We start from the raw sequence: 1028668 nt of genomic DNA, 5'->3' as shown, positions 1-1028668 counted from the left end.
AAGGCTACCTTGGTCTGGTCGTTAGGGAAGGCCCCGGGTCTGCATAGAAAGTGTAAACGACATTGGTTCATAAAGACAGCATATTTCTTGGGATCCCCCGCAAAACGTTCAGGCGGGGCCAAAGGCATGTGTCCAGGTAGATTGATTTGTACCGAGTTATTCAAACCCATTGATGTGGAAGTACCTCCGGAATTGGATAAAGGAGTTTGCCCTGCCTGGGCCTGCAATAACCTTTTGGCCAGGTCATCTGTTCTTTCCTTGGATAGGATCAGTTCTCTTTTGAGAGCGTTAGTCTCCTGGCGGGCTGAGTGCACTTCTGCCCGTAATTCCCCCAAAAGCTGGGCCAGCTGATCTGTCTCGGAAGTCTCCATAGCGCCCGGGTGGGAAATTGTGGGTAGGCTTCGCGTTCTGTCACGCTCACCTGATTCCCACGGAGGCGCAGGTCTGGCTTCGAGTACTGATGCTTCTTCAATGGTGAAGCGCAGGACTCTGAGGATGGACAGGTAGGGCCCCTCTACTCTGGCTTCTCTGGCTCGCATGGATATTCCCCTGTGCATGAAAAGGGAGTATTACCTGCTGACGGAATAATGCTCAAGCCTCCCACTCCCTTCCAACTCTCCACGATACCCTTCCACGATTCCCTGTGAAGTCTCACCTTAGGGTCTGGAAGGATGAGTTCTCCATCCTGCTTCTGATGCAGGGGCGCGTTGAAACCCAGTTACTTCACTGGATTGAGGTTTGATGGGAGTTCAAATAAGCTTGACTATTCAGGTAAGGCGCTGTATGAGTTCTGTAGCAAGTTCAAAAGTTCAAGCTTAATAATAATGTTCATTGTCTTATTGCAGCAAGCGCTAACGCTTATGTCTTTTTCCCCTTAGGGGCCGGGGTTCAGAATGCCGGAGATATGGCACCGACCCGAAGTGAAACGTGCAGTTCCAGTAAATGACAGGTAAGTTCTGGATGAGCGTTCGGGTAATATCTTTGCATTCGCTCATTCAATGTCTTTGTCTTTTTTCCCCATAGGGGCTGGGGTCCGGAATGCCAGGAAGCGGCAGGACCCGAAATGAAATGGGAATGACCCAACAGGTAAGTCTTAGAAGGAAACTGAGCTTTTCCTATTCCCTTCCTTCTCTCACCTTGTGTTCTTGTCTTTTTCTCTCTAGGCTCTGGGAAGTGGCTGTGGATCCGGATGATCGCTGCTGAAGATGGAGGTGCCCAGGAAAGGTGAGTGAAATGCAGCGCTGCAGCGATCGAAGCGAAATGCTTTTAAAAAATGATGTCTTCCCTTTCAGGATCGTCGGTGTGATGTCTCCGTGATGCAGCTTTAGCAGGTAAGGTCTTTTTTCTCACCAATTCTCTCTTATCTCCCCTTGCAGGTGACCCAGGATGTTGAGAGGCGTGGCTGAAGTCCAGATGCAGGAGCTGACACGGTGAGCGTCCAGCTGCGAGGAGCAGAACAACGCAAAGCGTGAGTTGCTGATCGGGCGTGGTTTAAATAGCTTTGGAAGAAGTTCCAGGTATGTATCCTTCCACCGATCAGGTATGTATCCTTCCCCGACCACACCCAGGTGGAAAGTAGTCCCACAGGTAAAGTAGTTCCATTCAGGCCTCAAGAGGGCCTGGATGTAGCAGCATGGTCTGCATCAGGTAAGTACACATTAAAACACTTGAACACATGTCTAGCTTTATGAGCCTGGCGCCTAAGGCGCCAGGACAGGGGTCCAACATGAGCCTGGCGCCTAAGGCACCAGGACTGTGTCCAAAGGGCCCCAGCTTGGGCCCGCTGGCACTTCCCTGGGGGGAATGATGCCTGCCTCTGGGGTTGCTGGGTCGGACCTGGCTCCTTGGAAGTAGGCATCATGACACCACCGCAATCTCCAGGATTTGGACACATTCAAGTGCACTAATAGCCGGCAAGTCCGCTGGCATTTATTCTTTGCAGCATATGACTTTGTTATTAAACACCGACCGGGCATAGCACATGGCAAAGCTGACGCTTTCTCCCGCATCCCTGGGGGCGTTTCTTTGCCTGTCTTTCCGGAGACACTTCTGAACAGCAAACACAACATATGTCTCTGTACACCAACAAAATACTTACTGACCTTGGTTCAACAATGGGTCAAGTCACATCCAGAACAACTACGGGAGTGGGAGATAGAAATGTATGAAGGCCTACCATATATACAGGGGAGATTATACTTACAAACGCCAGACACTCGCTCCATCGCATTAGAATGGTCTCATGATGCCCCCATAAACGGTCATCCCGGCCAGAAGCGCACACTGGCCTTGCTCCAACGTTGGTGTTGGTGGCCTTCCATGAACAGGGATATGGTGGCATATGTTACTTCTTGTTCGGGGTGTGCTCAATACAAAAATAGAAAGGGTCGTCCTCTAGGCCTACTACAACCATTGCCTCTCCCAGTTAAACCATGGCATACTGTTACTATGGATTTCATCACTGATTTACCTAAAGTTAATGGGTTTGATACTATTTGGGTAGTGATCGATTCCTTCACGAAGATGGCCCGATTCATTCCCTGCACCGGTATACCTACAGCACCTGCCCTGGCTGACCTCTTCTTCCGACATGTCTTTTGTCTTTTTGGGTTACCCGCTATTGTCATTTCTGATAGGGGCTCCCAGTTTACTTCCCGTTTTTGGCAATCCCTTACGAGACAACTAGGTATAGACACACGTTTCTCGTCCTCCTACCATCCCGAAACTGACGGGCAGACAGAACGTGTCAATCAGACCATGGTGCAATATCTCTGCTGTCTCTCTTTACAACATCAACAATCCTGGCACAAACTCTTGCATTTAGCTGAATTTGCGTACAATAACGCACCCCACTCATCCACAGGCTACTCACCTTTCTATTCCTTGTACGGGCAACACCCTCGTATACTTCCTATTCCAGATGTACCTCCTCTACTCTCTCCTTCTGTTTCTTCATGTGTACAGAATCTTAAAGACATCCATGACCAGGTTACATTACATCTTCGGGAATCACAGGCTTCTATGTGTCAGGCTGCTGATAGGAAACGAACAACAGCCCCCACTTATGCAGTTGGGGACCGGGTATGGCTTTCCACCAGACATCTACCTATACCCGGTTGTCGTAAACTGCTTCCTCACTTTGTGGGGCCGTATCGTATTACCAAAGTCATCAACCAGTAGCCTACAGAGTTTCCCTGCCAACTACTTGGCGTACACACCCTGTGTTCCACACTTCCCTTCCCAAACCGTGTCCACTCTCCACTCGTATCATCCTTCCCCTTTCCCCTGTAATGAAAGGTACCTCTGAGGAATATGAGGTCAATGACATTCTTGGATCACGACTCACGAAGGGCCGCCTCTACTACCTAGTGGACTGCTTGGGCTACGGCCCGGAGGAAAGGTCTTGGGAGCCTGCTGATCAGGTAAACGCCCCGCTGCTGGTCGCCCGGTTTCATAGGAACAACCCCCATAGCCCACGAGGACATGTGCCCTTGAGTGGGGGCTCTGTCATGCCTTCAGACTCACCTGATCACGATCGCGTGGTATGCAGGCGGCGGAGAGAAACGTGGACCCCTCCCGCGATCACCTCCGTTTGACCTTTAGGGGGACGCTGCACTCCGAGGCATCCCGGGCGTCGCTTTCCACGCCTGCATTGGGGATTGCCTTGGAGACTGCAGGCGCGGAGGGGAGCGCCACTCCATGCTGCGGTCCTCCGCTCAACGCGGCTTGTCACGGAGAAGGGTCACGTGACACGGCCTCCAGGAAACAGGCGCCAGATGAACCAGTGGGTCACGTGACCAAGAGAATGATCACGTGACCAGGAAATCGTCCACGATTGGCCAACGAACCAGGAAGACTGCAATAAAAGGGGCTTGGCCTTTTCACACATTGCTTCTCAGCTGATCTCTCGGCGTTTAGCGATTTTCTGCATTTTTTAACTTCATGGTTATCGAATTCTTGGATTTTGGACTTCGTTTTCTCTTCTGGATTGCCCTCAATTTTGACGCTTGGATTCTTACTGACCTGTATACCTGGATTACCTGAACTTTGGACTGATTCTTGGATTGTTTATGGATTGACCTTTGGATTTGGCGCTTGGCAAACCTTCAGCTACCTTTTGTCTGAACTCTTGGAACTCTGTCAAGTACTGTTTACCTTCAATCAGACCCTCTCCTCTCCCTTCAGATCCCGTGATCCCATCCTCTCCTCTGCACCACCCATCTGACCCCAGGGGGGGAATACAGCTAGGTTCAAGGCACTCATCATTCACCTCAAGGGTAGGTCTTATTATTATCTGTTTATGCTTGTTGTGAATACCGTGTAGCCACTAGCTAACCTGGTATTTTCTTTGCAGCAACCCGGGACCTGGTGTTTCCTGTTTACCCCCCACCTGTGGCTCCAATAACCGGTCAGCAAGTATTTTTACCCCTCTCTGACTGGTGCTTGGGGACAGAGGTATATTAATCCACGTGGCCCTCAGGATTTGACACCCGGGCAGAGCGGCTCTCCTGGAATCAACCATCTCTTCCGAAGAAATAAAGGCAGCGATAAAGAGGCTCGATCCGGCAGGGGCACCAGGGGAAGATGGGTATACCATGGGTTTCTACAGACAAGTCGCAGGCACCCTGGCCCCCCACATGACTCAATCATTTAGCCACATACAAGAAACTGGTCAGGCCCCGCCATCCTTCACAATAGCCCACATAGTAGTCATCCCTAAATCAGGGAAAGACCCTGCATGCTGCAAGTCATACCGTCCGATATCGCTGTTAAATACAGATGCAAAGATTTACACAATGCTCTTGGTGCCACGCATGGAAGATATAACGATTCGCCTGGTCCGTCCTGACCAAGTGGGCTTTATAAAAGGTAGACAAGGAGCAGACGCCATGTGCAAAGCGCTAGACATCATGGAACACTCCAACGGGGAGGATGGGAGGCAGGCACTGCTTAGCTTGGACTTGGACTTGGCGCACCCAAGCAAGCTCCTGGAGCTACGAACTTTTGTGGACTATTGCAGCTGTCACTACATTTACCAGCAGGCCATCTGGTAACCCTTTGGAGGCGGGCAGATAAAAGGAGGAGGTCGCGCGCACCGCGTGCGCACACCTAAGCGAGTCCCGTGGAGTCCTGCTTTGCTGCGTTACTCTGCTCCTGGAGCTACGAACATTTGTGGACTATTGCAGCTGTCACTACATTTACCAGCAGGTGATTTCTAACCCCCAAAAAGTATACTTCCCAATGGACTTGCTATCAATAGCTAAACTTATATTGGCCCTCATTACGACCCTGGCGGAAAGCAACTGACCTGACCGCCATAGCGTAAATAGCGTTTCCGCCATTGCACGACGGAGTAAAGTGCGGCTAATTCTGACCCATCGGGCACGAGCACTACGCCTTGGCGGAAGTGCAAAGTCCGCGATGGCGGAAATGTCCCCAAAACGCCCCTCACTGCCGTCGTACGGCGACCTAGGTGCAATTCCGCCACCGGACATAGCGGTCACCGTAATGAGCGGCAATTGGAAAATACGGTGACCGTAAATATACGGAAACGGAAGCAAAAACATGGTCCCGGAACGGGAAACAGCACGCCGTACACCTTTAAAATCAGAATTTTCACACAACCATTAAAAATACTACCCTGAGAGACATCCCAACCCGTCATCCACCGTAGTGAAACCAAAACAATGGGAAAAGTAGCGAAAAAAGCGTGCGACCGCAAGCGGCAGGTCCACTTCTCACGTGAGGAACTCACGGTGCTCACAGAGACCCTCCAGGAGAATGCTGCCGTTGTCTTCTCGACGCAAATGACCAGGACGGCACTTGCGAACAAGAAGGCCATATGGGCCCTGGTGGCACAGCGGGTAAGTGCGGTGGGGACCGCACCCCGCAACCCACAGCAATGCAGAAAGCGATGGGACGACTTGCGGATACGCGTACGGAGCATACTATCCGCCAACCGTAACATTGCCACAGCTACCGGGGGAGGATCGGAATCACCCATCAAGTTGACCCCCTGGGAAGAAATCTGTGCCTCCACCATTGGAATGGAGAGCATAGAGGGAGTCGGAGGGATGGAGAAAGGAGTGCAGACATCCGAAGAATCAGGTAGGTGTCCCAAATAAAACTATGCTAAAACCACAATGTCCAATCATGTGAAGTACCATGTGTCCACATAGTGCAACAGAAACACATGTCCAGGAGAACGTCCACTTACATTGGCCTGATAGCGCACATTAAAAGTCAAATTAAATAAATAAATAATTAAAATTCCTAAAAACACCCTCTACACGTGCAGCAGGCACCCCCTAACTGCAGGCTGCAATACAACTGCACCCTCAATCCACACAAAAATGAAACCACCTCCAAGGCCCTGACCCAAATCACCCTCAGGTACCATCCCAATGCATGTGATACATTGCCATTCCAATTTCCGCAGACCCATAAATAACGCTCGCCCTCCTTTACTCCACCACAGGGTCCGATTCAAACAACGAGCTCCAGGACACCCCTACCAGCACACCTGCAAAGAGGGCCAAGACCAACGGCCAAAGACCCTCCACCTCAGCTGCACGGATCAAGACACGGCAGCAGCACAAATCAAGTGGCAGCACACAGGAGGGGACTTCAACAGGCACCCCAGCAGCCAGCTTGGCCACAACACCACCACCACCACAGGCCCCCCCAATGGATGCCACAGAAGGCACTGCTTCTGGTGGCAGCAGCACCATAGGTGACACTGCATTAATGGCAGCATGCTCCGACACAGAAAACGGTGATGTCGATGTACGATCCATCCATGACCTGTCTCAATCCCCCTGTTTGTTTCATCCCGTACACCATGAGGATACCACGCAGGGGCACTCACAAGACGACGACTGGCCATCCCCCACAAGCCCTGTGTCAAGGCAACATGAGGTGATCAGCCCCTCTGTGACACCACCGCAAATGGCCATGGCCCAGCAGAGGCAACAGTCCCTCGACCAGGTGATCGTGCAACAGCAGCAACTGGCCACGCTCCTCAAGGACCATGCTGATGAATGTGGGGGTACCAAGGCAGCCATAGAAACATGTACAGAGACACTAAGGGCAGAAATGGAGAGAAGCACCGAGAGCCTGAGAGTACAAATGGAGAGAAGCACCGAGAGCCTGAGAGTACAAATGGAGAGAAGCACCGAGAGCCTGAGGGGGGAACTGCATGCGACGTCCAAAGACGTATGTGCTGAACTTGCCGCTGTGCGCCGTGTGCTCACTGAGCTCTCACAAACCCTTAGGGACATGCATGGACGTGAGCAGGCAGAGACATCATCCGTTGCAAGTTCCGTCCAGGGCAGCCCCCAACGTAGATCTGGGAGGAACCTGCGCTCCACAGGCAGGGGTGCCCCTGATACCCGGAGAGGGGGCTTGCAATAGCGTCTGCCCACTGACAATGAGCATCCTTGGACACTGGTGTTCGGGGGGGAGGTAGGAGGGTGGAGGGGGTGTGTTGGGCTTACTTGGGTGGCGGGTCGATGGGGTGTGTAACACAATTTCACATATGCTATAAACATTTCACAATCATCCAATGAGATGTGTGGACATTGATCTTTGTGTACAAGGCCATTATAGGCGTACAGTCCATATTGTGCATGTTCCAGACACACACAGTGCCACAAGTCCCGTGTCCATGTATCAGCCACCAGGCGTGAGTGCTAGAAGCATGAATCTATGATAAGCTGACGAATTTCGCCGCCCTCCTGTGCCTCGCGGACTCCTTGAGGTGCTGCCACATCCCCACCCACATCATGACCATATTCAGGTGCTTGCAGTTCTGCGTCAGGGGGCATGGGCACATTTCTACGTATGCACATGTTGTGTAGCATGACACATGCCATGACCATCTTTGCAACCTTCTCATGGCGGTACAGGAGTGCCCCGCCAGACCTGCTGAGGCAGCGGAAACGACCCTTCAGTAGGCCGAATGCCTGTTCAATGACTACACGGGTACGTGAGTGGGCATGGTTGTAGTCCTCCTCATGCTGGTTCTGTGGGTTCCGGAGTGGTGTAAGGAGCCATCTCTTCAGTGGATACCCGGCATCACCTGTATGTGGACAATAAAGGATGTTTGAGGAATGACATTGCTACGTAAGCACCCCCCCCCTTCCTGCCAGGTCATTGCCGCATCACATACCCCACATTATCATGCATGAAATGAGACTCACCGAGTAGCCAGGATCTGTTCCCTGCATGTCGCTCCATGTAGCGTGGTATTGTAGAGTTCCGTAAGACCATGGAATCATGGGTTGATCCAGGAAATCGGGCACAACAATGTGTAATGATCCTTTTTGAGTCACACACCATTTGTACATTGAGAGAATGATATTGTTTTCGGTTGCGGTACTGGGCCTCCATGGCATGTGGGACAACCAATTCCACATGGGTGCAGTCGATGGCACTAATGCAACCCGGTATGCCGGCAAGTGCATGGAATCCCACTTTTGTGTTTGTAATTTCCTGCTCCGAGCATGGTAGAGAGATGTAGTCGTCTGCGTGCTTCAGGAGGGCATCGAGCACTTGCAATAGTGTCCGTGACAACAGTGGCTGTGAAATGCCATGCAACTGTCCGACTGTGTGCTGGTAGGTGCCTGTGGCCAGGAAGTGGAGTACAGACACCACCTTCAGTAGGGGTGGGATGGCGGTTGGGCTATCTATCATGCTGACAAGGTCAGCGTGTGTCATGTCCACAATGGCGGTTATGGTGTCCCGGTCCAAACGGTAGAGGGTGTGGATCTGCTCATCAGTGAGGTTGAACGGATGTGCTCGGAGGCGTGGGATTGCGGGCTGCCTGCGTGGTGGTAGTGGCTGTGCTGGTGGGCCTTGCTGGCCCTGCCTTGCCCTCCTCCTCCTCCTGCGTCTCCTCTGTGCGGCCGGTTGTTGTAGTAGTTGGTGTTCATCTTCTTCTTGAAGTTGGAGTACTTGCAGTGCTATCAGGTCCCCCAGGGCCAACATCGCTAGTCCTGTCGGTAGCATTTTGGAGTGGGTGTGGTTGTGGGAGGGGGTTGGGTGTGCAATTTATGTGTTTTCAAGCTGTATAGCCTCCACCTGTGGTGATTCATTCCACCTGTGCAAGCTGCAATCCCCTTTGGGCGAGCACGTCCCGCACACAACGCTGCAAATCGACGCATGGCATCTTGCTATTACAATCATGTATTTCATCCCGATGGCAGTGAGATATTGCTTCATATGTTAATTCTGCTATGGTCCCATTGTTTCACATACTATCTTTGCAGTCGGGAACAAACTTGTGAAGGGTCAGTGGAATGTAGTACTCGATTAACGGTGGACCCTCATGCAGCGCTGTACCGCGGTTCACCGACGGGCGGGGCGTCCCATTTGTGAGTGAAGCCAGTTGCCATTTTCACACACTGCCGTACTAAATGGATGGATTTGTGATTTCAAGCGGTCACAGATGCCTTTTCGACGTGATGTTGCAAATGAGGAATTCGAAGGACAGCGCTTTCGGTTTCCAGCTAGCGGCGAGGAGACGCCCACAGGTCTGACTGCAGATAGAAAGTTCTATTGTTTAATGTCCTTGGGACAGGGGCCATGCCGAGAATGCAATGATTGATATGAATAGTATGGGATGCGCAATAGCGTAGTGGAGGATAAGGCAGGACGCTCCCAAATACATGTTACTTCACAACACTAGAATTCCGGCCTGGAGCACAGTGGATTTTGCAGACTGCATTAAGCACAGACTCAATGGAAATTTCAAATGTTATGTGAGTAAATAATCAGGCGTTTTTATACCGGGATGAGGGAATGATGTATGGATGCATGGACAGATGATTTAATAGAGAGTCTGCCATGTACATGGCTTTTTGGAATCTATCAACTTCCTCTGCGCTATGTGATGCAGGGCTGCCATAGTGGGACCATCGTCTATCTGCCCTTGTTGAACCCTCCCTGTCTCGACACGCCTTCAAACACTTGTGTCTATGCACGTTACTAATCCCATCTAATGGATTCTGTTTTAACAGACGCATGCACACAAACACTCGTTTGTAATAGTGTTTTCACCTCGATTTATATAGTTATGATTCGCAAGTGATTTTTGGGTGCGAATAATCCTTTTGAGTGGGCTAGCATGCATATGGCTGTGGATTTAGTGTGATCTTTGAAGTGAGTAATTCAAATGGAGTTCAGATGCCCATACTATTCTTTTTCGTTTCATTTGGGTGACAGGTATCTCCTCCCCTTTTGCCGCTGCCATCTGTATGCCACTCCTGCAGATGGCTTTTACTCCCGACACCTGCTGCTTCGTGTTAATCAGTGGAGCACCATTACGATCTTATGGGACGATCGCCAATGGCCCACATGCCCTTACGCAGTACTAGTGGCTAGGAGCAACATTTCGAGCTTTCAGCTGGACTAGTGCCTACCTAATGGGACGGCCCTGCGGTTCTAGGCGCTTCCATGTTGCCTTTTTGAACGTGAATGTAGCCCCTGTGTACCATGGAGGAACAGGGCGTCACACAAGAAGAAGCTGGTCATTTATTGCGGATGCAGCCCACAATTATGAGATATGATTTGGAGTTCATGACCTAATAGCTGTATGGCCCGGGTGATTTTGTTGTGCATTAAATTTTGATTATGATATTGACCGTGTAGTGTTATTCTTTGCAAGTAATGTAGCATATTCCTATTTGTGGAGCGATGTATTGTGAGGAGATCTGCTTTGGGTTCGGCCTTCTGAGTATAGTTGCGTGGCACTGTACTGGGAGCGTTTCGCCTACGAAGGCCAGTAAGGTCAGGGATAGGGGCTGCAATTATGTCTGTTCTGATGATGTCATGCTCATGGGAGGGGGATTAGCTTTTGTGTAACAGATGCCGGTCAGCCAGGTGGATTGGTGGAATGATGTGATTTTCAGAATATGGCTGGTCACAGGTGCCTGTGTTTGCGTGCGTTTCTTGGAGGGAGACTGAGGTCATGTCCATTGGAATAGCTTCTGTATTCGTGCCATCTGTGCCCTGCTGCTCCCATTGGCCCCTCTTGAGATGTGCCTGGCTGCTCAGTCACTCTGCCAACTTGTGTGGTACATGCTTGTGCTGATGGTTGGTTTGTTTACTGGCAGGAGTACAGGGCTGGTGCAGTCTCACTCAGGATACTGCTTTGTATGTTGCCTTACACTGGTGTCAAGCGATGGGGGGCCTGTTTTTGTTTGTCTCAGTTTTCAGTTCATGTTGCTGTACTTCACATGCCTGTGCTGCATCAGTACGGCAATGGTGCCATGGCTAATATGGATGGCCACTCACAAGGCACTTGGAGCCCCTACATTCATTTGTTCGTTGGCATGCATGGGTGACTTGTACATTTCACTAGTTGCATTGTGTGACTTCATTGCACCTACGAGGAGTTGTGCAATGTGGCCAGGGAGTGGTGTACAGGCACTCAGTAGGGCCTTTTACAGTTGGTTTGCGATGCCGTACTTCTCACCATGGCGGAATGGTACTTTCCGCCATGCTTGATGGCGTTAGGTACATGTCCGCTAGGGTCAGAATTCCCGTACCGTTGCGCCATGGTGGTAATTATGGTTTCGCAGTGCGCGCGTGCGCGTACTTGGTGCAGTTAGCGTTGGCGTTCACTACGGTGTCGCTAATGGCATCGTACTTTACGGTGACGGGTCATAATCGCACCGAGCGGTATTCGATGGCGGTATTGCATTTCCGCCATCGTTTTTCGATTTCCGCCAGGGTCGTAATGAGGGCCATTGTATTTATTTATATCTGTCTAGGCCATCTGGTAACCTTTTGGAGGCGGGCAGATAAAAGGAGGAGGTCGCGCGCACCCAAGCGAGTCCCGTGGAGTCCCGCTTTGCCGCTTCGCCGCGGCGTCCGGGGCTCCGCGGAACCGAGGCACACATTCACATAAGGCTCCCTCTTAGGGGTGAGTGCTTATTTTGCTATATTTCTCCTCTTTGAAATTTAAGCTTTAAGCAACTATTAATTTACGCTGCAGCTCAGTGAGCCCTGCTTGATACCATGTCCACACGTCCTAACGGTCTTTACCGGTTGACAACGGGCATGCCGGACAATACAAGGCAAAGAATTATGTCTGAGTCCCATCCTGTCCGCGAAGACTTCACCATAGATGCTGTTGTGTCCACTATGTGCTCAACGCCACTTCAGAGGAACTCTGTACAAAAATCCAAAATGCTGAATAACAAAAAGGATCGCAAGGGGCACAACACGGACATACGAAAATATGGGTTTGGAACTTTAAGGAATGCTGAATTGGCATGTATCCCTGCATGTACAGAACCTTTGATAACTTCTACCATTGATGTGGAACAAACTCAACGTAACACACAAACAGTTGACTCTATTGCCCAGGCTGTATGTAATCTTTCCTTAATGACTGATAATGAAAAACTGTCTGCGTCCATGTCTGATAGTATGTTGTTGAGAAATGCCCTGTCTGGAGCGCCGCATACAGGCATCCCTGTAGACGAAAATGCGGAAGAGGCCATAATTGATTTAGATTCGACTAATTCTTCCTTTTCAGCCAGCTCAGAAAGGTCAAATCTCTCACAATCCCCCGATATGTTTCAGCGATCCAATGGCAGTACCGCAGTTGACATTTCATTTATCCCTCCAACTCCTCGCAGGGTTCAGGACGGTCAACAGGCTTCATCTCTTAACCTGATTGACATACATAAACCCGCCAATTTAACCCTGGAGGTCATGAATATAGCGCTTATGTCACTTGCCAAGTTATTCGAATCCACCGATGGCACACTTAGAGGCCTTACAGAAAAGTTTGATTTGCTTAACTCTGAAATATTCAAACTTAGTTCCGAACTGTCATGTTTCCGAAAGGACTCTGTTGAAAAATGCACTCAGGATCGCAAGTTCCAAAAGAAAATTACCATATTTATTAATAAAAAACAACCAGAAAAAGTAAGCAAAACCTCAGTCCTCATAGATGCGTACACACAAACAAAGAAAGACTTAAATAATCAGAATGTAGAAATCAACGTTGAGCTAGGAAATACACACCAAGGTCCTCTGGTTATGCGACCCGCCAAAACGTATACTCACCTACCGTTTGTAGATGGTATCATCACAGATAACTCTATACCGGTTAAGACTCATGATCCAGTTCAGGCTCCTTCTCATACAACTTCAGTACAAAAAGTAAACGGATTGGCTGCACCTGAGAAATCTATATACTCTGTCTTTGATGTCAGAGCCAGTAAAAACACAGCCGGAATAAATCCTAAATCAAAAAAGTTGCCACCTCAAAAAAACCCAAAAAATGTTAAGACGGCAAAGATGGCAGTATCGTCATCAACGAAACATTTCATTAACAATCTATCACGTGCCAATACTAGCACTCAGGTGGCCTCAGGGATCATAACAAAAAAATATGATGCACTAACTAAATTGAGAAAAATTAAATATCTGGAGTCCTGCCAGTCACCTTGAGCAATTATAGATTACCCTCCTCTTGATGAGTTAATAAAACTTGCTGAAGGTCATCACTCTCCTCAACTCTTAACACCTCAAAACACTGGTGAAAATGACAGTCAAACTCCATTACATCCAGTAGCAAATAGTAAGAGTGAAATGCCTGACGACACGCATTTATCAAGGCAAAACTTGAGACGAGAGATTGACCGTTATTTAGAGAGTCCAAGTTTTGAACCTCCTAGGTTCCCTATCATAGTCAATGGACCTGCGAAAAGCACCTTTGCTAACACCATGATACCGTCAATGGAAACGCAGAGCATAGAATCTAAAAAGACAACTCTCAAACGAGTATCTTTTGCTGACTCAGAATTCCCGAGTGAGCATAATTTGGCACAAGATTCAGTAAACAATAGTATTGACAGACAAAAAGATCTTGATGAAATAAAAGAGTCCATTGCACGCCTGTGGATGCTAAACTCGGAATCGCAGTTCATCTCGCCACAAAAAAAAAATGATAATAATAAAAAAAAAACTGCGTCACCACAGGCCGATACAGATAAAGCCCTCGGTCCACTCAGCGGCGTATTGGACAAGCACACGAATATGACAGCAAAAAAGGCACAAGGTAAAATTATGACAAGACATGCCTTGCTACTCGCGTGTCGTCAGGCCCATCAATACACTTTGAATGGTCAGAGTGTGCTTAACTTGTTCTCTGATATAACAACACTCAGAGACATCCAATCGCAAGACATTGACCAAATTGAATTCCAAAACAAGAATGACCTTGGTGTGGTACTTGTGTGGACGACCTCTCTGATTGTACATAATGTGATATGGGCTGCGCGGGAAGCTTTATTTGACCTGGGCTTTATGCTTTCACGAGTTGATGATGTAAAATACCCCCTGAAGTCTTGTCTCAAAACACCGCAAAAACCACAACATCACATCGATGTTGTGTACGTGGTACACGAAGCGCGCATGCGCGGCCCAGCGGGCCGGCGCATGAGCGTTAGTTAATAAAGGCGGTGCCCGGCAGTTCGCGCCGGAGCACCGGAATGAGCAGACGTCTCCGGCGGGTGTTCTTGCGCGCCCGCCTACGCGCGCTGGTACCCTGACCCTGGGAGGCCCGCACACCACCACGGGGCTTCCCCCAGGGTACAACACTGGCGACGAGGATGGGATGGACGGCTTCCGTGCTCCGACAGCCTCGGAGAGACGGAAAGCTCTTCCGTGTTACGGACCCACGGAGTGCCGGCGGCCATTTTGATTTCGCTCGCTCCTCTCTTCACACATAGCGGCAGTGGTTGCGGCCCGAAAGGGTGCTCGTGTGCCACCTACCAGCTGTGTTTGGAGGACACAGACAATTTTTGGATACCCCACAGTCCTGCAGGCGCAGGGCTGTGGCATTTAAGAAGAAAGAAGTGGGTTTCTACACCCCAACACTACTACCAGCCCAGGACAAGCCGCCCTTCTCTCTAAGAAAGATAACTGTGAGTATGTGACGCAGAAATGGGTGAAGAGACTGACGATGAGGGTGCCGCTGCCCCAATCCCACGCAGATCTCCCAGCTCCCTAGCCCCCATGCCTGAATTCGATACTACTGGCCCCCCTTCCAAGCTGGGCCCGAAGTGGCTACTGTGGGTCAAGAGGTTAGATATGTTCTTCAGGGCATCTGGGCTGAACAATGATGACACCAAAATCGCGACTATGATCTATGATCTACTCGGCAGGCGCAGAAGTCCACAAGATCTACGACTCCCTCGTCATCCCTGTGGTCACGTATGACGCAGTCAAGCAGGCACTCAAAGACCACTTTCTCCCCATGGCTAACGTGGATTTCGATAGATTTGTCATGGGCGCCGAAAGACAACTAGACGACGAGCCCCTAGACAAATTATGTGCCCGTCTGAGACACCTGGCGACCTCCTGCAGATGGGTCGATGAGGAAGAAATGGTCCGCAACCAGCTACTGCAGGGGTGCAGCTCCGGCAAACTTCGAAGGCAAGTACTGAGAGAACCTGGTCTGACCCTCCAGCAAATTTTGGACCTGGGAAGAGCACATGAGCTGGCGGAAGCCAGAGGTGCGAAAATGGACGCTGCCACGCGACCGAAGAATGACGAAGACGCATTTGCTGTGGGACGGTCAGCAGCGGGAAGGTCAAAATGGGTGTCGAGAAGGCCTGATACCCCGCCCACGCCAGGCAACGCCTCATCGTGCTCCTACTGTGGGTATGACCTCCCCCACGGAGGTGAATGCCCGGCAAAGTCGAGAACGTGCGGCCGGTGTGGCACACCGGGGCACTATGCTAGGATGTGCCGGGCTGCCGCCCCTGTTGCGACGGGAAGAGGACCGGAGAGAGTTGGACGAGGAGGCGCTCGCAGAGTGAGAGGCATCTCTTCGATCGATCAGGGTCTGCAAGACCTGGACATCACAGAAGAGGAGGAGGAGGAGGAAGAGATTTTCTTCATCTCCAGCATTGTAAAAGGTCCTGGCACGAGGCGCCAACCCACATGCACCGTCAACATTGATGACGTCCCCACCCCCATTCTCATAGACACTGGGGCTTCGGTCTGTGTGCTAGCCACCAAACATTATGAGGCCCTGCCAGGCCCGCCGGAGCTGTCAGCGTCCATGGCGCGAATATATGCGTTCGGTGGGGAAACACCCCTACCCATCCAAGGTGTGTTCGTAGCCCCGGTTTCTCATGGAAAAAACACCATCAAAGCAAGGTTCTTTGTCACCAGCGTCAGCCCACATTCCCTGTTGAGCTGTGCGGCGTCAGAAGCACTCGACATTGTCCACTTCACGTTTGGAGTATACCACGCCGATCTGAAAAGCATGCTACACAGGTTTGAAACTCTCTTCAAGGGCATTGGAAAGCTGAACGCAGAGCCCATTCGCCTACACATCGACAAGTCCGTAAGGCCGACAGCCCTCAAACATCGCCGGATTCCTTTTCACTTAAGAGCCCAAGTGGAGGAGGAGTTGCAACAGCTGGTCGACCGGGACATCATTGAAAGAGTGGAAGGCCCCACCCCGTGGGTTTCGCCCATCGTACTAGCCCCAAAGCCGAAACAGCCAGGGGCAGTACGCATCTGCGTGGACAGGGAGTACCCACAAGAGCATACCAAGAATACAAGAGTATAACTAGACCCAATTAAGGAGCAAGTGTGTTTATCCATAGTCAGCTGGAACACCCGAGGCCACAGTCATTTGATTAATAACCCCAAGAGTATACTGTGTGAATTTGACATCATCCTTTTACAGGAAACCTGGCTCACTGTTACTCCAAGCTGGAATAACTTTGAAATTCATCTGGAGCCGGCTATACGAGCAGCCAAAGGTAGACCTATGTCTGGATTACTCACTGCTATAAACACACAAGCAAACTTACTCCTCACTTCACTACCCGCGATAAACCCATTCATCCAATGTTCTATCATTGATGCCAACTCTTGCAAGATTGCATGTGTAAATGTGTATTGGAACCCTATGAGTATCACAGTTGCCTTGTTTTTCAAAAATCTCACATCTGTTCTTGAAAATATTATATTGAGCAATGGCATTACATATATCATCTTAGCAGGAGACTTGAATCTACACTTATTGCAAGGGAACTCTGTTAAGAAAATCGAACGGGCTGATCTATGGATCAAGTTTGCGAAAGCCTGGAATCTAATTATGCTAAATGGCACCAGTGCGGCTGATTCCGTACCACTTGTGACGTGGCAGAGTAGAAACCAAACTGCTATTATTGATTATATATTTGTCTCCAGGTGTCTCTTTGATTACATAACTGACTTTGCAGTTAAAACTTCAGAGTATAGTGACCATCAGCCACTCACATGCAACCTTGTGCTAAATCTAGATACAAGTGTGCCAAGACAAACCTGCAATGGGTCAGTTAACATCAATAATTCCTTAAACCGGTTGAAATGGACTGAACAATCATTAATACATTATCGTGACCATCTAAAAATGTTTGTGAATGATAATTTCAAAGACAATAGCATACATGATTTAGGACCGTTTCAGCTAATGCAGCTATATGCAACCCACCATAAGTCTCATAGGAAAACAATTCAGGTGTGCGACAATGCAGTTCGCTTAAGAAAAGCACTGTTTCGCAAACAAAAGAGACAAACTCAACATCTTTCAGAAACAGATAAGGTCTCGGAACTGAGAACCATTAAAACTGCATACAGAAATTGGATGCGGGAACATAAGATCACCAACTACCAAAAGAATGGCAAACTAATGCTAAATCAAGTGCTGCGAAAGAACTCAGCACAAATCTGGCAATTAATCAACTCAGCTACGTCTGCACCGCAACTCACCTCTCAGGTAAATGGGGTATCAGAGAATGACTGGGTATCTTATTTCTCAAGTATATATGCAGCTCCTTCCGGTGCTGGAACACCAGACATGCCCTGCTCCGACTTTGACCTTGATTTCGATGAAGATGATATTCAAAACCTCATTAATAGTGCCAGCATGTCTCGCGCCCCAGGTCCGGATGGACGCTCGAACGCAGTAATAAAGGAAAATGTGGACGTGTGGGCTTCCATACTTTATACACTATTTCGACTAATTATTCGATACCAAAACCTTCCAAAATCTTGGTCCCAGTCGATCATTGTTCCGATCTTTAAAAAGGGCAATAGACAAAATCCGATGAGTTATCGTCCAATAGCCCTGTTGGACGTCTCTGGTAAAAAAATGTGCAGACTAGTGCTACGTGATCTGAACGCCTGGTCTCTTACGACCCAGCGCAGAGACCCTTTTCAGTCTGGGTTCGTCTCAGGATTAGGAACCGCAATAAATCTTACAATCTTGAACGCATTGAAGATGTCATATGCCCTGCGAAGACAACCCCTGTATGTTGCCTTCATCGATTTTCGCATGGCTTTTGACTCGCTAGACAGAAATTTACTTATCAGAAAACTGATAAAATATGATTGTCCCAAATCCTCGGTCAAGATCGTGAGTCTTCTTCATTCAAACACTTCTGTACAGATCAAGCTGAATTTGGAAGGCTCCCTATCCAAACGGATAATGACAGCAAGAGGCTTAAAGCAAGGGTGCATTTTGGCATCCACTCTATTTAACATGTTCTTGCTGGACTTAGCTGACGATCTTGCTTCAGTTCATTCCGACTCACCTAAACTAGGAAGACAAGTGATAGCATGGCTCCTCTATGCGGATGACTTAGTCCTAATCTCCCAGACGCCCTCTGGTTTACAAATCCTGTTAGACGTACTTGACCAATATGTTTCACGAAACAATCTTATTGTGAACCAGAAAAAAACTCAAATCATTATTTTGGGTAAACCGAAAACGACCTTGCATAACAAATTCCACTGGACAATATCTAATCATAAACTGGAAGTGGTCTCGGAGTATAAATACTTGGGGACGAACTTCAACAATATAACATCCCATAAGCCATTTGAAACATCATTGCGAGCTAAATTATTAATGCTTACCTCGCAAGCAAGAATTGTTCATGCAAAATTTGGGAAATTTTCATGCGCCCCTCTTATGTCATTCTATCAGCAGAAAATCATACCTGTCATTACATATGGACTTGAATCTGTTTTACCCAAATCTGTTACATTCTGGGATCGTATCGAAGCAAAGTTCTGGAAAACAGTTTTAAATCTACCGAAAAGTACACCTAATATGCTTCTTAGATTTGAATTGGGACTCATATCAATCCAAGCCCAAATAACCTGGAAAATGTGTATCCTGTTCAGAAAATGCATCATGGGAATCTCGATGAAAAATAGCCTCGCAGTGCTGGCCGATTAGTTAACATCCTCAGACCACACTTTCCCACTGCAATGGAGAACCCACACTAAATGCCTTAGCTAAAGCGGATATCTCAATTGATCTTTTGGTAACAAATCCAAATCGAGCTAAAGCTAAATTTCTTCAAATGGACTGGGTGACAACTCAGGAGAAATGTCTTAAACTTAAGGATTTTGATAGACTCCTCTTCGGTCATAAACACTTCCGTACAATGGCTGACTATTTGATGAAATGTCCATCCCCACAATTAAGATTAAAAATGTTAAGATTCCGCTTTAACCTATGGCCGGTCAATGAAATACTACTAAGACGAGGTTTGATTAAAAAAGAATCGGGGTATTGTCGATTTTGCAATGATATTACCACCACAGAAACATCACAACACATTATCATGGAATGTAAAGCTTTTGACTTCCATCGTGCCAAACTAGCTAAATGTGTGAATCTGAATTATTATAATCGTTCAGATGCCGAAACTTGGGCGACAATCTTTAACTCTCCTAAGATATCCGTGAGAATAACAACTATTGCAATTCTAGATGCAGCGTTCCCAGAAGAGCAAAAAGGTCTTATCATCTACTAATGGAAATAATCCATTGCGAACAATAATGCACAATGTGCCTGTGAAATTGTGTTTGAAATTTCCCCATTTGTCTTAGATATGCATATAAAAAGCATATAAATAACAATTATGATACATGTGTACTTTATAATTCTGTATTTATTCCGACATTCCTACTTCTGAGTATCCATTCTCCTTTTTTTTTAATGATGTACTAATTATTTATTGTCAAAAATTGATTGATATTCCTTGATTTCTAATATGCTACTATTCTGTGTTTGTATATAAAAAAATATTTGTAAAGTTGTTGTTTCAACTAAAGCAAATAAATAAAAAAATAATTCAAAAAAAAAATAGCTTGGACTCGGAAAAGGCCTTCGACCGGGTAGAGTGGGAGTTTCTCTGTGCGATTCATAAGCGGGATTAGAGCACTATATAAAGCCCCAAAGAGAAGGGTGGTACTAAATGGCAAACTATCGAGTGAATTCACCCCCTCAAGGGGAACCAGGCATGGGTGCCACCTCTCCCCCTCCTGTACGTCCTATCCATAGAGCCCCTGGGGAATGTAATCAGAAATTATCCGAATATAGAAGGGATTAAGGTAGGGGACAGTGAGTATAAACTGGCTATGCTCGCCAACAACATACTCTTATACCTGGCAAACCCTCCAGCCTCAATACCCAAAGTCCTGCAAACTATACGAGAATTTCGGCAAATGGGAAGGTCTGAAAGTGAACGCAGAGAAATCCACTCTTTTGCCTTACAACACCCCGAGTGACTCCACTGAAAGAAACCAAAACATTGGGGAAATACTGATTGCACAGCAAACACTAAAATATCTGGGTATCAACGTCACAAGAAAAACGAAAGACCTAGGTTAACCTACCACCTCTAATGTCGGAGCTATCAGCGGATCTAGACAGATGGGTAAACTTAACAACATCCTGGCTTGGCCGCCTCAATGCAATTAAAATGGTGATTCTCCCCAAGGTCCTTCAGCAATATCGGATGCTCCCAATAAAAATCCCGGGGAAGCACTTCTTGGAATTGAAAGCCAAATTCACTAAATTCCTATGGCTGGGGAAGAAACAGCGAATAGCCTAAAACACCCTAACGCAACACAAGGAGGAAGTGGGAACAGCCCGCCCAGACTGTTACACATACTATCGAGCCGCCCAATTTAGGGACTTGGTGCCGCACCTGAGAGGGGATAAAAACAAACAATGGGTGGCAATCGAAAACCACCTGCTACGGCCAGTGACACTAGGGGAATGGCTATGGGCCCCAAAGTCAGCATTTCCCACCGAACTCATCAACCATCAGGTGGTTGGCTCTCTCTTGACACTTTGGTGGAACAAAGGAGAAATGAAAGGCCTCACGACATGGCCATCGCCCAAGAGCCACATATAAGCCCTCCCCCCCCATTAGAAACGAGATCCAGGACCCACAACACTTCCAGGAATGATATGAAGCGGGTCTAGAAAGGGTGGGACAGATGGTAAAAGGAGACTCATGGAGACTCATGCATATCTCTTCAGGAAATGGAAGCGTGCCTACAACTGAAACCCTTAGGTGCATTCCAATTCCTACAACTGGAGGCAGTCCTGACAGCCCCGAAATGGAAGGACAAATTGCAAAGGGAGCTAACGCCACTAGACATTTTTTTTAAGTGAATCCCTGTCGACTGAGGGCCTTATCTCTCAGCTGTTCAAGACTCCTATGCAGCCAAAGGAAAGCGGATGGAGCTCTAAAAAAAGACGGGAGAAAGATCTGGGCCCCATGCTGAGCAAACACCTGTGGAAACGTATGTGCAAAGCGGCCCACAAAACATCCATCTCGGCGCATTATAAGTTGCACGGGCTAAAACTTCTGCATAGATGGCATTATGACCCCAAGCGCCTCTCCAGAATGTTCAACCAAGCGAGCCCTCAATGCTGGAGGGAAAGCGGTGACCAAGCAGGCTACTGGCACATGTGGTGGGCCTGCCCCAAAGTTCAAGCACTTTGGAAAGAGGTTCTGGCCTGGATCAAGAATATTGACGGGGTTGTGCGCGAATGCGACCCAAGATTAGTGCTATTTGGTTTGGAAGAACATGAAGGTCGGTGGTCGCGTCTCCCTCATATGCCACACTTCCCGTTGCTAGCGGCCAGAGTTTGCCTCACGATAAACTGGAAATCGCAGGCCCTCCCAACAGAAAGAACCTGGGCCCGATAAAAAAGAGAAATCTACGAGATGGAGAACATTATAGGGGCCCTCCACAAACTCTACCCAAGCAGATAAATGGAATGGGCTTACTTCCTTAACATCTATAAGTAATCAGTGATGGCGCCAGAGGCCTGGCTCCTCGCTGGAGTGCGTGAAACCCTAACTCTACAAATGTTAAACTTGACTCGTCCTGTCTCAGAGGGTTAGGGGGAATGGGTTGGTAATTTTTGAATGAAAGAACAATTTAATCATGACAAATGTGAGTACAAAGTTACATGATCTGTGAGTTGTTCAATAGTAAAATACTCAATAAAATAAGTTTTGAAAAAAAGGAAAGATGTATAACTTCAACAAAAAGTCTTTCAAGGATACGGATCCCTGTTCTAGAGGGTGCTTCCCTTCCGCTGGATTCTTCTTCTTGGTCTTATTTATTCACAAGTAACAACTCCTGGTGTTTTTCTTGATTCAACAACAACAGATATCCATACAACTATTGTATTTCACCCACCACATCTCAAAGACAACCTATCACTAAGTCAGTATATGAGCATACATAGAATTATCTTGGATGACCCAACCTATCAAGAAGCAACTGAAGTAATGACTAATAAATTCAAAAGAAGGGGTTCCCCAAATACTACATTGGAAGAAGCCAAAAGAAAGATCAGCACCAAAAGCAGGAAAAATCTTTTATCACCCAGGATGCATACTATCAATCCACGCCCTGATTCATTTGATTACATTTTCTAAACAACACAGTCAGATCAATCAACTAATAAAAAAAAAATGGAAAATTACGAGACTGGATTCTCAGCTAACCAAATTATTCCCCAAACCACTGATGGTAGCATACACACGTGGCAGGAATTTGAAAGACAGCGTAGTTGGAGCAGAAAGGCTCATTCAGAATCAACAAGGCTTCTTGATTAAACCCAAGTATGTCACTTTTCCATGTCTACATTGTGGACACTCTAATAACATTGAAAAAGGTGACTTTGTGAGACACCCATACACTGCACAAAAGTTAAAACTGAGACAATATGCTACATGTATTTCAAAATTTCTAATTTACAGTCTAATATGCCCATGTGGATTATATCATGTAGGCCAGCCATACGTAAGATCAAAGAAAGATTTACTGAACATAAATCAAACATCAGAACACAAAATGTCAAGTCTCCAGTTGCGAGACACTTTGCAGAAAAAAGACACTCAATAGCACAGCTTACATTTATAATGTTAGAACTGGTCAGATCCCCAACAAGAGGTGGAAATACACAACAGCTGCCATCAAAACGAGAAATGTACTGGATCCATAAATTGGATTCAATGAATCTGACTGGAATGAATGAGGAATTTTCACTAACTCCATTCCTATAAAATCAAGGCCTTTCTGTACTTCTATAAGCATTCTTGGAAGTACTGATGATTCCATTCTTATGAAAGAAAGGCCTTACTGTACTCCTATATGTATCTTTGTGAGTATAGATTCACTAATCTCACATAAATGAATGCAGATAAATATCCTTATGCAACTTAAATTGTACGAAATTCCTCTACACCCATTCTAAGCCCAATAGATTTTTACTCTCGATATGCCAACTATTACCTAAGCGAATGTTACTAACTGGTGCCACTACATGTAATCACTGTGATCATTTGTACTGTATATTTTTCATGTTTACTCAAAGCACTGTTCTCGACTGTAGAGTTGATGATTTATACATAAGACACTCTATATGATTACATGAAGAAAATGCACACAATGATATTGTACAAACAATGACATGAAGTGTACTAATGAACAATTGAATAGATACTTTGTACAATCTGAGAAAAAGAACGTTTTGCAGTTCTCTTCGTTTTACCATCTAACAATATTGTTAAAGATTTGAGTATGTTCATGTCGCATCTAATGTGTGTCAAATATGGTGAACGTAGATTTATGTTTTATCTGCATCTAATACAGTTGGGTTTAAAACTTTTACCTCAATTACAATGTATACACAGAATTATATCTGTGCCATCATTCAAGAAAATTCGATTAGGCATTGATTTAAACACCTCAGGACCTTCTAGTTCTGTTTACATATGACGTCAGTTGTTCAAATGAACAGCTGGCATAGCCACACGTTGCCTGTTCTTTACTATCTTATTAATCCCCCAACATCTATCACATAGCTCAATCAAACAGCACGAGTTGTGTTGATCCTAGAAACATACAAGAGTTATATCTCAATATCGTCACGCAGGCGTTATCTTGGTCAACCTTACTACGATGACATAATTTCCTGTAGTCGAACACGCTGAACACTATTTAAAGGCCATTCATCACACCAACACAGTCCTCCAGTGCCAGATCCCATGAGAACATGGACAGATACACCAACAACTGGTAAGACTATGCGCTATCCCAATTATTAGGTCCTATTAAAACATTTTTGGAGTGTTTTTGTTTGAACTTTTTAATTTTTTATATTTTTCATCCTTTATTTACCTTTTTTCATAGACTAGATGTCCTCCGATCATTTGATCATTATATCTACCTGACCAGCAACTACATTTCTCGAGCACACACAGATACTTCATTTGGAGGTACGTGCTTCTTTATTGACCTTTTTGAGTATATTGCTTAACTACCCAGCAGCTTCCAAGCCAGTATTCATCTCTCTCTTATATTTCACAGTATGTAAAGACTTACGCCATCACTCTAAGTGACACGCCGTCTAGAGCCGTGAACTCTGAAAGACAACAAGACAAGTATGCTCATTGACATATTATGGAGTCACTGCTATTCACAGTAAACGTATACCATCGCTTACTCGTGTATCATATATTTGTAGAGGAGCGGCTGAATGCCTCTGCAGAAAGTCCTGCCCCCATACTGCCTATATACTGCAAGCCAGAAATCACGACATGCACAACACCAGTGATATTGCCTATTCCGCAGAGAGTCTTCAAAAAAAAGATATCCATTAAGAAGACCCTATATGATGTACCCCTGAAGAGATGATAATCTCCTGGAGGAAGTCCCCGAAGGAATATGAAAATAAGAGAAAAAGAGGCTGATGACATCACAAGAGATGAGCGTGACGCACTGAGAAGAGTGGTCAAAGGAGAAGATGCATCGACTATATGGAAACTGATGACGAATAAAGAATCGAGTAAGCTTTCATGTGCGGAATGAAGGTTGCATGTGTGAAGAACACTGCAGAAAACAAAGTCGTTTTTTTATAACTGTACAGATGCAGTAACGCAAGTAGACTAAGTAATCATAAGGCTGGCTATACGTAGTGAGTAGACTGCAGTCGGTGCCGCCATTACATAGCATTCTCGACATTCAAGATCACAATTTTAGTAAGCTCAACTCCATGGAGAAAGGAGGATTGATAGCTGTTCGTGTGTCACAGCAAAGTATAGCTTAAGCACGGAGTAAGACCAAGGAAGGCTATCTGGCCTGGTGTCAAAGGCTATAAGCAGCCAATAATTGGTTATCAGTCCTTAAAGAACAGTGAATGTGAGATGCAGAGGCATCCCTTGTTAAGTTGCAAAGAGAGAACACCATGAGTGCCAGGTTTCTTCATTTAAGACAATAAAATGCTATAATATGGGCCGAATCACAGTTTCCAGTCATGTGAGCTGGGGATGAAAAACGACAGTGAGCATGGTGCACCAGACTGAAGATAGCGTATGCTCACACTCCCCATTATTCTCAGGAGCAAGAAGCAATTGCAAGGCTGAGTTCAAAGACAATTTCATGGCAGAAGGCATGAGTAATGAGAGATCTAAGGCTAATTGGGTGAGGAGACACAGTCAAGTCCACCCACTGACACCTGGGGTTGCAGCTTACGTGCTGCTAGTGAGTCGAATGTTCCAGAAAGTTACAAGCATGCCGACCAATTGTAGAAGGCTGTATAATGAAGGGCCTTATAGTTTGAAAGCCATGAATATGTTTTGTATCTTATAAGTGATGAAGATGACTTGCACTAGGGGTGGGCATACGTTGTCCAATTGACAGTAGAGACCCAATCACAATCCGTCCCTATATAGAAAGTATACTTAGATGTTCCCCTTGAACCAACCACAATCCCATGTAGGTTTTTCTTGTTTGCCCCGTAGTATGACATCATGTATGACAAATTTCGGCTATATAAGAATACTTTTTTATTAAATGCTTTGAGACTATGCTGTGCGACGTCTATTGATGTCCGTTGTAACTCCCTGTTTTAGACAATTGAAAATAAAACAGTCTGATGAAGACCTTTTGCCAACTTCCTGAGTTGATCTTATTATTTGGTGCAAGACTTACTCTGCATCCCATCCATCGTACAACATGCTGCCTAATTTAAGGACCCCCCAGGGTTCACATGGTAGCATGTCTGATGGTTGTAAGTAAGATCCGTCGACCTGTACACTCCACAGATTCAGATAATCAGACATCCTTCACCATCTAGCGGGATGATTGCAGGGTTTCCTGTGGAGAGAGGCCGATATAGAATTCTTGCAAGAAAATCGAGACGGTGGGCAGGGTCCCTCTTTGATGAAATCCCTACCTGGTTTTCACTGGTGCTTTGCGGACGGAAGGCAAAGTGGTCAATTGGAAAAGGGTTCAATCCCAAGGCCTCAAACTAAGCAAGCAAATGGTGAGTAGATTAAGGGGAATGGCAAATTGAGGGGACAGGATTGTGGTAATTTAGGAGGTAACGGGAAAGTAACAGGAAATAATGAAAGTAACGAGAAAGTAACAGGATATTTGTTTTGTGTAACGAGAGAGAGAAGTGCCCAAAAGTCCTAAACCAAGGGTTTTAGAAGAAATTGTTATACACTTCAGTCGAAGTAAACTAGGCTACGTACAGCACAGGTCTGTATAAGATAATAATTTAAACTCTGTAATCAGAGTATTGATTAGGGGCAGAGAAAAGTGAGGGTGATCACTGCCATGAAATGTGAAGAGTCGTTTAGTTTGTCTGTTTGTTTATATGTCTGTGATGAGTTAAGATGCCGAGGAGCGACACGAAAAGTTGTGTAAAAATTGAAGCAAAGTTAAGAAGTTATATTGTCTATCTAGGACAACCGTTGGTACCAACTGAAAAGTAGATTGATATCATTGAAAAAATAGAGGTTTTGAGCGGCGATTGTTGGAGCGTGCTCATATGTGTTGTTTTGAAAAGGTATTTTATAAAGTCTGTTAAGTATTGACAGTCAATTGAGACTTGTCACAATGAGAGATATTACGCCTTTAGTGCATATATGTAAGACTACCAAAGCATATGCCCAAGCTCAAACAGTATAGTGCAGAATGGGTGAAAGGCAAAGCAGATAAGATGTTCATGCCATGGCCGCAAGGGGGATCGCTGTCAAAAGCAGTATTACAACACATGACCACATGCCTGCACGCTGAGTACACGGGAAAGAAATTAGAGAAAAGGTTAGCGATTCTAGAGCTCTGGAAGATGTACCAGAAAGAAAGAGAGGATCCGCCACCTGAGAAATGAATGCTTAATCAGTGCAAGGAGGGCGGTGTCGAGCCTTCTGCTCCCCTTCCCTCGCATGAAGTAAAAGGCATTGAAAAGGAAGATGAAGGCTTGTATCCCTTAAGGGAACTGAAAGCGGCCCTGGGCCTGGGATGTAGTAATCCAATATATGAACTGCCCGCTTATAATAGTGAGGATAGCCCAGAAGAGAGTAAGAGAAGAGATCTTTAAGATCACACAAGACAAAGAAGGGATGAGTGAGCGATTGAATGTATCGACAGAAATAGAACGAGAGATCAAGAAATGGAAGGGAGAGAAGGATAAAGCAGACCAGGTAACGCTCGTACAGAACGAATGGATGGGAGGGCAGATATTACTCAAGCTAGATGGAAAAAGTATTGAGGAAGTAAGGCAAAAGGAAGATAAGGACAAACAGGATAGAAAAGACAGGGAATGAGAAAAGAGATTAAAAGTAGATGAATACAAAAGAAAGAGGAGACAGAGGCGAGAACTGATATATCAGGAGGAGCAACAAAAGAAAAAAGAAAGCGCAGAGGAGCAAAGAAAGTATGATAACAGACAGAGGGCAATGGAAGAATGGGACAGGCAAGAAAGAAAGAGAGAGGAGGAGGAAGCGCAAACATTGAGAGACAAAAGAGTACAAAGAGGAAGGGAAGAGGAAGAAAGAAGTGCTAGAGTAAGAAAGGAAGAGATGCGACAACATGAAGAGGAAAGGGTTAGATGGGAAGCGAGAAAGCGAAGAGAATTAGACGAAGAATTAGAGCGAAAGAGAAGACAGCGGGAGCACAAGATTAACCTCATTCAAAAGGAGCTAATGGAACCAAGTCCAGTAATACAATGGGGCAGTATAGAGGAGTTCCTCCCGTTACAGGGAGCAATGTCAGGGGCATCTAGGGTGGCAATAGATGAAAACTTTCAAATGGGAAGCATCAGAGGTAGGATCGATAAGGCCTATCAAGAGTTAAGGGAGCAAAGCAAATCAGGAAGCCGAGGAAAGGAAGATCAATCTATAGTCTCCCAATCACAAAGCGGAGAGAATAATCCATTTAATCTCAAACATAGAGCCCTATCCTTAAACAGACTAACCTTAGATAAGGGTGAAGGAGACAAGAAACACACTATTTGGGGATTAGACATATCAGAGGAAGAGAGGGAATCCTTTCTCGGGGAAGAGGGAGGAGGTGCATGTGCCCCTGAGGAAAGCCTGCAAGCAGACAAGGAAGTAAGATGGTCCGATCTAGGGCAACCCAAGGATAGGACGCCAGACCCTATAGCATATCCGGAGCATGCCAAAGGACGATTTTATAGTGAGAAGGGAGAACCACCGCCATATTTCAGCAGGTTAAGGTCACAACCGTGGAGGAGACGGTCAGGGATTATTGTCCCCACTATGGATAGGCAAATGATGGGAGCCGATTGCGGGTTAGGGTGTACGCAGTTTCCCTTATTGGAAAAAGGGGGAGCGAGACCACAGTATATTCAATGGCCACAGATGGATAAGGATAACTTAAGATGTAAATTCCTGAGTTTAACGGTGGGTGTTGGAAAATGGATTTATGAAATAGAAAAAATAACAGGAGGAAATACCTTGGCAATAGGGGACATCAAGGGTCTCCTCACAGCCATTCTTGGGGAAAGAGCTGATGGAATTTGGAAGAGAGCAGGCTATTGAAGCGTGATGGCACAGAACATAGCACACGATGGAGCGCCGTTTAATAATTGTAGAGCAGGTGTTTGGCAGGCTCTCAGAGTAAAGTATCCTGATACATCAGATATGGGTGCAATTATGACACGTAAAATGAAAGAGGATGAGGAGCTGATTGCTTACATTCAAGACATTTAAGAGCGCTGAACTCTTGAAACGCGCCAGCATTGGGGAAAGACAGTGGCAGTATTTTACCACATTTTATGTCAAGGATTGCCCACGCAGGTACAGAGGCAACTCAAGAAGTTAGTGGGAATGGAGGCAAAACCAGGGGCTGACATGCATTTGACTATAGTGCATCACTGTCGGCTGTTACATGAGAAAAACAAGAAGAAAGATGAGGCTAGAAAACTTGAGGAAGTCAAGTTAGTCCAGAAAAAATGGTCAAAGTATGCCATAGAAGGGGCGGTATTGACAAGTGGAGAAGGATTGGGGATACAGCAAGCAGTGGGTACATCGCAGGCAAATAATTAGCGCCAAATGGACCAAGGAGGGAATGAGTTTATACCACAAGGTAGAGGCATGGGCTACAGAGGTAGGGTTAGATTTCAAAACAATACAAATGCACAGAATGAGAATCAGAATGTGCATGGAGGGTTTAACCAAGGGGGACTAGTTACAAGGACTCCTCCTATTTGTTGGATTTTTGGAATGACAGGACACATTGCAAGCACATGCGGGTGTCAAGGGTATGTACAGAATGGACAGTTCTCAAGAGGGGGCCAGCTCATCTCCAGCATATAGTTCACAAGCTAGGGAAGGGTTTGCCCAGGATCAAACAATGCAACAGGCACAACAAGCACCATTGAATCCACCATAAGGGCAGTCGCAGCATGCCCCCATGCAGATACAGCAGAATGCAAACACAGGACAGTTATTGACACCTAAAATAGGGGGTGTCACTGTGGTGGGAGGGAATGCTTTCACTGGTACAGGGGTATGCGTGTATTCCCAATAGGACAGCTCACAGGGTTACTAGATGTGTTCAGTACTATCTATGACACCAGACCCCAAGAGGAACCAAGGGTCGATGTGACAATAGGAGGCAAATCTTTTTTTTTTCCGACATTATTTTTATTATTTTATGGCATAACAGGTTATACAGGTTCTCTGAGTGTTACATACTTAGAAGGTTGATTATAGCATTAATGAGATAAAAGCGGCGCTGGATGCAACTGAGTCATGGCAAGTTATGCATTAATTTACAAAACAAAATTGTTAATAACAACTGAGGAGAGGAACGAGGGAGGGGGGGTATGGAGCTTTATGCACATTGGGTGCCGATGACATCTTAGTTCAAAGGTGGGGTGATTTCAGGGGGTCAGTGTGGCTCTACGGCTGAATTTCAGGCCAGTTTTTCGGAGTGGGCTCGGTACAGTTAGGGGGCTAGTTTAATTGGCTGCCGGTGGTACGAGGGTGTGTAGGAGCCCCGACGGGCCTCGAGCTTAGTTTTAGACTTGTTCTTTTCAGTCCTGAGTTTCCATCCATCGCAGAGTTGGGGGCTGTCTTGCCATCTCTGGGAATTGTTGAACATAGTCCATGAAGGGGGCCCATATGCGTTCGAATTTGGGCTTATTGCCTAGCTTGATGGCCGTGACTTTCTCGGCTGCCACAATTTCCCAGCATTTGGTCCACCACACGTGTGTGGAGGGGCCCTCAGGATTTTTCCAAAGTCGGCGATGGCGATTTTGGCGGCTGTGAGAAGGTGGGAGCACATGTCCGCTAGGTAGCCTGTAAGGGGGAATTGACCTTCTCCTGTAGCCCCTAGTAGCACGATTCCAGGGTCCCAGGGGATGTTAAGCCCGGTGATTGCTTTAATCTGTTCTAGAATGTTCTTCCAGAATAAGGTGGCTTTTGGGCAAGACCAGAAGAGGTGGAACAAAGCTCCTCTTTCTAGGCACCCTCTCCAACAGTGAGCAGGGATCGATGGGTTGCATTTGTTTAGTATGGCAGGAGTTCGGTACCATCTGTAGCAGACTTTAAATGCACTTTCTTTGTTTGTTACGCATTTTGAGCTTTTTTGTGCTCGAGACCATATATGTTGCCATTCCTCTGATTCAATCGGTCTTCCGATGTCTTCTTCCGGGGGAGGCAAATCTTTTTCTTTTTTAGTTGACTCTGGAGCTACTCGTTTATGTATACGAGGGGCAAAATATCCAATGTCTGGAATTGCCATGAATGCTCAAGGGTTCTCTGGAGCTACAAGTCGAGTGCCTTTTACTGATGAATTACCAGTCTCTATAGGAGAATGTGACATGTCTGTTCCATTGTTGTATTCACGGCAGACACCAGTTAACATTTTGACAAGAGATTGAATGACAAAGCTTAACATGATGATTTCTTTTACTGATGAAGGCATAGTGTGTTCCACTCCTGGAATACACTACATGAATGTGGGTGAATTTAAATTGGCATTTACAGGGCAACTGGCACTGCGAGGTGTACCGATGGAGCCAGAAGTTTTTCTTTATGGGGTGAGCATTCCGTTGACCTGGCTTAGTGGGAAGGACGATGAGAATACCTAATGAGTTTTGTTCAGGCCACAGGTACCTTGGGACGAAGAGGGGTACAGACAATCCCTATAGAATTAGATGCAGTCATAGTACGAGGGGAAATGGCAATGCTCGAAGGAACAGATGACAAGGGTAGACCATGGAGAACAGTAATTGCCATTGGGGAAGGGTGTAGATTGACTGACGTCACTGATAATGATATGTTTAGGGATGACCCAACAGATGATGAAGTTGTGTTCTTTATGAGCATTACATATTGGATCAGAATAGAGAAAAGGGAGATCCCACAACGTATGGCGATAATGCGGCAGCGGGCAGCATTTTTTGATGAAGACTTGGAGAAAGTGCCATGCACTTTATGCACTACAGGCCCTTATGACATAGGCCCATTGAATGGAATAGGGGAGATCAAGATAAAACTGAAACCAGGAGCAATTTTACCTCGAGCAAAACAGTACCCAATGTCTCGAAAGGCAGATGAGGGTATTTTTAAGACTATCTCAGTACTAATAGAGCAAGTGATTCTGGTACCATCAGAATCATTGTGCAATACTGCGGTGTATCCTATCAAAAAATCAAAGGTAGGGTCGTGGAAATTCATACAGGACATGAGACCGATGAATCAGATTGTAGATGCAGAGTTTCATTTAGTTCCAAACCCAGCTATGATACTATGCAGTATCTCAGTAGAGGCGCAATATTTCACAGTGATTGATTTGAAAAATGCTTTTTTCTCAATCCCGTTGCACAAGTACTCACAAGACTTGACTTCATTTACGTTTTGCCAGACTCGTCTGAAAAATATTAGGCTGCCCCAGGGGTACTGTGAGTCCCCATCGATCTTTAACAGGGTCCTCCAGATGAACCTAGGCAATATTGATTTGAAAAGTGCAGTGATACAGTACATAGATGGCATTTTAATCTGTAGCACGACAGAAGATGAGTGCAGGCAAGACTCGATTCAATTGATGACTATGCTAGCACACAAAGGATATAAGGTAGACAAGGAGAAGTTACAGTATTGTCAAGAATAAGTGTTGTATATAGGACAGCTGATCTCACATGAGGGAAAGAAAGTGACACCTGAAGGAGCTGAGGCGATTATGAAAACTGCAAAACTGCACACAGTAAAGCAGAAGCAGCAGTTTTTGCTATATAATTATGTAGGAGCCTGGGTGTTTGACTATAGATCAAAGAGTTGAAGAAAGCAATTTGTACAGCTCCTGTTTTAGGGATTCCTAATTATACAGAGGAGTTTTTCTTGTTTTCACACATGAATGGGACAGTTATGACTGCAGTGCTTACACAAAGAACTACTCTAGGGTTCAAACCCCTGGCGTATTATAGTGGGATATTAGACCCAGTTATGAAAGGACATTTTCTTTGCAAACTGTCATTGGCAGCCGCGGTGGTCAAAATTGAGAAGTCTGCAAGTATTGTAATGGGATGGTCTATGAATCTTTTTGTGGAACATGCTTTGTGCGCCATTTTAGAAAAACCCAAAGGCACACTGACCTCTCAGAGAGCTTCTGCTTATGAAGTAATAATCTCAAACTGTTAGACCCCAGAGCCAAAAGGCGCTCCCTCAGGAAAGGAGGAGAGGTCCGGAACGCCCACAGTAGCAGAAGAATTCTTCCTACTGTTGTATCTCTGTGCTGTTATAAAACAACAGACAGAGAGATCAAGCAGTCGGAAGAGGAGACACGCCCAGGATACACCGGCTGAAGGGAGCAGAAATGAGCAACAATTAATGACTGTAACTGGTGTACTGACAACCCTAGACCCAGCAGTAAACAGACCCACCTGAAAAGGAGTCCTGTATCAATAGCCGGTCAATCAAGGGTGAAGGTGGAATGTCCCCAGGGTCCCAGTACTATTTTCTATGACAAATGTCAAAAAGTGAGGACTTGAACAGAGAGAAGTTAAACAGCTCTATAATAATATAGAAGACAAACTGTTCTTTCCACTATCCCAGTCTGGGAGCTTCTTGTTGTCCGTACACAGTTCTGTAGTGTAGATGGTAGGAGAAGAGTAGGTAATCCAGGACTAGCCCGACGGCACAAGGACGCTTAGGATGTCCCAGTTCCAAGTACCAATCCTATCCCGACGGAACGTGGATGCCTATAGCACCGGCAGCAAGTGTCTCTAGTCCTGGTGCTAGGAGTTTGGGGGCAAGAAAGCAATAAGGGGTTGCAGGATTCAGCTGATTGGACGTAGTATGCAGGCTATGATGTTTCCAGGTCATAGGATGCAAAGGTAAGTCCAGAAACCAGGCAATAGACAGAGAGAAGTCTGTGAGGCTTTCCGAGGTCATCAACGTGCAGGCAATGACAAACAGATCGTGGTCCAATGAACAGTTCCTTGTGGCGCTCTGATTCAGGTAACGTGCAGACATCGACAATATCCAAGCATAGTTCTAAGCAGTTACGTGAGGGGTTCCAAGTCAGGCAAAGAAAGCAGTAACAAATCCAAACGTAGTTCAAAGGGCTTGTCCGTGAAGCGTTCCGAGTCCAAACAACGAAGAGGGAAGCAGAAGAGAGAGGGAGAGATGGGGAGCAGAAAGGCAACAAGACGAAAATCGAGGATCTAAGAAGTGAACAGAGTGCAAGAATTATGAATATCGTAACTCCAAAAGGGTCGTAACTTTATTCAGAAGCGCCCGTCAGCTGTTGGAGGCAGGGTTAAGTAACCCTACAAACGCATTTCCGTACAACGCGACAGACAGCTGATAAGTCACTTCCGGCTGAAAGCTGTGTCTGTGCAAGCACGACTGGTCGCCATGACGACCTGTATCTAAACCAGAACAGAGAGCGTCTTTTCAATACTGAATGTGTATGATTTCCCATGCACTCATGCAATGTGGATTGAGAACGTAGGGGACACCTGACAGGAAAACGCCCTTGTGAGTGGATGTCATTACCCAGATTCTTGACACAAACCCAGCGATTAAAATTGGCAGATGTAAAATTGTGAATCCTGCCACATTTGTAGCTGAGCCAATAGCTGAGGGCAAGCATGTGCATGATTGCGTGAACTATGTAGAGTTTTATGACAACATCCCTCGTGTGAACGAAAACGCATTGTCAGGGGGGAGATTCTCTTTATTGATCGTTCTTCGAAAATTGATCAAATAAGTGGAGAAAGGCATTCTGGCGCAGCTGTAATAAGGCATATAGGAACTCGCGAGTTTGAGGTTTTAGCAAGTGCAAGACCACTGTCTCACTTTTTGGCACAAGCAGCAGAATTAGTAGCGCTTATTGTAGCACTCGAGGGTCACAAAGATCAGGAAGTGACAGTATGCAGTGACTCCGCCTATGTGACGTTAACCGTACACGCAGAGCTAGCGCGTTGAAAAGGAGGGGCTACCTCCACGTGGATGGCACTCCAGTGCAGCACGCATCCTTATTGGACAGGCTTATCAAGGCACTACAACTCCCAATAGCCATAGCAATAGTTAAATGCGTAGCGCATACTAAGCAGACTGATTTTATTTCTTGCGGAAATGAAGCCGCAGATGCAGAAGCCAAGAGGGTTGCATATTCACCAGATATTTCAAGTTTTGATACTTCAGAAGGGGGTCATGGATATGTTAGTGAATTAAGGATTTAATCATTTACCAAGAACCCAATTAATGGAGAATCAAGGTAGTGCTTTCATGCGCGGGAGGCATACCAGCTCGTTTCCTATCAGACAGAACGTCCAAACCACTACAGACCGGGATATCAGCACTCCCACTCCCGACGATTCCCCGACCAGCAGTAGCGCTAGACTCCCCAGGCTGCAGGCAGTTCAGGGCATTAGATTACCTGTGGTGCAGGGGAAGCAGCGTTCCTTCTTGCAACGCAGGGGCATTGGTCATCCTCGCTGGAATTCCCGTTTCCATTGGCAACTTCCCTGGAGACTGTGATCGGGTAGGAGGACCCAATCGCATTGGCTTCCTGGTTACGGGACGCATTCCCGGTCACGTGTCTCGCCCCCTGCTCACGTGATCGGGAACCGCTGTGCATAAAGCCGGTCAGTTCGAAATACTTGTTGCTTCACAGCGGTTCTTTGTATCGCTGTTCAGCATTTCGTCTCGGATTCAAGATTTACGTTACCCGACTGCGGCTTACGGATCACGGACTTCCTTGCTAACTCATTTGTACTTCTGCCTCAACCCGCATTCTACTACCTCGGTTTACGGATCACAGACTTCTTTGCTTGCTCCTTTTGGTACTACTACTTCAACCGGCACAGACCACACAGATTTTGACCTCTGGACAACGTATACCGGACTGCCCTCAAAACACTCCCTGGTTTGTTGACTTTTCCCTGCTCACCTGGCATCGACCTCGGAGTGCTTTTGGACTTGCTTTTGCCTTGTCCTAATCTGTCACGAATCACGCTCAAGCATTCAAGCCTTACCCTGTGCCACGAATCAACCAGGTGTTTGCAGTCGGCTTCAGGAACTTTACTGCACACCCCCTGCACCACAAACCGATACCAGGACAGTCTTACAGGACTTAGGTAAGAACACTTCAGTTATTTACTCGTGCCTGCATTTCTGTATACTGTGCCTGCTTGTGCTAAACTTGCCTTCCTTCCCACAGTCTTGGGGTCTTCGGCGGCGCCTGGTTCCTGTGCAAACAACACCAACACCTGTGGCTTCAAGGCTCGCACAAAGAGTGTATTCTATCTCTTTGTGAGGAACTTGGGGACAGAGGCCCTATTACTCTTCACGACACAGCAAGTCTGACAGCCTGTGAAGCCAGTGTGTTCGTGTTGAGTATGGAGGCGGCAGCCGACGACCCTGTGGCTGCACTGGTGCAAGCAATTACAGTTCTCAGAGCACACATGGCAGCCGCCAACACAGTTATCCACCAGCGGCTGGATTCCATCCAAAGTGCCCAATATCCCTTACCCACTGATGCTGAGTTTGGGGATACACCCCCAGTAGCTCCACCTGCTGCCCCCACTGCCACGCCACAAGTCCCCGTCATTGTGCCCACGTTCCTAAATCAATACAAGTTACACTTTCTCTGTCGACCTCAGGCCTTTCCTGATTCCACAACCAAGGCGGCGTTCACACTATACCATCTAGCTGGTACTGCTACTGCCTGGGCCAATCCATTACTCGAAAACGATAGCCCTGCCCTTTATGATTTTGAGTTACTCGTGACAGAAATGTTCCATGTATTTGATACAAGACACAAGGCCCAATCCAGGGATCTCAAACTCCTAGACTTAATCCAGGGGAAGGTAACACTAATTGAATATATCACCAAGTTTAATCAGTTAGGTGTTGAGACCTCATGGCCCGATGCAAAGAAGGCAGTGTTTTTTTTATAGGGGGTTAAGTAACTCCATGAAGGACGCCATGGTCGTTCCCTCCTTGCCTACTCAACATAAAGGAATTGGTGGATCTCGCCTTACAGATCGACGCAAGACGTTCTGAGCGCAGATCTGAGGCTAGTTTTGCTAATACGGCTCAAGCCTCTCCTTCCACAGAAACAGTCGGGGAACCCATGCAAATAGGGGGAATCCGCAGCTCAATTTCTCCTTTAGAAAGGGAGCGTCGACGGACTGATAATGCATGCTATAACTGTGGGTTAAAAGGGCACTTTGTAAAGACCTGTCCCCGACGCCCCAAGATGAGGACCCCAGTTTTTCGGGATGCTCGAACCTAGACCCGAGGGCTGGGTCGAGCAATACTCCTGCACCCTCGGATATAGCCCCTGCCTTTGGGCGTGTCAGGCCAGTGGTTGTCCAAGCTACGTTAGCCATCGCTCCATCATTATCGATTCCGGCGCCACGGGCAATTATGTAGACATCAAGTTGGCGGAATCCCTGAACCTCCCTTTGGTCAACAAACATCATCCTGAACCTGTACAGGCGATGGATGGCACAGCCCTGATTTCTGGCCCAATTAGGCAGCATACAGCTCCACTCATGCTCAGCATACACAACACTCACCAGGAAACAATCACATTTGACCTGATTACAATGCCACAGTTCGGCCTGATATTAGGCATTCCATGGATGAAAGAACATAATCCATTGATAGATTGGAGGACGGGACAAGTCCATTTCGAGTCTGAGCTGTGTCAGAGCTACTGTCTCACCGCACCTGAGGGCACTGAGTCTACGTCACAGGCTTTAGGAGCCATTGCTCAACTTACCTTGGGGGACAACTCTTCATTCCCCGCCGAGTCCCATCTAGTGGGGGCAACAGCGACGGGGGTTCCTGTTGAGTATATAGATTTCCAGTCTGTTTTTGACCAGGGGTCATCTGAAGTCCTTCCCCCACACCGTCCTTACGATTGTCCTATTGATTTAGTCCCTGATTCCGTTATCCCCTCAGGCCGAATCTACTCGTTGTCTTCTTCGGAAGAAAAAGCCCTGAAAGAATACATCTTGAAGGCCCTGAAAATTGGTCATATACGCCCTTCCACGTCCCCGGCGGCTAGCCCAATATTTTTTGTCCCTACGAAGGAGGGTGACTTGCGTCCTTGCGTGGACTACCGCTGCTTGAATTCCATAACTGTAAAGAATCGGTACCCGATACCCTTGATTACCTCCCTATTGGATTGATTGAGCCATGCCACTGTATTCACCAAACTCGATCTCCGAGGTGCATATAACCTGATCTGGATTCACCCCGAAGACGAATGGAAAACAGCATTTTGTACACGGTACGGTCTGTTCGAATATGTCGTCATGCCGTTCGGGCTGTGTAACGATCCAGCCACATTCCAGCGCTTTATGATTGAGGTGTTCAACGATCTGCTAGACGTATGCGTCGCAGACTACCTCGATGATATACTCATTTTTTCCCAGTCCATAAAGGAGCATGTGACACATGTTCGCGAGGTACTGTCTCGTCTTCGCCAACACCCCCTTTTTGCTAAACCCGAGAAATGCCAATTTCATACCAACCATGTGGAATTCCTGGGGTTCCATATCACCCCAGGAGGTTTGGCCATGAACCAGTCCAAAGTCCGAGCCGTCCTGGAGTGGCCACGACCCGTGTCCCTTAAGGCCTTGCACTCATTCCTGGGTTTCTCGAATTTCTACCAGTGGTTTATTCAGGGTTTTTCCTCCCTTGTGGCGCCACTTACAGCATTGACTAGTCCTAATGTCCCCTTTTTGTGGTTGGAGGAACATCAACAAGCTATTGATGCACTTAAATCAGCATTTACCACTGCCCCCGTTTTAAGGCATCCTGATCCAGAACTCCCCTTTATAGTGGAAGCAAATGCATCCTCTTTCACTCTAGGCTCCGTGCTATCCCAACAGTGCCCTTCCTCTGGTCTGCTTCATCCAGTAGCTTTTCATTCTCGGAAATTCTCTCCTGCTGAAAGCCATTACACTGTGACGGAGAAAGAATTGCTGGCTATCAAGGACGCCTTTCAAGTCTGGCGACATCATTTGTTGGGTGATAAACATCAGGTCACGGTGTTCACAGATCATAGGAAACTCCAGGATTTGGCTTTGCTCAAATGCCTCAATAGTCGTCAGGTGCGGTGGCATTTGTTCTTCACAGCTTATGATTTTCAGATCAGGCATCGTTCTGGCTTGTCCGATTGGAAGGCTGACGCACTATCTCGTTCTCCCGGGGGGTCTCTTTGCCCGTGTTCCCTGACACCTTGTTGGAACAACACGTCATCTGTCTTTGCACACCACCACCGTCCCTTCTCTCCTCCATCCGCATGTGGGTGTCACAACACCCTGACAAGTCTCCGAGTGGGATCCAGTGTTACATGAGGGGTTGCCCTTTGTTCAAAACAAGTTATTCCTACCCACAACGGACACTCGCAACCTCGCTTTGGAGTGGTCTCACGACAGCGCTATTAATGGTCATCCAGGCCAAAAACGAACGCTGGCACTCCTTAAGCGATGGTGTTGGTGGCCGTCCATGAAACGGGATGTGGAGGGTTACGTTAACACGTGTGCAATCTGTGCCCAATGCAAACATCGCCGCGGATGCCCACTCGGGCTATTACATCCGTTGCCCTTTCTCCCTAGGCCGTGACACACGATTACAATGGACTTTGTGACGGACCTCCCTCGAATCAAGGGTTACGACACCATATTGGTGGTGGTCGATTCCTTCTCCAAGGTGGCTCGCTTTGTCCCCTGTTCAGGCATTCCTTCGGCTCCTGTGTTAGCTGATCTCTTCTTTAAGGCAGTCTTTTGCCTCTTTGGTTTGCCTACGGTAATCATCTCGGACAGGGGGTCCCAGTTCACCTCTCGGTTCTGGCGAGCCCTTACTGGTCTCCTAGGGATCGATTCCAGATTTTCCTCCGCCTATCATCCAGAAACGGACAGCCAGACCGAGAGGGTGAACCAGTCCATGGAACAGTACTTACGATGCCTCATCCGGCATCATCAACAGTCATGGTACAATGTCTTACATCTTGCAGAGTTCGATTATAATAATGCCCAACACTCTACTGGTTTCTCTCCTTTCTATGTCCTCTACGGTCAGCACCCTTGCACCTTGCCCGTTCCTGATTACGCCTGTTCCGACAACCCCGCTGCTGTGGCTTGTGCTCGTGATATATCGACTGTCCATCCTCGTACACTTGCACATCTCCGGGAGGCTCAGGTGTCCATGAAAGCAGCGGCTGATAAACAGAGGGTGGAGGCTCCTTCCTATTCTGTGGGTGACAAGGTTTGGCTTTCGTCCCGGCATCTCCGTCTGCCGGGCTGTCGAAAGTTGATGCCCCGCTTCGTGGGTCCCTATAGGATTGCTAAGGTTATCAACCCGGTGGCCTTTCGCCTGGCGGTACCTCCCTCTTGGCACATTCACCCCGTGTTTCACTCTTCCCTCTTGAAACCTTGTCCCGCTCCTACTCGTCTGAGGGGTTCCCCTGGTCCTATCTCTGTGGGTATTTCCGAGGAGTATGAGGTCGCGGAGATTCTGGGTTCCCGTGTGATCAGGGGTGGCCTCCAGTACTTGGTGGATTGGGTGGGTTATGGTCCGGAGGAGAGGTGTTGGGACCCTGCTGTTCTGTTCTTGATTGTCATGCAGAGTATGGAACCTCCGTCCCCAAGCACCACAGAGGAAGAGTAAAAGCACTCCCTCTGCGGTTATTGGGGCCACAGGTGGGTTTCCCTCGCCGGTCTGATACCACGAAACTGCTGACCCCAGACAGCTGTAGAAAAAGGTCTGATTAGGTACCAAGCGAGCACAATAAAACACACTGATGAAAACAGAAGGCAGAGTCTTACCTATGTGGAGAGTTGGTATGCCGTATACCTATGCTGGGGTACTTCGTGGAGAGGGGGGGTGATCAAGTGAGCTGGCCTCCCAGTAGTATCAAGACCAATGTTGTGCGAGGGTCCACCCAACCAACCTGCAGAGATATATGCGCAAGCTGGAATGGCGAGAAGCCAGATCCGAGACACAAAATCCGTAAGGGGCAATCCAAAGGCAATTCCGAATAACGTTCCAGAGCAAACAAGTAGTCAGGAGGGGCAGAAGAGCAGAGCAAGGTCCAGAGTCGAAATCCGTGTCAAAAGCCATGAATCCAAGAAGCAGAATAGCTGAACAGAGTCCTCCGGTGCGAACAGCTGTGAAGCGCTGTTTCGCGGGAGTCCAGCGTTTAAATCCTGTGTGTCCCTGTGTCAGCTGATCCGCGAGCGGGACCGGTGAGCGTGTCACGTGACCCGGGACCAGGAAGTGCACGCTGGAACTGTGTTGACGAATGCCGAGGCGTTTGTCTGTAGTTGCTGTCCCGTAAGCGCCATGGAAGCCGCCAGTGGAGGTATGAAAAGCTCCTATTGTACCTGGTTGTTTGGTGCTTCCGACCCCAGAGATGAGCCTGCTCACTTGACACCCCCCGGACATGAGTGCGTGTGTGAGAGCTGTGTGAGGATGAGGGGTGTATGAGTGGTGTACTTGAACGGAGCCGTGAGTGCGTGACAGAGCCCCCCCCCAAAGGCCCACGACCCCGTGGGCACAACGGATTATCCCTATGGAAACGGGAGACTAAACGAGGGGCAGAGACATCCCCAGCAGGGATCCAAGACCGCTCCTCGGGACCATAACCGACCCAGTCCACTAAGTACTGAAGACCCCCCCGAAAAAGACGGGAACCTAGAATGGCAGACACCTCAAAAACGTCCGGAGAGGACGGAGAAACCGGGGCAGCGGGGAAGCGAAGACGAGTAGGGCTAGGACATGGCCTGAGGAGAGAAACGTGAAAGACAGGATGCAGCCGCCAAGAGGAAGGGACCCGAAGGCGATAAGCCACCGGATTGATGACCCGAGAGACCAGATAAGGGCCCACAAAACAGGGTAACAACTTGCGACAACCCCGCAAATGCAAGTGACGGGACGAGAGCCACACTCGATCCCCAACAGAAAAGGAAGGAGCGTCAGAGCGCTTCAGATCCGCAGAGGCTTTCATCGAGGCCTGAGCCTCTCTGAGATGCACCAGGGTCTGCGAGTGGACAGCAGAGAGATCACGGATGCACGAAGAGGCGGCCGGATTGCCAGATAGCGAATAGTCGGGAATGGGCAGGATCTTAGGGTGCTGGCCATGCAAGGCGTAGAATGGGGTGAACCCTGTGGATGAATGAGTTGCATTGTTATAGGCAAATTCGGCTAAATGCAGGATGCGCAACCAGGACCGTTGGTGTTGGAGGGTCAGACAGCGTAAGTATTGTTCCATAGTCTGGTTGACCCTTTCGGTCTGGCCGTCCGTCTCGGGATGATATGCCGAAGAGTAGCGGGAGTCGATCCCAACTAACGTGGTCAAGGCTCGCCAAAAGCGGGAGGTGAACTGGGAACCCCTGTCGGATACCAAGACAGACGGCAAACCGAAGAGACAGACGACGGAACGAAAAAACAACCCTGCCAACGCCGGGTTCGAGGGGATACCAGTGCACGGGATGAACCGTGCCATCTTGGTGAAGGAGTCATCCACTACCCAGATAGTATCGCAACCCTGGATCCTGGGGAGGTCTGTTACGAAATCCATCGACAAAGTGTGCCAAGGCCGAGGAGGGACGGGCAGGGGTTGAAGCAAGCCTAACGGACGGCCTCTCCGGTGCTTGCATTGGGCACAGACAGAGCAGGTGCTGACGTAACACTCCACGTCTCTCCTCATAGAGGGCCACCAGCACCACCGCTGTAACAAGGAGAGAGTCTGACGCTGACCAGGATGTGCGTGAACAGGAAGGTCATGTGACAATTCGAGGGCCAGGTTCCGGGCATCAGAAGTGGGCAGAAACAGCTTGTCATGGAAAAAGGGCAGGCCGTCCCGCACCGTCAAGTCCCAGTCAGGAAGCAGGGAAGGATGGGCGGTAGTCCAGGAACGGATGCCGTCTAATAGAGGCAAAGAAGGGGTACAGAGGCATATGACGTTTTTTTTGTCAAGCAAGGTTTCGGGATAGGCAGGCAACGAAACACCACCAGGAGAACGGGACAATGCATCTGCCTTGCCATTGGATGAACCAGGACGGTGTGTGATAGTGAAATCATAGGCGGCGAAGAATAAGTGCCACCTGACTTGCCTGCCGTTCAGACACTTCATGGACGCCAATGCACGTAGGTTTTGATGGTCCGAGAATACCGTGACCCGGTGCTTTGCACCCAACAAGTGATGACGCCAGACCTGGAAAGCCTCCTTGACCGCCAGAAGTTCTTTTTCTGTCACGGTGTAGTGACATTCCGACGGCGTAAACTTGCGCGAGTGAAACGCGACTGGGTGCAGTCGTTTAGTAGTGGGACACTCTTGGGACAATATTGCCCCTAGGGCGAAAGAGGATGCATCTGCCTCCACTACGAAAGGCAATTCAGGATCGGGGTGCTGAAGGACAGGGGCCGTGGTAAAAGCGGATTTGAGAGTGTCGAACGAAAACTGTTGCTCAGAGGACCATTTGAATGGGACGAGGGGACTGGTGAGAAGTGTAAGTGGAGCTGTTATGGAAGAAAACCCAGAGATGTATCTCCTATAGTAATTTGCGAAACCAAGGAACGATTGCAGAGCTTTCCATGAAATAGGGACCGGCCAATCCAGAACCGCCTTGATTTTTGCATGGTTCATAGTGAGGCCTTGAGGGGAGATGTGGAAACCCAGGAACTCGATGTTGTCAGTGTGGAAGTGGCATTTCTCGGCTTTGGCAAACAGGGAGAAGGTGCGCAAGCGCTTCAATACCTCCCGCACATGTACCACATGTTCCTCCAGTGACCATGAAAATACCAGTATGTCGTCCAAATAGACGACCATGAAAACGTCCAAAATGTCACTGAACACCTCATTCATGAAGCGCTGGAAAGTGGCGGGGGCATTACAGAGGCCAAAGGGCATAACCAGATATTCATAAAGCCCATAACGAGTGCAGAAAGCCGTTTTCCACTCGTCCCCCATCCTCACACGTACGAGATTGTACGCGCCCCTAAGATCGAGCTTGGTGTATATGGATGCGTGTGTGAGGCGGTCCAATAGGGGTGTGATCAGTGGTATAGGGTACCGATCCTTCCTGGTAATGGCGTTCAAGCGCCGATAGTCAACACAGGGACGGAGGTCACCCTCCTTTTTGGGCACAAAGAAAATGGGGCTGGCAGCAGGAGACGAGGAGGGACGTATGTGACCCTTACGTAAGGACTCCTGAATGTATGTCTTGAGAGTCCGCTCCTCCCCCGGGGACAGGGAATAGATACGACCCGTAGGGACTACAGAACCAGGTAGCAAATCGATGGGACAATCGTACTCCCGATGAGGAGGGAGTAGTTCCGAGGACCCTTTATCAAAAACATCGCCATAGTCACGGTTAGCCTCGGGAATTACATCAGAAACCAGACCCACTGTGTGTGCATCGAGCCCAGAGGTGGAAGGTACCTCCATGGAGAGATGCGCGATGGAGCTAAGGACCTGGGCAGGGGAATCCTCACCAGGGGGAGTCGATAGGCAAAACTCCTGACAAATATCCGACTCAAAGTGTACCGTACCCGCTTTCCAATCAATCAGTGGATTGTGTAGCCGTAGCCATGGAATACCCAAGATGACCCCGTATTGTGGCATGGTAATCAAATCAAAACTAATGGTTTCCTTGTGTATGCTTTGTACGATCAACATAAGGGGGGCTGTCTGGTGTTTAACAGGCCCTGCTCTGGTCGGGTTTTGTTGATAAGCGGCAAGTTGTAAGAGAGGGCCAAAGAAATGTCCATATAGTTGCCAGTGGCACCTGAGTCTATGATGATGGTGACTGGGTGTTGGTTGTTTGTACTAGGTTGTAACAAAGCCTGCACCGCAAGGGGTCGGATGGTACCAAAGGCAGGCGAGGGGTTCGGGGAAGGACAAACAGTGCTCGATCCTGCCCCCGATTCTAGGGTCGAGCCTCCCGAAAACCCTGCGTCCTGGGCTTGGGACGACGAGGACAGTTTTTTACGAAATGTCCCAGTAACACGCAGTAATAACAGGCGTTGTCCTGTCTCCTGCGCTCCCTTTCGGAGGAAGTTAACGGACTACAGAGCCCTCCAATTTGCATGGGCTCCGCAGTAGTCTCGGAGGAAGGAGAGACAGTGGTGGAGGCGTGACCAGAGAACCGGGCTTCGGATCGGCGTTCAAGACGTCTGGCATCGATCTGAAGAGCCAGGTCCACTAGATCAGGGAACAAAGTGGGCAGGGAAGGCACTGCGGTAAGCGCGTCTTTCATGGAATTGTTCAAGCCCTTATAAAAGACGACGGCTTTCTTACCCTCTGGCCAGGAGGTCTCTGCGGACAACTGGTTAAACCGCGTAAGATACTCAATGAGTGTTCCCTTGCCCTGGTGGAGATCCAAGAGTTCCAAATCCCGGGATTGTACCTTGTGGCGAGTATCAAAGATGCGTGACATTTCGACTACAAGAAGATCAAAGTCGTATAACATAGGGCTATTGCTTTCGAGTAGGGGGTTAGCCCAGGCTGCCGCAGTACCAGTCAGATGTGATAACAAAAAGGCAGCTTTTGAGGTGGCATCGGGGAAGGAAGTGGGACGACAAAGGAAGTGTAGCTTGCACTGATTGATAAACGTGCGGTACTTGTCAGGGTCCCCTTGAAACCTTTCGGGTGCAGCCAGGGGGAAAGGAGTAGGGAGAACCAGGGGAGAGGGCGAAGTCGAGGTCGAGCCTCGGGGCGTGGATAATGGTGGTACCGTCTCTCCGAACTCCGTATCAACGGGCAGAGGGTGGCGTGTGCTTTGGAGGGTGTCTAGCCGCTGATGAAGGGCTGTGGTTGCTGCGGCCATGTCAGCTCTGAGTATTGTGATCGCTTGCACTAAGGCCGTCATGGGGTCATTCGCGGAACCCTCCATACTCCGCACGACAAGAGGCTTCACAGTCTGTTCTGTTCTTGATTGTCGTGCAGAGTATGGAACCTCCGTCCCCAAGCACCACAGAGGAAGAGTAAAAGCACTCCCTCTGCGGTTATTGGGGCCACAGGTGGGTTTCCCTCGCCGGTCTGATACCACGAAACTGCTGACCCCAGACAGCTGTAGAAAAAGGTCTGATTAGTTACCAAGCGAGCACAATAAAACACACTGATGAAAACAGAAGGCAGAGTCTTACCTATGTGGAGAGTTGGTATGCCGTATACCTATGCTGGGGTACTTTGTGGAGAGGGGGGGTGATCAAGTGAGCTGGCCTCCCAGTAGTATCAAGACCAATGTCGTGTGAGGGTCCACCCAACCAACCTGCAGAGATATATGCGCAAGCTGGAATGGCGAGAAGCCAGATCCGAGACACAAAATCCGTAAGGGGCAATCCAAAGGCAATTCCGAATAACGTTCCAGAGCAAACAAGTAGTCAGGAGGGGCAGAAGAGCAGAGCAAGGTCCAGAGTCGAAATCCGTGTCAAAAGCTGTGAATCCAAGAAGCAGAATAGCTGAACAGAGTCCTCCGGTGCGAACAGCTGTGAAGCGCTGTTTCGCGGGAGTCCAGCGTTTAAATCCTGTGTGTCCCTGTGTCAGCTGATCCGCGAGCGTGACCGGTGAGCGTGTCACGTGACCCGGGACCAGGAAGTGCACGCTGGAACTGTGTTGATGAATGCCGAGGCGTTTGTCTGTAGTTGCTGTCCCGTAAGCGCCATGGAAGCCGCCAGTGGAGGTATGGAAAGCTCCTATTGTACCTGGTTGTTTGGTGCTTCCGACCCCAGAGATGAGCCTGCTCACGTGACACGCCCCGGACATGAGAGCGTGTGTGAGAGCTGTGTGAGGATGAGGGGTGTATGACTGGCGTACTTGAACGGAGCCGTGAGTGCGTGACACCTGCGGCTGATGTCCATGCCCCTCGTCTGGTTTCTCGTTTTCATTTGTCCCATTCGTCCTGCCCATGTGGACGTGGGGCATTGGGGGGGGCTCCGTCATGCGCGGGAGGCATACCAGCTCGCTTCCTGTCAGACAGAACGTCCAAACCACTACAGACCGGGATATCAGCACTCCCACTCCCGACAATTCCCCGACCAGCAGTAGCGCTAGACTCCCCAGGTTGCAGGCAGGTCAGGGCTTTAGATTACCTGTGGTGCAGGGGAAGCGGCGTTCCTTCTTGCAATGCAGGGGCATTGGTCATCCTCGCTGGAACTCCCGTTTCCATTGGCAACTTCCCTGGAGACTGCGATCGGGTAAGAGGACCCAATCGCATTGGCTTCCTGGTTACGGGACGCTTTCCCGGTCACGTGTCTCGCCCCCTGCTCACGTGATCGGGAACCGCTGTGCATAAAGCCGACCAGTTCGAAATACTTGTTGCTTCACAGCGGTTCTTCGTATCGCTGTTCAGCATTTCGTCTCGGATTCAAGATTTATGTTACCCGACCTCGGCTTACGGATCACGGACTTCCTTGCTAACTCTTTTGTACTTCTGCCTCAACCCGCATTCTACTACCTCGGCTTACGGATAAAAGACTTCTTTGCTCGCTCCTTTTGGTACTACTACTTCAACCAGCACAGAACACACAGATTTTGACCTCTGGACAACGTATACCGGACTGCCCTCGAAACACTCCCTGGTTTGTTGACTTTTCCCTGCTCACCTGGCATCGACCTCGGAGTGCTTTTGGACTTGCTTTTGCCTTGCCCTAATCTGTCACGAATCACGCTCAAGCATTCAAGCCTTACCCTGTGCCACAAATCAACCAGGCGTTTGCCGTTGGCTTCAGGAACTTCACTACGCGCCCCCTGCACCACAAACCGATACCAGGACAGTCTTACAGGACTTAGGTAAGAACACTTCAGTTATTTACTCGTGCCTGCATTTCTGTATACTGTGCCTGCTTGTGCTAAACTTGCCATCCTTCCCACAGTCTTGGGGTCTTCGGCGGCGCCTGGTTCCTGTGCAAACAACACCAACACCTGTGGCTTCAAGGCTCGCACAAAGAGTGTATTCTATCTCTTTGTGGGGAACTTGGGGACAGAGGCCCTATTACTCTTCACGACACAGCAAGTCTGACAGCCTGTGAAGCCAGTGTGTTCGTGTTGAGTATGGAGGCGGCAGCCGACGACCCCGTGGCTGCACTGGTGCAAGCAATTACAGTTCTCAGAGCAGACATGGCAGCCGCCAACACGGTTATCCACCAGCGGCTGGATTCCATCCAAAGTGCCCAATATCCCTTACCCACTGATGCTGAGTTTGGGGATACACCCCCAGTAGCTCCACCTGCTTCCCCCGCTGCCACGCCACAAGTCCCCGTCATTGTGCCCACGTTCCTAAATCAATGCAAGTTACACTTTCTCTGTCGACCTCAGGCCTTTCCTGATTCCACAACCAAGGCGGCGTTCACACTATACCATCTAGCTGGTACTGCTACCGCCTGGGCCAATCCATTACTCGAAAACGATAGCCCTGCCCTTTATGATTTTGAGTTACTTGTGACAGAAATGTCCCATGTATTTGATACAAGACACAAGGCCCAATCCAGGGATCTCAAACTCCTAGACTTAATCCAGGGGAAGGTAACACTCATTGAATATATCACCAAGTTTAATCAGTTAGCTGTTGAGACCTCGTGGCCCGATGCAAGGAAGGCAGTGTTTTTTTATAGGGGGTTAAGTAACTCCATGAAGGACGCCATGGCGGTCGTTCCCTCCTTGCCTACTCAACATACTGAATTGGTGGATCTCGTCTTACAGATCGACGCAAGACGTTCTGAGCCCAGATCTGAGGCTAGTTTTGCTAATACGGCTTAAGCCTCTCCTTCCACAGAAACAGTTGGGGAACCCATGCAAATAGGGGGAATCCGCAGCCCAATTTCTCCTTTAGAAAGGGAGCGTCGACGGACTGATAATGCATGCTATAACTGTGGGTTAAAAGGGCACTTTGTAAAGACCTGTCCCCGACGCCCCAAGATGAGGACCCCAGTTTTTCGGGATGCTCGAACCTAGACCCGAGGGCTGGGTCGAGCAATACTCCTGCACCCTCGGATATAGCCCCTGCCTTTGGGCGTGTCAGGTCAGTGGTTGTCCAAGCTACGTTAGCCATCGCCCCTGACATCGTCCATTCTGTCTCCATCATTATCGATTCCGGCGCCACGGGCAATTATGTAGACATCAAGTTGGCGGAATCCCTGAACCTCCCTTTGGTCAACAAACATCATCCTGAACCTGTACAGGCGGTGGATGGCACAACCCTGATTTCTGGCCCAATTAGGCAGCATACGGCTCCACTCACGCTCAACATACACAACACTCACCAAGAAACAATCATGTTTGACCTGATTACAATGCCACAGTTCGGCCTGATATTAGGCATTCCATGGCTGAAAGAACATAATCCATTGATAGATTGGAGGACGGGACAAGTCCATTTCGAGTCTGAGCTGTGTCAGAGCTACTGTCTCACCGCACCTGAGGGCACCGAGTCTCTGTCACAGGCTTTAGGAGCCATTGCTCAACTTACCTCCGGGGACAACTCTTCATTCCCCGCCGAGTCCCATCTAGTGGGGGCAACAGCGACGGGGGTTCCTGTTTAGTATCGAGATTTCCAGTCTGTTTTTGACCAGGGGTCATCTGAAGTCCTTCCCCCACACCGTCCTTACGATTGTCCTATTGATTTAGTCCCCGATTCCGTTATCCCCTCAGGCCGAATCTACTTGTTGTCTTCTTCGGAAGAAAAAGCCCTGAAAGAATACATCTTGAAGGACCTGAAAATTGGTCATATATGTCCTTCCACGTCCCCGGCGGCTAGCCCTATATTTTTTGTCCCTAAGAAGGAGGGTGACTTGCGTCCTTGTGTGGACTACCGCTGCTTGAATTCCATAACCGTAAAGAATCGGCACCCGATACCCTTGATTACCCCCCCTATTGGATCGATTGAGCCATGCCACTGTATTCACCAAACTCGATCTCCGAGGTGCATATAACCTGATCAGGATTCACCCCGGAGACGAATGGAAAACTGCATTTTATACAGGGTGCGGTCTGTTCGAATATGTCGTCATGCTGTTCGGGCTGTGTAACGCCCCAGCCACATTCCAGCGCTTTATGAATGAGGTGTTCAATGATCTGCTAGACATATGCGTCGCAGTATACCTCGATGATATACTCATTTTTTCCCAGTCCATAAAGGAGCATGTGACACATGTTCGCGAGGTACTGTCTCGTCTTCGCCAACACCCCCTCTTTGCTAAACCCGAGAAATGCCAATTTCATACCGACCATGTGGAATTCCTGGGGTTCCATATCATCCCAGGAGGTTTAGCCATGAACCAGTCCAAAGTCCGAGCCGTCCTGGAGTGGCCACGACCCGTGTCCCTTAAGGCCTTGCACTCATTCCTGGGTTTCTCGAATTTCTACCGGTGGTTTATTCAGGGTTTTTCCTCCCTCGTGGCGCCACTTACGGCATTGACTAGTCCTAATGTACCCTTTTTGTGGTTGGAGGAACATCAACAAGCTATTGATGCACTTAAATCAGCATTTACCACTGCCCCCTGTTTTAAGGCATCCTGATCCAGAACTCCCCTTTATAGTGGAAGCGGATGCATCCTCTTTCGCTCTAGGCGCCGTGCTATCCCAACAGTGCCCTTCCTCTGGTCTGCTTCATCCAGTAGCTTTTCATTCTCGGAAATTCTCTCCTGCTGAAAGCCATTACACTGTGACGGAGAAAGAATTGCTGGCTATCAAGGACGCCTTTCAAGTCTGGCGACATCACTTGTTGGGTGCTAAACATCAGGTCACGGTGTTCACAGATCATAGGAAACTCCAGGATTTGGCTTTGCTCAAGTGCCTCAATAGTCGTCAGGTGCGGTGGCATTTGTTCTTCACAGCTTATGATATTCAGATCAGGCATCGTTCTGGCTTGTCCGATGGGAAGGCTGACGCACTATCTCGTTCTCCCGGGGGGTCTCTTTGCCCGTGTTCCCTGACACCTTGTTGGAACAACACGTCATCTGTCTTTGCACACCACCACCGTCCCTTCTCTCCTCCATCCGCATGTGGGTGTCACAACACCCTGACCAAGTCTCCGAGTGGGATCCAGTGTTACATGAGGGGTTGCCCTTTGTTCAAAACAAGTTATTCCTACCCACAACGGACACTCGCAACCTCGCTTTGGAGTGGTCTCACGACAGCGCTATTAATGGTCATCCAGGCCAAAAACGAACGCTGGCACTCCTTAAGCGATGGTGTTGGTGGCCGTCCATGAAACGGGATGTGGAGGGTTACGTTAACACGTGTGCAATCTGTGCCCAATGCAAACATCGCCGCGGACGCCCACTTGGGCTATTACATCCGTTGCCCGTTCCCCCTGGGCCGTGGCACACGATTACAATGGACTTTGTGACGGACCTCCCTCGAATCAAGGGTTACGACACCTTATTGGTGGTGGTCGATTCCTTCTCCAAGGTGGCTCGCTTTGTCCCCTGTTCAGGCATTCCTTCAGCTCCTGTGTTAGCTGATCTCTTCTTTAAGGCAGTCTTTTGCCTTTTTGGTTTGCCTACGGTAATCATCTCGGACAGGGGGTCCCAGTTCACCTCTCGGTTCTGGCGAGCCCTTACTGGTCTCCTAGGGATCGATTCCAGATTTTCCTCTGCCTATCATCCAGAAACGGACAGCCAGACCAAGAGGAAGAACCAGTCCATGGAACAGTACTTACGATGCCTCATCCTGCAGCACCAACAGTCATGGTACAATGTCTTACATCTTGCAGAGTTCGATTATAATAATGCCCAACACTCTACTGGTTTCTCTCCTTTCTATGTCCTCTACGGTCAGCACCCTTGCACCTTGCCCGTTCCTGATTACGCCTGTTCCGACAACCGCGCTGCTGTGGCTTGTGCTTGTGATATATCGACTGTTCATGCTTGTACACTTGCACATCTCCGGGAGGCTCAGGTGTCCATGAAAGCAGCGGCTGATAAACGGAGGGTGGAGGCTCCTTCCTATTCTGTGGGTGACAAGGTTTGGCTTTCGTCCCGGCATCTCCGTCTGCCGGGCTGTCGAAAGTTGATGCCCCGTTTCGTGGGTCCCTATAGGATTGCTAAGGTTATCAACCCGGTGGCCTTTCGCCTGGCGGTACCTCCCTCTTGGCACATTCACCCCGTGTTTCACTCTTCCTTCTTGAAACCTTGTCCCGCTCCTACTCATCTGAGGGGTTCCCCTGGTCCTATCTCTGTGGGTATTTCGGAGGAGTATGAGGTCGCGGAGATTCTGGGTTCCCGTGTGATATGGGGTGGTCTCCAGTACTTGGTGGATTGGGTGGGTTATGGTCCGGAGGAGAGGTGTTGGGTCCCTGCGGCTGACGTCCATGCCCCTCGTCTGGTTTCTCGTTTTCATTTGTCCCATTTGTCCTGCCCACGTGGACGTGGGCCATTGGGGGAGGGCTCTGTCATGCGCGGGAAGCATACCAGCTCGCTTCCTATCAGACAGAACGTCCAAACCACTACAGACCGGGATATCAGCACTCCCACTCCCGACAATTCCCCGACCAGCAGTAGTGCTAGACTCCCCAGGCTGCAGGCAGTTCAGGGCTTTAGATTACCTGTGGTGCAGGGGAAGCAGCGTTCCTTCTTGTAACGCAGGGGCATTGGTCATCCTCGCTGGAACTCCCGTTTCCATTGGCAACTTCCCTCGAGACTGCGATCGGGTAAGAGGACCCAATCGCATTGGCTTTCTGGTTACGGGACGCTTTCCCGGTCACGTGTCTCGCCCCCTGCTCACGTGATCGGGAACCGCTGCGCATAAAGCCGGCCAGTTCGAAATACTTGTTGCTTCACAGCGGTTCTTCGTATCGCTGTTCAGCATTTCGTCTCGGATTCAAGATTTACGTTACCCGACTGCGGCTTACGGATCACGGACTTCCTTGCTAACTCATTTGTACTTCTGCAACTTGCGACAACCCTGCAAATGCAAGTGACGGGACGAGAGCCACACTCGATCCCCAACAGAAAAGGAAGGAGCGTCAGAGCGCTTCAGATCCGCAGAGGCTTTCATTGAGGCCTGAGCCTCTCTGAGATGCACCAGGGTCTGCGAGTGGACAGCAGAGAGATCACGGATGCACGAAGAGGCGGCCAGATTGCCAGATAGTGAATAGTCGGGAATTGTCATGATCTCTGCTTCCAAAAGGTCAGGGTTTTCCCAACTCCCTTGGAAGCAGATCCATAACCCAGGTTCCGAGTGCCAACCAGTCCCAATTGGGACCTTTTGGACCCAGTCCTGGCGCCAGTGGCACCAGGCTCATAAATATGCCCAGTCCCAGCGCTGGAAGCGCCGGGCTCATAATGCTTGGGTGGACTTACCTGCAGCAGACCATGCTGCTTACTTGCCTGCCAGTTGAGCCTCTGATCCTCTTCTGTTTGGAACTACTTTTCCTGTTGGGTGGGGCTGGAGCCACTCCCTAGATTTAGAACACTGGAACTCTTCTGGAAGGCAGGAACTCTTTTCTTACCAGGAACTCTTTTCTTACTTAGGCGTGGCTGTGGAAGGAGACACTAAGCACTACAGGAGGCTATTTAAACCACACCCGGTGGATGAATCTTGCTTTGCGTTATTCTGTACCCTCTGCAGCAGGACGCTCATCGTGTCTTCTGCATCCAGTCCTGGGCCTAAGGAAAAAGGCTTACCATCCTGAATCCAGTCTTCAGCAACACCTATAAAGACAAGAAAGAACAGGTTAGCATTCCGGCATCTGAAAGGCAAAGGCTTAACTACTCTTCGTGCGCTCCGGAGGTCTTCACACTGCATTCCGGCATCTGAAAGGCAAAGGCTTACCAACTCTTCGCACGCTCCGGAGGCCTTTGGCGCTGCATCCGCATCTGAAAGACAAAACAAGGTGCGTTTAAAGACATTGGGGAACTTTAATACTCACGTGCCATTACTCCTTTCCGCATCTAATCCAGTGGGTATTCCGGCACCCTGCAGCCGCTCCGAACTCGTACCTGCAAAATAAAAAGACAGTTAGAGCGCATCGTGAAGCAGGCAACAAGCGCTTACTCACGTGCTTCCAGGCGCTTCTATTCATCACACGGGCTCCATCTTCAACTCCATCGCCGGAACCCTGCAAAACAAGTGACATCATTACTAAAGACTTTAAAAAGACATTTGAATGACTCGAAACTTACCGTTCGTGCAGTAAACGACGGACAGCAGTCCTCTGAAGTCAAGAGGCCTGCGCTACCTATCCAGTGAAGGAACTGGCTACAGCACCCTGCCCCGAGGCAGATGGAGAGCTCGGCAGTCACTTACCTAAGGTGAGAGCGTTAACCTTTGGGGGTCTACAGGAGAGGAGAAGAGGAAAGAGATAGGGACACCCCAATAACCCCAGTTCATTAACCCCATATTTTCTATCTGCAGACATCTTACTCTACACGTCAGGCATACAGTGCACAGAGGTCCAGCCCAAAGAGCCAACCGGGTGCTACACATCACCTTTGAAGATACGGTAGTCGCCCAGTCAAGACCGGCGCCTCTGCGAGAATCAGGTGAGCGTTATAGGAATGGGCAGGATCTTAGGGTGCTGGCCATACAAGGCGTAGAATGGGGTGAACCCTGTGGATGAATGAGTTGCATTGTTATAGGCAAATTCGGCTAAATGCAGGATGCGCAACCAGGACCGTTGGTGTTGGAGGGTCAGACAGCGTAAGTATTGTTCCATAGTCTGGTTGACCCTTTCGGTCTGGCCGTCCGTCTCGGGATGATATGCCGAAGAGTAGCGGGAGTCGATCCCAACTAACGTGGTCAAGGCTCGCCAAAAGCGGGAGGTGAACTGGGAACCCCTGTCGGATACCAAGACAGACGGCAAACCGAAGAGACAGACGACGGAACGAAAAAACAACCCTGCCAACGCCGGGGCCGAGGGGATACCAGTGCACGGGATGAACCCTGCCATCTTGGTGAAGGAGTCAACCACTACCCAGATAGTATCGTAACCCTGGATCCTGGGGAGGTCTGTTACGAAATCCATCGACAAAGTGTGCCAAGGCCGAGGAGGGACGGGCAGGGGTTGAAGCAAGCCTAACGGACGGCCTCTCCGGTGCTTGCATTGGGCACAGACAGAGCAGGTGCTGACGTAACACTCCACGTCTCTCCTCATAGAGGGCCACCAGCACCACCGCTGTAACAAGGAGAGAGTCCGACGCTGACCAGGATATGCGTGAACAGGAAGGTCATGTGACCATTCGAGGGCCAGGTTCCGGGCATCAGAAGTGGGCAGAAACAGCTTGTCATGGAAAAAGGGCAGGCCGTCCCGCACCGTCAAGTCCCAGTCAGGAAGCAGGGAAGGATGGGCGGTAGTCCAGGAACGGATGCCGTCTAATAGAGGCAAAGAAGGGGTACAGAGGCATATGACGTTTTTTTGTCAAGCAAGGTTTCGGGATAGGCAGGCAACGAGACACCACCAGGAGAACGGGACAATGCATCTGCCTTGCCATTGGATGAACCAGGACGGTGTGTGATAGTGAAATCATAGGCGGCGAAGAATAAGTGCCACCTGACTTGCCTGCCGTTCAGACACTTCATGGACGCCAAGTCACGTAGGTTTTGATGGTCCGAGAATACCGTGACCCGGTGCTTTGCACCCAACAAGTGATGACGCCAGACCTGGAAAGCCTCCTTGACCGCCAGAAGCTCTTTTTCTGTCACGGTGTAGTGACATTCCGACGGCGTAAACTTGCGTGAGTGAAACGCGACTGGGTGCAGTCGTTTAGTAGTGGGACACTCTTGGGACAATATTGCCCCTAGGGCGAAAGAGGATGCATCTGCCTCCACTACGAAAGGCAATTCAGGATCGGGGTGCTGAAGGACAGGGGCCGTGGTAAAAGCGGATTTGAGAGTGTCGAACGAAAACTGTTGCTCAGAGGACCATTTGAATGGGACGAGGGGACTGGTGAGAAGTGTAAGTGGAGCTGTTATGGAAGAAAACCCAGAGATGAATCTCCTATAGTAATTTGCGAAACCAAGGAACGATTGCAGAGCTTTCCATGAAGTAGGGACCGGCCAATCCAGAACCGCCTTGATTTTTGCATGGTTCATAGTGAGGCCTTGAGGGGAGATGTGGAAACCCAGGAACTCGATGTTGTCAGTGTGGAAGTGGCATTTCTCGGCTTTGGCAAACAGGGAGAAGGTGCGCATGCGCTTCAATACCTCCCGCACATGTACCACATGTTCCTCCAGTGACCGTGAAAATACCAGTATGTCGTCCAAATAGACGACCATGAAAACGTCCAAAATGTCACTGAACACCTCATTCATGAAGCGCTGGAAAGTGGCGGGGGCATTACAGAGGCCAAAGGGCATAACCAGATATTCATAAAGCCCATAACGAGTGCAGAAAGCCGTTTTCCACTCGTCCCCCATCCTCACACGTACGAGATTGTACGCGCCCCTAAGATCGAGCTTGGTGTATATGGATGCGTGTGTGAGGTGGTCCAATAGGGGTGTGATCAGTGGTATAGGGTACCGATCCTTCCTGGTAATGGCGTTCAAGCGCCGATAGTCAACACACGGACGGAGGTCACCCTCCTTTTTGGGCACAAAGAAAATGGGGCTGGCAGCAGGAGACGAGGAGGGACGTATGTGACCCTTACGTAAGGACTCCTGAATGTATGTCTTGAGAGTCCGCTCCTCCCACGGGGACAGGGAATAGATACGACCCGTAGGGACTACAGAACCAGGTAGCAAATCGATGGGACAATCGTACTCCCGATGAGGAGGGAGTAGTTCCGAGGACCCTTTATCAAAAACATCGCCATAGTCACGGTAAGCCTCGGGAATTACATCAGAAACCAGACCCACTGTGTGTGCATCGAGCCCAGAGGTGGAAGGTACCTCCATGGAGAGATGCGCGATGGAGCTAAGGACCTGGGCAGGGGAATCCTCACCAGGGGGAGTCGATAGGCAAAACTCCTGACAAATATCTGACTCAAAGTGTACCGTACCCGCTTTCCAATCAATCAGTGGATTGTGTAGCCGTAGCCATGGAATACCCAAGATGACCCCGTATTGTGGCATGGTAATCAAATCAAAACTAATGGTTTCCTTGTGTATGCTTTGTACGATCAACATAAGGGGGGCTGTCTGGTGTTTAACAGGCCCTGCTCTGGTCGGGTTTTGTTGATAAGCGGCAAGTTGTAAGAGAGGGCCAAAGAAATGTCCATATATTTGCCAGTGGCACCTGAGTCTATGATGATGGTGACTGGGTGTTGGTTGTTTGTACTAGGTTGTAACAAAGCCTGCACCGCAAGGGGTCGGATGGTACCAAAGGCAGGCGAGGGGTTCGGGGAAGGACAAACAGTGCTCGATCCTGCCCCCGATTCTAGGGTCGAGCCTCCCGAAAACCCTGCGTCCTGGGCATGGGACGACGAGGACAGTTTTTTACGAAATGTCCCAGTAACCCACAGTAATAACAGGCGTTGTCCTGTCTCCTGCGCTCCCTTTCGGAGGAAGTTAACGGACTACGGAGCCCTCCGATTTGCATGGGCTCCGCAGTAGTCTCAGAGGAAGGAGAGACAGTGGTGGAGGCGTGACCAGAGAACCGGGCTTCGGATCGGCGTTCAAGACGTCTGGCATCGATCTGAAGAGCACTAGATCAGGGAACAAAGTGGGCAGGGAAGGCACTGCGGTAAGCGCGTCTTTCATGGAATTGTTCAAGCCCTTATAAAAGACGACGGCTTTCTTACCCTCTGGCCAGGAGGTCTCTGCGGACAACTGGTTAAACCGTGTAAGATACTCAATGAGTGTTCCCTTGCCCTGGTGGAGATCCAAGAGTTCCAAATCCCGGGATTGTACCTTGTGGCGAGTATCAAAGATGCGTGACATTTCGACTACAAGAAGATCAAAGTCGTATAACATAGGGCTATTGCTTTCGAGTAGGGGGTTAGCCCAGGCTGCCGCAGTACCAGTCAGATGTGATAACAAAAAGGCAGCTTTTGAGGTGGCATCGGGGAAGGAAGTGGGACGACAAAGGAAGTGTAGCTTGCACTGATTGATAAACGTGCGGTACTTGTCAGGGTCCCCTTGAAACCGTTCGGGTGCAGCCAGGGGGAAAGGAGTAGGGAGAACCAGGGGAGAGGGCGAAGTCGAGGTCGAGCCTCGGGGCGTGGATAATGGTGGTACCGTCTCTCCGAACTCCGTATCAACGGGCAGAGGGTGGCGTGTGCTTTGGAGGGTGTCTAGCCGCTGATGAAGGGCTGTGGTTGCTGCGGCCATGTCAGCTCTGAGTATTGTGATCACTTGCACTAAGGCCGCAATGGGGTAATTCGCGGAACCCTCCATACTCCGCACGACAAGAGGCTTCACAGTCTGTTCTGTTCTTGATTGTCGTGCAGAGTATGGAACCTCCGTCCCCAAGCACCACAGAGGAAGAGTAAAAGCACTCCCTCTGCGGTTATTGGGGCCACAGGTGGGTTTCCCTCGCCGGTCTGATACCACAAAACTGCTGACCCCAGACAGCTGTAGAAAAAGGTCTGATTAGTTACCAAGCGAGCACACTGATGAAAACAGAAGGCAGAGTCTTACCTATGTGGAGAGTTGGTATGCCGTATACCTATGCTGGGGTACTTCGTCGAGAGGGGGGGTGATCAAGTGAGCTGGCCTCCCAGTAGTATCAAGACCAATGTCGTGCGAGGGTCCACCCAACCAACCTGCAGAGATATATGCGCAAGCTGGAATGGCGAGAAGCCAGATCCGAGACACAAAATCCGTAAGGGGCAATCCAAAGGCAATTCCGAATAACGTTCCAGAGCAAACAAGTAGTCAGGAGGGGCAGAAGAGCAGAGCAAGGTCCAGAGTCGAAATCTGTGTCAAAAGCTGTGAATCCAAGAAGCAGAATAGCTGAAAAGAGTCCTCCGGTGCGAACAGCTGTGAAGCGCTGTTTCGCGGGAGTCCAGCGTTTAAATCCTGTGTGTCCCTGTGTCAGCTGATCCGCGAGCGGGACCGGTGAGCGTGTCACGTGACCCGGGACCAGGAAGTGCACGCTGGAACTGTGTTGATGAATGCCGAGGCGTTTGTCTGTAGTTGCTGTCCCGTAAGCGCCATGGAAGCCGCCAGTGGAGGTATGGAAAGCTCCTATTGTACCTGGTTGTTTGGTGCTTCCGACCCCAGAGATGAGCCTGCTCACGTGACACCCCCCGGACATGAGAGCGTGTGTGAGAGCTGTGTGAGGATGAGGGGTGTATGACTGGCGTACTTGAACGGAGCCGTGAGTGCGTGACACCTGCGGCTGATGTCCATGCCCCTCGTCTGGTTTCTCGTTTTCATTTGTCCCATTCGTCCTGCCCATGTGGACGTGGGCCATTGGGGGGGGCTCCGTCATGCGCGGGAGGCATACCAGCTCGCTTCCTATCAAACAGAACGTCCAAACCACTACAGACCGGGATATCAGCACTCCCACTCCCGACAATTCCCCGACCAGCAGTAGCGCTAGACTCCCCAGGCTGCAGGCAGGTCAGGGCTTTAGATTACCTGTGGTGCAGGGGAAGCGGCGTTCCTTCTTGCAATGCAGGGGCATTGGTCATCCTCGCTGGAACTCCCGTTTCCATTGGCAACTTCCCTGGAGACTGCGATCGGGTAAGAGGACCCAATTGCATTGGCTTCCTGGTTAGGGGACGCTTTCCCGGTCACGTGTCTCGCCCCCTGCTCACGTGATCGGGAACCTCTGTGCATAAAGCCGACCAGTTCGAAATACTTGTTGCTTCACAGCGGTTCTTCGTATCGCTGTTCAGCATTTCGTCTCGGATTCAAGATTTACGTTACCCGACCTCGGCTTACGGATCACGGACTTCCTTGCTAACTCATTTGTACATCTGCCTCAACCCGCATTCTACTACCTCGGCTTACGGATAACAGACTTCTTTGCTCGCTCCTTTTGGTACTACTACTTCAACCGGCACAGACCACACAGATTTTGACCTCTGGACAACGTATACCGGACTGCCCTCGAAACACTCCCTGGTTTGTTGACTTTTCCCTGCTCACCTGGCATTGACCTCGGAGTGCTTTTGGACTTGCTTTTGCCTTGCCCTAATCTGTCACGAATCACGCTCAAGCATTCAAGCCTTACCCTGTGCCACGAATCAACCAGGCGTTTGCCGTTAGCTTCAGGAACTTCACTACGCGCCCCCTGCACCACAAACCGATACCAGGACAGTCTTACAGGACTTAGGTAAGAACACTTCAGTTATTTACTCGTGCCTGCATTTCTGTATACTGTGCCTGCTTGTGCTAAACTTGCCTTCCTTCCCACAGTCTTGGGGTCTTCGGCGGCGCCTGGTTCCTGTGCAAACAACACCAACACCTGTGGCTTCAAGGCTCGCACAAAGAGTGTATTCTATCTCTTTGTGGGGAACTTGGGGACAGAGGCCCTATTACTCTTCACGACACAGCAAGTCTGACAGACTGTGAAGCCAGTGTGTTCGTGTTGAGTATGGAGGCGGCAGCCGACGACCCCGTGGCTGCACTGGTGCAAGCAATTACAGTTCTCAGAGCAGACATGGCAGCCGCCAACACGGTTATCCACCAGCGGCTGGATTCCATCCAAAGTGCCCAATATCCCTTACCCACTGATGCTGAGTTTGGGGATACACCCCCAGTAGCTCCACCTGCTTCCCCCGCTGCCACGCCACAAGTCCCCGTCATTGTGCCCACGTTCCTAAATCAATGCAAGTTACACTTTCTCTGTCGACCTCAGGCCTTTCCTGATTCCACAACCAAGGCGGCGTTCACACTACACCATCTAGCTGGTACTGCTACCGCCTGGGCCAATCCATTACTCGAAAACGATAGCCCTGCCCTTTATGATTTTGAGTTACTTGTGACAGAAATGTCCCATGTATTTGATACAAGACACAAGGCCCAATCCAGGGATCTCAAACTCCTAGACTTAATCCAGGGGAAGGTAACACTCATTGAATATATCACCAAATTTAATCAGTTAGCTGTTGAGACCTCGTGGCCCGATGCAAGGAAGGCAGTGTTTTTTTATAGGGGGTTAATAACTCCATGAAGGACGCCATGGCGGTCGTTCCCTCCTTGCCTACTCAACATACCGAATTGGTGGATCTCGTCTTACAGATCGACGCAAGACGTTCTGAGCCCAGATCTGAGGCTAGTTTTGCTAATACGGCTCAAGCCTCTCCTTCCACAGAAACAGTCGGGGAACCCATGCAAATAGGGGGAATCCGCAGCCCAATTTCTCCTTTAGAAAGGGAGCGTCGACGGACTGATAATGCATGCTATAACTGTGGGTTAAAAGGGCACTTTGTAAAGACCTGTCCCCGACGCCCCAAGATGAGGACCCCAGTTTTTCAGGATGCTTGAACCTAGACCCGAGGGCTGGGTCGAGCAATACTCCTGCACCCTCGGATATAGCCCCTGCCTTTGGGCGTGTCAGGCCAGTGGTTGTCCAAGCTACGTTAGCCATCGCCCCTGACATCGTCCATTCCGTCTCCATCATTATCGATTCCGGCGCCACGGGCAATTATGTAGACATCAAGTTGGCGGAATCCCTGAACCTCCCTTTGGTCAACAAACATCATCCTGAACCTGTACAGGCGGTGGATGGCACAACCCTGATTTCTGGCCCAATTAGGCAGCATACGGCTCCACTCACGCTCAACATACACAACACTCACCAAGAAACAATCATGTTTGACCTGATTACAATGCCACAGTTCGGCCTGATATTAGGCATTCCATGGCTGAAAGAACATAATCCATTGATAGATTGAAGGACGGGACAAGTCCATTTCGAGTCTGAGCTGTGTCAGAGCTACTGTCTCACCGCACCTGAGGGCACTGAGTCTCTGTCACAGGCTTTAGGAGCCATTGCTCAACTTACCTTGGGGGACAACTCTTCATTCCCCGCCGAGTCCCATCTAGTGGGGGCAACAGCGACGGGGGTTCCTGTTTAGTATCGAGATTTCCAGTCTGTTTTTGACCAGGGGTCATCTGAAGTCCTTCCCCCACACCGTCCTTACGATTGTCCTATTGATTTAGTCCCCGATTCCGTTATCCCCTCAGGCCGAATCTACTTGTTGTCTTCTTCGGAAGAAAAAGCCCTGAAAGAATACATCTTGAAGGACCTGAAAATTGGTCATATATGCCCTTCCACGTCCCCGGCGGCTAGCCCTATATTTTTTGTCCCTAAGAAGGAGGGTGACTTGCGTCCTTGTGTGGACTACCGCTGCTTGAATTCCATAACCGTAAAGAATCGGTACCCGATACCCTTGATTACCCCCCCTATTGGATCGATTGAGCCATGCCACTGTATTCACCAAACTCGATCTCCGAGGTGCATATAACCTGTTCAGGATTCACCCCGGAGACAAATGGAAAACGGCATTTTATACAGGGTGCGGTCTGTTCGAATATGTCGTCATGCTGTTCGGGCTGTGTAACGCCCCAGCCACATTCCAGCGCTTTATGAATGAGGTGTTCAATGATCTGCTAGACGTATGCGTCGCAGTCTACCTCGATGATATACTCATTTTTTCCCAGTCCATAAAGGAGCATGTGACACATGTTCGCGAGGTACTGTCTCGTCTTCGCCAACACCCCCTCTTTGCTAAACCCGAGAAATGCCAATTTCATACCGACCATGTGGAATTCCTGGGGTTCCATATCATCCCAGGAGGTTTAGCCATGAACCAGTCCAAAGTCCGAGCCGTCCTGGAGTGGCCACGACCCGTGTCCCTTAAGGCCTTGCACTCATTCCTGGGTTTCTCGAATTTCTACCGGTGGTTTATTCAGGGTTTTTCCTCCCTCGTGGCGCCACTTACGGCATTGACTAGTCCTAATGTACCCTTTTTGTGGTTGGAGGAACATCAACAAGCTATTGATGCACTTAAATCAGCATTTACCACTGCCCCCGTTTTAAGGCATCCTGATCCAGAACTCCCCTTTATAGTGGAAGCGGATGCATCCTCTTTTGCTCTAGGCGCCGTGCTATCCCAACAGTGCCCTTCCTCTGGTCTGCTTCATCCAGTAGCTTTTCATTCTCGGAAATTCTCTCCTGCTGAAAGCCATTACACTGTGACGGAGAAAGAATTGCTGGCTATCAAGGACGCCTTTCAAGTCTGGCGACATCACTTGTTGGGTGCTAAACATCAGGTCACGGTGTTCACAGATCATAGGAAACTCCAGGATTTGGCTTTGCTCAAGTGCCTCAATAGTCGTCAGGTGCGGTGGCATTTGTTCTTCACAGCTTATGATATTCAGATCAGGCATCGTTCTGGCTTGTCCGATGGGAAGGCTGACACACTATCTCGTTCTCCCGGGGGATCTCTTTGCCCGTGTTCCCTGACACCTTGTTGGAACAACACATCATCTGTGTTTGCACACCACCACCGTCCCTTCTCTCCTCCATCCGCATGTGGGTGTCACAACACCCTGACCAAGTCTCCGAGTGGGATCCAGTGTTACATGAGGGGTTGCCCTTTGTTCAAAACAAGTTATTCCTACCCACAACGGACACTCGCAACCTCGCTTTGGAGTGGTCTCACGACAGCGCTATTAATGGTCATCCAGGCCAAAAATGAACGCTGGCACTCCTTAAGCGATGGTGTTGGTGGCCGTCCATGAAACGGGATGTGGAGGGTTACGTTAACACGTGTGCAATCTGTGCCCAATGCAAACATTGCCGCGGAGCCCACTTGGGCTATTACATCCGTTGCCCGTTCCCCCTAGGCCGTGGCACACGATTACAATGGACTTTGTGACGGACCTCCCTCGAATCAAGGGTTACGACACCATATTGGTGGTGGTCGATTCCTTCTCCAAGGTGGCTCGCTTTGTCCCCTGTTCAGGCATTCCTTCGGCTCCTGTGTTAGCTGATCTCTTCTTTAAGGCAGTCTTTTGCCTCTTTGGTTTGCCTACGGTAATCATCTCGGACAGGGGGTCCCAGTTCACCTCTCGGTTCTGGCGAGCCCTTACTGGTCTCCTAGGGATCGATTCCAGATTTTCCTCTGCCTATCATCCAGAAACGGACAGCCAGACCAAGAGGAAGAACCAGTCCATGGAACAGTACTTACGATGCCTCATCCTGCAGCACCAACAGTCATGGTACAATGTCTTACATCTTGCAGAGTTCGATTATAATAATGCCCAACACTCTACTGGTTTCTCTCCTTTCTATGTCCTCTACGGTCTGCACCCTTGCACCTTGCCCGTTCCTGATTACGCCTGTTCCGACAACCGCGCTGCTGTGGCTTGTGCTTGTGATATATCGACTGTTCATGCTCGTACACTTGCACATCTCCGGGAGGCTCAGGTGTCCATGAAAGCAGCGGCTGATAAACGGAGGGTGGAGGCTCCTTCCTATTCTGTGGGTGACAAGGTTTGGCTTTCGTCCCGGCATCTCCGTCTGCCGGGCTGTCGAAAGTTGATGCCCCGTTTCGTGGGTCCCTCTAGGATTGCTAAGGTTATCAACCCGGTGGCCTTTCGCCTGGCGGTACCTCCCTCTTGGCACATTCACCCCGTGTTTCACTCTTCCCTCTTGAAACCTTGTCCCGCTCCTACTCATCTGAGGGGTTCCCCTGGTCCTATCTCTGTGGGTATTTCGGAGAAGTATGAGGTCGCGGAGATTCTGGGTTCCCGTGTGATATGGGGTGGTCTCCAGTACTTGGTGGATTGGGTGGGTTATGGTCCGGAGGAGAGGTGTTGGGTCCCTGCGGCTGACGTCCATGCCCCTCGTCTGGTTTCTCGTTTTCATTTGTCCCATTTGTCCTGCCCACGTGGACGTGGGCCATTGGGGGAGGGCTCTGTCATGCGCGGGAAGCATACCAGCTCGCTTCCTATCAGACAGAACGTCCAAACCACTACAGACCGGGATATCAGCACTCCCACTCCCGACAATTCCCCGACCAGCAGTAGCGCTAGACTCCCCAGGCTGCAGGCAGTTCAGGGCTTTAGATTACCTGTGGTGCAGGGGAAGCAGCGTTCCTTCTTGTAACGCAGGGGCATTGGTCATCCTCGCTGGAACTCCCGTTTCCATTGGCAACTTCCCTGGAGACTGCGATCGGGTAAGAGGACCCAATCGCATTGGCTTTCTGGTTACGGGACGCTTTCCCGGTCACGTGTCTCGCCCCCTGCTCACGTGATCGGGAACCGCTGCGCATAAAGCCGGCCAGTTCGAAATACTTGTTGCTTCACAGCGGTTCTTCGTATCGCTGTTCAGCATTTCGTCTCGGATTCAAGATTTACGTTACCCGACTGCGGCTTACGGATCACGGACTTCCTTGCTAACTCATTTGTACTTCTGCCTCAACCCGCATTCTACTACCTCGGCTTACGGATCACAGACTTCTTTTCTCGCTCCTTTTGGTACTACTACTTCAACCGGCACAGACCACACAGATTTTGACCTCTGGACAACACCAACACATGTGGCTTCAAGGCTCGCACAAAGAGTGTATTCTATCTCTTTGTGGGGAACTTGGGGACAGAGGCCCTATTACTCTTCACGACACAGCAAGTCTGACAAGTGCACCACAGGGAGAGCAGGAATTATGGAAACAAAGGGGGTGTTCTTTTGTCCCCCACTGAAGCATTATGGCGACAAGATAGCACTGGAAAGCCGGTGATGCCAGTAGCATTGTTAAAGGTAGCGCTTGAACAGCTGTGCTACCCTATGCATGTAACTAGGGCAAGTCTTGCTGCAACAATTGCGGAAGATAGATTTATACCAAATTTGTTAGAACACGTTGCATTTTATGAAGTAAATTGCATTGTATGTCAAAGGTTTACTGCTTGGAATATACTGCGAACGATTAGAGGAGTGATTCCTCGACCAAATAGTCCTTTTCGGGATTTACATATCGATTATGTTGATATGCTGCAAGTATGTAGTGGATATAGGTATTTGATAGTGGTGGTGTGTCCCTTCTCCAGGTCAGTTGAAGCAGGTCCGTTTACACATCCTGTCACCACTTACGCAGCAAGGTTTTTAGTACGAGAAGTCTTTCCAAGATGGGGTGTGTGTGAGGTGCTGAGATCCGATAATGGGCCACATTTTGTCAATGAAGTATTTGAACAGATACGTCTGTTGTTGAGTGTAAAACACAAGATTTCTTCTGCTTATCACCCCAAGCGAATGGGATATGTGAGAGGCTCAATGGCCTCCTTAAAGAGAAAATTGCAAACTTAAGTCAACATTAAAGAAGGGTTGGCTATATTGCCTGCCCTTAGCTTTATATGCCCTAAGGAATCAGCCTGGCTTGGACCACCAGCTCACACCCGACAAGCTAGTTACAGGGCAGCGAATGAGAATGCCTTTAACTCCTCCATCAAAGAGTAGAAGTGATGCCCAGAATACTGCAGAAATGTTAGGAAATTAGTTACGTACTTATTTGACATGTATGACCGCTACTATCTCTGTCATTTCAGATCAACTCAAGCGCCAGGGGGGTCGGTCTCAGAACACAGATGAAAACCATCCAGCAACTGGATTTTCTGAACTTTTATCAGCTCCAAGACTGTTTCCCGGCGACACCGTGCTGATCAAAAACTTCACTAGGAAGTGGCACGAGCCGAGGTTTGTTGGTCCTTTTTTAGTTGAGAATGTTACTCCTTCAGCAGCAAAAGTCCAAGGCAGACGAGCTTGGATTCATCTCAACAACGCCAAGCTCTACATTGGCGAGGCTGCAGTACCCCCAATGATCGATTCAGAAACAAGACAAGAAGAAGAATTTCAGCGTTTGTAGACTTGATTGATGACAAAGAAGAAGGATGATAAAGTTCCTGATAAATAAATGCAGATTTGGATTTGGACTGTAACTCCCTGTTACTGAATATATAATAGTTACCGGAATAATGTCTTCAAGAGAAGATAATCAATCATGTGCAAGATTTAAAAACAAGAGGGAAAGCAGAAACAAGTCACCAGGTAATCAAATATGAACAGTCTGGGATGAGTGGAGCTGGAATTAGGATGGAAGAAAACAAGATGCTGAACTGCCAAGGCAAGAATAAAGAAGTACGATGTTAGGAAAGAGGTCAATTGCAAATCAAAGGAACAGTGTTAACTCCAGATGGATGGGCTGATGGCCTGATTGTGTGTAGAGGGGCAGCGCTAACTGGACAGTATGAGACACTGCAGAAAATGAATGCAAGAATCAATAGTCAAAGATTACAAAGTTGCTGATGTGGGTCGATGACAAAGGAGGACCACTACAGATACTGGGCCTCATTCCGAGGTTGTAGTAAAGGGAAAAACGATGCCGGTAAAGGATTACCGGCATCGCTTACCGCTACGGGCCATTCCGACCGGTCAGACCGCTATTTACGGCACCGTAATCTACGATGCTGTAAATACCGGTCTTGGGTCGCGCGCGTGCCCCACCATGCCGAAATTAGCAGCATGGTGTAAACCGGAGCTGATCACAAGTAGGGAGCACATGTAAATAACTGCCTCCTTAAGGCCGTAAAGTACCTTACCGGCATGGAGTACATACAGGCATCTCAGAGAAGGAGTAAAGAACCCTGAGCAGTGGTTCCCAGAGCCACAGGTGCACACAATCAACACAAGTGGAGGCAATGGAGTCTGCCACAGCAGAAACAGAAAAGGATCACACCCACACACCACACCCCCTCCCACACAAATGTGAGACCAATAGTGGTAGCAGTACATGAAGCAGGAGGCCCTGCCAGCAAGGGCACAACCACAAGAACTACACCAACAACACCAGCCCCCCCCCACCGAGGAGACACAGGGGGAGAAGGAGGGGGAGACAGGCCCAGCTTGCAGCACCAGTGCAGCCTCCGTCACCACCCCAGCAGCCCCCATTCCCACGCAGCATGTCCGGTCCCTCAAGGAAACCCCTGAGCAGATACACACCCCCTACCAGCTTGACTGTGACACCATCACCACCATATTTGGGCCGAGAAATAACGAGATAAGCGAGCAGCATACAAATACACACTGCTATCCCGGCACAACTGAAGGTGTTGCCTGTGCCCCACACCCATGCCACAGGCACCTACCAGCACACAGTGGGGCCCATGCATGGCATGTCTCAACCGTCCATTACACGGACGCATAAACAAGTGCTGGTTCACCTCCCCAAGCACACAAGGGCCTACAAATCCCTAACATGGACAACCCAGGAGATATACGACACAAATGTTGGCCCCCATGCATTGGCAGGCATGCCAAATGACATGGGTGCCCCTGACAGCACCCACGTGTCTTAGGTGGACCAGCATGGCATGCAGGTGGCAGATTGCAACTGCAAGCAATACCACTCCCCCAACGTGCAGACGGAATGCAACGCAAGCAAGAACATCACACATGGGTGGGCCCGACATCAAGGAACGACTCATGACTCAATGGGCCAGCGGAACTCCATGCTACCGTGCCGCATGGGGCGACATGCAGGATGACGTGCCTGGCTGCTTGGTGAGTCGTCTGACTGTGTCATGCCAGTGCATTGGTGCCATGAGGTGGGTGCCTGCATGAACAAACTGGGTCGAAATGATTAAGCCAGTGCATGATGTTCACCCCACCAAACACCCTGCCACAGAACCAGTGTAACAACACATGAGTACAGATTCCCACATAGATGGAGTAAGGCACACACCAAACACAACATTACCAACATCTGACAAGGCCAAATCCCACAACGCATGCACCACTCATTGGCGGCCACCACAACCGTAAGGGCATATAGGAAGACATACTGCATTTGCAGAATGTGGCTGCCCCCAGCATGGCACCACACCGGAGACTCATCCCTGGGAGTGGATTGAACTGAGGGCAGCAGGGATACCACACCACGTCACCGGTTTGGCACACCCATTGGAGTGTTGGAATTCACCATACTATGGATCAGAGCAGTATGATGATTATGAGCCACTGACTACATCCAACACACCCAACTACGGATTCACACAGTACACAGCACTTAATGGATATAACATCAAGACTGCTGCATGCATCAACGAGGCATGTACCACGAGATGTCCGTGCCATTGTTCATGGACCATCTTGTAGACGCACCCCCCTACAGCATTCCATTGCAGTGGACACATATTGTGGCCATGAATGGGCTAAATGCATCCATGGACATGTGCGTATGGCCATCAGTAACACGCTGTCATGTCAGCCAAGTTCAGTTCTCCACCGTGACAGTTCAAACACTTACCTTAATTGGCTAGACATGCAGGTGTTGGTGGCTGTCCCTTGACACCATGGTACATAACCCCTGTCAGCAACCCACAGAACAGGCCCAGGGAGCACTAAAACACTGGCCATACCCGTGCATGCGTGGAGGTGAAGCAGTCACCTGGCTTGCATAAGGCACATATGAGTTGCCGAAGCGGGACAGGTGGGGGACCCATCTACTGCTATGTGGTGCCCAAGATCCCCATGTCATGTGTAAAGCTGAACAAAATGTGCATCTCTTGGAATGTGGCTCTGTCCCCTGACATGGGACTGCTAGCAGCACATGAAGATGGAGTGAAGGAGGAGGAGGAAGTGGCAAGAAAGCATCATGGAGGCGGTTGCCTTGAGGGACATGTCGTGTGCCAAACAATGATTGGACATAATAACCAAAACACAAGTCAGCAGAGGGCGGCATTACATGGGCACACAGGGCACTGGGTGTGTGTATACTTGTAGACCATGCACTGTCAGACGTCATAATACACATGCTCAATGATGTATGTCCACAACGGTTAAACTTTGCAACACCAATAGTGTATTGAAAAAAAATGGATGAGTGTAAACATTCCCTCCACCCCCCCACTTGCCCCCAACTCCACAACAAACCCTCTCCTCCCACCCCCCTCCCCCCAACTGCATAACAAACCCTCACCCCCCACCCCTCTCCCCCCAACTCCACAAAAAAACCTCTCACCCCCCACCCCCTCCCCCCCAACTCCACAACAGTAGTCCCATGTAGTACGTTAAGGCCACATGTGGCAGCATTGCCGATTAATCCATGCTCCCATGGCCCGGGGGAGGCATGTCCCTGCGCCGCATGGAACGCAGAGTCCGTCTTGGTGGGCTTGCTGGTGTGGCACCACTGGATGAGGGCGTGTCCTCCTGCTGATGCTGCTGATTGTTAGGTGCAGCCTCAAGGGCATCTGCGATGTGTCCTAGGACCTCACACAACCTGTTTGAGCTCTCAGTGACCGCCTGACGCATTTGCCTGAGTTCATCTACCCACTCCACCCTGGCCTGGCGGGTGTCCTCCATGAACACAGTGATGAGGTCAGTCAGCTGAGTTGCACGACGTGCATTAATTAATGGTTGTTCATCCCTGGAGGGTGTTGGGCCTACGTGCCCTGGCATGGCCTCGACTGGTGAACTTGGGCCACGATCGGCGTCTCCCTGTGTTTTGGCAGGAGCACTGCGGCCAGGTTTTTCAGGCTCCCCAGAGTCACTGCACGATGCCAGGGGGACATTGCTGGGCTCCGGGGTGTGGACTGTGGGGTAGAACCCCTCCTCGGATACCCCACAGATGGATAAGGGGCTGTCCACATTCTCCTGGGGGCCCGTAGCTGCCACCTCCCCAGCAATGCTCGACTCTGCCAACCTTGGGGTGGCCATTGTGGCAGGTGCCGATGCAGGGAGGGATTGTGGTGGTGCATCCTCCACTGACCTTTGGGGAGCCGGGGTGGGTGTTTTTTTCCGGGCTGGAATGTGGCGGGACCTGCCTCTGCCCGTGGAGGTGGTTGGACGGCTCGTCTGGGGATCCCCACTGTCATGATCGGTGCCTGTGGGGGTAAAGGAGAGGGACAACATGAGTGATTGTTTGATGCGCTAATTGCATTGATGGCTGCATTCACATTTCAGTCATTTGGGGTTTGTGGCCTTTTGGGCGTTGCAACAGTACTGGTACATATGCATGTGTATGAAATGTACGTACTCATCCTGCCCTGGTAATGTGCAGTCTGGCTCGCACACTGCCGAACCTGCTGCACAGTGTGCATGATGGGATGTGCAAGTTAGTGCACTATGGTTGATGTGCGTTATGTACTTACACTTGGCCCTTGATTGCGTGGCAGTTGGCTCTGCATTAGTTGGATGGGGGGGGCAACATGACAAGGTGCCTTTGATGGCCCTTGGGGGAGTATACATCATGCAATTGCCATTGGCAGTGTTGACTTTGGACACTCACCTCCATCGACAGACGACGTTGCCCCGCACTCCATATCGCCGCCGCCGCCCTCAATCGATTTGGTCCCGATCAATGCCGCGCATGTCTCCTCCCATGGCTCAAGTCTCACTGGGGAACTAGGGCCCCTTCCGGTCTGCATTGCCTGACTCCGGTTGGCGGAGAGGAGGCCCTGCACCCGCAAGTCATCCCACCGCCCGTGGCAGTCCTTGGAAGTGCAGGGGGTGGTGCCTACTGCGCTCACCCTTTGGGCGGTTTGTGCCTAGATGTTTTTTTTCCGGATTGTTGACTCTCTCCGCATGTCGTAGCTGAACACAACGTCAGCGTGCTCTGCCAGGGAGTCCACCATGGCCTGCAGCTCTTCAGGGCTGAATCTCTTCTTACGGAGCCGGTCTGCAGACTTCTTTGGGGCTTTAGGCGTTCTTCCTGGGTGTGTGGTCCTTTCCCCGACTTCGGATTGCTCCCAAGGGTGCTGCCTGATGAGGATGGCAATGGATTGTGTTTTTAAAGATGGCCGCCACACTCCTTCCCGTTCCTGTGCGATGACGAAATTTCCGGTTCTGTTGTTTTGCGGTGACCGTAATTTACGGGATCCGTAAATTATGGTCACCGTTATTTACAGACGCTGCTGCTTCCAAGGCAGTGTTGTAATGTACGTGTCGCAGCATGCCGGTAGGGGGTTTTGTGGGTCATTTAGCGGCATGCCGCTAGGTATTTTTCCGGCATGGCGAAAAGCGCGTGTCCGCGAGGTCGTAATGGGCCGCAATTAGCGGTCTGTCACCAGGCCGGTGTCGTACTTTCCGCCATGCCGGAAAGTACCTGTACTTACCTGCTAGCTCGGAATGAGGGCCACTGCCTTTAAAAAGTGCATCTTTGTGTTTCAGAAATAATGGTACAAGGAAGGTTGGAGAGAACCACCAGTGTGGCCGAATTTTTGATGTACAAGGCATAAAAGATGGGACAGTAGTTCTGATGTACCATGTGGGCCCAGAGCCTACATGAAGCTGCCCAAAGACTGGGGAGGGATGTGTTCTTTAGAGCGCATACATGTTCCATCGTTAGTGATTCCTCAAAGTGACCTGAACATTGGTGAATTTCCAAAGGCGGATGCTCACCTGAGGAGGAGAAGATCACTTGAGGGAGAATTTCTCAGCTAAATCAATAGAAGCCTTTGATGGTATACCATTTGAGCACCACAGGCTGTTTAGCAAAACTGCTTCAATCTTCACAACTATCTTTATGCCAGGGATACAGACAATGGCCAATGTGAGGTGGTTGCAAATCACTCGCTGGGAGCTCCTGCAGACACTCAACACTACCATAAAGGGATTCAATGCTATTGCCATGCATGGCAGGCAAATTACCTCGGGACCTGGAACACTATCTTCACACAGAACTGGTTATGCCTATAGAACTGTTAAGTTGTTCTATTCTAAATGGAGGTTGTTTGATATCTTGCTTGGAAAACGACATGAATTCACATGATTAGGGATTGTCACGTGTGTTACTGCATTACGTTCATAAGCAGCGTGGATACGTCGCTCACTGCTTCTGATTGAACCAACATGGCGTCTTGTAGCTGAAACTTTGATCTGCATCCTTGCATCTCTTCAGCAACTTCTTTGGCTTTCCTCGTGCGTGTTGCTTCCACACGCGAACTCCTGCAGCTGCTTCCAAGAAGTTACGGCAGCTTCCCTTGTTCGCGTGTATCTTTCTACCCGCTACCATCAGCAGCCGTCTACTAGAAGTCCAACGGATGTGTAATTCCACACGCAAGTTGTGCTACGCTTTTGATTTAAACCCTGGCACCTGTGATGAGATAGCAGGTGGATTTCTACTCTTTATTTCTGTTCTACGTGGGAAAGGAAGTACTGCCGACAACTGTTATTAGAAGTTGATTGTGCACAGTAGTTTGGACGCTATCCTGTGGTGCACCAACCCGGTATCTAGCGTGAGCCTAGTGCCGTTCGGGATACGTTTTCCCTTACTAACCTTCCCTCATTTTGTCGTTGTTTCCTTATTTGGATTACTTCAGAGACTTGTTGGCGGAGCCCCAGTTATCAGAATCTACAGGTTAGTGTTGTACTAGTCGCTATTCCTGTGCTTTTAGTGAGAGTTAATGTTGGGACACTTTCTCATTATACTTTATTGTATCCTAGGCTGACTTTCAATGATTCTCCCACGCCCTTGCCAGTGATCCCTCTCTCTGCCTGTTTTATTAGTCAGAGCGTTGTATCATTTGGAAGGTCTATTTTGACTTCACTACTTTCAAGCCGTTTGCCTCATCAAGGATCTGGAAGAGCCCTACCAAGTGTATCCTTTATGGTTATACCTGTATCCTTTTACATAAGATACTTGGGTGATGTATGACAGCTACCAGGGAAGAATTGAGGGTAATAAGACTGATGACCCTTCAGAACAGATATGTCCTTGATATGATCACAGCAATGGATGGAGGAGTTTGCACCAAAATCGGGCCATCATGTTGCACATTCATACCTTCTCACGATGACAGAATGGGACCCTGACAGAGGCCATAGCGTTGCTGATGAACCTACATTATCAGATTAAAGATGAGACAGAAGACATTGCAGATGACAGTTGGTTTGCATCAATCTTCTCATGGGTACCACAATGGATGGCAAACATTTTCAAGTTTCTTGGAGCAGTCTTAGTGAGGATAATGTTTGGATTCTGTGTGATCAGGATAATAATCACACAGTGCAAGAAGACAGCAAAGAAGGCAGTAGGAATGAAGATCATGATCGATGTTGAGTCAGGGTTTGGACCCAAGGAATTGACGGATGTAGAGATCAGAAAATACATAGAGACCAGTATCGTAGCACCTGAGGGAACGAAGTTCCTACATCCAAGGAACTGCAAGAAGTATGTGGGATGATGGGTCTATTGTAATCCAATTGGCCAGTGTAGCTACATGATCTGGAGTGTTGATGAACATGTGAAATCAGCAGGTTCCCTGAAGGGAGTGGTGAATATCTGGACCCCAAAAAGCACTTCTTTAAGAAAAGGCCCCAGGAGGTGGAGACTGCTGAAAGTGTGCTTGATGGATCAACCAGAGGAGGGAGTGAAGAGGAGCAGCTGAATGCCTCTGCCCCCATACTGCCTATATGCTAGAAACCAGAAATCACGACATGCACAACACCAGTGATTGTGCCTATTCCGCGCAGAATCCTCGAGAAAAGATATCCATTAAGAAGACCCTATATGATGTACCCCCAAAGAGTTGATAATCTCCTGGAGGAAGTCCCCAAAGGAATAAGAAAATAAGAGGAAAAAGACACTTGTGACATCACAGGAGATGAGCGTGATGCACTGAGAAGAGTGGTCAAAATAGAAGATGCATAGACTATATGGAAACTGATGATGAAATAAAGAATCGAGTAAGCTTTCATGTGCGGAATGAAGGTTGCATGTGTGAAGAACACTGCAGAAAACACAAGTCATTTTATAACTGTACAGATGCAGTAATGCAAGTAGACTAAGTAATCATAAGGCTGGCTATATGTAGTGAATAGACTGCGGGTGGTGCCGCCATTATATAGAATTCTGGACATTCAAGGTCACAATTTTAGTAAGCTCAACTCCATGGAGAAAAAAGGATTGATAGCTGTGTGTGTGTCACAGCAAAGAATAGCTGAACCATTTAGTAAGACCAAGGAAGGCTATCTGGCCTAATGTCAAAGGCTAGAAGCAGCCAAGAATTGGTTATCAGTCCTTGAAGAACAGTGAATGTGAGACGCCGAGGCACTCCTCGTTAAGTTGCAAAGAGAGAACATCATGAGTGCCAAGACAATTAAATGCTATAATATGGGCTAATTCCCGGTCTCCAGTCACGTGAGCTGGGAATGAAAATAGACAGTGAGCATGGTGCACCAGACTGAAGTAGCGCATGCTCACACTCCCCATTATTCTCAGGAGCAAGAAGCAATTGCAAGGCCGAGTTCAAAGACAATTTCATGGATGGCAGAAGGCATGAGTGATGAGAGATCAAAGGCTAATTGGGTGAGGAGACACGGTCAAGTCCACCCAGTGACACCTGGGGTTGCAGCTTACATGCTGCTAGGGAGTCGAATGTTCCAGAAGGGTACAAGCGTACCAACCAATTGTAGAAGGCCATATATTGAAGGGCTTAATAGTTTGAAAGCCAATAATATGTTATGTATCTTATAACAGATGAAGATGACTTGCACTAGAGGTGGGCATATGTTGTCCACCTCACAGTAGAGACCCAATCACAATCTGTCCCTATATTGAAAGTATACTTAGATGTTGCTATTGAACCAGCCACAATCCCATGTAGGTTTTTCTTGTTTGCCACATAGTATGATGTCATGTATGACAAATTTTTTCTATATAAGAATACTTTTTCATGAAATGCGTTGAGACTATGTTGTGCAACGTCCATTGATATCCATTGTAACTCCCTGTTTTAGACAATTGAAAATAAAAGAGTCTGATGAAGACCTTTTGCCAACTTCCGGAGTCGATTTTATTAGTTGGTGCAAGAGTTATTCTGCATCCCATCCATCGTACGATGTGTTGCCTAATTTAAGGACCCCCCTGGATTGTTATTTCTCATTCAGCAACCCTTGAAGAAGTGAAAACCATATACAGCCATTTAGCCTGGGCGCGGACGCCATAGTTACAACCACTTAGATTGTGGCACTTGACAAACCCTCCTATAAGGTGACATTTTAGTACAAACTATTTTCGACTCACTAAAATACTATCCTGTAGAAACACACTCACAAGTTCTTTTTTGTCTTACTTTATAGAATATAATTGAAGCTAGAAAATTGCTGAACTTCATGATTGTAATGAAAGTTTCACTCCTGATGAAGGGAAATGTTTCCAGAAACGCGTCAAGCTCATTTTTAATTTATTGACTGTTCAAATGTACATGTTGGATTATATGAATATTCCCGATGTATAAATCTATGCAATGTTTGATAGAATTGTGAAAAACAAATGGAGTCATCAACTTGACACATATAAACTTTTTTTGATTTCAAAACCTGAATTATAATTCCCGAAACAGAATACGTTGTTTTTTTTTTAACCAAAACTTTATTTATCAGCTCATTTCATAAACACATATAGCTCATTTTTCTTGCACGTATTGTTACATTCCCTTCAATTTCTTAAACTACAACTTCAGTAACCAGTAATAACCAGTAAGTCCCCCCGACCAGTCCCCACTGGGCAATTCTTACAATCATGTTGTGCCTGTTGCAGCTCATTCCTTTTCTTCCTCTAGGATTCCCAGTGTCTGTAGTCTCTTCGGGATGTATAGATGCATCGCGCCCCTGATTGCGTGTTGTACAAAAGGAGACCAAACTTTACTGAATGTCCTCAGTGTACCTTGTATCGTCGCTGTCATTTTCTCCACATCTATAGCGTCTCATATTGCGTAGTACCACTGTATGATGGATGGGGGATCCTTCGGATTCAACTGTCTCGCTATGCATCTTTTCGCAGCCATCATTAAGTTAGCCCACCCCTACCCTTTGTTGTTGGCCGAACGTGGTGCCCAGGAGTACCTCCATCCCCTCGAATTCCCTTTCTATTCAAAGTATCTCCTGCACCATGGATTTTACTTCCTGCCAGAAGTGTTTCAATTGCTGGCAACCCCACCATATGTGCATCATTGTTCCCTTTTCCCCACACCCTCTCCAGCACTGTTCCAACCTTGTGGGAATAATTTTATGTAGTTTCTCTGGTGTATAGTGCCAATGATTTATGAGCTTGTATTGTAGTTCTTGTTGTTGTGCCGAGGTATATGAGGTGTGCCATTGCCTCATCACTCTGTCTCATTCCTTGTCACTGAACGCCTTCCCTTTTATCTTTTCCCATTTACCCCTCGGCTCCCTTCCTTCTTCATTCTCCCCTTTCATTAGGATTTAACATGTTGCTGAGATCAATCCCCTATTGCTCTCTGTATACATTAGCAATTTTTCCCATTCTGCGCGTTCCCTCGAGGCCCCTTCCATCATTGTGGGTGCCCCTGCTCAGTGCCTCAGCTGCCGGTACGCAAACCTATCCTCGTTCCTCAGACCTAGCTCTCTTTTACAATCTGCAAACTCCCGAAACTGTGTCCCTTCATAAAGATCGCTATTCACCCTTATCCCCCCTTCCATCCCTCTCTTGAACCTGCCATATTCTTTACCCGGTGGGAAGGCGGGTTTCTCAAATACAGGTGTGTGTGGGGACGGCCACGGCGACAGTTGGAGCCTGCCGTTCACATTTTCCAAGAGCTTAAGGGTGTTGCTTATGATTGGATTACCAAGCAGTCCCGCCGGTCTGTCGCCCTTCATCAATCCCATCCCCTTCCATAAGTGTTATCCTGCCAACTCCATATCCACCCAGTGCTTCTGGGTCTCCGTCCTTCCCCACTCTGCCAGTGCCCTCAGTTGAGCCGCCTGATAGTATGTAATTATGCTCGGGCACGCCACACCCCCCTGTACCTTACTCCTAAATAGCATTTTTCTCCCTATGCTCGGCTTCTTCCCACCCCAAATAAAGTTCATAATGCATTCTTGGATCTCCTTCATTAGTTTCCCTGGGACTGTTGGGGGATTGCCTGAAATAGGTACAGTATTCTAGGGAGCACGGTCATCTTAATCAGTGCTCTCCTTCCAAACCAAGATATGTATAGCTGCCTCCATCTTGCTAAATCCGACTTCAGCTGTTTATGCAGCGGTTGGTAGTTGCCGTCCACTATCTGTTTGATGGACGCGGTTGGGTTCACCCCTAGGTAGCTGACATGTCCCGTTGCCCACCTAAAAGTGTTATTTTTCCCCAGTTGGCTCTTTTCCGGTTCTCCTACGGACAGGTTCAGGATTTCCTATGTCCCAAAGTTCACTTTAAAGCCAGATACCTCAGAGTATGAACTTATCTCTTCAAATATTGCTGGCAGAGATCTCCCCGGCTCTGTGATCATTAGGATTACGTCATCCGCAAACAGTTCTATTTTGTGTTGTGTTCCTGCCCAGCTAACCCCTCAGATCTCCTCATTCCCCCTTATACGGTGCGCAAAGGGATCCATCACTAAAGCGAAAAGGAGTGGGGATAGTGGGCACCTCTGCTTTGTCCCCGTTCTTATTGAGAATGGGTTGGTTAGTCACCCGTTGACTTTTAACCTAGCTTGCGGGTGCTGGTAATTCGCCTGTATCATCTTCAAAAATGTTGGTCCCATTCTCACACTCTTCAGCGTTTTTTCCATGAAGGCCCAATTGACCCGGTCGAATGCCTTCTGGGCGTCTAGCATCATCAGGCAGGTGAGACTGGTACCCCCTTTCTCCGCTTTGTCTATTACGTCTAAGACCCTCCTTATGTTGTCAAATGTGTTGTGCCCCTGTATGAACCCTGTTTGGTCCTGCTCTACCAGCCCTGACAGTAACCCTTCCAACCTTGCCGCTAACACCCTCGTGTATATCTTGGCATTCAAATTGATGAGTGCTATGGGTTGATACGAGGAGCACACATGGGGGCTTTTCCCTGCCTTGGGGATCAGGGTGATATGCACCATGTTCATGGACTTGTTTACTTCCCCTGTATCTGTAAAGTGGTTGAATAGATTTGTGAGAGTTTGGGCCATGGAATCCTTAAATGTTGTATAGAACACCTCGTTTAGCCCATCCTCCCCCGGGCTTTTATTCACTTCAATCTGGCTATTGCTCTCTGTAACTCCTATAACCCTATGAGTTCCTCCAGCTGGTCCTTCTGTTCAGGTGTTAGCCTCATCCCTTCCCATCCCGCCAAGTATGCCTCCTGTTTCCCTCTATGCACTGGGTCCTCCCTGTATAGGTTCCCAGAGAAGTCTCGCACAATGCGTCTCTTAACTCCCTCTGCCCCTTCCCGCTTACATTCCTTGTCCTCCAAAGCATCTATAAATGCCTTCTGCTCTCTAGCCCTCAGTCATCTTGCCAGCATTGTCCCCACTTTGTTGCCCTGTTCATAAAACCATTGTCTGTTCCTCAGGGGAGTGCTTTCTACTGCCTTGTTCGTTACCTGCCTCAACTGGCCCCTTGCATGGGCCAGTTCTTTGGCCACTTTTTTTGTACCCTTTTCCTTATGCCTTTTCTCAAGTTCCAGTATCTCTTTCTCTAACCTCTCCTCCGCCACCCTCTGCTTTTCTCAAAACCGTTTTTCAGCCCCTATGAAGAATCCCTTCATATGTTGTTTGAACGCATCCCATCTCTCCCCTGCGCTACCCCCCTTCCCTCCTCCCCTTTAAAACCCTGAATCTCGCTCCCAGCCTGTTGCTTCACTTCAGGGTCTCTGATCTGGTATTCCTCCAACCTCCATCCCGCTGTCCCTCTCTTGATGTTACCTCCCTCCCACTCCAGCGTGACTGGAGCATGATCTGAAATTGTCATGTATCCCATTTGTATGCTACTCGTTGCTTGAACCACACCCCTGGTTGCCATCACGCAATGTATTCTAGAGTATGTCTTGTGGACATGCGAGTAGAAGGAATAGTCCCTCTCTTGTGGATGCCTTGCCCTCCATACATAACAGAGCCCCTCTTTTTGGAGTTTATTCACGAGCTGTCTGGGCATCGTCCCCGTTGCATGCCCCCTTTGTTCCCCCGACCTGTCCCACAATGGGTCTGCGGCCAGGTTGAAATCCCCCGCTATGATCAACTACCCTTCCCCGAATTTGCTGAGCTCTTCCAGAAATCCCTCCAGGAAGCCTTCTTGTCCCTGGTTGGGGGCATAGACTGATGCCCATGTATATGACTGGCCCCTTATTCTCCCTGTCACCATTATATATCTTCCCTCTGTGTCCCTTCTAATCTTGGTTCCTTTGATTTTGATGCTTTTATGGATTAAGATTGCCACCCTGTGTGCTTGGATATTGCTGCAGAGTGATACTGTTGTGTATAGTTCCTGCTACGTAGGCGTCCCTAATTCTCCTTCATTAGGTGTGTCTCTTGCAAACATACTATTTCTAGTCCCTCCTTATCCAGCTTTCTCAGGACTGTTATCCTTTTGCTGGGGCTGTTCAATCCCCTTACATTCCAGGTCCTCAATCTAAACATCCCGCTCTGGTTGAGTTACCCCTTGTATAATCTGGCACTGTACGAATCTTCTGGTTGATTGAGCCATCGCCCCCTTGCCCTTTCCCACCCTTAACACTGGTTATATGATCCCCACCTGTAACTGTCCCTGGATCCTCGTCCAGGTTCTTGACGTGGTCCCCCTTTGTGAACCGTACTTGGCATAAACCCTCATCCTTGCCTGCCCCCCCCCCCATTTCTAACCAAATATCAGGCTATTTCATAGTCTTAGAGTTCTCTTTGCTGTAAGCATCAGCTTCTCTTTTAGTGTTCTTCCTCAGGTCTTCCTCGTCTTGTTCGATATTCCTCCCTGTGGTCCAGGTCTTGCTCCTGATGTTGTAGCTTCCTGGTGGCCTCCTGAATTATTGCCTCCTGTCTCCTTTGAGGCCATTCCCAGGGCTCTCAGTCCGTCCTCGACCCGGGTGACTGTCTTTTCCTCGTTGCCCATGTGGTACTGTATCCACGTCGGGAAGACCCACCGATATCTTAACTTCCTCTTATTAAGTTCCTCTGTTAACAGCCTGAGGGTGCGTCTCCTCGCTAGCGTAATTTGGGAGGGATCTTCATACAGCTGAACTTCATGTTCTCTTACTTGAATCTTGCCCTTTGCCCTGGCAGCCCCCATCAACTGGGCCTTGTCCTTGCAGTTGTGCATTTTGACTAAAATGTCTAGTGGTCTTGCCCCTGGGTCCATTTTCCTGCTCTACACTCTGTGCACCCTCTCTGTTCCCATACTTCGGGCCGCCTCTCCTTCCCCAGAAACTCAAACATTTCTCTCATGCAGGCCTCCAGGTCAGAGTCCTCCGCTCCTTCCCCCAGGTTTTCGATCTGGATGTTGTCCCTTCTGGACCTGTTTTCCAGGTCCTCACACTTCTCTTCCAGCGCTTTCATTCTTTCCTCTATTTCCATCGTTTGTTGCACCCACACAGGCCCATTCGGATATAGGTCTGTCAGGCGCTCTTCCATCGCTATCACTCACTCTCCCTATGCGTCTATGTCCCTCCTGTTGTTCGTAATTGCTTGTTATAGTTTTTCCCGTACACTCGCTCACTCCGCTTTGACAGTGTCCGTTAGTTCCCCTTTGAATTTGGCTAATGCTGCGAGCAAGTCCTCCTTTTTGAGGGCCATTGCGCCTCCTTCCTGTTCTGTTGGGTTGCCAAAGGGAAGCTTTGTCTGTATGTGGGCCTTGTTGCATGCCTCCTGCTCCCGCTCACCCAGATTTAGATTCTTCTTTTTAGATCCCATCAGCTTCTCGCTATTCCATTGCTGCCCTTCCCTTCTCGTGCTACTGCAACTGTCCTGACTCTCTTGGTGTGCACCCCTCCTGGCCGGTTAGCGTTCCTCTGCTAGCGCCCTAGGTGCTCTGTTGGTCCCTCCTCTGTGGCTTGTGTCTCTACCTTTGGATTCTGAGGGTTTTTGTGCCATAAGGCTTTTTCCCCATACAGGGCTGCGCAGGGGGTTTGCCCTTGTATTGGTGCTGTTCCCACAGTCCAACAAAAGTGGCGAGCTCCCCGAACAGACCCCATCTCTTCACCAAGAAGGGTTCTCCAGAGGAGCTAATTCCCGCTCAATCCGGCACAGACACATCGACCAGCGACAGCGACGAAGATCCGCAGGTGAGGACCGCAAAGGCTGACAGATTGCAACACCCAACTATGGCAACGGTCGAACAGGTGCAGGAGCTGGTTAATCCAGTCCAGGGACTGTCTATGGAAATGCAAGGGATCAAAGCAGAAAATGCCATTTTGAGACAGATGGTAGCTACACAAGATGCTCATCAGTTGGATTTAGCACCTCTTGGTCTGGTGGCTGGGAAATGTGAGGGTTCCCCGAAGAAAGTTAAAGAATTTTTAGACGCATGCATTATATATTTTACTTTCCGACCCACTACTTATGCTTCCGACCGCACCAAGGTTGGATTTCTTATATCCAACATGGTAGGAAACGCCCCGGCTTGCGCAACACCTTTGGTTACATCCTCCAATCTTGTTCTACAAGACTACAATGCCTTTGTGGCGCTACTGAGACAAACCTTTGAGAGACAAGAAATAGGTTTCTCAGCTGGAGAAGCTCTTTTGGACATCTGTCAAGGGACCAATGATCTTCTGACTTACATTTCTGCATTTAAAAGGCTAGCTAGTGAAGTGGGGTGGCCGGAGTCCGTCCAGTTCACAGTTTTCCGGAGCGGCCTTCATGAGGAGCTCAAGGATAAACTGGCACAAATTCCTTGCTCTGCTACTTTTGAGGAGCTTTGTTCAGCTGCTTTGCAGATCGACTACTGACTCACTGAAAGAAGAACCGAGAGACGCAAAGGAAGACAACCTGCCCTTTCAAACACACCAACCCCTACAACTCCCTCTACTACACGTTCCAATGAAGAACCCATGCAGATAGGGGCAATAAGAGGGCCTTTGAAACCGACCGAAAGAAGCTGGCGCTGTGACAAGGGTCTCTGTATGTATTGTGCATCAGATGCCCATTTGTAAGGGATTGTCCTGAGGTTCCCCCAAGGAGACGGGGAAGCGACAAACCTCGGTTTTAGGAGGAACTGCTTATCAGGATTTTTCGGAAGGTTCCAACACTTCTGCCAAGGAAGAAGGTGATTCCCGTCTGATGGTGGGAAGCGTCAATCTGAAATGAAAGACTTGGGGCCTCATTCTGAGTACGGAGGTAGCCATGCCACTTTTAGCGGCATGGCTACCCCCATACCGGATACCGGGTCCAGGTTCCTTGAGTGGGGAAATACCGGGCCATTCCTACCTTGGAGGGCTCAGTATTTCCCCATTCAAGGAACCCAGACCCGGTACATCCCCATTCCCATTTGAGCCCCCATAGGGCTCAATGGGAATGGGAAGGATGCTAACAACGGGCCCGTTAATTACAGGCCTGTTGTTAGCATCCTGGTCTGCTTGCGGGACCCGTTAAGGATGCCTGGTTTTACCAGGTGTCCTTAGCGGGTCCCATGAGCAGACCTCGTAATGAAGCGGTAAGGGGTTAACGGCATCAGAAGCTCTACCGGTGCTGTTAACCCCCTACCGCCTGGGTATTAATGAGGCCCTTCATCTTAGAATAAGGTGCTTGCATTAGTGAACAGCGGTGCAGCCAGTAACTTCATGGACATCCAATGGGCCACAGAAGAGAATGTTCTGCTTATTCCCAAAGAAGAAGAACAAAAGATAGAAGGAGTGGACGGACAACCTTTTTGTTCTGGGCCCATTGTTCAGACCACCTCTCCAACATGAGTCTCCATCCTTGACCATCATGATACGATTGTGTTTGATGTTATAAGAGCAACCCATTTCCCCATCATATTGGGAATACCCTGGCTGCGCAAGCACAATACGTGCATAGATTGATCACTCAACACTCTTCACTTTAGCTCTGAGTATTGCAAGAAGGAATGTTTTCAACCTACTGCTGCAGAACACGTCATAGTGTCTTACTCCTCTCCTTTGCCCTTGGGAGTCTGCAAATAATTTTTCATTTTCCAGTTATATGTCAATGTCTTTGAAGATCACATTCCCAAAGTACTTCCTCCTCACAGATCGGAAGATTGTAGTATTGAGATCACCAAGGATGCCATAGTTCCTTTCGGACAAATGTTTTCACTTACCATTCCAGAACGCAAGGCTCTTCGTGAATACCTGGATCAGAACCTCCAGAATGGCCTCATATGCCCTTCCAAATCCCTGGCAGGAGCATCTTTATTCTTTATTGTCAAAAAGGATTCACAAGAACTGAGGCCATGCATTGACTTCTGGTGACTCGATAAAGTCACAATAAAAGACAGATACCCTATGACCTTGATTAAGGATGTACTTGTTATATCTTGATGGTCGTGAAGATTATGAGAAACCTCTGTCCCCAACTACCACACAGGGAGATAGTAAAATAACTCCCTGTGCAATCCTTGAGGCCACAGGTGTTGAGTGCCAAAGGAGCAGGAACCAGGAACGCCGGAACCCCCCCGACCTCTGTAAGGCAAGCAAGGGTTAAGTACAACACAACGGTAAAGGCAGACAATAATCAGAAGGTGTCAGAGGAGTGGGATGACAAACCATACCCTGTGTTGGGACAGACAAGCAGGAGGTGTTCCCACACCTCCAGTGTGTGGCTGGCAGCAGCAAGTGGTGAAAAACACTGGTTGACACTTTGGGTGGAAACACACTGTGACACCCATGTAAGCCGTGATTGTATATGTTCAGTAATTGGAGCGGGGCAATCCGTAAAAAATCCAAAAGTGTTCTGAGGTCAAGAGCCAAAGAGCAGAACCAAGTCCGAGGGGAAAATCCGAAGGAAAACTAGTTAGCAGTGCCAGGACTTGGAGGACCAAAAGCAACACGAGGCAGACCGTAATCCAAGGGTGAAACAAGAGGAATCCATTAAACTCTCCGTAGTCCGATACCGTGAACAAGAAAGTAAGGAAACGCCAAACAGTGCTGAAGCGAAACAGCTGTGAAGCATCGTGTAAGCACGTACTCAATGTCTTTAACTGCGCTGGGCCGTCAGGTGACACACGCCTCGGTGCCACGTGATGCACGTCTCTCCAAGTGCTTCCACGTCACGTGTTCCATGATAACATCAGTCGGTTGGCTTTTCCTGGTCACGTGACGCGGAACCGAGCTGGGCCAGAGGCTACGGTGGACTGTTGAACAACGCCAAGGCAGCTGCCAATGGAGGAATGGTCGCAAGGTCCTCGGGCGACCATCCATGCCCGTCTTCCTCCGCGTGCGCCACCTATGAACACCACACTGCTGCTGCCACCCTGTCTGGGTAAGTGAGGGTAAATGGGCAGAAGAGGAGTTGGAATGACAGGCGCCTGAAGGGGCATTGGCACTGAAGTGATGGGAACCCGTAAATGGGACAATCTGCATGACAGTACTGGAAGCAGTTGAAGGAGCAGCAGTATTTAGCAAACTCGACCTGAGGGGAGCCTATCATCTGTTAAGAGTAAAACATGGAGACGAATGGAAAACCGCATTCCGTATTCCTTTCGGTCTCTTTGAACACTGTGTTATGCCATTTGGACTTGTCAATGCACTGGACATAATGTTTTATGGATCGCGTATTCGCAGATCTACTGTTTGTCAACATCATCGTCTACCTAGATGACATACTGATGTACTCCTCATGAACTCCACACACAATACCTCATAGAAGTCATGGAAATGTTGAGAAGACATAAACTCTACGCCAAACCAGAGAAATGCCTGATAGCGGAGGGGTGTCCACTGTACCCTATATGGGTTTTATACTTTCAGAGAAGGAGTAGCAATGGATCCGAAGAAAGTCTCATGCATTCTTGATTGGCCGCCCCCCACCTCAGTAAAGGAGGTTCAAGCCTTTCTCGGGCTGGCCAATTTCTATAGGAAGTTTATTGCCACCTTTTCTGAACAAGTCCTTCCCATCACAGCATTGCTGAAGAAAGATGTACACTTTGAGTGGAATTCCAGTGCCGATAAGGCCTTTCACTCGCTCAAGACTGCCTTTTGTTCCGCACCAATCCTTAAATAGCCTGACCAGAGACAGCCTTTCATTGTGGAAACCGATGCTTCGGCCGGGGCGATAGGAGCTGTCCTTAAGCAGAGGCACAGTGGTTTGGAACATCTGGTAGCCTATCTCTCTCGCACCCTAACCAGAAGTGAAAACCATTACTCAGTCATAGAAAAATAACTGTTGGCCATTAAACAAGCTTGTACTGAGTGGACACATGTTTTACAAGGTTCGATACATCCCTTCAAGATCCGTACGGATCACAGCAACCTTAAACTGCTGCAACAAATGGATTGTAAAAATACACGTCAATCCAGATGGGCCTATTTTTTGGTGCAGTATGATTTTTACATCACATACCTTCCCGGCAGCAAGAACATCATAGCCGACTGTTTATCCAGGAAGCCATTGGTCTATCTCAACCCACCATTCCAAGGAGATCACCTGTTTCAGGATGTTAAGTTTGTGGAGACTGTCTCTGATGTCTTCCAGGACTATAAGGTGTCCAGCGCACCCGCACTTCAATCTCTCCCCCAGGAGCTTATGAACATGTTATCTGAAAAAGATGGCCTTGGTTTCATCAGGAGAAGTGGTTCTTGCCAGAAGCTGCACAAAGATTATTGGTGATGTCCTGGGGACATGATTCAAAGCTTGCTCGGCACAAGGGTCTGGCTGCTACCTCAGATTTTATATCCCGGACCTTTCGGTGGCCGGCCATATTTAAGGACATCAGAAAATATGTCTTATCTTGCCTTGTATGTGCCAAGAGCAAGGGCTCCACGGTAAAGCCCATTGGATTACTGGAACAACTGGAGTTACCTACAGAACCTTGAATTCACATATCCACGGATTTGGTGGTCGACTTGCCTCCATCACAAGACCACACAGCTATTATGGTCACTATAAACAGCTTCAGCAAAATGGTGCATTCCTCTCCTCTAAAGGGTACACGGACTGCTTCCGGAATTGGCCACCTATTTCTCAGAGATGTGGTAAGGTTACACGGTTTACCAGATACCATCTTATCTGATAGAGGAACGCAGTACACCTCCAGCTTCTGGAAGACATTGGGCTTCATTACGAGAGTGGCGGAATGGGTTAACGGGTGCCGCAAAAGGATGCGGACCCGTTAACACATTCCGCCACATTACGAGGTCCCCTCGCGGGACCCGCTCTCCACAAGGTTTTACCAGACGTGCAGAGCGGGTCCCGCGAGGGGAAGAGGGAGCTAACAATGGGCCGGTTGTAATCGGCCCGTTGTTAGCTCCCTCCCCCATTCCCATTCAGCCCTACGGGGGCTGAAATGGGAATGGGGAAGGTCCAGGCCCGGGTTCCTGGAGGGAGGAATTACTGGGCCCACCGAACTCGGAATGGCCTGGTAATTCCCCATTCTGGGAACCGGACCTGATTTTGGCGGCAGCCATGGCGCCAATAGCAGCATAGTACCGCCAAAATCGTAATGAGGCCCATTGTGTAGTCTGATGGGAGTCAAGAGAGCTCTTACTTCTGGGTACCGTCTGCAATCAAATGGACAAACAGAAAGGTTGAATGCGACCATGGAACAAATATCAGGTGCTTAGCCAACAAGGAGCAAGATAACTGGTATGCTCTCCTCCCAATGGCTGAGTTCGCATACAACAATGCCACTCATTCAGCCATCCAGATGTCACCATTCTTTTGCACCTATGGCCGACATCCCAGAACATTTCCTGCAGGATCTTTTCAGGAGTCAAATCTACCCGCAATCGACTCACTGTTGGATGCCATTATTAAAACACAGAGATCTGCTATCTAGAACTTGGAAGAGAGCTGTGGCCGATACAAAAGACAGACAGACACCCATCGCCGACAGGTACCAGAATGGAAGGAGGGGGATTTGGTCTGGCTTTCCACTAAATATTCGCCATCTGGACTCATCCTTCCAAATTGGCACCCAAATATCTGGGTCCTTTTTTCTATTTTAGCTCGCATTAATCCAGTGGCTTTGAGACTGAAATTACCCAAGTGTATTGCGTCTATTTCGTCCTAGGGGAAGAACACAAACACGTACGTCTCCCCCAGCCCCTTCTCGCAATAATGAGTAATTGGACTCAGATTAGCAGAAGAAACATGCGTACACCATATTAGATTATAAAAATTGCACGTTATAGGCCTTTTATTCATACCAAATGACTATATAATGAACAAATAGAACGCCAATACTTACAAACATTTACACACAGATATATACATATGTTAGAATATAAATTGCATCACTGTTAGCCATGAGGCAGAGGAAAACTTCATCTTGGCCAGCAGACAACACAGCTTAGTCCCTTAGCAGGTGGGCAAAGAGATTATTGCGGGCAACGGGGTCTGAAGTGGAGCGTTCTCCCTTTCAGCGAGACTGCAACACCTGGGGTTCAACATCCAACTCTGACCCTTCCGTGATGCCATCTCCTTATGGGGCATCCCTTCCCCCTCCAACTGCGTTCTGCCCTCGGCTGAAAGGCAGATCACAAGTCGAAGAGACAGAGGGTGGAAAAATCCAGTTGCAAGTGGAAAAACCCAACGCTCCTCTAGTTGCATGCATTCCCAGACTCATTATCGTGCAGCTGCAGTGCACTCCAACTCCCCTTCTGTATTCATCCTTCACTGGACAATGCAATAACTATTCTCTGTGGTCAGTCTGCCTGCAAAATGTCTATGTGACCTTGCTCTGTTTTCGCTGCTCAGACTTTATTAGTGCAATGGGAGATGAGTGTTCAAAATGGCTGCGCATCGACGCCATGTTCTTCTGGCTTGCATATTACACACTGGCATAACACCAAGCCATTACACCACATTCACCGGTATTTCATTCTTCATTGTTAAATGCTTATGTACCAGACACACACCAGGGGAAAGGAACACCCAACGCACACATCATAGATCCCTCACCTACTGTGTTCAAAGTGGAACAGATCATGGACTCCCGCTACAGAAGAGGAAGATTGAAATACCTGCTAAGGTGTAAGGGTTATTCTCACAAGGAAGACTCCAGGGAACGTGTGAACAACATTTCTGCTCCAGCTTCTCTCCGGCGGTTTCATTGCCTCCACCCGCGCAAGCCTGGGGCGGTCCCGCAGAGAAGAAGACATACTGTCACGAGAGCACGCTCCTGGAGGTTTTGGACAAAGTGGAAGATCCACCATGAATGTGCCGCGGGAGTGCAGGTTGCCATTCTAGTCTTTTTTGTTTGCTTTTCTATATCTGATCAGTTGCTGCGCCCCCTCAGCACGTTGCAACTTTAGGAGTTATTCTTTCTCTGTTCCTGCTCGCTTTACTTTGCTCTTGCATAAAGTTATCCTTCCAGTTCTTACCCGCTTACTTGTTACTTGGTCTGCGTGTGTTCTGTTTTCTTTCCTCCGTCTTTCACCTCCCTCCACGTGTCAGTCACCTGCTTTCTTGCAGCGCTCCAACCAACTTCCTTCTTTCTGTGACTCCTTTCATTTTCGGGATTTCACCGTTCGTCCTCTCTTGGACTCAGCAGCCGTCCGGTGCCCTTGTTGGCCCTTCCCATGGCCGTGACCCAGGTTTGCTTCTTTTTTTTTTTAAACAATTTTTATTATTTTAAACAAACAACACACCAAACTTTACAACCATTTAGGACATTCATGATCGATATTAAGGCATCACATTATTAGGTGTTATCCTCCGTCCTCCCCCCTCCCTCCCCACAATCTTAAGCCGTCATATCCGTGCCATCTACCTGAGCTTCTTCAGGTGTCTAAATTCTTGTCGACTCATCCGAGTCTTCTGTTTCATGATTGACCTGGTGGGGATTTGCCATCAAGGCCACCAGTTGTCTCCAGGCTATCAGGGGGCCTACTTCCTCCTCTCCCCCCCTAGTGATTGCTTCATACCATACAGCAGTTTCTGCTTCTGACCATTTCAAGAGGTCTGCCCACCACATCTCCACTCTAGGCCGATGGGCCGCTTTCCAATACATAGCAATTCTGCGCTTGGCCAAGATGTAGGTCAGGTCCTTCATCTTGCTAATATGTTTTAGATTACGTGGCCTAGGGAAATTCCCAAGCATGCATGCCCAAGCAGACCCCACGTCAAGCACCACCCCTCAACTGGCCATTCTTATCTTTATTTCTACCCAGAATCTCTGCACCTCTGGGCAAGCCCAGAACAAATGTAATAGCCCTGCCTCCTCCTCCCCACACCTGGGGCATTTCTGTATAGCCGAGCCACCAAACCTGGCTATTCTTCCGGGGGTCAAATAAGCTCTGTGGGTGACATATGGCTGGATCTGCTGGAGCCTTGCATTCCGGGACACCTTCTTATGATACCTTTGGGCTCTATCCCACTGTCCCTCTGTCATGGGTTCACCCACCTCCTCCTCAGAGTCAAGCCTCAGTTGGAGCAGCTCCTTTCCTGCCTTCACACTCAAGAGCTCTTATATCCGAGATATTTCGTGCCCACCCTCCGAGACATCATACATCATTTCTAGGGTGGCATCGGGTTCTTCCGCAAGTACCGTCTCAGGCCACCTCTCCCTCACCTGTTTCATAAGCCTGGTGTAAGTAATATATTGGACCCCATGTCCTCCTGTCTCCTCCTGCAACCTCTGGAATTCCAATGCCTCCCCCTCCTGCCATATATCTCCGAGGGTGGCTAGGCCCACCGGTTCCCAGTATCTGCAAACCCCTTTAAACAGTTGGGAGTCTTCCCCATATAGCGCCACCAGCGGGACCTGCTGAGAGAGCATGTCTGGGTCGCCCACAGTTCTCCATGCCCTGCGCCAGACCTCCCAGCCCAGCACCAACAGTCTCCCCATCTCTGCCACATTTGTTTTATGCAGCCACACTGTCTCTTTTAGGAAGTATGGGGCTGAGTCACCCTGCAAAAGCCTAGCTTCCGCCGAGTCCTCTGCAGACAACCACCTATCCACATATAATAGCTGTCCCGCCAAGTAATACAATTAAAAGTTCGGCAGGTTTATGCCCCCCTTATCACATGTGTTCTGTAGTTTCCACAGGGCCACCCTATTTATAGAGTTGTGCCAAATGAAGCCCCTGCACAGGCTATGGAGTCTAACAAAAAAGCATCTGGACATCAAGTACGGGACATTCACAAAAAAATGCAAAAGTCTGGCCAAAACCACCATTTGAACAGTGCTGGTCTTCCCATCATAGCAAGGGGTAATCTGGACCAGAAACCCATGCTATTTTTAATACCTTCAATTGCTTTCTCCGTATTTTGTTTGTGCTCTATCTCTATCTTGTGGTAAATGTTTACGCCCAGATATCTGAACGTCTCGGTCTGCCAGGGTATCTGCAGAATGGGTAGCTTTTCCAGCGGGATGCTCTTATACCTACCCAAGGAGAACACACTAGACTTCCCGGGGTTCACCGATATGCCCGAGAGGGTGGCATAGCGATCCATCACCTCCAGCACATATTGCAGATTCTCCTCCAGGAAGCGCAAGTATAGGAGCATATCGTCTGCGTACAGTGATATCAGGTGTGTGCCTCCCGTCGTACGAATCCCCACCTCTCCATATTGTTGCCTCAGGCAAATTACCAACGGTTCTAATGCCAGAATATATAACATGGGCAACCAGGGGCATCCCTGTCTGGTCCCCCTACTGAGCTGCCATTTGTCTGAAATTATGGTTCCTGTTTTGACCCTTGCAATCGGGGAGCTATATAATATCTGGACCCATCTAATGTATCCCGGTCCCATATCCTCTCAGGGTCGACATCAGCCATGGCCACCTCACTGAATCAAAAGCTTTAACCGCATCCAGCGACATGATAGCCAGCTCCCCCGGGTCTTTCTCGGCTTGATCAATAATATGATGTAGCAAACTATGGTTATCTCTGATATTTCTGCTGTGGACATAGCCTGTTTGGTCCGGGTGTATCAACTTGCCAATTACTCGCTTAAGTCTGTTGGCAAGCACTGCCGTGAGTATTTTCCTATCTTGATTAAACATAGATAAGGGCCTATAGGACCCACACTCCACGTTCGGCTTGCCCGGTTTCAAGAGCGGGATGATCACCACCTGCTCGTAGGCCTCATTGAACATAGCCAGCAGCGGCTGGAGTAGCTCCTGCTTATATACTTTATAAAATTCGCTGGGTAACCCATCCGACCCAGGCGCTTTACATGTGGGCTGGTGTTGGATCACCGCCTCCAGTTCGTCCAAGGTGATGGGGGCCTCCAGATCTGCGCGTTCTAAGTCATCTAAGGTGGGCAGCCCTATATCTTCTATTGTTTCCAGTATTTCTTGACCCACATCTTCTCCCGCGTTCTCATATAATCGTTTATAATACATGAGGAACTCCTCGTTTACTCCCTCTTGGGTATTACGTATTTGATCTTCCACGTCCCTGACCTCTCTAATCACCGCGTGGGGGGTTTCATTTTTGTATAACCAGGCCAATAGTCTGCCTGGCTTATCTCCCCCCGCATGTTGCCTCTCTGTGTATTTCTTATAATTTAGCTTGCATAATCTGTCCCAGAGTTCACTACTAGCCTTTTGCAAATCTCTTATCTTAGCGCTGTCTTCTCGGGTGGTCCCCTCCCTCCACATCATGCCCTCTAACTCTCTTTCTGTCTCCTGCAGTTCCTGTGTAATACTCCCTTGGAGCCCTATGGATTTTGATATGGCTACCCCACGCACCACCAGCTTAAATGCCTCCCATACTGTACCCATGGATTGTACACTGCCCGTATTGATGTCAAAATATTCATCGATGGCCTCCCTCAAATCCTCTTGAAATCCAGAATCCTGTAGGGCCTCAGCTCTGAGCCTCCACGTCGGGATTCACGCTCTACGGGGTTGATGTCACCACTCCAAGACCCGAGGTGAATGGTCCGAAAGCACCCTGGCTTTATATTCTGCGCCCACCATTTCTCCCACTATCTCGGAGGTGGCGAACACATAGTCCAGCCTAGTTTGCAGGTCATGTGGTGCTGCGTAATGCGAGTATTGCCTGTCCATTGGGTGCAACCGTCTCCACACATCTTCCAGTCCGAAGTCTGTCAACAGTGTCCTCAGCGCTTTAACTGCTGGCGCAAGTTTTTCCGACTTTCTATATGACCTGTCTATCCCGGGGTTCAGGGTGCAATTGAAATCCCCTCCCCACACTATTGCGCCACCCAGCAGGGGGCTAATTTTCCCATATAGGGACCTAAAATATGCTGCTGTTCTCCAGGAGTCCCACCACCACCACCAGTCTACCTTCCGGGTCTGTCGTTGATCTGAGCAGCTGAAATGGCACATGCGGTGCCACCCATGTAATCACCTCTCTTGCATATGCCGCAAATGTGGCTCCTATGACACTACCCTTCCATTTTCTCCTAACCACCTCCAACTTCTCCTTGGTGAGATGTGTCTCCTGTATCAGGGCTATATCAATCTGCATCCTCTTTAGGTACATCATTACTTTATTACGTTTTAGGTAACTATTGAGGCCCTGCACATTCCAGGTCACGACTCTGAGGTTACCCGATGCCATTGTCTTGATGTTCTCCCTTTCCCCTCCTCTTCCAACGTCGTTTTCGATGGCTCATTTTCCCACTCTTATCCCTCCCAACATCAACAACTTCCCCCCGCCCCCTTTCCCCAACTATGCCCCACTGCACATTACCCTCCCCAACTTTACCCCACTGCACAAAACCCTCTCCCTCCCCCCTCCCTGCCCAACCCCAACAAATGCCCAGCTCCATCCCTGGATCTCAGGCCCACCCGCGTCTGGTCCTTTCTCGTGAAACCGAGGGCTAGGACCTCGTGGGGCATCACCAGACTAGTGGTGACGTAACTAAGCGTAATGCCATGGGGTACAAGGGTTGTCTCCCAGGAGCTCCCACTTATGTGATTGGGATTGTTTTCTTCCAGGATCTTGCAAGCATGTATTTTCCCTGCAACACATTCCCTGTAAGCTTTATTTAGTATTATATTCTAGTCCCAGTGTCTTGTGCTATGTCACCAGAGATGACCCAGCTGTATGTTACTTATCTTCTACGGCTCCTGTTTGGATACCCGATTCTTGGGGGTGACTATGCATACATGTCCAGCCATTCCATAGCATCCTCCGGCGTCTCGAAAAACAGGGTTTTGTTCTTGTAGAACACTTTCAATATGGCCGGATAAAGCAACATATATCTGTGACCAGCCTCCCTCAGCCTTCTTTTCACCGTCCCGAAGTTCATCCTGCTGCGTTGTACCTGCAAAGTGTAGTCCGGGTATGCTGTGATTTTCGCAGGCCCCCTTTCGATCGTACCACCCTTCTGGAAGAATTCGAGTATCTTCTCCCGAACCCGGTAGTTTAGAATCTTTGCAATCAGCAGCCGCAGAGGGGGTTCCAGGGGGCGGCTTCCTTGTCAAAGCCCTGTGCGCCCTTTCAACTGCAAACCCCTAGGTCAGTGCCCCACCAGTTATTTCCTGCAGAAGCATGGATTCCACGTATTCTGTTGGGTTAGGCCCTTCCATTCCTTCTGGCAATCCAACGATGTGAATGTTGTTGCGTCTGGCGCGTCCTTCTGCTTCCTCTGCTCTGTTCTCCAGGTTGCCCACACGCTGCACAAGGGCATGGAGCTCCGATGGGGCCATCTCCTTTTCCAAATTTCCAGTGCGCTCTGTGAGCTTCCTCACGTCCTGTCTCAACAAGATCACATCTTCCTGGACCGCTCCGACCTTAAGGCCCAGCACCACTTTTAGTTTGTTCATTGCCATGCCCAGTTTGGTATCCCAGGCAACTTTCAGGTCCGCAATCGCTGCTAGTACCTCTTGGATCGTGCCCGGAGTCTCCTCTACCGCCGCGGTAGTTTTGTCCTTACTCCTGCCCCCCTCTGTCCCTAGAGGTGTCTTGGCATAGGAATCCAGCGTGGGCTGTTTGTTCCTGGGTCTGACAATTTTATTGGACATTGTGCCATGCCGACCAGGTGTGAGCCAGCAGTGCCACACCACGCACGAAAGTCAACGTGGTGTCGGGCCACTCTTAATGTTTAAGAGCCGCTTCAGGCGTATTTGGGGTGTACCCCTATTGCCCGCGGCACTCCTAGAATGGGCTGTGTCCTCCCACGTACCTGCACTCACGCAGTGTTGCTCCACTGGTCCCTGCCGTGTTTACTTCAGTAGTTGGTGGTCAGGTGCCCACGCTGGCCTAGCGCACTCCTACTCCGGCCCCCTTTTGGCCCCAAGGCCATCCGGCCCACTGTCGTGCCTTAGGTGCTTTTATCCAGCACCTTGCCTAAATAAGCTGCCTTTTGGGTGTAGTTGCTGGAACTACTTTCAGAAGACTATATAAGACACACCCTTCATACAGAACACGCTTCGCGTTATTCTGCACTCCTGCAGCGTAATGCTCACTGTGTCTGCAGCTCCAGGCCAGCTATCAGCCACGCCCATCCAGTGGTCGCGAGCTACCTGCAAAGAAGAGTGAGAAAGAAGAGCAGAACAAGATACTTACCAGTCTCTTCATCGCGGCCGCTCAGGAGTCCACGCATCTTCAGAACTGAAAAGGAAAGAACATCAGATTAGCCTTGCAGACCACACGCTCTTCATCGCAGTTCAGCGCCGCACTAATACTTACCAGCGAATCATCAGAACGTCATCACTCGATCTCTGCTTCATCGTCGGATCGCTGCTCCAGGACTGCCGCATCTGTAAAACAGAAAGAAGACATCAGGTTAGCAGAGCAGTGGGAAGGCCTCATTCTGATTTATAATCCTGCACGAGGCAGCTCTCACCTGTAAGCAGCAATCCTCACGGGCTCACAATTCTTCATCACGCAGCCTTTGTTCAGGAGATTCCGCACCTGCAGAATACAAAAGCAGCAGGTTAGTTGTGCAGACAAAACAGTATTGGGTGGAAAGACTTTTGCATAACACTGGTGCAAATCTTACCTTGGGAAGCCAGCTACCAAGAACCTCGCTCCATCGTATGCAAGAAGATGGAATCTGTAAAGAAAGGTACAGAGTGAACTTTTGCAACTTGAACTCTTAGCTATCCATATCTTTGGAATAAGACTTACCATAGAGTCACAGTTGTCTGGAACTTTCAATAGGATCAGTGAAGTAACTAGATCCTAGAACAACTATGCACCCCTGCGAACAGTGGCAGGATGGAGAGCCCGCTATTCGTAACTCAAAGGTGAGATATAGCGGGGGGGTGTAAGAGAACGCCACGGGAGGCGGGAGCCGCCCTCATCCACATGGTTGGATAACCTGTGATTTACCTTTCTAGGCAAGCCTGCTTTCGTATCGGAGGGGAGTACAAGACAACACTCACCACCAGATCATCCAGCTCCGTTCGGCGCCCCTGTGGAGATCAGGTGAGCGTAACAGGATCCTACTCGTGCAGCTCGGTACATTGTGCGCTCAGTTTGGGCTGTGATGTGGGAGCTACGGCTCCAATGGATGGCTCCGGTTTAGGTGCAGCCCCGCTCCGTCCGCAGGCCAGGGTGCACTATCTGAGCCCCCCGCCGGCTCCTCTATTCCCCACTGCCAGCCCGTGTGCAGCGGGCAGCTCACTGCGCTCCTCGGCCCCCCCACAGGGTCGCGTTCGTGCCTTCTCAGATCCATCACATGCCACTGAGGGGGTCAGCCGAGCACCCCACTCGGGGCGCGTCCATCTTCCAGCGGTGCCTCAGTGTTCGGGGAGGCAGCTCCCCGCTGCTCCTGCACCCACTGTCCGCCTGTCAGGCCTCGCTCTGGCGAGTCAGGGCCCCTGCCGGGGGTGTCCCAGCCCGATTCCGGCTCTGTCGCCGGTGCTGTCAGGGTCTCCGCCAGGGCCCGCACTCCCCGGCCCACCCGCCCCCCCGGGCTCAAACAACATGCAAGCCCCCGCTTCCCCGGGTGCTGCCTGTCACAGATCTGGTGCTCGGCAACCGCCGCGCCAGTCGCATGGACCTACACCGTCCCGTGCCCGCGGCACCGTCTGGAGTGATTCCAGACGGTCCTCTCCTGTGTCCGAGAGCTGGGTGCGCCGGGGCTCCTGCCGCCTCCTCTCCTATCCTGGCCTCGGGATCCGCTTCACGCCCCAGTGGGGCTCCCCACTGCCGGGTCCTCGCACTACCCACGGGCTGAGCGCCTTGTCCCTCACAGGGCCATGGCAGGCTCAGCAGAGCAGTGCTGGCCCGTGCTCTCAGCCAGAGTACTTCGGTCAGTTAATGACCCTTTGTTCCAAGTCTGCCATCTTTTCGCTTCCCTGATCTCGGGAGCTTGGCTACGCTTCGGTAGCCGTACTTCACCCAGTTTTACACAGATCCACCTCAAAGACCACTCCGCACACGCAACGGACCTTCCCCCGTCCAGGCATGTGTTGCTAGCTTGCCTTTTCTCATGGAATATCCATTTTATTCACAGGATCTGTGGCGGATCGTCGGGAGCTCCCCGAGAGCACATCCTTTCACGTAGCCATCAAGCCACGCCCCCCCCCCGGGTTTACTTCTTATGGTAAGTTTGGTTGTGTGCTAGCTCTCTGTCTTTCTCGCGTATCCTCGGGAGCGGCTATTTCCACCTTTCCTCGCGATCCAGCGGTTGGCGAGGCTTTCCCTTCTACCTAGTCTGTTTTACTTAATTTTGCAATGGCCCTTTCAACAACCGGTTAACCCTTGCATTTTTTGGTGCCTTGCAAAGTTTTCTTACCTTCTTGCGCCTTCTGCATTCACCTCTCTCACTGTTTCCTTTCCTTACTTTCTCTTGCTGTATTCCACTCGGCAGCTCTTTCCTTAATTTTGAACTGCCTTGACCCTCTATCTCTACCTGTGTGGCAGTCTTTGCATCGGTTACAGTTCCCAATCTTCTCAAGAGTCTAAATCTATCACAGCACAGCGTCACTTTCTTTGGACCTATCACTGTTACCATTGTTCAATAGACTCTGAACTTTCTACCCTGTCTACAAAAAATCATCAGTGTACAGGAAAGACCTTCTTGGCATATTGCAGCCCTGTGGACATTATGGGAAGACTTGGACTTCATCTCTACCTTTGGATTCTGTTTTTTTTTGTGCCATCATGTTTTTTCCCCATACAGGGCTGCGCATGGGGTTTGCCCTTGTGTTGGTGTCCACAGTCCAAAAGAAGTGGCAAGCTCCTGGAACAGAACCTATGTCTTCACCAAGAAGGGTTCTCAGGAGGAGCTAATTCCCATTCAATCGGGCACAGACCCATCGACCAGTGACAGCAACGAAGATCCACAGGTGAGGACCGCAAAGGCTGACACCTGCCTAAAACAAAAACAAAGAATTTGTCAGTGTCCGAATGTCCAAAACAAAATCATCCTGTGTTCAAAGTACTATTCCAACCCTCACATTCTAAACAAAGGAAAAGGGTAATGTCTTTGGCCTCAAGTGCTCTAGCAATGTTCAAAAAGGAAAGATGTATAACTTCAACAAAAAGTATTTCAAGGATAGGGATCCTTGTTCCAGAGGGCGCTTCCCTCCCCCTGGATTCTTCTTCTTGGTCTTATTTATTCACAAGTAACAACTCCTGGTGTTTCTCTTGATTCAACAACAAAAGATATCCACAAAATTATTGTATTTCTCTTGTCAGGATACCTGAGGTACTCTCCTGCCAGGTTTCAACTCCTTATTCTCTGGATTCACACAGCCCTTTTGGGCTGGTCGTAATACATCCTTCTCTTCTGTATCCTACTCAGCGTGTCCTTGCCGGGTATACTTTCGGTTGTATCTCCACAGTCGTGACAAGTGACAGCGACGACGGACAAGAGGCTACGCAGCGGCCACCTGAAGGCGCACAACGCAGCACTCATGTCCAGGAGGATGATGCAAGCTGCTCTGGCACACAGGCACCGGCTGCAGCAGGGACACCGGCTGTAGCAGGCACACAGGCAACATCAGGCACACCAGCTGCAGCAGGCACACCGGCAACATCAGGCACACCGGCTGCGGCAGGCACACTAGCAGACGACACCATCCCCATGCAGCCACCCACACTGGCCCCGGATGATGATTCGCAACCCATCTGCATAGCTGAGGAGGCTGCATCAAGTGATGGGAGTGCCCCTGCCATGCAGGCCGATGCAGTACAACAGGGTGAGGGGGACAACATGGATGGCCTCTCACCCATCCATGGCCTACAGTTCAGCTCCCCAGAACTGCACACCCCCATACGCTCCCCAACTCCATCCATGGGCGAGCTCTGTACACGATTGCAGCACATTGAGCAACAACAGGCCACCCTGACGCAGCTGGTGGAAAGACAGCTGGAGGAGGCCAGGCTGCAGCGTGAGGAGGCCATGCAACAGCAGTAGGAGGCCAGGCTGCAGCGGGAGGAGGCCAGGCTGCAGCGGGAGAGCAATGCCACGTCGGTGCGTCGGCTCACCAGGTCGATTGGTCGATTTGGGGCCACAATTCTCACCCTGGCACGCCATGACAGGGAAGGGAACAGTGTGCAGTCCAGCATTGCCGAGTCAATGTTGGTAGCCCAGCAGGCGTTTCAAGGACGCTTGCCCATAGTTACACTGACAGTCACCTCAGCCAGCACCACCCCATCCAGCTCTGCCACTGGCAGCCAACGGAGGCGTTCAAGTCGGTTGACTGGATCCACCAGCAAGGACACACCTGCGCACAAGCTCCCCCGCAAATAGCGGCATGTGGGGATGCCAGTCAACATGACATTGGGGACACCATGGGTGTTGGAGGGGTTAGTTGTTAGGGGCCTGGTTGGGGGTGGGAAAGTTTGGGTGGTTTGGGTGGTGGGTGGGCTTGGGTGTACAGCTTCCCTACCCAATGCACTTTCTTCCCTGTTTAATTGATAATACAAAACCTTTGAAAACTACCATAATGAGTGGACATCTGTCATTTCATCAGCAGACAAAAATCATTTATTCACTGGCATCGTCATATCCATGCTTTGCTGTCAATGTGCAGTCTCTCAAAAGTAAATTCGAATGAGTGCATCCCGTGCTTGTTTGCCATCTTGCGCACCCTTGGGAGGTTGTGCTGCTACCCCATCCCCATCTCCATCCCCATCTTCATCTTCTGCGTCTGGGGGCAGTGGAATGTTCCTGCGCAAGCACAGATTGTGCAGCATGGCACACACAAGCACAATTTTACCCGTCTTCACTGGGTTGTAGAGCATTGATCCTCCAGATCTGCTCAAGCAGCGGAACCTAGCCTTCAATAGGCCAGATGTCCTCTCAATCATGCCACGTGTGCGGACGTGTGCCCTATTGTACGCCTCCTCATGCCTGTTCCTTGGCCTCCGTACAGGTGTCATCAGCCATGGCGTGAGTGCATATCCAGCATCACCTACATGGGATGTAAATGTGTGGGACATGTCAGTGTTTGTGGTTCATCTCACGATCTGATGCAATGCAATATTGTGTCATCATACATTCATCCATATGGGCCTAGCCATGGTCAGAAGGGCGGGTGATTGCCATCCATGGGTAATTGTTGTAGATGGCGGCATTTGGACATTGCACTATTACTTGCTGTGCATATGAAGTGGACCTTATACACGATAGTGGTTGGTAAGTAAGGCACTGTGCAATGACAAGCACACATAGGGGAGTCATTCCATGGCCTGTGATGATTTGGCTGTTGCAGGATGTCTCATGTGCAGCCGTCATGTGCTTTGGGGGGGAAGTGGTCCTAAGTGTGGGTGGCTGGATTGAGTGGATCAACTTGTATGGCCTGTTGGTAGCTTTGGTCGTATGTCACCTTAGGCAGGGTGAGTACTGTGGCAACCGGTCATGTGCACATATGTGATGTGTGGGTTATGCTGACCGTCCATTACATGGGCCAGGGGGTGATGCATGTGCAGTTGTAGCAGCCAACTTACACAGGTCATTGGCCTGGGCGCTCGACACACTTCAACAGGGCCTATGCATTGGCAGTTGTACTCAGCCAATAGCCACGTGCGTTGTCCAGCGTAGCGTTCCATGTATCATGGCAATGTGGAATTCCGCAGGACCATTGAGTCATATGTTGACCCCGGAAAACGTGCGCAGCAATGTGTAATCAGCAGTCCGGCATCACATACCATCTGTACATTCAGTGAGTGGTACTGTTTCCTATTGCGGTACACCATCTCCATTGCACGTGGTACTGTCAGCTCTATGTGGGTACAGTCTAATGCACCTATGCAATTTGGCATGGCTGCAATGGCATGGAATGCCAACTTGGTTGCAATGACCTCTGCAAGTGTAAGGGGTAGGGCGATGTGTTCCGACACATAGTGCAGCAGAGCATCCAGTACCTGTCCCAATATTTTTGAAAAACAGGGTTGTGAGAGCCCGTGCAGCTCACCAACTGTGTGCTGATAAGTTCTGGTGCCTAGGAAATGCAGTACTGACACCACCTTCAGGAGGGGGGGGATTGCGGTTGAGATGGCAATGTGGCTGCTGATGTCGTCCTCAGTCATGGCGGTGATGTACATGATTGTTGGACGGTCCAGCCGGTATAATGTGTTGATCTGTCCTGGGGTCAGGTTCCAGGGTGAGGCCATGATGCGGGGTATTTCAGGCTGCCTGCGGGGTCGTGCCGGCTGCGTAATTGGGTTTGGCATGAGTGCAGGGTTTGCTAACTGACGCCTGCGCCTCCTCCGCCTCCGCCTCATCCTCCTCTGCACCATTGCTGCCACCATGCGCACTGCTGCCTGTAGGTTCAATAGTCCCAGTCCCAATGCTGCTGCTGCCTGCATTGTTGTGTTTGGAGTTTGCCTGGGTGTGGGTGTGGCCCTTTTGTAGCCTCCCAGTGACCTGCTGGGTCCGGCTGGCCTCATTTGGGGCACCTGTGGCCTGATTCACCTTACCTGGTACTGTTTAACGTCATGTTCGCGGTGGCGTCAATACCGCCTCCGTGGCCACGGTTTTTCCACCATTTTTGTGGCAGTGTTTCCATGTCTGTGGTACTCGTGATGCCCATGGTGTTTCGCGTTGCCGGTAACTGGGTGGTTTCGCCACCGTCGTATTCTACGCATCCCTTAACTCCGCGGTGGCAGTTTATGGTGGTGGTTTTTCCGGGTCCGTGGGTTTTGATTGCACGGTCACAGAAACAACGACGGTATGGTTTTACCGGTGGTGTTAAGTCCGGGTCGGCGGACTCGTAATGAGGCCCTATGTCCGTAAATCCAAATCAAATGTCTGTCTGCGTCAAAACCTATGCTTGCCCTCACGTCTGATACAAAAATGTAGTGTAGGGTTATTCTAACTCAAAAGTGTTCAACATAAAGTCTAGAGCAGCCTCTAGCTCCCTTCCCCAAGTTCAGGATACAATTCCAACAATTATGGGTGTTGTAGCGGCAGGGCTCTATAGCAGCCTCCCCAATTACCGGCAGAGAGACACTCAGGCCCATAAAACACTCCCCACCACAAGAACAGAAGACTCAACCACGGGGCAAAGTTTACTGTCTTCATTATATAACAAAACGACATGGATCACACTAGAAAAACATGAGTTCTCCAGGGCTCTCGTATTCTGAGTGTGTGACACCTGCTTTTATCCAGGTGTGACGTCACAAAACCAAGCTCCGTCCCAGAAACCTATCGGGCATTCACATTGGTCAGTTTAGGCGAATGAGGTATATGTCCTATAGGGGTTAATTCTACTATTGGATAGCCATATCTGGTGGCTCCTCTTGGGACCACCTCTACATGTTTCTAGAATCTAGAATGTTGCAGGGTTGCAGGGAGACCATTGGCTCCTGCAACATATTATATCTTCATGTGAAAGGTGACTCTGGATTGGGTAGAGTGGGTCCTCCCAGCCTTGGGACCTGGGTCGATTACCTGGCTGATTGTACCTTCACAAGGCAATGGGAATGAACATGGGGGCTGTGTGTTCTCTAATGTTGCCATCGCTGATCACCTAAGCCTGGGAGAGTGCATTCAGTTGGCAGCTCGTGAGCAACACTTGTATCTTTCTACCTCTGATTTGGTGCAAACAGCTTCTCTCCGTCCACCTCGATTGAATGGGCATTGTCTTGTCCTGCTAGGTCACGTGTTTTGAGACCACGAAATGGTGCTCTTTTGCCTGTAATTATGAACATATTAGCCAGAATTTCTTGCAGCTGACTTATCGTCTTGGTAACCAGGAACTTTCTGTCTCCACTCGTCCCTGGCTGGGTGCGGAAAGACGATCTAATAATGAACAGAAGTAATATGCTAAATCTACTACATTGCTCACCCAAGCTGTGATTCATTGAGCAAAATGACATCAAGATTGTAGCTTTCGTCAATTAAAGGTTTATGAATTGGGTGATACTGCACCTTAATTCTGTATTGGTAAAGCAAGCCATTTTGGAGGTATCCCCGGACTTTCTACATTTGGGCTTCGAGCTAACGGATGGGGACCTGGGAGCACACTACACACTAGAGAAACCAGCCTGAATTACCTTCCTGCAGGTGAATTCTCTGATTCCAAGGTCTTTCCAGATTAATGGAGTGTTCGGTCAACAAATTCTTCCCAAACATGCAACTAAAAACTCAGTCTCCATTGGCCATAATTACCGTCAGGACATCCTGTATCCATTCAAGTATCATATGACACCAGTCACACTATGGAAAGAAAAGTCAGGATGTGAGCATCGACCAATGGAGCTTCTAGTTCCGCTCAGGTCGTGGTTGGCAGGAACTCTTGCACGAAAAACAAATCTTTAACTGTTTGAGCATGTGGAGGCCCGCTCACTGAACATAGCTTCATGGAACACATTGGGCTTTGCTCGCTTGTGCAGGAAAGGAGAGTTGGCTACTTTAAACCTCGATCTCATATGCCGTCAGGAAACTTGGTTGGCCACTAAACCACTCTGTGAAGACTTTGAAATATGCTTTAATCCTGCTATAACAAGGAAAGTAGGGAGGCCATCTGCGGGTTTATTGACCATGATGAAATTGGGGCAAAGTCTTACGATGGTGGAATCCAGAAAGCCCAGTCCGTATGTCCAGATGGTGATTTTAGATTGGAACCAGCTCTGGGTCAGGAATCCCGGACGCTAGTGGTTTTCAATGTATATTGAGCAGCCTACACTGCCAAACTCATCAACGCTTGCAGACCCTACTTATCAGCAGACAGTTGCCTAACCTTAGCTAGAGCCCAACACTTGACTATTGTAATATCCTTCTAGCGGGCACAGCAACCAACAGTATAAAAAAACTACAGGTCGCTCAAAATAACGCCTTACGGGCAGCACTGAACATACCAAGAAGAGAACATATTTCTGAAATCAGATGCAAAGTGCGTTGGCTACCAGTTCCGGACCGGATCAAATTAAAAGCTTTGACCACCAATACCTCACCAACATTGCTCCTAAATATTTTACTAATCTGCTTACTCCAACCCAAAACCATCAAGCCCACACGCTCCGCTCCAGCATTCCTTCTCACGGTTCCAAAATGCAAAAGAACCAAGGCAGGGGGACGAAGCTTCCCAGTTGTGGCTGCCAAAGGCTGGAAAGCCCTACCTCTCGACATCAGAGCCGACCCTTCCCACACCTCATTTCGTAGAAAACTCAAGGCCTGGTTCTTCACTTCCAGTGTGTAGCCCACATTGCAGCAATGCCTACAGTATATTCAATATACAATAGTGAATAGTGAATTCAAACAAAATTGCATTGTGATAGTATTTAAAATTGCATTGTGAAACCTAGGCCTTTTCCCCCTTTAAAGGACTCTCAGACGTAGGTGCGTTTTTCTAGGTGTGTTCAAACAAAAGTGCATTATGAAAGTATTTAAAATTGCATTGTGAAACCTAGGCCTTTTTCCCCCCTTATAGGACTCTCAGACTTAGGTGTGTTTCGCCAGTTTCTAACTATCAATGTGATAATAGTGCCATTCTGTGGTCAACTTCTTAGCTAAGCACCCATCTAGCAACTGTCTACCATTGTCTGATTACCTGTCGTCCTGTCCAATTGTCAACTTGTATCGTCTCTCTCTGTCTCATCTGCTTCCACCCCACCCTGTGTCCTTCCGTAGTGTTCTCCCCTACCCCTCCCACTCCCTTCCTCTTCTCTCCTCTCCCTAACTACCATATGGTGCTCTCTGCCTCTCCTATCTTTTCTAACTGCTTCTCTATTGACTATCCTGCTCTCCTCACTAAATCTGGTAGGAAGAAGTATAAAAAGGATATCCTGGTCTTCAAACCAGGCCTCCCGATCGCTGACACCTATACCAGTGCCCTATACCAGTGCCGCCTCTAGGCAAACCTCTACCGACATCCTCGTTGTCGTTCCCTCGCAAGACCTATGAACTCTTCATATGGTCTCTGTGCTTTGTCCTTTATCTTCTTTTCCCATCAATGGTGGCACACGGTGGGAAGCACTTCTCACCTCTTTCCACTCCTCTAAGGTCATCATTAATGTTTATTTTGATGGTACCGTCTTGATCCAAGGCCCTAAGTGTTAGGCGTTCCTTCGCACACTCACACACGTCCCAGAACACCGCTAGCATTGCCACAACACCTCCCTCCCGCTCACACAACAATCCTAGGGTACGAGACTCACATGCTTTGGTTGCCCCGCAGGACCGATTACGGCGCGCCAGGTGCAATGTGCAGACACGTCTGCATCCCTTTTTGCGTTGGCAGTTGCCATGAAGAACACACGCCAGAAGGATCGGCAGAACGCTTCCGCATCGCTCAGCTGCTTCTAACGGTTCACGTGACTCACTGCGTCCATCACGTGATAGCAGAGTGCGTCATGTGACTAGGTAGCGCCCAATACAAAATGCCTGATACGCAAAGCAGCCTTTGCTTCTCAGCTGTCTTCTGGACCCTGTTTGGCATTACGTCTTGTTTTGCTTCGTTGGATTGCCTTGACCTCGGATTACTCACCTGGACTTCTTTGAATTACCCTTCTGCCTTTCTAATTGGAACTGTTGACTCGTTGCCGAATTCTGGACCGTCCTCCACTTTGCACTTGGAATTTCCATTGGACACTCGTGTTTGTGATTCCTTTAAGTTCTTGTTTCCTGGGAATTATGCTATGCAACCAAGCCTTCCACCGGTGGGCTAGCCTACATTCACGCGTGGCACTGGTCCCTGCAGGACTTGGGGCTGCCGCGCACTTGAGTCTCGAACCATCTCCAGCACATAGGTTTTCCGTGTCCTGACCCATTGGATAGGTAAGACCCTTTTGATTTGTTATATACTGTATTACTGTCATTGCCTGGTGCTTAATATCATTTCTTCTACAGCGGCTTTGTGGTTCTCGAGCTCCCGTGGATCCAGGCAGCGACATCTCTCACCTGTGACCCCAAAGGTCACACAGGGAGTACTATTGAGTTTCCCTGTGCGTCACTTGAGGACGGAGGTATCTACGGTCTACACGACTCTCAAGTCAGAACAGACTGAGAAGACTTATAGTCGTGTTAGGTCATGCAGGGATCCACAGACGAACCCTTGGCCGCGTTAGTCCAGGCCATTACATTATTACGAGCAGACATGGCCGCGGCAAATACGGTCATACACCAAAGGCTAGAATCTATACAGAGCGTTCAGCATCCTCTCCCTGCAGACCCTGAGTTCGGGGATGCTGTAGCTTCGCCTACACCGCCTTTGGTGCCTAGCGCCCCCGCCCCGACTCCTGTACTTCTCCCGTCTCCCTTTCCTTTAGCAGCTCCTGAACATTATCATGGTGATCCCAAGAAATTCAGGACCTTCATTAACCAGTGCAAATTACACTTCTTGTGTAGACCCCTTGCCTTCCCTGACGCAACCCCCAAAGCAGCCTTTACCTTATCGCATTTAGCGGGCACAGCCGCTGCCTGGGCTAACCCCTTGTTAGAGAATGACAGCCCTACTCTCTATGACTTCGACCTTCTTGTGACTGAGATGTCCCGAGTCTTTGACACCAGACACAAGGTTCAGTCTAGGGATTTAGAATTGCTCAAGTTGACCCAGAGTAGGGGTTCACTAATAGACTATATTACACACTTCAACCAGTTCTTCGCAGAAACCTCATGGCCAGAAAGTAAACGGGCGGTGGTTTTTTACAGGGGTCTGAATAACCCTATGAAGGATGCCCTTTCAGTGGTTCCCTCTTTACCCACTCAGTACCAAGAACTAGTTGATCTGGCGTTACAGGTAGATGCACGCCGGTCTGAGCGCAGGACCGAGTTGGGGTTTTCTCAATCAGCAACCGTCACTCCCCCCGCCCCTGCCTCAGAGGAACCCAGGCAAGTGGGGGGAATACAGAGTCCCATTTCCACGTTAGAGAGAGAACGGAGGAGGGTGGACAATGCATGCTTTTATTGTGGACTAACAGGACATTACGTTATGGAATGTCCATGACATCCAAAAAAGGCCCAGGTTTTTCGGACTGCTAGACCCTAGATCCGGAGACTTGGTCGAGCACCCAACCGTCATCCTCAGCCACACCTCCTGCTTTTGGTCGTATACAACCCGTCTATGTGCAGGCCGTCCTTCGTCCCTCTTCAGGTGTTTCTCACTCAGTCACGATAATCATAGATTCCGGTGCCACAGGAAACTACATAGACATTGCCTTAGCTCACTCACTCAACTTGCCCCTAGTGGTTAATACCCGACCCGAACTGGTGCAAGCTGTGGACGGCACTGCCTTGATTTCCGGTCCTATTAAGCACCAAACAGCCCCTCTCTTATTGACCATACAGGACATCCACACGGAGACAATGAGTTTTGATCTGATTTCCATGCCCCAGTTTGGCCTTATATTGGGTATACCCTGGTTACGTGAGCATAATCCACTCATCGATTGGAAAATGGGTACCGTTCTCTTTGAATCAGACATCTGTCAAAACTACTGTCTCCTGGCACATCATGAGGTCGACACACCATCACAGGCCCTGGGCGCTTTTGCTCAACTCACATTGGAGGACAATGGGCTTGTGCCTGCGGAAACACACACTATTGAGGTGGTCGCCAACGGGGTTCCACCTGAGTACGGGGATTACAAGACAGTGTTCGATCGTGGCTCCTCTGAGGTGCTTCCTCCACACCGGGCTTATGACTGCCCAATAGAACTAGTCCCTGATTCTGCCATTCCCTCAGGTAGGATATACTCCCTGTCTCCCTCAGAGGAACAAGCTTTGAAACAGTATGTACAGAAAGCTTTACAATTAGGTCACATTCGTCCCTCTACTTCGCCAGCTGCAAGCCCATCTTTTTTGTCCCTAAAAAGGAAGGGGACCTCCGCCCTTGTGTGGACTACCGCCGCCTCAATGCTATCACCAAAAAGGATAGATACCCGATTCCATTGATCACTCCACTGCTGGACCATTTGTCTCACGCATCCATTTTTACCAAATTGGATCTACGGGGCGCATACAATTTTGGGGCGCGTCCGCAAGGGGGATGAGTGGAAAACCGCCTTCTGTACTCGCTATGGATTATACAAATACCTAGTCATGCCCTTTGGCTTATGCAATGCCCCGGCTACCTTTCAGCAGTTTATGAATGACATCTTCAGGGACATTCTGGACGTGTTCATGGTAGTGTATTTGGATGATATACTTATCTTTTCACTCTTAGGCAGAAACCTGTGCAGTTCCGTTAGGGACCTCTGCAAAAGTCTTAAGACTACAGGTGTTGGCAGTAAACCCAATTGGTAGCAGTCTGCACCACCCAGATTTACCTGGTAGCTGTGGCTGAGCAGCCAGACTTCTCTCAAGAAGAGTTAGACAGTATATAGAGTATACAAGATAGGTACCAAAATATAGTAGCACAAGCAAACACTGACCAGAGCTTTTGGTATCAAGTATATAATTATTTATTTAAAGACACACTTAGAAACACTCTAGCACTATTATTATAAGCAAGTTCAAAAACACAGTCACTATTAATATATATACATCCCTTAGTCCTTATTAGACAAGTCTTAGTTAACACCACTTATTTCCAGACAGAGGTGAGCGCTTAACTAAAGATGGCACTCCAATAAGTTTAAGAAAAAGGGAGGGAAAAGACAGAAATTAGGAACAGCACACAACACAATACTTTAGAAGCACTCAGCAGGGCAGGAAAGTCAAAGTCTACTTGTGAGCAAAAAGTTCAGAGGTCAGGCTCCCTCTTGGAGAGAGTAGCACACCAATGCGCCCATGATCACACAGTTTAAAAGGCTTGGAAAGTATTGCAGAGAGTTTAAAAAGGAATCTGTTCAGCTCAGTAAAGTTCAGTTAGCCAGCCTAGGGCCAACCCAAGTGGTTAGTTGAGGATTTAGGAGACACTCCACACAGACCGTTGCAAGGGAGGCCAGGCAGACACAATACCTTGAAAGTGGAGAGAATCCTCCAGCGGGGGCAGTTGTTCCTGGCAGTGGATGCAAGTCACGGTGTCTTCCAGAGGAAGAGAAGATCTCGACGTGGAGGAAAGCTGAAGGTCGTTGAACTGCCAGGGAAGAAACCAGCCGCGGAGTTCTCCGGTAAAAAGGTATTACCCTTTTATTCACGGTAGTGCAAAAACGTGGTGTCTCGGTTGCTGGGGTGCTTGGCACAGGCAAGGCGGCCACGAGATGATCCGGGAAGGCGAAAAGGCGGGCAAACTGGTTATCCACACCAGTCAAAAGAAGAAGACTCTTCTGGATGAAGATCTCCTCTGTCGTTGGAAGAAGTGGTGAGTCGGTTCAGCAGGGCTCCACCGGTGGTGTCGTCCTTGCAGGTCGGCTCAGCTTCTCCCTCTTTGGATTCTTTGGTCCTGTGGCAACGTCTGAAGTCCCAGTCCTCAAAGCCCTGCTTTTATGCAGAAAACCCCCATTCATCAGTCCTAGCTGTCACTCAAACATGCTAAGTGGTGAGCCGGGCGGCTCACCACTGGGCCAATCACACAAGAGTGGACTTGAGTTGCCGAGGCAACTCAGTCCAGGGTGCCTAAACCCCCTCCCACACTCCCTGTGGTGCCCAGACAGAGTGGCACCACTTTTGGAGGCTTCTGTGGAGAAGCCCGCCAAAAAGTCGAAAAAAGGGCTCGACTTGGGTTGGAGTCACAGAAGCGAACACAAACACCATTTTGGAACCGAGTTCTGGCAAAAAATACCAACCGGTAAATTAATATTAAATAAATAAACCGGTAGTATGTTTGAGGCTATGTTAAAAACTATTAGCCTGGAACAATGGGAGAATCCCATAGGAATATATTTGCGGTTGAATATAAAAAGTAGTATCCACTGCCACCAGCCAAAACTCGCTCAGGGGGGACTGGACAGTGCCCCCTCGAACAACAGACCCAGGGGCAATTGAATTGCCCCTACCAGTACGCCCACAATATGATGGTTTGTACTGGTTCTGTTCACAATTTAGGACTAGTAAAGCCAATGGTGACTTTACATGCCCTGGGAGACAGTAGTCAGTCCCAAGGTACGGAGTCTATGTTTGGGGGTCACTATGACACCCCTGTGTTACAGCACGGAGGGTGCTGTGTAACACACATACCAAAAACACATGAAGCCCTACGGAGTAAAAGACCCCATACCCCATCAAACACATTACAAAGTCAAAGGATATCTCAAATCATGTCTAAGAGTGGGAGAAAAATAGTCTCACTCTTAGCAGGAGAAAAAAATAAACCCCAAAAATCCAGCAAAGCTGCTGAGGGACTCACTAGGTTTGGGAAATTAGCCTTAACAGAGAATTCTCCCTAACATTCACGCGATCTGGATGAGCACGTGCAGCATGTCCGGGAAGTCCTCTCCAACCTAAGGAAACATTCCCTGTTCGCTAAGCCCGAAAAGTGCCAATTCCATAGAAAATCTGTTGAGTTTCTGGGGTTTCACATCACCCCGGAAGGCCTAGCAATGAATGAATCTAAGGTACGAGCGGTCCTGGAATGGCCAGTTCCCTAGACACTCAAGGCCTTACAGGCCTTTTTGGGCTTTGCCAACGTCTACAGGCGCTTCATTTAGTCTTTTTCTGCTATTGTAGTGCCACTCATGGCACTGACCAGTCCCCATGTACCCTATCATTGGCAGAAAGAGCAGCAGGATTCCTTCGAAGTCCTAAAAACCGCTTTTACCACAGCTCCGGTCCTCCAACACCCCAACCCTGAGTTACCGTTTATAGTCGAGGCATCTGCTTCTTTTTTTGCCTTAGGTGCAGTATTGTTGCAGACCTGTCCTACCTCTGGCAAGCTACATCCTGTGGTGTACCACTCCCGCAAGTTCACCAGTTTGGAGGCTCATTATTCAGTGACGGAGAAGGAGCCCCTGGCGGTAATGGATGCATTTCGGGTTTGGCGGCACCATCTCCTGGGGGCCAAACATCGAGTCAGTGTATATTCCGACCATCAGAACCTGCAGCACATGGCTTCCCTGAATTGCATCAACAGCAGACAGGTCAGTTGGCACCTGTTTTTTCCCGCTTTCGACTTCCACATCACACATCGCCCTGGGGTCGCACATGGCAAGGCGGATGCTTTGTCTTGCTCTCCGAGCGGGGGGGGGGGTCTCCTTGCCGAGTTACCCTGATTCTCTCCTCGACAAGAGTCACATAGTTTGTCTTTGTACGCCTTCGCTCTCGTTGTTGGATTCAATACGTGAGTGGATGAGGTGTCACCCTGAACAACTGCTGGATTGGGATCCGGTATATCGTGACAGGTTGCCCTTCGTACACGATCGCCTGTTTCTTCCCACACCCGACACCCGTAATCTCGCCCTCAAATGGTCCCATGACGCCCCCATCAACTGACACCCTGGCCAGAAACACACTATGGACCTCCTTAAACGGTGGTGTTGGTGGCCCTCCATGAAGCGCGATGTAGAGTGTTATGTAAATACCTGCTCTGCTTGCGCAATGCAAACATCGGAGGGGGTGCCCGATTGGACTGCTGCTGCCACTACCCATACCCCCGAGGCCATGGCACACATTCACCATGGATTTTGTGACCGATCTCCCCAGGGTTCGAGGTTTTGATACTATCTGGGTCGTAGTGGATTCATTTACCAAAATGGCCCGTTTTGTTCCGTGTAAGGGGATCCCTTCAGCCCCGGTCCTAGCCGACTTGTTTTTTTAATCTGTGTTCTCTTTGTTTGGGCTTCCCTCCATTCTCATCTCTGACCATGGTTCCCAATTCACTTCTCGTTTTTGGCGTGCCTTGACGAAGCTACTTGGCATTGATACGCGGTATTCCTCGGCCTACCATCCCGAGACCGAAGGGCAAACCGAGCGGGCTAACCAGTCATTGGAGCAATATTTGCGCTGCCTGGTTATACAACAGCAGGCCTCCTGGCTGGGCGTCTTGCGCCTTGCCGAATTCGCCTATAACAACGTGACCCATTCTGCTACGGGCCTGTTTCCTTTCTATGCCCTCTATGGTCAACATCCCAGGGTCTTGCCCTTCTCTGATATGTCCATGCCCACGAATCCTGCTGCTGCGGCTTGCCTTAGGGACCTGTCTTCTGTTCATGCCCGTACCCTTGTGCACCTTGGTGAGGCACAGCCCTCCATGAAGTCTAACACTGATGGGAGGCGCTTGACGGCCCCGGCCTTTTCTGTGGGTTCCCGTGTATGGCTGTCCTCTCGCCATCTGCGCCTGGTTGGCTGTCGCAAACTCCTGCCCCGCTTTGTTGGTCCCTATGTTGTCTCTCAGGTAATCAATCCGGTGGCTTTCCGCCTGGTTCTCCCTTCTTCTTGGCGTATTCACCTTGTCTTCCATGTCTCCCTTCTCAAGCCCTGCCCCGACTCCTCCCGTCTCTGTGCCCCGGTGTCTCTGGCTTCCCTTGATGTGTTTGAGGTTTCTGCTAACCTGAGTTCTCGTTTCTTCAGGGGCCGTCTGCAGTACCTCGTGGACTGGGCGGGTTATGGTCCGGAGGAACGCTCCTGGGTGCCCGCCGTGGATGTTCACGCACCCCGGCTGGTGTCCCGTTTTCATCAGGACCATCCGTCCTGCCCACGGGGTCGTGGGCCCTTGGGGGGGACTCTGTTAAGCGTTTTTTTGCACACTCACACACGTCCCAGAACACCGCTAGCATTGCCACAATGGTCTCTGTGCTTTGTCCTTTATCTTCTTTTCCCATCAATGGTGGCACGCAGTGGGAAGCACTCCTCACCTCTTTCCACTCCTCTAAGGTCATCATTAATGTTTATTTTGATGGTACCATCTTGATCCAAGGCCCTAAGTGTTAGGCGTTCCTTCGCACACTCACACACGTTCCAGAACACCGCTAGCATTGCCACAACACCTCCCTCCCGCTCACACAACAATCCTAGGGTACGAGTCTCACATGCTTTGGTTGCCCCGCAGGACCGATTACGGGACGCCAGGTGCAACGTGCAGACTCGTCTGCATCCCTTTTTGCACTGGCAGTTGCCATGGAGAAAACACGCCAGAAGGATCGGCAGAACGCTTCGGCATCGCTCAGCTGCTCCTAACGGTTCACGTGACTCACCTAGTCCATCACATGATAGCAGAGTGCGTCAGGTGACTAGGAAGCGCCCAATACAAAATGCCTGATACGTGAAGCAGCCTTCGCTTCTCAGCTGTCTTCTGGACCCTGTTTGGCGTTACATCTTGTTTTGCTTCGTTGGATTGCCTTGACCTCGGATTACTCACCGGGACTTCTTTGGATTACCCTTCAGCCTTTCTAATTGGAACTGTTGACTTGTTGCCGAATTCTGCCCCGTCCTCCACTTTGCACTTGGAATTTCCCTTGGACACTCGTGTTTGTGATTCCATTAAGTTCTTGTTTCCTGGGAATTACGCTACGCAACCAAGCCTTCCACAGGTGGGCTAGCCTACATTCACGCGTGGCACTGGTCCCTGCAGGACGTCGGGCTGCCGCGCACTTGAGTCTCGAACCATCTCCAGCACATAGGTTTTCCGTGTCCTGACCCATTGGATAGGTAATACCCTTTTGAGGTGTTATATACTGTATTACTGTCATTGCCTGGTGCTTAATATCATTTCTCCTACAGCAGCTTTGTGGTTCTCGAGCTCCCGTGGATCCAGGCAGCAACATCTCCCACCTGTGACCCCAAAGGTCGCACAGGGAGTACTATTGAGTTTCCCTTGCGTCACTTGAGGACGGAGGTATCTACGGTCTACACGACTCTCAAGTCAGAACACTCAGCCCAATCTTCTCCTCTTGATAGACGCTTTCTGCACCTTGTCAATTTCCTTCCTTCTCCTGCTGTCCCCTCTCTTCCCTCCACGGCTTCTGCACCTTCCCCTGCTGTCTCCTCCTTGGCTACCTTACCTTCTCCTCCGTCTGCTTCTATACCTCCACAGGGCGTACCTCTGATTTGTACCCCTCCACGGAAGTCTTTCAAGGACGGCAACCTTCTCCATATTGCCACTCTTAACTCTTGCTCAGCTGTCAAACACTCCTCTGACATCTGTCGTCTCCTGGAGGAACTTGAGCTCGATGTCCTCGGTCTCACCGAGACATGGTTCACGGCCAGCTCTCTCACAAGCTTTGATACTCTCCTCCCTAACGGCTACAAGATCCTCTCCGTGCACAGGTCCATCTGCTCCGGAGGGGGTGTAGCCCTAATCATCCCTGAGTGGATTCCTGCCTCTGTCATTCCTACGCAGGCTTACTCCTCTTTGGAATGCCTCATCTGCAGGCTCTCTCTCCTAGCCATTCCCTTACAGTGGCTACTATCTATCGGCCACCTGGTCAAATCTCCTCCTTCCTCTCTGAATGGGCGGACCTTTCCTCCTCCCTCCTGATCTCGACCACTCAACTCCTCCTTCTTGGAGGCTTTAACATCCACCTGGATGCTTCCTATCCTTCCTCTGGACTCTTTCGTGGCCTCTGCGACTCTCTCTCACTCTCTGTTCTCCCCTCTCGCCCGACTCACTCTGCAGGGCATATTCTGGATGTTCTGATCTCCTCAGACCTTCCTCTTTCTATCCCTCTCACCACTCCTCTCTTCTGGAGCGATCACTTTCTCCTTTCCTCCCAGCTCACCCTCTCTTCCCCCCAGGCTAAGCCAATTCCAGCACTGCCACCCACCTTCTCGGTTATCCAACCCATAAAGCGTGTGTCAGTTGAGGCTTTCGATGCCACTTTCTCACCCCCCACTTCCCTTTTGGCTGACTCACACCCTGAAACAGCCCTTTCCATGCTCCACTCTGCTATATCTGATACTCTCAAATTATTCTTGGCCCTGTCTTGAGGATCCGCTTCGAGCCCAAAGCCAAGTGCAATTCCTGGTACGACTCTGACCTTGTCACCCTCAAACGCAAGTGCAGGGTGCCTGGGCGGAAATGGCGTGCCTCTGGTACATCCTTTGACAAACTGGCCTGCCGCCTGCTCCAAAGGCAATACCGGCTCTCTGTCTGCACTAAGAAGAGAGCTCACATCCAAGCCTGCGTCTCTGCGGCATCTAACTCGGCAAACTCTTTAAAATCCACAAGGAACTGGCCAATCCTGCTGCAGTCTCTACCTCTCCTGTCCCTTCCCAGGCCCTCTGTATGACTCTGGCTTCTCACTTCATCTCTAAAACGCAGGACATCCTGTCCTCTCTCTCTTACTCTCTCCCTACCCCTTCTACTCCCTGCTCTTCCTCTGGCCATTCTTCGGCCACCTCTCCTCCCTCCTTCTCTGCCTTTCCCCTTTTCTCCCCAGACGAGGTTTCTAGACAAGTCCGATCTATGAAAGTCTCATCAAAACAGGTTATCCCCTGTTCCTCCAAAACCATCAAGGACCACATTGACTCCCTGGCTCCTGCCCTGGCTGATTTCTGCAACCACTCCTTCGCCACTGGAGTCTTCCCTCTGCAGACCCGTCCTGCCTGGCTAACTATCGCCCAATTTCCATCACTTCCTTCCTGGGCAAATTCCTGGAAAAGCTGGCCATCTCCCAGCTTAATCTTCACACTGAATCTATTGGTTGTCTTTATGACCATCACTCTGGCTTCAGAGCTGCCAGAAGCACTGAAACTGTTCTCCTGAACATCCGCAAAGACCTGCTCTCAAACCTTAATTCCAACACCCCCTGTGTCCTCATCTTACTTGAGCTCCCTTCTACCTTTGACACAGTCAACCATGCCATCCTGCTCAACTGTCTCCGTGATAACCTGGGTATCACTGGTCAGGCCCTGGCGTGGCTGACTTCTTTCCTCTCTGATCGACACTCCCAGGTCCAACATGGGTCCTTCCTATCCTCTATCTTTATATCTACCTGTGGTGTCCCGCAGGGGTCTAACCTCTCTCCCTGGCTGTTCACCTAATACCTGGCACTTCTTGCTCACCGCATTGCTGCTCTTTTCCCCAACTTTCAGTGCTATGCAGATGACACTCTGCTCATTTTCAGGCTTCCTTCAGCCACCTCTTTTCCATCTCGTATCTCTGACTGCCTGTCTGCTATCCAGGAGTGGTGTGCCACAAAAGATCTCTGCCTTAATGCCAGTAAGACTGAGATTCTCCTGATCGGCACACATTCTCCCCCTTTCCTGTCACTCTCTGGCCGGCCTCTCTTGGCCCTCTTCCTGCTCCCACCTGCGAGGCTAAAAACCTAGGGGTCATCCACACTCTCCTTCTCTCCTCACATCTCTGACATCTCTAAGAAGTCACATTACCAGCTGCTCCTCCTCAGAGGTATTCTTCCTTTCCTCTCCTTCCCCCAGATGCTCACTGTCTCCAGAGTTCTGGTGCTCTCTAGGCTGGATTATTGCAACAGCCTCTTTCTAAATCTGCCTGCTTCTACTCTTAGCCCTCTGCAACTCATCCAGAACAGGACTGCAAGACGTGTCCTTGGCCTCAAGCCCAGGGATTGTATCTCTCCAGGACTGAAATCTCTGCACTGGCTCCCAGTGGCTGCAAGGATTAAGTTCAAAACCCTCTGCATTGTCCACAATGCCTTCTGGGGCCTGGGGCCTCAATACCTTCAACTCTCTCTTTCTACATATCTTCCTTTTTGAGCTCTTCGCTCATCCATCTCCAACTCACTCAGGGTCAGTCACTTCTCCAAGCAACGAGTTAGTGGTAGATCTCTTTCTTTGGCTGGGGCCTCCCTCTGGAACAGCCTCACTGCCTCCCTAAAACTTGAGGAGAACCATCTCTGGTTCCGGAAGCACCTCAAAACATTCCTCTTTGCCTCTGCTTTGTCTCCTCCTCTCCCCTGCTGAATTCCTGGCTGAAATTGTACTGGTAACCTGGCCACCCTTTGATCTCGGGTCCAGGTCCCCTCCCCCGCCAGTTACACACCTGCACTGCCTCCCTGGCAACTTGGGGACTGTTTCTGTATCCCTACATTCCCCCACCAGCACTTGACACCTGATGTCTGCACTTATCCTTGCACTTGCCACCAGCTGGCCCTATTTCTCTTATTGTTTTATTTATTCTATTACCCCTTGTAATGCACTGTCCCCATCCCCCCTCCCACTCTGCACTTCTCCTCCTCCCCCTTCCTCTGCGCTTGCACGATCTGAATGACACTTGGCCTAGTAGGACCGCTGTCTCTGTCTTCCCTCTGTTCCCCATCCCTTGCCGTGTCGCGCCTTGAAACACTTGTGTATAGGCGCGTTATAAATGCCATATCATATCATATGCCTCTGTAAATACTTCTACTCTACTTCATCAGTACACTACTTATGTAAATATGATTGCACATGTAAATATCACTGATAATTATACTTACGGATCCTATGTATCCGTAAATTATCCTATGTCTGTAAATATGTCTATTATAATATATGCCAGACTTATGTTTTCTATTGTTGACTGTACCGGATTACCTGTTTTCCAGCGCCCAGATACCGACGGGTTTGGTGCCCTCTATAAATGTTAAATAAATAAATATTGGAACCCGGCTGGGCTTGGTGATGAGGAGTTTGTTGATTTGGTCACTGGCCTAATGGACAAATCCTGGGTGGAACTAAAATCTCCCCTCTTCCTGATATGTGGTGATCTGAATGCAAGATTTTTGGACGAGTGAGGGGTAAAATTACAGCGGGGCTTCATGTAAAATAAAAGCAGCTCTATGGATGTTTGAGATGAAGGAACGTGGAGTATGCATGATCAATGGCACACTTAGAGGTGACATTCCGGGTAGAGCAACCTGGGCGCGTGGCTCCCAAAAAGCCCACTTGGACTATAATGTTGCTTCTATTAGTCTGGTTAAATATATGCATTCCCTGAATGTCACGCCTACAACTGATAGTGATCAAGCTAGCCTACATCTTTGTCTCAAGGAACAGGAAAGAGAGCCTAAGGAAAAAACAGGGGTAGTGGTACAAACCAATCAGGCGAGAAATCACTTGCGAATACCTGCAGCGGAAGTCTCAGAGATCACAGTGTGCTATAAAAATGCTTTGGCTTCTAACTCTCTGGGTGTTGATTATTGTATCCTTCTGAGATTTCAGGTAAAACCATGGCCTGAAAATAGTTTGACAGTCAATAGACTATACTATCCCAAAGAAGAAGTAAAAACTCACAAATAACACTTAGAGCTGATTTGTGGGAAATAGATTGCTTGGAAAGGGGCGAAAAGATTCTGTAAAAGAACCCACAAACAACAGTATAGAAATTGGCTGTTGGCTTCAATTGGACGCGGAAGTCATGATGAAAATCATATCTAAAAAAATACTTGTGACCTTTTGGCCTTACTTAATAATAATTCCACATTCCAACTGGCAACGATGACTCCGGAAGTTTCTGAAAGGGTTTGGATTGAGTTATTTTCTGGACTCTTTTCAAGCATCACAGAAGCAAATACATCATGTACAGAATCGTCTAACAGGCCATGGCTCATCGAGTTGACTCGCAAGGTTATTGTCATTAAGATAAACAAACTGAACTCCTCTCGAGCAGCGGGACTGGATGGTCCACACAATGAAATGCTTAAACGCAACCCTGAGGACTGGGCAGACTTCTGCTGGACTCTGTTTAATCAGATCCTGATACCAAGACAGGTTGCAGCTTAACGGAAGGTGGCAATCATAGTGCCAATTTACAAGAAGGGGGATAGAAAAAACCCAAAAAATGCAAAAAATGACAGACCCATTACCCTATTGGACACGCTTGGAGAGATCTTTGCATCGATCCTGTTGGGACATCTTAAAAATTGGGCTATAAAAGCGGGTTGTCATGATAAACGACAGACTCGGTTTGTCTCAGGGGTTGGAACCAGCTTTAACCTTTTTCTTCTTAACATCCTAAAGTCGAAGGCTTGTAGGTCAAGGCAGAATGTTTATTTAGCCTTTATTGACCTGGAGCAAGCCTTCGACTCTATTAGTAGAGAAAAGCTTTGGATAAAACTTGCGAACTGGCACTCCCCTCAAGACCTTCTAGAGGCAAAAATGAACCTGTACTCCTTAACATCTATTAAAATCAGGATGTCGGGTGTAGGGACTCTCACAAGATTGATGTATATCTAGAGGACTCAAACAGGGCTGCCCTTTAGTGCCCGAATTATTAAATCTGTATTTATCTCATATGGAGAAGTGCCAGGCAGAAGTCAATGCCTTCCCTCCTAAAATCTATAGCCATCCGATCCCTTGGGTTGTTAATGCAGACGACTTGGTCTTGATTGACTACAAGCCAGTAGGATTACAAAGGCACTTAAATCAACTGGAGAGTTGCCTGAAAGAAAACGACTTGAGGGTGAATACAAAAAAAAATTATGATCCTCCCCTAAACCAGGAACTAGGAAAAAAGCTAAAATTCAGCTGGGTAGTGAATTCTGAGAAAATTTAAATGGTTGACACTATGAATTACCTGGGCGTGCCTTTCAATTGTAGTTTAGTTGAAAACCCTTGGGTGGACGGCTTTAGACTCAAATGTATGAGACTGGCCACACAAACAAGGAAAATAAATAGCAAATTAGGCAAATTTACAATTGAACCCCTGATTACTTTCTATAGCCTCAAGGTGGCATCAATATTGACATATGGTGCGGAATCAGCCCCCCAACCTCCCTGAGGTATCCTGGGACCGATTGGAGGGTCTTTTTGGAGGAGGGTGTTGGGGCTGCCGCAGTCTTTGCTGATCTCTTTTGTCCAATTTGAACTGGGCTTGCAATCGCATAGTTCGATGATTCGCTGGCGATCACTGGGTCTATTTTCAAAATGTATGATTGAGGGGAGGGCACCGCTATTTGAAATCTTTGACAAAGGAGCCTATAAAGGAATCAACCATGCACTGGATGATTGGAAATTCTTGTGTAGAGATCTGCTTAGACAGCTAGATCTGTCATGCCGTTTGCAAGGAGATTCCCTTGGAGTCTGAGAAGCCAATGGCAACTCCGCCGCCATTGATTGTTCCACTTTTTTCCCCATTTCCTGTTGCTACGCTCTAGTCTTTCCCGGCCTCTTCCTGGTTTCGCTCTTAACCACGCCTCTTTGGTTTGCCCGGCGCATTGCAACTGAAGCTTTCACGCTCCGTTTCGCAAGCGCTCGCTCTCCAGTTCCTTGCTCGCTGCTTGGCCGGCCTTTTGCCAGTTCTATTCCCTTTCTGCCTTCTTTCTTAGCTTTTCTCTTTCTGGTGCCCTTTCCCTCCTTGGTCCTATGCTATTTCCTCGTCTCCACGCGGCCTAGCGTTCCGTAGTATTTTTTCTCCCTTCGTCTATCTGCTCATTGCCTCCACTCCCGTTCCCTCTCTCCTCGTCCTGTTTTTTTGGTTTTTTCCCGGTGCCTCAGTCCTCCTCTTTTGTGCTTACCTTCTTCCGTGCTTACCTGTTTCCTTACCCTTTCTTTACGGGTCTATTATCCTTCCTCCGTTCTGACCTCTTACTTTCTCTCTCCTTCTTCCTTTTCGGTCTCCGCTTCCATTCTTCCTCTTCCCGGTCTACCGCCGCTCTTCCGGCATTCCACTCTGACCTTTTCCCCTCCCAGCTAGGCATTCACGTGATCCTCTGCGGTCTCTGCGATCCTCTGCAACCCGGAACATCCTCTCCTTCGGATACCTGGAAAAGCAACTTGTCTGGTTAACCTTGCTCCACAACAAGATCGAAATACAAAAGAGAGGTTTTTTTTAGCATATGCTTTTTTCCTCTCCTACGGCTTCTGCGGAAAGGGTGTCCCTTGTTTCCCTGGTTTACTAGGGGTAACAGGGTGGCTTCTAACCGCGGAAGACCATATCTCTTCTCAAAAAAGAAATCCACAAGAAAAAAGGGGCGAAGACGCGAGGAGTCTACAGAAGAATCAGGTGAGGAGGAGTGGGTTCTGCATAAAGACAATTCTGGTTCCGACGAATTGAGTGATCAGCCTGACATTCATGATAGATTGCAACGCCCAAATGATCCTACAATGGCTACAGCTGAACAGATACAGGAGTTGTTAACTGCGGTACATAATCTCACACAGGAACTACAAACTGTCAAGGTAGAGAACGCGGCCCTAAAGCAACGTATTCATAACCAAGAAAGAGCACGTGCAGAATTACCCCCTATGCCTTTGGCATCGGGTAAATACGACGGCTCGCCACAGAAGTTCAAAGAATTCATGGAGGCATGTATAATACATTTTACTTTCAGAGCCCAGACATATGCCTCCGATAATGCCCGCATAGGGTTTCTCATTTCCAACCTTACTGGAAATGCACTGGCATGGGCTACCCCATTAGTAACCAGTGCTAGCCCACTGCTGCAAGACTATAGTGGTTTTATGGCACAATTTAAAGAAGCCTTTGAGAGACAAGAAACAGCCTTGATAGCCAGTGAGCAGTTGCTTGACATCCGTCAGGGTAACTCAGATTTGCTATCCTACATTTCCCGTTTTAAGAGGGTCGCCGCTGATACCGGGTGGCAAGAGGCGGCTCAATACACCATTTTCCGTCGTGGCCTCAGAGAAGAACTGAAAGACGAATTGGCACGTGTGCCCAGACCTGCAACCTTGTCGGAATTGTGGTCTACCATTCTCCAATTGGATTTCCGCCTTTCCGAGAGACGTTCAGAAAAACGAAGAGGTCGATTCACACCTATTTCCTCCGAGCCTTGTCTACCCACTGCCTCCTCCACCCATCAAACCAAGGATGAACCCATGCAGATAGGTACCACCCGGGTGCCCCTTTCTTCTGATGAACGAAGGAGAAGAAAGGACAATAATTTATGTCTGTATTATGGTTCTAACCAGCACCTGTTATGTGACTGTCCAGAAGTACCTCCACAACGGTCGGGAAATGCCCCACCTCGGAACTATTGGGGACAAGTTACCGAGGGGGATTTCCTGGTCCCTACGTCGCAATGTCAATAACATCGGTCTCATCCACAGAGGACACCCGTCTCATGGTTCTGGCAGTTCAGCTCACCCTTCATCAAAGAACTTATGATGTCCTAGCTTTACTGGACTGCGGTGCAGCAGGATGTTTCATGGACATCATGTGGGCAAACCAATCTGGCATAGAACGACTAGAGAAAGATGAAGACCAGAAGGTGGAAGGAGTTGATGGCAAGCCCTTAAGTTCTGGTCTGATTACCCATACCACTCTGCCCATGACTATGAAGTTGCTTCAACATACAGAGACTATCCAGTTTGACCTAATAAGAGCTGCCCATTTTCCGGTCATACTAGGGGTATCATGGCTACGCAAACACAATCCTACCATAAACTGGAAAACCAATCAGATGTCTTTTTCTTCTGATTTCTGTTTGAGGAAATGTCTCCCGGAGACCAGCTACGCCACTGTCCAAGCCATCTCTGAATTCTGTCCAACATCCGATACCTTGGGAATTCATACCATTCCCATCGACCTGGCTCAGTATAGTGAAGTTTTCCAAGACCAAGAAGTCCAAGAATTACCTCCACATAAACCTGAGGACTGCGCCATTGATCTGGTCCCAGAGGCCCTAGTTGCGTTTGGGCGAATGTTCTCCCTTTCTCTGAAGGAAAAAGAAGTCCTCAAGAAATACCTTGACTCCAATCTCCAAAACGGTCTCATTTAACCTTCACGTTCTCCTCCTGGGGCATCCTTGTTTTTTGTGCCCAAAAAAGATTCTGTAGAATTAAGACCCTGCATCGACTACCGAGGTCTGAACAGCATCACCATTAGAGATCGGTACCCGATGCCGTTGTTTAAGGATATATTAGAAGCCGTACAAGGGGCCACTGTATTCTCCAAGATCGACCTTCGAAGAGCCTACCATTTTCTACGCATTTGATCCGGAGATGAATGGAAGACTGCCTTTGGGACCCCCTTCGGCCACTTCGAGTATAGGGTGATGCCGTTCGGTCTGGTAAACGCTCCATCGGTTTTCCAGCGATTTATGGACCGTACCTTTTCTGACTTGTTGTATAACTGTACCATCATCTACTTGGACGACATTCTAGTGTTCTCTAAATCCCCGGAATTACATGCACAACATCTTCATCAGGTTGTCCAAAGACTTAAAGATGCCCATCTAAAGGCTAATCCAGACAAATGTGTTTTCCAGGTAGCTAAGGTTCCTTATCTTGGGTTTATCTTGTCTGCCGAGGGAATTCAGATGGACCCTCGGAAGGTAAAAGGCATCTTACAGTGGCCAAGTCCGACTTCAGTAAAGGAAATCCAAAGATTCCACGGGCTAGCCAATTTTTTATTGCAAATTCATTTCTGATTTCTCCAACAAGGTATTGCCCATTACCTGTTTGTTAAAGAAATCTTCTTCTCCCTTTCTTTGGTCCAATGAAGCAGAGGACGCCTTTCACCAACTTAAAACTGCCTTTTGTTCGGCCCCAGTTCTACGTCAACCAGATCAAGACCTCCCATTTATAGTAGAAACTGACGCTTCATCTGCAGCTTTGGGAGCAGCATTGCTACAAGAACATGATGGAGTTGAATTTCCGGTAGCCTATGTGTCAAAGACTCTAACCCCTAGCCAACGGAACTATTCCGTGATAGAGAAGGAGCTGCTCGCGATGAAGGTGGCATGTGAAGAGTGGCGACATCTCTTACAAGGGGCTGCTTTCCCCTTTGAACTGCGCACGGACCACAAAAATCTAAAGGTCATACAAAATATGGAGTGTATAAATTCACGACAAGCCCGATGGGCCCATTTTTTTTCCCAATATGACTTCCTGCTTACTTACTTACCTGGAACCCAAAATTTGCTTGCTGATGCATTATCCAGAAGACCCTCTCCAGAATGTCTGCCCGATCAACATCTAAACCTCATGTTGCCTCAGAAAAAGGTGATATGTACTGTTAATGCCTTTCTAGAAGGGGTACGCAAAGGCACTGCCAACCTGGACAAACCCCCTTTGGTTAGGGCTTCAGAGGATCTCTTCCTCCAGGATGGCGTATATCTTTGCAAAGGACGTCTATTTCTTCCAGACTCCACCTCCCGTCTACAGGTCTTAAAATGGTGTCACGATGACCAAGTAGCTGGGCATCGAGGTATTAAGAACACTTACTCAGACGTCATTTTTGGTGGTCAGGAATGGGAAAGACAGTAGATGAGTATGTTTCGACCTGTCCCATCTGCTCCAGATCTAAGTACAGCACTCAGAAACCGATTGGATATCTACAACTAGAAGAGCCACCTAGGAGACCATGGAGAATAATTTCCACAGATTTCGTAGTTGACTTACCTCCTTCGGATGGTTGCTCCTGCATCATGGTAACCGTGGACTGTTTTTCATAGATGGCACATTTTACCCCATTGGCAGAACTACCAACAGCAGCTGAAATGGCTTCTATTTTTGCCAAGGAAATATTACAGTTATATGGAATTCCAGACAAGATTATATCTGACAGAGGTACTCAGTATACCTCCCGCTTTTGGAAAGAGCTCTGTAAGAGGCTTGGAATTGAAAGGGCTATGTCCTCAGGGTTCCATCCACAAACTAATGGTCAGAAAGAACGGATAACCGCTCTACTGGAGCAGTATCTTCGTTGTTTTACTAATTCTCAACAAGATGATTGGGTGGCCCTGTTACCTACAGCCGAGTTTGCTTACAACAACTCCACTCATAGTGCCACCAAACTAAATCCCTTTTTTTGTACTTATGGCTTTCATCCCCGTTTCTTACCAATCAGAACCTTTCCTCCTGGGGATATACCTTCTGTTGACGCTTTGCTTGCCAGTATTTCTGAGGCACATAAGACTGCTTATACTAGTCTGCAAGCCAGCAAGATCCGCTATAGGTCCTCCAGCAATCCACAGCGCCTTCCTTCTCCCCAATGGCAAAAGGGGACCCAAGTCTGGTTATCTACAAAGTACCTTCCGCGCTGGTTGCATTCGTCCAAACTAACACCGCGCTATCTGGGTCCTTATACCATCTTGGAAAGGATAAACTCAGTGGCCTATCGACTTCTGTTGCCCAACTACATGAAGCATATTCATCCGGTCTTTCATTCCTCTCTTTTGAAAGAATATCGGTAAGACCCCTACAAGCGAAGAATACCGAAAGGTCAGAAACCCAAAGACTTTTACCACCTGACGAATATGAAGTAGCAGCCATCCGGGACTCCAGCTATAAGGGAGGCACACTGGAATATCTCATTCATCGGAAAGGCTACCCGCATTCGGATGATTCTTGGGAACCTGTTTCTCATATCCATTCACCTCGTCTGGTGCGGATATTTCACAGACTTCACCCTGGCAAGCCGGGGGGGGGTGTCCCATGGAAGGGGGCATACTGTCATGCCGTTTGCAAGGAGATTCCCTTGGAGTCTGAGAAGCCAATGGCAACTCCGCCGCCATTGATTGTTCCACTTTTTTCCCCATTTCCTGTTGCTACGCTCTAGTCTTTTCCCGGCCTCTTCCTGGTTTCGCTCTTAACCACGCCTCTTTGTTTTGCCCGGCGCGTTGCAACTGAAGCTTTCACGCTCCGTTTCGCAAGCGCTCGCTCTCCAGTTCCTTGCTCGCTGCTTGGCCGGCCTTTTGCCGGTTCTATTCCCTTTCTGCCTTCTTTCTTAGCTTTTCTCTTTCTGGTGCCCTTTCCCTCCTTGGTCCTACGCTATTTCCTCGTCTCCACGCGTCCTAGCGTTCTGTAGTATTTTTTCTCCCTTCGTCTATCTGCTCATTGCCTCCACTCCCGTTCCCTCTCTCCTCGTCCTGTTTTTTTGTTTTTTCCCGGTGCCTTGGTCCTCCTCTGTTGTGCTTACCTTCTTCCGTGCTTACCTGTTTCCTTAACCTTTCTTTACGGGTCTATTATCCTTCCTCCGTTCTGACCTCTTACTTTCTCTCACCTTCTTCCTTTTCGGTCTCCGCTTCCATTCTTCCTCTTCCCGGTCTACCGCCGCTCTTCCGGCATTCCACTCTTACCTTTTCCCCTCCCAGCTAGGCATTCACGTGATCCTCTGCGGTCTCTGCGATCCTATGCAACCAGGAACATCCTCTCCTTCGGATACCTGGAAAAGCAACTTGTCTGGTTAACCTTGCTCCACAACAAGATCGAAATACAAAAGAGAGGGTTTTTTTAGCATACGCTTTTTTCCTCTCCTACGGCTTCTGCGGAAAGGGTGTCCCTTGTTTCCCTGGTTTACTAGGGGGAATAGGGTGGCTTCTAACCGCGGAAGACCATATCTCTTCTCAAAAAAGAAATCCACAAGAAAAAAGGGGCGAAGACGCAAGGAGTCTACAGAAGAATCAGGTGAGGAGGAGTGGGTTCTGCATAAAGACAATTCTGGTTCCGACGAATTGAGTGATCAGCCTGACATTCATGATAAGATCTTACAGAGGTCCTTCATATAATTCCAGACAAAGTTGAGCTACAGCTGAAGAAATTGGAAGAAATTGGACCAACACTCTCCAAAGAAAAATTCTTATAAGCTGTCACTGAATCTGGAGCATGAAGGAAGACCACTGAACACCCTCCCTAAGTATCTACTGAAATTCCGAAGCAAACATTATAGGAGACTTTTTATGAGACTAAACATTGCCCCCATTACGGAAAGTTTTAGCCATAGGCGCCAGAAATTCAGTTAACTGACTCTTTCTGTAGATTTTGTAAAAATCAAGACATAGTGGAATCATTTAAACATATATTGTTGGAGTGCCAATCCTTGGTGGTAGAAACAAGGCTTTACCTGAGTCAAACAACAAAGGGTTGAAAACCCCTGACATCTCAGGAGTGGTGGGATATGTTAATCCTGGGTGAAAATACCTCTATGGTGTTGGCTGCAAAGAAGTTTCTTGAATTGTTGTTTGAATTAACATAGGGGAGGAAGAGGGGGGAAGGGAGGGGAAAATTCGACCCATGAGTGATAGTTAGAACTTGTTACCTGGCTATTTTCGATTTTTGTTTATCCAGGTTCTCTATCTCGGGGTCTAATTGTGGTCTCTGTCTTCTATTCTGTTTTTAATGATGTACAGAAAAAAATGGGGTGTACATGATGAAGTGTTTTAGCTGTGTTTTTGTAAGGTTTGAAAGAAACCAACCAAAATAAAAGAAAATAAAAAAAGGAGTATACCAGGCGATTTGCAAAGCTACCATAAATAAGAAAGAAGAACAGTGTTTGCTAAACAGAGGAGAAACTTGTGTTAAGGAAAGACTGTTACAGAACATGTTGCCTAAACAGGAACCTTGTGAATGAAGGAGAGGCACAAAGGAACTGTTAGTAAAAGAGACAATTGCCATCCTACTTAAGAATCCACTGGAAGGGGAACACCCTCTGGATCCATTGTCTTTCACCTTGGAGAACATTTTCGTTGGAGAGCTATTGTTATTTTCAGTTGTGAACTTTTTTTTGCCAATATCAGGTTGAAGACATTTCCTTGCACCCTTTATTATTTTATTTATAGTGTGAGGGTCAGGATAGGATATTTTGGACACAAGACAGCTGTTCAGTTATTGACATCCTGACAGAGAGAGATTTTGTTTTTTTAAGGTAGGGAAATTGCTCCTTAAAATAGGGCCAGAGAGGTATTTTCTCAACCCATTTACATTTAATAAGTCTTTAGCCACAACATCACAACCTTGTGTACGACTCTCATTTCTGACTCCTCACACCTTCCTCTCCCTCCTATCTTGTGCCGACTTGCCTAGTCCGCCATACTTCCATGTACTACTGTAGGGTAGATAATTTGGCCTACCTAAAAAGTACAGGGGCGAGTAAGAGTAACAACTTCATTTGCGAATCACATCCTGACAGTTGGACAAAGAAGAACACAGCTAGCCCAATGGAGGAGGATAGCATTAATACTGAAACGAAGAAGAGATGCAAAGTAATAATGAGTGTCCCGCGCAACCAACATGAACAGTCTATTTACCTGAAACCAGGTATTCAGCCACTCGAGATACAAAGGGAAGAAGGACAATTCAACTTGCAATTCCTCCCTGGAGGTACCGCGAGCAGAAGGGATTGCCTGCATCCGAAGAAGCTGAGCATGCAGCTGTTGACCGGGACTCAATGGGGGAAGTCACGGCAACCATACCTGAAAGGACCAAAGAGCTAAGGACGAAAGAGGCAGAGGATCCAGGCGTAGAAGAGCTCTGCGGGAGACCTTCAAGCGGGAACACGCAGCTCGGCTCACTGTAAGTGCTTGGAAGTCGCGCACAGCAGCGTGCCAGCAAAAAGCTGCATCAGAAAGCCGTTGGAAGACATGGAGAAGTCAGAGACTGAGAGAAACAACCAGAAGTATTGGGGTGCCCAGGGACCCCGAGGGGGCAGGTGAAAGCTGTGCAAATGCACCTGGGACCAGAGAAAGAATCATAAAGTGGTCTCAGAGCCAAGTGAAATGGGCTGGGACCTAAGCAAAAGGGTCTGGGGTTTGAACAAGAGAAGCCAAATCAAGCGGTTTAGCTTCCTCTTCTCTCTCCACACCATGACTACTCTCCCCGCTCCACAAGACTACTCTAGAACCACTACTACTCTCTCCCCTCCTCTTCCTACAAAACTCTTCTCCCCACACCACTACTACTCTCACTTCACCCCTTACCTTCACAGTCACCCTCCTTTCACTTCCCCAGTGTCAGGAGTCATGCCGTCCGAGGCACGAAACCCAAACCTGGTGACTGTTGTGGAGGTTGCATGGCGCCGGATGTTAAGATGGATTTCTGAACTCTGACCAGGTGGGCAGAGGTTCAGAAGGCCAGCCTAGTTTCTTGTAACAGGGTAACCTTCTTGAAAAGGCAGATCAATCAAGGTAAGCATTGGCGGCAGTCAAGACAAGTTTCGCAGGGGTGAGGGTGACTGAAAGCCCACAATGAGCACACACAGTAAAGGACACTACAAATCACTCCCAGTCAGGTGTATATATCAAAAATACATATACATTTATTCAAGGTCTTTGAAATCAAACACAATGCAAATATCAACAGCAATACTCAAACCAACACAACACTCTTTTGAAACATACATACAGTTACCAAGTGGCCTAAAGGAATAGTGCACAGAATGGATCCACAACCTATGGAGAAAGGGAGCAAACAATGCAAATAGACTTTAGGCAGTTCTTCTTCAATCAATCCATAACTAAGAGGCAGTCCAGACCCTAAGAAGAGTGGAGCATAGCAACCAAAACTACTTTCGGAAGCAGGTGCACGCGATTGTGCGCGAAAGCGAAAATTGGGTCTCTTGCAGGGACTGTAGCAGCTCAGGAAGGTGGGTGAGGCGATAAAGAATAAGTTCCCACTATTCAAGGAGGGTCTCCCCCATAGGGCAGAACATGTTCCTGGAGTTGCGAATAGGACAGTAGCACAAGCTACCTGTGGAAAGATAAGTGGCCCTTAGGAGACACTCATGCGTAAAAATGGATGGATGCGCTAGGGGCCACCGGTAAGGTTTGCAAGTACTCACCAACCCCAGGCGCACTCAGGACCAAACTTAGACAGTCGAGTCCACTTCGGTTGCAGGTTCAAATGAGGCAAATGGGCGGCTCTGCGGCTGAGTAACAGCGATGATTCCGTGGCAGGTAAGCAGTGATTTCTCCGCTCCTGGTGAAGGGATCAGGCCAGTTTCACTGCAGCAGGATTCAGGGCACACAGGGGCACATCAGCAAGGCACTTGTGAAGTTTGTCACCACGGTTGGGTGACAAAGAGGCCGCGTGCACTCGGGTTCAGGCCTACTCTCCTAAATCCAGACCTAGGGCGCCTAGGTGTACAGAATCCGGCAGGAGAGTGCCCTGGACCCAGTGCTTACGATCTACCAAGTTTCAAGTGTCAACTCGAAACGGCAGTGGTTTCAGAGCAAAGGTTCTGAGCAAGCTGGTTAGTTTGCTGGTTGGCCCAGGAACACTTCCTAAAACGCTCGCTTGCAGGTTAAGATGAAGGTGCCGTGAATAGTTGTTCCCACTATTCAAATGGGTCAAAGCACCTTTCCAGACCTTCTAGTTCGATCAGATGCAGAGGGGTCCTGCGGGACAACAGCAGGCTCAGGGTGCCAGACCTTGCAGCGGGTCACCCACGGTTTCTTGACTCGGCTTCTTAGTTTCAGTATACTTTGATCCTATCCTACATTCAGTGAGAACTCAAGAGTTCGATCTGGTATGGGTGTTTGGAGCCTTCTCTTATCCAGAATCTCCTTTGTGCCAAAACGAAGAGGACCCAATGGGAGATCTGCTCACATACAGGCACACCAGACATGGACCAATCACAGACCATGGTGGTCCAAGTCATTCCCAGCACACCAGACTCTCTGGCATCCAGGATGTGTATTGGAACTAGACAGTCCAGCCCTCATCCTTGGGGCACACACACAAGGCATGCAGAAGCCTGCAAAAGCTTGGCATTTCGTGGGAGAATGCATGACCAAATAAGGACTGACTTATTTGGTCAAGCAGACCCCGGGGTCTGCTCGGCCTGGGGAAGGAAAACGGACAAGATGGCCAAAGGACATGACAAAGAACCTTGTGGCATGGCCATTTTGGAGCCAGGCCACCTTCCTGTGCCATTTATAAATAAATAAACAACCAACTGCGGTAAATGCGGTTTGCATGGCAAGAAAGGGTTAAAAATATGCGCAAGTAAAAGCTGACAGCAGCCTTGTCCAAGTCACATCTGTACATGTACCAAAAAATCCTTTGAGGGAGTCTAGGGCCTTTGAAAACGAAAGGAAGACCCAAGCGCACTGTACTGTAAGGTACATTGTGCACTTGTAACATGTTGCAAAGAAATTGCAACATTGGAAAGGGCTAAGGGAAACAAAGTCTCCCAGTACTGACTGTCTTTAAGAGCATGTCAGTTTCCCCATAACAAAGTTAGCTAAAGCCCCCAGGAGTGCTGCAGAAGGCTGTGCTCCACTTACAAAAATCAGGCTAGGCTTGTCAGACAACAGCAAAAAGTTATGGGGTTCACACCTGAAGTGAAAAATACAGAAAAATTGGAAACTTTCCTAAAACACGCCCCCTCCCGGACCAAGGACAGCAGGAATTAATCCACCCCTGGATTAGTCTCGTGTTCAGGTTGGTTAAACATTCTGGACAATCCATCAGCATTGCTATGTTGGACACCTGGCCTATGCTCAATAGTGAAGTCAAACCCTTGCAGGCTTATTGTAACGTTCACCTTAGTTCTGCAGGGGCACCTGGAAAACCTCGTCTGCTGGCAATCTCCACCCTGGATTCACTGGAGGAGCGGTTTTCTTGGTGTTGTCCTAAAGGGAATGCACAAGAATGAGTAAGTAAGGGGATTGTTAAGTGGAACCTACTACCTTCCCGCACCTCCCAACCTACCAGCCCCTAGGATCTCTTCTCACCTGTGTTAATGGGAAAAGAAGCAATCCATCCTGTTGTATTCTTAACAGGGGTGCGTTCTTGGCTGAGGCCAGTTACGTCACTGGCCGTGGAGGGTTCCGCCCAGACGTGCTGCGGCGTTTATACGTTCTTTTAAAGTCTTGTGAGTTTTTATGAGTTCTTATGAGTGCCTTGTCCGTGCACACATAACAATGGCTTCTTGTGCGCATGCTTTAAGTTATTCCTGGCACCTTTTTCTCTGTTTGGTGATGGTAGCGTTCGCTGAAGCACCACAAGGCAAAACTTGCCCTGGCGCTGTAAGGCTCTTTTGTGTCTTTACTGTCTTTAGCCTTAATGGGCTGCTCTATAGCCCCTTGTATTCTTTACTGCCTTGTGTAGATTGCGCCTTGTGTAGACTGCGCCTTATAATGTCTTGAGTGGCACAAACACTAACCTCTTCTTATTCTTTCTTTCAGGTGGCAGCATGGGAAACAGTTGAGTTGCCATTCATTGTAGCGGAGGGGCGGCGTTGAAGAATTCTGCAGTCCCTGCTCGTTGAAGCAAGGGTATGTGGCTGAAGCCGAGGAATGCGCCGAACAGATGCCTGGAGTCAGCTGTCGCCCGAGGTGAAGTCACGCGGAGATGAAGATTCCGGGAAGCCGCCGTCGTGAAGAAGTGAACGCTGCACGTGGAGATCAGGTAAGTGCTGCTGGGGATCGTAGGGTCTGTGGTTTGTGCGCCTTCTAACAGCTGTTCTCTTCTTCTTCCAGGAGCGATGCCGGGAGCGTCACGCTGCGAGTGCAGAACGACGTGATGCAAAGAGCTGGGCTTGGGTGGGGCTTTAAATAGTCAGCCACACCCAGCCACGCCCCAAAACACTGGCCTGCAGCCTAGACTGCATTGGATGCCTCCATATTAGGGGGACTAAGGATGGTAGCAAGAATGGCTGCCATTAAGTGTGCAAAGGAGCCTCTCATTAACGCCTGACTCCCATTTTCCCATGAAAATCCTGCTAAACCGTAGGTAGCTGCGTCCATTAACTCATGAATGTGCATAGCACCAGTCGCGCCATGCCTGGACCCACCTTGCCCCTGCTTGTGACTTAGCCCAGGGCCCCTTGTGGTATTTGAGAACCCCTTGATTGTGCGTCTTCTTTGGTACTAGTGTAGTAGGGTTGGGGCAGGAAACCGTGGTTGTGACACTTATGGATCACCTGAGCAATTTAGGATTATCTCCCTTCATGTTCATTAGCCACTTTAAGGGCTTAAGGTCAGTTTGCACAGTGAAGTGGGTCCCATAGAGGTAGGGTCTCAGCTTCCTTAGGGCCCACACAACAGAGAAACATTCTTTCTCTACTGTTGACCACCTGAGCTCTCTGTCCTTAAGTTGGCGACTAATTAATCCAATAGGGTGTTCCTTACCCTTCTCATCTACTTGTGATAGTGCAGCTCCTATCCCAGTGTCAGAGGCATCTGTATGAACAATAAAAGGTCTTCGGTAATCAGGGGCACTGAGAACAGGGACCTGGCACAAGGTGTATTTTAAGCCATTCAAGGCCTTCCTACAATCCTCAGACCAAGTTACCTTCTTGGGTTTCTTTGGTGTTGTGAGAGCAGTCAGAGGGGCAGCTATGGTGCCCTAGTCTGCCATGAAGTTTCTGTAGTACCCTCTGAGTCCTAAAAAGGCTCTCACTTGGGTTTGTGTAGTGGTATAGGCCAGTCTTGTACTGCTTGTACTTTACTGGGAAGAGGTTGTGTCCTCCCTCCACCTACTTCATGTCCAAGGTAGACCAGTGAACCTCGTCCAATCTGGCACTTACTGGCCTTTATGGTCAAGTGGGCCTTCTGAAGAGCCTGTGGCCCCCATTACAGGTTTGCCGGTCTGGAATCAACAGTGCCAGTAGCACCGTAGCGGCACCGTTTTCCAGACCAGCACATTCTGACCCGCGATGGCGGAAACACTGGTGCCGCCAAGTGACCCCCCACGGTGATACCAGACCCGGTAGCACTGTGACCGTAAACAGCAGGAAGAATCGCTGGGGGTCCCTGAATTACTGTCACGCCGGGATACCGCTACATTACGAGTACCACCTACATGGAAACACTGCCATAAAAATAGAGGAAGGAAGGAGAGGTTTTGACTAGGAAAAAACACACCAATAAGTCAAAACTCCACAACGGCTCCCTCGTAATGGGATCATGGGACACAACATGGGACACAAGAGGGTTCAGTCATCTTACTGTACAAAGCGACGTCAACTTGGGAAAGTTTGACATACTTTGTCTTCAAGAGACCTGACTTTGCACAAAACCAACACTAGTTGGATATGAAATAGCCTTCTCTAGGGCACTGAAAGGTCCCAAAGGCCGGCCTAGATTGGCACTGGTCACATATATGGGATGTGGATTACACATAAGGAAAACTCTCCGATCATCGGAGCTCATTTAGAACTCATTTAGATGAACCTGATAGCTTGGCAGCGCTTATCAGCTTATCAGTTGAGGAAACCAAGAACCAAGTAGAACTAGTTTGACTGATCAACATGTACTGGAACCCGAGTCTTATTACCAACAAATCCTTTTTAGAGGAAATAAATTCTAGCATTGAAGAAGCGCTAGACAAACACGAAATTAATCACATGATTATCACAGGGGACCTAAACGCAGTATGCCAAGATCCAGGGGAGCCCTATACAAGCAAGTCAGGCCCGAGTGATTCAGAAGAACGTGGTCGATTATGGTCAGCCTTAATGGATTCGAAAGACCTTTACAACATGCACTGGCTGGAGATAAACACTTTGCCTAAGATTCCTACATGGGAACGTGAGGGGAAGGGAGTGTTCATTGATCACACCTACGTGTCAAGAGAGTTCTTAGCAATGGTGATCGAGTTTGCAGTTCAGAGAACATCTCACAGCGACCACAATTTACTAAAGACCTCTTGGAAATCGGTTCACTCAGTCCGTATGAAAATGTGTGTAGATTTAGAAAGCTGCAGCTCTGGTACACGCCTGAGATTAACCGAATCAGCAATACAGGACTTGACGGCTAACTATGTTAAAAATAGTGCACCTCATCTAACGAGTGGGCCTATAGTAGTGTACTACCAACCACTACTTGAGGTACTCAAAAAGTCAACAAAGTCTAGTAGCAAAGAGCAGAAGTCTCATCTACATGAATACAATCAAGATTTGGTGGAGAAAAGAAGGATTGTAAGGAAAGCAAAAAGAACAGCAATCTATTATAACACCGAAGAAAAAAATAAGGAAGCCAAGTAAGTAGAACAAAGATACAAATCATGGCTGAGACAGCACAAGATGAAGCTGTATTAGATAGACTCGGAATCCATGCTACGAACCATCTGTGGAAAGTCTTTGCTGGCATTTTGGTCACTTATTAATAAAACCTCAAAAGAAACAAACAGCGCCCTCCAGAATAACGTAGACAAACAAAAATGGACTGACCACTTCAAAAGCTTGTACAAAAAAACAGATAATGATATATCACCTGAAAGAAAGCAACCAGAGAGTAGCTGGGCAATATCGCACAATTTTGGAACAATTCTAAGCAAAATAAAGAGATTAAAGAGCTCCATCGGCCAGATGCGATTACCAACTTCGATCTGAAACAACACCTGGAGGCATGGGCCGTGTTTATAAGTAAGGTTTTTGAAAATTGCAAATCTACAAAATCAATATCAACATTGTGGAAAACGGCCCATGTGACACCGATTTTCAAAAAAGGTGATAGAGACAAGCCCCGACACTATAGGCCAATAGCCCTTGTAGACACTATAGGGAAAATCTTTGGAGCGCTGGCCCTGGACAAACTCCAAGACTGGTCAAAAGCTAGTGCCACCGTGGATCCGCTGCAAGCTGGATTCGTTAAGGGGTTGGGAACAACAGCAAACATCTCAGCAGTAAAGCACCCTGAAGGCGAAGTGCAAGGAGAACAAACCGTCGGTATTCCTCACATTCATTGACCTGGTCCAGGCGTTTGACCAGGTCAACAGGGACATTCTATGGAGCAAATTAAACATCCAAAAGTGCCCACGATCATTCCTGGACCCCATTAGAGCGCTATATTCAGCAACATCCATTTGTGTAAGACTGAATCAAGTAGGCCTACTATCGAAAGCAATAACTGAAAGGGGTGTCAAGCAAGGATGCCCATTGGCCCCAGCCTTATATAATGCTTATACAGGTGACTTCAAAGATACCGAAAACCGAGTCAGATCATTTCCACCAACGCTGGGAGAAGAGAAGCTATCCAGGCTTATATATGCACATGATATCATCTTAATGGATCCAACCATGATTGGCCTTCAAAGACAGCTATCCAACCTACAACATTATCAGACAGATAACAACTTGGAATTAAACAATGAAAAAATGAAAATAATGTCTTATGAGAAATCTCAGAAAGGAAAAGACTGAAGACAAATAAGACTGGACGGAATGCAACTGGAAAAGGTCTCCAGCTTTCGCTACCTGGGAGTAGTATTGAGCAATAGTTCAAACGAAACGCCAATACAGGAACTACTTTACGCGAAAACTAAGTCATTGGCAGCCCAAACCAAAGCAGTCATTAAGATATACGGATGCTTCTCGCTCATCCCGATTATTAAATTCTTTAAAGCAAAGGTGTTACCAAGTTTGAGCTATGGAGTGGAAGCAATGCCGATGATCCCAGATTCTCTATGGCCCAAACTAGAAGGGCTTTTTTGCCATCGAGTTCTGCAGGTGCCGAAAACAACCACAGTCGCAGCAATTCGACGGGAGCTGGGAATAATATCACTCAGAGGAATAGTGGCACGAAATGGGATCATGCTGTTCAGAAAGACGACTCTTCCAAATCCACCATTCATCTTGGAGGTATTAAATAAAGAAATAAAAGGCCCAACTCGTAAAATGCTCACGGGATGGGCTGAAAAGAACAGGCTCCTTCTGGAATCGCTGGAAAGTTTGGAAGATGAAATGAGGAACATCCGACAAAGGTCTCCAAGCGACTACTCTTACTGGATTGGATTCACACTTTAGAAGAAACAGCAGATTTAAAACTCTCTAAGGCCCTGCCATACAATTCGATAAAAATAAATGAAATCAGGACCTACTTAGCGAAATTTCCGGACAGAAAAATCTGGCAGAGCTTTCCCAGGATCCACTTGAATTTGCTATTTACTAATGAAATACTAGCTGCACAAGGTTAAACAAGTAAAGAAAACTGCAGACACTGCAGCATTCAGGATCAAGTGGAAACCATCAAACATCTACTCCTGGAATGCCCGGGGACACGAGAAGCAAAAGAGAAGCATCTGGGCCACGTATTCAAAAACTTGCACCATTATGACAGAGAAGAATGGTGGTGTAGGCTAATGGGTGGTGAGAAGTTAAGCTGGGTGGTGGCCACTGTTCACTTTTTCCAATCATTAGGCATTGACAGGCCCTCTGAGGAATGCGTTGCATACTCAGGGGTGTGGAACAGGGTCAATGACTCAACAAATCTAATGGACCCACTCACGTTAGTAAGACCATGGGCCTCATTCCGAGTATGGCGGTAAGGGATAGCGGCCACCGGTAACGAGACTGGTGGCGGTAATCCCTTACTGACATACTCCGAGTTCCCTTTGCGCCCTCGCCCTTAACGCCTGCTTTGAGCAGGTGTTAAAGTCGAGGGCGCAAAGGGGCCTCCAAGCCAATAACGGTGACCGTAATGAACGGTCACCGTTATTTGCATCTTCCCCATTCCCATTGAGCCCTATGGGGGCTCATTTGGGAATGGGGAAGAGCCTTGGTGAATGGGGAATTACCGCCCCGCCAACCTTGGAATGGGGCGGTAATTCCGCCATCCACCAAGGCGCTGCCAGTCCGGGTACGGCGTCAACCAAGGCGTTAATAGCGCCATTGGTTAGCGCCGTACTCGGAATGAGGCCCCATGACTAGGTAATGGCAATGAACTAAAGAAAGACTAAAAGAACTGGAATAGGAATCAATCTTGGAATGGACTAAGGCAATGGATCTCAGTAGTCTTTTGTAAAAATTGTTTATCAATTAAATCAAATAAAAATATTTTTTTTAAATGGCATTAGCACCGTGACCACCGCGCCTGTATTACCGCCACCACGGACAAGGCATTAAACAGTGCCAGTTGAGCACCAACAGGCCCCAGGTGGCCAAAATTAGCCAGGCTGCACCCCATTGACCTCTGGGAACTAACAAATGGGCCACACCCACACCCAGCCAACCTCCCAACACAACCATGCTAGTAATTAAGCCCCAGGTGGCCAGAATTAACCCTGCTGCACACGATTGGGCTCTGGGAACCTACAAATGGACCATACCCACACCCAACCCACCTCCCAACACAACCATGCTGGTAATTAGGCCCAAGGTGGCCAGAATTAGCCCTGCTGCACACCATTGGCCACTGGGAACCTACAAATGGACCACACCCAACCCACCTCCAACCGCAACCATGCCAGCAGTCGGTCTAGCAGCAATTGGGCTGGGGAACCTGCAAGCAGCTCTGGAGTTAGAAGCAGCACTAAGGGAGAGGAGGAGGCATAGGCACAGGAGGCAATTGAGGAACCAGGTGGCCATCCCAAACATCATTCTGCAGCAGGTACCACCCCGCAGGCAGCTACCAATACCCTGCATCAGGGCCTCGCCCTGGAACCTGACCCCAAGGAAAAAATTCCACACCTTATACCAGCTTGACAGGGACACCATAATGTCAATAGTCACCCTCAACAATTACGACATCTGCGGGGGTGGCACTGTTGAGCAGCCCAAGATGGCTGCTTAGCTTTTGAGCTCCGTGTGGCTCTGGCGCTAATCCGCCTTCAACTGCGGCATACCTTAACCTTGACACCCCACATCTGGCTGGATCGCTGCTTTCTCCCTTCTGCATGCACCCAAAAAATCCCGGCCCCCAGAAGCCTGTCTGCTGAAACTTTGGCTGCGGCCGCCTGCTGACTCGTGGAGTCCTCGGCGCGTGCCCGGCTCCCTCCCCCTCCTCGCCGGCTTCCCTTGCCTGTGGCTGGCGGTGGAGCGCGAGGTGCGGTGCCCAAGTGCTCTGCACCCTTCCGAGGGCCTCCACTGCACCGACTGCCTCCAGCTGCTGGGAGGTGGGACCGCATCATCAGCCGTGGTTGCCCCTCCTCGGAGCGCGCTGTTGCGCGAACGGGCCTGCCGCAGGGGCCTGCGCTGAGCGCACCCCAGCCCCCTTCCTCGCCTCCAGTGCCGGATTCCCCACTGCGGAATGATGTGGGGCAGCAGGGCCGGAGCCTGGCTGCCGCTTTGGACCCACAGCCTTTGAACCTGCGCAGAGGTCCATACTGTCTAGGTGAGGAGCGGGGGGTGCCCATACTGTGGTTATTGCGGTTCCCCCTGAGCCTGTCCTCATCTCCCTGCTTTGCTGCTGACTTGGACCGCGGAACTCCTCCTTCTACCCTGGCCTGGGGCACCATACTTTGCCTGCCTGCCTTGGAGTGTGGACTTACGGGAACTTGTGCTGACAGCATTGGATCCCACTCCACCCACTATTACTGGGGCTACGGGCCGCGCTGTAGCCCCCTCTTGCCGCTGATCATCTACAATTGAGGGATCCCTACGAACGCTGGGTGCTTGGCCTGTATTCCCCACTCTCTGCAGTGACTGGGCCCCTGGGGGAACGAGACCTGCTGAGCTGAATTTGCACAGCGCCTCCCATCCTAATAAAGGAGTGGGCCCTTACACAACTACTGCAGTTTGCCAGGTGGCTGCCTGCCTTTGTGAGTTGGTGACCTCCCCCTCTTAGCCCCTGAGTGGCCCAACGCTCTCCATCTGGCGTTGGCCTCCTTTCATCCACTGTTGCCCCAGCCTGCTCACACCGCTGACACAGGTGTGGGGCCTACTGTCCTTCAATACCTCGGGCCCTTGACCATCACCCTCCCCCATTAGCTGCACCTGTGGGCCCCATCCTCATCCAAAGGCATACCAGCAATGTCGAACAGATCTAGAGGGACCTCTAAGGGGGGAGCCATGGATAAATTTACCAAGACCGTCCCAAGAGCGCAGGCAGGACACACATCATCCCTGCAGGAGGAACCTGAAGCCGACCCTCACCCCTGTGCAATGGCCCCCTATTTGACCACGCTTATGGAATCCATGGCCAAAAACTTTGCCTCCTTTCATGAAAAGTTCGAAGACATCAATGCCAATGTCGCCTCCCTAAAAGCACGAGTGGATCAAGCAGGGACCAGAATCACTGATGCCGAAAATAGGATATCAACGAATGAAGATGAAATTCATGTGCTGCAGAACACAGTTGCCTCCTTGTCGCGCGACATGAAGAGTGTGAAAGCAAAGTGCGATGACTTGGAATTGCGCTCTCACAGAAACAACCTGCGTATTATTGGGGTCCCTGAGAACGATCTGAAGGGGCGAATGGAGGATGCCGTTGAATCCTTACTGAAAGATCTGCTAGGTAATCTGGCCCTTTCACCTTATTTCACAGTTGAACGCGCCCACCGAGTGTTGTCACAACGCCCCAAACCAGGTGACATCGCAAGGCCTATTATCGCCAGGATTCTTAATTACCGGGACAGAGACCTCGTCCTCCGCTTATCGCGTGAGAAGGGAGACCTGCGCCTCAAGGCCCATACCATCAGGATTTTCCCAGATTTTTCAATTGCGGTACAACAGGAGAGGCGCCAATTCCTCGGGGTCAAGAAATTGCTTAGGGAATGTAGTGTCCTGCATGCCATCCTATTCCCAGCACGACTCAAAATCACTCACAACGGCAAACTGTACTTCTTTACTGTCCTGCACGAGGCAGTGAAATTTATTGAAGCGCACATTCCACTTCATAATCCAGCGGGTGACCGCGCCAACGATGATTAATCAAATACGACCCAGCCCAACGTGGCCTAACTCATCAACTAATCCTTGACTTTGAATGTGTCAATGGCAATGATGTACTGCAAATTCAGCAAACTCAGCCCCTACCACATCCATCCGGGCTATGGCTCAGCCCTTGTACTATGGACATTGACCTCCGCTTCCCTCCCAGGGTGTGGAGCTGGCCATGAGCCCTAGTCACTTCTTCAGTCCCATCTTGCTTTCAATAACTTATGAACTTCAGGGGCCTGACATTGGGTCCATTTACAGCAGGAACCTGTCTCTGACAGCTTGCGCTGTCCTACATGACGTTCAAAACAGCCAACCACATGGTAATAGCACACCTCACTGCAATTGCAATGCTCATGTTTTGTTGCATGTTACTGCTTGTTGGCCCCTCAGTGAGTGTTGGTTCTATTGGTGTCACGTGCATTCGGGGAGGGGGGATCTGCACTGCAAGTTGGGTGTGGGCAGTGAGGGTGGGGGGGGTGTTGTTGGGGATTGGGGAAACGTTATTGCAAAAGGCAGAGGCAGACTGGAAGACTACACGACATCGGGGCGCCCGCATAGGGGCGTACCCCGCCCTATTTGTAAGCTACGACGACAATGGTGGGATGTCCCTTAGACTCTTAGAATGCCCACAACAGTGATGTCCTGGAACATTCGGGGCTTAAGTAATTACACCAAGGCTCGTAAAATCATGACTTATGCCAATAGACACGGTTGCAAAATATGAATGTTGCAGGAAACGCACTCCACGGGCCTTCTGACTAAGTGTATGGCACCATCTTTTATTTATTTATTTAGGATTTATATAGCGCAAAACCACTGACCCCAAGGCTTAAGGGCGCTGACAAAATACAGAAACAAATAAAGAGACATCCAGACGGGATATATAGAGCCAGAAGAAAGAAACCATGACCATGATGGTATTAGTTAATCATGGGGTCCTCACAGATATTCCACCTCATACTCAACTCGGGCCAGGGGGTGTTGACGATGATTCACAAATCAATTAAGTTCTTATAGACCCTGAGGGAAGATACATTATATTGCACTGCGCAATAGCTAACAGGGAATATCTATTGGTGAACACCTATGGCCCTTACGTGGACTCCCCTGACTTTGTCGACCAGGTAGTATCTATATTGCTGGGCTATATGGCGGTGCAGATCATCTGGGGGGGGTTATGAATTTCATACTAGACAGCACACTGGACAGAACAGGCACAGCTCCCAGACCGCTATCTGGCGCGGCGCGTAGACTCCTAGCACACAGCACAACACTTGATATCCAAGACGCATGGCGGGCATTGCACCCACAAAGGCGTGAGTGCACTCACTACCCCTCAGTACACGACAGCTCGTCCAGAATATACATGTTCCTTCTGTCAAGCACCATGCTGGGGAGAGTGGTGGAAACACAAATACTGGCTCGCACCCTATCGGATCATTCACCGATCTTGATATCCCTAGAACTGGGAGCAACTGCCCCTACCATCAACTCATGGCGATTCAAGTCTTACGCCCTACAGGACATTGTATTCAAGGCAGACTCTCTTGCTGACATCCAGTCCTATTTTGAGCTTAATACACCCCAGTCCACCTCCTTGGGAGTCAGTTGGGATGCTTTCAAAGCCTTTATCAGGGGGATGTCCATATCTAGGGAGGCGGGAGTCCTTAAGAATATAAGAGCAGCTCTTGGCCGTTCCGAAGCCAAACTGCGCAAACTTGAGAGGGCTCACCCGACTTCAGTTGACCCTGCCACTCTTTCCCAAATTAGCAAAGAACTCCAATTCTTTAATGAACAGGCCACTAGGAGGGTTCAATACTTCAGCCGCCCACAAGCTGCTTGGAAATACGGAGAGGGGGATAGACCCAGTAAAACGCTGGCCGCCTTGGCCAGGGGTGAGTGGGGCCAAACTCAAATCACTTGCGTCAAGGATAGCCAGGGGGCAGTACGGTGGTCCGACCAACAGATCCTGGAAGTCTTCACAGACGTCTACTCAGAACTATACTCTCAGCCCCCGAGCACACCGATTCCCATATGTGAGACCTCCTTGGCAGATACCCACGACTTATATCTCCCCTGCAACCAGAGACCAACTGGACTCCCCCACCCGGCTAGACGAAATAGTTGAAGCCATATCCAAGTTCCCTAAGGGAAAGGCGCCGGGTCCTGACGGGCTGACCGCAGAGTTCTACCAGGAACACGTGGCTATACTGGCCCCCAAACTACTTGAAGTGTGGAACGAGTCACTCCGGCTAGGGCCCCTTCCCCCCACATTACAGGAGGCCGTCATAACGGTTCTACTTAAACCCGGTAAACCTAGCGATGAGTGCAGATCATACAGGCCCCTCTCGTTAATGAACTTGGACACTAAGATCTTCACCAAAGTAATTGCCAATCGCTTCCTCCCGGTCATGTCAGATATGGTCCATGATGACCAGTCAGGCTTCGTGCCTGGGAGATCCACATCCCATAACATTAGAAGGTTACTTAATGTCATGTCGCGGCATATTGACCAAGGTGCCAGCGCAGTCACGGTCACGCTCGATGCCCAGAAGGCATTCGACATGGTGTCCTGGAAGTATATGTGGCTGGTGTTGGAAACTATGGGCATAGGGCCTAACATGATTGCATACATTAAGTTATTGTACACCTCCCCGGTGGCCACGGTTTGTGTCAACTCCCAGACGTTGAGCCTGATCCCTCTCTTTAGAGGTACTCGTCAGGGGTGCCCGTTTTCTCCGATCCTGTTTGCCCTGGTAATAGAGCCAATGGCGGACTATGTCAGGGAACGACACTCACGTAAAGGGATACGACTGAAAGACTCCCCCGAAATTATTCCGCTCTATGCGGATGATGTGTTATTGTTTATAAGAGACCCTTCTGTTCATCTCAACCCAATCTTACGCAATATCTCCCGTATAGGCACACACTCCGGTTTCACTATAAACTATACTAAATCCGAGATCTTCCCCCTCACCAGCTCCACGCTACAACCCGCCACTGAGTACCCTCTTCGCTGGTCCCCGGACGGGATCAAGTATCTGGGAGTCCAGGTGTCCCTGACCAAAGGTACATTACTAGCAGACAACTACCTGGCCGCAGTGGAGCAAGCCGAGGCCAAATTGGCGCACTGGCGCTCTCTTCCACTATCACTAGCGGGGAGACTCTCACTGGTAAAGATGATTTCACTCCCCAAGTTGCTGTACATATTCAGCAATGTGCCTATCTGGCCCGGAAAGAGATACTTTACCAACCTACACAAACTGTATGCTCAATTCCTATGGCACTCTGGCGCTGTGCGTAAAAAAATGGTCAGACATGACACTCCCCTACGATAGAGGGGGTTTCACCGCCCCTGATATGCTACGGTACTGGATCGCAGCAGAGGCGCAGTTCGCTTCCTACTGGTATCCTGGGCCCCCATCTCGTCCCCATGTCAAGCTGGAGACACTGGCAGCAGCAGGCACCAACGTAATGTCTTTAATTCTACACCAGCAGTATGAACCGATTTGCTCATTGACCCAGTCCGATCCACTGTGCAAGCCTGGGGTCGGATATTCGTGACTTGTGCCGAACAACACTCATACTACAAGTGGCTCCCCGCCTCGCGATTTCCTAGGCTGGAACCCACATATGATACCGTTCTGGCGCGACACTGGGAGGCCCTGGGGTATCAGGCTCTAACTGATTTCTACCCAGAGGGGCAATTTATAACGCCACAAACGTGGAGGCTGGGTCACTCGGGTTCCGCACTGGAAACCCTGCAGTTTTATAGACTCCGAGCCGTCTTCCGAAATGCATGGCCTGACTTCCCTAATGAACCGCCGGACTCCCCTGGGATCGCCTACATCGCCAATTCGGGCGGCGCTCGTGGGGTAGTTTCTTCACTATATAAGCTCTTACTGACCACCGCCCCCCCAGCCCTCCAAGGCCCGGGATGACTGGGCGTCCGAGCTGGAGTTGGAACTCACTGACCAACTGTTGGAGAAGATGTGCTCCCATACCAACAGGGTTTCCTTAAACTTTCGCTATCGAATCATACAGTACAAATTACTAAACAGGCTGTACTACACCCCGCGCAGGATTTCTGGGTTTGCACGCTCTGACCCACGGCTCTGCCCTCGCTGTGGTGCAGAGGGTGCTGGCCATTTACACATGTTTTGGGACTGCCCGGGACTAGCCGCATTCTGGGGCAAGATCATGGAAACATTATCTGAAATCACTGACTCTGTGGTTGACCCCAACCCATTGGGGGTTCTGTTTGGGATATGGCAGACTGAAGGCGCTAAAAGTATGGCTAAGTTCCTGAATGTTAGCTGTATAGTAGCTAAAAAGTGTATTTTGCAGAATTGGAAGTGCTCCACCCCCCCTTCATTTCAGAAATGGTTAAATTTACTTACATGGTCAAGAAACTGTCAAGAAGAGTTTCTTGGTATGCTTCCTGCTCGCTCCCGCCCCAAAAATATATGGTCTGCCTTCAACAGCTACCTGAATAGCTTAGACGATACTTCCACAGTGGGTGACTCCCCCCAGCCTTCTCCTTTAAGTGCTTGGGAACTTGATGCTCCGTGATATATTTTTCCTCAACTGCTGTTGTCCTATTGTTTCTGCATCGCCCTGTATTCATTTATACATGTCTCAAATGTTTTGACTGCTCTGATGTATGTGTATGCTCTATGCCTCTGCCAACAAAAATAAAAGTTTTAAATAAATTATGACATTTGCAGCATCATAAACATCCAGACTGTGTGCTCGAGAGCAAGTGAACCCTGACTGGCCCATAGAGTCAGAGCTCGCTCTGTCGTACTTTTAAGATGAGATAGCTGCACCTTGAGGTGGAAGGGGTGCAGGATTTCTTACTCCAACACCAATCAATAAGGACAACTGAATGGTTTGGCAGAGGGGAGTCTGTTTAATGACAAGAACAAAAAATGGGGAAACATGGAAATCAACAGTGATGCGAAAGCCTGTCTCGCTTCAACTCCCAACAACTTCATTCAAACAGTAACAGTTATACCCAAAATTCATCATCATTGACGTGTAACACTCAAAAGTTTATCATGCAGTCCTATTGGTTGGAAAAGGTAACTTTACTATAGGTACTATATCTGTATATGGTAACGGAGTGTGACGATTGCATAACCCTTATCAGGTGGGTGTCTACACCCTTCCCTCGAACATTACTTGTGTAGACATCACTAAAAGTACAACGTCCCATTGGTTCTACTATCTATAAGACCCTAGATTATTTGGCCCATTGTGATTGGGTTGGCTACAACCCCAAGCATAAATCTCCACTTTAATTAGCAGCATGCAGAATGGTCACCCAGATGCAGGATGCCCCAAGATTCACCCAGCCTCCCTTCTATCCATCAGTACTTTAGTGCTATGTGTCAATTAGTTGGCTGTGGTCGGTCGGCTTCGAAATTGTAGCTTCTTGTCAGGAAAAGTTATGGTATCTTCTGTTTTGGGAGACAGCCAGGCGAAGGTGCCTCTTCTCGCTCGGCTGGTCACGTGCTAGCACACCGTGAATCTGCTTTGTTTTCCTTCTATTTGTGCATTTAATTCTCATTTCGGCCTGCCATCTGCCTGGGCCTCCTTATCGCGACCTTCACGGGGCAGGCTGCTCTGCTCTTAAGTTTCGATTCTCCAAAGCTATTGTCCGCCTCCCTCTCTTGGTTTGACCTCGATTTCCCAGGCATGAGCTGCTTCTTGCTGAGTTTCGATTCCGCCGTCTCTTTTCTTGTTTTAGCTGGAATAAGAACCCTGTCCTATATGGCCCTTAGTAACCTGGGTTAATTCTGCTTTTGTATAAAGTGGACTCGCACTTATATAGTGTACTTCATTGAGGTGGATATATAGTTGGCGCTTGCCGCTCTATTCTTCTACTAAGCATAGTAAGCCGCACTGTTTTCTTAGCTTCTTGCGATTGCAAGCATATGTACAGGCGTTAGTGTAATACTCACATGGTATCCACGGGGGCCTTAACTCAGCCTGTTCTGACCTCTTACGACCTCGAAACCTTTCCTGGAGTCTACTCGACTGGAGACTGGGCCTGAAAAACAGGGTTGGTAGAGTTTAACTCCCTATTGTCTCTGTGTGCTTGAATCCCTCTTCCCCGGGGTCCAACCCTTCCCTTTGATCCACAGCTCACCTTGTTTTCTTGGAAAGTATGCTCTCCGTCCTGCTTTCAGCGCAGGGCCGCGTTGATTGATGCAGGCTTGTTGCTGCCTAGTTACTTCACTGGCAAGAGTCCGACAGGTAAGTATAATGAGTCTTTTGAACAGTTCTCTAACTTCGTTCCTTTCCTTCCTTAGATGATGGCCGGCATCCGGGGATGGTGACGTGCTGCTGAGATGAATAGCGTTGAAGGTGAGTGAGAGCGCGATGCGTGATGCGACCCTTTCGTATTTGTATTGAACTGAGTTCTTTTTCTGTGTCTTTTAGGTGCTGTGACATTTTCAGCGTGGATGCCGGTTATGAAGAAGAAATGCGATGAGTAAGCGCAGTATGCGGGACCTCTAGATGTTCCCATGCTAACCTGGAGTGTCTTTTCCCTCTTGCAGATGGATGAGAAGTTCCAGAGTCAGAGTTCCCCCAGAGCAGCTGGGATTCAGGTAAGCGTTTGAAGCTCGTACAGTCTTTAAAAATAAGCGAAGATTTGCTGAATGCTTACTAATGCCTTTTTTCTGTTCTTTTCCCTTTTCCTTAGGAAGCAGCGTGTCGGGATGGGAATGACACCGCCGAAGATGCCCGCAGAACTGAAGAAGCGATGAATGATGGGCAGAAGCGCTGCAAGGTAAAGCTGTTCCTAACAGTGTTCTTGTTCTTGGAGGAGCTGAGCGCAGAAGAAAGATGCAGGCCTACTGGAGACCGATCCGAACACGGTGAGTGTCACGCTGCAGGTGCAGAAAACACAAAGCATGTGTCTCAGCCTGGGCGTGGCTTAAATAGTCTCTGGGTATCCCAGGTGTCTCTGGGCTGAACCACACCCAAAAGACTAGACTGCACATGCAGTTCTGGGAACCGAAATATGTGGGGGCATCCATCTTGTCCCCATCAATGCACTACAAGTCCAATCCCCAATGTTATCCTATGGGAGTGAGTGAGTCTGGTGCCACAAGCGCCAAGTCTGACTCCAAGTGGGTCTTTGGAGGGATGGAGAGGCCCTTGAGGGCCATGTAGGTGTTCGTGGCCTGGCTCCAGCCTGACATCTTGGAGGGCTGGGGACATGAGGGGCAGGAATCATGACAGCACTCCCCCCCCCAAGGCCCCTCTGTTTGGTCCTGGTTTGTTTGGATGGTTTTGATGAAATCGTCTAAGGAAGCGAGGTGCATGGATGTACTCACAATGCTCCCATGTCCTGTCTTGTGGACCATACCCCTTCCAGTCTACTAAGTAATATAATTTGGATCTGACATACTTTGAATCCAGGATGTCCTTGACTTCGAATTCTGGCTCCCAGGTGACTACTACTGGCTGCGGTGGCGTTGCTACCCGGGTCCCAGGTTGAACAGGTTTAAGAAGAGACACGTGGAACACAGGATGAATCTGCATGTTTGACGGCAAAGCTAGTCTGACCGCCACAGGATTTATCACGGAGGTGATGGTGAATGGACCCAGGTATCTTGGACTTAAAGTTTGGGTTCCTTTAATGGACACGTGTTTGGACGCCAGCCAGAATTTGTCTCCCACTTGGTAGTTGGGGGCCTTTGCTCGGTATTGATCAGCAAACTTCTTTTCTTTTGGTGATTCTTAGCTTGAAGTAGGTGTTCAGCTGCCCTTTTAAAAGTTTGAGAAATGGTTATGTGCAAGGTTTTGACTGCTGGCATTGCCAGGGTTGTAGGAACGTCCAACTCAGAAGTACGTGGGTGCCTGCCACACATGGTATAAAAGGGTGTCTGCCCAGTGCTGGTGTGTAGGGAATTATTATAAGCATATTCAGCTATCCATAATAGGTCGAACCAGCTTCCTTCAGCTTGGTGTAACATGCAACGCAGATACTGCTCGAGCGTCTTATTTGTCCTCTCAGTTTGACCATCCGTTTGGGGATGGTGACTGGTGGATAGCCGGATGTCGATCTGGGCCTTAGAGCAGCATTTTCTCCAGAAGTTAGATACGAATTGAGTACCTCGGTCTGAGACTAAAACTGGAGAAAACCCATGGAGCCCTACAATGCCTTCAAGAAATCCCTTTGCCAGAGTGGAAGCATTTGGGAGCCCCTTAAGAGGAATGAAATGTGCCATTTTTGAAAATAGGTCCACGACCACAGGAATAGTGTTAAACTCTTGACTGGGTGGTAAGTCAGTAATAAAATCGAGGGACAACGTGTGCCAGGGTGCTGGTGGGATTTCCAATGGTTGTAATAGCCCAGCTGGTTTCTGCTTGGATGACTTGTTTTGAGCACACACTCCACAAGATAGATGAATTGGATAATGTCTTTACGCCACTTGGGCCACCAATAATTTCGTTTTACCTTGTCCAGGTTTTTAGCGATTCCGGGGTGGCCCTCGATCAAGGAATCATGATAACCGGACATGACTTGTTCTCTTAGTTCTTGGTTTGGTAAGAATAAACGATTCCTGAAGTAGGGCAACTGATCTTTTATCATGTAATGTTCTCCTTGTGCACTCCACGCTTGTAATTGCTCCGGACTCATCAGGTTTAGGATTTCTTCATGTAATTCTTTCTGAGATATGTTTGCTGTGATTCCTAGGAGCTTGTCACTCGGGATGATTGCTATTGGGTCAGTGGTCTGATTCCCTTGCTCTTCAACCCCCATACGGGAAAGGGCATCGGCCTTCCCGTTTTTCACCCCTGGTCGAAATGTAATCACGTAGTCATATTCAGCAAAAAAAAGAGCCCAACGTAGTTGTCGTGAGGATTGGGCCTTTGCCGTTTTTAGGTACTGGAGGTTCCGGTGGTCAGTTATTACGGTGATTGTGTGTCTGGCGCCCAAGAGGTAGTGCCGCCATGCCTTAAATGCTGACTTAATGGCCAGGAGTTCTTTGTCTGTGATAGCGTAATTGAGTTCAGGGGGTGTGAATTTACGTGACCAGAAGGCAACAGGGTGTAACTGGCCCGTTACGGGGTCCTTTTGTGAGAGGACAGCTCCCATAGCCATGCTTGAGGTGTCCGTTTCCACCAGGTATGGGAGATCAGGGCGAGGGTGGCATAAGATTGGGGCAGATGTGAATCTTGCTCTGAGTTCCTGGAAAGCTTCCTCAGCTTCTGTTGTCCACTGCAACTTTTTGTTGCTTTTCCTTAGCAATTAAGTGATGGGATGCACGATTTGTGAAAATCCTGGGATGAACCGGCGGTAGAAGTTTGCAAAACCCAGCATACTTTGAACCCCCATGAATGAATTTGGGGATGGCCAGTTCAGGAGAGCATCTACCTTGTGTACATCCATTCAGATTCCATTTGGGCTGAGAATAAAGCCCGGAATTCCACCTCGGAGACGTGGAATGAGCACTTTTCGAGCTTGACGTAGAGCTGCTGTTGATGGAGTTTCTCCAATACGGATCGGACGTGTTTAACGTGGTCCTGCTTTGATGCGGAATATACTAGAATATCGTCGATGTACACTAGAGCACAGACATCAATCAATTCACGTAGGACATCGTTCATGAAGTATTGAAATGCTGTAGGTGCGTTGCAAAGGCCAAAGGGCATTCCTTGATATTCGTACAAGCCGTATTTGGTGCGAAAAGCGGTTTTCCATTCGTCCCCCTGTTTTACGCAAACAAGGTGATATGCCCCCCTCAAGTCTAGTTTTGTGTAGATTTGGGCATCTTTGACTTGATCAAGCAATTCAGGGATCAGTAGCAAGGGGTAGTGGTTTTTTACGGTAATCTGGTTCAGTGCGTGATAGTCGATGCACATTCTCAAGTCCCCCTCCTTTTTCGGTACGAAGAATAGAGGACTGGCTGCTGGAGACTTCGAGGGAAGGATGAACCCGTTGGCCAGGTATTGGTCAAGATAGGCCTTCAGGTGCTGTTTTTCTTGGTTCCGTGGGTGCATAAATTCGGCCACAAGGGATTTGTGCGCTGGGTATCAGGTCGATTTGGCAATCGTATGGTCTATGCGGTAGCAGGGTATTAGTCTGTTCTTTCTGAAAGACATCTTGAAAGTCCTGGTATTCACTTGGTAGGGTGCTGATTGCCACAGTCGCAAGCGTGGAGGTTCTGGTGTCTATTGGTTGTTTCTCTTGGCGATAACATGTGTGGGCGCAAGTCTCGGGAAAGGCCAATTCTTTTGCTCGCCAATCGATTCGAGGATTGTGAGCTATCAACCATGGCATTCCCAAAATCAACCGGAACTGTGGTGCCTTAAGGAGGCCAAAAACGATAGATTCTTGGTGTCCATCCTGGCCCAGAAGGGTTAAAGCTGCAGTGCATTGGGATACTGGACCAGAAGCTATTTCTGTGCCGTCGACAGTGGTAACAGTGTCAGTGGTTGATTTAGGGCGTAACGAAAGTCCCATCTTTGCTGCAAGATCCTGGTCGATGTAATTCCCAATGGCTCCACTGTCAATGTACACTCTTACTGCGTGCATCTGAGATGGTTGTTGGTGATTGATCAAGACCACAGATAGTGCACAATGGGAGGTCTGTAGTTCACTTTCTTCGCTCGACAAGTGGACCCCTACAATTGCCAGGCTGGGGAGTTTTCCGATTTCTTGATGGTATCTTCCTTGTCCGTGGCCCCTACCGTCCTTCTCAGTGGCTTCACAGGGCACTCTTTAAGGAAATGACCTGACCTTCCACAGTACAGACATAACTGCTGCTGTCTCCTTTTATCCCTTTCCGCCTTAGTCAAGGGGGATCTGACCCCCCGATTTGCATTAGTTCTCCTGAACCTTCTGTTGTGCGGGCAATATTGTCCTGTGAACGCACATACATAGGGCGAGGGTCCGGTCTGGTTCGATCTGCTCTTCGGTCCTGCAACCTATGATCCAGTTGAACAACAAGGTCAATGAATTCTGAGCAGTCTTTCGGGGGGTTCACTACTTGTGCGAGAACATCCTTGAGCTCCCCCCACAACCCCGATTAAATAACGTGGTTCTCTTCTCCACTGGCCACTCTGCTTCAACTACGAGTCTATTGAACGTGGCTATGTATGTTAATAGGTCTTGATTCCCTTGGCGTAGGGACAGAAGTTTGTTGACTAATGCCTGCCCATGAGTACGACGGGCGAACAGCTTTTCCATCTCCTGCGGAAAGCCCCTGAAGTCATGCAGCAAAGGATCGTCTTAGGCCACAAAGGGTACAGACCAGTCCGTGGCGCTACCACTCAGGTAGGATAGCACAAAAGCGATCCGTGATTGGTCATTCGCAAAGGCCCCTGGTCTACAAAGGAAGTGCAGGCGGCACTGGTTCATGAACGTTGCAAACCTCTTGGGATCCCCCGTAAATCGTTCGGGCGGGTCCAAGGGAACTGCCCCAGGAAGGGTTATCTGAACGGGATTGGCTGATGGTGCTGGCATTGAGGGCACGCTTCCCAGCAATGGTGCATGCCCTGCTTGTGACTGGAGAAGTTGCTGGCTTAAATCATCAGTGCGTTCTTTGGCTTCTATCAGCTCTCTCCTCAGGGTGTTGGTCTCCTACCTGGCTGCATGTACTTCGGAACGTAGCTGCCCCAACATGTGGGCTAGCTGGTCGGTTTCTGACGTTTCCATGACGCCCAGGTGGATTTTGATGTGAGGCTTTGTGTTCTGTAACGCTCACCTGGTATCCACGGGACGTCACTCAGCCTGTTCTGATCTCTTACGACCTCGAACCCTTCCCTGGAGTCTACTCGGCTGGAGACTGGGCCTGAAACACAGGATTGGTAGAGTTTAACTCCCTATTGTCTCTGTGTGCTTGAACCCCTTCTTCTCTGGGGTCCAACCCTTCCCTTTGATCCACAGCTCACCTTGTTTTCTTGGAAAGTGTGCTCTCCGTCCTGCTTTCAGCGCAGGGGTGCGTTGATTGATGCAGGCTTGTTGCTGCCTAGTTACTTCACTGGCAAGAGTCCGACAGGTAAGTATAATGAGTCTTTTGAACAGTTCTCTAACTTCGTTCCTTTCCTTCCTTAGATGATGGCCGGCATCCGGGGATGGCGACGTGCTGCTGAGATGAGTAGCGCTGAAGGTGAGTGAGAGCGCGATGCGCGATGAGACCCTTTCGTATTTGTATTGAACTGAGTTATTTTTCTGTGTCTTCAGCGTGGATGCCGGTGATGAAGAAGAAATGCAGTGAGTAAGCGCGGTATGCGGCGCCTCTCGATGTTTCCACGCTAACCTGGAGTGTCTTTTCCCTCTTGCAGATGGATGAGAAGTTCCGGAGAAAGAGTTCCCCCAGAGCGGCTGGGATTCAGGTAAGCGTTTGAAGCTCGTACAGTCTTTAAAAATAAGCGAAGATTTGCTGAATGCTTACTAATGCCTTTTTTCTGTTCTTTTCCCTTTTCCTTAGGAAGCGGCGTGCCGGGATGGGAATGACACCGCCGAAGATGCCCGCAGAACAGAAGAAGCGATGAATGATGGGCAGAAGCGCTGCAAGGTAAGGCTGTTCCTAACAGTGTTCTTGTTCTTGCAGGAGCTCAGCGCAGAAAAAAGATGCAGGCCTACTGGAGACCGATCCGAACACGGTGAGTGTCACGCTGCAGGTGCAGAAAACACAAAGGATGTTTCTCAACCTGGGCGTGGCTTAAATAGTCTCTGGGTAGCCCCGGTGTCTCTGGGCTGAACCACCCCCAAAGGACTAAACTACAAGTCCAATCCCCAATGTTATCCTACGGGAGTGAGTGAGTCTGGTGCCACAAGCGCCAAGTCTGACTCCAAGTGGGTCTTTGGAGGGATGGAGAGGCCCTTGAGGGCCATGTAGGTGATCGTGGCCTGGCTCCAGCCTGACATCTTGGAGGGCTGGGGACATGAGGGGCAGGAATCATGACAGTTAGCTGGTTGAATCTTTTCATCCTGCTTTAGAGTTTAAGTTTCTTTATATTTCAACATTGTCTCTCCTTTTAAGTTCATGATATCCTTATTCATGACATTTAGTCTTTGTGTATCATCTTTTGGTTGTCGTTTCATCCATCTGTGAGTCTGTCCGGGCCCTTGTGTCGTCACCATTCGTCTTCAATTAAGGCCTTTTGAGTTTCTTCTGAGACAGTGTTTAAGCAATCTTCATTTCGTGTCATTTACTCGTAGGGTTGTACCTTACTGTCCATGGTTGTTTGGCTATTGGAACTTCAATAGGTATTGTTCTTCTGATCGGCACTGGGCAAAGCCCTAATGCGGCTCTCTGCTGATTTATTTGTTCGTCATACGTCACATATCTCGGTGTGAACGCTCCTGGTACTTCAAAGTGGGTGACTGGAGTGCGGGCTGTATTTGGGACCTCCTCTACAACTGCATCCCACTCTTGCTGAAGGTAGTGTCCGTACAGCACTTCCTTGCAACCGGCACATACCAAAACACCGTTGGTGAGCTGCACGGACTGTCACAACCTGTTTTTCAAGGATATTGTTTCAGGTACTGGATGCGCTGCTGCGCCATGTGTCAGACCACATTGCCCTACCCCGAATCCCTGCACAGGTCAAGGGCACAAAAGTGGCCTTCCGTGCCCTTGCCGGCATCCCCATTTGCATAGGTGCGCTAGATTGCACCCATGTGGAATTGACTGCCAGACATGCCATTGAGGCGGTGTATAGAAATCGGAAAGAATTCCACTCCCTAATGTGCAGATGGTCTGTGAAGCAGAACAACTTATCACCCATTGCTGTGCACGTTTCCCGGGATCGACACACGACTCAAACGTTTTGCGGAACTGCACGTTGCCAGGGTACATGGCACGTTACCACAGAGAGAGCACCCGGCTGTTGGGTTAGTGGAATTACTAATGCAGGACCTCTGTGTAGTAGGGGTGGGGGGGGGTAATAGTCACTCACCAGAGTGCTCTTGACTGTTGGGTGAGTAGAATGACCAATGCAGGACCTCTGTGTAGTGGGGATGAGGGGCAAATAGACACTCACCAGAGTGCTCTTGGCTGGTAGGTGAGTCAAATTACCAATGCAGGACCTCTGTGTAGCGGGTGGCAAATAGACACTCACCAGAGTGCTCTTGGCTGTTGGTTGAGTAGAATGACCAATGCAGGACTTCTGTGTAGAGGGCGGGGGGCAAATAGACACTCACCAGAGTCCACCCAGCCTACCGCTGCAATAGGCAAATTACAGTTTGCCATGTCACGGGAATCCAAATACTGGCTAATGGTAACACCCACAAACCATGGAGTGGCAGACCATGCAATGGTGACATGTGAATGTGAGTATCGGCACCAGCGAGAAAGTAGCAGATGATCCCATGTGCACTATGCCTATTTTGCCCACTCCGCACAGCAGTGTCTTCACTCCTGTGCGCTGCAGGTGCATGATGCTGATTTTGACAGCACTTAAAATTCTGATTAACAACCAGTGTATTATGAATGAAAAATTAAACAGGTGCTACAACAATACACGCCCAAACGTACCCACCCACCTCCCAGGCCCCAACTAGCTATCCCAACTATGGACCCCCCCACCTCCCAGGCCCCAACTTCCTATCCCAACTATGGACACACCTCCACCTCCCAAACGTACCCACCCACCTCCCAGGCCCCAGGCCCAATATGCCAACATGTGCAGTCAAACTGCACTACTTCTTGCCACGCTTGGGCGCCTGTATGTCCCTCTGAGATGCCCCAGATAGCCGTGTGGACCTCCTCGTGGGGCTGCCTGCCTGTGAGCTGGTTGGTGTGGTGCTGGTGGAGGGCATTGTGGGGTTATGTGTCAGTAGGCGCATCATTGTTTCCGCTATTGTTGACTGTACACTGTTTCCCTCACGGACCCTCCATGACATTTGCATAATGGAGGTGGCACAACGCCCAATGCATGTGCAACCCGGCACCCAATGGTCTGGTTGCTCTCACGTTGCAGCCTAGACTCCTCCAGATACTGCTGGACAAGTCTAGCCAGCATTTCCTGCTGTGCTCCATCCATTGTAGACCGCTGCCGATCTCCTGCAAAGATGGGGTTAGGGAGCGCATAGGACTCCCGGGTCTCATGGGGCTGAATGTACCCAGTGGTTCCGGGGTGTTGGGGCGTTCCTCACTGCCGATTCCGGCAGCCTCAATGGGCATTTCCTCTGGACTGCTGTCTGTGCTCTGGGACTCGGCCTGGCGGAGTGGTGGTGGTGCATGTCCCTGTGGGATTGCAGTGGCAGCAGGGGTGTCACCCTGGAGTGCCTGCTGTGTCCGTGGGGCAGCAGGGGTCTTGGGCTGGGGCGCCTGCTGTGTCCCAGGGGCAGCACAGGTGTTGGTCTTCTGGGCATGGTGTACCTGGGCCTGCGTAACTTCCTGGATGGCCGAGGTGCCTACAGCGGATGTTGACTGACGTTGTTTTGGCCGACGTGCACGTCCCGTCTCCCTCGACATCCCTGGTTGTCCGCAATCGGTCTCAAATAATGTTCCTGTAGGTGAATGAAAGGAATGCTGTTAGTGGACTGACAGGATGTGTATAGTACAATTACATGCAACACAGTCATCGGGCAACATCACATTGTGGTTACACACATTTGATGTGTGGTGCATTGGCATGTGGGTGGGTATGGGTCATACTTGGGTGCAGGCCATCTGACTGGCTTTGCAATGTATTGGGGGAGCATGGGAGTACTGGGTGTGCTCAGGGTGATGTGGACTGTGAGATGTCTATTTCTGTGCATTGATGGGGAGCAGGATTAGCTTGAGTCAGCTTCATATGTGTACACCTTCTATCCTCACCAGCCTCGCCAGGAGTCCCAGCTCCTACCTCCCCTGCACCGACTCCCTCAATGCCCTCGAGGTGCAGCACACTGCTGCACTTTTCCTCCCATGGGAGCAGCTTTAGGGGTGAGTGTGGTCCACCACCTGTTGCAGTGCAGTAACGTCTGTGGGTTGAAAGGAGGTTGCGCACCTTTAAGCGGAGGTCATCCCATCACTTATGGCAGTCCTTGACGCTACGGGCTGTGACACCCACAGAGGTCACCTTCTGGGAAGCCTCAGTCCATATGGCCTTGTGCCTCTGCTGCGTGCTACGCTGTTGGTCAGCTGAGAATAACTCCCCTGCATTTTCCACAATGTGGTCAACCAGCAGGGTGAGTTCTGCTTCACTGAAGCGGGGCTTGCGCATGTGGTTTTGTGGGATTCTTGATGCCATGTCCCTCTGTATGTTTGGCCACTCACTGTTGCTGGATGTCTCTGGTACAGGAGGATTGCAGTGGACTGTAATTTTTGTAATGGCCGCTGGTCTCTTTCCGGTTCCGGTGATCACGGTATTTCCAGTTCTGGTGTATCTCGCTCCGCGTACGGGGTGCCACTATGTCCGGCATGCACACAGCAGAGGAGGAGGCACCGGTGTTTCCATGATGGCAGTGGCACCGGTTCTGCACATTAGTGATGCACGCGGCCCCCAATCTGTAATCTTACCTTGTTTCCGCAACCACGTGGTGGCAGAAACGGTACAACCACCATCACAGTAACACTGGATTTTTACCGCCGGACACGTAATGAGGGCATGTAACACAATTCTGAGGAGTTTCACATGATCCTCCAAGGTGGCACTGAAAACTGCTATATCATCCAGATATGCTAGACAGAAGTCATCCAACCCATTAAGGACATGATTCACAAGCCTCTGAAAAGTGGCAGGTGCATTCTTACACCCAAAAGGCATTACCCTGAACTGATAAACACCCTCTGGAGTTGAGAATGCTGTCTTCTCCTTGGCATGTTCTGCAAGGGCTGTTTGGCGATAGCCGGCAGTGAGGTCAAATGTGCTGAGGTATTTGGAAGCACACACAGTATCCACCAGCTCATCAGTCCTAGGCAAGGGGTGTGCATTTGTCTTGGTGACAGCATTCAGAGCCCTGTAATCCACACAGAATCTCAGCACAGAGGAACCTGATTTTGGAACCAAAATCACAGGGGTGGACCAAGGACTACTGGAGGATTCAATTACCCCAGGATCTACCATCTTGTTGATCTCTGTCTTGATGTAAGACCTTACTTTGTCTGACATTCTGTATCCCCTACTTTTGGTAGGTACACTATCTCCTGTGTCAATGTCATGTTTGCACCAAGGTGTCAAACCAGGGGCTAGGGAAAGCAAGGGGGAGAATTGCCTCAGCAAACATCTCACCTCTGCCTGTTGGACAGAAGTCAGATGAGGGGCCACTTTGACACCCTCAACTGAGCTATCTGAAGGACTGCCTTGGAACAAATCAGGAAGAGGTTCTGACTCCTCCTCTTCCTCTACATCTAAAGCCAACAGCAGTGCAGCTATTTCAACTTTTGGGATGAAAGCCTTCAGCCTTTTTACATGGAACACTTTTGGAGCTTGACCAGCCCTTCCAAGGTCCACTAAATAGTTAACCTCGCCCAGTGACTCCACCACTGTGTAAGGGCCTGACCGTTTGTCCTATTAAGCTCTAGGCCTGATAGGATTCATGATGATCAGGACTTGCTGGCCTGGTGGGAAGTTGATCAGGGAAGCCTTCTGGTCATACCAATGTTTCACCAGAGCTTGCCCAGCCATCAACTTCTCACTAGCCTGACCCATCAGGAGTACCATTCGTTTTCTGAGTCCCAGCACATAGTCCACGACATTGATCGTGATAGAGGGAGTAGGCATCTCCCACCCCTCCTTCACTATAGTCAAGGTTCCCCTTACAGGGGGACCAAAAAAAAAGCTCGAAGGGGATGAAGCCAACACCCTCCTGATGTACCTCTATGTAGACAAACAGTAAGCATGGTAATAGAAGATCCCAATTTCTTCTTTGGGGCTCTTCCAGAGCCCCAATCATGCTTTTAAGGGTTCTGTTCAACTGCTCAACTAGACCATTGGTTTGTGGGTGGTATGGAGATGAAAACTTATAGGTACCTCCACATTCCTTCCACATGGCCTGCATATACTTTGACATAGAGTTGCTACCCCTATCAGGCACAACTTCTTTAGGGAAGCCAACCCTAGTAAATATGCCAAGTAAAGCTTTTGTAACTGACTTGGCAGTCACAGTCTTCAATGGGATGGCCTCAGGATACCTGATGGCATGGTCGACCAGCACCAGGATAAACCTATTGCCTGAGGATGTTTGGGGGCCAAGGGGACAAACAATGTCAATCCCTACCCTCTCAAATGGTACCCCCACAACTGGGAGTGGTACCAAAGGAGCTTGGATTGTTGTGCCAATTTTCCCAGATAACTGGCAAGTGGCACAACTCCTGCAGTGACTTTCTACTTGTAACCCCATCATGGCCCAGTAGAAGTGCATGGATAACCTTTGCTTGGTTCTCTTGATGCCAAGGTGACCTGCAAGGGTCTTACACCAAGGGGAACCACCAACCTCCTATGGAGTCCTTCAGTAGACTCTGTGGGCTCACTGTAGAGGAGCCCACCTTCCCAATAAATCCTGTGCTTCCTGGAAGGTTCACCCTCAAGCTGGGAGAAGGCCTGTCTCCTTAGGCCCTCCAAAGATGGGCACTCACGTAGGCCCTTACTGAACTCAGCCCTATCAAGACCACCTTCCACCAACAAACTCTGGAGTTCAGGATTGTCATGTGGATTGAGAATTTCAGGCAGCACCTCTTCCTCGTCAGGTTCAGGTGTTTGACCAACTACCTCCACCTCAGTGGTAGGTGAGTTAGGGGGAATATTCTCTTTCCCTCTTCTTTTAAAAAAAAAAACTATTTTAGCCTTGGTTTTCCCCTTGGGCTTGGCATTGGACCTGGCCAGTGCAGCCCCTGTCTGTGACCTTGTGCATGGTCTCTCTGATATGTCACCCACAAGACCTAAGTCTCTGAGATCATTCTCCAGCAAGACCTTACCTGGGACTTGCCTATGAATGCTCACTGGAATCCTGACCATAATACCATTGATGGTAAGATTTACAGGCATTATTGGGAACTTGAGGGGGGGGGCATCAGCTAACCTAGTGGGCATCAACAGAACTCTGGCAAGTTCCTCTGGGTCTACCAAGGTAGAATTCACTACTGTTCTGCTGGCCCAACTATCCCTAAGGGCAGTAGAGTGTCTACTCCATTGATCGGCACACTGTCCTTAGAGTAGTGTGTGGTGTTATCTGGAATGCTAGCATAAGACTCTGAGACTTTAAGTTCCCAGGAACCCAGGGAAACTAGGACTACCTCAGATTCTATCCAACTGGGGAAGGAGTCTGAAGAGAAGGATGCCCCATTGATCTTTTCCTCCTCATAGGAGGGGAAGGCCAGACTCACAGAGTGGACCCCAAGGTTTTTACCTTACATCTGGGGTTCCCCTTCACATGGTTGTTTGTTCCACAAGCCACACAAGATCCACTGGGTCTTGGGACACAGGGAGGCTTACTATAAGCAGAGTCCTGCTTGGAAGGATAACTTTCACTACCCTGTATATTCTCTTGGGACTTACCCTTACATTTCTTTTTGTGGCCCTATTGGGAGGAAGTTTTATCAGATACCCACCCTCTTTATCATTTGACTTTTCCCCCTCCTCCTGCTTGCCAGGATGAGTCATGTCCTTATGGGACACTTTATGTGACACCCGCACAAATCTGCTGCTATGGCCAGTTTCTTAGTATCTATCTCCTTTGAATCTGCCAAGTGCTGCTTAAGCTCAGGGGAACAAGATGCAAAAATATGTTCAAGCATGACAAGACATATCATACCCTCAAAGATGGAGACCTTATAGCCTTCAACCCAGCCAGTCAAGTTCTTCAAGGAATCAGTAACATAGGACACCCATGTGTTACATTATTTCTTTTTGCATTCTCTAAACCTCTTCAATTATTGGGCAGGAGTCTTCCCAAACTTTAAGATGAGAGAAACCTTCAATTTTGCAAACGTCTACTCTTTCTGCTTTTGACATCGCCATAATAGCACTGCAGCCAGAATGGAGTAGTCTGCTGAGCAACCATGCAATCTTGTCAGCATTCCCAACCTCTTGGACTTCACATGCACACTCAAATGCATTCAGTCAATCCATAATGTCATTCTTCTCATCATATACTCTGAGCAGATCTTTAGGAAACCCTGGATGAGAGGAGGACCCAGACCCATGTCTAGATCCCTTGGAGCCATTGGAAACTTGAAGCTTGGCCAGTTCCAAAGGGTGATCCCTGTCCTTTTCTTTTTCTGCTTGCTCCACTTCCTGTCATGAACTACAGAACACGCCCCTTTTGGACTTCCTGGTCCTTGTCTCAACGGGGTTTACACTCCCTTGTACTCCCAACATGGCCGGCCACTGTGAAACTGTAATAATTAGACTAATCACGAGAAGGTTGAATATCCGAAAGGTTACCTTAAAGAAACACCAGTTGTTCTTCTCCTCCTTCGTTTCCTTCTTCGGAAATGGTTTCCCACAGGGGTAGAGAATGAGTGCCTCCCTGAGACCCTTCCTCCGCCTCAAATACAAATATTAAGGAGGGGAAGGACTCCAGGGAAACCCTCTGGGGAAGAAAACCCTGTGTCGAAGGCTACTGGATAGATGTCGTCTGTCCGGAGAGGTTCTTGGTACCCAGAATATCCGCTGAAGCGAAGCCGTCTGAATAAAGACAGAGGAAAGTGGTAAGTTGAAGCAGGGAAACTAGAAGGCAGAATATGGGTTGAGGAAAAGGGGAGTACCTGATTGGAAGGGGGGTACCACCTATCAAGCTATATCGCAGGTCTTCTGATGAGACGCGGACAGGAGTAACTTCGAGGACGTCCCAGTAAGAGAATGGTTCTCATATCTCCATGCTGCGGATCGGAACCTGCATATCCCTGCTTCTGTATAGGTAAGATAATATCCGGTGTCAATTCTGGTCTCTTTCTAACCCCCGGATATACTAGGGACTGAATATCAATTCTCACGTACCGCACGCCAGGGAGGGAGTCTCACTAGCGAACCGATCAGTGAGGTTAAGCTCGTAACGAGTGGGGCAGGGGAAATCCACTCGAGTCTTGGATGTCGTGCAAGAGTTGAGAGAAGGATTCAAGTCTGGAAACAGGTGAGTGAAATGGGTAGAGTTACATAGAAGGAATAACAAACAAATGAGTAAGTAAATAGATCCTAGTATCGAACTCACGAAGCGTTGTTGTTGAAGAGTAGCAACGCATCCGCGCGTTGTCCGCAGGATCTGATGAACCGGCTCCGGAGTCGGGGGGCGGTCCTACCTCCGCGCGGCCATTGTGTAAGTCTAGACCCACACCATCTGTAGCGGCGGCCATCTTGGGAGTAAAGATGGCCGCAATCCGTCTAATAGACCATCTATGCCACAATGACCATGGTCTCCGCAGGGGCGTGACAGAAACACCTTCCTCGCTCTACACCTTGGACGTAGCGTGTTCTATTAATAGACCACGCCTCCAGCGGCTTGCATGTCTCAATGCTATTGCGAAGTAGCAACCAGACGTGTGCTCCATAGCTCGCGGTATTGTTTCCCTTGCTTCTTTCCAGTCAACCCCATTCCTAGTCCCTTTCCTTCCTTTCTTGAATCCTGGACTCGTGTGGTAGTAGCGCACTCTGTAAGTTTCCCGGATTCCTGGATCTTTGCATCCCGGAACTTTGAACGCACGCTGGAGTCGGAAGAGACTCCTGCAGCCTTATTCAAGACTCGATCCGTCTGCAGGAAGGCATCGATCAAGAAATCCAGCAAAGATCGAACTCAGGTGAGTAGGGGGGAACTCCTTGACACTTCCAGTTTACCCATGTTAAATGTAAGCTCCTTCTGCCTAAACAGCAGTTCTATCTTCTTGAATTCAAGCATGGCATCAGCATCAGAGCTGGCAGAGGAAACTTGGGACAACACAGCATCCCTGTGCGGCAACAGATCTGTCAGTGAGAGCAGCCCCACCACCTTCTGCACTTTCATCTGTGGTAATGGCATTGAGTTGCAACTCTTGCGAATCCATGATCCTCTGGATAATTTCACCCTTTGTACCTTGAGCAGGCAAGCCTCTCTCAGTACACATCAGTCTCAATGTTTAAGACTTGGAAGCATTCAGGGTTATGTTGGTAATTGTTTCCATAATTATAGATAGGTATTTAGCTTTTATAGTTACTTACTACTAAGGTCAGGGTAGGGGTTCTGGGTAGGGGTAATCTGAAATGCCTTCACCAGCGTGCAACACTGGGTACCTTCAGTGCTATCCCACCCCTTTACACCAATTTGTTAAGATGGATTTCTGAACTCTGACCTGGCGGGCAGAGGTTCAGAAGGCCAGCCTAGTTTCTTGGAACAGGGTAACCTTCTGGATAAGCCAGACCAATCAAGGTAGCATTGGCGGCGGTAAAGACTAGTTCTCAGGAGGGGTGAGTGTGACTGAAAGCCCACAATGAGCACACACAGTAAAGGACACTACAAATCACTCCCAGTCAGGTGTATATATCAAAAATACATATTGTTAGGAAAACCCAATGGTTGTACTGGAGAACATGGAAAGTGCACCATCCTTACTACATAAAGCAGAAACCAAGATGGCGTGTATTTGGTTCCCTTTCTGCTAGTTCCAAGTGCACGTCTACTCTTCCTCAAGATGGCGACCTTCTCACGCCAGACACCATATCTTTTCAGTAAGTAAGCAGGTAGGTGCGTCACTACTCGCTCCACACCTTGTGCAGCTCTTTAGCATTCGCTTGCCTGCTTATCGAAAGCCTTTATTCCTTTTTTTCCTAGACTTCAGTCTAATCTTTTCTCTTCCTCCGTTGTATCAGCCCTTTCCTTTCCCTTTTCTCCCATCTTTCCTGCGGCTGCTGCCTCCCTTCGCCGCTTCTTTTCCTTCCGCTCGGCGCTCCTCTTCGGGTTCCTCTCCAGCCCTGCTGAGCGTCCTGCTTGTGCCTTTCCTGCTTCCTTGCCGTGCTCCTGAGTACGGCTCCCGGGCTTCCATTGCCGACCAGCATTTCCTCAATGGATCCTCCGTTTACGGCCTGTTTCCAGTGCCGTGCCGCAGCTTCTCTTCAGAGCCCTGGTTCACAGCAACACGGCTCCCATTGCAGCTCTACACCTGTCGCTGCTGGACTCTTCTGTTTGCGCCACCTATTAGTAATTTTAGGGGCAAAGGACTTTCCACTCTGAATCCTTCACCAGAACCACTACATCTCTTTTGGAGGATCCCTGAACAACTTATCGGGTTTTATTCCCCGGAGGGTTTCCCGAGGGTGTCGCCCACGAGGTGCTTGGAGCGCAGATACTGGTCTCTTCAGCGCCTTCTGGGAGGCACACCACAACTTCAAAACAGGAGGAAGAACAGAGGATCCAGTGGAGAAAGACGCTCAGTTCTGTGAGTACCTTGGATATACTGTTGATAACGCTAAGACATATACATGTATTCAAGGCCTTTGAAATCAAACACAAAGCAAACACAAAGCAAATATCAACAGTAATACTCAAACCAACACAACATTACTATGAAACATATATACAGTTACCAAGTGGCCTAAAGGAATAGTGCACAGAATGGGTCCACAACCTATGGAGAAAGGGAGCAAACAGTGCAAATAGACTTTAGGCAGACCCTCTAGGATTTTGCGGCATGAAATGGCAAATTTTGCGGCACACACCTTTATTTATGGCAGCATTTTCGCAGCGCAATTTTTATTGACTAGAGGGTGCACGATTGGTACATTGCAGGAAAGAGGCCGTGTGCAAGGCTACAAGAGAGCCAGGGTGTCAATATATGTATATTTTGTATCAAATAGGAAGAGTCCTAGATGTCTCTGGCTTGGCAGAACAGTGTTTGTTTTGGCTACATTTTTTGGTTTTATGTGCATGGCTATTTAATATTATTAACGTTATTAATCATTATCAGTTGCAATGCTGAAAGTGTTCCCCAATTCTGCAAACACCCACACACCTCTCTCACCCAACACACCTCACACGTCTCACCGATTCCCCATCACAACTTGTATTTTTGAACCTCACGCTCAGTCATACACATACTCGCATGCTCTGTCACACTGGCAAGTCACAATTTCCGCTCTCTAGTCCCTGCCAAACTCCAAATCACACTCCCAACTCATACCGTAAACTCCCCAAATCCTCCCGCAGTATACAGTCCTTCATTCTTGCATGCTGCTTCTGCATCTTTCATCCTTTCTCCAATTCTATCACACTCTTCCCTCATCATTTCTCCCAATTTGCAGCTCACTGCCCCTTTCCTGCCAACCCCTCTCTGCTTTTGGCCCACTACTACCCCTGAGCCCACGTTCCTTCCACTTTCTGTACCTCCGCTCTCTCTCTGATTTCTGGCCCACCGCCCCGCTGCATCTGCTCTGCTCTCTTGCCCACCACTTCCCCCTCTGACCCACTGCTCTCCCTCTGATCTCCCTTTGCTTTCTTGCCTACCATGCCACAGCTCACCCATCACTCACCCTCTCGCTCCTTTCTCTCATATTGTGACCATTTTTCAATTTTTGAATTAAACTGTAGATTTTGACCTAAAAAAATGGGGCATCTAAAAATAGAGCAGAATATGTGCTGTTTTTAGATAACCCATTTTTGGAAATAAGCAGGCCACCTTAATCTCAAAGGTGACCTGCGCATTTCCACAGGGCTGAGCTGAAGCGCAAATGATGCACTGGCCAGCCACGTTGAATATGTTTGTGTTGGCAGCGCTCTCCTGACAATGGTCTACAGGCTCCCCGTGCATTTCACAGTACTGGCCCTTAATGGTCCTGCCACTCTAAATTGCAACCCAAAAAAACACATTTCTATCCCATTTGGGGAACAGAAATGCAAGTGAGACAGCAGCTGTCACACTTAAAAATGTTTTTTTTAAAGTTTTGCATAAGTCAGTAGGGTCAGTAAAGACCCTATAAAGCAGTGGCAACCCTCGTGCATTTATTTAAAGTGGGCGCATAGGGTGGTCTACAATTTCTGCACATTTAAAAGCACATCTTGCTTGTCAATTTGGGATGCACTTTTAAATGCGCAGAAATGCCCCATGATTTGCGCAAAGGGGTGAAAAAGGACATCTGAATGGGCGCATATAAGAAGTGTCCATTCAGATGTCCTTTGTGGATTGGACTGCTGCATTTTGCTCAAGGGATGAGATGTGCTTGCGCATTTCATTTCTTGAGTCCAAAAAAAAAAGATTCAGAAACTGGCCACTTGAGTTTTTTTTTTTTTCAAAAACGGCCATTTTGTGGCTTTTCTGCAAAAATGGCAATTTTTGCGCTTTTTTGCAAAAACAGCCGTTTTCGCAGAATTTTGCGGGATCGCAAAATGGCTATTAGCTGGAGGGTCTGTTTTGGCAGTCATTCATTAATCTATCCCTAACTAAGAGGCAGTCCAGACCCTAAGCAGAGTGGAGCCTAACAGTCAAAAGTACTTTCGGATGCAGGTGCATGCGATAGAACGAAAATGGTGTCTCTTGCAGGGGCTGTAGCATCTCAGGAAGGTGGGTGAGGTGAAGAAGAATAAGTTCCCACTATTCAAGGAGGGTCTCCCCAAGAGGGCAGAACAGGTTCCAGGAGTTGGGAATAGGATGGTAGCACAGGTTACCTGTGGAAAGGTGAGTGGCCCTCAGGGAACACTCCTGCATACAAATTGATGGATGCAATAGGGGCCACCACTAAGGGTTGCAAGTACTCACCAATCCCAGGCGCGCTACGGACCAAACTTCAACAGTCAAGTCCACTTCAGTTGCAGGTTCAAATGCGGCAATTGTGCGGCTCTGCGGCTTTCAGCAGCTGAGTTAAAGCAATGATTCCGTGGCAGGTCAGTGGCGATTTCTCCGCTCCTGGTGAAGGAATCAGGACAGTTCCACTGCAGCAGGATTCAGGGCACAGGGGGGCACAGCAGCAAGGCAACTGTTAAGTTTGTCAGCACTGCTGGGTGACACGGTGACCGCATGCACTTGGGTTCAGGCGTACTCTCCTAATTCTAGACCTAGGGTGAGTAGGTGTACGAAATTCAGAAGGAGAGTGCCTTGGGCCCAGTGCTTACGATGTACAAAGTTTCAATTGTCAACTCGAAACGGCAGCGGTTTCAGAGCAAAGGTCCTGCACTAGCTGGTCAGTTTGCTGGTTGGACCAAGAACACTACCGAAGATGCTCGCTTGCAGGTTAAGATGAAGGTGTCGTGAATAGTTTCTCGCACTATTCAAATGGGTCGAAGCGCCTTTGCAGACCTTCTAGTCCGATCAGATGCAGAGGGGTCCTGCGGGACAACAGCAGGCTCACGGTTCCAAACCTTCCAGCGGGTCACCCGTGGTTCCTCGACTCGGCTTCTTAGTTTCAGGATACTTGGATCCTATCCTAGGTTCAGTGAGAACTCAAGAGATCGACCTGGTATGGGTGTTTGGAGCCTTCTCTTATCCAGAATCACCTTCATGCCAAAATGAAGAGGACCCAATGGGAGATCTGCTCACATACAGGCACACCAGATGTGGACAAATCACAGACCAGGGTGGTCCCAGTCATTCCCAACACACCAGACTCTCTGGCACCCAGGATGTGTATTGGAACTAGACAGTCCAGTCCACATCCAGGGGGCACACACACAAGGCATGCAGAAGCCCATGAAAGCGTGGTGTTTTGCGGGAGAATGCATGATCAGAAAAGTACTGACCCAGGTCTGCTTGACCTGGGTAAGGCAAATGGACAAGATGGCCAAAGGACAGGACAAAGCACCTCGTGGCATGGTCATTTTGGAGCCAGGCCACCTTCTTGTGCCAACCACAGTAAATGTGGTTTGCATGGCAAGAAGGGGTTAAAAATATGCTAAAGTAAAAGCTGCCACCAGCCCTGTCCAAGGCACATCTGGACATCTACCGAATAATCCTTTGAGGCAGTCTAGGGCCTTTGGAAACGAAAGGAAGACCCAAGCGCACTGTACTGTAAAGTACGTTGTGCACTTGTAACATGGTGCAAAAAAATTGCAATATTGGAAAGGACTAAAGGAAACAAAGTCTCCCACTACTGACTGTCTTTAAGGGCATGTCAGTTTCCCCATAACAAAGTGAGCGAAAGCCCAGCGGAGTGCAGCAGAAGGCTGTGCTCCACTGGCAAAGGTCAGGCTAGGCTTGTCAGACAACAGTAAAAAGTTGGGGGGGTTCACAACTGGAGGGACGATTACACGTAAATGGGAAACCTTTCTAACACCGACTACACGCGTTAACGTGGACATAGCATCCTCATGCCGGACGCGATGATGTCAGATGGGGCGGGCACTGATGCACGCTAGAAGTCCCATGTAATATAAGAAGATACAGACTAGACTTTGCAACTGAACCTTAACTAAAGGAAAAAGGGGAGGCTTGCACAATAGCCTCTGCAGTGGGCTTCTGTCTGGTCCAACTTGTAGTAGACTTGCTCTCAGTCTTTTTCTTTAGTACACAATGGTATAGTTTTCACAATCTTCAGATAGAGTCCCTTAGCAGAAATTATAATTATCTTCTGTATGGGTTTCACTCTCCCCCATGATAAAGAAAACAGTTTTTTCTTGTACTTTCCTCAGGTTTTATTTCCAATGTCCAAATCCCTTCAGGGTTACTTAACAAGATACTTCTTTGTCTCTCACCTTTGTGGTATTGGTGCTCCTCAAAGTCCTGTGGTCCTATGATAGGCTTCTTTATTTCACAATTACAATATTTAATAGCCTGGTTGGCTATTCTAGTCTTGATATACAATGTTCTTATCTCTTTCACACTGTTTAAAGGGGGTCAGTGGGACCATTAGCTTCACTCACTGTCTCGTACTTCTGGTGGAAATTCCACCCTGGACATACAATGTTCGCATCCTTTTCCCTCTGCTTTAGTGGGACTGTGTTAGCTTCTCTTTCATGCTCGTACTTTTGGTGGCTATTACAGCCAGGACATTCAGTATGTGTATCTCTTTCCCCCTGCTTTAGTGGGGCTGTGCGCCTGTTAAAGTTTCTTCAGTTCTCGTACTTCTGGTGCCTATTCCAGACATCATATACAGTGTTCATATCTCTTTCCCTCTGTTTTAGTGTGGCTGTGTGCCCATTAAAGCCTCTTGAGTTCTCTTCTGGCGGCTATTCCAGACGTGACATACAGTTTTCAGACCTCTTTCACTTTGTATTGTGTGAAACCAACCTTTCTACTTAAAATAAAATAAAAATTAAAAAATCATTCTGTTTGCTGTGTAATTTTGGGTGGGTGCAACACGATCATTCCAACACCCATTGCCTGGCTTTATCTTTTATTATTCTTTTCTGCCTCGATTTCCTGATTGTGGTGGCCTTGTTAAGATGGCTACACTCGTTGTTGCAGCCTACCCTGCCTTGGCCAGCCCCACTCCCTCTCCCATTGGTTGGCATTGGTCCTGAAGGGCCAATCATGGCAATCGGGAGGCGGCCAAACAACTAAGGCCCACGACGATGCCCCGACTCATTCTCTTTCCTGCCTGCAACTTCACCCTTACACAGAGGCTGCTGCCTTATCTCCAGCAGCCTTTCATCTCATCTGCAACTTTACTTTTTGGTGCCAGCGGCCCGTGGGTCAGGCCATAAATTGTCTTGGTGCAATTCTGCACGTATGCTGACTACTTTCACAAATTGCAAAAAAAATACAATTGTTCTGTCTGCTGTTTAAATCTGGGTGGGTGCAACACGATCATTCCACCACGTGTTCTGCACCCATTGCCTGGCTTTATCTTTTATTATTCATTCCTGTCTCGATTGCCTGATTGTGGTGGTCTTTTCAATATGGCTATACAAATTTTTGCATCCTAGCCTGCCTTTGCCAGCCCACTCCCTCTCCGATTGGTCGACATTGGTCCTGAAGGGCCAAACAACTAAGGCCCACAACAAGGGCCCCTGTCTGCTCCGTGTCCGCTACCAGATCACTAGTTGGGTCCTTTCTGCACCGCTGCACCTTCAGGATGATGCCACCTCATCCTCCAATGACATCTGGACTGCCTTGACATTCACACCACTTGTACTATGGGTTAGTTCCTCCTTTCTGACCACCCTCACCCTCTTTGTCTTCTCATTCCTTTGCAGCCTCTTCTGCCCTGTTAATGCTTTATAGGCATTGTGTTACTGCACCCATCACTAACATCCAAATCCAAATGTACTTTTCAAACTTAGCTTTGCTTGTGTCAGGCTGTGTGGGTCGATAGACTCAGACCAAGGCAGATGACGGGTCTCTTTCGCTATGGGCGATAGAGCCTTCTTGCAATTCGACGTAATTGAGTCTTTTCTCCCGAGAGCACAGCTAGAGGGAAAAAACATAAATACAAACCATAAGTACGGTTTCAATCTCGACTTGTTCATGTTGCCCACGGATTCCACCCCACAATCCCCAACTCTTACCCGTTGACCTGCTAGGCAAGATGATGAACCTACTAGCAGTTCAGCCCTCAGTTGTTACTGTAGACCAAGAACAGGGCGGTCTTTCAGACAGAACAAGGGTGAATCTAAGGCAGAGTCAATCTTCCATGTTCAAGCAAAAACAAATGTCCTAGGAAACTCCTGTAGAAATGAGGGATCCTGTTTGAAGGGAAGACGGAGTACAACCAGAAAAGCACCCAGCAGAGCGTCCATGGAAAAGCACAGGGCAACGTGGCGAAAACACAGGGCACCCTCCCCGGTGCAGCAAAGCGTCCCATAGAGTGAGGAGGAAGGCTGGCGGGTGGAAAGCGGAATGAGAGGTAAGCGTAGGCAATGTCAAGCGGGGTGAGCAGGGTTGAAAGTGAATGACATCAACAAGGAGGCAGGCAAAGAAAGTATCCGTACAACATTAGACAAATCACAATACAGCCACGGTGAAGCAGTCCAAGGGAGCCGTGCGTCGGATGCCGAGTAGGGTTGAGGCAAACGACATGGCCAGAAGCGTTGCAATGATCAGGATCAAGGAACCAAGGAAGAAGGACAAGAACGAAAAATGCAAGCCACTTTACGGTTTAGGAGCACTGAGCCAGAGCGAGTGTGCACCTAAATACAGTGCTTCCGGGAGAGGTGTGGAACGCAAAAGGCACAGCATTCTACGCAAGTCAGCGGACGCCAAGGGTCATGAGGGATGTAGTTCGTGGCATTCGCTGTCATGATGCCTGCCCCCGGAAGGCCAGACCAGGCCCAGCAGCCCCGGAAGCAGGCATCATGCCACTTGGAGCATCCCCAAAAGCCCCAGTTAGGGGCTGTTTGGGTACAGTCCTGGCACCTATGGCGCCAGGCTCATAAAGATAAAGTCAGTCCTGGCGGCATGGGCGCTAGGCTCATTATTGATAACTTACCTGAAGCAGACCATGCTGCATACTCACCTGAGGCAGACAATGCTGCATGAAGACTCAAGCCAAATGAGGCTTAGGAGGGACTATTTTACTGAAGGGACTATTTTGTTACTTGGGTGGGGCTGTGGAAGAATACTTACCTGGATCTTCTTCCAAGGCTATTTAAACCACGCCCGGACAGCCACACGTGCTTCGCGTTATTCTGCTTGCTGCAGCGTAACGCTCACCGTGTTTTCAGCAGCTCCAGTCTTCAGCCACGCCCGCTTCAGTCCTGGGACTCCTGAAACAAGAAGACAAAAAGGATAAAGGTTAGAACAGGAGTTTTAACTTTAATCCTTACCTGAATCCTGATCCATTTTGTCACGGAACTGAAAGACAGAAGTCTTTGAAGCATCGCTTCGCATTCCTACGGCGCCGCGCTGAACTCACCTGCTTGGCGGTACTTCAGCATTCCATCACGCTCTCTCCATCTCGCGGCCGCCCTCTGACACCTAAGGAGACAAAGACGGCAAGGTGAGCAAGGGGACTCTCTAAGGCCATACAAGCTACCCCCAAGGACTTACCTGATTTACCACGGGAGGTACTCACCTCATTTCGGGTCGGTGCAGTCAACTCTGCTTCATCGCCGTACCCCGGCCCCTAAGGGGAGAAAGCAAGGACAATACCAGTTACCCCCCACAAAACTTACCTGATTTACCACGGGGGTCTCACCTCATCTCGGGTCGGCACAGTCAACTCTGCTTCATCGCCGTACCCCGGCCCCTAAGGGGAAAACCACAATAGACTTACCTGAATCTTACCGAGTGCCATTTGGAAATCTTCAAGTGGATTAATCGGCAACCTGCAAGGAATCGGACAGAGTGATGAGCAGACATTTGAACTCTTATGAACAATTGGACTTTAGAGTCAATACTGGAACTCACCAATTCCTCTACGCCAGTGAAGTAACTGGTCATCAACGCGCCCCTGCGGTCGACGCAGGATGGAGAGCTCATCCTTCCAAACCATCAGGTGAGACTAAGGAGGGGACATCAAGAGTGATCCGTGGGAAGACAACGGGAGTGGGGAAGGTGGGTTGACACTCAATTCCACGGGTGGTTAATTCCTCTTCTCCTTTGCAGAAGAATATTCTTGCGAGCCAGACAAACTAGGCTGAGCGGACCAGTCCAGTCAGTCATCTCGGCGCTACACGTCACGCTGGTGGAAATAACAGCGGCCCAGTTCCGGTCGACGCCCCCGTGGGAACCAGGTGAGCGTAACATTCGCTGAGCACGGCGTTGAACCAATCACCATGGCAACCTCCACTCTCTGACTTTTCGAGGACGGGCGACAACTGGGAGGCCATGGGACATGACAGTACCCCCCACAAAGGATTGTGTCCCCAGGAGGAGTGAGGTCTGGAGAGATGGAAAGCCTGTCATAACCGAGGAGTATGGATGTTGGTAATGGGCACCCAGGTCTGATCCTCGGGTCCATAGCCCTTCCAGTTGATCAAATAGTAGCATACACCCTGAGTAATACGGGTATCTAAAATGGCATGTACCTCGTATTCGCTTTCCCCATGCACATCCGCCTGTGCCTTGGTGTGCTCCTGGGCGGCATGCAATTGCCGAACTACAGCCGAGCAAATGGAGACAAGGGCTCGTTTAGCCATATCGGCTGCCGGAATTTGGGTAAATGAGGGCATAACCCTGGGATGCTGCCTGTATAGGGCGTAAAAGGGGGAACAGCCCACTGAGGAGTGACGCGAGTTGTTATATGCAAACTTGGCGGTGCCCAATACTGACAGCCAGTCCGATTGGTACTGCAAGCAGAGGCAGTGTAAATATTGCTCCGTGGTGGCATTTAGCTGTTTCGTCTGGCCGTCAGTTTGTGGATGGTAAGAAGAGGATAGACGGACTTCCATGCCCAATGCCTTAGTCAGTGACAGCCAGAAGCGAGAGATGGGGAGACCGAAGAAACAGACAATGTTATCAAAAAACAGGGAAGCCAGAGTGGAAGCTGAAGGGAGCCCCCGATAGGGGACAAAGCGGGCCAATTCTTTGTGAATGCATTTAGCACCACAAGAATTCCGGACATGCCTTCTACAGGCGGCAACTCGACCACAAAATCCAGGGAGACCATATACCATGGCAGACGGGGGATAGGCATTTTCTGTAGTAGCCCCACTGGTTTTCCTGGTGGTGTCTTGCACTGAGTGCAGACGGAACATCTCGCTATGCATTCACCCATGCCTTGCTTCAAACGTGGCCAGCAACACCACCTGTGGAGTAAGTCGTACGTCTTTAACAGGCCAAGGTGAGCAGCTAAGCGGACATCATGAGACCACTCCAGAGCTTGGAGTCTTGTTCGGGCATCGGTTATGTAGAGGAGTCCTTGCACATATGGCAAACCATATACAAGACAGGCATTACGGGCAACGAGGTCAGTGGGATGGTCTCGTGGCAAGCGCCGAATGCCATCCAACAAGGAGACAGAGGCAGAACAAACACAGATGATGGTATCCTTGGCCAGGATGGGTGTGGTGGTTCTGGTGCTGTGGTGATCCCCCGCAATTCGTGACAAGGCATCAGCCTTGCCGTGAAGAGGGCCTGGGCGATAGGTGATCACAAAGTTGAACAGCGCGAAGAACAGATGCCAACGGATCCGTCTAGAATTAGTGCATTTGGCATGGGACAGAGCTTGCAAGTTGTGCTGGTCTATATACACTGTTATTGGATATTTAGCCCCCAAGAGATGGTGCCTCCATTCCTTGAAGGACGCCCAGGTGGCTAACAGTTCTTTTTCCATTACGGTGTAGTTTTTTTTGGGAGGCGAGATAGTCCTGGAATAGTAGGCAACCGGGTGCAGGCTTTGCATGGAGGGACACTTCTGTGAGTATCACCCCTACTGGCACAGAAGAGGCGTTGGCCTCCACGACAAATGGAAAAGACGGGTGCGTATGCTGCAGCACGTTTGCCATGGTAAAAGCCTCCTTCAAGGCTTGGAAAGCCAGCTGTGCCTCTGTGTCCCAACAAAAAGGGACCAAAGGACTGCTGAGGCGAGTGAGGGGTGCCACAATGGAAGCGCTAAACCAACTGTAAAAATGTGCGAACCCCAAGAATGATTGTATAGCCCACAGAGAGGCAGAGACAGACCAGTCTAAGGAAGGCCGGATGTGCCCAGTCTTAGTGAGTTGTCGATATAGGCCTTTAGTTGTTCTTCATCTTGTTGGGTAAGAGAATAGATACAGCCGTGGGGTACCGTAGCCCCAGTGTCAGGAATCAGCGGGATAACGATAGATTTCCAACAACTCATAATGCATTACAAAATAAAGACAAGCAAAGTTCTACTTCTATGCATCACGGTTCCATGGTACGTTCCAGAAAGCATTTTTCGGTTCATCGCATAAGGTTTTCATAACAGGAAGATCTCGAATGCTTGAGCATTGGCAATTGCCTTGGAGACAGTGACGTCCCCTCCACAGGTCACGTGACCAGTCACATAACGGCAAGATCATGTGATTGCTATTTAAACGGCTCGTAAAATTGCCTCAGTGCTTCTTATTCATTCCAGGTAAATACTTTGTTGCTCTCTTGCCTTTCGTTTTTCTTGTGACACTGTTACCAAACCTTGGCCTTGCCATCGGATTGTCTTTGCTTATGCCCTTCTGTGATTACCTTATTGTTACTTGAATATGTTGCCAAACCCTGCCTTGTCCCCGGATTGCCTCTGCTTAAGCCCTCTTGTGAATTCCTGTTAACTACATTATTCGACCTCGGACTCCATCCACAACTTCGTTTGGCCTTCCAACTACAAACACTGATTCTCTTCCACGTTACAACCCGGACTGCTTGCGGATTGCATTGTCTTCACGCTCTGAACCAATCCTTGCTCACCTGCTGTCAAACTCAACTTTGTTACCCAAGACAAACTGCAACATTGCTGCTTTTCTACATACTTACCATTGGAACCTCTTTAGGCGTCTGCGTGCCGTCAGGTTCCGGTGGCCCATTAAGGGATTAGAGACAGGCACCACCTTAGCTTAGGCGTCATCGTTTTGTCGGGCTAGATTTGCAAAGAGTATGATCTTGGAACTCATATCAACTCTGCAATATCGGAACTACTGGAACATTTGGACTTCGTCATCTGGAAACCACAGTAAGTTCCCTCAGTTCAGTTGAACTTACCTTAACTCCTCGATTCTGTTTTCAGTCTTGTTACATACTCTACCCCTTTGTTTCTAGGGTTGCACAGAGATCTGAACCCCACATTTTTTCTCTAATTCATAAGACTCCCAGATTTCTGGTCAGGTTAGTCTCCTTTGTTATTCTGGATGTTCACTGTCCTTTTTGTTGTAACCTACATTGACATCATTCTGTTATTTCCCTGCAGCCTGCGGTTCTCGTCTGGTGTTACATCTTCTTTATAATAGATCCCTTTGTGTGTACTTTGGCCCACCAAAGGGTTACATTACTAAGAAGAATTTGTCGGCTACTCTACGTGTTCAAGCACTTCATGGATACGAATTCTGACACCCGGAAATGAGATTAATAGGGCAATCATAACTCTGATGCGGTGGAAGATGCTCCAATAGTCCTTTGTCGAACACATCCTAGAAGTCCTGATAAGCCAGAGGTAATTTGGGCATGAGAACTTGCGTGGTTGCAGTGATTGAAGGCATGCTAGACAATAAGGCCAAACACAGGGAAGACATTGCTCCCCCCTGAGCAAGAAGACACTCCCCTGTGCAGAAGCTAGAGGAGAAACAAACAGTCTGTTTTACCCAATCGATAACAGGATTTTGCTTCTGCAACCACAGGAGCCCAAGTATGATCCCGAATTGGGGTGCGGCAATAAGATCGAAAACCACGCATTCCGAATGACTCTCCGGGGTAGACATCAAGATAGGACGGGTTTGTTCTGTCACCTGACCAGAAACAAGACATAAGCCATCCACGGCATTTACCTCTTCGGGATCTGTTTAGGAAGCCGAGGCAAGCCGTGTTTTTTTGCCATTTGAGCATCCATATAATTGCCTGTTGCTCCCGAGTCTATCATAACTGGGCTGGTGATACCCACAGAGTCGGGTTTGGTGAACGACATGAGCAGGTAGATGTGAGCAACAGCAGTAAGAACATCCGAGCCACCAGAAGATGGACCTGCCCTTGTGACCCGTTCCAAGGGCAGGTCTTGGTGTTTCCCGCAGGTTTGGCAGGGCGTTTGGGGCAAACTCTAATGAAGTGACCGGTCTGACCACAGTAAAGACAGAGATTGCTTATCATAAGTCTTTCTGTTCTGCCTTTGTGAGGCGTCACCGAACTGCCCCTATCTCCATGGGTTTGGTCTCCCCTACCAGGGAGTGGGTGGGAGGTCGGTCTTGTTTGAAGGGCCGCATTTTAGTGATCCGTCGTTCACCCCATCTCTGTTGGAGGCGGGCATCCACCTGCAGTACTAAGTCCAATAGTTCTGGGAAGACTGAGGGGATGGACGGGACAACAGATAATGCATCCTTCAACTCCTCGGAGAGGCCATTGTAGAACACTGCCGCCTTTTATTGTTCTGGCCATGTGGTCTCGGCCGCCAGTTGATTGAACTGGGCGAAATACAAAGACAGGCTCTGCTTCCCTTGGGCTAGAGCCAGAAACTCTAAATCGGATGCCTGAGCTTAGCGCGCATCGAAAACCAAGATTCATGGCATTCAGTAGTGTGTCGAAGTCATACAGGGCCGGGTCGTTGGACTCCAGCAAAGGATTGGCCCAGGCAGCGGCAGTTCCCCCCAGATTGGACAATACAAAAGCTGCCTTTGTCGTAGAATTAGGGAAGGCCAAAGGACGACATAGGAAGTGCAAGCGCCATTGATTGATAAACGCCCTGTATGTTTTGGTGTCTCCCATGAATCGCTCCGGAGGGGCTAATGGAAAGGCAAAACAACAGGAGCCAGACCTAGTTGAGGTGGAGGTGGAACAGGAGGTGGTGCAGGAGCCGCTCTGTCCCCAAATTCCACATCCGTGGGCAACGGGCGCACTTGACTCTGCATAACGTCCATGCGCTGATACAATGCAGCATGGGCTGATGCCAGGTCTGTACGAAGAGTTGCAAAGACCTGCAATAATGCAGCCATGGTATCCGCCCCAGGATCCATTACAGACTGGCGAAAAAATAGGCTCCTAAATCTGTCAGCCTGCGTGGGTAGAGAGACTCAGACCAAGGCAGACAACGGGTCTCTTTCGCTATGGGCTATAGAGCCTTCTTGCAATTCAACGAAATTGAGTCTTTTCTATTTCTGCCGAGAGCAGGGCTTGCAGGATACAAAAACCTGTCAGGCCAGGGGCTCGGGCAAAAAGGAAGGAGCACAGAGCACAGCTAGAGGGAAAAAACATAAGTACAAACCATAAGCACGATTTCAATCTCGACTTGTTCTTGTTGCCCACAGACCCCTCCCCACAATCCCCAACTCTTACCTGTTGACCTGCTAGGCGAGATGATGAATCTACTAGCAGTGCAGCCCTGGGTTAGTTGTTACTGTAGACCAAGAACAGGGCTGTCTGTCAGGTGGAAACAAGGACAGAAAAAAGTTCCAAGGATAGTAGAAGTCACAAGGGAGGACCTTAACCCGGACGGAACGAGGACGAATATTAGTAGAGTCAATCTTCAATGTTCAAGCAAAAACGAATGTCCTAGGAAACTCCTGTAGAAATGAGGGATCCTGTTTCAAGGCAAGACGGGGGACAACCAGAAAAGCAACCAGCACAGCGTCCATGGAAAAGCACAGGGCAACGTGGAGAAAACCCAGGGCCCCCTCACCGGTGCAGCAAAGCGTCCCGGACGGTGTGGAGGCGGGCTGGTAGACAGAAAACCGTCCGACAATCAAAGCCACAAAATCCAGGGAATCAAGGCAGAAGCAAGCCGTGAACTGTGGAGCTCCTCATTTTTCTGCAAAGCGTCCCGTAGAGTGAGGAGGAAGGCTGGTGGGTGGAAAGCGGAATGAGAGGTAAGCTAAAGCAATGTCAAGTGGGGTGAGCAGGGTGAAAAGCGACCGATATCAACAAGGAGGCAGGCAAAGACAGTATCCGTACAACATTAGCCAAATCACAATACAGCCAGGGGGAAACAGTCCAAGGGAGCCGCGCGTCGGATGCCGAATAGGGTTGAGGCAAAAAACGTTATTCAGAAGCGTTGCAATGATCAGGATCAAGGAACCAAGGAAGCAGGACAAGAATGGAGAACGCAAGCAAGTTTACCTTGCAAAAGCATTACCGTTTAGGAGCACCGAGTGAGTGCGGGTGTGTACCTAAATACCGTGCTTCCGGGTGAGGCGTGGAACGCAGAAGGCACAGCGTTCTACGCAAGTCAGTGGGCGCCACGGGTCATGGGGGATGTAGTTTGTGGCATTCGACAAGCACAGCGTTGAACCAATCGAAATGGCCTTCTCCACTCTCTGACTTTTCGAGGACAGGCAACAACCGGGAGGCCACGGGACATGACAGCTTGTGCATTCTTCTGAAAGTCAAACTTAGCTGTGCTTGTGCATTCTTCTGAAAGTTAAACTTAACTGTGCTTGGGCATTCTTCTGAAAGTCAAACTTAGCTGCGCCTGTGCATTCTTCTGAAAGTCAAACTTAGCTGTGCTTGTGCAATCTACTGAGAGTCAAAATTAGCTCTGCTTGTGCATTCTTTGCTTTGCCCTTAATCTAGAAGTGTTCTTTTAGTAGACTTGAGGTGCCCCTTTCGCTTGAATTACTTGCTTCTCTGTAACCTGCTAGCCCAGTGACTGTTCCATACCGCTGTGCCTCTTCTACTCTTCCTGCCCTCTGTACGCACCCATGGCGCTTTCTATTTCTCCCATCTTCTCCAACTGCTTCTCCATCAACTATCCTTCCCTTCTCACTAGGTCTGGTAGAAAGAAGTTTAAAAAGGATATATTGGCCGCCAACCCTGGTCTCCCTATCGCTGATACCTATTCCAGCGCTTCTGCCAGACAGACCCTCACCGACATCCTCTTTGTCGTTCCCTCGCCAGATCTATGGACTCTTCATATGATCTCACGCCTTGAAACACTTGTGTATAGGCGCGTTACAAATGCCATATCATATCATATCATATCTGTGCTCTGTCCTCTCTCCTCCTCTCCCATTAATGGTGGCACCCATTGGGAAGCCCTTATGGCCCCCTTCGACTCCTCTAAGGCCATCCTTAATGTTTACCTAAATGGCACCGTCATGGTCCAAGGCCCTCAGGCCAATCTCCTCTTTGACAGGCGTTTCCCTTGCCTCATCTATTTCCTTTCATCTCCGGCTGTCTGGCCTACACCCCGGCTACCTTGCCCTCTCCTCCTTAATCTCCTGCTGTTAATAAATTATAGGATACCAATCAAATGATCTATTTCTCACTCTTGATGTTGGCCGATGGGCAACACAATCAAAGTACAGCCTACCTTGTCTTCGGAGCTGCAGGAAGTGATGAAAGTTCACCTGCTGCACTCTCCTCGCGCTTGTAATTAAAGCTCTTGGAGACCACAGCAGGGAAACCCTCGAAAGGGAAAAAACCCTGGGCTGCTTGAGAGCGCTGGTCAATAGAAATTGGGGTGCGTGGCTAGAGAGCATAGTTTGATCCCCAATGTCTAGCAGGTGTATTCTACTTCACGTGGAGGTAACTATAATATAAGGAGAGAATTACTAAGATGTTCTTGACGGAAAGGTATGTCAAAGGATATAGGAAATGAGGATACCTTTCCGGACTGTATTTCTGTTAGAACGGGAGAATAGACGGATGGGAAGTCCTGCTGTTTGAAACACGCTTTACTCCTTTGGGTAAAAGAGTAAGGAAAAAGAGAGGTTAGAAAGAAGGGAGTAGGAAGTCTTACTCAGAATACCTATTGAGGAGTTTAGTTTACCTAAGATGACAAGGACAAGGTTCGTGACTTGTGGAGAAGGGGTTATGGGAAATGTAGTCTGATACCACGAATCCTCGTTAGCAGAAAGGAACACAACCTGAAAGGGTCGAGAATTACTAACAGCAAAAAATAGCCTGATGGGAGTCAAGTATCTGACGAGGTACGCGACCTACTTGGAAAGAATCTTCTTTAACAACGGGGAACGCTGCTTGAAAGGGTTCCTGCGATAAGCTCGGGGCCGTGGGAGTGCTCTCTGCGCTCGGTGGGCGCGGAGGAAAAGAATACCTGGAAATATAAAGGAGTTGAAAGGTAAGAAGCAGAGGAGTTGCGGAAAGGTAGGGAAGCAGGAGGAAAGTTCGGAACGATTCGATTACTCACGTAACGTAGCTACAGTAAGCATTAGCAACGCACCCTCCTCCTGGCTTCTGCTTCAGATGTACCGTCTCCAGGAAAGAGGGAGGAGCTTGGGTTTAAAGCGATATGTTGACGAGATGTGACGCCAACGGTGCCAAACCGACCAAGTCCGCCGTCGATGCATAACACCTGCCCCACCTTGGGCTCCTTCCTCACCTCCAAAAGGATATACCTCTGATCTGTATCCCTCCCCGGAAGGCCTTTAATGCTGGCAACCTTCTTCATCTTGCCACTCTCAACGCTCGCTCTGCTGTCAAACACTCCTCTGACATCTGCCACATCCTGGAAAACCTGATCTTGATGTCCTTGGTCTTTCCGAGGCATGGTGCATGGCCAGCTCTGTCACAAGCTTTGACACTCTCCTCCCTGATGGCTACAAGGTCCTCTCCGTACCCAGATCCACCCGGCCCGGAGGGGGTGTAGCCCTGATCTTTCCTGAGTGGATTCCTGCCTCTATCATTCCCACACAGATGTACTCCTCCTTCTAATGCCTTGTCTGCAGGCTTTCTCTCTCTCCTTGCCACTCTCTACCCGCCCCCTGGCCAGATCACCTCTTTTCTCTCTGAGGGGGCAGACCTCTCCTCCTCCCCCCTGGCCACTACCACTCAACTACTCCTTCTTGGTGACCTCAATATCCATCTAGACTCTCCCTGTTCCTCCTCTGTACTCTTCTGTGACCTCTGTGATTCCCTCTCCCTTTCTATTGTACCCTTTGGCCCGACTCACTCTGCAGGGCATACTCTTGATGTTTTGATCTCCTCTAAGCTCCCCCTCTCCATCTCACCGACCACTCCTCCCCTCCTCTCCTCCCATCTCTCCCTTTCTACCCCCCAGGCCAAGCCAAATCCAACACTGTCACTCACCTTCTCGGTCATCCGTCCCATGAAGCGTGTGTCACTTGAGGCTTTCGTCACCACCTTCTCTCCCCCCACCTCCACCACTGGCTGACTCACATTCTGACACAGCTCTTTCTATGTTCTACTCTTCCATTTCTGATTCTCTTGATGCTCTTGCCCCTGTCATGAGTATCTGTTTGAAGCCTAAGGCCAAGTGCCATTCTTGGTATGACTCTGACCTATCAACACTTAAACATAAGTGTCGGGTGGCTGAGAGGAAATGGAGGGCTTCATGTTCATCCTCTGACAAACTGGCATGTCGCCTGCTCCAAAGGAGAGCCCACATCCATGCCTGTGTCTCTGCGGCATCTAACAACCCGGCCGAACTCATTAAAATCTGCAAGGAGCTGGGCAATCCTGCTGCAGTCTTTATCTCTCCTGTTGCCTCTCAGGCCCTTTGCATGGCCCTGGCCTTTCACTTCATCTCAAAAACCAACGTCATCCTGTCCACTCTCTCGTCCCATCCCCCTCTCCTCCCCTCTGCTTCTGTAAACTCTGTTCCTCTTTCAGCCTCCCCCTCCCACTTTCTTTTCCTTTCCTCTTTTCTCCCCCGACAAGGTCTCTAGACAAGTCTGATCTATTAAAGTCTCATCAAAACAGGTTTCTCCCTGCTCCTCAAAAACCATCAAGGACCACATTGACACCCTGGCTCCTAGCCTGGCTGATTTCTGCAACCACTCCTTCGCCTCAGGAGCCTTCCCCTCCCCTCTGAAGCACTCCTTTGTCCACCCTATTCTCAAGAAACCCACAGCTGACCCTTCTTGCCCGGCTAACTATTACCCAATCTCCATCAATCCGTTTCTGGGCAAACAACTGGAAAAGCTGGCCATCTCGCAACTTAACCTTCACTCCGATTCTGTTGGTTGTCTCCATGACCATCAGTCTGGCTTTAGAGCGGCCAGAAGCATGGAAACTGCTCTCCTGAACATCAGTGAAGATCTGCTCTCCAACCTTGACTCTAACATCCCCTCTGTCCTCATCCTTCTTGATCTCTCCTCTGCCTTTGACACGGTCAACCATACCATTCTGCTCAACCGTCTCCGTGATAACCTCGGTATCACCGATCAGGCTCTTGCCTGGCTGACCGCTTTCCTCTCTGATCTACCCTCCTTTGCCTCAAGCCCTGGGATCGTATCTCTCCAGCCCTGAAATCTCTCCATTGGCTCCCTATGGCTGCAAGGATTAACTTCAAGACCCTTTGCATTGTCCACAAGGCTTTCTGGGGCCTGGGCCCAAAATACCTTCAGCTCTCCCTCCGTAAATACCTTCCCTCTCGAGCTCTTCGCTCCTCCACCTCTAACTCCCTCAGGGTCAGTCGTTTTTCAAAGAAACATAGATCTCCGTCTTCGGCCTCCCTCTGGAACAGCCTCCCTACCACTCTTAAACTTGAGGAGAACCGTCTCCGGTTCCGGGTGCACCTCAAGATCTTCCTCTTTGCTTCTGCCTTCTATCCTCCTCTCCCCTGCTGATCTGTTCTGTCTCAGCATCGTGCACTTGGTCACCCTCTGACTTTCGGGCCCAGGTACCTGTTCACCCTGCCACCCACCTGCACTGCCTCCCTGCACCGGGGTCTGTATCTTTCACCCTACAGCCTCGTGCTTTTCTGCACTTATCTGGCCCACCCCATCTGTTGCCTTACACCTAACACTTGCTGGCTGCACTACCACTATTTGTTGTGCTTATTATTTTTTTTTGTTTTATTTATTTATTTATTTAATCTTTCTCCTTGCTTAGCACTTTCCCCATCTTCCTCTCTCATGCACTTGTGTGTTCTCAATGTCACTGGGTCTAGAAAGATCGTTGTTTTTGTTTCTCCCTTGTTCCCCTCCCTTGCCTTGTTGCGCTCTGAAACACTTGTGTACGAGCGCGATATAAATAAAATATCAATATCAATACTATAGCTCACTGGAGTCCCCCAAATCGATAGTGTCTGTGTTTTCCGGTCGGTACTGATTTCAGTGGAACAGGCGCTTGTCGGGTGGAGCTCGGGGACCCGGCTCCTCTCCAGTCTCTGGTCTTGTCGTCGGTTGCTGGGCGCCAGGCCCAACACTGTTCTCTAGTGGTCGCGCCACCACAGAAGATGGTTGTCTTCATGTCGAGTTTCGTTCTCTGACAGGAGCCTCTTGCTCAGTCATGGCACCCGCTATCTGCGAGTCTCTGTCCGTCCACGCCACCATGGCTCCGCAGCTCCAGGACGTCATTGCAACAGAGGCTCACCTCTGTGTATAGGTTGCTCTCCTCCCTCTGTAGGAGACTCCCCTCCTTTCACAGTCGACGCTCTCTTTATACATGTCATTTGAGCAAAAAGAATGATGACTGTCTTCCTTGATCATGGCCTCCAGGTGATGTTCACCATTACCTAAAGCCAATAGAAGCAAAGACCGATCTTTTTTAATTATGTTTGTAGCAGGGAATGCCAAAGTCTTTTCTTTTCAACATACATATTTTATAGCTTCATGTAAAAAATCTTTAGAGGCTTACCATACTTGTGGGAAGAGGCTTGAATTAAGGTCTGTGTGCTGTATACTACTGCATACCATGACCACACAAACCTAACTATATTGTTGGACCTGAACTGCTTCGCCCAGAAGCAACACTTCAAAATGGAGACTTTACAGAACATTCTTCCAATGTGTTAGGCGATCCTCGGCACATCAGGCCTCCCCACATCGGAACACTGCTCACATTCCCCCAACTTCTCCACCCCAGCTTCGAGGCTCAAGGGATTCGGTGAACCCACAGAACCGAAAACACTGTACCCCCTTTGGTGTACGGGCTCGATTACAACCTTTCCTGCATTGGCAACTGCCTTGGAGAATATATCGCAGAAGGGGCGGCGTTAGGTCATCACGTCGGTCATGTGATACAGTGTGGCGTTCCTCACGTGATCTTGGTGGACGTCACATGACCCAGAGACGTCACATGACCCAGGGACACACAGTATAAAGAACTGAGAGGCAGGACGATCATTGCTTCTCAGCTGGCTTCGGACCCTGTTTGGCGTTACTACTTGCTCCTTGCTACCTCGACCACGGAACTCAATCTTGGACTCTCTTGGACACCCCTTTGCTTGGAACTGTTTACCTGTTGCCGGATTTTTGGACTGCACATCGACTTGTCTTTGGATCATCCCTGAGTATCTTGCTGTACTCCTACGCCCAAGCCAAGCCCTATCTTACAGGTGGCCTACCCGTATCCACGCTTACCTGCGGTTCTACCACTCCGGGGACCGCTGTATCTTGTTGAGCCTCGAACCTCCCTACTAGGTTACCTGGGTCTCCCTTACACCGGATAGGTAAGACACTTTAGATTCTTTTGTTTACCTGCTGTATTGTGATTGCCTGGTGCTTAACCTCCTTCCTTCTTGACAGCAGCATCGGTGTTCCAGAGGCTCCGTGGATCTGGGAAGACATCTCTCACCTGTGGCCTCAAGGGTCGCACAGCGGGTTTCTATTTGTTCCCCTGTGCGTCACTTGGGGACGGAGGTCTCATCGGTCTACAAGACACTCAAGTCAGAACAGACTGAGAAGCCGTATAGTCGTGTTAGACGATGCAGGGATCCACGGACGAACCCATAACTGCTTTAGTTCAGGCAATTACAATATTAAGGGCAGATATGGCCGTCGCGAACACGGTGATCCATCAAAGGTTGGACACCATACAGAGCGTTCAACACTCCCTTCCTGCAGACCCTGAGTTTGGAGATGGCAGCTCCTCCACTACACCCCCTCCCTTGGCTACTTCTACAGTCCCGACTCCAATAATCCTCCCAACTCCTTCCCCCCTGGCTGCTCCTGAACGCTACCAATGCGATCCCAAGAAATTCAGAACCTTTGTTAACCAGTGCAAGTTACATTTCTTATGCAGGCCTTTGGCTTTTCCCACGTCCACTGCTAAGGCCGCCTTCGCCCTTTCCCATTTAGCTGGAACAGCTGCCGCTTGGGCTAATCCCCTGTTAGAGAACAATAGTCCAGTTCTTTATGACTTTGATTTGTTGATCCTAGAAATGTCCCGAGTATTCGATACCCGACACAAGGCACAGTCTAGGGATCTGGAGTTGTTGGAATTGACTCAGGGCAAAAGGACTCTGATAGATTACATCACCCGGTTCAATCAGCTAGTTGCGGAAACGTCATGGCCAGAAAACAAGCGGGCGGTGGTCTTTTATAGGGGGTTAAGTAACACCATGAAAGACGCTCTAGCAGTGATCCCTTCTATGCCTACTCAGTATCAGGAATTGGTTGATCTCGTCCTGCAGGTAGATGCACGACGATCGGAGCGTAGAGCTGAATTGGGGGCCTCTTCCTCTCCTACTCTTGTTAGTACTCCCGCTTCCAGTACTGAAGAACCTATGCAAGTGGGAAGATTACGCAGTCCTATTACAACATCTGAGAGGGAACGTAGAAGGGTAGATAATGCATGCTTTTATTGTGGCACCACTGGACATTTCGTGAAAGATTGTCCTCGACGTCCCAAGAAGAGTCAGGTTTTTCGGGTGGCTCGACCTTAGAACCGGAGAACAGGTCGAGTGTCCCTTCATCTTCTCCGGGTATCCCTCTTGCCTTTGCTCGTGTTCAACCCATCTCCGTAAAGGCTACTCTATGTCCCTCTACTGGCCTTCTTCATGCAGTCAATATCATTATTGATTCCGGTGCCACTGGTAATTACATAGATATTGATTTGGCCCATACCCTCAATCTACCATTAGTGGTAAAAACACGACCGGAACATGTCCAAGCCGTAGACGGCTCCGCATTGGTTTCTGGTCCTGTTAGACAACAAACAGCACCCCTCTTGTTGAACATCCAAGACATACACACAGAAACCTTAAGTTTTGATCTGATCACTGCACCTCAATTCGGTATCATACTAGGGATTCCCTGGTTACGTGAACATAATCCCCTGATCAATTGGCAAGCAGGCACTGTACTCTTTGAGTCCGAGATTTGTCAGAATTATTGTCTCCCGGTCCATCAAGTCCCTGACACGCCCTCTCGGTTCTTGGGAGCCTTAGCACAACTCACACTGACCGCTGACGATCCAGAAGTCATACAGTCCCATACTGTTGGGGGGTTGATGTCTGGGATTCCGCCAGAATATCGGGCTTTCGAATCAGTTTTCGATCGAGGCTTGTCTGAGGTACTTCCTCCACATAGAACATATGACTGCCCAATCGAATTACTACCCGATTCCACTGTTCCTTCGGGCAGGATCTACTCTTTGTCTCCTTCGGAGGAACTGGTGTTAAAAGAATATGTACAGAACGCCCTGCGTTTAGGACACATCCGCCCCTCCACTTCACCAGCGGCCAGTCCTATCTTCTTTGTACCCAAGAAGGAGGGGGATCTACGTCCTTGTGTGGATTATCGGCGTCTTAACGCTATCACCAAGAAGGATAGATATCCCATCCCGTTAATTACTCCACTCTTAGATCATTTAACACATGCTTCCATTTTTACCAAACTTGATCTACGCGGCGCATACAATTTAGTACGCGTTCGCGAGGGAGACGAGTGGAAAACTGCTTTCTGTACTCGTTACGGCTTGTACGAATATCTTGTCATGCCCTTTGGCTTATGTAACGCCCCGGCCACGTTCCAACGATTCATGAATGACATTTTCAGGGATATTCTGGATGTGTACATGGTTGTGTATTTGGACGACATCCTGATCTTCTCTCGTGATCTTGATGACCATGTAAAACACGTCCGAGAAGTATTAACCCGTTTAAGAACACATTCCTTATTTGCCAAACCTGAGAAATGTCAGTTCCATAAGACCTCTGTTGAGTTTTTGGGTTTCCACATCACCCCTGGGGCGTTATCCATGAACGAGTCTAAAGTCAAAGCAGTCTTAGATTGGCCAGTACCTCTAACACTAAAGTCCTTGCAGGCCTTTTTAGGATTCGCCAACTTTTATAGGCGTTTCATTTCTTCCTTTTCTACGATTGTAGCCCCACTCACGGCCCTGACTAGTCCTCGGGTACCATATCAGTGGCAGAGAGAACAGCAGGAGGCTTTTGATACTTTGAAAACCGCCTTTACTACCGCACCGGTACTCCAACATCCCAATCCTGATCTTCCGTTCATAGTCGAGGCAGATGCCTCTTCCTTTGCCCTCGGGGCGGTACTGTCACAATCATGTCCTAATACAGGCAAATTACATCCAGTGGCATACCACTCCCGTAAGTTTTCCAGTAATGAGTCTCATTATACCGTTACGGAGAAAGAACTCTTGGCTGTCATGGACGCGTTCCGTGTTTGGCGTCATCATCTTCTGGGGGCTAAACATCCCATCACAGTATACTCCGATCATCGGAATCTACAGGATTTGGCCTCTTTGAAATGCATAAATAGCAGACAGGTCCGATGGCATCTTTTCTTTTCCTCTTTTGACTTCCGTATTATGCACCGTCCTGGAACGGCACATGGGAAGGCGGATGCCTTGTCACGTTCCCCGGGGGGGGTCCAATTGCCTACATTCCCTGACACTGTTCTCGGAAAGAGTCATGTGATTTGTCTATGTACTCCCTCGTTGTCACTGATGGACTCGGTTCGGTCCTGGACTAGTAATCATTCTGACCAGTTGCGAGAATGGGACCCAGTATATTCTGATGGACTGCCGTTCGTACATGAACGCCTGTTCCTTCCCACACCTGACACACGTAATCTGGCCCTTGAGTGGTCTCATGACGCTCCCTTTAACGCTCACCCCGGACAAGAGCGCACTTTAGATCTTCTCAAGCGTTGGTGTTGGTGGCCTTCTATGAGGCGCGATGTAGAATGTTATGTTAGATCATGCGCAGTATGTGCTCAGGCTAAACATCAAAGGGGTCGACCGATTGGGTTGTTGCTTCCGCTTCCGGTACCTCCCAGGCCCTGGCATACGTTGACGATGGATTTCGTTACTGATCTCCCCAAGTCGAAGGGCTTTGACTCCATCTGGGTGGTGGTGGACACGTTCACTAAAATGGCCCGTTTTGTTCCTTGCAAAGGTATCCCTTCGGCTCCTGTATTAGCGGAGTTGTTTTTTGAACATGTGTTTATGCTATTCGGCCTTCCTTCGGTCATTATATCTGATCGAGGGTCACAGTTCACCTCTCGGTTTTGGAGATCCCTGACGAAGCTATTGGGCATTGATACCAGGTATTCTTCGGCCTATCATCCTGAGACCGATGGACAGACCGCAAGGACGAATCAATCTATGGAACAATACCTTCGTTGCCTTATATTGCAACATCAAACCTCTTGGTTGGCCGCTTTACGGCTTGCGGAGTTCGCATATAATAATGCGGCTCATTCAGCCACTGGTTATTCTCCTTTTTACGCCCTCTATGGCCAACATCCCAAGGTCTTGCCGGTCCCTGATGCTTCTGGTTCTGCGAACCCTGCGGCCACGACATGTCTTAGGGATCTTTCTGCCTTACACGCTAGTACAGTGGTTCATCTCACTGAAGCAAAGGCTGCTATGAAGGCCCGTGTGGATGGCAAACGTCGGGCTGCTCCCCCTCTGGTGGTGGGTTCCAGGGTCTGGTTGTCTTCACGTCATCTTCGCCTAGTGGGTTGTCGGAAGTTGCTACCTCGCTTTGTCGGTCCTTATGTGATATCCAAGGTTGTGAATCCGGTGGCTTTCCGTCTAGTGCTTCCCAGCTCTTGGCGCATCCATCCTGTGTTTCATGTCTCCCTCCTCAAACCTTGTCCCGACTCTGTCCGTCTTCGTACCCCTGTTGCGCCGGTGTCCTTGACCTCTCCTGATGTTTTCGAGGTGTCGGCCATTTTGGGCTCCAGATGGTTTAGGGGTGGGATCCAGTATCTGGTGGATTGGAAGGGTTACGGCCCGGAGGAACGTTCATGGGTTTCCGCCTCTGACCTGAACGCTCCTCGCTTGGTAGCCCGTTTCCATTTAGACCATCCATCCTGCCCACGGGGTCGTGGGCCGTTGGGGAGGGGCTATGTTAGGCGATCCTCGGCACATCAGGCCTCCCCACATCGGAACACTGCTCACATTCCCCCAACTTCTCCACCCCAGCTTCGAGGCTCAAGGGATTCGGTGAACCCACAGAACCGAAAACACTGTACCCCCTTTGGTGTACGGGCTCGATTACAACCTTTCCTGCATTGGCAACTGCCTTGGAGAATATATCGCAGAAGGGGCGGCGTTACGTCATCACGTCGGTCATGTGATACAGTGTGGCGTTCCTCACGTGATCTTGGTGGACGTCACATGACCCAGAGACGTCACATGACCCAGGGACACACAGTATAAAGAACTGAGAGGCAGGACGATCATTGCTTCTCAGCTGGCTTCGGACCCTGTTTGGCGTTACTACTTGCTCCTTGCTACCTCGACCACGGAACTCAATCTTGGACTCTCTTGGACACCCCTTTGTACCTTTGCTTGGAACTGTTTACCTGTTGCCGGATTTTTGGACTGCACATCGACTTGTCTTTGGATCATCCCTGAGTATCTTGCTGTACTCCTACGCCCAAGCCAAGCCCTATCTTACAGGTGGCCTACCCGTATCCACGCTTACCTGCGGTTCTACCACTCCGGGGACCGCTGTATCTTGTTGAGCCTCGAACCTCCCTACTAGATTACCTGGGTCTCCCTTACACCGGATAGGTAAGACACTTTAGATTCTTTTGTTTACCTGCTGTATTGTGATTGCCTGGTGCTTAACCTCCTTCCTTCTTGACAGCAGCATCGGTGTTCCAGAGGCTCCGTGGATCTGGGAAGACATCTCTCACCTGTGGCCTCAAGGGTCGCACAGCGGGTTTCTATTTGTTCTCCTGTGCGTCACTTGGGGACGGAGGTCTCATCGGTCTACACGACACTCAAGTCAGAACACAATGTTATTCAAGGGGGATTGGATGACATCACTGGATCTCCAGGACGCTTATTACCACGTGCCTCTCCGTCCCTGGCACATGAAGTTCTTCCGCTTTGCAGTGGGATCCCTACATTTTCAGTTCAGAGTGCTCCCGTTCGGACTGCGATCAGCCCCCAGAGTATTCACCAAGCTAGTGGCTCCCCTGGTGGCACACTTACATCTGCGGGGCATTCAGATATTTCCCTACCTGGACGATTGGTTGATCAAAGCGTCCTGCCGGCAGACTGTCATATCTCATCTCCGATTGGTCTGCCAGGCATTGCAGGAATGGGGTTTCTTGGTGAACTGGCAGAAGTCTCAACTGGAGGCTTCTCAGGACCTAGTTTTCATTGGGGAACAGGTTTGCACCAGGATGGGGAGGGTGTTCCTGTCCCTGGAGAGGGTGCGTCGCTTGCTGGCTGTTCTGGGCAAGATTCTCAGGAGGCAGTAGTTCCGGCTCGCCTATTGCTGAAATTACAGGGGCACATGGCTTCTTGCATGTTTCTAGTTCCCTGGACCTGTCTTCATTTACGCTCCCTGGTGTCTTACCTTCTCTCCCACTGGCTCCCGACATCTCAAGCTTTCGAAGCTTTGATTTCGGTGTCCCTGGCACTAAAGGACTCCCTGCAGTGGTGATTGGGGGATCCAAAACTACGGGCTGGGGTGTCCCTGATCATTCCTCCTGTGACCACTCTTACTACCGACGCCAGTGGAAGGGGTTGGGTGTCCTCTCTGCTCAGGGGTTGTGGGTTCCGGAAGAGAGCCATCGAACATCCACTTGACGAGAGTTGTGTGCCATTCTCCGGGCTCTGGTGTACTTCAGGAGGTTGCTAGTAGGCCGGGCAGTTTTGGTCTGGACGGACAATATGACAGCTTTGGCTTACGTCAACCGCCAATGGGGTTCCGGCCGCTTCTTGAATGCCCTGGCAGCTCAGATAGGGGCATGGGGGGAATCACATCTGGTGTCCCCGGTGGCTTCACATATCAGGGGGGTGGACAATGTTCAACCGGATCTTCTCAGCCGCTGGTTTCCCTCCTCGTGGAACTGGTCCTGTCAGCCCAGATCTTTGCAGAGATCTGTGTCAGGTTCAGGACTCCTGTTCTGGACCTGTTTGCATCTCCGGCCTCAGAGAAAGTTCCCCTCTTCTGCTCTCGGTTTCAGGTCGAAGGTGCGTGGGGGGTGGACGCCCTCTCTGTGCAGTGGCCTCAGGGTCTCCTTTATGCATTTCCACCTATTCCTCTTCTGCCCCGGGTGGTTCAGCGCATCAGTGTGTCCAGGGTGACTGTATTGTTGTTGGCTCTGTTCTGGCCCACCGGAGTTGGTTCCCCTCTCTGTTGGAGCTTCGGTACCAGGAGCCTTGGCTGGTTCGGAAGTGGCCTTGTCCCCTTCTAGGGGATCTGCGGTTGGGGGTCCGCCAGATACAATGGGCAGTGTGGCTGTTGCGCGGGCTAGGCTGATATCTCAGGGGTTCTCTGGTCCTGTGGTAGAGTCCATAATGAATGCTCTTAGACCCTCCACTCTGAAGGCTTACGGCAGATATTGTAGCCATTTCCGGGACTGGTGTGGGCGGTGTGCGATCCCTCCCCTACGTTCTGGCCACCCCGCTATCCTTCAATTCCTCCGGGATGGGTTTGACAAGGGCCTGGCGGTTTCCACGCTTTGCTCTCAGTGAACCTCCATAAAATTCCTTTTGGGGGACTCTGATGAGCACTTGGATGGGGAGGTGTTGGTGGGGAAGTTGCTCAAGGGTTTTTCGTCTTCCCGTCCTTGTACTTATGAGGGGCTTCCACCTTGGGATCTCCCTCTTGTCTTAAAGTTCCTTCAGGGGCCTCCTTTTGAGCCCATTTCCGAGATTGATATGAAATATCTGACGCTGAAGACTGCCTTTCTGATTGCCATAACTTTTGCCCGTAGGCTTGGGGAGATTTGGGCTGTTATGTCACCCCCCTTTCGTGAGGGTTCTGCCGGACTCGGTGGTGCTGAAGTGTGATCCGAAGTTTCTCCTTAAAGTCTTTTCTGTTTCACACCTCTCAGGATCTGGTCCTCCCTGCCTTTTTTCAAAATCCGCAAACGCCAGAGGAAGTGGCTTGGCATAACATTGATGTGCGGCGGGCGGTGTTAGAATATTTGGCTAGGACTGCCACTTTCTGCCGCTCCGACAGTCTTCTGATTACTTTTGGCCCGACTGGGGCTGGGCGTAAGGCATCTGTAGTATCCATTAGCCGATGGATCCGTGTTGTGGTCTCCATGGCCTATGTGATATGATATAATATGATTGTTTATTTTTAAAGCGCCTATACACAATGTGTTTCAAAGCGCTTCAAGGCAAGGGAGGGAACAAGGGAAAATACAACCACATTCTTACAGGCCATGAACAGTAAGGATGTGAAATGTACTATCGTACTCGGCCTGACGACATTTCAGATAGTGCAAGAGTGAGGACATAGATAAGGAAGGGAGGGGGAGAGTGGGAAGGAAATGGAAACAGACAGGCGACTACCGTACTAGGCCTGACGACATTTCAGATAGTGCTGGAGGGTTGGTGGGGAGGAAAAAAACAGTAATGGGAGGGTGGAGGAAACAGACGAGGTTGCTTTCATATTAGGTCCAGTGACAATTCTGATAGAGTAAGTGCATAGAAGAAAGTAAGGGGAGGGGATAGGAAAACGGGAGAAGGGAAAGGAGGAGAGAAAAGAGAGTAAGCAGTCAAAAGGAGTGGAGAAGCAAGAGTGGAGAGCGAATACAATTGCAGAGGCACAGGCATGTGGCTTCTGGCTTGCCTGTGCCTGTGCACGTTCAGGGGCGGTCCACCAAAGGTTTGGCGGCCTCATGGGCCGATGCAAGAGGGGTTTCTCTACAGGAGATTTGTACGGCTGCCACTTGGGCTGATCAGAGCATCTTCATCAACCACTATAGGTTGAGTGTCTCCCACTAGGGGGTTGATTCCTTCTGGGTTGGTGTTTTGTCTGTGTGGATGTAAATTTGGAGTTATTAAAGGTGTGTGTTTCTGCACTGTTTTGACTCTGTGTCTCATTGTGACCTTTTTCCCCGTTTGCTGCTTTGGTATACCTCATGAGGTAAATACTGGGACGAGGAAGAGTGTACATAATGCTCTGATTACTTACTGGTAATCTTCATTACTCCCGGTCCTACTCTTCCTCGTCACAGTACTGACGACCCTCCTCACCCACCCTGCAGGGAAGGTCCCATGCTACGGCTTGGTAATATGAAACTAAGTGACGTGGGTGTGGGGGAGGAGTTATAGAAATAAAAGAAGGTCCTATGTCTGAGGCAGGTGCCTCATGAGGTAAGTACTGTGACGAGGAAGAGTAAGACGAGGAGTAATGAAGATTACCGGTAAGTAATCAGGTGTTAGGAAGCGCCGATGGACACAGGTATTGCATGCATGGCATGAGAGGGATCAAAGCACACAAATCTAGTGGAGACGCAGGGAAGTACAGAAAGCCCAGAGACTCCACGCTCCTCCCCTGAGACCCGTAGAAGAGCGTAAAAAAAAACAGTCTCTGGGTAAAATCCAGAAGTTAGGCAGGTATGGGGACACCCCAGACTGTACAAGTCATGGGGGGTGAGGAATGCATACTTGCCAACCCTACCGATTTAGGCGGTAGGATACCGCTTTTTAAGCAGTCCTACCGCCTACCGATTTTTTGACATGAAATACCGATTTTTTTTTGTAAAAAAAAAAAAAAAAAAAAAAAAAATTTTTTTTTTACATTTTTTTTTTTTTTACCACGCCAGCTCGGGGAGTCTTTCAAGGGCTCCCCCGAGCTGGCGCACCGGGAGAATGCCCGGCATGCAGGCTTTTAATGTCAAAGGCACCCACGGCGGTGGGCTAAAAGCGCCCTTCCGCCGCGGGTGCCTTTGACAAAAGGCGCCATTAGCCCCCCACCACGCCAACTCGGGGAGTCTTTCAAGGACTTCCCCGAGCTGGCGTAGCGGGAGAAGGCGCAGCATGCAGGCTTTTAATGTCAAAGGCACCCACGGCGGTGGGCTAAAAGCGCCCTTCCGCCGCGGGTGCCTTTGGCAAAAGGCGCCATTAGCCCCCCACCACGCCAACTCGGGGAGTCTTTCAAGGACTTCCCCGAGCTGGTGTAGCGGGAGAAGGCGCGGCATGCAGGCTGTTAACGTCAAAGGCACCCACGGCGGTGGGCTAAAAGCACCCTTCCGCCGCGGGTGCCTTTGGCAAAAGGCGCCATTAGCCCCCCACCACGCCAACTCGGGGAGTTTTTCAAGGACTTCCCCGAGCTGGCGTAGCGGGAGAAGGCGCAGCATGCAGGCTTTTAATGTCAAAGGCACCCACGGCGGTGGGCTAAAAGCGCCCCTCCACCGCGGGTGCCTTTTGGTCAAAGGCGCCATTAGCCCCCCACCACGCCAGCTCGGGGGAGTCTTTCAAGGACTTCCCCGAGCTGGCGTAGCGGGAGAAGGTGCAGCATGCAGGCCTTTGATGTAAAAGGCGTCCACGGCGGTGGGCTAAAGGCGCCCTTCCGCCGCGAGTGCCTTTCACAAAAGGCGCCATTAGCCCCCCCACCACGTCAACTCTGGTGAGTCTTTCAAGGGCTCCCCCGAGCTGGCGTGATGGCAGAAGGCGTGGCAGGCGCCTCATTGTCATTGAATGCACCCGCGGCGGCGGGCTCATTCAATGACAATGGGCTGCTGACGCGCCCTATTCCTATCATTACCTCCTCGACTGACTATTTTTGAAACTTTAAGATTCCTACAGATTTTTGGTCACAGAATGTTGGCATGTATGGGAATGCAAGGCAATTATATCACATTAAATTCAAGTGTGGGTGTCCAAAGCCCATTATAGTTAAGATTATATGATGTACTTATATTTTCTTTCCTTTTCTCTATAACGGAGATGTGGTGTGTTCTTGGTGAACAACTGTTTCACGTGGTCTTGCGCAAACTCTTCTGATGTGGGCGTCTTGACGTTCGGCAGCAGTTCTCTGTTACCGTTCCACTCAGAACACGAGAATGTGCATACCTACTAATATTAACTATGTTATCGAATCCACCCTGGCCTCACCTTCGGGGGTGTAGCGTTTTGTATGCTCCTGCCAATCACAATAGCCCGAAATAACTGAGCGTTAACTACCTTGATTACCAGTTTGAAGGTATAGCGTCACACTGATAGCGCAGAAACTTCTGCGTACAGCCGGTCCTTGGTATCTTCTTTCTATTTCCGCCACATTCAACGCATTTTCTGCAGAGAGTCCTTCTTCTACGTCTATCTGTCAACCTCTAACCTCAGGAGCTGTTGATTGGAGGGATTGAGTTGACGTTCAGGACTGCCATCTTAGCTTGGAGTGGAGTTTTCGGTAGCTGTGAGGAAAGGATGGTGCAGATCGGTACTCGATCTTGAGCCTGTGGTGCTGGTGTGTGTGCCAGGGTCGCAGTTTGATGATTGCCCTGGTTCGTGCCAAGTGACCCTCGCAGCTGCGATATTTGTGAGTACTTGAGACCGGTGGAAACCCTTTCGTAGAGTAGCAGCGGGGTACATTGAATGGGTAGTTCTGCTAGTGTTCCTGGGTGAGGGTGGGCGTTCACATAATGCCACGGGGTAACGGAGGTTTGCAGGTTCAGTGCCTGCCAAACTGTCCTAGAAGGGGATGCCTGTCTGCTCACTAGTATGCGTTCAACGCTTTAGCTTGCAGACTGGATATCAATCAAAAGTCCTTTCTCCCGGGCGTTCTTTACATAATGTATCGTTTCAGCACCCTCAAGTGCAAGTGAGTTACTCAAGTTCCGTTAATGTCATGATGACAAACCCCTCGAACCTTCAAAATTAAATTATGCAGAGAATGTTATGACAGTGGTTTGCCGGTCTAGTTTAAGGTTTCGTTTGTCTTGCGTTGTATTTACATTTTGCAGGTTCGGAAAGGGGGCTGATTATTGCATTGGTGAGCCTGTTGTCAACACGATGCTCACTGGACATTTATGCTGTCTGTTATGAAAACATCTAAAACCTCAGGCTTTCAATTATAAATGCAATCCGAGTGTTTCTGTTCTACACCCGTGTCTTTAATGGTACACAAGCTTACCATAAATTATCAAAGTAGGGGTGATATTTTCCCGTAATCATTTTATTTTATCCACTCCGTGAGTTCTATCATGCGCGCTTACATCCAGGTTCAAGCAATGGCATGTGGGTGGTGTGTTTGTGTAGCAGCCAGAAGGTTGGGTAGTAAACTTGGATTATCGTTTAGTTGAGTCGAGTATTTTTTTGGAACTTGGACCGATACAATTATTTAAGTAATACATTGTCTCAAGTAAGGATTGTACACTTTGGTAGCGTTTGGAATTTTCTGGCAAAGATCTAGTGCCACATTGCTCAGGTGGAGGGGAAATGGAAGATCATGTGATGCACTGTCACTGGTCACTTGTGAGTTGGATACAGCCCAATTGTATATATTTTTAGTGGGAGGTCCTGGTTACCTCGCAGAAAGAAAGTTTCATTGGATCTTGTGACTACAAAGATTCTCACGCTGGGTGGTGTGTTTCTTTAATATCTGTAGTATAGACATATGGTCTAAGAGTGGTCAGCCGACACGTGTTTCGAACCCGAAGGTTCCTTCTCAAGGCAAGTGTTATAATGAAGTTTGTTTTTATTTATTTTTTGTACCCTGAATTAGTTGAGTAGAAGTTGCCCTCATATGTCAGGAGTGCTGCAAACGAAATGAAGGATCCTTCGTTTCGTTTGCAGCACACCTGACGAACGGCGGCAACAGCCATGAAAATCAACAAGACCTATCTTGACCAATCTGCCATACGGCTTCTACTGAACTAATTCAGAGTCAAACCTCCCCCCCCCCCCTGATCTTCATTATAAAACTTGCCTTGAGAAGGAACCTTCGGGTTCGAAACACGTGTCGGCTGACCACTCTTAGACCATTTGTCTATACTACGGATATTAAAGAAACACACTGTGAAACACTGCATCTAGCGTGAGTATCTTTGTAGTCACAAGATCCAATGAAGCTTTCTTTCTGCAAGGTAATCGGGACCTCCCACTATTCCCTTACAAGAGGTGTTGGGTTCACCTCTTCCCACCTGTGACCTTGCTCAGAACCATTGAGATCATCAGATCAAATATCAAGCTCAGCACAGGAGTGTTCTATTCTAAAGGCCAAGGATGGTATTATAACTTCACCCAAAGAGAAGGGAACCTGAGTTCTCTCAGGATCAGTAAGCTCTGTGAAGTCCCTGATGAACATCTGTAGTTGTAGGCAAAGGCATTACAGGGGAGTTCTTTCGCGCAGATGGTAATGCTTTGGGGGTAAATGTGACTATTTCTTCTGTTCTTGGCAGAATATGTATGCTTGTGGTTCAATATGTATACTTCTATATTAATACAAATTGAAAACCCATCTCAACTGCTTATGTCCCACAGTGGGATCCACCCCTAACGAGAAGGGGTGTTTTTGGCCACTTGTACTCCCTATAAATAGGCAAATACTGCCAAGAAAGAGGGAGAAAAGTACTTCGAACAAAAAATAGGAAACGGACATATAGGACCTTGTGTGACTGCTTTCATCCACACAGCTCCATGGATATGTTTGGACCATTAGTGTACGTAGTTCCAGAGGAAAGCAAATATTGCTACTGCTTGAAACACAGAGGTAAACATGTATTTTTTTTAATGTGCATGATTAACAAGCTACACATTATTTGAAAACATATTTTGTTTTCCAGTTGGAGTATTTAATTCCTCGCTTATAAAATACTGCCATTGGGAAGTGGACTTACTTTTTTACTTTCTCAAAAATCATTTTACTGCTAACTTGAAAAAATAGGGAGTAAAATACTCCCACATCAAAATCTTATCTGGAGCACTGGTTGGATCAAAGGTGTCCATGATCTGAGCTAGACCTTGCTTTTTGTGGAATGCACCACACAGCAAAACCGTTGGTTTTTCTATGATATGGCTGGTGTCTGCAAGGAGTGGTGTGGAGAAGTTTGAAGGGGAATTGAGAATGTGTGATTTTTTAAAGCTGGAATGCATTGTGCCCTGACTTTGTCATGAACTGCATTGAGCGGGTGAACCAGCAGAGGATAAACATTTGTTCATTGAGTACACCTGTCGGCTGTAGAATAAGGTATTGAACATGAAAGAAGTGCTATTTATGTGGGCAAAAGTTGGAGCATTTGTGAGGATTGATCTGACGCAACGTAAATAGTATTTTTTTCTTTTCAACCACCAATGCAGTTTACAGTGCAATTATATTTTCGCAGTGCTACACAGCTCACGTCTGTGACATTTTGCCTTAAATCAACTTTGCTTATCCTGTGTTACACCAACCATAAACCCCTCCCAGTTTCCCCAATTGTCCTTAGTGCAGGAGTATATCTGTTCTTCCTGCAGATATTCATAGCGTATATACACTTTACCCATGTGATTTTTGTACTGCGATTTCGGGTTTGAATGAAGTCTGTATGAGTTCGTTCCAAGATGCTACATCATCCCCCAAGGTCGTGCTGTTTGTTGCCTGTTTCCATACCAAAGTTTCTGCTGATGTCCATTTTTTGTAAGTCTTTCCACCACATCTCAACTACAGGGGCGTGGGCGTACAGGTATTTCCAAGCCATGGCTATACAGCATTTGGCTAACACGTAGGCCATGTCCTCCAATTTTGGAACAGCTTTCCCAGTTCTTTTACGCGGGTAGAGACCCAACAGACAGGCAGCCAAACCATTAACTTTTTCTGAGCAACTTCATCAAAGTATTTCCTTATGGCTGGGCAAGCCATTAACATGTGTAGCATTTACCATGTTACATTTGGGACAAAATTAGGTGCCTGCGCCTTTTGAAACCTGATATTAATTGGGTAGTTAGATAAGGTCTGTGCGTCACATACAATTGCATGAGCGATAGTTTAGCATTTCTGGAAACCTGCTTGTGATACTTCAGTACATTTTGCCATTATGCTTCTGTGAAGGACTTCCCCCAAGTCTAACTCCCCTTTCGGACGTTTTTAGTTCTGCTATGAAGTGGTATTCGAGGAGCACATCATACAATCTTGCTAAATCATGCCTTCCCTCTGATATATCTATTATGGTTTCTATAGTGCAATGTATTGTCAGAGCTGTTTCCACTGCTGGCCACCTGCGCCTTTGTGTTTTTTTAAATAGTTTGGTGCAAGAGGTATTGTCCCTTATGCATTCCCGAGGTTTCCTGTAACTCTTAAAAACCCATTAAGGTTTTATTGGGCATGAGGTCCCCTACTGTAACAACTCCATGCGGTTCCCAGAATTGTCTTATACTGGATCTTAGGCCTCTACCATCTGTTGGCACCGCTGCTAGGGAAATGTGTGGTGATATCAGATCTTTTATTCTCATTGTCATACAGCCCCTTTGCCAAATCTGTATGCCCAGTTTCACTAGATACGGACATTGTCTTGAGTGGGGTGGGGGTACCCATAGTAGTTCTGTTAAATGTAAGTGTTTTACTGTAGGCTATAACCGAGCCGTGTCTATTGTCGGTTTGTCAGCCAACCAACCTACTACATGCTGCAGCTGACTTGAAAGGAGGTACAGCTCAAATTGTGGTATTCTCAAACCTCCACCCTCATGGGTCTTCTGGAGTGTACTCTGGGCAACCCGACATCTACCATTTTGCCATAAGAACCTCCTGCACCCTTTTATCTAACATGCAGAAGAAGTGTTTAGGAACGTTGTAATGGATGTTTACGAAGCAGTGCAGTAGTCTAGGTAGTACTACCATTTTTAGCAATGCTGCTCTACCCATTAAAGACAATGGCAGCCAAGCTCAGAATTCCATGTAATTCCTAATGCCCTCCAGTGCTCTTTGTGTATTATGCCTATTTTGCAGCATGGGGTTATGATAAATATTCAACCCTAGGTATCGGAACGTGTCCTTGTTCCACTTGGGTGCCAGGGTGGGCCGTTCTCGACTGTATCTTGTAAGACCTGGTTGTTTCCTGACTAATTGTGATCCCCGCCAGCACTAGTATGTAATGCAAATTCTCCTCTGGCGCGTGTGTATATGTATGTATAACGGCATATCATCGGCATGCATAGAAGTTAGAATAGACTGGATACAGCATCTAATATCTGCATCCATGGTGAGAATAAAAAGCATTGGGGACAATGGGCATCCTTGTCTGGGGCATTGTTGCAGTTCCCATTTAGCAGAGTAGGAGCAATCAGTTTTTACTCTGCCAACAGGGCTAGCCTATACCAGCTTCGCCCATTTAACATACCTTGGACCAAACCCAAACTTCTCTAGTGTTGCGTATAGCCAGTCCCAATTAATGGAATCTAATGCCTTTGCTGCGTCGAGGGAGGCTATAGCACAGTGTTGATCTCATGTCTTGGTACTAATTATTGTATGCAACCGCCTTAAATTCCATGTGGTGTTTCTGCCGGGCACATATCCTGTCTGGTCGGGATGTATTAGTGTTGCTGTTGCACCTTGTCTACTAGCTAATAGCACAGTTTTTGCTGTCTTGATTTAGTAGAGACCGGGACCTATGTGAGCCACAATCTCCTTCAGGTTTATTAGGCTTGGGCAGGTATATTATCACTGCTTCTCTTAAACTGGTCAGGGAGCAGGCCCATGCTGTTTGCTTCTGTGAACATTTCTGTGACCGTTTCTAACACAGCCGGTGCAAGGTTTTCTGCAAATACCTTTTTTATAAAATTCACTCGCCAATCCGTCCTACCTGGTGTTTTTCCAGAGGGCAGAGACCTAATTGTGGCCAATATTTCACCCAGCGTCATAGGCGCCTCCAGTATATCAGCATCGTCTGTGTCTAGGTGCAGTGATTATAGTAAGATCTAGTGCCTTCTGAAGTTCTGTGCACCGTGTTATTGTTGCTTCCTCATTAGAGCCCTATAATATTGATAGAACACACCATTCACCTCTGTGTAGTGCAAGGGAGGCCATCACTATTGTGAACAGAGCATATTATAGTTTTTTTGTTGTCACTTTTTTATAACCATGCTAGAAGCCTAACCGGCTTGTCCCCTTCTGCGTGTAGCTTCTCTATGTATTTTGTGTAATTAAATTTACCTAACCTATCCCATAGTAGACAATTTTGTCTCAACTCTACTTCTTTCTGTAGACTAGTTCCTCCAGTGCTACTGCTTTTTTTTTTTTTACGACTGCAAGCTGTTCCATTTTGCCTAAGTCTGCGGTGATTACCGCTTGTATACATCCAGATTTGGCTATAACTTCACCTCTGGTCACCGCTTTTAAATGCTTCCCCTAATGTGCCTGCTGATTGTTGTAAGGAAGGCATTGATCACTAATCACAGTTCAAGGGTGTTTCTTAAAATGTAAAATGGGTGAGATAAATGCCTAATATAACCCTAAATCTAAGATGGGCCATCTTAGATTTAGATCAAATAATAGTCCTAGTGGAGTCTAATAAAGTGAATAGGGCCTATACCAAATAAAAACAATTGCCAATCCTTACCGCTATGCTACAAAATAGGGAGGGGTAATGTTTCACAAGAAAAGAAAGAAGTGTTCTCCAAATGATAAGTCAGGATGTTATGTCTGGGTCTTCCTTCTCCACGTTTTTGGCATGGGACAAGGCGGGAATCTTGAGCACAGCACACTCCTGGGCTTCTGGCACAAGCTTGCAGTTCCTTTTCTCTATATCGGGGGCCTTCTGTGCCCAAGTCTCTTCTCATACAAAGTCTCTTGCTTCAGAGGAGCCTGATATTCCAAAAGCAACAAAACAAAAACTGTTACTTCTGGTAACTTTCATGTCGGGTGGTTACCCTTCAGCCTAGAATCCCCCTCAGCCAGGCTCCGATCCTTCTTTCAGCCTCAGCCTCTCAAAACAGCTGCCAATTGGAACAGAGCTTCAGATGGGCGATCACGTCTCGCTGGGTCACTCTATTGTATGGCAAGTGTGTGCTTTTCCAATATCGCAGTTGGTATGGCGTTCCCCTCAGTTGGGTTCACACTTCCACATTTCACAATTTCTACGTCTCAAGGGCTTGCGATTGCCCAAGGGGGTTTGGCTTGACCCTTGTATTAGAACCCCGGCACCTTATACTGACCTTCTCTATGGCCTCTTGGTACTTGTAGTTTTACTATTTTCCCATTCAGTACTTTCCTTGTTCAAGAGATGGGTACCAGCCAGAGACCTTCAAATGAGCGCCCACGTGGCGCCAGACCACTCTGTATCTTGTACCAAGTTTGTTCACAAATAACTCTGTCTCTTAATCCTCTTAATGTTGCCACTGCAACTTGAGTCTAACACAGTCCGGCTCACTACCCGGTTCTTCAGACTCACCGGCTGTGCTGAACTTGTTGGCATTTCTTTTGCCTCTGGAGTCAAGGGCGGTACCACACTGGCAACTGCGTCTCTCCGCCCTGGCTATCGGTGTGGGAGGGTTCCACGTACCTCTGACATCCGTCACACCATTAGTCGGCAGCAATTCCCGCTCTTCTGCTTCTTTTGTCGGAGGCTTCACGGGTCTGGGTTGAAAAGGGCAAGGGTAACTCCCTCCTTGGTGTCCTCTCAGGTCTCGCCGCCTTTCTCCTCCGTTTGAGCTGCTGTACTGGAATAGCTGCTTCCTTGTGCGCTCGGCCTTGCTCAGAGTGTGCTCTTGTGCTCTGCCTTTTATCCCAGTGGGGAAGGGAAAGAGCAGTCGGATGTGTGTAGTCGTCAGCAATTGCCTGACTCTGCCGACCCTTGTGTTGGGACATGTGAGGTAAACGGCTCTGTTATTAGTCTGTTGTCATTCACAGTGTGAGAAAGTGTTCGTGTTGGAAAGGGAGGGGTAGAGTTTCTAAGTATCCTACTGGGATGGATGGGGGAACAGGTGTCGTAAGGAAGGGAGATACTGCGTCTCACCTGGATGGCAGATCCCTGGGGACTAGCGGGTGAGACATAGTACACTGCCAATATATATTCTTCTATGTGTTTGCGTATGTGTCCTTTTAAAAACTGTATCTTGTAGAGTCTCGCTTCTTAGTTTCCAGGTTGGTATTGCCGGTCTAGGGGATGCTACCTGCTATTTTAGAGTTAGTGGGGAATGATCTGATAAGACCCTCATCTTGTATTCCGCTTTCTTGAACTCCCCAATGATTTCTGCCCCAGTGAAAAAATTATCTAGACTTAACCTTGTGCAGGGTGGAGTAGTCGGAGTAATCTCTTGTTTTAGGGTGAAGAGCCCTCCAAATGTCTGTGAACTCAAAGAACTTGAGTAGGGTTTACAATACTTTTTCAGGCGGACTAGGTTGTCTAACTTATGTTCATGTATCATCAGATCTGTCTACCGTAGGGTCCAACGAACACTTGAAATCGCCTACCTATAGCAGGCCTTCACTCCTGTAAGGACGTATTCTTGTATACAAGGACCGAAGGAGGATGTAGCATCATGGTTGGGAGCATAAGTATTAACTACACATCTCTCTCTTTTCCAAAACACCATAGACTAGTGCCATTCTTCCCTCATCTGTTTTGCTCTGAAGGATTTTCACCGGGACTGACTGCTACCCATATTTATTTTATTTTATAACATTTGTTATACGCCCAGACCCGGGGGTATCACAGCGTAGTTGCAGACAATGGGAGAATGCAATCTTAAAGCGAACACAGAAGTACACAGGAATAACAGTCAATATTATATACAAAATGGTCAGATATGTACAGTTAATTGGAGCGGATTGGTGCTCTGTTTCAGTTAGTACTTGTTGAAAAGCCAAGTCTTCAAAAAGCTTTTGAATTTTGGGAAGGATGTTTCGTCCATAATGTGGATGGGTAGAGCGTTCCAATGTCTGGGGGCCAGTGTTTTGAAGCTACTACCCCCTGCTTTCTCTCTTTTGTATCTGGGGGTTTCAAGGTATGCGTTTATATTGGACCTGAGGAGTCTGGTCTGGGGCTTCTTCATGACTGTGTTGTTGAGGTATTTGGGTGCTTTGTTGGCCCTGCATTTGTGAGTGATGCTCAGGTTTTAAATAGAATTCTAGCTTGGATGGGGAGCCAGTGGTGGTCTCTTCTGGTGTTAGAGATATGTTCAGATTTTTTGATGCCTAGGGCTGCTCTGAGGGCTTTGTTCTGCATGAGTTGAAGTTTGACTATGTTGGCTTTGGAGGTGCCAAGGAAGAGGATATTACAATAGTCTAGCTTAGACAATATGAGTGCTCTGGTTAGAGTAACGCAGTTATTGGCTGAGAGGAATTTACGGCTAAGGGAGATGAGTTTGGAGGTGTAGGAGGTGGACGAAGCTAATATGTTTACTTGTTTAGACATGGATAGTGTTGCATCTGAGCCGGTCAAGTGGCACAGCGAGTAGAGCGCCCGCTTTGACACCCGTGCAGAGCCTGTTAACGCAGGTTCGAATCCCGGCGGGGCCAAACTCAGCCTTTCATCCTTCCGAGGTCGATAAATGAGCACCACACACCGTGGGTAATAATAAGCAGCGCTCAGATACCTGAGGGTTTGTAGCGCTATATAAAAGCCTAATTATTATTATTATCTAAGTAGACGCCCAGGGTCTTGACTTTAAGAACAGGGATTATGGTGCCATCGATGGTGAATGATTTGAAAGCGGGCTCAAGGGTATTGATTTTGCTGGAGTAGCCTAGTATGAGGAGCTCGGTTTTGTCGTCGTTGAGACAAAGGCTATTATTAGCCATCCAGTTTTGAATGAGTGAGTAGATTTGGTTAACCAGGAGTGAGTCTTGTTCGTGATTGCCTGAGGGAGGAATGAGGATTTGGGTGTCATCGGCAAAGTTAGTATAGATGACACCCATGGCATCCAATGCTGCGAATAGTAGCTTGGTGTAGGCATTATACAGAGTGGGGGATAGGCAAGAGCCTTGCGGCACACCTGCAGGGAAGGCACTCTGTCTGCTGATTCTTTGCCGATGGATACTCTGGAGGTCCTATCTGCCAAGAATGATTTGATACAGTTGGTGGCGTTCTGAGGAAGTTGTTTGCTAGAGTGTTACAGAGTTTATGGGGGTCAACCAGATCAAAGGCCGCTGAGAGGTCCAGGAGCATCAGTAGACAGAGTTTACCCGCTTCTCTAGTGGCATCCATTTGGATCTTCAGATCAAGGAGGGCTGTCTCTGTGCTATGGTTGGGGCGGAATCCTGACTGACGGTCTCCTAATAGTTGATGGTGTTCCAAATGGTTCTGAATTTGGCAGTAGGCTATTTTATCAATTATTTTTAGGAGAAATGGGACCGTTGTAATAGGTCGGTAGTTGGTGGCTATTGACGGGTCCAGGGATGTTTTCTTTTTTTTAGAAGTGGTGTCACCCACGCTTTTTTGATACTGGTGGGGACTGTGTTTGTGAGGAAAGAGGCATTGATGAATTCGGTGATGATGGGTGTAAGGTTGGGGGCGTAGAGTTTCACTAGGTGGGAAGGGAATTGGTCGTCTTTACAGTTGGAGGCTTTGAGTTTCGTAATGGTGTCAAATACTTCTTTGTTAGAAACTGGTGTGAATTGAAATGGGGGGCCAGTGGTGGTATTTGATGCGGTCATTGATATGGTGGGTGGAGTTTTGTCGGCTAGGAGTCTTTTTTTTTACTATCGATTTTATTTTACAGTAGGAGGATTTTAGATGAGAGGGCGTTTTGGATAGTGGTGCACCAGTCTTTACTAGAGTTGGTAGGTGCTGAGATTTGACAGTTTTCAAGCTCTCTAAGGATGGTAAACAGTTCTTTGCTGTCTGAGGACGCATTAGTAATACAGAGGTTAAAGGCATTGGCTTTTTGGGTGATTATTGCTGATTATGTTTTGTTGGCTTCAGCAAAGGCTAATGCCGATTCTGGGGTATTGTTTTTCTTATGGAGGTGTTCAAGTGATCTTTTTGTGCGTCTTAAGGCTACAAGTTCCTCATTGAACCAAAAACAGGATCGTTTGTCAGGTCTGCGGGTTTTAGTGGTGATGGGAGCAAGTAGGTCAATAGTTTGGGTGAGGCATTGTTGGTATTCTGCTAGATAGGAAGGGTTGTTGGTGCCTAGAACCGTGTGGGCAGGAGCAGCACTCAAGGCTGGAGCGAGTTTGTCGGATGAGAGCTTTTTGATATTTCTAGTTTCGAGAGTTTCTGGTTTTTTGGGAGTGATGTGATCTGTACTAGCATTATCTATAGTGAAGTTAATTACATGGTGATCTGACCATTTGACTGGGAGGATGGAGTCAATGGTGACTTGAGAGTTAAGAGTGAGAAGCCAGTCCAGGGTTCTTCCTTTTGAATGGGTGGGTTTGTCTATCAGTTGTACGAAGTTCATTTCTGACATAGCTGTATAGAAGGTAGATGATTCAAGGTCCGGGGGGTCATTGTATCCCAGGTTAAAGTCACAGAGGACTATGCATTTAGTTTTAGGCTTGATGGGAGTTAGGGGTAGCGAGATGTCCAAATCGGGGTGTGTGTTTTTATTGGGTGATCTGTACACCACTAGGAAGTTGGTAGTGGTTTTGGGGTTGGAAGTATACTTTACTAGTAGGAGTTCATAACCTTGTATCTGTTCTAATGGGCAGTCTCTGATTTCCAGGGTGGTTTTGGCTATTATGGCAACTCCACCTCCTTGGGTGTTTGTCCTATCTGTTCTAAAGATGCTGAATCGCGGGGGAATGGCAAGGGCTAGAAGTGGTCCTGCCGCTGGGAGAAGCCAGGTTTCAGTGACTACCAGCATATCAAGATGTTGGTCCTCGAGCAGGTCATGGATATCTATTGCACGGGCACCTAGGGAACGGGCATTTATGAGTGCACTTTTGAGGGTGGAGGTGGGGGCAGGGGATGGTGTGTTACCTAAGATGGGGGGGAAAATCAGTGGTTTTGTTCTTGATTTGGTGTTTGGGAGGTGCGTTGTGGAGGCTTTTGTGTTGGAAATTAATGGGCGTGGTGTTTAGTTTGGTCAGTGTGTTGGGTGTGGTGGTGAGTGAGGTAGCTAATAGGGACATTTTAGTTCTAAACATGAGAACCCCTCTGGCATACGCAGAGTACGTTGACCCCCACTACATGTCCGCCCCACTTTTTTTATTTTTGTTGAAATTTCAGTTTTATTGGTTTTACAGAAGAACGTTTCATGTGAGCAAAAATGCATAATTATATCATATAACATGGAAGGAACAACATAGGAGTATGACATACAATGTGTTGGTTAGAAAAATATTGTAAAAACCCCCTAACCCCCTCCCGTTCAGTTCATGCCCCCCATGAGGGCAGATACAGCTTTCTTGATTCATGTGGTATCTCTTTATAGAGTTTATATGGTGAGATTAGACACGATTGTTTGAGAACTCTTAGGACAATTTGACAATGGCACAGTCGTCAAGTAAATTGTTGTTTGCAAGTTCTCTCATGTGACGTATTTTGCACGGAAGTCTGCCCATTTCAGCAGAGGCACCTTTTCCATGTAGAGCGGCGGTCAGGGCTTCCATTCTGAAGATGGTTCGCGCGACATTCACCCGTTCCTCCTTGGTGGGGAGGGATGGTCTCTTCCAGGTTATTGTAAGGCAGGCTCTTGTGGCCATCAGAAGGCCCAAAACCATCTTGGGAGCTTTTAGGATCGTTTCTTCTTCCTCGAAGAGGACCAGTAGGGGGTGTTTCTCCCTTTCTTCCTCGTCGAGATCCTTGATCCAGCTGAGAACCTCGTCCCAATAACCCCGAACTTTATTGCAGCCCCACCACATGTGCCAGTAATTCGCTTCTTGACCACAGCCCCTCCAGCATTGCGGGTTTGCTCCTTGGTACATTTGCGCCAAGCGGATCGTACTGCCACCTGTAGAGGAGTTTAATTGCATGGAGTTTATATTGGCATGATATCGATGATTTGGCCGTCTGTCTACATATGGGCAGCCACATCTCTTCCTGGAGAGGTCCACTCAAATCAGCTTCCCATCTGTTCCTCAGTTTGGTAGAGGGAGCTATGTCCGTCGTTATCAGAGCATTGTACATGGAGCTTATCAGGCCTCTATTTTTTCAAAGGGCGTGAGGTCCCGCTGTAGTTGGTCTTTCCATTTCTCGCGAGACATTACTCCCTTCAACTTTAGGTATTGGAAGACAGACAGCGGGCCTATGTGGAGTGCGTCCTCAAGTTCTTGTATAGTTATAAAGGTCTTGTTTCTCCATGTCCAGCTCGTTCCAGACCTGCTTCATACCAAGACTGGTAGCTTAGCGGTTCAGATATGTCATCACGTATCCCTGGGACCCAGATATGCCCTAGGGGAGAATGCCAGGTCGTGATCCCTTTCATGGTTTTATTCGGTTTCCAAATTGCCCAGATGGTTCTGAGTATGGGATGATTTCGGATGCTGTACCGCATTTGGGGTCCCGGGACCCATAGCCATTCATCAACAGTGTACGGACGAAGCTGGAAATTGTCCAGGGCTATCCGTTGCAAATCCGCTTGCTGTCTCAGGTGTGGGATTATTATACGCAACTGGGCTTTGTAATATGCTTCCAGATTGGGAAGACCCACTCCCGCCGCGTCGTCTTTCTTGAGGTAAAGAAGGGATTTGGGGACGCTTGGTTTTTTTGCCTTGCCAAAGGAAGGCCATCATAGACTTCGTTATTTCAGTAAAGAATTCTTTGGGTATCCTTATGGGGAGCATCTGAAACGGGTACAAAATTTTGGGGAGAATCACCATTTTGATGGCGTTTAGGCGCCCCATCCATGAGATCGTGAGTTTAGCCCATTTTGCCATATCGTTTCGCAGTGTCAATAATGTGGGGGGGAGGTTTGCATTATACAGGGTGTCAAGGTCTTGTGTAACGTTGATATCGCAGGGTAGTCGGGCTCACTTTCATTCCTAGTGGGGTGAATCTCTCCACCTCATTGTCTCTGCTTTTGTCGAGCGGGAGGAGGATTGATTTCCCAGTATTGATTTTCAGGCCCGCCATCTGCCCATATTCCGAGCTGCTGGGATGGATTCAAGTGGGTGAGTGAGATGTAGCAGTATATCATCAGTGTAAAGGCCTAGTTTGTAGTCCTTGTCTCCCACCCTGATCTCCCCCCCCCCCCCCCCGGACACCGGTGTCTAGTCTCAGTCGCTGCGCTAAGGGTTCGAGAGGCAGGACAAACAAAATGGCAGACAGCGGGCATCCCTGCCTTGCCCCTCTTTCCAGGGGGAACCATCTGGAGTAGTCTCCGTTGACTGAGACTGACGTTTGCGGGGATGTATAGAGTGCCTTTATGGCAAGGCGCAGCTTTGGGCCGAGGCCCACCTCGACGAGGACCTTTTCCAGGAAGTCCCAATCCACCCTTTTCCAGGAAGTCCCAGTCCACCCTGTCGAGCAAGTGTGTCTTGCCTTTTTTTGGTGAGATTTGTCTCCTGCAGCAGCGCTATGTCTATCTTGTTACTATGTAGATGTTAATTTTCGGTGTCTTTTTACATGGTTATTACCTCGGTCACCATTCTTACACTGTCGGCCATATTGTGCATATACCAAGGGATAGTTGTGATTCACCACTGACACCTCTGTCTCTCGGGACGGGATCCAAACTCTTTGTCCCAGCTGCGTGTCTGTGGGCACCGGGATACTGTGTGTACAGGAAAGGCCATACCTAAACATTAATTAACTGAAACCCACCTCCAATCTCCTCTAATAGTCTATTCCCCAACAATAATGCCCCGCAATGCAGAGCATGCTTGGGCGTACCCGTTTCTCGCTCCCACCCAGCCTAAAAATCAGGTGTCTGGTGCGCAACGGGTGAGTACTTTACAGCTAGTACCCTGAAGAAAAAAAAGAGGGATGGCAGACAGCTGGAGCAAGTGTCTTTTTCTTTTCCTGAAGACAATGTCTCTACCCAGCGTTCGTTCCTGATTGGTATATTCCTGTTCGAAAAGAAACTTTAAAATCAGTACCGCTTATGTGCATAAACTGAACCCCAAACTATTAGTCTTCGTATGTGTCGCTGTTGGGTTTACTGGCCTGTGCACCAACTCGCCATCACCAGGAGAACTTTTTGAAGGGGGACCAAACTTTTTCTGTATCTCGGTTAGGTTATTAGTCTTGCGCTGTTTCTGTCAGCCGCTCTCTGTCCATCCAATATTGTGCTTCCTCTGGGCTTTAAAAAAAAACCGCGACCGGCCTTTGGTCAGAATCTTTAGCCGAGTAAATTGGCATATATTTCAGGCCTGCTTTTCACAGTCTTTCTTTCTCTGGGCCGAATTTGGCTCTGCGCTTCTGTACTTCAAAAGTTTATCCGGATTGATTGCCAGCTTAGCAGATTCTCTCTTTATTGTTCCACCGGTTATCTTTTCTCTGTCCTGAATTATTTTAGCTATCATTGGTCTAGGAAGGCACCCACGGCGGGAGTTATTTGGTCAAGGATCTATGTGCTCTTTCTACAGTGAAGCCTTGAGTAAGGTTACCCGGGCCTATTTCTTGGAGTATGTTTTCAATATAGTTGATGGGGTCCACTCCTTGCATCCTCTGCCCTCTCCTCAGCAATTTTACCTTTTGTTCTCATATACTGACATCTGTCTTCGTTTTTTGTGTTGCAGTATTGGTGTTATCTCACACTTGTTCACATTTTTTTTTCTTCTCTCTCTGGTAATGTGCAAACATCTTGTCTTAAGAGCCCAACATCTATCACAGCATCTATTTTGGATTCCAGCGCTGTCTTCAGTGCCGCTATGGCAGCCAGTATTTGTTGTTCTCCACTTTCCTGTGAGCTAGCCGTGACTATGGAGATGGTTCCCCTCTGGGATTATCCTGACCTTTAGTGTAACACTCCACAGTGGTCTGTAACTTTGTTATGTTTTGTAGGCATCTGTAGTTCTCTACGTACGCATCCAGCAACAACAGATTGAGTTCAGTATTGTCGGTTCTCTATATGCTTACAGTATTGTTCTCTTGTTTAATTGGGAGAGCTATGTCTTATGTCGTCGTCCGACCAATTTAGGTCTTGTTATTCTCCTGCAGTCTTCTGAACATGTGATGGAAGAATCTCGTCTGACTGCTTCGCAGAGAGTAGAGTGCTCAAAGGCTGCCCTTCTGGTCTGATGCATTATCTTGCACTGGCAGTACCTCCCGTTGGCGTGGCAGGTCCTGGTCTCTGGCGTTTGCTTCAGTGTCGTTCACAGCCTTCCTCTGTGTATCTATGATACGAGGTTTTTCCTGTCGTCTCCCCGATCCGGTGCAGCCACTGTGGGGCTCTCGACTCTATCTCTGCATTCAGGGCTGGAGTTGCATTATATTGTGCTGTCGCCGAAATAGGAAATCCTGCCTCCCACCCTTCGTATCGTAGGTCCCTTGCATGCAGGGTCCCCGTTCAGTCTCCTCAAAGCTACTATGGAGCTCCTGCTGCCATCTTGATTTCACTTTGCAGCTGAGTCAGGTTCCGCAGTGCAACGTATCTCTTCGCCCTCTCTCAAACAGCAGTACATGCAGCAAATTATGCTCCTTGGTCTCCTCATACGTCTCGCCCGTCCTGGGTTTTTAGGATGTTTAAGTTGCTTTACTTTCCTGATCCTTGTAGGAGCAGCTGAAGGCACTTCTTCACAGCGTGGCCGCTGTCTGTAAATGGTTATCAGTGAAATTTAACTCAGTTTTGATTTGATTGTGTTGCTGGCTTGTCTTGTAATAATTGAATGTGTGGAGTTTCAAAATAAAGATCGTTTTGGAGTCCTGTATAGTGCTGTTGCATACGGTTATGCAAAGGAAATTATGGAGCTACTCTGATCCCTTACACCTATGCCTGAATGCAAAACTTTTTATGAGCCACACTGTTGGAGTACAGAGATTGAAGTGACTACTTTATGAGTAGTAGCTACAGTTTGGGATGTAGAAGTTAGGGCGTGGTGTGCCACAAATGTTACTTGCACATGGGGAGCAAACTATAACTATTTGTCCATTGCATAACATCCATTATGCTTTCTCATGTGTCCTATTTTTGTTATTGAGCGTTTTTTGGGGAGATAGCTGGTTACTGTTTCTCGAAGAGTAATAAACTGAAAGACATAACCATTTCCTTTAAGGAGGGGTGGGGTCACACTTCACGTAATGTTCAATTGGTGCAGGACAGGCCGTTCCAAAAGAAGGATCTTTCTGACTGATCCTGGTTAGCAGGAGACTTAAACTGCCACAACAGTGATCGTGTTAGACTCTCGTAGCCCTCATCCTAGTCGTTTGGATTACCTTAGCCTGGTGTCATAAAATTTGTGTGGGAACTCTCAGCTTTTTAACAACTGTTTGATGGTACCTGCTCTGAGAAGCCACTCTTTTAATATTACTTCAGAATACCTGGTTGACATGTCCCATGCTTGATGGTTACACTTCTGTTTTTCAGCCCGCTTCTAAGGAAACTAATGGGTGACCTGTTGGAGGTTTAATCATTTTTATTCAGTCATGTACTGGGATGGAATTGATAAACACCTTTTGATATATCAAAGCGGGGGCCTAGCAGCACGGGTTGACTTTTTATGATTGATGAGGCCCGGAGAAGTTTGCTGGTTCTCTGCTTTTATTGGCACAAAGTGGTTTGTAATATTGAATTTTCTTTTTTTTTTTTTTTTTTTTTTTTAATGGCTGGCTTGCAACTTGAAATGGTTAGGTGAATCAGTAAGGCGGGTGTAAACTCACTATTCCATAAAAGCCATGTCTGATATGAGCTGCTATGGAAAACAGGCACAATCTATTGTGCATTAGTCAAGATATGACTTTTTGCATAGTACAAATGGACTCAAAACCAAAAATCTCAAAACCAAAAATCAGAGAAAAGGGAAAGCACATCATTAAAGAGAAACAGAAAATGAACATCAGTACAGAGACATCATAAAGAGGGAAGAGGGAAGAAAAAATAAACACAAAGCATAACGCAGAAAACGGATAATAAATCACTAAAACCGTACAATAAAAAGGGGGCCTCAAATTATTGGCAAGGGCTTCAAAATGGGCCCATTACTCAACACATTGAGGTCCTTTAAAACCAATATAGATTCTTATGTGAGAAAAGCTTCATTGCCAGATATTAATCTGTCCCAAAACATGTCCGTACAAAGAGCGCTGAGTTGTGGACAAAGCGTTTAAATCTAAAAACTCTAGTAAGCCAAGTCCCTTCACACTCAATGAAAAGATGGCGAATTGACTGAGTTACTTTGGCACTACACCTGTCACATACATTGTTTGGATAGCGATTAGCAAAGCGCAATTGGGGGATTTCCAAAGTTGGAAGTAAGTGAGTCTTAAGAAATCCATCCTAATAATCGGATTTGTGGTCTCAACTCTAGGATTATCATGAAAATGATATGGATGCAAAAAGATGATTTTCCTCATATAGGTTTGACACCGTACATATTTAAATCTGAGGAAGAGGCGGTCTGTTTCTTGGAGAGACCGCCAAAGAGCAATGGTGCTGGAAGTGGGGCCCCTGAGCGAGTAATAGACTCCTTTTTAACAATGAAGATATGCTAAAGCAATTATCAGCCTTTCTTGAAGCAGTTAAGGCTATGTCAGTATCTGGTCAATAGAAGAGTGTCCAGATAAACAACCGGTGGACTCGGTTTAGCAGTGAAACATGGCTAACAATCCTTTCATGGAACTCCTTCGGTCTCAATTTTAGGAGATGGTACACGCTTCTAGACCAGCCGAGGCTTCCTGATAGTATTTCTTCAGGAAACGATGTGCACAACCGACTTCCAATTGGAACGCTATCAGGCTTTTATCCAACACGCTTATCGTGTTATACTTGGTCGCTATTTAGGAGGGATTGCAATATTTCTTAATATTGCATGACTAGCGATGGCTAAGCTGGTGTTTAGATCTGGTCAGATCTTGGCTGTCGAGATATACATTGGTGCTGATTTTATCTGTCTTCTATTGGTATTTATTTATTGGAATACAAATAGTATTCACTTAAGTCGGTTACACAATGATCTCGATAACATTTTTGAAGAGGCACTCTCTAGAAATTCTGAACCGAAAATACTTGTCGGGGTTGACTTAAATTCGTGGAGCTATGTGCCATCGGAAGTTACAAAAGAACAAAAGGGCAATTATTATTCCCTTGCAACTTCCAATGGTAAAGAAATTATTGATTTCGTTTAGATTGGGACGCACAGATGGCGCTTATGGAAGAGGGGCCAGATCCCTATACCTGGTGCCGTGGTGATGGATCTTCTGTTATAGGTATTGCGGGAGTAAGGACCTTGGTTTATCAATTGCCAGAGGGGATGAGGAGAGTTTAGTGCTCTTCATTCTGTCTGTAGTTCTCATCCAATCCATCTGATGTGAAGGCTTTCCTTTTATTTTGGAGGGATTCTGGATGAGAATATCTGAATCTGACAAGGAAAGAATCTCAGTACTTTTAGCTCTCAAAGTATTTAGCAGAAGATTGGAAGAATTCCTCATAGCGTCAGCCAGAGCCTCATAAAGCGATTATCTTGGCAGAGCTAAAACTAATCTATAGCATGAAACCCATTTCCATTCCAGGCAATTCCTCAAGGAAATGAGACCAAATTCAAATCTTAAACAAGAGATCGGGACGCAATCAGGAAGGCCCAAGGACCTCTTCCAGAGTTTGCTTTCAACCTTGTCCCAGTCAACCTTATACGCCACCAAGTTGCATTCCATCCCAAAGATGAGAACAGGAACTACTTTCCCAACATAATAACAAGTGGAAGGATGGAAAATGTGCAATACTGCAGGTAGATTTGTTTAATCTGAGCAGCTAAGCTGACTACCTTTTAGATCTCCTGCTAGAAGCAGGTCACCCCTAGTCGGAAAGAAAGTCATTTTGGAGCCTAAATAGATCACCTCCTTTAGACAAAGACATTTTCGAAATTGTCTATTGCCAAACAAAGGGTTTAACCTTCTTACATGGATGTTTTAAAGGCAATAACCTTAGATTTTCCTGGGTTGATTTTTAGGTCAGTATGTTTTGTATACTCCAATACATTGAGTAGCCGCTGCAGTCCGACTTGTGTCTGATCAAAGACAACAAAGTCGTCTGCATACGCTAACCAATTTATTTTCCAATTACCAAGTTTAGGAGCCGCCAACCCAGAGTTCCCCAGCCAGTTCACTAAATCTGATAGATAAAGAATAAAAAGGAGGGGTGTGAGGATACATCCTTGACCACCCCCCCACCCCACCCCCCCTGCCGAAACCCCCCCCCTTTCTATCCAGATTGATTAAGAAAGGGCACCCAATTTGGATAACCCGACTCTTGATGAAGAACTTTCATGCAATTGCACAAGAATAGAAAGCAAAGGGTCGGGATCCCCCACAACTTTAGTTTCTCCCACAATTTATTCCTATTGATAGAATAAAAAGCTTGTGAAAGATCAACCTAAGTTCCAAAAAAGGGAGACCCACCCTTTTCGAGTGAGTCCGAACTCAAACAGCCCAAAATTAGTGTATTCAAGGAAGTAGAAAGCCCCTTCCTAAAACCAGACTGCTGAATCGGAATTATACCTTTTGGCCTCTGTCCATTTCTCCAATTCCGATAGAATGAGGCCAGAGAAGAGCTTTCCGTCTGCATCTAAGATGGAAATAGGCCGATAATTTCACGGGATCGATCTCCCTTTTTGTAAAGGGGGGCTAACGATAGACCTTCTCCACGAATCTGGGGGGGGGGGGAAGAGTCTCGGATGGATGATCTTATCAAACAAGATCTTTAGGACCTAGACCCCAACTGGATTCAGTTTCAGGACAGCATTACTCAAGCCATTTGGACCAGTGGCCCTTGAGATTTTCTTATCAAATTTTCGATATCCTCCAAGGTGTAATTTAGGGACCACTCTGTGGTACATGCTACCCTTACCGCCTGACAGCTCAATGAGCCATAAAGGCCAGAGAAGTGATCAATCCAAGAGGACTCTTGTATGATCGTTTCTTGTTGATCACCAATGACCCCCCCCCCTCCCACCGATCCCACAATCGACCAAAAGCTTCTGGAATGTTTGGCACTGACAGCCTGTAACATTTCCTCCCCTTTTCTTTGCTCTCTCATAAATCTATGAGAGCGCGACCAATTTCTTTGAAAGTTATTTAAAGTTTTTAATTCAGACTTCAATACCAGGGCATTGCCTATATATTATTTTCAAGCGGGTTCTGTGGCGCCTAATATTTCTTTTTCCTTTGATAAGTTTCAATGGTATATTTGTGGGACCTCATGCACTTACTTTGACCTAAGCCGGGGGGGGATTTAGCTCCCAAAGAAAATCACAAAATGTTAAGGGTTGGCAACCCAACACCAATTGTGTGAGAGAGATATCTGTAAGGATTGTCCTCAAGCGATCTGTCAGAACACGACCACCTCTCTCAAACTTAACCCGATTTCCTGCATTGTTTACAGACAAGACTTCGGGAAAAACCACCACCTGCTTTTGAGACCGGTTGATGGTTGCTTCTAGGATATTATGCTCCTCTATATTTCCCTCTGTAATCTGAAATTCCACACAGATATCTAACAGAGGAACATATAATCATGGTAGAGAGTTTGGAGTCCCGTTGCCAGGTATGTCTGCTGGGAATATCCCCCCTAATATTACCATTTAACATGAGGAGATCCCAGGTTGACAAAGTTGCACCACGCGTAACCATTAGGGCTCTCTTTTTTGACAAGTAAGTTGGAAGTTTGCGTGTCAACACATTGAGAATTGAGATCCACCATTATGATAATATAATCTTCAGGAAATTGGGAGGTAAAGTCCACCAGGAGATCAGATGGGGTTTCCAAAAAGTCAACCTGCTGAATGGCAGACGGATTCCAATAACGATTAACCAAAATCCAATTGGAAATCCACTCCTCATCCCTTTTTTCCATTTGTACAACCAGAATACCATTTTCTTCGTTCGAAAGCAGAATAGATGCATAGAAAATCTCATTATTACAGAAGACCATTAACCCCCCGCCCCCTGTGGGACGACCCTTCAACCCTTGGAGCCGTTTGCTGATATGCCGAGAATCCCTCTACATTTATAGTATCAGAGCATAGGGTCTCCTGCAGAGCAATTATATGAACATTCCGGAAAAAATATGACTTAATCTTTTCTTTTTAGGGCATCCAGAGTAAAACCAGTGCATCTTGTGTTACATGACAAACATCTCACATCGACCATAGAGTTTCTGTTGGGACACTCCCAGTTTAAGAAAGATCTGGGGAATAATTTCAGGAACACATTCCCAGATCTTCTGACCTGCCCAGGGTTGGTTGCCCTTGGGAGTTAGTCTGCTGTATTGCCGGCCCCTGAGGGCACCTTGACCACTCCTTCTCTGGCTCCATCGTTGAGACACGGTAACCTCTCGAACACCAGTCGACTTCTGCCCCCAACATTAGCTCGAGGGCTAACCTAGAGTTAATTTCCAATTTTGCATTATTCACATCAGGATAGCGGGGGAAGCTCAATTGTTTGATATCCGCAGTTGATATGAATCTCTGGGCTGGTATAGAGCTCATTTCCTTCAAAAATCTTGATCGATTTACCGGTTGACAGTCTTTCTGACACTTCAATAGATTCCAGAGATGGATTTTGAGCCCTTGGTAGTGACGCAATGGCCCTTTTATTCACCGACTGTGAATGGGGCACATTTGCAGGCAAGGTGGTTTGCAGCATTATAATCTCATCTTCCCCACCCTTCATTTGGGCCTTTTAATACCAAATCATTGGGAGGGGTTGACTGAGGTAGTGAGTTAATCTCTGATCCACAGATTGCACAGGTCCCGCAGACCCAGATGGTACATGCACCGCTTTAGTAGTATGCGACGCTTTAAGAAAAATTGGTGCAATTTTCACTTTTGCTGCTGTTCGCTTTTCTTGCTTTTTCATTTTGAGGAAAATCGAAGCAGTTTTCCTGTGAGGCTCCAAGTTATTTGTTTGGATTCCTACTAGTTGTGGTTTTTTTTTAAAGGTGGGTTCCCTCTAGATTCTGGTTCAGACACTTCCAGGGCAGTCAATTTCTTTAATTTATTCGAGCCTCAAGTAGATTCGTTAATACCAGGCAGTAAGGGATTTGCTGTCCCACCCTTGGTAGATTTTGTCACTTTTTCACCTGAAGTTTTTTTGTTTGCTGTTATTATCAGGTGTTTTAGAAGATTCTTTAATTAGCTCCCTTGCTGCATTCTGTTGTCTTTTCCTTTTGTTTTTCCATTTGATTTCTTGGACACTTTCTTTAAGGTTTTACACCTATTAGGAGATTCGACCTGTATAGCACTAATGGCCTCTTGATCAGTGGATACATGACCCTCCGCTAGTTGGATGAATTCTCCAACATTGAAGCAGATAACGTTGTATCATCCACATTGGCCATTGGCAAAGCCCAGGTGCCAATGACACACCCAGGACAAGCCTTCAACTTAATTGCTTCTTCCAATGCCTTGTTTCGAATCTCCAAATACTCTTGGAGGGCAGACAACTGACTGAACAATAAATCAATGTTTTCGGATTGTGTCTGCGATTTTACAGACAGAAGCAAGGTTGTTTCAAACTTGTATTCATTGACTGCCGTTTTTAGGGCGATCATTGTTGATTCGCTTACTTCCAGCTCTTTTGTTACTTTCAACAGACTTCCTGAGTGTTGCTGGACCTCTGATTTAATAGTTTCAAAGACTTTCACAAAGGAGCTCAATACACAATTCAGCGCTACTATAGAGTTTGAGCCCATCCCCTGATCATTTGTCATCACAGGTGAAAGATGTTTAATAGATGCCTCTTCTTGGGGGGGGGGGGAGGGGAAATGGGCTAAAGTTTCAGGCAACTGTGTTTTGGGACCTTGAATTTCTTCCCATAAGTCTCATTCAATTCATAAGATGACTCCACTCCGGTTACAAAGGCTTTCTCTTGATCTGTTTCGCCCACTGAGGGGTTCAATGTCTGAGGTATTTCATGAGGCGAGCACACCGGAGGAGAGATGGTCGTCGGGTTAATTACACCAGGGAAACCGTTTTCAATTGCGGTCTTCATAGTAGTGGCCTTCAAGGTATAGTTTCGCTCAGACAACAAAAGATCTTTCCCGATGGAATTTACTGGGGTGGAGGCATTAACGTTTGTTGGTAGGCTTCCACTAGCCAAGGTTAGACCAGAGGTTATTGGCAGCTGTAAGTCATTTACATAAGCACTCTGGGTTGGAAAGAAGTGCACGTCCCCTTTTAAGTAGGGTCTAATAGATAGACTCCCTCTGTGGCAACGACGGAGTCCTTAATGTGTTCAGGGGGTTCAGCTTAGTACTCAGTAACCCATCCACAGCTGAGCTTCTCAAATTGTAAACTTTGGCCATGTTAGAATTCTTTGTCAAACTTAGAGGGACCCTCACTTTCCGTTAAAACGCTACAGAAACTGGTCACATGGAAAGAGAGACTGCTCCAAAGACCCTCCTCCTTCTACAGTAACAAAGTCAACAGCGTACCCTGCTACAATGCCAAACTGTAGTGAGTGCCTTCACTCTTAGATATGCACCCAATGAAATTGGGAAAACATCCACGTAAACAGACCTTGGAGTTCGGGACAGCGGCACAATCAGCAGGTACCATGGAGTGTACAGGGTTGATACCCACTCTTAAGAACAAAGAGCTTGATTGGCCCCGTAAATTTGACACCCTGCTTCGTGGGCTCCAAGAGATATTAAGTGTCACTGGGTGACATCCCTGCCACGTGAGTCAAAGACGGAGCCCGCAGTCCCCACACACAGTTAAGCAATTGGCAATATGCGGCTCTCGAGGAGCCAGCCACCCGTGCTGCACTCATGCAAGGCTCATCGTAGTTGTTACTTTTATGTAAAAGTTCCAAATACTATGCAGTGTGCTGTCTTTTTTGATAAACAGCCGGGCCACGTACTCGGGACAGAGCACAGATGCTTCCCGAGGCTCGAAGTCCATAGTTACGTGAGCATTGAGCGGCCACCGCGGCACATTGCAAGTTTTATCTCCATCTCTGCTGCAAACCACTCAGCCGGTTCCAACTGCTCGCAGAGAACGACATTTCAGCCATTCACTCCCCGACACCATCACCAACACTGTGGTCTCCTCCTCGTGCACTCGATTCGATTAGAGGAATGGACCTCGCACGTTCACACGTCAGCCGTCAAGCCGCACTGAATCTCAAGGAAGCAAATGGAGAGTCAGCCACTTCCGACAGAATGAGCTTGTGATTCTGATACCTATTTTAGTCCGAGTGATTATCTCCACAACTGGGCAGCATTGATTTCTGACATGAATCAAGGGATTGATTAGCTATGCTAGAAGTTCTTTGACTGAAAATCACATTGCATACTGTATTTATATCTTAATGTAGGCTTACTCTTCCACCTCGAAAGGGAAATAATGGGTTGACGGCCTTTACAACTTTGAAAATGTATTGAAATAAAGCATTTCATGTTAATTATGACTGATAATTCTAGTACATTCACTGCACTTGTAGGTGCAAACATTATTTTTTAAACCCTTTCCTTTTTGTTGACAGATAACCCGGTACCCATTCATGTTTTCTGAACATTCTTGTGAGGTAAGAGTGCTTTTTTTTAACTGTCAGATGTTCAGTGCTTGATTTAGGAGACTCGCTGAGGCACACTGTGAAATATTGTCTCCTAGATTGAAAATGTATGCTTTTGTTTCATTTGTTGGGTTAATCGCTTGTAAATTGTAGTAAAACAAAATGGAATGATTAACTTCTACTGTAATGTGCAGTGAAAAATACTTGACCTTCCCGTTGTCCGCATGGTATAATGCCGCTTGCAGTCCAATCCACTCATGTCATGCCAGAATTCTTAGTATTTGTTGATTGAACATATCGTAAAGATGATGCCTCCTATTGTGGGGAGACATTTGTTAATTAGGAACTTCAGGAGGTTGTGTAGATACCATGGGGAAGTGTATTTTGATCTGATCACATTCAAAATAGCCCTTTAGAATGTGGGCCGAGGGCCTGATCTGATGATGTCCACAAAGGACGTTGCAATCTCTAAATCTGGTTGGGTGCTTCATTTGGATGTCCTGTCTGCTGGAGGTTTCAGGGCTCATATGTTACAAGAGGTGATTTTGTGCCCTTTTGTTCTACCTCCATGGCTACTGAATGCTATTCTACTTATTCTAAATTACCTGTTTGGAAACATCTGCTAAATGTTCCTAAAAGCATTTTTGTTTGCAGTGCCTGCAGTCCTATTTTTCGATGTAACAAACCTCTTTAACACTAGAGTACCAAAAATGGCTGCTGTCTTGAACTCTGTGGCTAAAGACAATTATGTTTGTTGTGCATTACTTGACCTGTACATTTTTATAAAATAAATGTAAACAGAATCAACATTTTGGGGGTACACTAAAGGCATCATCTGAACTGAATCCAAAGCATGGTTTTCTTGTGAAGTAAAGTGTAGGTCCAGCATTCATCTTCAAGAAAGCAAATGCTGTTGGATTTATTTCAAACTTTAAGTTTGTGTAAGTTAGAGCAAATCTCATGGGAAGGTACAAACCCTGAACAGTTCTTTATCCTAGTGCTGTTGCGCTTCTTTGGGGCCAAGTATTTTTTTTTTGTTTTTTTTGTTTTTTTTTTCTCTTCCATATTCACCTGTGCGCACTAATATTTTAGTTCTGATGCATAGTGCAGCAAAGCGAAATGGTGTAGATCTGACCAGATGCCATATAGGCAAGAATACATAGCCACATTATGATATGGCATTTATAACGCGCCTGTACACAAATGTTTCTAGGTGCGGCAAGACCAGGAGGAGGGTAGTGCAGGGAGAAACGGAGGGAGGACAAAACAACCATCTTACTAGGCTTTCTAATTCAGATTGTGCAAGTGCAGGCAAGTGGAAGTGGAGACGTGCCAAGGGGGTGTGAGAAACCTGAGGGTATTCTCCCAGGTAGACTTTCGAGAATCCCTTATTCAGGTGGTAAGGGCTGGCGCTCTCAGATCCCAACCGTGGGGAAGGGAAGCCCACGATTATGGTTGGTGTGGGGTGGAAGAGGGGGGGGACAGGAGGAGTGCCCCAGGTGAGACGCAGTATTATACCAGGGAAGAAGGCGTGTTGGACGAAGTCTCTGAGGCCTTGTTATTCCACATCTACCTTCTTTCCACCCAAATAATCTCCCTGCAACTAAGCAGAGCGGGGGGGGGTGTAGCTGGCAGAGAACTGGGCAAACTAGGTGCAACATTGAGTTTTTCAGCCATCTCGCTTTCAGGGGAGCTGGTATAAAGCAGTGGGTGAAACGATAGGATGACAAGGAGTTGAGATGGTGGAACCAGCAGAGGAAAGTGATTCACCTCCCACTCTCTGCTTGGAGAAACATTTGACCTGCAGAGAGTTTGAGCCAGAGGACTGAAGGACTCTGGCCTTGAAGTATTTGTGGAGGGTATGCTGGATTTAGAGGGGTCCCAGACAGCTTTGTGGATGATGCAAAGGGTCTTGAATGTGATGCTTGCTGACACTGGGAGCCAGTGGAGAAATTTTAGGTCAGGAGAGATATGTCCCTGGGCTTGAGACTAAGGATAAGTCCCGCAGTCCTATTCTGGATTAGCCGGTCCGATAGCACAGCGAGTAGGGCGCTTGCTTTGACATCCGTGCAGATCCTGCCAGCGCAGGTTCGAATCACGGCGGGGCCAAACTCAGCCTTTCTTCCTTCCGAGGTCGATAAATGAGCACCACACATCGTTGGTAATAATAAGCAGCGCTCGGATACCTAAGGGTTCGTAACACTATATAAATGCGAAATTATTAATAATAGTATTTTTATTATTAGTTAAACGGGCCAAAGGGAGGAAACAGGCAGATTGAAGAAGAGGCTGTTGTAGTATTCCAGCCTAGCGATAACCCGGGCTTTGGAGATGTTTATCTTCTGGGGAAGGTGAGGAAAGGCAGAATGCCCCTGAGGAGGTGCAGCTGAAAGTTGGACTTCTTTGCAAGGCCTGTGATGTGTGGAGAGAAGCAGAGAGAAGACTCAAAGATGATCCCAAGGTTTCTTGCCTCCAGTGAGTGGAGTGCACCCAAGGAGTCGGGCCAGAGAGTGGGGGTGGGGGAGGGGCGGGGGCAAGGAGCTGGTGTCCCAATGACGTGGAACTGTTTTACTGGCATTAAGGCAGAGATCATTGGCCAAGCACCATGCCTGTCGGGCAGTTGTGTATGAGCGAGGAGGTTGAGGATGGCAGCTTGAAAGAGCCGTCTGCATAACACTGGAAGCAGGGGAGAAGGTTATCAGGTGGGCCAAAGGGGCCAGGTAGATGTTGAAGAGCCATGGCGATAGGATATAGCCCTGAGGGATGCCACAGGTAAAGAGTGAGGTGGAGGGACGCCACAGGTAGAGAGTGAGGTGGAGGAGAGGGAAGGACCGAATTGCATTTGGGATGGTTTGTCTGCAAGGAAGGAGGTAAACCACGCCAGTGCCCTGTGTGTGATGCCTAGAGTATCATGCAGACAGTTTGACAGTGGGTCAGAAGCACTATAAAACAAAAGGATCTCGCAAGCCGGCCAGACAGACGAAAACAAGGAGCACGCTGGGAATGCCCAGTTTACAAATCATTAAGAAATTGGAAAGCACACCTAAATTCGAATTCTGTCGGAAAGCACTAAAAAGCAGTACACAAAGGTGGATGCACAGTTAAAACACACCAGAGAGTGTAACATTTTTTAAAAATTATTAGCTTTCTATTTATTTTTAAACGGGGCATTAAGAAAGCAGTAGAGAAGCTGCCATCAGTATGTGGAACATCACGATGCAAAGTCCAATTTTGTGCAGGTGGGAATGGGAGCAGGAGACCAAGGAGTCAGTGTCTAGGGTAGGTGGGTGGACCAATGAGATCCATATTGCTTACCCGAGCATTTGAAGTCAAGGTTTTGATCATGCTCCTAGTGAACAGGGGAACAACGTCAGTGAGAGCTTTGGGAGCGTTGCCGAGTAGTGGCAGGGAGAGATGTGCACTCTCCAGCTCCAGTCCCTGGGCCTTGGGAACGGGGCCGGCTATGCCGGCCGGCTCCATGGTTTGTGCTGAAGAGATGCCTGGCCAATCGGGTGGTGCGAGGTGGGACCCCAGTATGACCAAATAGGGAGTCATGGCTGCAAGGAAAGGCGGCTGCCATTTCGAAGAACAACAAAGGCTGCAGGAATACACTATAGGCCAAATGGCTTAAAATCATTAAAAGTCTTTGTGTGCTGCAAGGAAGCACGGCAGCAACACTTAGCCCACATGGGCTTCTGTGGCACCTATGTATACGAATTTAGAGAAGCGATTTTTCTTTATTTTATTTATTTCAAACAAATAAAAGCGATTGCATCAGAATGCCGAAAAATATGCTGTTTGTACAAAGAGTGTGCAGCATCATGGAAGGTGATCATCCGGTGAGGCGAGGTAATTGATGATGCTACCCGCTCTGTTGCAACTCTACAGGCAATGATACACACAAACTGATCTTTGCCATACAGGATATAGTGATCTTAATAAAAGTATCATCCAGATTACTTCTGGTTTGCAATTATTTGAAAAAAATGTTTTTTGCCTAGCTCTCCCACACATGAATTTGGCAATCTTAATAGCGATGATTTCTACTACACGATCTCCCATTATCCTCTTTAAACTTGCATTGAACAGATAAGAGGGTGGAGGATCCCCTAGTGCAAGAGGGGAATGCTGGGTGATCTGTCCTTTCCTTGAATAAGGGAAGTTAAATTGCTAGCTGTGCTACAAAAGTGTCAATTTAATTAGCAAACCTATAGAATCGCATAGCAAATTGCTATGCAACACTGCTTTTTTTATTTTTTTAATGCTTTGTTTTCCCCAGCCCCTTACAACTCAAATCTCAGTCTGCCTCCTTTGTATTGCACTGGAAAGGAGGCCATACTGCTTGCTACAGGGCGCATTTACAGGAATTTAGTATGCGGTTTCAAGGAATCACACCATTCTTCAATGAAGGTCCCAATATCGTCATGAGCCATACATGTCACCTTTCCCATCAATAAGACATCTATACCTTTTGCAAGCAATCTTCCCTACATGGGTGAGATGATGGTTCCCCCCCCTTCACACCACTGCAAGTCTTCCCGCTTGAAGCAAGGCGTGGTAACTTATTATGTTCAAGGTTATTTATATTTGCGCAGTATCACCACCGTAGTAGTCCTCTGGTGTATCTGAAAAGCATGGCGGTAGGGAAAGTTAGTAGGAATTCACGGGAAAAGGCTCCAGAGAGCTGTTATTGCTGTTGGCAGCTTAGTTGCACCATTCGCTGAGCTTGGGTGTGATTGTTAGGTTGGTAGCTGTTGTGTGAGGCTATGTGTGGTTTGTTTCATTGTTGAGGTGTAGTGAAGTGTGCAGTTTGTTGTGCACTATAGATATGGTTGTGTTATGGAATTTCAGAGGTGTGAGCAGAAGGATGAGATTAGTGGGTTTTGTTAGTGGCGGCGCTCCATTGTAACTTCTACGCTAAGGCATCCTGTGATATTCATCCCTGCTAGTGTCGGGTATTGTGGTGGTTTAGGAGGAACGGGTGGGGGGATCTACCTTGGGGACTTATCCAATATGTTTGTCTAGTCTGGGGGCGGCCAAACACTGAAGCTTTGCATGATCGATGCGACACACTTATCGTGCTCTCAAACACGGGGGCTTGAGCCACCTCGCGTGTCACTGAGTCACCAAAGTCAATCGTACTCTAGTCACATGGGAGTGATCGACTTGCTTTTGACCCTACTACAGGTCTTGCTACCGATTTTTCTTATTTTCTTCTCTTCCCCCCCCTTTTTAATTCTTTTTTTTTTAAACAACTCCGTAATCATTTGGCCTATTATTGGAGAACCCATCTGGGGGACTTTGTTGCTCTTTTGATGGACAATAGACGGGAGGGAGCAGTCCAAAATCAGTTTATTCTGAAATGCATTCATTCATGGCTGTGCCCCTAGTGGACATGCACCCGCTAAACTCTGTGATTTCCTCGACAATCTCATCCTCTTGGTTCGACATGCAGCTCCTTGAATTTATTTTTCCTTTTTCTCCAGCATGGGTCTGGCATGAATTCACATGCTCATGAATATTCCCCGTTGTCAGGCTGGGAATCCTCGTTAAAGAAAAATCAGTATCAGTTTTGTTTCTGATCCGTCTTTCGTAGTAATAACCAATCACTGATCTCTGCGTCATACTGACCACAGCCAATGACTACCCTCTACCTAAGCCCCGCCTCTGGCAGCCATCTTCAGATTTTTACTGCACGTTCAAGTGTTGGGAGTCCTCGTGCTTAGCTCTCAAGCTCCACCGTTTCTACTTCCGTTAACGGCTACCCATTACGGGATTTTCCTACGCCCCTAAGGGTGAAGATTTCGTCGAATCAACTTCTTGGAGGATTCCAGAAGATTCGCTGCCTACTTCGAGATAGCCCAGGACGCGAGTTTGTCACCCGGACCCAAGCTGTTTCGCAGCTGCCCTAGATGCGGGCTGCAGAATGTGTTTAAGGAAGACGAACATTCGCAATGCCTCTGTCTTCATGGGGACAAGACTCATGTAGAGAAGGACTGCCAGTTCTGCAAGAACTTGTCGGAGTGCACCATGAGGGACCGTCGATCCCGTCTCGCCAGCTGGTTGGAGAAGGGCTCAACGGGTGAGAAGAAGAAAGGGTCCGAGCAGGCTTCGCCTGACGGCGAGGGAAAGAAGTTGGATGCCATGGGGCGGCAGGTCATTTCGTCGGCGGCAACGACGATCAAAGCGGCCAACGCCCTGGCGATCGTGGCCCGTTACGACGGGGAGCTCTGGTTTAAGCTGGCCCCCATATTGGACTTCCTACCGGACGACAAGAGGTCTGAGGCCCTGGAAATACTTCAAGAAGGCGAGGTGGCGTCGGACCACGCCATAACGGTGGCAACCGATATTGCCGATACCGGGTTCCGCCAGCTGGGCAACGGTGTTTGCCTATGACGACGGGGTTGGCTCCGGGCGACCGACTTCCGTCAGGACGTCCAGACCAGGGTGTTGGACATGCCGTTCGACGGCAGCAACTTGTTCGGGAAGGCGGTGGACGAATCCCTCCAAGCCATAAAGACGGACACGGCCCGCACCCTAGGATCCCTTCAGCAACGACGGCCCTTTCGGAGCTCCGGAGGCAGACAGAGTGCCTCCAAGGGATCCAGCGGTGGCTCGTCCTACCGCCAGGCGGCACGCTCCTCGTCTCAGGAGGCCTACAGGGGTCGCGGTAAGCAAGGGAGTGCCTCGCCGCCGTCGGCAAGGTGGCCAGGGCGGCAAGGCCACCACCTCCAAGCAGGACTGAACCGGCCGTGGTCTTGGGTCCCCACAGAAGCACCCCGGTGGGAGGCCGGCTGACGAATTTCGTCGGCATGTGGATGTCCATCTCCACCGACCGTTGGGTGCTGGATACCCTGGCAAGAGGACACTCTATCGAATTCCTGAAGAAGTGCCCTCACGTTCCACCTGTGGCCAGGAAAGAAAATCACGTCCCGCAACTGCTGTTGGAAGTACGGGCGATGCTCAGGAAAGGCGCCATCGAGCTTGTCCCGAAGAGGCTCCGGGGTGTACTCAAGGTACTTCCTCGTCAGGAAGAAGACGGGCGGCTGGCGCCCCATCCTGGACCTTTGTCGTTTGAACAAATACATCAGGTCACAAAAGTTCAGGATGGTCACCCTCCAGCACGTACTGGGACAGCTGGAGGAAGGAGACTTTCTATCGTCGTTGGACCTGGAGGATGCATACCTCCACGTTCCCATCCTCAAAAGTCACCGAGAAGTTCCTCAGGTTCGTCGTCCAGGGACGCCACTACCAATTCAGAGCACTGCCGTTCGGATTGAAGTCGGCCCCCAGGGTATTTACCAAGTGCCTAGCACCTGTGGCGGCGCGGCTGCGCCTGCAGGGGATTCACGTCTACCCCTACCTGGACGACTGGCTCATCCGCTCAAGGACGAGGGAACTCGCCGTCGAACACACTGCGAGGACCGTCCAGCTAATCACAGACCTGGGATTCGCCATAAACTACCCAAAGTCCCACCTGGTGCCGTTGCAGGTGGCCCTGTTTCTGGGAGTGAAGCTCGATACAGTGAGGCGCCTGGCGGCCCCGTCGGAAGGACGGACGAAGACCATTCTAGGCAAAGTGCAGCGCCTGCTAGCCACGGACGTGGCCAGGGTGAGGTCTATCAAGTCCCTCCTGGGGATGATGTCCTCTTGCATCTAGCTGGTGGGCCTCTGCAGACTACGGATGCGCCCTCTTCAAGAATTTCTCGACGCCCGTTGGATGCAGGCGACGGGCACCTTCGAAGACAGTGTCCCCCTCAACGAGGTGTTCCGGCGGGCGATTCAGTGGTGGGGCATTTGAGCGCACCTCACGGTGGGCAAGGACTTTTAGACGCCGGCGTACCAGGAGAAGGTGACGACAGACGCCTCCCTGGAAGGTTGGGGCGCCCACACAGGAGATCTCCACGCAAGAGGCCTCTGGCTCCCGGAGGAGAGGCTCCTGCACATCAACGTCCTAGAACTCCGAGCCGTGTTCTGGGCTCTCAAATCGTTCCTCCCGTCGCTCAAGGGCAAGGTGGTGCAGATCTTCACGGACAACACCACGAAAATGTTTTACATACGGAAGCAGGGAGGCACCAGATCCCCAGCCCTATCCAAGGAGGCACAGGATCTGTGGTACTGGGCGGTCCACCAGGGGATGTTCCTGGTTCCCTTCCACCTGGCAGGAGAAAGAAACACCATTGCTGACTCGCTCAGCAGGGAGCTGCGCGCGTGTCATGAGTGGGAACTGCGCCAGGATCAGGTGGATCAACTCTTCCGACGATGGGGCAAACCCCAAATCGACCTGTTCGCAACAGCGACGAACTCGAAGTGCAAGAGGTTCGCCAGCAGGTTTCCCCAGCCGAGAAGCATGGGCGATGCGCTCTCGTTACCCTGGGACGGCCTATACCTGTATGCGTTCCCTCCGTTGCCATTGCTGCTTCGACTCATCAATCAGCTCATGAGGTCCCGGTGCAGAATGATCCTCGTTGCACCGGCGTGGCCGAGGCAGATCTGGTTCCCGGACCTTCTGGACTTGTCAACGTACCCTCCCATCAAGCTGTCGGCGGACGCGGACCTTCTCTCCAGAGAAGGAGGCGCCATCTTCCACCACGACCCGGCGTCGCTGAACCTGCAGGCTTGGCTCCTGCAGCGCTAGAGTTTGGAGGCTACGATATACCGGCTGATTGCAGAGAGGTTCTTGCAGAGGCCAGGGCGTCCTCGACTCTCAAATGCTACGGTCATAAGTGGAAGAGGTTCTCTATCTGGTGCCGAGCACAGAAGATCAACCCCCTACGGATTACGGCCCCTCAAGTGCTGCCGTACCTGCTATCGCTGGCAAAGGCTGGGCTAGCCCATGCCTCCATTAAGATTCATCTGGCGGCGATCTCCAGATATACCAGAACCACAGGACTGACGTCCCTGTGCTCCCATCGACTGGTAAGAGTTTATGAAAGGACTGTTCCGGTCGTTCCCGCCGGTGAAGGCCCCGGCCCCGGCGTGGGAACTTAACGTGGTGCTGACCAGGCTCATGGGGCCCCCATTCGAGCCGATGCACTCCGCACCGATGAAGTTTGTGTCGTGGAAGACTGCATTCCTGGTGGCCATTACCTCCGCACGACGAGTGGGAGAGATCCAGGCCCTATCCTGCAAAGCACCGTACTTGACTTTCCATGCCTCGAGGGTGGTGCTTAGGACGCACCCCTCCTTTATGCCGAAGGTGCCGTCAGACTTCCATCTTAACGAGCCCCTGGTGTTACCTGTTTTCTTCCCGTCTCCTTCGTTGCCGGCCGAGAGGACTTTGCACTCGCTGGATGTGGCTAGAGCGCTGAAGTTCTACGTGGACCGCACAAAGAGTTTCCGGAGGACATCACAGCTGTTCGTGAACTTTGGACCTGTGAATCAAGGGAAGGCTCTCTCGAAGTCTTCTATTTCCAGATGGCTCTCCGGCTGCATCATGCACTGCCACCGGTTGGCTAACCGACCGCTGGCAGGCCGTCCGAGCCCATTAGACCAGAGCGATCGCTGCTACTACGGCGTTCTTATCTGGTGTGACCCTGCTGGACATCTGCAGGGCTGCTACGTGGAGGTCGACGCACTTCTTCACGAGATTCTACTGCGTCGATCGGGATTCCAGGGAGGAGTCCAGGGTTGGCCAAGCAATGCTGCGCAACCTGTTCGCTTAAGGTGAGCCTGGTGAGGAGTTAAGAGATGCTTAATGTTGAGTTTTTTGTATTGCTTAATGTTGAGCCTTTTGCCACCCCCCCGTGGTTGTGCATGTGTGTACTGCTATTTATTCTTATATTCATGAGCATGTGAATCCATGCCAGACCCATGCTGGAGAACAACAGTTACAGGTAAGTAACTTGTTCCTTCTAATGCAACGCCCGCCCCGGGAAGCAGGTTCTTATTTCTTTGCATGCTTTTGAATCTCCTGGCTCTTTAAGCCCATGCATGCTGCCATCCGTTGATCCCAGATACCGGTGACCATGCTAACTGTGAGTGGCACCTCCAAAACGACCTCTCGCTTTTCGTTGACTTCACGCCTTCCCAGCTCCTTTGATGGTCCAGAGATGCGAATGCATATACTCATGCACTGTTTGAGCCGGGAGAGAGACCCCTTGGTTATTACTGCTTATTCACCCCTGCTCGTAGCTTTGGCTGATAAGCGTTTGAATATTGTTTCTGTTCTTTTCTATTAGTATGACTCAGTTGCAGTCAGTGAGAATCCGCTTGATTGCCGGGGGGGAGGAGGGGGGGTCAAAGACTTGATCTGCAGTCGCCTCCCTATGTCGCTCACGCCCACTCTTCTGCTATAAGAGCTGAGTGTTCTGGTCCAACGCTAAACTCACCACCCACTTATATATACATGGGTATTTTCAACAGTAATCTACAGGCAATTAATGACCAAAGTTATTGATTATTTGGCATGGAGAAGGCCTGCCCTCCCATTCGAACAGTATAACCTCACAGATATCCTGGACAAAAGGTCCTTAAAGGCATGCTCTAGTAAAAATTTTTATTGTCCCAACGGGTCGGCCATGTTTTTTTAAGCCTAAGTGGCTCGATTTTAGAAAACATTCCGATGGACCTTACCCGAGTTTTCGTCCATTAAACGCACGCGAAAACAAGCACCAGGGAGCCGCCATTTTCTGATAATCCTATCTTTTCCCCGATCGCCCTGGCGGACCTGCTTTTGCGGCACTAAATCAAATTCCCCCGCCCCTGAGCCTGTCATCAGCAGACTCGTACCGCCCATTTCCCAACGCCAAAGCACGTCTTGTGTCAACATTCGCTGCGCTTCAGCTAATGACGTGTCGCCATGGAAATGGCAGGACGTCTCTCTCCTCAATAAGTATAAACAGACCGTTTCAGAACACACAGCAGCAGATTTTCGATTCCATTCCTCTCTCTGTGTTTGAGTATTCTGTGACTCGTTTCAGTGCTCTGGTCAGCTACCTTCGCCGCTTGTAGCCCGTGTGAACAGATATCAGTACCACCGCTATAAATTATTTTTGTTTGTTTAACACACAATGGCTACAATAATGCCCTACATGTACGAGCCCGAGTATACCGAGGAGGAACTACTGGAAAGGGAAGCACGCGAAAACGATGGGGATTCAGATGGCAGTTGGCAGGACGAATCAACAGATGAAGAGCCTGGGCCTAGTCGAATGGACGGCGTCTCCACCTGGTGCACATGCAATCGGTGCAAGCTAATGCCAACTGAGGACGAGAACTGCTGCTGCCGAGAAAACTCGGGATGCCTGGCCTACATTTCGGAAGGCGAGCCACGACCGCAATGCATCACCGAGCTGCCAGACTTCAGGGCAGCCTGCCTCACACGGGCCGTGTTGAGAATAATGATGGTGCTTATGCACGAACTTCGCGCAACTGTTCGTCCTCGTAATCCGAGTAACGAGTAAGTATACTCTGCTTGTCATGCCACTCCTATTTCATGTTCTTCTACTATATCCAAAATTACATCTACATATCATTGTAACGCATGTAAGTCATTCAATAGTGTGCATTGTCTAGATAGCATTTGTCCGTGTAAAATGCCATTAGTTACAAGAATTGTCATTGACAACAAACGTTTATTAAACTTATCTGGGTCATTTAAAAACAGTTTGTTTCATTCCTTTTCACAGGTGGTACAGGCTGGTGGCCTATCGTTCCTTTACATGGTGGCTTCACGGGACGCTTGGACACCGCATTCGAAGAGTGATACCCGCCTGTGCCGTTCGTGCCATTAGAGAAACGTTCCCGAGTGACAGTGGTCAGTACAGGGGATTTTCTCTCGCTGTGCTGCAACCTGACCTGTCTAATCTTTAAAGTCTTGTATTTTTGTGTCATGAAAATAAGATACAAAATAAAACACCACATATATTTTAACAACGTTTGTCTCGATTTTTTTTAAATGAATCAAGTGTGTCTCCATTCAAGGATGGACGTCAGACACCTGTGCAGGGTGGTCACTATCTATCTAAGCTAACATAACATATTCTCGATAATGCATGCACTAAATAACACTTGTTCAAAGTCTTTCAGTAGGTTATGTCTCTATAAAAGTCACACATATATCTATACTAACAATTACCATTGGATTATACAGGCCCTAGGGTCTTGGCCACTATAATACACCGGTTGAAGTGTGGGTCTGTGCTCGCACGAATCTCCGGTATGTGGCATTTGTTATTGATAAGCAACGATATACTATCATTGATATAAAGGCGATATACTGTATATTGATATAAAGGCGGTTCGCGCCGGTGGATGCGCGCTGGCATGGGGGGCTGTGACGGGCGCAAACGGCCAAGGTGCCAAACTACATGTACACTTCAAAAGGTGTCCCACGCCAAGGGGCCATCGGTCACATGGCCTCCTCAGACCCCGTGTCTCCAGGCAGGCCTCCCCCTGCAATCCACATAAGTGTGTCTCCATTCAGCAGTCTCCCTGTGCCTTATCTGCACGCCCCAGGGCCATCCATCCCACCCCCCTCTATCAAAGGCGGTTCACACCCGGGGATGAGCGCTGGCATGGGGGGCTGTCTGGGGCGCGAAAGGCCAAGGTGCCAAACTACATGTACACCTCAAAAGGTGTCCCACGCCAAGGGACCATCGGTCACATGGCCTCCTCAGACCCCGTGTCTCCAGGCAGGCCTCCCCTGAGGCAGGCCGCCCCCCTAATACCACGACATACATACGTCATTCATTCACAAACCCACCCCAGTTTCTAATACTTTAAAAACCACTCGATATGTCTCATGACAACATCTTTGTGCTTTGCAAGTCAACTCTTGAACGTGCTACCTGGGAACCACTGAGATCTATGCTAATCTGCTTGTCGTCGTGCTATCCGTGAACTCTGTGACCGACCGCTTCGAGCATACCCATCAGTGCGCTACCTGTGGCCATCCACCTATTCTCCCGCAACATACTGCTCTGCTTGCTGAACCCAACTGTTTGTTGGTCAAGGTAAGGCCATGTATCCTGGTTATATTTCGCAGATTTTTAAATTTCTATCTATTTTCCAGTAGAGTACAAAATAGTGCTATGTTCATTGGTCTCATTGGTATTGACTTGAGTTTCCATTGCTATGCTATCAATAGATCTATTTATTTTCATCTGTGACTATTGTGATTGAATTGCATCCTTCGGGGGTCCAGTCAATAATGTTAGCATGTTTCCTTCTCGTGCAAGACAGAACATCCAAGGGACGAGTCACATGTTCAGATTTCAGTCACATCAATTATACATTTCTGCAACTTATGCAAATACTAAGCAGCACATAATGAACTGGTATAGTTCCTGCGACCAAAACAAACCTTGCATTGATCATTGTATGATTCATTTACTTTTGTATCAAATCTTTACTCTTGAAGATTGTATAATAATGTCGATATTTACTTTTCAGATTCATCAACAATGCCTGCCTGTTTGATTAGCGGTTGCCCTTCGAAGACCCATGCGAAATCTGAAGGAACTACAATGCATGTATTCCCGAAAACTGTTGATCGAATAAGAGAATGGGTCAGACATTGCGGATATCCACTGTATGAGCTGGAAAGTAGAGTCCAACAAGTCTTCGAGGACAAGAGGGGTGATCGATACCGCATCTGCAGCCGGCACTTTTCCTTGGACATGTACACAACTTCTTGGGTAACAAAGAAGAATAAACGGCGAACGACACAGAAATTGCGCGAAACGCTATTCCCACTCTATTCGTCCACATTCCGCCACCGGTGAGTCAAGTGTCCGGATTTAGCTTTAGGCCTTGCGGTAGTGTGTAGCCGAATGGATTAATAGATATTGTAGGTGTTCTATCCCTTGTAATAATTTCGATATTGATATGAGTGTATACTTTTTTGAATAATGACATTTATCAATATATTCTTTTTCGATTTCATAACCCACAAACGCAATGTGTGTGTGTATGTGTATATATATATATATATATATTTCTGAGGCTTGTGGAATCTGCTTAGATCACATGCTGTGCATAGGCCGACATCTAGTGGAAGCTGCGGAGTATTACAGTTTGTTTTTCGAAAGTCGAAAATGGGCGTCGACACAGGCGTGCCAGTAATACTATCCCTAGTGTGACGTCCACTGTACCCAAGATCCCTCACGCGTGTAGGATCCTCAGATTGTTTTTTTCCGCCATACTGGTCGGAAGCATCTTGCGGAGTTCCCTGGCCTTAGCCATACTTTTGCTGTTATTATAATTTTAATTCTTATTCATTCCCTTCCCCACCCCAACGTCGACCCTCAACCTCGACGACGGCTGGAGAAGTCATCGACCGTCGACTGCTGCACGACGGATCTGGGCCTCGGTAGGCCGCTGGCCTCGGCCCGGGCCTAGTAGGCCGCTGGCCTCGGCCCTTACAAGTAGGGAGAGTGGGGGGTGGTACATACTCTTCACTCTTGATATATAGTTACATTTATATATATTCCTACACTTAGCAGCCCGCTGCCTTAAGGTGCGTATGGAGGGTACCCCTTTTCAATTCTGCCCCAAGTGCAATCGCAAATACCCTTGGGTCGACAGGCACGCCACGTGCAATCTCTGCTTGCCGAGGGATCACCCCGAAGCGAACTGCAGAGCGTGTAGTAGGTTTAAACCTAAGACACTTAAGGACCGTTCGACAAAGCGTTGGGCCCACCACGCCAGGCAGGAGGCCATGGCAGCGGAGGGCGCCTTCAGCGATGGCAGCGACGCCGTACTTTCGGACGGCGAGGGCATTACGGCGTCGAAAGACAGCCGACGAGCGCAGGTCCCCGACCTCGGAAGGTCGTCCGGCAGGGCGGCTATGGGGAAGACCCCCGGCGACGCAAGCGCTACACACCTAACACACACTAAACACACTAAGACCAACCGGACCTCGACGACGTCGACTTCCCGGAAAGAGGCACAAAAAGAACGGTCCGACTCGGTGTCCTCTGGGCGCTCTCGATCGAGATCGCCTCACGACGCAAGGCAATCATCCACTCTTGCCAAGAGTGCCTCGCTACACACACTAACGGAAGTTCGATCGTCGGGAGACGAAGACGACTTCCACCCCCAGGCCGCGCTCCAAGATACCGAGACCGCGGTTAACACCAGTGAGGCCCCACGCCCGAAGCACACAGATACCTTTCCAGACCCTCGACGCCAGGCGTCGAAAGTCGCTGGGGCCCCCAAGGGACAGGGAAAACATTTTTCCACGCACGGAGAAGGGGGGAAACAGCGGAAAGCACAGCCTTCCACCCCTGTAAAGCCTAAGCAGACAAGCAAACACAAGTCTACCCTTGAAAATGAATCACCTGCTAAATTAATACCCTGTTCCAGGGAATGGTCCAGTGAAGACATAGACAGGGTTATGTCTAGGATGTCTTCCTTGGCTGATTTTTATGATAAGAACCCAGAACACTTTCTTTCATATAACCCTCAAGGGGCCACACCCTCAGGCTCCTCCGATCCTATCCCGCTAAGTAAAAAGCCCCGGGTCGAAAGACCTGAACCCTTCGAGGTTCAGCCTTACTCCACTCCATATTCTACTCCACTCCCCAGTTATCAGGGACAAGTTTTCCCTGAAGAGGACCAGGAGTTTGCAATTATGGAAGAACAAACCGGGACAGATTACTATGCAGAGGATGAGGACCTGGAGGAGGGAGAAGATGAGCAGGAAATTTACAGAGTAGATTCCCCAGTACAAAGCGAAGCCCCAGTTACTGACTCTCCAGTTGATAACCAGCCCCTCCTTAACGAGGTTCTCGCTCGAGCAGCGGAACACTTCCACATCGACACCCACGGTGTACAGGAGGAAAGGGACTTCGCGGAGGAGTTTGTAGGAGAGAGAAGACCGGTCGCTCAGACCATCCCTATCCTCAAATCCATCCAACGAAGAATAGATCCTTCCCTGGTGAATCCTAACCTCACCAGAGCTGTCAACCCCAGAATTGAAAAGATTTTCCGGGCAGCCCAGTCTGACCCTCTGTATATAAAGGGACATCTTAAACCAGATTCCCTAGTGGTGACCAACACTAGAAAGAGGGCTGGCACGCCCTTATCTTCATCAGAAGCTCCTCCCGACAAGGAGAGCAAAAAACTTTACGGGTTTGGCAGAAAGGTAGCCTCAACGTCCGCCTACCAAGCAAGGATTGCGAATTCCACCACCCTGTTGGCTAGTTACAATTGCCATCAATGGGAAGAAGTCGCGGCGCTCATTGCCTCTGCTCCAGAACCGTTAAAGGGCCAGCTGGCTCGGATCTCGGCAGAGGGGAGAGCCGTGTCTGGTTGCATTTTAAAAGCAACTTTCGACGCCGCTGACAACGCAGGGAGATTGATAGCAGAAGGTACTGTTATCAAGAGACATGCGTGGTTACGGCAGTCGGGATTCAAGACAGAAACCCAGGCTTCTTTAATAGACAAGCCAGTGGAACCCGACCTATTGTTTGGGAAAGCGGTCGAAGACGCACTTAAAAATGCCAAAGATGAATATGAGACTCTCAAATCCCTTGGCCAGCTTACCAACAAACCCCCTAACCAGAGGGGGAACAATAATTTTCGTCGCCCACGCGGCCAAAATTCACAAAGAGGCAACTATGCCCAGGGACAAGGTACACAATGGAATAACAACCAGCAGTCTACCCAGAGTTACGGCAGGGGTAACAAGAGAGGTCGTGGAAGAGGCAGAGGCAGCCCCAACAAGGGCGGTGGCACGCCTCCACCAAAACAGTGACGCTCAGTTCAGGGTCCCTTGCCACGCAACCCCAGTAGGGGGACGCATTTCCACCTTCACCCAGGCTTGGGAAGGGATCACCTCAGACAGATGGGTGCTGTCAACAGTATCCGCAGGATATTGTATAGAACTACTGCAGCGTCCCCGGAATCATCCTCCACGACAAAGAGTGCACTCCCTAGAGCATCAAAGGATCCTTCTCGAGGAGATCGCCATTCTGCTAGAAAAGGACGCGATAGAACTCGTCCCAGGACACCAGGTAAACAAGGGTATCTATTCAACTTACTTCCTTGTGCCAAAGAAAGATTTGACAATGCGCCCAGTATTGGACTTACGGCCTGCCAACAAATATGTCAAGCCCCAAAAATTCCGTATGACCACGCTACAAGAGGTAATCCCCCTCCTAAAAAAGGGGGATTACATGGCAACCTTGGATATGAAAGATGCTTATTTTCATATTTCCATGCTCCCAGCGCACAAAAAGTACTTGCGCTTCAAGGTGGACAGTCGCCACTACCAATTCAAGGTACTGCCCTTCGGGATAGCTTCAGCACCAAGGGTATTCACCAAGGTACTGGCGGTGGCGGCTGCACACCTACGCAGGGAAGCAATCCCGGTGTACCCTTATCTGGACGACTGGCTCATAACGGGGGAAACCCCAGGAATTTGCAGGTCAAACATTCAGAGGACTATCGACCTCCTCCACGAATTAGGCTTCTCCATCAACGAGAAAAAGTCAAGTCTGGTGCCAAGCACCTCAAAACAGTTTCTAGGAGCTATCCTAGATACTCAGAAAGGATTGACCTTCCCTTCGGAAGAGAGAATTCGGAATATACTTCTGCAAATTCCGCATTATCAGTCAGGTCAACAGATAACAGTACGCAAAGCTATGCGGTTACTGGGCATGATGGCGTCATGCATTTACCTGGTCCCCCACGCGCGTCTGCGCATGCGTCCCATGCAGGAATGGTTGGCGAAACAGTGGTCTCAGGCAAGTGGTCATTGGGACGATCTAGTGGTCGTTTCGCCAACACTCGTACAGAGCCTACACTGGTGGACAAGAGAGAATCTCGCAAAGGGGAAACCCTTTTACGATCCCGAAGTACAAGCCGTGGTGACTACAGATGCATGCCTGACTGGGTGGGGAGCTCACCATCTCCACCACACAGCTCAGGGTCTCTGGTCTCACTCAGTAGCCAAGAACCACATCAATCTGCTAGAGCTTCTGGCAGTATTCCGAGCGCTAAGGGCGTTCGAGCCCCATCTACTGAACTTGTCGGTGCAGATCAGGACGGACAGCACGACAGCCATGTTCTATCTGAACAAGCAAGGGGGGACTCGTTCGCCAAATCTGTCCAAGCTTGCCCAGAAAATATGGATATGGGCACTCAGACGGAACATCTTCCTGTCATCGCAACATGTTCCAGGGGAGCTCAATTCCCTAGCGGATGCTCTAAGCAGAAACTCCCTCCCAGAAAAACACGAATGGGTCCTTCACAGAGACGTAGTAGAAGATCTCTTCTCTCAGTGGGGTTTCCCCACTATAGACCTATTCGCCACAACCGAAAACAAACAATGCCCAGGATTTGCATCCAGGTTCCCCCAGCCGGACTCCCAAGGGAATGCCCTGTGGATGAACTGGTCAGGGATGTTTGCGTACGCTTTTCCACCAACTCCTCTCATCAGGAAGGTGGTGTACAAGATGAACAAGGAATCTATGACGCTCATCCTAGTTGCTCCCATGTGGGCGAGACAACCATGGTTTCCACACCTACGCAGGATGGCGGTGTGCGAACCCATCAGACTCCCAGCCTGGTACAACCTACTGTCCCAGCAACAGGGTCAAACAGTGCATCAGGAACCCAACTCTATGAACCTAGCAGCATGGCTCCTGAAGTCATAGAGTTTGGACATCTCAAATTACCACAGAGGTGTATGGACATTCTAAAGGAGTCCAGGAAACCAAATACAAGGCACTGTTACTTTGATAAGTGGAAAAGATTCGTTATCTGGTGCCAGAATAAACAAATCAACCCGGTTGATTGCACTCCTTCCAACGTTGTGACATACATGCTCCACCTGCTGGATGCAGGGTTGGTTTTTAACTCGCTGAAAGTACACCTGGCAGCCCTCTCGGCTTACACCACATCCCATAACAAGGTCTCGTGGTGGAAAGTACCAGTGGTTAAAGCCTTCATGGAAGGAGTAAAGAGACTTCACCCTCCTATTTCGAACCCACCGCCAGGATGGGACCTCAACGTGGTGCTAGCTAAGCTCATGGGACCCCCATTCGAACCCATGCATAAAAGTAGTCTCAAACACCTGACTTATAAAACGGCCTTCTTAGTAGCCATTACCTCCATAAGAAGGGTCAGTGAAATTCAGGCTCTGTCAGTGCAGGATCCTTTCTTTACTATCCACAAGGACAAACTGGTTTTACGCACACACCCTAGGTTCTCACCTAAATTCATATCCAAGTTCCATGTAAACCAGTCCATCGAGCTTCCGGCTTTCTTCCAGAACCCGCAAAGCTCGGCTGAGGTGAAACTACACACCCTAGATGTGCGTAGGGCGGTCCTATACTATGTAAATAAAACCAGACCGCTAAGGAAAACAGATCAACTGTTTGTCTCCGTAGCTACAGGCAGAGAGGGGGATCGCGTCTCTAAGGGCGCTATCTCGAAGTGGATTATCAACTGTATACAGCTGTGTTACTCTCTTTCTGACAAGACTCTGCCTTTTACGCCAAGGGCCCACTCTACTAGAGGCATTGGTGCCACTCTGGCTTTCATTGCAAATGTTCCCCTCGACACCATTTGCAAAGCGGCTACTTGGAGCTCTATTCACACTTTTACTCAGCATTACTGCATTGACACTCATTCCAAGACAGATACACAAGTGGGACAAGCGGTTCTAAGACACCTGTTTGCTCATGACCCTTCTCACATCCCACCTCCTTCTTCTGGTACTGCTCGCTAATCTATGCACAGCATGTGATCTAAGCAGATTCCACAAGCCTCAGAAGGGATACATTACTCACCGTAATCGTATTTCTGATGCTTGTATCTGCTTAGATTCACATGCGACCCACCCTTCCTCCCCTCCGAGAGAAGGCGCATGATTGCTTGTAGTCTTACCTTTTCTGTCTATCTGCTTGGATTATCTGTACTCACGCTACTCCTCATGCTTCCTCATGTCAGAAAAAATACAATCTGAGGATCCTACACGCGTGAGGGATCTTGGGTACAGTGGACGTCACACTAGGGATAGTATTACTGGCACGCCTGTGTCGACGCCCATTTTCGACTTTCGAAAAACAAACTGTAATACTCCGCAGCTTCCACTAGATGTCGGCCTATGCACAGCATGTGAATCTAAGCAGATACAAGCATCAGAAATACGATTACGGTGAGTAATGTATCCCATATATATATAGGGAACTGTGCTGTATTGAGCATTTTTCAAGTATTCTGTCGGCTTACATGGCTATTTTTAATATTGGCATTTCATTATCAATCATTAATTGACCTTTACAACTTCTTGACTATCCCTTGAATCTGAAGCAAGAACATTCTACATCCTTGACGTGGTCGCAGTTATCAACCACTTCTAACGCGTATCAGGTAATCTTACTAGGCTAATCCGCTACAGACTTGTTTTATGCATGTCAAGTAATAGAATAAAACTATCGTGTAATTATTTTACAGAAGGTTTGGTTACTGCTTTCCAATTAATATACACCTTAGTTATCGTCCACTGGTGTTTGTTTTCAGTTATAATTAGTGTTATCCATACTAATGCAAGTACTGTCTTTCAGGGAGATGCTGAAGCGTCCGCCACATCTACAACGTTTCTAGATGTTCCTCACCAGCAGGAGGTATGGATACTGACAGCTCCATCGAGCGTCATCATCGAGCTGGAATTCTTGTTGTTTGATTGTTCTACACAATGTTTCATTCGTGTTTAGCCGTTGATATGTACCTGTGCTGTCGACCCCAGGTGTATTTTATGTTTTCGCAATTGTAATCCTCACTAATGCAAGTACTATGTTTCAGGCAGTTGATCGAGCGTCAACCCCTGCACTTGATGCAGAGCCTGACATTCAAGTATACGAATCGGCGCAACAGCTTTCGGAAATGCGCACTACATTTGCAACATCCATCGATATTCTTCAGCAGCACGAGGTATGGATAATGACAGCTCCATCATGCGTGATCATATAACGTGATTCCATTTGCTATACTTTCTTCCCTATTAACGCAAGTGCTGTGTTTCAGGGAGACGACGGAGCTTCCACCATAATCGCATCTCATTTAGATGATGCAGATGTAAAGGAATCGTTGAAATAAGTCGATGAAATGTGATCATATTTGTATTTTCCTTGATTCTTTTGGACAATACATCATTTGCGGTTATCTCTTTATATGTACCTGTGCCGTCGACCCCAAGTGTGTGTTGTGTTTCCAATATTGAAAAGCATACTAATGCAAGTACTGTGTTTCATGGAGATGCGGATGCCTCCTCTCCAATACAACCATTCATGGCAGTCCATGCAGAGCCAGAAGTATGGATACTGACAGTTCCATCGAAATAGTTCATCACTGGTCGAATACTTGTCCTTTGATTGTTGCACACAATGTTTAAATCATATTTGGCTATTGAGATGTACCTGTGTGTTCGTCCTCACGTGTGTTTTATGCTAACAATATTTTGATACATAGTAATGAAAGTACCATGTTTCAGGGAGACGATGGAGCCTCATTCCGTGCTGTCTATCCGGATACAGAAAATCTAGTCCTTGCAGCGCAAGAGGAAGGGAGGACATGCGGAAACGAATCGGAGCTACAGCGTGCAGATGTTCAAGGTCGAGTCAAAAAAGTTGCAAAGAAAAAAAAACAAAAAAAGGTTAGTTACAAACAGTTCATAACTTTAAAATTTTTTTTGTGTTGGAGACTATTTTGTTTTTTTCCAGTCAATTCTACTACACTCCATCTTGTGTTTAAACTGAACATCCCTTTTCCAATATCTCCTCCAGTTACCCGTGGGTGTCAGAACTATACACACACAGACAGTGAAGCGAATGAGAGATGTGGCTTGCCAGACCGTGTACACTATGGAGGAACTATTAATTGAGGCGAGGCGTGTTCAGGCTCGAGATGCTCATGTCCAATGGCCAGAACATGAATTAACTGTTTGGAGACTACAGCAAAGTTGCATTGGACCATAGCTACAGTGAGACCGGACCACCACAAGAAGATGTTATTGAATGTATTGAAGATAGCTCTGAAGTAGTTGCAGATCAATTTACACCCGCCAAAAATTTGCCACCAAAAAACCTGTCGACATTGTTGTGTTCTCCCATCAATGTTGAAGTAATAGATGTTGAAATGACAGTGAATGAACCAGCCGCAGCATCCATAGACGCATCAGAACTTGATATCAGCGATATGACTTTCCAATGTGTTGATCTCCACAACGTCAAAGGCCGAAACAACGTTGACGCAGGATGACAGTCTAATGAAAGAGAGCAAATACATTGTATTCGACAGTTGTTTGATGGAAATTATAAGTATGCTGAAATGTGTGCGTTCCATTAGAGGGAATGTATGTGGGAAGCCATTGATTAATGTGACTCGTCAAATAAAAGGCAGTAACGTCAAAATAAATGCCGTCTGTAGATTAAATCATAGGTTCTCATGGTCTGCACAACCAATGCTGGGGAAAATGCCAGCAGGCAATCTACTGTGTGCAGTTGCATCACTTTTTAGTGGCTCCAGTTTTAGAAAGTTAGAGGCTTTCTTTCAGTTTGTGGGACTCCATTTCATTTCTGTTTCCGGCCATTAGTGATTAGTGATTATCTGTTTCTGGCCATTAGTGATGCTGGGAAAATTGAACAATTGTCTCTAGCAAGTACATTCAAAGGCAAACGATTCAGGGTAGCCGGCGATGGACAGTGCGAGAGCCCTGGATTTTCTGCCAAGTACTGCACCTACCTCTTTCAGGACATGGATAGTAAGAAAATTGTGAGTTCGGTGGTCGTGCAGGTAACACAATGTACATCGTCAGTGGCCACGGAGAAACTAGGATTTATAAAATCAGTGGAACATCTACAATCGAGGGGGATGCACATCGACCTCATAGCCACGGATAGACACGTTTCAATTGCCAAGACAATGAGAGAGCAGTTCCCACATATTAAACATCAATTTGACGTATGGCATCTTGCTAAATCAATCAATAAGAAAATCTCGGGTGCAGGAAAAAAGAAAGGTTTTGAAAGTATTTTGCAGTGGTCACATTCTATCACCAACCATCTTTGGTGGAGCTCAAAAACTTGAGGGGTCAGTGGAAATACTACTTGAAAAATGGCGGTCACTGATGCACCACTGTACCAACGTTCACCGCTGGACAGCATATGAACATTTCCACCAATGTGAACATGGCCCTTTGTCCCCAGAGGAGGCACGGAAGAAGAAGTGGTTGATTCCATCTTCACCGACACACAAAGCCATTGAGAAGATTGTTTTCGACAAAACTCTATCAAGAGATTTGAGAGGACTGACAGAATTCTGTCACGCAGGAGATTTGGAGGTGTTCCACAATATGTGCCTAAAGTACAGGCCAAAGTGCTTGCATTTTAGCTTTCGGGGCATGAAACATCGCACTCTACTAGCGGTCTTGGCCCATAACAGCAATGTCGGACGTGAACAATCTAGGACTAGGGGTAAACTAAGGATGCCTCACTACACTAAGGGGTTTTCAAAACAAAGTAAGCAATGGGTGATCAAACCAGTCTATGATGAAATGCAGTTCGACTTTGTGAAAGGCCTTATTGTTGCTGTGTTAGAGAAGCACAGATATGGAATTTTGGACGTTTCTGTACAGAGCAGTGATCCATTGCCACCTAACATTGCGACTGTGCCATGCCCACTCGATGCACAGCTGATTGTGAAGTACAAATCCCGGTTTAAATAATTGCAATACGATTGTCTTTTTGTAAATAAATGTTATTGTACAGTGTACCTGTAAACCTAACCCCTGACTTCACCATCATGGGTGGCGAACAAGCTGGCTGTCATCTTTGAATTCTCTCTATTCACCACACATATGTATATGTATATATTTTTCTCATGTCTCATCTCATGTAAATGTAAATGCTGCGCACTGTTAACGGAGGGGAGGCTTGCGTATTGCAAATAATAAAACAAACAAACAATAAATCTCACTTTTAACTCAACTCCTGTGGTACTTTATACTTTCCCTGACCTTCTGCCAAAAATTAAATGTCTCAATTTGGGCTGCAAAGCTCGCAGACAACGGTGACAAAATTGGGGCACTTAGAACGCGCCAGCCAAGCGGGCCGTGGCATCTGGGAGAGAAGCCAGTTCCCATTTGCACATTGAGGCGCACTACATAGACAGATTCTAAACTTCAAGTTCTCATAGATGCCTATACTACGTGATGTTGCAAATAAAGAATGCGAAGGACAGCGCCCAGATGAGGCCCACAAGTCGCACTGGAAGTATAAGGGTCTATTGTTTTTTGACCTTGAGACAGGGACCATGCCGAAATAACTACATTTGAAGGGAGTGCGCAATAACGTAAGGGACGATAAGGCAGAAAATTCAGAAACTAGACAGAGTTTCAGTTTTAGGTCAGTATACGAAAAATCATTGTTAGGAGCACGGTCCGTTTTACAGACTGCATTACGAAGAGACACAATGGAAATTTCAAATATAATGTAAGTAAATCTTTACACGCTTTTATACCGGAATGAAGATTTAATGAATGGATGCATGAATAAATGAATGAATGAAGGGCTAGGAAAAGCAAGTAAAACTGTTTGTAGTGGGCACATGGGCATGCAGGTCCACTGGTCTCACCGATCTCACTCCATGGCCCAGCCACTTTTCCCTGCACTACGGGACTGTCTCTGTATCCTTCAGCCCCTTCTCCCGGCATTTACCTTGCACTTGCCACCAGCTGGCCCTATTATTTAATTTGTATTCAACTAACCTTGTACAGCCCATCCCCATGCGCGATCAGAAAGACACCTGGCCTAGTAGGATCGTTGTCCGTCTGCCCTTGTTCCCCACCTGCCTCGTCACGCCTAGTAACACTTGAGTATAGGCGCGTTACAAATGCCATATCATATATCATATCATTCCTCACGCATGTAGACTGTCGTTTATCATTGTGTTTTGGCCTCGATTTATCTCGTTACTTTTCGCATTGATTTTAGAGACGAACATACTCCATTGAACTACCCTTGCAAGCAAATAGTTTCTGATCGGCCGTAATAAATAAAATGAGTAATATTAATGAAGTTCGGCTAGCGAGACTAATTATCATTTTTTTGTTTTCATAACAGGTATTTGATCCCTTACTGCCACTGCCATCTGTTTGAGACACCGGCGGATGGATTCTTCAGCAGACACCTGCAGCTTCGTGTCAACTGGAGCACGATCACCATATTATGGGACGATCGCCAAGGGCCCACATGCCCTTACGCTGTACTAGTGGCTTGAAGCAACATAACCTTTAGGCTGGACTAGTGCCTAGTTGATTGAACAGCCTTGCGGTTCACCGCGCTTCCAAAGTGATTCTTTTTACGAAAATGAACACCCTGTGTACCATAAAGGAACACCGCGTGACTCAAGATGAAACGGAACAGTTATTGCGGATACAGATAAAAGAAAATAAATGGCTTCCAGAGTTCATATGGCAATTGCTGAATATTCTCTAAACATTTAATGTCAAATAAATGTACTTTACCAAATGTACCGTGTTGCTGTTTCATTGTAAAGTACAGTTTCATATTCCGAATTGTGGCGCGCCGTGTTGTGAGTTGATCTGAGTTGGTTTCCGGGTTCTGTGTGGAGTCGCGCAGAAGACGACTGGGCGCGTTTGCCTATGCAGCACAGTAACGTCACGGGGAGAGGCGGGGAATATGAATGTTTTGATAATGTCAGGCTCAGGGGCGGGGGAATTGATTTAGTGCCGCAAAAGCAGGTCTGCCAGGGCGATCGGGGAAAAGATAGGATTATCAGAAAATGGCGGCTCCCTGGTGCTTGTTTTCGCGTGCGTTTAATGGACAAACTCGGGTAAGGTCCATAGGAAAGTTTTCTAAAATCGAGCCACTAAGGACCCGTTGGGATAATAAACATTTTTACTAGACCATGCCTTTAAAGGGATCCAATCTTACCATTTCATATTGCTCTACAAAAAAAAGGAAGTGCTAACTGCTAAGTACCAGAATCACATCCGGCAGTCAATACAAATTTGACAAAAAAATATAGACCGTCCAGTAGTGACTCAACTATTTGTCTAAACAGCCTACCCCAGAAAGCCTGGTGGTGCAAGCAGAAACCTCTACCGCCAAACAAGCTGCCTATCCCACCATTCCACAATATCTGGATGTTGAGCGTATAGACGCCTGGTCAAAGAGTCTTTTCTGTTGGGAGCATGGCTCTCAAGCCTGCCAACTCTACATGTGCCCTTGCAAAATGTACCTTGACCCTATGGGACTGTGTATCCATGGCGGCTAAACATATTCCTGAAGGGGAAGAAAGACTGCTTCTTGGCCATTATAAAAGATGGGAAAGAGGCCATGTGTGAGTCTCTACAGTCAGTTTTGGATTCGGCTGACCGTATCAGCAGAACCACACCGGCAAGCATTGTGATATACAAGTTTGCGTGGTTAAGGAAGTCTGGATTTGCACGAACCTACAGTCTGGACTCCTTAATATGCCTTTTGACGGGACTCATCTTTTGGCAGCAAGGCTGACTAAAGCATTGAGAAGCTGCAGACCTCAAAGGAGGCAGCCAAATCTGTAGATGCCGCCATCAGGCAGCTTCAGCCTTTTCACCCCAGTGGACCGTCTTGGAGGGGGTAGATCTTTCACTTCTACTCCTCAGTTGGAAGAGTGAGAGGAATGGCTGGTCAAAGAGGCCAAAGAAGATTCCCTCGTGGTGGACGAGCGAGAGGTGCAAAGCCCACCCAAGCAGCAGCATCTTTACCACCAGCCGCTGCTTCAGCTGTCTCCAATTATCTGGGAGATCTTGACTCGCGACAGCCCGGTGGAAGGCAGATTGTCTCAGCATCTGAAAGAATGGCGAGGCATTACTTTGGATGCTTGCGCATTAGAAACCATAGCACAGGGTTACTTCCTCCCCTTCTTTCAGATACCTCTGAATCATCCACCGGGAAACCATTCGTTAATGGTTCCAGATACATTTCTTTTGCAGTAAATTTTGAACCTGCTAGAGAAAGGCGCTATAGAGCCAGTACCTGTAACAGCGAGGAACAAAGGATGGTGTACTTCATATTGCATAATCCCCAAGAAGGACAAGGACTGAGACCCATTTTGGACTTGTGATACTTGAAGTCCCTCAGGAAGGACAAGTTCAAGGTGGTCACACTTTCTCAGATCCTTCAGGCACTCCGACTCCAGGATTGGGGGGTGTCCTTGGACCTTCAGGGTGCTTATTTTCATGTGCCAATTCATCTCAAGCACAGAAAGTACCCGAGGCTTGCAGTTGGCAGTTCTCATTATCAGTTTTGAGTTCTGCCGTTCAGGCGGACCTCTGCCCGAGGGTATTTACCAAACTGATGGCGGTGGTGGCAGCAAGTCTCAGGAGAGGTGGGATTCACGTCTACACCTACCTGGACAATTGGCTGGCAGGGCACGTTCTCACGGACAACTCCTTGATCATCTCTGTGTAACCTGCCACTCTCTCTCCACAAATTGGGCTTCTCCCTCAATTACAAGAAGTCCCATATGATAACCTCTCAAAAGCTCCAATTCATCAGCGCTGTACTGGATACATCCTTGGGGGGAAAGACCTTGCAACCCGAGGTGAGGGCTCAAGACATTCTGCGGATGGTCACCAAGTTTGAGTACCCACTGCCTCCCGGCTTTTGACTTCTTTAGGCTCGCCTGAGAATGAGATCCCTTCAATGGTCTCTCAGGACTCATGGTCTCAATTCTCGGGCAACATGTCAGACCTACTTCAGGTTCCAAACAGGGTTGCACAGGATCTCCTTGCGACTGGAAGCCAGTGAAGAGCCTTTGGGGCTCTGGAGATGTGGTCCCAAGGTTTGAGTCCCAGTAGAACCTTTGCTGCCATATTCTGAATGCAATTTCTTTCTTTCAGTGCCTTCAGACTTTCCATTGGATCGGTTTTCTGACTTGCTTTATAGATATTCGAATCTAGATTAACTCAGAATTCTGACTGATCTTAATTATAAGCCACAGATCAATAGGTTTTGAAATTAGCAAGTGGATCTCACTACTGTATTTTCCCTCTCAGCAGCTATTCATTAAGAGCTATCGGTTCGTATTTATGAATATCATGATGGCCAGCATAATGCTGTAAACCACGTTTCAAATGAGTAGAGAATGTTGGGATACAAGCCTTTGGCTAGCAACCTTTGAAGAATGCTGCAGGCAATCACTGTTTTTCAGCTTTGTCAGGTTCCATTTTTATCTCGTGCCAAACCCCTCCCGTTATGACTTTTTTAATAAAATTATGCAATTTCCTAGATGCAGCCTCAATTTCCCTGACAGACCTGCTAGAGAAGTAAAACATTAGGTTGTCTTAATTAAATCCTTATGGCGAGTCAACAAGTTATGGTCCCATCTATTTTAAGGCTAGCCATTTTATGCTGTTGCCTCTACAAAATGGACTCCTCCAAGGTCAAATCCTCTAGTAATAAAATGTTCAGGATAGTACTGGATCATATTTACAGTGGTTGGTGACAAGGACATTAGTACTACAATATCCCTATTTTTCCCCGTAGGCATGTCATATGCACTATCATTATAATGAATGGGTCCACAATAGTGATTATTCCTTGTTGAATGTTTCAGAAACAGTTTAAGATTCTTGCTGTAGCTGCAGTTCCTTGAACTCAAACATTTCTTTTATAAAGAGCTTTCACACCCATTTTACGATACTTATTGCCTCCTTTTTGACTGCTTTGCCTAGTTTCGCACTATTATTTGACCGAGTTCAGATGAGGTATCCTGGAGGGTCCAAAAGGTGTCATGGTTGCAAACAGTGCTCCAGAAACGATTTTTAAGTAGGAGTATTTTACTCCCAACTTTCAACAATAGGATTGTTTAGGAGTCAAATCTCGTTCCCAGTGGGAGTATTTTATAAACTAGTACAAATATGTTCAACTATCAAACAGAAATTTTTTTTGAGAAATACTTTGTTGCACCAAGTTATTCATGTATTCATGCACGTTAATAGATGTATTTGACCTCTTCTGTAATTATAGTAGTTTCTTCCTGTGGTTCTACATGCACTACTGACCCAAAATTTTCCATGGAGTGGTTTGGATGAATGTAGGAGCACATCCTCCTGTGTCCATTTCCTATTTTTTTTTTTTTTTTTTTTTTTTTTTTTTTATTGGGGGGATTTTTACTCCCGATGTTTGTTTTTATTATTTTTGGGGGGGGTATTTGCCTATTTTTAGGGATTAAACGTTGCCAATACACCCCTCATCTGTAGGGCTGGTTGCAAAGCAGTGGTAATAGGAGCACGCGGCTGCCTGTTCTCTCTTGAGCCTTTTGGGTTCCTGATTTGTCCCCCCACCCCTTCTTGGCTAATGGAAAGCAGCAGGCAGGTTGTTGCTGAATGGAGTGATTACTTTCCATTATATAGGATTTTTACTTTTGATATTTTCAATTCCATTTGCACCCTTTTCCTTGGCTTTACCCAGGTCTGCACATTGTTTTGCTCCTGGTGGTATAGTATGTGCAAATATGTACTGACTGCTTTGTATTTTGCCTCTTTGGCACTTGTCAATACTTGTTCAGCTTCATCTGGCTCATTGTGGAGTGTCCCAGAGTTTGCGGCTCTGTGGCGCAAGTGAGCTAATGCAGCCACTACAGGGAACCTGTTTTTAACCTTATGGTCCGTTTCAAATCCCGGCAGATCCACTCTGCCCATATCCCTTCCAACGTGGTGAAAATTAGTACGATGTATTGGATAGCAATAAACATGCGATAATATTATTCAGTGTGAAGTTACCTGAATGTGCCTTTACAAATGCATAATTTATGATGGAGATGAAAAGCACCGAAGAATTAAAGTTTATCTCCTGGATTACAATTTGATAGAGAATTGCTGCAGAAGAGTAGCATCTGAGGCAATCTACGTTTGCTGCAGAGTACATCGCAATTACTAATCCAGCTTCCTATTATCTGCTACAAGGTTGTGGAAGAACACATGTTCTATGGCTTGGAGCAGGTAACCCATGCCATCGGCCATGGAGATTATAGGACCTCTGGGGAAGAAAGGTATGGTGTAGGAGGGGGTCCTCGGCACCTATGAAAATCCACACCTGCTGAGGACTAAGTAGAACAGTTGGTCAAAGTCAGTTTGCGGAACCATCAGGGACCTGTAAAACCAGAAAAATGTATTTAACTTCAGCGGAGGCATCTGAGAGACAAGACAAGGGTAAACTCCTTGTCCAACCAGGGAGCTGAGCAGGGCATGAGTCAAGTGCCAGGGAGTTGGGGCTAGGTTTGATGCTGGCAGTCCACAGTGAGACCCCAAGCAAGGAGAGTAAACTCCAATACAGAGTCTGAGCTGAGAATGTGTGTATACAGAAGAGAAGGCAAAATGGAAGCAGGAATCGACAGAGCAAATGTTTTGAGATGTGCTCTTATGAAAGAAGAAACTAACCAATAGGGTAAAAGGAGAAATGGTAGTGGAGAGGCCATGCTATCCATGGCAAATGTGTGGTAACACTCCAGAGGAGAAGAAACTAGTAGTGAACCCCCACGTAGAAATTATTGCCCAAAGAAATGCCTTGTTGGAAAAGGGGCACCAAGTGTCCAGAGCAACAGGGACATTGTTGCTAGTTGAAATTACTTTGTATCAAGGCACACTTTTTTCAAAACTATTTTTGTATGTGCTTGAAGAAACGCCACACAGACATATTGTAGTATACAGACAATTATTATGTGAAATATTAAGATTTACAAAATGGTCACAAAACCAAAGTAACGAAAATAACCCCTGCAAACGTCAATGGTGGAAAGAAAATGAAGGTGTTGGGTGTAGGTTACAGGATGAAGAAAAAAGGGGCAAAGAGGAACCAGTTGAGGAGAGAATTAGTCATGCTAGAAGAAAAAGGAACACATTACTGGACAAGGGACTCTCACAGGTAAATATTGTCGATCTTATACAACAGCTACGCTACACATGATGGCCAATCCGGCTACCATGAATCCTTAAAGTAAATATATAACCAATTCATCCTGGGGGAGCCTCCCTTATCCCAATAGTGTTGCTGAAGGAAAGACTTGGCACAAACACCTACCCTTTTCCATCACAGACCATCACTTGGAGCTTTGCAGGAATCCACACATAAGGCACCACTTGCAACTCTGTCTGCTGTTTTCATAAGTCTAACATCGTGTGGCGCTTGGCCATAGATGAGTCACTCTGATCTGAACATAACAAAATCTTCTGTCCCATCATCTCAAATGTTTTTAATGGCAGCTACCCTTCCCAAGAGTTGCTCTTAGGTTTGAGCTTTTCCAGGGCAACACTGTGCTGCTTGTAACACCCTGGTAAGCTATAGCTCTCCCCCCCCCTTAGGAAGTCTGAAGCCTTTTGTATCTGAAATGGCTTACCGTTAACTGCCATACACCACCACTGTGCTAAAAGATTATAATGTAGCACAGAGTTGATCTGACCCCACTGTCGCAACTCTGAGCGCTCTTACATCAGCATGCTAAAGATTTTCAGTTGTCTCCAACCTTTTATCGAGGATCCGCATGGAATCCACTGCCTGATCTCTGAACCTATATGCATGTAGGAACTGCTATTCGGTGTGGCCCATCTTTTTCTTCAGGATCTTCAGCTGAATATCTCTCACCCATGGACCTCGTTCAACTCCTTTCAAGAAGCTGTTCCAATCTCGATTCTGTAGAGATGACAGAACGCTCAACTTGGTCCACTGTTTTTTGCAAGGACCTGTTTACTGCGAGTATGCCACAATATCTGTCTGCCATGTTAGTCTTGGAAGTGGCATGTTCCCCTCCACCGGGTTGTGCCTTATGGGCTAGGGGGGGGGGGGGGAGTTAGACATTCTCCCACCTGTTATTTATCCACAACATTATTATCTTATCTTTGTTGTACACCATTCTCCGATACCAGCTACTGGTCCTGCCATGTGATCACTATGCAAAAAACATGCCTTGTGGTCACCACTTTAAATCTGGGCTGTGAACTCTTTATCTCTTCAGAATTTCATGTTTGAGACGGCTCCTGTTAAGCGGTTTCCACCAATGACGACGTGAATGTGCTGCCACAGTGGGAACACAGGCATAAGAAAAGACATCCAAAATACCCTTTTGCTGCATGGAACCCTCTCGCTGCTATCACGGCAGGACTACAGGGGAACTGGTCACATGGCTTGCCCTGTCGTGCACCATCCTAGCCTCAAAGAGCAGAACTCTACCATTATGTCCCCTTGCATCGGCAGGTCGAGTCTCATCCCAGTTGGTAATGTCACAATGTTGGGGTAAACACTTTTCAATTAAGGGTCTGATGGAAGACTCCCACTCCAATGTTGGAGATCTTCAAAGCAGAGTACTGCATTGTCCCTAGAAGGTAACAAAGGCTGACGGTCTGGTGTGGATATTGGAGCAGATGACTGGAGCAGCCAGCATGCATGCTGCTCCGCTTCTCTCCCCAGTCGATTGTGTCTTAACACGCTATAAGTGGGAACAGAGATTTCAATCTAAAGGAGATTTGTTTGCAAGTGTAATGCTGTGTTTTAGCAATGCGCTGTGGTCACACTGGCTGGTGGGGTTCAACAGAACTACTGCAAAGATTGGAAACGGAACTAATGCATGTTGGGGATTTTAATTAAGGAAACTACAGAGAAATGGAAAGTCACAAGTGAACTGTGGAGCCATCCAGATCTGGATAAAAAGGCGAGATTTGTAACCTGACAGATCTAGCTAAAAAAATAACGAATTTAGGTTTATGATGTTGCGTCTTAATGGTCACGTTATCATAATTGTAATGGTTTATTTGTAAAGCGCTTATACACAGGTGAAGTGCTTCAAAGCGCTTCAAGGCGAGAAGGGAGCAAGGGAATACAGAAGACATTCTTAGGCCTTGAAGTTTTCGAATGATCTAACAAAAACTGACTAGCATAATAGGCCTGACAGAATTACTACTAGTACAAGTGCATAACAAGAAGGAAGGAGAGAAGGGGGAGAAGAAGATACAATCCATAAACTACCGTACTAGGCCAACAACGTTTTAGATGGTGCAGGTGCATGACAAAGGGTGAGATGATGATGTGGGGGGTTTGGAGAGGGAGAGCGGGAAAGGAACATACAGAACAAAAAACTACTGTACTAGACCTGGCTAACTAGGCCTAGTACATTCAGGTAATGTAAGTGCGCAGGCAAGAGTGCAAGGGAGGGGGAGGGGAACAAGTGCACCCAGTCCAGTAGGGACCTGGGTTGAGTACAGCGAGGTTACCCTTCTTATGGAACGAATTCCGGTGCTGAGCAGAGTGCAGAGGCAAGTGCAAAGACTGGCTGAGGGAACCTGCAACCTGTGAAGCTCTGGAGGTGCACCAGGCGACCAGTCAGCAAAACTGAGCAGAGTTGGGGGAAGAGAAGGAGGAGGGAAGTAGGCGAGAAGAGAAAGGAAGTTAGCGAGAGGGGAAGAGGGAACAATATGTAACCTCTAAGATATCATGCTGTGTTTTAAAAAATTCAACTTCTGTAAGATTGCATGCTGTATTAAAATGAAAAATGCAAATTGAATTGCCTTATTGGTGCAGTATTTCCCCATCCACATTGTCCCACACATAATCCCACTGCACAATACTACCTGCACACTAAACTGTTTTGGTACATGTTTATTACTATTGAAAAAGAATGCTCAATGTAATGGGCAGTATTGCTGCTCCTTGAATGTGCAGTAACTAAGGATTACTTCTGTACTGTTATAAATGTGCACTTTTCTTTCCAATAGTCTGCACCATGGGGGTTAAAGTTCAGCGTCCTCGCTGCTTTTTTGACATCAGCATCAATAATGTACCTGGTAAGGAAGATTCCAATTTTTGCGTTGATTCTACATTTAAAAATGAATTGATCCTCACTTTCTAGAGTTTAAAAAAAAAGATAATTTTAACCAAGGTGTTTCTTTTTTTTCAGCCGGACGAGTTGTCTTTGAATTGTTTTCCGATGTGTGTCCAAAGACGTGTGAAAATTTCCGCTGCCTTTGTACAGGTTTGGAAATGTTTCTTCAGTATGAGTTTTTGACTGTTCACCTGTTGTCCAAAATTGTGGTTCTTGCAATTGGCACTTGTTTGTGTTCTCAGCAAAGTAGACTAAGAAAAATATCCAGCTCTCTGATACGTTCACCCACAACATACCGTGTCTGCTTCCTCGGAACATGCCCACACAGTGCATGTCTGCGACATGCCACTTAGTTCTTATAGTGCCTAATTTGTAGATTTCTAAAGTACTATACTTCGAGCAAGACTTAATTCTCAAATGTGATAAGGATTTAAGTCGAGATTATAAGTCACGGAGGAGAGGCCAGGCAAATGAGCGGGCAGAAAAGTTGAGGGACCAATGTGTAAGATTTCAGTTTTTGAGGCATTAGTCATCTTGCCTTTAAGAGAAGGGCCTTTTGAGAGCAATTTGATTGTCTTCAATGTAGATTTGGAACATGGTAGTGAAAGGGGGGGAGGTTTCAAGTAGGCATTGAAAAGCCAATGTGGGAAATTGAGCCTTGGGTAAGCCGAAGGTTGAGGGTAGAGGGATCGCAAAGAGAAAATGAGCTTCACAGATTCATCTGTCAGAGGAATAAAGAAATCCATTTAAGGTCAATTCTGTCTATGGTAAAGATGTGTTTTAGGCACTCTTTTACTGGGCCTCTGGAATGCACAATCCCTCTGCAACAAATCTTCCTGCATCACCGACTACTCTGGCTCTTATCACCCACAACTTTCTCTTCTTGCTATCACAGAAACGTGCATCTCTCCTTTTGACTGCTAGCTAACAGCTCACCACACTGACTCTACTAGCTTCTACCATTCTCCCCAACCTGTTGCAAAGACTGGCAGTGTCTGGTTCCTTAACAATAAGGCCCTCAACAAAGCCCCTCTACTCCTGTCTGACAGTTCCTCTTCCTCTTTTGAATATCCCACTTTTAAGATGGATTTCTGAACTCTGTCCTGGAGGGGCAGAGGTTCAGAAGGCCAGCCTAGTTTCTTGGAACAGGGTAACCTCTGGACAAGCCAGACCAATCAAGGTAGCGATCGCGGCGGTCAAGACTAGGTCTCAAGAGGGGTGAGGGTGACTGAAAGCCCGCAATGAGCACACAAAGCAAGGACACTTACAAATTACTCCAAGCAGGTGTTATATTAAAAATATAGACACATTTATTACAAGGCCTTTGTAACATTGACCGTAGCGAGAAATCACAATAAAACTCAAGTAAACCAACACATCACAATCAAATACAATATATATACAATTACCAACGAATCTAACGAGTTAGACGCACGAAATGTGCAGACCACCTAGATGGGGAGGAAAACAGGCATGCGAATAATAGTTGGACCCAGTCCACCTTCAGAGGCACCTAACTAGAAGGAAGTCCGAGCCCTACGAAGAGTGGAGCCTTGTGCTCAAAAGTACCTGCACACGCGGGTGCTAACGGGCAATGGGGAGTCTCCTCGAGGGAATCAGGCAGTTCAGTTCGGTGATCAAATGAAGATGAACCGAGCTCCGCGACTCAAGCGCAGCCTCCACTGTGGGCAGAAGCAGAGCGAGAGTACGGAAAAGCGTGCTGTTTGACACAGCGGGGAAAAGCTATGGGTTACTGCAGGAGGGCGACCAGTTCCTAGCGATGCTACTCACCGGTCCCCGATGCAGGCAGACCCAGGCTTCTCCGCGTCAGTTTCAGTGGTGGCAGGTTCAGATACGAGCAGGGGACGTCTCGGCGTCGTGTAGATTCCGCAGCAGCAGAAGTTAGAGTTGACGATGTCCCAAACGCAGGGAACCCGCACAGATTGTCACCACAGCAGGTCAACGGAGCGGCCGTGTGTATTTCAGCCCAATGTACACTTCTCACGTCAGACCTGGGAATGCCAAGTGTAAGAATTGGGTGAGAGTGGCAAGGACTCGTAATACAACACAACCTGACGGCGGTTACAGAGCAAGACTCCTGGGTAGGCTGGTCAGTCCACTGGATGGCCCAGAGACACTTCCGAAGGCTTACGTGCAGGAGATGGTGAAGATGCCGAGAATAGTTGTTCCCACTATTCCAAGGGGTCGAAGTACCAGTAAAGGCCTTCTCGTTCGATCAGAGGTAGAAAGGGTTTCACAAAGCGACAGCAGTTCAGAGGAGCAGTCCTTCAGCGGGTCACCAGCGATTCCTCGGTTCAGCCTCGTAGTTGCAGGATACTTGGCTCCTGTATTCCTTCGTTCGTGTTAACTCAGGAGATCGACATGGTAGTGGTGTTTCCAGCCTCCTCTTATCCACGGTTCCCTTCGCGCCCAAACGGAGGGGACCCAATGGGAGATCTGCTCACAAAACTCACACCATACATGGACCTAGCACGGACCACGGTGGTTCCAGGCATTCACAACACACTAGACTCTCTGGCACCCAGGATGTGTATTGGGACCAGACCTCCCAGCCCACATCCTGGAGGCACACACAAGGCCTGTAGAAGCCTGCAAAAGCATCGGTGTTTCGCGGGAAAGTACATGCCCAAATAAGTAAGGCCCCGGGTTGGCTCGACCTGGGGGAGGTGAAGGGGGCAAGATGGTCAGCGGGCAGGACAAAGAGCCTCGTGGTCTGGCCATTTTGGGAGCCAGGCCACCATTTTGGGCTAAGCGCAAGAAACACGCTTAAACGCCAAAAGGAGCTCAAAAACACAAAGAAACGACCGCTGCCACCAGTCCCGTCCGTGATTCATTTCCACTGTTCATTAACAATCCAAAGAGAGTATCTAGGGTCTGTAGAAGACTAGAGACCCAACAGAGCAGTAACTTAGCTTACAGTGCCCTTTTGTGTCATGTTGCGCGAAAGCTGCAACACGATAAAAGAACTACGGAAAACGTTTCCCGGTACTGACTGTCTTAAGGTCATGTCAGTTTCCCCGTAACAATGGAGCGAAAGCCCAGAGGAGTGCGGCAGAAGGCTGCACTTCTCTGGCAAAGTCTAGATCATGGTGAAAACAGCAAAAAGTTTAGGGGTTGCCACATGGAAGGAAAATTACCCACAATTAAGAAATCTTTCCTAACACCCACTATTCAACTCTTCTCTCATGCTCCTCTCGCAGTTCTGCCTCTCTATCGATCCCCTTGTTCTTTCAACCCCTTCCCTTTATCAGATCCTTCTCCTTGAGTCACTTCTTACTCAATCCCCATTCTAAAGTTAGGTAACTTTAACCTTGCCAAGCCTGCTGCAGCCACCTGCCTTAAACTTAACTCCCTCCTATCTGACTGGTCTCTCTACAGCCACCAACACTTTGGTGGAAACTCTCTTGACCTTTTCTTTCCCTCTGTCACTCTCCTCCTCCGACACATCCATGGGACCCCTGTTCCTCCGATCACTCCATTCTTCACTTTAACATAGGTCCCTCCACCTTCTACTCCTCATTTCCCTTCTTATGACTAATAGGAAAGTCATGCAGTACTCTCTTTCCCCATTGCTTGATGATGTGAAGACCTTTCTTCTGTCTCACTGCACTATTCATGTCACTTCCCCATGGACCGTGCGTTCTCCAACTTTCACTATGTCCATCTGGCTCCATTTTGAACAACACAAGCCTTCTCGTGCATTCACTACTCCCCATTTCCAGCTTGGAACACCTCTCAAATTCAGACCCTTAAAAAAAGAAAATGTGCTTGGACCTACAATGCTGGCACAAATGATGGGCACCTGCCAAACTCCTAGCCCTCAAATATTCTGGCTGCCCTAAACTCTGCACTGGACTCCTACTTCACAATCCTAATCTCCTCCCTTCGCAATCACCCCCACAAGCTTTTGTCTACCCTACAATCTTTACTTGCACCTCCCAGGCCTAATGACTTTGCTCACTACTTTTCCTCTAAAATCTTGAAAATGTGACAGCCCCTCCTCTCTTTCGCCCCCTCTAACCCTCCTTCTGTACACCACCTTTTCCCTTACCTCTTCTACTCTCGACTACTTCTCCCATACCTCTTCTATTAAATTAGCAACCATTCTTTGCAGTGCCAACCCATCTTGATTTCCTATTGACCCTTTTGCTCCTCAAATGGTCAAAGACTAGGTCTTGATCGGTTGCTCTTCCCGCTGAACTCTATCTGCGGATCGTGTTTGATCTATCTGTCGTGTTTGACACTGTTGACCTCTCCATCCAGTTGGATCTCCTCGCCCTGACTGGCATCTCGGGCCCGGTACTGGCATGGTTGTTCTTGTCAGGTCACAAACACTATCTCTTTTTCCTTTTCATTCAGCCTCTGTTCCTCTGTCTTGTGGGGTTCCCCGGGGCTCTGCTTTGTCCCCTCTTATTTTTAATGCATATGTGAAGGCCTGGTGGGGCTTGTTCACTCCCACGGCTTCAGGTGCTACTCTTATGCAGACAACACAAAGATTCCAGTCCAGCTGAATCTTCTACATGAGACGTCATCTTAGTTCAGGAGCTGCCTGGAGGCTGTTTGGCAGTGGATGGGCTCCAACTGGCTTTGACTCCATTGGGACATGACCAAGGTCCTTGTGGCTGGCCCCTCCGTCTGTGGTTTAAGGCATCATGAAGCAAGACAGACAACAGATTCAAATTCAAAATAAAATGATTTGATGTAATCAATGTCAGGATGGTAGTAGGCCTTACTTGCCCTATGCTAAGGTGGGATTTCCCTAGCTGAATGCCCTCCCAACTACAGCTAAGCAATGTGTAGGGATGTCAATAATAAAATAAATGGTGATTAACACAGTTCTAAGCTTCTCCCAGCTCTTGGCTTCCCCAAGTTCAAGAAAGTTCCACAAAAGTCAAGATTACCTTTCTCAAGTTCAAGGCAATCCCGTTCCGTTCAAGGCAATCCCGTTCCATACAATCCTTGTGGTTCTCTGGGTCTCTTCCCCAAGTTCCAAGCAACACAGTTAAAAAGAAAAGGCGGGTGAGGTTTAATTCTCAAGACATTTGCAGTTCCTTGCGTCTCAGGTTTCCCTTTCCCAAAACCATAACTCGGCCACTTTTACTAGTTCCACTATTTTCAAAATTCAACACAACTCTAGGTCAACCTGACCCTCCTTCTCGTTTGCATCACCATTTCACTTACAGTGCTTCTTCTTGGTTTGTTTCACAATGTCTTTTGGTTTTCACAATTAAGGGCTCATTGGTCTAGACATAGTTGTCAGATCACACGGTCTACCAGCCACAGGTTGCGCAACCAGGATCCCTAGGCTCTTCAGCCCTCACAGGTTTTTCTGTACTTGCCCATGTGTACAGAGTCACATTCACTTAGTTTCTGTTTTTTTGGGCCGCTTGGCTTTATGTGCAGTTTTCCACTTTTATGGCTACTCCTGGTTAGCTTCTTGGCTTTGCCATAACATGTTGCACACCTCTTGCCAGTCTTTGGCCTTGCTGCGCTGCATCCATTCATAAAGTTCACTTTGTGGTGATCTTGTTCATGCCCAACCTTTCAATGGCACTCTTTAACACTTGTCCTCTTTTCCGTAGGTTATTTTCACATGGTTGCTTTCCCTTTGGCTTTCATCCTCTATTTGCTTTGCCCATAAAGTTTGATTCAATATGCATAATTCAACTTGGTTTCAAGCTTTTATTCAATGCGGTACATCGTTACTTATGTGCAGCCCGCTAGGAGCACTGCAGCCTTTCCCCCACACTCACTGGTCCTTGGCATTCCTCTCGGGCAGCTCCTGCTGCTTCCTTTCTGCTTCTCAGCCCGGCGGGACAGCCTCTGCGAGCCACGCTTGCACGCTGTATGCTGTCTTGCACACGCCAGCAACTGTGCTGCCTTTGCATGGACACGGACAGCATCCTCTCTTTCCTTCCTTTCTGCTAGCTCGCAGCGCCAGCTGCTTGTTCTCCAACACACAGGCTCCCCCACCTGTGGCAGCCTAACTGCCCAATTCGCCTTGGGCTCCACGGGTCCTCTGGGATGTCGGCCAGCATCCTGGCTCCTCCTCAGGTCCCACCACCGCTGCCTCCTCACGCAAAGGGTCCCCTGCTGGTCTCTCCCACACAGTCCTCCCTGTTGCTTTCTCCTGTTCTCGGGCTCTCCCTTTTTATGGTGTGGATACTCAATTGGGTTTGCGTGAATATAATTAAAGGGACATGCCTAGCCATCACAGTACTCTGCAGGCATCTTCCTTGTCCCAGTACTAGTGGTGAAATGGGTTTCTAGTCTTCATTACTCTGTCGCCTCTTCCTCATCCCAGTACGGTCAAAGGTCAAAAGTTGGAAAATGAGGGGAGCTGGCTCACAGTAGCCTATAAAGGCTGGGAGCAGGTTAGGTTGGTCTTCTATAGGGAAAGGGGATACCATGTCTCGCCTACCTCACCCTTAACCCCTTTCTTATTCACTCTCTTTCTGGTACTTCTAGATTGGTAATATTTCCTGTTATTTTTTTGGTCCGTGGGACAGGAATAACACAACCCCAGAACCGCCTCTGGGATGGAGGATTCTTCATGAAAGGGAAATGTGGAATATCTCATCCCCAGTCCCCAAGGACCCTCTACCCAGGTGATCCTCCCTCGCTTCTCCACGCACAGGGTCAGGGTATAAAAGTGATGGCCTTTCCCTGGTCACCTGAGAAGAGGATCCTAGGGGAGTAGATGTGAAGATGCCCTCGGGTTTCTCACAGGTTGCCCTATGGACCCCTTCCTTTTGGCCTCCCACGTTTGGTCTTTGTCCTACCCCGGTGTCGGTTGTTAAGGATTTGGGAGTGAAGTTGTTTACTTCACTCTTAGTGGAGGCCCCATTGGTGCTATTTGCCAGGGAGGACACCTTCAGCTGAAGATAGATCAAAAAGTTTTTCCTTTGCTTCCGAGGCATCTCTATACCCCAGTTGTGGCCTCACTGGTAATGAGCCTCCTCGATAACTGTAATTCGCTGTATTTGGCACAGCCTTTACACCTCATTAAACCCCTTCAGCGACTCCAGAATCTGGTTGTCTGAGTGGCCACTGGTTCCCATTATGGCATACATATCACACCTACTCTGTGGAACTTCCATTGGCTCTCGGTTATAAAATGCATTGAGTTTAAATCGCTGTCGTTCACAGGGCCATATATGGATTGGGAGCAGAATACCTCTTGCTAAATTTCAGCTCTGTGTCCTCTCTGGTCCTTTGTTCTCAGGAGGGCTAACTTTTTGTGATTCTACGCTATGAGCTGGTTGGAACAAGCGGCCGTGCTTTCTCAGTAGTGACTGCCAAGCTATGGAATACACTTCCACAGGATATTACAGTTACAGAACATCATCTTTGATTTAGACGTGCCCTTAAAACTCTTCTATTTTAGCTGTATGTTGCCCCTGCCTGCTCTGGTTGGATCACTAGTGCCAAGATGCCTCTGTGAACGCATGCTCTAGAAATTCAATAATATAACCTCTCCCTCCACTGTACTGTTACTTTCCTCTTTCAAATATGCTGCTGTCTTACCCCTTTTGAAGAAACCCACTGCTGTACCAAACATCCCAGCAAACTATTGCCCTGTTTCTCTTTTTTCCCATTAGTCAAAAGTCTTTCAGTGGGTGGTCTTCAACCGGATTTAGAAGTACCTTCAGGACACCATGGCCTTGAGATCCAATTCAATGTGGCATCTATAGTGAACACTCCACTGAAACTGCACTCCTACATACATGCCTCCAACCTTGTCTCTAATGCTCACCACCCCAAACTCTTCTATACTTTTGGACCTTTCTGCTGCTTTTGACACTGTTGATCGCTTCTCTCTCATTATTTTCCAGGACCTTGGGTCTCGCAAATCTGCTCTTGCCTGGATCGTCTCCTACCTTGAAGGTTAATCCTTTTAAAAGATCTTGGCCTTGCAACCCTGCGGCCCCACCCCTCTTCCTATCGGTGTCCCTCAAAGATCAGTCTTTGGACCTTTGCTCTTCAACCTCGATACCTCTGCCCTCGGAAGACCTATCCTTTGGCTTACACTGTCACCTTTTTTTCTCCATTCCTTCCTTCACCCCAGACATCACTAGATGGCTCTCGGAAGCCTCATGCTCATCTTTATCCCGTTTTCCAATGCCATCCCTCCCCCGATTGCCTTCCCACCTGACCACCTTGCTCCCTTCACCCAAGACTCTTCTTGGTGTCCTCTTTGATGGTGCCCTCTGACTGCAGCAATTCATGGCTACCACTGCCTCTGCTGCTTGTATTAACTTTTTCAGTATTCGAAACATGTCTTTACTACTGTACAACTACTTTAATCGCCACTCTTGTGCTCAGAAAACGTGACTATTGCTAAAACCTACTCCTTGGCCTTCCTCTCTACTCCTTCCGCCCTCTAGTACTTAACTTCACTACCCGCACTCTCTAACCTACCTAGAAGGTCCACCGACTTCAACTTCTACCTACCGACAACCTGTTTGGCTCTCCATGCACAACCACTCTTCAAGTTCCTTCTTCTAGTGTACAAGGCTTTCAATGGTCTTGCTCCTCAGTACCTGTCTAATTGTATCCAAGTTAAACCATCTTGTTCCCTCTGATCTTCCTCTGCGCTCAACCACTCTGTCCCAGACTATCCCTGTGCCTCATCTTGCTTCTGCTCTTTCTCCCTACTCGCCCGCTCCACCGAAACCCACTGGCCATAACCTTCAAATCCAAACCTAACTGTGGATCTCTTCAAAGCTTGGCTTAAAGTTTACTTGCTAATGAGGGAGCTTCCCCTGCCCTCTTGTCACTTCCCCCTTAACCCCTGTGCTTCCTAGCGGACCTCACCATTCCCTCAGTGATGCCGTTTAGTGGAATCTTGTATATTTACATAGTACTCCTCTTTAGTTTGAAGCTCTTGTCCCCCTTAAGGTGATGCTACCTTTGCAAGTCACTGGTTTTCATATGCATGTTCATTTTTCCCCCTGGTATGTTCCACTTTTTTACACCCTCATAAACTGGATCACTGCTTCTTTTCATCTTTGAGCTATTGGAAGGCCTCTGCCACCCGAAAATGTTTTTGTAAACCATTTCTCCCTCCCACAACTTATACTTTTTAGACTGTGAGCAAGGTAGCCAATGCAAAATGCATCATAGATGCAGGCAGAGGATTACAGAACATAACACAAAGAGTTGTACCTTATAGGGCATGAAACATTTGTCGCCACCCGGACAACTAATCCAACCCTCTCCAACATGAACCTGCCAGCCCCGCCCTCCCTCCGAACCATGCCAAGAGAGCTCATAGCAACAAGAATTGTGCAATGGTGGGGCAGCTTCACAGTGATCTCAGGAACCTTTTCAGAATATTCTATGAATAGCATCCACATTGCCCTGTACTTTGCATACCGACCCTCAAAAGCAGCAGTAATGTTTACCCCCACCAAGATCTCCCACATCTTTACCTACCACATTTGAACCCACGGCCCTTCCAGGTTGTTACAATTGCGGGCAATGGTTATTTTGGCTGCCACCAATAGGTGTCCCGCAAGGGTAGCCAGAGGTCCAGTCATGGGTAGTACACCCTCCCCCAGTGTGACCCAAAAGTATAATAAAGGGGTCCATGGGCAAATGTAGGCTGCTAATCTTTATCTGGGCCAGCACCTCTGTCCAGAAATGCTGTGCCTTGTCACATGACCATGCTAAGTGGAATAGAGAACCCTCAGTCTTGCGCCCACTACAACAATTGGGCGAGTATACCCGGTTTATCTTGTGCAATATTTGTGGGGCTAGATACCACCTGTAACACAATTTGAACACCCTTCCCTCATCTGTCGCACAACGTAAGGATTCATACACCGGGACCAAATACGGTGCCATCAATTTCTACCCCCAAGTCTTGCTCCCTCCAAACCATGTAAGGTAGACATTTCTGGGGATCTACTCTATCGAGCAGCCTCTGTAAAGACAGAAATCTTTGATTTTGACAACCCTCCTCTGCCCCTCCCACCCCCCAACCCTGTGAAACGTGAGATGACCTTGCGCCTCTCGTTTTAGGTTTGGAAAGCCCAGTGTCTCAGATGTGCGTAACTGAAACCTTTTTGCCTTGCAAAGCCAGAACTTTGCCTTGCATTTGCGAATGTCGGCGTCTTGCCCTCCTTTATATGGTTGCAGCAGGGCAACCAACCCTCCCACCCCCATTAATCCGACCACGGGGCTGTTCTTTAATCATACCCGTGTGTAACTCTGAATTGTTCCAGACTCCGGCCAGCGTCCTAAACCCGCCAGGGACCCCCTCAGTCGGTATAGCTCCATTTACATAATGGATAGTATTTTTGGTCGCCGTCTACACCGGGAGGCCATGTATGTCACTGGTGGGACACCAAAAAGAGATCTGGGACAAAGGAACTGGAAACATTGCTTGTTCTGTCACCTTCCACTTGTGCGCCAGTTGCTCGTTACCCCAGACCAGAAACTGAGAAACCTGCGCAGCTAAATTGTACCGATGAACATCAAGGACCCCTAACCCCCACACCTTTATCCCACGAATCAGTACCTTCTTGGAGATCCATGCCTTCTTGTACCCCCAGATGAATTGGAAAATGTTTGACTGTAGTGACCGCAGATTGGACTACAGGATATGGACTAGTAGCGCAAGACATTGGTACATCAGCCTTGGGACCAGGTTCATCTTTACGGCTGCAATTCTACCGAACCACAAGATTTCATGCTTCCATTTATTAAGGTCCGCTGCTACACTGCGGAAAATTGCTTTGGTAGATCCCAGAAGTGGTACTCTGGATCCAGACTCCTAGGTAAGGAATGGATTTGGATTCACACTTTATCGGCCCTAATTTTTCTAAGTGCAGCCGTGCTCATGGAGAAATGGTAACTTAAGTCCGTAAGAGTTGTTGTAATTGACCACGAAGCCAGAGATGGACCCAAAGTCGCTACTTCAGCCAGCAATGCCGCCAATGATGTGCGTCCATCACGTAAAGTGACTGACGTCATCTGCGTATAAGGATATTTTACATTCTGCAGCATTGGGTCTGGCATGGATTCACATGCTCATGAATATTCCCCGTCGTCAGGCTGGGAATCCTCGGTAAAGAAAAAATCAGTTTCCATTTCATTTCTGAACTCTTTCTCCTAACCACCAATCACTGAGTTGTCCCTTGCCAATGACAGCCCTCTACCTAAGCCCCTCTGGCAGCCATCTTCAGATTTTTACCACATGTTCAAGTGTTGGGAGTCCTCGTGCTTAGTTCTCGAGCTGTTACTGCGTTTTTAGCTTTTTGGAAGAGTTTTACTCTCTTTTTTGGTCAATGAAGCACCCTTGCTCCATCGATCAACCTTTTGTTTAACTGGGCCTGTTTTTTGGATTCTTCAGCGCCCCTCAAGGGCGAATTTCATAGTTTCTTTGTGGAGGCTTCCAGAAGATTCTTCAAGGCCTACACCGCGCGGATCATGGCAGACATGAAGGATTTCCCCTCGCTTTTCAAGCTTTGTGCCGACTGCGGTCTGTGGAATGTTTTTATATGGAAGACCAAAGGGGACCGAGGCTCCGATCTCCCCCTGAGGAGAAGGCCAAGCATGACATGGGCCAGGTCCTGACTGTGAAGGCCCAGGTACACACGGTACTGCCTTCCATCGAGGTGGTGGTGGCATCCCTTTTGAAGGCGGCAGAGGCGGACCCACAGGGCGCACTTCCTGCCAGGTGGGAGTCTTCATTCCAGCCCATTGAGAAGACCCCAGAGAAGAAGATGCCGATCATCTCTCCCAGACTGTCCCTTCTGGACGCAATGAAAGCGGGGGGGATAGGGGAGACGCGCGGAGGTCCTCCAGGGCACGGATAGCTCCTGAGAGGAGGAGTGCTCACCTACCTTCAGACCATCCAGTAGGGCGACGGCGATGAGGGAAACGTCAGGGTCTCACCCTACGATGAGGGTGACGATAAAGGCGACGACGGCAAGGATACCGTCGAGGAAGGCGCCGGAGAGCCTCAGGATGACAAGGGCCTTGGCTCTCGTCCTACGCTCCAGCCTCCTATTTGCCCTCCACCTCAGCTGCCCCTTCGAGACCTCTCAGTGGACATTCTCTCTACTCTGTATATGCTGGTCTCCGAAATACAGAAGAGGATGCTGGCTTTGCCAACAGCACCGGTAACGGCTGACCCTCTAGCTATGGGGGAACCACCAGCCAAAAAGAGGAAGGGGCACCCTTTGCCTCCTTGACACCCTTCGCTGCTCCTCCCCAACTCCCCCCCCCCCCACACTTTCATCGCGTCTGGGAGAGATGATCGGCATCTTCTTCTCTGGGGTCTTCTCAATGGGCTGGAATTGAAGACTCTCCCTGTGGGTCTGCCTCCGCCGCCTTCAAAAGGGATGCCACCACCACCTCGATGGAAGACAGTACCGGGTGTACCTGGGCCTTCACGGTCAGGACCTGGCCCTTTTCCTGCTTGGCCTTCTCCTCGGGGAGAGCGTCGGAGCTCTTCCAACTCGTGCCAGAGGAGAAGGAGGGCTTCTTTTACCAGCGCTGCGAGGCGAAGAGAAAGACCATCTTGTCTGTCCCACTCTTGGATGACCTTTGGGACAAAGGCCTGTCGCCCTTGAAGAACCCCTCTACGGCCCCAGCGAAGAGGGACTGCTTGGAGAAGAAATACAGGGTGCCGGACTCTGCACCCAAGTCCTTGCGGGCCCAACCGCCACCGGACTCTGGTCTCGGGTGCTTAAACTTCGGCGGTGTCCACCCCTCCGGACACTGAGGGGGAAGAAGTTGGATGCTATGGGACGGAGGGATATCTACTCGGTGGCAACGACCATCAAGGCCCCCCAACGCCCTAGCTATCGTAGCGCGCTACGACCGAGAGCTGTGGTTCAAGCTCGCGCCTCTGTTGGACATCCTCCCCGACAAGAGGTAGGAAGTGTTGAAGATTCTGCAATAAGGTGAGGTGGCGTTGGACCACGCCATCACGTGGCCACGGACATCGCCAATGCAGGATTCCGCCAGCTGGGCAACAGCGTTTGCCTTCGTTGCCGTGGCTGGCTCAAGGCCACCAACTTTCGACAGGAGGTTCAGACAAAGGTTTTGGACATCTCCTTTGACGGAGATAATCTTTTTGGGAAGGCTGTAGTCGTCTGTACAAGCCATCAAGGACACTGAGACGGCACGTGCCCTGGGCATTCTACAGCAGTGACGGCCGTCCTTTTGATCAGGAGGCAGGTCTCCCTGTTCTTAGAAGGGTTATGGCAGGGACTCCTCTTCTTACCGCCAACCCTCTCGATCCTCGGCCCAGGAGACCAACAGGGGCCGCTCCAAGACCTTTGGAAGAGGACGACTGTGTCGCCAAGGCCCCCAAGGCGGCCTGTTTACCTCCAAACAAGAATGAACCGGCTGGGACATCGGTCCCCCACTCGTGCACCCCGGTGGGAGGCCGGCTGACAAACTTAGTCAGTGTGTGGAATACCATCTTCTCCGACTGTTGGGTGCTGGACTCTGTCGCCCACGGACCCACTCTAGAGTTTCAACGGAAGTGTTCTCACATACCACCTGTGGCCCGCCAGGAAAACCACGTCCCTCAACTGTTGTTGGAGGTTCGGGCCATGCTAAAGAAAGGGGCGATGTCGCTAGTTCCATAGCGACTTTGGGGCTCTGTATACACTAGGTAACTTCCTTGTACGAATGCCGACTGGGGGCTGGAGGCAAGGGGTGCATTACCAATTCAAGGCCGTACCCTTCAGGCTAAAAAAGGCACCCAGAGTCTTGACGAAGTGTCGAGCTCGGTTGGCGGGCCACCTACGACTACAAGGTATTCACATCTACCCTTACTTGGACGACTGGCTCATCCGGGCCAGATCAAGGGAAGTCACTGTTGACCATACGATGAGGACCGTTCGCCTTCTGACTGATCTGAGATTGTCGGTGAACTATGCAAAGTCCTGCTTGACTCCATCGCAGGACGCTCTGTTCCTGGTGTCCTGTCTGGCGGCAACGTTCTGGAGCTGTGAGCAGTGTTTTGGGCCCTCAAGTTGTTCCTTCCATGGCTCCAGTGCAAGGTGGTGCGGATCTTCACTGACAATACCACCACAATGTTTTACAGGGGCACCAGATCCCCAGCGCTCTCCAAAGAGGTGCATGTTCTATGGCACTGGGCCGTCGCCCCGGGATTTTCCTCATTCCGTTTCACCTGGCAGGAGTAAAGAACACAGCAGGTTGCCCCATTCAGGAAACATTGGGACGCATTCTCATTCCCCTGGGATGGCCTGTTTCTGTTTGCGTTCTCTCCATTGCTGTTGCTTCTTCGACTCATCTATCAACTCAAACTGTCCTGGTGCAGGATGATCCTCGTCACACCAATGTGGCCGAGGCAGATTTGCTACCCGGACCTCCTCCGCAGTCAAGCTTCCAGTGGTCGCAGATCTTCTTGTCAGGGAAGGAGGCACAATTCTGCCCCCACGACCATGATCGCTGACCCTGAAGGCCTGGCTCGTGCAGCGTTGGAATTCAGGGGTTACGATCTACCGGCAGACTGCAAGAACAGGTGCTTGCCAAGGCCAAGGCCAGGGCATAGTCTATTCTAAAATGCTACAGACCTAAATGGAAGTGGTTCGCTGTGTGGTGGCATGCACAGAAGATCGACACTTTAAGAATCACGCCTCGGCAGGTGCTTCCATATTTGCTTTCGTTTGCACAGCAGGGCTGGTTTATGCCTCCATCATGGTTCATCTGGCGGCTATCTGCCGCTACATCTGATCTCTGGGACCGTCGTCGTTATGGTCACACCGTCTGGTTAAGGAGTTTGTCAAAGGACTGTTCCGTTCGTTCCCGCCGGTAAAGGCTCCAGCCCCGGCGTGGGAGCTCAATGTGGTACTGACTATGCTCGTGGGCCCTCCATTTCGAACCTATGCAGACACTTCCACTGAAGTTCTTATCATGGAAGGGGGCGTTCCTCGTGGCCATCACTTCTGCACGACGAGTGGGTGAGATTCAGGCCCTATTCTGTAAGCCACCTTACTTGACTTTTAACAAGACAAGGGTGGTGCTGTGGACGCACCCCCCCTGTATGCCCAAGGTGCCCTCAGACTTTCATCTAAAGGAGCCCTTGGTGCTACCTGTGTTTTTTCTGATTCCTTCGTCGCCGGCTGAAATGACTTTGCACTCACTGGATGTGGTTAGAGCGCTGAAGTTCTATGTGGACTGCACAAAGTTTCCGGAAGACTTCCCAACTCTTTTTGAACTTTGGCCCCGTGAGCCAATGGGAAGGCCCTCCCCAAGGCTTCCATTTCGAGGTGGCTCTCCGGCTGCATCACCCATTGTCACCGGTTGGCAAAATGACCGTTGCCTGGCCGTCCAAGCCCTTTCGACCAGAGCGATCGCTGCTACTACGGCGTTCCTGTCTGGTGTTCCCCTGCTGGTCATCTGCAGGGCTGCTACGTGGAGGTTGACTAACACCTTCTTGAAATTCTACTGTGTCGACAGGGATTCCAGAGAGGAGTCCAGAGTCAGCCAAGCAGTGCTGTGCAACCTATTTGCTTGAAGGTGAGCCTGTTGAGGAGGTAAGAGATGCTTATGTTGAGTCTTGCCACCTCCCGTGGTTTTGCGTGTGTACTGCTATGTATTCTTTATTCATGAGCATGTGAATCCATGCCAGACCTCATGCTGGAGAAAGAACAAGTTACTTACCTGTAACTGTTGTTCTCCAGCATGGGTCTGGCATGGAGTCACATGCAAACCCTCCCACCTACCTCTCTGCGGCTCTTACCTTGGTCCTACTGCCACTTTTACGTGCTACCAAATCTGAAGATGACTGCAAGAGGAGGGGTTTAGGTAGAGGGCAGTCATTGGCTAGGGGTAGTCTGACCCAGAGCTCGGTGATTGGTTGTTAGGAGAAAGACCGTTCAGAAATTAAACTGAAACTGATTTTTTCTTTACTGGGGATTCGCAGCCTGAAGACTGGGAATATTCATGAGCATATGAATCCATGCCAGACCCATGCTGGAGAACAGCAGTTACAGGTAAGTAACTTGTTTGTTCGTTCCTTCCTTCTGACCGTGACCCCTTTAATCCCGATGTTATGTCTCACTTTGCTACCGAGTGGTTCCATAGGTGGTGCGAAAATTAGCGGCATTAGGGGACAGCCCTGCCTGGTCCCACTTGAAATAGCTATCAGCGCGGCAGGGAGCCCGTTAACCTTAAGAGAGGTAGACTATGCCTGGTAATTTGCTGAGCCAAACTAAAATGATGGCCAAAGGCTTCCGAGGTGCTTGGATGAATGACTAATTCACCCTATTAAAGGCTTTGTGAGAATCGAAGGCAATCGCACTAATTTCAACTCCGTCCCTAAGCCCGGTCTTGATTAGGTTTAAGACCCTCCGTATGTTATTGGGCATGTTCCGTCCACTATGGACCCAGTTTGGTCTTCATGCACCAGTGCTGCGAGGACGCCCATTAGCCTCTGTGCCAGGATCTTGGAATACATTTTTGCATCATTGTTCAGAAGAGTAATGGGTGTATAGGAATTGCAACTGGCCGGACTGTTCCCAGTCTTTGGTACTAGTATCGTAGTTGATTCCTCCATAGTCGGAGTAATCCTACCTGTAATCGGGAACAAATTGAATACGGTGGGGGGGGGGGGTGTGAAGGGCCTGAAACGTATGAAAGGTGGCAGTAAAGCCATCAGGACCCACGGCTTTATTCTTCAGTCTTTATGGCCCAGTTCACCTCAGAAACTTGGATAGGGGTGTCCGGTTCCATAGTGTGATCAGTGGATATCTGGGGAAGGTAGGCATCAGAAAGGTATTGCTTTTAAACATTCGGCTGCTAAGATTTTGCTTCCACCGGGGTAGGAAAATATTTACGTGATATTCCTACCTTCTCTGGGTTCCCTCGACATGTGACCAGCATCATTCCTCAATGCTTTTATGTCAATACGTATTCTAAGCTTTTTTTTAATTTGTGGATCAGCAACTGGTTTGCTTTATTGCCATGGACACAATAGAATTTCTTGGCTTTGAGCATTGCCTGTGCTGACTTCTCTGCTAAGTGACCCTCCAGTTAACATGCGTCAGTTTTAGCCATCTTTGCTTTCGTTTCTGAGCTCCCTCGGCTACTTGCACTTCTGCCTCTGAGAGCCAAACAGTTTGTGCTATTGTAGTATTTCACCTCTTAACACTGCTTTCATCGCATCCCATGTGTTTGCCATGGAGACATTGGTGCTACACTTTTCTGCAAAATAGTTTCAGATTACCACTGCTAATTCCTGACATAATACAACATCCATCAATATGGGGTCACACAGCTTCCAAGGGGATCTAGCTGGTGGGGGGGGGGGGGTGGTCTACCCGTAACCGTCAGGAACATCCGGAACGCAGTGTGATCGGAGAAGCCTGGGAAGCCCTGTTGACTCTTCCTGAACACAAAGGAACCAATGTGCTTAGGAGCAGCGTCAGACCAATCATAGAAAATACCCCATGTACGTGCAAATAAAATGTATAATCAATATCCTCCCCGTTAAACAACCTCCACACATCACCCAAGCCCAACTCGCGTAACAAACCAGCAAACCATGCATTTTTATGGGTGTGATGACTAATCAACCTAGGGGTAGGAATCAAATTAAAGTTTGCACCAATCACTATTTGCCCCTCTGTGAATGCCAAGGCTTTGGAAATGAAGGCATCCAGAAACTGGGCCTGCCGCTGTTAGGGGCATATAACGAAATTTGGGTGAATCTGTGCCCAAATAGATTGCCCTTAATGCACACATCTCCCCAAGGGGTCCTGCAATGTGTGAACATTAAAACTGGCACCTACCTAGCCAATAAAATAGCTACCCCCCCACGCCCCGCCCCCTTGAGGCGAGAAGCTGACATAAGACTTGTGCAAAAGACGACGTTCATCCCCAATTTGCCAAGGACGGATTTCCTCTTCATAGGATAATTTAGCCCCTGCACATTCCACCTACCCAGGAAAATCACGTCGCCTAAGCCCTCCGCTGGAATAGTCTGGGCATAAATGCCTAAGCAACACACTTCCTGCTAGACTAATATTTTCAAACCCAAGCTGAATTATGCTGCCTGCAACCCAGTTTATTTTTATAACCAAAACTGTAAGCACCAAACAAAACCAGTAACTGAATAGCAGGCAGAAACCCCTGCATAGCAGGACTTCCAGACTTGGAGATACCGACAAACCAAGTTGGACCAGATTCCCACCCTCCCCCTCACAGTACGGCTATGCAAGCAGTGCGTGACATTCACATGTGATGCAACGCAAACCAAGAGGACAACGTTAAATATGGGTGTCCTGGATTTTCTTAGCGAACCAAGGATCTGTTGTCCCCCCCAAAATCGCCCCCCCCTCCCAAACCCCCTTCTGTCCAGATTAGGGCCATCTTTCATTCTCCTAGCCTTCCCAGCTTTAGCCCAGCTCGAGGGTGACAGTCGCGAGGGGAGTGCAGTGTCCATTTCAACCGTGCCAGGTTTCTCCCCCTCCGATATCTGCAGTGGTTCCCCCTGCCTTTATAGTTTTGATGGACCACCATTTCTCCTTGAAAGTGAAGTTAAGCGTGGTAGGGGAAATCCCATCTAAAGGTCACCTCCTTGCTTTGTAACCTTTCAGTCATTGGGCGTAATACTCTTCTTTTTTTTTTAGCAAAGTCGATATAGCCAGGTCCTGAAATAGTGAGATCTCAGCATTACTGTAGATGTGGCCCGGCCTATTTTTTTTTAAAATTTTCTTTTTATTTTTTACATTTCTAAAGCGCTCACACAGCCCGCAGGCATCGAGGCGCTGTTACAGGAATAGTTTGTTTTTCTTAGTTGCGTAATTGTGTGTTTTTTTTTTCTCTTAGTTACGTATTTGACCCGGGGATTGAACCTGTTGTTGCTTCGTGTCGTCTTGCTTCCAAGACGCGCACGCTGCCGCTGAGCTATCCTCCGGGGATCCCTTACCGCCCTCAGTATACGCTCTTTAAACGCAAAGAAGTGTACCCGGGTTAGGGGGCGTGGCTTGGCAGCCACGGAATAGGCTGTATATCCGGCATATAGATCCATCGAAAAACGCACATCACACTAGCTGATTGCAGCTCCAAATCTCATGAAATGCGTGCGACCATGTTGGGCAGATAAAGAGCGAGCCGGCAGAATGCTCAAAACCACAGAACAGCAGAAAGGCTACTTTGTATCCCAGATCTAGCTGCGGAATGGATACTAAAATGGCAGAGATCCGGAACAAAGAATCCGAGGGGCGTACCCCTGGGAGGAAGCAGCCAACGCCAGTGAATGGCTACAGTAACGGGAAGCAAGAGTAAGCTGTTGGGAATAATAAACTGCCTGGAGTGGGCAGCTTCAGCGACTGGTAGCCCTCCGTAAGCGCAGCTAAAAGCCGGAGCGATCTGGAGGGGCACATTGTGTGAGAGCGGATGGCTATCTCTAACACGCGGAACGAAGAACCCAACGAACTGACGCGCTCGGGATCTGCAGTGAGGGCGCATGTGAACTGGGACAATGGTCACTGCAGTCACTGCAATCATGCAATGCATAACCTCTGGTGTTGAGGAGTGATGGCTAGGGCCCTACTGAACAAGGACCGCCTCTGCGAACAAGTCAGCAATGTAACCCGAGGAGCGGGAGCTCCCGAGACGAGGGATGGTGTGATCCGCAGATGTGTTAACATCGCACGCGGTGCAGTCTAAAACAAGGTCTCCAGCAGAACGAGCGGCGAGTAGTACATTAGCAGACTACCGCTGAAAAGGGCATGTATAGGCTGGCTGGCTGTCAAGTAAGCACGAACGAAGAAGTGAGCCCTACAAGGCGCAGTGTGAGGACGGATCCCCCTCATGAGTGTATCCCGAGGCTACGACCAAGAGAGAGTTCGTAGTACAATGCAGGTGGTTCACAGTTGCACATCAGTGAACCCCGCGGACTGGAAACAGTGCGCGTGAGCAGAACGCTGCTGCCCCTCCAACACGGCAAAGAGGGGATAACAATGACAATACATGATAGCTGATAAATGGGGGTGTGCAGCACATCAAGGGCATAACCAAATCCCCTCCAACTCCGGGTGTGACCAGGCACATAGCAGAAGGTGTGCCAGCATGCAAGCGCTTCCGGGCCGATTGACCCAGGCGCTCATCAGATCTGATCCTTTGCTGCAGAACTTGCGGTTGGTGACAACGGAGACATCAAAGGCAAGATGGTGGCGTGGCCAGGACAATGGGGAACCGTGAGGATGTGAGGAGATACAGTGGAACGAGCGGCCCAGCAAAGTGCGGCACACCGGCAGTAAACAGTGGAAGGTGTTGAAAGGGGCCCCTAGGGCTCCCTAACGTCTATGGAAACAAGGCGAGTCACCACATACGATAGATACGCCAGACACGAGGTTGTATTCCCAAAGCTAGGGTTTTTTGCAAAGCAAAAGTCTCAGTTGGCTAACTCTGTCTCACGCCCCGCAACGTGTATCTCTAGACCTCAAGAGACGCAAGAAGTGAATTACGTACATCAGTTACATATATACAAAATGCATATCAAACAATCGGCTATGAAATGTTTAACACCCCTCCCCCCGCCCCCTTTATTGGGTTTCTTTGAACTTGGTGTGATGATGGACATCTCCGACAACTATGACACCGTCAAACATCTATTTTAGTAGCAATTTGTGAGTGTGGAGGCATCTTTCAATTGTTGAATAGAACACAGCGATTCTGTTCTTGGAAGCGAGCTACATACGGGGGGGGGGGAAAGAGTTGCATTCCGGACCTTGCTATCTATTGGGTGCTATTCGTGTCCTGGGAGCCGACACGCTCAAGCGGGGCTCAGCAAAGGGGGGCCGTAAGAAAAGCATAATTCAAGCCTTTAGCTGTATTATTCTAACATATTCTACCATATAACGAGACTGGCTGGCGGCTGCGAAATGATTAAATGCCCTGCAGCTCTGCTTCAAGGCTACTTTCGGGAAGGAGCCGGGCATTCTTCCTGGCGCTGCTCTTGTTATCCTCACGGCCTTGTCCTTTTTACGTGCAGACAACAATGTTGTACAGTAGAGCAGTGTAAGCAGAAAATATACTGCGAAGCAATATGAACAGAAAGCAATGAGCAATAGTTGGAAAACAAAATGGCAATTCTTGTTAAATGAAAATGGCCGTTCATTGGCAAACTCGAAAACCTATATTCTGTCATATCGTGCATGAGACGGTTGGCCCACGGCCACCAAAATACATTTGCGGTCACAAAGTAGAGGTATCCATTTTTCTAGACTGACAAACCCTCCTTTGGCCGTATGCCAAACGTCTCATCTATTTATTGAAACCTCCTCTAGTGATGATGAGTCTGAAGTACTTATGTCTGAATTTTGCATGCTATCGTAAACATCGTCTTCATCAATATCTATTGCCATCAACTCTTTTACTGTTTTCATTTCATTTGGGTCTTGGTCAGCTCGACCATGAGGTGGTTTTTTCTTCGTCATCATATGCATACATCCTTCCGTACATCCCTCAGTTACCTCAGCGCAAACTATTGGTAGGCAATGTATGCAACAACAGCACGTTAGGAATATTCCAAACACCACTACTAATATTGAAATCAACTTCCATCCCCAAGAACGTAGTATTCCCCAAAACCAAGACCCTATTCCCCAGCTTGCTTCTCCAGTAGGGAGTTCAGAACTTGGGACATGCATTTTCTTTATCGCTTCAAAGATCGTAGGGGACTAGTCATCGACATAATCGCAACACGCTGATCCCACTATTTTGCAAATTCCCCCACGATCAATCAGGATCACATCGAGAGCCATTCTATTCTGCAGCGTCATTAACCTGATTCCTCTTTCTTCCAACGTCATGTTAAATAGTTTATCTGTTGTTGTGTTGATGGTATTTTTTAGTATTCTGGACAGCTGCCTTATGTTATAGGAGTTCACTATCTGCCCTAAGAAGGGAATGAATGATTTTGCTACATCAGTTGCTATCAAAACACATTCGTCAGTCCTTTTGACTCTAGTTCTGGATAGTCTGGCCATGTCTGCTGTTTCTAAGAGGAATACTCCTGGGAACAGTAGATCTAGGTAACATGTACCTCCCCAGTTTCTGGGCAACCAAGGATATGCTTTCTCTCCACATATAAAATAAACTGGATCACCTACATATACTCGTTCTATTTCCCATTTTAATACCACTGTATTCATGCATCCAGTATATGGTCCGACTGAAAAAGAGCCTTTTTTAGACAAAAAGGGACAGTTCTTGGGCTATAATTCACCGTGTAAGATGGGGGGTGGGGGGGATTGCATCTTTGTCCCCTTCTGTTCTTACACGAAACATCATTACAGATGTCTTTTCTGGTGGACAATCTATGTCGTCTATTTTGTCGTGTTCTCTTTCCTGTACTTTTCCTCGTGGGCTCTTGGGCTATTACTTGTGCTTTATGGAAAATGGAACAACCCACAGGCTTCATTATTATCTCCTCAAACTCATTCATGTTGGTTCTAATTGACCCGTACTACTCTCATTCCATTTCCCATAAAACATTGCACCTAAAGATGCACTACATGCAGAACTTAATGGTAATGGCTGTACATAGCACCCTATTCCTTTCCCAGCATGCTGTGGTAAATGGGCACATACCCAGCAATTTGTTTTCTTCAGAATTGCATGTGTCATGTTCATGATCAATAGCAATGTATTATTCCCAAAACCTTCCCTGTGTCTGTCTTCCATTGGGGGCAGGGTATAGGTAATCACCTGTACCGGGCTTTCAGTAGTGGATATATTAATTATTGGTAAAAACATTTCGAATGGATTGTGTCCTCCCACGTATTCCTCATCTTGTATTCCTCATCTTGTGCTAAATCGTTATCTCCAGCGCTGGAGATAACGATTTAGCACAAGATGAGGAATACAAGATGAGGAATACGTGGGAGGAACATCCAGTCGAAAGAAAGTTACAGTTGGTAAGTAACTTGTTCTTCTAATGGGTGTATCACTTCCACATACCATAATATTAGGGCTGTCGATATTGGTGCTACCACGCTCATAAAGCACATTATTATTGCCAGTGCCAGCATACAATTCGTTTTACCATGCGTTTTTCTTAAGCTTACAGTCTTTATAATTGACTCATTCTCAGCAGTGGTGGTGCAGGAGGAGGCTGGAACCGGTCCCGGCATGTTTCTCGTCATCCTTCTTCCTTATCACAGTTCGTCGTGGATATCTCTCTTCGTCGCGCTTGCTCTGATGTCAATAAGTTCAACGGAATTGTCACAGTTCAGTTCTGCCAGTCCTTAATAGCCTGGTTTTTGTTTATTCGTTTTTAGGCAAGATCACTTGTCCTTTCTCATACTGCTCAGAGCACCTTTGATCAGTTATCTTATTGCCTTAGTACCATGTGCGCCCAGCTTGTCCGCTCTGGTTCCTGACACATGTACTTTTATGATCGCACCGAGGAGCCGCGAGTCTTGAATTGTCCGACTTGCACAACTCCCACGCTTCTCTCCTCTACACCTCTAGTTCCTTCTCCGTCCATGAGCTGAGCCAGAGGTTGACATAAACACCAAAAAGAACTGCAGATCGCTTTGTCTTTCGAGGCCGCAAGTTGTATTGCCTTACTCCTGGTATCGTGTGATTCGTGAACAGTGCCGGTGCACTTCCAGATTCAGGCTCAAAGGCAGCCTGTGGCGCTACTGCAGGTGCTGGTGTGTGCTGCGCCAATGATGCAGATCCGTTCTTTGGCGTGCTGGTGGGCGCCAAAGGGGTACACGATTTGTTTCTGCTGGTATTTGCAAGGCAGTTTTCCTGTCGGCCAGCAGTGATGTCTATTCTGCTGGGCAATGTTGGGGCACTCTTTGCCCTTCCCCCTCTTTGGCAATCGTCTCAGGCTTTGTTTCGAGTTTCACTTCTCGTTTTGGCAGATTTGGTGGCTGCTTACTGGCAACAGTTTCTTCCGTTTCTGGGACCGCTGTCTCTTTCCGGTCATCAGGGTCAGGCAAGTCTTTCTGTGAAGTTGGAATCTTCTTGGCATGGGTGGCATAGATCCACGACTTCCTTCCACCCACCTGTATTGCCGTCTGCGTTGCCAAGAGTACTTGATAGGGCCCGCGCCACCTGGGTGCTAACCATGACTTTCTTTCAAAATTCTTTAGCAGCACCCAGTCGCCTGGCTCCAGCGCGTGCCCCGGACCGGTGTATCTCACTGGTAATGCCTCCTGCACCTGCTGATGAATCAAACGCAATTTCTGCATTAAAAGGCCACAATAAGTACTAGGCACAGGATGTTCTACCTCACTGTCGTTTTGGCTGTGGTGCGCACCATACATTTGCCGGCCTCCCCATTACGATCTCGTATGGTGAGAGCCCAGTTTTAGCCTGTACAGACGTACGCATGCATAATAGTGCTATTGGTAATGCATCCACCCAACTCAACTTGCTTCCCGCACAAATCTTGCTAATCTTTGATTTAAGAATCCCGTTGTGCCTCTCCACAAGACCGGCAGAACTCGGATGCCTAGAGCTATGGAATCTCTTATCAATCTGAAGACCTGCACATATGTAACACCACTGCGCCCACAAAATTTGGTCCATTATCGGACCATATGACACGGGGCAAGCCAAATCTGGAAAAGTATTCCTTAAGCATTACTTTTGCCGTGCTCATTGCTGTGCAGTCCTTCAAGGGATATGCCTCCACCCACTTACTGAATGCACAGATCACCACTAAGACGTATAAGTTTTGGCATCTCTATGAAATCAAAATGGATCACCTCAAATGGCATAGAGGGTGGGCCAAAACTGCCTATTGGAGTCACTGTGCCCTTTCCTACATTGTTTTGCAAACACGTGATACAGTTCTGCACCAACCTCTCTGCATTCTTTTTTATGTTTACATTCTGCCATACTGTAGAAAGGTGCTGTATTATCTTTTTCGCACAGATGTGAGTAGGGCTGTGGGCCACTGTGACCATTGCAATCACATACGAATTTGGCAACATCCAGTTTCTAGTACTCTTGTCCACCCAACAACCCTCCAGATCTAACTCAGCAGAGCCCTCTGCCCACCCTTGCATTTCATCGGCCGTAGATTCGGCCTGCATTTCTTTGACAGTGGCAACTCCGTTTTCTATCATACAGGGTACTTCCTCAGTCTGAACCTTCATCATTTTGGTATTTAAGTCAGTGGCAGTTTGTTTCGCAATTCTGTCTGCAAACGCGTTTCCCTTTCCTACTTTGCATATTACCTTTTTGTGTGCCTCGCATTTCACTATTGCTTGGCGCTTTGGAAGCGTGAGTGCAGACAGCAATCGTACAATCAAAGGGCCATGTTGAATTCTGGCACCATGTGATGTCAAAAACCCTCTCTCAGCCCAGAGTCGACCAAAGTTATGAACCACCCCAAAAGCATACTGGCTATGAGTATATATATTCACATTCAAATTTTCAGAAATCTCGCAGGCTCTGGTTAATCCTATTATCTCTTCAGCTTGTGCCGAATTGTAGGGAATTCTTTTGCTTTCTACAACGCTCTTTAGGGTAGTGATAGCATATGCGGCAGTTGTTGTGCCATCTGGTAATTTAAAACATGAGCTGTCACAAAATAACTCCATCTGGCTCTTTCTGTGGGGTATCACTTAAATCAACTCTCCCCTTGGTTTCTTCCTCAGTGACCATTAAGCAATCGTGGTGGGGTGATTCATCCTCCCCAGTTTCTTTTATGGTTAGTGGCATTAATTCTGCAGGATTCAAAGCGCTACACCTCACAATTTGGATATGGGGTGCAAACAAGATAATCTCATATCTTGTCAATCTAGCAGAGGTGAGGTGTTGCGTCTGTGTCCTACTTAATAGAGCGTCTATGGCATGTGGCACCATCAAAATTAAAGTGTGCCCCTATACCATCCCTTCCGTTTGTTTCACTGACAAAGCAGCCGCCGTGACAGATCGCAAACATCGTGGTAGTGCGCGCGCTACAGGGTCCAGCGCAGAAGAAAAATAGCCGCACGGCCTATTTCTTCCACCTTGTTCCTGTGTCAAAACCGCCAATGCACATCCTTCACTTTCACACACAAACAGTCTAAAAACCCTCTCATAATTCGGCATACCCAAAACTGGAGCCGAGCATAATGCAGTTTTCAATTCATCAAATGCTTTCTGACGTTCCTCATCACACTGTAAAGGCATAACCGCATCCTTTCTAGTCAAATTCACCAACGGCTTCACAATTGATGCAAAATTACCAATCCATTGTCGGCAATATGAAGCCATTCCTATTATGGATCTGACTCCTTTTTGTGTCTTTGGAATAGGCATACAAGAAATACTTTCTATGCGTTCTGGCGTTGGCCTTCTCCCTTCTTTCAAAAGTAGGTAGCCTAAATAGGCCCCCTCCTTTCGATTTATATTGAAATTTCTTCAAACTAGCTTTATGGCCATGTGCCGCTAGGTGTGACAGTAGTAATACAGTGCTTTCTTTACAAATCTCCTCTGTGTCTGCAGCTAACAATAGACCGTCTATGTATTGCAAGAGTACACAACCCACTGGTAATTCTAGCATGTCTAGCTGCTCTTTTAATGCTCTACTGTAAATACTTGGGCTTTCCGTGTAACCTTGCGGAATCTGCGTAAATGTAAATGATCGTCCTCCTAATGTGAACGCGAACAAATATCTGCTGTCCTTGTCCACTGGAATACTGGAAAACGCGTTTTTCAAATCCACTATACTAAAATATTCTGCTGAAACAGGTATCATTGTCAATATTGTAGTGACATCTGACACTTGAGGAAATTGTGGATCTACTACCTTGTTCAATGCGCGCAAACGGTATGGTACTTCATTGCCTCCTTTTTATAAACTGGAAGAATCGGGCTGTTGCATGTACTGCCTGTAATTTCCTCGATTACCCCTAGTTTCACCAAAACTGCAACAATACTCTTCAATCCTTTCTCACCTTCAGCCGAAATTCTGTATTTGGGAATTCGTGGTAGGGTAACACCTTCTTTCAAAATTATCTTTACTGGCTCGATCTTTAAGCATCCTACATAATTGTCATGCATTGCCCATATACAGGTTGGCACTTTACTTAGTTCCCCTGGTAAAGTTTCGGACATGAATTATGACACAGGGGCATTGTGTGGCCAAATCGTTAGGCACACTCCGTCTGCCGTGCAATGTATAACGCAACCTAATTTTTTCAACAAATTTAATCCCAACAAGTTCTCCCCACAATTCTGTTAAAAGGAAAGGACTATGTTCAGTAAATGGTCCTATTGTAACTGGGACTGGTTTGTACACTGGATTTATGACTGGTGTACCTGCGATCCCTACGGAAACATTCTTTTGCCCTGACAGTGGTATATCTGGAACCAAGTGGTGGTCTATTGAACACTTCTGCGCTCCTGTATCTACAATAAAGCGGTGCTCCTCATTCCCGACTCTCATTTCTACGTATGGTCCTCTCTGATTCCCTGGAATAGACACTGGTTCCGTTCCCTGTCCTGGGCTATCTTATTGGGGAAATAACACATTGTCTGATGTGTAATCATTGCAGTTACTGTAATACATGTTTGGCTGTGTATCAAAAACGTTCCCACTCTTTCCTCTATTTCCCCCACTCTGGTTTCCATACTGTTGATTTTGCTGTCCCTGACTCTGGTTTGGGGCATTTTGGTTTTGGCCTTGGTTTTGATTACCTCCGTTATTGTGATGCCACTGCATACTATTCCTATTTGGTCCATTCGCTCCTGGGTGTCCTCTATGCTGTCTCCTCTGACCAGACCCATTTCTATTCTGCAGATGCGGACATTGCGCTCGCCAATGTCCTTCCTTCCTTACAATACTCACACTGATTTGGTCCCACTGTACCCCCATGCATATTCGAATTACTCCTTCCTTTTGCGTTCCCTCGCCCTCTGTCCTACTACTTGCTGCAGTAGTACCCGTGTTTTTCAGATTTACCCTATCCCTCTCTTCTTTCTCTTTTCCCGCAGTCACTCTGTGCTCATAATATTGGGCCATGTGTAATACTTCGCCCAACGTTTTTGCTTGCCATGCACTCTCTGATGTCATTGTTAGCTCCTGGATTGGATGTTTTAACCCCCTCACATATTTGTCAACAAATAACCTCTTTCCCGCTTCTGAGCCCACATCCTGCCCACTGAAGTCTGTGAATACTTCTTCAAATCTATTAAAATAATCTGTAGCCAATTCATCCTTGCCTTGTACACATGCAGTCAATTTGTCCCATTGAATTCTTTTCTCTGGGACAATTTCTTTTAATTTCTGCACTATACGTGCTGGTAATGCTACCAGGTTCGCTCCTGGTGTCCCTCCAACCGCTTTATTCCTGTCTTCTATTACCAAGTCCGCCCATGTGGCGCCAAAGGCCGTTGTTATCTACCTTCCTTATTTGTTTCCATATGTCTGCTGGCAGAATCACCGGGAATATTAGGTCTATATCACCCATGGTAAGCACGGATGATGGCAGGCAGGACTCTACTTCCTTGTAAAACCCTGCAGGATTCTCTCTTATATCAGGAATCGTCTGCTTTGTTTTCACCTCCTGTCTGGAAAAGGGGACATGCACATATTGGGCGGTGTAATGGGCTGGTGTTACCTGCGCCGCTACATTGCCCACTGCGGGAACCTCTACTTTGGGCACAAAGGTAGGTGGGACCTCTCTCATAGGAAATGCCCCACTTACTGTCCCTCCCCCTTCTCTTAGGTGTAACAATATTCCCAGATCCAGCGATAGGGCTGTTTCTCCTGTCCCTCGCTCTAGTGCTCTTCTATATACTGCCATTATTTCGGGTGGGCTGGCCTTATCGTTTTTTATATCTTTATCTAATAAATGTTCAGCCATCGACTGTAGTGCTTTTCTTTTCATGGGCATGGAATATTCATCAAATATCTCATGTTTCTCCATTGTGGGAATACTGGGATCCGACATCCATCTAAACGCTTCTCGTATACATACTTTTAATTTGTCGCCCCTCTGCACTGACGACATTGAATGTCGTTGTTGTATATATGGTTCTACAGTTTCCTTCCTATTTCTCCCGATGTCCCTACTCCTGTACCCAGGTGTACCAAACATTTCGGCGTAATCATTATTGAATTCATCTTTAAGTTCAAAAAGTCCATATACATATTCTCTCACTTCTTCATCCCTCTCCCTACAACGTGCTAATGCATTCAAATCTAACAATCGCTGCGGTGGTAATTTCCCAATTAACTGTTTCCATTTCTCCACCAAATATTCACCCATGCATTCCAACACTACCTGTCTTTCGTTGCTTCTTTGAAAGTCATACATCGAGGCCAATGCTGCCGTCCCATCATTCCCATCTATATACATCTCTGCCTGTTGCTGCAATTCCACCTTACTTTCTTTGCTGATCGTGCATCCCCGTTGGTCAGTGCCGCCTCTTGCCTGCGGTTTCAACTTCAACCCCGGGAGGAACGGACGGTACCGAGTCTGTGTCTCAGGTGGGAGGTGCAAATGGGACAATGAGACTAGGGAGTGTCTGTTGTGGGCCTGGTTGGCTATTAGGAACTGTTACGTGCGCGGTCTGTGGCTGTGAGAGGGCTTGAGCTACCAGAGGGAGAGCTTGGGCTATGGGCGGGGTTTGGGCAATAGCTACTGACGTGTCTGGCCTCACTTCTGATCTTGGGCCTTGTTTTGTATGGGTCAATATGTTTTCTATCAATTCATCGGCTATGTGTAATTCTCGTTGTGGATATATTTTTTCTATATTTAACTGGTCACGCCTACCTGCCCTTCTTAGACTCAGTCCACTCCTCCTCTTCTTTCTCTTCTGCTACTTCACCTTTCGATTTATGCCTGTGCGCATGCTTCGCTCTGCTTTTAAATCGGAGCATTGCTTCTTTTCTCCAGTCTTTAATAGTCTCAAATGCTGCAGGACGCGCTTTCTTTCTTATCAACACCATTTCCAAGTTATCTATTCTCGCTATCTCAAAACTACCATTAATCGGCCAATGATGGTCTTGTTGCTTTCTGGTTTGTCTATGCCAAGTCTCACAGAATATTATCGCACCCACTCCATACTTCACATACATCTCATACCCCGGCGTTACCCCAGGTGGTACAATCTTCCAAAGATTGTCTACCACAGCGGAAAAATCCTGCTAAGGTGGACAATACCCCAGGCATGTTTCAACCTTCCCCCTGGTTAATCAACCTTACTTAGGGTGTTTAATTTTGCAAAGTCAACTCTCAACCAATATCAGGATTACTTTGAATCGGGGAATGACTCACCTGGTAGATCAAGTCGTCTGTATACTGATGCACCAAATGACGTGTCTGCGTTTCTTGGCTTCCGCCTCGTTTCGGGACCCTCGCCTCCTTGTTCTCTAGCCAGGCACGTCGATCAGGGATCAGATGTGTGCAGATCCGCAAAGTAGTCTATCACTTTTACAGGGCGCCCCAAACACCTCTTGATCCCGGCTCGATCGTCCCGTCCTCGCCGTTCTCTGCCTTACTCAATTACAACGTTATGCGATGGAACAAGTGGGGTCCCTATTCGGGCGCCATCTTGAAAGGGGCCCCTAGGGGTCCCTAACGTCTATGGAAACAAGGCGAGTCACCACACACGATAGATACGCCAGACACGAGGTTGTATTCCCAAAGCTAGGGTTTATTGCAAAGCAAAAGTCTCAGTTGGCCAACTCGGTTTCACGCCCCGCGACGTGTATCTCTAGACCTCGAGGGGCGCAAGAAGTGAATTACGTACATCAGTTACATATATACAAAATGCAGATCAAACAATCAGCTATGACATGTTTAACACCCCCCGCCCCCTTTATTGGGTTTCTTTGAACTTGGTGTGATGATGGACATCTCTGACAACTATGACACCTTCAAACATCGATTCTTGTAACAATTTGCAATTTGTGAGTGCGGAGGCATCTTTCAGTTGTTGAATAGAACACAGCGCTTCTGTTCTTGGAAGCGAGCTACATACGGGGGGAAAGAGTTGCATTCCGGACCTTGCTATCTATTAGGTGCTATTCGTGTCCTGGGAGCCGACACGCTCAAGCGGGGCTCAGCAAAGGGGGGTGCCCCATAAGAAAAGCATAATTCAAGCCTTTAGCTGCTTTATTCTAACATATTCTACCATATAACGAGACTGGCTGGCAGCTGCAAAATGATTAAATGCCCTGCAGCTCTGCTTCAAGGCTACATTCGGGAGGGAGCCGGGCATTCTTCCTGGCGCTGCTCTTGTTATCCTCACAGGCCTGCGGCCTTGTCCTTTTTACGTGGAGACAACAATGTTTTACAGTCGAGCAGTGTAAGCAGAAAATATACTGCGAAGCAATAGGAACAGACAGCAATGAGCAATGGTTAGAAAACAAAATGGCAATTCTTGTTACATCAAAATGGCCGTTCATTGGCAAACTCGAACGTGCATGAGACGGTCGGCCCCCGGCCACCAAAATATGTTTGCGGTCACAAAGTAGAGGTATCCATTTTTCTAGACTGACGGGGTCGGAACCCAACTTGCCCTGGACAGTAGCTGGATGACGGCAAAACAAGAAGTACGGAACCAAGCAGGCTAAATGCGGGAAGTTTCCCTTTAAGGTAGATACATAGCACCGAACTCCACGGAAGTCTGAGGCACAGTGGTAGTGGCAAGTAGGGTGTACTTATTGGCCTCCAGAAACACGCTAATGAGACATTGACTGCAGAAGTCAGATGAGAGACGTGGGAGGACACCGCCCACTCAGAACGCAACTCTACACGCCACCACACAACACAGCCCATTGAGGAAGACGCTCCAGCGCCTGACTGAACTGATGGAGTCACAACAACACAGAAGAGCTGGAACTAGACACGTAGGAAGGATTGCATGATGTCCGTGAAAGGGGCGAGGGCCAAGAGCAAACAACCTACAATGGAGACCTTTGCAAAGGCACAGCAGACCCCCTCAACCCCGGCACAATGTGCAGTGGCGGCTCCCGTGGATGGTACCCCAGAAGAAAACCATCAGGTCCTAGCAGCTGTAACAGAATTGAGTGCTAAGTGGGGTACAGCGATGGCGGATCTACGGACGGCCCTGGAGAACAAAATAGACGCTGCAGGAATCGAAGTCACCCTGCTGAGACAAGACGTTAGGGCGCTGGCAGAAAGGACAAGTGGCCTGCAGAGCGCGGTGAAGACTAACACAGATGTCAGCACAATTAATGCGAAAGAGGTCCACATACTAAAACAGCAGGTTGCTAATCTTGAAAACCGAGTGGAAGAAGCAGAAGGAAGGGCGAGACAGAATAACATCCGGGTGGTCAGCCTGCCGGAGGGAGAAGAGGGCCAAGACCCCACGGACTATGTGGAGAACATGATCCTGCAAGAGATGGGGGCAGACAAGCTCTCACAAGGGTTCACAGTTGAACGTGCACATCGGGCCCTGATGAGGAAACCACTGCCTGGGGCCCCACCGCGGCCGATAATTGAGAACATTCTGAACTATAAAGACAGGTAGAAGATACTGGAGTATTTTTGTAAGGGTGGAACGATAGAAAGAGCATCCACCAACATCACGGCATACCCTGACTATACTATGCTGGTGCAAAGACAGCGGTATAGCTATGTGGAGGTCAAGAGGAGACTGCGTAGGGCTGGTATCAAGTACATGTTTCTGTACCCTCCGAGGCTAAAAGTCTTGCACAAAAGCAGAGCGCTCTTTTTTGATACCCCAGAGGAAGCAGCGTCATGGCTGGATTTGCAGGGCTGTCCGGAGCGAGATGAGGAGCAAGATCGCCAGGAGCATGATAAGTGAGGAGAATGTATCATGAACACTGAGGGGATAAGCGGGAGGGGGAGTCCTAGTATGAAACTTTGGAACATTTGATTGGTATTATGTAGCCTTTGAACTCTATGACCCTGTTGGACTGGAATATAGTGAATAAAATGCACAAGTGAACTGGGTAGCACTAAGCGTGGCAAATTTGGAACAAACAGGAGCAGCAGGATGGAGGCAACCTACCCCCAAGAATTAGTAGTAAGGCGGCCACTAGGGCAACTTCACCCTGCTGAGCCGCGAGTACAGGCTTTTGCCAGAAAGGGCTAGATGCGGGGGTGCTTGAGATCCAGGGATGGAGCTGGGCAACAGTTGGGGAGGGTGTTGTTGGGGAAGGTCAGGGAGGTGGGCGGGCTTGTTGTGTTTATAGTTGGGGGAAGTTCAAGTTGGGGTATAAGCTTACATAGAAGAGTTAAGCAACTGGAGTTGGACTGCATAGGTGGGGGGGGGGGGAAGAGGGACTCTGACATGCCATGGGGGGATCTTAAAAAAGTCACTTGGAACGTCAGGGGGCTCAATAGTTACCTGAAGAGAAATAAGGGTATGCTATGCTATGCTTAAGGAGACGGAAGATAGATATTGCCTTATTGCAAGAGACGCACCTGACACGAGATAAAATGGAGATGATCAAGAGGAAATGGAGGGGAACGGTGGTGGGTTCGCCATATTCGGCTTATATCAGGGGAGTGATCGTCTGGGTGGCGCCACACGTCCCGTTTCAGCTGCTACAGACGCTGGTGGAGACGGACGGGAGGATGGTTGTGGTGAGGGGATTGGTGGAAAATAGGGAAAAAAGTATTGTAAATACATAAGCCCCGAAGCAAAATACTGCGGCATATTTTAAAACGCTGTGTAACAATCTTAGCATGTGTGTGGGGAGTGCGGTGATTTGGAGGGGGACTTTAATTGCGTATTAAACCCGAGGGTGGACAGGTCAGATGGGGGGGAAAAGGGATAGGCCGGCCCCATCGGCCAAGGCGTTAGACACTGCTGAATGATTTTGGGTTAGAAGATGTATGGAGGGCACGCCATCCTCATGAGAGGCAATACTCATTATTCTGCCCCGCAGCAACTGCACACTAGGCTGGACTAGGTCTTCGTCACTCCAGAGATAGTGATGGAGATCACGCAATTTTAATATAAAGCAAGGGTCCTCTCGGACCACTCGCTACTGATCCTTAGATGGCAATGTTGTCCCCCGATAGCAAGAATTCCGACGTGGCGCCTCAGGGCAGAGGCGTTCAGAGACCCCCATTTTAGGGAGGATATGAGGGAAGAGATAGTTAGCTACTTTGAGACGAATACGGGTAGTGTGGATTCAGCGGGTACATTGTGGGAGGCCTTCAAAGTTGTGATGAGTGGCTATAGCAAAATCTAAAGGATTACAGGGAGGGATCCTGGCAGACCTGCAGGAAACTGAGGGAGAACTGGAAAGGGCACTTAGTATCAGATCAGTGTCTTGGTTGGTACTGTTTTCTCCTCTAAGACTGCAGCAAAAGTGCGCAGGGTACTGGGAAAGATTGTGTAACCTTAACTATAAAGTATATAGAGGCAGCATGCGGGAGGAGATAAACCAGGAAGGATTTTGGCATGGCTATATAAGGGTGAAACCCCTAGACCCCCCCGATTTAGATAACAAGGGAAGACTGGAGGGTGGTGGATACCTAAGAGGGAGTTAATCAGGAGTTTGCAAACTATTATGGGCTGCTATATGGGGATGATGGTGAGGATAATCGCACAATGATAGTGGAAACATTGGAAGACCTAGGAATTCCGCAGATCAGTGCTGAGGAAAGAGAGGAGATGGATGCAGCGATTGCTTTAGAGGAGCTAGAAGAGGTGGTGAGACAGTTGCCAACTAGTAAGACCCCGGGGGCTGATGGACTCCCGAGTGAATTTTATAAAATATTTAAAGATGAGGTGCTCCCCCCGTTGTTAGACATGTTGAATGAGGCGGATTAGCTAGGCAGACTGCCAGCGTCACTCAGAGAAGCGATTTATAATACCACTTCCCAAAGCTAATAAGCCAGGGCATAGCTGCAGTTCTTATAGACCCCCTGTCGATGGTGAATCAAGACAGTAAAATTCTGACTGCCGTTTTGGCAAACAGATTAAGGAAAGTCATAGGCAAATTGATACACCCTGACCAGACGGGCTACGTCCCTAATAGGAACAAATCCAATAATCTAGAGTCATTGAATATGGAAACGAAAGTGAGGACGAATTGGCAATTGTCGTTGGACGCATTAAAGGCCTTCGACTTGGTCAAATGGCTATGGTTGTTGGTGTCCCTGGCTGGCTATGGGATGGGTCCAGGATATTTACAGTAGGCAAAAACTCCTGAACCTATAGTGAACCGCTGGCCAGAGTTAAAACAGGGTCAGTGGTATCGGAAAGGTGGAAGCTCCGTAGGGGAACCAGACAAGGCTGCCCATGGTCCCCCATGCTCTATATATTGGCCCTGGAACCCCTAGCGATCTATTTAAGGCAACAATATGACATGATGGGCATCCCTGTGACACCTGATATCATTATATGCAGATGACATACTATTGTATTTGCGATATCCAGAGGAAAACCTCCAATATGTTTTGGAGGTGATGGGAAGATATGCGGGAATGTCCGGTATAGCGGTGAACCCTCAGAAGTCTAGCATGTTCCCATTGGGTGGATATAAAGGGATCCCCCTGAAACAATTGCCGGTGTTACAAGTACCATGGGCAGCTAGCACATTTCGCTTTCTAGGAATAGACCTGTACCACACAGTGGAAGAAGAGCATAAGCAGATGCTTCACACCACGACGATTGTAAATATGTACACTTAGGTTGTCTACTGTTCAGTGTAGATATCTTTCATGAGACAACCGGCATTGTGCATATAGTATTGCTTATATTGTATATTTCTGTAACTTATGCCTCTTCGGAGTGATGTTTCTTTTTGATGTTCCCACCACTGTAACCACAGCTGGACCTCATTCCTTTGTATGTAACTAAGCTTTGCAATCCTCTTGATGCCTCTGCGCCTGGCTACCCCCGGGTTAGGTGCGCAATATAAATAAATAAATACTAAATAAGCACAATACAGAAGTAGCCATTACAAAAATTGAGAATTGCCTGCGGTTCTGGGTAAAGCTGCCCTTAGCAATGATGGGACGTAGTGCAATGTTAAAGATGGTGGTCTTGCTAGGCTCCTGCACTACGTTGGGAATATCCCGTATTTGATACCAAAGAAGTTCTTTGGTAGACTGGCCAGCAAGTGCAGGGACTTCCTGTGGCAGGGTACACGAAATAGTGGCCCTCTGGAAGCTACAGAATTTTTATGAGAAGGGGGGGGGGTATAACATTGCCTAATTATCAAGTTTATTATGTTGCAAGTCAGCTGCAATATGTGGCCAAATGGCTGTCAGAGGATGTGACCTCTGAAACCAGGCTGTTCAGGCAGGACTGTGCCCCATTTTATTTGAAGGAGATTATGTGGTTGCCCCAAGCAGTAATGGATGGGCGCCCAAAGATGATGGTGCTAGGATGGAAGATGTGGCGAAGGGCGTGTCAAATGATGGGGCTCCCATGGCCGTGCTCCCCTCAGGTACCACTGGTTGCACTGACGGGTGGAGAAGAGCAGCTAAGGATGATAATTAGAAACCACTGGGAGCCGGCTGGTATAGCGACAATGGGGGATATTTGGCGGGAGGGGACCATAACCGATTTTGGGGAGTTGGGGACAGAAACTGGGTTACACACTGGCCGGTATATCACGTACCATAGACTTGTGCGAAAGATTAAGAGAACGTGGTCCGAACTGGTGCTTGAGGAAGAACCAGATGCTTCTATAGACATAATATATGACATAGCAGAGAGGCGACACGAGATATCTAGAATATACGAGATGATGATGTCCAAAGTGGGAAAGGAGGCGGTGCAATTGAGACTAGAATGGGAGGAGGTAGTAGGAACAACCATGGAGGACGGGATGTGGGAAAGTGTCCAAGGGTATCGCAAGAAGGTGTCGAGGAACGCAAGACTTAAGCAAATGCAATTGTATATTACACACAGGGCGTATCTGACACCCCAGAGGATAGCCAAGTTCAAGAATGCAGGACGACCGGCATGCCCTAAGTGTGATGAGGAGAACGTGGGCATGGTGCATATGTTTTGGTCATGCCCGGTTATTGAGTGCTTCTGGGGTGAGGTTGCACATAAACTAGCAGAAAAGGATATCGAGATCGTGGTGGATACTGTGTGGGCCTGCTTGTTAGGGGAGTTCCCTAGGCCACGGAAACCTAGGCATGTAAGCAAACTGAAAGATCTGGCATATGTGCTTGCAAAGAGGAGAATTGCAATGGGGTGGAAGACGTGCCACAAACCATGATTGGAAGTATGGTAAAAAGACCTGCATAAATGGGCGGAGGCGGAAACCATGGTATGGCAAGAAGCTAGCAGTGCTGGGGGGGGGGGGAGGAGGAAACTGAGACCCTGATGGCCTGGAAACTACTGATAGCAGAACTATTTGGGTCAATGCAAGACCCATCGGATCTCACGGAAAGGAATGCCCCATCACAAGATGCAGGAATAGAACATTAGTAAAAGTAGGCCCGCAACGGGGGGTGGGAAAAGGGAGGCAGTGAACATGATTGAATATGTATAATCGAAATGTTATTGTATACACTGCAAGCTTGGTTTGTATTGTTTGTTTAAATATTCAATAAAAATGTTTTTAAAAAAAAGTTTACCCGGGTTAAAATGTCTGGTGAAGAGCCCCTAGGCCTTGTGTGATGGGCTCCACCCAATTCCACAGAGGATTCTGGTGGGAGTCGGGGATTGTGCAGGAGAGACTGATTTACTTTCAGAAGCAGCCCCCTCACCATCCCCCCGCCTTCCCTCCCTTTGGAAACCCTTGAATGCGTATATTATTTATGTGGTAGCCTTTCTTGGTGTCGTCCTCCTGGTCTTCACAGTGTGCCTCCGACACCTCGATTTTATGTGTCCATTCAGCAACTACAAAGCCCTCTTCACATATTGTTGTTGCCGTATCGTTGACCCTGCTTTAAGCTTCCAGCATGCACTTCTATAGCGCTGAAATATTGTGCAATAATTCTGCTGTGCTGTTGTGTATCTTTTGCTTAATTTTGCTGAGCATGTCATGAAGGTCAGCCTTGGTGAAGAGCTGAGGGTAGACCCTGGTAAGTATCGGAAGCATGAACCTGTGCCGAAATAGTCTCTGCCTTTTTAGCTTTGTCGGGGAGTTGAAGCATCGTGGCAATGTCCACGTGTTTACTGCCCTTTGGTGTATTTGCCATGGTGCTTGCTCGCTCCAGCCAGGGTAAACTGGCGACAACTTTAATTGAACTCCAGGGGGTCATCAAGAGAAGCTAAACTAGACCCCGAAAGACACCATAAGGATTTCAAAAACTCATTCCAAACACATCTCTGCAGCTCCACTAGATGTCATGTAACAACTGAGCCAGTCAAAACCGGGCCTCCAAGAAGCCGGGATTCTCGTCTGCGTGCAGCAGTGCTTGGGAGGGGCTATGTAGTCTGAGGCCAGCCGCATAAGCGAGGCTGCTCCCTTTTTTTTTTCCCCTGCTGCGTGCACTCTGGGAGCATACCTGATGAGCTCTTGGGTTCCCAAACGACCCACCCACTCCAGGGCCTCCTAACCAGCCCTCCTCAGTGTTTCCAAAGGCCTGCCACCCCTCTGTCAGGGCTCCGGAGAGTCCTCTCTTCATGTACCTGGGCGAGTTTCTTCACAAACCCCTCAAAGAATCTCATTTCTGTGTGAAGTGCAGGAAGTTTGATGGAGGTTCTCTACCCCACTCCGCATTCCTCCAGTGCCATGGTTGTTGCTGGGCAGATTATGGGAGACTTCCTGTTCACTATTGGACAACCCTCTTCAAGTTTGAGTGTTGCATGCTCCCTTTATTGGAGGGCTAAGGACACCGATGAAGATTCGAAGAGTACGACCCAGGGACTCTGGAGAACTGCTGCAGGAACCAGCATCCGCTGAGTCAACTCTCTGGTCGCAAGTCTAGGCCTTCTGTTCGACAGGGGAGACCTCTGAATCATTCCCTTTTAGTGTTATAGGACAGTGATATACAAGTGAAGACCACCTCACTTTTGTGATTTAACACAAGTAAATTACAGAATTTATTTCCATAGTTACTTAATTTCCATGCAAATGTGTCTTTTAAAAAGCTTAAATTAAAAAAATATTTTGAGACGGCGACCAAATAAAATGATAACTTGCCACTACAGCCATTCGGCTCCTCCTCAGTTGGCCGTGCAGGCATGTGAACATCAAAAACAGTTCACCATGGTTTCACTAATCGCTTTGTCCTGCTCATGGTTCTTCAACCTTCCAGTACTGTTGGAACATGCATCTTTATATTTGATCTGCAACCCACGGATCCAGATTTGTCCGCTGCAAGAACTTTCTTGTGGCCTAATGGCTAGAACTTTCGGTGCGTGGTCTTTCGGGCTGTACTGCAATGTTGGAACCCTGCTGAGCTGATATTTACAAGAACAGGAGCCTGTTGTATGTTCAAAGTCTCACTGTCCTGATGCTGAGTGCCTCCTGACCTTGCCCAGGGCCAGGGCAATATGTGAGGGTCTCTTCTTCGTCATGGGTCTGATTCTGTGTGCCCCAGCCAACTGCCAGAAGTCTCCAGGGGAACCAAGACAACCAACTGTGATTGCGCTAGAGTACGCGACCCGAATACCCTGCACAGTAACAAACTGTTTTTAAGTGAGGTTTTGTACCACCCTCTGATGGCACTATAACCACTGATCTTTATGAGGGTAACACACCTGCCAAAAGAAAGCCAACCTCTGTTAAGGTAGGTGACTGGGACAGAGAGACAAGGCAGAACTCTCAGATGGGGGTAGCAGTTTGTCACAAAGGTACAATTGGTCCACACACCCCTGGAAAATACATCACTGATATACTGAAAAATATATATTTAAGTATCCCATATAACAATCTGTATGAAATAGGTACATGGGGAGTAATACACAGTATCAAAAATAATCTGATTGTACAAACCGTAATGTCTATGAAAGCACTCTTTGCTGTCTATATGTTGGCCCACTACCAAAGGTAATCACCCAACATAAATTAACATGGGTAGAGGCAAGGGGAGTGGAAAACAAACCACAAAGCTGAGCAACCGCGTAAAGCACGTTCAAGGCCTGCACAATTTTGTAAAGTGTCTTGAAGACCCGACCCATCCCTGGTATATGAAGGAGGCCTTATACCTGGTGGTCTGCTTGTACCGTTGAGCCTAACTCTTCGTCGCAGGCAGAGAGGGCTCTTCGTTGCTTGGATGCAAGTCAAACCCTGACATTTGATCTGAACAGGACTACAGCTTTTGGCTCTTCAAAGCTCTCGTTTGTGTTGTATGGTGGCATTTCCCACAGTTTGTTGGCGTCCAAGGAGACACCTATTTGCTGAATAGTCTGCTGCATTGTGGAGGAATGCAGAATCCACAATTCCTCTCCTCCAAGAGGCTTGCATGCTGTGAGGCCCAAAGTGGCCTCCGTGGCCTTTCTGAGAAACATACCTTGCAACGTCATAGCCAGGGAGGCAACCTGAGCCTTGCTTGCTGCCTTTTGCATACACTACTACATTGATGCTAGCTCTCAGGCCGACACATCGATTGGCCAGGCAGTGCTTCACTACTTGTAAGGCCAGATCAGTTGGGTTATCCACCCCTCCTGTGTTTTTGCTTAGTAGACTCCAAAGAGTATAAAGAAGTTGTTGCATGGGACGTACGATTAAGTAACCGTACTGACTGTTACTCCCTCCTCCATATGTCATCCCACCTTCCTGGCTAAAATCAGAGCATCAGTATGTAAAGGTTTATTTTGCAATGCTGAAAATGTTATAGATAATAGTTTTATTAATACAACATATTGCATATCACAATTGTTAAACTCTTCCTTAATAAAAATAAAATCACTTGTGTATTGGTAAAACACAAAAATTGAATGACATTTGTTTCACCTGTGGTCTTAATCACGCTATAAGATTCACTACCTTCCACACAGTTATTCCAGACCAATTGTTTATTTCCTAGCAGTATTCACTCAAATTTTAACTCCATATAGGAACATCAATTTCTTAATCTTCAATTATTAATCGGGTACGGCCCGATTGGATGGAATGGTGCTGACTGGGAAGATCTAGGTGGGTGCTGTGAGGAATCTGAGGACCTCCTCACTTCTTTCCCCAACATATCCTCCTCCAATGTGGCCAGGGAAAGGCCATCACCTATCAAATCCTGACCCTGGGGGTGGATATGCGAGGGAAGATCTAGGTGGAGGAGACTTTGGGATGAGGCACCCTTGGGTGAGACACCATTTCCCCCAGGCCTTTGTAGGGTACTACCGGACCCTTCCCTGTTATTTTGATAGACGATCTCCCTGAAAACACCATTCAGGTACTGGGATGAGATCGACAAACCAGAGCCATATATTCTCCCTTTATTAACTCATACACACACAGACACCACTCTGGTACTGGGGCAAGGAAGAGGGATGCCGAGTACCAAGATCGTTGTGAGTGAAAAAACATAACCTGCACCTCAGGCCAGTGTAAAGTGGAACGCTTGCACGAGAGATGGAGGTGAAGCCAGGAAGAAACGTGCCTGAAGCACCTATGAGCTGCAAAGTCATTGCAGCGGATTGTGGCGGGAGCACTGAAAAGGTCTCTGGTAGCAGAGCTGGTCTGCATATCTCCTGGACTCAGAGACTCCCTCTCCGTAGAACAGAGGCAGCAGAGAACCTGGAGGAGAGGCACGCCAAGCTGGGAGCAGCGACTGCCACATTGAGCCAGCCGCCGCGTATAAAAGCACCTAGAGACAGCCTAACCAGTGAGTCAGAGAAGCCTAAGTGACTCCGGGACACTGTGGTGCAGAATGCATGGTTGCTGCAGGTCGGGGCACTCGCGAGTGAGCGAAAGACCATTTGGGGAAATATGAATGCATGTTAAGTTTGAGCTAAATGCTTTTTGATCATTCGGATATCACAAAACTGAGAAAACCGAATGAAGGATTTGGGAAATACCGAATTGTAAAAATAGATGAAATGACGACAAGGCCAGAGAAATTATAATATTTAAACTTGTGACTACACCCAGGAAAAGGGGTACAAGTTCCCAGCAGGAGCGTAAACTGGGAATTTGATGTTGGTTGACACAAAGTGACTGATTAAATGAAAGGAAGTTGTTTTGAATACCGATTGGATTGAAAGTGATTTGGAGCAATTCCCTGTTAAAAAGGAGCTGTGTAATCTGAGGGAACCAGCATTGAAGAGCAACACAAGAATATTTGAAAATGTGTAAATTGAAGGAACAAGCAGTGGCAAAAGCCCTGAGAATATTTGAAAGTGCATCAAGTGAATGGTGGCCAAACAAGCGGTCACAAAGCATCAAGAGGATGTGAAATAAGAATAAGTCAAGTACCACTGTGAACTGAAACAGTGGCAGCGTGCCTGTGAAGAAGAGGCAAGTAAGGTGTGTCGGTTGTGTGACCTGTAATGGGTGGACCTTGTGGTCCGACAACTGCGCCTAGACCGAATACACCCACTTAATGAAAAGCTTGTGATTGAATATAAAGGGAAACTTGTGTAATTTGAAATTAAGGAACTGAACTCTAGGAAATTGGTGAAAGGCAACCAAGCCAGAAGACCTGGGAGGTATCCAAAGGAATTGTTGTTTAGGAACATTGACAGTCTTGAAAGCTTGGGGAAGGGAACCCCTCCTTTTTGTAACGTGAATCTTGGGGAAGGGAAAACCCCCTTTAAAACCGAGAGCTGGAAGAAGCTCTGAACTTTTATGTGAACGCTTTTCATTTTGAAGCTGACATCCCTAAACATTGTATATTAGATGTGAGGGCAAGTGTAGGTTTTGGGCCCAGACAGACATTTGCTTTAGACCTCCTGACATGGACAGTCATTGGTTTAATTTAGGTTGGGAAATCCCACCTTAGCAGGGGGCAAGTTAGGCCAATTACCAAACCGCCTTTTTATTTAATACGTTTCTAGCCCTAACTTTATTCAGTTGTCTGTCTACTTCATGATAACTTCACAGTGCAAGCCGGGGCATAGTGCCATGCATGTGTACATTCGTGATACATATTCTGCTGGAAAATGTCTCTGGCCCTGTTCCCCATGGATGTGAATGCCCAAGAGTACAGAGGAAAGTAGGGGGCGGCTATGTGTAACTGTCACTATGGTGAGTAACTTTTTTTTTTTATTACCTGAAATTCTACTAGGTCATCTACTTTTATTGACTTTCTCTTTTCCAAAATATTAATTTGTCTCCACATACTTAATCTGCATGACCTTTATATATTGTGAACAATTGCTATCAACTAATTACCATTTCATGTTTTTACCCTCCTTCCAGGTGAAAAGGGTGTGGGAAAGAGTACCCAGAAGCCATTGCATTATAAGAGCTGTCTGTTTCACAGAGTTGTCAAAGACTTCATGGTCCAAGGTGGTGACTTCAGTGAAGGTAATATATTATTTTAAATGTTGAGTTTGAAGTACATAGCTTAATTTTCTGCCACGTTTGAGCATTTCACTTCTAACTTTGTTGGATTTTTGTACTATGCAGAATAGATTTTTTAAACCAATATTACCTCGTATCAGGCAGTTGAGTATTGATGCAGTGCGGGCATGTTGGTTTAGACTGTTGCATTATGTGCAATTCTGTTTTCTTTTTACATGTATATGATAGAATTGTGGTTTTTCCTTTTTTACTGTGCTTTTTTACACTTTATTTTTTTCTTTCATGTTTTATTATTTTATTTTTGCTTTACTAAGTTTTTATTGTGTTGGTCCAATTGAACATTTCTCTTCAATCTCTATATCTTCAGTGTTAAAAGCCATCTACTGTTTTACTTGCTTTGTTCGTTTTCTATATGGCTAATTCACTATAAAAAAAAGAAAATAGGTTGCATAGTGTTGGGATGGATTTTCTAAATGCTGCTTTCCATCCGTATGCATCTATGGAAACCCCCACTAACATTTTGCTGTTTTTGTACCTGGTCTGACTTTTAGAGAGATGTAAGTCTTTTTACTCGCCTTGCTAAGCTGCCCTTTTTTTGAGGGCACCGATGATCCCCTGTGGCCATCAGTGCAGGGATCTATTTTCTAATTTTTGTAATTGTTGGTTTTAAACTTGAACTCTTCACCTTACAGAGCAATACAGTAGGGATATTTTGCGTCTTGTGACAAATCCAGGGAGTTCATCCCTTATCCCAACGGGGGGAGCCACTCTTTTGGGACAAGCGATGTGTGCCTGCTACGCAACAGCCTCACTATGGGGGGGGGACAGGACATGCAGGATCCCATTGGGGTGGCCCTCACCCCCCTCTCCCTCTGGGGACAAGGAACAAGGAATTCCCAAGTAGTGATTCCCTTCACCTCCCCGTATTACAAAGTCCCAAACATATATTATATGGGAACTGACCAGGGTTATCCATTACCAGGGCGCCTTTAAGGTGGATAGCTTGGTTTCAGACCAATACCGGTTACCGCCTATTGGTGAAACTCCGGACCAATGGAATCTTGTCCTCTGTTCTAGGGAGGAACCTAAATACAGCAGCATGCTAATCGAGAAGGAGAGGATCAGCAGCTGGCATGGACGCAGGATCCTGATGACAGCCCACAGAGTGCTGCCGCTCGAGACAGGTATAGACTCCCGAGCAGATGGGAACCACTAAAAAAACATAACACCGGACGCACTGTCCTCCTGTTCTGCCAACTCCAAGAGACAGAAGCGGCACTTCAGAAGAGCAGACAAGATGCTCAGTAGCAGAAGCACGAATGTGGAATTGCAAAGGCTAGAACCATTGCCTTTACTGCAGAACAGTGCCACTGTAGCACAGGTACGCTGCAGCAGAGAAGCAGTTGTAAGACTGTGAGGCTGCGACCGTACCCATTCAGGGCTGAAGGTAAGAATAACCCAGAAGGGGAGGTGGTCGGGGGGGCGATTTGGCTGTTCGGGTTGTGAGAAATCCAACTGACCAAGTGGGCTGAGCAAGCTCAAAACCCAGACTGGGCTAACGGGTAGAGTACTCCAGGAAGTGGTCAGAGAAGCAATCAGTGATACAGCTGCGTGGGCTACGGGCAGGCGCAGCAAGGATAATGATTTGAGTACCCCAGTGGAGGGTGAGGGATACGACAAATCCGCAAGGCCGAGCCGACTCCCAACCTTTTGCAGACCGAAGTCTGAAGCAGCCTCTGTCTTACTGCGTCACTGGAGGTGCGGCTTGACTTGCACTCTGCACTGTGCGCTCTGAGGTACTTTTCTCTGGTGCTTGCCCTCTGGTGGTCGGTGTATGCTGCGAGTGAGCGACCCCTCCATCCCCGCCCCTCTGGTGTAGCGAGAGGCTGAGGCTCCCGAGGCCATAACGGAACCTGGTAGCTGTTGCACATAACTCCGGCCAGGCGCCAATGCCTGCACCAGTGTTCGGTACGAGGTGAGTGGGGGGTGTGAGGTACTCCAGCACCAGCGTGAGCATCTCCCATACCAGCACTGACACCAACACTGATACATGGTATATTTTCGGGCAGCTTGTAAGCTGTTCAGCATGGGAAAAACGTGGCTGTAGGGGTCATGTTGTCCCATGTTTGGTGTCATGTCTCAGGATTAAAAATTCACCACGGTGTAACGCAAATGAAGAAGGGTTAAAGACACGTCTGAGTGCTCGGTAGAATGTCCGGCACCACTGCTCCTGCTATTACACCAGTGATTGGGAGTGCCCTCTCAGTCTGGCAACGAGGGACTTGCTCACATGATACATCGAACGGAGGCCATAACCATTGTGTCTCTGCGCCTATGTTCGTATGCTGGCTAAAACGGGAGTACACCAATCACTAACCACAATTTATGAAGCTGCAAATCCAGAATTGGTCCACCATTTCTCTAGCAGCCCCTGGCATGGCAACTCATTCCTCATGCTGTTAATGCAGCTAACTTAATGGATTGCTATCAATCCATTTTACGTGAAATTAAGTCCTGTGAATTGCAGATGGTGGAAAGCATTTGAAACTACCCGTAGGTACACAATTGTGCGTCAAGCACCTCGGTCTATAGTGTCAGCGAGTGGCAGTCAGTGACCTAGTGCGTCTACTTGCTAGCCCTGTAGTCCCTCGCCTTTCTCCACGGCTACCCAGAGGCTCACCCTTTGGTTCTCCTGATATTGGCACCCCCGGGGCATCTTTTCTGTCCATTCCCACCATTTCAAGTGTTATCGTGGATCGCTCTTTGGAATTAACATTGGGGGCTCTTGACGATCTTGCAGCGTTTTTGGGCCCAGCTCACGCTCCAGTCCCAGCCCCAGCTGCAGCATTCAATGCAATCTAATCTGCCTGGTGAAAGCATGCAGGCGGGGTGCTAGTCACACCTGGACCTGGACTACCTGGGTACGTGCACAGTAAAGTCTGTAACGCAGTCTATACCAATAGACACGCACCCTGACATATGATGAGCTGATGGACTCCTTAATCGAAAATGGCCCGGAAAGAATTCTGTGCAACTAGAGCTTTCTGGCCAATTGCATACATCGATGAACAAATGCCTACCATGATCTGAGTCTCTCTCTGTGCTCACTCATGTAGCTAAGGTCAAAAGACCTAGCTTAAATGGACAAATGCTTATAATCTGCTCATTGACCAACATGATGGCGGAATTTAAAAAAAAAGTCTGTTCCGAGTCTTTGCCTGAGCCTGATGCTAGCGTGGAACAGGATACGCAACGATGAACATAAGAGTAAATGGCCCTTCGAAACGTACTGCCCTTCTAACATCGTGTCCCTGTTCTGGTCAGACAACCAGAACATTCTCTAAATAGAATGGGGATGGAGGAGGGGGAGGGGGGTTTGCTCGGAATCCAGCGGCATCTAAGTATTTCCCTTATTCCCCTTCCAAGCTCTCAGCTGTTGGCTGCCTCCATCAAAACTGGAACAGCAGTCTGCAAACTGTGGGACACACTCACTGATATCTCAACTTGCAATGCTACAGTAGGCTTCGAAACCCAGGGACTTGCATTCAACTGTCGACCCATTGTTGGGCTGCAGAGAGAACAATCTAATATTGTGCTTCAAGGGTTTAACACATGGAAACAAGAACTCCTATAAGAGAATGCTAGTCAAAGCTCTGACTGATGTTCTTGGAGTAAATTACATCTCCTTTAAATTGTTGCCCTGTGTGCGTATTCTCTCGGATTGCATGTATTGCAAGGGTTGTAATGTCCGTTTTTCTTTTGCAAATACCCATCTCTGTTCATGCATCTTAAACTGCTGTGAGGTACTGGCGGATAAAGGTATTGAGGTTTATAGGGATACAAGGGCCTCACTCTTGACATCTGTATGACTCTTGGCTTGTCAGTAATGGTGTTTCAAAACTGGTTGCGGCTTCCAGCCCTATAGGATCAGACCCTCCTGCTCTCTCTAGCTTTGCAGACTGTCTTTATTATAGATCTGAATTGGGGAAAAGCTAGAATCAAGACTGACTCTGCCTTACCCTCCAGCGGCCAATATCTCACGACAAGTCAAGGAGACAGTATACAGCTTTGTTCAACACACTAAGCCCATCAGTCATTTTAGCAGGAGGCCAATTAGCCTATAGACTTAGCAGTCTGGTATGGTCCAGCTATACTGTGACTAGCACTGGCATGACTGATTGTAGAGGGAATGATCTGTCCAATTTTCAAGTATTCGCTGTACGTCTGCTAAGCTGGAATGTGGAACGGGTGGCTAACAAACTACAAGATAGCGATTGGTTATATTGGCTAAGAAACTTCGACATAATGTGTTTTCAAGAGACATAGCTGTGCGATGATTAATTGCTGGTGAAATATTTTCCATACTACTGGATAGCGGTTTGTCCGGCTAGCCCTGCAGGTGCTGGCATACTCTGCAAAGGCCTAGCCACGCTGGTACGGTGCACAGGGAAGTTGGGGCCCTTACATATTGCCACAAAGTCAGACCAAGTTTTGCTGATATCCGTTGCAGATGACTATAAGGCAGACTCCAAGCTCCTTATAGGGAATATCGATCTTCACCCAAATGAGGATATAAGTAATATTCCATCTCCCAATGGATGGCTGGCAGATCTTTAGTTAAGAGAATCGAGCATGATCATGGTAGGTGACTTTAATGCCAAACTATCTGTTTGGGGGATGTCCTCTGTGAGGCTGCTACTAGAGGATGCAGCGGGGATCCCAAAGAGGAATAAAAATCTGATGCCTGGTGATCCATGTGGCATCCTACTAGACTCTTTCTTGAATGGTACCGCCATGGTTGAATTAAATGGGTGGTCTGCGGAGGACAAGTCTTCGTCCCCCGAAGTTTACCTTTAGCTGTGTTGGCAGTAACTCCCTAATTGTCTATTGCTTGATTGCTAATCTTTTTGAAGGGTGAAGCATTTTGAGGTATGCCCCTGCCCAGAAAGCGACCATGATCTTGTAATTCTGGGGTGGAATATGGAGGAGTCGCTGCCTGTTGAGCACACTCTTGGATGAAAATTGTCTCTCCGGTTACCACTTTAGAAAACTGTCTAAAGTAAAATTGGTTGAGATTCTGGATAATGTGCAGCTGGTTAGAAGTAACTTTCTCTCAAATATCTGCAAAGGATCCGATGGCCAATGTATTGGCTGGCGAGAAATTGGTGGCTTTTATCTCCGAAATGTGTAGGTATGCTGGAAATCATGTATTGGCTGATCAGTCAAGGAGGCAGTCGGGCCACGAAATGACACACCATGGTTTGAAGCAGAGTGCTGCAGAGCTAAGTTTGCTTTGTGGACAGTAGCCAGAACAAAATTGCTACAGCTGAGACCAGGCATATGGCTAAGTGCGATTATAAGAAGCTTTTGAAGCTAAAGAAAAAACTTTTGTGAGTCGCAGTGGGAAAGATTGGAAGCATCTATACGGGCAGAGATGTAAAGGGTTTTTGTAATCTAGTGTCCCATGGTTGCCGGCAGGTTAAGCAGGATCTCTCCAATATCAGACGTCGAATGAACCGATCATTTTGTGGCAATTATGTTTGAAGACTGTGTAAAAATTACTCCCCTGGGGAACGAGGGTACAGGCATCGTGTTCTCAATTGAGGAAGTGGAGTGTGTGATCTCTGGGACCAAGACTGGTAAGGCACCAGGGCCGGATTGCATCAGGCCAGAAGTATGCAAGTGGTTCCCAGAACGGTGGTCACTGATTCTATTGACACTCTTCAGCTCAGTTGCTATGTCGATGACTATTCCCCAGTCTTGGTCTGAGTTTAATTAAACCTATCTTTAAAAATGGCTTGAGGCTAGATCTGCACTGTTATCGCCCAATTTCATTACTTGACAGCATTTCGAAAATGTATATTCACTGTCTGCTTAGAGACTTGGGCGGTGGAACATACCATACTTCCTATCTACCAGGCTGGATTTAGAAGGGGTTTTTTCTACAACTGACCATGTCCTCTCAACCATTTTAGATACATATGTGAAGATCAGGAGTGGCGTGGTGTATGCAGGCTTTCTAGATCTAGCCAAATCATTCGATTGCCCGCTATACTGGAATAAATTTAAGAGATTGGGAGTTCCTGTCTTTCTAATACAACTGATTTTGTATCTGTATTGAGACACCAGTGCCACTGTAAGTGATAATCCCGGAGGCAGTGCTAGTGTGTTCTCCAAAAAAGGTGTCTGGCAGGGCTGCCCACTGGCTCCACTCCTGTTGATTATTTTATCAGATTTTATGTCGGTTCCATGTCTGCCAGGCTGTTTTCCACCTTCTCTAAATGGGGTAATGTACCCTACCCTGCTATATGCAGACTGGTATATCATTGGATCTCACCGCAAAGGGACTTGCTAATAGTCTTAATTATGCATCAGATTATTTCAAAGACAATGGTCTGAAATTAAACTTGAAGAAAACTAATATCGTTGTTTTTGGGTTGAAAAAAGAAAACTCCTATTTCAAATTGATTGTGTCCTCCAATGTATTCCACATCTTTGACATGTAATGTCCACAGTTGTGTACTTCAGAATCTTTTTCGGCAAAGGGCGTCCTGCGTCGCATCGATGTCCCTCGAAGGCCTATGTCGAGGGCGACGTCACCTGATGTTATAAATAGGACGCACAGGGCCCGTAGCCTCAGTTCCGTTTTTTCTGCAAATGTGTTTGCTTCGGAGACTCTGCGCGCCTCGTGTATTCCTCGTGAATGTCTTCTTCGACCCCTCCGACACCGCCGACTTGCCGGGACTGCAAACCTTAGATGTCGATTACCGACCTGCATCGCATTGGTTTGTGGTGCGTGGCTAACAGTCCTCACACCGACGGCTGTTCCAAATGCCAGTCGCTGACTGCCAAGGCCTTGTGGGAGCGTAAGGGGAAGCTTCAGGTAGGTAGGGATTCTAAACCCGGTAAGTCGGTAAAACTTGAAAGAGGATGTCCACCAACAATTTGAGGGGCGACTCTCCGCGTTCAAATGAGTCCCGGGGATATCGGTCCTGGAGTGGTTCTTCGTCCTCGTCTCGGCATTCCAGGAAGCGCTGTTACTGGTCGCCTTCCCCGTCCTCTGAGGATGGAGCCGCAAGGAAAGTGGCTTGTCCAACTAAGTCCTTCACTCCAGAGGAATAGGCTGCCTTCAGGGAGCAGGTGCTGGCATTTTCCAATCCCAGGGCACAGTTCCATCCGCGCTTTCAGAAGAAGCTGGCAAGGAACGGTCTCGATGCGTGGCTCGTGCGCCTTTGGGCTCTGGTCCTCGGCACGATTCTCATCGGGAACCTTCAAGGTCCCGTTCGGACAAGGCTGAGGATGGTTGGTCGCAAGAGAAGTGCTTCTAGGTCTCTGGCCTTGTCCCCAGCGAGACTGCAGAAAACTGGTAAGGGCTCGAGGTCGGCGTCGACTCCGGTGCTGTGTTTGTCGGATATGGACATCGAAGCTTTGCCTTCGCACCAGCCCTCGGTGCCGTTGTCTACGCCGAACCCGTCGGCACTCTCGACGCCAAAGCCATCGGCACCCTCAACGCCTTCAGGGCCTTTTGGCTGCAATTTGCCGATGGAGGTCCCTGGTACTGTGTGTGGATCCTCCAAGGAAGGCTACTTCCAAGTCTGTGAGGCCTTTTAAGGAATCCCGACCCTCTTCTGTCCCGAGGCAGAACTTGACCTCCCTCTGGATGACATCTAGGAGGATGAGGAGAGGTCAGATTTAGATTTTGACCCTGTTGAGCCTGATGTGGCTCCTGTCTTTTCTGGGGACAGTCAATTGGAAGAATTAAGGCAATCTCTTCATGATGCCAGTGGCTCGGACACTTCTCCTGAGGTGGATTTTGGCAGGCCTGAGCCTGGGGCTCATGCTGAGCCGTCCTACAGGAGACTGATGGCTAGGTTCACTGAGTATCTTGGTTGGTCCAATCCTCCTGAAGCTTTTATTCAGGATGATTTAACGGATATTTTGGATCAAGATCCGTCCTCTGACCCGGTGGTACCTTTTTCATTTGACCTTGCAAAAAAGGGTGGCGGCTGCTTGGCAGACACCGGAAACTCTTCTGGCAGTTAACAAATCGTTAACTAAAAAATACCGCCCTCCCAGTAGTGACCCCAGCTACCTATCCCCTCACCCCACTCCCGAGAGTTTGGTGGTTCAGGCGGCTACGGCCACCTCGAGGCAGGCGGCGTACCCTCCTGATTGGGACGACAAACGCTTCGATGGTTGGGCACGCAAGGTGTTTTCTGCGGGGAGTATGGCGCTGAAGTCTGCCAACTCCACTTGTACCTTAGCAAGATTTTCACACACACTGTCGAATTGTTTCTCTAGCGGCTGAGCATATTCCCGAAGGGGGAAGAAAGGGATGGGGGTTCCTTGCTCTCGTGCAGGATGGCGAGGATGCCATGTGTGAATCCCTTCAGTTGGGCTTTGACACAGCCAACCGTGTTAGCCGGTCCATGGCTGCGAGCACTGTTGTACGCAGGTTTGCGTGTTGCAGAAATCAGGGGTTTTCTCTGGATGTCCAAGCCCGTCTTTTGAACATGCCCTTTGATGGCACTCATTTGTTTGGCAGCAAGGCTGACGAGAGCCTTGAGAGGTTGCAGACCTCCAAAGCTGTGGCTAAATCTTTGAGCGCAGCTGTACGTCAACCTGCGCCTTTTCATCCCAGGGGACAACAGTGGAGGGGAGGTTCTTTTCATTACTACTCTTATTTTGGTAGGACGAGAGGAGCTGCCAGTCAAAGGGGCCAACGAAAAGGTACCCGTGGTGGTCAGGGAAATGGGGGTACCAAAGCCGCTCAGGTGGCTGGCTCTTTGCCTTCAGGCGATGACGCAGCTGTTCCAAAACAGTCATGAGGCCATGTTCCATGGTTCGCCGGTTGGGGGCAGACTGTCTCTGCATCTCGAATGGCAAGCTATTACTTCGGATGCATGGGTTCTGCATACCATAGCCCAATGCTACTGCCTTCCCTTCCTAAAGCGGCCTCACGACAAGTCACCAGGGAATCTCTTTTTGAAGCTTCCAGATCCGTTCCTTGTGCAGGAAATCCTGACCCTGCTGGAGAAAGGCGCTATAGAACTGGTGCCTGTAGCGGAGAGGAACAAGGGCTGGTATGCCCCATATTTTTTTATTCCAAAGGAGGACTGGGGATTGAGACCCATCTTGGACTTGTGTTGGTTGAACAAACTTCTCAGCAAGGACAAGTTCAAGATGGTCACTTTTTCTCAAGTACTCCAAGCCCTTCGTCTCCAGGATTGGTTGGCGTCTCTGCACCTCCTGGATGCTTACTTTATGTGCCGATTCATCCAAAGCACAAAGTACCTGAGGTTTTCGGCTGGCAGCTTGCACTTTCAGTTTCACGTCCTGCCATTCGGATTGACCTCTGCCCGAGGGTCTTCACCAAGCTCATGGTGGTGGTGGCAGAGTATTTTAGGCGAGGAGGATTCATGTCTACCGCTATCTGGACGACTGGCTGATCCGAGCACTTTCTCCCGAGCAAGCTCTGAATCAGCTTGGTCTCACCTGCCGCTCCCTCCACAAGCTGGGCTTCTCCCTCAATTTCAAGAAGTCTCATCTGACACCTTCCCAACAGCTCCAGTACATCGGGGCTGTGTTGGACGCGTCCTTGGGCAAGTGCTCGCCTCCGAAGGTGAGGGCTCATCACATTGTGCAGATGCTGGACAAGTTTCAACATGGCCAGCGTCTCCCGGCTTTCAAATTCTTAAGGTTGCTCGGCCTTATGGCATCCTGCATTTTCCTGGTGCCAGAGGCCAGGCTGAGGATGAGATCCCTGCAATGGGTCCTCAAGATACAGCGGTCACAATTCTCAGGCAAGATGTCGGATCCCGTTCAGAGTCCACTCTCGGTCTCCCAGGATCTTCTGTGGTGGGCCAACGAGGGGAACCGTGGCCAGAGGTGACTGTAGTGATGGACGCTTCCCTCACAGGATGGGGAGCTAATGCCGATTTGACCGCCAGCGGTAGTTGGTCTACGTCTAGTCCAAACTCCACATCAACCTGTTAGAGCTGAGGGCCATCAGCAGGCCCTGAAGGCCTTTCTGCCGTCTGTGCGGGGGAACATTGTCCTGATCATGATGGACAACACAGTGGCCATGCATTACCTCAACAAAAAAGGGGGGGTTTAGGGGGTCCTCCTGTTGTGCAGAGAGGCAACCCAGCTCTGGTTCTGGGCAATCCAGCAGGAAATTTCACTCTCAGCAGTTCATCTGGCCGGAGAGGACAATGTGGCGGCGGACGCTCCGAGCAGGCAGAGCACAATCTCTCACGAGTTGGAGTTGGCTCAGGAAGACATTCTGGAGATCTTCGCCCTTTGGGGAACCCCACAAGTGGATCTCTACGCCACCAGTGCCAACCGGAAGTGTGAGATTCTGCTCAAGGGAATTTCCTCCGAGAGGAGCCTTAGGAGACGCATTTGTGGTGGATTTGGTCATTCTCACTTGCGTTTCCTCCGGCCCCTGTCATTCCTCAAGTGTTAAGGAGGTTCTGGAGGTTCGGACTCCACATGATCCTCATTGCTCCGGATTGTGCCAGGAGAGCGTGGTACCCGGACCTTCTTGAAATGTCCATCTGCCCTCCACGCCGGCTTCCCTTCCAAGGGTATCTGATCTCGCGGGGTGGGGTTCTGCATCCAGAGGTCAAGACTCGCAACCTTCACGCTTGGTATCTGAAAGGTTGAGATATAAGGATTGGGCCTCCTGGATGACGTGATGGAGGTGTTGCTTTTCGGCCATCTGGCCGACAACCAAATCCCTGTACTGGTGCAGAGGACAAAATGTTGATCCTTTTCAGTGTTCCATTCCCGTGGTTCTGTCTTTCTTGCTTTCTTTGGTCCACAGGGGCCTTCAAGTAGGTACCATTAAGGGTTACCTGGCGGGTTACCTGGCAGCGCTGTCTATCTACAAGCGCTCGTCTGAAGAAGGTTTTTACTTTAAGATTCCTTTGATTACCCAATTTCTTAAAGGGCTCACTAATGTGTTCCCGCCATCCTCATTCCAGGTGCTGGTTTGGGATCTGAATTTGGTCTTGAAATTCCTGATGGGTGCTCCATTTGAACCTTTGCACTCTTGTCCTTTGAGACTATTGTCTTTCAAGACAGTGTTCTTGGTTGCGGTTACTTCCGCTTGCAGAGTGAGTGAATTGCAGGCACTTTCATCTAAGCCGCCCTTTACTGTGTTGCACAAGGATAGGGTTGTACTGAGGGGGTATGTCCTTCCTTTCTACCCAAGGCTGTGTCTGAATTTCAATAAGCCAGTAAGTGGTTCTTCCTTCTTTCTATCCTCCTCATTCTGGTAAGGAAGAGGAGCGTCTCCTTAGGTTGGACCCTAGGAGAGCTCTGAGCTTTTATATTTCCAGGATGTCCCTCTTTGTGGGGTATGCTGCACACCGATTGGGCCAGGCTGTGTCCAAACAGACCTGGTCCAGGTGGATTATCCTCACCATTACGGAATGTTACAGATTGGCAGGCAAGGACCACCCTGAAGGTTGCAAGCTCATTGCACTAGGGGCGTGGCTACTTCCACAGCCCTGCAGCGGGGAGTTCTTATTAATATTTGTGATTCAGCCACATGGGCTTCTATCCACGCCTTTGTTAAACATTACTCCCTGGATACACTCCATGGTCAAGATATGGCCTTTGGTAAGGCGGTTCTTTATTCTGCCATCTGATTGGGTACTCGATTCTTTTCCCGCCTCCATTTTCTGGTACTGCTTTGGTAGTCTGTCAAAGATGTGGAATACTTTGGATGGCACAATCCATTCGAAGAACTGGTTACCACCAACTTGTAACGTTAGTTCAACTGGATGTTCCTCCAACGTATTCCACATCGCCCTCCCAGCCTGCCCTTCTAGAGAATTTCCTATGCGATTGCAGCTTGTTTCCGCAAGGCTATGTGCAGTCAAGCAGGCATTGGATATGTGCATGTCGCACGTTCTGGAGGAAAAAAACATAGTGAGGCTACAGGCGCTGTGCGTACTATTTATAACATCCGGTGACGTCGCCCTTGACGAAGGCCTTCGAGGGACATCGACCCGACGCCAGCGATGCAGGACACCCTCTGCTGAAAACATTACATGTCAAAGATGTGGAATACGTTGGAGGAACATCCAGTCGAAAGAACGTTACCAGTTGGTAAGTAACTTGTTAAACTGGTGCGTTGATACGGTAAAGTGATCTGTGGCTGACTCATACTGCTATCTGGATGTTACATTCTCAAGTAGTTGTCTGTGGTCTGCCCATTTAGCATCAGCAGAAAATTGCCTAAGGACAAATCTGGGAGTTATTAGGAGAGTATCAAAAATCTGTGGGGTTTCGGTTTGAGAAGTGTATTCAGGTGTTGGAAGCCAAGATTTATTCCGCCATATTGTATGGCAGTGAGATCTGGGGAAGTGTGGGTTGCACCTCTTTGGATCGTACATTATATATCTGTTTGAGGAAGTTGCTGGGCGTGCTGGCCAGCACCCCGGGACCACCCCTTGCGCTGGAGTTCAGGGTTCCAAATATTAGCATCCAGGCCGAATGCAGGTTTCTAGAGTATTTTCGCAATTTGCACTCTGCTTCGGCAGTGAACCCCAATATCGCAAATGTGAAGGAAGAATTAGCAAATGTGGCAACGTATGCTACCTACCCCTGGTATAAGAGGTGCTCAGTTTTGTGTACAAAATGCGTGATCGTCTTTGAAGAACTAAGAGGTGGCTAGATTACAAAACATCTGATTAAGAAAGTCCGAAAGAGTGAAACTGATCTTGTGTTACAGCATGAACATCTAGTCTCTCTTGGGCATCTGAAGAGGGCTCATTGCATTTATTGCAATCATTTTCGCTGAGTGTCATTCGCTGCCTGGTGCAAAGACGCCTCATTGGAATAATGCGTCTGTTTTGCCACTGAGCGCTTGGATGATATGGATGTTCAATACAAAGCTTTGCACTTGCGGAAGTGTGTCAATTTATATGCCTAAAGTTTATTGATCTCGACGTGCATGGCGAAGGAGCCACTTTGGGGCTGATATTAGGCATGTGATTCATGCCATGAATTGTTGTTGCTGGCTGCTTTATTAACGACTTATCGAAGTATATTACTGATGTTTTTTTTTTTTTTAAACACGCATGAAAAAAAGCATTGTCAAATGGTGTATAGTTTAACGGCTCGCTTTCTGTATAATGAACTGTATTGTTTTTACTTGAGGCCGACTACTCTTTTAAAAACATTTTCAATTTTTTTATTCTATTGTCATATTTTGATGTAAATGGTGTGAACAGAATAACGTTTTTATCTCTTTCTGCTGGCTTAAGAATATGAATAACTCTGGAGGGGGGTAGGAAAGCAATATTCAAAGGACTGAGCGGGCCTGTAGCCCACCCAGTGCCTGAGCACCCAGTATTACCCAAATTGACCTTCTACAATTAACCTTCTGCACAATTGACCTTCATATTATTTTCGTTGTGCATTGGGTTGGTTTTGGATTGTAAATAATATAAGGGGATTGGGTGTGGAGTTGCAGGGGGTTTGGCTGCTTTGCCTTCAGCTGCTGCTTCAGCTGGCCCAAATCCACTCTGAGGCTTTAGTCCTCAATCAGCATTTGGAAGAATGGTGGGGCATTACTTCTGATGCTTGGGCCTTGCAAACAGTAGCCCAGGGTTACTGCCTCCCCTTTCTAAAAAGACTTCCAGATCATCCATCAGGGAGCCACTCCAGCAAAATCTCATATTTGGTCCTCTTGCAGGAGATTTCCAGTCTGATAGAGGAAGGTGTTATAGAGCCAGTACCTGTGACAAAGGGCAACATGGGGTGGTACACACCCCTTACTTTTTGATCCAAAAAAAAGACAAAGGTGTGAGACCCATTTTTGACTTGAGATACTTGAACAAGTTACTCAAGAAGGACAAGTTCAAAATGTCTGATTCTTCGAGCCCTACAGCTCCAAGATTGGATGGTGGTATTGGACCTTCAGGATGCTTACTTGATCACAAGCACAGGAAGTACCTGAGGTACGCTGTTGGCAGTTCTCGTTATCAGTTTCAAGTTCTGCCATTGGGGCTCACCTCCACTTGAGGATTTTCACCAAGTTAATGGCGGCTGTGGCAGCGAGTCTAAGGAGGGGAGGGATTTGCGTCTACTCCTACCTGGACGATTAGCTGATCAGGGCCCATTCCCCCGAAACAGTGCTGGAACATCAGTATCAGCTGCCACTTTCCGCAGACCAGGCATCTCCCTCAATTTCAAGAAGTGCCACATGATACCCTCTGAGAGGCTCCAATTCATTGGAGTGGTTCCTCTGGGAAAGCCTCGCCACCTGAGGTGGGGGCTCTACACATACAGCAGATGGTCATCAAGTTCCAGAATGCCCTACGTCTTCCAGCCTTCAATTTCCCGAGGTTGCTGGGCCTTATGGCATCCTGCATTTTCCTGGTGCCAGAGGCTTGCCTAAGAATGAGAACCTTCCAATGAGCGCTCTTGTCCCAGTGGTCTCAGTTCTCCGGCAGGTTGACTGGCCTTCTCCAGGTCCTGAGCAAGGTTGTGCAGGATCTCCTATGGTGTGCCTGTGAGGAGACTTACTGAAAGGGGAAACTTTCTGGCAACCATTGCCAGAGATAAAGGTAGTTATGGACGCCTCCCTCACAGGTTAGGGAGCCCATGCCAACAATCTGACCATCAGCCGTCTTTGGTCTCCTTCAGAGTCCAAACTACACATCATCCTTTGGCGCTGAGGTCAATCAGACTAGCGCTGATGGTCTTTCTGCCCTCTGTACGGGGAAATAATGTCCTGATAATGACCGAAAAAAACACAGTGGCCATGTACTACCTCAACAAAAGAGGTGTTGTCACTACCACTGTGCAGAGGCAATGCTGCTCTGGTTCTGGCACTGCAAGAAGGAATTTCCCTATCTGCTGATCACCTCGCCGGAGAGAACACGGCGGCGGACGTTCTGAGCAGGCAGAGCACAGGCTCCCACGAGTGGAAAGTAGCTCAGGAAGTCCTTCAAGAGATCTTCACCCTTTGGGGAACCCCTCAAGTGGATCTGTTCACTTCCACTGTTAACAGGATATGCGACCTGTGCTGCTGCATGGAATTTCCTCGGAGAGGTGCTTTTGGAGATGTTCGTAGTGGACTGAGTTTCCACTCCTGTACGGGTTTCCTCCAGTCCCCGTCATTCCTCACATCATCGGGAGGTTGAGGAAGTTCAGGAAAACCATGATCCTGTTTGCTCCTGATTGGGCCAGGAGGCTGTGGTACTCGGACCTTCTGGTCATGTTCATCTGCCCTTCAATAAGTCTTTTCGCAAAGAGAGGACCTTCTCTCGCAAGAGGGCGGTTGGTTTCTCCATCCAGAAGTCAGGACTCTAAACCGGCACACCTGGTTGGGGAGAAGTTGGGGATATAAGGATTTGGACCTCCCGAAAGATGTGATGGAGATGTTGTTTTCTGCCAAAAGTGCAGCAACAAAATCACCATCGCTGCCATTGGAAAAGGTTTTGCAGCTGGTGCAGGGAAAGAAATGTGGACCCTTTTCTGTGAGACACACTTATAGCGCTGTCTTTCTTACTATATCTAGCCATCTGGGGCTCCAGGTTGGCACTGTGAAGGGATACTTGGTGGTGCTTTCCATTTTTAAGCGCACTCCTGAGTAGGCATCTTATTTCAAAATGCCTATTGTGATTACATTCTTGAAAGGGTGCACAAATGTGTTCCCTCCAGTCGCTTGGTGGTTCCCTTTTGGGATTTAAATCTGGTTTTGAAATTTCTAATGTGTGCTCTTTTTGAGCCTCTTCATTCTTATCCATTAAGATTGCTAACATTGATTAGTCATAACAGCCATAACACCTGCATGCAGAGTCAGCGAGTTACAGGCTTTGTCGTGCAAAACCGCCGTTCACAACCTTTTAGAAGGGGAAGGTTGTACTGAGAGTCCGACCCACTTTTCTCCCAAAGGTGGTTTCGGAATTTCACCTCTCTCAGAAAATTGTATTACTGACCTTTTTATCCTCTGCCTCATCCTGATAAGGATGAGGAGAGGCTTCATCGACGTGACCTCAAAATGGCTTTAATCTTCTACATCTCTCATACGGCAAAGGTGAGGCAAGATGACCAGTTGTTTGTTGGATACACTGGACTCAGACCGAGTCTTGCAGTGACAAAAAGGATCATTTTATGCATCACTGAGTGCTATAACCTGACCGGGAAGGATGTCCCTGTGGGTTTAAGAGAAAATCTGATGTCTGAGATGTGTGGCTACTTTCAGCCTTGCAGAGAGGGGTACTGGTACAGGATATCTGCGCGGCCGCCACTTTGCCATCTTTACATACTTTTATGAGACATTGTCTGGGCTCTGTCGGGACAGGAGGCAAGATTTGGAAAGGCTGCACTTCACAGCGTTCATGACCAATCTTAAAAATTCTCACTCCCTCCTCCAATACCATACTGCTTTGGGAGGGGTATTATAAGATGAGTAATATGTGGGAGGACACAATCCATTTGGAGAACAAATTACTTACCCCCTGGTAATGTTCTTTCCACTGGATGTTCCTCCCACGTATTCCTCATCGCCCCGCCCATCTTACCCTTCAGTAGAATTTCCATGCATTACAACTTTCTTTCCCGAGTGCCTGGTCTTTTGACTTCGCAAATGCCTGGTGTTGATACCATAGGGGGGAAAATCTAGGAACTAAAGTAACGGTGCAGTGCGTGCTATATATATTGTCGATGACGTCGGCCTCGAAAGCGGATGGAGGTCGCCGAGGGACAGCGAGACGACGACGCACAGCACCCTCTACCGCAAAAGACATTTCAAATGGATTGTGTCCTCCAATGTATTCATCTATGACATGTAATGTCCACAGCTGTGCTGCTTCTGAAATTTCTTTGGCAGAGGGCGCTCTGAGTCGATAGCGTTGGGTTGATGTCCCTCGAAGGCCTCTGTCGAGGGTGATGTTATTGGATGTTATAAGTAGCACGCACGGCGCCCGGAGCCTTAGTTCTGTTTTTTTCCGCAAATGTGTTTGCTTTGTAAAACTCTGCGTGCCTCGTGGTTGCTGTTCAGTACTACCTTATTAGATTTTCTTCCACCCCGACGACCCCGCTGTCTGGCTTCAAGAAATGTCAGGACTGCGGCTTCAGATGTCGTTTACGGACCCACATAGAATTTGTCTGTGGTGACTGGGCGAGGGCCACGCGACGGATGACTGCTCGAAGTGTCAGTCGTTGACTGCCAAGGCCTTGCGGGAACGTAAGGGGAAGTTGAAGGTAGGAAGGGTGTCCCCGCCCTGTAAATCCAAGTCGGCTGCTATTTCGACTGACGAGTCGGAGGGGTTTCTCCTCGTCGGAAGAAGTCCAAGCGTTCTAGGTCCCACAGTGGTTCACGCCACTCGTCCTATTTGTCGCGGCGGTCCAGGAAGCGACGTCACCGTTTGCCTTCCTCGTCCTCTTTGGACGACGTTGCTGCTTCAAGGAAGGTGACATGCTCCACCAAATCCTCGACCCCCGGAGGAGTGGGATGCTTTCCGGTCGCAGATGTTGAAGATCTTTCAATCCCAAGGCACAGTTCCGTCCGTGCCTTCTGACAATACCGGCATGGAACGGTCTCGGCCAGATACTCTTGTGTCTTTGGCCCCTGGTGGTCGGAGTGATAAACACTGGGAGCCTTCAAGGCCCCATTCGGACAAGGCATCAGGTGTTCACCATAGACGTGCCAGGTCCAGGTCGCGGTCTTCGTCTCCGGTGAAACCTGTGAAATCCTAGACACCCTTGAAGGCGTCGACGCCATTGGTGCCATGCCAGTTGGGTGCGTCTGTTGGGTCTTTGCCCACGGTCAGGCCCTTGATGCCATCAGGGCCGAAATTACCAGTGGAGTCCCTGTGACTGTGGACCCTCCTGAGGAATGCTCTTTCTAAGTCTATGAAGGCTGTTTCAGAGAAGAGGTGTACTCCTCTCCCAAGGAAGGATTTATTTAACTCTCCAAGACACTTATCAGGATGAAGAAAGGTCAGAGGAGAATGTTGGGCCTTTTGGCCTTCCATATGGAACGCCTGGTGTTCATTTCTGAAGAGAGTCTGATGGAGGATCTGTCAGTCCTTGCCAGTGGCCTTGACACTTCCCCCGAGATTGAATTTGGTAGGCCGGATCCGAGGGATCATGCCGACTCCTCTTATAGGAGATTGATGTTGAGAGTTGTGGAGTACCTGGGCTGGGCCAGGCCTCCGGTGCAGTTTGATCAAGATATTACATATATTCTGGATCAGGGTCCGTCTACTGTCCCGGTGCTGCCATTTCATGTGGCATTGTAAAAGAGGGTGGCTGCTACTTAGAACACCCCAGAGAGTATTCCGGCAGTGAACAAGTCGTTGACAAAGAAATACCGCCCATCCTGTAGCGACCCCAGCTTCCTGCTCACACACCCCACTCCAGAGAGTTTGGTGGTTCAGGCGGCTACAGCAGGCAGCGTACCCTACCATCCCTCCTGATGGGGATGATCAACTCATGGATGGGGGGGAGGGCACGTAAGAGATTTTCTGCGGGCAGTATGGCGTTGGTCGGCCAACTCCACCTATGCCTTAGCAAAGTTTTCGCACACTCTGTGGAATTGCGTCTCTTTAGCGGCTGAGCATATTCATGAAGGGGAGGAAAGGGATGGCTTTCTAGCTATTGTGAAGGATGGCAAGGAGGCCATGTGTGAATCCCTTCAATCTGGGTTGGACACTAAGGATCGCATCGGCATGTCCATGGCCACGAACCCTGTGATGCGCAGATTTGCGTGGTTTCGTAAGTCAGGGTTTGCACCATATGTGCAGGCTCATCTTCTCAACATGCCCTGTGACGGGTCGCATGGCAGCAAGGCTGACGAGAGCCTTGAGAGGTTGCAGACCTCCAAAGCAGCTATCAAATCTTTGGGTGCAGCTGTTTGACCACCTCCGCCTTTTCGTCCTGGGGAACAGCAATGAAGGGGTTCCTTTTGCTGATATTCCTCATTTGCCAGGGCGAGAGGGATGGCCAGTCAGAGGGGCCAACGTAAGCTTCCTCGGGGTGGACGAGGTAGAAGTGCCAAGGCAGCTCAAGCAGCAGCCTCTTTACCATCAGGCGCTGCCCCAGTCGCTTCAAAACCGCTCTTGAGGCCTTGTCTTATTTTTCATCGGTAGGGGGCAGGCTGTCTCAGCATCTAGAAGAGTGGCGAGCCATTACTTCAGATGTCTGGGCTCTGGAAACAATAGAATTGATTTTTTTTATTTTAAAGATTTTTTTTATTTTGTCTATTTATAACGTGCACTGGACGAATTAAAATGTGATTGGGTGCAGATGTATCATTTTTAATTAGAGACGTGCCTTAACCCAATTCATTATGTAAAGAGAAAGAAGCTATAGGTATAAGAGGGTATAGATCAACTCTGGGACCAGGCCTCTAGCAGAACAAGTGGGTCTTCAATGCCCTACGGAATGCCGGTAGAGTTGTAATCTCCCCGATTTCTCTAGGTAGTTTATTCCATGCTCTTGGACGGTAGACTCAATCTCCGGTCCCCTTTGTTCACATACCTAGAACATGGTTTCTGAAGCAGATTGTTTATTATCTGCTGAGCGCAGCTGTCGGGTGGGAACTTACTTCTTGATTTTGTCCGATGGATATCCTGGATCTTCTTGTTGACGCACTTATAGACCAGGCAAAGAACCTTAAACTCAAATCTCTGCTTTATTGCCAACCAGTGTAAGGCTCTCCTTAAATTCGAGTTTGGGGCTGATTTTTTTATTATTTATTTATTTATTTATTCCTTTCCTATGTACTAACCTGACTGCTGCATTTTGAGCCACCTGCAGTCTGCCTAGCTGATAAGCTGGTATACCCGACAGTAGTGCATTTCCATAGTCTAGTCTAGAATTGACCAGAGTACCAATGACCACCGCTCTATCCTCATTCGCAATGAAAGGTAAGATATGTTTCAGCAGGCGTAATGAGTAAAATGCTGCCTGCACCTTCGCACCAACTTGAGCTCCACTTCCCATGTTATCCTCCCAGACCCAGCCCAAATTCCTAATTTCCTTAGAGAACTCCGGCTGTGTCCCCAGGAGGCATGGGGGAGGGTGTAATTGCTTTTGCTGAAGATGGTATTTTGAGGCAAATAGAGCTACTTCCGTTTTGCTGGCATTCAGCAATAACTGATTGGAACACATTCAGGTCGGAATTTCCTGCACTGTTCCATTTTTTCATGGCTCCCCTAAGTTATGTATCCTCATGAACACCTGGGTATCATCTGCATACGAGTGGAAGTGTATGCAATAGCCCACGGTTACTGCCTGATGGCCTCATGACAATTCACTGGGGAGCACTCTTTGAGGGTTCCGGATACGCTCCTTGTACAGGAGAATTTGACCCTGCTAGAGAAAGGCGCTATAGAACCAGTGCCTGTGGCAGAGAGAAACAAATGTTTGTATTCCCGTATTTTTTGATTCCCAAGAAGGACAGAGGACTGACACCCATCTTGGACTTAAAATAACTGAACAAGTTCCTCAGGAAGGACTAGTTCTAGATGGTCACTCTTTCTCAGATCCTTCAGGCCCTCCGACTTCAGGATTGGTTGGTGTCATGGGACCTTTAGGATGCTTATTTTCATGTGCCAATCCATCTCGAGCACAGAAAATACCGGAGGTTCGCAGTTGGCGGCTTGCACTATCAGTTTCGGGTCCTGCCATTCGGGTTGACCTCCGCCCGAGGGTCTTCACCAAACTCATGGTGGGTGGTTGTGGCGGCGTGTCTCAGGAGAGGGGGATTCACGTCTACCCCTACCTGGACGTGAATGGCTGATCAGGACGCGTTCTCCCGAACAAGCCTTGAATCATCTCAGCGTCACCTGCCACTCCCATCACAAACTGGGCTTCTCCCTCAATTTCAGAAAGTCTCATATGGCACCTTCCCAACAGCTCCAGTACATCGGGGCTGTGTTGGACACATCCTTGGATTATCTGTTTTTCTTCTAAACTGTGCCAAATAACAATTTGGATGTTACAAGGCGCCCAAGACGAGGGCTCAACACATTCTTCAGATGGTCTCCCAAGTTTCAGCAAGCCCAGAGTTTTCCGACTTTCAAATTCTTAAGGTTACTCGGCCTCATGGCATCCTGCATTTATCTGGTGCCAGAGACCTGGCTGAGAAAGCAATGCCTTCAGTGGACTCTCAAGACTCAGTGGTCCCAGTTCTTAGGCAAGATGTCGGATCTCCTTCATGTTGCCGTCAAGGTCTCCCACAATCTTTTGTGGTGGGCCAGCGAGGAAAATCTCATGCCAACTATCTGACCATTAGCGGTCGTTGGTCTCCATCGGAGTCCAAATGACACATCAATCTTTTGGAGCTGAGAGCATTCGGGCTTGCACTAAAGGCTTTCCTGCCCTCTTTATGGGGAATGAATGATGACAGACAACACGGTGGCCATGCATTACCTCAACAAGAGAGGAGGTGTAGGGTCACTCCCTCTGCAGGGAGGCAATGCAGCTCTGATTCTGGACAATTCAAGAGGGAATCTCGCTAACAGCGGTTCATCTGGCCAGAGGCGAACATGGCGGCGGACGCTCTGAGCAGGCAGAGCGCAGTACCCCATGAGTGGGAACTAGCTCAGGAAGTCATTCAGGAGATCTTCGCCCTTTGGGGCACCTTGCAGGTGGCCCTGTTCGCGACCGGTCCCAACCGGAAGTGCAAAAGGTACTGCTCGAGGGAATTTCCTCCGAGAGGAGCTCTAGGAGACGCGTTCATCGTGGATTGGTTGTTCCCGGTTCTGTACGAGTTTCCTCCGATCCCCGTCATACAAGTTCTCAGGCAGTTATGACGGTTCAGGTCCCGCATGATCCTCATTGCTCTGAATTGGGCGGGAGAGCATGGTACCTGGACCTTATGTCATCTGTCCTCCGATACGTCTTCCCCAAAGAGAGGATCTTCTCTCGCGAGAGGAAGGTCAGGTTCTCCATCCAGAGGTCTCAACCTTTTACGCATGGTTTCTGAAAGGTTGAGATCTAAGGATTGGGACTTCCCAGATGATGTGATGACGGTGTCGCTTTCGGCCAAGTGGCCAGCAACAAAGTCCCTGTACCGTTGGCGTACGTTTTGCGACTGGTGCAGAGGAAAGAATGTTGATCCTTTTCAGTGCTCAGTTCCGGAGGTTCTCTCCTTCTTACTTTCTTTGGCCCACAGGCGTCTTCAGGTGGGAACCATTAAAGGTTACCTGGCAGTGCTTTCTATCTTTAAGTGCTCGTCTGAGGAATGCTCCTATTTCCACTGATCAATCTGTTTCTGAAAGTGCTCATGAATGTGTTCCGTCATTGCCTTTTCAGGTGCTGGTCTGGGACCTTAATTTGGTCTTGAAATTTCTGATGGGTGCTCCGTTTGAACCTTTGCACTCTTGTCCATTGAGATTGATGACATTTAAGACTGTTTTCTTGGTTGCAGTTAGCTCTGCTCGAAGAGTGAACGAGTTGCAGGCACTTTCTTCTAAGCCACAAGGACAGGGTTGTATTAAGAGTACGTCCGTCCTTCTACCTAATCATAATTTCATTTAAGTCAGAAGGTGGTGCTTCCTGCCTTCTATCCTACTCCGCATCCTACTAAGAACGAAGAGAGACTCCATAGGTTGGCTCCTAGGAGGGCTTTGAGCTTTTAAATTTCTAGAATGTCCAGGGTCCGAGTGGACGACCAGCTCTTTGTGGGGTATACTGGACACCGATTGGGCCAGGCTTTTTCTAAGCAGCCCTAGTCTAGGTGGATCATCCTTAATATTTCAGAATGCTACAGGCTGGCTGGCAAGGACCCTCCTGAGGGCTTCCAGGCTCATTCCACCAGGGGCATGGCTATATTGTCAGCCCTGCAGAAGGGTGTACCGGTAAAGAACATCTGTGATGCTGCAACAAGGTTTCTTTTTTTTTTTTATTATTTATTTTTTCTTTTCTCTCGCTCTCTCCCTCTCTCCCATGCTGAGGATGTCTCCTTTGGTAAGGGAGTGCTTTACTCTGCCATTTAATTGGCTATGTCTAAATTCTTCTCCCTCCTCCACTCATGGATACTGTCATAGATGAGGAATACATTGGAGGACACAATCCATTTGAAGAACAAGTTGCTTACCAACTGCTAATGTTCTTTCGACTGGATGTGCCTCCAACGTATTCCTCATCGCCCTCCCGGCCTACCCCTCTCAGGAATTTCCCATGCCATTGAAGCTTTCGTTCCAGCAAGACTAAGTGCAGTCAATGCTGTATCAGGTGACACGTGTGCCACACGTTGTGAGGGGGAAAACATGAACTGAGGCTACGGGCACCGTGCGTGCTACTTACAACATCAGATGACGTCACCCTCGCTGGAGGCCTTTGAGGGACATCGACTCGACGCAGGGCGCCCTCTGCCGAATACATTTCCAAAGCAACGCAGCTGTGGACATTACATGTCATAGATGAGGAATACGTTGGAGGAACATTCAGTCGAAAGAACTTTACCAGTTGGTAAGTAACTTGTTCTTCTGAAGGAGCTGATGCTGGAAGTAGTTATTCTAAGATGAAGAATGTGGGATGAACATCCAGTCGAAAGAACATTACCAGGGGGAAGTAATTTGTTCTTTATCGTGCCAGGGTAGACCAGCAGCCCAGTCCCAGGAACAGAGCGCGGAACCGCTGACTAGCCAGACTTGCCTGACTCTGAAAGTGACCTCTGACATCTGGACCTCCGTCAACGTAATCAAGATTCAGAGCATGGGAATCCTGCTTATTTTAGGACCTTCTCAGTGAATCGGAGTGCAGCAGTTGAGTAAACCTACCGGTATCCAGTCATAAAATCGGTCCCTAACATCTTGTTCACTAAATTGAAGCTCCAACAACAGTGCAGCCTGATAATGTTTGTGGGAAACTGTTGTGGGCTCAAGGTTAAACTGAATTACCTCATTGCAAAGTGGAGCTGAGGGTTAGGTGAGAGGATGGTTGTTATGGGACGGATGGGCGTGAGGGGGCATGCTCCAACACTCAAATGATTAGCTTGGATGAGGTGGAAGGAGGGTTATCACTGCAAAACTTTCTTGCCCTATAATGGGACTGCGGGTCGTAAATGGTGAGTTGGGATGGTCGGTCAAAAGGAATCTATTTTGTGTAAGTAAAAGTACGGAACATGTCATTGTACTGTATCAAAAAACCAATCCTTAGACAATGTTGCTTCTATGCCAATAAATAGCCGATTGCCCTTTTGAAGTAATTTGCTTTCACGTTATTACAATTTTGATCACTATATGGCGATCTGCCACTTTGAATGATCAGCGTTTAGTTCTCACTGCAGTGATCTGTGGCAAATGAAGCAATTAAAAGCACAAAAAATAATGGATTGTGTTTTGGCGCAGTGTATTGAGTGCACCACGATATTTTAGGATTATTTATTTTATTTTTTAGGGCCAAAAATAAGGAACGATATTTGAGGGAGGAATATTTTTATCCGACATTGTATTTGAACCGGGTTTTGGCACTGATATAATCGCATGCAAACCAAACTTACCCGTTCCTTCCCTCCCTTCCCCGCCTCAAAGGGGTTTAATGCAAGTAAAGTTTTCTTTCCCTTGTCTGACCATGATCGATGGATTTGTGGTCAAGGATCCTCCCCTGGGCTTCCCCCTAAGATGGTTTGATTGGGAGAGGATCTCACAAGAATTTTACTTTCATTGCTCTTAAACTTTGACACATTTACAACTGCTTGTTGGCTTTTCCACTACTGGTTCAGGCTCCTCTTTAAGAAATTGCTACCCTCCTGAAACAAACTACATTGGGACTTGTGACTCTAAGGACACTAGACCCAGTCTTTTCTAGCTAAAGTGTTGTATTGTTTACAAAGCTGTGTATGGCGTTTGTGTCCCCCTTTCTTCCTTGCATATTCTCTAATTTAGTTCTTATTTTCTTTATTCACTTGCTATGGTACACTACAGTTGATAGGATTGTATTAACCTTGTTCAAAAGTGAAATGTTAGTGCTATGTAGCCAGAGTCCCCCAAAAGTTAATGTGTGTATGTTAGAAAATATTTCTTTACAGCACCTTATCCTCCATTTAATTTGTGGACCCCCACACTTTTTGCTTTTATTATTGAATCTGACATGAACTTTTTACAGTGCAGTGAAGCACTACACTGGCCTTTGCTCATTGCCCTTTGCTCATTTGTCATGGGGATACTGACATGTCCTTCAGGCTGTCCGTACTGGGAAACATTGTTTCCCTTGGTCTTGTTACTTTGTTGCCACATTTGGTTACTTGTTTTTGTACAATACATCTTCGAATTTAGTACAATGGGTACACCTTTTGTTTGGCCCTATACTAAAACTTAGAGGCTTTCCAGTTACTTTAGGTGTGTCTAAGGGACAAGCTGGTTACGTTTTGCTTTTTTGGATGCATTTTACTTTCTCCTTACCACGTTTGGCTACCTACTATGGCTAGTGTCCAAACAAGGTGGTTCGTTGGTCCCTTGGCCATCTTTTCGCTAACCCTTCTTTCTGTCCTGTGAGTGCCTGGGAAAGCTGTGGCTTTTTGTGGGCTACTGCAGGGCCATGTGTGTTTGCTGCCCAGAAGTGGATTGGGACTGTGGTCCCAATCTGCAAACTGATTTCAGTGTGTCTGAACAGTATGCATAAGCTGTGCCACCTGTGTTCCTGATTGGACCACTGCTGGGGCGGAGTGGAGGGAACATCTGTTCTCGACTTCAACTCGGAGTCCTGCGAAGAAGAGCCCTCGATTGCCCCTGGATCACCCAGTATCTGCCTGTTACATTCGTTCATCCTGCCCGCTCCCCCCCGATAAAAGTGCTCATCTAGCTCCCTCACACCATCTCGGACATTCCAGGCACTCTGCCACAAATAATAAACAAAGCCAGAAGTTTGATTGTAAAAGCTGTAATGTTCACACACCAGGCTCTGGAGGGCTGCATCGACTCTGCCCTCTCCCAGGCCTGGCTCATACTTATGTACAATGCAAAGCTATATATTAATCTCCTCCCATTAGACGCACATATTCATAACGGGTCATTTCACCAAACAGAGAGAATCTAGTACATTCGTAACTGGCTTGCTGCTTCTGCGAGGCAGCCTTGGGACTTGAGCCAGCAGCATCAGGACTGCGTGCTTCTCCAAGGGAGGGCTGTTGATGCCCATCTCTGAGACTGGCTCGCAGGCATTCCACAGCTAGCTCGGCTGGTTGTGCTCTGGTGGTTCTCTGCAACATCTGCTTTCATGGCTGTTAGATGTTTAGGCCAGTCTTTATGCGAAATCATTAGGCCAGTCTTCCTGCTTCAGATGTGATGTATCTCAAACGAAAAGGTGCAGAATAAGAAATGTACCAGGTAACGCTGCCCAGCTCAGAATTTGGGCTACTGTGCTGCAGACATTGCGTTTCCACGTTGAGGCCTGGAACTTTGGGGTTGGACAACATGCACTACTGGACTCATTCCAGCCAAATTTTGTGGCTACAGTATCAAGGAGACCCGGGATAGGAGGCAAAGTCTGACCTCGACCAGTGTGTCGCCCTGCATCGGTGGCAATCCGCATAGAATTCTGTTGCATTCTGCATCCTGAAGACCTTGCACCAGCATTTGTTGGCGACCAGAGAAGTGCTCGAACATGCAACCCCTGGGCATTAAGGACCGGAACTGAAGGCGGGAAAAGCAATCTTGGACCCTCTTCAGAAGACCTGCCAATTCCTAAGCAAAATCTGTGTATGAGGGGGGAGTTGTAACCATACTTACCTGAACCCCTAACTCACTTTTTAAAGTTGGGTTACTTTTATAAAATTTGCTAACTGTTTTGGGTTTGCCATTGCTTGCTCGCGTAATCATTCCGAAAGTGGGGGGACACTTTTATTAGCTAAGATAACCTGTATTCTAACCTTTGGAAGTCTTCATTGGACCCCAGAAGCTCTCCACTAATCTTTTCCCTATCTCAAAACTGTGTCAAGCGTTGGTGAACGTTTGGTCACAAGGCCCCTTAAATGTTGGGGATGGATTTCTAAAGTTAGTGTTGTATCTCTGTGGACCTGTAGTGCTGCATACTAATACTTACCTTCCTTTTCAGGGGTTTATGTATTTTGCCCTACTCCAGTGATTGTATATGTGTATCTTTTATTAAGGCTTGTATGATATTACATGCTAGCAATCATTTTCCATAGTGTTTTATTCTTGAAAGAATGGTCTCCAAGAATAAAAGTCTATATGCGGTCTGCAAATATCACAATGGAGATACTATTGAAATGGCCCCAAATTGCTAAAAAAAACTGAGGCAGTGGCTATGGACACAAAATCTAGACAAATATTACGAGTTGGCAACTGCAATGGATTTGGGGCCGACAATGAACAAATTGGACAATCTACCTAAATATCTGTCAATTTCCATCTCGACTCCATAGAGATCGTTTTTTCCGCCTACGAACTAACATCTATAAGTTGCGGAATATGTTGTTTGTGAGACACATGGAAAATACTACAGATGATTCCTGTAGGCTCTGTGGGCTCTGCCCGGAAACAGTAAAGCACTTATTAACTGAATGTCAACCACTTAAGGACTCCAGATCCCTATTTATGGGACAGTTTGCACCAATAACTGGAAATCCAGATGACATATGGGTGCGAATCCTAAGTGGGAACTCAGTACATCTAATTTGTGCAGCTATAAACTTGTTGGGCAGTGTTCTATCTACATCGGAGAATATGATTAGCAAATAGAGTGGATGCTGCTTTGGGTGGATTTGCTTGCTTTTTCATGTCGGTTTTGGTGCTGTTGGAATGTTGTTGATGAGGATGATCTGAATAAGGATATGTGATTTTTTTTTAATTTTTTTTTTTTAGGAAATTGTTTGTAAGAAACTACAAATTACAAATAAAAAAGTGTTTTATATGGCCACAAATAAGTATTTTTATAACCGATTGTCTAAGTGTGTTCCTTGACCTTTCACTGTGTGCACGCTCTCATTGAGGACCCCTTACAAGGCTCACCCCTCCTGTGACTTAGCTTTGACCACTTGCTTTGCTACCTTGAACTGGTTTGGCTACAGCTCCCAGAGTTGTCCCTGTCACCAAACTAGGCTGGCATCTATGCATATGTCCGCCATGCCAGAGTATAGAAAATCAGCCGTAACAAATAGTAGTGCATGTCTCGTGTGATACTTACCTGTGGTTTTTATTTGCTAAGAGTTTGCTCAACCTGTAAATAAAGAATTGCATTTTTTATACATTCTGCCTAACTCATTGTTGGGGAGAATTTTCATTTTGGTACCTAATGCCTCCCACCTTAGAGACCCCCAGCTCTTTTCCTGGACTATAGGACTCTTTCATTTTAACACTGGAGTGAGTGAGCCCTTTTTCTCACTTTCTCATGTGTTTTGACCTGATTTGGATTTTGTTTCCTTTGTTTTTGGAGTCTGACAAACTCCATGGGCGTCTACTTTTTGTATGGTTACACGCACCTTCAGTGCAGTGTCACAGAGAAATCCTTTAGATTTCTCATAAGGTTTAAATACCTTTTCTTGTGGGAACTATTGGTCCCAAGACTAGTAAAGTGAAATTGACTTTACTTCTAGGTCCAGCACACACAATCTTATGTGGAGTGCTGGGGGGGGGGGGTTACTTAGTAGTCCCCTTTTTCCTACCTACTCGTGTAACATTTTTTGTTACCCTCACTACTTAAACGGCTGGTGGCAGTGCTTTCATTTTCCCATCATTGTGCTTTTCTACCGCAGGCTGAATCCTCAGCTGCAGTATAGCACTCATGGGTGACCTTTTTGTCAGAATGGCCCCAGTCTTCTTTTTTCACCATTTTCTGTTTGTGATGTCTGTCTTGCGTGTTACTCTGTGCGCCGAGCCAGGTTTGAGCCTTTTGTTCATTTTGCCTTTGGTGGGCTTCAGTACTGAAACCTGCCTCTGGCTCCAGTGTGTTTGGAAGGGCAGGAAGTGAGGGAGGTGCACAGTTCTCAGGGATAAGTTCCAGCTCCTCCTGATTTGGTTACTTTTCACTGGTTTCACAAAGGTACATTTCACAGGATGCACAAAGCAAAAGTTCCTTGACTTGAAACACAAAACTTCCTTTATATTCAACCACAGGTTTCTCTGTAGTTATTTCAGTGTTTTTTCAATAGGTATGTGTCCTCAGTCTAGGTGCAGTTGTCTGAGCACACAGTCCACCCATTACGGGTTGTATACACATTACTTGACACTTCTCATCAGTTCCTTGTACACACAGTGGCACTGCTTTGACATTTTTCATCTGTTACTGCTTTCATATGTCTTTTGCCATTGTTTGTTCTGGCAACTCATATGTTCGTTCTCACAACTCATAGTTCCTTCATAGATTTAGGAAATGCTGTTTTTCGAAGAAAAAAAATCCCCTTTCCATTTCTCATGGGGTTTGTAAATGGTTTCACCATTGCTCTTTAATATCTTCCCTTTAATTCGGTATTCCAAAGAAAATTCGCTTTTGTTCAAATCGACATTCAACTGTACTGGCTTTCATTCAAAAACAAATGTCTTCACAGGTTGGAGAGCCTGCTTTCCGTGCCCGGTGTCCCACTTTTCTAGGCTGACTCACTGGTTGTTGCGCACATCCATAAAGCGAGGATTGTGACCGCCACAATGCCTTTCATGTGCGGTGCCTCACTCTTCCTCTGCAGCAGCTTTCGGTGGCTTGCCGTCTGCCGCCGGTGCGTCTCTCGCAGCTCGGGCCTCGCTCCAAAGCTCTGCCTGGTCACGACTGCTTCCTCTCCGCAGTCTGCCATGGGCTTCCAGTTTCCCTTGGCTATGCTTCCCGCTGCATACGCTCTGCATCTGTCTGATCTCGAGTGTGTATTCTGCCGCGCCACCTTCCAGTAAGGGTCTGCACTCCTCCAGCAGTGGGCCTACTTTCCCAGCTGACACCATCTTCTCTATTCATGTCAGTTTTAATGCTCCCGCCAGGCTGATTAGTCCAAAAAAGACGAGACCGCTCACTACCTGTTTGGGACTTCTGAATTTCTCTTGCGTGCCTCCTCCTCGTCCCAGTACCTAACTGGTGTAGGTGATTGTGCGAGTAAATGGGAAAAGGATGCATTGCTCTTGTTTGCCTCTTCTCTTCCCAGTACTTAACTGGAGGATGTTATAGGAGACTCACTGAGAAAATGGGGAAGGGAATGACAATAGCCTACAAAGGCTTGGGGAAGGTTCATTATGAAAGGGTAAAGGGGATACCGTGTTGCACCGAACGTTACCTCGCCTCCTCTCCCAAAGTTACCCCCAGGATCCGGTAACTTCAGCCTTTCCCAGGCCACCTGGGTGGAGGCATTGCCACTCAAAAGCGTGAGGATACCCTCCGATTCCTCACAAGTGTAACAATATCCATTCTGAAAGACTAATAAATTGCATATATTGCCAGGTGCTTACCTGTTATTTTGTTAGTGTAAGTGTATTATTCCTGAAACAGAACAACTTTTACTTGTGGCCAGGTATACTTGGAACATTGTTGGTATAACTAGATTATTCCTGAATCTGAATAACACTGTAGGTTATTACCAATAGGCTGGGCTTACCTTGAATTACCTTGAGTCATTCTAAATGTCTACTAATGTGGTTTTACTCCCCATGCATAGCATTAATTTTTTATTTATTTTAAATTGTGATTTAGTGTATTACAAACTGTTTACACACAAGTCAGTCGACGTCTTTCAGATTCTCAGTACAAAGCAGGATTATTAGTCCCAATATAATTTTGCCACCACCAAGCATGAAAAGTGACCTGGTTACTGGTAGTGCTCAAAGTTTTGGTCTTAAAATCTTATCTAAAAATGCCACTCCTGCAGAAACGTGTGCTGGTGGTTACTCTCCTAGTAGAAACATGTTCCACCAATAGTCTATTGACAACGACAAAGTATTTGCCATATTCTGACAGTTACAATGATCTTTCTGCTGTCAAAGCAGGGCACAATGTCATGAGATGTTTTGTTTCTATACTGTCTGGATGATGACAAATTGAGTCATGTTGATCATTTTTTTTCTGGGCGTCAAGATGTTTGTTCGTTGCATATAGATTGTCTGTCGTAAAACCTGGTTACTATATCTGCTGGGGAACTTGCGCAAATAGTTCAGGATTGTATTTAGAGTTCAAGATTCATTGGACAGGTTTAGCAGAGATTTGTATGAGGCTCTCTGATATTGTGTTGCAATCCAATCTTGTTTCCTTAGTTTTTGTTTGATCGCGCAAGGATTGGTCAACAATCACTCCAATGATGTCTCCAAGTGAAGTAGATGTTTCATGCATTTATCATACCACTGTTGTAGAAGCCATGGGTACGGGCCACTTTGCAAAGGTCTTAACAATTTGTATGAAATTGCCCCGTCGACTAGAATAAATGTCCGTAGGAGAGAGAGTGATTTCCAGGCAATTGATTGCAGGGATTGTACCCAGAGTTCCACTCTAATGGCAGCAATTGGAAGACTTCTTGGTAATTTCAGAATTGTTTTCCAAAATGTACCCTCAGGAACATTCCAAAGTGTCCAAGATAGATTTAAGGCTGCCTCGCCACCTAGGTTGATATAGGCACCACGTTTTGCTTATTAAATATAAGTAGAGGTGTCCTGGTGAATTTTCCAAATTTGGCATGTAATTTGGCTCCCTTGGTTGCCAACTTTTTCGCTTTAAGTTGAAGTTCCACCAGCCATGTCTTTTCTTCCATTGATGTATTAAATCTAATACCCAGATAATGAATGGACTCCATCTGTTGTTGAATATCACAAATTTTCCATTTAAAATATCGACCTCCTTTGCAGATGTTGCATTGAAAGGATATGATTTTAGATTTTGCAGTGTTGATTACCAGGTCATTACTGCTCATATATTGTAAAAAAGTCAGCATATGTTGAAGCCCGATCTGCGTCTGGTCCAGCAAAACCAGATCATCCGCATAAATCATTGAAGATAGCATCTGTTTGTTGATCTTTGGTGGAAAAAAAATGTGAACTTCAAGCCCTAGAGGAAGATCTGCTAAGTAGAGATTGAAAGGTGTTGCTACCAGTAGGTAGCCTCGCTTTAATCCTTTGTCTGTCTCGATTTCTCTTGATAGTTCTCCTTCATTATTGAGTCTAATACACATTATGGTATTTGTATGAAACGCCTCAACGGCCAGTTCTAGATCAAATGGACAGCTCCATTGGAGTTTTGCCCATAACTTCAATCTATTGACACTGTAGAATGCTTGTTTGAGGTCAACAAATGCTAAGTGAAAGGTTTTTTTTTTATTTTGAGCGACTGGAGTTTCCGGACATTGAGAAGGAGATTGAGGTTGGTTCCAGCACCCTTTGTGAAACCAGTTTGTCTGTCTGGGGTTGACTATATTGGCCGTCATTGTCCATTCTGTCAGCTTTTTTTGTAAATTTGAAGCGAAATGTTTTCCTATTACATCTGGTAATGCAATGGGCCTGTAGTTTACCAGGTCTGCTCGATCCCCTTTTTTTGAAGATTGGTACGACGATTGCTGTCGTCCACGACAGTGGTAACTCCCTGGGTAGGATCACATGATTGAATAGTGCAGAGATGAATAATGACCAGTTTTCAGGGTCTGCTTTCTGCATATTAGTAAGGCCATTGGGGCCTGCCGCATTAGCATGCTTTAACTTGGTAATTGCTTCTCTTATGTCTTCATTAGTGATACGGAAATGCCACGCTTTATAAATGGTTTTGTGGCCAGCAGGGCATGCAAAGACTTTCGAGTAATGATCAACCCAGCACTGTTCAGAGACTCCACTACAACGTGCTTGCTAATTTAGCGTTATCTGCTTGATTATTGCCCAGCTATCTTTGGTATTTGGGTCACACATCAGCTTTGAGCATCAATTCAGCCTGCTCCTGGTCACGCATTGATTTTAAACCCGACGAGCCAGTTATATTGTTTTCTTTTTTTAATTTCAACTATTGTCGAATACTTAAGGATTTTCTTTAGTTATTTTAAGTCTTCTCGTAGACGCTCCTGCTGCTGAACGACCGCTGCACTGAACTGATACTTGGGTTTCAGGTACGGATGTTTGAGACCCATTTTTACTGCTCGATAGCTAGAGGGAAGTGGAGTATAGCATAGTCCAAGTTTGTGTGCTTCTCGAATCTCTAGGTATTGTGCATTAATCGACAAAATATTTTCTTTGTTGTTTTTTTTTGTCTATTTCCTCCATGGTTTATTTTGATTATGTATTCCAGCTGATGTAACATAGTAGTAAGTTTTTAAGCTTTCCAGGTTAGGACCAGGGAGTCCTGATCACTATTTTGTTGACTCGTTATCTCAAGCTGTTGGACATTTTAGATATGGTTTCAGGACAACCATATGTAGTCTATTGTTGAATTGTTCCCACTCCAAGTCGCTCTTCCAGGGATGTCACCCGCCGTGTGCCCATTTAACATCGCCCAAGATAATTTCTTGTATCCACAATTGAGTTCTGGAGGGTAGCAGGTTGGCGTTTGATCTTTTACTTTTTAATGGATTACCGTCATTGTCAAGACAATTAACGTTTTAGTCTCCACAAATTAATATGTGAGGATTAGTCACTTGTATAAGTCTCATCAATAATATCCGCGACTGTCCTAAGGAACTTGCTTGAGGAAAACTTGTCTGGGTTCCAGTACACGTTTATCACCACGGTGTGCGAGGGGTATATGTCTTCTAAAAGCTTATGCTGCAGAACAGTCCACTGCACATATGGATTTGGATTAGAAGATTTAATTACTTGGGTATATTGATAATGCTTAACCATGGTAAGAAGTCCTGCATAAGGTCTGCATAAGGTCTTCTTTGCCAACATTTTACTGCAGGATTTAGAGGTGCTGTGTATCCCTCGCACAGTGGTGGCGTGCAAAGCCAGGTCTCCTGTTGACAAATAGTATAACTGTTCAAGTTCAGAGCTGTATGATTAAACAGATGTTTAAATCCATGTGTATTCCAAGAAATAAGACTTTGCCGTTGTTCAGTCTTGGGGTTGTCTTGCTAGTGGTGCTTCTGAACTACCAAGGCGTTTAAAAGCCAACCCCAGTCAGTTTCAATGGTTGTATTACTTGTCGGGCTAGTTAGATCAAGCACCTGCCGATGTTGCACTGGCTTGTTGCTGAAAGTAACTTTAAGCAAGCCTCTCTGTGGAGCTGAGGCACTGATCAAGCTTGCTGGTGGACTTGAAGATACAATAGTTTTCTTTTGATGTTGAGTTTTAGTCTCACTGTCTCGGCGTACCTTATTTGATGTCAGTCTCTTAGCTCAATTCCAAATGGTAGTAAATCTGAATTTGCCTCCAATAGTGTGTTTTTGATGAGTTGAGATTTGATGTGGAGGTTCACCCAATCACTCCTAGATTTATCAGCATATTCCACTATTGCAATATCTGCTATGATAGTTCTAAGCACAGATACGCAATGAAGTAGATGCATCACATTACGTTGATTTAGATTTACTTGATTTTTCTGAGTGAGAATATTTTCCAAGTGTGTTTTCTCCACTGATGCAGTGACGCCTGAGTGTTTCCTTATGGCTCTACGGGGCGGTATAACTTTTGTTTTCTCTCTGTGCCCTTTTGGATTTATATCTTTTGATTTTGCCTCAGCGTTGCCGATGCTTTGGTGATAATTTGATATGTCAGAATGTACAATATGTCGTCTTTCTGTGAGAGTAAAACATTTCGGTGAACTGGCTGAATGCTGAGGTTTTTTCATTCATTCTCTCCCGTGATCTCTGGCTCGTTGTCTGTCTGTGGTTGTAGGAGTCCACCAGCACTGGCCTGCGGCTCGAGAGGGTTTCTTGGGAAGGATCTTCAAGATCATCGTTATCCTCTAAATATTGTGAAAGATCTATCAAGTCAACTTCATTCAACTCAATCATCTCCCGCAATTGACTGGTTTTGCCATTTTCCTGATGATCTGATTGGTGATGGATTTGCTTGCATTGATGGTAATACAAACTCCAGCGGAGGAGACTCTGGTACGCTTGCTCTGCACTTGTTCTTGCCCTGTTGCTCAATTTCATATATCGTCGAATGAGCTTGCAGGGTTGATACATTTCTTAGAAAAGCGCAAGCACCATTTGATTTGGGCTTCGTACCTCCTTTCATGTTCTTGGGTTTCTTCTTTAAAAGTGCAAGTGGCGGGCCTTTGATTGGGTGGCGAAATTCCTTTACATTTGATTGAGGCCGTTTCTTGAATTTTGCAAACACTGTCTTCCTGTGGAATAGGGTCACAGTGATGACCGATGTCAAAGGTGGCATCCCTTAGGAGACATTCGGCTGCAAGCAGTGTTGCAGGTTTTTATCCCTGTGATGGTCGCTGGTGGTAAATTCGGCATATTTTTGTACAGTGGTTGACCATGCCAGGTAATCTGTCGGGACTCCCTCGCCTCCCAAATTAGAGGATTTATACATTTTCTCACACTGCTTTGGCTTTAACAGCTGATTATTAGAGCCATAGTTCTCGTACTGGTTGCTCTGTCGCTCTTGAGTATAATAGGCTGTTTCCCCAGATTATATGCGTCCGTCGCTGTCCCCCCTTTCTTGGTTGCCTTCATTAAATTGGATGATGGCGCCTCACTGAGCTGTTTTCTCATCCATTTTGTCAAACTCTAACAAGGCTGCCATCAAAATGGCTTTTTTTGCGTGGTCTCTGCTGGCCAGATCACACAGGCATGCTTGCCAAGTTGCAGATGTTTCAGCCTTATAGTCTAGCCTGGCTTGGACTTTGGTGGTAAATATCTCCCAGGTAAAGCAGTTTTGTGTGCATCATGGTTAGCAAAGTTGCATTGTCTTTGAAGTTGTCAATGATTGTTTTAGAAATGGTGCAGTCAAGATAGTTGGTGCCGCCATTACATTATTCTGTATTTGGATGCCCGCGGCTACTGACAGCTCGGTTTTATCTTTGGTGATCTCATTGTTATTGTGATAGTGTATCTTGCTTGCTTCAGTTGAATTGCTGGAATCACTTTGCTGCAAGTCATTTTGAGTTGACCATTGTGACTCAACTGTTTGGGCTCCCAAGGCACGCTTCATGTCTACTTCAGGCCCGTGTGTTTCCTTGCTTGACTGGAAAGAGGAGATGTTTTCTCTGGCTGACACGCCATGTTCTATAGTATGGGCCGGAACCACATTAATTGCATCTGTGTTTTGCAAGGGCTTTCAATGGAGGAGTGTGACCCAAGAGTGAGCGAATAGGCACTGGCTCTAACGCTAGATTTGCCAGTAGCTATGTTTTCAAGATCCTTCTGCTCTTTTTGATATCCTGGTATTTTATTTAGTATGTTTTCCTTGTTAATCGGGACATCAACTAACAGTCGTTTTAGCATCAAGTGCTTGTCACACTCTTCAAATTCTATTGCCAGTGATTTTTCATTTGTGATCTTGAAGCATGTTTTGTTCTTGCATGTAGCGCTCGTAGGAGTTGAGACTTGAGGTTTCCATGTATTTCCTAAATCTGTGACCGCTTTTAAGCCAGGACCTTCCAGTGAAGGAGATGGTGCTTGCAAAGCTTTCATTTCCATTTCTGTTGTCAGATGCTGGCCGTACAATGTAATCTGTGCTTACGGTGAATGGAATCGGGCAGTAAAACCTCACTTTACAGGTTGAACCCGCAAGTTGACCAACAGATCCCAGACTTTGTGTGTATTCCAAAAGGGGAGGTCACAGCGGGGATAGCATGCATCATTTCATCAAGAACTGGCATAGAAATGCAATCTGACATGTCACGATTGTAGTTTCCCATAGGAGATGTACGCAATTTTTGTTGAGGAATGGAGCGAAGGTTTGTGTTCGGTGCAACTGCCTTTTGCGGGGGGGAGGATGCAAGGCCCACATCATCGAATTTAGCACACAGCTGCCATAAGTTTGGAATCAGTAATGTCTTGCAGGCTTACCGCTGCTTAGTGTTGAATGTGAGGGGTGTGAGAAAAAGCTTTAGAGGTGTGTTTCTGATTGAAACTCACCTCTGCAGAGACGCTGTACTCGCCCTTGTTCTCTTGCAGGCCTTTTAAACGTTGTTGGTTGCATGTTCGTGGACCAATATGATCCGTGGTCGGGCAAGTTAAGGACGCGACATCCTTACATCTCTTCTCTTCATGTCTGGAGAATTTTCCTTCGGTGAATCAGTAAAGACACCGTGGGTGCGTGCGTTCTAGCAGATCCTCTGGCTAGGCGAGACCCGGGCATGACTGGAGCGAGACTGGACTCGGGCGCCCTAGCTACGTGTGACCACTTGGTAATATCGGCAGGGCCATGCAGCTTAAAGGCACAGTGGCAGAGATGGTCCACATGGCATACACAGAAGGAGAAACGGTGCTCACTGGAGCGAGACTGGACATAGCATATTGCCATTCTAAGTGTGTATCACTAGGTTTTACTCGCCTTGAACTGCATACTGATCTTCTAAATGAGTGTTTTTTTTTTATAGACATTTTTAATTTTTACAACAAACAAAACACAACCGTCACACCCAACATTTCCGGTTACAAGCTTCTTAGCATTCATTTGCATGTTATTTATTTATTATTGTCTCCCCCCCCCCCCTACTTTAACTCGAGCTTCCACCACAATTCCTCTGATTACCCTTCTCCTGGGATGAATCCCCTTCGTCGTTCTCGGATGTGTCATATTCACTGGGATTTGCATGGAAGGATCTCGACAATGTGGCTACCATTTGTCTCCATGCTATCAGAGGACCAACTTCATCCTCCTCCCCTCTATTGGCTGCCTCATACCATGCTATTGTCTCGGCGTCTGCCCATTTCAGGAGGTCATTCCACCATACCTCCACCCTATGTCTGTGAGCTGCTTTCCAGCCCATTGCTATTCTCCTTTTTGCCAGAATATAAGCCAGGTCCTTGAGTTTGCAAACGTGTTTCAGGTTGCGTGGTCTGGTAAACGCCCACCCCCCATCATGCATGCACATATGGATGCCACATCTAGCTTAAATACCTTGTCGGATAGTCGTAGCTTGACTTCCTTCCAGAATTTTCCCACCTCCGGGCACGACCAGAAAATGTGGATCATCCCGGCATCCACCTCCCCGCACTTGGGGCATTTTTGTACTACCGTACTTCCAAATCTGGCGATCTTCTGGGGGGGTCATGCACGCCTTGTTGGGGACATATAACTGAATCTGCTGCAGCCTTGCGTTCCTAGACACTTTTTTCTGAGATCTCTGGGCTCTTTCCCACTGCTCGTCTTGCATAGGCTCCCCCGCTTCCTCCTCCCACTCCCGCCTTAGTTGGAGCAACTCCTTACCTACTCTAGACATCACCAGTTCATAGATCCGGGATATTTCATTCCCTCCCTCCGAGATATCATACATCATTTCTATAGCAGTGTCTGGTTGTTCTGCTAGTGCTATTTCGGACCACGTTCCCTTCACCCGTTTAATTATTCTAGTATATGTGATATATTGCCGGGAATGTACCCCAGTTTCGTCTATCATTTGGAAATCCAGTATCCCCTCACCCCCTTGCTATGTCTCCCAACGTCGCTAGGCCTACCGGCTCCCAGTATTTGTGGATCCCTTTCCTCATTTGCACCTCCGCCCTGCATAGCGCCACAAGTGGTGCCTGCAGGGAGCACAGGGTCGGGTTTCCCACGACTCTGCACGCTTTGCGCCATGTCTTCCAGCCCAGTTCCAACAGTCTCGATCGCCCATACAGCTCTGATTTTAGTAGCCATATCAGTTCTTTTAGGAAATAAGGGTCGCTTTCCCCCTTCAACAATCTGGATTCTGCTGTCTCGTCTTCCGACAGCCACCTTGCGACATATTTTAGCTGCCCTGCCAAGTGGTATATTTCAGAGTTCGGCAGGTTATCTCCCCCCCCCCCCCCTGTCGTACGTATTCTGTAATTTGTATAGGGCTACTCTGTTTCTGGAGTTGTGCCACAGGAAACCTCTGCATAGACTCTGGAGTTTGGTAAAGAAGCGTTTGGGCAACATGTATGGGATATTTGCAAAAAAGTGTAGTAGCCTAGGCAAGACCACCATCTTGAGCAGGGCCGCCCTTCCCACCATGGCTAGGGGAAGCTTTTCCCAGAACCCCATGCTGTTCTTGATGCCCTCCACCGCCCTCTCCGTGTTATATTTGTGCTCGTCTGCGATCTTGTGATATATATTTATCCCCAGGTATTTGAATGTGGTAGTCTGCCAGGCTATCTGCAAAATAGGTAAGTTCTCCTGCGGGACTCTTCTGTACCTCCCCAGGGCGAACATGCATGATTTTTTGGGGTTTGCTGCTATGCCTGAGAGAGTCGCGTAACGCTCCATCACCTCGAAGATATATTGCAAGTTTTCCTCTGGGTATCGCAGGTATAACAGCATATGATCTGCATACAATGATATAGCGGTCCCCCTTAGTCTAAACCCCTATTTCTTTGTACTGCTGTCTCAAGCATATCGCTAATGGTTCTAGTGCAAGGATGTATAGCATCTGGGACCATGGACAGCCCTGTCTCATGCCTCTGCTGAGTTGCCATTTATCCGAGATTTTCGCTCCCGTTTTGACCCTGGCTGTTGGGGAACTATACACCATTTTCACCCACCTCGGGTAACTTGAGCCCATCCCGTATTCTTTCAAGGCCGCCATCATCCAAGGCCACCTCACGGAGTCGAAGGCTTTCACAGCATCTAACGAGACTATTGCTATTTCACTTGGGTCGCCCTCTGCCTGTCCAATGATATGGTGGACCCTCATGTGGTTATCGGATATGCTTCTACCTGGGACATATCCGGATTGGTCGGGGTGTATGAGTTTATTTCCCTCTTTAGTCTATTCGCCAGCACAGCCGTGAGAATTTTACTATCCTGATTTAACATGGATAGGGGTCTGTACGACCCACATTCTGTGCTTGGCTTATCAGGTTTTAGAAGCGGAATTATTACCGCTTCCCTTTGAGATTCCGGCAGTCTCCCCTTCTCAAAGGCCTTGTTTAGCATTGCCAACAGGAGGGGGGGCAATTCTTGTTTATACGTCTTGTAGAATTCGCTGGGGAGGCCCTCTGTGCCCGGAGCTTTGCTCGTGGGCAGATGTATTACCACTGTCTCTAATTCCTCTATTGTGATTGGGGCATACAGGTTGTACCTGTCTTCCTCATTCAATTTAGGTAATCCTATTCCTTCTAGCGTCTCCTGAGTCTCCTGCTCTGCAGTGTCACTTACATCTTCATAGAGGTGTTTGTAGAATCTAAGGAATCCCTTGTTCACACTCCTGGGTGTTCCAAACCTGGCCTGCCTCTCCCGTTATCTCCCTAATTGCTGATCTTGGTGTCTCGTTCTTGTATAACCATGCGAGCAGCCTCCCCGGTTTGTCTTTCCCCCCTGCATGTTGCCTTTCGATGTATTTTTTTTGTAATTCAGATTACATAGCCTTTCCCAGAGCTCACCACAAGCTTGTTGTAATTGGCTCACCCGTTTGGCGTCTTCCTGTGATGTGCCCCCTCTTCATAATTATTTCTAGTTTCTTTTCCGTTTCCCGTTTTCTCACTCTATACCCCTTTGGAGCCCTCTAGATTTAGTTATGGCCGCACCTCTCACCACCACCTTAAAGGCCTCCCATAGGGTTCCATCTGACTCCACGCTTCCTGTATTATTTTCAAAATACCCAATTATCTCCTCCCTTGGGTCCTCTCAGAATGCAGTATCCTTCAATGCCTCGGCTCTAAGCCTCCAAGTTGGGATCCTGGCTCTGGGGGGCTGGTGTTGCCACGCCAGGACCAGAGGAGAGTGGTCCGATAATATTCTTGCTTTGTATTCTGAGTCCGTCATTTCCCCAACAAGTCCCGGAGTGGCGAACATGTAGTCCAGTCTCGTGTACAGGTTGTGCGGGGCGGCATAGTGTGAGAAGTGCCTATCGTTAGGGTGTTGCTGCCTCATATGTCCACCAGCCCGAAGTCTCTCAGCAGGGCTTGTAGCTTTTTCGATGCGGGGGTGGGCCTAACTAATTTTGTATCCGACCTGTCCGTTTTGGAGTTCAGCGTGCAATTGAAGTCCCCACCCCATGACCGTGCCTCCTATGTGGGGGCTGATTTTGCTATATAGTGTCTTAAAATGGGCCACTGTGTCTTGGTTAGGGGCGTATGTGTTTATGATGCACAGTTCTCTGTTCTCTAACAGCCCCTGAATCACTACCATCCTCCTGTCCGGTTCCACTGTGGCCTGTAACATCTGGAAGGGCACATGTGGCGCCACCCAAGTGATCACCCCTCTGGCGTACGCCGAGTACGTTGCTCCTATGGTGGTCCCTTTCCACTTTTTATTTACCACCTCTTATTTCTCTTTGGTGAGGTGGGTTTCTTGCAGTAAGGCTATATCCACGTTTTGCCTTCTCAGATACATCATTACCTTATTTCTCTTCAGGTAGCTGTTGAGGCCTCTGACATTCCAGGTTACTATTCTAAGGTCTCTGATTGTCGTCCATATCCTATCCCTTCTCCCTCCCTCCTTGTCCCTCTCTCCGAGTTTGTTTGGCGTGGATATGAGCTCGTTCCTGGTCCTATTTCACCCTAACCCCCTCCCAACTGACCCCCCCCCCCCCAACTAAAGTCACTGCACACCTCCCAACTCCCTCCCCCCCGCCATTCCCATTCCCAACTGTTGCCCAGCTCCATCCCTGGATCTCAGGCCTTCTCGCATTTAGTATCTATTTGGCGTTGCCGATACTACGGACCCAGCAGGGGGGTTACCACCCTAACGGCTACACGACTATCCTATCTTTAGGGGTATAAGAGTGAGTCCATCGTGTCTCCTGTTATTATGCCACATTATGTTATGCTCATGCGATGCTGCATACTCAGCCCATAGCCCTTCACTTCCATGTCTGCCTTGCCCTTTCTTATATTCAAGTCCCAAAGTCACCATTTGAACAGCACCTCGGCTTCGGGAACACGCCTCACTTCTACGTTCCATCCACTTTCCGGCCATCTGCTCCGGACGGGCAATTCTGGGCATCCAACCACTTTGTCGCATCTTAAGGGGTCCCAAAGAATAGGGCCTTGTTGTTCTGAAACACCTTCAGTTTGCCAGGTACATCAACATATATCTGAAACCTGCTTCACGCAGTCTCTTCTTCACAGTCCCATAGTTCAGTCGCTGTCTCTGTACCAGCAGTGTATAGTCTGGATACGCTGTGATTTAAGCGGGTGCCGTCTGTATCGTGCCTCCTTTCCGGAAGTGTTCCAGGAGTTTCTCTCTATTGCAGTAGTTCAGAATCTTGGCAATTATTGGCCTCGGAGGGGCACTGTGCGTATATTGTTCCTTCGGCTTCCTCTACCCTGTTCTCCAGGTTGCTTACTTGCTGTTTCAGTACATGAATCTCAGAGGCATGGGATGCGCAAGCTGTCTTGTTTGTGGTCGTTTAATTCTCTAGCTTGTCCTGGCGCTCTGCTATTTTCCGTACGTCTTGTCGGAGTAGCTTGATGTCCTCCTGTACTGCACCCCCTTTGAGCTCCAAAGCTGCCTTGAGTTGAGCTGTGGCTGCCTCCAATTTAGTCTCTCAAGTCGCCTTCAGGTCCGCGATCGCGTCCAGGATCTGCTGGTCATTGCGCGTTGGGGTTGTGTGTCCATCTGTGGGTTTGTTTCTTTATTTCTGGCTCCCTCTGCTGGCTGTGGGGTCTTCGTATATTCCTCCAGTGCGGGTTGCTTCCGTTTTTAGTTTTGGTAGGTTTAGATGCCATCACGTTGTCGGTTTGTCCCAGTACCAGTTGGGAACGTCTTTCCTGGGGTGGCTTGGCTACAATGCTTCTCCCATGAATTGGTATCGCCCTGATGCGCGACTTATGGCAGGAGTTTGTCTCACTCGTCACATCGGCGACTGTCCCCTTGTCACCTCCACTACAGGATCTTCATTCGGGATCCTCAGTAGCCTTCCGAGGTGTCTGCTCTTCATTATCCTCGTAACCACTACCGCCCTCTGCTTGGTGGTGTCGTATGTGGGCTTTTTTGTTAATATTGCTTCTCTGCCTGCACAGTTCATCCAGGCCGTTTTATCTTCGGGGGGGGGGCTGTTATTCTTCTCACTGCGGCTGATATGTATGACCAGGTTTACTGTTATCTTCTGCAGTGATGGCCGTACCCGCACACCACAACGCTCCTACCACCGCTTCCAATTACGTTGCCAATACTGTTTTTTCCTTGAGTTCGCAACACTTGGGAGAAGATTACTACTCGTGCCAGTATAGCCTGAGTGGTGTTGCGCCCATGTGTCCCATTCCTTGAGCTCCGGAGTCAGTATTCGTTCAGGCCCAGTGTTCTAGTTCCGTGTGCAGACGGCGCACTGCCCCAAGGTTGCTGCTAGACGTGCCCTGCGGCTGGTTCTGTAATGTCCGCGTGACTTTTTCGTGTGTTATGGCCCTTCACCGTAGTGTTCATTTTTATTGAATTCTGTTGAAGCTGGGAATCGGTTGTTGGCTGCCTTTGCCAACCCAACTGTTGTACAGTCCTCACTGTTCCACCTTGTTTATTGACTATTATAGGCTGTTTTCCCCGAGAGTTCGGTGCAAGTGTATTTGATGTGTCCAGATCTTCAGCGTGGGACTGTATGGAGTTTTGTGCTCCTGTTCCTTCCTCTCACTTGTCAGGCTGCACCTTTGTGTTTCCCTACGGCCACATCACGGCTCATGCTATTGTGGTGCTTGTTCTCCTCACTCGTCTGGGCTAGCACCCCCACACGAGCAGTGGAGTAACTTTTCTGAAAATGTTGGGGGGGACATCACATCTGCAGGAAAAGGTGCCCAGCCAAATGAATGGGGACAAAATTGTGTGCCATTAAAGTTGTGGGGGGGGACGGACAAACACCCCTGTCCCCCCTAAAATTACGCCCATGCACACGAGTGACTCCATAAACTTGCGTTTTCTGTGTATCCCCGCCTGCAGCTCATCTATTTGATCAGCAAACTCGCCTGTGTTGTGCTGTCGCTTGCTTCCGGAGCATTTAATGTTCCCCAGGCTCCGATAGTAGTGTCAGTTTCAGTCCTCTAAGGCCCAGGCTGTGCCTTTGATATGCTGCAACTGTTGCGCCCAGTTGTATGTGTTCCAGGTCTTGCGGGCTTAATTAGCAAGGTCCCGCTCCGTATCTCTTCTGCAATTTCCAGTATGTGTCCTTCGAGGTGAGGTCCGTGACTGCCCCGGGCATTGTACGTGTTGACAACCGGGTGTGCTCCGACCCTCTTCGTCTTTACAAGCGGCCCGATGAGGCGTTCAGCCCCTTTCTGCTGCCCGCTCTTCGCTCGACTCTGAGCCCCCGGTGCCAGGGTATGTCACCCCCAGATCGTTTATCCGTGATTCCGTATTTCGGTACGCACCTTCATTTCGGTCCCTCCCTGTAGCAGCTCCAATATTATGCAGTGTGATGGAATCTGCTCCCTTGCCGCCTTGTTCCGATGCAGACTTGAATTGTATGCAGCTACTTTGTATTGCAGAAATGTCGTCTGTTGCACTGGCCATCCGGCAAAATCCTTTGTTCTGTGCCGTCGCCATCTTGTTATTTTCGCCAAAGGGATGCAGCCCGACTTTTCCTTGCTCAGGATCCATCGTCCGCACTGCGGTTCACTGCGTTGGTCCGCACATTCTGTTCAGTGCATGTTCATACATTAGCTGTTCCAGTTTCATGCGAAATAGCTTGGTTTAAGCATGTCTTTTCGGCAGGATCATTAACGATCGGCAGGAGCACTGCCTAAACAGCTCCTATCGCATGGCTCTGTACCCACGCGCCCCCATTCAAAATGAGGTTTATACGTTGGTTTGCATACATATGTATAGTGGGGGTTTTTATCATTGTGTTTATGAATGATAATAGTACTTAACTTTCTAAAGAATTCTCTTTGCCTGTGTTTTATATAAGATAAACCATTATTTTTACAGTACATCAGGATATCGGTGTTTCTTTGGGCCATATGTGTGCTACAAGTTCTTTGCACACATCTACAGCCCTCTCACTCCTAAAATAAGCCTGGCTGCTCAGTCATTACTACCATCATCTTAGGTGGTACAGCCTTATACTAAGAGTTGGACTTTCTCTATTGCCCAAGGTATAGTTTTATATAGCCCTTGTTGCACTTTAGAATAACTGTGCTAACACGACATTTGGAGAAAAAAAATCCATCACACGGAGGTGCCAATCAAAGGACCTATTGTTAGGAAGCAGAAAGATATTTTATAGACTGTTAGGTAGCAATCATTGAAAGTTCTGAAAAGCAACACAGTGGGGTGAGCTGACGGGGGTAAGGGAAGAATCAAGTGAAGACAGAGAAGGAAATTCTATGGGTAATCATTCTCTTGGAGAGGGTTGGAAGCAATCTGTGGGGAGGTGTATTAAGCATCCTGTGAGAGGGAACTGAAGAAAGAAAAACATGTGCTGTCCTGGGTGTTAAGCGAGCGCTGAGATGTCTATTTATGTAGCAGGCTCTGAGAAGTAAGGGGGCACTGAAGCAGTGTGCTGGGTGATATGCTGGGGTAAGGAGCATTCTGTTGAATGATTAGTGACTAACAGTTCGTAAAGCTCCGAGACGGAAGAGGCATTGGCATGCCAGTTAAGCCAAAGCAGAAGAGCCTGGGATTTCATTGGGAATCAGTCTTAAATAAAGTTTATTGCTTAGGTGTGGAAGGGATGGATGCCTCACCATGCTTGAGGACACCTTGCTTTTGGAAGGTCACATGTTCCAGTATTGTGAGATTAGAGGTCTGATTAGAAAATCTGACTTTGGCTGTTTTTAAATCTGCACAGGCAAAACTTTTACCATGATGTGAAACTGCATTTAAAACACTCAAAGTCAATGTTTTAGTCAAATTAGTTTGGATTTTCACAGGATGTTTTGCTGTCAGATTCTTTTTCTTTTAATAAAGCGGTACGGCAGGGCTTTATTTTGACTCCTTCTTTTCAATCTGTATGTTAAAGCATTACATGATATTCTTTTAACAGCTTCCAGTGATATACCTAAACCTGGGCATAAAAACATGTTTCTTGCTTCACGCTAATGACCTCATTTTAATGGCAAAGACTACTAGGACTTTGCAGGCACTAATTTCAGAGTATCTAGATTTTATGAAAAAGTTAGGTCTTTGTGTGAACGTACCTAATTCTACAATTATGGAAGCAGGTTTTTCCATTAGAGTTTACCAAAATACAATGGTTGGATATTAAATTGGAATGGGTGTCTACTTTGCCATGTTTAGGAGTGCTGTTTTCAAATACTTTGTCATTTCATTTGCATGCCCAAGCAATTAGTCTCTCAAATTACTGGTTCTTTAAATAAGCAATGTGGGTTGCCTTCACATCGCCCTACAAGATATATTTCTGAGGCTTGTGGATCTGCTTAGTATCACATGCTTTGTTTAGGCCACCATCTAGTGGCATGTACAGAGTATTGCAGGACTTGTTTTCGAAAGTCGAAAAGGGACGCCGACTGGGCGTGTAATACTTTTCATAGTGCGACGTCTGTTGTACCCATGGTCCTTCATGCATCAAAGTCTCTCAGATAATTTTTTTCAGCCTTAGTGGACAGTCTCATGTTGCGGAACTTGTTGACTTTAGATATATTTTGTTCGTTAATTGAATTAAATATTGTTTGATGAACAATGCTGCTTCTCATCTTGACGGCGCTTCATGACTAACAAAGATAATAGACGGCAATCTCCTCCTCGACGACCTTTGCAGCTTCAGCTTACTATAGTTCTTGTTCCTACACAATAGGGAGATAGGGGGGTTGTTACATTAGCCATATTCTTTACAGTATGCCTACATTTTCTATTTGCCTCCTTTCTTCTAACACTTTTTCTGTGTTCTTTTATCATGGAACACACTTCTTTTAAATGCTGTCCCTCCTGCCATAGAAAGTACCCCTGGATGGACACGCATAAGATGTGTAATCGGTGCCTTCCCAGAAATCATTGCAAAATCACTGCCTGTCGGCTTTTTTGCCCAAATGCGTGTTGGGCAGCTCACACCATGCAGGCAGGCAGAGGCTTCTATAGATGTACCCAGGCCTTCAGATGAGGTGCGCACTAGGCCTTTTTATGCATGAAAATCTTGTAACTACGACAGCTTTATTATTTTCCTGTGTACATTTACACACAATTTAATGCAGAGGGCAGTGCAAAGGTTAGGTTACTTGACAGAAACCAGAATGCTTCTTTTTGATTTTTATCTACATGGATGTAATTGCAAGCCATGGATAAAAGCCTCTGAAACAGAATGTATTTTTCTGAAGCCTTTCAAAAAAAGAAACTGCACGCTGTGAGGGAATGCTTTCTTTCCATTCAGCTTCTGCTGTGTGGATGCTCATGGAACAAACAGAAGCACACTGCATATTTATTTTCCTAGAATTTTAGGATTGTATAATTAATAAGATGGAAAGCTAAGCTGCAATTGAGAATTAATATCTTGTACAAATTATGCCTTTTTTTCCAGTGAAAGGAAACCAGTATTGCACAATTGTATTTTTCAGAGTTCCGGTCTGTGTGCATAATCATGCAGAGGCACATCATTTTTACACTTATGATTTAATTTACACTCTAATTATAAAGTGTGTGAAATGATGACTATGCGGGGTCTAGTTTACATCATTCAACCTTGCAGTCAATGGGGTACATTACTATAAATGGTCAGTGGCAACAGAGTCTTTGCTCAAGGGTGAGTGATTGTCATTACACCCATCACAGGTGTTCTAGCCTCTCAAATCTTTAAGTGTACAATTAAAACATCCAAAACCTCTCTCTCCAGGAAGTGCAAGCGCTATTCAAAAACAAACAAATGAAAGTTACATTGGTAATTGAAATAGGAACTCTGCAAAAACTGTCCCTGTGATAATCCAGATGGGTGTTTAAATGTATTTAGCGCTTCATACATGGTTCGTCCAACAGCTAGCTACTGTGATTGTTATGTTAAATGTTAAAGGTATTTGTACTGCGCACCGTCACCAGCAGAGTTGGTCCCCAGGCGCTCTGGTGGATCTGCAAAATGAGAAGGCGGGGTGGGTCAGTAGGGTGAAGAGGGAGTAGGATAGTGAGAAGAGTGTTTTTCTGTTGGCAGCTTCACCTCGGTATACACCGTGCGCGGAGCTTTGGTGCGAGGATCGGAGCAATGTCAGACCTCGTGTTCTGTTGGTGCGCTTATGTGGTGTTCCTGTTTGGTGAAGTGCATGCGGCTTGCAGTGTGAGAGGTGGTTGTGTGAGTTTTTCTGTGATTTAAGTATGCAGAACGTTTTAAGCTTTTTTGTTAGTGGGTTATAGGTTTTGCAGCTAATCTTCACAGTATGGCTGAATGCCTAGATTTCAGGAATCCTGCATGGTGCGACAACAGCTAAATTTTAGAGTCCTGTATAGTGGAGCGAGAGGCAGCGCCTAACGGAACAATTGCGTATAGTACCATACGCAGCTGGATTTGATAAAGATTAAATTTACAATACTAGAACAAAACTAGATTTGAGAGCCCTGCATAGTGGGAGAGAGGCCTAAGCCTAACAGAACAATTGAGGTTTTAGCATGGCACACTCCCTGTTGCATTCTAGTGAACTATATATAGTGTTGCATTCTAATGAACTATGTGTCGTGAGGTTGGGGTGTCGATTCTCCTCTGGTGTTGGGCAGGAGCTGTGGTATCCTCTTTCTTCTATCTATGAATTTGTCTGCTGGAACTTTGGGTGTGGTACTGGCCGGGTTGCTTTGGGGGAGTCGTGTAAGTTCTTTCGTCTTGGTCTGTCTGTGCGTTCAGTCTTAAGTGTCCTCTTGTGGCCATCCCTCGTTATATCTTATTGTATGTCGTGGAGTGCGTTCCTTGGATTCTGTTAGTGTCCGGTTGTTTGGTGGGAACCGGGGTTGTTATCTTTATTCATCGTTGATTTAGCGGTGTGGGCGTTCTTGTGGGTGCTCTTGTAGTTACGGAGTGAAGAGCCAGGATTTGAGCAGTTTCCTGAATACTAGGTGGTTTCTTGTGTTCCGTATATTCTTTGGTAGGTAATTCCAAGTTTTCGGTGCCTGGTGAGAGAAAGAGGATCCTCTGAGTTTTCTTCTGTTGTAGGGTTTCGGTTCCAGGCGAATGTCGTTGCTTGACCTGAGTGTTATTGTCGGCTGGTGTAGGCGTAGTTTATCTCCCAGGAATTCTGCGCCTTGGTTGTGTATTGCTCTGTGTGTGATGCACGTTGATTTGAATTTTATTAGTTGCTTTATTGATAGAAAATGTAGTATTTTTAGCGCTGGTGTGAGCTTCAGGACAGTTTGAGACGGAGTCTGGCTACTGCATTTTGGATGTGTTGTAGTTTTTTTTTTAAGTCGTTCAGACATAACCAGGTATAGGCTGTTGGCATGATCTACTCTGGACGTGACCAGAGCGCTGATGGTAAGCGTTTTGTTGGGGAATGACGGGAACAGTAGGATTTTCTTTTTTTTTTCTTTTTGCCGCTCGCAGGAGAAAGAAGCATTTCTTGAGTAGAGCATTTACTTGTGGCTCTAGAGCAGGGGTTTCCAACCTTTTCATTGGCGTGAGCTACTTTCATTCGAGGGCCAACAGTGGAGAGCTACTTGCGAGCAATCTGGTTGGGGGATGTTCATAAACATTGGAACTTGTACTCATTTGTTTTAGGTGTTAAATAGAGGGAATAACGTATGCTTCACGATTATGTTAATAAAGTTCAAAAACCTCTTTATTGTATTCTTTTTTTTATTGGAACCTGTCTCATAAAAAGACTTCACAATGTAGGAAAATGATTGGGACATTCAGTGTGAGGGTTGACACTGCATGCCATCCACCAGTGCTCTGTAGTCGGGTGTATAACTTGATAAAGCTACTCGGATGGAGTCACTCAAATGCTAATCGGTCAGACGGGTTCGAAATTTCGATTTGAGGAAGTTTGTATCTGAAAATGCAGATTCACAGAGATAGGTGGAACCAGACAGAGGAGTCACTTCTAATGCTGCTGTGCAAAGGTTATTGTACTCCTTGTAATCAACAAGGCTCCAGAAATTGATGTGAGATTGTCTGTCTGCTTTTCAACTGAATGTCCCCTTGCAGGCTGACCATCTCCATTTCCATAACTAAACTGTTCAGGTTAAACCGCTCACTCATTTGTTCTGTAAGTTCACAAACATTGGCTTCCATGAAGGGGTTTGCGATGAACATCACACATGGTTAAATCCTTTCGAAATCCCTGAACCGGTCACTGAACTCCTCCTTAAGCCTGCTCAGTAGACTGCTATATTTGTCAATGTTCAGGACTAGCTTTATTGTCTGTCAGCATTTGGATTACAGAAGGGAAATGATGTATTTCCTTTTTCACCACTTGTTCACTGAACAGGTTAAGTTTGGACTTAAATGTCTTCACTGCGCTTATCATGTCAGCAATGGTTTTACTTTTACTTTTGCCTTGCAGTTCACAGTTCAGGGTATTTAATTTCTCAGTAACATCTGCCAAAAATGCCAGATCAAGTAGCCAAGAAATGCAGCATAATTGGCTGATGTCATTTCTTGATCCCATGAAGTCTTTGATTTCTGGCAAAAGTGAAAGAAAGCAACTTATTTTTTTTTCCCCCTGCGAAGCCATCGGATTTCCGTATGTAGCAATAGATCACCATGTGTGGCAGATAGTTCTTCCAGGAAGATTTTGAACATTCTGTGCTGTTTGGCCTTTGCACAAATTGAATTAATTCGCACAACGGGGGGCCATCACATGATCAAAACCCATCACTTGGGCACAAATTTCCTGCTGGTGGATGATGCAGTGGTAGTACAATAATGGAGGGAAATCGGGGTCTGCTTTACAACACGCAACAAAACTAGAATGACGCCCGGTCATTGCTGGTGCTCCATCGGTAGTTATTGCCACCAACTTGTTCAATGGAATTTTTGCTTTGACAAAATAATTCTTGACCTCATTGTAGATATCAACACCTCTGGTTGTGGATTTCAGAGGCAGTAAGGTCAAGAATTCCTCTTTGTTGGTGAAGTCTTCAAACACCATTCGAGCAAACCGTGCCAGCTGGGCAGTATCACTTGCATCAACTGATTCATCACACTGGATTGGAAATAAAATTGCATGTCCTCAGATATTTTTCTAACTGCCCCATCACCTTGGCTGATAGTGCAGATACCCTCCTTGCCATTGTGTTTGCCCCCAACTGCACATCTGAAATGGCAGATATAATTTCAGGGCAGTTTTTAAAATCTTTTAAAACTGACTCTGCCACGAGAGCCATTGCACCATTCACAACTACACCATCTGTAAAAGTACATTTGTGTTTTGCCAAATAATGTGCAACCTTGAAGGATGCCTCTGTTGCAGCATTTGCTTACTTTGCTGGTTGGATAAAAAATGATTGTTGCATCTGCAAGGCAGCTTTTAGTTCAGCTACTTTTTGGGATCGCAGATGGCTTCCTTTAGGAAAATTCTTTTCATAATTTGTATGCATTGTCCCAAAATGCCCCTCGACGTTACATATTTTTTTTTTTTACTGGAGAGTGGTCCGAAATTGTGCGTGGGAGGATGGAGCATCTGCTCACCTGTGGAATCATTCCTGGCTAGAGCAGCCAAAGGTCTATTTGTGAACTGGAGGAATGCACAGCGCAGTGAAACATGTATTCTTCTGTTGACGGATGTAGATCTCTCCATGCATCTGCCGGCGGTATCTTGGACATACCCTGTTTTATTGTGGTAGCCGCTTTGGAGTGGGACCTGGGGGATTTGGATAATCTCTTTTTGGGGATCGAGGATGATGTTTTAGTCTCCTCCCCATAACACTGTGGCATCTCCTCTGGGTGATATTTGTGACATGACATGCAGATAGAATTCAGGGGTGTCGATGTTTGGGCCATATGTATTTATTAGGATTACCTCCTGATTCTGCAATGTGCCCCATATAATTACGAATTTCCCGTCTGTCGGTTATCGATCTTGTCAGCTGGAAGCCGGCACAACGGTGTATAATGGTTAGGACTCCTCTGGACTGCAAGGATTATTTGGTTCCTATTCTCAGGGGGTCCCCAGTCTCGGGTGAACGATTCGACAACCTTACATATGCCATTTGTTTCCTGGAGGTAAAGGATATCGATCCAAAGTCATCTGGCGTAGGGAAGTATTTTCCTGGCCGTTATTGGGTTTGCCAGTCCTCTTATATTCCATGTTAGAAGGTTCACTTTATTCACTGATCCTGCTATTGCGATGAGGTGTTAGGAAGAGACACTGTGTTGTGCCTGTTATCAATGTTGTGTGTGTAGCTCTTGTACCTGTCAACAGTTTTTACCCTTTTAAACTCAACTCCCTTAACCCCCCACCTTCCCCTCCCTTACCATCTCTCCAACTAGACGGTGTATACCCTGTATTAAGCTTAACTTAACGTTCTGCTTTAGTGGGTGGCATTGTGTGGCCATTTCTATAAGTTCGAGAACATGCCACACGTGGGAGCCGTAACCTCTAGCTTAGGTTGTAGTGGTGCAGTAGTTTCCTTCACTTGGTGCAGGGTTTGATCCTGCACTTGGGTTGTATTTCCTTTGTCTTATTTGTCATAGCTTAGCCATAATTCAGGGAGACGGGGATGTGTTTGATATAGGCTATGGCTTTCTCAGGTGTTTCGAAAACGGTGGCTCTGCCCGCATGCTGAAGTCAAAGTTTCTCGGGGAACAGCTTGGCGTACAATGTTTTCCTTTCCCTTACTGCTTTTTTCTCATGGTGAAATGAGCGTCTAGCCGCCTGGACTCCGTTGGAGAAATCTGGATATGTGTATCCAGTTGGAGTGGTATGTTAAGGGCCCCTTGTCTCGTGCTAGACGGAGATCAGATCTCAATCGCGGTAGTTGAGTAGGCAGGCTATTATTGTGCGTGGCGAGCATCAGGTTTAGGGAGTGGAGCAAGATCGATGTGCCCTTTCCACCAGGAATTGTTTCGAGAATTGAGCCTCTGGGAACAGTGAGTGGAGGACTTCTTCGAGAAACTGTTCTTCGGTACATTAATGGTTCCTTCCGCCATACTGACCACTCTAATATTGTTGCAGCGTGATCTGAATTCGAGATCGCCGCATTTATTTGGATCTCATCTATTGCTTTAGCCATGTATGGTTGATGTGTCCTCGAGGGTGCTTACCTTATCCTCTGCTTCAGAAACCCTAGCGTTCGCTTTTTGTATATCAGATCTGATGGAGGCAATGCTACTTCCTATGTTGTCTAATTTGTTTACAGCTGCAAAGCCTTTCTGCATCGCCACCATACATGGGTCCATGTTCGGTAGAGATTGCGGTGGTTGGCTCCTGGGGAAGAGTGCGCGGGGCCTCGGGGTGTTTCCATATTAGATGCACTAGTATATGCGTCCATAGGACCTTTTTTATTTCCCCTTGCTTCCCTCAGCATGCCCGCGTCGGATGGGCAGTTTTTTGCGTGGTTCGGGGCCACTCTGTACTCCCAGTTGTTGCTTGTTCTGGTAGATGTGGTGGGTTTGACTGGCAGGGGCCAAACCAAACGTCAGCGGATCTAGCCTGGTCAATGACGGGGCCTGGGACTCCTCTGGTAGTTTACGCTATGTGATGGCCCCAGGGGATTGGCCTAGCAGCTGCTTTTCCTTGGCTTCTGCATGCCAGAATTATGGATCACTTTTCAGTGGGGTGTGGCTGCAGTTGTTACGGGCCGTAGTGTTCCACTTGGTCTGCGAGTTATAATTCACAGTTTGTTTTGTTAGCAAGAATCTTGGGAGGGTGTGCTTGCTGAGTTTATGCACACGTTATGTGCTGTTTTATAGCGTTTCCAGATGTCTCTGCCACAGACTGCAGTTCCGTGCCTTTAGGTTGGTTCCCCCCCCTCCCCCCACCACCCCCAGGGGTTTATTGATTAGTTGAGCCGTTAGGCCTGTGGTGTTCCCCGAGCATGGCTTGGAGGGGCTACCTTACAGGCCAGACAGAGTAAAATTTTGCAGAACGGTTTGGGGCCCCAGGCGCCTCGCGGGACCAACAAGGGGTTGAACGTCAGGTATGTCTCTTTATTGGCCTGTCTGTGAGGGACAGTGATCGCTTACTGCCTCATCAAGTGCTCTCCCCACTGCCCGCGGGGGCACGTACCTTTTTTAATGTGCAGGATTTATGCCCTCCCCTGCTAGGCCCTCCGCTCACTGGGTGTGGCTGCCTGGTCCCCCAGCAGCTTGCAGCATTTTGTGGTCACACAGGTCACCAGCACCGTTGGATGACTGGACGGGCGTAGTGGAACGTGCTGGCATGGGGCTGAAGACAACTCCTGGATCTTGGGCTACCCGCTGCCACTCTGGACCGCCTCTGAGGTCGGGGGGTGGGACTTGGTTTGTTACTTGTGACCCAGCTCCAGTGGCCCGCTGAGCACCGCGCCCTCTGCCCTAGGATGGGGCTGACACTTGTGTCCGCAGACTGTTGGTGCCGGTCGGGGCGATTGTGGAACCTCTCCGGTGTTTCGCCGTCATGCTCGCATTTTGGCTGCTACGCCCCACGGGATGCCTCTGGATGGGTCTTGTTAGTCAAGACGCTGCTCCCTTCAGTACCAGCTTACCTGTCTCCGGCCGCAAGCAGCCCTGAACATTGTCCGAGTAGCGGGACCGTTTTTTTTTTTTGGCATGCAGAGCGCAATTCGTATCACCGGCGGCCCGCTTCTACTCGACACCCTTTCGGAAGACAGGAGGCACTGTTTCTTTTCAACTTTTATCTGCAGGTGCCCGATTTTGACCCGAATCTCGTTGTGTGGTTGGATATGTCCTTTTAGGCACCAATCCGCAGGGTATTTGAATCAGGATTTCTGGGGTTAAGCAGCTCTTAGCTCAGCTGGCCATTTTCGTTGGCGCACAACAGCGCCCCCCCTCCCTCATCCCACTAAACGCTAGATTTGAGTCCTGTATAGTGGGGAAGAGGCCTACACCGAACAGAATAGTTGAGTACAATGCTAAACACAGCTAGTTTTGGGAGTACATTTTATAATTGAGTAAAAGACTAAATGCAGCTAGATTTGAGAAACAATTGAGTAGTTCAGCATAGTCCTAAAGAAGGCTAGAGTTGAGATTCAATTGAATAGTACAATAATAAACACTGCTAGATTGGACAGTGTGGGAGCAATGGAGGCAGTGGAAAATAATCAGTGTTTTTGATAAATTTGCTAAGTGGGCTAGGCTTCCGGGTTAGAGTAATTGCTCTACTCCCCACCTAGGCCACTCCTACCGTACTGGTCCTAGTTGTTGCTGGTTGACGGCTGGCCACTAGCTTCCAACTGCTGACACCTTCACGATCTGGAGCTGCCTCTGTAGGAGCCTCCCTTTGCCTTGGGGCCCTTAGCTTTGGGGCTGCCGGGCAGAGGGCTGCCCTGGGAAGGCTGGTTAAGAACGAATTGAGCAACCAGGATAGCCAATCGGGGGTTGGTGGGCGGTCCGGGAGGCAGGAGGGACACAGGTGGAGGAAGAGGAGGATCAGGGAGGGGGTCTTGGAGCACGGTGTCTGGGGGCACCTTAAATTCAAATGAAGGCCTCAGGATGGTCTCTGGCCTGTGCCACTCACCTGGCTAGGGGCTCGAGGCTCGATACTCAGTTAACCGACCTGTGCGTGATCTGTAGGTTCGAAACCCAGCAAGGCCAACTCAGCCTTTCATCCTTTCGAGGTTGATAAAGGATTACCGACTTTGGTTTGGGGTTAATTGTGATAAATATGTTCTATGTGCAGCACTTTGCCAAAAGCGCTTTATAAATGATCATTTGAACATTAGATTAGATATAGAATTTAGCAGAGTCCTTGCCTCTCTGCACTGTTGTATCATAATATTGGCATTCCATTAGGTAGTAATAGCTCCAGTAAATGAGAACTTTCATTTAACATCAAAAGACAATTCTGCTGTCGAACCTCAAAACACAATATAATTAATGCTTGCTTTACTAGTAATTGGCTAGATTTTTGTGCATTTGACATTTTAAATAGATACACGAGAGATCAAATGGCCAGACCTCAGAGAATTAATGAAAGGTGTATTCTGTCACAATGCAGAAAGCTGCCGCAAAGTAATGAGATCCATACAGTCGGCTGGTTGTCAAATACGTTTTACTCTCTTGGAAAGGAGAAAGTCATGTTTAAAAATGGGGAGTAAAATACTCCCACTTCAAAATCTAACCTGGAGCACTGGATGTACCGACGGGTGCCGAATACTCTGAGGAGGAACAATTCAGCACACAAAGTGATGCCAAAAGACGAAATGGGAACTACAGCTTCCCAAGTGCCAGTCCCCCCCCCCCAAAAATACATCCTGGCAGAATCGCTATGGAGAACACAGCAGACGACAAGGGCACACACAAACGTAGGAAACAAAGGGAATCTCGCACATATTCTCGCGATAAATACACAACCCCTAGCCCTTTGGCAAGAGTCGTCGAAGCACAGCCACACTGAACAGAAGCACTCTTGTGCGCACCATTACAGTCCCCCCAAAACAAGCGGTGAGCGATTAAATCTTCTGTGCATAAAAAAACACAGGCCACAAGTTTCGACACTGCACGCGTCTTTACGTACGCTGAAAAAAATGCCCATTTCTTCCAGCGTTCAAGCTTCTGAACGAAATTTGAAAACTAGTACACAAGACAACTTTGAAACAACGGTCTAAACGCACACATTCAGCCTAATATTTTGACGCAAGTGCACACATTGCCGAAATAAAGTACTACACAGAGCCCTCTTAATCTGTCACAAGCATACATTCTAGTCCTACACATAACACTGAAGAGGTTATGTGCCCTTTTCATGAAACGCCTACAACAGGTTCTTCGACAAAGGATAGGTTTCAGCAAACTATGGCCAAGGTCTCATCCTTTCTGTCTTTAATAGAGAAATATCCCCTTAAAGGCAAATTGAACAAATGCAAGAGAGCCTCCCTCTAAATCCTCTAAATTACAGGTAGATTCCCTTTTACAGCCACATGAAACAAGGCTTTCAGAAGAAGAGGTAATTGAATTGGATCAGGATAATACTGATTACTGCGACAATCAATATGGTGGGGATCAACCTTGTGTTTATGATTCTTATAATCTTTGCTTGTTAGGCGCTTATACAATAAGAAAATACTGTTTCAAAGCACCCACGGGGCAAGGGAGGGAGCAGGAGATAGATTAAAGTACAATATGAGCAGTGGGGTGAAGAGGAAAACTGGACCAACCTACTATGCCTTGTGAGCATTCAGAAAGTACAGCAAGGAAGAGAAGGCAGGGACTCTTTCGCGCCTATACAATATACCAGCTAGACACCTATCTAACCACAGCCAACCTCTTCATAACAACCGTTGTAAAATTAATTCTCCGCACCATATAATCAAGCCATCCTCACCAACAATACAGAAACCAACCAATAAGAAATTACCTAAGATCAAATCCAGAGCTCCTGAATGCATGAATGCCTATACCATAGACGGCTCTTTAACAATTAAGACTGCATTGATGAATGCTAGCTCACTAGTGGCACATGCCCTAGAAATAGCAGACATAATCACCATGAACAACCTTGACAGCTTGACAGTCACCGAGACTTGGTTACACCCTGCAGCGGGACCAGCCCTTTCGTTATCAGTCCCAGAAAAAGTCCAAATCGTCACAGCTGACAGATCCGATACTAGAGGTGGCATCGCCCTCTTCGCTAAATCTCATCTTGCAATTAGGCTAGTACCCTCACCTCTAACCCCATGTGAAATCCTCACAGCCAAAGTATCCATCTCTAATTCCAGCATCCTAACAATCTATCTAGTGTACACACCTCTCAGGACCCATTGGCTCCTTCGAGGACATCACAAGTATTCTATCCAACAATATCAAAGAGACTTCACATGTACTCCTACTGGGGGACTTCAACCTTGGTTTTAACGACCCAAACGACAAAGATGCCAAGGCGAGTACCAATATGCTCTCAGAACAGGGACTCTCTCAAAAAGTGACCCAGCCAACGCACAATAAAGGCAGGACCCTTGACTGCTATAACACCGTACTAACGCGTATGCAATCTCCAGATCTCTGCCCATTTGTAAGTTAAAAATTACAGTATGAGCGGATTTTTATATAGGATGCAGTCAAATTTGTATCAGGAATATACAATAGGGAACAATCATTTGTTTCTCTTCAATAGCCTAACCCGACCGGCTCGGCGTTACAGGGCATTATTCCTTAAGCCACGTTACCTAGGTTACAACAAATAGTCCCAAAATGGCGCCGGCTGCTTTCCTTTCGGAAGGCAGCCAAGGCGAGTAAAGAGTATGCAGCAAGGTAAGCGTGTGTACGGAGCATTTTAGTGTAGACTCTGGACCTGATTGGGCTTAAACAGTGAATAGTAAAGATTGGGCAAACACTAAATATTGTGCGTAATAACCAAGGAGATCATGCTTTTATATTAACGTTACACTACTCTTAATTCCGCAATGCCGGTGAGCTTCTGGGACGCTCACATAAACAATGGGCTTGCCTACCTTATATGTAACCCCAGTAATCTAGATGGTAATGGAACATGCTTAACCTTTCTTAATACATATCTATTGATGCCTTTAGCAATAGAATATGTGGCACGTGCAGAGTATGATCTAATATTTTCAACATCAGTATAGAAAATAATGGTATTTTCGTAATAACATTTCATTAGGATTGCAACTATGGGATCAAACCCAGGAATCCAGATCACTCTAAACAGATGTGAATAGGAGCTAACTGTTAATAGGGTAAGTTATAAAACTTGCGGCATAGTGTAACATGTAACAGAGGAATAGTGATTAATGAGATTTTTTCTACTTTTGTTTCTTGTCTGTTTGTCTCCACTCCCATCCCCCTTTTTGTTTTTTTCATACCCCTACATTCCTACCCAATGCCAACCCCTATTTTCTGTCTTTTTTTTAAAATTTGGTTGCTGTGCTGATCATTAATATTGATAAATTGTATTATGTTTTGCTGTTTGATATGTCACATTCATTTTAAATGGGGGTTTATGTTGTCATTGGGGATAATTTAATTTACTTTGTGAATTTAACTTTGTGGATCTTATATATTTAAATGACTGATATATGATCAATTTGATGCATAGTCTTTTTTGAGAATAATAGCCCAGATTTGAAAAAGGCTCAGGAGAGCCGAAACACGCGTTATCATTCAATGGGCATCACAAGGAAATAAAATAACACAACAACATAACTTGGCGCAGAGTCCTGGATTTCTTTTTTCTCATTACTGTTTCTGACTGCCTTTGGCTTACCGTCATTCTGGTGAACTGCGACAATAGGCAAATAAAATTTCTTTTAAAAAAGGGTTCTCTTTTCCCTATTCTTTCTGAACTATACTGCACTTAAAGAGTTTACTCACTATAATTGGTGATTTAAGAGTCGCCGAACAGACCAGCTGTATCTTAAGCCTCTTGCAGATTCTATGTAATCCCCTTGCCGGCTCACTTCTCTAAGAGCGCAATAGCATGGGTCCAATCGTTCCTCAATAATAGAACCATGTGAGTCTTCTCCCCCTCAGACTCAGCAGATCAGATTCCCATAACATGCGGCATGCCACAAGGTTCAAGCGTCTCGTCCTACCACGTACATCATCTTCACAAAGCCTTTGTTTGACAAATTGGATAATCTGGGTGTCTCCTACACCAATTATGCAGACGGCACCCAGATCCTCGTACCCCTTTCGGGCCATTAGCTCAATGACACGGCTCTTGTGAACAAAATCTGTCTCCTCATTCAGGCATGGAGGGCCACCCATGGCTTATACCTGAATGACGACAAGACTGAACTACTGATCATGGGAACACCGGATAACCTTAAAAAAAACTTAACAGCGATTAGTCCTCGTTTGATATTGACAGCAGCAACACCAAGGTCGTAAAAGAGGCAAAAACCTTAGGTTTGTACCTTGATTCTACCTTAACATTGATCAAACTGATCTGTGCTGGAAATGCAAACAAGCAGGAGGTACTTTAAGTCATCAGATCTGGTTCTGTCCCAAGACTAAGGTATTCTGGGAGGGAGTTTGTGAGAGATTAGGTTTGGTGTTGAGCTGCACCATTCCAATGGTTGCCTCTCTTAGTACTGGGTGATGTGTCATTGTTAGGGGATGTTGACTTTAGAAAGAAAATGTGGTTCCTCAGGGCCTGTATGATTGCGAAAAAGATGATTCTTTGGGCTTGGAAGTCGTCCAGCTCTTTTTGCATCAATGAGTGGGTGGATGAGTTGCTTACGGTCTCCACCTATCAAAAGGCAATTTGCAAATTGAAAGAGACTGAAAGGTTTATGGACATATGGGGATCTTTCTCAATGTGTATGGTTAAAGTCTCATAGTGACTCAATATGCTGGTGTGTTTTGTCCAAATTCACTATTACCCTGAAATGTATTCTGATTTGTTCTTATGCTAGCCAAGACCTTGCCATGTTACGTGGGGGTGTGTTTTTGTGATTATTTATAAAGTGTACTACGACATGATACAGTTAGATATTCTTGTGTTTCTTTGTCTTCTCCTTTTCTGGTCTCTTTTCAATTTTCTTTCTTCTTCTTCTTATTTATTTTGTATTTGTAAAGCGCACTGCAGCCCTTAGGCATTGAGGCACTATGAGAAGGCTTAGGAAGGCTTGATTCAGGGTTACATGAATGCGGCCCCAGCAGATACTTGGAAACAGAACTGGTTGCAATTGACATGGACATTTTCATGACCGTTTCATAACAAATAGGCACAAAGCAGAGTACATTGTCAGAATCATGTTAGAGTACACATCACATAGGTTGTTAGACAAAGAGTCTAGTTTTGACGGATGCATGGGAATCAATCCCCCTGATGGAAAGGGAGTTCCACAACGTGGCGCCATGTTGGGGAAGCTTGTACCACCTGCTCTCACTGTGCGGGTAAAGGGTACAGTGATTCTGTTGGTATAGGCCGCTCTGGGATGCCTAATGGGAGTGTGCAGGCTGATCCTTTGAGCTAGGTAAGGTGGAGCATGACCGTGCAGGCAATTGTGCGCCAGGGCGAGTGTTTGGAAGGTAATTCTCTCCTTGACGGGGAGCCGGTGGACTTTCCTCCTGGCCTCAGAGATGTGGTCACGTCTTGAGATGCCTGTTGTGGCCCTGAAGGATTTGTTCTGTGCTAGTTGTAGTTTGGCCCAGGGTTTCTTGGGAGGTGCCTACCAGGAGGGCTTTGTAGTAGTCCAGCCTTGACCCAATTATTGCCCTTGCTATGGTGAGGCAATTTGGTTGGGAGAGAAAAGGTCTGGCTGCATTGAGGAGTTTAGAGTGGTACGGTGCGGAGGAGGCAATTGCGTTAACCTGTCTGTTCACGGATGGGTCCGGTTCAATGTATATGCCCAGCGTTTTAATGACTTTGGAGACAGTGATAGGGATGTATCTACTGTAAAGGATTGGTATTGTTCATCTAGTTTCCCCAGGGCAGAGGGGGCCCAAATCAGTAGGAGTTCTGTTTTCTCGCTGTTGAGGCAAAGCCAGTTTTTAGCCATCAAGGATTGGATTGTGGAGTAAATGGCATTGAGGGTTTGGAGGCCAGATGTATAGTCGCCAGAGAGGGGGGGGATCAACATCTGGGTGTCATCAGCATAATTAGTGTATGAGCTGCCCAGTGCGTCAAGAATTTTGAGTAGGGGCCTAATGAATAGATTATAAAGTGTGGGAGCTATGCACGATCCCTGTGGGACCCCACACTTTGAGGCTGGGGTTAGCGCATGAGGATTCCCGCTATCCTGCAGGAAGGAAGTTATCCAGGCACAGGCCCTCGGGGAGAAGTTGGCTGCGGTGGAAAGGTGATGCCAGAGGGTCTTGTGATTCACCAGATCAAAGGCAGCGGAGAGGTCGAGGAGTAGAAGGAGCGCAGGTTTGCCTGCATCTCTTAGGTCGTCCATTTGGTTTTTTAGGTCGAGCAGAGCTGTTTCCGTGCCGTGCCTTGGCCGAAATACAGACTGCTGTAGACTAGAAGATGATTGCCTTCGATACATTTTTGGACTTGCAGGTAAGCTGCTTTGTCCTGAATTTTGAGCAGGAAAGGCACCGTGGTAATGGGCCTTTAATTTCCTGGGATCGATGGTTCGAGAGAGGGTTTTTTCAGGAGCAGTCTGACCCAGGCTTCTTTGAGTCCAGTTGGAATGTGTCCAGCCTGGAAAGAGGAGTTAATGAAGGCCATGATGAGTGGGACCGGAAGGGGGGCTTCCACCGAGGCGGTGCTGTTCCAATTGTCAAGAAGGTTGGAAAGGGCATTTTGGTGTGCTAACATTTTGGTGTGTAGGGTTTGCAATTTGTCTAGCATGGCATTTTGAATTTTATTGCACCACGTGTCATCTTTTAGGAGAGTCGGAGGGGCGGGAGACTCCAGCTCTCGGAAGATAGCAAATATTTCTCTAGTTCCTGACTTGGCGCTTTCAATCCTTGTGTTATAGGAGGCGGCTTTAGCCTGAATGATGATTGTTTTGTAGTCTTTGGAGACAGCCTTGAAAACTGCTTCGGTAGTATTGTTTGAGCGGTTTTTTCAGTTAGCTAGGGCAGCCCTTTTTTTGGAGTGAAGCTTTACGAGCTGAACCAGGCGTTGGAGTGCTTAATTTTCGTAGCCTTTTTGAGGGTGAGCAGGGCTACTTTGTCCACTGCTAGGGTGATGACTTGATTGAAAGTGGATGCTAGGACTTCCGGGTCATTAGGGAATGGGTGTTTAAGAGCGGGAACCGCAAGGTAAGGGGTGATGTTTTCCATAGTGAGTTTACGCGCACTTCTCGCGAGAGCGGCTCGGAGTGGGATAGTTGATCTAGGAGGCCCCTTGGATGAGAGGTCAAATTTGACGCAGTGTTGATCCGACCATGGGATCGGTGAGATATTGGTGATCAGGAGAGAGCAATTGTGGTGTGAACCCAGTCAAGGGTGCGAGAAGGCATGGGAGAACCCAAGGGTGGATAGAGCTTTCTGCGAGGCCATGGCATTGGCGTCTCTAAGGTCATTTAGGCCAAGATTGAGGTCGCCTATGAGCAAAATTTGGGATGAATTTTTGAGGTTGTCAGAGAGAGCATGGGTAATGGCGTCGTGGAAATCTGAGATCAGGCCTGGTGGGCGATGCACGCCATGGAGAGTGATGGGATTGGTTGGGCGTGAGCTCTAGTTTGAGACGGAGGTAGTCTGAGTTGTGACTCAACTGACCTTCAGTCTGTTTGTTTATTTATTTGTATTGCGCACCAGACCCAGGGGTATTCGGGCGCGAAGGCAAAAAGAGGGTTGTTCAACTTAGGTTACAGTTACATATTAAACAAGGAGGTACAGCTACGGTTACAAGGCTGTAGACATGTATAGTCAAAGAATCGCAGATGTATATACAGTAAATTTACAAGAATACACGTGTGACACATAAATAAAGCAAAACAGATATACAAAATATACATAATATCCCAGGTGTCAGTGGGTGGAGGTTGGGCATCATGTTCTTTTAGCCGTTGAATCAGATTGGATCTAAATTGCCGGTAGGGGAGATCTTCCCTTAGAGCAGGGGGAAGGGAGTTCCACTATTGTGCTGCTTTAACAGCGAAGCTGCTCCCACCAGATTTAGTGAGTTTGAATCTTGGTACTAACAAAAGATTGGAATTAGCTTTTCTTAGGGGGCGAGAGGCTGTTTGTCTGGTGAATCTGTCTATAAGGTATTGCAGGGCTGCGTGGTTAAGACATTTGTGTGTGAGAGATGCTGTTTTAAGGAGGATTTTGTCTTTTGTGGAGAGCCAGTTGGTGGATCTCCTAAGGTCTGATATATGGGCGTTTTTAGGGAAGTTTAGGGCGGCTCTCGGGGCATTATTTTGAAATGTCTGTATTTTGGTGGTGATGTGTTTGTTACTACCTATGTAGAGGGCGTTGCAGTAATCTAGCTTCGACAGGATTAGTGCCCTTGCTAGGGTGACAGTTATTGGGTGAGAGGTAAGGCTTGGCTGCTCTAATTAACTTGCAGGTGTAGGAGGTGTCTGAGGCCATGGCACTCACTTGTTTACCAAAAGCCAGCGTAGAGTCTATGTAGAAGCCAAGTGTTTTGACTACTTTGGCCACAGTAATGATATTATTGTCAATTATGAAGGAGTCGTAGTTGGGACCTAGTTTTTTGATGTTGGATGAGGTGCCTAGAATGAGGAGTTCGGTTTTGTCATCATTCAGGCGTAGTCCGTGGGAGGCCATCCATGCCTGGATGATGAGGTAGATGCTATTCACAAAGGCCAAATCCTTTTCATAATCTCCCGTCAACGGGATGAGGATCTGTGTATGTCTGTCTGAGGGCAAGTGTTGCCTTGGCGATAACAGCTACCCCTCCACCTCTTTGGTCTATTCGGTCTTGTCTGAAAATGGTGTAGCCGGAGGGGATGGCAAGGGATAGGGATTAGCCAGAGGAATCTTTAAGCCAAGTCTCTGAGAGAAAGAGCGGATCAAGGTTGTCAATGGTGAGGAGATCATGTACATCCAGTGCATGAGCTGGGAAGGACTAGAGCACATTTAAGTGGGATGTCACGACTAGGGGGCATGGTGCTGGGCATGGCAGTGGGCGACATTGGATGAGGTGCAGCAGGCATGATTACAGGCATAGACACAATATTAGGCATGACAGTGGGCAACACTGGATGAGGTGCAGCAGGCATGATTACAGGCATAGACACAATATTAGGCATGCAGTGGGCAACACTGGATGAGGTGCAGCAGGCATGACCTGCGGGCAGAGGCCTGAGTGTTCACGTTTGGCTGAATCCTTGCTTGTGAAGGAGGAGACTTGAGAATGTAGGGCGATAGCATGTGGCAGGCAGCAGACGACTTGAGCAGGATTGTAATTGTGGGCAGACGGTGCGGATACAAGTGCTGGATGCGCTTGGATGACTGGAGTGGGAGAGGTAGTCCGGGGGTGCTTGGCGTGTGGAGAGCTGCAGGGTTCGCGCCCCCAGGCGGGAGTTCTTAAGAGAGCAGTTCGGGGTGGCAGATGCGAGCCGGCCCAGCAGGAGGCGTGAGCGGAGGCGTTCGTTCCTGCAGACGAGTGATAGTGGAATGGTAGAGGGTGAGCAGTGGCTGGCATGACCCTTACCTTGTTGTGGAGAGCGTGCCGTCATCCGGCAACCTCGAGCAGCAGAGCTGTGGAGAGCGGCAGAGGCCTTTTCCAATGGCCTTTGCCGTGATGCGGCTTTGCCTGGCGGTCAGCCTCCTCTCCCTTTAAAGCGGGAGAGGAGGGGCTGGCAGGCGCAGAGGAGGCATCAGCTGATATCAGCTCAGCAGCATTTGTAGGGCGTTGCTGTGACGAGCTGGGGCTTCTGCTCCAACAATACTGCATGTCGCATAATGGCAGCCGGGGGCCCGGATGAGGCTGGTGCAGCTTTCTGTTTATGTTGTGTTATGCATCATGAGATTATTTTTTTCTTCTTTTTCATCTCTTTTGGACTCCATTTTGTGACCAGGTTTGTAATTTAATGAAGCTTGTTTATTTCTGATTGTATTGCAAACATTAGTGGTGAAAATAAAAAATGATGATCTGAACATTGACCAAAATATGTTAACTCACTGGCTTCGACTTCAGTTTACACATGCAAGCTAATTAGGGCCTGCAGGCTGTATTTATCCTGCATCACCTTAGCAAACGCCCTTCTAGTCTCAAGATTAGACTACTGTAATGCGCTTTATCTGGGCGCTAATAAGTATAGCTTGAACAAGATTCAGACACTTTGGAACAATGCCTTAAGAACAGCCATAAACATCCCAAACAAATATCATATATCTGAACACAGAAGACAAAATCACTTGCTGACAATTAAGGACAGAATCCTGCTTAAAACCACATCTTTGACCTCCAAATGCCTGAACAACGCCGCCCCAATCTATCTCACTAACCGTATTGTCGGGAAAACTTCTAATCGCACTTCCAGGACCACTAACTCCTACTGCCTAAATGTACCCTGTTTTAACCTAACCAAATCTAGCGGCACAAGCTTCCCAGTTATGGCAGCTCAAACGTGGAACTCGCTCCCTCTTACACTCAGTACTAATCAAACTTACCCTAGCTTTAGACGCAACTCACAGAAATGGTTGAGAACCAACGATGGACATTCTGGGACCGAATCTCAAGAACATCGCACAACCTAATTCATGTCTCAGCACAAATCTGCGAACGACTGTTTCGCGGACTCATACTTTGTACCGAGCATCTAGTCTGCTCTCCTTCTGCTGACTAACTGTAACTTATACATTTTGTAATTATTGTATATTACTGATCTGTTTAACTATGTACTATGTACCTTGTCAATCCTGTATATCATATATTGAAACTTTGTTAACATATCCTGTAGCCTAAGCTTAATGTCGTCATGTATTGCTTGTCTTGTACCCCTGGGTTTAGTGCACCATATAAATAAATAAACTCACTGCTGTGGAGTCTGAAGTCATGGGTGAGCCACATATTAATTGCTACGAATGTTGAGTGATACACAGCCTGGAGCCATGAGTGGTGTAAGTGCGCGCCACCAGGGAGGAGGGTGCAAGTGCAGATAGACAGGAGCTGGGCCGATTGGGTGCAGGGAGGGTCGGGGCGCCGAGGATGCAGAATTACTCAGGACACCAATCGCAGCAACTGTGGGATTTGCAGGAGAGAGAAGGGAATGAGGAGGTAAAGAGGAGAGTCTTAAGGAGCTTCCGGAATGTAAGAAGATCCTGCTCAAGGCGCAGAGGGAGGGGGCGGCAGTTCCATAGAAGGGAGCCAGCTGACGAAAGCGAACAACCGCCTGCCCTATGTTTACCAAAATGCTTTACACACAGAGTTGGAGCCAGAGGAGCATAGTGGTCCAGAGGGGGAGTATTTAGTAAGATAAAGTTGAAGCTAGTGGGGTCCCTGGGCCCAGACTGCCTTGTGGATCATGCAGACGGATTTGAATTAAATCCGTGCAATAACGAGGAGCCAGTGAAGACTTTTTAGTGCAGGATTGATGCGGTCCCTGGGCTTAAGGCCAAGGATAAATCTTGCTGCCCTATTCCGGAATAGCTGAAGGGATCGCAAAGTGGAAGATGGTAGAATCATGAGGAGGCTATTGCAGTAGTAAAGCCTAGCGAGAACCAGGGCTTGCGTCACATTGATCTTCTTGGGGAAAGTGAGAAAAGGGAGAATTCCTTTGAGAAGGAAGAGCTGAAAATGGGACTTTTTTTTGCAATGTCCTGAGTGTGAGGCAGTAAGGAGAGAGAGGAAAGTCTAAGGTAACTCCAAGGTTTTTGGCTTCAGCAAAGTGTGCAGGGGCAGAGCCCAAAGAGGAAGGCCAGAGTGAAGGGAAGGAGGAGGGAGCAGGGGTACTGATGGGAAGGATCTCAGTTTTACAGGCGTTGAGGCAGAGAACATTGGCGGTGCACCAGGACTGAATGGCAGATGGGCTGTTGGGGATGATTGAGGGTGCAAGAGGGTCGGCAAGGAGTTTGAAAAAGGGCTGTGCTGTCTGCGTAACACTGGAAGTTGGAAGAGAAGGAAATGAGGCGTGCCAGCAGAGCAAGGTAGATGTTAAAGAGCCAGGGGGAGAGGATAAGAACCCTGGGGGACACCACAGGTGGAGAGGGAAGTAGTGGAGGAGAAAGTGCCCAGTATGACTTGGGAAGAGCGGTCAGTAAGTAAGGATGTCAGCCAGTCCAGTGCCCGTTCCAAGATTCCAAGGGTATCATTGAGCCTTTGTATGAGGATACAATGGTCGTCTGTGTTAAAGGCAGAGGAGAGGTCGAGAAGTATAAGGACAGCTGGGGAGATGGTCCAGAGATGCGAGCAGTCCTTCATGGGTGTTCATGTTAGGGAGAATTCTCTGTAAGGCTAATTTCCCCAAACCTAGTGAGTCCCCCAGCAGCTTTGCTGGATTTTTGGGGTTTATTTTTTTTCTCTCCTGCTAAGAGTGAGAATCTTTTTGCTCCCACTCTTAGACATGATTTGAGGTGTTCCTTTAACTTTCCATGTGTTTTATGGGCTATGGGGTCTTTTACTTCATAGGGTCTCATGTATTTTTTTGATGTGGGTTACACAGCACCCTCCGTGCCGTAACCCAGGGATGTCGTAGCGACCCACCACCATAGACTCCATACCCTGGGACTGACTACTGTCTCCCAGGGCATGTAAAGTCACCATTGGCTTTGCTAGTCCCAAATTATGAACAGAAACCAGTACAAACCATCATATTGTGGACGTACTGGTCGGGGCAATTCGATTGCCCCGGGGCCTGTTTGAGGGGGCACGTCTCCATCCCCCCTGATCGAGTTTTGGCTGGTGGCAGTGGATACTACTTTTTATATTCGACCGCGAATATATCCCTATGGGATTTTCCCATTGTTCGAGGCTACCAACTTTAATTATTTAATTCTTATAGCCTCGAACATACCGCCGGTTTATTTAATATTAATTCGCCGGTTGGTATTTTTCACCAGAACTCGATTCTAAAATGGCGTTTGTGTTCTCTTCTGTGACTCCAACCCAAGTCGAGCCCTTTGTTCCACCTTTTGGCGGGCTTCTCCACAGAAGCCTCCAAAAGTGGTGCCACTCTGTCTGGGTGCCACAGGGGGTGTGGGAGGGGGGGTTTAGGCACCCTGGACTGAGTTACCTTGGTAACTCAAGTCACAGTCTTGTGTGATTGGCCCAAGTGGTGAGCCAGCCGGCTCACCACTTAGCATGTTTGATTGACAGCTAGGCTGAGTGAATGGGGGTATGCTGCATAAAAGCAGGGCTTTGGGGACTGGAACTTCAGAAGTTGCCACTGGACCTAAGAATCCGAGGAGGGAGAAGCTGAGCCGGCCTGCAACGACGACACCACCGGTGGAGCCCTGCTGAACCGTCTCACCACTTTTCCCATCGACAGAGGAGATCTCCAGCCCATAGAGTCTTCTTCCTTCGACTGGTGGGGATAACCAGTCTACCTTCTTTTCGCCTTCCTGGAGCATCTCGTGGCCGCCTTGCCTGTGCCAAGCACCCCGGCAACCGGGATACCACATTTTCACCACTACCGCGAACCGAAAGGGTAGTACCTTTTGTACCGGAGAACTCCGCGGCTGGTTTCTTTCCTGGCAGTGCAACGACCTTCATCTTTCCTCCACAACGAGATCTTCTCTTCCTCTGGACGATGCTGCGACTTGCACCCGCTGCCAGGAACAACTGCCCCCGCTGGAGGATCATCTTCATTTAAGGTACTGTGTTCCGCCTGGCTTCCCTTGCAACTGTTTGAACGGGGTGTATTTTATCCTCGCCTCTCGGACCTGGGTTAGCCTGGGACACCTTAGCTAACTTTCCTGCACTGAACTAAACCTTTTTCGAACTACCTCCACAAACTTTGAAGACTCTGTGTAACTGTCTGATCTTGGGCATCTTCCGCCTGGCTCCCTTGAAAGTGGCCCTGGCACCTAAACTTCCTTGCTCACCAGTAGACTGTGCCTTCCTAACTTGCTGTGGTTCTTTAAAAAGTGTTTAGTGTGTATGCTTCCATAATTCTGCTTTTCCATCCCTTTTTATTTAACTTGTTGGAGTGCCATTGAACGTTACACGCTCACCTCTGTCTGGAAATAAGTGGTGTTAACTAAGACTTGTCCAACAAGTAATCAGGGATGTACATATGATAATAGTGATTGTGTTTTGAACTTATCTTATCAATTTAGTGCTCGTGTGTTTTAGAAGTGTGTTAAATAATTATATACTTTTACACCCAAGCTCTGGTCAGTGTTTGCTTGTATTACTGTATTTCTGTACCTATTTTGTATGCTCTGTATACTGCCTAACGCTTCTTGACGGAAGTCTGACTGCTCAGCCACAGCTACCAAGTGAATCTGTGTGGTACAGACTGCTACCAAGTGGGTTTACTGCCTAACACCTGTAGTCTTAAATATTTTGCAGTGGTCCCTAATGGAAATGCACAGGTTTCTGCCTAACAGTTCAGGAGAGCAGTTTTTATGCCTCTGGATACTCTGAATGCAGATTGATGGTCGTGGAGACCACCAACAAGTTCAGTGTGTGAATTGAGTTGGGGGGGGGGGGGGGGAGGGGGAGACCAACTTCTCCAGCAGTTTTCCCAAGAAGGGGGTGATGGTAATAGGGCGGTAGTTGGCACGGCAGGTAGGATCTGCTGAAAAAAGCAGCAAACCCCTTCAAAATTCACATACAAGATGTCCCACACTATCTAGATTTTGTAGATGAGATGCTTGAGGAAAATACCTCAGTAGGCCACTTCATTCATCTACTTCACTGTCCAAACGAATAAAAACTTCTTTAGAAACAACTTCTCTCACCAGAGTCGTTAATCCCAGGGTGGAAAAAACATTACGCCCAGCATCCTCTGACCCCCATGTACATACGTGCTCACCTAAAGCCAGACTCACTGGTGGTTAACACTGTTGGGCAAGAATTGGTGTAGTAACCCTGTGGGTGACTACACAACCCTTGTCCTCTTGGTATTGGGTAACCCACATTTTGGTATATGCCTGTACTACAAAAGTTGGTAGTGTGACTGAACAGCCAGGCTCATCTCAAGAGGGGTCAATGTGAGCTGTAGAGCTGTACCAATGTAATCCACAAATACAAGTAGCCAACACTTACACTCAAGGTTTGTAGTTATAAATACTTATTTAACATCCGTTTTTAAATAAGCATTCTTTAAAAAGGACAATGTATGTAACAATCAAATGTACTTTAAAATACTTTTTGCAGAATCAACACAAAGCTAGTAGATGCTCTTTATTGATGCTTTTTACACACTTCCTACACCTGAAGGTGACTTCACTAACTAGGACTGTAATGGCATTTATATATCACTAGTAGACTTTGTAGATTCTGAGGTTGGTAGAGAGGAAAGGTTAAGGGAATGAAAAAGGTTAAACAGGTTCTCGGAGCATGTTTCCAGCAATAATAGTAAAAAACTAAGTTATCTCCTCTGAGGTACAGTAAATCTCAAAGTCAAAAGGACTAGGCGAGCCTGCAGGGAGCCAGGACAGCCAACATAAATTGGAGCACAGTCTATGGAGCTGAGGCACTTCTTAGATAGAAAAGTCTTGCACAAAGTTAGAGAGTTTGTTGAAGGAAAATCACTGTAGGGTCACAGGCTGTTAGACTTGTGAAGGGTAGCGCTGAAATCAACTCTTAGCAAAGTAGCTATTGCAATTCTCAACTGAGAAGAGCAAAGCTAAAGACACTGAGGTAAGTACCCGAAGTCAGAAAAGTACCTTTGGTTAGACGAAATGTGGTCCAGCTGGCTTCTGTCTGGTTGCAGTGATGCAGATCCTGGGTTCTTGGCCTCAGTTGTGGGGACAAGAGGGTAGGCGTCTGGAGGACTCCTGTGGCAGCAATTCAGAGGTTGGCGGCAGCTACGGGCTCTTTTCAGGTCAGCGGCACTTCGCGGTTTCAGCACTCGGTAAACAGCACCACCACATATCTTGGACACTGGTTGGCCTTACTTTACTCCTTGAGTCCTGCATTCTGGTGAGGGGACTAGACGCTCTGTTCGTCCTACTTCTGGAGGGTCCTGGGGAGACTCCTGGAGCTTTTGCCCGGTTTACAGACCTTGCACTCGACTACGGATTTTTCGACCCGTGCCACTCGCTTCCTGCAGCAGCAAAGAAGTACAGTCAGTCGGGGAAGATGGTCCAGTGGAGTTTGTCTCAGGGTTAGTTGGCCCCACTGACCCAAGGGAAGAAGTCGTCCCTTCTGGAGCTTCTCTTGTTGATCAGAAAAAGGAGTTCAGCACAGCAGCAGGGTTTCACCATGCAATTCAAAGGTCCAGGAGGATGCAGCAAGCTTCGTTCACGGTTTCTTCATCGGGCTGTTCTTCCCAGTGGTCGACTCTTGTTTTCAGTCCCAAAACCCTGGCCTTTTAAGCAGGTTTCTCCCATTCATGCACAGCATAACTGTCACTGAAACAGCCCAAACAGCTAGGTGGCTGTCCTAAAAGAACCTACGAAAGAGTGACAGCCAGCCAATCAGGACTTGGTGCATTCCTAAAGACAAAGGACAGGCGTTTTGCCCTACCAGACACACTGGAACCAGACGCGGGTTTCAGTACTGAAGCCCGCCTAAGGCAAAACAAAGGGCTCAAACTTGGCTTGGTGAGCAGAGTAAAACCCAAGAAAGACCTCACAAACAGAAAATGGCGAAAAAAGAAGCCCGGGGCTATTTTGACAAACCTTAGGAGAAAGGATTTCTCCGTGACACTGCACTGAAGGTGCTGTGTGTCGCCATACAAAAAAGTAGATGCCTATGGAGTCTGTCAGACTCCAAGAACAAAGGAAACACATACTCCAAATTAGGACAAAACACAGAGTGTGAGGAAAAAGGGCTCACTGACTCCAGGGTTAAAATAAAAAAAATCCTAAAGTCCAGCAAATGAGCTGAGGGGGTTCTAAGGTTGAAGGGAATTGGCACAGAAATGCGAATTCTCCCTAACAACCGGTACTCACAAGAGGGCGGGTACTCCATTAGCTTCCACAGAAGCTCCTCCCGAGAAAGAAAGTAAAGGTTTTGCCCTAGGTAAAAAGGTGGCAACTAGAGTGGAATATCAAGTTCGTATTGCAAACTACTTCTTGCCAGTTATAAAAAAAAAAAAGCACTCTGAGACAAGGTCCAGTCGCAGCTGGACCTCTTCGCACTCAATTTTAATGACCGTAACCAAGGCCAAATGGGTGGCTAACAATATAAAGGGAAATCTAGATGCAGCTGAGAATGCGTGTAGAATTTTAACGGAAGGCACAATACTAAAGCGCCACTGTTGGTTGGGGCAATCTGGGTTTAAACTGGAGACTCGAGCAACCTTACTTAATATCGCTGTTAAAGATAATGTATTGGGCAAGGCGGTGGATGACGCCTTGGAAACTGCAAGAAAGGAGCATGAGACTCTGAAATCCTTAAACTAGATTTCTAACAAAACCTATATTCAATAGGTTGTTAACACACACAGGTTTTTTCAAGGGAAAACCTATCCACACGCGTCACAATCTGCCCTCATCCTGGGATTACACTCCTCAACCCCCCCCCCCGACATTCCAACGCATCTCAAACACCGCTCATTGAGTCTACCTATCAAAGGGGCTTCAGACTGCTGCTGCAAGTTCCCATCCAGTGTCCACTTCTCTCGTCTCCAAACCAAGAATCCAGAGACTGGGTCCTGTGCTGCTGCATCCTGAAGGCATCCACTCTGAAGCTCTTTTCTCCTAGGCTACTGTGTGGGCTTGGGTAATACTTATCTTAATTCTGGTGTGCGCCCTTTGACGCTGAGTGGGTGATTCGTTTGGTGGGGAGTTTGCCCATACCACCTGCCGAGGCCTAATGCTGGAACGCATACAGGGAGCCTTCTGTGAAGTTACTAAAGTTTTAGTATTTATTTATATTGCGCAGCCTGCCCACGGGCATCAGGGCACATGTTTGGAAAGGTTACAGAGGGTTACAGAAGGCAGTTACAAATTACGTAATATATATACATACATAGAATAAGGACATATACAAATATATACAAAGGTAGTTAGTCGTCTCAGTATATACAGAGGTAATCGAGGTTGCAAATCATGCGATAGGTGTTTACCAAAGGGTGGCCGAAGCTTCGTCTTGCTCATAGAGCCATTGTTTTGCTCTGTATTTGAAGGATTGGAGGGAGGGGACAGTCCTGAGATCATTGGGTAGTGAGTTCCAAAGCTTCGCTGCCAGGACTGGGAAGCTCGAGCCTCTGGCAGTCTGTAGCTTGAAGCTAGGAATGATGAGTGAGTGTGTGTGTGTGCATGTGCAGATCTAAGAGTTCTGTGGGCTGTGTTGTGTGAAGCGCTCTGACAAGTAGGCTGGTGCTGCGTTGTTCTGTGCTTTGTGGCTTAAAACAAGTGTTTTGAAGGCGATCCGCCGTGAGATGGGGAGCCATCGTAAGTTGCGTCTAGCGGATGAGATGTGGGCGCACCTAGGTATGTAAAGAGCAGCCCTAATGGTGTTATTCTGGGTTACCTGAAGTTTGTCAATGTTTCTTTGACTCGTACCAAGGTAGAGGGCATTGCAGTAGTCTATTTTGGATAAGATGAGGGTTCTGGCCAGGATCAGGCAGTTATCCATAGTTAAGAAGGGACAGCAAGCAGTAATTAGTTTGCATGTGTATGCAGATGCTGAAACTACTGAATTGGTTTGTCTGGTGATAGAGAGGGTGGAGTCTAGGTAGATTCCGAGATTTTTAGTGACATTGGTGACCTTAATGATGTTACCATCAATGTTGAATGCATCATATTTGCTGTCCAAGTTTTGAAAGTTTGGACTGAGAGCCTAGGATGAGTAGCTCAGTTTTCTCATCGTTTAGGCAGAGACCGTGGTAGGCCATCCACGCCTGAATGACGGTGTAAATTGCATTGAGAGCTTTGACGTCAGTTACATAGTCGCCAGTGATAGGGATGAGTATCTGGGTGTCATCAGCATAATTTGTGTAGGTGACACCCAGAGGGTCAAGAATATCAAAGAGTGGTTTCGTAAAGACGTTATAGAGCGTGGGTGATACGCACGAGCCTTGTGGGACTCCGCAAGGGACATGTGCTGGGTCAGCAGCGGCAAAAGATGAGAAGACTCTCCTGGATCTGTTGGCAAGGAATGAGCTGATCCAGGAGGTGGCTGCATCGGAGAAGTGGGCGGCTGTTTTGAGATGCTGGCAGAGGATTTGGTGGTCCACCAGATCAAAAACGGCTGATAAATCTAGGAGGAGTAAGGGCGCTTGTTTGCCCTTGTCTTTCAAATCCTCAATTTGCGTTTTTAGATCTATTAGAGCTGTCTCTGTGCCGTGTCTCGGCCGGGAAACCAGATTGCCGAAGTCCTAATTAGTTGTTCTTGTCGAGATAGTCTTGAATTTGGAGATATGCAGCGCGGTCCAGGATTTTGAGAAGGTACGGTACCGTGGTGATGGGCCTATAGTTGGTGGGGCTAGTAGGGTCTAAGTTTGTTTTATCGATTAAGGGGATTACCCATGCATCCTTAAGGTTATCTGGTACTATGCCAGATTTAAAGGAGGAGTTGATGAAGGAGGTGATAAAGGGGGCAAGCTCAGGCGCTGCTTCCTTTACGATTGGTGCTGGGCAGGCATCGCCTTGACAATTGGATGGTTTTAACTTCTTGATGATATTTTCCACTTCCCTAATGGTAAGAGGTGAGAAGCTGAAAGGTTTGAAGGAGTGATTGTGGGATGAGAAGTTGGAAGGTTGGGAGTTACCTGCTGAGTCAAGGAGATGTTTTTTTAGTGTTGATTTTAGGTTGGAGTGTATTGATTTTGTTAAGTAATGCTTTTTGAATGTTGGCGCACCATTCGGTGTCAGGGGTGCATGTGTCAAGGGGGGCAACTGGGGACTCTAATTCCTTGAGAATTTTAAAGAGTTCCTTAGTATTGGATTGAGCTTGTATGATCCTGTTATTATAGACTTCTTTTTTGCCGCTAGTATGGCATCTTTGTACGAGAGGGTGATGGCTAGAAGGTTGATTTTATTTACTGGCGTAGGTGAGTTTCTCCAGAGGGACTCGGCTTTACGTTTATCTTTCCGAAATTCTCGTAGGTGTTGGGTGAACCAAGAATTAAGGTGGTTGCGTGTTTTTTCTTTGCGCTGTTTAAGAGGGGCAATGGAGTACAATGCTTTTGACATAGCTCGATTGTAGGTGTCCGCTAAAACGGTAGGGTCAGCACAAGTTGTGGAGACCGAATTTAATAGTGGGAGGATGAGTGGAAGTAGTTTCTCAGTTGTGATATCCTCCTTGTTACGAGTGAGTGAGTGTGGGTGGCGCGGTACAAGGTTTGTGCGCGGATGGGCAAGAATTGATGGAGAATGTTATTTTGTGATGGTCAGACCATGCACATGGTGACACTGAAATTAGGTTTAGTGCGCAATTCATGTCTGAAACCCAGTCCAATGTGCGACCCTTGATATGGGTGGGTACATTGACATGCTGGGTTAGGCCACAGTCGGATAGAACGTTGGCAAGGTCACAAGCTTTAGTGTCGTTCGTGTCCAGATAGCCTAGGTGAAGGTCTCCAAGTAAGATAATTTGGGATTTAGGCTTGGTGCTAGATGCTAGGATGGAAGAGATGTCTTCTACGAATGTGGAAGTGGGACCAGGTGGCCGATGGATGAGGTGCACTGAGGCGGTATGATTAGGTGAGATTGGGAGTTTAATCGAGAGTAGTTCAGCTGAGGGCAGCTGATGATTGTTAGCCACTCTTAGGTTAAGAGAGCTCAATGCTAATCCACCCCCCTTAGTTTAATTGGTGTCCCTATCGCACCTGATGATAGAATAGCTATCGGGAATGGTGAGGTCAGGGCAGGGCCAGACGCTGCATGTAACCAGGTTTCTGTGATTCACCAAAAAATCAAGGTTTTCAGTCACAATGAAGTCAGCGGTGTCTAGCGCATGAGCTGGGACAGAGCGGGCGTTAATGAGCGCCCCCTTTGAGTTTAGCTTGGGAATTGGGGATGTTGGCTGGGGAGTCCTCTACCGATAATGGGGCATCTAGGGTATGGGTTAAGTTGGCAAAATTGACCCTAATGTCTGTGTTCAGGTGGTAGGACCAGTGGTGACATCTGGTTGCTAATCTTTGCTTCCGGACTGGAGTGGGACAGGGTTTACTCTGTCGGCTTGGGGATAGGCAACTAAGTAGGCATGGTGGTGAGTTTGGACCTAGCGCTGTCGGGCAAGGATTGTGTTTAGCCGTGAGACGTGATGCAGTTCTGTGGTGTAAAATGTGTGTTTGAGGGGTAATGGATGCGTGAGCAAAGCCTGGCATTCCTAATGCGCGTATGGCATGGTTGGTTAGGTTAAACATTTTAACTAACTCTGAAGCAAAAACTTACTTGTTTAACAAGATATCCTCTGGCACTGTGACTTTCCTGCAACTGAAACCTATCCTGACCTGCCTACAGGTGGCTCCTAGACCACTGGGATCCCTCTTCTTCCTCTGAGAAACTCGTGCTGAAAGAAGTTACTTAGTGTCATTAAGTTTATGCTTACCTTTGAGTGGCATTCTGCCCCTCTGCAAAGTATAGAAGTTGCTTTGAATCGTGTTTCCTCCCTTCTAAAAACTAATAAGTATTGGCACGGTTTTATTATTCTTAATTGAATGAGTGTAAAAGCTTACCCATAGGGCTTACTTACCTTGAAAAACAGATTGTCATTCTTGGTGTCCCCTTGGGTTTTGCTTTCCCTGATCTGCTTTATACAGATCTTAAACAGTCTGTAAATTAATACTTGTCTTATGCGTTGCTGGTAGCCCCTCTTATATCGATCTTACTTACGTTGAATAGCTGCTGCTCTTCTAAACTTGTAACACTGGGTTGTGCTTTCCCTGAATTGCATTAGTGCTGTTCTAAAAGAGTTTCATAAAGTTCTTACTTACCTTAGAAACTGTAGTGTACACTTCTTAAAAGTATATTGGGTATAACTAGCTATTAGATAGCGGATAGTTATGCACCAGTAGGTCAATTACTTACCTTGAAATACATTGCACCTTTCTTAAAAACTGTAATTGGGGTTTTGTTTTCCCTGAATTGCTTAGTGCATTCTAAAATAGTTAGTGGTCATACTTATAGAGTAGCTTGAGACCATAACTAGCGTCACTACATGACGTGTCAACTACCCTTGAATTACTGATTGTATTCTAAAAGTATATATAACCTGTTTTTGTACTGTCCAAGGATAGCTGACTGTCATTCTACATGCGTTTTAGGTTTGACTCACCTTGACTACTGATTGTAGTGTCGATGGTTATTTTATACAACCCAAAGTATAAGTGTTGAGTTGGTTCTTATAATTGTGTTTTTCAGTCTCTTTTGGACCATATGTATGCTACAATTTCTGAGTACCAAGCTACAGCCCTCTCTCCTAAAATTAGCCTGGCTGCTCTGTCCATGCTACCAAAACATTCTCAGGTGGTACTGCCTTGTATTAGAAGTGGAGCTTATGTACTGCCTCAGAAAAAAGTTTTTATGAAGTCTGGATAGGAGTTTAGAGAAACAGTCCTAAAAGCTTTGAATTATGTTCCACTATTCTAAAAAGTAATATGGGTGTAACTGTGTCATTCCTGAAAGAAGTTATATATGTTGCAAGTTACTTACTTGTAAAATTGTTGGTAGAACCGTATTATTCTTGAAACTGAATAAGTAACATCGTTTTCTACCAATAGGGTCTGCTTACCTTACTGTCATTCTAAAAGTCTACTAATGTGGTTTTACTCACCTTGAATAGCTTACTGCCATTCCAAAAGGGTGATACTAGGTTTAACTCCTTTTAAACTACATACTGCTCTTCTAACTTATACTTTGGTTTACTTCCCATAAGTATTGTGTTGGTTTTTTATTATTATGTTTCACTTCTAATCGTACCTAGCTTTCTAAAGAATTATCTTTACCTATGTATACATACAATAAACAATTATTTTTACAAAATAACCGTGTTTGGGCCATATGTATGCTGCAAGTTCTTTGTACCTCTCTACAACCCTCCCTCCCTCCTAAGATCAGCTTGGCTGCTCTGCCATTGCTACCTTAATATCAGGTTGTACAGTCATGTGTTGGAGCTGCTGTATTACCCAAGGTATAGCTGTATAAAGTCCCTTTGGGTGAACTTTAGAAAAACTGTCATAACAAATTTACTTCCCTTGTTTTCTAATTCTGGAACAAAGATCATCTTATGGTACTAGTGAATTTTGGACACTAGCCCCTATTTCATAGCAAGGAGGGCCTTCTTAAGAATTAAGGACCTTAATCTAGATTTTCTTGTAGATGTTTTAACTATTTTCTAAACAAAACTAAATGACTGTTTGTGGGATTTCCAACTGTGTTGCCCACAATCGTAGTCACACTAAAACACGCTAACTATTTTCTAACAATTTACTTGTGGTTCTAAAATTGATGTTCTCTCTTCACTTGTTTTACCCTGCACGGTTTAAATATTTCTTACAATTGTTAAACTGTTTTAAATGTAAAGTGCTGGGTATTCTGTTAGTAGAACTCCAAAATCGTTAGTGTATAAATGTGTATAAGTAGTAATTGCATGGCAATGCTCCCTGAGGTTTTCATTGGGTGTATTCCAAGGCCTAATAAATAACTGAATATGTTTTTACATCTTCTGTTTAACGTGAATTGTTGGTGTGCTTAGTCTCTCATTGAAGCCCTAGATTACTTTCACATGCTTCTGAGACACTCTTCTCCTTATTTACTATAATAGGGTAGCCACCGAAAATCTACCCCCATGGTTGATTGTGAAAATCTTAACAATCAACAAAGAGCGTTGTTTAAAATGCAAGCACAATGTGATTGTGGTAGGATGGGACAAAAGTGGCAAGTCCACTAATAAGTTTTCATGTAATGTCTTGTGAAGCTTTTGTGCACCTGTTTTTTGTTTTTCTGTGTTTAGGCAGCAATTGGGAAATATATTTTAAAAAAATCGATTTTAAAAGAAATGTGGTATAAGCTCATTTAAAGTGGCCATTTTTACATATTTGTGTTATGCAATGTACAAACGGCGTGGTCTGTCTGCTGGTATCTTGAAAGGGCATTTTCAAAATTTTCTTTTCATGTTTGCACTATTATGAAGATTTTATTCTTTGAATAAAGGTTTAATTCACTCATTTCATTTTGATAAAATAACCAATTACTTCATAAAATGTTATTTTTCTTGTCAGGAAATGGAAAAGGAGGTGAATCGATTTATGGTGGATTCTTTGAAGGTAAATGCAACAATTATGGATCATATGTAGATCTATTGGTAGGAAGTGGTGTGGGGAGGACTAATTGATTGAATAGATGAATTCATTGCAGAACCCTCTTTCCTCTTTAAAACTACTATTTATATCGAAATGTAAGTTTCTGCAAGTTAAAATGAATATTTTCATGCACTGTTTGCTTTTTGCCAATGTCCTCCTTTTGAAATATATATCCTACATTCAACTATAGATGGTATTTATTGAAAAGGCTATCTAGGGGCCTGTGCAGTCTAGAATGGCTGCTGGTGTCACTGAAGGTGGGGCATGGATGCATACTAAAGCTCCTAGCTATGCACTGCAATCAGCCCTTTTTTCTGAATGCCTTTGTCAATGACTGTCTCCCTTTCTGATGCTTCAGGATAGGGTCTGTGCTAAATCGCAGGAGTTTGTCCCTTCTCGCTAAGGAGATGAGCCCGATGTGCAACACCCTCCCTAGGGGTCGAGTCAAGTGGAACCTCACTGGGAGAGACTCCCCCTTTGGGGACAAGGACTCCCTTTCCTATCAGGAACTCCCTCAAGAATATACCAGTTTTACCTCTTGCATATCCTATAAAGAAAATACCAGTATGTGCTATTGTAAACCAGAAACTGATTATGCCCTGTAGAGGAGAAGAGAAGGCATGGTAGAAAGAAATTCAAAACTACGCGGGGAAGCTCTGTTAGGTAAGATTTTCATAGAAATGATAAATCCTCCTGACCTGTGTTAACCCCAGAACATTTTGCTTTACTGGTGGGTTATTTTTCCTAAATACCTCCTAAGTGGGAACCTTTTTCCACACTCACAGAAACCTTTACTCTTTTTATTGGTGTCAGTTTTTAGACTCGCCATAGTGTCGTTTTAAAGTTATCCTCTTTGACAACTTTTTGCCAATACGTGCCTGTTGTTGTAGAGTTGCCCTAGGTGCTTCCCCTTGTAACTTCCTCTGGCGAACCTTGAGCGAACTACAGTTCCCAAGGATAGAAAGGATCTTTGGATCCCTTTTTATATTTTATTTGGTGAAACCAGCACACCCCACCTTATGTGGAGTGCTTGGGAGATACAATGTATCCCTTTTCACACTGAAACTGTAACAATTCTGTTAGAGACAAGTTTACCTTTAATGGCTGGTGGCAGTGCTACCTTTGATTAATTTGGTGCACCTTTACCGCTGGCTGTATTCAAAGCTGCCGTAAAGGCACCTAAGGGTGTTCATTTTACCAAAATGCACCCTGTCTTCTTTTTCGCCATTTTTGTTTCTTGTCCTTTCTTGTTCCTTCCCCTCACATCCAGGGCGGGAAATTCCTTTGTGTGATTTTTAGCTTTGGCGGGAGTCCCTTGGACTCCCCACCCAGGCTCCAGTCTGTATGTGAAGGCAGGAAGCGAGGGAAGAGTCAAACTCCACAGCCCTTTTCTTCCTCCTTGCCTGAATGGGGACAAATCCCAATGGGTGGCTGGCTGCCCTGATTGGACAACCAGACTGCCCCTTGTTGAAAAATACAGTTAGAGAATGCAGAAGTTGTGCTGCAGTTCCTGTTAAATGCTGCAAACCTGCAAGCTGAACACAGGTCGACCACTGGAACCAAAGAGTATGCTGAAGGAAAAGCGTCTGAGACCATTTCCAGCGACGGGAGAGCCTGCTGTGTAACTGGAGCCTGCTGTAGCCCTTCCTTCTAATCGACCTGGGGACGGCAAAAACGATGACCATGACCCAGAGCCTGGCGAGACCCACTAGACTCAAGAAGACCTGCATTTTGAGCCATCCCACACGTTGCTGCCACCTTGCGGGCTGCAATACCTCAAGACCCCGGGACTTCAAGCCATTGTGCAGTGCACAGTCTTCCGAATCTCGCTGAAACTTCGTGGGCATCCTGTCCGAAAAGTTCCCTCAACAGAGTGCTGGACCTTTCTAACAACGAGAATTGAACCACGATTTTCTGTCTACTTTGCTCCTGAAAAAGGCACCAAATCCACTGAACCACATTCAGCTGTGTGGAAAACATTGCCTAGAGCCTTCTCTGTTGATCCCTGCTGCAGAGTCCCTTCCAAGGTCCTGTTTTCAGTCCCCATGACAAGGAATCCACTGACCGGGTTTTTGGCTGCAGATCCCGAAGTCGTCCTGCTGCAAAATCTTCTTCAATGCTGATGTACTGTGTTGGCTTGAGTATGTACTTACCTTAAGTCTCTTAGGATTTCTGTGTAGCTGTGGGGAGTTTTCTGTGATGGGGAGGCCTCTCATCCAGTGCAAACAATTCCACTGCTAGAATCCTGCTAGGGTGTCTTCTGCGAAGCCCTTCGACACTCTTCTAACTCTAGAAGTAAAGTACTCCCATGATTGCCCAGTCTTCCTAAGGAACACTGACTTTTGCTGCTTAAGAACCTATTCTGACACTGTGTGTTCGTCACTAGATTCTAGTGACCTCCCTTCTGCCACTGAGAACACACATGCTCCAAGAATAAGGGAAAGACTTTTTAAGGATTCAGCCTTTTGCCTAGAAAAGAAAATAAGTGTTTAAAAGTTACTTACTGGTAAAGAGTTGGTTGGTAACTGTAACTCAAGAGTGAACAGTTACAAAAGTTCTTACTTATCTTGGATGTGTGTTGCACTGTTCTCAAAAGTATGGTTAACACTTTCTTTAGAAACCGTTTTGCCATTCTAATTAGAAAGTAGATGTGAAGGTATATCACTCACCTGTGATTTGGTTCCTGCTTCTTCGTGTTGGTTTCACCAGATTATTCCTGTTAGAATAATTGTATGAGTGTCCCCCAAAAGGGTCTTGCTTCCCCTTACTTGCTGCTAGCCTGTCCAGAATAAGTCTGCATTATGTCTTACCTACCTAGCATAACTTCAGTAAGGTGGAACATTGGGTTTTGCTTTCCGTGTGCTGTTGTAGACGGACACATGAAGAGTCTTTGAGCTCTAACTGTCCCTTATAAGTCATACATAAGTTACTTGTATAGCTGGGAAAGATCTAACCTGCACTGCATTGTGAGATTAAAAAAGCATATGGGTTTTACTTAACTTGTTAGCTGTGTGCCAGCCAAAAATAAGTTACAAGTTACTGCTTATCTTAATTTGTGTTTCTCTGATCTCAAAAGCGCCTGTAATTTAATATTGCATCCTTAGGTTTCGCTCACCTAGTATAACTGTGTTATCACAAAAGTAGTCATAGGATTTTACTGTACCTGGAATAAGTGTGCCACTATTCACAAAAAGTATATTGTCCAGTTGGCTGATTATGTGAGTTGTACTGAGTTACTGTACAACTGATATGTTCAGTAATGCAAGGACAGTAGAACCTAATTGTGAAAGTAACCATTGGTTTTTACCCCCCAAGAATAGGTATGGCCTATACTGAATGTGTATGAAAAGGTTTGACTTCCCTAGAACTACTGTGTTCCAAATATGGTTTATGCTTTGGCCTGTGCACCTTCTAGCATAGTGTTGTGTTTTGATAATTGTGATTACATATAATGTGTGATAGTACTTATTTACCCGTAGATTTATCTGGGTCTACTTGTATTTAAATAAATCATTTGTTTACATACATGGTGTTTCTTTGGACCATTTGTATTACAATTTCAGGTCTACTGATTCTACAGCCCTCTCTCCCTCTTAAATGAGCCTGGCTGCTCTGACTATGCTACCATGAACTCGATTGGTACAGCCTTATACTAAGAGTGGAGTCTTGTACTGTCTCAGTTGAATGGTTTTACTATGCCCTTAGTTGGACTTCAGAAAAACTGTCTTAACGCGCTCTACGGCCACGTAGTATATGAAAGAGGAATAGCCTGAAGACGAGAATGAAAAGCCCTCGAGTTACGAAGCATCTCGCAAGTCCATAGTGAGCTGGACACCTTTCATCCTGAACTGGAAAGAGACCAGGAATCGGAGGGAGACTTGCAGCATCTCATAACAAAGAGAAGGAGGGACATGAAGTCGGAAGCACAACGTCTTAACAGCTGGGAAGAAGCGTTTGGTGTATCTGGGGTCCTGCAAGCACTGTTGATGCCTCTTTGCCAATACGGGGCAATCCGGTAACTGAAAAACCAGAGTACCTGCTTTTGGGACAATTTTTCTAAAGTCAACAAACTATACCTTGAGCAATACAGAAACTAAAACACTTATTATAAACCGCCTGGGCTTTGAAGGAGTTGATTACAGACTCCACTTCTTCCTGCTGGATAGGTGCTTCCAGGGCCTCCGTGTCCTCTTGGGCCAAGTGGGGCAGGGCCGCTTCTGCAATATTTTGTCGCTGGGCTTCCGCTGATCTACCTGTACTGGCCATGGTCTCAAGCAAGTGCTCTTGTGCTAAACGCAGCTTGTCCTGTTCGTCATATTGTGTTGCCCCATGTTGGTCTCGAATACCTATGAAAGTTATGTTTTCAGGTTTTTGCCAATTTCTGTGCTAAAAGATGGTTGGCCTTGTTACTTATGGCATAATATTCTTGTTTGACTGAAAGCAGAGTTTGCGCTGTTTCCTCTGCATATAGGGCCTCTAACGTGTTAAGGGCCACACAGAGGGCTGCATGGACCTTAGTAGACCACCCTTTAACCTTGTATTTGCCTTCAATATCTAAGATTTCTTGTCCAGGATGGATCTGGACTGCTTCCGTTTGTGGTATGATGCCGTGTGTGCGATCAGAATCCCCTGGACAACCTCCTTCATGGCGTCCCATGTTGTAGCTGGAGAGGTGAACTCTGTAGAATTTTCTCCGACGTAATTCCTAATTGCAGTTTCCACATAGTCTCTTACAGCCATATCATTTAAAATGGGGTCGTATAGACGCTACTGTGGTCTGGACCTAGGGGCTGGGGTTCCAAGATCTGATTTGTAGGAGCACCGGAGCATGGTCCGTGAGAACCTTTGGGACGATAGACGCTTTGTACGTGAAGGACAGGAGCTGGGGCGAGGCCAAGATCGTATCTATACGTGAGAAGGAACGATGGACCTGTGCGAAAAAGGTGAAGTCTTTCCTCTGGGTGAAGCACTCTCCATGTGTCAATGACTACTATAGATCTAAACAGGTGAAGAATGCCCATCGCTATTTTGTAACCCGTGGGGTACGGAGCATGAGTTTTGTCCTTATCCGGGTCAGGACCACCGTTGAGGTCGCCCCCTATGATCACCTGGCCCTCCAAGAAGGGGAGGAGGGCTGCTTCCAGCTCTGCTAGGAAACGTTCCTGGCCCTCGTTCAGGGCATAGATTGAAACTAGTGAGTGCAGTTGACCGCAGAGCCATCCCCTTCACTCCCACAAATTGACTGCCCGGATCTGTGAGCGTGTCCAGTTCCTCAAAGTGAATGTCCCTTGCCATTAAGATCACAGTTGCCCCTTTTTGGCTGCCTCTAGAGGCCAGGAACTGCCTTGGCAAATCTCTGTTCCGGAGTCGAGTATAGTCTACTGGGAGAAGATGAGTTTCTTGGAGGAACCTGGCAGCCCCTTCCAGGTACAAAGAGTTCCATTTCACCGGAGAATTAAGGCCCTTCACATTCAGTGAGATAAAGTTCACATTCCGGTGTGGTGTCTCTGGACTCACCGCCGCTGTTGGTGTGGGGTTATGGGGCTCAGGTGTGCAGAAGCTGTCATTCGAGATCTGATCATTTTCGCCCAAGAGCTCCAACCGAACCTTGAACCAAGGAAAATCCATTTAACTTCAGACTAGTCCGAACCAAACTTTTGAGCTGCCCAAAACTATCCACAGCTCAGTCTAAGGGTCTTCCGATGTCATCCTCCCCAGAGTCGGGCTTGCACCGCGCCAAGCCCAATGTAGCAGTCATGTTCCCTGGTTCCCGGTTCCTGTTGTGCTCAATTGTTCTGGGGTGCTGGGTTTAGGAAGTTATTAGAGGTCTTGTCCTCATCTGTCTCCCCCGAGTCAGGAGAGTAAGGACATTTTACTTGATTTGCAGCTTTTCTAAACTTTTGACCACATCGCTTGTCTTTCTTTAAGGTCTCCTGTAGAGGGGGGAGCGGGGGGGGGGATTTGGTGTAGTTGGTGGATGGATTACTCCCTTTGTCTGACAAAGAGGGGTTCAGGATCATTTCTGCACCTTCCAGACTTCAGATGGTTCGGGAGGCTCCATTGTAGGAGAATTGGACTGCCGTAGAGAACAGTCAGCAGTATTTTTTTTATTTAAAATCTTTTTGTTTTTAGTACAAAGACCTTCACAAATATTTAAAGTAGCAAAATACAAGATAAAAGAGCAATGGAAAACAGATAAAACATAATAAAAACATCAAACAGAATATCTAACTCCTTTGGTCGATTTTTTTTCCAAACCAATTGCATCAGGAATAATAACAAAGCTACACAACCTCACATGGAAATCATATTTGTGCTTGTTAGCAGACTCTATCAAGTTCCTTCGCAATTACATTTACCAACCTTGTTGTCTTAAGTATGGAAGTATCAGTGGCTCCCCACATACATTTTAACCAAATCCAATTTCTGGCTATGATAGAAGTTGCTTGCCGAAATGAGTTCATTACTGTACAGCGATCATTTTCAAAGTATGTACAAAATGTAAAAAGATGTTTTAACGTTTCTTGAGTTAATTTGCAGAATCTACATATCTCCGTGCAACAATCTGATTTATCTTTATGCCAATCTTTCATTCTGACCCTTGTATGTAGCAAATCTAAACGAAACAACATATATGTTCTACGTACTTGTGAAAAGGGACACAATATTATATACGCAAGGCGTAGAAATTGCTTATGGCAAAATTTGGAATATTCTGCAAATGAGGAATATCTCTATCTGCGAACAACCATCCGCCCAATCCAGTTAAAAAAAAGATTTTCTTGACCTTTGTTTGAAACTGATCTAGGTCTTTAACAGACATATTGATTTTTTCCAAAAGCTAGCATGCGCTCTTTGTACTGAACCATAGATGGCAGGTTGTTGCTAACTAACATATTATTTAACCTAATGTACAACAAATTTTTAGGGGGCAACATCATTTTGGAAAAATTGGAGAGTAGTTGCCAATTGTATCTAGCCGGTAAAGAATTCGGGCCTAATTCGTGCCTAATTGCATTTGGCATAGTCGGCAGTATTTAATTGTCTGATCTCTCAGGAACAATGTCAGCAGTCTGAGCACTCTGTGTTTCTGTATCGTTGCCGAAGCAAGATCCTGGAAGATCTTCAGGGGAGACCCCTCAAAGGACAGCTCGTCGCTATGATTGCCTCCTTTGTCATGTAAAAGTGGACTCGTTGATAACATATGGGGGAACTTCAGACACCAGCCCCTTACGGGTGCGCAGTCTATGGGTGCAGTCCAACAAAAACTGGGGATTTTTGAGCTGTGGCTGGAGGGACAGAAACAGATTCCCTAATACTCTGTCAGGTCCTAGTCCGGTACCGAGGAGGGTACCCCTCTGATTCACAGGTTATTTCTTCGGGCCCCATTTTCTAAATCTTCTTGTTTGTACTTCAGACTCTCGCCTCTGTTTGCAAGGTCCCGGAGCATCTGTTGCACCTCAAAAAAGTGACGCTGCTTGTTCCTGGGTTTGGTACTCCAACTCCCCCCATTCCCCGTTCCATTTCGGTCACTCTTTGGTGGGTATGTTCCAGTTTAGTGGTGAGCTCCATCATGCAACTGCGGAATTCAGATTTAATGTCCAGCAGGACTGTCTGGATGTCCTCCTTTAGTGGTTAATTTACCCACCAGACTCGCCGAGGAGTGGGGTGGCTATTTGGGTGTGTCCAGTTTCCTCCCCTTCGCTGCTGGAAGCAACATGGTAGAGAGATCCCCACTCTTGGGGGTTTTCGGGTATTTAGACATGCTTGGTGGAGATGTGTAGAGGCTTCTCAGGGGCTGACAGTTATTTACGATTGTTACGCCAATAGGATTACGTCTCCTGTAACTCGGGGCTCCCGGCATGGAGAACCACGATGTCTGGCCTGCAGTTAAAACGGGTCAGGAACTTAGACATTTGGGGGAGCCTCTTGGAGGGACTTCGTCATGGCGAGAGCTGGCTTATGGGTTACTGGAAGGCTGAAGGGTCCGCTAAGACACTTGTGCTATGATGTAGCCCTAAGAAGGGGTAGGCAGTTAGGGAGCCTTAATTTCTGTCCAGGGCTAGGTGGGGGGGGCAATTCATCAATGTGATCCGTCACTTCGAGACCCAGGTTAGAAGTGCCAGAGATCTGCAGCCTGTGACCTTCTTCATATAAGGGGGAGTGAAGAATGGATGGGCACTGCCAGAATCCAGACATAGGTGAATTGCCTCAAAACAGTCCCACCTTCAGAAAGTGCAGCTCACTTTAGCTAGTAGGGGATGCAAGGAGGTTTCCCAGGTTAGTCAGCTTGTTCTGCACACAAGGACTGCTAGGATTCCAGTGGGGCTGCTGCACTACGGGCAAGCCCAGCTGAGAAACCCGTTCCCACAAGTCACAGGGATGTCACCCAGCTGCCTCTGGCCCGCTAATCCGGGTTCCATGGCACACGTAGAAATGTGGGTGTGAGTCCGTGAGAACCCTGCAGGGGAGCACTGATGCAGGCACAGCTAGACCGGGATGAGGAGCACTCCAGCAGGAACAATGGGTGGAGGGAGGAGGGGCTATGCACTCGTACAGCATGGCATAGCAAAGATCAGATCCACCCTTGGGACATCCGCGCGCCTGTGCGGACTGCTCCATGGTCGCGCACTCACCTGAGACGCCGGAACATCCCCCTTCGTCGTGTAGTGCGATCAATCTGGGCCGCCTCTGAAAAACGCTGGTCTTCCCGTCGCAGGCGGCGCGCTCCCTCTCAGACTCGCATGCATCCGCTCGCCATCTTGGAGTGCTCCCCTGCACACAGGGCTCAGTCACTTCGGGCTTATCATTCGGGCTTCAAGAGACGAATTAAGCTTTCATCAAGCCACGACAGGGTGCCAGCACCTTCCGACTTCAGTTGTCAAAAACTCACTTTACTTGGACCGGCAGGGACATTGCTTTAGCTTGAATACATTGGGCTCAGCACGGAGGCCATTGGCTCCCCTCTTAACCTTCTCTGCCTAGCCTTGAGAGAACTACAGTTCCCAAGGGTAGAAGGTATATTTGGATCACTTTTTTACAATTTACATTCGCTATGAAATGAGATTGACCTCAAGTAATGCGCGAGTTATGTGGAACACCCTAGCATTGTACAGGAAAGTAACTGGAGTTGACAACCTGCCGCAGTTTAAAATTCTAAATACGCCAGCACCAAGCAATCCAGACGGCGTATTTGAAAAATGCCTGCAAAGCTGCGAAATGTTCCTCATGCAACTTAACACCGATTAAAAACGTTTTGGTAACCAACCCGGAAGCTGTGAAAAAAAACCACTCTGGTAGCTTGATTGGATCGATGAGAGCAAAGAGCGCAACATATATGTATGCAGACATATGCGATGGAGACCAAAGCATTAAATGAGCTGCCCAGATACATGAAGAAGTTTCACTGTAAAATTCGTAGAAAGACCTTAAAGTTTAGGTTGAACCTGTTTGCAACAAAGAAGGTACGAAACATGAGGGGGGGGGGGGGGAGGAGATTGCGAAGATACCATCTGCCGATTCTGCATGAAAGTTGAAGAGACGCTAAAACACGTGGTGATCTTTTGCCCAAAACTAAGTTCTATTAGAATGAAGTATTTAGGGGAAGAGCTCAGAACATATACAGCAATGAGTGGAGATGACTGGTGGAAGTAAATGTTGGAAGGGGAAGAAAAGCTGTTCTTTGCCCCGACATTCCTTTTGGAGGAAATGAACTCGCTCTTAGTCAAAAACGAATGACTAACTGATTAGAGCATGAAAGACTGCATAAAGAAAACGTATATAAAGAAAGATGCAGGGAAATGGCGGCCGAAGGACCACTCCTTTACGATCTATTACATGTGGAACTCTAACTTCCTAGTACTTATTATGAGGACCTCTGACATTGTTTGAATTTGTAAGTGTACCTCATTCTCCTGTGTTAGAAACAAGGACTTTGCACAAGTTCTTCTGTCTAGTTTAAGGCATACAGAAAGTCCTAGGTCTCGCGTGTATGATTTGCCCTGGCTACTTGTCTCCACACATTGACATTCGCCGTTGATTGTTTTAAAAAGTTTGTAATAAACTGTATTAAAATAATTTTAAAAAATTGAGACCAGCAACCCCCCACCTTATGTGGAGTGCTGGGGAGATACGGAGTATCCCCTTTCTCATTTTAAATGTAACATTTATGTTACATGGACAAACCTACCTTTTTAGTGGCTGGTGGGAGTGAACCTTTTTATTAATTGGGTGCTCCTTTACCGTGGGCTGTTGGCACAGCCTTGATAAATGCACCCATGGGTGCTCATTTTATCAAAATGGCCCCTGTCTTCGTTTTTTCACCATTTTAGTGTTCCTTGTCCTTTCTTGTTCCTTTCCCTGACCTCCAGGGCAGGGAATTCCTTTGTTTTAACTTTATTTTCGTCAGGAGTCATGTGGACTCCCCTTCCAGGCTCCAGAGTGTCTGTGTAGCCAGGAAGCGAGAGAGGAGTCAAACTCTGCAGTCCTTTGTCTTTGAGCGTGAGTGTGCAAATCCAGTTCAAACTGGGAGGCTGGTTGTCCTGAGAGGATTGACAACCCAAGCCCCCCCCCCCCCCACCCTAGTTTGAATGTTGCAATGCTGTTTGACTCATAAGACATGAGTTGGGACTTATTTTGCTTTCTTCTATAAGGAAATTGATACAATTATCAAATTACATCAAAATGTGTATTCCTCCAACTAACTCTTTACATCAAGATCTGAAAACGATTCTATTGAAGGAAAACGTCCCCTCTGTTAACTCAATTCACCGAGAAGTGCAAGCTATTTTGAGCGATTTGAACATAACACTCAATAACTTGTGTTTAATAATTTCTTTTTTGCATAGCCCGGTTTTAGAGTATGATTGGTGTAACACTCTTGAAGTAAAAATGTATAATTCCTACACTGAGTATGCTAGATATACGGAAAAAAAGAGTTCCTCGAAATAGCTATTTGGAGTCTTTTCCGCGTAATCACACCAGAAAATTCTTTATGCAGTTTAAACTTAACCAATATCATACAAGGGAAAGGACTAGATATTGGAACAAGGCCAAGGGTGACAAGGTTTTTCTGAAATGTCGTTTTTTTACCATGCAATGAATCTGTGGAAACACTGAAACATTTAGTGTTGTTCTGCCCTCATTTCAAAACTGAGCGAACCAATTTGTTAATGGAATTTGCTAACATTGACTTCGAAGACTGCTTAGAAGATCTCTGGGCTAGAATGATGAATGGAAATCGACCTTTGATTTATGCGCTTGTTTGGTTGATAAAGCACATTGAAAGTGAACTGGAAAAATATTCATTGTAATCAGGAACCATGTATCTGAAGGTTTTTTCCTTTTGTTCTTTTTCTCTTATCTATTATGACAGCTTTTATTTATATGAATGCAAACATGATTGTGTATGTGTGTGTGTATATATATATATATATGTGTATATATATAGTGTACAAACATATTTTTATGTGGATTGTTTTATTGTTTTGTAAAGGTTCTTTTTTACGAACCATTAACAAATATAAAAAAAATAATTAAAAAATGCTGGCTGTTTGGCTGGGTTCTTGCATACAAGTCTGATCCTGGAGGCTGAAGATGGCTGGGTTCTTGCATACAAGTCTGATCCTGGAAGCTGAAGAGATAGTCGACCACCAGAGCCAAAACCAAAGAAGATGAAGGAAGCGCGGCTGAGACAATTTCCACCAACCTGAAAGCCTGCTGTAGCCCTTCCTTCCAATCGACCTGGGGATTACGAAAATGACGACCCCCGAGCCTGGTGAGGCCCAATAGACTGAAGAAGACCTGTATTTTGAACCTTCCCACGCCGTGCTGAGACCTTGCAGGCTGCAATACCCTGGGACCTCGAGCCATTGTGCGGTTCACGGTCTTCCGAATCTTGCTGAAACATTGTGGGCATCCTGCTGGACCTTCAGAGACGTGAATCGAGTCCGGAATGTCCCCTCGACAAAGTGCTTGACCTTGCAAATGACGAAAATGCAACCACCGATATTCGGTTTTCTGTCCTCCTGAAAAGGGGCAAACTCCACAGTCACGTCCAGCCGCGAACTGTATCGATCCCTGCTGAAAAAGCCCATCCAGGATCCTGTCTTCTGTCCTCCTGACAAGGAGTGCAGTGCTGAGTTTTTGGCTACAGATCCTGAAGTCCTCCTGCTGCAAAATCTTACTGTGCTAGCTTGGGTATTTACTTACCCTAAGTCTCTTGTGATTTGTTTGTAGTTTTGATGTGTTTTCTGTAATTGCGAGGTCTCTCATCCAGTACACCCGGGCCCATTGCTGGAATATTCTAGGGTGTCTTCTCTGCAATCTCTGGACCTTCAACTAACAAGTAAATATTTTAATTTAGAACAGTCTTCCTCTGGAACTCTGAACTTTGCCCACAACTGAGCCCTATCTCACACTGCCTACAGCTGGCTCCTATACCACTAGGGTCCCTCCCCTGCCTCCGAGAAAACTTGTGTACTAGTTTTTGGAATGGCTGGATGCTTTAAGATGTCTACCTTGAAAAGAAAACCAAGTGTTGAAATGTTTACTTTCTTGTGAATGAGTCAGTTGGTAACTTTAAAATCTAGGTGAATAGTTCCAAAACGTTATTACTTACCTTAGATTTGTTCTGCCCTTCTTAAAAGTATATTTAAGATTTACTTACATTGAATAAGCTGTGTGCCTTCTTAAATAAGGATTCACAAAGTCTTACTTTTCTTAGAAACTGTCTTGCCATTCTAACAGAAAGTAGGTAGAAGGTTAACTTACTCACCTGTGAATTGGGTTTGCCTCTTCCCAAAAGGAATGCTATTGGTTTCACTTTATTATTTTCGTTAGGATAATGAGTGTCCGCAATTGTATGTAGGCTTTACTAGAGTATAACTGTTATCCTAAAGTAGGTTAGTTATTGCTTCCCTTAGTCTCTATAATGAAAAGCCACTGTAATTGAATATTACACCCTAAGGTCCAACTCCCCTAGAATAACTGTTATCCTGAATCAGAGTTGTAGGTTTATGCTGTTCCTGGAATATGTGTTCCAACTATTCTGAAAAGTATATTGTCCGATTGACTTACTATGCGATTTCTTGCTTAGCGTCGCAGTACAACTGACAGGGTCTACTACCCTTGTATCGTCGCAAGCTTGGTCTGATAATACTCATGTGTCTGTCCTCCAGAAAGGAGGTGATCTAGGAACCTCCTTCCTGTCCTCAAAGACCCACTGGAGCCTTGGCGGGCACACAAAGGGTTCCCGGCAAAGGCAAAACTTTCATTCAGACCACCACCTCCCAGAATGGAAAACTGACTAACAAAGAACAACCACACAAGAAATGGTGAAAAAAGAAAGGAGCCATCATGTTAGAACATAGGTTACCCTTTTCTGCATAACCTGTGCTGTGAACCCAGCCTGAAGTGGAAAATTGCACAAAGGTTGGCAGAACACGGTCCCTGTCACCAGCCATAACTATGGGATTGTTACTGCTGTGAGAGTACCACAAATCTACCTCTGGCCTAGCCCCTAGTGGACGACCATGTTTTCAATCTTAGACAAACTCCTAGGGGGGGTGTGGATCACTATGCTCCCCTCCACCCCCCTTGCTCTTGTATCTCAGGGCCTTTGTGTACTGTTACTCCTAGATTACTCCTATTTTACTCCAATGGACACATTAACATAAGACACAAAGAAAACACATGAATCGATTCAACAATAGAAACACTTTTATTCATACATAGCAATGCATGATGCAAACACTACTATAATGCAAATCTCGAATTTGCACCTTTTATGCCTTTGGTGCAAATCTACCAGCAATGCAATAACTATAAGCTTTACAGGCTTCTAATGCAAGCAATCTAATAACTCCAATCCACACCATTCCTCTCCATTCCACACCATACTTCACACTCTCTAAGACAAACCCTGTCTGATTACCCCATCTATCATGTCAGCCAAAGCTCTGTGTAAGTCTGTTCTAATTCCCCATGCACACGTCTTATTCAGCAATACTCCACTTTTCTTGTTTTGCTCTCTCTCCTCTCCCGCTAACTCTGCAACCAGCCAGTCAGGGCCAGGCCTCTCTCTGCCAGATCCCTGCCAGCTTGATCTCATCAGCTTTGAGATCGAGGGAGCATTGGGGAAGCATTCTGAGCAGTCTCATCCAAACGTCTCTCCTATGCCACTGTCAAAAATCTCCTCTTCCATCTCGGTGTCATCTCCCTCGATCTCAAAACTCGATCTCCACCAACTAGAATCTCGAACTACCAACTCCCTCTCGCCTCAGAGCGCAGACCAGCAGAGAGCAGCAACTACCTCAAATCCCAGAGCCTCACCTCTCAGTATACTGTTCAATGGCGTACATAAATCTCTATGTTTACACTAGTCTCTCTAAACTAAAATACCTCTTGTCAGCATTTCTAAATCTGAGCAGTGCCTAAATATCTGTGATGCATGTACTTGTACGTTTCAATCACTGCGTGTTCTGGTCAATGTGACATTTTCTACATATCTATACCATATCTATCTTCTGTCTGCCTTACCAAGCACCATCTCCTCATATTTCTCCATTCAAATCCCTCTATCCTTCTGCATGTCTCTGCCTGCAAAGCTCTCCCTCTCTCCCTGCCGCTGCCCCCACCTTTTCTCTGTCTGCGAAGCACGGCCCAGGGCCTGATAAGGCCTCAATGCCTTCTACCTCTCGGACAAAGGTTGCATTATCTGTCTGCCAAGCAACTGTTTACGCATACTTGTACACTGTAACTTATAACAATCTCTCCGCACTCTGCAGGGCTTCTGTGCGTCTCAATTCAGGATGGCTTAGGAGCCAGCTAAATGCATTCTCTATAGTGTTTAGCACATTCACTCACTCAAAGCAAGCCTATCTATAATGCTTCAATGCATATTCTTAGTGCACACTCAATGCGTGTCTCTACAATGCATGCATAATACATAACAACATATCTCTACAAATATAATGTGTGTCTACATGGCACTTCAAATATAACAGGCCTCATTCTATTGCAAATGCATACAAAGTGGCAGAATAATGTGGATAGTCTAATGATGTCACTACTTCATGTAACTACTAATCAGAATGTATGATGGATAACTAAGCAGGATGCAATGATGGATAACCAATCCCTAAATGGGTAATGATTCTGTAATGATAACAAACCAGGCTTCTCCATACGATCAGGTTTCACACTGCAACCAAAAAGTTACTGGAGCGCAGAGAAGGGGGATACTAGGTATCCCCTTAACATAAGGCAGGGTGTGCTAATCTCTCATAAATTAGTTTTAGGAAGGATACAACGTATCCCTCTGTCTTTAAGAACAGTAGTTCTGTGAAAGAATAGAACACGAGAACCCAAAGGGTCCCCAGCAATGCTGCGCATAGGGTTTTGTGTGCTGCAAAAGTTAAATACAGCTGCCTTTTGAGATACGATTATGGTAAAACATAAAAAGTTCCCATTGTTAAAGCAAATAAGAATGAATGAGGGGAAAATGGCTTCCCTCATTCAGGAGAACAAGAAGGTGCAGAAGCCCAGCAGAAAGTGCTGGGGGTCTCACTAGGAGAACGGATCAAGCATATAAAACTGATGAATATCCCTAACAGGATGGCAAGATATTTTATAATACACCACTCCAATGGCCGCAGGAATGGCTATCCACACACATTTGTACACAGCAAGGCACCCATCAACATGCCTGACCGCATGGGTTGCTTCTCTAATGGAGCCTGGCTATCCCTGCTAAGCCTTTTTGACCATATGCACACACACATTCTTATCGTGCTCCAAGACCTGCAACACTCTGGAGTTCGGTCCTCCGAGGGTGTTCCCACTACTGCGCATTGAGACTAGAATAATGGTGCTATACAAATGTCAAGTACACTACAACATCGCAATGCTGACGGGCTGTCCAGTGTATAACCGACTGGAACAGGAAGCCCATCCAGGGGTGGATTAGATCCCCCTCTGCCTAGTCTGGGTAGATTGGGAGGGCGAGTGTTGGGAACTTTTCTTTTTTGGCAACTTTTCCTCCATAATTTCTATGGGCCCCTAACCTTTTTTGCTTTATATTTTAACTTGGTTTGATTCTTTGCTTCCCCCTATCTTTTGCTCATTTGTTAGGTGAAACTGATCAGTCGTTTAGACCATCATTACTGGGAAAATGTTTGCCTTTTACTTTTTGTAACTCTTTAACATTGCACAAAGCATCTTAGAATGCAGTGCAATGGGATAGTTTTGCACCACTCTAGCCTTTTACACTGAGTTTTTTGGTTACTTTTATGTGTGGCTAAAGATAAGTTGGTGGCAGCAATTACATTTTCTTTTTTTTACAATTTTTGTTATTTCCAGGGTGCATATCTTCGATTACCATGTATGGTGATTAAACGTGGCTAAAATGGCCACACTATGAGATTTTTGCTTGTTCTTTATCCTTTTCCCTGCATTGCCAGGTCAAGAAATTACATATAATTTCATGCACTTGCCTCGGAAAGCTGAGCTTTCCCAGGCTAGTGATTCCTTTGTGTGTAACCCAGGAAGTGGGTCGGACTGTCTGGTCCCACTCCACATCTGTGGTGCCAGAGAGTCTAGGTGTGGGACCTGGGTGAAACCAATAGTTGTCTCTGATTGGACAAATATTTGCTGTTTGAATGTTGCAGATCCTTACCATTTGTGAGCTTGGACTTGTTCCAGGCTGGATTTTGGATAAGCGGACTCCTGCAGCCATTTCTTTAGATCTGCGTTGGAGCCAAGAATACCTCGTAGAAGAATGCAGACTGAAGCTCCGAAGACGATCCCTTGCTGCTTCTGGCCCGGTGAAGCCCTGTTGGACTACCTGATCTGCAAAGGCCCTGTGCAGTGCGTCAACCCCTGTACTGGTGGGACCAACCAGTCTCAACGTGTTATTGTGGATCCAGCTGTATGGAGCCCTTGGATGTGTCCCTGGACCACCCTTTGGACTGTCCAGCTTTCCAGTGGGGTACCTCGATGGAACTCTCACTGCTCTGTGCTTGCATCTGGACCTTTGGTGGTCACTCGCTTGTTGTATAAGTCGCCGTCTTGCCGTATTTCCACCTTACTGCCGTATTTCCACCTTACTGCCGTATTTCCACCTTACTGCCGTATTTCCGCCTTACTGCAGAATTTCCACTTCCCAGCCTCAAGGGATCATTTCCTGGTAGGACGTTTACCACTGCGACGGGAAGGAAGCCTGCCATAGTCTGTGTGCGGTGGCTGCCGCTGGAACTCTCTCCTTCCCTCGTCCTTTGAAGTGTCTTGAAGACTGCTGCATCTGTAAAGCTTGCATTTCTCCATCTCCTCTGATCCTGGACCTGACTGCAAGTATCCGTGCACCCACAGCTCCTGGGCACCTCTTACCGGAAACAGTGGGAAATCAAAATTCCAATAACCGCCAACCCACCTATTATCTCCCGTTCTCCCCCCCTCAGTCAACCAATCCGGTCATCTAGGAAAATTTGAGACCTAAGGGCGGGGGGGGGGGGGGGTTCTTACTTGCCTAGTAACTTTGTTGCATTTGTTCTTTTGAGCAATCGCCAACATAAGTTAACCTGCCAGCTACACATACATTCTGGGGAGAAGCATTGTGGCTTTTGGGCACAAGGCTCCACTCTTCTTAGTGCTTCGACTGCTGAAGCTAGGGAATCTCACATGTGACTTGGTTCCATATCACTGCATCACTGTAACTTTGTATTGATTTACGTCTTTTAATGCATTTAAGAACCTATGGTCACTGTAGATATTTTTATTGCATGTTGTGTGATATCACCTGCTCTTTCCATTTTTTAGTGTTTAAGGCCTAGAAAAATGCTGTATTTCATACGCTTGTGTCTAAAGTGACATATTGTGTGCTTCACCCTGTGGACGGATTGTGGATCCCTGACCCCACTCCTCTCCATTGCTACCTTGATTGGGTGTTGGCTAACCTCCGAGTTCCCCTGTTCACTATAACTAGGCTGGCCTAGTAAGATCTGTCCACCAGACCAGATTCTAGAAATACATCTTAACAGAGGGGACTCAGAAACCCACTACCCTGAGACCCGGGGGAACCGTGAAGATTAACCAACTACAGACACCTGAGGCCAGGTCTTGGGGACAAGTACTCAGAGCTGGTTGTGAAAACCATTGCTTGGAAGGGCCGGTGCACATATAAATTTGGGTGTTGGTTCTGGCTAGCTGTGGTTGGTGACATAGTACCCACAACAAAGCCAGGATTCAGACAAAAAGAAACAAGCAGGGCGTTTGTTGGGGACAGATTTATTCAAAAGCCCTCTGGTGAGGGATGAAAAGCCATCAGCCTTAATGATCAGACAGGTTTTTGAGCCAAAAGAAAGACCAAACTCTAAAGTGGTAGCTGTGTCCGAGCAGTCAGGCTTTTCTCAAGGGTTGAGGTAGGATGTGAGTGAGGTGAAATTGGTCTCAACCACCAGAGAATATACTGCACTAATATACTGAAATACACACTTTATTATAAAATTACATGTAAAGCAACTGTGTTCAAATATGTACTTTGGGTTAAACATAACCTATGGTAAGGGTCATGGTGTATGTATAAAGATGTAAAGTACTACAGGTGCACCATGAGCCAAAGGGAACTTTAGACTCAACTCCTCCTCGGTGACCTCAACATCCATCTTGATTCTCCTTGTTCCTCATCTGCACTCTTTCGTGACCTCTGCGATTCACTCTCCCTCTGTCCTCCCTTCCGGCCCAATTCACTCTGCTGGTCACACACTTGATGTCTTGATCTCCTCTGGCCTCCTCCGATCTACTCCCCTCACCACTCCTCTCTCCTGGAGTGATCACTGCCTCCCCTCCTCCTCTTTCCACTCCTCCCCTCAAGCCAAGCCTACCACAAGATTGCCACCCACTTTCTCGGACATCCAGCCCATGAAGTGGGTGGCAGTCGAGGATTTTGCTGCCACCTTCTCTCCCTCCCCCAACCCTCCTCCTTACACCATGACACTGCCCTGTGTCTGCTCTACCCCTCTATTTCTGCTATTCTTGCCCCTGTCATGAGGATCCGTTTGAAGTTCAAAGCCAAGTGCAATTCTTGGTATGACTCTGACCTAGCTACACTTAAACGTAAGTGTAGGGCGGCCCAGAGGAAATGGAGGGCTTCTTGCTCATCCTCTGACAAACTGGCCTGCCTCTCACCTCCCAGGCTCTTTGCAATGCCCTTGCCTCCCACTTTCTCTAAAACCCAGGACATCTTCTCCACACTCTCCTCCACTCCCCCTCCTCTGCCGACTCCTCCTCTGCTTGCTGACCCACCTTCAGCTACCCCCTCCCTCTTTCTCCTCCTTTCCTCTTTTCTCCCCTAATGAGGTCGCTGGTAAAGTCAGATCTATGAAAGCCTCATGAAAACATGTCCATCCCTGTTCCTCTAAAACCATTAAGGACCACACAGATACCCTCGCTCCGGCCCATACTGATTTCTGCAACCTCTCCTTTGCCTCTGGATCTTTCCCCTCCCCTCTGAGGCACTCCCCTGTTCATCCTCTCCTCAAGAAACCCACAGCTGATCCTTCCTGTCCGGCCAACTATCGCCCAATTTCCATTGCTCCCTTTTTGGGTAAGCTCCTGGAAAAGCTTTCCATCTCTCAGCTTAACCTTCATTCTGACTCTGTTGGCTCTATCCATGACCACTAATCTGGCTTCAGAGCTACCACAAGCACGGAAATTGCTCTCCTGAACATCCGTGAAGATCTGCTCTCCAACCTTGACTCTAACATTCCCTATGTCCTCATCCTACTCAATCTCTCCTCCGCTTTTGACACGGTCAACCATACCACCCTGCTCAATCGCCTCCATGACAACCTGGGTATCACCGATCAGGCTCTGGCCTGGCTGACCTCTTTACTCTCTGATAGACCCTCCCAGGTACAACTTGGATCCTTCCTATCTTTGATCTCCCTCTCTACCTGTGGTGTTCCCCAGGGGTGAAACCTCTCCTCCTGGCTTTTCAACCAATACCTAGCAACTCTCGCCTACTGCATTTCCATTTTCTGCTGAAATTCCCAGTGCTATGCGGATGACGCCCAACTCATTTTCAGGCTTCCTTCAGCCACCTCTCCTTCCCTCATCTGACTGCCTAATCACCATTCAAAATTGGTGTGCCGCCAATGATCTTTGTTTAAATGCCAACAAGACTGAGATCCTACTCATTGGCACACCTTCTCCGTCCTTTCCCCTCACTCTCTGGCCAGCCTCCCTTGCCCCTACCCGGGAGGCCAAGAACCTCAGGGTTATCTTTGACTCCACACTTTCCTTCTCCACACACATCTCTAAAAAATCAAACTTCTTACTGCACCTCTTTAGAGGTACTTTTCCTTTCCTCTCCATCCCTCAGAAGCTCACTGTCTTCCCAAGCTCTGGTTCTCTCTAGGTTGGACTACTGTAACACACTCTTTCTAAATCTACCTGCCTCCACTCTCCCGCCCCCCCCCCTTAAAACTAATCCAGAACAGGACTGCGAGACATGTCCTTGGCGTCAAGCCCTGAGATCGTATATCTCCAGCTCTGAAATCCCTTCATTGGCTCCCAGTGGATGCAAGGATTACATTTAAAACCCTCTGCATTGTCCACAAGGCTTTCCCTCCGTAAATACCTCCCCTCTCGAGCCCTTCGCTCCTCTACTTTACTCCCTCAGGGTCAGTCGTTTTGCAAAGAATCGAGCTTGGGGTAGATCTGGCTCTTCGGCTGGGGCCTCCCTGATGAACTGCCTCCCTGCCACCTTGAAACTTGAGAAGAACTATCTATGGTTCCGGAAGCTCCTCAAGACCTTACTCTTCGCTTCTGCCTTTGCCCCGCTTCTCCCCTGCTGATCTGTTTTCTCTCTCGGCACTGTGCATCTAGCCACCCTCTGTCCTTCGGGCCCAGGTACCTGCTCACTCTGCCTCCCTCCCAAACTGCCTCCTGGCCACCCCTTGAACTGGGGCCTGTATCTGTACCCATACAGTCCCCCACCCACTCCTTCTGCACTTACCAGATACACCCTATCTGACTAACCTCGCACTTTGCCACTTACCGGCTGCACTACCACTGTTTATCACCTTTATTTATTTTACTTATTATTTATTTTGTTCTCTCCTATGCTCCGCACTTTCCAATTTCTTCCCTTCCATGCATTTTCCCCCTTTTCCATTCCCCATGCACTTGTGCATTCTCGATGTCACTAGGCCTAGTAAGATCATTTTTTTTGGTCTATCCCTGTTCCCCCTCCCTTCGCCTGGTCACACTCTGAAACACTTGTGTACGAGCACAATATACATACAATACCATATCGTTGTTTAAAATACATGCACAGTCTTAATTGGGACCAAAATGCCAACTCATAAGTCACTGCAACCTGCAGTACATAGTCAAATTATTAATAAACATTGTGGAGGACCAGAAGGATGACTCTGACTCAAGGGTAACATTTCAAGGGTTTTTATTTAACTAAAAAGGAAAATGCCTATCTTTCCCTATCGGTCAGAGGGATTTCCCTGCCTAAAAACTAAAATAAGGGTGCTCGTTGTTCAGATGGATTTCTAAAGTCTGGCCTGGTGGACAGATTTTAGAAGGCCACCCTAGTTATAGTCAACAGGGGAGCTCTGGGAGTTTATCCAAACCCAATCAAGATGAGCATGGAGAGTGGTCAAGGCGAAGTCTCGGGAGAGGTGAGTGGCTGTCAGGGGTCCACACAGTGAAATACAGATTAGTTATACTTCGGTAAGTACAAACATAATCTATTTATTGGAGGCCCAAAAACACTGTATAAATCAACCCAGCAGTTAATGTTATCACACAATACTATAAATATAAAACATATTTCTGAGGATTGTGGATCTGGTTAGACTTGCATGCTTTGCATAGTACGACATCTAGTGGTAGGTGCTGAGTATTGTACATGTCTTTGAAGTTTGAAATGGGACATCAACTAGATGCGTTTGTAATCCTATCCCTAGTGTGACGTCCATTGTACCCATAATCCCTCACCGTTGAGGTCCCATTGTGTTTTTTTGCACCATTGTGGTCGGTCGTGTATATGTGGAGTCAGTTGCATTACTACTTTGCTATCGTATTTTCCACGGTCGTAGTTCGACAAGAATCTTTGAAGACCTTTCAACTGCTTATTTCGACGAATCCTCCAATTCAACAGGCTTCGGCCTACACCAGGCTTCAGCCTTCCAGTAGAGAGTTGGGGGGGGACTGATGATCTATTGGAGAATGCATCGTATCACATCCTTTATACACTACTTTGTCTAGGTGCCTTTTCATTTAACAATGGAGAGGACTCCTTTTTAATTTCTGTCCATCTTGCAACAGAAAGTATCCGTTGACTGCCTTCCCCGAGACCATCGAGTTGGGCGTTGTGCGTTATGCAACTTGTTTAAACCTAAAACACTTGGAGAGACGCACCCAACGGTGGGCGGCTCATGCTATGATGGCAGAGTCTGGAACCCCTACCAGAACCTTTGAATCGGGCAAGAAGGCCAAAGCATCGACGGCTCAATTTGGGAGGACGAAGACATTTCGAAGGAGTCTACTAGCTCCTGCATGTTGGTCCCCAGCCCCGAAAGGTAGCTGCATCGCGCTGCTGTGCGGGAGACTCTAGGTGACCGGGACACACGTGCACAGACATACATAATAAATGCACAAGGTTAGATTTTCATTTATATGCCAAATCACCTTCGCAAGCGAGACCCCCAGCACTTTTTGCTGGACTTGTGGATTCTTTTTCCATGCCCTAGAGTGAGTGGGGAACCTTTTTCCCCACTGACCCTTTATTTTATTCCAATAACTTTTTGGGCATCTACATTTTATTATTACAGCACATAGTAGTTTCTGTGCAGTGTTGCTGGGTTACATCTTGGGCTTCCCTTTTTATTTTCCCTTGACTTACCTTGCAGAACACATGATCTCAAGGGTAGAGGGGGATTGTTCCCCTTTAAATTTGTTTGAGATCCGCACACCCCACCTTATGTGGAGTACTGGGGAGATGCATGGTATCCTCGTTCTCACTGCTCCTTTAACATTTCTGGTACAGTGACGAGCTTAATATTATGCCTGGTTGCAGTGGACATACTTTACTGACTTTTGTGTAGGTTGTACTCGCAGGCTTTCAAGCCAGCTGCTGTAATGCACACCAGGGCCTTATTTATTTTTTTGCCATTTTTAGTGTGCTTGTCCTTTCTTGGTCCTTCTGTCGTCTTGATGGTGGTGGTCCTGGTTGTTCTTTTCTTTGGTGGGAACCCTTTGTGTCTGTGAAGGCAGAAAGTGAGGGAGGTGTCCGAAACTCTGCTCACCTTTGTCTTCTGGTGTGCCAGAGAGAATCCAATCCACACTGGGTGGGGTTGGCTGTCTGATTGGACAGCCCCACAGCCCCTTTTTGTAAACTGCAGGGAGAGTTTGCAGAGGTTGTGGGGGTTCTCGTTTATCATGCCTGGATCTTGGAGCTGATGTCAATCACTGGAACAGAAAATCTGAACAATAGAAGACTGATGTTGCTACTTCCAGCGACCGGCAATGCCTGCGGTCTAACCGATGCCTGTGCTGAGCCCTTTTCTGCGACAGGTGTCCCAAAGACGGGACCCATCTGTCTTGAAACATGCATTTCGAGCCATCCCACGATGAGCATGGGCTTCACACTGCCAATACGGTAGGACCTCGAGCCGGTGTGCTGTGCATAGTCTTCTGAAGAACGAATCCTGCTGAAACTTTGGTGGACTCCTGCTGGACCTCCAGAGACACGATTCCACCCCTTGAAGTCCTTGGACCGAGATAGTCGGGTAAATCCGATTGGCGACGACAGTCCTTCGTCTGGTACCTTTTTAAAAAGGGTGCCAAATCCACAAAGACATGAGAAGCACTGAAGAATATTTTTTGGGAGCCTTTTCTGTCGACCACAATAAAGAATCCAGAGGCCCGGTTCCTGTGCTGCTGCATCGTGAAGGTGTCTGTATGCAAGCTCTTCTTTACTGCTGAGGTACTATGTGGCTTGGGGTAATACTTAAAAGGTCCTGTGTGGCTAGGATGGTGATTTCTGTGTTTGGGAGTTCGCCTATACCGTTTGCCCGGGTCTAATGCTGGAACGCATCTAGGGAGCCTGCTAAGAAGTCCATGAACATTTTCTGCTAACTCTAAAGTCTTTACTTATTTGCTGGATGAGAAATCCTGACTTTCCTGCATCTGTGCCCTGTCCTGACCGGTCTACTATTTGCCTCTGGACCACCAGTGGCCCTTTTCTGCCTCTGCGATCACTCATGCCTTTGAATGGGTTAGGACTTGGAAAGTATAAGGCCTCTGACTAGAAAGTATAACCAGTATGTTACAAAGTACTTATTGCTAAGGTGTTAATGCTGTAACTGTATCTCTGAAATAGAATAAGTTTCAAAGTGTTACCAGATTAGCCAGGTGGAGGGAGCTTTTCGGAAGGTCGCCTCCAGAGGACTTGAAGGAATTGGTGAAACACAAGACGAGGCCCAAGGTAGGGGCATAGTTTTCATCCGCACCCTGCAAGTGCGACTCCTTCCCCAGGAAGCGCACAAGGTGGAGGGGCCTAGCAGGTCCTAGTACCAGTCTAAGCACCGAGGCTGCTTCAGCTCCCAGCTCCCAGCCACCAGACCGAGGGGGGTCACAAGACCCTACCAGTGATTTTGCTGAGGTCCCGCAAGGTTCTGTTACCCGGTTTCATCCCAAGGGGCTATGCCCTAACATTGGACAGATGTGAGGGGGCGCATTTGCGCAGCACTACCAGCGCCATAGCGGAGGGCTCCACGCCTAGCAGGACCCATCCTGAGGTGCATGGTAGGCCTCAACCTCCACCGCCAAGAGTCCAGGAGGAGGCCGGGCCCAGTGCGGCAAGCCTCTCGACACGGGCATGAGGAAAGCAGCCACACAAAATGGCAGCTCGCCCAACACCATCCCCCTTTGGGGACTAGGTAGGGTAATTTCCAGGTGGGACTGGTTGTCGCCTGGCACATGGCCCACGGCATATCCTTCAGCATAGCAGGGCAGATGCACCCTGCATACAGCAAGACAGAATGTGCCCAGGTCTCAGCAACCTCGGGGCCCTGCGCCCATGCCCGCTCCAAACGCTCCGCTGGCCTGTGAAGACGGGTTTTTTTAAACTTCGTGACACTGAGGTCTCCATAGATGGGGCATCATCCTCAAGGATGTGATCGGGGACATGCCCCCCCTCGATACTGTCGCTAGCCCTGTAAGAGGATTCAATTCAACACTACAGCTAAATCAATGCCTAGTCTGGGATACTGAATGGAAACCCTTATTGATATATCTTTATGTCCAGTTCATGAGTTCTGGATGACTACCCCTATATAACACCCCTCTCTTAGAATCCCCCTGACCCCACTGAGCCAAGAAATAGTTCTGTTTTGCAAGTTTAAAAGGTTTATTTGAGAAATATAACGGTATATCTATCACACTCTTATAATAAATTAATATTTAATATCACACTTAAGAATATGAGCAGTAATCAACAATGAATAATGTTCTACTAGTAAACTGATTTGGTTACGCAGGAGTAGTATAGAGGATGAGGTAGCACACTTGTGAATAGGAACAGAAGAATAAAGGGGTAGAGAATGCTTTATACGGTTCAAGGAAATCCAAGGTGGAATAAATGCAGGACAGGAATAACTTGATATGACTTCAACAAAACAAGCAATCACTTTTCTTTGACAATTCACCCCCCCTTTATGCAATGTAAGGAGATGAAGAGGAGAGCACACAGTTCTTAGAAATGCAATCAAATATAATTCAGTTCAATACTCCCCCCCCCCCCCCCCCAGCAATTTAGAGAAATAAGGTATGAGTTTTAAAACACCGGCCCAAGTGCTTTGAATGTGGTGGCAAGGAAGTGAAAAAATGCCGAACATGCTTTTAATTCCCTTTAGGAGGTTCAGGGTGAGTGAGAGATACTTGGGATGAGTGCAGGCTCACTTTAGCAATGATTCAGAGATGGTGATTAAGAGGCAAACAAATTTTTAGCAAGGAAAGAAAAGACTGCTGATGGTTACACGTGGCTGGATTTTTAACCAAATCGCAAATCGCGGTAAAATTCACGAGTGCGTGAATCGTGATTGCGGAAAAAGTATAAGGAGTAGGATGAGGATTCTAAGCTTTCAGAGGAAAGTTAAACCAAGTTCGTAGCCCAAACGGTTCCAGATATACGGACGATTAAATAAAGGTAGTTTTTCGGATTTAAAGTAACTCAAATTGACAAGTGACAGCTATGCAGCTGCAGAATTGACAAGTGACAGTGGTGCAGCTTTACAAAATGACAAGTGACACTTCTAGGAGGCGCTTAGGTTAAAATAGTTTGTATTAGATTATTTTAACTAAGAGATTGGTTCTGCACAGTTCTGCTAGGTACTTGCAATATAAATTTGAAATAGGCCTCGCCACGGATCTGGTCAGGTTTAGGACTGGACTCCGGTTCTGGTCTCAGCACTTCACAGTGATCTGGGTCAGCTCTCTGGTTCTGCTCACAGCGGTCTGGGTCACTCTGGATCTCTGGTCTGTCCGGATACAGCGGTCTCTGCACGGCTCCTGGATCTCTGCACTGGTCCTGGCAAAAGTTCTTGGCAAGGGATTCAAGCAGCTCGCCCGGCTGTGAGTAGCTTGCAGTGATTTGAGGCCTGCTGCAGAGAACTCAGCTTGTGGTTTTAGGCCTCCGATTTAGGTTCTAAAGTAGAAGTTCTAGGTTCTGGAGTATGTAGCTGGAGTCAGTCTGGAACTGGTATCTTCTGGATGTTGTGTGGTCCGGCAAAACGCTCCGCAGCAACTGGATTTGAATGTCTCTACCTGTCCCAACAGTCTCTTTTTATGTGTTTTGAAAATGGGTGTGTGCCTGGGCCTAGCTAAGCCTGCCCCTCTCTACTTGTCATTGGCCCAATTCTCCCCTCTCCCATGATTGGGGGAAGGAAATGTGAGTCAGAGTGATGCTGTAGGTTTTATGGGTCAGAGGATCCTCCCCTGGTCAGTTTGCCCACATATCTATATTTGATTCAAATACATCCTTCCCAGATATAAAATTTGTTGAAATTACATGTGCACATTATATATTCCTTATGGTCCATGCTTGTCCGCCTCTGATCTTCCTGGGGGCTTGCATTCAAAAATGACAACATTTTGCGCTTTTTAACTGGTTTTGCAATATCGGACATTTACCCAAATTTACACACATGTGCCAAGGAGTTATGGACATTAATTGATGAAGTGTCAGATTTTTAACATGCAGACATTTGGAGTGAGACCCTATTTTCCGCTAGCAACCCCCCAGAATACACCACAGGGTCCTAACGCATCTCAAAATGTTTGCAGAAAAATCACAAAAATAATGATATTACTTATATAATTCTGACAAGTCCGCACTTTGAGTTATCTATCTTTTTAAAATTATGCTCTGGCCCAGATGGGTGTGGTTTAGGTTCCAAAGCACATGGGGGAAGCTTCTGCCTGTCCCCGCCTCCAGCTCGGGTGGGTCCCAGAGGCACTTCTCCTCCCACTTCTCCCAAGAGGAAGCCACTTTTACGACCCCCCCCCCCAAGATAACATTTGCCTGAGTCCAGGACAGGCCTTTGTTCACCTCCCTGTAGTCCCCAGCTGCTCCACCCCTAATCTAATCAGAGAGGTGACAACTCCTTTTGGCCAGGGGAAGAGTGGCTGAGCAGGTTTTAACTCCTGTGGGGGTAGATGTCAGGCAGAATTCAGTTTCATTAAGCCAGGTTTCAGCTAAAATGTCACTTTTTGTTCGCCAGTTTAAGTCAATACAATGTTTACATATGCAGCTAGAATGCTGATTCTAAGTACAAAACTATGACATTTTAACAGTTACAAACTATGTGACACTCAAAAGTAGGTCACTCAGTTAATTTAAACATTTTGATTTTGGTGGTTTTAATCCAGTTTCAGTTAGGCTGCTGACATGCATAGCTCAGCCAGTTTTGTTATGAACATTGTTTTGGGCTCTTCATCTTCCCATATTTTGTATGCACACATACCTCATTCTGCCAGATGTCCGCTGGTGTTCAGTGAGATTTTTGATGTGTTGCAATGTTTGAAAATCGGCATTTTGAGCTGGCATTCAGAGAAACCAAAGGTAATTTTAAAGCGTTTTTTGAGCTAAAAGGCGCTGCTGTTTTACCTTTGGCACCCATTCCACTCATGGCACCCTGGCCCATCATGCTCGCACTGGTGGGTGGCAAGTTAGGCAGCCATTTTGGTGTACGCACAAACTGCGTGGTTCTCCTGGATTCTGGCGCACATGTGGGCTTTTTGGCCATCTTGGATTTCCTAAGCCCACAGCACCAAATGTTGCAGCATGATAGCTCAAACGTGGGTCAGGACACCCAACAGCCCCCACGGCCACACCGTCCTTGGTTCCAGTGATTTCAGGTCCAATGCAACCCCAGCTGCCTGCACCAGTTCCTGTGGCACTGGCTCCAATGCCTACGCCAGTTAGTGGCCCCACCGCCGCAGCAGCCTCCAGCACCTGTCACTATGCCACAGTTTACTGCACCCAGCACTCCTCCAGCTCTACTGGACCAACAGGACGTAATGGTGGACACAGATGAGGAGGATGATCCAGACACGCCCTCGTTGGCCAAGGACTTTCATGAACGGCTTGCACTCCTGGCTGAGTATCTAGGGCTCCCTCAGCCTGAAGTCAAACAACCAGAGGTGGGGGTACTGGCAGAAGTCCTCAACCTACGCCCCACGGCTAGAACAGGGATTCCAATGCAAAAGGACGTGGTGGTGCTTGCCAAAAAAGGCTGCCCAAGCCCACACTCTGCACAGCCTACAAACAGGCGCCTCAACGCCAAGTTTAGGCAACAGGAGGGCGACCCCCCCCTCTTGCTGTCGGTGCCCCTCCAGCCACACTCCTGTGATTGCCGCGGCTTCACTCTATTACAATCGTCATCGGCCGCGTACCACCCCCCCCCCCCACCCAACCATACCCCCCCCCCCCCCCCCCGCCTGCACTCCTGGGTAAGGAAAATAACATTCTGGAAGCTAATGGAAAGGAGGTCTACTCCAACGCCTCCCTCCATCTGCGCCAATCCAATGCTGACACCATGCTGGCTGCTGTCAATCAATGGCTCTGGCGAGAGATTGTCGATTTCCTTCCTGAGCTCCCCGTGCAAAGTCAGGGATGCTTCAAGGCCAGTCTGGCTGAAGCCACAAAAGTAGCGCAGGATATAATGGTGTCCACGGAGGCTCACATTGACACCTCGGGTATTGCTACCGACATGAGGACAGCCTGGCTACGGGCGACCAAGTACAACCTGGATATCCTGGGGCGTATACTGGACCTTACTTTTGAGCAGGGGCGACCTCTTCCATTCAACCACGGAGAGGAGCTTGATAAGAAGAATAGTTCAGACTGCCAAATCCTTAGCGATCCTCACGAAGTCCACCCCCAAGGTATAAAGCCAGACACACCAGCGCTCAAAGGTTGGTCTTTTGGTGACTTCAGGGGCTTCCAGGAGAGGCGGTCCAGGCAACCGGACAGATCACCGAGCCAGCACAGGCGTAAGCAGCACAAGCCAGCTCTCAAGGGCTTTTTCCAGTCACCCTCCTCAGCCTCAGAGGGGGAAAAAGGCATGACTGGCCATCCAGATCCACGAGTCTCCGGTGGGGGGCAGGCTTGCTCTTCACTCTCAACACTGGCAGACTAGGTTCGCGGACCCGTGGATCCTCTGAGTAGTATCCACGGACGTCTGGCTCCCTAGCGCTCCTGTCTTCCCCTCCACCGTCTTCCCCTCCCACAGATAGGGACAGCAACTCCGTTGGTGGAAACGTGCTTGTTTGTAGAGAGGCAGTGGAAGAAGTCCCAGCCTCCCAGTGGGTTCTGGGCTTCTATTCATGTATTTTCGCCATACACAAGAAGGACCAGGCTGTCCTGAGAGTTGTGTTGGACCTTTCCACCTTGAACCTTTCCCTCCCTCTTCAAAAGTTCAAGATGGTTACCCCAGCTCTTATAGCAGAGACCTTGTGCGAGGGAGACTGGATGTGCTCCCTGGATCTGAAGGATGCTTATCTACATATCCCGATCTGGCAGCCCCTTCGGTCCTTTCTGAGGTTCAGGATCATGTGTTTTCACTTCCAATACAAGGGTCTACCCTTTGACCTCAATTCGGCCCTCAGGGTCTTAAGACTGATGAACGTGGTGGCAGCCCTACTCGGGGCCCAAGGTCACCAGGTCTACCCATACCTAAACGACTGGCTCGTCAGGGCAAGGTCTCCGGAGGCAGTGCACCACACCGCCTCCGCCCTCATGTATACACTACACGAACTGGGATTTCCCCATCAATCTCAAGAAGTCACAGCTGGAGTCCACGCAGTCTAACGTTCCTGGGCCTCACCTGGAATACAAGCTCCAAGATGATTTTCCCCTCGGACGACAAGATCACAGCCATCAAAAAAGCCACGGGTCATTTTCACAGCAGATCAGTGACCTCAGCGTGGTGGTACCAACACCTCCTGGGCATCATGGCGGCACGTCTCTTCGCTGTGCCGCATACAAGGCACAGGATGAGGGGCTTGCAGCTACACTTCGCAGCCTCTTGGAGCCAGGAGAAGGGTTCCCAGGCAACGATGGTCCGCATCCTCAGGACCTAGTCTGGTAGAGCAGGGACGGCAACCTGCGGATAGGCAGGCCCTTCCGTCAACCAGCTCCTCGGGTCATCACCATGGACTCGTCCCTAGAGGGTTAGGGAGCTACCTTGGTCAGCCCCAAGTCCACGGGGTCTGGTCCCGGTCAGGAGCAGGCGGCCCGCATCAACTTGCTTGAGTTGATGGCCATCTGGCTTGCTCTCAAAGCCTTCCTCCCTATGATCAGCGGCAGGGCGATCCTCATTCAGACAGCTCCACCAGCATATATTACATCAACAGGCAGAATGGCACCAGGTCGCCTCCCCTATGCACTCTAGCAGTCAACATTTGGGAGTATGCTCTGGTAAACGACACGCACCTGTCAGCAATACACCTCCCGGGGGATTCCAACCTGGAGGCGACAGGCTCAGCAGATTGGATATGGACAACTACAAATGGCAATTGAACAAACAGGTCTTGCAAGGGATCTTCGACAGGTGGGGTCATCCTCAGGTGGACCTATTCGCCACCTGGTACAACAGGAGGTTCCCCCAGTTCGCGTCCGGACAGGGCAGGGTCTCCCTGAGTGACGCGATGCAGATCTAGTGGAACAACATGAATGCGTATGCCTTCCCTCTGACTCCCCTGGTTCACAAGGTAATCTGCCAGTTCAGGGAGGCCCGGCACCACTGGATCATCCTGATGGCTCCATGGTGGCCAGAAAGACCATGGTTGTCGGAACTACTGTCTGTTGGAGCAGGCCTTGGTACACCTTCCGCTGGGTCCGGCTCACCTACTCTTGCAGCACAGTCATTCACCGCACCCCCCAGAATTAGCCCTCTCAGCGTGCTTCCTGAACAATTCACACTGAGGCATCTGCAGCTGTCTCAATCCAACCTAGATATTCTACAAGGAGCTAGGAGTGATGCTATCAGGAGCCAATACAAAAGCAAGTGGACTATGTTTTGTCACTGAGCAGAATCCAAGGAGGTTGATCCCTTGACCTGCACGTTGGACAACGTGCTATCCTTTTTGGCACACCTCGCACACTCGGGGGTGCAGGTAGACACATGCCGTACTTATCTGGCGGCTATTGGGGCCTACAGGAACTCTGAGGTGGAGGTATTTTCGTCCTCCAATCCGTTCGTTAAAAGACACTTGGCAGGCCTGACTAGGCTTTACCCTCCCATCAAGAAGCCACACCCTTGTGTGGGACCTCACTGTGGTCTTGGGCACCCTGGCGCATAAACCATTCGAACCTATGGCGTCCACGGACATCTGGCTAGTCCCTATCAAGACTGCCCTCCTGATGGGCCTCACTTCGGCACACCGGATCAGTGAAATCCAGGCGTTGGTGGCCTCGGATCCTTATACTACTTTTGATAAGGACAAGGTGGTGCTTAGAACTCGGCCTGCATTCTTACCCAAGGTTGTCTCCTCTTTCCACCTGAGTGAGGAGATAACGTTCTTTGCGGATCCGAAGGATGATGCTCAGAGGGTGCTGCACTGTCTAGATGTCGGGTGCGCTCTACAATTCTACCTTGACGGGACCTCACCTTCGGGGGGCAAAGCCGTGTTGTCAGGCCGCCAAGGCTTCCATAGCTAGGTGGATGGTTACGCCATCAAGGAGGCGTATGAGAGGCAGCAAAAACCTCTTCCAGTGAACATGCATGCCAATGCAATCGGAGCTAAGGCCACGGCTGTCGCGTACCGAAGGCACGTGCCGTGGTAGGTGATCAGCAAGTCTGCTACGTGGGATATGCCCTCGGCCTTCTGCAAGCACTACTGCTTGGATGCTGGCTCCCGGTTGTTCGCAGCATTTGGTTAGGCAGTGTTAAGGAACTTGTTTTCTTAAGAGAGCACCTCTCTACATTCAGTTGTAATCGCCCATGCAGTATGGAGGAAGGGGGACGGGATGTAGTAATTACAAGTTATTCACCATAGTGACTATCGTACACCTAGTTCATAGTCCCCTTTGCTCCATATGTCCCAACCTCCACCCCCCCTGCCCCCCTTATAGAACTAGTGTCATTAGGCAATGTTAATATTGGCGACGCGTCAAAGGGGACTGAGGAGTGGTGCTGGTGGGCAGAGTCAGGGCAGCGCATGCTTCCAGGGCTATGCCCCCGCGCGCATCTAAATTTAAAGGGAAGATCATTTTCTTGGTGAAAAATATTCCATCTCCCGTCCCTAGCGAGGGACGCCGATGTAGTATGGAGGAAAGGGGACTATGGACTAGGACTAAGTTAGTCACTACGGTGAGCAACTTATAATTTCTTGATTACCTTAGAATTGTGTTCCACTATTCTGAAATGTAATGTTTGTGTAACTTAATCATTTCTGAGAGAAGAATAAATTGTATATTGCAGAGTACTTATAACAGTGTTGGTATGACTAAAATAAAATATTCCTGAAACAGAATAATTAACATGGCATATTAACAATAGGGCCTGCTCACCTTGAATTGCATACCATCAATCGAAATATCTACTAATGTGGTTTTACTCCCCATGAATAACATACTGCCATTCTAAATGTGTATCACTAGGTTTTACTCGCCTTGAACTTCATACTGCTATTCTAAATACGGTTCATACTTTTGTTAGCATACCATGAGTAGTGTTGGTTTTTATAATTGTTACATAATAGTACATACCTTTCTAAAGATTTCTCTTTGCCTATGTGTATATAAAATAAAAAAATTATTTTACAATACATACGTGTATCAGTGTTTCTTTGGACCATATGTATGCTACAAGTTCTTTGTACCTATCTACAGCCCTCTCTCCCACCTAAGATAAGCCTGACTGCTCTGTCAACACTGCCATATGATGCAGTGTATGATGCAGTGTAGGTCTATACAAAGAGTTGAAGTTTGCTGTATTGCTTAAAGTATAGTTTTATAAAGCCCCTTGGGTGGACTTCAGAAAAACTGTCGTAACAACCCTGAGCCGTTCTCCGATGGATGCACCGATAGAAGGCAGCGGACCAGCGGAAGGCACTTTGCAGCCTACCGACCACAAGTCTGCTGTGCTTCGACACCTGCGTCTAGCGCAAGCTGAAAAAACAAACAGGTGCCAGTTGACATGCCATCAAGTCCTGCAACGGGTGGCTGGCGACTGCTGAAACAAGCTAAATCTCACAAGACACATTCTAGTAAGTAGAAACACACAGAAAAGTCTCAGGGAAACACCAAAGAGACACCATCTGTTCCACAGAAGGTAACAGAATATTCTGAAGCTACCTCCCCATTGTCTCAATCACTTCATAAAACGAGGCCAAGGGAAGACCCAGAAGCAATTGTGTTCTCTCTGCTAGAGATCCCTAAAACATGTTTCCAGGACACTATGGATAAAGTTTCCTACTTTGTCACGTTGCTGGAACATTGCCCAATTAAACAGAAAACACTACATTTAGAAATGGCACAACCCTTAACTAAATCTCCAAAGCACCAGACCTCTCCCATGCATGCTATTGTCGACATTACTGAACAGCCCAATCATGACACACAAAGCTCTCATGATTCCATTTTCTATCAGGATCAAGGGGAGCGAGATCAGGAAGCATGGTATGATGATCCAGAGGATCCCACTGAGTTATGATCAAGATGATGCAGACATCACATTATAGACCTTCCTGATGTTACACCGGAGGGTGGTCACACTTTCCTAATTGACGATCAGCTTTTGTTTAATGACCTTGGGATCCAAACCATTTTAATATCCAAATTCGAACAGTAAAAAACACTGATTTTGTGGACGGGATTTTCACTGAGGAAAGCAGTCAGCAAAGCTATTCCTCCTCTGCACTCAATTAAACAGTTGCTCCATCGTTAGTTACATATTCACTAACTTGTGCAATCAACCCCAGGATAGAAATTGGCTAGGCAGCACCACTAGACCCACTTGACATTAGAGGGCATGTAAAGTCTGATTAGCTTGTCACCACTACAAGGAAAAGAGCGGGTGTGGCACTGTCAAACACCGAAGCACCACCCAACAAGGAGTGCAAAAGATGATCTGCCCTAAGCAAAGGAGTGACCCCTTTTGGGGCCTATTTAACTCGCATAGCGAACACCTATGTAATGGTATCTAATACTAAAACAACTTGATTATGTTCTTGAACCAGTTCCTAATTACTCCGTTTCTAATGAAGGGAAACAAGTACCCAGACATATTTTTACAAATATATTCTTGATTCAGCAGACCTCTGACAGAATCTTAGTTGAAGGCACCTTGCTCAAACACCATTCATGGCTTTCGAATTTAGGCTTCAAGCCTGAAACACAGGCAACCCTAATAAACATGACTCTGTCCTCTTTGGGAAGGCAGTGGATGATCAGCTAGAAACCACAAAGAAGGAACTGAAACCTTGAAGACACTAGGGCAGATTTCAAATGAACCCTTCATTTATCAGGGCACTTCTATACTCTGTGTTAATTTCAGAGCCAGGGGTACACAAGGGCCTCACACTGTGGTGTTGAAGCCACTTAATCCTCATGGTTCAATCCTCAGAACCAATCTACCTCTTTTCAAACCAGTCAACAGCGGTTTTAGAAGAAGAAAAGGTTGGGGCAGAGTTGCAGCCTCTATAGGCTCTGCTGTCCCCTCCAGCAAATGACGTTCCAGTCCAGGTACCCTCCTATGTTTCCTCAATAGGGGGCTGCATAACGCTTTTCATCCACGCATGGGAGGGGATAACATCAGATCAGTAGGTGAAATCGGCTGTGGCCAGGGGATATTTAATACATTTCCTAGAAAGATCTTGCCACCATCCTCATGGATCAATAAGAACGTCTCCAGAATATCACTTGATTTTAGAAGAAGGGATTCTGACACTGCTACAGAACGGAGCGATAGAGCTGGTTCCACTTCTAGAGGAAAACACATGTATTCATTCAGTGCACTTCATACAGCAACTCCAACTCTTAGTATAAGGCTGTACCACCTGAGATGTTGGTAGCAGTGACAGAGCAGCCAGGCTTATCTTAGGAGGGAGAGAAGGCTGTAGATGGGTACAAAGAAATTGTAGCATACATATGGTCGAAAGAAATATCAATACACTGATGGATTGTAAAAATAATGGTTTATTATATATATATATATAGATATATATATATATAGATATATATATATATATAGATATATATATATATAGATATATATATATATATATAGATATATATATAGATAGATATATAGATATATATATATATATATAGATAGATATATATATAGATAGATAGATATATATATATAGATAGATATATATAGATAGATAGATAGATATATATATATAGATAGATAGATATATATATATATATAGATATATATATATAGATATATATATATATCTAATCATATATAATCTCATTTATAACGGGCCTGTACACAAGTGTTTCAAGGCGTGCCAAGGCAAGGGGGGAACACGGGGAAGACAGACAACAATCTTACTTGGCCAGTTGACATTGAGATCACGCAGGTGCAGGGGAGAGGGAAGGGGAAAAGCTCAGGGGATGGGGGGGCAGTGCAGTACATAGGATAACAGTAATAAAGACAAAAGTGCAGCCAGCTGGTGGCAAGTGCAATGGTAAGGGCAGACATTGGGTGTCAAGTGCTGGTAGGGGGCTGTAGGGATACAGAAACAGTCCCCAAGTGCAAGGGTTGCCAGGGGTGCAGTGCAGGTGTGCAACTGGCGGGGAGGGGACCTGGGCCCGAGATCAGAGGGTAGCCAGTTAACCAGTGCAGTTTCAGCCAGGCGATCAGCAGGGGAGAGGAGAAGAGAAAGCAGAAGCAAAGAGGAAGGTCTTGAGGTGCTTCCGAAAATGGTTCTCATAAAGTTTCAGAGGTAGCGAGGCTGTTCCAGAGGGAGGCCCCAGCAGAAGAAAGATCTGCCACCAACTCGCTGCTTGGAGAAGCGACTTACCCTGAGGGAGTTGGAGGCGGATGAGCGATTAGCTCGAGAAGGTAGATATTTAGGAAGAGAGAGTTGAAGGTATTGAGGCCCCAATCCCCAGAACGCTTTGTGGACAATGCAGATCGTTTTGAATTTATACGTTTGAGGCTTGTGGATCTGCTTAGATCGCATGCTATGCATAGGCAGACATATAGTAGTGAACTCGAAAAGGGTCGTCGACAGTGTGTGCCAATAATACTATCCCTAGTGTGACGTCCCCTGTACCCATGGTCCTTCATTCGTCGAGGTCCCTCAGATTGTTTTTTTTCTGCCCTCATAGTCTGACGCAAGTTGCAGAGTTCTTTCTTCTGGTTAACGCCTTTAACTGTACAAGTTTAAATGTAGGCTTTCTTTCCTTTTCGACTGCCGTACACCGCAAGATCTTCGGCGCCCGCTCTCGGGGACTGATTCTTTGTCGGCGACGACTGCTTCAACCGTCTCAACGCACTTACTGCGGCCTACCTAGGCCAATACAGGCCTCGGCCCTTCACAGTAGGGAGAGTGGGGGAGGTCATAATTTCTTTCTTTTGGAGAAGGCCCATTTCCCTCTTCCCTTTTCATCGCCGAGCTGCCATCTCTTTATTGTGGAAAAAACACCATTTAAATTTTGCCCTTATTGTAACCGGAAGTTTCCCTGTACGGACTCGCACAAGGTGTGTAACTTCTGCCTTACCAGGGACCATCCCGCAAAGCAGTGCAAGTTCTGGAAACTTTTTCGGCCCAAGACACTAAAGGACTGGAAGACTAAGCGCTGGGCCCATCACGCGATGCAGACCAAGGCCGCCATGGATGTGGAGGAAGCCTCCAGCGATGTCTGTGTCCTAAGTGACGCAGAGGGCGATAGGGACCAGACTGGTTCCTGCGTGCGAGCCCCTGACTCCAACAGGCAGGCTGATAGTTCTGCTACAGAGAACACCTGGCAACTCAAGCACCCACACTGCATGCATCACTGAACACACCCACATCGCTGACAGTCGGCCACTTCGTTTACCGATGAGCCACATGTGATGTCGAAGAGAAGGTCTGAAAAGTCCCTGTCTTCTGGGCCATCGTGTTTGCCACATGAGAGGGCCCCCAAAACAGACGCTTAAGTCTGTGTCCGACACTGCAAGCAAATCGGACAAATACTCGAGTACTGGCGACCGCTCGTCGAAAGACGCGCTGACCGCCCTTTCTAACAGTTCCAAAATGAGAGCACATGTTAAACACATCCCAGGCACACTCCTCAAAAGCAATACGTTGAAGCACACAATCTTCGACCCCCTATCCTCAAATCCCTATTTCAAAGGATAAAGGATACTCTGCCCCTAGTGACACCCTTTCATGGGCAATGCTCCACAAACAACCCTCTAGATCAGAGGCATTCCTTATCCCCTGTTCCTACAGGTGTCACAAGCTCCACACAATGGAGCCCTGAACAGTTTGATAGAGTAATGAGGAGAATGTCTAGCTTTGTTTGTTTTGATTAACCGCCCTCTCAAGGGGAGACAGCTAAAAGCAGCCTGCCACCAAAAGAACCCGTCTGGACACTGCCCAGCCTAGTACCTCGGAAAACATTCCTGCAGACATATACTGCATTGATACTTCAGGCTTACAGGACGCTGGTTCAATAGCAGACCAAGGGGACCTAGATGACACAGACCAATATTATGATGATGATGTTTATATCTTACAATCTCTGGACCATCATGACCAACCAGTGGTGAGTCCCCTGTGGATAATCCGCTTCAGTATAATTGGCTCCTCTTACAAGCTGCAGAACATTTTCAAATGGATACCCAGGAGGCACAAGTCAACAAGGACTTTGTAGAGGACATCCTTGGGGATGAAAGATCTGCAGCTGTCATGACCCCAAAGACCCCCAAAACCCCAGTTGGTAGCATTGGGGGTATCTGGTCTGTGAGAATGGCTGCATGGCGCAGGAACGGGCTGCTGCCAGTGCTTTAGGCAAATTGCCCCATCCAAAATGGCCCCCGGGTTGGATCATTCAGGAGGATCCAACATGGACCCTAGAGGGCCACAGTACAAGTATCATGATGGTCTAGTGGTGCTGGATGGGCCCAGTGCTATATAAACCTGCCCTAGGCCACACCCAGTGCTTAGCGTTTTCTCTGGCTGGGATCCAGCGTGACGCTTGCCTGTCACGGACCCGGCGTTCTATGCTAGTCTTCAGCGTTCCTGAAATCCAGCGCTTCACTACGTGTCAGACTCCAAGAGCCCACCGGTTTACCTGATACTCACCGTGACTTCCCTGGAACTCCTCCAACATCGCAGGATCAGCATTGCTCGTCTGCTTCGTCCACTGGATTTCTCCCGCGGGTCTGCATCCAGGTACACCCGCTGCTCCTGAAAAAACCAAGAACACTGGTTTAAGCGACAAACTGTCCACGCTTCCCATACCCCTCCCACCATCCTCACACTACTTACTTCAACAACTCGTTTCTCCACGCATCGGGTCCAGTGGCTTTCCGTATACGGTTGCAGGCCTACTCCACAGGCATATATAGATCTGAGAAAAGAACAAGAAAAAGGGGTTGGACATTCAACAGCAGAACTAAAAGGCACGCGGGCATTCCGCTCACATACCCCTGCTGGGCCAAGGAGACCTCACCAGAGCGGAGTGGTGCCCATAAATAAACACTCTGGTGCCTACAGATAACGAGATATTCTGTGGCTACAAATAAGACAATCCTAAGGCGGACTGGTGCGTCGTAGCAGGCCTGGGCCACCATAACACAGTGAAGAAACTGGGTAGAGACTGCAGAGCCGCCGTGACCCAGTGAAGGAACTGGGATTGACATTTTTTCTACAACACACCCGGAAGGTTCCCAAAAGACTTGGCAATACAGGGGCGCCCCGGCACCTTATTCATCCAGGCCTCTCCCACCTCTCTGATCACTGGGTGACTAAACCTGCAGCGGGCAGGGTGAAGGGAGTGTTCTGGGCAGCGACAAGGACTGGAGATCTCCGATAGACCGGACCAGGCACTCCTGCAGGGCCCCAGAGGCAAGCGTTACAGCAGCACAGTTCATACCACTCCTGCAGTCAATCCAAAGCCACATTTAACCTTCATTACTTACCCCAACCTTACAAGGGCAGTTAACCCTCGTATTGAGAAGATGTTCAGACCAGCCCCAACTGACCCATTATACAGCAGGGGTCAATTAAAGCCTGAGCGGGCACCCCTAAGCCTCTACCTAAGCCCTTCCTGACCAGGAGAACAAGAAAATATATACTCTGGGCAGGAAAGTAGCTTGCGCGGCTGCCCACCAAGTAAGGATAGCCAATAACACCATGCTCTTGGCAAGTTATAATTGCCACATGGGACAAGATCTCACAACCAATCGACTGTCCCAGGACCCCTTAAATAGCAGCTTTTAAAAACAGTAGCTGAGGGTAAGCCGGTGGCAAGTTGGATCCTAAATAATCTGGATGCAACAAATAATGCATGCCGTATAGTAGCTGAGGGTACCCTCATTAAGCACCATGCATGGCTACGACAATCCGGTTTTAAACTAGAAACCCAAGTCACCCTGCTAAATATGCGGATTGAACCAAACGCCTTATTTGGGATGGCAGTCGAGGATGTACTGGAAAGTGCTAGGAGCATGAAACCCTCAAGTCCCTAGGACAACAGACTCTTTTGTGCAGAGAGGTGCATTTAATACACAGTTTTCGAGGACAGAACTCCCAGCGGTCCTTTAACTATAACCAGGGCGGACCAGCTTCATCTTGGGGTTCCTCATCGGGGCAATCCTTCCAACAAAATATTCAAAGGGGACACAAAAGGTCTAGAAATAGAGGCAAATCCTCCTCCAACAGAGGCTCCACCCCACCAAAGCAATGACTACCCACTCCAGATCACCTCCCATGCTTCTCCAGTAGGTCGCATTTGTCATTTTACCCATGCATGGGAGGGGATTACGTCCGACAAGTGGGTACTTGCCACCGTGGCGGGAGGCTATTGCATAGAACAGTCACCACCCAACCACCCGGCAAGACAAAATGCAGGAGGAACAGCGCATTCTGCTAGAAGAGGTCAAAGCACTGCTGGCAAAGGACGCCATAGAGATCGTCCCGCAAACCAGGTAAACAAGGGTATCCAATGCATTTCCTTGTTCCAAAGAAAGACCTTACAACGCGCCCTGTCCAAGACCGGCGCCCTGTAAACATATGTCAAGCCACAAGTTGTGCATGACATTGCTACAAGAAGTAATCCCACTGCTAAAACAAGGGCACTACATGGCAACATTGCACATGAAAGATGTATACTTTCATATTTCAATGTTCCCAGCGCATCAAAAATTCCTGCGCTTCAGGATAGCAAATCAACACCACCAATTCAAAGTGCTACCCTTTGGTATAGCCTCCGCTCCAAGGGTATTCACCAAGGTATTGGCGATAGTGGCGGCGCACTTACGCAGACAATCAATCGGAGTGTACCCTTATCTGGATGACTGGCTGATAACTGGGGTTTCCTCCCAAATTTGCACGCAAACTACCCAAAGAATAATCAACCTTCTGTTCCAATTGGGGGTTCTCAATCAACGTGAAAAAATCAATCCTGTGTTCCTAATCAAACCAAACAGTTCCTAGGAGCTATCATAAAGACAAGAGAGGGGCTAGTCTTCCCCTCAAAGGAAAAAGTCCAAAACATACTGCTGCAAACACCTAATTATCTGGCCGGTCGCCAAATAACCAAGGCAATTTGCCTGCTCAGGATGATGGCTTCATGCGTTTATCTGTTTCCACATGCACGGTTGTGCATGCGCCCAATGCAAGAGTGGTTAGTGAAACGGTGGTCTCGGCAAGAGGTCAGTGGGACAATCTAGTGGCTGTTTCACTAAACATAGTACAAGCACTTTGCTTGTGGTCAAAGGAAAGTCTGTTAAAAGGGAAACCCTTTAACAATCCTCCAGCACAAGCGATAATTAAAACAGACCCATCACTTACCAGATGGGGAGCCCATTACCTGTGCCACACAGCGCATGGCACGTGGACACAAATAACAGCACAAAACCACATCAACCTCCTAGAACTACTGGCAGTGCTCAAAGCCCTGCAAGCTTTTCAACCACATCTAACAGGCCAAACCGTGCAAGTCCTCACAGACCGTACCACTGCCATCTATTAAATAAATAAGCTGGGAGGCATGCACACTCAAGTCTGTTCAGGCTATCCCAGAAAATGTGGAAGTGGGCACTCAGGCAGAACATGTTCCTAGTGTCTCCACGTTCCAGGGGAACACAATTCTCGAGCAGATTCTCTAAGCAGAGCTCCTCCTACCCGAAGAACACGAGTGGCAACTCAACTGAGGAATTCTAGACAAGATCTTCTCCCTCTTGGGGTTATCCTCCTTTAGACTTGTTTGCCACAAGCCTAAACGCACAGGGTCCAGATTTTACATCCAGGCATCCTCAACCCAAATCCAAGGGGAATGCCCTATGGATGTGCTGGTCAGGGAAATTTGTTTACACTTTTCCACCAACACCACTCCTGAGCAGGATGGTGCACATGATGCACCAGGAACAAGCAACTATATGCCTGGTTGCTCCCATTTGGGCAAGACCACCGTGGTTTCCACATCTGATCAGACTGGCGATGTACAACCCAATCAAACTCCCGTGCCCCCACAACATGCGTTCCCAGCACAGGGGGGGACAACACTCCACCCATACCCTCAATCTATAAACTTAGCAGCTTGGCTCCTAAAGTCATTTAAACATTTAAAGCTACCTCACCATGCACTGCTACTTCAACAAATGGAGAAGATGTGTAATATGGTGCCAATCGAAGGATGTAAACCCTATTGAATGTACTCCTTCACACATTCATCACTACATGCTCCACTTACTAGATTCTGGCCTAGTATTTAACTCCATCAAAGTTCACCTAGCGGCTCTATTCGCGTTTACCACTTCACAGAATCAGGTGTCCTGATGGAAAGTCCTTGTTAAGGCTTTCATGTAGGGAGTAAAGAGTCTACCCCTCCACCCCATTTCCAACCCGCCTCCAGGTTGGGATCTCAATGTGGTACTCTCAAAGCTCATGGGTCCTCCGTTCGAGCCCATGCACAAATCCAGCCTTAAACGCCTAAAGTACAAGACAGCTTTTCTGGTAGCCATCATCTCCATAAGAAGGGTTAGTGAGCTACAGGCTTTGTCAGTGCAAGACCCTTTCTTTGTTGTCCACAAAGACAAGTTGGTATTAAGAACACACCGTAGATTTTCACCTCAATACATAGCCAAGTTCCAGGTTAACCAATCCATTGAACTACCCTCTTTCTTTCAAAAACCTTCAAGCTCAGCTGAGCAAAACCTCCATACACTGGATGTAAGGACGGCGTTTCTGTACTACGTAAACAAACCAAAACCGCTAAGGAAAATAGATCAACTGTTTGTCTACATAGCACCTGGCAGAGAAGGTGATCACGTTTCAAAGAATGCCATCTCCAGATGGATAGTGAGATGCATACATCTCTGCTACTCCCTATCAAACAAGATTTTGCCTTTCACACCAAGAGCTCCCTCTACCAGAGGTACAGGAGCTACTCTGGCTTTTATTGCAAACTTCCCTCATTCAGCCATTTGCAAAGCAGCTACATGGAGCTGCTCGAGGCTTGTGGAACACCGCGGAAGGCTCCAGGTAGCTGGAGATGCCACACAAGACAGTGGGAGACCCGAACACAACCGGAGAGTGGCCACCAGCACACTGCAGCTACTAGGGTAGCTAAGGCCAGGGTTAGGGAGACCTAGAGAACACTAGAAACGCAAAGTGAAATAAGCACTAACATATGTAAAACTTTGCCGTCGTGGTCTGGGACCCACATTGGGAGAACGCATCCCGAAGAGCATTAAGAGGAAATGCAAACTTTGCATTTACAGTTGACACTCACAGACCTTGGCATTGGAGTAAAACAAGGCTGTGGCATCAAGAAACATCAGATAAAGAAAACGATGATTTTGCCCAAGCAAAGGGGGTCTGGGACCCGTGCTGGAGAGATGCACCCCGACCAGTGACAAAAGTCCAATGCAAAGCTAACGTGCAGCAGTGACACTCGGAGACCTTGGCAGGAGAGTAAACTGTGGTTGTGGGTGGAAGTGAAACCAGAGAGGACAGTGGGAAATGTGTTGACTACTCCATTTGGCAGGAGAGTGGACCTAGAAGGGTGTATTGAGAAAACCGGGCCAGAGACCCTCAGCAGTCTGGGAGAGAAAGCCAGGTTATTCTTCCTCGTTGCAGAACCCTTGGGAGTCTGGTCTGCTCACAAAGGATCTGGGATCTTCAGTAGGGCTTGGAAAAGGAGTCCAGGCCGTTCTTCCTTGTCGCAGGGCCTTGGAGGCAGGTCTGATAAACCTAGTTAAGGACATATCTTGAGCATTGAAGAGACGGAAAACACTTAGAAAAAGCTGAAAAGACTCAGGGGGTGTGGGGGGAATGAGGGGGAGGGTTCTGGGGTGTGAAGGGAAGCAACTCCTTGAGTCTTGTGAAACTTTTATTTGCTTTTCTACACCTTTTTGGAACTTTTGTTTTGATCCTCAGGTCAGCAGCCAAAAGACATTTCCCTTGTCACATATCAACTTTAGTTTGTGAGGTCTAGGTTAGGATTTGGACACAGGGCAGCAAACTTTACCTTGGAAATTCTGACTGTTTCATTAGCTAGTTTTGTTGAGGCAGGGAAATCCCTCTTAGAGGTAGGGTTAGTGAGGATTTCCTCCAACCACCCCTCCTCCCATTTTTGTTAAGAAGTCTTGCAATGAACAGGCCACCATTGTGTTCGCCTCTTACTCCTAGACCCTCACACGAAGTACCCAGGAGTTGCACAGCACCTACTATGATGAAGAGCGAAGGCACCAGCGGAGTCCCCAAGGTAAGACGACGGCTGCTCCGGTTTGGGTATCTGGCTTTGGTGAATGGATGAAGAACCTTTGGCGGGAGCAGATGGCCAGACTTGGTCACAGGGATGCCCAGCAGATCTTTGTGGCACTTGGTTGTGGCGGCCCGACACAGGCTTTGAATCGACGGTTGTCACCCGGCAGACTTTCTTCCTTCTCTGTCCTCCACTCTTCTGAGGGGACTTCTACGTCATGATGGCGTCTCTGTAGGCTTAGGAAGATGCCCACATGTTTGCAGCCGGAACTGCACTTCATGAGATGATGCACCACAGCAGTTCCAGAGATCCCAGGGTATTCAGGTTTATTAGGCCTGGAAGGTTGCAGCACTTCATGGGATGGCTCAAACTGCAGATGGCCTCGAGACTGGTTAGGCCCACCAGTACAAGGGAGGAAGTCGCCCAGTTTGGATCTTCCCTGTCGCTGCAAAGAAAGTGCTGGAGCTGCAGTAGTCACTCGGTCTTGAATCTTCTTCTCTTCCTCCTCCTCCTTTCTCGTTTTCACCTCCTCGTTTTCCTTCTGTCTTCTCCTTCTCGTCTTCCTTCCCCTCCTTCTGCTTTTTCTTTTCCTCCCCCTTCTCTTCCCTTCCCCCCCTTCTCTTCCCTTCCCCCCTTCTCTTCCCTTCCCCCCCTTCTCTTCCCTTCCCCCCCTTCTCTTCCCTTCCCCCCTTCTCTTCCCTTCCCCCCTTCTCTTCCCTTCCCCCCTTCTCTTCCCTTTCCCCCCCTTCTCTTCCCTTTCCCCCCCTTCTCTTCCCTTTTCCCCCCCTTCTCTTCCCTTTTCCCCCCTTCTCTTCCCTTTTCCCCCCTTCTCTTCCCTTTTCCCCCCTTCTCTTCCCTTTTCCCCCTTCTCTTCCCTTTCCCCCCTTCTCTTCCCTTTCCCCCCTTCTCTTCCCTTTCCCCCTTCTCTTCCCTTTCCCCCCTTCTCTTCCCTTTCCCCCCCTTCTCTTCCCTTTCCCCCCCTTCTCTTCCCGTTCCCCCCTTCTCTTCCCGTTCCCCCCTTCTCTTCCCGTTTCCCCCCTTCTCTTCCCTTTTCCCCCTTCTCTTCCCCTTTCCCCCCTTCTCTTCCCCCCCTTCTCTTCCCCCCTTCTCTCCCCCCCTTCTCTTCCCCCCCTTCTCTTCCCCCCCTTCTCTTCCCCCCCCTTCTCTTCCCCCCTTCTCTTCCCCCCTTCTCTTCCCCCCCTTCTCTTCCCCCCCTTCTCTTCCCCCCCTTCTCTTCCCCCCCCTTCTCTTCCCCCCCTTCTCTTCCCCCCCTTCTCTTCCCCCCCCTTCTCTTCCCCCCCTTCTCTTCCCCCCCTTCTCTTCCCCCCCTTCTCTTCCCCCCCTTCTCTTCCCCCCCTTCTCTTCCCCCCCTTCTCTTCCCCCCCTTCTCTTCCCCCCCTTCTCTTCCCCCCCTTTTCTTCCCCCCCTTTTCTTCCCCCCTTCTCTTCCCTTTTTCTCCCTTCTCTTTCCCCCTCCTTTTCCTCCATGCAGGAAAACTGGCTAAGCCCACCAATCACCAGGCATGTATTCATTCAATTTTGGGGGGTGACTGTCCTTTGGGGACAGCCAGCCTCCAAACGCAAACTGGTTCCAAGCAGGCACACTGCAGGACAAAGTCCAGGGGACTTTTGGTCACCTACCCCACTTCCTGTCCTCTCAGGCACTCCGGGAACCTTGGCAGGCTTTCGTAGGGAAGCCCGCCAAAGACAAAAGACCTACCGAGACCTCCCCCACCCACCCAGGCAGGTTGAGGAAGGTTTAAGTAACAGGGTGTAGAAAAGTACAGCCACCGTTTTAGGCAAATGGTGACCCTTGTGGTCTCCTACTGCAGCTGCGAAGGCAGCCTGCGACAAAGGTCCACAGAAAGCTGTGCAACAAGGTACACTGACAACAGCCTGCCAGATGAACTTGTAACAGTGACTAAAAGCTACTGGAATGGTGGGAAAAGGGAGACGATGTTTCCTGTCGGCACTTCACATAAGGTCACAAAATAAAATAAAGGAGGGACAAAAGGGTGTCTCCTTTCCTTGGTAAAATGTGTTAACAAAGGTAAAATAAATAGGAAAGTTCAAGGAGCTTCCAGCAATACTGCACATAAAGTGCTGTGTGCTGCAGTAATGAACTGTAGGTGCCAGAAAACATGGTAAAAACGGTCCCCAAGGTTAGAGTGAGTGTGGATAAAGGTTTCCACTCACTCAGGAGAATCGGACCAACAATCCAATAGTCCATCAAAAATGCTGGGTGACTCGCAGAGTGGGGGATAATTTCACTCAAGAAGGAAAATCATCCTAACATTACCCTAATAACTGTAAGGGTAAGACTGGGACGAAGGGAATGTGTCCCTTCTCAAGAGGGAGCCACACCCTTTGGGACTAGGGACACTTCCTAGGGGACAGGGCACGTGTTATCCCACCGGTGGGGACCCCTCCTTTGGGAACAAGTAATCTTTAAGTAAGGATTTTATTACTCCTTCACTTACTTTAAACCCTGAAGTATTTGTTGGTTACACGGGAATTGCACAGAGCAATGATGTCCAAGGCCCCTTTAAAGTGTAGGGCTTGGTTTCTGAACTGTATTTGTTACCACCTGTTTCAAGACCGGAAACCAATGGAAACTTCCTTTCCATTCCAGGGAGAGACATAAAGGGGGGAGAGGGGGGCAGGGAAAGGAGGACGACTTTTTCTCACTTATGTATTTTTGATCTGATTTGGAGTCTGACAAACTCCATAGGCATCTACATTTGTATGGTGGCACACAGTACCTTATGTGGAGTGCTGAGTGGTTACTTAGTAGCCCCTTGTTTTATGCTCTCATGTAACATTTTTTGTTACCCTCACTAGTTTTAATGGCTGGTGGCAGTGGTTTAATTTTCCTACCATTGTGCTTTTCTGCCGCAGGCTGAATCCTCAGCTGCAGTATAGCACCCAAGGGTGACCATTTCATCAAAATGGCCCCGGTCTTCTTTTTTTGCCATTTTCTGTTTATGGGGTCTTTCTTAGGTTTTACTCTGTGGGTCGAGGCTGAGTTGAGCCCTTTGTTCGTTTTGTCTTGGCCAACATCCTGTGCTTTTGTTGTTCTAATAATGGTTGGATTAGGATCGGTTGGTTTGCCCAGTGGACTGATCTTGATCTGGACTCTCACTGATGAGCATCTTAATTTTGATAGGTAGGGAGCAACCTTAGCATAGGGAAAGATGGGATTTTTCACCTTTCATTTAATATCAGCAGTGAGATGGAAAATCAGTCTATTTTTCTGACCCCATACTGTTTATATGTTTTATAGTTGGAGTGTTGGGTTAAATTACCTGCTTGATTCATGTTTCTAGTGTGTTTTTGGGCCTATTATAAATCTAGTATTTTTGTACTTACCTGTCCAAGGCTATAGGTATACTTTTTATCCTTTACACATTTTACATGGTGAGATCAGCACACACCAGCTTATGTGGAGTGCCGAGTGGGTCATGTAGTATCCCCTTTCTCACTGCTTCTGTAACAGTTCTGTTCCAGTGACAAACATACCTGAATGGATGGTAACAGTGGACTTGTTCTACCCACTTTTGCTTGATTCTTACTCGCAGACTGTGTTCACAGCCACCGTAATGTGCAGAAGAGCCACCATTGACCCAGAAGGGTGACTGTATTCTCTTTTCGCCATGTCTTGTGTGCTTGTCCTTTCTTGGTCCTCCTTCTGCGGTGCTGGGTGGGGGAGGTCCAGGCTTGACTTTTGCCTTTGTCTGGAATCCATTTTGAAGCCTGCAGATGCTCCGGTGTCTCTCTAAAGACAGGAAACGAGGGAGAAGTCCAAAAATATGCAGTTTTGTCTTCTGGCATGCCTGCCTGTAACGTGTTCTGACGGGGAGGCTGGCTGTCCTAAAAGGACATGAGTGCTGATTGTCTGGGTTGCTGGATAAATGGCTTGGATCCTGAGGCTCAGGACTAGTTGACCACTGGAGCTGAATCCCATGAGGAAGAATAAGCGAAGACTCCTGTAGTTACTTCCAGCGACCTGAGATGCCTTCTGAGTGACTGCTGCTGTGCTGACCCTTTCTTCCACGCGACAGGGGAGACCTTTAGAGGATGTCTCCTTCCCTTGGACTGGTGGGACCTATCAGTTTTGTTACAACCTGCATTTCGAGCCATCCCATGAAGAGCTGTGACTTTCCAGGGCTCTAAACCACCAATGCCCTGGAACATCAAACCGCAGTGCTGTGTATAGTCTTCTGAAGAAAACATTTTCCTGAAACTTTGGTGGACTTCTACTGGCTCTCCAGAAGCAAAATTCCATTCCTTGAAGGCCCTCACCAGAGTGCTGGACTGAGAAAGCGAGGCGAATTGTTCAGACAACAACCGTTCTTCATTGGCATCCTGAAAAGGGTGCCAAAATCGGAGCCGCGAGAAGCAACTAAGAATCCTTTGCTTGGAGCTTGTCCACTAGATTGCTGCAGAATACCTACCAGTGTCCTCTTGTCTGAAGACCAAAAATACAGTGACTGGGTCCTGTAGCTGCTGCATCGTGAGGGCCTCTGCCTGCATCAACATCTTCACTGCTGAGGTACCAAGACACTTGAGGTAATATTTGCCTAGAGTCTTTCTGTTGCTTCTGTGGGGGTAGGGAGGTCATTTGTGTGGTTGGTAATTCACCCATACACGTTTGCACAGGCCTAATGCTGGAACGCAATCAGGGAGCCTTCTCTGAAGTCCCTGAAGCCTTTTACCCACAAAAACTGTTACTTGTTGCTGAATATTTCCACAGGCACTCTTGACGTTCTACACCTTATGCCTTGCCTTTTTGACCTCCAATCTGACCCTGAAAGACTTAATAACTAGATAGGGATGGACTACTAAGGCAATATGCTCTGTAAAAAGATTGAAAAGTAACTTACCTTATGTTGGTGTTGGTTTGGTCATAAGTATCAAACAAATTATAATGAAGTTATTACTTTTTCAATTGCATACTGCCCTTCTGAAAAGTAATTGCCAAGTTCTTACTTGCCTTTGAATTATGTCAACTATTCTAAAAAATAACTACCAAGATTGCTACAAAGTGGTTTTACTTAACTTGAATTGCATACTGACATTCTATAAGTCTTGTTCATTGTTTATTTACCAGAAATGTTGTATTGGTTTTTATACTGTTTGTTTATGATAGTACTTACCTTTCTAAAGAATTCTCTTTGCCTGTATATATAATATAAACCATTAGTTTTAAATGGCCCATAGTGTGTCTAAACGTTTCTTTCGACCGTATTTATGCTACACATTCTTTGTACCTTTGTACATCCCTCCCTCCTAAGATAAGCTTGGCTGCCCTGCCATTGTTACCATTACCTTGAGTGGTACAGGCCTATAATAGAAGTTGCAGCTCTGTATACCAAGTATAGAGACTTATAAAGTCCTGAATGGTGGACTTTCGAAAGACTCCTTAATATTCATCTTAACACAGATTAAGATTCACAATAAGTTGTGGAGATCACTCTTCTGCTGTGACGCATGCACTTCCGTTACATAACATTTGAAATGGTGTTGTGTGAGGCCGCAATTTAAAATGTACTTTGGGAAATTAACAATATTACTCTTCATGCTAATGGTAATTGAGTACTTGTTGTTTTCTAGATGAGAGCTTTTCTATGAAGCACAACAAGGAATTCCTGCTGTCAATGGCCAACAGAGGAAAGGACACCAATGGTTCACAATTCTTCATGTAAGCTTTGTGTTCTTGAACTGTTGTAATGTTTATTATTCTACTTTGGTAAATGAGGTCATGTTGAAATCTGTTTTATTATGCTTACTAAAAATAGTTATTTCAAAGGTCTTTCATACAGGTAGTGCAAAGTCAAGTAGCATAGACCTTACCTTAGTTGTATAATACAGTATGCATCTCCTTGTATACCTGGCCAGAGCACCTGTAAAGAGGTCATGGGTAATGGCAGTAACCAGAAATCAAAAAGGATGGGGCGGCAGTATCCCTTACAGGATATGCCACCTGAGCCCTTCTGAACAGTCCAATGAAGTGGTGACACAATCTACCCCACTTATCCCTAATATAGTAGAAAAAGGAAATCCCTTACAAAAGATGTGCACTGTGTTTTAGAGAGCATGCTAGATAAAGAAAAACAATTTCAAAGTAGGCTATGCAAACAACTTCGTGGATAAATGGCTTGAAGGCACATGCACTCATGAACTTTAACAAACTACTTGTCCAGCCTCCCCAGAATCACTTTTCAACATCCTGAACCATTTACTCCTATTTTTCTCCCTGTGGCAATTTTGGAACTAAATATTTTCATGCTTAGTGGAAGGTCAGATGGATTTCCAAAATCCATCCTCTGGATTTTGGGAGGCCCCCTTTTATGGTGAACAGTAAAGACACTAAAGTCTAGCCAAACCCATTCAAGGTAGGTAGCAGAGGGGTAAGGCTTAGATTAATTGATATTTTATTTCTATCGCGCTCGTACACAAGTGATTTAGGAGGGGGCGTGAGAGTGCTCTAGGGCTGCGAGTCCACACAGAGCAACACTAATAATTCCAGTTGAACAGATCGGCACACAAATATACATTGCTTTTGTAAGGCCTTTAACATACACACTAAGCAGTAAAACCTAGGCAAATATTGTCGCACACTTGCTATGAGATACCTAGATACGTTCACTTGCGAAAGATAGAAAAACATATAATTCAAAACAAGTGCAAATAGGGTAAGTAGTCGGATGCATAGAATACGGTTGGCGCACTTCATTGTAACACTAACTCCCTAGCACTTAGTAAGTCCAGCCCTAAGATGGTTTGGGAACTTGTGCCCTAAAGTCATAAGTTCCAAAATTATACTTTTTATGTAGATTAACTATGTGACTGGATGGTGCCATTGGTTGCTACTCAAAGTAAAGTTCAAGTTAGTAGCTCTCTCAATCCCACTATTCGAATGGATTGTGTCCTTCCACGTATTTATCATCTTATGATATTCGTATCCTGCCAGCTTTGCTTCTTTGGGAAAAAAAAAATTTGGCAGAGAGCTCTCTGCACAAGGTCGTGGCATCTGTCCTTCGATGGGCTCCATACCGTGTCAACATCACCATCAGTATAAATGGATTGTGCTGCGCCCGTTGGCTTCATTTCCGTTTTTCCGATTGCTTCGCTCTCGAACGGCGCGCTTTGAAATTTTCTTCAGAAATGGTAATCTTCTTCCACCCCTTCTACTCCCAAGACGGGGTTCAGAAAATGTATAGACTGCGGATCAAAAATGTTGATTACAGATCCTCACCACGTTTGTCTTTGGTGCCTAGGTTCAGACTATCGAACCGGCAACTGTGGCTCCTGTCAGTTGATGACGGAGAAGGCGCTTCGTGAGAGGAAAGGTAAACTGGCAGTGGGGCGGGAAGCTTCGAAGGCCTTGTCAAAAAAACATAGGAAATCGAGCGATCCGAAAGAATCGGATCGCCGTAAACATTCTAAGAGGTCTCGATCACGCAGTAGATGGACGCTCTTTATCTTCCTCTTCAAAGAAGGTTAAGGGGAAACGTAGATCTCCCTCCTCTTCCTCTGATACCTCTACCGAATTCGTGTGATGTCCGACTAAGTCGGATTCCCCAAGAAAATGGGATGAATTTAGAAGTAAGATGAAGGTCTTTGAGAATGCGGCCTGGACCCCCCCCCGCCCTCCCCCCTCAAAGAAGCCTCAAAAGAGCCAGACCCTGGGCGCTCCATTGGACGACACAAGGAAGTCGGGAACTACTGTGGAACGATCCAGTAGTAAAGGTGAACCTCGAAAAATATCGAGTCGCTGTCAAATCATTGAAGATTCATCGGTGACGACGGCTTCGACTTCGAAGCCAAAGGCGTTTTCAACACCTTGTCGAAGATGTCATTGGTGTATTCGAAAACTCCTTCGATACCATCGAAGATTCCGTCGACCCAAACTCCAGTACAGGAAAGGATATTTACTCCTTTACCTAAGTCAGACTTCTTTAAGTCTGTCTTTAATATTTGAAGAAAGTTTCTCTGAGGAAGTAGAAGTTTCTCCTTTTGGAGTACAGTATGGTACCAGAGAGGTCCCAGAAGAATTAATTGATCCAGAATCGAAAATGAGACCTGTGTGACACCCTTCACTCAGCTAGTGGCATTGATACGTCACCAGAGCTAGAGTTTACAAAACCAGTCCCTGCAGAACATGCAGATTCAGGGCACAGGAGTCTAATGAATAGGGTTGTTGAATGGGGTAGAGCCACAGCCACATTTGATCAGGATGATATGACTGATATACTTGACCAGGGCCCCCCGAAGGACCCAGTTCTCCCCTTCCATAGGGCACTTCAGAGAACAGTAGGAAAAAACTGGGAAGTTCCACTGTTGCTGCAGTCAACAGTAATTTTCCAAAGAAGTACAGAACTTTTAGTTCTGACCCTGATTATATAAGTAGGCATCCCACGCCAGAAAGTCTGGTTATTCAGGCTGCAACTTTGTCAAGACAGACAGCCTATCCATTTATCCCCCTGGATAGAGAGGATAAGAAGTTGGATGCTTGGGCCTGTAAGGTCTTTACCCCGGGTCGCATCGCTCTCCAGTCAACTGATGTCACCTGTACCCTGGCCAGGTTTACCCATACCCTGTGGGACTACATTTCGGCGGCGGCTGAACATATTCCGGAAGACCAGAAAAGGGAAGGCTTCCTGAATATTGTCAAAGACTGAAAGGAGACAATGGGGGAATGACTCCAGTCTGGACTGGACACGGCTTATAGTATCAGCAGATCCATGGCTGCAAGCACAGTGTTATGCAGATTTGCGTGGTTGAGGAAGTCAGGGTTTGCACCAGACGTGTAGGCCAGGCTACTCAACATGCCTTTTGATGGCTTGAGGCTGTTTGGTAGTAAAGCTGATGAAAGCTTAGAAAAATTAGACCTCAAAAGCGACGGCTAAATCTTAGCGCCTCTATGCGACAGCCTCAGAAACCATATTCGGGCTCATCTTCCTGGAGAGGTTGTTCTTTTTGGTACTGCTACCTCTTTTGGTAGAGGAAGAGGACAGACCATACAAAGAGGCAAAAGAAATGTTGCTCGTGGTGGACGAGGAAGAAGTGCAAAAATGGCATCTTTGCCCTCAGCCGCTCCTGCAGCTGCCTCCAAGTCACTCCGTGGCCTTATCACACAAAACCCTAGTGGGAGGCAGAATCTCTCAGCATCTGAAGGAATGGTGGGGCATTACTTCAGGTGCTTGGGCACTGGAGACAGTAGCTCAAGGTTACTGCCTTCCCTTTCTAGAAAGGCCTCTGGACCATCCACCGGGAACCAACTCTGTCAAAATTCCATATCCAGGAAATCTTAACCCTGCTAGAGAAAGGTGCAATAGAACATGTACCTGTAGCGGAGAGGAACAAGGGTTGGTACTCCCCTTACTTATCCCAAAGAAGGACAGAGGATTGAGACCACCCCTTGGACTTAAGAAACTTTAACAAGTTCTTCAGGAAGGACTAGTTCAAGATGGTAACCCTTTCTCAGATCCTTCAGGCTCTCCAACGCCGAGACTGGTTTGCATCATTGGACCTTCAGGATGCTTACTTTCATGTGCCAATCCATCCCAAGCACAAAGTACCTGAGGTTAGCGGTTGGCGGTTCTTGCTATCAGTTTCGAGTTCTGCCATTCGGGCTAACCTCCGCTCTAAGGGTTTTCACCAAACTGATGGCAGTTGTCACCGAGTCTCAGGAGAAGAGGGATTCACGTCTACCCCTACCTGGACGATTGTTTGATCAGATCGCGTTCTCCCGAACAAGCTCAGGAACATCTGTCGATCACCTGTCGCTTCCTTCACAAACTGGGCTTCTCAATTTCAAGAAGTCTCGCATGATACCATCCCAAAAACTCCAGTTTATCGGGGCAGTCTTGGATACTTCCTCGGGCAAAGTCTCGCCTCCCGAGGTGAGAGCTCTTCACGTTCTGCAGATGGTAACAAAGTTCCTGAATGCCCAGCGTCTACCGGCCTTCGATTTTCTGAGGTTGCTCAGCCTCATGGCATCCTGCATTTTTCTGGTGCCACAGGCTCGACTGAGGATGAGATCTCTTCAAGGGCCCTCAGAACTCAGTGGTCCCAGTTCTCAGGGAGTATGTCGGATCTTCTGCAAGTCCTGAGCACAGTTGCTCAGGATCTACTCTGGTGGGCTTGCAACAATATCCTCAAGGGAGAATCTTTTTGGCAACCATGGCCGGAGATAACAGTATTGACGGACGCCTCACTTATAGGGTGGGGAGCCCACAGCAACGATCTGACAATCAGCAGTCGTTGGTCTCCATCGGAGTACAAACTACACATCAACTTTTTGGAGCTGAGGGCAATCAGACTAGCGCTGAAGGCCTTCCTGCCCTCTGTACAGGGAAAGAATGTCCTGATAATGACGGACAACACAGTGGCCAGGTACTATCTCAACAAGAGAGGAGGCGTAGGATCACTACTACTGTGCAGAGAGGCTATGCAGCTTCGGTTCTGGGCAATACGAGAGGGAGTTCACCTAGCCAGAGAGCAGAACACGGCGGCAGATGCTCTGAGCAGGCAGAGCAGTCTCCCACGAGTGGGAGCTAGTTCAGGAAGTCCTTCTGGAGATCTCTGCCCTTTGGGGAACGCCTCAAGTGGATTTGTGACCGCGGTCAACCAGAAGTGCGAACAGTTCTGTTCAAGGGAATTTCCCCCAAGAGGACCTCTAGGAGACGTGTTTGTGAGGGATTGGAAGTTCCCACTTCTGTACGGGTTTCCTCCAGTCCCTGTGATTCTTCATGTAATCAGGAGGTTGAGAAATTTCAGGAAAACCATGATCCTAATTGCCCCGGATTGGGCCAGGAAGACTTGGTACCCGGACCTTCTGGACATGTCCATCTGCTCTCCAATACGTCTTCCGCAAAGAGGATCTTCTCTTGCAAGAGGAAGGTCGGGTTCTCCATCCAGAGATCAAAACACTCAACCTTAACGCAAGGTTTCTGAGAGGTTGAGATACAAGGATTGGGATCTTCCGGATTACGTAATGGAGATCTTGCTTTCGGCCAGAAGGCCAGCAACAAAATCCTTGTACCGGGGTCGTTGGAACAAGTTCAGTAACTGGTGCAAAGATAAGGATGTGGACCCTTTTCAATGTGACACCCCAATGTTGCTTTCTTTCCTATTGCATCTAGCCAATCAGGGGCTCCAGATTGGGACAATTAAAGGATATCTAGCTGCCATGTCCATTTTCAAGCGCTCCTCGGAAGAGGTTTCCTACTTCAAAATTCCATTAATAATTTAATTCCTGAAAGGGCTTACTAATGTGTACCCTCCAGTCACCCTTCATGTCCCAATTTGGGATTTAAATCTGGTACTTAAGTTTCTAACTTGTATACCTTTTGAGCCTCTGCACTCCTGTCTTTTGAGGCTTTTAAAAATAAAAACTGTCCTTCTTGTGGCCTTAACATCAGCCCGCAGGGTTAGTGATCTACAGGCTCTCTCATGTAAACCTCCATATACTACTTTTTACAAGGTTAAACCCTCTTTCTTACCAAAAGTAGTTTCTGACTTCCACTTGTCACAAAAAATCATATTACCAACATTCTATCCTCCTCCTAATTTGGGCAAAGAAGAGGAGTGATTGCATAGATTGGACCCTAAAAGGGCTTTCAGTTTTTACATTTCAAGAATGTTAAAATTGCGTCAGGGTGACATACTTTTTTTGTAGGTTATACGGGCCATAATTTGGGATTAGCAGTGACAAAACTATATTCCGCTGGATCATTCTGGCTATAATTGAGTACTACAGATTGGCGGGAAAGGACCCACCAGATGGGCTTCAAGCCCATTCCACTAGGGGGATGGTGTTATATTTAAAGTCAACTTTCTCATCCAGGAGCCGAGAAACTCACAGAAAAGTCCTACCTGAATCTTGATACAAACTCTCAGCCTGTCCGATGTCTTCCCATCCGACTTTGAGGAGGGTAGGATTTACCTGAGTCTCCCTCTGCGCACCAGCCAAAACGCCAGAGCCCATTGAGAATCCCAGGGAAACCCGAAGGGAAAAAATCCTGATGGGAGCTGCTTGGGTTCGTGGAATCCTGAAAGCAGCCTTCTTAATATCTGGACTGGAGCGTATGGATCCTTGCTGTAGATGTCCTGCTTCCTTCTAGCCTTTGCCGGACTCGGGTTCTCGTAGAAAACTGAACGAGGGAATACAAGAAAAAGAAGTAGCCGTGATAGAAGTTGCCTCCCCTGCATCCTCTTAAACAGGAATCTTCCCCACACCCCTGGGAGATGACTGTTATTCCGTTTGGTCCGGACGTGGAGATAAGGCGTGGGAAAGGACTGTGAAGATATCAATGAGAAGGAAGGTAAACACAATTACTTAATGATCCGGCCGGATGAGTCTGAATGATTCTTTCAGATAAAGCTACAAATTCCTACCGGAGATCTCGATACATTCCTGGACTCGGAGGATAGATGACTCCAGTAACGCGGGATCCGGAAGTAAGTGACAAGATATAGGCTGCGGTCTGATTCTGCAAAAGTAAAGAATGAGTGGTGACCCGGAAAGGAAAGAATGACGGGATGCTAGTTCGAGGGAGAAATGGGAGGAGCCTAAGCTTACTGCAGTGTCTGAAAGCATCTAACAGAGTGGCAATCGCCGGGGAATAGAGGTGAGATTAGAACTGTCGAAATGACGGCAGATATGGAATGTAAAGAATAAAGGTTGGCAGGAATGTCGGTGTCAAGAGTAATCCTCGTAAAATGAATACTAGGCGAAGTCACGAAACGTGGCTGGACTCCTAAGAGAGTAGCAACGTGATGTGTACTGAATCTGTCTCCCAGATATACCGTGCAAGCAGATGTGGGCAGAGTCTCCACCCGACCTTGCGATTCAGAAAACACTAGACTGCTGCTGACGGTCATAGAAGGCACTTTCCCGATTCGGTACGCTCTCGAATCGTTAACTGATTGAAAGCTGGAAATATTTGTCACAGATGGCTACTTCTGTGGCTCTGAAGAGGTGAGTCCCCGCAGGAGGTATTTGTTCAGCTGCAACATGGGCATCGATGCATACCATCATCAAGCATTATTGCTTAGATGCCTCTTCTTCCAATTAAGGTTTATTTGCCAAGGCGGTACTTCATTCCGTCCATGAGAAAAATAATTAGTACTCCCACCTCCAAAAGGACCACTGCTATGGTAGCTATCATAAGATGAGGAATACGTGGGAGGACACAATCCATTTGAAGAACAAGTTACTTACCAACTGTAATGTTATTTCGACTGGATGTTCCTCCCACGTATTCCTCATCGCCCCTCCATCTTACCCCGCAGTACAGTTTACGTTAGACCCTTCGTGAGAGGGAAGATTAACTATCAGTCATGAGGCATGCCTGGGTGTTCCTCGAATATTTCCTTGAAAAAATAGAACTGAAGCCAACGGGTGCGGCACAAGCTATTTATACTGATGGTGACGTTGACACGGTACGGAGTTCTAGGGACATCAACGCCAAGACCTCGTACACAGCGCCCTCTGCTGAGAAAATGTTTTGCCGAAGCAGCAAAGCTGACAGGGTACGAATATCACAACATGAGGAATACGTGGGAGGAACGTCCAGTCGAAAGAACGTTACAGTTGGTAAGTAACTTGTTCTTTTAGGATAGGTCTAGGAATGGATCCTTTATCAGATCACCAGCCAGCTAACTCTGGAAAGAGATAGGTACAGGACTTTACACCGATGTAAACCTATGGAGGACGGGGGGGGGGGAGAAGCTGGTAGGTTAACTTCCCCCCCCCTAACTCAGATTTCGCTAGAGACCACTGCTGAGGTTCCATATTCTGTTGGGGGAAATGTTCTTCCGTGCTTTGTCTGGCCGAGGGAGGCCGAAGGGTCGCGTGCGCAGTGGTCACTTTCGGATGCAGGATTTAGTTTTGGTCGGTCTCAGTGCTTGAATCTCTGTTCCAGGCACCTTCCAGCTGAACACCCTTTGGGCGAAATGAAGATGACCAATGTGGAGCAGGCAACTTTAGGACCGCTTCAGAGAGTAAAGAAGACTGATTGTAATGGGAATCACTATGATCAGGCGGCAACAGGTAGTCTTTAAAGGAGAAGTTCCAGCATGGTTTCTGTTGATGCAAGAAGGCTGAAGAGGCAGGCGCATGTGTCTTGTCAAGCAGAAGATCCTCTAAGTTCCAAGGATGCAATCAGAATGGTGACTGCAGCAAAGTAGCCCTGCAGAGAGCTTGTAAGTACATTGGTTGGTCTAGAGACACTTTAGAAGGCACAGGTCCTCTAGCAGGGGTTGAGACCGGTTGTTGCCACTCATCAACTTGTTGAAACACAGACAAGGGTGTTCTTGGGATCAGGCAGAGGAGCAGGTCTTCACCAGGGCTTCACTGTACTTGACACTGGTCGGTTTCAAAGGTTGTCCACGTCTGAACTTCTTCAAAGGGGTCTTGGCTCCAACGATTCAACAGGAGTACTTTTATCCAAGATATGGACTGTAAGCTTGTCTTCCACCAATGCTAAGGATCTGCATCATTCAAACTGGTAGTGGCTATCCAATATTGGATAGCCGCTGGCCACACAATCTGCCCTGCAGCAGACTTTCAGGCACCAGGAGGTTGACTGGGACCAGTCAGTCCCACCCCCCACCTACGGCCAAACACAGACCACCCCTTAGCCAGCGAAAGCAGTAGCTTTCCCCAAGACAGGGCATTCCATAGAAGGCAATTCAAGTCATAAGAAGGCAGGAAGAATGCCAAACAACAATATGGCCAACAGACAGTGTTCGGGTAGATTTTCATTGTTATGCATAATCTCTTACACCACATGTGAGTCCCACGTCATTTTTTTGCTGGATTGGTGGATTTTTGTTCTGTTGCCCTGAGTGAATTTTTGTTCTGTTGCCCTGAGTGAGTGGGAACCTTTTCCACACTCAGTCTTTTACACTATATTTTTGTGTACTTTGTACCTCTTTTTGTAACTCTCTTGGAGAAATACTTTCCTCCATGTTTGACGGCATCTGTCTTTTAACTTTTGCTTCACACACTCTGTGCAGTCTGGCTTGGAGCCCATTCGGCTTTCCTTTTTTATTTTCTGCAATTTTCCTTGTGAGAACCCATGTTTCCAAGGGCAGGTGGATATTTAGTATCCTTCCTAGCTTTTATATTGTGAGATCAGTACAACCCACCTGATGTGGAGCGCTGAGGTATTACACACGATCCTCTTCCTCACTGTTCATGTAACTTTTTGGTTACAGTGAACAGCAAAGCTGGATGGCTGGTGGTAGTGGTTTTATCCTACCTAGTTTTGTGTATTTTTCACACTTTGGCTGTACTCTGAACTGCTGTAATGCACAGAAGGGTCACCATTAACCCAAAATGCTGGCTGTGTTCTTTTTTCGACATTTCGCCAGGAGACCACGCTGGTGGTGATAGTGCGTGGTACAAATATCCTTTAACATTAACTTTTCTCTTTTTCTTGTCCTTTCTTGGTCCCTCTGCTGTGCTGGGTGGGGGAGTTCCTGGTTTGACTTTTGTTTTAGTCAGGAATCCTTTGTGAAGCCTGCCAAGGCGCCAACATGTCTGTGAGGACAGGAAACCTTGATGGAGTCTGAAACGCCTCTGTTCTTTGGCTTCTGGTGTGCCTGACTGGAACCAGTTCCAACTGGGGGGCTATCAGCCACCACCCAGAGTTTGAAGGGTGCTTGGATGCTGATTGGCTGTGTTCCTGCACAAAAGGCAGTGATCCTGAGGCTGAAGACAAGCTGACCCCTGGAATAAAAGAACCGATGAGATGTCCGGTGAAGCCCTTTGAGTAACCGCTGCTGCTCAACCTCTTCTTCCAAGCGTTAGGAGAACTCCAAAGAGGGCAACCCTCCCCTTTAAACTGGTGGGACCAATTAAGTCTTGAGACAACCTACATTTTGAGCCATCACATGATGAGCTGCGACCTTCCTGGGCTGCAAATCGCCAATACCATCGACCATCGTGCAGTGCATAGTCTTCTGAAGATCTAATCCTCCTGAATCGTTGCAATCCTGCTGGACCTCCAGAGGCAAGATTCCACTCCTTGAAGTCCCCTCACCAGAGGGCTGTACCCAGAAAGCGAGACTAATCGATTGGGTGACCACCATGCTTCATCTGGTATCCTGAAAAGGATGCCAAAACCACAGAGCCATGAAAAGATACCATGAATCCTTTGCTGAAAACCTCTTCCGTTGACTACTGCTACGAGATCCACTCCAGTGGCCTTTTGTTTCGTCTGCCTGACAATCCAGTGACCGGGTATGCAGCTGCTGGATCGTAGAGGCACTGTGCTACAACTTCTTCACTCATAAGGTATTGTGGGACTCAAGGAAAAAACGTACCTGGAGTTGTTTAGCTGCTCCCGTTTTGCTGGAGTGCCGATTCGTGTGTTGGGGTGTTCACCCGTACATGTTCGCTCAGAACGAACGCCTGTGTGCCTTCATGGAGCATTCTACAAAGTCCATAACCCTTTTTCTAACCAAGACTGTTACTTACGTGAAACAGAAGACTTCCTCTGGAACTTTTTGGACTTTCTATTGCTTGTGTCTACCTGTTTTGCTGTCCAAACTGACTCTGAGACGGTCATAACTAGTTGGAGATGAACCTCTGAAGTGTTAGACCACTGTGAAATTATTGTGAAGTATTTACTTAGCTGATGTTGAATTTATTTGACCTGAACAGATATTACTAAGGTATTTTATTTACCTTTTGAATTGCATACTGCCATTCTCAAAGTCTACAAAATTGTATTACTTACTGTGATACCAATGACGAACCAAACGGGTGAATTTACAGCACTTCATGTTCTTGGCAGGATTTCCTATTCTAATGTGTACAGTATAACGTTTGTAGTGCCAAGGTTGCATCTAGTGTTGGTAATCAGCCTCACTTCTATAGTGCCAAGCATGCTTGCTGCTTGGTTTCCTTTGCAAAGATGTTTACCCTCTGGCCATGGGTTGCATTCCTAGTTTAGGGCACGCTTTCTAGCATCTACAGGCTTTGCTCTTTCACTGTTGGTCACTGGCTCTTGTCCCATTTTGTGATCTACTGCTCCGAAAGCTTGATGCAGTTTTCCAGCACTTAGTTCTGTTCTCAACCATTGGGTTAGATGGCCCTTTTTCAACGTGTGACTATCTTTCTTTGGTTCATGGTTTTCTACTGTGTCAAAGATGTAGCCCTTAGCAGGCTTATGCCTCTTTCCCTCTCAGAAACCTGGTTTGCTTTTTCACCTTCCAGTATTGCCGGCATAACTCTACCCTTCGCTCCTTGCTTGCAACTCAGAACTTCTATTGGAGCGCTGATTAGCCTGGTCAATCAATAACCCTTTAGATTAGACCGTCTCTGGTCTTGTGTCCTCTGTCATGGGAGAGGAACTGTGCTACAATGAGATGCACATGGGTAAGGGTGAGCACACCACTTTTATGTGTTACACAACAGATCCTGCACAGTGATTCTCATGGCATCGCTCACCTGCCTCCTTGTCCCTCTTCCAACCCTGACCCAGTTCCACTCTAGAATCTCCCCACAACACCCATAGAACGTCACCAAATTGGTTTTCACAACTTCAGCACAACACTTATCCTTTATCATGAATCCACAACAACAAATAAGTCCATCTAAAAATGAGTACCATGGGATAGGCAAAGTGACAAGGGAATACAAGGTAAAGTATGTCCAATCCCGAACCAGAGTCTAACCGACTCCACCACAATGTCCTCATGTTAACAATGTAATGCTTCAGATTAGGGTGTTGCATCCTATTCCTGGTACTGTTGCATCAGTCTACCTCAAAAGGATCAGCGCTAATCTCAACTTTTGGGACCTTCTCAACTCAGCAAAGTTTGACACCCTCTGTTCCCTGTCCTGCTGAATATCAGGGTCTTGCTGAGTGTTGGTGTTAGGGAGAATTCTCTGTTAAGGCTAATTTCCCAAACCTAGTGAGTCCCCTAGCAGCTTTGCTGGATTTTTGGGGTTTATTTTTTCTCCTGCTAAGAGTGAGACTTTTTTTTTTTCTCCCACTCTTAGGCATGATTTGAGTATGTCCTTTGACTGTGAATGTGTTTTATGGGCTATGGGGTCTTTTACTCCATAGGGCTTCATGTGTTTTTGGTATGTTACACAGCACCCTCAGTGCAGTAACACAGGGGTGTCATAGTGACCCCCAAACATAGACTCCATACCCTGGAACTGACTACTGTCTCCCAGGGCATGTAAAGTCACCATTGGCTTCAAATTGTGAACAGAAATAGTACAAACCATCATATTGTGGAAGTACTGGTAGGGGTAATTCGATTGCCCCTGGATCTGTTTTCCGGGGGGCACTGCCCAGTCCCCCCTTGTCGTGTTTCTGGCTGGTGGCAGTGGATACCACGCAAAATATTCCACCAGAACATTTCCTATGGGATGTTCCATTCATTTTAAACGCACCACTTTTTGGTGCAATGTTAAAGATACCACCGGGTTATTTATTTAATATTTATTCCCCAGTTGGGTCTTTTTGCCAGGACTCGGTTTTAAAATGGCGTTTGTGTTCGCCTCTGAAACTCTAACCCAAGTCGAGCCCTTTGTTCCACTTTTGGCGGGCTTCTGCACAGAAGCCTCCAAAAGTGGTGCCACTCTGTCTGGGGTCTACAGGATGTGTGGGAGGGGGAAATAGGCACCCTGGACTGAGTTACCTTGGCAACTAAAGTCGCACTCTTGTGTGATTGGCCCAGTGGTGAACCGCCCGGCTCACCACTTAGCATGTTTGAGTGACAGCTAGGCTGGTGAATGGGGGGGGGGTTTCTGCATAAAAGCAGGGCTTTGGGGACTGGAACTTCAGAAGTCGCCACAGGACCTAACGAATCCAAAGAGGGGAGAAGCTGAGTCATCTACAACACCACCGGTGGAGCCCTGCTGTATGACCTCACCACTTCTCCGACGACAGGGGAGATCTTCTTCCAGGAGCGCCGTCTTCCCTTCGAACTGGTGGGACCAACCAGTTCACCTTTTTTCGCCTTCCTGGACGTCTCGTGGTCGAATTGCCCGTGCCAAGCACCCCAGCGGCCGGATAGCCACGCTTCACCACTACCGCGAATAAAAGGGTTGCACCTTTTAATCGGGAACTCCGCGGCTGGTTTCATCCCTGGCAGTGCAACTACCTCCAGCTTTCTTCCTTGTCGAGATCATCTCTTCTTCTGGTTGAAGCCACGACTTGCACCCGCTGCCAGGAACAACTGCCACCGCTGGAACGTTCTCCCCATTTAAGGTACCGTGTCCCGCCTGGCCTCCCTTTCAACGGACTGTTCAAGGTGTCACGTAAATCCTTGCCTTTCCAACTGGGTTGGCCCCAGACCTGCTAACTGTACCTTTCTGAACTGATCCAACCTCTTTTTGACTTTTCTGCAAAGACTTGGAGTGCATTTCCACTGTGTGATCTTGTGCACATTCCGCCTTGCGCTCTCCAAGAGTGGGCCTGGCCTATGAACTTTTTGCTCTACAGTAGACCCTGCCTTTCTTGACTTGCTGTGGTTTCTTAAGTGTTGGTATTGTGTGAATTTCCTACTCTGCCTTTTTTCTCCCCTTTTAAACAAATTATTGGAGTGCCATCTACGGTTACGCGCTCACCTCTGTTTTGCTAAATAAGTGCTGTCTTAACCTAGACTTGTCGAATAATTAACTAGGGAGGTGTATATACTTATAGTGACTGTGTTTGAACTTGCTTAGTGCTAGTGTATTTTCATAAGTGTGTTTTTAAATAAATAATTATATACTTTGATACCAAAGCTCTGGTCAGTGTTTGCTTGTTCGACTGTATTTTTAGCCCTATTGTGTAAACTCTATATACTGCCTAACTCTTCTTGAGAGAAGTCTGACTGCTCAGCCACAGCTACCATGTAAATTTGGGTGGTGCAGACTGCTAACAATTGGGTTTACTGCTTACTCCTGTAGTCTTAAACTTTTTGCAGTGTTCCCTAAGGGAACTGCACAGGTTTCTGCCTAACAGTTGGGAAAAACGAATCTGCTCCCATCACAACTAACCACCCTACCTCTGTTGCAACATCATTAAGTCAGAATTCCTATTTCAGCGATTCTAAAGGCACGTTTTGTGTTTCCTCAACCTTTTGCTTTTTCCCTTGTTTTTTTTCGGGTCTTTGATTCCTTTTTGGTGGCCTAAGGCTCTCAGCCTGAAGTCCTCTGGCCATTATACGTCTTTGTACCTTATGAGGTATTTGGTCTGGGCCTCTCTGGACCCCCATTTTTGCTGTATGTTTATTTTATCAGTGTGTACGTTTTGAGGAGTAGGTTGATGATGGTGTCTGAACAGATGCTTGTTAGCAGAGTTTTCCTAAAGCCCTACTGATAGTAAGACTTTAGTAAGCTATCCCAGTGGTTTGTAGGTCTCCAACTCTTGGTATCAGTATGTACTAACTCAGGACCTTGGTAGAGTGGCAGAGCAGTCAGGATCATCTTAAGAGGAAGATGTGAGCTGTAGGTAAGTACACTGAACCCAGTTCGACATGTACAACAAAGAAGCACTTACACTTATAATTTATATGAAATTATATATTTATTATATTTACACCAGAATCACTTTAAATACCTCATACGTTTACACTAGAACACTTCAGAATACTTTAGGATATACATCAAAGGACACTTTCACTTTTGTGTTTGTTCGTGGTTACATTTGTTGTAATGTTAGAAAGATAAAAGACAATGCTATCATATTATCGGTAGCTACGCGCCCATGCGGTTCTCAGCAGATTTACGGTAAGACATTTACCCTGCAAACACATATCAGAAAGTAAATTAAAGGAAGGAAAATGGTTAGAGTAACACTAGTCTGATTCAAGGTTGTAGAGAGGGTTTCTTTGCACAGCAAGTCCCAAGTCCAAAAACGCAACCCTAACTCTAGTCTTATAGAAGCAGCAAGTAAATAACTAACAAAGGAGACCATGAATAGGACTCGATCAAGGCACACAAGCAGCGGCTTGAGTCGGAGGTTAGATGGGGTTTCCCTGAACACCTCTACGTGCACTCCAACACTCTGGGGCGACTTTCTGGAATCAGGTGAGCAATACCTTTTTCACCACAGTACCTTAGGTTAGAAGAACATGTTTGTGTTAGATGCCCCGCAATGTTTCAACTCTGGACCTGACCTCTGGATTCCTTGGTCTAATGACTGAAGGCAGGACAATGGACGGGGTCTCTCAGCAGCAGTCTAGAGGATTGACCTGGGGCACGACTTTCAGCAACTTCTTGGTTCACTCTGCAGTTCTGGCGCCTTTTCTGCAGCACCAAAAAAGGACGCGGATCGCCCGGCCAATCTTCTTCGCTTCCTGTAGTTCCACGCTCTAATGAGGGTGTCTGGGCGAGTTGGATCGGATCTCTGGAGTGTGCTTGGGGGCTCAGCAAAGAATTCTAACCATTTGGCCTTTCCAGGATGATGCACTTGAAATGGGCAGCAGGCCTTCTGGTATTGGGATTCCGCAGCTCTTGAAACTCCAAGGAGCTGAGGAAATGCCTCAATTCAAAGTTCGTCTTGGGACTGGTTGGTTCCACCAGCCAAATGGAAGGAGTTGTCCTCTTCAGAGCTCCTCTTTAGCACAGAAAACGGGATCAGGACATCAGTGGTTGCTTCAGTGTTGCAAAGGGCCTGCAGTTGTCCCTGTTTGTCTTCTTCGGTTTCTTCAGCTTCCAGTGGTCGACTTGCTTTTCACTCCAGAAGCCTCACCTTTTATACAGTTCCAGCACACACTCCTCTGCAATCTCTCTCAGCATTTTACAGAAAGGGGCGTTTGGCTGTCCAATCAGGACAGTCAGACCCCTGCGAGAGCTGGTCCTATTCAGGCACTCTGGCAGACAAAGGACAGGAGGGGGCCAAAGACTCCTCCCCCACTTCCTGCCTGTCCAGACAGTGGAGTCTAGGCGGGGACACCCAAGGGTTCCCGCCAAAGGCAAAGCGCACACACAGGCCTCCCCCTCCAAGAATGGTAGAAGAGCTGACCAAGAACAACCATGCTAGTAATGGCGAAAAAAGATGGGAGGCTCCAAGTTGGTACTTGGGTGCCCCCAATTTGCACTACTGAGGCTGTGCATATAGCCTGCGGAACAGAAATTACACAATAGTTGGTAGAACACGTCCACTGCCACTAGCCATAACTAGGCGCTCATCTTTGTGAGTTAAAAGTCACAGGAGCAGAGAGAAGGGGGATACTAGGCATCCCTTTGGCACTCAACAGTGTGACAATCTTTCAGACTATACAGTTTGGGAGAGGATACGAAGTACGTACCTCTCTATCCTTAAGAACTGTAGTTACCTAAAGATATAGGAAAAGAGTCTCAGAGGAACCTGAGGGTCCCCAGCAACACTGCCCATAAGGAGCTGCGTGCTGCAATATTTTGCCACTTCGTTTTTATTGAACATTTTTGTTAAAACAAAACATGAATATACAACACAAACAAGTGCAAAAAGCCCTCCCTCCCGCTGCAACCCACCCCCCGCTCATAAGTAACTGGGCCCAAACAGGGCATATGGATTCCAGAGAGGTCAACCACAGGGTTTTACAATGTTGATAGGCCAACAAAGTATCCTGTTTCCATAGGGACCACAAGACTGACAAGGGTGCCTTCTTATTCCATCAGGAATAGCTCTAGTCGGGGCCAACAAAAGGTCTCTAACTTTCCTGGGATGCGTGTGGGTATCTTCGATATATGTCCAATAGGTTTGCATTTCATCCTTCATATGCTCTAACATGACCCTTAACTGGGCCACCTTGTAATACTGGTAAAAGTCTGATGCTGTGATCGGCGGAGTGTGCCGGTCGTGTTCAGTCAGGAAGTGAGATGGCTGGCAGTGTTGTCCTGAGCCGAGGACAACACAGACTGGTCTACCCAGCCTCAACCTGGCACCCGGACCTGGGGGGACCAGCTTCTAACTCTACCACAAGTCTGCTGCCACTTCACCTCTGCCTTGAGAAAGACTTCGGTTGAAAAGCACGTCGGCTGTTTGCGCTCACCAATTCTGACAGTCTGGCACAAATTGCCACATTGACTCTCTTGGTTAGTTATACCAATAATAATAAAAAAAAAAACCACATGCACTAAAAACTAGACCATGACTTAAGATCAAAAGGCAGAATTGCCAAATTGTGGACCATCGGATCCAGCCAGCGCCTACAACCACACACAGGTCTGTCATCCCAAGAAGCAAAATATAATAGATCCCCGAGAAAGATGAGTGGGGATTCGAAAAAAGTGAAAAGAGGGTCCTGCCCTGGGCTCGTCAAATGGGAATCAATGAGACCAAGCGCCTCATTTGTGGTGTGGAAAGCTGAGGCCATCCTCTTCTGGAGATGTAGATCTGTAAGAGGACGGGCTGACTTCCTATCCCTATCCGGGTGGAGAACCATGTTAAAATCGCCTCCCACCAGAAGGAGCGAATTGCTCCTGAGCCTCATTAGGAGCATAGACCGACACCGGCATCACCCCCCCCCTAATCTCCCCCTTCACCATCACAAACCATCCGTTGGGGTCAGCACAGTGAGATTTCGCTACGAAGTGTGCATGGGGTGACACCACTATCGCTACCCCTCTTTTTTTTTTTTTATTATTATTTTTTTTATTTGTTTTTAGAAGGGGCTGCGGCATGGAAGACCTCCTGGATGGATCTGGACCTGAGCACCATCTCTCTACCCCGCACCCAGTGGGCCGTCTGAAGAAACAATACATGTAGTTTCAGCCTATTAAACTGCTTTGTCACCAGTGATCTTTTATCTGGAGAATTTAATCCCCGGACATTTAGCGAACCCAACGTCGGCGAAAGATACGCATCAGTCATCAACCTGATAAACAACTCTGAGATCCTGCGAGCCAGAGCCCCCTCCCTCGCCTACTCCTCCTGGGTCTGCAACTCTGAGTATTTTCTAAAGAGCAAGCCCCTCAATGGATTCAGAACTCTTTCCGGTACTTTCAAAGAACAGACGACCCCTAGTAAGTCTAAACAGCTCCCCAACTTACCCCCCTGTCCCTTTTAAACGCCTGGACTACCTGTGACATAAGAAGTGTCATCCAACCAGGCCACCAGCTTCTGCCTCCACCAGGGCAGTAAATGACGACAAAACACATGTTCTGAGCTCCCCAATTCCCCACCACCCATTCAGGAACAGAGATCAATATTACACCCCCCCCACCACATGAGACTATAACAAGGGAATACCCCCCATGAAGTAGCAAAGCAACACCCAAGATATTTGCATTGTGAACTGTCAATGTTAACGCTGCAAGGGCTAAGCAAAACAACCTCCTTCTCTTCTGAGATTTTCTCAGGCTGATAGGGCATGGCTAGTCATTTGCAGGCTTAAGGGAGGGCGGGATCAGCCTCCTGAATTTCCTATGGCCCCGTACTCGACGCCGCTCTGAGGGTTCACCAGCTTTCCCACAAGGTTTCTGTGGGCTCGCCTTAGGACTTTCACGGATCTCCCGATTGTCGTTGCCAGAAGGTTCACCCAGGAGTTCTCGAGTTATTCTTTGTATGCCATCTTCGTTGACTAGGGTGTAATTATATCCCTCATACTCAAAAGAAAGGGAAAAGGGGTGGCCCCACCTGTATCAGACCCCCTTGGGTTGAAGATATCTTGTAAGCGGGACACAGACGCCTTCTTGCCCGGGTAAGGGCTGACAAATCTTGATATATATAGACCTTTGCATCCTCCCAGATTATCGGGCCCTTATTACGTGCCAGCTCCAAGTTCTTGGTCTTTTCAGCATAGTAGTGGAACCTCACAAGAATTGACCTGGATCTACCGGAGGGGGCTCCCGTTGTATGGGCCCGGTCAATGGTAGGCTCTGTGGTATTGGCTTCATCAAACAGCTTATTGATCACCTCATTGACAATTCTAATGACGTCTGCCTGCGTTTCGCCGTCCCGCTCCGGCATCCCCAGGAAGCGCAGGTTACTGCGGCGTTGCCTGTTTTCAAGGTGGTCGAGTTTTAGGGTACATTTCTCCTCACGCCTCTCCAGCTACACTAGGCGCATGTCCGTTTGGGCTTCCAGTATGTCAACTGAGGTTTAGTTCTCTTCCAGGGCTTGAACATGGTCCTCCAGAGTCCACCTTTTTCTCCAAAGAATCTAGTCTTCTGCCAATGTCTGCTCTAAAGCCCCGAATCTCCTCCAGTAGAGCCGTCATGCTCTGATTTACAAGTTGGGCGTCCACCGCTCCAGGCTGTGTGGAGGGGGTGGGCTGGCTCCTTCCATGGAGGTTGTCGGGGAATGCCTGAATTTCCTCAAGGACTGGGCCTAGTCCATCTGAGATGGACCCAAGAACAGAACTGGGCGCGAGATCAGAGGGAGCAAACAAACATGAAGGCCTCGGGCTAGGTCATTGCAGGATTTAGCACATCCCCAGGGGCCACACGAAAAAACAGCAGGAGAAAATCCACCCTCCAAGTAGATTCCTATATGTTATATCATGCCCGGTGCTACGTGAAGCCCACCACTAGTCTCCTCGCATTCCGGGTGAGCAAGAACCACAGTGTTCCTAGATCCTCATTGCGCCCTGGGGGGGAAGAAGGGAGGTCAATGGAGAGGAATGCCTCGTAAACTCGCCTCCACCAACCCCTATTGGCCGCTTGCTGCAACAAAGCTAAGGTGACTAAGTGCAGGGGAATTACTCCTCGATACGTTCTTGCAGCCACAAGGTCGCAGTAAGATGTTGAAAGTGCCCCAGGTTAGAAGGTAGAACGCTTCCCTGTATTGATAAAAAGTCAGAGCGAATCAGCCGTTGAAGGGAGCAATCTTGGGACTTTCTGCTTCACCCAGTAAGGGTAGTTAGGGCAGCCATCAACCAGTTGGGAGGGGAGGGAGAGATTGATTAACAAAAGCTGGAGCTTTTTTCTTCGAATGTCCGGGCAGAGGGGCTCACCAGCTAATAGATGTCGGTGTGGGCCAGATAGCTTGTGCCTTAATTATGGGCTAGGGCGGGGGGAATCAAACAGAGCTATGGCAGGGTAATGCTGCATCCGCCTAGCGAGCAGCTCTCTGTTGCATTCACTACTACTGCTCGACACGAAGGGGGATCCAGAAGGTGCAGGGGAGGCCCCACCTCAACAATGGGCCGCATGGGAGAAACACCCTAGGCGCCTGTACCCGCCGTATCTGTGGGCGCTCAACGGCTCCCCTGCTAGGCTGGAGCGCCTGCCGACACTGTAATGTTTCGCTGCTCCTGCCCTCCTAATGCCACTCCAAACCTGACCCGGAGCGACAGACAGACAGACAGACAGACAGACACACACACACACACCCCGGAGCTGCGTTTGACCGATGCCACATGTGGCGGACTCCAGCTAGGGCTTACATGGAGCCATGCCACACGCGGATTGAAGCTCTCGTCCACCCGCCTCCCAGTGCGCAGAAGGATGCCTCTGAGGAGTCTGGGATGACAGCCAGGCTGGAATCGGGTATGTCAGCTAGGGCTTGGATGAACCGCTGCTTCTTTTTTTTTTCTTTTTCCCTTTTTTCTCCCGCGCTCTCCCTGGATGAGGCTAGGCAGCGCACACCACAGCACCCTCTTCCTCGGCCTCCCCATCCGCTCCTGGCTGGGCAGCAGTCTCCTTCCCCCAAGAGGCCCAAGCTCTGGGTCAAAGGCATGAAAAAACACTGGGTTTTCAACAGTTGATACTCTGGGGTGGGGGGTCCCAAACACGCTGAGGTGGTCCGACTCTCCCTCCTTGGAGGGCAAGGGGGGGGGGGGGGCTCAGGTTCCTTTTGGCGGGCCCCATGGAGAGCAGCTGAGGTGTGCCAGTTCATCTCGGCGCCCCCTGGTGGATCGTGCGTGCTGCCATATTAATATTCTGTTGCCATTAAGAGCTATGGAGCAGACCGACTCCATAGTACAGTTAGAATACAAAGAGGAGAGTTCCAAAAGACAAAGCCCACAAGAATGAATGAGCGGAAGAAGGCTCCACTCATTCAGGATTTAAAGAAAAAGGTCCAGAAGTCCAGCAAAAAGTGCTTGGGGTCTCACTAGGAGAGGGGGATGAAGCAGAATGATGGTAAATCTCCCTAACAATGCTCTACTTAGCCAAATGTTCTTTGGAAAAGGGCACATTTTAGCCTGGTCTTTCTTGTGTTCATACTTTCCCTGTTTTCAGCAGTTGAGTGTTGGACACACCAGTGTGACAGCAGAAATTCAAATCTCCTAAACCAAAGACTTTCTAACATATCTTTTCCAGCCTCCTCCTTATGTGTGATTTTGATCTCGATATGACCTGTGTCTATCATAACTGAGGGTGAAGCTTAGTAGTGTAGATATTTGGTGTGGATGGTTGGGAATGTGTGGCTCATCTCTGTGCACATGTGTGTGCAAATGAAGGCAATTGCCATGAAATTCTTACTTATGGGCACTATGGACTGAGGTTTTCCAGAAGCTGATATACGTTTCTTGTTACAGGAGTAGCAGAGTTTCATTCATCAGTAATGTTTCTTCCTTTCATGACTTAAAGCCATCTGAAGGTTGTTCTTGGAAATTGAACGTTTGTGTTCTTGACTTGTGGCTTTTGACGATGTGTTTACATTTTACTAGATTATGTTGTGAAATAAAATGGAGCTTGTAACGCATCATTCATAAAATTTGCCATGTAGAAACTGTGCCAACATATGTTTTTATTCTGTGGCAAAATGACATGGGATATGTATGTAGTCCATGGAAATCCATTGAGCACATCAGCATTATCAATACAACCTTTTGAGCTTAGTTTGACATTTGAACTCTGTAAAAGTACATTTCCTGCTGTTTGTGGGGCTATTACATGCTATGCCTAAGAATCTTATTGCAGGCCACCAGTGTTGTAGTTGGGCATTTGTCTTATTTCTTCAAATATTCTAATGTTTGGCCCTTTTGTTATCTAGGTTTTAAACTAATAGCTTTCAAATGCTGGGAAAAGCATGTTCAACAGAACCCAGGCATTTGAGTGCTTTAGATGGACTGGGGTGCCCAAAAGTTAAAGGTCTGTAAAGTGCCTGTCACTCCTATACAATGAGGAGTTTGATCACACAGATCCCCAGGCATTTACTCTGGTACCTTGGCATATCCGTATCCAGGGCAGCATTCTCTTCATTTATTACAGCACTGCCCACTGGCTGGGCCATTGGCTGCTTTGAATGCAGAAGCCTCTGAAATCCCGATGCAATTGGAACCATACAGGAATCTCAACTTGCTGAAGGGTAATCCATGAAACCTATTTGGATTTTAAGTACATTTGAAATGAAATCCTCAAATCCTTTTATTATGCTTGCACCCTCAATTGAACCTTTTGTAAACATTTAACAGTTTTTAATATAGATTTGCCGCAAGATTTCTCCAGTAGATCATCTTTTTCAGGAATAGTTTCTCTTCAAAATAATGATTTTAAATTGTGGGAAACATTGTAGGACCTTTAATTGACACAGCATGACCAGACGTGTGAGTTTGCACAGAGTATGCTGCAATTTCTGGAGGTGGCAATTGTACTTGCCCCACATTTGAATGCTTTAGTTTAAGAAACTGGTGCCGCTGTCTGGAATCCTAATAGTAACTATGAGGGAGAGGTCAGAAAATGGTTAAATTGTTAAAGCACATTGCAGATTTTCTGCTCATTACGAAAAATCTTGATGCAGAATACATTCTAGAAAGCCTTGCTTCGTTTTGCTCTGAGATGCCGAATGGAAAATTCAATCTAAGATTGTTGTTTGTCCTATCATGGTAGGGCCTTTCAAGCCTATCGAAGACGAGAACATTAACATGCTTTGTTTATTCAGCCTTGGTGTGTCGAACAATATAACGCACTATATTATACTACTTTAAACGTTAGTATGGTATGAACTGTGAAAATAAGGCGCTCCTTAATTGAATCTGTTGAAAGTACGTTCCATCTCATGGATCCCTACTTGAAAAGCTGCCAATCTGTCAGCTCTGAATGTTATACGGACAACAATGTTTGGAAGAAAATTCCACTTTTGCAAATAGCCTGCCACTTGGCTATGGTTAAAGTCCTGTGGTTAAAGCTGCAAAGATGCAATTGAATGTGAGCAGCGGCATTCTGAACTAGCCATAGCCTCACAAGTTAAAGTAGAACCTCTGCCATTAGGGTGTTGACCCATTTGATGTTGATGTGAACCTTTTGATTCGCAAGCAAGGCTGGTCAAAAACAGGATCATCATTGAAGGGTTCGGAGTAGTTTTCCCTGTTTTAATTATTTTTAGATTTTAACAAAATTCTTCTGTTCGAAAAGATGTCCTCTCTTCCTGATAACTTTTTTTATGCTGGTCTTTCTAATCTAGATAGTTTAGAGGTGAGGTGTAGCAGTTTGCTTGTTATCCAAGTGTCAAAGTACATCATGTTTTATTTGTTGCTGTTGTTAAGGTCAACCCTATGTGCAGGTGCAATTCCAAAGTCATAATGCGCACGGCTTGTGCTGCTCTTTTGTAAATCTTAAAGGGGCAACTGTAAAATTGGCAGCATACAGAATTTCGAATTCTAGTAAACCTGATGCTTCAACATCGACATTTATACCAAAGACAGGTGCCGCAGACTCCCAAGTGCATATCAGGAATTCCAAAGCAATGGGATTACAGGCGACCCTCATCAATGCTAGGTCCCTCATTGCACATGCTTTAGACATACCAGACATTATTACCACCAACAAACTTGACTTAATTGCTATAATGGAATCTTGTCTTCACGCAGCGGCAGGCTCCGCCCTTTCGCTCACTGTCCCGGAAACAACACCATCTTCAGGACTGATAGACCTAATGCCAAATGGGGTGGGGGGGGGGAGGGAAGGAAGGAGTAGCCATTATTGCCAAGAACACGCTTTGCATCAGAGATTCGTAATCTCACTTTCCACTCTGGCGTATTACTCTCCATTAAGATGGCCTTATCACATACGGCTACGCTGAACATTCACTTGATCTACAGACCTCCAGGCCCCATATCGTCTTTTGAAGATGACCTTGCTCAACTCCTTTCAACTAACACCAAACCCAGCTCTCAAACCATAGTACCGGGTGACCTTAATTTGAGCTTTAACGACCCTAAGTACAACAACGCCCTTGCTATTGCCAACACCATCTCGGCATTAGGCTATACTCATCTGATTAAAGGCTGCACACTCTATTGGCTTGCAGACCTCGACTGCGACATTTATATAACCTCCAATGCCCTTGGTCGGACCATCACCTCATCACATTCAATATCTCCAAGAACCTTGGAACACACATCCAAACACCTGTTGCACCAGCTGCATTATCCAGAAATAAAAAAACATCACCGCAAACAATATCTCACCTCTGCTGCACCATATCACGGCATACCAAAACTCAGACTAACAACACATCCATCATGGTTGATCTAGATACTATCCTGACAGCCATTGATAACATAGCTCCCCTATCTATGCGTAAAGCTAAACCAGTAGCCCACTTCAACTCCTGGTACACTCCAAACCTAAAAATCATGCATCGCTCGAAGAGATCTGCGGATGCTAACTTGAAAAAAATTACCAAATGATCTACACAAAGCAATGTTAGTTAAGGAGTCTAAAAACTACAAACAGGCAGTCATCCAAATGAAAAAAGTTCCACATACGAGAGCATAAATGATGCCAAATCAGAAACTAAGGAACTCTTTGCCATCCTGAGAGAACTTGAGTCGCCAGTGGCACCAATCAAAGTCTGCAACAAAGATACCAACTGGTGCACCGGCATTCAAAAAGCCCTCTTCGATAAAATAGCCCTCCTACAATCCAAAATTGAAACAAAAAAGGAATATCAAATCTGCCTTACAACCTCAAGTCAACAAGTCACGCCAGTCATAACAAAGCTGCATTATTGAAATTCACACCTGTCTCAACTCGGAAGTACTGAAAATGTATTTCCCGCCTCAAACCATCAAGATGCCAAGGGGTCCAATGCCCTGCCGCGATCATCAAAGGCTGCACGTGGGATCTGACTACTTTCATCACAAGTCTAATCAACGCCTCATTTGAAAATAGCACAGTCACAACTAATCTTAAAGATGAGTGGGTTCTCACGTTGCTAATAAAACCTACTCTAGACCCCCAACATACTGACTAACTACCGGCCTATCACCACAGTGCCCTTCTTCCTCACCATAGTGGACAGAGTAGCGTACCTCCCGATCCAAAAATACTTGGAAACCAATAACCTCCTTGGTCTACGCCAATCAGGGTTCCGCCCAAGACAAGGGACGGAAACAGCACTACTGGTTTTAAAATTTCAAATGGATGAATTTAAGGACAAAGGTTAATTGGCCCTCCTCATCCTACTTGATCTCTCAGCAGCGTCCAATCTAGTCAATCACAAAATACTCTGCAACCGTCTAGCGTCAGCGGCCCACTTCTCTCCGAAAGCCATCCAATGGATACAATCTTTCCTTAGGGACAGAACTATGAGCATATTCTCCCCTAGTGCAGCAGCCAAGCCAACCCGGGTTATGTGCTGTGTACCACAAGGATCTTGTTTCAAACCCACGCTCTATAATATCTTTACAAAACCCATATTTGACCGCCTTGATGACCTGGGTGTCACCTACACTAACTTTGCCGATGATACTCATTCCTATCTCGGGCTGTCATGACAATAATTCTGCATCACTTAACGTAATCTATCAAACTATCCAGACTTGGAGGGCCCATCACGGATTATGATTGAATGATGACAAAACAAAACTTCTCCTCATAGGATCACAATACCTCTTGAACAAACTTGAAGACTCCTTTTTAAGGCCTTCAATATAGATGGCATCACCATTAAGCTGTCAAAGGAAGTAAAAACACTAGGCTTCTATCTGGACTCTTTACTAACCTTAACCAAACAAGTCGATGCCACAGCGTCAGCAGCAGTTTACACGTCTAAGCTTATCAATGCTTGCAGACCCTTCCTGTCACCTGACAGTTGCATCACTCTAGCCAGAGCTCTCATTTTATCCAGACTGGACTACTGCAATGCCGGCACGAAGAATCAAAATATTAAACTAAAAGTGATCCAAAATAACGCCCTTAAAGAGCAGCTCTAAACATCCCTAAAACACTCATCTGCTTGATGAGAAGGAACTCCCATTGGCTACCCATCCAAGACCACATACTTCAAAACACTTACCTTGACGCATAAATGCTTACATAAATCAGCCCCTAAATACTTGACAGATAAAGTCACTACCTCTCAATCCAACTGGCCTACACGTCCACCCCTCGATTTAAATTGCAGAAATCTGAAGGCAGCAATTTCCTAGTGATAGCGGGCAGACACTGGGATACATTATTAGCCACACTAAAGTCTATAGAATCCTTCTGGACCTTGCGAAAATATCTGAAAACCTGGCTATTCTCAAAGGATCTACTAAATAAGCCATGATCAGTAATCAGTACATCCACAACTAGGATCAATGTAATCTAAGAATTTTTTTTTCTGATGCTTGTTAATCTGCTTAGAATCACATGCTGTGCATATGGTCCGACATCCAGGGGTAACCGCAGAGTATTGCATCTTGTCTTTCGGGGACCAACTGGGTATGTCGGCATAGGTATGTCTGTAACACTATCCCTATCGTGACGTGTAGTGTACCCAAAATCCCTCATGCGCCGAGGTCCCTCAGATTGTTTTTTCCGGCCAGATAACTGGTCGCCCCAATGCAGAGCTCTTCATAAGAGACATTGTTTATCCTTGCTTACCGACTTTGTCGGTTATTTCCGTTAAAGTCACTTCGACAGTGCTTCAAATACTATGACGAAGACTGTGGGAACTTTCGACGGCGGTGGACCTCGACGCTTAAGATCAGGCGGCAGAGTCATCCATGTGGCTGGGCCCTCTGGCCGGCCTACACAGTAGGGAGAGTGGGGTCGGGGTGGTCATATCTTTCACTATGTCTCTCCTCTTTCCCTCTCTTTACCCTCTAGGTCTGGTCATCATCTTCATTACCTTTCGCTATGGAAAGGACACCATTTAGGTTTTGCCCCTCTTGCAGGGCCAGATACCCATGGAAGGACGAGCATGATAAGTGCAATAATTGTCTGCCCCTTGACCACGACGAAGCGCGGTGCACGGCTTGTAGACTCCATCGACCTAAAACACTTTAGGAGTGCCACGTTAAGTGGTGGGCCGCCTACGGCATGTTGCTGGCTGGATCTTCTTCCCCCACCTCTAGTGACAGGGGCACGAGTGATCACCAAGCATCCATATCGGATGCTATTGACCTTACGATGGACGCTTCTAAGACCGCCACGCCAGTCCCCGACCCCCTCCAGGCCTGGCGCAAGTCACGCTACAGGGACAACACCCGGCGACGGGGGCGTACAAAAGACACACATTATGCACACAACCCCTTCCCCGGTTTCGACGGATTCATCAAAGTGGGTGAAATTTTCAACAGGACCGCCGAACATTTCGACGAAATCCTCTGATCTTAAAGATCAACAGCCTTCCCCACACCCACAGCAGCGGCTTGTGACTGGGCCTTCGAAACTTAAGGGCGCTACCTCAAAATACCATTTGGCCGGTGAAGCACACTCGGGTGATGCTCCGACGACCCTTAAGGCCCCGGTAGTCGAAAAATCTACCGCTAGGCCTCCTAGTCGTACGGCACACCCTGATTCGCCGAAAGCATTTCGAGGATTACTTAGGCAGTGGGGTTGATGCCGAAAGAGTCAACGAAACGCAAGGAGCGTGCCACGGACACGTCTAAAGATGCGCCACAGCACCCCGATGCTCACGAAGACTAAAGATAGTCAGGAGCCTTTGTCTAGCCCTATCCGTAATCAATGACGCCAAAGGCATTTTCCACCTTTTATACCTTCTGGTTCATCTAAATGGACCAGGGGAAAATGTGAAGGGTGCATGGACCGCTTGGAAAGGGTTGTCGCTTTCAGAGCACCCTACACCCAAGAGACCTCGGGAGGATCCTCTTGCTGCATCAAGCTTGCGGTTTCCTGGAGATTTAGAATCTCCAAGACCATTTCACTTCCATCCACCCTGAAGATGACATTCAAATGGACACATATCAAAATATTTATGATGAGGAAGAAGATACTACCTTCCTACAGGACTATACTGTAGTTGACCAGGCGGATTCCATGGACAACTGGGAGGACACTTGCCAAGTTAAGACAGAGCCATGGACACTCGCTACTCACAATCAGGACCCAGATGTCCTGTGTGATCTCCCCTGCTTCCATCCCAGCCTGCCAAGCTTCACCAATAGACAATCAAATGACCTTTAATGCCACCTTGAGGAAGGCAGCCGATTGCTTTCAGATCGCCACCCGAGAAGCCATACCTGAACAAGATTTTATGGAGGACATTCTTAAAGAAACCCCCCCCCCCCCTCCAGTCAAGCTATTCCTCTCCTAAAAGCCATTAAAAGGAGATTGTCACACCAGCCCAGACCAGGGCAGTAAATCCAAGGGTGGAGAAATTATTTTGGCTATCGCCCTGCGACCCTCAATATATTAAAAGCCACGCCACTCCCGATTCCCCAGTGGTTACCACCACCCGGAAGCGGGCGGGAGTACCCCCTTGCTACAGGAGAAGCTCCTCCTGATAAGGAGTCAAAAAGATTATATGCCTTGGGTAAACGTATCATCACGGCAGCAGCCTTTACCACGCGCATAGCAAACGCCACATTGCTTGCCAGTTATGCTGAAGCGCAGTGGAATCTTATACAAGAAGGTCTCCAGGAACTGCCGAACTAAATTACTTGCGATCGTGGCCGATGGCAGGCAGGTCAACACAAATGTAATTAAAAACACACTGGATACCGCAGAGACAGCAGGAAGGTCCCTAGCTCAGGGCACCCTGCTCAAATTGCACGCTTGGCTCCGACACTCGAGCTTCAAGCCGGAGACCGAAGCTGCCATTATAAATAAGCCTATCGAGGAATCAAACCTCTTCAGTAAAGCAGTCGATGAGGCTCTAGAGACGTGCTCTTTTTTGGCAAAGACTCTTAAGCCTCTTCAACAAATCACTCGGAAGCCCTCCTCCCAGAGGGGAAGTGGTTCCTGTCGGCCCTTTCGAGGCCAATCCTGTTCCTCACAGAATATGTACAACACGGGAAACTGGAACTCAGGACAGGCATACAGCCCCCCGCCAACTATCCACCTAGGGGACAGCGATGCGGGAAGGGTAGAGGCAGAGGCCCCAACTCCAGGGGAGCCACAGCCTCTGGTCAGAAATGACCTACGGATTCAGGTCCCCACCCAGGCCCCCACAATGAGTCCTCACAGTGAAACACAATAATTCCATTTAGATGGAGGGGGGGGGGGTACAAAATTACTCTATTTATTCTGTGTCCAAAACACTAGGAAATGAAACAAGCAGGTGAAATATTAAACAATAGATAGTAACGTAAGTCATAAAGAAAGTAGATTGTCTGTTACTTGTGCTTTGTTGTGTCCACTAAAGAAAACGCTTGAAGGACAGAAAACTAGGATGGAAGAAAAGGCTCACTCCTGCCTTTCCCTGTTAAAATCGGTTAAAAATGTATTATGTGCTTATTAACTGATCCCCTTAATCGAGTTGTATAGATTAAAGGTATCTCCAATAGAACTGTACGAATGAGAACTGATGAACCTTAATAACAGGAAATTCTTTAACGCTTTGGAAGGTCAAATCTTGAAGCAAGCATTCTTTCTTCAGATTTCTGTCCCCGTCTGCGTCATTAGACTGGAGTTGGGCCTGGCCTTATGGTGGTCAAAGTACCTCAAAAGGAGCCTTTTCTTATGTATTAGACCTAAGAAATTTGAGAAACCCTGTCTTGGCTCTTACTTAAATGTTCTTATGTTAAAGAATTCCAATCCTCACTTAAAAAATTGTAAGCATAGATGTGAATTGTGAACCTCTATGCTTAATCTGAATGGTTCTGAATCTGATGCAGTTTTGAAAAATAAAATCACACTACAACAGATCGATGGATATTCAGGACTTGTGCCGAGTGAAGCTCTTTAATGGTCAAGAATTTGTATACCTTCCTTGAAAGAATTAAGGCCTTATCTAATGAAATTTCCGTCCTCTAAATTCTGTGATTGGTTCCTTAAATTCAGACTCGATTGTCTTCATACTCTTGAAGTTATTGGGCCCAAGCTAGGTATTCCAACAGAACTACGACTTTGTAGATTGTGGCAAATCTACAGAGATTTTAATACATCTAGTTTTACACTATCGATATATAAATCTGAGGATACCGACCTTTGAACCCTTTATTCATTCAACTTCGACGGTCTTAACCAATGACTAGTGGCCGAAGCTTATGACTTCACATATCTCACTCTGGCCTTAGTTAACATGTTGATTGACATTTTTTGTGAGCTAAATAAGGTAATGGTCCAAAGGGACTCTGACTTAAGAAAAAAACATTTTCAACTGGTTTGAAATGAGAACAGGCCGGAGCGTTCAAGTTATATAATTATAGATGGATGGAATATTAGGTTTAATATCTATTTTTAAATTGCTCTCGTGCCTTTTACATACTTTGCTGTTTAACTTTAATGTTTTCTTTTATCATTGAAATTCTTTTTATATGCTTTCATTGATTTCGTGTATTGTGTATTTGTACCCTGTGTACTAAAAAACACAAATAAAAAAAAAATTACACAACACTCAATTATCAAACGTATATAAAGTCACCATTAGGTTTTTAGAAATGCATACAATAACTTAGAAAACCGAAACAAGGTACATAGCGATGCAGTAGAATGAAACCAAGTCAAAAGAAATATACTCTAACTTTATTAGACCTATCCCTTTGATGAGTGGGGCCTGTTAGGGAGATTTATCATTGTGCTTCATCCCCTCACCTAGTGAGACTCGCTGGACTTCTGGACGTATTTCTTTCAATCCTGAATGAGTGGAGCCCTTTTCCAATCATTCATTCTTGGGGGCTTTGTCTTTTGGAACTCTGTTCTTTCTTTTTTTTTCTTTTCACCTGTACTATGGAGTCTGCCTGCTTCATAGCTCTTAAAGGCATCCATGTTTTTGTACTGCAGCACACAGCTCCTTAGGGGCAGTGTTGCTGGGGACCCTTAGGGTCCTTTTTAAGATTTATTTTTTCTGTATCCATAAGTAACTACAGTTCTTAAGGATAGAGAGATACTTAGTGTCTCTCCCAAAACTCTTTAGTCTGAGAGATTGGCACACACGATCTTCAGTGAAGTGCCAAAGGGATACCTAATAACCCCCTTTCTCTCTGCTCCTGTGGCATTTTAGTCACCTAGACACTCCCCTAGGTATGGTTGGTGGCAGTGGACGAGTACTGCCAACTATTGTGCATTTTATATACCGCAGGCTATGTCCATAGCCTTGGTAGTGCACAATAGTGGCACCCAAGTACCAACTTGGAGCCTCCAATCTTTTTTCGCCTTTACTAGCGTGGTTGTTCTTTGTTAGCCCTTCTACCGCTCTGGGAGGGAGAGGCCTATGTGTGTGTTTTGCCTTTTTTGGCAGGAACCAGTTGGTATCTCCACCTAGGCTCCAGAGTGTCTGGGCAGGCAGGAAGTAGGGCAGGAGTTATCCACCCCCCCCTGTGCTTTGTCTGCCAGAATAGGGCCAGCTCCCACAGGGGGAGTCTGGTTGTCTTGATTGGACAGCCAAACGCCCCTTTCTGTAAAATGCTGAGAGAGATTGCAGAGGAGTGTGTGCTGGAACTGTATAAAAGGTGAGGCTTCTGAGTGTAAAGCAAGTCTACCACAGTAAACAGACTTAACTGAAGAAAACAACCAGTGATGCCTGCAGACCCTTTGCAAGACTGTGAAGCGACCACTGCTGTCCTGACCCCGTTTTCCATTCAACAGTGGAGTTCTGAAGAGTACGACTCCTTTCCTTTGGCTGGTGGGAACAACTAGTCCCAAGACTAACTTTGAAACAAGCCAACTCCCAAGATCCTAGGAGCTTCCAGAGCTGCAGAACCCCAATACCAGGGGACCTGCTGCCCATTTCGAGTGCATCATCGGGGAAAGGCTGAATCTGTCCAAATCTTTGCTGAAACCGAGATCCGATCCAATTCGCCCAGACCCCCTCACCACAGTGTGCGGCTGCTGGAAGCGAAGATTGACCGGGTGATCCGTGTCCTTTGTTGGTGCTGCTGAAAAGACGTCAAAACCGCAGAGTGAACCAAGGAGTTGCTTAAAGTCATGCTACAGGTCCTCCCTCGAGACAGCTGCTGAGAGACACCGTCATTTGTCCTTCCTTTCATCATCAGTCCAAGGAATCCGGAGGTTGGGTCCAGAGCTGCCACATCGAGGAGAAGCCAACTCTAACACTTTTCTTAAAACCAAGGGTAGTGAGGGGGGAAAAAGGTATTGCTTACCTGATTCCAAGAAGTCTCCCCAGAGCGTTTGAGTGGATGCAGAGGTGTGCAGGGCAACCCCCTCTTACCACTGACTGAAGCTGTTGCTTGTGTCCCCTTCTTGAGTCCGTTTTTATGTCTCCTTTTGTTAGTTGCTAACTTGCTGCTTCAATAACTTTAGATACTGGAAGAAATCTGCAGGAACTCTTCATAATTTGCGATTTGTCAAGACTTCAAGCCCTCTCCGAACAGCCTCTAACTAGGGTTGGGTTTTTGGACTTGCAAGACTTGCCAGGCCAAGAAACCATCTCTAGAACCTTGAACTAAGCTCATGTTGCACTAACCACGTATTCTCCTCACTTTTAGTGACTTTTTTGTATATGTTTGCAGAGTAAATGCATTACCATATGACCTGTTGAAAACCACACAAGTGTGCAAAAACAGATAATACAATAACATTGTCTTTTCCCCTTTCTAACGTTGCTACAAATGTAACCACAAACACAAAGTGAAAGTGCTCTTTGAAGTGTATTCATCTAGTATTCCTATGTGTTCAATCGTACATTTCTGAAGTATTTCAAGTGATTCTGGTGTAAATATAATAAATACAGATCTTTTATATGGATGTATGTGTAAGTGCTTCTTTGTTGTGCCTGTCTAGCTAAGATTCAGTCTACTTATCTACAGCTCACATCTTCCTCTTAAGTGAAGCCTGACTGCTCTGCCACACTTCAAGTTCTTGAGCTAGTACAGACTCGTACTAAGAGTTGGATCTACAAACCACTGGGATAGCTTACTAAAGTCTTACTGCCAGTAGGACTTTAAGAAAATTCCCCTAACTTGGCCTTGTGCCCAAAAGTCTCAGATTTTTCTTAAGAAAAGGTGCTGAGGTAGTTTTAGTTGAGAATTGATGCAGTCACACTGTGTGATACTACACTACACAACACTTAACTGCTTGGTATTGGGTAACCCACAAATTGATAGTGTGACTGAGCAGCCAACCCTATCTCAAGAGGGGTAAATGTGACCTGTAGAGCTGTACAAATGAAATGTGTAAATACAAGTAACACTTACACTCAAGGTTTCTGTTATAAATATTTTTATTTTTTAATTGGTTATTTATAACGCGCTTAATACCTAGAGGTCTGTAAGCGCGGAGCCGGGGATCGAACCTGTGTTGGTCTGCATCGTCTTGCTTCCATGGTGAGCGCGATGCCCCTGAGACAACCTCCCGAGAAAGTTATTTATTTAATATACATCAATTTTTAAATAAGAGTTCTTTAAAAAGGCAATTCATGTAACAATGTAAATGCACTTTAAAATTATTTTTCAGGATCAGCACAAGTTATTGGATAATCTGTGGATATGCTTCTTAGACAATTTCTACACCATTCAGTGACTTCATTCACAAGGACAGTAATGGCATTTATACTTCACACTAGTTCTACTTTGCAGATTCTGAGGTTGCAGAAAAGAAAGGGTTAGGGAAGGAAAACTTTAAACAGGTTCTCGGTATATGTGAGGACAACTAAATCTGCCAGTGAAATCTAGACCAAGCCTTTCCCTGCAGTAACAGTCTAAACCAAGTTCCCACATATAAGGGACAAACAATATCAAAGTCAATGGGCTAGAAGAGTCTGCAGGGACCCAGGACAGCCAACATCAATTGGAACTCAGTCTACGGAGCTGAGGGACATTTTAGATACAAGTCTTGCACAAAGTTAGAGAGTTTAAGAAAATCACTTGTAGAGTCACAAGCTGATAAACCTGTGAGAAACAGAGTTTGAATCGACTCTAGAAGTACGCCAATGCAGTTCCCAAATGAGAAAAGCATCGCTAAAAAGGCAAGGAGGTAAGTACTCCGAACCTAAACAGTACCTCTGGTTTGAAGAAGTGTTGACCAGCTGCATTCTGTATTGCTGCAGTGGTGCAGACCCCTGTTCCTGAGCCTCAGTCATGGGGACAAGAGGGAGGACGTCTGGAGGGCTCCTGCAGCAGCACGTGGGAGGTTGTCGGCAGCTGCAGGCTCTTTTCGGTTCAGCTGCACTTCGCGGTTCCAGTGCTTAGCAAACAGCAACGTCGCAAATCTCAGGTACTGGTTGGGCTTCCTTCACGCCTTGGCTCCTACACTCTAGTGACTCGAGCTCTGGTTGTCCTGCTTCTGGAGGGTCCTTAGGAGACTCCTGGAGCTTCTAGCCAGATTTCAGACATTGCACTAGAGTACGGGTTACTCAACCCCTGGCATTCACTTCTTGCAGCAGCGAAGAAGTACAGCCAGAACATGGTCCAGTGGAGTTCATCTCGGGGTTAGTTGGTCCTACTAACCCAAGGGAAGAAGTCCTCATTTCCAGAGTTTCTGTCGAGTTCCAGCACAGCAGCAGGGCTTCACCAGGTGAGTAAAAGGTCCAGGAGGATGCTGCAAGCTTAGTTCACGGTTTCTTTGCAGGTGTTTCTCCCAGTGGTCGACTCTGACTCTAGTCCCAAAACCCCTGCCTTTTAAGCAGTTTTCTCCCATTCATGCAAAGCCTAGGCTGTCAATCTAACAGCAAGGTGGCTGTCCTGAAAGAACAGCCAGCCAATCGGGACTGGTTTCATTCCTGGAGACAAGGGAGTTTCGGCACCCTCCCTCACATCCTGTCCTTCCAGGCACATTGGAGCCAGAGATGGACTTCAGGGCTGAAGACCGCCAAAGGCAAGATGAACAAAGGGATTGAATCTGTTTCGACGCACATAGTAAAAACCCATAGAAAATGTGAAAAAAAATAAGTTGACAGCCATTTTGACAAATTGGTCACCCATGGGTGCTGTGCTGCAACTGAGGGTTCAGCCTGCAGTAGAAAAGCACAATGGTAGAAAAGATAAACCACTGCCACCAGCCATTTAAAGCAGGGAGGGTACCATAAAAACTTTACATGAGAATGTTGGATAATGGGCTAAGGAACCCCCGAGCACTCCACATAAGATGGGGTGTGCTGGACCTAGAAAGAGAAGAGGTAAGTAAAGTCGATTCTCCAACATTGGATCTTACATGGATTCACGTGCTGTGAATATTCCTCGTTGTCAGGCTGGGAAACCTCAGTGACGTTTTAACTTAGCTTTTTCCTATGGAAAACTTCAACACTTTAGTGTCCTATCAATGTTCTTTTTGGGTGCTGCAGGCTACACCAATAGGACGTCTGATATAAATAGCCCCACCCCTGCGGCTTCCCTTCAGATTTCAACCGTCTCCAGACTGTTGGGATCACCTCCTGTTTCTCTTCGTGTTTTACACATGCTTTTTCGTATCCTGCCAGTATGCCATCTGTGGCCCAGGAAAAAAATCGCTTTTTAGGCCTTGTGCTACATGGGGCCTAAAGAAGGTATTCGAAGGGGACAGCTATACTGATTGTCTTTACTGCCTGTACCCCCATTATTCGGTGGATGCCTGTGAGATATGCCAAGGGTTGTCACAGAATACTTTGAAGGACCGCAACCGCTGGCTCATCTGTTGGCTGAACGAGGACCCTTACCCGGCTTCGGAAGTGGGATCGGGCCGGGGGAGCCAGTCTTGGGTGACGGTGGGGAAGGCCTCTGCTCATCGACAGGCAGCGTTGGCGGAACCCCCCTGCTAAGAAGCAACGGACGGAGTTGCCAACATCTGAGGTGGGGAGAGGTAGCAAGTCCATCACTCAAAAGGGGCGAGTGGCTCCTCGCTGTCCAAGTCGGATCGACCGGACAAGTCGAAGTTGTCCAATGGTAGACCCGAGAAGTCAAAGGCAGTGTCAGACGGAGGACAGGCGAAGCCGAGGGAGTCTTCCTCCTCAAAGCACTCGTTGTTTAAGGACCATCATAGATCATCGTCCAGCCGGGACTCGTCGAAGCACTGTTTCGGCTCTTCTTCCAAGAAGTCCTCTTCACCGGAGAAGTCTAAACCTGTGGAGGCCTCAGTTTCGACGAGAGTGTTGTCGACGGATGTTCGCTCGTCGACGGTGGTGGTACAATCTGCTCTTCCGTCGTCGACTGTGGTGTCTGCTCTGTCCACGGCAGTGACTGACAGCGGTCCACTGTTGTCATCGGCGCAGATGGATTTGGAGGGCTTGTTGCCAACGGGAGGACCGTGGCAATCTGCCGTGTTTGGGACCATGCTTCCAGTGGACATTCTGCAACAGTAACCAGCTGTGTATTCTGTTTCCTTGGGAATGGAGGGGGAACAGGAGCCAATTTTCGATCCATCGGCTCTGGGTCTGCAAAGTGCTTGCCCGTCTACGTCGAGTGGGTTGGGGGCTGGGACGCCACTTTAGCCGTTGGTGAATCAACAGTCTTTGCCATTCTTGCAGGTGTTGAATATGCGCCAGTCTTTGTTGGGGCAACTGTATGCAAGGCTTCCACCGCCTGCGAGCCCGTTGGCTCTGATGGTTGAGGGTGTGCCTGGTGAGGCCCCTCGGAAGTCGCCTCAGGTGCGGTTGCCATTGCCGTTGCTGGTTGGGTTGGTCCGTCCCAGAAGTCATCCTGAAGAAGGGGAGTTGCCAGATTCAGATCAGGAGAGTGCTCTGCGAAATACCCTATCGACAGTGTAGTCATCACCGACGATGGATGATACTGGGATACGGACCCTGAGGTGGAACAGCCTAGTAGCCCAGCTAAACCGTCTCCACCAGATGATGTTGGGCCTTTCCACGCCATGATGGGGAAGGCGTGCCATAAGTTTGGCCTGGCTCCTGAAGAATGATGAAAAGACTGTTTTCTCTGACCATATGGGGGAAGCGACGGAAGGCAGGCTTCTCGGTTCCCATTTTGGACCATGTGTGGCAGGGCGGTCTGCACACGATGCGCCATCCTATTTTTGAACCTGCAATGAAGAGGCGTCTGGAAAAGAAGTTCAAGGCTCCCAAATCGACCCCCCCCCCCCCAAATGCCTTGTGTTGCAGCCCATGCCTAAGTGTGTGGTTTCTGTGGCTGCTAGCCGCAAAGCCAGAAGCCAGCACAAATGTCACACCCCCGGACAGTGAGGCCAGAAAGCAGGACGAGTTTGGGAAGAAGGTCCTGATTCTGGGGGCTACTATGCTAAAAGCTGCAAATTCCTTGACTATTATTGCCAGGTATTACAGGGAGATGTGGCACAGGCTGCCCCCGATACTTGATAATCTCCTGGAGGAACACCGGCAGGCGGCAATGCTGCTGGTTCGTGAGGGGGAGGAGCCCTACAACCACAGCAGCCTTGTTGAAGTGGACCTGGCAGAGTCAGGCTTTAAGCAAATCAATAATGGTGTTGTACTCTGGCAGCAGGCCTGGCCGAGGTGCACAGATTTTTGTCTGGAAGTCCAGCATAAGGTTGTGGATATGCCCTGTGAGGGTGAACACTTGTTCAGGGGAAAAGAAAGACGAGGCCATGAAGTGGATGAAAGAAGACACTGAGACCGCAAAGTCTTTTGGTTCCCTGCAGAGTGGTCGTTGTTTTCGCTCGTTTTGGGTCTTTAGTGGAGCCTTTGGCAATGCCAGATTTGCCGCCTCCCGAGACAGAGGTTACGCGCGCTCCATCTATTCATCTCAAGGCTACAGGCGCTCGTTCCAGTCTGCTCAAAAGAGCACAGCGTAAGAAGGGTACGCCCGCCTCGGTTGCTAAAGGTAGGCAGTCAAAGTCTCAATAATGACTGCAATATGGGCAATCTGCTGGGGGGCAGGGTGGTGAACGAGTGGCAGCTTATCACTTCAGACCGCTGGGTGCTGGATACAGTACGTCTCAGCCACTCGGAGTTTCGGCGTCCTCCAATCCCCATTCCACCCGTGTATGTGGCGCAACAGCATCTTCCATTCTTGCGGCAGGAGGTGGTTCTCATGCTAGCGAAAGGGGCAATAGAACCAGTTTCGGTCTCGAAACGGGGACAAAGGGTGTACTCCCGGTATTTCATCGTAAAAAAGGCCAATGGCAAGTGGAGGCCTATTCTAGATCTTCGGCTGTTGAACAAGAGTCTGCAACACCTGAAGTTCAAGATTCTCACACTTTAGGATGTCATCCGCTCTGTGCAACCGGGAGAGTTCCAGGCGTCTTTAGATCTGGAAGACGCCTACTTTCACATCCTGATGCGGCAAAAACACTGCAAGTTCCTGCATTTTGTCATTGGGGAGGATCATTACCAGTTCCATGTCCTCCCGTTTGGCCTGAAGTCGTCTCCCAGGACATTCACAAAGTGCCTGGCGCTGGTGGCTGCCTTCCTCCGCAGGGAAGGCCATCATGTGTACCGATACCTGGACGATTGGTTGGTGAGGGGACTGTTGCCAGAACGGATGTTGGAGTCTCTCATGGGGACCATGTTCCTGTTGCAACGGCTGGGATTCGCCGTTGACTTTGCAAAATACTATCTGATGCCGTCCAGGGATTTGGTGTTTCCCGGGGCTCAGTTTCTTACCCAGGACAATCTGGTGAAACCTTGCAGCGAAAGAGTGGAGAAGTTGCGTCCAAACCTGGCGAGTGGGGCCGTGGTACGGTGGTCTTGGCCCGAAGTTACATGTCGCTGTTGAGAGCCATGTCGTCATGCATTCCGCTTATTCCAGATTGCCTCCTGTTCATGAGACCAGTGCAGGAATTTCTCTCCGACAGGTGGTTGCAGAGTCGAGGGTTGTGGTCGGACAAATTGGTCGTCTCCCGGGAGCTGGTGGGAGCCCTTCGGTGATGGACTTGCACAAACAATCTCGTATGGGGCATGCCCCTGCTGGAACCACAGTTTCAGTTCACGATCACGGCAGACGCTTCCCAGATGGGGACGGGGGTGCACCTCGACAAGTCACAGGTACGGGGCCTATGGTCTCGGGAGGAGACATTGTTTCATATCAATGTGCTGGAGTTTAGAGCAATGCACTGAGCTCTGAAGTTGTTTCTACTGTGCATTCAAGGAGCAGTGGTGCAGGTGTTGACAGACAATACCGCCACAATGTTCTATTTGAGGAAGCAGGGTGGCACAAATTCCTGGATCCTGTCAAAGGAGGTTCAGGAGGTCTGGCATTGGTCCCTGGCTCAGGGGAATTCATATTGTAGCTTTCCATTTGTATTTGTATTTATTTATTTATATAGCGCACCAGGCCCAGGGGCAACCGGGCGCATAACTTGGATACAACATGATAAATGCATAAAATGGCAGTATAACAATGTTTTTACAGTAGAATTACAAGATTTTGCAATCAGGAGAGTAGCAGTAAGAAGCTAAGCAGAATGCAAAAACAAAGGTAGGTCAGAGTACAAATAGGGCAGTGAGCAGGGGGTTCAGAATGTTCAGGCAGACGCGCTCAGCAGAGACACCAGTGAGCTGCACGAGTGGTGGCTGGAGGAGCATGTTGCAAAAATCTTCGGAAAATGGGGGTCTGCCCTGCTGGAGTTGTTCACCACACAGGCGAACAAGCAGTGTCCAGGGTTTGCCAGCAGAGTGGCTCATCCAGAGTCAATGGGGGACAACTTCTTGTTCCCGTGGACGGGCCTCTTCGCATATGCGTGTGCCCTGTTTCCGCTGATTCGGAGAACGATCCAGTTGGTGCGCAAGTACCCGTGCAGAGTGATCTTGGTAGCCACGTTTTGGCCCAGGCAGACGTGGTTCTCAGATCTCCTTCATCTAGCAGTAGAAGAGCTGTTTCGTCTAGAAGCAGACCGGGATCTCTTGTCGCAGGACAAAGGCAAAGTGTGGCATCACGAGCCGGCATCTCTCAGCCTGGCTGCTTGGCTCCAGACCATGCCGAGTTCGGTCATCTAGGTTTCTGATGTTTGTTAATCTGCCTAGAATCACATGCTGTGCATATGGTCCGACATCCAGTGGTAACCGCAGAGTATTGCATCTTGTCTTTCGGGGACCGAACGGGGACGTCAGCATAGGCGTGTCTCTAACACTATCCCTATCATGATGTGTAGTGTACCCAAAATCCTTCCCACGCCGATGTCCTTCAGATTGTTTTTTTCTTCCCAGATAACTGGTCACCCTATAGCGGAGCTCTTACAGAAGACATTGTTTATCTTATACCGACTTGTCGGTTATTCCATGTTAAGTCACTTCGGTCACAAGAACATCTTCAACGAAGACTACGCGGGATTCGAATACGGCAGTGGGATTCGGCGTCTAAGATCAGGCGGCTGGAATGTCCACATGGTCGGGCCCTCTGGCTGACCTTTACAGTAAGGAGAGTGGGGTCAGGGTGGCCATATTTTCGGTATGTCTTTCCTTTCCCCTCTTTACCCTTTTGGTCTGGTTATCTTCCCCTTTGGCTATGGAAAGGACTCCTTTTAGGTTCTGCCTAAAGTGTAGGGTCAGATATCCTTGGAAGGACGAACACAGGACGTGCAACGCCTGTCTCCCTGTAGATCACGATGAAAAGCGGTGTGAAGCCTGCAAACTCCTTTGGCCTAACACCCTTAAGGAGCGCCGTGTAAAGTGGTGGGCTGCGTACGTTAGGTCACGGGTGGAACTCCCTTCCCCCACCGCCACACTCGCTGAGAGTGACGGGGGCACATCAGATGACCAAACATCAGTTGAGGATGTGACGGACCTCGAGGCGGACACTTCTAGGTCTGCCACTCCCGTCCCCGACCCTTTAAGGCCTGTCTCTGGTCTTGCTTCAGGGACAACACCCGGCGACAGGGGCGTACAAACACATCTCACTAAGCATACAACCCCTTCACCGGTTTCAACGTCCTCATCAAAAAAGGTGAGAGCGCTAACGGGGCCGCCGAAGATTTGGTCGGTTTCCTCGGATCGTGCTGATTCAAAGCCTTCCCCGCATCCGCAGCAGCGTCTCTTGTGACTGGGCAATCAAACAAGTAAGGGCGCTACTCCAAAAACTTGACACGTCGAAGCATGGAAATCGCTGCGACGGTCCCGAAGGCCGCGGTAGGCCCGAAAGCTAAGACTAGGCCTCTAGTAAAAAAAACGACCGGTAGGCCCTCTAACGGCGCGGAAGGTAAATCACCTGCCGATAGACCTGCCGATAGACCTGCCGATAGACCTGCCGATAGACCTGCCGATAGACCTGCCGATAGACCATCAGAGCAAATATCTCATGCCGATTCGGCGGTTATCGAAGACTGCATTGAGAGGATTACGGCGGCGGTGGGGCTTATCCCGGGTCTGCCTAAAATCATGGGGCAAGCCGCAGAAAAATCTTCGGATGCGGTTTGGGGCCCCGATTCCCACGATACGTATGAAGATGGCCAAGAGACTCTTTTGGGCGCCATAGAGCGGAAGATGACGTTTTTCCACCCGTAGGCCCGTCTGAGTCTTCCAAATGGACTAGAGAGAAATTCAAAGGGTTTATGGATCGGCTGGAGAGAATTATCAGTTTTTCTGATCATCCATCCCTGAAAAGGTCTTGTGGAGAGTCGAACACTCAAATTTCTTCTCACTATAGACAATTGGGAAGAAACCCAGCAAGAGGGAACGGACCCATGGACACTGCCACATCAAGATCAGGAAATAAAAACACCCTGGACACGGTTGAAACAGCAGGCAGGTCTCTGGCCCAACGGACTCTACTAAAAAGTCACGCTTGGCTGCGTACTTCAGGGTTTAAACCCGAAACGCAAGCCTCTCATCAATAAGCCTATTGAGGAAGCTAACCTCTTCGGGGAAAGCGGTTGATGAGGCCTTGGAAACAGCCAAGAAAGAGCATGAGACTTTTAAGTCTCTGCAACAGATCACACAAACCAATACCCCCCCCCCCCTTTTGAGGGCAGTCCCGTGCAGTTCAAAACAACTATAGCATAGGAAATTTCAACACAGGTCAAACTTCAGGAAGCCCCGCATACTACCCTTGAAGGGGTCAGCCACGCGGCAGAGGTAGAGGCCCCAATCCTAGAAGAGCCGCAGCCTCTGGTAAACAATGACCACCAGATACAGGTCCCCTTCCATGTCACCCCGGTCGGGGGGCGATTAACATCTTTCCTCACGGCCTGGGAGGGGATAACTTCAGACCAATGGGTCCTAAACACTGTCGCCCACGGGTACTGCGTGGAATTCGTCCAACCTCCACAATTCAGACTGCCACGCTCACGTCGCCTTTCACCGGACCATCTGGAGATCCTGAATCAAGAGGTGGAAGCGCTACTGGGAAAGGACGCCATAGAAGCCGTCCCTATTCTTCAGGTAAACAAGGGTATTTATTCAGTGTACTTCCTTGTACCCAAAAAGGACCTCAGTATGCACCCTGTTATAGACCTGCGCCCAGCGAACAAGTTCATAAAACCCCAGAAGTTTTCCATGGTAACACTACAAGCAGTGATCCCACTGCTGAACCAGGGGGACTACATGGCAACGTTGGACATGAAAGATGGATACTTTCATATTTCAATGTTGCCAGCGCACAGGAAATATCTAAGGTTCATGATAGAGCGCAGGCATTACCAATTCAAGGTACTCCCCTTAGACATCGCCTCAGCATAAAACACATTTTTCGAACACCCAAAAAACAGTAGATCTTCTCTTCATTCTGGGTTTCTCAATCAACGAGAAGAAATCCAGTCTAGTCCCCAGTCAAACAAAACAATTTCTGGGACCCCAAATCGGACGGAAGACAGTCTTGTCTTCCCCTCCAATGAGAGGGTTCAGAACATGCTTTTTCAGATTCCTCAATATGTAGCCAGTAGCGAGGTGACGGTGCGCAAGGCCATGCACTTGCTAGGAATGATGGCGTTGTGCATATACTTGGTTCCCCACGCGCGGCTGCACATGCGTCCCATGCAAGAGCGGCTCAACAGCCAGTGGTGTCAGGCCAACGGACAATGGGAAGATCTGGTAGTTGTCTCGCCAGCCCTTGTTCTCTCTCTGCAATGCTGGTCAAGAGAAAACCTCTTGAAAGGGAAAACCTTCACTACCCCTGCAGTGAAATCCACTCTCATGACAGACGCATCTCTCACAGGGTGGGGGCTCACCTGCTTCAGCAGACAGCTGATTCTAACAGACAGCACGACAGCCATGTATTACCTGAACAAACAGGGGGGCACTCCCTCTCCAGGGCTATCCAAGCTGTCCCAAAACATTTGGATATGGGCTCTCAAACACAAGATGTTTCTGTTGTCCCAACATGTTCCAGGGGAACTCAATCTTCTGGCAGACGTGCTCGGCAGAGATTTTCCTCTGCCCGAAGAATACAAATGGCGTCTGCACGAAGACATTGTGTCCAACGTCTTCGCAGAATGGGGCTTCCCAGAGATCAACCTGTCCGCAACTCAGAACGCCCAATGCCAAGACTACGCCTCCAGGTACCCCCAGAACCGCTCCAAGGGGAACGGTCTCTGGATAACATGGTCATGGAAATTTGTCTACGCTCGCCCCCAACCCCCGTGACTCCCCTTCTCAACAAGATAGTGCACAAGATGCACCAGGAACTGGTTACTATGATACTGGTGGCCCCGGCCAAACCTGGTTCGCTCATCTGATGGAAATGTCCCTCTCCCCACCAGTGAAACTACCCTGCCCATACAACATGTTGTCTCAGGACAGGGAGGAGACCCTACACCCATGCTGACAAACTCTGAACTTAGCAACCTGGCTCCTGAGGTCATAGAGTTTGGACATCTACAGCTCCCTCAGTGGTGCATGGACATACTCGGGGAAGCTAGGAAACCGAACACACGTTATTGCTATGCCAGCAAATGGAAACGGTTTGTCATTTGGTCTAATTCCAAGGGTGTCAATACCATTGATTGCTCACCCACACACATTGTACTGTACCTAACCCATCTATTGGACCCTGGGTTAGTCTTCAGTTCCTTAAAGGTTCATCTGGCTGCTCTATCAGCCTACACCACATCACAACAAAAGGTGTTATGGTGGAAGATACCGGTTATTAAGGCCTTTATGGAAGGGGTTAAGAGGATTTATCCTCCCATGTCTCACCCAGCTCCTGGGTGGGACCTAAATGTGGTTTTGACCAGGCTCATGGGAGCTTCCTTTGAGCCTATGTATAAAGCAAGTCTAAAATACCTGACTTATAAAACGGCCGTACTAGTGGCCATCACATCTATCAGAAGGGTTAGCGAACTGCAGGCACTTTCTGTTTTAGACCCCTTTGTTAAGGTCCACAGGGATAAGGTAGTTCTGTGCACGCACTCTAGATTTGCGCCTAAATTCATCTCGAAGTTCCATGTGAACCAGTCGATTGAACTACCTACTTTTTTCCAGAATGCTACTAGCATGGCCGAAAGAAGCCTACACACACTAGATGTGCGCAGGGCAGTCATGTTTTACCTGGAAAGAACTAAACCACTGCGGAAAACGAACCAATTTGTTTCAGTGGCAGCTGGTAGAGAAGGGGATCCTGTCTCTAAATCAGCTATCTCCAGGTGTATTGTCAAATGCATCTCACTTTGTTATACTCTTGCTAAGCGAGAACTGCCCTTCAAGCCCAGAGCACACTTTACTCGGGGCACTGGGGCATCCATAGCATTCATTGCAAATGTTCCCCTTAAGTCCATTTGCAAAGCGGCAACCTGGAGTTCTGTACACACCTTTACAAAACACTATTGCCTAGACACGCATTCTAGGTCTGATTCTCAGGTGGGACAAGCAGTACGAAGACATCTTTTCTCTACTGTTCCTTCTCACAACCCCCTCCAACTCTGGGTACTGCTCGCTAGTCTATGCACAGCATGTGATTCTAAGCAGATTAACAAGCATCAGAAGACATGCATTACTTACCGTAATAGATTTTCTGATGATTGTATCTGCTTAGATTCACATGCGCCCACCCTTCCTCCCCGCTCGAGGTGGAAGCAACATAGATGTTTTACTACTTTCTTTATGTACTCCCTCACTATAGCCTTGGACTCCCTCTAGCAGAAAAAATACAATCGGAGGGACCTCGGCGCGTGAGGGACTTTGGGAACACTACACCTCACGATAGGGATAGTGTTACAGACACGCCTATGCCGATGTCCCCTTTCGGTCCCCAAAAGACAAGATGCAATACTCCGTGGTTACCACTGGATGTTGGACCATATGCGCAGCATGTGAATCTAAGCAGATAGAATCATCAGAAATGCTCTTACGGTAAGTAATGCATGTCATATCACAAGAGTGTTGTCGGATGCTGGAGGCGACAAGGGCCCCTTCTACCAATGTATCGTATGGTCATAAATGGGCACGGTTCTGTGCTTGGTGTGAGGGGCACCCAGAGGTGCAGCCTTTGGACATCTCTCTGGCCTAGTTTCTCCCTTACTTGTTAAAGCTTGCGCAAGGGGGCGTGGCGTCATCGATCAAGGTGCATTTGGCGGCAATATCCAGGTTCACAAGACCTGCTTAGTGATCGGTTGGTTAAACATTTTCTGAAAGGACTGTTTCGGACATTTCCCCTGGAGAAGAGGTTTGCACCGTTGTGGAGTCTCAATGTGGTTCTCTCTGCTCTCATGAAACCACTGTTTGAGCCCATGTCGGCGGTTTCCTTGAAGTTTCTCTCGTGGAAAGTCGCATTTCTGGTTGCGATCACATCTGCCAGAAGGGTGTCAGAATTGCAGGCACTGGTCATTGACCCGCTGTATCTGAGATTTGAGGGACAAGGTTCTCCTAGCTACTAATCCGCACTTTATCTCGAAAGTGCCTTCGGCATTTCACAAATTTGCTTCCATTTCCTTACCAGCGTTCTTTGCTAATGCGACTACTCCGGCAAAAAAAGCCCTGCATTCTCTGGAGGTCTAGAGGGCATTGAAGTTTTATCTTAACCGTACTCTGGGTTTCCGAAGGTTGAAACAGTTGTTTGTGGCATTTGGTCTCTCCAACAAGGGGCTATCTATTTCCAAGCAAGGACCTGTTTGGTCTCTACAATTTTATTTTGTCACGCGAAAGCTGGCAAGCCTTTGACGGGCAATCTTAAGGCCCATTCTACACGGTCCACATCATCGTCGGCGTGGTATACCGCTCGTTGACATTTGCCAGGCGGCATCCTGGGCGGTGCCACATACCTTCACCAGGCATTACTGTCTGGGGCAGCAACATGTGGGACATGTGCAGGTGGAACTGGCAGCCCTCCAACGCCTGTTTCAGTAAGGTAGGCCCTGCAGCTTCAGGGGGTTTTCTGTTTGTTTTTTGCCTTATTTTTGTTATCATGCCTGTGGGTACATGTCATCCTTTGGGTTCGTTGTCATGTCTTGGGGCATGGGGTGCGGTTTGCCTGTCGTACACCTCCAAGTTTGTCATACTACTATGTAATCTATTCACACCATGTGAATCCATGAAAGATCCAATGCTGGAGAAGGGAGTAGTTTCTTTCCTGTAACTCCATTACTCTTACGTCCCGTCCCCTTTCCTCCATACTGCATGGGCTTCCCTTCCAAGGGACGGGAGATGGAACCTTTTTCACCAGAAAAAACATTCTTTCCCTTTTAAATTTAGTGGCAGGCTGCCCAGGGAGCATGCGCTGCCCTGACTCCGCCCTCTGGCGCCACACCTCAGTCTCCTTTTCCGCGTATATGGGAACGGGCCGAATTCACCAGCGCTCCTGGGCTTGGCTTCGGCCATGTAATTCCACGCGCAGAGACTTCATCATTGTCTTTTTTGTCTTATCTATCATTTAGGTACTCAGTCCTCAGGCGTCACGCTCCTCCCCGACGCATTTCGACTTCTACAGGGTTTAGCAGGTGTCCATTCTGCAACGGGCTCATCCCAACTTCAGACCTCCACGCCCTCTGCGTACGTTGCCTTGGCCCAGACCACGTTTGGCAATCATGCTCGGCGTGTGACTCGCTGTTCTTGAAGGCGCTGAAGAACAAACTAGCCAGGTGGAGGTCGCCTCGATCTCAAGAACTTCGTGAAGCATCGAACCAGGCCCAAGTAGGGCCGATATTTTCCAGCGCACCTCGCAAGGGAGAAACCTTCCCAGGGACTTTGGCGTGCGGGCGGGACCGCCAGGTCCTTCTACCGCCACGTGCACCGAGGCTGCTATAGCTACTGGCCTTTGGGTCGAGGATCTTCGGATCCTCCCAGGCGCAGTGTTGAGGGACCGGAAGGTTCTTGTACCGGGTCTACACCCGAGGGGCTATGCCCTTTTACCGCCACCATGGCCGAGGGGCTATGCCTTAACACCAGCAATTCGTCGGGGGGCTACGCCCTAATACCGGCAATGTGTCAGAGGGAGGTGCCTAAACGCAGCTCTACCGACCCCCGGGCCGAGGGGGTACGCCTTGTGATCCACACGCAAGAGTCTTGGACGAGGCTGGGCCCAGCAGGCCGAGCACCACGTCGCAGGCACGTGGCAGGCAGCTCGACACAATGGCTGCCGCAACAAAAAGAGGCACCCGTCCAACACCAGGACTGGCCTCAACAAGGTACATGGCCTACAGTCTACCCTTCATTTGCGTAGGGCAACTTTCCTTTGCGTCCATATGGACCGGTTATGCAGCGGCTCCAGCAGCCCCCCCACTACTTTGTCGGTACCCCCTGCCACCTTTTTGGCCAGTGAGGAGGTGCTCTTCGAGAAGTTTCTCAGCCTCATGCGGTCTCCTCAGATGGGGGTTATCATCAAAGACACCATCAGGGAAGTCATCCCCGCCATATTAATGGCACCACAGATGCCTCCGTCGAGCCCCTAGGCCCCGGTGCAGCCGCCTTCTCCGGCTCCACAGTGAATTCTGCAACTTCCGCTGCCTCCTCGGTCTCCGACTGTGGTCCCTGTACCCCAGCCTCTGGCACCATCTACTCCTCTACAAGATCTGCAGGATACGGACAAGGATCCAGACACGCCATCCTCAGCCAGGGCCTTCCATGAAAGTCTTGCTGGCCTGGCAGAGTACTTGGGCCTCCCCAAACCCGAGGTCCAACAGCCGGCAGAGGGGTTCTGGCTGAAGTCCTCATGAGACGCCCCTCTGCCAACATGGGGATTCCACTGCAAACCGATGTAGTCTCCCTGGCCAAGAAGGGTTGGCTCAAACCCCACTCTGTCCAGCCAGTCAATTGACGCCTGGATGCCAAGTTCAGGCAGATGGAGGGGGATACACTCTTGCTCTCGACCCATCCTCTGCCACACTCCTCGTTGATCGCTGCGGCATTACTATACTCCAAGCCTCAGTCGTCCTCGGCCTCCTGGCAAGGAGGAGAGGATCTTGGAGGCTTACTGCAAGAAGATCTACTCCACGCCTCCTTGCATCTGCAGCAGGCCAATGCAGATGCCATGCTGGCTTCTGCCAACCAACGGTCATGGCGCGAAATTGCGGACTTCTTCCCGGAACTCTCCCCACCCAGTGCCAATCATGCTTTAAGGCGGGCTAGCAGAAGCCAAGCTTGTGTCGCATGACCTTATGGAATCCACAGTGGCTCATATCGATACCTCAGGCCGTGCCATCTGCCTTGCCACGGACTTGAGTAGAACAGCCTGGCTCCGGGCATCGAAATTCAACCCGGATGTCCAGCAGCGCATTCTAGATCTACCGTTCGGGGGGGGGGGCCCTCTTCCACTCCTCTACGGACGAAGAGCTGGACAAGAATAACAGCTCGCAAACGTTGAAGTCTTTATTCTTACCAAGACCACGCCCATATCGTACACCCAATCTCAGCAGCGCTCAGAAAAGGGTTCTACATATGGAGGGTTCTGCGACTTCGAGGAACGCAGATCCAGGCAGCCGGACCGCTCGCCGTCTCAGAACCGGCGCAAACAACAAAAAGGGGGGGATGGGGGAGTAAGGGTTTTTTCCAGTCCCTTTTGGAACTATTTTAACTTGGGGAAACTGATTATATACCAAGCGCTGGAAGAAGCTCTGACCTTTACTTAGAACACTATTTATTTTGATACAGTTAGACGTGAGGGCAAGTATAGGTTTTGACACAGACGGACATGTTTTCTGGACTTTCTGACGCAAACTATCCTTAGTATTCTTTAGGTATGGAAATCTCACCTTAGCATAGGGAATGCTGGGCCTTGCTCCATCCTGCATTTTGAATTAATACTTTATGGACTAAACTTGAACCTGTTGTCTGCTTCATGATGCCTTCACACCTCATATGAATACACTTGCAACTTGGATCTGCCTGGTATACATTCCTGCTAGGGATTTCTCATAGATGCACTGCGTACACTTGCAAACTTGACAGTCTCTTATATTTATTCTGTTCTGTCTCTTTAAGAAATACTCAATCTCTCGTTCCTTCTCATATGCTTCATTTACTTTTATTTGCCTTGGGTCGAATTGCCGAAATGTCCTGTTGTCCGTGCTTCCCTTAGGTGGACACACTGGCCCTCTTTGGTGGGCGTTTGATTTTCTGCAGCAAACCTGTAGCGATTCTTGTGTCCCGCTCACTTTCTCTGGTTTTGCCGCCTCTGCTCTGTGGCTTCTGTGCCCCTCGTGGTTCCCAATCGCTTGCTCTGATTGTTTCTGTGCTCGAGCGATGTGGAGGCTGCATTTGAGTACTTGTGTGCGCTCAGAAGCCTGTCTTCCTCTTCCTCTTCTGGCTTTCCCACAGCATACCATCTCGTGCAGTCTGCTCTCCTCGTCCTCTTCTGTGAGCTGGTTGGCACCACAGATCTCTCACTAGCCCAGCAGTCCCTCGGCAGACACTGAGAGGTTCATACTTCTCCCGCCAGCTTCTCTGTCAGCTGGTTTAGCAGTTTAAATGGCCTAGCATCAAGTATGCGCCTTGTGTTCTTGGCCTCCATTGATCTTCATTACTCTGCTCAGCTTCCTCGTTACAGTACTTTTGTATTTGGGGTTAAGAGACGGTGGTTCTTGACTTGTATGCAGAGTCTGGGAACGTATTCTCAGTAGTCTTCACAGGAGGGTGAGGGGAGTTATGACAATTTGCCATTAAGGCATGGGGAATAGAGGTGATCTCCTCAAAAGGAAAAGAGGGATAATCTGTCTCATCCCATGATGTCATGTCACACGCCTCAGGGTTGCCTCTCCCATGGGATCTTCCCTCAAATAGCTGCCTCCATGGTCCGAGTCAGGTAGCGGCTGCTGTCCCCTGGCCACATGAGGAGAGTCCACCGCTGGGAAAGGAGTGATGGCACCATCAGATTCATCACACAGCCCCCCTTGGACTAAGCTTTTCTGCTCTGCAGCCTTACCTTGGTTGGGTTTGGCAAGATCTCGGGGTGTCTCCCCGTTCACCATAATAGGTTGGCCTCCCAAAATCCACCCCCTGGGTTGATTTTGTAAATCCATTTTTAACAGTGTGAACAACCAGTCCCGACCTCTACTTGAAGGTCCAGCTGCTGGAAGCGCATTAAATAGTCCCAGAACCATCCTGTGGGCTATCCAGATGTCCTGGTTTCTTCACTGAAACTGTTGCTGTACTGAGTTGAACCATGCGACTATGCAGATCCTCTGCTTTCAGAACAAGAAGCATTTTTCTGAAGCTGCATCTCTTCTCCACAAAGAGGGGCCTTGCAGGACCAGCTTCTTTGTTCTCGCACAAGGGTGGTCTTTCTCCTTTTTGTTCAAGTGGCCTTTGCTGATCACTGCCTGCCTCGTGTCCTGGGAGTCCTTGGAGGTCATTGTTTGAGTTCTGGTCCTGAAATCTGTGTGGCCCGAGTGGCCAGCTGTCCAGAATCCTGTACATCTGAGCATGGAACTGCAAACTTGGCAGACCAAGAACCCGACTCCTAAAGAGACCTCTGCACCTGCGACCCCTATGCTTCTTCCAACCGAACCCAGGCACGGATCCAGAGTTCCAGCGATTTCAGGAACTCCCTACAGTGGTCCCTGAGTTATTCGGAGTATGGGGAGTGAATTAACATACGTCTTTTGCCCCTCTCCATTCACCCCCACCCCCTTCTGCATAGGATTGTATGGGTGTAAACTCCTAGCCTGATCTCTCCCTTGCCTACCCTGAACACAGTGGTGTTCTGGCCTGGTACCCTCCCTTGCGGTTCCCACAAGGTGGTTTGGATTGGGAGAGGGTTTTTAAAGAAGGTACTACTGTTTTTACTGAACTTTGAAGCACAACTACCTGTTGGCTCAAGCCAACACCTGTGCGATTTCCTAAAAGAGACTCATAGTCTCCTGTGAGATCTGTGATGCTAAGGGCACCAATCCCCTTTTCTAGCTAGGGAAGGACTTTAAGTTTAGGACTTTAGTTCTACATTTTTGTATGGTGTTCGCAAACTTCTTCCTTCTCAACCTATTATCAACCTCAATGTCCGGATTACTTGCCTGGTTCTATTTTTGATTGCTTGCTTTACTACACTACATTGAATATTATTTATAACTGGTTAAAAGTAGAGTGTAAGTGCACTTGGCAGAGTTCACCAAGGTGAATGTATACATATTGGTAGTGAATGTTTTACTTGTCATTTTTAATTGATTAGAGTTGACTGAGGCCTAAATAAATAGCTATATTTTTATATATTCTACATTACCTGAATTAAGAGTGCTCTCTGTGCATGCTTAACTGAAAGATTCACCACTCACTCTTCAAAGTCAAAGCCTTGTGGCGAAGTCACACTACCCAGATAGGGTTTGGTTTATGTGATGAATCCTTGGATGTAGTCACTTCTCCATGAGCGGGATAGGGGGATGGTGGGGGGTGGGGGTGAGTACCTTTGGATGAGTGCAGGGAGGTGAGGCCGGTACCCAGTATTGCAGCTCTTCACCCACCTCTTATACACCCCGTCCTTACCTTCTCCTACCCTGTTACCCTATCCCATTTATGCTTGTTGGGTTAGTAGTACACCCACTTCTTTGATGAAGAAGAACAAGGAGGACTTCATCGAACTCCCATTGAAATGTACTGAGACGAGGAGGAGGCGTGGAGCCATGAGGAATCCTCGTCAGAACCTGACTGAGTGCGCTAGATACCAAGGCACATGCTTAAAATGCGAGGAAGGACTGACGAGAATGTCGTACCTTCCCTGGAGGCAGAGCTGATGACAGGGATGCGAGTGGAAGAGCCCAGGTGTCGTTTCTGGTCTGTCATGCACAGACCGACAGGAAACCGCAGAAGGAAGAGGTCCAGGCGGGAGATGCCATCGGACCACGCAGTCCTTCAGAGATGTGCAGCCAGGCCCTGAAGAAACGCTGCAGAGCTGTGACGGACAGCTCACACACAAAAGCAGAAGGAAGAAAGCCGTCTGAGGCACCGGAAGACCCAGAGTCCGGCAGAGAGGATCCAGCAAACCTCCAGAAGGTCAGAGATCGTAACGGAGAATAAGAGATATTGCATAACCAGGGTCTGGGACCCAGATACAGTGTTGAAAGGAAACGAGGATTACCATACCTGGCAGGATAGTGAATCGGGTATAACAAAACCCAGATATGGTGAAGAGAACCGGGTCTGGAACCTGCACCATTAAAAGGAGGAGAGCCTCCCTTTGCATCTTCCTCGTGGCAGTACCTGGCATGGTAGTGAACCAGGTCTGCCTAGACGAACCACAGAAGAAACCTGGTTTGGGGATCCAAAGCAAACGTGTCTGAGAAAGACCATTTGAAGGGGGTCATTCCCCCCTTGCATTGTGAACTGTCATATTAAACCTGAGAAAGGACAGGGGAAGGGAGACATTCCCCTTATGGTTGTGAACTGTAACAAGAAGCCTGAGAAGGGCCAGGGTAATTGATGCATTTACCCCAGCTGTTGTGCTTTGTAATAAGAAGCCTGAGGGAGTCATTCTCCCTGGTGTGGTAAACTGTGAAAGTAACAATCAAGAGAGTGTGAGTACAAAGCCACGGAAGGCTAGGGGAAGCGAGTCATTTCCCAGGTCTTGTGAAAAAAGTCCAGGTGAATGATGTCCTTTCCCCTGGCTGTGTTTGTGAAGAAAAACAGAGAGCCAGCCACCCAGAGAAGGGAGTCATTCTCTTGGAAATTGATTTGCAAGATATCTGGAGTGGGGAGGTACCCTCCAGCAACCCAATAGTGAAGAGGCAACTATGGGCAATAAGCAATGTTGATGTTGAGTTGAACTGAGAACATTGCTGCTTGTTTTGACATTTCAACCTGGAACTTTGTGTTGTACCTTGGCAAGGGATTAACACCTGGGGAAAGAAGTCATTCGCTTAGGCCTAGGACCAGCTTACAATTGGAACTGTTGTTCAGAAGAAGGGAGTATTTCCTCTGGACCAAAATCATCAACTACCTTTTGTTTAGTTACAAGTGTAAGGGACATATGCAGGGTTTTGACACAGGATGGTGGACTCTGGATTTACATCCTGACTGAATTCTTAGTATTTTAGTTGAGACAGAGAAACCTCTCAGGGCAAGCAAGGTTTTCTCTTGATTTTCTAAGACAATATGTGAACAACCATGCCACCTGTCGGTCTCCTCCTTTTGCATCCTTACACTAGACATTAGTGTTTGTTCCTGTTCATCCGAATAGGATGGCTTCTCAGAATCTGTCAACAGGGCTGATTCAGAAAAAAACTTCTCAACAGGAGCCTTCATCTGCATACCCTGGTCCTTATTTATTGAACCGCAACACTTGCTGACACTGGACACCTTGACATCTCCCTTTCTCCATATCCATAAGTCATTCTTGTTGTTATTGGACCTTCAATTAACATGGAGAACAAGCAGTTTCCAAACTCCAGAACAATTTGGAACTCTGCTTTCCTATGACTGTAGAACTTTCTTTTTGGTTTTATGCTGTTGAATATAAGGTTTTCCTCTGGTTCGGAAACTAGAACATTATTTTTTGTTCTCAACTGTATCCCTGACCCTTAGAGTGAACTCCCCCACCCCCCTCAAAGTCGTTGTCCTTAACTCTGTGCCTAAAAGGTGACTTCAAATTCTTCTTGTGACATTTTCACATTTCCTTCTCTATGGCAATTGTGTTTTTTCTTCAGTGTTTTTCAAATATTGTTTGGCATATCCTTTGTTACTATCTTGGGTTATATTGTAGCTTTTACAAACCTGACCCCCTGTTAAGAATCAAGTCTAGACTGATCTGCCACAGATGTATATCATTTTTTAAATATATTTTTTGCCAGTGTCACAGGGCTTAGGAAAGCCCTCCTAAAACATACAAATTCAACTTGGAAAACTGTATTGTTCTTTATTTTACAGTTAACTGATCTACGTGTTTGCTTTAAGTGTAATGAATCTTGTGGTTTGTTAAAAATATTTTAATCTAGGTCCACACCATTGCCCTATTTCACTGGATTTGTATTTCTTTTCCTTTTAGAGAGGTTAACTGTGTTTTCTCTACTTCTTTGTTTTAACTCTTTATTCTGATGACGTGAATAGAACGACAAAACCAACACCTCATTTAGATGGGTAAATATTACATATTTTTACTTTTTCCAGTAGGCATGTGTTTGTTTATGCAGTGTTTAGTGCTGGTTTTTTAACATTTTATTTACCTTTTCAGTCTTCATGTTGTCTTTGGACAAGTCCTTACAGGACAGGACATTGTAAGAGAAATTGAAAACCAGAAGACTGACGCAACCAGCAAACCACAAGCAGAAGTGCGAATACTTAATTGTGGAGAGCTAATTCAGAAGCCCAAAGGTGAGTTTCAAATTGGTGTTCATACCAAAGTAAATCCTCAGAGTATTTCTGGTTGAATACAAATTAATGGAGGAGTTAAATTAAACAATGTCTTGGACACATTTTTTTAATTGCTTTCAGCTAATCAGTGACAATATTAAAGAATACTGTCTATAGCAAAATACCTACAATGTTTCAAGTCTGATAACTATTTTTTATATATTGTTTTTGTATTGTGGGGACCTGTCACTCTGTGGCAACAGAGTATTTTGCATATCACTGTGGTGGTGAGCAATATCCAGATGGATGCTGGATACAAATGTGTGTTTAGGTGTGCAGAGAGAACAAGAGATGGTAAGGGGGACATGTACATTGTATTTGTGGAGTATATGCGTAGGGTGAGTTGAGGCAGTAGTGCACAGTTATGGCTATGATTGGAGTCTGCATGGATTTAAAGCAATGACCCAATGTAACAATTTTATTCATAACGCTATTCTTTAGTAAGCTTTACGAGATACGGTTCCAAGTTGGATAAACTCTGATAAAGAGTTAAGGATGGCTCTAGAAGTAATGGGGAAATCCTTAATGAACACGTTTCAGGGATGGGAATGACTTAAAGTGAGTGTCTTCAGGTGTTCCTTTCACGTCTTGGTGATATGTTGATATGACAACATCTTGAGAATGTTCTTAAGCCTGTTCCTCTTAGGACACCCTGTTCTAATAACAGAAGTTCTAATATTGACCAACAGAAAGGCCCAGACCTAATCTTATTAAATTCATTGCCTTCAGGGTAACATTAGTCTAGGACACACGGTCTGAAACAGTTGGGCAACAAAATGTTGATAAAAATATTCTTTCCAAGTCATTGCCTATCACATAAACAAAACCGATCTTGCATGCTCTTTTTAGTTGGTCACCCCCTCCCCCAACACCCTCCTTGTGTTAGCCACGGTTTTGTCTTCTGCAGTTATTCTGAGCAACCCATATTCACTAGGTCTCGCCATAGTCTTTGGTTCCTTTTTAATACATAAATCTTCTCTGTACTCGGGCCTCCAGATAAGGTTCATGCCAGGACTTTTTACGCATGTAAACTTTGTAAATACGACAGCTTTATTTTCCTGTGTACATTTACGCACAGTATAGTGCAGAGGGTAGTGCAAAGGTCAGGTCTCTTGACAGAAACAGCACACTTTTTTTGTTTTGTATCTACATCGATTTAATTGCAAGCCATGGAGAAAAGTCTCTGAAACTGAATTTATTTCTCTGAAGTCTTTAAAAAAAAAACTAAAAAAGAAACTGTAGACTGTGACAAAAGGAATGTTTTTCTTTCCATTCAGCTTCTGCTGTGTTGTGTAGATGCTCATGGAGCAAACCGAAGCCCTGTGCATATTTATTTCCCTAGCATTTTAGGATTGTCTAATAAGTTGGAAAACTAAATCGCTTTCTGGGGATCACAGTAAGGACACGGGATTGGTGAATAAAGTATATCTTATCATCCAAGCATGGATGGCCACTCATGGCCTATGCTTGAACGATAAGACTGAGCTGATAATTCTAGGCTCACAGGCCAACATTAAAAAACTAGGTCAGGAATTCTCCTTCAATATTGATGGGAATTCCATTAAAGTCTCCAAGCAGGTAAAAACCCTTGGATTCTACTTGGACTCTACACTGTCATTTGATAAACAGATCAAATCTCTGACTTCCTCCACGGCTTACACGTGCAAACTACTCAGAGCTGGCAAGCCATTCCTCTAGGACGACAGCTGTTTGATCCTAGCTAGAGCCTTAATACTCTCCAGAATTGACTACTGTAATGCTCTTTACAGTGGTGCCAATAGAATGACTACCCATAAGCTCCAAACCTTACAAAATAATGCCTTAAGAGCAGCCCTAGGCATAAACAAAAGAACCCACATTGCTCCTATTAGAAGCCTTCACAAATGGTTATCCACGGCCAATAAAATACAGTTGAAGACGCTTTCATTGACTCATAAAGCTCTCAATAACGCGGCCCCTACCTACCTGACAGATAAACTTCAGAGAAGAATTGTTTACAGACCAACCAGAACTGGTAATGCTAATTGTCTGACATTACCAAAATGCAAGCGTGCCACTATGGGTGGCAATAGCTTTCCTGTAAAGGCTGCTAAATGGTGGAATTCTCTGCCCCAAGACCTGAGAGCTGACCAACCCTACGTACAGTTCAAAAAAAATGTCATAAAACACATTATCGCTACAGATCCTTAGCCTTGACCTTCTTTACCCGATACATTGGCCTACCTGAGAACACTAGTGATATACGGAGGATATGATTATGCATTGCATATGTATGCACATTGCACATGACATATTCTTGCAACTGTAAAGGCCAGCCTACTTCTGTATATATGTGCACATTCTGCATACTCTATATTTATGTAATTTCTGTAATTTGCTGTACCTGGTATATATTTGTAATTATGTACTGTACCTGGTGTATATTTGTAACTATGTAAGCTTTGCATTTTCATACTGCTGCTCCCTCTTATGTATGGGTTTGGTGCGCATAACAAATGATTAAACACAAACTAGCAAAATCCCATTTTTACACATGTTTTAAACTGCTAGCATTTCCTTTCAAATTCGAATTTGCATCATCAGATTCCCACACTGTCTTGCAGCTATAGTTATTTTCTTGAATGCAGGAGTTTTGTCTGAAGCACAGATACTTTGAAACTGACCTGGCTCAGATAGCTGGAGTCTCTTTTCAACTACTGAGCTTTGATACATTTGTAAAGAAATTAACGCGTTTTCCTGTGTGACTAAGTGTAAGTTCCTTGTTGATTTCTTTCAGAGTTGGTTTGACAGGGCCTGTCATTCAGAAATCATGCCTGGTTTTGCTGAGGCACAATGAAATATCTTGGGCATGGCAGGGCCCTTTTAATCAGTGGTTTAAGAGAGAACAGATGGAATAAGTGTCAAAGCAGCATTTGTAAAGGGTGGAAAGGTTTCATTTAGAAGGGGAATTCTGGTTTTCAGCAAAGCAGTGCTGCCTTTTCACTTTATTCCATTTATGTTTCAGAACACACTGGCACGCTCCTCATGGACGTCATTTCACCAAAATGCCAGGGGTAGCACAAGTGACATCACATGACCCTTGACCCCTGATGACCTCACAGGAAGAGATGTCATTTGACCCCACCCCGAAGTGATATTGCGTGAAGTGATGGAACACGACCTTTCACCCGTTGACAAAACAAGAAGTGGCATCACATAGCATTGTACACTATAAAAAGATATGGCTACGATATCACTATAATGTGATGTACATTTCATACAAGAAGGGATCGCCATCTGTATCGTTAAGATCAGTGTGTATAGGCCCATATTATCAAATTACTGTGAATGCAAGCAGACGTCCATGACCAAATGATAATGTGTTATTATGGAGCACTTACGCTTAAGTGCTTTATATAGAAAAAATTACACCCAATATCACCCAACCTGTGTTTGTACTCATTTATCGACCTCAGAAGGATGAAATGCTGAGTTTAGGCGTTTAAGAACAAACTAAATCAGTGACTCACCCCCTGAAGTGTGCCTGAAATAATAATGAGTCTAGCAATTGTACAGAATTCAAGAAAGTCACATTATTTGGTATTCCTGTTCTTTCTTATTTAGGGTCAGTGCTGAAAGTGTTTAGACCTCTGGCACTCCTGTTATTATTTTTCTTCTTTTTTTTAAGAGGCCTGAACAAGAAAGCCAACCACTCCAGAAGTAAAGAGCCACTTGGTGCTGGCCACAGCCCAGGAGCTTGCATTAAAAAAAAAAAAAAAACACTTTTTTATTTTCCTTTTTTTAGAGGTCGTGAGGGAGACCTCGGAGGTCGCAGTTGCGACCTCTGGCGACCCCTTAATGACGTCCCTGACGCTCATTCAGTGGGTTCCCATGTTCAATCCTGCCTGAAGTGTGCTTGGCAGGGCGGTGTAGCCATCTTTTTGTTGCTGCCACAGTTTTGAGGCCATGGTGCGCACAGGAGCCAGCGCAGCCATTTGCTGCTTTCTTGCACAAATGCAACTTGGTGATGTGGGGAAATGCTGTTGAGTGGATCAATATATCCCACAATTTGAGACTTGGGGCCTCACCATGTCCTTGGCGGAATACCAGAAGTCATAGCCCTGGCGGTCATATACCGGGGACATACCACTGGCAGTAATAGCGCACAAAAACGGCTGAAAAAGGACAGAAAGCTGGAGATTTACCTCCAGCAAAAAGTTGGAGGTATAACTCCAAACTTTCCGCCCAACTCATGATTGGGCCAACTTTTAAATGCAGTGGTATTTGCCTTACCACCGCATTTAAGCGCTACTGCCCAACTCGTGATGGGGCCCGTAATTACTTGTAACAAATGCTTTTTTTCCCCCTGCAAGCAAACCAGTATTGCACAGTTGTATTTTTCAGAGTTCCTTTGCTGTGTACATAATCATGTGGCAGCAGTTCATTTATACACTTCTAATTTAATTTACACTATTATAAAAAGTGTGTAAAATGATGAGTATGCACATTCTAGTTTACATCCATTCAACCTTGCAGTCAATGTAGTACATTACTATAAATGGTCAGTGGCAGTAGAGTCTGCTCAAGGGTGAGTGATTGTCATTACACCAATCACAGGTGTTATAGCCTCTCAAATTTGCAAGACTACAATTAAAGCATCCCAAACCTGACTCTCTAGGAAGTGCAAGCGCTGTTCAAAAACAAACAAATGAAAGTTAAATTTGTAATTTAAATAGAAACTCAGCAAAACCTGTACTTGACATCCAGATAGGTATTTAACTTTATGTAGCGCTTCATACGTGGTTTGTCCAACGTCTAGGCACTGTGATTATTTTTCCTTAGTCGATACTCAGTTTACGGACTGTTCGCTAATAAGATAGCTCAGCCGGTTGAGCGCTTGTTTCTGGGATCTGTGTGTGATCTGTAGGTTGCAGGTTCGAATCCCGGCAAGGCCAACTCGGCCTTCCATCTTTTCGAGGTCGGTATACGAGTACCAACTTTGGTTTGGTGGTGATTGTGATAAATATGTTCTATGTACAGCACTTTGCCAGTAGCGCTATATAAATGACCATTTGATCATGAGATTAGGTATAGAATTTAGCATGGAGCCCTTGCCTCTCTGCACTATTGTATCATAACATTGGCATACCATTAGGTAGTAATAGCTCCAGGAAATTAGGACTTTCATTTACCATCCAAAGACAATTCTGCAATCGAACCTCAAAAGACACAATACAATTCATGTTTGCTTTACTATGTAATTGTCTAGGTTTTTGTGTTTTCAATGTTTAAATATATACAGGAGAGATCAAACGGCCAGACCATAGAGAAATAATGAAAGGTGTATTCTGTCACAATGCAGAAAGCTTCCCCATGGTGATGTTTTCCATACAGTTTTTGCACATGTTGCCTGGATGTCACATCGATTTTACTCTCTTGCAATCACATTTACTCTCAAAATTTAAAAATAGGGTGTAAAATACTCCCATCTCAAAATCTTATCTGGAGCATTGTCTGGACTCGCAAAGTCCTTGGCTGCTCTGAAACATCTGGTTTCTCTGAACTTTCTTTCAGATCGCAGCATGGACTTGGATTCTCTCAAGTCTTTGCATTACCTTGGTTCCTCTGACTTCTTGCACCACAACACTCATGACGTTAATGGGTATTTTCTCTCCCCTTCACTCCCCCCACCCCTTTGTAGTGGTCCTTTTTAGACAGATTACCTTCTTCAACCACATGCCGTGGGTGGTTCATTTGCATGTGGTTACTTTTTCTAGTTTCTGAAAAGGTTCCTACCAGCTTTAGAAGGCGCAGTAGGAGTATGGCTTGTCAATGTGTAGTTTGTTTTGTCTACTGATTGGTTAACCTTTTCATAAGGCTTTGTTCGAACCATCTACTTATCTTCCATTGTACATCTACCAATTCATTAAACACGCTTTAGAATAACCAAAGAACAATTTCCCTAACACCTAGTGTCCAACCGTAAGGTGGTTTGGGGCCTTATGCCCTAAAGTCATCAGTTCCAAAGTTATACTTTTACGGTTAGTTTTACTAGGAGATTTTGATGATGCCAGTGGTTGATTCAAAAGTCAAAAAGGTTGGTAAAGTTCATGTAAGTAAACTCACTAATTTGCAATCCTTAGGATAGCCATAGGAAGGAATCATTGACCAGACCTCTACCGACCGAAGTCAGTAAATCTTGATTTAGGGACAGGACATATGACCAATGGAGGATGGGGGGAGGTAGAAACAGGTAGGTTAACTTGTCCCCCCTCCCCGGCTCAGATTTCTGCAGTGACCAATGCTGGTGTTCTGTAATCTGATGGAGACACAATGCTTGGTCCTGTCGAGCAAGACCCTGGGGTTATGGGTGCAGAGGTGCAGTTAAGAAGCAGTATTTCGTTTTTGGTCCGTTATGGTATACAGGAATCTATTCCAGACAGTATGACACCGAAAAGAAAAAAGATGAAGACTTCTGTGGGACAGACCACCTCACGACACCTCCAGGGACCGAAGAAGTGTTGCAACAGGGGTCACCATTGTCAGGCGGCGACATAAGTTCTTCAATGGATCAAGAAAGAAGCAGGCCCAACACAGGTTATGTTTATGCAAGAAGGCTGAATATACAGGAGCAGACGTCTTGTTACACAAGTTGATATCCTCTAAGTTCCAAGGATGCATTCTAAGGCTACGTCTGGTCAGTCCACTGATGGGTCCAGGGACGCCTCAGAAGGCACTTATCTTTGAGCAGGGGTCAGGCAAGGGTATTTCATATATGGCAATTCCTAACCTAAGAAGGCCAAAAAACAATATGGCCAAAGGACGAGCGAAAACCTTGAGCCACAGCCATCCCAGGGTGCTACCCACCCTTAGTAGCCATTTGCGGTAAATGCAAAAGTGCACGAGAAATTAACAAGGCACGGAATAATAACTGCAGCCACAAGCTCATCCTAGGTGAAACTAACCAAAAAGCAGCTATAGGAAAAGGTATAAGGATACACAAAGTATCTTAACCACACTTCAGGATTATGTCCATCACCACCGTCCCCTTTCTGCTCAAAATCTTAGACCGTGCTGGCTATTTGCAGATACAGGAATACCTGGAATCTAATCAACTCCTTGGCCTTAGACAATCTGGTTTCCGACCCAGGCACAGAACAGAGACTGCACTCATTGACCTAAATACACAAATTGAGGATCTAAAAGATAATGGTAAACTAGCCCTCTTACTACTAGTTGACCTATCAGCGGCATTTGACTTGGTTAACCACCAAATCCTCTGCCGGCATCTCAAAACTGCTGCCCACTTCTCAGACAAAGCCACCACCTGGATCAGATCGTTCTTGGACAACAGGTCCATGAGGGTCTTCTCTGCATCCGCCGAAACATCACAAGTCTTATGTGGGGTTCCCCAAGGATCTTGTGTTTCCCCTACACTCTATAATGTGTTCACAACACCACTTTTTGACGTACTCGATTATCACCGACTATGCTGATGACACCCAGATACTCATTCCTATTACGGGCAACCCTAATGCGAACACTAAGGCTCTCCATGAGATGTATCAAGTCATACAGGCATGGATGGCCCAACACAAGCTCTGTCTCAATGACGACAAGACCAAGCTCCTCATCCTAGGTTCCCAAAACCGGCTCAACAGACTGGATCCGGCTTTCAAAGCCTTTAATATTGATGGCAACACCATTCAGGTCTCCAATAATACCAAAACCGTAGGAATGTACCTCGACTCCACACTTTCGCTTAACAGACAAACCAAAGCTGTTATTTCAGACTCTGTATACACGTGCAAACTTATCTCAGCCTGCCGCCCTTTCCTTACTACACCCAACTGCACCACACTAGCCAAAATGCTGGTTATGTCCAAACTCGATTACTGTAATGCACTGTACCTAGGGACAAGTCAAAGTAACTTAAACTCCAGGTTATTCAAAACAATGCCATCAGGGGAGCACTAACTTCCCTAGATCCCTACACATCTCGGACACTTGGTGAAGCCTACATTGGCTATCAGTCACCCGAAGAATATCCCTCAAAACGCTTGCCATCACACACAAATGTGTGACTGCCAGGTAGGTGGGGGCCTGATTAAACTGTTTCTCCCACCACTCTTCTATCCGCCCGCAGAGATCTGCCCACGCACACGGTCTTAACATACAGAGATACAAACTGCAGTAAGCAGGTGGGGCAAGCTTCCCGGTTCTTACCTCTAAATTATGGAACTCATTGCCCAACTCTATTAGGACTGAACCTTGCATCCACTCATTTAAGCACCAAGCCAAGATGTGGCTGGTCACCCAAGATGCCTAAATCTGGCACTCTGAACATTAACTTATTCATGCATAACCTTGCACCTCTATTCTGAGGTCTTTTTACTCTATGTATATACACTGCAGATCTCCTTATCGACCTCTAATATTTGACTTGTAATCTATTTTATATCAGCTTTGTTTGTATGCTACATGACTCCCACCTTTACTGTCCACTATATGTACATTATGTGACTCTCCCTACATTTTTCTTTGTAAATTTACTATGCTGTATACCATGTGAATGTAATCTGAGATATGCACCCAAATGCCTTTGGGCCAGGCGCGCTATACAAATAAACAAAATACAAATGTGTGCAATTGTGACAATAAACAAAATTCACATAGTTTCCCCTTAAGAGAGATCAAAGGGGCAAGGGAAGTAAAGCAGAATGCATTACTTGCCTCCACAAAGTCAGGACAGGGTTCAAAATACGCAAAAAGAAAGGGTGCCCAATAGAAGTGTATGGGACGAAAGCAGCAAAAAGAAAATCTTGCCTGACTGTGTGATTTTACCGTATTGAACAAGGCTTTTCCGAAGGCCCTGGAGTTAACAATAATTGTGCTGTTGAATTCTCCACTCTGACTTAATAAGCATGCCCACCAAAGGAGATGCAAATTGAAAGGTTCGTGGGAAGTTCCCAAACCTTTGCAGTTCACATCTCCTTTGTTGGACATGCTAATTAAAGTGGAGAATTCAACAGCACAATCATAGTTGGCTACGTTTTGGGAGGGTTAAGGACGACCATGTTTTATAAAGCATTGACAAAACTGAATTTTTCTACTGTTACATACCGGCTCTTCTCAGTTATACTGAGCGCTAAAGTGAACGATCATCTTTGTAGAAAGACTCCTTTTGACAAAAGGAAATAAATACTACAGACCTGATTCACAAAAACGCTTCACAATGGTGCACTTTGTAAATCAGGACCCTCGTTTGTGACAGGTGGGCGACCCCAGCAAATCCCACGCCTGCCTCCTCCTGGGATGACAGAGTAGCAGCTGGTCCAACTCGGTACCCTGTGGCTCGGTCCCTGCTTATGAAATGATTTGGAGTATAACTTTCAGGACCACAGAAGTCCCCTTTAGCCAGTTGTAGTGAACTTTTAGAAAGTAATTGCGTATAGGAAAGAGCTTGTCTAATTGCGTTATACAACATGTTAAAGGAACTTACCAGCTTGGTAAAAATGAGAACGGTTAATGTTCATGTTTAACTGCTACTTTAATCTGACATTCAACGAAATTGACGTACAACAGTGTGTGATTGTGATATCCTCTTGCTTTGTAACAGGCAACCTTGCATTTCAATGTGCAGACTATATAATAGTTCAACTGTGACCTCATAAAAAATAAATCTGGTCTGGCTGCAGTGAAAAACATTCCATGTGCCAACTGCTTGGACCAGTGTGAACAGGGCTAACTGAGATATCTGAGCAGTGTTTGGCAATAACTCAAACAAACGTGGACAGTGAATAAAGATCTGAAGCAAGCCTGGGATTCCAGGGTGATTCAGGAAACTTGTAAGTAGCCTTTCTTAACCATATATTGTTAGGGAAAATTCTAATTTCTGTGCTAATTCCCCTCAACCTAAGAGGCCCCCATTTCTTTTGCTGGACTTTAAGGCTTTTTGATTTGAACCCTCGGGTGAAAGATCTTTTGCTCACTCATGTGTTTTGACCTGATTTGGATTATGGGTTTCCTCTGTTTTTGGAGTCTGACATACTCCATAGACATCTACTTTTTGTATGGTGACACAGCACCTTCAGTGCAGTGTCACTGAGAAATCCTTTAGATTTCTCATAAGGTTTACCCTCTCTTGTAAACATTTTTGTTACCCTCACTACTTTAAATGGCTGATGGCAGTGGTTTCATTTTCCTACTATTGTGCTTTTCTACTGCAAGCTGAATCCTCAGCTGCAGTATAGCACCCATGGGTGACCAATTTGTCAACATGGCCCTGGTTGTCTTTTTTTCGCCATTTTCTGTTTGTGAGGTCTTTCTTGGATTTTACTCTATGCGTCGAGGCCGAGTTGAGCCCTTTGTTCACTTTGGCTTTGGCGGGCTTCAGCCCTGAAGCCCGCCTCTGGCTCCAGTGTGTTTGAAAAGGCAGGATGTGAGGGAGGTTCCTTAAACTCCCCTGTCCTTTGTCTCTAGGAATGCCTGAATACAACCAAACCGGATTGGCTGGCTGGCTTTCCTTTCAGGACAGCCACCCTGCTGTGTGATTGACCACTGGGAGAAACACCCGACGAATAAACCGTGAACAAAGCTTGCTGCATCCTCCTGGACCTTTGAATTGCCTTTGAATTGCCTGGTGAAGCCCTGCTGCTGTGCTTCAACTCCTTTTTCTAATCGACTAGAGAAGCTCCGGACGGGACAAATTCTTCCATTGGGTTAGTGGGACCAACTAGCCCCGAGACGAACTCCACTGGACTATCTTCCCTGATTGGCTGTACTTCTTAGGTGCTGCAAGAATCGAGTGCCAGGGGCCGAGAAATCCGTAGTAGAGTGCAATGTCTGGAATCCGTCCAGAAGCTCCAGGATTCTCCCAAGGACCCTGTAGAAGCAGGACGACCTGAACTAGAGCCCCCTCACCAGAATGCAGGACCCAAGGAGTGGAGGAAGCGCAACCGGTATCGGAGATCCGCAGTGGTGCTGTTTACCAAGCGCTGAAACCGTGAAGTGCCGCTGATCCGAAAAGAGCCTGTAGCTGCTGACGACCTCCAAATTGCTGCTGCAGGAGCCCTCCAGACATTCTCCCTCTTGTCCTCACGACAGAGGCTCAGGAACCCAGTGTCTACTTTGCTGCGAAAAGACAGAATCCAGCTGGACGACTCTTCTTCAAACCAGAGGTGCTGTTTACACGTGGGGTACTTGCCTCAGTGTCTTTGAGCTGTGCTTTTCTCATTTGAGACTTGCAGTAGCTTGTTGATTCCAAGTCTGCTTTTTCACAGGCTTAACAGCTTGTGACCCTACAAGAGATTTTTCTACAAACTCTCTAAAGTTGTGCAATACTTTTTATCTAAGTGCCTCAGCACCATAGACTGTGCTCCAATTGACTTTGGGTGTCCTGGTTCCCTGCAGACTCTTCTAGTCCATTGACTTTGATATTTCTATCCCTCATAGGTGGTACCGTGTTTTAGACTGTTACTGCTGGGAAAGGATTGTCTAGATTTCATTGGAAAATGTAGTTATCCTCACATATACTGAGCATCTATTTGACTGTTTTCCCTGCTTTCCTTTCCGCAACCTCAGAATCTTCAAAAGTATAACTAGTGATCTATAAATGCCATTACTGTTCTTGTGAATGAAGTCCCCTCCAGGTGTAGTTAGTATGTAAGAAGCATATCCAAAGAGTATCCATTAACTTATTTTATTTTACATTGATAGAGCGCACCTACCCCTTAGGCATCTGGACGCTTATACTTAGAAGACGGTTACATTGCTTACTTAGTCAGTTACGTTACATTGCAGTTGCATTCTTGGTCTAGATCGAGACAGTTGATTTGCATACTTGATCTGATGCATTACATTCTTGATCAAGAAACAGAAAGTATATACATGGGTAATGACAGTTCGAGTGTGCAGTTCTTACAGACTTAGACTGGGCATATTACCAAGGTGCCTTATGCTAAATAATTCAGTTCTCAATGTCTTGGCTGAATAGCCAGGTTTTGAGTCTTCTATGGAATGATTCTATGGATTGGTCTGTTCTTCGCTCAAGGGGCATGGCATTCCAGTATTTGGCTGCAACAACCGGGAAGCTGGAGCCTCCAGCTTTTTGACACTTGAATCTCTGAGTGGACAGGTGGCCGATTATAATTCAAGCTGGTTGGTCTAGTGGATTGTGGTTTGGAAATCTGTTTGGTGAGGTATGTCGGGGCAGTGTTGGACAGGCATTCATGTGTTGGGGATAGTATTTTGTATTTGATACGACCTCTCACTGGTAGCCAGTCGATGGTTCTTCTGGTTGTGGAGATCAGCTCTGATTGCGTTATTCAGCACTGTCTGGAGTTTCTTAATGTTTTTCGTAGTGGATCCTGCAAAGATGGCATTGCAGTAATCGATCCTGGAGAGGATAAGTGCTCTGGCAAGCGTGATGCAGTTATCCGTTGTTAGGAAAGGTCTGCACATGTTGAGGAGTTTGGCTGTATAGTCTGAGTTGATGGTATTGACTTGTCTCGTTAGGGAGAGTACACCCCCTAGTGTTTTTACTTCTTTGGCTACTGTTACTGTTGCCATCAATGTCAAAGGATTTGTTAGCTGGTGGTAGTTTAGTCTTGATGAGCTACCCAAAATGAGGATCTCCGTTTTATCGCCGTTAAGACAGAGATCGTGTTGTGCCACCTAGGCTTGGATGGTGTAGTAGATGGTATTCAAGGACTTGAAGTCAATGTCGTGATTTTCTGTGATAGGCAGCAGTATTTGGGTGTCATGCCTGTAATTTGTATACGTGACACCAGTTTGTCAAGGAGAGGTTTTGTGAATACATTGTACAATGTTGGGGGAAACGCAAGAACCTTGTGCGAATCCGCACACGACGGGGATGGGCGATGCTGCGACGGACGAGGAAGAGACTCTCATGGTGCGGTTGGAGAGGAATGATTCTATCCAGTTTATGGCATTGTTTGAGAAATGGGCTGCCTGGGCTAGGTGTTGGCACAAGATGCTGTGGTTGACTAGGTCAAACGCCGCTGAGAGATCAGGAAGGAGGAGGATGGCTAGAGAACCCCTGTCTAATTTGATCCATTTGGATTTTAAGGTCCAAGTGGGCTGTTTCTGTTCCGTGGCATGGGCGGAAACCTGATTGGCGAAAGCCAAGAAGGTTGTGTTTCGTGGTGGTTTTGAATCTGTACACAGGCTACTTTGTCAATTATTTTTAGTAGAAAGGAAACTGTAGTGATGGGCCGATAGTTGGTGTATACGTTGGGGTTTAATGTGGGTTTCTTCAGCAGTGGCAGTACCCAGGCTTCCTTCAGGATTTCGGGTACTTTCTTAGAGGCAAAGGAGTTATTGATCAGAGTTGTGATAAATTGGGCTAGTTTGTCTGCACTCTTTGAAAAGTGTGGCCGGGCAGATATCACCTTGACATCTCGAAGGTTTTAAGCCCTTTATGATTTTGATAGTTTCTTCTGTGGTGATGGGTGTGAATTCATACCTAGTGGGTAAGGTTAGTGTCTTGTGGCCAGAAACTGTAGGCTGAGTAGTCGGGGCAAACTTGTCTTATTGGATTTTGTGTTGGAGGGAGGAGGTCTTACCTACCAGTGAGGGCCTTTTGAATGTTTTAGCACCATACTTGGTCCTTAGTACAGTGGTCTGGGGCTTGGGATGGTGATTCCAGTTCCCGCAGGATGGAAAAGAGCTCTCTGGTGCCTGAGTTAGTGTTCTCAATTCTCATTGTATGTGTTACTCTTAGCCTGGAAAGTGGCTTCTTTGTGTTCGGCAGATAGAGTAATGAAAGGCTGTTTGACGTGAGAGGGTGTTTTTTCCCAGTTACTCTTGGCATTTCTTTTTTACTGCGCAGGTCTTTGAAGCCAGTGGTGAACCAGGGGTTGATATGAGCTATGGTTTTAGCTTTGCAGATGCCCAGAGGCGCCACTTCATTAATAGCTGCTTCCAAGGTTTGGTTGTAGAGAGCTACTAAAGATGTAGGATTAGCGGCGTGATCAGTTTGGGAGGTGAGCGGCAATAACATGGGGAGCATGTTGTCCGCTGTGGTGTTGCGATGGTTACATGCAGGGGCGAGGATGGAAGGAGTGCTAGATTGTGCTGATGGCAGAGTATAGCATTGTGCTCAGACCAGGGGCCTGGGTCATTGTATGAAATATTAGTGATGCAATTGACGGCTGCGAGCCAGAACAAGGTGCCGCCTTTAGCTTTGGGTTTGATAGGCGCAGGGTGTTGCCTTTTTCTTTGATGGTGTTGGCTACTGTAGTTCTGTCATTGAGTCGTAGGTTAAAATCTCCTACGATAACTTTGGAACTAGGCTTTGTGTTTGTTGCCAGGAGAGGGGCTATGTCGCCCTAAAATGAGAAAATGGGGCCTGGTGCTCTGTAGAGGAGTTGTAAAGATAGAGACGAGGTGGCCGATGGGGCTAGTTTGACGGTTAACGGTTCACATGCCGGAAAGGCTTGGTTTGTTATTTCTCTTAGACCGAGGTGTGTTTTGGTGATGAAAGCGACTCCCCCCCGCCTTTGGATGTCGTTCTGTCTTTGCTAATGATGGAATATCTATCCGTTAAGACTAGCGCAATGGTTGGGCCTGCAGCGGGGTGTAGCCAGGTTTCAGTGGTGCCGATAATGTCTAAATCCTTAGATGTAATGAGGTCGGAAATGTCAGCAGCGTGAGCTGGTAGGATATGGCGTTAATGAGGGCACCCTTGATATGATTTACGGTGTCACTTTCCCCATCCCTACTGGTCGTTGTGGTTGTTTTGTTGGTGTGGGGTTTTCTCAAAGTGGCTACAGGTTGATTTCTTGTAGGTGAGTTCAACGGAGTGGGTTCATAGGGGACATTTAGGTCAAGGTGGCCTGAATGGTGGTTGTAACTGTGTTGGCGTGACCTGCAAGGTGGTAGTGAGTGGGTTGTTCCAATCCATGTTCTGCAGGACTGTATTTATTAGCAGATACAGTACCTTCGTGTTCCCAGTTCGGCCGTGTGGGTCTTTTATGTGTGAGGAGATCTGTGAGGCTGGTGTGACTGGGATTTCATGTGTGATACTGGGTTCGATCTCAACTCCCGATTCTTAGTAGGTCAGGTCATTATAGGGGCAGGGGGTTTGGTAGGTGGTTGGAAGCAAGACGATACGGAACACCACAGGTTCGATCCCCGGGTCCGTGCTTAGAAACCTCTGGGTATTAAGCGCGTTATAAATAACCTATCATCATCATCTCTTATCATGTGCAAAGGCAATTTGTCTGGGCGGTAGCTAATGGACGGTTTCTTTTGAGTGCTGGTATTCCTGCGGGCAGGATAGGTCGATTAGGTGTCTGGAAGTCTCTGTTCGGGGCTGCCCTTGTAATATGGGTTGGAGATGCCTTGGGTATTTGTCGAGGCAGGGCCATGTCGTCTTAGTTGGTGTGGGTGGGGAGATGTTTGCGTGACTGTGGTTTGTGTGGTCAACTGCTGTGGCCTGGGTAGGCAAGGCCGTTTTGGGCAGTGGGCTTGGGTCCTGGTGGTCTCAGTTGCTGGACAGCAGAGATAGACGGGATACAATATTGTATTGTGCTAATACCGTGTGCGGGAACGGGGCTAGCAGGCATGTAATGCAAAGCAACTAGCGGTCATTCAAAATCAGCGGGATACAATAGGCAATGATACAATATTATATTGTGCTAATAAACAGCATTTGCAAGGCAAGGACTGAATTACAATCATGGGATATGAAACCGGGTACATTAAGGCATTGAAGTGAAAGCGTACAGGACACTACATCCTTAGTAGGTTAGGCGCCTAATCCGCAGTGCTCTATAGCAGGCAAGTAATCTAGCAGACATAATGTAAAGGTACATGGTTGAATATGTTCAAAGTACATGATGCACAGATACCATGTTGAGCCTGCCACGATACAGTAAGCGGGTTTGGGCTTGAGAGCGGGTGTGCCGTAGCTAGTGACTAATGGGAGGAGAGACTGTCTATTGTGTGCCTAGATGCTGGAGCTCAGGTTGTGTAATAGCTTGGATCCGTGAAGATAAGACATGCGTAAGGTAGTGGTACTGGCAAGATTAGCAGTCTTACCGTTACGGTATGGTGAAGGCAGGTTGTCTTGGTAGCTCGGGCGCTTTAGGAGTCCGCAGCGACTTCTGCATCTCCAGTAGTTCAAAGGTTCAGAAGACTGAAATTGATGAGGCGCTTGGTGGGGCAGAGAAATATTAGCACATTCCAGATTTTGTCGAGGCAGTCTGGGCGATCCTCAGCGCTCCGACAGGGGCCTTTAGCGTGGGCCTTTGGTGGTGGCCGGCATTCGCCCACCAGCTCCCGGATTACCCTGTTTTTGTGCGGGCGACCTACAAATCGGTGCAACAAGCTGCATTTTGAAATCACTCTATTGTTGCAGGGCGCGGCAGCCATTTTTAAGAGGGTTACTCAGAATGAAAGTTAAACCGCAGTGCGGCTGCGGATCAAATATTTCTCATTTCTTATAATACCACTTGATGAATGCAACATAGCAACGAAAAGGTGTTGCCATAAATAAACGAAGTGTGATTTTGATTTCTTCAGTCGGCAGACCGTTATGAAGATAATTTTGCTCGGTCATCAATGAAGATAATTTTGCTCGGTCATCAATCAGCCCGGGAAGGGCTTACCTTGTGCCTGAGATGTTGCGGCGATTGGTGGCTCCAGCCAAGTGTTCTGATTGCAGAGGCCTGGTAACTGCTGCCGCGGCTCCCTAGTTCTTTGGATTGATGTGGGATGTTGTTGAGGCCAGAGCGTGGTTCTGATACGTATTTTGAAGTATATTTACAGTGTTTCATATCTTGCCCTTTTTAAAGAACGATTATGTAAAAATTGATGGATAAATAACTAACTGAAACCTTGAGTGTAAGTGCTACTTGGTTACTTGTATTTGCCAATTTCATTGCTATAGCTCACATTTACCCCTCTTGAGATGGGCCTGGCTGCTCAGTCACACTGCCAACTTGTGTAGTACAGACCTATACCAAAAAGGTAGGTTACCTAATACCAAGCAGATGAGTGTTGTGTAGTCTCACACAGTGTTAGTACATCAATTCTTACCAAACGTATATCTGTGTGGTAGTACTAGTTGCCTCTGGAGTCATATGACTGTTTACATTCTCCATATCATTTTCTTTCACCCAAATGGGTGAAGCCCATTAGAATGTAGACTGCGGGCATGTTGAAGTCTGCATACAGTAGTGGGTGGTCTTGGAGTCGGTTAGGGAACTCTGAAGACCCAGGCAGTACGGGGGGGGGGGGCTTTACGGCATCAAAGGTCACAACTAGTCCTCTAATCGCCAGCCAGTCAAACCTACCAAAACTGCTGTGGGGTCCTGAGAGACCAGCCTAGTGGATCTGCAAAAGTGTTTCACACTTGGATCTAACCAAACTCTCTGGGCAGCATAGCCTGATCTAGAAAGATTAGAATTTTGGAGAGCAGACAGTTTGGTGTGTGTATATATATATATCTCTTTCACTCCGACTATGCAGAGTGATGTTGAGCCGCACTCGCTTCCGAATGCAGGCTCCCAGCTCAAATCCACAAATTGCACCATAGTACAAATGGAATAAAAATCATTCTATTTTATTTATCAAAAATACGTTAAACAATTTCATACAAAAAACCTCCAACCCTTGCCCTGCCTAACAAAGGCGCTCCACAAATGATGCGTTTTGCTACACCTTGTAGCTTGGTCACATGATCTTGTTCACTTTCTAGGCACTCTTTTATTCCGTTCCCCCTCCCTCCACGTGGTGGGCATAGACACAAACAAGGGACCAATTCAAAACCTCGTTGTTGTGTCCCAGGCTTTCTTATCAGGCATATTCCACTGCCATATGGTTACATGAGCAGCAATCTATCCCTCCTAATATGCGCTTAATGTATGTGCATCTGCATTCCCAAGTATCAAATACAACCACATCAATTATGGCAAGAATTATTTAAAAATATTTGCAGATTAACATTTTAGATGTACAAATAACGTTCTTTTATATTAACAAATGATACCATATATCATCATTTTAAGTTATGATGTTTACAAAGGAAAATAATGCTGCCCAATGCCCGTGGAGAATATAATGTCTATTTTTCAAATGGAATATCCTGATAGATCCCATAATATTTCAAGTGTCCGAGGTCAGGAGAGTGTAATAGTCCATGAGTATGACTAAGTATGCCATTACCTATATGGCTGCAATCGTGTATCGTGAGTCACTGAACAGTAGTGTACAGTGGCCACTAAATAACGTAGCGTATCCCATATACATATCCCGCTTAAAGCTGAGACAATATTGCCATCCTTCTTATAGGTTAACACTTGTGGGCTAGGGACATGTTGGATATCTATGATAAATACACAGGAAAATATGCATGCAAAGTATACACGATAGCCATGTCATTTTCCTCCTTGATCTCTGTGTGCTATAAAATGCATAGTGCATTCAATCTCTCCAATACCTACTCTGGACTTGGATTTCCAGTATTAACAGCCTAGGTTAGGTTTGGTGCCCATTTGTTGGCTCAATGCCCATCTATAGGAACCCTAACTGGTAGAAGATAAACCTCAGTCAAGAGGGAGGAAAGAGGGAGTATCTGGAATCCTTCAGGGTGTCCTAAATTACTACTAAAAAGCTCACTGCCTCCACACAATCAATTTCATAAGGGCAGGAGTATTAAAAATATTACAAGAACAATCAATAATCACAACAGTGTGTGGGAATAGGCCATCCGACATTACCCAACTTCAATAATCCATTCAATCTTCGTAGATGATGGCACACAATTGTGACCTATTTCTCATGGTTTGTGCAAAAAGTATACATCACCGGTACTGTGCTAAGTTCCTTAGATTATTCCCCAAGAAATGTATACAGCTCCTCATCTATATTGTGTCCTAGAGGGATCTTGCTCTCAAAGTCAATAATATAGCGTGTTTCTCGCTGTCTCAATAACTTTTCTCTATCTCCTCCCCTCTGTCCCATGGTCACTTGGTGTAGCCCCATAAATGAAAAATCACAAAGTTTCCCATCATGTTTCTCCCAAAAAAGTTTGGCTATGGGATATGCAAAGTCACGATTTTTTATCGCTCTGATATGCTGTTGGATACGTATTTTCAATTTGCACTTAGTGCTGCCAATGTACCATTTCTTGCAAGTGCATTTGAGTGCATACACTATGTACTCTGATTCACAAGTGATTCTTTCGTGATAATGATGGTTTTCTTAAGTACAGGGTGTAGATAGCTCGAGCACTCATCTGCAAATGTGCATATCTTGCATTTTGTACATTTGTAGAAACCCTTGTTCCTACAATTAAGCCATGACAATTGGTTGGGAGTTGATTCAGGTGTCATGTAGCTGCTGACCAATTTGTCTTTAATGGATTGACACTTTCGAAATGCAAAGTTCGGATGGCTCCCCAAAAGTGGTTTTAAATCTGTATCTACCAATAGTGTCGTCCAATGTTTCCGAATGATGGTTTTAATTGTTTTTGCTGAATGACCATATGTTAATATGAGGCGAGTTGTTTCCTCTTTCTCCAAACTGGGAATTTTCTTTGCATTGTCGAGTAACAGCAACGATCTATCACTCTGCCTAGCTTTAATATAGGCACGTTCGATGATTTGTTTTGAGTATTGCTGTTTCTTGAAGCCCCATGCTGCTGTTTTGCTTTCCTCATCATAGGTGCTCATCTCAGAGCAGTTTCTCCGCAGCCGGATAAACTCACCATAGGGTATGCTCCAAATAAGGTTTTGACTATGTGCACTTTTTGCATGCAATGGAGCATTGACCCCGGTCGGTTTTCAAAACAATTTGTTCTTGATTTTACCATCTTCTATATAGACTGTCACATCCAAAAAGACCACCTCTTTGGGACTGTGTGTTTCCGTAAATTGTAAGTTGTAGTTAATATTCAACAGTTTCACAAAGTTCACCCATTCTTCGGAAGTACCCTTCCAAATAATAGAGGTCGTCAATGTATTGCTGCCACATTATCACCTTGTTAGTGAAATTTCCATATTCTTCCTTCCAGGCCTCATGTTTTTCCCAGTAACCCATGGTTAAATTGGCATATGACGGGGCGAAAGTCATGCCCATAGCAGTACCCTGTTTCTGTCTGTAGTATTTCTGGTTAAATACAAATACATTGTTGGGTAGACACATGTGGATCATGGCCATGATCATTTCACAATGTCTAGTATAGTTTAGAGATCTAGTATTTAAAAAATACTCGCAAGCTATCATATATACATATATGTATATATATATGTATGTGTGTGTGTGTGTATATGTATATATGGTATTGCGGGGTGGTCTCCCCCGGCATATGTATGTGGTGTAAGGGGGGTTTGGAAAAAATACATTAAAAAAGTCTGCATTTTTGGCCGTTGGAATTCTGGGGGTCATACTAATCACATAGATCTGATGCACTGCAGCATCCAGAGTGGAGAAAGCTTCTCCAAAAGAGGATGCTGTCATTTTAAGGCTTTTAGAATGGAGTCTGGTACATTTGTTAAGCAAATATGTCTATTTGCTGCTTTCCTCCCATTGACTTTAATGGGACACCATTTTCTTTTGCTTTGTTTGGACTCCTGGCCTGACTTTTTGGAGGTAAGTAAAGCCGCCTGCTTTGCTTCCTTTGTCTTTTTGGTCATTCGTAAGACTACCTGTACCGGGCGACTATGTCTCTTAGGGAATTTCTTTGATGGTTCCAAGTGCACACGTCACCCTAAAATGAAGTGTGGTTAGGATACTTTGTAGATGAAATAAAAAGCCACTACAGAAAGTTGTAAGGATAGTGTCCCTAGATGGAGTTGGTGGCAGCAGATATTCAACCCTCGGACTGGTGGGAATAACTCTGTGATCTGTTCCTTCTGGGACTTCGGACCTGCCCGTGGACTGACCAGCTCTCTCCTGGGGATACCTCGCTGCAGCCGTCACCATTCCAAGTACATCCTTGGAACTTGGAGGATCTTCAACTTTTACAACAAGATGACTGCATCAACAGAAGCTGTACAGGACCTGCTCCTTTGTTTGTGGAAGATTGCCTGTTGCCTCTTGATTGTGGGGACTCCTGTTGCAACCCGTCTTCACATCCTAGTGGTTTCCTGAAGTCGCCTGTTCTGCAGAAGTCTTCTCCTTTTCTTCGTTTGGGCTGTTCAGCTGAAAGGTGTCGGGAACCGATTCCTAAGCACAGCCACCAACCGAAATTAAATCCTGCACCCGAAAGTGATCTCTACACCCGTGACCCATGGGCCTTCCTCAATCTGACCAAGCACAGAAATTGTGTCCCTCAACAGATTCCGGAATCTCAGTAATGGTCTCTGGAGGCATCTGGAATGCTTTAGAGTTTACAATAAAACTTTTAGCAAAAGCAGCATGTCTTCATATAGTCTATCAAAGCCCTTCCAGACTCGTCGTGGCCTGATCAGTGAGCCTAGGTTTCAATTTTTTTTTAATCCTCAGTGATTCACTTGGCTAACGCTTTTTCCAAAACAGATCTATAGAAGCCGACAGTAGCTATTGTTGTTTATCTTTTGCAGCCACTTAGCATATGTTTCCACCATGCATTAGTATTTTATACTCTGTTAGAAAGTGGCCAAAAAAGTGTCCTTTTGTTCAGAAAAATAAGCGCAAGACGTAAAGAGATGCATAAGCATTTCTTTCATGTCCTCATTGTTACAGAATCTTCATGAAGAACTCATGGAATCAGTCATGTGCTGCAATTATTTCTCAAGTGTTAGACAAGTTAAAAAAAATGCTCATGAAGGTTGTTTGAAATCTGGGATCCAGGCATTTTGTTAGATACGATTGAGTCATGCCCCATTTTCATTTCGGCTGCAAGATCCTGATGGAGTTTTAACTGGGCTACTTCTGTTGTCGTTATCCAATCTTTTAGTATTCATTTTTTCTTTATTGTGACTGGAATAAGAAACAATTCTTTCATGTGACTTCCCAGCTCCTCCAGTAATGTTACACATTCCTTTTCCCAAGTCATGATTAGGGGGTTAGTTCCATGTACAAATTCCTGTTGGTTCCCTTCAATCATTGGTACTGTCGGATTATTCTGTTATTTAGCATATAAGCTCAATTTCTTCCATTGAAATGAGTCAATGATTATCTACAATATTTCCCTTTCAAAATCGACGCTTGGCTAGTGTTAGGGAGAATAAAGATTTTCCATAATAACTTAATAGAAAGTCTTAATTCTAAGGCTCGGAGGCTCCCATTATGCTTCTCTTTCTTTTATTCGACAATAAAGAAAAGAGCTCAGCAGCAAGATATTTGTGCACCAAAAGTGAGTGTGCCATGAGTAATGTGCAGAAAACTGGTGCACCAAATATATATAATAAACATAGCAATGTAACAGTAATATAACAGTAATATCTTAACATAAAAGCTAAGAGTCTCTGAAGAAACTACATTTCCCAGGGAGCTTGGCTCCAGTTCATTTTGAGGCCATCAACACGTGACCTAGTCCACCAATAGTATTTCAGATCCCCTGCATAAACAGTCCTAAACATGATGACACTTCCTCTTTCTGAGCTGCGAACTTGGATGTCCATAGTAGGAGATAATTGTAGCTAACTTGAAGAAGAAGAACTTGTCGTGCCGAGATCAGGAGGACTTGTCTGCAGGCGCTGTGAAGAAAAAGGAAAATTTTAGTCTCTTGTATATGACAACCCTAGATCCCTTATCAGGGTGGGAGAAAATCTTGGAGTTATTCCGATAGGCTACATGTAAATTTCAGAACATTAATCTTTTCATTACATCTTTAACATCAGGTAACATGTTATTTTCTCGCCGGGTGGGATAATGCTCGCCTCTGAGTCTTTAATAGAATTAAGACTTTCTAGTAAGTTATTATGGAAAATCTTTATTCTATGTCAAGACCGGAGGCTCCCATTATGCTTGTTTAAAGCTTACTTACCACAATAGATGCCGGCTGATCTACTGGCTTTAGGTAGAATTGTTTGAAAACTGATTCACTAGCCCAGTCTGCCATCCTCATGATATCTTCTAGGCGAACTCCTGCCTGAAATGCTTTAGAGGCCATGGCTCCTCTTAACTGAATGGGCCCCGAAATGCTTGGTGTCTATCCCTGCTTATTTATTATTTATTTATTTATATATTTATAACGCGCCGCAGCTCGCGAGCATCAGGGCGCGACAAAAACACAAAAGACAGAGGTCACGGGACTACGTAAAAAGAGAGAGGGGAGGACTCATAGGAGTCCAGGCTGAAAAATAACAATTACCGGAAAAGTAATGTTTTCAGCTGCTTCCTGAATAGGGAGTGACTGCACTCCAGTCTGAGATTATCTGGAAGCTCGTTCCAGAGTGCAATAGCTTTGATGGGAAAAGATTTCCCGAGTCCAATAGCTTTTATTCTGGTATGGCTAACATTAAGTAACCCTTTTTTGGCTGATCTTAGGCAACGGCTTGGTTCATACCAGTGAAATTCCCTTTTGAGGTAGGATGGGGCCATGCCAAATAGACAGCGGTGAACAAGAGTCAATGATTTGAATTTAATACGCTCCTCTATAGCGAGCCAGTGGAGACCTATTCGGTCGTGGGTGATGTGCTCGCGCTTGGATTTCCCGGTGATAGTTCTAACAGCGTTGTTCTGGATTATCTGGCATTGTTTGATGCAGGAGTTGCTTGAACCAAGCATCAATGCATTCCCATAATCCAGACGGGACAAAATCATGGCTCTAGCGATGGTGGCGCTGTTTTTGGCATTGAGATAAGGCCTAATACGGCGTAGTAATCTCTGATAGTATTGGCAGTTCTTTTTTAGGTATGAGACCTGTGCGTCAGCTCCTAATGAGGATTGCAGATATATGCCAAGTGTTTTCACTTTACTTGTGACCACAATGTTGGTGTCCTTTATAATGAATGACGAATAGACTGGGCCTAGATTGGATAAGGCTTTCGTAGAACCAAATGTCACGAGTTCTGTTTTTGAACCATTCAGACATATCCAGTGGGCCTTCATCCAGCATTCTATAGTATTATAGATTGCTGACAGCCTGTTGTCTGTCGTATGGTCTCCGCTGAGTTCTATAATCAGTTGTGTATCATCTGCGAAGTTGGTAAAGTAAATTCCCAACTGCGAGAGAAGGGTGCAGAGGCAACTAATATATAGGTTAAACAAGAGAGGGGAGAAGCTGGCGCCTTGTGGGACGCCGCAGTCCACAGGATTCGTACTGGAGGAATAACCGCCCCAGGTAATTTTAGATTTTCTGTCCTCTAAGAAGGAGGATATCCACTTGATGGCTTCCTCGGAACAGTTTCCTGCTTTTCCCAGGGCCTCACGAAGCTTACCATGATCTAATAAATCGAAGGCCGCTGAGAGGTCTAACAGGATGAGCGGGCCGGCCTTTCCTTTATCAAGAATTTCCAGCATTTTAGTCTGAAGGTCGAGTAATGCAGATTCCGTACTGTGTGCACTTCTGAATCCTGATTCCTGGGGGTGTAGCAAGTCGTGCTTGTCTACGTACTCTTGGAGTTGGTGCGTGGCTATTTTATCAAGAATCTTCAACAAGAAGTTGCAATTCGTGATAGGTCGAAGATTAGCTGGGTTTTGCTGGTCAAGGCCAGGCTTTTTAACCAATGGTGTGACTGTTACTGTTTTTAGACTGGTGGGAACAGTCCGGTCTCTAAAGGACGAGTTTACCATATGGCAAAGGAAGGGTGAGAAAATATCTGCATTGTCTAGGATGAATTTGGGGGGTAGTATGTTTTCTGGGCATGATGTGCAATTCATGTTGGAGAGCATGTCCAACATGATATCTGGTGTTATTGGTGCGAAGTGAAACTTGGGTACTTTAATTTCAGGGTCAACTTTGTTAATTGTCAGTGTGGTGTCCATGATATTGCAATTTAGGATGGTATCTCTAGCTTTTGAAATTTTTTGTGCGATAGCAATTTGAACTTTTTCGCAGTCCAACATGGTTGGCTGGAAGGGTGGGGTGAGGGTGGACGGTTTTTCAAAGCTTTTTAGAATTTGAAACAACTTTCCTGTGGAGTTAGATGCACCTATAATTTGCTCATTGTAATAGTTTTTCTTTGTTTCGGTTACTTTATTTCTGTACAGGATGTCAGATTCCTTCCATTTGTCTTTATCAAGTTCTGTGGGGGTTTTAAGCCACTGTCTTTCGAGTTTCCTTTTGGCAGTCTTCAGGGTGCCTAGTTCCGCGGTGTACCAATTTTGATGGTTGAGGTTAGGGCGCACTTGTTTGTTTTTCAGTGGGGCATTCTTATCTAGTAGTTCTTGGAAGTGGTTATTATAGGTGGTAGTGATAATGTCGCAGGGATCATCATCTGAGGTGTTATCCAAGATGTATGAGATCCCCTGCGAGAGAATATCTGGCGTGATTCTCTTGAGGTTTCTGCTCTGGATAGTTTTGGGTGTGTTGTCGAGGAGGGTTTTTTTAAATGACAGTGAGAGTGTAGCTTCAATTTTGTAGTGATCACTCCAAATACAGGCTGTGTGTTTGTAACTGTGAGGTCTATGTTGTTTGTGATAATCCAATCAAGTTGGTTGTTTGAATTTTTGGTAGGGCCATTATTGGCAATCGAGTAACTGATGTCGGATAAGTTTTTTTCTAGACTAATAGCCTCTTTGTCAGTGGGGTTTCCCCTCCGTCTATTTAGGTCGCCCAGGAGGAGTGTGCCCGAGTTCTTTCCTTTGAGATTGTTAAGAATATGGCAAAGGTCATCATTAAAGTCCGATGTGAGAGAAGGGGGTCTGTAGATTACAATAAAATTGATACAATTGTTTGAAGAGGGGGTGAATTTGAGATGGAGAACTTCGCACCCCGGGCATTGAATGGGGGAAGTGAAAAGATGTATATCTTGTCTGACTATAATGGCGACTCCGCCTCCCTTTCATATTGCTCTGTTTTCGAAGTGGATACTAAAATTGGGAGGGACGGCTGAGCTAATAGTCGGACCAGTAGGTTCTTGTAGCCAGGTCTCAGTAAGGAAGAGAATATCTAGTTTCTCTTCAAGGATGTAGTCGTGTACGTTTTTGGCATGTTTGTTAAGGGACCTCGTGTTAAGTAGTGCTATTTTAAGGACCTCTGGTTTGAAGGGAGTCTTAGGTTGTTCTAGGATCGATGTCCCACTACAATTTAGGGGTAGTATAGCATCAGTGTGCGACACATCCCTAGAGTCGATGTAGTGCTTGACAAGTTGTTCATTCTCTAGGCGTTTAGCATCACTAAGTAAATGCAATAAATTAGGGAAACCCATCTTTTTACCTTTATTACTGAGTTCCGGAGCAGAGTGTCAGGCCGAATGCCGATGTCCGCCGTGGACCGGCGTAGACCGGCACAGTCTCAGAAGCGCCGGCGCTGAAGCGCCTGACGTTTCTTTTTCAGCAGCGCTAGTGCTGTTGGGACTTGTAGTCCAAGGTGGTTGCAAATTAAGTAAACAGTGCAGCAGTCAAACACACATTGGCACACAATCCAAAACAAGTATGGGCGTTACGAGCGCTCTGTTGTAGAATGGTGCTGAGCTTGCTGAAATGCTCAGTTGCACGAATTCACTTCCAACACTTAATGTTGTCAAAACTAGTTACAAGATGTTACACGCTAGCAGCAAAACAGTAGCAAGTCACGTAGTGACAAAATGCACAATTCAAAAAGATTCTATTTCAAGATTTCAGCTAACAGATTGTTTCGAGTTACAAAGAAGGGCGTAGCCTGTGCTTCAAACCCTGACTAACCTGAGTCAGAGAGGGGAGGAGATGTTTTATAGTAAGCCCTCCGGGACCGGCGTAGACCGGCACCGCCTCAGAAGCGCCAGCGCTGAAGCGCCTGACGTTTCTTTTTCAGCAGCGCTAGTGCTGTTGGGACTTGTAGTCCAAGGTGGTTGCAAATTAAGTAAACAGTGCAGCAGTCAAACACACATTAGCACACAATCCAAAACAAGTATGGGCGTTACGAGCGCTCTGTTGTAGAATGGTGCTGAGCTTGCTGAAATGCTCAGTTGCATGAATTCACGAATTCACTTCCAACACTTAATGTTGTCAAAACTAGGTACAAGATGTTACACGCTAGCAGCAAAACAGTAGCAAGTCACGTAGTGACAAAATGCACAATTCAAAAAGATTCGATTTCAAGATTTCAGCTAACAGATTGTTTCGAGTTACAAAGAAGGGCGTAGCCTGTGCTTCAAACCCTGACTAACCTGCTTGAGCTAGCGTCCACTGGACCCAACGTACTAAGGTCGGTGCTGAAATGCTTTTTGCGGTTTACGCAGAGCGATCAGTAGCTGCCCGTTATGGGAGGTTCTGAGTGGAGCTGTCTTTTCTTCGTAGACTTTCAAGCATTTAACTAAGCAGAGCTACGGTTGATCTCTAAAGGCGGGATAGGAAATCACCCTGGAATTGCACTTTGTTCTTCTATGAATATGGAATACAATGCCATCAGGAGAAAAGGTTCTGCCTGCTAGATCTAGCGCTTGGATGTCTGAGACTCTCCTGCAGGAGACCAAGCCGAGTAGAGTAGTGAGTTTGCCAGATAGGGCTGTACGCGATAGTTCTTTGTTATTGGGCCATGCCAGAAAAAGGTTCAGTACTTTATTAACGTCCCAAAGCTTGTCATAGCGAGCTGTAGGTGGGACGGTAAGCCTTACACCCTTGAGCAACCTGCAGACGAGGTGGTGTTCTCCTGCTGGTACTCCTTGGATAAGGTCATGACCTGCAGAAATTGCTGAATGGTAGGCATTCACAGACCTGTAGGCGAGCCCTTTTTCCGCTAGAGATGCTAGGAAATTCAAAATCTCTTCTATAGGTGCTGAAATTGGATGTAATCTTTTCTCACGACACCAGGAGCTCCATATGCTCCAAGAGTTGGAGTATCTCTTCCAGGTACTAGGAGCCCAGCTCTCTTCGATAAGGTTGATCGCTTTATGAGACATGCCTGGGACTCTCCATCTTGACCTGAAATCCTCCAGGCTGCTAAGGTCAGAGATCTGTTGAGGAGGAGAGGATGACGTTGACCTGATGGATCTAATAGGAGATCCGGAAACTGGGGTAGTAGGATTGGAGAATCCGTAGAAAGTTCCAGAAGAACTGGATACCAAGTCTGAGATGTCCAGACCGGCGCTATAAGGATCAGATTTGCATGTTCCTGACGGGCCTTCGCCAGGGTCCTCGCTATCATAGTGAAAGGAGGAAAGGCATACAGTATTCCCTGGGACCATGTCTGTAGAAATGCATCTGTCGCAGCTGCTGCTGGGTCCGGCCTCCAGCTGTAGAAAGCTGGTAGTTGGGAGTTGAGTCTGGAAGCAAAGAGGTCTATGGACATCGGACCCCAGATCTCCTGAAGACGGAGGAAAATCTCTGTTGATTCTCCAATCGCTGTAATCTGTCGAGTGGCGTGAGTACCAGTCCGCTACTGTATTTGAGAGGCCGGGAAGGTACTCCGCTGTAACTGAAATCTGGTGATCCAGACAGAAATGCCAGAAGTCTTTGGCTAATTCTGTTAGGGGTCTCGACTTGGTGCCGCCCAGATGGTTGATGTATCTTACCGCTGAGATGTTCATCTTTAGTAAAATACAGCAACTCGCTTTGCCTTTGGCAAAAGAGCGCACTGCAAAGGAACCTGCAAGAAGCTCTAGACAATTGATATGAAGGTCCAGCTCCTGTGGGGACCAAGTCCCTCCCGTGGCTATGGGACCGCATCTCGCTCCACAACCGGAGCGACTGGCATCCGACTCGATAATATCTGGAACGGAGCCGAAGATGGCTCTGCCGTTCCAGGCTTCCATGTGAGAGAGCCACCAGTTGAGCTCTGTCCTTGCTTGAGGGGACAGTGTCAGGAGTTGAGAATAAGAAAGGTTTCTCCTTAAGTGTTGGCCTTTTAATCTTTGCAGCTCTCGATAGCGAAGAGGGCCGGGAAATATTGCTTGGATGGAAGATGAAAGTAGCCCTATCACTCTTGCTAGTTCTTGAAGGGAGAACATGTTCTTCTGTAAGAGTCTGCGTATTTCTCTTTTGGTGGAGCGAATCTTGGCTGATGGGAGTCAAAGCTGCGAATTCTGTGTATCCACTATGAATCCTAGAAATTCCATATTTCTGGATGGAAGTAGAACTGACTTCTCCCAGTTTATAAGAAAACCTAGGCTGTGCAGCAAGTTTATTGCCAGTTCGGTTTGTTTCCGAACTAACTCCTGTGACTGGGCCATGAAAATAATGTCGTCTAGATAAATTGAGACGAACACCTTGCTCTCTTAATTGAGCTACTACAGGTCTTAAGAGTTTGGTGAATACCCAAGGCGCCGAAGAGAGTCTGAATGGGAGACTTGTGAATTCCCAGTCTCGGTTTCTCCAGGAGAATTTGAGGTAACTGATGTGTATTTGATGGATCGGTACTGTGAGGTAAGCGTCTTTTAAGTCTAGGTGCATAAGCCAGTCGTTCGGTCTGAGAAGATCTCTGAGCATGTGTATACCTTCCATTTTGAAATGGCGGTAAAGGATGAACTCGTTGAGCGCTCTGAGGTTTATGACTGGGCGCACATTTTGCTTCCTGCGTACCAGAAAAATGGGACTGAAGAAGCCTCCCTGACTTGAGCAGGGGCGAATCGCGTGCTTCTGATGGAGACTGAGTATTTCGCTGTCTAAGGCGGTTTGGTCTGATAGAGACATTACTATGGGAGTGGGGCGACATGTCTGAACGGGCTGTGTAAAAAAACTCTAGGTGTAGACCCCGAGCTGTGTCCCTGACCCAGGCATCTCCCGATAAGGTATCCCAAGCATTTGCAAACATCCTTAACCTCCCTCCTATAGGTGATAGTGGCGCTGGCGCAGTTATCAGTACACTGACCTGTGGATTGTTGCTGGGCTGGGTATCTGGCCGTTCTCCTCCAGGGACGCCCACTACCACAACCTCTCGAGGGGAAGAAAGTGTCGGGGCATTCTTGCCAGAAATTATGCTGACCTCGAGATTGTTGAGGTCTCTTGTCGAAGAAGTAACGGCCGGAAGAGCGTCCCCTTCCTCGTCCGGCCCTGGAGAAAACCTTGGTTGCAAATACTCTTTTTATTGAAGCCTGTGCTTTGTCTAACGCCGTGAATGTCCTGACGAATTTTGTCATCTCCTTCATGAAAGGGTCTCCGAAAAGCTGGCCTTTCGCCGTTGGGCCGGATTCTGTTTGCCAGTTCGGTTAATTTGGCATCTATCTTGTATAGGATGCCTTTCCGTCGCTCTGTTGAGATGGCGCAACTGGCGTTGCCCAAGAGGCAAATAGCCCACTGGACCCAACCGGACAGTATCACTGGGTCGATGAGGAGATGGCTGCATTCGCAAGATCGGAGATTTTTGCCCGTGGACCTGCTATGTCCAATACTTTGTCCTGGCAGGCTTTCCAGGCGCGATCAATACCCTTCCTGGGGTCTTTAACGTTTTTACCCAAAAAGGTAATCTTTTTAGAATCGAGCTCTGGGGTCAGAGCTACTTTATCCGCAATGTCTGGTCGTGGATATTCAGCACGTAGTCTGGCGCGAACTTATTTATCATGCGGCTTGCGCAGCCTAAGGTGGATGTAATTCGATGTCTTGGAAGATGGTTCCCAGTCGGTGGACCTGGTGTGTATTAAGTCTTCTGGGGTAAATGTACCTTCAGTAGAAGGTTTGGTCCCGGTTGTGTCATTAGGGATGGGGTCTGCCGCAATCCCTGATGTAGAGGGACTTGAATCCTCGAAATGCAATTCCTCATCTGAAGAGGAGTGAGAAAGATCAGCGTCGTAGACGTTTTTGTTATGATCTTCTTCCGAACCCTGTCCGTGTCCCTCCGGGCTTGAGGGTCTAGTTCCCCTGGTTTCCTCCTCGGGGTAAGAGGGTAGATGGGAAGGGGTTACCTTCCTATTCATGAAGGCTTGTTTCAGCCTTGAGAAGGCATACGTTACGGCAGCTGTGGCATTAGATGGCTGGCTCGGGGGGGGGGGCGGGGGTCGTAGAGCTTTTACTCTTGCGAGCCGGTATACATTCCCCCTTCTGTAAGGTGCTTCCTTTTCTGTGTTCTCTTCCTCCCAGGAGGGGAGGTCCCTCTGAAATGCTCCTCCATAGTATCTAGATGATTTTGTATGGGAATGAGCATATCCGTTACAGCTTTCTTAACACTGGTCTCCACAGAGGATCCCAGAACCTTCTGAAAACTATTAGCCATTGCCACTTCATCTATGTAACAGTGATCTCCCTCGGCCTCAGACCAAGCCTGATCTGATTGAGGCGAGTACTGTTCTGCCATTATAAAATAAATGCACCTTACTCAATTATTTTTTTTTTCCTTTTCTGGGCTTCCGAACGCCTTCTCTCACTGCCCAGTAATGTTATTTCAGTTCGGCTTTGTAATTGTTCTTAAATGCTGAATTTGCTATATGCGCGGTGAAAAATCGGCGAGAAGAAACGGTCGCTCTTGTCTGAGGAAAGATTCCGGCGCTCAAGCTGCAAGAACCGTTATATTATAACGGGCATGCGCGCTCGAGCGCCTGAATGTAGAGGAAAGGACCCGGAGAGCAGGAGCTCCCCTGGCGGCCTGCATGCGGTGCAGCGTGGTTCGACTAGGCCGCGCCGGATTCCCAGTACCTCAAACAGCGACGTTGCGGCGAAGGAGGCGCGAGCCGTCAGCGAATCCGCTGGACGAGCGGAATAAATAACTGATCAGTTGTGACCGTGTGAAGCGGTCTCCGAGGTCAGAGGACTGACGTCGGAGCCAAACATAAAGGCACAAATTATTATATATATATAATTTTTTTTTTTTAAATGAATATTGAAAGTAAAATTCGTATAAGTCTATAACTATGCAGTAAACATATTATGACATTTTGTAACGTTATCTTTTAAATTGTAAAATCATGACGTAAGCAGTGCTAAACATGAAGTACTTTGCTGTGAGCAGCAAAGAAAGAGGAAGTGTCATCATGTTTAGGACTGTTTATGCAGGGGATCTGGACTAGGTCATGTGTTGATGGCCTCAAAATGAACTGGAGCCAAGCTCCCTGGGAAATGTAGTTTCTTCAGAGACTCTTACCTTTTATGTTAAGATATTACTGTTATATTACTGTTACATTGCTATGGTTATATATATTTGGTGCACCTGTTTTCTGCACATTACTCATGGCACACTCACTTTTGGTGCACAAATATCTTGCTGCTGGGCTCTTTTCTTTATTGTCGAATAAAAGAAAGAGAAGCATAATGGGAGCCTCCGGTCTTGACATAGAATTCTAATTTCTGGGCTAATTCCATTCAACCTTCGAGACCCCCAGCTCTTTTGCTGGACTTTAGGACTTTTCATTTTTTTCATGAAGTGAGTGAGACCCTTTTCTCACTCTCCCATGCATTTTTGATCTGATTTGGACTCCGTTTCTTTTGGTTTTGGAGTCTCACAAACTCCATACCTTTTTGTATTGTGACACACAGCATCTTCAGTGTAGTGTCACAGAGAAGTCCTTTGGATTTCTCATAAGGTTTAAATACCTTCTCTTGTGTAAACTACTGTTCCCAAGAGCAGTAAAGTGAAATTGACTTTACTTACCTGTTTTTCCTATGTAGGTCCAGTACACCCAGTCTAATGCGGAAGTACTGGGGGGGGGTTACTTAGTAGCACCTTTCCCTACTTACTCAGGCAACATTTTATATGTTGCCCTCACTACATTTAATGGCTGGTGGCAGTGGTTTAATTTTCCTACCATTGTGCTTTTCTACCGCAAGCTATATCCTCAGCTATAGTAATGCACCTATGGGTGCCCGTTTTGTCAAAAGGGCCCCGGTCTTCTTTTTTTCGCCATATCTTGCTTGGGAGGTCTTTCTTGGGTTTTACTATGCGCGCCAAACCAGGTTTAACCCTTTTTGTTTTGCCTTTGGCAGGCTTCAGTACTGAAACCCGCCTCTGGCTCCAGTGTGTCTGGCAGGGCAGGAAGGGAGGGAGGTGCCAGAAACTCCGTCATTAGTCTCCTTGGTTACCTGAATGCACCAGTGGTGACTGGCTGGCTGTCCTTGCAGGGCAGCGACCCTGCTGTGTGAGTGACGGCTAGGCTGTGCATGATTGGGAGAAACCTGCATAAAAGGCGAGGTCTCTTGAACAGAAGGCAGTTAACCACTGGGTGCAACATTTGATTAAAGAAACTGGAAGAGAAGCTTGCTGCACCCTCCTGGACCTTTGGTTTGTCCGGTGAAACCCTGCTGCAGTGCTGAAGCTCCAGATTTGTATCGACTAGAGAAGCCCAGAACCGACAACTTGTTCCCTTGGGTTGGTGGGACCAACTGACCCCAAGACGAACTTGTCTGGAAACAGTCTCCCTGCCGGCTGCACTTCTTGCTGCTGCTGGAACAGAGTGCCAGGGCTCAGGAACAACGGAATCGAGTGCATCATCCTAAAGCCGGACCAGATCTTCAGGAAGCTCCATTGGACCCTCCGGATGCAGCACAACCCTAGCCTGTGCCACCTAAACGGAGTGCTGGACCCTAGAAGCAAGGGAAGCCCATCAAGTGTCCAAGAATCGCGGTGGTGCTATTGACCAGTAGCTGGAACCGCAAAGTGCTGCTGATCTGAAGAGAGCCCGTAGCCGCAGCTGACCTTTAGACGTCCTCCCTCTTGTCCCCACGACTTGAGGCTCAGGAACCAGGATCTGCAGGACTGCAACCAGAACAGAAGCCAGCTGGATCCTGTTCTTCAAGCCTAAGGTACTGTCTTGGATGAAGGGGTGCTTACCTCGTTTGTCTGTAGCTTGCTTGTTCTCACTGGAGACTTACAGTAGCTGCTTTTTCTGCAGAGTTGCTTGCAGCTTTGCCCTTCACATGTCTTACAGCTTGTGGCCCGACAGTGATTCCTTTTACTACAAACTCTCTAATAACATTGTGCAAGACGTTTGTGCTATCTAAAGGAGTGCTACAGCTCCCTAGACCTTGTTGAATTGACTTTGGCTGGCCTGGCTCCCTGCAGAGTCTTCCGACCCATTGACTTTGGTTTTAAATGTCCCTCATAGGTAATGCATAAGTTTAAATTGTATTGCTGGGAAAGGTCTAACCTAGACTTCATTATGAGATTACAAATTATGCACATACTCTTAGAATCAGTTAACCTTTTTCCTTCCATAACCTTTTCCTTTTCCACAACCTCAATATTGCATTAAGTGTCAAAAGTGATATATCAATGTCCTAGCCATTGACGTCACCCCAGTGTGTGTGTGACATCCCAAAAGGGTTTCTACTTGCTTAACCTAAAGCTGAGGAAGTGTTATAAAGTGTATTTCTATTGTTGCATATTGCCCTTTCTAAAGAAGGCTTATTTAAAACTGACCTGTTAAATAATAATTTTTACTAGAAAACCTTGAGTTTGTGTTATTTGGATACTTGTAATTGTGAATCTGTGTTGCGTCTCTACAGCTCACATTTACCCCTCTTGAAATAAGTCTGGCTGCTCAGTCACTCTACCAACTTCTGTAGTACAGACCTATACCAGTAGGTGGGTCACCTATTACCAAGAGGACACAGCTGGTGTAGTCTCCCACAGGGTTGACTGCATACAATCTTGCCTAACAACCAAATCCTGCTGGGTCTCCCTGGTCACATGCTTTGCAATGTGAACTGCAGCTAAAATGCATTCTGGCACCCTGATCGAAAGTCAAGAGGTCGGTGCGAGAGATGCCCCTCAGTTCCTTTTACAATATCTAATGAAGAAACCTGAATTGCAAAGGCGAGTCCATAGTATTAAGATCCAAAGTATCACATGCATTGCTGGCCTGATCATGTTGCCCACCCTCCCTAGGTCTTGTCCTCATGTAGGTTATCCTGTCACCCCTACCTCCCCTTAAACTGTAGCTCCAATGTAGAAAATGCGTCTGGTGTTATTACAATAGAAAGGTGGGGGTCTCACTTTGACTGGCAGTCACTATCACCCTTTCTACTACCACAATGTGCTCAATTTTGCCAGCCGTTTCACATATCTAAGAATCAATTAAAGATTGGAGTTCTTTTAAATTTTCTGTACAACAAGTTTAGATTTTTAAGTTCGCGCTGGGTCCAGTTGATCTGCCTCAGCCTTGCGTTTCGTCTTTATGTAGGAGTTATACCATAAAACCAAAGACATTTAAAAAAATGTGTTTAAATAGCTGGGCACCTAGTTGGTGTAATATAAGATCCCCTGCGCCTCCCCCAGGGAAAGTTTGAATCTACGGTTAAACCCTGATTAACAAGGCAAGCCATTGGATAAATACAAAACTGCTTGGCCCCAAAATCAATCCCTGCATGATCTTGATGGACAGGAGGATTGGATTGGTGGGGCAATCTCCCATAAATATAAAAGGAGATTGTATAGTAATTACGTTTGCGCAGCACTGCCTTTAAGTGACCTGCTTAACTAACCATTCTAAAATGCAAATAATATTGAATCGAGGAAAGGCTAGTAGATTGGTTCCTCTTGCTAATTTTTATCCTCCCATATTTGCATCCCTCAGTAGTGAAGGGCGGCCTAAGCAGTCCCATTTACTACGTCAACAGCTTTCAGTCAGTTAGGATGATGGAGGAATGGGGCAATTGTGTTCATGTCAAAGTCCAGCTGCAGCCCTGCTTGTCCTCTTTAACCAAAGAATGTCAAAAGTGGTGTGGCCATTGCATTATCAAATCGCTTTGAAGCCCTCTCTATGGTTAAAAAGATTGACAGACTACTGTTTGTGGAAAAAGGCCCCAAATATTTTGTAACCCTGTGGCAGGTCCTTAAAGTGTTGAGCATGAGTCCCAAGAACAGGATTTAACCCTCTCTCTATCCTGGAACATTCCAGGAGTGACGTCTAAATGACAGAATCCCGACATTGTGTCTCATCTAAAACAATTTGTTTTATTGCAGAAGTCTTGGGCTGTTGAAAGCCTTTTTTAGATGTGTAGGTTACTATCTTTACCCCTCCTTGCAAGAACAGAGGGTGATGCTTTGGTGGCCTAATGATTTTTGTTAAGGCCTTGCTGGATTGTCGAACTAAGGTTGCAGACGCTAATTTGAACTGCCTTCAAATGTTGTCTAACCCCAAACAAGGGCTATTTGTTTATATTATTCAACTTGTCCAGCAGTCCCCATAAATTAGACCAAAATATGCTGCTTTCAATCAAGGTGTTCTGGAAGATAATTTGAGCCTTGCTGCCAGGGGGCGGGGGTGGATTTAATCTTAAATTGGTAAATGGGTTCCCCCAAGGCCTCTGTGAGGACATAGAAGATTCAAGTCCTGGGGATTCCGAATCCACAGATGCATGATGCTCGTACCTGTGCAAATGGGGCCCTTTTTAATATGTGGTTAATTGAATGGGTCCTAAGCTTAGTTAATGCAAGAATACAGCTGGATATTCCAGGGGTAGTAACATTTAGGAATCATGTTGGCTCTTCGACCATAACTGCAAGACACTGGCACCTGACTTGAGAATTCAGGGTTATGAGCGATCCTTCCAGTGACCTTTTTCCCATATTCTTGTGCCAGCTTTAAATTTCATAAATACACTTGATCAAGCTGAGGTTAATCCTTTGTGCAACAGAAGGTTTATATTATGATTGAATAATCCTAGAATTCATTAGGAAATTATAGGCTCAAATTTGCCATTAATCTTGCCAATTCTTAAGGAGAGGTTGGCTCCCTTCACCATGGTTCATATGTTAATAGAACTCGTGGGAAATATATCAAGCATTTTTCAATGTGATATGGTGGGCAAAAATGTCCCACCCTATTAGGCAAAATTGTATGTAGTAACCCTGTGGGAGACTACACCAGCCTTGTCTGCTTGGCAATAGGTAACCCAACCTTTGGTATAGGCCTGTACTACGCAAGTTGGCAGAGTGACTGAGCAGCCAGGCTTATCTCAAGAGGGGTCAATGTGAGCTGTAGAGATGCAGCATAGAGGTTCACAAATACAACTATTGAAATAACACTTTTACTCAAGGTTTCTTATTAAAATCATTATGTATTAATGTAACCGTGTTTTAAAAATGAGGCTTCTTTAGAAAGGGCAATTGTCAAAAATAAACATTACACGGACGTGCCCTGCCCTGCCCTGCCGTTCCTGAAAATAAAAAGGACTCTGCAGCGCCCCGGTTCCCAGTCATGGAAGTGAAATGGAACTGGCGCTGCGGGGACACATTGCGACGCAATGACAGGTAAGTGGGGTGTGGGTATGTATGTTTTTGAACATGTGTTCACATGGAAAATGTACAAACATTTTGTGGTTCATACATTTCACATGCAAACATTTCGGCTGCAGCAAAATCAGCCGTGGTCGGATCGCGTAGATGCCTTTTTACACTGAAATGCAATACTGAGTTGTGGAAAAGGTTAGCAAATTCTAACAGGTGAGTACTTTACAATCCCCCAATGAAGTATAGGTTAACCCATTCTCAGCATACAAGTACTGAGGGACAGATGAACACAGTCGGATGGTCCGAAGAGTGTGGAGTGAGCCAGGACAGCCAATGTCAATTGATCAGTCTAGGGGAGCTGAGGCCCTTCTTGTAGATGGCACAAAAGTCTTGAACAATGTTATATAGAGAGTTTGTAGGAAAGAATCACTGTAGGGCCACAAGCTGGGAGGCTTGTCAAAAGCAAGGATGCAAGCAATTCTGCAAAACGCAGCTACTGCAAGTCTCCAGTGAGAACAAGCAAGCTATACACAGGAGGTACCCCTAGTTAGACAGTACCTTAGTTCTGAAGAAAAAGGATCCAGCTGACTTCTCTTCTGGTTGCAGCCCTGCAGTTCCTGGGCCTCAGTCATGGGGACAAGAGGGAGGACATCTGTCGGACTCCTGCACTGCAGTTTGAAGGTTGGCAGCGGCGGCAATGGACTCACTACAGATCAGCAGCACTTTGCGGTTTCAGCTACCGGTCAATAGCACCACAGCGCTTCTTGGACACCTTGCGGGCTCCCCTTGCTTCTGTGGTCCAGCACTCTGTTGAGGTGGCTCAGGCTTGGGTCACTGCTTTGGGAGGGTCCTCTGGATCTTCCTGGAGGTCGTGTCCAGCTTAAAGACGATGCACTTGTTCCTGGTGTTCCTGTCCCCTGGCACTCAGTTCCAGCAGCAGCAAAGAAGTACAGCCAGCAGGGAGAGCGGTTCCAGTCAAGTTCGTCTTGGTGTGTTGGTCCCACCAACCCAAGGGATGAAGTTGTCAGCTCCGGGCTTCTCTAGTCAATATGAAAATTGGTGCTTCAGCATTGCAGCATGGCTTCACCTGGCAAACCAACGGACCAGGAGGGTCCAGCAAGCTTCTCTTCCAGTTTCCTCTTCGGTTCCTTCGTCCAGTGGTCGACTTTGCCTTCTGTTCAAGAGACCTTGCCTTTTATGCAGGTTTCGTTCATTAATTTGCAGCCTAGCTGTCACTCACGCAGCAGGGTGCCTGTCCTCCAAGGACAGCCAGCTAATCACTGTAACCAAGAAGACTAATCACAGGGAGTTTCGGGAACCTCCCTTGCTTCCTGCCCTGGCAGACACGCTGGAGCCAGAGGCGGGCTTCAACCATGAATCCAGCCAAAGAAAAAACAATGGGACCAAACCTGGTTTGGCCCGCAGAGTAAAACCCAAGAAAGACCTCCCAAGCAAGAAATGGTGGAAAAGGTAGACCGGGGCCATTTTGATAAAATGGGCACCCATGGGTGCAATACTACAGATGAGGATTCAGTCTGCTTTAAAAACGCCCAATGGTAGGAAAATTAAACCACTGCAACCAGCCATTAACTGTAGTGAGGGTAACATAAAAATGTTACAGGAGAAAGTAAACAAAGGGGATATGAAGTGACCTCTCATAAAATGGTGTGTGAGTCTACAAAGAAAAAAGGTAAGTAAAGTCAATTTCACTTTACTACTCTTGGTAACAGTAGTTTACCCAAGAGAAGGTATTTAAACCTTAGGAGAGATCCAAAGTACTTCTCTGTGACTCTGCACTGAAGGTGCTCTGTGTCGCAATACAAAATAGTATGCCTTTGGAGTTTGTTAGACTCCGAAACTAAAAGAAAGAGTCAAAATCAGATCAAAATGCTTGAAAGAGTGAGAAAAAGGTCTCGCTCGCCCCTGGATTATGATCAAAAGTCCTAAAGCCCAGCAAAAGAGCTGGGGGTCTCCAAGGTTGAAGGGAAATGACACAGAAATGAGAATTCTCCCTAACACACCCACAGGTTGGTTTAGTAATTAATGTAAAATGACCAAGCAGGTACCACTTTATTGAGCGGGTGGACCATCTAGATAAGACACTACCATGCAAGGTCTAATTATAAAGTAGCCATAGAAAGAACAAAGCAGGAATTTGATCAAAAAGCTTGGGAGGCTTTCGTCGATGCTGCCACCAGTAAGGAGTCAATATTGATGGGAGTTGGTGGATTTGGGTCCACCACACACATGGTCTTTGAACGGGGCTGAGACGACGGTGGAAGCAAGGACTTGGGTAAAAAGAAATTGTGAACTTCATCGGGGGTCAACAGAGACAACAGCAATCTTTTCCCCAGACATCGTGATGAGTTTTACTCTGGATGAGGTGACCTAGGTGGTCTCTAATCAAGCACACAATCGAGCATCAGGCCCGGATGCAGTCCCTGCGGGATTTTGTACAAATGTGTGCACCACTTTTAACGGTCTGCTTTTAATGTAATTGTGAAGTCAGCTGTGATACCTCCTTCTTGAAAAGATGCCATAATTTCCCCAATTTTTAAAAAGGGAAATCCGGCGAGTCCATCGTATAAGCCCATTTCCCTTCTGGATACTTCCTTAAAAATATTTGTAAGGGTGGTGCCGGGGCGTTTGGAGGATTGGATTGTAACAAATTCTATTCTCGATGAGGCACAGCTTGGCTTTAGACCCGGTGTGGGCACTGCTGACCAAGCAGTGAATTTGTAATTGTTGTTGGCACATTCAATTTACTTCAGAAAGGAGGTTCCTTTCTCAGCAATGGGAGTCTTCCCGGAAGACTGTCAAGTCAATTCCGCTGCTGGACGATGCTTGGGAGGAATGGTGTGAACTGTTGAAAATACGGCCCCTCCCAAACGGGATAGACTGGAGAAGAAACACAGGGTGCCGGAATTGGCCCCAGGTGTCTGAGAACACCGCCTTCTCCAGACTCCCTGGTGTCTGCGGCTGCCAGGAAGCGCTCAGCGAACCCATCATCTTCGTACATAGTGCCCCTGGATCAGGAAGGGGAAGAAGCTGGATGCGGTGGTGAAGCGCATCATTTACACTGTGGCTTCCACCATCAAATTCGCCAACGCCCTGGCCATCCTGTGCTGGTATGATAGGGAAATCTGGTACAAGCTCGGGCCGCTGCTGGATTTCCTGTGTGAGGTGGCCTCGGACCATACCATCACGGTGGCACTGGATATTGCAGACTCTGGTTTCTGCCAGATGGGCAAAGGCCTGGCCCTTTGTCGCCAAGGTTGGCTGAATGCTATAGTCTTCAGGGCGGACATGCAGTCCAATGCAGTCAATTTAGACAGTCACTAAGACTGCACAGCCCCTAGGGACGCTGAGGCAAAGATCAACTTTTTGTTCCTCAACATGAAAATCGGGCAGATCCTCCAAACGATACTCTGCACCCTATTGCAAGTTCCCTCCCGCCCCCCACTCTACCACATGGGAGGCCTAAAGAGGGCGCTCGCAAGCCTTCGGCAGCGGAGAGCAGCGTCATTGTCCGCAGGCAGGGATGCAGATGCTTAAGAAGACCTGAACCACCCATGGATCTGAGCCCCACTTTTGCACCCCAGTGGGCGGCCGGCTAGAGAAATTAGTCGACAAGTCGAAGACAACCACAGACAAATGCGTGCTTGATGTTTTCCATTAGGGGCACACCTTGGAGTTCCAACACAGGTGTCCTCGTGTTTAACCTGTGGCACATCAAGAACTACACATGGCCCAGCTGGTGCAGGAAGTTCAGGCCATGTTAAGAAAACGGGCGATGGAGCCTGTCCCCCAGCGCCTCCGGGGCTCTGGAGTGTATTGCATATACTTTCTGGTACGGAAGAAGTCGGGTGGAGGGGGTGGGGGTGGACCAATCTAGACGTATGATGACTCGTACTTGAAGTCCCTGAAGTTCAGGATGGTCACGTTGCGCCCATGCTCGACCAGTTGGATGAAGAGTATTTCCTGGCAACCTTGGACCTGGAAAATTCCTACTTTCACGCATAATATCGGACGTTCTTGCTGTTCGTGGTCCAGGAATGGCATTATCCGTTCATGGATTTGCCCTTCGGCCTGAAGTTGACGGTGAGAGAGTTCACGAGGGGCTTTGCTCTGGTGGCAGCGCATCTATGCCTCACGTCTTCCCTTATCTAGACTGTCTGATCCGCTCCCCCTCTCATGCACTAGCAATCCAGCACACCACTGAAACTATTCGCCTTCTGACAGATCTCAGATGCTCAAACTATCCAAAGTCTTGCGTGTGGAGCCAACGCAGAACGCTCTGTTTCTGGGCGCCCGCCTCAACACTGTTGCATGCTTGCTGACCCCCTCAGAGAGGGTGACGGCTATCCTGGGGAAAGTGCAGAGCCTGTCGGTGCAAAACGCAACAGTGCGAGCCATCAAGTCGTTGGTGGGCCTCATTTTCTCCTGCATTCTCTTCATCCCATTCTGCAGACTACAGTTGACGCTTCTTCAAGAGTTCCTGGGTGCACAGTGGCTGCAGATCATGGGCACTTTTACGGACAAGGTTGTTCTCAACCAGGAGTTCCAACAAGCTCTACGATTGTGGGGTGTAAGACCACAACTCACGAAAGGGACTCCTTTCCAATTACCTCCATTCAAGGCCACGGTCACCAGACTCATCCCTGGAAGGGTGGGGCACCCACACCGAACAGCCCCAGAAGATAAGGACCTCCACATCCTGAAGCTTCGGGCAGACTTCTGGGCCCTCAAGTCATTCCTTCCTCAGTTGAAGGGGAAGGTAGTGCGCGTCTTCACGGACAAGCCCACCACCATGTTCTACAGTGGGAGTGTGGGGGAGCTGTCCTGCTCTTTTAACGGGAGGCCCAAGCCCTGTGGCACTGGGCCATTCTTTGGGACATGTCCCTCGTCCCATTTCACCTGGCGAGCATCAAACCATCGCAGACTCACTGAACAGATAGTTGCAGTCCTACCATGAATGTGAGCTTCAGCAGGCGCAGGTATCCAGTCGCTTCAGCAAGCGGGGTCAACCCCAGATTGACATTTTCGTGAAGGCGGCCAACTCCCTGCGGGTCACCAGCAGGTTCCCTCAGCTGGGTAGCCTGGGAGATGCCTTCTCGTTCCCTTGGGAGGGGCTCTCCCTGTACAACTTCCCTCCACTCCCACTACGTTTGATCAACACATTCAGACTTTGTCATTGCAGGCTGATCCTCATTGTTTTATCGTGGCCACGGCAGATCTGGTACTCGGACCTGCTCTGTCAGTCAGTGGCATCGTCCACCCGGCTGCCTCCTCATTTCAATCTTCTCGCCGGAGAGGGTGGATCGATACTGTATCACGACCCAGCATTGCTAAACCTCACAACCTGCCTCCTGCAGTCCTAGAGTTTGGACATTACGCTGTGCTGCTGTAATGCAAGAAAATCCTGGCTAAGGCCAGGCCTTATTCTACGCTGACTTGTTACAACCACAAATGGAAGCAATTCAGTGTCTGCATGGCCCAACAGATCACGCCTCTGGGGATCACAGCTCCACAGTTCCTTCCATACGTGCTTTCACTGGCCAAAGCTGGTCTGGTTCACACCACTATACTGCAGGTGCACCTGGCGGCCATATCCATTTTTCTGATGTTTGTTAATCTGCTTAGAATCACATGCTGTGCATAGGTCCGACATCCAGTGGTCACTGCGGAGTATTGCATTTTGTTTTTCGTAGTCGAAAAGGGGACGTCGACAAGGCGTGTCTGTAACACTATCCCTATAGTGACGTGCGTTGTACCCACAATCCCTCACGCGTCGAGGTCCCTCAGATTATTTTTTTCCGCCCAGTTTATGGTCGCCTTACGCGGAGCTCCTAGAGAGACATTGTTAAACAATTACTACGGACCTCGGTCCTTAATATATACTTATTGTTAAAAGATCCCTCCCCTCGATGTTAGCTGTGAAGCTGTTTCTCCGCCGAGCAAGTTTTCGACGGAGGGGAAGAGACGGAGGAGATCCTTCGGCGCTGCCGAACACGTGGCCAGGCCTCGCCGGCCAACATACAGTAGGGAGAGTGGGGGTTCGAACTTTTATCTTCTCGTCGAGAATGTCTTTCTTTCTCCCCTATCTTTCCCTTGGGGTTGTTATCACCAGTTTTTATTGCCTCAGCTATGGAGAGGACACCTTTTAAGTTTTGCCCACGCTGTAGGGGCAATACACTTGGAAGGACAAACACAAGCTCTGTAATCGTTGCTTGCCCCTCGATCATAAAGAGGACACCTGCGCGGCCTGTAAGCTCTTGAAACCAAGAACTCTTAAAGAACGGAAAGTTAAGAGGTGGGCGGACTACGCTATGTCGAAGTCAGTTTCCTCACCCGCCGCCGCTGTTACAGAAAGTGACGAGGAGGGTGATAACTCGACGTCAGTCACGGAAGTCATTAACCCCCAGAAGGAGCGCTCGCGCTCCTCGACGTCTGTCCCCGACGGGCTCGGCTCACGCCCTGCTTATGGGGATGAACACCCCGGCGACAAGGACGCACACAGACCCCATAGGCCTAAGCACACAACCCACGGCTCTTCTTCGTCGAGGACGAAGGATCCACCAGCGCCGAAGGGGACGCAGGGCACTCCGGCGTCGACCTCAGACCGCAAGGGTCTCAAGCCCCACCCGCAAACGCAGCCGCGACCAGCGATTGGGCTTTCATCTAACACAGGCGCTACCTCAAAAACATCCGACGTAACGCTCCATAGAGCGGCCGTCGAAAAACAACGCGCAACGCAGGCAACGCCGACTCCAGAACCCTCGACTGACGAACTCGTCGTCGAGAGTCTGGCGAGAATTGTTTCCGAGGACAAACGTAAGCGGACGACGAAACAGACGTCTAATACCGCACCCAAGGAAATAGAAACGCCGAAAAAGCACAAGAGTAGCCAGGAACTGCCCCATTCATCTAAAGGCACTTGTGAACTACCGGAGGGCTTTCTGAGGGCGACGGAAACCTTTCGTCGACGTTGTGGGAGCGTTCGAAGCGTTTTGAAGGTGAAAACACTGATTTCCCCCCTCTAGACTATTCAGGGGTTCCCCCTGAGACTCTGGAAAGACTCCATTCTTGTATGGAAAAGATGGAGAGGTTTTTGGGTAGCCAAAACCCACCCACACCCAAAAGACCAAGAGAATGGACCCAGGATGACCCTAGGGTCAAGATTCCTAGGCTGTGTCCCCCTTCTACAGATGCATATGACCTCACTGAAGAGGAGCAATACCTCCAGGAAGATGAGGAGTGTTTAGGTGGAGAGGAAGAACTTGAGGAGGAGAGGTTTGAGGAAGACCCTTACACTAGCGCAGGAGCTTTTGAAGAAGATACAGCTACCTCACAGCCCTGGCACGCCCCATCAGTGCAGCCTTGGCAATCCCCATCAGTGCACTCAGACCCTGATGTCTTTCACCCTTCTCCTCCCAAGGACTCACCTATTGGGAACACCTCCCCCATAGATGGCCAGCCTTCACTTAATACACTATTGCGCAAGGCAGCAGCGCATTTTGAAATAGACACAGGGGAGACTCTTCCGGACATAGACTTTGTAGAAAAAGTTATTAAAGAAAAAGCCTCAGTCAGTCCATTCCGCTCCTGGCTTATATAAGGAGAAGAATAACTCCTTCCCTTTCCAATCCGGCCTTAGTCAGAGGGGTCAACCCTCGGATAGAAAAGCTCTTCAGCCCTTCGTCTTCTGACCCTTCGTCTTCTGACCCTTTGTACATCAGGGGACATTCTATTCCGGACTCTCTGGTAGTTACTAACACAAGAAAGAGAGCGGGGGTACCACTATCTACTAGTGAGGCACCACCTGACAAAGAGGGCAAGAAGCTCTATGCACTTGGGAAGAGAATCACGACCTCCGCCGCCTTCTCAACTAGGATTGCGAATAACAATTCCCTACTAGCTAGCTACGCAGATGCACAGTGGAGCAAGCTGCGCAGCGAAGCAGAGGACGCACCAGAACCCCTGCGTTCTCGCCTGTTGGCTACTATATCAGAGGGAACTCTTGTAAACCAGGGCATCGTAAAGAACTCCTTAGATGCCGCAGAGACAGCTGGCCGTTCCCTGGTTCAGGGAATACTTCTCAAGCGCCATGTCTGGCTGCGCAATTCGGGATTTAAGCCAGAAACCCAGGCTTCCCTAATAAATAAGCCCATAGAGCAAACACATATGTTTGGGAAAGCAGTTGATGAGGCCCTAGAACATGCGAAGAAGGAGTTTGATACCATCAAGACTCTTGACCAAATTTCTAGGCCACCTAACAGACGCAGCTATGGCAATAGACGCTCCTTTCGTGGCCAACGCCAGCAGCAAAGCCAACAACAATTTTACTCTGCTACCAACTGGCCCTCTAACCAAAGCACCCAGTTCAGTCAAAGAGGCCAACGTCGTGGCAAAGGAAGAGGGCGCGGTTCCAGTCCAAAAGGCCCCACGCCCAATACCAACAAATGACCCAAAGATTCGGGTCCCCTCCCATGCATCACCGGTCGGGGGCCGGCTAACATCGTTCCTTTCAGCATGGGAGGGAATAACGTCAGACCGCTGGGTATTATCCACGGATACTGCATCGAATTCAACGGTTCCCCGAAATACAGACCCCCACGGAACCGGTGCATGACACCGGAACACCTCACTATTCTTCTTCAAGAAGTAGAAGAGCTACTGAAAAAAGAAGCTATAGAGGCTGTCCCCCTATCTCAGGTAACGGAAGGTATTTATTCAGTGTACTTCCTTGTACCCAAAAAGGACTTAACCATGCGCCCTGTATTAGATCTGCGCCCAGCGAACAAGTTTGTCAAACCCCAAAAGTTTCGTATGGTGACCTTGCAGGAAGTAATCCCACTGTTATCACAGGGGGATTACATGACAACACTAGACATGAAAGATGCATACTTTCATATTTTAATGTTGCCAGCGCACAGAAAATACCTCCGGTTCAAGATAGAGAACAAACACTACCAGTTCAGAGTACTACCCTTCGGGATAGCATCTGCACCAAGGGTATTCACGAAAGTACTGGCAGTGGCAGTGGCCCACCTGCGCAGATTATCCATCCCGGTTTACCCGTACCTCGACGACTGGCTCATAACAGGGGATTCTTACGAAACATGCTTCTCCAATACCCAAAGGACCGTAGACCTTTTGTCCCAACTGGGCTTCTCCATCAACGAAAAGAAGTCCAGCTTAGACCCCAGCCAAATCAAACAATTCCTAGGGGCTCTAATTCGAACAAAGGACGGCCTCATCTTCCCCTCGAACGAGAGGGTCCAAAACATGCTGTTTCAGATTCCCCATTATGTGGCAGGTCGAGAGGTGACGGTACGCAAAACAATGCGCTTGCTAGGGATGATGGCGTCATGTATTTATTTGGTACCTCACGCGCGCCTGCGCATGCGCCCAATGCAAGAGTGGCTCTACAGCCAGTGGTGTCAGGCCAGCGGACAATGGGACGATCTAGTGGTGGTCTCGCAGGCCTTGGTTCTCTCGCTACGGTGGTGGACAAAGGAAAACCTGTTATTAGGGAAAACTTTTGCCACACCCGCAGTGGAAGCCACTCTAACCACAGACGCATCCCTTACAGGATGGGGGGCTCACCTATCCCATCAGACTGCTCACGGAGTGTGGACTCCGAGCTTAGCATCCAAGCATATAAACCTGCTGGAACTATTAGCAGTATTCAAAGCACTGAAAGCCTTTCAGGAACACTTACAAGGAAAGACAGTGATGGTCCTCACAGACAGCACCACAGCCATGCACTATCTCAACAAGCAAGGGGGCACTCACTCTCCAGGACTGTCCAAGCTGTCCCAGAATATATGGAAGTGGGCTCTCAAACACAACATGTTCCTACTATCACAACATGTACCAGGGGAACTCAATCTGCTAGCAGACAAACTCAGCAGAGAACTTCCCCCTACCCAAAGAGTACGAATGGCAATTGCACGAAAACATCGTCTTAAACGTCTTCACGCAATGGGGTTTCCCGGAAATAGACCTGTTCGCAACCCTGGAGAACTCACAATGCCAAAGTTACGCCTCCAGGTACCCCCAAACCCAGTCCAAGGGGAACGGTCTGTTGATTCAATGGTCAGGGAAATTTGTTTACGCCTTTCCCCCCGACTCCCCTCCTCAACAAAGTGGTGCACAAGATGCACCAAGAGCAGGTTACCATGATACTAGTAGCCCCAATGTGGGCCCGGCAGCCACGGTTCGCTCACTTGATGGAGATGTCCCTATCTCCCCCAATGAAACTTCCCTGCCCGTACAACATGCTGTCACAAGACAAGGGCAGGACACTGCATCCATGCCCTCAGACCATGAACTTAGCAGCCTGGCTCCTGAGATCATAGAATTTGGACATTTACATCTCCCTCAGAGATGTATGGACATCCTCAGGGAAGCCAGAAAACCTAATACTCGCCACTGCTATTCTAGCAAGTGGAAAAGATTTGTCATCTGGTGTAGAAGTAAGAACATCAACCCGGTTGACTGCTCTGCCACTAACATTATTCTGTACTTGACCCATTTACTGGATTCAGGTCTAGTGTTTAATTCCATTAAAGTCCACCTAGCGGCACTTTCTGCATACACCACTTCCCAACTTAAAGTGTCGTGGTGGAAGATACCAGTTATCAAGGCCTTCATGGAAGGGGTAAAGAGAATACACCCCCCGATAGCTAACCCAGCTCCCGGATGGGACTTAAACGTGGTACTTTCTAGACTCATGGGCACTCCTTTCGAACCCATGCACAAGGCAACTCTTAAATACCTCACTCTTAAGACTGCTTTCCTAATAGCTATCACCTCCATTAGGAGAGTAAGTGAACTACAGGCTCTTTCTGTACTAGACCCCTTCATATCAGTTCACAAGGATAAGGTGGTTCTTCGCACACACCCAAGGTTTGCACCAAAATTCATCTCGAAATTTCATGTAAATCAATCTATAGAACTACCAACGTTCTTTCAAAACCCTTCCAGCTTGGGAGAAAAAAGTCTGCATACACTAGATGTACGCAGAGCTGTCATGTTCTACATGGAAAGAACCAGATCACTGAGAAAGACTAATCAGTTCTTTGTCTCGGTGGCAGCAGGAAGAGAAGGAGATGCAGTCTCTAAGTCCACTATATCTAGATGGATTGTACAATGCATCACTCTCTGTTACACTCTTGCTAAGAGAGAACTACCCTTCAAGCCAAGAGCACATTCCACTCGAGGCACTGGGGCTTCCATAGCATTCATTGCAAATGTTCCCCTTGAGTCCATCTGCAAAGCGGCTACCTGGAGTTCTGTGCACACCTTTACAAAACACTACTGTCTAGATGCACACTCTAGCTCTGACTCCCAGGTGGGACAGGCAGTATTAAGACATCTTTTCTCTACTGTTCCTTCTCATAACCCACCGCCAACTCCGGGTACTGCTTGCTAGTCTATGCACAGCATGTGATTCTAAGCAGATTAACAAACATCAGAAGACAATGCATTACTTACCGTAACAGCATTTCTGATGGTTGTATCTGCTTAGATTCACATGCGCCCGCCCTTCCTCCCCGCTCGGATGGAAGGAACATAGACATCCTCTACTATATTTCTCTCTTTTCTGTACTCACTCACGTCTAGAAGGCTCCCTCAGGGCAGAAAAATACAAACAGAGGGACCTCGACGCGTGAGGGATTGTGGGTACAACGCACGTCACTATAGGGATAGTGTTACAGACACGCCTTGTCGACGTCCCCTTTTCGACTACGAAAAACAAAATGCAATACTCCGCAGTGACCACTGGATGTCGGACCTATGCACAGCATGTGAATCTAAGCAGATACAACCATCAGAAATGCTTTTACGGTAAGTAATGCATTGTCATACACTGATGCCGGGCAAGCCCTTGCTGTGGTCACCCATACTAGTCAAGGAGTTCCTCAAGGGCCTCTTCAGGACCTTTCCGCCATTGAAGGCTTCTGCTCTGGCTTGGAACCTAAACATTGTCCTGACTAAACTGATGGGGCCTCCTTATGGAACCATTGCATCAGGTCTCTCTGAAGTTCCTCTCATGGAAGACTGCTTTCCTAGTGGCCATCACCTCTTCCAGGCGGGTTGGGGAGATTCAGGCCCTCTCCTGCTGTATTTGTCTTTCCATGCTACGAGGGTGGTGCTATTGACCCACCCCATCTTTAAGCTGAAGGTTCCCTTGGAATTCCACCCCAACAAGCCTTTGGTCTTCCTGCCTCGTCTCATCGACCTTTACAACTTAGCCAGAACAGGACTATGAGACTTGTCCTTGGCCTCAAGCCCAAGGATTGTAGATCTCTAGCTGTGAAATCGCTTCACTGGCTCCCCATGGCTGCAATGATCACAAGACCCTCTGCACTGTCCACAAGGCTTTCTGGATCCTGGGACCGCTCTACCTCCAACTTTCTCTCCTAAAACATCTTCCTTCTTGAGGTCTCCGCTCATCCACCTCCAACTATGAGAGTCAGGCGCTTCTCCAAGCGGAGAGTTGGGGGCAGATCTATCGCCTCAGCTGGGGCCTCCCTATTAACAGGCTCCCTGCCTCTCTCAAACTTGAGCAGAACCACCTATGGTTCTGGAAGCAACTCAAGACGTCCCTTTTCGCTTCTGCTTTCTCTTCCTCACCCCTGCTGATGCACCAGACTGCTCCGCGTACTGGTCACCCTCTGAACTCATGCCAAGGCTCGTGCATGTCCTGTTGCCCTTGCACTGCCTCTGGGGTCCCCAGCACTTAAGGGTCTGGATCTGCAATCCTAGAGTCCTTTTTCTCTGCACCTATGAGGCATCCGCTGGCTGCACTTGTGAGTTATCAGCACTTCCCCCTTCCACTCCCCTTGGCACGTCTCTCCTTCCCTCTTCCCCGCACTTGCGCGATCTGAATGACAAAAGGCCTAGTAAGATCATTATTTTGCCCTTCCTCCCCTTCGTCCCCTCCTTGTCTTGTCGCGCCTAGAAACACTTGTGTACAGTCGCGTTATAAATGCCACATTAGATCGATCATATCCTACAAGTCTTTTCCCCAAATCCTTCATCACCCGCTGAGGGGGCTTTGCATTCACTGGACGTTGCTCGTGCCTTGAAGTTTTATGTGGTAAGCATAAAGGGTTTTCGTAAGACATCTCAACTCTTTGTGGACTTTGGACCTGTGAATCCTGGGAAGGCCTTGTCTAAGGCTTCCGTATCCAGGTGGCTCTGTGCCTGCATCATGCACTGTCATCGGCTGGCAAACCGACCTCTTCTAGGCCGACCAAGAGCCCACTCCACCTGAGCCATCGCAAAAACAATGGTGTTTCTCTCTGGTGTGCTCCTGCTCAACATCTGCAGAGCTGCTGCGTGGAGGTCCACATGCACCTGCACGACTTTCTACTGCTTCGACAGGGATTCCAGGGAGGAGCCCGGGTCGGCCAAGCGGTGCTGCGCAATCCGTTTGCTTGAATTGAGTCTGTTCCAGGGATAAGTGTATTGCTTCTGTTGAGTCTTGCCACCTCCCATGGTTGTGTATTTGTTCTGTTAAGGATTTCAATCAGACAACACACACTTTGGTCTCGGCCTAGTATGTAGCGCACAACTGAGATGCTTTTCTCCTTATTTTATGCAGATTCAAATTGAGATGGTACACCACTTGTATCACACCTCATTTTTCAAATACCCACGGTCACAATGGACTAGGCTGATTGGTGAAATGCAATATTTATTTATTTTAAAATTCAAAAGAACTCACCATATTTTTAATATGGGGCAGCAATCACCAATGGGGTGATAATTACAATGAAAAGGAAATCAATGCACTCGGTTAACCTTCCCCATGAACATATATACAGCACGATTGAATAGGTGCACTTTTTGATTTAGGAAAGATGGCACCTAAGTTAAGATTTCCCCTGGCAATGTTCCTTCAACCCACAAATAATCGAATTCTGAGTGGATAGAAAGAAGCAGCAGGTAGTCGGGAATAAGAGGCAGAAGATGGAATAAAAATCCGACCTTCCCTCGCAGAATAAGTCGAAACCCCTTGCAATGTTATGAAATAACACTCGGAAATGGACAAATTAATGTACAGTAAAACGTGAGAGGCAAATGTGATTTCTGATCATGGCAACAATGCATAAACACTAGCAATCATAAGGCAAAGGATTAACAAAAGGCATACATTTCGAAAATGACTGGAAAGTTTAGAACATGCTGCAGCCAAATGACACGTGGGAAAACTTGCCCTTCTTTTTAGTCTCACTTGTAGTTCAAAATGACTTCCTGTGATTGGCCTCTTAACCACATCCTGTCCCCGACTCCTCCTTTTCTTTGGATGTTCTGACCTGTAACTCCATAAGTGTCTCTGAACAACACTGCACGCACAACCACGGTCGAACTCTTCCTTAACCATGAACGCTGTCTCTTTTGTGACTGATCCCAGTTCAAAACGGAAACCTTCGGTGTCTCACCTGGCGGCAGGATCTCTCAACCGTTCTTCTGGTCCTCTCCTGCAATCCAGAAAAAAACATTAGGGAGGGGAGAATGCACTGCCCTATTTCACACAATCGGAGGAAATCATGTTAAATACAAGCCAATGTACAGTGCATTCGATGCGTGGGAAAGTAATGCTCTCCTCCGTGTCTTTAATAGAATCGAGACTCCCTGCGCAACTAGCAGGGGTAATCTTCATTCTATGTCAAGACAGGAGGCGGGCATTATGCTTGTTCAAGTTACTACTCCTGCTAGAGGTGCGATTGGTTTAAATAACAAGTCTTGAACACACTGTCACTGGACCAGTCCGCTGCTTGGAGAATGAGAGCGAGCGGCACACCCGCTGCTAACGCTCTGGATGCCATGGCCCCCCTGACTGACTGCGCTCCAAACTGCTCTAGGCTAATCCCTGCATGTGGCATAATTTCTCTGATCTAGAAATGGTGGCAGTTGCTACTGCTTTAAAAGGTCGCTTAAGCGCGATAAGCAACTGAGTTTCCCGCTAGGCGATGTTCTGCCATCCTGGACTCCTATTCCTTAATACAGGAAGGAACGCACAACTTTGGGTACCCGCGCATATATGGATATGAAATCGAGGTTCAGTTTGTCTTAGTTCTTTTAGCTAATATAAATGTTATCCCCTCTGGACCATACACCTTCCTATCTACTTCTATATTGCAAACCCTTGTGCACGATACTAGACAATGGAGCATTGTTACCTTTCTGACAGTAGGGTTATCGAAAGGTACATGTTCGCCGGCCAGTCTCCTTGAAACCTCAGCACTAGCGGCTCAGGGACGTGACAGGAGTGCTTCGGTGCTGGAGGCTTGCGGAATCACGCTCCTTTCATGAGCCTTACCACTGCTGGATGCTCTCCCACTGGGGAGCCGTTCACTGGCATATGACCAGCTTATATGGCCAACCTACATACCCGTTGGGTAAGAATTGATGTAGTAACACTGTGAGAGACTACACAACACATACCTGCTTGGTATTAGGTAACCCACCTTTTGGTATACGTCTGTACTACGCATGTTGGTAGTGTGACGAGCAGCCAAGCCTATCTCAAGGGGGGGGTAAAAGTGAGCTGTAGCAATGAAATTCGCATATACACGTAACACTTACACTCAAGATTTCATTTATAAATAATTATTTAACATCAAGTTTTAAATAAGCTTTCTTTAAGAAGGCAATTCATGTAACAATGTAAATATACTTTAAAATCACTTTTCAGGATTAGCACAAATTGGTGGATAATCTTTGGATATGCTTCTTACACAATTCCTACACCCTGAGGTGACTTCATTCACAAAGAGTAATGGCTTTTATGTATCACACTAGATACATTGTAGATAGGAAAGGTTTAAGGAAGGAAAATGTTAAACAGTTTCACTCTAAAGGTAAACCACTGCAAATCTCAACAGGGGAAAAGCACAGCTCAAAGACACTGAGGTAAGTACCCAAAGCCTAAACACTACCTCTGGTTTGATGAAGAGTGGTCCAGCTGGATTCTGTCCTGTTGCAGCGATGCAAACCCTGGGTTCCTGAGCCTCAGTCGTGGGGATAAGAGGGAGGACGTCTGGAGGGCTCCAGCAGCAGCACTTTGGAGGTTGTCTGCAGCTACAGGCTCTTTTTGGTTCAGCAGTACAGTCGTGGCTCTCGTATACCATTTGGGCTTCCTTCATTCCTTGGGTCCTGCACTCTGGCGTGGTGACTTGAGCTCTGGTTGTCCTGCTTCTGGAGGGACCTTAGACGCCTGGAGCTTCTAGCTGGATTTCAGACATTGCCCTAGACTACAGACTACGGATTTCTCGACCCCTGACACTCTGTTCTTGTGGCAGCGAAGAAGTACAGCTAGTTGGGGAAGATGGTCCAGTGGTGTTCGTCTCAGGGTTAGTTGGTCCCACTAACCCCCAAGGGAAGAAGTCGTCCCTTCCGGAGCTTCTCTGTCAAATTGAAAAAGGAGTTTCAGCACAGGAGCAGGGCTTCACCGGGCAATTCAAAGGTCCAGGAGGATGCAGCAAGCGGTTTCTTCGTCAGATGTTTCTCCCAGTGGTCGACTCTGACTCTAGTCCCAAAACCCTCGCCTTTTTAAGCAGGTTTCTCCCATTCATGCACAGCGTAGGCTGTCAATCACACAGCAGGGAGGTTGTCCTGAAAGGACAGCCAGCCAATCAGGACTGGTTGCATTCAGGCATTCCTAGAGACAAAGGACGGGGGAGTTTCTGGAACCTCCCTCACATCCTGCCTTTCCAGGCACACGAGCCAGAGGCAAGCTTCAGGGCTGAAGCCCGCAAAAAGAATAAAAGGACTCAAATCCACCTCAACACACATATTAAAACCCAAGAAAGACTTCACAAATAGAAAATGGTGAAAAAAGACCAGAGCCATTTTGACAAAAATGGTCACCCATGGGTGCTATACTGCAGCTGAGAGTTCAGCCTGTGGTAGAAAAGCTCAATGGTTGGAAAAAGTAAACCACTACCACCAGCCATTTAAAGTAGTGAGGGTAACATATAAATGCTACATGAGATAGTAGGGTAAGGGGCTACTAAGTAACCCCCAGCACTCCACATAAGATGGTGTGTGCTGGAACTACAAAGAGAAAAGGTATGTAAAGTCAATTTCACTTTACTATTCTTGGGAACTGTAGTTCACACAAGAAAAGGTAGTTAAACCTTATGAGAAATCTAAAAGGATTTCTCTGTGACACTGCATTCAAGGTGCTGTCTCACCATACAAACAGCAGATGCCTATGGAGTTTGTCAGAATCCACAAATAGTGGAAACACATCATCCAAATCTGGTAAAAACACATGAGTGAGAAAAAGGTCTCACGCAGTCCAGGTTTAAAACTGAAAAGTCCTAAAGTCCAGCAAAAAAGCTGGGCGTACCTAAGGTGGGAGGAATCTAGCACTGAAATAAAAATTCTCTCTAACACTACCCCTGTACTACAGGGGCAGAAACGTGTGCACCAGCTCTCCTGTGGCGTAGCTCCTGCAAGTGGATGGGGCCTAGGAGTCTGAGATGAGTTGGGCAGCTGGGCTCGAAATGTCCGGCATAGCCCATCTACACCAGACACCCTGCAGGCCATCAAAGGCAGTGCCTGCCTCACTCTGAGGATGATACTGCCCAGCTGGATCTGTGAGTAATTGCACATCTGGCTGCAGAATCCTCGGGAAATCCGAAGAAAATTCCAACAGAGCTGGAAACAAGACTTGTGTCTTCCAAACGGGTGCGACAATCACTATCGTCACTTTCCCTCTGCGCACCTTTACCAATGCTCTGTTCAACATCACGAACAGAGGAAATGCATAATGTACTCCCCGGCCCCAGTCCTTTAAGAATGCCTCCGTCTTGCGTGCGCTGGGGTCCAGCCTTCAGCTAAAGGACTTGGACGTTTGAGCATTGAGCCTGGATGCAAATAGATCTGAATCGGTCCCTGCAACCGATCTAACTTCCGGGATATTTCCGCGTCGAGCTTCCAGTTGCTGGAGTCCGTAAGGTAATGAGAATTCCAGTCCACTACTACTTTGAGAGAACCTGGGAGATACTTTGCCGTGACTGAAATCCAGGCTAGAAGGCTGTAGTGCCAAAAATTCTTTGTTAGCTTCACGAGGAGTCTGGATCTCGTCCTGCCCAAGTGGTTTATGGATCTGACTGCTGAGATGTTGTCCATCCTCAAAAGGATGCAGCAGTTCACTTTGTCCTTCACAATTGCTTTGATTGCAAAAGATCCAGCTAGAAGTTCTAAACCGTTTATATGGAGTTCTAGCTCTCCTGGTGCCCATTTTCTTCCTGTCTCTAGGGCGCCACATATGGTTCCCCAGCCTGCTTTGCTGCCGTCTGATTCTATGATCAACTTCGGACTGTCTCCGAAGATGGCTTGCCCATTCCGTGCTTCCATGTTCGGCAACCACCGAAGCAGTTCCATGCGTTGATCCTGATCGAGAGGAACTAGCTGGTGATATCTCAATCCTTGTTGAAGATGTTTGATCTTCAGCCTCTGAAGGGCCCTGCAATGCAGGGGACCTAGGAATTTTGCCTGAATGGAAGAAGCTAACGGACCCACTATCCTTGTGAAGGAGCAGAGAGATGGAACATCCTTGCCAAGACATGCTCAGTGCTCTTTCTTGATATCTCAGATCTTCCTTGCTGGAAGTTTCAATGTTGTTCTCCCTGTGTCTAGTACGAAACCGAGGAACTCTATACTCCTGGACTGGTACGTGTCTGACTTTTCTTTGTTCACTAGGAATCCCAGAGACGCTAGGAGATCTGTCAACCATCCTATCGGATATAGCAAGATCTCCCTGTCGTCCGCCATCAGGAGGATGTTGGCCAGGTAAATTAATGTGCGGATGACTTTCTCCCTGATGGCAGCTGCCACTGGTCTGTTTGGTAAACGCCCAAGATGCTGATGCTAGACCGAAGTGCAAATCTTTGAATTGCCAGAATCGTCCTTCCCACCAGAATGCTCATAACGGGCAAACTTCTGACGCTACTGGAACTGTCAGATATGCATCCTTCAGGTCTATCATGCTAACCAGTCGTTCTTCCTAAAGGTGTCCCTTAGCTGATGGATGCCCTTCATTGTGATGAAGTGCCTGTACACTACCCAGCCGTTGAGCTCTTTCAAGTTTATTATTGGCTGCACTTTTTCCATTCTGTGGACTAGGAACATGTTGACAAAGCGGAGCCCGGATGTTTTGATGCGCTCTATAGGCTTCCTTCTCTGAGCTGTGCGAACTCATGGGGGCGGATGGATGGGGAGTAGAAGTGCATTTCCTCTTCCGGGTCGTATTGCTCCCCTGAAGGCTCTCCTTAGTGGTGTTGGCCTTTGCGGACATGTTCTGTTTGATGTTCTGTATGCTTGGGTCTTTCTGCCCTACATTTGCCTCTAGGGTGTCCAGTCTCTCTTGGAACGGCCTAACACCTTCTGCCACGGCTACCACTAATGAATCCCTCAGCACCTGTTTTAAGCTGAGCGCCAACTCGCTTCCCGCCTGCTCCTCTTCGCTCCACTCGCACTCTTAACATGTTGGCTGAGAATTTGCACTGTGGCGCTGGTCCTGATGCCTGAACTAAGCAGGCTCCGTCACACGTCTGCAGGGTTAATTCAGATAAGCCTAGCTTGCACCCTCAGCATACATCTGACTTTCTGTGCCAATGATGATGGCTGTAACATGAGCACTGTGATGTTCAATTAAGGTTCATTCCCTTACACTCACTGCACGTTAGCGTGTATAAACACCCCTTTTATTCTATGTATTATTTTAGCTCCCTGGCTATGTTTGGGGTAGAGGGACAGTTCAGCTCCACTACTCCTACATCCCGTGCCCTTTCCTCCATACTTGGGGGACATTCCTCTGTCCTGTGGGATGGGACCGGAGCACTTTGTAAAAAGCATCCAAAAATTTTGCGAACATTTTTAGTCCTTCTCTTTCTACGCGGGGCCTGGCATGCGGCCGTAACCCCGCCCATCTCGGCTCTGCCCCGCGCATCGCCCATCAGTCCTTTTCTCCGCTCATTCGGGGCTAGTCGCACTTGCATCACGGAAGATTTTCCGTTTTTCCTCCCCTCTGGCTCTCGCTAGCGATCGTGTACTAGTCTGTCGTTCAAACTTTCTAGATTGTTCATCGTGTCACTGACACTTCGCGAGGGCGGATCCCCATCCTCTTTGTCTTGAGTGTTTGGGTCCGGACCACCTTTGGGACTCTGTTTTTACTGCGATTCTCTTTTGGTCTGGGCACTTCGTCGGTTGGAGCGGTGGGAGGAGGTGTTTCGAAGTACTCCTTTGCATTTTCAAGCTTTTATCCATGAAAAGAAGAAACACCCGGTAAGTTCTTTACTTTTCAGAGCACCCCGGCCAGCAGATGCCTTTCCGGGCTCTTCCGGAGCCGGGAGGAGCGTTAGCCGCTCTGTCACCGGGGATTGCCCCGAGGTGCCTTCTGGGCCTAATAATTGTACCAGAGTTTTCTCTGAGGGTCTCCATAAGGGGCCTGTGGATACCGTAGTACACTCTGAGGCCCCTCTTGTGGGGGCTGCTTGTAGACCCAGTTCTACAGAATCGTGAGGTACCGGAGCTCGCTCTGAGGCCTCTTTATCGACTGCCCTCAAAAGTACCAGGGTGTGCCCGAGGCATTGGTTGGGTTTTGTTACCGAACCGAGGCCCGCGCTAATAAGGCTGTTACCGGACCTGGGTCCGAGGTCCCTCGTACAGAAGCTAAAGTAACCAACATTTCTGAGAGGCATGGCCTTATCGGTGACAGTTGTTTCTCACCGTTCCTCTTGTGGCGACGCCAGAACTGTTGAGGTGGCAAGGAGTGAAAGTTCTTCCTTTACCGGCACTGCCGAGGTCCTTCCTGGGAAGGCTAGTTTGGCTATTGGTATGTCGCAGAAACATTCAAGGCCTCATAGTAACGGCTCAGCCGAGGTTCCTTGCGTAAAGGCTAAAATTAAGACCCCTGATCCATCGATAGGGACCCTTGCCTCACTTCCTCACGTGCCGCAGTTTCCCCTCAGGTGATGGCAAAATGGCGGCCGTTCAGGCCACGACCACTGTGGCCATTTTGGGCGCTTCCCCTACAACTACGCCAACGGCCTCAGGTGTAGGACTTGGTTCTGTGGGTGAACATAATTTCTTGTGCACATCCGTTTTGCCCAGTTTATGACTGGAACACTCATATGCCCCTTCCGCACGATGTCTCGTTGCCTTTGGGGTAAGCACCTTTGATTTTGGTGGACCCTTCGGGGGGGATGGGCCTGTGTGGCAACCCTCCCCTTTGCGTCCCTGTAATTATTCCCCTCATGAGAGGCCTCCTCCGGTAGCTCCAAAACCGAAGGATTCCTTTTTCGGCAAATTTCAGATGCTCATGCGTACCGACCCCATGAGGGAGTATTTAAAGGGTCTTTTTAGGGAGATATGCCCACCTGTGCCTCCGGCTCCTCCGGTGGCTCTGCCGGCGCCGCCCTTGCCTACGGTGCCTCCCCCGACCCTTCCGCCATTGCCTCCATTGTCCCCTGTGGGCAAGGCAGTGCCTGACACAGTTCAAAAGGATCCTGACCTGTCGATTGAGGCGCAGGACAATCGGTGCGAACGAAGACCAGCCCTGCTCTATTAGAGCTTTTCATGACCGGGTACTGGACATGTGCTTTTCGGATATTCTGGTGCCCGAGGCACTCACTCCGCAGGAGGGTGTGCTTTCGGGGGCGTTCACCCTGTCTCCTTCGGAGTGCACCGGCCTGTTCTTCCAGAAGGACGTTTTGGCCGAGGTCTGTAGGGTCTGGGAAAAGCCACACTCTGGACTTTTCGTCAATAAGAAATTTGACGCGCGATACAGGCTGCATTCTTCGAAAGAGGTGGCCCTGTCATCTTGTCCGCCCCCCTCCTCCACAGTGGTGGCTGAGGCCACTTTACAGTCCAGGCCTGCAGCATCCTCTTCTACGACGGTTACTCATGTTCTGGGGAAAGAGGACAAGCTCCTCGACTCCCTTGGGAGGAAGATTTTCGCTAACCCGGCCTTGCAGCTCCAGCAGGCCAATGCAGAACTGGTGTTAGCGGGGGCGAATATGAGGATGTGGAAATGTATGTCGGAGTTCGAGGAGTTAATTCTGGTCAAGAAGCTGAAAGACTTTAAGGCGGGATTGTCTGATCCCAGGGTCTTGGCCCAGGATCTGCTAGAGGCCGCGGCTCATCACGTCGGCACTTCTGCTCAGGGCCTTATGCTGGGAGTTGATACCTCCCGACAGGCGTGGTTGCATGCCACCAAATTCTCAAAGGAGGTGCAGGACATGGTGTTGGACCTTCCGTTTGATGGTATTGAGCTTTTTCATTCTACAACAGATGTGGAGCTGACCAAAACGAAGGACAGCACCCAGACAGCGAAGTCCTTGTCCGTCCTGGTTAAAACTCCTTTTAGAACCCAGAGACCGTTGTCGCAAAGCCGGCCCTCTTCTGGTTTTAGAGGGTTTATAGACCAGAAATCTCGCAGAGTGGATACCCCTTCGGGTAATAACCGCCAGAGACAGCAACAGACTGTTTTTCTCCCGCTCCTCAGCCTCCTCCTCAGGTTCAGGTGGTAACACCACTGAAAAGCCTGCAAAATGAGGGTTTGCCGTGCTCGCACGAGGCCCCGGTGGGAGGATACATTGCGTCTCATTGGGAGACGTGGCAGACCATCACCGAGGACAGGTGGGTCTTGTCAGTCGCTCGGGCGGGCTTCCGCTTACCCTTACCCCACCCTTCAACCCTCCTTTCTGGCAGTCTGGGTCGTCCGCCCTAAAAGCTGAGGTCCAGAAACTTCTGGATCTCAGAGCTGTGGAACCTGTTCCCCTTGGTGAACGAGGGGAGGGCTTCTACTCCCGGCTATTTACGGCGCCCAAACCCAACCAGGCTGGCCTGCGCACCATCCTAGACCTTTACCAGTTCAATCTTTTCCTACCCCCAAGAGAAATTCAAGTTAACGCCCTGCCAAATACGGTCCTCTTTGCAGATGGGCGATTGGCTCAGCATGGTGGACCTTCAGGATGCGTACATGCATATTCTGATTTGGAATCCACACAGGAGAGATCTCCGTTTCTCTGTGGGAGAGGAGCACTTTCAGTTTCGAGTGCTTCCTTTTGGCCTCAGCTCGGTGCCGCGTGTCTCCACGAAGATGTCGGTGATAGCGGCCTATCTTCGTCTGCAGGGTATCCATGTGTATCCGTATTTGGCTGACTGGCTTTTACGCAGCCTGTGCCCTTTGAAAGCCGCCTGCAATCTTCAGTCTCTCCTCCAGCTCCTGTTCCACCTTGGGCTGTCGGTGAACTGGCGGAAATCTTCCATGACGGTCTCTGAGGACTTGATTTTCCTGGGTTTTCGCTGGAACACGATCAACTGCAGAGTGTACCTGACAGGGGACAGAATGGCGGATCTGTTGGCCACGTGTCAGATGTTTGTGCAGTCGGTGGTTCCAGAGGCTTCTGGGCCTCATTGCCTCGTGCGTTTTGGCTCTTCCTCTTGTCCGTCTCAAAATGAGGCGGACTCAGATGGCTCTTCAGAGTTCTTGGCTTCAGACTGTGGATCCGGACTCCAAGTTGATAACGATTCCGGCTTTCATGAGAGCAGACCTGGACTGGTGGTCGTCTCTCAGCAACCTGTCTGTAGGGGCGGGGTTTCAGCACCCCAGCCCCGATGGTAACGGCCATGACGGACTCCTCACTTCTGGGGTGGGGTGCGATGTTGGATCTTCTTCAGGCCTCGGATCTTTGGTCGCCTCAGGACAAGCTCCTCCACATAAATCATCTGGAGCTTCTGGCGATCTTCCTAGCGCTAAAAGGTGTTCAGACCGATCATTGCCAACAAAGTGGTCCGTATCCGCACGGACAATGTGTTGTCGATGTATTACATCACCAAGCAGGGGGCACCAAGTCTCCCCTCCTCCCTCGTGCACCTGTGCATCCAGATTTGGGAGTGGGCGGTTCGTCATGGTGTCTAGCTACTTGCAGTACACATCCCGGGCCAGCTAAATGTCACGGCAGATGCCCTCAGTCGGCGGACGATGGTGAGCTACGAGTGGGAGCTGAAGACGGAGGTCCTCTCATGGATTTTCCTGCGCTGGGGCACACCGGAAGTGGACCTTTTTGCTACGACGGCAAATAAGAAGCTTCCTAGTAGGCTTCCAGAAACAGCCTGGGATGCTCTCGAGATTCCATGGCACAACATGAGGGCTTATGCCTTCCCGCCTCTGCCTCTAGTTCATCGGACGATTTGCAAATTGAAGATCTCGGTGAACTGTTCTCTTCTGCTCATAGCCCCGTGGTGGCCGGCCAGGTTTTGGTTCTCAGAACTTCAACACCTGTCTGTGTATCCGCCGGTCAGGTTACCGGCGACCCCCGATCATTTTTATCAGGGGGAACAGCAGCTGTGGCATCCCTTCCCACAATCGCTCAGCTTGGCGGCATGGTGCCTGAGTTCAAGTCTTTGGAACATCTTAGCCTGTCTGCGGATAACATGCGTATTATTCAGGCAGCCAGAAAACCCTCGACTAGGTCCCAGTACAGAAGCAAATGGCTCAGGGTCTGTCATTGGTGTTTAAACAAGCAGCTGGACCCAAGGAGGGGCTACAATTGACACGGTACTGTCCTTTGTATCCTACTTAGCAGAGTCTGGTGTTCACGTTCAGGCAGAACTTATCTATTGGCGGTTTCCCCTTACCTATCTACGGACCAATGCTCTTACTCTCTGTCTAACCCAGTGGTTAAGAGGCATTTTGCAGGCTTGACGGGCCTTTATCCTCCGATTCGTAGTCCGCACCCGGCGTGGGATCTAAATGTGGTCCTGACGGCTTTGTGCCATAAACTTTTCGAACCAATGGCTACGTTGGACCTCGAGCATCTGTCGTGGAAGGTGTCCTTTTTTGGTTGCCGTTACTTCAGCAAGGCGCGTGAGCTCCAGGCTTTGTCGGTGGAGCATCCTTTCTTGGTCTTTCACAAGGATAAGGTGGTCCTACGGACAAATCCTGCTTTCCTGCCAAAGGTGGTCTCTGATTTACATCTGAACCAGTCAATCTCCCGGCCGGTCTTTTTTCCGAACCCTGCCTCAGAGGCAGAAAGGGTTCTGCATTGCCTGGATGTTAGAAGGGCTCTTAAAGGAATGGTTTGCCCAAAAATGTTATTGGCCAAAAAGGTGGGCAATAATAAAAAAAATATACTGCCGCTTTTTTTTTTTTTAAGTCCCTATGTAAAATTTTTAGCAAATGAAGCTCAAAGGGAAGAAGGGAAGCACATGGGGGCATCCATTTTGTGAAATGGATGTCCGCCTGTGCTTGCTTTTGCGGCACTAATGAAGGAAAAGCCAGCCAGCTGTAGTAAACAAAAGCTACCACTGGGTGGCTTTTCCTTCATTGTTGACGGGACTCGCAGGACGGAGACCGGAGACTACAGGCAGAAAAGCTGCAGCTGCATCTCGGTATGTGCTATTTAAAAAAAAAAAAAAAAAAAAGCACTAGCAGCGTTTTTTTTTCCAAAGTCTTCCGGGCTGGAGGACCCCGGAAAACTTAGAAATAAAACCGCAGCTTAAGAAACGTTGTATTTATGTTTGCGGTAGCTTTTGAAGCTGCCGCAAACATAAATACAACGTTATTGTGTTTGAAAACGCTGCGGTTTTTCTTTCCAAGTTTCTCGGGCTCCTCCGAGCCAGAGGAGCCTGAGAAACTTAGAAAGAAAAAACAATGAAGGAAAAGCCACCCAGTGGTAGCTTTTGTTTACTACAGCTGGCTGGCTTTTCCTTCATTAGTGCAGCAAAAGCAAGCACAGGCGGGCATCCATTTCACAAAATGGATTCCCCCATGTGCTTCCTTTTTTAAATTTTGAGCTTCATTTGCTCAATTTTACATAGGGACTTAAAAAAAAAAAAGTGGCAGTATATTTTTTTTTTTAATTATTGCCCATCTTTTTGGCCAATAAAATTTTTTGGGCAAACCATTCCTTTAAGTTCTCTCTGGACAGAACATCGAGTCTAGGAGCTTTTCTCAACTGTTGGTGACCTTTGGTAATCTGCATTTTATAAGCATTATTGTCTAGACATGAGCTCAAGATCTGATGCTCAGTTTGGTCAGGCTGTGCTGAAGAACCTTTTTCAGTAAGGGTTTTTTTCCATCCACCCATAGTTCCTGTAAGGAGTGCTTGGGAAACTCACATAAGTATGGAGGAAAGGGGACGGGACTTAGGAGTATAACCAGGTTACTCACCGTAGTGACCACCTTACTCCTAGTCCATAGTCCCCTTTCCTCCATACGCCCGCCCGCTGTCCTCTCTAATAAGGTTCCTCTGTTATTGCTAATAGGTCTCTGACCTGGCAATAGAAAAGGACTGATGGCCGATGCACGGGGCGGAGCCGAGATGGGCAGGGTTACGGCCGCGTAGGAGAGGAAGGACTAAAGATGTTTGCAAATATTTTGGATGCTTTTTACAAAGTGCTCTGTTCCCGTCCCACAGGACGAAGGAATGTCCCAGACGTATGGAGGAAAGGGGATTATGGACTAGGAGTAAGGTGGTCACTACGGTGAGTAACCTGGTTATTCACTAACGTGGGTGTGCTTTGGTCAGCTCACGGGAACCTTTATGGTTTATGGGAGCCTTTCTGGCATCCAGCTGAGAATGCCGGCGTTGAAAGGCGTTATTGAAGGTGTTATTGAAGTACTCCGCTCGGTACTGCTAGCAGCTTCTGGCCGCTCTGAGGCATCTAGCAGGTCCCCGGATGTGCTGAGAATGCAGCACGGGACCCGTTCAGAGTCCAGCGGCCCTATGTATCGCCTGCGCAAGTTATTGTTGCATTATAAAACTGTCTTCTCAATCAAAATAGAACTTGACTCCAACGTTGGAAAGGTGTATTAAGCACGCTCCACCATAATAATGTACCACATTATCAGTCAATTCACATAATAAAAAATATGCTCTGCAGCAAGTAACAATATAGGACTTATCAGGCTGAAAAGCAGCTAAAGAGGAGGAGTCGGGGACAGGATTTGTTTGAGGCCACTCACAGGAAGTCATTTGAACTACAAGAGACTAAAAAGAAGGGAAACGTAGTTTTCAAGAAAACAAAAAAGAAAGGGAATGTGAAGTTCATTTATTTTTTTATACTTGAAATGTTGAAACTGCTGAAGAGCAGATTAAAGAAATAGAAGCATTATGCTTGCCTCCTGTCTTGACATAGAATTGGGGAACATACTTGTCACTGGTGACTGACGCCGACACTAAATTACTTGATTTATTTTGTATTTATTGAATCTTATAGTTTGTTACAAACTTTTCCACTCATCTTAATATTTTTCGTTTCTTTCTCATTAAAAACAATACAGCAAACAATTATTTCTATGTTAAACATTACAAATTATCCGTTCTTTTCTCTTTGCAGCTTGTGATAATTGGCAAGTTCCAGAATTGAATTACTCTTATTGTCAGTTTGGTCAATTCCACTCAGAATTTGTATCCACTGTACTCTAGATTCAGTTTGTATTCTCGTCTGGGGCAGCATCTCACTGAATAAATGTCTTTTTTCCTTAAGCGCTGTGCATTCCATAATAATATTTTGCAAGGTCTCCACTTGGTCTTCTTAAAGGCAGAATGTGCAAAAGCCCGATGTTATTGGCCGTTTAGACTTAACCAGTATTTCCCTGGTTGGTGGTAAGTTTAACCGAAGTCTCAGTGTCTTTCATGGCTGGGTCCGGAAATCTTTGTAAGTACTGAGGCAATTGGTTCTCTTCCCCTGCCTCAAGTTCACAATTTAATGACAACTGGTATTGTGCCTTTTGCTGTAATGTGTGGATCCAGTTGTTTCTTTGCAGACTGAGTTTCGCTTTCTGGGGGCGATTAACTAGCATGTCAACAGTTATGTCCTTGATACATTATTTGCTGACACGCCTCTTTCCACATCCTCAGCACTGTCGTTGGATGATATTTTTTTCTGACGTAAAACTTCTATTCCAGGAATGTCATCTTCTATCGGAGTTTTCCTGTAAAGTGTTAAGTTTCCATTTCTCGATTGCCTCCATGGACTGTAATGCCAATTCATAGCGTATTCGGGACGCAGGATATGCAGGAGGGAGCTCATCTGCTCTTTCTCCAGATTCCTTCCAGATAGGTGCAAAGATCTCGAGGTACATTTAGCATAGATTCCGAGCTGTACATCCGGATTGCTGTTATTTTGTCAGTCAAAGGTTAGAAACGGCATCATTAAATATGTTCCGTACTTGCGATGCAAGTCCATTCCCTATCGTGCTAATGACAAGGCGCTTTCTCTTTTAGTTTTTCTGTCCATTCCTTTTCTGTTTCGGATTGGTTTATCAAGACTCCAATGTATTTTATTGTCGTCGCTGTTTCTAGTTTTTGGCCTTCTAAAAATATTGCCCATGGTTTTGTCCTCAGTTTGGTGATTTGTCTAGGTCATCACTTGAGATTTCTTTGTTGATCTTCAGTTCGTTTGATTTTACGTAAGTTTCCAGTTCATTCTTTTTTGTAAGCCAATTTTGAGTTCTATCAAGCACTACTAAATCATCTGAGTATAAAAAGTACGGCAGTTGAGGCCACCAGGGGGCGCACAGGCAATGGCAGCCTGATTGCGGAGCTCCCGCCGAAGCTGGCCCCATCCAGGGGATTGAGCCCCCCACGAGATCCCCCGAGCAAGCACAACGAGCGGCGAGAGCTGGCAACCCCCCCCCCCCCGTGACGCCCCCGCTCTAAGAAACGGGCCTCCAGCCCCAAGTGGAACCGGAGAACCATGAGTGCAGGTGCGCGGCCGGAATTGCATCGCGCCTGCTGGCGCAGGAAACAACGGATCCCTCCGCGGTTCGGGAGCCGAGGAGAAGTGCCGGGTCCCCCCCCCCCCGGGGCCCAGGAGGCGAAAGGCAAGTAACAGAGGGACGGCGCTCCCCGTGTGGAGCTCTGCGGCGAACCCCCCCCCCTGCCCTCAGAGGGGGGAGACGGACTCCCTCCTGGGGCGCTGCTCTGGACCCCACGGCAAGGCAGTGCGGGCCTGTGGGGACAGCGCAGGAAGCTAGGCCCTGCCAGATGTAAGCCCCAGGAGAAGACTCCCTCCAGTAACGCTTCACCCCGGGTGGGGGGGCGAAATCGCTCCCCCCCACAAGATCGGAGGCGCCCGCCATTTCCGCCTACTAAGGTGAGACCCCGCACCTGGATCGCTCCACATTGGGTCACAACAGTGGCCCCCAGACAGAGCAAGCAGCGCAGACCCTCTACGGCCGGGGCCACAGCAGGGGTAGACCCCCAGGGCCGCGCCCCAGAGCGAGAACCTGCTGGACGACGGAGGTCCCAGAGGACACCGCCCCGGGGGGAAGCGGTGAGCAGGAGCCCAGGTGAGAGGCCCCCGCTTTTGAGGAGCGGGGCGAGTGCCCACCTGGGGGGCTGCCCCATCGTTAATAAGGGCTAAAGCCCACACCCCGGAGACGTCCACAACACCACGGCCCGGGGTCAGCGCAGCACAACTTCAGGGGCCCACAGGGCCACAACGCCCTATGCAGCTGGGAGGCGTTGGACAATTAAGTTCTGAAGGGAGACCCCACGATCATGCCGCTTAAGGCATTGGAATACACCTTTTGGAGTCCCTCACACCATTGGACCCCTGGCCCACCCTGAACACGCAGGCGGCCCATGACCTAGGTGAGAGGCCCCCATCCTCAGCTGGCGGGGCGAGTGCCCGCCTGAAGGCCTGCCCCACACCCCGCAGGAGATAATCTATTGCCCACAATCCTCATTGGTGCGACGCACTACGGACTGGTCCCTGGACTGCACGGTATTCTCCCCAAAGGCCCCTCGGACCGCAGCAGACCCCGCGGCAGGGGATCAGCAGCACCCCATGAGCTGGAAGAAGGCCCTACAAACGTTTTGCTTCCAAGAATCAGAGAACACCACCAGGGTCCCTACTATTTCCGGAACCATGGCCCACGCCGAAGCCGAGGGCCAATCCGCAGCGGCGATGGAGAGGGGCTTCGTCTCCATCCTCCAGGAGATTAGAGAAATGAGATCCGACATTGCCCAGAAGTTCGAGAAACTGGACCAAAGGGTAGACAAAATCGAGGACAGAGTCCTACAAGTGGAAAATTACCAATTGTCCTCTACATCTTAGGAAATCCAATTCGATACACGGCTTGCGGCTCTGGAAAAGAGGGATGAAGAGAGAGAGCCAGGATTATGGACGACTATGAAAATAGGGAAAGGCAGAACAACCTAAGGTTCTTTGGGATCCCGGAGACAGAGGGCGAGACGGAGAGAGAGTTGACCCGAGTGGTGAAGGACATCATCACCCTCCTGTTCGCCGAGGAAATGACGACGGAACTCACGTTAGACAGGGTGCACAGGGCCGGGGGAAGATCGGGGAGCCCCAGATCGGTTCTGGCTCGTTTCCATTATTACACGGAGAAAGCTAAAGTCCAGGAGGCGGCGAGGAAAGCGAGGGCGATAACCTATAACGGCGCACAAATCGCCATTTTTCAAGACCTCTCAGCTTACACCCTAGCTAAGCGAAGGATGTGCCGCCCCCTGACACAACAACTGAAAGAGAAGGGCGTCCGTTACAGATGGGGATACCCCTTCTCTCTGTCCTTCGAATACCTAGGCCAACGCACAACGCTGGTAACGGAAGAAGATATTAAGGGTGCTATTCAAGACTATGTGGGTGCACCCGCCCCCCGGCATGGACCAGTGGGTCTGGAGGCGCTCGGCAGGGGCACCTCCGGGCAGCCCAACTCCAGGAGAACCACTGGCACGAGGAAGTTCAAGAAACTGAACACACCACCAACTCCAATGGAGGATGACGACCGCGCCGACTCAGAGGGGTGACACCAGCGACCCCACGCAGATCGAGATTGAGAAAGAGGAGGACTCTGGGGACGCTTCGTTCGCCGCACCCCCTCGAACTGCAAGTATAAGGGGGATTAGGGGGGAGCACGACAGTGGGTACCAAGGGTAGTATCAATGAGGGCCCGGGAGAGTGCTCAAACTAAGAGGTTCGGGGGAGAGACGAGATGGGGGGGAGGGGCTCACGTTAACGAGCATTGTAAGTGCAGCCTGGCTGGTGCGATCCTGTAGGTGGTCCAGACATCAATCCAGGAATGGAAGAACTACATGGCTGGACGCCGGGGAGGGGGTTGGGGGTTTGTTTACAAGTTGGGGGTTTTAGGGTGGGAAGAATGCTGAGGGGTAAGTTGGGAAACGTTTCAGAGATCCAAACAAAAAAATGCAGTAAGCAGGGTGGGAGTGACCATGCGACATCAGTGACCAAGGGGAAAGGTGACAGCGATTATGGCTGAAGTCCGACCGGCCCTGGGGGTGGGAACCCTTAACGTACGGGGCTTGAACACCCCCACGAAAAGATCCCTAATCAGCAGGGAGTTCAGGAGGGCGAAGCTAGACCTACTCTTCGTGCAGGAAACGCACTGGGTGAGGGAGCCCAGGTTGCGGGGAGGCGGAATCGAGGAGGTCTTCCACACATCACATAAAGGAAAGAAAAGAGGGGTTGCAATTCGCTAAAGGGTTGGGTTTTGAAAAAAAACTCCGTCCTGAGGGACCCCGAAGGCCGCTTCCTCTTCGTACGAGGCTCCCTACAGGGATCGCCCATAACCTTGGCGGTAGTATATGCCCCAAACGAGAGCCAGGCCCAATTCTGGGAGGGAGTGGGGGAAAGGCTGAAAACCTTTGTCCAGGGCCCATTGGTGGTGGGAGTTGATTTCAATATGGTCCTAGACCCATCCAGAGATAGACAATGGGTGGGTGCACCAAACCCCACACCCGCTGGAGACGCCTCGGCGCGTTGCTTTCAGAGGGTAAATGAGGACCTGAACTTGGCGGATACGCTACCCGCCCCCCTCCGGGCAGGGACTCCCTCTTTCTCGTACTATTCCTCCACCCACAAAGCCTTCTCAAGGATAGATTATATCCTTGTGGACGAGGTACTTCGACCACACATAGCGGGTTATAGGATAGACCCCATCCCCTGGTCGGACCACGACTTGGTTAGGGTCACCCTGGCAGGGGATTGGTGTAGAGAACGGGGGGGACGCTGGAGATGTAACAACGCCATTCTGAGAGACCAGGTACATGCCCAGACGGTCCTGGAGGCTGTTAGAGTTCTTCGAGCTCAACAACGGGGAGGTGGGCACCCACACCCTCTGGGACGCCTTTAAGGCGACCTTAAGAGGAGTGCTCATAAAAATAGGTTCCCGACAGAAGAGGGAAAGGGAAACCCAGGAGAGAATTTTGATGGAAAAAATAGCGCATCTCCAACAGGGGTGCTCCCCGGCATGGTTCCTGGAGCGAGACCGCGTGGACGCCCTGGAGGACTATAGGCTCCAATTAAAGGATCTTCTCCTCCACAAAACGGAGAGGAACCTCCAAATGGTTAAACAGAAATATTACGAGAAGGGGGACAGAGCGGACAGGATCCTGGCCTGGAAATTGCGGGAGGTCCAGAGAAGCAGGATGGTGAAGGAGGTGAGGGATAGCAGGGGAACACTAGGTTGTGACACCCCCCCATATAAGTGAGGCCTTCCGTCAATACTACGAGTCACTATATGCCTCCGAATATGTCGGTGGCGATGCACAAATTGATGAGTTTCTCGGCTCCATTCAGATACCGTCCCTTTCACGGGAACAGGCAGAGGGGCTGGAGGGTCGGGTGACCGAGGAGGAGGCGGAGAAGGCGATCAGTGGGATGAAGGTGGGGACCTCCCTGGGGGAAGATGGCTTCTCGGTTTATTTTTATAAGAGGTTCCGGTCCTCCCTGTCCCCCTACCTGGCGAGGGTTTTCAACATGGTTTTGGAGGGGGGCACTCTCCCGACTTCATGATGGGTGCTATCATAGTGGTCCTCCCCAAGGAAGGTAAAGACCCGAGGGAATGCTTTTCCTACCGACCCATTTCATTGCTCAACATCGATGTCAAAATCCTGGCTAAGATGGTGAGTAGGCGAATGGAGGGGATAATGCAGAAGCTAGTCCACGGGGACCAAGTGGGGTTGATTAGGGACAGACGGGGATCGGATAATATCTGCAAAACGATAGTTGGTACACTTCGCCCAAAACTCAAATCTCGAAGCATGCATCCTGTCCCTGGACTCGGAAAAAGCTTTCGACAGAGTAGAGTGGAGATACATGACCCTCCAACGAATGGGCTTTGGAACACACATCCTGAGCTGGATTGATGCCCTCTATAGAGCCCCCACCGCAAGAGTCCAGGTGAACGGAGTGCTGTCATTCTTTCTCCCTCACCCGAGGGACTAGAGAGGGCTGTCCTCTTCCCCCCTGATATATATCCTCACAATGGAGGCATTGGCCATAGCGGTCAGGTCCCACCCTGACATCAGGGGCATAAGAAGGGGAGAAGTGGAATTCAAACTCTCCCTGTTTGCTGATGACATTCTTGCATACCTGGTGGACCCGGGCTCTTCGCTTCCCCCCCGCCTGTCCCTGGTCAGCTCATTCAGGCGTTTCTCAGGTCTGAAAATGAACACTAAGTCTGTCCTCCTACAATGCGCCTTGTGGACCCAGTGCTGGACCCCCTGATCAGGTTTCACGGGATAGCTGTGGGCAAGAGTACCATAGAATACCTGGGCGTCCTCCTCACTAGGAACTTATCAAAACTGGGGACTTCCAACTACGAGCCCATGATGTCCGAGATAGCCTCTGACTTGAGGAGATGGGGAGGAATGATCCTCTCGTGGTATGGTCGGATGACGGCTGTTAAAATGAACGTTCTGCCCCGGCTTTTGTACCTCTTTACAGCCCTCCCTACCCGGGTACCCGCACAAACCTTCATAGATTTGCACAAAGGGGTCCGAGACTTCATTTGGCAGGAGAAAACCCCACATATTGGAAGGGCCACCCTGGCGCTTCCAAGAGAGGAGGGGGGATTTGGTTTCCCAGATTTCCAATTGTACTATCACGCAGCACAACTGCGGGTCCTTCTAGAACACATGAAGGAAGACTTGCAGACATATTGGTCATATTTGGAGGATATGGATGTTTACCCCCCTGAAAGTCCACGACCTCCTGTGGGCCCCTCGCAAATCCATACCGAAACAAGTACTGTCCCATCCGACCCTGGGTGTTCTCTGGAATGTACGGAGGGAGTGCCCCCGAACAGCCCATCTTTCCTCCTGGCCGTCCCCCATGACCTCCTTGTGGGGGCCCCCCTGAAACTGGGCAGTAGAGGGTTCGGACAATCCCAGCGTTGGTCTGATGCGGGACTGGAATGGGCGGCCCAGCTGTTCAGGGAGGGGGAGAGTTCCTGAGTTACGAGGACCTCCGGGAGGGACTGGGAGGCGGAACCCTCTCCATTTTTGAATATCTCCGGCTTAAGGGTATCCTCAACGACCCTGCATGGGGTCCAAATTTGCGGAGACAACTAACTCCCTTCGAGTAACTCATCGATTTAGCAACCTCTAGAAAAGGAGCGGTCTCCTGTATGTACACAGTCCTAAACATCCAAGACCTTCAGGCTAGGAGGGGTTTTCGTGGGTTCTGGAAGGAGCTGGCGGGGGAGGAGATATCAGAGGTTGCCTGGGTTCGCATTTTTAAGATATCGTTCCATGGCAATCTTTTCACCTCAGACATGGAACATAATTTAAAGATCCTGCAGGGGTGGCATAGTGACCCGGCAAAACTCTCAAATGTTCGCAGGGGTATCACCAGAATGCCTGAGGGGCTGTGGCCAGATAGGGTCGAGAGGTCACATGTGGTGGCTATGTCCGAAGGTGCAGACCTACTGGGAATCAGTGAGAGACTGGAGAGCGGAGGTAACGGAGGATCCTCTACCCCTCGACCATGCTGCTGGGCCTCCCCCCGGAGGATGCGGAAATACACCGGTACCCAAGGATGTGGGAAACTATGTTGAGAGCAGGCAGAGTGGCCCTAGCCCAGAGGTGGAAGAGCCCGGAAACCCCTTCCAAGGAAGATTGGACGAAAAAAATTAAGAATATGTTCTTGATGGACAAATTGACTGCCCTGGTGAACAAGGACTCGTGCTCATTCCTCGCTGACTGGTATGGGGTCCAGCAGACATGGGATGTACATTAGTTCTGAGATCGTACCCCCCTGATAGTCGGGGCACGCTCGCCATCAAGAAAGACAACTCCCAATGGGGGGTCTCCACGACCCGGGACGACATCGGCCTCCAGCCAGCAATGGAGTTGGTCATATGTTGCGGTGCTCCAAAGACCTTTAAAAAAATACGGTGAAAGTTTGGTCTCTTTACTGCTGCTTTGTTCCGTTTGGGAAAGGGGGGGAGGGAGGGGGGGATTGAGGATACTGTTTGTTTCTAAAAATGCCAATAAAAACTAAAGTTTAAAAAAAATACAGCAGTTGCGTGGTAAGTTTTGGCGGGTTAGTGTTTACATTCCTTTGACTGTCTTCAAAGTCTGATATGAACAGTTTGAAGAGGGTTGCCGCTAAAGGGCGTCCCTGCTTCAATCCATTCCATGTTCGGATCTCTGCCGATAAATGACCTTTTTGTGATAATCTGATTTTTATTGAAGTATTAGTGTACAATGCTTTTATTGGTTCTGAGATGTCCGTTGGCCATTTCCAGTTGTGTTTCACCCACAGCTTTGATCTATTGACTGCATCAAATGCAAGTTGAAGGTCAATGAAGGCCACCTGAATAGTAGTTTTGTGTTTCATTGCCTGAAATTTTAGAAGGTTAAGTAGCACCAAGTTAACATAAGTTCCAACTTTCTTCATAAATTCAGTTTGCCTGGGATCGCATCTGCCTGCAATCTTTGCCCACTGTGTCAATTTTCACAGTAAAAAGGATGCATACACTTTGCCAAGTGGGTCAAGGAGCACAATTGGGCGATTATTTGCTGGACTTTTCCTGTCTCCCTGTTTATAAATCGGTACCAACATGGCTGTTTCCCATGTTCCTGGAATAATAATCGTTTCATTGATGATAGAGAATATTTTCATACAAAGCTCTGTCCTTTCCTCTAGATTCTGCTTTAGCTTTTTATTGCTCAGTCAGGGCCGGGGGCGCGAGATGAGTTTAGTTGATTGTGTATTTGTATATCATCGAATTCCCAAACGATTTTCAATTTTTTTGTTTTTGTGGAATTCTCTTCATTTTGGTCTTCTCATTGTTTGTATAATGCGGAAAAGTAATTTATCCATTCAACCCGAGGAACATTCAGTTTGTCTCTTGTTGGTCCGTTTTCCCATTTATTAGATTCCAGAGATTTCTGGTATTTTGGTTGCGAAGAGCGCTTGGCATATGTTCCGCATCATTTTGCATCATTGCGGCCTTATGCATTTTGTGCCAACTCTTGTATTGAATCTTTTTGACAGTTTTATTGTAGTTCTCTCAATCTAGTTTTTTGCTTATTTTTTTCCGTAGCATATTTTTTTTTTCTGTGCTATTTGAATATTGTAGATATGGGGGTGATTCTTCAGCTGGTTTCGATTCTTTTGCTTTGGTATCATGAAAGGTTTGAGCAGCCATCCGTATTCTAATTTGTCGTCATTACGTAGGGAGATCTGGAATGTGTTCAACAGACTAGCTACTTGCGATTTTGAAATTCTTGGGCGGTTCATTCCGTTAACTTCTAAATTTGGGAGTTGAGTTTTAACTGTTTGGGGCATATTCATTGACCTTTCAGTTGATATTTTACTATGGTCGCTGTTGACCGATGTCTTAATCAAGAACTTTGTGATATCCTCTGTTATGCCCTCGGAGGTGTAGATGTAATCCAAAACTGCAGTGGTTGTGACTCTTTTCCATGTCAGTTTAGGAGGATGATCATATGTACAATAACCACTGATGGTCATATTATGTTTCTCCATTTCTTTACTCCATGAGCGAGCTCTTAATGTCCGTTTTTTTACTTCCATTTTTCGTTCCATCCTGGGCAAATATGTGAATATTCAAGTCACGGCACACAATTATGTCAATTTGTTTGTTGATAGCGCGCATTTAGTCAATTGAAGTTAGGACCATCTCGATGAATAATTCAGCAGTGATGGCTATGGGATTCCAGTTTAAAATCCCCAGTTTTTTTGCTTTCGTTTGAGTTCCCGCCTCTTCCGATTGATTCTGTAATTGAATTTTATATTCAACGATGGTTGTTTGGATCCACGTATTAGGGTTTGTTGTCCGTTCCACTTCTAACGTGCCATCTATTTTGATTATGGTCAGAAGTCCTGACGCGGGGTGACCTCGAAGTTGTTTTAGTGCAGGGTTCATGCAGACTGCGTATCATCGCAAATTGGAAGCTCGTAAATCCATGTCTCTTGAAGACAAATTATATGGTGCTCTATCAGATCTTTACTTGCCCCCTGCATTAAATGCCCTGAGCCTCTTGTGTTCCAAGAACAAATGGCAGTGTTTCTCTGGTAGTCCTGTAGTGGTTAATGTTTGGATTTATTAGGGGAGACGTTGCAGGATTGACATGTTTTAAATGCTCGCCAGATTGGGTAGCTGGATGAGTTCAATCTTTGGTCTCTTCACAAGGAGTTAGTTCTTTTATGACCCCCCTCTATTTCCATTTTTCTCGCACATGCTTTGATCGTTGTTGTCAGAATAATATGTATCTCTTTCATTTAATTTCAGAAATCTTTCCTCCTCCCTCTCTTGAAAGTTGTCACTTTGATTATTCGTGCTTCTCGATTCAGATTTTTCAAGTTGTGTACACAGAAAACCCTATTTAGCCAATAGATCTGCGTTATTGGTGACCATTGTCCGCATTTGGGCTGTTACGAATTGAACCCAAGCTTGGTCAGTTTTTTCTTCGTGTGAGAATTCATCCAATTTTATGTCCTTTGATTTGATGGTTTTTAGCAGTGGGATCACCTGTAATAAATGGAGGATGTTTGTTCTGTTTAATATTAACCCATCTTTTTCGTTATTCACCCTTTCCAGCTTGCTCATTGTGAGTGGTGTATTGCGCCTTGGGTCTGGGAAGATGGGTAATTTAAGCCAAGAATCGCTCAATGATCGTGAATGATTTGTACTATATTCATCATTAGATCTTGGATATTGATCGATTCTGGAGGGATATTTCTGATATGTTATTTTCTAGTTCTGTTAACTCATTTCCATCATCTGTAAAGGTTGCGCATGAGAGGTCAATTGTTACGTTATTTATTATATGGCCTTCTTTGTATTCTTCCACGACAATTAAAGATTGAACTTCATAACTTTTATGGTTATCGTTTATGGTTTGGCTCTTCTATATCGACTGACAGATTCATCAGTATTTCCAGCGCGGCTTCTTAATCTGTTGTCATCGGTTTCACCTGGTCCTTAGTATGGTTAGGTGGTTGTATCTCATTGGAGCCATCTGATCCTGTTTTCTTGAGTCGGGTACAATCTTTTTGTCGGCATTGTCAGATTGCTTAAAAGTGCTCCGGATCCTCTATTTGTAGGCTTTTTCTTCTTTGAGGCTTGTCGATCTTTGTTTTTCTTGTTTGGCACCTTCATTGGCGACGATTTCTTCGGCATACTTTTCTGTCGCTCGAATATTGGGAAGGTTTCTGGGCCTTGTAGTACTGGAGTTTGAGTTGGATTTTCCAGGAGGGGAAGCCTCTTTTCCCGTTTTGGTGTGGTTCATCTGTGGTTCTTTAACGTTGATTGGTAGGGTTGTTAATTTTCGTTGGTGTCGTTATGGTCTCACTGTCATTTATCTCCTTCGCTGGCAGGTATGGCACGCTTCTTGTATCGATTGTATGACGTTGAGTCTGTTTCCTTGCCCTATCAGGAGTAATTCGGTGTCCTGGTTTGGTTCAGGATCGGCATTCTGCGTGGTTCTCCTCTGTCTGTTAAGATTTTCAGCACTACTTTCATCATTTGGGCCTTATCCTCTCTATCACTCCTCAACAGTCTTGATTGCCAATGTATTGACACTTCAGCTTCTGTGTCCAAGCTTGATTCGATTTTCATGGCAAACGATTAAAGATATAGCTGTTTAGTATGAATCATAGCTAGGAGTGTAGCTTGATCTCTTGTTGCTTCTCCTATTGATTCATACAATTTGAGGAAAGGGTGAGTGCGTGAGTTGTGACAGCCATCAAGTTTTGTAATTCGACCAAGCGCAAATTCAGGTGGATGATTATTTCTCCTGCCTTCTATCTTGTTTGTCTTTCTCTGTTGCCCTGTCAACTTCTTGTGCAATCATCTTGTTCATCTCGTCTTTTATTTGTCTCATATTTTGTCCATTGAGCTTGGAAGATGTCACTTCATCTATCCTTTCTTTGGATAAGTGTTGGAGTTATTTACATCCCGGACCAGATAAATACCTAGATACTTGACACAATCCCTTTCCCATTTACAATCCCATCCCAATAACCGATCACAATTAAGAGTAATACTCAGTGGAAAAACTACCGTTTTCCCCGAATTGATTTTATAACCGGACAACTTCCCTACCTCCTCAATCATTTTCTTTAAAATAGGCCCACCTTCCCTTGGGTTATTCAGTATTACCAACACATCATCCGCATATGCCAAGACTTTAATTTCCCTGCCCCTACACATAACCCTTTAATTTCAATATTCTGTCTGTTATAGGCCAACAAGAGCTCTAGAACCAAATTAAAAAGGAAAGGAAAGGAGACAAAGGACAGCCTTGTCTTGTACCTCTAAATAATCGAAAGGGATCAGAAAATCCCCCATTCACCCAGACCCTAGCCGATAAATACGATTGTAGAGCCCCAATAGCATTGATAAATAGTGGCCCAAATCCCATCTTCACAAGAGTATAATTTAGAAATGACCAATTAAATCTGTCAAAAGCCTTTTCGGCATCCAAAAAAAATGAACAGTCATTATGCATTTGCCGGAATCTGCAGTTAATATCTAAAAGAGTCCTAATATTGTCATATCCATGTCTGCCTCATAAACCCACCTGTGCCCTATCAATCAGTCCTGCCATGTGTTTATCTAGCCTATTCGCTAATATCTTAGAAAAAGTCTTCATATCCACATTTAGTAAGGACGATAATTGCATCAATGAGCTGCATCCTTCCCTGGTTTTGGAACAACTGCAACAGCTTCCCTCATTGACGGACACAGAATACCTTCCATCAAGAATCGATTATACAACTAGCACAATTCCGGGGCTAGCTGCACATCAAAACATGTATAAAATTCAGTAGACAACCCATCTATACCTGGAGATTTCCCATCTCGTAAACCACCAATTGCTGACAGTACTTCTGATACAGCAATAGGTACGTCAAGTAAAGTGCTGCCTTCCTCAGACAAAGTTGGAACATCAAATTTCCCAAAAAATTCATCCAGATCTTGCAATTGTGGGGTAAGCTCATCAGTGTATATTTCTGTATAAAATAATCGAAAGCATTCACCTATCTCTTTACTCGTTACCACCACACCTTCAGTGCCCTTATCTATTTTACGCACATGTGATCTTTCCAAAAAACCCTTCAGTTAGTTTGCCAACAGTTTCCCCCTGATCTCCTCCTTCCCAATACCTTTGTCTCATATAAAACAAACCTTTCTCCATTTGAGATTTCATCTCTAGTTTCAGGCCATCCTTTACCACATTCAACTCCATCCTATCCTTCTTACTATGCGATAAAGCATACCTCTGTTGTAGATTTCCCAAGTTCGTTTCAAGTTCTAATAACTTTCTTTTCCCTTTTTGCCTCGCCCTAGCAGTCCAGCAAATCAACTCCCCACCTAATAAACGCTTTAAAGGAGTCCCAAACCATCAGACTATCTGACGAACCTTTATTATCAATAAAATAATTATTAATGGAATCACACAATGCTTTTGGAAGCTTGCTCATCTTTTAAAACAAAAGGTTTAAGTCTCCACCTACACTTTCCACAATTCCCGCCATCAAAATGTAGCTTAATACTCACCATTGAGTGATCAGATATATTACGTTCCCTCATACTTGCTTCCTTCCCAGATTCCACGAATACATCAGAAACCAACATATAATCCATTCTCGAAAAAGAATCGTGTGCCGGGGAATAAAAAGAAAAATCTATTTCTCCTGGATGCAACTTACTCCAAGTGTCTACAAGGTCATAGACATCTAGAAAGTCATTAAATTCCTTGCTTGATTTTTGTCCAGAAAAATTACAGGTAGTGGATCTATCCCTTTTATAATCTAATATACAATTAAAGTCCCCTCCCAAGATAACAGATTCTCTTCTCATGTCACTTAACATTGCTTGCAGGGACGCAAAGAATCTACCACTATTAACACATGGACCATAAACAGAACCAATAGTAAGCAACTTCCCTTCATATTTTAAATCAACCAATAGGACACGACCTTCCCTATCCATACTCTCTCTTTCCACACTAACAATCAAACCTCTCCTAAACAAGATTCCCACCCCTCTAGATTTTGCAGTATGACAATTCAACAGTATCTTTGTATATTTAGAGTTAACAAATCTTCAGATCCCGACAGTAAATCTGTTTCGATGGGATTGGGTCCTCCAACGTATTCCATATCTGACAGTAATCGCCACAGCTGTGCTGCTTCGGAAAATCTTTCAGCGTCTTGCATCGATGACGTCGATACGCTGTCCTCGAGGGCCTCCGTTGAGCCGACTGTTAGGCAGAAACCTGTGCAGTTCCCTTAGGGAACACTGCAAAAGATTTAGGACTACAGGTGTTAGCAGTAAACCCACTTGGTAGCAGTCTGTACCACCCAGAGTTACCTGGTAGCTGTGGCTGAGTAGTCAGACTTCCCTCAAGAAGAGTTAGGCAGTATGCAAAGTATACACAATAGGCACTCGCATACAATAATACAAGCAAACACTGACCAGAGCTTTGGTATCAAAGTATATATTTATTTAAAAACACACTGAAACACTCCAGCACTCTTATTGTAAAATATTCCTAACACAGTTACTATTGTAATATATACACCCCTTTTTCCTTATCAGATAGGTCAATGCAAAACACCACTTATTTTCATACAGAGGTGAGCGCTTAACTAGATGGCACTCCAATAAGTTTGTTATAAAAGGGAGGGAAAAAGACAGAATATGGAAAGGTACACCACTCTAAGATTCAGGAACACTGTTAGCAAGGCAGAAGAGCAAAAAGTCACTGGTGAGCCAAAGTCCAAAGGCTGGGCCCACTCTTAGAGAGAGCAGAGCACAAATGCGCCCAAGATCACACAGTTACACTAGGCTTAGAAAGTCTTGCAGAGGGTTCAAAAAGAGTTTAGAGAGGCTTAGGAAAGTTTAGCCAGGGTGTCACAGGCTAACCCAGGTTCGAAAGCCGGGGACTAAATCTACCCCGTACAGTCGGTAGCAAGGGAAGCCAGGCGGGACACGGTACCTTAAGTGGGAAGGATTCTCCAGCGGTGGCAGTTGTTCCTGGTAGTGCGTGCAAGTTGCGTCATCATCCAGGGGAAGAGAAGATCTCGACTTGGAGGAAAGATTAAGGTCGTTGCACTACCAGGGAAGAAACCAGCCGCGGAGTTTTCTGATTAAAGGTGGTACCTTTGTTTCGCCGTTGTGGTAAAACGTGGTATCCCGGTTGCCGGGGTGCTTGGCACAGGCAAAGCGGCCACGAGGTGCGTCGGGAAGGCGAAAAGACTGTGAAACTGGTTATCCCCACCAGTCAAAGGAAGAAGGCTCTCTGGCGGGAGATCTCCTCTGTCGTTGGGAAAAGTGTTGAGACGGTCCAGCAGGGCTCCACCGGTGGTGGTGTCGTGGCAGGTCGGCTTGGCTTCTCCCTCGTCGGATTCTTAGGTCCTGTGGCGACTTCTGAAGTTCCAGTCCCCAAAGCCATGCTTTTATGCAGTAAACCCCCATTCACTCAGCCTAGCTGTCACTCAAACATGCTAAGTGGTGAGCCGTCCGGCTCACCACTTGGGCCAATCAGTATGGAGTGCGACTTGAGTTGCCTAGGCAACTCGGTCCAGGGTGCCTAAATTCCCCTCCACCCCTCCTAAGTACCCCAGACAGAGTGGCACCACTTTGGAGGGCTTCTGTGGAGAAGTGAGGTATGCCAGTCCACACAAGTTAAAATAAACAAAGTATGTTTATTTATAGATCACAGCCGGCGCCCTGCATGCCGCTCACAGTCTTCTCCTTATCTCTCTCTCTGGCCTCCGTTTCGTTTCCTGCTTTGAACATCAACATTCCCTAGCCTAACCTCGCGGCATGCAGGACGTCATAAAGGAACACATGGCATACTACACCACCTCCCCCTTTTCAGAGAAAAACACATTTTTAGGAATATGCCGTGAACAATCCATAAACATTACATTTTAAATAGTGTGAAAGAACCTAGAAACTTGGGAACCATGTGTGGCTGTGGATGGTGGTAAAAACTAACACCTATCCTTTCCCCCTTAAATTATTATTATTATAATTTTTTTTTTTTTTTTTTTTTTTTAACCAGAAGTGTGAAAGAAAACAACAAACATAAAAACACATGTTGACAATGTAGGTTAACCCAACTGCTATGTATAAAACAAAATTGGTAGTGTGCAATATAATTAATTATTTTCCCATGACATAGTCTTTTGTCCAGAATGGCAATTTTCTATCTCTGTGGTTGTACATACTTCCACTAGCCACACAACCTTCTTGACTTCCCTCCATGTTTCTATCATCATTAGTAGCAGTGCCATTACTTTCTTGGACAGATTCAAACTCTAAATGAGTATCTTCTTGACCATTGCTTCTCAATATTTGACTATCCGCTCTGGCAACTTGGTCCTCTCTTACATGCATGTGTCTCTCCCTAACTTGAGGTCTGACGTTAGTATCTGAATTCAATATGTCTCTTATGTTATATTGAAAACCTATATCATTTCCAAACCAATTACTTTGATCCTGCCTGTGATTTTGCCTGGGATAAAATCTTTTATTATCCTTAAAATCCCAATTCCATTTGCTTACTCTATTCATATTCCATACTGATCCACCCGTTACTCTTATGGCTTTGCCTAGGACTTGTATAACTTTAACTGGTCTGCTGTATTTGGACTCACCCTTTCTAACAGCACGCCCTAGTTTTATCCTTACCATGTCTCCTGGTACAATTCCAACTTTACATTTATAACTATTATTCCAATTAATTTTGCTTTCAGAGTATTTACAATGCTTTCCTTTATCTCTATGCTCTGATGTCCTTTTGTAATTCACCCACTCTGGAGTAAGTAATGTGTTAGGGGCTCTGCCTCTCATCAATTCAAACGGAGATACTCCTAGATCTCTTTTGACTGACATTCTTGTGCTCCATAACCTATCTTTAAGTGCCTCTTCCACAGACATGTTATTCCTCAATGCCAACTCTACTGTCTCTACAACCATTCTGTTACATCTCTCGACTAGACCATTTGTTTGGGGATGATACAAAGCAGAATATTTCCATAAAATCCCAGATGTGACGGCAAACTCTCTTATTTCTTTGCTTTTGAATTGAACACCATTATCACTGATAATGGATTTGGGAAAACCCTCTCTCCCGAAGATTTCACTAAGGAATTTAATAATTTCTCTTGAATCAATATTTTTAACAGCTTTCAATTCTACCCAACTTGAATAGTAATCAATCAATACAATTAAAAACCTTTTATCCCCAATTAGTCTCTGATATGGTCCGACAATATCAATTCCAAGTTTCATCCAGGGAGCTTCTCCTTTATCTATAACAAGCGGCTCTGACTTAAAACTTTTACAACTTTTGTCGCTGTTTTGACAAGGCCAGCAGTTTCTAACAAATCTTTCAATCAAAATATCCATTCCTGGCCACCAATATACAGATCGCACATTGCATTTGGTACCAGTAATCCCCGGATGACCCTGATGCGCTTTTTCTATGAGCTCATTATATAATGCTTTTGGAGGTATCAATTTATTCCCCCTCATCAAAAATCCTTCCTCCATGGACAATTCATCTTTCACTTCCCAAAACTTCATGCATTCTCCATCAATTGATCTCTTATCAGACCAACCTAACATTGTAAAATTTGCAATCTTATTTAACGTCTCATCTTTAGAGATCTCATCTAACCATTTTTCCTTCGAGGTTACTTCAAGAATGGCTGCCACCATCTCCTCAATACTTTCAGATTCTACACTCACACTCTTTAATGGCAGCCGTGACAAATAATCTGCAACAACATTCCTCTTACCTGGAACATACTTTGTCACAAAATGATAATCTTGTAATTTAATGCTTAATCTGGCTAACCTAGGTGAAGCCCTACACATGCCTTTAACTGTCAAAACTTCTACAAGTGGTTTATGATCTGTTTGTATAACAAACTTGCAACCCCACAAATACTTTCTAAAATAGTTTACTGCCCATGAGCATGCCAAAAGTTCTTTTTCAATTACGGAATACCTGCTTTCTGTATCTGAAATTGCCCTGGAGGCGTAACATATTGTCTTTTCCTTACCACCTTCTTCAATCTGAGAAAGTACCGCTCCCAAACCATTTCCACTCGCATCCACTGTAACCTTGGTTGACCTCCCAAACACATAACCGCCCAATTCTGTGGAGTCACATATTTCTCTCTTTATGCAATTCACTGCTTCATCACACTTGTCATTCCATTCAAATTTGGCATCTTTCTTTAACAATTTCCTTAAAGGTTCTGTTATGTTAGCAAACTTCTTGACAAATTTGTTATAGTATTCACACAGGCCCAAAAACGACCTAAGTTCATCCTTATTAGAGGGATTAGGCGATTCTCTGATTGCTTTCATTGCATCACTTTTGGGTTTGTAACCATTGCCATTTACCGTGTGTCCCAAATAATCAACTTCATACATGCCAAATTTACATTTACTCTTTTCAATTTCCAAACCAACACTCTCCAACTTTAGTAAAACATCTTTCAATCTCATGTCATGTTCATCTCGACCTTTACCAAATACTATGATGTCATCTTGATACACAAAAATGCCTTTCAACCCTTTCAAAACGTGTTCCATGACCCTTTGAAAAACAGCCGCAGCCGATGCCAAGCCAAATGGCATGCGTTTGTACCTATATAAACCATGTGGAGTTATAAATGCAGTGATGTCTCTGCAGTCTTCCGTTAAAGCTATCTGATGATATGCACTGGAAAGATCTAAAGTTGAAAATACATTTGCATCACCTATGCGATTCAGCATTTCTGATATGACTGGAAGTGGAAAGATGTCAACAATAATGTTTTTGTTAACATCTCTAAGATCTACGCAAATCCTGACTTTCCCACATTTTTTCATTACAACTACAATGGGGCTTGACCACTCCGAGGACTCAATCTTTTCGATCACTCCTTCAGACTCCAATTTAGTTAATTCTTGTTCCACTTTGTCTGCTATGGCGAAAGGTATAGGTCTTGACTTGACATGTCTGACAGGTATTGCTCCATCTTTCAATCGAATTCTGTGTGAAAAGTCTTTCAACAGTCCTAATTTCTTGTTTCCTTTATCTTCTAGGGCTTTTGATTCTCCTTTCTGTTTATGACTGGAGTTTACTATCAGAACCTGTTCAGATTCACAAGGATCCAATCTGATTCGTAAACCAGCTTGATCTCTCCAACCAATGACGTTAACTCCTTTTTCTGCAACATATATCTTCACTTCCGCTCGCCTGTCTTTGAATTCTATGATGCTTGAAAACCAACCAATTAACTTAATTGTCGAGCCTTCAAATCCACCCGGGTTTTTAATATCAGGTTCAAATAATTTACTTTTTAGACCACATGCCAATAAGTTGTTCCATGTTTTCTTCGTTATGATCGTCCATGGTGAACAGCTGTCTACTTTTACTTTGAGTTTCCAGTTGTCAATTATTATGACACAACTTGGGCATTTGAAATCTCCCTCAGGTGGTTCACGAATGGCAAAAACCCTGTCTTCGTCCGAATCTTCCTCTTCCTCCTGTATGGCCGAGATTCTCTTTTTCCGTCTACAAACGACAGCAAAATGTCCCTTGCCTCCACAATTGCCACATTTTTGTCCAATTGCAGGACAATGCTTGGCATAAGCAAAATGTCCTAATCTTCCACAGTTGAAGCATCTATCAGCTTCTCTAGATTGTGCTGGAGCTGATTTATTTTCGGGTCTCACCCATCCTCTTCCTCTCATTGACTGGCCTCTATTATCAAATCCTCTTGTCCTATTGGTCTTGACCAGGTGATTTTCCGTACGTTCTTTTGTTCTTATTGCATTGACTATATTTTGATCTCCAGATTCCAATGAGAATTTATCATTCTGTAATTGCATGTTTATGACAGTTTCTTGTTTCTTATTTTTTATCTCTTTAGAGCACAATTGACTGTGTTCTATTCGCTTGGCAATGGCCATTGTTTCTGGCAGAGATGGGTTTCCTACCATCCAAAGTCTGTCTTGAAGTAGACTATCTTTGGCATGTATGATAATTTGATCTCGTATGAGTTCATCTAGTGTGATCCCAATGCCAAATCTGCATGTGCGTGATAGTACCCTTAGAGCTGATACATAGTCTTCAATAGATTCATGTTCTTTTTGAGTTCTGGTATAGAAATTATACCTGTTTATGGCTACATTGGTCTCAGGAGTATAATATTTGTCTAGTTGCCTTATGGCCTTTTCGTGTTCATCAATATCTCCAGCTTCATCCACAGGCAAATCCGGTAATTCCCTGTATTTTCTCTGTCCTTCTAGGCCCAAAGCATGAAGCAGTAGTGATTTCTTTTTATGAGCAGACAAACCTTCTTGATCAATGGTCTGAACATAGTTTAGCCAAAACTCTTTCCATTCTAGCCAGTTTACAACAGGCTGTCCAGGTGTTGGAAGAAAACATGCCGGGGGTTGTATGCTAATACCTTGCATACTTCTTCTGTATTATGTCAGTATGAGAGGAAACCAGAATACTATTTATCCTGAATTGCGTTTTGATCTGCTTCTTAATATGTACTGTGAAGAGGATGAGGAGTCTATTCTTTACTCCTCATTCTGCCTAAGTCCAAAGGGTGAGTCATGCAGTCGGCGGTCCTTTACTCTGAAGCGGAGTGGTGTGGCCAATGGGATCGTGTCTAACAAACTCGAGTTAGACAGACAAGAAGAAAAAAAAAAATCATCACAATGATGAAATATCAGCACAAACCAACGTTTGATTAACGTCAGTTCGGAGCATCTGCTCTTCCTCCCTCTTCTTATCATGCAGCACAAGCCAGGCACAGTGTTGCACAGCGGCTCGGAGCTCCGCTCTGGATTAAATCCTTCCTGGTTTCTGTGGGTTCTGGGACGCCGGCTGTCCTCGTCGCCAAAATGAGGTATGCCAGTCCACACAAGTTAAAATAAACAAAGTATGTTTATTTATAGATCACAGCCGGCGCCCTGCATGCCGCTCACAGTCTTCTCCTTATCTCTCTCTCTGGCCTCCGTTTCGTTTCCTGCTTTGAACATCAACATTCCCTAGCCTAACCTCGCGGCATGCAGGACGTCATAAAGGAACACATGGCATACTACAAGAAGCCCGCCAAAAGTGGAACAAAGGGCTCGACTTGGGTTGGAGTCACAGAAGAGAACACAAACGCCATTTTAGAATCAAGTTTTGGCAAAAAATACCAACCTGAGAATTAATAATTAAATAAACCGGCGGTATGTTCGAGGCTACCGTAAATAATTAAATAAAGATAGTAGCCTAAAACAATGGGAAATCCCATAGGAAAATATTTGCGGTTGAATATAAAAAGTAGTATTCACTGCCACCAGCCAAAACTCGATCAGGGGGCACGGAGACGTGCCCCCTCGACTAACAGACCCTGGGGCAATCAAATTGCCCCAGCCAGTACGTCCACAATATGATGGTTTGTACTGGTTCTGTTCAGAATTTAAGACTAGTAAAGTAAATGTTGACTTTACATGCCCTGGGAGACAGTAGTCAGTCCCAGGGTATGGAGTCTATACTGGGGGGTCACTATGACACCTCTGTGTCACTGCACAGAGGGTGCTGTGTGACACACATCACAAAAACACATGAAGCACTATGGAGTCAAAGACCCCATAGCCCATCAAACACATCTAGATTCAAAGAAACACACTCAAATCGTGTCAAAGAGTGAGGGAGGGTAAAAGTCTCACTCTTGGCAGGAGAAAAAAATAAACCCCAAAAATCCAGCAAAGCTGCTGGGGGACTCACTAGGTTAGGAAATTCAGCCGAAACAGAGAATTCTCCCTAACACCGACGTCACCGGATGTTTTAAGTAGGACGCACAACACCTGTAGCCTCAGTTTGTTTTTTCCGCGAACGTGTTCGCTTCAGAGATCTCGGCGCGCCTCGATTCTACTGAATCCTGTTCTTTCGGTTCTTCAAACTTGTTTCTTCATTGCTATCGGTATGTCGTCTTCGGCTTCTTCCACCCCGCGGTCCAGGTTTAAGAGGTGTCGGGTGTGAGGTGTCGGGTGTGCAGGTCCAAGATGTCGCCGACGGATACCCACAACGCTTTCCTCTGCTGCCTGGAGGAGGACCGTGAAATGGATGACTGTGTTGACTGCCAATCACTCACATTGAAGGCCTTGCGGGAGCGTAAGAAGAAGCTGTCGGTCGGTAAGGTGGCCAAGCCCTGGAAGTCGTGTTCCACTGGTCTTTCGACGGACAATTCAAGGGGGCGACTCTACGCATAGTCGTCGGGAGTCCGGGGGTTCTCGGTCTGGGAGTCGGTCCGGCCATTCCTCTGCCTCTTCGAGGCACTCCAGGAAGCGCTGTCACTGGTCGCCTTCCCCGTCCTCTTCCGAGGACTCCGCCCATCGGCGGGTTGCTTGTCCCAACAAGCATTCCACTCCTGAGGAATGGGATTCCTTCCGAAAGGAGATGTTGGTGATTTTTCAATGGCAGGGCTCCGGTCCGTCCTCGCCGTCTGAGGACGCCTGTCGTGGCCGTGCTAGAGACACCGCTCGTCTGCCTCTGGGCTCGAGTAGTCTCGACCACCAGGCGCCTTTGAGGTCCCGGTCGGACAAGGATGGTCGCTCTAGACATGCCCTTTCCAGGTCCTGGTCCTCGACGCCATCGCGACCTAGTCAACCTGTGAAGTCTTTGAGGAAGTCATCGGCGCCCAGGCTGTGGAGACACGCTCGGGGCTCCGCCCTCGAGGCCTGTATCGAAGCTGTCAGCGCCGCGCTCGACGTAGATTCCATCGACGCCCTCAACGCCTTTCGAGGTGGCTTTGTCAGATGCATCTTGGTATGGGGGAACCCCGTAGAAAGGCTCTGGCTAAGGAAAAACATGTCTTTGTTCCTTTTTTGGTTCCCTCTTTCCAGCCTCTGGATTATATTTCTGAGGTGGATGAGGGGTCTGAGGAAGGTGTGGTTCCTGCAGAGGTCCCTGATGACATTGTTTCTGGTCATAGCCAGCTTGAGGACCTGCGCCAGTCATTGCATGACGCGAGTGGGCTCGACACCTCTCCGGAGGTGGAATTTGGTAGGCCTGAGCCTGGCACGCATGCCGACTCCTCTTATCGCTGCCTGATGTCTAGGGTCACAGATTAGCTGGGGTGGTCTGCCCCCCCCTGGGGATTTTCAGCAGGATGACCTGACTGATATCCTGGACCATGGTCCACCAACTGACCCGGCGCTGCCATTCCATATGGCCTTGCAGAGAAGGGTGGCTGCGGCTTGGACTTCTCTGGAGAGTCTTCCGGCAGTGAGCAAGTCCTTGCTGAAGAAATATTGCCCAGCCAGTGGCGACCCCTGCTACTTGACCACGCACCCCACTCCGAAAAGTTTGGTGGTGCAGGCGGCTACGGCCCCCACAAAGCAGGCGTCGTCCCCTACCATCCCTCCTGATGGGGACGACAAACGTTTTGACGGCTGGGTGAAGAAGGTATTTTCTTCTGGGGGTATGGCGCTTCAGGCTGCCAACTCGGTTTGTGCCTTGTCTTGTTTAACGCACACTATGTGGAACTGTATTTCCCTAGCGGCTGATCATATTCCCGAAGGGGAGGAACGGGATGTTGTCCTTGCTATCGTGCAGAATGGCAAGGATAACGTGTGAATCCGTTCAGTCGGGTCTGGACATGGTTAATTGCGTCAGCCGGACCATGACGGCGAGCACCGTAATACACAGGTTTGCATGGTTGCAGAAGTCGGGTTTTGCTCCTGATGTGCAGGCCCGCCTCAACATGCCCTTTGATGGTGAACATCTTTTTTGGCAGCAAGGCTGACGAGTCTTGAGAGGTTGCAGACCTCCAAAGCAGCAGCAAAATCGTTGGGCGCTGCAGTCCGCCATCCTCCGCCTTTTCGTCCTAAGGAGGTTCCTTTCGATATTACTCATCCTTTAGTAAATCGAGAGGAGCTGCTAGTCAAAGGGGCAACCGTAGGAGTACCAGAGGTGGAAAACAGGGTACTTGAGGTGCCAAGGCCGCGTGAGCAGTTGCCTCTTTGCCCTCAGGCAACGCCGCAGCCGCTGCAGCTCAGTCATGAGGCCCATGCTTCTCCGGTTGGGGGAAGGCTGGTGCAGCATCTTGTAGAATGGCGTGCCATTACTTCAGATGTGTGGGTTCTGGAGATCATAGCCCACGGCTAAGGCCTTCCTTTCCGGCAGAGGCCTCGCAACAATCCACCAGGGAACCTGTTTGAAGAGTCCGGATCCGTTCCGTGCGCAGGAAATTCAATCCCTGCTGGAGAAAGGCGCTATGGAACTGGTGCCTGGAGCGGAGAGGAACAAGGGATGGTATTCCCATTATTTTTTGATTTGAAGAAAGATGGAGGATTGAGACCCATCATGGACTTGCGCGGTTTGAACAAGCTCCTCAGGAAGGACAAGTTCAAGATGGTTACTCTTTCTCAAAGTCCTCCAGGCCCTTCAACTTCAGGACTGGTTGGTGTTTCTTGACCTCAAGGACGCTTATTTTCATGTGCCAATCCATCCCAAGCATAAGTACCTGAGGTTAGCAGTTGGCGACTCGCACTTTCAGCTTCAGGTCCTGCCGTTCGGATTGACCTCCGCCTTGAGGGTTTTCACCAAGTTCATGGTGGTGGTGGCAGCATATCTCAGGAAAGGGGGATTCACGTCTACCCCTACCTGGACGATTGGTTGATCAGAGCGCGCTCTCCCGAGCAAGTCCTGGATCATCTGTCTATCACCTGCCACTCCTTTCACAAGCTGGGCTTCTCCCTCAACTTGAAGTCTCACTTGACGCCAACGCAGCGGCTCCAGTACATCGGAGCAGTGCTCGACACGTCCCTGGGGCAGTGTTTTCCTCCCCAGGTGAGGGCTCGCCACATTCAGCAGATGGTGCACAAGTTTCAACATGCCCAGAGTCTCCCAGTGTTCGAGTTCTTGAGGTTGCTCGGCCTCATGGCATCCTGCATTCTTCTGATGCCAGAGGCCAGGTTGCGGATGAGATCTTTGCAATGGGCTTTCAAGCTCCAGTGGTCACAGTCCTCCGTCAGGATGTCGGACCTTGTTCAGGTGCCACCCTCAGTCGCCCAGGACCTTCTGTGGTCAGCCGTCGAGGGCAATCTGATAAGGGGGCCTCCGTTTTTTGGCTGCCCTGGCCGGGGGTGACGATCGTGACGGACGCGTCCCTCATGGGATGGGGAGCTCATGCCAACGAGCTGACAGTGGTCGTTGGTCTCCGTCGGAGTCCAGACTCCATATCAATCTGTTTTAGCTGAGGGCTGTCAGGCTTGCCCTGAAGGCTTTTCTGCTGACTGTGCGTGGAAAGAATGTCCTGATTCTGACAGACAACACAGTGGCCATGCACTACCTCAACAAAAAGGGGGGGGCAGGGTCACTTCCTCTGTGCAGGGAGGCGATGCAGCTCTGGTTCCGGGCCATCCAGCAGGGAATTTTGATCTCGGCAGTTCATCTGGCCGGAGACTAAAACAAGACGGCGGACGCTCTGAGCAGGCAGAGCGCGATCTCTCACGAGTGGGAGTTGGCTCGGGAGATTCTCCTGGAGATCTTCACCCTTTGGGAGACCCCTCAAGTGGATCTCTTTCCCTCCAGTGTCAACCTGAAGTGCAAAAGGTTCTGCTCGCGGGAATTTCCTCCAAGAGGAGCCTTAGGGGACGTGTCCATGGTGGAGTGGTCATTCCCACTGCTGTACGCGTTTCCTCCAGTCCCCGTCATCCCCGAAGTGCTGTGGAGGTTACGGAGGTTCTGTTCCCGGATGATCCTCATTGCTCCGGCATGGGCCAGGAGGACATGGTACCCGGACCTTCTCGACTTGTCCATCTGCCCTCCACATCGTCTTCCCTACCGAGACGATCTGCTCTCACGGGAGGGTGGTCAGGTTCTCCATCCAGAGGTCCGATCCCTCAACCTTCACGCTTGGCTTCTGAAAGGTTGAGGTATAAGGATTGGGACCTCCCTGAAGACGTGATGGAGGTGTTGCTTTCAGCCAGACGGCCGGCAACTAATTCCCTGTACCGTTGCCGTTGGAGAAAGTTCTGCGACTGGTGCAGGGTTCAGAATGTGGATCCTTTTTCATGTGACATTCCTGTAGTTCTCTTTTTTGCTTTCTTTAGCCCACAGGGGCTTGCAAGTCGGTACCATTAAAGGTTACCTGGCGGCACTGTCCATATTTAAGCGCTCGTCTGAGGAGTGTTCTTATTTTAAAACTCCTTTTAATTTCTCAGTTTCTGAAAGGGCTCACTGATGTGTTCCCTCTGTCACCTTTCCAGGTGCCCGGTTGGGATTTGAACCTTAAGTTTCTAATGGGTTCTCCATTTGAGCCTTTTCATTCTTGTCCTTTGAGACTGTTAACCCATAAAACTGTATTTCTAGTTGCAGGCACTTCCGCTCGCAGAGTGAGTGAGTTACAAGCACTTTCAGTTAAGCCACCCTTCAGTCTGTTTCATAAGGACAGGGTTGTCCTTAGAGTTCGTCCTTCCTTTCTTCCGAAGGTGGTGTCAGAATTTCATATAAGCCAGAAGGTGGTTGTTCTGGCATTTTATCCTCCTCCGCGCTCTGGTAAGGATGAGGTGAGGCTCCATAGGTTAGATCCTAGGAGAGCTTTATGTTTCTACATTTCACGCATGTCCCCGGACAGAGTGGATGGTTAGCTCTTTATTGGTTACGCTGGAAGGCGTTTGGGACAAGCTGTGACTAAGCAGACTTTATCTAGATGGATTATCTTGGCAATTTCTGAATGTTACCGCCTGGCGGGTAAGGACCCTCCTGTAGGCTTACGGGCCCATTCGACTAGGGGTATGGCTGCCTCTACTGCTCTGCAGAGGGGTGTTCCTATTCGTAACATCAGTGATGCAGCCACTTGGGCTTCGGTCCATACTTTTGTACGTCACTGCTCCCTAGATTCTATCCATGGGCTGGATCTGGCCTTTGGCAAGGCAGTCTTTTACTCTGCAATTTGATTGGGCATTCTAAATTTGTATATTCTAAATTCTTTTCCCACCTCCTTACGTTGGCACTACTTTGGGAGTCTGTCATAGATATGGAATACGTCGGAGGACCCAATACCCTCAAAGAACAAGTTACTCTTACCTGGTAACTTTCTTTCGATGGGATGGTCCGATGACGTATTCCATATCGCTCCCTCCCTGCCTTCCCCGCTACAGAATTTCTTATGTGATTGCAGCTTACGTTTCCGCAAGGCTTTCTGTGGTCCTACTGGCAGAAGATTGGTGCCACACGTTCTGGGGGAAAAACTACAACTGAGGCTACGGGCGTCGTGCGTCCTACTTGTAACATCCGGTGACGTCGGCTCGACAGAGGCCCTCGAGGACAGCGTATCTCCGTCATTGACGAAGGACGCAGACGCCAAAAGATTTTCCGAACCAGCACAGCTGTGGCGATTACTGTCATAGATATGGAATACGTTGTCGGACCATCCCATCGAAAGAACTTTACCAGGTAAGAGAGTAACTTGTTGTTCTTGGAGAAAAAAAATCAACTTTATCTCTCCATAATTTAGACACCATTCTCCTTTTCTACTCACAATTTAGGCCCTTCACATTCCAGGTTCCGATTGATAAAGTCCTCATTACAATCTACACATGAGCAATGTCACGAATTGTATTCCACAGCCATTCCACATCTTGCATCACCTCAATATATACGAATCAACAGTACACAAACAGTACATACTCATGAATGTTAAGCACGTTTTCCCAACAGCTTGAGAAATTCTCTCCAGTCACAACGGAGACCCTCAATACAAGAAACGGACAAGATATGAGATAATACAACCCCTGCCACACAGACAAACATAACATCAACTGAAAGACACAAACAACAAAAAGAAAGCATTGTTTGGATAAAGTCCGATCAACTACGGACTTAACTATCAGACTATATACAACAGAAAGTGTATTCCTAACTATACTCCCAAAGATGTGCACCCCGAAAACAAATCTAGTGTACTTCCCACTAAATTTATACAATGAGATAAGTATAATAAACAGCACAATATCATTTTATCATCCCCTAAAACCTCAAACCTGTTCAAAGATATTCAGTCTGCATCCAGAATCAACATTTTTTTAATAAACTCACCAACATAATCAAACATATTGCACACATCATAATCATATTCCAAACCATATTACCTTAACTCAACCTAATACCCCCATCTATACATCAACATAAACAAGACAGTACCAACCACCCCTCTTCATCCCAATTCGACCGTGTCCTTACCCAGATCATTAAATACTGCTCAAGGACAAAACCCAAGTTCACCAACAAAATACCGATACCTTTGCACTACAAATTAACATATATAGCAAGTCGTGAGAAATAGCATCCTACAATTCAACCCCCACATATGTCTATCAGCAAAATGAACCTAACACCTACTTCCTAATTAATGTCTATAAAAGCCACTAGCAGGAATTACGGAGTGTGCAACATTACCACCAGCCATGCTACTACACATAACCTCTTGCACTATTACCACTAGGACTAGTGCAAGGCCAAAGTCCAATACAAAGTATCATAAAAACCTATTTGTATCTTTTAAAGCAGTCACCCTATTCAGCAATGCAACAACATTAACCCAAAAACTATGAATTATATTGACATTCTACATGAAACGTGTTCATACTCAATATAGGTTGGAGCAATAGCTCAACATGTAAAATTCAAGGATTCGTCTATAGCTCACGCAACCACCACTGTAGCGCATTTCATGACACTCCCCAGACATGCACTCAAAGGATTGTAACTTAACAATGAATATAAACATTTTATCTACCTGTGTCAGTGACTGCAATGAGATCTTCCTACCTACTATCAGTAACCAAAAGGCATTTGCATTTCCAAATTCAAAACAGTCACCCAAAGACAACAACACATCGATGCAGAAGTCAACCTCACTAGAAGTTCCAACAAGCAGTCTGCAATAATTGCAGTGGACCACATTAGGCACAGAATCGAAATCCAATGATTAGAATTCAGGGAGAAGGAGTCTTGCCGTCGTAGCAAGATTACAGAATCACCTGTCGCCTCCTACATTAATCCTCATTCTCTCCCGAATATACAGAATTACACAATGCCCCCCTGCTGGAATGTGTAATGCCAGGCAACCTCCTGGTAGCAACTCACAATGGGTAAAGTTTAAAAAAAAAAATACATCTGACACAATGGAAATCCATGGAAATGAACAGAATTCTAAGAATTCCTCTAATTATAAGCAAAGGCAACACAGTAAGACGGTAGCGTTTGATGAACACTTTGGGACAAATTTAGTAGAGACAATCTGATGAGAGCGAAATCAATGGTGGCTTTGAGCCAGGAACCACTGAAATGAATACTTATTTGTAATAAGAATTCGTGTCCCAGGACTGAAGAATTCAAAACAACATAGTATTGTCCCTTTGAACGCACACCGCCCGGTATATATCAGAGGCCAATATAACACATGACTTTTACAGAGCTCTTGCAAAAGCAACACGACAGTCAAAAAACATATGCACAGCAAATGGATTAGGATGCTGCTTTTTTTCCCTTTTTTTTTCCTTTCCTTTTTCATTCTTTCTTTCCCTTTTTCCCCTTCATAAAAAACATTTGCAGCAGTAAAGACATGGCACAACAAAATTCTCAAACAACCTTTATCATAGTGCTCTCCATTAAAATGGGAATCCACGTTCTTTTGGCCCATAGTAAGCATATCCCGCCAGCACGTTCATGTATATTCCACAAGTGTGGTAACCTAGGTGGTCCCAGAGTGTGGCGCAATCTGTGATTTATTACCAAGCTGGAGTAGGGCCCCTCAGTACGGCTTGCAGGGGGGCACCCAAACCCTGTGCCATACCACTGGGGGTAGCCATCAATGAATAACTGGTGAGCAGGCCGATGAAGTTCACATATCATTGTAAGGACACAGGTATAGCTGCTGTTGGTCCCAAAATAATTGCACATTGTAGCTGTGAGACCTCTCAACATGTGTACACCTCTGGTCCCTTATTCCACTAATGCCACTGTCTAGTCAAAACGCTATGCTTCCCCAAAGAAGCACAATTGATCAGTGGAAAAAAGTGTTGCAAAGGAAGTTCGGGGCTGAAGATGGTTCACATAGTTAGGGCTAGATGTTGCCGAGGTTCAGTATAGACAAAAAATAATTAATACAAGTCACCTCAGAAAGCTGCTCTTCTGCTTTGCTGTATGCCTCACCTGGAGACTGCTCCAGTATAAGGTTCCCAGAGTGCTGTCCTCACTCTACTGCTTCAACTTCTGCGACAAGAATCAATTACAAGTTTCATAAACATGTTTGCAGCCGCTGTGCCACGATAGCTTACCAAGTCATGAACAGGGCGTAATACAGGCAGGTACACTGTCTATCAAATGCCTGAATACAAACACAATCCCATTGTAATCGTATAGATTAATACATTCGCCTGCTTTTCAAGAGTAGTTGCTGGCGAAGAAAACCATTCCCCAGACAAGAACACTGCTGTATTCTCTATTTAACTGCTTCCTTCAACATGTTTCATTCCAGAGAACATCATCATCATTGTGTGACAGTCTACTTTCCTGTTGTGCTAAAACGGAAATATAACTTATTGTTATTGAAGGTAGTAGACACAAATTCTAGAGGCGTGACAGCTGATAAATGTGTTGCTTGAATGTTGGGAGGGAGGCGCTTTGCTTTCCTGTGCTCGGTTGACCGGAGGCCTCTCATCTTCAAAGGGATGGTCAGAGGACACTGTGGATGTGGTGGCGTTTGGTGGGTTCGGCTCCCCATCCCCTTTTGGTTCACACTGTCTGCACGACTGCAGCTTGGACCCATTCATTTTCCTGTAATACTGCACACGGATGTGCTGTAGTTACTCTGAATTCCTTGTAACTGTTGATTGTAAAGGGGGCCAGGCAATGATAGGGGAACAAGTTAGGGTGTTTGCCACTGCATGGGAGGGGGGGCATGGTTTTTAGTTACTGGGGATGGGTGAGGCAATGAGTCGCGCTGCAATGATCGCCATTCCCGGCGCAAACATATGTTAAGGACTCCGCATTGCGTAATTTAGATCTAAACCAGTCACCTGGCATGGCAACAGATAAGTTGAATTTGATGACTTGAAATGACAATGGTATGTGCGCAACAGTGGTGATTCATACATTATGAAGTCCGTGCATTGAGCCCCCAACTTCCTTACCGACCGTATTGTGCTCAAGTTCCATGGGAGGTCCACAATCTTTGTTCATACTGATGGATGTACGGTGAACAATACAGCAGTCTGCCAGCATTTAGAAATATTCAATTGATGCAGCTAAACACAAACAATGGAGTTGCGGCAGTCTCACCTTGCACACTGCAGAAACGTCAAACAGCAGCCGCCATGATATTTCACCATAAACAATGAGAGCACGTAACGTTGGCACAACAAAGCATGCGTGCGTAGGTCCCTTTTTCAAAAGGACAGAGAAAACAAGGATTCAAAGAATAATTGAACCGTTAAACCAACGATGGTAATAATGTCAAAACGCGCCTCGATTCTACTGAATCCTGTTCTTTCGGTTCTTCAAACTTGTTTCTTCATTGCTATCGGTATGTCGTCTTCGGCTTCTTCCACCCCGCGGTCCAGGTTTAAGAGGTGTCGGGTGTGAGGTGTCGGGTGTGCAGGTCCAAGATGTCGCCGACGGATACCCACAACGCTTTCCTCTGCTGCCTGGAGGAGGACCGTGAAATGGATGACTGTGTTGACTGCCAATCACTCACATTGAAGGCCTTGCGGGAGCGTAAGAAGAAGCTGTCGGTCGGTAAGGTGGCCAAGCCCTGGAAGTCGTGTTCCACTGGTCTTTCGACGGACAATTCAAGGGGGCGACTCTACGCATAGTCGTCGGGAGTCCGGGGGTTCTCGGTCTGGGAGTCGGTCCGGCCATTCCTCTGCCTCTTCGAGGCACTCCAGGAAGCGCTGTCACTGGTCGCCTTCCCCGTCCTCTTCCGAGGACTCCGCCCATCGGCGGGTTGCTTGTCCCAACAAGCATTCCACTCCTGAGGAATGGGATTCCTTCCGAAAGGAGATGTTGGTGATTTTTCAATGGCAGGGCTCCGGTCCGTCCTCGCCGTCTGAGGACGCCTGTCGTGGCCGTGCTAGAGACACCGCTCGTCTGCCTCTGGGCTCGAGTAGTCTCGACCACCGGGCGCCTTTGAGGTCCCGGTCGGACAAGGATGGTCGCTCTAGACATGCCCTTTCCAGGTCCTGGTCCTCGACGCCATCGCGACCTAGTCAACCTGTGAAGTCTTTGAGGAAGTCATCGGCGCCCAGGCTGTGGAGACACGCTCGGGGCTCCGCCCTCGAGGCCTGTATCGAAGCTGTCAGCGCCGCGCTCGACGTAGATTCCATCGACGCCCTCAACGCCTTTCGAGGTGGCTTTGTCAGATGCATCTTGGTATGGGGGAACCCCGTAGAAAGGCTCTGGTTAAGGAAAAACATGTCTTTGTTCCTTTTTTGGTTCCCTCTTTCCAGCCTCTGGATTATATTTCTGAGGTGGATGAGGGGTCTGAGGAAGGTGTGGTTCCTGCAGAGGTCCCTGATGACATTGTTTCTGGTCATAGCCAGCTTGAGGACCTGCGCCAGTCATTGCATGACGCGAGTGGGCTCGACACCTCTCCGGAGGTGGAATTTGGTAGGCCTGAGCCTGGCACGCATGCCGACTCCTCTTATCGCTGCCTGATGTCTAGGGTCACAGATTAGCTGGGGTGGTCTGCCCCCCCCTGGGGATTTTCAGCAGGATGACCTGACTGATATCCTGGACCATGGTCCACCAACTGACCCGGCGCTGCCATTCCATATGGCCTTGCAGAGAAGGGTGGCTGCGGCTTGGACTTCTCTGGAGAGTCTTCCGGCAGTGAGCAAGTCCTTGCTGAAGAAATATTGCCCAGCCAGTGGCGACCCCTGCTACTTGACCACGCACCCCACTCCGAAAAGTTTGGTGGTGCAGGCGGCTACGGCCCCCACAAAGCAGGCGTCGTCCCCTACCATCCCTCCTGATGGGGACGACAAACGTTTTGACGGCTGGGTGAAGAAGGTATTTTCTTCTGGGGGTATGGCGCTTCAGGCTGCCAACTCGGTTTGTGCCTTGTCTTGTTTAACGCACACTATGTGGAACTGTATTTCCCTAGCGGCTGATCATATTCCCGAAGGGGAGGAACGGGATGTTGTCCTTGCTATCGTGCAGAATGGCAAGGATAACGTGTGAATCCGTTCAGTCGGGTCTGGACATGGTTAATTGCGTCAGCCGGACCATGACGGCGAGCACCGTAATACACAGGTTTGCATGGTTGCAGAAGTCGGGTTTTGCTCCTGATGTGCAGGCCCGCCTCAACATGCCCTTTGATGGTGAACATCTTTTTTGGCAGCAAGGCTGACGAGTCTTGAGAGGTTGCAGACCTCCAAAGCAGCAGCAAAATCGTTGGGCGCTGCAGTCCGCCATCCTCCGCCTTTTCGTCCTAAGGAGGTTCCTTTCGATATTACTCATCCTTTAGTAAATCGAGAGGAGCTGCTAGTCAAAGGGGCAACCGTAGGAGTACCAGAGGTGGAAAACAGGGTACTTGAGGTGCCAAGGCCGCGTGAGCAGTTGCCTCTTTGCCCTCAGGCAACGCCGCAGCCGCTGCAGCTCAGTCATGAGGCCCATGCTTCTCCGGTTGGGGGAAGGCTGGTGCAGCATCTTGTAGAATGGCGTGCCATTACTTCAGATGTGTGGGTTCTGGAGATCATAGCCCACGGCTAAGGCCTTCCTTTCCGGCAGAGGCCTCGCAACAATCCACCAGGGAACCTGTTTGAAGAGTCCGGATCCGTTCCGTGCGCAGGAAATTCAATCCCTGCTGGAGAAAGGCGCTATGGAACTGGTGCCTGGAGCGGAGAGGAACAAGGGATGGTATTCCCATTATTTTTTGATTTGAAGAAAGATGGAGGATTGAGACCCATCATGGACTTGCGCGGTTTGAACAAGCTCCTCAGGAAGGACAAGTTCAAGATGGTTACTCTTTCTCAAAGTCCTCCAGGCCCTTCAACTTCAGGACTGGTTGGTGTTTCTTGACCTCAAGGACGCTTATTTTCATGTGCCAATCCATCCCAAGCATAAGTACCTGAGGTTAGCAGTTGGCGACTCGCACTTTCAGCTTCAGGTCCTGCCGTTCGGATTGACCTCCGCCTTGAGGGTTTTCACCAAGTTCATGGTGGTGGTGGCAGCATATCTCAGGAAAGGGGGATTCACGTCTACCCCTACCTGGACGATTGGTTGATCAGAGCGCGCTCTCCCGAGCAAGTCCTGGATCATCTGTCTATCACCTGCCACTCCTTTCACAAGCTGGGCTTCTCCCTCAACTTGAAGTCTCACTTGACGCCAACGCAGCGGCTCCAGTACATCGGAGCAGTGCTCGACACGTCCCTGGGGCAGTGTTTTCCTCCCCAGGTGAGGGCTCGCCACATTCAGCAGATGGTGCACAAGTTTCAACATGCCCAGAGTCTCCCAGTGTTCGAGTTCTTGAGGTTGCTCGGCCTCATGGCATCCTGCATTCTTCTGATGCCAGAGGCCAGGTTGCGGATGAGATCTTTGCAATGGGCTTTCAAGCTCCAGTGGTCACAGTCCTCCGTCAGGATGTCGGACCTTGTTCAGGTGCCACCCTCAGTCGCCCAGGACCTTCTGTGGTCAGCCGTCGAGGGCAATCTGATAAGGGGGCCTCCGTTTTTTGGCTGCCCTGGCCGGGGGTGACGACGACAACACAGTGGCCATGCACTACCTCAACAAAAAGGGGGGGGCAGGGTCACTTCCTCTGTGCAGGGAGGCGATGCAGCTCTGGTTCCGGGCCATCCAGCAGGGAATTTTGATCTCGGCAGTTCATCTGGCCGGAGACTAAAACAAGACGGCGGACGCTCTGAGCAGGCAGAGCGCGATCTCTCACGAGTGGGAGTTGGCTCGGGAGATTCTCCTGGAGATCTTCACCCTTTGGGAGACCCCTCAAGTGGATCTCTTTCCCTCCAGTGTCAACCTGAAGTGCAAAAGGTTCTGCTCGCGGGAATTTCCTCCAAGAGGAGCCTTAGGGGACGTGTCCATGGTGGAGTGGTCATTCCCACTGCTGTACGCGTTTCCTCCAGTCCCCGTCATCCCCGAAGTGCTGTGGAGGTTACGGAGGTTCTGTTCCCGGATGATCCTCATTGCTCCGGCATGGGCCAGGAGGACATGGTACCCGGACCTTCTCGACTTGTCCATCTGCCCTCCACATCGTCTTCCCTACCGAGACGATCTGCTCTCACGGGAGGGTGGTCAGGTTCTCCATCCAGAGGTCCGATCCCTCAACCTTCACGCTTGGCTTCTGAAAGGTTGAGGTATAAGGATTGGGACCTCCCTGAAGACGTGATGGAGGTGTTGCTTTCAGCCAGACGGCCGGCAACTAATTCCCTGTACCGTTGCCGTTGGAGAAAGTTCTGCGACTGGTGCAGGGTTCAGAATGTGGATCCTTTTTCATGTGACATTCCTGTAGTTCTCTTTTTTGCTTTCTTTAGCCCACAGGGGCTTGCAAGTCGGTACCATTAAAGGTTACCTGGCGGCACTGTCCATATTTAAGCGCTCGTCTGAGGAGTGTTCTTATTTTAAAACTCCTTTTAATTTCTCAGTTTCTGAAAGGGCTCACTGATGTGTTCCCTCTGTCACCTTTCCAGGTGCCCGGTTGGGATTTGAACCTTAAGTTTCTAATGGGTTCTCCATTTGAGCCTTTTCATTCTTGTCCTTTGAGACTGTTAACCCATAAAACTGTATTTCTAGTTGCAGGCACTTCCGCTCGCAGAGTGAGTGAGTTACAAGCACTTTCAGTTAAGCCACCCTTCAGTCTGTTTCATAAGGACAGGGTTGTCCTTAGAGTTCGTCCTTCCTTTCTTCCGAAGGTGGTGTCAGAATTTCATATAAGCCAGAAGGTGGTTGTTCTGGCATTTTATCCTCCTCCGCGCTCTGGTAAGGATGAGGTGAGGCTCCATAGGTTAGATCCTAGGAGAGCTTTATGTTTCTACATTTCACGCATGTCCCCGGACAGAGTGGATGGTTAGCTCTTTATTGGTTACGCTGGAAGGCGTTTGGGACAAGCTGTGACTAAGCAGACTTTATCTAGATGGATTATCTTGGCAATTTCTGAATGTTACCGCCTGGCGGGTAAGGACCCTCCTGTAGGCTTACGGGCCCATTCGACTAGGGGTATGGCTGCCTCTACTGCTCTGCAGAGGGGTGTTCCTATTCGTAACATCAGTGATGCAGCCACTTGGGCTTCGGTCCATACTTTTGTACGTCACTGCTCCCTAGATTCTATCCATGGGCTGGATCTGGCCTTTGGCAAGGCAGTCTTTTACTCTGCAATTTGATTGGGCATTCTAAATTTGTATATTCTAAATTCTTTTCCCACCTCCTTACGTTGGCACTACTTTGGGAGTCTGTCATAGATATGGAATACGTCGGAGGACCCAATACCCTCAAAGAACAAGTTACTCTTACCTGGTAACTTTCTTTCGATGGGATGGTCCGATGACGTATTCCATATCGCTCCCTCCCTGCCTTCCCCGCTACAGAATTTCTTATGTGATTGCAGCTTACGTTTCCGCAAGGCTTTCTGTGGTCCTACTGGCAGAAGATTGGTGCCACACGTTCTGGGGGAAAAACTACAACTGAGGCTACGGGCGTCGTGCGTCCTACTTGTAACATCCGGTGACGTCGGCTCGACAGAGGCCCTCGAGGACAGCGTATCTCCGTCATTGACGAAGGACGCAGACGCCAAAAGATTTTCCGAACCAGCACAGCTGTGGCGATTACTGTCATAGATATGGAATACGTTGTCGGACCATCCCATCGAAAGAACTTTACCAGGTAAGAGAGTAACTTGTTGTTCTTGGAGAAAAAAAATCAACTTTATCTCTCCATAATTTAGACACCATTCTCCTTTTCTACTCACAATTTAGGCCCTTCACATTCCAGGTTCCGATTGATAAAGTCCTCATTACAATCTACACATGAGCAATGTCACGAATTGTATTCCACAGCCATTCCACATCTTGCATCACCTCAATATATACGAATCAACAGTACACAAACAGTACATACTCATGAATGTTAAGCACGTTTTCCCAACAGCTTGAGAAATTCTCTCCAGTCACAACGGAGACCCTCAATACAAGAAACGGACAAGATATGAGATAATACAACCCCTGCCACACAGACAAACATAACATCAACTAAAAGACACAAACAACAAAAAGAAAGCATTGTTTGGATAAAGTCCGATCAACTACGGACTTAACTATCAGACTATATACAACAGAAAGTGTATTCCTAACTATACTCCCAAAGATGTGCACCCCGAAAACAAATCTAGTGTACTTCCCACTAAATTTATACAATGAGATAAGTATAATAAACAGCACAATATCATTTTATCATCCCCTAAAACCTCAAACCTGTTCAAAGATATTCAGTCTGCATCCAGAATCAACATTTTTTTAATAAACTCACCAACATAATCAAACATATTGCACACATCATAATCATATTCCAAACCATATTACCTTAACTCAACCTAATACCCCCATCTATACATCAACATAAACAAGACAGTACCAACCACCCCTCTTCATCCCAATTCGACCGTGTCCTTACCCAGATCATTAAATACTGCTCAAGGACAAAACCCAAGTTCACCAACAAAATACCGATACCTTTGCACTACAAATTAACATATATAGCAAGTCGTGAGAAATAGCATCCTACAATTCAACCCCCACATATGTCTATCAGCAAAATGAACCTAACACCTACTTCCTAATTAATGTCTATAAAAGCCACTAGCAGGAATTACGGAGTGTGCAACATTACCACCAGCCATGCTACTACACATAACCTCTTGCACTATTACCACTAGGACTAGTGCAAGGCCAAAGTCCAATACAAAGTATCATAAAAACCTATTTGTATCTTTTAAAGCAGTCACCCTATTCAGCAATGCAACAACATTAACCCAAAAACTATGAATTATATTGACATTCTACATGAAACGTGTTCATACTCAATATAGGTTGGAGCAATAGCTCAACATGTAAAATTCAAGGATTCGTCTATAGCTCACGCAACCACCACTGTAGCGCATTTCATGACACTCCCCAGACATGCACTCAAAGGATTGTAACTTAACAATGAATATAAACATTTTATCTACCTGTGTCAGTGACTGCAATGAGATCTTCCTACCTACTATCAGTAACCAAAAGGCATTTGCATTTCCAAATTCAAAACAGTCACCCAAAGACAACAACACATCGATGCAGAAGTCAACCTCACTAGAAGTTCCAACAAGCAGTCTGCAATAATTGCAGTGGACCACATTAGGCACAGAATCGAAATCCAATGATTAGAATTCAGGGAGAAGGAGTCTTGCCGTCGTAGCAAGATTACAGAATCACCTGTCGCCTCCTACATTAATCCTCATTCTCTCCCGAATATACAGAATTACACAATGCCCCCCTGCTGGAATGTGTAATGCCAGGCAACCTCCTGGTAGCAACTCACAATGGGTAAAGTTTAAAAAAAAAAATACATCTGACACAATGGAAATCCATGGAAATGAACAGAATTCTAAGAATTCCTCTAATTATAAGCAAAGGCAACACAGTAAGACGGTAGCGTTTGATGAACACTTTGGGACAAATTTAGTAGAGACAATCTGATGAGAGCGAAATCAATGGTGGCTTTGAGCCAGGAACCACTGAAATGAATACTTATTTGTAATAAGAATTCGTGTCCCAGGACTGAAGAATTCAAAACAACATAGTATTGTCCCTTTGAACGCACACCGCCCGGTATATATCAGAGGCCAATATAACACATGACTTTTACAGAGCTCTTGCAAAAGCAACACGACAGTCAAAAAACATATGCACAGCAAATGGATTAGGATGCTGCTTTTTTTCCCTTTTTTTTTCCTTTCCTTTTTCATTCTTTCTTTCCCTTTTTCCCCTTCATAAAAAACATTTGCAGCAGTAAAGACATGGCACAACAAAATTCTCAAACAACCTTTATCATAGTGCTCTCCATTAAAATGGGAATCCACGTTCTTTTGGCCCATAGTAAGCATATCCCGCCAGCACGTTCATGTATATTCCACAAGTGTGGTAACCTAGGTGGTCCCAGAGTGTGGCGCAATCTGTGATTTATTACCAAGCTGGAGTAGGGCCCCTCAGTACGGCTTGCAGGGGGGCACCCAAACCCTGTGCCATACCACTGGGGGTAGCCATCAATGAATAACTGGTGAGCAGGCCGATGAAGTTCACATATCATTGTAAGGACACAGGTATAGCTGCTGTTGGTCCCAAAATAATTGCACATTGTAGCTGTGAGACCTCTCAACATGTGTACACCTCTGGTCCCTTATTCCACTAATGCCACTGTCTAGTCAAAACGCTATGCTTCCCCAAAGAAGCACAATTGATCAGTGGAAAAAAGTGTTGCAAAGGAAGTTCGGGGCTGAAGATGGTTCACATAGTTAGGGCTAGATGTTGCCGAGGTTCAGTATAGACAAAAAATAATTAATACAAGTCACCTCAGAAAGCTGCTCTTCTGCTTTGCTGTATGCCTCACCTGGAGACTGCTCCAGTATAAGGTTCCCAGAGTGCTGTCCTCACTCTACTGCTTCAACTTCTGCGACAAGAATCAATTACAAGTTTCATAAACATGTTTGCAGCCGCTGTGCCACGATAGCTTACCAAGTCATGAACAGGGCGTAATACAGGCAGGTACACTGTCTATCAAATGCCTGAATACAAACACAATCCCATTGTAATCGTATAGATTAATACATTCGCCTGCTTTTCAAGAGTAGTTGCTGGCGAAGAAAACCATTCCCCAGACAAGAACACTGCTGTATTCTCTATTTAACTGCTTCCTTCAACATGTTTCATTCCAGAGAACATCATCATCATTGTGTGACAGTCTACTTTCCTGTTGTGCTAAAACGGAAATATAACTTATTGTTATTGAAGGTAGTAGACACAAATTCTAGAGGCGTGACAGCTGATAAATGTGTTGCTTGAATGTTGGGAGGGAGGCGCTTTGCTTTCCTGTGCTCGGTTGACCGGAGGCCTCTCATCTTCAAAGGGATGGTCAGAGGACACTGTGGATGTGGTGGCGTTTGGTGGGTTCGGCTCCCCATCCCCTTTTGGTTCACACTGTCTGCACGACTGCAGCTTGGACCCATTCATTTTCCTGTAATACTGCACACGGATGTGCTGTAGTTACTCTGAATTCCTTGTAACTGTTGATTGTAAAGGGGGCCAGGCAATGATAGGGGAACAAGTTAGGGTGTTTGCCACTGCATGGGAGGGGGGGCATGGTTTTTAGTTACTGGGGATGGGTGAGGCAATGAGTCGCGCTGCAATGATCGCCATTCCCGGCGCAAACATATGTTAAGGACTCCGCATTGCGTAATTTAGATCTAAACCAGTCACCTGGCATGGCAACAGATAAGTTGAATTTGATGACTTGAAATGACAATGGTATGTGCGCAACAGTGGTGATTCATACATTATGAAGTCCGTGCATTGAGCCCCCAACTTCCTTACCGACCGTATTGTGCTCAAGTTCCATGGGAGGTCCACAATCTTTGTTCATACTGATGGATGTACGGTGAACAATACAGCAGTCTGCCAGCATTTAGAAATATTCAATTGATGCAGCTAAACACAAACAATGGAGTTGCGGCAGTCTCACCTTGCACACTGCAGAAACGTCAAACAGCAGCCGCCATGATATTTCACCATAAACAATGAGAGCACGTAACGTTGGCACAACAAAGCATGCGTGCGTAGGTCCCTTTTTCAAAAGGACAGAGAAAACAAGGATTCAAAGAATAATTGAACCGTTAAACCAACGATGGTAATAATGTCAAAAACAATACAATAACAAATTAAATTAAAGCAAAAGGTTTGATGAAAAATAAACTGAGTTGCAAGAGTTACAGTAGCTCATCTTTCTTCATCTGTGCAGACCTTTGTGAGGTCGGCAAGGCAGTTTACATGGGGTCCGTGTCTAAAGCGGATAAAAAGGTTTCTGCATTTTTATAGTCATTAAATGAATGAACCTCACCATCCACCGCGATCCTTAATATTGCCGGGTACACCCTATAATATTTGAGTTGTTTCATCCTCGCCTTTTCTTTCGCAATGTTGAAACATTTCCTTTTTTCCAGAACATCTTTGCTCAAGTCTGCAAAGATCATTATTTTATTTCCACCCCACGACAGATCTCCAACTTCCCGAGCTTTCTTGAGAATTAATTCTCTGACTGGGAATCTCAGAAATGTAATTATAAAATGTCTTGGTCTCTGGCCAATGGCTGGCTTTTGGCCCAAAGACCTATGCGCTCTTTCTATATCCAATGAAGTTTTTGGGTCCAAATTAAGTATAGAAATCAGTTTTTTTCCCCCAAAAAATGTAGGATTCCCCCTTTCTACAATTTCAGGAAAACCGGCAATCCTCACATTGTTCCTCCGAGAATTTTTCCTGCTCAGATAACTTGAGACAGTCTCTCGTTTTGAAGCCCCAGCTGTCTCACTTGATCAGCAAGTCATAATGTTTTTTCATCAACAGCCACAACCTTAGTCTGTAGATTCAGGTATTTTTCCTCAGCCCTTATCATTCTTGTTCTGATATCAGCAATATCCACCGTCACCTGGGTGAGCAACTCAAGTAGTTTATAATCTTTTGTCACTTCCATTATCATCTCTCCCCTTCTGTCTCTTAGCAGGCTGGGTAGTCTCAGCAGAACAGGGTGTCTCAGCCATCATTGGGAAAGTTATAACCACACAGGTGCAGGAGCTCAGCACTTAAGCTGCCATCTCTGGTGCTGACAGTTCTGGAATCAAACTAATGTATTTGTTATACTTGCATAAGTAAAACTTGTGTTTCTTTGTGTGTGCCCTAAACTACTCTCTCACCCTTCCTGAGACTAAGCCTTGCCGCTTTGCTACCTTACGCTGCTTGGGTTTAGCTACCCTCTGTGTCTTCACTGTTCACCATAATAAGGTGGTCTCCCACAATCCTCCCCCCAGGGCTGATTTTGGAAATCCATTTTAACAAAGGCATCGACTTCAGGATATATGGGGCTGGTGTAATGGTACAATAACGCATCAAATTCAAACTGGTTTACGCCGATTCCAGTAGAAACCACTCCTAGGGTTCTTAGATTTGCTGGGCCCACTTCAATTGTTTGTTCCCTTGCAGATGGTCCTTTTGGCTACCAATTCTGTGGTAGTTTTCCGGGGTTGGGATTTTGTCTGGCTAGCCGGAGGTTCCCTGCTCCGACAAGACTTTTCCAGATACCGTGCAGAGGGATCAACCAGGCACCTTGGGAGGAAGACCACCGCTGGTCCCATGACAAAAGGAGACTCCAGGACTGAAATGACACAGGCATCAGCAAGAAAACAATCCGGTGGTGACAGGTGACTTGTCTGGCGAGAACTAAGTGAGAGAGCCAGGAATGAGACACGGATACAGCAGGCTCATAGTTTTGGCTATGAACTTGTATTAAAAAATAAAAAGGGGTTGAAAAAGGCATTGCTGTCCCTATTCTAGGAGGTGTTTCCCGATCACAACCAGAAGTAAGGGTCTGCTCATTGTCAAGATGTCCACAGTAAAAATGTCCTGTGTCCAAAATACTATTCTGGCCCTCACATTCTAAAAGTAGTACTAAGGTGAAAAGGGTAATGTCTTTGGCCTTGGAAGTGCACAAAATGTTCAAAATCAAAAGGAAAAGGCGTGACTCCAACACAAAAGTTCCCAATGAGTAAAGTTCACAGTTGACACGGGATTGCTGCTTTCCCTAGGTTTTCGCTTCACAATTATTTAAACTCCCAACGGTATGGGTTTTCTTGAGATTTCTCTTGATCAACAAAAACAACTTGCATATTAAACAATTTGGCTGTTAGTCTCAATTTCACAGAATACCTGGTGTACTCCCTTGCCAGGTTTCTTTTACACTTAAACATAACATGTTTTTACAGTCTTAGCTTTGCCTGCTGTCTTCTTCTACCAAGACTTCCTCATGTGATTAACTTTACACGCTTGTCAATTTGCCTTTTCCTTGTATCCTCTCCTTCCAGGGCTTTCTCATGTACTTCATTTAACAAACTTGACTGTGCCTGGTAAACTCTCCTGCCAGGGCTTTTTATGTGACTTGCTGTGTACACATTTGACTACTTGATTTACAAAAGTACTTGGTGGCAGGTTCAAAAACTAATATCTGCCTATTTCTTTTACGGCTACTTGGCTCCCTGCTTTGCCAATCTTGGTTGTTTTATTTGGTCCATTTTCTCCCCTGGGGGTCATTCGACCCACTACTCTAGTTCGCTCGGGGCTTCCCATGACCTTCCGGATATTCAGTACCTCAGCGGGGCAGCTCTCCCATGTGATCCTCCCTTATATAGCCGCCATCAGTATCAGCATCAGGTAGCGGCTGGTGTCTCCTGGCCACATGCAGAGAGGTTGCAGCTTGAAAAGGAGTGATGTCCTCATCAGATTCATCACAAAATGGTAGAGAGCAGCAGCTACAATACAACTGTTATTGGCCCACAGGCTGGTGACTTGTAAAGTTCCTAGCTGAACTCTGAGCGGGACGGACGCACTGGATCTGTCCTGGATGAAGCTGCTTAGCCCACAGGATTGTTGTGGGACACTTCCGAAGGCTTTCTTTGGAAAGGATATTTGTGCATGGGCCTGGACTGGGTGGTTCGACCAGCTGAATGGAAGCACTGCCTAGGGTCTTCAGGAGATCTATCCAGAGAGACACCAGCTCACTGGGACTTGTCTGGTGGCAATGCTGGATATCTTCAACAATCATACTTGGGTCTTCATCATGTTGCAACTCTTTTTAGGGGGGTGCTGGACTCTTGCAGATTTTAGCTCTTGCCCAACGTCTTCCAAGCAGCAGACATATCCCTGTCTGCAGTGTGGATTGGGGTCACGTAGTTCCAGGCCCCACATCTGATCAGATGCTTATACTGCTGCTTTGACTGGAAATTCCAGGTTTTGCCCGAAAAAGGGCTTAATTTATATGGCTTTTCCTGATCTGAGAGTGCAGGAAGGATGGCCAAAGGATGGACGAAAATCGCTTGGCACCACTATTTTGAGTATATGGTACTTAAAATAGTGTTCTGGTGGAAAAAGCGAAAAACATAGTAGAACAATGACTGTTGCCACAAGTGTGTTTTGGGCCTATCAACAAAGTAACAGAAATGTTACTAAATGAAATGGCGATATAAAGTCCCACTACAGAACTTCACAATAATGTGATGTGTGCTGCATAAAAAGGGAAAACGCAGACGGTCTCACTGCACTAAACCTTGGGCAATGTCCCCAAAACAGATGAGCTAAGCAACGGAAGTAAAGCAAAAATGCCTTTCTTGCCTCAGTCAGGACAAGAATCCAATGATTGCAAAAAGTTAAAGTTCCATTGATGTCAATGGATGGAAAGCTGCAAAAAGAAAAGCTTTCCCAGCTGCTTGACCATTTCCTATCTTTTAATAATCGGAGGAAAACATGGCGAGAGCGGCTATCAAAATTGTAAAAAAGGACTTTTACAAAGCAACTTGCAGGGCTCTTCTTGCAGGTTTCGACCTGATGGACTTAATCACCAGCCATTTGGTGCCCTTGAAGAGCCCAACATGGATTACATTGTCCCTTTGTTCTGAATCTTGGGGTTTTTGGCATCTGCCTCCAGTCCCTGTATGTCACTTTACACTTGCATCATTTTATGCATGTAAATTACTTAAGGATGCTTGCTATTTTGTTTAACACCAGACATAGGTTATCTTGTTCTTCCCTACAGCAATTGTATGCACAATCCCTGAAATGTTAAAAATTTAAGAAACCGAGAAACAGTAAATGTGAGGAAAAAAAGTACGAGGCACCATTGAGTACTTTGCCATCTAGTGGCCACGCACTACACTGCATAGTAGACATTAAATCTAGATTCTAGATACATCCCCTGCTATCAATTTTTAAGCAGGCCTCAAACTTGACGCCCGTATACAGAGTACAAACATCTCCCTTGCCAGGAGATATGTAATACATATTTCAGCACCTCTTTTCACCACCTGGAACAAACTGGAATTTGCTGAACCCCTTGCTGGAAACACATTTTAAAGTCACTAAACCTCGAGAAAGCCCCTGGAATGGGTTGGAGACAAAAACATGCCCAACAGTATCAATTGCAATGCTGTTGTTAAAGTATCACAACCATTCAGTACCACTGTAGCCTACATTAATAGTCCTTGTAAATATGCTTATTTCAGTGTGAAATGTATCTGACAGTACCCACACAACACATTATCCGTGCCAGAACCTCCTCATCACGATATTGGTGCCAAAACCTCAGTGAGCCCCGCTATCATTAATTATTTTCTTGGTGCACTGAGTCGGTAATAACACCTCAGTGACCATCCAAATTGATGCTAGTATCTCTGAATGAGTTGTATTGTTAATACCTTACACAAAAGAATATGGTGTTATTTCAAATGTGTTTTTTTACATTTTGGAATAAAATAAGAGTGTGTGTATAGTAGAATTGTTTTGTAGTAATTTGATCTGAGTTTCATGATAGTTAAGACCTGCCCAAACAAAATTGATTTCTTTTGTCCTTTAAGCTAAAAAGGAAGAGAAGAAAAGACATAAATCTTCCTCATCTAGTGACTCTGACGACTCTGATTCAGACTCTTCCTCAGAGTCGCAGTCAGATTCAAAGAGCGAAACTGAAGAAAAGGCTAAAAAGAAAAAAAGGAAACATAAGAAAAATTCCAAAAAGCAGAAAAAGGAAAAGAAGCGACGAAAGAAAAGCAAAAAAAGGTAAATTTACAAAAACCATACTTTCATTTCTCTAATGCATACTAATCTAGAATTGCTCTCCAAACTCAGCCAAACAAGAAAAGTTCTTTCTTTGTTGCATGGAAACGATGGTATATTTTGTCATTCATTTCTAAATTCACCTAGATTATATTATAATCCATGCAATTTGCACTGTTATGTTGACTTCTACTGCGCACCGCTGCCATTTGCATAGTTTCCAGGTGATCACGTGGCTCTGTAAGAAAGTGCGTGGGGTTGGTTAGTGAGGGTAGAGGAATATGATGGAGGTTTTGCTCTTTTGTTGATGCGTGCAGAACCAGGACAAACTGGATTCTGTGTGTCAGCTTTCTGAGTGTTTTGTTGTGTGCCCTGGGCCGCTTGTTTCGGAGGGGTAACGTCCAGTGTCTTGGTTTTCTTTTTTGTGACTGCTCTTGTACCATCGTTAGCAGTGGGTGTGGGACTTGTGTATTTTTGTGTGTAGTATAGCTGGCCCTTGTTTTGCATGTCTAGTATGTGGGAGGTATTATGGGGGAGAGAAGTGGCCGGGAGAGTTTAGTAGGTTTGGCTCCAGGTGTGTGGTGGTTTTATTATTTCTTCGATCAGTATCGTCTCGTATTTGCTTTGGGTCCATAGTATGAATTTTTGGAGTTGCCCATTTTTATGCTGGTCTCAGTGAGTTGAATAGCCAGCTTTTCAGCTGCTTTCTGAAAGTTAGGTAATTTTCCGTCTTTCTTATTTCTTTCGGTACCAAGCTCCATAGATTGGCTATCAAACAGGAGAATGCAGTTCCTCCGAATGTCCTTGTAGTTTTTGTTTAGATTTGGACATCGTTGCTCGATCTTGGGTTTCTTCCTGGTTGGTAGCGGTGGATTTTGGCTTGGAGAAATGTGGCGTCTTGTCTGTGTAGTGATTTGTGGGCGATGCATAGCGCTTTAAAGTTAATGTGGTTTTTTTTGTATTTTTATTTTATTTTTTTATTTTTTTACTGGTAGCCAGTGTATGCTTCTCAGGGGTGGTGTGATGTGGTCTCTTCTGTTTAGTCTCGTGAATAGTCTTGCCGCAGTATTTTAGATGTGTAGTAGTTTTTTTGTGAGGCGTTATGGCATTCCAAGGTATTGGCATTCCAAGGTATAGGCTATTTGTGTAGTCTAGTCCACAATAATACCAAGGATATGCATTCCTTTGAAATTGCATTGACTTGTGGTTCGAGTGAGTCAGGTGTCCATGAGTTATTTCCAGGTTTTTTTATAATCGATGTCTCCAGTTGGGTTCCCGTGCACAGTGGCCAGCTCAAGGGTGTGTTGCATTGTCTTCTGGTGGGGGGGAGGGGGGGATGGGGGTGAGAGATCATTATTTCTGTTTTGGTCAGGTTTAGTTTGAGCTTGCGGTTTGTCATCCAGGTGTATGTCTGAGAGGCATTTGTTGAGGAGGGTGTTAGGGTCTTGGGTTGAGGTTATCTTGGAGATGCGTTTGGTATCCTCTGCCTAGTTGTACGTGGTCAATCCATGGGTTTGAATGAGTTTCGTTAGGGGTGGACATATAGATGTTGAAGAGGATTGGTCCTTGTGGTACGCCACAGGTGATGTTTTTAGTGTTGGATGTAAATGGTGTTAAGTGTGTTCTTTCAGTTTGTTGAGGGAAGATTTCAGAAGTTTTAGTGCAGAGTTTTTAATGTTGCATCCCAGAAGTCTCTGGATTAGTGTTTTGTGTCTGAAGGCAGCTGATATGTCTAGTAGTATGAAGGACGATAGTGTGCTGCCGTCTACATTTATTTTTAGGTCCTCCCATGTGGATTCTGTTCCTCATCGGTCTGAATTTCACTTGGGTGTGGTCGAGTATTCCGTTGCTTTACACATGGGTCGATGATATTTTGTCAACATGGTTCTTAAGTATTTTCTCCGGGTGGGGTAGATTCGATATAGGTCTGCAGTTGGTCGGGTCTTCTGCATTTCCCATTTTTTTTTGTATGTGCTTAATGTATGCTGATCTGAATGTTTTAGGTACTATTGCTTTGTTTTGGGATAGGTTAATTAGTAGGCTAAGGAATGATGCTTGGGTTCTGTGGTTGAGAATTTTTTTGAAGATGCCCAGTGGGCATGGGTCACTGGGGGATCAGGCAAGATTGGGGTCTTTTTTTATTAATTTGTTGAAGGTTATTTTGCGTATAGGTAGGAAACTATACTGTTTCGTGGTGGTTGGCGGCACGCTGGTTTCTTGTGGTTCCAGGTTTTTTTCTGGTCTGGCTTGCATTGATGGCCTGTTGAATTGCTTCTACTTTTTTTTAGGTCGGTTGTGATGTCACATAGGGATTGTGATGGTATGACTCATTTGTTGCACAAGTATGTTTTTTTGATTTCGTTGATGATTTTGAATAGTTTTGTTCATGGGTTTGTTGTCAATTGGATTCTTGCAATGTAGTATGCTTTTTTTTCTTTATGCTTTCAGGGCTGCTGATTTGTGAATTCAGATCTGCCGTCTGTGTTTGTCAGATTGTGTGTAATGAGTTTTCCATTGTTTTTCCAGTTTGCAGGATTTTTAAAAAAACATTTTTTAGTTCTCTCAGTAGTTCTGTGAACCACCTTGCTGCAATTTTCTTTGCAGTGGCTTTGAAGAGTTTTGCGTGTGCTAATTGGTCTAGGCCTCTGTGATCCAGGTGTCAGGTTTTTCTTCCACTAAGCCAGAGTCCATTCTGTTTAGCTGGGGGGAGGTGGATGGTTTGGTTGATTCCACTAGCTCTATTAGCGTTGCCCGGTCAAGAATCTTCCATTTTCATTTGTTAGTAGCAGGGAGTATTACATTTGCGGGCATCATGCGGTTTGAGATTTTGACGGGGAATTGGATCATATGGTTATCGTTCCATATTAGACTGGAGTGTAGTGTGTATGCTTTGCCTTGTTTTTTTGTTGCCTATCCTTTCTTGCGTCTCAGTCGGCGTGATGTTTGTCGGATTTTCAATTCTCTTGGATGAGGCTGTTATTTGCTGGTTGTTTATTTGGGGTGATTAAGTGATGGGTTTCTTTGTTCAGGTTCGTAGTAATCTGGTGCTTGGTTGTATGTGGGGTTGTTTTTTTCCTCCAGTCTTTGGTTTATGTAAGGTGTATGGATGGTTCGGGATTCTAGCTTTGCTCTGATTCTTATTGGGGTCTTTCTGAAAAGGAGTTCCTGGGTTATGTGTTGTGGTGTGCGATTTGGTGGTCTGGTGGAGTTACTCTAGGATTATTTTGGCCCTTGTGGGTTGTTTTCTGTTGTGGCAGGATTGCAGGTGAAGAGATAGAAGGAGATGTATTCTGTTTTTGTTATTGCCTTGGTCTGTATCCTTCGTCTGCTTAGTGGTGGCTGGTGGGGCTTTTGAGGTGTTGCAAGTTCTGGTAGTTGATTCCCGTTCCACAGGGATGTGAATCAATTCCTCTTTCTATTTTCCATTCTTGTTTTTGTCCTTGTATCGTGGCATAATTGTGGTCTAGTTGTCTTGGTCTTGGATTCGGGGTGCCCTTCTTGGCTGCTTTCTTTCCTGAGATCAGCGATCGGTCAGTGTGCTGCAACCTACAGTGACGCCTGCCTTGGTGTGGTTGTAGGATTATGCCTCTGTTTTGGATTCGGTTTTGTGATATATTCCAGGGGTGGGTTCCCTCCTGTGTTGCTTTCGATCCTGGGATCAGTGATTGAGCGATGTGCTGCAACACACAATAGGGTATGCCTCGCTGTGGTTATAGGGCTGTGATGGCTTGCTTTTCCACATCGGTCTTCGGTTTGGTTGTAGGATTGTGCCTCCATTTTGGATTTGGGTTTGCAATATATTCCAGGGGTGGCTGCCCTCCTGGGTTGAATTACTTTCCTGGTGAAGTTGTTGTACTGTGATTCACAGTGGCGTCTACCTCGCTCTGAGATTCTGTTGGCTTGTTTGGTCTTGCAGCTGTATTTTGTTCTCGTCTTGATTTGTTTCATGTTTTCCCTGGGGCAGAAGCCTCACTGCGGAACCAGTCTCATGGCTATGACTGTGGGGTGATAGCTTGCCTACAATAGACTCTGCTGCCCAGCTATCGGGATGCAGGATCTATTTTGGGTCACTCTAGGGCTAAAGGCAAGCAGTTGCTCTGCACCAACAGTGGCATGGTGGCAAAGCAATTATCTACATAAAACTGCTCTGTTCAACCAAGTGTATTGTTTTCAGCATCTTAGACTGACTAATCCTGATATTGATACAAACTTCAGATCCTTGAAATGCGTGCCAATTATTTCGCTTACTCTCTAGAATGCCTAAACACTGCCCACTCTTTATAGGACTCAGATTAGGGTAATTGCTCATTTTGTGTCCATCATAAAGCCCCAAGGTTCCTTGGATATCATGATGCACTCTGGACCCTCAAGCAGGAGTGCTTTAAGCAGTGACAAACTATTCATTGCCTTTGCAGAGCATACAACTGTATTTTGTTGAGCAGTTGTTGACATTTGTTATCCTTGGTGTCTTTAAGGCTGAATCAATTTAAACTCTACTCTTCCTCCAAGTGTAACGGCTATGCTCCCTTTACCTCTACCCCAATGATGTCCAAAATTGAGGCAAGGTCCCGACTGGGAGTGCAACTTGGTTCTCATTTGTCAAACATTGTCTCCTCTTTACCATCACTCCCTCCCTTTAAGGTCCAAGATAGTAATTTTTTCCTAATGCTGTTCAATGTCAGGATCTTCAATCTCTGCCAACGGTCTTGCACTCTTTAATTGTGTCTGAGGAACTTGTCATTGGAAGCCAGACAACAGCACTTTCCTCGACCGTCGCGTCAAAGCCACACTGCTTTTCTGATCTGCTCAAGGCGTCATTGGGGCTTTGACCTCTGGACCCTGTGGTATACCGCAGTCTTGGCCCATTCTTGAGGATCCTGCCCTTGGAAGCTCCCAGAAGCGTCTCAGAACCCTTGTGTGGCCTGTCCAGTTTCAAATTGGGTTATCTCGCTGCATCGGTGATCATTGAGTTGAGCCATGGGTCTCTGCAACTGCATTCCCATGCTGTTGCAGCTCTCCACCACAAAAAGGGGCTTGGGAGGAGTAATCACTTTGTTACCCTCGCAAGGGTCTACTTCCACAATATTTTTCAGCTTGCTCATGGCTGATCCCCCACCTGCATTGTGTCCTGGGACTCCTTGCAGGTCGTACCAGAGTGGTGTCCTTTCTTCAGGTAAGTAGGTGTCCAACATCCAGAACCGATCCAACAGAGCACAGAACGCGAACTAGCCAGGGTAAGAGAAAAGGGGCGCGAGCAATTTCAGGAACTTCTGTGGTGGTCCCTCTGTGAATATGAGCAAAGGGGTAAGTAAACATACCAATTCCTACCCCATCCCCAACTCCATAGGGTTTAACTGGCATGAAGTTCTTACCTTACCTCTTCCTTGCCGGACTGTGAGCAGTGGTGTTCTGGTGAAGTATCCTCCCTTGGGCTTCCCCTAAGGTGGTTGGATTGGGATAGGGCCTTTTTTCAATTATCTAACTTGAAGACGCCAACTGTTCGCTTTGCCAACTCTTGCTTAGACTATTAACAAGACTCCTTGCTGTCTGAAGAGAACTACATTGGGCATGTGACTCTAGGGCACTAGGCCCCATCTTCTCTAGAATGGAAAGGACTTTTTATGGTGTGTGCCTTCTTTTTTTAAAGCTTTGCATGTTTCGAACGCCTTTTATTTTCAGCATATTTGTTCTCTAACTGATGGCTTCTTATCTTGTTCTTTTTATGCACTTGCGTTACTACTATACAGTAATCTGAAGCTTCTTTAACTGTGTTCTAAAAGTGACTATTGTAAGGCTTAATTTCCTTGACATAAGGTAACAGGAGACCCAGTGTAAATAGTTCTAGTTCGGAATATGATGTCTGTGATTGAAGGCTGAATCCACAGCCTGTGCTTTCGTAGGAATTGGCCTCGGAAGGTTTTGACTGTGGCAGCCACCACGGGTTAGTTGGCTGCCAAGAATCTGCAAGTAATGCACCATTGTAATTGGAAGTAGAATTGACACACTGCTTCCAATGTTTGTTTTTCTCCCCCCCTTCAACCCACTTGTAAACAAAAATGTGCACACTCAAAATAATGCAACACATGTAACTGCTGCGACCACCTTTTGTTTAGGCACATATAAAAGTAACCATAAATCCCATGTGTAAAAAGCTATGGTGATACAAAAAAAAGTATCCCCATTGCACTGCAAGGTGTGCTGTGTGCAATTGTAAAAATTCAAAAGGGAAACAGTTAATCCAGTATAGAAGGGTATAAAGGACTGATAAGTTTCACCATAACAAATGAGCAAAAGTGAAGATCAAAAACAGCACAAATAATGGGATCCATACAAAACTATGGAGGGAAAGTTGCAAAAAGATCTTTCCTGTCAAGTGTGAATCGGGAGTGCAAGTTATGCTCTAGGAAATGTCCTCAGCAGTGAGTTCTAGGCGACCCATTCATTGTAGAGTGGAACTTTGATCGCCTATGTTAAGCCAGAATTCACATTAAGGGTATTTTTGGATGCTTGATCTTTTTTCAGTGGCTACAGGGTCTTCTAAAGTCCCCCTGCTATTACGTCCCTTCATCTCTTATCTAAAGTCAATGTTATTGGGTTGCCCAGTTGTTGGGGATAGTTATCATTTTTATGCTTCACCCCAGCACTTTTTTGCTGGACCTCTGGACCCTTTTCTGAAAGCCTGAATAAGTGGAGCCTTTTTCCACTCATTCATTCTTATGGGCTCTGTCTTTTGGAACTCTATTATTTGTATTGTACCTATCCTATGGAGTCTGTTTTCCTCCATAACTCTTAAGGTATCTGTATTTTACTATTGCAGCACACAGTTGCTTTTGGGCAGTGTTGCTGGGAACCCTTAGGGTCCTCCTTCGAGATGATTCGACATGGTTGCCTGGGACTACATGTTCTTAACACTAGAAGCTATGGGAATCGGACCCAAGATGCAACAATACATCAAACTGTTACATGCACAACCATTGGCTACGGTCCGTGTCAATTCACAGGCATCCACCATATTCCAGCTGGAAGGAGGGACCCGACAAGGTTGTCCCTTCTCCCCCATCCTTTTCGACCTGGCCATTGAGCCAATGGCAGAGTACATCCGGGAACACCACAGCCAACGGGGAATCTGCCTGACGGGTCACCCTGAGATTATCTCGCTTTACCGAGACGACGTCAAGATTTACGTAAGGGGCCCCTTGGTCAACCTGATCCCGATCATTCAGGGCATCACTTACATTGGCAAACTCTCGGGCTTCACGATTAATGCTTCGAAATCCGAGATATTCACTCGCCAACAACACACCCAGTTGCCTGGGAATATCTTCTCTCCATTGGTCACACGACCGAATCAAATACTTGGGGGTTGTGGTGTCGAGATCCCTTGAGTCGCTACAGCCAAATAACTATACCACACTCAGAACATACACTGAAACCAAAACTAATAAATGGAAAGCACTCCCATTATCTGCAGCTGCCAAATTATCACTGATCAAGATGATATTGCTCCCCAAGATGCTGTACATATTCGCCAATAACCCAATTTGGCCTGGCAATCCCTATTTCACCCAAATACACAGTCAACTTGCGCAATTCCTATGGCATTCCGGGGCAGTCTGGAAGAAATAGGTAGATTTGACATAACCATACGAGAAGCGGGGGGGATTCACAGCACCAAACCTGGAACTGTACTGGACAGCAGCCCAGGCTCAGTTCGCCACATGTTGGTACCCTATGACATCGCCCTCACCACATGTCAAACTCGAGGCACTAGCTGCGGGGGAATCTGACGTTAAAACGCGAATACTGATGTATATGTCATCTTATATAATGCCAACAGGATGTGTCTGCAGTCTCTGGATTTTGGCAATATAGCATGTGGTCTCTGGGGGTTTGTCTGGGTAGGATGGCCATCTAGTTGAGATGGCCGCACGCAGTCTATAGTATTGCAGTTGGTGCCCACTATACAATTCAAAATTCTAAACAGACTCTACTACACACCAGCTAGACTATCCAAAATGGCCCACTCACAACCACTCTGCTGCCATAGATGTCATAATGTCCCAGCCGACCACTTTACATGTTTTGGGGTGTGCCCAAGACTGGGGAACTACTGGACCCAAGTAATAGACACAAAAGTGTAAATAATAGAAGCCCTGATGGAACACAATTGCCTGGACCCGTTCTTTGGTATATGGCCGACAATCCGTAGCAAGAGCCAACGTACATTTGTGAATACCACATCCATGATAGCCAAAAGGGCCATCCTCTTATGCTGGAAAGACAAATGCACCCCCTCCCCCCGACGTGAAGGAGTGGCTGGCTGCGCTGATCTGGGCCCAAGAGTGTGAAGACCTATACGGGTCTACCCTCCCCACTAGCTCAAGACTCTGCAATACTTGGGTAGGCTTCTGCTCCTATTTTGTGAAAAAGCTGCAACTGACAACTTGTGATGCAAATTGATGGACTCCATCAATGTATTACCATAACATGTATGTTGTACCATGCAAGGCGTAAATTAGTTTTAAAAAATTGATTAGCAGAGTTTGCTAATAAAATTTGTCTTGATTAGTTTTTAATGCCACCAGAAGATACTTGTTCCCAAGATATAAAATGAGCAACAATACAGCAGTTTTGTGTAGCACTGAAGACATTAGTGAGTTAAGTAAGGCCTTGCAAATTCTTTAGAATTCCACTAGACCTGCAGGTTGAGTAACTTAGTTTACCCACTCGATTGAAGAGGCATGCACTAGACCCATGGCAACGGATGACGACACATTTGAAAGTACTTTAGGTAAAATGATGCATGTGACCACAAGCACACTTTAGTTTGGCACACTGCTGCCACCCAGAGGCCAGCCATGCACAGTGAAACTTTTATTTGACGTTTCCTGCAAACAAGTTTAAATAAATATTTCCAACACCCCTGCAAATGGTACTGGCACTTCTTGAAATCTATTCGACTAAGCGATTGGGTGAAAATACTTTGCGAGCCCTGCTTGAGTGTTTGTAAAAAGGTTAACTGCATGAATGGACACACATAAATAGATATGGTAAAAAGGCTCTGAAACAGTTTGGCCAGCTCTCTCTACTGCAGGTACAAATATATAATGCAATCATAATCATAGATCAAAGTGAGCACTGGAGCCCAACTACAGCGAACTGTTTTGCAGTAGGTCTGTAGATGCACAGACTGGGTGAAACTATTGATAGCTACTTTAAGTAAATATCAAGTAAGTTTTGTGTATTCATTATGTAAAAGACTAAGAGTGGATGGCGTAGCTGGCAGAGAACTGGGCGAACTAGGCAGACTATTGTAGCGTGCACCCATCTCACTTTCAGGGTAGCGGGTATAAAGCAACATAAGAGAGAATGTCAAGGAGTACGGGATCAGCACATGGGCTGAGCACCAGTTGTAAGCTATATGTATCCAGCAGGCCACAGGACTAGGTTTGCCATCAAAGCATTTGGCTGCGTGGTCCTGTGCATTTTCAAGTGTCCACTCGTCGCTATGAAACATTTTCCCAAACAAAATGAAATCTAGTTGACACTGAGATTTAGATACACTTCACTGTAAAGCATGGAGACAATGCAGTGTTTTACAGTAGCAATACTGTAATTATGCATTATGTAACCTTTTACATTTTTAGAAAAGGAATTGAAAGCCTTTTTAAAAAGAAATAACACATACTGGTCTTTGGCAGACAGGATACAGTTGGACTTAATAACAGCTATATCCCAATTATTTCTGGTTTGCAACTATTTCAAAAAGAAAAAGAAATTTGCGTAGCACTCCCACAGACGCCTTTTGGCAATTGAGTGAAGAGGATGATTACTGCTGCACTCTCTCTCCATTAGCCTTTTGAAACTTGCAGTGAAGAGATAAGAGTGTGGAGAGAGCTCTGAAGGTAAGAGGAATGAAGGATGAGCTGTGCCTTCATTGAACAGGGTAACTTAAATAGCTGGTTTTGCTACGCAAGTGCCAATTTAATTAGCAAACCTACAGAATTGCATAGCAAATTGCTCCGCGACACTGCTTATTGTATGCCTTGCCATGAAACTGGTCTAATGCTGTTACCAAATTCACCAATGAATGCTATGCAGGACTTGCTGTACCTTTCTGCCAGAATTAAATACAGGTTTATTGGAGCACCAGATCCCTGCAGCTGTGCTAGTTGACTCTGGAATTCTTGGAATGGGTTATCAGTCAGGAGGTGTGGGTCTTGGCGGTTCACCTTCGGGGAGAATCCAACCTGGAAGGAGACGGGCTCAGTCACCTGGCTGCTGACAATTACGAGTGGCAGCTGAATGGGATAGTACTCCAGGAAGTGTTCAGCAGATGGGGCCACCTCACCACAGACCTATTTCCGACAGTAAACAACCGGATATGATTGGCGTTCTGGGGAGGAAGGGGATGCAGCTGTCTAGGGGACGCACTCTAGATACCCTGGGATGGGATGTGGGCATATGCATTACCACCCACACCGCTGGTTCACAAAGTGGTGAGCAAGATCAGGCACTCCAGGAACTTGAAGATAATCCTCCTAGCTCCTCACTGGCCGGCTCAACCCTCGTTCTAGGACCTCGGCAGCTGTCAACCTGGCTGGAGATGGTGCTTCCCCTGGGGAAGGGTCCTCTACTAGCACAGCAGGGAGGTGCAGTGCTATCCCCCAGAGAAGCTAGCCCTAGCGGCCTGGTTCCTGAGCAGTTAACGCTTCAACACCTTCAGTTGTCTAATGACAATCTGGAAATCAAAATGCCAGAATTCGGCCACACGTAAGCAGTACAAAAGCAAATGGACAAGATTCTGCCTTTGGGCTAAGGAAAATGGGGTGAACCCACTGACATGCACCCTGGACCAAGTCTTATAATTCTCGGCCTCTCTCCCCAGATCCGGTGTCCAGGTGGATACCTGCCGGACATACCTGGCAGCCATCGGCGCATACAGGTCCTCCGACTCTTATCTTGTCTTCGACCAATCCCGTAGTAAAGAAACATCTGACAGGCCTGACCAGGCTTTACCCCCCCGGTCAAACGCCTGCATCCAGTTTGGGACCTTAATGTAGTACTAAATGCTATAGCACACAAACCATTTGAATCCATGGCCACAGCAGACATTAAGTTGGTCACTCTTAAAACAGCCCTTCTGGTTGGTCTTACGTCAGCTTGCAAAGTGAGTGAAATCCAGGCGTTGGTCGCCTCGGAACCATACACCAGATTTCACAAAGACAGGGTCGTGCTACGCACACACGCAAAGTTCCTCCCAAAGGTGGTGTCATCCTTTCATATCAACGAGGAGCTTGTGCTCCCCACATTGTTCCCTGATCCCAAGGAAGATGCAGAGTAAACGCTGCACTGCCTCAATGTCAGCAGATCATTGAAATTCTATCTGGACGGACAAAGGGCATCCGCAAGACGGACGCACTATTTATTACGTTTCGAGGCTCTAGACCTGAGCAGCAAGCTTCCAAGGCATCCATAGCTCGATGGATGAAAGCAGCGATCCAGGAGGCATATAAGGTGCAACGTAAGGGTTCGCCGCAGGGCATGCATGCTCATGCGGTAAGAGCCAAGGCGACTGCAGTCGCGTTCCAGCGCCACGTTCCCTGGCAGGTGATCAGCAGGGCGGCGACATGGGCCACTTCAGCTTTTTGCAAGCACTACTGCTTGGATCCAGTGACAAGGCAGATGCAGCATTCGGCCAAGCAGTGTTGCGTAATCTATTTGCCTAGAGGGTCAGGCTCCCCTCCCCAGGGCGTTGTCAGTTGTAATCGCCCATACATGATTAGTTTATTTGTATAACTCACTGGGTGCATTATCCTTGAGAACAACAAAGGTTACACGACGCGGAGTTGGCTCGCTGAGGTGCGAGCAGTCAACAGCAGTCCCTACCTATCTTGCTTCCTGCCTGGAGTCTTTCTACAGTGCCTGTAACAGAGGTTAAAAACCCTACCATCTACGTAGAGCGGCATGCTGAGTTGGCTTGCTGAGGTGCGAGCAGTCGTCAGCAGTCTATTGAGGCTAGAAGGTGAGGAGAAATGGTCTCGCAAGCAGACCTTAAAGCTCCGCTTTTGCTCCCTAGAGCTACAGACTTACACATTGATAAAACACATAACATTGAAAACCCGGTTCCCCAGCCCCAGCCAAAAAGCCCTTCAAGCAGGGTGCTGAGGAGCAAATATGCCCGTCTAGAAAAACGGAAAGAAAACCGTTAAGGTTTGAGTGCGGGAAAGAACTGTGGAAGCAAATCCAGTTCTACCACGCCATCACAGACAAAAGCACCGATCACAGTTGCCTTACTGTCCCCAATTCCCAGGGCAATGGCCGCCCGCCTCTCAGAGGACGCGGGCACCGACTATGAGGACGCTGAAAGTGGAGTGCTGCTTCGAGAGTCGGAGGAAAGCAGCGGCAACGATGCACCGCGACGCCAGCTTCATTTCCCCCACCCGATACACCTTCATCCTCGCCCTCCTCCCCTTTTTCAGCCCCTCTCTCAACCTCGCCTGCCCTACTTTTACCTGCGGATGAGGCGATTCTCCTCGGAGAGGTGGCATCGCTTGCAAGGTCTGTCCTGCCGTCAGTGGACAAGCCGCCCAAGGCTCGATCTGCCCTGCTGTCGATTGCTCGTGTCTCGCAGGCCGCCGCAGCTGCGGCGAGTGGGTTGGAGCCTAGTGGAGTTGAAGGACGCCGCGAGGCCGACCTCAGCTTGCGGGACGTGGCGATTCAAGCTGGGGGAGAGCCGGACGAAGTGTCAGCGGATCCCGCTGTGAAGATTGTGGCGGATGGTGTGCCTCCAGCTGCCGTTGCGGAGGTCGGACGGGCGACGGCAGCGGATGGAGAGGCTCCGCGATTTAACATACAAGTGGAAATCCACTCTAGTCGTGTCTCCAAAACGACAATCACATGTGAAGAGGATTCAGAAGCACCCTCTGCTGCCTCCATGCAACCTATTCAACTCAACAAAAAAAAGACGATCTCCAAAACACCTCTTGCAATCATGAGGAGGGGGATCATGAATTAACGCATAGTCCATCAAATGTCTCTGCAAACGACTTTATCACACAAAAAAGAGACCTGGCAATGGCATTGCTAAAAAAAAAAGAGCATTGACTAAAAAGATCCTCAAGGAGCAGGGGGAACCATCACATCAAGGCAATCAACAGCAAAAAAAAAGGTCGAGCACCAACTCCAAAAGGAGAAACAGGAAAGCCTTTGTTGCAGAATCCCCTGACGTCTGATGCTTTAAAAGACTTTTTCTCCAAACAAACAAAGAGGAAACTTGACTCCGAGGTAGAACTTTCAGATGCAGAAATGCTAGATGCAGTCCTAGAAGCTCCCTCGGCCCCTAAACAAGGGAAAATCATAGAAGTCCCTTGTCAAAACATTTTAGCAGAGGCCTCTGGTTCGCAGGACAATGTACCAGGCCCAGAAAGCTCTGTTGACCTCTATGGGAGTTACAATGTCCCTAATTTACTATCTATGGGCGCAGCTACGGCCTCAATCAACTTGCTCGATGATGACGTTCCGCCTCATCGTCCTGAGATGTCTGGACTAGGAAATTATTTACTAATGCTGTCAGTCAACTCCACTGTAACCAACGGACTGGATCAAAGCACACTCCATCCTCTACTGGCTCAACCAGTGCTGGTCCATTTGGGGCAAAAGAGGAACACTACTGAGCTCCCGTCTAGGAGGTATTTAATTCAAAGCGATTATCCAAACAACATTTCAACTCTGGTCAGAAATAGAAGACCTAGCGATACGTTTGGGAATCTCTCCAAGGATACTCGAGCAAAAAAAAAAACTATCTTGTAACGATCATGTCAGCAATTACGGTGGGACTTGCACCCTTCGTAAAGCGATACGAGTCAATAAATGACACAATGAAAGACTCATTAGCACTTTCAGCCTTGACGAATACCAAAGTAACCTTTTTGGAGGGTTTCATCACAGCTCTAACTCAACAAAACATCGAGAAAGAAAGACAATGGGATGAAAAAATTGCACGACTTGAAACTCTAATTGGAACTAAATCTAATGTAAGTTGCTCACACGAAATCCAGCTGAGTCCTCAAATACAACAAACTTTATCGCTGGTCGTAAAGGAGAAAAATGATGGTGGAAACTTCAGTTCCACTAGACCTACTTGTCGGCCTGATACAAAATTACGACATGGAATAAAAAACAGACCCGCCAAAAGTTGCCACAATTTTCAACATTGCAAAGTCGACGCCATCAATATTATGTCAAGTAGCCACACCACCTACAACGTCCATAACGTCCGGAGGTCCTACTTCCCACAATACTGCGAGGGAGCAAGCGATAATTGAATTAGACAATTCCTGCTCAACTGAGGCAGATTCATCAGGAAGTGTCACTTTTAGATCTAACAGTTCATTTAGATAGAGGGAGCTAACGACTCCGCTGATGAAACTCATCAAAACTCAGAGCCGATTGCAAATATAGCAGGCAAAACCATCGCTCAAGAAGAACAGAAGAAATCATCCACGACTATGAGCACATCTGGAACTCATAGAGCTAAAGATTTTTTTCGCGAAGAGGTGAGAGAAGTTCTATCGGATCCGCTAAAGAAAACTTAACAAAATCTGAAGCAAACTCCAGAACAAAACGAAACCACCCGTCAAAAGCTGAAAAACATTAAGTCAATAAATACGCCCCGGCCACGGACCGGATTAACAACCACCACGGGACCTTCACAAACCCGAATCTTTAAGATGGAGCAACTCACGGCTGGGAAAAACATCTTAGTATTAAACAGAAAAACAATCCTCACAATCTCAACCAAAATTCCAAAGCTGAAATCTCTAGATTCGGCAGACTTTGTGCTGATCGAACCGTATCATAGAGATAAGAAGGCGAAAGCATACCTCCACGTCACAAAGGCTGCAAGTACTGCTTTAAAACAAGACGTGATCTCAACCTTGAATGAAATGGGCTTTGCCCTTGCGGAAATTACTACAGCAGTACTAGTGGATAGCAATACTTATCTCTCAAGTAAATTGGTGGAAAAGCGTCCTGACCACCGATTGAAAACTGAAGAGCAGATCATAAACAAAAGAAGTGAGATGTACAAGGAGGAAGGCGAGACCCGCCGAGGGAAATTTCAATTGAAACATCCAGCAAATGATAATGCAAATTACAGGAAAACAAAATATATAGAAAAAACTACAGACTGGAGAAAAACCGTAGGCACGGCTCATCGACCGACCAAAGCTCAGAGTGGTCTCACAACAAAAAACGTGAACCTACAGGGCCATGGAGATGGTTAAAAAAGGTGTTAAACCCAAACCCTCAAAAATAACGAAATGACTCGGTGACACCGACCATCAACAAACTATTTGAACTTCTCCCAGAGGCCCAACCTAAGGTAACATCCATGTGCTCGTGGAATACGAGGGGTCACAAACATCTGACTAAATCGGATGCATTTGACTTGGCCCCATTTCACATCATTTGCCTTCAGGAGACTTGGCTGCTGGATCAACCAACGATAGACGGATATGAAACGTACAGTTCTTCAGCGATCAAGGGTATGATGGGCAGACCATCATCAGGCCTCTTAACTGCAGTCAAAATTGGTTCAGGCATTTCTATAAAAGAGTGACAGAAACCTATGGCATTTTAGCTCTACAGAGTGGCTCCAACCAGAAAAGACATCAAGGGGAAAAACTAAATCCAATCTAGCTATCATAAACGTCTATTGGAATCCGCAAAGAACAAATAACACCGATTTTTGCAATGCTGTTGCGGACACCATAAACAAATTTACAACCTAAATGGCTACCGACTACGTTATTATCTGCGGAGATTTGAATGTTAGGTGTGAGCAACCTCCTGCAAGTACCTATCCTTCACCATCCTTTGAACAAGGTGCGCTCTGGTCAGACTTCATGGACTCATGAAATTTCCATAATGCGGCAACAGTTCGAGGCCACAGTCCTGCGATTCCCACTTGGGAACGAGCCGACACCTCAGCAACGCTGGATCATATCTTTATTTCACACTCTCTTCTACCTTCTGTAGATTTTTATGAAGTTTTCAGAACTAAAGCCAGCAACCATAACTTGCTGACAATGACTTTCGTATCAGTGAGCATCTGCAAAGAAATCTATCCAGTTGACGTGGAGTTATCACACAAATCATTACGAATCCAATTTACAGCGATTAACATCAAGGAGACTACACAAAAATTCGATAAAGAAAATAAAAACACAATGGGTACATAAATCAGACCAGATTATCTCCCATTCTTCGTGATCCACAGGAAAAAAACAAGGAAATCAAACTCCATCTAATGGAAATGGGGTCCATGAATATGATTCTCAACTGGTCATGAAAAGAAGAAAACTCCGTAAATTGAGGAGGTTGGCCAGTGCCTCGGATAATACTGAATGAAAAGAAATCGCCATAGCTGCCAGAAAATCATACAGAGTATGGTTGAAACATCATAAAGGCGCCATGTATCAGAACGACGCAGAACAAATGCTGAAAACCCTGACGTCCAAAAACTCGAGAGTTTTGGCCTTCAATTAAAAACAAAACAGTGAGACAAACGACCAACTGTCCAATGTAATATCGGAATCGACTTGGACAACTTTCTTCACATCCCAATTTGCACCCTTGCCCCAAACTACAGGAAACTATATATGTCCCATGGTGGCAACATGGGCGGATCTTGCAGTCCAAGATGAGATTTTGACCACAATACTGAAACTGAAAACGTCAAGGGCACAGGGACCTGACGGTCTAACTAACATGGACCTAAATCAACATTCCCAGGAATGGTCAGCTCTAATAACAAAAATCTTTAAGCAATGCCAGGCCACGAAACAAATTCCCAAAACATGGACGGAAGCAGTAATAGTTCCCATTTTCAAAAAGGGAAACGGAGACAATCTAGCTAACTACCGTCCCATAGCCCTCCTAGACATCATGGGCAAGATTTTGCAACTCTCCTAAGCAGATTCCACAGATGGGCTAGAACATCTCAATGTTTGGATCAACTACAAACTGGCTTTGTCAAGAATGCAAGCACAAGTATTAACATTATGATTCTTAACATCATAAAAGAAAACGTAAAGAACGTTGCACCAAAAGTGTATATATAGCATTCATAGACTTGACGCAAGCTTTTGACAAAATTAGTCGGCTGAAGCTATGGTCCAAACTATCAAACTGGAACTGCCCGGGGGAAATCCTAGAACAGATGATTGCACTCCATACGGACACGAAGCTGAGAGTTTGTCTAAATAGACAAGGAATGATGTCAGACCAATTTCCATCAGAACGCGGTGTGACGCAGGGCTGTCCGCTCGCCCCGGCCCTCTTTATTGCATTTCTGGGCGACTTTCAATACACCCAACCTCTTTACTGAGAGCATTCCCACCTAAAGTGGGTAATAATTCAATATCCAGATTACTCTACGTGGACGATCTGATCCTCATGTATCAGACCCAAATAGGGCTTCAGCGCCAACTAAGCAATTTGGCCAAGTACATAGACGAAAACTATCTGGAATTAAACATTGCCAAATCCAAAATTCTGATCATGGGGAAAAATCGATCAACGACAACCAACTAGGGACGTTGGTTTTTAAACAACATGAAGGTAGAAACTGTCGACAGTATAAAATATTTGGGAATAATGTTTGATGCAACACCTTCGGAAAAAGCTATTCACTTGGCCCTGTGGGCAAAAATCAAAACATTAACAACCCAAACCAAGCTAGTAGACAGGAAATACGGGACATTTTCTCTGCTACCGGCAATGCAATTTTACAAGCAAAATGTGGTTCCTTGTAATTTATGCTATGAACGCGCCCCTGAACATCCAAGACACTATATGGCCAAAATTGGAAGGTTTTCTGTGGAAAGCAGTATTGGGCCTTCCCAAATCGACATCAATTTGTCATCGGACGTGAATTGGGTCTATTATCATTGAAAGTCAGATGAGACTTCTGCGGAAAATTATTTCACCAGACACTCTTGCTGATATATAAATCGATTCAGATGGAACGTATCCAAGGACGCTGCAACGCCTTGAATAAATGGTAGCAAAAACTGCTAAAAAAGCTGTCAGACCTAGCCTGCACGTCCGAGCACCTTATTAAAAATCCTAATAGGTTAAAGACAAAAATAGCCCAAGAGGACTGGATCCAAACATGTGAGGCAACTATGGCAAACAAGTTACTTCCCCACCTACCCCCAACGACAAATAAGTTGAGTTTACCTCTGAATTACAGCATAAAATTCTCTGATAAAAGACTACAGAAAATATTTATGAAAATGAGATTCAACCAAATGCCAACTCAAGAAATCAGAGCTATTCGGACAAAATCTCTAACAAAAGCATGTAGACTATGCCCAGGGACCGAAGCGGTGTAAATCGTAAGACACCTACTCCTGAACTGCGCTAAAAAAGCACATCTGCGAGAAGCTTTTCTGTTACCCCTAATGTATGACGTGGCACTCCGAGAGGACGACACATGCTGGTGTCGCCTGGCTGCAGGTGAAAAGACTAAATGGTCTACGGCGGCAGTAAAGATGTTGAAGGCTGCACTTAAACTAACAATATAGACTAACAGTTCATCCAGTAGTACTTAACAAATGTCTACCCTTTTTGTGCAGCTTTTTCTGTACCATGTGTGATTTATTACGTTTCTGTCTTCCTGCATTCCCAACACTACTTTTTACTCTGTTTTTGCTACGAGAAATGAATTCTTGTAAAAATCAAATTTTGATTATAGGCAAGTAAATAAAAATAGGTTACAGATAGTTGCACATGCGAAGAGTCAGTCAATTGTGATACAGTACAATAAATAACATGAGGGACCAGGTTATAGAGTAGTCTATGATAAAAAAAAACGGGATAGGTTAGTTCTATAAAGGACCGGGTTACAAGTTGGTCTTTTACAGCTTCTGGAGAGCAATGGTTAAACCGGGTGTAAGAGTGAGCTACGAGCAGGTAGCAATCTATTGTTGAGTAGTGAGCATCTCCTTCACTTTAGCTTTGAAGGACCAGAACGAGGTCTCGGCTCCAATTACCATGGGAAGTGTGTTCCAGCATTTTGCTGCTAACGCAGGGAAGCTTGCTCCTTCTGCCGTTTTCAAGTTAAACTTTGGGATGTTAAGTTGATGCAAATATGGGGATCTAGTAGGTCTGGACGAGTTTTGTCTAGTAAATTTGTCTGATAAGTAATGTGGGGCTGTCGGAGAGAGGCATTGGTGTGTGATGACGAGTGAACGTAATTTGATTCTCTCGCTGATAGGGAGCCAGTGAATCTCCTTTCTGATGGTGGAGATGTGGGCCTTGCGTGGGAGGTTGAGGGCGCACCTGAGGAAAATCTGTAGTCTTTTCAGATTGAGGTTGGTGGAGCCAAGGAAAAGTGTGTTGCAATAGTCCAGTTTGGACAATATCGGGACCCTGGCCAGTGTAAGGCAGCTATTGGTAGATCGAAACGGTCTACAGGCATTAATACGTTTATTAGTACAGGCCGTGGAGGAGATAGTTTTGTTAATTTGTTTTTTGAGTGAAAGTGTGGAGTCGAGATACACACCCAGTGTTTTGACTTCTTTTTGATACTTTTATAATGTTACCATCAATGGTGAAGGCCTGGTATCTAGGGTAGGGTTTGTTGAGAAGGGCCTGGGAACCGACGATGTGTAGTTCCGTCTTGTCATCGTTTAAGCAGATGCTATGGGTAGTCATCCAAGCTTGGATCCCGAGGTAGATTTCATTTACTTTTGCAACATTTTCCTCATAACTACCTGTGAGCGTGATGAGGAACTGGGTGTCGTCAGCATAATTTGTGTATGTGACACCCAAGTCATCAAGGCGGTCGAAGAGGAGCTTGGTGAAGATGTTGTAAAGCGTAGGAGAAATACATGAGCCTTGGGGGACTCCACATTGGATAGTGACAGGATCTGCCGCCACAGAGAGGGTGAAGACCCTGGTCGTTCTGTCAGACAAGACTGAATCCAAATTGGTGGCATTCTGGGAGAATGCTGCAGCCGAGGACAGGTGTTTGGTCAGTATTTGGTGGTCGACTAGGTTGAAGGCTGCAGACAGATCCAACAGAAGCAAGAAGGCCAGATTGCCCTAATCTTTGGCTTCATCCACTTGGAATTTTAGGTCCAGCAGGGCTGGTTCAGTCCCATGCCTGGGTCTAAAGTTGGATTGTCGCAGGCTTAGTAGGTAATCTTCTTCCAAATGTAGTTGTATTTGGAGGTAGGCTACTCTGTCCAGTATTTTCAAGAGAAAGAGGACAGTCGTGATGGGCCTATAGTTAGTCGGTATATTGGGATCTACGTAGTTTTTTAAAAATGTTTATAGAAGAGTTAGAACCCAATCCTTTTTGAGGTTGTTTGGGACAGCTGAGTTCTTGAAAGATGAGTTGATCAGAGCAGTGATGAAGGGAGCTAGGTCTTTGGCCCCATCATTGATGACTGAGGCTGGACACAAGTCGCTTTGACAGTTAGATGGTTTTAGGCTAGCAATTTTGTTAACTACTTTGTCCTCTGTGAATGAAGAGAAGTGGAAGAGGGGCAGTTGGAATGGGGTGAGCTTTGTAGGCGAAATTGGCTTTTTTAGATTCTATCTTGGCTTGCAAGAGAGCTATTTTATTTGAGAGCTTGTTGGATGTTGTCACACCATAATTTATCTTTGATGCAGTCATCAGTAGGGGGCACTGGTGATGCCAATTCTATTAGAATAGAGAATAGCTCTTATAAGTGACTGCTGCAGAGGTGAATGTTTCTTTGGTGGAGATGGAAGGCACTTTTCTCCAACTATATTTAGCTGATCTTTTGATAAATCAAATTGCTTTTAATGCTGCAGTGAACCATTTGTTCATGTGTGCCGTTGGTTTGACCTTTCTTAATTTAAGTGGTGCTATTTGATTCAGAGCTTGTTCCAGTGTGTCATTGTATAGTTCGACTAGGGCTGTAATAGTGTGATCAGTGTTGGTGATGGGAGGTAGTAGGGGTCGAAGTTTCTCAGTGGTGATATTGCGTTTGTTCCTGGCTAAGGTTTGTAGTGAGGTAGCTGCAAGTTAATTTTTCTTAGGTATAGAGAAGGTGATAAGATACTGGTCTGACCAGGCGCATGGTGTGATGTCCGTCAAGGAGATGTCAGTTGACGTCAGCCAGCCATTCCAGCGTTCTACCTTTAGCGTGTGTGGGTTTGTTAATGCGTTGTGTGAGACCTAGTTGCGTGATAGTATCATTGAGCGTGGAAGCATTTTCATCCTTGGGGTCATGAAGGCCAAGTTTGAAGTTGCCCATTAGGATGATTTGCAAGCTTGGTTTAGTGTTGGCTGTCACTAGATGTGAAATGTCTTCTCAAAAGAGGTAATAGCACCTCAGAGTCTGTATATGAGGTGGAATAGAATAGTTTGGGAGTTAGATAGTGGGAGTTTAAAAGATAGGAGTTCAGCGGATGCCATATCTATATTGGTAACTTCTCTGTTTAGGTTGGAGTTTGCAATGATGGCCACACCACCCCCTATCCTGGATTTTCTGTCTGCTCGGATGATCGAGTAGTTCTCTGGGATGGCAATTGAGTGAGGGGCCAACAGCGGGATGTAGCCATGTTTCTGTGGCTGCAAGGAAGTACAAATTATTGGATGCGATCACGTCAGCAATACCAGGGGTGTTAGCAACTAGTGAGCGTGCATTGATAAGGGAGCCCTTGATAGTAGTAGTGGTCCGTGCAGTAGTGGCAGGAGTCGCTGACTCATCTAGTAGATGGGTCAGATGGCGTGGGGAGACTATCGACGTTGAATGTCAGTAAGTGCTGTTAGTGGAGATGGGAACGGTTTGTTATAACCTGTGTGTGGGGTGAGAGTACTAGGAGATTTGGGCTGCTTGTTGACGGTGCAGTAGCCTAGTCATATATTTCTCAAGAGTGTGCGGCATGTAGTGTAGAGACTAGTATCGTTGGGTGTTTTGGAGCGGGAACCTAGTCTTGCATTTCTCAGATGCATGGTGCATGGGATGAGAGGTGTGGGTGGGGGTAGCGAATTTGGCGATCCTTTCAGCTGGTGACAGAGGTGGTTCGAGGGTGTGGGGGGGCTGCGGTCAGTGTCAAGGGAGGTGATGTGTGCCAAGTGTTGGGTGGGAGGTTGGAGAGTGATACATTGTGGAAGAGGGGGAGGATGGTGGCCATAGTGAGAGTCACTCTTCTTAGTGTGGCTATGTTTAGAGGTGATATGCCCAATAGGCTAGTTCAATAAATGCAGATACCAGCAGTAGGCTAGTTCAATAGATGCAGTTACCAGCAGTAGGCTAGTTCAATAGATGCAGTTACCAGCAGTAGGCTAGTTCAATAGATGCAGTTACCAGCAGTAGGCTAGTTCAATAGATGCAGTTACCAGCATTAGGCTAGTTCAACAAATGCAGATACCACCAGCAGTAGACTAGTTCAATAGATGCAGTTACCAGCAGTAGGCTAGTTCAGCAAATGCAGTTACCAGCAGTAGGCTAGTTCAGCAAATGCAGTTACCAGCAGTAGGCTAGTTCAGCAAATGCAGTTACCAGCAGTAGGCTAGTTCAATAGATGCAGTTACCAGCAGTAGGCTAGTTCAGCAAATGCAGTTACCAGCATTAGGCTAGTTCAGCAAATGCAGTTACCAGCAGTAGACTAGTTCAGCAAATGCAGTTACCAGCAGTAGACTAGTTTAGCAAATGCAGTTACCAGCAGTAGACTAGTTTAGCAAATGCAGTTACCAGCAGTAGACTAGTTTAGCAAATGCAGTTACCAGCAGTAGAATAGTTCAGCAAATGCAGTTACCAGCAGTAGGCTAGTTCAATAGATGCAGTTACCAGCAGTAGGCTAGTCTAATACAAGCTAGTACAAGGGTACAGTTAACGTTGCAGCAGTCGGCTGAGTAAGTGTTTTTAGCCGTATGGGAGTCGTAGTGTTGACGAAGGTGGGTTAGAACAGGTTCTGCAGACATTGGCCGTAAAGTGGCGCGGAGTGGGCTGGATTAGCGAAGGCTAATCACCGGATACTTAGAACAAGTGTGTTTGGTGGGAAGGATTGGGTCTTTAGAGCAAGTGTAGGCCACCTTGCAGAGTGGCAATCTCTTCATTTATGTGGTGATAAGTGGCCCGGCAGCATAACTGGCCCTGGGCTCCGTAGGCAACGACAGGCACTGACAGGATTGTGCCTTGTAATGAGTGCCTTAGAATAGGTGCTGGCTCACGCCTTCCGGCGTCGTCATGGGCAGCAAGTTCTATTTGCGACCAATGGGGTGCTGGATGCACTGATTGTGGTGGCTCGGCAACCAGTAAACTGGCCCAGCGGCCATTTTGGGCCTTGTCTCGTGGCGAATCTGCGCTGGCAAGGAATCAGAATGCCGAATCATTAAAATAAAACACAAATATTGTCGGGCTGCAAGCGTCATACAGTGTGGGTCAGCTTACCCTTATCACTGCTGAAGGTGCTTCACGATTGCATCGGGCATCGCGGATGCCCACCCAGCTGGCTTGAAGCTCCTGCAGAAGTGGGGCACAGAAGGATGCCTGCTGGTATAAGAGCCTTGCACTATGTCCGGGCTCACGCCTTCCGGCGTCGTTGCGGGCAGGAAGTTCTATTAAGTGTTACTCACCGGAATGACTAACGTCCATAGTCCCCTTTCCTCATTAAGACCCACCATCCATCCCCCAATAATAAGACCAGTGAGGTTGTTATAGTGTAATACATCTGACGCGTCCAAAGGGAACTGAGGTGTGGCACCGGTGGGCGGGGTTAAGGGAGCCCACGCTCCCAGGGCCGTGCCCCTGCGCGCCAGTACATTTTTAAAGGCGATATTTTATTTTTCTGGTGGAAAAGAGGTTCTGTTCCGGTCCCTCCCGAGGGAGGCCCCTACAGGGCGAGTAAAACTTCTTCATTTATCAGCTTTCCCTCCCCAGAACTGCTCCTGGGCCTCTAGAGGAACGCACTAATCGGCCATATTACGAAGGATTTAGATGTTCCGTTTGGGGGCATCTGGCTGTGCAAATGGGATGACCATCATTCTGGGGGCGCTAGTGCTCTAAATCAAGACCAGGCCTTTGGCAGCTCAAGACCTCTGCCCCGGCACCCATGGGTTCGTCTTTCGGGACGGGCCCAGCCCTATCTGTGCTTGGCCATTCACATTCCTTTCTGGTTTTGCTGGCCTGCAACATGATGCAATTGTATTTTATCTATCAGGCCTGAAGCCCTTTATGTTCGGTTTCCCTGCTGGGGCTTGAGATGGGAGTGATTTGTAACTCATTGCCATGCTGTATGCTACTTTCAACCATGGCTTGTGGCAGACTAGGTCTCCTAAATATGGCGGTGCTTCAGTATTTCTCACAGCAGGGACTGGGGCTGATGTTTACATTATTCTTCACTATATTTAAACTATTCTACTGTAATATCACACAGCCTTATACCTGGGCCTCCCTACGGTGCCACAACTACTACAAAAATGTACACGTTACCCCTATTTTGCATGCTTCACCTCCGACCCCCTCTGCGACCGCGCATGTTCATTTCCTCATGCACTAATATTTTCCTCAACCTAAATCGTTTAGGTGGGCATGGGAGTTAGACATGCATCCCGACAGCGGCTGGTGGCAGTGGATATTTTCTACCGACCTTTTGTGATTTTTACATGCAGGCTGCTGTCGCAGCTGCGGTAATGGATGTATAAGTCACCATTAACCTAAACTCATGAAGACTTGCCCTTTCTTGAGCCTTCCTCTGCTAACCTGGGTGCGGGGCATACTGCTCACTCCTTTGTCTTCGAAGGGGCTCCTGCTGGGAAGACCGCCTGGAGGCGCCATTGTGTCTGAGAGGACTTTGTGCTCTAGTCTCTGCTTGGATCCAGTTCTAACTGGGTGCCTGGCTGTCCCCTAGGGGCAGCCACCAGCCAAAGTTTTAATATAGCCAGCATGTTGATTGGCTTGGTTCCTGCATAACAGAGTGGGTCTTGATGTTGAGGTGAGAGTCGACCACTGGAATATCCGTTCTGAAGAAGCAAGGACGTCTGAAGCCACCTCCATGGACCGCCAAGACGATTGAGTGACGGCTGCAGATTCAGCCCTATCTTCTGTGCGACTGGGAAGGTCCAGACTGGACGACGCCCTTCCTTTTACTGGTGGACCTAACCATTCTTGATAACAGCTAAAGTTTGAGCCATCCAACGAAATGATGCAACTTTCCAGGCCTTGGACCTCTAGCACTGCTGCGGTGCGTCATCTCGTCAAGCTCAGTTCTGACTGTAAACTTGGGGCTTTCCATCTGGACCTACAGAGACTCCATCCCGATCGTAGAAGTCCCCTCAGAAGATTCGAGCACTGAGAGAATGAAGAAAGACTGCCGGGTGACTACCGTCACTGCTCTAAAGCCTGTCTCGAGCCTCCACAACCAAGTGCTGTGAAGATCGTCTTCTGGGCATCCCTGTGACAAGTCTGTCTGCTCCCGCCAAATGTTCTTTAGCTGCCAAGGCCATATACTTGAACTAGAGCTGCTGCCTCAGCACCCGCCGGTGACATTGCTATTCTTCATCATAGAATGTACTGTCTGACTCCTGGGTACATACTTAGGCAGTTGTTGTGTTGCTGTTGGCTCCTCCTGAGCTTTGAGTCATGTTGGGGTGGACGACCAAACCCTAGATGCTGAAATCACCTGAATGGGAAAAAAAACTTTGCTCACGCCTACAGCCCAAACCGCTGGACGGATTTTCACCAAATTTGGACCAGGAGCAGCAGCTTGGTCCCGAATGCGTACTTTTGCAAATTTGGTGAAAATCCGTCCAATAGTCTTTTAAAATGACCAAAAAGTGGGTCATAAAATATTAGTGATATCTGTGTTCGGTCTGACGACACATTTCCCTGTTCGCTCCGCGGACAGTGTCCTGATTGGCCAATCGGCTTGCGTCATGTCCGCGGACATGCAACATGTTTGCTGATTGGACGGCGTAGAGCATGAAGCGCGTCAGATTTTCGGTAGCGCCTGCCACCTTGGATTCGCAGACGTCTGCGGACAACGCGGTGAAACTTGGTCTAAAATTTGTATTTAGTAGAGTGTGTTGGTGTGTAAGTGTGTTTGGGGCGGGTTTTTTTTATGTGGTAGACCCTCTTGTTGTGTTCGATTTGTCTGTGGACACTGGTTGGAAGCATTTTGCGGAGTACCCTGGCCTTAGCCATACTTTTGCTAAAATATTGATTAATTTACATCCTTTCCCCATCCCAACGTCTAACTTCGACACTCAACGCCGGCTTATACATTTCCTACACTTACCAGCCCACTGCCTCAAGGTGCGTATGGAGGGTACCCCATTTCAATTCTTCCCCAAGTGCAATCGCATGGAGGGCGCCTTCAGCGATGGCAGCGACGCCGTGCTTTCGGACGGCGAGGGCATTACGGCGTCGAAAGACAGCCGAGCGCAGGTCCCCGACCTCGGAAGGTAGTCCGACAGGGCGGCTATGGGGAAGACCCCCGGCGACACAAGCGCGTCACACACCACTCACACAAAACACACAAAGTCCAACCGAGACTCCACGACGTTGAGTTCTCGGAAAGAGGCACAAACAGAACGGTCCGAATCGGTGTCCTCTGGGCATTCTCGATCGATCGCCGCATGACTCCAGGCAATCATCCACTCTTGCCAAGAGTGCCTCGCTCCCTAGGCTAACAGAAGTTTGATTGTCGGAGGACGAAGACGACTTCCACACCCAGGCCGCTCGCCAGGTGTCGGAGCCCGCAGACAAGGTCAGCGCGGCCCCACGTTCGAAGGACCGGGACTCTACCCCCGATCCTCGACGCCAGGCGTCGAAAACCTCCGGAGCCACAAAGGGACAGGGAAAACACTTTTCCACTCCCGGGGAGGGGGGAAAACAGCAGAAGAAGCAGCCTCTGCACTCTTCCACACCTGTGAAACACTCCACTCCTCCTAAACAGACAGACAAGACCAGGTCTGCTGATATTCCTAAAACCAGCAAATCTACTCAAGATAAATCTCCTAGACATTCTGAGAGTGTCATTCCCAGTTCCAAAAAATGGTCAAGTGATGACATAGGGTCATGTCAAGGATGTCTTCTTTGGCAGACTTTTCCGATAAAAATCCAGACCATTTCCTTTCATATAATTCCTAAAACCAGCAAATCTACTCAAGATAAATCTCCTAGACATTCTGAGAGTGTCATTCCCAGTTCCAAAAAATGGTCAAGTGATGACATAGGGTCATGTCAAGGATGTCTTCTTTGGCAGACTTTTCCGATAAAAATCCAGACCATTTCCTTTCATATAATCCACAAGGGGCTACACCCTCAGGCTCTAATGATCTCAAACCCCGGTTTGAGACACCTATGAGGTCTACAGACCCCTTCGAGGTACAACCATACTCGCGGCCATACTCACTGTATCAAGGAGTCTTCCTTTGGTGAGGACCAAGATTTTGGCATGGTAGAAGAGCAAACCGGGACGGGCTACTATGGGGATGATGAGGACCAAGAAGAGGAGGAGGAAGACCCTGAAAACCTACAGAGTAGATTCCCTGGTAGAAAAGGAAGCCCCTGTTATCGACTCCCCTGTCGATAACAACCCCTCTTGAACGAGGTTCTCGCACGAGCAGCAGAACATTTCCATATTGACACCCACGGTGTCCAGGAAGAGAGGGACTTCGCCGAGGAGTTAGTGGGAGAAAGGAGGCCTGTTGCCCAGACTATCCCTATCCTTAAGTCTATTCAGAGATGAATAGACCCGTCCCTCGTGAACCCGAACCTCACCAGAGCAGTCAATCCCAGAGTTGAAAAACTTTTCAGGGCAGCCCAGTCTGACCCTCTCTATATAAGAGGACATCTGAAGCCAGACTCCCTAGTTGTCACTAACACTCGTAAGAGGGCTGAAACACCCTTGTCATCGTCCGAAGCTCCTCCAGACAAGGAGAGCAAAAAACAATATGGTTTCGGCAGGAAAGTAGCCTCAACGTCCGCCTATCAGGCAAGGATTGCAAACTCCACCACCCTGTTGGCCAGCTACAACTGCCATCAGTGGGAAGAAGTCACGGCACTCATAGCCTCTGCACCAGAACCCTTAAAGGGCCAGTTAGCCCGAATTTCCGCAGAGGGTAGAGCCGTGTCTGGTTGCATTTTAAAACCAACTTTTGACGCCGCAGACAACGCAGGCAGATTGATAGCAGAAGGTACTGTTATCAAGAGACATGCGTGGTTACGGCAGTCTGGTTTTAAGGCGGAAACCCAGGCATCATTGTTGGACAAGCCGATCTGTTTGGTAAGGCGGTCGAGGACGCGCTGAAGAATGCCAAGGACAAATAGTAGACACTCGAGTCCCTTGGCCAGTTAACCAATAAACCCCCTAACCAGAGAGGGAATAGTCATTTTCGTCGCCCACGCGGCCAAAATTCCCAGAGGATCAAACTATTCGCAGGGGCAGGGTACACAGTGGAACAGCCAACAGTCTACCCAGGGTTACAGCAGGGGTAATAGGAGAGGATTACCCCTACTAGGAAAACCTTTCTTAGTAGGTTTTCCTTCTGTTGCTGCCATCCTGCTCGTTTTCTGACAGCTGTGCAGACTCGTCTCCCTAAAGTGCACACAGGAAAGGCAGAGGCAGCCCCAGTAAAGGAGGTGGCACGCCTCCACCAAAGCAGTGACGCTCAGTTCAGGGTCCCTTCTCACGCAACCCCAGTACAGGGACGCATTTCCAACTTCACCCAGGCTTGGGAAGGGATCACTACAGACAGATGGGTGCTGTCAACAGTATGCGCAGGGTACTGTATAGAACTACTGCAGCGTCCCCGGAACCACCCTCCACAACAAAGAGTACACTCTTTGGAATATCAGAAGATTCTCCTCGAGGAGATCGCCAATCTGCTAGCAAAGGACGCGATAGAACTCCAGGTAAACAAGGGTATTTATTCAACTTACTTCCTTGTGCCAAAAAAAGATTTGACAATGCGCCCAGTATTGGACTTGCGGCCTGCCAACAAGTATGTCAAGCCCCAAAAGTTTCGTATGACTACACTACAAGAAGTAATCCCCCTCCTAAAAAAGGGGGATTACATGACAACCTTGGATATGAAAGATGCCTATTTTCATATTTCCATGTTCCCAGCGCACAGAAGGTACTTGCGCTTCAAGGTGGACAGTCGGCACTACCGGTTCAAGGTACTGCCCTTCGGGATAGCTTCGGCACCAAGGGTATTCACCAAGGTACTGGCGGTGGCGGCTGCACACCTACACAGGAAGGCAATCGCGGTGTACCCTTATCTGGACGACTGGCTCATAACGGGGGAAACCCCAGTAATTTGCAGAACAAACATTCAAAGGACTATCGACCTCCTCCACGAATTAGGCTTCTCAATCAACGAGAAAAAGTCAAGCCTTGTGCCAAGCACCTCCAAACAGTTCCTAGGAGCAATCCTAGATACTCAAGAGGGGTTGACATTTCCTTCAGAGGAAAGAATTTGGAATATACTAGTGCAAATTCCGCAATATCAGTCCGGTCACCAAATAACGGTACGCAAAGCAATGCGTTTACTGGGCATGATAGTGTCATGTATTTACCTGGTACCCCAGGCGCGCCTGCGACCCATGCAGGAATGGTTGGCGAAACAGTGGTCTCAGGCAAGTGCTCAGTGGGACGATCTAGTGGTCGTTTCGCCAACACTAGTACAAAGCCTTCACTGCTGGACAAGAGAGAATCTTGCACAGGGAAAACCCTTTTACGATCCTGAAGTACAGGCAGTAGTCACTACCGATGCATGTCTGACGGGGTGGGGAGCTCACCATCTCCACCACACAGCTCAGGGTCTCTGGTCTCCCTCAGAGGCCAAGAACCACGTCAACCTGCTAGAGCTTCTGGCAGTATTCAGAGCGCTTCAAGCGTTCGAGCCCCACCTACTAAACCTGTCAGTGCAAATCCGGACGGACAGCACAACAGCCATGTTCTACCTGAACAAGTAAGGAGGGACTCGTTCGCCAAATCTGTCCAAGCTTGCCCAGAGAATCTGGATACGGGCACTCAGACGGAACATCTTCCTGTCATCACAACATGTTCCAGGGGAGCTCAATTCTCTAGCGGATGCTCTGAGCAGAGACTCCCTCCCAGAGGAACACGAATGGGTTCTACACAGAGAGGTCGTAGAAGATATCTTCTCTCAGTGGGGTTTCCCCACTATAGACTTATTCGCCACAAGCGAAAACAGACAATGCCCAGGATTTGCATCCAGGTTCCCCCAACCAGACTCCCAGGGGAACGCCCTGTGGATGAACTGGTCAGGGATGTTTGCGTACGCTTTTCCACCAACTCCTCATCAGGAAGGTGGTCAACAAGATGAACAAAGAGTCGATGACGCTCGTCCTAGTTGCTCCCATGTGGGCAACACAACCGTGGTTCCCACACCTACGCAGGATGGCGGTGTGCGAGCCTATCAAACTTCCAGCCTGGTACAACCTACTGTCCCAGCACCAAGGTCAAACAGTGCATCAGCAACCCAACTCAATGAACCTGGCAGCATGGCTCCTGAGGTCATAGTTTGGACATCTCAATTTACCACAGAGGTGTATGGACATCCTAAAGGAATCTAGGAAACCAAACACAAGGCACTGTTACTTTGACAAATGGAAGAGATTTGTTATCTGGTGCCAGAGTAGACAAATCAACCCAGTTGATTGCACTCCTTCCACTATTGTTACATACATGCTCCACCTGCTAGATGCAGGATTGGTTTTTAACTCACTGAAAGTACACCTGGCAGCCCTGTCGGCATACACCACTTCAATAACAAGGTCTCGTGGTGGAAAGTACCAGTAGTTAAAGCCTTCATGGAAGGAGTAAAGAGACTTCACCCTCCTATTTCAAACCCACCACCAGGGTGGGACCTTAATGTGGTGCTATCTAAGCTCATGGGCCCCCCTTTCGAGCCCATGCATAAAAGCAGTCTCAAACAACTGACTTATAAAACGGCCTTCTTAGTAGCTATTACTTCTATAAGAAGGGTCAGTGAAATTCAGGCTCTGTCAGTGCAGGATCCCTTCTTTACTGTCCATAAAGATAAACTGGTTTTACGCACACACCCTAGGTTCTCACCTAAGTTTATATCTAAATTCCATGTAAACCAGTCCATCGAGCTTCCGGCTTTCTTCCAGGACCCTCAAAGCTCAGCTGAGGTGAAACTACACACCCTAGATGTGCGTAGGGCGGTCCTCTACTAGGTAAATAAAACCAGACCGCTAAGGAAAACAGATCAACTGTTTGTCTCCGTAGCTACAGGCAGAGAGGGGGATCGCATCTCTAAAGGTGCCATCTCAAAGTGGATTATTAACTCTATCCAGCTGTGTTACTCACTCTCTGAAAGAACTGTCTTTCACGCCAAGAGCCCACTCTACTAGAGGCATTGTGGCCACTCTGGCTTTCATTGCAAATGTACCCCTTGACACCATTTGCAAAGCAGCTACTTGGAGCTCTATTCACACTTTTACTCAGCATTACTGCATTGGCACCCATTCCAAGGCAGATACACAAGTGGGACAAGCGGTTCTAAGACACTTATTTGCTCATGACCCTTCTCACATCCCACTCCTTCAGGTACTGCTCGCTAATCTATGCACAGCATGCGATCTAAGCAGATTCCACAAGCCTCAGAAAGGATACATTACTCACCGTAATCGTATTTCTGATGCTTGTATCTGCTTAGATTCACATGCGACCCACCCTTCCTCCCCTCTGAGAGAAGGCGCATGGTTGCTTGTAGTCTTACCTTTCTATCTATCTGCTTGGATTATCTGTACTCGCGCTACTCCTCATGCTACCTCATGTCAGAAAAAATACAATCTGAGGATCCTAGACACGTGAGGGATCTTGGGTACAGTGGACGTCACACTAGGGATAGTATTACTGGCATGCCCTGTGTCGACGCCCATTTTCGAGTTTCGAAAAACAAACTGTAATACTCTGCAGCTTCCACTAGATGTCGGCCTATGCACAGCATGTGAATCTAAGCAGATACAAGCATCTGAAATACGATTACGGTGAGTAATGTATCATATCATTTTTTTATTATTTTTTATAATACTACAGTGTGTTTTGTGCAGTTCAGGCCAAACCTAAGTGAGTCTTCTATAGTCCTTCCACAGGTGCACTTTAATTAAACTCCCTGACAAGAAGTAATCCCAGTACAGCATATCAAAAGCCTTCTGTGCGTCTAGTGAGGCAGCGACCTTGTCAATATGGACCACATGTGGTATCAAAGGTAATAATCTATTAGCTATAATTTTAGCCTATATCTTGGTGTCTAAATTAATAAATACTTGATAATGGTCTATAGGACCCACAGTTTCCACTAGCCCTTCCCGGTTGCCTCCCTCAACGTGGCCGCCAGTTGCGCAGTTCCCTTCCCAAGCCATCAGGACCCGGTGCCTTGTTTCTCAGATGTTCTGTAATTAACTTGAGAATTTCCTCTACGGTGAACGGGGTATTATTGCTGTCCCTTTCAGCTTCTGAGATTTGTGATATAGGTACCCCGTCTAGCAAGGTGAATTTAAGAACCCTGTGTTTAGGCAGTGGTGCACTATAGAGACACTAGTGTTATTTATGTTCCGATCAAGAAACGTATCCATCCCTGCTCGGCCTGTATGCTCACTTCCTGTTCCGGTCCTTTCTCCATTCATAATAGTTTTGCTAGTCCCGCTCCCTAGTTTGTCTGCCTCTCCATATTTCCTGGCTGCTCTAGGCTGCACAAAATATATTATCTCCCTATCCGCGTGCTCTCTAAACTGGTCCATCAACTCTTTAATTTCTGCTATCTGGGTTGGACTCTGGGCCTTTGCATGCTGTCTCCAATCCCTTCAGCCTGCACTCGTAGCTCTTGATGTCTCTCCCTTTTGCATTTAGTACCCCCATATTCTCAGACATGGCCATCCCTCCGATATACACCTTAGAGGCTTGCCCTATCACATCAATAGATACCCCGCTGTCATTGTTTAGGGCGAAATACGTGCTAATGTGCTCCCCTATATACTGCCCGGAATATTAAGTCTTGTAGTGCTGCTGCCTTGAATCTCCTAGCCATCCTGCCATTCAAACACTCTCCCAGACAGACTTGTGAGCAGCGCTCAGATGCCTGAGGGTTCGTAGCGCTATATAAAATCATTTTTTTTAAAAAAAAAAAAAGGATTCTTGTTGGTGGGGCAAATCAACTCATAAGACACCTGGACACCATTCGCAAGGCTGGTTAGGATTAACCAGGGAGAGGGACACCGGTTTGTGTTCTTGAATCTACAGCTACTGGAACTGCAGTGACTCCATCTTGTTTGCTTTCTTCAACAATCCGGTGCAGTGCAGGAGTCCCCCGATGTCCTCCCTCTTGTCCCCACGACTGAGGCTCAGGAACAGCGAGATCTGCAGGACCTGCCAGGAACACGACTTCAACAATATTTTTGTTTCTTCATACAAAGGTAACCTGATTGAGAGAACGCCACTCTCGCGGAGAAAGTTCGTGAACATTTCCCAATTTGCAGGCCTAATCAGCTTGTGACCCTACCAATGGTGCTTTTAGTCTAAACTACTTTTGAGACTTTTGCAGAGACTTTACCGTTTGATATCAGAACTGCTCTTTCGCATCAAGAACACTAGCCCATTGACTTTGTCCTGCCCTATTGACTTTAATTGAACTCTGAAACTATTTGCACTGCCTAGAAAGTATATGTGATCTATTCTACTTACTTTTGTCCTTTTTGCTCACTGCTAAGTAACTGCACTGACATTTGGCTCCTATTTCAGGGGAGCTCAAACTGTCTCAAAAGCTTAGTTTTGTATTGAAGTGCATTGGTATATAATAAGTTGCCTCCTGCTAGTGAAATGTTTTCTGAATGATTGTGTAATAAATTACTAAGTGTTTCTACCAAGAAACCTTGAGTATAAGTGTCTACTTGAACCACTGTGATTAAAAGTCCTCTGTGTAACTACTTGTACTGCTCACATTCACTCTCGAGATGAGCCTGGCTACTAAGCTCGCTACCAAAAACTGTGTGGTACAGATTTATACCAAAGGTTGGTTTGGCTAACACCTTTAGTCCTAATTGTGTGTAGTGGTCCCAGAGGGTACTGCCTGCAATTCTGCCTACCACAAACCCCTTTCCCCAAACAATAACCAGTACCCTAGCACTGGGGGTGCCACTGCATTTCCCGCCTCTTCAGTCCGCCCATGATCAAATATTTACTATCAGAATGGTAGTGTTCACAGCCTCAGGGCTAATTTCAAAGTCCATACACCTAGACCCGCTCCAGGCTGTTCTGCACACTTTACGCAAATACGCACGTTTAGGCTCTTGGCTAGTTCCATGGTCCATGTCGTCAGAGCCCACTTCCGGATGTCTTGCTGTTAGGCAGAAACCTGTGCAGTTCCCTTAGGGACCACTGAAAAAAGCTTAAGATTACAGGAGTAAGCAGTAAACCCAATTGGTAGCAGTCTGCACCACCCAGATTTACATGTTAGGTGTGGCTGAGCAGTCAGACTTCTCTCAAGAAGAGTTAGGCAGTATATAGAGTATACAAGATAGGGCTAAAAATACAGTAGAACAAGCAAACACTGACAGAGCTTTGGTATAAAAGTATATAATTATTTATTTAAAAACACACTTATGAAAATACACTGGCACTAATATGTCAAGCAAGTTCAAACAGTCACTATAAGTATATACACCTCCCTATTTAATTATTCGGCAAGTCTAGGTTAAGACACCACTTATTTAGCAAAACAGAGGTGAGCGCGTAACCATAGATGGCACTCCAATAATTCGTTTAAAAAAGGAGAGAAAAGGCAGAGTCGGAAAATAACACAGTACCAACACTTTTAAGAAACCACAGCAAGTCAAGAAAGGCAGGGTACTGTAGAGCAAAAAGTTCATAGGCCAGGCCCACTCTTGGAGAGAGCAAGGCGGAATGTGCCCAAGATCACACAGTGGAAATGCACTCCAAGTCTTTGCAGAAAAGTCAAAAAGGGGTTGGATCAGTTCAGAAAGGTACAGTTAGCAGGTCTGAGGTCAACCCAGTTAGAAAGTCAAGGATTTACGGGACACCTTGGACACTCTGTTGCAAGGGAGACCAGGCGGGACACAGTACCTGAAATGGTGAGAAAGATCCAGCGTTGGCAGGTGTTCCTGGCAGCGGGTGCAAGTAATGGTTTCAACCACAGGAAGAGAGGATCTCAACGAGGAAGAAAGCTGGAGGTCGTTGCACTGCCAGGGAAGAAACCAGCCGCGGAGTTCCCGATTAAAAGGTGCAACCCTTTTATTTGCGGTAGTGGTGAAGCGTGGCTATCCGGCCGCCAGGGTGCTTGGCATGGGCGATTCGACCATAGACATCAAGGAAGGTGAAAAAGGTGAACTAGTTGGTACCACCAGCTCAAAGGGAAGAAGACTCTCCTGGAAGATCTCCTCTGTCGTCGAGGAAGTGGTGAGTTCGTACAGCAGGGCTCCACCGGTGGTGTCGTCGTCGGCGTAGATGGCTCAGCTTCTCCCCTCTTCGGATTCTTTAGGTCGTGTGGCGACTTCTGAAGTTCCAGTCCCCAAAGCCCTGCTTTTATGCAGAAAAACCCCCATTCACCAGGCTAGCTGTCACGCAAACATGCTAAGTGGTGAGCAGGGCGGCTCACCACTGGGCCAATCACACAAGAGTGCGACTTGAGTTGCCAAGGCAACTCAGTCCAGGGTGCCTAATCCCCCTCCCACACATCCTGTTGACCCCAGACAGAGTGGCACCATTTGGAGGGCTTCTGTGGAGAAGCCCGCCAAAAAGTGCAACAAAGAGCTCGACTTGGGTTAGAGTTTCAGAGGCGAACAAAAACGCCATTTTAAAACCGAGTCCTGGCAAAAAGACCCACCCGGGGTTAAATATTAAATAAATAACCCAGCGGTATCTTTAACATTGCACCAAAAAGTGGTGCGTTTAAAATCAATGGGAAAATCCCATAGGAAATATTCCTGTGGAATATTTTGACTGGTATCCACTGCCACCAGCCAGAAACTCGGCAAGGGGGGACTGGACAGTGCCCCCTTGGAAAACAGACCCAGGGGCAATCGAATTACCCCTACCAGTACTTCCACAATATGATGGTTTGTACTGGTTCTGTTCACACTTTGAGACTAGTAAAGCCAATGGTGACTTTACATGCCCTGGGAGACAGTAGTCAGTCCCAGGGTATGGAGTCTATACTGGGGGGTCACTATGACACCCCTGTGTTACTGCACTGAGGGTGCTGTGTAACACACATACCAAAAACACATGAAACCCTATGGAGTAAAAGACCCCATAAAACACATTTACAGTCAAAGGACATTCTCAAATCATGCCTAAGAGTGGGAGAAAAAGAGTCTCACTCTTAGCAGGAGAAAAAAATAAACCCCAAAAATCCAGCAAAGCTGCTGGGGGACTCACTAGGTTTGGGAAATTAGCCTTAACAGAGAATTCTCCCTAACACTTGCCCCTGCTATGTCTGGGAAGTTCAGCTCTTCATCAGCGGTCATGAAGAAAAACACTTTGCCATAATGCTGGTTCTGCAGCCAGGCTGGAATAGCATAAAGTGCTTCAATGCTGTTTCCATCAGTACTCTATTCACACCCACAAATGATCACCTTTCCAATTTTACGGCAGTAGCGAAGTTAGGGTATAGGTGGATTCTGCTTGATTCATATCGCAATGTCCATTTCTCCCTGGCCAACCGTAAGATCACATCCCGGTCCCTGTAGTTCATCAGACGGACGATGAGTGGTCTGGGAGGAGCGCCTGGTTTAGGCTTTGTTGCGGGCGTTCGATGTGCTCTTTCAATCACAAAGATGTAGGAAAAGGCTGGGTCGTCCAAGATCTTCTGACGTATGCTCTTTACCAGCTCCTCCTTCGGGCTTTGCCCTGTCTTTTCAGGCAGGCCCAACTTCAGATCCTTGGTCGTTTGGGCCCTCTGTGTTTTGAGGACTTGAATGTCATCTTCCGCTACTTGGATTCTTGGCTCTGCTTCAATCAACCTTGCACTTTACTGTTCCATTTTGCCCTTGAGGGAGCTTATATTTGTTGTGATATCATCCAGCTTGCGAAGCCATTGTGCATACTGTCAAGTATCTGCCGCGGGTCAGGTGTTTTCTGATTCAATTGACCCGCCACTTCGTTCACCTCCATAGCTTGTGCCGGACGTGGTCTGTTTGTTTGGCACACATATGCTTCCATGTTGCTCTGTTTTGTGGTGTCCCCTCATTTAGTCGTGGCGCGGCCAATACTGCTTGTTTGCAGGTATACGTAGCTACAGGTCTCGTAGTGCCACTTCTCTCACCAGACTGGTGTTGGGTACTATTACTGTGCACTCAGTGGTGCTTCCTATCGGAGGGGGTGGGGGCAGGAGAACTGAACTCCCAGATCTGTTGGGCCTGATAGATGTGCTCACCGTGTCCCCCCCAAGGATGATGAGAGACTGCTCCCTCTGTACATTGGCCAACCAAGCCACCTCCTGCAGGCCACCAGCTGTCCCCGGTGCGCCCGCGGGATGCATGTGCTCTTCGGTCAGCACTCCCCTGTCAAGTGAGTCTTCTCATAGTGCTCCACCAGTATACCACAGTCATCCACTTTGGTGTCTTGCTTTTCCTGCCATCCTTTCTCAATCTCCCTGGCCCTGTTTGCCGCACCGAGGGTGTGGGAGCAGTACAAGCGCTCACCTCTCCATATCACTTGGGCTTGGTGGAGCTGGTATGTTCGCACAGTCGCCACTCCTCCGCTTCCCGGTCCACTAGGATCGCAAGGGGTATGACGGTGGTAGAGGTATTCTCCTCTCCACATCAGCACTTCCTTGCACAGAGCGCCGAGCTCCGGGCTGAGCGTCCTCTCCTCTCTCCTCTCTCCTCTCTCCTCTCTCCTCTCTCCTCTCTCCTCTCTCCTCTCTCCTCTCTCCTCTCTCCTCTCTCCTCTCTCCCAGGCCTGGCCTTGCCCTGTAGTTCCCAGGCCTGGCCTTGCCCTGTAGTTCCCAGGCCTGGCCTTGCCCTGTAGTTCCCAGGCCTGGCCTTGCCCTGTAGTTCACACCATGCGTCGAGCAGCTCCGGTTCCTTCTGCTCAATCAGCCTCAAATTTTAATTGTGTTCCCTGCACCTTTATTCAGTGTCTCCAACCTTTGTAGTGGTACTGAGCACATACTAAGGCTCTTACGGGTGAGCTTCACAGAGGCTCAGCAGTAGGCAGCCATCTTGCAGGCTGCTCAGCAGCACGCCCACCCTGGGTTAGTAGACTGCTTTTAAACACATTACTGTTAATAACATACTGGAATTATTTTGAATACTGTATTATTCCCCAAGGACTTATTTTGACCTGAAAGTTGTGTGGCTTAAAGTATATATTTTTCAGTATATTATTGGCATATTTCCTGGAGATGTGTGTGTGCATTTGTGTGTGGAGTAATGGTACCTTTTTTTGAAGACCTGCTACCCCTACATGAGTTTGTGTCACTCTGGCCACGTTACCTACCTTAAGAGAGGTTTGGCTTCACTTTCTTTTTGAGTGTGTTTAGCCCCCATTAAGGTCCGTGTTTCTGGTGCCATCAACAGAGAATGGTACAAAAACTGCCTTAACAAACAATGGGGGGGAAAGTAGCTGAATTGTTAACAGGGGGGGGGCAAGAAATTATGGAGCTTGAACCCAAGAAATGTAATTCTGCACTAGCAATGGATGACACCATCCCATTTCCAGTGTTGGTTGATTGAGCCATTTGACCTTAAGCCCACTTTGTGGCAATTTCATGCCCAGCTTGTGCACTTGTACGTCACTAAGGGCCATCCCTCTCTTGTACTAGCAGCCCATTTGTGTTAAGGTGGAAGACTGCACCACCCCAGCTTGTAAGCCATCCGTGGAACTCCCTTTTTAAGCTCCTCAATACGATTAAGTGGGTATCACTACATTTTGAGTGGTCTGCAATTTTGATATGAGAAAAATCTCCTCTTGAAGTTTAATGACTTAATATGCCTAATGTAATCCAGGAACTCTAATGCATGAATATGCCTAATTCAATCAATATAATCTAGACTATGGCAGCTGTATTTTATGTCCGAAACCTTAATTTTAAAAAATGAAACCCACAAGAGCAAATTTGATGCAATGAATGTTTTGATGCTCATTTTTAAGTTTTATTCTGATGGCATAGTCTGTCTGTATCCATTCCTTACCTTTACATCTGTGGCTCCCTGCTTTACAAGTCCTTACCCCTCACCCGCCATTGCATCCATCTTACATAGTGGGTTCACATCTTTAAAGTTTGTACTTTTCATTTGTATTCAGTGTGTCCAATGATCTTGATACTGAAAAAACAGAGGAACAGACTGAGCCTGAACCTGCATCAACTGTCCGCCCTGAGGAGATACCTGCTGTACCAGAAAATCGATTCTTGATGAGAAAAAGTCCCCCAAGAGCAGATGATAATGATCGAAAGACCAGGGAGAAAGAGCGAGAAAGGTGATCTTAATCTGTCTGAATGTGCTTGTGATATTTTATTTATTCCTTATGAAATATTTCAGATTGCCATCACTGCTGGAGGCCATTTCAGAGTGCTCTTTGAGGGAGGGCAAAAGGGATTGGGGTGCTTGGGTGTGGGGGGGGCCTGCGGCAAAGGGGTGCCATATGCATTGGGAGTAGGCAACAGTCTTTTGGGAATGTGTTATGGATGGACTTGAGACTCTTCCAGCCGTAGCTAGGTAGAGAAGTCAACTCTGCGCTCATAGGAGCGGAGAGTGGTGGCACAAGGTTACAGTTGGCACCCATAAGCAGGCATTTATGGACTGTTCAAGCAGTATGATAAGGTAAATATACTCTTATCAAATGTGCATAAAACCAAATGCTAGATTACAGAAATGGGCAATAAAAATAGTGGCCCCCTCACCCCACCCCCCAAGAAAACAGAACAATGCAAACAAGTCATCGGCAGCTTTTATTTGATGAGTACGTTTCAGCGCTTTAGAGGAGTTCGAAATAGGTTGTTTGTCCATAGAAATCACCAAGACTAAGACAGTAGGCACTTTAAGATTATAGGTTAGAACCATCAAAGGTTGCTAACTTTGTAGTGGAGCTGCAGCCGGGGGCGAGGGGGTTGTGGGGGAGTAGTTGTACTCTTCTGGATGATTTTAATGAGGAACTCCACCAGAGAACATAAAGTCCAAGGTTCGATGAAGAGCGATTGAAGAGCTGGATCAGCGACACAGAGGCAGGCGATGTTGTGGTCTAGTGCCCAGGAGAGGGTTGCACTGAGCCTCAAGCACCTAGGAATGGGGACTAATTACCAATCTGAGTAACCCCAGGACCGTAGTAAGGGCTGGTGGAGTGCGTTGCAGAAGTGAGGTCTGCACAAGCCGTGATTGCGGTGCTGTATTGCAGGGTCTGTGGGCAGCGTCCCTGGTAATGGAAGAACAGGACCAATGGAGCAGACGCGGTCCATGAACCCCTCTGAGGCAACCCTAGAGTTGAACACAGCAGCAGTGAGGAATATGCAGAATGTGATCCTTTGGATCAAATCAGTCGGTGCGCCAATCTTGAAAAAAAGCTGCAGAACTGACACTAGAGGTTCTTTGTGAAAGGACAGCAGCAGTCTCTGGTTTGTAGTGTCCTGAGAATGGAGTAGGCCCTTGCCAATGACTGAAACAGTGCTATTGAATCTCCAGCAGCAAATGGTTTCTCCCACTTCTAAGACGGTGACACGCTTGACCAGTCCTCCAGATTGTGTTTCTGGCCTTCAATACAAAACTTGTTATTGTTCTATGTGCATCATTTACAGTGGCTATTTGGGGCAGCACCCTCTTAAATCAAGGAGTACACTGATGACGGCCTAGCCAGCAGCAGCTTGCAAATCCACTCTTTACTTTAGCAATTGGCACAGTTCCTTGAAAGAAGCAACTTGGATGAGTCCTGGTCTATTTATTTTTTTACACTTTCCTGTTAATAATTCTTTCAAGATAATACTTTCTAAGTAATGCAGAAGACAGATTCTGTGTGACACTGTTAAGAAATATTTTGACCTTTCCTGGCATAGATTCCTGTAAGACCCCCGATGTATTTGCCTATTTTTGAACACCGTCCTGACTTTTGGAGGTCAGTAAAGCCTTCGGCTTTACGTCCCTTGCCTATTTTGCTCACTCTTATGGGGAAACAAAGTAGTTCCTAAGACTGTCGCTCCTGAGAGACTTTCCCTCTTTTGGAATTCTTGTATTTATACAATTGCACACCATCTTACAGTTGGGATACTTTGTATACGTATAGCTTTTTATCTGATGGCTTTTTGGTAACTTTGATGATGTGCCTAAGACAAATTGTTTGCAGCTGTGCTATTAAAAGTTGCTAGTACCCGAAAAAGGCTGTGCCACAAGATGTTTGTGTGTCTGTATCTCTCTCTGTCTCCGTCTCTCTCGGTATTACCCAAAGAAAGTCAAGGGTCTGAATTGACCTTTGCGCAATTGAATGAAATATATATAATGGGTTGCGGGGGGTTTCCCCCGCATATATTTAACAATTGACCTCCACAATTCGGTCAATTGTGCAAAGGTTAATTGTAATTCGAACACTTCATATACAACCTCTGTCGCTCTGTCTGTATCCATCTGTTAGGTAAGATGTTCATATTAATGACCTGTGTAAACCCCAGAACTTTTTGCGGGACTGGTTATTTTTCCCTCTACCTCCAGAGTCTATTATCTTTTTATGGGTCATTTTTAGACTCTCGATAGTGTCCTTTTTAAAAGTTATCCTCTTGAACAACAAGTGCCTATTGTTGCTGGGTTGCCCTACGTTAGGCAAGATTGGATGCAGTAACCCTGTGCGAGACTACACCAGCCTTGTCTTCTTGGTATTGGTAACTAACCTTTTGGTATAGGTCTGCACTACACAAGTTGGTAGAGTGACTGAGCTGCCAGACTTGCCTCAAGAGGGGTAAATGTGAGCCGTAGAGCTGTTACAATTAAATCCACAAATAACACACTCAAGGTTTTCTAGTAAAATAATTAAACAGTCAGTTTTATATTAGCCTTCTTTAAAAAGGGCAATGTGCAACAATAAAAAGACTTCATAACACTTACTCAGATTTAAGATAAGCAAGTAGATAAGCTTTTGGGATGCCTCACACACACTTCCTACACCATGATGCGACTTCAATTACTTGGACAATGTTTGGCATTGATATATCACTTTTTGTACTTAATACAATACTGAGGTGGTGGAAAAAGAAAATGTTAGGGAAGAAAAAGTTTAACAGGTTCTCGGAGCATGTGAATACTTTTCAATCTCCCAATTAAGTCTAGATTAGATCTTTCCCATCAATACAAGTTAAACATATGTACCACCTATGAGGGACAGTTGGAACCAAAGTCAGTGGGTCAAAAGAGTCTGCAGGGAGCCAGGACAGCCAAAGTCAATTTGAACAAGGTCTATGGAGCTGAGGCACTTATTTAGATAGCACAACAGTCTTACAGAGTGTTTTAGAGAGTTTGTAGTAAAATAATCTCTATTGGGCCACAAGCTGTAAGGCTTGTGAAGGGTAGAGTTCAAATCAACTCTACAAAATGCAGCTACTGCAAGTCTCCAGTGAGAACAAGAAAGCTACAGACAAGAGGTAAGTACCCCTTAATCAAAACAGTACCTTAGGTTTGAGGAAAAGGATCCAGCTGGCTTCTATTCTGTTTAGTCTTGCAGATCCAGGGTTCCTGGGCCTCAGTCGTGGGGACAAGAGGTTGGATTTCTGAAGGACTCCTGCACTGCAGTTTGAAGGTCTGCAGCAGCTATGGGCTCTCTTCAGATCAGTGGCACTTTGTGGTTTCAGTTACTGGTCAACCGCACCACTGCGGTTCTTGGACACTGGATGGGTTTCCCTTGCTTTATGGTCCAGCACTCTGGTGAGGTGGGTCAGGCTTGGGGTCTCCTGCTTCGGGAGGGTCCTCTGGATCTTCCTGGAGCTCAGGTCCTCTGGTTCTTCCTGGAGCTCAGGTCCTCTGGATCTTCCTGGAGCTCAGGTCCGGATTAAAGACGATGCACTTGATTCTGGGTTTCCTGACCCCTGGCACTTGGTAACGGCACAGAGGTACAGCCAGCAGGTAAAGGCCTTTCAGTCAAGTTAGTCTTGGGGTCAGTTGGTCCCACCAACCCAAGGGAAGACGTTGTCCGTTCCGGGCTTCTCTAGTCAATTCGGAGTTGGAGCTTCAGCACTGCAGCAGGACTTCACTGGGCAGTTCAATGGTCCAGGAGGGTGCAGCAAGATTCTCTTCCAGTTTCCTTCGCCTGTTTCGTCCAGTGGTCAACGCTGCTTTCTGTTCAAGAGACTTCGCCTTTTATGCAGGTTTCTCCCATTCATGCACATCCCTAGCTGTCGCTCACACAGCAGGGTGGCTGTCCTGCAAAGCCAGCCAGCCAGCCAATCAGCAATGGGTGCATTCAGGTAACCAAGGAGAAGGACAGGAAGTTTCGGGCACCGCCCTCGCTTCCAGCCTTGCCAGACATACTGGAGCCGGAGGCGGGTTTCAGCATTGATGCCCGCCAAAGGCAAAACTAACAAAAAGGTTAAACATGGTTTGGTGCGCAGAGTAAAACCATGAAACACCTCACAAGCAAGAAAAGGGGAAAAAAACACGACCAGGGCCATTTTGACAAAATGGTCATCCACGGGTGCTATACTGCAGCTGAGGATTCAGCCTGCGGCAAAAATGCAGAACGGTAGGAAAATTAAACCACTGCCACCAGCCATTAATTGTAGTGATGGTAGCATACACTATGTTATGCGAGTAAGTATAAAAAGTGGCTACTAAGTAACCCTGCACTACTTCCACATAAGATGGAGTGTACTGGACCTACATAGGAAAAACAGGTAAGTAAAGCCAATCTCACTTTACTACTTTTGTGAACAGTAGTTCACCCAAGAGAAGGTATTTAATCCGTAAGAGAAATCCAAAGGACTTCTCTATTGCACTGACGGTGCTGTGTGTCACAATACAAAATTAGATGCCTATGGAGTTTGTCAGACTCCAAAAACAAAGAAAATCAAATAAGATCAAAATACATGAGTGAGAAAGGTCTCACTCAGGATAAAAATGAATTCCTAAAGTCCAGCAAAAGAGCTTGGGGGGTCTCTAAAGGTTGAAGGGCATTGGCACGGAAATGAGAATTCTCCCTAACACCCTAGGAGCTCCCCTTTTAATTTTCTCTGGCTAACCTTGTGAGAACTACAGTTCCCAAGGGTTGAAAGGATCTTTGGATCCCTTCTAGATTTTATTAGGTGAGACCAGCACCCCCACCTTATGTGGAGTACTGGGGAGATGCAGAGTAGCCCCTTTCTCAATTTAAATGTAACATTTATGTTACAAGGGCAAACTTAGGTTTAATATCTGGTGGCAGTGAACCTTTTTATTAATTCGGTGCACCTTTACCGCGGGTTGTTTGCACAGCCCCGGTTAAAGCACCCATGGGTGCTCATTTTACCACAATGGCCACTGTCTTGTTTATTCACCATTCTAGTGTTGCTTGTCCTTTCTTGTTCCTTCCCCTGACCTCCAGGGTGGGAAATTCCTTTGTTATTTTTATCTTCGGCGGGAATCCTGTGGACTCCCCGCCCAGGCTCCAGAGTGTCTGTGAAGGCAGGAAGTGAGGGAGGAGTGCAATATTCTGCAGCCTTTTTCCTTTCAGCCTTAGTGCGAGATTCCAGTTCAAACTGGGGGGCTGGCTGTCCTAAAAGGATTGCCAATCCCCCCAAGTTTGAATGTTTCAAGGCTGTTTGATTGAATGGGTTCCTGCATAAAGGTCAGAACCTGGAAGATGAAGAGGTAGTCGACCACAGGAACCAAAACTGAAGAGGAAGATTAAGAATTTGTGGCTGAAACGATTTCTAGCGACCGAGAGCCTGTTGTGTAACCAGAGCCTACTGTAGCCCTACCTTCCAATCGATCTGGGTACTCCGACGACCCCGACCCAGAGACTGGCGAGACCCACTAGGCTCAAGAAGACCTGAATTCTGAGCCATCCCACACCGTGCTGCGACCTTGCGGGGCTGAAATACCCCAATACCCTAGTACCTCGAGCCATTGTGCGGTGCACGGTCTTCCGAATTCCAAATCTTGCTGAAACTTCGTGGACATCCTGCTGAATATCCAGAGGCACGATTCAGTTTCCTCACCAGAGTGCTGGATCTTGCAAACTACGAGAATCCGACCAGCGATATTCTGTCTTATGCTGTGTTCCTGGAAAAGGTGCCAAATCCAAATCCACAACCGTGAGGAAAACTTTGCCTAGATCCTTCCCTGTGATCCTTGCTGCAAAAGTCCTTCCAGTGTCCTGTCTTCTTGATGAAGGAATTCAACAACTAGGTTTTTGGCTGCAGATCCTGAAGTCGTCCTGCTGCAAAATCGTCTGTGCTGAGGTACTGAGCTGCCTTGGGTATTTACTTAACTTAAGCCTCTTGTGATTCCTGTGTAGTTTTGGGGTGTTTTCTGTGATTAGGAGTCCTCTCGTCCAGTGCACCCAGGCCCCTGCTTGAATCCTCCTAGGGTGTCTTCTGTCACGGCCCTGGACCTTCATCTAACTCTAAAGTCAAGTACTTGCATGTACTAACAGTCTCCATTAGGAACTCTGAATTTTGCTACTTAAGAACCTATCCTGAACCTGACCTGCCTGTTGGACACTAGACCCTTGTGACTCCACATCTGCCACTGAGAACACTCATGCTCCAAGAATAAGGGAAATACTTCGAAGGATTGGGCCTTTTGCCTAGAAAAGTGAATATGTGGTTAAAAGTGACTTACTTGCAAAAGAAGGTGGTTGGTAACTGTAACGCTGCGAGTGAACAGTTACACACGTTATTACTTGCCTTATAAATGTTCTGCCATTCTGAATAGTGTATATATAAGGTTGTTTTAGTTACCTTAGAAATGTTTTCCCATTCTGAAAGTATATGTAACATCTTTCTTTCATTAGAAACTATTTTGCCATTCTAACAGAAAATAGATGTAAGGTTATATTACTCGCCTGTGATTTGGTTGTGCCGCTTCCCAAAAGCAATTCTGTTGGTTTCACTTCACTATTCCTGTTAGGATAAATGAGTGTCCCCAACTGGGTCTAGCTTCCCCTTACTTGCTGTTAGCCTGTCCAGAATAAGTCTGTCTTAGATTTTACCTACCTAGAATAACTTTGAGTCATTCATTAAGTGTAACACTGGGTGTGGCTTTCCCTGGTCTGTTTTAGACGGACACAAAAACACTCTTAGGTTTATACCTGCCTTTAAGTTGCTGATATATCATGTAAAATGTGTATAGGTTTGACTTACCTTGAGTATAACTGTGTTATCCTAAAATAAGTTATTGCTTCGCTTAGTCTGTGAACTGAAAAGCAACTGTAATTGAATATTACACCCCATGGTCCAACTCCCTTAGAAGAACTGTTATCCTGAATTAGTTATTGGTGTTTTACTGTTACTAGAATAAGTGTTCCACTATTCACAAAAAGTATATTGTCCATTTGGTTTACTATGTCATTTCTTGCTGAGCATCACAGTACAATTGCTACAGTCTACTACCCTTATATAACAAAGTAATCTGTAAGTACCTATTGGTTTGACTTACCTAGAACTCTTGTTAGGTGTTCAAAATTAGGTTATATGCTTTAGTCTGTGTACCTTGAAGCCTAGTGGTTTGTTTTTCTGTAATGTGTTTATATGATCTGTGATAGTACTTATTACTCCCAAGATGTATCTGGGGCTACTATTATTTAAATAAACCATTTATTTTTTACAATACATAGTGTTTCTTTGGACCATTTGTATTACAATTTAATTGTACTGATTCTACAGCCCTCCCACCCTCCTAAAATGAGCCTGGCTGCTCTTTCTATGCTACCCTGAACTCAGGTGGTACAGCCTTATACTAAGAGTGGAGTCTTGTACTGTCTCAGTTGAATGGTTTTTACTAAGCCCTTTGTTGGACTTCAGAAAAACGGTCCAAACCGCATCTGTGTGTGTGCCTCTCTGTCCCGATGTGCGCGTGTCTGTCTCTGTCCCGATGTGCGCGTGTCTGTCTCTGTCCCGGTGTGCACGTGTCTGTCTCTGTGCCGGACTGTGCACGTCTCTGTCTGTCTCTGTGCCGGACTGTGCACGTCTCTGTCTGTCTCTGTGCCGGACTGTGCACGTCTGTGCCGGACTGTGCACGTCTCTGTGTGCCGGACTGTGCACGTCTGTCTGTCTCTGTGCCGGACTGTGCAAGTTTCTGTCTGTCTGTGTGCCGGACTGTGCACGTCTCTGTGTGCCGGACTGTGCACGTCTGTCTGTCTCTGTGCCGGACTGTGCACGTCTGTCTCTGTGCCAGAGTGTGCGCCTCTCCGTCAGTGTTGCATCCAGGCAGTGTGACCGTGCCAGAGGCTGGGACTGTGGCCCTAGTCCACATTCCCTGGCCCCCGACTGTTGGTTGCTGGATGGATGTGATGACCAGTGGTTGTCTAGGATGTTGCAGATTCTTACGATTGCTGGTTTGGTCCAAGCTCCCAACCTGAATCTTGGATAAAAGGAAGTCTCCTTCAGCTATTTCACAGACCCTTGTTGGAACCAAAACTTTAGCGAAGAAGAGCAGCCCCCTGACGACCCGAGGACTCCTCCTGCAGTTGACCAGCATCGACTCCAGTGCTTGGCCCAGTGAAGCCCTGCTCCTCTACCTGATCTCAGAAGACCCTTGTTGGTGCTTCAACCCTACGACTGGTGGGAACAACCAGTCACAACCTCTGCTCGCAGATCCAGGCTTTGGAAGCCTTCGGAAGTGTCCCTGGACTACCCTTTTGGGCTACCATGCTGTAGCGGTTCCCAGCAGAGCCTTGGAACTCATAGGAACTTCTGGTTATGCCTTAAGCCACCTGGCCTTGCATTTCCAGCCTTGTCTCAAAAAGGGAAGCTGAGCTGGGGATGCATCTATGTTCATCGCTGGAAGATCACCTGACTTTGGTGAACTCTGCTGCAACCATTCTTCTGCAATCCTGTGAGGTGCGATGAAGGGTCTGCACCACTGAGGTCTGTATCTTTTCTTGATTTAGGCTGAGGCCCTTCCTAAAGAAGTTGCCTTGAACTGTCTAGTGAGAACTGCAACTGGTTGCCGACACAAAGTGGTCCCTGCACCCGAGACCCTTAGTATCTCCTTGCCCAAACCAAGGACAGAACATTGGAGCACCAATGAATTCTGGAAGGTCTAAAGGAATCTGAAAGAATCTAAGTCAGGGGGAGGGGGTAAGTGAACATACCCATTTCTGTCCTCCCCGGTCTCCTATAGGGTGACATTCAGTGGATAGCCCTTGTCCCTAAACTCCTTCACTCCTGTCCTTCAGACAGGGTCCTTGACCCAGGTTCAACGACCAAAGACTTACCTTTGTAAGAGGATACAGCGTGATGCCTAAATTGTAGTAAATACTTGTCACTTTACGGAATCTTTCAGTCACCGCCACAGCCCACTGCATGAGTTCTGAAATTCAAAGGTCCAGGCGGTTGCAGCAAGCTTCGTTCATGGTTTCTTCGTCAGGTGTTTATCTCAGTGGTCGACTCTGCCTGTAGTACCAAAGTCCTTGCCTTTTAAGCAGGTTTCTCCCATTTATGCACAGCCCAGGCTGTCAATTACACAGCCGAGTGGCTGTCCTTAAAGGACAGCCAGCCAGCCAATCAGGACTAGTTGCATTCATGCATTCATAGAGACAAGGGACAGGGGAGTTTCGGGACCCTATCTCACATCATGACCTTCCAGACACATTGGAGCCAGGGGCGGGATTCACGGCTAAAACCCTCCACTGGCAAGACAAAGGGCTCAAACATGTCTACGCCCAGAGTAAATCCCAAGAAAGACCTCGCAAACAGGCAATGGCGGAAAAAGAATTTGGGGGCCATTTTGACAAAATGGTCCCGCATGGGTGCTGTACTGCAGCTGAGGGTTCAGCCTGCGGTAGTAAAGCACAATGGTAGTGTTAGTGGATTATCTTTGGATATGCTTCTTATGCAATTCCAAAACCCTGAGGTGAGGACTTCATTCACAAGGAGATTAACGGTAGCTATGTATCGCACTAGTTTTTACTTTGCCGATTCTGAGGTTGCAGAAAGGAAAGGTTTAACCCTTTAAGTGCCATGGGTTTTTCCCCCCAGTGTCAAGGCCTTTTTTGGCGATTTCAGTGTGTCGCCATTCAATGCCTTGTAACTTTTTTTTGGCCATTTTTGCCAATTGGACATGCGTGGAGGGAATGGAAGAAAAGGCTAGGAAAGCCCAATTGGAGAACAGAAAGGCATACATTTCTGAAAAGTAGACAAAATTCCAAGTTTAGGAAGGGGTGATTTGCGCAGGTCGGGCAACAGGTAGGTAGGGGAAAATGCCATAGTTTGGGGAAAAAGCAGGGAAATGACTGGAAAAAAAGGTATGTGGTGGACATGGTTGGCTTGGTACGGCAATGGCTTCTATGAATTTTGAGAAAAACAATGCTCCGCTACATTCCCCCCGACTCTTGCAGTTAGGAAAGCACACATTTTTTGTAGTGTTGCACAAACCAAGCAATACCACAAGCCAAACACTGAGCCATGGTACACAGGAGTTTTATGCTTATGGCCTGAACAGACGTACTTAGCATGTGTAAATCAGGAAAACCAATGTGGTGAGCAACGGCAAGCATACAATTTCTGAAAAGGCACAGGCAGACCTTTTCAAGGGTAGGTGACTTGTGCAGGTTACAAAAGTGTATGGTGCCTAAAGCAGCGACTAAATGTAGGGCACATTTGGGAAATGAAAGGGTTGTGTGACAAAGGGCACCAGAAAATGGGTTGAAACAATATGAAAACCACACACACAACAAATGTCATACCTTCCTGCGTTCCCACAGGTGTCCCGATGAATGCGGTACCTCACATGTGTGCGCACCTACCTGGGCGCCAAGGTGAAAGCCTAAAACACCCCTAACCCCAAGTCTTTTCCGACAGCTGAATTTCACAAGTTTTGCAGACGGGCACAACATTCAGATGTGGGCTTAGGGTGTCCAAGCCACCAAGGAAAACGGGAAACCCCATGCATTTCCGAAAAGAGGACATCCGTGGGAATCCGCAGAGGTATGACTTGTGCGAAGCGGCCCAGAATTTATTACCCAGAAACCCCAGACAAAGTGAACATTGTGTATCACACTTTTGTCGGGGATTGTGGCTAATAAAAACTGGGGCAATTTGTGCAAGGCAGGCCTCTGCGGATTACCACAGGTGTCCTCTTTTCGGAAATGCATGGGGTTCCCTGTTTTCCTTGCTGGCTTCGACACCCTAGGCCCAAATCTGTAGGTTGCCCACATGAGTAAAATGTGCTGTGCCGAAAGGCTTGGGGTTACCAGTGGGTTACCATTTTCCTTTTGCGCCCCGGGTAGGTGCACCCACACATGTGCTGTACCGTTTTCATAGGGACACGTGTGGGGGCGCACGAAGGAAGGCCCGCGTTCCCACAGGTGTCCTGACGAAAACGGTACCTCGTGTGGGTGCACCTACCGGGGTGCAAAAGGAAAAGGGTAACCCACTGGTAACCCCAAGCCTTTTGGCACAGCACTTTTTGTCCGTGTGGGCAAACCAACAGATTTGGGCCTACGGTATCGAAGCCAGCAAGGAAAACAGGGAACCCCATGCATTTCTGAAAAGAAGATACCTGTGGGAATCCAAAGATGTTTGACTTGCGCAAATCTCCCCAGAATGTATTACCCACCAGCCCCGCCAAAGACCCACAAGGGAGGGCTGTATGACATGGCCCCCACTCCATCATGGGTGGAGGGGATGGGGTCACCACCCCGCCCATTAGAAAATTTCCCATCAGTTTTGGGTGGCCCACACCCCACCCCCCCCCCCCCCCCCTCCCTAAATGCAGTTAACCATTTTCACTTTTTTCCTTTGGTAACCCAACTCCCCCTGGCGCAGAGGGACACATTGGTGTGCCAATCTGGCCCCAGAGTGCCCAAACCTTACTGCCCAAATGGGTGGCGGGGAACCTCATGCAGGCCTCCAACAAACGCCTGTGTGAGGTACAGAATGCTCTCTAGTTACTAGTTCAATGGGATCGTGGTCACAGAGCTTGGAAAATGCCAATCCACCTTTACTGGGAGGAAAGCTTTTACAGGCGCTGAAGCAATGCGGATTTGATGGAGGAGAGGGTGGAAGGCGCTGGGTATCTTCTTCGTACATGTAAATTGTGGCAACAACCCAAGTCAAGAAGGTATAACAGACTTACAGTTGGTTTTACTGTGGCTAAAGATCTCTGCTCTCAGAGTTTGTATGCTTTGTTACCACCACAAAGCCACGCAACACGGAAAACTCTGTCCCACTCTGCTCCTCTCCGGACCTAATATTTTGTAAAAAAAAATCCCATCCTCCTTAGTGGAAATAGAAAGCAGACTCCAAAAGTCAGACCATCAGGAAAGGACTGCACAGTTACTCTCCACACCAGGGTCTAGCCTGTTCTCTCTCACCCTTGCTACCATCTACAAGCCCCCTGGCCCTATCCCCCGCTCTTCCTATCTGAATGGGCCGACCTTGCCTCCGCACTCAACCTCCTCTTCCAAACTCCTCCTCCTTGGTGACTTCAACATTCACCTCAACTCCCTTGAAGAAGCCACTTGACAGTTCTGTCCCCCCTGTCTCCCTCTGTCTCACTATTCTTCCTTTCGGGCCGACCCACTCAGCCGGACACACGTTGGATGCCCTCATCACTGGGGACATCCCTATATCTAACCTGGTCACCACCCCCTTCTCCTGGTCTGACCACTCTCTCCTCATGCTTGGGGGGCCCCTTGGCGCTCTATCTGAGCCACCCCAGCACTGCCAGCCTCCTTCACCGTCTTTCAACTGATGAAGCGAGTGTCAGTCACTGCCTTCACTTCCACTTTCATCCCCCTTTGACCCCTGCCTCTCCCTCTTCCGCTGACACTGTCCTTGCTAACCTGCACCTCTCCATCTTGAACACCCTCCATATCCTTGCCCCTGTCATGAGGATCCGCCTAGAACCTGCCTCCAAGCGCAATGGCTGGTATGATTCTGATTTAGCATCCCCGAAACGTAAGTGCAGAGTTGCTGAAAGGAAGTGGCAGACCTCGGGTTCATCCTCTGACAAACTGGCCTGCCACCTACTCCAAAGGCAATATCACTCTTCTGTCTGGGCCCACATCTCTGGAGCCACGAGCTGGATGCCTGAACTGTTCAAAATCAGCAATGAACTTGCCAATCCAACTGCAGTCTCTACCTCTCCCCTTCCTTCCCAGGATCTCTGCACTGCTTTGGCCTCCCATTTCACATCTAAAACTCAAGACATCCTGTCCTCCCTTTCCTCCACCCCATCTCCTCCCTTGTCTCCCCTCCTTCCACCCCGCACTCTCCTCCCTTCTGCCCATAGCACCAGATGAGATCTCTAAAATTGTCCGCTCTATGATGGTCTCCTCCAAATGGGTGCTTTCCTGTTCTCCGAGAACTATTAAGGAAAAAATGTCCTCTCGCCCTGGCACTAGCTGACTTTTAAAACCATTGTTTCGCCACTTGCGCTTTCCCTCTATCCCCCAAGCACTCTTTCCTAAGTAAAAGCAGTCTGCTTACCCCTTCTGCCCAGCTATCTACTGCCCTATCTTCATGAACCCCTTCATGGGGAAATACCTGGAGAAGTTGGTCCTCCCCTAATTGACCTTCCACACTGAACTTATTGGTTGCCTCCATAAACATCAGTCTGGATTCTGGGCATCCAGAGGCATGTAAACTGTTTTCCTGAACACCCGTGAAGACATGCTTTATAAATCTTGACTCACTCTACTGCTGCTCTCATTCTCCTCGATCTCTCTTCTGCCTTTGCCACAGTCAACCATTCTATCCTCAAACGACTCTTGTGATACCCTCGGCAACAAGAACCGGGCACTGGATTGGCTGACCTCCTTCCTTACTATTTGTCCTTCCCAGCTGCAAATTGACCCTTTTTCCTCCACCACCACACTCTCTACCTGCGGCGTCCCCATGGGCTCGATCCTATCACCTTTACTCTTCAATATCTATCTCACCCCTCTTGCTCACCTCATCTCCTCCTTTTCTCCTCATTTTCAGTATTTTTCTGATGATGCATAGCTTTCCTTCAAACTTCCCTCTACTACCTCCTCTTCCTCCTTTCTCATCCCGACTGTCTGACCGCCATGGTGTGCGGCTAACAATCTCTGCTTCAATGCCAGCAAGACAGAGATCCTTCTCATCGGGACACATGCACCCTGTTTTCCTCCTGCCATCTGGCCGCCCTCCCTTGGCACACCAACTTCTCCATCCAGTGAGGCCAAAAACCTCTGGGTCATCTTCGAATATTCTCTCCGTCTCCCCTCACATCTTGTACCTTGCCAAGAAGTCCCACTTCCAGCTTCACCACCTTGGAGGCATTCTCCCTTTCCTCACCTTCCCCTAGAAGCTCAATGTCTCCAGAGCTCTGATCCTCTTCAGATTGGACTACTGCAACAGCCTCTTCCTCAATCTCCCCCTTTTCTCTTTATACCCCCTCCAGCTAATGCAGAATAGGGCTGCAAGACTTATCGTTGGCCTCAATCCCAGGGACTGTACCTCTGCGAGGATCAAATTCAAGACCCTCTGCATCATCCACAAGGCTTTCTTGGTCCTCGGACCACACTATCTCCAACTTTCCCTCCCTAAATACTTCCCTGCTCCTCCAACTCGAACTCTCTGCTGGTCAAACACTTCAAGCAGAGATTGGGGGGCAGCACTCTCTTCGGCTGGTGCCTCCCTTTGGAGCAGCCTTCCTGCCCCTCTCAAACTTGAGCCGGACCTCCTTAAATTCTGGAAACTCCTAAAAACTGTGCTTCTCGCCTTCTCCTTCCCTTCTTCCCGAATCACCTCACTGCCGCTGAGACTGGTGGCCTCGTCCTTAGGATTCATCCAGGATTCCAGGCCCTCTACACATTCAACACCAGCACCCTCCATCCCCACTGCACTGCACTGCCCCTGCCTGGTGGCTGTGCATCCCTCCTGGAGTTCATCCGCTCTAGCACTTAGCCAGAGGCCTCCTCCCTGGCTCCCCTTGGCACTTTCCTCCCCTGGGTCCACCAGCACTTGTACCCACCCACCCCCTCAACCCCCATCTCCTGCACTACTCTCCACTGCACTTGCACGTCCAAATGCCACAAGGCCTAGTAGGGCCATGCTTGTATTTACTGCTCTAGCCAATGTTATTTACCCCCGATGTTCCCTCCCCTTTGTGCCTTGTGGCGCTTGGAAACACTATTCATTTGTATACACGCCTAACAAATGCTCAATAAATTCAATTACAAATGTATTTTTTGTTTTGAATGGTCCCAGTGTGGCTCATGCATTGGGGAATCCTCTTTTCTTTTCTCTTTGAGTTCCCTCCCTCCCAGCACAGCGTTCTATTCCCCCAATTGAACTATCCTCTTCCCTGGGCCATGTTAAGCAAGGTTTGTATGCAATACCCTTTGGGTGCACTACAACAACTCTGACTACAGGTATAGGAAACCCAACCTTTGGTATAAGCTTGTACTACAGTTTGGTAGCGTGTTGAGCAGCCAGGCTCATCTCAAGACGGGTCAGTGTGAGCTGTTGGGGAGTTAGAGATTCACATTGACAAGTATTCAAGTAAACACTTATACACAAGGTTTCTTGAATAAACAATTATTAATTTATCAGTCAGTTGGAATAAGCCTTCTTCAGAAGGGAGCAATATAAAAAGCAACATACAAATATACTTCAATACTATACACTCTAAGTTTCTGAATCAGTAAAGACCCTTTTGGGATGGCCCACAGACACAACCTACACCCTCAGGTGACTTCAATAGCTAGGGTGCTGGGGACATGTCTGCATTCAGAATACTGTTAGAAGTTGGTAATAGGAAAAGGTTATTAGAACAAACAAGAGACGACAAATATTCTTAAGCAGGCACATAACTTTGGTTCCCCTAAGCAGAGTTATTCAGTATAACAGACTAGACCGAAGTCAATGGGCAAAAGTCTTATATCGGATGAAGCACCTCTGGTAGGTAAGTAGAAAAGTCTTTGCACAATGTTTTAGAAGTCTTTGAAGAAAAGAATCAACTGTAGGGCCACAAGCCGTTATACTTGTGAGTGGTAGAAGATGCAAGAAACTCTACAGCAAGAGGTAAGTTCGCTCAGACTTTTTACAGTGCCTTTGTATTGAAGAAAAATGTGACGCAGATGACTTCTGTTCCTGAGCAGCTCTGCAGATCTCATTGTTCCTGGTCCTCAGTTGTGGGGACAAGATGGAGGACTTCTGGGGACTCCTGCACTGCAATGATAGTCAACGCTTGCAACCAGCATTCTTCAAATCAGTGGCTGTTCAGTGTTTCAGCTCCTTGCGTCTATCGCAAATAGCAACACTGCAATTCTTGGCTGTCGAGATGGGCTTTCCTTGCTTCTGGGGTCCCGCATTCTGTTGGGGCTCAGGCTTGGTCAGTCCTGCTTCCTGGGAGTCCGGAGGATGTTCCTGAAGCTCTGGGCCAGCTTAAAAGCAATGCACAGAATCTGGTGTTCCTCTCCCTGGCTATACGGTTTCCAGCAGCAACTCTGGAAATTCAACAAGCTCCGAGAAGGATGTCCAGGTGGCTTACTTTGAAGTTGATTGGTCCCACCAACTCAAGGGGAGAAGTCGTCCTTGCAGTGGCTTCTGTCGTTACGAATTTGGAGTTTCAGCACAGCAGCAGGGCTTCACCGGGCAAACCAACTGTCCAGGAGTTGCAGCTGGCGTCCTCTTAAAGTTCTTCTTCGGTTCCTTCGTCCAGGGGTCGACTCTGCCTTCCAAGCCAAAAGCCTCGCCTTTTATTCAGTTCTCTCCCATTCATTCCAGCCTAGCTGCCACTCACCCAGCAGGGTGGCTGTCCTTGCCGGACAAAGCTGTCCAATCACTAAAGAGTGCATTTGCGTCTCCTAGGAGACTAAGCAGTGGGAACAGGGATTTTCGGGCACCTCCCTCACTTCCTGCCCACCCAGACACCCTGGAGCCAGAGGCAGGCTTCACTCGAACAATGGGACCGAACATGGTTTGGCGCGCAGAGTAAATCTCAAGAAGGATATTTCCACAAAGAAATGGCGAAAAAGACTGTGGCCATTTTGACAAAAATGGCACCCTTGGGTGCTTTGCTGAAACTGCTAACGCAGACTGCAGTAAATGCACACCACGGTAGTTAAAACGAAACCACTGCCACCAGCCATTCAGTGACAAAAGGGTAACATAAAATTGGTACATGAGAAGCTAAGCAAAGGGGATACTAGGTAACCCCTCCAGCACCCTATTGTAAGATCGTGTGTGCTGGGTCTAGAAAGTTACAAATGTAAGTAAAGTCAATTTCACTTTAGTACTCTGGGAAACAGTAGTTTATCCCAGAGAAGGTATTTAAACTTTTGGGAAATCTGAAAGACTTCCCTGTGCCACTGCACTGAAGGTGCTGTGTGACACAATTTAAAAGATGATGCCTATGGAGTTTGTCAGACTCCACAATCAAAAGAAACACAAAGCTCTGAAATCACATTAAATACATGAGAGAGTGGAGGAAAAGGTGTCTCACTCTCTCCAGGTTAAACATTCAAGTCCTCAAAATCAAGAGACTTCTGGGGGTCTCTAAGGTGGAGGGAATTGGCACATTTCCGAGAATTCTCCCCAACAGGCCATGACTTTGATCTACAGGTCACTGGTTGCCACCCACTACCCTGAATCCCGGGCACCTGCAACAGTAGCCCTGAACTTCCAGGAACCTTCTGTAAGGAAGGGAAACAGGAAACTGAGGAACAGGTAATGGAAACCTCACACTGGAATCATGTTAATCTCATAACAGGCCATCTCTCCTGAATATGCAAATCCAATGCTCACAGGGGGGGGCGCACTTATAAGCTAAAGAAGTAACAGATTAACACCAAAACTAACGTGAAGGGTGACGTCACAGGGCATGTAAATCACACCTACATTACTCCTAGGGTGCCACACGGCGGGGGAAGTACACGCGCGAAAAACACAGAACTCGCATGCATTTTTAACTAGCAGGTAACTAGGTATAGGGAAGCATGGCTGCCGCAATGAAAATTACATGTGCAGCAATAGTAATACTTTTCTCTTTTCTAAACCTAACTTGGCAGTGTAATGAGTTTAAGGGTTGGGTATATTAATTAATACAAGTTTGGCCATAGTTTAGTAGGCTCTGGGCACACTAGACGGAAGCCATTTTTTTGTTGTTTTGAAAGGACACTGCTCACAGTACAATTTAAGTTTTGCTGCTGCTAGCGGAAAATGGTAGATCAGCTCACCCAATAGTGAGACACCAAGAAGCCCACAGTATAAAATTAATTGTTGGAAAAATGGGAAGAGGACTGCAGCCGAATGCCAGGTGCAGTCCCACAGGATAATGTGAAGGACATTGGGATGGGTACCAAAGGTCCAGGCAGTGGGTACAGTAGCAAAAGAGAATTAAATTGGAGTTCAGTTTCACCAACAGTGTCCTGCAGTTTTTTTCTATCTAGAGCTGGCACGATGCAAGAGGAGACAGTGAACGAACAGGTACGTGTGGGGGCGGGGGCAATTCTGGGACTGAGCTATGGTGTGGCAGAGGCTGTAACAATGCCCGTGACCTTATTGCTATTGCCTCGTAATTCTTTTGGCTGGATTCAGTGGGATGCTGTGACTCGCGCTGTATCAAATAAGCGGTCAAATCTACGCAGGGGAGGACCCACGCCAGAGAGGTAGGAAAACACTGAAGCAAAATAATATTGCAGCCATAAGTCCACATGACACCCATGTACCTTTACAGCATACCTGTATGACATATTGTGTCAGATACAAATTCCCCATGTTTTCCCAATCAATCACAGTATTTACCCCCACCATGCCCATGTTAGTACTGAGACGAGGAAGAGGGATAGAGCAATGAAGATGACCAGAAGCGGTAAGCCAACGCTGCATTCTAGTCTTTGGAAAACATGGACCAGGGCCGAGAAGTTTTTAAACTGCCACAGCTGACGCGGATCTGAGAGAGGGTCAGAAGCTGCTTGCAACTTGTTCTGACGCCAGGCGGGACTCCAAGCCGATTGTAAGAAGCAGCACAGAGGCTAACACAAACGGTGTGCAGGGAGACCGTAGGGAAAGAAGCTTACTACTTGATAACTGTGGGCAGCTGGAGCTGCCCCGGAGCGAACGAAAAGCAAAAGCGGGAGCTGACGTGACGCAAACACCTAGTCAGCGTCCCGGTAGAGGAGCAGAAGAAAACACCAAAAAGGCCTGGTTAGCCCAGGGAGGAGAAATGGGTTACTGGGCGCAGGAAGGCCAATGCCCATTGCAGTAATAACATGGAAGAGCCCAATTGAACATATTAAAGACATTGACATGGATGAGAACATTGTTAAGAAAGGGGCGGTGACCCAGTATTTCAAAGAGGGGATTAATGCATATGCGAACAGTGTTGTAGGTGGGTCGGAGGCCCAATGCTTGAGAGGAAGATTTGATACACATGTGAATAGTGTTGAGAGAGGGTTGGAGACGGCACATAGGAAAATATTGGAAAAACATTGTCACATGGATGAAGGAGAGTGAATGGAGAAATGAAAAGCCCTGGCAGGTAGTGAAGTAGGCAGACAGTGAGCCTGGGACTCTCACCCAAGAGAGGAAGACAAAAGGAAGTGAAGTGATATCCTGGCAGTAGAGTAAACCAGTAGTGAGCCGAGAAGTGAACCTGAAATTGTGAATGCAAGAGGGAGGATTCATACTCCTTTTAAGGATCAATAAGAAAGTCAAATACCCTGGCAGGAGAGTATACCAAGAATAGAAAGAAGACAGAAAGAGCACCAAGTTAACTGTGATAGTGACGTTTAAGCTACCTGAGGTATTCTAGTTCTTTACATTGAGAACTTTGAAAGAACCCATGTGCACCGTATACTGATTTTAGAGTGTAAGGGTCAGTTTAGGATTTTCTTGACTCGGGATGCTCTTTGTTTAACATCCTGACACAGATGTTCCTATATTTTGTTGAGGCAGGGAAACCCCTCTTAGGATTGGGGATAGGTTGGATTCATCCCAACCCTTTCTATTATTTTCTTGGAATAAGTCTATAACCAAAAATTAAAATGCCACTGTGTCTGAGTCATACTCTTGATCCCTTAGAGGAGCGATGCTTGAGGGTCATGACGTTGTGAAGGGGTTTTGAGGGTGATGTTCCAGGAAATATTTTTTATCCAATCGGGGCATGTGATGTATACAAACCTATAGGGTTCCCGTGACGACACACCAATTATGCGTTTTTACATACGTAAAATTGTTATGATTGACAAATTATGCTAATATGTGATTTCCTTGTATAAATATTGTAGCCCTTGTGTGTGGAGTTGAGAATGTATTGAAGTTCAGATCCACGGAACGGTTTGTTCTCCCAAACTGTTCAATAAAGCTGGAGGTTTTCTTGCACAGTGTAGTCCTATTGGATTACATTTGTATTTTTCCTTGGCTCGCCCCTGGAGACCACCTGCTCTACATTTAGAGGCCATAGCGAGATATCCAGTCTTCTCCGAGGTCTGAGTGTGCTCTCTGCTGCACCTTGTGGAAGAGGGGTGCGGCCTGTTGAGACCTGATGAAGTGCACTCACAAGGAGGTCCGACAGACGACCGAGTTACCAAATTGTCTGCCTGATCCCAGGGGACCGACTGCTGTTAGGGGAAGTGCAGGCTGGTGAGGCGAGACTCGGTGCTGAGAGCATTCGTATGTCCTAGAGCACATGAGTGTACCAGTGCATGAAAAGGGTGGCAGCGTGTTTGTGTTTTTGAAATTATATCTTGTAATGAGGTTGTTTGATGGTATTTTGGATTGATTAGGGACACAACGCCATAGTAGTGTTGTAAGGAATCTTCTTGTAAGAGGAAAGGTGACCTTGTTTATTCATTGTTTTTATTGGTGATATGAAAGTAATAGTAGTGTGAACGGGAGCTTCTCATTTGTTTTTTTTTTTGATCGAGGAAAGTTGACTTTATATGTTCTAGAAGTGTTGTGGAATCTTCTAGAGAGAGAAAAGGCTGTATGCTGTGTAGAGGTTAAGAGGTAATCTCGGTAGAGGAAGTACAGCGCAGCATAGATTGAGATACTGTGTCAGCCCGATGATTGTAGGCCAAAATCTATATCTGGTATTTAAGTGTATGTGAGTTATTTTTGGAAGGATTATATTGTGGTTAGGCGTGTGAACATAGGGTTGTGTATGAGAAGTATGGAGTTGAGAGAGTAAGAAGTGGGTGGTATGATGTGTTGATGTACTGGTGTGTTTTGTATCTGTTATACATATTTTTTGAGCCTTGTGCAAGTTAAAAGAATTAAGATTGACATTTTTGTCAAAAGTGTGGTCTAAATTGCCAACAGGAGCACGCAACTCTGTTGGATCAGCATTGGAGGACAGCAAAAGGGAGTGAGTGGGCCTGACTGGAATAATGGAGACTTCCTTGGCGCACCTTTGCACTAAACTGCCACAATACAAAGATAAAATATTAAACATTTTGAATGGGTGCAGGACACGGCAGGGCAATGCTTTAAAGCGTGGCCTAGGGAAGGCACATTTGAGAGTGCCATAGTTGAATACATGTATTGTTGGTCATTGTCCAAACACCAAGCGGAAGAAATCAGAGTAGGCAGAGCATTTCGGTCTTGTGTGACATGTTTGAGGAAGAGAATGCACCACTTCCAACAGAAACTAGCACACGTGTAGACCCAGGTATGGTTCCATTGGCCAGCCCCCATGCAGGCTTTATCCATCTTTTCAACCAGCGGCAGGATATAATAACCTGCGGCTAGTCCGTCCAGCACAGGACACCGAAGGGAGAATAAAGAAAAGGGGAGGCTGTAACACAGGGACCACAGGTATTAAGAGACATGGGTCCGGCAGACTTTGGCAAAACCACATGACTAATCGAAATAGGTGTGCGCTGACCGATTCAGGACGTTTTAAAAGAAGCAGAGAAGGAGATTGAAAAGGCAGTGTGTAAAAGGGAGGAGAAGCGATAAGCTATAATAATGCCAGACGCATGGATGTTGGAAAAGATTGTGTTTAAACTAAACAGTACAACATTTCCAGGGGCTGACCTCCCAGAAGAAGGGGCGGCAGACCGTGATTGCACCAACGATGACAGTGGGGCAACAGGGAGTGAAGAGGACGAGCAGGGACTGAGGAGGAGCTGGCTGCTCTGGGACATAAAGGATAGGAAGGAACGGGACACAGCAAGAAGGGCAAAGAAAAGGAAAGGAGGAGAGAAAAGGAAAGAGAGGGAACGCGATAGCGGAAACGATTGGTCCCAGACACTCTGGAGTAGGATTGGGAAGATGGCAGGCATGAGTACCACTCGGTGAGCAGTGGCGTCACAGGCACGGTTGCCCCTGTTGCAGAAGGGTTGAGGAGGGCCCCAGCATATACCTTGGGCCAGCATGGAACAGGATAAACTGATGGGGATAACCTGATGTACAGCTTGCCATCACTGCAGGCATGTGCATCTATGCTTTAGAAAAGGAAATGGCAGGGATTACCCTGGTGGTAGGCGATATGAAGAATGTATTTTCCGCAGTAATGGGCGAACAGGGAGACATTTGGGAACAGGCAGGGTATGATGGGGTGATCCCAAGTAGTAATGCACCCCATGGTGCACCGTTTAACAATTGCTGAGCGCATGTGTGGAAGGTATTGCGGACAATGTACCCAGCTACCTCAGACATGCAGGCTATCTTGACGTGCACAATAAAGCAAGATGAAGACCCTGCACAATACATCCAGCAGATTCAAGAGATGTGGACACTAGAAACACGACACACATGGGCCTCAAATATTTCCACCTTTTACCACATATTGATTAGGGAACTTCCCCCAGACGTCGGGAAAGCATTCGGGAAGGTGATGGGGATAGAATCAAAATGGTGTCCCAAGGTACATGCACACATAGAACTTAGTAAAAAAGAAAACTGAAAGATAGGTACTCCACAGATAATGCAGCAAAAGCTGAAGTGAAATGAGTACAGAAATAGTTGGCTAAACTCGGCCTGGAAGGAGCAATATTAACTGTCACACCAGGACAGTCGGAGCCCACCCCGCAAGGAGAGCAGCACTGACTGGGATGTCGCAACCAAATGCCCTGCAGACCCAGGCACAATCACACACACCAATACAGCAGTGGGACAGCAAAAGGTGAGCACAGAATGTAGTACTCCACTACACTGGGCGGCAGTGTCCCGAGGGAACCCATTTCCATTCCCAGGGTCAACCACGATTACCCAATAGGCCAGCCCACAGGTAGCCCTGATGTGCCCACTCCTTTCGGTAACTGAAGTCCCCGAGGCAGCTGTGAAGATGGGCCAGAAAGATTTCTCATTTTTGGTCTACACTGGAGCTACCAAGTCCTATATTAAGGAGGGTACCTTTCCCCTGTCGGACAAAGTAATGGACACAGAGGGATTCTCTGGTGCTATAGTAACGGTTCCTATACCTAAAGAGTTGCCTCTTACCATAGGCACACAACAAATTGTTGCACCATTGTTATAGGCAAAGGACGCTCCTATCAACATACTATGTGGAGACATTAGGAGCAAATTGAACTTGACTATTTAATTCCCAGAGTAGGGCATTGTGTACTCCACACCAGGTATTTATTACATGTGGGGTTCAGCACTCATACAAACATTTTCTGCACATACCACTCTGCAAGGCGTACCATTGCATCCACACCTATTTTTGTATGGGGTACAAGTTTTGTTGGACTGGGTGTGACAGATCACACATTTTAACTGCCCACCAAATTTTTAATTTGCCCCGCAGTGCAGAGGGAAATAGTCGGGTACCTCCATCACCATACACTTAGAAGCAACACTCACAAGGAAGGATGTGGTACTTTTACAAGGGACAGATAACAAGGCAACGAATTGGTGCATGGCTTTGTGTATTGACCCAACATAACTTTTGACGGACTTGACAGATGACAAACTTTTTGCAGACTGAGGAGGGAAAGCTCATATTTCAAATATGCATACCATGCCAGCTGACGGTTGAATGCAGAGAGCTTCTCCAGAAGACACAAATTATGGGCTTTGTATCGACACATGCACAAGGGTACCCAGTCATTTTATTGGAAACAAAACGGAGTGGTACATAACAGAATGGACAATAACACCTAAAAACACAGAAAAGTTAAAATATATAAAGGGTAGTGTGATAAGGGGTTAAAACGGGTCAGGATGGGGTCGGGTGGCTTTAAAAGGGTGGGAAATGAGGGATATTGGGGGACCCCCTCCCAAATTCAAAAAACACAAAAATCTGTTTTTCAGTGTTTTGCCCATGATGAAATTTACCACTCTTAATTGTGGTCGAAATGACCACCCACAAACAGATTTGAGCAAGTTACCATACAAAATATGGACTTTGGCCCCCATGATGTAGGCTTGCTGAACAGGCAGTCTGCATAAAGTTAAAAGATGGAACAATATTACCCCGGGTTAAACAGCCCCTGTTGAGAGTGGCAGACAAGGGAATATATGGAACAATATTGGCCCTGTGGCGACAGGGCATTCTCGAGACTTCAGAATCGTCATATAACACATCCATTTACCCTGTCAAAAAAGCAAGCAAGGGTGGGTGGGTGGACGGGTCATGAAGGATGATTCAGGATCTCTGCCCATTGAATAACCTAGTGGAGGCAGAGTTTCCGGTGATATCAAATCCAGCCACCATTTTGTGTAACATCCCCACTGGAGCAGTCCATTTTACAGTGATTGACTTAAACATATTCTTTTTGATTCCATTGTACCCAGATTCGCAGTGGCTCAACGCGTTTACATAGCCCGGCACCAGGTTCCAACACACACATTACCACAAGAGTATTGTGAATCGCCAAGCTTTTTTAACAGGGTGCTACAAATGGACTTAAGTAACTTACAGTTGCATAGCACAGCGATACAATGTTAATCTTTTGGTGTGCAGTCCAACAGAGGGCCAATGTAGGGAGAGTTCGGTTGCACTGCTCATGTTATTGGCAGAAAAGGGATACAAGGTGGATAAGGACAAACTGCAAAAGGAAGTATTGCATTTAGGACTGATAATATTAGCGCAGGGTAGGTGGGTCACCCCCAAAAGGACAGCAATACAGCACACCCCACAACCAACCACAGTAAAGAAAATGCAGCCGTTTCTGGGATTGAACAACTATTGTAGGTCGTAGATATTCAACTATTACACATATACTAAACACCGTCAGGGATATAAGGAAGCGTAGAAGGCAAAAGGCCCAATGGTCTGGACCCAGGAGATGATTGATTCAGGGAATTCAAAGAGGTACTTAACAATGCCCCCGTTCTGGCAACACCAGATTATGAAAAGATGATTTGTTTGCAGACACTAATGGCCAAGTGATGATGGCCTGTCCTCACTCAGAAGAAACAACAAGGCCACAAACCAATGGCCTACTAAACCAGTCTCCTGTATTCAGTAAAGCAAGGACTTTCCATGTGAATAGTTGCTTGCAGCATTCGCAAAACAGGAAGCAGCCACGATTACAATGGGATGCACAGTGACACACTATGTTAGAGCATATCGGACAAATCAAAATCTACCCCGACTACCCAGTGAGCTTCAGGGTGTGAGGTTATATTGACAAATCCGGCTATCCAAATTGAGGGGTCATCTTGTGAATCCAGCAACATTTAAAGCACTACCACTTAACAAAGGAGACTATGTGCATGATTGCGCTATATACATTGAGAAAAGAGTGGGGCATACTGGTGCATGAAGAGTCCTTAGAAGAGGGGGACATGCTATTCGTTGACAGGTTGTCGATGATGGATCAGAACCCGCGGTGTAAAGGCACAGGTGTAGCGTTGGTGCTTTACCACGAGGGAGAATTTAAGTTTGTGGTGCAAATTAGGTTGCTGATGCCCTTTTCGCCCAAGCTGCAGAGCTTGTGGCACTTAATAACCACACTGGAAATGTCCGAGGGTTACTGTGTGCCCATTTACTCTCTCAGCATATGTCAATCCACAGTATATTCTGGATTAGCAAGGTGGAAAAGGAAGGGTTGCCAGAGGAGCGATGGCTCCCCAGTACAACATGCTTTATTATTGTCAACACTGATAGGCATTCCCTCTCCCCGTAGCATTAGCAGTGGTGAAATGCACCACCCATACCAACGAGATATATGTACTTTCCAAAGGGAACAACAGAGCAGATGTTGCGGCCAAAGAATCTGCGTATATTCCATTGGGCACTAGAGAATATATGCCTCCCCACACAAAGTACCCATGCTTGCACATACAACACACCCACCCACAGAGCACTACAACTCTTTGTCCGTTACCCAACTGATGGATGTGCTGGGGTGTGCCCCTCCACGGGAGCAGGAGCTGTAAACCAGGAGAGGCTGCTCTTTATCACCCACTGATCTGATATGGTGATAGAGTAGCACAGGGAAGCTAGTGATGCTCCAGCCACTGCTCCACATAGCACAGACCAAATGCATTTCCCAGCGCACACCTCTAAGGAATAGGTTGCTGCAGAAATACAAGAGCATTGGTTCATACCCAACTTGCAGGCACATGTGACTCAATTTATGAACAATTGTCTGTCGTGTCTGCGTTGTGTCTCACACACAAGACAACAAAAGCTACGTTACCTCGTCCATCCAGACTTTCGACATTTGCACATAGACTATATCGAAATTACCTGCTGGTGTAATTCTAATCGTTATGTCATTGTAGTTGCATGTCCATTTTCCCACTGGCTTCAGACGAGTCCATGAGCTCAAAACAATTTGCAGCATCATTTCTAGTGCACAAAGTATTTCCAAGGTGGGGAGTGTGTGAAAAACTAAGATCTGATAACTGACCACAGTTCACCAGTGATATGTTTAGGGAAATAGCATCTTTATTGGGCATCAAACACAAGTTGTATTCCGCAAACCACCCTCCGGTCATTGGTTTTGTAGAGCGCTTAAATGAGCTGCTGAAGGAATGTGCCTCAAAACTTTGTCACATTTGTTTGCCGCTTGCATTCTTTGCATTGTGTAACATGCCTGCCTCTGACCACCATCTCACCATGCATTAAATAGTTACAGGCAGGAGAATGCATTAGCCTTTCACTCCTACATATACTATTTCTGATGCGCGCTGCACAGATTCTGGGGCATGAGTTTCAAGGTTATCTTAAACAGCTTACTAACGCCCTGAAATGTTTCCCAATAGCTTCAGCCTCGACAAAACCGTCCGTCCGCCTCAACTGGGGAAGTGCCTTCCCCATAGGAGGAAGAGGACTTATCACAGTCTCCACTCTATCCAGGCGACCTAGTCTTTATTAAGAACTTCACAAGGAAATGGTCCGACCCCAGGTTTGAGGGTCCCTGCAGTTACCTACTGTACCCCATCAGCTGTTAAGGTGGAGGGCAGAAGAGCATGGATATATTCATCCGATGTCTACAAAGACCAGAACAGCCCCCTCCCGGGAGAAGAAGGGAACGGCGAGCGAAGGGGAGTATTGCTTAAATTGCATTGACTTTTTTGTCCATGTGTCGCCTGTTTCAGAGACCTAACATTACTTTTGCAATAACACAGAATGGAGGACTAGCATCAGTACAGAATAGATATAGCAATGTATTTTGGTTAGGATGTATAGTGACATTTCTGTTTTGTGTTTTTCCTATCCTTTGGTCTAAAGTAGAAGGGAGGTATTTTGCCTCCTTGTAAAGTAACGGTACAGTAACCGGAAATGAAAATATAACAGTTTTACAAAGAGGGAAGCACTTAATCCAGGCCTGCTTGCTGGTGGCGTGGGGAAGCAGCATTCAACTTATTCTGATGTTTGGTATAACCATATGAAAGTGGTGGGCCAAGAGAAGGCAAATTATATGTTGTGTGCTTTCATGCAGCACACCACAGGGATACCCAAGTTCTTCCTCCCACAGGGAGTGCCAGTAGAAATGGCACATTGTCTTATACACCTGGCATTTTGCAAGGTTCAAGGGTTATTTCAGGGACACAGAGTACAAGCGAAATAGGTGGAGGAGGTAGACCCTATCTGAGGACAATTCTATAAAGATTCAAAACATGGCAGAGGTAAAATAAACCAAACCTATTGTCCTAGAATACCAACTGGAAGGCCAGAGAAAGGGGGGGCAGCTATTTACCACACATCACACAGCACACTCATGTGTGAATGCTACAGGACACTTGTTACTGTGGTACAGGATGTGTCCCCAGCTACACATAGAGGGCTCAGTGTTCCACATAGAGCAGTGGATGGTGGGGCTGCTAGGGTGCAGGGCAGAGCGATTGGTAGGATTTGTTGAAGTAACTGATGACGAATGATAAATGTCACACTATTTGGAATGATCACTTCTAGGCCCTCAGCTGGATAGGTGATGGACAGCAGCCATTACACATAAAGGCACTCTCACAATATTCTTTGTTTCAGATCCACCGGAACAAAGGGTTTGAGCAAATTGGGAACCAGGTTTGCCTGCCAAAGGACACTTGAGCTGCGGAATATATGGGTCTGCTCCACAGCCCTTATGGACCATTTCTGGGCCTGTGAGTCTCGGGTATATGCCTAATTGCCACCAAACCGGGGTGCCCAGTGCGCCATGGTATCCCTACACTCCCCAGCAGTGCCCCATTGTGCCATAGAATGATCATTTGGCCCTACAGAAAGGGGCCTCTACATCCGTGTTAAGCGATTTATGAACACCTCAAAATTGAGGTCTATGGACATTGCAAATATTGAAGAAAAGAGGCATGCATGTTTCAGACGGTCGATGAACTTGCAGAGGAGGAAAAGAAACAAAATTACTCTTCCTAGCAGAGTGCGGACTGACTGGATGCTATCCCAAGGGAATTTAGGTTATTTCTTCAGACCGCCATATCTTTTACCTTGTGGCTCGCCCTTGGTGTTCAGACTCCAGTCAATGGCAAATGGTTGCCAATTGTAGCAGCTTGTGCCTCGTAATTTGCAAATGGACAGAGAAAAGGCTGAATGCACTAAGGGTGGAATTAAGGGCATTAAGGTTGGTAGCTCTACAGAACCAGTATGTACTGGATTTGTTAACTGCTATGGAGGGTGGCGTTTGTGCCAAGATATGGAGCAGTTGCTGCACATATGTTCTGCAAATGATGCTGCAAACACAGTGGCTCTCATTACGAGTCAGGCAGTAGCCGTGCCGTTAAAACGGGCATGCTGCCGCCGGACCCGTAGTGAATTACCGGCGCTGGACTTGCCGGATTTACTGGGCATTACAACCCTGGTGGTCTGGTAAATTCGGCGCCGGCAATTCTGTTAATCCCCAATCCTGTTGAGTCCCATAGGACTCCACGGGCATGGGGACCGCGGAAACACTGGCACCATGTCGTAATGGTGCCAGTTTTTCTGCGTCTGTCTGCGGGCGGTGCCGTTCACTTCACGATCCCAGTGCTTGAGGCCAAGGACCGGTCTCTCAGTCCTGTTCTGGATTAGTTGTAGAGGGCGGAGAGAAGAGGCAGGAAGATTTAGAAAGAGACTGTTAAAATAGTCTAACCTGGAGAGAACCAAAGCTTGGGAGACATTGAACTTCTGAGGGGGAAGCATAGGAAAAGCAGAGTACCTCTGAGGAGGTGCAGTAGGAAGTTTGACTTTTTATAGACAACAGAGATGTGAGGGGAGAAGGAAAGTGTGTAGTCTAAGATGACCCCGAAGTGCTTAGTCTTGCAGGTAGGGGTAGGAGGAGGGTCTAGGGAGGACAGCCAGAGAGTGAGGGGAAAGGATGGTGAGGGTGAACTGATGAGGAGGATCTCAGCCTTGTTGGCATTAAGACCAAGATCGTCAATGGCAGTTAGGCAATCAGAGATGAGAGAGGAGGTGTCCGGGGGCAGCCTGAAAATGAGTTGTCAGCATAGCACTGGAAATTAGAGCAGAACAATACAATGGGCGAGAGTTGCCAGCTATAGGTTGAAAAGCCAGGGTGAGAGATTAGACCCCTGGGGAACCACGAAGGTAGAGAGGGAGATGGATGAAAGGAAGGACCCCAGTTGGACCTGAGGGGGTCGGTCGGAGAAGAAAGAAGTCAGCCAGGCCAGAGCCTTATTGGTGATACCCAGATTTATCACGTAGATGGTTGAGTAGGTTGATATGGGTGACCGTGTCAAAGGCAGTAGAGAGATCAAGTAAGAGGAGGACAGAGGGAATGTTGGAGTCAAGGCTGGAGAGCAGATCTTCACGGATGTTCAGGAGAGTGGTTTCCGTGCTTCCGGCGGCTCTGAAGTCAAACTGGTGGTCATGGAGAGAGCCAACAGACTCTGAATGAAGATTAAGCTGAGAGATGGCCAGTTTTTCCAGGAGTTTACCTAGAAAGGGAGTAATGGAAATTGGACGGTAGTTAGCCAGGCACGAAAGATCTGCTGTGGGTTTCTTGAGAAGAGGCTGCACAAGGGAATGCTTCAGAGGGGAGGGGAATGATCCAGAGGCAAAGGAGAGGTTGTAAAAATCAGCAAGGGCCGGAGCAAGGGTATCAATGTGCTTCTTGATGGTTTTATAGGAACAGGGATGAACCTGTTTTGACAAGGCTTTCATAGATGGGACTTGTCTAGTGACCTTGTCAGGAGAGAAAAGAGGAAAGGAAGAGAAAGGGAAAGGGAGTGAGGGGGTGGATGAAGGCGAGTCCGCAAGTGTGGAGTGGAGTGGAGTGGAGTGGAGTGGAGTGGGAGGGGAGGAGGGTGGACAGAATGTCCTGGGTTTTTGAGATGGTGAGAGGCAAGGGCATTGCAAAGAGCCTGGGAGGCAAAAGGAGGAGTAGAGACTGCAGCAGGGTTGGCCAGCTCGAGTTTGACCGAGTTGTTAGATGCCGCAGAGAGACAGGCTTTAAAGTGGACTCTTCTTGGTGAGGACAGAGAGTCTGTATTGCATTTGGAGCAGGTGACACGCCAGTTTGTCAGAGGATGAACAGGAAGCCTTCCATTTCCTCTCAGCCGCCCTACACTTATGCTTAAGTGTGGTCAGAGTCATATCAGGGATTGCACTTGGCTTTGGACTTCAAATGGATCCTCATGACAGGGGCAAGAGCATCAAGAGTATCAGAAATAGAAGGGTAGAGCATGGACAGGGCTGTGTCAAGGTGAGATTCAGCCAGAGGAGGGTTGGGGGGGGAGAGAGAAGATGGCAACAAAGGCCTCTGACACACGCTTCATAGGCCGGATGTCTGAGAAGGTAGGTGGCTTGGGGGGGGAAGAGAGAGAGAGATGAGGAGGCAGTGGTCGGAGGGATGGAAAGGGGAGGCCAGAGGAGATCAAGACATCAAATGTGTGACCTGCAGAGTGAGTCGGGCCAGAGGGGAGGAAAGAGAGGGAGATGGAATCGCAGAGGTCATGAAAGAGCACAGAAGAGGAACAGGGATAATCGAGATGGATGTTGAGGTCACCAAGGAGGAGGAGTTGAGTGGTTGAGGCCAGGAGGGAGGAGGAGAGGTCTGCTCACTTGGGGAGAAAAGAGGTGATTTGACCAGAGGGCCGGTAGAGAGTAGCAAAAGTAAGAAAATGGCTAGGAGAAAGAGAGCCTGCAGACAAGGCATTTGAGAGAAGAGTAAATCTGAGTGGGAATGATGGTGGTAGGAATCCACTCTGGAAAGATCAAGGTTACACCCCCTCCGGGCCGGGTGGATCTGGGTGCGTAGAGGATCTTGTAGCCCTTAGGGAGGAGTGTCAAAGCTTGTGACAGAGCTGGCCGTGAACCATGTCTCAGTAAATAACAAAGGGGGTCCTGGGAGACTCTCTGCCAGACATGAGTCCTGGTTACAAGAGCCCTACCCAGACTCTTTAGCTCACCTTTCACAGAAGAGAAATATCCTAAACGGTGTCCAGTCATTTGGTCGACTGAAAACTGGTCGACTGCAATTTGGTCGACGCAATTTGGTCAAAAACCAAATGGTCGAATTTTTTTTTATTTATATATTTATTTTTCGGGTTTTCGTTTTGTAAAAAAAGGGGTTTTTAGAGAAAAAAAGGGGGTTGGGGGGGGACCCCCCCAAAAAATAAAAAAAAGGGTTAAAATAATAAAAAAAAAATTCGACCATTTGGTTTTCGACCAAATTGGTTCGACCATTTGTCTGGTCGACCAATTTTTTTTGACCAAATGTCTGGTAACCATCCTAAACATATCAGTCTTTGTCCTGCCCTGGGGCAGTCCAGCACCGAAATGCTAGGCAGTTCTCCTCTGAACAAGAGTACCAACAGCAACCCCAGACACGTGTTTTGGTCTGGTTGAACCTAATCAGTAGGGTGTAGCTGTGCCTCTCTAAGACTAGTGAGCAAGGGGTCCACGTCTGGATTACCCTAGTTACTTAGAGTGAGACACAAAGTTACTTGAAATATGCAAATAACAAGGGGGGGGTCCTGGGAGAGACTCTGCCATATATTTGGGATATTTCTTATCTGTGAAAGATAGTGAGCTAAAGACTCTGGGTAAGGCTCTTGTAACCAGGACTTATGTCTGGCAGAGAGTCTCCCAGGACCCCCACTGTTATTTCCATGTCTCAGTAAGACAGGACATCAAGGTCCAGCTCTTCCAAGAGGTGGCAGATTTCGGAGCAGGAGGAGGAGTCCTTTTTGAGAGAATGTTTTCTTGGGTGCCCACATGTTTAGTTTATTATTTGAGAAGGCGCTCCAAACCCAGGGGTAGCCGGGCGCAGAAGATACAAGAATATTTAAGCTTGAGTTACATACAGAACATAAACAGCGATACAAGAATACAGCGTGTAAGAACGACTGTTATCGAGTAACAGGGCAGTCGGCTAGTAGTAGCACCCGCCTTAGCGCCTCAGCGTTGAGTGTGAGTCGTCATTAGTCCAAGACCAACTTTTCACATTGCGTCTGAATCTGGTGTAAGGTAGATTAGTTCTCAGTGCAGAGGGCAGTGCGTTCCAGGCATGGGCAGCTTTAACAGGGAAGCTTATTCCACCCGCTTTGGATAGTCTAAATCTGGGTGTTTCAAGTAGCAGGTGGTTAGAAGCTCTAGTATGGTAAATATTAGATTTTCTAGTCAGTCTAATTGCAATGTAAGCGGGTGCGGTGTTATTCAGGCCTTTGTATGTGAGGGATAGCGTCTTGAGGAGGACTCTATCGCTAATTTTTAACCACTGGTAGTCTTTCCTAATATTAGAGATATGGGCTCTATGGGTTATGTCCAGGGCTGCTCTTAGCGCATTGTTCTGGAGTATTTGCAATTATTTTATGACTGTTTTGCTGGCACCCGCAAAGAGGGTGTTACAGTAGTCTAATTTAGACATTACTAGGGCATTGGCTTGTGTGATACAATTAGTTGTGGAAAGGTAGGGTCTACAGGTTCTGATTAATTTGCAAGTGTACGCTGTGGATGAGGCAAGGGCATTAGCTTGTTTTTTCAGGGATAGAGTGGAGTCGAGGTAGAAATCTAATGTTTTAACCTCGGTTGCTACTTTAATTATGTTGCCGTCTATGTTGAAGGCACGGTAGTTAGGATTGAGTTTTTTGAGGTTGGAGTCGGAGCCCAGGATCAGTATCTGTTTTGTCGTCATTCAGGCAAAGGCCGTGGGAGGCCATCCATGCCTGAATGAGGAGGTAGATCTTGTTTACTAGAGCTGAGTCTTCTACAAAGTTGCCAGAATGTGGTGGTATGATCTGCGTGTCATCTGCATAATTAGTATAGGTTACCCCCAGTCTGTCAAGTTTGTCGAAGAGTGGCTTAGTGAAAATATTGTACATAGTGGGAGAGACACATGAACCTTGTGGTACGCCACAGGTGATTTGAATTGGGTCCGCTGATGCTAAAGGGGAGAACACTCATCATACGGTTGGCTAGGAAGGATTGTATCCAGTCTATAGCTTCACTTGAGAAGTGGGCGGGTGACGCTAAGTGGTTGCATAACACTGCATGGTCCACCAGGTCAAAGGCCTCCGATAGGTCAAGGAGTAGGAGCATAGCTGTTTTACCTTTATCCTTCAACTCGTCAATTTGTGTCTTAAGGTCAATGAGCGCCGTTTCGGTACCATGAAGTGGTCTGAATCCGGATTGGCGGGATCCTAGTAGTTGGTGCGTCTCCAGATAGTTTTGGATCTGGAGGTAGGCTACTCTATGATTTTAAGGAGAAATGGGACTGTGGTGATGGGCCTATAGTTGGTAGGGATAGCTGGGTCAAGGGTCTGTTTTTTAAGCAAGGGCAATACCCAAGATTCTTTGAGGTTAGCGGGTACCACACTTGTTCTGAAAGACGCGTTAATTAGTTTCGAGATGAAGGGTGCTAAATCTCTTGCTGCGTCCTTAATACATTGTGCTGGGCAACTGTCGCCTTGGCAGTTAGAGGACTTTAGTGATAAAATCACCTTTTCAGTTTCCAAAGTGGAGATTTTGGTGAATCTGAAGGGTTCATGGCTATTTTGGGTGGCTGAACTAGGTACGTCAGTTTGGTAGGAGGTATGGGTTTTTGTCGGGCTCAGGGCGGCTTTCTTCTTGGCACTTTTAGTTTGGAGGGTGACAATTTTATTAGCCAAGGCATTGTGGATGCTAGTGCACCAGTGTTTGTCCTTCGGTACATTGTCTATAGGAGCAATAGGATTTTCCATTTCCCGGAGGATAGTGAAGAGTTCTTTCGAGTTGGACTTGGCCTTACTGATCCTCTCGTTAAATGAGTCTTTTTTGGTTTGGATAATTTCCTTCTTGTATTTTTTGGCGTGATTATCGAGAAGGGTTTTGTTCTCTTATGAAAATAGTGGTTCCGATTCTCGTATTGACTGTGCTTTTTGGGCATGTCATTTGGGATTGAGGTAGTGCAGAGGGGGCAGGAACGGGTGGGAAATACACGACAATGGACACGGCCAAAGTTAGGAAAGCAATACAACCGACCAGACACATCCAAACATAAATGATTCTCAAAAGTAATATGGTTCAGGGGGGAGGCACTCTGTGGCCTCGGGTCAAACTTTACATGCCACCTTCTGATTTAAAAAATTATACCTCCCACTGGGTAGATTGTTATGGCGATGGAGGGTGCTGCTTTTTGGGATGCACTCTGGAAAACTGTTGCTGCGGGGGAGGGGGTTTGTAGAGCTTGCAGAGTGTTTCTAGAGCTTGCAGGGTGTTTCTAGAATTTGGAAACCAGAGGAGAAGTTAGGCAGGAAGGACAAAGAAGTGTTGATCAATAAATTGATCGAAGGGGGGGGACTGTGAATATGCAAATCCAATGCTCACAAGAGGAGGGGGGCATGGCACCTACAAGCTAAAGAAGTAACTTAGTAACGCCATAAATAATGTGAAGGGTGACGTCACAAAGCATGTATATCACACCTATATTAAACATAGTGCACCACGAATCAGGGAATAGGGCGCTGCGCAGGGAAGTACGCACATGAAAACACAGAACTCAAGTGTAACTAGCCGCCGGTAACTAGGGATAGGGAAGCATGGCTGCCGCAATGAAAAGTACACGTGCAGCAATAGTAATATTTAAAAATCTTTTCTAAACATAACTTAGCAGTCTATTCAGTTTAAGGGTTAGGTATATTAATGATAAACAGTTTGGCCATAGGTTAGAAGGCTCAGTGCAGACTAGACAGAAGCCATTTTCTAGTTATTTTGAAAGACCACAGCTCATAGTAGAATTTAAGTTTTTCTGACACTCGCAGAAAACACTAGATCAACTTACCAAGAAGCCCACAGTATCTAATTGTTTCAGAAGAAAATCGTTTCTCATGGGAAGAGAACTGCAGCCGAATGTCAGGTGCAGTCCCACATGATGATTTGAAGGACATTGGCTGGGTACCAAGGGCCCAGCCCCCAGAGTACAGTAGCATAAGAAAATGAAATGGGAGAAATTCAGTTTCACCAACAGTGTCCTGCATCATTTTTTCAGTCTAGAGCTGGCACAATGCAGGAGAAGAGACGGTGAGGGAACAGGTGCATGGGAAGAGGTGAACCAGTCGTGGGACTGGGATATGGTGTTGCAGACGCTGTAACAATGCCCCTGACCTTGTTGCTGTTCCCTCATAATTCTACTAGATAGATTCAGTGGGATGCTATGGCCCATGCTGTCTCCAACTAAGGGGTCCAATCTACATTGAGGGATTTATTAACATGTAACGGATGCCAACCAATAGCATGCCAGAGTTTTTTCAGGTCAGCAGATAATGATGTAATTGAGGGGAGGGACGCTTGAGGGTCATGATGCCATGAAGGGGTGTTGGGGGTGATGTTCCAGTAAATGTTTTTTATCCAGTCAGGGCATGTGATGTATACAAACCTACACGGGTTCCGTGGCGACCCACCAATTGTGTATTGGCACATCCTCAAAATTGTAACGATTGACAAATTATGCTAATATGTGATTTTGTTGTGTAAATATTGTAGCCCTTCTGGCCGAAGTTGAGAATGTATTACAGTTCAGGTCCACAGAGTTCTCACAGCCGACCATTCAATAAAGCTGGGGTTTTCTTGCATGGTCTACTTCTCTTTTGGATTACTTTTGTATTTTTCCTTGGCTCTCCCCTGGAGATCCCTGGTCGACAGGAACCTCACACTGGAATCGTATGTTAATTGCAAAACAGGCCTGCTCTCCCTGGTAGAACCATGAAGAGCAGCAAGGCCTCATCTAGGGTGTCCTCCTGACCCAGCCGTGCACACTTCACTGATTTAGGATCTCTATCTAACCTATCTAATATTGTATGAACAGGTAATGGTTTGTCTACCACGTCGAACACAGCAGGGGCGATGGGAGCAGGATCAGGTGGTGTCTCAGTAGGACCACTTGTAGATTAAGAATCTTCTCAGGAGTGGGCACTGGACCGGTAGGTGGAGGAGCCTAGACTAGTGTCTGATCTAAAAAGGTTGTGGTAGACCCCAAACTGATAACGGTCTGCATCATCACCTGCTTCCGGTTGGCATTTTGCTGGTACCGAGTCGCTGCTACCTAGTTATTAGCCTCTTAGGCGATGCTTTTTCTGTCATCGCTGGTTCTAACTCAACCTCATCCCTTACTGGGAGCAGGTGGTTCCGGTGCAAGGTCTTGATGTTCCTTGGCTGTCCTTCCTCTCGCTGTCAGTAGACTGGGAGCTCTACCAACTGATGCTCGATGAACTCCCACTTATTTCTTAGCTTGTTTTGTCCTCTTTCCCAGGCTGTGGATTAATACACTATTGCCAGGCTGAAGACCATGGAACTTGACCTTAGCATCGTAGTAGTGTTTGCTTTGTTCCACAGTCTAATCCGCAGCAGCCTGCACAAGCAGATTGAGCTTTTTCACTTAGCTTGCATACTTTTCACTGCCTGCACCATCTGCGGACACACCAAAATACAGGCCTGATGGCAGCACAGTGCCACTTCTAACATGTAAGGGTCGGTCTTTTCAGGTTATAGCCACCCTTGCCTGGAAAGATCTTCCAGTCGAAGTGCGTATAGAGAAGAGCCTCCCTATGCTTCGCAAAAATGGCTCAAGACACTATTGTTTAATTAGAAGCTCTGATTGACTCACGCTTAAGATCTCTGGACAGTTAGATTCACTGATTCACTATTCTGCTGCTCTTCCTCCCTCCTGTATGTCTGTCTGTATTGTTAGTCTGTTTTTTCGTGTTTCATGTGCACCCTGATGCCTGTGGTCTACAGTGTATTATAAGCATTAAAGATAAGCATGTAGTAGTTGTGGTATTCTTCGTACAGTTGTTTTGTTTTTTAAACAACTTATATTTAACAGACACTGACTGCAGCAGCCAAAGAAAAGGGAATACATTATTTCCAACCTATGGGTTACATTTATGCATACCCCAGTGCAGGGCCATCAACCCAATCCTCAATATTCTCCCCCCGCCAGCAATAACTCAAACACATGTCCCTTGCCCAAGCAGTTTGATACAGAACAGCTGTCCAAACTAGAGGTGATCACAATAGGGATAATTGCTTAAGGATAGGTGGTTTCACCACCATCGGCGGGACCTTTTCTGCGTACTCTGAATGGCATCCATGTCGACCGATACCTCGCTTGTGTCCAAATGTATCCAACCCTCACACTTAACATAATAAAAGGCCAGATGTATGTTTGTCCAATGGAGTCATGTACTGTCACCGCTAGAGGGTGCTGTTGCCTTAGGATATATAGTGGTCCTACTGTGTTGATGAAAACCTGCACTTTGGCCCGTTTACACAGGCTTTCACACTAGTACACAATGAAAATACAAAAAGTAAATATATTGCCTTTCAGTCCAAATTTACATTTCCCACAAAGTAATCCTTGTGACCCGGGTTTTCTTCCCTTGCCCTGAATCCATCCAGGAAGACTTATACAAGATTTGTGCCAACAATGTACTAGTCGGCTCAATGAAAGAGGCTTCTGTCATTCAACCCTTCTTCCAAATAGATAAAATATCTATTTCACCAAAGGCTTATTTAGAAACCAAAATACATCTTTCTTCCAGCAAGTGCTCATTCCATCCACGAAAATGTTCACTTAGAAAATTGTCACAACCTTACTTTTTCATGAGATGATTTTGTCAGGACAGCATGTCAAATGTCTCTTGTTAGATAATATATATTTTCAAAAGGATAAAGCAAATAATGAAGTAAATCTCTTCTTCCTTCAGTATTCTTTATAACAATCACATTTTCTTCTTGAAGACAAATGTTCCTTTTCTGATTCACTCGCCTGCCACTAATGGGTCTCAACTTCTCATATACTCTTCTTTATAATCGCAATGTTTTCTGTTTGAAAATAACCGTATCTTTTCCTGGTTTACTCGCCTGCCAGGAATGGGTCTCAACTTCACATAACTCCCAAAGGTTTTCTCTCTTTGTGGTGTTGGCAATACAGGGTTCCAGATTTACCCAAACTGATATTCGAGGTGAGGAGAATTGCACCCTATTTGCCCTTCTTTCTTTACTTTATGTATTCTTGACTGTTGGCAATATGGGTTCTAAGTTTTCGCAAACTGATGTCCCAATTGAGGGGAATTTTGCCCAAGTTGTCCCGCTTTCTGGTGTTCCTTATGGAGTGCACCAGGGTTAGCTCTTCACGTAAACTCACTGGCTTTTTTCAGTGTCTCTGGGTGTTGTCGCAGGTCTGCAGTGCTTTTCCTCTGCAGGCAGGTCCTCGGGTCATGATCAGGCCCTCTTTGATTTAGCAGGCACTGCTGGCAGCTCTTCCGTGGTTGCTGCTGCTCACGCAGCGCTTCCCGGGACCTCGCCAGGCTCCACCGGGAGTTCAGGTAAACCGGTTTGCTGAAGTGGTCCTCAGTCTCTCAGGAATGATTCACCACCTGTGCTGGGCTTCCTGCTACATACACTGTGCAGTTCTCCATTACTACTTCTGCTACCTCTTCTGTTGTGACCTTCGCTTCAGCTTTTGCTTCTGCTGTGCGCACACTGCAGTTTCCCGTGACTTGTTCTTCTGCTACAACTGCTGCTCTCCTTCCATTTAAATGTCCAGTTCAGGTGTTCAGAATTGGAATAACTAGTCTGCACATTCTGTTGAGCTTCACCATTGATCCTCATCAACTCTTGCCTCCTCTTCGTCGTCTCGGTACTAACGGTATTCTGGGAATTGAAGTCTGTAACGTTTTTATGTTTACCAAAGTTACTTTGTTTCAAGTGATAGTCGGAGAAAACAGCAGTTGGTATATCAACATTATGTACAACATTAAGTTTAGGATATTTACCCAAAACAGGACTTTTGCAGTTAGGAGGTATCACGTGATTTATGTATTCCAAAAGAGGGAAACGCATTCTGTTTTGATAGTCTTTCACTTTTTACATTTAGGGTTTGTACAAGTGTGGATTTTGTGTAGTGGCAACATGTCAACAGGTATTTGGGTATTATAGGATCTTCATCCTTACAAAAGGTTGAATACTGTGTCCCTCCCAAAGGAGTCACCCCTTGTCCCCGATAGCTATCCCCTCCTATGTGATCCTCCCTCATAATGCCTCCCCCAGGGTCGGGATCATGTAGCGGCTGCCTTCCCCTGGCCACATGGGAGATTTTAGGCATGGGATTAATGACGCTGCAGGATTCATCCCACAGGGGGCTTCCAATTATGAGCAATAGTGATCTTAGTAGCCACCAGTAAGTGGCCAATGAGGGTGGCCAAAGGGTTGATAAGGGTAATAAGCCCTTCCCTGTATTGCCCAGGAGAACAATCGGAGGATCCATTGGCAATTGCAGGCCGGTGATCTCCTTAATCTGAGCCAGTATCTCTTTCCAGCAGTAGTTTTCCTTGTCACATGTCCATAACATGTGTAGCAGGTACCCTTCCTCAGTACAGCCCTGCCAACAGTTAGGGGAATACACTGTCTTTGATGTGTTGGGTACCGACTATAACACAGCTTAAGCATACTTTCTCTGTACATCTGATACCAAGCTTCATCAATTTCCACCCCCAGGGCCTAATCCCATCTGATCATATAGGGTAATCTTTCTGGGTGATCCCCACCCCCCTATCAAGTAGTTTGAACAGGGTTGAGATCTTCTATTTGTATATCTGGGTCTGAATAGTCAGCTTCAAAGCATTCAGGGGCCTATTAGCTCTTATTTTAGCAGAGGACTGGGATGGCCAGTGCCACAATTGTGCATAGCTGAAAGGTTCCACCTCTACAAGTCGGCATTCTGTTTTGCACTCATTAAAGGACAGAGGGTTCCCCTCCTTGTACAGCTGTTGGAGTGCTTATAGCCCCCCCCCATTAGTCCAACTGCTGAATTACCCCTTCACCATGCTAGGTTAAAAATCTGGATTATTCAGATGGGTGTCGGAGGGCCCCAACGGCACGTGGCCCTGTTCATATAATAGATTGTGTTTGTGATCAAAGGCAGTAATGAAAAGCCGGCTCCAACCCTGTGGGGGTTTCATCTAGGGGATCCGACACAAGGGCTCTGGCGACCTATCTTGCTCAATGATCTTCCGCTTGGGTGTCAGAGATTTCTACCTGCGGCCTCTAAGGAGACCAGGACTGGTGCGTGGTCTGAAAGCGTCCAAAGACCAATTTTTGTCTCCTGTACGCACGGGTACAACACACTCTGGGAGTAATAAAAGATCAAGCCTAGAGAATTATACATGTACTTGCGAGCACAATGAAAAGTGTATCCTCCCCATTAAACACTCGAGACCCAATTTGCGTGCCAACGCAGCAAATGAAATAGCTTTTTATTTATTTTATTTATATTTATTTTATTGAGCATTTGTAAGGCACTTTATACAGCATAATTGTGTTTCAAAGCGCCTCTGGTCAGTTGCAAAATATTATCAAAATACGTATTGTGGACCAAGTTAAAATCGCAGTCGATAACCACTTACCCCTCATCAAAAGCCAAGGCTTGATGTATGAAAGCACAGTATTGGGGGCGTAGAGGGAAATTAGAGTAAATCTGTGATCAAGCAAAATGCCCTTGGTGCATTCTAACATCCCCAGGGATCCTGCAAAAACTCTTAAATTGGTAAATCCAACATTTACGGTAAGAAGGATAACAACCCCCTGCCTCCCCCACCCCACAATGTCAAATATTGATGCAGAAAGGCCCTGTGCTTCAACCTGTGGTTCAACCTCTTCTTGCCAGACGGACGCGAGTGAGTCTCCAGTAAAAATACAATTGATAAGCACAAGTCTAACTATTTCTGGAGGACCAACTTTCCTCTTCATAGGGGAATTCAAGCACTGAACATTCCAGGACCCCAGCTGAAGATAGTCACCCCAATACCACCTGGTATTGTCAAGGGCATAAGGCCAACTACAGACTGCTAGCTGAGATGGATGCCGGTGACACAAACATTTATCGCCATTAGTTATATTGCTGAATCCGCAGTCAACTTTTACAACAATAAAACCCCTTCCAATCCCCCACACGTTTCAAATCCCTTCATCCAAACGAAGCAAACTCGCCACCGGGATTTCCAGTAAACCTTGAGTGATGGGACACCCTGACTTGGTGGGACATAATTATCAACAAAATGATCAACTCCTGCTCCCCTTCCTTACAAATGTACAGATGGCAAGCAGTCATAGCAGCGTACATCGTGGAACAGGATGTCCCACATAGACTCCACCTGTCATACTATTGGTGATCTTCTCATATAATGCTTGTATCAATCATTGACGCTCTTTTCCTGGAGTGGGCCCCAGCGCTTCCTGGATTTCTATGCTTTCGACCATTTCTTTGAATCTGTCGGAAGGTGATGACTCCTCATCCACTGCACCAGATTTACTACCACCAGACCTCAGTAGCTGCTCTCGCTCCTTCATAGATTTAGTGGACCACCGTTTCCCCAAGTATGCGAAATTGAGCGTCACCTCTTTGCTCTGCAGCCATTCAGTAATCTGGCAGAGTGTTCTTCTTTTGAATAGTGATGAAGCAGCTAAATCTTGAAACAATGAGAGCTTAACATTTCTAAATGCAAGGACTGGTTTGTCACGAGTGGCTCTCATTATTCGTTCCTTGACGGAGAAGAAATCCACCCGATATAGTACATCCGGTGGTATCCCCTGATTCAGAAGAGTTCTATGTCTCAAACTATTGGTTCTGCCCAGTTCAGTTTTGGAATCTGCAGGGAGATTGAGAATGAAACGAAAGAGACTCGACAAATTCAGGGAGCTCGTTATCCTAAACATCAGGTGGAATCCCTCGAATACGGACATTATTTCTGCAAGAGCGTTTCTCTGCATCTTCCCGTTAGTCTTCCAAATAGCCTCATCGACACTTCAGAGCCTCAATTATGTTCGCCGACTAACTATTTTTATAGGACTGTTCATAAACTGTGGTCTCCACTTTAATTCTGAGCTCGACCTCCAACACACATGTCCATTGCTGAAACGTTCTGTGAGAGCTCTGCAGTGCTAGTAAAGATGGTAGTTCCTGGTAAGTATCTGAATCATGCACTTGATCCGAGATAGTTTCAGGTTGCTTGGCTTTATCTAGCGGTTGAAGCATTGTAGCAATGTCTGCGTGCTTGCTGCCTTTTGGTGTTCTCGCCATAATGCTAATACAGGCAGCTAGATTTGTTATATCGACTAAAAGATGTGGTAAAGGTTCACTAAACCTGTATATTTGTCTTTTTTCTCCCCCAATGATGCATTTGTAAGCCAATGACACGATGACGACCGCAGCTGTGGGGGCTTTGTGGGCCATCTTCACCCTATTGGGACACCGGAGATGGCCAGCTGTCAGCCACCATGGTTGTGTTCCCCGGGGGCAGAATTGCAGCATCATTTATTCTAGATTAACAACAAATTGCTACCTGAAAGGCAGAATCTATCATATACAGGCCAGGGAGGATTAAATGGCCCATATCTGGCGAGGAGCGCAATGGACGTCAGCACTCTTCTTACCCAGATTATAGCTGCCAAGGTTCAGTTTTGCAAAATATCAGGTGCCTCACAGCAGGAGGGGTTAAAGCCACTTAACGATGCTGCATGCGGGGCACTCATCTCAGATAGTGGTAAGGAGATAAGTTAGGGAGATTTATCATTTGTAGGCTTCATCCCCTCTCCCAGTGAGACCACAACACTTTTTGCTGGACTTCTGGATCTTTTTCTTTCAATCCTGAATGAGTGGAGCCTTTTTTTCTATCATTCTTTCTTGTGCGCTCTGTCTTTTGGAACTCTATTCTTTGTACCCTTCCTGTACTAGGAAGTCTGCCTGCTCCATAGCCCTTAAAGGCATCTGTGTTTTTACTACTACAGAACACAGCTCCTTATGGGCAGTGTTGCTGAGGACCATTAGGGTGCGTCTTTAAGATTATTTTTCTGTATCCTCCAGTAACTGCAGTTCTTGAGGATAGAGAGATGGGTATAGTCTTTTTTCATTGAAAAATGTTTCAGTGAAAGATGTTTGATCGAAAATGTTTAATTGAAAACATTTTTAATCGAAAAAATCTTTCATTGAAACGTTTTTCCTTATCGAAAATATATGTATGTTTGGGTGGGGTAAAGGATCACATTTGGAAAACGGGTTTGTGGGCGGAACCCCATTAAAAAAAATGGGTACATTCGATGTAGATATTTTGGATGAAAAGTGTCATTAATATACATTCAATTAAAAAAGTCAATAAAAAATATTTCCATGAAACATTTTCCGATTAAACATTTTTCAATAAAGACATGTAACTGAGAGATAATTTGCATCTCCCAAAACTCTCTAGTCTGAGAGATTGGCACACACCACCTTCAGAGGAGTGCAAAGGGGATACCTAGAATTCCCCTTCTCTCTGCTCCTGTGACATTTTAGTCTCATAGCCTATCTCTTAGTTATGGGTAGTGGCAGTGGATGTGTTCTACCAACTATTGTGTTTTTTATTTGTACCGAAGTCCATAGGCCTACTGCACAATAGGGGCAACCAAGTACCAACTTGGTGCCTCCCTTATTCTTTCGCCATTAATAGCTTGGTTGTTTTTGTTAGCCCTTCTACCATTCTGGGAGGGGGAGGTCAGTGTGCGGTGTGTGTGTTTGGCCTTTGGCAGGAACCAGTAGGTATCCCTGCCCAGGCTCCGGAGTATCTGGGCAGGCAGGAAGTAGGGGAGGAGTTTTCCAACCCCCTGTCCTTTGTCTGCCAGATTGCCTGAATAGGTCCAGCTGCCACAGGGGTCTGGCTGTCCTGATTGTCCTGGCTGTCCAAACAACCCTTTCTATAAAATGCTAAGAGATTGCAGAGGAGTGTGTGGTGGAACTGTATAAAAGGTGAGGCTTCTGGAATGAAAAGCTAGTCGACCACTGGAAACTGAAGTAACCAAAGAAGATGACCAGAGATGCCTGCAGAACCTTTGCAACACCGTGAATTGGCCACTGCTGTCTTGACCCTGTTTTCTATGCGACAGAAGAGCTCCAAAGAGGAAGACTCCTTCCCTTTTGGCTTGTGCGGAATCCCAAATACCAGACCTGCTGCCAATTTCGAGTGTACTGTTGTGGATAGGCCAAATCCGTCCAAATCTTTGCTGACCCCATAAGGACACTCCAGAGATCTGATCCAACTCGTCCAGACCCCCTCACCCGAATGTGGGACTGCAGGAAGCAAAGAAGATTGAATAGGGGATCCGTCTCCTTTGTTGGTGCTTCTGAAAAGAGGCCAAAATCAGTGTGATCCCAGAAGTTGCTGAAAGTCGTGCCACTGGTTCCCCTCGAAACTGCTGCTGATTGATCCCGTCCATTATCCTGCCATCTGTCACCAAACCAAGGAATCCGGAGGTCTGATCCAGAGCTGCAACATTGTGGAGCATCCAGCATTTTCTTCTAACCTAAGGTACTGTGGGGACAAAAAGTATTGCTTACCTGATTCCAAGAAGCCACTCCAGAGTGTTGGAGTGCACGTAGAAGGTGTCCAGGACAAGCCCCTCTTACCTCTGACCCAAGCAGCTGCTTGTGTCCCCTTCCAGAGTCTGTTTTCAGGTCTCCTTTGTTAGTTAACTTGCTGCTTCAATAACTCTAGACACTGGAAGAAACCCACCAGAACTCTTCATTATTCACTGATTGTCAAGACTTCGAGCCCTCTCCCAACTGCCTTTAACTAGGGATGAGTTTTTGGACTTTAAAGACTTCAAGGCCTATAATGACTAACCAGTTTCCTCCCTTTAAGTAACTTTACTATACATGTTGTGAGGAACCTGAAGGTGTCTTACCCGCTAGTTCCCGGGATCTGTCATCCAGGTGACCAGGACACAGCCATAGCTTTTGGATCCAGTTCCTGGAGGGTGGACCAGTGCGGGAGGATCACCTGGATGGAGTGGTGTTTTGGGAGTGGCAGTGGACCACTGGATGGTGAGGCATGGTATCCCCTTTGCTGTAACACCTTTTCCTCATCCTGCCAGGTAGGATACCTAGGGACTCAACCCCCTGCCCCACCCCCCTTTCTTGACATAAACACTTTCTCACAGACAGCTCACCGTGAGCGAAAACAGTCTAACACCAGAGCTGTATCATCACATGTCCCAACACCATGGTCAGGCAAGGTCAGGCAATCGCTGATCATTACACACACCTGACTTCCATCACACTTCCCCCACACGGATAAAAGGCAGTGCACGAAAGCCCACACTGAGCGAGGAAAAGCACACAAGGAAACAGCAGTTCCAATAAGTTTAATACAAGGAGAAAGACTGCGCGACCAGAGAGGGTTGCAAGGAGGGAAGTGCCCTAGAACTTTAAAGACTATTGCTTTGCCGAACCTTGGAGAATAAGAAGCCTAAAACCGGGAACTAAAGCTGAACAAACCTACACTGTGCATTGAAGGTAGCCGTGGCTCTGCTGCGTTGATAACCAAGGCAGGAGGAGCGATTGCTGCTGTGGTACTGTCCTTGGCTCCTACAACGAAGCAGCACCAGTACAGACCACACAGCCAGTGAGTCGGAGAGACCGATACTAAACCAGCTTGTGTTTTGAATCAAGGTTGCAAGAAGCAACATTGTAGGAAGAAATCCAAATAGGACAGTGAATATAATTGGAAACCAAAGGAGTGAATGAACTTTGCGGAGGCCAAGCGACATACCATATACAGATTGGTCCGGCTCCACATGGCTGCTCATTCTAAGCTCTCTGTTAGGTATCCAACTGAATGGCGACTGTATTGTAAAACTGATGTTTGCATCGAAGTGGTCCTGCAACGGGTCAAGCTAAACCCTGCGCACATTCGAAAGTCTTCGGTGAAATGCAGTTGGTCCGATCCCGGCCGAATGAGACTAATTGGAAAAAGGGACGGATCTGAGCCTGGCTGAGGGGGATCCGGGGTGAGGCGCCCGAGTTGAATACTTGTAAGAAGAACAGAACTGTGTATCCTATTTTTTGTACCTCAGGCCCTCTGGATCAAGAGACTTTGAGAAAAGACACTTGGGCACAGAAGGCCATGTTGATGGAAATAGAACTGTATCCTCCTGCTGAAGAAATCTGAGTGTGTGCTTTGCTCAAGTGAACTGCCTTGCCCTATGCTGAGAACATGGGGAATGGAGGCCAAGGACACCTGACATATAATTTTGTGAACACTTCTTTCTTTTTTTTTCATGAACATTACCCCACACCATTTGTAAATTAGCGGTTAGGATTGGCAATAGTTTTTTTAGTATAGGCCCTTTTATTTTGACAAGACTCCACTATGATTGTCTTATTATTTGATGGTCATAGCTTTCCCCCTTCGGTAGAGTTAGGTTTAGATGGGCGTTTCACCGATTTGTGAATGTTCAGTAAATACCCTTGAACTTTGGTCACTTGTCGGTCTTACTGTTGATACCATGCCTTCCTTAGTGTTTGCAGGGTTAATGTATAACCGTATAAACCGCTCAAAACCGCATGAGTGCGCAATAAGCCATAATATGGAAACATCTTTTCTTTTTCTAACGTTGCTGCAAATGGAACTGCCAAATAAACACAAAAGTGAAAGTGCCCTTTGAAGTGTATTATCAAGTATTCCTAAGTGTTCTAATGTAAACGTCTGATGTATTTAAAGGGATTCTGGTGTAAATATAATATATACTTTTATATAATTATCGGTGTTAGTGCTTCTTTGTTGTGCCTGTCTAGCTAAGATGCAGTGTACTTACCTACAGCTCATATCTCATAAGCCTGACTGCTCTGCCACTCTACCAAGGTCCTGAGCTAGACAGATTTAGAAGCGGCAGCGGGGGCCAAGCTCACCCCCGCTACGACAGTAACACTTCCCGTTCAGCTCTTTGGAGGCAGCCTCCAATGCATCTGCTGCTGCTGGTTGCCATCTTGGGCCCATCTGCTCCATTATGGAAGATTAAAGAAATAACATTATCTGGGGTCGTTTGGCGCCATAAAAATGCCCCAGGACAGCGGCACCTATTCTGATGCTCGTATCTGCCATCTGTCGTATATATGCAACCCCGGGAGAGAAGTTAGATGGTTTTGTAAATCTCCCCTATTGTCATTGGAGGCACTCGGGAAGCCACCCTGCAAGATGGCACTCCAAGCCATGCCCCCTGCATCGTACAGTTGTAAGCATGGGTCCGCGTAGCCACATGCTGACTTCAACTGGTCTTCTCCTCTGGCCTGTGGGGTACATTGACCAGCCCAGCAGAACTCCCCTACCTCACCAAACTACATCTCAGCAGTCACTGGCAGAATGGCTGTGCTGGCTCTGTTGAGCACGATCGCCTTGCATTAAAACTGCGCTTTGCAGTCTCCAAAATGATGGCTGTGCCGTCTTAACAGCCACACATGGGGCAAAATGAAACACCGAACACCCCGAGAATTGCTGCCAGCATTTGCTTCAATTGCACCAAAGGAAAGAATTCAAAGGTTTGCACTGCTATGCTGCCAGCTCAAAATGTTTTAACTGAGAAAGAAAATGTTCTGCCTTTTTAAAATGATTGCGCCCTGATGCTCTTTTTCATCTGTTCCACAGTACACAGTTCTGATTCAGTGAGACCCAGCTGGGTCCCTCCATATTTAGGTTGTGCTCCAGCAAAAAGAGGGAAGTTCTCATTGAATGACAGGCTGTGTCAGGCAAGATCTGTGAAATAACAAAGGACTTCACTTCAAGCCATACACAAAATGCTTTCTTGTTTGCAAAAAAAGACACTGACCCTTGCATGGAACAGATTCCTGTGTAGTAGAAATTGACTATGGCCATGGAAATGCTCAGAATAAAGATACCAGGAAAAAACGCATTTGAAAGTGACAGCCAAGGAAAATGAACTACATGTAAATTGTTACTTTTTATAAACAAGAAAATATCTGTTTAAAAGTGAAATGTTGAATTAAGACCCTGTGCTTGCATAGAAATGTGATGGGTGGGGTTTGTTCTAAAACATATATAGGATGTTTCATCCTAACAGTCTTGCTTTCTGGTTCAGGAAAGAAAAGAAAAAAAGAGATAACGTTGCTGTGAAACCAGCAGGACAGGTTTTTAGGCCCTGGCATCAAAGGACTGACTATAGGATCCACCTTCCCCAAGTGTACCAGCATTTGGGGCATATGAATAGGCACGGGTGATGGCTCTCGCATCAGACTCTGTGGCAGTGCTCCAGCCGGGTACAATGGATTTCTGGGGGACACAGGTGTGACTTTATCAGCACCTCCCCTCAATTTAAACTGGGGAGCATCAAAGGCAACTCCAGAGCAACATTGGGAAGTATGCCCTTATTTGGAAGACAATGCTGGCCATTTGGGGCAAAAGACTGTTCTCAATTAAGAAACTTTAAGATTTTATTTCTGCAACCAGAGAACGCAGGAATGCAAAAGATTAACCGTTTAAATGTAATTTTTGTGGCAGTAAAACAAGATATTGTGACTTTCCCTGGCATGTATGGTTGCGCAAAGGACAGAAAAATGTAAAAGTGTACATGGTATAACTTTGAAATTTAATGCAAACATGCTCTGTGATAATAGGTACAGATATATAAAATTGTAGAATTTTAAGTGAAATATTTCCCACCAAAAATTGTGAAAGATTATTAGGAGGGCGAAATGACAAAGTACGGAGTCGGAATGCCATGTTCTGTAGGAAATGTCGTTGCCTGTGTGATTTTCAAAAATGCCACAACTGTAAAAAAAATGTGCAATTTATGTCATAACTGATTTTTGGCTAAAATGACTGTGGGAGGGCATGGGCAATTTAAGCTCACACCATAAAACTGATGTCATGCCCTTGAAGCCCAACCGGTTGACAGGTAGGCCGTAACAGTAAACCCTGACCAATCCAGTTGTTGGAGGCATGTCCAGCCAAAGCCTGCCCCATAGTATAATCCTGTGATGGCATCCGCCTTGTATAAGGTAGAGTCTCACAGAGACAAAGGACACTCTTCTGAATTTTCCAGCTCCTGCGCATCTTCACTCTGCAAGATTCCAGATTCCACTGCCAGGCCAGGCCAGAGCATAGCTGACCCTGTCCAGGCAGGACCATTGATCCAGAAAAAAAAACCCACAAAAAAAATCCCAATAACTCAGGGGGAAAGGTGGCTGAATCCTCATTGGTATATCCAGTCCTGCCTGCTTGCCCTGCTAGCTGCTCTAGCCCGCTGAGGTGCTGCTGTGCTGTGAGCAGACCTTTGCCCAGCTGTTTTCTTCTGGGAGAGTTTGCCGCTGTGACCAGTGACCAGAAATTTCCTTGCTGTTCAGCAACCCGGTGCGCTGGCCACAATACCCCATTCAAGTGCTTGCTTTGAGTATTACAATTCCCCAACAACCACATACTGTTTCCCCTGCTCTGTACTTTGAATTAGGTTCCACCCCATAGAAATCCCTTAACTGCCTTAACCGAAATCCTTGACCTCCCCATAGAAATCCCATAACTGCCTTTACCGAAATCCTTGAAACTGTCAGAGTTATCTGTGCATCCTGTCCGTGATCTCTAATTGTTAGCGCCATTCTTCCACTCATTTCTGTCTTGTACAAGTCCTTAGTACTATTTTGATTAAACTAATGATTTCCCACATAAAGAGCCACATGGCGCGAAGGGATTACACTTGCAAAGTAACCATTGTCGCGGGCAGCGTCTCTTTTTAGCCACTAAAATATAGTTTCTGTAAGACTTGTCCTTTCCTTTTAAACTGATTTTCTCTGTCAACTGCTTTTATTTTTAAAACCTAATTTCCTTTCCCATTGAGAATCTCACCCTGTCATTAATTTAAAGTCACTTTCACTTTCATATTATCCCTGTGATGTGCATCTGTTACTCGGTGTAAAAACCGCATTCCGATTTTGTCTATTTCACCCGTTTTTCAAACCGTTTTGACATTTAAACCCGTGGAAATTGGCAAATGCAATTTCTGGGCGTGTGATTTGGCTGCACTGTGTTTTTCACTTTCAAGTTGCTTTTCTGAATTGTATGCCCGTTGTTAGGACATTGCTTGTAGTCTGCTAGTGTAGTGCTTGAGTCATATTTACCTCATTTATTCAACCACACAGGTAAAACAAATATTTACTAATTCTGAATGTAAGTCGAATTAGTCAATTCATGGGGAAATGTTGCTGCCTAGTATACCTGACTCCTTGCTGCTCCTTTCTATCCAGTCGAAATTCAATCAATAGGGGTTTGAAGGAGCATTGCAGGGGGAATCTTAACTCTGTTGCTATCTACCCGAAGATTAAAATTGCTCCCATTCATTTGTGCTTTGGATATGTTATAGTAGAAGATTAAACTAAGTGTATCATCAATTTACCTTGTAATAATTATCACCACATTGGCGATTGCTGCCCAATATTAAATTGTGTGATTGCATTTGGATTTTCAAAATAAATAAATATTGTATTACTACCCACCAGCCTGGTTCATGGTCCATTGTGACCCGGGGTATTTGTCAAAGGGAGTGTGAGACGGGTTGGGTGCCAGTTCAATCCGAATTCTAGGAAATTAAGTAAGTGTTTTAATTGTGCGCTGCATCCTAGGCTAGTGGCAAGAGTCCTGGTCTGGTGTTTGACGCCCGATTAGAATCCTTAACAGGCCACAGGGTGCCCAGCATCGCTAAGAGGGTGACATTGCACCTTTTCACTTGGGCATACATCTGAAGGTAGGACGTAGTAGTACTGGTCTGCGTGATGGCAACCCGCATCCGTTTGTGTTGACTTCCAATCTGTTCACTGGTCGAAAGACCTCTGACCGGCCAACCATAGTGCACAAAGTACTAAGCATGCAGGAAACTTTAGTAGCAAGCTGATCCTTGGTGGGAACTGCTTGCTCATACTAAGTAAAGTGCTCTGTCGGCACCAGGATGTTCTACACCCTTCGCCTGTCCATCTCTAAACCAAGGAAGTCGATGCAGATGAGGTCCATGGGCCTGGAACGCTGCTGGTGATGTAAATGTGTTGCAGGTCGAGCAGTGGCTTTGCTAGTGACACTTGGCGCAGAAAAACCTTGAGCGGACCAACTTGAAGTTTATGGTGCTGTCAATGTCCATGCTGGTTGTGTAGTGCACACAACACTGCTCAGCTGAGTCGCTGCATTAGTATCAGACAATGAAACAGCTGGTCTCCAACTTTGCTTTCCTTATAAAGGATTCTACTGCACGAGCATCTTCCACTCCCTCAACATGGCAGCCTGTACTGCGCCTTGGGAAATATCTCTGGACACATCCGCTTGCATGGTCTTGGCTTTCAGAAACTGAGCAATGCCACGATCTGCTAGTTGGGACAAATGGATCTCCTCTCTGGTTAAACACGGTAGCTCGGATACCTCCAAACTGGTGATGTTGCAGTAAATGGGTGGGACAGCCTCAGTGGTGAACCTAAGCAGTCCACACATCTGGCTCGGTCTGGCGCCTGCTGACTTGCATCATAGCAGATAGCTCTGACACCTTCTGAAGACCATTACTTACACTAGCTGGATCGGCTGGCAGAGCATGAGGACTCGGAGAGGGCATCAGCATCTGTTAGTGTGTCCAGGTCGGTATTGTAAGTTAAAATTGTATGTGGAAAATGAGGTGAGCTACAGGTCTCGGGTAGCATCCAGCTTTGCTGACTTCAACAAGTACGTCAGGAAGTTGTTGTCCGTTCTCATTGTGAACGTGGCTCTGTAGAGGTAATCGTGGAATGTCTCTTAACGGCCCACTTCATTGCCAGAAATTCCAACTTGTGGACTGGGCAGTTCTTTTCCGGTGCGTGCATCTACTGGTTGGCCTACTGGTAAAGGACATCTCCCAATCTCTCCAGGCGTCCACGTTCAAGATGTACGGCAACTGTGGCTCTGCGTAGGCAGGGACCAGCGCTGTGGTGTGGGTCCACTTTAGCTCCATGAAAATCTGCTGTCACTGCTCAGTCCATCTCTCACTAAAGGGCTCTCGTGGTTTGTTAGTGCACTGCTCACCAAAGGGCTCCCTTGGATGAAATAAACTTTCGGCAGAGCCGGTGGTAGTCTAGGCAGAGTATCCTTTGGTGCGGTCCACAAGTAGTCAGGCAATGTTGGCATAATTCAACAAACCACTGGTATTAGTTGCTGAATCCCAGGAAACTCTGCAACTCCTCCTTCAGGGTCTGAGACCTTGGCCAGGTGAGGAGGGCATCCATCTTTGACAGATCCACACCGATGCCATCTATAGAGCTGGTGTGTCCAATGTATTTGGACTGTCTTCTCCAGAAAGTTCTGAAATGTCGCTGGTGCACTGCAATTCCCCTGTGGTATCCTCACTAACCTGTAAGTAGTCTTCTCACGATCTGCCCGTTGCATCGGGATCTGGTAATAGCAACTCTGCCTGTCCAGGACCAAAAAACACTTACTCCCTGTCAGCCATTCCATTGCCACATCTACCCGAGGTGTGGTGTATTGGTCCTGAATAGTGCAGGTATTAAGTTTGATGGTCAATGCACATGTGGACATTCCTGTTCTTCCATGTGATGATGGGAGACGTGTAGGGGCTCTTGGATGTTCCCGTCCTGCTGGAGATCATCCAGGTGGTGTCAATACATCCTCCCAAGTCTCCTTGGGCCAGGCAACGCGATTGCTCACTGAAGGGCGTCTCCTCTCTCACACAGATCCGGCGTTCCACTCTGTGGGACTTGCCGATGTCACAGGGACTGGCAGAGAAAGCCTCTGCATGCAGGCAAGCAGTTCCCTCAGAAGGTCCTTGTCCCTTTCTGAGATAGGTGAGTTTCCGAAGTCCAGGATCCTGATTGCGTTCGTGGCAACACTCACTGGGGCAATAAATGCGGTCAGATGGAACTGTGCTATGATGGTGCATCCCGGTAAGTGGATGGCCCAATTGGTCACATTACTGGTACCTTGATGGTTTTCAGGTATGTGCCATTGGTCGTCACTAGAGTCAGCTGTACCAGTAAGCACCCTGAGAGGTACCTATGTTCTGGTGCCTCCATAACCAGATGTCTTTGGTGTTTCTCCCTGCTGAGTCACACCCTGCCACAAACCATCACTGTAGTTTCTGTTTGGATAGTGATCTGCCTGAACCGGGTGGTGTGAAAATCTCCCAACACGTCCATAAGGTGGAGTTCTGGACCAGCCAATAAGTCCATCAGGTGGAGTTCTGGACTTGATCTCCCTCTGCAAATATGCTGTTGGCACAATGTGCATGTACAATGTGCTGGCATATCATGGTTCAGCTATCTCCCGACAGTGTAGTCAATGTGTCAAACATTGCGTAATTGTTTCCGATCACTACCAGTGTTGTGGCTCCTTAGCTTGGACTGCTGCAGACCAGGGTGTTGATGATGATGATGATGACTGTGTTGATTTCAGCTACATCACGTGGCTACTGCAGTCTGACCCTGATGTACCCCTGATATTTGCAAGGGTTAGCCGAGGATTTTCAATCTAGCCATAGGTTCCAAAGGGATATGCGCCAGCTGTTTTATGTAAAACGGCTCATACATGGTCACCTGTGAGCTGCTATCTAGTAGTGCCTTTGCCTGCCATCCAGCGATGGTAACTGCCAGTGACAGGCGGTCCTATGAGCCCTTCAGGTACTTACCAAGATGGTCTGGTGCAACGCTTCCTGGTAGTAAGGCTACTGTAATCTTCGTCTCCGGTGGACTAGCCCATCATGGTGGCTTGCTGGTTCTCAGATGTCTTGCCCAATGGTGTCACTGCAGCCTTGGGTGCATCTGCTGGTGCAGACTTGGAAGTTTTCTGTCTTTCTCCAGCATGGGGTCTGGCATGGATTCACATGCTCATGAATATTCCCCGTCGTCAGGCCGGGAATCCTCGGTATAGAAAAAAATCAGTATCAGCTTCGTTTCTGATCTGTCTTTCTTAGTAGTAACGAATCACTGGTCTCTGGGTCATACTGCCCCCAGCCAATGACTGCCCTCTCCCTAAGCCCCGCCTCCGGCAGCCATCCTCAGATTTTTACCACACGTTCAAGTGTTGGGAGTCCTCGTGCTGTAGCTCTCGAGCTTTTGCTTCGTTTTCGCGCTTTTTCAGGAGATTTTTTCTCATTTTTCGGTTAAATAGAGCCTCAAGCTCCACCATTTCTACATCCGATCAACAGGGATCCGTTTCGGAGTTTTCTACGCCCCTCAAGGGTGAAGATTTCGTCGAGTTGCGCTTTTGGAGGATTCCAGAAGTTCCAAGGCCTACCCCGGACATGGCCCAGGAGAAAGGAAGCTCGACGCCCGGGAAGCTGTTCAGGACCTGCCCTGGATGCCAGCTTCAGAATGTTTTCAAGGAGGACGAGCATACGTTATGCCTCTGTCTCCATGAGGACAAGACGCACAAGGAGAAGGACTGTGCGTTTTGTGGGAACATGTCGGAGAGGACCATGAAGGATCGCCACCTCCGTCTCGCCAACTGGCTGGAAGGGAAGAGCCCGTCAGGCGAGAAGAAGAAAAAGAAGTCCGAGCGGTCTTCTAAGTCCTGTGAGGGTGCCCCGGCGACGGGGGCCCAACAAAAGGCTAAGCACCGCGGGCACCGGGAGCGCCCAACGGTCGGGCTCCTTGGCTGCCAGGCAGGGCGCATCCTCCCCGGCGCCATCAACCACGAGCCAACGCTCTGGCTCGGGTAAGAGGAAGTTCAAGAACCTGGCGAAGCTTCTGGAGAGGCCCCGGTCTATCTCGAAGATTCCGGCAGAGGGGGAGCGAGGCTCGGACCCTCCCCTCAAGGTTAAGGCCCCAGGCATCCAGAAGGTGACGATGGCCTTAATTCACCCTGCTAAGACCTCGATTGAGGATGTCGCTGCGGCCCTGGCTCAGCCTGTGGAGGCTACACCAGTGGAGGCGCCCTCAGGACCCAGAGTCTCCCTGTCACCGCGGAGGGGGGAGTCTTTCAGGCCCATTGAGAAGACCCCCACGAAGTCCTCGTTGGAAAAGGTGGGGGACGGGCTGGTGGCCATCGTGGATACGGACACGACCTCTGAAGAAGAGCTCATCGAAGTCGTGGAAGAGGCCCAGCCCATCGGGAGGGATCCCGATGAGGGCGACGACGAGAGGGATGGTGTCGTCAACAAGGCTCCTCAAGAGCCCTCGCGCCCGTAGTTTCCGGCGCCGCAGGACACCTCAGTGGCCATTTTGTCAGCGATTCAGTCCTTATGCTCGGAGATGAGGACAATGTTGCCCCTTCCCCGGACGGAGGTACCTGAGCCAGACCCGACGGGGGAACCGGAGCCAGGACCTTCGGAGAGTCCACCGCATAAGAGGACGACGACGCATCCAACGCCACCTCTCCCACCTCTGCGGCCTGCTCTGCCTTCCCCCTGGTCTACTACCCACGGGGATGATACAGGCACGGACAAGGCTACGACAGGTACAGATGACGACTGAGGCGACGACGGGACATGTCCCCCGTCGCCCCCTGCTCGGGCGTCCCCGCCCGACGAGATTGGGTCCTTTCATGCCATGATTTTCAGGGCATCCAAGCTTTTTCAGCTCTGCGCAGAAGATAAGAAGGGTTCCTTTACCAACGGCACGAGGCTAAAAGGAAGGCGGTCCTCGCCGTACCGCTTCTTGATGACATCTGGAATGAGGGGCTCGCCCTCCTCAAGAAGCCTGCCGCGTCGCCGGCAAAGAGGGACCGGTACGAGAAGAAGTACCGGGTCCCCGACTCTGCCCCCTTTTTCCTACCCCGGATTCGGTCGTCTCGGCGGCGGCAAAGAAGAAAGCTAAGGGGCATCGGCCTCGACATCAACTTCCCCGCCAGACGGCGAGGGCAGGAAGGTGGACACAATGGGACGACAGATCTCATCCGCAGCGACGACTATCAAGGCGGCCAACGCCCTGGCTTTCGTAGCGCGCCACGACAGGGAGTTGTGGTTCAAAATCGCCCCTCTGTTAGACTTCCTTCTGGACGCCAAAAGGGCTGAGGCCCTTGAAATCCTACAGGAGGGGGAGATTGCTTTGGACCACGCCGTCACGGTGGCAACGGATATCGCTGACACCGGTTTCCGTCAGTTGGGCAACAGTGTTTGCTTGAGACGACGAGGATGGCTCAAGGCCACGGATTGCCGCCAGGACGTACAAACCAAGGTTTTGGACATGCCCTTCGACAGAACAACCTGTTTGGGAAGGCGGTTGATGAGTCCCTTCAGGCTATCAAGACAGACACAGAGACTGCCCGGGCACTGGGAGTGCTCCAACAATGACGGCCGTCCTTTCGGAGCTCCGGAGGCAGACAAGGTGCCTTCAAGGGATCCGATAGTGGCTCCTCCACTTACTGCCAAGCGGCAAGATCTTCGTCCCAGGAAGCCTACAGGGGATGCGGCAAATCAGGTGGTGCCCGTCGTCGACATGGTCAAGGCGGCCTCCAAACAAGATTGAACCGACCGTGGGGTCGGGCCCCCGCCGAAGCACCCTGGTGGGAGGCCGGCTGGCGAGGTTCGTCAGCGTGTGGGAGTCCATCTCCACCGACCGTTAGGTGCTGGACGCCCTGGCCCAAGGGCACGCCCTCGAGTTTCAGAAGAAGTGCCCTTGCGTTCCACCCGTGGCCAGGAACGAAAATCCCGTCCTTCAACTACTGTTGGAAGTAAGGGCGATGCTCAAGAAGGGTGCCATCAAGCTCGTCCCAAAGAGACTTCGGGGCTCCGGAGTTTACTCAAGGTACTTCCTCGTAAAAAAGACAGGAGGATGGCGCCCCATCCTGGACCTACGACGACTGAACAGGTACATCAAGACACAGAAGTTCCGTATGGTCACCCTCCAGCATGTGCTGGGACAGCTGGAGGAGGGCGATTTCCTGTCGTCGTTGGACTTGGAGGATTCCACATCCCCATTCTAAAAAGACACCGAATGTTCCTCAGGTTCGTTTTCCAAGGGCGGCACTACCAGTTCAAGGCCCTCCCGTTCGGATTGAAGTCGGCACCCAGGGTGTTCACCAAGTGCCTCGCACCGGTGGCGGCGCGGCTGCGCCTACAGGGGATCCACATCTACCCCTACCTGGACGACTGGCTCATCCTGGCAAAGACAAGGGAGCTCGCCGTGGAGCACACTGCGAAGACCGTCCAGCTGCTCACGGACCTGGTATGCTCCATCAACTTTCCAAAATCCCACCTGGTTCCGTCGCAAGTCGCCCTGTTTCTGGGAGCCAAGCTCGACACAGTGGCGCGGCTGGCCTCGCCGTCAGGGGAAAGGACCAGGACCATTCTGGGCAAGGTGCAGCATCTGCTGGCCACGGACATGGCCAGGGTAAGATCTATCAAGTCCCTCCTCGGGATGATGTCCTCCTGCATTTATCTGGTGCGCCTTTGCAGGCTTCGGATGAGACCCTTACAGGAGTTCCTCGACGCCCACTGGATCCAGTCGACGGGCAGCTTCGAGGACAGGATCCCTCAACGAGACGTTCCGTCAGGCAATCCGGTGGTGGGGTACACGCTCCCATCTGTCGGCGGGCACAGACTTTCAGACCCCAACTCACCAGGTGACGGTGACGACGGACGCCTCCCTGGAAGGTTGGGGAGCACCCTCTGGAGATCTTCACGCGAGAGGCCTTTGGCTCCCGGAGGAGAAGTCTCTCCACATCAACATCTTGGAGCTCCGTGCGGTGTTCTGGGCCCTCGGGTCCTTTCTTCCGTCCCTCAAGTGCAAGTTGGTGAGGATCTTCACTGACAACACCACCACGATGTTCTACATCCGGAAGCAGGGCGGAACCAGGTTCCCGGCCCTATCCAAGGAAGCCCAGGATCTGTGGCATTGGGCCGTCGCCCAAGGGATGTTTCTGGTGCCTCTTCATCTGGCAGGAATAAAAAACACGATCGCCGACTCACTCAGCAGGGAGATGCGCTCGTGCCACGAGTGGGAACTACGCCAGGATCAAGTTGATCGACTCTTCCGACGATGGGGCGAACCCCAAATCGATCTCTTTGCGAGGGCGACGAATTCCAAGTGCCGGAGGTTCGCCAGCAGGTTCCCCCAGCCCAGGAGCATGGGCGATGCTTTCTCGTTCCCCTGGGACGGCCTATTTCTTTGTGTTCCCTCCGCTGCCGTTGCTGCTCCGGCTCATCAACCAGCTCAAGAGGTCCCGGTGCAGGATGATCCTCGTCGCACCGGCGTGGCCGAGACAGATCTGGTTCCCGGACCTTCTGGACTTGTCAACGTCCCCACCAGTCAAGCTGCCGACGGACGCAGACCTTCTCTCCAGAGAAGGAGGCGCCATTCTTCACCACAACCCGGAGTCGCTGAACATCCCGGCCGACTGCAGAGAAGTTCTTGCAAAGGCCAGAGTGTCCTCAACTCTCAAGTGCTACAGACCTAAATGGTATAGGTTCTCTGTCTGGTGCCGTGCATAGAAGATTAACCCTCTGCGGATTACGGCCCCTCAAGTACTGCCGTACCTACTGTCGCTGGCCAAAGCTGGACTGGCTCACGCCTCCATCAAAATACAACTGGCTGCAATCTCCCGATCTACCAGGACGACGGGACGGGCGTCCTTGTGGTCTCATCGCCTGGTGAAAGAATTCATGAAGGGATTATTCCGCTCATTCCCGCCGGTGAAGGCTCCTGCCCCGGCGTGGGAGCTTAATGTGGTGCTGACCAAGCTCATGGGGGCCCCATTCGAGCCTATGCATTTGGCGCCTTTGAAGTTCTTGTCATGGAAGACAGCTTTCCTCGTGGCCATCACCTCTGCACGACGAGTGGGAGAGATCTAGGCCCTATCTTGCAAGCCTCCATACTTAACTTTTCATGACATTAGGGTGGTGTTGAGGACACACCCATCCTTTATGTCCAAGGTGCCGTCCGAATTCCACCTCAACGAGCCCTTGGTGTTGCCAGTTTTCTTCCCGTCGCCGGCCGAGAGGACTTTGCACTCGCTGTATGTAGCTAGAGCGCTGAAGTTCTACGTGGACCTCACAAAGTTTTCGGAAGACGTCACAGCTGTTTGTGAACTTTGGGACTGTGAATCAAGGGAAGGCTCTCTCGAAGACATCCATTTCCAGATGGCTCTCCGGCTGCATCATGCACTGTCACCGGTTGGCAAACCGACAGCTGCCCGGCCGTCCGAGAGCCCATTCGACCAGAGCGATCGCTGCTACCACGGCGTTCCTGTCTGGTGTGCCCCTGCTGGACATCTGCAGGGCTGCGACATGGAAGTCGACGCACACCTTCACAAGATTCTACTGCGTCGATCGGGACTCCAGGGTCGGCCAAGCAGTGCTTCGCAACCTGTTTGCCTAAGGTGAGCCTGGTGAGGAGGTAAGAGTTGCTTAATGTTGAATTGTTGCATTGCTTAATGTTGAGCCTGTTGCCACCTCCCGTGGTTGTGCATGTGTGTACTGCTATGTATTCTCTTATTCATGAGCATGTGAATCCATGCCAGACCCCCATGCTGGATAAGGAACAAGTTACTTACCTGTAACTGTAGTTCTCCAGCCTGGGTCTGGCATGGATTCACATGCGAACCCTCCTGCCTAACCCTCTGCGGCTCTTCACTTGGTCATACTGCCACTTTACGTGCTACCAAATCTGAGGATGGCTGCCGGAGGCGGGGCTTAGGGAGAGGGCAGTCATTGGCTGGGGGCAGTATGACCCAGAGACCAGTGATTCGTTTCTGATCTGTCTTTCTTAGTAGTAACCAAACTGATACTGATTTTTTTTCTATACCGAGGATTCCCGGCCTGACGGGGAATATTCATGAGCATGTGAATCCATGGCAGACCCATGCTGGAGAACAACAGTTACAGGTAAGTAACTTGTTCCTTACTCGATCGGAGCATATTCATTGAGGATTCAGGTGCTTCCTGTTCCACACTGGTGTTCAGATTGCAACCTCTCAGCAACTTTGAGCTGGGGATTGCTTCACTTTTCTTTCTTTCGTTCCTTTTTCCTGAGCAGGGGTTATATTTGTATATTGGGCAAGGGCTCTGACTGAACCAATTTTGTTCTCTTTGGATGCCGAAAAGTTGTATAGGAATGTTGGTTGATCGGTTATTTATAACGCGCTGAATACCCAGAGGTTTCTAAGCGTGGACCCGGGAATCGATCCTGTGTTGCTCCGCCTCGCCTTGCTTCCAAGGCGAGAATGCTGCCACTGAGCTATCCTCCAGTGACATTGTTTTATTTGATATTCAGGGCATCAGTGAGGTAAATGGTGTTGACTTCCCAGACCCTTTCCCCCCTTCTAGCTCTCCGAGGGTACCAGGCATGTCTGTCCCCTCTTGCTGGCTTTGGTTATAGAGCTGTTGGAAGAGGCAATAAGGAAGAATGTGGCCATTGCCTTTATTTCCATGTGTTCACAGGAGTATAAACTGGTCCTATTTCTCAGACAATGCTTTAGTTTGACAGACCCAAAGGTTTCAAACCAGGTTCAGACTACAGAGCTCCAGTGGCACAGATGCTTGTCTGGCTACAAAATGAATATACCAGTCCTTATTGCTTCTCTTTCATCCTAGTGCATGGTAATTAGCTCAAGATTATGAGTAATCTCCCTTTTAAAGTATGCACTAAGAAATTAATTACCTCGGGTATTTGGATTTGTACAAATTTAGAATCATTATATAGTATTAACTATACTCTGTTTGTGAGAGACAATCCAGGTAGATCTTTATAGGTGGAATTAGTTGTGCTTGTTGTGGATGGGTAGACAATTGGCTGTGAAATGTAATGTTTTCCCAGGTTATTTTCATTTACGATTCTTCCCATTCAGATTACCAGATTATTTTTTTCTTTCAGGAGGTTAAAATGGCTCTGCTCAGATTTTTGTTGAATTGAAGAACAAGGATGGCGTATGATAACTTGATACTTTCAGCAGCCAGAGGAGGAATGGACTCCTGCAGTGAGTCTTATTACATGCAGGCCCAGCCTAGGGCTATTGCAGAGTGGTTGCAGAGTGTTTCCTGTGTGGGGAAAACGCAGCTTTTTTCAGAGCAAGTTGGCGAGTCTGTTGTCACTGTTCATTCCACTCATCCCTCTGCCTTTCCTCTCCTTCCCTCAGAAGCTCACTGTCTCCAAAGCTCTGATTCTCTAGGTTGCACTAATGTTACAGCCTCTTTCTAAATCTACCTGCCTCCACTCTCGCCCTTTACACGTAATCTAAAACAGAACTGCGAGACTTGTCCTTGGCCTCAAGGCCCAGGGTCTTATCTCTCAAGCTCTGAAATCCCTTCGTTGGCACCCAGTGAATGCAAGGATTACTTTTAAAACCCTCTGCTTTGTCCACAAGACTTTCTGGGGCCTGGGCCCAAAATATCTTAAACTCTCTCTCCGTAAATACCACCCTCTCGAGCCCTTCGCTCCTCTACTTCTTACTCCTTCAGGGTCAGTCATTTTAAAAAGTAACGAACTGGGGGTAGATCTCTATCCTCGGCTGGGGCCTCCCTGTGGAACAGCCTCCCTGCCACCTTGAAACTTGAAGAGAATCATCTACGGGTCCGTAAGCACCTAAGACCTTCCTCTTCGCTTCTGCCTTTGCTCCTCTTCTCCTCAGCTGACTTACTTTTTCTCTCGGCACTGTGCACCTGGCCACCCTCTGTCCTTCGGGTCCAGGTACCCGCTCACACCCTGCCACCCCCCCTTCACTGTCTCCGGGCCACCCATTGCACTGCGGCCTGTATCTGTACCTATACAGTCCCACACCCATGCTTTTTCTGCACTTATCAGATACACCCTATCTGGCTTACCTAGCACTTTACCACTTTCCGGCTGCACTACTACTGTGTATCACCTTTATTTATTCCTATTTGACTTATTACTATTTATTTTGCTCTCTCCTATGTTCCGCACTTTCCCCCTTCCGTGCACTTCCCCCTTTTTCCCTTCCCCATGCACTTGCGCGTTCTCAATGTCTCTGGGCCTAGTAAGATCGTTTTTTTGTTCTCCCCAGTTTCCCCTCCCTTCACCTGGTCCTGCTCTGAAACACCTGTGTACGAGCGCAATATAAATACAATATCATATCATAACGGCAACCAAGACCCAGAGCGTTTCCTGCATTTGCTGCATTTCCTTGGCGGCTGGCATCCCTGGTCCTCTTTGCCCTCAACAACCGACGGCTATGCGTATATAATATAAGGTGAGATGCGATAATTAATGGTTCTGCCTACCTTTGGCTGTTTGAATTTATATCGAGTCTGGGAGGCAAGAGCAGCTGCATTTAAATACTCAACACTAAACATTAATCAGCACTGGGCACTTGGGCCGAGTGGTGAGCACTGAGTATTAGCACCAACTAAGTCTGGCAGGAAGTAGCTGAAAAGGGATATCCTGGTCTCTAACTCAGGCCTCCCTATTGCTGATACATACTCCAGTGCTTCCTCCCAACAGACCCTCACTGACATCCTCTTTGTTGTTCACGCTCCAGGCCTATGAACCCCCATATGGTCTCTGGTCTCTCCTTTTCCTCTTCACCCATTAATGGTGGCACCCGGTGGGAGGCCCTCCTGGCCCCCTTCCATTCCTCTAAGACCATCATTAACAGTTACCTAAATGGCACCGTATTGGTCCAGGGCCCTCAGGCCAATCTGCTCCTTTTTGGTAGATGCTTCCCACGCCTTATCAACTTCGTTTCTTCTCCTGCTATCCCTACTTAACCCTCTCTGGCTCCTCTGCAGCCTCCTTCCTGCGCCACCTTTCCAACACCCTGTTGGGGAGAATTCTCAGAAATGTGCTAATTCCTCTTTACCTTAGAGACCCCCAGCTCTTTTGCTGGACTCTAGGACTTTTAATGTTTTACCTGGAGAGAGTGAGACCCCTTTTTCCAACTCTCTCGTATTTTTTAATGTGATTTGAAATCTTTTTTTCTTTTGGTTGCTCAGTCTGACACACTCCATATGCATCATATTTTACTTTGTGTCACACAGCACCTTCAGTGCAGTGACACAGGGAAGTCGTCTTAGATTTCCCAAGGTTTAAATACCTTCTCTTGGATAAACTATTGTTTCCAAGAGCAGTGAAATGGAATTGACTTCACTTACTTTGTAACTTTCTACCAGCACATACTATTTTACAATATAGTGCTGGATGGGTTACTTAGTATCCCCTTTGTCTAGCTTCTCCTGTAACATGTTTGTTACCCTTTCCTCGATGAATGGTTGGTGGCAGTGCTTTACTTTTAATTACTGTGGTGTGCTTTTACTCCGGGCTGCGTTTGCAGCTGCAGTAAAGCACCCAAGGTTGACATTTTTGTCCAAATGTCCACAGTCTTCTTTTTTCGCCATTTCTTATTTGAAAGGTCCTTCTTGGGATTTACTCTGCGTGCCAAACCAGGTTTGGTCCCTTTGTTAATTTTGCCTTTGGCGGGATTCACGCGTGAAGCCTGCCTCTGGCTCCAGGGTGTCTGGTGCGGGCAGGAAGCGAGCGAGCTGCCCGACACTCCCTGTGCTTATTCTCCTAGGAGACAGGAATGCACTCTTAGGTGATTGGCCGGCTGACTGTCCGGCAAGGACAGCCACCCCGCTTGGTGACTAACAGCTATGCTGGAATGAATGGGAGAAATCTGCATAAAAAGGCAAGGCTTTTTGGCTTGGAAGGAAGAGTCGACCACTGGACGAAGGAATCCGAAGAAAAACTTGAAGAGGACGCCTGTTGCAACTCCTGGACCGTTGGTTTGCCCAGTGAAGCCCTGCTGCTGTGCTGAAACTCCAATTTCGTTTCGACTAGAGAAGTCCTGCAAGGACGACTTCTCCCTTGGTGGGACCAATCAACTCCAAAGTAAGCCACCTGGACATCCTCTTGGAGCTGTTTGAAATTCCACTGCAGTTGCTTCTGGAACCTAATAGCCAGGGGGAGGAACACCCAGATCGTGTGCGTTGCTTTTAAGTTGGCCAAGAGCTCCAGGAAGATCCTCTGGACTCCCAGGAAGCAGGAATACTCAGCCTGAGGCACCTCAACAGAGTGCTTGACCCCAGATGCAAGGAAAGCCCATCTCGACAGCCAAGAGTCTGCAGTGTTGCTATTTGCTTAGACGCAAGGAGCCGAAACCGCGAAGTGCCACTGAATAGAAGTTGGTTCTTTTCTGTAACTGATCGCCACGTAGCAGCACAGGAGTCCTCCAGACGTCTTCCCTCTTGTCCCCACGACTGAGGCCTAGGAACACGGGATCTGCAGAACTGCACAGGAACAGATGCCAGCCAAAGCCCTTTTCTTCTAACCAAAGGTAAGAGAACTTGCCTCTTGTTGTAACCTTACTTGTCCTCTGCTGAGACTTGTTGTGGTTGCTCTGTAGAGTTGCTAACAGCTTATTTGCTTCACAAGCCTAATCAGCTTGTGGCCCTGCTTTGATTTCTTCTTTTCTACTAACACTTCTGAAACATTATGTAGGATTTTTACGTACCTGCAAGAAGTGCTTCAGCTCACCTTGACTTTTGCCCATTTGACTTTGGCCTAGCCTGGCTCCCTGAATGACTCTTCTTCCCTCTGACATTGTGTTTTGTCTTCCTTCCAGGAAGGGGTTAACTAACTTTGCATTGGGGGTTACCAAAAAAACTTGCCTGCTTCAGAATGTTTGTGTGATCTCTTGTTTTTTTCTAATAACCTTTTTCCTTGACATACTCCTAAATCTGATTCTAAATGCAAACAGTGGTATATTAATGTCCACAGTGTCCTAGTTACCAGAGTCACCTGATGGTGTAGGAAGTGTGTGTGTGCCATCCCAAAAGGGTACTGAGTGATTTAGAAATATTAAGAGTGTATTTTGGAGTGTATTTGTGTGTTACTATTATATTGCCCCCTTCTGAAGAAGTCTTACTCTAACTGACTGTTAAATTAATAATTGTTTAATCAAGAAACCCTGTGTGTAAGAGTTTATTTGAATACTTGTAACTGTGAATCTGTGTAACTCCCCTAAAGCTCACATTGACCCGTCTTGAGATAAACCTGGCTGCTCAACATGCTACCAACTGGTGGTGTACAGACTTATACCAAAGGTTGGGTTTCTATTGCCAGGAGGTCAAGGTTGTAGTGCACCCAAAGGGTACTGCATACAATCTTGCCTAACCCACCCTCTGCTGCTTCTCTGGCCACCTTGTTGCCTTCTTCCTTAGCTACCTCTCTGGCACACTTTTCTTCCGCTCTGACTACCATGCCTTCTCTTCCTTACTCCTCTGCCCATCTTTTGGCACTCCCAACACTTCCTCAGGGCTCTACCCCTCCTCCACGGAAGTCCTTCAAAGGTGGCAACTGGTCTCTCTCTGCTGTCGAACACTCTTCTGACATGTGCCGTCTCCTGGAAGAGCTTGATTTGGATGCACTCTGGTTCACGGCCATATCTAATGGTCCCGGCTGAGGTTTAGCCTTGATTTTCCCAGAGTGGATCCCTGCTTCTGTCATTCCTACGCAGGACTACTCCTCCTTTGAATGCCTGGTCTGCAGGCTCTCTGTCTCTTGGCCTCTCAATCACTGTGGTCACTATCTACATGTCACCAGGCCGCACTCTTCCTCTGAGTGGGCTGACCTTTCCTCCTCCTTCAATGCCTCTACCTCTAAACTACTTCTCCTCACAGACCTGAACATCCCCCTCGATGCCACCAACCCCTCTTCAGTGCTCTTTAGCAATCGCTCTCTCCCTCTGGCCCGACTCACTCTGCAGGGCACACCCTGGATGTTCTGATCTCCTCAGACCTCCACCTCTCTAATCCTCAGGTCATGCCGTCCCCAGCACTGCCACCTACCTTCTCGGTCAGCTGACCCATGAAGTGTGTGTGTGTCAGTGGAGGCTTTCACTGCTATTTTCTCTTCTCCTCCTACACCTTTGGCTGACTCGCACTCTGACGCAGCCTCTCTAAGCTTTATCTCTCTATCTGTAACACTTTTGATGTCCTTACTCCTGGCATAACGATCTGCTTGAAGCCCACTTCCAAGTGCAACCCTTGCTACGATTCCGACCTCTCCACCCTTAAACGCAAGTGTACAGTGGCTGAGAGGTAGTGGAGGGCATCAGGCGCACCCGCCGACAAACTGTCCTGCCGACTTCTCCAAAGTCAGTACAGACTCTGCCCTCTCTATAAAGAGAGCCTGCGTCTCTGCGTCATCTAACAACTCGGTCGAACTTTTCAAAATCTGCAAGGAGCTGGCCAATCCTGTTGCAGTCTCTACCTCTTCTGTTCCCTTCCAGGCCCTCTGCACGGCCCTCGCTTCTCATTGCACCACTAAAACTCAGGACAACCTGTCCACTTTCTCTTCCTCTACCTCTTCTGCCACCCCTGGCCTGTTTTTGTCTTCGGCCAATTACCCCCTCACCCCCTTTCTCCTCCTTCCCCTGTTCACCCCTGAAAAAGTTTCTAGACAAGTCTGATCTATGAAAGTCTTGTCAAAGCAGGTTCTCCCCTACTCATCCAAAACCATCAAGGACCACATCAACATACTGATTCCAGCCCTGGCCGATTTCTCCATTCACTCCTTTGCCACTGAAACCTTTCCCTTAATCACTCCTCCTTAAGGAGCCCCCTGCCGATCCTTCCTCTTCGGCTAATCCGATCTCCACTCCTTTCCTGGGTAAACTCCTGGAAAAGCTGTTCATCTCCCAACTTAATCTGCATACTATATCTGTTGGTTGTCTCTACGACCACCAGTCTGGCTTCAGAGCTGCCAGAAGCACAGAAACTGCTCTCCTGAACACCCATGAAGACTTGCTCTCTAATCTTGACTCTTCCTTCTTTCCTCATTCTCCTCAATCTATCCTCTGCTTTTGACACGATCAACCATGCCATCCTGCTCAATCGCCTTTGACAACCTGGGTATCACTGGTTGGGCCCTGTCCTGGTTGACCTCCTTTCTCACTGACTGACTGACTCTCCCAGATCTAACTGCGGTCTTTCCTCTCTTCTATCGCTCTCTATACTTGTGGTGTTACCCAGGGGTCTAACCTGTCTCCCTGGCTCTTAAACCACTTCCTGGCACCTCTGGCCCACCGCATCGCTGCATTCTAATATAACTTCGTGTTATGCGGATGACACCTAGCTCTCTTTCAGGCTCCCCTCAGCCACTTCTGCTCCTTCTCTCATACCAGCCTGTCTGACCGCAATTCAGGAATGGTGTGCTTCCAATGATCTCTGCCTTAATGCCAGTTAGACTGAGATTCTCCTCATCGGGACACCTGCTCCCTCCTTTCCCCTCTCTCTGGCCGCCCACCCTGGGCCCTCTTCCTGCTCCTTCCTGTGAGGTGAAGAACCTTGGTGTCAACTTTGACTCCACCCTCCTTTTCTCCTCACATCTCTAAGAAGTCACACTTTCAGCTGTACTTCCTCAGAGGTTTTCTGCCTTTCTTTTCTCACTCTCCCCCAGAAGCTCATTGTCTCTAAAGCCCTGGTCCTCTCCAGGCTGGACTATTGTAACAGCCTCTTTCTAAAGCTTCCGGTCTCTACTCTTCGACATTTACAACTCATCCAAAACAGGATTGCAAGACTTGTCCTTGGTCTCAAGCCCAGGGATCGTATCTCTCCAGCTCTGAAATCTCTGCACTGGCTCTGTGTGGCTTCAAGGATCAAATTCAATTCGCTTTGCATCCTCCACAAGGCTTTCTGGGGTCTGGGACTGCACTACCTCCAAAATTCTCTCCCCAAACATCTTCCTTCTCGAGCTTTCCACTCATCCACCTCCAATTCTCTGAGGGTGAGACGCTTTTCTGAGCAGAGAATGAGGGGGGGGGGGATTCTTTTCTCAGCTGGGGCCTCCCTCAGGAACCGCCTCCCTGCCTCTCTCAAACTTGAGCAGAACCACCTCTGGTTCTGGACGCAACTCAAGACCTTCCTTTTCGCTTCCGGTTTCTCTTCCTCTTCCCCTGCAAATGTCCTATATAGCTCCGCACACTGGTCACCTGGCCACCTCTGAACTCTGGCCCATGCTCGACTCTATGTGATCACTGTGCTGACATAAATGTCAACGCCAATTACAGCGCAGTGCAGTGATCAGATAGGTCACTGTTTTCCGCCTGCCCCTGGTCGCAATCCCCCCCACATACCTTTACTGCAGCACACCTCTGAGTGCGCCGCCAATGGTCTTGTGCCCCTGCGGCGTCAGTTCCTCCCACTTAACTTGGGGCAGTGCTGACTCCGTAGGGTACTTTTTTTCCTTTTTTATGTCCTCCCCAGCCTACAGTAATGGTAAGCGAGGGGCAACCCTGGCCCCCGTTACTGCGTCAAAGGACAGCAGGGGACACCCCCGCTGCGATTGGGGGCAGTAATGGGAGTCTGGATTTTGGTACCGTGCTTGGGTGCAGTAACGTGATAGGCGCCATATTGTGGGCAAGATTTTGTCATGGTTCCCCAGGCTCCTGCATGTCCAGTTGCCCTCGCTCTGCCTCCGGGCTCCCTCACCACTTAAGGGTCTGTATCTGTAACCCTACAGTCCCTTCTCTTTGCACTTAATAGCCACCCTCTGGCAGCACTTATTGAGTCACTTGCACTTCTCCTCACTCCGCAGGCCCCCTTGGCACTTCTCCCCTCTTCACTGCTCTTGCGCGATCTGAATGACAGAAGGCCTGGTAAGATTGTCGTTTGTCCCCCTCGTCTTGTCATGCCTAGAAACACTTGTTTATAGGCGAGTTATACATGAGTTATCATATCATATTGAATACATGGTCAGTGATCAAAGGGGAGGTCAAAGCAGAGGAAGAGAGGGGGAAAAATGAAAAAATAAAGGAAGGTTGCATGCCCAATATCAAAATCCATAACGCTCCCTAAAGGGAAAACACTGAAAATGGCAAGCTTCCCTTCTGGGTCACCCCTTTGGAGGAGCAGCCTGCCTCTCATTTTGGCATGAGATGCTGATATGTGGGTAGGGGTCTCAACGGGTGGCATGGAGTGTGGAGGGTTAATAAAAGTAATGAAGGCAAAGACAATCGCCTCTGGTAATGCTGGAGCCTCTTGTGCTCGCATCAAGCAACTTAACACCTGTATTTCGCACAATAAAAAAGGCCTCTTCTCTCCCCCTGCTCTGGATTTCTCAAATTTCAGGATAAATGTCAATGAGTTAACGGATACGTAAATATTGGAAGAAATACCAGAGACAAATCTCTCACCGGTTTATCCGCAGCTTCCCTCAAATATGTCTAAAGCGGAGACAACTGATGGTACAGAGGTGGCTGCGAACAAACCAATTATATCAAAGGAGTTATTAAATCAGGACCATCAAGTGGTGGGTGTGATGCTAGGCCCTAGTAGAAATAAAGTGGGCTTAAGAGATCAATTAACACCTCAACTGACCAGCAGGAATGATGAGCAGTGGGGGAAAAGGGAAACTCCCTCCATCTTGGCTGCCCGATTGGCTAGAGATATTGCCCAAATTAAAAAGTATCTGGACAGTAAGGCAAGGAAGTGCAATGCTGCCTTGATTAGTGAGTTGTCGAACAAACTTAACTCACAAAGTGAAGCTGTTATGGTAAATCTAGCACATGCTAATGCGCTTAAAAGAGAACACAGACTGAATTTGGATAAAGCAAAAGAAAATGCAGGCAGAGGCAGGGATTGCTCAACAGTCTCGTTTGATATCCTTCTCCACTGACCTGCTAACCTCTTCTTTGGAAAAACACTCGCTAACTTCAGCGTCAATGACTACATTAGAAGACAATTTGTTCTCGCCTCGAATTCTTCAAGGCCTGACTCATTTTTTTAAGCTCAACAATATCCAATATTCAAGCAAAGGTTATGACATCAGTAACAATGGCCCTTAGTCCTTTCAAAAAACCCTTTGAAACAGTAAATGAGTCTGTCAAGGATCAAGAAACACTTATAGCAAAATTAGCTATCTGGATAACATCGGTCCAATCCAGGGTAGAAAATGAGGCGGCAACCTTGTCCTATGTGCATAGTACATTTCAAGAGATTCTCAGCTATGAACGGGCAGAGACTGTAAAGGGGCTCTTGGACCTCTGAAAGGAAAATATGGAGCTAAGCAACAATGTGCCAATAATGATCAAACCCATTTGCAAACACAGAGCAATGGATGAGTTGGGTTGCAAGCAGGGAAGAGTCCAGGGAGTGAAGCAGACTCATGCAACAGAATTGAAGATCAATTTGGCAAAGCCTCAACCTAATTCTGAGAACTTGACAGCGCCCCATATAACTGCAAATGTCAATAAACCTAACTCAGAAAAGGATCCATCTGAATTGGGACTAAAGAGAAGGAGAATATTGAAGTGCTATTACCTTGGGAAAATTGCTGTGAAGAAAAATCTGGAAAGTTGGACAAAGATCAAGAGATATAGTTCCGAAAGGGATAAAAGGAAAATTGGAAGTAAGGAGCCGAAAGGGACGCTACAACAACAAAAATCAAAGAATCTTGTACCCCAGAAACCTAGAATATCAAATGACGCAAAAAAATGCCTTCAGTAATTTGTCGTCTCCAACTACTCATAAAAGAAACCTAGAGAAAAGTGTTAGCGATAACCCTTGGAAACGATCTTCATCGTCAAGAGAGCAAATTGCAATAAACCCTGAAGAGGCGAGAAGTCTGCTTTCATTATTATATGAAAGCATTGAATGTTTGGACTTGTCAACCTACTCCTTGGAACAAGGTGAAGACAGAGTTGATGTATAATTCAAACCCTCCAGAAAACACCATAGGGGGCATGTGCTGACACCAAAGTGATGGCAAAAATGAAGTCTAAAAACCTCCAGCAGGTTGGCACATTGGTTGAATTGAAAGAAGCGGTGAATACAGAGAAGGATAAAGAGGCGACTCTTAATAATAATCATTTTGCGCAAAGCAAAGGCAACAAAAAACCTCCTTAGAGTACCAAAGAATGCTTTTCGAACACTGGAATTCCATTCAGCAAATCGAGATGAGATGTGAGAATTTCGAAGGCACTCATCTAAACAATAGCGATAACATCGATACAAGAGGGCAATTGGCAGAATGAACTGAAGGCTCTGGAAAGCAGAGTTGTGGACCCTATCTTCAGTTGCGTATTCTATGAGCTAAAGACTGTCTGTCTGGTATTGAACCGAGCAAATGTCATGAGACTGCTCCATCATGTGCCACTACTCGGCGTTAAGCATATTGGACAAGGTTTTCTTATCTGCCTTCAATGACCATTAAAGTCTTTCTACTAAATGTGCTCATTTGCTGCTTCCCTTAGACTTCGAACTAACGGACCCTTGGCCTGAGGCTAACTTGTGTTTACCTCCTTGTCCGGTGACAATCTTGAGAATCATTTTGACAAACCATCTCACAAGTGATTGCTTAGTGGACAATCCTGATGATGCGACCGGAAATATGAATAGCAAAATAAGTGACGTTTGCCTGCCGACAGGATTCTCTGCAAAGAACAGTAGACCCGGATAATTGGACTACAGACCAGGAACAGCACAAGAACCGAATACAATCCTCAACCAACTTAATTACAAATAAGAACAAGTAACGTTCAAATGGGGAAAAAAAGGAGTGGATTATCGGCGCCTGGAATACCGAAGGGATTAAACATTTGTTTGGGGATGATTGGTTGCGGAAAGAACAGTTTGACATATTATGCCTCCAGGAAACCTGGTTGCAATCTACTCCGTTGGCAGAGAGTTATGCTTGTTTTTTAAACCATGCCTAGATTGATCATAGAGGCAGGCCTGCTTCAGGCATTTTGATATTCGTAAAGTTGACAGATGGTTTGTTAGTGGTGGGGAAAGGAAACCCAAACCCTTTTGTGCAATTCTTTATGCAGCAAAAGGAAACATTGATTCCCGAACACAATTCCATGATACTGATTGTAAATGCCTATTGGAACCCAGTGGCTATTAATGTAGATAGTTTTATTGATTCAGTCACTGAGACCATAGACAAGGCCTCTGTCAGGTATGATGAACTCACGATTATGCTATTTTGGGATTTGAGTATCTCTTATGATGACATGACAGTGAGCAAGGACACCGGAAAGCGGTCTTTATTTAAAGAAAGTAAAAGAAAATCACAAAAGTGGTCAACTGCCATGCATGCTAGGGATCTCCACATGCTTAATGGACAAATGGTGGGTGACACTCCAGCAGCCCCAACTTGGTAGAATGGAGTACACTCAAGAATATATATATATATATATATATATATATATATATATATATATATATCACATGTGCTATTAAATCAGGTAAAATCAAAAAGTGATGAAGAAACCCTATAGTGACCACACGTTAATAACAATTGAATGCAGACTGGGTCTAAAACAGCTGTTAGACAGTTGGTATTTTCCTCCAGAAGTCACACAGGGTGGAAACCGTCTGCGAATGTACCCAGAGGCGGCACTCCTGCTCACTAGGGGTTTTAGAGAAAGGATATGAGAGGACACTATGGACATTAATTATGCCCCTCTATTGTTGGAGTTTTGCTCATAATTGAGCAATAAGAATGCAGCACATTTTTCTCATAACCATGCTTTTGACCATGAGATTAATTTGGAAAAATAAAACTCAGAGAACTTAGGGTGATCAATAAAATAGATGGGGAATGAAGAAGTATGATTAATAAAAGAAAATCGAAATATAAAAACTGGCTCTTGTTATATAGAGCCAAACTGTTTTAAGCCGATTCAGGGAATATGCTAAACGCAATCAAGAACAGAGACTCTAGGCAGATCTGAGGCCTAATCAACCTGCAAATATCCCACCAGATAGCGGTTTTGGTTAGTGGGGTAGCTGAGCAGGACTGTGTTGCATTTTACGTGGATGTCTTTGGTCGAGATCATCTCAAGCCAGATCAAACTACCGAGGAGTGTGAGGGGTCTTGCAGGTGCACTGAGTGGTCTCACCTACAATGCCATTTAGAAAGATCTTGAAAGATTGCTGCCTTTTGTGATGGACCTATTTAGTTGGGTAAACAAACTCTGTATAATCCTGGATACCTGGAAATCTGCTGTAGTGGTACCAATATTCAAGGGAGGTGATTGTGTGGATCCTTCAAACTATCGTCCTATTGCCCCCATGGATACTCTGGGTGAGCTGTATGCTTCTCTGATTCTTACTCATTTGCAAAACTGGGTAGAGTTGACAGGGATAAAGGATCTGCGACAAACAGGGTTTGTAAAGGGAGTGGGGACAGATCTTAGTCTTAGTAATGAATCTCTTAAAGTGAAAAGTGATGAAACCGTATACAAAATTGTATTTAGCCTTCATAGATCTGAGAAAGGCGTTTGACAGCATAAACAGACATTTCATGGCCGAAGCTGAGAGCTTGGGGCTGTCTGACACTTTATCTCATCTATGAGGGCACCATATACCTCCAGCAAGGTCTGTATTAGATTGAATGCCCAGGGCACACTGACTAGAGAAATTTAAACATATGGTCTTAAACAAGGTTGTCCACTGGCCCAACCCTGTTTGAACTCCTTTTGAGCGACATGCCAGAGGCTTTGAAACAATCAAGATTGTTCCCCCCCCGAAGATCAGTAATCGGGACGTGGGTTGGATGCTTTATGCGAACAACTTGGTCCTGATCGACCAGACCACGATTGGACTACAACAAAGGCTGTCAGTTCTGCATGAATATATGGCAGAAAATCAGTTGGAGATAAACGCCACCAAATCCAATATTCTGACCCTGTCTGGCTCTGGAGTCAGCAGCAGAAAAAGCTTCAGATGGCATGTAGCAGAAAATATTTGAATGTAACCCCACATACCACTTATTTGATCACGTGTGTAACCCCCAGTATTTGCGACGCTTCACGTGTGTCGGAGCTAAAAATAAAAAGCAAAAATGTTAGCCCAAGGGTGGATTATGTGTGTTAAATATGGGAAATTTTCCATTGAGCTTGCACATACTTTATACAACTAAAAAGTAGTACCCACGTTAATCTATTGTGCAGGGGTGTTTTATGCACACCATTGGCAATATGGGCAACATTGGAGGGGTCTTTTTGGAGAGCAATTTTGAGACTGCCACGTAAAACCCCTGCGGTCATAATCGGTTACAAACTTTGCCTAACCTCACTAGCTGCTAGAATCCCTTGGAAAATACTGTGTTTTTTTTTAGAAATGCCTTACCTTAACCCTGGCGTCCCCCTAATCTATTGTAAGATAGCTTTCAAGGGGGAACAAAAGCTTAGTGGGCCATTGGAACTCAAAATGCTCAGCAATTATACAAGAGTTGGATGTGGACCTAGAGTCTTTTGTGACCAATCTACACAGAGTGAAATGGAAGCTCTGGGAAAATGATTGGATTAAGACCCCAGACTCAAAAGTCGGAAGCAAAGTCTTAAATCCTTGCCAAAATACCTCTCCAGATTTCCCTGCCCAAAATGAAGGTATGGTTTCTTAAGGTTCAGGCTGAACCTTCATCCAACAAAGCAGGTTACAGCCTGCTACAAACTATCAACTGATGATAAAAGCTGTAGATTTTGAGGTATAGAAGGAGAGACGGAATCTTTAACACACATTACCCTTTTTTGCACAGGGTTTACAGCTCTTAGGACAAAATACTTGGGAGGAATTATAGAAAGGGGGAAAGCAATGATTCAGCGGATTGGTGCAGTATCTTTATGGTGGGTTACATTTGTCGACGATTTTCGCTTTGGTGAAATTTGTGATGGAAGTGTTTTCGCAGGTGCACATATTGGAATTTGCTATTGAACATTTATTTCTTAACTTGGATATGATGGAATTGTTTTTCTTTTTGTTTTTTAATTTGGATATGATTGAATTGTTAATGTGAATTATGTGGAAGGCTTTTTATTTTTTTGTCATGATGCTCTGGAGTTTATCTGTCATATTTTTGAAGGAGATAAGCTGGGAATATGAGACAAAAATTTGTCATAAACTAAACGTCTAAATAAAAAAAATACAAAAATTGTGGACCATTTGAGAAAAGAGAAACAATAGCTCGTAATAAAGAAGATAGTTATTCAGCTGATAATGATGGGGGAACGATTATAGGTGCTAAAGACCGCTGTCTCTAGGGCCATATGACTACATCCACTGCTTAACACCCTGTGGGAAGTATCGCAGGATCCTCGAGATGAAGTTAACAATGACCTGGCCCTCATTGCTGAGTTAGACTGGTGGGGCTCCATCTGTCCCTTGTGAGCTGATGATGCCTTACTGTTTCAAACCCGGTTAAAGACATTCTGAGACAGAGTTTAATGTCAGTAACATGTTCCACTTCTGTGTCTATGCAAAAAGGACGAGCATACTCGTCCTTGGCACTTAAGAGGTTAAGAAATGGTTGTATTTTTTTGATGATGCGCTAGTCTTTGTTTTGCAATGCCATGATTTTGGTCTGTTTTAGAAATAGGTCAACTTTGGAGAGGAGCAGAATTTGTGATGACAATACTGCTAAAAGAATTACAGAATGGAAAGTAGCATATTTTTTCAAATGTGCTCAAAAAGGTAGTTTTTACCCAACCCAAATGAAAGTTAAAGATATCTAGGAGTTGACGTTTGAAAAAATTAGTAATTTGCAGTTAATCAAGGTCTTATTTCAGCAACCTATGACTCTATCTTACCATTTAACGGTCTTAACTGCAATTAAGGCAAAATGTAAATGGGAGGAAGATGTAGGCTTTTCAGTTTTTATGACTGATTTTATTTTAAAAGCTCATAGGTCATCACAAACCAATCTATGTAAGAGGCAGGGAATAAAAACTGCTGCATACATGGCAACTTTCGCCAGCTAGATGTTTTGGTAATCAGTGGATTGTGCTGGAGGAATTGTGGCGAAGAGGCACATATTGGCATATGTTGTCAACATGTGCAGCAATGATGGAATGAGGTTTTGTCATGGATAAAAGATATAGATGGTGATCAACGAACATTAGACCCAATCTTAACATTATTTTATCACCTAAGTTAAGACTAGTCTTGGTCGATAGTACATCATATGCTGCTGGCACACAAGGCATGTCTAGCAGCTGTCGAGATAGGAGAGAGACCAGCCAAAGCAGAGTGGTAAATAACGTATTTGAGCTTAACAAAATGGAAAGATTGGCCATTTGTGTTAATTACAAACCACAAAGATGATGCGTGTTAGGAAATATTTCTTTTTGCAACTTTCCCTCCATAGTTTCCTATGGAACCCCATTATTTTTACCTCCTTTTTTATTTTTAGCCTGTCCTGAATTTTTGAAGGGCATTAAAGCCTTTACTTCCCTTGCCATTTGCTAATTTGTTAGAGGGGAAACTGATCAGTCTTTCAGACTATCAGTACTGGGAAACTGTTTCCCCTTTTGAATTTTTGTATTTTAACATTCAATACAGCACCTTACAGTGCAGTGATATGGGGTTACATTTGTATTAGCCTGTTTTTTTTACACATGGGATTGTTGGTTACTTTTATATGTGCCTAAAGACAAGCTGGTGGCAGCAGTTATATTTTTACTGTGTTTGCATTATTTTGGGTGTGCACATTCGCATTTACTGCATATGGCTACTAAACGTGGCAAGTGCCCTAAAATGTCTGTGCCACAAGATAGTTTTTTGGTCTTTGGCTATATTGTAGTTTGGGCTGCTACTCAAGCTAGGGCCCATTTGTAAAAAACTACTTTTCTTAATATATTAGGTGCAGTTTAGCCTGCACTGGTCCCACCAATTGACACTGACCCCAAGTCACCACAAAAGCCCCCCAAAAAATGAATGTGTGACCCACGTGCTACACCCTATTCCGTGTTCTGTTCTTTCATGTACAGTCCCATTCAAAGTCATTCATGACTCAAAGTTGTTGCTGCATTTTTCTTTTTACTAGATAGCTAACATGTGTTTCGACCTGAACCATCAGGTCTTCCTCAGTGTTCTTAGAATACTGTAAAGTAAATACTCTGAACCAAATCTTCACTTTCCTTAGTTTGCTCGCAATAGCAACAGAACACCAAGGGCAATTGTTCCTATAAAAGTGCCCTGTGTTAGTGAGCCTGAATTCTCACAGAGAAAGTTGCTGGGCTCAAAATGGGTCCATATTAAGAAATGATCTTCATCAATCCAAACAGTGGTTGACCTCCTATTCTAAAGTAAGATCCGTGTTGATCAGAAGTTGTTTGTTGTTGCTAAAGTGCAAGTAATCAAAGATTCATTTTACTTTAAAGATGGATGTGTGTCAATCCATCATCCCGAGATTCGGTAAAGGCAGCATTCTGCGTTTCAAGAGTGTTGGCTATCTAGTAAAAATAACAATGCCCAACAATTTGAGTCATTAATGACTTGGAATGTGAATGTTAAAGGTATTTGTACCGTGCACCATCACCAACGGAATTGGTCCCCAGGCGCTCTGGCGGATCTGTAAATAAGGGGGGATTGGTTAGTAGGGTGAAAGAGGGAGTAGGATAGTGAGAGGAGTGGTGTTCTGTTGGCAGCTTCAACTCGGTGTATACCGGGTGCTGCCTTTAGTGCGGATATTGGATCAGTGTCAGTCCGCATGTGCTGTTGCTCCGGCTTATGTGTTGCAGTGTTGTGAAGTGCGTGCGGCTTGTTGTGCGAGAGATGGTTGTGTGAGTTTTTTGAGTGAGATAAGTATGCAGAGTTTGAGCTTATATTGGTTAGTGGGTTACATGACCTTTAGCATGCTAACATTCACAGTTTTGTCTAAGTGTTGCACTTGTTGGCCGTCACATGTCGGCATGCCTACATTCAGTCTTTTCTAGGTGCGGCGCAGGCTAGTGTTTCGAAATCTGTCTAGCTGTGGGCATGCTAACATTCATAACTTAATCTGGATGCGGCGCAGGCTGGTGTTCACAATTTTAAGTGTGGCACCCGCTAACATTCAAATTTCATCTATGCGCGTTCATGTTATCCATCAATCAATCCCATCTGGATGCTACGCAGGCCAATTGTCCACAATTCTAAGTGTGGCCTGTGCTAGCCTTCACATTTAGCGTAGGTGCAGGCATGCTAATATTTAGAGTCCTATCTAGATGCGACGCAGGCCAATATCCACAACTCCATCTAAGTGTGGCCATGCTAATATTCACAATTCCATCTAAATGCGTCTGCCGTTCTGGATATGGTCCGTCCGGTACGTACGAGTGGGCGAGTCACTTGAGGGCTTTCATCTGGTTCTAAGTATGTGATCAGTCTCTGGAGTCTTCCTTTAGTGGCTATTTTCCATGATATCTTATGCTCTGTCGAGTGGTTGGTTCTTTGGTTTGAGTGTTTGTCCAATTTGAGAGAGGCCGAGGTTGGAGTTATTTGCATCGTTGTTTTAATGTCTGCGCATTCTAGTGCATCTCCGTTGTGGTTGCGCTGTGAAGAGCCATGATTCGAGGAGTTTCCTGAATGCTAGGTGGTTTGTTGTGTTCTGTATATTCTTAGGTAGGTCGTTCCACGTTTTGGGCGACTGGTGAGAGAAAGAGGATCCTCAGTTTTTTTCTGTTGTAGGGTTTTGGTTCCAGGCGTATGTCGGTGCTTGATCTTAGTGTTCTTGTCGGTTGATGTAGGCGTAGTTTGTCGCTTAGGAATTGTGCACCTTGTTTGTGTATTGCTCTGTGCGTCATGCACATGGACTTGAACTTTATTCGCTGTTTTAGTGGTAGCCAGTGTAATATTTTTAGCGCGGGTGTGATGTGTTCTCTTCTGGGTAGCTTGAGGAGGAGTCTGGCTGCTGCATTTTGTACGCGTTGCACTTTTTTTAGAAGTCGCGGTATAGGCTATTGGCATAGTCTACTCTGGACATGATCAGAGCGATGATGGTAAGTGTTTTGTTGGCGAACGACAGGAATGGTATGATCCTTTTTGCTGCTCGCAGGAGGAAGAAACCTTTCTTGATTACCAAGTTTACTTGTGGCTCTAGAGTGAGGTTGTTATCTATCAGGACCCCTAGGAATTTTTACAGTTGATGATGGTTCTGGTGTGGTGCCGAGCTCTCTTGGCCAGGGGATATAGTTGATGTCTCCTCCTTTTTTTGAAACAATCATCTGTTTTGCCTGGGTTGATTTTGAGATGGTTGAGGTGCATCCAGTTGAATATGTCGCGAAGGCAATTCTCTAGTGTGGTGTTTTCTTCTCAGGTATCTTGTATGTTGAAGATTATTTGAGTATCGTCGGCGTAGTTGTAGCATGTTAGGCCGTGTTTTTTGATGAGTTTGATTAATAGGTACATGTAGATGTTGAATAGAAGCGGTGAGAAGGATGATCCTTGTGGTACTCCGCACGTGGAGTCTCTGGGTTTGGATTTAAAAGGTTTCATCCATATTGTTTGTTTGTTAGGAAGGATTTGATCCATAGTAGGGCAGTGTCTGTTATCCCTAGTCCTTCTAATCTCTTTGAGGATAGCGTGGTTGACAGTGACGAAGGCTGCAGACAGATCAAGGAGAATCAGGGCGGTACTGTTGTCTGAGTCTGCGTTTGTTTTTAGGTCGTCCCATATTGAGAGGAGAGCTGATTTTGTTCCTCTCATGGGTCTGAAACCAACTTGTGCCTGTTCTAGTAGGCAATGCTCTTCTATGAATTCTTGGGTTATTTGGTAGACGTACATTTCTAGCAGTTTGGCTATGTAGGGTATGTTGGAGATGAGTCTGTAGTTGGATAAGTCCTCTACGTTTCCTGTTGTGTCTTTGAGCAGGGGCTTGATGTAGTCTGATTTGAAGGCCTGTGGTACTTTACCTGTTGAGATTGAGAGGTTGAGAAGGTTCCACTGGTATTCTGTGGGGATTCCTTGTTTGAGAATTGTTTTGTATATATCCGGGGGGCAAGGGTCTTCAGGAGAACCTGATTTGTTGCTTTGGTTTACCAGTTTGACGAAAGCCTCAACTGATATTTCTGGTAAGTTTCGTAGCTTGTTTGCGTGCTCTCGTCGGTGTCGGTGGGGTTTGAGCTGTGATCGCTTGGTCTGTTTTGTATGGAGTGTTGGATGGAGGTTATTTTGTTTTTGAAGTGGTCTCTGAGGTCCTCGCACAGTTTCAGCGATGGAATTGGCGTGCTATTGCAGCCCGGTGGGTTTTTTATTTTGTTTATGATTTGGAATAGTTATTTTTGAGCATTTGGTGCTCTGAAGATTCGGTTGTCGTAATGTTTCCTCTTTGCCTTTTGTATTTCCTTTTTTTATGAGCGGATCTGTTGTAGGAATTTCAATTTGTTTGTGGTGGTGTTGGTCCTCCATTCAGATTCTAGTTTTCGTTTTTTTCTTTTCATGGCTTGGAGTAGCGGGGTGAACCATTTTTCTCTAGTTTTCTTATGTGATGGGGTGAAGGGCTTTTCTTTGGCGATGTCGTCTAGGGTTGTTGCGATCCAGGTATGAAGTAAGGCAACTTTTTTGTCTAGGTCTGCTTCTTCCATGGTTGATGCTTGTGGTTTGCTGAGTTCTAGGAGCTCGGTTAGGTTGGAGTTTTTTATGGTTCTCCAATTTCTTTTCATCATGATGGGTCATTTGTCTTGTTGCTTTTTTGTTGCAGCGGCCGTTGTGATTATGAATGGAATGATGAGGTGGTCACTCCAAAATATTTGAATTGGGGGTGCCGTGGTGATGAGATCCTTGTTGGCGAAGATTGCCTCAAGTGTGTGCCCTGCTGAGTGGTTTGCTCCTTTGACTAGTTGTTGTAGGTTCATGGCTGCTAGTTGGGCGGTTAAGGATTTTTGTGTAGTTGTGGTTTCTTCATCGAACCAGATGTTGAAATCCTCAAGGATGATCAGATGGTTGTATTTGATGGCTAGGATGGTGATTGCTTCCGTGAAAGCATCTATGAAAGTCGCATCGTAGGTTGGTGGTCTGTATATCAGAATGAATTTCAGGTTAGTTTTGGGATTTACTGAAAGTCGTAGTATTAAGGGTTCGCATTTCTCGATGTTTAGTGGATCTTCCATTTTGATTGCCAGCTGTTCCTTGTGGAAGATCGCTAGCCCCACCCAACCCCCCCCCCCCTCCCCCCTTTGGATTTTCTGTTTGTTTGGATGCATTTGACCTTTTCAGGCAGGCAGATGTTAAGGGTGATCTTGTAGTTGTCTTCTAGCCATGTTTCGTTTACAAATAGGATGTCTATGCCTCCTTCTGACAGGAGGTCGTATATTTCAGTTGAATGTTTGGACATTGACCTAGCGTTTATTAGGTTAAAGTGGATTTTCTGGATGAGATTTTGTTTTGAGGTTATTTGTTGCTCAAGTTTGTAATTGTCTGTCTGTGGTGTTTCTGCATTGATGACGGTAGGATGAAGAACGGCGACGGCTGAATGTACATGAAAGAACACTCAACACGGAATAGGTTGTAGCACTTTGGTCACACATTCTGTTTCTTTTTTCAATTTGCAGTTTGGCCTTCACCCTGCCTTCTCAGGTCAGGAAAGTCGTTTTAAGGTTATGCATTTGCCCTGGGAAACTGCTGCTTTTGCGGGGCTAGTGAGCCTGTGTGTGTAGCACAGGAAAAGGTCTGGGGCTGTCTAGTCACAGTCCACATCACTGGTGCCAGACAGTCTGCTACTGGGGCAGATGTGAAACCAGCAGTTGTCTCTGATTGGACAACTACTGGCTATTTGAATGGTGCAGATCTTTACCCTTGTTGGGCTTGGACTTTCTTCCAGCTCGGATTCTGGGTAAGTGGAGGAATTCTGCAGCTATTCTCCAAATCTGTCGAAACCAAGAATGCCTTGAAGAAGAGCAGAATGTTGATGACCTGAAATGGCCCAGCTTCCCCTCGAATGCATGGCCTGGTGAAGCCCTGCTCCTCTGCCTGATCGCTGAAGACCATGAGTGATGCTTTAGCACTTCGTTTAGTGGGGGGCCAACTAGTCTCGACTCCTTCTCGAGGATCCAGCTCTTCAGAGCCTTCAGAAGTGTCCCTGAACTGCCCAGCACTCTTGTGGGCTACCTCGCTGAACCGTTGTTGTTCCGCATTCAAGCCTGTAAATTAAGGCGCCTTCTGTTAAGGAGTTGGACTTGTGAAGACTCGCACTTGAGACACAAGACTCCAATTCTTAGTATGGACCTGAACCATACAAGTTTTATTGGTAGCAATGGCTGAGCAGCCAGGCTCATCATAAGAGGGAGGAAGGGCTGTAGGCAGTACACAGCACTTGGAGCATACACATAGGCCAAAGAAACACTGTGGGGGCCGGTCATTACACAATGTATTTTTCCACCCCTTTCCCTTGTCGCCCTGCTGCCTGCCCCAAACATGGATAGGACACCTTTTAAATTTTGCCCATCCTGTAATAAAAAATTCCTGTGGATCGATAAGCACAGAGTGTGCAACCTGTCTTAATCGGGACCACGATGAAGGGCACTGTCGAGCATGCAACATTGGGCTCATCACGCCATGCCGGCCGAGGCCTCCATTGACGTGGAGGAAGTTTCCAGTGGCGGCAGCAACGTCTTTTCGTACAGCGAGGGTGACTCGAAACAGCCACGTTCCCCAGTGCTAGCGCCGACCATGGAAGACATCCGGTGGCAAAAGCACTCCATCTCCCCACACCAAGCACATACCTCTCGGCGATGTGTCTGACATACGCCGAGATTCAGCATCTAGGGGCAGATTTGTGGATTCACTGTTCTCTGGGCACTCAAAGTCTCGATCGCCTCATGACAGGCCCCATAAGACTAAAGATGCCGCCAACAAAGCCCCTTCTACCGACCGCCGAACATCGAAGGACGCGGCAGGGGCCCTTCCCAGTAACGAAACTCGACCGGTTTCGTCTAAACCTGCAGGGAGGCCGAAAGAGTCAGGACTTTCTCACCTTATTAAGAAACATGTCCCAGAAGACCTAATTGAAGCTTCTAGCTCAAAAAAATCGTACTCTAAAAGCTCCAATCACAAGGATAAGCAGAAGGACAAGGAGAAGTCCTATAAAAACAAACCTCATAGTAAGGAGCCTACCCCCAACAGAGACCCTGTACAGGAGACTGAAGAGATCCTAGAGGAGGATAGGGAGGGTGATAAGGAGTTGCCCATACCCCACACACTGGTGATACCTGACCCTGGGGTTATCCCCAGTTCAGCCAAGTCGTCAGCACAGGACATAGAGTAATGTCCAGGATGTCTTTCTTTGAAGAACATGCCCATGCTTTTGAGAGCCTACAAAATACTCCTCCAGCCCCTCCCCCCAACTGGTCAGGCTTTCAGTTCTCAGCGTTTGCCTGCAACTACTCATCCCAGTCTGTCATCCCAGCCATCGAGTAAGAGATCTCTCATCTCTTCTGATCTCTGATATGCCATCGGCAAAAAAAATCTAGCACCTTTGCTGAACTTTGATATACATGAAGAGGCTGAGGAGTATCAAGAAGATAATCAATACTATGATGAGGATGACAATGGGGATGATAACAATTATGGTAACGATGAGTCAGAGGTCTATGCTATGGACTCTCCAGTTCTGCAGGACCACCTTTACCTGATTCCCTTGTGGATAATCAGTCCTTGTTCAATGATATCCTAATCAAGGCAGCAGAGTTTTTCGGCATTCAAACTCATGAGACTGAGCAAGACCAAGATTTTGTCAACCATCCTGGGGGACAAGAAAGCTGCTACCCACTTTATACCAATTTTAAAATCCGTTCAAAGGAGGATCCAACCTTCACTTGAAACCCCAAATCAAACTATAAGAGTGAACCCAAGAATAGAGGCACTATTCCACCTGGCACCACCTGATCCCTTTATATATAAGGGTACAGCTTAAGCCGGATTCACTGGTGGTCACAACAATCCGGAATGGGGCTGGTACACCCTTAGCCTCTTTTGAAGCTCCCCCAGACAAGGAGAGCAAGAAGCTCTACACCATGGGCAGGAAGGTAGCAACTTCTGCAGCATACCAAGCTAGAATTGCCAACAATTCCACACCGTTGGGAATCTTCGACTGCACTAAATGGGACAAGGTTACGGCCCTAGTTGACTCTGCTCCTGAATCGCTTAAATCAAAACTTGCCCTTGTAGCAGCCGAAGGCAGAGCCACCACCAGCAGTCTGTTTAAAAATAACCTTGACGCGGCAGATAATGCCAGATGCGTCATTGCCGGGGGAACTATTCTCAAACGCCATGCCCGGCTTCAACATTCCGGGTTCAAAGTGGAGACACAAGCAACCTTGCAAAATCCACAAAGAGGCTCAGGATATGGCAAAACCAAAATAATTCATGGAATAACCACCAGGGACAAGCGTCCCAGGGTTATCGGAGAGGCCAGCGCAGAGGCTGCTGCTGGGGTAGGCCCTCCACTTCCAGAGGTGGAGGTGCGCCTCCCAAACAATGACGCTTCACTACAGGTCCCCTCCCATGCCTCCCCAGTAGGGGGATGAATTTTAATCTTCACCCACGCATGGGAGGGTATAATCGACAAGTGGGTGTTATCAACGGTAGCGGGATGTTATTGCGTGGAGCTCCTGAAAACACCATCAAACTTCCCCCCTGCCGAAGGAAAACATCAAGAGAAGAACAGCTCATTTTGATGGATGGGGTCAACGTGCTACTCCTCAAAGACGCCATCGAGATTCTGTGCCATCCAACGAGGTAAACAACGGTATCTATTCAACGTACTTCCTTGTTCCAAAGAAAGATCTGACTATGCGCCCAGTGTTAGACTTGCATCCTGCAAACACTTATGTAAAGAGACAAAAATTCTGCATGACAACGCTACAAGAGGTAATTCCCTACTAAAGAGGGGAGATTACATGGCAACATTGGATATAAAAGATGCTTATTTTTATATTTCAATGCTCCCAGCGCAAAGAAGGTTCTTGCGGTTCAAGGTAGCAGACTAGTACTACCAATTCAAGGTACTACACTTCGGAATAGCCTCAGCTCCAAGGGTATTCACCAAAGTACTGGCAGTGGTGGCGGCGCACCTGCGCAGGGAGTCAATCCCAGTGTACCCCTGCCTGGACGACTGGCTGATCACTGGAAAAACTCCCCATCTTTGCAAACAAAACACGCAAAGAACCTTAAATCTCCTTTTCCAATTGGGCTTCTCAATAAACGAGAAAAAGTAAAGTCTTGTACCAAACACATCAAAACAGTTCCTAGAAGCTGTATTAGACACAAAGTCAGGCTTATCCTTTCCATCCGTTGAAAGAGTACAAAACCTGCTTCAGCAAATACCCTAGTATCAAGCCAGTCTCCAGATAAGCGTACGCAAAGCAATGCGGTTACTAGGCATGATGGCATTATGCATTTACCTGGTCGCACACGCACGTCTGCGCATGTGACCAATGCAGCAATGGTTGGCGAAACAATGGTCTCGGGCAAGTGGTCAGTGGGCCGATCTAGTGGTCGTTTTGCCTACACTGGTTCAAAACCTATGCTGGTGGTCAAGAGAAAACCTGTTAAAGGGAAAACCCTTCCACGATCCGGAAGCGCAAGCGATTGTCACAACAGACTCATCACTTTCCGGGTCGGGGGCTCATTACCCTCACCACACAGCACACTGTCTGTGGACACAAGTCACAGCACAGAACCATATCAACCTACTGGAACTACTAGCAGTCTTCAAAGCACTGCAGGCATTAGAGTTGCAACTGACAAATCATTCAGTTCAGATTCTAGCAGACAGCACAACTGCCATGTTTTTATATCATCAAACGGGGGTAACACACGCTCTCCAAATCTGTCCAAGTTGGCTCGGAAAATATGGAAGTGGGCACTCAGACAAGGGATGTCCCTATCCTCCCAACGTGTTCCAGGGGTACTCAAAACTCTAGCTGACTCTCTGAGCAGAGACCCACTACCAGAAGAACACAAGTGGCAACTAGACTCAAACATTGTAGACCACATCTTCTCTCGGTGGGGTTACCCTACAATAGACTTGTTCGCTACAAGAGAAAACAAGCTATGCCCAGACTTCGCATCCAGGCTTCCCCAAGCAGACTCCAAGGGGGGGGGGGGAACACCCTATGGATCAGCTGGTCAGGGAAATTTGCGAACACCCCCCTCCCCGACCCCCTGACACCATTAATGAGCAGGATAGTGAACAAGATGCACAGAGAACGGATGTTCATTCAGGTTGCTCCAATGTGGGCGAGACAACCGTGGTATTCACATCTGCACAAGCTGGCGATGTGCGATTCCCATCAAGCTCCCGTACCTAACCAACCTGTTAACCCAACACAGGGGGACAACAGTGCACCCACAACCAGACTCCATGAACTTGGCAGCATAGCTCCTGACGTCATAGGGTTTGGACACCTGTATGGATATCCTCAAGGAGGCACAAAAACCTAACACTAGGCACTGCTATTTAGACAAGTGGAAAAGATTTGTCATGTGTTGCCAGTCAAAACAAATCCCTTCGAATGTACTCCTTCACACATTTAAATTATATGCTCCACTTGTTCGGCTCGGGGGGAAGGGGTGTCTTGAACTCTATAAAAGTCCACCTGGCAGCTTTATCAGCCTATACCACCTCCCAGAGTAAAGTCTAATCCCCCACCAGGATGGGATCTCAATGTAATACTAGCTAAGCTCATGGGATCCCCTTTTGAGCCTTTGCACCAAGTTAGTCTTAAACACCTTGCCTACAATACTGCCTTGTTAGTGGCTTTTAATGCCATAAGAGTCAGTGAATTACAAGCATGGTCAGTACAGGACCCTTTCTTTATTATCTATAAAGATGAATTGTTTTTATGTACTCGCACTAGGTTCTCACCTAAATTAATTTCTAAACTCCACGTGAACCAATCCATTGAGCTCCTGGCCTTCTTTTCAAAAACCAACTAGCTCAGCTGAGGTCAAACTCCACACACTTGATGTGCGGGGAGCGGTTCTCTACTACGTAGACAAGACCAGGCCGCTTAGAAAAACAGAGCAACTGTTTGTCTCCATAGCAACAGGCAGGGAAGGAGAACGCATTTTCAAGAATGCGATCTCCAGATGGATAGTCAGATGTGTACAATTATGCTATTCATTATCAAACAAGACACTGCCTTTCACACCACCAAGAGCTCACTCCACACTGGGCACAGGAGCTACTCTGGCTTTTATCGCAAATCTCCCCTTAGACAGCATTTGCAAAGCAGCTACATGGAGCTCAGTACATACTTTCACTCAGCACTACTGCATTGACACACATTCTAAAGCAGATACACAGGTGGGGCAAGTGGTTCTAAAACATCTATTTGCTGCTGCTCCTTCTCACGACCCACCACCTTCTCATAACACTGCTTGCTAATCTATTCATAGCATGTGATCTAAGCAGATTCCACAAGACTCAGAAGGGATACATTACTCACCGTAATCATATTTCTGATGCTTGTATCTGCTTAGGTTCACATGTTAAATGAGCTTTCTGTCTTCATCTGCTTGGATACAACTGTACTCGCATTACACTTCATGCAACCTCATGTAGGAACAAAACAATCTGAGGGACCTCGAGGCGTGAAGGACCATGAGTACAGTGGACGTCGCACTACGGATAGTATAACTGGCACGCCCTGTCGACATCGCTTTTCGAATTTCGAAAACAACTGTAATACTCTGCAGCTTCCACTAGATGTCGGCCTATGTATAGCATGTGAATCTAAGCAGATCAAGCATCAGAAATACGATTAAGGTGAGTAATGTATCAAATATATATAGCGAAGGTTATTCTTCAAGAAGGTAAGTACTGTATCATTCAATAAGCACATAGAAGAACCATTGCAATATTCGCTGTAAGTAAATTACTTTTGTAATACTTTTAGAATGGCAGGATGCAATTCAAAGGTAAATAAAACACGTTTGCAATATCTGTTTCATGTAATAATGGATGAAACAAAACCAACATGAAGCAGGTAAATGTAATGATTTCAGAGGCCTTCGGCTTTAGAATTCCATTCCTATCTCGTTATGAGTGTTAGAGTCAAATTGGAAGGCAAAACAGGCATGGCACAAGCTGTTGAAACGTCCAAAGTTCCAGAGGAAATCTTCAGTAGCAAGTAAGTTAACTCTTTATTGAGGGGGGAAAAGGGTCATGGACTTCGGAGAAGTCTTCCTGTAGGCACAGAGGTTTTCGACCTGGGCGAACGTGTATGCGCAAACTTCCAAACGCACGAATCATCAACACATGAGTAGCAAAGCAACTCTAGGTAAGTTCTTCTAAGAGTCTCACAGTACCTTAGAAGTGAAGAAGCGGATGCAGCGCAATGCCCCCAGGATGCAGCGGCAGCAGCAGCAGACCCGGTCATAGGATTCTTGGTCAGGCAGACGAAAGAAGGGAAACTGGAATGGATCTTGCAGCAGCAGTTGAGTGAAGAGGCTTCACACAAAGGATTGTTCGGTGTACTGTGATTTCAACACCTTTTTTAAGAGACCAGTGAAGAACGATTACCACCCAGTTCATTGGTTTCACTTTCTCCATCCAGCACTCAGCAGATGGGACTTCAGGGAGTGGAATCTTGCCTCTGGAGGTCCGGAAGGAGTCCACCGAAGGTTCATGAGGATTCGATCTTCAGAACTCTATTCACTGCACAGGGGCCACAAGTCACAGGGTATTGGCGGTTTGCAGCCCATGAAGGTCACAGCTCATGGTGGGATTGATCGAAATGCGGGTTGTCTTCTGACTGACTGGACCCACCAGTCTAAGGGAGAGTCTCTCCTTTTAAGTGCTCTCCTGATGCTTTGAAGAAATGGTCGGAAAGCAGCGATTACTAAGAGGGCATCTCCGGTCATCTGGAAGTGGCTGCGGACATCTGTCCTCTTGCTCAATGCTTCGTTTCCAGGTGTCCGCTTGTCTTCAGCCTAAGGATCCATGCTTCTTATGCCGGAACCCATCCAATCGGCACTTATGTACCTTTTCAAACTCTGGGTCGTGGATGTCCTTCCAGGACAGCCAGCCTTCGAGTTGAACTGGTTCCAGGCAGGCACAGCAGAAGACAAAGAACAGCAGAGTTACACATTCCTCCCCCATTTCCTGTCCTTACAGACACACTGGAGCCTTGGCAGGCTTTACAAAGGGATCCCGCCTAAGACAAAATTCAAACCAGGACCTCCCTCCCCCGCCCCCTCCCCCCCCCCCCCACCACCACCACCACCCACCCTGCAGAGCAGAAGGACCAAGAAGAGACAAGTCAACTTGAATTGGCGAAAAAAGAACAGTCACCGTTTTGAGTCAATGGTGGTAACACTGCTGTGCATTACTACGGCTGTAAGTATAGCCTGGGAGTACAAATTGGTCAAAAGTTGGTATGATAAACCCGGTGGTTTGTCATTCTATCGAAAATAAAATGTCGAATTACATTAAATTCGAAAACAAAATGTTGAAAAGAAAATATCAAATTCTTTAGTTTTTTATTTATTTTGGGGTTCGGCATGTAAAAAAAAAGGCAAAAAAAAGGGAGGTTGGAAGGGAACCCCCCCATTTCCAATAAAAAACGTATTAAAAAAGAAATTGGATTTTTTTTAGACTTTTTTCTTTTTTCCATGATTTTATGACTTTCGACATTTTTGGAGTCGATATTATGACTATAAACCGATAAACCCACTGCCAGCAGCCATTCAGATTAGCTTGTCGCTGTAATACTTTGTAGCCCCTCAGCACTCCACATAAGTTGGTGTGTGCTGATCTCACAATATAAAAGATAGGAAAGATACAAATATCCCCCTACAAGAAAATGAAAAGCGTCACCCAAAGGGCTCCCTGCAACACTGCACACAGAGTGCTGTGTGCTGCAAAAGTCAGACCGATGCCATAAAACCTGGAGGAAAACATAACTCCAAGAAAAAGAAATACAAAAGTATCCCAAGGATACAATAAAAGAATGAGTGAGTGTGAAAAAAGGTTCCCACTCAATCAGGGGAACACACCAAAAATCCAGTAGTCCAACAAAAAGTGCTGGGGGACTGCATGTGGAGGAGTTTGTGCATACAAATGAAAATCTACCCAACACTTTCTACTGGAATTCCAGCTTCCAATCTGCCAGGGAACCTGTCCTAGAGCAGCCACTGGGATCGCGACTGGAAGGGTGCTTGTCATCGTCAGCAAACAGTGATCATTGCTGGAACTCGCCTTAATCCATCCTGTGAAGTGTCTTGAAGAGGTCTACATCGTTGGATTCTGCATTTCTTTGCTGACCGGGATTGCATCTTCAAGTTGCACCCGCCCGGAAGAATCCTCAACCCCGCAACCACTGGGCATCTCTCACTGGGCTAAATGGTGGAAGATGGAGTCCTATTAAATTAACCTGATGGCCCTTCATGCATCCAATGTTACATTGCATACTTAATTGGAATTATCTAAATCGGCTTTGTAAACACAAACCTAGTATCACAACACATTATGACATATCGGCCTACCCCCTTTTGCAGAACAATGGCGTACCTAATAGAATCCTTGCCATCATAAAACCCGGTTTCCACTGTTGCAGCCCCCCCCCCACACGTGGTTTTGTAGAATATATTTAATCTTTCCGATCAGCTCACCTACCCCCTAATTCATTTTCTTTCCTCTAGCAGACCTGGCGGAGGCACAGAATGCCATTCTATGGTAATTACTGAAACTGCTAAAGTGGCGATTTGGTGCAGTATATAAACATGTTATCATAACTAACATAACATTAGACTCAACAAATCCTGTATGGTGTACTTGTTATGGGAAGGTAAACCCCAAGATCACCATCAGACATTTCAGTAAGACAGCATGCGTCACAATGACAAAACGTATCCAAGGAAATTGGCATCAGACTCATTTTGCCATGGGCAAGAGCGTTCCATGATCGGGTTGAACCCTGGATTTCTGCAACTACACAAGGTCATATTTTTCCTAAATACTTACTCAGCTGGCTAACCTAGGTTTTTACAGAATCTTGGAGTGTCAAACAAAATAATGGTTATTTATCAGATCTTTGAAGCCAAAATGATTTTGTACTTTTTAAAATTGGTTTTATGTCCTATTTTTCAACTTGAAAAGCAATCTATGAACTGCATGGGTACTAACCAGTCGCAAAAGGAGATGGCTGTGTTTTGCAGCTTCCTGTTTAATTTAATTATTATCAGTAAGTATGCATAAGGTTAAAATGTCTGCTTTTACATTTTGTCATAAGTCTAAAATGTCACTTCTTTTCAGAAATGCATCCAATTCCCAGTCATTATACCCCAGACGGCTTTTAGTAACCAGGTCCGGAAGGAAAATTAAAGGAAGAGGGCCAAGGGTAAGAATACATTTATTTTCCCAACTAAGCTCAATGATCATTGGATTCTCTGGCCAAACAGGCTCCCCTTAAGGCATATGAGTTTATTTTACTTAACTTTATTTTTACATTTCATGTGGATCTTAAATGCTAAAGTTGCCAAGAGCTGTGGCATTGTTGGCAGGGGTATCCATAGGAAGTTAGGGGGCTGCAGTCAACAAAATGTTTTCATTTTTTGAGGTACCACAGGAGGTGGAATTTGTGAGAGTCCTGTTTTACACACCGCCTCCCCAATTAGTCTTTGTAGAGATCTCTCTGTGATACTAATGGCCATATAGGTCACTTGTCCTAAGTGAAGTACTTCCTCTTGACCAAGCTCCTGCGTCACTACTGTTTTAACTGTGCATTCAAAGTCAACTCACAGCCGACTAGGAATGCACATGTAAGGCATTGGCTCACAGCTAGAAGCCTCATAGCTCAGTGATGGCGATATGAATCTCCTGCTCCAAGTGCAAAACTGAGCATTTCCCTTTGATGGAACTGAATGCTGTCTATTGTGCTCCAAGTCGGGATATCATTATGATAAGGTTGAAAAATCACTCCTCAGTTCAGTGTTTTTCATTCATTCCCATTGCAGTGCTTAACTGACAGGTTTTGGATCACAAGCAAGCACATTTATTCGCTCATATAAAAATTCCATGAGTTACATTGTTGGATTATTAGTCCCCATATTTGGAGGAGTGCAAAAAAAACATGGGAAACAGGATTATTGTAGTCGAACTACAGTTTATGAAAACAAAAAAAACATTAAAAGGTCCCCTTAATACTGGATAGTTGCCTTGATGGCCCGTCCTGTTGGTTTCTGGTGAGGCCATTTCACACCTTGTTGCCATTCCCGACAGATCCCCCTTTCATGCCCCCCTTTGATGTGTGTGGGTTCTCCTTTGTCATCTCTTCCTGGCTCTACCATCTGTCGCTTCCTCCCTTCTGTGTCTGGTTTCACTGCCCCGTTCCTTCACCCCCTCTGGTGCCAGTGCTTGGCTGCTCACCGCGAGGTGGATCATGAAAGCTGGGCAGACAGTTGCTGAGAGAGATGGTGCTGAATGGCCACCTGGGCGAGTGAACTGCCTGTTGATTTACAGCACAAAATAAGTATCCAACTTCCAGTCCTACCTGAATTCCCTGTGTTTCGGTGGTCACGTAACACGCCTCTTAATAGCTCCTTACGAGGTCACTGAGAAAAGGACTTTGTGTTAGGTAGAAAACTGTTAGGGAGAACTTTGTTACTGTGCCCATTCCCTTTAACCTGAGAGCCCCCCCCCCCAGCATGTTTGCTATATTCTGGCCATTTTTTTTTTTTTAACTTTTATTATTGAATTTTACAACATGTCAAACAGAAAAAGCAAGAACCATTCCCGCCTCCCTCCCACCCTCTATCGCCCCCCTCCCCCTGGGCAACGAGCCTTAACCTCCCAAATCTCCATTCTGCCGGGCAGTCTCTCCATGTTCATTGTAGGTCCAACAGTCTCGGGCGCTGTGGGCACCACATCTCACCCTAAGTCATCTTTAAGAAAAAACAACATTTCGCCCCAGTCCGCCACAAAGCTCTGCACTTTATTGTTCATGGCATAAGTCGCCCACCCCAGAGCTATTTCCCACATTTTCCGGAGCCAGACCTGGCACATAGAGACCTCGGGGCGCTTCCATCTCTGCGCTATTAACATCATAGCTGCCAACGTCAGTATCGCTTTTGCCTTCTCCCTTCCTCTAGGTTCACCCGCCCCTCTGCCTTTCAAATGCCTAAGAGGATGTGAACCGGCGTTCTTTCATCTCCCGGACCGAAGGCCTGCTCTTGTGCTTTCCGTATCTCCCCCCAAAATGGTTCAATCTTTGGGCATGACCACCATATGTGCTCCGCTGTACCTGCCAGTCCACATCCCCTCCAACATTTCCCCGAAATTGCTGGGTACATCCTATTGAGCCGGGCAGGGGTATAGTGCCACACGTACAATATCTTGTATCAAGCTTCTTGCAGTTGGGACGCCCTTGCCAATTTAGGCACTCTCCTCCATAACCTCTCCCATTCTGCCCTATCAATCTCCCGCACAATACCCATTCCCATTCCCGCATATAGGCCCATTGGGTGCCTGCATTAGCACTATCCAGAATCTTATAAATATTGGAAATGAGGCCTTTCATTCCATCATTAGTGAGGAGGAATCTCTCAAATAGCGTTGGGTCTCGAGTGGCCGCCTTTTAAACCCCTGGGTGCAGTACCCAATGTCGTATCTGCGCGTACCGCAGTCTCGAGCTCTCTTGTAATGCAAATTCCCTTTTTGCAGTCGTGAAAAGACAACAATTCCCCTACCCGGAACATATTAGACAACTGCAACCCCCTTCCTGTCATTTCGCAAATGCCCCTTTATCCAATCCTCTGGTAAAGTCCCCATTACCAAAAATGGGAGTGAAGGGGGATGGAAATGTGGTTATTCCCTTAGGGCCCACCAGCTTGTCCTAAATATCAGCCATAAGTTTAGTAATGGCACCCTCATAAAGATGCCGGGGCCTATTGAATTTTGGAAGCCATAATACTTCGGCTAGGTTACTGTGCGCCACCGCCCTATCCATCCTCACCCACAGTTTATCTTGTATGTTCTCCTCGCCCTTCAGCCATTCCCTGATGCGAAGCTGTGTAGCCTCATAGTATCACCGAAATTTCGGCAGTGACAACCTCCCTCTCCCTTGGATGCCATCAGGAGCCTGACGACCACCCTAGCTCTTTTCCCTTCCCAGATAAACCCCTTGGTCAGTGTTCCCATCTCTTTAAAGAAGCTTGACGGGACCGGCAGCGGGATAGCTTGGAATAGATAAAGCAACCTCGGGAGTGTCACCATCTTGACCGTGGCTGTCCGCCCCACCCATGACACCCTGAGCCCTCTCCACCTTTGGAAGTCCTTTTTAACCACTTTGAGGAACCGGGGGAAGTTAGCCACATACCACCCTGCCAAAGTTGCCGTGATTCTCACCCCCAAGTATCTAATCCCTCCCGGGCTCCACAAGAAATGAGTGCCCTCCTTTAGCCTGTCCCGTTCCTCTGCCCTTAGCGTCAAGTTCAGCACCTCTGACTTATTAGTATTAACCTTTAGGCCTGAGGCTTCCCCAAATGTCTCCAGCAGAGTCACACTCGCTTGAAGTGATTCCCTTGGTGCGGTCAACATTGGCAACATGTCTGCAAAAACTGCAACCTTCTGTTTGCTCTCCTCCAAAGGGGATGCCCTGTATCTCCGCAGCCTCCCTTATTGCTTGGAGGAGTGGTTCTAGGTAAATCGCGTAAAGTATTGGGGAAAGTGGACAGCCTTGCTTAGTTCCTCGCTGCAAATTTACTCGCCTCATGGCTATCCTGTTCACCATTATTCTGATGGAGGGGTCCTGGTAATTAGCTCAAACCATCTTCATGAAGTCCCCCCCCCCCCCCCCCCCCCCAAAACCCATCTTTTCCATCACCCGGGAACAAAAAGGTCCACTCCACGCGGTCAAAAGCCTTTTCAACTATATTGGCCACTCGCCTGATATTGTCTGCAGTTTGTCTACCTCTGATGAACCCGGCTTGATCGGGGTGGATCAAGTGCGGGAGGACGGACTCGAGTCTATTCGCCAGGATCTTTGTATATATCTTTACGTCTGTATTAATCAAAGCTATGGGGCGATAAGATCATCTCTCCTCCAGATTTTTATTAGGTTTAAGGATGGCCTCCTCCATGGATGAGGCAATTCTACCCGTTTGCCGAAATGAGTTAAATAGTGATGTCATTTGCGGGGCCAGCTGCATGATGAACAATTTATAAAATGCAGCAGTTTAGCCATCTGGGCCGGGAGCTTTGTGTGCCGGAAGAGCCCTAATCACCCCTCGCACCTCCTCCTCCGAGATTTCTTGGTTGAGGGCTTCCCTCATGTCTCTACTAATTTCCCCCAGCTGTACATTTTACAAGAATTTCTCCTGTGTGTCGCCCCGAGGGTGCTGAGTGGCATATAGGGAGTCCTAATACTCCGCAATATCCTCCTGTAACTCTTCTTGCCTTGTTTCTCGCCCTTTTACCCCTTAATAAGCGTGCCAAGAGGGTGTCAGTGTCATGATCTCTGCTTCCAAAAGGTCAGGGTTTTCCCAACTCCCTTGGAAGCGGATCCATAACCCAGGTTCCGAGTGCCAACCAGTCCCAATTGGGACCTTTTGGACCCAGTCCTGGCGCCAGTGGCACCAGGCTCATAAATATGCCCAGTCCCAGCGCTGGAAGCGCCGGGCTCATAATGCTTGGGTGGACTTACCTGCAGCAGACCATGCTGCTTACTTGCCTGCCAGTTGAGCCTCTGATCCTCTTCTGTTTGGAACTACTTTTCCTGTTGGGTGGGGCAGGAGCCACTCCCTAGATTCAGAACACTGGAACTCTTCTGGAAAGCAGGAACTCTTTTCTTACCTAGGCATGGCTGTGGAAGGAGACACCTAAGCACTACAGGAGGCTATTTAAACCACACCCAATGGATGAATCTTGCTTTGCGTTATTCTGCATCCTCTGCAGCAGAACGCTCATCGTGTCTTCTGCTTCTGATCCTGGGCCTAAGGAAAAAGGCTTACCATCCTGAATCCAGTCTTCAGCAACACCTATAAAGACAAGAAAGAACAGGTTAGCATTACGGTCTTCAGTGACAGCTCTTGGTCCATCGGCTGTCACCAACGCCTCGCGCTGCATTCCGGCATCTGAAAGACAAAGGCTTACCTACTCTTCGTGCGCTCCGGAGGTCTTCACACTGCATTCCGGCATCTGAAAGACAAAAGCTTACCCACTCTTCGCACGCTCCGGAGGCCTTCGGCGCTGCATCCCGCATCTGAAAGACAAAACAAGGTGCGTTTAAAGACATTGGGGAACTTTAATACTCACGTGCCATTACTCCTTTCCACATCTAACCCAGTGGGTATTCCGGCACCCTGCAGCCGCTCCGAACTTGTACCTGCAAAATAAAAAGACAGTTAGAGCACATCGTGAAGCAGGCAACAAGCGCTTACTTACGTGCTTCCAGGCGCTTCTATTCATCACACGGGCTCCATCTTCAACTCACTTCAGCCCGTCATCCGCCATCGCCGGAACCCTACAAAACAAGAAACATCATTACTAAAGACTTTAAAGACATTAGAATTACTCGAAACTTACTGTTCGTGCAGTAAACGACGGACAACAGTCCTCTGAAGTCAAGAGGCCTGCTCCCCTTATCCAGTGAAGAAACTGGTTACAGCACCCTGCCCTGAGGCAGATGGAGAGCACGGCGTTCACTTGCCTAAGGTGAGAGCGTTAACCTTTGGGGTTCTACAGGAGAAGAGAAAGGGAAGAAGAGAGAGACATTCAATAACCCAGTTCCTTAATCCCATATTTTCTATCTGCAGACATCTTACCCTTCAAGTCAGACATACAGTGCACAGAGGTCCAGCCCAAAGAGCCAGCCGTGTGTTACACATCACCTTTGAAGATACGGTATACGCCCAGTCAAGACCGGCGCCTCTACGGGAATCAGGTGAGCGTTACAGTCAGGTTTATTGGCTTTCGTGTAGTATTTTTGCCTCACAGCCAGCAGCGCTCCCTCTGCCTTTTTGGTGCGCAAAAGTTACAGCTAGCCCACCGCTTTCCTATATTCCCACATTGCTGCCCGGGAGGGGGTACCGCCCGCCGCCTGTCTAGCTGCTTCCACCTCGGATTCTAACTGGGATTCCAATATTTTCAATTTCTTCACTGGGTGGGCAGACGTTGCAATCCTTTCCCCCCTGAGTGTGACTTTGAAAGCATCCCACCTTATACCTTCTCCAGTGTCCTCCTTCCTTTTGGTATTGGAAAAGAGCTTGATCTTCTCTTCGATGTCCCCCCCGAACCTCCGGGTCCCTCAGTATGGCCCCTGAGAGTTTCCAACCCCAAACTCCCTTCACCCTCCGGCCTAGGTCTAGCACCACGGAAACAGTTTTATGGTCTGCTATTCCTATCGGTCCTGTATGTACGTCCCGGATGCCACCCACCAGACCTACCGACGCCCATATATAATCAATTCTAGACTGCGATCCGTGGACCCCAGATAAAAAGGTATGACCCTCCTCATCTCCCTTTTAATTCCCTTCAGACATCGCGCAGCCCCATCCTACCAATCTTATCTTTCAACTCTGCTGACATTACCGTCCCCCCCTCCCCCACAAAGCCCCACACGCCCACCCTCCTTCCAAACCTGTTCCTTTCCCTGTTTCATGCTATATTGAGGTCACCCATAAGGACGATCTGCCCCCAGGCTTGGTCTTCTAGCACCTTCAGGACCCGATGCAAAAATTGCTCCTGACCAGAGTTGGGGGCATACACTACAGCAACTGTATACAGGGCTTCTTGGTTCTTCCCCCCTGGCCACTAAATACCTCCCTTCTTTATCCCTAATCACATCACAGGTTCTGAAATCCACCGTATTTCGAATAGCCAGGGCCACCCCCCTTGCTTTACATTGACCTGAGGCATGGAGGATCCGGTCAAAGCCGCGTAATTTTAATTTGCCCTGATCCTTAATACACTAAGTGTGTTTCCTGAAGCCCCTCCTTCTGCGTGAAATGCTCCAGCTTCTTCTTTTTTAAGAGGGGTATTCAACCCTCTTACGTTGTTAGCCACTTGAGTGGACCCCTATCGATGAGTGGTCGCCACTACGTGGTAACATCCTTCTGCCCCTCCCTCCAGTTGATTGCTCGTTGCCACCCCCCTTTTTTCCCCTCCCCCTTACAATCCGCACCCCCGGCCAACCCCCAGAAGGATAATACCTTCCCGCACTCTCTCCACTCCTAACCCGGGCATATTCGACCTTTCCGTTCCCAAAATGGCTGCTCCGCCTGTGACCCTAACACTTTCCTCCTTTTAGAGGCCCACCACCCCTGTTTCTATCATTTCTGCTTAGGGTCCCGCTTAAGTTTCATTCCTCTCTTTGCCGGACATTTTTATTTTAATCTCCTGAGTGAGTGGAACCTTTTACCACTCACTCATTCTTTTTCTGTGACTGGTATTGTTATTCTTACTGTTTTTAGGGAGTCTGGTAAGCTCCCTACGTTTAATGCAGGCATCTGCTTTTTGCTTGGTGCCACCTAGCACCCTCAGAGGGTCACTGGGGAGTCCCTTGGACTTCTTTGTTTAAATACATTTTCTTGTGAGAACTACAGTTCCCAAGAATACTTGCCTTACTTTTTATTTTGTGGGTCCAGCACACACCACCCCATGTGGAGTGCTGCGGGGGTTACATTGTAACTCCTTCCGCTCCTCATGTAACGTTTTGTTACACTGACTAACTTAAGTGGTAATGGTTACTTTTTACTACCTTTTGTGCATATTATTAGCAGGCTGATTTCTCAGATGCAGTACAGCACCCATGGGTGACAATTTTCTCAAAATGGCCCTTTTCTTCTTTTTTCACCATTTTTCGTTAGACTAGATTTGAGTCCTTTGTGAATTTTTCCCTTGGCGGACTTCAGCCCTGAAGCCCGCCCAGGCTCTAGAGTGTCTGGGAAGGCAGGAAGTGAGGGAGGAGCCTGACCCTTCACTGTTCTTTGTCTGTAGGTATGCTTGGCTGAAACCAGTTGTAACTGGGCTGCTGACTGTCCTCTAGGACAACCAACCCCCAGGTGTTTGACAGCTCTTAGTGTGAATGAATGGGCTCCAGCATACAAGGCGAGGATTTTGAAACCACAGACTGAGTCGACCACTGGAACAAGGAATCTGAAGCAGAAGACGAGCAGAGACGCCAGCAGCACTTTCCCGGACCCCAGAAGCACTGGTGAAGACCTGCAGCTGTGATTACCACATTTTCAAATAGTCCAGGAAGATCCACCAAGTGCGATTTCCTCCCTTAGGCTGGTGCCTCAAGACTACCTTCATTTTGGGCAATCCCCCCGATGTCCTGCGACTTTCCCGGGCCGCAGAACACCAGTACTCGGGTTACCTAGACCATTATAGAGTGCATACGTTTTCTGAAGATCGAATCCGGCTGAAACGTTGGAGGCATCCGTGTGGACCTCCAGAGGCAGGAATACTTCACCAAAGGTCCCCTCACCAGAGTTCAGGACCGAGTAATAGAGAATTCAACAGTCGATATTTGTTTCTTCTTGGCACTGAGAAAAAGGTGCCAAAGCCCCAAAGAGCCGCTCAATCCATTGCTAATGACCCCTTCTCCCAAGTGCTGCTGTAAAAGCGCACCAACCGTCCCCCCTTTCGTCACCACGACCAAGGAGCAGGAATCCGGGTCTGCAAAGTTGCACCTCGAAGGAAGCCAGCTACAATTTCTTCTTCCCTTTCAAGGTACTGTGGGGCTTGGGTTGTAATTACTATGTGCCATTTTCAGTGCTTCCTGGCTTGGAAAGTGCTGATTTCTTCAAGTGAGAGTTGACTTCCAACTCCTCTGTGCAGGCCCAGCATAGCAGCCTGTATATTATCAGTACGGCTTCCCTTGAGCGCCTGTGTTTTCTTCATGAACCACTGACTGATTAACTTTCTCGTCCCTTTCCTCCATGCTGTATGGGCGTACCTTCCTTCACCAGAAAAAACCTTCTTCCCCTTTAAATTTAGAGGCGCTCAGCCATGCGCTACCCAGTACCCTTTTCTTCGTCGACGGGAACAGGCCGATTTCACCAGCGCTCCTGGGTTTGGCTTCGGCCATGTAATAGCACGCACTCTTCCCCGAATACTTCTATCTTTTTGTCAAATCAGGTACTTGGTCCTCCGACGCCACGCTCCTCCCCGGCACATGGCAACTTCAGCAGGCTTCAGCAGGTGTCCAGCCTGCGAGGGGCTCTTTCCTACATCCGTCGCCCAAGCTCTTTGCCTCCGCTGCCTTGGCACCGACCATGGCTGGGAAGGTTGTACCGCGTGCAACGCACTGACTCAACGCACTGACTCAACGTGCACTGAAGAACAGGCTAGCTAGGTGGAGGGAGCTCTTTGAAAGGTCGCCGCCAGAGAACTTGAAGAACTTCGTCAAGTAGAGATCAAGGCTCCAGGCAGGGCCGCTGTTTTCCATCGCACCCCGTAAGGTTGACTCCTTCCCAAGGAAGTGCCCCAGTGAGAGGAACCTCTCTGGTTCTCACACCAGCACACACACACAAGGCTAGTCCAGCTACCGGCCTTACGGCCGAGGGGTCAGTTGATCCTTCAGGATGCAGTGCTGAGGGACCGCAAGGTTCTTTTACTGGGTGTACACCCGAGGGGCAACGCCCTAGTACAGGCATAATGTGGCGCCTGCACGCAGCACTACCAGCGACACTGCCGAGGGCAATACGCCTTCCAGGCCCCAGTCTGAGGAGCAGGGTAGGTCTCTTGCTCCGCCACCAAGAGTCTTGCAGGAGGCCTGCCCAGGGAGCCATGCACCACTGCTTGGGCACGTGGCACGCAGCTCGACAAAATGGCTGCCGCTCCAGACAGCGCTCGTCTGATAACACTCCTAGGAACGGATCCGGTGGAAGAACGAGTTTCAAGCTAGTACTTGTGTCAACCAGGTACGTGGCCTACAGTCGATCCATCCGCAGCGCAGGGTCGGTTCCCCCTGCAACCGAGACAGAGTGCGCTCTGGCCCCAGCAGCCCCCAGCCACTCGTCAATATCACCTGCCACCTCTTCAGCCTCCGAAGACAGGTTCTTCGAAAGGTTCCTGGTGCTGATACAAAACCTTAGAAGGGATGCAGTTAGGGACTTGCTCCCTCTGGTCACTCCACCTGCGCCCATAGTCATTCCTCCGATGACTCCGGCGCCACAGCGCTACCCGCGTTGCCCCTGCTGACTCCTTTGATTCTGGCTCCCCTGCATCCCACAGCTCGCGCAGTTCCACACCAGCCTCCCGCTCCGGTCGCCACACCGCAGCCCACGATGCCTAGCACTCCTCTACCCACTCCGGACTAGCCAGACACCCTGGTGGACACAGACGAGGAGGACGACACACCTTTGTCAGCAAAAGCCTTCCACGAACGGCTTGCAGGTTTGGCAGCAATATTTGGTTGCATGTCATTTCATCGCGGGATGTTTTTTTGCTGGGTTTTTTCCTGCGATTTTCTTATTTATTTTTGTTTTTTTTTAACGAAAAACCCCATCAAATTTTTTAACCCCCATTTTCTTTCATTTGTATTTATTCCCAAACACCCACACCCCATATTTATAATTTACTAACCCCCACCCCTAAAAAATTAGATGGGTTTTTAATTTGCGGCAAAAAACCCTGCAAAAAAACATCCCGTGATGAAAGGACGGCGTAGCGAATATTTGGGCCGTTGTCAACCAGAGGTAGAGCAGCCCAAGGAGGGTGAGGACTTCTTGGCAGAAGTCCTCACCCTGAAACCCCCTACCAGAACGGGTATCCCGATGCAGAAAGATGTTGTTGCCTTGGCCAAGAAGGGGTGGCTCAAGCCACACTCGGCCCAACCTGTCAATAGGCACCCCAAAGCCAAGTATAGGCAAATGGAGGGTGATCGCTGCAGTGTCGCTCTACTCTAAGCCTCAGTCGTCCTCGGCCACCTAGTCCTCAGCGCTGCTAGGCAAGGAGGACAAGATCTTGGAGGCGTACAGGAAAAAGCGGTATCCCTACATATTATCCCCACCAAAAATATTGCTGTACATATGGTCGTCTGTCTCGCCATAGGCAATATTTATGGGGGGGGATAATTAGTGGGAGCGCATGTTGCGGGGGTGTCCCCTGCACATTTTAAAATAATGGAGGGGTTGCAGGGGTGTCCCCCGCAAGGTCCATGGCTCAATATAGCTGCAAAAATATGGTGATATTTTTGTATCGCAATATTTTTGCGGGGATATTAACACATGGAACCAAAAAAGCTGTACGCCAACCCATCTCTGCACCCGCGTCAATCCAACGTGGATACCATGCTGGCAGACGTTTAACCAAAGGATTTTGTGGGAAATGGCATATTTCCTTCTAGAACTTCCAGTGCAGAGCCAAGCACGCTTCAAGGCGGGCCTAGAAGAAGCCAAGCTGGTAGCGCAGGACATAGTCCACTGAGCCCACATCGATACCTATGACCTGGCCATATGCATCGCCATGGACATCAGAAGGACTGCCTGGCTTTGGACTACGAAGTTTAACCCCGATGTCCAGGAACGCATATTGGACTTTCCTTTAGAGGGTAGTGACCTCTTTCCCCTTACCAGTGATGAGGAATTAGATAAAAAGAACAGCTTGCAAACTGCAAATTCTTTATCCTAATGAAGGCCACTCCCAAGGCATGCACCCAGTTGTATCAACGCTCTGACAAGGGACGGGCGTTCAGCGGGTTCCAGGGCTTACAGGAACGGATGTCAAGGCAGCCTGACCACTCGCTGAGTCAGAACTGGCGCAAACAACAAAAGGGGAGAGGGACACAGGCTTTTTTCAGTACCCCCTCCTCCGCATCAGCCTCACAGGGAAGAAAAGCATGACGACTCGTCCCTTCGGGTACACTTGTCTCCGATGGGGGGCAGGCTTGCCTTAGCACCAGAACTTTTCAGACCCCTGGATCTGCACTGTAGTATCCTCAGAGTACTGGTTCCTCCCTCTCTTCCCTCTTCCCCTCCCACAGATTGGACGGCCACTCTGTTGGCAGTAATGTGGCCGCTCGTTGAGAGTCGTGCAGTGGAAGAAGTCCCAGCCTCCGAGAGAGGATTGGGCTTCTATTCCAGGATTTTCACCATACAAAAGAACCAGGCTGGCTGGCCTGAGAGTTGTTGGCCCTAACCACCCTCAACCTCTCCCTCCCTCCCCCTCAAGATGGTTACGCCAGAACTCATTGAGGAGACACGAGACAAGGGAGACTGGATGTGCTCCCTGGATCTGAAGGACGCTTATCTACACGGCCCAATTTGGCAACCACATCGCTATTTCCTGCGCTTCAGGATCATGGGCTGCCATTTCCAATACAAGGTGCTGCCATTTGGCCTCAACTCAGCCCCCAGGGTATTTACCAGGATCATGAATGCAGTGGCAGCCCTCCTCGGGGCCACCACATCTACCCATACCTGGAGGACTGGCTCGTCAGGGCCAGATCCCCAGAGGTTTTTATCCACACTTCCTCCGCACTTATGAATATACTCCACGACCGGGGGTTTACGCTAAACCTCAAGAAGTCACAGCTGCAGCCTACACAGAGTCTGACTTTCCTTGGCCTCATCTGGGATACGAGCTCTGAGAGGGTGTTCCCCTCGTATGATATTACTGCCATCAAGAGGGCCACTACGCACTTCCTCACCCGAGAAGTGACATTGGCCTAGTGGTACCAACATCTATTGGGTATCATGGCGGCAGTCCTACTGGCCGTTCTCCACATGAGACTCGGGATGAAGAGATTACAGCTGCACTTTGCAGCCTCATGGAATTCGGAGCGGGGCTCCCAAGCAGAGCTTGTCAACATTCCTCATTCTCTCCACCCGGACCTCACATGGTGGTCCAGGGACTGCAACCTGTGGGGGGCAAGCCCTTCCGGCAGCCGGCCCTACAGGTCACCATCACTACGGACTCCTCACTAGAGGGCTGGGGGCCACTCTGGACAGCCACCGCATACAGAGTCTGGACCCGGCGGGAGTCTCATATCAACTAGCCCTCTAAGCTTTCCTTCCGCTCATTGGGGGCAAGGTCATCCTTATCCAGATCGGAAACTCCACCAGCATGTACTATGTCAACAAGCAGGGGGGGAGGGGTGCCAGGTCCCCGCCACTGTGCAGCCTAGCGGTCAGCATGTGGGAATGGGCCCTGCAGAACAACACCTACCTCATGGCCACCCCCCTCCCGGGGGAGGCCAGCCTGGAAGCGGACAGGCTCAGCAGACTGGGAGCGGACAATATACAGATGGCAATTGAACAACCTGGCGCTGCTGGAGATCTTCAGCAGATGCGGACATCCTCAAGTGGATCTGTTTGCCTCCTGGGACAACAGGAAGTGCCAACGGTTTGCATCCTGACAGGGGCAGGGCCCCGACTCCCTGGGCAACACATTCCAGATACAGTGGGACAGCATGACTGCGTATGCCTTCCCTCCCACACCCCTGGTCCAAAGGGTGATCCGCAAGATAAAGGAATCTTTTCACCTCCGCATTATTCTGATAGCTCTGGTGGCCGGCGAGGCCATGGTTCTCCTAATCGCTCTGCCTTACGGACAGACCACCCATTCGCCTTCCGATCGGGCCAGCCCATCTCCTGGCTCAGCAGGAGTGTAGGGTTGTCCACCCCGCCCCACAGAAGTTGGTCCTCGCAGTGTGGTTCCTGAGCAGGTCACGCTCAAGCAACTGGGACTATCACAGGCTAACCTGGAAATGGTTCAGGGCTCCAGGAGCAGGGCTACCAGGAGCCAATACAAGAGAAAATGGAATAGGAGGCCTTTGGCGGGCCTGTCCAGGCTCTACCCGCCCCTCAAAATGCCACACCCTGTGTTGGACCTCAATGTGGTGCTGGGCGCCTTTGCGCACAAACCGTTCAATCCAATGGCGTCTGTGGACATCAGGCTGGTCACCATTAAAACAGCTTTGTTAGTGGGCCTCACCTCAGCTCGCAGAGTTGGCCAGATCCAGGCTCTGGTGACCGCAGACCCCAATGTCACTTTTCACAAGGGTAAGGTGGTCATGCGGACACACCCCGCGTTCCTACCTACGGTACTCTCCATGTTCATCTAAACGAGGAAATAGTCTTGCCAATGTTCTTAGCGGACCCCACGGACGAGGCTCTGAGAGTCTTGCACTGTCTGGATGTCCGCTTGCAATGTTATGAAATGACACTCGGAAATGGACAAATAATGAATGTGTGTGAAAAACCTTGAAGCAAATGTAATTCCTCACTAAAGCAACAATGCAAAGACACTAACGATCCCAAAGAATGGATTACCAAATGCATACAGTTTGAAAATCAGTGGAAAGTTTAAAACAGATTGCAGCAAAATGACACGTGTAAAAGTTGCATTTTTCAATTTCCGCCTTAAATTACCCAAATGTTTTATTACAAAAAACAGGTGAAGTACACTGATTTGGAGTGCAGTGTTTGGGCTGGGGGATAGAGGTATATCACAGGGATATTCTGGAAGTGAACGTATCTATCTATCTAGCCGGTACATTGGATGAGTCATACAAGATATAAAAAGGTGTGCTTTGAGTAAAGTGAAGCCGTGAAATAAGAAAGGAAATCAGTTTGTAACAAGAACAGTTTTACTTTACACTAAAGTATTCAGGCTACACCACCAAAGATGGACACAGTAAGATCCAAGGTTGATTCACAAGTTCAACCCTATTACCCCAGCGCCCAAACTTGGCGGAAACCAGTCCGATCACTGGAAATATGACTAGTAGCATAGGATTACACAAGACAAAATTGAAGAGAGATGGCGCTTGCACTAGAAATCAAGGGCAGGGTTGCAGGGATAATTCTGACAGCTTGACAGGTTATCAGGATAAGGATAGGATGGCTTAGAGTGTGGGTTAAGGACAAGTATACTATGGATTTCTTTGGGGTAAGGATTATACTTGCAGTCCACTTTTAGTTTGGGATTTTGGACCGTCAAGGGTTCTAGTCACTACACGGCAGCGCGCCTGGCAAACAGCTGGGCAGTTCTGGTCACCGAATGGCAAGGACTGGAATGGCAATTCTGGTCACTGGATACTAAAGGTCAGCTGGATGGCAGGATGGCATGCAGTTAGTGGCCAGCAAGCCAGGCTGGTTCAGGATGCAAAAGGTACCACTGCTTTCCCCTTTTTAATGGGAGATTAGTGGGTTTTCAGAATTGAGGTCTTGCTGGGAATAGGATCAGCACTGCTTGGGTTTTGCAGTGGGACCTGGAGTAGGGTCAGCAATATTCAGTGTTTATTCAGCTCTTCCGTGAGAGAGTCTGCTAGCCATTTTAGCACATTCTGCACATCAGTTAGTTCAATTTGGTTTCCTTTAGGGTCAGCAATGCTTTGGCCTTGCAGTGATGTCTGGTATCTGCATGATGAATGGAACAGGAACGCAGCACAGGAACTTCAGGAAGAGTCTGTGTCTAGAGTCTTGTCCCTGACTCTTATTTATAATGCATAGTGACATCATCGAAGTATATGGCTGGGCAGGGTCTGCTAAACACTCCTCTACCAACTGGATTGGGCACTCGGTGTTGGCTGCCTCCCCTAGGATGTGACTCAGTTTAGGGGTTGTACCTTTTATGAGGTGAAGAGACTTCACACAGACCTTTTTGCCAAAAATCAGTCATAACAGAAATTACACATTTGTACAGTTGTGGCATATTACCCAATGACATTAGTAGGTTACATATTTTATGCAGACCATTCCACTCCAACTCTGAGACATTGTTTCGACCCTCTGATAACATTTTGGTAACTAAGTATGAAAGATTCAGCCTAAAATTCCATAACATTATACACATGTGTGGATTATCATAAGGGATGGAAGTATAAAAACTTGCATTGGTAACATGGATACCTTTGTTATAATCTGCAATACTTTGCCATTTCTATTCCCAAGGTGTCAGGGAATTCTACAATATCTTAAATAAAAGCCCATAAAATCAAATTTAAAGTGTAGCATTTTCACATTTTTACAAAGTCTTGCTGCAGAGATAAGTCTTTAAAGTTTATGAAATGGTCTCTGGAAGCAAATGGCAGTCCTTTGTCCTGCACTGGACCATTTTTTTTTATCTTTTTCAGCTACCAACTGCCACTTCCCCCCAAAGGGAGAATGGGTTTATCCAGCTTGATTGAAGGTTTATTGCCCCTTATTCACTTCGCACTTTGATGTCCCAGAATTTCTATTGAAAGAGGCCCCTGCCGAGACTGAAGTCTGATTAGTATGTGAAGTTTCTTTGCCCTGGTCAGTCAGTTTTTCAACCTAGCAATTATCACTTTTGTATCCTGGGAAGTTTATGGTGGCTCCCTTCTTTGGGTGAGGCCTTAGCTCTGCCAACTAGAATAACTTGTTTTTGGAAGCTTGTATAATCTAGCCCAGTCAGTTTAAAACCTTGAATTTCTTTTATTTTGTCCTGAATCAAAAATAAAACCAGCCTGTGGAATACAAATATAGCCCATCTGTGATTCCCATCAGCCAGCCCCTTCTCATGGCTAGGCACAGACCAGCTTTCATTCAACATATTACTTTTCCCTTAAAACGGGCATTTATTTAACTTTGCTTTGCAAAGCCAATTTTACACACGTGGTGAAACTGCTAGCATTTCCTTTCAAATTCGATTTTGCCATATGACTTCCCAATACTGTATTGCAGCCATACTTAGTTTCTTGTACACAACAGTCTGTACAAGACAAAGGCCTCCTGGAATGTGCATGTGCACAGAGCTATGATTTCTTTTGCAGGGTTCATTCCTTTGACACCTTGTAGCACAAAATAAAGCGTTTACCGTGCACGGCAGAAAGTGAAGTTCTTTGGGCCTTTTTTCAGATTTGGCTGAACAGGGCCTGTCATTCAGAAATCATGCCTGGTTTTGCTTGAGCACAATGGGGATATGGATTTTGCATGGCAGGGTCTTATTGATCACAGTGAGAAAGAACAGATGGAATTGGCGTCAAAGCAGCATTTCTTAAAGGTGAAAAAGTTTCCTTTTCAATGGGGATTTTGGGGTTTGCAGCAAAGGAACACTGCTTTTTCACTTTCTTCCTTTTGTATGTCAGAACACACTGGCACACTGTTATCCCTGGTTCCATCCTGCCTGATGTGTGCTTGGCAGGACGGTGCAGCCTTTTTTTGTTGCTGCAAAACACTTTTGAGGCCATGGCGCTCTTACGCTCTTAGGAGCCAGCGCAGTCATTTTGCTGTTTCTGTGCAAATGCAGCTTGGTGATGTGGAGAAATACTGTTGAGTGGGTCAATATATCCCACAGTCTTGGGGGGAGGGGAGGGGTCCTTCCCAAAGTTGTGGTGTTGGAACCCATGGTGGGCACCAAACAGTGTTTTTCTAGAAACTGCAAAACGCCTGCGGCACAACTGCTTTTTCCACCCAGTGTATTGCTATCTTGACTCTGGGGCACTGTTGGTGAGATTTTTTCTTTTCTTCAATCATCCATGGGTCCCCTTTTATCACTGATGGTTTTCTGCAGCCTATACTATGTTGAAACTCCAGAAACTGCTCCCACAAAAGACTGCCCAAATCTGAACAGCTTGTCTCCCTAGGTTTCTTTCAGAAACTTTCTGCCCTAGATAAGAAAGGTTATGTACTTATAAATTGCATTTTTCCTTCTAGGAAAGACTTTTAATTGAACTATTCAAGAACTCTTTGAAATGCTTTCAACTTCCCTTTTGTGCTGCACAATTATTTTGTAAATGTACTTGCCTGTTAGTGTGGTGTATTTTTCCCCATCTTTTCAAATTTACAGAATGTCAATATATATAAAACAATTGGGTAAGTTTCCGTACTCGGCTGATGCAATTTATCAGTGTTGGGTGGCCCTCTGCTGTCCAAATGGCAAAGTGCACACACTTCAACAACAGCTACCTTTTCACTATTGCAAACATTTGAAAGTTACTTCTTTCCACCCCAGCTTAGCTTCACACAGGGCACAGTGGTTCCAGTGTCAATGAACAGTTAATTACCGGCTCAACGTTCTAGTCTGTTAAAGAGCAAAACGATTTAGGACGAATGCCTGCTCACAAGCTAAAACTGAAAGTAGATGCTGTAATTATGCTACTACGCAATCTTATGCCATCAAGGGCACTCTTCAGTGGAACAAGGTTGACCATTACACATCTACGAAGACACATATTAGGGGCCTGTGTGACTAATGGAACTTAGATACTGTTCCTACAAAGCGCATACCTCTCATTCCATCTGATACTTTTAGCCCTTTCAATGACCGTTAATAATTCACAGGGACCTACGCCCCCTTCCTGGAAGAAATCGGTGGTAATTCCGATATTTTAGAAGGACATTATCGACCGATATTTACCTTTTAAGATCCGCTAGAACGGCGTGTCTCGCAGGGAACAGCTAGTATTTTTGTAAACATGTAGTGCGTGGACTCTCTTTTGGCATTTGTGAACAGTGTTTACCTAATAACCACTGAATTGACCTTTCAACTGTTAGGCCTGTGCTGCTCTGCCACACTAAGGGTGAACTTCATTGCTTAAAGAAAATCTCCCTTTCAGTCTCGAAGTTAAGGATTTGGGTTTTACTACGATCATTTTTGACTTTTTAAGGCGGCAACAGGTGCTTCTAATGGATGGTGTCCTCCCACTTATTGCCCACCTTGGATGTAATCTTCCTGCTTCAGTAGAAATCGGAACATTTTGACAGCTCTTCACACCCTAGTCAAGACGTGCAGTCTGAGTCTGTATAAATAGCTTGCATTGTACCCTGTTACCTCGATTCTGTTTTTCCCCATGCTGCGCACGCTTCTCAGAAGACTCAACTTTGCCTCGTTCACCCAAATGTTCACACTGAAATCTAGAGCTTTCAAACAATGTGAGGACTGTGATTAAAAAATGTCTGACCGATCCTTACAGGATTTGTCTTTGGTGCTTAGGCACTGACCACGAAGTCGTTGAATGTGGCTTGTGACTCAAGTCTTGAAGGAGAGAAAGTTGAAGTTTACTTTGGGTTGCTCGACATTCAAGTTTCCCAGTACTATACTTTGAAGAAGAAATGCTCCAAAGGTCTGAGCTCCGAGGGTGAAAAATCCCTGAAGGCACCCAAAAAGAGGGTTAAAAACATTAAGAGGTTGTACTTGAGAAGTGAATTTCACTATTCTTCTTCCTCCTTATTCAAAAGTAACAACATATGCCACCACTCCTCTTTGATTATTCACCTGACCGACGTCTGGTATGGTTCCCATCAAAGTCTGCCTCGGCGGAGAAATGGGAAGAGTTCAGACGAAATTAGTGTATAGGGTTTCTCAAACGCAGTGCCTTCAGTTCAGTCGTTGGGACCAGGTTAAAAAATTGAACCCACTGCATCCTCTAAGACTGGCAGGGACTCCAAAATGTCATCGTGCCTGCCCTAGGTAGAAAAGGCTTCTTCAAAGTCTTTCGGTGAAATGCGGACATAGTCGACTGCCAAAGCTCCCTATTGCATCTAAGCAGTGTCTGTGCTTTGCTCTTAGGTTCAACTGCATCTAAGAAGCCATGGACCTAGACGTCTGTGTACTCCCCTATATCGCATAAAGACTACATGTAGTCATTTCAGTCCATCTATGAATATGAGGACAAGATCCCGTTTGGCTTCAAGCCTTTTAGAGCATCGGACATCCTTGAGGAATTAGTCTCGGAGAAGGAACACATGGAGAAGTTAGTCTGCAACCCAAAGGACACTATTGGGCTCGACCCTTCGCCCAAGGTAGAACAACCAGATGTTCATGCGTAACCAAATGCTGTATACAGAAAGGTTATAAAGTCATAGAATGTTTAAGGTGGGGTCGACCTACTAAAAATGTTACGGAATATAACCTTACAGACATTCTTGACAAATGGTCCCCTAAAGAACCTGTCTTACCTTTTCATGAGGCATTAAAGAACCCATTCCTTGAGGCATGTAATATACCACGTACAACCTTTGGCAGTTCACAAGGACCTGCTAACGGAATGCAAGCCTTTCTCTTCAGACCCTGACTTCCTCTCATAAGTCCCCACTCCGGAGAGTCTGGTGGTTCAGGATGCCACTTCTAGCACAGTCTACTCTCTATTCATCCCTGCCAACAGATAGGGCAGATAAGAGCGTTAGGAAGGTTTTTGCATCTGGCAGCATGGCCCTTGAAGCCATAAATGCATCTTGCGCTTTGGCTAAATACTCCTATACTTTGTGGACAACAAATAATAATAATAACCGAAGCAGTGGAACTTATCTCAGAAAGGGAAATGAGACAGATTTATGAACTTAATCACAGATGGTGGCATGTCAGTCTCTTCAGCCAGCTTTGGGTGCAGCTGAATTTGCAAATCTCCTGGACACTGAACTAACTTCATACAGAGTGTAGAAAAGAAGGGTGTGTGCCTGATGATCTAGCCAGATTACTGGTTATGCTATTTTGAAGGGTCCAATTTATTGGGACTGATAACAGCCATGAGAAGCCTCAAGACTCCAAAGATGCGGCTAAGTCCCTAGGTGCAACAATATGACAAACACCCTTTCAAGGTTGGAAAGGTAAATCTTTTTGCTACTTCTCTCTTAATCAAAGAGGCAGTGAACAGGTGACCTGGAGACTGGGACAAATGAGGTTCTCCTGTACCGCAGAAGTTAGCAGCAGCATCCACAACCACAAAACCACTTTAGGGAATTCTATCATTCACCATAGGGAGGAATTTTAGCCCACCATGCACAAGAATTGTATGGCATGGGTACTCCAGATATTCCAGGGATGCTGGCTCTGCTTTCTAAAGGGACCTTAGATTACTCTTCAGTTGTGCATCCTTTTTGGTCTCCAGATCGGCTACTCCATGAGGAGAAATTCTCCCAGTTGGAGAAGGGTGTGATAGAAATGGAACCCAAGTCGTTCTTCAATATACTTCTTAGTACCCAAAATGGACCGACGGCTGCGACCCATCTTAGACCGAGGCAAGTGATGTTTCTTGGGAAAGACCTATTCAAGATGGTCACTGAATCTTCAGGACACTTACTTTCATGCGCCCATTCATCCCAAACACAGGAAATTCCAGAGGTTTGCGATTGGCAGTGCTCACTATCCTTTCAAATCCTGCCTTTTGGGTTCACTTCTGCCTTGAGGGTCTTCAACGTTGTCTGTTGTGGCTTCTAGCCTGAGAATCTAGCCTGAGAAGAGTGGGGAATCCACATCTTTCCCTATTCAGACGATTGGCAAATGAGAGTGCATTCCGGCAAGCAAGCTCTGAAGATCTTGGCAGCACCTGGCACTTTATACACCAACTGGGCTTCTCCAAGAAGTCTTGTGTGACTCCTTCACAAACTGTTCTGGACTCCTCCTCATGGAAGGCTTTTCCTCTGAAGATCAGAGCTCTGCACATCCTTCAGATGTCCATTAAATTGCTGAATGCCCAAACTTTGCCGTACTTTGATTTTCTAAGGTTGCTGGGTCTGATGGAATTGTGCATTTGTCTGGTACAGGGGGTCCAACTGAGAATAAAGGCACTTTAGTGGGTCTTTGGATCTCAGTGGTCACAGTTCTCGGGCATCATGACTGAGCTAGGGTAGCACTGGACCTCCTGTTGTGGACCCGCAAAGAGAACTTGATGGCCGGAAAGCCTTTTATTTGGCAACCATGGCCCGGGATCATTGTGGACACAGATGCCTTTCTCAAGTGCTGGGCCGCACACCTGAACAAGCTGACAATAAGTGGCCCGTAGTCCCCAGCGGAGACAATAATATATTGATGGATTTTCTGCCTTCGATACAAGGGAAACATTTCCTGGTTATAATTGACAACACAACGGCCATGCACTGTTTCAACAAGTGCACAGTTATAGGGTCAAGAGCACTGCAAGGAGGTAATGCAGCTCTGGTTTTGGGTGTTAAAATTCCGGATTGCGTTGTCAGCAGTTCACTTAACTGGAACAGAAAACTACAGCAGACACCCTGAGCAGGCAGGGCTCAGTCTCCCATGAGTGGGAGTTGTCTCAGAAAGTCCTGCTAGTGATCTCCACCCTTCAGGTGGATCTGGTTGCATGCAGTTCCTCCAGGAAATGCAAGCAGTTCTGTTCCAGGGAATTCCCCAGAGAGCCGCACTGGGGGACGCATTTGTGGTGGACAGGAATGTTTTACTTCTATGTGAGTTTCCGCCAGCCCCCTTTGCCCCTCCTGTCATCCATAGGTTGAGGAAGTTCGGGGTAACCATGATCCTGATCGCTCCGTATTGTACCATGAGGATGTGGCATCCGGACCTTTATAGACATGTCCACCTGCCCCCAAATTTGTCTTCCTCAGCGAGTGGGTCTACTTTCACTGGAGGGAGGCCTAGTTCTCCCCCCAGGAATCTAGACCCTGGTTAGATAGATTTCTAAAATCTGGCCTTGTGTACAGATTTGAGGAGGCCACCCTAGTTACAGTGAACTGAGGAACTCTGAGAGGTTAGCCAAACCCAATCAAGGTAAGCGTGGATAGTGGTCAAGGCTTAGTCTCAGGAGTGAGTGTGGTCATGAGTCCAGAATGAGTCCACACAGTGAAATGCACAATTATTCTGCTTAGATGGGTAAGTACAAAAACACTGTTATAGGCCCAAAACACACTAAAAAAATGAATCCAGAAGGTGGTGATATCTCACAACGCTCAGTTATAAAACACAGGTTTGATTTTTATGAATCTGCTTAGAATCCCATGCTGTGCATATAGTCCGGCATCTAGTGGTGATGGCAGAGTACTGCATCTTTCTTTCGAAGAAAAGGGGCATTGATGTGGGAGTGACTGTAACACTACCCCTAACGTGACGTATTGTGTACCCAAAATCCTTCACATGTCGAAGTCCCACAGGTTTTTCCGGCTTTCTAGTCGATCGCTTAATCTGCAGCTCGTCTACAGAGTATATATTGCTATTAATAAGCTTGTGTTATTGCCAGCCATCTTCGGATGCCTCAACGACTACTTGACATCCTCTTGACGGCTGATCATGCTTTGCCTACTCTACACCTCTGTCGACTCAACAGCTGTTTCTTCTTGGCACTGGCCCTCAGGCCTGGTCTCACAGTAGGGAGGGTGGGGACATGTTTTCTACTGACTATTCTCTTAAGAATGCCTCTTCTTTGCCCCTCCCTTTTCCTTCAGTCTGGCTGCCTTTCCCCTCCGATATGGAGAAACACCTTTTAAATGTTGCCTGTTGTGTAACTGGAAATTGCCTTGGAAGGACACTCCTAAAAGGGTTCAATCAGTGCCTCCCTCGTGACGACGAGCGGCGTTGCAAGGCTTGTAAACTTTTTCTGCCAAAAACCCTAAAAGAAAGGTGTACAAACCAGTGGGTGGCCTACGTCATGCATGCCGAGAGTCACTCTTCTGCCGTCACCTCGAACTTGGAGTCTATTGGCAGCCACGGCTCAGATTCGGCCGCCGTAGGCTCACCTGTGGAGGCTTCTGATTCCCGCATGTCCATCCCCAGCCCCGATGAGCATGCTGTCAGGCAGTGCGATGGGGAGTCTACACCCCGGTGACAAAGACGCAAACCACACCTCTAAACCTAAGCACACAACCCCCAAGCCTCATTGACTGGACTTGTCGAGTAAGCCAATCGATGCCTGTAGGCCCAATGAAAACTTTGAAGCCTACCGAGCCTTGTGGCTGCGCACCTGCCATTGGGGCCTGCGCAATGCCTTAAGCCCTCAACCTTACCGGGCGCTTCTATAAATCTTTGTCCGGTTACATCGAAAGACACGCAGAAATGGGCCCCCCTTTCCAAATTGCTGCCAAAGCTTCGGGAGAAGCTTTCTGATGCCCATTAGCACAGTTCTGGCCCTAGGAAGGCCTCACCTTTGCCTGAAGGGTTTTCTCCAGCCTCTTCGCCCCCCATACTGTCCCAGGCCCTGCAGAAGGATCCTGTTTCCAGCTGCAACACCCGCACCCCTAATGAATCCTATACGTCTTTGGACTAGGAAGAGATTTGAGGCCTGTATGGAGAGGAAGCCAGAATATATTAACTTTTCAGAAACATTTGATGACATTTTTAAGAGATATAAGCCTATGGTTACTTGCACTATACCTTCCAATTCCCCAAGGCACCCCTCTCCAGGTGCAGAGTTTGTATCCCCGCCTAGGCAACATCTAGACGAAACACCTGTGGATAGCTTGGAGGACCAGGATGAACCTGATGACATCTATTATGATCCGGATCAAGTCTCACAGGACCTCAACTCTCAAGACCCAGATAACTGGGTCCCTGCTGATGACCAAGTTATTTCGCCCACTACCCCAGCCCACAAACCTGACCTCGACAATATTTTCTTGGCTGCTGCTACCATCACTCAGCCCCGGGACTCTATCAGATGGTATTCAACAAGATCCTCAAGAATGCTGCTGACCATTTCAAGATCGTAACCCAAGAGACAATACCCGACACGGATTTCGTTGAGGATATCCTCCAAGAAAAGGTTCCCATCAGTCAGGCAATTCCTCTTTTGAACTCTGTGAAGAAACACCTTGCCCCCTCTTCACCTACACCGTCGCTCCCTCGGGCCTTGTACCCAGATGTTCCGTCTAGCACCCTCAGATCCTTTATATATCAGAGGACATGCTATTCTGGGCTCACTGGTTGTAACAAACACCAGGAAACATGCAGGGGAACCACTGTCCTCCTCTTCCAAGTCACCTTCAGACAAGGATTGTAAAAAAGCTTTGTGCTCTTGGTAAGTTGATCCCCACATGCAGCACTCGTATTGCTGATAATACCATGCTTCTGGTAAGCTGTAGCGACCTTCAATGCGGACTTGTGCAAGAAGGCCTACAAAACATTGCAGAGCCTACTCGTACACAACTGTTAGCTGTGGTGATGGAAGGCGTCAAGTGACGCACAACATTCTCAAGAATAACCTGGATTCAGCTGAGACGGTGGGATGAATTCTCTGCCTAGGGCACCCTGTTAAAGCGCCATGCATGGCTCAAAAACTCAGGCTTTAAACCATAAACACAGGCTTCTCTCAAACAGAAACCTGTGGAAGACTCTGCCCTCTTTGGAAAGCGGTCGATGAGTCCCTTGAGACTGCTAACAAAGAGTATGAAACGCTGAAGTCCCTGAACCAGATCTCAGACCGGCCCTTTGTCCAACAGAGAGCCTTTAACACTCTCCGGTCCTTCCACAGGCAAATCCTTTCCCGCTACTCACAAGGGAACTACTGAACAGGAGGGGGGATTCCTTAGTATTCTAGAGAGGGCCCTTCCAGCAGTTTCCAGACCCCTCAACATCAGGGATTTCAGGGCAGAAACGGTGGATAGAGCAACTCTGAAGCCAAAAGCTCTCCTACCCCAACCAACAAATGACTCCTTGGTACAGGTCCCCTCCCATGCCTCCCCGGTAAGGGGGCGAGTAACAGCTTTTACCCACACATGGATGGCATCACCTCGGATCAATGGGTACTCAAAACAGCCTTGGTTATTCCATATAATTCCTGCAACCACCCCAATACCACCCACCGGAGAGCAGAACATCTGTCGGAACATCTGCGCACCCTGCTAGAAGTTCAGATTCTGCTACAGAAGGGAGCGATAGAAGTTGTTTGCGATTCAGGTAAACAAGGGTATTTATTCAATATACAAAACAAAGGGGGTCCTGGGAGACTCTCTACCAGCAAGAACCTAGCCCATTGACCTGTTCTTGGGTGGATGGCCCCTGGGAGAGTCTCAACCAAGTCTTTAGCTCACTGTCCCTTTCACAGAGAAGCAATAACTCTTCATAGCAGTCTTTGTCCTGCCCAGGGGCAGTCCAGGGCCGAAATGCTAGGCAATTCTCCTCTGACCAAGAGTACCGCCAGCAACCCCATACATGTGTTTCAGCCTTGTTGGGCATCATCAGTGAGGTGGAGCTGTCCCTCTGAGAACAGTGAGCAAGGGATCCACGCCTGGATTCCCCTGGTAACTTAAGGTGAGACCCAAAGTTACATAATATGCAAAACAAAGGGGGTTCTGGGAGTCTCTCTACCAGCACGGCCACAGCCCATTAGTTCTACTCTCGACACGGTCAACCATACCATCCTGGTCAACCGTCTCATCTCAGTGAAAACCCGGGTTTCATTGATCAGGCTCTGTCCTGGCTGACCTCTTTCCTCTCAGATAGACCCTCCCAGGTTCAACTTGGATCCTTCCTTTCTCTCTACCTGTGGTGTTCCCCAGGGGTCTAACCCCTCGCCCTGGCTTTTCAACCAATACCTGGCAACTCTCGCCCACTGCATTGCCACTTTCTGCTCAAATTTCCAGTGCTACGCTGACGACACTCAAGGCTACCCTCTGCCACCTCCTCTGCCTCTCTCATCTCTGATTGCCTAACTGCCATTCAAGATTGGTGTGCCGCCAATGATCTTTGTCTGAATGTCAGCAAGACAGAGATCCTTCTCATCGGCACACCTTCACCATCCATTCCCCTCACTCCCTGACCGGCCTCCCTTGGCCCTCCTCCTACCCTCACCTGCGAGCCACCCTTTCCTTCTCCGCCCACATCTCTCGGGTCTCTAAAAAGTCAAATTTCCGACTGCACCTCCTCAGAGGTACTCTGCCTTTCCTCTCCTTCCCCCAGAAGCTCATGGTATCCCAAGCTCTGGTTCTCTCTAGCTTGGACTATTGTAACAGCCTCTTTCTAAAACTACCTGCCTCTACTCTCCGCCCTCTGCAACTAATCCAGAACAGGACTGCGAGACTTGTCCTTGGCCTGAAGCCCTGGGATCGTATCTCTCCAGCTCTGAAATCTCTCCATTGGCTCCCAGTGGATGCAAGGATTACATTCAAAACTCTCTGCATTGTCCACAAGGCTTTCTGGGGCCCGGGTCCAAAATACCTTCAGCTATCCCTCCGCAAATACCTCCCCTCTCGAGCTCTTCGCTCCTCTACCTCCAACTCCCTCAGGGTCAGTCGTTTTTCAAAGAAACAAGCTGGGGCTAGATCTCTGTCTATGTCTGGGGCCTCCCTCTGGAACAGCCTCCCTGCAACTTTAAAACTTGAGGAGAACCATCTCCGGTTCCGGAAGCACCTCAAGACCTTCCTCTTTTCTTCTGCCTTCGCTCCCTCTCTCCCCTGCTGATCTGTTCTCTTGGCACCGTGCACCAGGCTACCCTCTGTGCTCCAGGCCCAGGTACCTGCTCACCCTGCCACCCTCCCGCACTGCCTCCGGGGCCACCCCTTGCACTGGGGTCTGTATCTGTACCCATACAGTCCCCCCTTTTCTTCCTGCACTTATCAGACCTTCCCTGTCTGTTACCTTAACCCTAGCACTTGCAAATTCCTGGCTGCACTACCACTGTTTGTTGCCTTTATTATTTACTTATTGTTATGTATCTATTTCTCTTCTGCTTCACACTTTCCACTTCTCCCCCCTTCCATGCACTTTTTCCCTTTCCCTCCCCCATGCACTTCCGCGTTCTCAATGTCACGGGCCTAGTAAGATCGCTGTTCTGTTCTCTCCTGTTCCCCTCCCCTCCCTTGCCTTGCCGCGCTCTGAAACACTTGCGCGATAGAAATAAAATATCAATACTTTGTCGACGGGGATTCCAGGGAGGAGTCCAGAGTTGGCCAACCAGTGCTACGCAATCTGTTCATTTTACAGTGGGTCTGTTCCAGAGGTAAGAGTGAATCGCTTCTGTTGAGCCTTGCCACCTCACGTCGTTGTGTAATGTTGTGCTGCTGTGTATTAGTATTAATGAGTATGTGAATTCATGCCAGACCCCATGCTGGAGAAGGAACAACTTACTTACCTGTAACTATTGTTTGAGGGGATTGTGTCCTCCGACGTATTCCACATCTGACGGGTAATCAACACAGCTGTGCTGCTTCGGAAATTTATTCTGCGCCGATTCGTTGTCCCTCGAGGGTCTCCGCCGAGGCGACGTCACCGGATGTTGTAAGTAGGACGCACAGCGCCTCCAGCCTCAGTTCCGTTTTTTCCACGAACGTGTTCGCTTCGGAATCTCGGCGCGCCTCGGTTCTTCGAACTTGGTGGTTGTGAAGTATCATGTCTTAGTCTTCTACCGCGCGGTCGGGATTCAAGAAGTGTTGTGACGGCGGTTCCAAGATGTCGCTGACGGACCCGCACAACGTCTGCCTCTGGTGCCTCGGTGAGGACCACGCCACCGATGACTGTGACGAATGCCAGTCTTTGACGTCGAAGGCCTTGCAGGAGCGTAAGAAGAAGTTGATTGTAGGTAGGGTTTCCAAACCCTGAAAGTCGAAATCCGCTGGGCTCTTAACTGACGATTCGAGGGGCGACTCTCCGCGTCAGCGTAAGTCCATGAGGTCTCTGTCCCGGCGTGGGTCCCGCCATTCCTCTGCCTCTTCTAGGCACTCGCGGAAGCGCTGTCGCCGGTCGCCTTCCTTGTCTGAGGACTCCGCCAGACGGCGGGTAGCTTGTCCCAACAAGCATTCATCTCTGGCGGAATGGGAGATGTTTCGCAAGGAGATGATGGCGATTTTCGAATCGCAGGGCTCCGTTCCGTCCGCGCCTTCGAGAGAAGCCGGCAAGTAACGTGCTAGGGCCACCGTTCGCACGCCTTCGGGCTCAGGCGGTCGGCGCGATTATCGGGACCTTTCGAGGTCCCGATCGAACAAGGTAGATCGCTCTAGACATGCCCGCTCCAGGTCCCGGTCCTCGATGCCCGTGAGGCCTTCTTCGAAGGCATCAACGTCATCAGCGCCATTGAGGAGGCTTTATCAGAGGTACCCCGGAGACTGGTGGAAACCCTGAGGAAGTCGGTTAGGCCTGTGTTTGAGCCTTTTTCTGTGCCCTTGTCCAGGGATTTGTTCCAGCCTCTGGATTACATCTCTGAGGTGGATGAAGGGTCTGATGTGGAAGGTTTGGTTCCTGATGAGGTTCCTGATGACCTGTTATCTGGTCATAGCCAGATGGAAGACCTGCGTCAATCCTTGCATGATGTCAGTGGTCTGGACACCTCCCCGGAGGTTGAATTTGGCAGGCCTGAGCCTGGTACACACACGCCGAGTTGTCGTACCAGCGTCTCATGTCGAGGGTGACTACTTGGGGTGGTCTGCTCCACCTGTGGATTTTCTGCAGGATGACCTGACAGATATCTTGGACCAAGATCCACCCACTGACCCGGTGCTGCCATTTCATATGGCCTTACAAAGGATAGCGGCGGCTTGGACTGCTCTGGAGAGTCTCCAGGCAGAGAATAAGTTGTTGCCGAAAAAATACCGTCCAGCCAGCGGCGACCCCGGCTACTTGTCTTTGGACCCCACTCCGGAGAGTTTGGTGGTGCAGGCGGCTAGGGTCCCAGCGAAGCAGGCGGTGTACCCTACCATCACTCCTAATAGGGACGACAAGCGCTTCGACGGTTGGGTGAAGAAAGTATTTTCACCTAGGGGTATGGCTTTAAAGGCAGCCAACTCCATTTATGCCTTGGCAAGGTTCACTCGCACTTGGTGGAATTGTGTATCTGTAGCGGCTGAACATATTCCCGAAGGGGAGGAACGGGATGGTTTTCTTGCCCTCGTTCAGGATGGCAAGGATGCCATGTGTGGATCCGTTCAGTCGGGTCTGGACATGGCAGACTGTCAGCCGGTCCATGGCGGCAGGTTTGCCTGGTTGTGGAAGTCGGGGTTTGCTCCTGACGTACAGTCCTGGCTTCTCAACATGCCCTTTGATGGTGACCATCTTTTTGGCAGCAAGGCTGACGAGAGCCTTGAGAGGTTACAGACCTCCAAAGCTGCGGCGAAGTCGTTGAGCGCTGCAGTATGTCAACCTCAGCCTTTTCGTCCTAGGGGACAGCAATGGAGGGGGGAGGTTCCTTTCGATACTACTCGTCCTTTGGTAGATCGAGGGGGGCTGCCAGTCAAAGGGGCCAATGTAGGAGTACCAGAGGTGGAAAACAAGGTACTCGAGGTGCCAAAGCCGCTCGGGCAGTTGCCTCTTTGCCCTCAGGCACTGCCGCAGCAGCTTCAGCTCAGTCATGAGGCCATGTCCCATGGTTCGGTGGTTGGGGGAAGGCTGGCGCAACATCTTGTAGAATGGCGTGCCATTACTTCAGATGTGTGGGTTCTGGAGATCATAGCCCACGGCTACTGTCTTCCTTTCCGGCAGAGGCCTCACAACAATCCACCAGGGAAGCTCTCTTTGAAGAGTCTGGATCCGCTCCTTGCGCAGGAAATCCTATCCCTGCTGGAGAAAGGCGCCATAGAACTGGTGCCTGTAGCGGAGAGGAACAAGGGATGGTATTCCCCATATTTTTTTGATCCCGAAAAAAGATTGGGGATTGAGACCCATCATGGACTTGCGTGGTTTGAACAAGCTCCTCAGGAAGGACACGTTCAAGATGGTTACTCTCTCTCTCAAGTCCTCCAGGCCCTTCAACTTGAGGACTGGTTGGTGTTTCTCGACCTCAAGAATGCTTACTTTCATGTGCTGATGCTTCCCAAGCACAGGAAGTACCTGAGGTTTGCGGTTGGCGACTCGCGTTTTCAGTTTCGGGTACTGCTGTTCGGATTGACCTCCGCCCGAGGGTCTTCACCAAGCTCATGGTGGTGGTGGTAGCGTATCACAGGAAAGGGGGGGAATTCATGTCTACCCCTACCTGGACAATTGGTTGATCAGGGTGCACTCTCCTGAGCAAGTCCTGGATCATCTGTCCGTCACCTGCCACTCACTTCGCAGGCTGGGCTTCTCCCTCAACTTAAAGTCCCACTTGACACCTACTCAGCGGCTCCAGTACATTGGAGCAGTGCTCGACACATCCCTGGGGCAGTGTTCGCCTCCCCAGGTGAGGGCTCATCACATTCTACAGATGGTGGACAAGTTTCAAAGTGCCCAGAGTCTCCTGGCGTTCTTGAGGTTGCTCGGCCTCATGGCATCCTGCATTCTACTGGTGCCAGAGGCCAGACTGCGGATGAGATCTCTGCAGTGGGCTCTCAGGATGCAGTGGTCGCAGTCCTCCGGCAGGATGTGGGATTCCGTTCAGGTGCCGCCCTCGGTCGCCTAGGATCTTCTGTGGTGGGCCGTCAAAGGCAATTTGATGAATGGGGCTCCATGTTGGCTACCCTGGCCAGAGGTAACAATTGTGACGGACGCATCCCTCACGGGATGTGGAGCTCATGCCAACGAGTTGACAGTCAGCGGTCGTTGGTCTCCGTCAGAGTCCAGACTCAATATCAATCTGTTGGAGCTGAGGGCCATCAGGCTACTTCTGAAGGCTTTTCTGTCGTCAGTGCGGGGGGGGAAGAATGACCTGATTCTGACGGACAATACAGTGGCCATGCACTACCTCAACAAAAAGGGGAGGGCAGGGTCTCTCCCTCTGTGCAGAGAGGCGATGCAGCTCTGGTTCTGGGCCATCCAGCAGGAAATGTCATTCTCTGCAGTTCATCTGGCCGGAGACGAAAACGAGGCAGCGGACACTCTGAGCAGGCAGAGCACGGTCTCTCACGAGTGGGAGCTGGCTCAAGAAGTCCTCTTAGAGATCTTTGCCCTTTGGGGGACCCCGCAAGTGGATCTCTTCGCTACCAGTGTCAACCTGAAGTGCGAAAGATTCTGCTCGCGGGAATTTCCTCCAAGAGAAGTCTTAGGGGATGCGTTCGTAGTGGCGAGGTCCTTCCCACTGCTGTATGTGTTTCCTCCAGTCCCCGTCATTCTGCAAGTGTTGCGGAGGTTATGGAGGTTCGGTTCCCGAATGATCCTCATTGCTCCGACATGGGCCAGGAAAGCGTGGTACCTGGACCTTCACGACTTGTCCATCTGCCCGCCACGTCGACTTCCCTACCGAGACGTTCTGCTCTCACGAGAGGGGGGTTGGGTTCTCCATCCAGAGGTCAAGTCTCTCAGCCTTCATGCTTGGTATCTGAAAGGTTGAGGTATAAGGATTGGGACCTCCCTGAAGATGTGATGGAGGTGTTGCTTTCGGCCAGAAGGCCCGCAACAAAGTCCCTGTACCGTTGCCGATGGAGTGCTGCGACTGATGAAGGGTAAAGAATGTGGATCCTTTTTTATGTGCCATTCCTGTGGATCAGTCTTTGTTGCTTTCGTTAGCCCACAAGGGCCTGCAAGTGGGTACCATTAAGGGTTACCTAGCGGCGCTGTCCATATTTAAGCGCTCGTCTGAGGAGTGTTCTTATTTTAAGATTCTTTTAATTTCTCATTTTCTTAAAGGGCTCACTAATGTGTTTCCACCATCACCTTTCCAGGTGCCTGGTTGGGATTTGAACTTGGTTTAAAAGTTCCTGATTGGAGCTCCATTTGAGCCCTTACATTCTTGTCCTTTGAGACTGTTGACCTTTAAAACTGTATTTTTAGTTGCGGTTACTTCCGCTCGCAGAGTGAGTGAGTTGCAGGCACTATCCGGCAAGCCACCTTTTACAGTGTTCCGTAAGGACAGGGTTGTCCTTAGGGTTCGTCCTTCTTTTCTTCCGAAGGTTGTGTCGGAATTTCATTTGACCCAGAAGGTAATTCTTCCGGCGTTCTATCCTCCTCCGCATCCTGGTAAGGAAGAGTAGAGGCTCCAAAGGTTGGATCCTAGGAGAGCTTTAAGTTTCTACATCTCACGCATGTCCGGGGTCAGAGTGGACGTTCAACTTTGTAGGATACGCTGGAAGGCGTTTGGGTCAAGATGTTTCTAAGCAGACCTTGTCCAGATGGATTATCTTGACAATCTCTGAATGCTACCGTCTGGCTGGTAAGGACCCTCCTGTAGGCTTACCACACGTTCTGGGAAAAACTACAACTGAGGCTGGAGGCATCGTGCGTCCTACTTATAACATCCGGTGACGTCGGCTCGACGGAGGCCCTCAAGGGACAACGTATCGGTCATTGACGCAGGCTCCGAAATATGTTCCAAAGCAGCACAGCTGTGGTGATTACCTGTCATAGATGTGGAATACATCGGAGGAACATCCCATCAAAAGAACGTTTCCAGGTAAGAAAGTAACTTTTTCTTCTCCTGCGTGGGTCTGGCATGGATTCACATGCAAGCAATCCCTCCCTCCTTCCCCCCTGCGGCTCTTTTTGGACATGCTGCCACTTTACGTGTTTACCAAATCTGAAGATGGCTGCCAGAGGAGTGACTTGAGGAGTGTTATTGGCGCTGGGGGCAGTATGACCCAGAGGACAGTGATTGGTTTATTGGAGAAATACAGTTTTGTAAGTGAAAGTTAAACTGTTTTTCTTTTACTGAGGATTCCCAGCCTTACTGGGAATATTCATGAGCATGTGAGTCCATGCCAGACCCGTGCTGGAGAACAATAGTTACAGGTTAGTAACTTGTTACCTGTCCCTTCTCCCAGGGTAGCTTGGGTATTGGAAGTTTCCCTGATAATCTTCCATCATAGGTTTCCCTTTTCCCGGTTTCGGGAATCTATTGTCCTGAAAGCGGGAGCTTTGAAGGTTATCTGGGAAAGAAGCTTATGTTGGGGGTGGCGGGGGTGGAGTATTACTTCCCTCCTGAGGGAAGTTTCCCAGGGCGGTACTTACCTGGTCGGGCCCCCCTTTCTGTGCCATGGGAGTGTAGACATACCCCAGGATGGGTCAGTTGCTCTTGTCTCGGACTGGTGTAGGTGGCAGGACCAGATGGTGCGTTGGTCTGGTGTCCTGCCTGGCTACCACATGTTTGGGTTGGATCCAAGGGTCTCCTCTGCCTCTCATTCTGCTTCTTGGTGAGAGGGGTATTTTTAGGCCCCATCCCCATCTTCAAGTCCAATGGGGGAATATTTTTCACCGCTGCTACCTTTGCAGTGGCAGGTGTTCGGTTTGGGTGCTTTTGGGTTGTTCTTATTTTCGAGGGCTTTTGGACCTTGTAGATCCTGGTGGCCTGTTCAGTCACCCAATCCACGGTCCTACGCTCATGGAAATCCCTTACTAGTTGGGTCATTATGTATCTTGGGAGCTTATGAAACTGTTGATTAACTCCCGGCTATTGGTTTTCACCCACCTAGAAGTCTGTGCAAATGCTTGTTTCAGCTCCTGCACAAATTGTCTAGGTGCTTGGTCTTCCCCACACTGCAGGTTGTAGGCCGCCTTGCGGGCATCCTGCGGGTTCCGATGAATTGAGAAGTGTTTAAGAATGGCCGCCTTATAGGTGGACCATATTTAGTGATTTTGGTTCTCCAGCCACGCAAAGATGGTGCAGTATTCAGCAGAGAATGTCCACTTGGCAAATTCCATGCAATTTCTACCATTTTAATATCAAATGATGTCATCATTTGGTCATAAAGCTCTAGATGCTCCCATGCCGAATATTTGGCATTTTTATGTTAGGGAGTCGTGAAGCTCTTTATGGCCTTTTATCTGCCGAATTGGGTCTTTCACAAGACCGTTCTTCTGTTTAGCAGACTTAAGTCCACTCATTCTGACTTCTACTGTTGGTGGTCCATTCCCTGCCCTCTAGGTGCTACCTACCTCGGATCCTTGGAATACCTCCCAGAATGACTGGGTCTGGACAGTATCTGGTCATTCCATCTAAATCAGTTTCATCTAATGCCTTACCATGGAATTATATCCAACGTAAAGCATTTTCATCGAAATGCCTTTTCATTGACTATAATTCGATGGTATATTCGAAACTAGCGTTTGGGTTAGGGGTTAGAGTTTGGGTTAGGGGTTAGAGTTTGGGTTAGGGGTTAGAGTTTGGGTTAGGGGTTAGAGTTTGGGTTAGGGGTTAGAGTTTGGGTTAGGGGTTAGAGTTTGGGTTTGGGGTTAGAGTTTGGGTTTGGGGTTAGAGTTTGGGTTTGGGGTTAGAGTTTGGGTTTGGGGTTAGAGTTTGGGTTTGGGGTTAGAGTTTGGGTTTGGGGTTAGAGTTTGGGTTTGGGGTTAGAGTTTGGGTTTGGGGTTAGAGTTTGGGTTTGGGGTTAGAGTTTGGGTTTGGGGTTAGAGTTTGGGTTTGGGGTTAGAGGCGAGGGGTTGGGGGTCCTGTTTAAGGTACTGAGAAAGATGGGTTTAGGGAATCAATTCTGTTCCTGAATTAGACTGCTATATACCAAGCCAACAGCAGATGTTAAAACTAATGGTCTGAGATCAAGACCGTTTGACCTGGAACGGGGTACACGAGAAGGTTGCCCACTGTCTCCTTTGTTATTTGTACTTAGTATTGAACCTTTGACCATAGCGCTTAGAACAGAGGATGGCCTGCATGGTATTAACTGCTGGGGAATGCTACAAAAAATGTGGTTATACGCTGATGACTTATTGGTCCTCAAAAATCTGGGTGAGCCAGTGCCAGTGCTCATGAATATTTTGGATGCCTTTCATCAGTGCTCTGGATACAAGATTAATTGGGCAAAATCAGAAGTTTTGCCCTTGGTACCATTATGTGACAAACAGTTAATTACACGCTTGGGCTTCAAATGGTGTGCTGAGAAACTGTTGTACTTGGGAGTTTGGATTTTGCCTAATGTTGTTGATTTTGTGAGTGAATTATGGATATGGTGTGCACTACTTTTAAATCGGATTTGGAGAGATGGGATCTGCTACACCTTTCCCTTTGGGGGAAGGTGAACGCTTTGAAAATGGTGTCGACTCCTAGAATTAACTTTGTATTGCGTATGATCCCATTAGATATTGAAAGAAAATTTTGGAGTGAATTGGATAGACTCATGCAAGATTTCTTGTGGGATCATAAGCCTCCGTGTCTGAAGATTAGTAAGTTACAGTTGCCCTTATCTAGAGGTGGACTGGGAGTCCCAAATTTCAAAGCATACCACCTGGCTTTTATGTCACATACTTTATTTACCTTTCTTGCATCGCAACAGGATGATTGGGTTTGTGCGGAATCTAGCCATGTAGGCCCGTTATCTCCAAGGGCTCTAGTAACGAGTAAACAATGCAAAACGAAATTGGAGAATCCGTTGACTGAGTTTAGGGAATTCGTGGCTGGTCTTAAATGATTGTTTAGGTTTCAATTCACTGAAAGATCAGAATGCTTCAGTTTGGCTGAATCAAAGTGTTACACATGAAGGGAGAGTTTTGTTCTGGCATGATAGGTTTTTGGCTGGGGTGTAGTGGATCCGGGATCTTTTCAATGGTGTGGATTGGATGACGGCCAGGGAAATAAAGGTGAAGTTCGATATTCATAGTTTTTGTCTGGCGGATTATTGGAAGATCAAGAGGGCGGTGGGTGAAGTGAATATCGAAGAAGGGATCAATATGGATATGCTTGGTTGGAAGCCAGGGGTGAGTGGCTGTGGCTTGGTTAGCTATGTGTATAGACTTATTGTGTCAAAGTATAGGACAAATGATGCTCTGAGATTGGATTGGAGCAGGATGATCGGTGAGAATATTTCGGAGGAACATTGGTCACGGATCTGTGAGAATGTGCTCTTTAAGTCTGGGTGAAAGATCACGTCAAATCAAGATTTTACATAGAACTTATTGGACGCCTGAGAGGATGATGAAAAGGGGGATGAGTGACAACTCTGAATGCTGGGCATGTGTACATGAGATTGGCACCATGGAACATATGTTGTGGGAATGTTCAAGGGTGAGGGGTATGTGGTTAGAATTTGACCAGATTTGTGAGAAGGTTCTTGATGAAAGGATAAATTTGGATTTTAAGACAGTTGTACTGGGTAGTGATGAGGAACTGGATGACTTGAGTACTTCCCAGAAAAAAAATTGTTTTCCGGGGAGCGTTGGTGGGGAAAAAACAGATTTTGAGAAATTGGAAAACGTCTGCTCCTGTTACAATTTAGATGTGGGTGGCAGAAATGCATGATCTGGCGGAAATATAAATAGTGTTATATCATAGGGAGAAGAAAAGTGCTTTATTCAACAAGATTTGGAGTAAATTTCTTTTATTGAACCTGATTTTTTGACTATGTTGTGACTCTGTGGGGGGGGGGGTATTTCACTGTACATAGTTTGTTCTTTGATGTGATTGATGCATATTGTTTTGCAATTGTTTATGTATCTCGTTATTAACATTTTTGAAAATAAAATTGAAAAAAAAAGGGTTAGGGGTTGGGGCTAGGGTTAGATTAAGGGTTAGGGGAAGGTGGGTGTGAGGGGCTGAGGAGGGCCCCCCCATATGCTAAAAAAACATTAAAACGCTACAAGGGGCTGGCCAGTGCCGAAATGTCGGCACTGGACAGCTCCATGTAACGTTTTAATGTAGAAAATAAATGCATTGAAATGCTATCTTTTACATGTAAAAGTGCATTTCCATTGAAAACAGATCATTTATATTTTCGATGGCCTGATCAGATGAGCGTGGGTTAGGCCGCGACCCTCCTCGGCCTTATTTGGGCATTCCTTTAATTGTAGAGCCGCCCCCCCACCGGGCACTGCCTGCAGCTTCCTTCGTCCTGTGTCCCTGCTTCCCCTCTCCACCCGACTCCCAGCCCTCCTCTGTGGTTTGATTGGCTGCTCTTAAATTCAGCTGGCAAATCTTGTTGCCGTCCCAGCTCCTGACAGCGTTTGCCATCCAGGTGTGATCAGGTGGGCGTGGTTGAGGCCCCGACCCTCCTGGGCCTTGTTTTTGGGGCATTAATTTAATTTTAGAGCCCCCGGACCCTGCCCGCACCGTCCTTTGTCCCATGCACCTGCTTCCCCTCTCCTCCCTACTGATTGGTTGGTTGGCTCCTTTATTTGACCACCCCAGGGCAGCCCTCTGCCTGTGCAGCCTCTGCGGCTAAGAGCCGCGAAGCAAAGGGCAGCTCCAACAGAGGTGGCTTTAGGTTGTGTTTGCAGGTGTCAGTAGGAGAAGCCAGTAGCCAGCCGTCAACCTCGATCGACAAACATGGTAGGGGTGACTAGGGTGGGGAGTAGAGCAATCACTCAACTCTGGAAACCCTACCACATAACAAACCTACTTACATTGTGATACTACCTTGATTATTAGCTTGTGCCCTCTGTTAGGGAGAATACTCATAAATGTGCCAATTCCTCTACTTTAGAGATCCCCAGCTCCTTTGCTGAACTTTGGGGCTTAGTACTTTTAATTCTAAGTGTTTTCTATGTTTGTTTCTTTTTGGTTATGGAGTCTAACCACCTACATAGGCATCATCTTTTTTTGTGTCACAGCACCCTCAGTGCAGACAAAGGGAAGCCTTTCAGACTTTCCCAAGGTTTAAATACCTTCTCTGGGATAAACTACTGTTTCCCAGAGTAAGTAAAGTGAAATTGACTTTACTAGTCTTTTAAATTCCTAGACCCAGCACACCCGATCTTACAATAGAGTGCTGGAGGGGTTACTTGGTATCCCTGTTGTCATGCGTCTGGAGGTTGTGGAAGCGTTACAGGTTGTTGGGCCATTAACAGTTCCATCAAATTTCTAATTACGGTGTGGTGATGGTCTAGTCTTTTTACTGCAGCGCTCGCTGGGAGCTTCTCATTCCACACACTCCCAGCAATCCTTGGGTTGCAACCGCAAATATTTCTTTGTTCCGTGCTTTAACGCTAGTTTCTATCCTTTTGTCCTATCCCCTTTCATTGTTTTCTCCAGGCTTTGCTTTTCCTCTGCGTTCAGCCTGCCCTGCTTTTGACGCACTGCTCCCTTCCCCTGTGCCATCAGCTCTTGCCGGCTTGATGGCTGGCGGGTAATTTCTTTTAGCAGCGCTCTGCTTTCTCCCTCATTTGTTCTTACGCTGCCATAGTCACCCTAGGCAGCATTCCGCTTCCTCTACTGCAGCTCAAGTCTCTTACCTGATTGTTGACACAAACGGAATTCAATAGTCTTTCAGCTGATTCCTGCCCCTAACCAGACCAGTGTTACTTTCCGGTTACCATCAGTGGCTCCATCCAAACATCACCATCTTTACGGGAAGGCTGTACACGGCTTACCAGCAACAGTAGTGAATCTCATTTTTTTTTTAAGCCTTTGGCTTTTTCCCCATTTCTGCCTGCTTCGGTGAGGGAGCCACAGGGCTACAGCTCACCGGTGGCCACTGTGGCTTTCTACCGAGACAGGTCACCACCACAAAAAGAAGAAAAGGACTTCAAATACCGACAGAGTAAGAATGTCTACAGATCTGATTCCAGCCATTCAGGTGAGGAGATAGGAGGGCAGTGGGTCGGAAGAAAGAACAGGTGCATTTCACCTGCGTCTAGAAACTAATGTAGCAGTGAAATGCTACCCTTTCCTCTCAGAATGGCTCGTGGCAGTGGTTTTACAATGAACTACCATGGTTTTTCCCGACCGCGAACACCGGTAGCGTTAAAACAAGTGAGCCATGTTTTTCATGATGGTGTCTGAGCCCCCTCTGTAAAACGGGTCCTGGTCTTCTTTTTTCCCCTTTTCTTTGTGGAAAGGTTCTTCTAGAGTTTTCCTCTGCTCGCCTAACCAAGTTTGGTTCCTTTGTTCATTCGCCTTTGGCGGGCTTCAGGAGTGAAGACCGCCTCTGGCGCCGGAGTGTCTCTGGTGGGCAGGAAGTGAGGGAGGTGCCCGACACTCCCTGTGCTTAGTAGCAGACCCAAATGCACTCTGTGGTGATTGGCTGGCTGACTGTCTGCCAAGGACAGCCACCCTGCTTGGCGAGTGACAGCTAGGCTAGAATGAATGGGAGAGAACTGAATAAAAGGCGAGTCTCTTGGCTTGGAAGGCAGAGTCGACCACTGGAACAAAAGAACCAAAAATGAGCTTAAAGAAGACAGCTGCTGCAACTCCTGGACCATTGGTTTGCCCTGTGAAGCCCTGCTGCAGGTCTGAATCGGCAAGTTTATCTCGACTGAGAAGCCCCTACAAGGACGACTGCTCCCTTTGAGTTGATGGGACCAATCAACTCGACAGTAAGCCACCTGGATACCAATCTCGGAGCGGGTTGCCTTTTCCTCAGAGTGCTGCAGGAATCTGAATAACCAGGGAGATTGACACCATTTTGTGTGCTTTACTACATCTACCGGAATTGAAGTTTGCCAAGTGCCAGCTTTTGGGCCAGTCCCCGTGCAGTGCAGGTGTCCCCAGACATCCTCCCTCTTGTGCCCACAACTGAGGCACCGGAACAGCGAGATCTGCTGGATCTGCCAGGAACAGAAGTCATTAGCTGCATCTTTTCTTTATTTTTAGGTACTGTTAAATCAGACTGAGAGTACTTGCCTCTCGCTGTGAAAGTGCTTTAAGCTTTTGCAACACGCATGCCTAATCGGCTTGTGACCCAACATATGAATCTTCTATTTAAAAATACTTCTGACAACTTTGGCAAAGACTTTACCGTTTACTTAGCAGAACCGCTTTATCCTATCCAAGACTTTAGCCCATTGACTTTGGCCTAGCCTATTGAATTGACTCTTGAGGTGAACTCAAAGTATCTGCACTGTCTAAGAATAATTGTAACCTTTCATGTTCTAATAATCTTTGCCTTTTTACTCCTTGAAAAGTATTCTGAATTAGTATAGAAGTATATTTGTGTGTGATTATATTGCCTCCTTCTTATGAATGTTTTATAACTGACAGATACATAAATTAATAAGTATTTATCAAAGAAATCTTGAGTGTAAGAGTTTACTTGAACACTTGTGATTGTAGACCTCTATGTAACATCATTACTGCTCACATTCCCCTCTTGAGATAAGCCTGGCTGCCCAGCTCTGCTACCAAAACTGTGTAGTACAGGCTTATACCAAAGGTTGGTTTTGCTTACACCTGTAGTCCTAGTTGTGTAGTGGTCCCAAAGGGTACTGCATACAAACTTTGCCTAACACCCTCTAGTATGGTCCTGTGATTGCGCCCTTTAGCCTAGTACTGTGATTATTAGCTTGCGCTCTCTAGGATACTACAGTGATTATTTGCTTGTTCCTTAGGATAATACTTTTTTTTTTAAAACTTTATTTTCGGTTTTTCATATACAAACAGACTGCACCAATTGGGTGTAGTCACCAAAAATACGTTCATGACTTGCAAAATTCCCCGCTTAACCCCCTCCCTTCCTATAACGTTTGGTGTAGGCTCTCTTTTGTAGACTTGTTCACTGTTTCAGCTAGCTGCGTTGGTTGGGGCAGGTATGGACACATTAAACCTCTGCGTTTGGGAAAGTTGTGGTTGAGAGTCTGAGGTGTCTGAGTTGGACAGTAGATAGACGATGTATGGGCCCCAGATGTCGGGGGGCGGCGGGGTGGTGTAAGGTTCTTAAGATTTCGGTGTCCATGTCTTGGCAGTAGGTAATGTCTTTTTCCCCTGCTGTTGGTGTAGGAAGGGGACCGCGGCCCCATGTCAAGACAACCTTTCTGCGTGCTAGCACCAGGAGAAGGGCAGCCAGTCTCCTCGACGGAGGTTGCAAGTATTTGGTCAAACTTAAAAGTGCGATGGCCGGACGAGGGGTCAGCTCCTCTTCCACTATGTCGGCCGTTATCTGTATGATCGAAGACCAGAACCGGGCTATCCCGGGACAGTTCCAGGCGAGGTGGATTATGTCCGCGGTGGAGGCGCTGCATCTTTCACATTGAGCTTATGCTTCGGGGTGATGGTGTTGTTTTTTGGCAGGGTGTAGTAGGTTTGATGTACGAAGTTGAAGTCTATTTGTTTGAAGCGTGTATTTATGGCGACTTTCTGAGTTTGGCGAAGAATGTAGGTCCAGTCGTCTTCTGGTATTGTCGACTGGAGGGCTGTCTCCCATTGTCGTTTCGCTCGTGTGTCAGTGATTATCGTGTCTGTTAGTGATTTGTACATCATGGACACTTGTCTTCCCTCCCCCCCTCGCCTGAATCACGTTGTGTAGCATGTCGCTGGTTGCTTGGGAAATGATGGGAACTGGGCTTGTAGGGTATGGCGTAATCTAAAGTAAATGAATATATCGCGTGAAGTGTTACCTCCTCTCTCCTTGGCCATCTGAGGGGTTATTAACATTCCTTCAGGGAAAAGGTCACCTATGGCTTGGACATTGATTTTGTTTAGCCAGATATGAAATATCTTTTCGCTTGTCAGAGGTATACCGGGGATGAACTTGATTGGTAGTAGTAGGCGGAGGGGGGGGGGGGAGAATATCTCGTGTGTATTTCGTATTTATTGGTGATTTTCTTCCAAATGGCGTAAGTGGATAGGACAGTGTTAATCGTGTTGTGCGGTACTAGGAGGCTGCTGAGAATAACGGCTCTTAAGAGGTTTGGAGAAGCTAGGGCCCGTTCGACCTGCACATGTGGGCGTATAAAGTGTATGGTGTACCAATGACTCAGGAATTGTGCTTGCGCGGCCCGGTAGTATTTCTCCATATCGGGGAGTGCGAGGCCGCCTTGTGATGTTGGTAATGTCAACGTTGTGTAAGCAACTCTTGCTGGCTTTCCAGCCCATATTAGTTAGAGGATAAGGCTTTTCATTTTTTTAAAAAAAGAGCGTGGTAGTATTAGGGGGTATATTTGTGAATAAGTAAAGACGTTTGGGGAGAATCACCATTTTGGTCAATGAGACACGCCCCCATAGCGTTAGTGGAAGAGACTTCCATCTCTGAATGCGTTCCTGGGTGGAGTTTACTGTCTTTCCGTAGTTGTCTTTAAATATTTTGTTGTAGTTCAGTGACATCAAGATGCCGAGGTATCGGACTTTGGAGCATTCCCATTTTAATCTGTGATCATCAGGAAACTTAGGGGTATTCGGTGTCAGTGGAAATATCACTGATTTGGTGTGATTGGTTTTCAGGCCTGAGATGTTGCTTAACTTGATCACTTTGCGCATTATCGGGTTGAGGTTTGTTTGGGGATCATTGACAAATAACATAACATCATCAGCATAAAGAGAGACTACTAATCTATGCGGACCTAGGGTGAGGCCTCTATTGATTTGGTGGGATCTTAGTTTGGAGGCTAGGGGTTCCATGACTAGGGCAAAGATGAGGGCCGACACGGGGCACCCCTGCCTGGTGCCGCGTTCTAACCTGATACAGGGAGATTTTTTGTTACCTAGGGTGATGTATGACCGGGGATCATTGTAAAGCAATGAAATCATTTTAATAAAGAATTTTCCCAACCCCATTTGTCGAAGTGTTGCAAAGAGATAGGGCCACTCTACGGAATCAAAGGCCTTTTCGGCGTCCAGTAGGATGGCGATTGCTTGTTGTGTTGGTTCAAGTGCTGCGATGACGCCAAACAGCCGTCGGATGCCGTAGGTTGTGCTGCGCCCGGGCATAAAGCTAAATACTAGTGCGGGCATGAGGGGGAGAAGTCGTGTTGCTAGGATTTCAGCTAGAATCTTGTTGTCAAGATTAATTAAAGAAATTGGCCTGTAGGAGGCTGTCTTCTTGGGGCTTGCCTGGTTTATGTATTAGGAATACATTGGCTTTGCGTAGTGTGGGTGGAAGGATCCCCTGCTCTAGGGCTTCTTCTCTATACTCGAAGGAGTAATGGAGCTATGATGGCCACGTGTGCTTTGTAGAATTCTCCTGTGAGGCCATCGGGGCCTGGAGCTTTGGTGTTGGGAAGGGATTTGATTGCTTCTGCCATTTCCTCTTGTGAGATGGGTGTGTTTAGTGGTTCGCGGAGTTCTTGAACTACCCAATATAGTTCGGTGTCATTGAGGTAATCTTGAAGTGTCTCGGGACTGGTGTTGCTTTTGGAGCTGTATAGGTCTTGCTAGAAATTGTGGAATGTATTTACTATTTCCTCTTCTGTATATACCAGATTTCCTTGTGCGTCTGGGATATGTTCTACGCGGGCAGGTGTTTTGTCGATTCTTAGCAGTTGTGCCAGAAGTGCCCCGGGTTTTTGACCCTCGCCGTATTGCCGGATCTGGTGTCTGCGACCAAGAAACTTCAGCCCACGTTCAGCCGATTCTTGAAATTTCAGTAATTCTTCCTTCAGGTCGGCTTGATTCTGCGGATCCTTGAAGGTTGTGTATTTTCTTTAGAGTTCCTTCAGCCGTTGTTCGCTGTTTGTCAATTCGCCGTATCAGTTTTAGAATGCAGTTTTCCTTTGCCAAGCACACACCTCGTACATAGCATTTCAGCGTTTCCCACAAAGTACTGGCGGAGCTCACAGAGTCCTGATTAATCTCAAGAAAAGTTGTGATCTCTTGCTGGAGTTCCGATGCAAAAACAGAATCTGAAAGTGAACCTGCTTTGAATATCCAGTTGAGGGCCGTCTCCTTGGTGTTAGGTAGCGTGAACTCAAGTGTTACCATGGAATTGTCGGAGAAGGAACGTGGTTGGATTTGACAGGCTCCCCAGCTGTATGGGCTTTTGGTCGATACCATGGTATAGTCAATGCGTGAGCTGGTATTGTGGACTGCTGAGTGAAATGTGTATTCACATGACTCGATGGGTGTGCCTCCAGATATCGGACAGTTCAAATGCTTGACAAATCTGTCACCTGATGGCTCACTTTGGAGGGTTTGCTGACTGTGTTGTGGGATTTGTCGTTTTTGGGGTCTAGCGGGGTGTTGCGCTCTGCGCCCCAGAAGATTGTTGCTGAGGTAAGCGTTCCTAGTTGAGACATGACCCAGTTAGTTATTTGGTTCGTCCATGTGAGGTGCATAGGAGTTCACCACGACTATTTCTTTTCCAGCAAGTAGCCCCCTCACCAGAAGAGCCCTTCCCTCTGCATCTTTCTTGGAGTCAATTAAGCTGAAGTTGGCCTTTTTGTCAATTAAGATCGTAACCCCTCTTGCAAAAGATGAGTATGAAGAGAAATATCTATGGCAATCCCATGACCGGGCCCAGTGTTGTTCAGCAGATGGCATGAGATGGGTTTCTTGTAACATGGCAATATTGATTTTGTCTCTCCTGAGGTATTGGAGGATCCTCCTGAGTTTAGCTGGTTGGTTGCCACCTCTGATATTCCAGGTGGCCATTTTAAAAGGGCCCATTGGGAATGGTTAGATGGGGGCAGCTGGGTTCTGCGTGGTCGGCCGGATTCGGTTGATGCCTGAGCATGGAAGAGAAGTTGTTGATTTTTATGCTCATCGTGGCGGGGGTGTACGATAGATGAAGGTTGCAGGGCTGAGCATGGTATGCTGGTTGCGGTTGATTCTTGGTCGCAGAACAGAAGCTGTTGATATCTATGCTCATCGAGGCGGGGCTACACAGTTGTTTTGTAGTAGAACGATGGTGAGCAGTCACAAATAACTTAGTAAAATTAACATCCCTCCCCTGCGTGGGCAACCCCCAACTGGCCCACGGTGTACCCACCCTTGTGAACAGAACTGTGAACATTGCTGTGCTTGGGGCGTTAGTAACCTTCCAAGTGGGGGGAGGGGCTCCCTGTTGAGGTAGGATTTTGTTTCTGTGGTGATTGTTGTGCGTGAAGGTCAGGGTGGAATGGTACCACCAATGTTCGTAGCTGAAATCAGTAGTTACGGTGGGTCTCTTCACATGCGGTCTTCACGTCGTGGCCTTGGGTTGTTTGAGGTGGGTCTACATCCGGCGCGGTCTAGGTAGTCCCCTCATGTTGGATTCAGAGTTTTGCTGAGAATAGCATAGAATAGAGTATTTGGTTGTCTTGCAGTCTCCGCTTGACTGTTTTGTATGAGCGCCTCTGCGCCTGTACTGTTGGGGAGAAGTCTGGGAAGAACTGGATTGGATCTCCATCGTATTGGAGTTTCCCTCTTTCTCTGGCAGCCTTGAGTATTGCATCGCGGTCTTTGTAGTTTAATAGCTTGGCTATAATTGGTCGAGGGTTTGCGCCTGGGACTGGTCTGGTATTCGGGATCCTGTGTGCTCTTTCTATGACAAATAGCTGAGAGAGAGTTTCTTTCCCAAATAGTTCCATGCACATCTGTTCGATGTGGTCCTTCATTTTAGCCTGAAGCTGTTGCTCTCTGACCCCAATAATTCTGATATTATTCCTGCGGGAGTGCCCTTCTAAATCTTCATTTTTAGCGCAGACTGCCTTCATTTGGGCTTCAAGGATGGAGACTCTGGAGGTCATGGCTGCGGTGCCATCGTCGAGGTCTGATACGCGTTGTTCAACAGTGTCCAGCCTGTCTGCGTGTTTATCGAGGCAGTGCTGAAGTTGATCTACCTTTGACGATGGTGTCTAATTTTCTCCCCAGGCCACCAATTCCGGCTTTTAAGTCCATTATGATTTCCCTAATGTCAAAATTTGGGGCTTGCTCCTCCACTGGGGTTTATGTCAGGTGTTGGTGACTCCGGTCTGCTGTTGGAGATGGGTTTGCTAGAGGAACTAGCTTCAAAATTCAGTTTTTTTTTTTTTAACTTGTCCGTTTTTCCCATGGTCTATCTCGATTTGTTTCCTATAGGTTTGTGGAAGGTGGTAGCTTAAGCCGCTGATGGTAATGTTCGGGCGTGGTTAGTTACTGGAGGTGCTTTTGCTGTTGATTTAGGAGGTTTGGAGAAGGCTGGATGATGATTAATGCTTGATATAGCTGATTGGGATTAGCCTAGGTCTGGGTTTACGTTGCTGTTTGCCGTGTGTCTGCGTTTTCCTGTCCACGCCGTTGCAGCGGTGGCTAATATGGGGGGGAATTGCGTATCTCTGGGAATCTTTGACTGACTTTCTTGCCCGGTCAGTGTTGTGGCCTTCCTGCTGCGGTCATGTAAGCGGGTTGTCGGCTGTTCTAGCAGTTAAGTCGCAGCCACTCTGGTATTCACCCTCTGGTTGGTATTGATTGTTGTCTCGCTTCAGCTGTGCTTTGTAGCGTTTCCAGCTAAAGCAGCGTGCGGGAATCCAGAGTGCTCGGGTACTTATGGCTCCTTTGCTTGGCGTACGGTGGTGAAATGCAGTTGTTGGCGCATAAAAATGCGGCCTGGTGGCTTGAGCAGGCTGTTCCATTGATCGCCTGATACTGGGATGCCGTGGAGAGCAGTTACGGTGGATGAATCCCAGCTCCTCTGTTGGTCGCGGGGTACAAGCTATTTGCCAGCGATTGTTTCCCTCTCTGTTATCAACCTCTGAGGGGTTATGACTAATCGTTACGGTGGTGACACTGTTGTGGATTGGAGAGTTCAGTACCCACAGCTTGCGCAGTATTGGCCTAGGTTCCGACGGGCAGATCTTTGGAAGGTGTTATCTGCTCGCACCGGATCATCCGTGCTGCTCGGTGCCGCCTTAAGGAATTGATGTGTATACTGAAATTTGTTCGCAGTGACCGTGATATTGTTTGACTATTGGAGTTATTTAAGACTGAGCCACAGTGAGGTCCTGCGGTTTAGGTTATCTGGGCGGTCACTGCTTTATTGTAGGTGCGTTAAAGGGGCCCGGGGGGAGGCGAGCATGTTTTCTGCGGCCTCACGGGAGGCTGCACTGTCGCCGGAACGCTGTTGGAAGAAGCCAGCGGAGGAGTTTTCCTCTGTGCCGTCCGCTGGCTTTGCTGGTTGTGTGGGCGGGTCAGGAGGTGCCGCGGGCCTCTCTGGGGCTTGAACTGCGCACCGCGCACACTGCTGTGTGCTCCTACCTGGTCGGCAGTCTGGGTTCACTAGCTTGGGTTGGTGACGCTGCTGTGCCCTGCACCAAGCCGCCGCAGGAACGGAGACTCCCGTGTCTTTAGGGTGCCAAGGTTGCGCACGTCCACCCGCTTTCTTGAAGCGGCTCGGTGTACTCGGCCGGGCTGGTTGAGCTTTCGCAAGCTGCCCGTCGCTGGTGACGGTTCGGATCTCCATGGGGCTCCTCCGCCACCGTTTGCGGGCCGACCAGCCTGTGATGTATGAGCTGTAGCTCTGGGAATATTTGGCCGCTAGAGACGAAAGTTGTCTTCAGTTTTTCAGCAGAGTTTCGCAGATCCGCACAGTGTTAACCTTGGATAATCTGGTCACCACAGAGGCATCAATGTCGCAGGATTAATTAGGAGCTGCACAGAGCTCTCTAGGAAGCCGCCCTCTTAGTTGGCTCTCTAGCGCCCTCTCGATTCCTTAGGATAATACTGTGATTGTTATACTGTGCCGTGCCCCTAGAGATTAGCACACATTGACCTGATTCACATCTAGAAAGCACCACTACAGATTAGCATTGTGATTGTTATCATGTGCCCTCCAGGATACTACTATGATTATTAACTTGCACCTACTAGAATAGTACTGTGGTTATTAGCTTGCACCGTCTGATAGTACTGAGATTATTGACTTTTTCCTTAGGATAATACTGTGATTGTTATACTGTGCCCTGCCCCTAGAGGGTAGCACACATTGACCTGATTCACATCTAGAAAGCACCACTACAGCATAGCACTGTGATTGTTATCCTGTGCCCTCCAGGATACTACTGTGATTATTAGCTTGTGCCCTTTAGGGACAGTACTGCGATTATTAGTTTCAGACCTCTAAAATAGTACTGTGACTATTAGCGTGCGCCTCCTAGGATAGTACAGTGATTATTGGCTTGTTCCTTCGGATAATACTGTGATGGTTAGACTGTACCTCACCCTTAGAGATTAGCACTCATTGACCTGATTCACATCTAGAAAGCACCATTACAGAATAGCACTCTGATTATTAGCTTGTGCCCCCTAGGATAGTACTGTGATTGATTCAGACTGACCACTACCCTTAGTGATTAGCACACATTGACCTAATTCACATCTAGAAAGCACCACTATAGAATAGTACTGTGATTATTAGCTCGTACCCTCTAGGATAGCCCTGTGATTATCAGTTTGCGCCCTCTAGCATAATACTGTAGTTATTAGCTGTAACCTTCTTCACACCACAGAGATTTGTTTACTGCAGTAAGTCTCTTCCAGGGAGACCCACATTAGGGACAGCCACTGGAATACCCCAGCGATATAACCCTAGCAGACCTCCCCAACCGGACAACCCTAACTCGAGACAGCGACTCAACTATCCCAGCAATAGCACCTGACTAGACCACGCCAGCAGACTGAGCCCAAGCTTGTACTGGACAATTCTCCCACACCTAGTCCAACACCACAAGACAGCTGGACCAAAAGCAAAAAGACCAACTCTGCAACCATGAACCGAAGAAAAAAACAACAAAAAACGCTCAAGCTCAAAATGCCTCGCAAACGATCTGGAACAAAGGAAAGACAAAGAGCAGAGAGAACAAACCCAACTGAACACCACTGAAGACTCACAACTGCAGAACCCACTCCCTCAGACAGGAACAACAACCGAACCGGCGCCGAAAGAAGAGAAGAAATCCTTTTACCCAACTCCATACCTTGCAAATAACCACTCACCAGAACAAGCCAACCCAAAGTACAAATCAAGAAAAACCAACCAAACACAACCATGCAGAAGAAAAACTGACAAAGCTAGAAATAACAAGAACATAATCAACGCCCTAACCCCTTACATGGCCAAAACAAGAGGACCTTTGGCTCGACAGCCACAACATTTAGAAGAGGAGCCGGATGAAAACAAAAACCCAAGACTGAACCTGGAAGAGCTTTTTGATGACATTCAACTGTATCAACACCTCAACTAGAGATCGACCTGGAAGGAAACCTTAACACCAGTTAGAAGACAATGCAGACAATAAAGCACAAACCAAACTACACCTTTAAACTTCACTGCAACCTAATAAATGCAAGATCCATGTCAAATCGCTCATCAGAGATCTTTGACCTTCTCTGCGACAATGGCATTAACATCCTATTCATCACAGAAACATGGCTGGAGGGCAACTATAAAATCGCATCCCAAAGGTGCCTCCCCACCAACTTCAAATGCCTTCAGGTAAAGAGGCAAAATAAAAATGGAGGAGGCCTCGCAATAGCATTCAAGGAGCACCGGATACTAAAAACAGACAAACCTCTCAACATCAACTGCGAAACCATGTTCATACACCCATCAGTGAATACAAAAACAAACATCAAATTCATACTGGTTTAGACCACTGACATACGATGCAACCTTTGTCGACAACTTTATAGAAGCCCATCACCAACATAGCCATTCAGCACGAACATCTAATAATCCCAGGGGACTTCAAAATTTGTTTCGAAGAAAAACACACCAACTCTCACAACTCACTAATTGGCAGTTAACAACCATGAAATTACAACAGTTGGTCAAAGGGGCAACACACTCAGCAGGACACACCCTTGACGCAGTCTTCGCCCCAAAAAGAAAACATATCATCACGGCACCACTGATGCAAATACTTTGGAGCGACCATTTTATCCCATTTCGTGATCACACTACCAACTCAAGTCAGCATCCAGCCCCTCAAGGTCACAACCACCACAGAAAAACTGGAAAACCGTCAAAGCAAGCAGCCTAATGGAACTGGAGATGACCAAACCTTCAGCAGCAGATCTGGAGAAGGCAGACCTAGACGGGAAAGTGGAGCTACTCCACAAATGGATTGCTGATGCAATAAAACACCCCCCCCCCTCCACCCGTCCACCCGAAAAAAACATTTACCCAGTCATGAAAGATAGCAATGGCAAAATGGTTCACCCCACTACTAAGCACCATGAAAAAGAACAAGAAGTTGGAATTGGATTGGAGGAAAGAATACAACCAAGATAAGAAAAGCCAGTTCCAGAAACAAATACGATCATACAAGAAGGGAATTCAAAAGGCAAAGAGAAGGCATTATGACGACAGAATCAGCAATGCCACCAAAACACAAAAAGAAATGTTCAACATCATAAAAGAAATGAGAAAACCACTTGGTTGTGACAACACTCCAACCCCCTCAGAGAAACTATGCAACGACTTAGCAGACCATTTCAAGAACAAAATCCACGACATCCGACAAATCATGCAAACGGACCAACCAACCCGAACGCTCAACTAAACGTACCTGACGAGGAGCCACAGCACAAACTCCAAAACTTCCCCGAAATATCAGCAGAGGCATTCATCAAGCTGGTAAAACACAGCAAGAAAGCTGGATCACCCATGGATCACTGCCCCCTTGTCATCTACAAATCAATCCTCGCACAAGGAGCACCATCAGAATACTACAGAAACCTCTTAAATCTGTCACTCACAACAGGAACTGTACCACGATCCTTCACATCAGCATATATTAAGCCACTTTAAAAAAAAACACAAGTGGCGACGTGGAAGACCTCCAACTACAGGCTGATTTTCAAACATTCGATCTCCGGCAGAATTCGTAGAAACATACGTATACAAATTAAACCAAGAACATGTAGAAAAACACCACTTGGTAGACCAAGCACAAGTCTGCTTCAGAGCCGCAAGAGGAACCGTATCAGCACTACTATCCATCTGTGACGACCTAAAAACAAATGCAGACTCAACACAACCTCTGCTCTGATTCTGCTCGACCTTTCCGCAGCCTTCGACACAGTAAGCCGTGACACCCTAACCAAAAGATTGAAAGATATAGGTATAACAGACATGGCACTATATTGGATTAAATCATTTCTAGCAGACAGAACAGAAACTGTATGGATAAAACCCTTCAAATCTACTCCATGAGTTATCGACTATGGAGTACCACAAGGATCCTTACTATCACCACTATACTACAACATCTACCAGACTCCAGTAATCGGTATCTTCAAAAAATAGAAAATTACATGCTACAACTACACAGACACTCAAATCATCTACAAAATCGAAGATACTCGAGCCGATCACTCAACCCTAATGTCTAAAAGAAGTCTTTGACTGGATGAATGCCAACAATTTAAAAATCAACCCAGGAAAGGCAGAAATCATGATTATATCCACAAACCAAGAGAACACCTACATTCCTTGGCCGATGGAAATGGGAACCACGCCCACACCATCTAAGGTAGTAAGAAATCTGGGAGTCCTAATGGACAACACCCTAACATTAGAACCATAAGTAAACACAATAATCAAGAAATGCTTCTTCCTCCTTCACACAACAAAAATCATAGATTTCCTTTCCTTCACCCACAAAACACTGACACTCGTTGCCCTCATGTGAAGAATCTACTACGCAAGCAGCCTCTGCCTCGGGATGCCAGAATACCTCCTGAAGAAACTACAACGCATCCAAAATGCAGCAGCCAGACTCCTCCTCAAGCTATCCAGAAGAGACCACATCACTCCAGCACTAAAAATACTACATTGGCTCCCAATCAAACATTGTATCCCGTTGAAAACAATGTGCATAACACACAGGGCAATCAGCGGACAGGGAACTGAATTCCTGCAAAAGAAAATAACAATATACAAGCCAACAAGACTCCTCAGATCAAGCAATGAAATCCGCCTGGAACCAAAACCATAAGTCAAGAAAAAACTAGGGGGCTCCTCTTTCTCCCACCTGTCCGCAAAAACCTTGAACATCATCCTGAAAGAAATGAACGCCAAAGACCACCTTAAAATTTAGAAAAACTCTTCAACACCTCAGAACCAAATCGAAACAACTAAACAATCATACAGGAAACAAAGAACAGATTGTCAGAATATATGGTGGCACAGACAACACCCAGAACCGACTAAGGGAAACTCCTACAACAACAAGAGAGACGACGCTAGGTGGAATAGAACACAAGCGACAACCCCATGAGGATAGAATTAACATACATGCCCAACACTATACAACCTTACCCACTCCATGAACATTAGCAAGTGCCATACTTGGATAGAATTGTGAATGTTAGCAAGTACCACATTTAGAAAGAATTGTGAAAATTAGCCTGCATCACATCTAGATAGGATTGTGAAGGTAGGTCAGTGCCACATCTGGATATAATTGTGAATATTGGCATGCATCCTATATAGACAGACTTGTGAATATTAGCCAGTGCCGGATCTAGATAGAAATGCAGAGATATTCACGAGTCACACCTAGAAAAAATGTGGAAATCTAGCACATATCACCTCTAGATAGGGAGGCCAATAACCAACCCACTAACAATCTCACCCCTCTGCATGTACCTCTCAAACTGTAACCAAACACAGCCACAACCCTAAAGCACAACAAACCACACAAACTTCACTACACCTCAACAATACAACTAACCACACTAGCTTCACACAACAGCACGCAACTGCTACCGATTGGTAAAGCACCCCCAAGCTCAGCGAATGGTGTTAACTGAACTAAAGCTGCAAAGAGCACATCACTGCTCTCTTGCACTTATCCTGCTTGTTCCCACTAACTTCACCCCCCCGCCACCCCCTTTTCCTTTTCAGATCCGCCAAAGCGCCAGGGGACCACTCCAGTGGTGACAGTGGACGGTACAAATATCCTTTAACATATTTAATAAAATGTGCCAAGGTCTCCCCAGTTCCACCCCCTACCCACTATGTAAGATGAAGATTAAGGCTGGCACATTCCCCCCAACACTTTTGTTGGCATTTGGATTAATCTACTTACATGTGAGGCCTTGGTTATGGGGCATCCAGGGACACAGCAGGGCTCCTCTGAGGACAGCACAGATCTAGTCAAAGGCTTCGGTCAAGGATAGTCCCCAGCACCTAGTCGTCCTCTGGTTGCACAGCCAGAAACACTTGTGTACAGGCACATTATAAATGCCATATCACAAATGGCAGGCCCAGCTAGCTTCTAGATTTCCCAGTCTCTTGTCTCCCTTGTAAGGTTTAATGCCTTTCCAGGTAAAAAGCTTTCTCCTTGCAGGGTTTACCCTGATGGCCTTGGTAGCTCTCCCTGTCTCTCTGCTAGTTGTTCCTCGCAAGAATCCAGAAGTAAACTACCTCCAGGAATAGAATGGAAAAAGTCAAGAGTCCCTCTCAGATTGAAAACTGATCTTTTTATGGTGCTGATAACACTTGCATATTATAACAATTCCCACGATACAGATTGGCTAGCTCTCTCCATCCTCCTCCCACTGTATACGCCCACTGCCTGCTGATAGTGTTAGGGGTCTCCCAGACAGGCAGAGCCATGCTAGAAGTCTGCTGACACCCAACTCATGGAAGTCCCCAACGCCTTCCCTTGTCCCAAAGAAGTCTAGGTCCACACAAGTAGCAAAAACATCTCTGTGGTTTTATTACAGACAACAAAACACACAGGGGTCATATGCACGGAGGGAAGTCCAGGCACATCTCGCCGCAGTCGGACACGCAGACAGGTTTTTATACCTGACGTCATAGACTCCGTCACTTCTTGGGTGCTTCCCCGAAATCTATTGCTGCTCTTTAGGGAAGTGATGTGAGTGGATGAGGCTATGTCAGGTGGTACGCTTAGATCATCCCTGGAAACTGTTACATGAAATTGGTTACAGTGAGCGGATCCTGTGATTGGTCAGTAACCCCGCCACCTGCCCCTGGACCTGAGGGGTTTGATTGGCCAAGCCTGGGCCCCCAAGACTGGGACAAACTTTGTTCCCAGGCCGCGAGACCCCGTTTCTAATTAATGTATGCTATGTCTCAGCGAGGTGAAACTGTGTCAGCGTTATACAATAGTGTGTAGAAGACTACTGCCATGAGAGCGGTCCATTCCCATCGTACAAGGTAGCTGGAGAGTAGCGAGTTTGTTGCGAACCGCTTTCTAGTCATGAGACGGCTGCTCCTTTCCAGCCTCCGAGTCTTGGCCCAGTATCAGTTCGGCCGAGTCACGTGTCTGGAGACCGCTCTTGCGGGCTCAATTGCTTCGAATTGGTCTGTAGTTTACAGGGAATATTCCTTACTGCAGCCGGTATCACCTTGGCTCTGTGTGTGGAATGTTGTTTGTAACATTGTGGCCTTGGCTGCCGTTGCTTCTGCTGTGGCTGTTCTGCTTGCACAGCATCTTGTGGGACTTGCGATTCCTCCGAGACTATCATGGCCTACTGGATTTTCTAAGGCCCGGTCTGGCTTCTAATGTGTTTTCCATAGTGTCCATAGGTTAGTGTGTGTCATAGCTTGTCAGGTCCCACGAGTGATCCTATCATGCCATAGTGTTAGTTGCATGTAAGCATTTGCAAGCATGTACACAAGCTCTTCTTGCTTCTTGCATTCCTGTGATAAGCCTAAGTGGCGAAAATAATAAACGTGCAGACAGTATGTATGTGTCACTGTCCTCTAACGCATAGAACTGTACGTGTGTGTGTGTGTTCTTTGTGTAGGTTGGATGTGGGAGTGTCCCGGAAGTGCGGATTGCACGTGTGCTTCCTGTCTAATGTGGCTATGTCGTCGTGATGTCAAAAGACTTGAGGCATGGCTTCTTGGTGTGAGTCGATTCTGCCCATGCAGTCATTTCTAGCTCTATCTTGTGTGTCTTCATCCACTCTGGGTGTAGTTCTTATTACGGCAGGGTTGTAAGGTCTGCTGACAGGGTATTTTTCATGGTAGTTGTCAACGGTGGGAGCAGTGGGGATTGGTGTAAGCTCATACGATTGGCGGCCATGTTGTCATTGGTGCTTCTTCCGGTTGGGGTGGTCTTTCGGGACGGAAGGCATATTCAGATTTTCCTTCTTCGATAGGACAAGTAGTTGGGAGGTGTGGATGATGGAGGCTGAGGGAGGTGAAATATTCATCATCTCAAAATGACAGGTGGGTTTACCTTTTCAGTGTTCTTAAAATATCACAACATGCAGCTGCCTTAACTTTTCAGATCACTTTAGGCACATATATATTTTTGTGTTCTGTATTTTATGGCGAGTTGGAAAATACTAATATTATTTCGGCATGCCCTTCCTGGGAGGAGCTATAATTTTTCCGATTTGCTCCTGAGCGGAAATAGTTAAAAATCTGACAATTCAAGATTCAAACATTCATTTCCCAATCTATCACCACACCAACTTTGCATTTCCTCTGAATTATGAGAATGCATCATAATTTCCTTAATACCTCAAATTGTATACATCACACAAAATTCGTCTTCTCATGGTACCATTGTGCTTCTTATCCTGTTTAATATGAGTCCAGGATGGGCTCACTGGGACACACAATTCTCTTTTAATTAAAGAAAAGGTGGCCCAATGTTAATCTATGGCACTAAATCACATGGGAGTTCATAGTTGCATATGTAACCCCCAACCTTTTTAAAGTTACCTGACACAAACATCTCTTTATCAGCAGGGTCTGTTGCTAGTGTGTTAAGAAATGGCCTTCAGAGCCACTAATGGATTTTCTGAGTTTGAGCCAGCCTTCAAAAGGTCATTTCTGTTGGCCACCAATGGCACAGTTAATGAGGAGGCCTGACCTTAAAGGTCATTTCTGCTGACCGGCTTATCTGAACCCTCCACAATTCAGATCCAATTGTCAATATTGCTTTTGCATTTAACTGAAACCCAGGCCTGTTTTCTCCTTGAGGGCCTCAGCCAGAGGCCTCAGGGTCGCAGTTTTGTTTCAGTGGAAAGGCACAAGCTGCAACCCTACTTCTGAAAGTACAGCTTTAAAATCGACAAGATGTGTTTACATGTAACCTTTAGTATTACATCTGGGCATGTGTTTACATTACAATCTTTCTTTACATACTGTTTGAACAGATATAAGTTCACCTTTGGTATTATTCACACATAGGCCACTGTTACATAGAAACCAGTGTTCATTTTTACACAAAACAAAATAGGCCTTTCCCTTTAAAGGTTGTCATTTTAAATGATGAAAATAAGTCTTTTTAAAATCTTTATTAACAAATAAATGCTTGACTTTACTTTGGATTTCTGGATCACTGTCTTGTGCCTTATAGAAGCCAATGTCACATGCTGCTATCTGTCTCTTTAAGTTGAAATTGTAACTTCACATATTTTAGGAAAAACAGCATTTCCATCCACGCATGTCTCTTCCCATTCGTTGGGCATACCCAGCAGTTTTCAGGTAGATTCTGTTTTTACTGGAGTGCCTGTCCATTTTAGTAGAGTTGAAATAGACCCATTTATTTTCATTTCAAGTGGCCTTATGCCGGAAATCACTCTTTTGTACTGGCGTTTGTAGTTCAATGGGACTTTACATTAGCCAGCTTCACTCTCACAATGGGGGCCTAGCATGGCCCATCAGTCTCTGTCACTCTGGGGCTCTATTTGCACCACACACTGTGTGCTTCAGCCAAATGTTCTGAGACAGGAGGAAGAACAACAAAGGGGACTTGGGCTCCAGCATGCGTCTTCTTGGCAGAGAGCAGCAATGTGAGGTCAGCTACCTAGGATGAGTTAACTGAAAAATTCAGAGCTCAACATTGAAATATGTATTAGGTCTGACAGCAGCCTGTTACCGAGCCCAACACACATACAATCGATTTGCTGGGCCCTGACCAGAGCCGGTGAAGAAAATGACTATTGTCTTTGTGTACCTCTAGAAGTGTGGCTTATAGCCACAAGGACACTGAACCACACAACTGTAGTGAACACAAGACTACAACCCAAAAAGTGTAACAAGAAGTACAAAAAAAGTACCACTTCCTCTAGCATGTCTCTGCTTCAGAGTATAGGGGAAATGCCTTGCAGTAAAATGAAAGGGGGGAACTGGATTCCCACACTACTCTCCAAAGGGGAGGTAGTAGTGATATACATCAAACACTTGTGTGGGGGACAGACTCGCTCTTCATTGGTAGGCATAAGGCGTGACCAGTTCCCCAAATCAAAAGGTCAACGACGGTCTGAAGTTTAAAAAAAAGGCTTTGGTCTCAAAAATTAGGCTGGGATCACACAAACCGTAAAAGTTGGAGGAAAAAAAAGGCATTTTCTAATGATTCCTTAATCGAAGAGATTTCTCCTATTTGATATATGATCTGCAGAGCCAGCTGATTTAGGAATTTATTTGTGCCACCAGGGGGCACACTGTGGCTCTGCTTGTCGCTGTTGCAACGTCTGGGCCAGCAAAAATGGAGCCTCCACGCCAGTTCCTTTTTTCTGTTCATTCAATACGCCACTGGAAACATAGCACTAAATTTTTAGAGCTGCTGAATCATTGCTAGCCCCCTGTCCCACCCCCCAAGCTTTGCAGCCCACTTAAGGCCTCAGACTGTATCCCCTGCTTTGAATGTGGGAGGCAAATGTACATGTCGGGGCCCCCACAGGATATGCTTATGCTACCTTGGTGAGGATGGCATGCACTCCAAGGCCCTCAGGGAGCATGGCGCAAACCTTTCTTTTATTTACACAATTGTGGAAAACGCATGCCTTCAATGTCCTGAGGTGCATAGCTGAGGTGGAAGGTGCCTGTTGAAGAACTGGAGTGTTCTCCGGCCAGGAGGGACAAAAAGCAGCAATACAGAGGCTCTAGGTCTCCAAATGACTCTTCGCTCATCACGCTTCTCCACCCTCCAGGAGTCTCATCACTGCGTTCCAGGGATGGAGGAATCTCAACTTACACCACAGGCACCGTTTCCCACAAAGTTTTCAACTCTGCCAGATTGGGAGGTATTTTGTTAGCAAATGATTGACTTCTTTGCCAAGGCCCCTGAGGCTTTGGCCCAATAAGCAACTGCAGGGCCCACTGTGCTTTGTGACGCTGCAGAGGCATCTTCTCAGACTGCAATCAAGCACCTGCTGGCTCACCTACGGCTCTGCTGATGGTCACTTTGCCATCCTGGTGATGTGCATCTCTGCGTTTAGCTACTGTAGCTTCTGCATCTTCCCTTGCTGCACTGCCGGGGCCAAATAAGAGTGCTCCTCTTCCCAGCGTACAATGCCTCTCAAAGATGTCCCAAGTCTTTGTAGACTTGATGTCATCTGTAGTAATCTGGAACCACTTCATCTCAAGGAACTTTATTCAAAAGGAGCAGGTCTTCTGGAGGATCATTGCCAAGGAAGCGTTGTCTTTAGCTGGGTCTGCATCTCTACTAAGTCTAGAGTGCAGCTTGATTTGATGGACATCTTGGACAGGAATAACCCATGGGGGGACGCCCTTATGCCCTTTGAGCCAGCAGTGAGCGCACCTGGTTTGGAGGTTTTGTAGAAGCTGGCTACAGTCCCGTCAGTGGTTGTTGGATCCCAGGTTCCTTTTTTCCCAACCCTCGCTGAAGAGTTTGGTGGTGCACACTGCAGGGCAAAATACCACACCCTTACCGTCCCTGCTGTCAGACAGGGGAGCAAGAATCTGGAGGCTTTCGACCTCAAGGTCTTTGCATCCGGGAGCCTTTAGTTAAGGGGGCGGTCTGCGTCACTTGTGTGTTGCTGAAATACACCTACGGTCTGTGGTGTTTTATCTCCCAGCAAGCCAAGAATCTGAATACTGAGTAGGCAGAGTTTCAACTGTCTTGTCGGTGATGGCAGAGGCCACACATCAGATTTTCCACTCTGGACTGAATACTGCCGAACTGTGTGGTACATACAATGGCACTGGGCCTTTTCTACCCTCTAATTCCTGGATGAAGATCTCTGCATTTGTTTCCGACCTCTGTGCCAAGATCTTGGATATGCCATTAGACGTGAACATTCTGTTCAAGACCAAGGCCGACAAAACACTGCAGAGGTTCCAGGCTTCCAAGGCCACAGGTATGTTCTTGGGCCAGGCTGTGTAGCGCCTTCTGCTTCGGCTAACTGTGAAAGAGGTCAGATGCTGTCTGGCAAGCAGCCCCCGTGCTGTCCCCCTGACGAGGATGGAGTCTGAGGTGCCCAGAGAGTTAGCTTTGCAGCGCCTGCACTCCCCCACAACGGCATCCAGTGACAAACAACTAGGAGTAGGAGTTCATTGATTCAGCTGTTGCAGGAGGGAGTTTGTCTCTGTTCTTTGAGTGTCGGCCTCACATCACCTCCAAGGCCTGGGCAACTGGGTGATTCCCATCCATTTCTTATGCACACACCAAAATAAATGTGCTCTTCCTACCTTGCCTCCAGACCCTCCCCTATTGGAGGAAGTCCATCAGCTTCTGAGAAACTGCACCATTGAGGTGGTGCCTCACTGGAAACAGGGGGAGGGGGACTCTTTATTGTCATGGATCTGATGCTCCTAAACTAATAACTGCACATGGACAAGTTCAAAACAGTTACCCTGGCTCAGATCCTGCAGGCCCTTAATCAGCAGCTCTATTGCTGTCCCTGTATAGCTAGGTACTCGTGCTTCCATGTACTGATCCATCCCGAGAACAGGAAATGCATGAGTTTCATGGTTGGCAATGCCCACTACCATTTGCAAGTCCTACCGTTCGGTCTTTCTTCAGAACCCATGGTCTTCACCAAACTGTTGGTAGTAGAACACCGCCGCCAAGAATGCACCTGCACTAGATCGGGAGGTCTGTGAGCCGAAATCGGTGATGGAGACGGGGAAACCTCATGCGGACAAGTTCCCAGTGCGACCAACCGAAGGGTGGGCAGCTAGGGAACAGCATGTGGTCCCGCCGGCTCGAAACGCCTGAAATAGCGCAGGAGGGCTCACAACATACTAACCAGACCATCCCTCTATTACTCACCGTGAATGTGGAGCAGTCACGTCGGGGTTCGCATAGGATGGAGCGGCTGGCCCCAGCCAGGAGGTCCCTCGCCGCGGACGCACGGAGCTGTCGGCACTTGTCTCCCCTGCTGAGAGCTTGCAGGGGAGCACGGCGGCACCTCGACTAGCTCCGAATGCGTCATCGGAGAAGGTGGCACAAGCTCAAATCCAGGTGGATGAGAGCGAGGCTCCACTTCCTCAAGGGGGCGGAGCCAAGGATCAACAGAGCAAAGGGGCCAGACCAAAAGAAGCTGTTCAACTTGTTATGCCGCAAATCCACTCAGGTCAAGAGAGAGAAGTTCTTCTTGATACGCCGCAAATTCACTCAAGTGAAGAGAGTGAAGTTCTTCCCATTGACTCTCCGCCTACATTTATTTTCCCCAAAAAACACAAAAAAATGCATCCTTCCAAAAACAAAAAAAAAATCAAATCAAAAGAAAAAGAAAGGAACACTCAACAAACCATTGCTTTACAAGAACAAGAAATCCTCGGACAAGATCCTGGCTAACTCAGCGATTTGTAACTCCCTAAAAGCATATTTTTCCAGCCAAGGAAAGCGGAAATATGACGTTCTCCTCAAATTGACAGACGCTGAATTGCTGGACGCCACGTCCGACCTCGCTGGAGGTCCAAAAGCATGCAAGTTTCCCTATACACCAAAAGGTGACCTATATCCTGGTGGTAAAGAAAATACTCTAGAGGACTCTTCTCAGCCTGAAAGCCCCAAGGAAGGCTCTCCTGTCTCATCTGAAAGTCCGAAAATTGCCCCTCTTAATCTTCCTCTAACGAAACCGTCTCCCTCTCCTGCAGACTGCCCCCGGGCAAGTAGCCCCAAGGGACTCTTGTGCCACCCCGTTGCACCTCGAACTACTGGGGCCCACTCAATCAACAATACAGCAAATGAGGGTGCTGAAGACCCTCTCGTTCTGAAGCCACTTCTCCGCCCTGTCAAGACTCCAGTCAAAATCCAATCACACTGGGTCCTAGCTGCTGCCTTATCAGACAAAGATTTCCACTCACCTCGGGTCCCACCACAGTCTTCTACCCCACCCTGCCGCCCTCACATTTCACCTTGAAGGAATAGTGATGGGGGGGGTTCCAAACAGAAGATTTCTAAAGGAAACAACACCAAAGGATGGGGGGGGGTTCCAAAAAGAAGTTCTAAAGGAAACACCACCAAAGAAGCGAGACCTGACAACATTGATGTCAGCACTGACGATCGCGCTTGCTCCATTTGGAAAACTATATGAAGCTATAAATGACACGCTAAAGGACCAAACGACTCTGATTGCAATGACCCATACCAAAATGCCATATCTTGAGGGATATATAACTGCCAAAGAAAAAGTTGACAGCGTCATTTATGACAAAATTATAGGAGACCTAACACAAACCAATCCTGCAATCTCAACTCCTCTACCCCAACCAATTCTAATTAAGGACGCAAGAGACTGTGCATCACAGACAGATTCAACCACCGAGAAAGAACTAGACCTGCGAGATCAGACAGTCAGCAGAGCAGGCAAGCGGTCTTCCAATAAAATTTGCTCTGACTTTGGAAAAAAAAGCCTTCAAAAAATCAAAAATCGCAGGAGAATATTGAACCCCCTCGCCAATTTGTATTTGCAGTCAAAGACAAACTGACGAACGTGAGGGAGAAAGACCGCCAACAAATACTAACCATGTAAGATCTTCAAGATCAAAAAAACGAAGGTAAATAGTGAAAATAAGAAAAAGGACTGGCATAGCCCAAACCAGAGATATCCTAGAGGGCCGGATTCTCTAAGAGTGAAACCTGTGTCATTAAAAAGAAACTACGCAGAAGTAAAATCACCTAAGGACACTGTCGACGACCGGAAAGACGGTCTCAACTTGTACAAAATACCAAAGGAATCCATTGTACAGAAAGAAAACTATATCAGAGACGGCAGTCGGAACCAAAAAATAGCAAAACAACAAAGGCTAGCTCTTGCAACAGTTTTTAAGCTAGAACAGATCCCGGCAAACTTTGAGAAGACAACTCTAAATAGGGGAACGGTACTGAAAATTCTGAAACGCACCAGAGATCTCGAAGAATTGATGGAGGACCTGATACTAGTAGAGCCTTACCACAAAGACCAAAAAGCAAAGGCGTACTTACATATAAGAATAGAAGCTAAAAGCAGATGGTCCAAAGAAGGCGAAGCAGACCTCCTAAAAAAGGGCTACTTTATTACAGAGGTGAAAAGAGCATTGAGCGATTGTAAACTTCAATCCAAAGAGAACTCTTATCCGCCTGGGAAACAGAGTCAAATGCGCAAAACCTGATCCAGACCCCAAGGAGAGACTCGGCCCCATGGTCGGACAACACTGGCATGAGCAAGAACCGACACTCTCCGATAAGGAGACCCACTGAAAGAAATGTACATAGACCAAGTGAAATGCAGGAAAAAAGATTCCCGTCTAAGAGAAGGAATCCGTCTCACTCAAACTAAGACTGAGCAAAAACTGTCTGAGACAAGTTATAAAATCTCGAGACACTCGGAATCTTCATCAGCCAAGAACAAAGTGTTAACTTTTGCACCAATTAAGCAGCTTTTGGCATGGCTTCCAAAAACCTCTTCAAGCCACTCAAAGAAATAGCAACAAATAACCAGTGAAATGGCGAAATTAACCAAAGATGGAACAAGCATAAAAGACCCAAGGCCAGAACCTGATCTCAGAACTCGAACACTTAAAATGATGTCTTGGAACACCAGGGGTTATACTTGCCTCACAAAACCAGGGGGAGTAAACCTTGGGGAATTTGACATCATTACTCTCCAAGAAACATGGCTCCTCAAACCACCAACAATTGATGGCTTTTCAGTCGTAGTTTCCCCAGCAAACAAAGGCCGTTTGGGTCGTCCATCAGCTGGTCTCCTTGTGGCAATCCGTTCCGGTTCTGGACTTTCAATTCAGAAGAAGCTTTCTGCTATTCAAACTCACTTAGATGTATTATTAAAGTGGGAACGACTGGATGCGAAGAGTCACTCTACGATCTCCTCTTTGATTACCATAATCACAACTTATTGGAATCCTCAAGTCATCTCAGATACTCTTCCTAGCAACCATCGAAACCGAGATTGATGGCATCATGACTGCCCAAAATAACTCCCTTATAATTCTAAGTGGAGACTTGAATGCCAAATACCCGACGGGACTCCTGAGAAGCACTTCACCACGTCCGACAAGCCAGGTGGAATCACGTGGTAAGCAATGGCAATCCCTCATGGATTCTAGAAACCTCTACAATATTGATCACTCTCTTCCTCAGGCCATCTATATTCCCACTTGGGAAAGAGGTTCTCAAGAAGAGACAAAAGACTACATATATGTCTGAGTCGATGCTGAGCCGAATTACAACTTTTGAGGTCATAAGGACAGAAGCAAGCGACCATAACATCCTGAAAATCACATGGCCGACTGAAGGGGGTGATAGAATTCGAATGCCAGAAAAAATTGAATCAAATGCTCAAGGAAACCGCTTAAGACTCACAGCGGAAAGAATTAAAGAACTGTCCAAAAACTACACAACCCACTGCTTGCGGGCAAACAGGGGGACAATAAATTCAACTGACTACCAACCCTTATTGGTTCCATATCTGATACCCAGGAAGCCAAATCCAAAGGGTACCCAGCAACCATTACACACCTACGACAAAGAGCTGGTAATGAAACGTTGCACCCTGAGAAAGCTGAAGAGGCGGGCAGCAACCTCTGAATCGGATGAACCAAGGGAAACCTACCTAAATGAACAAAAGCTGTACAAATCCTGGTTAAGATTCCAAAGAGCTCTCCTCTATCAACATGACTCAGAAGAAATGCTGAGAAAATTGGCAGATAAGAACTCGGGTGCTTTCTGGCAATTGATTAGGAACACAGGAGACGGGTCAACCGCAATAGGATCGAACAACGTCTCAGAAGAAGTCTTGAAATTGCACTTCTCTAAGATATTCCAGCTCCCCAGGCAAACTATTCCTCTTCTGGGATCTGAGTCAAATTCAACTACCTGGGAAGACTTCTCAAATGAAGAAGACATTGTACAGGCCATCAGGCGTCTTAAATCCTCCAGAGCTCGTGGCCCTGATGGAATCACCAACATAGACCTAAAAAACCACCCAGAGGAGTGGGCGAGCTTCATTGGCCAGGTGTTCAAAAACTGTTGAACTACAAGATCGATTCCGAAATCCTGGCGCTGTGCAGTAATCACTCCCATCTACAAAAAAGGAGACAGAACTGACCCAGGAAACTATCGCCCCATTGCGCTTTTGGACACAATTGGTAAGCTCTACGGATCATTCCTCCTAAAGAGCTTCCAAAATTGGGCCAAAACAGCCCCCTGCCAAGACCCTTTTCAAGAAAGGTTCATGAGAAACTTGGGGACCACAGCCAGCATCATGATGCTAAGTGCTATAAAGGACAAATTCACGCCAGGGCCGGGGAAAGTATACTTGGCGTTCATAGACCTCAGTCAAGCCTTTGATCAAATAGACCGATCTCTGTTGTGGTCCAAATTGGAACAATGGAAATGTCAGAGCAAAATTCTTGACCCACTTAAAGGCTTTTCACAACAAGACGTCAATTAGGCTCAAGTTAGATCAAGCAGGCCGGTTGTCCGAAGAAATTCCATCGCTCAGAGGGGTGAAACAGGGCTACCCGCTGGCCTCGGTCTTGTTCATCTCCTTTCTTGGAGACCTTAAAGAAAACGCCAGCAAGACTAGATCTTTCCCTCCAAAAATTGGTGAGAGTTCTGTGGCTCGTTTATTATATGCTGACGATATCATCCTTCTTGACCAGACTGAAATTGGTCTCCAAAGACAGCTCGACAACTTGGCTAAATACATCTCAAAAAACAATTTAGAGATAAATAAGGAGAAAACAAAAATCTTGATGCCAAGAAAGAACCCAAAAAAATTCAGATGGCATATTGAAAACTCGACCATAGAAGTGGTGAAGTTCTTCAAATACCTGGGGGTGACAATGGATAACTCAAAGTCTGAGACTTCAATGCAAAACCATCTATGGGACAAGACTCGAAAACTCACTACCCAGGCAAAAATAATCGACAGGAAATACGGCCGTTTTTCGCTTCTACCGGCCATAAAATTTTACAAAGGCAAAGTAATTACAAGCTTGGCATACGGATGTGAGGCAATGCCAGTGATTCCCACTGCGATTTGCCCAAAATTGGAAGCCTACTTTTGGCGGAAAGTTCTTCAGCTTCCCAACTCCACACGTATCTCGATAATCAGAAGGGAATTGTGAATCAACTCCCTGAAAGCTGTTATTGAGGCAGGTGAAATGGCGCGGTTTAGGAAAATAATAACACAGGACTCACCGCCCCTGTATAACATAATCAAACCCGAAATGGCAGAAGGAAGGAACAAGTCTCTTACCACCTGGGCAGCCAAGCAGCGAGCACATTTGGTCAACAATGGATGTTCTGAAGAGGAACTGATTCGAAATCCTACGAAAATAAAACGGAAAATGGACCAATTGGATAGAGACTTTAACACTAGCAGGAAACAACAAACTCCTCATCTGAACTTCCAACCCAAAAAATTACATTCAACTACTGAAGTCCTAAAAAGATTCCCAGATAAGGCCTTAAGATCTATTTTTCTGAGATCTCGTCTTAACCTGCTCCGGACCAACGAAATAAGTGCCATCAGGGGCCAATCGCAAACAAATCAATGTCGCATATGCGAAACTGAATACGTGCCTGAATCGGTAAAGCAACTCCTGATGCACTGCACTAAAACGCAAAAAATGGCGAAGAGCGTTTTTGAGACCACTGATTAATCCTAATTTCCTGTATGAAGAAGACATCTGGTGGACCCGCCTCCTGAGTGGATCTAGGACTACATGGTCAATAGCAACAGCAAACCTTTTAAAGGCAGCCTTAGAGGCACGTTTCCTTAAAACCAACGAAGAAGAGAGACGAGGTTCTGACCAATAAAAGTTGGAACCTTGAATCTGAATCCGCTGTGAACATCAGGAGGGAACTTTTAAACTTTTAAACTGTGAGAAGGCTGGAAAGAAGAAGAAAACGAAACTTTGAAACTCTAACTTCAAGACTTTCTTCTTCCTCCTCTTTGCAAAATCATTGATTTGATAAAAGCAAATAAACAAAAAAAGATATACTTAGTAGTTCTCCCAAAACTTTAAAGACTGAGAGATTTGCACACAGCACCTTATGTGGAGTGCCAAAGGGATACCTAGTATCCCCTGTCTCTTGTGACCTTTTAGTCACATAGACAATCACTTAGTTATGGTTGGTGGCATTGGATGTGTTCTACCAACTATTGTGTATTTGTTGGTACCAGAGACTATGTCCATAGCCTTGGTAGTGCTCAATAAGGGCCCCCAAGAACCAACTTGGGACCCTCCTTTTTTTTGCCATTACTAGTGTGGGAGTTCTTTGTCAACCCTTCTACCATTCTGGGAGGGGGATGCTGTTTGTGTTATTGCTTTTGGCGGGAACCCCTTGGTTATTCCTGCCTAGGCTTCAGAGTCTGGGCAGGAAGGAAGTGGGGGAGGAGTTTTCCACCCCCCCCCTGTCCTTTGTATACCAGAGTGCCTGAACAGGTTCAGCTCCCCAAGGGTCTGGCTGTCCTGATTGGACAGCCAAACGTCCCTTTTTGTAAAATGCTGGGAGATTGCAGAGGAGTGTGTGCTGGAACTATATAAAAGGTGAGACTTCTGGAGAGAAAAGCAAGTCGACCAATGGAAACTGAAGTAACCGAAAACTACCAGAGATGCCTGCAGACCCTTTGCAACACTGTGAAGCAACCACTGCTGTCCTGACCCAGTTTTCTGTGCGACAGAGGAGCTCCGAACAGGCCTCCCCCTTCCATTTAGCTGGTGGGAACAATCAGTCCCAGGACTAACTTTGAAACAAGCCATCTCCAAAGGTCCTAGGAATTTCCAGAGCTGCGGAACGCCAATACCAGGAGACCTGCTGCCCATTTCGAGTGCATCGTCATGGAAAGGCTGAACAGGTCCAAATCTTTAATGAAACCATAAGGACACTCCAGAGATCCAATCCAACTCACCCAGACCCCCTCATCAGAGCGTGGGACTTCAGGAAGCGAAGATCGACCAGACAACCTTTGTACTTTGTTGGTGCTGTAGAAAAGGCGCCACCTCAGTGAATCCAGAAATTGCTGAAAGTCGTGCTACAGGTCCTTCCTTCGAGACCAAGGAATTCGGACGTCTGGCCAGAGCTGCAACATCACAGAGCATCCAGCACAACCATTTTCTTCTAACCCAAGGTACTCTGGGGGTGTGTGTGGGGGGGGGGGGGGAGATGTATTGCTTACCTGATTCCAAGAAGTCGCTCCAGAGCACTGGCGTGCACGTAGAGGTGTCCAGGGCAACCCCTCTTACCTCAGAACCAAGCTGCTGCTTGTGTCCCCTTCTTGAGTCCGTTTTAAGGTCTCCTTTGTTGTAAATTTGCTACTTCAAGAACACTACAGACTGGAAGAAATCCACAGGAACTCATTATTTGCTGCTTGTCAAGACTTCAAGCCCTCTCCGAACTGCCTTTAGATAGGGTTGCGTTTGGGACTTAAAAGACTTAATATATGAAGAAATTGTCTCTAGAACCTTGAACGAGCATTATGTTACACTAACGATTGCTAGCTTTAAGTGAGTTTACTATATCTGTTTGCAGAGTAAATACATTACCGTTGAAACCGTTGAAAACCGCATGAGTGCGCAATAACTGATAATTAGATAATTATCTAATTAGTGCCGACCACTGTGGTACCACTAATTAGCTTCAACCACCATCCCACTGAACATAGCATGTTTGCTACTAAACTCCACATTGCTGTTCTCTTGGGCCTCCTAATCTCGTGCTTACGCCTGTCAGCAGCACTGATTGATCTCCAACTTGAAAAGAAAATGCTTCCCTTCCAGGAGTTTAAACTCACGAATTTCCTTCCACCACTAAAAGAAATTCCTCATTTACCTACCATCAATCCCACCCCATTCTTACCTAAACTAACGTTAAACCAGACAAATGACCAGACTAGCCAAACTGGCTTAACTGCCTATCCAACCTCACTCCTAGTCAATGAATTGAGCGTTTCACCTCCAAACCTACTCCCAACCAACAGACATAATCAATGACAACAAACTTGACTTCCCAGCATTATCAGAAACTTGGCTCCATGCTGCTGCAGGGCCCTCTCTACTGCCAGCCATTCCTGACTCCTATACTATCATTTGAGCGGATATGGAAACTTCAAAAGGTGGAGGGGTTACCTTCATAGCTTGGGCTAACTTGGCACTAAGACCCTCGACTACCCCTATGCTCCAGTCCTGTGAACTTCTCACAGTTAAATTAGCAACACCTCTTTCAAGCACTCTTACTATCCACCTCATATATAGACCCCCTGGCCCTACTGGGGACTTTGAGAAAGACATAATTACGCTACTCCCAGACAACACCAAACCATCATCACAAATCCTAGTACTAGGCAACCTTAATCTAGGCTTCGCTGACCCTAAAGACCAGACTGCTAAAACATTGGTGGAAGCCTTAAGTGAACTCGACTTCACGCAAAGAATTAGCCAACCCACCTATGTGAAAGGAAGAACACTAGACTGGCTGGCTGACCACAACTGTGCCACAGCAATAACCTCCATTGAATCTCAGTCATGGACCGACCACTCACTTATCTCCTTTACTATCGCTAATAATCGACCTACCACTAAAACTAATTATTGCACCTCCCCAACTCACTAGAAATAAGCGCAACATCACAGCCGAGAAGCTGACTCCTATCCTCATCCCAATATTGAATTCCACTAGCTCTGAAGACCTTGAAGACTTAATTAACCTATTCAGTAACACCAAGGCCTTAGACACTATCGCCCCACTGAAACTTTGCAAGAGCAAGCCCAAAGCTCATCTCAACACTTGGTTCACCCCACACTTGAAAGCTCTTAGGCTTGAAAAAAGGAAATGGGAAACCATATCGAAGAATTTGCTTTTCAAAGAGAATAAAGATCATTAGAACTAAACATGAAACTTACGACAGGATTCAGAATGCAAGTTCTAGCATCAAGGAACTATTTGGAATCCTGAGGGAATTAGAATCACCTATAGCCCCTGATGACTATCACCCTAAAAACAAAGATTGGTGCACAGGCATCCAAAATGCTCTGGCCAACAAAATTGCTGCCCTACAAAACAAAATCGCCACCAAACGACTTAACATCAATAGTACTGAGACATCTCAGAAACCTGAAAAAATCCTTGCCCTTAATACTCTACAAGAGTTCAAATTCACTCAAGTTACTACACCTGAGGTCGTACAAATCATAGCCTCTCTGAAACCTTTGCGATGCTAAGGCAACATCTGCCCTGCACAAATTATTAAAGACGCAGCCAGAGACCTTGTCCCATTTATTACCAAATTAATAAACACTTCCTTCAAATCATGCCAGGTACCTAAAAATCTCAGACATCTGGGTACTTCCTTTACTAAAAAAAGCTACTCTTGACCCCACAATCCCTACAAACAATAGACCCATAACAACGGTCCCCTTTTTACTCAGAATCATCGACAAGGCAGCCTACTTCCAAATCCAGACTTACCTCGAGACTAATAACCTTCTAGGGCTTAGACAATCAGGCTTTAGGACTCTTCACGGAACAGAAACGGCCCTAATTGATTTGAAAACACAAATAGACCAAATGAAAGATAATAGACAATGCGCACTACTTCTTTTATTAGACCTCTCAGCCGCCTTCGACTTGGTGGACCACAATATACTTTAACATCTCACTCTAGCGGCCAACTTTTCACAAGAGGCTGCAAACTGGTTTAAGTCCTTTTTGAACAACAGAAAAATTAGTTTTATTTTTCTTCTTCTGATGCTGCTGAACCCACACCCATTACATATGGAGTGCCGCAATTGTCTCTCCAACATTGTATAATGTATTTACCAAACCTCTATTCGACAAATTTGACCTCCTGGATGTCATCTACACTAACTACGCAGATGACTTCCAGATACTGATACTGTTATTTGGCAACTATGACTCTGACAATGCCCTACTAAACAATCTACCTAGTCATTCAGGCCTGGATGGAAACACACAGCCTTTGTCTGAATGACGAGAAGACCGCCATTCTTATTCTAGTTGCTCCCACCAACATTTATAAACTGAACCCAAATACATATCCTTCAACATAGATGACAACATTATCAAAACTGCCAAGGAAAAAAAAAACCCTAGGCTTCTCCTTGACTCCACCTTGAACCTCCACCTTGAACCTTAGGAAACAAGTTAATGCAACTGCATCGGCTACTGCCTGCACATGCCTGTAAAGCCTACCTTTCCACAAACAGTTGTATCATACTAGCGAGAGCACTAAATTTGTCTAAATTTGATTATTACAACACACTCTACACAGGAGCAAATAAACAAGTAATAAACTCCAAACCTTACAAAATAATGCCTTGAGTATTCCAAGGGGACACCACATTTCTGAAACAAGAAGGAACTTTAAATGGCTCTCAATTCAGGGCAGAATCTACTCTAAATTAGTCTCCATTTCCCACAAATGTCTCAACAATGCCGTTCCAAAGTACTTCAATGACAAAATCATCCTAAAAACTTTGCTAAGACCTACGAGATCAGCGAATTCCTTTTGCATCACTACCCCACGCTTTAACCTGAAAAGAGCTGGAGGCACCAGCTTCCCTGTACAAGCAGCCCTAACCTGGATTGCGCTCCCGCTCAATCTACGCACTAGGCAAACTTTCCATAGCTTCAGGTCTAACAGCAAAAAGTGGCTCCTCACGAATGACACCACCGCCTAATTGCTAGAGTACCTCAACCTAGCTACTTTTCGCTCAACTAACTTGCACTTATCATTTGCTCAGCTGCTAACTATGAATTGATGTAAATTATTGTGCGTCTCTATACGCTCATAAAATGGATACACTGCATTCACTGCCTGCCTTCTGATTATGGTGGATGTACGTTCCCTCATTATGATTTACTCATGTATCTTTCACCCCCTAAGCTGTCTTGTAAATGCACCCAGATACCTCGGGTGTGGTGCGCTTTATAAATAATAAACAAACAAATAAGATAACATTGGGCATCATTGCGGGTCTGGTGGTTACCCTGCCAGTGCTTCAAGTCCGACAAGTGTTGTGGGGGGGGAGGTGGCAGGGCAGGGGAGGTGAGGCCGCCATCATGGGAGTGGGGGGGGGGGGGCTGGCACAGATGTGGGGTGCTCCTGGTGAGTGTCTGGGAGGGCCGCAAAGCATTTGTTTTCTGCAGTTTTGCCAATAACCGCAGGTATAAGGATTACCAATGAATAACCAAGGGTATGTATTTCTAGTTCATAGCCGTGGTTATATAAAAAAAAGTGAGAAGGAAAAAAAATATATTTTTACAACTACAGTTACGTCGGGGGTGAATGGCTAGTGACAGGATAGGCATCCAGGATTCCCATTGATGCAGTAACCGGGATTGACCGTCCTTAGCTTCAAAGCGGGGAACGGGGCAGGTCCCTCAGGCTGTCTTGCCTAATAAATTAGCGTAACTTACAAGACCAATTGGAGCAACATGGCCTGAGGGGGCCAGTCACTTCCTCGCTTTGATGCTAAGCAGGGTTGGCCCCATTACTGCTCGGCTGGGAGACCATCCACAGTCCCGGATGCCATGTGTTTTCTTAGTTTTAAATATCTCATAAGACGCAGCATCCGCATTTTATTTTTATTTTTTATTTTTTTATAAACCTTGCTGTCAGTCCTTGAAAGTATTGCACTCTAAAGGTCAAGTGGCTGTGATGCCCACATGAAAAGAGCAGCTATCTCTGGGTAAGGAGCTGCTAATAAATGGAGAATTGCAAACCCAGCTTGCAAGTGCTTGGCAAACTAGAATAACCTTTATATAATTGTTAGTGGAGTATTCCTAAAGTCTTACTGGTAGTAAGACTTTAGCTATCCCAGTGGTTTGTAGATCCAAACTCTTACTAACTCGGGACCTTGGTAGAGTGGCAGAGCAGTCAGGTTTATCGTAAGAGAGACGTGAGCTGTTGGCAATTACACTGAACCTAGTTACTAATGCACATCAAAGAAACCCTTGCACATACATTTATATTAACATATTGATTTATTATATTTACACAAGAGTCACTGTTAAATAATTAGCACAATAAACCAACACACATGGGTATACTTTTCAATGCTTGAAAAAGGCCACTTAGTTTGTAGATGCTGAGCGCGCACAATTGTTACAGGAGTTTGACAGGTCTACCGTACTATCGGTAATAACGCGCACCCACGAAGTAATACAGCAATTGCATTTAGTCCACATACACATACAAGATAGTGAATTTTGGGAAGGGAAACAGTTTGTTAGTGTTATGCTAGCAGAGCTTCAGGTTCTCGAGGCAGTTTCCCTGCACAGCACGTCTTTTAAAGTCCAAAATGCAACCCTATCGAAAAGGTAGTTTGGAGAGGCCTAAAGTCTTGAAAAACAGCAGAAGTCAAAAGTTTCTTTGGATACTTTCGAGTCTCTAGGAAAGAAGATACAAGAAGACTTAACCAACGTAACGTTGGAGACCCTGTTAAAGGGACTTAAGCAGCGGCTTGAGTCAAAGCAAAGAGGGGGTTGCCCTGAACACCTCGACGTGCACTCCAATTATCTGGAGCGACTTTCTGGAATAAGGTAAGCAATACCTTTTTCTGCACCATATTTGTTTGCTTGTTAGGTGCTTATGCAAGAAATAAAATTGTTTCAAAGCGCCCACAAGGCAACAGGGAGAGGACATGAGGTAGCAGTGCAATTAAATGCACAAAAATACAATTCACTACAAAAAGATACAGAGGGGGAAGGGACGGCCGAAGCTTCTGTGCCTTATGAGTATTCAGAACGTGCAAGTGCAGGAAGGAAGAGGGCAGTGGGGTAGATGCTGAGGTGTCCGTGCTAGAGTGTGAGCAACAGATGAACTGTAGGGTGTATTAAGTGCTATGCGCCAGGAGCCATGTTGGGTGGAAAGTGTGAATCTCCAGTGTGGAAGGTGAGCCGAGGCAAGTCCTGAAGGAAGACCGATGCTGGGGAGATTGGGTGTGAGTGGTCAGGGGCCCAGTGGATGCAGAAGTGTCCAAGACACCAATCGGAGCAACTGTGAGATTAGCAGGGGAAGGAGGAGGAAAAGGGGACAGTCTTGAGGTGTTTTCGGAACTTCAGAAGGTCCTGCTCAAGATGCAGAGGGGGGGGGGGGGGTGTTTCAGAGGAGGGAACCAGAACAGGAAAGCAAACGGCCTCTTGCGCTCTGTTTAGCGAAACGCTTTACACATAGAGAGTTGGTGCCAGAGGAGCGTAGAGGTCTAGAAGGAGGGTGTTTGTTAAGAGACAGTTGCAGATAGTGGTCCCCGACCCCGGACAACCTTCTGGATGATGCAGAGGGATGTGAATTTTATCTCTGTGGCGACCGGGAGCAAGTGGAGGCTTTTTAGGGCAGGAGAAATGCGGTCCCTGGGCTTAAGGCCATGGATAAGTCATGCTGCTCTATTCTGGATTAGCTGATGAGGACGAAGAGTGGGAGAAGGTATATTGGGGAGTAGGCTGTTGCAATAGTCAAGCCTAGAGAGAACCAGGGCTCTGCAAACGTTGAGCTTCTGGGGGAAAGTGAGCAATGGGAGAATACCTTTGAGAAGGAAGAGTTGGAAGTGGGACTTCTTGGCAATATCCTGCGTGTGATGGTGGAAGGATAAAGAGGAGCCAAGGATGACTCCGTTTTCTGGCTTCAGAAGGAGGAGGAGGGGGAGAGCCCAGTGAGGGTGACCAGAGGGAAGGGAAGGAGGAGGGTGCAGGGTTCCCAATTGGAAGGTTCTCAGTTTTGCTGGCATTTAGGCAGAGATCATTGGAAGAACACCAAGCCTGCATGGCAGACAGGCAGTCAGTGATGAAGTAAAGTTGGAGAGAGTCAGCAGGAAGTCTGAAAAATAGTTGTTGGCTGCATGACACTGGAAGTTGTGGGAAAAGGAGGAGATAAGGCGTGCCAGTTGTGCAAGGTAGATGTTAAAGAGCCAGGGAGAGAGGATAGATCCCTGGGGGACACCACAGGTGGCGAAGGAAGTAGGAGAGGAGAAGTTGCCAAGGATGACACGGGAGGATCAGTCAGTTAGGAAAGAAGCCAGCCAGTCGAATGCCCGTTGAGAGAATCCAAGGGTATCATGGAGCTTTTGTATGAGTACCTTAGGTTTGAAGAAAGGGTTTGTGGTGGATGCTCTGCAATGTTGCAGATCTTGACCCGACCTCTTGATTCCTTTGTCTGATGACGAAAGGCAGGACAATGGATGGGATCTCTCAGCAGCAGTCCCGAGGGAAGACCTCTGGCACGGCTTTGGTCACCGGGTTTGGCGCCTTTTCTGAAGGGCCAAATAAGGACGCAATTCTCCCAGTCAATCTTCTTAGGTTCCTGCAGTCCCACACTCTGAGTGCTCTGGATGAGCTGGATTGTGTCTCTGGAGTTTCCTTGAGGGCTCAGCAAAGACTTGGACGGATTCAGTTTTTCCATGACGATGCACTTGAAATGGGCAGCAGGTCTCCTAGTATTGGAGTTCCGCAGCTCTGAAAATTCACAGGACCTCAGGAGATGACTCAAATCCAAGTTCCTCTTGGGACTAGTTGTTCTCACCACTCAAAGGGAAGGAGTCATCCCCTTCAGAGTTCCATTCCTCTGTCGCACAGAAAGCGGGGTCAGGACAGCAGTGGTTGCTTCTCAGTGTTGCCAAAGGGTCTGCAGGCGTCTCTGGTAGTCTTCTTTGGTTACTTCAGCTTCCAGTGGTCGACTTGCTTTTCACATCAGGATCCTCGCCTTTTATCCAGTTCCAGCACTCACTCCTCTGTAATCTTCCTCAGCAGTTTACAGAAAGGGTCGTTTGGCAGTCCATTCAGGACAGCCTGACCCCAGTGGGAGCTGGTCCATTCAGGCATTCTGGCAGACGAAGGACAGGGGGTTGAAAACGCCTCCCCCACTTCCTGCCTACCCAGACACTCTGAAGCCTAGGCCGGGGACACCCAAGGGTTCTCGCCCTCCCCGTCCCAGAATGGTAGCAGAAGGGCTGACAAAGAACAACCACACTAGTAATGATGAAAAAAGGAAGGCCCCAAGTTGCCCCTATTGTGCACTACCGAGGCTATGGACATAGCCTGCGTTAGAGAAATCACACAATGTTAGGTAGGACACGTCCACCAGCCATAACTAGGAGTTTGTCGATGTGACTCAAAAGTCACAGGAGCCAGAGAGAAGGGGGATACTAGGTATCCTTTTGACACTCCACATTAGTTGGTGTGTGCCAATTTTTCAGACTAACGTTTAGGAGAGCTACTAAGTACCTCTCAATCCTTAGTAACTGTAGTTACTCTAGGATAGTATAATAAGTATAATTGGTTATTTATAACGTGCTTAATACCTAGAGGTTTCTAAGCAGCGCGAACCCGGGGATCGAACCTTTGTTGCTTAACGTTGTCTTGCTTTCAAGATGAGCGCGTTGCCCCTGAGCTATCCTCCTCGGACAATAAAAAGAATCTCAAAGGAGGCCCCTGAGGGTCCCCAGCAACACTGCCTATAAGGAGCTGTGTGCTGCAGTAGTAAAATACAGATGCCTTTAAGCATTATGGAGAAAATAGACTCCATAGGACAGGTAGAACACAAATAATAGAGTTCCATAAGACGGAGCCCATAAGAATGAATGAGTGGAAAAAGGCTCCACTCATTCATGATTTCAGAAAATGGTCCAGAAGTCCATCAAAAAGTGCTGGGGGTCTCACTAGGGGAGGGGTTGAAGCATAAAAATGATAAATCTCCCCAACAATTACACACGCATAATAGCTCCTCCCAAATTTCTGGACTGCTGTCCGGCCGGGGGCATTCAACCAGCGGCGCGTTTGGACCAAAATTATGATGAAAGGTACTATACAAATGACTGAGTTAATGAATGTTTGGTAGCCACAGATATTGTGTCCGATAGCCGAGGTTACAGGAAAGCTTTGTGTTGCGTGCAAACTCAGTCCCAACATCACCGCCAACTCCCAAATTTAACTTTGTGCCACACCCCTTTGTCTTCCAGCCTGACTGCGAGAATCCAGTTCAAACTGGGAGGGCTGGCTGTCCTGAAAGGACTATCGACCCCCCCCACCCCCCCAAGTTTGAATGTTGCATGGCTGTTTGATTGGCTGGGTTCCTGCATAAAAGTCTAATCCTGGAAGCTTAAGAGGTTGTCGACCACTGGAACCGAAATCGAAGAGGGTGATCAAGAAAACGCAGCTGAGACGATTTCCAGCGACTGGTCAGCATGCTGTGTAATTGGAGCCTGCCTACGTTGTTTCAACAAACTCTTGTTATCCTCGCGGCCTTGTCCTTTTACGTGCAGACAACAATGTTTTACAGTCGAGCAGTGTAAGCAGAAAATGTACTGCGAAGCAATAAGAACAGAAAGCAATGAGCAATGGTTAGAAAACAAAATGGCGATTCTTGTTACATCAAAATGGCCGCTCATTGGCAAACTCGAAAACCTATATTCTGTCATATCGTGCTTGAGACGGTTGGCCCACGGCCACCAAAATACTTTGTGGTCACACAGTAGAGGTATCCATTTTTCTAGACTGACAAACCCTCCTTTGGCCGTATGCCAAACGTCGCATCTATTAATTGAATCCTCCTCTAGTGATGATGAGTCTGAAGTACTTATGTCTGAATTTTGCATGCTATCGTAAACTTCATCGTCTTCATCAATATCTATAGCCATGAACTCTTTTAATGTTTTCATCTCATTTGTGTCTTGGTCAGCTCGACCATGGGGTTGTTTTTTCTTTATCATATGCATACATCCCTCCGTACATCCCTCAGTTACCTCAGCGCAAATTATTGGAAGGCAATGTATGCAACAACAGCACGTTAGGAATATTCCAAACACTACTACTAATATATCGAAATCAACTTCCATCCCCAAGACCCTATTCCTCAGCCTCCTTCTTCAGTAGGGAGTTCAGAGCTTAGGACATGCATTTTCTTTATCGCTTCAAAGATCGTAGGGGAATAGTCATCGACATAAACACAACACGCTGATCCCCCTATTTTGCAAATTCCCCCACGATCAACCAGAATTACATCGAGAGCCATTCTATTTTGCAGCGTCATTAACCTGATTCCTCTTTCTTCCAATGTCATATTAAATAGTATATCTGTCATTGTGTTTATGGTATTTTTTAATATTCTGGACAGCTGCCATATATTATAGGAGTTCACTAGCTGCCCTAAGCCTGGAAGAACAAGTTACTTTCTTACCTGGTAACGTTCTTTCGATGGGATGGTCCGACGACGTATTCCATATCTATGACATGTAATCACCACAGCTGTGCTGCTTCGGAAACTTTTTTCTGCGTCCTGCGTCGATGATGTCGATGCGCCGTCGTCGAGGACCTCCTCCGACGTCATCCGATGTGATAAGTAGGACGCACGACGCCCGTAGCCTCAGTTGTAGTTTTTTCCCCCAGAACGTGTGACATAAGTCAACTGCCAGTCAGACACAAAGCCTTGCGGAACGTAAGCTGCAATCGCAAAAGAAATTCTGCAGCGGGGAAGGCAGGGCGGGAGCGATATGGAATACGTCGTCGGACCATCCCATCGAAAGAACGTTACCAGGTAAGAAAGTAACTTGTTCTTCGAGGGGATTGGGTCCTCCGACGTATTCCATATCTATGACAGACTCCCAAAGCAGTACCAGAGCAAGGAGGAGGGAAAGAATTTAGAATCAAAATTTAGAATAGCCAATCAAATAGCAGAGCAAAGGACCGCCTTGCCAAAGGCCAGATCCTGCCCTCGGATGGAATCGAGGGAATAGTGACGTACAAATGTATGTACTGAAGCCCAGGTGGCTGCATCACAGATGTTGCGAATAGGAACACCCCTCTGCAGTGCAGTAGATGCAGCCACACCCCTGGTAGAATGGGCCCGCAAGCCAGCCAGTGGGTCCTTACCCGCCAAACGGTAACACTCCGAGATGGCTAAAATAATCCAGCGAGACAGTCTGTTTCGTCACAGCTTGCCCCAAACGCTTCCCAGCGTAACCAATAAAGAGTTGATCGTCCACTCTGACCCGGGACATGCGTGAAACATAAAAGCTTAAAGCTCTCCTAGGATCAAGCCTATGGAGCCTCTCCTCTTCCTTACCAGGATGCGGAGGAGGATAGAATGCCGGAAGAACAACCTTCTGGGCCAAATGAAATTCCGACACTACCTTCGGAAGAAAAGGACGACGAACACAAAGGACAACCCTGTCCTTGTGAAATACAGTGAAGGGAGGCTTAACTGAAAGTGCCTGTAACTCACTCGCTCTGCGAGCGAAGTAACCGCAACTAAAAACACAGTTTTCAGAGTTTACAGCCTCAAAGGGCAAAAATGTAAAGGCTCAAACGGAGCACCCATAAGAAACCTAAGAACAAGGTTTAAATCCCAACCAGGCACCAGGAAAGGTGACGGAGGGAACACATTAGTGAGCCATTTCAGAAACTGTGAAATTAAAGGGATTTTAAAGTAAGAACACTCTTCAGACGAGCGCTTAAAGATGGACAGCGCCGCCAGGTAACCTTTAATGGTACCCACTTGCAAGCCCCTGTGGGCCAAAGAAAGTAAAAAGGACAGAACCATGGGGATGTCACATGCAAAAGGATCCACATTCTGAACTCTGCACCAGTCGCAGAACTTACGGCAACGGTACAGAGACTTTGTTGCTGGCCTTCGGGCCGAAAGCAACACCTCCATCACGTCTTCATTGAGGTCCCAATCCTTATACCTCAACCTCTCAGAAGCCAAGCGTGAAGGTTGAGGGATCTGACCTCTGGATGGAGAACCTGACCCCCCTCCCGTGAGAGCAGATCGTCTCGGTAGGGAAGACGACGTGGAGGGCAGATGGACAAGTCGAGAAGGTCCGGGTACCACGTCCTCCGAGCCCACGCCGGAGCAATGAGGATCATCCGGGAACCGAACTTCCGTAACCTCCGCAGCACTTGCGGGATGACGGGGACTGGAGGAAACGCGTACAGCAGCGGGAATGACCACTCCACCACAAACGCGTCTCCTAAGGCTCCTTTTGGAGGAAATTCCCGCGAGAAAAACCTTTCGCACTTCCGGTTGACACTGGAGGCGAAGAGATCCACTTGAGGGGTCCCCCAAAGGGCGAAGATCTCCAGGAGAATCTCCTGAGCCAACTCCCACTCGTGAGAGATCGCGCTCTACCTGCTCAGAGCGTCCGCCGTCACGTTTTCGGCTCCGGCCAGATGAACTGCCGAGATCGAAACTTCCTGCTGGATGGCCCAGAACTCGAGCTGCATCGCCTCCCTGCACAGAGGAAGTGACCCTGCCCCCCTCTTTTTGTTGAGGTAGTGCATGGCCACTGAGTTGTCCGTCAGGATCAGGACATTCTTCCCTCGCACAGACGGCAGAAAAGCCTTCAGGGCTAGCCCGACGGCCCTCAGCTCCAACAGATTGATATGGAGTCTGGACTCCGGAGACCAACGACCGCTGACTGTCAGCCCGTTGGCATGAGCTCCCCATCCCGTGAGGGATGCATCCGTCACGATCGTCACCTCCGGCCAGGGAAGCCAAAATGGAGCCCCCTTCATCAAGTTGCCTTCGACGGCCCACCACAGAAGGTCCCGGGCGACAGAGGACGGCACCTGAATCGAGTCCGACATCCTGCCGGAGGACTGCGACCATTGCGTCTTGAGCGCCCACTGCAAAGATCTCATCCGCAGGCGAGCCTCTGGCACCAGAAGAATGCAGGATGCCATGAGGCCGAGCAACCTCAAGAACTCGAACGCTGGGAGCGTCTGGGCATGCTGAAACTTGTGCACCATCTGCTGAATGTGAAGAGCCCTCACCTGGGGAGGAAAACACTGCCCCAGGGAAGTGTCGAGCACTGCTCCGATGTACTGGAGCCGCTGTGTTGGCGTCAAATGGGACTTCTTTCAATTGTGGGAGAAGCCCAGCCTGTGAAGAGAGCGACAGGTGACCGATAGATAATCCAGGACTTGCTCGGGAGAGCTCCCCCTGATCAACCAATCGTCCAGGTAGGGGTAGACGTGAATCCCCCCTTGCCTGAGATGCGCTGCCACCACCACCATGAGCTTGGTGAAAACCCTCGGGCGGAGGTCAATCCGAACGGCAGGACCCGAAACAAAGTGCGAGTCGCCAACCGCGAACCTCAGGTACTTCTTGTGCTTGGGATGGATCGGCACACGGAAGTAAGCATCCTTGAGGTCAAGTGACACCAACCAGTCCTGAAGCTGAAGGGCCTGGAGAACTTGAGAGAGAGTAACCATCTTGAACTTGTCCTTCCTGAGGAGTTTGTTCAAACCGCGCAAGTCCATGATGGGTCTCAATCCCCCGTCTTTCTTGGAAATCAAAAAATAAGGGGAATACCATCCCTTGTTCCTCTCCGCTACTGGCACCAGTTCTATGGCGCCTTTCTCCAGCAGGGCTTGAATTTCCTGCGCAAGGAGCGGATCCGGACACCGCAAAGAGAGGTTCCCCGGTGGATTGCCGTGAGGCCTGTGCCGAAAGGGAAGACAGTAGCCGTGGGTTATGATCTCCAGAACCCACACATCTGAAGTAATGGCTTGCCACTCTACAAGATGCTGCGCCAGCCGTCCCCCAACCGGCGAACCATGGGACATGGCCTCATGACTGAGTGGGAGCGGCTGCGGCGTTACCTGAGGGCAAAGAGGCAACTGCCCGAGCGGCCTTGGCACCACGGGTACCCTGTCGTCCACCTCTGGTACCCCTGCGTTGGCCTCTTTGACTGCCAGCTCCTCTCGCTTTACTGAAGGACGAGTAATAGCGAAAGGAACCACCCCTCCACTGCTGTCCCCTAGGACGAAAAGGCAGAGGTTGGCGAACTGCAGCGCCCAACGACTTCGCTGCAGCTTTCTAGGTCTGCAACCTCTCAAGGCTCTTGTCAGCCTTGCTGCCAAAAAGGTGCTCACCGTCAAAGGGCATGTTGAGGAGCCGGGACTACACATCCGGAGCAAACCCCGACTTCCGCAACCACGCAAACCTGCGTATCACGGTGCTCGCCGCCATGGACCTACTGACGCATTCAGCTAAGTCCAAACCCGACTGAACGGACTCACACATGGCATCCTTACCATCCTGGACCATAGCAAGGAAACCATCCCGTTCGTCCCCTTCGGGAATATGTTCAGCCGCTAACGCAACACAGTTCCACAGAGTGTGCGTGAAACGAGACAAGGCACAAATGGAGTTGGCCGCCTGAAGCGCCATACCACCAGAAGAAAACACTTCCTTCGCCCAGCCATCAAAACGTTTGTCGTCCCTATCAGGAGGGATGGTAGGGTACGACGCCTGCTTCGCCGGGGCCGTGGCCGCCTGCACCACCAAACTCTCCGGAGTGGGGTGCCTGGTCAAGTAGCAGGGGTCGCCACTGGCTGGACGGTATTTTCGCGACAAGGATCTGCCCACCGCCGGGAGACTCTCCGGAGCAGTCCAAGCCGCCCCCACCCTTCTCTGTAAAGCCATATGGAACGGCAGAACCGGGTCAGTTGGGGGACCAACATCAAGGATGTCAGTCAGATCATCCTGCACAAACTCCCCTGGGGGAGCAGACCATCCCAAGTACTCAGAAACCCTAGCCATAAGGCGCCGGTACGAGGAATCAGCATGAGAGCCAGGCTCAGGCCTACAAAACTCCACCTCCGGAGAGGTGTCCAGTCCACTGGCATCATGCAGTGACTGTCTCAACTCGTCAAACTGACAATGGCCCGAGACAATTTCATCCGGAACCTGACTAGGAACCAGGCCATCAGAATCCTCATCCGCCTCTGAAATATAGTCCAGGTGGCGAAAAGAAGGCACCCTAGAGTGCTTGCTCTTAACCAGAGCCTTCCTAGGGGGTCCACCCGTGCCACAGGGTACCTCCGACACGAAAGGCGTCGATGGCGTCGAGCGAACCGGCGCCAGCGTCGAGAGAACCGGCGCCGAGATGATCGACGTCGAGGAAATCGACGTCAGATGCACCGCCTCCAGAATCGGCGGCGTCGACACAGCCCTCGAGGCCGGAGCCCCGAGCGTGTCCCTCGACGACCTGAGGGTCGACGGCATCGACGACTTCCTCGGAGCCAGAGCCTCGAGAAAGCCTGTCGACGCCCTTGGCGCCTCAGACGTCGATGCCTTCTTCGAAGACCTCACAGGTGCACACGGTCTCGAACGCGTCGAGGACCGGGACCTGGAACGGGTACGTCGAGAACGAGTCCCCTTGTCCAAACGGGACCTCTCCCGTGACTCGTGCCGACCACTCTTGCGAGCGGTGTCTCTCGACCTCACACGACCGACCCCACTCGGGGGCGCGGACGGCTGAGTACCCTGCGACTCAAGAATCGCCAGCTTCTTCTTCCCGAAGGAAGCCCATTCCTCCGGCGTCGCACGGCTGAAGGGGTAAGCGACGTGCCGGGCAGAGTCCTCCGAAGAGGACCTGGAAGACGACCGGTGTCGGCGCTTCCGAGAATGCCTCGAAGAGGCTGAGGAGTGGCGAGACCGACTCCTAGAAGGAGACCCACGAGACTTCCGACGATGACGCGGAGAGTCACCCCTCGAATCATCCGTCGAAAGCCCCGCAGACTTCGACTTCCGGGGCTTGGACACCCGACCTACCGACAACAACTTCTTACGTTCACGTAAGGCTTTGGACGTGAGCGACTGGCAGTCGATACAGTCATCCGTGTCGTGGGCCTCCCCGAGGCACCAGAGGCAGGCGTTGTGCGAGTCCGTCACCGACATCTTGGACCCACACTCCCCGCACTTCTTGAAACCCGGAAGCGGGGTCGAAGACTAAGTAGAAGACATCTTCTGAAGGATTTTCACAAAACGAACAGGTTCGAAGAACCGAGAAGAACAGAACTCCAAAGAGTGGAGGCGTTTAAACCGAGAAACACGAAGCAACACGTTCGCGGAAAAAACGGAACTGAGGCTACGGGCGTTGTGCGTCCTACTTATCACATCGGATGACGTTGGACGTCGGAGGAGGTCCTCGACGACGGCTCATCGACGCAGACGCCGAAAAAAGTTTCCGAAGCAGCACAGCTGTGGTGATTACATGTCATAGATATGGAATACCTCGGAGGACCCAATCCCCTCGAATCAATGATTTTGCTACATCAGTTGCTATCAAAACACCCTTGTCAGTCCTTTTGACTCTAGTTCTGGATAGTCTGGCCATGCCTGCTGTTTCTAAGAGGAATACCTCCTGGGAACAGTAGACCTAGGTAACATGTACCTCCCGAGTTTCAGGGCAACCAAGGATATGCTTTCTCTCCACATATAAAATAAACTGGATCTCCCACATATACTGGTTCTATTTCCCATTTCAATACCACTGTATTCATGCACCCAGTATATGTTACGACTGAAAAGGAGCCTTTCTTTTTTAGACAAAAAGGGACAGTTCTTGGGCTATAATGCACCGTGTAAGATTGGGGGGGGATTGCATCTTTGTCCCCTTGTGTTCTTACACGAAACGTCATTACAGATGTCTTTTCTGGTGGGGACAATCTATCTCGTCTATTTTGTCATGTTATCTTTCGCGTACCTTTCCTCGTGGGCTCTGGGGCCATTACTTGTGCTTTATGGAATATGGAACAACCCACAGGCTTCATTATTACTTCCTCAAACTCATTCATGTTGGTTCTGTCTTATTGACCCGTACTACTCTCATTCCATTTCCCATAGAACATTGCAACTAAAGATGCACTACATGCAGAACCTGATGCTAATGGCTGTACGTACCACCCTATTCCTTTCCCAGCATGCTGTGGTAAATGGGCACATACCCAGCAATTTGATTTCTTCAGAATTGCATGTGTCATGTTCATGGTTAATAACGTGTTATTCCCGAAACCTTCCCTGTGTCTTTCTTCCATTGGAGGCAGGGTATAAGTAATCACCTGAACCGGGCTTTCAGTAGTGGATATATTAACTATTGGTAAAAACATTTCTAATGGGTGTATCGATTCCACATATCATAATATTAGGGCTGTCGTTATTGGTGCTACCACGCTCATAAAGCGCATAATTATTGTCAGTGCCGGTATACAATTCATTTTACCATGCGTTTTTCTTAAGCTTGCAATCTTTATAATTGACTCATTCTCTGCAGTGGTGGTGCAGGAGGAGGCTGGAGCCGGTTTCGACATGTTTCTTATCGTCCTTCTTCCTTATTACAGTCCGTCGTAGATATCTCTCTTCGTCGCGCTTGCTCTGATGTCAATAAGTTCAATGGAATTGTCACAGTTCAGTTCTGCCAGTCCTTTATAGCCTGGATTTGTTTATTTATTTTTAGGCAAGATCACTTGTCCTTCCTCAAACTTCTCAGAGGACCTTTGATCAGTTATCTTATTGCCTTAGTACCATGTGCGCCCAGCTTGTCCGCTCTGGTTCCTGACACATGTACTTTTTATGATCGCACAGAGGAGCCGCGAGTCTTGAATTGTCCGACTTCCACAATTCTCACGCTTCTCTCCTCTAGACCTCTAGTTCCTTCTCCGTCCATGAGCAGAACCAGAGGTTGATATAAACGCCAAAAAGAACTGTGGATCACTTTGTCTTTCGAGGCCGCAAATTGTATCGCCTCACTCCTGGTATCGTGTGATCCGTGAACAGTGCCGGTGCACTTCCAGATTCGGGCTCAAAGTCAGCCTGTGGCGCTACTGCAGGTGCTGGTGTGCGCCGCGCCAGTGATGCAGATTCGGTCTTTGGCTTGCTGACAAGTGCTGGTGGGCGCCAATGGGGTACACAGTTTGTTTCTGCTGGTATTTGCAAGGCAGATTTCGTGTCGGCCAACAGTGATGTCGATTCTGCTGGGCAAAGTTGGGACAATCGTCTCAGGCTTTGTTTCGAGTTTCACTTCTCGTTTTGGCAGATTTGGTGGCTGCTTATTGGCAACAGTTTCTTCAGTTTCTGGGACCGCTGTCTCCTTCCGGTCATCTGGGTCAGGCAAGTCTTTCAGTGAAGTTGGAATCTTTTTGACATGGGTGGCATGGATCCATGACTTCCTCCCATCCACCCGTATTGCCGTCTGCGTAGCCAAGAGTACTTGATAGGGCCCGCGCCACCTGGGTGCTAGCAATGACTTTCTTTCAAAATTCTTTAGCAGTACCCAGTCTCCTGGCTCCAGCGCGTGCCCCGGACCGGTGTATCCCACTTTTAATGCCTCCTGCACCTGCTGATGAATCAAACGCAATTTCTGCATTAAAAGGCCACAATAAGTACTAAGCACAGGATGTTCTACCTCACTAAGTCGTTTTGGCTGTGGTGCGCACCATACATTTGCCGGCCTCCCCATTACGATCTCGTACGGGGAGAGCCCACTTTTAGCCTGTACAGACGTACGCATGCATAATAGTGCTATTGGTAATGCATCCACCCAACTCAACTTGCTTCCCGCGCATATCTTACTGATCTTTAATTTAAGAATCCCCGTTGTGCCTCTCCACGACCGGCTGAACTCGGATGCCTTGAATTATGGAATCTCTTATCAATCTGAAGACCCGCACATATCTGTAACACCACTGCACCCACAAAATGTGGTCCATTATCGGACCATAAGACACTGGGCAAGCCAAATCTGGAAAAGTATTCCTTAAGCATTACTTTTGCCGTGCTCATTGCTGTGCAGTCCTTCAAGGGATATGCCTCCACCCACTTACTGAATGCACAGATCACCACTAAGACGTATAAGTTTTGGCATCTCTCCATCTCTATGAAATCAAAATGGATCACCTCAAATGGCATAGAGGGCGGGCCAAAACTGCCTATTGGAGTCACTGTTCCCTTTCCTACATTGTGTTGCAAACACGTGATACAGTTCTGCACCAACCTCTCTGCATTCTTTTTTATGTTTACATTCTGCCATACTGTAGATGGGTGATGTATTACCTTTTTCGCACAGATGTGGGTAGGGCTGTGGGCCATTGTGACCATTGCAGTCACAGGAATTTGGCAACATCCAGTTTCTAGTTCCCTTGTCCACCCAACAACCTTCCAGATCTAACTCGGCAGAGCCCTCTGCCCACCCTTGTATTTCATCGGCCGTAGCTTCGGCCTGCATTTCTTTGACAGTGGCAACTCCATTTTCTATCATGCATGGTACTTCCTCAGTCTGAACCGTCATAATTTTGGTATTTAAATCAGTGGCAGTTTGTTTTGCAATTCTGTCTTCAAACGCGTTTCCCTCACCTACTTTGCATGTTACCTTTTTGTGTGCCTCGCATTTCACTTTTGCCAGGCGTTTTGGAAGCGTGAGTGCAGACAGCAATCGTACAATCAAAGGGCCATGTTGAATTCTGGCACCATGTGATGTCAAAAACCCTCTCTCAGCCCAGAGTCGACCAAAGTTATGAACCACCCCAAAAGCATACTGGCTATGAGTATATATATATTCACTTTCAAATTTTCAGAAATCTCGCAGGCTCTGGTTAATCCTATTATCTCTGCGGCTTGTGCTGAATTGTAGGGAATTCTTTTGCTTTCTACAACGCTCTCTAGGGTAGTGATAGCATATGCGGCAGTTGTCGTGCCATCTGGTAATTTAAAACATGAGCCGTCACAAAATAACTCTCTGGCTCTTTCTGTGGGGTATCACTTAAATCAACTCTCCCCTTGGTTTCTTACTCAGTGACCACTAAGCAATCGTGAGGGGGTGATTCATTCTCCACAATTTCTTTTATGGTTAGTGGCATTAATTCTGCAGGATTCAAAGCGCTACACCTCATAATTTGGATATGGGGCGCAAACAAGATAATCTCATATCTTGTAAATCTAGCAGAGGTGAGGTGTTGCGTCTGTGTCCTATTTAATAGAACGTCTATGGCATGTGGCACCATCAGAATTAAAGTGTGCCCCAATACCATCCCTTCTGTTTGTTTCACTGACGCAGCAGCCGCCGCGACAGATCGCAAACATCGTGGTAGTGCGCGCGCTACAGGGTCCAGCGCAGAAGAAAAATAGCCGCATGGCCTATTTCTTCCACCTTGTTCCTGTGTCAAAACCGCCAATGCACGTCCTTCACTTTAACACAGTCTAAAAACCTTCTCATAATTCGGCGTGCCCAAAACTGGAGCCGAGCATAATGCAGTTTTCAATTGATCAAATGCTATCTGACATTCCTCATCCCACTGCAAAGGCATACCCGCATCTTTTTTAGTCAAATTCACCATCGGTTTCACAATTAACGCAAAATTACCAATCCATTGTCGGCAATATGAAACCATGCCTATTATGGCTCTGACTCCTTTTTGTGTCTTTGGAATAGGCATACAAGAAATACTTTCTATGCGTTCTGGCGTTGGCCTTCTCCCTTCTTTCAAAAGTAGGTAGCCTAAATAGGCCACCTCCTTTCGATTATATTGAAATTTCTTCAAACTAGCTTTATGGCTATGTGCCACTAGGTGCAACAGTAGTAATACAGTGCTTTCTTTGCAAATCTCCTCTGTGTCTGCAGCTAACAATAGATTGTCTATGTATTGCAAGAGTACACAACCCACTGGTAATTCTAGCATGTCTAGCTGCTCTTTTAATGCTCTACTGTAAATACTCTGACTTTCCGTGTAACCTTGCGGAATCCGCGTGAATGTTAATGATAGTCGTCCTAATGTGAATTCGAACAAATATCTGCTGTCCTTGTCCACTGGAATGCTGAAGAACGTGTTTTTCAAATCCCCTACACTAAAATATTCTGCTGAAACAGGTATCATTGTCAATATTGTAGTGACATCTGGCACTAAAGGAAATTGTTGATCTACTACCTTGTTTAATGCGCGCAAATCAATTATAAAACGGTATGGTACTTCATTGCCTCCTTTTTTATAAACTGGAAGAATCGGGCTGTTACATGTACTGCCTGTAATTTCTTCAATTACCCCTAATTTCACCAAATCTGTAACAATACTCTTCAATCCTTTCTCACCTTCAGCCGAAATTCTGTATTGGGGAATTCGCGGTAGGGTAACACCTTCTTTCAAAATAATCTTTACTGGCTCTATTTTCAAGCATCCTACATCATTGTCATGCATTGCCCATATACAGGTTGGCACTTTACTTGGTTCTCCTGGTTTCATAATGAATTCTGACACAGGGGCATCGTGTGGCCAAATCGTTAGGAACACCCCGTCTGCCGTGCAATGTATAACAGAACCTAATTTTTTCAACAAATTTAATCCCAACAGGTTCTCCCCACAATTTTCTTTTAAAAGGAAAGGACCATGTTCAGTAAATGGTCCTATAGTAACTGTGACTGATTTGGACACTGGGTTTATGACTGGTGTACCTGCGAACCATACGGAAACATTCTTTTGCCTGACAGTGGTATATCCGGAACCAAGTGGTGGTCTATTGAACACTTCTGCGACCCTGTGTCTACAAGAAAGTTGTGCTCCTCATTCCCGACTTTCATTTCTACGTAGGGTCGTCTGATTCACAGGAATAGACACTGGTTCCGACCCCTGTCCTGGGCTGTCCTATTGGGGAAATAACACATCATCTGATGTGTAATCATTGCTGTTACTGTAATATGTGTTTGGCTGTGTATCGAAAGCGTTCCCACTCTTTCCTCTATTTCCCCCCACTCTAGTTTCCATACTGTTGGTTTTGCTGTCCATGGCTCTGGTTAGGGGCATTTTGGTTTTGGTTTTGGCTTTGGTTTTGGTTACCTCCGTTATTGTGGTGATGCTGCTGCATACTATTCCTATTTGGTCCATTCGCTCCTTGGTGTCCTCTATGCTGTCTCCTCTGACCAGACCCATTTCTATTCTGCAGATGCGGACATTGCGCTCGCCAATGTCCTTCCTCCTTACAATATGCACACTGATTTGGTCCCACTGTTCCCCCATGCATGTTCAAATTACTCCTTCCTTGTGCGTTCCCTCTCCCTCTATTGTGTCCTACTATTTGCTGCAGTAGTACCTGTGTTTTCAATAGGCATACTTTCAAGTCTGCCCCCATCTGTTTTAGCAACGATAATTCGTCCACCATTTCCTTCTGCCCCAGTGATGGTAACTGCTGCCGTTTATTATGTCGCCCCTTTTTTCCCTTCCGATGTCTCCCAATATCCTTACTCCTGTACCCAGGTGTAGTAAACATTTCGGCATAATCATTATCTAATTCATTTTTAAGTTCAAAAAGTCCATATACATGTTCTCTCACTTCTTCATCCCTCTTCCTACAGCGTGCTAATGCATTCAAATCTAACAATCGCTGCGGTGGTAATTTCCCAATTAACTGTTTCAATTTCTCCACTAAATATTCACCCATGCATTCCAACACTACCTGTCTTTCGTTGCTTCTTCGGAAGTCGTACATTGAGGCCAATGCTGCCGTCCCATCATTCCCGTCTATATACATCTCTGCCTGTTGCTGCAATTCCACCTTCCTTTCTTTGCTGATCGCGCTGCGAGTTACCCTCGTGCATCCCCGTTGGTCAGTCCCCCCTCTTGCCCCCGTGGATTCAACTTCAACCCCGGGAAGAACGGATGGTACCGAGTCTGTGTCTGAGGCGGGAGGTGCGGATGGGACAATGGGAACAGGGAGTGTCTGTTGTGGGCCTGGTTGGCTAATAGGAAGTGTTACGTGCGCGGTCTGTGGCTGTGGGAGGGCTTGAGCTACCGGAGGGAGAGCTTGGGCTACGGGCAAGGTTTGGGCACTAGCTACCGACGTGTCTGGCCTCACTTCTGATCTTGGGCCTTGTTTTGCATGGGTAAATGTTTTCTATCAATTCATCTGCCATGTGTAATTCTTGTGGATATATTTTTTCTATATTTAACTGGTCACGCCTACCTGCCCTTCTTAGACTCAGTCCACTCCTCCTCTTCTTTCTCTTCTGCTACTTCACCTTTCGATTTATGCCTGTGCGCATGCTTCGCTCTACTTCTAAATCGGAGCATTGCTTCCCTTCTCCAGTCTTTAATAGTCTCAAATGCTGCAGGACGCGCTTTCTTTCTTAACACCCTTTCCAAGTTATCTATTCTCGCTATCTCAAAACTACCATTAATCGGCCACTGATGGTCTTGTTGCCTTCTGGTTTGCCTATGCCAAGTCTCACAGAATATTATCGCACCCACTCCATACTTCACATACATCTCATACGCCGGCGTTCCCCCAGGTGGTACAATTTGGCCATCTTCCAAAGATTGTCTACCACAGCGGAAAAACCCTGCTAGGGTGGAAAATACCCCAGGCATGTTTCAACCTTCCCCCTGGTTAATCAACCTTAGCTAGGGCGTTTCATTTTGCAAAGTCAACTCTCACCCAATATCAGGATTACTTTGAATCGGGGAATGACTCGCGTGATAGATCAAGTCGCCGGTATAGGGACGTACCAAATGACGTTGTCTGCGTTTCTTGGCTTCCGCCTCGTTTCGGGATCCTCGTCTCCTTGTTCTCTAGCCAGACACGTCGATCAGGGATCAGATGTGTGCAGATCTGCAAAGGAGTCTCATCACTTTTACAGGGCTCCCCGAACACCCCTTGATCCCGGCTCGATCCTTCCATCCTCGCCTTTCTCCGCCTTACTCAATTACAACGTTATGCGATGGAACAAGTGGGGGAGGGTCCCTATTCGGGCGCCATCTTGAAAGGGACCCCTAGGGGTCCCTAACGTCTATGGAAACAAGGCGAGTCACCACACACGATAGATACGCCAGACACGAGGTTGTATTCCCAAAGCTAGGGTTTATTGCAAAGCTAAAGTCTCAGTTGGCCAACTCGGTCTCGCGCCCCGCAACGTGTATCTCTAGAGCTCGAGGGACGCAAGAGAGTGAATTACGTACATCAGTTACATGTATACAAAATGCATATCAAACAATCAGCTATGAAATGTTTAACACCCCCCCTTTATTGGGTTTCTTTGAACTTGGTGTGATGATGGACATCTTTGACAACTGACACCTTCAAACATCTATTCTAGTAACAATTTGCAATTTGTGAGTGCGGAGGCATCTTTCAGTTGTTGAACAGAACACATCGCTTCTGTTCTTGGAAGCAAGCTACATACGGGGGTAGAGTTGCATTCCAGACCTTCCTATCTATGAGGTGCTATTCGTGTCCTGGGAGCCGACATGCTCTAATGGGGCTCAGCAAAGGGGGGGCGTAAGAAGAGCATAATTCAAGCCTTTAGCTGCTTTATTCTAACATATTCTACCATATAACGAGACTGGCTGGAATCTGCGAAATGATTAAATGCTCTGCAGCTCTGCTTCAAGGCTACATTTGGGAGGGAGCCGGGCATTCTTCCTGGCGCTGCCTATGTTGTGTTTCAACAAACTCTTGTTATCCTCGCGGTCCTGCGGCCTTGTCCTTTTACGTGCAGACAACAATGTTTTACAGTCGAGCAGTGTAAGCAGAAAATGTACTGCGAAGCAATAAGAACAGAAAGCAATGAGCAATGGTTAGAAAACAAAATGGCGATTCTTGTTACATCAAAATGGCTGCTCATTGGCAAACTCGAAAACCTATATTCTGTCATATCGTGCATGAGACGGTTGGCCCACGGCCAGCAAAATACGTTTGTGGTCACACAGTAGATGTATCCATTTTTCTAGACTGACAAGAGGAGCCAATTCAATGCAATAAGGTAGGCTAAAGTCTTGTATAGGATAAAGCAATTCTGGTAGTGAAACGGAAAAGTCTTTGACAAAGTTCTCAGAAGTAGTTCGTAAAATAAAGGTTCATATGTTGGGTCACAAGCTGACTAGGCCGGTAAGTTGCCAAAGTTTCAAGCACTTTCGCAGTGAGAGGCAAGTTCTATTGGTTGTGTTTTCACAGTACCTTACAATGAAGAAAAAGATGCATCTGAAAACGTCTGTTCCTGGCAGTTCCTGCAGATCTCGCTGTTCCTGAGCCTCAGTCGTGGGGACAAGAGGGAGGACGTCGGGGGACTCCTGCACTGGAACTGGTCACAAAGCTGGCAACTGTCAAATCTTCGATTCCGGTAGCTGTAGTAAAGCATACAACCTGGTGTCCCTCTCCCTGGTTATTCGGTTTCCTGCAGCACTGAGAATGGTATCCAGGTGGCTTATGGGTCAAGTTGATTGGTCCCACCAACTCAGAGAAGTCGTCCCTGCAGGGCTTCTCTGTCGAGATGAACTTGCAGATTCAAGCCTGCAGCAGGGCTTCACTGGGCAAATCAACGGTCCAGGAGTTGCAGCCGTCCTCTTCAAGCTCGTCTTCGGTTCGTTCGTTCCAGTGGCCGACTCTGCCTTCCAAGCCAAGAGACTCCCCTTTTATACAGTTCTCTCCCATTCATTTCAGCCTAGCTGCCACTAACCCAGCATGGTGGCTTTCCTTGCCGGACAGTCAGCCAGCTAATCACACCAGAGTGCATTTGGGTCTCCTAGGAGACAAAGCGCAGGGAGTTTCGGGCACCTCCCTCACTTCCTGCCCATGCCAGACACTCGGGTGCCAGAGGCGGTCTTCAGTCCTGAAGCCCGCCAAAGACATAGGAACAAAGGGACCAAACCTAGTTTGGCGAGCAGTGACAAACTCTAGAAGGACCTTTCCAAAAAGAAATGGTGAAAAAAGACCGGCACCTGTTTAAACAAAGGGGGCTCAGACACCATCTTGAAAAACATGGCTCCTGTGATTTAATGCTACCAGTGTTCACGGTCGGGAACAATCACGATAGTTTGTTGTAAAACCACTGCCACCAGCCATTTCAAGAGGAAAGGGTAGCATTTCACTGCTACATGAGTTTCTAGACATAGGGGATACTAGGTAACCCCTCCAGCACGCTATTGTAAGATGGGGTGTGCTGGGTCTAGGCATTTGAAAAGCTTAGTAAAGTCAATTTCACTTTACTTTCTCTGGGAAACAGTAGTAAATCATGAAGGTGTGCCAGGAATTTGGTCTTATCCCCACCAAAGACGAAAAAGATTTCTTTTCTTTTCGATCACATGCACAAGCAGAGAAAATCTGTTGTCCCATTCCTCAACCATGTATGGGAGAAGGGAATACTGAAAATGAAGCGTCCGTTCATGGGTGCAGCTTTCAAGGGTAGACTCCAGAAGACATTCATTGTGCCAGATACCACACCCAAGTGTCTCACATCGCAGCCTTCACCAGAGTCTGTGGTTTGTGCAGCAGCTATCAGGAAAGTCCACGCTCCAGCGTGTAAGTGCACAGTGCCTCGAGAACTGGAAGGCCGGAAGTTGGATGCACTGGGAAAGAAGGTGCTGTCCATTGGAGCCTCTATAGTGAAGGCGGCAAACGCATAAGCGATTACATCCAGGTATGACCTGGAAATGTGGCATTAACACCACTTCTGGAGCACTTACCAGAGGAAAAGCATACAGAGGCCGTGGCCATCCTAAAAGGTGAGGAGGCTGCGAACCACAACATCAATATTGCAGTGGATTTGGCCAAGACTGGCTTCAAACAAATTAATAATGGAGTGGTATTGCGTTGGCAGGGATGTCTACGCTGCACCGACTTTAGGCCGGATGTATAACATAAAGTCCTGGATATGCCCTTCAAAGATGAAAACCTGTTTGGCTCCAAGATCGATGAGATGCTAAAAACGATCAAGACTGACACGGGCAGAGTCAAGTCACTTACTACTCTGCAGACCAAACTCATGTTTCGTACCTTTCAAGCTGCAGCAGGAAGATTGTGTTACTTTGCAAACGCCAGGAGCTCCAGAGCGTATTGAAGACCTTTGCACGAGTCGCAGGGATACAAAAAGCATTCTCAAGGTTACCAGCGCCAATGAGAATACAAACCTCAGCAACAGCGAAGGGCATCTGCCAGCTCCCAAAGGGGTAGGCCAAAGGCGCAGGCCTGACTATGCCCCCAAAACAACTCCAGCGCTGGGAAAACTGTCACATGACTTTCATCACTGGTACAACATAACCAACAAATGGGTGTTGCAGGTAGTCCAATTCGGCCCCCTTCTAGAATTCAGCAAGCAACCACCAAATATTCCCCTGTTAAACAGTTCTATTCCGCACTTAAGGGTGTTAAAACAAGAAATAAAGCAAATGTCAAACGCCATACGAAAGGTGCCAGAGCAGCAAAGGGGCAAGGGCGTTTGCCCCTGGTACTTTGTAATGTGAAAACTGGACAGAAGCTGGTGCCCCATACTCGATTTACGGAAGCTAAACAAGTTAATCAAAAAATGGTTCAAAATGGTAGCTGCAACAAGCTATATGAGTGGTGCAACCACACGATTTCCTACCGTCCTTGGGTCTAAAAGACACCTACTTCTACGTGCCACTACACCGGAAGCATTGAAAATATGTGCGCTTTGCAGTAGGAAGGCAACACTATCAGTTCAAAATGCTCCTGTTAGGGTTCAAATCTGCACCACTGACGTTCACCAAGTGCCTGGCACCAGTCGCACAGGGCCCCTGGATAAAAGGCCATCACGTCTAGGCGATTGGCTGGTACGGGCACCAAATGTCACTGCAGCACACATTTCCATTTCGGAAATGAAGCGGTTGATGCAGTGTCTTGGATTTGAAATAAACTTTGAGACAAGTTCTCTCTGTGGCCTTCCAAAAGCCTGGTCTTCCTCGGGGCTCATTTCTCAACAACCAAGGCTTTAGTGCGCCCCCTCCCAGGACAGGGTATGCACGCTCCAATCGCTGAGCCCACTCGTCAATTCAGGAGCGCGGTTAACAATCAGAAAATGTATGCGACTACTGTGGACAATGTCCTCCTGCATTCCACTCATACCACATTGCATGCTCATTATGCTCCCACTGCTGGAATTCCTCGCCGACAACTGGTCCCAGATCATGGGTTTGTGGGAGGACAGAGTTCAAATCACACAAACGCTGGCTGCTTGCAGCGGTAGACAGCACCGCTGAACAGCACCTGAGTGCTCGTTCCAGGACCCCATACCGCACAACACTGTCATAACCGACGCCTCCATCTCGGGCTTGGGAGCCGTATGGCGCTCCCTCCACATCAAGGGAAATGGACAAGTCGCCACATGAATGTCTTGGAGCTCAGAGCGGTGGGCTGGGCCCTGAAGTCTTTACTACCAATACTCAAAATTCCACAGTCTGGATTCTCACCGGCCATACCATGACATCAGGAAGCAGAGCGGACCAAAGTCGCTAACTTTCCCAACAGGCCCAACGAATTTGGCTCTGGGCCATTAACAGGATAATGCTACTAGCCTTTCACCTCCCAGGAGTGAACAACGGAACAGCGGTGAGCCTCAGCTGGGCGACCAGCCTATCCAACGAATGAGAGCTTTGCAACAGCGTAATAAACATATTTACCCTGTCTGTGCGGCCCAAAGTCAACCTGTTTGCGACAAAGCACAATACAAAATGCGCACAGTTTGCCAATAGGACACTCCAGCGGGGGTCGATGGAATGCGTTCTCGTTGGATGGGCCTCTTCCCAAATGCCTTTCCAGTCATTAGAAAAGAAATACAGACATACCCATGCAAGGTGATACCGATAACCCCCAAATGGAAGTGACAGACCTGGTATTCCGACCACTTGCAATTCCTGGGGTCGGGAGGGGGGGCGTTGGAACCTTATCAGTCTGTGCGATCGGCCGATCGGCATTTCACAAAACTGCTGGAAGGTGCCGCTTCACGACCCGCAAGCACTCAAATTAACGGTGTGGCACCTGACTTCAGAGAGTTTGGCCTCTTAAATATATCTCCGGACTGCTCAGACATTCTAAAGGCAGCACAGGCTCCATCCACTAATCGCTCCTACCAAAGCAAGTTGGAAAAGGTTCTGTGCCTGGTGTACACAGCATCCGATAGTCAACCCCTCTCAGCAAGTTCAGAGGCAGTCCTCCATACCTTTTTGTTGTTGGCACAGGGCGGGCTCTCTCCCATGCATCAATTAAGGTGCATCTGGCAGCCATCTCCAGGAATACCAGAGAAAGAAGGAAAATACTGCTTATTGATCGACGAATAAAGTATTTCCTCAAGGGGTTGTTTAGATCTTTTCCCCCCTACAAGGAAATTTCCACCGCAATGGAGTCTCAACATGGTTCTCACTGCACTGTTCGAGCCATTGGCAACTGCTCATTTAAAGTTCCTTTCCTGGAAATTTGCATTCCATATCGCGATTATCGGCACAGTCTCGGAGCTACAAGCACCCACAGTAACCGAACCATACCTACATTTTTACAAAGTAGTCCTTACATCCATTCTACATTTCGGTTGATTAACTTGCCAGTGTTCTTCCAAGAAGCAAAAACACCAGTGGAAATTGAATTGCACTCTTTAGACGTTAAGAGCACTGAAATACTACATACACAGAACAAAGTCCTCAAGGACCTCTACTCAGCTGTTTCTCACCTACGAACCTCCAAACAAAGGAAAGGTGATCCCTAAACAAGGATTTATGAGGTGGATATCGTCCACCATCTTTTTGCCATCCAAAAGCAAACAAACCGCTGACGGGTATTTCAAAAAAGGTAGAAGGCCTCCTCTCCAGAAAGAACATGACATGATAACCTGTTCTGAGATGAGTTTGCAGCGCACGCTTTTTGCTCACTGTACCTTTCACAAATGGGAAATATCCATTTGCATATCAGGCCTGCCCCCTCGACAAGAGCTACTGCGACTTCAATGGATTGCTTTTCTCCTGCAGATTATTCATCTAGATAGATTTTTCTCCACAGCTCTGCTGCTCTGAAACTTTTTCCACAGGGGGCTTAGAGGAACTCGACTCCACCGTCGATCATCGATCCGTCTTGCCTGGTGTTCTATCGTCGGCTCCGGACGTGACATGAGGCACCATACAAATACCACGTCACTACGCCCCATGCCTCAGCTCCTTTTTTCCGCTCACTCACATTCTGCATTGGGAACTTGCTTGAGTTTCACTCAACGTTTTCCAGTACATTTGCTCGATTTACCTCAACTGTCTTAGCACTGGATCTCGCGTTTCTAGCAGTGCTCACATGACGTATGTTTATGGTGTCTGGGTTTCATTCAGGACACGGAGGCCTGCGCGTTGTGCGCCAAGATGCAACCCAAGTCCCTGCGAGTCAGCCGGTAAGATGGCCGTGGGCCGTCTGTCGCTGAAGTCTCTAGCGCGGTCTCTCATCTGAGGACGAGACTGAGGAGCCCACTCGTCCTGACGAGAGCCGGCACCACAAGAAAACTAAAAAGAGATCCCACTCCAGAAGCCATTCACCATTGTTGGGAATATGATTCTTCCTCGGAGCAAGGTAAGCCCCAAGGGACCGACCAATCTGGAAGAGTGGGATTTGTTTAAAAAAAATGCTTGACCAGTTTAGTCAACAGGCTGCCGTCCGCGCGGCTCCCACCCCCGACCAGCATGCCTCAGCAGCAAAAGAACCACTCGGTACCCACTATCCCATACTCGCCAAAAAGTCAATGCCGACAGAGCTTTCGAGCTCCGTGGGATACGAGGCCAGGAAATCACCCTCACAAAGCCTCTCCCCCGGTGCCCGTCGGAGCTACTGGCGTCTCTCTCTAATCCTTCCTCTAGGGCTCCACTGCAAGCTAAGCCCTCTGCCTCAGCATCCAGACCTGTGGAGCCGAAAGATGAGCCTTCAACGTCGGCACCTTTCAACCGATGTCGCAGACAGGGTTTTTCGACACAATGAGGTTGATTTTTGGCACCGATCAAGCCGAAGAATGTGAGGAGGTCGACCCCATCTTTGTGGGATCCGGCGGCGTCTATTTTGTGGACCTAGACAACTTAATGAATGGAACTCCCTGCCCCCCTTCCTCAGAGAACACCAAACCTTTGCAAAATTTAGGCAAAACATGGCTGTTTGGTTGAAAGAAAATGACAAGTAAATTGTTTATGCTATAGCTATTCCAGCTTTTGCATTTTACTAAATTGTGTACTTGAATTTTAACGCTCTCTCCTTATTGTACACTTTTCTTTGTATTTTGTAGCTTATGGTGTCTAGTCCCTTCTAGGGACTCACTCTGTATATCAATTCCTATTATTATGTATCTAATCCTATATGTAATTACATGCCCATTTTTGATCCTTATTGTATTTCATGTATATATGTAACTAAGCTGAGGATTTTCTTATGTCTTGCGCCCTGATGCCCTTGGGTCTGGCACGCACTATAAATAAACTAAACCCTGGCGCAAGGCCTTAAAGATGCCAGTGGGTTGGACACATCTCGAGAGGTACCCCTCCATTGCAATGTCTGGAGTGAATGTTGCGCCCATACTTGTTCCTTGCACTTGCTTGAACAGCTGGTTTTCATAAAGAAAGAAGTTCTCAGCAAGTGCTAACCTGATGCACTCGTAAAATGAAATATGTGGGCACCTTCTCTTTAGTGTCAGCCTGTGTCTCCAAATACTGTCTCATTACTTCCATGCTTGCATTCAGTGGTTTGCTGCTATACAGTACTTCCACATCATTTTCTATAGCTATTTGTGAGAATAGATTAATAATCTGAGTCGCTTATATAAGACTTCATTTTTATATAAAAGGTCTTCTAATTAAATATTCATACTGTAACAACGGTTCTAGTATATATCCAGTCGCAGACACCATCGGTCTGCCATGGGGGGTGCACGTTGTTTTTGTGCACTTTGTGTAGAATATAGAAGGCTGGTGTAACCAGATGTTTATTCAACGTGTTTGTCATCTTCCTATATCCACCCTTCAGCTAGCGTGTGTTGCATCAGGAGAGTGATTTCCTCTTGCAGTCTTGTGTAGGATCTGTGTCTAACCGACAATGTTCATGGTTCTCTATCTACCTGAGTGCCTCCTTTTTATAGTCCATGCATTTCCACATCACTCTCCATCTTCCCTTGTCGGCAGGCTGTATCAGAAACTCTGGATTTTTGTCTAGTGCTGTAATAGCTTCTCTTTCCTTCATCAAATTATCTGTGGTCTGATTTTTACTGACAAATAGTTTCTTGGTTTAATTTAGAACTTTGTTTTCGAAGGTGATATTTGGACAAATGGAAGAGGCCAGAGGAAGATAGAGGGTGGTCTAAAAACCTGTTACACTACCTTCATCAATGTTGCTATTGTCTTCTCCTGTTTTTATTTCCCCAAAAAAATATCTGTTTTTGGACTCTGCAGAAATGATTAGCACTTGCCGTATGCACTGTTAGGCAAGGTTTGTATGCAGTACCCTTTGGGAACACTACAAAAAACTCTGACTACAGGTATAGGAAACCCAACCTCTGGTATAAGCTTGTACTACACAGTTTTGGTAGCGTGGTGAGTATCCAGGCTTATCTCAAGAGGAATCAATGTGAGCTGTAGTGGAGTTACATAGAGATTTACAGTTACACGTATTCAAATAAACTCTTACACTCGAGGTTTCTTGAATAAACAATTATGTATTTATCAGTCAGTTAGAATAAGCCTTCTTCAGAAGGGAGCAATAGAACAGTAACACTCAAATACACTTCATGAAATGCACACTCTTAAGATTTCTAAATCGGTCACCTCCACCCTCTATCAGGCCCTTAACTCGTTCGGGGCTGCACAGCTCGACGGGCTCAAGGCAAAGTGGGAAAGGGATGTAGGTCCCCTGGAACCTGAAGATTGGGTGGAGGCATTAATGTTCCCCAGAGAAATTGGTATAGAATCCAAGCTTAGACTAATACAGCTGAGGGTCCTCCATCGCTCATACCACTCACGCGCTGTAATGGCCAGATGGGGTGGAATAGACGACGGGACATGTGTTCGAATCAAAAATGAACCCGCCACCTTCTACCATATGATATGGGACTGTCGGGTGATACAGGCCTTCTGGGTGGACTGTGTTAACACAATCTCAGCTACTCTGGCGACACCAATCCCTAAGGATCCCAAGATGGTACTCTTAGGCATCGGGGGGTGAAGTAGACCTGTCTAAATATGAGAAAATGTTCTTGGCAATTGCGTTGGGGGCAGGCAAAAGACTTATTGCGGCCAATCGGGGATCTGCCGACCCACTGAGCCTGAACCTTTGGAGTAACGAGTTGGACAGGTGCGCAACCTCAGAGCGCCAGATCTATAATGCACGGGGCTGCCCCCGCAAATTTGAAAAAATATGGGGTAAATGGCTAGCTGCTCACTGAGACCTGCGGGTGGGGGTACATCAGTAGCACTGTTAGCATTGATTGCTTGCTTTGTTCTATCGATGTCTTACGGTCCTCGACCCTGTGGGCCCATGCTAGCTGTTATTATTGCCAGGTTGCCTTCATCCTATGTATGCAGATGATTCATGTCTCATGTATGTTCGTTTCTTTGTTGCGTTGTTCAAACTCAATAAACAGTTATAAAAAATAAAAAGATCTCTAAATCAGTAGATAACCTTTTGGATGGCCCCAAAACACTACCTACAATCTCGGGTGACTTCAATTGCTAGCTTGCTGGGGACAATAATATATCACTGTTGCATTTAGAACCATATAGTAAGTCAAAGGAAAAGGTTATTTAGAGCATACAAGAGACCACAAATATTCTTAAGCAGGGAAATACTTTCAGATCTCCCAATAAGAGACATTCAGTGTAAGTGGCTAAGCCAAAGTCACTATCCAAAAGTCTATGTAAGCTGAAGCACTTCTTTGTAGGTAAGTAGAAAGTCTTTGCACAATGTTTTAGAAGTCTTTGAAGAAAAGAAGAATCAAATATAGGGCCACAAGCTGCTTAGACTTGAGAGTAGTAGAAGATGCAATCAAGTATACAGTAAGAGGTAAGTTCTCTGACTTTATACAGTACCTTTAAAATGAAGAAGAGATCCAGTAGATGACTCTTGTTCCTCTGCAGTTCTGTAGATCTCGCTGTTCCTGGGCCTCAGTTGTGGGGACACGAGGGAGGACGTCGGGGGACTCCTGCACTGCACTGGAATGGTCAAAATTTGCAACTGACAAACTTCACTTTGAGTGGCTGTTCAGTGTTTCAGCTCCTTGCGTCTACCGCAAATAGCAACACTGCGGTTCCTGGCTGTCGAGATGGATTTTCCTGGCTTCTGGGGTCCCGCACTCTGTTGAGGGGGCTCAGGCTCGGTCCTGCTTCCTGGGAGTCCGGAGGATCTTCCTAGAGCTCCAGGCCAACTTAAAAGCAACGCACACAAACTGGTGTTCCTCTACCTGGCTATACGGTTTCCTGCAGCAAGTCTGTGGAAATTAAACCCGGTCCGAGATGGATGTCGAGGTGGCTTACTTTGGAGTTAATTGGTCCCACCAACTCAAGGGTAGAAGTCGTCCTTGCAGGGGCTTCTCTGTCGATGCGAACTTGGCGTTTCGGCATTGCAGCAGGGCTTCACCAGGCAAACCAACGGTCCAGGGGTTGCAGCAGGTGTCCTCCTCAAGTTCTTATTCGGTTCCTTCGTCCAGCGGTCGACTCTGCCTTCCAAGCCAAAAGACTCTACTTTTACACTGTTCTCTCCCTTTCATTCCAGCCTAGCTGTCACCCAGCAGGGTGGCTGTCCTTGCCGGACAGTCAGCCGGCCAGTCACCACAGAGTGCATTTGGGTCGCCTAGGAGACTAAGCATAGGGAGTTCCGGCACCTCCCTCATTTCCTGCCTACCCCAGACACCCTGCTTGTGAATCCTGACAAATGCAAAACAAACAAAGGGACCAAACCTGGTTTGGCGCGCAGATTAAATCTCAAGAAGGACCTTCCCACAAAGAAATGGCGAAAAAAGAAGACCGGGCCAGTTTGATAAAAATGGCATCCTTGGGTGCTTTACTGCAGCTGCAAAAGCAGCCCGTGGTAAATGCACACCATGGTAGTTAAAACAAAACCACTGCCACTAGCCATTAAGTGAGGAAAGGGTAACCTAAAAATGTTACATGAGAAGCTAGACAAAGGGGATACTAGGTAACCCCTCCAGCACCTTATTGTGAGATGGTGTGCTGGGTCTAGAAAGTTACAAATGTAAGTAAAGTCAATTTCACTTTACTGCTCTTGGAAACAGTAGTTTAACCAAGAGAAGGTAGTTAAACCTTTGGGAATTCTGAAAGACTTCCCTGTGCCACTGCGCCGAAGGTGCTCTGACACACGTAAAAGATGCCTATGGAGTTTGTCAGACTCCACAACCAAAAGAAACAGTGTTCAAAAATCACATTAAAATACATGAGAGAGTGGGAAAAAGGGTCTCACTCTCCTGGTTAAAAAAAATCAAGTCCTCAAAATCCCGAAAAGTCGCTCGGGGTCTCTAAGGTGGAGGGAATTAGCACATTTCTGAGAATTCTCCCTGACGGGCACAAAGCTTAGATCTTTGTTTAAAACATTGATCTCATCCTCCGACAGGTCCTATTCAGTCAGATAGAAAATCGGGGGTACCATTCCTGTTCCGCCCTGTTCCACTGCCGGGTCCTGACCCCATATTCTCCCAGTGTGCATCTTTTCCTGTTTCTTCCCCTTTGGCCCCCTTTGTCCCCAAATAGAATGCTGGCTGTGGAGACTGTTTAACCACTGAATTGGTTGTTGTTTCATCTCTGGTACTTAGACACTGCCACTTGTGGTATTTGATATTTCAGAGATGGCGACTAGCTTTTTTTCTCTGGCCACAATTTCTTGCCTAACGCTTGGACCATACGTTTTATTTTGCTCGTGAAAGAAAATCAGATGTTTGTAAGGATGTGTCTTTTCTTTTTTATAAATCTTATTTCCATACCCTTTTTCCCCAATGTAAACTGTTTACATTTCTTTATTTCTTCATCTATCTTTTCTAACTTAACCTTTTATATCTTGAATGGTTGTTTCATCATTGATAATTTTCTCTAAGGCTTCCAATTCCTCTCCCTGTTGCTTAATGTCTTCCTCTGCTATCTCAATTCTAAGTATTATCCAACCCCAGCTACATCTGTTGCCCACCCCACTAAAGTTTAACTTGAATTTAGGATTATCTTTAAAAACCCACAGGACATTACAAACTTGTAGCCCATGCAGGATAGCTTCTGCTTTTAAACATTCCAATGGTGCAACACTTCATGAGAAAGAAACATAAATATATTGATATTTTATGGTTTATTATCCAAACAGTGAAGCCGCGCCCTAGGGGAGTGACCGAGACGTTCCATTGAGAAAATTAGAAGAAAGATGGATACGTCTTGATATGGTAAAATCAGGTTCAACTACCAGCATTGAATGGACATTGTTCCTGGAAACAACACTAGGTGCGCATGTATACCAAGATGAGGCATCCCGCGCAATAATACCACATTCTTGGAAATTGAGGTGAAACAGAATAGAGCAAATTTCACTGTTGTAAAATATGTGGCCTCGACAAGAAAAAAATCTGTGAGCATGAGCAAGTTGTAGCGATGTGTTCAAAGATGGCCTGTTAAGTAAGCCTAAGATCTATACCATTATGAAACCCATTGTGACTTTGAGAAGCTAGGAAAAAGCTTCATATATAGCAATATAAAGAAAGATAAAAGGATTGTGTGTATCGGGAAATTACAGCATCTAACAAAATATACCTGTATTTAAGCACATGAATGAATGTCATCTGGTTAAGAGAACATGTTGAAAGATGGCAGTCAGAAAACATGCCGACTAACATCATTGAGATTACATTTTTCTGACTAAGCTCTAATGGAATAGAGTAAATCGTAGAGTTTTCGCTTCACATGTGGCATTGATATGAAAAACAAATGGATTAAGACTAATAGAACATGTTAAAACCCAACAGCTGAAAAATGTGCCGAATAAGACCACTATGGAGATCAAACAATTTGGTAAAAAAATGCACACGAGTATAAGTATACTCGTGTGGCAACTTTGTGGCATTTGATGAGTACGCGTTAAAACCAACTATACGGTTGTGACAACCTGTTTAAAGATGGCTGCTGGAAAACATGCCAAATACCAGCACGCTGAAACTTTCCATGGTTAATGCTTTATGCATCACCGAGGCCAAGTGCAGAAAAACTAAAACAATATGAGATCAGGTGAAACAAGGAAGCGGGTTTCTCAACCGATGAAAGGCCGTGAGGGTGAGAGTCCCAAACACACCTGAGAGGCACACTCGCCGCTTTTATGAGTAAGCATGACCTTTTGGTCCACACAGAATTGCACGAATAGAGATTCAATAATAGAACGAGTGAAATGAGGTAATGTTTTTCATAAATAAATTGGACCCCTGTGGTGCAGCATCATAAGTAGATGTGTATGAACGCAAGTAAAGAAACTGAGAAACTAATATGGAATTAACATGGGAGGCATCTTCTCCTTTAAAAGTTTGACCTCGTTTTGCCACTGCAGAATTGCATGAATAGAGGAAATTAATAATAGAATGACTCAAATGAAGGACTGTTATCTTCAAACAATATGGACCCACATGATCAAGTATCACAAGTTGATGCAAACTTGCATGAGTAGAGCAGCACAGTAGTTAATATAGAATAAACAATTAAGTTGCGTATAAGGCATAAATGTTGTCTTGATGAAAATCAAGCTGGACTTTAGTCATCTGACCGTACATTTCATAAATGGGTACGGCTGACTGAGAGTTGGACTCCAGGAGACCAGCGCCAGGCGTATAACTATGGTGCTTACATTCCATATGTGTATATTAGTGTGTTTTTCAGTACCAACATGAACAGTAATTCAGAAAATATGTACAGACTGAGGGAACATTGATACAAATATATGATCACTACTGTAGGTTCCACTGCATGAATAGGAATGGTCTATGAAAAATACAGAGGGAATTGAAACACTTAAGTAGAGAAAAAGAACGCTAAATGATGGTTGGATCTTAACTGGAGGTCAAACAGTCTGACGACAGATTTAAAAAAAAGAATAATAATCTATAACATCTAAAAAAAATAAAAAAAAAAAGCAGGCATTGTTGTACTTTTATGAGTAGTTTTGGACATTAATCGGCAGCCCTTTTTATATAAGATTTGTGGATCCTTGATGTTTGTTAATTGTCAAAAATGTGTTCTTCGATTTTTGTGACATGTTTTCTAATTTAGGGTATGTAATATGAATGATGGTGAGGTCCTTTGCAGTGAATTGCGTGTACATGCATTTATTCCACAGGTGGTTAAGCAATTCACAAGAGAGGGAGGGGGCAGCTTGTGACTAGCTTTTTTTGTATGTCTGTGACTAAACGGACCATGTCAAGGTATCTCATCCCCTGCACCTCATGCTAGGATTTAAATAAAACAGATCTGGCAGATGGTCTCAGCGAACAGGCTCCCACCACTGCCCTACAGATGGGATGCAGGGGAGCCAGTCTTGGATTTATGTTGTGAGGCTATGTGGGCTTTGCTGTACACGTTAGCCAAACAATACCTCCTGGATTCCTTATCTGGCAGGACACTCCCGTTGGCTGAGCAGTCCTACAGAGGTGTCTGGTGTAGGTGGTGTTTTCTTGCTTACCTCCCTTCTCCATTTTATGTACTGTTAATGAAGTCTATCATAGATCTGTGTCAGGAAGTAATCTATTAGAAGAACACATTACTTCTCAGTAATGTTCTTTCTGAGGGATGCTCCCCCTACAGATTCCTCATTGCCATCCCAACCTGCTTTCTTGGTGGATAGCTCTTACATCTAATCTGTTCTGCAGTCCCCCTACTGCTGAGTGCTACTAAAAGAGGCTTAACAGATGTCATGGAGTGCAGTGACTCCATATACATTCTGGCTCAACATGCCATCCTACGTATGGCGCGCAACAGCACTAAGCCTAGTAGGCACAGAGCCCCCAGGTTGGCAAACTAAATGTTCAAAGTCGGCTGGCACTTGAAATAGAATTTTAAAGATGAGGAATTTGTGGTAGGAATATTAATCAGAAAGAACATCCCAGAGAGGCAAGTCCTTTCTTCCTTTTGTTGCTTATAATGGAGGTTGCAATAGGGAAAATTAGTCGCTTCAATTTTTGAGACTTTTGGCATCGACAAAAAGTTGAAGCTGTTTATGCTTCAGAAATTCTGAAAATCTCAGCCAAACTCAAAATACTATGTTGTAAACAAATTTGAAGTTCTTTTTTTTTTTTTTTAAAATGTATCATGCATGTTGGTTTTTGGTAAATTTTCTTTATGGTATCCAAAAGAACACGCTTGTTTACATAATTTAAAATTTCCTATTGAAATAAATACAATAAAGCTTTCAAACATTATAAAAATCGTACAATCCACATTCCATGCTAAAATACGATTTGTTTTGATGCAATGTATTTGTATGGCACTCCCAACCAAGTAAGATATCTTGGCACACAAGACGTCAACAAGTCAGGGAACTAAGAACAAGGGAAATTAAGAAGTAAAAAGAGCCCAGAAACATGTCTTATGTTCATCAAAATTAGATTTTTGAATTTAATGCAACTTTATTGGAAGATCATTCCAAAGACGACCTGCCTGTACGGAGGAGCAGCAGCCTGGTGTTTTTATAATTATAAAGCATAATTACGGGTTACAAAATCAAATTACAAGATAACAATCAGCTCTAAAATTCCATTGTCACTAAAATTAAAGCTCTGTCTCCCATGAAGTACATTTTGCCAAAAACAATTTGATTTAGGGGTTCTCAATTATGCATCCAAATCTACTTAATTAGGGTTGATATGCAGACTCCATTGTAGGACATTCAATCTTCAGGTGCTGAGTTTCTAACCAGGGGCGTGCTTGCACAATATACAATTCCTTTTAATATGCGGGATTCACAGCCAAGCTTCATCTTCTACATTGTTAATTTATCGACAGGCAAGTGCGTAAATGTCAATCTATTAGTCTTATCGGGAAAACACCATGCATATTTCTGGGAGGATTTGAAGATATTCAACTGCTAGAACCATATACTCCAAATGGCTGGTGTGAACAAATCAGTCCTTAAATTTAAGCCTGTCAGCAATGTCCAATCATTCATTACATGTAGCTCCTGTGAAAATATTTGATTGTACAAAGGCAGACCTCGCCAGATTAGGGCCTCTGTCTCCATTTCACGGAATTGCCAGCAATGTGCATGGTAGTATTTGATTTTTAAAGTGGAACACACAGCTGAAGAGCCACTTGAGTGTTGTGGATTTAAATATTCATTTTCGGTATACTGTCATATTTAACACCCCCTATTATTCAACCCCACGCCAACATTCTGGGACGAGAAACAGGCCATATTTGAATTAGTACTTTATTAGTATGAAAGTCAAGTGTTCCCTTAACTTTGGGGTGGGCGGACTTTAGGGGGCCACCCTAGTTATGGCGAACGGGGGAGACAGAGGTCTGCCAACACGCAGTTAGTGTACCATGGATGATCAGTCAAGGCTAAGTCTCGGGATAAGTGAGAGTGGTCTAAGGCTACAACATCCACACAAGGCAACACTTAAACATTTAAGTTAGCAGTCAATGTACAAAAATTACAGTAGTTTATTAGGCCTTTAACGACCCATTAGAAGATGAAAATCACTGGTACGTATTGCTGTCAAAAGCCATATAATTCTCCATTATTGGATTTCTTTCATAGATTCACATGCTGTGAATATTCCCTGGCGTTTGGTTTCCCTTGCTGAAAGCAAAACAAAGTCTATTTTGTAGGTTGCCACCCTCTTAATGTGTACTTTTGGTCTCAACCAGTGGGACCTCGAATAGCTAGAGTCTAGTCCGTCCTCTTCCTCCCTTCAGATTCTAACCGCGTGTTGAAGCTGATGGGTTGTCCTCGTGTTTCTCCACATAGAATCCGCACAGAATCAGTAAATATCTTTCTTGTTAAAGACACACTTCAAACTAATACACTTCATTGACTGCAGAATCTGCAGTAGTTCTCCAATCCAGATTGTGTGGTGATCTACAAAGGGAAAACATAGACCCCTGTTTAAGGCCAGTGCCACATGTGGCCTTAATGTGTATGAAGGGGACAAACATACAGATTTTATATATTTGTACCCCCATCACACGGTTGAATGTTGCAATATCTGTAAAGGGCTTAGCTCAAAAACCCTTAAGGACAGAAACTTGACTAGTGTGCTCACTGAACGAGGGCAATTATTCAGGGTATCTCTCCGACATCGACTCCACGAAAAGCATGGCCATCCCCAAAGAGAAGTGCCCACGCTCCGAGGGGGCCAGGTCGGAGGAAAAGCCGTTGAAGAAGCATAAACACTGGGTCAGCCACGGCTTCGAGCCGACGACGGGGCAGGACATCCCCACAGTGGGAGAGGCTTTTCAGTGCTACAGAACGGCAGTCACCAGGGGGAAAAAGGTCGTCGGACAAACGGATGCACAGCCCATCCAGCAAGTGGACGACAGACAAACCCAGCAATCATAAGCACAAGTCCACTGAAGGGTCCAAAACCCTGTCTACAGGGAGAATACCTTTGGCTGTGACGTCAGACACACAAAGTCCGGTGGGTCATACCAGGTCGCCAGGGCATGCCAATGCCTCAGGACACGCTAAAGCACTGCCACCATCATGTTGACGGTAACCACGTTGATGGAAACATCCTTGTCGACTGACCTTTTCCAAGGCACAAGTCTACAGCTAGCCCTTAGGGCATTACAAATCACCCGGACACATAAAACCATTGTCGCAGGCCACAACATCCTCAACGATATCAGCATGTCCCGCATTCAAGGACGCCTCTGCGACATACTAGTAGGCCGTGCATAGACAGACGTCAACGGGACATCACTCAGACGACCAGCCGTCCACGAAGGGTAAATCCCATACAGTCTCTAGCTAGAGGCGGCTCGTCATCCTCAACTATACGCTTGTCGACGGTTGTTGGGTAAGATTTACATAGTAATGTTAAATCTTCCTGACCTGTGCAACCCCAGAACTTTTTGCTTTATAGGTGGATTGTTTTTCCTTATACCTCAGTGAGTGGGAACCTTTTTCCACACTCGGTCGTTTGCTCTTTTTTTATTTAAACCTTTATTTTTGGTTTTTACATAACCCATTTGAACTCAATGCACAGGTTACTTCCCCCTCCCCTTTGGCTACCTCCCCCTTCCCTCCACCCCCCGGCACCTCTTCCCAGTCGCGCAGCTATCGTTTCCACCAGGAAGCGGTTCAGTTCTTTTTCCTCAGACCACGAATGTGATGGTTTAGAGTCTTCAAGGAGCAGGTTTTGGGGACGGGCTCCCCGATGAATTAGTCAGCGGTAGACATCAGATATGCAATATATGGAGCCCAAATGTCTGGTGGCCTTGCGTGGAGTGGCAGGATCTTTATAAAGTTTGTCTCCACATCCTGACTATAGGTCACGTCTTTGAGCCAGTCTTGAAGGTTAGGAGGTGGCCCTCTACCCCAGTGCATCGCAACTCTTCTTGCTAGGACTAGTAGTAGATCTGTCAGTTTATGACCGAGGGGCAGGAGGTGTTTAGTTAGGACCGGGTCCACCTCGAGCCGGGTTCCAATGATTGCAGAGATTTTCTCCAGTACAAGTTTGCAGAAAAGCGCTATACTGGGGCACATCCATGCTAGATGGAGGAAGTCTGCTTCTGGGGCTTTACATCTGTCGCATGTTGCTGAGGTCGCTGACCGTTGTCTGGAAAGTTTCACAGGTGTATAGTATATTTGGTGAATAAAATTTAAGTGAATTTGTTTATACCGTGTATTCAATGAGACTGTTTGATGAGCGATGTGCGCCCATTCTTCATCTGTTATTGTGGTTTGTAGGGTTCTTTCCCATCTCTTTTTTGGTGCTGGGGGGGGGAGGGGTAAGTGCTGTGTCGTTCAGTAGTGACTTGTAGATTTCCGAGACCAGCCTCCCATTGCCTTGTGTTTGGATTACTCCATGAAGAAGTTGCCATGTCGCGGGCTGTCGAGGGAACGTGGGCAGAGTGTTTTGTGATGTGTGGCGGAATCTAAAGTATGTGACTAAGTCCAGGGCGTTGTCGCCTCCCCTTTCTCTGCCTTGTGAGGTAATGAATGTGCCCTCGACAAAGATCTTCGAGTATTTCAATTTGCAGTTTGTCTGTCCAGTTCAGGTATGTTCCCTCTGTGGTTAGGGGTAGTCCTGTTATGAATCTCGCTGGAATTAAGGGAGAGAACCTCGTCTGGATGTTGCTTCTTATTGCGATCGTTTTCCAGATAGTGTGAGAGACCTGGACAATGTTAAGCGTATTGTGGGGCACATTAAGGTTACCCAGAATTAGTGTTCTTATTAGAAAGGGTGTTGCCAGGGCCTGTTCGATTTGAACGTGCGGTCTAACAAAGTTTGCAGCATACCAGTGTCCCAGGAATTGGGCTTGGGCGGCCCAATAGTATCGCTCTGGATCAGGTAACACCAGGCCGCCCTTCCTCACAGGTTGTATAAGTGTGGAGTATGCTACTCTCGCTACCTTTCCCGCCCACACCAAATCGAGTATTACACTCCGGATGCGTTTTAGCAATTGCTGCGATAGTAGGATAGGGATGTTTATGAAGAGATATAGAAGCTTGGGGAGGATCACCATCTTCACTAGTGAAACACGGCCCCACAGGCTGAGTGCGAGGAGCTTCCATCTATTCACCTTACTTTGCAGCGTTTCCATCATTGTTCCAAAGTTGTCTTGCTTGACGTCCGGGTGGGATCTGGACAGTGAGATACCGAGGTATCTGACTTTTGATGATTGCCAGTTGAATCCGAAGTAGTCAGCAAATATCGCCATGGCCTCAGTTATGGGGAATATAATAGATTTGGAGTGGTTGATCTTCAGCCCTGAGAAGTTGCCGAACTTGATTATCGTTTGCATTTTTGGATTTAGGTTGTCTGCCGGATTACGTACAAAGATGGCAATATCGTCTGCGTAGGGGGAGACCACAAACCTATGTGGGCCGATCGATAGGCCTCTCTGTAGGTGCCGGGCTCAGAGGTCTGACGCCAGGGGTTGCATTACCAACGCAAAGAGAACTGCTGATAGTGGGCAGCCTTGTCTGGTTCCTCTTTGTAGTTGTATTGCTAAGGATTTGGTGTGTCCCATGCTGATGATGGAATTCGGGTCATTGTACAGCAGCGCTACAGGTTTGAGGTAGTAGGTGCCTAGTCCCGTGCGGCGTAGGACCTCGAATGGGAAGGGCCATTCGATAGTCAAACGCTTTTTCCGCGTCCAACAGTGCGACTATTGCCTGTGTCTCAGGGTCAAGTGCTGCCATTGCTCCAAAAATCCTCCTAATCCCGAAAAAGGTGTTGCGTCTGGGTATGAAGCCAGCTTGATCCGCTATAACTAGGCCAGGCATGAGCGGGAGGAGTCTGGCGGTTAGAATTTTGGCGAGTATTTTATTGTCTAAATTTATCAGCAAGATCGGCCTGTATGAGCCGCAGTCTTCGTGCGGCTTTCCTGTTTTGTGCAGGAGGATCATGGTCGCTTGCCGTAGGGTGTGGGGTAGTGTTCCGGATTCCGTCGCTTCCTCATACACTTGCAGGAGCAATGGAGCCAGGAGGTGAGCGTGTGCCTAGTAAAATTCGCCAGTCAAGCCATCGGGTCCGGAAGCCTTCGTGTTGGGGAGGTTTTTTTTATGGTTGTGAGGATTTCCTCCAGGCAGATAGGGACGTTCAGTGGTTCTCTCAGTATTTTGTCTGTCCAATATAGTCCAATATCGTCTAGGTACTGGGTGAGTTCTGCCTGGTTTGCATTGTATTTGGTACTGTATAGCTCTTGGTAGTATGTGCGGAATGTTTCGACAATTTCTTCTGTGTGGACTAGTTCTCCTCCTTGGTTTCTTATCCTTTCCACTAGGGTGGGGTTTCCTCTCTACTTCGATTAGGCATGCTAGTAGGGCGCCAGGTTTCTGGCCTTCGCCGCATTGCCGGATTTTGTCACCTCAGGACAAACTTTATTTCTCTTTCCGCTGTTGCCCTGAAATTGTCAAGTTCCCTTTTTAGAGCGACCAGGGACCCAGGGTCTCTTGATTGGATATATTCCAGTTCCCATTCATTCAATTTGGCTTCGCTGGAGGCTAGTTCCCTAATTATAAATTTCAGTATGCCTTTTTCTTTCGCTAGATAAACCCCTCTGATATAGCATTTCATGGTCTCCCAAAGAATAACCGGGGATGTAACTGATGGGTGATTTCCAGGAAAGTGGTCAGCTCGTCGCGCAATTCATCTGCGAAGACTTGGTCCTGTAGGGATCCAGGTTTAAATCTCCATTGCGGTCTGCTTTTCCTGCAGGTAACTGGGCTGCATGCAAGCGTCACGGTAGAGTGATCTGATAAGGTCCTTGGGAGGATCTGGTAAGGGCCCCATTGGAAATGTGCCTGGGATGAGGCTAGAAAATAGTCCAAGTGAGAGTCTGTATTGTGTACCCATGAGTGAAAGGTGAATTCTCTGGTTTCCCAGTGGGTGTGGGGCCAGATATTGATCAGATTGTAAGCGGCGTAGATTTCTTGAACTTGCCGACTGGCTTTGGAAGTAGGAGCCCCAGCATTCTGAGATTTTATCTTTGTGGGGGTCTAGTGGTGTATTGAGATCACCCCACAGATGATTGTAGCCGATCCTGCGGACTCGAGGTGTCTCATCACCCAGTCAAAATTGTTAGCGCCATCAATGTTGGGCCCATAGGAGTTGACGAGGGCGACCTCCTTCCCCTCCAGTATTCCATGTATGAGAAGTGCTCTACCCTCCAAGTCTTTTTCTGTGGAGATGAGTCTGAACTTTACTCTTTTACTTATTAGGGTACAGACTCCCCTCGCTAATGAGTATGATGAGAAGTACCTATGGCATCCCCAGTCGCGGGCCCAATTGTTCTCAGCTGGGAAGGGGATGAGTTTCTTGGATCATGGCCACATCTGTCTGGTGTCTTCGGAGGTACTGTATTTTCTGTGTTTTTGCAGGTTGTTGCCCCTTTTGATATTCTATGTGGCTAGATGAACGATAAGTCTGTGGTCGTTTCATCTTTCCGGATTTGTTCCTAATTTTTGGTAGTGGTGGGTACTTTAGTCTTGGTGTCTTGTTGTTTGGTGGAGATTGATAAACGGTTTCAATAGCAAAATTCAGAGTGGCTGGAGTCGTATCACCAGAGGTGGCGGCCAGGGGGTGTTCGGACTTGGTCCCTGTGTCTTTCCATAACTCTGAATAATTCCCCTCCCACACACGGGCAACCCCCAACTCGCCCGTAAGAAACCCCTCCCCATGCAATAGCCCCCTTCCCTCCCTTAACATCCCTTTCCGTGCAACCCCAAACATGCCTGTGTAACTTTGGCGTGTGGTGGGCTTTAACTGTGAACTAAACAACGCTGTGCTAGGGGCGCAGGTGCCTCCCAAGGGCGGGAGCCCCTTTCTATAAATGAGATGTGTGGAACCATATGTTACTTAAGGCGGCAGGTCTGGTAGTATGGCCGCGTCCATAGTGTTGGCTCACAGAGGTTCATTCCTGCCCCGTCCCCCACCTCTTGGGCTCGGATGATTGCACAGTGGTTGGCAGCCAATATTGTCAAGGAATGAGGGGAGGTGAAGAACTGGGCTTTTTCCTCATGTAGGATCCTCAGTTTCGCAGGGAATAGCATGGAGTACTGTATATGCTCTGCACGCAGGTGGCGTTTCACACCGGTGAATGCTCTCCTTGCTGCTTGGACCGAGGGTGAAAAGTCCGGAAAACAACTGAACCTTGTCCCCGTCATATTGGAGGTTGCCTTTCTCCCTGGCTAGTTTAAGAATCGTGTCGCGATCTTTAAAGTTCAGAAATTTAGCAATGATGGGGCGAGGTGGCGCTCCAGGTATTGGGCGAATGGCTGGGATCCTGTGTGCCCTTTCGACAACAAAGATTTGGGAGAGAGCTGTGGTGCCAAAAAGGTCTCTGCACAATTTTTAGACACATTCCTCCATCTTTGACGTAGTCTGTTGTTCTCTTATGTCCTCTAAGCGGATATTGCTGTGGCGAGCCCGACCCTCCAAATCTTCGTTTTTAGCCATTCGCTCTTTCATCTGTCGTTCTAGTGTTGCTACTTTGCTGGTTAGTATGGGCGTGGTATAGTCTAGATCAGAGACCCTCTGTTCTACTGTGTCAAGACGCTCGCCATGTTTGTCCAGCCTGTGCTGTAGTAAATCTACTTTGGACGACAAAATGTCCAGCTTGGCGTCACGATTTCCAATCCCAGTCTTGAGATCCAGGAGGATTTCACGTATGTCCAGGGCTGGGGGTAGTGTTTGGCTGTCATCAGACATTGGGTTGGAGGGCTGGAAAGCCATTTGGCCTTCTTGCCTAGGTGTTTTTACTACTGCTCCAGTTTCAAATGTCAGCTTTCTCTGTGCCTTATCTGATTTACCCATGATACGTGTTGGGAAGGTTGTGAGACTTTGAGCGTGATGTATGCGGCCGGAGGGGTACGGGTCAGTCAGTCAGTCAGTCTCAGCGAGCGGACGTTAATACTCAATTAGGTTGATGCGCTGCGGTTGGACGGCATCCCTGGACTTGTGGACCTTGACCTGTGAATATGCTGTTGGATGGGCTGTCTCTGTGTGTTCCTCAGTTCACCGAACGTAGCCGTAGTGGGTTCGGGTGCAGCGGGAGTAGCAGGGTGGACTGTCCCAATTTGTGAGTTGTGCTCCGTTGGGTGTATTTCCCTAGGCTTTTTTCACAGGATTTCCGGGCCTCCGCACGGAGCCTTCTAGCAAGCCGCCATCTTGGTCGGCTCACTAGCGCCCTCTGTCATTTGATCTTTAAATGGGTGTCATTTTTTAGACTCTCCATAGTACTTTTTTAATTTGATCCTCTTTGACAACCTTTGGCACATACTGTCTAATGGTGCTGAGTTGCCCTTAGGGCTCCCCTTTTAACCTTCTCTGGCTAACCTTGAGAGAACTTCAGTTCCCAAGGGTAGAAAGGCTCTTTGGATCCCTTTTACATTTTATTTGTTAAAACAAGCACACCCCACCTTATGTGGAGTTCTGGGGAGATGCAATGTATCCCCTTTTCACACTAAAACTGTAACAATTCTGTTACAGGGACAAGCTTACCTTCAATGGCTGGTGGCAGGGATACCTTTTACTAAATCAGTGCCCCTTTACCATGGGCTGTTTGCACAGCTGCGATAAAGGCACACGAGGGTGCTCATTTTACCAAAATGGCCACTGTCTTCTTTTTTCACCATTTTAGTGTTTCTTTTCCTTCCTTGTTCCTTCCCCTGACATCCAGGGCGGGAAATTCCTTTGTGTGATTTTTATATTTGGCGGAGTCCCATGGACTCCCGCCCACGCTCCAGTCTGTCTGTTAAGGCAGGAAGCGAGGAAGGAGTCCAAAGCTCCACAGCCCTTTGTCTTCCTCCTTGGCTGAATGGGGACAAATCCCAGTGGGGGGGACTGCCTCTCTTGATTGGACAACCAGACTGAACCTTGTTGTAAAATGCAGGGAGAGAATGCAGAAGTTGTGCTGTAGTTCCTGTTAAATACTCCGAACCTGAAAGCTGAAGACAAGTCGACCACTGGAACCAAAACCGAAGAGCATGATGAAGGAAAAGCGGCCGATATGATTTCCAGCGACCGGAGAGCCTGCTGTGTAACCGGAGCCTGCTATAGCCCTTCCTTCCAATCGACCTGGGGACTCAGAAAACCCTGACCCAGGGCCTGGTGAGACCCACTAGACTCGAGAAGACCTGCATTTTGAGCCATCCCACTTCGTGCTGCGGCCTTGCAGGGTTGCAATACCCCAATACCCTGGGACCTTGAGCCATCTGGCGGTGCAAGGTCTTCCGAATTCTGATCCTCGCAGAAACTTTGTGGGCATCCTGTTGGAACTCACAGCACACGATTCAAGTCCAAAAAGGCCCCTCACCAGAGTGCTAGACCTTTGTAATGACGAGAATCTGACCTGCGATATTTGTTTTTCATTAGTGATGTTTGAAAGGCGACTGAGGCACAGGAACAAGTGTCTGCTTGGCTGTAGCAAGGAGGAATCCAGCTGGAACACTTTCTTCAAACCAGCGGTACTGTGGGGGCTTGGGGTACTTACCTTATTGCCATAAGTCATTTTTTCTAACTTGAGAAGTGCACTTGCTTACCTTTTGGAGTTGATCTCGACTCCCCTTGCACCAGTTTATCAGCTTGTGTTCCTCCAGTGATTTTCCTGAACTATCTGTATTTGTGAAAGACTTTATCCAAAGAAGTGCATCAGAACTATTGATGTAGTCCAATTGACTTTTGACTGTCCTGGCTCCTTAAAGGCACCCTTCTACATCGATTGACTTTGGCATTGCTTTTCCCCTCATAGGTTGTAATTTGTTGCACACTTTTGCTGCTGGGATAGACTTACCTAGATTTCATTAGAGGATTCAAACTGTCTTCCCATTTTAAGAAAGTATGTTCTAAACTTTCTGGATAGTATATTTATATAAGGTTGGTTTACTTACCTTAGAAAAGTTCTGCCATTCTGAAAAGTAGGTATAAGGTTATTTTACTCACCTGTGAATTAGTTGTGCCTCTTCCCCAGAAGTAATGCTGTTGGCTTCACTTAATTATTTCTTTCAGAAAATTAGTGTGTAGGTTTCCCAACTGGATCTTGCTTCCCCTGACTTGCTGTTAGCCTGTCCAGAATAAGTCTGCATTAGGTTTTACCTGCCTAGAATAACATTGAGTCATTTTGAAAGAGTAACGCCGGGCTTTGCCAGTTCTGTTTTAGACGGACACAAAACAGTGTTGGGTTTATATCTGGCCCAAGTTGCTGATGGCCCCTTGAAACAATATATGGGTTTTACTTACCTTGGTTAGCTGTGTGCCATCCAAAAATAAGTTACAAGAGTTGCTGCTTACCACAATCTGTGTTTCACTGATCTCAAAATCACCTTTAATTGAATATTACGTTCTTAGGTGTTACTCACCTAGTATAAATGTGTCCTCACCAAATTAGTTATAGGTTTTTACTGTACCCAGAATAAGTGTTCAACTATTCACAAAACATATATTGTCCAGTTGACTTATGTGATTTCTTGCTGTGCACCATGGTACAACTGTTGGGGTCTACTACCCTGGTGTTACTGAATGTATCCTGAAAGTGTCCATTGGTTGTACTCCCAAGAATAGGTGTGTCCTTTACTGAATGTGTTTAAAAAGATTTGACTTCCCTAAAACTACTGTTGGGTGTTCCAAATAAGGTTGTATGCTTTGGTCTGTGCACCTTTTTTTTTCTAATGTGTTTGACTTTGACCAGTACTTACCCTAAGACTTAACTTGGCCTATTTGTATTTAAAATAAACCTTTTTTAAAAAAATATATATATTACTTCTGGTTGTCAGTGTTTCTATTGATTAATTTGTGTTATAGATTCTTTGTACCGGTCTACAGCACTCTCTCCCTCCTAAGATAAGCCTGGCTGCTCTTTCTAAGCTACCACAAATTTGGGTGGTACAGCCTTACACTAAGAGTGGAGTCTTGTACTATCTCAGTTGAATGGTTTTGATGAAGTTGGGTAGCCCACATCCAGGCAGGAGTTTCCAAAGCTTACAACAACCCGGCTGAACTCTTAAAAATCTGCAGGGAACTTTCCAACCCATCGGCAGTATCTTGTGCCCCTACTCCTTCGCAGGCCCTCTGCAATGCACTTGCCTCTCACTTCACTTCCAAAACCCAGGACATACTGAACAGCCTTGTCACACACTCTTCCAACCCAACCCTTCCCCCTTTGCCCCTACCACTCAGCCTCCTCTACTCCTGTCTCCCCTGAAGAAGTCACCAGAGTTCAAGGCATAAAATAAGCAGTGTTGCGGAGCAATTTGCTATGCAATTCTGTAGGTTTGCTAATTAAATTGGCACTTGTGTAGCAAAGCTAGCTATTCAAGTTACCCTGTTCAATGAAAGCATAGCTCAACCAGCATTCCTCTCTTGCCTTCAGAGCTCTCTCCACCCTCGATTATCTGTTGACTGCAAGTTCAAAGGGGCTAACGGAGAGAGTGCAGCAGTAATCATCCCCTTCACTCATTGCCAAAAGGCCTTTGTGGGAGTGCTATGCACATTTTCTTTTCCAAATAATTGCAAACCAGAAATAAATCGGCATAATACTGTTAAGCTAACTGTATCCTGTCTGCCAAAGACCAGTATGTGTTTGTTATTTTTATTTTAAAAGGCTTTCAATTCCTTTTCTAAAAATGTAATTGGTTACATAATGCATAATTACAGTATTGCTACTGTAAAACACTGCATCGTCTCCATGCTTTACAGTTAAGTGTATCTAAATATCAGTGTCTACTAGATTTCATTTTGGTGGTGAATATGCATCATATGACGAGTGGACACTTTTGAAAATTTACCTGACCATGCAGACAAATGCTTTTAGGGCAAAGCTAGTTCTGTGGCCTGCTGGTTACATACCACTTGCAACTGGTGCTCAACCCATGAGCTGATCCCATACTCCATGACATTCTATCTTACCATATTGCTTTATACCCGCTACCCTGAATGTGAGATGGCCGCAAACTACAATATTCTGCCTAGTTTGTCCAGTTCTCTGCCTGCTATGCCATCCACACTGCTTAGTCTTTTACATAATGAATACACAAAGCTAACTTGATATTTACTTAAAGTAGCAATCAATAGTTTCATCCAGTCTGTACATCTACAGACCCACTGCAAATCTGTACACCGTAGTTGGCCTCCAGAGCTCACTTTGCACTATGATTATGATTGCATTATATATTTGCACTTGCAATAGAGAGAGTTGGCCAAACTGTTTTCAGAGCCTTTTATCATATCTATTTATTTGTGTCCATTCATGCAGCTAACCTTTTTACAGACACTCATCCAGGGCTCGCAAAGTATTTTCGTCCACTTACATAGTTGAGTAGATTTTAAGAGTGGCCAGTACCATTTGCAGGGGATGTTGGAAACATGTAAATAAACTTTACTTTGTTTGCAATAAATGTAAAAAAATAAATTAAAAAAAGTATATGGCTGGCCTCTGGGTGGCAGTGTGCCAAACTAAAGTGGGTTTGTAGTCACATGCAGCATTTAACAAAGTGAATTTAAATTTCTCGTTGTCCGTTGCCATGGGTCTAGTGCATGTCTCTTCAGTCGAGTGGTTAAACTAAGTTACTCAACCTGCAGGTCTAGTGGAATTTTAAAGAATTTGCAAGGCCTGACTTTGCTCACTAATGTCTTCAGCAGGAACACAAAACGGCTGTATTGTTGCTCATTTTATATCTTGGGGACAAGTATCTTCTGGTGGCATTACAAACATTAGTACAACATTGCTAATCAAATGGGGTTGTTTGCTAATCAAGAAAAAAATAATTAACAAATTCTGCTAATCGATTTTTGAAAACTAATTTATACCTTGGAGTTGTCAACTCCATGAAGGTCTCCACCAAACAGGTTGCCCTATGCTCTTCCAGAACCATCAAGGAAAATATCGCCTCTCTCGCCCCTGCTCCTCTCTGCAACCACTCCTTTGCTACTGGTTCTTTTCCATCCTCCCTCAAGCACTTCCTTGTGCTCCCCTCCTTAAAAACCCTCTGCAGACCCTTCCTGCCCAGCCGACGACTGCCCCATTTCCATCACCCCCTTCCTGCAGAAACTGCTAGAGAAGCTGGCCCTCCCCTAACTCGACACTCCTACCGAACTTGTTGGCGGTCTACATGACCACCAGTCTGGGTTCCGAGCATCCAGAGGCACGGAAACTGCTCTTCTGAACAGCCGTGAAGAACTGCTTGCATCTCTTGACTCCAACTCCCCTGCTGTCCTCATTGTTCTTAATCTCTCTTCTGCATTTGACTCAGTGAACCATTCCATCCTCATAAAAAGGCTCCATGACACCATTGGCATCTCAGAGCGGGCACTGGACTGTCTTACCTCCTTCCTAACAGACCGTTCCTCCAAAACCATTCTGGGCCCTTTCTCCTCCCCCACTTCCACCTGTGGCGTCCCCCAGGTCCATTCTTTTGCCCTGGCTCTTTAACATATACCTTTCTCTGCTGGCACACCTAATTTCCTCCTCCTCCGCTACTTCCAGTGCTACACTGACGATGCACAACTTTTCTTCAAACTTCCCACTGATGCATTTGCACCCTCCTTCAACCCCGAGTGCCCCTCTGCCATCCAGACCTGGTGCACTGCTAATGACCTCTGCTTCAATGCCAGCAAAACCGAGGTTTACCATCTCTCATCCCAGCCGCTGTCCTTCTACTGCACTTACTTGGCCCACCTGCACTTCCTGAACACTCACAAGGCATAGTAGGTGCGTATCCCCTCCCTTTTTATTCTTATGTGTTTGTACTATTAATTCAATTATTTATCTTTGTTGTAATTCATTGTCTACCTTCCCCTGTCCCCACCCTGTTGCCCTGTGGGTGCTTAGAAACAGTTTTGCTAATTGTATAAGCGCCTAACAAGTGACAAATAAATAGAACTTCAGAAAAATTATCCTAACAGTAAAGCAAAAGAAGCTGCAGATGCAAGATACCTACCATCGGCCTACAGAAGCTGCCTCGTCAAAGGCTCATGCACCATCAGTGGCCCTGATATTAGACAAGCCGCAAGAACAGGTCAGTCTCTCACCAATTTCACCCATCACATACTCAGAGGTCATGCCAGTTGAAATATTGCAACAATAGATTGATACAGAATTCGACACACTGCATGAACAAATGCCATTCTCAGACAAGGAGGAGAATGTAAGAATACAGGAAGCAAAAGATCCCCAGACAGGCCTGCCACTCCAGGAAGGCGCATTCCTGTTGATGACCAATCAGGCCATCACCTACATCAACTGGTTTTGGAAGCAGCCCTCCAGCCTACTCCAGGACCAAGCCACTTAATCTCACTCCAGGAGGAAATGCAGTCGCTACTGATCAATCCACAGGCCTTGATGTTGTTGGAAGTCCTCTCTTCACTGCAGAGTGATTATGCAACTAGATGCCTATTTTGATGAAATCAGTGCTACCGGCTCTACAACCCCTGGTTCCACCTACTCCACCTCAGCGCTCACCCTCGCTGCCCAGATCTAGGTAACAGTCTATGGCCCGGCCTGCGGGCGCTCCCCGCAGAGCTGCTTGAGGTCCAGGTCCATCTCTTGCTCACTAGGGGCAGGAGCGAATCAAAGGTGTTGGTGGCACCTCCTCGGATGAGGTGTCGAACACTCTAGCCTCCTCAGCATCCCATTTAAGAAGGTGTGCTAACGGACACAGATGAGCCCCAGGACACATGGTCAACTTGATCACAAATGCCCCAAGGGGACGATGACTGGGACACCGACTCCCCACAAGACAGCCCACCTGAGGAGACTGCTCCAAAGCCCCCCCCCCCCACATCCCCTGGATGACATCTCCACATCCCCTGGATGACTTCTCCACACCATGGTCACAAGTGCATACAGGGAATTCGTCCTCTGAAGACGAAAACAAATATTTTTTATTCATCCACATGGGCAAGAGGAGGAATGTGGTCGTGTCCATAGCGATCCTCGATCATGTATGGCAGGACGGCATAAAGGTCATGAAGCATCCATTCACAGCACCAGCAGTGCAGGGTTGCCTGGATAAGAAATACAACTCCCTGGAACCTGCACCAAAATGCCTTGCATCTCAGCCTTCTCCAGAGTCGGTGGTGTCTGCAGCTGCGGGCCGCAAAGCCAAGTCAGATGAGCAGAAATGCGCAGTACCATCTAATAACAAGGCACGCAAACAGGACGCTTTTGGAAAAAAAAGTGCTAGCGAGTGGAGCGATCACTGTAAAGGTGGCCAATTCCCTCACTATCCTCACCCGTTACGACTGGGAGATGTAGCACAAATTGGCACCCATATTCAACATCTCCCAGAGGAAAAGCGAAAAGAGAAGGCAATCCGCAAAGAAGGGGAGAAGGCCTACAACCACAGCATAAACATGGAGGTGGACCTTGCTGAAACAGGGTTTAAGCAAGTGGGCAATGGGGTCGTTCTAGGGCACCAGGCTTGGCTCTAATGTACAGACTTCAGCTCTGGCTTCCACCACAAAGTAGTGGACATGGCATTCAAAACTGACCCCCCTACATCCCCACTCCATCTCTCTAAATCCCCAGCCTTTAGCACACAGGAAAGTGTTGCTAAAGGAGGTACAACTCATGCTACAAAAAAGGGCCATAGAAAAAGTTCAGAGGAAAGGGAGTGTATTCTTGATAATTTTTCCCTCCACAAGCCGGATGGAAAGTAGAGGCCCATTTTGGATCTGCGGAAACTAAACAAATTTATAAAAAGACAAATGTTACCACGGTAACCTTACAGCAAGTAACAGTCGAACACCACGACTACCTAGCGTTCCATGACCTCCAGGACGCATTTTTCCACATCCCCATCCACCCAAGGCACAGGCGATGCCCAAGATTCGTTGTAAATGGGTCCCACAACCAGTTTCGAGTACTGCCATTTGGCCTAAAATCAGCACCCGCACGTTCACCAACTGCCTCGCGCCAGTGGCCGCCAGTCTCTGCAGGGAAGGTCACCACGCTATCACGTCTACCCCTATCTAAACGATTGGCTGGTGTGGGCACCTACCAAGGCGAAACACTGCACAACAGAAACTGTGCGTCTCCTCCAGAACCTAGGTTTCACCATCAATTGCAGAAAAACTTATTTCCATCCAAGAAGCTGGTATTTCTTGGAGAAGAACTCCCTAGAGAAGAACCCAAAGTGTGTCCGTCCAGACACCGTGGATACCCTCATGGCACTCATCCCAACTTTCAGACCCAAAAGGTGGCTGGCGGCACGCCACTGCTTGCGGCTCCTCTGGACTATGGAGTCCTGCATTCCTCTCATTCCGCACTGCAGGCTCCAGAGGAAGCCGCTGCAAAAATTCCTGGCAGCAAAATGGTCCCAGTTTTCGGAACCTGGGGGACAAGGTGCTAATCTCTGCCGAGCTGATAGTACGGCTCCAGTGATGGACTGACAGGGCCATCGTCAACAGAGGAAATCCACTCCAAGAGCCAGTCTTCGGAAGATGTATCATTTTTATGCTTCACCCGCTCTTCTAGTGAGACCCCCAGCACTGTTGATGAACTTCTGGTCCTTTTTCTTTCAATCCTGAATGAGTGGAGCCTTTTTCCACTCATTAATTCTTGTGGGCTCTGACTTTTGGACCTCTTCTCTTTGTATTCTACCTGTACTATGGAGTCTGTCTGCTCTATAGCGCTTAAAGGTGTCTGTGTTTTACTACTGCAGCACACAGCTCCTTAAGGGCAGTGTTGCTGGGGACCTTTGGGGTCCTCCTTTAAGATTCTTTTTATATATCCTCAAGTAACTGCAGTTTTTAAGGATAGGGAGATACTTAGTATCTCTCCCAAAATGTTAGACTCAGAGATTGGCACACCCCACCTGCAATATCCCCTTTCTCTCTGTGCCTGTGACTCTTAAGTCACATAGTTATGGCTGGTGGCAGTGGACGTGTTCTACCAACTATTGTGTATTTTTTGGTACCGCAGGTTATGTCCATAGCCTCGGCAGTGCACAATTTATTTGTTTATATCGCGCTGAAAGCCCGCTGGCATCAGGGCGCGCACATAAAGACACAGACAACAAAAAGAAGACAGGACAGCAGATTCATTATCACAGTAGGCTAGTCATTTATCTAAATAGTGTTTTTAGTTTATTTCTAAAGGTCAGATATTTTGGTTCTAATCTCAGAGGACATGGAAGCCCATTCCATATCTGTGCTGCTGTTGCGTCAAATGAGCATCCAAGCCAGTTCGCTCTTTTGGCTCCTGTATATCTGACCAGACCTTGAGCTTCAGATCTCAAGGACCGACCCGGTTTATAAAGGGTTATTTGTTCTTTCAGATAAGCAGGGGCTTCTCCATAAATGCAGTGATGCACAATGGTCAGAGATTTAAAAGAAATACGATCCTCTAGGGCTAACAAGTGGAGTGACTTTCTGCCTTCGGAAATATGCTCCCTTTTTGTTTTCTGTCTGATGGTTCTCACTGCGTTGTTTTGTATGGTCTGACATTGCGCGATGCAGCCCTTATTAGCACCAGCCAGTAGGGCGTTACCATAATCTAATCTAGAGAGAATTGTGATCCTGGTGATAGTAGCACCGTTTTTTTCACTCAGTAAGGGTCTGATAAATTTGAGCAACCTATGATCATACTGGCAGTTTTTCTGCAAATAGGCCACGTGTGCTTAGGCCCCTAAGGACACCTCCAGATACACACTTAAGGTTTTAACCTTGCCTGAAACCGGAATGTATGAATCTCTAATACTGAAGGAAGTATAATCCGAATTAAGTTTGGACCTAGCTTGAGATGAACCGAAAATCATAAGCTTGGTCTTGCTTCCATTCAAGCAGAGCCAGTTTGTCTTCATTCAAGCCTCTATGATGTTATAAAGTTTGGCAATCCTGATATCTGTGTTATAGCACCCACTCACGTCAATCACCAATTGGGTGTCAGCATAGTTGATAAAAAAACACCCCTAAGTTGGTAAGAAGGGTGCAGAGACACCGTAGGTATAAGTTGAACCGAAGGGGGGGGGTGGCGCAGACTTGCCCCTTGGGGTACTCCACAGTTGATGGAAAAGGGCAGTGAGGACTGACCACCCCAGTGAATTTTGGAGCTCTGTTCCGCGAGGAAAGCCATAGCTTCTTGCAAGCAGCCACCCGGTAGTTCTAAGGCCTCTTGAAGTTTTTGATGGTCTAGCAAATCAAAGGCCGCAGATAAGTCCAAAAGCACTAACATGCTGTTTTTGTTCGTCTGTCCATGAGAAGCATTCTGGTTTGAAGGTCTAGCAGTGCGGTTTCAATGTTGTGCGATCCTCTGAAGCCCGATTGCTGTTGATGGAGAACATTGTTTTCATCCGCAAACGATTGAAGTTGTCTAGTTGCTGCCTTATCTAAGATCTTCAATAAGAAGTTGCAGTTTATCGGGCAAAGGTTAGACAGATTGTTGTGGTCAAGATCAGGTTTTTTAACCAACAGAGTGACTGTGACCGTTTTAATAGCTACTAGGACCTTATTATCTCTGAATGAAGCATTGACCATTCTGATAAGAAAAGGTGCGAAAATGTCTACAATAAGGACGTCCAAGTACCAACTTGGTACCCTCCTTCTTTTTTTCACCATTAGTAGCGTGGTTTTCCTTTGTCAGCTCTTCTACCATTCTGGGGGTATCCCCGCCTAGGCTCCAGAGTGTCTGGGGAGGCAGGAAGTGGGGGAGGAGTTTTCCACCCCCCTGACCTTTGTCTGCCATGGTGCCTGATTAGGTTCAGCTCCCACAGGTGTTCTGGCTGTCCTCATAGGGCAGCCAAACGCCCCTTTCTGTAAAATGCTGAAAGATTGCAGAGTAGTGTGTGCTGGAACTGTATAAAAAGAGAGGCTTCTGGAGTCAAAAGCAAGTCAACCACTGGAAGTTGAAGTAACTGAAGAAGACGATGACCAGAGACGCTTTCAGACCCTTTGAACTCTGTGAAGCGATCAATGCTGTCCTGACCCCTTTTTCTGTGCAACACAGGAGCTCAGAAGAGGACTCCTCTTTCCCTTGGGCTGGTGGGAACAACCAGTCGCAAGACTAACTTTGAAACAAGCCATCTCCCTAGGTCCTAGGAGTTTTCAGAGCTGCAAACACCAATACCAGGAGACCTGCTGCCCATTTCGAGTGCATCAACATAGAAAGGCTGAATCCCTCCAAATGTTTGCTGAACCCGTAAGGACACTCCAGAGATCTGATCCAACTCACCCAGACCCCCTCATCAGAGCGTAGGACTGCAGGAAGCGAAGAAGATTGACCGGGCGATCTGCGTCCTTTGTTGGTGCTGCAGAAAGGGCACCAAAACCGCAGAGTGAACCCAGAGTTGCTGAAAGTCGTGCCACAGGTCCTCCCTGCAGACTGCTGCAAAGAGATCCCGCCCATTGTCCTGCCTTCAGTCATCAGACCAAGGAATTCAGGGGTCTGGTCCAGAGCTGCAACATCGTGGAGCATCCAGCAAACATTTTCTTCCAACCTAAGGTACTGGGGGGGGGCTAAGGGATGTTGCTTACCTGATTCCAAGAAGTCGCTCCTTAGCGTTGGAGTGCAAGTAGAGGTGTCCAGGGCAACCCTCTTACCTCAGAACCAAACTGCTGATCCATACGACCATATATATGCCGATATTATTGCTAGGGATATTTATGTAGTGATACCGGAGGAACCGTCTCTTGAACCTTGTAGCTCATGCTACACTAACCATTTTCCTCCCTTTAAGTGACTTTACTATGTGTTTGCGTAGTAAATGCATTACCATATAAACTGTTGAAAACTGCATGAGTGCCTAATATCCGATAATAAGATAGTATTGTCTTTTCCGTTTCGAACGTTGTTACAAATGTAACCGCGAACAGACAGAAAAGTGAAAGTGCCCTTTGGAAGTGTATTATCAAGTATTCCTAAGTGTTCTAGTATAAACGTCTGAAGCATTTAAAGTGATTTGGGTGTAAATATAATAAATACATACTTTATACAACTTATAAAAGTGCTTCTTTGCTGTGCCTGTCTAACTAGGTTCAGTGTACTTACCTACAGCTCACATCTTCCTCTTAAGATCAGCCTGACTGCTCTGCCACTCTACCAACGTCCTGAGTTAATACAGACTGATAATAAGAGTTGGGGGATCTACAAACCGCTGGGATAGCTTACCAAAGTCTTACTGCCAGTAGGACTTTAGGAAAACTCCCCTAACAGCCAACCCAGAACAAGATGCTTGTCGCTGACCTGTCCATGGTGGGATGGGGTGCATACGTAGACCAACTACACGTGAGGGGATTGTGGAAGCCCCAAAAGACGTCTCTGCACATCAACCTCCTCGAGGTCAGGGCAGTCGGATGGGTGCTCAAGCCATTCCTTCTGGTTCTCAAAGGGCAGGCAGTCAGGGTCCTGACAGGCTATAGAACTGCAATGTATTAGCTATGGAAGCAAGAAGGAACATGGTCGAAGACCCTGTTACAGGAGGCACAACGCACCTGGCACTGGTCTATATCCCACATCACCCTACAAGCGTTCCACCTCCTGGGTGTCCAAAATCAGAATGAGGGACAGCCTCACCAGACGACTATCCCAGATCCACGAATGGGAGCTCGACCTCCACACAGTAAAGTTTTGTTGGTGAAAAGTTTCAGAGAAAATATACAACAAAAGTTACTGGTAGGTAGAATGTGTTTCTATCTTTCAGGTACTACTGCATTAAACACCAAGATTAAAAAGCTTTGGAATGTAATACCTCAGGTTTATTCTAATGTTTATTCTAATGAGAACGGGGGTGGGGACAAATGCTATGCATTTACTTAACTCCCTGACTCCGATCTTCCCAGAACACTGGATGGTTTGACTGGGTGTCGGTGGTGGTAGGTTTTCTCACTGTTGGTTTCAGTCAGAGGTACCCAGGAGCTGTGGGTGCAAGAATTCTTCCAATTGGTCCCAGGAGCAGAGGGCAACCCTTGGCGATGAAGAAAGACAGAAGGCACAATGCAGACCTGTTCAGGGCACTTCAACAGACAGGGTAGACTGGTTCCAGCCACCGCACACCGGCGACGGCAGACGTCCATACAGTCACGGTTGAAGACTTCCCAGAGCAGAATCCCTTGAAGCTGGGTGGCTGAAATTCAACAGGCAAGTGACTTATAGCACAAGCTGGCGACCACATAAGTTCCGGCGACTAACATGGAACTGCGATAGTTCTAACAAGATAGCCCACTGAAGAGCTAGTCAGTCCACCGGGTGATCCAGGGACACTTCTGAAGGCTCAGGAGGGCTGTATCCTCGAATGTGTCGACTGGCTTATCTCACCAGTCCAAGAGTTGAAGCACCGCTCGGGGTCTTCACAGATCAGGTTGTCCAGCAGGGCTTCACTGGGCCAAATGCAGCAAGAGATCCTGGGCTCTTCTTGAGTCCACGAATCTTCAGTCGACTGCACTTCTACAAACAAAAATCGTGACCATTTTTTAGCACTAGCTACTTTTAGTAGCCATACGCGGTAAACGCAAATGTGCACACCAAAAATAATGCAAAAATGGTGCAAATACATCTGCTTTCACCAGCTTGTCTTTAGTCACGTATAAAAGTAACCAAAAAATCCCATGTGAAAAAAGCTACGGTGATATAAAAGTATCTGTCTTGATGCCTACCTCCAAGGAGCCAGGTCCGACCCAGCAACCCCAGAGGCAGGCATCATTCCCCCCAAGGAAGTGCCAGCGGGCCCAAGCTGGGGCCCTTTGGACACAGTCCTGGCGCCTTAGGCGCCAGGCTCATGTTGGACCCCTGTCCTGGCGCCTTAGGCGCCAGGCTCATAAAGCTAGACATGTGTTCAAGTGTTTTAATGTGCACTTACCTGATGCAGACCATGCTGCTACATCCAGGCCCCCTTGAGGCCTGAATGGAACTACTTTACCTGTGGGACTACTTTCCACCTGGGTGTGGTCGGGGAAGGATTCATACCTGATCGGTGGAAGGATACATACCTGGAACTTCTTCCAAAGCTATTTAAACCACACCCGATCAGCAACTCACGCTTCGCGTTGGCTGCTTCTCGCAGCTGGACGCTCACCGTGTCAGCTCCTGCATCTGTACTTCAGCCACGCCTGTCAGCATCCTGGGTCACCTGCAAGGGGAGATAAGAGAGAATTGGAGAGAAAGAAGACCTTACCTGCTAAAGCTGCATCACGGAGACATCACACCGACGATCCTGAAAGGGAAGACATCATTTTTAAAAGCTTTTCGCTTCGATCGCTGCAGCGCTGCATTTCACTCACCTTTCCTGGGCACCTCCATCTTCAGCAGCGACCATCCGGATCCGCAGCCACTTCCCAGAGCCTAGAGAGAAAAAGACAGGAACACAGGGTGAGAGAAGGAAGGGAATAGGAAAAGCTCAGTTTCCTTCTAAGACTTACCTGTTGGGTCATTCCCATTTCATTTCGGGTCCTGCCGCTTCCTGGCATTCCGGACCCCGGCCCCTATGGGGAAAAAAGACAGACATTGAATGAGCGAATGCAAAGACATTACCCGAACACTCATCCAGAACTTGCCTGTCATTTACTGGAACTGCACGTTTCACTTCGGGTCGGCGCCATATCTCCGGCATTCCGAACCCCGGCCCCTAAGGGGAAAAAGACATAAGCGTTAGCGCTTGCTGCAATAAGACAATGAATATTATTATTAAGCTTGAACTTTTGAACTTGCTACAGAACTCTTGCAGCACCTTACCTGAATAGTCAAGCTTATTTGAATTCCTATCAAACCTCAATCCAGTGAAGTAACTGGGTTTCAACGCGCCCCTGCATCAGAAGCAGGATGGAGAACTCATCCTTCCAGACCCTAAGGTGAGACTTCACGGGGAATCGTGGAAGGGTATCGTGAAAGGTTGGAAGGGAGTGGGAGGCTTGAGCATTATTCCGTCAGTAGGTAATACTCCCTTTTCACGCACAGGGGAATATTCCTGCGAGCCAGAGAAGCCAGAGTAGAGGGGCCCTACCTGTCCATCCTCAGAGTCCTGCGCTTCACCATTGAAGAAGCATCCGCATTCGAAGCCAGACCTGCGCCTCCGTGGGAATCAGGTGAGCGTGACAGTATCCCCATTTCATTCCACTGTAATGTGCTTTTTGCAGTTTTAAAAAGTACAATAATTAAAAAGGAAACATTGTTTCCCAGTACTGATAATCTGAAGGATTGATCAGTTTTCCCATATGAATGGGCAAAAGGGAAGTGAAGCTGAATAATGGGAAACTATGGAGGGAAAGTTGCCAAAATATGAATCTTTCCTAACATTGACACAAACGTGTAGAGGTCCTATTTTAGTCATATCCAATACCTCCCCATGGTCAGCAATACCTGACATTAATAGTAAGGGGGCTAACTTGTGGCCGTATTTGAACCCAAAGTGAGTAGGAATTGCGTCATATTTGGACAGCTACCATCAAGCTGCACTTTAACATAGATCTTGTGATGGAGTAGGTGGAGGCCCATGTTAGTTCCCCAGCCATGTACTTTGTTGTAAAGTTTGTCTACTGGCTTGAATGCCAGTGTAAAATCCAGAAAGGCCTTGTATACTGGTAGGTGTAGCTTCTCGTCCAACCCTATCTAGTTTAAGTCCTTCAAAGTTCAGATGGGCAACTAGGCCACCATTTTCTGCAGGTTGACTGGGGAAAAGGCGGGAGGGAACAAAATACAGTGTTCAGAGTGCTAGGATCCAGGTGGATGCACTAGAGTTGCAGGTAAGGACATTTGTTGGTTACAAGTAAGCATGCGGACGTTAGGATGCCCCCCCCCTTATGAATGCCCCAAGAACCAGTGTCCTAGAGCAGGCAGTTTTATCACTGGTGTTACAAAGGGTTGTTCGCCTCAATGCTTCTCTATGGGGACCATAGGGGTAGCAGGATACATGCTATCTGCAGCCCCCAGAGTCACAGGATCATACAAGCAGACCCCAGGTAGGTTACACCAGAGATGGACAGACCCTTGTATTGAAGATGTTGCTGTGGGACGGTTCCAGCGGTGAGGTGACAAAAGACCCCGTCTCCTGTTCTTTAGCTCTGGTGATGCAGATACGTTGACCACAGTGGATCTGGCGACAGCACTCTAGCAGAGGGACGTCCTGTAACAGATCTTCAAGGTGATGGCTTGTTGGTGCCTTCTGCAGACTCGGTGGACAGACTGATGTCCCAGCAGTTAACTGTTCTGTTTCTCGGTCCTCGCCTCTGGTGAGCGGACTCTCTGGAGTTGGCTTGAGTCGTTGCAGGCTTAATAGGATGCCCAAAAAGTTTGAGGTGAAACCGAGCTTCCGGAGACTGCACAGCCATGCAGCACAGGAGTCTGGGGAGTTTGCAGGCCCTGGGGGTCGCAGCTCTTCAGGGGATGGTGGAAATCGTAATTTGTCTCGAGACTGATTAGGCTCAACAGTCTTCTTCAGATATTCCCTGTAGATTGGAGTGAAAAAGTCAGGACAGCAGCGGCGACTCAACAAGCTCCACTAGTTGTTGGCAGTGATGGTGACATCCTTCTTGGTCCTCTTTGGATACTTCTGTTCCAGTGGTCGACTCTTGGTTTCTGCTACAGGACCTCAGAATTTATCCAGGAACCCTGGCTGAGTCCACCAATCATCTCCCATGACCCGTTTAAACTTGAGGTGGCATTTGCCATAGTGGCATATATGGTACTTTCCAATATGAAGAACACTATAGAAGCCAGGGACTTGGCAGAAGACAAAACTAAAATGTAACTTTGCGAGCGAAAGACTATCTGTCTCTTTAATAAGAGACATCCATAAAACTGTGATGAGTAAACTGAAGGGAGAGCAACAAACGCCAGGGAGAGGCAAGGTCGAGAGGGCAGAGATCATAAACGGGGAAAGCCCCTTTAATGGTATCACACCTGTGAGAGGTTGAACTGAGGAGAGCTGCAGAGCCCGTGACTTTCAGAAGTGGAGGCAAGAGCAAAATGCTGGCGGCCCAACGTGTACATGCAGTCAGAAGCCAAGGAGACAGGAATCCAAATCCCTGTGGTGGCTTGACCACAACCCTTTCGCGGTGAGCAATAGTGCTCCCGCTCGCCCAATAACACCAAACTCACAACACGGACGAAACAGCGAGATGTCCGCTTAACCGCAGCCATAACCAATCACAGGAAAAGAGGACTGAAATCGGGACACTGGCAGAGTCGAGAACACGAAGAAGCAGAGCAAACGAAGAGAACCCGAGCCAGTACAAGCACCAGTGGCGTTCCCCTTCAGAATCAAATGTAACCGGGAGAACAGGGAGGCTGTTGGTGAATCTTTATGAAGCAGGAGAACCTCTTCCCAGTAGAACTGACAAGACATTGAGTTTAAAGTCGATAAAGTGGAACAATATTATTGTGGAAAGCAAGAGCTCTACCACCAGGGTACAAATAGCCAATAAGTCCAGAAGTAAAGAGTGGCGAATATCAGAGAGGGAATTCCAAGAATGCAAAGAAAAGCCAATTGAACCACTTGAGGGAAAAAGATACTCACAGTAAAACACCTGAAGAGAGCGGTAAGCTTACGAACCAAAAAGGCATTTCACAGCTAAGAAGGTACATGGAACTATACTCAAAAGGGTATCAAAACTTGGATCTTTGAAGAATAGACGCCAAAAAAGAAGTATTGAAGAACTATCCCACAAGGCAGAGAAGGACCGAAAGACATTGTGAAAGAGTGGCAGAATTGATACAGGAAGTGACAATAGACTATTTAAGAATAGCCTACACAAAAGGATTTGTGAAGAGATGGAGACATTGCCATAACACAATCAGGAGAAAGACTTTCTCCTGATCTTATTTAAGTTGGTTAGAATAGTGGTAGGGTCAGATTGAAATAGTTTTGGACAGCGGACAGATTCATTTGAGACTTTCTGACGATCACCTTAGTTATTTAGATAGGCTGGGAACACCCACATAGCAATAGGGAAAGATAGGCCTCATCTTTGTTTTATTAAACACCAGTAAAATGTCCTCACTGTGTCCACGTCGTCCTTCTTACCAGCCACAGCTGTCGCAACCAATGCTTGTTTGTTTTTATTATTTGTAAAGCGCAGTTATACCCAAGGGTATCAGGGCGCAGCAGTTACAAGAATTTGCAAAGCTTAGTTACAGGTATAGAGGTACACAGTGGCAATAGGGAGTGTATACACACAGATAGGGAGGGTAGACAATGTAAGGCGTAACAACAAAATTACAAAGGTGGGCACACAAGCTACACGGTGTGAGGATAGCATAAAGGAAGCCATAGCAATTAGTTGTCTCGGTAGTCATTCAGATTCAGCCATGAAATTACCTTGGCGCGGAAGTGAAAGTAGGGCATGTCTACTCTCAGGTTGGGAGGTAAGGAGTTCCAAAGTTTTGCTGCTTTTACCGGGAAGCTATTACTTCCTATGGTAGCAAGTTTGAAGTGTGGAACGGAAAGGCAGTTTTTGTACGCAGTTCTGAAGGGTCTCGAGGAGGCTTGTTGAGATGGTCCAAATCATCGAAAAAGGGGCTTGGTAAATATGTTGTAAAGTGAGTCAGGGAGACACAGGAGCCCTGTGGGGGACACCGCAGGTAATGGTTATCGGGTCTGCTGATGCAGTGGGAGAGAAGACCCTCATAGGCCTTCCGTTAAGAAAAGAGGTGATCCATGTGATGGCCTCGGAGGAGAAGTGTACTACTGTGTGGAGGTGTGAGCATAGGACAGAATGGTCGACCAAGTCGAAGGCTGCGGATAGGTCGAGGAGGAGGAGTAGGGCAACTTGCCCTTTGTCCCCGAGTGTGTCAATTTGGGCTTTCAAATCAATAAGTGCAGTTTCCGTCCCGTGTTGCGGGCGGAATCCTGATAGTCTGGATCCTAAGAGGTGGTGTTCTTCCAAGTGCTTCTGTATTTGAACAAAGGCAACCTTGTCTAGGATTTTTAGTAGGAAAGGAACGGTCTTTATGGGTCGGTAGTTTGTAGGTATGGCTGGATCAAGGGTAGGTTTTTTTAATAAGGGCAGTACCCAGGATTGTTTTAAATTAGTAGGGATGGAGCCGGTAGTAAATGAGGCGTTGTTCAGTTTAGTGATAAAAGGTGACAAATCGCGGGCAGCGTCTTTGATCAGCTGAGCTGGGCACAGATCTCCCTGGCAATTGGATGGTTTCAGAGCCGAATGATTTTTTCCACTTCAAGAGTGTTGACTTTGGAGAACTTGAAGCGGGAGGGATCTGCAATCGTACTCTTATCCAGGCTTTTCGATGGGAGCGGGTCTTTTAAGGCCGCTTTTTTGCTAGAGATTTTATTTTGAAGGGTCTTGATCTTATTGGCCAGGGCGTTTCGAATTTCTGAACACCAATTTTTATCTTTGGTGCAGGTATCAGGGGGTAGTATAGGGGTTTCGACTTCTTTAAGAATAGAAAAGAGTTCTTTCATATTAGATTTAGCTAAGGATATAGGGGAGTCAAAGGAGGTTTGGCCATGTAAATTTCTTTTTTTATAGAGTGCGGTTATTTTGGATAGATTGAGTTTGTTTGCAGCTGAAGGAGATTTTTTTCCAGGTAGCCTCACAATTTCTCTTTTGTTGCCTTAAGTTTTTGCGGAATAGTGTGTACCATTTGTTAAGGTGTGTTTTCGGTTTACTCGGTCTGAGTTTGAGTGGGGCGGTGAGGTCCAGTGCTGTGGCCATGGCCTTATTATATTCCTCAACTAGGATCTCTGGATCCAGGTTGTCTGAGTGTATCAAGTTTGGGAAGTAGGTTCGGGATGAGTCTTTCTAAGGTGATGTTTTTCTTATTTCTGGTGAGAGTAGGGGAGGCAGTTGTGATTGGCGGAGGTGTGGGTCTGTCGGTGGTTAACCAGAACGAAACTAGGTGGTGGTCGGTCCAGATTAGAGGTGAGATATTGGTGATGTTTGCTAAGCAGTTGTGGTCGGCCACCCAATCAAGTATTCTACCTTTCGAGTGTGTGGGTGCCATGCTTCTTTGCGCAAAGCCTAGTTCAGCAAGAGTGGTGACTATGGTACTAGATGTAGGGTCTGCTGGGTCGTTATATCCTATGTTAAAATCCCCAAGGTGAGGACTTGAGATGAGGTTTTGAGATTTCTGGCAAGAATGGCGTTGAGGTCTTCATCAAAGGTGCCAATGGGACCTGGTGGGCGGTAGATCAGATGGATAGTAAGGGTTTGGGTATTAGTGAGTGGGACTTTGTTAGGATTTTGCAGGATCGGACATTAGCGGGAGTTAATAATCTCATGGATAGACTACATTTGTGTATGATGGCGACACACCCTCCTCTGGAGTTGGGGCGATCTTGCCTCAGGATAGAGTACTTGTCTGGGACTGCTAGCATGAGCATGGGGCCTGCTGCAGGGTGTAACCAGGTCTCAGTAATAGCGAGGAAGTCAATATTCGTCTTTGAGGATCAAGTCTGCGATTTCTATAGCACGCGCTACTAAGGATCTGGCATTGATCAGGGCTCCCTTGATTTTAGGGCTAGCTGTGTTTTTGGTGGTAGTTGTGTTTTCAGTAGTAATTGTGTGGCATTTATCTTGAGTTAGTTTGAAAGTGCTCTGACTAGGGTGATTGTGCAAGGGACTAGAGGTGAGGTTATGGGGTGGATTTTAAGTTTTAGTGTTGGGGCTTAGTTGATGCAACTGCTCTATGGACTTCTGAGAGGTGGGCAGCGAGCGGGCGAGAGGCTCGTAGATTTTAGCTAGTCTAGCTCTGAGTCCTAGGTTCCTATCTATGGTAGTACGAGAGAGACCTGGTAGTAGCTGAAGGTTGGCTATGTCTGGGTGGGCTGGTATCTGGTCGATAAGCATAGTAGGAAGAGGCATGTTGGGCGACTGTTGTGCCATTTTAAATTGAGTTGCAGAGTTCAAGAGGGTGAGGACAAAGGCAAGTAGACTTGTAGTAGATGGACACATTCTAAATAGTGCTGAGGGTATAGGTGGCTAGAAGTCTTGACTAAGTTGGCGCCAGTTAAGCCAGTGTATGCTTGTATTCTAGGCCTGAGATGGAGGTTGCACAATGAGGTAGGAGCACTAGGGTTGCTATCTGAGTTCGACACAAAGCAACAGGGCTAAATGCGCCTAGGTTTGAACAAGGCAACAGGTCTAAATACATCTAGATTTGAGATAAAGCAACAGGGCTAATTGTGTCTAAATTCAAGGCAACAGGACTGAAAATATCTAAAATCGAGACAAGGCAAGGGCTAGATGCATCTAGATTTAAACGTGTCAGGAGGCTAAATGCATAGTACGACAATTGGTGTAAAAGTGGCAGGACGGCTGGAGAGTATAGTGCATCTCTAATTCAGAAGTAGTGGTCAGGATAAGATACGAATCAACAGGCAGGTCTAGTCTAGTGCATGTGAGACACGTGAGATAGACTAGGTAAATAGTGTGCAGAGGTTCAAACGTGCATGGGCAATGTCTTGGTGTTTGTAGACAGTAATGGTCGCCAAAGGTGTGGGAGCAGCCTTCGTGATCAGTTACCTTATAGGTTGTTGAACGTGACACTAGTATACTCGTAGGCTGAAAAGCAGAGGCACCCGTAACAGGCGAGGGAAGCTCCTAATCTGCTCCTTGTCGCTCCATGGTGCAGGCCTTTGTCGGTGGCTGGCGTTTCCGCCTGCTGGCAGATGTGGAACGGTAAAACTGCTTCGGTTGCTCAGCAACGAAGCCACGCGGCCAGAGCCTCACTCTGGTGCCGCGATGCACCCGCCATTACGAGATCAGGCAGAAGAATCTGCAAAGGTCAGGCGATACACACAATGCAGTGCGCTGCTTCGATTTCAAAGGGAGACGCAACGTGTGACTACTGCCCTAGGTAATTGTATGCTCAAGGCGCATACCTATGAGATTTGCTGAAAAAGCCTCACCCTCGTGGTTTCCTGGGTGTCGAGGCAATCCGGTGCGCGGCTGGTCCGTGTGTTGTAGGAGCTGCTCCTGGGCTCTCGAGGGGCTGGGGCTCCTGCCCTCCTCCGCGGTGTGCTGCAGCTATACTGAGGTGTGCAGGGGGCAAACAGGGGCCTTTGTGTGGGCCTTCGTCAGTGGCCGGCGTTTCCGGCTTAACTTTACCTCTTTGTAAAGGTAGGAATGATGAGCATTCAGCCTGAACCAAGAAACCACAGAGGTTAGTACACACGTTATTTCTTGCACGACTATACTAAAGCACACTTTACACAATTAAAGAAAGTCACAGTAATATAACGCTACCCTATGGAAAAGTAGTTGGGTGTTTCAAACCATAAGCCTCACACTTGTAAGACAGCTTAAACACAGGACAGTTAACTTCAGAAGCCCAGTCCCCACCTATGCATAGTCTTAGGAAGTCTTTAGGTGTCCTGTGCAGGGCTAGCAAAATCTATTTGTATAAATGAGATTTTATGACTGGCCGAGTACCATTTGCATGTTACTCTACCTTGCTGACAAGTATGAGGATGTTTTGACATTTGTATTTGACATTTATTGCAAACAGCAGTAAATGGCAAAAGGTTCACTGTGCCTGCATGTGGCTAGCCTTTGGGTGGCAGCATTGCACCAAATATAAAGTGTGCTTATGTTGACATACATAATTTTACAGAAAGCACTGGTAAATACTTTGTCACCTGTCACCCTTAGAGTATGTAAACTGAGGAAGTCACCCTTCAGGTCTAGTAGGAATTATTGTATTTGTTTAAGCCTGATATGAAAAGGTTCAGCAGTCACTAGTAAGTCGTACTCGGAGAAGCCACTCAAGGTAGGGAGTCCAAAACACTGAAGAGCAGGTGTAGAGACAAGAATCAGGAAATCTATCCCCTTGAGTCAAGATGTACTTTTAGGGAGCAGCTACTATCCCTAGGGTTCAAGAGGATTCTGATTAGAAGTACTGACCCAGCCAACATCTACTTAGGTCAGCCCCAAATAACAAGAAGGTAAGCCAGACTTTGCACCCAATGCAAACCTAATGGGTATTTGGGCGGTTTGAGAGATGTGATCTCGGCCCCTGGAACCACCAAAAGGTAAAAACAATTGCAGTGGATTACAAATCATTTGTGAAGACCAGACCCAATGTTATTGGGGTTGTGCTTTGTCATCGGATCATGGGTTCAAAGTCTTCCATCAGTGCTATTCTTCTGGCTCCTCTGGAGACCTTACACTGGAGGGGATACACCATGGATCAGTCTCACGATGGAACAAAGGCACTCAGAGATGACTAGACCGACATCTTGACCCTAGAGAGTATCAGTAGGCCCTCTGCTTAAAATGGATTGTGTATTCCCGTCCAGCGTCAGCTGCTTTAACAATGTTTTCATAGCAGAGGGCGTTGTGCGTCGTCTATCTTGTGTCCCTCTGCAGCCTCTGTCCAGAGTATGACGACATATACAGCACGCACCACACCCGTTAACTCAGTTCCGTTTATTTGCTTCGACAGCAGACTTCAACGGTTAATCTCTGTGAAGTAGCAGTTTTCTTAGAAAATGTCTTCTTAAAAAAGGTTCCAAAGGCTGTGCTTATTGTGGGTTGAAGAGGTCTATCCTTACCCTCCAAGGAACGCATCGCCAACAAAAGAAGAGTAAACAAATGGCTCAAATTCTGCGACCGTATCTCGCTCAAAACGGCATCACTCACCTTCAAATGCTCAAACAATGCAGCCCCCCCTATCTCGCAGCCAGAATAGTAAAAAAAAAAACCTCCACCCGCCCCACCAGAATGTTTAACTCTTACTGCCTGCAAGTACCCAAATTCAGACAAAAGAAAACTGGCGGCAGTAGCTTGCCTGTCATGGCAGCCCAACATTGGAACACCCTCCCACTCAACATCAGAACAATCCTACTACAGCTTTAGGTGAAACACACTCACATGGTTACGATCCAATGATCTCCATGACTGATCCGTGCCCTCTCACACTAAGTCCATAGCCAACCTGACTGTATATATGTACACTCCTTAACTGACCTGCCGAAATGTAATTAACTGTATGTATACATGTAAATATGTCCATTCACCAGATGTAATGTAATGCTATGCTCTATGCCCATGTGTGCCTTATCCTGCAACTAAGATTTTATGTAATCTTATCTTGCCTGTTCTCTGTTGCGCCCTGTTACCTATGGGTTTTGCGCGCCATACTAAATAAACTAACAAACAGTGACAAATATGGTGTGGGTCAGTCACTGTATTTGCCTTTGGTGCCTTGGAATCGACCACAAGGTCGATTAATTTGGTTTCTGTCAGTCTGAACTGGAAGGCCTTGAAAGAGAGGAAGGGGAAACCACTGGGTAGGCCCACTTTGAAATTCCCTCCGACCACTACTTCCAAGAGGTTGTCTTCGGGTGAGATAAGTTTGAGGGGCGTCAAAGCGCTGTCGATCCAGACATAGTTCCCACCACTCTTCGTCTTCGGCCTCCCGCAAAAGATGGAAGAGGCAGCATTGTTTGCGCTCTTCCTCTTTGGACTCCTCGCTTGACTGCAGAGTGAGTTTCCCAGTTAAGTCATTTTTCAAAGCCTGATGGGATGACTTTCCCCTCCAGATGATGGTTTTTAAGACGACGACTTTTCCCGGCCCCTTTGGGGGAAAAAGTTAAACCCAACTCTATTGAGCTTCGTAAGGAGTCCACAAAGGTTGCAGCTTTCGCGCCCTTGACGCAGGTGTCAAACTTTTTCTATCCTCTGCCTAGAACAGACTTTCAAGTCCATGTTAGGTAAGATTTTCATATCAATGATAAAACTTCCTGACCTGTGTCAACATCAGAACTTTTTGCATTGACTAGGTAACGTTTATCTTGTCCCTACGTGGAGGGGAATCTTTTTTCCCCTCTCTCCCAGTCTTTTACATTTTATGGTTGACCGTTCTATGTCTCTCCATAGTGTATGATTGAAGTTAGTTTCCTACAACTTTTGGGCTAATGCTGGGTTGCCCCTATGGACTCCCCTGTTAATTTCTCTGCTCCCCTGTTAATTTCTCTTTCATGTACTTAGTTGAACTACAGTTCCCAAGTAGTAAAGTGGGATTTTCATCCACCTTTACATTTTATATAGTGAGCCAGCACACCCCACCTTAGGTTGCAGCACTACAGATTTACTGCACTGATTTGCACTGGTACCCCACCCCCCCTTGCAAAGCTGAAGTAGCAGCCACACGTCTGGTACAATTAGCATGTGAGCTGTTAGGGACATAGGTGCCCACCAGGTTGTAGCATTCAGAAATGCATAAAATAATCCAACGGGATAAAATTAGCTTGGTTACAGCTTGATCCAGCTTGTGACAGCATATCCCACAAAAAGCTGATCGTCCTGTCTTTTTGCTAGTCTATTGTTGTAGAAACTCAATGCCCTTTTTGGACCCATGAGATTAAGCCTCTGGATGTGGAGGCGGATAAAAAGTAGGCAGCACGATCTTGTGTGCCAAATGAAATTCAGGGACCACCTTTGGTAGAAAAGAAGGGCAGACCATCAACGCAACCTTTTCCTTGTAAAAGGTGGTAAACAGAGGATTACAAGTTAAGGCGTGCAAATCCTCACCGACTCTACAAGCCGAGGTATTAGCAGTGAAGACAGTTTTTTAAGGGTCAACATCCTTAAAGGAGATGAATGTAGCGGCTCAAATGGAGCTCCCATGAGAAACTTTACCACCAGATTTAGATCCCAGACCGGTACAATGAATGGGGCAGAGGGGAAAACTTTAGTTAACCCCTTTAGAAAATGGATCATGATGGGGACCTTATAATACGATCCCTGCTCTGGCTAGCACTTAAAGATAGACAATGTTGCTAAATGTCCCTTCGCAGTCGCGACTTGCAGCACTTGATGGTCTAAATCAAAAAGGACAGCACCACCAATGTGTCACAAGAAAGGGTTCCATATTCTTAGCGCTGCACCAGCTGAAAAACCTGTTACAACGGCAGTAGTACAGAGTATTTGTTGTTGTTTTTTTGGCAAAAAGCAACACCTCCTTTATCTTCCAGAAGGTTCCAATCTTTGTATCTTAACCTTTCAAACCTGGCGTGCAATTTCAGGGTCCTGATTTCTGGGTGAAGAATGCAACCTCCCTCTTGCAAGAGCAGATCCTCTTTGAGGAAGATGAATCGTAGGACAGATCAACATGTCCAGAAGGTCCGAGTACCACTTCTCACCTAATCCGGGGCAGTGACAATCATGGGCTTCCCAAACTTCCTCAACCTCCCGACATGAGGAATGACATTGATTGGAGGAAATGTGTCCCAGACCCCTACAAACGTGTCTCCCAGAGCTCCTCTCTGAGGAAATTCTCTGGAGCAGAACAGTTTGCACTTCCTGTTGACACTGGACGTGAACAGATCCACTTGAGGGGTCCCCCAAAGGGTATAGATCTTGAAGGATTTGAGCTAGCTCCCACTCGTGGAATACTGCTCTGCCTGCTCAGAGGATCCGCCACTGTGTTCTCCTCTCCGACAAGGTGAATGGCCGAAAGAGATTCCTTCTTGCAGTGCCCAAAACCAGAGATGCATTGCTTCTCTGCACAGTGGTAGGCACCCTACACCACACACCATCTCTCTTGTTGAGGTAATGCATGGCCACTGTGGTGTCCATCATTACCAGGACATTCATAAGAGGGCAGAAAAGCCATCAGTGCTAGTCTGATTGCCATCAGCTCCAAAAGGTTGATGTGTAGTTTGGCTCCGATTGAGACCAGTGACCGCTGATTTCCAGATTGTTGGCATGAGCTCACCGACTTGTCAAGGAGGCGTCTGTAACTACTATTCACTCCAGCCATGTTTGCCAAAAGGGTTCCCCCTTCAACACGTTCTTCTTGTAGGCCCACCACAGGAGATCCTGCGTGACCTTGCTCAGGACCTGAAGTAGATCCATCATTCTGCCAGAGAACTGTGACCACTGGGATCCGAGGGCCCATTGAAGAGACTTCATTCTCAGATGGGCCCCTGACGCTAGAAAATGCAGGATGCCATGAGACCGAGCAACCTTAGAATGTCGAACGCTGGTAGATATGCATTTTGAAACTTCGTGACCATCTGCTGAATATGTTGAGCCCTCACCTCGGGTGGCAAGACTTTCCCGAGAAAGCATCCAGGACCGCTCCAATGAATTCAAGCTTCTGAGAAGGTATCACATGGGACTTCTTGAAAATGAGGGAGAAGTCCAGTCTGAGGAGAGATTGGCAAGTGATACAGCGATGTACGAGGACCTGTTCGAGAGAACGGGGACCTTATCAGGCAATCGTCCAGGTAGGGGTAGATATGTATGCCTTACCTCCTCAGATTTGTTGCCACTACCTCCATTAACTTGGCGAAGACCCCCAGGGCAAAGGTGAGCCCGAAAGGCAGAACCCGAAATTGAAAATGAGAATTGCCAATGGTGAACCTCAGGTATTTTCTGGTCTTGTTATGAATGGGGACATGGAAGTAAGCATCCTGGAGCTGGAGGGCGTGGACGATCTGAGAAAGTGACCATCTTGAACTTGTCCTTCCTGAGGAACTTGTTCAAGCCTCTCATGTCCAAGATGGATCTCAGTCCTCCTTTGGTATTAAGAAATAAGGGGAGTACCATCTCCTTGGTTACTTTCCGCTACAGGCACTGGCTCCATAGCACCTTTCTCCAGCAGGATGCAAATCTCCTGCAAAAGTGGCTGATAACGGTACCTTGAAGGACTGACTACCTGGTGGACAATTGGGAGCCCTTTTCAAGAATAGGAGGTAGGAACCTTTGGCTACCGTCTACAGGGCCCATGCATCAGACGTAATGCTTGCCCATTCTTTCAGATGTTGAGTCAGCATTCCCTCCCCACCCTGGTCCTGTGGACAAAGGCCTCAGAAAGGTGATAGCAGCTGCTTGGGAAGACTTACCATCCCTTCCTCGTCCAACATGAGGAAATCGCCTCTGCCCCTTTGTGTGTTCGGACCTCTTGTCCTTCCAACCGTTGAAAAATAGCGCAAAGGACCTGCCCCTCCAACCTTGAGAAGCTGCCTGGATGTGTTGCGCTGTCGAATTGCTGAGCCCAACAATTTCATTGCTGCTTTTGAGGACTGAAGCTTTCCCAAGCTTTCATCCACCTTCGAGCAAAGCAAATGGGAGCTCTTGAAGGGTATGTTCAGAAGCCTCGCTTGGACATCTGGCTCTAAGCCAGACTTATGCAACCAGGCAAATCTCTGCAAAACAGTACTGGCTGCCATCGCTCGGCTGACACGGTCAGCTGAATCCAATATGGACTTCAGTGACTGGCACATTGCCTTCTTGCCCTCCTTAACAATATTTAAAAATCCATCCCTTTCTTCACCATCTGGAATGTCTTCAGCAGCCATTGCCACCAATTCCCACAACTTAAATGTGGCATACATTACGTTGTTGGATTTTAAAGCCATACCAGTGGCTGAGAAATCTCCCTTTGCTAGAGTATCAAACCTTTTATCGTCCCAATCAGGGGGAATTGTAGGATAGATGGCTGCCCTTGATGGAGTGGTCGCCTGCACCACTACCCGCTGTGCAGACTGATGTTTTGATAAAAACTGCAGATCTACACTCAAAGGCCTGTATTTTGTGGTGAAATCCTTATTAACCACGTGGTTTATTCAATACTTTCCCAATTTGCCATGAGACTGCTCTTCATAGAAGTATGGAAAGGGAGAACAAGATCTTTGGGGGGGCTTGTGTGGAATGTATGTGAGGTCACCCTGTTTGTAGACCGCAGCTGGCCTTCCACAGCTCAGTTATTCAGTAACCTTGCCCATGACTGCTCTCTGGGCAGCATCTGCATGTGCAGAAGGCTCTAGGCTGGTAAATTCCTCCTCCTGGATAGGTATCTAGCCCACTGGCATCTTTTAATGAGTGCACCAGAAGCTGCATCCTAGACTCTTTGGAAATCAAGACTTCAAGAACATTGGGAGTTACAAATTCCAGGCCAAAGTAGGACTGTCCTGATCTGTTACCTCCTCCTCTTCAAAAATGTAATACAAGTGTTAGGGGAGTTTTCCTAAAGTCCTACTGATGGTAAGACTTTAGTAAGCTATCCCATTGGTTTGTAGATCCCCAACTCTTAGTATCAGCCTGTACTAACTCAGGACCTTGTAGAGTGGCAGAGCAGTCAGGCTCATCGTAAGAGGAAGCTCTACAAACCACTGCTATCGATTACTAAAGTCTTACTATCAGTAGGACTTTAGGAAAACTCTACTGACACGGGAGGCAGCGGTGGGGTAGGGTTCTGGTTCAGGTCAAATTCAGAGTTCCTGTGGAAGACTGTTCAAGTCTCTAGTCTTTTAGAAGTAGCAGTTTATAACTAACGATGGAGACCATATATAGGATTCGATGAAGGGACACAAGCAGCAGGGGTTGCCCTGCATACCTCTATGTGCACTCCAACACCCTGGAGGTACTTTCTGGAATCAGGTAAGCAATACTTTTTTGCCCACAGAACCTTAAATAAGAGGAAACTGTTTGTGCTAGATTCTCCACGATGTTGCAGGTTTGGACACGACATCCGGATTCCTTGGTCTGAGGACTGAATGCAGGACAATGGACTGGATTTCTCAGCAGCAGTCTCGAGGGAGGACCTAAGGCATGACTCAACAACTTCTTGGTTCACTCTGCGGTTTTGGCACCTTAATACAGCACCAACAAAGGATGCAGATCACCCAGTCAATCTTCTTCACTCCCTGAAGTCCCACTACCTGATGAGGGGGTCTGGGCGAGTTGATCGGATCTGTGGAGTGTCCTTGAGGGCTCAGCAAGGATTTGGACGAATTCAGCCTTGCCACGACGATGCACTAGAAAAGGGGCAGCAGGTCTCCTGGTATTGGTGTTCCGCAGCTCTGGAAACACGTAGGACCTCAGCAGATGGCTCAATTCAAAGTTTCTTGGGAATGATTGTCGCCACTAGCCAAAGGGAAGTAGTCCTCTTCAGAGCTCCCTTGTTACACATAAAACATGGTCAAGACAGCAGTGGTCGCTTCAGTGTTGCTGAGGGTCTGTAGGCGTCTATGGTCACTGTCTTCGGTTACTTCAGCTTCCAGTGGTCGACTTGCTTTTCACGCCAAAAGCCTCACCTTTTATACAGTTCCAGCACACACTCCTCTGCAATCTCTCTCTACATTTCCTCAGAAACCGCAAGCACACAAGAAATGGTGAAAAAAGGAGCCTGCCATTTCAGAAAAATAGTGGCCCTTCTGTGCATTACCAAGGCGGAATTAACAGCCTGCGAGTAATACATACTAAAAGTCATAAAGTTAAAACCACTGCCACCAGCCATTCTATGCCAAAACTCAGATCACCTCCCACTAAAACTGTACCTCTCCCCGAACTGTTCATCACCCTTCACCTCACCTACCGCCCCCCTTCCCCCGGCCCTGTCACTGACTTCCATACATCCTTGATTCATGCACTCAGACAATCTGAAGGAAACCTCCAAAATCCTGTTGCTTGGCGACTTCAACCTAGGTCTCAATGACCCTGCTGATCTGAACTCTGCTACCCTACAGAAAGCCCTTTCAACCCTAGGATTCTCTCAAGCCATCTCACAGCACACCCACGAGAAGGGTTGCACGCTTGACTGGGTGTCCTCCCACAACTGTTCAATCCTGGTCTCGGATATCATCCCCATCCCCTGGTCTGATAACCACTGTATTAAATTTAGCATCTTAACCCCTAAGGGGGCTCCAAAAGGAACTACTCCTCTGCCTGCCGCTCTCTCGAGAAGCTCCCGGAAACTCACCAAAGAGAACATTATGCCCCTCCTCGCAGTACCACCCCTCCTGCCCCCTTTCTCCGATGATCCCGACCTCCTTGCCTCAGCCTTTAATCCTCAGCGGTCGATAAAGTGGCACCCCTCACTTTAAAAAAAAAACCCAAAAAAACAAACATGCCAATGCCTGGTTCACCCATGAACTAATGGGATTCCGTGCTAAAAAGAGGGCAGCACTTGCCACTTGGAAAAAACACCCCACAGACGCCTCCAAAGCAGCCTTCAAAACCATCTCCAGAGATTACAAAAACTCTGTCGGCCAGGCCAAGGCGGCATCTTTTAACACCAGAATTGCCAACGCCAAATCAGTAACGAGGGAAATCTTCTCCATCTTCAGGGAGCTTGAATCTCCTGCTCCCCCCCCCTCCACCATACTAAAAGACACAGCATGGTGCAACAAGATTCAAACAGCCCTCCTGGACAAACTTGAAGCATTGCATACCAAAATCCTAATCCACCAAAAAGCACTCTCGGACCTCCTTCCCAAACCGCGCGACACAGCGCCTCCAACTATTCCTGAGAACCCCTCTCCTGTGTTTAACTTCAGGGATATAACTGAATCTGAGGTCTGTGCTCTTCTCAACTCCATCAAAGCCTCCAACTGTAAAGGCGACGCCTGTCCTGCTCAGGTCATCAAAGACTGCGCTTCTGCCCTCACCCCAGTCATTACCGCCTTTATCAACTCCTCCTTCCAGACAGGCCACGTCCCTATGTCACTCAAAGAAGCATGGGTCCGCCCGCTCCTGAAAAAAACCATCACTTGACCCTCTAGTCCCTGGGAACTATAGGCCTATTACCACTGTGCCATTCCTACTAAAAATTCTGGACAAAGCGGCTTATCTGCAGGTCCAAGAATTCATCGAGAACAACCACCTCCTCGGTCGATGCCAATCCGGCTTCCGTCCGAGACATGGCACGGAAACTGCCTTGCTGGATCTAAAAAACCAAATGGACGATCTCCGAGACGTCGGCAAACCCGCGCTCCTTCTCCTTCTGGACCTCTCCGCTGCCTTCGATCTGGTGGATCATCAGACCCTATGTCACCACCTCTCCACCGCAGCTAATTTCTCTTCAAGCGCCTGTACCTGGATAACCTCCTTTCTACAGGATAGAGTCATGAAGGCTTTTTCTGACTCTTCATGTGCCGACCCTAGTCACATCAAATGCGGCGTACCACAGGGATCATGTATTGTCCCCACATTATACAATCTCTTTACTAGGCCACTCTTCTTAATTCTGGACGCCTTAGGCATCTCTTACACCAACTACACGGATGATACTCTGGTATTAATCCCACTCTCAGGTGACTACCTGTCTGACCTTAACACCCTCAATACCATCTACTCTATCATCCAATCTTGGATGGCAGAGAACTGGCTCTGTCTCAATAGTGAGAAGACAGAACTTCTACTAATTGGATCCTCAGGCACCCTAGGAAAACTGTACGAGCAATACTCATCCTTCATTATCGACAACATCCCCATTGCAGTCTCCAAAGTTATTCAGACTCTGGGAGTGTACATCGAACCTGACCTATCCATGAACAGGCAAGTTAATGCCGTCGCCTCTGCATCAGCATACCACTCCAAACTGCTCAACGCAGCTAGACCCTTCCTCTCCCAAGAAAACTGTCTCACTATTGCCAGGGCGATTATCGGCTCCAGGATCGATTACTGCAATGCACTCTTTGTAGGGACCTCTCGCAAAAAACCTGGCTAAACTCAAATTAGCTCAAAACAACGCTCTTAGAGCCGCCACAGGCACCTCAAGACGCGACCACATCTCGGAAATCAGGAGGATGGTTCACTGGCTCCCTGTCAGGGAGAGGATTGTGTTCAAAACACTGGCCTTGACGCACAAATACCTCCGTGGGCTGGAGTCACCCTACCTAGCCCACAGAATCATACCCCACACCACTTCCAGACCATCTAGAATGGCCTACGCCAACAGAATGATTGCACCCATCACACACAGTGCGCGCTGGTGGCTCAAGCTTACCCAACATGGCTGCCACCCACTGGAACGCTCTCCCACCAGAACTGCGGCAGATTGACTCTCACGCTGCCTTCAGGAAAGCCATCAAGACTAGGCTCTTTGTCTAAACAGATGCCTGAATAGCCTTAAGCAGATGCACTCACTGTTTGCCTCCCTGGAATGCCGATTGTAACTGTTCACCATATATTTTATCATTCTGCACCAAGTATTTTTGTGGGTCCGCATTCTTGTAACCTTGAATCATTACATGTTCTTCATAGCGCCTCAATGCCCGTGGGCTGCAGTGCGCTCTATAAATATAAAAATAAATAAATGTAAAACTCAATAATGTAACTGTTACTAGGAAAGAAAGGGGATACATTGTAAGTAATTTGTTCATCAACGTTTAAACTCTGGTTTCCTGGCCAACTCTTCTTCCAGTGAAGGTCAGTACAATAGGGTTCCAGTGTTGCAGCAGAGTACTGAGGACGCACATGAAAATTCTAGTCTCCACGCTGGATATAGAAGTCCTTGCAACGAAGCAAAGGTGATTCCAGATGGTGCAAGTTAATACCACGCCTGCAGACTCTATTCCGAAAATGGTGTAACTTGAGCAGGACAGATGATTAGTTATGACCACTAGTCAAAAAAAATACATCTTACATCTTGTATTGCTTGTTAAGATGGAGGTCTAGAATCCGGCCTGGTGGACAGATTTTATGAGGCCCTCCTAGTTACAGTGAACAGGGAACTCTGAGATATTAGCCAAAACTCAATCAAGGTAGCAATAGAGAGCAGTCAAGTTATTGTTGGATTCTGCATTTCTTCGCTGATAATTTTCATCTTGCAATAATGATAATCTGTTATTTATAGATCACATTAATCCAAAGCGCTTTACAGAGCACATATTTACATACAATATCACCCAACGAAATTGGTACTCATTTATCTACCTCAGAAGGATGAAAGGCTGAGTTGGCCTTGCAGGGATTCGAACCTGCGACCTGCAGATCACGCTCAGATCGCAGCAGCGAGCGCTCAACCCTCTGAGCTATCTTACCAATACCAGTCGACAAGAAGAATCCTGGGAAAATCTGAGTGGGGGTAAGTAAGCCTATGCATGCCTGTCCCCACTCCTCCATTGTCCTCCACAAGATAACATTGCTAACAGGCCCCTTTGTCACAGATCTCCATTCCACTCACTTTTGGTCGTTGAACCTGGGTCTGGTATCCTGCCCCTGGGTTAGCCTTGGGTCTGGTAGAAAGGGTAACACTTTTATTTTTTTATTAATTGTTATAATGTTATAGACATAACCTTTAACATATACAGAATAAATAATACAATTCAATTAAACATTCACAATTCATTAAAAAAACGTTCATTTCCGTATTCAACACCTAAAATGTTTGAACATGGTTCATTTTTAAAATGTTATAGATGACATTTATTTTAGAAAGTGCATATCAGCAGTCATCCAATGATTCGGCCCATAAGAAAACATGGCCTGTCATATAATTTCCACAAATAACAGTTCATATTGTTTCACCAGCTGCCCAAAATAGAAACTCCTTTGATCAACCAAAAATTGACAGTGTAGAAGAATATGCCTTAATATCCCCACTTGATCTACTTGAAGACCAAATCTACAGGTCCTTTCACCTCGAGGTATCTTCTCTGGTACCTGTGATCTCCCTCATTGGCAAAAGATTTAATCTCGGACACATAATCTGGGTGCACCACTTTAAACTTGCCGATTTAGATAAATGTGCAGGAGCCACCCCGTATGGCCTTACATCCAAGAGAAGATCCCCATACCAACGGTATGACTTGACCTTCTCGTCCATTTCGTAAAGGTTTGTCTTTGCTTTCAATGGGATTTTTGTGGTCAAATCATTCGATAAAGAATACTTCATATGTATTTTCTCACACTCTTTTATCCATATGTTAAGGAAGGCAAATAGCCCTTTTCTGATGATGTTTTCAATTGCCACCATATGGTAACCTCCTAAGCGTCAGACCTTACTTAATAGGGAGAGGTTTTCCCACAGAATAATTGAGTTAATCGTGGACAAGCCTAACTCGTACTGAATTATGGCTACTGGAACTCCCCTCGGCAACTTCAAAACCTTACACCAGAAGTATTCCACACCATACGCTGTAACAGGCAAGACTTTATTTTTGTAAAATTCCAGCGCCGGGAAAATTAACCAAACCTTCCATTTTATTAAGGTTCTTTGGCTGCTAATGCACACATTTTTGACCGATAATGAACAACCAATTCTGTTTGATCTGTAAGGTCTGTCAGAAAGAGCCCCAAGTACGTGAAACTCGAGACACTCTAATTTAACCAACCCAAGGCGCCATACAAAGGTCTTATACATTTGCCTTATTCAGGGTCTGAACTGGAATGCTTAAGATTTTATGCATTTGTTGTCAAATTCTTAGACCTGGCATACAAGTCCAATGCCCTCAAATTACTTTCAGACCAATTGGTGTATAGTCAAACATTGCCAGGTCATCCACATATAACAAATAATGCAAATGAGAGTTTGCAAAACGCGGTGGAAAACAGCTGACATTCTTGAACGCCTCATTGTTTGAGAGAAACTGGCCAAAAAGCATCGGTCCTAGAACGCAGCCTTGTGTAAGGCCACGACTGGTACCAATGGACGATTTTAACTTACTCAGGTTATTCAGCCTGACTCACTGTTTTAAGTACAGTGCTATTACCATTTGAAGCAAGCTTCCTGGGCAGCCCCACTCTCACAACTTACTGCATAAGAGATTCCGGTCTATGCTAACCCAAAATAAAGGTGTTTGTGTGGGTAACTGTGTCCTCACGAAAACCCGTCTGAAACGGGCCAAATCTGCCCACCTTCTTTGCTCACTCAGTTGGCTCCCTTAGTATCAAGGAGAAGAACACTCTTGCAGGGATGTTCAATAATGCCATTGGTTGGTAGTTAACAGCTAGGGTTCTTGGACTTTTCTTGTGCAGGGGGCACCAAGATAGATTCTGTCCGGGAAATAGGAAGGCATTTGGACACCATGAATTAGTTTGTATATAGTTCTTAATAGGCTGGCCCAGCAATCCCCACACATTTACTCTTTCTCTTTGTCTGCCATTTAAAAAGCAACTCTTGAATACAATAAAAAGAGGATTGAGCCACCACATTCGGATTCCAATATAGATTTAGAATTAAAGTAAAACTCATCTTTGGGTATGCCAGTCTGTCCCATTCCAATTAATCTGCCTACACAAAGGGGTCATCAGTGGCCAGTGCTGCTACAGTTATTCCTATATAATATCGTACACCTAATAAGTCTGCAGCCAGCCTACGCTGCCCCCCGCCCCTCTTCCTGTAAGCAGACAATAACAGACCAATATACCCATCTATATCCGGTGGATCAGAGAGCCAGGTTTCCTGAAAACAAAAAAGATCTGCTTCCAAAAATGCTGAACTGGGTTCTGTGAATAAGTGCTTAAAGCCTCTCATGTTCCATGAGATTGTCTTCAAAGACAGTCTTTCTCCAGATACACCACCAGGGGCTAATTTTTACAAGAATTAAAGTGAATTATTACCTTGTCTAATCTAGCGTTCCAAAATTCTACCTGCTTGAAATCGAAAGAGGCGTTATGAGTCATGAGGGGATACTTTTCTCTGCAGATTGAGTACACATGATCGATTTAGGATCAGTTGCTCACCTTCTTCTGCAAATCACTCTAATATAAGACACAAACTTGAATCAGTAACCTTAGAGGTACACAACAGCACAGTTTGCTCCACTTGTTTCCTTCTTTCCTCTAATGTTAAGAATGTAGTTCCGCCTATAAACTCCACTTTGCTTGCAGCTATGCTTACTCTATCAGAACGATGAGCATACTCCACTTGGGGCACAGTTACAGTCCTGGACAGCAGTGATTCAGCTTCACCATCTTCTGCCTTTGCCGACACTACTCCTCTTTTGTTTCTGACCCCTACATAAGCCACCACCTAGAGTGAGGATGAGAGAGCACACTTCTCACAAAATGACTTAAGGTTTATTACCTTCGTCAGCGGTGCAGAATCCACCTGAGCAGCCTCCCTCGTCATCCTTGTACTTTGGACAGGGTGCTGCATATTACCACTCTGTCGCCCTCCTGCCCCCACCCTTTCGGACATCCCTTTCCTGGTTGTTTCTGGGGGAATGGGGGTGGAGGGAGAGTTGCCGGGGATATGAGGTTGTGCAAGAATTTCCTAGACCCTTTTGATGCATTTTCTTTCTGCGCAGGTTTCGTGTTTTAAAAAAAAAAAAAAATTATTCGTTTTTAGATTCTTTTTTGTTTGTGTTGTGGAGTATTAATTTCAGCTGACCTAGCTCTTTTTTTCAGGTTTTAGTAGAAATAAAAATTGGGAAAGCCCCCGGTTCCACGATAGGAGCTGGTGCTACCAGTTCCATGCATGAGCCATTGTCCCCACCATCTGCGAACAGCTCTTCGGCCACCAAAACTATGCTCAGGTGGATCGGCGAAGACTCCTCCCCTACTACACCTTGAAAGTTATCAAAGAAGTGTTCTGCCGCACACCTTTAGCAGCTATGGAAACCTCCATGACACTCCCACAAGGCCGCTGCAGATCTGATGTATATTTCACTGGATCAACAAGCCGTTTACAGTACAGCCCTCCACAAATGACATTTTTTTTCATTTAATGTATTGGGTTGTTAGTTTTTGATCTTGACCAGTATCTTGGGGTGGCTTAGGTGCATCGAGTCCTCTGCGATTCCGCTGAACTCTTGCGGGTAAATCCCCCCTGCTCCCTTTCACAATAAGCAGCGCAGCAGACATTGATCCATCAATCAAATTAAGTTCTGAATTTGCAGGTATGAGTGGAGGGTCAGACGTCTGTGAAGAAGCTTCCCTCAGTATTTTGCCTCTGCTTTCTACAAAGAGCGTCAGGCCATTTTCCAAGCTTTCTCACGTTGCCCTATTTAAAAAGGAGTTAATGGGCGGGCTGGAATTGACCATGCCAGGGAACACTCCTTGGTTACTCAGGCTACCTCCTCCACACACAGGGGATCCCCAGACTTGAGACATTGGGCCTCATTACACGGATGGCGGTAAGGATTTACCGGTACCGGTAAAATACCGGTACCGGTAAATCCTTACCGCCTTACTACGAGGTCCCTTTGCGGATTGGGGGATTTAACGCCTGCTTTTTGCAGACGTTAAAAACCAACCCGCAAAGGGACCCAGGGTGCTAATTACGGTACCGCAATTTGCGGTACCGTAATTAGCGCCTTCCCCATTCCCATTGAGCCCTATGGGGCAAAAATGGGAATGGGGAAGGGCAATGGTAGAAGGGGGAATTACCGCCCCACCAACATTGGAATGGGGCGTTAATTCCCCTTTCCGCCAAGGAGGTGCCAGTATTTTACCGGCATGAACCAATGGCGCTAATAGCGCCATGGTCCTCTTCAGTAACACAACGTTGTTGCTGTAGAGGAGTAACAACCTGAGTTTTTCGCTCGATCTGATATATAAAAAGCACCCTCTGTTTCACAGCAAGAGAAAACTTCCAGATCTAAAATTTCCCTTAGAATGTCCCTACTTTCCGTCAGGAGAATAAAAAAAGAATCTTTAAATGTGTCTTGCTTTGCTGCTCGAGTTGCGCTGGAATAGAGCTAATTTCCCTCCGTTGCCATTTCTGTCGAGCTGATGGTAGATATACTGGTGAATTTGCTTCCCCCTACCCCAAAACCAGGGTCTTTGAAACGAAAAGAATGAGGTTGATGGTTACCAAATGGAAAAATATCAGTGTCTGTTTGCTTATTCAAAAACCACAGGGGCTGTTTCGGACCAACAGGAAGTGTTGATTGCAGTGTGAGGATAGATGCCGTCAGCGATGCATGAAAGTGAACTTGCTTGAGGAACGATGAGGCTTTCCGGTCCGAAATCATGTTGTGGAGCATAACTGTTGGCAACAACGACAGCAGAGGTTCTCTCGGCAGATCTCTAATTTTATCACTAATGTCAAGCGGCAGGGGATTACTTGGGCGCCGCTGTCCGCTTTCACAACTATTTGGAAATAGCGGCAACCCAGCGATCTCTACGCTCAATTGAAGTTGGTCCCTCACCACCCATGGGGACAAAAGATTAAATTCCTCAAACAGGGGATCCCGCCTAGTTGGAGTAGGGCAGAGCGTGGGAGTGGGGTATGGCACAAGACGTCTCCTTGGTTCACATTGGGACATTACGCTTTTATATACAATGTATGCCACTCACGAAACGTTGAATGCACCAAGTCCATAATCCTTTGCAAGGCTGCCCAAACAGTGACTCGCCCACTCGAGTCAGATCCTAGCAAGATTTTAGGAGGGCATTCTGACAGCCTCTGGCAACCTTGGACCACACTTGCCTCACACGGATCTGCAGTTTTGTTGTTCTCAGTTCAAAGCTCCTCCTGCTCCAGGAATTGAGAAAGTAGAAAGACTGCCAATGATATTTCGTGTAGAATTAGAAGTCACACCCACCACAGACCACACTTGCCTCACGCTCTGCACCTTTGGTAAATTGTTGAAAAGCTTTTTATTAGTTTGAAACTAATCTCCACCAAAAGCCCATTGCATCCTTTCTAAAGAGAACGTATACTGGTGAGAAACATTGTGTTAAACTCTGACTTTTGGACACAAGGCCCCATTCATCTTAGGGTTTGGACTTTGAAAGCTCGGATATTATTTTTGTGATTGCTTCCCATCATTTACTGCATCTAACTTACCTGCTTTGCTTGATTAAGTTATCTGATGTTTAATTCTTTTATTTTTTTTATTTAATACTTATATAGCGACAAACTAACCTGGATGCATCACGGCACTAACAGCAAACAAGCCAGTCAGACAAAACAAAAATACAAACTAACCTGCAATACTAAATAATCCATTACAAAACCGAAGGAATATCTAACAGTTGGTCCCATAAGCAAAATATATCGAGCTCACAGCGATTTACAGCATTACAAATAGAACATTAAACCATTTAAAACAATGGACCATAAAACAATCCTAAACAAAATCAACATGTATTGTTCATTTTGTTCATAATACAATTCTGGCCTTCAGCTTTGAAAAGCATTTGCCTAGTGTCACTGGTTTAACTCATAACCTATTCTCCGTGGATTGGCTATATGTTCTGCATAGTCAACCACCATTTTCAGGATGTATGGAACATTTCACATGCTTTTAAATATGCTCAAAAAGTAGGGAAGATTACTTTTCCCACATCCCACAACTGTGCAGTCTGTTACCAAGGGAGCACCGCGACTTTCAAGTCATGCAATCTTATGCACCTGTGCCCTGCTTTCTGGTGTAGCAAGGCTAGGACTTTTTCTTAGAGCTTCTTAGTTCATTTCTTACTGGGTTCTCCAGATTTGTGATGCTTGTTTTTGTTTTATTCACTTATAATGTGCACCAAACCCGAAGGTAGCTGGGGGCAGCAGTACAGAATATGCAAGGCGTAGGTTCAATTACAGGGTACATGGATAGCAAAATACACACATTTGAGATATTTCCCTCTTATCTAAGGTTAGACCGCTTAAATTCCTGTCTGTAATAATCTTCATTTGAGTTTTTCTTATGCGGATTTCCCTTGGAATGGGAGTCCTGAGTGTCCAATGCGTAGTAAGCAAAAGGATCATTTAGGGCACTTGAATGAGGGGATTACTACGCTTGATCAGATAGAATTGGTGGTACCCTGCTGCGTGTGTTGCGGTTCTGGTGGGACGGTGCCCTTCTGTCCCTGATAAGGTTTCAACAATTGGACAAGTGGGAACCCTTATCACATGCGCTGGTAAATTTAGTCAGTAGTAGGTTGTCCGTTATATTGACAAGTCTATTTGAATTTGACCATCCAATATTTATTTCTATTAGCTGACGTGTTTTGACCCTCCTGGGTCATTTCCAAGGCGATTTAATGCATGGAGTGTAGTACTCTATGCGTGGAGTGGCAGGGCACAATTTCCGAAGCTGGTGGGATAATCTCTCAAGAAGTCCTTCTTGATGATGACCCTGTTAAGTTTGGACTGGGTTCTGGTGAGGCTGTGTCAGGCTCCTCTCCTATTGCTGGCTGGCTTGCACTTTCATTACTATGCGTAGTACTTGCAGATCTGGTTGGATCTTGATGAGACAGTGCCATTCCGCATGGAATTTCTGCTAGAGCTGGCAATTAAGTTGGTGAGGGATTTGAACGTGGTGGATTACCCTGCCATTTATCGATTTCTTCACTAACCGCCTTTGTGCTACTTCTCCCTGAGGGGCCTTGATCACTACCATTTCAACAGATTCAAGCAACTGGCAAAACCTTTATAGGTTGTCAGTCTGCGCTTAGATATAATACATTCCTTTGTAAGTTGCCAATTGGCAGGGTTGGTTAATTTGCAATCCGTTTTAGCCTGTTTTTTTGCCTTAATGCACCGGATGGTCTGTAAGGGGGACTTTGATGGAGCTCTCGCCCACACTTCCTCGTTGGAAGCTGCGGTGGGATGATCCCAATTAATGCATTTTATTCATTTATTAATTAAGTTTCTTGGGGCGGAAGAACCTCTGCTATCTTCCCTCTTGATTATGGTGTTCCCCAAGGCTCTGTTCTTGGACCCTTTTTATTCTCTTTACACTTCACTCCTTGCCCCATCATCTCCTCCTTTGGAATTTCTCACCATTTCTATGCTGATGACACCCAGCTGTTCCTCTCCTTCGCTTCCTTCACCTCTGACCTACATCTCAATCTCTCTTCCTGTCTTACTGCCATTAAAAACTGGATGTAATCTCCCTATCTCTCTTAACACTGATAACACTGAAGTTCTGTTCTTTCCTTCTAACACACTTCCTCCTCCCTCTCCCCCTATTCAATGTCCCCCTTCCAATCTTCCTATTTCTAACTCGCAATCTTGGCATTCACTTTGACTCTTCCCTCTTCTTTACTCATATCTCCCTCACCTTTCGGGCATGTCGCTACCATCTCTTTAACATCCATAAAATCCGTCCCTCTCTCACCTTTCATGCTACTGAACTCTTAATTTCCTCCATTTTTTCTTGCCTTTTCTATTGTTCTTCTCTCTTCTTAGGTCTCCCCGCTTCCCATCTTGCCCCCCTCAAATTTCCATTTCCAACTCCCTTTCGACTCCCAACTTAAATTCCACTTCCTTTGTCTTGTCTTTAAATCACTTCACAACCTTGCTCCCCCTTACCTCTCCTCTCTTGTCTCCTTCTACACCCCCTCTCGCTCTCTTCATTCCGCTGATCTCTTCTTACTCTGTTCCCCCAACCCCTTCTGCCTCCTCTCTTCTGCTCTTTTCAGCTCCTTGCCCCCTTACACTGGAACTCCCTACCCTTTTCTATCCACTCCTCCCCTACCTATTCCTCCTTCCACTCCTCATTGAAATCTCTCCTTCATTCCCCTCCTTGACTTCCTCCCCCTCTCACTCTTCTCTCCCTCCCTCTAGTACCCTTCCTTTTGTTCTTTTTCCTTCTCTTCTAAATTCTCCTACTCTTAACGTTATTCACTACTTTCTCTCCCTCTACCCCCTTCCTCTCCATTCCCCTTTTCTTATGTAAATTGTTCTACATGCCGATTTTCTGATTTGATTCATGTTTACTGTTATTGCATCTACTGTTCCATGTTTAATGTGTTCTTGTTGTTAACTGTAAAGCGCCTTGGATTAAGGTGCTATATAAAACAATAAATATAAATACAAATACAAATTAATGCAGTGTCATCTATAGTTGCTATGGGAAAATCCCCCATAGGCAACATTTTACCCTCCTGACTGAAGATTTCTTCACCATAATTCTCCAGCTTCCTTATTGCCTTCCTGGAACACTCGATAATTCCATGTTCAGCAAGTAGGGTGTACATCTGCTTGTGGGATAATGGACGTAATACATATTTTAACATGAAGGCTGAGTATGAAGTATGAAAACGGGAGTAGCCTCTAGTTATTTGTACTGCACTGCGGCCTTTGGAGTCGAACTCTTCAGCAACAACATTACCAGTGACCTCCCTGTCTCTAACTCTAAATTCCATCAATCGCTGCCTTCTCCTTCCACTCCTCTCCAGAACCTGGAGGTGCGGATGGTGTGACGTCTTTAATAGAACTCGTTTGGTTTCCCCAGCTTTTTGAGCTTCTTGAGTGGGCCCCCCTCACGCCCACAAATCAAGACTCTTGGGCTGGTGGATGATTCAGCTACATCCTCTCCCATATAAACAACTGAACAGACAGGTGTCATTTTTGTGTTGTGTGTTCTTGTTGTGTTGTGGGATCTTGTGGTGAGCATTCTATTTCCTGGACCAATGCTTCAGTACGGTCTAACACCAGATTGTTGAGATGAACTTCGATTCTCTTTGGGGTTAAAAAAGGGTACGCAAGAGATATTGCCATATATTTCACTCCCCCCAATGTGGGGCTTATGCCACGATTACACAGGCTCACAGCCCGGAATATCACAAGTGCAGCGTGCCATCTACCACATGCTTGGATGTCGGGGTGCCTTAAGGCAGGCTCTCTGAAATTCTCCACACCCTGCCTTCCATTGGTGGCACTAGACACAGCGACGCAGGAGAGAAGGAGCAGAAAGCAGTCAGCGGGCCCGTCGCAAGCCGTGACGAGAGAGAGGACCAGCCTAGGAGCCTTGCTGCAACGCCTTGCCACCCGGACACCCCGATTCTCGCCTGGGCTCCCACCGCAATAAAGATTGCCCACGCTAATAGCTCAGGAAGTCTTCATTCTATTAAAGACAAGGAGGCGAGCATTATGCTATTTCTTTCTTTATTTACTGCCATGTCAGCACTTTAAAACTTTCAACTTTAATACTGAACATTTCTGTTTTTCTTAAACAAAGTTTGGAAAACAAAATGCAGAAGTTTAAAGATCCTCTAGTCTATAGTCTTATTCGATCAATCTGCATTGGGGAACTACAAGCCCCATGAGTCTTAGGTCTGAGGTAGTCCTGACCTTTCCCCTCTGCCCCTATCCGAGGGCAGCCCTCTCCATAAGAACCCCTCTGACCAGGTCCTTTCCTCTTTCTTTGTCCACTGAAACACTTCATTTTTGCAAACCCCAACATCCATTATCATTGAACAGAGAATTGTTCCTTGAAACTCCCACATGACCAACTTGAACAGGTTTCCATCCACTGCTAGGTAGTGTTTCATCCTGCCGTCTTTTGCTCTTCTCCTGTAAATAATGGAGAGCAGATCATGAGGGTGGGAGTGAGCAAAGGAGGTATCTCATAACAAATATAGCAATGCAGACAACAATCTTGTCATCCAGGGTGGGATATAATGCTCGCCTCGTCTTTAATAGAATGAAGACTTCCTGAGCTATTAGCGTGGGCAATCTTTATTCTATGACAAGACAGGAGGTTCGCATTATGCTTGTTCAACGCTTGCTACCACCATATTCGTAATCTCAGAAACAGGCTTAAAATAGAATGTCTTAAAAGTTGATTCGGAAGACCAATCTGCTGATTTCATAATGTCCTGAAGAGACACTCCTGCCGCAAAAGCCTTGGAAGCCATCGCTCCCCTAGCAGAGTGCGCCCCAAAAAGTGATAAATCAATTCCAGCCCATTGCATAATCTCTCTCACCCATCTAGCAATGGTCGCAGATGCTACAGCATGATAAGGCTTCCTACGCGCTATAAGCAGCTGGGACACTCCTCGCGGCCTAAGATGCGCTGTTGCTTTTTCATAATCTTTAATACACTGTGACACGCAAAGCTTTTTATTACTTGTGAAGTATGGGTAGTCTATTACACTCAAATCTGTCTTAGTTTTCTTGGAAATGGTGAATGATACCCCGTCTGGATAGAATATTTTCCTATCAACTTCAAGCGCTTTGACATCAGAAACTCTCCTACAGGAAGTAAGGCAGAGCAGCATAGCTAGCTTTCCCGATAGCTGAGAATCACAAGACTGAGGAAGGAAGCTCGCGAGTCGAGCAGAACGCGTGGCAGTTTCCACCCACTGTGGGTGAGTGCTGTAGTACACCTGGTCTGCCCACTTCTGCATACCCAGCATATCCAGTCATTATTCATTGATTCTTACATCCACATGCTGTCAAGGTTTGGGGAAGGCACTCTTTACACTAAGCAAGGATACTGGTGACACAAAAATTGCGAATTCTACCTGCTTGCAGCCTGCTGTTTGAAATCCCAGCATTAATTAATCTTGGAAGCCCCAACGCTGCAGTGCGCTCGCTTCCTGGAGGAGGCGGAGCGCGGTCACGATCACGTGACTGATCACGTGACTCATTCTGGGCTTTTATTGGAGGGCAATCCGCCCGAGCGGTGTGCATACTGGTGACACAAATTGCGAATTCTACCTGCTTGCAGCCTGCTGTTTGAAATCCCAGCATTAATCTTGGAAGCCCCAACGCTGCAGTGCGCTCGTTTCCTGGAGGAGGCGGAGCGCGGTCACGATCACGTGACTGATCACGTGACTCATTCTGGGCTTTTATTCGAGGGCAATCCACCCTCGCAGCGTTAAGCCCGCTGCGGGGACAAGGGCACTGCTGTTTGGGCTGTTTGTCTGGTTGGCTGGGCAGAAAAAGATACGGGGAACTCCCCGCGAAAGATACGGGAAACTCCCCGCGGAAGTCACGTGCAGGTGGGTCACTTATTTTAAAAATCATCTGTACATCTGGGGGATATCCCAAAGCTAAACAAGTCATATGACCAAAGGATAAAAAGTCGCTTGGATCAGCCCGGATAAACAAGCTAACATCACCAGTTGTTTTTTTTTTTTTTTTTGCTGGGGCAGGGAGACTGTTGGGGCTTGACCCCTTTGATTCCCACCCTGCGAATCGATCAAAAATTTAGATTTAAAGCTCTAAGGAAAGGGAGACTGCTGGGGTTCGGTCCTTTTGATCCCGAACACTGCAAACAACTGACATAACCTGACAACATCAGGGGAAAAGATACTTACAGCCCCATTTGAAGGTTAGATATCAGTGTTCCAAACTAATACACATACGATCTCCAAATACCTAATGGCAGAAGTAGTGCTATCAACTAGATTGGGTGACCACCCTCTACCAAACAACCATATAGATGATTTAATATTATCCGAAGACAAGGATAACGAATCGGTGCTAGTTAAGGAAAGCATGACTCCGAATCACAGAACGAAAGATTATAATCAAGGAGCAGTACTCGGTCTGTTCATGATAGAGGTTAAGATCGGCAATCAAACAGGGAGGGAGCTGCTACAGGAAGACATACAATTAAACTCAGAGATCAATGAGATCAACCTACCCAGGAACAATTTCATATTCCATCAACTTGACAATACGATTGAAACGGACGAATCACCTCAGCCTCAGGAAAGTTCAGCTGATGCAAAGCAGTCTAAGGAAGTTCTGGCCCTTATGGCAAATGAAACATCCAACAAAAATGATCATGACTTAGAAGCTGCAAGGGAAACTGACCTTTCAAAGGAAGATGTGTCAGAGAAGCCATCACCTGTACTAGAGATAAGATCAAAAACAGTAGAAGAAAATATTCCTAAGGCAAAGGATTTAATTCAACTATCTGAGAATATTCCCGGGTTAGAATCCAATACTACGGTGGAAGATTTAGCAAAAACAGCGAAAGGAACCTTTAACGGAACAAAAGGTAAAACAATAACCCCTAAACCAATTAGAATGGACTTTATAAGATATACAGACCTAGAAAAAAAAATATGGAAACCCAGGACCCTATCCTCAGGGAATGCTCAAGACAGAAATAATCATTTTTTTGGGAAACAATCCTTACTAAACTGGGGGACAGGCATTTCTGGGAATGTACCCAAAAGGAAATCAACTCATAAAAACACCACGGCAAACAAAATCCCTGACGCTGTTATGCTGGAAAACTCAATCTTAATAGATAAAGAGCCACAGACTGTAGAGACGGCCGTTCAAACCAAGAAAGGGGAAACCAAAAACCAGTTAATTCAAACAGATAATGACCAAGACTCAAACTTGAACACGCTACCATCAACGATAGAAGCACCTCAGAAAGAGAGGGAGATGACCAACAAACCTAAGACAGGGGAAGAAAAGTGTGAAAAGGATGACTTCCTGATGATTACAAGAATGGCAGCGATCCTGGCCCCTTACATGAAACTACACGAAGATGCTACGGATACTCTGAAGGACCACACCACATTGCTAGCAATGGTTCATTCTAAGACCATCTTCATTGAAGGATTCATATCGGCCATCCAAAAAAATATGCAAAATGTTGAGCAAAGAATCTCCAATATGTTACACACCATCCTAGAACCAATTATGAAAGAGAAGGAAAACCGATGGAAAGATCCTAGGAGAGACTCTAGGTGGTTCGGACTGCTCCGTTTTTCAATCAAAAGAATTAGCAAAATTGCAACCACAAATAGTAGAAAATGCAAATGAAGAGCATTTGAAAGAACGTACTGGAAATATGATTGAAAAAGGGACCTTAGAAGAGCTAAGTAATCAGGTCGAATGTCCAATCCCAACTCCGAGGAAAGGAGAAACAGCTAAAGATACAATGAACACAATAAAAGGAAAGGAAAAAATAAAGAAAATAATGAACTGGTGCCAAATACCTCAATCTCTGCGCAAAACGAAACTCAAAGAGGAGCCACGGCAAACAACGATCAGAAAGTAAAACAGATCACAAAAAAAGGACAACACACACCTCAAAAAACCTTAGACCTTTCGCAGCACGAAAAAGATATTGAGGTATCAAAAATAGATAAGCAGAATTCAAAATTATGCGAAATCTTTAAAAAAAAGGACGTAAAACAGATGGAAGTTATCACTGCGTCGCAACGAAAGGAGCAAATCGCTACGAATGATAAGAAAGCGAAAACTACTCAACCATTACAGATACTTAAAAAAAACACAAAATCAACCGCCGCGGAGGGTATGTAAATCAAATAAAAGCAAATCATTTTTCAAATGTCTGAGTACACCAAAGGAAGCAGCAACTACTATGGTAAATCGAAACATTGGTAGCCATACGCAAACAAGTACGAGTCTAAAGAACAATGAAGCAGTAGAAACTAATGACTCCGATCAGGAGTTAATGGATATGTCCACTTACTCCATCTCGGATGACAACGTTTCAACTGATAGTGACTCAGAAGAAGAGGAAATTGAAATAACTGATGAACAAGTACAGACGGAACGAGAAAGGGGAGTTAAACCAATGTTGGATGACAAGAGGATAATTGGGGAAAACGCAAACAAAGCTGAAACAACAAAAAAGGAAAATAGTATAGTCAAGCCCGAAATTGTAAGCAAGAAAAAATTAAAGAGAACAATGACGGGAAGCTCAGACATACCAGTTAAAAGTCCAACAAGAAACCTGGAAAGTCAAAATATAAACAGCCCCATACCTATTTTGGAGTTCAAGGAATACGCCACAGAAGAAAGTGAGCAGATCAGTGGAACTGTTGATTTCCAAACTAGTCCCTTGAGACTGCCGAAACGCAGATTAAACCTGGAAAAAAAGGGCAGAGGTCTTCTTTTGGAAAGACTAGTACATACAGACGACGGTCTTATTCTAAACCGGGCAAATGTCCTAAGGTTGTTCCACCATATACCAGCCTTGCGATTAATCGGCTCTAGTGATATAACCCTGATAGAATTTCCTGACAAAAGGTATATGGATAGTATTCGGGTTTCCACATGCTCCCAGGTGATTCACGAGCTATTACTATCCGAAGAGAGGACCATAAGAAAGAAGGGGTTCAAGATAACCGAAAAAAACAATAAAACAGAACCAGAGGTACTGGATCAAGAAACTATCTCAAAGAAAGCTTGATTTAAAGAAGCGTACGATAAGCATAAAAAAGCCATTAAACAATCGAAGGTAACCCAACCTCAAGACGGAGAACCGGAGAGATGGGTATGGTTGGCCAACCTAGCAGCAGGAAAAATGAAGACACTATAGAGCCGGAAAGTAACACAAGGAAACATGGTCCCTTATTTCCTGGAATACAAGGGGATTCAACCACCTTCTAACAAAAAATGAATTTGAAAAAGAGATGCCAGATGTACTATGCCTGCAGGAAACGTGGTTGAGAGAAACTCCCCTGATCGAAGGCTATTCAGTAAATATAAACCCAGCAAAAAAAGGAGAAAAAGGAAGACCAATGGCGGGTCTGCTGATGGCGATAAAAAAAGAACTAAACTGGAATGTGATTCATTCTTGGAACTTGACTCCATATATTCAAATCTTAGTCCTGGAAACATTGTCGCCCCTAGACGAGCAAACACCACCAGCACGTTGTGCTGATGAATATATACTGGGTGCCAGGAGCTAAAGGAAACAAATCCCTTCCAAGGGACGTAGCAGAGGCAATTGATGATCTGAAAGCTAAATGGCATGACCCATGGATAATATTGGTGGGCGACCTTCATTGCACTTGTATGGACGAAAACAATAAAGTACTCGAAGACGTACCGAAAATGGCCACAACCAAACACAAAAGAGGGGTCAATTGGAGGTCCATGTTACAATCTAGAGATTGCACAATCCTAAATGGAGTCACGTTAGGCGACATCCCAGGGAAACCGACGTGGCGAGGGCTGAAATCCAAAGCCATCTTAGATTACGTGACAGTTTCAACTAATATGTCAATGTTTATTCAAAAACTTGAGGTGCAACCGACCAAGGCTAGTGACCACAATGCTATCAAACTTACTTGTTCTAGTTTTCTTCCTAAGAACGTAAAGGAAATATATCCATTCAAGATAGAAATCAATACTGGGAGAACTCTAGTTAAAATGAATCCAGCAAAATTACCAGCGCTGAACGATAACTTGACATCCACCCTAAATGATTTGTATCTGCAGCTACCTCTGCAAACCATCGATTATGTTCCTCTGCTAAAAATCTTCCATACTAGAATTAAACCCGGGACTACAAAACCAATAATGTCACATCGACATATATTCGATCAAGCCGTGGCTGATAAAAAAGACTGAGGAAACAGCTAAAATCACTGAAAGTCTTGAATGAGGTAAATAAAACTGTTAAACTACGAGAAATAAAACAAACCTTTAGAAATTGGAGAAAGTTGCACAAAAAAACAATGTTAAACCACGACTCCCAAGCAATGTTAAGAACGATATGTGAGAGAAATACAGCAGAGGCGTGGGCGTATTATTATAAATAATAAAGGCGTATTATTATAAATAATAAAGAGACTTTGCAAGATGCCATAATAACAAATCCAGTCACAGAGAAACCATGGGAATTATACTACAAACAGCCAGTTCTAAAACCTCTTATAAATGATTGGATTATACCAAAATGGGATGAGTTTGCTGATCATAGACAGTGAGACATTAGAAGACATGATTAAAAAGCTAAAGAACTCTAGCGCACCGGAGCCAGACGGCCTGACCAATGAAGGTCTGAAAAAGGACCCAGCGGAATGGGCTAAAATCCTACACCAACTGTTTAAATATATCTTGGCTTCGGGGAAACTACCGACTTCGTGAAAGACGAGTATTGTGGTGCCAATCTTTAAAAAGGGCCTAAGAACAGTCCCAGAAAATTACAGGCCAATTGCCCTTCTGGATGTGGCTGGAGAAATCTTTGCCTCAATTCTTTTAAAATCTTTGACAAATTGGGCAACACAAACAGGCCGTAAGGACGAATGGCAATCTGGGTTCGTAAAAGCACAAGGCACTCCATTAAACATCTTTATTCTAAATCTGTTGAAAGCTCGAACCCTGACCATCAAAGAGGCGAAATTCTATATAGCTTTTGTTGATCTATCAAAGGCTTTTGATGCAGTTGATCGAGAGAGGATGTGGAGGAAATTTAAAAAATGGAATTGTCCAGAAATTCTACTTTACAACATAAAGGAATTACACTCGAACACCTCAATTAAAGTGAAACTAAATAAAGCCGGCCTGTTATCGGACACAATTCCTACGACCATTGGGCTTAAGCAAGGATGCCCCTTGGCAGAATTATATAAACTATATTCCTCAGATATGGAAAAAGCCTTTGTAGATATAAGATCCTTTCCAGCAAAACTTGCTAATGTAGCAATTGGACGATTGATCTATGCAGACGACATAGTTTTAATCGATCAGACTCCTATAGGACTTCAACATCAACTAAAAGCATTAGAAACATATGTAGCCAAAAACAAAATGACCATCAATCCTGAAAAATCTAGGATTTTGACGTTCTCTAATACCAAAAAGAAGAAAAATATAAACTCATCCCAATGGTATTTATCCAATAAAAAGATAACGGAAGTGACAGCTATTACGTACCTGGGGGTTTGTATCAATACCAACAGATATGAAGCCCCGAGATGTCAGGACTTAAAAAACAAACTTGGAAACCTAATAGGCCAAGCTAAGATTCTACTGGCGCGATTTTGTAGATTCTCCATGAAACCACTGATAGACTTCTATCATGCAAAACTAGTGGCAATCCTAACCTATGGATTAGAAACCTCACTCTCATTGGACAACAAAATATGGTCACGTCTAGAAGGCAAGTTCTGGAGATCTATTTTGGGATTGCCAAAATCTTTCCCAATTCAATTAATTAGAAGAGAGTTGGCACTATCCTCTCTGAAAGTCATCGTGGAGTGGAAGATATTGTCTTTCTACAGAAGATGTCTAAAACCGGCAACAAAGGGGGGCTTTGCGGCCATAAAAAAAGCAATGGAAGAGAGGTCGGAACCAATATTGACTGAATGGGCCAAAATATGCCAGATGATCCTTCTTAATTTAAATGAAACGGAAGAATCCTTCTTAATCCAGATCACTTGAAAAAAAAATGTACACTAGAGATTGGATTGATACACTGGACAAGCTCACTAAATATCGAGGCTATGAAGAATTCCCCAATTGGTTCTTGAGGCAAGGCTTCTTAAAGCTGCGTTTGAATCTTTGGCCAAGTAGAACTAATCATTATAGAAAAAGAGAGAGATGAACCAAAGAACTGTAGATTATGTAAAAATGTATAAAAGTTGAATCATTGAAACATCTGCTGCTGGAATGCCCTACTGTGAGAGGTGAACGACAGACGTACTTAGGTCATACCTGGCAGGAATACAGATTCAAGGACATTGAACTTTGGTGGTCATACCTGCTGAAAGGAGATAAGATCTCAAACAATCTTGCGGTCATAAAATTTATCCAGTTCATCTTTGAAAAAATTGAGGGACAAAACGAACCTCTTGGAACAGTGAAAAGGACCTGAAATCAAGCAGACTTTTGCGATGTTAAACACTAAGCAACATAAAAGAAAAGAAAGAGAAAGGGAATAAGAAACAGGCATTTTTATAAATGTTTATTAATATTTTAGCATATCTGTAAAACAGAAGTTTGGGAAAATGCTATTGTTGTTTTGGGTTATTTTTATTCAATTCTTCAATTTTAAAATGTTCTTTAAGCTTTCTTTAACGATTGAATTAACTCTCGTCTTGATTTTGTATAGTTGAACTTGCTTTTTTTTCCCCACTCTCTTTTAGGACATTTTCTTCTCTTTTATGTTGTTGTCTGCTCCTTGTTCGGTAAAAATAGCTGAAGGTTTTCTTGTGTAAACCAAAGAGCTACAATAATAAAAAAAAAAAAAAAAATAATTATCTGGCCATCTGAGGAAAAGCCGAAATACGTCTCTCACATCCCATAACACTTTGTACTTGGGCTACGGTGGCTTCTTAAGCTTCATCCCTCTCAGCAATCTCACGACCGCTGGGTGCTCTCCCACCGTGTTACCTTCCACTTTTTCGTGACCCGCTGAGATAGCGGACCTATAGACACCCACTGTTCTGAATGCGCCGCCTTCTTGAAATTTAAAAGCTAAGAAGTTGAGAACTTCTACTACAGGGGCTGAAACGGGATCCACACTGTGGTCTGAACACAGGCGCCCAGGAATCTGATACACTCTGCAGCAAGCTGTGAAATTCCTGCCAATTCCCATCTTTTCCTGAAACACTGCAGGCTATCAATTGCAGCGTGCCGGCTGCTATGAGTGGGTGAGCTTGTCCTGATGGGTCCAGTAGAAGGTCCGGCCGAATGGGAACTATCCTCGGAAAATCCGTCGAAAGTTCCATCGCTACTGGAAGCCAGGGCTGAGCCTTCCACAAGGGTAGGACTATTGCGAGCTCCGCGTAATCCCTGCGAATCTTCGCTAGCGCTCTCGTTATCATAATGAATGGCGGGAAGGCATAATGCACTGCTCCTGTCCATGATTGCAAGATGGCGTCTGTGCCCGCTGCATCCGGGTCTATCCTCCAGCTGAAGTATACTGGCATCTGAGCGTTCAGTCTGGACGCAAACAGATCTATGTGGAGGGGTCCCCAGAGTTCCTGCAATTGTTGGAAGACTAGGGGGTGAAGCTTCCAATCGCTGGAGTCCGCAAGATAACGTGAATTCCAGTCTGCCACTTCGTTCAGAGTCCCTGGCAAATATTCCGCTGATACGGAAATTCTGTGCTGGAGACAGTAATGGCAGAAGCTCTTCGCTAATTCTGCCAGCATTTTGGATCTTGTTCTGCCCAATTTGTTTATATACCTTACTGCGGAGATATTGTCCATTTTGAGCAACACGCAGCACTTTACTCTATCTTTCGTGAAGGCGCGAACTGCGAAAGAGCCTGCCAGAAGCTCGAGGCAATTTATATGGAGCCGCAGCCCTTCGTCTGACCATTTACCTCCTGTCTGCACGTGTTCGCACCTGGCTCCCCAACCTGATCTGCTCGCATCTAATTCTATTACCAGATCTGGGAAGTCGCCGAAAATGGTGCGACCGTTCCAAGCCTCCATATTCTGTAACCACCAATGGAGCTCTGTGAGGGCTTCGTGGTCTAGAGCTACTAGTTGATGGTAGTGAAGGCCTCCTTGCAGATGTTTTATTTTGAGCTGCTGTAGAGCTCGATAATGAAGTGGACCCGGAAAAATGGCTTAAATAGAGGCTGCTAGCAGACCAACTACTCTGGCTAGATTGCTCAGAGCTCCTTCTTGATCGCTCTCACTTTGTACCCTGGGAGCTCGAGAGATGCCTTCACAGAATCTATTGTGAAACCTAGGATTTCTATTCTCTGGACCGGAGTCAGTTGCGATTTCTCCAGGTTCACTACAAACCCGAGCGTAGTCAGAAGTGAGAACACCCACTGGACGCTCTTTGTCAATAATTTGTCTGGGCCCAAGACGAGGATGTCGTCTAGATAGATAATGATACAAATTCCTCTCTCTCTCTGATGGCGGCTGCTACTGGTTTCATGCGCTTGGTGAAAGCCCACGGAGCGGAGGAGAGGCTGAACGGGAGGCAGGAGAAACGCCATACTTCTCCGTTCCATAGGAAGCGTAGCTACTTCCGAAATGCTGCTGATATCGGAATCGTAAGGTATGCGTCTTTGAGATCTAGGCGGGCCAGCCAATCTCCGGTACGCAACAGATCTCGAAGCAGATGAATTCCCTCCATCTTGAAATGGTTGTATACCACCCATTCGTTTAGATCTTTCAAATGTATTACAGGCCTTATTTTGTCCCCTCTGTGAACTAGGAACATGGTGCTGAGGAAACCGGGAACCTGTTGGTACTCGCGCTCTATCGCGCCTTTGCTTTCTAATTTTGTGAGCTCGCAGTGCAGGAGCGCTGCATCCGCTTGTCATGTGAATGGGGCGAGGCTCTGCTGTCTGCAGAGGTATTCCTATAAACTCTAAACGCAGCCCCACTACAGCTTGTAATACTCAAGCATCGCTTGATAAGGCTTGCCATTTGTTGAGGTAGTGGAGAGTTCTCCCTCCCACACGCAAGCTTGCGGTACTCACCCGCTGACTGCCCCGGATGCCGGTGCGATCCTCTTCCTCTTCGACCTCTTGGGAATCTTGTTCTGGCAGGGAAGAAGGTATCCTGCTGTCTAGACTCCCAGTAATTCGATCGTTGACCTTGCGGTCTTTGCTGGAAGGTATAGCGACCGGACGAGTGACCCCTATGTCAGCCGGTCCCGGAAAAAACTCACCCGGGGAAGATCTTCCTGATGGAACTCTGAGCTCTCTAGAGAAGTATAGGTGCCCACGAATTGAGATCTCTTTAGCGAAAGTTTCGCCGAACAACATTTCCTTGGCTCCTTCACCTGCCTCGTAGCTGGCGAGATCACTCAATTTATCTATTTTTAACAGGACTCCTCTTCGTCTTTCTGAAGAGATGGCACAGTTGGCGTTGCCTAGTAGGCATACTGCTCGCTGCGCCCAGTTACCTAGGACTGTCACGTCTACTGGAATGCCGGTATCTTTTGATTTCTCCGCTAGATCCATGATCTTGGCTAGGGGCCCTGAGATGTCTAGTAGCTTGTCTTGACACCCCCTCCAGGCACGGTTAACGCCTTTCCTTATATCGCGAGCTGCTTTGGTTACAAAGGTGACCATCTTGGGGTCTAGCTCTGGAGTATCTGCAAGTTTATTCGGCAGCTCTGGTCTGGGGCACTCCGACCTCATGCGCAACCTCACTTCCCTTTCTAGGGGTTTCCTAATGTGCTGGGCCATGTATGCTGCCACTCTGGGTGACGGCTCCCAATCCGACGACTTGGGATGCCGAATGGCCTCTGGATTGAACATGTCTGTTGTATCATCGATACCGTGGGGGCCTTCAACATCTTTATCGATGTAATCTTCCTCCTCACCCCCTTCATCGTCGGGCGAATAGCCCTCGTCTTCGTCCCCTAGATTGTACACCCCTGGGGCAGAGGGTCTGTCCTGACTTTCTTTCTTCTTTGCCAGGAAGGTTTCTTTAAGCCTGGCGACAGGGTCGCCTTCCAATTGGGTAACAGTGTTAACCCTTTCATCGATACCCGGGGGGGGTCAAAGAGTGCTTGCTCTTCCAGGCTACTTTACACCCCTTCTTTTCAACCCCTTTCTGTGGGTGTCCTGCCGACGTTCCTTCCTCAGGGCTGCTAGCCCGTCTTTTCCTGGCTGTAAGCTGTTTCTGCTGTTTAGCCATAATCATTTCTAGAGTCTCCAGCCTTTTCGTAATAGGTTGCACCCCCTGTGAGACCGCTTGAATTAAGGAATCTCCCAGTACCTTCTTAAAACTTAATGATAAGTCAGAATCTTGTTGGGAAGGGTCTTCCACCCACACTTCCTGGCTCCATTCTGGGGAAGAGGAAGGAGTATTAGTGGGGATGCCAAATGAAGCCATATCCAAGATGTTGGCAGAGCCAACTGTGAGGAAGTCAGCAGTTGGAAATGCTTCTGCACACTTCTGAACACGTGCTGTATATCGCTAGCAGCGTGTGTGTGAAAGCAGCTTCCTTTTTTTTTTTTTTTTTTAAATTCTGACTGGAGCTCTATCAAACCAACTTCCTTCGTTCTCTGTTCGTACGCAATGCGCGCGGAAGCCGGATTCCCAGGGTACGCTGGGAACTGTGGAAGGTTCCAGCTCCTCTGGGTCCTAATGGCCGCCGTGTTCGCCGGCGCTGAAATACGGAGAGAGAGCGAGCGGTGCGCGGTAGTCTAACCCGGGCTAAATATGCACTCGACTCAGGCCCCAGCTCCCTCACAACACCCTTCTTACCCGTGATGTGCGGGAAACTCGCTGTGCTCACGCTGCCCTAATGATACGCGCCACGGTAAGAAACACGCTTGCGTTATGAGGCGACTACAAAATCATTGTAAATGCGTTTTGCGTTCCTGCGCGAGGCGTTGAAAATGAGTAATAAGCATTACTAAGTGTATTACAACAATATTCAAGCATTTAATCTCATATACAGGTGATATAAAGTTCATCTATCTCTTCTACAGAAAAAGCAATAAATCATGTCACTTATCTGTTGGCAGCAGAAAGAAAGAGGAAAGGACCTGGTCAGAGGGGTTCTTATGGAGAGTGCTGCCCTCGGATAGGGGCAGAGGGGAAAGGTCAGGACTACCTCAGACCTAAGACTCATGGGGCTTGTATTTCCCCGATGCAGATTGATCGAATAAGACTATGGACTAGAGGATCTTTAATCTTCTGCCTTTTGTTTTCCAAACTTTGTTTCTAAGAAAAACAGAAATGTTCAGTATTAAAGTTGAAAGTTTTAAAGTGCTGACATGGCAGTAAATAAAGAAAGAAATAGCATAATGCGAGCCTCATGTCTTGTCATAGAATGGGGGATGCCAATGGCAAGGTATGTGAAGGGAGGCAAAAGACCATGCCAAAGACTAGCCAGCAAGCAGCACCAAGGGCGTGCACGCTGCTAAACCTCAGCTTGCATGATCACACTACAGCCACTTCCACCAACAGTCGGAACCTATGGTGATTGTATAGGTTTGTATTCTTATCATTTAGTGGTGTGTGATAGTACTACCGATTAAATTCATTTTCCAGTGTATTCAAAAGACCTAAAATAACTATTTGCATAACGGTCTAAATTGAAATCTGTGCTATACTGTGTGCACTAATTTACCCCGCTCACACTCTTCTTAGACTAAGGCTTGACTGCTCCTCCACGTCCCTTGATTGGGTTTTGGCCAAACTCTGAGCTTTCTGTTCACCTTAACAAGGGTGGCCTCCTAAAATCTGTCAACCAGGCCAGATTCTAGATATCCATCTTAACACTGACGTTTCTTCCTATGATGCAGATCAAATTTGGCAAAAGAAAAAAAATGATTGGCCAAAATGAGTCTTCCTAGCACTCCCCAAACTATCGAAATCACCCTTGGTAGTCTCATCATTTCCACCATAAAAGTAAACATTCCCTACCGTCTTAAACCTTCAAGCACATTTGTATTCAGTTCTTGCAGGATTCTCACGAGAAAGCCTGTCAAGCCCCAAAAGATTGCCAGCTTTTCATTTCTAAAACAACAAAATTGCTGAAATGCACTATGGGGTGATATATAAAAGATTGCCCTGGGAACCCCCTTCTATGCACAATTTTTTTTAAAAGCTACTGGTCCGATTTTCCATCTAAATGCACATGGGCACTGCTTTGTGGCCAGGTTATTCAGAATTTGAGGCACGCCTGTCCAGTGGTTTTGGTTATGCACAATATTCAATGGAAGCACATTTTCGCCTATGGGAAACACATTACAAAGGTGAAAAGCCACTCCTTTTTCAACAATTTTGAACTTTTAAAGTGTTGGACGTATTTGCACCAAACTGACCAATTGTTGAGCAAGGGGCCCAGGCCGAGCAACATAATTGGAAAAGTCATACAGATGCATAAAACAAGTCAAAAGTTATTAGCAGTAGAATGTTCTTTACAGCCAGTTGATCTAAGGCTTGGGCTTCACCTTAGCTTGCTGTTGCCGTATTAGAAATGTACCAATTCTCTGTATACTTTGTGGATTATCCTTAGTGTGTCCTCTGTAATTTACACAAGTCTCCATTGTTGCTGCCGAGTTATGCTTACCTGCGAGTTGTAGCCTAGCTTGAGGTGCTGTCCCTACAGTGTTAAAGAAGGTCTCTCTGAACCCCACAAAAGTGGTATTTAGGAAAAACGCCCAAGCAGTTACTTGCATGTAAACTACGTTACTGTTTAGCTTAACTACACATTAGAAGAATATATTTTGACTAATATAATTTGTTGGTATTCCATTATTGAATGTTATTCACAGGACATGGTTGATGAGGATGAATGTGTTGCATAGTAGTGGGGAACTCAGTTTTTATGTTTTTGATTTTAAGGTCTATTTATATTTTGTGTTAATCTCGTAATACTTATTGGCCTTTCACCAGTGTGCGATATCTATGGGTCTTATGCTATTGTATTTAGTGTAAAGAATGTGTACATTTTATTGGTGAAATAAGTGGAAGTTTTCGATATGCGAGTTAAGTGGTAAATTTCTTTTCTTACGTAATACTAGGTTACGTTGATCTTAATTTTTATTGATTTTATCTCATATTTGTTTTGAACTTTTATGGTTCAACACCAAAATAAAGTCATAACACACAATGCTATGCTGTACCTTTAACAGCAATGCTCCCCTCCAGACAGCTTAAACACACACACATCTAGGAGAGTCAGGGAGAGCGGAGGGAAGTCTTGTTACGTAGTTTTCTAAATGTCTCTTTCACACCCTTGATACAGGGTTATGGAAAAGCCTCTTAACAATACGTTATTTACCAGTTATGCCCAAACACACTGGTTAGCCAACAAAACAAAAATAGTGAATTTAAATGCTTAAAAATTTGGTTTAAAAAAAAAAGGGACTCGCGTTGTATTGCCACCCATTTTTATCATCTTTTTATGATAACCTGTTTTTTTTAAACTTGATCCTAGTCTGTAAATAGTCTTGTTCTATAATGCTAAATTCCTTTCAATGCAAGCACCGCTTTGATAGAATGCTTTGGTTTCCTTCGATACATTTCCCTCACACACTCAAGGTTTTATTTTCTGCACAATGTTGATTCAATCTCAATATGAATTTTATCATACCTTGTTTCTAAAAGATGTCCCACCCTTTTCTTTCTTTTTAAACTTCTGCTAACATTCTGAAAGCCTCTGGTATTTTTTGTTGCCCATTTAGAGCTTTGTCGTTTTAGTGGTATTAATTTTTTCTTTTTGCCTTTCAAGCGCTATCGGACACCTTCCAGATCCAGGTCAAGAGACCGCTTCAGGAGAAGTGAAACTCCTCCACATTGGAGGCAAGAAATGCAACGAGCTCAGAGGATGCGTGCGCCTAGTGGGGAGCGGTGGATAAAGGGAGATAAGTAAGAAACTGTTTAGTGAAGCGTGGAACATTGATCTGTTCATTCGAATGCATTATGATAACTAATGATTTTTCCTTTTTGATGACTTTGATTTTCCAGTATTGGCCCACGTTCCACACCTGTTTTTACATCATTTCTAGAACTGTTTAATTTAAGTTTGACAGTTCATATCTCCTAAAAAGTTACTTAATGCCCATTGGTTCCCTATATGTTATGTTAAAGGTTGCACCCTGTTGCCTAGAATGGTGGAACTTTAATGCAGCCAAACAGTACTGAAGCACATGTCCTTTAATTATATCATCACAATGTGTCGAAAACCTCTTTTCTGAACTGACAGTTTGATTATAAAGAGAAGTAGCTGTCTGCTTATTAAGGTATAAACCTCACTGTTCCTGGTCTGTCTCCATATCCCTATTGTTGGACTGGTGTTAGGCAAGCATTGATATAGTAACCCTGTGGGAGACTACACCAGCCTTGTCATCTTGGTATTTGGTAACCCGCCTATTGGTATAGGTCTGTACTACACAAGTTGGTAGTGTGATTGAGCAGCCAGACATATCTCAAGAGGGGTATATGTGAGCTGTAGAGTTGTAGCAATGAAATACACCAATACAAGTACCCAAATAACACTTACACTCAAGGTTTTTTAGTAAAATAATGTATTTATTTAACAGTCAATTTTAAATAAGCATTCTTTAAAAAGGGCAATATATGTAGCAATCAAATACACGTCAAAATACTTTCTCAGAATGGACACAAAGCAAGTGAATACTCTTTAGAAATGCTTCATACACACTTCCTGCACCCTGTCGTGACTTCACTAACTAAGACAGTAATGGCATTTATATATCACTTGTACACTTTGTAAATTCTGAGGGTGGTAGAAAAGCAAGGATAAATGGTGAACAAGTTCTCAAGCATGTGAAGTCTAGATAAAAACATTCCCCAGCAATATTAGTTTAAAACCAATGCATCACCTATGAGGGACAGTAAGAATCAAAATCAAAGGAATAGAAGAGTCTGCAGGGAGCCAGGACAGCTAAAGACAACTGGAGCAAAGTCTATGGAGCGTAGACACTTCTTAGATAAGTCTTGCACAAAGTTAGTTTGTTGTAGAACAATCACTGTAGGGTCACAAGCTGTTACACTTGTGAAAGGTAGAGCTGAGATCAACTCTAGAAAAGCAGCTACTGCAAGTCTCAACGGAGAAGAGCAAGCTACAAACAATGACGTAACTACCCCAAAGTCAGAAGAGTACCTATGGTTAGAAGAGGGTCCAGCTGGCTCCTGTCTGGTTGCAGTGATGCTGATCCTGTGTTCCTGGGCCTCAGTCGTGGGTACAAGAGGGAGGACGTCTGGGGACTCCTGCAGCAACAATTCGATTGTCGGCGGCAGCTACAGGCTCTTTTCAGATCAGCAGCACTTCTCGATTCCAGTGCTCTGTAAATAGATCCACCACGGATCTTGGACACTGGTGGGGCTTCCTTCACTCCTTGAGTCCTGCACTCTGGTGAGGTTACTCGAACTTGGGTCGTCCTGCTTCTGGAGGGTCCTCTGGAACTTCCTGGAGCATTTGGCCGGCTTACAGCTGTTGCACTCGACTATGGATTTCTCGACCCCTGGCACTCGGTTCCTGCAGCAGCAAAGAAGTACAGCCAGTTGGGTAAGGTCTTCCAGCAAAGTTTGTCTCTGGGTTATTTGGTCCCACTAACCCAAGGGAAGAAGTCGTCCTTTCCGGAGCTTCTCTTGTTGAGTAGAACATCACCGGGCAGTTCAGCAGTCAAGGAGGATGCAGCAAGCTTCATCAGGTTGTTCTTCCCAGTGGTCTTGTGTCTTCAGTCCAAGAAGCCTCACCTTTTAAGCAGGTGTTAGGCAAAGTTTGCATGCAGTGCCCTCTGGGACCACTACACACAACTCTGACTACAGGTGTAAGCAAAACCAACCTTTGGTATATGTCTGTACCACACAGTTTTTGGTAGCGAGCTGAGCAGCCATGCTTATCTCAAGGGGACATGTGAGCTTGTAAGGGTGTTACACAGAGGTCTACAATCACAAGTATACTCACGGTTTCTTGGTAAAAAAAACCTCTTAATTTAGTACAGTCAGTTAGAAAACATTCACTAAAAGGAGGCAATCAATATCACACAAAAATATACTACAGTACTTCACACATCAAGTTCTGAAGAATTTAAACTACTTTGAAGGAGGAGCAAAATGGCATACAGAGCATTTGAAGTAGGAGCAAAAAGGCATGAGTTAATAAAACAAATAGTAGAGTTACTCTTAAACAGTGTAAATAGTTTGAGTTTACCAGAGGAGTTGATTCAATGACAGAGCATTTGAAGTAGGAGCAAAAAGGCATGAGTTAATAAAACAAATAGTAGAGTTACTCTTAAACAGTGTAAATAGTTTGAGTTTACCAGAGGAGTTGATTCAATGCAATAGGTAGGCCAAAATCAATGGGCTAGAGTCTTGTATAGGTAATAACGGTTCTGGTAGTTAAACAGAAAAGTCTTTGCTACGGTTCTCAGAAGTAGTTCATAGAAGAAAGATTAATATGTTGGGTCACAAGCTGACTAAGCCTGCAAGTTTCCAAAGTTGCACATCTTTCGCAGTGAGAGGTAAGTTCTCTCGGTCGGGTTTTCACAGTACCTTAGATTGAAGAAAAAGATGCAGATCTCGCTGTTCCTGAGCCTCAGTCGTGGGGACAAGAGGGAGGGCGTTGGGGGACACCTGCACTACATGGGGACTGGTCATAAGGCTGGCAAATCTTTGATTCCGGTAGCTGTCGTCAAGCACACAAACTGGTGTACCTTCTCCCTGGTTATTCGGTTTCCTGCAAAACTCTGAGGAAAATACAACCAGCTCCGGGAATGGTGTCCAGGTGGCTTACGAGTTGATTGGTCCCACCAACTCAAAGGGAGAAGTCTTCCTTGAAGGGCTTCTCCGTCGAGATGAACTTGGCGATTTGGACCTGCAGCATAGCTTCACCGGGCAAATCAACAGTCCAGTAGTCGAAGCATCCGTCCTCTTCCAGCTCGTCTTCGGTTCTTTATTTCCATTGGTTGACTCTGCCTTCCAAGCCAAGAGACTCGCCTTCTAAACAGTTTTCCCACATTCATTCCAGCCTAGCTGCCACTCACCCAGTAGGGTGGCTGTCCTTGCCGGACAGTCAGCCAGCCAATCACGCCAGAGTGCATTTGGTCTCCTATGTGACTAAGCACAGGGAGTTTCGGGCACCTCCCTCACTTCTTGCCCACCCCAGACACTCTGGCGCCAGAGGCGGTCTTCAGTCCTGAAGCCCGCCAAAGGCATAGGAACATGAGATTAACGACAAAGGAAACACCGCCATGCTTCTCCTCCTTGATCTGTCAGCAGCCTTCGACCTGGTAGATCACAGTCCTGTGCGAACACCTGGCTTCGGCTGCCCACTTCTCAAAAGAGGCCATAGCCTGGATCCAATCATTTTTGGACAATTTTACCGAGAGTCTTCTCCTCACTAGCCTCAGCAGACCCCATCAAAATAACCTGCGGTGTCCCCCAAGGATCCTGCGTCTCCCCCACCCTCTACAATATCTTTACCAAGCCCTTATTTGACAAGTTGGACAAACTGGGTGTCTCGTACACTAACTATGCAGATGACACCCAGATTCTCATACCCCTTTTGGGCAACTTCGACTCAGATACAGCCTTGGTAAACAAAATATACCTCATCATTCAGGCATGGATGGCCACACATGGCCTATGCCTGAATGATGAGAAAAACAAAATACTGCTCCTCGGATCCAACATCAACCTAAAAAAACTCAGTCCTCACTACAAGGCCTTCAACATAGACGGCAATACTATCACAGTCGCCAAAACAGTGAAAACTCTAGGCTTTCACCTTGACTCAGCCATGTCACTATAAAACAAGTGAACTCTTTAGCATCCTCTACCGCTTACACTTGCAAGCTCATCAGGGCAAGTAGAGCATTCCTCTCCCAAGCTAGCTGCATTACCATCGCCAATCCCTTAATACTATCCAGACTCGACTACTGCAATGCCATGTATCTAGGAGCCAACAAATATATAACACACAAGCTCCAAACTCTGCAAAATAACGCACCCAGGACAGCCCTTAACCTACCACACAAGGAACACATATCCAACAAAAGAAGAGAACACAAATGGCTCAAAATCTGCGACCGCATCTCACTCAAAACAGCATCACTCACCTTCAAATGCTTAAACAACGCTGCCCCCCTACCTGGCAACCAGAATAGTAAAAATAACCTCCACCACACCCACGAGGATGACCAACGCTTACTGCCTACGTGTACCCAAATTCATACAGAAAAAAACAGGCGGTAGCAGCTTTCCTGTCATGGCAGCCCAACACTGGAATGCCCTCCCTCTCAACATCAGAACTGACCAATCCTATTACAATTTTAGGTGAAACACCCTCACCTGGTTACACTCCAACGATCCCATGACTGAACAATGCCCCTGCACCTAGCCTACCTCACTGTATATATGTATATAAACTGACCTGCTAAATGTACAATACTGTATGTATATTTGTATATATGCCTACTTAACAGACCCTGTAAGAATTGTAACGCTCTGCTCACCATTCAACTGTTTCCTATCCTGTAACCAAGTCTTTATGTATACTTACTCCTCTGTTCTCTGTTACGCCCTGTTACCTCTGGGTTTTGCGCGCTATATCAAATAAATAAACAAACCAACAAACAAAGGGACCAAACCTGGTTTGGCACGTAGAGACAAACTCTAGAAGGACCTTTCCAAAAAGAAATGGCGAAAAAAGACCGGGACCCGTTTAAACAAAGGAGGCTCAAACGCCATCTTGAAAAACATGGCTCCCGCGATTTAACAATACCTGTGTTCGCGATCAGAAAAAATCATGGTAGTTTGTTGTAAAAGAACTGCCACCAGCCATTTTGATAGAAAAGGGTAGCATTTGACTGCTACATGAGTTTCTAGACACAGGGGATACTAGGTAACCCCTCCAGCACTCTATTGGAAGATGGTGTGTGCTGGGTCTAGGAATTTAAAAAGACTAGTAAAGTCAATTTAACTTTACTTTCTCTGGGAAACAATAGTTTATCCCAGAGAAGGTATTTAAACCTTGGGAGATCCTAAAAGGCTTCCCTGTGTCACTGCACTGAGGGTGCTGTGTGACACACATGGAAAGATGATGCCTATGGAGTTGTCTAAAACTCCATAATCAAAGAACACAAGAGTAAAACACATATCAAAATACATGAGTAGGAAAAAAGTTTCACACACTCTCCAGGTAAACAAAATGAAGTCCTCAAAATCCAGCAAAGTTGCTTGGGGCCTCTTAGGTGAAGAGAATGAGCACATGTATGAGAATTCTCCCTAACAGCAGGTTTCTCCCATTCATGCACAGCCTAGCTGTCACTTTCAAAGTAGGGTGGCTGTCCTGCAAGGACAGCCAGCCAATCAGGACTGGGTGCATTCACGTTTCCCTGGAGACTAAGGACGGGGGAGTTTCGGCAGCTCCCTCGCTACCTGCCCTTGCACACACACTGGAGCAAGAGGTGGGTTTCAGTACTGAAGCCCGCCAATAGCAAAACGAACTAAGGGGTCAAACCTGGTTTGGCGCACAGAGTAAAACCCAAGAAAGACCTCACAAACAAGAAATGCAGAAAAGGGAAGACCGGGGCCATTTTGACAAAATGGTCGTCCATGGGCGCTATACTGCAGCGGAGGATTCAGCCTGCGGTAGAAAATCACATTGGTAGGAACATTAAACCACTGCCACCAGCCATTTAAAGTAGTGAGGGTAACTGAATAAGTAGGAAAAAGGGTCTACTAAGGTAGCCCCCAGCACTCCACATAAGATGGGGTGTGCTGGACCTACAAAGAGAGAATAAGTAAAGTAAATTTCACTTTATTATTCTTGGGAGCTGTAGTTCACCCAAGAAAAGGTATTTAAACCTTAAGAGAAATGTAAAGGATTTCTCAGTGACACTGCATTGAAGGTGCTGTGTCACCATACAAAAAGTAGATGCCTAGGGAGTTTTTCAGACTCCAAAAACAAAGGAAACGCATAATCCAAATCAGATCAAAACGCATGAGAGAGTGAGAAAAAGGGCTCACTCCCTCTAGGGTAAAAAATAGAGCTGTGGGTGTCTCAGGTGGGAGGAATTAAGCAATAAAATGAAAATTCTCACTAAAAACTGGTTATTTTTATTTTTTTAAGTTGGGGGGTGAGGGGGTTGTGAGTAGATTCAAGGATTTCTAGAATCTGGTCTAGTGGACTGATTTTAGAAGGACAACCTAGTTATCGTGAACAGGAACTCTGAGAGGTTAGCCAAAAACCAATCAAGGTAAACTTGGATAGCATAACATAACAGGTGTATATGATACTAATTTTATCGACCTCGGAAGGATCAAGGGCTGAATGGACCTGCCGGGATTTGAATCTGTGACCATGAGGTCAAACACAGGCTCCTGTAGTGAATGCTATAGTCCACTGAACCACAGACCCGGGAGCAGTGCAGGCTATTCTCAGGAGAGTGAGAGTGGGGTCACTGAGTCAACACAGTAGTGAAGTACACACCACATTAAATTTAGACAGGAATGTATAAAATACACGCAGGTGATACCATCACGCAACATTCAATAATAAACACATATACATTCACCATAGGTTCTTAAAATGCAGTCAGCTACTTAAAATCAGCAAGTAAAGTGGTGCAGTGTAGGTGGAACCCAGTCACAAGTGATTTTCCCCAAATTCACCAGTCCAAACCCTAAGAAGAATTTGGTCTTATGCCCAAAGTCACTGGAGCCACAATGCGTATCCACAGAAGGCATCTTTAGAAGGTAAGTTACCTGTGTTGGTTATTGTTCAAAAGATTACTACGCACGTAAAATGTATTCTTTCAGATGGTACTACCCAGGTTTGACGACCAAACGGTAGTGGAATGGAAGGTTAGGCGACAGAGGGACATGTTCTCAATGTTATCCTATGTAGGAAAGGGGGGGGGGGGAGACCCATGCTTTGCGTTTACTTACCCCCCCAACCCAGTGTTTCCCAGGTGACTTAATGGGTCAACTGGGGGTCACTGGAGGTTGGATTACCCGCCATTGGTTCCAGTGAGAGGTGCCAAGGAGCTGCATGTGCACGGATTCTGCCTCTCACTGGAACCAATGGCAGGAAATCTAACCTTCAGTGAACCCCAGAAGAACCAGTCATCTGGAGTCAGTGGGATAAGTTAATGTATTGCATATGTTTCCCCCCCTCCCATCCCCCAGTCCTCCTTAGGATAACATTGGGAAGAAGTCCCCTTGTCTCCTAACTTTCCGTTACACTAGATTTTGGTTATCAAACCTGGGTAGTATCTCCTGAAATATAAAAGACAATGGACTTATTTTAGTAAAATTGTTGTAGAGTATTTTAGTCCTTCCTCAAAACAAGTGAATTATATCTTGTCTGCAAGACTCATTCTGGTGAGTAGCATTGTGGCTCCTGTGACTTATGGAGGGGGAGGAGGTTGTGTTGGGTGAGTTTTACTAAACTCAGGACCTTGGTAGAGTGGCAGACCAGTCAGGCTTATCTTAAGAGGACGATGTGAGCTGTAGGTAAGTACACTGAATCCAGTTAGACAGGCACATGCTTCATACCTTTATACTAGAACACTTAGGAATACTTGATAATACACTTCAAATGGCATTTTCACTTGTGTGTGTTTGTGGTTACATTTGTTGCAACGTTAGAAAGGGAAAAGACAATGTTATCTTACTATCGGTTATTGCTATTGTGTGGTTTTCAACGGTTTATACAGTAATGCATGTACTCTGCAAACACTTAAAGGGAGGAAAATGGTTAGTGTAACGTGAGTGTAGTTCAAGGTTCTAGAGACTGTTTCTTAGCACGGTAAGTCTTTCAAGTCCCAAAACGCAACCCTTGCTAAAGGCAGTTTTCGGAGAGAGCTTGTAATCTTGAAAGGTAGCAGATTATGAAGAGTTCCTGTGGATTTCTTCATTCTCTGGTGTTCTTGAAGCAGCAATTTAACTACCACCAAAGAGACCTTAAAACAGACTCAAGAAGGCGGAACTCGAGAAGTGGCTTGGGTCCGAGGTAAGAGGAGGTTGCCCTGGACACCTCTACTTGCACTCAACGCTCTGGAGCGACTTCCTGTAATCAATTAAGTAATACCTTTTTCCCCACAGTACCTTAGGTTAGAAGAAAATGTTCGTGCTGGATGCTCAGCGATGTTGTAGCTCTGGACCCCAGCTCCGATTTCCTTCATCTGATGACTGAAGGCAAGACAATGTATGGGATCTCAGCAATCTCGAGGGAGGACTTGTAGCACAACATTCAGCAACTCCTGGGTTTACTCTGCGGTTTTAGTGCCTTTTCTGCGGCACGAACAAAGGGCACTGGTCAATCTTCTTCGCTTTCTGCAGTCACACGCTCTGATGAGTGGGTGTGGACGAGTTGGATCAGATCTCTGGATAGTCCTTGTGGTTTCAGCAAAGATTTGGATGGATTCGGCCTTTCCACGACGATGCACTCGAAATGGGCAGCAGGTGTCCTGCTATAGGGGTTCAGCAGCTCTGGAAACTCGTAGGACCTCGGGAGATGCCTCATTTAAACGTTTGTCTTGGGACTGGTTGTTACCACCAGCCAAAGGGACGGAGTCATCCTCTTCGAAGCTCCTCTGATGCACAGAAAACAGGGTCAGGATAGCAGTGGTCGTTTCACGGTGTTGCAAAGAGTTTGCAGGCGTCTCTGGTAGCCTTCAGTTACTTCAGCTTCCAGTGGTTTAATTGCTTTTCACTCCAGAAGCCTCACCTTTTATACAGTTCCAGCACACACTCTTCTGCAATCTCTCTCAGCATTTACACAGAAAGGGGCATTTGGCTGTCCAATCAGGACAGCCAGGCCCCCTGTGGGAGCTGGTCCTATTTAGACACTCTGGCAGACAAAGGACAGGGGGGATGGAAAACGCAAGGGTTTCTGTCAAAGGCAAAGTGCGCACAATGACCGCCCCTCCCCAGAATGGTAGAAGAAGGGCTAACAAAGAACAGCCAAGCTAGTAATAGCGAAAAAGAAGAGGCCCAGAAGTTGGTACTTGGGTGCCCACTATGGTGCACTACCGAAGCTATGGACATAGCCTGCGGTACACAAATTACACAGTAGTTGGTAGAACACATCCACTGCCACCAGCCATAACTGGGAGATTGTGACTAAAAAGACGGGAGCGGAGAGAAGGGGGAAACTAGGTATCCCCTTGGCACTCCACATAAGGTGGTGTGGGCCAATCTCTCAGACTATAAAGTTTGGCAGAGATACTAAGTATCTCTCTATCCTTAAGGACAGTAGTTACTTGAGGATATATGAAAACAATCTCAAAGGAGGACCCTACGGGTCCTCAGAAACACTGCCCATAAGAATCTGTATGCTGCAATATTAAAATACCGATGCCTTTAAGAGCTATGGAGCAGACAGACTCCATAGTACAGGAAGAATACAGAAAATGGAGTTCCAAAAGACAAGAGCCCACAAGAATGAATGAATGAATGGAAAAGGCTCCACCCATTCAGGATTTAAAGAAAAAGGCCCAGAAGTCCAGCAAAACAAGCTGGGGGGGGTCTCACTGGGAGAGGGGATGAAGCATACAAATGATAAATCTCCCTAACAGCCTACAATAATAATTGTATTTTTATGCATACCTGTCTAAATTGAATAATCGTGTTATATTGGGTGAACCCATTGAGGGCCCCTGACCACACTCGCTCTCTCCTGAGAATATCTTTGACTGCTCTCCATGTTTATCTTGATTGGGTTTTGGCTAATCTCCAAATTCCATGTTCAATAAAAGTAGGTTGGCCTCCTAACATCTGTCCACCAGGCCAGAATCTAGAAATTCATCACAACAGCCAGGACCGCCTGTTCCTTTGGAGACTGGCAGACACACCTTCAGGCCGCAACTGCGTGCCTGCTGACTTGGTTCCTGTTCTTGTTGTATAGAATACCTCCTTTTAGCCCCCCCTTCGCTTTGCTTCACAGAGCAATATCCCTCATGTAATATGTTAAGACAGTTTTTGTGCCGCCCTCTGTTGAGGATGCTCCAACAAGTAACCCTAGGGGGAAGGCTACAACACAAACAAGGAAGGGAAACCAAACCTCTCTTAAAAGTGGGTAATGTGGTCATAGCAACGAGACTTGAGCGTAGTAGGTCAACACAGACATACAATCCATCCACACGCGCACACATCTCAAATACACCACGCTGATAGTCTGAAAAAATATATACTTGATAAAGTTGTACATATAATGCTATCAGTTCAAATAAGTACTCTAAACATTAATACTGTGGAAAGTCAGGAGGAGGACATGGACATTTTGTAGGCATGATTCACAAACCTTTTTAATAAAGTGAAGGATAAGGCCTAACTTTCCCTATGTCTATTTGTGGTTGTTGGGGAGAATTCTCAAAAATGTGCTAATTTCCTTCACCTTAGAGACCTCCAGCAACGTTGCTGGATTTTGAGGATTAGATTTTTTTATCTGGAGAGTGTGACCCTTTTTCCCACTCTCTCATGTGTTTTGAAATGTGTTTTACACTTATCTTTTCTTTGGTTGTGGAGTTTTAGACAACTCCACAGGCATCATCTTTTCATTTGTCACACAGCACCCTCAGTGGAGTGGCACAGGGAAACCTCTTCAGGCTTTCCCAAGTTTTAAATGCCTTCTCTGGGATAAACTACTGTTTCCCAGAGAAAGTAAAGTGAAATTTACTTTATTAGTCTTTTTAAATTCCTAGACCCAGCACACCCTATCTTCCAATAGAGTGCTGGAGGGGTTACTTGGTATCCCCTGTGTCTAGATACTCATGTGCAGTCAAACGCTAGCCTTCCCTCTCGAAATGGCTGGTGGCAGTGGTTTTACAACGAACTACCATGATTTTTCCCGACTGCGAACACCGGTTGCATTAAATTACGGGAGCTATGTTTTTCAAGATGGCACCTGAGCCCCCTCTGTAAAAACAGGTCCGGTCTTCTTTTATCGCCATTTCTTTGTGGAAAGGTCCTCCTAGAGTTTTGCTCTGCGCGCCAAACCAGGTTTGGTCCCTTTGTTTTTTCGCTTTTGGCGTGCCTCAGGAGTGAAGAACGCCTCTGGCGCCCGAGTGTCTGGGGTGGGCAGGAAGTGAGGGAGGTGCCCGAACTCCTCCCTGTGCTTAGTCTCCTAGGAGACCCAAATTCACTCTGTGGTGATTGGCTGGCAGGCTGACTGACTGTCAGGGAAGGACAGCCACCCTGCTGGGTGAGTGACAGCTAGGCTGGAATGAATGGGAGAGAACTGAATAAAAGGCGAGTCTCTTGGCTTGGAAGGCAGAGTCGACCACTGGAACGAAAGAACCGAAGACTAGCTTGAAGAGGACGGCTGCTGCAACTCCTGGACCGTTGGTTTGCCCAGTGAATCCCTGCTGCAGGTCCGAATTGCTAAGTTCATCTCGACAGAGAAGCCCTGCAAGGACGACTTCTCCCTTTGAGTTGGTAGGACCAATTAACTCAACACTAAGCCACCTGGATACCATTCTGCGAGCTGTTTGTATTTTCCTCTGAGTGCTGCAGGAAACCGAATAACTAGGGAGAGGGACTCCAGCTTGCGTGCTTGACTACAGCTACCGGAATTGAAGATTTTCCAATTGCCAGCTTTTTGACCAGTCCCAGTGCAGTGCAGGAGTCCCCTGACATCCTCCCTCTTGTCTCCACGACTGAGGCCCAGGAACAGCAAGATCTACAGGAACTGCCAGGAACAGAAATCTTCAGCTGCATCTTTTTCTTCATTTGGAAGGTACTGTGAAATAAGACTGAGTGTACTTCCCTCTCATGGTGAAAGTGCTTGAAACCTTCTCAACTCGCAGGCCTAATCAGCTTGTGACCCAACATATGCATATGATGATTCTTTTTACAGCCTATTTCTGAGAACTTTGGCAGAGACTTTTCTGTTTATCTACCAGAACTGCTTTATCTTATCCAAGACTTTAACCCATTGACTTTGGCTTAGCTATTGAATTGACTCTTCTGGTGAACTCAAAATATCTGCACTGTCTAAGAAATATTGTATTCTTTCTATGTTCTGATAACAAATGCCTTTTTGCTCCTCCTTCCAAGTATTCTGAATGCCTCAGAAACTTAGAGTGTACAGTACTGAAGTATATTTGTGTGATTATATTGCCTTCTTCTTATGAATGTTTTTTAACTGACAGTTAAAAAAATTAATAAGTATTAAAGAAACCTTGAGTGTAAGAGTTTATTTGAACACCTGTGATTGTAGGCCTCTGTGTAACATCATTACAGCTCACATTCCCTCTTGAGATAAGCCTCGCTGCTCAGCTCCGCTAACAAAAACTGTGAAGTACAGACTTCTACCAAAGGTTGGTTTTGCTTACACCTGTAGTCATAGTTGTGTTTAGGGGTCCCAAAGGGTACTGCATACAAACTTTGCCTGACAGTGGTCCCTGTCTAAATTTCTAACTAAGGTGCTAGTCAGTTGTGAGTGTCCAAAGGAAACTGTGCGTAGTCCAAAACTATCCTAACTGTCCCCACCACTATGAAAACTAACCTATATCTGGAGAATGTCTTCATTCTCCTTCTGTATACTTTAGTATCAATCTGAAGACTTATTTAGGGATCTGAAAGTCTCCAATAGTCTCTTGAGATTTCTTAGATTTTAATGTAATTCTTGCTTTGTATACTTTTCCCTTCTCGGGATCCCCTTTTGGGGGTATTTTCCGAACTATTACACTTTGTTTCAGTTCCAGCATATCCTAGGAGGATACTATTATTCAGATAATCTTTCTTTCTCTCTGTGTAAATTACAATTTGGCTTGTTTTGCTCTTCTCCTGCATTGGATCTTTAATAGATTCACATGCTGTGAATTTTCCCCAGCGTTAAGCTGGGTATCCAGTTACCTTATGGATCTACCCTTAACTAACATGTTGGTGCATTTTGTATGGTATCCACTTCCTTATGGGTATATTGGCCCCATCCAATGGGACATCGAGTATCGGGCTCCTCCTCTCCAGCCTTCCTCAGATTCTAACCGCGTGTCAAATTAGAGTTCATTCTCTTCAGGAGAACAGTTTTTCGTCAAAAAATTGCAGTCCCAACAAGGGAATATGCTTTTTCACAAAGTTTCTACTTTTTCAAAGCAGGAGTGTGAAGAAAATGATAAAGGATAAAAATAAGTCCATGTTTAAGTCCTGCAATCGCTGTGGCCTTTAAAACGTCTTTGAAGGCGACAGACACAGTGAGTGTATCTACTGCCTTTATCCCAGCCATTCGGCCGACAGTTAGATCTGTCAAGGTTTTACCTCCAAAACCCAGGAGGACAGACATCAGTGACTGGTGTGTTAGCTCCAGGAGGGGCATTTCCCGCTGTCTGAGTCGGTGTCCACAAAAAGCATGGCTTTACCCAGGGGTAACGGGTCCCCATCCAGGGAAAGGGCTGGATCTGAGAAAAGACCCCATTAAAAAGCACAAACGTCGCCATAGTGAGGAACCGTCGACAGCAGGTGCTGTTTTAAGTAATATCAAAAAATGTGTCATGGGCACCCCTCTGAGAACGAACATGGCAAAAACTGCCTGTTCTATGGGATGGTACCCACTAGAGTCCGCAGCCACATTTTAGCTCACTGTACCTTTCACAGATGGGAAATATTCATTTGCATATCAGTCTTTGTCCCTCCCACATGGGCAGTCCAGAAGGGAATTGCCATAGCATTTCGGTGCTGGACTCCCCATGTGTCAACAATAGGGTCAAGACCTCAATCCATGCATACATCGTTGTCAAGGTCCAGACAGGCGTCACCAGTCAGGTCCAGGTCACTAATCACAATGACGTCCCCAGTGGAATCAAGGTCGTCACACAGGACGGCAGACCGCTGCCAGTGCTCAAAATACAAATCTAAGAGTCCCAACACAGCACGAGGCCCCACGGCCGGTGGTGTCAAGGTCAGCTGCACTAACCCCTCCAGTGCCCTCGGGCAGAAGCAGGGAACCGGAGGAAGGAGAACTTACAGATGCAGAGTGTCCGCAAGACACCAACTCCCCCACAACAGCACCCCCCACATACACACCAGATGGGATACAGACATCCCGGTGGAGAACCAACAAGTGGAAACTCCGAACCTATGGACGACATAGGAGCTTTTCATACCACCATCTCCAAAGCCTGTCAAGAATTTAGTCTGCTACTGGTGGGGGAATAAGACAGAATGTTTCTTATTTGACCCCAAGGGGAAGAGGAGAACGTCTGTAGTGTCCATCCCAATATTGGACCACATATGGGAAATAGGGCTGCAAACTGTAAAGCACCCCTTTACAGAGCCTGCCGTCAAGGGCAGATGGGATAAAAAGGCACTGTACTCAACACCCAAATGCCTAACCTCACAACACACGCCAGTATCTGTCTTGTCGGCAGCAGCGAATAGAAAGGCACATTCACAGACACAAGTGCGCTGTGTCACCAGAAAACGAAGGCTGCAAGTTGGACGCCTTCGGGAAGAAGGTAATTAAAATTGTGACAACCACAGTTAAGGTGGCTGACTTGTTAGCAATCATGTCTCGCTAGGATCGAGAAATGTGGCACAGGATTGCCCCTTTGCTGGGGCATCTACCGGACGATAAAAAGAAAGAAGCAATGGCACTACTAAAGTAAGGGCAAGAAGCAGCCATCCATAACATAGATATGGCGGTGGACCTGGCCGAAACTGGGTTTAAACAACTCTGAAACATAGTGGTTATGAGGAGACAAGGTGGGCTATGGTGCGTAGAGTTTAGGCAGGATGTCCAGCATAAGGTAGTGGACATGCCTTTTTGAAGGCAAGGACCACTTTGGCACCAAGATTGATAAGTAGCTTAAGGTGATAAAAACTGACACCAACATGTCCAGCTCACTCACGAGCTTGCAAAAATAGGAAAACCTTTCGTCCTTTAGAGGAGCATCAGTAAGGAACTACCCTACCTCCTCTGGCAAAAATCGTCGAACATATTCCAAAGGAACATATTACTCCCAGGGATACAAGAGGTCTTTCCAGGGATATAGCAAATCAAAGGACACAAGCGAACAACTAACCCTCAGAGGGAGGCAAGGAAAGCAATTGCCATAACTATGCCTTTGAAAAAAGGACAAGTGGGGAGGCGGGGGGGTGTATCAAATTATGTTAATCAATGGCGTCGCATAACCACAGACCAGTGGGTCTTCCAAACCATCACCTACAGACACCACCTAGGGTTCGTAAAGTACCTCCCCGGCCATTCTACCCATTGCACAGACTCAGTCACCTAAAGGTGCTTATCCAAGAAGTGAAGCAAATGCTACAGAAAAAAGCCATGGAAGGGTGCCAAAAAGGAAGTGGAGTGTACTTGTGGTACTTCGTGGTTAAAAAAAGACCGACTGCAAGTGGCTTCCGATATTTGCCCTACACAGTCTCAACAAATTCATAACATTTCAAACTGTTCGCCCATTTAACGCTCCAACGAGTAATCGGCGCCATTCAGGAGAATCTGGCGTCCCAAGACTTGCGGGATGCCTACTTCCACATTCCTGTACACCCCAGACACAGGAAGTCTCTAAGGTTTGTGGTAAACAACCATTGCCATGTCCGAGTACTGCCGTTCGGCCTGAAGTCGGCACCAAGAATATTTACCAAGTGCCTAGCACCCATCGCTGCGGCTCTTTGCAGAAATGGTCACAATGTCTACTGGTTGATAAGAGCACCATCATTCGCCAAGACCCAACACACCATATCAATGGTATATTGATGCAGGCTGCTATGGGTGGTGCTCGGGACTCCAGTTCCCTTAGAATGGCGAAGAGCTCCATCGTGCCTGACTTTGCGTTTAGAATTCTGTGATTGAAGGTCTGTTTCTTGGTGTTGAGAATAGCAAACCTTGGCAAAAAGCATCCAAAAATCATTAACATGTTAGTTAAAATCCAGCTACATTTTATGGAAAGACATGCATTACCGGTTGCAGTACTTTAATCAAAGCAAAAATGAGAGGGGGGAATTTAAAAATGCATATAAAATCACAGGTAAGCAAAAATATAGTGAAACTTAGTCCAGAGCTCACTGAACCCTAGGGGACACGGGGAAGATGTCTAGGGGCAGCTAAGGACCCAAGAGTCACTTTAAGGAGAGTGCCTTTGTCGGTTCAAAGTTTCATAGGAGGGAATGAGAACAGTGAAAGGCCCATCCACACTGAAGGAGTTAAGTACATTTCTACCCCGCAGCAGCTGCAATGATCAACCCCAGGGAAGGCCACAGGAGACCCCACAGATGTGATCCAAAGGTCAGAAGAGGGACCCCAGATGAAGTTGCAGAGCAATGCAAGACAATAGGCAATTGCAGTTAAGACTTCATCTGAGCAATCCCTGCCATGGACCAGTCTGATACTGTTGGGGATAATTCTATATTCCCTTCAATCCTAGAGACTCCCAGCTCTTTTGCTGGACTTTAAGACTTTTTGATTTTAACCCTGGAGTGAGACCGACCTTATGCTCACTCATGTATTTGGATTATGTGTTTTCTCTGTTTTTGGAGTCTGACAAACTCTATATGCATCTACTTTGTGTATGGTGACGCACAGCACCTTCAGTACAGTGTCGCTGAGAAATCCTTTAGATTTCTCAGAAGGTTTAAATACCTTTTCTTGTGTGAACTACAGTTCCCAAGAATAGGAAAGGGAAATTTACTTTATTTACCTTTTCTCTTTGTAGGTCCAGTACACCCCATTTTATGTGGAGTGCTGGGGGGAGGAGTGGGTTTCCAAGGTGCCTTATCCTACGTTCTCATGTAAAATAATGTATGTTACCTTCACTACTTTTGATGGGTGATGGCAGTGGTTTAACTTTCCTACCATTGTGCTTTTGTACCGCAGGCTGAATCCTCAGCTGCAGTATAGCACCCATGGGTGACTATTTTGTCAAAATGGCCCCAGTCTTCTTTTTTTGCCATTTTCAGTTTGAGGTCTTTCTTGGGTTTTACTCTGTGCGTCGAGGCTGAGTTGATCCCTTGGTTCATTTTGCCTTTGGCAGGGTTCAGCCCTGAAGCCTGCCTCTGGCTCCAGTATGTCTGGAAAGGCAGGATGTGAGGAAGGTTCCCATAACTCCCCTGTCCTTTGTCTCTAGGAATGCCTGAATGCAACCAGTCCTGATTGGCTGGCTGTCCTTCAGGACAGCCACCCTGCTGTGTGATTGACAGCCTAGGCTGTGCATGAATGGGAGAAACCTGCTTAAAAGGTGAGGTTTTTGAGATTAGAGGGAGAGTCGACCACTGGGAGAAACACCCGACGAAGAAACGGTGAACCAAGCTTGCTGCATCCTCCTGGACCTTTGAATTGCCTGGTGAAGCCCTGCTGCTGTGCTGAAACTCCTTCTTCGAGGGGATTGTGTCCTCCGACTTCCACATCTATTACAGTAATCACCACAGCTGTGCTGCTTTGGAAAATTTTTCGGTATCCTAAGTTGATGACGTCGATACCCTGTCCATCGAAGGCCCCCGTCGAGCCGACGTCACCGGATGTTATATGTAGGACACACGAGACCCGTAGCCGCAGTTCTGTTTTTTCCGCGAACGTGTTCGCTTCGGAATGTCGGCGTGTCTCGGTTCCTCGTACTTTACTTGTGAAGTATGTCTTCGTCTTCTACCCCGCGTTCGGGCTTCAAGAAGTGCCGGGACTGCGGTTCCAAGATGTCGCTTACGGACCCACACAACGTCTTCCTGTGGTGCCTCGGCGAGAGCCATGCCACCTATGACTGCGATGAATGCCAGTCTTTGACGTCGAAGGCCTTGCGGGAGCTTAAGAAGTTGTCGGTAGGTAGGGTTTCCATACCCTGTAAGTCGAAATCCGTGGGGCTTTCGACCAACTATTCGAGGTGATAATCTCCGCGTCGGCGTAGGTTCAGGGGGAGTCTAGGTCCCGGAGTGGTTCCTGCCATTCCTCTGCCTCTTCTAGGCATTCGCGGAAGCGCCGTCATCAGTCGCCTTCCCCGTCCTTGTCCGAGGACTCCGCCAGACGGCGGGTTGCTTGTCCTAACAAGCATTCATCTCCAGCGGAATGGGACGCTTTTCGCGAGGAGATGATGGTGATTTTTGAATTGCAGGGCACTGTTCCGTCTGCACCTTCGAGAGAAGCCGGCAAGGGACGCGCTAGGGCCACCACTCGCACGCCTTCGGGCTCAGGCGGTCGACGCGATCATCGGGAGCTGTTGAGGTCCCGATCGGACAAGGTCGATCGCACTAGCCGTGCCAGGTCCAGATCCTAGTCCTCGACGCTCTTGTGATCCTTGGAGTCTGTGAAGTCTTCGAAGAAGGCATCGTCGGCGCCATGTCCGTCTAGGGACTCTCTCGAGGCTCCGCCTCCGAAGAAGTCGTCGACGCCATAGGCGCCGAGGCCGTCGAACACGCTCGGGGCTTCGGCCACGAAGCCGTTGTCGAAGTCGTTGACGCCGATTCCGTCGACACCCTCGCTGCCTTTTGAGGAGGCTTCGTCGGAGGTGCCCTGGAGGCCGGTGGAAACTCTGAGGAAGGCCCTGAGTAAATCATTGAGGCCTGTGTTTGAGCCTTTTCCTGTACCCTCTTCCAGGGATTTATTCCAGCCTTTGGATTACCTCTCAGAGGTGGGTGAAGGGTCAGATGTGGAGGGTTTTGTACCACCTGAGGTTCCTGATGACCTGTTATCTGGTCATATCCAGATGGAAGACCTGCGTCAATCCTTACATGACGCCAGTGGCCTGGACACCTCCCCAGAGGTTGAGTTTGGTAGGCCTGAGTCTGGTACGCACGCCGAGTCTTTGTACAGGCGTCTCATGTCGAGGGCGATGGAGTACTTGGGGTGGTCTGCTCCACCTGTGGATTTTCTGCAGGATGACCTGACAGATATTTTGGACCAAGGTCCACCCACTGACCTGGTGCTGCCATTTCATATGGCCATATAAAGAAGGGTTGCAGCGGCTTGGACTGCTCCGGAGAGTCTCCCGGCAGTGAATAAGTCGCTACCGAAAAAATACTGTTCAACCAGTGGCGACTCGGCTACTTGTCTGCGCACCACACTCCGGTGAGTTTGGTGGTGCAGGCGGCTACGGCCCCAACAAAGCAGGCTGCGTACCCTACCATCCTTCCGAATAGGGACGTCAAGTGCTTTGACGGTTGGGCGAAGAAAGTATTTTCATCTGGGGGTATGGCTTTAAAGGCAGCCAACTCCGTTTGTGCCTTGGCAAGATTGACTCACTCTGTGGAATTGTGTATCTTTGGCGGGTGAACATATTCCCGAAGGGGAGGAACAGGATGGTTTTCTTGCCCTTGTTCAGGATGGCAAGGATGCCATGCGTGAATCTCTTCAGTCGGGTCTGGACGTGGCAGACTGTCAGCCGGTCCATGGCGGCGAGCACCGTGATGCGCAGGTTTGCGTGGTTGCGGAAGTCGGGGTTTGCTCCTGATGTACAGTCCCGGCTTTTCAACATGCACTTTGATGGTGACCATCTCTTTGGCAGCCATGCTGACGAGAGCCTTGAGAGGTTGCAGACCTCCAAAGCTGCAGCGAAGTTGTTGAGCGCTGCAGTACGTCAACCTCTGCCTTTTCGTCCTAGGGGACAGCAATGGAGGGGAGCTTCCTTTCGATACTACTCTTCCTTTGGTAGATCGAGGGGAGCTGCCAGTCAAAGGGGCCAACATAGGAGTACCAGAGGTGGAAAACAAGGTACTTGAGGTGCCAAAGCCGCTCGGGCAGTTGCCTCTTTGCCCTCAGGCACTGCCGCAGCCACTTCAGCTCAGTCATGAGGCCATGTCCCATGGTTCGCCGGTTGGGGGAAGGCTGGCGTAGCATCTTGTAGAATGGCGTGCCATTACTTCAGATGTGTGGGTTCTGGAGATCATAGCCCACTGCTACTGTCTTCCTTTCCGGCAGAGGCCTCACAACAATCCACTGGGGAAGCTCTCTTTGAAGCGACCGGTTCCGCTCCTTGCGCAGGAAATCCTATCCCTGCTGGAGAAAGGCGCCATAGAACTGGTGCCTGTAGCAGAGAGGAACAAGAAATGGTATTCCCCATATTTTTTTATCCCGAAAAAGACAGGGGATTGAGACCCATCATGGACTTGCGTGGTTTGAATAAGCTCCTCAGGAAGGACAAGTTCAAGATGGTTAGTCTTTCTGAAGTCCTCCAGGCCCTTTCAACTTCAGGATTGGTTGGTGTCTCTCGACCTCAAGGATGCTTACTTTCATGTGCCCCAAGCACAGGAAGTACCTGAGGTTCGCGGTTGACGACTCACATTTTCAGTTTCGGGTCCTGCCGTTTGGATTGACCTCCGCCTGAGGGTCTTCACCAAGCTAATGTTGGTGGTGGCAGCGTATCTCGGCAAAGGGGGGGGATTCACGTCTACCGCTACCTGGACAATTGGTTGATCAGGGCGTGCTCTCCCAAGCAAGTCCTGGATCATCTGTCCGTCACCTGCCACTCCCTTCACAAGCTTGGCTTCACCCTCAATTTAAGTCTCACTTGACACCTACTCAGCGGCTCCAGTACATCGGAGCAGTGCTCGACACGTCCCTGGGGCAGTGTTCGCCTCCCCAGATTAGGGCTCATCACATTCTGCAGATGGTAGACAAGTTTCAACATGCCCAGAGTCTCCCGGCGTTAGAGTTCTTGAGGTTGCTCTGCCTCATGGCATCCTGTATTCTACTGGTGCCAGAGGCCAGGCTGCGGATGAGATCTCTGCATTGGCCTCTCAAGATGCAGTGGTCGCAGTCCTCCGGCAGGATGTTGGATCCCGTTCAGGTGCCGCCCTCGGTCGCCCAGTATCTTCTGTGGTGGGCCGTCGAAGGCAAGCTGATGAAGGGGGCTCCATTTTGGCTAACCTGGCAGGAGGTCACAATCGTGATGGAAGCATCCCTCACGGGATGGGGAGCTCATGCCAACGAGTTGACAGTCAGCGGTCGTTGGTCTCCGTCGGAGTCCAGACTCCAAACAATCTGTTGGAGCTGAGGGCCATCAGGCTAGCCCTGAAGGCTTTTCTGCCGTCTGTGCGGGGGAGCATGTCCTGATTCTACCTCAACAAAAAGGGGGGAGGGGTCTCTCCCACTGTGCAGAGAGGCGATGCAGCTCTGGTTCTGGGCCATCCAACCGGAAATTTTGATCTTGGCAGTTCATCTGGCCGGAGACGAAAACGAGACGGCGGACGCTCTGAGCAGGCAAAGCACGGTACTCACACGAGTGGGAGCTGGCTCAGGAAGTTCTCTTGGAAATCTTCACCCTTTGGGGGACCCCACAAGTGGATCTCTTTGCCACCAGTGTTAATCGGAAGTGCGAAAGATTGCTCGCAGGAATTTCCTCCAAGAGGAGCCTTAGGGGATGCATTCGTAGTGGCGTGGTCCTTCCCACTGCTGTACGCGTTTCCTCCAGTCCCCGTCATTCCGCAAGTATTGCAGAGTTTACGGAGGTTCGGTTCCCAAATGATCCTCATTGCTCCGGCATGGGCCAGGAGAGCGTGGTACCCGGACCTTCTCGACATGTTCATCTGCCCTCCACGCCATCTTTCCTATCGAGACGACCTGCACTCACGGGAGGCGTTAGGGTAGGGTTCTCCAACCAGAGGTCAAGTCTCTCAGCCTTCATGCTTGGTATCGGAAAGGTTGAGGTATAAGGATTGGGACCTCCCTGAAGACGTGATGGAGGTGTTGCTTTCGGCCAGAAGGCCCGCAACAAAGTCCCTGTACCGTTGCCGTTGGAGAAAGTTCTGCGACTGGTGCAGGATAAAGAATGTGGATCCTTTTTCATGTGCCATTCCTGTGGTTCTGTCTTTTTTGCTTTTGTTAGCCCACAAGGGCATGCAAGTGGGTACCATTAAGGGTTACCTGGCGGCGCTGTACATATTTAAGCGCTTGTCTGAGGAGTGTTCTTATTTTAAGATTCCTTTGATTTCTCAGTTTCTGAAAGGGCGAACTAATTTGTTTCCACCGTCTCCTTTCCAGGTGCCAGGATGGGATTTGAACCTAGTTCTGAAATTCCTAATGGGAGCTCCGTTGAGCCCTTAGATTCCTTGTCCTTTGAGACTGTTGTCTTTTAAGATTGTATTTTTAGTTGCGGTTACTTCCGCTCGCAGAGTGAGTTGCAGGCACTTTCTGCCAAGCACCTTTCCCGGTGTTCCATAAGGACAGGGTTGTCATTGGGGTTCGTCCTTCTTTTCTTCCGAAGGTTGTGTCGGAATTTCATTTGAGCCAGAAGGTGATTCTTCCGGCGTTTTATCCTCCTCTGCATCCTGGTAAGGAAGAGGAGAGGCTCCATAGGTCGAATCCTAGGAGAGCTTTAAGTTACTACATCTCGCGCATGTCCCAGGTCAGAGTGGACGATCAGCTATTTGTTGGATACGCTGGAAGGCATTTAGGTCAAGCTGTTTCTAAGCAGAACTTGTCCCGTTGGATCATCTTGATAATCTCTGAATGCTACCGTCTGGCAGGTAAGGACCCTCCGGTAGGCTTACGGGCCCATTCTCCTAGGGGTGTGGCTGCCTCTACTGCCCTGCAGAGGGGTGTTCCCATTCGTAATATTTGTAAATCAGCCACATGGGCCTCTGTCCATACTTTTGTAAAACACTACTGCCTGGATACTATCCATGGTAAAGATTTGGCCTTTGGCAAGGCGGTCCTCTATTATGCAATTTGATTGGGCATTCTAAATCTCTAAATTCTTTTCCCACCTCCATACGTTGGTACTGCTTTGGAAGTCTGTCATAGATGTGGAATACGTCGGAGGACACAATCCCCTCGAAGAACAAGTTCCTTTCTTACCTGGGAACTTTCTTTCGATTGGATGTTCCTCTGACGTATTCCACATCGCAGCCTGCCCCTGTACAGAATTTCTTATGCAATTGCAGCTTTCGTTTTTGCAAGGCTTTCTGTAGTCATACTGGCAGAAGATTGGTGCCACACGTTCTGGGAAAAAAAAATACAACTGAGGCTACGAGCGTTGTGCGTCCTACATATAACATCCGGTGATGTCGGCTCGACGTAGGCCCACAAGGAACAGCGTATCGACGTAGGACACAGACGCCGAAAAAATTCCGAAGCAGCACAGCTGTGGTGATTACTGTCATAGATGTGGAATATGTCGTCGGACCATCCCATCGAAAGAACGTTACCAGGTAAGAAAGTAACTTGTTCTTCTCTTGGGTTAGTGGGACCAACGAACCCCGAGACGAACTCCACTGGACATTCTTCCCTGATTGGCTGTACTTCTTGCTGCAAGAACCGAGTGCCAGTCCGTAGTCTAGTGCAACATCTGAAATCCGGGCAGAAGCTCCAGGAGTCTCCTAAGGACCCTCCAGAAGCAAGACGACCAGAGCTCGAATCTCACCAGAGTGCAGGACCCAAGGAGTGAAGGAAGCCCAATCGGTTTCAGAGATCCGTGGGGGTGCCGTTTACTGAGAGCGGAAACCGCAAAGTGCCACTGATCCGAAAAGAGCCCATAGCTGCCGACTACCTCCAAATTGCTGCGGCAGGAGCCCTCCAGAGGTCCTCCCTCTTTACCCCACGACTGAGGCTCAGGAAACCAGGGGTCTGCATCGCTGCAACAGGACAAAATCCAGCTGGACCACTCTTCTTCAAACAAGAGGTACTGTTTAGACTTGGGGTACTTACCTCACTGTCTTTGAACTTTGCTTTTCTCAGTTGAGACTTGCAGTGGCTTACCTTTAGAGTTGATTTCAACTCTGCTTTTTCACTTTTTAACAGCTTGTGAACCTACAAGTGATTTTTCTACAAACTCTCTCTAACTTTGTAAGACTTTTTATCTAAGATGTGCCTCAGCTCCATAGACTGTGCTCCAATTGACTTTGGCTGGCCTGGTTCCCGGCAGACTCTTCTAGTCCATTGACTTTGATATTTCTATCCCTCATAGGTGGTAACTTGTTTTAGACTGTTATTGCTGAGAAAGGCTTGTCTAGATTTCATTGGAAGATTTAGTTGTCCTTGCATATAATGAGAACCTGTTTAACCTTTTTCCTTCCTTAAACCTTTCCTTTCTTCAACCTCAGAATCTGCAAAGTATAACTAGTGATATATAAATGCAATTTCGAGGGGATTGGGGTCCTCCGACGTATTCCATATCTATGACATGTAATCACCACAGCTGTGCTGCTTCGGAAACTTTTCCGGCGTCTGCGTCCTGCGTCGATGACGTCGATGCGCCGACGTCGAGGACCTCCTCCGACGTCATCCGATGTGATAAGTAGGACGCACGACGCCCGTAGCCTCAGTTCCGTTTTTTCCGCGAAGGTGTTGCTTCGTGTTTCTCGGTTCTAAGCCTCGACTCTTTGGAGTTCTGTTCTTTCTGGTTCTTCGAACCTGTTCGTTTGTGAATTTCCTTCGGCGATGTCTTCCACTTCGTCTTCAACCCCGCGTCCGGGCTTTAAGAAGTGCGGGGAGTGTGGGTCCAAGATGTCGGTGACTGACTCGCACAACGCCTGCCTCTGGTGCCTCGGGGAGGCCCACGACACGGATGACTGTATCGACTGCCAGTCGCTCACGTCCAAAGCCTTACGCGAACGTAAGAAGTTGTCGGTAGGTCGGGTGTCCAAGCCCCGGAAGTCGAAGTCGGCGGGGCTTTCGACGGATGATTCGAGGGGTGACTCTCCGCGTCATCGTCGGAAGTCTCGTCGGTCTTCTTCTAGGAGTGGGTCTCGCCACTCCTCAGCCTCTTCGAGGCATTCTCGGAAGCGCCGTCACCGGTCGCCTTCCAGGTCCTCTTCCGAGGATTCTGCACGGCACGTCGGTTACCCCTCCAGCCGTGCGACGCCGGAGGAATGGGCTTCCTTCGGGAAGAAAATGTTGGCGATTCTTGAGTCGCAGGGTACTCAGCCGTCCGCGCCCCCGAGTGGGGTCGGCCGTGAGAGGTCGAGAGACACCGCTCGCAAGAGTGGTCGGCACGAGTCACGGGAGCGGTCTCGTTCGGACAAGGAGGCTCGTTCTCGCCGTACCCGTTCCAGGTCCCGGTCCTCGACGCGTTCGAGACCGTGTGCTCCTGTGAAGTCTTCGAGGAAGACATCGACGTCTGAGGCGTCAAGGGCGTCGACAGGCTTTCTCGAGGCTCCGGCTTCGAGGAAGTCGTCGAAGCCATCGACGATCAGGTCGTCGAGGGACACGCTCGGGGCTCCGGCTTCGAGGGCTGTGTCGACGCCGCCGATACTGGAGGCGCTGCATCTGACGTCGACACCGATTTCGTCGACGCCGATCCTCTCGGCGCCGTTGCCGGTTTTCTCGACGTCGGCGCCGATTCGCTTGACGCCTTTCGTGTCGGAGGTGCCCCGTGTCACGGGTGTACCCCCTAGGAAGGCTCTGGTTAAGAGCAAGCACTCTCGGGTGCCTTTTCGCCACCTGGAATATATTTCAGAGGCGGATGAGGATTCTGATGGCCTGGTTCCTAGTCAGGTGCCAGATGAAATTGTCTCGGGCCATAGTCAGTTTGACGATTTGAGGCAGTCACTGCATGATGCCAGTGGACTGGACACCTCTCCGGAGGTGGAATTTTGTAGGCCTGAGCCTGGCTCCCATGCCGATTCCTCGTACCGGCGCCTTATGGCTAGGGTTTCTGAGTATCTGGGATGGTCTGCTCCCCCAGGGGAGTTTGTGCAGGATGATCTGACGGACATCCTTGATGTTGGTCCCCCAACTGACCCGGTACTGCCGTTCCATATGGCTTTACAGAGAAGGGTGGCGGCGGCTTGGACTGCTCCGGAGAGTCTCCCGGCGGTGGGCAGATCCTTGTCGCGTAAATACCGTCCAGCCAGTAGCGACCCCTGCTACTTGACCAGGCACCCCACTCCGGAAAATTTGGTGGTGCAGGCGGCCACGGCCCCGGCAAAGCAGGCGTCGTACCCTACCATCCCTCCTGATGGGGACGACAAACGTTTTGATGGCTGGGCGAAGAAAGTGTTTTCTTCTGGTGGTATGGCGCTTCAGGCGGCCAACTCCATTTGTGCCTTGTCACGTTTCACGCACGCTCTGTGGAACTGTGTTGCGTTAGCGGCTGAACATATTCCCGAAGGGGATGAACGGGATGGTTTCCTTGCTATGGTCCAGGATGGTAAGGATGCCATGTGTGAGTCCGTTCAGTCGGGTCTGGACTTGGCTGAATGCGTCAGTAGGTCCATGGCGGCGAGCACCGTGATACGCAGGTTTGCGTGGTTGCGGAAGTCGGGGTTTGCTCCTGATGTGCAGTCCCGGCTCCTCAACATGCCCTTTGACGGTGAACACCTTTTTGGCAGCAAGGCTGACGAGAGCCTTGAGAGGTTGCAGACCTCAAAAGCTGCTGCGAAGTCGTTGGGCGCTGCAGTTCGCCAACCTCCGCCTTTTCGTCCTAGGGGACAGCAGTGGAGGGGTGGTTCCTTTCGCTATTACTCGTCCTTCAGTAAAGCGAGGGGAGCTGGCAGTCAAAGAGGCCAACGCAGGGGTACCAGAGGTGGACGACAGGGTACCCGTGGTGCCAAGGCCGCTCGGGCAGTTGCCTCTTTGCCCTCAGGTAACGCCGCAGCCGCTCCTACTCAGTCATGAGGCCAGGTCCCATGGTTCGACGGTTGGGGGAAGGCTGGCGCAGCATCTTGTAGAGTGGCAAGCCATTACTTCAGATGTGTGGGTTCTGGAGATCATAACCCACGGCTACTGTCTTCCCTATCGGCACAGGCCTCGCGACAATCCACCGGGGGACCTCTCTTTGAAGTGTCCAGATCCGCTCCTTGCGCAGGAACTTCAAGCCCTGCTGGAGAAGGGCGCTATAGAACTGGTGCCTGTAGCGGAGAGGAACAAGGGATGGTATTCCCCTTATTTTTTGATTTCCAAGAAAGACGGGGGATTGAGACCCATCATGGACTTGCGCGGTTTGAACAAACTCCTCAGGAAGGACAAGTTCAAGATGGTTACTCTCTCTCAAGTCCTCCAGGCCCTTCAGCTTCAGGACTGGTTGGTGTCACTCGACCTCAAGGATGCTTACTTCCATGTGCCGATCCATCCCAAGCACAAGAAGTACCTGAGGTTCGCGGTTGGCGACTCGCACTTTCAGTTTCGGGTCCTGCCGTTCAGATTGACCTCCGCCCCGAGGGTTTTCACCAAGCTCATGGTGGTGGTGGCAGCGCATCTCAGGCAAGGGGGGATTCACGTCTACCCCTACCTGGACGATTGGTTGATCAGGGGGAGCTCTCCCGAGCAAGTCCTGGATCATCTGTCCGTCACCTGCCACTCCCTTCACAGGCTGGGCTTCTCCCTCAATTTAAAGAAGTCCCATTTGACGCCAACACAGAGGCTCCAGTACATCGGAGCAGTGCTCGACACTTCCCTGGGGCAGTGTTTTCCTCCCCAGGTGAGGGCTCTTCACATTCAGCAGATGGTGCACAAGTTTCAGCATGCCCAGACGCTCCCAGCGTTCGAGTTCTTGAGGTTGCTCGGCCTCATGGCATCCTGCATTCTTCTGGTGCCAGAGGCTCGCCTGCGAATGAGATCTTTGCAGTGGGCACTCAAGACGCAATGGTCGCAGTCCTCCGGCAGGATGTCGGACCCGGTTCAGGTGCCGCCCTCGGTCGCCCAGGACCTTCTGTGGTGGGCCGTCGAAGGCAACTTGATGAAGGGGGCTCCATTTTGGCTTCCCTGGCCGGAGGTGACAATCGTGAAGGATGCATCCCTCACGGGATGGGGAGCTCATGCCAACGGGCTGACAGTCAGCGGTCGTTGGTCTCTGTCGGAGTCCAGACTTCATATCAATCTGTTGGAGCTGAGGGCCGTCAGGCTAGCCCTGAAGGCTTTTCTGCCGACTGTGAGAGGAAAGAATGTCCTGATCCTGACGGACAACACAGTGGCCATGCACTACCTCAACAAAAAGGGGGGGGCAGGGTCACTTCCTCTGTGCAGGGAGGCGATGCAGCTCGAGTTCTGGGCCATCCAGCAGGAAGTTTCGATCTCGGCTGTTCATCTGGCCGGAGACGAAAACGTGACGGCGGACGCTCTGAGCAGGCAGAGCGCGATTTCTCACGAGTGGGAGTTGGCTCAGGAGATTCTCTTGGAGATCTTTGCCCTTTGGGGGACCCCTCAAGTGGATCTCTTCGCCTCCAGTGTAACCGGAAGTGCGAAAAGTTTTGCTTGCGGGAATTTCCTCCGAAAGGAGCCTTGGGAGACGCGTTCGTGGTGGAGTGGTCATTCCCGCTGTTGTACGCGTTTCCTCCAGTCCCCGTCATCCCGCAAGTGCTGCGGAGGTTACGGAAGTTCGGTTCCCGGATGATCCTCATTGCTCCGGCGTGTGCTCGGAGGACGTGGTACCCGGACCTTCTCGACTTGTCCATCTGCCCTCCACGTCGTCTTCCCTACCGAGACGATCTGCTCTCACGGGAGGGGGGTCAGGTTCTCCATCCAGAGGTCGGATCCCTCAACCTTCACGCTTGGCTTCTGAACGGTTGAGGTATATGGATTGGGACCTCCCTGAAGACGTGATGGAGGTGTTGCTTTCGGCCCGTAGGCCAGCAACGAAGTCTCTGTACCGTTGCCGTTGGCGTAAGTTCTGCGACTGGTGCAGAGTTCGGAATGTGGATCCTTTTGCATGTGACATCCCCATGGTTCTGTCCTTTTTGCTTTCTCTGGCCCACAGGGGCTTGCAAGTGGGTACCATTAAAGGTTACCTGGCGGCGCTGTCCATCTTTAAGCGCTCGTCTGAAGAGTGTTCTTACTTTAAAATCCCTTTGATTTCACAGTTTCTGAAAGGGCTCACTAATGTGTTCCCTCCGTCACCTTTCCTGGTGCCCGGTTGGGATTTAAACCTTGTTCTTAGGTTTCTTATGGGTGCTCCGTTTGAGCCTTTACATTCTTGCCCTTTGAGGCTGTTAACTCTGAAAACTGTGTTTTTAGTTGCGGTTACTTCCGCTCGCAGAGTGAGTGAGTTACAGGCACTTTCGGTTAAGCCACCCTTCACTGTTTTTCACAAGGACAGGGTTGTCCTTCGAGTTCGTCCTTCTTTTCTTCCGAAGGTAGTGACGGAATTTCATTTAGCCCAGAAGGTTGTTCTTCCGGCATTCTATCCTCCTCCGCATCCTGGTAAGGAAGAGGAGAGGCTCCATAGGCTTGATCCTAGGAGAGCTTTAAGCTTTTATGTTTCACGCATGTCCCGGGTCAGAGTGGACGATCAACTCTTTATTGGTTACGCTGGAAAGCGTTTGGGGCAAGCTGTGACGAAACAGACTTTGTCCCGCTGGATTATTTTGGCCATCTCGGAGTGTTACCGCTTGGCGGGTAAGGACCCACCGGCTGGCTTGCGGGCCCATTCTACCAGGGGTGTGGCTGCATCTACTGCCCTGCAGAGGGGTGTTCCTATTCGCAACATCTGTGATGCAGCCACTTGGGCTTCAGTACATACATTTGTACGGCATTATTCCCTCGATTCCATCAGAGGGCAGGATCTGGCCTTTGGCAAGGCGGTCCTTTGCTCTGCTATTTGATTGGCTATTCTAAATTTTGCTTCTAAATTCTTTCCCTCCTCCTTGTTTTGGTACTGCTTTGGGAGTCTGTCATAGATATGGAATACGTCGGAGGACCCAATCCCCTCGAAGAACAAGTTACTTTCTTACCTGGTAACGTTCTTTCGATGGGATGGTCCGACGACGTATTCCATATAGCTCCCGCCCTGCCTTCCCCGCTGCAGAATTTCTTTTGCGATTTCAGCTTACGTTCAGCAAGGCTTGTGTCTGACTGGCAGTTGACTTATGTCACACGTTCTGGGGGGAAAAAACTACAACTGAGGCTACGGGCGTCGTGCGTCCTACTTATCACATCGGATGACGTCGGACGTCGGAGGAGGTCCTCGACGTCGGCGCATCGACGTCATCGACGCAGGACGCAGACGCCGGAAAAGTTTCCGAAGCAGCACAGCTGTGGTGATTACATGTCATAGATATGGAATACGTCGTCAGACCATCCCATCGAAAGAACGTTACCAGGTAAGAAAGTAACTTGTTCTACTGTCCTTGTGAATTAAGTCACCTGTGGGTGTAGGAAGTGTGTAAGAAGCATATCCGAAGAGTGTCCACTAACTTGTTTGATTCTGAAAAGTATTTTGAAGTATATTTAGGGTAACATATCTTGCCCTTTTTAAAGAACGCTTATTTAAAAATGTATGTTAAATAACTATTTATAACTGAAACCTTGGCTGCTCAGTCACATTACCAACTAGTATAGTACAGACCTGTACCAAAAGGTGGGTTACCTAATACCAAGCAAATAAGTGTTGTGTAGTCTCTCACAGTGTTACTACATCAATTCTTACCTAACAGATTCTGAGTGAATATTGAGAAGAATCATCCTTCCTAGGTCACCCAAGGTAAGTAATCACATTGTTAGTTATGACGGAAAGGGCTCTAGGGACCTCAAGGTAAATAGACTGCTCTCCTTCACAGGTGCGGTTTGTAGGATTCGCCACTCTAGCACTTGAACCCTCAGCCAACGAAAACCCTCCAGCAGTGCAAAAAGAAACCAAAGCTCATCCTAGGATATCTACCTTCAAGCAAGGCATGGGAGTCTCCCAGGAGAAGAGGCAACCCAAACAAATGGCTTCCTGCAACAAAACAACCAGCAAAAGGCAACAGCACAGCATCAAGCGGTCTCAGAGCGGCACACCGGCTGGTGGCACCCTCAGGCGTCCCAAACTGACGATCCAGCTCAGAATTTACCATCCAGCTACTATGGACGTCTGCAACAAGTGGCAGATCTAACGGTAAACGGCAGTAAAACGGCCCAGCAAATTTCCTAAAGTGGAGGGCTCGACCCAGCAGATGTTGGACGTCACCTGGAGTCTCCAAAAAATCACAACGAGACTTCTGGCAGCTAAAAAAAGAGAAGGCCAAGCCACTGCATTTGACAGGTATTGCCAAATGAGGACTTTAAAAAAATGCCAAAACAGCCAGTGCTAAGGTGGATTTCCAAAATCAGGCCTCGGGTAAGTGGGGGATTTTGGGAGGCCATCCTATTATGGTGAATAGGGCAGACGCTGGGAGTTTAACCAAACAGTCATGGTAAGGTGGCAAAGCGACAAGGCGTAGTGTGAGGAAGGGTATTAAGAGTGGTGTAGGGCTATAATGCGTCCACACACAGCAACACCAATAATTCAAGTTAGATGGGTAAGTATAAAAATCTACGATTGTTTATTAGGCCTTTCAAAAACACACTAAGCAGATAAAACCCCAAGTTAAATATTTTTTTGCAAATATTTTTTATTTTATTATGGTTTATTTAAACCTTTTAAATTACAAACATAAACGTGTTGTCAAGATTCCATCAAATTCGCAAAGTAAAAGTAAACACTGATGTGTGTCTAGCATGCATTGGTGAACCCTTGAGTTTCTCCCCAGTTTCATGCATGTAGACCACAAAGGCTGATTGTCATAGCATTGTCAGTTTTTCCTGTTAAGTCATTATTAAGGATCTTTTCCAAGAATTTCATGGCTGCCAGGATTAAGCTAACATTTGTTTCCGGTCACTAACATATTCCACCATTCTTTTGCTGAGTGACTTTGATTTTATAACGCAGTTTTCTAGGTATCTCGGCCTCATGTCTCTAAAATGTGGACATTCAATCATTAGGTGGTATAAGGATTCTACAGCATGTTTATTTTGGCAATATCTGCAGGCTGGATCGGAGTGGGGATGTTTTTCAGGTGTGTAACACTTGCCCAGTTAGAAAACTGTTTTGGGGTAATCTTAAAAACATGTCTCGATAGGGACTAGAAGGAAATCTAAAGATATTCTGGAGCACTGTCGAGCAATATTTTTTTCGTTTACTTGCACTATCGTCCATCCCTATCTTGCTCTAATTGCCTGAGTATGTATCCAGTCATAATCTTTCAGTTTCCTTTCAACCGTCTCTGGATTTAATATTCGTTTTTCTGTTACTCCAATCATGTTAAGCAAACTCTGACATCTTTCATTCCACCTTTCAAGTACCCATTCTTTTCTTCCGTTGTTCATGGGCTCTGATGATCTCAAATGGAGGCAGATAATCTATCATTATGCATTTTCTGAGCAAGGATATAATTTTCTATAGTACTTGGGTTTCCATGGTTTGCAGACCCATCTCATATCTAATGCAACTGATCGTGAGCCCCTTGGGTGATTTTAAGACTTGGCTCATGAAAAGGCCTTCTAAGATGGCCCATTTTTGCCAAGCTAGGTTAAGCAGGGTTTCTCCTCCATATGTTTGAATCGGTACAACTTTTTGTTTGTAGAGTGCTTACTGGCATCATTGTATACTTCTCGTACGGTTCTAATATGACTTTTCCTTGAAAAGCCAGTCTTTTTGTCTTTGTTCAGAGTATTTCATGCCAGTCTCTTTTGCAAATGCTGCGATTAAAGAGAATCCCTAGATACAAAATGGATTCGAATTAAATTGTGGGTTATCCCATAGTTAAATATTGTCACACAATTCCCTTCTAAAATAGATATATACATTTCACTGTTGGGAGAAGTCGAATAGCATTTGATTAAATGGCCAGTGCAACACGCTTAAGTACTTGGATGCCTTTTGAAATGCAAAGAACATTTCAATATAATTATAAAATAGCTTCCCTAGCTCTTATAAAGTCCAACCCTAAGATTATTTGGGGTCTTGTGCCCAAAGTTCACCAGTTTCCAAATTTAGATACTTTTGAGGTAGGTTAATAAAGACATTGGTAGTGTTGTAGTTATGATTTCAGTAAAAAAGTTAGTTCAAGTTCAGTAAAGTAGAATCACTCAGTCCCAATCCTTAAGATAGTCCTAGGAAGGGATCTTTGACCAGGCTTCCACTGACAAAAGTCAGTAAAGAGTGATTTGGGGGACAGACATTTACGCCCATGTAACTTTATGGCAAACCGAGGGGGAAAGAAACCGGTTTGTAAACATACTCCCTCTGACTCCCTATTCTTCCAGAGACCACTGCTGGTGTTCTAGAATCTGTTGGGAGACAGTCTTGTGTGTTTGGTCTCCTTGAGGAGAGCCCAGGGGTTGCCATTGCAGAGGTCACTTTCGGCATCAGAATTTAGTTTCATTCGCAGAGCACAGGAACTGGGTCTAGACCGCTTCCAGTGGACCAACCAAACGAGGAAAGATGAAGATTTCCACAGATCAGAAAATCTCAGGACAACTCCAGGGATCGATGGAGTCTTGCAGCGGGAGTCACCACGGTCGGGTAGTGACAGGTGATCTTCAGCAGACGACCAAAGGTGTAGGCCAAGCGCACCTTCTGTTGATGCAAATGCAGGAGCATGCGTCTTGTTTCACAGGTTGTATATCCTCCGTTCCAAGGATGCAATTGAAACAGCGACGGCTGCAGTGAGGGAGCCCAGAGTTAGAGACTGGTTGTTCCCACCAGTCCGGGGCTTGAAGCACTGACTATGGTCTTCAGGGTTAGGGGCCGAGTGTTGGGGCTTTACCGCTACAGCACTGGAGTCAATGCTGGCAAAATATAGCAGTTCGTCTCCTGGTCGTCAGAGGGCTGCACTTCTTCATAGAAGTCTTGGCTCCAACAATGATCTGTTGAGTAGCTGTAGGAGCCCTACTTTTAGCCAAGATTTAGATCTACCCCATTTCACAGGGTTATTTAGGTTCTGCCCTGTCCCTAACACGCTCTCTTGCTGCTGTCTTTTTGATGATATGGCAAGTCATTTATAACACGCCTGTACACAAGTGTTGCTAGGATGCTTTTCTCCTGTATAGGTCTCTGGAACACCCTTTCTTTTTGCTTTGTTTCGAACGCTGTCCTGACCTTTTGGAGGCAATTAAAGCATTCTTCTTTGCTCATTCTTATGGGGAAACTGACTAGTCCCTAAGACTATCAGTACTGAGTATTAGGGAGATTTATCATTTTTATGCTTCATCCCCTCTCCTAGTGAGACCCCAGCACTTTTTGCTGGACTTCTGGTTCTTTTTCTGAAATCCTGAATGAGTGGAGCCTTTTTCCACTCATTCATTCTTATGGGCTCTGTCTTTTGGAACTCTATTATTTGTATTTTACCTGTCCTATGGAGTCTGTTTTCCTCCACAACTCTTAAAGGCATATGTATTTTACTATTCCAACACACAGCTCCTTATGGGCAGTGTTGTTGGGGACCCTTAGTGTCCTCCTTTCAGACTCTTTCCTTTATCCTAGAGTAACTACCGTTCTTATACCAACTTGGCTTCCCTTCTTTTTTTTGCCATTACTAGCATGGTTATACTTTGTGTGTAGTGAGGGGAGGAGTTTTCCACCCCCCTGTCCTTTGTCTGCCAGAGTGCCTGAATTTGACCAGCTCACACTGGCGGCGGGTGTGGGGGGGGGGGGGGGGTTGAGTTTCTGGCTGTCTTCATTGGACAGCCAAACAGCCACTTTCTGGAAACTGCTTAGGGAAATTGCAGAGGAGTGAATGCTGGAACTGTATAAAAGGTGAGGCTCCTGGAGTGAAAAAACAAGTCGACCACTGGAAGCTGAAGAAATTGCTGACCAGAGACGCCTGCAGTCCCTCTGCAACACTATGAAGCGACCACTGCTGTCCTGGCCCCGTTTTTTGTGCGACAGAGGAACTCCAAAGAGGATTCCTTCCCTTTGGCTGGTGCGAACAACCGGTCTCATGACAAACTTTGATTTGAGCCATCTCCCGAATTCCTGTGAGTTTTCCGAGCTGCGGAACCCCAATACCAGGAGACCAGTTGCCCATTTCGGGTGCATTGTTGTGGAAAGGCCGAGTCCATCCAAGTCTTTGCGGAGCCCTCAAGGACATGCCAGAGGCCCAATCGAATTCGCCCAGACCCCTCATCGGAGTGTGGAACTGCAGGAACCTAAGATTTTGACCGGGCGAATCGCATACTTTGCTGCTGCAGAAAAGGCTCCAAAACCAGAGTAAACAGTGAAGTAGTTGAAAGTCATGCCAGAGATCCACCCTTGAGACTGCTGCTGAGAGATCCCGTCCATTGTCCTACTTTTCATCATCAGACCAAGGAATCCTGAGGTTGGGTCCAGAGCTGCAACATCGCGGAACATCCACCACAAACATCTTCTTCAAATTGAAGGTACTGTGGGGAAAAAGTTATTGATTACCTTATTCCAGAAAGTTGCTCCTGAGCGTTGAAGTGCAGATAAAGGTGTCCAGGGCAACCCTCTTACTTCCGAATCAAGCTGCTGATTGTGTCCCTTTTAGCAAGTCCTTTAACAGGGTTGCCAACGTTGGTTAAGCCTTCTTGTATCTTCTTTCCTAGAGACTAGAAAGTACGCACAGGAAACTTTTACTTCTGCTTTTCAATATTTTAAGCCTTTCCGAACTGCCTTTTAGCGAGGGTTGCGTTTTGGACTTTAAAAGACTTGCTGTTCTGGGAAACCCTCTAGCACCTGAAGCTCTGTTATGATAACACTAACCAACTGTTTTCCTTCCCAAAAATCACCCTCTTATGTGTATGCTGTCTAAATACAATTACTGTATTATTTAGTGGGCATGCATTATTACCAATGGTACGATGGACCTGTCCTACTCCTGTAACAATTGTGCGCGTTCAGCAACTACCAACTAAGAAGTGGTATTTTGAAAGTATTGTAAAGTATACCTATGTGTGTTGGTTTATTGTGCACAGTATTTAACCGTGACTCTTGCGTAAATATAATGCATCTATATTTTAATATACATTTATGTGTGTTTCTTTGGGGTGCATTTCTAGCTAGGTTAAGTGTATTTACCTACAGCTCACATCTTCCTCTTAAGATGAGCCTGACGCTCTACCACTTTACCAAGGTCCTTGAGTAGTACAGACTGATGCTGAGAGTGGTATTACCCAATTTGATTGAATGATTCCAATGGCCAGTACCAATCGATCGATTTAAATTCGATCAAATTAGGTAATCACTACCGAACATGAGTTGCGGGGTTGTTCCTCGCTCCCCATGTTTGGTATTGATTGCCTAGGGGGGTAGCGGGTATGTCCCCCGCTTCCTGAGGATTGGAGGTGGGGGACGGGGGATAAAAAGAGAAAAGGGGATGCGTTGGAGGGACAGAACTGAGGCCGCAGGGTCAGGAGAGGCAGCGGACATCCAAAAGTTAAGTGGGGGGTATTTATTAGGGGTGTGGGGGCATAGATTTGCAGGGTTTGGCCACGGTAAAATTGTATTCGCTGAAAAATTGACTACGGTCAATTCTGTCGCAAACAATTCTGCCACGGGCAAATCACGTAGATCCCTAAGAGTTTGGTATCTACAAACCACTGGGATAGCTTACTTAAGTCTTACCTCCAAGTGGAACTTTAGGAAAAATTCTCTCAACACTCCAGGGATCATTATTTGCACTTTGTGAGGCTTACTAGATGGACCACAATTATTGTGCTATTCTAAGGCTTGCTGTGCGCACATTTGTTATTAAATAGCCCGTAGGATTGAAAGCACTTGGCTGCTGAATTGTGGAATACCTGATTGCCAACAACTAAAAAAACCTGTAACTACTACCTTAGGCTCTTAAAAAAATATTTGCCCTTACCTTACTGAAAACAACAGCACTATTATAGCGTGCGCCACCATCATGTCAAGGGTCGTTTACTGCAAGGCTCTTCTGTTGGTGCTGATGAGAAGAGCTTGCAGACATTCCAAGTCACCCAAAATGATGCAGTTTGTATCATCCCAAAAGAATTCCAAGAAGAGATCACATACTACAGTACAGACAGGCATTACATTGTCTTCCGGTCAAGGCTGAGTTCAATTTAAAGCAGCGACTATACTGCATAAATGTCTCCATGGAAAATCCCCCGTCTACATGAAAAACCTAATCTTACTACAAGCCTGTCAGATCACTGCGATCGAACCTGATGCAAGTAAACTACCCTACTTCCAAACGAACAAAGGGTTTGGCCAAATCTTTTGCTATATGCTCTGCCAGAATCTGGAACACGCTCCCTCTACCTCTACAGCAAGAAACCATCATCAGACCTTTTAGTAAGTCACTCAAAACCTTTCTTTTTGAGTAATCTCCTGATGTTACGCTCACCTGGCTCCCACAGGGGCGTCGGTCGGACCCGGACTGCTGCGGTCTCCACCCACGTGATGCGTAGTGCAGCGATGACTGACTGGAACTGCCCTCCTAATCTTGTCTGCTTTGCCCGTAGAAATATTCTCCTACAAGTGGAGAGATGGATTTAGCCACTTGTGGATTCAAGTGATAGCACCCCCACTGTCCTCCCCACTAATCACTTCTGAAGCGCCCTCTCAGCAATCTCACCTTATATTCTTGAAGGATGAGCCCTCCATCCTGTGAAGCACGCAGGGGCCCGTTTATGACCAGTTACTTCACTGGCTTGAAGATATTGGAAGAGTTGTAGACGACTCCTGACTCCAAAAGATCCTGGCGAAGAGCCGTAAGTATATAGTTCGTAAGAGTTCAAAATGTCTGGAATTCACTCCTGTCCAATTCCTTTTATCTTGCAGCTTTGACCCAATAAGAAGATTGACAGCTGAAAGCGCTCCGGTAAAAATCTGTGTTACCCAACACTGTCCGGTAAAAAATGCCTAGGGTTAAACTTGCTGCTTTCTCCTTATTTTACAGGTGCGGCATAAGAAGATGTGGCGTGCTGATGAATTATACCTCCGGTGGTAAAATCAGGTAAGCATATGGCGGCTAAAGAGATTGTCTCTGTCTGTTCTCTCTGCTCACCTTGGTGTTTCTTGTCCCCCTTAGGTGCCGGGATTCGGCGATGTAAAGATGGAGACGGCACCTGATCGAAGAGATGCTGCGTGGAACAGTGAGTTTGGCGCGGCGCTGCTGCTGGCGATGCAACGCGTTTAAAACAGTCTTTCCTCTGGTTTGAAGATGCGTTGAATCCGGAATCAGGTAAGAAATCAGGTAATACTCTTGTTCTAACCTTTGCTTCTTTTCCTTCTTTCTAGGTGCTCCATGTTCGAGGCGGGCGTGGCAGAAGGCTGGATGCTGCTGCTGGCACAGTGAGCGTTACGCTGCTGGATGCAGAATAACGCGAAGCGTGTGCTGCTCTTCGGGCGTGGTTTAAATAGCCTCCAAAGTAGTCCCAGGTAGGTATTCCTCCCCGACCACACCCGAGTAACAAAATAGTCCCTAAGGTAAAGTAGTCCCTTCCAGGCCTCACATGGGCTTGGATCTTCTTGCAGCATGGTCTGCATCAGGTAAGTGTGCACCTATGAGCCTGGCACCTATGGCACCAGGACTGATGTCCCATATGAGCCTGGCGCCATAGACGCCAGGACTGAACCCAGACAGCCCCTAGCAGGGGTTGCTGGGTTTTCTCAAGGCGACATGATGCCTGCTCCCGGGGCTGATGGACGTGGTCTGGATGCCCGGGGGTATGCATCATGACACCTGACTGCACCCCCTCACTAGGCTATTTGGCCGTGATTCTGTTGTTCACTCTGTGTATTTGTGCGCCCTGATGCCTGCCGACTCCGCCATTTTATACATTTATAAATAAAATAAACACTGAGTGGCTGTCTGTGTGAATTGTTGTATGTTTAACATTGCACAAATCACCTTACAGTGAAATACAGTTAGGATACTTTGTATGCTTATAACTTTTTTTCTGTTGCTTGTTAATCTGCTTAGAATCACATGCTGTGCATATGGTCTGACATCCAGTGGTAACCGCAGAGTATTGCATCTTGTCTTTCGAGGATCGAAAGGGGACGTCGGCATAGGCGTGTCTGTAACACTATCCCTATAGTGATGTGTAGTGTACCCAAAATCCCTCACGCGTCAAGGTCTCTCATATTGTTTTTTTCCACCCAGATTACTGGTCGCCCTGATGCGGAGCTCTTACATATAGATAGCGTTATTGTCATAATTGTCGACTTTGGTCGTTATTCCCTTAAGTCCGTTCAACGTTTGATTCCTGTGAACAACGCCGCAGACTGCTGCAGACTTTTGACGCATGTTGATCCGGCCGGCGCTGCCGTCCATGTGGCCGGGGCCTCTGGCCGGCCTGTACAATAGGGAGAGTGGGGTTGGGGTGGACATATTCTTTACAAGCATGCCGAATGTTGTTCTTCTCCTGCCGTCGCAACCGCCCAAGGTGATGGGGGGGGGGGGTGACCAGAGATGACCAGGCCTCCGTTGTGGATGCCATTGACCTCACGGCAGACAGTTCTCAGTCCACAGCGCCCATCACCGACCCAGTCAGGCACGACGCAAGTCATGCTATGGGGAAAACACCTGGGGACAGGGGTCGCACACAATGTTAACACTAAACACACAACCCAAGGTTCTGCTTCAGCGGTACTGTCTAAGCGTTCCAAAGTGCCAACGGACCCATCGAAGACTACGACTGGATCCGCTGATCTGTATGATCGGCAGCCTTCGCCGCGGCCTGTGACTGGGCAATCTAAAGTTAAGGGCGCTAGCACTAAAAAACACACGGCCGTCGAGACACTCCTGGAGGACACGCAGATGCCGCCTAAGGCCCCAGTGGTGCTGAAATCCACCGCTCAGCCTCCGGTTCAACCGGCATATCGCCCCGATTCCCCGAGAATAGGCGACAGCATCACTAGGATTGCCTCAGCAGTTAGACTGAAGGAGCGGTCGAAAGAGGCGGCAAAACACAAAGGAACAGCCTAGAGAGGCGCCACAGCCCCCCGTACCTCACAAGGACTATAGTGACAGTCCTGTGCCCTTATCTACCATGATGAAGGACAAATCTCGACGTCCCAGAGAGGGAGATTAGCCCTTTTCTCCCCTGGACCTCTGTTTCATCCTCATGAACCAGGGAGAAATTTTAGGGGTGTATGAACAGATTAGAGAAATGTCTCTTATTCTGAAAAGTTTGCTCCAAAGAGACCTCGGGAAGACCTTCCTTTTACACCGGTTTCCAAGTTTCAAAAAACCTTGGAGGATTAACATGAGGAATATACCTATGACCTCACAGATGACCATGTCCTTATAGACTCTTATGTACAGGATGAGGATGCCCCCATTTGGGGACAATTGCAATGAGGATGACCAGGCACTGGACTAGGCAGATCCTATGGACAATTGGGAAGACAGCCGCCAGGTTGATGCTGAGCCTTGGGCGTCCCCTACGCCCACCCCAGAACCACCTGATGCCCTATGCATGGATTTACCCCCCCCCCTCCACTCTGCCAAGCCTCCCCTGTGGACGATGAAATGGCATTTAACGCCATCTTGAAAAAAGCAGCTGACCATTTTCAGATCGCCACACAAAAGGCCTTACCGGATTCAGGCCATCCCTTTTGTTGAACTCTATAAAGAGGAGATTGGCACCTTATTTGTTGACGCCAGCACAAACCAGGGCGATGAACCCCAGGGTGGAGAAAATGTTTTGTCCTTCTCCAACCGACCCTGCCTACATCAAGGGACATGCCACACCAGATTCCTTAGTAGTTACTACTACTAGAACACGTGCTGGTGTCCCCATGTCCACAGGAGAGGCACCACCCAATAAAGAGTCCAAAGACTGTATGCACTGGGGAAGAGGATCACAACTGCTGCAGCGTTCTCCACAAGAATAGCCAACACCACGATATTGGCCAGCTATGCAGTGGAACCTGCTGCAAGAAAGCCTTAATGAGGTACCAGAACCTATGTGGGCTAAGTTGCTCGCCATCGTATCAGAAGGCAATCCGGTCAATCAGAATGTGCTTAAGAACTCTCTAGACGCTGCTGAGACAGCGGGAAGAACCCTGGCACAAGGTAACCTGCTCAAGCGACCTGCCTAGATGAGAAACTCCGGGTTCAAGTCGGAGACCCAGGCAGCTTTAATAAACAAACCCGTTGAGCAAACCAACTTGTTTGGCAAGGCATTAGCCTAAGCACTTGAAACAGCCAAGAAAGAGCATGAAACACTCAAGTCCCTTCAACAGATTACCCAAAAACCCTCTCCACAGAGAGGGAGCAGCTCTCCCCGGTCCTTTTGAGGGCAATCTTGTTTTCCCCAAAACCAGTATGGTGGGAACAACTGGAATTCGGGACAAGTGCCTAATACCTCCACCTCCTATCTGCCCAGAAGACGCCTACGTGGAAAAGGTAGAGGCTGAGGTTCCACCCCCAGAAGCGCCCCTGGCCTCTGGTCAGAAATGACCTTCAGATCCAGGTACCCTCCCATGCCACCCCTGTCGGGGGTCGTATAACAACTTTCTTTACGGTATGGGAGGGTATAACTACAGACCAGTGGGTACTCAAGACGGTCGCCCACGAGTACTGCATAGAATTTGCCGACCACCTCAATTCGGACCGCCAAAATCAAGACGCCTGACTCCAGAACACCCTCGTATCCCACTGCAAGAGGTGGAGATCCTTCTAGGAAAGGGCGCCATAGAAGTCGTCCCTATTCTACAGGTAAACCAGGGTATTTATTCAGTGTACTTCCTTGTACCCAAAAAGGATCTCACCATGCGCCCTGTGCTAGACTTTCGCCCAGCAAACAAGTTTGTCAAACCCCAAAAGTTTTGTATGGTCACTTTACTGGAAGTAATCCCACTGTTGAGACCGGGAGATTACATGGCAACCATGGACATGAAATATGCATACTTTCATATTTCAATGTTGCCAACGCACAGAAAATACCCAAGGTTCATGATAGAGGACAAGCACAATCAGTTCAAAGTACTCCCCTTCGGCATTGCCTCAGCGCCAAGGGTGTTTACGAAGGTACTGGCAGTAGCGGCAGCACACCTACACCGACTATCCGTCCTGGTTTACCCTTACCTCTACGACTGGCTCATAACATGGGAGCCCTACGGAACATGCCTATTGAACACTAAGAAGACAATAGACCTCTTATTCAGTCTGGGATGCTCTATCAACGAGAAGAAATCCAGCTTAGACCCCAGTCAAGTCAAACAATTTCTTGGGGCTCTAATCCGGACAAAAGACAGCCTCTTCTTCCCCTCCAACAAGAGGGTTCAAAACATGCTGTTTCAGATCCCTCAGTATGTAGCCAGTCGGGAAGTGACAGTACGCAATGCCATGCGACTGTTGGGAATGTTGGCGTCCTGTATTTACTTAGTTCCTCACGCGCATCTGTGCATGCGTCCCATGCAAGAGTGGCTCAACAGCCAGTGTTGTCAGGCGAGCAGACAATGGGAAGATCTGGTAGTTGTCTCACTAGCCCTCGTTCTCTCTGCAGTGGTAGTCGAGGGAAAACCTCTTGAAGGGGAAGACCATCACCCCCGCAGTAGAAGCCACTCTCACGACGCTCATCACTCACAGGGTGGGGGGGCTGGGGGGGCCTCACCCGCTTCAGCAGACATGCGGCGTGTGGTCCCCTGAAGTAGCATCCGACCACATAAACCTGTTGGAGCTATTCAAAGGACTGAAAGCCTTTCAGGCACAGTTACAGGGGAAGACAGTTTTGATCTTGACAGACAGCACCACAGCCATGTACTACCTGAACAAACAGGGGGGCTCACACTCTCCAGGGCTATCCAAGCTGTCCCAAAACTTTGGATATGGGCTCTCAAACACAAGATGTTCCTATTGTGTCAACACATTCCAGGGGTGCTCAATTTTCTCGCTAATGTGCTCAGCAGAGAATTCATACTTCCCGTAGAGTACGAATGGCGGCTACACAAAGACCTTGTGGGGCTTTCCAGAGATCGACCTGTTCGCAACTCTGAGAACACTCAATGATTACGCCTCCAGGTACTCCCAGAACCGCTCCAAGGGAGGGAACGTTCACTGGATAGTATGGTTAGGGAAATTTGCTTAGGCCCCCCCCCCCTACTCAACAAGATTACGCACAAGATGCACCAGGAACCAGTCGCCATGATATTGTTGGCCCCCAAGTGGGCCCGCCAACCCTGGTTCTCATGTCTGATGGAGATGTCCCTAGCTCCTCCTATGAAACTGCCCTGCCCGTACAACATGTTAACTCAAGACAGGGGAGAAACACTTCACCCATGTCCGCAAACTCTGCACTTAGCAGCCTGGCTCCTGAGGTCATAGAGTTCGGACACCTTCAACTTCCTCAAAGATGCATTGACGTACTCAGGGAAGCGAGGAAACCCAACACCCGATATTGCTATTCCAGTAAATGGAAACGCTTTATCTGGTGTAATACCAAGGGCGTCAATCCCATTGACTGCTCTCCTACTCGCATTGTATTGTACCTGACTCACTTGCTAGACTCGGGCCTGGTTTTTAATTCCCTGAAGGTTCACTTAGCTGCTCTTTCAGCCTACACTACGTCACAACAAAAGGTGTTGTTGTGGAAAATACCAGTTATCAAGGCTTTCATGGAAGGGGTTAAAAGGATTCATCCCCCCATCTCAAACCCAGCTCCCGGATGGGACTTAAATGTGGTTCTGACTAGACTCATGGGGTCCCCCTTTGAGCCTATGCATAAAGCAAGTCTCAAAGACCTTACCTCTAAAACAGCCTTCCTAGTGGCTATGACATTTATAAGAAGGATTAGTGAACTACAGGCCCTTTCAGTTCTAGACCCTTTTGTTACAGTTCACAAAGATGAGGTGGTTCTGCGCACTCACCCTTGATTTGTGCCCAAATTTATTTCTGTGTGAACCAATCAATAGAACTGCCTACTTTCTTGCAGAATCCCACTAACCTGGCCGAGAGAAGCCTGCACACATTAGATGTGCGCAGGGCAGTCATGTTTTACCTGGAAAGAACTAAACCACTGAGAAAGACAAACCAATTTTTCATTTCACTGGCAGCTGGTAGAGCAGGGGATCCTGTCTCTGAATCACCTATCTCAAGGTGGATAGTCAAATGCATCACACTCTATTACACTCTTGCTAAGAGAGAACTGTGCTTCAAGCCTAGAGCACAATCTACTTGAGGCACTGGGGCTTCCCTAGCATTTGTTGCAGATGCTCCCCTAGAGTCCATTTGCAAAGCAGCAACCTGGAGTTCTGTACACACCTTTACAAAACACTATTGCTTGGACACTCATTCTAGGTCTGATTCTGAGGTGCGACGAGCAGTACTAAGACATCTTTTCACTACTGTTCCTTCTCACAACCCACCTCCAACTCCAGGTACTGCTCACTAGTCTATGCACAGCATGTGATTCTAAGAAGCTTAACAAGCATCAGAAGACCTGCATTACTCACTGTAATAGCATTTCTGATGATTGTATCTGCTTAGATTCACATGCGCCCACCCTTCCTCCCCGCTCGGGGGGGAAGGAACCTAGACGTCTTACTACTTTCTCTCTTATGTAATCACTCACGATAGTCATTAGGCTCCCTCATGCCAGAAAAAATACAATCGGAGGGACCTACACGTCACTATAGGGCTAGTGTTAGACACGCCTATGCCGACGTCCCCTTTCGATCCTCGAAAGACCAGATGCAATACTCGGCGGTTACCACTGGATGTCCTACTATATGCACAGCATGTGAATCTAAGATGATACAATCATCAGAAATGAAATTACGGTGAGTAATGCATGTCATATAATGGCATTTTGGTTACTTCTACAGCATCCCGAAGACTAGGTGGCAGGCAGTGATGGCTGTGCCACAAAGGTGTTTTTTTTTTTTTTTTTTTTTTTCTCTTTGGCCATGTTGTTTTTTTATCTGCTTCTAGCCTTCTCAGAGTGTGTATGGTGCAGTAATCGCTGCACTATAGTTAAGTTGCACGTTGAGTGCCATAGGATTTTTTTTTAAAAAATGAATTGCTAATAACCTTTGACTCGTACGACAAATTTGGCTGATGTTTTGCATACAAAATCGTATGCACCAGCCACCCTCCTGTCCCCCCCCCTGACCTCCCCTGACCTCCCCAACTGAGAATTTTGGGAAAGATCCATTAAAAAATAAGGAAGTTATTAAGAAACGCAGTTTCTGCCTAGTCCTCATTCGTTCATTTATCCCATAGATAAAGGTACATTTTTGCTCAAGCACACAGCAAAAAAAGGACGGAATTGGACCAGGTACGAAACAACTTTGGCACGAAGCGTTGACTCGCGATCCTTTCAGGGTCTAGTGTTATTGCGTCCAGTACTTATGTAAAATTATAGATACCTCCCATCATGCTTTGCACGATGGAGGCTTTTCAGAAACAATCTCCCCTCTTCCTTTTTCTTTTTTTTTCTTTTCCTTCTTCCGATGCCAGAGAACCATGGTTATACCCGCAGCTACCCTAATGCAAAAAGCAGAAAAAAGGCAATTTGAAGGCGGAAAAACGACTAAATGGCATCAACAAATTCCTTAATAAGAATGAGATTAGTCCGTATATCCCCTTACTAAAATCCATTAAAAGACGGCTTAACCCCTCTCACTACTCCAGTAACATCCAAACCAGTTAACTCCAGAGTGGCGAAAAACCTTACGCCAGCCCCTATGAACCCCCCTTTTTTATCAGGGGTTAAAAGCAGACTCCCTGTTGTCTCCACAACACGAAAAAGAGAAGGCACCCCGTATCCACACCAGAAGTCCCCCCTGACAAGGAGAGTAAAACATTCTGTGCGTTGGGTAAAAAATGGCCTCTTCCGCTGCAGCTCGGATGCGCATTGCGAACAACACAGCCTTGATGGCGAGCTTTAACAGGGTTCAATGGGACCACATAGAGGAACTGACTGCCAATGTCCACAAGCCCTTAAGAACCAAAATGCTTAAGTCTTTGTCAGAGGGGAAACAGGCTGCTAATGTGGTACTTAAAAATACACTAGACGCAGCAGATACTGCTGGAGGAATAATTGCACAGGGCACTGTACTAAAAAGACACACATGGCTCAGGAACTCAGGCTTTCGAGCTGAGACTCAAGCCCCACTTTTAAACATGTCGGTAGAGAATGAAGTTTTTTCCGGCAAAGCCAGAAGATTAATCCCTAGAAACGGCTAAGGACCGCAAGATTTCCAACAGAGGTAAACATGGTTTTTGTGGCGACTGCTTTGCATGATCTTAAAGTCAGACGCCCAATGCGTCTGGTACAGGTTCCTCGTCTTCCTGGTTCAGGAACAGGGGCCAATCCTCTGGCACGCAATCCACATTTACAAGGCAGTTTAGAAGAGCTTGTGGTAGAGGGAGCGGCCAAACCCCTAGAGGTTTGGCCGCCTCCTCAAAGCAATGACTGTGTTCCAGGTGCCCTCCCGTTTCACTCCAGTAGGGGGTTCAGATTACATTGTTCACCCACGAATGGGAGGAAATCACCACAGACGAGTGGGTGCTATCTACAGTAAGAGACTGGTATTGCAGCAAATTTAGAGAACAGCTGAGCAATCGCCCAGCAGGCCACAGGAGAATATCGGCAGAACATCTGCAGATTCTTCTGTAAGAAATTCAGATATTACTACAAAAAGGAGCCATAGAACCCGTACCACCAGCAGAGGTAAACCAGAATATTTATTCTGTATACTTTGTTTGGCACAAGGAAGACAAAACTAAGTGGCCAATGTTAGATCTAAGGCCAGCAAACACTGTTCTAAAGCCACAAAAGTTCAGGATGACAACACTACAAGAAGTCATCGCACTACTCAAGAAGGGAGACTTCATGGTAGCATTGGACATGAAATATGCACATCAAAGCTATCTCCGATTCAATGTAGGTCAAACGCACTTTCAATTTAAAGTGCATCCATTCGGAATGGCTTTCGCCCCTCACATATTCACAAAGGTACTAGCAGTAGTGGCAGCATACCTACGCAGAGGCGACATCCCAATGTGCCCTTATCTGGACGAGTGGCTAATAACAGGACAAAATCAAGAGGTTTGTCAACAAAGCGCCCAAGACTATACATCCTCTGCACAAATGGCATTCTCGATCAATGGAAACAAATCGTGCCTAATTCAGAGTCAACAAAAACAATTTTTTGGGGCTGTTATTCAAACAAAAAACACCTTGGTGTTTCTCTCCAACGAGAGGGTCCAAACTTTGTTTGCCAGATTCCATGCTTTAAATCCAGTCGACAAATATCAGAAAGGTCATGCCCCTTCTGGGCCTGATGGCATCATGCATTTTCATCATGCCTCATGCATGACTTCATATGCATCCAGTTTAAGAGTGGTTAGCGAAACAATGGTCGCAGAAGAAGCGAAAGTGGGATGATCTAGTGGTAGTTTCACAAACCCTGATGTCTGCCGTACCTTGCATTTTTGCCGCTTCAGAACGTGCTGCAAACGTTGCTGCTAACATTGCTATTTTCCACATTTAGGCTCCATTCTTTATAGATTTTAGATGAACTTTTAGATTAACTCCGATTCCTGTAGGCAATTTGATTTATCGTAGGTCTTATTGATTTATTGATGCCGCTACTGCGCTGCTAATTTAGAAACTCAAAGATGTGCTGCAAGTCTGTTGGTATTCAAATTCTGAAACTGCTTCAGTCTGTTTTCGAACTCTTCTGACTTCGAACTACAACTCCCTACCGTGTTGTAGTCCAAAGGATATATTTACTTGCATTTCAGGCGCATGAGGGTCTCGCCGGTCAGTGGCATCCGTGCTCTGATCATTGAACTTACCATTTTATTTGCAGTTGCTTGCCTATCTGAGCATGATTTTGTTAGAAGTTATCAATGCGGCTAAATACAAGACTGATAAGAAATCGTATACTGTTGACTCTCTGCTAAAAGAAATCTATGCACTCGGAAATTCTGAAAAGTTAAACTTCTCCACCTTTGCACAGGCTTACACAAACCCTTTCTCCCATTGGCAAGTTAAATTCTTCAGGACCTATTAACTCTGTTATTGATTCTAAATCCACAGCAAATTCTTTGATGTTTTTCTCAATGGTTTCTAACAGTTCTAATATTGCTTAGCCAGACCCGTCACCTGTTGAATATTGTGACCCCACTCTCTTGTAATCCATCTACTTGCCTACAACAAAGCTATGCTCTACCTACTCCTAATAGTTTATCTAATAATTTATTGTTGAGTACTAGCAGCACACTTACTGGCCAACCCCATTTGAAAACTGCCCTTTTAAACACTCTATTGTCAGACATAACGTGGCTGATTTAATCAATAGCCATGATCTTTTCTTTCGCTGTGCAACTGAAACGTGGCTCTCTGTTACTACCAATCACGCTGCTTCCATGGCCTTGCCAGCCGATTTTAAAATATTCAGGACTGATTGTCTACAGGGTAAGTGGGTTGGGAGCTGTGATTATTCTGAAAAACTAATTTAAGGCCTTTACTCGCACACTTTCTTTATTAGATGAGTGTCAATACACCTTTACCAAGATGGGTATTAATCATAACACCGCTATTGGAATTTGTATTCATCATCCTCCCATAGCCACCCCTTATTTTGAAGAACAACTTTTGGCTGTTATTGGGGAGTTCATGAAAACCTCATTGTATATCCTATTATTGAGTGATTGCAACCTGTAGGCTTACTACACTGAAGATTACCAGGCAGATTTGCTTCTTTCATCTCTACAGGCTATTGGCCTCTCTGTGGACGAAGCAACCGACACACTCTGGAGGTCACATAGTGAACTGTGTTCTTACTTAAAATATTATGATATCCTTACTGGACATTTCAGCATGTCCATGGTCGGACCATTTCCTGATTTTCTTCTCTCTGCTGCTTCCCTCGAAACCGGCAAAGCTTAACATCAACCCCAGAATTGTCTCTCAGGTTAGGAATAGTAATAAGATTTCACCTGAAATATTTGCTGACACAATCTCTCCTTTTCTGGGCAACCTCATTTTTTCCACTTAAACCAGCCTTCTTACCGAACAATGTATAGATGTTAATACTTGTGCAGTTGATATACTAGCACCCGTAGTAACTTAAGCAAATCTTGGTGCTCCGATAACTTTCTTCAGTTCAGAAAGGTTGAGACCGGCCGAAAGGGTGTGCCGAAAATTCCCTGATTGCCTGAACCTAGCCATCTATTGGATAGCGGCACCAGACTATGAAAACTCCATTTTCGAAGGGATTGGTTCCTCCGACGTATTCCACATCTATGACCGGTAATCACCACAGCTGTGCTGCTTCGGAAAATCTTCGACTCCTGCGTTGATGATGTCGATACACTGTCCTCAAGGGCCTCCGTCGAGCCGACGTCACCGAATGTTCTAAGTAGGACGCACGACGCCCGTAGCCTCAGTTCCGTTTTTTCCGCGAACGTGTTTGCTTCGAAGATCTCGACGCGCCTCAGTTCTTCTGAGTTATTCTATAGGTTTGTCGAACTTGTTTGTGAAGATGTCATGTCTTTGTCTTCCACCCCGAAGTTGGGATTCAAGAAGTGTTGCGACTGCGGTTCCAAGATGTCAATTACGGATCCGCACGACGCCTGCCTCTGGTGCCTTGGTGAGGACCACACTACGGAGGATTGTGATGATTGCCAGTCGTTAACAACGAAGGCCTTGCTGGAGTGGAAGAAGAAGCTTTCTGTCGGTAGGGTTTCCAAGCCCTGAAAGTCAAAATCCGCTGGGCTTTCGACCGATGATTCGACGCGTCGTCGGCGCAAGTCCAGGGGGTCTCGGTCCCGGGGTGGTTCCCGCCATTCCTCTGCCTCTTCGAGGCACTCGCTGAAGCGCCGTCACCGGTCGCCTTTCCCGTCCGAGTCCGAGGACTCCGCCCGTCGGTGGGTTGCTTCTCCCAACAAGCACTCTTCTCCTGTGGAATGGGATGCATTTCGTACAGAGATGATGGCGATTTTTAAATTGCAGGGCTCCGTTCCGTCCGCGCCTTCGAAAGAAGCCGGCAGGGAACGTGCTAGGGCCACCGCTCGCACGCCTTCGAGCTCAGGTGACGATCATCGGGAACCTTCGAGGTCCCGATCTGACAAAGTGGATCGCTCTAGCCATGCCCGCGCCAGGTCCCGGTACTCGACGCCCTCGAGACCGTCTGAGCCTGTGAGGTCTTCGAAGAAGACGTCGATGCCATCGGCGCCATGTCCGTCGAGGGATTCTCGCGAGGCTCTTCCTCCGAGGAAGTCGTTGACACCATTGGCGCCGAGGCCGTCAAAGGACCCGCTCGGGGCTCTGCCCTCGGCCTGTGTTGAAGCCATCGGCGCCACGCTCGATGCCGATTCTGTCGATGCCCTCAATGCCTTTTGAGGAGGCTTTACCGGAGATACCCCGTGCATCGGTGGAAACTCTGAGGAAGGCCCTGAAGAAGTCATTGAGGCCTGTTTTTGAGCCCTTTTCTGTGCCCTCTTCCAGGGATTTGTTCCAGCCTCTCGATTATATTTCATGAGGTGGAGGAAGGGTCTGAGGAAGGTTTGGTTCCTGATGCGGTTCCTGACGACTTATTATCTGGTCATAGCCAGATGGAAGACCTGCGTCAGTCGTTGCACGACTGCAGTGGTCTGGACACCTCTCCGGAGGTAGAGTTTGGTAGGCCTGAGCCTGGCAGGCACGCTGAGTCCTCGTACCAGCGGCTGATGTCGAGGGTGACGGAGTACTTGGGGTGGTCTGCGCCACCAATGGATTTTCTGCAGGATGACCTGACAGATATCTTGGACAAAGTTCCACCAACTGACCTGGTACTGCCATTCCATATGGCCTTGCAAAGAAGGGTGGCGGCGGCTTGGACTGCTCCGGAGAGTCCCCCAGCAGTGGGTAACTCATTGCCGAAAAAGTACCGCCCAGCCAGTGGTGACCCCAGGTACTTGTCCAGGCACCCTACTCCGGAGAGTTTGGTGGTGCAAGCGGCTATGGCCCCAGCAAAACAGGCGTTGTACCCTACCATCCCTCCTGATAGGAACGACAAAAGTTTTGACGGTTGGGCGAAGAAAGTCTTTTCTTCAGGGGGTATGGCTTTGAAAGCAGCCAACTCTGTGTGTGCGCCTTAGCACGTTTCACTCAAACTCTGTGGAATGTTTCATTGGCGGCTGAACATATTCCCGAAGGGGAGGAACGGGATGGCTATCTTGCCCTTGTACAGGATGGCAAGGATGCCATGTGTGAATCCGTTCAGTAGGGTCTGGACGTGGCAGACTGTCAGCCGGTCCATGGCGGCGAGCACCGTAATGTGCAGATTTGCGTGGTTGCGGAAGTCGGGGTTTGCTCCTGATGTGCAGGCCCGGCTTAATGGTGACCATCTTTTTGGCAGCAAGGCTGACGAGAGCCTTGAGAGGTTGCCGACCTCCAAATCTGCAGCAAAGTCATTGAGCGCTGCAGTTGGCCAACCTCCGCCTTTTTTTGTCCTAGGCGACAGCAATGGAGGGGAGGTTCCTTTCGATACTACTCGACCTTTGGTAGATCGAGGGGAGCTGCAAATCAAAGGGGCCAAAGTAGGAGTACCAGAGGTGGAAAACAGGGTACTCGAGGTGCCAAGGCCGCTCGAGCAGTTGCCTCTTTGCCCTCAGGCACTGCCGCTTCAGCTCAGTCATGAGGCCATGTCCCATGGTTCGCCGGTTGGGGGAAGGCTGGCGCAGCATCTTGTAGAATGGCGTGCCATTACTTCAAATGTGTGGGTTCTGGAGATCATAGCCCATGGCTAGTGTCTTCCTTTCCGGCAATTCACGACAATCCACCAGGGAATCTCTTTGAAGAGTCCGGATCCGCTCCTTGCGCAGTAAATCAAATCCCTGCTGGAGAAAGGCGCCATAGAACTGGTGCCTGTAGCGGAGAGGAAAAAGGCAAGGTATTCCCCATATTTTTTGATTTTGAATAAAGACGGGGGTTTGAGACCCTTCATGGACTTGCATGGTTTGAACAGGTTCCTCAGGAAGGACAAGTTCAAGATGGTTACTCTCTCTGAAGTCCTCCAGCCCCTTCAACTTCAGGACTGGTTGGTGTCTCTAGACCTCAAGGACACTTATTTTCATGTGCCGATTCATCCCAGGCACAAGAAGTACCTGAGGTTTGCGGTTGGCGACTCGCACTTTTAGTTTCGAGTCCTGCCGTTCGGATTGACCTCGCCCAAGGGTTTTCTCCAAGCTCATGGTGGTGGTGGCAGCGTATCTCAGGAAAGGGGGGATTCGCGTCTACCCCTACCTGGACGATTGGTTGATCAGGGTGCGCTCTCCCGAGCAAGTCCTGGATCATCTGTCAGTCACCTGCCACTCCCTTCACAGGCTGGGCTTCTCCCTCAAAAAAAAGGTCCCACTTGATGCCAACCCGGCGGCTCCAGTACATCGCAGTGCTCGACACATCCCTGGGGCAGTGTTTCCCTCCCCATGTGAGGGCTCATCACATTCTGCAGATGGTGCACAAGTTTCAACATGCCCAGAGTCTCCTGGCGTTCAAGTTCTTGAGGTTGCTAGGCCTCATGGCATCCTGCATTCTTCTGGTGCCAGACGCCAGGCTGCGGATGCAATCTCTGCAGTGGACTCTCAAGATGCAGTGGTCACAGTCCTCCGGCAGGATGCCGGATCCCGTTCAGGTGCCGCCTTCGGTCGGCCAGAATCTCCTGTGGTGGGCCGTCAAAGGCAATCTGATGAAGGGGGCTCCATTTTGGCTACCCTGGCCAGAGGTGACTATCGTGTCGGACGCATCCCTGGGGAGCTCATGCCAACGAGTTGACAGTCAGCGGTCATTGGTCTCTGTCAGAGTCCAGACTCCATATCAATCTGTTGGAGCTGAGGGCCGGGCCATCAGGCTAGCTATGAAGGCTATTCTGCCGACTGTGCGAGGGAAGAAAGTCCTGATTCCGACAGACAACACAGTGGCCATGCACTACCTCAGCAAAAATGGAGGGGGGGGCAGGGTCACTTCCTCTGTGCAGAGAGGCGATGCAGCTCTGGTTCTGGGCCATCCAGCAGGAAATTTCGATCTGGGCAGTTCATCTGGCCGGAGACGAAAATGAGGCGACAGATGCGCTGAACAGGCAGAGCAGTCTCTCACGAGTGGGAGCTGGCTCAGGAGATGCTCCTGGAGATCTCCGCCCTTTGGGGGACCCCACAAGTGGATCTCTTCGCCACCAGTGTCAACCGGAAGTGCGAAAGGTTCTGCTCGTGGGAATTTCCTCCAAGAGGATCCTTAGGGATCGCGTTCGTAGTGGAGTGGTCCTTCCCACTGCTGTACGTGTTTCCTCCAGTCCCTGTCATTCTGCAAGTGTTGCAGAGGTTACGGAGGTTCGGTTCCCTAATGATCCTCATTGCTTCAGCATGGGCCCGGAGAGCGTGGTACCCGGACCTTCTCAACTTGTCCATCTGTCCTCCACGCCATCTTCCCTACCGAGACGATCTGCTCTTACGGAAGGGGGCGGTCAGGTTCTCCAACCAGAGGTCAAGGCTCTCAACCTTCATGCTTGGCTTCTGAAAGGTTGAGGTATAAGGATTGGGACCTCCCTGAAGACGTGATCAAGGTGTTGCTTTCAGGCAGAAGGCCTGCAACAAAGTCCCTGTACCATTGCCGGTGGAGAAAGTTCTGCGACTGGTGCAGGGTTCAGAATGTGGATCCTTATTCATGTGCCATTCCTGTGGTTCTGTCTTTTTTTGCTTTTGTTAGCCCACAAGGGCCTGCAAGTGGGTACCATTAAAGGTTGCCTGGTGGCGCTTTCTATATTTAAGCGCTCGTCTCAGGAGTGTTCTTATTTTAAGATTCCTTAAATTTCTCAGTTTCTGAACGGGCTCACTAATGTGTTCCCACCGTCACCTTTCCAGGTGCCCGGTTGGGATTTGAACCTGGTTCTAAAATTCCTAATAGGTGCTCCATTTGAGCCTTTACATTCTTGTCCTTTGAGACTGTTGACCTTTAAAACTGTCTTTTTAGTTAGGGTTACTTCCGCTCGCAGAGTGAGTGAGTTGCAGGCACTATCTGCTAAGCCACCCTTCAGTGTTTCATAAGGACAGGGTTGTCCTTAGGGTTCGTCCTTCTTTTCTTCCGAAATTTGTGTCGGAATTTCATTTAAGCCAGAAAGTCACTCTTCCGGCGTTCTATCCTCCTCCACATCCTGGTAAGGAAGAGTAGAGGCTCCATAGGTTGGATCCTAGGAGAGCTTTAAGTTTCTACATCTCACGCATGTCCCGGGTCAGAGTGGACTATCAGCTCTTTGTAGGATACGCTGGAAGGCGTTTGGGTCAAGCTGTTACTAAGCAGACCTTGTCCAGATGGATTATCTTGGCAATTTCTGAATGTTACCGCTTGCGAGTAAAGACCCTCCGGTAGGCCTACGGGCCCATTCTACTAGGGGTTTGGCTGCCTCTACTGCTCTGCAGAAGGGTGTTCCCATTCGCAACATTTGTGAAGCAGCCACATGGGCCTCTGTCCATACTTTTGTTAAACACTACTCCCTGGATTCTATCCATGGGCAGGATTTGGCCTTTGGCAAGGCGGTCCTTTATTCTGCATTTTAATTGGGCATTCTAAATTCTTTTCCCTCCTCCTTACGTTGGTACTGCTTTGGGAGGCTGTCATAGATGTGGAATACGTCGGAGGAACCAATCCCTTCGAAGAACAAGTTACGTTCTTACCTGGTAACTTCGTTTCGATGGGATGTTCTGACGACATATTCGACATCGTAACCCTCCCAGCCTGCCCCGATAGAGAATTTCTTATGTGATTGCAGCTTACGTTTCCGCAAGGCTTTCAGGCGGTGACCCTCCCCATAAGGTGAAAGCCTCAGATGCGCCCAAGGTCGTGGAGGCCCTGATTCACCCGGCAAAGGCCTTGATTGAAGGTGTCGTGGTGGCCTGGGGAATCCTGCGGAGGCTACCCCAGTGGAGACAACTTTCGGGCCTAAAGTTTCCCTGCCACCCCGGAGGGAAACATCTTTCCAGCCTATCGAGAAGACCCCTGTGAAACCCCGGGACGAGAAAGGGGGGGACGCGGTAGCCCTAACGGACACAGATACCACCTCCGAGAATGAGCTGGCTGGCGTCAAAGCTATCCTGGACAAGAAGTTCTAGGAGGCCAGGATCTACGGGAAGGATCCCGACAAGGCGGATGTAGAGAGCAACGGTTGAGCTGACGAGGAGCCGCGGGCCATGGAGGAAACAGGACGCCGCGCCCCAACCGTCTCAACCGATGCCTATGCCACAGGACAATTCAGGAGCAATCTTGATGGCTTTGCAGACCCTGTGTACGGAGATAAGGACAAGTTTGCCCTTGGCCCGTCTGCGAATCCATCCTCCCCCTCCCTTCCAGCCTTCACCCCATCCCCCCCCTCCGAGGGACGAGACTGGGACAGAGACAACTGGGACTGACCACGGTGGCGACGACGGAATGGATCTCCCGTCGCCTCCCGCCCAGGCTTCCCCCCACCCCGACGAAATTGGCTACTTTCACGCCATGATCGCCAGGGCCTCTGAGCTTTTCCAGCTGTGCCTGGAGGAACAAAAAGAGGGATTTCTTTACCAACGACGGGAAGCCAAGAGGAAAACCGTACTCTCGGTCCCGCTGTTGGACGACATGTGGGATGAAGGGCTGTCCCTTCTGAAGAACCCTTCCACAACCCCTGTGAAGAGAGATCGGTGCATGAAGAAGTACCGAGTCCCGGATTCCGCTCCTATGTGCCTCAGGGCGCAACCGACTCAGATTCCGTAGTTTCTGCGGCAGCCAAGAAGAAAGTGGCAGGGGTGACCGCGTCATCCTCCACTTCCCCGCCGGACAGCGGGCGAAAGAAGCTAGATGCCATGGGACGTCGAGTCATCTCGTCGGCAGCGACTACCATTAAGGCGGCCAATCCCCTCGCGATCGTGAAATAATGTGATGATGTAGCTGGAAATGGTGCAGAAGAAGTGGAGGGGGACTGTTGTGGGGACGGTGTATTCAGCCAATGCATAGGGGTAATTATTTGGGTGGCACCGCATGTGCCGTTTCAGCTATCACAACACACAGCGGAGCCAGACGGGAGGATGGTGATAATGAAAGGTTTGGTGGAAAACAGAGATGCATTGTGAATACCTATGCCCCAAATCAGGATAGAGCGCCATATTTTAGAACCCTATATGGTAAACTCAGTGGGAGCATTGGGGGGGGGCAGTGATTTGGGGGGGAGACTTCAATTGTGTATTAAACCAGAAAATAGATAGATCGGATACCAAGCTAGATAGGCCCACTCCTGCTGCGAGGGCATTGCAGTCACTATTGGCAGATTTTGGGTTGGACGATGCTGGAGGTCCCGCCATCCGCAGGAGAGACAATACTCTCACTATGCAGCCCCGCAGAACCTATATACTAGACTAGAAAATGTTTGTTACGCATGAACTAATGGCTGAAATAGCGCAAGCAGAGTACAAGGCGAGAGTCCTTTCAGACCACTCGCCGCTGATAATAATATGGCAATTTAGGCCCCCTAGAGCGAGGATACCAACATGGCGCCTGCGAGCAGAGGTGCTGAAGGACAATGTATATAGGGAGGACATGAGAGAGGTAATAATGAGCTTTTCTGAGATCAACAAAGGCAGTGTTAAGACAGCGGGCACTCTCTGGGAAACCTTCAAGGTGGTGGTGAGGGGGATAGCTATAGCTAAGTCCAAAGGATTGCAATGTGGGATCTTAACCGAACTACAAAAAGTGGAAACAGAGTTAGAAATAGCGTTGAAAAGGGGAAGCAATACTAAAGAAGCTGAGGTAGTACTCGGACTGCAACAGAAATGTGCGGGATACTTGGAAAGATTGTGTAACCTTAATTATAAAAAGTATATAGAAAGACAGCACGCCGGAGGGGATAAACCAGGGAGAGTGCTGGCATGGCTATATAAAAATGAGACCCCCAGACCCACAATCAGAATGATCGTAAAGAATGATGGGAGCATAGCAGACACTCAGGAGGAGGTTAATCAGGAATTTGTAGATTATTATAGGCTCCTATACGAAGACCAAGATGGAAGCAACAGCCAAGAAATGGGGGAAACTCTAAAAGATATTGTATTGCCACAGATTAGTGCAGAAGAGAGGTAAGAGCTAGACACACCGATCACCTTGGAGGAACTGGAGGAGGTAGTGAGGCAATTACCTACTATTAAGACCCCGGGGACTGACGGGCTCCCAAGCGAATTGTATAAAACATATGGAAAAGAGGTACCTCCCCCGCTCTTGGGGATGCTGAACGAAGCATGCGAGATAGGGAAACTACCAGAGTCCCTGCGAGAAGCGGTTAGAATACCACTTCCCAAACCTAATAAGCCTGGAAGTGACTGGCTCCTACAAGCCCCTGTTAATGTTAAATCAAGACAGCAAAATATTAACAGTGGTCTTAGCCTGTCTGGTCAGGGTGTATTAGCTTGTTGATGACCCTCTTCAGTCTAGGAACATATCACACAACCTCAGACGTCTTCACCGAGTCATTGAATACACGAAAGAAGATGCAGATGAGATGGCGATTGTATCGCTGGATGCGATAAAGGCATTAGACTTGGTCAGATGGCCCTGGCTGATTGCGGCCCTGGCCATTTATGGCATAGGACCGGGATACCTTCAATGGACTAAGCTATTATATAGTGCACTATTAGCCAGGGCCAAGACAGGAGCTGTAATATCAGAGAGGTGGCAACTAAGTAGAGGCACTAGGCAGGGATGCCCATGGTCCCCTATGCTGTATATTCTGGCCCTAGAGCCCTTGGCAATATAGCTGAGGCAGCAGTACGACGTAATGGGCATTCTCATGGGAGGGGAGGGGAACCGCATCTAAACTCCCTGTACGCTGATATGTTGTTGCACCTACGCTATCCGGAGTAGAACCTCCAATATATACTGGAGGTGATGGAGCGATTTGCGAGGCTCTCTGGCATAGCTGTGAACCCCGGAAAGTCCTGTATGTGTCCACTGGGCGGGTACAAGGGGATCCCGTCAGAGCAGCTGCCGACCCTGCAGATACCATGGGAGGTTAACACTTTTAGATATCTTGGAATAGATGTATACCATATGGTAGAAGTAGAACATAAACACAATATGGAGGTAGCATTTAAGAAAATAAAGAATAGTATGAAGTTTTGGGCAAAGCTCCCCTTGGAATGATGGGACGGGGGGCAATGCTTAAAATGGTAGTATTGCCAGGCTGTTGCACTGCTTTGCGAACATTCCATACCTGACACCTAGAGGGTTCTTTGCTAGGTTAGACGGCATATGCAGGGAATTCCTATGGCATGGGACGAGGAACAGAGTGGCCCTATGAAAGCTACAAAACCCATATGAGAAAGGGGGCATAAAACTACCGAACTTTGAAACTTACTATACAGCAAGCCAGCTACAATATGTAGCTAAATGGCTCTCTGACAAGCCGACTTCAGAATCCAGATTGTTCCAAATAGGTGGCGCCCCATTCTTTTTAAAAGAGGTGATATGGTTGCCTAAGTCAGAAATGGGAAAACGCCCGAGGATGATGAAGCTCGGGTGGGAGATATGGCGGAAAGCCTATCAGTTAATGGGGAACCCAACCCCATGCTCCCCGCAGATCCCATTGGTCGTTGTGGCCGGAAAAGAAAGACCACTGAGACTAATGATTAGGAAGCACTGGGAACCGGTAGGAATATCTACAATGGGGGATGTGTGGCAGGAGGGGAATATGCGGGATTTTGAGGGGCTGGTTGAGGACACAGGGTTGCATGCAGGACAGTATATTGCATATCATGGGGTGGTGCGGCGAATTAGATACCTGGTCAGAGGTAGCACTAGCAGAGGAGCCGGACGCCACCATAGACATGACATGACATGATATAGCAGAAGGAGGGCATGAAACATCTAGATTATATGAGATGATAATGACCAAAGTGGGGAAAGAGGTGGTGCAACTTAGGCAGGACTGGGAAGAAGAGGTGGGGACCCCGATGAGTGATGGGATGTGGGAGCGAGCTCAAGGGTATCATAAAAGTGTCAAACGCCAGATTACAACATATACAATTATATATAACTCACAGGGCATATATGACACCCCAAAGAATAGCCAAATTAAAAAATGCAGGACGTCAATCATGCCCCAAATGTAACGAAGAAAATGCGGGAATGACGCATGTGTTCTGGTCACATCCAATAATAGAGAAATTCTGGGGGGAAATAGCACAAAAGATGGATGAAAAAGGAATCAAAATGGGGGTGGATACAGCATGGGCTTGCCTGATAGGTGGGTTCCCCAGGCCACGTAAACTTCAGCATGTAAGCAAGCTGAAAGATCTGTCGTATGTTCTTGCAAAGAGAAGAATGGCTATGGGATGGAAGGCGTGTTATAAACCCAGACTGGAGATGTGGTGGAAAGATCTACAACAATGGGCAGAGGCAGAGACTGCAGTGTGGCAGGAAGTGTGTAAAGGTGGGGGTGTGGGGGAGAGAGGCGGGAACCTTATTAGACTGGAGGCAAGTAATAGCTGAACTATTTTGGCCCACGTATGAAGAATCTAGCGACCGGGATTTAACGATTATCATGGGTGAGGAACCACTAATGCAGGATGTAATAGCGGAAAGGAAAGAGAGTAGGCTTGGTGTGGGGGTGGGAACGGGAGAAGCAGTGGACCTGGATGCAGCACTGTATATTTGATTATTTTTCTTTCTTGCACTGGAAGTTTGGTTTGTATTGTTTGTTGAAAAGGTAATAAAAATGTTCGGAAAAAAACTTTGCGAATTCCGAATTGGTTCCGTCGCAGAACGCCCTGTTCCTGGGAGCCAGACTTGACACAGTGGCGCGGTTGGCCTCACCGTCGGAGGAAGGGACGAAGGCCATCCTGGGCAAGGTACAACGGCTGTTGACCATGGAAGTCGCCAGGGTGAGGGCCATCAAGTCCTTACTCGGCATATTGTCATCCTGCATCTACCTCGTGCCTCTGTGCAGGTTGCGGATGCGGCCACTGCAGGAGTTCCTAAACGCCTGTTGGATACAAGTGGCGGGAAGCTTCGTAGACGAGATCCCACTCAACAAGACTTTCCGTCATGCGATCCGGTGGTGGGGCACCCGCACGCATCTCGCAGCGGGTATGGACTTCCAGACCCCAGTGCACCAGAAAACTGACGACGGACGCCTCCCTGGAGGGATGGGGAGCGCACACCGGAGATCTCCATGCAAGAGGCCTTTGGCTCCAGGAGGAGAGGTACCTGCACATCAACGTCCTGGAGCTCTGGGCCATGTTCTGGGCCCTCAAGTCTTTCTTTCCATCCCTCAAGGGCAAGGTGGTGCAGGTCTTCACTGACAACACCACCACAATGTTCTACATTCGGAAGCAGGGGGGGTACCATACCCCCAGCCCTATCCAGGGAAGCGCAGGATCTGTGGCACTGGGCCGTCGCCCAGGGGAATATTCCTGGTACCTTCTCATCTGGCAGGAGTGAAAAACACCGTCGCTGACTCACTCAGCAGGGAGCTGCGCCCCTGCCACGAGTGGGAACTTCAGCAGGATCAAGTGGATCTCCTATTCCGACGGTGTGGCAGTCCCCAGATCAATCTGATTGCAATGGCGACGAACTCCAAGTGGCAGAGGTTCACCAGCAGGTTTCCCCAGCTGGAGAGCATGGCCAATGCATTCTCCTTCCCCTGGGACGGCCTGTTCCTGTATGCCTACCCGCCGTTGCTTCTGTGACCCCATCAGTCAACTCAGATGGTCCTGGTGCAGGATGATCCTCGTTGCACCAGCGAGGCTGAGGCAGATATGGTTCCTGGACCTTCTGGACATGTCAGCGTCTCTCCCCCTGACCCCACCCCCCCTCACCCCCTGTCAAACTGCCGACGGACGTGGATCTTCTCGCCAGGGAGCGAGGCGCCTTCCTACATCATGACCCGGGATCGCTGAACCTGCAGGCCTGGCTCCTGTGATATGGCCACAACATCCCGGCGGACTGCATGGAAGTCCTTGCAAAGGCCACGGCATCCTCGACACTTAAGTGCTATGGACATAAGTGGAAGAGGTTCTCTGTCTGTTGCCGTGCATAGAAGTACAACCCCCTACGGATCACGGCCCCTCAAGTGCTGCCGTACTTGCTGTCATTGGCCAAGGCAGGGCTGACGCATGCCTCCATCAAAATCCATCTGGCGGCTATCTCCCACTACACCAGAACTCTGGGGCGGTCGTCGCTGTGGTTGCATTGCCTGGTGAAGAGTTCATGAAAGGACTGTTCCGCTCGTTCCCGCCGGTGAAGGCTCCGGCGTGGGAGCTCAATGTAGTGCTGACCAGGCTCATGGGTCCGCCTTTCGAGCCCCTGCACTCAGCACCGCAGAAGTTCCTATCGTGGAAGACAGCTTTTCTTGTGGCCATCGCCTCTGCACGACGAGTGGGAGAGATCCAGGCCCTCTCCTGTAAGCCTTCATATCTGACATTCCACGAGATGAGGGTAGTGCTGAGGACGCACCCCTCCTTCATGCCCAAGGTGCCGTTGGATTTCCATTTCAGCGAGCCCTTGGTGTTACCTGTTTTTTTCCTGTCGCCTTCGTCGCCGGCTGAGAGGACTTTGCACTCACTGGATGTGGCTAGAGCGCTGAAGTTCTACGTGGACCGCACAAAGAGTTTTCGGAAGACATCACAACTGTTTGTGAACTTTGGACCTGTGAACCAAGGGAAGGCCCTCTTGAAGGCTTCCATTTCCAGATGGCTCTCCGGCTGCATCATGCACTGTCACCGGTTGGCAAACCGACCTTTGCCTGGCCATCTGAGAGCCCATTCAACCAGAGCAATCGCTGCTACTACGGCGTTCCTGTCTGGTGTGCCCCTGCTGGACATCTGCAGGGCTGCTACGTGGAGGTCGACGCACACCTGCACTGGATTCTACTGCGTCGACCGGGATTCCAGGGAGGAGTCCAGAGTCGGCAAGGCAGTGCTGCGCAACCTGTTCGCTTGAAGGTGAGCCTGGTGAGGAGGTAAGAGATGCTTAATATTGAGTTGTTGAAATGCTTAATGTTGAGCCTTGCCACCTCCCGTGGTTGTGCCTGTGTGTACTATGTATTCTTGTATTCATGAGCATGTAAATCCATGCCAGGCCCCATGCTGGAGAAGGAACAAGTTACTTACCTGTAACTGTTGTTCTCCAGCATGGGTCTGGCATGGATTCACATGCGAACCCTCCCGCCTGCCCCTCTCTCTTCTCTTGGTCCTAATGCCACTTTACGTGCTACTAAATCTGAAGATGGCTGCCAGAGGAGGGGCTTAGGTAGAGGGCAGTATGACCCAGAGACCAGTGATTGGTTAATAATAGAAAGACAGTTCAGAAACGAAACAGAAACTGATTTTTTTCTTTACCGAGGATTCCCAGCCTGACGGGGAATATTCATGAGCATGTGAATCCATGCAAGACCCATGCTGGAGAACAACAGTTACAGGTAAGTAACTTGTTCCATACTCGGCACTATTTGGGATATATGGAGCGAAAGACGGGACATGGTGGGGGGGAACAACATGGCCATCTCCACTGAGTTACATATGGTCACCGGGAATCTGAGAAGATATACCGGACCACCCCATGTACCAGACATGGTTCGATGCGGGCTTGGAAAGGGTGGGACAACTGTGGAAAGGCCGCACATACCTGCCGGACCCCGAATTGGAAGAGGCACTTCAGATCCTCCCAATCTCTGTATTTCTCTACTTGCGACTTAAAGGTGTGATGACTAGGGAGAAATGGTGCACAAAAATACAAAGAGAACTAACACCAATTCGAAAAGCTCCTGGAGACACACACTGAAACCAAGGGTTTGGTCAGACCAATGTACCGAGCACTGATTGATAGTGGCCAAAATGTAACCACAAAACTCAAACGAAGATGGGATAAAGATTTCGGAAGGGAACTCAGCCAGGACACTTGGTCTAAAATATGCAGAACGCCCTCACACGTATCAATTGCTGTCGAATTTGTTACACGCTATTACATTACATTATTACACAGATAGCAGTTTGACCATATAGGCTATCCAAAATGTTTCAGACCTCAAGTCCCATGTGCTGGAGAGAATGCAACATGAAGGCCACATACTGGCACATGTGGTGGGACTGCCCCGGGATACAGATATACTGGGATGAAGTCCTAGGTTGGATAAAACAGGTGGTTGGTATTACTAGGAATCTGTCACCTCTCCCTATGTTATTTGGACTGGAAGAGAATGAAGATGGAGTAATAAGGCTTAATGGCATAGCAGGCCCGTTGCTCCTTGCAGCAAGAGCCTGCCTGGTAATTAAATGTTAAGCACAAACCCTCCCCCTCAACCCCCCTCCCCCATCTAAGAATGAGTGGGTCGGAGTAACCACTAATGTATGGACAATGGAGAGAATCACAGCTGCCCTCCATGGAAGATCTGCACAACACGAAACAGTGTGGAATAACTTCACGAATGTATTTGTAACTGATTCTGTAAACTACTCTATATGATTGGAATTCAGAAGATTGATGATCCATTAAAACTACCCAATGATGTCATGATGTGATACTCTTAGTTTTTCCTCAATATTAAGGCACAATACTGATACGTTTTGTTAATTTTATGTCATGTCAAGAGTGAAATGCCAAATGACCTACTACGATCCAGTAATCCATCCAAAACCAGTTGATCCACGAGAGCCACTGACCAATTAATGGGGGTGGGAAATGGGAGGGTGGCAAATGGGAAAAGTTAAAGGGTTTCAAAATGACAGATACTCATAATGTACAATGTTTATTTCACCGATATAAAATGTCTTATCTGTTATGTATGTAACTTTACCCCTCGTTCTGGAAAAATAATAAAAACAAATTTTGAAAAAAAAATGCATGGGTCACCCCGATCTTCAAAAAAGATACTTTGGACCCTATGTTAGTAATTACCATCCAATCACTAATGTACCTCTTTTAGTGAAGATCCTAGATAGAATAGCTTACTTGCAATTTCTCAATTTCATTGAAGCAAACTGTTAAATACGTAACAATCTGGTTTCTGTGCTAAACATGGCATGAAAACTGCTATGCTCGATCTCCGATCTTGACAGGCATTGTGGATTCAGGTCGGGTAGCTATTCTTATGTTGCTTGATCTCTTGGCTGCGTTCAATCTTGTTGATCCTCGAAAGACTGGAGAATCTCTCTAATTGCCCCAAACCAGCACTTTCTTGCCTTGCCTCCCTTTTGGGCCCTAGATCAGCCAGGGTGGCTGCTGACGGATTTTATTCTCCTCCAGAACTATCCTGTGGCGTTCCTCAAGGAGTCTGCCTTTCTCCCACCTTGTTTAACCTATATATTCGTCCTTTCTTTGACCATCTGGATGATCGTGGCATCAAATATACTAATCATGCTGGCAATGCTCAGGTGGTCCTTGAGTTGACGGGTGATTATAACCGGGACCTTAATTCTATTGTTCTGGTCTATGATCTTATTCAGAGATGGATGAATGCCAACTTGCTTGCCTTAAATGGAAACGCAACTGAATTTGTTAGGTTTGGCTTTAGTCGACGATTATCCATCCTGGATTCTAGCTATGGTCAACTTTCCATTGCAGGTTGTAACATCAAAACAAGCCCTTGGGTTAAAGCTGTGGCTATTTGGGCACCAATCTTAACATGAAAAAACATGTTGGGCACATTAAGTCCACTTGTGCGTCCACCACTAAACTCATCAGACCAATTAAAACCTATCTGACACTAATGTTGCGACTTTAGCTACTGCTTTGGTGAATTCTAAAATTGATTACTGTAATAGTGTTCTAACTGGCACTACTAAAAACAACTTGAAATCTTTGCAGTTTGCTCAAAACAATGCTGTAAAAGCGGTATGTGGACTTGCACGTAGGGATCATGTTTCACAAGCCTGTTGGTCTTTGCATTGGCTCCTGATTAAAGCTTTGAAACACTTTGTTTCAATCCCTTTGAGCTTTGAAACACTTTCCTGTGTATAGGCACTATATAAATAAACCATACAATACAACATTGCATCTCTCATAAATTGTTATCTTAGACATATAAATCTCGGACTAATCAAGCCCCCCTGTATTTCTCTAACAGAATTCGTAGGAATCCCATTCTACACTCACTTCGCTCTAAGGGACATAAACATTTTCAACCTCGCCATAAGCTACAGAATATTGGCAGATCCAGTTTTGATGTTTTTTCGCTCCTGCCCTATTGAATTTCTTGCCGCTTGACCTTAGAAAAATTCCTGACCTATCTTTAAAAAAGCCATTAAAACATTTGTTTAATTCTGAGGACTCAACTAGGCACATTGTTCCCCCTTTTCTGCCCTGTCTGGCTGTTCTGACTTTTCTGGATCTTGTTTTTCTTTCTTCTTTCCTATGCCTGCGCACTGAGGCCATTGGGCGAGTTGCGCATTCAAATAATTTAATAATAAAGTGGTGGTTGAAAGAAAACTTTACAGGGAACAGACACCACAACCTCACCAGATGCATCACTTTCAGGTTTGGGAGCTCATTGTCTCCATTCCACAGCCCAAGGCATGTGGGCTGGCATACTCACAAGATAACTTATCAACACCCTAGAGTTGCTTGCAGTTCTCAAAGCACTTCAAGCCTCCCAACAGCTGTTATTTGGAAAGAATGTGAGAATCAATACAGACAGTACAACAGCCATGTTTTAAATCAGCAAACCGGGCGAGATTCCACTCCCTCAATCTGTCCACACTAGCTCAGAAGATCTGGAGCTGGTGTCTAAAGGGAGGGTTAAATCTCCAATCACGATATGCTCCAGCGGAACACAACTGCCTGGCAGACATGGTAAGCAGATGCGCATGTCAACCCTCAGCCCACGAGTGGGAGTTGTAGAATGTCTGAATGTAAAACATTTTTGCATGTTGGGAGCAGCCAGACATTGATCTATTCGCCACAAGGGAAAACGGCAAATGCCTAAATGCCGCCTCTACATTCCTGCAGAAGGGATCCAAGTGGAACGAGCTGTGGATCAGTTGGCCAGGGATGTTTGCATATGCTTTTCCTTTGACTCTACTGCTGAACAGGGTAATCCACAAGATGCACCTGGAGAGAGTCACAATGATCCTAATAGTTCCCATGTGGGCTTGTCAGAAGTAGTTTTCACAGCACCTCTAAATTTCCATCTGCCCTCCAATGAAACTGCCATGCTTCTACAACATGCTGTCACAGAATTGGGGGGGGGGGGGGTTAACCCTTCATCCTCAACCCCAGACAACCAACGTAGCTGCTTGGCGCCTGAAGTCATAGTTTGCCCAACTTAATGTGTCTTACATATCCATGCAGATTTTAAAGGAGGCTCATAAACCCAACACTAGACACTGCTTCTTTAACAAGTGGAAAAGGTTTGTAGTTTTGTGTACAAAGTAAAATATCAGCCCTATTGACTGTTCTCCCTCACACGTAGTACGTTATTTATTACATTTGTTCAACGCTGGTCTTGTTTTCAATTCATTAAAAGTACTTCTCACAGCACTATCTGATTATACCACTCCTCAAAGTAAAAAGTCTTGGTAGAGAGTACCAGTCGTCAAATCCTTCATGGAAGGAGTCAAATGTCTGTACCCACCAATGGCTAACCCACCACCAGGATGGGATTTAAACGTTGCCTTGAGCACGCTCAAGGGGAATCCCTTTGAGCCAAAGCATAAAGCAAGCCTAAAAGATGTCACTCATAAAGTAGATTTTCTCATCGAGATTACATGTATTCAAAGAGTGAGTGAACTTCAGGCATTATCTGTGGCAGAACCCTTTGTCACAATATACAAGAACAAAGTAGTTCTAAGAACACATCCACGGTTTTCGCTGAAACCTGTATACATTTCCTATGAACCAGTCAATTGAACTTCCTGCTTTCTTTCAAAACCCAGAAAACGCACATTGCACGGAGTTACCCGGCTTTCAGCCATATTTTGCTAAATATATTAATTTCCCAGTTCTTCCACTCCCACGTCGAGACATCGAAGTTCGAAGACCGACGCTGGTTCAAAGAACAAACAACCGTCGAGAGCTGCACGACGGACTTTGGGCCTCAAAAGGCCTCTGGCCTCGGCCCAGCAAGTAGGGAGAGTGGGGGGTGGAAACATACTCTACACTCTTATTTTTCCTACACACACTAGCCCGCTGCCACAGGGTGCGTATGGAGGGCACCCCACTTAAATTTTGCCCCAAGTGCAACCGCAAGTACCCTTGGGTTGACAAACACGCCATCTGTAACCTCTGCTTGCCAAGGGATCACCCCGAGGCGAACTGCAGAGCGTGTAGCCGGTTCAAGGCGAAAACACTAAAGGACCGCTCGACCAAACGTTGGGCCCACCACGCCAGAAAACTCGAGGCTATGGAAGCGGAGGGCGCCTTCAGTGATGGCAGCGACGCTGTACAGACGCCCAAGCGCAAGTCCCCGACCTCGGAAGATTGTCCGGCAGGGCAGTTATGGGGAACACACCCGGCGACACGAGCGCTACCCACACCACTTCTGCACCTAAACACTCGAAGTCCAACCGAGACTCGACACGTGTGTCGAGTTCTCGGAAAGAGGCATGAAGAGAGCGGTCCACCAAATCGATGTCCTCTTGGCGTTCCCGGTCAAGATCGCCGCACGACACGAGGCAACCGTTCACAGCTGCGAAGAGTGCCTCGCTCACCAAAGTTATGGAGGTACGATCATCAGAAGACCAATCTGACCTCCAGCCCCAGGCCGCACACCAGAAGTCGGCACCGCCAGACCGTTTGGCGGCTGCTTCCGAGCCCCGACGTGCTCACTCGAAGAAAGACACTACCCTCGAATCGCGACGCCAGGCGTCGAAAAGCTCTGAGAAGGTGAAAACATCAGGGAAACACTCTTCTACTCATGGGGAAGGGGGTAAACCGCAGAAGAAACCATCTCACTCTTATTCTGCACTACAAACACTTAAGGACAGTTCAAGTCTTCAGATAAACATAAATCCAAGACCTCTGTCCAGGCCTCTAGGTCCATACAAGGAATAGAAGGGGAACCCTCTCAGGAAATGGTCATTCCCAGCTCCAAAAAATGGACCAGTGAAGATATAGACAGGGTAATGTCTAGAATGTCCTCCCTAGCTGACTTCTACTCCAAGATCCCAGAGCACTTCCTCACCTATACCCTGAACAGTGCTACTCCTTTGGGATCCAGGGACCCTTAGCCCCCTACTAAGAAACATCGGGTTGAGACCCCAACTCGGGGACTGATTTCAGAACCTTTTTACATACAGCCTTACACACAGTATGGTTAGGATCCACAACAGTACGATGAGGATCCAGACTTGGTAATGTTGGATGACCAAACTGGGGTGGACTGTTATGGGGATGACGAGGGCCAAGAGGGGGAGGAAGATGTCGCAGAAGTCTACAGGATAGACTCTCCTGTTCGCAAAGAACCTCAGGTTATCGACTCTCCAGTAGACAACCTGCCCCTCCTAAATGAGGTCTTGGCTAGAGCGGCAGAGCACTTCCGCATAGACACTCAGGGAGCACAGGAGGAGAGGGACTTTGCAGAACAACTAGTGGGAGAGAAGAGACCCATTGTCCAAGTCATTCCAATTCTCAAGTCCACCCAACAGAGAATTGATCCTTCCCTTCTCACTCCTAACCTCACCAGGGCTGTAAACCCCAGAACTGAGATTGTTCGGGGCCGTCCAGTCAGACCCGCTTTACATAAGGGGTGAACTGAATCCCGATTCCTTGGTAATTACTAACACCAGAATGAGGGCGGGGACACCTATCATCTGAGGCCCCCCAGACAAGGAGAGCAAGAGAATCTATGGGTTGGGAAGGAAGGTAGCCTCCACTTCCGCTTACCAGGCAAATATTGCCAACACCACCACCACTATGCTGGCAATTTACAATTGCCACCAGTGGGAGCAGGTAGCTGCCCTCATTGACTCTGCACCGGAACCACTAAAGGGTCAGTTGGCTCATGTCGCGTCGGAGGGGAGAGCCGTGTCCGGTTGCATCCTTAAGGCAACCTTTGATGCTGCAGATAATGAGGGCAGGCTCCTAGCAGAGGGCACTGTCATTAAGAGGCATGCTTGGTTAAGACAGTCAGGTTTAAAACCCGAGACGCAAGCATCCCTAATAGACATGCCGGTGCAACTGAATCTCCTGTTTGACAAAGCGATTGAGGACGCATTAAAAACTGCCAAAGGTGAGAATGATACTCTGAAATCCCTGGGACAGTTGACGAACAAGCCCCCTAATCAAAGAGGGAATGGTAGTTTTCGTCACCCACGCAGCCAGAATTCCCAAAGGGGCTGCAATTATAAACAGGGGAAGGGTACATCATGGGGTAACCACCAACAGACTACCCAGTTACGGCAGAGGAAACAAAAGAAGCCGTGGTAGAGGCAGAGGCAGAGGCAGCCCCAGCAGAGGCGGCGCGCCTCCTGCAAAATAGTGACGCTCCGCTCAGGGTCCCTTCTCACGCATCCCCGGTAGGGGGACGAATTTCCAACTTCACCCAAGCTTGGGAAGGGATCACATCAGACAGATGGGTGCTGTCCACAGTGTCCGCAGGATACTGCATAGAACTGCCCAAGCGTCCCCGAAACCACCCTCCACGTCAAAAGATACATTCCTTGGACCACCAAAAGATCCTCCTCGAGGAGATTGTCAATCTTCTAGCAAATGACGCGATCAAACTCGTCCCGGGCAACCAGGTAAACAAGGGTATTTATTCAACTTTCTTGTGCCAAAAAAAATGTAACAATGCACCCAGTATTAGACTTAAGCCCTGCAAGTCTGTCAAGCCCCAGAAATTTTGCATGACTACTCTCCAAGAGGGTAATCCCCCTCCTAAAAAAGGGGGATTATATGGCAACATTCGACATGAAAGATGCCTATTTTCATATTTCCATGTTCCCAGCGCACAGAAGATTCTTGCGCTTCAAGGTGGACAGCCGGCACTACCAGTTGAAGGTGCTGCCCTTCAGTATAGCCTCGGCTCCAAGGGTATTTACCAAGGTGCTGGCGGTGGCACACCTACGCAGGGAGGCAATCCCAGTGTACCCTTACCTGGACGACTGGCTCATCACGGGGGATACCCCAGTAATTTGCAGATTAAACATTCAAAGAACGATCGACCTCTTCGAATTGGGTTTCTCCATAAACGAGAAAAAATCAAGCCTTGTGCCAAGCACCTCCAAACAGTTCCTAGGAGCTGTCCTAAACACTCAAGAGGGGTTGGCCTTTCCATCAGAGGAAAGAATTCGGAATCTACTAATGCAAATTCCTCCATCAGCCCGGTCGCCAGATAAGGGTGCGCAAAGTGATGTTTGCTGGGCATGATGGCGTCATGTATTTACCTGGTCCCCCACGCCACGCGCGCCTGTGCATGCGACCCATGCAAGAATGGTTGGCGAAACAGTGGTCTCAGGCAAGTGGTCAGTGGAACGATCTCGTTGGTCGTTTCGCCAACACTTTTCAAAGTCTTCACTGGTGGACAAGAGAGAACCTGTCAAACCTTTTACGATCCAGAGGTACAGGCTGTAGTCACAACAGGCGCATCCCTGTCAGGGTGGGGAGCACACCTCCATCACCACAAAGCTCAGGGTCTCTGGTCTCACACAGTGGCCAAGAATCATATCAATCTGCTAGAGCTTCTGGCAGTATTCAGAGCGCTTCAAGCGTTCGAGCCCCACCTGTTGAACCTGTCAGTGCAGATCTTGACAGACAGCACAACAGCGATGTTTTACCTAAACGAACAGGGAGGGAGTTGTTCGCCAAATATGTCCAAGCTTGCCCAGACAATTTGGATATGGGCACTCAGACGGAATATTTACCTGTCATCTCAACATTTTCCAGAGGATCTCAATTCGCTAGCGGACGCTTTGAGCAGAGATCCCCTCCCAGAAGAACACGAATGGTGTCTACACAGAGAAGTCGTAGAAGACATCTTCTCACAGTGGGCTTTTCCACCAACCCCTCTCATGAGGAAGGTGGTCAGCAAGATACACAGGGAATCGATGACGCTCATCCTAGTTGCTCCCATGTGGGCGAGGCAACCTTGGTTCCCACACTTATGCAGACTAGTGGTGTGCGAGCCCATCAGGCTCCCATGCTGGTACAACCTTCTGTCCCAGCACCAAGGTCAAACAGTGCATCCTCAACCCAGCTCAATGGACTTGGCAGCATGGCTCCTGAAGTCATAGTTTGGACATCTCAACTTACCACAGAGGTGCATGGACATCCTAAAAGAATCTAGGAAGCCAAACACGAGGCACTTTTACTTTGACAAATGGAAAAGGTTCATTATATGGTGCCAGAATAAACAAATCAACCCGGTTGATTGCACTCCTTCCAACATTGTCACCTACATGCTCCACCTGCTAGATGCAGGGTTGATATTTAATTCACTCTAGGTACACCTGGCTGCGCTGTCAGCCTACACCACCTCCCATAACAAGGTTTCGAGGTGGAAAGTACCAGTGGTTAAAGCCTTCATGGAAGGGGTAAAGAGACTCCACCCTCCAATTTCAAACCCACCACCTGGATGGGACCTTAATGTGGTGCTTGCTAAGCTCACGGGGCCACCCTTTGAACCCATGCATAAAGCCAGTCTCGAACACTTGACCTCTAAAACTGCCTTCTTAGTAGCTATTACATCCATAAGAAGGGTCATTGAAATTCCAGCTCTGTCAGTGTAGGATACTTTCTTTACTGTTCATAAGGATAAACTGGTTCTACGAACACACCCTAGGTTCTCACCTAAGTTCATTTCTAAATTCCACGTTAACCAGTCCATTGAGCTTCCGGCCTTCTTCCAAGAACCCAAAAGCTTGCTGAGGTGAAACTACACACTCTAGATGTGCGAAGAGCGGCCCTCTACTACGTAGACAAGGCTGCTAAGAAAAACAGACCAACTGTTTGTCTCCGTAGCTACAGGCAGAGATGGAGATCGCGTCTCTAAAGGTGCCATCTGCAGGTGGATAGTCAACTGTATCCAGCTATGTTACTCCCTTTTTGAAAGAACTCTGCCTTTTACGTCAAGAGCCCACTCTACTAGAGGCACTGGGGCCACTCTGGCTTTCATTGCAAATGTACCCCTTGCCACCATTTGCAAAGCAGCTACATGGAGCTCTATTCACACTTTTACTCAGCACTACTGCATTGACACTCATTCCAAGACAGATACTCAAGTGGGACAAGCGGTTCTAAGACATTTGTTTGCTCATGGCCCTTCTCACATCCCACCTCCTTCTAACACTGCTCGCTAATCTATGCACAGCATGTGATCTAAGCAGATTCCATAAGCCTCAGAAGGGATACATTACTCGCCATAATCTGATTTCTGATGCTTGTATCCTCTTAGATTCACATCGCCCGCCCTTCCTCCCCTCCGAGAGAAGGCGCATGGATGCTTGTAGTCTTATCTTTCTATCTATCTGCTTGGATAATCTGTAGTCGCGCTACTCATGTCAGAAAAAATACAATCTGAGGGTCCAACATGCGTGAGGGGATCATGGGTACAGTGGATGTCAAACTAGGGATAGTATTACTGGCACGCCCTGTGTCGATGCCCATTTTCGAGTTTCGAAAAACAAACTGTAATACTCCGCAGCGTCCACTAGATGTCGGCCTATGCACAGCATGTGAATCTAAGCAGATACAAGCATCAGAAATACGATTACGGTGAGTAATGTATCATATATATATATTTTCAGTTTGATTTGTCCCTGGAATATGTCCCACCTTTTATGCACCCTCATGAACTGGCTCACCAATTGGTCTCATCTTTGTGCTACTGTACAGTCACCCTTGGGGGGGAAAGCCTCCACCATCTGTAAATGGGTTATTGAGTCATTTCCGTTTGACATCCCTGTTCGTAAAATAAATACTAATACAAATATTTATTCCTGGCTTAAAGTACATTTGCAAGGTAATCTTTGGCTACTCTTTTTATCCAAGTACCAAGTACTTGCATGACTCTGTACTGTAAGATCTTGTTAATATGTGATACTTTGCAAAATGCATATTATAATGGAGCTGTCTTCTGATAGACCAGGTTATCTCCCCATTTCAACTGTGGAGTATGAGAACCAGTTATTTTCACTTGGTAGCGTTCAAATGTGAAATGCGTAGCAGCTTTTGCTGTTAAATGATCATAGCAATCGGGGAATTGGCATACGTCTATGCAGGGAATGTTCTAATTACCAATTTCACTCATATAGTGTGACCGTAAAAATGCGACATGCATTTTAAATGTTGGTTTGTATTTTACAGCAACTATGGGTTGGTTACAATATATAAATGTCGACTGGGATAATATTGTTCTAAAAATATGGATTATAAAAAGAATTGTAAACCTTGAAGCATCTACTCAAATGAATCACTTCAAAAGTGTTTTTGATTTCTTTTTCTAGAGGTGAAGTTAATGAGAACAAGGCAGAAAATGAAAAAAGTCCTGTGAGAAGCAAGGAAATAAAAACAGATCATATTCGAATATCTCTAAGCCCAAACCGAAGAGATCGGGCAAAGAGAACTAAAGAACCTAAGTCCGCCAGTAAAGACAGAGACACAAGAAGGCACAAAGAAAAGGAAGAGCTGCATAGCAAAAGCAAGAAAAGGGCCAAGTCAAAAAGCCGAAGTAAAAGCAGAGAAAATATGAAAAGTAAGGACAGTGAATCCAAGCACAGCCGGCATGAGGACAAGAGAATACAATCTAGAAGTAAAGACTGTGATCATGAAAGGGGTAAAGAAAAAGAAAGGCATTCCGTGGGCAAAGGAAAAGAGAGAGAAAATAGCAGAAGCAGGGAACGGTCAAAGCGTGCTGGCTCAAAAAGCAATGAGCGTAACTGTAAAATGAGCAAGGAACAAGAGAAAGAAAAACATGACGGGTCCCGAAGCAAGGAGCGAGAATCTACTAAAGGAACACACAGTTCCAGCAGCAGGATCACTGACCCCAGCAAAAATAGTGACAAAGGGAAAAGGGCAAGATCTAGGAGTAAAGAGCAAGAAGCAAGCAAAACTAAGGATCACCTGAAAAATAAAGAGAGGGCTCGGTCAAGAAGTAAGGAAGGAAACCGTAGCAAAGATCAGTCAAAAAACAAGGAAAGCGTTGAGCTAAGAAGGAGAGAGCGAGGAAGAAGCAGAAGTAAAGACCAACCGAAAAACAAATTGGAGGTCCGGTCAACCAGCAAGGAGCACGAGTCGAGCAAAAGTAAAGATCAGTCAAAAAACAAAGAAAAAACTCGATCAGAAAGTAAAGAAAGAGAACGGAGCAGAAGTAAAGACCAAATGAAAAGCAAAGAAAAAGTCCTTTCGGGCAGTAAGAGAAGAAGTCGAAGTAAAGACCAGACCAAAAAAAAGGATGAGTCCAAGTTGCATAATAGGGAACGGGAGAGAAGTAGAAGTAAAGACCATCAAAAACGGGCAGAGTCAATAAGTAAAGAACGAGGTCGAAGTAGAAGTAAAGACCAATTGAAACACAAAGAGGCAGCCAAGGCAAAAAGCAAGGAACGTACACAAAGTAGAAATAGAGACCAATTGAAAAATGGTAAAAGGACCCGGTCCAAAAGTAAAGAACAGGAGTGCAGCACAAGTAAAGATCACCAAAAACACAAGGAAATTGAAACAAAAAGAAAAGACCGTTCAAGAAGCAGAAGTAGAAAAGCAACACCAGATAAGTGCAGCAATAAGGAGAACAGGAGGAGATTTCAGTCTGTGAGTCCAGAAAGTGAACAACGTAGCAAAGAAAGTATTAAAAATAAAGAGACTAAAAGTTCACATGAAAAAGATAGTGACGCTGAAAGCCAAAAACAGCAGCTTTCCATAAGCCCTAAAAGTATCAGTACTGTGAACACAGAAAAAAATCAAGATCAGGGTACAAACTCTCATAAAACAAGCAGCACAGAGCGAGAGATTGTGTCGTCTTCACACAGGAACACAGAGAAAGAAGACTTAAGATTAGAGGACAAAGAAATACACCAAAAATCCAAGAGCAAGGAGAATGATCAGACCCATGGTCTTGGAAAGGAACGTTCTAAAAGTCCGGAGTCAGATGGTGGTGGAAGTGGTTGAGGGAATTTTATGGACTTCTCTGGTTTCTGAGTCTCTCTCTTTAAGTTAGCGGCTTGGGAACATGTTTAAGCAACATTATTTTTTTTTATGTGGACTTTGGTTTCATTTTTGATAATCTACAGTCTGGAGCATTTGTACTGCTACGGTTTTAATAAACTTGAACTGCAAAATGATTTACATGTAGAATGTTAACAATTTTCTTATTTCTGTATCCTTTGTCTGCTGCAAATTCCCAAGTTTTCTGTTTTAAATTGTACTCTTATGTGATCCATTGAAACAAATATTGCATATGAAGGTACTTTTTGTGGAAAGACAAGGTGATCTTTATTATTTTAAAAATATATTTTCATGAGCATTCATGTTAGGCGCTCGCCATCGGTTTGGTTTTTCTCAAGTGTTTAAAATCTTATCGTGTACAGAAAGATTAGTAAAGTCTTTAAATGTTCTTACTTTTAACCTTTCTCTGGCGTGAGGTTTTGTTAATACATTTTAGACAGTCATAACAGGCATTGTTTTCCTTAATAAAAGGATGAAAGTGTAGTGTAGAAATGGATGGGTTCAATGGAAGCCGTATTAAAGTCGACAGTGCATCGATATTTGATTAGGTGCTTAGTCTTTTTATGTGATGCCTTGTCCCAAACTTTTGTTGGACTAATTTAGAAGACAATGTACACACTTTATTAATGTCATATTAAGGAGGATGGGTTGTTTAATCAACGTAAGTGCTGTACTACAGTGTATTACATATATCTTGCCATATACAGATAAAATATATTTCAGAGTGAAATGCCACTAGGTAATCTTTACTGGTATGTCCAGTACTCTATCCTTACAACGCATGGGATGTCTTGGCTGCCAGCATACAGACCAGAGCTTTGGATTGGAAGGTCTGTGTGCATGTGTGAATACCAACTATTTAACGTAATCCTCTGCTGCTGATCAAGGTTAACATTCCTGGTTTACCTTGCACTTTCACATATTTGTTCCTCCTTTTCCTTTGATGGCTGTTTTTACATGTTGCCCTTGTTGTAAGTTGATCATTTCTGAGCTAACCAGCATTTTCTCCTTTTACAGAGTATGAATCCCATACACTTTTGTCCACAGTGTGCTCCTTCTGACAGTCCATTGTTTAAATCTTTAAAAAGGCATTGTTCTGGCCCTCCATCATTGTGTTTGCATCTCTGATGTAGAGCATGGGGGAGTTAGTGCTGAAAATCAAAAAATGTATGTAAAAACTCCTACGAGTACACTATAGTTTTCACAGGCCAGGTTATCTGTTCTTCCTGGACGTTTTGTTACAGTGTACATGGTGTATTTAATATCGGATTCTTAATCCGGCTTATCGTTGGTGCACATTTGGTAAAATACCATGGAAGCTCCTGGTGTGCGTTCTAATCCTACTTCGTCTAAACCTGCAATGCTGCTTAAATCTACCTGGCATTTGCTTCAGGTTTCTAGAAGGGATAGGATTGCTGGGGATTGTCACGAGGTGTACACTAAAGGAGTCCCTGGGACCTGTACATAGGAGTTCCAAAGGAAACCATCACTGATCAGTATTCCAAGGTCCCTAGCATCTGGCATAAGACCAAACACCAATACAGATTGTAGCACCGCTTCTGGTGTCAAATCCACCCTGTGAACGTCATTCAAGCAGGCATCCAGGACTAAAACTAAGAGGTTCATTGGTCTTGCTGGAATAATGACATACACCTTTTTCTGTACATCAGTTGAGTTTTTATTGGGAATAAATCGCACCACCATTCCAAGAATGGCAAAGGATCCAGCTTTGGCCATCTGTCAGTGACACCCTGGGGTCTTTGAACCCTTTGCTGATGCCTAGCTTTTGTGGTGTACAGAACATTAGTTTAGTTTGTTTATATAGCGCAGCCAAACCCTAGGATAACTGGGTGCATTAGACTTGAGGAGCAACATAGGTTACAGAAAGGTTGCAAATGCGAAATACATAAGAGGATAATACAGTAGGTAGCATGAGGCCCGGGTTACAATGTTGTCCGCGAAATGGTAGCAGATTGCAGTACAAATTTACACTACATTTATGTAGGTATCGTATTTTTGCTGAGATGTGAGTCATATTTTCATTTTCGCTCTGAATGACCAGAATGATTCTTCGGCCCTGACTATCATGGGGAGTGTGTTCCAGCATTTCGCATCTGCTGTTTTCAGATTGAATTTGGGAATGTTCTGGTGGGTCTGGGTGAACTGTCTCTGTGGAATTTGTCTGATAGGTAGCGTGGGGCAGTCAGTGAAAGGCATTTGTGTGTAATTACGAGCGATCTGAGTTTGATTCTATCCCGGATAGGGAGCCAGTGGACTTCCCTACTGATGGTAGAGATGTGGCCCTTGCGAGGAAGGTTAAGGGCACATCTAAGGGCATTGTTCTGTAAGACCTGAAGTCTGTTCAGATTGTGATTAGTGGAGCCCAGGAACATTGCCACCCAGTCTGGGATAAAATAATCAGGACCATCAGAAACAAATGACTTATACATGCCCTGAAGTTGCAGGTTATATAATCTTTATTGTTCTCTCTTTGGCCAAGTGACTCCCCAGGCAGATGTACATCACTTTAACGTTCTACCTCATTTGGAGGTGGCACCTATGCATGCCACCTGTGCTGGCTTGCAGTGGGGACTGTGGTTTTGGACTATCCAAAACCTAATAATCTTTTCAGCTCGCCAGGGTCTGCAACATTCTTGAAGTGTATTTGTGCAGGTTGATTAGGTCAAATCTTTTCCATCTATGGGGCGAGGGGTGTGTTCCTTTCCTGTAAAAACCACAAATGTCTACACTGTTTTTCCAGTATGGTCAAACAATGCTTTCTGTGTGTGATGCCTCATTTTTCTGGTTAGGGATGTTTCTGTATGCCTTTCCTATCAAGAACTAGTGGTATAGAGCACACCTTGAAGAGAAGGATCTCTAGAAAATCAGAACTGTTTTAAGACGACACAATTAAATCTTTCTAATCACACTGATTTTTATATATACCCAGTTGCTTATTTCTATTTACCAGGAGGTGGCATTGATGTAAATGGAATAGTGATTGGGTTACTTATGCTCACTCTGTGCTTATCAAGGTGTTGTGCGGTTTGGACTCTTGCTGCCCCAGGTACCATAAGGTATACCAATACCGTAGTCTCATTTGCAAATGTTAGGGTGGGTACCTGGGTGTGGCGCTCATCTGTCTCAATCAATTGCTGGTCTTTAAATAGTTAACAAGGAGGCATATGGAATAGGTGTGAAAAGAAATGCCTTTATCCTAGAATGTGCCGTTTTGTTGTTGACACGTGTTTCGACCAACTCTCCTCTTTTACCAAACAGGGCAGTGGTTCTTTCAAAGTCCTGTCACTCTGGAGGAGTGTGAATTCACTAGGTGTATGTTTAAATTGGGATAAATGATGTGAATCCTAAAATGATAGGGATCCCAGTATTAAGGCTGCATCCAAACCCGAAGCATGCCGCGTTCTAATTAGGAACTGCCTTCTGTGCTATTTACTCAAGTTCTTTAAGTACCAAGGAAACGCAAACACAACTTCCTGTCCACTAGGAGGAAAAGAAACATTAATGTTAACACTGTTCTCTTGTAATATCGTGCATGGTTATTGCCGGAGTCTTCCCAGTTTACTATTACATGCTGCATGAAAAGGCTACCAATCCAATGAACTTTAATCTTCCCTCGAAGTCCAAAGATGACCCAATAAGACTCGTGTCTTTCAAAGTTATTGCTTTGTCTATGGGTTCTTCAATTTACCACTTGTGTGTTGTGGATAAAACTTCCCAACCTGCAGCGCCCATTATTGGTTCTCAAGGCCTGTTGTCATTTCTTCCTATGATGCTCAAGTGGAGGCACTCGGAAGCAACTACATTGTTTTTCCCGGTGTTGTTCTTGCCTGAGGCAATTGGGCTGTTCTGGTCTCTTACAACACTATTGGAATTGCAGCACACAAAACGGCCTTCTCAAGCTCCAGTGAGATTTGAAAACTACTGCAGGGGAACCTAGCTGATTCTTTCCCAAAGCGCTGAGATTTTACTAGAGGTGCCAAGCTTTGTGTAATTGAGTTGTTTGCTCCAAAACGACTGCCCATCAGGAAACAATTTTACTTTGTTGTACGGACCAAAAGGAAAACAATACTTTGGTATTGTATGCACAATTTGACCTTGCAGCTGTGCTATAAACCATCGAAGTCCTGCTGAACCACGTCTCTGAGAGACTGTCAAGGCTGAAAGTTGGGCCACCACTGAACCCTGGTCCCCTTACACACCTCCCTCCCCCTTTCCAAGGTGTTAAGGACACCTGTGAAGTCTACAGGGTACCACACAACTCATACTAGCCTCTTCGATTATGGTCCTCATATCAGCTAGATTTGGTAATTCCCACTATGTTCCTCACTCTGGGGCAAAATCTCCTTTCACGGCAGGAGGATCTGGATCCTCCTGATCAGCGCTGATTTCTTAAGCTTTGCTCTATTTCTGAAGACCGAGCTTTCCACCTGCCATTTCTGTGTGTAACTAAAAAGCTTATCCAGATGGCTAGAGATATATAGATGAAATACAATACACAAGTGACTTCGGTTCTCCCAGTGGCCTGCAGAGAAATGTAAAACTCTTTTAGTGCTCTTTGGTCAGCGCTCAGTATGTCATGAATTGGAGTGAAATCATGCCAAAAAAATGGTTGCCTGTCACAAGTGCATTCTAAAAATCTGGGTAGTTTTTTCATTGCTTGAACATTTATTGACCATTTTAAGGGTCTGTTTCTTCAGTGTCTCCCTCTTTAAGAACCTCACCCAGTGTGGAACACAATTTCCGATTATTTTAGTATTTACACTAAAGCCTTTGAATCTGTGGCCACTGATGAATTTAAATAGACAGTCTATAAAACTATTTTTGGTTGCAGTGACTTCTGTTAGGGGAATCAGTCAATTGCAAGCAAGTTCCCTTTTGAACACTCTACTGCTTTTCACAAGAGCAAGGATGACCTTGGGGTGCATCTATTTTTTTTGTCTTGGCCGTTTCTAGTTTAATGTCAGTCGGAAAGATTGTTTTCCCCTTGTTTCCAAATCCCCCTTTTGGAGCTGCAGCTTTGAGCCTGAACATGGCCCATTCCCTATATTTACCAATGGCTCTACAGGTTTACTTGGACTGGGCTAGGGATATTCAATTAACAGACTGTTGCGTACGGTGGTAATACTCCTGGCATACAAGCGACAAAGGCATCTATAACCCTTTGTGTGGTTGCTCGCACCTTGACCTTTCATGCTTAGATGGTGATCTTTCCCACAAAAGGGATCTCCTGCCTTGTTGTGTGCACTTTCATGGACTTGGCTCCCTTTCCCTCGGGAAGACATTTGTAAAGCAGACACCTGGGTAGATAACTCTATGGATGAATGTTCCAGATCATTGGCTGTTTGTAGTTAGCTGCTGCTAAACCTCTGTCAAGCGATCTTATTAAATCATATGCCAGATGCAGTAATGACTGTTGTTAGTATGACAGCACTGTTCACAGCCAAGTGGCCTCTTGCTTTACGTGGAATGTAGCAATATAGTGAAGCTATTACTGCTGGAAAAGCCAAGTGTTAAAGATCCTGCGGAAGCTTAGCTGATGAGTGATAGTTCTATTATTCTTGAACAGTTTTATTGTTCGCCCACAATGCAACTTAATCAAGACTAACCCTCTATCCAATTTGTGTCTACGTTTTGGTGCAATGGAGTGAAGGTGGCATAAGTGCGCAAGAGGAGGTCAAGCTACCAACGAATACAAGCCAGATGGCTTTCATTCCTTTGAATTAATTCCTGGTTGTCAATACATTTTCTAGTCTGTCTCCTGGCTGCTAGGTATCCCATGAGTGTGTACAAAATGAAAGGTGGCCTACAAATTAAAAGTTCACATTCACTGTTGTGAAAAAATTGCAATTATGATGCAGTTCAGATGGTTCTGTATTAACGTAAGAATTTTATTGGAAAGCACTGCTTTCTCATACAAATGGGAGTTAACTTCAGATGTAGAACAACATATATTTTGTTTTGACACTTTGGCCATTTGAAACTGGCTTAAAGGATTACCTGTCAAATGTCAGTGTTAATATGCCCGATGCCATCAGGCATGCAACCACCCAACCAATAAGAATATAAGACTTGCACATTTGTTCTGTCCTGCACAGTAGGAGAGTCCACTATAATGGAGCTGCACCTTTATTTCCTCGAAATTGAAAAGTATCAATACATCACTCTGATGAGGACAGAGACTTGTTCATGCATGAGGATGTTTACGTGTTCCGCTAATCACTAATGTACTTTAAAGGTAGCAAGCAGGTGGAGTGATTACAGTGAATTTGAGCCAGGGGTGTACGTGGGTAGACATTTGTGTTGTGAAAATAACTCATTTTCTGAAAGGTCTTCCTGTTTACACTCTGACTTTAGATGCCGCTGTGGAGAATTGGAGGACTCACTTCAGGGTCACTTGTGCTGTTGGTGGATTTTCAGCGACACTTGCCACAATCATTTTGTACTTATGGAGCATATGTTGAAGCAAAAGCAGGTTATCCATTCCAGGAGTGCATGACCTGTGAGACATCGAACATGTAGGATGAATGAGCTCTCTACATAGCAATTGATTCTGCATAGTCTTCAATTCCTGGTTGAGGTGCACAGTGAAGCAGGCCTGGGCAAACCCATTCAGATAAAATAAAAACTTGGACCAGACTGTCTGCAGGAACCATTGTCCACTCTCCAGTGTACCTTTTTCATTGTAGATATTGGAGAACGCCACTCCTATCTACGGCTGTCTGGGATGGTCAGAGCCACGTAAGGTCCAAACATCAACCCTGGATATCCTTGGTGGAGGTTCAGCAATCATGTTGATCTTGCTTTAGTTTGTGTCTGCATTCAACACCCTTTGCTGCTTACAAGAATTTTATGAATTATGGAGACATCACACCAAGCAAATGCATGTTTTGGTTCTGGAATAGCAGCTGGTGGTGGATGTGGTTCTGTGGGATCATCTGATCCAGTACTAATCATCTTTGGAGTCTCACAAGGTTCATTTTTGTTGTCTTTGCAAGTAGATATGGACTGCCTCTCCACACACATCATATATAGTATACTACTCTTCATATAACCGCAAAACCCTGCATAGGATATGCCCCATTTTAGCAAAGAAGCATTGTGTAACAATTAACAGAGCAATTATGGGCTAAAATGGACTATTGCAATTAATACAATCCAAGTTCTCCAGAAGACCACAGCTTGAGCAGTTGCCTCTGTGCCTACAAGGGAACAAATCACGACAACCTTTACAAGAATGCACTAGCTACCGGTTTAAGATATAGTCAAGTTAAAAGCTGAACTCATTTTCAAGAGATCCTTTGTGGAAATGCTCCTTTTTACCTAAAAAGAAAACTGGTTTAAGATCTACAGCACAATCTTTGAACTAGTGGTACAAACGTGATAGAAATCCCAAGAGAGCAATAGGGTTATTGTTGGAACTCTTGGACCCATGACCAATCTCTACCAGTTTGCAGAATCAAGACTGCATTGCTCTGGTTCTTACCGCTGATTGCACTGTTTAGCACTGAAATGCAGTCAATGGGTTTGTGGAAGTGCCTGCTGAGTTGGATGAGTTAGGTTAGCATGCAGGTTCTGTTAATTTTTTGTTTATCATCTAGCAGAACAATTGTTTTGTGATATGTATTATGCAAATGTCGTGGAAGGTTTTCCTTGCAAAGTACTTATTGGTATCGTAGTTGGGTAGCCACCCAGAAAGGTTGCTCCATCTTGCACACACAAATAACTTGTTTTATGTTCTGTATTTATCACTGGGGGTTCCTGCACATGGCTCTGCATTCAGTCTCTAATGAGAATTGCTATATTGGCCTTTTTTATACAGTTTGTGGACTCGGCTGCCATAAAGTACATACAATTGCAATGTAGAAATTGGTGCAGGCCAGAAGGATCTCCCTGTGTTCCCTCAGCAGTAAGGAATAGATTTTACAAACGTTATACAACATTTCTATTTCATTGAACGGTCGGTTGAATATCATCTCAAGTCTACTGGGAAAAACGAAGGCATTACACAGCATTAGTATGTGATGTGCATCTTAAACCTGGATTCATATATTTGAAGCCAAACGATGTTAAAATAGCATGCTAAGAAGTGGCGTCCGATGGACAGCAACCCACTCCAAAGTTGGGCACGTTGTGATCTTCTAGATGAATGATGTTCTCTTCTGATAGCTAGTCTCGGCGAGCAAGACTGGGTTTTGTTATTTCAAGTCCCTCTTGATTGCTGAAATTGTGCATGTTATTCTTTGTTTCCACCTTTAAAACATGCTCTAACTTTTCCACTTTTCGTTTGGGTAATACTTGTGGCCCACAGTGGTTGACCTCCTTAATGCATGGTGGCACGACTTGAAGCAGAGAAGCATGGTCCAGACTGGAGGAAACATTATTGTAACTTTTGTGTAGCGTGTGTAGCAATGTTTTCCATGAAATGTTGATTGGGCATGTTAATTGAAAGCATTTTATAAGCCTATTTAGCTCATTATTGTTAATTATTTTTAATACGGTTTGAAAAAAAAAAACAGTATTACTTCCAAACATCACAAAGGGCTTCTTGACTGTTTTGTCATTGCCGTTTTATCTCCTTGGTTGTGAAGCAGGCAAAGCAATTTGGAAGGTGTCCATGGTGGGTCAACCCCTTGTGGTCACTTCTGCCTGCTGTATAGCGCTCCTAATTCAGGACCTGTTGTTGGAGGTTAATGGAGTACGCATGTAAACAATTAGTTTTAGTTTTTCCTCTGCATATGTGTCTGGTCGGCTTAGTATCCCTTTGTCTGTTGTATATCTACTGAGAATGTGTTCCTGTTCTCACCTCTAAGATGTGTGGTGTTTCTACTGCAACTTCAGTGTGCACAAACATGACATGTTTTTTTTTAAAACTTGTTTGTGCTTTGACACCGAAGATCATCTTCTTTTCCCTGCACCGTCTTTGTTTCTTGTGCCATGCCTACCTCAATTAAAACTGTCACTCTATACCACATCATTACTTGGTTTGTGGTGTTTGCTCAGACCCACCCAGAGAAGAAATTCATAAGACAAATAACTACACAAGTCACGTTGGTGTATGAAGTCGAAGGACTACCTTGGGTGGGGGAGAAATGCTGAACCTTTCTGACATGGACAAGTAAAACACAGTTGTAACACTACTTAATTTTACCTGTTTGTACACTGCAAGTTTTATGTTACTGTGATCTGCATTGGTGGAGTTACAGGGATGTGTTAGTCTTTTAAACGTTGTATGAACTACAAGACTACATCTATTTCCTTTTTTGATAAAAATACATTCTTCTCTGGGTGCTATTCAGAATATTTGATTAGTTAAGAGATCATAATTTAGGATTTGTGAACTGTTAGAGGCTAAATGTATTCTAGCTGAAAAAATACGGCGGGTGGGTAGTACAGTAGACCTTTTTGGCATCACATGTTCAGCAACACGTGTATATTGAAACCAACTAAATGAACACCTTGTACAGTAGTTTTTGTTTATGATTTTACCATTGTATATTTCATCTCCTGGAACTAAGTATTGTTACCCAGAATCATAGATTTATACTAAATAAACATGTGCATATTGGTAAATTACTGTTGCTTTTTACTAATGCCAGGCTTAGGGAGACACTTGCAGCGAAGTAGTGTAACTGATCAGCTAATCTGGAACTGAACCGTCAATGAATACTCCACTTTGAGAGGTTAAATGCACGTTTCATGTGGTGTGCTGATTCTTTGCTAATGAGAAGGAAAACACTTATGACTGTGTAGCCCATTTTTTAAAAGAATTATACAATTATTGTACTTGGTTTAAACACAGATGCCAGATCTACGCCAATCAATTGTATTTAAAAACATGTTTTGTATTCTACCTTTTGCTGTTGGAGAATTTAATGATCTGTTCCCACGTACTGCTTCAGTTGGGAGTTATGTAAACCTTGTTAAATAAATCACAGTTTGAAACTCTGCAAAAAGCACAGACCTTTTAATGCTTGTGTCTCGTAATGTATTTATTCTACAACACATTGGCTATATGGAAGGGTCCAAACCAAAGCGGAGACAGTGTCAGTCTAGTTTACTAGACCTCATGTTTAGAAAGAGCATCAGTGGAGATTTACTAAGTGTATTTACCAAGTGGACGTGATCTTACTTGTGCTATTCTGATTTATAACTAAATGTACATGTTAAGTGACGACCTGCATTGTTTAATTGACTGTACAGTAGACAGTTTGCCTGTGTCACCATCTTTGAAAGCCGATTTTCTTGACGTTATACCAAGGAGACTGGAGGAACAATATTGCTTTAACATTCTAATATAATGGCCTTTTAGTAGAAACATACATTTTGTAGAATTTTAGGAATTAGTTTAACCTATTTTAAGTCTTAGACCCGCTGCATTTTATTAATATAAACCATCTGAATGCGTGTTTTGGGTTTTATTTATGATCTTAAGTTATGCTTTCTAAACTATGAAAAATGTCTAATACTTTGACTATGTAGAAATCCATGCGCACTTTGTGGCCTGCACTTCGAATATTATCATTGCCCACAATTACATGTAAAAGCGAGGGTGAATTAGGTGTACAGATGTTTTCCTTCAACAATATTACTGACAAATAATGGTTCTCTGGTGAAGCTTCCAATCTAATGTGCAACTTTAAAGTGAAATAATAAAATCCAATTTTTCCTATTTCTTATGGTGGTAGATTTGTCTTAGTGTGTACTTGGCGTATGCTCATTGCCACAGTGGTTACTGATTTTAACATGTTCAATATTTGGGGTGCATCTTTTTTTGAACCACAGCTAATTTTTCAATGACCGGGTTAAGCATTGGTGCAAATCAAGTTCAAAGGATCTTGTTGTTCCTCAGTCCCATTGTTATCTTTTTTTTTAGACCTTCAAAGGTTTGAGCATGTGTGATGATTGTCATCTAGAACTAACGTATGTCCTTGTTTTTATTTTCTATCTATAGCTCATCAAAATGTAATGCCTCTCGTCAAATCTGCAGAATCTACATTACTATCAACAAGGGTTTTATGTTAATTTAGAATGTATTGTGCAATGCAGATATTGACATTCCTAAAAAAGGTGAAATGTGAAAATTGTGGCCAGTGAAGCTTTGTAAGTGCAACTCAGCAATTTATAAAATTCATTTAAATAGGGTGAAAACATATGTCGAGAGAAAGCTATTTATGATGTTTCTACTAATATAGTAATTTTCCTTTAACCACTGTTCTCCTTGTGTCTGGATGGTGGTTTAACAGCAGAGAAGAATTACTGTTGCTGCGCTGTCTTTTGCAGCACCATTCTCTTTTTAGTGCTTCGCTATCTACGTTGAGCTAATGTCATGTATTCCAATTATATATTAACGCCCCCTGCCTTTGTTTGGAAGCAATGGGGGAATGAGGTAGGCATACTTGTGAATGTTTCTACTAACCAACAGTCCAAATACCAGAGAGGCCTTGTTTAACACCAATCCCTCTTTTCCACCGTTGCCTCTTCAGGCTTGCTTACCCATGAATGAGCATTGTGACTCCTAGATTGATTGCGTAGAACCTATGATTAATTTGATCATCTTAGAAATTAATACATTTCATTACTAGATTCAGTGTGGAGGCAGCTGTAAGGATAATGATGGAATTTGTTTGGAGAAATAACCCAGCCCTATGATTAGACTGTGCGAGTAGCTTCAAAATCTAGGCAATCGGGCAATTTTTAGCATTCCTTGATTCACTTAGTGCTTCCTGTGATTGATCAGCCAAAGCCATCTCTTGGGGAGTGGTTTAGACCAGAATAAATCGTCAGAGTATTACATTGATTAAAGGGATGCTTGAATTCACAATGTATCCAGGAGATCTTTGGCTGTAAGTGCTAACTGCAAATTCAACAAGAGTCCCAGATTACTAATTTCGATTGTTCATAGCAGAGGGTACCTTGGATTTGTATTCGCTTGGTCGTTTATTGGAAATAGTGGGACAATTGAGGTGTTTTTCACATTTTGAATAGTACAAATACATTGGCAGCGCTAAATGTTTAGTGTTTAAATATCCCCATATTAGGATTATCTTTTACATAAAAAGCTTTTGGTGTCTACCAGGCATTGGTTAGCTCCCACACCGACTATATCACGGTGGGAGGCGTCCCCCTCCCAGTCTTAGGCTATGCCAACGATATGGTTTTAATTGCCCGTACCCCCAGAGCCTTACAATGCCTGGTGGATGTCTACACTCAATTTATGGCTTCCCATAAACTGACTGTGAATTCACAAAAATCAACAGTCATGGCATGTAAGAGTTTGGATGTTTAGACACCTCATGATGCGCACAATATGGAGTGGAGGCAAACCTATCAAGAGTGTCACCAGTTTTGACTACCTGGGAATTTGTTTTACGGAGAATTGGTGAGGATTTGGCCATGTCGATAAACAATGTATGAGGATGAGACAGGTGCTTGGGGCGTTGTCCCGCTTTCAATATAACTGTGTGGGGTGCCCAATCAAATTAATTCTCAAAGTATATAGGGCTCAAGCTAAAACTGCCACTAATTATGGGGCAGCACTGTGGGGGTATGGACAGAATCCCAAAAATCGAAAATGTGGAGAACTCCTTTCTTAAACTGCTTGGGCTACCACAGTCTGCTCCAAACTATGGGAAACATTTGGAATTGGGATGTCCCCATATTGCCGATGAGTGGCTATTGGCTCCAGTCTCGCACTGGTTGGCACTATGGGCTAACCAGAAAGCCACTCTCGCACAAGATCATGAGAGCGCTGGTGAGTAGCTCAGCAGTAATGAAAATCCCTTGGCTGACGTACATCCAGAAATGCATTAGAAAGTTAAATCGTGCTAATCTGGTCTGCCCCCAATCTACTTGACCGCCTGTGCGGTTAGGGCATACAAGGAAATGTTTAAATCCATCTTGGTGGCAAATAGGGAGTATGCTGCCCTGGCCATTCTTGCAAAAAGAAGGCATATTGTCTTAACATCTGCGGATGCTATTCAGCCGTACTTGCTCCACAGTGATAATCCTGCGGATCGCTGGGCTTTGACCCGAGCCCGGTTTGATTGCTTATGGCTAGGGGCACGAACAAAAAGCTGGACTCATAATGTGCAACCTACAGCTTGCCCCTGCTGTCAGTGGCCAGTGGAGGACCTTCTACACTTTGAGGAGTTCTGCCCACATTACACAGACCTAAGACGGAAAACACTTTTGCCACTACTTGGGTCCGCTGGCTTGTCTCAGGCTAGGCTTGCTTTATTTGCTTTCAGCCGCTACGATGCCAGTGGCCTGGGGCATGGTGGACTAATTGATAAGGGCCTGGTATCGGAGAACTAAATTTACTGCCCAAAATATGATCGAACCCTGAAAATGTTATTGAATCGCCTTGACGCTTCCTGTGGATTTTATCTTGATTTACACACATGCACATTTTAATTTTTTTTTCTATATGTAATGTTTGTAAGCTTATATCGTGGACTTTAAAAAAAAATTGAATTGGATTTTGTATTACTATGTAGTTATATTTTGTGTATGGTTTATGGATAATTTGTTTCCGAAAAAATGAATATAATGAAAAAGCTTTTTAAAAGAAGTCAGTGGAATGCCCCTCTCAACTGGGAGCTGTTAAGAACTTCTGAAGATTTATTTATACCTGCATCGAGTAGCAGAGTTGACAACCGTGACAGATCACACTTTCTTTTACGGTACCAAGATAAGGTTGGCATTGGCAGATGGGCTGTGGGGTTAATGAGGGGTACAGTTGGGTGAGTGGTTTGAAATGTGCAAATAAGGACATTTCAGGAGAGTTAGGGAGAAAGAAAAGGGGAGGCTGAATCAGGTGAGAGAAGGAGCAAAGAACAGGATGGTTCATATTTAAAGGGCAGAAGCGGGTCATGGAGGCATTGAGTTAATAGCCATTATCTCTTCTAGGTGTGGGTCTTGGGCCTAGTTGTAAAGTTCCAGGAAAGTCTTCCAAGTTCTGTAAAACAAGTGGTTATTTTTCTAGATCTTGAAGACTACCCATCCGAGCTGTGCCACATTTGTGATCCCCTCCATACATAGGTAAATTCTTAAAGTTGATTTAGTCTTCCAATTCGTCGAAAATGAAGTTCAGTGCAACTGATCATTCTTTTACTATCCAAAGTTGTGGCACTTTTTCTAAATGAGGCCCTACATGAAGTGCATTGAATACAATAGAGTCGCAGTTGAGACATCTTATGTCCACTAATGAAGATTGATCTTTCTTGTACTTTGTCCCAAAGCCATGCACTCTGGATCAGTCCAAAAACTGTTTTCAGCCTGGCTTTGGGGCTATCACATCGTCAGAATTTGCCCATGTTTTTAAGGACAATCTAGCTATTTTTAGTTGTGTCCGTGATAGTCTGAGTCACAGCTTCTGTTGCATATACACATTTGCAACATCTAGACTAGTGTTGCAGATTGAAGGCTACATTCTCCCCTGAAGCTCTGCTGGAATCTCATTGTCTCATTTTTACCATTGTCTTGACTGCTATGCCGAACCTGAAGCCAGGAACCTTTATAGAATCTATCAAACCAGTCACTCCACAAAACATGCAAACAGGTAAACTGTCTCTTTTGTGGCACTAGGTCTTTGTTTCTGTGGCAGAGGATGGTAGTTTCAGAGTACACTGTTTCAGAGGTTGTGGTGGTCTTAAAGATGCCGGATAGGTTGCAATGTACGTCTTCATGTATGTTCCTGAAGATGGGTGAACCAGAGTTCCTCCAGATGTCCCATTGGGCCCACTCAGCTCGCGTCTAAGTGGGGACAATCCGCATGTTATCAGCATTCACATCTTGTGACAGATTTGGCTGACCTCTTAAAGATGTCCATGGTGAAAGACCTGCAGGTCAGTATCTTCTCCTGTCTGGGAGCATCACCATGTGTTTGGGTGCCTAGGAGGATTTTTTGAAGCATAGATTTGCTCCCCATTTGTCCGTTTAGGACATGCCTCTTTATCAGCAGAGAGTGAATGGCAGCAATCAAGCATAGTGTTTTCTCTGTATACATGTTTCAGTTGGTCCATTAAAAGGTATCAAAATCTGCAACTTGTGTGATTTTAACAGTGGACTAACACGGCGTCTAACTTTTCTTTGCTCTTCCAAGGCTTATAGACTGACTGTGTGAAACAAGACATGTCTATTACAATTTTTTATTTGTATGGTACACCGAATCGTGTAGCCAGGGCATTGATTTGGTTTGAGCTCGGCATCATTTTGTTTAAAAAGCTAGTCTTATGTGGGGGTATTGTGACCCTTTTTGGTAAGATTTTAAATCCTTGTAAAGGCTTGCTGTTTGTGGATTTACAGGCTGTGATAACATGGAAAGGTAATGCAACCAAGAATAATTGGTTCAGGAATTGCAGTGATCTACCAAAGACTCTAGATTGTTCACACAAAACTTTGGTATTGAATCCGTGAAGGTGGAAAGGAAATTATGGGCATGGGATTGGACAATGACAAAGGAATTAGTAGTGAAACTCGGCCTGTATCGGGACCTCTTCTCAGAGCATAGTCATAGGGTTGTCTACCAACCTACCTAAAAATAAATTCCAAATATGTATTGGAAGTATCCGTTTTTGCACATGAGACTGAGTTTAGTCCTCACGAGAAATCACGACCATTAGATAGTGTTTTATGCCACATTGCAAAGTGTAGAATCTGTAATAACAGTGCATCAATTGAATCGTTAAATTGCATTCTATGCTGCCAGAGTCGGAAAGGATCGGCAGCAATTATTTCTACAGAATGCTTTGAAGGAATTTCGAGGAATTAATGAAGACGCCCTTTGGATAAGGAGTATACTGGGTGCCTCCACCTTGATAATAATTGGTGCACAGAAAACTTTGTGTGATGTAATCAATTTGAAATAGTGGTGTGAGTATAGTGTATAAGAAATTGTATTAGTTATGTATAATGATTTAAGCTTTTAACTTAATGCCCTGCTGTTATTGGATCAATTTTAAGGGACATTTTGTATTGTTTTAAATTTTGGTTATCTTGATGTTTTTATGGTCTACAGGGGCAAGTGCATCTTAATTGGTTTGAAGGTGGAATTGGTTTTAGGGATTTCTGGTTGAGTAATGAATAATGGAACATTTGTATTCTAATGGAGGTCTTGTCAATGTATTGAATTTTTGTGAAAGATTGTCTTAACTATAATCACAATAAAAAGATACACATATGAATCCTACTTCAAAAGGATACAGCAGATAATTTATGCCAAAATGTCAGAGCTAATATTGCGTGGGTTAACAATACTACAGTAATATTGAAAGCCATTCCGCAACCTGTCCCAAACCTCCACATCAGCAAAACACAAAGAAGCATAGCAGGTTTAAACATGCAGTGGATATTGTCTTTGCAACAGTCAGTATTTTGGAAAGTTATCAGATAATGCCATGAACTTTCCAGTCGCTTATTTATCCCATGTTTTACACCACAATGAAGCATAATTTGGACCATCCGGGTGGTTCTTGCTTTGGGTCTGAGCGAGTCTTGCTGTCGTAAGTAATTTGAAAATGAAATATGAAAATTGCCATATGCCGGGTAAACTCCCTCCTCTGTGCCACCCAACAATATGCTCCCTAGAGCAGTTTGAATGCTGCATTTCTTATTTTGGTCTACACCTCCTTCCAGAATATCCGAACCTGCAGTCAGGACCACTACATTTGTGGCATTGTTCCAACCTTCCGGCACTTTCTCTAGCAAAGGGGAGGAAACATGTTTATTTTATAATATTTATATATATATATATATATTTAGAATTCGGACCACTGAGACTTGTGCATAAGAGGAACTGTCAGTTCCCAGATTCCAAAAGACTTATGTTCCTGGTTAAGGAGGGGTGAGACCGACTTGTGGGGCATCAAACTGACTTTTGCAGTAACTTACTCTGTTACTGCTCCCCTGTTCCTCCAAGCCTTGGCTACCACTTGCTTCACAGCCTTGCAAGTGCTGCTGATCCTGATGCTTCGCAGCCGACAAGTGAGGTTCATGCACCATCTTCAGGTGCACTGAACCTTTTGCTGGGCCCTCACTCAGCTTCTAATTCTGCAGAGCCCGCTAGGCTACATCCCCCGACAAAGAAACATTTGTGAGAGTGGAGCAAGCAGAAAAAATAAACACAGCGATTGAAACTTTGTATCAGCTTATTTATTTCCATTTGGGCAGACCTAAACCAGAAATTTCAATGCCATCATGACCAGACATGTCAATGCCATCTCCTCTGCGACATACCACGCAAAACTCCTGAATGCAGCAAGACCATTCCTCTCCAAAGAGAACTGCATCACCATCGCAAGAGCTATCACAGGGTCGAGACTGGACTACTGTAATGCCCTCTTTCCTAGGCACATCGGTTAAAAACATGGAAAAACTACAAGTCATCCAGAACAACTCTCTGCGCGCCGCCATTGGTGCTCCCTAAAGGGAGCACATCACTGCAGCCAGGAGACGGGCACACTGGCTCCCAATCAAAGAGCAAATACTTAAAGCCCTCGCCATAACACATAAGTGCGTCCACCAAACTCGTCCTCCCTACCTCTCTGAAAGGATACACCCTATTTCATCCACAGGGCCGACCAGAACTTGTTGCACTAACATGCTCACAGTACTCAAAGTCAAGAGAGCCCGAGCAGGAGGTGCCAGCTTCCCTTACCTAGCAGCCATACAATAGAATGCCCTGCTACCATCTGTACGAGCTAAAAGCTCCCACCTAGCATTCCGCAAAGCACCTGAATTTCATCCTCCTCCACAGACAAGTAATAGACCTGCATGACACAACTCACTTCGTATTCTGTGTAATTGATTATGTACAGTATTGCCTATTATGTATAATTATGTACAATATTGCCTTTTTCATATGTAACTAAGCGCCTTACAAGCAACAGCGACGCGATGCCCAAGTGTTGCCTGCGTGCTATACAAATGTAAATGAATAAATATAAACATTGCTGTTTGTTACTAAACGGGTTCATATTTCGATTTCAAGACTGTTCTGTTTTATAGGGGTGACTTCAAACGTACACACATCATAACAAACAACCTTGACAAATATGTAAACTTTTCTTGCATTACGTTAAGCAAAAAGAGTATGATTGTAGCTTTATTTTTTTCCCCATCTCGAATGTTGGACTACAAATGGTTGCCTACTATGAGGCATGCTTTGCCCCTGTTAACACATTGGCATGTGGCCTGCTGTGAGTACTGCTTTGCCAATGCTCTTAACGGTCTCATGTGGCCTACCTTGCCAATACTGTTAACACATGCATGTCTAGCCTGTAGTGAGGCCTGCTTTGCCAATATTGTTAACAAATACGCATGTGGACAACTTTGAGGCCTGCTTTGCGAATACTATGCAAACACCGTTCTCTGACATTCTACCTTGGGCATCAAACCAACTTGTGTAAATCCAACAGCACAATTCAATCAGCCCCCTCTTTCCGAAGTAAGGTGTTCTTCGTGCTCCTTTCTTTCTATTGTAAATGGTGGTGAATGAATGAGGCAGTTCCTTCTTTTCTGCGCGAGACCCCCAGTTTGGAGCAGACCACACCTTGTTCATGTGCATAACCCAGATTGCTCTTCTTTACCCAGGGGAGGACAGCCCTTAACATCTGGATGAATAAATCACCACTGTTTTTTGCCCTGGCACTATCATTCACAAACCTTTGCAGGGACGTCAGCCAAAGACCCACGGGTGTTGCTAGGTCTGGAAAAGACCCGGGGCTACGCTGATCTCGGAACTGTCGGACTGGGGGCTAGCTAGCCTTTTGGCTGTAGCTCCTGAGATTCTATCCGGGGCTACAACCAAAAGAACAGGGGCTGTAGCCCCTTTAGCCCCCCCTAGCAACGCCTGGAGACCCTTACCTAGCTAGGAGCCTGAGAGACTGCAAACTCGAATTCAATGCTTTAGGGCTGTCCATCCTATTACACCCGCCTACCTCCACCGAAACCCCCTTTTCTGCCACTACAGCATGCTACTTATTTCAGCTGCCTCCCCCGCTTTAGGCCAAGGTGCTGCACTTTGGTGGACTCCAACTGCAGGGTTCCAGCATCACTCTGATACTGATGTCCTTCGGCTGCCTTAAACCCTGGTGAGTTCTGGCAGAGTGAATATAATTTTTGCATATCTGAGAAGCTTTTGGGGGCTTGTTGGAGACAGTAGGGTAGACCAACTAGGAAGAACTTTTGGGGATTCTAGTCCCTGCCCAGACTGCCTCAAGGATGCCTGACAAATACCTTCTTGCCCTGCCAACTAGCTTACTAAGAAAGACAAAATGGGTAACTCTGGCTCCAAATTTCCAGTAGCCCAATCTCTGAACAAAAGGTTCTTGCCTCCATAACTCTTATTACGTAGCCTGTGGTATTTGGATGGTGTTTCCAGATTGCCCCCGTCCCCAACTCTCCAATGCCTGTTTTGTTGCATGCAGGACACAATGCATCGATTTGAGAGAGAAAGTGAGAGGGGGCTTGACAGTGCTAATGTGAGTAAGTGAAAGAGTTGGACTTGCTGCAAGAGGATAATGTGTGAATGCATGGATGCAGGTTGTTTTGCCGTGAAGTCCTACTTCCCTGTGTCCCTGACTGACTGTCCTCGAAGATCTCCTACCTAGCCCTTAGCGCATTAACACTAACTGATACATGACTAAGCGCTCCATTTTGGCCCTATCAAACTCCCCAACATCAGCAGCGAACATGATTCTCTGTGCACAACATATTCCAAGTTTCTCCACCAAGACCTTAGAAAGCAGGTTATCACAGAGGAACAGGGTACTTCCGACTTGCGCCCATCAATGCCACAGGCTTTCCAGCTGCTTCTCCCACTAATGCCCCCCTTTTTTCTGTGTCAAGTGCACTGAGGCCACCAGTGGCAGAAGGGTGCTGTACCAACACCACTTACATTACAAACACCAGAGTGCAGTGTAATGTGAACCTAAAACGCCCTCTGGGTTTTGCAAATCCAAATGCACCTTAAAGAGAAAAAGCAAAAGAATACTGTGATATGGTCAAGTTGACAGACATGTTGCTTGTTCTAAGATTTGAAGAAAATCTCAAGCGCCACCAAAAAAGAACCCAACTTTTTTGGTTTTGTTTGTCAAATAAGCACATATGAAAATTACTGTTTGAAACGTATGTGTTGCTTAGTTTGTCCTCGTGGCTGCCTCACTGGAGCTTTACGTGGGCATTGAAAAACAAATGCATCCATCGGTTCTGATTTCCCATGTATTTACACAAATTGGTCTCGCTGGAGACAGAAAGGACTTTGCACACTCTTATCACTAAAGAAAGGCTCATAAGATTTTGCAAGGCCCTGACTAGTTTGATTGTTTACACTCCTTCCGGACTAAAACATTTATGCTGCAGTAACGTTCTGTGGAAGGCAGGTAGAGTCTCAAAGCTGGGCTTTGCTGTTGTGATGTTTTCTTGCAACAGACCCGTGAGGTTGCACCTGAGTATTCTCTGCCTTTCTTTCAAGCACTGCGAGAGCAGTCTGGTAGAAAGGCGGGCAGAATTCAGCTCAAGCTATGCCAGCAAGATAACTTATGGCGTAAGACACCCATACTGCAAAGTACAGATTCTGATCCTGTTAGGGATTCGTGCAAGGTTTTTCTCTCTTCCCCCCCGCCCCCAAACATTATTTCATGTCATAGCTAGGGACTGGCTTGAAACTGGTAGGAAGGAAAATCTTTTTCCAAGATGGCCACCATGGAAAGAGCAGGTGGGGCTGAGTACAGAGCCCCTCTCCCTTTCCATGGCAGCCTCCAGAAGGCGAAGTCAGAACCCTATGACCGTATTACCACAAGCACATTTGTTTTCCGTTTCAAATCTATCCTACTTTTAAATAACTATATCACATAGTCAGTCCCAGGTGGACATGGCCACTTTAACTCTATTTTTCATCCCTCGCGGCCAAGGCCAGTACCCAGATTGTCCGGGTCATGAACTTATACCATGACCCAGACAATCTGGCCACTGCCCATGGCCACAGGCTATACCTCAGTCACCAAAGGTATATCACTATTTTTTGTTCCTACATTGACACTTGTCAAAAAAATAAAACACAGTTATGTTTGCAAAATCATGCTTTCAGGTCCTTGCCAGTGCTCTTACATGAATTTGCTTGAAATCCGCCCATGTTTTTTTTCTCAGTGTGAAAATGTATGTACATACATTAGTCATATAACTTAGCCCCCAACTTGACAAAATCCATTCAGACTTTACACAAACATTCAAGGTTGGGTCTATAATCTTTCTGAAAACTTTTGTCCCCATTCATCAAACGGCAACAACGTTATAAGCCATCTAAAAATGTTGAGACCCCTCTAATTTAGCCTCCTCTTGAGAAAATCCCACCAAACTTTGCACAAACATATATATCTAGATTTGGAATCGTGTTGCAATCTTTTGTGCAGATTCATCAAATGACACCACATTTATAAGCCTTTACATTATTTTTGCCCCCACTTTACAGAATCCGACCAAACGTTGCAAAGCCATTCAGTACCAGGTCTAGAATAGAATTCCAAATAATTTTCATGCAGTTTTAATTAAGTGGTGCCAAAGTTATAAGGTATCCAAAAACTGCCCCCGAACATTTGAAGTGCCCCAGAACTTCACAGGACAGTTCCCGAACATCCGAACTGTTCAGACTTTCTTTCAGCCATATCCCACCCCATCCTCATAACCTCCCCAGAGATTATTTGGTAAGTTTGACAAGTGCAATATTGTGTTTTTTTGTGTGTTTTTACTGGCATGTCTGTGGCTGCTGTCCGCGAATCCAAGATGGCGGGCGTTTCCAAAAAGCTGACGCACTTCACACTTTTCACCATCCAATCAGTGGGCGCATCCGATGCCCGTGGACACCATGTTGCCCTCTAGGCCAATCGGAGTCCTGTCTGTTGACCGAAATGTGAAATGGGTCAGCGGACAGGACACAGTTATCACAATTTCTTTTTTGTTACATTTTGGTCATTTTAAAAAGAACTACTGGACGGATTTACACCAAATTAACAAAAGCACGCTTTCAGGACCAAGCCGCCGCTCCTGTCACAAATTTGGTGAATATCTGTCCAGCGGTTTGGGCTGTAGGCGTAAGCAAAGCTTTTTTCCCCATTATGTCTATGGGAATAAAACAATGTTGGGACCCCCCTACAACTTTTTCCCCCTTGACAAAACCTCACCATACTTGGCAAAATATTCAGAGTGGGCCAATTACTTTTTTTTGCAAGGTTTGGTGAGGATTTGTCTCCGGGGAACAAAGTTATCAGCCGCCAAAAAGTGCTCTTCCTATGAGTTGAGAAACTTAACCATAACTACACTGCCGCTACCGCAGGCCGTTTAATATATATCAAATGCAATAGATTGTTCAGTAGAAATGGTTGGAATCAGAGGCTCTTTTACTAAGTTTCTCAAATGTAAGGGTTCCCCCAATGTTTATCTATTGAGTCAGATTCCACTGCTGACCCCATGTGTGAGGGGTCAGAAATGCAAGACGGACACAAAGGTATAGTTTTCTCAATGTTTGCCATTTATTAAATGAAAAAGGGTAAGATAAATGCCTATCTTTCCCTATCCTAACAAGGAGGTCCCAACCTAGAAAACTAAAGAAAGATGACCTAGTGTCCAAAAAGTGTCTGAACCTCACACTAATACAAACAACAAAAGAATACAAGGAATAGATGGCTGTCTTCAGTTCAACAAAACGGTGACAAATTTCAAACTCGGAAAGTACTCCTTGAGACCAGGGTTAGGCTCCCTTCCTCTGGATCAATTTAGGAATACCCTTGGAAAAGTTCTTATTCAGTGAAGTGCTATTCAGTTCAACACAAAATGTCTGTTAACTCCACTGCACCTTTCCACTTGTTAGAGTAAATGTCTCTTTCACAAACGTTTCTTCAAAATCAAAGCAATTGGTGTCTTCCACAATATACTTCTTCGTAAGGAAATGTCTTTCTTACAAAACAAAAGTTCCTACACCAAGGCAATTGTTCTCCTCAGGATGTAAAGCAATTGATAGCATATCACATTTATTCTTCCAATTAAATGATTTTGTCAGGACAGCAGAGCAACTACCTCTGGTGATGCTACAGTTTGTCAAAATTGATAATGGAGTGAACAAGTTCTTTCCACCACACGTTTATTGCTACAAACGCACTTCTTCAAAACATCATCTTCTTTCCTGTTATACTCGGCTGCCAGGACTAACTACTATGATCCCTTTTTTTGTTGTACTCGCCTGCCAGGAAGAAAACTCCTACAACTGCAGTTGATCTTAGTGCCAATATTTGTTTCAAGATTCTTCACAGCAGTATCCCATGTGAGGGCGGCTGAACAATGGCTGCCTCTTTTTGTAGTCTCTTGGCAATGTGGGTTGCATGTTTGCCCCAATTGGTGTCCCATGAAAGGGGAGTTGTGCCTCTGTACAACTTCTTTACCGCCACTTGGCTGTTGGCAATGTGGGTTACAGGTTTCGCCCCGTTGGTATCCCATGAAAGGAGAATTGTGCCTTTGTACTCTTTCTTGACAGCCTCTTGGCTGTTGTCAATGTGGGTTACAGACTTCCCACAGTTGTTGGCACATAGAACGGGAGTTGCACCCTTGCTGCCTCTATGCTGCTTTATTTGTTCGGTATTCAACATTGTTTGCTGTCAATTGCCCTGTTCAGAGTGCCCCAGGGTCACCTTTAGCTTTAGGCCAACTAAACTGTCTTCTTTGGTATCTCTGCTTCCCTGTTACTGTGGACTTCCTGCGACCTGCCTGCTCTGTTGCCGGCTCCTGTATTTCTTCAGCAGACTGCACAGCTCTTCTCTGGGGCTGTGCTGGCTCTGTTTGTCCTCTGAGTCTTTTTGCACACCGAAGCGCCACATGTCTGGTTCAGAGCACGTCTCCCCTTCAGCTGGCATTCACATCCCGATGCTGCTTCCGCCTCGGTGTACTGTGCAATTTTGCACGCCTTGACCTCTCGCATCTGCATCAGCCGTCTCTCTTCCTTCTACTTCTGCGACAATCCCAGCACTCCGCACTGCCTCTACTACCCTTGCACGTCACCCTCCAGCTACAACTGATTCCGGAGTTTAAATGTCCCACTCAGGTGGTGTGCTCTATAACAACTAGACCACACTTTCTGGTCAATAGCATCTTTGATCCTTACTAACTCTGAGCCCTTCTTCCTCGTCCCAGTACCACAAGCATTTATTTGTATTAACTTGTATGTGCAAATTGATTCATTAAAACCTGATACACAAATGTACTGCATACATAAAATAAAATGCACAATCTAAAACCATATTATATACCACACCAATCCCAATATAAAGCCATCTATGCATACAAATGTGTGTTACAAATTCATCTAACCTAATCATCATTCCACTGTATTGTATAACGTTTTCTTCCATACATAATAGGCAGCACCAATGTCAACCTGAGATATTTTAACATAAATAGAAGCCCAGAAATGATCAGAAGTTAAAAAAAACATGTCACTTACTTATTCTGAGTAGCCCCTAACATATAAATTCCTTAATTTAGGACACCCAGTAAGTAAGTGTCTTACCGGCTGTGCCTCATTAAAACAATATTGACATTTCCTGAGCTCATATGAGACAGAGTTCCAACCATCAGTATACTCTTTGCTGGGTAATACACTAAAATGTAAAAACCTTTTAAAATCTAATTTTCTATTTTTCATTAAATAACCACATGGTTTACTAATTTTAAAACCTTGCATAGTATAATACACATCTCTTTGTTGTGCTTAAGTACTCAAGGATCTAATCATATTCCAGTGCATGGCTTTCTTCCTCATTATTAAATTAAAGCGTGGGCCCTCATTGTCATATTCACAATTACTTATATCAATATTAAAGAGAAAAGAGTTCACTTGTTGCTTTAAAACAATCATATAGGTATTTATATATCTAGAATGTGTAGTGTTTGCTATAATGTCAAAAAGACTAACATTTCCTACTGTTCTCATCACATTCTTGTACAATTTGACACATTGAATTTTCCTCGGTGTAGATAATGAAACGGTACCCAACTTGCATATAATCTGTTTGATCGGTACTGCTCTGGGGAGCTTAAGTAAAGGTCTTCACATCCTGCCCCCAATCGATCTAAACATAAAACACATTTCTCCTCTAACCCCTCCAATGCATACTGAGCTCCTGTGGCAATACACCCTTTATACATTTAAATAAACCGCTTGATGGAATGATCCCCCTTAATTGCAAAATACATTCTGATCCCATTCCACCTCTTGGTCATCCTGGAAGATTTTTTCATACGATAAGATCGATTGATGGTTGACAATGGGCATGCCTTGATAAGGGTAAACAGCCACAACATCTATGCCTTCATTGTTAATCTTCCATACAAAGGGTTTTCTCTTTTTCTTTGTCTGGGCGCCTATTATGGTAACTTCTTCTGGGTATTGATAACAAGACCATTAAGACTAGCGTATAGACACAGTGCTTCGAGCAATCTTTGCAGTCTGATAGCAGTCTTGTCCATCATGATGGTATCTTTCACATAGGACAACCATCTTATACCAACATTTCCAATTTTTGGAGGGGAGCAATTGAAACCTGACAGATTAAGGTTCATGTCTGCCACATATCAATTATACAAAACAGGGGGCATAATACATCCCTGCTTCAAAGCTTTATTTGCTTGAACCGGGGCTGATAGTGATCCTCTCCTATCTACACATACAGTAACCAAACTTGCGGTATACATTGCCCTATTAAAATGTAATACAATCTGACAAATACCCATCCTGTAACTTAGACTAGAGTCTTTCCTGGTTCACACAATCAAATGCTCCACTATAATGTACAAAACACAGATGCAGACTACTCTCAGGGCGTTTTAAAATATCAGAAATGAGGTAATTGAAGTAATGTTATTTAAGGTACTAAAACCAGTTTGTTGATAGGGAATGATATTCTAGGCCTCTATCCATGTATTCATATTTTTTCAGTACTAAGGAGCTAAACATTTTGCAGCAGGTGTCTGACATAGCATGCATTCTATAATTAGTGTATATATAGATCATTTCTTAAAAATAAGGGTCAAGATTGATTTCCTCCAACTTTCCGGTATTCCACCACTTTCCCATATAGATGTAAATAATTTAAATAGCAGAGTGGCCCACTGCGTAGCATTCCGCTTAATCACTACATATGCAATACCATCAGGCCCTGCTGCCCTCGATGCTTTGAGCTTCATAGTTACCATAACAATATCATCAGTACCAAAGGGAAATGGTCTCGGACCCCCCCTCCTAATTTGACACTAATCTTATGTATGGATTCTACTCTCTCCTGAAAATAGTACCCCTTAACATATTCAAACCATTCCTCAATGCTAATATTCACTTCCTTATAGCTCTAATCGGCCAAATATTGCCTATATAAATACCAAAACCGCTTAGTTATGGCTGTACAATAGTTTAAAAATCATTTTCCAATTGGTTATTAATATCACTTTTGTAATGATGCAATCAATTCTTAAATTGTGTGCCTAAATTAGTCCTCACTCTATTTTTCTCCAGATCGCTCATACTTTAGTTAAGATTTATAATACAACTGTTTTCCTTCAACTATTTTCTCCTTTCGTTTATAATGGTCATTATTATGTTTTTTCCCTGAGTCAAATTCGGTCTGACATTTAGGTAAAGACTCCAGAATGGACTACAACATCCTACTAATATCACCATTAGTTAAAGTGGACAGGTGATATTCATCAACATCTAATTCCAAGAATCTCTTCTCAAAACGATTGATGTTAAATTCTAACCAGATGATCCTATTACCACCTGCATTGATTTGGAAACCCATATTCGAGGGGATTGGTTCCTCCGAAGTATTCCATATCTATGACATGTAATCACCACAGATGTGCTGCTTCGGAAACTTTTTTCGGCGTCTGCGTCCTGCGTCGATGACATCGATGCGCCGTCGTCGAGGACCTCCTCCGACGTCATCCGATGTGATAAGTAGGACGCACGACGCCCGTAGCCTCAGTTCCGTTTTTTCCGCGAACGTGTTGCTTTGTGATTCTCGGTTCACGCCTCGACTCTTTAGAGTTCTGTTCTTCTCGGTTCTTCGAACCTGTTCGTTTTGTCAAAATCCTTCGTGTGAAGATGTCTTCTACTTCGTCTTCGACCCCGCGTCCGGGTTTCAAGAAGTGCGGGGAGTGTGGGTCCAAGATGTCGGTGACGGACTAGCACAACGCCTGCCTCTGGTGCCTCGGGGAGGCCCACGACACGGATGACTGTATAGACTGCCAGTCGCTCACGTCCAAAGCCTTACGTGAACATAAGAAGTTGTCGGTAGGTCGGGTGTCCAAGCCCAGGAAGTCGAAGTCTGCGGGGCTTTCGACGGATGATTCGAGGGGTGACTCTCCGTGTCATCGTCGGAAGTCTTGTGGTCTCCTTCTAGGAGTCTGTCTCGCCACTCCTCAGCCTCTTTGAGGCATTCTCGGAAGCGCCGACACCGGTCGTCTTCCAGGTCCTCTTCGGAGGACTCTGCCCGGCACGTCGCTTACCCCACCAGCCGTGCGACGCCAGAGGAATGGGCTTCCTTCGGGAAGAAAATGCTGGCGATTCTTGAGTCGCAGGGTACTATGCCGTCCGCACCCCCGAGTGGGGTCGGTCGTCAGAGGTCGAGAGACACTGCTCGCAAGAGTGGTCGGCACGAGTCACGGGAGAGGTCCCGTTCGGACAAGGAGACTCGTTCTCGACGTACCCGTTCCAGGTCCCGGTCCTCGACGCGTTTGAGACCGCGTGCACCTGTGAGGTCTTCGAGGAAGACATCGAAGTCTGAGGCGTCGAGGGCGTCGACAGGCTTTCTCGAGGCTCCGGCTCCGAGGAAGTCGTCGAAGCCGCCGACGCTCAGGTCGTCGAGGGACACGCTCGGGGCTCCGGCTTCGAGGGCTGTGTCGACGCCGCCGTTGCTGGAGGCGCTGCATCTGACGTCGATGCCGATCCTCTCGGCACCGATGCCGGTTCTCTCGGCGCCGGTTCGCTCGACGCCATCGACGCCTTTCGTGTCGGAGGTACCCCGTGGCACGGGAGAACCCCCTAGGAAGGCTCTGGTTAAGAGCAAGCACTCTCGGGTGCCTTCTTTTCGCCACCTGGACTATATTTCAGAGGCGGATGAGGATTCTGATGGCCTGGTTCCTAGTCAGGTTCCAGATGAATTTGTCTCGGGCCATAGTCAGTTTGACGATTTGAGACAGTCACTGCATGATGCCAGTGGACTGGACACCTCTCCGGAGGTGGAGTTTTGTAGGCCTGAGCCTGGCTCTCATGCCGATTCCTCGTACCGGCGCCTTATGGCTAGGGTTTCTGAGTACTTGGGATGGTCTGCTCCCCCAGGGGAGTTTGTGCAGGATGATGTGACGGACATCCTTGATGTTGGTCCCCCAACTGATCCGGTACTGCCGTTCCATATGGCTTTACAGAGAAGGGTGGCGACGGCTTGGACTGCTCCGGAGAGTCTCCCGGCGGTGGGCAGATCCTTGTCGCGAAAATACCGTCCAGCCAGTAGCGACCCCTGCTACTTGACCAGGCACCCTACTCCGGAGAGTTTGGTGGTGCAGGCGGCCACGGCCCCGGCAAAGCAGGCGTTGTACCCTACCATCCCTCCTGATGGGGACGACAAACGTTTTGATGGCTGGGCGAAGAAAGTGTTTTCTTCTGGTGGTATGGTGCTTCAGGCGGCCAACTCCATTTGTGCCTTGTCTCGTTTCACACACACTCTGTGGAACTGTGTTGCGTTAGCGGCTGAACATATTCCCGAAGGGGACGAACGGGATGGTTTCCTTGCTATGGTCCAGGATGGTAAGGATGCCATGTGTGAGTCCGTTCAGTCGGGTTTGGACTTAGCTGAATGCGTCAGTAGGTCCATGGCGGCGAGCACCGTGATACGCAGGTTTGCGTGGTTGCGGAAGTCGGGGTTTGCTCCTGATGTGCAGTCTCGGCTCCTCAACATGCCCTTTGACGGTGAACACCTTTTTGGCAGTAAGGCTGACGAGAGCCTTGAGAGGTTGCAGACCTCGAAAGCTGCAGCGAAGTCGTTGGGCGCTGCAGTTCGCCAGCCTCCGCCTTTTCGTCCTAGGGGACAGCAGTGGAGGGGTGGTTCCTTTCGCTATTACTCGTCCTTCAGTAAAGCGAGAGGAGCTGGCAGTCAAAGAGGCCAACGCAGGGGTACCAGAGGTGGACGACAGGGTACCCGTGGTGCCAAGGCCGCTCGGGCAGTTGCCTCTTTGCCCTCAGGTAACGCCGCGGCCGTTCCCACTCAGTCATGAGGCCATGTCCCATGGTTCGCCGGTTGGGGGAAGGCTGGCGCAGCATCTTGTAGAGTGGCAAGCCATTACTTCAGATGTGTGGGATCTGGAGATCATAACCCACGGCTACTGTCTTCCCTTTCGGCACAGGCCTCGCGACAATCCACCGGGGAACCTCTCTTTGCAGAGTCCGGATCCGCTCCTTGCGCAGGAAATTCAAGCCCTGCTGGAGAAAGGCGCCATAGAACTGGTGCCTGTAGCGGAGAGGAACATGGGATGGTATTCCCCTTATTTTTTGATTTCGAAGAAAGACGGGGGATTGAGACCCATCATGGACTTGCGCGGTTTGAACAAACTCCTCAGGAAGGACAAGTTCAAGATGGTTACTCTCTCTCAAGTCCTCCAGGCCCTTCAGCTTCAGGACTGGTTGGTGTCACTCGACCTCAAGGATGCTTACTTCCATGTGCCGATCCATCCCAAGCACAAGAAGTACCTGAGGTTCGCGGTTGGCGACTCGCACTTTCAGTTTCGGGTCCTGCCATTCGGATTGACCTCCGCCCCGAGGGTTTTCACCAAGCTCATGGTGGTGGTGGCAGCGCATCTCAGGCAAGGGGGGATTCACGTCTACCCCTACCTGGACGATTGGTTGATCAGGGGGAGCTCTCCCGAGCAAGTCCTGGATCATCTGTCCGTCACCTGCCACTCCCTTCACAGGCTGGGCTTCTCCCTCAATTTAAAGAAGTCCCATTTGACGACAACACAGCGGCTCCAGTACATCGGAGCAGTGCTCGACACTGCCCTGGGGCAGTGTTTTCCTCCCCAGGTGAGGGCTCTTCACATTCAGCAGATGGTGCACAAGTTTCAGCATGCCCAGACGCTCCCAGCGTTCGAGTTCTTGAGGCTGCTCGGCCTCATGGCATCCTGCATTCTTCTGGTGCCAGAGGCTCGCCTGCTGATGAGATCTTTGCAGTGGGCGCTCAAGACGGAATGGTCGCAGTCCTCCGGCAGGATGTCGGACCCGGTTCAGGTGCCGCCCTCGGTCGCCCGGGACCTTCTGTGGTGGGCCGTCGAAGGCAACTTGTTGAAGGGGGCTCCTTTTTGGCTTCCCTGGCTGGAGGTGACGATCCTGACGGATGCATCCCTCACGGGTTGGGGAGCTCATGCCAACGGGCTGACAGTCAGCGGTCGTTGGTCTCCGTCGGAGTCCAGACTCCATATCAATCTGTTGGAGCTCAGGGCCGTCAGGCTAGCCCTGAAGGCTTTTCTGCCGACTGTGCGAGGAAAGAGTGTCCTGATCCTGACGGACAACACAGTGGCATTGCACTACCTTAACAAAAAGGGGGGGGGCAGGGTCACTTCCTCTGTGCAGGGAGGCGATGCAGCTCGAGTTCTGGGCCATCCAGCAGGAAGTTTCGATCTCGGCAATTCATCTGGCCGGAGACGAAAACGTGACGGCGGATGCTCTGAGCAGGCAGAGCACGATCTCTCACGAGTGGGAGTTGGCTCAGGAGATTCTCCTGGAGATCTTCGCCCTTTGGGGGACCCCTCAAGTGGATCTCTTCGCCTCCAGTGTCAACCGGAAGTGCGAAAGGTTTTGCTCGCGGGAATTTCCTCCAAAAGGAGCCTTGGGAGACGCGTTCGTGGTGGAGTGGTAGTTCCCGCTGCTGTATGCGTTTCCTCCAGTCCCCGTCATCCCGCAAGTGCTGCGGAGGTTACGGAAGTTCGGTTCCCGGATGATCCTCATTGCTCCGGCGTGGGCTCGGAGGACGTGGTACCCGGACCTTCTCGACTTGTCCATCTGCCCTCCGCGTCCTCTTCCCTACCGAGACGATCTGCTCTCACGGGAGGGGGGGGTCAGGTTCTCCATCCAGAGGTCAGATCCCATCCCTCAACCTTCACGCTTGGCTTCTGAAAGGTTGAGGTATATGGATAGGGACCTCCCTGAAGACGTGATGGAGGTGTTGCTTTCGGCCCGAAGGCCAGCAACAAAGTCTCTGTACCGTTGCCGTTGGCGTAAGTTCTGCGACTGGTGCCGAGTTCAGAATGTGGATCCTTTTGCATGTGACATCCCCATGGTTCTGTCCTTTTTACTTTCTTTGGCCCACAGGGGCTTGCAAATGGGTACCATTTAAAGGTTACCTGGCGGCGCTGTCCATCTTTAAGCGCTCGTCTAAAGAGTGTTCTTACTTTAAAATCCCTTTAATGTCACAGTTTCTGAAAGGGCTCACTAATGTGTTCCCTCTGTCACCTTTCCTGGTGCCCGGTTGGGATTTATACCTTGTTCTTAAGTTTCTTATGGGTGCTCCGTTTGAGCCTTTACATTCTTGCCCTTTGAGGCTGTTAACTCTGAAAACTGTGTTTTTAGTTGTGGTTACTTCCGCTCGCAGTGTGAGTGAGTTACAGGCACTTTCAGTTAAGCCACCCTTCACTGTATTTCACAAGGACAGGGTTGTCCTTAGAGTTCGTCCTTCTTTTCTTCCGAAGGTAGTGACAGAATTTAATTTGGCCCAGAAGGTTGTTCTTCCGGCATTCTATCCTCCTCTGCATCCTGGTAAGGAAGAGGAGAGGCTCCATAGGGTTGATCCTAGGAGAGCTTTAAGCTTTTATGTTTCACACATGTCCCGGGTCAGAGTGGACGATCAACTCTTTATTGGTTACGCTGGAAAGCGTTTAGGGCAAGCTGTGACGAAACAGACTTTGTCTCGCTGGATTATTTTGGCCATCTCGGAGTGCAACCGCTTGGCGGGTAAGGACCCACCGGCTGGCTTGCGGGCCCATTCTACCAGGGGTATGGCTGCATCTACTGCCCTGCAGAGGGGTGTTCCTATTTGCAACATCTGTGATGCAGCCACCTGGGCTTCAGTACATACATTTGTACGTCCTTATTCCCTTGATTCCATCCGAGCACAGGATCTGGCCCTTGGCAAGGCGGTCCTTTGCTCTGCTATTTGATTGGCTATTCTAAATTTTGATTCTAAATTCTTTCCCTCCTCCTTGCTCTGGTACTGCTTTGGGAGTCTGTCATAGATATGGAATACGTCGGAGGACCCAAACCCCTCGAAGAAAAAGTTACTTTCTTACCTGGTAACGTTCTTTCGATGGGATGGTCCGACGACGTATTCCATATCGCTCCCGCCCTGCCTTCCCCGCTGCAGAATTTCTTTTGCGATTGCAGCTTACGTTCCGCAAGGCTTTCTGTCTGACTGGCAGTTGACTAATGTCACACGTTCTGGGGGAAAAAAACTACAACTGAGGCTACGGGCGTCGTGCGTCCTACTTATCACATCGGATGACGTCGGAGGAGGTCCTCGACGGCTCATCGACGCAGGACGCAGACGCCGAAAAAAGTTTCCGAAGCAGCACAGCTGTGGTGATTACATGTCATAGATATGGAATACGTCGTCGGACCATCCCACCGAAAGAACGTTACCAGGTAAGAAAGTAACTTGTTGTTCTTCTGTCTTTGGAAAAGTTCTAATCCACAATTAAGAGTGAGTTTCAACATAACATGATAACTGAAGCATGAGTCATATCTTGAACGATTTCAGCCAACCCCTTACTCACAAAAAAATAATCCTATCTAGTAGCCACCATGCCATTTGACCAAGTGTCCCAATTCCCTTCATCATTAGGTTTTGTAGGATTAAGTAATTCTAACTCGTACTCATTAAAAACATCTAACCATTTTATACCATTCCTTAGTTGAAAATGATTTTTGTAGTTTTTAATTAAATCTTCTGGACAGTTCAGACCATAAAGAACACAAGCTTCTCCCCAATCCTCCAAAACCGTCTTGGCCATATTACAATATGAATGAAAATTGCTCATCCCAATTTGGTTAGTCTTGGGGGAATGATGCCTCAATACATCCATCTAAGGTCTTACTAACTAATTGCATTATGGGTTCAACCCATTCGTCCCTGGGTGGAGAATACACATTTATTAATAATAGGTCCCCAATGGAACACAACTCTGAATCTACTCCGCACTGGACAACGGGAAGCTGCCATACTCCACATACTCACATAATGTAAGTTTATTAAAGAGCCTCTTCCCCCAACCCCGGAGAAAATGGCTCTTGGTCAAAACACTAAAACCACCCATTATGATTTTGCCACACACCCAAGTTTCCTGAAATGCAAAAATGTCACAACTTGTTAATGCCAAACCTCTGTCAAGGCTGAGGAAAGAACGGTAGCCTTGTGTATTCCAAGATAACAAGGAGATTGAATCCTTTCCCAATAGTTTTCATCAAGCCCCCATACTGCAAACATTCTGTATGCCAAGTTACCGTTTTGTTATTTTCACCATGTAAAAATTGCTGACCAGCGTATAGCATAGATTGGCTTATTTTCTCTAGTGAGTTGTTAGTCTCCACAACAAGCGAATGGGACAGAGGTTGGGACATATAACTTAAATTAGCATTCAAATATGTTTTAGATTTTATTTCAAATCCCTTACTCAACAATTGAGCCTCATGTTGACTTATTATTTCCACTATAATTCGTGCAACAAATTGGATAATGACCCAATTATCACAACACAGCAAATTTGACAAGTCAATACATTCAATATCACTCGACATGATCATACTTAGTTCAGGAATGTGTTGAAACATACCTAAAACTCTATGCCGATTGAGAAAAGAGCTCTCTGCCGTGGGCAAAATCTGAACCAATTTTATGGATTTTCCCAGCATGTAGCTGCCACCTATGTTCCCATTACTATACACCGAAGGGATATGGCCTGTATATACCAGCTCGCCTTCTCCAACCTTGCCATTGCTTTCGGTATATTTATTCATCTTCTTTTCCAACCTTCTGTCCACAGTAACGGACGCAAAAGTATGTAGAGGAAACGAGGTGGTGCACATAATATTTACTTCTCTAGCTACATGGGGCACATGTGGAGTTGGCTCAGGGGTATCATGTGTTACTGTTATCCGTGTATCCATTGTTCCCCCAGCCTTTTTCCCCACCCTAATCTTTTTGGTTTTTGGGTGGCCACTAGAGGCGGGGTCACATCATATTGATTACCAATGCAAAAACAGGCAATATTGTCTGTGCCAATGAGGTGCTATTAATTTATCATAGATACTTTCTTATTCATATTCTTAGTTGACCTTCCTTTTGTTACCCTTCTGTCATGCCCTCTTTTTTTTTTATCTCCAAACTAAGGGGTTCAGACCTGACATTAACATTTTGATCAGGGGCAACGAAAATAACCTCCCCCTCCCCCCTGATGGAGCTTTCAGACCCTTGTTGCCCTATAATCCAATGAGACCACGTGGTTGGCATCCTCCATAACATTGCACAGATCTTCAATCATTACTTCTGAATTGTCTCCCTGATAATCAGTAGATTCTTCCCTATTCTTACAAGTACGTTTGTTATATATAACATCAACGATTTTGGCACAAATATTATTAAGGTCCGATGCTCTTTCATAATCGTGGGGCAGAGACCAAACACTGGTTCTAGTGTGGCCACAATCTCGTACAGCAGATTCAAAGTACAAGCAGAATCAACTGTTTCTAACTTTATAGAGTTGTGTTCACAAACTTGTGACAAAATAGTATTATTAAACGGAACTTTTCTCTGAGGAAATCGAGCTAGGAGGTTCAGTGAAACGTGCAAGATCAGGATTCTCTGACAGTTCCACCTATAATATTACCACCTAGCTCATCTGCCGATAGGAAAACACTGCTACCAATAACATTTACACCTCCTTCACTACTCCGACGTGGCTCATTTTCTTCATATGTGGGTAAAGCCCCAATGATTGGTGTTTCAAATTATATACTAGTTTTAACGGGGAATCGCCAACCTCAGAGTTCGATGGACTATTGATCAATAGAATGGGGTCAAATGTATCAACGTTTTTTACTGTTATTCACAGGCTCCAATGTATTTAGAACTAAAAATGCAGTGCTTTTGGTCTGGTCTTTAAAGGGACTCCCCTTACTATTGATACCGTCATTCACTGATTTGGATACCTGTTGTCCTTTAGATTTTTTCAATGTGTGAATATCCGCAATAGGAGAATGAAAAGCTCCAGAGCCATGGCTGCGAGATCGCTTAGTGCCTTGTAACTTATAGGACCGGAGTTTAGCGGGCATTGTATTAAACTTGCTTTAATCCTCCACACACGTTAACTCGGCGAGAGGTGCAACAGAACTAAGTCCACCTTGAAAGCCAGCTGAGCTGCCCGCTCCCAGGTTAAGATGGGTTAATAACAGAACCAACCATTCTGCTCCCCCCCCGATCACAGTTAAAGGTTGCTGTCAGAAGTGAAACACTTACGTGTAAAATGGACCACTCACCCACTCGATGCACCACCAGGGGAGCTTCAGAGCATGGGGCTGAACTACCATCACTGGCCCTAGACAGCAAGCTCAGTGTAGCAGTGGGACCTCACACAACTGAACACACCAAACACACTTGCCCTCACTTCGCGACTTCAGAGGGTTTAAAAAGGAGATCCTTAAAGGTGCAGGTCCAATTTCCATGCACGGCACAGCAGTCCAACAAGCACGTCCTTACTCCTCCGTGTTCTGCCAAGAATGACGCACCAAACACACTTCCCCTTACGGGCATTATGGATCTTGAAGTCTATAATGGATATCATAGCAGTTCCATTGGTTTGCTTCATTTTACAATATGCCAGCGATGCTTCAGAAAGAATAGGGGAATCATGAGTTAAAGGGGTCATCAATTCCCTCTGATATGAGTCCCCACCCATGAGATCCTTCCCCCCCCATAATATCGCTCCAAGGGTCCGGATCAGGTAGCAGCTGGGTTTTCAGTGAGAATCCCACTAGATTCATCACACTACAGTTACTGTGAGATGCGCGCTCTGTTAAGCCTGCTTTTGCTTTCCCTTTTCATGGTTACATTAGAAGTTCATCAACAAGCTTCGCAAAATGCCACTCCTTTTAGTGACTTTAGCAAATGCTACGTTTGGCATGAAATGCTCTGCAAATTATTTCTTCCCTCACTTTTTTCCCCAGAATAATTGGCATGTCAAATGTAACCAAAATTGAGCTGCATAGTTTGTATAGTTATCTATCAATCACTGGATGTACGCATCTGTCTATCAAACTATACATCTATCTCCATCTTTCTGGCTCTACCTATAAATATCTATATCTCAGCCTCTAGCTCTAAATCTATCTAGTGTTACATCCATCCCGGATTTATTTATCTGTGTGTGTCTGTGTGTGTGTGTATATATATATATATATATATATATATATATATATATATATATATATATATATATATATCTCACTGAAAAAACGTTAAAGGGACATTATGGTTAAGTTGCACTAGTAAAAACCTATGAAATTCAATGGAAAAATGTTGTTACAGGGATGTTATGGTTACAGGTAAAAGCAAAAAACCTCAGAAATTTGCCAGTTATGGTAAGCTAAGCAAGCATAACTCACGCCACCACTGTGCACTGTTAAGACTAACGCCCAGGACATCAAAGATGACATCACAAATTATACACCTAACAGATTTGTTTTTCTGTAAGAGAACATATTGGAAAGGAAACCAATGCAGCCAAGTGGCACCCTTTCGACAACAGCATCCGTGCACAGGAAAGGAAAGAAACTCTGTAAATGGCAAAGTGGACAGCCTGGAAGCCAAAATAGAGGAATTGGTGGTGAATTTTGCCAGCTAAAAAGATTACGTACAAAGACATATTATGGACAAAATAAAATACCACTGCCCGACCTGCACGTGTATCCCTTCCCCATTTCACAGCCTGCCATCCCCTCCAAATCTGTGTGATCAGAGACGTTACGATGATAACTCAATCCCTTCCTCCCCTCATGACCAACTTGTACAAATCCCCAATTCCCCAATATACTTATCCACTCAATTATCCCTTTCCTTTCCTAATGGTATCTTTGATGTGTGGAAATAATTGTTGATATGTAAATTGTGGCTGAGTGTATATGTGGCTTTTCCTTTGTTTTTAAAATCCTGTTATGACTCAGCTGTGCTCAGTACTGTAGGGAATCCGTACGACGCCAGTATGAACCACATGTCTGCATCTTATGAACCGCCTATAATTAGTTGTGGGAGTGAACGTTTGTCCGTTGCACAAGTATACGCATGAGTATCTCTTCCTCTGTCTCCTAGTAACACCGCCCCTGTCCAGCATATGCAAAGAAACATGTGACTAAGTAGTTTGAGGCGCCCACCCACGTCCTACAGGTAGCTGTACACATAAACATCCCACCTGCTATACCCTACAAACTCCCAGCTTGTCCCAATATGGTTGGCGCATGTGTGCCGCACTATTAATCAGTCCAGAGATCCCAATGCACACAAACTATTATGCCCAAAACACATCCTGCATGGGCCCCTATTTTGCGGACACAATCCGGTCCCTCAGACAGTGGAAAAGTGCAATGTCCTGGAATATACGGAGTGTTAATGGTAAGGTACACGCTTACAAACACTCCACAATGTGCCAATGCACATGTATGTATTTGGTTGAACGATGTATGCCTCTTTTCCGGTTGCAAGGTCTGCACAGCAGCCCTACAAAAGGCCACACTCCAGAGCTGCTCTGCAATCTGTTTGTAGCTTTTCAGAACAGAGTAGCGGGCCACATAGCTTTGAGCTGTAATTGATTTCGGACCAATTCTGCTAAGCTACATTCCCTTTGCAAGTAATGGCAACCATGTCAGGCCGGCTCACTACGCACAGGAATGGAGAAAAGTATTCATGCCTCTTCCTGTGAACCACATCCGCAGTACCGAGAATTACTACTGTCCCATTGCCATGGGCAGCATGCTCAAATCGGTAGTATGTGGCACGTGCGCTTCCACAAGTACCGCGAAGGCTGTGCCCCAGGAAAGCAGGAACAGTCCTTCTTCCCTTTCTACTATCTTTCCAGCTCGCCCTCATTGGGTAGTGTTCAATAGTCACAAACACATCCACATTAAAGAGCTTTCCAAGTTACACTATCAGTTCTGTACAACATTCCTCTGCGTAGACACCACACCCAGAAATGTTATTGCGCAATCCCTTATACTCCACAGTCCCATTTCCATGTCCGCCATCCTCAAAAGCACCGGATGTGGTTTTCGTGCTGTATGCGGGAGTAGGGGAATAAATTGCAACCAGTGTAGGGGATTTTGTCCTTAGTGGTGGCTCTGAAAAGAGCCTTTTTTCCTTTTTTTTTAGATGCTTCTAGAGAAACACCTTTTATTTTCGGTTATCAATTTTCTTCTCCTCCTCACATTCTTACAGTAAACTTTCCATTGCTTCCTGTAGATGGGCAAACAAAAGAGAATCACCAATGCTGGACAAAGAAATGCCATTTGACTGGAAATACTCTGCATTTCGAGAATTAATGATGTCATTGTTGCAGAAGAACATCCCACGAGCGGACAAAAAAATCACACATGCTTCTGTTGATAAGACCCATTCCAGCCTCTGGCTGGGAACAACATACATTAGGATAGTCCCATACTCTTCTTGGTGGTATGGCTGGGCAGTGGGGAAAAAGCTTCTTCACTGCATTCATCAACCTCTTCAGTTGATGGAACAAACGTGAACAAGCAATGTAACTCAAATGCATGCCGCCATAATCCACAACGACAACATGAACAGAAGCGATACAGGATAGTGCCGAAACTGCGGACATCGAGTGCGCACCACAATGCCTCCACCCCTTCGAAACCGAAATCACCATCAAAGTCTTTTTCCTGGGCATACCTGTGCAGATCTACCACAAAGGCATCTCTCCATGTCAGCCCTCCTCACTACGCAGACCAATGAAAAGCAGTATTACCCCCCCCCCCCTTCCTGTGAACTACACCCTCAGTACGTGATTGGATAATCCCCACAGTTCCCATTCCCATTGGCCAGCATGCTGAGAAGCGCAGACTGTGGCACGTGAGCTTCCCCAAGTACGGCGAGAGCAGCACCCCAGTAAAGCAGGAGCAGTCCTCCTTCCCTTTCCACTATTTTTTGTCCAGCAATACCTCATTGGGTACTGTTAAATAGTCACACATGCATCCACCAATCACAGGCAAGATGTCCGCCTCTAACACGGTCAATCTGTACAACACTTCATATGTACCGTTACACATTCAGACTGCAAGTGTTGTGTGAATTGAAAGCACCTCCAGTACGCAGTTCAGTAAAACTATCCAAGACTTCTGCATCCAGTTTCATCCACATCATCAGGAGTGGGGGAATACATTTCAACTAGGCTAGGGGATTTCGTCTGTAGTGGTGGCTCTGACAGCCTTTTTTTTACATGCTTGCACAGAACCTTGTTTGTTTTGGCTCTTTATCTCAGTTTCAGGTTCCTTTTCCGCCTTACATTTTTGCAGGATTCTCAACGCTTCTTACACAGTGTAAAACAACACAGCATTGCCAATGACGGTCAAAGAAATGCCGTTTGCATGGAACCAGTACAAATTTCGCTCATTCGGGTTGAGGCTCGCTTTGACATCTGTGCAGAGCCTGCTGATGCAGGATCGAATCCCGGCAGAGCCAAACTCAGCCTTTCATCCTTCCGAGGTCAATAAATGAGCACCACACACCATGGGTAATAAGTAGCGCTCAGATACCTGAGGGTTCATAGCGCTACATAAATGCTAAATTATTATTATTCATGATGTCATAGTAGATGGAGAACATTGCAGCAGTGCACATAAACTGATTGCATGCCCACCAAACACACAAAAGCACGCTTTCTGACCCAATCCCCCGCTCCTGCCACAAATCTGGTGCAAATCTGTCCAGCCGTTCGAGCTGTAGCTGTGCGCAAAGATTTTGCCCATTCAGTATATGGGGGAAAAAAATGGGGACCCCCCATAACTTTGCCCCCTGCACGAAACCTCGTCCAACTTTTTTTGCAAAGTTTGGTGAGGATTCCTCCAGGGAGAGCAAAGTTTTAAGCCGCTGGACAAGTGGTCTTCCTATGAGTTTAGCAACTTAACCATAACTACACGGCCGCTACCATTCTTTGCAAGAAAAGTACTGGTCAGATTTCCACGAAACACACAAAAGCATGCTTTCGGAACCAAGGCCCCACTCCTGCGCAAATTTGGTTAAAATCCGTCCAGTCATTTGGCATGTAGGCGTGCGCAAAGTGTCACGGCTTCAGCTTCCAGGCTCAGGAGTGGCACGAACCAACCTACCCCTCCAGGGTCTTGGTGCCTGCAAGTTAAACTTACACAAGCTTCCACGACTCGGGCAGGGAAAGAGGGTTAGGGTCTCGATGGTTGGATAGGTTCCGTAGCAAGGGTAGCCGGTGAGAGGACTAGGAAAGGGGAGGTGGTTAGGGAAGGGGACATAGGATAACACAATGCAACAGTTGCATATTCACGTACACATTCACAATATGCACAATTCCCCCCCCCACCAAGGGCTAGAACCAGAAAGAGACTTATCTCAGGGGGTGAGTGCTGGCCTCCTGCCTGCGCACTCTCAGGTCCAGAATCCGGAGCAGTGTTATTGCTGAAAAGAGAGTGGGAATTACCATCTGCGTGTTACATCACACACCAAACGTTACATTCACTCACTCTCGCACTAGAGGTTAATGCACCCTTAACGTGCTTGAGTAGTTAGGCACATGCAGCTGCTAACATTCCCTCTTCACGAGCGGATTACAGGCGCGCGTGGCTCTGTGTCCGTTATTGCCCAAAATGTAATTGCCACTAAAGTGGTCCTGCGTAGCAACAACTCGTGTTGTATGTCACACTGAATAAGTTGTAGCCTCTCAGGTAGCCGCGTAGTTATAAACGGATGTTAGTGGGTTAAAACATGCTTGACTATGCGCTGCGTGTTTCCTATATTTTGCGCGTAGGTCGGATTGCAGAAAATATGGCATTAGTATTCAGGGCATTTCACTTAGCTTGCTGGAGCAGGGGGGACATGAGAAAGTTGGGCGGAGCCCCCTGCGCATGCCCCTGACCGCAGCTGCTGGTGGAATCCTCTGATTCTCTACGGTGCAACAAAGCGCTGCGCGCCTTCCCCCAGATCCTCTTACGCTGCCTGTGGCTTGTGGTACTTATCTGAATGGCATGAGGGGCCCAGGTGGAGGATGAGTGGGGCGTGGCCCCTCGTGAGCTTCCCCTTGCTCAGAGCTCCGGAGAACACGTCTTCTCTGGTTGCTGTCCTGTGCACAAGCCCCGTGCTCTCGACGATCTCGTGCGCATGCGCGCGCGTGCCCCGCCCGACGTGGGCTGCAATATGTAGTTCTTGGCCCGGGGGTGCTTGGGAGATGTAGTCTGTAAGCTGATTCTCCTGCAGAAAGGACATAATAGTCTTTTGTACGGCAGTATTCTGTTTATAAAGGCATGCTTCTTCATGGTGCTGGTTGCCATTAGTTTCTGAGCCCTTCCCAGCACCGGAATACTATGATTGTTACCGTGCCCCATGACACAAAGTCTGTGTCCATTCAGTCTATGGAAAAAAATAAATGTTGGGAACCCCTATAACTTTGTCCCCCCCCCCCAACAAAACCTCACCCAAAAAATTCAGCGGGCCCCATGTACTTTTTTGGCAAAGGTTTATCCAATTTCGTCCACGGGGAGCAAAGTTGTAAGCCGCCCAAAAGTGGTCTTCCTATGCGTTTAGCAACTTAACCAAAACTACACGCCCACTATCGCGGGCCGTGTAATTTATATATATATATATATATTACAGTGACTGTGGCAGCAGCCCTATAGTTATGGGTGAGTTGCTCAACCCATAGGAAGAGCAATTTTTGGGCAGTTTATAACTTTGCCCCCCCATCCCTAGACGAATCTGCATGAAATTCTGCAAAAACAGTATATGACCTTGTCAGATTGATCCTGCAGAGTTTGGTGAGATTTTGTGCATGGAGAGCAAAGTTATAGAGGGGGGGGTCCCAAAACATATTGTTTTTTTCCCATAGACGCTCTGGAAAAATATTTTGCTCACGTCTACAGGCGAAACAGCTGGACAGATTTTTTTCCAAATTTGTGGCAGGAGTGGCGGCTTGGTCCCAAAAGAGTGCTTTTGTAAATTTGGTGTAAATCCGTCCAGTATTTATTTTTAAAACGACCAAAAAGTAGGTGAAAAGAAATTAGTGATATCTGGGTACGGTCCGCAAACTCACTCCCCACTTTGGTCCAAGGACGGGCCTCCGATTGTCCCAGGGGCTGACAAGAGGGTTGCAAACATCTGACGCGCCCACTTATTGTATGGTGAAAAGCGTGAGGTGCGTCAGATTTTTGGAAACGCCCGCCATATCGAATTCACAAACAGCGGCCATTGTCCACGAACATTGCTCTACAAGCACATTAAGAAACACAAGATTGCACTTGTCAAACTAATGAAACAATATCTGGGTAGTTGAGGGGTGATGAGGATGGGATGGCATATGGCCTTAAAAAGTCTGTCTGCAAACATATTGCGGATATCATTTGGATTGCAAGGGGCTGGGGGTGAGTTTCATTAGATGACTGTGTATGATACGTACTTGGTATGCAGTTAATTGCGTTGTGGCCAGATTCTGGGGGGCATGGATGCAGGCCATGCCCCCTAGAATATGTACACTGTGCACAATGACTACAGTAGTAGTATGTGTATTTTAATTATAGGTAATATAGTAGGAGTGAGGCTTGAAGGATCATAGTAGCAATATGTGTAAAGTAATTGTTTGTAATGTAGTGGGAGTATAAAGTGTTTGTAATATGAGGTATTATGAAATTGAGTCATTGGGGGGATAAACGGTACTGGATAAAAATAAAAAAACAAATACAAATATTGCAACTTGTTGCAGGTAAACAGTTGTGAGACAGTTTTTTTAAGTGCACTACATGTTCAAACATATAAGCGTATTGCTACATAGTGGTGTGCAATAACACATGGATTTGTGTATGGCAGTCGCGTTACCTGTAGATACCCCCCCCCCCATTTAGTATAAATGACAGTTGGCAGCTGTGATGGTGTGCTGGAAAAGGGGGCAGGGTGGATGGAGACGCTGAAGGTGTGGTACACCATGTGCACCAGAAAGGTATTTTATGCACTGTGCCTATTGTGGAAATGGACACCACAGTGCGGGTGTGTGCAGACTCTTTTGAAGACCTTGTTTCTGCAATAAACATATGTATGAGTCCATTGAATATTGTCCCAGGCCTATTCCGCTTACCCTATAACCTGAGGAGTAGTGATGTCCCCCTGGGCATTTTGTGGTATTACCCCCCTACTCCCAAGCTTGTCGGGTTGTTTGTCCAATGACTACTGACACACTGTAGGTAGTGTTAGCAATAAAAGGCTGTGGATTTTACTACACAATTACATTTATGATGCGGATACGCCGGCGGCCTACACGAAGGCCATACTAAGGCCTGTTGGGTGCCTGTGCCCCCCATTCTCCACTACCTGCCTAGGGAAGAGGGCAGGAGCCCTCTCCCCCTCCCTGAAGCCGCCTCCAGCAGCCAGCGTCGACGAGGAGGTCCCGAGAGACCTGCCTGACCCGGTCCCGAGGCCTGCCTGACCTCCCAATGCCGGGCGCATCGCGGCGCCGAAACGAGGCTGAGGCCGCCTCCTTCTGCATCCGTGCATCCGCCGGCAGGCGGATATGCCGGCGGCCTACACGAAGGCCATACTAAGGCCTGTTGGGTGCCTGTTTGGAGCCATAGGAGCCAGGGGCCAGGAACTCTGCCCTTACCGCTCCAGGTAAGCCAACGCTGCCACCTGTTTCTGTGCCTGTTTATGCCCGATTCTGCCGTCTGCCATACCCTATGCCCATCTTATTCCAGGTAACTTTCGGCCAACACTACTGCACTACTCCCAGCTACCCATTGTCTCCAGCACTATGTGTGTCTGTGACACCCCAGGAAATAGTAACCAAAGTGCATAACCCGTGTGCACCACAGGACTGTTAGGTGTTACCCCACTGCATTTTTGCCTAATTGTGCTATTTGAAGCTAGGTGTTACCCCACTGCATTTTTGCCTAATTGTGCTATTTGGAATCTAGGTGTTACCCCATTGCATTTTTGCCTAATTGCGCTATTTGGAATCTAGGTGTTACCCCATTGCATTATTGCCAAATTGTGCTATTTTGAATCTAGGTGCTACCCCACCGCATATTTGCTGCCTACCACTATTCCTGCACATGTTCTGTTTACAAAGCCACCTATGTCCTCCCAGAGCCCACAGAGCTCCTACCGCAATCCAAAGTTCACCCCCTGATCACAACTGAATCTAGGTGTCACTGCCCTATCTGCATACTGCACTTTTACTGCCCTGCCCGAATTTAACTGTACGTGTTTGTATTGCTTCTCGCCCTGCCTACCCCATCTCTCAGATAACACCTACTTTGCTACTCCCACTCTGCTCACACAACACCAGCGCAGTACTGCAGAAAATGCTAACTATATTACTCATCTTCTGTGCAATGGCCACGCCCGCATCCCCAGACACGCCCATCCAGGATACTGACTCAGGAGCCCCCCCTCCCCAGCCAGGCACTAGTCTCACCAACGACTCCCACACAACTAGGTACTATCCTGACCCTTCCTACCCAAGATATCATTGCAAGTCAGGACCTACAACCTTTGCCTCCCACCCCTGCACTACCACCGAAAGAAACAACAAACTTCGCGCTAGACTCTCTAAACTTTATGAGCCGCCCCGAAGATTCCTGTCTGATTCCAAATGCGAAGCCAAAAGTTCCACCAAAGGCACCACTATCCCCACAACCAAGTCCAAACCTATCATTCATACAAACATCTCGGTAAAAACGGATGTACACTCCTACAAAGGAGCTCTCCTCAATACCAGATCATTGGTCGCACATGCCCTTGATATAGCAGACCTAATTATCAAAGATAAATTAGACTTTATTGCTCTAACTGAAACGTGGCTCCACAATGCAGCAGGCCCATCTCTAATGCTGGCCATCCCAGACGGCTACACTACATCTAGGCAGGACCGGGTAGGTAACCGGGGCGGTGGCATCGCCATCATATCTAAAGTAAGCTTAGCTCTCAGACTAGCCCCGACCCAAACTCTGCAATCGTGTGAATCCCTCACTGCTAAACTCCCCATAAATAATACCCGATCCCTCACTATCCACCTGATCTACAGACCACCAGGTCCACTCGGAACCTTCGAGGAAGATCTACACAACCTAATTTCTAACAATGCGAAAACCACTTCACAACTACTGCTACTAGGGGACCTTAATTTAGGGTTCAACGACCCAGCAGACATACATGCCTCCACCATAGCCAATACGATCTCATCACTCGGACTCTCACAAAAAGTCAACCTACCCACCCACCTGAAGGGTAGAACCCTAGACTGGGTTGCTGATGCTAATTGCTCAGCGGTCATCTCCGCCACCACACCACTACCCTGGACCGACCATTCGCTGGTCTCATTTAACCTACTGACCTCTAGATCACCTACCACAACCGTGTCACTGGCACCACCCTGCCTCACAAGAAACAAGAAAAATATCTCAATAGAAAAAATCATCCCAGCTATCCTTCCAACCCTAAATGCATTGCCAGACAATCTAGATCCCAACACACTAGTTCACGAATATAATAAAATCATGTTAACTACCTTGGACAAAATAGCCTCACTCAAACTTCGCACCAGCAAGCCAAAAACCCATTTAAACAAATGGTACACACCCGAACTCAAAGCCCTCCGCCTAAAAAAGCAAAAATGTGAAGCTGATTGGAAATCATGCCCCTCCAGTGAAAAGAAAGCCATCCTTGCCACGATTTCTCGGCATTACAAAGCTGAAATCTGCTTAGCTAAACGGAATTCCTATAACATGCGCATTGCCAACTCCAACTCAAGTATGAAGGAGCTCTTTTCCATACTGAAGGAATTTGAGTCACCCATTGCCACACCCGACACCTGCACTAAGAACCAGACCTGGTGCACAGACATCCAACAAGCACTAGCAAATAAAATAAACACCCTACAAAATAAAATTCAACTAAAAAAAAGACTCCCTAAACCTCACTAACCCTCCCACATCTCTGCCCAAAGCCTCACCAGGTACACACACTAACTCATTCACCTTCTCTAAAACCACCACCCTTGAGGTCGAGAAAATCATCCTCTCTCTTAAACCATCAAACTGTAAAGGCGATATCTGCCCTGCACACATAATAAAGGACGCAGCCAGAGACCTTTCGCCCTTTATCTCTAAACTTATAAACGCTTCTTTCTCCTCAGGCAGTATCCCTTCCAACCTAAAACAATCTTGGGTGCTCCCCCTCCTCAAAAAACAGACGCTTGATCCCCTCATCCCCACCAACCTCCGACCCATCACCACGGTACCCTTCCTACTGAAAATCTTGGACAAAGTTGCCTATGTCCAGATTCAAAAATACCTAGAACTACACAAGCTACTAGGCGCCAGACAATCAGGTTTCCGCCCATTACACGGCACGGAAACAGCCCTCATCGATCTGAAAACCCAAATTGATGATCTGAGGGACAAGGGCAAGACAGCACTCCTCCTCTTACTCGACCTCTCCGCGGCTTTCGACCTCGTCGACCACAAGGTCCTCTGCAGACACCTTGCCTCAGCTGCTCATTTCTCCCCAGAAGCTATCAAATGGATTGAATCCTTTCTGAGTGAGAGAACTATGAGAGTCTTCTCCCCTTCAGCAGCAGCAGACCCCTCTCCTATCACTTGCGGAGTCCCGCAGGGCTCATGCGTCTCCCCCACACTATATAACATCTTCACTAAACCCCTGTTCGACGATCTGGACCATCTGGGTGTCACCTACACTAACTATGCTGATGACACTCAGATTCTCCTCCCACTTTCAGGGGATCACAGTAAGGACAGAGAGTTGGTGAATAGGGTATATCTCATCATTCAGGCATGGATGGCATCTCATGGTCTATGCCTGAATAATGAAAAGACAGAGCTCATCATTTTAGGTACCCCTGCTAATATCAAGAAACTAGGCCTTGAATATGCCGAATTCAACATAGATGGCAATCTCATCAGAGTATCCAGGGAAGTAAAAACCCTTGGCTTTTATCTGGATGCCACTATGTCATTCACTAAACAGGTCAGCTCACTAGCATCTACCACTGCGTACACGTGCAAATTAATAAGGGCAGGCAGACCATTCCTATCCAATGACAGCTGCCTGATCCTGGCAAGAGCACTCATACTATCTAGGCTTGATTATTGTAATGCCCTCTATAGCGGTGCTAACAAAGCCATTATCCACAGGCTTCAAATCTTACAAAACAATGCCTTGAGAGCTGCCCTCGGCATTAATAAGAGAGATCATATCTCAACCACCAGACGCCAACAGAAATGGCTCTCCACAGACAACAAAATCAAACTAAAGTTGGCCTCCCTAACCCATAAAGCCCTCAACAATGCCGCCCCCAGTTATCTGATGGACAAGGTAAAGAGAAAGTCCTCCATCCGACAAACAAGAACTACCAATTCCAACCGTCTGATAATTCCCAGATTCAAACTCTCCACCATTGGTGGGAACAGTTTCCCGGTGAAAGCTGCCACGCTCTGGAATTCTCTGCCACACAACCTAAGAGCTGACCAACCATATTTGCACTTTAGAAGACACCTCATCAGTCACCTTAACTCCAATAACCCTTGTATTTAGCTGCACTTTCTACACCTATGTATAGATAGTGATACTTTTGTTCGTGATTCTGCCCTCGCCTCTAACAGCCCTGCACACATCTGTACACTTACCTCCTGTATAGATATTGACTTTTTATGTTTAAAGATTTGTATACCTCTTATTCCTGTAATCCTGAATATTTTTTCAGGATTACCCGCCTCTAACAGCCCTGTACATATCTGTATATTTACCCCTGCATAGATATTGACTTTGTATGCATGAAGATTTGTATATTTCTTATTCCTGTAATTGTGATTATTTTTATTACTACTTCAAAGTGTATATTTCTGCAACATTGTAAGCTTCGAATTATCTTTTGCCTGCGCCCTGTTGCCCCTGGGTAAGGTGCGCCATACAAATAAATAAACAAACATAAAATTGAATTCATTTTGCATTAAAAACATGAAAAAGTCCTTTTGAGCATGAAGAAAAGTGGGGGTAACCCTTGGCCCGTGCTGCTTTGTTTTCCCACGACTGTGTGACAGCGTTCATTGTACTGTCATTCTTTTTGTGTGTCCGTGTTTCCTTTTTTTTATTTCTTATTTTTCTGGGTGGGTGGGTTGGGTGAAAAAGTAGAAGTGTTCTGAAGTCACAGAACGGCACCTTTTGCGTTCCGTTTGGAGTGATGTGCGAATTGGATTCCATTCCTGGCAGGGCTCTTTGTATTTGAAAATTGTGCATATGTCATCAATAACATTTGTGATGTCCTGGGTGTAAGTCTTAGCAGTGTACGGTGGTAATGCGCGTTATTTTTTTCAGTGAATATATATATATATATATATATAACACAGCCCGTGGTAGCGGGCGTGTAGTTATCGTTAAGATGCTAAACTCATAGGGAGGCCACTTCGCTCCCCCTGGAGGAATCCTCACCAAACTTTGAAAAAGAAGTATATGGCCGGCTCTGAATTTTTTTGCTAAGTTGGCTGAGGTTTTGTACAGAGGGGGTCTAAGTTATAGGGGGGTCCCACATTCCACCCCCCCCCATAGACTGAATAGGAAAAAATCTTTGCGCATGGCTACAGCCCGAACGGCTGGACGGATTTGCACCAAATTTGCAGCAGGAACGGGGCCATGGGTCAAAGTGTGCTTTTGTGTGTTTGGTGGGAATGCGAGAAGTACTTTTGTTGCAAAGAACTGAAATATATATCCCAAAAAATTAGTGATATCTGGGTCCGCTACGCGGACCCCTTTCCCTGTTCGCTCCGCGGACAGAAGTGTCATTGGCTCGCGGAACGGCGTGCTGTCGGAGAACTTTGGACGTGGCCCGTGGTTGGCTAGAGGGAAGTGTGCTGTGCGTCAATATTTTTTGGCGAACGCCGCCATGGTGTGAATCGGAGGACCGTGCGCCGGTGGAAGGGTCTGGAAAATATACCGTACACCATGTGTTGGCGCCAAGAATGGAGGGACAGGGTGGGGGAGTGAGAAGTGGTTCATGTGACATATGTAAATAGGTGGAAGAAGACGGAGGAGTGCCTGCAGTATTCGTGCATATTGCGCCACTTCGCGGGTACCTAGAGAGGCGACTACTTTATGTGGTGATTGGAGGCAGCTGTCGTAACGCCCCGATAGCTTGTGCCGCATCCTGTTTGCGGTGACCTCTTTCCATGGTGAGTGGTGGCAGGTGACTTTAAGAAGGGGTGTGAATTGCACATGACATAGGTTAGGTGGGAGCACGTGTGGCTGTGCTCTGCGGATGAATTGCGGTAGTTGGGCACATGGTGGCATGCATGGGTGCATGAAGTAGCGGTGGGTCTGTTGAAGGATTAGACTACTGGATGCATGGCCGAAAGCCGTAGGCCTTAGGCCATGCCCTCAAGAGCCTAGGGCTTCAGCACACCCACTGCAGCAATGCATGTCTGACTCTGCATCCGGTGGAGGGTGGTGCTTCTAGGGCTTCAGCACACCCACTGCAGCAATGCATGTCTGATTCTGCATCCGGTGGAGGGTGGTGCTTGCATAGTGTGGTGTGTGTAGATTGGTTGGAGTAGGGTCAATGTTGCGAACAGTATGTGGGTAGGTTGCCAGTAACACAGTACTTTGTGAATGGAAGTGGGTACACCCATAGTATGTGAATGAAAGTGCACAGGGGTGCAGGAGGCAGTATTTACTTTCTACATTATGTTAACTGTTGCAATGTATTGCTGCATAGCTCCATGGTGGTGTGCAGGTTGGGTAGGAGTGCTGGTGGCAGTCGTGTGTATGTGGATTGTCGTAGTAGGTGACATGGGGACATGCATGGTGGCATTACGTTGCGGTGGGTGTGTTCAAAGTCTAGACTATTGGGTGCATGGCCGACGGCTGTAGGCCGTAGGCCATGCACTCAAGGTACTAGGGCCTGAGCACACCCACAGCAGTAATGCATTTTTGACTCTGCATCAGGTAGAGGGTGACTTGTACAGAATGGTTGTGGAGCACATTTTAGATGCAAAAGAGCAGCAGAATAGAGCTGCCATGAGTGTATGTTTGGTTTCACAGGTGAGGTCACTGTTAGAACATGGTAACGTTTTTCATGTGTGGTTGGAGATGGTGCAGTGAAAAGTCATGCAGTGTGGGCACTGGGTGCAGTGTTTACATACTGTCTGTATGGAAGAGGGTATGGTTCAAGTGCATCTTATGTGTGCTTGGATAGTGTGCTGTGTGCAGATAGCTTGGAATAGGGGCAATGTTGTGAACAATTTGTGGTTAGGTTGGCAGTGACACAGTACTTTCTGAGTGGAAGTGGGTAAGACCATAGTATGTGAATGAAAGGGAGTAGGGGTGCCGGAGACAGTTTAATGTTTGTAGATTATGGTAAGAGTTGCATTTTACGCGTTATAGCTCCTTTGCGGTGTGGCGGTTGGGTAGGTGTGCTGGTGCCAGTGGTGCGTATGTGCATAGTGGTAGTTGGTGACATGCATGGATGCATTACGGTGCGGGGGAATGTGTGGAAGGAGCACACCCACTGCAGCAATGCAGGTTTGACAGTGCATCAGGCACAGGGTGGTGATCTTTGGAGAATGGATGTGGAGCACATTGTAGACGTGCTACAGCATCACAAGTGAGTTGAAAAGTGTGTCTTGTGCGTTCTATGGTTGTGGTGATAGTTGCAACAGTCTACAGTATTTGGTGTACAGCAGGATATGGTGCAGTGAGAAGTTGTGCAGTGTGGCCACAGGGTGCAGTGTTTATATAAAGTGAGTATGGAAGAAGGTATGGTTGAAGTGCAGCTCATATGTGCTTGGTTATTCTGCTGTGTGCAGATTTATTGAAGTAGGCACAATGTTGTGAAGATGTTGTGCTTAGGTTGCCAGTGACACAATACTTTGAATGGCAGTGGGTAGGGGTGGTGCAGGCTGTGGTATGTTTGTGTATTCTGCTAATTGTGACACGTTTTCATGAATGGGTGTTTTATGGTGTGGGGTAGTTGGGTAGAAGTGCCGCTACGTATGTTACGTTTGTGCATAATGTTAGCTACCCACATGGTAGCAGGCATGGATCCATAGTGTTGTGGTGGGTGTGGGCAAGGGTTGCACTGCTTTATGCATGGCCAACGGTGTGCTGGGTGTGCCTTAGGATCTTTGTGGATGCTGCAATTGTGCATTCTTTAGCAGAGGTTTCTGGTGGAGGGGCTTTGGAATCAAATGGAACGTGCACTGAGACTGTTTAACAGTAAATATGGAGTGTTGTACAGAAATGATAGTGTGCAATGCAAAGGTTTTGGATGTGATTGCTACATGTGTGTTTGAAAATTTGACAGCACCCAATGAGGGAGTGCTGCAAAAATGCCAGTACAAAGGGAAGAAGTATTGTCTGCTTTACTGGGCCGTGGCCCTCACTGTAGATGGGAAAGTGCACGTGCCGCATCCTGCCATTATGAGCATGGTGGCCGTAGAAAAGGAATTGTGGGAAATGGGCAATTAGATGTTTAGGGTGTGGTTTACCGGAAAGGGCGGTACCATTTCTTCCCAATAGTGTGTCGTGTGGTTGGTCGATATGGAGAGACGCACGGTGCTTATTGTCAGTGATACCTTTGTGCGCCATCTGCACAGGTGTTGTGTGCAAAGAGGCGTTGCTGGTAATTGCGGGTTGGAAGGAGTGGATGCTTTCAGGGGCTGTCGGTGTGAATGCAGTTTCGGCGGGATGGTTCGGCTTTGCAGATATGTGACCTCCTGTCATGGTTCACACTGAAAGTCCCTTGGATCTGGTGCCCCCCCCCAGTCATCGACTCCCATGAGGGGCTTTCAAGCCCCCAGAGCCTCTTGGACTCAATCCTGGCGCCGTTGGCGCCAGTCTCATGATATGGGATGATTCATGTAGAACTACTTGCCCAGTCTAGGCATGACTGGACTTTTCTGTTTCCTCAGGGTGTGGCTGAGGAACTATTTTGTTCAAGGCCCGGAAGTGGTAAAAGGACTACTTTACCTGGGACTACTTGCAAGGTTATTTAAGCTACACCCTGCATACAGAACACGCTTTGCGTTATTCTGCACTCCTGCAGCGTAACGCTCACTGTGTCTGTTCTGTTCCTGAACTTCTACAGCCACGCCTGTCCTGGACTCTAACCATCAGCATCTGGAAGGGAAAGAGAAAATACGAGTCAGCGCAGCGGCGAAACCTTACCTGCAGCATCTTTCAACCAGCAACATCTTCGGCTTCTTCGGCCGCTCCTGGGACCCTGTGTAACACTCACCTGGCTCCCACGGAGGTGCTGGTCTGATCTGGGTTGCTGTGGCCTCTTCAAGCGCGATGCGCAAAATTCGGACCACCGATTGAACAGGACCCCCAAATCTTGCTTGTCTGGCCCGTAGGAATATCCTTCTGCAGATGAGAAAGGGGATTAACTGTCTGCTGAATAATGTGCTTGCTCACCCCTTTCCCCCTTCGTTCTCCTCTGACTTCCTCCAAAACCCCCGGTTTAAGCTCACCTTATGGTTTGGAAGGATGAACTCTCCATCCTGCTTCTGGTGCAGGGGCGCGCGTTCGTCCAGTTACTTCACTGGTTTTCAGAATGGCGCTGGCAAATCCACTTGACTTTACTGAGCGATACGCCGTAAGTATGAAGATGCAAAAGTTCAAGAGTGAGCCTCCTTTTATGTTGTCTTTTTCTGTCCTTTATTTCAGGAGCAGAACAAAGGCGATGCGTTGAAGGGTTAAATTGCCGGGGTAAAATCAGGTGAGTTAGTGATGAGGGCGACCCCTCTAAATGTCTTTATAATTCCCCAGTAATGTCTTTTGTCCTTTCCCCATATGGGCCGGGGTGCGGTACCTGCCAGAGATGTGGCGCCGACCCGAGATGTGGAATGGTTCACCAAGAATAGCCGGAAGTAATATGGCTGAAAATTTGGCTTTCCTCTTGTGTTCCCTTGCTCACCTTTTGTCTCTTCTTCTCTCCCTTAGGTGCGGTGCAGAGATGTGGCGACCGGCACTGAGAGCCGCGATGGGGCCGGGCGGCGTCTCGGGAACAGGTGAGTGAAGCGCGGCGCTGCAACGAGCAACGCGGTGCTTTTAAATGGAAGTCTTCCTTCAGGAATGCTGGCGTGAAGATTCCGGATGCAGGTAAGACGGTTGAAATAGTTCTTGGTTTTCACCTTTCTCTTCTCTTATTCCCTTACAGGTGTTCCAGGTTCGAGGCGGGCGTGGCTGGAGTCCAGGTGCAGGAGCAGACACGGTGAGCGTTCAGCTGCTGGGATGCAGAACAACGCGAAGCACGTGTGGCTGTCCGGGCGTGGCTTAAATAGCCTTGGAAGAAGTTCCAGGTGAGTATTCTTGCACAGCCCCACCCAAGTAAAAAAATAGTTCCTTCAGAAAAATAGTCCCTCCTAAGCCTCATTTGACTTGGTTCTTCATGCAGCATGGTCTGTATCAGGTGAGTGTGCAGCATGGTCTGCTTCAGGTAAGTGCACCAAACACTTCCTCTTATGAGCCTGGCGCCTATGGCGCCAGGACTGATGTCCAACATGAGCATGGCGCCAACGGCGCCAGGACAGAGTCCAAAGAGCCCCTATAAAGGGCCGCTGGGCTTTTACCCGGGGGCGTGATGCCTGCTCCCGGGGGTGCTGGGCCTGGCGCTCCGGGGGTAGGCATCATGACAGCACTCCCCCCCCAAGGCCCCTCCCAAGGCCGTTTTCCCAGGAGGTTTCGGTTTGTTCGGGAAATTCCGATGGAACCTTTTCACTAGCCGAGGTGCATGTACGTGGTCGCTGGGTTCCCAAGATCTTTCCTGACGCCAGTATCCCTTCCAATCAATTAGATAGAAAAGTTTTGATTTTGAGATCTTAGAGTCCAAAATGTTCTTCACCTCGAATTCAGGCTCCCCATCTATCTGGATTGGTTCTGGTGGTTTTATTAATCTGGTTCCTGGTTGCACTGGTTTCAAAAGCGACACATGAAAGACGGGATGAATCCGCTTGTTAGCTGGTAGATCTAGCTTGACTGCCACTGGGTTAATTATAGCTTTGATCGAGTAAGGGCCTAAATACCTTGGATTAAAAGTCTGAGGTCCCTTGAGCGATAAGTGTTTGGTAGCCAACCATACTTGATCCCCTATTTGGTATGGAGGCGCCTCCTTGCGATGCAGATCCGCATTCTTTTTGTATTTACCTTTCGCATGTTGTAAGTGTGCACTAGCATCCTTGAAGGCTTGAGTAATCGTAGAATGAAAATGGTCCACTGCGGGCATTTCGAGGCTCAAAGGTGAGTCCAGGTCTGAAGTACGAGGATGATGTCCATATAGGGTATAAAAGGGGCTCTGACCAGTTCCAGAGTGTATCGAGTTATTGTATGCATATTCAGCCACCCGTAAAATGTCCTTCCAATTACCCTCCGATTGGTGCAACATACATCGTAGATATTGTTCAAGGGTCTGGTTCATTCTCTCCGTCTGACCATCGGTCTGTGGGTGGTGGCTGGTTGAGAGTCTTACTTCGATTTGTGCCAGTTGACAACACTTTTTCCAAAAACGAGAAATGAACTTGCTTCCCCGATCGAAGATTAGTATGGACAGGAATCCATGCAGACGGATGACATTTTCGAGAAATTCCTTGGCAAGAACAAAAGCTGAAAGTAATCCTTTCAACGGAATAAAATAGGCCATCTTGGAAAATAAATCCACCACAACCAGAATAGTATTGTATCTATTACAAGAGGGCAGGTCCGTGATAAAATCTAGTGACAAGGTGTGCCAAGGTGCTGGTGGAATGTCTAAGGGTTGAAGAAGACCGGCGGGATTTGTTTTTTGACCTTTGTTTCGGGCGCAAACTCCACAGGACATCACGAAAGATTTAATATCCTTTCGCCAGGACGGCCACCAGAATTGTCGTTTAATTTTTTCCTCTGTTTTGGCAATACCAGGATGTCCTTCCATCAGAGTATCGTGATGACGGGAAATAACCAGTTCTTGCAATTCCTTTTCTGGCAAAAATAAACGTCCTTTGAAGTAAGGTAAGCCATCGTTGATTGAAAAGGCAGACCCCCTTTTGATCCAATCCTGCAAGGCTGAAGAGTCCAGGAATAGTTTTACCCGTGCTTGAATGTCTTCAAGGGTTTGTAAAGTGGTTATCCCCAAGATTCTTTGTTCAGGAATTATCGGCACAGGTTCTGAGTTTGTGTCCATTTCCCCCATTCCAATTCGAGATAGCGCGTCCGCTTTGCCATTCTTACAGCCAGGACGGTAGGTGATTACAAAATTGAACTCAGCAAAGAATAAAGCCCATCGGAGCTGTCGTGAAGACTGAGCCTTGGCAGTTTTTAAATATTGTAAATTTCGGTGATCAGTGATCACGGTGATGGTATGCCTGGCGCCAAGAAGATAATGCCGCCAAGCCTTAAAGGCGGACTTAATGGCTAATGATTCCTTATTGGTGATTGCATAATTTATCTCCGGCGGCGAGAACTTTCTGGACCAAAATGCTACGAGGTGCAGTTGGTTAGTTTCGGGGTCTCTCTGAGACAGGACAGCTCCCATTGCTAAGCTGGATGCATCGGTTTCAACTATATATGGGAGATCAGGACGCGGATGTTTCAAAATAGGTGAGGACGTAAATTTAGCTTTTAATTCCTGAAAGGCCTGTTCAGCTTCCTCGGTCCATTCAAAACGTTTATTCTTCCGCAAGAGTGCAGTGATGGGTTGCACCACCCGTGAAAATTCTGGGATAAACCTGCGATAAAAATTGGCAAAACCAAGCATGCTTTGGACACCTTTCACCGAACTAGGTGATGGCCATTTGAGGATGGCATCCACTTTCCGTGAGTCCATTCGGACCCCTTTAGGTGTCAGGATGAATGCAAGAAATTCAACCTCGGTGGTATGGAAAACGCATTTTTCCAGCTTTGCAGTTTGTGCTGGTGCAATTTCTCAAGGACAGCCCTGACAGGTTTTCTGTGATCAGATTCCGAAGAGGAGTACACCAGAATGTCATCGATATACACGACAACACAGACATCGATGAGTTCCCGAAGGACATCGTTCATGAAGAATTGGAAGGCAGCAGGCGCGTTGCACAACCCGAAAGGCATCACCTGGTATTCGAATAGTCCATATTTTGTACGGAAGGCCGTTTTCCATTCGTCGCCTTCTTTAACTCGTACCAGATGATAAGCCCCCCGGAGATCTAACTTGGTGTATATGCAAGCGTCCTTCACCTGGTCAAGGAGTTCAGGGATCAAAGGCAGAGGGTAAAGATTTTTAACAGTTATCTGGTTCAATGCGCGGTAATCAATACAAGTTCTAAGGTCGCCTTCTTTTTTTGGCACGAAGAACAAAGCCGAGGATGCCGGAGACTTTGACGGGCGAATGAAACCATTGGCTAGGTATTGATCTAAATATTGTCTCAAATGTAGATTCTCCGGCTCAGTAAGGGCATAAATCCTGCTACAAGGGGGTTGTGCACCAGGCACCAGATCGATTTGGCAATCGTACGATCTGTGAGGAGGTAACGTGTTGGCCTGTTCCTTTTGGAAGACGTCCTGAAAGTCTTGGTATTCCGGAGGTAGTTGCATGGAGACAGAGGTTACTGATGCTAGACTGACCTTCAGATTTTCTGGGTAGCAGGTTTGTGCACACTCTGGAAAGGTTATTCTCTTCGCTCGCCAATCAATTCGAGGATTATGTGTCTCTAACCAGGGGATTCCGAGTATAACCTGAAACTGTGGAGCCTTGATTACATCAAACACAACTGCCTCCCGATGGCCGTCCGGACCTACAAGTGTTACCTCAGCTGTGGAATGTGTTACCGGTCCCGAGGCAATTTGGTTCCATCGACTGTGGTGATGACATCTTTGCTGGTTTTAGGACGTAGGGGGAGGTTAATCCTGGAGACCAATTCACGATCCACATAGTTTCCTATAGCCCCACTATCGATGTATGCCTTTATTGCATGCAACCGCTTAGGCTGTTCTGGATCTACGCGGACCATTGGCACAGTGAAATGCGAGGTTTGAGAGTTTGTTTTCAAGCTCGGCAAGCGGACCGCTACGCTTGTCGGGCGGGGTCGTTTCCCGATACAGAGGTTTCATGGATTTTTTCAGCGGCTCCTACCACCTTCCTGGGCGGCCTTGCCGGGCAGTCTCGTAGAAAGTGTCCAGAGGATCCACAATAAAGACATAAGTGCATCTGCTGTCTTCTTTCACGTTCCTTTTGCGTTAAAGGTCCTTTAACTCCTCCGATTTGCATTGGCTCAGAGGCTTCAGCCCCCTTGAGGTTAGCTTGGGTCTTGACTAACACCCGGGTCTCAAACTTGGACCGATCTGCTTTTCTGTTTTGCAGTCTGTGATCCAATTGAACCACTAAGTCTATATATTCTGAGCACTCTTGGGGCGGATTTACAGCTTGGGCCAGGACATCTTTAAGTTCTCCGCGTAGACCTCGATAAAATAACGTGATTATTTTATCCTCTGGCCACCCAGTTTCCACAATTAGTCTATTAAAGGTTGCAATGTAGGAAAGGAGGTCTTGATTGCCCTGTCGCAGAGATAGGAGTTCGTCATCTAGAGCCTGCCCC

General features: G+C 47.1%; 1 protein-coding gene across 1 annotated transcript; it reads left to right on the top strand.

Annotated features, from left to right (window-relative positions):
• Positions 1-194500: 194500 nt before the first annotated feature.
• On the top strand, positions 194501-970844 carry PPIG (peptidylprolyl isomerase G). The gene is made up of 14 exons (XM_069616162.1): positions 194501-194842; positions 219741-219782; positions 253495-253563; positions 253677-253751; positions 296797-296904; positions 376437-376481; positions 426585-426672; positions 481397-481426; positions 481521-481660; positions 591834-592032; positions 631345-631518; positions 722650-722734; positions 895846-895982; positions 969015-970844. Exons 3-14 carry the CDS (start codon positions 253503-253505, stop codon positions 970669-970671), a joined length of 2799 nt encoding a protein of 932 aa, XP_069472263.1. The 5' UTR covers positions 194501-194842; positions 219741-219782; positions 253495-253502; the 3' UTR covers positions 970672-970844.
• The last annotated feature ends 57824 nt before the right edge of the window (positions 970845-1028668 follow it).

Source organism: Ambystoma mexicanum, chromosome 9 (assembly GCF_040938575.1).
Source record: "Ambystoma mexicanum isolate Mex_15411 chromosome 9, UKY_AmexF1_1, whole genome shotgun sequence".
In the NCBI taxonomy this organism is placed as follows: Eukaryota; Metazoa; Chordata; class Amphibia; order Caudata; family Ambystomatidae; genus Ambystoma; species Ambystoma mexicanum.
The sequence above is the reverse complement of the archived record's forward strand: the minus strand, read 5'-3'. Positions and strand labels throughout refer to the sequence as shown.

What these genes read in the sequence shown, in the direction of transcription:
- PPIG (XM_069616162.1), top strand. Translation starts at nt 253,503, where the DNA reads ATGGGGGTTAAAGTTCAGCGTCCTCGCTGCTTTTTTGACATCAGCATC. An exon ending in CCAACACCTCATTTAGATGG is followed by an intron (nt 481,427 to 481,520) that starts GTAAATATTACA and finishes TTACCTTTTCAG; the next exon opens with TCTTCATGTTGTCTTTGGAC. An exon ending in CGGTGGATAAAGGGAGATAA is followed by an intron (nt 895,983 to 969,014) that starts GTAAGAAACTGT and finishes TTCTTTTTCTAG; the next exon opens with AGGTGAAGTTAATGAGAACA.